General features: G+C 47.7%; 61 protein-coding genes, 5 long non-coding RNA genes and 1 other non-coding gene across 186 annotated transcripts in view; 33 read left to right on the forward strand and 34 right to left on the reverse strand.

The window, feature by feature from the left end:
• The window catches only part of LOC111838154 (uncharacterized), a 76,466-nt gene extending 74,529 nt beyond the window's left edge, over window positions 1-1,937 (reverse strand). The window contains exon 1 of the mRNA XM_072698922.1: window positions 1,722-1,937. Within this exon, the coding sequence (XP_072555023.1) occupies window positions 1,722-1,808 (87 nt within the window). The 5' untranslated portion in view covers window positions 1,809-1,937. The remainder of the gene's footprint in view (window positions 1-1,721) is intronic.
• A 2,504-nt stretch (window positions 1,938-4,441) lies between these two features.
• Window positions 4,442-6,541, reverse strand: mid1ip1a (MID1 interacting protein 1a). Its single transcript, XM_023800768.2, has one exon. The coding sequence runs from the start codon at window positions 5,587-5,589 to the stop codon at window positions 5,122-5,124; it is 468 nt and encodes a 155-aa protein (XP_023656536.1). The 5' UTR covers window positions 5,590-6,541; the 3' UTR covers window positions 4,442-5,121.
• Window positions 6,542-12,915: 6,374 nt separating this feature from the next.
• Window positions 12,916-43,459, reverse strand: LOC111838254 (tetraspanin-7-like). Of its 2 annotated transcripts, XM_072698933.1 has the most exons (10): window positions 43,325-43,459; window positions 41,811-41,900; window positions 41,043-41,231; window positions 21,732-21,920; window positions 19,253-19,327; window positions 18,999-19,094; window positions 18,698-18,853; window positions 18,347-18,430; window positions 17,107-17,189; window positions 12,916-14,880 (listed from the first exon to the last, which is right to left on the reverse strand). In XM_072698933.1, exons 4-9 carry the CDS (start codon window positions 21,873-21,875, stop codon window positions 17,121-17,123), a joined length of 624 nt encoding a protein of 207 aa, XP_072555034.1. In that variant the 5' UTR covers window positions 21,876-21,920; window positions 41,043-41,231; window positions 41,811-41,900; window positions 43,325-43,459; the 3' UTR covers window positions 12,916-14,880; window positions 17,107-17,120. The 2 variants fall into 2 exon arrangements, with proteins under 2 accessions (XP_072555034.1, XP_072555025.1); XM_072698924.1 differs by lacking the exons at window positions 41,043-41,231; window positions 41,811-41,900; window positions 43,325-43,459 and adding an exon at window positions 38,324-38,486.
• Window positions 43,460-46,173: 2,714 nt separating this feature from the next.
• On the forward strand, window positions 46,174-64,550 carry LOC111838133 (X-linked retinitis pigmentosa GTPase regulator). Of its 3 annotated transcripts, none has more exons than XM_023800770.2 (17): window positions 46,174-46,302; window positions 46,769-46,894; window positions 47,160-47,252; window positions 49,353-49,415; window positions 49,972-50,130; window positions 50,298-50,447; window positions 50,559-50,717; window positions 51,270-51,425; window positions 53,641-53,765; window positions 53,941-54,129; window positions 54,628-54,808; window positions 54,998-55,110; window positions 56,180-56,245; window positions 60,902-61,108; window positions 61,660-61,732; window positions 62,506-62,618; window positions 62,835-64,550. In XM_023800770.2, the coding sequence occupies exons 1-17, from the start codon at window positions 46,272-46,274 to the stop codon at window positions 63,081-63,083; spliced, it is 2,253 nt and encodes a 750-aa protein (XP_023656538.2). In that variant the 5' UTR covers window positions 46,174-46,271; the 3' UTR covers window positions 63,084-64,550. The 3 variants fall into 3 exon arrangements, with proteins under 3 accessions (XP_023656538.2, XP_023656539.2, XP_023656540.2); XM_023800771.2 differs by having other exon boundaries at window positions 61,684-61,732; XM_023800772.2 differs by lacking the exon at window positions 62,835-64,550 and having other exon boundaries at window positions 61,665-61,732; window positions 62,506-62,605.
• Window positions 63,936-80,366, forward strand: srpx (sushi-repeat containing protein X-linked). Of its 7 annotated transcripts, none has more exons than XM_072698966.1 (10): window positions 63,967-64,025; window positions 69,729-69,785; window positions 71,364-71,555; window positions 71,798-71,974; window positions 74,797-74,923; window positions 75,040-75,161; window positions 76,698-76,877; window positions 77,859-77,992; window positions 79,072-79,193; window positions 79,635-80,366. In XM_072698966.1, the coding sequence occupies exons 1-10, from the start codon at window positions 63,992-63,994 to the stop codon at window positions 79,816-79,818; spliced, it is 1,329 nt and encodes a 442-aa protein (XP_072555067.1). In that variant the 5' UTR covers window positions 63,967-63,991; the 3' UTR covers window positions 79,819-80,366. The 7 variants fall into 7 exon arrangements, with proteins under 7 accessions (XP_072555073.1, XP_072555067.1, XP_023656753.2 ...); XM_023800981.2 differs by lacking the exon at window positions 63,967-64,025 and adding an exon at window positions 65,020-65,131; XM_023800982.2 differs by lacking the exon at window positions 63,967-64,025 and adding an exon at window positions 65,034-65,254.
• Window positions 80,367-80,625: 259 nt separating this feature from the next.
• On the reverse strand, window positions 80,626-114,128 carry sytl5 (synaptotagmin-like 5). Of its 6 annotated transcripts, none has more exons than XM_023800976.2 (19): window positions 113,746-114,128; window positions 112,496-112,599; window positions 92,406-92,806; window positions 92,114-92,326; window positions 91,805-91,920; window positions 90,259-90,376; window positions 89,860-90,006; window positions 89,636-89,762; window positions 89,283-89,412; window positions 88,875-88,978; window positions 88,334-88,423; window positions 86,792-86,857; window positions 86,131-86,309; window positions 85,785-85,887; window positions 85,076-85,237; window positions 84,761-84,869; window positions 84,310-84,445; window positions 83,659-83,867; window positions 80,626-83,269 (listed from the first exon to the last, which is right to left on the reverse strand). In XM_023800976.2, exons 3-19 carry the CDS (start codon window positions 92,522-92,524, stop codon window positions 83,127-83,129), a joined length of 2,271 nt encoding a protein of 756 aa, XP_023656744.2. In that variant the 5' UTR covers window positions 92,525-92,806; window positions 112,496-112,599; window positions 113,746-114,128; the 3' UTR covers window positions 80,626-83,126. The 6 variants fall into 6 exon arrangements, with proteins under 6 accessions (XP_023656744.2, XP_023656743.2, XP_023656742.2 ...); XM_023800975.2 differs by having other exon boundaries at window positions 92,406-92,859; XM_023800974.2 differs by lacking the exons at window positions 112,496-112,599; window positions 113,746-114,128 and adding exons at window positions 95,432-95,670; window positions 96,421-98,519 and having other exon boundaries at window positions 92,406-94,146.
• Window positions 114,129-115,388: 1,260 nt separating this feature from the next.
• On the forward strand, window positions 115,389-119,863 carry dynlt3 (dynein light chain Tctex-type 3). The gene is made up of 5 exons (XM_023800931.2): window positions 115,389-115,546; window positions 116,460-116,501; window positions 116,679-116,802; window positions 117,628-117,705; window positions 117,929-119,863. The coding sequence occupies exons 1-5, from the start codon at window positions 115,520-115,522 to the stop codon at window positions 118,003-118,005; spliced, it is 348 nt and encodes a 115-aa protein (XP_023656699.2). The 5' UTR covers window positions 115,389-115,519; the 3' UTR covers window positions 118,006-119,863.
• A 380-nt stretch (window positions 119,864-120,243) lies between these two features.
• On the reverse strand, window positions 120,244-126,053 carry cybb (cytochrome b-245, beta polypeptide (chronic granulomatous disease)). 2 transcript variants are annotated; one of them, XM_023800928.2, is made up of 13 exons: window positions 125,919-126,053; window positions 125,758-125,850; window positions 125,297-125,407; window positions 124,904-124,988; window positions 124,210-124,355; window positions 123,630-123,811; window positions 123,390-123,522; window positions 123,148-123,240; window positions 122,752-123,005; window positions 122,238-122,400; window positions 121,687-121,833; window positions 121,458-121,582; window positions 120,244-121,160 (listed from the first exon to the last, which is right to left on the reverse strand). In XM_023800928.2, the coding sequence occupies exons 1-13, from the start codon at window positions 125,961-125,963 to the stop codon at window positions 121,043-121,045; spliced, it is 1,695 nt and encodes a 564-aa protein (XP_023656696.1). In that variant the 5' UTR covers window positions 125,964-126,053; the 3' UTR covers window positions 120,244-121,042. The 2 variants fall into 2 exon arrangements, with proteins under 2 accessions (XP_023656696.1, XP_023656697.1); XM_023800929.2 differs by having other exon boundaries at window positions 125,289-125,407.
• Window positions 126,054-126,747: 694 nt separating this feature from the next.
• Window positions 126,748-132,896, reverse strand: LOC111838199 (endoplasmic reticulum membrane adapter protein XK-like). Of its 2 annotated transcripts, XR_002836826.2 has the most exons (4): window positions 132,529-132,896; window positions 130,517-130,779; window positions 129,316-130,322; window positions 129,196-129,211 (listed from the first exon to the last, which is right to left on the reverse strand). XR_002836826.2 is itself a non-coding variant. In XM_023800930.2 (3 exons), exons 1-3 carry the CDS (start codon window positions 132,771-132,773, stop codon window positions 129,484-129,486), a joined length of 1,347 nt encoding a protein of 448 aa, XP_023656698.2. In that variant the 5' UTR covers window positions 132,774-132,896; the 3' UTR covers window positions 126,748-129,483. The 2 variants fall into 2 exon arrangements, 1 of the variants encoding a protein (XP_023656698.2); XM_023800930.2 differs by having other exon boundaries at window positions 126,748-130,322.
• A 370-nt stretch (window positions 132,897-133,266) lies between these two features.
• LOC111838168 (lanC-like protein 3) lies at window positions 133,267-139,524 on the reverse strand. The gene is made up of 5 exons (XM_023800846.2): window positions 138,782-139,524; window positions 137,977-138,100; window positions 136,097-136,294; window positions 135,743-135,950; window positions 133,267-135,469 (listed from the first exon to the last, which is right to left on the reverse strand). The coding sequence occupies exons 1-5, from the start codon at window positions 139,313-139,315 to the stop codon at window positions 135,310-135,312; spliced, it is 1,224 nt and encodes a 407-aa protein (XP_023656614.2). The 5' UTR covers window positions 139,316-139,524; the 3' UTR covers window positions 133,267-135,309.
• Window positions 139,525-150,339: 10,815 nt separating this feature from the next.
• Window positions 150,340-153,779, forward strand: LOC111838255 (gastrin-releasing peptide receptor). The gene is made up of 3 exons (XM_023801070.2): window positions 150,340-150,973; window positions 151,668-152,019; window positions 153,336-153,779. The coding sequence occupies exons 1-3, from the start codon at window positions 150,576-150,578 to the stop codon at window positions 153,732-153,734; spliced, it is 1,149 nt and encodes a 382-aa protein (XP_023656838.2). The 5' UTR covers window positions 150,340-150,575; the 3' UTR covers window positions 153,735-153,779.
• Window positions 153,780-165,745: 11,966 nt separating this feature from the next.
• On the reverse strand, window positions 165,746-168,861 carry asb11 (ankyrin repeat and SOCS box containing 11). Of its 10 annotated transcripts, XM_072699039.1 has the most exons (8): window positions 168,600-168,699; window positions 168,035-168,114; window positions 167,746-167,853; window positions 167,502-167,664; window positions 167,161-167,295; window positions 166,711-166,902; window positions 166,373-166,493; window positions 165,746-166,145 (listed from the first exon to the last, which is right to left on the reverse strand). In XM_072699039.1, exons 1-8 carry the CDS (start codon window positions 168,697-168,699, stop codon window positions 166,061-166,063), a joined length of 984 nt encoding a protein of 327 aa, XP_072555140.1. In that variant the 3' UTR covers window positions 165,746-166,060. The 10 variants fall into 10 exon arrangements, with proteins under 10 accessions (XP_072555140.1, XP_023656676.2, XP_023656671.2 ...); XM_023800908.2 differs by lacking the exon at window positions 168,600-168,699 and adding an exon at window positions 168,731-168,861 and having other exon boundaries at window positions 167,502-167,853; XM_023800903.2 differs by lacking the exon at window positions 168,600-168,699 and adding an exon at window positions 168,731-168,861 and having other exon boundaries at window positions 167,502-167,853; window positions 167,981-168,114.
• A 1,193-nt stretch (window positions 168,862-170,054) lies between these two features.
• piga (phosphatidylinositol glycan anchor biosynthesis, class A) lies at window positions 170,055-173,537 on the reverse strand. 2 transcript variants are annotated; one of them, XM_023800901.2, is made up of 6 exons: window positions 173,254-173,537; window positions 172,196-172,918; window positions 171,976-172,108; window positions 171,610-171,742; window positions 171,296-171,502; window positions 170,055-170,871 (listed from the first exon to the last, which is right to left on the reverse strand). In XM_023800901.2, the coding sequence occupies exons 2-6, from the start codon at window positions 172,905-172,907 to the stop codon at window positions 170,602-170,604; spliced, it is 1,455 nt and encodes a 484-aa protein (XP_023656669.2). In that variant the 5' UTR covers window positions 172,908-172,918; window positions 173,254-173,537; the 3' UTR covers window positions 170,055-170,601. The 2 variants fall into 2 exon arrangements, with proteins under 2 accessions (XP_023656669.2, XP_023656668.2); XM_023800900.2 differs by having other exon boundaries at window positions 172,196-172,971.
• A 233-nt stretch (window positions 173,538-173,770) lies between these two features.
• Window positions 173,771-173,842, forward strand: trnae-cuc (transfer RNA glutamic acid (anticodon CUC)). The gene has a single exon. It is a non-coding gene; the product is annotated as a tRNA-Glu (tRNA).
• A 73-nt stretch (window positions 173,843-173,915) lies between these two features.
• On the reverse strand, window positions 173,916-178,353 carry vegfd (vascular endothelial growth factor D). Of its 2 annotated transcripts, none has more exons than XM_023800913.2 (7): window positions 178,227-178,353; window positions 176,000-176,204; window positions 175,659-175,849; window positions 175,334-175,461; window positions 174,925-175,040; window positions 174,508-174,661; window positions 173,916-174,228 (listed from the first exon to the last, which is right to left on the reverse strand). In XM_023800913.2, the coding sequence occupies exons 1-7, from the start codon at window positions 178,314-178,316 to the stop codon at window positions 174,219-174,221; spliced, it is 894 nt and encodes a 297-aa protein (XP_023656681.2). In that variant the 5' UTR covers window positions 178,317-178,353; the 3' UTR covers window positions 173,916-174,218. The 2 variants fall into 2 exon arrangements, with proteins under 2 accessions (XP_023656681.2, XP_023656680.2); XM_023800912.2 differs by having other exon boundaries at window positions 174,901-175,040.
• On the forward strand, window positions 176,143-184,188 carry LOC111838194 (uncharacterized). Of its 2 annotated transcripts, none has more exons than XR_011982542.1 (4): window positions 176,143-176,281; window positions 180,160-180,276; window positions 180,784-180,891; window positions 184,039-184,188. It is a non-coding gene; the product is annotated as an uncharacterized lncRNA (long non-coding RNA). The 2 variants fall into 2 exon arrangements; XR_002836821.2 differs by having other exon boundaries at window positions 176,143-176,270.
• pir (pirin) lies at window positions 179,100-185,454 on the reverse strand. Of its 10 annotated transcripts, none has more exons than XM_023800924.2 (11): window positions 185,362-185,454; window positions 185,139-185,196; window positions 184,672-184,793; window positions 184,413-184,505; window positions 184,046-184,126; window positions 183,077-183,283; window positions 181,452-181,536; window positions 180,376-180,420; window positions 180,019-180,101; window positions 179,808-179,874; window positions 179,100-179,635 (listed from the first exon to the last, which is right to left on the reverse strand). In XM_023800924.2, the coding sequence occupies exons 3-11, from the start codon at window positions 184,762-184,764 to the stop codon at window positions 179,520-179,522; spliced, it is 870 nt and encodes a 289-aa protein (XP_023656692.1). In that variant the 5' UTR covers window positions 184,765-184,793; window positions 185,139-185,196; window positions 185,362-185,454; the 3' UTR covers window positions 179,100-179,519. The 10 variants fall into 10 exon arrangements, with proteins under 10 accessions (XP_023656692.1, XP_023656687.1, XP_023656684.1 ...); XM_023800919.2 differs by having other exon boundaries at window positions 184,672-184,796; XM_023800916.2 differs by having other exon boundaries at window positions 184,672-184,796; window positions 185,043-185,196.
• A 775-nt stretch (window positions 185,455-186,229) lies between these two features.
• LOC111838143 (cytoplasmic tyrosine-protein kinase BMX) lies at window positions 186,230-197,787 on the forward strand. Of its 3 annotated transcripts, none has more exons than XM_023800795.2 (21): window positions 186,230-186,318; window positions 190,793-190,954; window positions 191,686-191,790; window positions 192,005-192,089; window positions 192,179-192,298; window positions 192,622-192,683; window positions 192,881-193,023; window positions 193,373-193,432; window positions 193,547-193,597; window positions 193,704-193,757; window positions 193,897-193,953; window positions 194,042-194,096; window positions 194,201-194,280; window positions 194,381-194,508; window positions 194,754-194,816; window positions 194,914-195,085; window positions 195,454-195,670; window positions 195,854-195,918; window positions 196,145-196,263; window positions 197,016-197,173; window positions 197,271-197,787. In XM_023800795.2, the coding sequence occupies exons 1-21, from the start codon at window positions 186,232-186,234 to the stop codon at window positions 197,418-197,420; spliced, it is 2,193 nt and encodes a 730-aa protein (XP_023656563.2). In that variant the 5' UTR covers window positions 186,230-186,231; the 3' UTR covers window positions 197,421-197,787. The 3 variants fall into 3 exon arrangements, with proteins under 3 accessions (XP_023656563.2, XP_023656564.2, XP_023656566.2); XM_023800796.2 differs by having other exon boundaries at window positions 186,231-186,318; window positions 192,008-192,089; XM_023800798.2 differs by lacking the exon at window positions 186,230-186,318 and having other exon boundaries at window positions 190,586-190,954.
• Window positions 197,788-197,933: 146 nt separating this feature from the next.
• LOC111838144 (uncharacterized) lies at window positions 197,934-201,046 on the forward strand. 2 transcript variants are annotated; one of them, XM_023800801.2, is made up of 4 exons: window positions 197,934-199,779; window positions 199,887-200,012; window positions 200,382-200,521; window positions 200,666-201,046. In XM_023800801.2, exons 1-4 carry the CDS (start codon window positions 199,587-199,589, stop codon window positions 200,876-200,878), a joined length of 672 nt encoding a protein of 223 aa, XP_023656569.1. In that variant the 5' UTR covers window positions 197,934-199,586; the 3' UTR covers window positions 200,879-201,046. The 2 variants fall into 2 exon arrangements, with proteins under 2 accessions (XP_023656569.1, XP_023656570.1); XM_023800802.2 differs by having other exon boundaries at window positions 199,662-199,779; window positions 199,903-200,012.
• Window positions 201,047-202,718: 1,672 nt separating this feature from the next.
• Window positions 202,719-206,229, reverse strand: cltrn (collectrin, amino acid transport regulator). Its single transcript, XM_023800835.2, has 6 exons — window positions 205,627-206,229; window positions 205,307-205,365; window positions 204,893-204,978; window positions 204,134-204,241; window positions 203,781-203,975; window positions 202,719-203,272 (listed from the first exon to the last, which is right to left on the reverse strand). Exons 1-6 carry the CDS (start codon window positions 205,703-205,705, stop codon window positions 203,137-203,139), a joined length of 663 nt encoding a protein of 220 aa, XP_023656603.1. The 5' UTR covers window positions 205,706-206,229; the 3' UTR covers window positions 202,719-203,136.
• Window positions 206,230-208,431: 2,202 nt separating this feature from the next.
• On the forward strand, window positions 208,432-233,207 carry reps2 (RALBP1 associated Eps domain containing 2). 3 transcript variants are annotated; one of them, XM_023801090.2, is made up of 19 exons: window positions 208,432-208,778; window positions 215,212-215,335; window positions 215,500-215,675; window positions 216,344-216,452; window positions 218,524-218,612; window positions 218,987-219,125; window positions 219,332-219,395; window positions 221,056-221,204; window positions 221,880-221,959; window positions 222,374-222,427; window positions 222,893-222,977; window positions 223,218-223,295; window positions 225,134-225,182; window positions 225,302-225,438; window positions 225,565-225,626; window positions 225,828-225,917; window positions 229,031-229,170; window positions 229,357-229,462; window positions 230,619-233,207. In XM_023801090.2, the coding sequence occupies exons 1-19, from the start codon at window positions 208,599-208,601 to the stop codon at window positions 230,853-230,855; spliced, it is 2,148 nt and encodes a 715-aa protein (XP_023656858.2). In that variant the 5' UTR covers window positions 208,432-208,598; the 3' UTR covers window positions 230,856-233,207. The 3 variants fall into 3 exon arrangements, with proteins under 3 accessions (XP_023656858.2, XP_023656859.2, XP_072555226.1); XM_023801091.2 differs by having other exon boundaries at window positions 230,615-230,802; XM_072699125.1 differs by lacking the exons at window positions 229,357-229,462; window positions 230,619-233,207 and having other exon boundaries at window positions 228,007-229,047.
• Window positions 233,208-233,272: 65 nt separating this feature from the next.
• On the reverse strand, window positions 233,273-236,016 carry LOC111838265 (uncharacterized). The gene is made up of 3 exons (XR_002836846.2): window positions 235,362-236,016; window positions 234,911-235,017; window positions 233,273-234,816 (listed from the first exon to the last, which is right to left on the reverse strand). It is a non-coding gene; the product is annotated as an uncharacterized lncRNA (long non-coding RNA).
• Window positions 236,017-236,076: 60 nt separating this feature from the next.
• On the forward strand, window positions 236,077-309,902 carry nhsb (Nance-Horan syndrome b (congenital cataracts and dental anomalies)). Of its 8 annotated transcripts, XM_023801084.2 has the most exons (12): window positions 236,077-236,191; window positions 238,219-238,733; window positions 292,314-292,466; window positions 292,879-293,012; window positions 294,650-294,694; window positions 295,166-295,210; window positions 296,003-296,065; window positions 299,602-299,797; window positions 301,411-301,542; window positions 301,850-304,849; window positions 305,252-305,375; window positions 305,487-309,902. In XM_023801084.2, exons 2-12 carry the CDS (start codon window positions 238,454-238,456, stop codon window positions 306,112-306,114), a joined length of 4,800 nt encoding a protein of 1,599 aa, XP_023656852.2. In that variant the 5' UTR covers window positions 236,077-236,191; window positions 238,219-238,453; the 3' UTR covers window positions 306,115-309,902. The 8 variants fall into 8 exon arrangements, with proteins under 8 accessions (XP_023656852.2, XP_072555204.1, XP_023656853.2 ...); XM_072699103.1 differs by lacking the exon at window positions 296,003-296,065; XM_023801085.2 differs by lacking the exon at window positions 294,650-294,694 and having other exon boundaries at window positions 236,078-236,191.
• Window positions 309,903-311,898: 1,996 nt separating this feature from the next.
• Window positions 311,899-319,754, forward strand: zgc:113423 (BEN domain-containing protein 2). Of its 2 annotated transcripts, XM_023800839.2 has the most exons (12): window positions 311,899-312,120; window positions 314,402-314,563; window positions 314,681-314,799; window positions 314,957-315,037; window positions 315,166-315,243; window positions 315,336-315,440; window positions 315,963-316,341; window positions 316,945-317,148; window positions 317,290-317,411; window positions 317,634-317,862; window positions 318,206-318,409; window positions 319,140-319,754. In XM_023800839.2, the coding sequence occupies exons 1-12, from the start codon at window positions 312,108-312,110 to the stop codon at window positions 319,280-319,282; spliced, it is 1,839 nt and encodes a 612-aa protein (XP_023656607.1). In that variant the 5' UTR covers window positions 311,899-312,107; the 3' UTR covers window positions 319,283-319,754. The 2 variants fall into 2 exon arrangements, with proteins under 2 accessions (XP_023656607.1, XP_023656609.1); XM_023800841.2 differs by lacking the exon at window positions 311,899-312,120 and having other exon boundaries at window positions 314,548-314,563; window positions 314,681-314,803.
• A 10,099-nt stretch (window positions 319,755-329,853) lies between these two features.
• Window positions 329,854-341,493, forward strand: LOC111838177 (retinoic acid-induced protein 2). Its single transcript, XM_023800867.2, has 2 exons — window positions 329,854-330,214; window positions 337,163-341,493. The coding sequence occupies exon 2, from the start codon at window positions 337,251-337,253 to the stop codon at window positions 338,955-338,957; it is 1,707 nt and encodes a 568-aa protein (XP_023656635.2). The 5' UTR covers window positions 329,854-330,214; window positions 337,163-337,250; the 3' UTR covers window positions 338,958-341,493.
• Window positions 341,494-342,240: 747 nt separating this feature from the next.
• Window positions 342,241-371,601, reverse strand: scml2 (Scm polycomb group protein like 2). 5 transcript variants are annotated; one of them, XM_023800866.2, is made up of 15 exons: window positions 371,515-371,601; window positions 362,361-362,479; window positions 362,029-362,100; window positions 361,785-361,855; window positions 361,326-361,560; window positions 360,651-360,739; window positions 360,332-360,575; window positions 351,298-351,569; window positions 350,848-350,977; window positions 350,491-350,694; window positions 349,232-349,390; window positions 348,870-348,995; window positions 347,774-348,007; window positions 346,506-346,666; window positions 342,241-345,459 (listed from the first exon to the last, which is right to left on the reverse strand). In XM_023800866.2, the coding sequence occupies exons 2-15, from the start codon at window positions 362,380-362,382 to the stop codon at window positions 345,334-345,336; spliced, it is 2,145 nt and encodes a 714-aa protein (XP_023656634.2). In that variant the 5' UTR covers window positions 362,383-362,479; window positions 371,515-371,601; the 3' UTR covers window positions 342,241-345,333. The 5 variants fall into 5 exon arrangements, with proteins under 5 accessions (XP_023656634.2, XP_023656631.2, XP_072555239.1 ...); XM_023800863.2 differs by having other exon boundaries at window positions 346,506-346,669; XM_072699138.1 differs by lacking the exon at window positions 371,515-371,601 and adding an exon at window positions 370,716-370,814 and having other exon boundaries at window positions 346,506-346,669.
• Window positions 371,602-375,519: 3,918 nt separating this feature from the next.
• Window positions 375,520-426,111, forward strand: cdkl5 (cyclin dependent kinase like 5). Of its 6 annotated transcripts, none has more exons than XM_023800854.2 (19): window positions 375,520-375,634; window positions 386,396-386,626; window positions 388,172-388,206; window positions 402,433-402,478; window positions 402,929-403,065; window positions 403,462-403,582; window positions 405,123-405,182; window positions 406,514-406,604; window positions 407,581-407,770; window positions 409,989-410,069; window positions 411,478-411,644; window positions 412,431-413,496; window positions 414,202-414,303; window positions 414,472-414,577; window positions 414,742-414,865; window positions 415,707-415,812; window positions 416,466-416,585; window positions 420,797-421,075; window positions 421,319-426,111. In XM_023800854.2, exons 2-19 carry the CDS (start codon window positions 386,563-386,565, stop codon window positions 421,673-421,675), a joined length of 3,252 nt encoding a protein of 1,083 aa, XP_023656622.2. In that variant the 5' UTR covers window positions 375,520-375,634; window positions 386,396-386,562; the 3' UTR covers window positions 421,676-426,111. The 6 variants fall into 6 exon arrangements, with proteins under 6 accessions (XP_023656622.2, XP_023656623.2, XP_023656625.2 ...); XM_023800855.2 differs by having other exon boundaries at window positions 420,800-421,075; XM_023800857.2 differs by lacking the exon at window positions 416,466-416,585.
• A 169-nt stretch (window positions 426,112-426,280) lies between these two features.
• On the reverse strand, window positions 426,281-433,460 carry LOC111838174 (retinoschisin). Its single transcript, XM_023800862.2, has 7 exons — window positions 432,944-433,460; window positions 432,542-432,773; window positions 432,000-432,025; window positions 431,744-431,882; window positions 428,884-429,025; window positions 428,448-428,643; window positions 426,281-427,942 (listed from the first exon to the last, which is right to left on the reverse strand). The coding sequence occupies exons 2-7, from the start codon at window positions 432,591-432,593 to the stop codon at window positions 427,790-427,792; spliced, it is 708 nt and encodes a 235-aa protein (XP_023656630.1). The 5' UTR covers window positions 432,594-432,773; window positions 432,944-433,460; the 3' UTR covers window positions 426,281-427,789.
• A 593-nt stretch (window positions 433,461-434,053) lies between these two features.
• On the forward strand, window positions 434,054-434,902 carry LOC111838256 (uncharacterized). Its single transcript, XR_002836843.2, has 3 exons — window positions 434,054-434,237; window positions 434,329-434,438; window positions 434,522-434,902. It is a non-coding gene; the product is annotated as an uncharacterized lncRNA (long non-coding RNA).
• Window positions 434,903-435,934: 1,032 nt separating this feature from the next.
• On the forward strand, window positions 435,935-446,036 carry ppef1 (protein phosphatase, EF-hand calcium binding domain 1). The gene is made up of 17 exons (XM_023800766.2): window positions 435,935-436,501; window positions 436,797-436,829; window positions 437,725-437,852; window positions 437,986-438,046; window positions 439,567-439,727; window positions 440,077-440,191; window positions 440,620-440,666; window positions 441,176-441,342; window positions 441,430-441,466; window positions 442,625-442,774; window positions 443,302-443,661; window positions 443,761-443,946; window positions 444,305-444,447; window positions 444,701-444,807; window positions 444,981-445,144; window positions 445,624-445,708; window positions 445,824-446,036. The coding sequence occupies exons 1-17, from the start codon at window positions 436,447-436,449 to the stop codon at window positions 446,021-446,023; spliced, it is 2,199 nt and encodes a 732-aa protein (XP_023656534.2). The 5' UTR covers window positions 435,935-436,446; the 3' UTR covers window positions 446,024-446,036.
• A 1,869-nt stretch (window positions 446,037-447,905) lies between these two features.
• Window positions 447,906-456,192, forward strand: LOC111838129 (uncharacterized). 2 transcript variants are annotated; one of them, XR_011982563.1, is made up of 11 exons: window positions 447,906-448,008; window positions 449,078-449,251; window positions 449,660-449,824; window positions 450,101-451,993; window positions 452,283-452,408; window positions 453,465-453,587; window positions 453,816-453,938; window positions 454,108-454,236; window positions 454,317-454,524; window positions 455,241-455,360; window positions 455,569-455,579. XR_011982563.1 is itself a non-coding variant. In XM_072699172.1 (11 exons), exons 1-11 carry the CDS (start codon window positions 447,945-447,947, stop codon window positions 455,703-455,705), a joined length of 3,258 nt encoding a protein of 1,085 aa, XP_072555273.1. In that variant the 5' UTR covers window positions 447,906-447,944; the 3' UTR covers window positions 455,706-456,192. The 2 variants fall into 2 exon arrangements, 1 of the variants encoding a protein (XP_072555273.1); XM_072699172.1 differs by having other exon boundaries at window positions 454,317-454,520; window positions 455,569-456,192.
• A 558-nt stretch (window positions 456,193-456,750) lies between these two features.
• phka2 (phosphorylase kinase, alpha 2 (liver)) lies at window positions 456,751-475,990 on the reverse strand. Of its 5 annotated transcripts, none has more exons than XM_023801050.2 (34): window positions 475,899-475,990; window positions 475,044-475,172; window positions 474,405-474,524; window positions 473,022-473,180; window positions 472,512-472,559; window positions 472,236-472,404; window positions 472,036-472,118; window positions 471,640-471,720; window positions 471,460-471,558; window positions 471,094-471,240; window positions 470,887-470,940; window positions 470,678-470,800; window positions 470,337-470,432; window positions 470,139-470,246; window positions 469,689-469,767; window positions 469,236-469,370; window positions 467,789-467,898; window positions 467,541-467,685; window positions 467,378-467,456; window positions 466,272-466,426; window positions 464,990-465,160; window positions 464,490-464,602; window positions 464,040-464,173; window positions 463,101-463,254; window positions 462,921-463,000; window positions 462,757-462,835; window positions 462,427-462,556; window positions 462,127-462,228; window positions 461,447-461,565; window positions 461,132-461,149; window positions 460,524-460,577; window positions 459,064-459,294; window positions 458,771-458,971; window positions 456,751-458,325 (listed from the first exon to the last, which is right to left on the reverse strand). In XM_023801050.2, the coding sequence occupies exons 3-34, from the start codon at window positions 474,480-474,482 to the stop codon at window positions 458,152-458,154; spliced, it is 3,708 nt and encodes a 1,235-aa protein (XP_023656818.2). In that variant the 5' UTR covers window positions 474,483-474,524; window positions 475,044-475,172; window positions 475,899-475,990; the 3' UTR covers window positions 456,751-458,151. The 5 variants fall into 5 exon arrangements, with proteins under 5 accessions (XP_023656818.2, XP_023656816.2, XP_023656822.2 ...); XM_023801048.2 differs by having other exon boundaries at window positions 461,126-461,149; XM_023801054.2 differs by lacking the exon at window positions 474,405-474,524 and having other exon boundaries at window positions 461,126-461,149.
• Window positions 475,991-476,129: 139 nt separating this feature from the next.
• LOC111838252 (adaptor related protein complex 1 subunit sigma 2) lies at window positions 476,130-492,217 on the forward strand. Of its 4 annotated transcripts, none has more exons than XM_023801064.2 (6): window positions 476,130-476,271; window positions 477,769-477,947; window positions 481,441-481,549; window positions 481,839-481,976; window positions 484,480-484,548; window positions 490,999-492,217. In XM_023801064.2, the coding sequence occupies exons 1-5, from the start codon at window positions 476,269-476,271 to the stop codon at window positions 484,525-484,527; spliced, it is 477 nt and encodes a 158-aa protein (XP_023656832.1). In that variant the 5' UTR covers window positions 476,130-476,268; the 3' UTR covers window positions 484,528-484,548; window positions 490,999-492,217. The 4 variants fall into 4 exon arrangements, with proteins under 4 accessions (XP_023656832.1, XP_023656833.1, XP_023656831.1 ...); XM_023801065.2 differs by lacking the exon at window positions 490,999-492,217 and adding an exon at window positions 487,336-490,992; XM_023801063.2 differs by lacking the exon at window positions 484,480-484,548.
• A 3,561-nt stretch (window positions 492,218-495,778) lies between these two features.
• Window positions 495,779-498,318, forward strand: LOC111838206 (uncharacterized). 2 transcript variants are annotated; one of them, XR_002836828.2, is made up of 3 exons: window positions 495,779-495,895; window positions 497,662-497,825; window positions 498,017-498,318. It is a non-coding gene; the product is annotated as an uncharacterized lncRNA (long non-coding RNA). The 2 variants fall into 2 exon arrangements; XR_002836827.2 differs by lacking the exon at window positions 495,779-495,895 and adding an exon at window positions 496,224-496,358.
• A 1,081-nt stretch (window positions 498,319-499,399) lies between these two features.
• LOC111838203 (alpha-taxilin-like) lies at window positions 499,400-506,848 on the reverse strand. 3 transcript variants are annotated; one of them, XM_023800939.2, is made up of 10 exons: window positions 506,751-506,848; window positions 505,222-505,468; window positions 505,044-505,135; window positions 504,368-504,538; window positions 504,054-504,248; window positions 503,312-503,431; window positions 503,022-503,096; window positions 502,782-502,874; window positions 502,593-502,688; window positions 499,400-502,257 (listed from the first exon to the last, which is right to left on the reverse strand). In XM_023800939.2, the coding sequence occupies exons 2-10, from the start codon at window positions 505,451-505,453 to the stop codon at window positions 502,036-502,038; spliced, it is 1,296 nt and encodes a 431-aa protein (XP_023656707.2). In that variant the 5' UTR covers window positions 505,454-505,468; window positions 506,751-506,848; the 3' UTR covers window positions 499,400-502,035. The 3 variants fall into 3 exon arrangements, with proteins under 3 accessions (XP_023656707.2, XP_023656704.2, XP_023656705.2); XM_023800936.2 differs by lacking the exon at window positions 506,751-506,848 and adding an exon at window positions 506,626-506,740; XM_023800937.2 differs by lacking the exon at window positions 506,751-506,848 and adding an exon at window positions 505,665-506,607.
• Window positions 506,849-507,039: 191 nt separating this feature from the next.
• Window positions 507,040-512,794, reverse strand: syap1 (synapse associated protein 1). Its single transcript, XM_023800940.2, has 9 exons — window positions 512,432-512,794; window positions 511,915-512,033; window positions 511,710-511,776; window positions 511,533-511,606; window positions 510,561-510,700; window positions 510,230-510,381; window positions 509,728-509,786; window positions 508,601-508,748; window positions 507,040-508,134 (listed from the first exon to the last, which is right to left on the reverse strand). The coding sequence occupies exons 1-9, from the start codon at window positions 512,655-512,657 to the stop codon at window positions 508,007-508,009; spliced, it is 1,113 nt and encodes a 370-aa protein (XP_023656708.1). The 5' UTR covers window positions 512,658-512,794; the 3' UTR covers window positions 507,040-508,006.
• Window positions 512,795-514,390: 1,596 nt separating this feature from the next.
• shroom2a (shroom family member 2a) lies at window positions 514,391-546,565 on the forward strand. Of its 4 annotated transcripts, none has more exons than XM_072699221.1 (12): window positions 514,391-514,787; window positions 515,269-515,547; window positions 525,028-525,176; window positions 533,225-533,326; window positions 534,627-534,749; window positions 535,152-537,480; window positions 538,038-538,120; window positions 541,135-541,695; window positions 542,450-542,983; window positions 544,423-544,591; window positions 544,680-544,952; window positions 545,355-546,565. In XM_072699221.1, exons 2-12 carry the CDS (start codon window positions 515,323-515,325, stop codon window positions 545,625-545,627), a joined length of 4,821 nt encoding a protein of 1,606 aa, XP_072555322.1. In that variant the 5' UTR covers window positions 514,391-514,787; window positions 515,269-515,322; the 3' UTR covers window positions 545,628-546,565. The 4 variants fall into 4 exon arrangements, with proteins under 4 accessions (XP_072555322.1, XP_072555310.1, XP_072555323.1 ...); XM_072699209.1 differs by having other exon boundaries at window positions 515,273-515,547; XM_072699222.1 differs by having other exon boundaries at window positions 514,391-514,574.
• A 117-nt stretch (window positions 546,566-546,682) lies between these two features.
• Window positions 546,683-550,841, forward strand: LOC111838205 (claudin-34-like). Its single transcript, XM_023800941.2, has one exon. It carries the CDS (start codon window positions 548,868-548,870, stop codon window positions 549,699-549,701), a length of 834 nt encoding a protein of 277 aa, XP_023656709.2. The 5' UTR covers window positions 546,683-548,867; the 3' UTR covers window positions 549,702-550,841.
• Window positions 550,842-555,792: 4,951 nt separating this feature from the next.
• On the reverse strand, window positions 555,793-557,449 carry LOC111838247 (putative claudin-24). Its single transcript, XM_023801042.2, has one exon. The coding sequence runs from the start codon at window positions 557,258-557,260 to the stop codon at window positions 556,601-556,603; it is 660 nt and encodes a 219-aa protein (XP_023656810.1). The 5' UTR covers window positions 557,261-557,449; the 3' UTR covers window positions 555,793-556,600.
• Window positions 557,450-560,282: 2,833 nt separating this feature from the next.
• Window positions 560,283-586,082, forward strand: wwc3 (WWC family member 3). 2 transcript variants are annotated; one of them, XM_072699239.1, is made up of 23 exons: window positions 560,283-560,729; window positions 568,018-568,127; window positions 568,490-568,693; window positions 569,538-569,614; window positions 571,155-571,234; window positions 576,097-576,226; window positions 576,354-576,485; window positions 576,705-576,778; window positions 578,021-578,269; window positions 578,750-578,839; window positions 580,305-580,840; window positions 580,915-581,035; window positions 582,240-582,317; window positions 582,392-582,478; window positions 582,559-582,760; window positions 582,851-583,009; window positions 583,124-583,203; window positions 583,299-583,446; window positions 583,536-583,700; window positions 583,785-583,877; window positions 584,000-584,236; window positions 584,579-584,703; window positions 585,312-586,082. In XM_072699239.1, the coding sequence occupies exons 1-23, from the start codon at window positions 560,584-560,586 to the stop codon at window positions 585,376-585,378; spliced, it is 3,390 nt and encodes a 1,129-aa protein (XP_072555340.1). In that variant the 5' UTR covers window positions 560,283-560,583; the 3' UTR covers window positions 585,379-586,082. The 2 variants fall into 2 exon arrangements, with proteins under 2 accessions (XP_072555340.1, XP_072555342.1); XM_072699241.1 differs by having other exon boundaries at window positions 584,003-584,236.
• A 664-nt stretch (window positions 586,083-586,746) lies between these two features.
• LOC111838186 (H(+)/Cl(-) exchange transporter 4-like) lies at window positions 586,747-592,887 on the forward strand. 2 transcript variants are annotated; one of them, XM_023800890.2, is made up of 12 exons: window positions 586,747-586,980; window positions 587,692-587,846; window positions 588,088-588,187; window positions 588,397-588,584; window positions 588,883-589,005; window positions 589,115-589,321; window positions 589,444-589,524; window positions 589,622-590,167; window positions 591,223-591,409; window positions 591,671-592,069; window positions 592,439-592,655; window positions 592,767-592,887. In XM_023800890.2, exons 1-12 carry the CDS (start codon window positions 586,968-586,970, stop codon window positions 592,855-592,857), a joined length of 2,307 nt encoding a protein of 768 aa, XP_023656658.1. In that variant the 5' UTR covers window positions 586,747-586,967; the 3' UTR covers window positions 592,858-592,887. The 2 variants fall into 2 exon arrangements, with proteins under 2 accessions (XP_023656658.1, XP_023656659.1); XM_023800891.2 differs by having other exon boundaries at window positions 587,695-587,846.
• A 3,644-nt stretch (window positions 592,888-596,531) lies between these two features.
• On the reverse strand, window positions 596,532-609,799 carry traf3ip2l (TRAF3 interacting protein 2-like). Of its 5 annotated transcripts, none has more exons than XM_023800892.2 (10): window positions 609,076-609,529; window positions 605,195-605,298; window positions 599,226-599,785; window positions 598,860-598,902; window positions 598,680-598,747; window positions 598,475-598,572; window positions 598,127-598,195; window positions 597,840-597,956; window positions 597,519-597,593; window positions 596,532-596,951 (listed from the first exon to the last, which is right to left on the reverse strand). In XM_023800892.2, the coding sequence occupies exons 2-10, from the start codon at window positions 605,236-605,238 to the stop codon at window positions 596,805-596,807; spliced, it is 1,221 nt and encodes a 406-aa protein (XP_023656660.2). In that variant the 5' UTR covers window positions 605,239-605,298; window positions 609,076-609,529; the 3' UTR covers window positions 596,532-596,804. The 5 variants fall into 5 exon arrangements, with proteins under 5 accessions (XP_023656660.2, XP_023656664.2, XP_023656661.2 ...); XM_023800896.2 differs by lacking the exon at window positions 609,076-609,529 and adding an exon at window positions 608,837-609,062; XM_023800893.2 differs by lacking the exon at window positions 609,076-609,529 and adding an exon at window positions 607,062-608,828.
• A 142-nt stretch (window positions 609,800-609,941) lies between these two features.
• chd1l (chromodomain helicase DNA binding protein 1-like) lies at window positions 609,942-623,213 on the reverse strand. Its single transcript, XM_072699245.1, has 25 exons — window positions 623,044-623,213; window positions 622,490-622,602; window positions 622,195-622,301; window positions 621,288-621,402; window positions 621,056-621,087; window positions 620,778-620,859; window positions 620,518-620,680; window positions 620,086-620,241; window positions 619,462-619,554; window positions 619,266-619,362; window positions 619,008-619,081; window positions 618,691-618,801; window positions 618,398-618,512; window positions 617,666-617,819; window positions 617,402-617,576; window positions 616,881-617,023; window positions 615,528-615,691; window positions 614,590-614,786; window positions 614,261-614,359; window positions 614,083-614,153; window positions 613,387-613,501; window positions 611,866-611,974; window positions 611,543-611,767; window positions 611,202-611,280; window positions 609,942-610,480 (listed from the first exon to the last, which is right to left on the reverse strand). The coding sequence occupies exons 1-25, from the start codon at window positions 623,135-623,137 to the stop codon at window positions 610,358-610,360; spliced, it is 3,006 nt and encodes a 1,001-aa protein (XP_072555346.1). The 5' UTR covers window positions 623,138-623,213; the 3' UTR covers window positions 609,942-610,357.
• Window positions 623,214-625,886: 2,673 nt separating this feature from the next.
• Window positions 625,887-636,308, reverse strand: tbx19 (T-box transcription factor 19). 6 transcript variants are annotated; one of them, XM_023800842.2, is made up of 9 exons: window positions 636,211-636,308; window positions 635,894-635,964; window positions 632,952-634,850; window positions 631,558-631,822; window positions 629,569-629,703; window positions 629,417-629,478; window positions 628,340-628,401; window positions 627,563-627,959; window positions 625,887-626,690 (listed from the first exon to the last, which is right to left on the reverse strand). In XM_023800842.2, exons 3-9 carry the CDS (start codon window positions 633,176-633,178, stop codon window positions 626,453-626,455), a joined length of 1,386 nt encoding a protein of 461 aa, XP_023656610.1. In that variant the 5' UTR covers window positions 633,179-634,850; window positions 635,894-635,964; window positions 636,211-636,308; the 3' UTR covers window positions 625,887-626,452. The 6 variants fall into 6 exon arrangements, 5 of the variants coding, with proteins under 5 accessions (XP_023656610.1, XP_072555363.1, XP_023656612.1 ...); XM_072699262.1 differs by lacking the exons at window positions 635,894-635,964; window positions 636,211-636,308 and adding an exon at window positions 635,255-635,720; XM_023800844.2 differs by lacking the exons at window positions 635,894-635,964; window positions 636,211-636,308 and adding an exon at window positions 634,987-635,245.
• Window positions 636,309-636,410: 102 nt separating this feature from the next.
• On the reverse strand, window positions 636,411-643,838 carry LOC111838148 (vesicle transport protein SFT2B-like). 2 transcript variants are annotated; one of them, XM_023800807.2, is made up of 8 exons: window positions 643,622-643,835; window positions 643,006-643,095; window positions 642,443-642,528; window positions 641,962-642,043; window positions 639,603-639,638; window positions 639,411-639,469; window positions 638,614-638,643; window positions 636,411-637,819 (listed from the first exon to the last, which is right to left on the reverse strand). In XM_023800807.2, the coding sequence occupies exons 1-8, from the start codon at window positions 643,676-643,678 to the stop codon at window positions 637,780-637,782; spliced, it is 480 nt and encodes a 159-aa protein (XP_023656575.1). In that variant the 5' UTR covers window positions 643,679-643,835; the 3' UTR covers window positions 636,411-637,779. The 2 variants fall into 2 exon arrangements, with proteins under 2 accessions (XP_023656575.1, XP_023656574.1); XM_023800806.2 differs by lacking the exon at window positions 636,411-637,819 and having other exon boundaries at window positions 637,831-638,643; window positions 643,622-643,838.
• Window positions 643,839-646,386: 2,548 nt separating this feature from the next.
• On the reverse strand, window positions 646,387-655,967 carry tmem45a (transmembrane protein 45a). The gene is made up of 6 exons (XM_023800803.2): window positions 655,425-655,967; window positions 651,576-651,780; window positions 650,857-651,069; window positions 650,535-650,719; window positions 649,585-649,730; window positions 646,387-647,805 (listed from the first exon to the last, which is right to left on the reverse strand). The coding sequence occupies exons 2-6, from the start codon at window positions 651,763-651,765 to the stop codon at window positions 647,712-647,714; spliced, it is 828 nt and encodes a 275-aa protein (XP_023656571.2). The 5' UTR covers window positions 651,766-651,780; window positions 655,425-655,967; the 3' UTR covers window positions 646,387-647,711.
• Window positions 655,968-662,473: 6,506 nt separating this feature from the next.
• Window positions 662,474-670,778, forward strand: tomm70a (translocase of outer mitochondrial membrane 70 homolog A (S. cerevisiae)). 2 transcript variants are annotated; one of them, XR_011982584.1, is made up of 13 exons: window positions 662,474-662,769; window positions 665,070-665,243; window positions 665,655-665,781; window positions 666,033-666,142; window positions 666,258-666,406; window positions 667,095-667,302; window positions 667,436-667,570; window positions 667,679-667,786; window positions 668,300-668,416; window positions 668,529-668,626; window positions 668,715-668,837; window positions 668,928-669,883; window positions 669,914-670,778. XR_011982584.1 is itself a non-coding variant. In XM_023800986.2 (12 exons), exons 1-12 carry the CDS (start codon window positions 662,545-662,547, stop codon window positions 669,079-669,081), a joined length of 1,728 nt encoding a protein of 575 aa, XP_023656754.1. In that variant the 5' UTR covers window positions 662,474-662,544; the 3' UTR covers window positions 669,082-670,778. The 2 variants fall into 2 exon arrangements, 1 of the variants encoding a protein (XP_023656754.1); XM_023800986.2 differs by having other exon boundaries at window positions 668,928-670,778.
• Window positions 670,779-672,289: 1,511 nt separating this feature from the next.
• Window positions 672,290-684,328, forward strand: tbc1d23 (TBC1 domain family, member 23). Of its 2 annotated transcripts, XM_023801028.2 has the most exons (19): window positions 672,290-672,382; window positions 674,908-675,019; window positions 675,590-675,695; window positions 676,272-676,476; window positions 677,004-677,127; window positions 677,496-677,620; window positions 677,723-677,769; window positions 677,862-677,965; window positions 678,129-678,251; window positions 678,500-678,592; window positions 678,670-678,840; window positions 679,279-679,321; window positions 679,411-679,517; window positions 679,966-680,102; window positions 680,275-680,319; window positions 681,278-681,366; window positions 681,593-681,728; window positions 682,057-682,251; window positions 682,489-684,328. In XM_023801028.2, the coding sequence occupies exons 1-19, from the start codon at window positions 672,348-672,350 to the stop codon at window positions 682,568-682,570; spliced, it is 2,079 nt and encodes a 692-aa protein (XP_023656796.1). In that variant the 5' UTR covers window positions 672,290-672,347; the 3' UTR covers window positions 682,571-684,328. The 2 variants fall into 2 exon arrangements, with proteins under 2 accessions (XP_023656796.1, XP_023656797.1); XM_023801029.2 differs by lacking the exon at window positions 680,275-680,319.
• Window positions 684,329-684,732: 404 nt separating this feature from the next.
• nit2 (nitrilase family, member 2) lies at window positions 684,733-690,372 on the forward strand. Of its 2 annotated transcripts, XM_023801039.2 has the most exons (10): window positions 684,733-684,843; window positions 685,549-685,667; window positions 685,891-686,011; window positions 686,153-686,241; window positions 686,374-686,467; window positions 686,687-686,761; window positions 687,124-687,202; window positions 688,467-688,565; window positions 688,790-688,845; window positions 689,903-690,372. In XM_023801039.2, the coding sequence occupies exons 1-10, from the start codon at window positions 684,816-684,818 to the stop codon at window positions 689,995-689,997; spliced, it is 855 nt and encodes a 284-aa protein (XP_023656807.1). In that variant the 5' UTR covers window positions 684,733-684,815; the 3' UTR covers window positions 689,998-690,372. The 2 variants fall into 2 exon arrangements, with proteins under 2 accessions (XP_023656807.1, XP_023656809.1); XM_023801041.2 differs by lacking the exon at window positions 686,687-686,761.
• A 98-nt stretch (window positions 690,373-690,470) lies between these two features.
• gtpbp6 (GTP binding protein 6 (putative)) lies at window positions 690,471-696,849 on the forward strand. The gene is made up of 10 exons (XM_023801030.2): window positions 690,471-692,075; window positions 692,645-692,782; window positions 692,921-692,991; window positions 693,086-693,216; window positions 693,467-693,537; window positions 693,647-693,805; window positions 694,091-694,299; window positions 694,461-694,609; window positions 694,720-694,872; window positions 696,510-696,849. Exons 1-10 carry the CDS (start codon window positions 691,610-691,612, stop codon window positions 696,634-696,636), a joined length of 1,674 nt encoding a protein of 557 aa, XP_023656798.2. The 5' UTR covers window positions 690,471-691,609; the 3' UTR covers window positions 696,637-696,849.
• Window positions 696,850-696,899: 50 nt separating this feature from the next.
• LOC111838242 (PI-PLC X domain-containing protein 1-like) lies at window positions 696,900-701,484 on the reverse strand. 3 transcript variants are annotated; one of them, XM_023801037.2, is made up of 7 exons: window positions 700,574-701,484; window positions 699,095-699,210; window positions 698,715-698,848; window positions 698,499-698,627; window positions 698,244-698,399; window positions 697,563-697,743; window positions 696,900-697,233 (listed from the first exon to the last, which is right to left on the reverse strand). In XM_023801037.2, exons 2-7 carry the CDS (start codon window positions 699,207-699,209, stop codon window positions 696,998-697,000), a joined length of 951 nt encoding a protein of 316 aa, XP_023656805.1. In that variant the 5' UTR covers window position 699,210; window positions 700,574-701,484; the 3' UTR covers window positions 696,900-696,997. The 3 variants fall into 3 exon arrangements, with proteins under 3 accessions (XP_023656805.1, XP_023656803.1, XP_023656804.1); XM_023801035.2 differs by lacking the exon at window positions 700,574-701,484 and adding an exon at window positions 699,501-699,674; XM_023801036.2 differs by lacking the exon at window positions 700,574-701,484 and having other exon boundaries at window positions 699,095-699,478.
• LOC111838241 (PI-PLC X domain-containing protein 1-like) lies at window positions 700,840-706,557 on the reverse strand. 2 transcript variants are annotated; one of them, XM_023801032.2, is made up of 7 exons: window positions 705,706-706,557; window positions 705,032-705,174; window positions 704,438-704,580; window positions 703,546-703,674; window positions 703,117-703,272; window positions 702,023-702,206; window positions 700,840-701,760 (listed from the first exon to the last, which is right to left on the reverse strand). In XM_023801032.2, the coding sequence occupies exons 2-7, from the start codon at window positions 705,156-705,158 to the stop codon at window positions 701,519-701,521; spliced, it is 981 nt and encodes a 326-aa protein (XP_023656800.1). In that variant the 5' UTR covers window positions 705,159-705,174; window positions 705,706-706,557; the 3' UTR covers window positions 700,840-701,518. The 2 variants fall into 2 exon arrangements, with proteins under 2 accessions (XP_023656800.1, XP_072555405.1); XM_072699304.1 differs by having other exon boundaries at window positions 705,357-706,557.
• A 109-nt stretch (window positions 706,558-706,666) lies between these two features.
• Window positions 706,667-710,089, reverse strand: rgn (regucalcin). The gene is made up of 7 exons (XM_023801038.2): window positions 709,986-710,089; window positions 709,380-709,545; window positions 708,956-709,138; window positions 708,618-708,833; window positions 708,155-708,286; window positions 707,823-707,977; window positions 706,667-707,698 (listed from the first exon to the last, which is right to left on the reverse strand). Exons 2-7 carry the CDS (start codon window positions 709,540-709,542, stop codon window positions 707,648-707,650), a joined length of 900 nt encoding a protein of 299 aa, XP_023656806.2. The 5' UTR covers window positions 709,543-709,545; window positions 709,986-710,089; the 3' UTR covers window positions 706,667-707,647.
• A 2,563-nt stretch (window positions 710,090-712,652) lies between these two features.
• jade3 (jade family PHD finger 3) lies at window positions 712,653-726,152 on the reverse strand. Of its 2 annotated transcripts, none has more exons than XM_072699315.1 (11): window positions 726,037-726,152; window positions 719,982-720,041; window positions 719,341-719,423; window positions 718,888-719,045; window positions 718,402-718,592; window positions 718,103-718,314; window positions 717,666-717,833; window positions 717,405-717,521; window positions 715,979-716,437; window positions 715,772-715,889; window positions 712,653-715,605 (listed from the first exon to the last, which is right to left on the reverse strand). In XM_072699315.1, the coding sequence occupies exons 1-11, from the start codon at window positions 726,080-726,082 to the stop codon at window positions 714,830-714,832; spliced, it is 2,388 nt and encodes a 795-aa protein (XP_072555416.1). In that variant the 5' UTR covers window positions 726,083-726,152; the 3' UTR covers window positions 712,653-714,829. The 2 variants fall into 2 exon arrangements, with proteins under 2 accessions (XP_072555416.1, XP_023656729.1); XM_023800961.2 differs by having other exon boundaries at window positions 725,888-726,152.
• Window positions 726,153-726,804: 652 nt separating this feature from the next.
• On the reverse strand, window positions 726,805-731,153 carry rp2 (RP2 activator of ARL3 GTPase). Its single transcript, XM_023800962.2, has 5 exons — window positions 730,890-731,153; window positions 729,611-730,279; window positions 728,493-728,607; window positions 727,832-727,917; window positions 726,805-727,705 (listed from the first exon to the last, which is right to left on the reverse strand). The coding sequence occupies exons 1-5, from the start codon at window positions 731,031-731,033 to the stop codon at window positions 727,622-727,624; spliced, it is 1,098 nt and encodes a 365-aa protein (XP_023656730.1). The 5' UTR covers window positions 731,034-731,153; the 3' UTR covers window positions 726,805-727,621.
• A 6,315-nt stretch (window positions 731,154-737,468) lies between these two features.
• On the forward strand, window positions 737,469-765,768 carry slc9a7 (solute carrier family 9 member 7). 2 transcript variants are annotated; one of them, XM_023800878.2, is made up of 17 exons: window positions 737,469-737,895; window positions 743,833-744,035; window positions 745,527-745,604; window positions 748,124-748,200; window positions 748,584-748,696; window positions 749,077-749,182; window positions 750,351-750,492; window positions 751,080-751,185; window positions 751,391-751,479; window positions 751,996-752,109; window positions 752,770-752,881; window positions 753,893-754,046; window positions 755,525-755,584; window positions 757,553-757,616; window positions 759,007-759,089; window positions 760,867-760,972; window positions 763,810-765,768. In XM_023800878.2, the coding sequence occupies exons 1-17, from the start codon at window positions 737,613-737,615 to the stop codon at window positions 764,074-764,076; spliced, it is 2,157 nt and encodes a 718-aa protein (XP_023656646.2). In that variant the 5' UTR covers window positions 737,469-737,612; the 3' UTR covers window positions 764,077-765,768. The 2 variants fall into 2 exon arrangements, with proteins under 2 accessions (XP_023656646.2, XP_023656648.2); XM_023800880.2 differs by lacking the exon at window positions 755,525-755,584.
• Window positions 765,769-767,339: 1,571 nt separating this feature from the next.
• chst7 (carbohydrate (N-acetylglucosamine 6-O) sulfotransferase 7) lies at window positions 767,340-773,683 on the reverse strand. Its single transcript, XM_023800739.2, has 2 exons — window positions 772,318-773,683; window positions 767,340-768,070 (listed from the first exon to the last, which is right to left on the reverse strand). The coding sequence occupies exon 1, from the start codon at window positions 773,596-773,598 to the stop codon at window positions 772,342-772,344; it is 1,257 nt and encodes a 418-aa protein (XP_023656507.1). The 5' UTR covers window positions 773,599-773,683; the 3' UTR covers window positions 767,340-768,070; window positions 772,318-772,341.
• A 2,349-nt stretch (window positions 773,684-776,032) lies between these two features.
• On the forward strand, window positions 776,033-788,788 carry tubgcp5 (tubulin gamma complex component 5). Of its 4 annotated transcripts, XR_002836845.2 has the most exons (24): window positions 776,033-777,063; window positions 777,476-777,529; window positions 777,657-777,765; window positions 778,070-778,166; window positions 778,246-778,325; window positions 778,718-778,853; window positions 779,037-779,154; window positions 780,064-780,153; window positions 780,427-780,520; window positions 780,695-780,941; window positions 781,073-781,275; window positions 781,979-782,094; window positions 782,257-782,525; window positions 783,028-783,226; window positions 784,667-784,855; window positions 785,069-785,251; window positions 785,862-785,946; window positions 786,246-786,366; window positions 786,544-786,698; window positions 786,857-786,982; window positions 787,060-787,148; window positions 787,378-787,478; window positions 788,263-788,363; window positions 788,502-788,788. XR_002836845.2 is itself a non-coding variant. In XM_023801081.2 (23 exons), exons 1-23 carry the CDS (start codon window positions 776,930-776,932, stop codon window positions 788,307-788,309), a joined length of 3,042 nt encoding a protein of 1,013 aa, XP_023656849.2. In that variant the 5' UTR covers window positions 776,034-776,929; the 3' UTR covers window positions 788,310-788,788. The 4 variants fall into 4 exon arrangements, 3 of the variants coding, with proteins under 3 accessions (XP_023656849.2, XP_023656850.2, XP_023656851.2); XM_023801081.2 differs by having other exon boundaries at window positions 776,034-777,063; window positions 788,263-788,788; XM_023801082.2 differs by lacking the exon at window positions 776,033-777,063 and adding an exon at window positions 777,064-777,167 and having other exon boundaries at window positions 788,263-788,788.
• Window positions 788,789-790,346: 1,558 nt separating this feature from the next.
• Window positions 790,347-820,771, forward strand: cyfip1 (cytoplasmic FMR1 interacting protein 1). Its single transcript, XM_023800816.2, has 30 exons — window positions 790,347-790,602; window positions 802,014-802,134; window positions 802,376-802,465; window positions 803,227-803,406; window positions 803,579-803,760; window positions 805,083-805,179; window positions 805,273-805,401; window positions 805,597-805,701; window positions 805,830-805,921; window positions 806,003-806,120; window positions 807,771-807,893; window positions 809,797-809,922; window positions 810,005-810,171; window positions 810,249-810,396; window positions 811,951-812,104; window positions 812,332-812,488; window positions 812,706-812,802; window positions 812,907-812,983; window positions 813,153-813,261; window positions 813,374-813,493; window positions 813,644-813,843; window positions 814,623-814,710; window positions 815,990-816,133; window positions 817,571-817,661; window positions 818,250-818,380; window positions 818,809-818,881; window positions 818,962-819,056; window positions 819,428-819,666; window positions 819,786-819,933; window positions 820,043-820,771. Exons 2-30 carry the CDS (start codon window positions 802,018-802,020, stop codon window positions 820,205-820,207), a joined length of 3,762 nt encoding a protein of 1,253 aa, XP_023656584.2. The 5' UTR covers window positions 790,347-790,602; window positions 802,014-802,017; the 3' UTR covers window positions 820,208-820,771.
• Window positions 820,772-820,847: 76 nt separating this feature from the next.
• Window positions 820,848-825,002, reverse strand: nipa2 (NIPA magnesium transporter 2). 5 transcript variants are annotated; one of them, XM_023800818.2, is made up of 7 exons: window positions 824,849-824,982; window positions 823,731-823,929; window positions 823,398-823,619; window positions 822,677-822,733; window positions 822,419-822,509; window positions 822,030-822,190; window positions 820,848-821,851 (listed from the first exon to the last, which is right to left on the reverse strand). In XM_023800818.2, the coding sequence occupies exons 2-7, from the start codon at window positions 823,774-823,776 to the stop codon at window positions 821,202-821,204; spliced, it is 1,227 nt and encodes a 408-aa protein (XP_023656586.1). In that variant the 5' UTR covers window positions 823,777-823,929; window positions 824,849-824,982; the 3' UTR covers window positions 820,848-821,201. The 5 variants fall into 5 exon arrangements, with proteins under 5 accessions (XP_023656586.1, XP_023656587.1, XP_023656588.1 ...); XM_023800819.2 differs by having other exon boundaries at window positions 823,731-823,937; window positions 824,849-824,963; XM_023800820.2 differs by lacking the exon at window positions 824,849-824,982 and adding an exon at window positions 824,481-824,663.
• Window positions 825,003-827,917: 2,915 nt separating this feature from the next.
• On the reverse strand, window positions 827,918-832,624 carry nipa1 (NIPA magnesium transporter 1). Of its 4 annotated transcripts, none has more exons than XM_023800826.2 (5): window positions 832,528-832,624; window positions 830,968-831,015; window positions 830,665-830,755; window positions 828,726-828,886; window positions 827,918-828,538 (listed from the first exon to the last, which is right to left on the reverse strand). In XM_023800826.2, the coding sequence occupies exons 1-5, from the start codon at window positions 832,622-832,624 to the stop codon at window positions 828,030-828,032; spliced, it is 906 nt and encodes a 301-aa protein (XP_023656594.1). In that variant the 3' UTR covers window positions 827,918-828,029. The 4 variants fall into 4 exon arrangements, with proteins under 4 accessions (XP_023656594.1, XP_023656595.1, XP_023656591.1 ...); XM_023800827.2 differs by lacking the exon at window positions 832,528-832,624 and adding an exon at window positions 832,153-832,487; XM_023800823.2 differs by lacking the exon at window positions 832,528-832,624 and adding an exon at window positions 831,127-832,146.
• Window positions 832,590-878,447, forward strand: herc2 (HECT and RLD domain containing E3 ubiquitin protein ligase 2). Of its 7 annotated transcripts, none has more exons than XM_023800812.2 (94): window positions 832,590-832,707; window positions 833,681-833,788; window positions 836,105-836,198; window positions 836,609-836,740; window positions 839,102-839,324; window positions 839,985-840,085; window positions 841,413-841,554; window positions 841,667-841,777; window positions 841,863-842,037; window positions 842,134-842,307; window positions 842,628-842,645; window positions 844,092-844,280; window positions 844,524-844,675; window positions 844,774-844,931; window positions 845,048-845,161; window positions 845,267-845,518; window positions 845,861-846,054; window positions 846,696-846,896; window positions 846,974-847,202; window positions 847,287-847,411; window positions 847,613-847,791; window positions 847,900-848,084; window positions 848,916-849,071; window positions 849,225-849,410; window positions 849,593-849,763; window positions 849,863-849,966; window positions 850,084-850,234; window positions 850,362-850,576; window positions 850,745-850,877; window positions 851,138-851,265; window positions 851,374-851,569; window positions 851,662-851,798; window positions 852,177-852,353; window positions 852,966-853,102; window positions 853,352-853,503; window positions 853,781-853,972; window positions 854,102-854,289; window positions 854,386-854,578; window positions 854,878-855,060; window positions 855,202-855,386; window positions 855,861-856,008; window positions 856,174-856,370; window positions 856,535-856,765; window positions 856,863-857,001; window positions 857,426-857,569; window positions 857,807-857,952; window positions 858,053-858,320; window positions 858,551-858,693; window positions 858,782-858,880; window positions 858,963-859,131; window positions 859,217-859,342; window positions 859,429-859,537; window positions 859,877-860,016; window positions 860,100-860,290; window positions 860,453-860,558; window positions 860,829-860,920; window positions 861,040-861,215; window positions 861,324-861,435; window positions 861,531-861,612; window positions 861,759-861,902; window positions 861,990-862,080; window positions 862,496-862,673; window positions 862,839-862,920; window positions 863,020-863,191; window positions 863,315-863,459; window positions 863,771-863,996; window positions 864,689-864,860; window positions 864,975-865,161; window positions 865,352-865,495; window positions 865,599-865,790; window positions 866,011-866,164; window positions 866,249-866,356; window positions 866,443-866,574; window positions 866,702-866,860; window positions 866,948-867,066; window positions 867,814-867,939; window positions 868,048-868,203; window positions 868,298-868,413; window positions 868,580-868,778; window positions 868,904-869,118; window positions 869,397-869,574; window positions 870,236-870,397; window positions 871,080-871,171; window positions 871,509-871,648; window positions 872,249-872,436; window positions 872,899-873,096; window positions 873,306-873,389; window positions 874,089-874,230; window positions 874,351-874,545; window positions 874,925-875,037; window positions 876,207-876,397; window positions 876,532-876,637; window positions 876,798-877,010; window positions 877,453-878,447. In XM_023800812.2, the coding sequence occupies exons 2-94, from the start codon at window positions 833,717-833,719 to the stop codon at window positions 877,723-877,725; spliced, it is 14,514 nt and encodes a 4,837-aa protein (XP_023656580.2). In that variant the 5' UTR covers window positions 832,590-832,707; window positions 833,681-833,716; the 3' UTR covers window positions 877,726-878,447. The 7 variants fall into 7 exon arrangements, with proteins under 7 accessions (XP_023656580.2, XP_072555439.1, XP_072555446.1 ...); XM_072699338.1 differs by having other exon boundaries at window positions 842,134-842,306; window positions 842,621-842,645; XM_072699345.1 differs by having other exon boundaries at window positions 842,134-842,306; window positions 842,624-842,645.
• A 2,875-nt stretch (window positions 878,448-881,322) lies between these two features.
• oca2 (oculocutaneous albinism II) lies at window positions 881,323-941,166 on the forward strand. The gene is made up of 24 exons (XM_072699380.1): window positions 881,323-881,824; window positions 884,266-884,520; window positions 892,415-892,510; window positions 893,556-893,726; window positions 894,500-894,557; window positions 894,794-894,866; window positions 895,384-895,541; window positions 896,188-896,270; window positions 896,599-896,752; window positions 903,206-903,277; window positions 904,040-904,105; window positions 905,841-905,897; window positions 909,701-909,825; window positions 910,962-911,100; window positions 917,587-917,719; window positions 920,983-921,130; window positions 922,041-922,098; window positions 922,857-922,965; window positions 927,577-927,704; window positions 928,283-928,346; window positions 929,090-929,190; window positions 930,288-930,381; window positions 931,958-932,051; window positions 940,314-941,166. The coding sequence occupies exons 2-24, from the start codon at window positions 884,279-884,281 to the stop codon at window positions 940,399-940,401; spliced, it is 2,511 nt and encodes an 836-aa protein (XP_072555481.1). The 5' UTR covers window positions 881,323-881,824; window positions 884,266-884,278; the 3' UTR covers window positions 940,402-941,166.
• Window positions 941,167-949,002: 7,836 nt separating this feature from the next.
• On the forward strand, window positions 949,003-956,210 carry LOC140578421 (uncharacterized). Its single transcript, XR_011982616.1, has 3 exons — window positions 949,003-949,116; window positions 954,624-954,799; window positions 955,234-956,210. It is a non-coding gene; the product is annotated as an uncharacterized lncRNA (long non-coding RNA).
• Window positions 956,211-972,065: 15,855 nt separating this feature from the next.
• On the reverse strand, window positions 972,066-1,057,230 carry gabrg3 (gamma-aminobutyric acid type A receptor subunit gamma3). 4 transcript variants are annotated; one of them, XM_023800760.2, is made up of 10 exons: window positions 1,057,076-1,057,230; window positions 1,055,301-1,055,446; window positions 1,035,692-1,035,759; window positions 999,088-999,308; window positions 996,705-996,787; window positions 984,676-984,813; window positions 982,213-982,365; window positions 981,861-981,878; window positions 979,468-979,667; window positions 972,066-976,813 (listed from the first exon to the last, which is right to left on the reverse strand). In XM_023800760.2, exons 2-10 carry the CDS (start codon window positions 1,055,392-1,055,394, stop codon window positions 976,535-976,537), a joined length of 1,254 nt encoding a protein of 417 aa, XP_023656528.2. In that variant the 5' UTR covers window positions 1,055,395-1,055,446; window positions 1,057,076-1,057,230; the 3' UTR covers window positions 972,066-976,534. The 4 variants fall into 4 exon arrangements, with proteins under 4 accessions (XP_023656528.2, XP_023656526.2, XP_023656527.2 ...); XM_023800758.2 differs by having other exon boundaries at window positions 1,056,688-1,057,230; XM_023800759.2 differs by lacking the exon at window positions 981,861-981,878 and having other exon boundaries at window positions 1,056,688-1,057,230.
• A 3,528-nt stretch (window positions 1,057,231-1,060,758) lies between these two features.
• Window positions 1,060,759-1,083,734, reverse strand: gabra5 (gamma-aminobutyric acid type A receptor subunit alpha5). 4 transcript variants are annotated; one of them, XM_072699414.1, is made up of 10 exons: window positions 1,083,079-1,083,734; window positions 1,081,737-1,081,821; window positions 1,081,256-1,081,380; window positions 1,079,935-1,080,002; window positions 1,079,524-1,079,744; window positions 1,075,582-1,075,664; window positions 1,068,983-1,069,126; window positions 1,064,319-1,064,471; window positions 1,063,433-1,063,644; window positions 1,060,759-1,062,543 (listed from the first exon to the last, which is right to left on the reverse strand). In XM_072699414.1, exons 2-10 carry the CDS (start codon window positions 1,081,817-1,081,819, stop codon window positions 1,062,241-1,062,243), a joined length of 1,392 nt encoding a protein of 463 aa, XP_072555515.1. In that variant the 5' UTR covers window positions 1,081,820-1,081,821; window positions 1,083,079-1,083,734; the 3' UTR covers window positions 1,060,759-1,062,240. The 4 variants fall into 4 exon arrangements, with proteins under 4 accessions (XP_072555515.1, XP_072555513.1, XP_072555517.1 ...); XM_072699412.1 differs by lacking the exon at window positions 1,083,079-1,083,734 and adding an exon at window positions 1,082,672-1,083,069; XM_072699416.1 differs by lacking the exon at window positions 1,083,079-1,083,734 and adding an exon at window positions 1,082,477-1,082,499.
• Window positions 1,067,149-1,119,974, forward strand: gabrb3 (gamma-aminobutyric acid type A receptor subunit beta3). 5 transcript variants are annotated; one of them, XM_072699405.1, is made up of 10 exons: window positions 1,067,149-1,067,243; window positions 1,085,315-1,085,362; window positions 1,089,160-1,089,251; window positions 1,089,405-1,089,472; window positions 1,102,626-1,102,846; window positions 1,106,277-1,106,359; window positions 1,107,422-1,107,559; window positions 1,108,681-1,108,833; window positions 1,115,658-1,115,947; window positions 1,119,178-1,119,974. In XM_072699405.1, exons 1-10 carry the CDS (start codon window positions 1,067,149-1,067,151, stop codon window positions 1,119,517-1,119,519), a joined length of 1,530 nt encoding a protein of 509 aa, XP_072555506.1. In that variant the 3' UTR covers window positions 1,119,520-1,119,974. The 5 variants fall into 5 exon arrangements, with proteins under 5 accessions (XP_072555506.1, XP_023656524.1, XP_023656523.1 ...); XM_023800756.2 differs by lacking the exons at window positions 1,067,149-1,067,243; window positions 1,085,315-1,085,362 and adding exons at window positions 1,088,226-1,089,072; window positions 1,117,692-1,117,745 and having other exon boundaries at window positions 1,115,658-1,115,902; XM_023800755.2 differs by lacking the exons at window positions 1,067,149-1,067,243; window positions 1,085,315-1,085,362 and adding exons at window positions 1,088,227-1,089,072; window positions 1,117,692-1,117,769 and having other exon boundaries at window positions 1,115,658-1,115,902.
• The last annotated feature ends 4,015 nt before the right edge of the window (window positions 1,119,975-1,123,989 follow it).

The following is a 1,123,989-nucleotide window of genomic DNA, read 5'->3' on the forward strand; positions in this document are numbered from 1 at the left end:
GTTGTGGGCGAGCAAAAGACTGAACTGGGGGCTGATCACAAGCTCGAACCTTAGATCAGGCCTGATCACAAGTCCAAGATTGTGGCTGAGCTTAAACCACTGAGCCAACCTATCACGACTCATGACACAGACCTTTGTTAACTTTAAATGTAAGTACTATTAATTTGCATGACTTTGTGCATGTGAAACGCAGCAGAAATTTGGAATATAAAGCAGCTAGGGTACGGACTCGAGGTCTGACACTCATGATTATCATGTTGCAAAACCAGCCATAGATCCTGAGACGATCGCATGTGCATTCCGGTGACGTTGTCTGCCCTGTCAGTATTACGTCACCGACGATGAGAGTAATGTGGTCTCAGCTTCCAAAAACAGGCATTTTGTCTTTATATTTAAGGAACACCACTGGCCTTCCAGAACATTCCCGGGTACTTTCTGGCCAGGACGAGTGAAACTGGCCTGGCAGCAGCCACCGGCTTCGCTTGAAGGCGTGCAAACAATGAGAAGCCCGCAGAAACGCGGCGCGCGCCCCTCCCTCCCGGAACCGTCCTGCAAACAAAAACAAAAGCCACCCAGGCGACACGGCGGAGGCTTGGAATGTCCCCGAAAGCAATCTGTCGTGTCATCTGTCACCGGCCGCCTCTGCTAACAAAGGGGCCTGATCCGCCGAACGAGACGCTGGGCGGCCAGCGCGTGTAGGTCACTCCCGACTAAGTCGTCTGCCAAATATCGAACTGCAAACAGAATGCGGAGAGCGGCCATGTGTGAGCCTGTGGTTTGAGCGAGACAGTAGAAGCAGCCACCCAAACGAGGCCAGTAAGAGATGCAGAGCATTTCCAGTATATTGCCCAATTATACAATAAGCTTTCCCAAGCATATTATACAAACACAGTAAAATTTCCTAAATATGCAGAATGTTTATGCAACCATGTTTTAAATACACAGCACTGCCAACAAGATATAATTGTATCCAACTTGCAAAAACTTCCAACTAGTCTCCCAATTTATATTTTATACCTTTGGCAGAAAAGCATCAGTTTGACTCGTGTAAGTTACTGTTAACGGTTAATATCAGTATTAAATCTTTATATGTTTAAACAGCCCGCGTCAGGCTTAGAAATCCCCTCCGTTTGCTGAGAGACTTCATTAGAAGAGTGAAGCGTTTGTATTGCATGTGATGCGAAGGGGTTTCTTTCTGTCCCTATCTCTGCGTGTGATCTCTTCCCTCCCCCGTCGGAAAGCAAGCATTTAGGGCGGTCTGTGGATCTGTAAGCGGCGTGCAGAAAGGCGGATCAACCGGCCGCAGCCTGAAACCACGTTAGCGGCTAACGGCACATAGCACCACCGAACGAGGCGCTCCTTTCATTTGTATGCATAAGCGGATAAACGATCCCGATAACTAGTCAAACTCACGCTTCACCAAGCTGACTAGGGTATCGACATTGTATACGAACGGTTAATTACACGTACAGGTACAATGTTTCCTTTTACTTTTAGTCGCCATTGTATAAGACAATAACGACTATGTAGTTGACATTATTTGTAATATTACAGCCGCCTGGCTGGTTAATGGTCAAAGCAGAGGAAAAGGCCGCGGAGAGATGTTTATGTGGATGCTAGTTAGCTACGTAGCAATTAATCTGGCCTTCGTGGTAACGGTATATTATTTTGAAAACGTAGCTAACCATCCAAAGCTGCTTGCTTCGTTATTTTGTACTTACACATTGGTATTCATCAAATTCTGTATTAAGACGACCGCAGGAACTACTGTCGTTTTTGCTCGCTGTCATTATTTGTTTATTTTCCATTGTTTGTTACGGTTTCATGTCAATGTTTTGATGACTAGAAAAACTCATCTTGTGCTTTGGTAGCTAAGCTACAGCGAGTTCCTACAGAGCACAGAAAGGGACAAACTGGACGAAGGAACTTGCTGAAAACGATTTCGCGTAGCGTGTGGCAGGACGACAATCGCACAAATGAGGCAGTAGAGACACAGTCACGCACAATTAACAGTTTTGCGTGTATAGTGGTTTCTGTTTTATTAAAGTGCCCACAAACCAAATAAAAAAAGTACCCAGCAACGCGTTACAGAAGCTAAAAAGAATGAGATACAAACATGATGAAACTACATATCAGCTGGCTTCATTATTAACGTCATTAAGGGCAGAATAATCACAACACTTCCAGGCATATTTATTATTAAATAATGAAAGATGTAATTCCTTTTGCATATACAAATGTTGCAGATATAAGTACTGACGTCCTATTTTTAGTTGTTTTTTTCTGGTGACTTAATGAGATCATCTTACAAAAATGACACTGTTCACCAGGATTTTCCTGAACAGCAGTGCTGACCACTGGTAGTTAAATAAGCATCGTCATTGGCAGTAATCATACACTGATATGTGTGCTCTCTTGGGCTACGCTGTTTCTTCAGTGCCATCTGCTAGGACTGACATGTTCGTCTCCCTGGGCTCTAAGCATCCTTGTGTTGAGGGCACGAGGGCTGGTGCAGTGTATCTGTATGGGATCATTATGTTACTGCACGCAGCTGCAGGTAATTGGTGCAGGATTTCCAGCTGTATCCAGTGACATGCCAACCAGGACACACGCATGCCCTGCCTTCATGAAAATTCTGTATAATACGACAAACCTGTAACATATGCCCCCCCCCCCCCCCACACACACACACTTAGTTACCGATTAGCTGCTCTAATAGTGTTGCAAGATCTCTGGTCTCCCAAAAACATGTTCTTCCACCACTGTGAATTGTTCAGCTGCTGGCAGATCCGCAGAACTGGTTTGTGTTCATACTGAGGGCCCACATCTGTGTTGTTCTGAATACTTGCAGCATTCCAGAAGGAACTGGGTGGCAGGTAGCTGAGTCACCAGAGACCTCATATTATTACTACACCACTGAGATAGGGACTCGATCTCATTCTCAGCAATAAAAATATTCAGCAGGTGGCACAGGTTTCCTCACAACTCTGGAGAGCTGGGTTCGAGTCTTTGCCCCAGCTCTTCATGTGTGTAGTTTGCTTGTTCTCCCCATCGGGTCCACACCCCCACCCCCAAAGTCCACTAATGTGAACAGGAGCTGCCAAATTGTGCATAGATGTGTGTGTATCTTGCAGTGGTTTGGTGCCCCATCCTGGGTGATTCACACGCCTGTAGCTTCTGGGATTGGCTCCAGAGCCTCAGGACCCTACATAGAAAAAGCAGGGATAAGAGATTGATGGAGAATATTCAGCCGTTTCATAGAATGAAAATTTCAGTCACTCTGACCACAGAAATCAGTTGAGTAATGTAATAAATACGTCATCATCGAAAAGTCAGTATTTATCTCCATTGTCCCATGTCACTCTTATACTCATGAAAGATTGATTCTGCCTCAAAGCCAAAAGTCACGGAAGCCAGTTCCGGGGGAGGGGGGGGGAGTGTCTGGCACATACCTAAAAAAATTTTTAGAAAGAGAGGAGCCCGTCCAAAGGACTGTTGGCATTCTCTGCATCGATGAAACCATCTACACACAGCTGAGAGACGAAGGTGCGGCTCCGACAAACCGGCTTTCAGACGAGGACGACCTGCAAAGAGGAGGCTGCAGCTCATGGCGGGGCATCGGCGTGGGGGCCACCACAGCAACCCCCCCACCCCCCCCAGGAACACGTCCAGCTCATGGCGGGGCATCGGCGCGGGGGCCACCACAGCAACCCCCCCACCCCCCCCAGGAACACGTCCAGCTCATGGCGGGGCATCGGCGTGGGGGCCACCACAGCAACCCCCCCACCCCCCCCAGGAACACGTCCAGCTCATGGCGGGGCATCGGCGCGGGGGCCACCACAGCAACCCCCCCACCCCCCCAGGAAGACGTCCAGCTCACACCTTCACCTAATTCCAGTAGTTTTGCAATAGATTTGAACTTGCAATCTGCATATATCGGTTTTTAGTTTTCACTTAAAAATCTTATCTGTACAAAAAAAATACCTTTGTGTCTCAAAGTGTTTCATTTCAGAGATGAGGCTTTCATGATGTACATGTTTGTGGCAGGATTCTTTGGCTGTTTTGCTCCAGGCGTTTTGGGTTCATTATTACGCACAAAAGGTGGTTTATTTCAATTGTCAAAAAAAAAAGAGAAACATACAATGTGTTGCAGCTCACCTGCTTTGACCTCCACAAAATGCTTAGGAATGGACAGTTCATGTTCTTCAGGGACAGATTACCTGTCCCTCCTTAACGTCATCACTTCTGGTCTGCGTTTGTTTTTCCTAACCCTTGAATTTCAAGCTGTCGTCTTATGTATCTTTTTGATAAATTATTTAATGCAGGTGTCTGCAGCCGCAGTACGAAAAGCTTTTGTTGCACCAAATATTTCCCAAAGTCCACAAAGTAATCATCGTTTGTAATTATTGTGATGTATGATAATGAAAACAGAAATCATTCATACTGATATTTTTGTAAAAAAAGGAACATTATATTTCTGTGCAATCATTTTTCAATACAAAGTAAGCAAGATTAATAAAATTCTCAAGTATTCTCGCTAACATCATAATGCCCCAAACAATCTCATGGAAACTATTAATTCCAGTAAGCAGAAATATCATTTGATTCACATTCATAGATTGCTTGGTTCATACGAGAATTAACGTAATACAATCACAGCAACTTGCTCACTGTAAAAAAAAAAGTGTCATATTTTAGTTATTGCTTAATACAGGACCTGAGTTCAGTATCAGTATCAAAGCTCATTTGACAGATTAATCATCATTGGCCATACCAGCCATTTAAGGAATATATGTGCAGTCTGACATAAATAAAGTTTTCAGGTAACCTGCACATTTCAGGGTTTGTTACATATTTTAAATACATAAGATAATATGCATAATACTAACAAGCGTGAAAGTAGGAATGCCCATGCAGTACCACTGCAAGCATCTGTGCAAAAATGTGGGTAAGTTACATCAATATAAAACACAGAGCAGGACGTCCCATCGAATCTGACATTCTTCTTAAAATGAGATCAGCATGACTGCGGAACCATCAGCCTGAATGGCTTTTCACCGTCCATTCATTGGAACTTCATGGGGTCCACGAGGTCCCATCAGGGTGGCGAGAGCCAGCAGTTCAGTGTCCCCAGCTCCCGATCCCGATCTCTTCCTTGTACCGGTTGGTGAGGGTATTGGCTTTGCGTGTTAACTTGGAGAGCACGCTGTGAAGCCCGCTCAGGTGAAAATGAAAGAGTTTCTGGAGGTCGTCGTCTTCACCCTCCTGTTCGATCCTGGGCATCTCCAGGGCCGACGGCCCTAGCTTGTCTCTCCTCCTCTCCTCAGCTGCCACGATTCCCCATTCAATGTCACTCCTGATAGACTTCAAGAGAACATAGTAACTGTACATGTCACTCTCGCAGAAGCATGGTGATGCACTGCCAGTCGTCCTGATGGAGTTCATATTCTTCTCCTCCTCCAGAGGTACGTCTCTCAAAAGACTGGGCACCATCACAGTCTGATCCATGTTGTTGACTGCACTGATAAAGCGATTCATGGCATTAAACAGAGAATTCTTCTGGTTGTAGGAATCTGACATCTGCATCATTTTTGAAAAGGCGTGTTGATGACCCACCAGCAGCTTGGCAAACTTCCTGAAAGTGCAGAATACGAAGACCAGAGGCTGCAGAAACTGGCCTGTATGAAATGTGGTCGACGAAAGCAGCGTAGCTTCCTCTTGTTTCTGTGTGTGCGCTCGGAAAGTCTTTCTTAAGCGCCTTTTCTAATCGGCTTGCAAAATAGCGAGACTGTCGTCGCAGCAGAAAGTGGGAACCGTCGTCAGGACGCGTGTAGGTGCGCTTCTGTCAAACCTCCTTAATGTCCCTGGAGTGGGCCTCCAAAGCTCTTCTTCTTTTTAGTTTCACATCAATAATGCCGAGGTTTCATGCTCGCGCTTATAAAGAGGTTGTTTTTCGACACATGGGCGTTTCCAGAACCTGTCCCTCGGTGTTTTTGTCTTTCAGTCAGTAACCGGATTCCAATGACCTGATGCACAACAGATCAGGCACAGCAGGTTTGTTCGCTTCTCGATTACGAGCGATCTTTGAAATAGCTTAAGAATTCCGAGGGTGTGAGATTACAGCAAAGCAATTAGCATTCAGCAGCGCTACTGCGACCCTGCACGATAAGCACGCGGGGTCCCGGGCGGAGGTGCTGCGCGTTCGCGTATAGCGCGCTACCGGCGTTCACGTTCCTCCGACTCGGAAAGATGATGACTCTACACAGCAGTCTCTGAAGTTACAAAACTTCATTTTAAATTCAAATACAGTGACATACTGTACTCAAACGTCGGACGGAAAGAGGCGATCTCAAGTGCTCACAACACCGGGAAGCGATCTGATGTCTCCTCCCCCCCCCCCAGCGCTTCGTTACTGAATCCATCTATTTTCAGGAGCCGTGCGCACGACCAAAGTTAGCGAGCCACGCCAACGAAATAAACAAATTATATCACGCGTGGCTCGGAGCCTAGGCAGCCGCCGAGAGCGCACCAAAACGCCGCCTGTTGAATATTCATGAGGCGGCGCATCAGCCCACTACGGGCTCCGTCCAATCACGCTGCTGCCGGTTGCTTTCGGTTTGACTCGGGGCCAGATTGTCGCCGGCCAATCACTAAGGCCGAGGTCGCTTAGCTTCTGCCAATTTACGCAAACTAGCCGCTGAATGCGTTTAACCCCGTCATAACCAAGCCCGGTGTGCACCTTACCCCATAACCGCTGATAACCACAGCCACATCGCCACGGTCCCACAAGACGGGGTACGCCTTGTATAAATAAAGGGCCTAGACAGAACTTTAGAATATGATCCGGACCCTAAATAGGACAAGCGGTTACAGAAAATGGATGGACTGATGGATGGACAGAATGGATTGATGTTTAAACGTGCGGTTTTCGGTGGCTGACCTGTTTGTATTAAGTTACCTCTCTGCTTTTCAGCTTCTATAGAAAAGTATTTGTTTGTTTACAAGTAATACAAATTTTGCTAGTTTTATGGTCTCCCCAAGGGATACATTGTTATTTCAGAGGGGGTGTTGTTTGACTTTCTTTCCACACACGCGATACACAGTAATTTAATAGAACTATTTATACATTTGATATAAGTTGCATTCCCGACCGATGATACACGCCTTGCGCTTCCTACGGAAATTTGGACATGCGGTAACATTCTCTTTGCATGAGTTATAGCAAGGGTGCTTTTCGTGCTTTAAATTCTTAATGTCTGAGTCTAACCCCTTGGCAAGAAAGAGAGATGAGAAATTCACACATTGTTTAATGTTTATTTTTCACCAAAGCCTCAGTTATCCATTAAAGTACGGAATTAATGTTGTCAGGATTGCATCTTCATTATAATAATGTAAAAGCCTCTGCCTTTATCTCTGATTTGCTTAGCAAATTTGTGGTGGCGTTTCTGTGCAGCGTGCTGGTGTATTTGAACTTGAAACGGTCCCAATTCCTGTATTCTGCCACCTCTGTCTTTTGAGAGCCAATTAATGGCTAATTTAAAATTTTGGGATTGTCAGCGGATGTGTGACACATTAAATAAGTTGAGCTGCTCCAATTAAAGACAGCGGTTGCAGCGAACTTAAGGAACTCTTCAAAGGCACTGGTTTTCCCTGTGAATTCAATTACCGGGCACCTTGTGGCCAGTCGGGCGGCACAGCGGGGACATCGTGGTGTGTTTAGTGGCACCACAACCTGCCAACGGCTTTTGGCCCTAAAAGGATTTTTTTCTTCTTCTTCTTTTTTTGCGAGTCAGTAGGTAAGAACAGCAAACAGCATATAACTGGGACCAGGGGGTAATTACCAACGATGATGTGAGGGAGAGATGACGACGGGCCAGTAGCCGCAGGGATTAAAGGGCAGGTAAAGAAACGTTTACACGTGTAATAAGGTAGCACTGATTAGCTTAGCAGTGCCTCCCCCCGCGAACAAAACTCTGCTGTGTTGTTCAAGAATTAATACAGCCGACGACTCTGGAAACAAACGTCACTGTAGCTTAATTTAGGAATGCATAAGGGTTTATGGCAGGACACAAGCACAGCATGGCTTACCATCGACGGCCTGAAACGTTTCAGTGGTCGTTCACGCCAGACTTTTCAGAAAGGACGATCGATGCTGTCAGGGGCTTCTTAGCACCAGCGTTGCCAGAGTTCAGGGGGTCAGGCTATTGGGAGCCAAACAGCTCCATCTTCATCTAGTGCCAAGGCGAAGCCACTGGCCCGAAGCCTCGTTACCTGGAAGACACCTCTCTTGGCACTGACTGCATAGCTGGAAGACCGAGGACGACTCAGGACAAGCCAGTCACCGTGGCGCGTCGGGCTCCACGCCGCAATGGAACCGTCGCCACCAAACCACGACAGCAAAACGCGACTCATCATTACGAAGCTGCCAGACCCTTTACATGTCGGATCCCTGCAGTTGGGACTGGGGGCCAATTAGACCGTCCCAGCACACCGATATGTCCGCTCGCTGACCCGCTGAAGGACAGCTTGTCAGGCTGCGTTAGATTTACCCGCTGCCCAGTCCTATTTCCCGTGCCCCCTCTATTCGCTTCCACCTCGCAGTGCCCGTGAGTCGCATTTAATGACCGCTTGCCGCAATCTACTACCAAGCGTTGCCAGTTGATGAGAAAATCCATCTTTTTCCTTTCCCGGGGTGTGTGCGGGCAGTGTGGGGGTGTCATCCTTTAACATGTCTGGAAATCTCTGCGGCATTTCTCTGTAAAACGGATACTAAACGCGCTCGCCGTCACCGACGGTGGCCCTTCTCTGTGTGCTGCGGTCTCTGCCCGACCCAGCGTGCAGAACAAAAGAGATCCGTGCGGGCAGGCGTTTGGTATGCGGCACAGACACGCTTCCGAAGGCTGCGGTATATAGCTAGCTCTGGCATTCAGATTAGCAGTGCCCCTCGTTTCGGCTTTATTTTGTTACCTAACTTGAGATCACATGAGCGCGTCCCTACGCGGCTGTCATGACCCCATAATTACCGCTCATATCATGAGATTGGAAAGCTGACAAACACGACGGAATAAGCATTCGTTAACTGATTGAAAAAGCTCAAATATATGCATATTCCTATAATCGATTACACAACTTGTCTAAAAACGTGAACCGAGTGGGTATTAATATTTTAACTTGCATGATTACGTGGAAGTACTGTGACAGAAATATGAAGACTGATATGTTTTAACTTTAGTATCTCAGCAATCAATCAGGAATCCCCAAAGCCTCCTCAGACAGAAGCAAATAAACTACAATAGGAGCAAAACATCTCGAGGTTTATGCTGTTCCTTTGCAGCCGTCCGTGTATTAAAACTCATTTGTCAATGTTGATAATTAACGTTGCTGTGTGGCTGCCCATCGTTTTAAACAGTCCTAACAAATATCCCACACTCGCAGGGCAATTCCGGTTGTGGAAGCACCAAAGGCTTTTGTTTGAGGAAGGTGATTGTTGCGGGAACTTCCATGGCAACCGCGAGAACCAAGCATAGCTGACACTGAAATGATCAACTAAGCCTTTTCCAATGGAACGTGTCTGAATCCTGTGTTTTATACCCATTCTCACCTTCCATATGCCCACCTACATGTAGCCATGCAATAAATCTATAAAATACACCCAATGTCTTGTTCGGTGTAACTACACGTTACATAGGTCTGTATGCTGTTTAGTATTAAAGACAAATAAATTTATTAACATACCGAGCATTAGGCTTTATAACCAACACATCCAGAGGGACGGTTATTCAAGATTATTGCCAGCCAAGGCCTCTCGCGCCCACGGGCACCAGAATTAGCTGGAAATATGTGAGCGCAAGATAAATCGTGGCCTTTCACTGAAAGTATCGCCACACCAGCTCCCATTGGTAATAGGGTAAGCGGTTTCCTCTCCACGAACGACAGGAAATATAATTTCCCCTCTCCATTAAACAGCGTTGACGCTGGGCGCTAGGAGCCGCGCTTGATTATCAGACAGACTGCTGATACACGGTAATTTGCTTAACAAGATTAGTATCCCCGGTTAGCTGTCTCTCTGGCTTACCGATTCCTATCTCGCACATCATTCTTTCCTCCAACGGATCATTTACGCTCGGGCTTGGACAGACATGGACGTCTGGACTGCAGACAGAAATCGCCAATTTACCGGGGAAAAGAATGCAAGGCTAAAATTGCGCCACTGTTTGCTTACATTCATCTACACTTTCTACAGTATATGATTGTAATATAACATGAGAGGGGCATGGAATGAATATGCAAGAATAAGAAAAGGCAGATATACGGAGACCAGGTTTTGACAATCCTCTAGCACCAGTCCCATTTAAAGGTCTGTTATTCTGCCCGTGCATAACACAGCCTGTCTAGCGAATATAATATTTATTGCACCAGTTTCTTAGTGGTGGAAAAAAATGCTGACCCCCAACGAAATGATGAAATGCCCAAAATCGCTACTCAGATACTGCTTGCAGCGCAACGTTCAGTCTCCGCAATCCTCCCCCAAGACTCGTGCTTTTTTAGCTGCTGAAAAAGAGTCAAAGCTGTCCTGTTTATCCAGCATGGGCCATAGCCTGAAAGCGCCCGGGTGATTCCGGATCGCCTCTGAAAAGGTAATAAGACGTCCCGGGCGAAGCGGAGTGGCTGCCGGCCGCGCCTCCGCGTCTGCTCCTATCTGACTCACGCTTTCCACTCGGGTCCCGGAGAATTGTGGCAGCCTGCCAACTTAGCGCTGAGCACGGTTTTAGCGCTCATCTCCCTCGCCGCTTTTATGCCAGATGGAGGAGGGTGGCGGAGGTGGGAGGGATGGAGGGTGGGGGATCCATCTAACCTCGCAGAGCGCAGGGACAGGACCGGGCCAGAACGCCCCGTGAGGCGAGGCGGCTGCCCTCCGTCCCCTTAGAGTGCCCTCACTCTCACCCGCCCCGCGCCTCATCGCCTCCACATTTTAATTTGCGGCCGAAAGGAATAAGAACATCAATGTTGAGTGGTCATGAAAGAATGGGATATTTAATCATTACGCACGAATTTCTATTAATTATCAATTGATGGATGTCATTCGTGTTATTTTAGTTTCGCAGTGCAAGCTCTAAAAAATTTGAGTGGACGATTATATTTTAGTGTACAAGCCTTAATGCCCGTTTAATTGATTGTTTTCAACCGCAGCGAGGTACTGCGGCCTCCGACTCACTGGCGGTCTATCGGTCGGTGCCTGGAACGACCGTCTTCCCATTACGTTTTTCACCGGTGTTTCAGCGCCACCTAAGGGTACGAAGGGGAAAATACTAAGACCGTCCGCCCGTAGTCCTGTAACACAGTGATTATATTTGAAACGGCTTTCCAGTCCGATTTAAAGCAGGTTAGTTCACAAATTCTATCCGAGACATCCGAGAAAGCAAATGTACGCATTTTATAGTGAGAATATTTACAGCCACACGCTAATTGAAATTATATTAATTATTCAGTGAGTGCGCCGGTTCCGTGGGCTTGCGATTGCCGGGGGTCTTTCTTTGTGCCCGATCAATATGTCGATTCCCAGACTACTGTTGCCAGCCGGCCCTCATGAGGAGCAAGTCAGCCGTTCATGGTGTGTGTGATTTTTCTCGTCTCACCAAGACGTCAATGCACGCCGATTTGCTCCAGTACTGCGAGGATCTAATCAACCACCAGATCATTTGTAATGTGGTAATTCAGGGAGTCAGACCGGCGTTCCTGATGTGTCTCCAAACCGCACCGATTCGGCCGGGGTTTGTTTGCTTGAGAGGCACACTCCAGTCCCACATCTGACCCTTTATGGCCTTGTTTTTATAAATAATCCCGACTGTACCCTCTTCCTTACCTGGGCCCATGCTGTTTCTGAGTCCCCATGGCTCGTGGTTTATATTCATCGGGATTTCTGATGTGGGAGTATGCATTTAATACTCTGATTGGTCAGATTTAAACGGATTTAAACTGAGTTTTTTCATCCCCAGTAAGAGACCACCAGCGTGGACGGATCTCTCCTACAGCGAAGCATTTGCCGGTACCTTAAAACCCGTTTTTCGTTGCTCGTGAAATATCGCCTTGTTGAATTTCCGTAACTTTTGTAATTCTGCAGTGTGCTGCCAATTCATTTCCTAACCATTATCTGCTAAATTTAGACAGACGTAAAGCCGTTCTAGCCTGTCGTGTCCGCTGAAGGAATTGATTTCAACAAGAAAAAAAGAACACACTCAGAATAAAAAACATCGTGAGCACCAAAGAAACAAAAAAAAAGCACACAGGTTTTTGCGATGCATATGCAAAATATAGTTTTTATACGTCTAATATGATATGCGTTATGCCTCACCACAATTCCTTTACTCGGATTGCCTTGAAGAAGCGAAAGCAAACTGGACGTTTTACTATGCATAAACTGGGGTCAGTGGGAACCCCCGATGTGAAACGCAGACGCTGCCAAAATAATTAGCCAGAAAATAGTTTATTTTTAAAATGCTTGAGGTGAATATTGGCTATGTCGATGCGTATTTAACAGCGACTATATGCTGAAACGGTGAGACAGATATTTTGATGCCATAAAGGGATCCTCAGCGCGCGAAAAAAGAGTGTACGACTGGGCTGTATTTTTTTAAATCCAAGATACGCTGGCAAACCCGTCATGAATGGATCTTTTCGACTCCATTTATTTCAATCCTATATGGTATTCAGATTTTGGGGCTTGATAAACCATGACCTCCTGTTTGTATTGGAGTAAAATCTGCCGAATCGTTTTCCAGACCACCTAAATTATAAACCTCAAGTACACCAGGATTTAATTCAATAATATAACGTTCGCTTGCATATGAAAGATGCTGTAATCCCTCCCAGTTAATTTTTCAGACACAGAACACAAGAAGAGAATAGACCAACAGAAAATTGGTAATGATCATTTATTAATACAGAGATCACAGTCCTTTACAATATCAACACAGGTGGCATGCTAGCTGGTGCTGTTTTTAAAAAGGTTTTCATATAAAGTTTTTTTTTTTTTTTTTTAATATAAAGTTATTCACCGTTGGACTGTGAGATCTACTCCTCTACATATTTCTATACTGGCGGTAATAAGGACCAACTACTGACTTTACGTGACGACTTTAAAACAAGGCGATAACCACTTACACAGCGATACAAAGTATGGTTTTATAAGTCCCCCCAGCCTTAGTTATACCCATCACAGTTGTAAATAGTTGTCGTTGACTTCAGTGTTCTCCTCCTCTGCTCCCAGGCCTCCAGTATGTCCTACATGTTACATCCTGTCAATCCGGGGATCTCTCTCGACCCTGGTGTGTGGACCTCGGCAGGAATGCTGCAAGGCCGTGTGGTTCACAATTCAAGAATACCAATGGCATCTAAGTCCCTACGGTATCCTGCTCTTTTATCTTTCACTTTCAGGGGTCCCCTAGACGCACACTCACTCTCGTCTTTCAGTAGCACAAGTCGTGGGCCCCAACGCATCGTCCCCCACAGCTTTACCGAGTCTGTACAGGATTCCGGAGCGGCCTCTGTTTGGGAGGACGCTAGCCTCTCCGGAGGGGACTACACAGTCAGCCCGCTCAACCAATCAGAAGGCACGGTCACGGTCGCCCCCCACGCAGCTGTGTGTACTGAAAGTGACATCCTCGTGTTCGCTTTTGGGAGCTGGAAACAGCTCTGTCTGTGTCACACCGGCTGGGGGGATGTTGAGTCGTTCCCGTTTATGATGGAGCGCCCGGCGTGCAGAAATTACATCCCTGAGGCTTTCTGGTTCAGCATGACAGGCATCAGCGTCCATCACTACAACGGTAGGAGCTGCAGAGTGCTGCCCATCCCTTCCCTGCAAAGCTAAGGGCTCTGAGGCACGAAAAACCTACCCTGGCTCCCCTTAGCTCTCTGGTGCTGGGTGGTGATGATGATAGCCTGGGCCGTCTCAGGGTCACCTTTGATGCTCAGGGAGGAACTCAGGTTTCCTGCAGGGTCTCTAACACTTAGCCTTTATGACTCAACTGATTCATTAGACTGCAACGATGCAGTCATAAGAAGGCCCTGTATATTGGACAGAATGTGCTATTTTACTGAAAGCGTACATTAGGGAGGGTCTGGCAATACGGGCAGTGTACTCCTCCAGGGAGGGAGTGACATTCTACTGGCATGTTGTGATAGTGCAGGGTCTGGTAGCTGGGGCCTAAACTGCGTGAGGTTGTGCCGCATGTGCAGAGGAAATACGACAACGTGTGACACCTCCCAGTCCTCCCAACACGGGATTCCTGATCACCGGCAGCAGGGGAACAGGAAATACGAAGGGCACGACTGAATCCCGAACCTCAAACAAACGGGATCAGTAAATAAATACACAGGGGGGTACGGGAGGCTCAGGGTAAGAATGCCGGAGAGCACTGAACCCAACGAGAGCGTTCAGGGCGCCAGGGGTGTCCAGGCGCGGACTGACATGGACCTCCAGCGGCACAGACAAGCACATATGATTGGCTGCACAGTTACATACAGGGTGGTCAGGTCTGTAAAATCAGGGCTGCAGAAAAGACAGCGGCTACTAAAACACAAGGTATTAATGCTCTACGGATGATAACAAGGACACCTTTTAAGGATCGTACTGCATGCGCTTTCATGGAAAGTGGGGGGGGGGGGGGGGGGCGTGCAGACTGGAGCGTTACCCCGGTGCTTTTGTCTCTGTAGTTCAGCCCAAAAAGCAAGCTGCAGGAGAAGGAACGGTGCGGGAGAATCAGTGACAGGTGGGAGACGGGGGACTGGGGAGTGGAGGGGGGGGCAGAGAACAGTGGTGTATGCTAGTTTTTCTGGGGGCATCCCCCCCACCCCCATCATCCAGGGTGACGGTACAGCTTCCTGCAAGGCAAAGATAGACAGGATCAGATAACGTCCCATGGGGTAGTCAGGAAGGGGTGGTGGGGGGGGTTCTGTTTTCTCTGCAAAAACCTGGGAGGGAGACAAATAGATAAGTATCCCTCTCTTGAGGCTGGGAGGTCATAGTGACACCTTCACAACCAGGTGGGAGTTCTGGGGATTGTCCACCAGGATGATTGGGGGGTGGGGGCTCAAAGTTTCTTTATACGTTTTAATTAACAATTCAGACAATAACTGAATCATGGTAACATTTTTTGTTCCCCTAATTCATTTATGCAGTCTTATTTGCCGTCCCGTCCCCCACATCAATATGACGCAAACACACCCCTAAAAACATGACCCTTTTCTGCTCCTTTACCCCACAGCTGCTGGTGAGCCGATTTGCTGCACAGCGTGTTTGTGTTAGGAATGGGTCAGCCATGAGGTGATACCCCCACCACGGGGCCAGATCGCTGTGGCCCGACCCCCCCCCCCTGCGAGTCCGTGGCCTCATGCTGCGGCTCTCGCTCCGCGTCTGTTATCGTTTTCCTCCCGAGCGAGCACGTCTCATGAGACAGCTAACCGCGTGTGAAACGAGCGGAATCCGGCGCGAGCCTAAACCGCCGCTGCGGCCCCCGCTCTGTGACAGAAATATAAAACAGGTCTTCCCCCCCAAGCCCCCCGCCCCCCCCACGCCGCCCCGCCCCGGGAGGTCAGCGCCGTGCGCAGCCTGCGCCCAGATGCAGAGCCTGCCTCTTTAAAGCATTATCATACAGAGCAGCCGGCGCAGAAGGAACGTAATAAATCGGGGAGTTAATTGAGAAGCAAACAGCATTATTTATAATCCTGAGCAGCGCCGTCAGGTCCGGGCAATTAGAGGGGCTGGGGGAAGCTGTGAGCGAGTGATAAATGTGTGTGTGCGTGCCTGTGTGCGCCAAGACGGGGCTCGCAAGTGAATGACGGGTCGGGGGGAGGAACGCCGAGGTTCTCCAGAGCTGGGAGGCCTTCCAAGTACGGCACACAGAGGACACACACACACACAAACACACAGGTTTGTAATTATATCTTTGTGGGGACTCTCCATTCATTTCTATCTGGAAAACTCTAATCACAACATGACGACTTTAACCCCTACCCAGCCCTAACCTTAACTATAAGTAACCCAACAAAATACAAGACTTCAAGCATTTTTACTTTTTTGATTGCATTCAGAGATCTTTGTGGGGACCTGAAAAATGGTCCCCATAATGTGAAAAAATTATTACATTGTGGGGGACATTTGGTCCTTACAATGTAATATAAACCCAGTCCACACACACACACACACACACACACACACAAGCACAGACAATGAGTGTGCGGCACACATTCTCCTCTGATATGGAAATGTAGCTTCTGATGAGTGGAGAGGAAAACACCATCAGACTGCTGATTAATTATTGAAGCTGCAGGCTGTCGGCAAGGCGTGCTGCGCGTGTGCATGAGCGCCTGCGTGAATGTATGCGCGTGTGCATGAGCGCATATGTGCGTGTGTATGTGCATGAGTGTGTGTATGCCTGTACATGAGAGCGTGCATATGTGCGTGTGTGTGTACATGAGCATGTGTGTGCGAAGCGAGGTCCACTGCCCCCCCCCCCCCCCCCCACTCTCCAGCTTTGCTTACAAGTCCCTTTGATCCTCCACACAACACCCCCCCCCCCAGGCTGGTACACAGTGAGGAGTGCAGCATCTGACACTGGGGGGGAGGGTGCGGTTCGGGCAGCAGCCGCAGTGGTGAGGGGGCCAGAACAGCCAGGGACTTGTGGGGGCAACACCAATGTGGGGGGTGGGGGCTGAGCTTTAAAAATACAGAAAAGCCCAAGTCTGGGGGGGGGGGGTGATCCAGGAGACAGCGATCTCAAAAGCTGGTGGCTGGGTTGCGGTGCCCCCAGCTTTAGAAATGGGAAAACACCAGTGTGAGGAATGCAAACTGAAGCACTGGTTTCGCCCCAAACATGCCCCTGAGGTCCAGCAACAGCCTGAGGTGTTTGGGGGCTTTTCCTATAATCTGCGGACTGCGTGAGGCAGTGCCACGGCAGGTGGGGGGTTCCGCCTCATAAGGGCTCCTGATGCTGGACCTTTGAGGGATGCTGTGGGTTTCATTGACGAGCTGTTGGGAATCTAGCTGTGGGATGGGGGGCATGTGGCGGGTGGGCGGCACCCCAGGTCCGGGGGGGGGGGCAGACTCACCTGGGCTTTCCTGGCTACACCATTTCATACTGGTTGGCAGTGATGAACCGTGAAAGGCAGCAAGCCAAGAGCATCCCGATCAGCTGTGAGAGAGGAGGACAGAGACGGGGGGGGGGGGGGACAGGAAGTGAGATGACACTGATGCCCTCTCCCCAGACCAAGCGATCCACTGAGCGTTGTTTGTGATGCTGAGGGTTTACTGCCTTGTACTGACCACAGCGGGGGGGGGGGGGTGGGCAAACGAAGGCGGTCGAAAGTAATCAAATAATACGGCGCGTCAGACCCTAATTAGAAGCGCTTCGATCTGCCCGCGGGGGCTGGTAATCGAATCCGCTGGCTCTAATTAAGACTACTGGCTTTTCATTTTTTTTCCTCCCCGCTCCGCGGTAGCGCTGGACGGCGTGCGAGTTAAACTCGTGGTGGCGTGCGGGCAGCTGGCGAGATGAATTCTTCTGACATCTTTTTTAATTAAATCAGAAGGGGGGGTGTGTACCCTCAGGCCCATCCTTCGAGCCCCCACCCCTCCCCTCCCCCCTCCCCTCCCAGCGGAGCAGGCCTGTCAGGCACTGTAAAGAGGGATTAGACACACGAGGGGGGTGGGCTCTCCTAATGGGCGCCATTGATCTCACCTGCCTTTTATTCCTGATAACATTTGCAGTTCAATTAATGGCTCAAAGATCCAGAAAAGCGGCTGTAGCAGGTTGAGGCTGGGTGTCCCATCCAAGGTGGGGGTGTGGGATGGGGGCAGGGGGTAATGGAGCATGCCACTGGAAAGGGGAGGGGGACTCAAGATTCACACACCACTTGGCCTGGCTGGGCTAAGCTTGGCTTGGCCTGACTTTGCAAGACCTTTTATGTATGTGTTTTTTTATATATAACATATGCGTGTATGTATGTGTGTGTGTATATATATATATATATATATATATATGCGTGCTGTGGCAGCTAGGGGATGTAGCGGTTAATACAAGAACGCAATTCTACAGCTGAAGGGATGCAGCTGTTGAACCCTCACACCGAATTACTTCAATAGCCAGATTTCAAAGGAATATCAAAAGAATCAAGGGAATATGACCTGCAGTTAAGCAGGGAAAAAGTAGTAACATCTTCTGTAGCAATTACTATTAATTATGAGATTTATAAGATGGTCGGCATGACACCTGTCCAAAATCAGCCATCAAACACCCTTCTCTCCACTCTCACTGACTAATGAGCGCGGTTATCAACAATAGCCGCTTACCTGTGAGCAGGCGATGCCGAACGCCACGCCGGCAATGATGCCCATGTTGGTCTCAATGAAGGAGGTCACCAGCTCATAGCAGCCCTGTGCAGAAAGGACGTGTTAACATGAACAGATATGGCTGGGGATGGGCAGGGAGGGAGGTAAGCTAACAGACTGGCCGCCACAAGCTCATCTGAACATGGCGCAGGGGTGAGGCACAGTCAGCCTGCAGACTGGACAGTAGGGGGCTCACGCTCGGAAGAAGACAATGGATCCGGACAGTGACGCGAAACCGAACTGGGGAGTGGATCAGTAGTTAAGCTCCCCCATCCCGCCCCCAGAGCGTGCCACGCCTCCTCCCTGGCTGACCTGCTGGTGCACCTTGCCCGGGGCGACGGTGGAGTTGCGCAGGTCCTCGGGGCTGCAGTCGGACAGATCGCTGCAGCAGCTGCGGGGTAAGCCTCTGGCAGGGTAGTAGACGCTGGTGAACCAGCTGGTGTAGTTTAACACCCCACAGCAATGCAGCTGCATGGGGGAGGAGGGAGGAAAACATGCAGAAGAACATAATCACCATTCAGCCCGTCCACTAAGCGGACGGCTTGGCTTTTCCCATATGCAGTAATGCCTTTTAAATGAGTATAAAATGGCTCCTCCTCGCCGCCAGACTCACGCTGCGCTGGACATTGTCCACAGCCAGGCTTCTCTCATCCTCTGCATTGTACTCCTTCACAGCTTCACTGTACGTCCTCAGGAACGTGCCCTTTATCTGGGGGGTGGGCAGTGTCTTATTTCTCTTTTATACTTTTTAGCACTTTGTACCTTCACCCGCCACAAAGGTCTATCGCTATGGGGAGAGAAGCTGACAGCCCCCAGACACCCCCAGTTAGCCGCCCCTGGGGCTGCGATCCACTCGGGGACACCTACCTCATGCCGGAATACAAAGCCTGAGATTCCAGCGACCAGCTCAGCCAGGAAGACGAGGGACAGGAACATGGCGTACTGTGAAGACAGAGAGAGACAGGAAGAGTGAGGGATGGGCGAGAGAGAGAGAGAGGGACAGAGGGCGACGGGGACACAACGGAGAGAGAGAGGGACAGAGGGCGACGGGGACACAACGGAGAGAGAGAGAGAGAGGGACAGAGGGCGACGTTGACACAACGGAGAGAGAGAGAGGGACAGAGGGCGACGGGGACACAACGGAGAGAGAGAGAGGGACAGAGGGCGACGGGGACACAACGGAGAGAGAGAGGGACAGAGGGCGACGGGGACACAACGGAGAGAGAGAGGGACAGAGGGCGACGGGGACACAAGGGAGAGAGAGAGAGGGACAGAGGGCGACGGGGACACAACGGAGAGAGAGAGGGACAGAGGGCGACGGGGACACAACGGAGAGAGAGAGGGACAGAGGGCGACGGGGACACAACGGAGAAAGAGAGAGGGAAAGAGGGCGACGGGGACACAACGGAGAGAGAGAGAGGGACAGAGGGCGACGGGGACACAACGGAGAAAGAGAGAGGGACAGAGGGCGACGGGGACACAACGGAGAAAGAGAGAGGGAAAGAGGGCGACGGGGACACAACGGAGAGAGAGAGAGGGACAGAGGGCGACGGGGACACAACAGAGAGAGAGAGGGACAGAGGGCGACGGGGACACAACGGAGAGAGAGAGGGACAGAGGGCGACGGGGACACAACGGAGAGAGAGAGGGACAGAGGGCGACGGGGACACAACGGAGAGAGAGAGGGACAGAGGGCGACGGGGACACAACGGAGAGAGAGAGGGACAGAGGGCGACGGGGACACAACGGAGAGAGAGAGGGACAGAGGGCGACGGGGACACAACGGAGAGAGAGAGGGACAGAGGGCGACGGGGACACAACGGAGAGAGCGAGGGAGACAGAGAGAGAGAGGGACAGAGGGCGACGGGGACACAATGGGGAGAGAGAGGCACAGAGAGTGACAGAGGAAGAGAGATGGGGACATGACACAGAGAGAAGCTAAGAGGAAAAACTGAGGGAGGGAGACTGACATGATGGACAGAGGTGAAGAGAAGGAGACAAGGGGACAAAGAAAGGGAGACAGGGAGGAAAAGAGGGAGAAAGACACAGGAACAGAAACAGAGAGGGGGAACAAAAAGAGCGACAGAGCGAGAGAGAAGGGGACAGGCACAAAGGACTGAGAGAATCTGTGAAACAGGAAACATACATCCCCTCCCTTTTTTAAGGGAACTAGTTGCAGACATCACCTGTGACTGGGGGGTGGGTGCAGACAAACCAGCCAGGATGGAAGGTTACTGGCCACCAGCCTGTAGGTGGGACTCCCCCAGTATCCCTCAATGCACTGTGCATTAACATAAGGTGGCTCTGTTATTACATGTGTCACGTCCCACAATTAGTGCCGCTGTTGTCGTCGCTAAACGACGTTATTAGCGCCACGGATGGCGCTTGGTGCATTCAGCGTTATCGTGCTCATGCAGGTAAGGAACGTAATCTGAACAGAGCTGACGGCACAGCGCCTCCTGCAGGCCGCTGACTGTACAGGCCCATCCGCTGGCCTGAATGCTGCTGCATCTTCATTCCACAGCGGTGAGTTTTGTGACGACTATGTACAGCTACATATGCAACTGGATCCCGGATGTTAGGCACGTTTTAAATGCAAAATTTAATCTAAATTGTACATATAAAATCAAGGTCATATGAAACCAACTGTCATGAGAAGTGTGTGCTTATGTGCACGTGTGACAAGTGCAGGAGTGTGTCACTGAGAGACAGTTCATGTGTGTGTGTGTGTGTGTGTGTGTGTGTGTGTGGGATCCAGCTGGCATCTCCCACTGAATCTGAGAAGTGTCGGCCGACCCCCACATGTCTCCTTTTAAAGGCCAACCCCTCCCACTCTGTCAGGGGGAGGCACTGCGGAGGCTCAGCATTAAAATGCCAGAGGAGACCAATTAAAGAGACGGAGAGAGGGAGCGGTAGATGGGGGGGGTGAGAGACAGGAGCAGAGCGCGGCGGAATGCAGGAAGCCGTGTTCATCAGCCCTAACGGCTCCAGATTACTCAAACAATATTTAATTTCCTCAGCATGCTGCCCCCCCCCCCCCCCCACTCCATCCCAGCAGCCTCAAACGTGCCAGAGGACAGAGGCTCCCACTGGTTTGGATGCACCCCCCCACTATCTATGGCTGGGGAGGGGAGTCAGCAGAGCCAACATGGCAAAGCAGAGGAAGACGCCTCCAGGTTCAGTGAGATAAACAGGACCGTAACCTCGAGGTCCGGGGGGCAGGATGGCAGACCTCCTCATCAGGAGAAGGGGACTGCGGAAGGCAATGCGGGGGTCACGGGAAAGCCAGTGTGTCGCTGAAGCTGGCAGTTCCAGAATGATCCCTGTGCCACCCCCACCCCCTCACCAGCTTCAGCATCCAGGGGCTGCCGCGGCATGTGGCCACGCAGCCGAAGAGGCCGAAGAGGATGATGGTGATGCCTGTGCCGATGAGCACATAGGGGGCGTTGGTGGTGTTGTCGGCGATCAGGGAGATGTAGGGCCCCAACATCAGCTTCCCCCACACCCCAACAGCGAGGAGGATGGCCCCCGTGACCTGCAGGAAGAGGACGAGAAGAGGAGGGAGGACACGGCATCAGCGCAGCGTGACGACACCGAGAGCTTCGGCACGGTCCCGAGCCTCGTCCTTCAACCTCCAGTGTTGGCGCCCATCTGCCGCCCCAGACACAGCAGCAACCACACGTGATATTTTGCTGCCCCCTGGTGGTAGAACCAGGACATGTCCTAAGAATGTTAAAGACCTTCATACCTAGTATTAAAAGAGTACTGAAATAATAACCTGTGACTGTTTTTATGTACTGCAAATGGCCTCCTAATGAAACTTGGTTTGTGTCAAGTAGCGCAGCACTGACATACAGCACTGACTGGGTAGAACATAGACCAAACCTCACTAATTAGACGAGTGCCCTGAATCGGGTCCCTCCCAACAAGCTGCAGTACTTGTTCATGCCAGCAGTGTGCTATCTGAGCTCGGACCTACCTAAGCTCCCCTTCTTCCATAAATGGGATCAAAGGTTTATAATGAGCGTGACACAGTCAGATGCAAGTGGAGATCTTCGTCGATCTTCTTTCAGCTGGGCTTGGACATGTCACAGGTCTAACCGCTAGCCTCGGATTCATAAAGCAAACTGTTTTGGTGAGGAGGGCTCCAGGCACTCGGAGTTCCCTGTATGGAAAAGCCGCCTTGAGGTCTGGTGAAGGAGCAGCCGCAGACTGCGGAAGACTCTGGTCTGTTGGTTTTATTGGTCTTCATTAATTCCTTTGGCACACGTTATGTCTCGTTTTGGTGTTGACCATAGCGCCAGTCTCCCAGAAGGTTGGAGGTACTGGCACCTTGGTGCCCCTAGCAAAGGCAGGGATGGATTATAACTCAGAGGGAGCGAAAACATGGACCGGCTGTGGGTTCCTGAGGACCGCATTGGGCAAGACTAGCCTCAAGCTTTTTTGATGACTTAAGGGTTGGTTGTTGTACCTTTGAACAGGTACCTGGATTGTTCTTGTAATTGGGTAATATCATACTAGTTCTGTCCCTTTTGCAGCAGGCTGGGAGGGGCAGTTAGCAGACAGACAGGCGTGTGCTTGTCCCGGCATGTCTGCTGGCTGGGGTGAGGGCACATTGTAATGCCTGATGGCAAGACGCAGAAAAGATCCCCAGGAGCGTTCTTTAACATAGTAGTGCCCGGCGGCCATGAGCCATGACAGACCTCCCCTGGGCCTGTAACCGCGGCACTTCTCTGCCTCTCTCAGATGAAGTGTCACCCCCCCACCCCCCAAAATTAACAAGGAGAAGCAGGAGCGCCAGATTACACAGCCTTGAAGTGACAGAAACAAGAAATGCCCTGACGTGAGGGCGTGGCCTGATAACCCCACCCTTCTTTCTAAGTACGTTCCTACACCCACCAATCAAAGGCTCCTCCTACTGCTGTGTCATCGACTGGGCTGTAGCACTTCCAGGATCCTAAACGAGCACGGGGTGCACCAGCATAGGCGAGGGGGCAGACTGGCCAGGGCACTGGGGTGGAGCTGCTTAATTCTTAATGAGGAGACGAGGTATCCCGTGGTGATTGGGCTGTGGGCCGCGGTGATCCGAGCGCCAGCAGAGTGAGCAAACAGGACGGCAGGAACACAGATGGGTTGTGTCACTGGGGCCCCCCCATAGCTGTGACACACTGGCCACCTCCCTCCTGCTGGGGCTCATGCATAATTCAAGGGGCTGCAGACTGCTTGCCCGCACCCCCCTACTACTGGGTCAGGGAGTCTTCCGAATTGCCTCTGGGGACACGAGCATCCCAAATCAACAGAGACAGCGCCGGTGACAACAGCCTCTCGGGGACTCGTGTAGGAGAGGTGTCTCCCAGCATGCCTCAGGGGGCTGGAGAAAGAAGGACGGGGTAACTACACTGGGTTTGCGGAGGAATGGGGTGTTTGGAGGGGGGGGAGGGGTTGTTGTGAATCAGATGGAAGCCATTTTGAGGATTTAAAAACAATAGCCTCAGCACAGAAATCAAGATATCCGTAATTAAATCGACGTGGCGCCGGCGAGATCGACAGGGCAATTAAAAGCTGAACAGGATTAAATACGAGTGGCGGAACGGAAGCGCGTGACGGGAATGCCAAAGGGGGAGGGGAGCGTCTCTGTCGCCACGGAGACGAGATCGCAGTGGGTCTGAGAAACCGGGAGGTGCCAACAGCATCTGGCCTTTAATCACGTCTAACAGGGGTTGCCAGGAGAACACCAGCGCCACCCTGTGGCAGACCGTAGAATCACTACATCACGACAACCCAGCAGGGTATTAAGTATCATGTGACTTTGTACCATACCGGGCTGGTCTGTTGGGTGCTCCCCTGTATTCACAGCCAGCCTGAGCCCGTCATCATACAGATGTCCATGCAGGCCGCCACCGTTTACGAACTCGGGACCACTCGCTGGAATCCTGCCCTGGGTCCTAGTGTCAGCTGGTGTTTTGTTAATTTTAGTTGATTGGTTCAGAGGCGGCTCTCCTTCCTCTGCAGTAATCATGTTTGTGTTTGGGGGCGGGCAAGGGGAGGGGGGGTTTTGTGGGAGCCTCCTAGGTTCCCCACCCCTCAAAAAAATATGAAGCAAAGCAGCCTGAAGGCAGAAACGCCAAAGTGCATTAATGAACGTGCAGGGTGCAGGGTGCAGGGTGCAGGGTGCAGGGTGCAGGGGGCAGGGGGCAGGGGGCAGGGGGCAGGGTGCAGGGAGCAGGGTGCAGTCTGCATTTCCGACAACATGTGTGACGCAAAGCCTCTAATGGGTGCAGACGGAGGGGTAGCAAGTATCCAGGGAGGTGTCAAGGGCACCCCACATGACGAGAGGTCCTTTTTCGGCGGTGGGAGGGAGCATAATCCTTGGCGATGCACACGCGTGGGGGGGGTGCAATTTAAAAAAATCGGCCTTTGATTCAAAGGAAGTCACATCTCTTGTTCTCTTCCTCTTAGCATTTCAAATGATGAAGCCTGATCAAAGCCGCCCCCCCGGTCTGCCCGCTGCCGCTTCGCACAGGGGCGGAGGGGCCCGATCTGCCCGCTTTGATGACAAGCAGGCTGCTTTCCATTTTTGGCTTGGGCAGGTTGTCTCCCACCAGGCCAGTCTGTCTCGCCATCCTCTCGGACCGCCTTCCCCTCCTGCCTGACAGTCTGGCTCCAGCCTCAAGCGGCCATGATTACCATCATCCCTGAGTCATCCTGCCCTGACTGCCACAAAACTGCCTGTTTATCAGAAGAGGAGAACCTGAGCTCACTCAGCGGCCAACCAGCGATTATGCTTTGACTCGACTGTGACTCAGGACTACATATGGACATTCTAAGAAATTGAGAAAGCGCCCAGTGCAGACAGAGTAATGACCTTGAAAAGGTTAAATGACCTTAGAGCACATGCAAATAAGATTTAGATCTAGCTGGGCAGGGCAGCGTGTTGAAGGCCTGATCACGTTTGGCACGGCCTCATCAGTGAGAGACGTTCTCCTCAGAAACACCTTCTGCCGTCTGTTTCAGCGCCAGCTCCCTCACACTCTCTCTTCCTCCGTTTCTCTGCCACACACGCTCTGTCACTCGGTGCTAATCGGGCACAAACAAACCGGCGAAGTTGGTGCCGCTCCTCCCAGCAAAGTCGAGTGGGTTCCATCCCGCGCCCTGATAATCACCAGTGCCGGGAGAGTACAAAGCTCAGGGAACGCAGACAGGAGGCACGGCGCCGCGGGGGGGAACAGCGTCCTGCCAAAGCTGTGATATGCTCTGACGTGCTTTAAGACATCAGACTCTTAAATGCAGATAATCTTCAGGTTCTTCCCGAGGTAACGTGATAAGACAAAAGCGCAGCCACCCAAACGACAGTCCATCTCCATAGCAACCGCATCCACCCAGTAATACCCTACCTATCACCCGCCGGCCCCAGTGCTGTCACATCTCACAGCTTGCTTTGCTGCCCCTTGTCACCCCACCTGTGCTGTGACCTGACCTGCCTGGCTGCCACAGGGTGGAGGTCAGGTGCCCCGGCGGCTAGCGGCTTTGCATTCCTCGCCAAACTCACAGCGGGGAGACGTCACACCTGGCCAGATGTCACGTTGTCTGTGCCCCTCAATTTCCCTGCATGCAACACACACTCTTCCTCTGAGTCACATTCAGAGGAGTAAACAAACAGAGCATAAACATACTGCCCTGATCCTGGCCTGAGCCAGCTGCACCACCACAGATGGTAAAAGAAAAAATGTTGGTCCTGCTTACACAACCGCGAGTATGCAGTGAGAGCGGAGACAGGGATGGACTTAAATACTCACCAAGCGCAGGCTGCTGTTGTCCTCCCACTTCCCACAGCTGGACCGGCGTGCTTCACGTGAAGCGGCAGCCTGGGCTGTGCTAATTAAGGCTAATTGATCTTTTGGAATCATGGTGCAATGGCGCTGCCAGTGATTACTGGAAAGGGTTGAGCCATTTATCCAGTTAACATGCTAATTTAACAGGAGCGGAGATTAGTGGCCGGACTTTGCGTTGCTTCCCGCCTCAGTACTGCTAGGTATCCGCATCAGGGTGGCGTGTGAGGTGAGCACAGCGTTCATTAACAGTAGGAGAGGAAGGCCATCATTTCAGCGTCATCCTAATGGGTCACTGAATCCACCGCGCCGTTTGCTAGTGCACAAATATGGCGTCTTTTTGTAGTCCAGCAGACCAAATAATCACCTTACGTGAGTCAACAGTGCATGTAAGATGCCGATGGAGCAGGAAGTGATCCAGCCACTTGCTTTTAGACGAACACATCTGCCCTCCTTGTGGCGATGGTGCGCAGAAAGAGCTCCCCCTACTTTTGATATCAGCACCTGCGAGTGATGGATTTGGGAGTCTGCCTGGCTGCAAATAGCGGGGGGGAACCGCAGGCCACACGCGTGGAGAGAGCGGCACGTATCGCGCAGAGCGGGGATTACAGCCCAGGCTAATTATCCCCCGAGCCTGAGTGCTGACGGGGTGACCCCACTTGACTAATGAGATAGCAGCACGAACCAGGAAACAGGCCGGGGCTGGAATTTAATCAAAGTGTCCGCCGTTCGGTTAATCTCCAACAAACCGCACCATGTCAGATTTTTCTCCCACCCTTTTTTTGGCCCGTTTCGATGGTGGGGGGAGGGCATGATAGGGACGCATTCGCCGCCATTCACACCACGGTAAATATTTTCCAGTGACCGGTGTGTTTACGATGAGCCCTGACCCCCCCCCAGGGACCCGACACCACCACCAGCACTGTACCCCACCATTTGCATGACAGTTGCCGTGAGATGAGGCCTTATAACGAGCTGCATTACGAGTTGGGGGAGGGGAGGCTCTCTGTTTACATGAGTCGCTCATTATTCAAACTGCCAAGGGGCCAGATGCTGCTAGCGCGCATGCTAATGAGTGCTAAAGACAAAGCAGGGATTAATGTGAAGCTGAAACCTCGCACCTTCATAGAACGTAGCATTTAACCCGCGGCGTGGCTCCCGGCTGCCTTAAAGGAAGAGTCGATTAAAGGGGCAACACCGTTTCAAAGTCGCGGGCCCGGAGTAAACACAGGGTGGCGCTGTTGGGGTCTTAACAGAGTGACCCTCTGAAGAGGAGGTGACACTGCCAGCCTGACCCAAGAGCAAAGCAAACTGAAGCCGGCAAGCTGCCGCCATGGCGGACCTGAGGGAGACCAGGGGGCTTGAAAATGGAGATCGCGGCGTAAATGATATTTCCACAAACCATGATGAATGCGTGACACCCCCCCACCCCCACCCCCACCAAAAGCCGTTTTCTATCATGGGCCTCAACGGGGTGTCGCGCTCGCCTAGCAGCCGAGAGACGAATAAGCGCAATAACACTCTGCGCGGGGCGAGGGATTAAATCACACAGCGTGACCATAAATGCGACGCTAACTGCTTCCTCCCGCTCTGCCGCCCACTTCCCGGGGAGGAATTCATCATGGTGACGGGGCGGCTCGAAAGCACGGGTGGGGGGGGGGGGGCAGTGCCGGACACCTACTTGCTGACGGGCAGCTAATTATAGAGGCGTTTTCATTAGCGCGCACCCTGGAACTGCTCCCCGTGCAGAGCGTCGTGATCCTGCAGTCGGCACCATGCATTCTGAGGGCTCCTCTGAATTTCTCGCTGAGCAGCTAAATGTCAGGCTTCCCAGAATTAACTAGCAAGCTCTTTATTGCCTTTTGACCCCACCCTTACTGGTCCCTGAAGGTGGCATTTAACACGCGTGTCTTTACTGGTTCAAAAGAACCAGTTAGTCTGCCACACCTTGTGCATCATCTTTGCTGCTAAAGCTGCCTTGAGCACAAGTCAAAGTGCCATCAGACAGACCAGTGTTCCGTCTAATCCGGCCCTTGGGGACCCACAGATGGGCCACATTTTGCTCCCTCCCAGCAGCACCAGGTTGGGAAAGGTACACAGTTTGGGCAGAAGCACAACTGGCGCGTTTCCCACTCAGTGTTAAAAATACTTGGTCATAAATAGAAACAAAAGTCACAGAGAGAAACTGACTGGCAGCCATAGATTTTAGTACTCAATAGATCAATTGGATTCTTAGCTGAAACACTTGCAATGTCTCTTGTTAATTCCTCTGATGTCTACACTGGCTAGGGAGAAATTACAGCCCTCAGATCTGTCATTATGGCTCCTAGAGCCCCCCCCCCTAAAGATCCTGCTGTCACATTGAGGACCTTCACTTGACAGAGAGACATACTGTACAGGGTCAGAGAATCCAGACCCAAAACCAAAGGCCAAAAGGCTTAAGTGAAGGCTGCCAAGCTGATTGGCTCATGAAAGTATATATGAGATCACATAGGATCTAAATAAGGACTTTTTTTTAAGTGACTGATAAAGATGAAGATCATGAGTACAGCTAACTCGTCATCTAAGACAAACTACACGCGGTAGCATGCTGCGCATGCGCTAATGGCTTAACCCCCGATGGGGGACAGTCAGGGCTCCTTTAATCTCCGATTTATCCGCTCATAAACATGCACACTTCCCTGGAGCCCTCTGACTCCTGCCTGGTGTTTTCATTATTGTTAGTGGGACCATATCAGCCCCAAACGAGGTCAGAGGTTTAGCATCTCACTACGTTACTGCCTAGCGTAAACAAATAAATCGGTAAAACAAAACAAAATAAATAAACAAGACGCAGGACCATTAAAATACAAGACAGATAACAGAAAAACAGCCCTGCTTACAAGTCAAGGCAATTACATGTCCGTTAGAAAACGAAGACAGATGACTGTGTGGGGGGTGCGGCAAATCAGGGCTGTCGGAACTAATCCCGTTAAACTAGCGGTAAATGATGGCGCGCGCCGCCTGCGTGACCACTCCACCCCCCCGCGTGCCGTCTCCGTTTCGCCACTTTCATACTCGGCGACTTAGAAATGTTTACACTTTACTTCCTATTCCATCATCTTATTTCCTGTCTTCCGGGTTCTGCTTCGTCTATGTGGTGTACAGCGCCTCCGGATGGTACCGGAACCCATCAGGCAGAATCGTGATTACTTGCCCACTTTGATGGTGTTCACAGATGACTAGCAGAGCCTTCATAAATTCAGGCTTGGTGCCTGGACTAAGGGTCCAGCAGATTGCCTGGGCTCAGGATGTGACCCAGCAAGCTCTCCACTCAGCCAGGTCCTGTCAGGGACCATCGCTATGTAACCGGGTCCTGCAGAAGACACCTGTGTATGCCCTGGTGACTGGCTGCTTCCTTATCTACAAGCAGGGAAGGGGGGGGGGGGCATGTCCTGTTTTTGAGCCCAAGTCCCCATGGTGCCAAGATCACATCTCACATGCCGCTGTGATCTAAATGCAATATGACAAAGGGTCCTTCTCTACTTCTTGTTTTTACAGTAAATTCAGTGGACTGTGGTTACACTGAACGGTTGCTTAGTGACACTGCTTCTTTGGTGAATGTTTTATTGTTTATTCTACACAGTGCAGTAAATCTGCTGTAATACAGCTTTTTAAGTACAGTTTCTCAGTATGGAGGAGGGGGTCTCACTGAGCCAGTAGAAGTACAGGATGTTACAATAATCAATATAACGTGGGTAAGACGTTGGGACATCTTGATGACCTTAATGTCAGTGCCACCATGGATAAATGGAAGGATCTCCATGGTAACACTCAAAAGATCAGTGCACCATCCAACTACACATGTGTTCCTGTAACCGGTCTTAACTGTACAGTTCCATGCCACAAGCAGTGACACCAAAGGGCTGCCGTACGAGACAGTGTGGGATCTTGCTGGCTTTCACAATGTGACCCTGCGACCTTGTCACCTTTCACACCCCTGGCTGGAGGACAACTCTTCCAGCAGAAGTCCCTAAACACGCCTCTACCGCATCTCCTCCCCAGAAAACAAAAAAATATGGGAAGGTAATTGTGCTTTTACGGAGAATTTTCACAGCAGGCATGAGCAAACCAAAGCACATTAACTAGACTGAATTTAATTAATGGTGCTCAGTGGGATGCAGTGGTACACAAACTGAATCCCATTTCAGCTGCTGTCGGCGGATATATTGCTACTATCTTGTGTTCTTCTGTGTGCAACCGCAGAATCAATTAGACTGAGCAGAGGGCTGGTTAATTAATGACTAGCCCATGACCAGGACTGGCCCATGCTGGCCTGCAGGTGGTGCTCTAACACTAAACCAAATGTCAAATTTGAGTTCACTGGCTCATCTGTTTCTACAGCACTTCTAACTTCCTTTTCATTTATGATTATTGCTTATTGCAGATGCAGTTATTTGATATACAAAACAGCAAAACTAGAGTCTATAAAAAGCACAACCATGCCTCTTTTACATAGGGGAAAATTTAATTTGCTCCTAAATGCAATTCATACTGCATGTGGTGAATGGAATTAAACATTGGTGTGAATTGGTTCTGAATTTTCTCTCCTCTCTGCCTTAAAAGTAGTCATTTGATTGCCAAGTTGTCTTCTCCCGAGCACTGGGGAAATAATCAGATTGTCATTCTGCTGTGTTAGGAGATGACGTGACTGCTCTCGGATGGGTGGCAGGAAATCTGTTAAAGCGTGTAAATGGTGCATTAGTCGGCCAGCACATCCGAGGAATATTCTTATCAGCGCCAGTAATTTATTATTTATGAGGAAGGCGAGTGTGGAATAAGGAAAACGGACCTGAAAAAATCTCCAGGAGGAAACAGCTACATGTGGACCGTGGAGTTTTGGCTGGACTTTAGTCATTAAGGACACAGCAGGAACACAGTAGAGAGCAGAGAACCCCCACTCACAGTCCTGTCCATGAGACAATCAGCACCCCTCAAATCAAAAACATTCTGAGACATCACATCTCATCCAGGGGCCACATCTGGTTTCTACAGCTTCCGGAGAGCTCCATAACGGAAAGGCGTCTGATTCGGCACGGCACACAGCTTTGCCCCTGCCAAGTCCAACAGACTGTACCCTCCAAGTATTTGCCACACTAGACTGATAAACACTGTCTACTGGCTGGAGAAGCATCACTGCTAAAAATCTCACAGATAAATTCCTTACTGTAAATGACACAGTGCACATGAGGGGGCGCTTACAAGGATTAGGAGCTCTTAAGCTAGCATTCGAGAGTGCACCGTGACACCATGGTTCCCAGCTAAAAGGTCTGTGAGATGGCGTATCACATATACGCACTGCTGCATCCGGTGAACATGCACACACACATGCGGCGAACAACACAGAGCAGACGGCGCAAGCTGGAGCGCAGTTGGAAACACGCTACACAGAGAGAGTCAAAACGTGTGACTTCGGAGAGGAGGGGGTGAAGCGGAGGGCTGGGGGAGGCCACGTGTGACCCTGCAGTGACAAGACCCTTGGCACTGGAAGCAGAGCCGGCTGTTTGGTGGAGGGGGGTGAGTCATACTCTGGCGTCACACCGAGCCCCATACGGTCACAGGGAGGTGTTGGACTCGCATTTTAGCCCAACACCACCCCAGCGAGATAGGTAGCTCTTCACCCGCATGTAACAAATAAAATTGAAAATGGACAGGAAGAAGCCACAGAATGAGCCAATTACCACAACGAGCAGACTTGTGTTCAGGCGTGAGGAGGTGTTTACTGCCTCCACACAACAAACCCAGATCCCAGGGAATTGTGGGACAGTGCAATGTTCATCCATCATGCTGTTGAAGTTCATCATTTTAAGCTGTTTGTGCCACATGAAAATAAACAAAATGTAACCTTTTCGCTAAATCAGGGGTGGGGAACCTGTTCCATGGAGGGCCGGTGCGGGTGCGGGTTCTTGGGATGACCTCTCAATCAGCCGATAATAAAGCAGTGGCTCTCAACTCCAGTCCAGGGAACCCACAATTATTGGCTGATTGAGAGGTCACCCCAAAAAGCTGCACCCACACCAGCCCTCCATGGAACAGGTTCCCCACCTCTGTTCTAAATCATGCCATAAAGAATGAATAAAAATTCAGGGCTGATTTGGAGGGAGTGTGTTTTGTGACAGTCACTATTAAGGGTGGCAGAGTTCTAGAAATTTCCATGACAAATTCTGCTCCTGCGAGGAAGCTCACAAGAGAAGTTTAGATGATGAGGAAAGCCAAGAACCTGCATCCTCTAGACCAGGGGTCACCAACATGGTGCCCGTGGGCACCAAGACGCCCCAAAGGACCACATGAGTTGCCCGCGGACCTGTTCTAAAAATAGCACAACTCGCCAGTGAGCAGCATCTAAAATTTTATTTTATCCCGATGCTATTCTTCTTTAATCACATTTGCATTTATATAGTATCATTAATCATTATTAATAATATATAACTAAAGGTAAACTGAGCAAATTTGTTATTTAAGAAGAGTGTATCAAACTGGTAGCCCTTCGTATGGCTCAGCACCCGTGAAGTAGCTCTCAGTTTCAAAAAGGTTGGTGACCCCTGATCTAGACAGTGTGTCTCAGGGTCTGACCAGATGGTCCACGTTTTTGCTCCCTCCCAGGGAGCAAAATCATGAACCGTGCGAGGGTTCCTGAGAGCCGGGTTGAGAAACACTGCCCAAGGTGAGCAGTCAAGAGGATAAAGCACGTATTCCTTTTTCAGCTTTGAGTAAACTTTAATATCCAGGGATTGTGCCATCCACCACAGGCGTCTTCAAGCAAAACTAAAATTCTAGAGAGATACTGAATGATATTTCCTGCCATAACCTAAGGCAGGGGTACATGTGTGTGGTGTAGGAGGTTGTCCCCTGTTTAGTATCAGGAATGTGTATTACAACTTGTCCCACGGTTTTAGATCAATAAATTCTCTCTGGAAAATTCAGACAGCCTGTCAGCCAAACGGAAACACTGGCTGATCACATGCAGTACGGTAGGAAGAGAGCCAGAATATCTCCTGAGCCCTCCAATCACACCATTGCCTGGCAGGGATTATAGAATATAAAACTTAAACAGTCTCCTGCTGCTGGAACGGATGGCCGCTGTTCCAGGTGCACGCTGGCCGCAGGGGTTGGTTTCCATGACGCTGCAGTGTCACGGACTCCCCGAGGGTGACAGGACAGTGTCCTCGCTGTGCTGCCGACACAGGTGACCAGCGAGCACCTACAATCGTCCCTAACAACACTTAACGGGGTTACTCACAGTGAGAAGAATGACCCATGAAAACAGAGAACAATGAGACGTTCCTCTTAAATGATTTTTACTACGGTCATCAAAGTTAACAAGTCAGCATTAATTTTAAAGTCATAAACCATTATTATTTTTTTATTGTGTCACCGGATATGTTAATTTCAATACCCCAATGGGAGAAAAGGGCAAAGACTTTTAGCAGCGAACTATAGATCCCTTCCGGGTTATAAACAACGCAAGAGGCTCGGTAATGATGGGGCACAGGGAAGCTGATAGAGGTGGAAAACACGCGGTGAAAGGTGGGGAAATATCGTTACTTACATCATTTTGTATTTTTTCTTAAAACTACCAGATGGCTCAGTGGTTGAAAATACTGTAATTTGCAATATTTGTATTTTTTCATTAATTGAAAGCTAGTACCTTAAAATGAGGATTTGTCCAGCTATGAAATGCACTTTCAACAGTGGACAGGCTTCTGTTTTAATAGCCATTTAGTTTTTTTGTTCCTAAACATTCACCTTCTGCATTGTGAGTCATGTTAGATACTCAGATAGTAAAATAAGAGCCTGTTGTGGATTCAGTCCAGTGAAATGCTTTAATGTTGTAGCTGCTTTATTTGACCCCTGCAACACTGGTATAGTCATAATTAATTTTTGTCTTTATTTTGAGACTTGTGTTTAGAACATGGTATTTAAATGGTATTTAATGGCATTTAAACTTAATCTTCTTTGCAATTATTTGTAATATGATGCAAATAGTCATGATAACTTACAGTTTAGGGGAAGGTCAGGGCTGGGGCACCTTGAAGCGGTTTTGTGTTAGAGTGACTATAATCGATAAAACCACCAGACAGGAAGCCCCTCCATGTGACTGACACAGATCAGAAGCAGTAACAGCAGGCGGGTGTGGCAAGGAGTGTCTGTAAACAACACCCCAGACAATTCAAGTGCTGACAGAAGACACTCCTTTGTTTTTACCATTCATTATTCCTGAACAACACATACTTAAAGCAAAGGTGTATCTTAAAACTGGAGAACATAGAAAAGACTGGAAAAAGCCAGGTCAGAGGTGCAATCTACCAGTAAATGCGCGAACTATTTTAAAAATCTGAAGTCAAAAACTTGTGAAAAGTGTGAATTCTACCACCGCAGCCAGTCTTCTATGATGTAAATTGGAGCCAAGGAACCTTAGGACAGCTAATCCTTAAATTAACTACTAATGAGCCTTGAAACTCAATTTGTTAAAGAACAAGAACGCAAGTATGATACACTGAAGTAATGGGGGGAATTCAAACCTGGGCTCACTTACAATGGCAGGAAAAAACACAGCGCCTTCCCCCAAAAGGCAGGAGCAAAGAGCACTAACACGTTCCCTAATACCCCGTAAAAGAATCACAAACATAAGCCGCCCATTTCCCCTCCCTACAGTGCATACGTGCGGCTGCGTAGGTCTCCGAATGGTGAAATTAAGGTTTCGTAAAGTGATCCTGCTGACTTTAGCTCAAGGGCAAACGCTGAAACCGGGCCGTTCGCTTTTCTGCCCCGACACGAAGCGGCAGCAGCCTCGGCTAGCCTCCACCCTCAGCGTAAACAACAACTCCGCTTTCTGCGTCCTTCTCTAAACCCCCCCCATCCCCCGCTACCAGCTGCCCCCCTTGCCCTCCACCTCAGGCTTTGGGGGGTGGGGTGGGGGAGGGTGTGTTAGTACATTCTGAGCGGACAGGGAACAGACTTGCCATGCAGTGTGGGTACAACCCAGCCCCTTATTCCCAACCCCAAGCCCTTGTCCCACATCTCCACACTTGGCCTGCTACTCAGGATGTGGGACCTATACGGTTACCCATCAGACACGCAGCTGCAGTATCTCAGAGCATCCTCTCAGTAACCCCAACCTGCTCTGGGGCAGGAGTATTAGCACAACGCTTAATAAACTAAACTCTCTTTGGACTGAAATGGATTCACTGGGCAGCTTACACACCCAATGATTCCAGTTAAAATAACGTAATACATTACATCCTGCCATGAATCTCAGGTGGGTCACGCATTGTCCATTACAGAAATATTAGTTATGAAAGCCACCAAGTCGCCCATTTTTAGCGACGGGAACTGTGTTGTGGTGGAGGCTCTGCCTGCTGGTCCTTCACAGCACATCTGTCATGGGAAAGGAACTACTGCTATTTTTGTTGCTTTCACAGGTCACCAGGGATCCAGAAAGAGCCTCCCTCTCTGGCCCATTTTGTTTTCTACCAAGGGCCAATTTGCCGAAAGACTTCTGACCTTCACAGTGCCCACTGTGGACCGTGCTACAGTGCATAGCCAGGACATGATGCCTGCTCACAGGACAGAGTGGCTGATGTTAACACTGAGAATCATGTCTGGGACTCCACCCAGATGTCAGTGGCCCACAAGTTCTCCTGAAATATTAACGTTCGGTAGTTAAGGATAATGCAACGTTGATTTTAATACTTCTGGCATCTCATCTGGGGAGTACCACATCCACCGTGTTAGTCAGGACAGCTTCCAGACTCTTCACAATACTGTACCACCTAAGAAGTTACAGAAAAGAGATAGATGGATGGATGGAACTGACTACTACTTATGGAATGTTATACAGGAGTTACAGAGAGAGAATATTAGACACTTCAATTAAAGGAAATTGGAAGTGTTCTCTCATAAAACACCCCTGTTTATAAGCAATTTACCTCTGAACCATATATATCGGCACATCTGCACTCTGAAACTTCCTTCTGGGTCACAGGGCCACCCTTGCAGCAGAAGTGTTGACAGCTGAAATGTTATATGCTGACAGGTGCCTTGTTACAAACCTTAACCTTCCTGCAGATACAGCGAGGGTGGCTATCTCAAGCCCCCCCCCCAGGGCCCTGGGTCAGCCTGATTTCATTCTTCATTTGCAAGCCATTACCAGGGGAACAGAGTTGTGTCACCTTGTATGTCAGCCATAAATCCAATACTGAATGACAGATAACACACTGTATCCTCTAGGAGTCAAATTGCCTGATCTGGACCAATGGGGATCTGTTCATGTACTGTGCAGTTCAATAATCTCTGTATCTGAGAAACACATTCACACGGTAATACCATATTACTGATCACATGCTAATATAACGGTCGTTTCAATCTGGCTAAAATGCGAGGAGGCTTCCTTTCTAGTTCCAGCCCCAGGACTTGATAGGACTCTAAAAGAGGTACCCATCCTGTCTGTCCCTGATGTACCCAAGAGTGACAGAGCAGGATCTATTTTTAATGCTAGTATGAAAACACTGCCGGCAGGAATATGAGAACAGCGATAAGCAGCGTTTGCTGCGGTCTCGCCTGGCTTCTCCGGAGAAATACGCTTTCATGACTTTAAGATGTCAGACTCACCGCTTGATTTTATCCACCGTTTCTTTTTGGGGGGCAGCTGGACCCGTCAAACCAAGCTGTATGTCAAACTGTGTGTCATTAACCCCGAGAGTCAAATGAAAGGCATGCAGTATTAACCCGATCGCATTAACCGAGGAAACGCATACCACCAATTTCGCTCTGTAGGGCAACAACATTTTTAAATAGTTTGTTTCTGGAAAATGCCAATCAGTTTACGATCTGAATTATAGCCGCTGAGATAAAATACCAAGTTATTAATATAAAATGTGGTATTTTTATTAGGGAGTTCCACTTACAGCTCTCTTTGGTGGGCCCCTTAACGCATCGTTATCACCCACAAAGTTAAGTTTTAAATGCTGACTTAATTTACCAGGTGTTGTAGGTGAATTTTGTATACTATTAACTTCAGCAACTTTGGCAGAAAAATTACAGTATATCAGTCTCCGAAACATATTCCTGCTCACCAGCATCAAAACACCCATTTGCACATCTGCACTCTCTTCCATGTGAAATACCTCAAAAGCACGTGTGATGTCTAACTTCTTCCACATCAAAAACACTGAGACGACCGCAAACATACCTAAAGTCATTCTTCACAATTTACAATGTGAGGCCTCAAATGTACCGCACAAACTTCATACTCAGTTAAATCATTTCGTTGCGCTGAGCATATGAATAAATCTCATCGACACTGTACGTTTGATGTAAATACCACAGCAAGCAAGTAGCACGTCTATCGGGCGTGTTTGTATACAAGGAGACATGTTTCCACCCGAATGAATGGCAGATGGCTGATCAGGGCGCGTTTTCCACTGTAAATACACACCATGACATCCAGCTTAATTGTTGAAGCAATAAGGCATCCTTTAATATTTTCGTGAAAGAAAAGAAAATTCTGTTTTAGTCACATTTTTCCATTTTGCTGTATTTTCGCAAAAAGCTCGTAACGGGAGTGTCCACGCCGACGGCAACGCCTGACAACATATTGAATCGTCAGTTAAATAAAACTAACAAGAAGTGAGAATATAAAAACACGCACTGCCTATCATGCCAAACATCCGTCTACATCAGTAAATTAAATGCCTTCATAGAAGGATGCTTAGGATCTCGGCCGCACCTAATCATGTGAAGGTCAAAAGCAGTTTATGAGCGATTAATTTATGCCCAAATAATCAGAAAAATTTGCCAAAACAATTATCAGTTTATAATTTAAATATGAAAGACATGGGTCCTATGTAACTTCATTATAATTAAAACAGCAGCTAAAACAGAAGCATGTCAAAAATATAATAGCTGACGCTTCAGATACTAGCATGATGTATATACATTTGGTTTTCAGCAGCAACGCAGCACCACGTAAGATTGTTATAATAATCAATAAAATACGAATTCGAAAACATGCCATCCCCTTACGTAAGCATCAGCCAAGATAGAACTCCAAAATACGGCATTGGCTTACCCAAAACACGAAGGAATAGACGACCAGGAGCGTTTTGAGGCAGGTAATCACCGGTTTGGTCTCCATTCTCCTAGATGCCATACTACAGTAGAGCCGAACACAGACGCACTTGCGATCGGCGAAATTCTCCGCCGGGCTTAGCTGCGCCGGCCCGCTGCAGTCTCCCACGGCGCAGCCGCCTACGGAGCGCTGGCCAATGAAATCGCACCGCACATCAGCCCGCCCCCTCGGCCACACCCCCCAACGAAGTAACGGCAAGACGAGTGCGTTGTTCTGGATTGTGAGTACTGCATATGTCTTGGGTAATTTAATCACAGGCCAAACATTATTTACAATAACACACATCCTGTGTCCTTTTTAGATTTTCATAATTTTTACATTTTTTGAGACATAAAGGTATTTACTACATCATCATTTTGTCGTTCAGCAGAGGCACCATCAAGCCGAAGAACACATAAAATATAGAACAAGATCAAAGAATAAACATAACTATATTTAGAGGTATGTATTTCGGGAGTAGCCGTAAAACTACGTGTGACTCAAATTCGCTACATAATGACCAACTACCGGACAACAGGAAATTTTACAAGAATATGTTGGACTGGATGTTGGACGTCTCATCCACTGCCTTAACATTTATATTAGAAGGTGACCAGAAATCCCAAATTTCTCCTAGGATAAGCAAATGAGATAATATGATATTAGATTTATAAGGCTAAACTATGTGTTAGTCAAACTTAACATCTTATTTTGGGAAAGATACTGATAATTATTCCTGACAATATCAAAGAAACATCACCTGATCATGAAGAAACTTTTTAATACACCTATTTTCCCTTACTGATGAGACAGATTGCCAGGTTAAGATTTTCTCATTTGTGTATGACTGCAAAAGGTCACATGACAGGGGAGGTGCAATCAGTTCACGCTCCTGCTTCAGAATTTGCAGGCTGGTGACTTAAATAAAGCCCTGTTCAATTTGCAGACTATTGTGAAGCCAGGAGAGTAAGAATAGCAGGGGTGGGGACTGTTGCAGGTGGATTAGCAGGCTGGACCATGCCAGTTAGCCCTGAATGTCACGCCTGATCAGATGTTCCCAGTCTGTCTATATTCCACTTCACTGGCCATTAGCACATCTGTCACTCAGAAGCTCATTACTCACTAGATATATTAGCAGCTTGTCTGTGCTCACTTTGCTCTTTGGAAGGCATTGCATGTCCACACCTTACTGAGAATTATTCTCCGTTCTCAGGTACAGTTTTTACCCCATATATCAGTTTTGCCTTTAGGTTTGCGTGTCTGTGCTGTTCACTGAGCTGCCCTTGTTTTCTTTACAATCCATGGCGTGTGACTTTAATTAGGGATTTTGGACTCTGATTTGGTGTTTCCTCTGCATTGCCCTGCTCTACACTTTGACATACTGCCTATGTTTTAAACTACAGTTTCGGATTATCAAAGTGACGCTTGTATGTCTGCAACTTGACCCGCCTTCATCATTATGTTACAGAATACCTCGCCGGCTATGGATCCACTGGAACCTGAGGCAAGAGTGATGCAGTAGGGAAAACGCAGAGCTAATTTAGGTTTTGCAAGCTAATTTGCAAACTTCAGTGCAGACAGCTTCCCTTTGTTGTGAAATGGTGCTGTATCCTGAGGCGATGGCCACCACAGCATCCATACCGTTGCCTTTGGCTATTTTTATTGCTACCCTGGAGAGGTATGATGGTAATTCCGATAAATCTGGGGGGTTTCTGTTGCTATTCCAAGTACATTGATTACCATTCACAGAATAAAGCAGACAAGATCCATTTTGTTATATAGGGTTCCTATGCAATCCGATTTAAAATTCCATGATTTTGCACATTGTATGGAGGACAATCGCCCATCTCGCCCTCACCAGAATCCACCACTTCGTGAGACCAGATGACAATGCTTCTGCCGTCATGTGGATGACAACTCATGTGGAGCAACTTCACACATACTTTGCATTTTACTTTCCGTTCATATCTGGGATCTTCAGCCAATACTTGGGACTGGCAATCCAAGCAGGTGAACGCTTCCATTTCTCCATTGTTAGCATTGTAAAGTGGAAGGTAGCCCACGTCTATATTTCCTGCAGGAGATTAATCAATCATGCACCCCACAGACACCCACAGTCCTTGGGTTGAGATGCTGCTCTTCAGTGGTCACCCTGTGCACATTTTGGTGCTGGCAACCAGCTCACGTTATCGTTTTCAACATTGATAACATTTAAGAGTACTTCATACACCAATACGTTACAAGAATGTGAAAAAAACTAAATATTTCCATACTTTCTTTCCAGATATGGAAACGACCAAAATCAAATTCTATACTGCTTGGGAACTCTGGGTGTATCTGGGTGACCGAATTGTGGCACCAGAATAAAACTGTACTGAATACTGAGACACAATTTCACATGCTATTTAAGGAAGCATTTGGCCGTCCTGCTGCCAGCCTGGATCTAGGAGTTCAGTCTTGCGATATACGACAGTAAAATCATTTGGTGGCAGAGTACACGGTGGAATTCCAGATGCTGGCAGGAAGTAGGGGGGCTGAGTGAGATTGTGCTGCTAACTATGTATCCTCGTGCACTAAATGCAGATCCAAAAGCTGAGCTATCCTGCCAAGGGGACGCCTCAAACAGTCAAACGTGAATCTCCAACTATAATCTGCTACAAGACCTATGCCAGAAACTCACCTCCAGCCCAGGAGCTCATCCATCAACCTTCGTTGCTTCCTTGCAACCAATTTCCCCCTCACCTGGTCCTGAACCCATGCAACTCTCCAGAGCTCCTTTATCACTGGAGGTATGCCAGATATTCCCGTATTGTGGGGAAGGTGGACATCAATGGCGTCAATGCCCTCTTTGTACCTAGAGAGAAGAACCCTCAGGAATGGAAGGGAAAAAAACAGTTATGGATTAAAATATTGAGGAGACCCTCTGTTTAGGAATTATTTGACTGTCTGTGTCACCTTCAGCCTCCAGTTTCTTCTCTGTAGACTTCAGTCCTGTATCAACCTTCAAGCATTAAATGACAACTTAAGTTCTGCTCCCTTCTTAATTCCTGCAGCCTTGGAACAAGACCGCAAGGCAAGCGTGTTAAAAATTAGACCTCCAAAATGTACATAACCTCATCAGAATGCATGAGGAAAATTTATTGTTGTAGGTTTGTGTCCGGTGGGTGTTAGAGATAGTTATGGTTGAATACTGAAAAATTTATATATATGTATGTTCCAGAGAAGCAAAAGCACAATAATGCAAGTAGTATTATTTCCTGTAACCAGCCAAAAAAACAGCATAAACTTTTTTTCGATTAACGTCCTATTAGATTTATATTTGACAAGAAATAGATGTACATATAAATATCCTGCAATACCAGGAATATCACTTCTGCATTTGACAGCTGCCATCTATGGCACAATGGAATTGGGTTCATACACCTTTAAAACCAGACTAAGAACTCACTGCTGTCATGTGACATCATGGAGCCCCTGCACTCCGGAGGTGGATATCTAGTTTAGCTCCAGTTAGGCTCCTCAAAGACCCATAGCACTCCTGCGAAATGTGAGAGAACTTTATTCAGGAGGAATATGAAAACACAAGAAACAAAACAATTCAGCTTAAATACCCCAACAGCCCCTCTTGGGACTCTAAAAACCTTCTGGTTACGTCAAGCTGCACTAACCGTGCTGCCGGCAGTGTCTTCACAAATACTGGGCTATGCAACACTGCTGGTCTTCAGCAAGTCTCAAAGCACACTGCAGTGCCCTCAGTGGCCGTTAGCCCCACTAACAGGGTCCCTTTAGGGTCAGGAAGGTCTGACAGGCCACTGACAACAGGAATGGGTGCTTTCTTCACCACCTCCTCTAGAGTAGAGCATCTGTGAACTTGAACCAGATTTTTGGCTGTCAGTTCAGACAGAATCCTTCAAAATCACATGCCAGGTAGTGTTGCAAGGTTTTCATGCACACTACTCAGAATGCCCCGTTCCCTGTTTAATACTGCAAGTATGAAGCAGCAATAAATAATAGATTAAAAGCTTATAAGCTTTCACTGCTTGGGTAGGCCACAATCAACAAAGACTGCCCTCTGTGGTGAATGTTGGTAGTCCTAGTTTAGATTGACAAATGAAAACTTGATGCATTTTCTGTATTCGACCACATTTTGCAGTCACGCTCAAAGTACTCTAGAAGTACTATTACTTCCAAAAAACTCTGAGCAGAGCAAAAGTTCTTATCTTAGAAACTACTTAAGTAAAAGAGTAGCTTGTTGAAAAAGTACTCAGAGTATTGGGTTTTTTTGAATTGTGTTTCCCCTCATAAAATTGCAATTTTCAAAAAATGAAGCACACAACACAAAGACCATTTAAATACTGTACAAAAATTACCAACTCATTATGTATTGCTGTAGTATTGTATGTGCTTAGGCCCTTCTACATAAAAAATGACCTCAGGAACGCACAAACTGTACGGCATGGGCGAGAGGCACATAGAGTTACAGTACAGGCAACGATTCAATGCTTATGTAGAAGACAACAGGAAATGTGCAGCAACGTGTAAGTAAACTGAAACCTTGAGGTACAATTATTGATTAAAATCCGTTACGTTCTCAAATGTACATTAATGCAGGCTCCCAGCAACTTTACACGATGGGCCAGAAGCATTCAGCCTACATTTTTATTTAGTAAAGCAAGCTAAAGCTAACATTACACTTGAAGTTAGCACAGCGCATATCTGTGACACACAGTGATACCGTCACAGCAGCCTAGTAATAGCAGGGATTGCCTAAAATAAATTACTCAGTTAGCTATCCAAGCTAAGTATAATTTGACTGCAAATAATATTAAAAGTTTAACAGTTAAGTTTTGACAGCTAAAAAAATTAACGCTAAACGTCATATAGACTAAGACCGTTACTATAGGCGTTCGTAAATGACTAGCCAAGCTAAAATGAAAGCCGAAAGATAAAACTAAAACTTACCTCAATCAGTGTGCTTTAATTAAACGCGTTATTCCTGAATGCAGATATCTCAGCAGGCTTAGAAAGGCAAATTACTCGCCTTGGCTTTGCCTCCGAGAAGCCAAGGAAACTCCCGCCACGAGCTCCGTGATTATCAGTGACTTACCTTTTTAGGTAATCAGCCCGGTGCGACTTTGCGCTGTTTTTCAACGCGCTTTCATACGATTGGCTAAATACCGTTACAACGCTTCATACATACATAGTAATCAAGTACAATTTCTGGGGAAAAAAATACTCAGTTGCAGTAAGGAGAGTATTTGTAGCTTGTAGCCTACTTTACATCCCTGGTCATGCTTGTTACTATGAATAGTTAGTAGGCCTACAACTAAATGCAAATATTTTTGCACTGGCCGGCAGGTGGAGCAGTAGTTAACGACATATACTTCTTACTGAATGGAAGAGATTCTTTTGATTTACAAGCATTTAAGATAAACGATCTGCAATTCCTGTTGAAAATTACTCAGCTCTGCGACTGGATGAGCCATATGTAGGTTTTATATCGGTTGTACAGCTTGATTACAGTAAATATTAAAACAATGTGGTGAGTATAGTGGCACAAGAGCCTGTTGGCGAGGCTAATACTTGGGAGCCAGTGACGAGATCCCTCAGAACTGAGCCAGTGGCTGCCTGGCAACAGGAATCTTCCTGCGGTGAACCACCTACTGTTCTGAACCACGGGGACGGGTCTCAGAGGAAGGCCTCGTGCAAGCTGTCTGCACACAGCCCCCAGCGCCGTCTCACAGATGCGGCTCCGGCTGTTTCCAGGCACCTGGCTCTGCACCCATCGCTTAGACACAGAGGCATCTATCCCGCAAACATTGCAGTGTGTCTCCAAAGGCTTAATTTCTGACATCGCTGCACTGTATTACTGAGCTATTGTGATCTTATAGTGCTGCTGGAATAAACTAATTAAATATCGAAAGTGATTTACGCAGTCAATTTTATGCATTATTACATCTATATACAGATGGATGTTTTCGAGTGAGAGTATGCTCTCGCTACCTTAAATACTTGCAGTCTATTTGTGATGTCTATAATGCTGGCAAGCCCTCTAAGGGCCTTGACAGTCTGTTTAGGGTGCCCCTGTTTTGGGCTCTCTCCTGCCTGGGATAGACGACAAGAATCCTCGTGATCTATCTCTGAAGAAGAGGTTGGAAGGTGGATGGGTGGTTGTAATGTCAGGCTGTATATTTTAAAATAGTAATAAAGTTATTCATACCATTTTCAAGGGTACAACAGCAGCATCGATCACTTTTGGGATTTGAGCTAACAGCTTTGGTTGAGTTCTGCAGCCACTAATAACCGACTGCCAATGAGCTCTGAAGGATACCCTGTAGTGCGTGACAAACAGCATGTCCTTAAAATGCAGGAGGTCCAAGCACAAGGTCTCGACTGAGTTGGCTGCATCCTACATGCTTTTGCTCACCCGTAGGTGGATAATTTGTCAGTAAGTAGGGGTCTCCCTCCAGCAAAGCAAACGCCAAAATGACACAAGAACAAAAGTTTTTAAAGGCCCCGTGTCTACACAGAAGTCCTTCCCCGGAGACGTTACCACATCACTAGTCTCCTGACGTCTGTTACCGTGAGCCTTTCATCAAACATGTACAAAGCGATAGAGGGAAAGGAAGAGGCGATTCATCTGCTGTGTGAGAAAAGGCTTTTTGATGTGTCGCCCGGAGGGTGCGGGCAGAGGGAAGAGACGACGTCAGTGTCCGGAGGGAGAACACCCACACCGCCTTCCCTTTATGGGGCTTGGGCGAACACGACAGCGGCAGCTCACGGACTTCATCGGACATTTTATTGCACATAAAACACACCAAAACCTGGCTGTAACACATTACCAAAACCATTAATGCTTCTAGAATATTTTTCATGTTCTATCTGTTTTTTTTTAACAATTCGTTTGACAAGAACTAGGAATCACATCTTAAAAGATTATATATTCCCGACCTTATCAATATGGCAGGTTGAAGGTATCCTAAAAACTATGATGCTGTAACAAACAGCTGGTTTCTGTGTTTTATGATGTGACATAGTTAAAAAAAAAATCCACTCATCTACAATTATAACTAACGTATGTATATACTAACAGGACCACCCATGATTAAACTGAATATTATGCACCAGCCTCTGGGGGCTGTCAAAACTACAAAAAACCCACACCTGTCCTTCAAGTTTAATCCCGCGTTTCAGATCGTGTGACATCCAAAGAATATGTTTTATCTGTTCTGATGAAAATCTTTTAATGTCGGTCCTTTGAGGTTCGCAGCCTTTGAGATCTTGCGTTCAATGCTGAGGACTAATTGTATATTAATATACACTAAACCGTACTTTGTTTTATATATGATCATATTTAATTGTCATTCTTTAAACAGGAAAATTATTCAGCAAAAACTACTGTCTAAATAAGTAGGTAATAAAATAATTATTGCCGCATCACCTGAGACAATGAGTTCATATTTCACATGGCTGCTCTTGATGGTTTTCATCATGTATAAAATGGAACCATAGATAAATAGAGGGAAAGAGTTAGGCACAATTTACTCACACTGGGCATAGAAACCCAAAACACCAAAGCAATGGAAAAATACGACAACAGAATTTCCTAATATTGTTATAAATATCTACGCAAGGTATAAATATAACATTATTAACAATTTCATCGTTGTATCATTAAAAATATATTAGAGTAATACATAGGTCGTTTTCTGATCCGGAATAAAGCATTTAATGAAGTGGGCGGAGTTAGCGATGATCTCGAACTGTCTCGCGCTGGCACCGCAGTAAACTCTGGTTGCTACAGGCGAAGTTATTTGTTTACTTCCGGGTCGTGGGTTCGCGAACGCAGCTCAGCATCGGATGCCCACAACACCAGACAGCTGTTGTCAAAGGCTGGGTGTCTAGGACGATGGCAGGAGAGACGGATGACGAGATACCCGGTATGTTAATCAGAGAGCTCACCCGATGCTCGGTTCCACGACTGCACATATTCCTGAGCAGAAACGTAATGCTACTCAGTTTGCTGCACATCAACCTTTCAGATGTGGCTAGTGGAGAGAGTCAGATAAGTGATTATTGAAAAGACAAGGAAAAGTAACACATGACCGTGCTTCGACAATACTGTCAAATACTGCTAAAATTGCTAGCTGAACAAGTTCTGCAAAGATTAATGGTGTCTGTCGTCGTCTCTGTATGTTGTTACTCCTAACTAGTTCAACAGGCATGCTAGTATCCCCCTGATTATAAGTAGGGACCTAGGTTAGCCTATTATTCCTTATTGAAATAGCCATTTTAAGCTATTATAAGCCCTAATAAGTTATGTGATTGCGTGCTACTTTACACTGCTGTTTTCTTTGGAGTTATTTTTTTGCTCTTCCTATAAGCGTTTTGTTGTGTTCTTCACAGAATCAGGTGCCATCTTCACGTTTGGAAAAAGCAAGTTTGCAGATAACATTCCCAGTAAATTCTGGATGAAAAATGACAAACCTGTGCAAATATCGTGTGGAGATGAACATACAGCACTGATAACAGGTAATTTTTGAATCTGTGTATCTGTGTGTTTTTGTAGAAAACTGCTTATGTATATAACCAAGCAAAAAAAAAATGAACAACGCTCTGCAAAAATTACTTTTTGAGATGGTCCTGATTTTCAAAAATAGAAACTGCATGTTCCGCATAGCGGAAATAGGAATGTGTTTGAAGATATTCTCTAAATATTGCTGCTTCATTTTTCCAAGATCACAGTGTGTCTCAGTTTCAGTGCATTCTCTTCTTCTTTTGTCCTGTTTTCCTGCAGGTACCGGCAAGCTGTACATGTTTGGCAGCAATAACTGGGGTCAGCTGGGCTTGGGAACTAAGAGCACAATATTAAAACCAACTTGTGTCAAAGGTAAGTCATCCTCAGATGTGGCACTTGCTTTTAGCAATGAGCATGTGTCATTTTGCTGGCATCTGAACGCTGCTTATTACTCTAACTATAAGAATAGAAAAAATCTGGGCTACAGCAGGGGTGGCCGGTGTGTATGCGGGTTTTCACTGCAACTCCCTAATTAGGTTTCTAATTAGAGGACTGATTGGCTGAAGAGTCCTGACACCTGGGTTTGAACAGCTGTCCTACAGGTTATCCCAAAAACCTGTGTACACACCGGCCCTTTGCGGATAAGATTGCCCCCCCCCTGGGCTAGAGGCATGGTCCTAGAAACCCCCTGCCCAGATTATTTTTTGTCACACTACATCATTTATCACATGGGCCACCGAACCCCCTTACTAAATTGGACTCCTGTCTCATTCCCTAATTTGTTCATTCCAACGTCCACCTCTCAGTCTATGCTAAGAATACTGTGTTTTTTAATATACCACAACATGCAGACCTGCACAGTGTTTGCAGTTTTGTAATATTGCTGATGATTTTTTTTACACCAAAGAAATTAGTCAAAACCGGATTGTATTAAGGCAGCTGAACAGAAGAATTAGGTACACGTTTATATCTTATATGTCCATGCATCTTATAATCACGTGCAGAAAGCAGGATGAGATGCACTGTTGCTATATGTGCAGTTTCTAAAATCATCCTGATGACATGTAGAAATACCTATATTTGCACCTACAGTTATTTATAAGGTTCATCTCACATAGAGGAAGATGCATGGCACATGCACCTGTGCAAATAGACAAGTTCTGTGTAGGTAATTAGAGTTACTTAGCAGAAATTGGATCCTAGCCAGAGATTTTAGAAAAGATGTCATACAGGATTTCGTCAATAACCCACGCAGCGATAGGCAGACTTTTACCCAAAAATACCTGCAGAACAAAGAAGAAACTCTGCCTTCTTTATAAAATATATTGCGATTAAGCCTTAATATGAGCTGTTTAGTACTTTCAAATGTCAGATTTAATGGCAACTTGTTGTTCAGGGACGACACGGGCAAGAAAAAAAGCAAGGCTTTTTAAAGACTCATGGAGTACGCTGTCTGGGTGCTCTTCTGGAAGAGCAGGCTGTTTCCTAGGAAACAGCTGTGCTAATCACACATACAGCCCTTCAAGTGTACTTGTGGTGAATTGAAAATGGGCAGGAAGGAGATGGAATGGGTCTGCATGAGACCCCGTTACCCACGGATCAGTGAGGCAGGGGAGAAGGGGCAGACTTATCTGACTTTTCTCTCCTGTTTAATTCAGCCCTCAGTCCTAGAAATACAGTCTTGGGCAAAACATTTATGAATCTTGTTTTCCCATTGAAACTAATGCTGTTTTCTGGCTGCATTGTTGTTGTTCTTGTTGTTGGACAAGCGTGGATGAGCACAGTTTACTTTAAGTGAAATAAGGACGTGGAACGAGGTTCACACTCGGTCCACAGATGTTTGCCAGCAACGGCACAGAGGGATATCCGCAGGAGATCCAATTAACACGTCCGTCTAGGTGCTGCAGAAGGAGCAAATGAGCTGTAAATCATATACCCGTCCCAACATGACCAAGGCGCTGCTCCAATTCACACTTCTGATGGATGGGAACACCCAGTCCAGGCCTGTAGACGTGACATAAATGCTGTAAAAGATTTGAGTAGCTGGAACACCGTGGATAGGAGGCGTAGTATTACTGACAAGAGGCTGAATTAGGGACCCCCAAAGTAGTAGCTGAAGTCGATGTGTAGGAATGAGTGTAGTTCTACATGTGTGGATAAATGTACTTGCAGTATATATGATGTGGCTTCACTGAGCTACAACTATAGTCAACTTCGCTCCTCACAAGTGTCCCTCCTCCGTCTTCCTGTCCTACTGCCCCAACAGCTTTTCATTCCCTTTAGAGAGGATCCTTCTGCAAAGCCCATTTGTTTGCCCCTTTTCACTTGCACATCCAATCATCCATGCCTTAGAAAAGAACAATTCAATTTGTCAGAGTCAAAGCCGCCGTCTCTCTCTTAATACCCCTTACAGTTTTCACTCCCCTCACCTATCTGCCTTAATTGGTTGGTTTTTCGCCCTTTTTGTTTCAGCTCTGAAGTCTGAGAGGGTGAAGCTTGCGGCTTGTGGCCGAAATCACACAATTGTGTGCACATGTAAGTCACAGTATCATACTGCTGTTTTGGCGCAGTCAGAATCGTGCAGCTGGTGTGCAGGGTGAACTGAATTTAGCCACAACATCAAACTGTATGGCTAATGTATTTGTTGTACTCAAATGTGTTCCAATTTAATTGCACATGTGACAGATCTCTGTGCTCACATTCATATTTTCCAGTAGTGTAAAACTGGATTTAGTTGAGTCATGCTTTGGTTTCACTCTCCTAACTTCTTAACTATATACTGACAACATACTGTTCAGTTCCTTGCATATTGCTCTTGGTTCAAAGGTTCATGGATTTTCGGTTTTGGATCATTTATCTAGAACCAGAGTCCTTTCTTCAGAACCTCAATATCTGCAGGATTTGTTTTTAAAGAAATCTTCGATATTCCTAGAACTGCTTAGTTCCAGGTATACCCCAAACACCTTAGTGTAAAGGCTAATTGAAGTCCACTTGGCCTGGGCTCTTGACGCCTGGGTATTGGTACTGCTCCACCGAGGTGGGTCTGGGTCCGAATGCTGTAACGAGCAGAGTGATGTTGGCGTACCCTCAGCACGGGGAAACATGTACGCTGCTGGCGGGAACAGCGAGGGGCAGCTGGGCCTCGGTGACAGTGAGGAGCGCACCTCCTTCCAGCTGCTGCACGCCTTTGCCGGCAACGCTCCGATCCGGATGCTCGCTGCCGGCTCCAACACCTCCGCAGCCCTCACTGGTGAGAGCCGCCCGCCTTGCATATGTGTGTCTTGCCTCAGTAAGCGTGTGACCTGACGCGGCTGCTTCTGTGATGACGTCATGTTTTTTTTTGTTTTTTTTTGGAGTGTGTTTTGGTTTCACTCTTCCCAGTATGTGGTTTTATCATGATGTTTGGTGGTTTTTCAGAGGATGGGAGGCTGTACATGTGGGGGGACAACTCCGAGGGCCAAATCGGCCTGGGGGACAAGACCAATACGCTGGAGCCCCAGGAGGTGACAGTGGGGAGGCCAGTGTCTTGGGTCTCTTGTGGATACTACCACTCGGCTCTCATCACTGGTATGTCACAGCCTCAGCTTGGGGTTTTAAGGCAGAGATCTGATCTGCAGTCAGCCTCACCAGTTGGTTCGGTCTCCTGAGTGCTGCTTCGTCCACGGGTGTGTTTTACAGTTGACGGGGAACTGTTCACATTTGGCGAGTCTGACAGCGGGAAGCTGGGATTGCCTCCTGAGCTGCTAGACAACCATAGGACACCGCAGATGGTGCCGGGCATCCCAGGGAGAGTCGTCCAGGTTGCCTGCGGAGGGGGACACACCATAGTGCTCACAGGTAGGGGTGTCCGCTCTGCTGCTCTGTTAACAGTGAGGGACAAACCAGAACGCGATGAACCTTTAATTCTACCTAGATATTTCGGAGTTCCTCAGGGGTACATTCTTGAACCTATCCGTGTTTTAAATTTACGTTGGTTAAGATGCTTTCCTCCTGCTCCTTAAGCTTGTTATGGACAATGAGTAATCCCTCAGTTTTCAGCATTTAAGATATATTCCTTGAAATAAGAAAAGATTATTTTAGTTGGTATTTTTGCTTATTAACTTTGGTGACATCTGTCTCCATTGTGGCCTTTTTATATAAATAGACCACAGGCAGTTTTCCATCTGATGAAGTATTAAATTGACAGTAATCATGAACTTCTACCCTGGGGGGGCATGAGATACAAGTTGGCTGCTTGTTCTAAAAAAAGTGAGGCAGAATATCAAGTGTGATGTGACTCAGGCTTGGATAATGTTTAGTGGATCAGTTGTGGGAGCCTTTCCGGCCCTCGTACTGTCAGCTCAGACCAATGCCCCCCGTTTGCTCTCTGTGGTATATTTGCTTTCCCAGCGGACGACTTGTACACGTTTGGGCTGGGCCAGTTCGGACAGCTGGGACACGGCACCCTTGTCTGTGAGTCCCAGCTGCCCAGGGAGGTGGAGCACTTCCAGAAGAGGAAGGTCAGTCAAGTTACATGCGGCGAGAATCACACGGCCGTCATCACAGGCAAGTATCGCCTCTAACCTCAGCTTCCATCCTCTTATGCCCCCCCTCCCCCCCAAGTGCCATCAAGGGTTCCTGGGGACTAGCACTGTTTCCTCAGACCTATGGGACCAGGGTTTGAGTCTCCACCTTTAGGGTTGTGCACCCTTAAAACTGAATTGAGAATGGCCAATACAGTTTGTGAATTTGAATTGAATCTGAATTATGGTAGAAAACAGGATGTAGAATTGCAGTTTGACTTTAAGAAAGTAGAATTACAATGAAATTGAATTCAGATAAATGAATACCCATGCAGTGGCGCTAAAAAGTTTGTGAACCCTTTAGAACTAGTTAGACTTCAATCCAATAAAAACAAATGACACAAAACATTATACATGTTCCTTTATTTATTGAGGAGAATGATACAATGCTGTGTGTGTATGTGTGTCTATGTGTTGTGTGTGTGTGTGTGTGTGGAAAAAATACATGAACCTTTGTTGTGAGTATCCAGTGTGACCCCCTTGTGTAGTAATAACTATATACAGTAACTGTTGATCAGTCCTCCAGGATTTTGACTTGGTTATTTTCTGCTTTTACCATTTTTTGGTAGAACGACTTGTGTGTTTTCTGTATGACCCACCTTCTCTTGAGATTCAGTTCAGTGACGGATATCCTGACATGTTCCTGTGAAATTTTCTGGTGCAATTCAGAATTCATAGTTCCATCAGTTATGGTGAGCCCTCCTGGTCCAGATGCACCCAAACCACGATCCTGCCTTCGCTAAGGTTCTTATGCTGGGATGCATTGTTTGCTATTTACCAAACATAAAGCTTTTCATTCCAGCCCAGGCCTATTGTACATTGGGCTCATCCATCCACAGAACATTCTTATATTCTCCAGCATCCGTCTGACTTTTCCATGTGCTGTTTAGCAAACTTTATGTGGGCAGCACTGTTTTTCTCTGTGGCGTTTGTTTTGTTGGGTCATATTTATGCTTAGACAAAATTCTAAAGGGTTCACAAACTTTACCACCACTGTACTGTAGGTGCGGCTTTTATCAAACAGCTGAATATAAATTACACATAAATACGTTAACATGCATGGCAGATACTCTGTCCATCCATCCATCCGTCCATCCATCCATCCATCCATCCATTTTCTATACCCAGTTTTCCTATGCAAGGTTACAGGGTCCGGAATATTACATGATATATAAAAATGTCATATTATTCAGAGTAAAATAATGCCACACTTGAAGCAAACCTACATAATAAATAATTTAACACTTTGTGTACCATGGTGAATCTTCTCGATGGGAAAGTTTACCCTCAAAACTGAGTGCTGGCCATAATGACTGCAGTGCCCAGCCAAAGGAATGTCCCAAACTCTCTTCCTACAACCCCTCGACTGTCTCCAAAGCTTCACATGAGAGTCAGCCATGTTTAGCAGAAGATGCCAGCCCTTTGCCTACTGGAGAGGAAGGCAAACCAGCATGCCAGCCCAGCATGCCTAAGCTGCGAGTCCAGTGCTACAGCAGCATTCTCTGCACCTTTTGCGGGAATCTTCAGTGTTGTAGGAAAAATATTTTATGGAAAAGGACTTGGAGAACAAACTTACACCAAATGCATATTTATAGAACAGGTTAAAAGTTCAGCATTTACGTCTCTGCAGAGGATAAGAGGGTATAGAAAATGGATGGATGGATGGAATTACCTGGGCATGTTTGATGTCTCTTTCTGGTGGCACATAAGATGAAATAAGTGACCCTGAAATGTGTTTTGATGTAGACTGTACTTTTATATCATCCAGCTCACTGTCAGTCTGCTGCCTCCTACTGGTCACATGCTATGTTTTGCATCACCCACAGTCGAGCCATCTTTATGCTCATAGTTTACTGCTTTCAGTTACATCCCCCTTTTTTATAGACACTATTTTCCGGTAGTTCTGCTTGATTACCCTTTTTAATGGAGTCAGAAAATATTAAATAATTTTCCTGATATTGCCGTTGCTAGTTTTTGATTCCTCCTGGGGAAAAAAATTACCATTAATTACTGTGGGGTGCTGTGAAGGTTTGTAAAAATTAGCTTTAAGAAATAAAATTAGATTTAAAATGGTAATCTCACTCGGTGATTTGGCATTATGAGAAATTCTGCATGAATGGATAATTAACAGCCGGTGAGTAACGACGCGGTAACGATGCGGTAATGACACGGTAACGACACGGTATCCCTGCATTCAGACAATGGGCTCCTGTACACCTTCGGGGACGGGCGGCACGGCAAGTTGGGCCTGGGAGAGGAGAACTTCACCAACCAGTTCAAGCCGACCCTGTGCCCACGATTTCTCAAGTACCATGTACAGTCGGTAAGCAGCAGGCTGGAAAATCTGTTGTACCTTTGAACAATACAATTAACAACAATTCCTTAAGTATGAATGAAGCAAACAAAGATATGTAAATACTGTCTGATAAATGCCATCGGGTGGCATAGCAGTGCTGGCAACCATGTCAACGGTGTGCTATGGGATGTGCACATCTAAGGTAGCATGTGGAGGCTGCCACATGCTGGTACGGGCGAAGCGCAGGTCCGAGGGAGTCCGTGAGCTGTGCCTGGAAGAGGATGATGTCACAGAGGACTTCCTGGGGACGTCCTATACAGAGCTCCTGGGGGAATCCTCTCGGCCCAGCTTGTCAAGGAGCCTCTCCGCACGGGTCAGACGCAGGGAGCGGGTGAGAATCCCTGCTGGGGGTCCCTCTTTAACGACGTCAGGAGGGGATTATCTAGCAGTCATGCTGCTTTTATTACCTGCTTCTCCATCGGCATTGTAATGACCTGGAGCTTTCGCAGGGATTACAGCCGCCGTGTGGGTGGGTAGCAGTTACCAGAGCAGCGTGTGCATTTTGCATGGAAACGTATTATGCACATACATGTAGATGGGCTGCAGATTAAACGCTGTGACTTTCAGATGAGGTCATAGGGTGACTCGCGTTTATAGAATAGCGTTTGAAAGCATTACAGTCTTAAATTCAGCAAAGATTAGATAGAATGGAGTCTTGCTGAAGCTGTTTTTTGCGTGGGTGCCACAAGGTGTCAGTGTGGTATCAGCAGTGCCCTACAGCCCCTCACGGCCACTGAGTGCCTCAGTCAAACCCATGAATAAATTTACTGTGCTGCCCACCTGTCCAGACCCCCAGACGGGAATGACGTCTCCTGTTTTTCCTTTCCAGGAACGCTCCCCGGAGCAGTTTGGTTTAAAATTCCACACCCTGCCCCCTCTGAAGTCGGGCTGCCTCGCTGCATCCCTGCCCATGGCCAGCCACACGGTGCCCCCCCCGGGCTTCCACAGGGACACGCCCGACGGGCGGGAGCGAAGCGGGCAGCATCGCCAGGCCGTGCCACACGAGACAGGTACCAGTAACCGACGCATGCCTCACTTCCTGCCCGAAAGAGCAAATTCTTACGAGGTAATGAACAGGGTGCTGTTTACAGTGAACAGCCCGAGGCCCCCTCACAGCCATGACTGGCATCGGGCTCGACGTAGAAATGGCCTCTTCAGGAGAATCGACGTGTGACAGCTGCCAATATTCTTTCCCCAAGCTGCAGGAAATGCAGACCGTAAGGATACGGAGGAGCAGACCCAGGTTGAGGAGATTATAGATGACAATGGGAGCGTGAAGGGATTGGGGGACACCACTGACTTCCTGAACATGGTGAGAGAATCACATATTCACATATTCACGTGTTTCTGTGTGTATGTTTACTGAACACACGCACACGCACATGCACACGCACACACACAGCTACACGTTTATGTCAATTTCAGGCCCCTAGTGACAGGCTGCTTTGCGGTTAGCCCTGGCAGCAGGACCCGCGTGCTTCCTGACGCTCACTGACACTTGGCTTTTGCCATTTTGTTTGCACAAGCTCAGCAGCGACAGGAAGTGAAAACAGGCTCCGCCAAGCGCTTTTTCAGAAACCGTGGGATCCAGTTTCTGTGCCGGGGCCTGGCTCCCCCCCAACCCCACCCCCTGCACATTTCCCCCCCCCCCTCCCGTTTCCCCTCTGTTGCAATCACTCTGCAGTTTTTCCGACATTATTACATTACAGTGCCCCCCTTGCCCTCTCCATTTACTAAAAATGTATTTCCGACAGAACAGCCAAGCCCGCAGTTGTAGTTTTCCCTGAGATTTATACTGGGGGGGGGGGGGCGGGGGGGTAGTCCACAGAGTTTCCAGACATATGGTGAGCTCTGCTGCGGGCATGGTCTCAACAGGGGGGCCTTACCGAGCAGCCATGGGCTTGAGCCCCCCCCGGCCCCCTCAGACTGTGGCTGTAATCAGTGCCACGTGGCCCGAATGAGAGAACGCATCCCAGTCACGCAGCATCAGTGTGTCTCTCACTATGGCGTCACTCTCCAGAGGCGCCCATCCAGAAAACTTTTTAATGTTTTAAAAATGATTCCCACATACTGCTTCGTATGTCTATGTGTGTATTTTTGCAGCAAACTTTAGCGTGTTGCACGTTCTCTTTTCCGTTGGAAAGTTGATGTCATTACAGTATGTGCTGTGTGAGATGCAAAGCCGGCCGTACCGAGGCTCTGTAGCTGGCCGTACCGGGGCTCTGTTGCCGGCCGTACCGGGGCTCTGTAGCCGGCCGTACCGGGGCTCTGTAGCCGGCCGTACCGAGGCTCTGTAGCATTCTGGAAAAGTCAGGAAAGTCATATCCGAAATGATCCGGTCATTGGGTAAGGTTCCTCATCTTGTCTATCTTACCTGACAGACCCACGTGATGAAGATGGCCCCCGGAGGTGGGACTTTGACCTTTTCTCCAGTTCAGAAAGACCAGGTAGGACTGCCCCTGCTGCTGACCTCTTGATCTCATGTTTGGTTTGCCGAACCACGTTAGATCTCTCAGCAGTATTCTGTCACTCATAATCAACAACGTTTTTTTTATAGTATTCAATAAACAATTAACATAAATTAACATTCATCTCATTTGTGGAGAATTTGGTTTAAAGCAAATGAACAGAATGCCTGTGTTGGCTCTGTCTGACCTTTACTTGTCTTTTCCCCCACGCTATTGAAGGCTCTGTCTTTGTTCAGAACTCATCCATCTCTGCTTGTGCACTTTATATTTTCTCTGTGCTCTCTCTCCTTTCACCCCTGATTTCTTGCGCTTGGGTCAAAGAATCTTAACATTGCACATGGTATGGTGGTGGGGGCGGGGCCCAGTCATGTCATGGGAATGGTGGGCGGGGCCAAGTCAGGTCATGGGAATGGTGGGCGGGGCCCGGTCAGGTCATGAGAATGGAGGGCGGGGCCAAGTCAGGTCATGGGAATGGTGGGCAGGGCACCACACCTGGCCCATCTCACCGAGTCACTGACAGGCTCCAAGTTGGGGCTTACTGAAGATACCAAACATAGAATTATCCTGGAGGCTGACGGTAAGAAGGAAGATGTGACTGAGGGGAAAATAAATCCTAGGAGCTCAAGCTGAGCTTCAGTTTGTAAAGGTTGGAAGAGATCAAAAAGGAACTAGAGCTGAACCAAACGATGAGACGAATCCACTAGAAATTAAGAGGCAGTCAGTGATACATGGAGATCCAGCAGAAGACTGGAAGCACAGCCACCGTCCAAGGAAAAAGCATTACAGGGAAACCTTCTTGGTGTAGAAGGTTGATCTGTAGAGGTCAAAGTTCAAAAAGTAGGAAGCCATTTGTCAGATGTATGCTTTAATGGTAAGGCCAAAAATTTAGAAGCAAAAGCAAATGAGGTGAAAGAAATGGCTCTGAAAGCTGAACTGAAGCTCAGAGAGACAGGAGGAGTTAAAAAGGCAGCTCCGGTAGGAGCGGAGGCCCAGTGAGAGGGGAAGGGGAGGCGAGCACGTCTGTCAGGGCTGAAGGCGCGGTAATAGCGGGATCCAAGCCGACGGCGACGGGGAGCAGCGGAGGGAGCCCCTTCGAGAGGCCTCAGCTTCAGCTTGGAGAAGTGGAAGGGGAAGCCGCCGATGGAACAGGCAAGGACAGACCTGTAGGAGAGGAGTGCAGGCCTGCTGACGTGGAGGGTGCACTCGTAAGGGGGGGAGGCAGGACTGCTGATGTGGAGGGTGCGCTCGTAAGGGGGGAGGCAGGCCTGCTGACGTGGAGGGTGCGCTCGTAAGGGGGGGAGGCAGGCCTGCTGACGTGGAGGGTGCGCTCGTAAGGGGGGGAGGCAGGACTGCTGACGTGGAGGGTGCGCTCGTAAGGGGGGGAGGCAGGCCTGCTGACGTGGAGGGTGCGCTCGTAAGGGGGGGAGGCAGGACTGCTGACGTGGAGGGTGCGCTCGTAAGGGGGGAGGCAGGCCTGCTGACGTGGAGGGTGCGCTCGTAAGGGGGGGAGGCAGGCCTGCTGACGTGGAGGGTGCGCTCGTAAGGGGGGGAGGCAGGACTGCTGACGTGGAGGGTGCGCTCGTAAGGGGGGAGGCAGGCCTGCTGATGTGGAGGGTGCGCTCGTAAGGGGGGGAGGCAGGCCTGCTGACGTGGAGGGTGCGCTCGTAAGGGGGGGAGGCAGGCCTGCTGACGTGGAGGGTGCGCTCGTAAGGGGGGGAGGCAGGACTGCTGACGTGGAGGGTGCGCTCGTAAGGGGGGAGGCAGGCCTGCTGATGTGGAGGGTGCGCTCGTAAGGGGGGGAGGCAGGCCTGCTGACGTGGAGGGTGCGCTCGTAAGGGGGGGAGGCAGGCCTGCTGACGTGGAGGGTGCGCTCGTAAGGGGGGGAGGCAGGCGGGTGGATACGTGCCACAACGGAGAGGCAAGCTAGTGCACAGGTAAGAGGCAAACCTGCAGGAGCTACATAAATGGGGGCGATGGAGGGGGGAAGGAAAGCTGTGAAAGGCAAAAGCGACACTGTGCTGGAGGAGGGTGAACAAACAGAGGGAAGAATGGGGAATGGAGAGACATAAGGCGACTAGCTTCAGAAGCACATGTGTAAAGACTAAAGGTGGCTTCATCAAAGAGGAAATCGGCCGGTTTGATGTGACACCTAGAAAAGCCAAAGTGAGCTTATCGGTAAGGAGGGTGAAGAATTAGGTACGAGAGGGTCTAGTGAAGGAGTGAAGAAGAGGGGCAAGGTGGAGAAAAAGGGCAGAAGTAGGAGACGCAACTGAAAAGAGTAGAAATGAGTCACAAAGGCTGAAGCTGAGCGAAAAGAGGAAGAAGTGAAGTCGCCGGTTTGGCGTTGGCTGAAAACACACCTGCAACAGGGAAAGCGAAGAACCAGCTGCATGTGAACCGAGCCTGTGGGTCGGACCCTCAGAAGTGGGCCGTGTGCAGGATGAATGCAAGCGAATCGAGGCAAAGCACGTATCTGACTGCTTTACGAAGAAACCTTTACAGGTGGAGGGTGAGTCTGTTGAAATGAGAAGAAAAGCAATGGAGTCATCAAGCCTTGAAAAAGCAGAAGTGCTCAAGGGCCCCTGGCTTTAAATCAACCAGGAGTCCCAAGGCGATGCCACAGCCATCCAAACAGGCAGAAGATGGAGATGAAGACTGTACATACGGCGGCAAAGATGCTGTTATTGTTCACAAAGTAGAGAAAAAAACATCCAAGCAGGGGAGAAGGTGGAGAGGAAACAGAGAGTGACATAGAAAGCAAGAAATATGTCCCAGAAGGGGAATCTGAAGATGGAGATGGATCAAAAGGATAGGAAGGAGGAGTTAATGAGGAGAGTGAGTCTGCAGTTGAGGAAGGAGAAGATGAAAGTGTTGAGGAGAGAGGAGATGTGGAAGATAAAAGGAGTTGAAGAGGAGGAGGAAGGTGAATTAGAGGACACAGCCAAGGAGGGCGATGTTATGGAGGAGGAGGACATGATAGCATGTAGCACTGGGTGTGTGGCCTCCCAGCTGTGTTCCATTTAAATGCTTCTCGCCGTGCTGCATTGCTTCAGTTTGGTTTGGGACGTTCCTATTGATCTTCATTCCATGTTGGAGAAACCCCATTGCAGCTCTGTACACACAGAGCTGCATGCGTGACGTGTCCTTACAAGTTGCCCTGACAAAAGTAAAGGGATCTCACATTCCATATTCAGGAAATTGTGGCCGGAGGCATTTTTGAGGTTGTACATATTTATTGCCTGTACTGATGGCAGGTGTGAGAGTCTGACGAATGGTTAAATTTCCTGTGATGTCTGAATGCTGCTGTGCTTTATGGGGAAGTTTTGCTGCAAATTCAGAAAACCGTAACTGTGTGCAATCTTCAAAGCATTCAGTCTCTAATTCATTTTGATCACTGCACATTGTATTTCTGAGTACCAAAGAACAAAAAAAAAAAATCTGTCCATCCAGCCATCCATCCATCCATCCTTTCATCCATCCATATTCTGGATCATGGAGCATCCGAAGCTTATCCCAGAAGCTATAGACACAAGGCAGGGACCGATCCAGGATGGGGCGTCAACCCATCATAGAGCACATTCACACACAAATCTGTCATTCATTTAAAAAACAACACTAAACAACGATAGTTGAGGACTTGAAATACTGTGGACCTGAGTTGCTTCCCAAACCCCCAAGAAGATATAGTTTTGCTTTTCAAATTTTATATTATTTTCTTTTGATTTTGAGTTGCTGTATTTGTGTAGTTAGGATTCATTGGTTGACAATTTTCTCTTAAGCTGCCATTGTCTTCCCGTTAATCATACGTCTGTTTAAAATATAAAAAGATGGCTTCTTATCTATTGGCCCACAAACCCTGAAGTCATGAAAGGACTAATCAGAAGGGCCAATTGAGAACTTTAAAACAGGAAGTCTCTCGTTCTGTGGTTCCGTCGTATTTCAGCAGCGTGGTAGCTTGAGAGCACTGTAGCTGTAACTGAGAGCAGAGTGCAAGAGCCCCCTGTGGGGGGCCTTTTCTGGCTCGTGGACGCGGCTGTGGTGTTCTTCCAAGTGCCAGCGGTGGGATTCAGCTCCATGAATCAGGATAATGAGAGCCGGCGCTGTACAGCAGCCCGTCGGGGTGACTGCTGAGGTGTGCGTGTTCACCCAGCCCACATCACACCCTGCACATGTTACTCTTACTTATTTGCTTGGCAGACATATTGGTGCAGAGTAACTTGCAGAGCTTGCAAGATAGCAGCATTTAATTAGCATGTCATCTATCCTGTCTGAACTGGGTACCTTGTAGTCAGTCCAGTTTAACTGTTAGGGCACCTACTGCCTGCATTTTTCCATAGCTCAGTGATTGCCGATTCCCTCCTTGATCGTTTGATGTTTTTAACACGCGTGTGTCGGTTGGGGTCCTGCACATGGCTCAGTGACAGAGACAGAGAAAGCTGGTAAACACAGACCATTTACCCCCCAAATGATTGCAAGCCACGCTGTGTTAGCCAGTTAGCGTTAGCTGTATGTGCAGCTTTTCCCAAAGTAGCCCATTATCTATTGCTGAAAAAAAGTGTGTCCTTATAATTAGCATTTTGACACGAGATTTTTACATCTTCAGTCTGCTAACTGGTGCCATCTAACCGCTTATAGCCTGCTGGACACAGTGCAGCTCCAGAGAGTGAGGAAGAGGACGAGGAAGATGAGGACGAGGAGGAAGAAGAGGAGGAGGGAGAAGAAGAGGAGGAGGAGGAAAATACAAAGGAAGAGGAAGAGCCTGAGTGCATCCAGAGAACATCAGAGGAGATAAAGGCTTTGTCCTGCCAGGGCAATGGCTGTCTGCCAGGAGACGCACCTCAGGTATCTGCAGAGGGGTCTGTTGTAGATGTGCTGGCAGTGTGGGCACTTCCCAAATGCTGCTGGAAACACCTGGCTGCACCGGCATGCTTAAGGGTGACGTCATTTACCCAGGCTGCAGACAGTCCTCTTCGAGGTGGCTGTGGTTCTCTTTGGGTTAAATGCTCCGTCTCAGAGCCAAGCTGCCTGCAGACCAGAATCCTTATGCAGTCATTCGAAACTGAAGCCCGAAATGATGTTTTTGTGCTGGGTTTGTAGCCAAAAACAGTAAGCCACTTCACATTGCGTATCTCCTGCATCTTCATTAACAAATACATTTTATATACAGGCATTAATCCTACCCCCCCCAAAAAATCAGCTTTTAATATCCTGCGAAAAATTTTATTGGATATTTTTGTTAAAAGCTTTGCTGCTCAGCAAGACCCCGAACCAGGACTCTACGGCCTCGTGTGCTAACTGCCTCGCCATGTGCAAAAACAATTTTAAAGTTTAATCTGAGAAAAAATAAAATGTTATTAACCCTTATTGGACATCTGTATGGGTGCTCATCACAGGGAAGTTTGTCGTGTCGTCCTCAGGAACCTGAAGTCATTAAAGAGGAATCGGTCACAGACGGGCCACTGAAGGGTGAGTTCACTTCAGCGCAGAACCCGGGTTTATGAAATCTGAGTGTTTTCCGTGTCACTCTTCTAGGCGGCGTCCGTTTGAGCCTCAGGTTGTTCAGTGGTTTCCTGGGAGAGTCCGTATGAGACGCTGGGCCTCAGCTAGGGTGACCGCTTATCTCATGCTGCTGCGGATGGTTGTTATGCAGGCCTGCTGCGGATGATTGTTATGCAGCCCTGCGGTTTGGCCCTTTCATTATTTTTTAAGCGATTTCCAGTCTTTGATGGTCCGTCGTTTGATTTCTGTTGCTCGCATGCTCCGCTTCTGACTGAGGGAGCCTTTCTATGCAATGACAACGGAAAACACAGAATTGCGATATTCACTGTCTGACCTAATAGACGCAGGCTGGTACCCTAAACCCGCTTTGATACAAGCTCTGTTCGGTCCTTTAATTCCGACCTCATTAACTTCAGCTTGGTTTCTGCCCTTTTCCACAAACCGAGTCGAAAGAGCAGCCAGAAAGCCAACAGCGGGCCAAGTGTTTCTGTCAACGTCGCATCCAAAGCATTTCATTTCCCACGTCGCATGCAGAGGAATGTCCGTCGCCACGGAGATAAATAGTAGTGCCTTTCAGGTCTTAAATTTAGTCTTGTTGCCGGCAGAGAGGCCACCTGACTTCTCATGCGACACAGCGACCTTGTCAAGTGTTTTTGTCCTTGTTGATGCTTTCTGTTGAGTAGTTTACCAAAATTTGCAGTATGATTCATTTGCTGCATTTTCTCTGTTTGCATTGATAGAAATGCGAGACAATCCAGGTCCTCAAGCGGAGGAGAAGCCAAAATCCCTGAACAAATCAGAAAATAAGACAGACATAGTAAAATCCAAATTCTTTTTTGGGTCAAATCGAATGGTAGGACATGTTTTCAATTTTATTTGACTATCCTGTTTCTGGTGTCTTAATAACAAGATTGATATCGAGTAAACTGCAGACGTAGTGTTTTCTGTACCAGGATGTACAATGCTAGTTCTGTTTGTGCGTTACACAGTTGAGATAATTTCAACGCAGATGTTTAGTAGCAATAGAGCAGATGGTGAAAATTGCACTTCTCTCTGTGTGCTTCCGCAGATATCGCTGTTCAAACGTCCATCAACGACAGAGAGCGAACGGCCGAATGGGAAGGGCGAGGCCACACCAAAGGGTGAGGCAGAGGATCCTCCATCAGCGGGGGGGTCTGCGAGTGACACAAGCAAAGTGAAAGACAGCAACCCAGGGGAGAGTGTGGATGGCAGTTCGCAGCCGGAGGCTAGGGGGCAGCAGAGAGCACGGGAACCCAACAGCAGGGCCTCTCGCTCAGCCACTTGCACTTTGGTGTAACTCCTGCAGGCGGCGCTTGTGTCTCATTCCAGGTGCCTTTTCAGTGTGTGGAAGAAAAACACACACAAAATGAATACCACTAACACTTCACTGGATTCTCTGCATTTGTTCGAATACAGTTACTGTTCGGTGTTAATCGGGATGCTCGCCAATCTCGCATCCATGACTGAATGCAGAAACTGAGCCATAAGTGGGAATTTACTGGTAATGTTACAACTACATGCTGTTATTGGGGGTTATTTTTATCAGAATAATGATGAAGGTTATTATTCAGAGATATATATGCTGATATGTAGCAAATTTTGTATATTACACACAGTGACTCAGAGTGTAACACTCGGAAGTCTCACTTCCAGCATTGTGAGTTTGATTCCTGGAGTTTTTGCCAGTGTGCAGTTCGGGGCGTCCCCTGCCTCGTGCTCTGTGCTTCTTGGTACAGGCTCCAATTCCAGTTAGGCTCCGCACTGGATAAGCACTAAAAGTATATTTTATATATTCATTATATTTACTACTCACTTTTCTCACATTGTACAGCACTGCACAAGAAGAGATAATTCATATAAGAACATAAATGGGAAAACTGAACTACCTGGCAGCCTAAAACATCATCCTCAAACAGCCAGAAGTACTGTAAACATAAAGGAATGGTTCACACTGGCACTTAAAGCCATATTATTGAATGTCCACCTCCAGTGTGTGTCAGCAGGGCTGTCCGTGAATGTGCCCGACCAAAAATAAATACACCCTTGTGATTTGGTCAGGGACACAGCGACTTCTGTTAAGGAGTGAGCCCTCTTCAAAGTAAGCAGTGCTGAAGGGACCTCTCAGAGGCACGATGGCACACGACCGGGGCTACTGTGTCAGAGCGCAAAGCGGCACTGATTATCCACGCCGTGTGAGTCCCTGAAATGCACATGAGCTCCGATCGCTCTCAATGTGAACGTGAGTCCAGCCTCCGCTAAGCCATTGGCTCAAACCCGAGTCCTTCTTTCAGCCACTGGCCTCTCCATGTTTTTATTTATAGATCAGATGAACTCCTGTCTATTGCCATTGTGAACTTTGGTGATTTTCCCCCCCACTTTTTTACTAAAATAACTTTTGTGCCTTTATTACTTTTTTATTTTCTGTTATAGAATTCTGTATTGTTCATATATGTAGGTCCAATTTGATATTTTCTATCTGTCAGTTTGTCTTGTAAGAGTGCAGACGTGTTTGTTATGACACAACGATCTCAATGCACTGGTGCACTTTACATGGGTCCGTAGCACGTTCTGTCTGTGTTTGTGACTGACCTGGTCTCAGTTTTTTACATGTTACTGTGAGCGGTGTGAAGCTGTGCTGAATTCCTGCGTCTGTGAACCTGTTTTTGATATTTGAATCTGTTCGAATGTTTTGATATCTGATGACTGTCATTCATTTGGATACTCTTAGATTTGCATGGCGTAAAAGTAAACTACACAAACACAGAGTTTGACTGATGACATTTTTTCTTTTAAAGTTTATTTTAACCTAGTTGCAGCGGAGAATCCGGCCCATGGTGGAGTTATTTGTATGTGTGTTTGTGGTGTTGTAAATACAATGAAGGCTTCTAGGCCAACAAGAACAGACTTGCACACATCAGAAATGGAGAATGACCCAGACAAGGTAGGTATGGAGCTGACATTCAGGAATTAATGAACTCAACATGAGGTAGAAGGAACATTGTTCTGTTTCCTTAAATATAAAAATACTTCAACTCCTTCCAAGGTGTCCCCAGTTATTGCAGAAATATTTTAAATGAACTTAAGTGGACGCAGCTCTGGCAGCCTAATATGGATATTAAAAAGTTAGTGTTTTCTACCTGAAAACTCCCTTTTGTGAGGACTGAAGGTGAACGCTCGTGGGGAAAGGTACGTCTTTAAGTTTTTTTCTTTTGGGGGTGGGGGAATTAAAAGCAGAAGACGTGGTAGGCATATACTGAAACCCGTGGATGATGTTCAAGTTTGACCAGCGTTGTAACTGGAGAATATCCTCCTGTTTCCTGCGTGGGAAGGCGGACCCAAGCAAAGGTTTTGCGCTGGAGGGTTTCTGCTCGTAGATGTGAAAGGGGGTTGCATATGTGGATATGGATTGCAGAGCTGTAGCTGTTTTTTTAGTTGGTGTTCACCTTTCTTTCATCCTGGGATATGAAGGTAAATGCGGGCGATTTATTTGTGGAATGTTGCGCTCAGTGCGGCAGCATGCGTAACTTAACCCAGGTCTTGAAAATAAGTAATACGCTAATAAAAGTTTTTTCCCTTTTTATTTACGAATTCTCTATTAATACTCTGAGCACTGATAGCTGTACGTAATCGCTTTAGTTAGTTTAGTTTTAATCCTGTGATGTTTTCTCCCAGTAAAATGTGGTATCGCCTGCGGGAACGGAGCTTTTCTGTTTACGTGGTATATTCCGGCTCATCAGAGTCGGGTATTCAGGACGATGCTGTTCTGCAGGAAATATCCGGCTAACAAATCAACACGTGTACAGCGATTACAGCCCGTGCCTTAGCGCCGCACGTCTCACGCGCTCTAAACCGCACTACAGCAGGACAACGTTTTCGCAGTCTGTAATTTCCTAAATCCAGCAGTATTGCTGCTTATACTTATACGAGTCTTGTATAATACAAGGTGTGCATTGAGACCGCAGGCCAGTCTGTTTGCATAAGGTATTGAAAGTAAAAAGAGTGAAATGGAAGAGGCGCAGATTGAGCTTTTTTCCGAAGACTGGGAAGAAACTCAGAATGAGTGCTAATGTTACTGTCTTACGTTAAACATGGTCACCGACAGATAAAGGGCCTCCATTAAGGGCCCTTGCATAGTTTTCCCGAAAGGGCAGAGATGCTGTAATGCAAAGGGCAGTGAAACCAAGCAGAGCGGAGGGAATCAGTCCTGCTTTGCATCTCGTCAGTCTGTCACGGAGGTCTGGCCCGGTGTCAGATAGGGTGGTGTCTGTCCGGTATCAGTCAGGTATGTCCTGCCTGGCTTGTGACTCTAACTTTGGGTCAGTTTGGAGGGATCTACTCACCGATCAGGCTTCACAGCGAGGTCTATGAACGACTGCATGTCAAATAAATGCGTTTCAGATATATAAACGGACATCAGTTTAGATTAATATATATAGGCCTATCCAAAGAGGCGCGCGTTTTGGGCGAAAGCGGTTTATTAATAATCGGTCGCCTCCTTTCTGCGATATAAATTCTCAGTGATACTTGACAGAGGCAAACCAGTCTTCATTGCTGGATTTACGTGCCTGGATGGAATCTCTGTGGGCTCACCCTGAGCACCCCGGAGCGAAATCCGGCAAATAAACCGTTTGAAACATAAATTGCGCGAAATTATTTGCTTGGCTTTTTTTTAATATTCCAGCGCTGTTTTTCTTTTTGTTATTAATTTCTGTGTCTGAAATACAAAAAGCTTATATTTCCTCTTGTTGCGGATGAAAACAGTACAGATGTAGGCTACATATACAAGGATTTCATTTTCTGTACTTAAAGGTAAATATTTGGTTACCCTTCTGTGCTGTGCTGTATCGGCAGTACGCTAGTCGTACACAGTACAGTGAAGAGGAACTGGCCTCAAAACTTAATGGAAATTCTCCTGGCCTCCCTCATGCAGGCTGTTCTGGGTATGTCTCCTTCCCCTGGAATTGGCACAGGGTTCACTTTGTTCCCAATGGGAAGGAGGTTGGGGGGGGGGGCGGCTGTAATAGTCCTGCCAAACAGACTGGCAAAATCCTCATGTCACCTTATCCATGACTTCAGGGTGTCCCATTCATTGTGAAACAATGAAAAATGAGGCCCGATTCTGGGTTTCATTTGGTTTATTTAAATCTTCCCCAGCTTGGAATCAGGCAAGATGCTTATTCAGATAAATTATGTCATCTTAGTTGGCCTTAGATGTAAGTGATATGGTTTGAATTGACATGTGGAAGTCAGAGGAGACCCATGGACCGCAGCACGACGGCTGATAAAGGTGAATCTGAGCCATTTTATTGCACAACTTTTGTGTGCGTGCGTGTGTGTGTGTGTGTGTCTTGCCCTTTTGTTTCTGGCCCATGGTGTGTAATCATTACTGCCCTTTCTGTGGCTGTGATTGGCTCAGTGCTTGGTGTGTAATCATTACTGCCCTTTCTGTGGCTGTGATTGGCTCAGTGCTTGGTGTGTAATCATTACTGCCCTTTCTGTGGCTGTGATTGGCTCAGTGCTTGGTGTGTAATCATTACTGCCCTTTCTGTGGCTGTGATTGGCTCAGTGCTTGGTGTGTAATCATTACTGCCCTTTCTGTGGCTGTGATTGGCTCAGTTCATGGTGTGGTATACCAGCTTGCTTCGGATGGTATCGGAACACCAGACGGGTGCTTTTCCCGGGCATGTGAATGGTTTGAGGGCACGCGGCAGTCAGATGGGAAGCTGGTGAGCTTGGATTGGGCAGACCAGTGGCCCAGCAGCTCGGGACGTCTGGTGCACAAGCGTCCCTGTGGCCCAGAGGAGGCCGAGGTTCGAGTGATGTTAGAAAGTCACGCCGCTGAGACCAGAGCTGGACTGTTAGCGTTTGCCTGACAAATCGCTGGCGGTGACAGGCCTGCAGGCAGTGGGGGGTTAGGGGAAAGGAAGTGCAGGTTAGATTCGCTGTGAGGGGGGGATTGTTAGGACGATTCCAAAAATTTGTAACATAATGGGATTGGTCTGGGGTATGGGCCCAATAGGATACACTTTCATGGGCCCAAAATCTCCAGCCTCACGCCTGGTGCAGGGAGTCTCATGTTGGGGGCAGAGGGGTCAAGCCCCAGCGTTGGCAGCCATGCAGCGCTCCCAGGCCAAGAGCTCTGTACAACTTCAAGGCATATAAATTAAGTTTTACGTGCTTCAAAAATGAGAGATAACTTGAGTCCGTAATGAAAGGTTCCGCCTTGAGGTTTCGCCGCCATGTGAGATACGAGCATTCGGCAGCTCAGGACGACGTATCTGCAGCAGCTTTTCCTCCAGTGTCCCTTCTGAAGGTGTTTTATTCCAAGCAAATAGTGCCTAGAGAAATTATGTTTTCAAAATGCTTGAAGTGAACAATAAAGCCTTGTCCTAAGTCAGTGATATTCATGCTTTAGATACAACAGCAAATTTCATGCTTTGATATCTGCCAGTAACAACAGCCTGGTTAGGTAAAGCACATTCTCAGCAAGTCCCAAACGGGGTTTATTCTTCCTGCACTCGGTCCCATAAACTGTAGCATCTTTAAATGAACTTTTTCACTTTTTTAAATTCACATCTGATGGACCCCTTAGAGTGTCCAGAGTGGACAGTGTCACATTGTCTCTCAGACCGTCCAGAGTGGACAGTGTCTCTTTGTTTCACTCCTCAGTGGGTGTTTCTGTTTTCCCGCCTCGTTGCCGGTTGACCACTTGCCCGTGACCACTTGCCCGACATTAAATGCTAACATGGTCTGAGAGTTCATCTTCTTAAATGATAATGTGGTACTTTGATCTGTCCCCGCTGTACTTCCAAAGCAGGTCACTTAGGTGGCATTTCTGTCCACACAGACATAAACATCAAACAGTGTCATGCTGGGTATTTTACCAGAATGACTAAGGTTAAGCATCATGCCAAGGATGCTACAGCGGGACTCATTCTACCTCTTGTCCCTCTTGGCAGCTGGCTTTGTGTGGACTCTGTTGTCCTGTAAAAAAAACTATAAATATAGAACAGAGTGTAATTATAATTGCTAGTCATTAGATTACATCTTTCACGGCCAGCTTGGCTTTGGTTTCATCTCAGCAGTAGTTTTACAGATTTACACAAGACTCTGTACAGAAGTTAAGCCACTCGGAACATCTAGATTTAATGCCCCTGCTGTTAAAACCATTTTGTGGCAATTGAATTTGCGCGGGGCAAGCCTACTGAACAATGTTTCAATGTGGTCTGTAGTATTAATGCATGCAAACATTTGTAAATGCTTTACAATGATTTCCTGTCACTCCTAGTCCACAAGCCTCAATGAATCTTTCAGCTTTGTTAATTTATAGTAACCAGCTGCGTACAAACTGCTGAGTTTAATGTGCAAAGTAAGAACCATGCCATTAAGTGGGAAGGACCAACAGACATGGAGATTCCATGCCGGACTCTGATTGGTCCGGGTCAATCCCTTCTGGATTGCTCATTGGCTGAAAGATCTGTGCAAGTTAATAAGGCAATACAAGATCTGTGACATGACAATGATGAGATTGTTATGTCAAAGTATTGGCTGTACGGGACGTCTTATGCAAATATAGACCTAGTGTTAGATCCTGTAGATGTCCTTTCAGGTCATTTTGGTCTTTAGCACCATTCTCCATGGATCACAGTAAGTAAATAGTGAACTGCGGCTGTGAAGCCGGTGTCTCCTGCTTTGGTGTTGTGCCACGACCAGAGTGCACAAAAAAATACACATCTCCAGAGGGAGGTGGTATTTTTCCGAACAGGCACACCGAAATGTGTCAACCCCCCAAGACTCCCAGGAATGGGGGGGGGCGACGTGCTTCCCACTGCATGTTCCCCTGACTGGCATGAATGGAATTGCCCCCCCGCACTTCCCTTTTCATGTCAGCAGTTCCTCAGTCTCTCCCCCTTCCCCGATGTCTCTTATTGTCTTCTTTTAGGATCGGGGTACTGGTCCTATGGAGACGACGAGGATTCTTACGCACGTAGATACAAAGGTGAACGCTTTCACTAACTGCTAACTGCTCACACATGCTGCTCGACCATGGGCGCTGTCTGTGCTGTTGGCCTGCTGCATGAGGAGAAAGACACACGCATACGCTTGGAGCACAAAGGAGCGGGTGGAATTAATTAATCCCATTAAATTAGCTGCTTGTTTACCATAATTAATTGTTACATCTTAAATTAGATAACCGCAGAGGCAGACCAGTGAGGTAGAGACTTTCATGTTTTCCATGTTCAGCACGCCCCACAAATAATATTTGCGTGACTACAATTTAATGAAAGTTTGATGCATTACGGGCCGTTTTTGGGAATAGTCACATTATCCCCCAGCAGGTGGCAGTCTATGTTTATGGCTCCATTTCACTGCCTGATTTTACAAGCCTTTTAAAGAGGATTTGCACACATTTTCTCTGTCTTTTCCAAACACATTAGTGGATAACACATGAAATGTTAGAGCACTTGCCAAAAAGCAGCCACCCATATCTAATTAATACTTAAATACCTAATACTTAAAGCTTTTTGAAGAACACGGCACATGTCTTTGACTTGAGGCTGCTGGAATTTTTATGTAGATTTTATATATATATATATAATATGACGTGTGTGTATGTATGTATATATATATACACACACACATGTTATGTATGTGTATATATATATGTGTGTGTGTGTGTGTGTGTGTGTGTGTGTGTGTGTGTGTGTGTGTATATATATATATATATGTATGTGTGTGTGTATATATATATATATATATATATATATATATATATATATATATATATATATATATATATATATGTATATATGTATATATGTGTATATATATATATATATATATGTATATATATATATATGTATATATATGTATGGCCTGGATTTATTCTGTTGTACATTGATCGGAAACTTGGAACTGCAGAATGGAGAAAAAGCACAGAGGTTTTTGGAAAGTGGAGCATAACAGGAGTTTGGACAGAGCTGTTCAACGTAAGAGAATCCCTGCTTTGTTCGCATAGTGGATGGGGTAGGAAACAGGATGTAATTACCCTATATGCTCTGCGCATTTATGCTTTTTAAGAGTGCCTGTGCTTTTCCTAAACAGAGCTCTTTTCACTCAACAAATCAACCTGAAATTTTAAGTATCGCCAGAGGACGGCACAAATTACTTAGTTAGTGGCATTGGTACAACTTTTGTTAAAGTGTCTCCATTGTCCTTCGCGATGCACTGAGCTCCAAAACGGGGCTCTGGCGTAGAACCACGGTAAGTAAAGACCAGAGCATCCCTGCTCAGTGTTTACCGGCACACGTGATCACCTTTGTGTTTCCTGTCAGTTGCCTGTAACGTTTAATCAATGATAAGATCTTAAAGTGCAGAAGGGTCTGAGTTTTCTTGGTTTCGGGTTTTTTGGAATCGAACGAAGAGGTGGTGGTCCCCATATCTGCTACACCAGGCACGGCTCGCGGATGAGACTCGCTGCCTATCAGCTCGTAAATAATGAGTAACCAATGAGACGCCAGTTTTCCAGGGGGGAGGTTACACATAATCACATAATCACAAGCACCTCCTTTGGCAGGAACCCCATGGTGCGCTCCCATAAAGGTGAAGCACGGGTATGTCAGCTGTCGCTCCCCACGGGGGGAGCACTACCTGAACGTGATGGGTGCCCGCTGCACCATCCGCTGCAAGAAGGGCTATGAGATGCACGGCTCCAGCGAGGTGCTCTGCATGGCCAGCAAGCGCTGGTCTGGCAGCTATGCTTGCCGAGGTGAGGCCCCGCTCCTGCACTGCCCCTAGTGGTAGACATTAGAATCACGTTTTAACTAAAGGAATCGTTGTGGTGGATTAATTGCACAGGCCTAATCAAAACAATCCATGTCCATAACGAGTCAAAGGGGTATAGTGGTGGAACATAGCTGATGTGTTATTAGTATACAGAACACAGACATGTGACACTGTAACTGTAAAGCCAGCAGGGGGCACTCATGACCTGTTTTGTTGAGCCTGCAGAGATTCGGTGCCCAAAGCTGGACATGCCGGCCAATGGAGGATACAAGTGTTCCGACGGCTCCTACTTTAACTCCAGGTGTGAGTTCTTCTGCTCTCCGGGTTACACGCTGAAGGGGGAACGTTTCGTCACCTGCCTGAGCAGCAAGACCTGGAGCGGAGGACAGAGCACCTGCGTGGGTGAGAGTCTTCAGGTGGATCATGAGGGGATGGACACTCAGTGCTGGTGTGTTTCTTAATACCAAAAACGCAAAGATTGTGCTCTTGGCAAGACCAGTCTTGCTAACTTGCCTCCAGAGAGCGAACTTGGGGCACAATGAATGATGGGAATGGTCTTGTTTGGTGAGGGTCCAACTGATGCTGATTTTTGGGGAGGAGCAAGAACAACATCTAGGGATTTTTACTGTCCTCTGTACTTCTGTCCTTGAGTATTGTATCTGGTCTTCGGCATTGGAAGATTATGTAAAACGGGTACGAGAGAACACAAACCTGGATGTAAGGGCATGGATGGTAGGGACATGTACTATGGGAGTACCATGTGTGTCTGGGGGGGGGGGGATGCATTTGGTGCTGGTTTGGTCCCTACCAGTGTTGAAACCAACTCCTTTACCTGAATGTCCTGCAGGTCACATCTTCAGACAGTTCTATCAACTCCAGAAATGTAGCAGTTTTTGTTCAAGGAGACCAATTTTCAGTTGGCATTAGGTTTTTAGGAAAAACAAAAGCTACGCAACCTTGCTATACATTAAACCCCCAGCCGCCCCCAAGGCCCTTATGCACTCCCCCAGCATGGAGCGATGTGCTGAACGCCACACGGATGGGTCGATTGTCCTCCTGAACCGCTCTAACAAGATAATGAACTGCCTGCAAGGCAGGAGCGATTGCAGCACGGAATGTTTTAATTAGCGTTTAGGGGAGGCAGTAATTGACTTTGGTTCGCCTGACCAAGCTCGTGCAAGACATGCAAATTGCACGTCTCTGAGGCCTAATGACTGGGCACGGTCGCACCTTTGGGTTAGACTGGCGTATTTACATTTTTCGGGACTTAATGCGAGATTAAGTTTGCCCGACTGTCAGGCCAGATGTGAAATGCCTCCGTAATCATAAGCTGTCTGTTATCAGAAGTGCCAACCAAAGTTAATTTGCACCCAAAGTTTTTCAGCGAAGGGAAAAAACATGACCGGTGAATCTGGCTGGAGTTATTTCCTGGCATTTTCCGGCCGCTGAGTCACACGCTGGGAGGTATGAGATTCACAGCTTAGCCCTCAGGAGTCTTCTTGTACTGGAGCCTGAATGAACCAAACTTGTCCATTTTGGTTCATGTTCCTGGAGTCTGTTCCAAAGTGTAAAAAACTGGGCACTAACTAAAAAAATCCCTCTGTGAGACATCGAGAGGGTTTGGCCATTTTGAATGAGGTGGACAGACTGCTGTGGCTGCCTGTTACCCATCTTATGAAGCATGAAGAGTGCGTGCTGTGTTACAGGGCACTGGGTGTTGTCCTGCTCTCAGGGATGTTGGCTTGTTTAGTTAGAGGGCAGAAGTCTCACTGTGAAGGGCTCCAAATAAATCTTCTTCCAGGAATAGCCGTGTCCCGTGGATCCATTTGTATGTTTTCACAGAGGGTGAGATTTTTGACTACATAAGTCAGTGCACAACAACCTCCTCCTTTCTTGGTGCCGAAAAGGAAAGTCTGTCCGTTTACCTCATCATGGAACTGCACCTGGGAGATGTGGAGCCTTCACCGACCTGCCTTTCCAGGTCACAAGCATGCAAGTGTTCCTAGCCATGCCCTCAGTCGGCCACACCCTTCAGTTTGTCACACCTTCAGCTGGCCACGCCCCTCGACTGGCCACACCCTACAGTTTGTCACACCTTCAGCTGGCCACGCCCCTCACTTGACCACACACCTCAACTGACCACACCCCTAGGTTGGCCACATCCTCAGTTGACCATGCTGGCAGATTTGGCGAGTTCTTATCGTTCATCATGTTCTCCATACTCCTATGAGAGACATCAGGTTTCACTGGGGCAGCAGGGTGAGCCATAGCTATTGGTGAAAATGACATATTTCACACCTATACTCAGAAGGAGGTGTACTTTCCCTTTGTACTTCATTTTCCTGCAGTTTCTCTGCAACATGACTGTTCCAGTGTGCTCTGCAACATGACTGTTCCAGTGTGCTCTGCAACATGACTGTTCCACTGTGCTCTGCAACATGACTGTTCCAGTGAGCTCTGCAACATGACTGTTCCAGTGTGCTCTGCAACATGACTGTTCCACTGTGCTCTGCAACATGACTGTTCCACTGTGCTCTGCAACATGACTGTTCCACTGTGCTCTGCAACATGACTGTTCCACTGTGCTCTGCAACATGACTGTTCCACTGTGCTCTGCAGCATGACTGTTCCAGTGTGCTCTGCGCGGGATCTATGCTACGAGTGAATTTACTACACTTTCAAGAATCGCATTTCTTTTTGTTTATCACCCGCACTAATTTGCGGTTCATCGTGCAATATTAACGGCTAACGTGAAAGAACAGCAGATAACCAAAAGCATCACCTTCTCCCTAATGTGTTGTCATTGTGTCTAAGTGACTATGTTTAATGACACCCTCCAGTAAATGACAATCTCTGGTATATTCTCTGCCTGCACTGCCAGCATGGATTTTTTTTATTGTGTTATTGTCTGGATTTAGGAAGACATGTTATTCCTGTTATTATTATTAATATTTATAAATTGCCATCTTATTCTGAGTTGTACAGGAATGCTGGAATGGTGACCTGTATTTAAAGTAAGCTGGTTAACCTGCCCAGTGCACCTGGTTCCCAGTGTAATTAGCAGATTTTAGCAGAACGCATGTATCCGCATGGAACCACAGTACGGTGTTCTTGGAACCACAGTACAGTGTTCTTGGAACCACAGTGCAGGTTCTGGATTCTTTTCCTGTCTTCCCTGCTATTGGTCAGCTGGATCTAACCCCCCTCCCCCCACTGTCCCCTAGACATCGAACCTCCCAAGATCAAGTGTCCCAGCATCAGGGACAAGACGGCAGATCCGGGGAAGCTGACGGTGCGGGTGACGTGGGACACGCCGGAGGGGAAGGACACAGCCGATGGCATCCTGACGGAGTCAGTCTGTCCCTGCTGCGCCGCCGCTCGTGACATCCACAGAGTCAGCGTGTCCCTGTAGTGCCTCGGCCTGACAGGTCCTCTTCTGTCCCCCCCTACCCCCCCGCCCCCCCCAGCGTGATTCTTAAAGGAAATCCACCTGGCACCCGCCTCACCGAAGGGGACCACAAGATGTCGTATACGGTGTACGACCGTGCGGGGAACAAGGCCTCGTGCAAATTCTCAGTGCGGGTTCGAGGTCAGTGACACCTGTACACATTTCTGCACATCCTTTGGGGCTTCACTGCTTCTGCGACTTTGGGGCTTCACTGCTTCTGCGACTTTGGGGCTTCACTGCTTCTGCGACTTTGGGGCTTCACTGCTTCTGCGACTTTGGGGCTTCACTGCTTCTGCGACTGCCTGCCGACCCTCACGACTGTAGGGAAGGTAAATGTGGAGCCGTTTTTCCAGACTTTATGTAAGAGGTGGATTAGCTCACGTCTGACGTTACGTAATTGAGGCTGCAGGGTCTCCGAAGCCACGTGTTCTGGATGATGGACGGCTTGGGAGATGGAAGGGCGTAAAAAAAATACATTCTGTAGCTGCAAAGCAAGTGAGACAGGTGCAGGGAAGGTAATAAATGTAGGGTTTGTACAATATAGTCAAGGCCTCAGAGGGACACAAATCACAGCATCACTGGGCTTCTAGAAGTCGCTGGGAATTGATTGATGAAATGGACAGAATGGAACTGGGTTGTTTTATTCTCGCTGACACAATGGGGGGATGGCGGGGGGCAGGGTGGTGGGTGGGGGGGGGGGTTTGGGAAGAGCTGTTTTCATGTTGTCAGCTCAGGGCCGTGAAGCAAACGGGGAGTCCACCCTTTTGTCAGGCACATTTTTTATCAGCGTTAAAATAAATCACAGCTATTGTTTGAAACATGTCCGCTCCTCCTCCCCGTCGTCCCCAGTCGATTGCGTGTCGTATCGAAGCACCCAATGAAAAGCTGTGATGCATGATGTGTCCTGCTCCTGTTTCTGAAGGGGGGGTGTTTCATTACAGGGTTTTTTATTTTTGACATACGCTGGGTCACAGGAAGGGGCAGAATCACGGTGTCTGTAGTAACGGTGCCCGCCTGAACCCGAGTGGCGCTGTGCCGTGCCTGTGGTGATGATGGCGTCGTGCCCAAGGCCTTGCCCGTTAGGTGTGGGTGGCTTTCGGGAGCCGTGGGCCTCAGGACTTTCCTTAAACATCCTGACACTGTCGCCCTTACTGCTGGGCTGCTGGTGGCTCGTCATGCTGAATTATGTATGACTCTCTGCTTCAGTCTGCAATCTGCTACAACAGCATCAGCATATTTTGTGATGAGTTGGTTAGTATTTTGTTACTATACTTTCCTACTATATTTCACAAATTTACTAGACACGTTTGTCCAAAGTGACTTATTCTAAAGATACGTGCCATCGAAGATGTGACCTAGGTACAGTATATGTGTGGCTAAGCTGATCTCCCATGAACGCCCATGTACTGTAAAGTGTAAGCAGTTTTGGAGCAGGAGCTACAGAACAGCTTCTAACAAAGCAAGAAGCTAATGAGTTATTGTAATAACTCAATGCTGGTAAATACGTTTATCAAAGGTAACATGACGATTTGAGTCTCACATTCTGTTTACTTGTTTTCCCATTTGAATAATTCAGGCAATGTATATTTGCTAAATATATATCTCCTTAAGGGTACAACAGCCAGATCCCCGCTGGGATTTGTACCCTCAGTGGTGCGTGTCCCCTGTGCCCCACAGTGCGGCGCTGTGGCCCGCTGACTCCGCCCGAGAACGGCTACATGAAGTGTGACAGCGACACGGACAACTATGGTGCCACCTGCATGTTCTCCTGCATGGGCGGGTTCGAGCTGCAGGGGAGCAGCGCCCGCGTGTGCCAGTCCGGCCTGACGTGGGCCGGCGCCGAGACGACGTGCTTACGTGCGTGGCCACGCCCCCTCTCCCTCTGCCCCACCCCCTGCATCCCAGATCCTCCTACTTTACATATTTCACATCTTCTGTTAGCATAGGAGGTATGTCTTGTTCTTCACACCTACGAGGCGATGAGGAGGGGGGAATGATAGGCCGAAAGAGAATCATGGGGAGAAATTGGGGGGTGACAGCATGGATGGAGACCAGGTCCAGAACCTTTTCTTCGAGGTCAGCTAAGCAGCTTGGTGGAATGTGTGGGGTCTGTTCAGTGGAGGTCCATCGATTGAGGAGGCTTTGAGAGCGAGTGAGGTGTGTGTCTCATGTGGCCTGTAAGACCTCATTACAACTTGGAGTGGTCTGGCTGACATCCGGCAAACGCAAGGTGCTCGGGTGGGCGGGGGGCGGGGGGGGGGTTGTAATGGGGTCACCATCAGAGTGCTGTTGCCAAGACAGCATCTTATTGTGAGAAGTTCCCCAGAAGTGAGAATGGGTTGTAGGGGATGGGAGCAGGTTTTATTGACCGGAACGTTCCAGGGATCGATAGAGAGGGACAGTGGGCACATCTGGGAAGATTAACTCGGCCTGGTTGGATATCTTGCTCAGGCCGAGAGTGAAGCGTTATAGCTTTTGGCAAGGATTATGGCAGTATGCTACATTTAGATGGCAAAATAACTTTAATTAGTCACACTACGGTGGGGATCATTAATTGAATAGAATTTATTCATCCCTGTGGGGAAATTTTCTCATTGCCTATCCCAAGCCCAGCCTGGAGGAGGCGCAGAACCAGCTGAAACCAGCGACCTTCCGATCACAGGCACAGAGCCTGAGTCCGCTGAGCCATATATAATTAGCCTAATTAGTCTTAAAGAAAGTTTATCCATAGAACCCTTAGGTGTGGATGTCGGACCATTTGGGAAGCGGCATTGTCTTTGGAGCCAGGCGTCTGTGTGAGTTTGTGTGACTGTGACCCCCCCTCCCCCCCCCCACCAGCCATGAACATCAACGTGGGTGTCCGCTCCGCGGCAGCGCTGCTCGACCAGTTCTACGAGAAGAGGAGGGTGCTCATCGTGTCTGCCCCCACCGCCGCCAACCACTACTACCGCTTCCAGATGGACAATCTGCAGGTGGGTGGGTGGACAGCTGACTCTGGATCAGTTTGGGGAGGGGGGTTACCTCACAACAATGTGTTTTTCTAGACTTTTTATTTAAACTTTACAGATGTATTGTTTCCGACTATAATGAACACTTTGAATGTCCTTTTTCATATGTAAAGTGTGACATTTTAAGCCCCCATACTGTGCACGTTGTTTTTCTCTCTGGGGGCGACTGCTGATTTGCCAAAATGCAGCATGTTTTGAAACGTGGCCTCCTTGACATTCCCTGAAAGCCTGCTGTCCTCAGCACGCACACAGCACCAGCCACCCATCTGGACGGTCGCCTGTTTGCAGTTTTAATGGTTTCCTGTGAAACAGGAAGAGCTGCGAAACCAGTATTTCTATTTGGTGGGTCTGTTTTTTAAAATAAACAGTTTTTAAAATGGCGTCGTCAAAGCGCACCAACAGTAACATCTGTCATAACAACGAGGATAGTACTGACAGTGTGAATCATCCAGATGGACTGAATTTTGCCCCTAGATCAAACTCTTCCCCCTTGCAATCGTTATCATTATGAAATTTCAAAAGACGCATTGATTCTGAGCATTCTGTTAAGTTATGTTGGGAAAGAAGATTGGGGTTAATGGGGCTGTTAAAGGCCATTAACTGTAGGGCCTTTAAGGGTTGGGGGGGGGCGAGATCCAAAGCAGAGTGCCTGTGTGTGCACGTGTCTCTCTGTGCACGTCTCTCTGTGCATCTCTCTGTGTGTGTCTCTCTGTGCATCTCTATGCGCACGTCTCTGTGCATCTCTCTGCGCATATCTCTCTGTGTGTGTCTCTATGCACACGTCTCTGTGCATCTCTCTGCGCATATCTCTCTGCGTGCGTCTCTATGCGCACGTCTCTGTGCATCTCTCTGCGCATATCTCTCTGTGTGTGTCTCTATGCGCACGTCTCTGTGCATCTCTCTGCGCATATCTCTCTGTGTGTGTCTCTATGCGCACGTCTCTGTGCATCTCTCTGCGCATATCTCTCTGCTTGTGTCTCTATGCACACGTCTCTCTCTGTACATCACTCTGTTCGTTTGCTTACGCTCTTGCTGTCTTCCAGCATTCCCAGTGCGGCCTGGACCTCCGGCACATCACAGTGATAGAGCTGGTGGGCACATACTCGGCACAGATCGGCCGCATCCGACACAGAATCATCCCTCCCGCTCTGGCCCTACAGCTCAGGTACCCAATGCATGCCGGGACACAAAAACAGAATAAAATTATACAGCAACGTGGCCTTTAATCATTTTGTCATTTCTGTTCTTAAGTTTACTGATATGTAAAGAACAGGTGTTTTGTTGACGCATTTCAGTTACTGTGGGGAGGGTTTCTGTTTCTAAGTTACGGGTAAGAAAGGGTTCTGAGATATAAAGCTACTATAATTTAGCAATAATTTAACATTTGCTGATATTTTTTCTATCAAAAGCCATAGTTTCTATTAATTACTATAGGTGGATGTTTTACTGAGTCAGTTCATACAATCTACTGCTCTCAAAGGTAAAACAGCAGCTCACCTTAAGACACCTGTTACTTTGTTCCAGTCCCACTTTAATCTAGCCGTGTGCCATCTGCTTTTGCGGAGACACGCTCGCTGTAACAGTGTGCACACCTCTGCCACCCCAGGCTGCTGCTGCAAATCTCCCAGAGCAGCTACAACATGGTGCTGCTGGACAAACAGGGCGTGGACAAGATGCGCTACACCTTTCCCATCACGGCCGCTGAGCTGTTCACCACCATCGACACCTTCCCGCTGCGCAAGGACGAGATGCTGCTGCAGCAGCAAGCTGGCCAGAGCTGCCAATCCTAACCCTCCTGGCCATGTTTCTCCCGCCTCTGCTCCTCTCCGATTGGCTGGACCACTGTGGGGGTGTGGTCAGGAAGCCTATGTCCTGCCCTCCTCCCCAATAACAGAGACCAGCAATGAAGCGACCACAGATTTAGAGGACCAGCTTGGAGGTGTGGTGTAAACTTGCAGCTTGCAGTGTTCTTTACCACGGGACCTAGCAGAGTCACTGCTATTTGCCTACCCTCATCCTTGTCCCCACCATGTCGCATGGCCATTAACATTCGCACCAAAGGCATTCTGGGTACTCAGTATGCATGACTTTTGGAATTGTTTTGTATGCCTCGTATTCATTTGGGGTTTTTATTAAGATGGAATACGGTTTTTACCTATTACAGTTCTCTGAAATTCCATGCTAAAGTCATCCATGTAATTAATATTTATGTTTTTACAAAATTAAACATCACAGATCTTAGATATTACGAATTTTTGCTGTTGGATTTGCGGCTGTGGCTTCTACTGGTGCAGAGGTGTTTCTGTGACATCAAGAAATAAAGTATCTCTGCTCAGTGTCTGTGGCGTCATGCTGTAAGAACAGCAGCTGGACTGAAAGAGCAGGCATTAAAATGTGCACTGACCAGGTCTGCTGTGTACAGTTAACAGACACATAAGAGAAAAACAACTCAACTCGTGTTTCACTGCGCTGTGCTTTGCCAGGGTATTCCTCACAATGACTGCAGTGTGTAAGTGTGTGTACCCCTGTGTCTGGGTGCCTTTCTGTGTACGCGAACTCGCACCACGAGAACTAATCCACCACAGGTACAGACAGGGTGCAGTCGCAGATGGCAGAATATTTTTATTTTGGCAAAATAGTCTAACGACACATTAAGGACAAAAGGCAAATGACTGTGGATGAATTTCAATTTATGCGAGACTCATTTTGTTTCACAGACACAGCGGGTACGTGTCCTAATGAGAGTGGCTGTTTTCAGGAAACTGACCAAAGTATTGCACTTATTACTCAGGAAAAACAGCAGAACACAAAGGACGTGACAGCCACATGAGATTAAATAATACAGACAATATATATATATAATTTTAGGTAATGAAAATACATAGAACACCGTAAAACACAAAATCCTGATGCTTTTCGCGGGGGGTGGTCCTTAAACTTTTGTTCCAGCACTTTCTGTGATGTCTGAAGAAATCCAGAATATCACCAGGGCTTGTTCAGATACGATTCTGTGAAACTGATAACTGGGTCGGTTTATAAGGTGGAGGGGGCACATTTTTAACGAGCTGGTGGATCGCCCCCCCAAGAAACCACAGATGGCAGGCCTGATTTTAGATGAAAAGTTTACAATTGCAACTGAAATTAACAGCTCCCTGTACATCAGAAGGTAGTCTGATCTGTCTGTATTGTTTGTGTATCCTGCCTGGGTTAACTCCCGTCTAGATAAAACGACCCCCCAACTGTAACCCCACCCTCCCACAAAGCTCCACCATCAAAATCCATCTCTTCAAAAACAGCTGTTCTCACCTTAAAGAATTTCACAGATTTACATCACATACGTGTTTAACATATGACAAGTTTTGATTCCATTATAAAAATATAAATTAACTTCATGTGTAAGAAATGTGTATTTCGTATATTAGTAATAATTGCTAATTTCTGCTGAACACTGGGCTCCCTTGTGATTAATTAGGTTCACACAGTTACCCCGGCGCTACTCTACATAAAGCTGATTCAAGATAATACTGTTACCATGGAGAAAAGAATTAGTAACTAAGTGAGGAATAAAACAGATAAATCCATTAGAAAAGGCAGAAGCCGCAAATCCAGTCGCCGCTCGGTAACGTTTGGCCCATTTTACGCCAGCACCATGGCTGTCTTAAAGCGTCCATCGAAAGCGCACCGACTTCACCGTTTTTGCCTCCCCAAATGGAGATGCCTCACTATCCGCCCCCATATCGTCTTGTATTGCCATTGTGGTGTTTATTCTAAATGTGTAAAAATATGTTTACTCAAAGCCTGCTAGATAGCTACGATCTATACTATCTATACTAAAATCTAGCTATACTAAAATCTATACTATAGATCTATACTAAAAACTGTGCCCTAGCTCTGTGCTTGAACTGAAATAGCTATGATCTAGACTGACATCTAAACCTAGATAGATATGCATTATCTATCTTGCTGAACTATTTTTGCCACATACTTAGCTAAATAGCTAGGTACAATGATTTTGTTTTAGTTGTGTGAAATGCACACAGCTCACTAGTGAGTTATGGTCAGTGCCTGCTCTTGGCTGCATGGACTTGTATTGCATTTTCACTACAACGGTGACATACGTCCCCTGCGGACGGCGGCAGCGGCAGCAAAACAAATGCAAATGTAGGTTAATATCAACCTGTAGCTCAAGGTTATAGTATATTTTTGCAAACTATCTTGTTGTTCTGATGTAATGACATGTTTTTTAACTCAACATTTTTAACTCAAATTTTGTAAGAAACATGGCCTCAATAAAACAATCAAAATACCTAAACTTGCCCAAAAATGCACATCCAGCCGTCTGTCTACCCCGTCATCCAGTTAGGATCTGTGTCAAAGCATCATTTCAAATGTGCCTTCGATAGTTCAGGCTGCCAGTTTGAATCTGTCTACCCCTGGGATCAATAAAGTATGTCTTTTTAATTAAGTTTTTCCTTTCTATTATATGTCCAAAAAAGATATATACTTTTAAGAATAGTGTAAACCCCATACACAGCCCCATATACATGGGGCTTTAAATCTTCACTGTATATATGGTGTGCATATTGCTTTTCTGTTAGAACCAGGGTGGGCCCTATCTATTCAGGGGCCCTAGGCAAAGCTGTACTTGGGAGGCCCCCCCACCTAGAAAATCATGATCTTTTCACTTCCTCGGCAACGCAGGTCATTCGGGGGCCCTTGGTAACTGCGTATGGTGCCTATAGCTAGGGCTCCATCAAATGGGCCATTGTGGACGTTTTTGTCCATTGTTCTGATACCAAAGGTAAATTATTCATTCTGCTCTATGTGTTCAGTTTGGTACGTTTCTCAGTCGCACATCGGATTCCAGTATGCATCGTCCTTTTGCAGTGGAATCAGTGCTGACATCCTCGGTCATGTTTTCCCAAAGCTACCCATGCGACAGCACAGTCTTCTATTGCCTGACATTGCTGTAGACGGGATGAGGGCCCAGCGTCGCTTGACTGACATCCCACAACACACCCAAGCTGCAGCTGTGGAGCTTGGGGCTGTCCTGGGTAGCCGTTGGCTTTGATTGAGACAGGAGGTCCTATGTAGTCTCTCAGTCCTTGTGCTTGCCCATGTTGGACCTCAGCATCAGAGTACACTCCTGTGGGACCTCCGAGTTGTCAATCATGCGTTGCCATAGCCGCTGCTCCTCCCCGTAGGAGTCCATCCAGTCTACCTCCTTGCCATAGCTCAGACCTGAGAAAGGAGCCCCAAGTTAGTGTTCATTCTGCTTGGTTCCTTTAAGCTGCTCTGCAGGATTTTACTCTTGTAATTAATGTAACTCGGGCATGTAAACTGTCTACAACAACTGCAGAGTCTGGCACTTTTTGGTAACTATTAATTATGTAATGTAATCATTCTCCAACCGTGCCTCCCACCCCTCGATGTGACTGATGTACCTCGAGATAATTGCTTATTTTACCTGACTGCCTGTTTTTAGGGTACAGTAGAGGTCACCATGCAGAGATGCATGTCTCACTGAAGTACATCTGTAGGCACTCAGCAAGCCTGAAGGAGGCGCTAATGGGGCAGCCAGCTGAGTCACATGACACCCCCCAGTGCAGATGCTCCAACATCCAACTCACCGGTACCAGCACAAAGCCTCACGCCCCCCAGGAACACGTTGCTGGAGAGGGACTCCTTGTCCCAGACTGTGAGCTCTAGGCAGACATTGTTGAGGTCGCTAGGCTGCAGACCACAGTACGTGAAGGTGTGGTTCCACTTTGGGTTTAGGTTCTTCTTCACCACGGCTGTCTTGTGCTTCGTCGACTTGTTATCGTCTGGGAGGAGGTAACTGCAATCCGCAAGAGACGGATGGTTAGCATTCCATACTCTTTTGCTAAACACAGGCCTGGTAGAATATCTCCTTTATCCCTGAAGATGCCTGTAAAAATATCAGCTGAAACCTAATGGGAAGATCATAAAATCTGGGCGCTTCTCAATACTGAGAATGCAAAGATTGTACTTGTGGTCTTGGCAAGACAAGTCTTGCTAACTTGCCTCCAAACAACAAACTTAGGGTACAATGAATCATGGGATAGGTCACGTTTCAAGAAGATGCAACCGATGTGTCCTTGATATCTGGGGTGGGGCAAGAACAACATCCAGGGATTTTTACCGTCCTCTGTACTTCTGTTCTTGGGTATTGAAACAGGTCTTTGGCAATGGAAGACGACATAAAACAGGTACGGTCAAGTATGCACATCGAGAAACACCCTTTGACTTCTTCCACCTACCCTTTGACGAAAGCATCTGATGTCCCTCCGGATTTGACAGCTGTCAGATTCTTAGCCTCCTTGACAAGAAGTTCCACCATCCCACCTTGGGGCAGCTTGATGTTGGACTTCTTTCCTTTCAAAAACCCTTTCTTAACTGTCAGGGAGAAAATGCCAGGACTCAGTGGGGCAACGGCACACAAAGGTGCTCAAAGGAACTGTTCATTTTCCAGTCTTATCTGCCACAAACTGGTCCTGCGAGCTGATTATATGCAAAGGACGTCCTAATAGTTTTAACTATTCAGTATCTCCCGGGCTGATCAGGTATGAAAGGGATACAGGTAAAGGACTATAGATTTGTTAAATGGAACTGGTGCAGAGTGCAAAACAGAAATAGAGACAGGAAGGTCACTAAAGGGCATGGAATGTCAGCAGGAAACCATAATATCACATGAGTAGGAGGTACACTTACCTTGCACCTGGTCTAGAGGCAGCATGAGGTTCTTCTCTGCAGGAATGTACTTAAGAACTACAGTGAGCTCTCCCTTATATTGAAATGAGGTGTCTGGTCCAGTGTCCGCCTGGAAGACACCACACACACGAAACAGCCATTGATATACACACAAACATGTGGCATGGAAGAGGAGATTATAGCAGAAAAGGTCTGGTTGTAGGATTTGGATAAGGGGGCGGCACTGGATTTGTTGAGTCACTTTAGATGCCGGTACCCAATGGGTTTTCCTCCCTCTGTGACTAATCGATCTGTGAGAGACATGAGCAGGCTCACCTTAGGCTGTAGGGGAAACCACTCCTCCATCTGCTTCTCAAAGTCCCAGGAGTCGAAAGGCACCTCCACCTCGCCCAGGAAGCGGTTGTGCCCGAAGCGATCATTGTGCCACACAGAGAGCTGAAGTGTCCGCATCTCCAGCTGTGAATGGCTGATTACGTACTGGGGGGTGATACAAGCAATTGGTCACTCAAACAACACCTGACAGCAAGCTCCAGCTGGGAGTGGATGATTGCACACTGTGGGTGGAGCTTGAAAGTTACCCTCCTACATAACCTACACTACCATACTCTGCATGACTATTGAGGGTCCCCATCTGTCACACACCCACAAAATGGCTCATCTATGCCTCAGCTGGCTTTTGTCGTCGCTTCTCTTTCTGCACATAGTCACCCTCCCAGTGTGGGGAAGTGGAGACCAGAAACCACAAAGTTTAAGTCCCACTTGAAGGAACCCCGCCAGACACCATTCCTTGTGAAAATGTGTCAGAAGTGCGTGGCTGTGAATTTATATTCAGGAGTTCTGCTCTTCACTCGGGGAGACTCTCTACCGGGCTGCTCTAGGGGACGATAGCGCCAGGTGACATATTCATAGGTACCTGTTTTTATATCTTGGATTACCCCTGCAAAAGGCGACTCTAACTGCCTCTCCTGTGATGCGACGGGAGATCTTGACAAGAGCTGGGGAGCCTCGTCACGTATTCGCTAACCTTCAGGGTCTCGTTGAACACCGGATCAGTGGTGTTGGTCCGGATGCTGGTTTTCCTCTTGCTCTGGCGGGACTTGTCCGGTAGCAGGTACGTCTTGACATAGCTTGTGGGGGCAAAAAGAGAGACACCATCATCACTGTTCCAAGTCCATCATTCTTAATAGCTCTCAGAGAGCTGATTGCATGCATATTTAAACATGTTATAGCATACGGGTGAAGGGTGGTGTACTGGTTATAGACATTGACTTTTCTGTACAGTGGTTAATGTGAGATGCTAAACCACGCCCCCTCTCTCACGGGTAAACCACGCCCCCTCTCTCACGGGTAAACCACGCCCCCTCTCTCACGGATCAGTGCGCTGCTTCCTCTCGTCACCGACGGCCAGGTTGTGACATTCCTTCACCAGCACGTTCAGCGCTCCCGTCTTGTAGCTGTAGGAGATGTTGAGCAGTATCTCGCCGCTGATGACGGTGTGGTCATAGTCTCCGGTGTCGCTGTAAACGCTCATCATGCTGTTGAGGCTGCTCTGTGGGCCCAGGCAGAAGGAGAGCGAAGCTCAGAGCAGATAAGGCTGGAAGTGGACTGTTCCGGAAGCGAGGGAAGGGTGCATCTTGTGAGCAGCATTGTCCGGGCAGGTTAGGAAGATTCACGTGTTCATTGAGACAGATTTGAAACCTGTTACAGACTACGTGCTAATAATCTCCATTTAGGAGGCGAACTAGATGGTTATGTAAATTAGACACGGCCAGTTATATAAATTAATAAACATGAAATTTTCAAGAGGACACTTATTAGTGCTGACACATGATTCAACGGGACAGCGAAGAGGAGAGGGGGAAGCTTCTGTTACAAAAGCCTGCATTACTAATTGGTAAATCTGTATCACCGAAGCATCTAATTATTATACATAAAGAGAAGATGACTGAACCAGGAAAAGCTGACAGGAAGAACAAAAGAAAGGGAGATATAGGGATGACAGAGGAAGCAGAGAGAGCACAGAACACTCACGGTCTCAGCGTCTGAGTCTGGAACATTCAGATGGGACCATTTCCTCTCTGAGGCTGGTGGAGTGGACTAAGACCCAGATTGTAGGGAGAGGAGGAAGAGGAAGAGGGAAGTAACGGTTGGAAACAAAGGTTGTAGAAGAGATGCAAAAGAAACAGTCAAGAGTAGTAACCACGGCGATAAAAGTCCCCGAGGAAAAGGCAGGAGGGAGTAGCTTTGTGAGACAAGAGGCCATAAATATCCACTTTGAGTTGTATTATTGTAGGTGTCAGTCGCTGCCTGGTTTGACCCAATTATGACAAAGTAACTGATATGAATATGAGAGTACGAGAGCATGAAAAGGTCCCATGTCTTCAGGAGCAGTGGGGCTGACATTCACGTCAACCTCAACCAGCCTAGATGAGCAAGAATCTGTCAAGCAGGAAATATTACACTAACTCTAAAGATTCAACTGATGATGATTAAAATGCGGGCCTAAATCAGTAAATCTTTTTAGTCTTATCCATAAAGGGCTATTGTGTGTGCAGGTTTTGGCTGCAGCTCCCTAATGAGAGACCTAATTAGAGAACTGATTGGCTGAAGCGTCCTCACACCTGACCTAAATGTTATCCTAAAAACCTGCATATACACCGGCCCTTTGCCGATGTGATTGCCCACCCCTGCTGCATATACACCGGCCCTTTGCCGATGTGATTGCCCACCCCTGCTGCATATACACCGGCCCTTTGCCGATGTGATTGCCCACCCCTGCTGCATATACACCGACCCTATGCCGATGTGATTGCCCACCCCTGCTGCATATACACCGGCCCTTTGCCGATGTGATTGCCCACCCCTGCTGCATATACACCGACCCTTTGCCGATGTGATTGCCCACCCCTGCTGCATATACACCGGCCCTTTGCCGATGTGATTGCCCACCCCTGCTGCATATACACCGACCCTTTGCCGATGTGATTGCCCACCCCTGCTGCATATACACCGGCCCTTTGCCGATATGATTGTCCACTCCTGATCTACGTGATGTTTCGGTGCATTTAAGCTCGGCAGTTTCCCAAAAGACAACAAGAAATCCAGGGAATAAGTCACTTAATGATGTGGGTGTACATTGAGTTTAGTCGTGTTTCATCCCTCACCATAAATCTCAGAGACACATGATTGGATTAGTCTACCAGCAACCCACAGGGGACCCACAGGGGAAAATGGCAAATGACAGAGAGAGTGCAAGTTAATCTCCATCCTCTCAATTCTCAGGGAAATGGGGGCGGCCCAACCGGCCAATTAATCACGTCAGCTGCGATATTGTTAATATCCCCCTGACAGATGCTCGCTGCGGCATCAAAGACTTGTTCTTTGTCATAAGGCTGGAGAAGTTTCGGCTGCCGGAATACAGCTCAGCGGGGCACATAAAACTTACGCTACGGTCGTCTGCTCTCATGTGACAGATAACAATGTGTCAGGAACAAAACACTGGCATTTTGTATTAAGTTGTCAACACTGCAGTGAGACATATATGGGGACTTTTATTTTGATATGGGTTCTTACTGTAGACAGGGCACTGTTCATGTGCCTGTGGGTCCCCAGGTTGTACTCAGACATCAGGGTGTCGATATCTTCTTCCCTCTCATCGTAGTCCTGAGGAATATACCATTCGGTTACACGGGGGGTTATGCAATAGCAGAGTCCAGCATGGTCTAATCTGGAGTGGTGCTGAAATTCACACACACATACAACCAAACTGGGTATTCCATAAAACATTGTAATGGAACACTTTATTTCTTAGATAAGCCAGTCTCATCAAAGACATTAAAACATTTTAAAGCGATGAAAACATCTCAAGTGTCTCCAAAAATGGCAGAAAAATGCTCTTTAGACTGGATCCTTATCAAACAAATGAGCAGGCCAAGTTTCTAATGCAAAATATTTTGTGCATATAGATCATAGAGCAGAAGCCGACATTTATCACGGTAAGACATTGATGATCCCGCTGCTGCTATACATTCAGCTGTGTGAGGTTTACTAGGCGTGGGCAATAACCCGTCCACACAGAGCATGGTAAGCATGGAATTGTGGGTAGGTCACTCACAGGGTCGTTCAGCTCCCCGGGAACGGAGCGGCTCCGCAGGCTCAGCGAGTCTCCACCCAGCTCGGCAGAAGGGCCAGTGAGGTCCACCTCAGATCGGCTGCGATCTGGACCATGCCAGAGTCGGGGATGGACATGAGAGAGAGAGAGAGAGAGAGAGAGAGTGAGAGAGAGAAGCACAGAGAGAGAGGGGGAGAGGAGACGGGGGGTTTACTCTCAAATCGACATCAGCACATGCAAATGTGAAGAAAATTTAAATTATTAATTGAAGTTATGCATTTTGCAGGTAATTCTCTTAATCCAATGGGAAGCAATATCTTTAACCATGGTGTTCAACCAATCAGAGACTGACACTGTACCACAATGCCATCCACTGCGCTGAGCCTGCGTGCCGTGGATGTGGCAGAGTACCTGAGGAGAGTGAGGCTCTGGACACGGAGATGCTGGGGGCTGTGGACTCGGCCCTGGGGTGCCTGGCAGCCATTTTGTCTGGGACGCTCTCACTGGCGTGGAAGCTGGCCACGCTCTCGGCGCCGTCCGGCTGAGGGAGAAGCACCCAGCAATGAAGCAGAAAACTCCGTCGCCCACAAGCACTTGGCTCATGGCCTGGGCTGATCTAAATATGGTGGTTTGATGAATGACTGTTGATGACTAGACTAAACAGAGGTCCTTATTCATGTGCAGTGGGTCATGTGACCTGGTAATGCTCTCCACTGCACTTACACATTACATGCAGTGTTCGGGGTTTCAGGCATGGGCTTTACCCGTCTGCTGGTCCCAGAGGCAGTGCTGCGGTTGCTGGGGCTGGGAGACCTGCCGATGGCCTGGAGCCGCAGGTTGTTGGGTATTGCTGGCATCCCGGTGGACTCCACAGCCATGATGCTCCCCCTGCTGGTGGGTGGTGATAAAATCATGTTGACATGGGTAAAAAAATGCCCAAGTCTCTCACAGGATAAGGGTGTAACAGGCTGTTTCTTTCGGGCCTCACTGTTGCGAGCGGGGTGTGGAGCGGGCACTGTGTACGCTGGGGGCGTTCAGGTCCGGGTTCGAGCCCATGCTCCTGGAGTCCTCAACCCGATCAGACCCCACCTCTGCCTTCAGTGCTGCTCGGCCATTCCTCTTATCTAGGTTCATCCTGCACAGTTACCATTAGATTTTACTACATCCACTGGACCCTTATTCAAAAGCAATTACTACTGACACATCTAAGGGCCTTAACCACAACGCCACCTAGTGGCTGTGTCTCTACTGCCAGGGGGTTTCTCTAGTCATAGAGTTACTCATAACTAAAGATGAATTTATAAAAATCCATGTATTTGCCAGTCAACGATGCCTCCTTGAGAAGCAAAGTGTGGTCCCACGACCCAGCGCCCCTTTGTGGCCTCACCCCTGCCTTGCGTTTCTCAGGGCGCTCCGCAGGCCTTGTCTGCCTGATTTCGGCGTGTCCGGTCTGTCTTCCAGCCTCACGTCAGGCTGCGATTTTGCGTGGTCCACCTTTTGGTCTACTATAAAACGGGAAAACGGTCTCAGACAAAGTGCAAAAAAAAAAAAAAACCAGTCGATATCCAATTTGTTCATAGAGACCCCCGAGGAAGAACCCAGCTCGGCGGGAATGACGGCACAAAGCAGCAGCTATTAACTTCCTGTGTGGGCTGCTTCAGTCTCTGCAAACTCGTAATTAGGCTTCCAGAACTCTCTGACTGGCTGTCTAAGTCAGCTGCAGTCATTCTACACATCCTGTCCCTTTGCCGGTGCCTGTCAGTGAAAGCGCGAACCTCGCAAGCAACCTCACAGGGAAAGACTACAGAGCAGCATTCCTGCCCCCTCACTCTAACCCCCCCGCCCCCCCCAAACAGGTAATAAAGTCATACATCCTATACACAACCCACAGGCTCAAAGACACACAGAGGGGAAGGTGGAGCTTCCAAAAAAACCTGCAGCGAATACCTGGCACGTCCTTAGCTTTTTGCTTAAATTAGCATCTTGCTAATTTTACGCTTTCTGCTACCTCCCCCTTTTCTGATTTCATCGGAAAGTGCTGCCTGGCCACCGACTGCTAGCCGGTTGGATTTCTGGGATGTCTGCCGCATGTTTCTGTCTCATGCACCACAGGGAAGGGGAATCCCAGCATGGATAAACCCCCCCTCACCCCGACCTCCACCCCCTCATCAGGACCTCATCCTCCTCCTCGGAGGAGGCTGGTTATATTTAACAGCCTAGGCTGGATGTTCTAACAGCCATGCCGCCAAGCCGGCTAATGCATGTCTTGTGTGCAATATGCCTCTTTTTAATGAGAACAGAATGTTTCTGGTGTGAAAACGAGGTGCAGCCTCGTCGAAGGCCAAGGGAACTCGGCTTGTAAAAGAAACAGACAACAATGAATGAGAACGTGCCCAGAGAGCTGAGAAGAGTGAACACATTTCATTTGCTGTCCTTGTTTTCCAACACAGAGACTGAGAAGGTCCCTTTATTAAGTTTGCTACTGGTTTATTGCCTGTCATTTTCCCATAGACTCAAGCATCTCGTGACCCTCACCATGTAGATAGATGGATGTTACTCATGGAGTAAACAGAGATTAGCCATCTTCCTTTTTGCGGGAGGAGCTTACAGATTTCAGGACCTGTTGGGGTAAATCCTGCCAACTGCCTTGTGCAACTGCACAAATCATACGAAGTTTACATCTCTCCACTGCTTATTATCTTTGCACTATTTTTCTACTGCCTGTTTGCACCTTGCACGCCCTGTTACTGTGATGCTAAGTGTACTATATGTTACTATAAGTTGCCATGGAGAAACGTTGTTTCATCACTCTTTGTACATGTATGTAGCTGCTGATGACAATAAAGTAACTTTGAACCTTTGTTCTGTTCATCAGGTGGAGAGTGACAACTATTTCCTTGACAGGGAGGATTGTGGGAAGGTTTATGGCTCACCTGGAGGACTGCTGAGGATGGTCTGCTTGACCACGTCGCTGCTCAGGACGTTGCCCTGCGAGAAGCGCTTGGCTCGCTCCTCCAGGAACCACTCGCCCGTCGCCACCTTCAGCTCCCTGCCGACCAGAGGGAAGACGGGGCCAGCGGTCAGGCCCGAGCTGCGACTCGCAAGCGTGAACAGAGGTGGCTCAGTGGTCTGCAAGTTCTTCGGGAACCAGGATGTGATGGTGTAACCTACACCTCGAAACCTTATTATTGGTGCCCGTCAACTTTACAGGCCCCCAAGGGGGTGGGTGGGGTGGTACTTACAGGATCTTGGTACAAACGGTACAGCGCCACCTGCCTTTAGCCAGTGGCATACGGCAGGAGCTGCACACGCGTTGCAGGCAGTCCTCACACAGCTCGCCGCGCTCGAACACCAGGCCCAGCGACCGCTGGCAGCGCATGCACTGCCGCTCGCCTTCCTCCTGGTGGCGCCGGCGGCCCTTGCGCTTCATCTCTAACAGCTCGTTCTTCAGTTTCCTGGGATGGGCAGGGCTAGGTTAGCACTTCTGGGCGGAGGGCCGTGACCCCTGACCGGAGAGGCAGACCAAGACCTCACCTTATCCGTTTCTCCTCGAGTTTCCGGAGTTTCTCATCCTTCTGGAGGACCTTCAGAATGACCTCCCTCTCATGCTCCATGAGGAAGGACAGGTTGAGTTGCTCTGCAGTTTTAGCCATATCTGTGATCGATGACTCGAGTCTGTGACTGGTGTGCCTCCCTGTTGCCGTGGGAGACGGCGCGTTCTGGCCGGGTGAAGACAGGGAGACGTTGTCGCCTGCAATCTCAAGCCGCTGGTCCTCTGCCGGATCACTTCAGGTGTTTCCACGGACGCGACGCTCACTCAGGGACTCCATGGTGACGTACGCCGCTATTACAGTGACCACCGGGCTGGCAGGGAGCTGGCAGCCTCGTCCACTCGCCCAATCTCCCACACGTATCCCAGCATGACACCAGTACTCCTGTCCGAACGTGAGGAATAGCCCAGACATCAAAGTCACCTTCCATTCTGCTCCTGGCCAAAAGAAATTAACATCTACTAATAGGTTAGCAGGAGATAAAAAATAGATTGCGTCTAATTAATCCATATGTCATGATTAGCCGTTGATTAATTCTTAATTAATCTTGAAAAATAATGTTTTGAGCCATGATTTTTTTTCCCCCTCTCTTGGGTTGATAATCCTTAAGCCACTGAGAGCCCTGCAGCAGCAGTCCATCCATCCATCGCAGTAATGACTCTTCCTGAGGACGGCATTTTGAATTCAGCATTTTAAATGTCACTCTGCCTCCCCCGTTTTCATGGGGAAGGTTGGAGGGTGAATGTTAACAAGCTCGTTAATGAGTAGCATTAGAATGTTCCCGAGTGTTCCGTGCGACGCACGTGCCCTCCCTGCCCCCCTCGGACATACGCGGCGTGACGGGAAAATAGCCAGGGCTCATTATCACGTGGCAAAGCTGTCACATGCAGTGACATCGAATGGCGGCTGGGCCACTGTCCCCGCAAGCAGGGCACTGTCCCAGAATCCACCTGGCATTGACAAATTTGCAGTCAGACACCGGACCACGACTACTGGAATTGATTAACCTGAACGGGTGACCGACTGTAAACGTCACGTATTGCTCTGGGCATTTTAGATTTCTCCGGTAGTCAATCAAGAACAGAGTGACACATTTCTTTTCATACATTAAAAAAAATCGAAAATTGAATGCAACACACCACACACAAATTATCCACCTTGATGAAGACTTTTGCACAGCTATATACTAACATTAAAAAACATAAAAATTGAATTTTGGCTTTTTCATGACCTCGGTGCTTTCAGGTGAGAGGTTTTACAGACTATGATTAGTCTTTCCTCATATGATAAAAAACGTACCAATCAAACAGCAGATTCACGCCACCAGTCACAAAACAAACATCCCCCTCATTGGCTGGAAGCCTGCCCCAGTTATCCCAGCAGACTGCTATATGCTTTAATTAGCTCCTGTTTGACACCTGGAACACCAGGTGCATTCGCTTACTGTCCAAATGATGGCTTAGATGAAGTAATTAAGGGCTGAGTTTGAGTAAAAGCACTACAGGCAGGAAGTGAGGAGATGAGGGAGGGGTACACCTAAACCCCCGGCGTCACCCAAGCTCAGTGCGCCCCCTAGGGACTGGTGTCAGGAGAAACAACCAGCAAGCGCAATTTAAAAAAATCAGGTTCACAGGTTTGAAACTCGGCAGTCGTTACCTTTTCTACTTCCGAGTTCAGGCCCTGGCTTAACGCCGAAACGGCATCGATGCGCTTCCAAAGCTGGGCTTAAAGAAGGAAATGCATTCTTAATCAGTGTTAATTGTTTTGCTTTTCAAGTTGTATCGTCCTGCTGTTTTACTTCACTGGAGAAACTCTTTATGCAGATGACAGCTCATTAAAAACAGTTTAGCTGAGGAAGGGAAGTCGGTATATTAATTTTTGATTTTTGCTGTACATCTTGAGATTAGTAGCACAGTGATGATACGTCTGTACTGGTATGCGTGATGGCCTGCCATCTTGTCCCCAGCCCTGTGGCCTCTGGCTCCTGTGACACTGTCGGATAAACAGCATGGGAACTTGATACATTAAAAGTGCGTTTTTCTGCACTGTAAATTTCCGCAGTGCATTCCTTACAGCTGAAACGCTGTCACTTCCTGAAGAATAGACCATCGTTGCTGACGTCAGTGGGACACTTCGGACAGGCCGGTGTCCCCTAAGGCAGCCTGTTCTAATTACCCCACTGAACGCCGAACAGATCGGTACATTTATTTAGTTCCTCAGGCCCAGAATTGCAGAATTTTCCATTTAAGTCTGTATGTTGTGGCTTTTTTTGGCCACTGGCTGCAAAGTCATTTGGTATAAGAACAGGCAAAGCCTTCAGCAGCCCGTCCTGTAGACTCTCATGTATCACGAGGTCGATCTGAACTCCACCCGCGAACCCGGAATGTACGGTCAGCGAGCGCCCGCCCACGAACCCGGCTTGGGGTCTGTCGCCGTAATGTGGCACCGCGTGGAGGGCCAGGCGGAGGCTCGTGTCGCGGCAGGGCGGTAAGGGCGGGGAAGCCGCGTGTGTCAAGGGCAACCCTGTCGTGCTGCGTCAGCCAGAGCGTTACAGCCTGTGAGTCACTGCTGTGTAAATAAACTGCACAGGAACTTCAGCTGCCCAGAAGAACTACAATTACCAGGATGTACATCTTATTTTTGCACTTTGCAATCATGTGTTGTTCGGTATTTGCCTTTTTCATTTCGATTATCACTCTTAATCATGGTAATAAAAAATATATTAAAAAATCTGAAGAAAACAAATGTAATCTATAATTCTATAATTATATTTTTACGTAAAAAGGCATTCATTCCTCAATTTTTCTGAGAACAAGATATTATATGTAACATTTCAGAATGAAATCAATAGGTTATAAACCTTCAAAAAAACTGAAAAACACACTGGACAGGTTCTAATTAAAGATAGGAATCGATCGACTGTGTAACCAAAGGATTTCTGGAGCAAAATAACACCCTGTGAAAAGCAGGGAACAAGAGACGGAGGAAGATGGGCAGAATATTTCATACCTGATAGCTAAACGTGTGCAGAGATCTGGGCTTCAGCGACAGAGGCGCTGGTCCGTCCCAGACACCTCTAACCCGGGAAAACCGTGAACAGTCCCCTCCGCCCGCATGCGACGGCGGCCGTGTGCTGGTGACAGACGGGCACCGCAAAGTCCCTCCTGGAGCCCAGCCCCGGTCCGTATGGGCCTTGACAGGGGAGTGAACACTCTGAGTGTGCTCAGGAGTGCTCAGGCATGTTGCCCCTGGTGACAGGTCACGTGACACACACAGGAATTACTTCACAGCCTGGGCAAGCCAGAGAGACACGGAATTAAACATAACAAGAAAAAAAAAACAATCGGATTACTCTGACAGCACAAAAGCTCAAATGGAGAAGCTGGGAAACTGGTGATTATTAGCTATAAAATGTTTTTTAAGTTACAGACGAGAGAGATGTGATGGATAGGAGAGGGCTTACACCATCGATTGTCTGACTCTAGGTAAAATCTGCTGAACAGTTTGTGGCCCGATTTTCAAAATTAGAAACTCAGTTAAGGAATCTAATCTGAAGAAACCACCCTGAAGAAACACAGGCCCCCCAACCATAACCTTCCATATCCAAGGACCATATAAAGTGCCCCTGACCACAGCATTTGGTTAAATGCAGATTACAGACTTTGCCTGTGTTACCGTGGAAACACTTGCCCAATTACACTCAGCTATCATCAGAAAATGTGGTATCAGAAAAGGATTTGAATTGATAGCAGATCTGCTGAGACAGTGAAAAGTAATTTAGGCATATTTAGACATCTGTATCTTATGTTTCAAATTTGGTCAGACCCTTGACCGGTTTAAGCTTGGAAATATCCTTTTATTCGTAATTAATGCTTTTTTTGGCTTTTAAACTCACACACCCACTAGTGCCTCTGAGGATGAAGCAGGTTTCAGCCAGCAGAATCCTCAAATCCTGTGGTCTCTCCAATTAATGAATTATTCAACAGTCAAAACCTTACCAACTGTGAAGACAGGAAAGTAGGATTCTGCTGGAGGTGGGGAATCCACATTGTTTGCGCTTCTGTGCCTGCATGTACCACTTTAACATCATGTGGCATACATGTTAATTCTCCCCTGTCAAGTGAAAAGGATGCGATTATTTAAATAGCAATTTGGCCAAAATAAGAAAAGTAGAAGAATATGTACAAGGAGGCGCAAACAGGATTTTAGAATCCTTCAGTCATGCGTGTGAAATTTCACTTTGGCCATGTACGTGAGGGTAAATGTGAACAAATAAGCAAACAGCTCCAGCCTTTGTCATGTGGGGTTAGTTTGCTTTGAGGGCAGCTCAGTACAGGCAACCCTCCCTGAGCACATAGACCAGCGTTTCCCCGGGGGCCGGGTCTGACCAGAGCAAACACTCTCTGTTTGAGCTGAATACGTAAGAGGAAGAAAAGGGGAAAAAAAACATGTTTATTTTGCAAATCTTGCACTGTGCTTTGACCCAAAGGGGATATAAGATCTCATCTGTTTCACTCATGAAGATTTCATATGGGGAAATGGAAGGTTTCGCCTACTGTTAATCGTCCAACAGAAAAGTCAACTAGCAAAATATCCGCAGTGCAGAACTCTGGTGACTGATAGAAAATGACGGTGCTGACTGGAATCATTAACTCTGTTTTTAATGTCTATAAATATATCCGCATAGTAGACTGTGTTTACATTTCAGATAAAACTGAATGTTATTAAAGGGAAAGCACAGGACAGGATGATTAATCATCGGGTCGTCGGTTAGGAAGTAGAACTGCCTGTAAACACAATGGCACCACAGCACCTGCAGCCAGTTTGGTGCTATATAAAATTTTAATGGATGGTTCAGGACCCTGACCGTACTGCACCATCACCTGTGTACTGGACAGTCTGTCCCTAGCAACACTGCTCTGATAGACTTTCATGCAAATACACACAAACAGTATTAAATGTATCAATGTTTGGTGCACCATTAAGTCCAAAAAGAATTCTCATTTACGTCATTGTATGTTCCGCTTCAATTTGGCAAGAGCTAATGTATGCTGTGGTTTAGATCCACTTGACTCTTGGGAGGGGGGTCGCATTTGTGATACGCAAAGTAAAGTAACATGAATCTTCAGCCCCAATAGATGCCAGACTGCTCACCTGTCAGTTAGACATGGTGGGAAATGGCCAGCAAATTAACATACCTTGGGGAAAGGAGGCTTATTTTCCAGGAGGAAATTTCAAGAACCAGTACGCAACAGTATAGTGGGCTATGGGTGTAAGAAGGAAGAGGAAGTGTGATAATGTGACAGTGTGACATATTAGTTGCTAAAGAAGCATTAGCATTAGGTAAAGGGCTTTGCTAAAATTTCTCTGGACTTTGTTCTTATATTCAGAAAAATTGCTTCATGTAAATTATTGACCGTACAGATATGAGGACTAGGGGGAACCACCAACCTATAAAGAAAGCAAAGCTTAAACGCCAGAGAATCTTCAGGCTTCATCTCTTTTGATACATGTCTCTTTAGAAATTCCCAAAACCGCAGGAAAATTTCACAGTGTGCTTCATATTCTTGAATGAGTTATGGATATCAACTTAAAGATTCTGCACTCAGCCTGATGCAACAACAGAGAAAAAGAAATGAACTGAGATGGAGCACAGCAGAAGATCCTCTATGATCTGCATACATGCAAAAAAAAATTTATGTATTATTACCATGGCTCAACACTACTGCTGTGTAGAAGCTGGGTGACCCAGGCCACAAGTGGGCAAGTTTACACTGCAAAGCCCTTCACTGAGCCCGGTCTGCATAGTGTAAGCTGTTTGGCCTGGACTGCAAAGGGTGATGAATCGAAGACAGTTTACCAAATAACTGTTGGGCACTATGAGTACATGATACTGCCATTTGAGCTGATAAATGCACCATGTTCCAGGCCCTCGTTAACAGTTTCTTTAAGGATTGTCATACTCTATCTGGATGACATCATAGTGTTCTCCCCGACAGGGCAACTCATATCCAGAACATTTGTCAGGAAGTTCTGTTTACTTCAGAGTAGACTCACTATGAATGTCTGTCATTTCAGTCTGGTTTTCCAGGTATTTCCTGCCTAGGTGAAGGGTCCACATGGATCCAAAGAAGGTCCAAGCCACTGTGTAGAGACCACAACCCACCCATCAAGGAGCTGTAACATTCTTTTAGAACTGTTTTTAAAATACGGTGTTAAAAACATTTTGCCAGACATAAAACAGTCAGCAATACTCCACAGACAAAAGTCTCCTCGTGATGTCATCCTGTGACCTTTCGCCAGTGGGGAAGGGATAGTTCTCCGCTCGACATGTACAAAACACTTTGGGTGGAATTCCCCTAAGCAGACATATTTACCACTTTTAGCCTTCATTCTTCAGATGAAAAATACAGTTTAAAAAATGAAAAAAATGAAACAATAAAGAATTCCTTCAGAAGAAAAATACAGCTAAAAACAATAATAAATAATTCATGTCGGCCTTTTATTGTCAGCTCTGTTAAGATCATATCTGTGTTCACTGTTTCTCTGCGGCTAATTTTTTGCCTTTTATAAAGGTCTGACATTAATGAGAGAGGACGCTGGGAATGAAAGGACTGCGCTGTACTGTGCTAAGCGTGTGTTTGGGTGCCTTCCACCGCCGTCCATAATCCTTTAATTACATTCTCTACATGGGAAGGCCAGCTTCATCCACAGCATGCTTGCTAAAGGGAGGCCATGAATATTTAACAGCTGCTCCACATTCAGCCTGGGAAGCAGTACAGAGATGCTGGGGCCCTGCACCACAGCCACGACCTTTGTTGACACCGCTAATATTTAAAGCGCAAGTTAGCGCCTGTAAATTAGCCTGAAGGGAGAATGGTGGTTCAATAAGACATGAACAAAAACCGCTGGATTGACATTAGCAAACTGGATCAAAGCTATGCAGGATACCAGCTTATTTGTGCAAGAAGTCTCAACCGCCCCCTTCCCCAAGGTATTAGCCCTCTGTTCAACGGGGGGAGGCAGTGGGGGGGGGGTTATGGGATGACCATCTTTGTGTTGCTAATATAGCCTTTGCAAGCCTGGAACAGTCTAGTGGGATGCAAAGCTGCCCCCGCCCTCATCAAAACGTGCATTTCTGCAGTTAGACTCTCACTTCATTTTTTATCGTTCACGTTTTCCTTTTTATAGCTCAATTATACACAGAAAAAAACATTAATAATGTTTCCTTTTAGAAAAAAAGAAGCCGTCATAAATCAAACAAGAGGTAAGAAAAAAAGCACGAAGGGTGTCCAACGATGGGTAGTGCAAACAGATGAACTGTGTGTCTGTTACAAACAGTAAGAGCCCTGACAAACCACAGGCACGCCCTCCAATGGCCAGCTTCCTACCAGGCACGCCCTCCAATGGCCAGCTTCCTATCAGGCACGCCCTCCAATGGCCAGCTTCCTACCAGGCACGCCCTCCAATGGCCAGCTTCCTACCAGGCACGCCCTCCAATGGCCAGCTTCCTACCAGGCACGCCCTCCAATGGCCAGCTTCCTATCAGGCACGCCCTCCAATGGCCAGCTTCCTATCAGGCACGCCCTCCAATGGCCAGCTTCCTATCAGGCACGCCCTCCAATGGCCAGCTTCCTAACAGGCACGCACTCCAATGGCCAGCTTCCTACCAGGCACGCACTCCAATGGCCAGCTTCCTACCAGGCAGACACTCCAATGGCCAGCTTCCTACCAGGCACGCACTCCAATGGCCAGCTTCCTACCAGGCAGACACTCCAATGGCCAGCTTCCTATCAGGCACGCACTCCAATGGCCAGCTTCCTACCAGGCACGCATTCCAATGGCCAGCTTCCTACCAGGCACGCACTCCAATGGCCAGCTTCCTACCAGGCACACACTCCAATGGCCAGCTTCCTACCAGGCACGCATTCCAATGGCCAGCTTCCTACCAGGCACGCACTCCAATGGCCAGCTTCCTACCAGGCAGACACTCCAATGGCCAGCTTCCTATCAGGCACGCACTCCAATGGCCAGCTTCCTACCAGGCACGCATTCCAATGGCCAGCTTCCTACCAGGCACGCACTCCAATGGCCAGCTTCCTACCAGGCACACACTCCAATGGCCAGCTTCCTACCAGGCACGCATTCCAATGGCCAGCTTCCTACCAGGCACGCACTCCAATGGCCAGCTTCCTACCAGGCACACACTCCAATGGCCAGCTTCCTACCAGGCACGCCCTCCAATGGCCAGCTTCCTATCAGGCACGCACTCCAATGGCCAGCTTCCTAACAGGCACGCACTCCAATGGCCAGCTTCCTACCAGGCACGCACTCCAATGGCCAGCTTCCTACCAGGCAGACACTCCAATGGCCAGCTTCCTACCAGGCACGCACTCCAATGGCCAGCTTCCTACCAGGCAGACACTCCAATGGCCAGCTTCCTATCAGGCACGCACTCCAATGGCCAGCTTCCTACCAGGCACGCATTCCAATGGCCAGCTTCCTACCAGGCACGCACTCCAATGGCCAGCTTCCTACCAGGCACACACTCCAATGGCCAGCTTCCTACCAGGCACGCATTCCAATGGCCAGCTTCCTACCAGGCACGCACTCCAATGGCCAGCTTCCTACCAGGCACACACTCCAATGGCCAGCTTCCTACCAGGCACGCACTCCAATGGCCAGCTTCCTATCAGGCACGCACTCCAATGGCCAGCTTCCTATCAGGCACGCACTCCAATGGCCAGCTTCCTATCAGGCACGCACTCCAATGGCCAGCTTCCTATCAGGCACGCACTCCAATGGCCAGCTTCCTATCAGGCACGCACTCCATTGGCCAGCTTCCTACCAGGCAGACACTCCAGTGGCCAGCTTCCTACCAGGCACGCACTCCAATGGCCAGCTTCTTATCAGGCACGCAATCCAATGGCCTGCTTCCTACCAGGCACGCACTCCAATGGCCAGCTTCCTACCAGGCACGCACTCCAATGGCCAGCTTCCTACCAGGCAGACACTCCAATGGCCAGCTTCCTACCAGGCACGCACTCCAATGGCCAGCTTCCTAACAGGCACGCACTCCAATGGCCAGCTTCCTACCAGGCACGCACTCCAATGGCCAGCTTCCTAACAGGCACGCACTCCAATGGCCAGCTTCCTACCAGGCACGCACTCCAATGGCCAGCTTCCTACCAGGCAGACACTCCAATGGCCAGCTTCCTACCAGGCACGCACTCCAATGGCCAGCTTCCTACCAGGCAGACACTCCAATGGCCAGCTTCCTATCAGGCACGCACTCCAATGGCCAGCTTCCTACCAGGCACGCATTCCAATGGCCAGCTTCCTACCAGGCACGCACTCCAATGGCCAGCTTCCTACCAGGCACACACTCCAATGGCCAGCTTCCTACCAGGCACGCATTCCAATGGCCAGCTTCCTACCAGGCACGCACTCCAATGGCCAGCTTCCTACCAGGCACACACTCCAATGGCCAGCTTCCTACCAGGCACGCACTCCAATGGCCAGCTTCCTATCAGGCACGCACTCCAATGGCCAGCTTCCTATCAGGCACGCACTCCAATGGCCAGCTTCCTATCAGGCACGCACTCCAATGGCCAGCTTCCTATCAGGCACGCACTCCAATGGCCAGCTTCCTATCAGGCACGCACTCCATTGGCCAGCTTCCTACCAGGCAGACACTCCAGTGGCCAGCTTCCTACCAGGCACGCACTCCAATGGCCAGCTTCTTATCAGGCACGCAATCCAATGGCCTGCTTCCTACCAGGCACGCACTCCAATGGCCAGCTTCCTACCAGGCACACACTCCAATGGCCAGCTTCCTACCAGGCACGCACTCCAATGGCCAGCTTCCTATCAGGCACGCACTCTAATGGCCAGCTTCCTATCAGGCACGCACTCCAATGGCCAGCTTCCTATCAGGCACGCACTCCAATGGCCAGCTTCCTACCAGGCAGACACTCCAGTGGCCAGCTTCCTACCAGGCACGCACTCCAATGGCCAGCTTCCTACCAGGCACGCACTCCAATGGCCAGCTTCCTACCAGGCACGCACTCCATTGGCCAGCTTCCTATCAGGCACGCACTCCAATGGCCAGCTTCCTACCAGGCACGCACTCCAATGGCCAGCTTCCTATCAGGCACGCACTCCAATGGCCAGCTTCCTACCAGGCACGCACTCCAATGGCCAGCTTCCTACCAGGCACGCACTCCATTTGCCAGCTTCCTATCAGGCACGCACTCCAATGGCAAGCTTCCTATCAGGCACGCACTCCATTGGCCAGCTTCCTATCAGGCACGCACTCCATTGGCCAGCTTCCTATCAGGCACGCACTCCATTGGCCAGCTTCCTATCAGGCACGCACTCCATTGGCCAGCTTCCTACCAGGCACGCACTCCAATGGCCAGCTTCCTATCAGGCACGCACTCCAATGGCCAGCTTCCTACCAGGCACGCACTCCATTTGCCAGCTTCCTATCAGGCACGCACTCCAATGGCAAGCTTCCTATCAGGCACGCACTCCATTGGCCAGCTTCCTATCAGGCACGCACTCCATTGGCCAGCTTCCTATCAGGCACGCACTCCATTGGCCAGCTTCCTATCAGGCACGCACTCCATTGGCCAGCTTCCTACCAGGCACGCACTCCAATGGCCAGCTTCCTATCAGGCACGCACTCCATTGGCCAGCTTCCTATCAGGCACGCACTCCAATGGCCAGCTTCCTATCAGGCACGCACTCCAATGGCCAGCTTCCTATCAGGCACGCACTCCAATGGCCAGCTTCCTATCAGGCACGCACTCCAATGGCCAGCTTCCTATCAGGCACGCACTCCAATGGCCAGCTTCCTATCAGGCACGCACTCCAATGGCCAGCTTCCTATCAGGCACGCACTCCATTGGCCAGCTTCCTACCAGGCAGACACTCCAGTGGCCAGCTTCCTACCAGGCACGCACTCCAATGGCCAGCTTCTTATCAGGCACGCAATCCAATGGCCTGCTTCCTACCAGGCACGCACTCCAATGGCCAGCTTCCTACCAGGCACGCACTCCAATGGCCAGCTTCCTACCAGGCACGCACTCCAATGGCCAGCTTCCTATCAGGCACGCACTCCAATGGCCAGCTTCCTATCAGGCACGCACTCCAATGGCCAGCTTCCTATCAGGCACGCACTCCAATGGCCAGCTTCCTACCAGGCAGACACTCCAATGGCCAGCTTCCTACCAGGCACGCACTCCATTGGCCAGCTTCCTATCAGGCACACACTCCAATGGCCAGCTTCCTATCAGGCACGCACTCCAATGGCCAGCTTCCTATCAGGCACGCACTCCAATGGCCAGCTTCCTACCAGGCACGCACTCCAATGGCCAGCTTCCTATCAGGCACGCACTCCAATGGCCAGCTTCCTATCAGGCACGCACTCCATTGGCCAGCTTCCTACCAGGCACGCACTCCAATGGCCAGCTTCCTATCAGGCACGCACTCCAATGGCCAGCTTCCTACCAGGCACGCACTCCATTTGCCAGCTTCCTATCAGGCACGCACTCCAATGGCAAGCTTCCTATCAGGCACGCACTCCATTGGCCAGCTTCCTATCAGGCACGCACTCCATTGGCCAGCTTCCTATCAGGCACGCACTCCATTGGCCAGCTTCCTATCAGGCACGCACTCCATTGGCCAGCTTCCTACCAGGCACGCACTCCAATGGCCAGCTTCCTATCAGGCACGCACTCCATTGGCCAGCTTCCTATCAGGCACGCACTCCAATGGCCAGCTTCCTATCAGGCACGCAATCCAATGGCCTGCTTCCTACCAGGCACGCACTCCAATGGCCAGCTTCCTACCAGGCACGCACTCTGTACATGAGTACTCTGTGACTGTGACTCTTCATGCTCAACTGGTTGGTTGAAACAAAATCTTGGTCTGGAAGAGTAAACTTAATTAAACTTTCAGCCGAAGTCACTCTCTTCACGCAGCTACTTGCATAAAAGACATTTTTATCAGTGGCATTTTTTTAACAGCGTTTCTGCATTCTGCCTGACATGCCCCCCCCCCGTGCAGCAGCGTTCACAACCTTGTTTCTCGTTGTAATTCGATTCGGCCACATCGCTGGTGACTAACTCGGCCCTTCCTTCTGCTGAGCTGGAGCACCTGAGGTACAGGTGCTCGCCGGTAACAGAGAGCCGCAATCTTCACCGAAAACACTACAGGCCCTATTACGCGGCAGCCATCACAGACCAGCCATCACAGACCAGCCATCACAGACTAACCATCACAGACCAGCCATCACAGACCAGCCATCATAGACTAGCCATCACAGACTAGCCATCACAGACCAGCCATCATAGACCAGTCATCACAGACCAGTCATCACAGACCAGCCATCACAGACCAGCCATCACAGACATCCCCTCAGCTGCAGGCTGGTGGATGGCACGCTGACACAGTGGGGGGGGGTTTATTCACTGTTACAATTACAGATAAAAGTAATGAAAAGCACATGTAAGGAACAGCTATAAATAAAGGCCCGATTGGGCCAAAGCCCCCTCCTGTCTCACGCCGCTGGGGTGAAATGAGTGCCTTATTCTTCCCTCTTACTGTCTCGGCTGGTTATATCGATTTCCAGACCATAACTGAGGGCAGCTTTGCTCAGAATGACTAGCTGATGCTCCAAGGCCGTTTGCACGTGACCGTTCTGTTCCCGCGTTACGTTCTTGTCCAACAGAGCATCTCTGATTATTCCGTTGATATCCCGACTGCCTGCGGGCTACGACTCTGTGCCTTTGTACATCTGATATGGGCTTTAATGATGCTGGAGAGGAAAGACCATCAAACTGAAGAGAAGGTAAGAAAGGCAGAAGGACATCGAGTGAAGAGCAGATTGATGGGGGCCGACGGATCGTTTCAGATCTCACTTTGAGCTCACGGACGTCGATGTGTCTGCAGATGTATTATTGATGCTGTGGTGGCACAGGGAAAGGGTCTACCCTCCCAAACACACGGACAGACAGACAGACACACACACACATCTGTACTCATATCTTTGTGGGGACTCTCCATTCATTTCTATGGGAAAAACACTAATACCAACTATGCTAACCCTAACCATAACCCTAACCATAAGTAACCAAACAAAATAAGACTTTTGGCAAAAAAAAGAAAAACAAATTTAACTTAACTTTCTGGGGACCAAAAAAGGTGAAAATGAGCAGTTTTTATTACATTGTGGGGAAATCTGGTCCTCACAATGTAACAATTCTAAACGTGTGCACACACACACACACACACACACACCTCTGTAAAGGACCTGCAGTGCAGTGTCCAGCCTCACCACTGTAGCTCAATCGCCCATCTTTGGCTGGACGTTCTGCCGATTACCCGTTACTTTCACACCATGGATTTAATGGTTTGTGGACATTGCCTAATGTGCTGGATAATACTGTAGCATTAATGAACATATTCAGAAGGAAATCGCTCCGCTGGGTTTCATTCCTTAATGTTTGATGGGGCAATGGATGAACGCAGTTGCCTTTTAACACAAACGGCAAACGGCTATAGACTCCACTCAGGAATCTTGTCTGCATGTGTATCGTGGAATTAAATTCAGGAGACAGGAACTGGAAAATACTTCATCCTTTAAAATTTATTGGGTGTTTTCTGTTAGTGATGTGCGATGTGGATTGATTTAAACTGATTCGTGTATATGAAAATTTGGTACAAAAACACCAAAATTCAAATTGTAAATGGTTCTCCCTTCAGGCACTGGACAATCTGAACTCTGATTACACAAAATAAAAAGAGAGCAGAGCTTAAAAAGTATTTCTAAAAATAAGACCCGGGAGAACATCTGAAGAGGCCCATTTCCTGCTCTCAGTGCCTCATCCCTAACCGGGCGAATACAATTTTCCAGAGCCGCGTACGACGCTCAGTGAAGATGGACCAGGCGTCGTCCCCGGCAACCCAAAAAGCTTTACCGCTGTGAGAATAATGGAGGCGAGAGGCTGGCAGAGGAGGACTGTGACGCCAGCGCCGTTAGCGAGGGGATAATGACTTTCAGCAGCCGGGCCACTTGTGTGACAGCTAAACATGGGATTTGTGAGCGGTTATGAAACGGTGAGTCGCAGTCGGTGCAGCTCATCTCACGCCACTCATTAGGGCACGAGGAACCACTGAAAGGAATCTGCTATTATCTGCACAAACTGGGGGGTGACAAGAAAATTAGCTTTCTTTATTATAATCTCTATTTTTTTCTCCTACTGTTGCATGGCAACCAGTTTAATATATATGTATATATTAATCCTGTTGCCATGCAACATAAAGCAGGAGGGAAATTATGTTTTTTTTCTGTAGGTTAATTGTTAAGTAGTAAATATTCCTTAAGATAACAGGCAGTCAGACCAAAAGCCATATTTCAATTTCATCACGAGGAAAAAATATCTGGAAGTTTTTTAGGAAAATGAAAATTATTTCACCAACCTGTCACTAAACTGTTTTGCCTGTGTCACGCTGCTGAGGTGACACGCCTCAAACCTGCGATGAAAACAAATGATATTTCCATCCATCATCCCAGTTTGCGCTTGAGGGCACGTCTGCTATTTGAGAGTCTAGCCTCCCTGCGGGAAGAGACGACAGAGCAGAGCCCCCTGGCCTGCAAGCAAAGCGGGAATAAGAAGGCATCTGTCAGGGAAGCGGGGCTCCGAGGGCAGGGAGGAGGGCGCCGGGGATCCTTCCAAGCCGGCTAACATCCTCCTGAAGTGTGAAGCAGGCCTGTTGGTGTTGTGTGAGATTTGCGTGACATTCAGAGCTGTGGCTGAGTCAGGACAACGGAAAACAAATTCAGTGCCTGACTGCAGTGTCACAGGGTGGTAACTCCTCTATAACGGAGAATATACTGTTTGTTTTCAGTAATGTTAATATTCTTGGCAGCTCTAGTACTGTAGTTTGTATTGAAAGGCACTTCATTCTCTAGCAGTCTGGCCAGGCCTACAAGCATGATGACTTAAAGCCTTACATCTTTTTCTTTGTTTACTGATGTGACGTATAGCTGTTATCTTTTTTCAGACAGACTGGAGCAGGATTATTCTGATCCTATTTTCCTTCGGATATCGACAGCACAATCAGTTGGGCTCTGACTTCCACGCAGCGCTGATTAATGGCCCCTGCCTCCCCCCCCCCCAGGGCCCACATCATCTGTGCCCACTCACGCTGGGCCTGCTGACTGCCACACTTCGTTAAAGCCCCCTCTCGGTGGTCCCGTGTGACACAGGGTGACTTGACGTCTCCACTGACAGGGGGCGGATGCGCTAAGGGGCCGTTTTCCGAGCCCCAGGGCCCTGACGCATCCAGCCTCTTCTTCCCACTGGGGAAACGTTTACGCCATGCGGCACCCCGCGCATCAGCAGCTACCGCTGTCCTTTCTGCCGCATTTTCTGTGCCATTTTCTCAGTAGAAGTGAAAATAAAACTCAACAGGATGCGAGGGAACAGCGGTGCTTCCGTAATGACGACGAAAATGCAAAAATGCCAGAATCCTGCCTTGCTGGCTCGTCAGAGTCCCATCAGGGGAGGGGGCCGCTCAGGCCGGGGGCTCGCAGCGGTGATGGTGCTGCCGACACGCACGGGGGGAACAGAGCCTCAATGCTGCCAAACGGCACCCAGCCACCGCCCAGACAAGCCAACACCCCCCCCGCCCTCGCCACGTCAGGCTCCACTGCAGGGGTCACATGACAAAAGAAAACCCTGCCATTCTCTTCAGAATCGTCCTTCATTTCAATATTTAACTGTATCAGCTTTTCCCCCTGAATCGCTTCTAATAACCTTTTCTGCCAAGATACAGGTAATTACAGCAATTAGGCCTCTTCATTAGTCACAAGGCGCCGGCCGGTTCTCTGATTCAATATCACTGGGCCTTTAGTCAAGAGAAATGAATAATTTAAATAGTTTGATATCAGCCCTGCAGCTCTGGCTCTGTTAGAAATTCTCTGTGGTGTCTTACAAGGTAAAGCACTGCCTGACTGCCGGGTCTGAGTTGCAGAACAAAGAAAAGTGTTTTTTTTAAACTGAGAAACACATCCTGGTTTGTGGTTAAAGGACAAATGATTCCTAGCGCCAGTGAAAGGTGCAGGGAACGGACCAGAACGAACCGGAGCAGCTCAGGGCCGCGAGGCGTCACTTCGGACCTCATTAGTTTCCCCTGACGGCTCTCAGGTTAAATTCCAGTGATTAGTGGAGAGGTCACGGAATATTCTAGTTATTTCTTTCATATGGGATTTTCTAAGGTGCTCGGCTGAGCGGCACAAACAGGCCGTAATCCACAACATACAGTACAAATAGATCAGATCAGATCAGATCAGAACTGGAAAAAGTGTATGAGGAATACATAGGGACTGCAAAGACTGTAATGACATTAAAGAAAAAAACAGACTATGGTAACATAAAGTAATTAGGGAATAAACCCTGAACTCATCTGCAGCAAAACATCTATTTATTCCTTGAATCTCCAGGCACTGAAAGGCATGGAAGATGAGAGTAGGTACAAGTGAGCAGACACAGGGACAGACTTCAGACAGACAAGCCCGTGTTAAAAGGCTTTAAAAAATAAAAGTCACATGGATGCAGGAAGACATTGCTGCATATGATTTGTTCTGAGAATGTCGAATATGTTTCCTAAATGAAAGAACCAATAGGAGGCTTGATTTTCTGCTGCAGTCATCACACCCACGTGGACCCTGGCCTTTACATTAAAGCTTCATGAGACGGGCCTCTCTGGGTACTGGGCTTCTCTGTGAGGACCTCGTGGATAAGCTGATGTCCAACAAGCACTTCTGTAAACCACACTGGTGTTTTTGTCAATTACACAGCTGTGGGAACATCCCAGGGGCTTTGCTAGCATTGCCTAGAAGGGCTTCCTGTCCCCATGACCACACACATGTCCTTCAGCATGAAAACAGCTGACTCATCAAGATGAAGATGGCTACTGGAACACAGTGTTACCAAGCCTAACAGCTATCACCACGCAGGTCTCCACCTCTGCCTCCTTAGAGAACCCGAGGAAAGCGCGGAGAGGATATCGAGCCGGTTTCGTTTGCACGCCGTCGTCTTCACAACTGTGTGGTTTTAAGCAGGTGTCACGCAGATGGTTTGCCTGTCTTGTTCTTTGACAGCTTTCATCAAGCCGGGAAACATGCCAAAGGGCACGAGAACGACTCTGATCTTCACGTTAGCCGTTAGCAACAACACTGGGCCACGATTCCACAATATCAGGTGCCCAGTCGATACCGGTTTGTTTTGCAGTCTCACACCTTCCCTGTGGCTTAATCCTAGACCTCCTGCCCGACAATGATGCTTCTAACAAGTTTAAGAAAAGGAAGACCACAGCACTTGACTCTGCATCCCTCCTGTTAATAGGCCTAAAGATACGACTAATTAATTATACATATGAAACTGAGGAATTCTGGGAAGGCCACGTCCTCCGACTGGACAGTGCCCATCTTAGAGCTGATGCTCCTAATTCCCATAGCACTAAATCAATTCCTGAGAGCCAAATTAACGTAACTGACTGTCCGATCAATACGATGCAGCAGATACAAAGACTCCCGCAGAAATGTGACCGGCGTACCACACGGTGAGAGTAATGAGAGTGCAGTGAACCAATCAGTCAGCAGTTCAGCGTCATGCTACAAATTATTAACACCCTTAGATGGAGAAATAACCTCTTGCTTTTTGCACCTTTTGTTTTGTGCTAAGAAAACACAACAGAACTGAAGAGGAGCATGTCAGAAAATACCAGGCACATGACACACTATCAAAGATGGATTTGAGCAGCTCATATCCTCCCTTGTATACATGAACCCTGTACAAACCTTTTGATTTAAAATCCGAAAGGTCAGAGAAACGAAACACGACCAAAGTCTCAGTAGATCATGACTCAATCTCACAGTCGAGGCTTAAATATTTCCTGACACCTTTTCTGCCAAAGTGTTTAACTGGTTCTCCACCAGCCTTGAGTGTGGATTTTTCAATCGAACAATCTTTGTCTGTTTTCAGTAGATTCATCATGCGGGACCATCGAGGGTGGAGAGGAGGATAACTCCAGTTCCTTCGGCCTTAATGACCGCTTCATTATAGCAAAGAACATAATGACGGTTTTGTGCATAGTCACTTTTTAAACCCTCAGTAAGCTCCACCCCCAGAGAGGGTGTGGCCTAGTTCTGCTTTCCTGATTTGTCTCCCAGTCTTATTTTGATAGGATGAAAGACTTGCTTATTTTGCAGCCACGCCCACTATGGAATCAGCAACAGACCCCAGGTGACTCAGAATGCTGTGTAATGAGTATGGTGGGCAAGGCCACGCCTCCCCACTGCTGTCCAAGTCACACTAAAGTGCTGACAGATTACAAGGGGGATCCAGGACCTAGAGAATGCCGCCTTTTACAGGCCAGACCTTTCTGTCTTTAAAACCAGCTGCTGTCAGAATCAGCCTCTGGGTTTCTCTTTCCGACTGCTGCCACCGGGCCCTTCTGTGCCACTCTACTCATTAGCTTGCAGGGTTATACTTACTCTGTAATATTTACTCATTAATACTTACTCTGTGCTAATCCAATAAGTGGCAGCCCGGACACAGAACCAAGATCAAACAGCACCGGTGGGTTTATCATGGCAAAAGATGCAGTGTGGAATATTTACTGCCATAAATGTGATTTCTGCGCCAGCCAAGGCCCCAGGGCCACTAAATGCAATCCTCCTCATACCTGGCAGTAAGAGGCTCCGGGTCGGTGCCAGATCGCTGCATAATCTGTAAATCACAGATCTAAAGTGTCCCAGAGCTGTCGACATTCTCCACATAAGACTTCCAGCCTAGCCCAACCAGAGGCTGCATCAATCAAGGCAGACCCCCCCCCCCCCCAAATGAGGGATTACTGCTGTTTTTTGGGGGGTGGGGGTGTTTATCTGAAAGCCGTGTGTGATCTGCTATTACCAAAGGAGATATCGAGCTCACAGAAGGTTGGCAAATCTGCATGAAGCAAGTCGTTAGCTTGCCGAGTGCCTCTCCCCCAGCCACTTAAACATCCACCCCCCCATACTGGTTCAGCCTCTCCCCATTATATGTTTCCCTGCTCACCCCTGTGCCATAAATTGCAAATGGAGCATCTGCTGAGAAAGAAACATAGAGAGAGAGAGAGAGAGAGAGAGAGAGAGAGAGAGAGAGAGAGAGAGCAAAACCATAGGCGAAGGAAACTGAAGATGAAGGGGACGGCAAACAGGGGGCTTCTCAGTGGATGCAGACGTGCAGAACAAGCCACAAGGGCCCCCACAACTACGCCAGCCTGTCGCTGCTGCAGGAACTTGCTGGCACTGAACTGAAACCCTCAGAGTACCAGGAAACGAAGGAGCCCAGCTGCCTTTAATCTGACCGGGTACAGCAAACAGGAAGCTGTTCTCATCCACGGTGACGATGATAGCTAACACCGCAAATACCACAGAAATGATAGGCAAAATAACCAGTGGTAACAAAGAAATTCATATTTTAAGCTAAAAGCTGAATAAATATTCTTTTAGTATCTAGGAGGAAGCCTTCCTCAGCCCCAGTAGTGTCTCAGAAAATGACCTCGCCTGCCTTAATTACACACACACACACACGCACACGCATGTAGGGTAAACATATCGTTATGGGGACCGCTCATTCATTTCAATGGGAAAAATGCTAACGCTAACTATGACAACCTTAATCCCTACCCTGCCCTAACCATTACCATAAGTAACCTAACAAAATACAAGAGTTTTTGCATTTTTAGTTTTTTCATAGCAGTCACCGATTTTTATAAAATATAGTTTTCCCTTATGGGGACCAGGAAACCGGTCCCCTTAAGGGAAAAAACGGATATTTATCACGTTATGGGGACATTGTGTGTCCCCATAAGGATAGGTAAACCCGCTCGCACACACACACACACACACACACACACACACACAAAGACACTGTGCCCTAAAGACCCCAAGGCAGTTGTGCATCCCGCCAGCCAGTGTCCACTGTGGGAACTAAAGCCGACCGATTCCTTTATTACCTCCAGCTCCTGATAAGCGGAAGCGGGTAAATTCGTCCCCCGACGCGATCGGTCGAGCCCTCCCCGAATGCGGCGTGGCGCAGGAGCATCTCCTGTGAGCCTCACTGCAATTAAAGATGGGATCTGGAGGAAAACCTGCCCCACTGGCGTTGGGATTACAGAACATTACCTGCGAAATACGAGCGGTCCACTTTCACAAGCAGCATGAACTTCAGATTACCCGGCGAGGCTGCCTAAGACTCGGTCGCTTTCTCCTCTTATGTAAATGTTCAGGAAACTCATACCTAATCACACACTTTAATCATTGATAATGTGCATGTTTGTTATCCAAAGCATAATTTATCTCATATTTTGTAGCTCCCCTACCAAGCCGGTCGGTTGCACACAGAAATGATTCACATTAGACCAGAAAATTGATTCTCCTGCCTTGACCGTAATCGACAGCTTATGATCTTCGCTGATCTCGTGATTTATTCTCATCTTCAGTACTGCAGCATGTGTTTGCTCATGTATGAACAGCGATTTTGAAACCAAAGTGAAAAACAATCAGACGCTGAAATATTATGATACACATCACTCTCGTTAATCTTCATAAAACATTGAATGATAGTCTTATTATGCTGGTAGGACTGTCTACAGTAACGTGGGGCGCGGTGTGGAATTAACAACGCGTGTAATACAGAAGGAAAAACGGACGGCTTTTAGTGTCACGTTTAAAAATAATTCATATAAGTAGGAGGGATCATTTTAAAATGCATTTCACAAAAGTTACCCAATCCCGAAGCAAAGGGGACTGGCAACTTCCAAACTTTTTATTCTTAACATTATTTTATTGGTTATGTAAAATCTTCGTTTGGAAGACCAAAAAAAAATGCGTTTACTGCATTGCACCTGTCCACACGGTACCCGCACAGGTGATCTTTACACGGCATATAGACGTCCCACTATATCAAACAACTAAATAGTCCTTTCGTTATTTTTGTTGAAGATGCATAAAACAGTAGCGTAGTCAAGGTTGGATTAACATTATGTCATTACAACATTAGACACAGTAATACTAATGATTAATTCAAAAGTAATGATAGGAGCAATTTACAAAAGGGTACCAAATCCCGACTGCAATTAAATTCGGCGTGTGTATCCCCACGGCTCATGCTGGCTGTACCTCAGCACTCAGCACGGAATATTTCGATATCGCACGCAAAACGTAGATATTGTTTCATTGAAAATGATGACATGAAAAATCTTACCTGCCCCTGCGAAACTCCGCAAACTGCCAGCGTGTGTGAAATGCGGCTTTTCCTCCTCGCTGTCACACTACGCGAACGGCACGTCCCCTCCTCCCTGCCATTCCTGCGGTAGCTCCCCGCTGCTGTTCGCATCCAGCCGGCTGAGAAGCGGACCGGCGGCGGGGTTCTGCATGGCGGAGGCGTGGTCACGGCTTTGAACCGGGAACGGGGGGGAACAGCTGGATCCCGGACCGGCCACTTCAGAACTGTTGCGCTGCTGCATTTGGGTTCATTTTAAATGGATGAATTACCTTAATCATAAGGGATAAAATAAAAGCATTTTAAATCTAGCATGGTTTGACTAACTGGTTGTGCTACAGAAAGAACCTCCCTGTTGCCGTCGCCAGTGTTGTGAGACCCAGTTAATCTGCAGTAAAGAAGAGTAGACAAAGGCACAGAGGAGAGACCTTGAACTGTTTGTTATCATGGCATTGTTGGCTATCGGCAACTGAAAGGCTTATGCAAGCACGGCGATTTGCCCCTCTAGATCGTCACAACAGCTTTTCTTTGCCTGAAATTGGCTGCCTATTCGGCCTAATCAAAGTCCTTGCAACAATTTGATAAGTTAACGTCCATTATAATTCTCCCAGCCTATATATGAAATAGGTAAGGAGTGTAAATAATACAGGCATAATAATGATGATGATGATGATGATGATGATGATTCAGCACATTCTTGTAAACATATCAATAATATATTAGAAACTTTTTAACAAAAATATTTGAGTCCATCTGGTGTATAAATCACGTCACTACATCCCTTTTTATCGCGAGTCCGTTTACATGCCTTCAGCAGCAGGTGCAATGCTAAGTTAAGTCACTCGAATGAATGGGGTTTATTACTCTGATGGACCATTAATCAGCAATGGGGGCTTCTTTGTATAGAGATAAATGCTCATGGACAGAGAAGACAATGTTTCATAAAATATGTAAAATCATTTGAATCAGTTTCTTGCAGAATCACGCAAAATACATGGAATGTCAAATATCATAGGCCTAATGGTTAAGAATATCAAATTAATCCTAAAATCACAGTTTTATTTATTATTCAACTATGCTCTTAAATTCCACCCATCCATCCGCCCAGGGCCGGCACTGCCTTTCCAGGGGCCATAGGCCAAGTTTTAGTTGGGGGGGCACCCTACGAAGAGCATTGATAATTGTTTCACTTTTTCCACAGCGCAGGTAAATTGAGGGCCCTAGGCAACTGCATACTCTGCCTATAGCTAGAGCCGGCCTTGCATCATCCATCCATCCATCCGTCCGTCTATCCATCCATCCATCCGTCTGTCCGTCCGTCCATCCCTCCATCTACTAAATGCTTGAATTGGACCCAATAAATATAATAAAAATAATGTACATGTATTTTAATGGACACGATCAGAGCTAAGCAATTAAACTGCCATTTTACACAAAAATCATGCAAAACGTTTAGCCCACTTGGCGCGTGTGTGGCGTCACTGCGAACTGTACATTTTGATTGTGTAACCCGGGTCATATTGGATGCATTTGCCATGTGCGGGGCTTAGTAAATGATTAGCACCCCCAGTCACTAGGGGGCAGCATCAGGACTGCTGATGCGTCCCCGTGGCGCGAGGAGCCCGTCTGTGGTGCTCTTTGGTCTCCGGAGCGAACAGGAACCGCGGCGCTGTCAGTGTCTCTGCAAGCGGACCCCAAACGCCCATTTATTGTTATTTTTTCCCCTCCGTCAGTGTGTGTTTGCGCGTGGAGAGAAATGGAGGAATATCATTCTGGCGACGAGGTGAACTTTTAGTTCTTAGAGTTGGCTGTTGATTATGTTCTTTTTTCGTTTTGTTATGGTGGTTTTACGACTATTTACCGGAGCACAGATGCGCAGGACTGTACCGTAGCGGTCCGATGTGACCGTCGACCGCGGTGTTTGTTGTTTTGCTTTAGGTGTTTAAATCCTTTAATTAATTAATAAAAAAGAAAAGAGCATAATAAGGGTGGTACGGAGCCCTTTCCTGCCCCGTCAAGCTTTGATTCGGGTTTTGCCTTGGCCATTTTCACGGGGTGTGGTCCTGCCGAGCTGGTGTCATTCTGGTGTCATTCTAACCAACTGCTCATAAAAATCACCATTCGTGTCAGAATAGGCAAAATCTAAACAGTCATGGCAGGGACTTCATTTGGGTAATTAATCTTAGTAAATAATTACCGGTGTATTTCTACCAATGCATTTATATACAATTTTAAGTGGTTTTTCGTACCCATGTCGCTATGTTAGTAGTTATCCAGTATTACATTGGGGTGGGGACAGACGACTTTAAATGGATGACTTACAGGTGTATTTTTCAAAGGCGTAGACTAAATATCATGCTGTTATTGTCTTTTTGGTGTAATTGTTTTGTCATGATTTGGTACCCCTGTCGTCTATTAATTACCCCAAACTTGTCAGCTTTGAGTAGATACGTGTCTTTCCTCCAAGAGAAATAGCCATGTTCTGTTTTGTAAAGATGAATCACATCTCATTCAAAGAGTTGAGATCTGAAGCGGAGGGAGCTGAAAGAGGTGTTAAAATTTAGGTCGGCAAGTATTTCGGATGCCTGTTGATGCACGTCAGATTAAAAGGATCAGTCCAATGGAAGATGTTTTAAGGCAGTTTACTTTCATAACTTAATACACAATTTCTTCCTTTTCTGTCTTTGACATCACAGGTAACCTTCAATTCTGATGAAGCAAGTAACAGCGTTAAAGAGGTAATTGTAGTATTACAAGTGTTTATTCTAATCTTTATGTGGAATAGTTGTTGTTTTCTGTGGTTTGTTCTGTCTTGAGCCAGTAATGTAGAGGGTCTGTTTGTCACGTGAGACATGAGGGCATTGTGAAGAGGGCTATAGAGTTGGCACCCTCTGATTCTCCGTCTGCCTCTTCAGTGCATCGAGGGGATCATCGGTGGGATGGACTATAACCAAAACAAAGTGAACCAGTGGACCGCCAGCATTGTGGAGCACTCTCTGACAACGCTAGTCAAGCAGGGGAAGCATTTCAAGTATATCGGTAGGAAACCGCAGCCGGCAGACATGGGAGGGGTTAATAGAAGAAAAGAGCAAGAGATGCCTTTAAGTCTAGTGATACAGATGAAATGTAATTTAAATATTATTTAAAGGTCATCCTCTTATGGATGTATTGTGGACTTCAGGTTCTTTGAATCAATGAATGAATGTTTTTATATAATGCTTTTTAAGACACCCAAAACACTTTAGAGAACCAAAGGGGAGCCACTTAAACCACCAGCACCGTGTAGCCCCCACTTGGATGATGTGCCGGCGGCCATTCTGCACCAGTACGCTCATCATACAGTGGTTAAGGTGGTGAAGGGGCAGGAGAGAATTCACAAGTTAGATACAGGAGAGGGTTCCCCAATTACAGTCCTGGAGAGCCAGTCTGCAATACGTTTTGTAGATTTTCCTACTCCAGCACATCTACTATACTGGGTAATTGGCTGGTGACCAGAATAAGGTGTGTTTGAGCAGGAAAATCTACAAACTGTGTTGCAGGCTGACCCTCCAGGACCGGAATTGGGGAAGCCTGATGTGGGGGATGATTAGGGGGGCAGATCTGAAATGGCCACAGTTTTAGCCCGGACATCGGGGCACCACCCATATTATTCTGAAAGATGCCCAGGGATCTTTTATGACCTCAGAGAGTCTTTGACAAAAGGAACACACCTTCTGAGCTCAGAGCCAGAGCTGCTATCACAATTTGTCAGGTTTCCTTTCATTCTGAAACAGTGGAAAATCAGTCGTGGGTCACTTGAGTTGTCTGCTTTTCTGCTGTGGCTGAGTCGGAGGCTGTGTTCACTGTGACCTCTGTGTCTCGCAGTGAATTGTGCGATCATGCAGAAGAGTGGCGCTGGTCTGCACACTGCCAGCTCCTGCTACTGGGACATCACCACCGACGGTAAACACCGAGGATATTATTTTCTCACTTGGTTAACGTCACGGGAGGAAATAGAATTTGGTGTCCTTAGGCTCTGTTGACTGTGAAATGGAATATTATTTTGCACGAAGGCCTGTAATAGTGGCAATAGTCACATGCTTCCCAATGGGAAAACCATTCAGACATTCCTCTGATCACGATGCTGGCCTCTCACACTGAAGCTCTGTGCATTTCTCGCCTGCAGGCAGCTGCACGGTGCGATGGGAGAACCGCACCATGTACTGCGTGGTCAGCGTCTTCGCCGTGGCCGTGTCCCTCTAGCTCCAAAGGTCCTGGTGGACGTCAGGCGAAGGGGGGGGTGAACATAGGGTCTACGACACGCACCCAGCCGGGTGGAAGCTTTGAAGATCAAAAGCTAAAAGACGTGTTCTAGGAAAGCACGCCGGGGACCGACAGATGCCTGGAATATCGTCCACGTTGGAGGACTTTCTGCTGTCAGTTGTCACTGCACCTGCTCGCCAGTCACCCTACGCCTCCATATTTAGTGTCCGTCGTTGTCCTTATATCTGTATGGCACACAAATCCTTCGCTTTTATTAGAGCATGACTGAGTGTAGATTGTTTCTAAATAACACATTAAACATATTGGTAGGAGTGTAGATAATCATACCAGACCCATTAACCCATTGCTTCATGGCTATACAGTGCTCTGTCTCTTTTCATGGCATGTTTTGGCTTAAAGTGGGATCTTAATTTTTTAAAATCTTTTTTGGGGAAAGTGTTTCAGTTTATCCTGACGGGGGTTGAAGCCCCAGAGTCAGGCCAAGGCAGCGTAGGTCACCAGGATTGAGAACACCCTGGATGTACAATTCTGCATGCAGATGCATCTTGGGGCGGAAGTTGCCAGTTAGCCAGACCACGTGACTTTGGGCTGCAAGAGAGAACCCATTCGAAATTGGGAGAAAAATGAAATCAACACAGAGCGTATGTGGGATTTGAGCCCACAATCACAGGGAAATGACAGCAGTGTGCCTCGCTGAGCCACCTCGCTTATTCGGGGGGTGTTTAGCTAATTTGATGCAGCGTTTAGAGGTAGACGATCACAGGTAATATCAAGAGAAACACATTTCTGTGAGTCAGGCCAGAGTTGCCCCATTAGACATCTTAGTGAGTTTTCTAACTCCTAGCAGGATGAAAAACAGTGGCATCTTGTTTTTAGAATACCTTTTGCGAGTATTTTAATAGCAATCTACACCGTCATTTCAGTTTTTTTTTTTTTCCCTCGTTCGTGGTGATCCTGGGGGCTGAACACCACGTGATCGTGCTCGCAGCAGAATGTCATACTTGCGCATCCCCCCGGCCGACAGTAGGTGTCACTGTAAAGCAGTGAGGTGAGAAATCAAGTCACTGACACACCCAATGGAAACCGGCCAGTTGTGTGATTTCCTAGTGTCACAACTGCAGGATTTTAACGTTGTAGCGATTAATGTATTTTCTCGAAACGTTAAATTTCATTTGGCTTCATAATTAATTGCCTCAATTGTTTCCTTTAAAGGTCCCCACAGCACTCGTTCTGCTTGCTATCACGGTCAGCAGCATTCTTTACTGGATTTTGGGAGAAACCAGGGATAAATCTTACAATTTATATTAAATGATATTTTGTGTTTGATTTTATGGTGCAATTTTAACTGTAATAAGCAACTTTTAAGCATGCATTGAATACTGATAATCATTTGATAATATATGTTATTACTTTGTTATGGTTTTAATGATAATTATACAGGAAGGAGAGTTTTTGTCCTGGTAAAACTAAAACAGTAGCACCGTTTTACCAGTCGATATTTTTAAAAATTAATTTTGGCCATGTGCAAGAGGTGTTCATCCTTCCCGTAACCCAAGATTTGGTTTAAATTTTTTTTTTTTATTGTAATAGCCACCCAGAAGGAATGACCACAGCTGCGGCTTACGGATGAATGTTTAAATCGTTACTTCCTTCCTGTATTGGCATCAGAATTACTTTTATCAGATAATGTAAGTTACCTGAGGTGGGACCGTCAGGCAAGTGGGTTAATGCTGATTTTGGGTCAAATGAATTGTGCCGTTTTCCAGTCCAGTTATAGTTAAGTGCATGATTTAACCAAATCTACTAAGATGTAAATAAACCCAATTAATCCCTTGCATTTATCTAAAGGTTTGTGTACTTTAAACAGGCAGCATTTCAGATTTTAAGGTACCACCCACACACTTGGTTATATTAAATTTTAAACCTCATCACCTGGCTCTGGTGTGCAGGGGGAGGTCTGGCACAAAAACAGCAACATGCAAAGATTAACAAGGAAAGGTTAAATGATGTACTGCAAATATCTTGAGTCAGTCACTTCGCTACAGAAAAAGAGCTTTTTGAGTTTCGCATACTTTTATCTTTTTTTTTTTTTTGCAACGAAAAATATCTACTGACAACCTAAATGAGCAAAGCAGAGAAGTTCATGCAGGACTCAGTCATTCAGTCCAACCAGTCAGATGGAGTCTCAAAACCGCCTTAGGTAGGCTGGCCAAACAATGCAGAACAATGGGAACGTTTTATCAATGAGATAACACCTGTCACTTTTGCATTATGAATTATACATACATTTTACAATATAGTCTGGGTCAAATAATGATTACGGAACTTCCATCCAAATTGGTTACCGGCTCGAATCAGCTTATTGTATTCAAAGCAAACTATTTCGCAATGTTGAAAATTCCACTTTGTGAAAAGCGTTTAACTACTGGAAAAGGGAACAGTGATTTTCACACACGGAATATCATGCAGAGGCGGCACTAGAGAACTAGACTATTTCTAAATGTGTTTTGCAAGACATTTTGAAATCCAATAAATGGCATGTCAAAATGAAAATTATGAGCTAATGCAAACTTCCCGTTGCGCTGTGGTTGGGAAGAAGTGAAAATTTCCTACCGCACTGATATACTGTCTAAAACTTGCTTTGAAATTTCCTGATGTACAGAAATTAGATGAATTGTTCCTTCCAAAATGCATTTAAAGATGTGTAGAGTAATACAGTAACTGCTCAGATTGTGATAACAGCTCCAGAATTGATTTTACAGTGTATAAAAGCTCTTTGTGATTTCAAAACAAATACTGACAACCTAAAGCAGGAAGCAGGCACTGGCCATTTGGGTCTTTGCTGCCCTTCTTTTGTGACAGTAAATGCTAGTTTTCTGCCTGAATTGTTCTCGCCTCAGTGTCTAACATAATTCTGTGTTACTTCTGCCAGTTAATGAACCACAGGTTTGCTGGTCATTGAGAAACTATAGGAAATGGTGGTCAGTTGGAGCAGCGTGTTTACAGTCTTAAGGCATCAGAAGTTCTCCTTATTGAAGATGAATTTGACCTCCGACTGTGAATGGCTATGACACTGCTTCTCCAGGGACTCTGCCAGGGCTGGTGGCCCGCAGAGGAACACTCCAACTTTTGACCTGCAAGAAAAGGCAAAGGCGTGTCTCATTTAGCACCACAGCATGGGGATGTTCACTGCGACAGCAGAAAGGTCACAGTCTTATCTCCAGTTATTTATTTACGTTTTGGTTAAGAAGCCTGACTCAGGACCCGGCTTCCTAATCTATTGAGAACCCAAAAATGTCCCGGGCTGTGTTCCTCAAAAGCATAGTTGCTAATTATGTTGCCACAGTCCAGTATGTGAACAATTACGGCTGGAGATCCTCTTCCCCTGACTGTTAGAGCAGAGTAACAGGGTTAACATTGGTTCCTCTTACCCTTTGTGCTTTGCGCCAATGGAGTTAAACTCGCTGTTCCAGTTTGGTTTCCCATACAAAGTCTTCTGTTTTAGTCCAGTGATGGGATCATTTTCTGCTTCGTGATGAACGGTGAAGTGGGCCGCCTACAATGATACGGAGTAAAACTCAACAAGTAACTACTGAAACGGCAAGAACACTTGTTAGATGTTGCCTTGTTTAGGTCCCCGCTTGGACAGCGTCTGTTTACCTCTTTTTCCTTCCACCTGGTCAGATAAATGTTGTAGCTGAGGAAGTCAGTAGAGCCCTTTTCTGCCATCTGTCTCTCCAGACACTGCAGCAGGTCAGCAAACCACTCGAAGGCCTGAGTCTCGGGGCACAGCCAGTAGAAGTAGATCTGAAATGGATCAGCGAAGCCCTTTATTTACATCCAGGAGGGTTTGGGTCCCAGTGTGGCAGGGGTTAGTGTCATATTATTATTATTATTATTATTATTACTACTACTATTATTTCTTTTCTTTAACAGATTTTGTTTGTTTATTTGTCTATCTATATATTATTGATTTGTTTGTTTATCCTATGCATGCTTATTTTAATTCCTTTCTTTTAAATGTTTGTAATGCACTTTACAAACCTTGCGGTTAAAACAGTGCAATATTAAAAAATACTAATCGATGGAGAATGAAGTCGGTATCCATCCAACCCCGATCCAAGCTAAAGCAGGTGTCCCCCCCCCCCCCCCAATATCATTCCTAACAACATCTGAGGGACAAACAAAAATGAAAACCCCCACCCTCTCACCTTTTTGGTGAACACTTTGGCGTTCTCATGAACGTACTTGTACCACACCGACTTGAGGATGGAGGCGAACGGGGTCACGCCGATGCCCGCACCCACCAGCATGACCACTTCGTAGCGAAAGACGTCCTCACTGGCAGTGCCGAACGGCCCGTCTACTGCCACCCTGCGCGTCAAACAGCTCCATTTACCTCCAGGGTCTCACGCCTCCTAATTAGTGCAGCAATTCAACCTCCGGGGGTTGTGGCAAATTTTGTACCATTGTGCAAAGTACTTGAATTACCCAAATAAATACCCAGTTAGTATAAAGATATGAAACAAAAGGTTTTAAAAGTGACACTATTTTGCATATGGGAATAATATATTTCTTCCTTTTCCACATTTGTTTCTCAATACTAACGGATTCAGCAGATGTTGTAAATGCCATATCCCCTTTCTGCTGAGCTAGATATAGGAGGACATTTTGTGGTTGATCTCCCAAGGGTTGCTGCTCCAATGCTCATATTCTGACTCTTACTTTGGTAGCTTCCAGGCTTCCTGCACCCCTTTCTTGTCACCAGCACACTCCTTGTACAGTCCTTCTGTCCAGTCACCCACGATGCGGATGTGCACGCTGAAGTGGTCTTCTTCCGGGGCAGAGGTCAACGTAAATGGGTGCCACTCCAGCTGGGAGATGGATGGGCACTGCAGGAAAATGTACTGGCCCACCTCCATCTTGAAGCCCTTCATCCTCATCTGAAGCTCCAGGGTTCTTGAAGGATGCATCACCACCTGTGACAGGGAGATGGGTTTGAGTCACGAGGATTTCACAACCTTCTTTAATTCAGGAACAAAGACCACAGCACAGGAAATCTGTCCATACACACACTTAGCTAAGACAACAGCTTCAAACTCCAAATGCTATGAACCTGACCTTAGTGATGACGACCTTCTGCTGTGAGCGGATGAACCTCACCAGTCGCTCACAGACGTACAAGAACATCGGGCCCACCACCCACTTCCATGTCTGAAACCAACCATATGGACGATAAAAACCAAGAGCAAAACTGTTGACAGCAGTTCTGTTACAGATGCATCTTCTAGAAAGATCTGAGGGACATCAATGTGCACAACACAAGACCTGAGAGAGTCAGAGGTTTTATGTGGATAACTAACCATTGGTGGATTTCCAGCAAAATTTGGCACGGGACAAACGGTGCTGTTTTCACCCCAGGTCTGGTAGTGCTGAGAGCACTCTTTTGGATTGTGTTCACTGAGACTCTCAGCGGTTTGACCTCGCACAATACGCCTGTGGAGCCAAATACAACAGCGGCACTGCGTTACAACAGCGGCACTGCATTACAGTGAGCCACAGCTGTATCTCCTCTCACACCACACTCTCGTTGGAACACCTACCCAACTCCGTGGAGTACCAGGCCGATAAAGAAGATGACGAAGAGATGATGAGTGAACCAGAAGACTTCATAATACGACCTCCGAATGACCTCCATGGATGATGTAATCATTAGGATCAGAGCCAAAGTAATGACCACTCCTGTCAGGCCAGCAATTGTGGTGAACATCACATAAGTTGGATTCTGTTCAAAGATTGTAAACTGTTTCAGTTCACTTTTCATTTACTGTGAAATTTGAACTGTTTTTTGGGGAATCCAAATGTTATCAAGATGGATTCACTTGCTGATAAAGAGTATTAGCTCAATGAATGAAAATGTAAGTCCGATATTAGCATGGAGATGTAAAATAGAACTCAAGGAAAAGTATTTTTGTAAAGTTCCTAAGTGGTTTTGTTACGCAACACATTTCATCCCCATCGCAGTGTGTGACATACATCCTCTGTGACAAAAAGTCACTAATACATTTTCAGACACACTGACAGTGTCATCTGCTCAGGCTGTCACATGCAAGGCAGTGTATCCTAATCTATCATGCTTCGCTAACCATCTGATTGGTCAGCAGGTCGAGAGGCGGGTCTTACGGTATCAGCTGTTCTGATAGGGTTCAGGAAGGATCGATTGTCTCCATTCCCAACCTGGGACAGCACATAGGGCAAGGTGCTGTTGCTGTCAAGCTGGGCCCCCATGAACCTCTCAAAGTTGAACAAATGGGCCAGAATATGGATTGCTGAGGAAGAGAGGACCAAGATGTCTAATTTTGAATATTCATCCATCCATCCATCCATCCATCCATCCATGTGGGGGCCTGGACTCCATTCCAGGCAGAACAGGGCAGAAGGGATAAGGGGGACACTCTTGATGGGATGCCAGTCCATCACAGGAAACATAAACGCAACCAGTCACACAATACAGGCAATTTACAGACACCAGTTAGAACTGCAGGTCTTTGGAAACCAGACTAACTGAAGGAAACATCGGGAGAACATGGAAACTCCACCTATAGGAGCGGAGGCAGGAATGAAGAAAACGTAAATATATTACTGAAGAACAACATGCATCACTGTTTATTTCAATTAGTGACAGTAGTTAAGATGAACGCATGCTGAGATTCTGACCAAATTTATAGGGCCAAAGTAATAATTAATATGCAATGAATACAAACGAGTTTAAGCAAGAGACAACGTTCGCTGTGTCAAAAGAAATGAATGTTGACTGTTAACGATGCGCAGAGACGATCGCAGGGTTATCTGTGGTGATGTGGTCGTTCGTTATTACCTGTATGCAGCGCTATCATGTAAGCCACAAGCTTGTGGAAAGTCAGGTTTCTGTCCAGCTGACGGGCTGCGCTGCGACTGCATCTCTGCAAACGAACATGCAAACAAAACGAAGCGTGTGTTTTAATTGTATACGGGAATCCAGTAGGCCTGTATATGTTATAATAATACAATACAAGAAAGCAGGTCTGTCATGTGTTAATTGCAGTAGTGTTTGCAATTTGAGCGTAACAGTATCCTTATAAACGAAACAATATCTCGACCACAACATTGCACAATTACCCGCCACCAATTATTACATGAATTTTCCTGATTGACACATCTGATGTCAGCTGAAGGAGGAACATAATGCCGCACAACTTACACAATATAACAGACACACGTACACACTCACTTGGACGGAGCCGCGGAGGAAGGAAAGCAGATTTCGGCAGACAGGCAGCAGGATCAGCATGCAGTTGAAGTTCAGGCAGGCGGCGGGAGCTCTGGCCCATGGCAGCGCATCCTGAGCAGATCAGAAGCAGAGATCACTTTCACTTCTGCTCGCGGCTAATTTAGGCTCCGCACCTGTGCCCGGGTCCCTCCCAGTCAGTCAACCTCAGTTAAAAATACTATAATAGTAATATAAAGTGCTTTTCACAAAACCGAATTATGAGATTGCAGCACGTTTCCAGAACTACAAACAGCAACACAGATACTTTAGAAAAATCTTCTAACTTTGTTTTTTTTTTTAAATTTTTTTTATTATAATGATTATTAGCCCACTAAAAAATTAAATCAGTGAATGCACATCTAAAGTTACATTTTCTTTATTGGTTACGAATTAATGCCTTGAGGGGTGGAAGACAGACTTACTCCGAGGATGGCCCTGGTGTAGAAGAAGCGATCGGTGAGGAAGGCGATGTAGAAGTAGACGAAGAGGAAGGCATTGATCCCCAGCCAGACGAGCTGAAAGAGAGCCCGTTAGCCAAGTCGCGGTCAGAAGAGAGAGGACAGAGAAACAGGCATGAACTTACAATGACAAAGATGGAGAGTCCTTCGTTTTCTAACCAGTTACGCATGGTGAGAGCAAGAGCGAGTGAGTTTACTGAGCCGGGATGTGCAAAATATATAAGCCTAGCTAAAGAGGAAGTGGGAGGAAGACAATTTGGGGCAAGTCCTTCTTGGGGAAGTACATCACGCCGAGCGATTTCACTGCAGGCTAATCTAGGAGGCTTATCGCCCATATGCATTGATAAAATACAATTACTAGCTGGAAGTACATAATTTAAGGCCTTATTTCACAGTAGCAGAATCATTCCTCAGGTTAAGTGATGGTTAATGAGTAATCTAAAAATTTAATACATACGATTGATTAATGTATCTTACATTGTAGTGGATTAATAAAATAAAAAGTGAACTGCACATAAAATGCACATTTTTTCATAAATCAGTTGTTTTCCCCTCTAAATGTTTGGAGCGCAGGGCGCCACCTATTGACGGGGTACATACTTAGCATGCCAATTTCCAGGGGTGGATAGTTCAGGTGCACAAAGTACATATCTAGACCAGAAAATTATTTTCAGCCAAAAACCAACAAGGACCGTTTTCTCTTAAGTATAAAGCCAGACACAGAGTACTCAGCTAACTGGTTGAAATAAAATCTTGGTCTGGATTTTTCCTTTCTGGATGCAAACTATCCACCTCTGCCAATTTCACTTTGTCTCGGATGGGGCTTGGGGGGCCAGGAGAGACAGTGATCCTGGTGCAGAGCCTAGTAATTATGGCAACACATGGTCTCTCACAAATTAAACAGACCCCCACCCACCAACTTACCCTGTAAGACAAGTCACATGAACGGCTTAGACATGAATGTGTTTTTTATTTATCATTAAGGCACAAGCTCAAAAGCTAAAGTTCAACATCAAAATATGAGAATATAAATACAGTATAATTGTACTGTATATGCCAAATTATTTATGGTATGCCACAATACAGGGACCAGTTCAGAAAACATACAAAAGTTACTTGCATACTTACGTGCATATTTCGTAAAGGGCAGCACAAGGCAGAACCCAAATACACACTGTTGTTACAGGTAACACAGCCTTTTAGCATGATAAAATAATAAATCGGAAGAATAAAATGCTACTCTCAGAATTAAAATGTGAATCAAAACAGTTAATCTACACCACTTGCCCTTCACTGCATTACGGGGGTCCAGAGCCTATCTGGTAACAATGGGGGTAAAGGCAGGGAATAACCTAGGGTAGGACTCCAGCCCTTCGCAGCTAATTAAAATGACATTTTTTAACTCTATGAAATTTGCTTTTCCTTTCGTTTGCGCCAAAAGCCATACAGGGTGCTGGAGCATAACATCAGGAAAACAAACAATGTTCCCTGCTGTTGACCAAGTACTCAAGCAATGTGCATTTAATTGTATCCTTGCTATATCTTCATAGTATGGAATGTTTTCTAACAATAAAATAATAAGTTTAACCATCACATATGCCGTTAGTTATGGAGAAGGGCTACAGTAATAGCACAAAGGCCGGGACGTGCTTTTATATTTTAAATTTACTTGTTTAACATTTAAAGTCTGAGATTCAAACAATTGCACATTTTTTGTTCACTAGGTGTCAGAAAAATAAAATTACATCACAAAATTATACATTCATTTAAACTTAGTACTAATAAACTGGATTAAAATAAATTCATACAAGTAAAATCCCATAAATAATATGAACAAATATTTCAAAATAAATATGGCTCTATCGCAAAAAATACTTTATATTTTACAAATGCCAGATACCATTTTTAAGTTCTTGGTCTCATAAATAGTGATGACCGCATATCAATAAATCTGTGAGGGAAAACAGAGTAAGCTGAACCAGTGAGTAAAATGGGCTGCGTCTTATATCTGAGTGTGGAGACATAATATCAACCATGTGATCAGGGGTGTGTTCCACAAAGCAGGGATTCTCAGTTAGCTGGGTCAGTTTGTCCAATAAGAGTTTAAGTAAGGGGCATTCCTATTGGACGATCATGATTGTCCAATAAGAGTTTAGGTAAGGAGCATTCTTATTGGACGATCATGATTGTCCAATAACAGTTTAGGGAAGGAGCATTCCTATTGGACGATCATGACTTCTAACTTTAAGTTATCCCAGCTAACTGAGAAATCCTGCTTTTTGGAGCAGAATATGATGCAGAATATTTAATCTTTCTTAAGCTCTAATGGAGGTGAACACTTTGAGAGTGGTGAGCAAACCAAAAATTGTATTTTTTGACAAGCCAAGTGAAATAATCAGTATTATATCCAGATGAAAACAGAGGTTAGGGACACTTAGATATTAGTTTTAAGCAGTATAAAATAAACTTGCGAAACCCAAATGCTACAGACCATCGGATGAGGAGGCGTAAGAAGTGCCTCATTCACCAGCCCCCCCCCCCACCCCCAAAGACATATTGTTTCAATGCAAAAATAAAATTAGTGAAAAATATAATACAGTTATATTAAACCATAAATATAGTTCAGGATTCAATTTTCTCTATGCTGTAACATATTTATATAATAAAGTGAATTAATATAATTCTACATTTAAAAGTAATGTTCAGTTCTGGGAATGATAATAGTATTCATGTAACTGCATGCCTTAAACAAGAATAGAAAGTAATTAATGTTAATTCATGTTGTTTTCTTGAGGAGGAATTTCATCCACAAAGTGCTTTTTACATGCATTGGATGTAAAGAATGTGAAGTTTCGGGTTTTACAGATCACAGGGTTTTATTTGATACTCAGTAAAGCCGTTCTTGTGCAATTATGTGGAAAGTTGCTTTGAAAAGTTAAACACCATCATCAGCTGACAGAAAGCCGGCAATATATTCTGGGGATGTTGACGCTGAGATCAGAAAATTGCTGAGGATTTGCAGAGCGCATAAATATTACTCTCCGATGAACTTTGAATACATAACGAATAGGAAATGTCTCTAGGTCACATCAGAGGGTGAATCCACAAATCTCCGGTTTCACTCCTAGGATGGTGAGAAAATGGCTTTAAAAATATAAAATATCTCGTAATATGAGAGTAAATTTTGAAGCATAATGTTTCCCGTACCGGCTTGTCCGATGCTGGGCTGCAGGGGGTCCACCTCCAGTTAATCTCAGCATGCTATATGGACTGGGGGAGGAAACCCCATGATGACACGGGGAGAACATGCAAACTCCACACACATGGAGTCATGGCAGAGACTCGAACCCTGGTCCCAGAGGTGTGAGGTGACAGTGCAAACCACTGCACCACCATGCCACCCCCACTGTATAATTTCCTGAAATGTAAATATTTTTAAAATTAGATATCTTTTCCCACCTAATGTTAGTGACATTAGTGCCACCTAATGTCACTAACTGTGCCACTGACTGTCCTGCCTACCAGGATATAGAGAACAGCTGCGTCTCTCGGAGTGCATGGAAGCACCAAGTGCCTTCCGGGCCGACGATGCTGGCGCTGGCCTGACCGAGGGGCCACAAGCCCACAAGGACCAGAAAGTGTCACATAAAAGCAGCTGATCCTAGGGAACCATAAAGCCCTTTCTCCACATTAGAGCTCCTCTAGGGGGCGCTGGAGACCTCTAAAGCTGTCAAAGGTTACAGGACTCAAGGAGGTGGCTGACGTCGCAGAGTCGTGCGTGTTGTCATTTTCAGACGAGCCGGGGTGGCTCTCTGCGGATTCCTCTCGTTGGCGGGGTCCACAGGGTGGGCAGAGGAAGGGGGCGAATCCCAGGATGCCCCGGGAATCGCTGGAGGCTAAGAGCTTCTTGCAAGGGTGGCAGAACCGGTAGAAGATCAGCATGAAGAAGATGGCCACGGCATAGCCAGCCAGCAGATGCAGTAGAAGCAGCGGCGCACACACCAGGCGGTACACATCTGTGCGGAAGCGGTACCACAGCAGGAGCAAGGCAGCGTTCTCTAAAAAGCGGATCACATAATACGCTGCCATGCGGAACCGGTTCTGTGACTTGTTGATCAGGTCTGGGTCGCTCAGCTGCAGCTGAACCGCCGACCAGCAGAACATGTTGATGCCGGCGTAGAGGAAGGTGAGGAGGCCCAGCACCGTGGTGGTCCCAACCCGCGTCAACGTCTTCTCTACGTTTTCTGGGAAGGGACATCGGCTTCTCCAGAACAGCAGCCAGGGGTAGGAGGAGAAGGCCAGGAAGTTGGCGAGCACCACCGGCATCATCCAGGACCGCAGCACGGAGCTGAAAAGCACCAGGACCGCGACCCGCGTGGCGATCTCGCAACTGCGCCACAGGAAGATGCAGAGGTAGGCCGCGGGCCCCACGTCAACCTCGTAGTCGTCGTACTTTATCTTTATGGCCAGGATGTTGCAGCGAAGGGCGCCGTACACAATGGAGAGGAGCGAGATCACCATCAGCACGCCTGAAAGGAACGAGGGTGAGAGAGGTGGGTGTAACAGACCGAGTAACTGATTTTGGAGCCTCGTGCTCAGATCTGTGAGTAACTAAGGAGATGAAGCTGTTACACATTCAAATATATTTATCCAACATCAAACACACTAGCGATGGCAGGATAGCAGATTAACGGCTCCCAGGATGCTATATGCTGCTGCTTACCTCTGCCGGCAGACACGCCTCGCTGTAGCACGCAGATGTACAGCTGCAGAGTCAGTTGGGGGGCAGAGCCCAGGAAGGCCTGGACGACGGAGGCTCGGGAGAAAGCTGCCCGGTGCACCACCAGCTTACCCTCCGCCTGCCCCACCTGCCGCTCCACCTCCTCAGCCGGGCCGCCGTGGGGCATTCGCTTCAGCCTGGTGATGCTGACGTACGGCTCCTCCACCTTTCCCATGCTCCCATAGATGCAGAAAGCCTCCAGGCACCTGCAACGACAACACCAGCCCTGAGACCTGCCGTGACGATCCATCTGACTCCGGACGTTAAAGAGCGCCGCATTATAAAGCGCATCGTTCTGTTTGAAAATGACAACCAGTCTCTGTTCAGTAAACAAATTCCAGCCATTTGATAAATGGAATTTGCATATATTAAAACAAATTAGTAGTTAAATGACGCTTTCATTTGTCAAACTCAAATACAAAAAGCAGTTATTAGTGTCGTCCAGAAGCGATTTGCCCGGGGGTCTTGTTTTAACAGCTTTGCAGAGACGAATCTGCGGCGCACTTTCAAAAAAAAACATCGCAAAGGGCGTGATGCTGATACAACCTGCAAGCCTTTGCTATACAATACTAAAGTAAACACAAAGCAGATGTGAACATCTAATCTAGATATCTGTGCTCTATTGCCCTGCGGCACGACCGCTTTTTGAAATCACCATTGTGTCCTAAGCAGACTCCTTACATTGCTGCAATTTTTTAACACGCACCCTGGAGTGTATAAATTATCATTATTATCAAAATTATTTTTAATACAGCCTAAATGACACGCTGTCCATACTGACCTCGTGTTGATAAACAGGTTGCTGTCACCGGTGATCTAAACGCCAAGCTGCAAGCTGAATTCACGGCCCTGTAAAACTGCGGTTTGTAGCGGCGGATCGATGTCATTGTTTGCATTTTTTCAGACACAAAGCTTATTTCTGTTAATAAACCGCAACACCCCTACTTCAGAATGCAGGGAGCTTCAGTGGTCACAAGTTAGACAGGACTGATATTAAGCACCATCCCGATCAACTGGCTAAACTCAGCAACTGAGCCCGATCATCTGTTAGGTGAAATAAAGCCGACGCCGTGCATAAGGTAAACACACCTAAGATACTGTGAAACTGATATAAACAACTGTTGTAATAGTTCCTGGAATGAAAATTGTCTGTACACAATAAGAAGAAAAAAAGTTGCTTCTCTCGTGTTTGGCTCTATGTAGGACATATAGATTTAGCAATAAATGTCAAGCAGATTCCAGCGGAGTGGAACAGATGGCCGGACCATGAGTGGAGTAATTATGGAGTAACATTCAGCATGACACCGGCCCTTAGCCGATCGGGGAAATTTACAACCAACTTGATAGCAGAGCTCAGGCAGCCTTAATGAAGGGTCACACCTGGCACCCGGCATGAGAAACTTAAGCATGCTGCTCCAGTATCCTCACTTAAAAAAAAAAACAAAAAAAACTAATAACGGTGTCAATGTCTCAATTAAACTTACATGGAAATACAACACCGGTCTGACTTAAATAAACTACTCTTACTCACCCGCGAGGTGGAGGTGAAACTGATGGTCAGTGCGACCATCTAAATATGAATTTACCAAGCATTACCGCAACACTTACCCGGGACGTTTAAAGTCCTGGGAGATACACAAGTAAACCGGTTTGGATTTTATAAAATGAACAGGAGCGTGGAAAAGATAATTGATTATAAACTGCCTTCGGTATACGCAGTGATGTTAATATTCTGTCGTTGTTTTTACGATTATTGTGACCGTAACGCAGGTATTAAAAGAAACACCATTTCATTAATTATCCCGCCCCAAAATGCACTAATAGACAAGTTTGAGTTGTATGCAGAATTACCTGTGATCCGAGCGGCGCGAAGAAAACGGCCCATCGCAAAGACCCGCAGCACCCCATGGTGAAACTTACACAGCGGTGGCCGTTTGCTCACGCGTGTCGCCTACCTTACTATAGGTCCCAGCTGCAGGATGTGCAGCAGCAGCACGAACGGCCTGTCCCTGATCAGGTCCCTATGGATAAAAATCAGTGTGAGCTGCACTAGAGCCGACGACACAAGCGTGAAGAGGAGCGTGAGTGTCTGCCAGATCCGGTCCCCTGCAGATTGGTACGTGGTACTGAGGTAAAGGGCAGCCACCGTCTCGGCGATGAACAGAGAGACAGACACAAAGATTGAGCTCGGCAGTCTCATTTCCACAAGGCCATGGGGAAAGCGGGAAGACGCCTCTCACCGGCGGTACCAGTGCGCTACGCGGACGCAGCACTGCCGCGTCCTCTGTATGATTACCCCCCTCTGACGGTTTTACTACTTAGAGTAAGTAGGTGGCGCTATCTGAATATGCGAAGTGCACATGTTCTAATGGACGTCGTTAGGTCCCCGAGTATTTTACCTCCCCGATGCCAATATACCTTTAAAAAATAAGTCAAGCCCCCAAGTAAACGACTTTTTTCAATAGCTAGAAACGCGTCGTTAAATGTTTCAGTCCCCAAGTAAAGCCTCAGCCCCCCTATGCATTCATCTCTAACTGCGCCACTCTTCACGACCAATTTTCATATCTAAAATCTTAATTATTATAATGAAATTTCAGCTGTTTCTATTATTTAGGATCCAAAGCATGTAGTGCTATGGCCCGCTGTTTTTTATATATTATTATTATTGACAACAATAATAACTGCAAATCGCGTTTGTTACTCATTAAACTTTATATACAGACATCATCATTTTTAGAGACACATTGATGAGAATCCAACACTTTATTAGTCCAAGATCCACATTTTAAATATTCACTAAATCTAAAGTATCATTATAAGCACGCCAATGTCTATTTGCAATCTAGGTATAAACCAGACGTAACAGCCATTCTACTAAATAAATAATCCATCTAAATATTTACAACTTAATATAAAATAATGTAACAACAGAACAAATTTCAGAACAAATTTCAAATTACAACTAAATGGACTTAGAAGGTTAGAGACATCACATAATTTATTATTTCGTAAATGCTATTATTCTTAATTTAATCAGTCTTTCGGCAATTTCAAAGGCAACTAGCAGGAATTACAGCAAATACAACATAGCTATATGATACAAACACCTCATTTGATAAACTAATTATAAGTGATTTAAACATATATTTGTGAATTGTAGAACACAATATTTAAAAATTATTGTGGCCTATTACAAAGCATTCTGCCAAATAGATTATAGAAATTGCTTTATGTAACCCTAGCCCCACTTAAACTGAATACCTAACTGCATACAAATATTTTATAATGTGAATTTTATCTGAAAAATGACTCCGCAGCTATTAAGTAAGGCCAAAACCCTTTTTAAAAAGCCACTGGGCTTGTATTATAAAGCTGAGTTTTAGGGTTGGTAGGATATGCTAGGTGTATGGGTTTGGGCTCTGTGGTAGTAAACAAAGATAAAGTCCATTTAAACTGGGGTACCATAAATCCAGTAAGTTATCTAGTTATCCAGCAAATCTGGCTTCACGATCCAGGTTCACTTACTGCACTATTCAGGATAGCTGCATAAACGTTATTTGCAGTGACACACTTGGAGAGGTCTCACGGACGTGTACCAACACTACCACTTCCATTCTTTTGGTTGCATTAATGGTGCGTTAACGTCTTATTTTACAGCTTGGGGGTCTTGGAGGGTCAGCACAAGGTTCACTGTGAGTCAGTCCAAAACGCGAGTCCGTCACAGTTCATTTGGTGTCTACCTTGTGATAATTAGGTGTTATACCGTATAAAACAGGGTTCTACACCATATATGCCATACGTTTCCAGACTTGCTGGAGATCATGCACCCCACAGACACCCACAGGCCTTGGGTTGAGATGCTGCCCTTCAGTGGTCACCCTGTGACAACCAGCTCACACTGGTGACTTCATCAAAAATATAAGTAAATTCAGATTTTTTTTTTCATATTTTAGAATACCTATAGTACGCTTTCAGGAAAAAAAAAAAAAGAGTACCAATTTGTACCTTTGCTTGTCACTAGGACTGTGCCCTCTCTCTGAGGAACATCCCCAAGAAACAAACAACATTAATGTACCCCTAATGGTACAAAAATGTTCCTCATAGTCTTTCTGTACCTTAAAAGGTACATTTACCTACAGCTATAGAGTACAGATCCTCAAGGGTGCAGCTCCAGTGACAAGCAAAGGTATGAACTGCTGCTCTTTATTTCTGACAGTGTAGGCCAATTTATTGCAATCGTCACCAAAACATTTGCATACTTCCTTCCCTTATCCATACTTATCCAGACTTAAATACCAAAATCAAATTCCATAATTTTCCCAAACTGTCCCCTGCTGCATAGGAGCCCCGTTTAAATGCATTCGGAGGGTCGTAGCCAAACAGCACTGAGCTATCTAATGGAGGGCACTGCTCTTATTTCCCAGAGCGCCCTCTACTGTGGGCTGCTTGAAGGTAACTTGAGATGTTGTTCAGCAGCCCCATGTGCACAGCCTAAGTGGAAAGCCTGGAAAAACATTTTTCCTGATTTAGGATATTTTACCATATCTGATTTTTTCTAACATTCTTCCACCATATATAAAATCACAGTTGCTTCAAAACATCCTCATAATGTTTCTTACTGTGGCAACGTCAAGCAACTACAGCCACTAAGACAGTGAAACAGCTCTAAGAAGTCGCCAGTTTTTGACTTAAGCTCAAGACGACGGCTCACATCTCCTGATCACTCCCGCTGCGACCTAGACAAAGACACTGAAGAGCGGGAACTCCGATTTGTCAGGGTGCAGGAGATCCACGAGGAAACAGACAGTACCAGAGAGACCTTCAAAAAGACTGTAAATGCGATTCATGGAACTGGAGCCGGCCTTGAACTCATCACTGAACATGAACTCTCCAAACCTGTGGCAAAAAGAATGGGGAAACATTCGATCAGGGAGATCTGAGAGTCAGTCAACATTCAAGCAGATTAAAACAGTAAAGAAAATGCTACAGTCAAGATCTGCTCAGAGGGTGTTCCTCAATAAACAGACCGTCCTCCGAACTTCTGTTCTTGAGTATTGGAACAGTGGAATATGGTGTAAAACGGGTACATGAGAACACAAGTACGGTGAAGTACATCTATGAAGGAACACCCAGCCTTCCTAGCACAGCAGGACGTCGGCTCTGCCTTGCCTCTGTGCGCGGTAAATGTATTTGGAGTTTCCTGTGAGCCGGTAGAGGAGCAGAAAGACGTAGGCACTCCCAGCGACGCCGTGACAGATTCCTCGGCCCTTCTTCAGCAGACCCTTCTGCCACACTAACTCGCCACTTCGGATGCAAGTGTCCAAGTACTGCGGCCTCTTGTTGACCAGATAGGCCTTGGCGAATAGGTAGGCCACGCCTGAAAAGAAGGGGGAAGGAAGACTACAGAGGAGCCAGACATACTGCACTGAAGAAATCTGGGTTAAACCCTGCAAACGAAGGGCCCTGTTTGGGATCTGAACCAGCAGCCTTCCTCCCTGTGGCTCAGGACAGTGGGATTCTCACCTGGGGCTCCGTGGCACCAGTGTACCAGCTCATTCTCCCGCTGGATAATGGAGCCCAGCTCGGCTGGCCAGTTGCAGCTCTGCTCCTGATTCATCAGGAAGTCCACGCTCTGCCACACCAGTTCCTTCTCCCCCGCCGACAACACTTCCTGGTAAGACAGCAGCATCTGCAGGATGGAGGACAGGCCGTGGGCGGCACCTGCAAAGGGGCACATGTACGCACAAGGGCACACACAGACGGGCACACACAGACGGGCACACACAGAAACGCACACGCAGTGACTAGAGAGAGCACAAAATTCAATCGTGCCCCTTAAAATTCAACATTCACAAAATGTTTCTTGTGATTTCAAAACACTGGTAATATACACAGCTGTTTTGAACTGAATGTTGATTAAATCAATCCAGCTTTAGACATATAATAAACATTTTGTGAACAAGGGGTTTAGTATAAGATGCAGCAATTTCACAAAAATAATTCCACATTTACTTTTTACTCCACAACATTCCATTAGAATGGATCAGATAAGCTAAGGTTTTTTATGGCTCATCTCGTTTTTACACCTTGATTGATTATAAGAAAAATGGCACAAGTTGGTCATTAAAATTCTGAAAGTATCTGGTCAATTTACTTTGGTAAAGTGCTGTTAATTAAACTAATAGTTAGCACATCTGATTCCCAGACATTCAAGTAAAACATGCCCATTTACACGGAGAGCAGAGACTAACCATCCCCATCATATATCATACGGCCGGTGTCATTTTCAAGGCGAGAGAAAAAGCATGCAGACACCTGTGCAATAAAAACGAATATCCTTGAGTGTGAACCGGTCTTCTCAGTTAGGGGCCAAACTGTTCGCAAAGCGGGCCGAGCCGCCACCGATCGCGTAACGTTTTATTTACCCTTTTTTATATAGCTGAAAATCGCAGCTGTTGGCTCAGGCGGGTCAGATCTGGGTGTATCAGAATATGCTGATGCGTTGGTTTACTTGAGATACGTTGTTTTTCACTCCTGCGCAGCAAACGGCTCGCTGTAGACCGATCTTTTCAGGCAGTGTGCGAAGTACCCATCAGTATTCGGGGGGGGTCCCCATCTCCCTATTGTTACGCAATACTGATCTTGAGACCCCCTTCAAATTTTGCTTTTGAGGCTTTCATGGGGTCTCATGGGTTAATCGGGGGTGTCGGACATTTCGCACACTGTTTTCAGTGATTAGTTAAATTACGATGGGCTGCGTGCGACAATGGTTTGGGCGCTTAGACTGGTATATGGATGTCGCAAACAGGAAGCACTTCCAAAAAATTGAAGGAAAATGTAGCTTGCGATGTCTCCAAAGAAAGGTATGAATGGAGGGACAATGATAAAACGCTGCTGTAGGATTTAGGTGAATGACATGCAGTTATTGTTCATGTTATGCAGTGTTTAAGCATTTTTATGTATTTATTTTGGTTTTGCCAAAATTTAATTGAGCAACCTTTTTTAGTCTCAATCGGGTACATAATGTTGCTGCTTTCATGCAAACATTGCCGCAATCGCTTTGCTTACTATGGCCTTTGTGTTGGTGTGAAAGTTAAATCTTCACCTCTGAAGGACTTCGTCATCTGGTGCTATCAAGGAAGAGTAAGATTAGCTTCAGTATGAGGACAAACAAGAAGCTCCGAGGGGGACAGGCACGTCAGCACGAGCACGCGCCTTTGGTCACTTTTCCGAAATCTTGCAGCTCAAATCGTTTTGCATTAATGTTCATGTAATTGGCAGTGCCAACGGAAACAGCAGTTATTACTAAAAAGGTGACAGTCAAAAAAACATTCAACATAGACCTACACAATATAGGCCTATATCTACTTCAGTTTCGATCGAGTCATCACGACAGTTCTTACCCAAATATTCAGTTCCATAATATGAATACATGAGAGGAAATGGTTTCCTCTTCTTTCTTGCGTACTGCTTACCAGACTCGATAATAGCCTGGCAGATAGCTTTTATTTGTTCTGGACTTAGTATCTGTAAGAAAGTAATATACAAAAGAAAATTAAGGAAATTAAGGCATGTATAATCTGGCGAGATAATTGTCTGTCACAAATATCTCATAACAGATTTATCACATTTCCGCCATTCCTCTTAGAATAACTTTAATATTACTCGACAATCGTGTGTATTTGGTGTGGGACTTCAGCAATACCTTAAATTAGTATAGGAGAGCAACACGCACGCAGACAGAACGCGCTTCGATGGATGCGCGTTTGCCATGACCAGCTGCAAATAATGAAATATATGTCGTTTGGAGCAGTTGTCATGGGAACTGCTTGTCTTCGGACATCTTTTGCCTCCCTACATTCAAAGCTGCTAAAGTCAGTCAAAGGGGGAATCTCCCGTTCATTTCCAATGGAATAAATATATGTATTTGGGTCTTGGTTGGTTGCAAACTCTTTTTGGGAATACACGCAATGTTAATAACAGAATACATACACACCGGCGCATACAGCGACCAGCCGTCACGCGAATTACTTAAAGTAGCGCTTGCGCCCCCTGTCAGTAGTACTGCAACAACGTGATGTACGAGGGTTTGAAGGTAGATTGTGAAAGCAGCGTGCAATCTTTTAACCACACCCAAAAATGTCGTGTTTTAGGCACGGCTTGTAATCACCCGTCCTCTTTCGACGGCGTTGCCAGTCAGCATCTTACCTCTATCCCGAGCCTCTGTTTCAGCAATAGAGCGGCGCACAGGTATCCTGTTCTCCCCACGAACAGCTCGTCCGAGCCGCACTCCAGAAAACTGATGGGCGCACACACCTCCCATAGGTTTCGAAATTTTGTCAGGGGCTTGACGAAGTCCGAAAAGCCCATGGCTTTGTAGACCATCGTAGCCACGGCGTAAATCCCGGCACCGCCGAGCAGGAATGCAACACGCAAATTTTTGTCCTGCTCCCTATCCACATACTTCACCGACACGTCAATGATCTGTTTCGCGTTTTTCAGGTACGTGTCTCTTTGCTTAGAAAACAAAGGGCATTCTGAGACGTAGTACAGCATGTATGCTACTCCGGCTGGACCGTCATATAAACCGCCGTCACATTCACTTGAGTCAACTGGCACCTTCTTCATGATCTTCTCTATACTTGCGATGACAATAGGCACTATGGCTTCGTTACCCTGTCCCGAGAGCAAAGCTCCAGTATAATCGACATAGCGGTTCTCAAAGCAACGCGTGTTTTCCATCACTAATTAAAGTGAATTAACAGAGACAGCAAAGTCAGTGTAATTCTAATAGAAACCCAGTTTTGTTCGTCTTAGTGGCGTATTCAATGTAATCCAGTAAACGCCGAAATAAAGTTAGTAAAATCAAAACTTTAATTTCCCGACCACGGCTGACGATGTAAAGCGAAAGAGCGATTCATTTTTTTGTCAATCAATATATTACGACTGGTGCTTCGGAAGAGACCGGAAATGGTATCACATCGATAACAGTGATTTGTGGGATATGTATTCCCCACAACATTCAGTAAGAAAACCATAATAATCTACTGCTGTATAAAATACAGTCATTTATAGACATACGCCGTATGTTTATGCATATTTTGGCCTACATTTAGCAAATATTTCAAATTAGATCACTATTGAATTACATTTAATTATCGATCCTATTTAACACGTGACTTGTTCAGTGGTGAATACAACAGTGAATATTTTCATTAACTGATCATTAATTCACTCAGAAATTACACATGAGTCCACAATAAACAGGTGTTTAATTTGAAGAAATTAAAATGAGATCCAGCAGATGGCGACATATGCATAGAAGTGAATAACTGTTACTTGAAATAATTTCTGAATCAGTATCATTTTACTCGCGAAGGACAAGATTACAAGGACTGTGTGTTTCATGCAGGTGGTGGCATGAAGTATACAATTAAGCATACAATCAAGACAAAGGTGCAAGAACAAGAAGCGGAAGCAGAGACAAGAAATAAAGATGCGCAATGATAAATTAACGTGTATACATGAAAATAAAGGTGAGACAAGCAGATGTCGGGAAAAGTCAATGCGAGTAAAAGTTACAGTGGGTGATTAAATATGAAAAGATCCCGTAAGTGACACTGCATCTCATGGGTTCTTTTTCGGAGGTGTGGGGGGCTGCCTGAGGAAGACACTGTTCAGGTGTCTTATCCCTTAGCCTCACACAGCTTTCACCGAGAAGGGAAACACTGGAAGAAAGGAAGACCAGGGGACGAGGGGACAGGCGTTGTTTTCTCGATCCTGGTCCTCCTTTATGGCACAGACGAGTGCCTTCAGTGACAGGCTACGTGCTCTGAAGGTCAAGCAATCAAACACCGCATGCAGGTCTATCATTCCGGCTATCTTCAGGGCATACCAACCACATTCCCTTCTTTTATACATCTGTCTGTGTGTTTGGTTTAATTATCCGTTTATTTATTGATTGATCATTGCACAGTCACTTTGTGTTGCATGTTTGGCACTTTAATGGTCTGTAGATCCATTTCGCATTTGTCGTTACTTATTACTGTACTGTTTGTACATTGCATTTTTAGCACATAAGAATTTATTCCTTGTACACAGCAAGGCTTATTTTTTTTATCAAAATTGATCTAATATGTTTAAGTATTAGTGTTGTTTTTTGTCTTTGTCTTTCTATTTGCTGCCGAACGTCGGAATTTTCCTCCGGGGATTAATAAAGTGTCTGTCTGTCTGTCTGATCTTGATTGGGAAGTATGGACCTTCACGCGGGGGGAGCTGACGGTCATTAATCTCCGCATATCGCACAATTCGATCTATACAGGATGGAATAATTCATTCTATTACGGTTATGTGTAACTGTGGAACAAATCCGTTGGTCATGTACTATATAATGTCATATTTCAGGTTGCTACCCCACACAAGTTCAGAAAAAAGTAAATTAATTTCCACACCAAAATCATAACATAGAATCTAGGGATTTAATCGCCACAATGAAGCTTAACAACAATAGAGCGATGCTATTTTGCTATATTCACTTACTCGTGACGCAAGTCACGAGTAAGTGAATATATTAGTGCCGGACAGAATTGTCAGTAAAAATCACAAATTACATGTGAATTTGATGTGAACTCAAAATTAAATGCATCCTTATTGATTCTCAAACGTTTTAATTTATGATTCCGGTTGGTTACAATCCGCTTCATTTCAGAAAAAAATGCTACATATCACGGTTCAAGAATGGAAAGAATGAAAAAACTGTGAACAAGAATGAAGACGTCATATCAGACAACTGCAGCCCAATAACTTTTGCCTTTTTGTTCCTCTGGTGAGTCGGATGCTATCCATGGTCCTGAAAGAACTGCTACCAAGCAGAAATTAAAGACGTTCAAGATAAATTATAAACTCAGATTTATTCTAAACCCACACCTCAGACTAACAGTTGTTGCTGTCAGTCATTTTCCCTTACACTATTGGGTGGGACATCCATCACATGGCATTTCTACCGCTGATGCGTCATTGTACTGAGCGATAAAGTTAGTTTCATACATTTTGTTCATGGGCGCCCTTGAGTAATAGGCTATTACAGGGTTGTGATGTGATGTGCTTGTAAACAAATGAGGGCCCGTAACGATATTTGAGGTGGTACACTGTGTATACACAGTATAATTGTCGGTGTAATCTAGAATTGTCTGTCTGAATAAAGATTAATAATATGGTTTCTAAAATTCTGTTGGGCATATAGTTATTATGATATTGATCATGACCATCACCGCCTGAACTGTCATTAGACCTAAGCTCCTTGGGTCTTCGTTATCAAAATCAGTTCCAATTTAAAGCCGGATGCCCTTGACAACATTGATGTATTATAGCAGAGTCACCATCACCGTCCACTTTAGGAAGAGTGTGATCGCAGAAAGACTTAGTCTGACGGCGTTAGACTGGTGAGGGGGCTCTTCTGCGTCACTGGGTCGAATTACAGATTCAATCCGCCAGCAGCCTGTTGGAGGTGGGGGGGAGTGAGACAGACGGAGGTAAGAGAGAGATAGGCGAGAGCGCGTGAGATGGATACCCCGATTACTGTCCGCAAAAGCATTTCCGGCTGATAAATCAAATGTCAATTCTTTCAGCTCCAGGCTAATCTCAGACTGTGCTGTGCTTTACCATGTGGAGCTAATTTAAAAAGTCATTTTAGGTATGAAGTGCATTGATCTAGTTTGCATTTTAATTATTTTAGACGTTGTAACCAGGAGCAGGTTTAAATGATTATGAAAGTAGTATATTTTGTGCAAAGCATTCAGGCGCGATTTAAAATTGGCAGGCATCCATAAAAACGCACTTCAACAAGTCAAGTAAATTGGATTAACAGACGGTTTAGGCAAAGGTTATTACCTCTTTCATTCTGTACATGTACGCTACATTTCTTGCAAAGCATCAAGTTGGAAAGCAGCGTTCTGTGTTACACAGAAGACAGCTCCGCTGGAAATGTTTACCTGCTGAGTAAAGATCTTACAAATAACAGGGTATAGGCTGAAGATTGAATGGTTTCTATCAATGTCTCCTGGAGTTTGCTCCTGTGGCATAATTGGACAGATGACCAGAAACTGTGATGTTGGTGTTATACTGAAAAGAAAAATGCAGGTCCTCAAGAAGCAATGTGCTTCAAATAAAGATTAACTGTCAGGACAGGTGCCTGTCTGACCCTGTCCCATGTGTCTTGTCCTCATTTGGCCAGCAGGTGTCACTGGCCATCCCGTTCCCCCCTCTGTCTTGTAGCCCCTCAGTCCCTGGGGTGTTTCTCTCCTCCCTGGCACTGTCGACCAATAAAACCAAAATATTAAATAAAAGGTGAGTCTCGGGCCAGCCTCAGACTCGTGATGGAGGGGATGTTTGAGTCTGAGCCGCGCGCTCAGCCCATTGAGCCACACAGAGGCCTGGGGAGCAGGGAAACACACTCGGGCAACACCAAACAGGATGGCCAGCGACACCTGCGGGCCAAACGGGGAAAAGACACATGGGACCGGGCCGGACAACCACCAACCCTGACTGGACCAAAGTCGCTGAGGAATGTTTCAACTTCGTTGAATCTATGCATTGAAAAATTAAGGTGGTTTTGAAGGCAAAACGGGGTCCAGCTTGGTATTAGCAAGGTGAACCTAATATTGTGGCCAGTGAGTATTATTCAGTGATTCCATACTGACACTGTAATGAACTCGTTCTTGAATTGCTAGAACAGCTAGATGGTTTGACAGTGCATCTCAGCTTACTTATGGCACCATATAGGTCTTTTTTTTTCATTGATCGCAAGTCAGATCAGTACATTTTTCTGCTCCTTACATGAGACCATGAGCCCCACAGCCCCGTACTGATGAGTGACAGGTGATGTGTGAGCCAATGCCTCGTATCCAAGTGTTAAATCACTGTATTGTACCAATTTGGGGTTTTTAGGAGCGAGGGGGTAGGAGGCAGTAGTGTTCCTCCTAGAAATTGTGCCTGTGATTTTCTCGTAGCCAGTAATGACAGATTTGTGTTTGTGAGCTTTTGTTCTGTCTATTGATTGTGTTTCATATCCCCACACATTTCCAGCCAGTCATCGTGCACGCATTCTGTTAGGAAATACAATACGTATGGCATTTTATCTTCCCATGGACGTATTAGGAATAATTGTGGTTAAATTACTGGGAAAAAACAACCTTTTCAATACCACTATCAAAGTACGACTACAGCTATTCTTTTCAAACAATGGCAACATTAACCAGGATGACATTAAGGAAAAATGATCAAGCTGTCATAGTAACATCTGTACTTCTGGCATTGTGGTCATTATTTCAATTTCTTTGTCAATTGATAAAGACAATAAATATTCTTATATTAAATTAAGTTATCTTATTTAATGAGACTTATAGTGAAATATGAGTTTGTATTAATTACTGTTTTCATTTATATACAAGCATACCTTTAAACCTCCAACAATTATTAGAACTAATAATGGACGTTTTAATCATGTGGTTATAGTGTTTTGGTAATGTATTTTTAATGAGATTTATTTGACATTTTTAGACCAAATTCAGCGCATTGCTGCACGTATTTCATTTTCATCTGATTTGTTCAGTGAAAACTCTCATTCATTCATTCCCGCCTGTGCACGTGCCCTACTCCTTCAATATCCCGCTGTAAAATGCGTTTGAGTGTCACGTTCCTTACATAATTGCCAATTAATATGGATGTGTAGCTAACGGTGGATTTCGGAATTAAGTGTCTGTAGCAGAGGCGGATGTGAATTTTTTTTTCGCTTCATGAATCTTGTTAGTGCTCAATGAGAAATCTGTCGTAAATACAGAATGGTGCGATATCCCAAGTATATGTAATAATATAAAAATATCGATCTTCCTAGTAACTCGTCCTGAACTTCAAATTCATTTGATTTTTAAACTCAAAACTGCAAACAGACTCAAATCATGTATTTCTGTAAATATATACAAATCACCATGCATCCTTTTTAGTTAACAGTCAAAGCCTATTTTCTCTATTTAGTCGGTAAAAAGCACACCCTGTTCTGGGTATACCGACGCATTTTCCTCTTTGAACTCGCTTATATGATCGAACTCACACTTGACATTTATTATCAGTGTCACTAAAGTTCACCCATTTCCGCCATAAATGCCAGCAGATAATTTTCCATGACATTAACTTTCCAGTTTTATTCTCACTTTGAGTGCCAGAGTGCTTCATCAAGACATTGCTTAATTGCACTGTATTTCCTGCTCTAACTGAAAAAATACCCCTCCTCAAATTATATCTGTGCGGTGGTTGATACGTGCAGAAAAAGCTCAGGCAAAACAAAAACTCGATGCACACAATCACAGCACAACTGAAGTTTCTGGGGGACAATGACACGATATAGACGACTGAGGCTGGGTGGTATATCGAATGTTTACAGTGTATTAATATTTTTTGCAACCGAGATAGAAGATGGTACAATACCCTTTATATCAAAATACTTTTATCATGTGTTACAATTAGGGCCGTATTAAAAATAGTAAATGGAGACCAATAGTATTCCTTCCTGGTTGTGAGAAACCTAATAATTAACTCCATTAATTAACTCCCTTTGTCCATGGCTGTCTCCCAGTTCAGGGGCCGCAAAGCGCAACCTGATAGATCCTTCGCAGCCCAACCTATCCCGAGATTCACTGAGTGGGTTTTTAGAAGGATGTGGCCAACAAAGGACACACAGTCTGCGTCCTACGAAGGATGTGGCCAACAAAGGGCACACTGTCTGCGTCCTACGAAGGATGTGGCCAACAAAGGGCACACTGTCTGCGTCCTACGAAGGATGTGGCCAATAAAGGGCACACTGTCTGCGTCCTACGAAGGATGTGGCCAACAAATGGCACACTGTCTGTATCCTACGAAGGATGTGGCCAACAAAGGGCACACTGTCTGCATCCTAAGAAGGATGTGGCCAACAAAGGGCACACTGTCTGCGTCCTAAGAAGGATGTGGCCAACAAATGGCACACTGTCTGTATCCTACGAAGGATGTGGCCAACAAAGGGCACACTGTCTGCATCCTACGAAGGATGTGGCCAACAAAGGGCACACTGTCTGCGTCTTACGAAGGATGTGGCCAACAAAGGGCACACTGTCTGCATCCTAAGAAGGATGTGGCCAACAAAGGGCACACTGTCTGCATCCTAAGAAGGATGTGGCCAACAAAGGGCACACTGTCTGCGTCTTACGAAGGATGTGGCCAACAAAGGGCACACAGTCTGCATCCTAAGAAGGATGTGGCCAACAAAGGGCACACTGTCTGCGTCCTAAGAAGGATGTGGCCAACAAAGGGCACACTGTCTGCATCCTAAGAAGGATGTGGCCAACAAAGGGCACACTGTCTGCGTCCTAAGAAGGATGTGGCCAACAAATGGCACACTGTCTGTATCCTACGAAGGATGTGGCCAACAAAGGGCACACTGTCTGCATCCTACGAAGGATGTGGCCAACAAAGGGCACACTGTCTGCGTCCTACGAAGGATGTGGCCAACAAAGGGCACACTGTCTGCGTCCTACGAAGGATGTGGCTAACAAAGGGCACACTGTCTGCATCCTACGAAGGATGTGGCCAACAAAGGGCACACTGTCTGCGTCCTAAGAAGGATGTGGCCAACAAAGGGCACACTGTCTGCGTCCTACGAAGGATGCGGCCAACAAAGGGCACACTGTCTGCGTCCTACGAAGGATGTGGCCAACAAAGGGCACACTGTCTGCGTCCTACGAAGGATGTGGCCAACAAAGGGCACACTGTCTGCGTCCTACGAAGGATGTGGCTAACAAAGGGCACACTGTCTGCATCCTAAGAAGGATGTGGCCAATAAAGGGCACACTGTCTGCGTCCTACGAAGGATGTGGCCAACAAAGGGCACACAGTTTTCATCCTATGAAGGATGTAGCATGCACTGAACTGGGACACAGCTCATATTAATGTGGCTCTGTGGAACATATGTCTCTTCAGTTTAGCACCGTCATTTTGCACTTTAAAACTAACATTATTTTGGTTCTACACAAACGAGTTTTATTCACTTATTATGATTTAGGAAAACTGGACAAAATCCCACTAATTTCACTGCACGTGGTCACAATGGTAACTGGGTGCTGATAATACAGCTGCAGTAATGTGCAAAATGGCCAGTTATATTATCACCAAATACACTACTGCCTGGCCAAAATAAATAAGAAAGTGGCAGACTTTAATATTTCTTTGGACCACCTTTACCCTTGAGCCATTAATTTCTTGTCGAGATCTTGTATTGATGGCAGGTGTATTGAACCGCTCTGTAAAGTCTTTTTCAGGACAAGGTCAAGACTCTTTGGTGACCAATTCATGGGTGAAAATGATTCCTCATGCACCTTGAACCGCTATTTGACACGTTGAGCCCAGTGAATCTTGGCATTATCATCCTGGTATATGTTCATGCCATCAGGAAAGAAAAATCCATTCGTGGGATAACCTGGCCATTCAGGAGATTCAGGTGCTCAGCTGACCTCACTTTATTGCTGCATAACGTTGCTGAACTGTAATAATGATCCAATCATTGGCTCCTAAGTACTTGCCGATTTAAATTCAAATGGTAAATTCAAATCATAGTTCTGAAGGAGCTGATCTGAGTTAAAAAGTTTATTGACAAGCATCATTGGGTCCTTTGTAAGATAGTAACACTTTTGCAATAACATAAAATAACAAATATCTGTGTTTAGTATCCCTGTGGGAGCCAGTGACTCTAAATGCAATTAATAGCAAAACGATGAGAACAGAACTGAATGAGTCAGTCAAAAAATGTTATGACATTTAATAAAAATAAAATGTCTGTGTGGAAGATGTGCAGATATGTTACACGTTGCTTGTCAATGAACCTTTGTTATGAAGCCAAGAAATTTGCAACATTTTTGCAGAATTTAGCAAGATTTTCCTTGAGCACTGTATGTTCTGCTTTGAACTTTTTCTTGACAGTGATTATTTTTTCTCCTGCACATAATGGCCCCTCACTGTCCCCATTTTGCTTTGAGTGTTCTCCCTGTTTTGGTCTAGCAGACAGCACTTAAGGACCATTGACTCAGTAGGTTGTCATTTCCAGCCCTGTCGTGCCCCTTCGGATGATCTGCTTAAACTCAGTCATTCTGACAAGAACATTCAGCCGTATAAAGAAGCAAAAACCACACAGCAATTTGAATAAAAGCAACCGCTGAACAAAAAAAAAAATGCACCGAGTTGGAAACGACCGAGTGCCAGAACAGGCTGAGCTCCTGTTCTAAAAACCGTGGGATGCATTTTGCTTCTTCTTGCAGCAAAACGCTTATTCTTGCATCTTGTATAAGAGAACAGAGGGGCTCCTGTGGCATCCGTCCCACCTGACGCCCCCTTCATGGTCACTTTAGCCACTTTTTTACCTGTCGCCTTATAAACATGTAACCGAGGATACTTGTTATCATTTGGGAACATTACATTAGCTTACTGTACCCATGCATCAAAGGTGACAAGGACCTTGTATGTAACTACAGCCCCCCCCCTCTGTTATTTTACCATTAAACACTGACTGCCTCCTTCTAGCCAATCACAACATTTGGAGGAATGCCATCCATCCATCCATCCATCCATCCATTTGCTGTACCAGCTTGTCCTATTCATGGTATGGGGGGTCCAGACCTTATGTCAGAAGGTACGGGTACAAGGCAGGGAACAACTCAGGATGGGGTGCCAGCCCATCGCAGGGCACACTTCTGAGGAATTTTGTTGCTTAAGCTGCCATCTTTAGCTGGATGTGTGCAGATCTCAGCCCGCTATTGAAATGCCAGTGTTGCCCGCTATTGAAATGCCAGTGTGCCCGCTAATGAAATGCCAGTGCTGCCCGCTATTAAAATGCCAGTGCTGCCCACTAATGAAATGTCCAGTGCTGTCCGCTATTTAAATGCCAGTGCTGCCCACTAATGAAATGCCAGTGCTGCCCGCTATTGAAATGCCAGTGCTGCCCACTAATGAAATGCCAGTGCTGCCCGCTATTGAAATGCCAGTGCTGCCCGCTATTGAAATGCCAGTGCTGCCCACTAATGAAATACCAGTGCTGCCCGCTAATGAAATGCCAGTGTTGCCCGCTAATGAAATGCCAGTGTTGCCCGCTAATGAAATGCCAGTGCTGCCCACTAATGAAATGCCAGTGCTGCCCGCTATTGAAATGCCAGTGCTGCCCACTAATGAAATGCCAGTGCTGCCCGCTATTGAAATGCCAGTGCTGCTTGGCGGCTCCCTGCTTCCTGCTGTCTGAGGATCTGGCTCTGGAGTCTAAATATCAGTTTTCTCTGGCTACATGCATCTGAAATGCGCACTGCATGTCGACCCCCCCCCCCCCCGCACACACACACACACACACACACACACACACATGCATGTAGGGTAAACATATCCTTATGGGGACCGCTCATTCATGCGCGCACACACACATGCACACACACACACACACACATCACCCCCACCAGTGCTCATGCCAGGAAAAGTTCCAAAGACAGGCGCAGCATGTTTTGTGCTGTGATTGAGTTCCTGTTAGTCACAGTTTCGTCCAGTTCCACCTGCAGGACCAGGTTAGGCTGAGCTCTCCTTTTGTGATGTGCAGGCTTTGCTCGTACGTTTTCCATGTGGTGATGATGATGATGATGATGATGATGATGATGATTCTTTACACCGCGGCTCGTCTTCATGAAGGCTGCACGCTTTGGGGTTCTGCTCCCCTCTCTGCAGTCTTAATGGCTCCGGTTGCAGCCCTCAGTGATAAACAGACACCTTAAATGCCACCTTAACTTTCAAATCACTATAAGCACTAAGAAAGCTTTTTCCCCAAACCAACCAAAGCACCTTCAGCATCACACCCTTCCTTTACATGTCTCTATGGCGACAGCTCAATGGATATTATCTTGAGTATAATTCTCTATTGAATGTTATGTTTTTATAATCTCCCCTGACTGTTCGTTGACCTTGTATTAAACCAATGAGACATGAAATAAGTGATAATGGAAAAACAAGAATAAAATGTTCCTGCAAAACAATAATGCTGGACTGAAATGATTCTGGTTGCCATCTTATCGCTGACTGCAATTCTACCTAAGCAAGCAACAGAAGAAAACCATCGTAATCTTCTGAATATAATGCCTTTTCTGCATTAGTTTATCTTACAGTCTCTTCCATTTTTTACATTTTGGAATATATGTCTTTCAATACCAGTACTTTGTTCTGAATTAAAATGCATAAAATTAATAGCTATGGTCAGGACATGAATGAAAAGTCATTTTTCTCCCAGTGAAAGGGATTTAAATATCGAAAACAATTCGTGTTTCTTTTTATATAAATGGTACTGAGTGACGTTTTCCAAATGTTATTAAAGGTTCTGTTGTTTTCTGATTAATAAAATGTATTTCATTGGCATATGTGCAATTTAAATTAGCTAATAACGATGTTATGTTCAAGTTAATAAAGTAAATAAATCATAAAGAAAAATAAAAAAAATCTCGTAATCGCTAGTAGTAGTGTTTGGATATCGATGGCCCTACATCTCATTTACTCAGAGGAAAGAGAACTTCACTACTCAGTCTGCTCCAGGTTTGGGGGGTCTGCTCCGGGTTTGGGGGGGGGGGGGTGTGGTGACATGCGAGTGATGCCGCCTCACTGTGGTCATTCAGAACTCGGACTGCAGCTGCATTAATATACCCGATGGAAGACGCGGCTGTACGATCTCCGGCTTATTACTGCTGTCCGCAGGAAACGGGTCCCAGCGTGGAAAAGTAACTGAAACCGGAGAGGCACGATTGATGTGAACTGCCGGCAGAAGACTAAGTGCAACATGTGTTTGAAAATGGATGGAGATGACCTTTATTGACAATTAAATCACACCACAATCAAGTTATAGGTAATATGAACCACTTCTTTTAATTTGTTTAACAACCTTAGCACCTCGCGCATAAACATGTCTTTGGAGGAAACTTTCGTTTTCGCTCCGCAAGGAGAAACCGGCTCTGACCTCAACACATCATCTCCGAAGTCTAGCGAACATCTTACGTGGCATCCAGGTACGGCGATCGCCGCCGCGTACGGTCTCGTCATACTCGTCGGACTCATCGGCAACATAACCCTGATCAAGACTTTCTGGACAGTAAAGTCCATGAGAAACGTCCCCAACCTCTTCCTGTCCAGCCTGGCGCTGGGCGACCTGCTGCTGCTGCTTACCTGCGCGCCCGTCGATGCCAGCCGCTACCTGGTGGACGAGTGGCTCTTTGGGCGGGTGGGCTGCAAACTTCTACCCTTCATACAATACACCTCCGTCGGGGTCTCCGTCTTTACGCTCACGGCTCTGGCTGCAGACAGGTAAGTTTCTGGTAATGGTAGTGCAATTTCTATAAGAGTAAGGAGAAGGATTTTCGGTGGGTTATGAGGCTTGGAATGAATGGAGAATACATTGTTTGGATGTTAGTTAGACGCTAGGCTGTTATTTCTCAAGATATGAAAAGTAAAGACGAGAACCGGCCGATGGACTGAAGCCAGCGCCGTACATTTGTTTACTAAGAATAAAGGAGGTTGTAAAATAAATGCTACAGTTAATGGAGAAAGCTGCCGGAAGTGGTGGGAAATGGTATAAAATAAGCTGAAGATTGAATTGAGATGTTTTGTGGATAGCACTTTGCTTAACGGGGCACACATACTTAGTAATAACTCAGTTACTACTGAAGTATCAATCATGAACAAATATAGTCGCTACCTGAGAAAAGATGCGTCATAATTCATAAATGAAGAAACATGACATTAGTACTTCACTTGTGTTATTCGTTACTTTGTCCTTCAGCACTTCACAAAGGGTTACAGAATTAACAGATATAGTAACTAATATTTATTAACTTAATTAATACCCAAAGGAAAATTAAGAAAATCATTTTCATGTAATTAACACACAGATTAGCCCCACCCCGTCTCACATCTGTCTTTCAAAGGATACACAGTAGGTCACAGATGCACAAAGATTAAACTTCGATTTACAGGTGTGTCATACTTCCTGTGTTTCCAGATACAAAGCCATTGTCAAACCACTGGACATGAAGACCTCCAACGCCACAACAAAGATATGCATCCGAGCTGTGTCCATCTGGATTTTTTCTATGGCTCTTGCCATTCCCGAAGCCATCTTCTCTGATCTTCACACCTTTAGCATCTCCAGAACCAATGACACCTTTGTGACATGCGCCCCCTATCCCCACACGGGGGATCTACACCCCAAGATCCACTCCACGGCCTCCTTCCTTATGTTCTACATCATTCCACTCCTGATCATTTCCATCTATTACACTTTCATTGCCAGGAGCCTGTTAAGCAGTGCGTCCAATATGCCCATCGAACGCAACGTGCAGATCGCGAAGCAGGTGAGCTGGCTCCGTGGGAATGGGCTGGGAAGGTGTTTGGAAAACCAAGTATAGATTAGGAGTGACTTCTGTACATTCCTCCTTGTGGGGGTCTTTCTTGGCTTCTGTCCTGACATTTCAGAAAATCATTTTAGTGCTTTGTTATTTCTGGCATTTTAATCAACACGGCCGACCGCAAAACACATTTGTTCTCATAAGGCTTCTTCTTTTGTTGTCGTTGTGTAACTTGTGTTGAATGTTGCTGCACTTGTAAGCATCTGTTAAACAAGAGATCTTATGTCAACCAGGCCACAGTAGAGCTCTGCAGTTGTCTTGAGTGCAGTAGAGTTCTCAGTGGCGGGTCAGAGAATGGCTGTTTTAAAATACACATATTTTATCTGCATATCCCCTACTATACAGCAGGACAAACTGTGCTGGGGGCTTTTGAAAGGCTCAATGCGATCTCTGGGCAAGCTTCCCCAGGTGTGCTGTTAGCGGAATTTGGAGGGCTTCTTAATCATCTGCATTAGTTGGCTGCCATTGTTATATTTTTGAGGGCTTTGCCACAAAGCAACATCACTAAGATATTACTTAGCATTGTGCTAAATGTGGGAAGCAGTTCTGTTGTTTTCCGCCTTTCGCACATCCCCGCCACTTGGCCCGAAAGCTCTGGCCTCACACTTCCTTGGGGCCAGGCAGGTGAGTGATGTGGATACCACTGTGGATACAGGCAGGTGAGCGATGTGGATACCGCTGTGAATACAGGCAGGTGAGCGATGTGGATACCACTGTGGATACAGGCAGGTGAGCGATGTGGATACGTTCCCACTGAAAACAACCACAAACTGCTTTTTTTAGGCTCTTTGAAATCAAAACCGTCCATCCATTAAGCCTGTCCCTCTGGTGATTTTTGGTGTAATATTTTCTTTAATTTCCTCTCCCAGAATAGCGACGAACATAAAGGCAATGACAGACCACTTCCCAGAAACTCCAAAGCCGTGGGTCTGCAGTGCTAACTGCTGAACTGTCTGATTCCATCCAGACTCTGAATCCCTTAATCCAACTAATTGTCTTGACTGAATCCAATTAAATGCCTTTCTGAGCTCTGAATTGTACAACATGAGCCGTCAAACTCTGTGGGTTTTTCTTGCCAGGACATGGTTGAACATCCAAGAGTGCTGGAATATAAAATATGTGTCTCAGAAATGGCGTGTTTTTAACCGGAAAATATGAATGTTTTAGTGACAAGTATGAGATCCACTCTAGTGAATATGATTTACGCTTAAAATTTCTAGTTCGACAGTGTTTGTGATGTTCTCCCATGTCTTCGCTCACAGATTGAGTCACGCAAGAGGCTCGCCAAGGTGGTCCTGGTGTTCGTGGGCCTCTTCGCCGTGTGCTGGCTTCCCAATCACGCCATCTACCTGTACCGCTCCTACCGCTACCCTCAGGTGGACACCTCCCTGGCGCACTACATCTGCAGTGTGTGCGCGCGCCTCCTGGCCTTCGCTAACTCCTGCGTCAACCCGTTCACCCTCTACCTGCTGAGCCGTGGCTTCCAGAAGCAGTTCAACAAGCAGCTGTGCTGCGGGCGGACGCGGCTCTCGCTGCGCCCCCGCATGGCCGGCCGCAGCAACACGCGCATCACCTCGTTGAAGAGCACCAACCCGTCTCTGCCCAGCTTCAGCCTCGCCAAGGCCAGCCTCCAAGCCCAGGATGGCACTGCCAGAAGATGATTCCACACAGGTTTAAGAGTTAGGAGCCATAATGGCCGTTCCCAGAGGAAAAAGCGTCTGATTGGCTACAGGCAGTGTCAGACTGAGACAGGCTGAAAGCAGATTGGATTTCAGTGAGGTTTTAGCATAGCCTGTTTATACTGGGCTATACTATGCTTTAGTGCAGGGTTCTTCAACTCTGGACCTCGATTCCAAATCCAGGCCGTGTTTTCAGTTCTCCAGGGTAGTTGTTTAATAATTACTGATTCTGATTGGTCAGAGGCTTCACACCTGACTGACAGGTAAAGGAAGGCTGGAAAACCAGCAGTGCTCGGACCTCGAGGACCGTGAGTTGAATAACCCTGCTTTAGTGCATCACAACCCAACATCAGAGCCTCAGTGAGAAGAAGCAAACGGGATCTGGACATGGGAGATTTCAATCAAAGACTAGGAGCTAATATGGGTCAGACAGCCAGTGAAGTGGTTGGGGAGGGTCATTTATAGCATGTTCTGATTTAATTGACAGAGCAGTGTTATTAAATGTAAGTAACGGGGAGGTTTGACCGGTGCTCCTGTGTAAATCCTACTATGAGGCGTCGATCTGCTTCCTGCATCCCCCACAAAGCGACACGAAACCTCTAGTGATTAAAGTGTAACTAAACTTTAAGTGTTTGCTATGTTTCAGTGTCTCGTGTTTGTGAACAATGTCGTGAAAATTTCCTAGTGTTAGATGTATGTGCAGCATTGTATGTATATGTAGAGTTCACCATGGATAAAAGAACAGCACTGATTCGCCGTTGATCCCATGGGCGAGAGGCGGTGTGCTGCATAGCAATGTGAGGGCAATGATCGTTTTACACACTCAGCTATTTGGATTCTGGAGTGTCCCAATTACATTCGGGACCATGTAATCCGAGTGCGGCTCATTAACCGGCCTCATAAACAGCCGTGGTGACTCTGCTCTGCTGTCTTTGCTGATTGTAAGCCACAGCTGTAGGTCCCGGCTACACATTAATCATCAGACAGAGGATTATTTTTGGACAGCAGCTACTGGGCTTTTAAGATGGCATTCATTAGCCGTCGCCGTAATGCAATGCGGGATTGTGCAAATATGACAAATATGAGACCTACCTCTCACTGAGGCGATGCATATGAAAACATTAAGCTGCGCACACGTATACACACACAGTGTTGGGATGCACAGTAACTCACCCTTTTATAAGCAATAAAAGGAGAGTAGGAAAGCAGATTAGTGACCTTGCTGTGTTAAGACTGCGGGGTACGGTCTGGCTGCAATGCTGCATTTCCAGTCCAGGCTGCGTTTTGCTGTCCAAGCTCTCCTCCAGTCTATCAGGAGGCTGTCAGGAAGACATGGCGGGCCTGAGAATGGTCATGAGGAAGGGGGGGGGGACTGCCAGAGTCTTTGAGGGGGGGCGGTTTGTGGCTTTGTGAATGACGTAATGGATACTGGGAACCAGCGCATGAGGGTCCAGTCACCCGGAGACTAACGCGATCCCTGTGTGACAACAAATGGCTGCGGAAGGAGGACACGCATTTCTTTAACACAATGAGAAGATATATTTTTTATAGGGATCGTTCATAAATGTCAGCTTTTCGAGATTTTTTTAAAATTGTGTTTACATGTTTGTTTGCATGTACCGTGTAAAAAATGCATCCCAGTTAATTCATGTGTATGGATTTTATGGGACGTCATCATACTAAAAGAAACATTAGCAGTACTTTGAAAAACAGGCACTAAAATGATGATTGTTTCATAAAGACGGCAAGTACTTAGCAGAACTTAGTAAGACACAAAGACTGAAATTCTAATACCTTTATACACTGCCTTGCACCTATAGCCTCCGGGAAAGACTCCGGACCCCCCCGACCCTGAATAGGATAAGTGGTTTCAGAAAATGGACGGATGGATGGATGGATGGATGGACCTTTATGCATTCATAGACACCCCACCCTTCCCAGAAATTGCCAGCAGCTACCTGACGCCCACAAATGATCAGTCACCTCATTTACAATCATTCCACTACTCAGCGGATCCCCCCCCCCCTCCCGTTGCCCCCACAAAAAAATTTCACCTCCCTGAAATCAATACCCCTGCAGTGGGATGTGTGCGTTCCTGCGGTGAAGGGACACAATATTCATAGTTTGTTAGTATTTATATTTTAAGTTTAAAAAGTAAAAGCAAAAGGCCATATATATTACATTGGTTCCTGCACCATAGTTTCGTGTGTTTTACTCAGATAATTTTAAAGTCTATGACTTCATATTGCCTGCTGTTTTCTTTATAAATAACCGTTCCAAGGTTTCAATAAATCATTACCATTGCGGTGCCACAGACACACAGAATGTTTCTCCCACACCAGCTGTTTGCAGTTATTGCCATAGCGATGGCTGCCACTTTGAGAGCAAGAAGATCGATCTTAGTCAGGCCTTGATTTTACTGATGCTGCTGTGTTCTCCACTCAGAACGGCGCTTATTTGGTGCAAAATGATTTTGGGCTCTTCTAACATCTCTTGCCATCTGAGGGCTGATTTGATCTCTGTTTCCCAAAAGCCCTGCTGATATTTTAGTGTGACAATGTAAATCTGTAGCTTTATGAAACATGCCGTAGATGTTAATCTCACAAAAGAATAATGCAGTTCAGTTAATAAGGAGTAGTTGTTTGATATGTTTCTAAAACTCTGAAACCTGTGAAATGTGTTAAGGATATTTTGTCTCGTAGGTAACCTTTGGCTTTTGTAATGATGTAAATAAAGTGTCTTGTCTCTGTTTAATGTTCTCAGTAATCCCTGATTTTTATTCATACTACAGAGCATTTAAGAATTTTTATAATAACTCCAAAGCAGTGTTGGGCATTTCAGGTCTAGAAACTACCAATCCAGACCAAGATTTTGTTTCTACCAACCAGTTGAGTTCTCTGTGACTGTGACTCTTAAGGCTCACCTGGTTGGTAGAAACAAAATCTTGGTCTGGATTGGTAGTTTCTAGACCTGAAATGCCCAACACTGCTCCTAAGTTCTTTATTTCTTTAATGAATGAAACCCTTCCTCCATATTCTCTATTGTCATGTCAACTTCACATATAACTCCAACATATAACTATGAAGAGGGACTTAACATACTGAGTATGCTGATTTATTTGAATCATTTTAGAAGTTTTAACTTTATTTAAAACATAAGTTTGAAAGATTTACCAGGTGTCCTTGGAGGTTAATGTGAGGCTTTTGTCTTTGGTTACTGTATACTGTTGTAAAGTATACAAAAATAATGCAGAAATATGTAATATCTAATTAAATGCATACAAGGATGTGTGTTAGTGTAAAAGATATGGAACAACATTTGTTTATGTAATGCTATCATAACTAGGCGGGAATGATGTCTAATTGCACATGATGATAAAAAATGCAGGTAACATAGTTATTTAATGAACTTGATGCGCGATTCGTTTTTGGATACCGTCTCTAGGAACAGAAAACAGCAAAACAGCCTCACTGGCTAATTGACCACAGTATGTACTGCCTCAAACTGAACTGACTCTTTATTGATATAAATAACACAACCACCCCCCCTCCCCCACCCCACCCCAGGCTGGGTTTTTGGGGGGAAAGGTTTCCCACAGAACTTGTTTATGAGTGTTTTCCGTGATGGAGAGGATGTTAAACTCCACATGCCAAGAGGAGATGGACGACGCTGCGCACTCTTACTGAGACAGACAGCTGGTGACAGACAGCAGTCACATCCTCGGTTTGGTTCTCACGGCTGCATATCTCTGGGGGACCCTCAAGAAGGTGCCCCCCTGGCCTTTATTGAGTGCAAGAGCTCGGGAGAGAGGGGCATCATGGGAAACAGGCCTGGGATCAGCCATGGGTCAGTTCCACAGTCTGCTGAACAATGAATCGAAATGGCAAGCACATTTTATGTTACTTTAATCACTTGTGTTGACTGGAGTTAGATTAAATCTCCCCTGCAATCAAATTTTCTTTGACTACAAACTGAGTAATCATGTTCACTTCACAAGAGAGCAAAAACGATTGTCAGATTTTATTAATTATATACAAATATGTTTCGTTAATGCATGAAGGCTTTGCATGAAGATAAAGTGGACTAAAGAATTAACAGGAGTGGGGGCCTAGACCACTGACACCGTGCGAATGGTCCGATGCACTGGCCAGGCAGTGACTTATGAGTTTGCAGCCAGTTAACTTTCGTGCAGTCATGTCTGTGAAAGATCATTACGGCGATGTTCCCACAGGGTCTGTCCACTGTCCAAGCTGACCTGCGCTGCTTCCAGCACACAACAGTAGGGATCTGCTGCCACAGTCACAGTTAGTCATGGTTAGAGGTGGAAAGTTCAGGTCCAGAAAGTACAAATCAAGACCAAGGTTGTCTTTCAACCAACCAGTTGAGCATAAAGATTCACAGTCACAGAGTCCTCAGCTGGTTGGCTGAAACGAAACCTTGGTCTGGATTTGTACTTTCTGGACCTGAACTTTCCACCTCTGGTCATGGTTATATGTTAGGGACTGTTAATTACAGTAACCATGGCAATGCCACAGGTGACAATCTGCTAGAAATATGCTGGTAGCAACAAGGAAAATGTTAATTAGGCTTTGGATAATTGTTTTTTTGACCAATTTGTTTACCATCAGCTGTTCTCTGACTTGGTTTTCTATTTCTTCTCTTGTTGGCCACCTTCCCTCCAGGTCTCTCCTCCTCTTTTCGCCATTTAGCCCTAATCGGTGTTTCTTGGTTCTCGACCTATGGCTTCTGTACCATTGCTTTGTTCTGGTTTCAGTCTCTCGGTTCTCACATTGGGTTAGTGTTCCATCTTTTGCAGAGAGCCTGAATCACGGCTCTGGGCGTCTCGTGCCAGTCCGGTATAATGTAGCCCGTTAGAAATGACATTTATGGAATGAATCGAATTCTGCATGGCACAACAACACAGATATGCGATACCGGCATCCTACGAAGGTCACCGCGTTATCTAGGCGAGGCACTTCTATTCACCATCGATTTAAAAATCTATTTTCCAGACATTCGTTTCCCCAAACTGCTGAGATACATCATGCATCATCGATACTTACGTGTGAAGGCATCGCCGTTATCTGTGGTGCCTGTGGCCATCAGTGATTACGCCTCGTAAATGGAATCCTTACCGACTATGTGGGCTTCCATTGCGGTTCCATATTACAAACATCTGTATATGAATGCATGTCCCTGAAGCCGACACTGCAGTGACTTTGCATTCGGTTACCCGGTTGACAGTTTTATTTAAAACAACACCCTAATTTACCCATTAACACAGCTAGATATTTTCCTAGAACAATTAATTTTAAGAGATAAGGGGTTAAGGAGTGCCACAGCAGACCCCATTGTTCACTATCAAACCAACAACCTTCAGGCTGTAAGTGTATCCCGGTGCTATAGACTTCCAGTAAGGATTATATCAGAACTCGTCAAGAAGTTTGAAAGATCCATGGGAGTAAATGTGAACACATAACCTTACCCCCATGCTTCATTTACACATATTTTTAACGACTGGGAGCGGCTTGGCAGACGTTCGATGGCCTGGCCGTGCTGAAGACGACCCCCAGAGCAGGACGGCTACTGGATCACAGTGGCTTATTGGCTAGATGCCCCGCAGTGCACAGTACGCACCTTCCGGCTGTCAGGGCTCATCACGATATTTTATTCATTGAGCAAAAGCTGCAGTGATCTTAAGACCCCCTTCGTTTTTGCTTGTCCCTGTTACTCTGCAGACCAAACTAGAACACAACACATAACATAAGAAGACAGACAGCCCACAATTTTGGATTTACAGGGAAACCTAAGAGGTGTGTGGTATAAAATGAGCCCTTTTTGAGTATTTACACGTCGGTGCGTAAATCTGCTTCTCAGAGGGTCTTTACTGCCAAGAAGTCGTTATGCTATACACCAAGCACTTTACGCTAATATTGACGACCTTCTTCTTGCTACTACAGAAGGTTTAAAACTGCAGCGTCACCCATGAAACCGTCATGTTTTACAGAGCTGAGTCTGAAGGAGGCCTGAGTCTCACCTACAGCCTGACACAAAGAACGGTGGTTTAAGTGCTTTTTTCTGTGCTGTTAGCTTATGCAGCGACTGGGAAGATGGGGATGGAATCATTTAGAAGTGACCTTATCTGTGAACCAAACGTGATCAGTCATTTTTGCCTGCTGTGACCATGGCTGAATCCCTGGGGATTTTTCTCCATCTGAGAGGCCATCAGTCATGCCTGTTTCGGGGCCTTCTGGATGAAAAGTGCAGGCGGCCTGACAGTGCCAGCGAAAAGCCACATACTGGAGATCTGTAGACCTCCTCTCATTTTTCAGATATAATTTGCCTTTGTCTTCATTTTTACTTTTCTGCATTTTCTAAGAGCATGGAAATGTTTGAAATTGTTGCCCTGTGTGTTTTATTCATTGTTGTGCTGGGCTGTGATGCGTGACCATCAAAGTTCAAAAGTAAATTTGTTTGTAATTCTCGTTAAAAAAAAAATTTAAAAAATAAATTCATATATGTTCAGCCAAAACCAAAAAATAGCGATGTGAAATGTGGGCCACATCATTTAGGACCGATTACCCACTTCGTATCTGATAAGTTCGCTGCTGAGAAACGAGGCTGTGTTGCCCCATCGTGACACGTTATAACCCGGCGTCTGCCAAGGTCCCAGCTGGCTTGGAAAACGGCAGCGGAGCACAGTCTTCCGGACACAGTGAAGTGCAAAGCCAGCGGCAGGAGTGAAAGCAGAGCCTGAATCGTCACCTGTCCATATAAACCCCCGCAATGACCTACATGCTGGGTCCAAATGCGCACTAATGCACTTTAGATGATTGTTTAAGTCCCACAATTCCATACATCAAAACACAGCCAAAGAGCCTAAGTGTCACCTCTACAGGCTGAAAGGAATTTTCGCCATATCTGTTCTGACTGGCTGTTGCTCTTATTTTAACTTGAAGTGCAAAAAGGATGGTTGGAGACCCCCCCCACCCCCCACATCCGCCGTTTCATAAGGACCTGAGCACTTCTGAGAGTTACCAAAGACATTAATGGACTCCTGACGGGCATCAGATAGTGTCCGAAATACCCGGACAGGATGGATCTGAGCCATCAAGCTGCCTGAAGAGTGTGTGACTGGGACCAGAGTGATCGAGAGAGGGATCTGCGAAGGGGCGAGGGCGGTACCTCAGAGGGTAAGACTGACTGGCATCAATACTGGGCCGCAAGACCTTCAGCTGACCTTCAGCTGACCTTCAGCTGTGCCATCAGCGGGTTCATCTATCGCAAAACACATGAGCTTCAGATTTGGATATGTCCAAATCACACCTTGCCTGAGCACAACTCCGCCTCCTTATGTCCAAATCACACCTTGCCTGAGCACAACTCCGCCTTCTTATGTCCCACCAAGGGGCTACTGAAGGAAAAGGTCAGATGTGGTGTAAAGCACTCAGGGGGACAAGGGGCGCACACGCAAGCACAAAATTATCCAAAGGACTTTACAGCCCACACTGGCCAGGTCAGGCCGAAATGCTGAAGTCCAACTGAGAAGGGACACAATATTCATAGCGATGGTATCAGGTCCCACCCGTGATGAAAGCATTGTGTGTTTATGCATGAGTTTCCGCTTTGCCACAGTGTGTGAACGGTCAGCGTGAACAGGTCACAGACAGAGACGATCCTGGTTGTTCAAGGGCGCCCCCTTGTGACTAAATTGGAAAAATCTGAGAGCAGATTCAGCCTGGCAAACAAATAGTAACTGTAATGGTCTGAATGCCCTTTATACAACCATAATTCAGAGTATGCGGACTAAAATAGGCTAAAAGCCATTTATGCTTCATCCACAGAGGCTGTCGCTGGACTTAATGACTCTGTAGAGCCTCTTCGGATAAAAATCAGCAGATAAAAAACAAAATGTTACTGGGCAATTTTAGATGTTTAGATATGAAGGACTAGAAAAGGAACCATAACATGGACATAAACACAAAGATTCAAGACTGAAAAACATAACTAAAGTAGTTTTAGTAATTATCCACATTTATGAAATGGCAGCGCTGAGTTGACAGAGCGAGTGCTTCAGAGTTCTGCAAAATGTCCTCGACTGAAAACACTTGGACAGTTTTGGTTTTAGTGGTCACCCCTGCAAAGGTCACTGTGCAGGTGCGGTTTTAAACCAGCCTGCAGACTGGCTGCTACCCTGTGTTAAGGTGCCGTAAAGCAATGAAACCAAAGTGTTCAGCAAAATTCCAAGAACACAGGAAGGTGTCTGGAAATGGGAAACATTGACTGAACTTTTGTAAAGAAACCTTCCCCTGTCAGTGTGAGTGATAACAGCCTCCATCTCTGGTTCTTCCCTCCATCTCCCCTTTTTAGTTTATTCCATCACCACCAGGATTTAATTATAGACAGAGCCCAGTGAAACCCAGCTCCGCCTCCTTATGTCCAAATCACACCTTGCCTGAGCACAACTCCGCCTCCTTATGTCCAAATCACACCTTGCCTGAGCACAGCTCCGCCTCCTTATGTCCAAATCACACCTTGCCTGAGCACAACTCCGCCTCCTTATGTCCAAATCACACCTTGCCTGAGCACAACTCCGCCTCCTTATGTCCAAATCACACCTTGCCTGAGCACAGCTCCGCCTCCTTATGTCCAAATCACACCTTGCCTGAGCACAACTCCGCCTCCTTATGTCCAAATCACACCTTGCCTGAGCACAACTCCGCCTCCTTATGTCCAAATCACACCTTGCCTGAGCACAACTCCGCCTCCTTATGTCCAAATCACACCTTGCCTGAGCACAGCTCCGCCTCCTTATGTCTAAATCACACCTTGCCTGAGCACAGCTCCGCCTCCTTATGTCTAAATCACACCTTGCCTGAGCACAGCTCCGCCTCCTTATGTCTAAATCACACCTTGCCTGAGCACAGCTCCGCCTCCTTATGTCCAAATCACACCTTGCCTGAGCACAACTCCGCCTCCTTATGTCCAAATCACACCTTGCCTGAGCACAACTCCGCCTCCTTATGTCCAAATCACACCTTGCCTGAGCACAACTCCGCCTCCTTATGTCCAAATCACACATTGCCTGAGCACAACTCCGCCACCTTATGTCCAAATCACACCTTGCCTGAGCACAACTCCGCCTCCTTATGTCCAAATCGCACCTTGCCTGAGCACAGCTCCGCCTCCTTATGTCCAAATCGCACCTTGCCTGAGCACAACTCCGCCTCCTTATGTCCAAATCGCACCTTGCCTGAGCACAACTCCGCCTCCTTATGTCCAAATCACACCTTGCCTGAGCACAACTCCGCCTCCTTATGTCCAAATCACACCTTGCCTGAGCACAGCTCCGCCTCCTTATGTCCAAATCACACCTTGCCTGAGCACAACTCCGCCTCCTTATGTCTAAATCACACCTTGCCTGAGCACAACTCCGCCTCCTTATGTCTAAATCACACCTTGCCTGAGCACAGCTCCGCCTCCTTATGTCCAAATCACACCTTGCCTGAGCACAACTCCGCCTCCTTATGTCCAAATCGCACCTTGCCTGAGCACAACTCCGCCTCCTTATGTCCAAATCACACCTTGCCTGAGCACAACTCCGCCTCCTTATGTCCAAATCACACCTTGCCTGAGCACAACTCCGCCTCCTTATGTCCAAATCACACCTTGCCTGAGCACAGCTCCGCCTCCTTATGTCTAAATCACACCTTGCCTGAGCACAACTCCGCCTTCTTATGTCCAAATCACACCTTGCCTGAGCACAACTCCGCCTCCTTATGTCCAAATCACACCTTGCCTGAGCACAACTCCACCTCCTTATGTCCAAACAGTGCCTTGCCAGAACGTAGCACTGCATCCTTAACCTTGTGTCCCAAACCTTTGTAAAAGGTTCAAAGTGAATGGTTTAATAAAAGGTCAGTTTTCTGCTAAAAATCATCATCATCAGCTTTAATATTAATTTTCATTAGTCGCTTTGATTTCTCAAGTAGATGAGATATACCTACAGTACATGACGCCGTGATTTCTATCCCGTGTCTTTATATTTTGACTTGTTTCACTTACCGCACCACTGCCAAAACGTAACTTACTAGTTGGACTCTGTTAGACATAAATCATGTGTAAGAAACAATCCATGAATAGTATTTTTATGCATTTTCACAGGAACATTACACAAGAATAAGCAGGACTATTTAAAAAATCATTTACAATTTTGTTCAGAATAATAGCAGTGTGTTTAAAAAAGTGAATAAAGCCCAAAGTCCTTATAATAGCTTTTATTTCTATACTTGTAAATGCATTGGGAACACTGTACATTCTATCCCTAATCAAAACATGAAGAAAGATTATCAAATTTCTGTTAATCCTTTATACAAATTTACCAAAAAGGAATATTAGGCTGTTCAAAAAATGAGCAGGGTCTGCATCCTTCTTTACAAACGCAAACATTTACTGTGTAAACTGAAGATTTAGCTTCCCTTTGAATATTTAGTTGTATAACCACTGTTTCTGAGTACTGCTGCACATCTGTGTTGCATGGAGTCGACCAGCTTCTGGCACCTGAGAACAGCTATTCCAGCCCAGGATGACTGGACTACATTCCACAATTCTTCAGCTTTTCTTGGTTTTGCCTCAGACACAGCATGTTTGGTGTCACCCCACAAGTTTTCTATTGGATTAAGGTCCGGTCTGTAACCGAGATGTTGCTCTTTTTCTGGTGTGTTTGGGGTTGTTGACTTGCTCAAACACCCATTTCAAGGGCATTTCCTCTTCGGCATACGGCAACATGACCTCTTCAAGTATTTTAATGTTCTCGAACTGATCCATGCGATAATTAGGCCCGACGCCGTAGTATGAGAAACATCCCCATAACATGATGCTTGCGGCACCATGCTTCACTGTCTTCACAGTGTACTGTGGCTTGAATTCAGTATTTGGCGGTCATTTGACAAACTGCCTGCGGCCACTAGACCCAAACAGAACAACCTTGCTTCCATCAGTCCACAAAATGTTGTGCCATTTGTCCTTAGGCCAGTCAATGTGCTCTTTGGCAGATTGTAACCTCTTCAGCACGTGTCTTTTTTCAGCAGTGGGACTTTGCAGGGGCTTTTTGCAGATAGCTTGGCTTCACATAGGCGTCATCTGGTTGTAACAGGACTCACAGGTAACTGGAGACCTTCTTTGATCTTCCTGGAGCTGATCATTGGCTGAGTCTTTGCCATTTTGGCTATTCTTCGATCCATTCGAATGATAGTTTTCCGTTTTCTTCCACGTCTTTTAGGTTTTGGTTGCCATTTTAAAGCATTTTTGATCATTTTAGCTGAGCAGCCTATCATTTTCTGCACTTCTTTATATGTTTTCCCCTCTCCAATCAACTTTTTAATCAAAGTACGCTGCTCTTCTGAACGATATCTGGAACGACCCATTTTTACTGAGATTTTCTGAGAAATGCACTATAACCAGCATGAACATTTGCTGCCTTCCTTCCTTAAATAAGGGATGTAACTGGCACCTGTTTTTTCAAAGATTGAATTACCTTACTAATTTAACATCACACTGCTATTAATTTGAACACGCCCCTTTCAATTAATGGTTCAATTACACAGAACCAGCAGCATGCATGTCATGTCTATTGGTTCTCTATTATTCTACTACACCTACTAGCAAATTATTTGCCATGTAGAAAAAGGTAGAAAATGAATTTCTACCAAAAACAGTGACAGATCAGGTTAGTGACGTCGGACTGTTATTATTTTGAGCACAACTGTACATGTTTCAAAAGATTTCAGTACATTTGACTATGCATTATGTACAATAATCATATCAAATAAAGATAACTTTTGATCACATTTTTAGTTTATTTTATATTGATTTAAAATGGTAGCTGTATGCTGATACACGAACATACTGCATCGTTAATACTGTGACCATAAAACATAGGATTAGTATGAAATTAATGTTCAAAGTGGCTTATTCAGAATGCCCCCCCCCCCTCTACTTTGTACCCAACAGCCCCCCGCCCCCCCCATGTCTCTGATTCTAACTTAACCCCTGATCACCACCATGTTTGTATTAATTAACTAGTAGGTGGTGACCGAAGGGGGGCCGGGGGGTGACTCCAGGGTAATTAATCAGCTCTTACAATACTAAAAGTTTAATTACGATTACATTTTACAGCTAGAACAGACATTAATCCTACTTTAATGTTACTGTACACTGCCAATTGAATACATTTTAAAGTTTATAAACATTCGTTTAGGGTCAATTTAACATTTAATTGACGAAGGAGCAAAAACAGAATAAGTTCATTACATAAGCAAAAAATAAAAAGACGGAGCAGAGGTTCCTGACCCGTGTCCCAGAGGGCTGTGATCCAAACTCCCTGGGTCAGGCCTAAAGATACCTCAGGTCACCAGGATGAAAAGCAGACAGAGGTTAAATCCCCCCCAAAAAAAGCTGTCGAAACATGCAAACGCAGTTATGACAGTCCGTCCAAACATTTATAAAATATGAGATGGAGCTCATTAACTAAGCAAAAACTGTATTTACAGATGAGATGAGATACAGGAAGATACAGGAGAAGCAGAAGTATGGATGACATGTGGGGTTGCCATAGTTACCTGTAAAACAGAAAGCTGTACAGGTGACTGGGAAGGCCGAGGTTGGGGGCCAAGTGCAGCCGCACTGAACCCAAGACGTGGCGGATGTGAAGGCGACATAACTGGGAGAGGGCGGGGGGGTCTACAAGGGAGGAGACAGGAAGTCAGAGGGACCAGCCTAGTGTGTGTATATGTGTGTGTGTGTGTGTGTGTGTGTATATGTGTGTGTGTGTGTGTGTGTGTGTGTGTATATACGTGTATGTGCATGTGTGTGAGCATGTGTGTGTGTCTGTGTGTGTCTGTGTATTTGTGTGTATATGTGTGTGTGTGTGTGTGTGTGTGTATACGCAGGATCTCACGCTCTCTCAGTAGTAGTTCTGCCTCCACCAGGCTAAGGGGCATAGCCAGCTCCACGGGTCTCCTCCCCTCTCCATCCCTGCTCCACACGTCTGCCCCATAGTCTATCAGTAGCTCCACCACATGGACATCTGTCTGCCTTGCTGCAGCATGCAGCGGGGTGTCCTGCCCCCTCCCTCGACAGGCATCGGCTCCTGCGGACATAAACACACATGTGCTCTGTGATCATGCCAAGCGCGATCACAGAGGACAAAGATGTAGAACGAGGTCAACAACTGGGGCACCCATGAAAGGAGCCAATCAAAATCAGCTTTTCAACCAATAGAAACAGCAGGTCAGCAGTCAGGGGAGCTCAAGTTAAGGCTGGCCTTTGTCATGACTGGACTTTGATGATGGACTGGGTAATGCCACCATCTAGTGGTCTCTAAAATGTCTGCGTTTGAAATACAAACCTAACTGCAAGAGTCTCTCAACACAGTGAACCTTCTGAGATACACAGGAAATGTACAGAGGGGTTCCAAGCTTCGGGATCTCAAGATCAAGGTCCACCCCATGGGCTATTAAAATCTCCATGCACTCCCAGTGTCCTGAAATGGGGGATCCCAAACATCAATTTAACAGCACAGAATCAGACAAAATGCTAAAAATAAATGCAGAAACCATATATAAGTTTTAGGAAGAAAATCTGAAATTTAACTCCTAAGTTACTCAGGCTTATAATACTAAAAACTCTTAATAAAAAGATTTCCGGTGATCCCACTGGAGGGGGTGGAGCTGCAGGCGATGGTCACACCTCTCTCTGCAGCCTCGTGGATAGGAGATGCCACCAGAAGGGCGGAGCCGTGGGTGGGGTGGAGGGCGGAGCCATGGTCCAGCAACAGTTGAACGCAGGCGGGGCTGCCACCCCGGCAAGCGCTGAAGAGGGGGGTCACTCCGTCAATTGTGGTTGCATTCACCTGCCGGAGGTGGGAATGAAAAAGCCGTTCAGATTTGAGCATTAGATAGCGGTGGGGAGGTTCAGTTCTTCCTACACTCACAGCAGCCCCCTTCTCCAGTAAGAATCGGGCACATGAAACTCGGCCTCCGAGGCAGGCGTCGTGAAGGGGAGACACCTTCTCCATGGTGACAATGTTCACGCTGAAGCCCTGTCAGAGCACGAAGGACAGAGGAAAACTGCTTCAGTAACTGGAAGCTGTAAGTCAGAGTCACGGAAAGGCTGCGTGAAGCTAACAAAAATCAGTGTTATAAGAGGCTGAATGGGGGATTACAAACAGGCACGCCCTGGCCACCCCTTGTGTCTGCCCATGTGGAAGGACCCCACCACACCTGTGCCACCAGGGTCATAAGAGCCAGCAGCTGGCCATGGAAAGCAGCTTCATGGAGGGGGGACCTGTCTGCCCAGGAACCTGAGAGGTTCAGAAAAATGCCATAAAACCATATAATATTCATATGCATATTAACAATGGACATAGGTATCGAAATCCGCATTCTGGTACTGTGTATGGCCATCTTACAAACTGGGCTGAAAAGATTTCTGAACAATGCAATCAACCTCAAAGAAACACCGGATACGCGGTTTTCTGATAGTGTAAGCTTTTTAGCCGTGATTTTTTATTTCAGACATTGTCTAAAACCTAAGAGAAACAAGAAGGGCCATTGCTCAATCCACCGCACAGACAAGTCCATCTGGAACAAATGTACTGTTATATTTAAAACGACTCGCAGAATGTGGAACCACTACTTCACATGATAAAATATACATGTTTTTCGCTTCAGTGAAGCGACACTAGAATATTAGGTAACAGGTGTTTCAGAGTATTAAAAACCGCAAGTTTACCATATACGTTGGTGTCATGCTTCTATTTCCAGACCTTGTTTTGCTTCGACTCACCGCCCTGGAAGGTATGGCAGATATAATTCCCGTAGAGGTCGTATCTGGAGTGCCAGGACAGGGCTGTCGTGCCGGCGATGTCGTGCCTCCTCAGCGACATGCCGCACGCTTGCTGGCCGGACACTGCTTACCGGCTGCGGGGAGACGTCCAGCAGGCTTCCCTAGCCGCACTTGGAGATGTGCCATCCTTTGGTAAGATGAGCCGGATCAGCGACCCCTGACAGGCGTGCATGGCGATCCTGGTCTTCAGAGTCCCCGGGTGAACCGATTCAGGACGCGGCTGATCTGTTTGCGGGTTGCGCTTTGTTATATTAATGCAACTCGTTTGTTTACGCAGACTAGCGTTACCATAATGAAGTTACGAAAAGTCTTCCACAAATTCCTTTGAAATGACCAACAAAACCACTGTACCGAAGAGAAGCTCTTTCGTGCAATATTAATAAAGTCCATTTATTTAACAAAATACCACGATTTGTACCAGCAGAGGACACACTTTAATTTTTAAAAAATATTTTTGTACAAGTATCAATCATTGTTGCTTTCATATCACAACCACCTGCTCAACAGCTTCACCTAACAGACTTTAATAAACAATATCAGATCATATAACTACGATCCACATACGTTCAGAGTTTAACTTTTTCTACTGTAAACAGTTCAGGTTGAAATGGGAGGGTGGCATCAAACACATAAGAAAAATTAATTTATAAGTGCAAACAGTACAAATGAATCAGGAATTTATATGAAAATAAGTACAAAAGAAAATGGCTGAAACACGATGCAAAGAAATGAAAGATTATGATTACACAATGGCAGCAACGACAGCTTAGTTTTTGACCATTATCTTTTCGGAAAATTGCTTTCGTGAAATCAACACATAGATATTCCATGTTTTTTTTTTTTAGAAACACACGCCATGTTTAACATTTCAGAAATAATCCCTCTATTAAACGAACCCTTTCCTTGTGGTTTAGGCGCCTCATAAGTAATGCAGGTATGTCAGAAGGCTGTACCGCGAATGGTTCAAAACTGGTGAGGGACCCGTGACCGCTAGGGGGCGATGAGGCTTCAGTCACAGTGCATACGAATTGTAACATTGTTCTCTACACAGCTTACAGTCGGAGTGGGATCATTTAACAAAAATCGTAGACATTCTACAGGGCTGTAATGTAAACCGTTTTGTAATGAAATACAATGTAAAACAGAACAGATTCCTCAGTAGAAAAATACATATGGAAAATAAACATCAGTGCATACGATCCTTCATGGACTTCGTGACTAAATTAAATTAAAATCACACAAAATCTCCTCCATTTTTATACCCGCTGCTGTTGCAACCAATGAATCAGTATATTGAACCTCTTTACTGTAAATAAAGCGAAACAGCACCATCACCGCAATTAGAATTGGCAAGAGGGATTTTTAAATGCAAAAACCACGTCACACACAACTGCCTTTTGAGTTAAAAGGTTTGTATATTATTTAAATTTTGCAGTGCAATAGTATTTTAATAGTAGGCAGCCACGTCCAGTACAATGTTCACAGTCATTCTGGCTGATATTAAAGGAAATGGAAGTTATTAAGATGTGAATCCTTGATGTAATTCTCCACACAACCTGTCTCGTAAACTTGGCCACAGCGGTTTGTCCAGCTTCTCCCGTCTACCACAGGCTTTCTTACATTACAAAGGAAAAAATACAAAAGTGAAAAATCCAAACTGCTATTTTTGGACCCAAAAGTATATTAATAATCACAACACTGAGGTTTCATACAGGAGATACCCTGGCATAAGGTTAAGCCCTTTAATTCCTGCAAACTATAAATAACAGCTCATTTATAATGAAGAAGCTGCACAAAATCCCTACAATGCTTTTGCAAAAGGTTTTGATCAAGCCCCATAAAAAAAACCATTTCCCTTAAAAACCGTTTTTAAAAACATGATACGTATTAACAGGCAGCATAGCAGTCATAGCGGTTTAGTGCTCAAAACCAGACAACGGCGCTAACTGGACCCCACACTCTTCTGGTACTTTGGCCTAATGTTCTTGTCCCTGCTTGAGTTCTGTGCCCATAGCCCCTTCGGGCCAGACGCATCCATGGCGACGTCGACGAGCGAGTCCGGAACCAGCCACTGCAGCAGCAGCAAAAACAGGAAGTCCAGAACGGCGACGAAGGCAAAGATGGAGCCTGCGACTGGGCCGCACCGTGCCCTCAAACGGCGGAGGCGCTGGTCCAGGGGCAGGACTCTCTCCGTGGCGATTCGGTCATAGACCTGCCAAAACGAAGCAGAAGTGACTGTCCGTTATCAGGCACGGGGTCAGATACAGCCTACAGCTCTGACAGGATGTGAAGGGGACTCCACATTTCTGTGCCCGTGATCAGAAGGTCACCGGTTCGAACCCGACCTTAGCAAAACAATCACAAGTCAGTGGTCCCTTGAGCAAGGCCCTTAACCCCCAGCAAATGACAAAGGATTTATTATTTAATTGTTGTATCACTGGCTTAAAATTAAATAACAACAGTAGGACAAACAATTAATTCCGAAGCCCATCAGACTCCTGGTATCAGTTTGACAACGATAAATACTTCAGTACCTACATTTTGAGACCATCTGTGAGGTTAGCGAGCAGTGATTTAATAGCGAACCAGGACACGCATGACTACATTCACATGGATACATGGGCGGGGTAACATACCTTCTCGGTACGCTCCGCTACATTCATCCAGGTGTAGAGTGTGCGCACGTGGGCGTGGACCGCGGCGGGGTGAGGCGCCGTGCCTGCCCTCTGCCGGGCAATCACCATCTCCAGGCCCTCGCACAGCGAGCTCACAGTGGGATCACACAGTGTGATGAGGTCATCAGGGAGAACCTCCGGGATTCCCCCTACGCGGGTGCTCACCACCTGCGGTCACACACACGCACAAAAATGATCATATATTATCATGTGGCCATAGGGAGCTCATTCTGCCAGCCATGAGTGGATACATGGGCGAAGCACAGGCCATGTACCTGCAGTCCACAGCTAGCGCCCTCTACGATGGCCATGCAGAAGGCCTCCGTCAGCGATGTGTTAAGGAAGATGTGGCCTTGGACTAAGACGTTCCTCACATCCTTATGCTCCAGAGCTCCAAGGAGACGGACCCTGGACCATGAATATGGATCATGTTAAAACATGAGAAGCTAAACCCTCGGCAGGGGAAAGTAATCCAGGGCAGTGCTTCCTAACCCAGTCCACATTTTTGCTCCCTCCAAGACAGTCCACATTTTTGCTCCCTGCCAGACATTCTATACTTTTGCTCCCTCCTAGCTCCATGGACTGGGTTGGGAAACACTGATGTACGGTATGGTTTGCGCTCTCCCCCATTCCCACCCTACCTGTCATGAAGCTGGTACTTCTCTCTCACCTCCTCCAGTACTAGCCGTTTGGGTCCCTCTCCACCAATTAAAAAATGTAGATCAGGGTATTTTAGGCACAGGTTGGGTATAATTCCACCCAGCAGGTCTACTCCTGTAATAAGATCAGGAGACCATGTTATGATTTATGTATGTAGAGATGTGTTTTGAAAAAGGGGAAGTGTTTAGAATATAGCCTCACCCTTCCTGTAGACAAGCCGGCTAACCACGACAACTGTTATTTTGGTGTCGTCCCTTCTGGACGGGTCTGGGGTGAAGTCTGAGGGGTCCACGGCATTGGGAATGACGGAGACAATCATTGGGTCTAGGGCAGCACGCAGCACGGTGTTCTCCTTGCTGGTGAAGGAGACGCAGATGATGTGGTTGGTGTCACAGAGGGACACGGTCAGCAGCTTGTTGGTCAGCACCGAGCTCACGTCGGCAAAGCCGAACAGCGAGTGGTCTGTGAACACTGTGGTCAGACCCATAGTCTTGGCGTGGAACAGTGAGTCGTGCGCCATCGCTGAGAAGGAGCTGTGTGCGTGGACCACTGTGATCCTTTCTCGGACAAAGACACAGCGGAGGAGAGGTAGGCTGTGGAAGCATGTGGTAGCCGTGGACTGGTTGTACATCACCTGCAGTGGCAGGTAATAGACTTTGAGGCCGTTGGTGAGGTACCGGATTCCCTTTCGGTTCCCATACGCGTGGGTGACAATGACCACCTTGTGCCCCTTCTTGATCAGACACTGCGAAAGCTGGTATATGTGGCTTTCGACGCCGCCCATGTTCGGGTAGAAGAAGTCGGACACCATGCACACATTGTGCTTAACGGAGCCATGCAGACCAGCAGCAGCCCCGTCGGAGGTCCCGCTGGCCAGGGTGCCTTTCAGTCTCGCCCTCTTTCTCTGTCCCATGATCCCGATTTCTGCCGGTGCCGGTCCAAAAGGCGTTGGTTATTACAGTATCGTTTTGACAGCCCTGCAACACCCATTAAATGTCATCAGGTTTTACGAAATACTAGGCGTTCACGTAGACTGCTAAAAGTCCCCGTAGTCTGGCTAACAAAATCGAAGATGGCTATCTATTTAACACAAGTTTCATGAACCTAAGACAATGGTTTAACAATTTAACCATACACCAAAATTCAGCATTAACAGTCTATAGAAAGTACGGAGGGTTTTATTTCACTATACAGCTAAAGATGAGAAATCTGCCATAGGAATGAGCAAACAACGCATCGTCCAGCGAGACAGCCCTTACCAAGTTAACGTCGTTGTATGTTAATTTCCATAGCAAAGCCGGATTTTCTCCTCCTACGCGAATTCTCGTTCAGATTATGACCTAAATGAAACGTCCATGTGTGTGTAAATAACTCATCCGCACTCGTCATATCTCTCATCCTGCATAAATCTGACCCTACAGACTCATTTCACTCCTTAGGGGAAACCGCGCTGGATATCGCTGCTGGTTTTCCGCACTGTGACTCAAACCGCGGCCGCTCTGACTCCGACCCACCGCGGATCGGACACGCGGAAACAGACACGGTCCGGTTCATCTGCAGGATCCTTCCGCCTATCCGTAGTACTTCCGCAGGTCACTCGCTGCAAACTGTCATATGGCGAAAATGCGATTTCGTCGTCCTAGGCGTTGTCAGATTTTTTTTCCACATCGCCGAATAATTTCAGCATAATTCCTTTAAAATGTCCTTTTAAATTTTTTTGAAACATATCTAAAACAGCATCTATATAGAAATGTATCAGGGAGTGTTTTACTGTGATCCCTGGTGGTCTAGTGGTTAGGATTCGGCGCTCTCACCGCCGCGGCCCGGGTTCGATTCCCGGTCAGGGAATAACGATTTTCGTGAAGAGGATTTCAGCTTAGCAATTAATTGTGAGAAAGAGGTGAAATAACTGAGGTCAAGCAACCAACAAAAATACTTTATTTACTCAAAATTAATTGGGGAAGCTTGAAGCATTATAAAAATAACTTTAATAAGAAATATACAGGTTTTTTTCAGTGCATAAATGACATTCATATGAACAATTTATATAACAGCACAATCAACAAATGTGTGTTAAATAATTTAACACGGTCATATTCTTGTAAGTCATCAATCTGTGTAATAAAATATGCATAATACCATTTAAATAGCCCTATGAATAAATAAACAGTCTGTCTTTGTGTTTGACCCTTCTTTCAAGCCTTGTAGAGACTGAGGGGAAAAGTCACTTGCAGCTGAAATAAAAAAGCTTAATGTAAAAACTCTACAGGAATAAAACAGGTGTACCAAAAATACAAACCAAAAACTAAAAGGTGCTACATGAGAGAAACGTCACATTTAATTGAATGACGGGCAGGTATAGAAAATGGATGGGTGAAATATTGTAGAATTGCAACAGCAGCACAAGGACTGCTTTTTTACAGCTGATTTTGGATCGCAAACAAGCTGAAAAATGTGGTGACGCATGCATAAAGGTGACACAGGGATCCGTCTGATACTCGAAGAGATGTTACCTGCACAAGACTGAATTGAACCGTCTGCTTTTCTCCGAACAGGAAGCAGGATTTAAGCGGCAAGCGTGTCTGAGCCTGGTGCTGTTTTTCACCACGCAGTCACACTGATCGATATCAATTTCACAATCAGACATCCGATGACTGGCAGAAAATTCTAGAAGGGAAACAAAAACGGAAGGAATCAACGTCCTCTCATTAAAAACTCCAAAAGCTTCTATCAGAATTGATATCAGACTCGTAACATCTCCTAACATTGCATGAGTGACGTAGAGTAAAATGTAACTTCTGTAAGGACCAGATGTGCAACACCATATAGCCATTAAGAATAACAACATTAAGGGTAATAGGCCTACTAAACAACTGTGGTCATCCAACACCGGTGCAGTTAGCTACCCAGCGCTCTTGAGCGGAGCACACCGTGTTTTCTGGATGGGTATGGAACACATCTGTCTGATGTACAGTCCCATATCTGCCCACTAGGGCAAAGCCTGCTGGGGCCCTCGGAACCGGAGCTGTGCAGAACAGGGTTGCACCTGCAAAGAGCCACAGCTGTATGTCAGATACCCTGAGTGCAATATCAAATGCTCCCACGCTGACACCCTATACTTCGTTAAATCGAAAGACACAGAACATCATTAACCTCTAGGAACAATTATTTATCCTTTAAACAGTTACTTCCTTCTTCTTAAATGTCAACTGTGTTGCATCTTTATCTAATACACTATCCGGTGAAATGGCAAATATGTAGCATATATTTCATTTGACGTGATGCTGGAATGATAATGACAACCTGCATTTTCTCTGACCTCCGGACCGCTGCCCTTACCCGCTTCGTCCCTGGGTGGGAACGTGCCTTCGGATGAGTGCGGGCTCCATGCACTTGCACTCTGTGTGATTGGCGACCTTTATCAGCACTGGCTCTGGTCCATATTTAAACGGTATCACCGTCAAGAGCTGTGGAGGACTGAATGTTACACAGCATCTGACAAAAAAAATCTCCTTCACAGGAATGTCACTAAATCAAAGCCCTTCAGAGGAGAAAAGACACTTTTAGGTCATACAAATACACATCTGAAGTTCTCAAATCTGTCATGTCCATTACTGTCAACAGAAGGCAATTACCCAAGCTTGTTAAACAGAAAAGAACTCACAGTTTTGTTCACATAAGTCATGCTTGTGTTTTTGCATGATACACCCTCCTTGTTGCAACAGCCGCTGCACCTAAAGACGGACACGCATGGCGGTTTGAAGAACATGCTGGTATGGGTGCCCAGCTCCTTGGCTACATCCACACACGTCTCCCTGGGCATGCACTGGGTCTTCTGCCACTCCTCATCAATTGCTGAGACACATAGATAACACGGTTGTGGGTGCAGCACACAAATGAATCAAAGCTGCAGCCATGACTAGTTGAAATGATTTTGCATCTTTTTGCGCTTGTATATTAATTGCCTCCTTGGCGCTGAATCTACATGAACTGGCAGCTCGTCACCTTGCAGGATCTCCAGGTTGTAGGTCGCAGCAGCGGCCGCGTAGCGAGTGGATCGACGCGAGTCCGTGCTCGCGGGCGTCTCGAGGTTCCTCAGCTTGAGGCGGCACTTCCAGAGCTTCCAGTCGGGAAAGTCTGTGAGCATCAGCAACTCCTCCAGGCTTGAGGCCGACCTCACGTCCCTCTCCCACTTTTCCAGGTTCCCTGTCTGACAGGGGGGTTACAAAGCTCACATTCTGAGGCTTGGACTACGGCTGTGGATTCAGAAAAACGAGTAAGCACGATGTACGTCGCCATAGCAACTTGAGGAAGCCCAACACCTATCTGACAGAACATCTTTAATTAATTATTATTTATTGGTTATTAATTAATAATAATCAATTTAATTAACTAGTTTTACGAGTCAATCCATCAGTCAAGCTTTCCGTTTTATCAGTGACGACCACCACGTCATCCATTCTAACGCGTTAGCGCAGTATTTTTTTTTATAGAACAGTTAGGAAACGAGTAAATTGAAAGATGAGTGGTTTTGACCACATATATCGATTAAAGAAAAGTGGAAAAGCTTGTATCTCACTTGATATTTGAAAATTATCTGCGTGTATTACAGCGTTAATTCCTAGGGCTCCACAAGAGGGCGTCACATTCTCACGCCGTATAAAATACATAAAGAACACGACATATCATTATATATATTGCGCACTGGAAAATTTACTGGAAAATTTAACACACATATATATATATATATTTTACAAATCTACCAGTCTAACAGTAATCATTCACTTAATGCAGATTCAGTTGATTTCTTGCATCTGTAACAGAAAGTTGGCTTTAAAACTTGGAATCAGTGCAAGCCCTTTTCCCTACTTATGAAGAGGGTTTGGCTCAGTGCTGGGTACTTTTCAGCCACATATTCTTGTAAACAGCAGGTAGAAAGTTTTGCATCTGCTGTGAACATCTGCGCATTACAATAGACAAAACTTACTCAATTTCGGACCTTCACATTTTACGATTGCTCCTGTTCAGATGGAGGAGCTGGATCCGTGTCTCAGTGCCTTTACCAATCATGGACAGGCGTTCCACCCTGACATTTGTTCTACACAACAAAATAGCATCCAGCTCAATTCGCCAGCTGAAAACAGGGCTTGCCTTGACTTGATTCCAAGCTATTCCTTACATAAGACATGTTAGGATAAAGTCCTGGGACATTCCCACACAATGAGGACCGGATAGAAGTGTGGAAGCTGAATGGGTTTAATGATGAGATTGGCAGCAGTGTTAATGGGGGATAATCACCAAGCAGCTAATGAACTGCAGATGTGCACGGGTGCTCTGACGTCAGACCTTCACAAAAGGCAGTGCGCCCCACACCAGTGCTTTGTCACGTGTTGGATACCCCGCCGCTATTTTCTGCCATGATTTTATTGTGCCCCTCCACTGCATTTGTGATATTAGTTGTGTAAAAAGGAGTATAAAACACCTACAATACTCCATCCCCTGGGGAGTTCTTTTCGTAACGACATCATGGCCTAAAGAGGACGAAGATGCTGATTTCTGGCGTATCCACAAAGATGTGCCTTCAGGTCAAGTACTGAGCGCATGTGAGACGAGCAAAGCGCAGAACATAAGGCAAAGCAGGGTGGCCTGTGATTGGGGGCAGGACAGGATGTCGTGAGATTTTCAGCTGGTCTGCTGTACTCTTCCCGGCCTACACGATGCATGAATCTGCTGATCCGTTCAATGTGCAAGGGTGGTGCAGCCTGCTTCCACTTTAACCGGACGAAGTATGAGGGGGGAAGAATTTGAGGATTAAAAACAAGGGAGTTTATTTTTTTGTCCCCAGTAATGCAACCTGCTTTTTCTACATCCATCTGCATATCCATCTTCCAGCCACTTATATTAGTCAGAGTTAAAGAGTCTGTGCTTTTATTAGTTTTCTCAGTGCTGTCATTTTGAGTATGTTATGTTTTCACGTTAACAAAATTATAGAAAATTAGCAATCTGTGCAGATATTTTTCCTTAAAAAGTACTGTAACCTTTTAAGCTATGTTGGCTGACCAGCAAACACAGGGGTTGGGTTACAGTGTATTGTTACTGTTCCAAATTAGCGCAGTGACATTTAATCTTTATCGTTCCTCTATCTTTGTAACCTGTGAATAAAAAACCCTGTTATGAAGACAGAACCATATTCTTGCTCGCCAGCCACCAAAAAACAGGACAGATGACTTACCCTCTGAGTGCTCCGGAGCCCGCCTATCTGTGCCAAACTCACATACAACACCAGCAGATTCATCACCAAAACCACGGCGTATGTCTTCATCGTTCCTGGAGCGGTCTGGGCTGGGACCAGCTGGAGGGGCAGTTACATAGCCACTGAGAAGGGGAGGAGTGGGTGGGGGGTTGTGTGGGCGGGGGGGGGGGGGGGGGGAGGTGGTGGGGAGAGTAGAGGCCCCAAATGAGTGTGTAGAGTTCCTTGGGTAGCATGTGCATGTAACTTGGGGTACATGCCAGCCTGTGGATGTGCACCCATTTGAAGGGAATGGGTGCCACTGGGAGATGGCATAGAGGCGCTCTGGAGCATGCCCAAAGACCGGAGACGTCTGTAGAGCTTCAGGTCCAAGGGCAGTTTATCAGGGAAAACCAGAGAGCATCCTAATAGATACATCACAGCTGCATCCAGTCAACCTCAGAAGAGTAAAGATCCAAAACACCAGGAGCAGGCATATAGGACGATGGGTCAAGGCACGGTCAGAAAGCGGAGTTTAGTGCCCCTCCTGCATGGCCAAAGGCTTCTTCCATCTTCCCTAAGTCACTGGATCCACCATCTCTGTTTTTCCAGCCTCAGCTCATGGGGAAGCGTAGAGGAACATGTGGTGTAAATGAGATCCAGACTTTGCAAAATAGGCCTGGCCTCCCTCAGCTCTGAACCACCCAAACAGGGAGAAGTGTGTTCAGCCACTGGGAGAAGAGAGTCAGAAACAGGCTGATTTGCTAACGATGGACACCACTATTATTCTCTCAGCAGCAGTTAAGAGCTGATCTTCTGTGTAATACTCAGAGCTACTGCAACTTTAGTGGTTCGCATACTATGAAGGCACACTGATTATTACACACGAGGCATGATTTATTAAATATCAACACATTCATCTGTCACCGAGTCCTACTCCAGGTTCCAAAGGAAGGGTTTAACTGCAGAGCCCATCTAACACCATATATTACACAGTGCTCTCATAGACAAAAATTCAACAGTGAAACAGCTGTATGATGTTGCAATTCTTTTAAAAATAGTGGTTTCATACATTTTCTTTCTAAATTAATTATAGACAAATTATATAAAAAGATATATTACACCATAGCTCATTTATTTTTATGTAAAGATATAAGAAGCCAAATTTATCAACCCATTAAGATCAGGCTCTATAATTAAAGTTACATTAATATAGCACTGAGATTAATGTTCAAGAACACACAGTGAGTCTTTCATTCTTCAACATGGTTACTAGTAAACCTAGTAGTAGCTAATTCAGGTATTCCCTATTTTTGATCGCCAATATTTTGCCCCCTCAAACCCATTGGTCCAAGAACGAAAGTCCTTGATTGCTTGATTGATTTCTTCTTCTGTATTCATAACAAAAGGACCTTAAGGAAACCAAAAAAATACACATTGGTTAGCTCTTGTAACCAGACCAGCTTTAAAGCTTATCAAGAACAACTATAGGTATACAGTTTTAATTCAAATTGTAGACAGCAGTTTCATACAATACAAACAGCACCCACCCATTCTCCCAAGTAAAAATGAAAGCTACTCTACCTTGTTGGACAATGGGTTCATTGATTGGTTCTCCAGCAATCAGCACAAAGTGGCAAAGTTCAGATCCCTAAAATATTAGAAATGGAAAAAAAATGGAAATTTACTTAAAACAGCCCAACAAGGCTATGCGGTGGAGAAAATGAAGTGTAATAAAACGTAATGCAATATAATTAAACTTTGGTCACCATTATGCTGTGTGCTACACTTGTACCTTATTTTCAACGACAACACAGTCACCATCATCCAACACCACTGTGTGATGAGGGTCTATTTTCCTCTGATCAGTTTCAGGACCTTCAAAGGAAACGGGGAAAACTCAAGTTAAACAAACTCACGTTATTCTCTGCCTCAGGGATATTCAGTTGGACCAGGAAGGCCAAAGAGCGGCATCTGCTGCTTAATGAGAGGACGTGTAACATGGAGGGGCCCTCTTTGCTCTCTAACTTCAAAGCCACGCAATCAGCACGTGGTGAGATATTTCCTATTTACCTGATTATTGTTCTCTTTTATGACTCGTACACCTTATGGGGGGTCTGCTAGCGGGATGGTTCACATTATTCTTACTCACCAACATAGAGGCATCCAGAAAGAGTGTAGATGAATGATGTCCACCCTAGGAAAAAAAAAATCTAAATAAATGAACCAATTAACCTGCTGGCAAATTCTCCAAAAATAAGTTTTTGACCAAAAAAGCAACATAGAATGTCGAAATTTGATTCATATTACTTTATTTGACTTTAAAGCTCTCTGATTGTAAGAAGACCAACTGATTGATTTTGAACTTCTATTGGTACAATTGTCAAATTCAGATTCTGGATTTTTTTTCTTTATTACGTCATATCAAGCCCACTTATCAAATCTGTTGACACAATTTAAACATATGATGTCAACTCCTAACCATCTAGGACACGATTTAGCATTTCACGAGTAACTGACACTTTCCAAAACGCAACATTAATTCCATTAATCGTTACAGGCACCATGGCAGCATCGGTAACAGGATCGCAGTGACCGACAGCGTGCTCTTGCACTCGAAAACAAAGAGCCTTTGACAGAACCGTGACTGCAGGGCACCCAGTGAGAGGTCAGAGGTGACGTCCGATTTTGAGAAAATCTGGGGTTATGTTAAGGCACAGATTCTGAGCTTCTGCTGGGAGTCCTAGAAGGCTTGCACACCTTGTTGGTAGATTTGGAAACTGAAGACAGATTTGGAGCACTTTATAATAAGCATAAAAATGTGGATCTCATTTTAATAGAATTCAAATGTGTGCTGCAGATTTAAGTCTGCCTGTTTACAGAAATCACGTACCATGATACATGATACTGAAGTACTTTAAAACATGTGGCCTTTTATTATTCATAATCATTCCTCTGATGACATGTTTACTTCACCTGCTTGTAGGAGGTTTAGTACTTTATTCAGGGAGAGAGCTGAAGGGCCCAGTAGATGTCATCACGCCAGCAATGTTCAGGTTACAGATTGCATTTCCTCGACCACAGCCATACTCAGTAAAGTGATATCATTCGGACCAAAGAGGATGCAAAACAGATACTAATTTTGAGGAGTAATTTCCGTTATAGTTAATATGTAAGATATCATTTAAGACATTTTAAATTTTTTTAGAAAGTTGATTCCGCTCTCACCTAATGCCACTGCTTGAGTGTGCTTTGCGCCAGAATCCAGTTTAAAGTCAAGATAAGTTGTTGGGGTTCTTGTGTAGACTTTGGACTACAAGAAAGGAAAAGGAGTTGGACAGAGTTCTGAAGAAATAAACACAGACATTAGGCATTGCATGATATTATTTATCTGACTGGAAGACATCCATATCCAAATGAACTTCATTGCTTCCAGTGTCCAATTCTTGCTTTTCCCTCTAAGTAATATAGCAAGAAATTACCACAGGTTACCATAGTTTAACGTTCGTGAGTAGAAATGTAAACAGAAAACAAAACAAGACTGAATATTGTAAATTTAGATGCAGAAAAGCCCACTTTATTATTTTCACTGAAGTTAAAGGTTCTGTGCCAGAGTTTTTAATTTGGACCATTTTCCCAGTGACGCACAAAGTCATTAGTCTGCATACTATGGACTTTTACAGCTGCTTTGGGACGGGCAAAGGTGCCATTCAAACACTGCAAATAAGAAAGAGTGTTACTCTTAAGAACTAATCCAATAATGTAAACAGTCCCCTCATTGAAGCATTTATGAGAGCGTGGATGGCTCTGCCCTTTGAGTCTCACTTACAGGCAGTGGCAAAAACCCTCCAGCAGTACTACTGGCTGTACGACCTCTGACCCCCGACTAAATTACAGCCAGTGCATGTGAGCGCACAGCCATGCTAACGGCCTTTCGGTGTTATGGCGACGTCGGGGGATTACAGCAGTCACACCACGAGGGCCCCGACATGGAGATCCCACCGTCACAGGCCCTGGGAAAGGGGAAGCAGGGTGTCTGGCCTGCATTAACCCTGGCAATTGTATTAAACTTCTTCTGCCCCACACAAGCCCAACAGGAAGACGCATTAGCATTTAAACCATTAAAAGCACATTTCCACATAAATCTGTTTCCCATTTCCTGGCCGGGCTCGGAGCAGGCTGGAGCGAGGACACTACTGTGATTTCAATTAACGTGGACGATTTCAGATAATAGATCATAGGCCCCAACTCTGCAGTTACACCGCAGAGGAGCGTTAAGATGGCAGCCGAGTTTTTAACTTCGAAAGCATAAATCACGCTTGGTGCTGCTCACAGATATAAATATATAGAGTACAGACGAAATGTGTCAAATTCTATGCTTAATTTCACTTTGAACGAGTACTGAATAACAAATGACAGGTTTAACAATCCAAAAAGTTCCAAGCCTCTGCTTGTAATAAAAAGCAAAATTATAACTTTTATAAAGAGAAGAAATATTACAGTAGTTAGTTATATTTTGAAGCAACTTTCCATTTTGTCTGAAGGAATTACCTACTTATTTTCTGTAAGTGGCATGTGCTTGTGAAAAGACCACCAATCATTTCACAGTCTCACAGTCTCAGCTAAAACAAATCAAGACCTTCTTTTACAATATGGGCCTACAGGCTGGAGACGCAGATCATTTCTTAGTGTATGTAGTTGATACAGCTTCTACATTTACGTTTCTGTGTAATCAAGCATCTTAAACATACACAAGCCCCATCCTCTCTTCCCATCTCGCACTCAGTTATGATGAGGTGTTTTGTACTTCCCCATCACCATATGCGAAGACGCACTTATATATGAGGCCTCACCTTGACTCCCAGTCCCTCCCCAGAGATGACGGCCACGGTAACTCCTCCCTGGCTGGGCTTAGGCACATCCCTGCTCTTAATCTCCTGGTACTGTGGCTCCACCATCTTGTCAGCTGCTCGGAGGTTCACCCACAGCTGGAGACCACAGACGGGCTCATCGGACACGGGCATCTCCGCATGGACCACCCCGCGGCCCGCCGTCATCCACTGCCCACACAGACAGACCCTCGCATTACGGCCGGGCATCCATCAACCATCGACTGACCGGCAAACACCATGTGTCCACTGCACATCTCATAGTCGTTGACAGTCAAACTCAACTCAACAGCACATTACAGTTGAAGGTCTTCATTTATTACTTTGCGGAAAACGAAAATATGATCTGCTGGCCAGGATTAACATTGAAATGAAAACATGTTGAGGCCGGAACTTCAAGAATTCCTCTTAGCAGAGCCGCTACCTGTCATACTTTACAGGAGTGTCTCATATTGTAAAATAAAACGCTGATTTCTCCTGTTTGACAGATTTTATCATCCCTTATCTCTTCCTTTTCAAAGTGGCTCCCTTAATTCTAAGTGGTAAATGATTAGACAGAATTCCTAGTCTTCCACTACGGAAAATGCAGTCGCCACCGTTATTTTCATAGTTAGGCGTTTAGCTCTGGTGCTGCTAATTTTTAATACCGATAAAGTTTAAATGTCGGCCAAGATACTGGCATCTTAATTTTTAACAAATATCAGATGATTCCAATATGTGAACTGAAATATCATGCATGTTTACAGACACCTTGTCTTGTTAGATGGCATCCCTTAATGAGGTCATCTTGTTCGCGAGCTACCAAAGACGACGATCTTTGTGGTTAGTGTGAGCAATTCTGTTGTGTACCAGGGAAATAAGACTACTGACCGGTTAATTATACACATTTGAGTGAAAATCTCTTTTTGTATCCTGTGTGCACTCAGGCATCACCTGCAGATCCCCAGGGCCGAGTCTTCCACTGTGTCCAGAGCTGTCCTCGTGAGCAGAAACGCCCTGTAAGAGGTAGGTCACCTACACGAGGCCACCGTGGAGACCATTAGAAGCACAGCCACAAAGGGGGAAACTGCTGTTACGGAAGGTCTTCACGTTTCCATGGTGACCGTGTAAAACATTTGCATGTTCATGTTGATAACAGCCAGTTTTTAAACATTTAACCATTATGTTTCATAGAGCGATCCCCACACAAAAATTCCAGAAAACACCATAGTTTAGTTTGTTAAAATATGCCGCAAAAAAACGATGCGAACAGGCAGAAGGGCATGTGCCAGGGTGACGACTTGACTGGACAGACACTTACGGTTTCAAATCCCCTGTGAGGGTGGTCAGGAAACCCAGCCGGCTTGCTAACATTAAACTCGTCTAACATCAAAAACGGATCCAAGTTCCTCAGCTGTAACCAGAGAGAAAGGTGACTAAGCAAAAAGGAACCATCCAGGAAAAAGGTGACATCTGTATATGACACGGCCGTCGCAGTGAATCTGCCACGCGAAGTATGTCCTGCAGACCAGGGTACGTTTCGATAGGGGGCGCCTGTGATCCAGGGCACTAGCGCTCACCTCCTTTCGGCCGATACTCCGGCGGACGCGGGCCCCGTCACCCTCGTCCTGCTCCACACTTAGCACAGTCTTCACGACTCTTCTTGCTCTCATGGCGCGCAAACTTTAGAAATCTGCCTTACCTACTGAACATGCAGTTTAAAACATAGCACTGTATGTCGTACGGAATTATAGCAATTAAACTTGACAACGAAATATGCAATCTAATTTAACGTTTTTGTAAGGTAGTCATAGTTTTAACAAAAAGCAATAGGGTTGCCATTTATTATTACGGATATTACCACGAACAAAACTGTTACTCTCACCTTAGTGGTACCACTAAATATTAAAAAGAATCATTACAGCAGAGAGAATTTGCTTAAATAACTCACTGCCAAATTTGGTCCGGTCGGCTCTCTTCGTTACTAGGATTGTTGCACGTACAAGTGCCAAGATGTGGTCAAACCGGACTGTCAGGTGAATCATACCTGTTTGGCTATATGATCTCTCTGAGTCATGAAGGTTCCTCTGGACTTAGTTACGCTGCTGTAAACAAACAAAACGAAACGCAGTACGTCTGTAAGCTTCGCAAGTTAACTTATATGAAATATTTAACATCACGTGTATGATTTATAGCTACATCGGCGCAATGCATAAACTGCAGAGTCACAGAGCTACATCAGCATCTCTGACATTTTTGCGTGCATGTACCACGATGTGCGGTAGGTTGTTTCCTGATACGAAGATCGCAGCCAGTGCGACATTGCACTCGTCGCGCGCCGAGTGTGCTATCTGCGCATGGGCGGAAATGGTCAGACACTAAATCCCCGAAAGTCCACAATGAGGTGCGTGTTTTCGAAGCAAGTTATTTTTAATGCACTACTTCATATGTGGTGGAGGTTGCAGGTCGGTCTTCTGTCTGGTGAGAGCAGAAGTAACGCATTACTGACACGGGCCTGTTGACAGTGCTAACAAAATCTTTCAGTTATGATGAAATAAACGTGTATAATAACAAGAATCGCAATTATTAACTTGTGTTTAATAAATCGCGCTGGATGGGAGTGACCTAATATTAATTTTGGCAGGGTTTTTGAGAACGCTGTTCTGACAATCGTTTGCCAAGTCGTTTAGCTGAACATCTGGTTGTATCTTGGTTTCTTTTTTAATTAGAAAAGAACAATTTCCCCCTTGCCAAAGTCCCTGTAAAAACTGTTAAAAATCTTTGTTCTGTCTCATGACCTACTTTCTTCAACCATGATGCCCTTGAACGACTTAGGGTTGCTATGAAAGTATACTTTATTAATGAGAAATGGTGCTAGGGAAGCTGGAAAAAAATATTTTTTATTATTTCTTGTGATACGTTTTAATCAAAAACATAAACAAAGGATGTGCACTAATGATGCATTTTTTCACTTCTGAAAAAGCTCCAGAAAAAAAGAAATCACACCAGTACAGGCAAATTAAACCGACTACAGTGGTGTGCTTTCTTACACTGCTGTGTGCTGTCAGACGATAGCGCAGCACCTGGAGTGCAAAATATTGTATTGTCTGGCAAAATGTACACCCACAGTCGGCCTGGAGATGGGAAAATGCACAGACATTCCTCCAGGATCTGAAACACAAGGAAGTAAGTTGAAGACTGGAAGCAGGCAAGACCATAATTTAGAAGTAAGTATTAATGTGTAAGCAGGCAGTCCTGGTTTCTGAGCAGTTTGCAGGCAGTTGTCACCCAAATCCTGTTGTCTGTCCAGTGCTGTTGTTTAGAGGATGTTTCCAGATATGGTTTCAGTAGCTCCATGTTGCGACCGAGACCAAGCATTGGAAAGTGGGTTACTGAAGAAGAGCAGAACAAGACCCCTTGATTCCATCCACCCATCTGTTCTCTTCCTCCTTGCCTCATCAGAGTCTTCAGTGCATTTCAATGTTCTCCACTGTTTTTGTCACAAGGTGACATGACTGTGTTGTGTGTTGGCTGAAGGTCTGTTTACAGGGGTCATTGTGGCTCAGAGGTCTGTAACAGAAGATGTGTTAATAAACAGAGTTGAGGGATGTGTAAAGTGTAAAACTCCCGGGTAGGAAAGCAAAAATGTGGACTGTCTGCCGGGGAGCAGCTGGGGGGGGGGGGGGGGGGGGGGACTGACTGACTGTGGGTCGCTGAAGACCGGATTGGGAATCACTGATCTAAGGGAAAACTTTCACTGAAGATAAACAGGTAAATGGATGATTTCAAAATAACAACTGAAAACCCAAACTAAACCTATGCCCAATTTGGCCGCATGCTCTGTTCATTAAGATCTTTAAACTCTACAAGCAGAGAATGCAAAGATAAAGTCTCTCCCCGTCAGAGATGCTACACAATCAAAATTTCCATCATTTTTGCCCCACATGCTTACAAAATCATTACCCTTTTAATGAAGCCCAGACAGGAATACTCACAGCAAACCCGGCATCAGATCTAGACGGAGCTATTCCCCTACACTCCGACCATAGTATGCATTCATACAACCAGCAAACCATGCTTGATATTTCCTTAATGGGTTTGCCCAATTTCCCTTATTAGAAGCTGACAAAACAGACAATATATTACCACATTGTTGTGCATACCAATAAATTTTAATTGCACATAAATGTTCAATAAATCAATCAGTTGTGAGAAACATAAATAGGCCATATGCATTCAACATATAACAATTTACTTACTGTATTTTATATAGTTTGGCTGGGAATGACATAACCTCAAGGAAAACATGCTGTGGTTTTAGTTACTATTTCCCCCCCCCTCCCCCCCAAAAAAAATAAGGCACTGTCAACCTTTGGATTTAAGGCTTTAACGTCATTTTAAATAGCAAGAACAGATGTTTTGAAGTGAAATTATCGGTAGAGGAAAGTTTAAATGTTCAGTCTCTGTGACTGGCACGCTGATCACAGTAGCAGTCGGTTTATCTTATGGGATGTTAATCATTTAAATTTAGATGGATCAGAATTATTCCCAAAAGCAAAGGCCATGGCATAGCAGGTATGTCATTCAGGAAGAGATACTGCATGGGAAGTAACTGCATGGGAAGTAACTGCATGACTGTATGGTCTGAAACAAGATTCCCGTTGCACAAGCTCAGTTGATATATGCACGGCAGTTATGTAAGATGATAAACAATCCAGACATTAATCATTTAAGCAGGAATCTGTTTTGTGGGTGGTGGGGGGAGGGGGGGGGCACGGCTCATGATTTTAGGTATTGATGAGCTCTGTGAATCTCTTGAGACACCCAAGAAGCCCCTGTAATAACAGATGGGCTTTATTGACACCCCTCTCCTGTGATTGTCACCGCCCACAAATCGCCATGGAAGGAGCAGATGTGTGTGTGTGTGAGAGGTCATGACACTGCCTTACAAAGGCTTTGCTCATTGTGCAACTGTAACAGGTAGGCCAGGCTGTCACCTTAAAGCCTCCCTCCACAGGGGGGTGATGGACCACCAGTCTCTTGACATTACCCATGTTCAACTGCTTCTACTGTGGGGAAGATTCTCAGACCATGCCCCGTGCAGCTCGCATACAAGACGGGGCAGTCTGGCAAAGATTTTCATAATTCATTTTCCTATAGGCCTTTAGCAATATGTCTATGAAACATATGTAACATTGTTTACTATCCTGTTGCCTTTAATGAATTAAACAAGTGCTACAACACAATGAAAACACATAGTTTACTGGGGAAAGACTTCAGAGCATGTGTTGGGTGGGATTATGGTTTGTTCTGTTACTGATTGGTTTAACCTGCTTCCTATTGATCCAATGAGGCAATACTGGTAATCTTGCCTGCCGTAACTTTCAAACTGCAGTTAATTTATTGGACAGACCAGCCTATGTATGTAAATCATTTTTGTGGGTGAACCACCAGGTTGTGCTGTGATCCTGTGGGTACATAAAATGCACTATAAGCTGCATGCAGTCCTCTAGGAAGCCCCCCCCCCCCCCACCATGAATGAATGAATGAATGTTACATTTATATAGAACTTTACAGAACCACTTCAATCACTGTGTGGCCCCCACCTGGATGATGTGACAGCAGCCATTCTGCACCAGTACGCTCACCACAGAGTAGCTATGGTGGTGAAGGGGCAGGAGAGGATTCACCAGTTATATAGAGGGGATGATTAGGAGGCCAGATTTGATATGGCCACAGTGGGCAATTTCACCCAGAACATCAAGGTACCACCCCTACTCTTTTGAAAGATGCCCAGGGATACTTTACAACCTCTGAGAGTCAGGACCTTGCTTTTAAATCTCATCCAAAGGGCAGAAGATGGCAGCCACTCAGGGTGTGACGTTGGCAGTCTGGGCCCATGTGAGAGCCATTGCCATGACAACCCTACTCGCCTCAATGCTTTCCCCAACATGCAGGAACATTTGATAGAACAACACCCTAGTGGGGGTGTCCCCCTTCCCCATGCCCCAGGGGAGGTCGTTAGCAGCAGATCACTACTGTACCCAGTTCCTCTTACTAGCTGCTCTTTCAGCCTGTACCTTCACACCTGCATGTGACAAATTTGTCATTTACCAACTATGTGCACTGATTTCAGCATCCGGACATTCAGTATACCGGACATAAGGAGAACCTTGATATCTATGTTTACTGTTTCACTTCTGTATGTTAAAATCATTGCATCCTGTCAATTACAAACACGCAGAGGACAGGTGAAAGTAGGAAGCCTTGCCTGGCTCTGGTCCTCACTATACTCTGAAGGTCACTATGAAATATCAATTCTTGATGATGTTAATAAGCTTGACTCCTACACCACAATGTCAGCTAACTTTCCAAGTGTCTCTCTGCCCAGACTGTCCGATTTTCATGATTGGTGAAACTGATGTAGAGTAGGGACTTTCCATCCCGTTGACTGCTAAGTCATCATGCTCAGTCTGTGCAGGGCCGGACTCTGCAAATGCCACCTTACTGGTCACATGGCTGACTGTCAGCGTAGCCTTTCATTCTGTTTGAGACGATCCTCTTGAACGATTTTTTCAGTATGGACATTAAGATCCTTGTGTAGTTCTCACAGTTGTTAAGCTTACCTTCCTTTGCAATCTTGATAAGGTTGTCTTTCCACACGGTACATCTGTACATTTTTCCTCTCTGATCTTCTCAAAGAGTAAGTGTAGTATTTCTATTGCGGTCTATCTGTCTGCCTCGAGCATCCCTTCACTGTGCTCTGTCAGTGATCATTACCTCCAACATTGCCACCTGGAGACGAGTGCATGCACACACATTTTCCTCAATGAGCTTCACGGTAAAATAGGTGGTTAATTACAGATTCCTCCCCTGTCGTTTTTCGCATCAGAAGCACAATATTTTATTGTTGACCATCTGTAGTACCAAAACATTGTGGTGTAACTTTTAGCTTTAAAGCACAATAAAATGTTTTGAATGGCCATTTATCTTGAGGTCAGTGCATGCAAAACACAACTATTTTGACACAAAAACAAGCACAATTCCTTTAGTGTGTAAAAGGAAAAGCAGGGAAAGTTGGAAGAAAGCAATAGAACTGGGAAAAATAGAAAAAGACTATAAAGTAATCTGTTAGGGTGATGCTTCACAGAACTGCAAAACCAAGGCTGCTTTTAGATACTGCAGGCTCCTGTTGGGTAGCCGGTAAGTGAGCAGTCTAAAAACTCACTGCTAACTTCATGTGCAGTTGTAAAAATGTTATTGAAATATCTGTGTTAAAGTTTTCAGTCCGAGCAGCAGGTAATAAAACACCCTGTAGCTGGAAAAGCCAATGCAAATAATCAGAGCGGGTGACATAGAAGTGTCCATTGTGAACATGCAAGTTTATCATTAATCAGAAAAACAAACAGGTGTCTGTTCCAAGCACAGCTTTTAGCATTGGCCAAGGGCGGCTGGGGGTGCACTACTGAAAGGCACCTGCTTCCTGATCTCGTCCGGGGGGTGGTGGGCCATGGTTATGCCTCAGTGATGTTCAAAGCGCTTGGAGTCTTGAGGGGCCTTTTTTGTCTTTTACCAGACATGATATGTTCAAGATTTTTCACCAGTGATGGAAGAGGAGCTTAGATCAATGAATGAATTAAAGAAAAAGGTTGACAAGAAGTAGTGATCCAGTAGTTTCTGCATGACCACCTCTGCTCACAGACACATTTTATTCGGACGGCTAAGATGGAACCCAGTGTTGTCAAGGCGGAGGTCCTGATGAAAATGTCTCAACAGAAGAAAAGAATCTCCCCAAGGAATTACAAATACAGGCTCTTCGAACTCACCAGCAATTGCATAACCTACTACGAATATGAAAAGGGGGTGAGTATTTAACGTTCGAGTCAGATGCCAGTGCATGAAAGATGTACAAAAAAGTAAGAAGGTGGATTTTAAATAGCAGATGCATTAACTATTCAGTTTTATTGTTTGAGGTCCAATAATCCTGCAAAAATGTAGATGGCCAAAATGCACATATAAAGTTTAATATTCCTAATTTTGCTATGTAGGCCTGAATAAAAATGTGGATATCTTTTGTAACTGTCATATGAATAAACAAAATTCCACCATGAAGCCTTAAAAGCCTTTTATCCAACTTAGGTTAGTTTTTTGGGACATTGTTAAGTGTAGTTGTCACATAGGAGGGCAAGATATGCCAGGGCAGGTAGAGCTCTAAAAATATTTAGAGAAATTTGCTAAGAAAACACAGTATGAATGCATGTTCTATATGATTTTTTGAAAGGAAATGAGAAAGACTTTTCAAGTAAAAGAAAGTCAAACTGGTCCCCCCACAGGGGACCAGTTCCATATTGATGCCTATGGATTTGGAATGGGACGTCATAAATGTTCCTGTGGGTGTAATGGCCAGGTGTCCCAATGTTTGGGCCCATATAGTGTATATCCAATGGGATCCCTCTGTCACAATGAGCAAGCAAACCCTATGCCCACCTTCAGCGCCTTCCCAGCTGTAGTCGACGATGGTGTCGGATGGTCTGCTCACCAGTGAACATCTGGGCCCAGTGCTTCCTCTCTAACCCATTTATGTTATTGCCTAGAAAAAAGGAGCCATGAAAGGCAGCGTGGCGACTGACAGCATCTGCTGTGTGCAGACAGTGCAGCCTGAAGGCGATGCCCCTGTTCAGAGACAGTTCCCCTTTCAGGTACATAAAGCAGCTTCAGGTACCCAAACGAGGCTTCTGATTGGCCTCTGAATGTGCACAAGTGCTGCAACGATCTGCAGGGTTCCTCATCTACGAATGGCTCTTAGAGCAAAGTAGCAGGCCATGTGCATTTATAGTTCATTCTGAAGCCTTCTGTTCTTCAAATGTTGGCACTCTCTGAATCACATTAATGAACTCAGGTTCTTGTCCACAGCAGATAGTTTACGATAAAGGGATCCTGTATATTTTTGCAAAAGATGAAGACAGCCGGAGAAGCTGGGTGGGGGTGTTGAGCGAAGGTGAGGCCGTGCAGATTGACAGCGGCCATGCCAACAGCATCCCAGGTCTGCGTGTCATGGCTCGGCTGTGCAATGTTGGCATTTTGCAGGAACGAGGAACAACGCCAAGCTCATGGAGACGTACCACAGTGGTTTCTACATGGAAGGGAGGTTTCTCTGCTGTAAACAGACATCGAAAGCTTCCCCTGGCTGCACTCTTTACAAGGCAGGTTAGTGTGCGCACATCTCCATCTGCTGGTGGATGGTGGTATTGCATTTTAGTTTGTGCAAGTGAGGCACCAGTAAGAGAAGGATAAAATAAATAATAGATCCTTTATTTGCCATTTGTACAAGTACAGGTACATTGGCTTGGGTGTCACAGCGTAGGGTCAGCTAATATGCCGTGCCCCTGGAACTGGGGGTGATACACTATGAATTTATTCTCAAACGCTAATGGCTTTGTCTCTCTCTCTCTCTCTCTCTCTCTGTGTATATTTAACTATCTGTAACATGCATATGCCTGCTGAATTTTTTTGTGTTTAAATAATTGCAGGTGAATCTGAAAATCCAACACCAGTCTTTAACAAAAGCCTACCACCTCTTCCTGGTTTGGAGGTAAATCCCAAAATTACTGCTGGCACATGGAGTTAGATTGCTGCGTGAGCTTGGACTGCAGTGGTTGGGCTGGACTGACTGGGGCATGAACGGAGCTTGGTGGTGTTTGGGAAGAGCTGGACTGGACTGGGCTGGGGTATGTAGGGTTGCCAGCTAACTATTGTAGAGCTAAGTGCAGGCCTTGATGCCACTTTCAGGGAAGGGATAGACTGGCGCTACCCCCCATCCCAAAGGAAATGAAGAGCTCACCAAGCCTCGTAGACACCTGGTGCAACGATGCCACCAAGCCTGACCTTGAACGAGAGACAGACGACAGGTGGAAGGTCAAAAACGCTGATGGGTAAAGACAACCTTTGTGCGAACACTTATATCCCCTTCTGACTGGGCCTCATCTCACCAGAGGAAGCGATAGTTGGAGTGAGACTTCCCAGTGGGTGTTAAGCCATTGTGTATTTTTAACAATGTATTTCATGTTCAGTACTTTGCTCAAGAGCAGAACATGAGGGACTTCAGTGGAAGTTCCATCTGTAATTCCATACGTAATTGCATGCTAATTGCAATATAAGGGTGCACACTGGTACTGTCGCTTGTGGTTTGACGGCAAGCGAGAGTGTTATTCCATGATGACCCTGAAAGTTTTGAGGTAAATGCTTTGAAGCTTATTTCTGAGCCACTGTTGCTTTCCTCAGTAACCATGGTGGTGTCGCTCCTGCATGCTTACAAGAGGCTGCTCTGGATGGAAACTCCCTGTGGGTGAACCTTACCTTATGAGCTCAAATGGCCAAAGGGCTTGCGGTCAGTGACATATGGCACTACAGAGAAATATACTCTGATTCCAATGTGCTTTTTTGATTTAATTACAGCACTGAGTCAAGGAAGAGACTGACTAAACGATCTTGTACAGTAAAGTGCCAGTGAGTAGGAAAGTCATGGCCATGTTTTGTAGAGAATTTAGTGAGAATTTAGTTTTATTACAGTTACATTACTCAGAATGGGTTTTGCGATGCTTTAACTTTACAGACAAAACAACAAACCCAAAATGGACTTGTCAGATCGTTCCATCAGCTTTGACACGTAAGTCTGTGATACTGCTCTTGAACATTCAGTGAGGCCTAACATCAGAATTAAGATTTTAACAACTACATTGTCAGTGACACACTGACCCCTGTGAGGAGACCCTGTGTCATGCTGATCATTTCACCCATGTGGACAGTCATTCAGCAACCCAGCCCCTCATCTTCCCTCAGTCTGACAACGTGGAGGACTACTCGTGAGTGTCTAAGCTCTACCCTTTCCTTGGCCCTCTTAAGGTCAGGTTGATGTATTATTGGGTCTCATCCAAAATTTTGACCCGGCAGGTGGTATGGAGGGAACATGTCCAGAGTGAAGAGCGAGACACTCTTGCAGCAAATGGTTTGTGAGCACTCGGTCCTGCGTGCCTATTGGTTAGCCCTGTCGGTGATGTCACAAGGGGCCCGGGAGTGTCGTGATTGGGTCTCCCCTCTGTTTGTGTGCAGGGGAAAGAAGGGGCCTTTCTGGTGAGGGATTCCAGCCACAAAGGGTCGTACACTGTGTCATTGTTCAGCCTGGCACTCAAGTGAGTACAGAAGGAGATGTGAAAAAGGTCATCGAAACCCATTCATATCTCATACCCGGAATTCCCACTGATGTCACATTTTGGGTCTTTTGGATGACAGTAAAACAACAGGGACGGTTCGCCATTACCTCATAAATACCACCGATGACAAGCAGTTTTACTTGGCGGAGAATCTCTTGTTTGGCTCAATCCCTAAATTGATCTCATACCACCAACTAAACGGAGCAGGTGAGTTCCCTTAAACACTTCCCAAACTTGGTCCCAGACTTGAGCTCTGCTTTTAAAAACAAAGTTTTTAAACACAGTGTAAAAATAATTCCTCAAACTCTGTAATAAGAGTAACGGGTGTGGCGAATCAGTAAAGCCTTCCTCACTGCTCTTCACTGAAAGTATACATTACAGTACCAGTCAATCCTTGTAGATAGATGCCATTTCTTGACTGTTCCACTGAACGGGCAATGTTTTCACATCAGGACTGCTGACGAGATTACGACACCCAGCACTAGGCAGTGATACGATTCCCAGTTCAGGCTATGGTAAGGCAGAGCTATACAGAGGAGACCCAGTGAAAGCATGGCTGACACAACAGTGACGGGAAGTGATACCGACTTCCTCTTTGTTGCATCTGGACAGGCGACTGGGAACTGCGCCGGGAGGAGATAACTCTTGTAAGGCAGCTGGGCAGTGGGCAGTTTGGTGTGGTCCAGCTGGCTTTGTGGAAGGGGAGGTGTGAGATCGCCGTCAAAACAATCAAGGAGTGCTCCATGTCCACCGACGAGTTTATCGAAGAGGCCAAGATAATGATGCAAGTCTTTTATTCTCCCTGCTGAGATAATCAACATAACTGTCTACTGTCTCCTAAGAGGAATGATAATATTGAACTTTACTCCAACTCACCGCCAAGAGAAACTACAGAGAAATAGCACAAAGTGAAATAAATAGCTGTACTTCTGTCAACATGTTGGTTTGCAAAATGCTAAATTTGTAAATTGATCTTTAATTTGTTTGAGTTCATTTTAGTTTCACTTTGGATGTTGCTTTGCCATTGCAGTTTAGTTTTTCTCATATTCAAACTAAGAAACGTTGGTGCCAGATGGGTTGAAACCTTTCACTGAGGGTTATTCCCGCCAGAAATGAGCATTTACACGCCCTGCCGGTCGTTTCCTTCGGAAGGAGGCTGAAGCACCCCAAGCTGGTGTCCCTGCACGGGGTCTGCACAGAAGCATACCCCTTCTACATCGTGACCGAGTACATGGAGAATGGCAACCTGCTGGAGTACCTGAAGACCCACGGAGACGAGTGTCCCCCCTCCCGGCTCCTGGACACCTGCCTGGATGTGTGCGATGCCATGTGCTACCTGGAGAGACAGCAGTTTATACACAGGGACCTGGTGAGATGCACCAGGCTTTGGGCTGGCATCCTGTATAGGGTGTACCCCTGCCCTGGGCTCCCCAGGACAGGGTCTCGACCCCCTGCCACCCTATAATGGACAAGCTGCTGGAAGACGGATGGATGTGTGTTTGTTTTAATCCAGTATTTCAAAATAACAAGATAAAACTCTTTTCTCTCACAGGCTGCAAGAAACTGCCTGGTGCACAAGAATCTCACTGTTAAAGTGTCAGACTTTGGGATGGCCAGGTAATCGGAATGAGCATCAGAAAGGTTTCCTTTAATCAGAAGCTCAGGCAGAGGCCTGTTAGATTAAACTGCGCTTACAGGAAATTCCATGAGTTTGTAGCATCAGATCAACAGCACCGGTGCATGTCAGTCGGCTTTATTTCCGTCCCTGCCGGAAAAATCTTTCTGAGAAATCCCCCCTCTGAGAAACCTCTGATGTCTGAGTAGGCTCTGGTTTTTCATGTAGGTATGTGATGGATGACCAGTATACAAGCTCAGCAGGGACCACCTTCCCAGTTAGGTGGTCTGCACCAGAAGTTTTGAGCTACACCAGGTTCAGCAGCAAGTCTGACGTCTGGGCTTTCGGTGGGTGACACTGGTGAATGCCTCCGCACTTTTAGCTTTGCTGTAGTACACAGGATGCAGCGACTCTTTGTGAAAGCAGGACAACTGCATTGTATCACATATCCCTCGCCTAAAACAGGTAAAACAAAAAAAGGTTTGTGGTCTACCATGGTGAAAAGCGACTGTGCACACCTCACATTAATATGCACACCTCACATTAATGCTTGTTTCATCATCTCGGAAACCGTCCAGCAATCCAGGGACGGGGTACCTACTGCTAGCTGAAAGACAGCTCAAGTTCCAAACGTTACCGACAGGTTAACCTTTATGTAGAAGGTCCCCTTCCTCACAGCTCTGACTAATGGCTACTGGTTCATGTATTACCTGGAGATCTTCCTACATGTGACACATTTTCTCCGGCAAACTGCGGCAGACAAGAGCTGGCAAAAAAAAATTATCAAAGGAAGTCATTGCAAATGCAATGTAGGCCGAATGTCACAAAAACAGGCAAACACAGTATGCTGGACAGTGATAACTATTACCTTTCTGGTTGTTTCATCTATTTGGTGTTAGATTGTATAATGCATTGGTTTTGCCTATTAAAAATTCACATAGCATAGAGCTATAAGACGGTTGAATCAATTATAATTGGTTAGCATCAATTAAAGCCTTAGTTGAACACAATAAGATCCATTTGCTTTGGATGTAGCAGGTGCTCGTGTTTGGGTCCAAATGGGAGCACTCTGACCATAATGGTGCTCTGGTGGTCACAGGCGTGTTGATGTGGGAGGTCTATACCCTGGGCAAGCAGCCATACGAGCCCCATGACAACAAGCAGGTGGCTGAGAATGTCATGCGGGGTTGCAGGCTACACCGGCCCCAGCTGGCCAGCGAGAAGCTCCACTGTCTGATCTCCAGCTGCTGGTATCAGGTGAGGCTGTGTAGTGTAGACAAGCACCCAGACAGTCAGTGTGGATGTACTTGTTCTCCAGGTAAGTGCAATCATTGCAGTCATGCCTTTCTTTCAGAACCCAGAGGACAGGCCGCCATTTCATCAGATCTTCGAGGATCTCCAAGCATTTCATGAGGACAGACAACACATAGACAGCGTTTGGGATAGCAGTGACAAAACAACTGAAGTCCAAATCATCCATGCAAAACAGGAATTAAACTTGTGACAGTGTGGTACGAAGAGCCAGTCTCACAAGACAGTCAGCACAGCCGAAGTATAATGTGACGGTCGTCACAATAACGGAAAAGCTGTCAACGGTGTTTATTTTCTCGCTTACACTTCGCTTAGCGCATGTTCACACAATTTCGCTATTTCTGAATGCCATTTTAGCTTCTCCCAAATACAAAGGTGTGTCAAATCCAGGTGTTTTTGACAGTGTCTTAAACTCCATGTACCTTAAAGTCATCACTGGGTGGTGAATCGTTGGATTGCCTGCATTATTTTCATTTTATATATTTTGTTACTTTGTCACTGTTTGTGTATAAATATCATGGATATTGTTGCCTGTTGTATAAAGACAAACCCCCTGTTCACACTTTCATAATAATTTTGCAGCACTTCTCAAGGTCCTCTTTAGACTCTTAATGTTTATGGGTTTCAGGTATAAATTTTCCTTGGGAATAATAGTATTATGATGGGCTGTCTGGGAGCCTTCAGCAGGCAAAGCTGTTTGGATGGATGAAACTGTATATTGTAGTAGGGCCTTTACAGTATATATGCAAGACTGAAACCACTTATTCAGCACACAGTTGCTCCCCTGTATTTCCCTGAACCGCCATGCGGAGAGACGACTGTCATCTTCAAAGTTCAACCAATCACAGGAGTCGAAATGCCACATGGGCATGTGCTTCTGCTTCAGAGAAGGGAATTCTGAGGGTACATCTGTTTAACATGATGTCCAGAGAACCAATTTTTAATGACCACAGACAGGCAAACATGAGAATAAAATATTGACACATAAGGGAGATACCCTGATATTACCATCTGGTGGGGGGATGTCTGCGAAAATATGGAACAAATAGCATAATTTCATTTCTGGATATGTGACGACTATGAGACTGCCGACTCCAGCCACATCCCCTCCTGGCAAATACCCGCGTAACCCCATCAGCTCTGCCCACTGCTGTTCTGCCTCCTACACTGCATGAACCATTAGGTTCTTCCTAATCATCCCAAACCTTAATCCTAAATAATTTCTGCTTAAAATTCAGGAACCGTTTTCCTAACTGCTACGCTAATGCTACATATTTCAAAGTCAAATCATTAAAAAAAAAATTTTTTAAAAAGCAGAACAAATAAATGCTGTGGTTTGTGGCAATGCAGTGATGCAGTGTACTATGGCAGTGATAGAAACAGTTAAGTACCACAGAAAAGCTTGCCGCTGACTGCAGACCTACATAGACCTCGTCACTAAGGTTCTGACGGCTGTTGGCTGATTTTGACTGTGTTCTATTATAGTGTCAGTGAATAAAAGACCTACCCTGCACCTTTTCAACCTTCATTTAAAGGTATGTTTCTCCCTTCATTCTATTTCAATATATGAAACTTGCATTTTGTGTTAAGCCATAGGATACTGGCCATAGGTGGACTGTGCCTCTGCTGACCACAGGGTCAGAACAGCAATTTTCTGCTATGGACATAGCGTAATAGAGCTCCAATTAAATAGTTTTACAACCATCACTAGAAAGCTGTTGCGGTCACACATTTTTAGAAACATTTTGTTCAGCAGTACATCAAACAGTGGCACTCTTAATAAGCCTTTGCGGGTGGGTTACGATTTTATGCACCACGTTTTGCAGTTACGGTGACTATGGGGCAGATAAAATAGACATTTTAGCTGTACACCTGTGCTTTCAACTGGATCCATAAAAGCATGGAAATTTCTTTATGTGCTAAATCTGGACACCATCTTCGCTGTTTGGTCGTTGTTCAGGGTCTTAATATGAAGCTTTTGCTGTATTACAAATATTCACAAAAGCGTGATCAGCTCGGGAACGTGGGAGTCTTTGGAACCATTGTGTCAAATGGCTGGTTGGGAGGAGCCAAGTTCTCTGGGTTCCTCATTTTATTCCTGGATGTTCCGCCGTCCTCGGAATTTGGTTCATTTGACCAAATCTGAAGCTGGCCTTCGCAGCCGTTCCATGTTTTGGTTCTCTCCAACCACCTGCACACCAGACCAGTCACCCGAAGGCTCCATAATCGGCAAGCAGAAGCAGGAGCGCCAAAAACACACATTGGGCTTATGAACTAGACGGTCAGCTGTTGAAAACCCAGCGCCGCTCACACTGCTGTTCAACCCTTGCCTTTCCAAAACAGATCCAAACAGGCCAGCATGGATTCCCAGGCAGAGATCTACCTTGAGAAGCAAACACACTTGTCCTTCTGCATGAAGATGATAAGGGAGGACGAGGCGAAGACTGTCTGTGAGGAGGATGTCGTCAGAGACGGCTGCTGCTGCGTAACGGGGGCTGAACGCGCTCCCATCAACCACGTGGCTGTGGCAAAGCCTAGCAACACCACTTTCAGTAAGTCCACATGACTTATTTTGCTGTTTTTAATTGTCGATATTATAATTATCGTCATTCAGCATTTTGTACCATTTTACATAAGACATTTTTTGTAACGTCAGCAGGAATATGTAATTTTAGCAATGAGAAGATGAAGGACAACATAGCAATACTGAACCTGAAACACGACAAGTATATCAGGCGTTCCGGCAACGTGGCCTCGATGGATCCTTGTTCTGTCGTTAAATCAGGTATCCGGTTTATCAGGGTTTGGGTTTGTTTGGGAAAACTTAAGTACCAGCCACAAAAACAGAGGCACAGACGTAAACCTATACTGCAACAAAGCAGTTGTAAACTTAAGAATTATGGATGCTGCAAAATGCCACTTAAAATTCAGATATTAGAGAATTATTACCTTAAGTATAATCTGTTTCTTTGTGAGATAGATAAGGTGAAGGGGAACTTTAAGTCTTCGTGTTTTTCATAGTCACCTTAATTTACCTTAATTTAGGATTACTCTGTCTGCAGAATAGTTTAGATGAGTGTATAAATTTGCGCTAATCTAAATAATTTGGTCAGAATTCAGGCTTATTCGTGACATTGTTCCTTCTTTGTCTTAGCAAGCATAACGATATTCTACTACAAGACAACCCTTATTGAGGAGCCCTTCCGCGGGGTCCCGGTGGTGCTTAATTTCACCGACACTGACTCCTTCCTGCGCTGCCAGAAGAGCGGTGACGAGGTGTCTGTCAGCGTGGAGGTACAGCGCCCTCATCCACACGGCGCCAGCAGCGCCCTCGCAACGCTGTGCTGCGCGTTATAGGAATCGCATCGTGTTTTATAAGCACGCATTTTACCGCGCGGTGGCGCTATTGTCAACGTAGCTTTATAAATTGTTTTACAGGAGTTTGAAAAGCAAAGGCTGCAGCGTTTCTCCAGCCGGGATGAAGACGCATTCTCCTTCGTTTTCTACATGAGGGCCGCCCAGGACAAGGCGCGTCGTTTCGAGTCTGCGGTTCACAGCGGCTGGTTTATGAAGGCAGTGGACGAGACCGTAGGCATGGGCCCCCTGTCCCCGGAGAGCGAGTCCTCCTATTTTATGTTTCATGAGCAGTGAAGCCAGTCCTCCCCTCCATAAAGTAATACCTTTAAAATGTGCGCTTGGCAAATCGTATATGCGTTTTTATAATGGTGTTTCCGTGATCTGCTCCGTCTATTTATTATTAAAGTATTTATTCCACCTTTTAGAGAACTGCCTTCGACGTGTTTTACACGGACATATTAAACGCGTTTCAATTCATATGTCATGTTTTATTTTGCGCTGAAATGATTCTTGTTTTAAAAAATAAATACATTTCAAGAGTGCAAAAATGCCCAGCTAAATGCCTACCCTATCGATACTGTACCATTATAACGGAAGTTATAAGGAAGCGGTTAACGGGCTGGCGTGGTGACGCAGTGGGTAGCATTGTTACGTCACACCTCCAAGTTTGGGGGTTCAGATCCTGCCTGTGTTCCGAGTTGTGTGAGTTTCTTCCTGCATTCCAAAGATATGCACTTTGGTGAAGTATGTGTGTTGTGATGAGGGCAGACTTTAGCTATCGGCAGTTGCGCTGGTGGGTAAAGTGCCATCCCATCCGGAGCATCTGTCTTCCCTATGCGGCCTGGGACAGACTTCCTGTGACCCCAATCAGTGTCAGGGGTTAGAAGACGAATGGAAAGGTCACATTAGGGAAAAACAGGAATGTCCTTGCCCATCTTTCCACTGAGAGAGCTTTCAAGGAACTTGTCCAACGAGCCCATATACGTCAAGTAGAGAAAAGCTATGAGCAGCAGGTTGATATTGGTCCAGTACCTGGAAGATTTTCAAAGGTCATTTCGTAGAATGTCGGAATTAAAGTTGCCTGGATGCCAGTGACAGTGGTTATCTGGTCTATTACCAGCCATAATGATGTTACATGCTTACACACATTCACAATGTATGTCAGTCATTACCAGCACCGACCTACTGAGTCATGAAAGAGACCCATGCCAACAAAAAGTTCTCGTTTCATACGTAAACCCCAAAATACTGACCTCAGCACTTTTATATTCCGATTACACACCATGTGTAAACTTTTACAGAGCGACACTCAGCCATTTCGTCTGCATTGATCCATTTCCCCTTACAGCAGCAGAATATGGCAGTGAAGATTTAACAGCCAGTTAATACTTAACCAGAGGACAAAGCTACAGACATGACTAAATCCAGCACTACACTCCTGCTTTCACACAAGGTTGCTGGATCAAATCCCATAACAACTCTTGCTGCCGTAGCCATGAGTGAGACTCTAAACTTAAGTGACCGTGATAAAACTGTATGTGTAGCTAATTTCTGCTGTGGATAAACATGCTAGTCACACCAAGTATAATCTCCATGCTCTTAAAAAAAAATTTGCTTGTTTACTTTTGTTTAATATTGCGCTTTATTTTCACGCTGATTCAGTGATCATCTTCGCAGACTCATTCTCATGATTCCCGTCGGGTGCTTGACATATCTAGTCGATATGTGACTGTCAGTAGATCACTATGTATTCAGTCATATTATGTGTGAGTCCTGTGAATTAGTTACATGTCTGGTGGTAAATCCTTATTATCAATGTACTGTGTGTAGAGCCCCAAAAATCTACATACCAAGGAAATTTTCCACATGTAAATAAACAATTCCTGTCAGCAAAATGATGTTGCACAATGTAAAGATATTGACCTCCACACCTGAATCTGCAGGGCACCAAATATTTTATGGCTTAAAGGCACCTTGGATTATACTGTAACCACAATGCGTAACTATGTCACCATCCCTAACCGAATGTGTCCCTTTGTGCTCAAGAGTCCACCTTTTAGATAACTCATTGTTTACTTATTTCAGTCATCATGTGCATTGGTGAAATTACACATACAACACCAGTTCACTTGGGTGGTTAGTGTGGTCAGTGTCAGGTGAATAGCCAATCTATGGTTTGTTCCCTTTCACTGAAAATTTATTAATTCTTAACCTTGTTTATTATTCACACAGAAAACTGCCACAACTAATAGTACATTTGTTTACTGCTACAAAGCTTTACCTAAAAATAAAACTGTCGTGAAGGACAGAAACATATCCCCAAAAGAATTTGCTTATTTTGGAGTACATAAGTTAAATAATCTGCAAAAATCTGCAGTTAGATCCCCCAGATGTGTAATCATAGACTGGACCCCATCAGCAACCCAGACATCTGCCTTATTCTAATTTGGTGGTGTCCTGGTTATGGTCTGCAGCCTGTCCTGCCTTTCGTGACTGGTGATTTGGTGCATGTTTTGGTGGTCCTCTAGGTGAGGTTATGAGTTTCCGGGTCACTACAGCTTGGTGGAGCTACTGGCCTCCACAAATATCTGGTTAAAATCATCACTTCCTTCCTGGACCTCATGGGTGGCGCCGTTCTGCTTTTCGCACCTCTCTTCCTCGTTCTCATCCTCGAGAATTCCTTTCTTCCTGTTAGACCACAAACACGGTGACATGCAACATCTGCTTCTCTCACCACACCTCTCACCACACTTAACCAACAGACTTAATTATTTGCTTGCTCTTGTAAAATAATATAAACCAACCATAATCTGTTTACAGAGAAACTGATTTATCAGTCATTACTATGCCACTTCCCCCCCATTACCATGTGACTGTTACCACTTCCTGTGGTGGGGGTGGGGGTATTAGTAGAAGGCCCAACTGAAGATTTTGTCGTCAAAATAACAAATCTGTCTAGGTTTTGTATGCAAACAACTGGCACTGGTCTCCAGTGTTTCTCAACTCAGTCCTTAGGGACCCTCAGACAGACAGTCCACATTTTTGCTCCTGCCCAGATCCCAGCCAATCAAGAACACTGAATACATGCTGCTGGGAGCTGGGTGGGAGCAACAATGTGGAGTGTCTGAGGGTCCCTAAGGACCGGGTTGAGGTGGCTGTGTCACTAAAGCCGGAGACTAAGTAAGGCGCGTCTCACCGCCTCTTCTGCACGAAGGAGGACAGCAGCAGCATGACGACGCCGGCGCACACGGCACTGATGACCACGCCGAAGACGATGAGCCACGGCGGCGTGCCGGGCTGCACCGGGGCTACCAGAGTCGGGGGGATGTTCACAAACTCCAGCGTCTGATCCGTCAGCATGAAAGCGCTGTTGATGCGGTTCCTCGAGATCCTTGGGGAATGTATATCGCCAGAGACGCACTTTCAGGGTTGAACATCAAACCTTAATAAAGTTCTTAAACATTTATTTTGCGATTGTCCCTTAATTGTCTTATGCCTGCTTTGCCTGCTGGGGGACCCCTGCACGTGCCTATGTGACTGTTACTGCACCTGACGGCTTTTTCCACATCCTCAGCGGATACAAGCTCCGTGTCGTTTGACACCACAAACCAGAAGGACACGCGTGGCGTCTCGTCACACACATGGACGCTTGAGACGCTGGGAGAGAAAACAAAAAGTAAAACTACGTTAAATCCAAATAAGGGTCGCCTATCTGCCACTGATTTAACCACTAACAAAAAAATAAAAACTATAACAAATAATGTTTTTTTTCCGATCTCTTGTAAAAATTCGGCCTAATGTCAAATCGTGAAGTGTGGCACACATCGAACTGCTGAACATCAAAAACATATCAGCACCACGTCCCCGATCTCATGCGCGGCACGGCATCGCTGTTTGAATAAGCGCAGGTATCAGACTAAACAAATATGCCGGGCGATGGTCTTAACCTTTCCAGGGTGAGAAAAACGGACAAAGGACGTACTGTTTCTGGAGAATAATGGGCTTCATAATGAGCCTGAGTTGTGAATTTGGTATAAAAAAATAGCATGATATTCGTACTGGCTTTGTGGTATTGCGATGTTACTGCGGCGTGCAGTTGTTGTCTAATAGGCCCATGGTTATACGGCATCCTCTCCGTGCCAAATAATATAGTGTTATGTCAAAGATGCATAAATTAACGCGCTATCTATTTCTTTCCGCTGTTTTAAATTAAACACAATTTAAATAACGCAGCGAATGCCGAGAAATGCGACTTGATGTGCTCTCAGAAAACACGTTGATGCGGTCTTAGGGGGGGGGGGGGCTTACTTGTACTGATCCGACTTGGTGTAGACCCTCATGGCAAAGGCCAGAGTAGCCCTGAACAGGAACATCTCGCTGTCGTCCCACGGGTACTGTGAAGTCAATTTACAAGCGTGTCCTCGCGTTATTTATACGCAAACACGTGTCCTAAATTTGCACCATGAAAACATTTAATCTTAATAGCTCTGAACAGATTGAAATAAACATCTTATCCTACAAAATTAGCTTCTGAAAATAGGCCAATATATAAACAGCTGACGTTCAACAAAATGTATGCAGGCGGCAATTTTTGTTTTACATCTTATGGGATCGTTCCTTTCCAAAGACCTCAGCAGTGCTTTTCAAAAACCCTTAGTCTCGCTTAACAGTGCTGTAAATATAATTATGAAAGTTTTATATGGGCATTTAACCGAGACTTACCGCCTTATTTCCCAGGGCTGTTTTAATGCTAAGTCGCACTTTATAGCCATTTTTTGCATCTGCAACAGGAAAACATTTTCGAGCAAAACTGGGATATGTGGCTGTTTAACAACTAAGAAAGTTGAATAATAATAATAATAATAATAATAATAATAATAATAATAATAATAAACAGACACGCCAGTCAGTGTCTAACAGAATTTAAACGATATGTAGGATGTTGTATTAATCATAAACAAGCCTAAGGAAAATATTTAAATATTTGCATGATGTGATGTATCCCTGTGCGCCCCCTTGGTGGAGATGCCGTGTTGACTTACCTACGGAGCACCGATTCTCAGCCTGGACAGCTGTCAAGGCAGTGGAAATGCAAAGCGTTAGGAAGAGATCGGTCAGCATCCCGCACCGAGAGAGTTTATGGGGAAAACGCAGTTAGAATCGCACTAAACGGGGATTACGGTGAGCACAGCCAGGGATCAGAAAATGGGAGGAGAGCGCGGTTTAATCATTAAACGCCCCTCCATCTCACAGCCCTACCGCAAGGAACCAAATGTCATTTTTAAGCGAACTCGTATCTAACTTTCCTGTTTGTTATATGAATGTTATGTAACTGGCTTGCGGTGCTGAAACAGCGAAGAGTTCTGCGATAGCGTCCTGCTTGGCCTGCAGAAAGCCAGCGGAGGCGGTGAGCGACTGATTCCCGGCCTCCGGTTACGCAGCCACCGTAATATTCACTTCCTCCACCCAGTAAGATCCAGCTCAGGGTGTCAGAACAAGGCACCTTTTGGAGAGGGATTGATGTACCAGCCCAGAATAGTGGCTCAGAAAATTACCAGTTAGGCTAAGGCTAAATTACCAGTAAGGTTCTAAACATCAATCTCTGAACTGCAAGAATCGACCACGTTATAAATCACGTTCTCGTCGGTATAGACCCCATTCATTCCACCAACTCTGATTCTTCTTGCCATATACTTATGGATCAGTGAGTGCGTTAAAATGGTTAATTTGTTACTGATCGATGGTTTATATTAACTATAGAAAAAAAGAATCTTTAATTTTTTATTCCTATGTTAACTGTATAATAGCGCAGAACTAACTCCTTTTTAATTCCGAAGAATATAATGCAATGAAATTTAAATTAAAACAACAATGCTTGGTTAAATAGATTAAGAAAGTCATAGCAGGTTACGATTCTGCTTTTATAATTTGAAACAGATCATGGTCAGGATTGCGTTTAGCTTATCTCGGTTCATACAGGCAGGGGCGGATTAAGGTGTACAGAGGCCCCTAGGCTACAGTAGTCTGTGGGCCCTCCAACCCCACCTGCCTCCGCGCCAATGGGGGCCCCCTTGCAGGCTGACACACGTGGGGCCCCTAGGCTTAAGCCATATCTAGCCTGTGCGCTAATCCGCCCCTGCATACAGGCTAAATGCCGTTTATATTGTAAGATGGGATATTTCTAAAGCAACATGACGTTCAGAAGAAAGAAGAAAATCACAGGCTGGCATATTTTAATTGTGATGTCCAGATGCAGAGTAATTCATTTTATCTGAAAGGGACCAATGTCCCCTGTCTGAGGGAAAGCATTCAAAGTATTTTACAAGGCATAGACTATGCCCACGCTCTCAGAAAAAGGGTAAACATTTGTGCTTTTGCTTGTCACTGGGGCTGTACACTCAAGGGTCTGCCAGGTAACTGTACAGAAATCGGCTCTGGGGAACATTTCTGTACCATTGATGGTACATTAATGCTGTTTGTACCTTTGGGATGTTCCTCAGAGTCAATTTCTGCACCTTAAAAGGTACAATTACAAGGGTACAGCCCCAGTGACAAGCAAAGGTACAAATTTTTACCCTTTTTTTCTGAGGCAGCAGACATTAGTGATATTCTGGTGGCTTCTGGGGGAACGGATGTCAGGAACAGTGAATGACAAACTGAACAGAAAGACGGCGCTGACTTACCTTTCAGACACTGAAAGGCAAGGCTCAGTGGGCTAAGCCTGTGTACCTGTAATCACAAGGTCGCCGGTTCAAACCCAGCCTCAGCACGTCTGCGGGTCCTTGAGCAAGGCCCTTAACCCCCAGCTCCCTGGGCGCCGCTACAGGTGGCTGCCCTTCGCGGGCAACTTACTCTTCAAAGAGCAAGTTGAGGGAAGCATAAAAACAATTTCCCCATGGGGATCAATAAAAGTATCAATTATTATTATTTGTTCATACTTTGTTGTTGCCGGTGGCAGCAGAAGGGCCATAATACGACCTAGCCTAATTTTTGTTCTCGCAACCCCGAAGAAGATGAGTAATAGACAGTTTAAATCTTCTTAGTTCTACTTGTACACAATCATTAGTCTCGTAACATTTTAATAAATGCTTTTTAAGAATTTTAGTCTTTGAAACATTGCTGTGGGTGACTGACATCGCCACCTGGTGGCAGAAAATCTACACGTTTTGAACAGTTACTCGGGAGGATTTTTAATTTATAGAAGAGATACATTGGTAAATTATCGTCACCATTTTAGCAAACTGCTCTGTAATGTAGTGACGTGTGAGTAACGTTATGCATTTTACTCATTCATAGGCGCAATAATATCTGTATAACTCATAGACTTGTACTTTGTAAATTCATTCGTCACGCTAATATTTAAAATCCACTGATGAAAAGTGAATAATCTCAATTTCATCGTATTTTTAACAGCATTTTCTACCCAGGGTTGCTACGAGGAGGTAGCACGGAGCACTAGGTAGGCGTACTGCCTGGAAGGGACGCCGTTTAATCGCAGGGATTCGACTTTCCGGTAAAACGTCCATTTATCTAAAATAATTACCCAAAATATCTATGATCTGAAGAAAGAAATATGATTAATTATGCGTTTTCGTTTTCATCTCAATCATAGAACATAACGGTAGAACCAGATCCGGCTACTTTACACAAAATCCTACGGGTTATAATGCTAAACATCGTCTCAGTCACCAGGTGAGCAGCTTCACACGTGATTTTCTCGTCGAAAGACGCCGCGGTGAGTTGAAAACGCGAGAATACGCCGGGAGTGTCGGCGCTGACGTAAAAAAGCAGCAGCCTCCGCAGCGCCCCCGTGCGTCCCATCGCGGTACTAATTGGCACTGCGTCCCAGGTCCTAGAATAAGCCGCCGGACTGCGGAGATCAAGACCCGGTGGATTTCCCTAATCTTCCTTTTGTCATTTTCGTTACTGGGCCCGCGTCGCCGCGAAACCTGTTTCATGTTAGCCATTCCAGAGGCATAACACTGTTTTTAACTCGGATGCAGCCAGGCCAGGGATGGATCGGGGACCTGGTACGGCGTCGGGAGGGAGTTTCATATCCATAAGTGAAAACGAGCAGAGATGTTACTCGGGTCTGTCCACTTTGTGTCAAGCTGACAGCTCTGGAAAACTAGCGGCGAGCAAAGTCGGGGAGCTTTTCAGGGCGTCGCAGCTACCTGCCGAGACCTTACATCAAGTAAGTGCCGCTTTTTGTAGGACATCAAGGTCTGTTCGCTCTAATAGTAATCTGCGGACGTGTGTGGTCCTGCTGGGAAACACCTTCAGATCGCGAACGGTGCATGAAGATCACCGCTAGTTTACTAAGGCACATGTAAAATAAAATCATGTCTAATATCTTAATATTCTTATAGATCCACGAGATCTCGCCGGCTTTGCAATTTATTAAACAAACCAAATCGGATGACAATCATGGCATTACTTAAACGACAAAATTTGTTTTTGCTCATGCATTGTTTCCCCGATTAAAAATGTATTATCGTTTTTGTATCTGTGTTTGTCTTGGACTTGTAGCCCTGTTTTTGTTGTATTAATGTTTTAACAAAGTAACAAAGCATAAATTATAAATTACATATGCTGCATAACAGAGGTCGAGCCTTGCTGGGTTTTGCGGCTTATTTAGTCATGTACATATCTGTATTAAAAAAGCACTGAAATGTTGTCGCGTACATCTATGCGAGAAATTTTTCTGCTGGTCGTCCACAGCCTACAGAAGGACTGAATGTAAAATGAAGTCATGCTTGAGTTTGAGTTCTGGTTGCGGACGAAAGTGTCAAAGAGCCGCATGGTACGACCGGCGTATTAGTAACTTTATTGACGCGAATGTGGGACGTAGCAAATGGTTTTTTTTGGTTGGGCTGTCGGCGGAGCTGGAATTGAGTGTAACATCAGAAAACTGTTTTTAAGTGTTTGCAAAGACATGTGCACTCGGCGATTTCGGTTACCGTTATTTAATCTTTGATCGTACCGAGAGGCATGAGGGCGAGTATTTGGTCCAATAAGTTTAGTGGTTTGAGTCCCTGCTATAGGCCTGGTACTCTCGGAAAAGATATTAGAAGTTTTTAATTAAACAAAAAAAAACTTATTTTAAAAGCCATAAAAAAGGAAAGCACTGTTTTAACAAAACCTTTGGCGAAACAGAGAGTGAAAGATGTCATATTTCGTCATCCTGAGGCTGGCGTTGGAAGCTCGTTCCCCACATGCGGGGACCTCCCGCCGGGGGAGTCATTGTATCCCGGCACCATTTCAGGATGTTTGGCCCCGCTCCGCGTTTCCTTCCCATCCGGTCTGGCAGTTCTGTGGATCTGCTCCGATAACCCCCACCCCACAAAAAACCATGAGAGTTGTATGAGTGACAGGCGAGCCTTTTCCAAATCGGTCCCTGCTCGGAGCAGGATGCCGGATTTTGCACCCAGTGACGACGTGCGCGTGTTGAAAAAAGACGTCAGATTTTTACAGAGATCTGAAAGCAGAGAACTCAGAAAAGATTTAACTGGCGTATTTTCAGCCTTGTCTGTTACTTAGTTGCCTCTACACTGTATTTTTTGAGTTGAACATGATTTGTTATTCATTCAGAAAATTCCCGTGCATGCAGTGACAGACATTGTATCTAATTCATCAGCAAGTAGGATGTTATTCTCCTCCTCAATAATCTTATTGGCAGGGGCGGATTAACGCACAGGCTAGATATGGCTTAAGCCTAGGGGCCCCACGTGTGCCAGCCTGCAAGGGGGTCCCCATTGGCGCCGAGGGGGGTGGGGTTGGGGGCCCCACAGACTACTGTAGCCTAGGGGCCTCTGTACACCTTAATCCGCCCCTGCTTATTGATCATTCATTTTTTCCGTACGAGCCACTGCAATATGTCAGGCTCTGAACACTTAAATGTTTCTGTTGTCACTGCATAGTTTCATGTGCACTGGTTGTAAACATATGATGAAATGCTATGCCCGAAACAGATTTGTTGTGTTAACGCAGTCACTAGTGTATTGTGCTTTACTAAACCAAACCATCTACATGCTCATAACTGTGCTTTCACGCTCTCGTGGTTCAGTGTCGTTCATCAGTGATCACTGTCCTGGGTGCCATGTGAGGGGCTCTGCTCTCTGTCTGACCCCCCAAAGATGTGGTCTATAAAAAGCTCTGCCCCTCCTGAAGCCAAACTTGTCTGGTCTTGTCCGTGGTGGCGTCTGTTTTGGGACACTAGGCGCGTGCCCTGTTTACACTTACAGCTCTACTCACGTGTCTGTCCACTGTGCCGAATTGTCAGCGACATACCTATTCAGAAATGGTGAGCTGGCATAAGAGTCCACAGCAAATGCACCTGCCCTCTAATCTCCTACACAATTAGAAAAAAGAGTACCAGTTTGTACCTTTGCTTGTCACTGGGGCTGTACCCTCAAGGATCTGTCAATTGTACCCTAGCTGTAGGTAAGTGTACCTTTTAGTTTAATCTAAGGTACAGAAATGGACTCTGAGGAACATCCCCAAGGGACAAACAACATTAATGTACCCCCAATGGTACAAAAATGTTCCACAGAGTGGAAAGTGCAGTTTCTGAAAGTGCAGTTCCCACTGTGGGTCATAAATCGTCATTTCTCTCATCACCTGATATTTCCTGAAAGTCAGAACGCCAGCGTGGGTCTCTGCTCTGCATACTAATGGTGTAAATGTAGTGTAAGGACTGGGAAAGGCTGGTTATACTGGGCACTCCCAGCATCACACAGTGCACTTGAGTGGTGACATTTGCTGGATTTGGGACATTTCTGGGGGGGGGGGGGGGGGGTTACTCTGAAGCGTGGGTTGAGTTTAGCATTTTTCACAGGATGCGGCGGGTTTCCAGTAGTAACTTCAAGAAGAAATAAATGAACTTTCTGTCACATGCCCCAGCTTGAAAGTTCGCCTGCCAGGCCGTCATAAAGCAGGTCACATGACCGCAGGGGGCGTGGCCTTGTCTGGCTGAACGCTGGCTGCCCGGCTGCCACTTTCTCTGTAACTTTAACATTGCAAAATTACACATCTCTGACATTAAAATACCTGGAAATATAACATAAAGTCAAGTTACACATACTATGATTTTTTTTGTGTGACTAACAGGGTTAACATTTTTGTAACATCCTTGCCATTCAACAAATGTCACAATAGGTGCAAATACTATGTGATTTGGGGGTGGGAGAAGGCGTCTGTTCCTGGAGCTGGGGGATTGGAGGGTTTGAGTCCCCGTTAGTCTCATTAGTCTTCTCAGTGTAATGATCCATGGGGTTTGGGGATCATATCACAAGCTGCCTGGCACTAACCCTCCCAAAAACACCTTGTTTCAGGAAAATACCTCATGTTCTGTAAAGCTCTGTGATAATGTAGATGATGGTGTTAACAGGGCTTAACAGCCGAGCCCGTTTTTGGGTTTTGAATAGTATTCTTGTGCTGGATATTGGTGAGTGACCGTCAGGAGTTGGGCTGGGTGACACTAGGTGCCCAGCATGTGACTCGCTGGGCAGAAGCCCTGGTAGTGCCAGGCTGTCCAATAATAGGGCAGCGGAGACATTAATGATTTAAGGGAAGTTAAATGTTAAACGGTGAATTCAGAGTGGCTCCTCTGTCACACGGCAGTGGTTGTCTTCTTCCTGGAGGATCCTCTGGCCTGTTGGGGACACAGAGGACACAGAAAAGACTAAAGAACGTTCACCGTGGTCGTAAGAACGTTCACCGTGGTCGTAAGGAACTGCGAGGACGAGCCAGTGCAGAACTCAGGGAATAATCACAGTCCTTTAATACAGATTGTTGACGTGTCTTCTACAGCAAGGAGGTTTGTTGTCATACATCCCTTTGACCATAAAAGTGAAGAGTCGTCTGTAGATGCACGTTGTAATCTGATGGGAAGGGGACCAGTCCAGACCTTTCTGCTGCTTTTTATAGCCCATAAATATCTGGTGAATCAGCCTGGAACCTCCATCTGCCGGCTTCCACTGAAGATTATGAGGAACCCTGAGGTGGACCAGCTAATCCATTGGTTACTCTGTGGCTTCGGCTGCCTAACCTCAAACCAGCTAACAGATAAATCTAAATGTCTTAAAATGTTTTAACCAAGTGGTGTAAAATTATAGCTAATCCTGAGACGTCCCTGTTTTTGTATTTCACTTTTGGTGGAATTATACTCATTTCACTTTTGGTGGAATTATACCCCCCCCCCCCCCCCCCCCGTGTGGCTGTGTGTGTGCATAACTGTGTAGCCATGTGTGTGTGTCCAATCACGGGGCACCATTTTTCAGGCCCAGCGCTCTGTCCCACATCTGAGTGGGGGGGTATTTTGTCTGTGAAAGGGAGAGATATCGCTACATTGGCGTCCCTCCCCCCGCCAGTCTTGTTTATTTGTGTGTTTTTTGCATTTCTTGTACAGCTAAATCCTTGCTAATCCCACAGTGCCATACGCTATGTGGTCCTTGGGGGGGGGGGGGAGCATTAACCACCTTGATGTCCCCTGGTAGGTGGGGGCAGGAGAGGAGCATTAACACCCTTTACGCCCCCTGGTGGGTGGGGGGAGCATTAACACCCTTAATGCCCCCTGGTGGGCGGGGGGAGCATTAACACCCTTAACCCACCCCTTCTCAGCAGGGGGGAACCCAACCTCTGTCTCATTCATTCTCAGCTGTAAGGAAGCCAGATCTTCACTCAAAAGAGAGAGAAATGAAAAACATTTGTGTGTTCGAGATCTGGCACACATCTGCTTAGGGGCCCCAGCGATCTGTAGCTTTTGCTTTTGGGGCAGTTTGCTGTGAGTTGCACTGAGGTCATGTTTTACCCTTGAGCTCTCATAGGCTGCCTCTCCACTGTCCCGCCCCTGTTCACTGGCTCCGCCTTTTATTGTGGAAGGGGAATGGTAAGCTTGCTCCGTGACAATATAGATTGCACGTGATTGGCACCATAAACGTGTTCTGGTATTTGTCCCTGCAATGGGGGGAAGGCGGGTCCTCGCTTGATGTCCTTAAAAAAATGCTGAGGTTTCCACCTGTTTGGAGCCAGGGACTGGAGCGGGTGGCAGGGGGGGGGCTGCGGCAGTGGATATTAATGGGCCTTCAGCTCGGAGATGCGGCCAGAGCCGGCGTGATGTCCAGCCGCGATCGATAGGACACGACAGACCGCAGCGGCGATGGGAAAGAGATTTTTAACGGTGAGAAAATGGCAAAAGCGTGACGAGCTGGGTTGGGCGTCTCTGCCTGCCTCTCTGTTCCCTTACGATCAGTCGCTGGCCAAGCGGCTGATGTTGCAAACACCCGATATCATCTCTAACGCCGCATGGGGAAGATCACACCCTGTCCTACATGAGGTGATTAAGTGTTTTCAGGTGACCTCGTGGGGAGATTGGGGGCCCCTGTGGTAAAGGCGAACAGGCCCTATAGATTTAACCGCATTTCTAGAACTTTCTTTTCTGTTTTTTCTTGCTTTAGGAGATAAGCAGAATTTAACAGGTTATCGGACAGTATTGATCTTGTCTGTAACTAGGGAAAGCCAGGGCATGGAGTTGATCCCAGCATGCTGATGACCCATGACGGCTCTGGGGTCACCTCTCCAGAAGCTGGGCGGCCGAGTGGGTTTCTGATCCCGGCCCTGCGCTGTCCGGCTTAGGCTGTTCACCTCTCTCTGGCCCAGGTGCTTGCTGGGAGTTTTCTGAAGGCACCAACCTCCCAGGGTTTCTGGCTGGGGTGTCGAAGCTGGTTTGGTTCTAGCAGAATGTAACCGCTGTCAATGTGATTGTTCAGACTGTGGCTCAGAAGATTGGGCTGCTGTGTCTGTGATGGGAAAGTTGCTGGATCAAATCCCAGAGACTGCAAAGTGTTTTTTACTGTGAGGCCCTTTACTGCCTATTACTCCAGGACTGTGGGACCCTGCTTTCGACTGTATGTCACATTGGATAAAAGCATCTCCCATCATCACCACACTGTCATTCTGCCGTGTCACACTGGGGCAAATTCAGTCTGGTAGACCCTGTTGAAAAACACAGGGATTGTACACATTTTAGCACAAATGTTAAGGTCTTAGGACCAAGCCCAAAAACAATCCTAGTTGTTTTTTCACTTTTCCTTTCAGGGGGTTAGGATGACAAGTGATGATGTTTACTTAGCTGCCCAATGAGCCTGGTCCACTTCCCCTTGAACTCTGGGTCGATTTTCCAGCTCTCTTTCTATTGGCTCTTCAGCTTTTGAATCTAATTGGACAGACGGCGTGCCAGTCACCCCAGGCTGCAGCAGTCCCAGTTAAGGGGGAGGGGCATCCCTGCCTCATGTGTCTCATCCACTCAATCACCTAATGAGATGAGATTGCTGAATGCTGGAGGTGTAGCAAGTTCAAAGCTCTATGCTAACCTATGACTAACATACCATTCCCACAATGCACTGTTTTCTGGTTAAGGAAGTGTCAGTGTTTAAACTTATCTCTCCACAAACACCAAGTAGCAACACCAACTTCTGCCTGTATAACCAGTAAACTCCTCTTTCTCTGTTTGTGGCTCCTGGTTTGGACTGTTTAAGCACAAGTATGAGATTACCAGGTTACAACGTTGCCAACCATGCCGTGACAGTGATGGTCACGCCTTGAGCTGCCCTTGTTGCTCCCTGCAGATCACAGATGTGTGTGGGGCCAAAAGACTGGGCTACTTTGGGTCGGGCCAGTTCTACGTGGCGCTGAAGCTGCTAGCGGCAGCACAGGCTGGGCTTCCAGTGAGCCTGGAGAGCATCAAGGAAGGTGAGTCACCGGGGAGACCGACAATGGGGTCGGCGTGAGAGATGCCGGGGGGGGGGGGGGTCAGTAATATTGGGGTCGGTAATATTGCAATAATTTCTAACCAGGAGTTTATCCCGGTATTAGTGCTGACAGTGGTTTTTAAACATGGGGTGTTTCCCTGGCAGAGCTGCCCCTTCCCCGATTCGCCGACATGAAAGATGACCGAGACCCCCGGTACCCCAGTCGCTCTCAGAGCAGTGACACCCCCAGCCACCAGTCTGCCGCGGCGTCAGAGTCTGTCCCACGGGCCCCGATGGACCGGGGTGCTGTCAGACACCAGGGCTCCATCTCCGAGCGAAAGGTGAGGCTGCTACAGAGTCTCACACGGACTTTGGAGCAACTACGGTTACCGTGGCAACATCAACTGCTGTAGCCATGGCAGCGACTATGTGCGGGCTTGATTCTGGGGTGCGGATATGCAGATGTAGAAACATGGGTCACTAACCTCATTCTGTATTTCAACTGGTTTCCACAGAGATGTCGATAAGATTAAAATCCGGGGAGTGCATGATTCAGACATGGTGTCAGAACGGGAAATAGTATTGAACAGCATTATTGTTAGTAAAACATTTGGTAACACTTTACATTAACTGCACCTTCATAATGCTTTTATATTACATTCATAAAACGTTCAGTACACCTTCATAATGTATTTATTAAGAATTCATAAAACATTCATAATCATGTATGTATACCTCAACATCCTAACATCCCTTAACAGCTGTTTAATGTTTTATACATTAATAACAAACATTATATAATAATAACAAACATTATAATTGTATAATCATGTAATGTTTGTTATTAATGTATATAAAAGATGTTTGGATGTTAAGCTGTACTTACATGCTGCTTATGAATGCTCTATGAACGCATTATGAATGCATTATGTAGGTGCACTTAATGTAAAGCATTACCAAACATTTTCTAGGGGACACATTCTGATAGATGGTGTGTTTGTGTTGCAAGGAGCCTTGGTCGCCTCCACCCTCACCTTGCAGGTCTCCGCCGGACTCTCCACTGAGCTATCACAGCTACGCCTACAGCACGCCGCGGAACGGAGCAGATGCTCATTTAGGTAAGGCAGCCGTCAGTCAGCTAATTGTCGCTCCCACCTAATGAACCAGCTTAATCTCTCCGCTTTTATGTGGATTGAAACCAGTGAACCCACTAACACTGAAAGCAAGACCTGTTACACCAAAAAGCCATTTTTTACTGTGTGGTGTTGGTCCCTGCAGAAGGCAGATATGCAGAAACACTACAAAACGACTTTAAAGATCCCCGCTAACTAATTATTCCACAATTAGCCTTTTCTTTTTAGTCACACGTTAGCATGGCTGCGTTTCTCCATCCTGGTCTCCTGAACCACATCCCTTTCCATACCAGATCCCATTCTGAGCCTGAGACATCGCAGCTGTCCAGGTGTGATACCACTCTGCCTAATTAACACTGTTTCAGGCTAATTCAGAGGAAAGGTCACATTTTGCTGATTAGAACAGACCTTAATCACCCTTTGTGGTCACAGGGTATGTCTAACTGCTGCTGGGGCATCACACTGTAACAAATTAAATTCAGTGTAGGATGACTATATTAAGCTTTGCAAAAGAGAGGAGGCCAGGGGCGGGACACGGAGAGAGGGGGGCGGGGGCAGGAGGCGGAGAGAGGGGGGCGGGGGCGGGAGGCGGAGAGAGGGGGGCGGGACGCGGAGAGAGGGCGCTGGGGGCAGGACGCGGAGAGAGGGCGCCGGGGGCGGGAGGCGGAGAGAGGGCGTCGGGGGTGGGACGCGGAGAGAGGGCGTCGGGGGCGGGACGCGGAGAGAGGGGGGCGGGGGCGGGACGCGGAGAGAGGGGGGCGGGGGCGGGACGCGGAGAGAGGGCGCCCGGGGGCGGGAGGCGGAGAGAGGGGGGCGGGGGCGGGACGCGGAGAGAGGGCGCCCGGGGGCGGGAGGCGGAGAGAGGGCGCCGGGGGCGGGAGGCGGAGAGAGGGCGCCGGGGGCGGGAGGCGGAGAGAGGGGGGCGGGGGCGGGACACGAAGAGAGGGGGGTGGGGGCGGGACGCGGAGAGAGGGCGCCGGGGGCGGGACGCGGAGAGAGGGGGGCGGGGGCGGGACGCGGAGAGAGGGGGGTGGGGGCGGGAGGCGGAGAGAGGGCGCCGGGGGTGGGAGGCGGAGAGAGGGCGTCGGGGGCGGGACGCGGAGAGAGGGCGCCCGGGGGCGGGAGGCGGAGAGAGGGCGCCGGGGGCGGGAGGCGGAGAGAGGCGTCACAGTGATGCGAATATGTTCTGGCTGTGGAAAGTAAATATCAACATGAAAAAGAGGGAAATCCTGGACATTTCTGGTATTTTAGGTCTCAGTAAAGAGGACAAGTCTGAGAGAAAGAGGATGTATTGTCACCCTCTGAAAACCATACCCAGGCCAGTGACTGGGAACTCTGGGTCAGGAGTGGTTAATGGCAAAGACTGCAGTGGCCACGCTGTTAACAGCCTGACTGGTACTCCTCCAGTTTCCCTGTATTAATGTAACTAATCTAATTACAGTTGATTTGGTTCTATTCCCAAAAGCCACAGCTAAGTTAATTAGTACTCGGCACAGCTAATGAGATATGCTGTTTCGATTAATTATTTTTTATATCTCGCAGTTTCTTGTTAGTGTTGCGTTCTTGTACAGCTTAGCCATGATCGTGGGATAATGATGTTATTGCATGTTGTTCCTTGTTAAGAAGACCGACGAGCCGTTTTTCTCGTGATCGCTTCGCGCTTTCGGGAATCCATGCTGTCGCGTTTCTAGACCCCATATATTAGAGGGTTCAAGTTTGCGGCTGGTCGGTGACCTGAGAACTCTGCTCCGCTCTGCCCAAATTTCTTTCTTACCTGGTTACTAAGCAGCCTATCTGTCGCGGAGAGAATGCCGTGTGGACAGAGATCTGGCTCCCCCCCCCCGCCGCCCCCCGGGAGTCCAGTCTGGAGGTCTGCAGTGGGGAGTATATCAGCTTTTTGTTGTTAAGCAAATCAAAAGTCAGCCTGGATGAGAGTCTCTCTTAATCGTCATCGACAGCACCCAAGTCATGCCGTGGATCTTTCCTGTTTTAAGTAGATCAGTATTTAAAATCCAAACTTCTCTGTGATCTGACACGTTTTCTCCCTGCGGTGCAGGTCAGACCCCGGGAGTCTCGGTCTGGGCCCAGGACACCTCCTCCCCGCTCCACTATGGGGCCAAACCCCCCATGGAGCACACCTCCTCAGTAAGCACCTGCTTCCCTACCCTGAGCTCCCCCTACAGCTCTGCAGTGATCATGTGCTTCTCACAGTCCAGTAGCCCGCAGTGACCGCTGAGTAGCGTGTATTAAGTCCTAAAACATAACTGACCAGAGGTGGATATTTCTGGTCCAGAAAGTAAAAATCCAGACGAAGATTTTGTTTCAACCAACCAGCTGAGTATAAAGAGACACAGTCACAGAGTGCTCAACTGGTTGGTTGAAATAAAATCTTGGTCTGGATTTCTACTTTCTGGACCTGAACTGTCCACCTCTGTAACTGACAGATAGTCATACAGCCCAGGCTAAAGTATGTGATAAGTTCCACTAAGCAGTGGGGGGGCGGGGTTCCTTTTCACCAGCGTCATTCTGCAGAAAGGCCAGTGGATCACGGGATAGTGGATTACCCCGACGACCCCTGGAGGATAACGCCGGAACAGCGGGAGTATTACACTAACCAGTTCAGAAGCGTGCAGCCTGACCTGGGAGCGCTCATCCTGGGTAAGTGTCAGGCAATCTCCACAGAGACTCAGTCGGGGGGCGGGGGGGGGCAGAGTCCCACAGGGTGGGGGGGGGTGCAAAGTGAGTCGCTCAGCAGGAACCGTGCGGCGCCCAAAACCGTGTGTCATACTCACCCCTGTTTTCCTTTTCATGTCACATTGCTAGAAACAAGTTTTTTATACTTTTTCTCCTTTTCCCTCTTCTAGGGTCTGTAGCGAGGAACTTCTTCACAAAATCTAAGCTCCCCATTCCAGAACTTTCTCACATATGGTAAGTGTGAAGACAGCAGGGGGCGCCGCTTTATCACAGGAAAGTGCAGTGGACAGTATACTTTCCTCGGCATATGGCTGGGGCAGGGATGCCTACCCAGGATGCCACTGGCCTTTAGTCAGTCATATGGCAGCGGTGCCGGGCTGAGATGTGCCACATAGGAGACCTTTGTCCCGACTTAGCATTTATGTGGACTGAGCATGCCCAGTTAGCTCCTCCGCCCTTTCTGCCACCGCATGAGGGGCTTAGCCCAGATTAAAGCACATTCACGGCTGAGTAGCTCTGAATGGCGGCATTGTGTGTCCTAACAAGGTGCCGGGCAAGACCCACTAAGCGTGTCCACGGCTTCCCTGCCTGCCCATCCTGCTCCCTGCTTACCGCCACGTTTCACTTCATTACCGCTGAGTTTTCGGGGTCACTCCGACTGAACCACACCCCCCCATAACCGTAAGGCAGCCGCCTGGGACCCCCCCAAAAATAGGGGCCCCACGAAGGCAGAATTTCCTGAAGTTACATTTATGCATATAACATAATATGATCTTTTAAATTATAGAAACATGTCTGCTATTTGGATTTTTATTAACAGTTTTCAGGATAGACAATGTTTCCCCCCGTTCTGGCGATAATGGACTCTTCCTACTTTGAGCCTTAATGCTACCAGCTTTCTTTCAACACAGGAGTCTAGTGGCTGTTTCACTGCCAAGTGAACCGGCACTAAGTAGCCTAACAGAAGAATAGCAGACTTAGCATTACATCCCCTGAGCCTTTGATTCTGTCCCGCCAGCGTGGTAGACAAGCTGTGAACATGTGTGGCAAGAACATAATTAAACAAACTTATGCAAAAATTCAACAGTAACAGCCTCAGGGGCGGAGTAAGCGATAGGCTGCAGCCTTGGGCCAAGGCAATAGAGCGAACGATTAAACTTCTTAAATTTTAATCGACGGCACTCCTGCCCCCACCCTGATTGGTCAATTTTTCCCCTGGCACCTGCACTTTGATTTGCATATTATTGATTTTTCATCATTTTTAATGTTGTTGTTGTTTTTTTTTTTTTGCTCCAAAAAAATGCTCACATGGCCCCTTAAGAGCCCCCTAGCATGTCACTCTGGGGCCCCCAGAGATGTGAACCCGCCCCCCCTATAACAAACTCATTCACCGTGAAAAGCTGACCTTGGGTGTCTTTCTGAGTTCTGCAGAGTTTGCCTGGTTCTGACCGCTGAGCCCAGTGCGAGCTGGTGTGTGGTTCTGTGATTTGTTGGGTGTTGTGTGGGGGACCTGACCATGAGGCTGAAGACCGCTGTGAATGGGGGGTTTGTGCCGCGGTCTTATGGGGGTCTCAGGACGCTCAGCCCTGTTCCTGAAGGAACGTGGACATGCTTAGTGGGGTCTCGCCTGTTGTATCTCTAATCCTCAGCACAAATGTTCAGGTAAATTGGTCTGGTTGGTGTAATGACGATTTTACTGGGATTAATTGTACTCTTCAGTGCTCAGATGCACTGTATACCATAGCCAAGCAGCAGGGATCCGGCTTCCTGATGTGCTGGTGAAATGTGTTAGTGGTCAGTGGTCAGTGGTGTAAATCACTGTAATTTGATGTCTTGGAGATAACAAGCTGTGTTCTGCTCCTTGCCCCCCCCCCACCCCCCACCCCACCACCAGGGAGCTGAGCGACATGGACCGCGATGGGGCCCTGACCTTGGCTGAGTTCTGCACCGCCTTCCACCTCATCGTGGCGCGCAAGAATGGGTACCCCCTCCCCGAGAGTCTGCCCCCCTCCCTGCTGCCCAGCTTTGCGGAGAAGGACGCAGGTGTCGGCTCTCGTCCTACCCTGTCGTTGGGTCGCGTTCCTGCCCTGTCGCTGGGTCGCGTTCCTGCCCTGTTGCTGGGTCGCGTTCCTGCCCTGTCGCTGGGTCGCATTCCTGCCCTCCCACCACTTCACAGTCCTGCCCTGTCGCTAGGTCGCGTTCCTGCCCTCCCATCAGTTCACAGTCCTGCCCTGTCACTGGGTCGCGTTCCTGCCCTGTTGTTGGGTCGCGTTCCTGCCCTGTCGCTAGGTCACGTTCCTGCCCTCCCATCACTTCACAGTCCTGCCCTGTCACTGGGTCGCGTTCCTGCCCTGTCGCTAGGTCGCGTTCCTGCCCTCCCATCACTTCACAGTCCTGCCCTGTCACTGGGTCGCGTTCCTGCCCTGTCGCTAGGTCGCGTTCCTGCCCTCCCATCACTTCACAGTCCTGCCCTGTCGTTGGGTCGCGTTCCTGCCCTGTCGCTGGGTCGCATTCCTGCCCTCCCACCGCTTCACAATCCTGCCCTGTTGCTGGGCTGGGGTCCACCGGGCGCCGGCTCATGGTCCAGCTATGTCATTGGGTTGCGGTCCTGCCCCGCAGCTGTGTCTCAGTCCTGCCATGTAACTACGTTGGAAATATCTTACAGGTTAAAGGAGAGCGCCGATTCTGATTGGCTCATTCTATGGTCCCGTTTCCCAGCTCCCCCAAAATTGGTGAGTGAGGACATGTTCTTCGAGACATCTGGAGCTCCACAGCAGACAGACCTTGTCCTTGCTGAGGTGAAAATATCCGACTGCTCTCCCTGCGCAGTGTGCACTCTGCCGCTCACCTCAGCCTGCTTTTAAACTTAATACTGTATATTTCTTTGTCTCTACTGCTGTCTGCATTTATGTATCAGTGCAGCTATGTAGAAGCATGTATTCCCCCAAGTACAGGTGCAACACCTCTTTTATAAATGCAGTGACATTTATAACACTGCATGTTATAAATGCAGTGACATTTATAACACTGCATGTTATAAATGCAGTGACGGTGCAGGCTGCACACTGATTTCATTGTTTGAAAGGTGTTTAATTTGAGACACTGTAACGTGTCGTGACAGAATCTGTCTCTTGGAAACACGCCGCCCACATATGCCAGGCAGTGGCAGTGCCCATGCAGAGACGTGCAGGTGATGCTTCTCTGTCTTACAGCGGACAGAGCCTCTCATCTCCTTCGAGGAGCCTGATCCAGGGCCATCCCTCCAGGTGAGGTTTCTGCTGAGATGTTCTCCATGCTGACATTAACTCTGATATGCAGTATGGTATGGTACCATTGCCTTGACCAGTGTTGGTTTGAATCCCACCTCTGCTGTCTGTCCGAAGTTTGCATGTCCTTCCCCTTTATTTGCATGGGTTTCCTTCCACAGAGAGTATGATTTCTCCCGCAGAGAGTATGATTTATCCCGCAGAGAGTATGATTTCTCCCGCAGAGAGTATGATTTCTCCCACAGAGAGTATGATTTCTCCCGCAGAGAGTATGATTATGTGCCATGTGATGAACTATCAGGCCATTAAGGATCATGGGTCTATTGTCTTAACATGCTGGTAAAGGTCTTTGCTGGAGTAACAGTGTTACTGAGCAGCTTCATTTGACTCTAGCATGCAGCCTCCGGTGCACCAGCCAGAAACAATGACTGGTGATTCTCATTATGCTCCTTCTGTCCAACACAGGAAAAGAGTGAATCAGAACATAAGGCCCTTCTGTCTGAGATGATCACCCCCAAGCAGGACTTGGCTGAAGAACTTCCTCAGTCAGGTATCTATCTTTGGGATCTGTGTGTATGAGAGTTTTGCAGGCATTCTGGAACAAAGGGTAGCAGGTGGACATATGGTTGAGTCCTTATATCTAAGGGGGTCCTTGTCCAGACGTCTGATGATGTCTTGTCATGCTTCTGGCCATGCTAATGTGATCCACGTTTTCAGTAGGGCTCTGGTAACCCTCTCAAGTACTTCGAGTTTATATGCAAATACTGTTGTCTTCAAATTTAACTTTCAGCATTCAGTCCGAAGAGGGCGCCAGTCACAACAGATCAAGAGAAGCCTCCGGAACGTTTCCATAGAGCACCAGAGCAAGGTATCATTATTATGACTATTGCTACTAATACTGCTGCTTCCTTGCTGATATAAAATCATCCCCAGAGCTGTAATATATTGCAGTTTGTCCCCGTTGCACTTAGACTTCATACTCGTAGCCATAGAATCTGCAGAGAAATAAATGCATGAGTCAGTATTTCCTCTGTTTTTAATGGCCCCTAGATACTATTCCTGGGTAAAGAGTAACCTTGAGAACGGCGAAATGCTCCTGAGGATTGTTGTGTTAATATTGGAAATACCAGCCGTGTCCTATGGGCCAGAAAACATAACCAATCAACCAAACTAATCATGCCGCTTGACGAAATAGGGTTCGAGTTCCAATGCATGGAAAGATCGCCCTGAAAATCTAATTTCTGTGGAATGATTAATAGCACAGACTTGGAGGTACGTGGGATTGCTGTGGGCTGTCAGTCACTGACCATTTCAGCTGAACGAGAATCAATAAAATGATACCGCCTACTGTGTCCAACACTGCCCCCCACAGGCCGTCGGTGACCTCAGGTGCTGCTCTTCCCTAAATGCCTCTAAGGCGTTCTGAAAGCTGGGGACGGCCTCCCTGTCAGTCAGCAGTTGTATATGCACACCTGGGGGGGGCGTCCAGCATCACGACTGACAAATGGAGTCACTCCTCACCCCCCCTTCCTGGCAGATAATATGTACTTTTCTGGCACCTGTCTGGGGGGAGGGCTGTCCGGTGCCTTTAGTAACCCAGACTGGTTTGTGTTCCGCGTCACTCCTGAAGTTCTCCTGTCTAGTGCAGCAGCTGTCGCCATGGTTTCCTGGTGGATCTCAGCCGCCTGCTGCGTGTTTTTCCGTCCTGAGCTGGAGACCAGCATAAAGAGCATAATTGCACATTCACAAGCTCGCTAAGGCTGCCCGTAATCACTGCGATCTAAGGTCAGCCGTATCGGCTGCGTTATACTATGCATAATCTCCACATGCAACGATGTCCTGATTCCTTGGTTGTTTATTTGAAAACTTCCTAAAAGAATGCCCCAGCCACTAACAGGAGACGAGCGCGCGGCCGTCTGGGCACCGTGTGCTGCTCGCGTGGATTCCTGCATTTGAAGGACCGCCATGCAGTGAAGCACTCTGAGCTCAGCGATCGCGGGACGCCCTGAAGCTCGAAGCTCGACCGCAGAACTGTGGAAGAACGAAACACGTTTCAGGAAGCGGAGCGGTCAGAATTGACATGGCAAAGAAGTTTCCTTCAAGGCAAACCCGATCATCGTATGCAATGTTTTTTTTCTTCTCGAGGTCCAAATATCTCTCTCCCCCTGAGTTTGAGAAGCTGTAATTGTCGGCAGGTTTCAGCAGTGGTTTCACCATCTGGCACTTCCTAAAGTGCAGGTGTGATTCTTTACGATTATTCTCAGGGGCTGCTGACTGCTGGCTCCTGCTTTAAGATTTATCCTTTATTGTAAATCATTTTCCTCTTTAAATAGTGATACTTCATCAATCCCTGTAGGGAAATTCTCTTTTCACTTACCCCGTCTTGCTCTCCATGAGACACGCAGACAGACTGTAAGCTTTGGGGTCGTAGTGCCGGCTTAGCCAAAATGCGGCCGCTTTGGAGTTGGGGGTTAAGGGTCTTACTGAGGGGCCCAACCCTGGGATTTGAACCAGCAACCTTCTGCTAACAGGCACACACTTCCCGCTGTGTTTCTGGCTGTTATCGTCACTTTCTCTCTTTTCACTCCTCTTAGCGTGATACTTATGCCTTACGGTACCTTTCGATAGCGCTGCCAGTCCTTGTGTTTCCTCAAACAGACCCTCTTTTGCAGAAGTGTAATGGGACCTGCTTCATATGTGTTTCAGATCCTCCGCACGAACCAGAGCCTCACGTAAGATCGCGAGCGCGGCCGAGGTAAGATACGTTCCGCTTACTCCAACACTGCGGGTGAGGGGCTCCCTGGGCTCGCACTGGGTACCTGGAGGGCTGCTGTCCTGAGGAGTGTGATTCCAGCTCATACTCCGGGCCACCAGGTCCTATTCCAGCACCTCCATCGAGGAGGCCATGAAGAAGGCAGAGCAGCCGCCCACGCCTCCGCCCCGGCCCCAGAAGAGCCACTCGCGGGCCTCCTCGCTGGACCTCAACAGGCTCTTCCAGCAGGGCACTCACGGTACGTCTGGCCCGTACATGGCTGGCCATTCTGCCGCTGGGATGTAGGGGCATCTCTGCTGAAGCACCAACAAGTCACTCAGCTCCTGTGGTCCTTGGGCTCCGCACTGACCTTCACATGTTCTAGGGCTGAAGAGTGGATACCTGCCGCACCCCCCAGCACTTCCTCCCAGACCGACAGCCACACAGGTACATGTAACCCCTCTCTGTCTACTCTAATCTAGTCCAGCTGGGTGTTGGGTCTATTCCCACTTGTATTCTGGCACTGTACCTGGGTTTTGGTTCTGGGTGCTGACATCCTAAAAAAGGTCTTTAACAATGACGGTGAATCAAACAAATAAACCGGTTTTTAAAACATACTTATTTAATGATGATGGCAACGTGTTCCAGATACCGCACGTCCCTCCCAGCACTGAGCAGAGCTCCCAGAAGGCCGTGCGTCAGCCAGACTTTGCTGACTTTGACAGATTCAGAGAAGAGGTAAAGCTGCAATTTCTCCGTACTTCCTTTCTGTTGCTCTCTTGGAAAAAACGTTTCATTTTTGTTTACTTTCCATTGCCGTCTTGCTATTATTATTTATTAGTAATAATATTGTTTTTTTAGCCTATGCAGGAGAATTACCAGGAGATTCATTTTAATCTCCAGGGATCATTTTTGCGTTTACAAAGAGCAGCTCTAGATGTGAAAGGGCTGTTTTCCTTTACAAGCAACCATCCATTTTTCAAATTAAAATTCAATTTAAATTATATTTTGAAATTCTTTTCTATTTGTGTCAGCAGTTCCTGTTGATAATTTAATAATCGGGGGTCTGGCTTTGACTGTGTCCGGCTGCTAGACTGTTTCTCTATTAATAAACCATTGCTTATTATGAAACTTGATGGAGAAGTCAAAGACTCCCACCTGCTTGGGCGTCAACACAGCAGAACCTTGCTATAACCAAACCGGATCGGGGGAGTCACACTGTGTGGGTGGTTCGTTGGTTCCCATCCCTATAATTGGAGCCCATCTGTTCAGTTTGGAGAGGCACGTGTGGCCGGAACAGTCCCGGAACGTTCTCCCTCCTGTCAGTTGACTGTATATGTAGATGAACTTGCATGTGGCCCAAGCAAAACTTTCCCCAAAAGAAGGAAAGGTTCACCATATACTATGATTATTTACTGCTGCTTTTTACCCACAGTGATGAGGTTAAGGGGTTAAGTAGATTTTGCTGAGCAGGGGAGGTGCCCCCCCCTCTGTAGATGTCATGTGGGTCTGCTATACAATGCTGGGCCCCCCAAATCGGCCCCTGGGTCTTGCTCATGGGCCTAATAATAATATAATATAATCAATAATTATAAAGACATCAAAACTATAAAATAACATGTATGGAATTATGCACTAACCCAAAAAGTACTAAACAAATAAAAATAATTTGTTGGTGTGGGGGGCGGGGGAGGGGGGGGGGGTTGAGACTCAGAAGGTTGCCAGGTGAAATCCAACCATTGGGCCCTTGAGCAAGGCCCTTTGATCCAGGAGGTCACACGTTTGTGCTGAGCTCTCATTGGCTGCTTTTCCTTCACTGACTTAGTCGAAGTCCTCTGATCACTGTCCAGGTACGCTGGTCATGTGACATGACACTCTATCACTGTGTGGGCGTGTCCAGACCCTTGACTGGGACTGTGCCATGTAATCTTTGATCAGGAAATGTGGTCCCTGAAACGGCGATGCCAGGTGCTTATTCATGCTAATCTGGGCCACTTTCTACGCTGATAAATTGCCCCCTTGCTGCCTCATCGGGGGTGCAGTGCTGTTTGGAAAAGTGTGTACATGGATTTAATGAAGGAAATGTGACTGGCCTTTAGGGAATCTCTGTACTGCAGTTTGCATCTTGTTTGTCTAGGGTTTGATAGAAGAGGACTGGCACACTCTCAGTGTGTGTGCGTGTGCGTGTGTGTGTGTGCGCACACGTGCAGCTGATGCAGATGTTCTCGATCCTGAGGCTCCAGTGCTAATTAGACACTGCTGGCTCACTGGCTCCCTCTGTAAGTAGAGGTGTGCTCAGGTCTGCTTCGAATACCCAGGGCTGCAGCTTAGTCAGGCTCCGCCCCCTCACGCATCACAGTCTCCCACCAGTGAGCTAATCACCATTACACTGCTTCTGCACTGGGCCTGTCACTGGCACATCGACTGCTGCAGTTCCGGGTGCACGTCCATGGAGCTCCATCACACTGCGGTCATGTCTGCAGTGGCCAGTCCTGGGACGGCAGTGAGCGGATTCCCGTCGATGTAACAAAAAGAGGAGCAACTCTTTTGTTCCAAGCAACATACATTTTTTGAGAAATCAGGGTCATCCGGTCCCTGGAGCAGTAGGAGGGATAAGGGCCTCACTCAGGGGCCAGATGGTGACATCACTCCGCTGACCCTAGGATTTGAACTGGTGACCTTCCAATCACAAGCACAGGGTCCCAACCTGCTGGGCCAGACACCACCCCTTTAAAAAAATAGGGAAATTTTGATGTGAGTTTCCTTTGGATAAAAGGTTCAGTCAGTAAATAACAATGTTCTCATTTAGGGCCTTCTTATGTTACAGGAAGTAGGCTAGCCGATAAGGAGGGGCACGCATCCAAGAAGTATACCCCGGCCTCGAACCCGGCAAATACCCGCTATGTAGGCCTGTCCGTCATCACACAGCTGTGCCACGATGGCGTGAGGGGTGGGGGGGCCAGTGGTTAAAGCTCGAGTCCGCCTGCCTAATTTTCTCTAATTTGGTACGTCCCATTTTCCGCCTGTCTGATTTTGCCCACTAGATGGCACTGTTGTAAGCAGCACAGCTCAGGGCTGAATCAGGCCCCTTCGGACAGAGGACTTTGAACCCGTCCTGCGTTTACCACCGTTTCAATTCCGAACTAACGCAATAAAAAGCCGTGCGGCGCGCTGGACGTTTGCGGTTCGCTATGCTGATTGGCTGCGACGTTCAAAATTTGAACATATTTTTCTTTTTCCCGTGACTTATAACTAACTGCTGACACTGTTCCAAGCGGAGGAGTGGCTCAGCAGTTTCAGCTGAAGTCCCACGCCTTTCCGAGGAGCTGCCTTTGAAAAAGCCGGTGTTGGCCAGCTACTGCGAGACCTTACACAGCTCCACTAGAAACCAGAGTGACTCATCTGGGAGGGGGGGCATTTTATAAGTGAAGTGAAGTTTGCATAAGAAGAGCGTGTTCCCAATGTCCTGAGCTAGGGGTCACATAAGCGGTACTAGGGGGAGGCCCCCCCAGATTGGAGGAGCTTAGCCCACTCCAGGACACAGCCCTGCCTCCCCCCGTGGGGGTCTGGAGTTTAGGAACCACCTTACCCACTAATCAGCCCCCCTGCCAATGCCTTGCGGCTACCGTGATACTGTCATGGCTCCTGTCGCAGCGGGGGGCGGGGGGGGGAGTTTGCTGGTGCCAGTTCGGGGGTAGATAAGGTGTGCAGGTGTTAACAAAGCAGCTTGTTAATCTTGTTTTTAAACTTTGTACCCTATTTATTGTTTTACTGCCTTGGTTTTGGCGGAATGTTCCGGGAATCTGGTCCTCAATCCCGGCCGCCTTGCCGTCTCCTGACCCCGGCTCCAGCCCCCCCAGGAAATGGGTCTGCTCCAGCCCCCCCAGAAACCACTGCGCAGGAAGTATCACCCCGAGAGCCAGGCCCGGGACCCGGCACAGACCTTCGGCTCGCCCGCACACCCCCCCGGCGGGAACAGACCCCCCCAAAAGTAATGCTTTAATGCGATACTGAATATTCATTTATAAATCATTCACATACTATATCTACTCCTGAGGTACATTCCTGAAGAAATGTACGCACTTTCAGAAGCTTGGTACAATGAAATCCAGATGCTGCACTTAATCTGAGGACGGCCCAGACGCGGGTTCGGCTAACTGTCCCGATGTGCTTACAGGCTGTCCTCGGGGCAGAAGAAGGACGTCCAGCTGGCCATCCGCAAGAACAAGGAGACCAACGCCGTCCTCATGAGACTCAACAGCGAGCTCCAGCAGCAGCTGAAGGTCGGGGCTGCATTTCCGCTGGGATGCTGCGCTCTTTACACCTTGGGGAAGTTTCAGGTCTTAACCTTGGTCAGACTGCAGGTTCCCCCACTCCTGGTGAGCCTTAGGACTTTGGCTGAGCAGTCTGCAAGGCGGATGGGCTTTCCCCTGTGCGCCATGCATCATCAGCCCGCCTGCTGGCTCTCGGTAGCTGCTCATGCCATTCCTGTACGCGACACGCTACCCTCTTCACCAAAACAGCAGCAAGGTGACGGAAAGAGGATCCCCCCTTTGCCGAACATGACCCAGAGGCCCGGAACAGAGGCAGTGCTTCAAAGCGAGCTTCCGCAGGCTCCTCCCACACGAGGAGAACCAATCCCGTGTCATTGTCGGAGCTAGACGCAGTGTGGCTGGACACAGCCTGGACACCAACATTCCGCGGGGATCAGGAGGGAAACCCGCTTCAAATTACCCAGCAATGATGGCATTCCGATCCTTCCTCCCAGAATTAGAGACACAGTTGCTGCGATCCCACCCAGGGTGGACAAATCTTGGAGGGCTGGGAGACGTAACCTTCAACCTTGCCGTAATATTACCCAGAATTCCATGCTCTGGGATACGCTGGGATGGATAGGGTGACAACATAATGAATTCATATTTGTATAGCATTCACAAAATGCACAGCTGTGAGATGTAGATCCGTCCTGCGTGATCCACGTGCCCGAGAGTTGAAAATAAGACTGGTAATTTTCAGACAGGTTCTTCCTCCCAAGTGGGGGGGAGCTCCTCGTCTCAGGGGGTTGGGGGTTAAAGGTCACGCTGCGCTTGTTTTCTCTGAGCCCCGGCAGGCTGCACCGACATTTGTCTGCACTTAAGTCATTTCCCTGAGTAGCTATTGAAGGAAAGGCATGGGGGGGGGGATGCTTTGACTTTCCCTCTCAAGCACAGTGAGAGTGAGGAGATGGGGAACAAGATTTAAGGAGGGGCAGGCTAGCGTCTCTGGGGTCACGTGGCCAGAGATCTCAGCAGCAGAGGTGGAAAGTTCAGGTCCACAAATCCGGGTCCAAGGTTTTGTTTCAACCAATCACTTGAGTATAAAGAGTCACAGTCACAGAATACTCAAGACAGGAGTTCCTCCTGCTGTAACGCTGGTGATTTTTCCTTCTCTCCCAGGCAGTCCATCAAGAGAGGATCCACTTGGAGAACCAGCTGGAGATCCTGCGTCCTGCAGCCATGTGACCAACCTCAAGGGTCAGACAGAGATGTGGACAGACCTCTCCTCTGGGAGTTTGCCTGCTCAGGGCTGTGGTCTCACCTGGGCCAGCTGGTGTCCTCCTGGTCATTCTGCACTCTCTGTGCCGGGTTATGCTGTATGTGCCGACACGTTGACATGTTTGTAACAAGGCCCCCGTGAACCAGGACACATCAAAGGCCTGACATGCAGAACAAGCCCAGCGGGCTTCAAAGGGCAAAGGTCAAATACACTGTAGTCAAAAGAAGCAGCGAAGATGGGATTCAGATCCTCATCCGGAGAACCATCTCCGTATCTGTGAGTCCAACAGGTCAACCTCTGGTTGCATTAAGGTTTTATATATAATATCTCATATTCTTTTAATTCCAACACTGCTTTTTTAACTTCAAATCAGAGAATAATTTTTAAAGATGTATTTGTCCTTGTTTTGGAGACTCCTGGTGTCGGCTTGTAAGAGGGTGCAGAGTAATTTCTGTGACTCAGGTCCGACTTTGTGCACCGATAAGATAAATGTATGTGTCCTCAGATTTAATTGCACTCCCCCGCAGAACAATTAAAAAGCTGAACAGATAGAAAGGTGCTGATTTGTAGCACAAACCCAACAGTAACATTTTTCATGAAGAACTTGGGGATTGTGAATGTTAAATATGTGTCATTTCATTCTGGATTTCCTAAATGTCCAGTCAGAGGTAACATTCTGCTGAAAGTCTGGTGGAAGGCAGGACCGCAAAACTGCCCCAGCTTCCGCAGGGAGGGCAGATACAAGTGCTCCAGAAGGAGGTGAGGGATTGACGTCAGTCCCATAGAGATGCTGGGTCTCTGCCCATGGACAGCAGAGATAAAAACCAGTCACTTGAGATGCAGCAGCCCTACGAAGCTCAAGATGTTTGAATTTAGAGGTTTCGGGTTTTTTTGCCGCGGTCACATCTAGTGACGGTATTGAGCCTCAAATTTCTGGACTTTCTTTTTTCTGGATTTTTCAAGAAATCGGACCATTTTAGAGCTAAACGTGTCGACCAGGAGTCCAAGAGCACAACATAAAGGTGGAGAAGCACATTCTATTAGAGTTCAGAGCTGCTGCCGTCCGTGCTGTGGTCTGGGGTTAGGGTCCGTACCCACCTCGTCCTGCTCGGACTGCAGTCCTTATCCGTGCCAAGAGAGGAAAACCAGCAACAGAGAGGTTTATAACCCCCCCGCTCCCGCCCGTCGTTTGCTGATCTGCTCTCCAGTCCCGCGTGTGCAAGCAGAGTCTTGTCTGTGTTCTCAGTAACGGTTTGTGCATCTTGATGGGGCTGAGAGCGTTTCCAGTTTCAAGCTCCACTGCGGGCGATAGAGAATGCTTCTTCCTGTTATTCTTAAATACGTTACCTAGCATGTTTCAAGCCAAATGTTGACGCATAAAGTTTAAACTGAAAGGACAAAGGCGGTTGTGTGCATCTCCTAGCAGTGATGGGGGTTTTCACGTTTAACAGTGTGGGTTAGGGTTACTGCTGTCAGCTTAATTTAGCAAAACACCCTCCTGGGTGTGAAGCACAACTGCATTACATGGGTGCTCATCCGGATTAGCTAGTGATACGTGAACTGCTGAAAGTGAACGCTTTTCACGTGATCTGACTGAATTTATGCCAAACCAAACCGATACAGTTACTGTCATGTCGGACTCTTGGAACACCGCCCCCCCCCCCCCCACCACCACCATAAACCACCATAAAAGGACAATCCTTTAAATGACCAACAGAAAAAAATTTAAGTTTTAGAAAGACAGCAAGAGCAAAATGGTTTAAAAAAAATTTGAGTACAAGTATGATTATTGCTGTATCTAAATCTCTATGCAAATGCGCTGGTGCTGAGAGAGCCGGCTTCAGTCTGACGTGTCTCTGTGCCGCCGTACATGTGCATATGTACCAACAGAAGGTGTTTAATGTATGCAAGTGGCTTCATTTAAAGAGTTACCAACAGAAAGACACACTGATCTGTATGCCAAAATGCATTCTGGGAAATATAACAATAAAGACGGAATTACTGGAAACATTTGGACCTAATGTTCAGTATTAAATGTTCTTTTCTTCACCAAAATCGAAATTTTTCTCCCTTAATCATAATGATATTTTACTGGATCTTGTTGCTTAAGTCTCCCACAATAATGCCGGAACTCACAACCTCTGTGTCCTCATTTGCGATTTGTCTACTTCAAGATGAGACAAAAATTACCAGCCCTCCTTTGCTGGACCTTTTCTTGGACCAGTAGGGGTCAGATTTTTAAAGGCACCGCAGACGGTCCAGGTAAGTCAGTTCCCCAGATCCCACAGGAGACGAGGTGAGTCGAGTTGAAGATAAATATTTGTGATAGTGATATTAGACATTTTTATTATGCTGAGAGCCATTTTGAAGCCTTGCTCACAGTTGATTGGCTGTTCCGCCACTCGGTTGTTGTCTCACCTTTCGCGTGTCACTCCCTTTGAAAAGGTGCCCCCCCCTCCCCCAGCTGTGGTTCCGCTGCCTTGACGCCCAGGATGGCGCCGTCATGCAGACGCTATTGTATCACTAACACTGGCACTGGTGCCCTCCCCCCCCCCGCCCCAGGTGGCGCTACAAAGTTAGCTGGAAAACATGAAGCAGGTTCACCCTCAGCCAGAAAATTACCAGGAAGTCCTGTGCTAAGTGGAGCGGGGAGGTGGGCTTGTCAGAGTTTTCCATCGCTGACCTGAGCATCATCCCCACCCCCCCAGGCTAAATTTTATCTCTAGACAGGGTGTCAAAATTGAATTATGCGCAAACTCCAGGCTAAAACAGGAGCCTAATGACCCATCGACAGTTGATAAATAAAAATGTAACAGCAAGTACTGTCAGTCAGTGTTTATTTACGCCCCTTGGTATTGTGTACTGCCCCGGCCCGAGACATGGCTGGCATCGGGAGATGTACCACTGTAGCTTTACAAACACGGAGTAAGCTCCTACTCTAGGGGAAGAAGCAGTGCTGCTCATTTTGTGTTCCGATGAAGGTTGGATTTCGGGTTGAGTGTTACAAACTGTCTTTTCAGTAGCAGTTGCTCAGTACGGCTCTTGTTCAGACAGGAATGTGGACCCAGAATCGTTGCTTCACCGTTCAGTCTTTGCCTGCTCCTTTGCTACCAAAGCCTCCTCACCATCGTCAGCCTCCTCACCATCGTCAGCCTCCTCACCATCCTCAGCCTTCTCACCACACCATACACACACCTCTCTGTCAATGTCTGAATGTTTATTTTTCTTTGCCAGCTAAGCACACAGGGTTCATCCAGAGTTCAGCTTCTGTGTGAGACGCTCATCTCTTTGAAGTTTCAAGACATCTTTGATGAAAGAAGCATCTCTCTCTGTCACAACAGACTCTGAGTTCAGATGATCTTTTGAGAAGACAGAGATATGGAGCCACAGACCCTCCTAGGGATCCCTGCTGTTCCCCGGAGACCCAAAAACCAGGTATCGGGGGTGTTAAGCATTCCCTTAAAATGGCATCCTGCTCCATTGTGGGGTCCTACAGTTATTGTACAGGCCATACTAAGAAGCCACGAACCCTATGGGACTGGTGCCAGTATTTTGCAGCGAAACCCATAGCTGAAACTGAAAGGATGGACCGACTGTGGCTGTGTCCACACTTGGACACAACCCAGCCTTCATGAAGGCTCCGCCCATGCCACTGAGGCTCCGCCCACACCACGTAAGCCCCGCCCCAACATATAAGTTTCTACCCCCAACTCTCACTTTCAGGAAAGCGCCCGGATTGTCTTGGTCTCTCCCCTCTTCTCGCACCAACTGCCACACGCCTTTTTGACCTCTGGGCAATATAGGAATGTTTTTAGGGACGCCATCGATGTCTGACATGAGGGACACTCTTACTGCACCAGCTGAAAAAAGGATCAGTTGTCCGCCGCCGCCCTGTCACTCAATAGCGGTTCCTGACTGACGCTGAAATCAAAGACAGAGTCTGAAATCCAAGAAGCACCTTCCACTGGAAGCAGGGGGGGGCGTGTGTGGGTGTGGCCCAGTTCATTTCACTCCGGAAAAGCGTCACTGGCTTTGGCACATGGCGCCATCACCCAGAACAACATGTTCTCCATGTTCTCATACTCGCTCTGATGGGAACGTGCTGTAGACAGTGAAAAATGTTCTGTTACTATAGAAACCACTTTGCACGTTGATTGATCTGTCCTTCCGGATAGCATGCAATTTATTTAATGTACCCGTATTCTGCCGCTGTGCTGTGGGGGGGGCCCACAGGTGTTTGGGTTGGCGTGGCCATGAATTCTGACACCTTCCGCCTGACCCCGTCACTCATCGACCGCGGTGCCTGAAAGATTTTTCCGTGTGATATTTCGGAAGGGCAATTATCAAGGGCAATCTAACAGATTTGGAAAGGTGTCTCTCCTTCGTCAGCTAGGCTTACAGAGGAGTCGGATTAAACCGCAGGGATTTTTTTTTTCATAGTTCAGCAACAGGAAGCCAAGGCTGACAGATTGGGGGTGGGCCGGCCCGGGGGCCGGGGACCAGAGTTAGCTCAAACCCTGAGCATCATTATGCATTTGACAGGTAAGGCTTCAAACAGAGGCGCATTATTAAATTAGGGCTACAGTTAAGAAATATGGTTTGACACAAGATTAGTGATAATTGAAATATGTAAATTATGAACTGTACCTAAATAACAGCAGCTCCGATCTTACTGTCACGCCTCGCTGATGCTGGTCTTTCACAGCTCTGGGTCCCGCTCCATCCCCTTCCGTTGCCAGGACACAGTGTCTCTCCCGCCGTCTGGGTCACAGTCACCCAATGTCCACACCCAAGGCAAGGATACACACGCAGAAAGCAGCAGACTTCAGCTGCATGTGTCAAACTATAAATATCCCTCCGTGCCGTGTGGTCTGGGTTATCCAGAGCAGCTGAAGTCCTTTTCTATGCCGTCACAGCTACAGTTACACACCTTGATTTATTGGCAGCATAGAGTCTCATCACCAGGCCTTTATTATCACTGTGTTCCCACGGTGAACCGTGGTTCTGCATGTGTGCCGTTCGTAGGCCGCTCAACTCTAAGAAAATGTCGACTGAAGTTTGCTGTGTCGCCACTAGAGGGTACCACAGAACCTGCAATTTCAATCGGAACGTTAGCTTACAATAAATTTAAAATATCATAAGCAAAAATAAATACACTGTGTTTGAATGGGTTTTGTGTAAGTCTTCGTATTTTTTCCATATAAAAAATCACATTAGGTTGTTTGCAAAATAAAGATCAAAAATAAAACTTTTGAAACTTTCAAACTTTTGGCGGAAATTCATCGTGAGGCACCTTTAATATCAGCGATTGTTCTTGGCGGACCGGAAGTTTCCTCTGTGCAAACGGCAGGTGTTAATGGTTGTATTTCCAGGTATACTTGTCATTTGGCCACATCAATGAAGCCCAGACGGTCCGGAACATTTTCCCTGTTCCCTGTCTCTGGTTAAATCCCTTCATCTCCTCCCAGACACTAAAGGTAAGGTTTTAACAGGACATGTCTCTAAATTGCTGGTTTACCCCTCAGGCTGATTACAGTCTCTCACTGAAACATTTGTACAGCTTAACAAAAAGCACCCATCGTTTAATTAATCTGACATTAATTGATTTACCGGCATCCTACACATTCTGAAACCACAGAAAACCAGAATGATATAAAAATAATGCAAATTACACTAAGAAGGAGTTTAAAATAAGAGTTTTGTTGTTCATTTGCGTCACCAGAGGGCCCAGCCTGGTCTGGTGAAATCCAGATCTTGAATATTATCTCCCAGGCGTACAATTCCTTTAAAAAGGCTCAAGGCTTCTCTACTCCAGCACCCACATTAAAAAACTGTATTGGTTTAACATTTTTCAATTAAATCCTTATATGCTACTGCTGGTGAGTGAATTTCACCCCGACTGGAGCTCAGTGAGTGAGTGAAGTCACCCAGCAGCAGACACTGGCGGTACATCGACCGGCCGCCGTCCACACTAATCTCTGCCGGCCTCTTGCTGACAGGTTAGGCCCCATCTTTCCGCTCTCCGCCGTTCCAGGGCGCGGTTTTGCTGGCTCTGCATTACTGAGTGCTCAGGGGGGGCTTAGACCGCCCCCTCTGCCAGGCCACATTCCCCCGGATTGAGGGTTTAGCAGAGCGCTCATTCAGCGACTGCGAACAGACCCCGGACCGGCAGGCGGGTATCTGCTCCTAGGCGAACGCCAGGTCATGTGGCGGATTGTCATGAAAACACTGAGGACAGGCAGGTGTCACACCCTGGTCTGGGTGTCTGTCTGTCTGACCGTCTGTCTGACTCTCTGTCTGACCGTCTGTCTGTCTGTCTGACTCTGTCTATCTGTCTGTCTGTCTGACCACCTGTCTGACTCTCTGTCTGACCGTCTGTCTGACTGTCTATCTGTCTGTCTGACTCTGTCTGTCTGACACTGTCTATCTGTCCATATGTCTGTCTGACTCTCTGTCTGTCTGTCTGATTGTCTGTCTGTCTGACCGTCTGACTCTCTGTCTATCTGTCTGTCTGACTCTGTCTATCTGTCTGTCTGTCTGACCACCTGTCTGACTCTGTCTGACCGTCTGTCTGACTGTCTATCTGACCGTCTGTCTGACTCTGTCTGTCTGACACTGTCTATCTGTCCATATGTCTGTCTGACTCTCTGTCTGTCTGTCTGTCTGATTGTCTGTCTGTCTGATTGTCTGTCTGTCTGACCATCTGTCTGTCTGACTCTGTCCATCTGTCTGTCTGACCATCTGTCTGTCCGTCTTAAAGCAGGTGGTAGTGGCTTGGGTGAGGATTTAAAATCACAAATGTATTTTAAACAGCCAATTCATGCTATTGCCATGTGTATTTCTACATATATTTGTTCATTTTTAATTTTAGATAGTGGATGATAGACAAGCAGTCTACACATAATTATATTTAATCTCCATCCCCAAAACACATGACTTTTATATTAATGTCTATCCATCTAAAAACTTTTTTCGATTGATTTTTCATTTATATTTCACTTTGGAATTAAATTTGTCTCTTTTTGAGGCCACATATTGACTGATTAATGAAGGCACTTACACGTTATGTAATCTATTCTTTCAGTTAGTGTCCAATTGGAGGTTTGGCATTTTAAGTTAAGGTATGTCTGTCTAAAGTGGTATGCCCAACCTTCTTCCAAAGAAACAGTATTAATGTGGCTTCTTGCGGGAGGATGTAAAATATGGTGAAAATCTTGCTGGATGTGATTTTTTAAATGTATGTAGCATAAACCTTTTCTTGGCAGTTACTTCTGCTCTATGCAACATTATTAAATACGTAAGAAAAACATAAAGGCGTGTTCAGATCCCGTTGATCGGGGACGCCGTTTGTCGTGCGCTACCATTCATCGTCTGTAGCACAATATCAAGCTTTACTGACTCCAAGCGGCCTGTTGAATGAATGAACCGATTCCCGATCCAGAAAATGCACCACTCCGGGTTTTCGCGTGGTCGCCTCTTTTTAAAATCCACCTCTACTTTACAGCGCTGGGGAAAATGCATGGCAAGGCAGCTGATGATCAGAAGAGCAGCGGAGATCCCAGTCTGAAGGCAGGCTGCCTTACTCCCTGACCGCGCGATCTTTACCACAGGAGAGTCAAAACATGGAGGAACCAAACATGAATTCGGGATTTTGGGATTAACTGGGACAGGAGCCTCAAACGCGACTGCTTTACTTGGATTTGATTTATTCTGAGGGGGATTTTGCTTTCCCGTGCAAAATGCCTTTCGCCAAACGGATCGTGGAGCCCCAGTCGCTGTGCAGGCATGCGATTCCCAGTGACGAGGGCTTGCTTTTTGAGGATCTTTGCTCAATCAACAATGTGGCTCTTTCCCGGACCCTGAGGCAGCTCTCCGACCTGGCCAAGCATGCCTGTTCCTTATTTCAGGAGCTGGAAACCGAGATCCTATCTACGAACCAACGGGTCTGGGTTCTGCAAAGCAAAATAGGGAGAATTCAGCAGATCGCCAGCGGACTGGATCCTAAGCTGGAAGCCGTGCGTAAGTACCCGGCCCGGGCGGCGTGTCCGTAATGTAAAAGAAGAACCGCTTCATGTGCCATAGTTTTGGGTTCAGTCCTTCAGGGAGGCTTTGGGCGAGCCCGGGACACGAAAATGCAATGAGGTGCGCGCCTTATTTCGTTGTCGTATATTATTATCGTATTCCCGATATATTCCGGTTCCCTCTAAATTCCCGTGACAGAAGCCACATCCAGCGCTATTTCGTACCGGAAAGGGCAAAAGGAGGTGTTACAGATGAGAGATTGCACCTTAAAATAGTTTCTTTACAGTATCTGCAAGCGAGTGTTGCAGGCAGAGGGGCGTGTGCGCTGCATGGCTGGGAAGAGGTTGCACCGGCGTCTTCACCGGTACCGTCTCTGTTTATTAATGTGGGCAAACGCTGCAGGTGCGGGGCGACTTCTGTACCTGACCGGAATGGATGATCACGCCCCGTCTTCGGCGTTGAATCCCCCTCTGCAGTGCCGCATCCCACGCCGTTCCCCATTAATATCACAGCCTTAATGAAATCGCTGCGGTGAGAATGACAGATGTGGGAAATGAACGCGTGTGATAAAAAAGACCAGTCAAATTAGGGTTTTATGTGGAATGTGAACCGGTTTGCGCAACCCTGGTACCGGGAACGCGCGCCGTGCACCGTCCGATAGTTGAATTCCGCGTTACTGGAGGATTACTGGATTGCAGACGACTAGAAATGCACGATGACCATTTATACCAAAGAGGGTTTCTCTCAAGCGTTTAATCCAGATGTTTTTTTCTGAAGTCCGCCCTATCAAGTGATGCATCCTTAGCGTCGGTCGCAGTTAACACATTCTCTCCCGGTGGGAGCTCTGAAAGTACCTTAATTAATACAAGCCACGTATGAAATGGTTGCGGTGGAGATTTGGGGGAAAATGGCAGTGATGGGAAAGAAGATATAATATTTCCAAGTGAGGACATGCAGTGGGGAATGTTTCTGTTTTATTTTTCACTGGAATAATAACATTTTGGTTATTGGAAATTGACGCAGCCGTACGGATTCTGGGAAAAAATAAATCCTTCAGGATAAATACTTTGTCTTGTCGCAGGAAAGCATTCCTGGTGTGTGAAAATGCCAGTCGGGAGGAAAGGCACTATCTTTAAAAAATACTGAATTTGACACATCCAGCACTGGTACTCCCCCTCGGCCTTCACTCGTCTGGTACATGTGGCCAAGCCTGGTTTTCTGCTTGGGGAGGGATTGCTCTGGGATAGCTGCGGTTTGCCTTGGGTTAGCGTGGCGGGTCGACGGATGCACGTGATGATTTCATTTGTTTTTAAGGGACGTGAAGACTTCGGTACTTTTTGCCAAGATTCTTGCAAAGTGCGCAGTGTTTTCCCACGATATGCAGCACGATTTGGCCTACAGGAATGCATGTCGGAATACGTTTTTTTATGACGAAAATGACTGTTTCTGTAAAATGGTCTTTAGGAAGTACTTCAAATTTATGAGTAACTGCACGCCCCAGATAACGGTGGCAAACAGGTGTCCTATGTGCATTTTAATAGCGACCTCATGTGCTTCTGGTTGTTCCTGTTTATTGGTTACCTAGCAGAAATATGAACCTCTTGAGCAAGGGTAGGGTCAGTGCTTCAGGCTATGACCCTGTAACCTTCTGGACACATGTCGAGGTTCTTAAGCATGTCTTGAGATCCTAGTGATATAACTTCCAATCTGCCTGTCTGAAAAAGGGCTGCCTTCCAAAGCCTTGAATGAACTCTGGGTGTGTGAATTAAATGATTCTTTATTCACAGTAGTACATTTCTTTTCACTTTTCACATATTCCATTTTTCTTCTCTTTGAGAAACACACGCACACACAGTTAAGAGTGAAACTACACTGTCAGGCCATTTTTATAGCACCCTGGACTTTTTTTTTGGGGGGGGGGGGGGGGGGCGAGGTTTAAGGACCATGTTCAAGAACTAAACAGAGATGACTATTCTACTGAGGCCGGGCTTTGACCCAGCAACCTTCCAGTCCCAGATGCAGAGGTTTACCTTCCTGAGCCACAAGCCTGGGGGATCTGTGTAAGCACCAAACCAAGATGTCTTCTGCTATCTAAAAGCTTCAGCCACTCATGCACTTGGGACATCATAAGAGCTTTCAGCTGCACCTTTAGCTCCCCCGAAGGGTTAAACTCCGCTCTGCATTGCTCAGTAAAGGAAAGAATGCAGTTTTTTAGGATGGCTTGAGATCCTCATGGAACACTCCATACCCTGGAGTGGACGCGTCCCCATTTACCCGGCTCCGGTTACTGGACCACGTTGCCGTGGTTCAGTGGTCTGGCATTAAAAACAGAAATAGCACTCGTACATTCAGCTGTACGTTAGGAGGCGGAGCAGCACTCTGGGCAGCCAATGAGAGGCACCCTGGGCAGCCAATGAGAAGCCCCCAAAGTGACTTGCGTGTCCCTTACTGTCTGCCTGGAGATCAGCACTGAATCATGGGCATTGTGCTCCATGTGCCTCTGTCTCCGGCCTAAATGGGCAGGCTGTGAGCGGACAGGCTCTGTGGCATGCCCCCCCGCTGGGGATGTTAATTGTCCCCCCCCACCCCCACAGCCGGGTAAAGCAGGTCAGGAGTCATGGTAATGATAACTTCTGATTCTTCGAAGAGGGAAAGCCGTCCGGCCCTGAAGATCATGGCTTTGAGCTGGTGGTTATTCTTGCAGTGCTCAGACAGTGGGCTTGCTTTGGTTTACATACATACACCCACATAAGCTCGCTGATGTCCTTACAGTGGCTCATAAGGGAATAATGCATTCACCTCTATTCTGGCAGGGGCCTCTCTGTAGGGGCCTCTCTGTAGGGGCCCCTCTGTAGGGGCCCCTTCTGGCTGTAACTGCTCATAATGGTCTTTCTTACAGCAATGGGGCTGCAGTTAAACAGCGGGGTTGGTATGCGAATGAGAATTGGTGCAAATGTGCTCCTGAGCCTTTGTTGGGAGTGGGGGGGGGGGGGTATTGGGATGGAGCCAGCTTTGTGAGGGCTTCCCGCTGTGGCATAGTGGGGTGCAGGCTGGGGGGGCCTTCAGGGAGTCCGTGTTCCCAACCTTGTCTCGGGTTGGACACTAGGAATCGGCTGTTGTACCTTAGAATAAAGTGCTGCACCTGAATAACTTTATGAAAACGGCTCAGCTTCGTAAATGAGGAGAGATGGTGAGATGGTGTCTCGGCTCCTCACTGTCTCGTCATGTGAGAATGCCCCCTCCCCACCTCTTCCGATTTTTTTGCAAGTACGACTGGCCGATACCGACTTTTGCCAATTCCGATTTTTTTCTTTTCTTTTCTGAGAACTATAATTGACGGCTTATAAACAAAAATCAGCCCTTTCTTCAATGCAAAATTTGATTTTCATAATAAAAGAAATCGTTAAACTTCACAATTTCCCCCAAACTGCACTACATTACACGATCTTTTCTCACTTAAACAAGTCTCAAAATAAAGTGCTGTGACTGGATAGAGGTACAAATAACAATTTACTGAAAATGAGCTGCTGTACACCCAATTTTATCTGACATATTTTACTTTTCCAAACAAGAGCAGGTGCAACAGATAAAATTAAATAACAAAACAAATGTCAGTTACTTGTATTGTTTTCCAGTTTAAATTGTTTAATTGTTTAAATTCACCAGATAACACCACTTGACCCTTTTGTTTTTATATTTGTCTTAAAATAAAATCCATAAGTTACAAACCTCCAAATAAAACTGAAGTGCACTATACTCTTCCAAATAATAATTGGTGCAGGGTAACATTATTAATACCAACATCACGTGTTATGCACAAACTATTCTTACATCGCTAGTAAGCTAGATTAAGATCAGACTTTTTCATACCTTCTTACTGTACAGACATTATAGCGCAGGGGGTTAAAGTTTTTACTTTAGGAAAAAACCTTGGCTAGCTTTGCAATTTTAATTGTTAATTGTTAGTATATGTTTAATAATAAGATTGAAATGGTGATTCCCCCATGGTTTACTTTGGCTCACAGTGCAGAGCTTCATGTTAACGACATGCTGGCGCGTGGCTGTCGGGCTAGTCATGCGCACAGCTGCATGCTGCATGCATAAAACAGACCGGTTCGGTGTCAGAAATACAGGAGATTGAGCGGCCGGTCTCCAGTTCTGCCCGAGCACGCTGAAAACCGATCGATTCCGGGACAGCAGTGGGCTGCTGTTGATTAGCATCCAAAGCACCACAGTCATTTCAGAATGGAGGGGGTTGCACTTCTGTTAAATTAAAAGCTTAATTTGCTTTATAATGTCTAAATGCTGCACTGTACTCATCCCTCCGCTAAGTCGTAACGATAGTCTGCTCTGCTAACAAGAGGGTTTCCTTCATTTAACGGCAATTAAGGCCTCTTACAGCGTTTTGCTGTCTAGCTAGATGTTTCACAGACCCTAGTGTTGGTCTTCTCAAAGCTGAGAGGAAGATAAATCACATGACCTGACAGCTCGTCTGTGATAGGATAAAAAAAGCTGGCTGGAGGAACATGGCCTGGTTTGGATGGATGGATGGTACCATTGACCATTGAACTGGAGGGGTCTGGTGTAAACATGGAATGATCGCCTGAGCTAATCTGTAATGGCTGACCTCAGGGTTCCTCGCAAAGTGGTGAAAGGTCATGAGTCTCACAGCAAGGCTGGCAAGAATTGAAGGACATGCCCCCCCTCCCCATCAGGCTGGCAGGAGGTCATGCCAGTTGGATGTGATATGTTGGGGGGGGGGCGTGCAGAACGAATCAGGGGAAGGTTTTTGGTTCATTTCCCATTGGACATGCCAAGGAGATGTCACCTGGACGTATATTCCACCTCCTATGTCGGGGGGGTGGGGGGGGGGAGGTTGCCGTTCTCCACATTCCAAACACCAAAACAGCTGGTGGGGCCACCCTGACAGAGAGGGTACGAGAATCGGGACACGACACACTTTCCCTGGGAGGTGACCTTAGCATGTAGCTTGTGCTCCTGAACCGACGTGTCGTGTCTCTCCGATTCGTTTCGCCGTCTTTGCCTCCCCACTCCGTCTCAGATGTAGAGTCTTCACTGCACTGTGTTACACCACATGTGATTTATAGGATCCTTTTGCCCAAAGTGACATACCTGTGTGGAAGACTTGGGGTTAAGGCACAGGGTCAGCCGGCGTTCAGGGCCTGACATGACAGGACGACTCTGCCAGCCTCGGGATTCAAACCCACAACCTTCCAGATACAAGCAGAGACCCCTATCCTGCTGAGCTTCAGACTACCCTACACGTTACAAGGACAGCCCTGATTCCAGACACGCCAGTGTACTGTCATCCTCCATTCAGATGGAGCCCAGTGAGAAATGCATGAGCTGGTGTGTCATTGCAGAAACGCTTGTCCCAGATCAACACACTGCCCCCTGCTGCATGGGATGAAATGTGAGTGTCACTGATACATTGTGAAAGGGGGCGTTCTGGCTCTCATTTTCAAGAGGTGACAAGCTGCATGCTTTCTGACTTTGCTGAACACTCTGGTAGCAGGCTGCCCCCTGCAGGCTGGGCTGAGGAGGTGCATCCTCTGGGTGCTGCTGTTTAACAGGCCCCTGGAGAAAAATGTGGAAGTTTTATGGTCCTCGTGGGTCTATGTGAGGCGTTTGTGGCCAGCATTTACTTTTTTGTGAAATTCCTCAGAGTAATAAGAAAATACAAAGTACAGTTCAGTAATACAAATCTCAGTGCCTGCCCTCTCCTCTCTCTGCCTTAGCTCATTTTTTCACATTTTGTGTACAGTTCTGTTTTGTATTATGGACTCTTCCCTTAAGCTTATAGCTTCCTGTTTTTTGGAATAGCTCTCTGGATCCTGAACTATAAGAAGTATGACTGCAGATGTTAAACGTTATATATAAAAAAAAATTTGGGGGGGGGGGGGGGAGGAGGCTGAAGTTGTCACTATTTGAATGTAGAGAAATAGTGCTATTTTTAGGCAATTATTATTATTTGTCCAGCCAAATTAAAATCTGTTTTGTACTTTTCTGTTTTCCCCCAAAATTCAGCTAGGGATTGTTTTGGTGTGAAATATTTGCAGTAACAGGCAAGTCAATCTGGTATCTTAGAACAGAAACCCTAAGTATCTGGTGGAATCATGCCGGAATGTCAAGCTAATGACGGGGGAGTCTGCCGATGGCCTTTCTCTTCGCTTGTGGCGTGTCGACGTGTCCATGGAGCTGACGGACCGCGCGTGCCGATCCTCTGGGTGCCTGTTCAGCTGCTCTACCTCCTCCTACTTTGTAAATCGTCTTCTTGTTTCCACTCTGGCATCTAAAACAGGCATGAATTTAAGAGACAGGCAATTACGGATAAATCGTTAGGGCACAGCGGGCCTGTTAAAAGCTGGTGGCGACGCTTTTGGGTTCTGGGGGTGCAGTGCAGGGTTTAAACGTCTCCATGCGGCCTGACCTTCAACAAGAGGAATTCCAAAGCAATAGAGCAGCAGAGACTCTTAAGCCGCGTCCCTCTGAGTAACCCTCAGTCTCAGTCTCAGTCTCGGTCTCGTCTTAATGCTCCGCTGCGGTCCTATTTAAACATGGGGGGGGTGTTTGGGCGGCCCGTTTGAGGACGGCCCGCAGCCAGAGAGCCATTGGTCAGCGGGTCCCGAACACGCTCTCCACACGTGGACTTCCAGAGGCCAAATCTCTCTGCAAATGGCTTGTTACCATCCACACTGACCCTTGATGAATTGACCCTCATTATAGAGTATATTTCTGAAGGCCGATTGCTACGTCCGCCCCCCGCTTCTATTAATGACACTCGCAAAGGAAACGGGATCTGACATTGTGGCTGTTTACAGTTTGTTTAATTAAAACAATTTGCCCTTTTACTTCACATCCCTTTACTGCGTTTCAGCCCGAGCCGGACAGTCTGCCGTGGGGGGTGATTATTTATGGCGGTGGGGGGGGGCAGATAGCTGTGCTCTCGCATCTGTCAGTGCACTTTACCAGGCTGGGCTGCCTCTTGTTTAATTCACTGGTGGCAAATATTTATAGTCTGGCCCCCCTGCCCTAAGACGGGCTCCTGCCTCCTGCCTCCTGCCTCCTGCCCTTAGATGGCCTCCTGCCTCCGGCCCGCAGCCTGTAGCCTGATCTCTGTGTGAACGCCGCACTAATATTTTCCCCATTTGCAGTAATGAGGCGTTTTCAGGCTTGTGGTTTGGGGCCCCTGGGTTCCCTTACTGGCTGTCCTGGTTCGTGGCTGCATTTGGTTTATTTAGTGGGCTGGGTGGGGGGGGGGGGGGGCGCTCCTGCACTCAATGAGTTTTGCCCCTAGCTGTGTAATTTACACATGGGGGGGGGGGGGAGGGTCAGGTCGAGTGCAGATGGGGTCCTGCGGTGAGTGAACTTCCAGCCCCAAACTACATTTCTCTGGGGGAGGGGGCTACAGGACAGTCAGTGGGGGCGGGATGATGGGTGATGGAAAAGAGCCCTGAGCAAGTCCACTGCATAATTTGGGGGGGCGGGACAAAATGACTTCAAAGCGTGACCCCTTCCACATGGCCCGCAAGACCGCAGGCCGGCCCTCGCCCCCACAGAACCCAGGAGAAACCACATCCCATGCTGCCATGACCCAGAACCCTGAAGGAACGAGTGGGTTAATGAATGAATTTAACCTTTGACCCCTGATTTAGTGGCAAATCCCCCGTCACTAACCCCAGCGTAATTACGCTCCCCGGTGGTCGCCCCTCGCAATGACATAGCAAAGGCAGCTTGGATTAACCAAAGCTGCCTTTCGGGTCTGACCGGGTCTCTGGAAGAGCGTCACGCTTTCTCACGGCATGGGAGGTGGGACACGTCTCGGAGGCGGGGGCTGGGGGGGGGCTGTGCAGGTACTGAAGATCCGACGCTGTGTCTGTGCACCTGGACTGGCTGACACGCTCGCCGGCTTTCCGTGAGGGATTAACTGAAAGTTGCAATTGTTTCAGGTTCATAAGGTTGATACGGGGTTGGGTGGGGTGGGGGGGGGGGGCACCTGGTATTTCATTCAATGGCTCCACCCAGTCTCTGGAATTTGCAACACAAACCTTGATTTGAAGCTAAGACTATCCATGAGGGGGGGGGGTGCGGGGGAGGGTAAGCTGAGAGAGACGGTTTAAGTAAGACAACCATGTAATTTCCTGCTTAAAAATGATTGTTATGGCTTCATGCTGCCGTCTCGGATGGTGGCATCAAAGGCATTCCTCCTGCCTGGTGCCAGCCAACAGGAGCTGGGCCCGGGACTCGCCGTCGCCTCCCCCTGGATCTTCTGATGCGGTGGAGCAGGGTGGGGGGACGCAGGGTCACAGAGGAGTTTGTGGTCGCCAGTCCTCACGAGACCCTTGTTCAGCAGGTAGTCAGCCAAGAGCTGTAAGACAGTTTGGCTGCAGGTGAGTTTTATTTAAGGTTCTCACAAGGTTGAGTTTATGATCCTGTCGTCAACTTGGGTGGTTTGAGCCCCAAAGATCGACTGAAACTTTATGGCGGAGATCCCCTCTGCCGCAGCTTGAGTGAGACGGACACGATGGCGTGGGAGATGGGACCTTCGGGGGGGGGGGGCGATTCCCTCCCACGTGAGCTGGCAGAGGGGCCCAGTTTAACTTGCCATCTCTGGCTTTCCCTCTTGGCGGGAGCTGGAGTGTAGATCCATTTCAGTTACATATTAAGTGCCGGACGTCATTCCACAAATGAGGCATTGATATGGGACGAAGGAGAACAAGTGCAGGCAGGGCATTGCAGGGGGAGGCGCGTCTGAGGGGGGGGGCGCGGTCGGCATGGGAACAGACGCGGGGTGGCTCTGGAAAAGGGAAAGAGAATCAGGAAGTTGGGAAGGAGCTGTACTTATAAATGTCTGCATAGATTGACAGGATAAGCAGGTTTGGAAAATGGATGGATAGATGGATGGAAAAGGAAGCAGGTATAGAAGTGTGTGGGCGCCCCAGGTTCTGTTACGGCCGGCCGCCGTCCGTGTTTCCCAAATCCCCACCTCCTGCGTTCGCGGTTCATCGGCCGCCTGTCCGCCACGTGACAGACACTCGTGATAGGTGCTGTCTGGCATCCGCCTTTGCCCGCGCACGTTCCCCCCCCCAGCTGACGCAGAAGGAAAGCTGAACAAACAGCCACATCCCCTCCCTGCTAGCTGCAAAAAATATAATAACAAAAGAGCCCACACTGCGGTTACCTGCCTCCTCCCCCCGTAACCCATACAGTGTAACCAGCACCATTATGGGAAGGTAATGGGGGGTGGCTCAGTCCATTTCTGGTTAAGGGGGGAGGCGTCTCTGACACGCATTTATCAGAGCTGTGCTGAGCGCCGCTGCGTGACAGGGCCCGGGAGCGAGCGAGCGAGCGGCGCGGCTGGAATCTGAGCGTGGCGCCGATGCTGCGTGACCCCTCGCCGCCGGGCTCCCTCTGTCCGCGTGCACCCGAAAGTGGGGGGACTTTTCTCACAGGCCAATGTTCCTGCCTTTCATGCATGTATGGATCATTTATTTATGAGAACCAGAACTTTAAAAGGTCTGTTTCGTGACCCGTTGATGTGGTTTTTTGTTAAATAATCTCACAGCACCTGTTTCTGTTTTCCGCTTCCAGTCTTTTGTGTAACAATCACAAGGTGCGTAAGCTGTGTGATACAAAACACATATGATTCTATCAGCCCCAGGCACTTTAACCTTGTGCCCCCCCCACTGTTATGACGGAGGTCCCCCCCCTCTTGGACCTGTCAGCTCCTGCCCAAGCATAGGGGACAGTGTGAAATCTGCCTTTATTTTGAAAGCCCAGATAGGCGGCTTGCATCACCTGTGGTGTCCGCCTGTCTGTCCCAGTTGTGTTTCAAGCTGGCTTTTGCTACCCCCCACCCCCATGATGCCCCGCCCCCCATATGGGAGAGGTCTTGCCAACTCTAAGATCCTCTTTTCCCTCCCCCTCACTCGGGGCCCCTTGATAGCAAAAATGTAGCCAAGAGTAGAAAGTGTGAGCCTGAGAAAGAGGAGAACCTTAAGGAACACAGAGTACTGGAACCTTTAAGAGAGAATGGAATAGAAAATTGGAACTTTGGAAATAAGTCTGCTAGTACCTTGAGTGGAACGCTGTACGTGGAATCCTTATAGAGGGTAAAACACAGGAGCTGCAGCAAGAGCATAAAATGGTCCCAATGAAGACTGTACTTTAACAGTGTGTTTTGTATCTCTTATTCTTGGAAATCATGACAGAGGATTTGGCAAGATATTGTGATGGAAGTGTAACTGTTGTTAAAGGCAGACAACATGCGGGAATCTCTGCCTGCATTGTTCCATGGCTGCCGGTCAGCAGACCATACGCTCCTTAATGACAGTGTGCCCCCCCCCCCCCTCCCCAGGACAGGGAAAGGCACCCGCAGGCCCTGCTTCAGTATCATTTCTATCTAATGTGACTTTTAAAGGTTCGGGCATCTAAACCAGTGTGTCTGAATGGGGGTGTCGAGGTCGGCAGGTGAGGCCAGGCCCTCTGAGTAAATTTGATTTATTTAAGGTGTGTGTGTATATTTTTAAATATTTTTTTACGCAAACCTTGACAGACTTGAGAGGCCAAAACAAAGATGTGTTTGCTTTCTGGTTCCGCCCCCATAGGAACAACCTGCATGTTGTGCCCAGTTTGGGGTTTCACATCACCGGCGTGTCACATCACCGGTGACACGCTACTCCTCCAGCTTCAAGCAGGCTGCCCACATCAAAGGGAACCGGCTCTATCAGAGACTGAGAGGCCCCAGCAAATCCGCTCCTCCCCCCCTCCCAATTCACACTGACACTCTGGCCCAGTTCATCCAAAGGGCGTGTTTGGGGGGGGGGGGGGGTGTCTGAGACACAAATTTAAATATCATATCCCATAATGCAGCAGGAACTCCTACCTCCATTTTGGTTAAGCAATGTATGAAGTACAAAAACTGCATGTAGAGATGGTTTTAATTGCATCTCCAATACTCCATTTGGCTCAGGGGTGGGGGGGGGGGTAAGCTGATCTGAGTACCAAGTGGGGGGGGCTGTATTCTGGTCAGGGAATAAAAATGCCCATGTGGCCGATGGTGGTTTTGGACACAGGCGAGCATTTTATTATGAGAAATAGCCAATTTCTTCGAATTGGGGGGGGAGTAGATAAAGGCCTGCTTTAAGCCTTGATTTGGCTGTCGGCTGCACAGTAGGCCTCATCAGTACACCTCATCAGGCCTCCTTACAGTGCCCAGTGTTGCCAGCCGCTGGTCAGATTCACTGCGTCTTCAGTGGTGCTGCTCTAGATCAGAGGTCCTTCCCTGGTGCTGCACCTCATCTATCCATCTCCTGGTCTTCTCCTGAGCGTCCCGGCATGGTGGCATTGCGAAAATGCCCCCCCCCCCCCCCCCCCAAAAAAAAGTCCCATTTGCTGAACAGATGCTTCAGGTCATTAACTTTGTTATCCAATCCGGGCCATTCTGTAAGGATAAGGCTGGACTTCTGTGGACTAAATGAACTGGTGTATTCCTGTCAGTAAATTGGGTTAAATTGTCATTTGTAAATTGTAAATTGTTTCTGGAGAAACCTCATGTTTCCGGAGATGCTGGAGGCTCGTCGCTCAATGTTCCCACTAAAACATTATTGGCTGCTACACCAGGCTGGTCCACCATCTGCTAATACGAGCTGATCCATGTCCCCAGAACCTTGACGTTCTGAAGGAGGTTGGACCTTCAGCTGGAGGTGGGACATGGCAGCAATACCAAGGTGCCGTTGTGGGGGAGGCTTTTCGGTTAGCCATGTAACCCTGTCACCTCTGGACTGGATCCCAGTGATCTGGCCTGGGTCTTCTGGGAGAGTGAGTGCTGTTCTTGACTTTCTCAATTTTCGCATTTTCCCACTGGCTGTTTTCCCATCAGACGGAGCCTCTTTACCACAGACAAGCCATAGAGCACTGAGTTTGTAAGAAATATAGAAACATGCATTCATTCTCTCCCTCTTCCTGGAATTCTAGGCTCACAGTGGAATATAAAGTAATGGTTATTTTATTTGCTTGAACAATTCCTTTAAAGCGAGGCTTGGTGTCCTATATAAACTAGTCATTCCCAGTTTTTTCCTTTGGTGTATCTAGAACGTGCTCTCAGAACTCTCTCTCAACCTATAAAAGTAAAACAGGAACAGTAGAGCTTTAACCAGCGAGAGGTTCTCTGCAGTTATTTGGGGATGGATGCACTTATCTTGGCAGCACCTGCAGCAAAGTATGAAACATTAAAATTATGCACCCCCCACCCATGGAGCGTCGCGGTGGGAAAGCGGTACGATGGCAAGCGTGGCGATCTGCCGACTTATGCCGTCAGTGAGGATGACTCCCGTGGTATTCTGCAGCTGAATTCTCCTCTCAGATGCCATTTCAAACTATTTCAACAATGAGGGACTGAGCCGTTTTTTTTGTGATCGCTTGTCCAGAATGTGTTCAGTCTTGGAGGTGGGGTGTAGGGTTAGAGTTCAGATTTCCTTCATGCTGATTGGTTAAGGAGGGACCTGCAATTTAAACTGAATGAAAGTGTGTAGCATAGTTTATGCCTTTGATTGTCGTTTCCCAATCCGGTCCTCGGGGACCCAGAGTCGGTCCATGTTTTTGCTTCCTCCATGCTCCCTGCCAGACAGTTCACATTTTTGCTCCCTCCCGGTGGGGAAAAAAATATGGACTGTCTGTGGTTCCCCAAGGACCGGACTGGGAAACACTGCCTTAGATGATTCACTAGGGCCCTTTCAGGTGAATATCCAGCAAGCCCTCTGTCCTTAATCCTTAGAGCACCTGCTCACCCCTTAGAATGGAATCTCCCAAAGGGTTTTCATGAGTTACTGAGAGAGCTTGTGTGCATTCCTTAGTGGAGTCATGGCTGCAGTGAGGTTCGTGCAAAAAATGCATTTCACCGAACAAAACGCCTTGCTACTCGTGATATCAGTCAGACAGTGCTTGATGGGGGGGGGGGGGGGGCAGTTCTCCCCTTGTTATTCTGTCCCATCGGATTGCCAGAGGTGCTGGCATGCAAGAAACGTTCCCAGTACTCTGAAGGGAAAAACAAAGAGATCAGTACTGTGTATCGTGAGTACTGGCACTGTGTATCGTGAGTACTGGCACTGTGTATATTGAGCACCGGCACTGTGTATATTGAGCAACCGGTACTGTGTATATTGAGCACCGGCACTGTGTATATTGAGCACCGGCACTGTGTATATTGAGCAACCGGCACTGTGTATATTGAGCACCGGCACTGTGTATATTGAGCACCGGCACTGTGTATATTGAGCACCGGCACTGTGTATATTGAGCACCGGCACTGTGAATCGTGAGCACCGGCACTGTGTATCGTGAGCACCAGCACTGTGTATCGTGAGCACCAGCACTGTGAATCGTGAGTACCGGTCCACTTCAAGCGCTGCAGTCAGAGCAAAACACTTCAGTACTGGTGATTAGTAAATATTAAGTTAAATGCCTGTACTAATAATAGAGTCATTCTAAAATGAGTAAACAATGATATGGTCTGGTTGTCCATCAGTTTGTTATCAAGTATTTGCCACAAAATAGATTATGGCAAGTAATTCTCTTTTTGTCCCTATTCATTAGCTATTAGTCTGTTAAAATCGTTATTTTTTACTCTTCTTGGAGTTACGGCTGAAGTCACATGAAGTGTTCTCCTCCCGCTTCGGTGTAGTAAAAACAGCCAGGAGCTTCTTTCTAAGGTAAGTAAATCAAGTTAAGTTGTTTCCTGCCAGAGGGCCCGGGTGCAAATTGGCTGCCCTCTGTCAAAGTCACTCACTCTTGCCGGGATCAGAGACTACGGCCCTTATTTTGTAATCAGTCCTGGCAAATGAGCCGCACACAGGAAAGATTAATTAAGGACATGCTACACTCTGCCACAATGTGTATATTTATCACTTTTTTTTTACCGTGGTGTTTAGTGCTTTCTGCCTGTGATGTGGCTTTACAGTTGGTTTGTGTTTAAACGCCAGCGACGTAATTCCTGGAAGTGCCGTTCTCCTGTTAAGCTGTTTACTGGAAGGCAGAGAGCGCGCGGTCCCTGGCCGTGGGGGCCGTGGGGGCCGTGGGGGCCGTGGGGGGGTGCGCTCACCTCACATTCTCAGCCAGATCATGCCTGAAATAGCAGGTGGAGCGTGATGGTTTATACAGCATGTGATGTTTTACCACTATGATCCGTTTAGTAACGTTTATATCACCCAAGGATCTGTTTCTCTGTCTGAGTGACTCACGGTAATGCAAATAAATGAATCATTATGGCTAATGGCAATGACAATCCCAGTCAGGCACATAGCCACCTAATGAAGTGATGGGTTTGACCCACCCCCCCAAAATCAATCAGGAACATAGCCAGGTAGTAAAATTTACAGGGTTGAACCCCTTGTCTGCCTCTGTGTCTGTCTGCCTGCCTGCCTGCCTGTCTGTCTGCCTGTCTGTCTTCCTGCCTGCCTGTCTGTCTGTCTGTCTGTCTGTCTGCCGTTCTGTCTGTCTGTCTGCCTGTCTGTCTGTCTGTCTGCCTGCCTGCCTGTCTGTCTGTCTACCTGCCTGCCTGCCTGTCTGTCTGTCTGTCTGTCTGTCTTCCTGCCTGTCTGCCTGTCTGTCTTCCTGCCTGTCTTCCTGCCTGCCTGCCTGCCTGCCTGTCTGTCTGCCTGTCTGTCTGCCTGTCTGTCTTCCTGCCTGCCTGCCTGCCTGTCTGTCTGCCTGTCTGTCTTCCTGCCTGTCTGTCTGTCTGTCTGTCTTCCTGCCTGCCTGCCTGTCTGTCTGCCTGCCTGTCTGTCTTCCTGCCTGCCTGTCTGTCTGCCTGCCTGCCTGTCTGCATGTTTTATCGTGTTAAGCTGTCATATAACAATGGTGGTGTGAGAAGTCTCACTGATAATTCCAAACCTCCAATACAGCCTGTTTTTCTGGATATCCTGGATGTTATTTTGTAGCTGAATGGTTGGTGGGGAGCCTCTCCTTTTAATCTGGGAAAAGAAACTTTTACATTTTTGCTGTGAATCTTTGTTAAGGATGAGGAAAGTGCATCTGGATTGCATGGGCTCTTTGGTTTGCTGTAGCCTTTCGTTCTTGGACTTATAAGATCTTATAAATATGATAAGGGACTTTTGTAGAACTCTGGCATGACTGGCTTTTCCGCTGCCTTGTAGTTGTGTAACCTGTTTGTTGACGTTCATCTTAGTTCCAACGTGAGACCTTTTCACCCTTTGAGGGGGTGTGTAGTCTGGGAAAGCGAAGCATGTTTCCCGTATTTCAGAAAGTGTGTGTGTTTGTGTGTGTGCGTGTTCAAGAGTGTCATTATGAAACTTACTGAAGTGCTGCGTTTGGGCTTGAATCACAGCCCAGTTCCGGGAAATTTTCCGGAATACGGCTAATTAATACGGACATAAAAGGAGCCTGGTGACTGTCGGCGGGGATTTCCTCTCACGGCGCCTGCTGCCGAAGCCCGACTTGGACTCGTCACTTCGCAAGGAATCTGGAGTGTTTTGGCGGGACTCGGGGGAAGCCGCGCGCCGTCAGGCAGACAGACCGGGATCTCTGCGTGAGCTTGGCTGCTGAGCCACTCGCAACAAGTAGGCGTGGATGGGGGGGTGCGGTGTGGCGGCGGAGGAAGGGGGTGGGGGGGGGCTTGGCTGTGGGAGATGGCACACAGTGAATATCAGTTATGCAACTTTAATTGAGACCAGACTGGAGTGACATCAGCTAACAATCAGCATCAATTCTTCATTTAAGGGGACTGTCCCCCCCCCACCCAAGGCATGGAAAACAACCACTTTGCTGATAAATATGTTAAACAGCACCATCCTCCTTAGTGCAGGCGCCAAAGTCCAATTCCCCCTCAGCCGGATTTGCCAGAAGGCCAAACACTCTGGGCATATTCCGGTTGCCAGGCAACGGCCGGCGTGGCGGAGCTGATCCGAGGGCATCTCTGTTACCAGGAAGAGCGGAGCCGCTGCATGTTTCTGGCAGACGGTGGGGCTCCAGTGAGGAGGATGCGTGTACGCACTGGCCAGCGGCACAGCATGCGTCTCACTGCAGCGTTTAGTTCGGAAGACGGGTCTCCTGCTTCGCTGTGAGTTTAGCCTTTACCTGCGGAGCCATGCAAAATTTGGGCAGTTTATCTTGTGATGAAATAGAGTAATATTTTGCTTGAATGAGAGCGGCCTGTGGCGCAGTGGCCAGCATAGTTGCCTCGCCACCTTGAAGACTTGGGTTCGAGTCTCCGCCCCGACTGTACATGCATGAAGATTGCATGTTCTCCCTGTGTCATGGGATTTCACATGTTAAGGAGCAAATTGTGTGTGTGTGTGTGTGTGTGTGTGTGTGTGTGTGTGTGTGTGTGTGTGTGTGTGTGCACGCCCTGCGATGGGTTCTTCCCCGTCTTGTTAGCCTCATTCTGTTTTTCACCAAAAGTGCCGCGTGTCTTGGGGGGGTGGAGGTATGTGACTCACCTCGACTTCCCCTCCCATCCTTCCATATTTCCCAAGGACCGATCTCCCATCATGCCTGTCCGTCAGTCAGCGAGCCACAGACAAGAACCTTCTACATAAGAAACCAGAATTGCATTGCGCCCCCTCAGTGTGTCGAAACTCGCGACTTGTATTCCAGTTTTATTAGCCACACCCCCAGAGGAGCACGTTATGGATTTTCCGATGCAATTAATCGTATCGCATGTCTGTCCCAGCCCCACCCTTTGCGGTTCCCATGGTCACACACGTGTCACATGGGGGCCAATGGTCAGCGCACCCCCCCCCAGCCTGGGAGCCCTGGAAACATCTTCATTTCTGTTCCCAACCTGCATTTTCAAATCAAAATGCTCTTAAACACAACAAATGATTATTAAAAGGAGCAGATCGTCATGTGGGACAGATCCACCTGCCAGTCACATATCAGGCAGCAGGTCACAAGGTGATTACCATGGAAACGGCCGCAGAAATTATATTTAATGTTTCCTTCTCTTGTAACAGAAGGACTTTTCTCCCTAAGTTAAGTTTCTGTCAGGCAGTTCCTGTTCTGGATGACTCTGTGCCTGTTTGTTGATCTTGGTTTCAGCCCAGGGAGGCCCATCCACAGCCGGGTCGTTCAGGGCTCGCAACGCGTCGGGCGGGGAACCAACGCAGCGGTCCGACAGCGCTGCAGTTAAGGGATCGCATTGCGGCAGGCCCGGCCCACGTCTGCGTTTCTGTCTTTGTGGGGACTTACCACTGGGCCTCATTCCTAACCCCACCCAAACGAAATTCAGGAAAAAATGAAAACTGCTAACAGATGAAAAGGCTTGAAATTGGAGTGTTTTGTGGGGAAATCCACAAGCAATTTGCCCATATGGAGACAGCGAAACCTGCACACACCCATATCCCGTAAAGCCTCGATATCCAAACTCTTACTCAAGCTTGTCAGAAAGACAAACTGAGGTAGGAAATTCACTCTATTCCCTTTAAGAGGTCTCTTCCTATCTGTGGGGCTATAACTTCAGTCTCACTTAAAATACTTTAACACTGGGTGTGGGGGTGGATCATTCTTTTGTTTTTTTTTGTTACATAAACAGACTCTGTTACGGGATTGGGTTTCACGTCCGATAGTCAGGAAATGAGCATTTAATTTGGTGTGATTCAATATAAGATACACAGCAGCAAATGCAGTTTGCATTTTTAGTGGGGGAGAGGTGGAGCGCATTAAAATCCCCAGTAAGTGAATGGACTTGGATTTCCTTGTGGGACAGAGTGTTGTAGCACTTTGTGGGAATCTAGTGTTTGGCACGTCATTTATATGCTGTGTATGTCTTTCCTGGGGGTGTGGCTGGCAGTGCGGAACCCAGAACCCCCCCCCCCCCCGGTCTGTGCAGGGTTTACGGGTAACATACACAGCTTTCGGGTTAACAGGCCCAGTCCCGGGACCCGGATGTGTGCAGGGTCATCATGACGGGGATCCTCTGCAGGAAGGCAGCCGGGTACAGGGTGTGATGCGAGCAGCTGTGAGCTCAGCTTCTAGGGTGGCACACTACCCCATCCCCGCCCCCCAAGGAGAGGGCACGAGGACGTCCTGCGCCAGGGGTGCGAGAGGCACAGGGCACGTGATTACGGCACCAAAGAGGGGTTTTAATGTTTTTATTAAATCACAGACATTTGAACGTGCTGTAAATTCGGGGGGCTTTGCTGGGCCCAACTGAAGCGGGACGCCAATCTGTAATTACCCCCGTCCGTCAGGATCGATCCCTATCCCCTCCACTTGTCAGTCACCTTCCCCTTAGGGCAACTAGTGTTTGGGGGGCGGCAGGGCAGAAGTGTGTGGTGTTGGGTTCCCCTGTGCTGACACCCCCCAGCGAGTCCGTTCGGGTTCTGACTCTGGTGTTGTTTTGATACCGAAACATCTGCGCTGCCCCCCATTGGCCGAAAAGGCTATGGGGGCGGAGTTAAGAATAGACCTGCAATCGGTTAGATAGCTACTGCTGTGTGTTATGTGGATTAGCTTAGCCGTTACTGATCCGGCCTAACTAACAGTTTGAGTGGTCTGTTCAAACAGCTCCACCCTCAACATTAGCAGTGCAGTCAGCCATACAGCAGCAAATAATTACAAAAGATATTAAAGAAATCCTAATCGCAAGTATGATTTAAAAATAAAAAAGATGAATATTGATATTTCACCTACTTATGAGTTCTTTGTTTCTAGCGGATTCTTTTGAAAGTATCTTGAAGCCAGCTGGTCATAAGTATGGTACCTTAACCACAGTGCCACCTGCTGGAGGAACAGTGGTGGTTGCGAGACTGTGCCGGATATGATATGTATGCTGGCTTCTGTTTCAAGGCTCTCATCCATCCCCCCCAAAGACATCAGATATTTTGTGCGTAATGTTTCAGATCAGGATGTTTTCTGCATTGTTCGAATATTCAGAGGAGACCACGAGTAGGAAGTGGGTACGGAACATGGATGGATGGATGGATGGATTTATCATCAGTTTTAGGGCTGAAAGCTTTCCTACCAATTTCTGAAAAAATGCCTTTAAGGGTCTAGGAAATGTTTGATGGACATGAAATCGATATAGTAACCATGTTTATACTACGGGGTGGGGGTAGGGGTTTATGACACAGTGCGTGTAATCAGAAGGTCACCGGTTCAAATCTCAGGGTTGGCAGAGTGATTAGAACCTTGGGCCGCGCCCTTAATCCCCAGTTGCACTTGGGATCAGCTGGTCCTGCTTTTGATTATGTGTTACTTTGGTAACCCCTTCTCTTGTACCGTTGAAGAAGGTAACTGACCCTGCTTGTTGCAGAAAAATGTTGAGCTGTGAATTGGGTGGACAGGGTGAATTAAACGTACCCAGTGTCCCCTTTGAAAGATTCCTGAAGTGTCACAGGGTTTAACTGACCTTCAGGACTGATGCCCGCAGAGGCATTCCGCTCTCGTGCGATACTGTATAAGTGATCAGCTCTATTTTAGCCCGACATTCAAACCACAAGGTTGCGCCTCTCTCAGATTCCTCTCTCAGCTGGTGCCGAGTTGGCATCTGCGTCCCGTCGGACTGTGCGAGCGGCAGGCCGGCTCTGTTTGGGCTGGACCAGACATAGAGGAAATGTCGTACACATGGGAAGTGCGTCCAGGTTCACGGAGGCCAAAACACGATGTGATGCTGGCGTCCCGCCCCCAAGGAACCATCCCCCAATCGCTGGGCCCAGTTTTAATGAGATCAGTCTTGCAAAAAGTGCATACAGGATACTATTTGTTAAGGGATCTCCTGTACTCGTAGGGGATTTCATGTTTATTTATGTTGGGTTTTCTGTGACTCATGGATTAGGTCAGTTCTTGTGTCATCCTTACCATCATAAAGCACATTTCTGGCCATCTGTGGTTAACAAGTCACTTGTTAATAAGAAATCTGCTGTTTAAGCTTAAGTGGTTAACAAGGACTTCTGTGGAGCCCCACTGAGTGACTCATCAAAGACTTGGGAAGCTTCGTACAGGAGGTAGGGATCAGTCTGACCCTGTCCCATGCTTTGCTGTTTGCTTCTGCTCCACCGGGGTCTCTCGTCTGTAATGAGCCCCGCCAACTAGTTTACGTTCAACTTGCTGGGGGATTCAGCTACATCCTCACTGTGCGAGGACGATAAAGTTCAACAAAGAACAGTTGCATCTGAGTATTGCACTGAGACTTAGTCGACTCTGGGAAGGGGAGAGAAGCGGCTTCCTTGTAGGTGTGAGGTCTGCAGTATGAAGCGGTGGGCTTGTAGGTGTGAGGTCTGCAGTATGAAGCGGTGGGCTTGAAGGTGTGAGGTCTGCAGTATGAAGCGGCTTCCTTGTAGCTGTGAGGTCTGCAGTATGAAGCGGCTTCCTTGTAGGTGTGAGGTCTGCAGTATGAAGCGGTGGGCTTGTAGGTGTGAGGTCTGCAGTATGAAGCGGTGGGCTTGTAGGTGTGAGGTCTGCAGTATGAAGCGGCTTCCTTGTAGGTGTGAGGTCTGCAGTATGAAGCGGCTTCCTTGTAGGTGTGAGGTCTGCAGTATGAGACGGCTTCCTTGTAGGTGTGAGGTCTGCAGTATGAAGCGGCTTCCTTGTAGGTGTGAGGTCTGCAGTATGAAGCGGCTTCCTTGTAGGTGTGAGGTCTGCAGTATGAAGCGGCTTCCTTGTAGGTGTGAGGTCTGCAGTATGAAGCGGCTTCCTTGTAGGTGTGAGGTCTGCAGTATGAAGCGGCTTCCTTGTAGGTGTGAGGTCTGCAGTATGAAGCGGCTTCCTTGTAGGTGTGAGGTCTGCAGTATGAAGCGGCTTCCTTGTAGGTGTGAGGTCTGCAGTATGAAGTGGCTTCCTTGTAGGTGTGAGGTCTGCAGTATGAGACGGCTTCCTTGTAGGTGTGAGGTCTGCAGTATGAAGCGGCTTCCTTGTAGGTGTGAGGTCTGCAGTATGAAGCGGCTTCCTTGTAGGTGTGAGGTCTGCAGTATGAAGCGGCTTCCTTGTAGGTGTGAGGTCTGCAGTATGAAGCGGCTTCCTTGTAGGTGTGAGGTCTGCAGTATGAAGCGGCTTCCTTGTAGGTGTGAGGTCTGCAGTATGAAGCGGTGGGCTTGTGAACTTCTGACACTATTGGAAGCTTCCAGGTTCATAAATAAATAGAAGGGTGTGAAGACAAAGTGCTCCTGTGTGAATGAGCGTCAGAGGCTGGGGGTCGTGTTGATTGTGGTGTGATCCTGTGACCCCATCTGGGCGTCTGCTTTTGCTCTGTTGGGTGATGCTCCCCAGTATTTGCTCATGTTTACTGCTGGTTGAATGGAGTATCAGGCTGGGACTGAGCCCTGTGCTCGTGGCCTCAGGTTGACCTGTGAGGGTCAACTCAGGTCAGAGGGGAAAGAATCACAGGTGGGGGAAATGGGTAATGATTGTGATGGACTCAGCAGTGCAAAGCGGCGAATGTGGTCTGGGCTCATTCTTGCACAAAACGATGGAATATGGCCTGTTAGGCGGCACCAGACCGTTGGACTCTTCTGCTCCCAGTCAGAACATAATTCAATCTCTTCTAGATGCCTGATTCTGAAAACCAGAGGAGTGTGAGACGATTTACTGCAAACAGACCCGAGCTTTTATTTAAAAAAATCCCTGTCTATTATGCTCAAGCTTAAGAGCAGATAAATCTGAGAATGGATGGAGGCTTGCGGCTCTGCGGATGCAGCCAGCGCTGAGAGCTTGGGTTTCTGGACCGAACGGTGATGAAATGTGGGGTGCAGGCAGTAGTGGTGGGTATGTGGGCGCCTTAGGGCACTAACCTTAAAGGAGAGGCGTGAGCTCCAATAAAGTTCAGCTTGTAAAAAAATTTTGGCACACGTCATCAGACTCAGTGCTGGAAAAATCCAGGCTGGTGAAGTATTCATCTTTGCAGACATCAGCCATGGGCTGAAATATGAAGACGGGCACATACTCCCCGTTTTAGGGTGTGCGCGTACCTCTAGGTCTGTCTGTGAGAATGTCCAGGCCCGTGTCAGACCACCCAGGATGGTGGTGGGGGGGAGGGGGGTGTCGGGTTACACACATTTACCACAGCAACAAGAAAAATCTCTAAGTTGTAAAGACCCCTGGGATTGTCGGCTCTATTGCCCTGATTGGCCGGTTTCTCAGGCTGTAACCCTCTCGTGGGCCCTCCCCAGTGAGCTGTCCATCATAATGCCTGTCCTTAAATATGTAGAAACTCTCAGGCCCCAAGGATCACTGTGACCTCTGATTACCTGCGACAGCGAACCGTCAGGCAAGGCTGGCTAATTCCCCTAAACAAACCAGCAGGAATGAGTGTTTCCGGTCCATTAGCGGAACACCGGCAGATTTAGCGAGCGCTGCAGATGAGGAATGCGGTGCGTCAGGCTACCATCGCCAGCGGGGGCGATAGGGGGAGGTGCGTGTTCACCGCGGCAGGCTTGCGGTCAGAGTTTGGCACTGAAGCAGGTCGTCACAAGCTCAGAAAAAAGCTAGTGTGGATAAAAATGGAAAAATCAGGAGGCATTTTAATTAAAGTTCAACTAAAAATGACTCAGACAGGAATGAGTAAAACAATCAGACAGGTGTGAAGATCATCATCACCTGCTCTGACATTCAGGGCTATTTATGAAGCAGTTATGTTAGGAAAATACTTCATATAACTTCATCCTGCACAGGGACTTTAAAATATTTCTTTTAAAAAGGGTCTTTGAGCAAAATGTGAAAAGTTTCAGAGCAAACTCCTGCGTTTCTGATGGCAGCCGGAATGATATGTGTGACGGGAGACGGGAGAGGAGGGTGACAGCGACCCGCCACTGCGCCGCGTCGCGCAGTGCAGTGCAGTGCAGTGCAGTGCCGTCTGCCGCCCACACGCCGGCGTCCCAGGCATCCTGCTTCCACACCGCATTCCTGGCCCGTGCAATTAGCGACCGAGTGAGGGGCGCCGTGACACTCAGCAGCACATCGTGGACGACGCCGTTTGATTCCCATCAGGGAGTGATGAAGGAACCGCCCAGGACGACGTCACCCGCTGGGCCGCGGACTTGATGCGATTAGCAGCGAGAAAATCGCTGTCAGAATGAGACCCCCAAGCAGGCTGCCTGTCTCTCCCTCCTCATCTCTCCTTGTCTCTCTCCCTCTCTCACTTTTCCTGTCTCTCGCTTTCTGTCTCTCTCCCTCCATCAGAAAATTGTTGGTGTGAGCCCTGGCCTTGGCAGAATTGTCACATGTGTGTTGGCCCCTTGATTAAGGCCCCTAACCTCACCCCCACCCCCCCAAATGCATTGGGTGTCCAGGAAAAGTGGTCTGACCCCAGGCTTCACTCTCAACTGTATGTGTGTGTGTGTGTGTTTGTGTGTGTGTGTGTGTGTGTGTGTGTGTCTGTCAAAGGAGAGCATGATGGAATATGCAAAAAGAAGCGGCCCACTGTACTAGGACTCATACTTGTGCAAATGGCAAATAAAGGATCATGTCATTCTCTGTCTCTCTCCTTTTCTCTGCCTGTATCTCTCTTGATCTCCCTCACTATGCCAGGCAAACCCTGTGATGTCACTACCAGTGGAGCCAGGCCAACCGCACTGCATTCCTTCTGCCTTGTTCCCATGACGTTTTTACAGTGGGTGGGGGGCTTAGATGGTGGGTGGGGGCCGGGGGTGGACATTTTCCTTTACAACAAGCCAGCAAGTAAAACCTGGAGCTGCTCATAGGAAGAAAATGAGCTGAGGCCAGTTCCAGTGATGGTCATCATGCTAGCCTGACCGATGTGGTACCTGCATGGTTGCCCTGCCAGCATACGTGATTTGGTACCTGCATGGTTGCCCTGCCAGCATACGTGATTTGGTACCTGCGTGGTTGCCCTGCCAAACATACGCGATTTGGTACCTGCCTTCAGGCTGGAAATGGGGGATGGTTCTTAATTTCTCTTGATTCTCTGTCAAATGGTAGTTAATCATTAGATACTATGTATCTTGATTGTGTGAGGCTAAAAATTCACTCCTAAAAATATTGCCGACATCAGTCAGTATGTTGGCCTCTAGCTTCGGGTCTGTTTTTTGGTCATGTGGTCAAGACTCTGGACCTGTAACCAAGCCAGGCTGCCGAACCACTGCCTAATTTCATCAGAGTCCATAACCTTCAGCAGAACTATGGTGCTGTATAAACTGAGCTGTCAGCTCAACTTCCCGTTAACTAAATTTAGCTGGAGCAGCCAGAAAACTCAGGCAAACAAAAAGCATCGTCACACAATTCCAGTATATTCCCGCAGACGGGAAACTTCACTGAGACTCCGTTTCCTGACAGACGGCTGAACAACTATATTTAATGCGGAGTGGGTTCATTCCCAGTTCATCATGAGGACAATCTTGGATGCTTCATGAGGAAAATAAACTTTAAAAATATCCTACTACCGCTCCTTGAGACTGTGGTCCGTTTGACTCAAGCCAATGCCACGGGCTTCAGCATCAAAGCTGAAGTTGCTCAGTCCGAACGACACTATGAGGGGGAGCAACTCCTGGGCGGGTGGGGGGGGCAAAACTGGAGACCGGCATCCTGTAAATCCGCAGAGACGGTGAGCACTTGCGGCCCGGAGCTCCTGCGGATGCAGACTCGGTGCCGGTTTCCCCTCAGACTGTGGTAAATCTCACGTCTCTGGCTCTTAAATCCCCGACCACCGCTGGCCGTGATGTGGAGACGCCACCGTCACTCCTGAAATGCCGTTGGCTGCCCGGCAGCTCGCAGAAAGCTGCCGTATTCCATTAAACCTGCAGTTATTACAGGATAGGGGGCGCCGACGTGCCGGGATTCTCAGAGAAACCCTGCAGCACGGCCAAGGTTCCTGCTGAATTTGACTCTAAATCCATTCAGGCTGTTTTAAAACCGTTTAGTTGCTTAGTAGATGATTCTGTGGAGGCTGTGCAGACTTTGAGTAAAGACAGTGTAAGGACAATGTACATCCTGGAGACTTTCAGTAAGGCTTGTATTGGCTCCATGTTGATATTGGGTCACAAAACAACCTCTACATGTTCCCTTGGCATTAGGGGCATCGGTTGGGGGGGGGGGGGACAATCCCCTGAGTGACATGTGCCCTGAAAAGTTTGAAACGTAATTGGATTGGTGTGGGTTGGATGCTCAGTATGATGCACTTTCATGGGGCCAGTGTTTAGTGCCCCCCCCCTCCCCTGCTCAGCATCAGCATCTCCATCAGCCTTTAGCTATGGTGGGTGTGGCGACAGACGTGCGTGTGACCATCTTACACGCCACCGCTGCTCTCTGCACCCTGTTTGCTCTCTAAATGCATGTCACACATTTTACCCTCAGAATTAAATTAGCCAAACCTCAGAAAGACATAAATGTGTCTGATTCTGACTCCGATGTCAAGACCTGTCCAGACTTAAACCGGTTTTGACAAGGTTATGGGTCCGAACACCCCATCTCTGGTCTGGGGGGTGGGGCGGGGCTGCCGTTTTCGTGGTTTTGTAGACGCTGAGAATTTATTTCTGCTTAATTGTGCCCAGCATTCCCCGTGATTCCAGACAACCTGCCGGCAATCCTCTGTGTGGGTTTTCCCCTGGGATAATTCCAGGGTGTGCGGCAGGGTGCTGGGTGAAGGGGGGCTGAGAGCAGGGTTTATGTGTGTGTGTGTGTGTGTGTGTGTGTGTGTGAGAGGGGGCTGTGGAGAGTGCATGCTGGCGAAGGCGTGTTGCCAGGCAGATCCAGCTCAGGCTGCCAGCTGCCATTTGAATGGCTTCATAGAGCTGATGGGGGCAGAGCTGTGAGGGATGTAGCGTGTACACACACACAGACACACACACACACGCACAGATACACACACACACGCACAGATACACACACACACACACACACACAGACACACACATACACACACACACACAGACACACACACACACACACAGACACACAGATACACACACAGACACACAGACACACACACACACACACACAGATACACACAGACACACACACACAGACACACACACACAGACACACACGCACACAGATACACACACACACACACACACACACACACACACACGCATACACACACACGCACACAGATACACACACACGCACACAGATACACACACACACAGACACACACACACACGCACACAGATACACACACACACACACACACACACACACACACACACGCATACACACACATGCACACAGATACACACACACACACGCACACAGATACACACACACACGCACACAGATACACACACACACACACACACACACACACACACGCACACATACACACACACACACACACGCACACAGATACACACACACAGATACACAGACGCCTCCTCAGAGGTTAGGCTGAACCTGAGAAGAAGACAGAAGCTCTGGAAAAACATCTTAGTTTGCAGTGACACCCCCCCCCACCCCCCCCCCTGGGGTTAGGGCAGAAAAATGGGGTGGGGGGGGGGCAACAGTGTCTGTGTGTGTGTGTGTGTGTGTGTGTGTGTGTGGGACTGTTGTGTGTGACTTTGTGCATGTGCTGAGGGGCCTGGGGGTCACTTTCTGTAAGACCCCTCCCCTGCTGTGTTTCGGAAGCAGCTCCATTGGCTATTTTGACTAATGAGGGGGCGGAGCCACTCACTCAAGCGGGCAGCCTGTAGAAAAGGGACAATAGACCGATCCCTGCCTGGCTGCACGGCCACTCCAGGGACTCCCTGCTGGGGGGGCGGGGGCCTTGGTGGTGGCGGTTATATTGTGTGATAATGGGAGGATAGAAGGGCGGCGCCAGAGCAGGCTGACGGCTCTCTGACCCCCACCACCGAAATTAAAACGCTTCAGCAGGATATCCCTGTGTGTCGAGTGCAGTTGTTGGCGTGGGTGTAACCTGTCCCATGCTGTGATTGCATAATGACCCAATCGGTTTAGGGCCTGGGGTCAAATCCGGTTCTCAGCAGGCCAGTCCAAGCCCCGCTTGGGGGTACACCGGCAAAGCACCCAGACGGATGCTGTGTTTGTCTCCGTGACAACTAGGGGCTAGACTTCCCAGAATGCACAGCAGACAATGGGGACAGCAGCTGTGGCAAGAAGTGGGGGTGGGCACAGCATGGCAATAACAACGTAACGGTCAGGGAGTCCTGGAGCGGCTTTATGTGTTTACACGTGGGTCGGGGGGGGGTGTAGCACGGTGGGGGTGGAGCTGGTGGGGGGGGGGAGGTATGTGTGTGAGAGAGGATGTCAGCAGACCAGTCATGGACCTTCAGAAAGGCATCCATCCTGGCCCCTGATTCAAGTCTCTGATGAGGGCCTGTAGCTAGAAGCACCTTCTGCCCCCGCAGAAGGAGGAGATGGGCAGCAGGTGAGGAGCCAATGCCTAGAAGCTGGAGGCCTTTCTACAGTTTTACACGCCGCCCCGACCAAGCCACCCCGCTCCAGGGTTAGGGTTAGGGTTGGGTTTTTGGGAAGGTTTTTTTTTTGCCGGTCTTTCCTGGGGATAGATAAAGGGTCCTGAGCCTCCGAGGGAAGATGGAGAAATCTCCGGAACGTTCCCACAGGAGCTGAAGACCTGCTGTTGTTTCACTCTCAGCCACAAGCCCCACACTCTGCCCGAAAAGTGGCCCCTTGTTCTGGTTGAGTGTTGTCGAGGGGAGGGTCCATGGCTGACTCATCGCGTCCCAAGAGCTTTCCATATGTGGCGGACCAGAGGCCGGCGGAGATGAAGGCTGCTGAACTTGACCATCAGCCGCGGCCATAAATTCATGAGAAACGGCATGTGCCGTGTGGGCTGTACCTTCCTCAATCCCACTCCTCCTTCCTTTGAGTAACAGTGCCTGAGATTCTCCAAAGAGCGAGACGACCTTTTTTAAATCAGATGAAACGCTCTTGGACTTAAAAGCTGTCAGTCGCGAAACCCAGTTTCTCATCCCTACAACTTTAAACCCTTAAGCTTATTTTTTCTCTACAATAATCTGTTGCTTGGATACAAATAAAGTGTGACGTGCCAGCGAATGGGTGAGCTCCTGCTCGCAGTTTCAGTCATTAAGCGCTGTGCTGTCCCGATTGGCGCTTCTCATGCAGGGAAAGAACATGCTTTGGTGTGCCGGAGATTAATGCGTGCATGTGCTCGGCTGTTTAGGAGATGAGGGGCTGCCCTGTAATCTGTTACCATGGCGCTGGTGGGGGTCAAAGATCAGGGGCGGGGGTGGAGGGGACCCCGGCCTGCGTGGGGCTGAGCTCGTTCTCACAGTTGCCGGTCACAAAGGGACGTGGGAACAGGGAAGAGTTCCCAGTCCTCCCGTCCCTGTCCTGCTCCCTGCACCCCCGCACCCCCATCCCAGGACAGACTGGCAATCAAGCCATAAACTGGGGTGAACTTTGCTTTTCTCTTGAAGAAAGTGCATGTTGCTGCCTGTCCTCCACATACCCAGAAAAACACACGGGGACCCCCCCCCCCGCTGCTCAATGGCAATTCACTGACCAGTCTCGCCCCCGTCTTGTCTGGTCATTTGCAAATGCCATTCTCTGCCCCCCCCCCCCCCCCCACATTGTACGCTGGTGGCTAGAAGCAGTGAAATGACTGGGCAGTCCCTGGGGTGTCTGTCATTGGCTGACAGGGGTTACTCTTTAGATAGCCCCACTGCGGATGAGCCATAGTGGAGGCTTCAGTGGCAAATGTCCCGCAGCAGAAGGGCCCTTTTCCATTCTGTTGTGTCTGTCTCAAACCCGCCCCCCCCCCATCCTCTAAGAGGTTGTCATGCAGGATGCCCCTTTAATGGGGAGGGGAACACGGGCAAAACGAAAGCTGCCAGTCTGCCTGATGATCCCCATAGGTGCTTTCGCACCGCAGGAACCAGAATCTTTTTCCGGAACCGGGAACTTTTGTCATGTTTACACTGCAGGAACTGTAGTTTCTTGGAGGCAGTTCCAGAACCCTTTTTTAGTCCCTACACCAAACTAGGTACTTTTGTTCAAGCACAAACTACTGGAGGGACACTTACTGCAATAAAGTTGCCAATTGGTTGCCAACAAGTACTGGTGTTAGTTACGGGGAAGTGGGTGAAAGAGAGAGAGCGGAGCCAAAACTGAGCAAATTATTTGTTCAGTTATAGTGTTCACTTACATTTAACCCATATAGGAAGTGAGGTAGACTACCTTAAATCCAACAAGTTATGTGGTTAAGCAAGAAATCCTGCTTCGTGGAATACCCTCCAGCCAGCCTCCCTGGTGTAAAGGGGGGTGTGGCCATCATGTATCTCAATTAGGGGGGGGGGGGCTCAGCAGGTATACTCCATCTGTACAGCTAATGAAAGGCGCTATACAGGGCATCCCCTGCTTGCATTTTTCTCAAACACTGTAGCCGTGCCGTGTTTCGGAGTGGCCTGACCCAAGCACTCCATCTTCAGGGGTTCTGTTCAGTCTCTGCGCATAGGGTTGGGGGGGTGGGTGGGGGGGGGGCAGTAAGAGCTCCTTAGATCTGAGATGTGTCCCTCCCCCCTGCAGCTGGTTCTTGTTGGACCCACTCGGAGGCACGGGCTGGACCCAGGCGGCGCTCTTCCAAGTGCCCTGCTCTGGAGAGCCATAACAGGGAGAGAGAGATAGAGGTTTATCTATATATGGTCAGAGTGCTCTGCTCGTCATCACACCCCTGATGGACCGATTCTTTCTGTTCCTGGCGGAGCTCAGCGTGTGCAAACAACCTGTCTTGCTCCAAAACCCTCCCGCCGCCGACTCCTCTTCCTTGATCTCTCTTCTAATTGGTTCCTGTAAAAAGTGGCCGTCCAATGAAATTAGGTGAAATGAGTCGGCAGTGAAATCAGGCGGGAAATGAGGGACTTCATGAGGGACAGGCAGATGCTTCAGTACACCTTCTAATGCCGGAGACTTTATAATGAAAAATTATTTTATAATGAAAACACTAGCAAATTTTAAATGCTTGTCTCTCCAATAAACCTTATCAGTGGCAGTTTGGGGGCGTAGGAGTGACCCCATGTTTTAACTAGTTGAAATTGGTGCATCGGGACGCACAGCTACTGTGCTCATTCTAGAAGCGTGTTCTCCGCAGGGAGACGCTTGGGTCACGACGGAGCTCCCCACCACCATAAACAATGGTGCCCCCTGTTGGGGGGGGCTTAACAAAACATTATGATGTCAGGAGTGATACCTTTAGGGAGAGGCCGTCAGCCGGCATGCAGCAGTAGAGGGTTCCCGTGATTTACCATGCGAGGGGGAGAGAGGGACAGTTTTTTAACCTGAGGGGGGGATTGGGTTTCACACCCTGAAGCAAGAAATTGACATTCTTAGCTGAAGGGTGGATGCCCCCCTCCTTTACACTTAATTTTGTAGGTCCCGCCAGGGCTCTTAAGATTCCAGTGTATTGACGAGGTTTTCCTGGAGGGGGTGTGGCTCGGTCGGGGTGATGCGTAAAACCGCAGAAAGGAGGCACAGAGAACCTTCCGGCTAATGGGAAGCAGCTTGGTGACCACGGGCTCTGGTTCCTCAGCTGTTACTCGATACTCTGTGTGCAAGCGGGGGGGCCCCGGGCACCGTGCCAATGCACGGCCACCGAGGGCTGTGAGGTGGGGAAGCAGGTGCATCTCCGTCCTGCCCCCCCCCCCCCTAACGGTTCACTGCTGTTGTCCCTCCCACTTTATTGTTGAATGAAATGCTCGATCTCCTGGGCGCCCCCCTCAGGATCTGCAGGGAAGTGTGTGTTCCCCCGCGAACCTCTGAGGCCTCCATCCTGATACGGCTCTGTCTGCAGTAGCGACAGGCCCGGTGATGCGTCCGGATCCTTCTCTTGATTACTTCCTGTCTTCCCCGCCACCTCTCTCCATAACTGTGGCCCTCCTGAAAATGAGCTGAGGCCAAATCTTACATGGAATGGCAGGAAACGCCACTGGCATATTGACCCCGTTCCCCCCCCCCCGGGTCTCTCCATCGTCCCTGTAAAATAATCTACGGCCCCCCGTCCCCCCCGGACCACATCACACCTGCAGGTTGTAACCGGTCATAAACCTCAATATTTCATTTACCTCCCCCTAGACTTGGACTGAGATACGCGCCCTAATTAGGAGTGATCAAAACCAAGGACCGCGATCGTGGCGGACGTGCGAGCCCGGGTAAGGTCAGGTTAGCATAACAGACTGTAACACGGGCCCCCGTTGTTACTGACGAGGCATGACACCACCCCCCCCCAACCAGCTACCTCAGACTCCTGACCTCAGACAGTCAGACAGGAGGTGAGCTCTTTTAGTGAGAGGCCGCCTCGCCTGCCTTGCCTCGCCTGCCTGCCTCGGCTCGAAGGGGGATTGTCATGTCTCTTGCCAGTCTATCTTGTTCGTATTCTGCGTTCTCCTTTTTTGCGGCCGGCCTCCCCGTCCGCTTTTACGTCACACAACTTCAGAAACACATTTTGTGGATGAAGATGACTCTCTCCTTTCTGTCCTCACTATCCCCCCCCCCCCTCCCCAAAGACGTGGGTGGGCTGCTCCATCTCCTCTGAACCGCACGACCACCCCAAAGCTGTTCGGAATATGAGTCAGGGGGGAGCCCCACCCAGAGTGGGACCTCAGTTCACGCCCCCCCTCCGGTGACGCAGATCAGCCACGGACCGTGTGACACTGTGGTCTCCCGAGTCCCTTTTGCACGCTGCATCTCCCCGTGTGTCACATTATTCTGTCATTTCACTCTTCATTTCTCCCACAGAATGAGACCCTCCCCCACACAAATGAGACCGTAAAAGGGTAAATAAATTAACACTGAGGGGAACTTGGGCTTGACAACAGGTCCGCTGCAGTTTTATTTGTTGCAGATAATTACCCTAATTAGGAATTTGTCACCGAATTGGCAATGGAATCAAAACCATAGATTTTGCTGGGAATTTGTTGAGTTTTTTGTGTAACAAAAAAAACCAAAACTGGAATGACCTACATTCTCAGAGGCTCTTAGTACCGTGAAAGTATCTCTCACCACGAGCGAGCCAGCGCCCGGCACAGGGCCACGCCATTGGTTGCCAGGCTCGGGGCCGCGCCATTGGCTGCCCGGCGCGGGGCCGCGCCATTGGCTGCCCGATGCAGTGCTCGCCTGTGACATCACGGTGAAGCTAAACAACGCCGGAGGGCTCTCACAGCGGATTAGCGGGAGCGAGGGAGCGAGGGGAAGGCAGAGGGAGAGGGGGAAGACGGGGATGGGAGAGAAGGAGGGGGAAAGTGGAGCATAGGGAAATACGCGCAGGAAAATGAGGGGAGTGTGCAGTGTGTGTGACACCAGTTATACTGGTGCATCTAAACCTGGTGAAGCTCCTTATGCACTCACGTTTATACGTCTGCTGAGACTGGGAGGGGTTTTTTCTTTTTATGGTTATTATGGGGGGGGGGGGGGGGGACTTGGAAAAGAGCAACACGACTCAGAAATAAACTGAAAATGAAATGCAGAAGTGGGTGTGCCGGGAGATTAAAAATGAAACCATGAAGGATCCCAGGAGGGAAATCGGGACGCTGAGGGTGTGTACTGAGGAAGTGAGGTAGTGTGGTCTCCTGCGAACGGCCCTATCCGCACGCTTGCCAGTACGCTGCCGGGCTCCGATTGGTTGTCGGCCGCATCTAGGGCTCCGCCCACCGGGGCACACCTCTCCTGATTCAGGGTGGCTCTGTGTTCATCACACCCCTGTTCCTAAAGTGACCTGATGTGTTTTGGACACTCGCCATGCAGCACTGTTGCGATGCGTTTTGGCCAAAACTTCACTGAGATCCTGTTCCACTGCGCCGATCATCTGGAGACACCAAATACCTCAAATTCACCTGATATGTATCAGGGTCGTTTATCAGTATTTACCAGTAAACCTTGCATTTCATCCTTTTGTACGACTAACGATAACGCAGCCTTGCCTTAACATTTTTTTTTTCTTCCCCTATTTATGATCATAATCGCTTGTCTTCCTGAGAATTTCAGATGGAAGGCAAAGTAAGTGGAAAATGACTCATCTGCTGGTGTTTTTTTCCCCCTGGCGTCGACCAGAAAGAACAGAAGTCCACTTGCTTGGAGATTTGGAGAGATTGCCCTAAGCTACATTGACACCATGAGTGACGGTAGTGTTAAGACACTGTGTTACCAGGGTTTCTGCCCAAAGCCAGAATCAGTAGCTCAGAATATGAGTAAAAGGGCTATATTGATGACCAAATGGTTTTGGGTTCAAGTCTCAGACTAGCAAACACACGTCACGGGAATACGTCGCTGTGAAAAGTAAGCCAGGCTTTCTGTAGTGATTCCACATCACAGAGTTTGACGAGTTCCCATGACTGGGTGTGACAGGGTTTTATGTTCAACACCCACCATTACTTTGAGATCTCCTGTGGCTTTACTGATTTTTCTCAGTAAGTTTCCCTGGACTGCGGTGCCCTACAGTGTACAGATTCACCTTTGTGTCTGAGTGTGTCTGGGCTCTAGAAATGTCTCTTTTCTCACTTTGAACTATGTAACGGTGATTCCTGGTTATTTTGATGAATAATGTTGGTGTATCCATCATCCTAGAGCTAATATTCAGCCTTTTTTCCTCTCCCACTTTTTTCCATGTCCTTCCTGGACCTGCGTGATCATTTCCATCTTACACCTGTTCCTTCTCTAGGTAAGTATTCCAAAACAGTCCTTATCCCTTCGATACGCCGTATATTTCTTGCCTCCGAACTCCGAACCGCTCCAGGTTAATTAACGACGGCCGATTATTAATGTGTTAGGATATTTGGCTACAGCTTTTGTGTTCAGGCCGTCGTGTTTAGGCCGTCGTGTTCGGGCTGCCCGCCCGTGCAGTCGTGTGGCTGCCTTTCTGGATGTTTCTGTAGGGCTCTGTCTGCTTGCTGTTTTTTGATGGGGGGGACAGCAGGGTCTGTAGCAGGCGCGTAGAGAGGCGGCGCCACCAATGTGTGTCTCGGGATTCCGGAGCTTCCTGTCGGTACGTAGCCTCCGGCAAAACCCCCCCCCCCCACCACCACCACCCCGCTCTGTCTGCCCGGCAACGCAGGGAGACTGCGGCACATACTTCGGCGCGGTAAGATCCCCCTCCAGCTGCTCAGAATGCACGGGGGGGGGGGGGGGGAGACAGTTAGCAGCCAGGGTGCAGCTCAGAGCGTGCATGCAGTGGTTGCCGTGGTGATAGTACAATTTATAGATAGCTCCTCACGTGCCACTCGGGCATGGCGTACGGAAATTTGGCGTGTCTCTGCTTACATCACCCCCACCCCATAACCCCCTGCGGTGAATAGTGGGGGGGGGGGGGTTCCTCCCTTCGATCTTCAACTCCAGTTCTCCGAGTGGCAGCTCTGTGGCTGGCACTGGAGACGGGTAGGACCCCAGCAGAGCGGCGTGGCGCCTGTCACTGGTCGGGGGGGAGCTCTGCAGAAAGTCGTGCTTCTGATGGGAGCCTCTTCCGCAGCGTTTGATCCTTCTGCTGCTTTTCACGTCCGCTGCCGCTGTGAGGATCCCCCACTGTGAAGCGGCGTGTTTCCCTTTGTAGGTGTCTCTCCCAGGCTCGCGCAGACGCACCCGGGCTCGCGCAGACGCACCCAGGCTCGCGCAGACGTAGGCCATGGAGTCTCAGCTGCTTGCTGCTTTGCTGTGCCTCACTTTTACGTCACACTCTTCCAGCTTGGGATGTGTGTGTGTGTGTGTGTGTGTGTGTGTGTGTGTGTGTGTGTGTGTGTGTGTGTGTGTGTGTGTGTGCGTGGATTATGCTTATATTACATTGTAGGGACCAATTGTCACCAACAATGTGATAAAAACTTATTTTGACATTTTTCAGGTTCCCACAAAGATCTGTGACTGCAATGAAAAAACTAAAAATGCCAAAAGTCTCATATTTTATTTGGTTACTTATGGTTAAGGTTAGGGCTGGGTAAGGGTTAAGGTTGTCATTGTTGGGATTTTCACATAGAAATTAATGGAGAGTCCCCACAAAGATATAATTACAAACCTTTGTGTGTGTGTGTGTTTGTGATGGATACTTGGCTTTTGGTCACTCAGATCTCTCTGGAAGGAATATTTTGGCATGCTGTTTAAAATATAAGCATGTGATTTCCGGCACAGCGAATCTGAAAGTGGTTGATTCCGGATGGTTGAAGTGCAGCCGTCCTTGCGGATTGGCAGCCCGGGCGGGGCTGGTACGCGTGCTCATGAAATGGCGAAGACTGATTAATGATCGCGATTCCATCTGCGTGGGTGGACGTGTGACCAGACAAAGTGAACGAGAGGTCGCACGGACTGACGAGTCCCTCCCCAGGGACATCCAGTGGTCTAGGAGGTTTGAGTGCCTTCCCACAGTGGCGCCCCCTTGTGGGTGTCTACAGATGCAGCATCTGGCATGTAGATATCCACAAGCTGTGCCTGGCTTTGTCCTTAACTCATTCTGTTCATTGCTGTTCTTAGCTCAGTAAAACATTAAATGCTGTCTCAGCCGGGGGGGGGCGAGATGTCCTCTGTGTCACACACCACCTCTGTGAGGCTGGACCCCCCTCCGCCCCCCTTGCTCCCCACCCTGGCCATGTCGCTGTGAGTCCACGACCTGCAGCCCACCCCTGTACCCCCCCAGTCTGAACTCCGCCCACGTGTTGGGGCCCTCTGGCCGACATGAGGACCTGGAAGGCAGGGACTGTGGCAAAAAACACTTGAGGGGGGAACTTGAAATCCTTTTGAAATGTAGTCCCCCCCCCCCTCCCAAAGGTAAGAACTTCTCACATTTTAGGGAGGGGGGGGGTGTTCTGCCCTTAACAAATAGCGTCTGTGCAGTTCTCACGAGTTTTAGAGACTTTTGCAGTTGAATTGAAAGTGTCTATCATGTGACAGCTTAGGACAAAATGGGGGTACACACCTACCCCCCCAGGCATGTAATTCAATACTTACTCAACAGTGAGGGGAACATGTCTTTGGAATCTGCAGCCTTGCTCTGCTCTTGTCTCTTAATGACCCCCCCCCCCCCCCCACTATATTGGGTGTGGACAGTGAACGAGTCACGCCCACCAAGCGGGGGTTAATTAAGACACAGCGCTCCCTGTTCCTGCGAGGAAAACACACAAAGACACACACATCTGCCCTCCTGCTGAAGATCCCCACCACCTCGCTGGCTGACTTTGGCCCAGGTCAGACCAGCACAGTCACGACTGGGTTAGCAAATGACCACCCAGTAACATCCCAGTCCAGTGGCCTTTCTTCCACAGCCCGCCGAATGGGACGACATTGGGGTCCCCAATCCATGCTGTTAGTTTCATATTCACTTTATTTCCCTTGGGCTCACAGGAATATTTCACTGCTTACGTGATTTTTATAGCTATTAATAAGCTTTTATTGTGGTTTAATCGCTGGGATCAATCAAAAGGGGACTTAAGGTTAAAATTCTGCTGTGGCATTGATGTGTCTTGGCATTGATGTATGTATTTGGGGGGGAAGTTGTTGGATGCATTTATGACAGAATAAAAGCTACCCGGATGATGAGAGGATATCAGTAGGAACTGCAAATTTCTGAAAAGATTTATGATTACAAAGGGACAGTAGTAGATGTGAACTTTAACCAATCGATCCACTTCTGTAGGCAGTGTAAAGGGGGTGCAGGGATTAAAAGCCAAATTAAAACAAAAAAGTTTCGACTTGGCAGGGCTGGACTTCCACAAGACCCCCAGGACGGCGGTCACAAAGGCAGCCAGCTACCCGGTGGGCCGTAAATCGGCGGCTTACCTGCCTGATTGCGCATGAAGCCCAGGGGAACGCATCGCCACAGAGTGGCCACAGGGGGGAGGTGCCGTGTGAGTTGGGCTATGCTAATAGGCTAAGCTAACAGGCTCCGCCCCCTGGCTCCATGTGTGTGGTTAAGGGAAGATCATCAGCTTCCTTGGCGAGGAATCCCAAAGCCCTCTGCGTGCGGAGCTGGAAGCTGGGCTCCGTGGGTCTTTGCAGAGACCAAGCCAAGCAGCCAGTGGCAAGAGACGGTTATTATAGTTTACAACTATAATCATCGACTTAAAAATGGCTTCTGTCCAAGGTAACACAAGTCTGTACGCATAACAGCCGTTTGCTAAATCACTGATTCAAAATCAAGACTAACAAATACACAAATGCAGATGCTCCTCAATTTAAGATGGGGTTATGTTCCGATGAACCCGTCGTAATTTGAAAATATCGTAAGCCGAATACGTTGTGAAACACAGTATGAGATGTATGTATGTAACGCAATGGTTACAGAGGCTGAAAGCGCGACTGCATAGAAGTTGCCATCTCCGGTGATCAGTAGGAAGTATTGTATGGAATACTGCTAGACTGGGAAAAGATCAAAACTCAGTTTGGTCTGATGACTACTGGCTATCACACCGTCGTCAAGTCGAACCGTCGTAAAGCGAGGAGCATGTGTACAAATTAGGAGTGAAAATCACGGAGTTTCACAGAACGATGCATATGAAATTGCTGTTTAGTTTGTGGCAATTTGTGACTGGAAGATACTCTGGCAGTTTCTGGGGGGGGCAGCACTTTGCAGGGGCTGCAAGGTTACATTTTGTGAGGGGGCCCATAATTCCGAACTCCCCTGCAGCCTGCAGCCTGGACCCCACATCCAGCACAGGTAATGTTTTCACGGCCAGAGGGCACGATGGATACGAGGGTGGATGCGCTGTGCCTCTGAATCTCTCATGGTGTCAAACTCCGCCAGAGCTACCAGGATAATGTGTGTATAATGTTAAACCCCTTCTGCTGTGATGTGTCACGTACGTGCGGAATGGCCGACTACAACAGCGTTTAAAGCTCAGTGGCGGGGGGGCAGGAGGCGGTGTACACCTCTGACCCGCGCCGGCGGCTGCTGGCGAACCCGTCCCGGTCCCCGCGTGGCAGCCTGGCTGATGACGGACTCGTTTGCCTGCTTTCCAGTGACGTTTTTCCTGGCTGGAGCCTGAGAGATGGACGGCAGCCTCTTTTTTTAAAGCAACCTTTTCCTTTTAATGTTGCTTTTCAAGCAGTCTATAAACAAGCTTTGTTCTGCTCTTAAACGTGGAACTCCATGAGTATGTGCCACACTTTTTTATGGGAAAGCACCTTTGCCAGAGCAGCTTATTTTGTACGCTGGCATCTCTCTGAGGTGGTCAGGCCACTTTAACGCCCTGTTGGCCTGGACTCCTTCTCCCGTTAGCTTTATGGCCGCCATGCTCGTAGCGTGAATTCCATACCGTGGGACTTTCTCTGAGCTCTTCCCAGGAACCTGGCCACCTTCCTGATTCTCCTTGAGAACTGGGCATGATGGGAGACGCGGAGGAGAGAACAAAGGTCACTGGACTAATAATTCAGTTGTGCCTGAGTAATCCTGGCTAGATGAGAGGAACAGCCTGCAATTCAGGGCAGTGTGGTGGTTGTGCCCCCCCCCGACCCTGAGTTTTTTGGAAACTTCAAAGGCCCCCCTTAGTTTTGGAGCCAGTGGGGACCCATTCCCTGAATGGTGGGTCAGCTGTGAGCACAGGGCCTGTAAATGACGCCAAATACGATGGGGCATCAGTTGCTTCAGCCCCTGCCTATGAAGTATACCCGGGGGAGGAGGGAAATGCTGTAATTGGATCACCTCCCTGATTTAAGAGGTGTGGGAATTTTAACGATGTCGCTGTGGGATGACCGTGGGCCTCCTTTCACTGTGGGGAGGGGGGGGGGGCTGTTTCCCCATTCACTCGAATTCCTTGGGAAACAGCAGAGTTGCTGGAATCCGCCGGCAGAGAAGCGGCCGTTCGGGAGTGAGCCGCCTCGCTGCTCCTGCTGTCCCTCCGGTCTGCATGTCTCAGGCCACAGCTGAGTCACATTACAGCCCCCTCCCCCACACAGCGCCTGCCGTGGGCTCAGTATCGGTCCAGGCGTGGCCCCGTAACTGGACACCGGTATCGTTCGCGGTGTACACTTGGCTCTGCCTCTGTTACACCTGTGACCAGTCTGGGAGCGAATCTGACTGCAGGCACTGTATGGATGGGCACTGGGGTGACACAGGACATGTGACATGGCCCTGAAGTGGCCATTCTTTGGCCTACCCATAAGGCCGTGCTGCAGTGATGCGGGCCAGCTCATGGCCTCTCGTGAGCATAGCGGTCAGGGCTGGGCTTTGTGTGCTGTAATTATCCTCCTTCTCCCGGCACCTGCCGTCATTCTGAATCACCTGGGATATTTAGCTGGGGGGTGCTGCACAGAGGGCTGAATGAGAAGTTTTCTCATACAGTGCGAGACAGTGCCCCCCCCCCACACACCCCATCAGCTTGGCATGTTCTCTCACCCTTCGGGGAATTCACAGTCCGTGACATGGGGGCCGTCTCGAGAGACCTGGGACGGGGGCCGGTGTGTGGTGTTGACATAAAGCAGACCGGTTCACAAAGCAGCTGTCACACACCCCCCCCCACCACACACTACAGCCTGAAGCTGTAGTGCTGATAAGTAACAAAGGCATACTTTTAAAGGGGGGGGGCATTAAAAAAATGCCGCTGCAGGGAGAGCTGGGGGGGGGCTGCTTTTCTGAGGAAACACGGAGCGAGTCTCAGTTCGTAATCCGCCCTTTGTCTGTTATTGAAATCAGGTTCAGAAGGAGTGAGTGGGGGGGGGGGGGGGCAGCTAGGGGAGGGGCTTGGGGGGGGGCAGCTAGGGGAGGGGCTTGGGGGGGGGCAGCCGTGTGGTGAGATTAAAAGCTGCACTGACAGAATCCCCCAGGACATGGCGGGGGGGTTATGGCCCTGGTGTTTGCCCCCCCCCCCCACCACCTCAGTTTCCAGGGCTTCCAGGCATCGGTCTGTGGGCCACAGTGTGTCCAGGTACCCAGCAGTATGGTTAACCCACCCACCCACCCAGGATACTATAGTCTGGGCTTAATCCCCAGGATGGGGGGGCAGTGCTCATGCAGGTTCACTGTGAGGCTGTGTGGTGCCCCCCAGGACTGGGGCGTGGCAAATCTAGGTCTCTCATTTCCTGTTCTGACTAGCTGCCGAAACAGGGGGGCATGTCCTATGCAGGTCAGAATGGTGACCCCGTTCTGCTCTCCCACATGTCCTTGCAAATATTTTTTAATTACACCCATAATTACTGAATCGCATGTCCTTTTATGCTGGCAGCACATAAATAACAAGCAGACCCTTTTTTATAGTGGAAAGGCCACCTTGCTGGTGAGATCCGCCACTAGGGGTCAGTGTTTGTGCAATTTTAGAGCTTTGATGGTGCCTGGTGCTCGAGCAGCATTAGGTGTTGGTTGTGTTTAATGTACTCCAGACAGAATGTTTTAGTCACAGACTTGTATGGCACAGTGGAAAATGGTAGGTCTTACGCAAGAACTGTTTAGTTTGTTTTCGTGTTTCCCGGTGGCCGTTTTCTAGAACATTCCGAGTTGTTTCCTGTTCTGGAGAGGGACTTAACTCTAGTTAAATGAATTGTGTGTGCGCGCCGTACCCACACGAGGGGAGGAAGTCATCTGAACAGCAAGCGGAGGAGCACTGTCGGGATTCAGCGCCCGCGATCAGAAGCAGCTGAGAAAACAGCATTCTTTCTTGAACTTTCCACAAACTCTCGCCCCTTCTGCTGACCGAGTCACAGTCAGAAATTCATAGTTGTAAGCTGTCGTTTTGGGGGTTTTTGTGGGGCGGGGGTATTTATAACCAAGTTTCTCTGCAGTGATCAACGATTCCAGCTGTCAAGCTGAACTGCAGTAACGTTTCAGATTGGGGGGGGGGGTGTTTCTACCCCCTGCATTAAACAAGGACGGCCTGGTTCCATCTGCCCCATCTCCTCCTCCTCTGTCCACCACAGCTGCAGGTGCCACTTTGTATGTGTCACCAAGGCAGCCTGCGATTATCTCGTTAACGAGGCACATTGGCACCCTGTGAGGGGGGGCTTCCCGTTCCTGTCATTCAGCACGGGCAGCCCGCACTGATATGGTCGGACATGGAGGGGCAGGGGGCCTTTGACGCTCGGCCAGCCCAGCGCCCCGGCACACACCCCCTGGAAGAAGCCTTCCTGTAGCATCCGCCCCCTGCCGTCCCTCAGATTCAGGTCTGATGCGCAGGGTTTGTGGGCCCCTTCACAATTAATCTCTGGGCCCCATCAGTTGGCTTCACCTGGTCAATCCGGATGGATTCTATTTGAAAAGTTAATATTGTGTTTCACTGTATATTTTAATAAATCCAGGGGTTTGTGTGGCTCAGCAGGCTGGGACACTGTGTTTATGATCAGAAGGTTGCTTGTTCAAGTCCCAGGGTTAATAAGTTAAATGTTATTTATGGTCTGTTTTGCCACACTGCAGCAATGGAATTACCCACAAGTAGGAAAGCCATTTCTTTGTGGCATCACACTGTCGCCCGCATGCACAGGGTGCTTTACTCCCTGTGTCTGTGAAGCCTTTGGTTTGACTTCAGAGCCGCTCGATGGCTCCCGGCGCGGCTCTTTGCTCCCCTTGAGGACAGGGGCTCTGCTGGCCGGATGAAAGGCGCCGGAGACTCGGATCCACTGCTGCGCACAGAAGGCGGCTCTCGCTTTGGCAGTGAGGGCCCCGGATTTCACCGCCCTGCCGTTTGTAGAGGAGCATGTCAGGCAGCCTGTGGGATTATTACCTTTTATTTGTTTAGCAGACAGTTTCATCCAAAGCGACGTCCTTTTATTTATGAAAGCAGGGTCACCTGGTCCCTGGAGCAGTAGGAGGGATAAGGGCCTCACTCAAGGGCCTGGCGGTGACATCACTCTGCTGACATCACTCTGCTGACATCACTCTGCTGACATCACTCTGCTGACACTGGGATTCAAACTTTTTTTTCTCCCTTCTTGGGAGCTTTTGGTTCTTCTCCTCACATCTTTCCTTTCCATTTCTTTCTTTCTCTTTTTTAACTCTTTCCTTAACTGTGTCTATATTCGACTATGTGACCATACTTGGCCAAAAATGTCTAATTCTGATCATGACCCAGCAGCAAACTTCACCCCCCCCCCACCATTATCAGGGGGAAGAAGAACCCACTGTTGGCTGTAGAAACCATGCTGAGGTCACGAGATCCGTAGCCCCCCCCCGCTTCCTCATCAAGACCCACATTAGCTGCCAGGGGGGAGAAAATCCCAAGTGATGTCAGATGATTAAGTGGTAGAAAGGAAGTCGATTGACTGCTTAATTACAGCACAGCGGAGTTTTATGACTTTATGTGGAGGTGAGGAATGGTGGAGAGGGTGGACCTTCAGGTAGATACCGCCTGTCTGCACATTCCAGACACCGCAGCCCCCCCCCACACACACCCCACGCCAGGATGAAAGGGTGCTGCTGATGGCCACACCCACCCTTTGAGGTAGACTGGGAAATAGCACCAGGTGAGGCCAAGGTGAGCAGTGGAGGGCATGGGAGGGGCAGGACGGAACAGGTGTGCTTGGCGGGGGTGTTGCCAGGCTGCTGGGGGGGGTCGTTGGGCCTTCCTTTGATGTCATTCTTTTCTTCTCTGGTTTGATGTGTCCGTGCTGTGGAAGCCTCTTTGGTCTGATGGCTGCGGTTTGGTTTGGACGGGGGGGGAGATTAAGGACACCTCACCTGTCCCCAGACGGCCTTTTCATGCTCGTCTGGACCGAACATCTTTGACACATCAGCAGGCTTCATCCAGGCTGGGCTGCAGGAAATGGAAGCAAAAAGCTACAACACTCCCCGCACTGGACAACTGCACTTCACTTCTGCTGCACTGTCCTCCATGATCTGTGCTTTCCTGCGGCACAGATGCCTGCGCTTCAGCTGTACACAGTTAGGGACCCTAAGTGCAGGGATGGGGGCCCGCAGGAGCCGGGTTTTGGGGGTGAGGTCCCAGGTGGGGTCTTGCGTGCCGCAACCCTGCAGAGCTCAGCTGGCGAGGCATGTTGGCCTGGAAACATGACAACATATTACTGATTTCTGGGTGGCCGCTCTGTAAATAAACGCTGGGGTGACTAAGCCTGAGCGGTGTGTGTGTGTGTGTGTCTGCTTTCAGCACAGCAGCGCTAATTGCAGTCATTCACGCGGCTCCCCCTCATGCAGAATCCCGCTGCGTGGGACACATCAGCACCTCCTGCAGTGGAGCGGCCAAACAGGGACACTCCAAGAGCATCATCTGTTAAAAAAGAATATATATATAAAATATACAGAATGTGAAGGCCCGTGTGACACGTGCGGCTGCGTGGCCGTGTGTTGGGGCTGACGTCACCTGGCCGTATCTCGTCCGCAGTCCCAGCAGCAGCCCTGTTTACTGCATGCCAGCCCTGTGGGGCCGATTGACATCAGGCTGCTGTATCCTCTGAAGCTTCCCTGGGCTGGGGGGGGGGGGTGTTTGCGTCAGACCATCAGGGGGCTCTGAGCTATAAACGGGCACCTAGAGGGGACTTGGCCTGGGGGTCACAGCAGTACCACCCCCCGCTCCCCCAGGCTGGCACCAGTGGCCAGCCGAGGGCTGCTCTGTCTCGCAGAGCATTAAGACTGCAGCCATGACGATCCCACGAGGCTAAACCTAACCCTAAACCTAACCCTTAGATATCCTACACTCCTGTTCAGATGGCTCATCATTTCTCTCGACGATGTGAAGTGAGAGCATCCTGGTACTTTTAACAGAAATTTCAGAGAAAGATCTTGTACATGGTACATGTGGATTCTGCTTCTGTGTAGCGTCTAATTCTGGCAGGTTCACCAGCAACAAATCTGCACTTTATTTCCCAGAATTCCTTGGATGTCGTGCCATATATTCTGATCACCTAGGCCAGTCCAGAGTTAGTGTGCCAGTATGTTCTCTGAGTAAAATCCGTCTCAAAATGATTCAATAAAGTTATAAAACCACTGGATTCCTTTCTCGTTGTGATATTTGTTACATAATTAAATCCTCTTGAACTAGTGAGATCATTCAGGTCCACGATGGTGAAACATCACATGACGCAACACCCTCATCCTCTCGTGTCTCCAGAACATTCTACTGAAGACAAGCTGGGACATTTTCCCCATCTGCCCTGGCTGCATTCCCACTGCTTCGCTTAAGAATCCGCGTGCTGAGCCGGAGTCGAGCGCAGATACCAGAACGATGAAGACATCCCCCTTACCGCGGGATGCGGCTTGGTTAATCCGATGACATACACTGTAAAGACGCTGCACGCTTCCTGGGCACCACTGTGCTGGGATGGGAGCCCATCTGTCGGCACTTTGGGCAGCTGCCTGGGCCCAGAGAGGTCAACTGCTGCGTGCATCTGTCTGGCCACGGGGCCCGGCTCCAGCTCCGCCCCCCGATAAATTGATTGGTTAGCCAGCTCACCACGCTATTGGCTCAACGATCGATACAGACATTTATCCATATGGATTTTTAAGTTTTATATTTGTAGCACATATTTATATCTGAATATATGTAAATGTAGTTACTGTATTAGTATTAATATTTGCTTATTCCAATGCAAACGGGCATTTTAACACCTCAAAGGTATAGCAACAGAATGTTACCTGGGACTTGAATCTGCAAAGTCAGGCTCTTTTCAGCTCTGCCCGAGCCCCGCATTCATCAGGGGATGCTCTGCTTCTAAATCACTGCGGTACATCTCGGCACCACGACCTGGCATTTGCCCTGTGAGCTGACGCGTCTGTGAGCTGGCACCATTTATTGGGGGTCCCCCCACTACTGGCAAAATGTATCCACCCATCCATCCATTTTCCATACCTGCTTATCGTATGCAGCACCATGGGGGTGTGTGAGTGGCAACATTTTTCAGTCAGCAAAATTTACCATGGGGGACCGCAAAATCAAGAGCGAGGCAGTGTGATCCTTCCTGGCGTCGCCATGACGGAAACAGAAGCCAGGGCCCGCTCGTACCTGGACCCCTCCTCAAATGGGACACCCTGCCAACAGCGTAGGCACTAGGTTGAAACTTCAGCCTATCCCGTGCAGCCTGACAGCCCCCCCGCTGACTAATAGCACCCCGGCAGACCTAGCTGGGCTCCGCTCCGAGACTCCTATGTCTCCGCCGCTGTTAATTAGCACGTGCTAAGGGGCAGACGTTGGGGACGGTGCTCGGCGTCTATCGCGGCTTTAAATGAGCAGGTGCAGGGAAGAGCCGGGCAGGCGACTGGGGCCACTGTTACACAAACAGTTAAGGGAGAGCGGAGTGGCGCAGGTCTGCGATGGAGCGGAGACGTGTGCGCAGGCAGCAGGCGGCAGGAGGCAGGCGGCCAGCCTTCGCCAGGTGTGTCCTCCGCTGCCCAGATTCGGCGTCTCTCTCACGCTCTGCAGTGTTATACCAGGCGTACTGATCAGACCTGCATCTGGGCAGCACTGGGGGGATGGGTGGGGTGGATGGGGGGGGGGGTTGCATTTACAGGAAAACAGGGGAGGTGCCTGAGGGGCCGGGGCAGAGCCTGTTTAAATGCCAGAGGCCTTCCCCAATCAAACGGCACACATAGACAGAGGCGTGTGGATGGCGGACGGGGTTGGGGCCTGATTGCTGTCGGGGTCGTGGGGGTTAACCAGCCTGGCCTCCGCCATTGGCCCTTGAGCAGATTAGAGAGGCGGCCCCCGGCTGCAGTGGGGGCTGACCCATCTGGGCTGGAGTGAGTTGAGCAGAAAGGGGAGGGCGCACTGGGGCAAGTGTGCCGCTGGGGCCCAGTCGGGCTGTAGCACTGCAGACACTCAGAAGCAGTTAACTGGGCAGCACCAGTTAGCGTGGGGCGTGTGCATAAGCGGCGCCCCCTGCAGGCGCCAGACTGACACATCGCTGCTTCCCGGACGTCCCGCCGACCCTCCCTCTGCCATGGCCCTGGCCTGCTGTGTGGCTCTCCGGTCCCGAGGTACGCTCCCGGATCGTCCTACACGCCTGTAGGGCTGCTCGCAGTGAAGACACAAAACTCTGCCTCACTGGTGCTAAAATATGCTGCCATTTGTTTGTTCTTTAACCTCTGGGGGGGGGGGTTATAGGGCGGGTCGGTCATATGGTCGCCGTTGATGGCACCAGCCCTCGGAAACTCATTCAGCTTCTCCGTCAGGACTCACCACCTCCCATGATCTCCGCTCTTGTCGCTTTTTGCAGTTGTTAATTTTATTTGTTTCTATTTAGGGACTGGGGAGGGGAATTTGGGGCGTAATGTTGTAACTTGCTTGCACTGGAGCGTAAACTGCGCTCAAGGTGATGATACGTGGCTGAGGGTTTGGCGTGGAGCGCGGAGCGGTTACGTTTGTTTAGATGCGCTGCTACTTGCAGTGCGGAGGAGCGGCTGGGTGTGGCCCGCGCTGGGGCCACTGGGGTGTAATTACAGGGCCGGGAGCCAGCATCCGCCCCCCTGAGGGTTCTGGGATGAGGATCTGTCGCGCGTCGCTGTCCCGCACATGAACCCACACTTCCTCCTTTCAGTCCATCGGTGGAGAAAAACAGCAGAATTCCTGAGTCTCCAACAGGGAGACGGATTCCGGGAGTCGGAGAGTCAGGATTCCGGGAGTCGGAGAGTCAGGATTCCGGAAAGATCCCTGTTATCACATACATCTTGCTTGCAGAAGTAGAGTTTATAACTGGGGTTGCCTCTGATGGGGTGTTTGTGTGTCTTAATATGTTTTCTGTGAGAGACTGAGGGATATTGAGAGATCTGCCTTTTCTGCACATGCTGCCGTTTGTGCACGAGATCCTGAAACTCTGCAGAATATCAGCGTATCACCAAAAATAAAGCATGAAGGCCTGTCCTCTTCATGTTCTTCAAGGGACATTAACCTCCCCCCCCCCCCCAAACAGCATGACTTCTCCCCACAGATTTGAGGGTGTTAACTCCATAACTGAGAGACCAGGAGTCGGGCAGGGCTGGGGGGGTTACAGTGATGGGTCTGGGGGGTTACAATGGCAGGACTGGGGGAGTTACAGTAGCAGTGCGGCGGGGTTGCAGTGGCAGTGCTGGGGGGTTGCAGTGGCGGGTCCACAATGCTAATTGGTCCATCACATCTTGGCACTGGCCGCCTCATCAGGATTCACTTTGATTTCTCTGCAGCTGTCCTGATTTATACATTTGTGTTGGGTCATGGTAGCACCCATTCTGATGCCGTTCTGACCCATTCAGATGAATAAAACAGATCCCTATCTACCAGTTGAACTACATTTTCCCCAGTATCTGTGCTGCTGGCACTGTACGTCCGACAGAAACCCGGGAGGAGGTCGTCACTTGGTGTTACACATCCAGAGCGTGCCCTTGAATACAGAAATGGTTTTGAGAGCCAGGGAACCAGCTTTTAGGCTGGTTGCACAACTGGGGCAGCAGACAGTTGATCGGGGGGTTAATTCTGCAGGGGGCTGTCAGTGATCAAACGCTGTGCTTGACTGGGGAGGCAGGAGGTGTACAGCTCAGTGGGAGGTGTTTGGGAGGTGGGAAGGAAGAACTAGGCACAGCAACAGCGGGTCAGATGTCTGAGGTTGAGACGGGTGGGCTGTCCAAGCCTCCTTTGCACCCCCCACCCCCCCCCACAAGATGCCTCAGTGCCCCCCCAGCAGCTTCCAGAGACCATGGCTGGCGTGGGACCAGTGACAGAGCCATGATGCTGGTCCTTTCTAGAAGAACTTTTTCTTGGCTGTGGGCAAACATCTTGGGCTTGTGATCGCTGCCCCCCCCCCCCATCCCCTCCACCAGCAGATGGTGTTCTCACGCCTGTGTTCATGTGGAGGGGGGGGGGGGCTGCCCTGCTGTTTTCCAGTGAGGGGAGAATAAAACCAGTTAAATCATCCTCATGGGCCAGCTGCCAGCCCGGTGGGGTCCAACTTCTCCCCAGTGAGCTCTGCCTCACCTGACCCCTCCACCCCCCCCGCCAGGAGCACCATGTCACCCTCTTTCACTGTGGACCTGTGGTTTCTCACAGCTCATTGTAGCACCTCTCTGACCAGAAGATCGTCACATTTGTGCTTCTTAGATTGCAATTGGTCTCAGAGGGTCAAACTCATCCTTTGCAGTCTGATGCAGAATTTACGGACATTAATAATAATAATAATAATAATAATAAAAATACTATTTCCATATATCGTGTTAGATGTCGCCTTTGATTGGTTGATTGCTGTCCTTGCACGACATTTGTTATTGTCATGGTTGTCAAAGAGACAGAGAGCAGTGTGATAGTTTTTTACTAACAGCTGGATGGAACTTTCTAGCTCTGGAGAGACTTACATTAGCCAAGAGTCCTGGGCCCTTTATAAATGTGCAGCTTTGATCTGGAATCTGAAGGATGAGGTAGCTTAGTTTTAGCGGGACTGGGATGTATTCATCCAGAATCCCCCCACCCCCCCCCCCCCCCCCCCAACTGTGACCTCAGTCTGTGCTGGGAAACATCGAAAGGTCACTATCAACATTTGACACTATCTCACTGTCACCATCCCAAATTTTCTCTGGTCAGCATCCTGTGTTTTAGAGGATGCTGCACCTCCTATAAACGCCGGAAAGTTAAGTGTTATGTTTGTGTCAGCTCAGCTGGGGGATTACTGTCAGTGGGGGCTGCTTGTTGTTTTAACGCTACCCGGGAGGTGTGATTGGTCAGGTGACAGAATAATCCAGGAGAAATCCCTGACGTGAAGCAGGAGCAGAGGCTCCTGGGAGACTGGGGGGAGGGGGGGGCAGCAAATCTGCTTTACTGACTCTGTTTTTGTTCATAGAACAATGATGCTTGATGCCATGTTTGTGCAGAACACTCCCCCCAGCATGAATAGTTCATTCCTTATTTTGGTATTCTTCTAAGCTTTAAAAGGTGCGGTCAGGTTCCCAAGCGATTAAAAAGGAAAGCTTGTTTTTTTTTAAGCCTTTTTAAGATGAAATGCGGTCCTGTTGTGTGAAGTACAGGGTCACTTTGGATGAGTTCAAAGCACATAACAGGGACTGAAATAAAATGTCACCTTTTTCCACGATGAGGGAGCAGGCAGCGCCCGGTTTGGGCTCAGCTTTTGATACCCTCCGCGCCGTGTTTAACATTGGTGCCGACAGCTGGTTTTTGGGTTATTAGCGAGTCCTGCTAACTGGTCTGTTCCGGGTCGGAGAGGAGGGAGGCTGTGTCTGGGTTTTCACTCGCTGCGGATCCTGCCTGAAGGACTGCGTGAAGATACCTTCAGCCATTTCCGTCCGTCCCAAACGCCACTGTAATTGTGCAGGACCACAGGGCAAATTGAGAAGTGTACCAGTGGTATTGGTGCCCCTCATTCTTCTGGGCCAGGGATCATGTCCCTGTGAAAAAAGGGAACCTTGGGGTTGGAGGTCACAGTGTGGGACGAGCTGAGAAAGGCACGGTGAATTGGGAGTCCTCTGTGACAGCATGTGGCAGAGGAATGTGCTTCTGATTTATTACGACAAATGAATCACCTTCATTGATTTCTGTCATTTCAATTTGTAAAAACAAGTGGTTCAGTTCAGGATTTTCTTAAAATCTTCATCGCGGCAGGGTTGGGGGTAAGACTGCACCACTCTCTCCTGGTATTTTTGATCACCGGTGACCTGACCGTCTCTTATTAGAAGGTGTGGAGCTTGTCGTGCCTCGTGTGTGTTCTGTGTGTGTTCTGTGTGTGTTCTGTGTGTGTTCTGTGTGTACATATGCGCAAGGTTCTGGCTGCTAAGGCAGCAGAAGGTCACTCAGGCATCACCAGACACGAATACTGATGTGTTTGTGCCGTGGAGGGAGGTGCGATCATTACGCATCAGGCACTTTCTTAAATATTCCTGCCTGCTCTTCACCTCTCGGCTAACAGAGTTGGATCTCCGTAATGACATTAGATACAGCCCCCCCCCCCTCCCCTCAGTTCTTAATGTCATTCATATGTGAGGCCGACTAACACACTGAGATACCAGAGAATTTCAGCTGCATGCAAAGGAATACAGCAGCTTTTAGCTTAATGGGCCAGACCGGCATGTTAGTCTGGGGGATACCCTGTCTGAGAGAGCCCTACACTGCTGGAGAGATACCAGCAGCTGTATCAGTCTGTGAGAGAGACTGAGGGCAGCGTCTCATAAGCCTAGTTTTTGAGATGGCGAAGCAGATACTCTCCTGGCTGGGAACTTTGGGGCAGACCGTCCTGGAAGGGCCCCGCCGAAAGGCTGCTGACTCTGCAGCAAGCTTGCGGAAAAGGAGGGGTGGCGAAAGAAAGAGAGAGAGAGAGAGAGGTAGAGAGAGGGAAAGGTAGAGAGAGGCAGCACGGCAGAGCCTCCCAGATGCCCTCTCCTGCCGGAGCGCACGCCTGCACAGGAATGAACCGCAGCCCTCCGCCACTGGCACGGAACCCGCTTAGACATGGGTAACTCGCAGCAGCGGCTGTCCGTCCCACACCTGAAGAGGAAGAGGAGGAGGAGGAGCAGGAGCAGAGGACGGAGGGAGGGAATAGAAGGTACGGCCGGGCCGGGTGGAGACGGGGTCGCTGGTGCCGAGTGGGACGCCTCTGGCGAGGACTGCGGCTTGAGGAAAAACTATGGAGGGCACATGGAACGGGGCTTCTGGTGCGGGGGGGTGGGTGCCTTCTGTGTCATGGTTTATCCTTGAAGTAAGAAAGTCCTCAGAGAAGCTGAGTTATGCATGGTGCCTGCATGGGTCATTAATCACTGTGTATAAAAGGGTCTGAATCTCACACAATCACACGGGTCCGGACATCACATCATGCGCTCTCTTCACAGACGGAGGCATTGGGGGACACCATGGCTATTTATGTGTCTCTAAAAAGCATCCTGTTACAAACTGCTATGTGTCACGCGATCAGATTCATAGGCAGTAGTGCATGCTTGGTTCATAGGGACGATCGCATTCGAATAATGCGTGAAGGACGTGGCAGGTCCTCCAGCGGATGTTTAAGAGCAACAATAATATTCCTGATTGCTGCATTCTGGGATCTCTGATGTCACAGTAGATTATCCTTCAGTTGCATTGCGGGGGGGGGGGGGGGGTACCTTCAGACTCCATCTTAGGAATGCCCCTCTGAGTAACTTGAGAGTAGCCTAAAATCATCCCTCTCATTCCCTACCACCGCCAAGCCTGCTTTTCAGCCCCCCCCCAAATTGGGAAGGTCATCTCCAGCTCGGGTTCAGGCCCCGGTGATGAATGGCTCAGGTATCAGGTGTCGCTGGGGTGCATTGTTGTCCTGGCTGCACCACGGGATAAAGGTGGGCGCATTATCATGCTAATCTGCTGCTATCTGACCAGCCGCATTTTCCCCTTTTCAGGGGTTAGCCCCCCCCCCCCTCGTTAGCTCCCTGGGCTCACTGATGGCCGAGATCAGGGATTTTTAAAGTGTGTGGGGGGGTCTTGTTTCGCTTTCAGATGCAGGGGGCCTGCATTCTTTCGGAAATGGTGCAGTCCTCTTTCCAGGCCCTGATCTTGCCTGTAATATGCTAAAGATGGGGGGGGGGCAATTTCAAACTTTGTACAGGGTATAGAAAAAAAACCATGAGACTGACAAAGTGACCCAGCATCCAGGGCCTTCTGTGACTCCAGGGCCTTCTGTGACTCCAGGGCCTTCTGTGACTCCTCTTCCGGTGTGTTTATTTTCCCTCCAAAATGTGCAGGAACATTCCCTACCTGATGTCTCCTTTAGAATTGGCCTCTCAGCTCCATCCCAGGTGTCTAATGACCTTCTAATTACCTTCAAACCAGTCTTCATCACCTTCACCCTCCTCACGCAAGACGCCTACTTTTTTTAAAAAACCCCCCTTCGGTGTTTCATGGGGAAACATGTCTTTTGCATCTGGTGGCTAATTACACTTTGATAAAGATTAGGTGAATCCAGGCAACCACACAAATTAAATTTATGGATACTGATGACTCCAGGTTCCTGGGACTGACTCCAGTCTGGGCGTTAAAGGCAAACATATACGGGCTAGAGTGTGCGAGAGGAAAGATGGGGGGACAGGAAGCTGCCTCCCGATGTCTCCTATTCTGCAAGGCGGATATTAACGGCAAAAGTGAGACTGGTTGTCTCTTCTATGATTGGCCCTGGCCGCGTTCAGCTAGAAAACATATATCTGTGAAAAGTGTTCTTGTAATGGCGAGCATGTCAGGTTCAGGCCAAATGGTACTCAGGTGAGTTTCTGTGTGAGAAGGATGGCACGCAATGTTTTTTCAAAGAAATTTCGGTGGAGCGTGAGACAGATAAAGGAGGCTTTTAGAATATTGTCTGCTTTCGTTGAATTGCTCGTGCAAAATGTACGTGCTCAGTGTGTCTCTGTGTTTGACCCGAATGGCATCATCCTGCTGTTATGTATCAGAAGAGATGGACTTTTTCAGAAAATAAAACAACGAACGAGCTCTGGACGGCATGTGACGCAACAGGAAGTCACTGTGGCAGGAATCGCTCAGCATGCTGACTCTCGTTGCTCCCATCCAGGATGACGTCCACGCCAGACTCGAGCTCTGCGGCTTACCTTCAGGCTCATTGCCAGGTCCCCCCCCCCCCCCTTGTCGTAAACATTATAATCGGCACGTTCCACTTTGTGCGTCGCCTGTCCAGATGTCACTGACCAACCTGGTTGGCTACTGTTTCACAAGGCTTATTTTTTATTAATTTCTCCACAGATTAGTAAATGACACATTGTTTCCCTGATGAAGGGCTTTAAATCTATACAGTAGCTGGGTACAGCAGTGCTTCAGCGCCCCCTCTGGTCTGTTTCATCAAGGAAAAACATGGCGTTATGCTAATTATCTCACAGTGGCTGAGGCAAGTTTATGATTATTTCCCCAAAAAGACTCCCATTGTTAGCTGTTGGTAGCTACCGATGATGCAAAAGAACTTCAGTAAAGTCTGTTAGTCATTCCGACTTTATGCACCCTGAGGTCTAAGCGTGTTTCCACACCTATGGCTGGGTGCGTGTGTGAAGCCTGAGAGGCTCACGTTCACCTTGATACGGAGGAATTCTTCTCGCTGCACAGATCGTAAATTCAGGCTCCTCCAGATTCTGTGAGGGTGACCATACCGGTGGAGTGAAGCAAGACTGTTTGTCCTGAGTCTTGCATGCCCGCCCCCCCCCCCCCCCCAACTCCTAGCGGTTGGTCTGTCCCGCCAGGTTGCCTTGCCCCTCTTCCAAGTGAGGGACTTGGCTTGGCTTCCCAGGATGCAGCAGCAGCAGAGAAACCGGGAACTGACTCGGCTGGGTGTTTTCTTTGATTTCAGAGAATACCAAAGTTTCACAACCGTGAACAGCTCATACGCTTCGAATAGACACAGACAACATGAGGATTTTTGGCTCTGAAAGCCATTTGAGGCCTGTTGTGTTACACAGAAATCAGAGACTGATGAAGCTCTGTTTTTTATAGTTTTTAATTTGTTAAATATTATTACATGATATATGATGTTTTGGACTTTTCTTCATCTGAGTCTGATGTTGAATCCTTATTAATTTGTGAACAAATGCTGATGAGTAATACCTCTGTGGCTCAACTGTTGATTCATCATGAACCTGTATCGTGTCTGGCTAACCCATTCCCGGTCCATCATGAACCTGTATCTTGTCCGGCTAAGCCATTCCCCGGTCCATCATGAACCTGTATCCTGTCTGGCTAAATCAAACTCTAGCTAGTTCTTGATGTATCTCTCAGCAGATGGCCTGACCCATTGCTGATCTGCTCCACAGGACATGGCTAACCCAGGCTAGCCCAGGATAACCCAGTCTGCCCTGACCCTCCTCTTCTCCCCTCCCTACAGCTGTGTCCAACCTGGATGTGGAGAGCAAGCTGACAGCGCATTACCAGGCTCCATGGCACCAGCAGCGCAACGTTTTCCACCCCTCCAGCAGGCCACCATGTGTGGAGGAGCTGCACCAGCACGCCAAGCAGAGCCTGCGAGAGCTGCACCGAGGTAAGGCTGCTAGCCAATCAGTGAAGCAAACGCCCAGCCAGCCAGCCAATCAGCAACTCAACCTGTCATCCTTTTGATAACTTATAATGCTCACTTGTGTTTGTGTGTATACGTAAATATATATGTATGTATGTATACAGATACGTATAACATAATAATCTGACCACAGAATATATAGGAAAATGTTTCATTTTGAGGATGTTTTCCATTCCCTTTAAGAGCAGGGCCCTGCGGCTGCCTGAATGAAGGCCAGCACTGCCCCCTAGTGTTTGTAAAGTATATGGCAGGATGTCAGGATTAATTGAAGATTACACAGAGAATTCGGGGTTGAAGCCGGGCACTGGAGTCTGGGCCCAAGGCTGTTTCAGTGAAATGGCATGAGGTGTTTCTCACGTGTCTCTGTGTGCCCCAGACCAACAGCAGCAGCGTTCGAGCAGCCGGGAGCGCCGGGTCACTATCTCCATCTCCATGGCTCCCCCTATGCCCAGCTACCCTTCGCCACGCAGCCTCCGCCACCGCGAGCAGAGGTACCGCCACCTGAGATCGGTAAGGTTCCGGCAGACCCTCCGCACCCAGTGGACAGCTCAGAATCAAGCCGGTAGCCATGCATTTTAGAACTCCCACTGCTGAATATGCAAAACAGACACAGCGTGGGACGTCTTACTTCCTGTGCAGTTAGCAGTTGCTTTGATACTTCATTGATGTTCCAAAGGAAAGGCCTGGGTGCGCATTAGCCTGTCAGTGCCTGGTTGCGCATTAGCCTGTCAGTGCCTGGGTGCGCATTTGCCTGTCAGTGCCTGGGTGCGCATTAGCCTGTCAGTGCCTGGGTGCGCATTAGCCTGTCAGTGCCTGGGTGCGCATTAGCCTGTCAGTGCCTGGGTGCGCATTTGCCTGTCAGTGCCTGGGTGCGCATTAGCCTGTCAGTGCCTGGGTGCGCATTAGCCTGTCAGTGCCTGGGTGCGCATTAGCCTGTCAGTGCCTGGGTGCGCATTAGCCTGTCAGTGCCTGGTTGCGCATTAGCCTGTCAGTGCCTGGTTGCGCATTAGCCTGTCAGTGCCTGGTTGCGCATTAGCCTGTCAGTGCCTGGGTGCGCATTAGCCTGTCAGTGCCTGGTTGCGCATTAGCCTGTCAGTGCCTGGGTGCGCATTAGCCTGTCAGTGCCTGGGTGCGCATTAGCCTGTCAGTGCCTGGTTGCGCATTAGCCTGTCAGTGCCTGGTTGCGCATTAGCCTGTCAGTGCCTGGTTGCGCATTAGCCTGTCAGTGCCTGGTTGCGCATTAGCCTGTCAGTGCCTGGTTGCGCATTAGCCTGTCAGTGCCTGGGTGCGCATTAGCCTGTCAGTGCCTGGGTGCTCATTAGCCTGTCAGTGCCTGGGTGCGCATTAGCCTGTCAGTGCCTGGTTGCGCATTAGCCTGTCAGTGCCTGGGTGCGCATTAGCCTGTCAGTGCCTGGGTGCGCATTAGCCTGTCAGTGCCTGGGTGCGCATTAGCCTGTCAGTGCCTGGGTGCGCATTAGCCTGTCAGTGCCTGGTTGCGCATTAGCCTGTCAGTGCCTGGTTGCGCATTAGCCTGTCAGTGCCTGGTTGCGCATTAGCCTGTCAGTGCCTGGTTGCGCATTAGCCTGTCAGTGCCTGGGTGCGCATTAGCCTGTCAGTGCCTGGGTGCGCATTAGCCTGTCAGTGGATGCAGGGAAGGGCCCTTTAAATCACTGTTTGATGTCTTTCCTGCACTCGACTATGTTTCTCTGTTTCGGTTTATTGTGCTCGTCACTACAAAAGAAGAGCATGTCAAGTTTTGTTGACATTGACGGAATAGTTTGAGTGCCCTCTAGTGGACATGGTCAGGCTCATGATCGTAAACACCCACACGGTATGCCGGCATACCTAGTAGAGTGCACCGCATGGTGAAAGTCTGAGTTCTGGGCTCAGTACTGCATGTGCCACCTCAGGAAAGCCCGGGGTTTCGTGTCGGCTTGGCTATGATCAGCAGACAGATGGTGAAATCCAGTAAAGGCAGAACCTTGTACGCGCGCGTGCTCTGAGAGTGTACGAATGCCAAGAAGCCTGCGCACACCAAACAACAAAGAATGACTATCAGTTCACAGTGCTCTTAAGTCATGCCAGGCCACATGCGTCGATATTCATGTTGTTTTCTTGTTCCCACCTGATTGGTTCCCCTCAACCAGGAGAAGCCAATGAGAGAGCCAGAAATTCAGGCATCACAAAAAAAGGTACAGGCAAGAGTGCTCTGTCACTTTCTGTCCCTTAGCCTCAACTCCCAGGCGTGCCCTGGGGAAATATCTGTGCCACATGTTTACAAAGGAAACTGCACGCACAGGTCATCTGCTCAGCCATGAGCTGCCTCCATTGTTTTGAATTTCACAAGCGCATTATTTTTGCCTGCATTTGTGCCTCCCAGTGGTGTAGCATATCTGATTTTTTTGCTATTTTCTCAATTTAACTCGGTCATATGCCTGGATGACCAGATTTTATCATTTTCAGTGGCTAAAAACACGCCCCGGATTCGCCATTGACGTGTGAAGGACAGCACAGGGTCATTTTGTCACCGCTGTCTGCGTGCATCATCTCATGAAACCCATATCTGGTTTTTTTTTTACTACGTAAGCTCCCTTACTTGCCACCACCTGCCCTTTTCCATCATGGCTGATGCAGCTTTTTTGACTTTATATCCCACGCTGCAGGAGCGGCCCACAGGGGAATCCGACTTCCAGCAGAAACCGCGAAAGGTAAACAGGGCTCTTGCTCCTTCAGCCCTGTGTTGTTGCTGCTTTGTCAGTCATCAGAGCGTCGTCACATGCCCTGGTCACCTCTGCTGTCATTCTGCTTGCCCTCATTGGTTGATGCAAGCCATGTTATCGGCTGATACACATTCCTAGTAGTATCTGAGCAAAGAGAATCCTGCCAGTTTCCCGTGGGACTTTGGACAACAGCCACACCACATGTTTAACAAATTTGATGATGTGAAATTTATCTTTTGTTTCATGCTCTGTTTCTTATCTTAATTCCTCACGGGCTTTCTCATAGTGTACTGCCTCAGTTTTACACCATCAGAAAAAAAGTTCTGTCTGTTCATTTGTATACGTGTGTATTTGTAAGATATAATATCTATACTAGTGTTTTTTTTACAATCCTTAAAAAATCACAGTTTTACTTTCTACGAGTCGGATGCTGGCATCACCTTGTTTGACCTCTAACCCTTCAGTTCCATGGGCAAGGACAACTACAGCATGTCTAGCACACCTGCGAGTCATGTTTTTATTGCAGGTTTCGCATGTCGACCAGGAGGGGGCGCTGATACCCTGAGGGGGTTGAATTAGGGCTTGTGTCTGATCAGGAAGTGCAGTCAATCCTTTGCTGTACATTGTGTGTGTGTGTGTGTGTGTGTTTGTGTGTCTGTTTTGCCATGTTGTGAAACCCCCTTTGCATCTGTTATGATTTTGCTCATTATTCCATCGTTTTGTCTTTATGTTGACACATGTCGCCATTTTCTTTCTGTCTGTGCCGTCTGTGTCTTGTAGTTTGAGAAAACGAGGTCCGCCTCTCCCGTCAAGTGCTGCCACTTTGCTCCTTGGAGTAGAAAGGTATTTACTACCCCCCCCCCCCCCCCATCTTCCTCTGATGTGATTGGTCCCCTTCTGCCCTCACCTGGCTAATAACTAATGTCTGCTTGTCACTGTGATGTTTTTACCCACCAATAACCTCGTCACTCTCAGTGAACATCCAGTGTTTCCTATCTCTCTCCCTCCCTCTCTCTCTCCCTCTCTCACCCCTTAGGCACTGGTCTATTGCTCATATAACAATAAGTGAATAGGACAAGGTCGAAAGGCTTAAAGGGACATGATTGTTCCCGCCATAAGTTTGGAGCATATACATGTTCCCCTTGTGTTCCAAGTGTTTTCAAAGTGCCTCTAAGTTGCATGTGCAAGTGGAGGTGTATGAATGAGTGACCCCTAGTGGACGGCTGCATTATTTCAGGTGGCCCTCAGGACCGACGGTGCACTTTGTGCAGTTTTGAAGTACACTTACTACCCAGTGCTGTTTGCAGTGTTAGGACAGCAAAGAAGAACATGGAGTGGATTTCAAAGTCCACCAATTAATTGTATTTCTGTTCATTCTTCCCCCTGAGCAGTTCATAGTTGTTTGAAAGTGCACTGTATGCGGTTTTAATCACTTGAATGCCTCTTGGAAAAATCTCAGCCAGTAAAATTCACTCCCTTCAGTTTGACACTTTCCTTTGAATGTTCAATCGTTCATTCATACTGCAGTGCTAAATGGAGTATTTGGTCACATTCCTTCTCCACTGTCGGGCAGCGTGAAGGCGGCAGCTTTGAGGCGCCTTTCTCAGGCTCAGGTTTGGGTCTGGGTGGTTCTGGTGAGGTGTCCACCTGTGCCGACGTTCCTGCCGGCTGGCCAGGGCGGTCGTGGTCCCCTCAGCTGTCACTTGCTCCATGAATGACATTCTGTAAGAGCCTGATCTGGCTTCCTCTTTTTCAAATGAAGATGGTCTCTGGCTAGAACCCAAAGTCCCAGCTTTGCTTTTTCACATCGCTCTGCCCCCCCCCCCTCCCTCCCTCCCTCCCTTCCTTGCTCCCTCTCTCACTCCCTCTCTCCCTCCACCACAGTGCCATTATTATTCTCGAGGTGGATCAGCTGGAAATGCACTCCCTCTCATTTTGTTTCGCCGCCGCGTCAATAAAACTTGGACGTTTCCAAGGAAACCGAGGGCTTTTGTGGCCGGAGCTTTGTGAGGACCTCGCTCGTCCACTGGGGGAAGCGGCGCACAAAAGCCTTTAGGGCCCGTCCTAAATTAGAGGCCACGCGAAGTTGGGGAAGGCGAGGACGCGATCGCCTTCTGCGTTAGCGTTAGCAGCAGCGCACATGCACTCGCTTGCACACGTGAGGAGGTAAGCATGCGGTTCGCTCTCGCAGCGGAGTGGGTGGGGGGGCGGATTCCCAATGTGGATCTGTTGGTGGTGCTCTGTCTTGTCAGAGGTGGATTGGTAAGAGCCCCATTTACAGATAACCTATGAGAACAGGCTAAGAATCCAGCCTTCTTAGACCTGCTAGCTTAACAGAGTCAAGATTTCTGTGATTTCCCCTGATACAAAAGTGCCGGTGAGTCTGTTACTCCAGAAAAAAGTTTGAACATTTAATAGCTGAACTGATAACAATCGAGGGCTGATTTTGCAACTGAGGGCTGATGGTGACTGAGCATTTATAGCAACCGAGGGCTGAGTGCAATTGAAGGCTGATTGTGATTGAGGGCTGAGTGAGATTGAGGGGTGATTGTGATTCAGAGCTGATAGTGATTGAGGGCTGTTAGCAACTGAGGGCTGTTAGTGACTGAGGGTCAACTGTGATTGAGGGCTGATAGCGATTGAGGGCTGTTAGTGACTGAGGGCTGACTGTGATTGAGGGCTGACTGTGATTGAGGGCTGATAGCGATTGAGGGCTGTTAGTGACTGAGGGTTGACTGTGATTGAGGGCTGATAGCGATTGAGGGCTGATAGCGGCTGAGGGTCGACTGTGATTGAGGGCTGATAGTGACTGAGGGCTGATAGCGACTGAGGGTCGACTGTGATTGAGGGCTGATAGCGATTGAGGGCTGATAGCGGCTGAGGGTCGACTGTGATTGAGGGCTGATAGCGATTGAGGGCTGTTAGCGGCTGAGGGTCGACTGTGATTGAGGGCTGATAGCGATTGAGGGCTGTTAGCGGCTGAGGGTCGACTGTGATTGAGGGCTGATAGCGATTGAGCGCTGTTAGCGGCTGAGGGTCGACTGTGATTGAGGGCTGATAGCGATTGAGCGCTGTTAGTGACTGAGGGTCGACTGTGATTGAGGGCTGTTAGCAACTGAGGGTCGACTGATTGAGGGCTGATAGTGACTGAGGGCTGTTAGCGGCTGAGGGTCGACTGTGATTGAGGGCTGATAGCGATTGAGGGCTGTTAGTGACTGAGGGCTGACTGTGATTGAGGGCTGTTAGCTAGAGTGACCGGCATGTGGATTCACTGCAATAAGCCCCTGCTGTGGACCCGTCACGTCCTGCATGCTAAAAACCGCAGCCTTCATATTTGTTATGGCTCTGTGAGGTAATCCAGCTGTGTGTATAAGGAAGGCTGCCACTCATCCCATCACGTGTTCTTGTTCATCCCTGTTGATTTCCTGAGGAGGCAAGAGTGTCAGATTTTCTGTTTCCAGCCCCCCACCACGTGTTACGGTTCCCACGTTACACAACAGGGGCTGCAGGTCCTGGCCACCATCAGCCGGAGCCATGTTAAGGTTCCCACATTTCACAGCGGGGGCTGCAGATCCTGGCCACCATCAGCCAGAGCCGTGTTAAGGTTCCCACATTTCACAGCGGGGGCTGCAGATCCTGGCCACCATCAGCCAGAGCCGTGTTAAGGTTCCCACATTTCACAGCGGGGGCTGCAGATCCTGGCCACCATCAGCCGGAGCCGTGTTAAGGTTCCCACGTTTCACAGCGGGGGCTGCAGATCCTGGCCACCATCAGCCGGAGCCGTGTTAAGGTTCCCACGTTTCACAGCGGGGGCTGCAGATCCTGGCCACCATCAGCCATTTATGTGATAAAATTTGTTCCTTAGAACCTTCCAGACTCTACACGGGCAGTAGATAAAGGACTGAGGTGCTCTAACTCTTCTTCCATATGCTTTTCTCCTCATTTTCTCCACTGACCCTTTTTGTCTTTCCTAGCTCTTGGATTTTCCCTCTTTCCTCTCTCCTGGTTGTCATGTGATCCGATTGCAGGTTTCTGGTTCAGTCTCTCCACTTAGATCAGCTGGGATGGTGCTGCAGCTTGCAGCCCCAACCGCTTTTCTTGTCTCTAAGGCGAAGCTGCCGGGGGACTCGACTTTCAGTCTGATCACTCAAATGCTTTGCTGATTGGTCCATCAATGTGTCATGTGACTGTGGGTGGGAGGTGCTTACACGGGACTTAACAGCTTTAACATTTAACTCGCTGGCTGTAGTTGCATGCAAACCATCACCTCCACTCTCACCCTGCCCCCCCCCCTCCCCCTCCCCCGTTCTGAGCCCCAGTAACTCTAATAACACCATTAACCGGATTAACTGAGCAGCATTCATGTGGATCTCTTCCAGGCCCCAAATCCTTCAGACCCCGACATGGACGTGGTGGCCCTGGGTCACAGGCCCAGATGCCCCGTGCCTAACATTCCCTCCACCCTGGACAAGCAGACTAACTGGTCCAAAGTGTTGCCCCTCCCCACTCCGGAGGAAAGGATGAAAGCCGACTCCCAAGTGGTCTCCTCATGCATTATCCCCATTAACGTCACCGGTAAATTAGTGCCCGGCCAAGTCCGTGTCGTCCTCTGCCTGTCTGTCCAACTTTGTCCACGGGAGAACTCTGGTCAAAAGGTCAGGATCGAGTCTTCATGAAGGATGTGCGTAATTCTGATGTTCTAGACAAGAGGAGCTTCACTTTCATGGTGTGCTTAGGAAGTGCCGTTGCTTCACGTATATCACACATTCCAGCGCTCGCCTTGGACATATCAACATACCGGTCAGTGTCCCAGCTGAGATTTGGGTTTAGGATAAATCCTGGCTGATTACAGCATTCTGAACCATGAGCTTTGGCCAGAGTTTTCTTGTCACATGTTGGCTGCCTTGTGAACCGCCTCTAGAGTTTTCTACTGCCTTTTATCCAGTAATTTCCGTACTGCTCAGAAAGACACTCTCTCTTTTCTAAGCGCACATCTCACCTGCTCCATGGAGTTTGTGCAGTTGTTTTTAGTGAGGATGATGATTTTCCACAGAGTTATATCTTGCTTAAAACCCCCCCAACAGAACCCACCTGACTTCATTGAAGTTTCTAACCAGTCACAGGCTAACACCAGACAGCGCTGATTTCCTGCTTTGTTACTCAGCTGGTCAGGGAGCATTAGTCCGTCAGACACACCTTCTCCGCTGTACTTAGGCAGTACTGTTTGCGTTGGTTCAGTTCAATTTCACAGTAGGGGGGTGGTTGTCCGCCTACTAAAAATGTGCAAGTCATTGTATATGGAGCACCCCCACCCCACCCCCCCTTCATCAGAGATGGTTCTGTCCGTGCCAGGGACTGAGAACCAGAGAGCCGACGCTATGTGCATGCCAATTAGTTTCATTAGAATTATAAAAGGGCCCAAAATTTATTTACCCTCAGCTGAGTAGTGGGAGGGGGGCTGACAGTAGTACATGAATGGAAGCTGAGTCAGAGAGAAGAAAAAAACTCACCAGCTGTAAACAAAGTATGGTAAGTGCCCCCATTGTGAAAAGCCTGGTTTGTTACCACATGACAGTCAGGGAGTGTATGTGTGTGTGTGTGTGTGTGTGTGTGTGTGTGTGTGTGGGAGTGGGAGTGGGACAAAAAAACCACAACTCAAAAACACATCACTGCAGAGTGAGCAGTCAGAGCAGGACGTGGCCTGGTCCACTGGCAGGTAGGGTTACACTCGCTTTCCACTCCGTCACTCACCCACCTGGCCGACCGCAGACTGTGATGGGTTGCTATCAGCTTGCTTAGCTACACAACTAGACATAGTCATAGTTATAGTCTAGTAGGTATTGGTATCGCTGTCTCGAGATTGTGGAGCAGGTCAAAACCATATTCCTAGCGTTTGTGTTAAACAGTAAGGGACTCTCCCTCCTTACAATTAATTCATTTAATCCTCTCATAAAGCAAATGCAGGGAAAGTAGTGAATTAATGAATGCCATTGCTAATTTCATTACTGAGGCACCAGCCTATGTTGTAAGATCTTGTAAAATATCCAGGGAAGGACAAACAACATCGGCACTTCTGAGGCAAAGTGCTGGGGGGAATGAAGTGTGTCGTAATGGTGCGGCTTTCCGGGTGGGGGGGGGGTGCATAGTGCAGGTGTGCTGGGGTCTCTGACGTGCCGTCTGCCTCCCAGGAGTGGGCTTTGACAGAGAGGCCAGCACCCGCTGCTCGCTGGTGCACTCCCAGTCGGTGCTGCAACGCCGGCGTAAACTCCGCAGGAGGAAGACCATCTCGGGCATTCCCAAACGGGTGCAGCAGGATCTAGGTACGCCTCCCTGCCGCTCACAGCCCCACGTCCAGGTGGTGATTCAGTGGTGCCGTGGCATGACATCAGCTAGTAATTATGGTGACAAATCGTCTGGGAGCGATGCGCCCATGTGTCACTCTTTGTGTTTGTTTTCCTAGAAGTGTCTGATCTTGTACGTTAATATCATGTTAGACATACTGAGCACTGTCCTCAGTGTTTTGTTGATATGTGGTATACCATATATAAGATATGACTAGGAAAGATGCAAAAGTGGCAAACAATGATTCATAAAGAGATTTAACTGTGTTCCTCCTTTATCCCTCAGACTCAGACGAATCTCCAGTGGCCAGAGAGCGGACTGTGATCGTACACGCCAACCCCAGCTTCTCCCTGGGCCACAGAGAGCTGTCCCTGAGCGGTCGTCTTAACACCAGGGACTCGGGGTGCCAGACCGAGGATTTCCTAATAGCGGCACCCTCGCGAAGGCGGATTCGTGCCCAGAGGGGTCAGGGTGTCCCAGCGACACTCTCGCACTCCACTGGCAACATAACCTCGCTGCCAGACAGCTCCGACGCCATGTTCGCGGCTGCCGCCAGCACCCGCCTGCGCTCCCGCAGCTTGCCCCGAGAAGGTGGGCGGCTTGCAGACGAGGGCCACGAAGACAGCGATGACGAAGGGCTTTCCCCGTATGAGGCAGAGGAGTTCCAGCCAGGACTAGTGGAGCGGGTTCTAAAGGATGAGGAGGAGAGCACTGATGATCAGGCCGTGCCTGAACACCAGCTGGTAACACTCACCTGTAAGCCATGCTCGGGGAGTCCAGAGCACACTTGGATTGAGCGGGGGAGGTCCCGGCTCCCACGGAAAATCGACATGGGAAGCTGTGAGATTTCCTCCAGCTCTGACACCTTCAGCAGCCCCATCCACTCCGTCTCAACTGCAGGAGTGCTGGGCAGCCAGATGGACCACAAGGAAGACCACCAGTCCTCCAGTGGCAACTGGAGTGGCAGCAGCTCCACATGTCCTTCCCAGACATCAGAGACCATCCCCCCTGCGGCATCACCACCCCTAACTGGATCTTCACACTGTGACTCGGAGCTGTCGCTCAACGCAGCTATCCATACCCACGACGACTCCGCGGGCTTCACGATTGACCCCTACCCACCCGACACGGCACAGATACGAGGCCACCGGGCCAGCTCTTTCACCTCCACTGCGACAGACCTCCTGGACGACCCCGGCATGAGCGCCACAAATGATGGCGAGTGGAACTATATGCACCATCAGCACAACGTGTCCTGCCACCAGGACTTCAGTCCTCCGCATTCCAAGGAACATGCAGGAGGCCTAGAGTGTCCCAGTTTCACAAGTGTGGCCACCTACGACAGCTTCATGGACAAACCACCGTCTGAAAAGGCAGACTCCAGCTCACACTATTCTGTAGACACAGAAGGATATTATACCTCCATGCACTTTGACTGTGGTCTTAAAGGTAGCAGAAGCTACGTTCAAAACTATGCAGCCTTGAGCTCTGACAGTGGCCAGAGCGTGAACGTTGCACCTAGCATGGGAAAATACAGTCAGCTGGACTACTGTGGTACCAGAACGCTGGGAAGGCGCTGCCTGTCCCTAAAAAAACCAAAGGTGAAGCCAGCCCCACCAAAACGTAGCTCGTCGTTGAAGAAATCAAGCAGTGGTGAAAACGCTCCTGGGGAGAATGAACCAAAGATAAGCAGCGGGCGGCACCTGCAACTGTCTTCCAGGGAGATGAAGCTGCAGCTGGACTTGGCAAAGTCCTCGGGTCAGCTCGGCATAGACGAGGAACCAGGGGAGACATGGGGCATGGCGAATGCTGCCGAGATGACCGACTCCACCTTGTTTGGTCCCACAGATACACACTCCTTTAAGGACGAAGGTGCAGTCCAGTCTGACTATGCAGATCTCTGGCTCCTCAGTGGGTTGAAGTCTAATGATCCCTACCGATCGTTGTCCAACTCCAGCACTGCTACGGGTACGACTGTCATTGAGTGCATTAAGTCACCTGAGAGCTCGGAATCGCAGAATTCCCAGTCTGAATCAAGGGCCACAACACCTTCGCTTCCTTCTGTAGAAAACGAGTTCAAGCTTGCCTCTCCTGAGAAGCTAGCTGGCTTGGCATCACCCTCCAGTGGGTACTCCAGCCAATCGGAGACACCAACATCTTCCTTCCCCTCTGCATTCTTCCCCGGACCCTTGTCCCCTACCAGTGGCAAAAGAAAGCCCAAAGTCCCGGAGAGAAAGTCCTCCCTCTCATCTGTGCAGCAACAATTGTCCTCCAGAGATGGAAGCACCTTCTCCAAAAGAGACCTTGAGCTGCCGATCATACCTCCAACTCATCTTGACCTAAGTGCTCTTCACGTTCTTAACAAGCCTTCAGCCCACAGAAACCAGATCCATGCTCTCCACCAGAGCAAACAGAAAGTAGCTGCAGCAGAAGCTAGGACACCTACAGCAGGAGCAACCAAGTCGGAAGTGCCTGGACCGGTTCCCATGGCTATAACCCCCTCTGTGCTCCGTTCAGTCCAGCTGCGTTCTATCAATAGACCAACTGAAGGAGGCCAGAAGCAGCCCAGTGCTGAGGCCTCTCCCAGGTTGATGTGTCCCACTGTTACAATCGTCAGCCCACCTTCCAGCAGCCTGTCACTGGAGTCTAACAAGTTCACAACCCATCACCCCCACGAGCCCCCATCTCAGGAGTACTGCGAAACACTGTCTACCCAGGGTGACAGGCCGCTGTTGAAAGATGTAGCATATCATGAAGACATGACAAACAAGCAGGAGAGGTGCGGCCCACAGCCCTTCTGGGCTATGACAGCATTCAGAACCCCTTTGGAGCCAATGCACAAAGAGCTGGACCATTCAGAACCATCCCACCTCGAAAATACCCCCATGAAAACGGCTTCTGAAAATACGTCACACCCTACGGAGAAGAAGGAAGACGTGGAGGAAACCACAAGGGGTCTATCTCATAGCAACAGCCTGGAGATGGATCCAAATGTGCCAACAGAACCCGAGCAGGCATCTGAAGCCCCCTTCCTGTGTCTGGCTAAAACAGGTTCTCCCCCTGCCCTACACAGCATAGCAAAGGTGTCCGAGAGTAGCCCGTGCGGCAGCCCCGACAAAGTGCCTGTAATTCCTTGTCAATCACATACACCGCAAGCTTACACAATCAGCGATACGAGTAGCAAAGAGGAGCAATGCGAGACATCAGGAGTTTCTACCGGAAGTGCCTCACAGGATAGCAGGGAACAGGAGACGACACCAGACACTGAGGATTACTTCAGTAAAGGTGAACTTTAACTTTCTTCTAGCTTCATACCCAACTTAAAACATTACATGTTTTTGAAGATTATAAAATAATGGTAGATGAATTAAACATTGTGCTGGTCAATCCCATCCAGAGTATCCTGGAATCCAGTGCTTCCTAGGATAAGTTCCAGGCTCAGTGCAACCCTAGATTAGATAATCTGTTATGGGACATAGATGGGTGGGATGGTTTCAATTCAATCCTGAGACAATAGGATTTAACCTTGTGTTTTGTTTTTAATAACATATTGATCAAGTTTCACTAGCAAGTGGCCAGCATTTGAAACATTTATGTGTAATAAATGTAACGAGTGCTGTTTCTGGACCTATGCTGAGGAGATAGGTGGTGTGATGTCATGTGGAGGAACCTTCCCCTTTTTTCCAGAATCTACACCCAGTGACAGCTCAGTGTCCCCTTTGTATGAAGAGACAAAGGCGGAGGACGACAGTGTTTTCCTGTCGCCTACAAAAGCACGCACAACTGAAGATCTCTTTGCCATGATCCACAGGTGTGTTTTACCCCTTGAAAGCGTCCATCATTTTATCCTGTACAGGGGACAGGGCCTTTTTAATAAAGCATCTTAAAGAAACTATGACTTACTAATACTCTGTCATCACAGATCCAAGAGGAAAGTGCTGGGAAGGAAGGACTCGGGGGAACCGACTGTGAAGAATCGCCTGAACACAACACCAGGAACCACAACGCCAGGAACCACAACACCAGGAACCAGCCCTGCAGGTACACCAGTGACATCGCCAGGCACGCCCGTCACACCGGGCACCCCAACCAGCTCCCAGCGACCCCCAGGGCCCATTTACAGGTGTGCCAAGAAATCCAACACCTCCAATGAGGAATTCAAGCTCCTTTTGTTGAAGAAGGGCAGCCGTACCGACTCCAGCTACCGCATGTCGGCCACAGAGATCTTGAAGAGTCCAGTGACGCCCAGGTTCTTGGGCGAGCTATCTGGTGAGCTCGAGGAGCTGTCATCCCCTCTGCAGCAGTCCCCATCAAGTGCCGAACACCACCCTTCCAGCCCATTCCCCCGGGCCAATACGGAGGGCTTCTCTCCGAAGGCCTTCCCCATGTCCGCCTCCTCCCGCCAGGGCCGCTCCAGGATCCCGCCTCCGGCCAACAGCAGCCGCTACAGCGCACGTAGCCGGCTCTACACGGCACCGATGCAGGCCATCTCTGAAGGTGAGACAGAGAACTCGGACGGCAGCCCACACGATGATCGCTCCTCCACCTGAAGAAATGTGCTCAGTCATCATCCTCCACAAGTACTGGACCCACTCAGAAAATGCCCATGGCTTTAAAGGAGGGGCATCAGTTGGCCTGTGAGGACCTATTTTTAATATTATAAGTGATTAAAAACAGGAAAACAAGAAAAAAAAAGAATAAAGGCCAGTGTACACTTTTATTTGGAACTTGACGATTGAGCAAACCGCTGAACCACAAGAAAGAGTGGAGGAGAAGTAAAATAACCTTAATGTATTTGTTCTAGAAACTGCCATTTCTGTTTGTCATTCACAGATGTTTTCTATGACTTTTGTCTTTTTTTTGGGGGGGGGGGGATGAAAAAATTACCCATCCCCGTGTTCTAATATTTTGACCATGAAGCAAGTACATCAAAAGAGTTTTAAAGGCGCTGGAGGTGGAATGCTGTCAAATAAATGCGAATGAATACGCCAGTCCTGGGCATTTCAGGACGGCCCTGGGGTCTTTGGGGCTGGGGGGGGCGGAGGCGATGATGAGATTACTGAGAGAGAAACTCATGCTGTAGCTTTTCCACAAGATGCACAACCATCGTACACATAGATTAAAGACAAAAAGGTGCAGCCAGTACTGGAGCTCAGAAGGAAATGTTGAACTTTATATACTATCCTGCCTTTGACAGGTGGACTTGGGACAATCAAACTATGGCCTTTGTGTAAGGGAGGTCTTAACATACTCTAAACACACACAGATACTGCAAATGATAGATATTACTCCTTTACAGTTGTCTGTAATTCAAGGGTAGGTTTTTAGACCTACAGATTTCTTGCACTTAAACTACAAGATATGAATTCTATCGTGTACACGTAGTGAATATGAATACATATGTATGGATAGATGAGTGTGACTTTTAGGTATCACAAGCTCAAAAGATAGTGGTGACGGGGCACAAGATAATAAGGCCTAGAGTTGCTTGTCGCACGGCTGCAATATTAAGGTAATTCAGTCATCTTAGTAGCTTGCGGTATTTGCACCATCCACCACCTGAGTTGTGCCACCTTAACAAACACACCGGTCTTCTATTTTAGCAAATGGTTGAGTTCCTGCTGTTTCTTTTACTGTATTAGTGGCTCATGGGCTGAGCTTGTAGCGTTTGGATTCAAGTCAGAACTCAACTTTTCATGAGGGGCCAAAGACAAGCCACCTGATTTAATAAGTAAGGATGATCAAACTAACAGGAAACTGTTGTATTTAAAAAAAAAAACAATAAAAAAAAAACCCAGTGTATTCTATGAATACCTTCAGAGACCTTGGTGGAATAGATTTATGAATGAAAGGGGAGATTTTTGAGCTGATTTGCAAAACTGACACTGTGCTAGAAGTGAGGGGAAAGCTGTGAAGCGGGATGATGTCACCGTATGAGTCTGTGGTTGGCTGGCGCTGCGGTCTGCAGCACATGCCTGTTTCATGTCACGAGCCCTTACGTCATCAGCATGCAATAAAAAAACCGTCGAGCTTTGAAAAGGAGTTAAGAGATACTACTGTATGAAAGGATATCAGATTTTCAAACTTGATTTTTTTATCACTATGTTCAATAGCTGTACAAAAACATTAATTTTCTCGGATAAGTGTAAAGAGTGGGATTGTCTGTTTTGTGAATTATCTGGACATATATGAAACTTTTATGGGAGCAGAGCATTAGCAGGCGATTGTGAAAAGGTACAAATTAAGTTTACGATAATGGTTAGAGCCAAGTCTGGAGCAAGGTTATGGAACGTGGCAGTGTACAGGACAAGAGGAAGGGGAGACACTGGTGGAGATGTGAGTTTTGGGATTTGTGCTGATCTGGTAGTGAGTACGATATGTGCGATGGGACATATGGAAAGTGAGGCAGAAGATGAGATTTTGGTTTGGGGAACTATTCATCTCGAAGCCCTCTACCTAACAGATGCAGGTAGCGCCTGTTCTCAGTTCCGACCGTACAGGTTAGGAACCATGGCTGTTTATATTTTATAGGACTAACCCACCCCGAGCTAGTATATGGAGTCCAGGAAATGTCTTCTAAGTCTTGATTACAGGTTGAAGTAATTTTTATAGGTTGTTCAAAATTGTAGTTGTGTTTTTTTTTTTTTCCTTCTTTTTGGCGGGGGGAGGGGCAAGGGGTCCATGTGTTCAAAGGCAAATATGCGTATATAAGTATCGAAATATTCAGTACCAGCGAAGCTTAAACAAAGTGACTGAGAATGAAATTGGGATTTCCAGTGTAAGTCGAGATGTCAGCAACTGCGTTTTATATAAAGTTATGCATTTGGTGTTTCATCTAAAATAATGTGATGACTGAATATCAGATTATCTTATTTAACAAATGACTCAAATTAGTTGCAGTTCTTTATATTGTTACTAAAAGGAGAAAAAATATAGACTTAATGTGAATTCACTTTTAAGAATGTAGGTCTGCATTCTGCACACAGCTTTGGGTCGGAAAATCTATAGTCTTTATATGACAATACAGGTTAACAAAGAAGAATATTTTTAAAGATGAGATATTTTATCCAGAGACTTATTTTGTTTATAAATATGATGTAGATGGAAATATGTTAAAGCTTTATTTAATCAGACAGTGGCTTAACGGAGAGATTAAACTGAGCTGCACTGCTCAGAAATGGTGCATATTCACTGTTTAACGCATAAATTGCGGCACACAAAAATGTGGTTCTGTTATGCACAGCGTGCTCCAAATTTGCCACGCCCTATGACCACAGTTTCAGTCTGTTGATGGCTGTCCGCTGGTTGTATTGGGTTTTTCTCACGCTACCACGGATCTAATCTTCTCTGAGCACAGCTAGTGATCCATGTAATTCTTAACAAAAAAAAAAACTATTCTTTCAGATATATATTCACCTGCTCACTAGTGATGTTTTACACTTGCAGTTCCAATGTAGCCATATTTGTCCACAGATGCTATTAAATGGCACCGTTAGTAGCTGCGTCCATTGTAGTATTTCAGCTGTTAGCTTTGTTCAGGCCTTACGTAAAGAAAGATGAGTTGAGATTATTAAAAACGGCAACCGAGAGTGAACAAATTTTAATCCTGAGGTAAAGAAAGAGAGGCAAAGCTTTTGAATTGGACTCGATAACTGCCAACTTTTAACACGGTACACAAGAGGAAATGATTCTGTGTACACTATTCCAGCTTTTTAAAAATATATATAAAAATTTGCACTGATATATAGTGGTGTTTGTGAAGTTTTCTCTTTCAGTTTTGCTCTTAGCTTATTCAAATAAGATTTCTTTACGACTGTTTTGAGTTCCCATTCAACGATTCTGCGTGGTTCATGAACAAAGTGCACATTGGTGAGAAGCACGGTGATGCTTTTGCCAAAGGATTTAAGAAGTGTTCCAGTGTGAGCAACATTTACAAACGGCAATTGGTTTCTTGTATTAAAAAAGGAAAAAGGATGAACATTCAACAAAAAGAAGGTTACAGTGTAACTGTTTCTGTACAAGATGCATTTCATTCAGGCTGAAAGCTACGAGTTATTGGATTTGCATCAGTTTTGTATTTTTGTACAAATTTGTAAATAGGGATCTTTTTAAATTGTTGCAAAGATGTTTCTTTTGTAAAATCTTTTCAAAGTTTACATTAATTCCAAGCCTTTGTATATTTTTGAGCTGTGCAACACTTTAAGTCTTGTATTTATTTTTTAGTAAACATTGTGAAAATTCCATTGTAAATTTTTTCCCCAACCATCTGCCAGACATCACTGGCCGCTTAGTAATTGTGAATAGAACATGCTAATAAATGTGACTGCATTGAGAAATATCACCGCCTTTACGTTTGCTCATGTCCTACCCTCTGTCAATCTATTCTCCCTGTTCGGTTTGAGTTAAATCATATTAACAGTGTGAAAATTACAGTCATGAGGGATTAAAATGTAGCATCAGTACTCCAAAATTGTATAGGCCTATTATTTTAAGTTTCGATTTTACAATCTAGCCATCCTCAGGTCTTGTCTATTTCAAATGGAGCTGAGATGTATAAACCTACCAGAAACACCAATATTCACAGTTGAAGCTCTCATCCAGGATGTTTTTTAAAAAATGATCAAGGTCAAAGGAATTGTGGAAACCCGTTTGGAGGTGAAACAGGGTCGGTTTGGAGATGTGGGGGGAGGAAAACGGGCGGTGAGAGGCACAGGGGTTGGGTGTTGGCACGGAAACACTGGCCAAAACAGGTTTTGAGGTTTCCCGCTTTTATACGCACGGTGGCCAACTTCACTGATTGCACATTCCATCAGTAAGAGCAGAGCGATAACACAGCAGTGCACACAATACTGCAATCCACACAACATAATGGGAGACACATTAAAGTTCAATTGTTGTTGCGCGTCTCACTGGTGCATCTGTGACCAGGACAGCAAGTCATGTTGGTGTCGGTTTCAATGGCGCCAGCAGTGCTTAGGCTGGACAGTGTGAAACATGCATTGGTCCCGGACTCCACCTTCACTGTCTCTCCCACATCCGCGAGAGTCACAGTGTGGAGACGCCCCGGAGAGGCTCGCCACCCGGATCGCTTCGTACTCATGTGGTGCCGTGTATCAGGATGACTGGTCACGGAGTGATTTGATGAACATGAAAGTGAAGTTGGATATCTCCATTGGCTGGCAGAGTCACCAGATCTGAATATTATTCAGCCACTTTGGGGGGTGTTTTGGAGGAACAGTTCAGGAAATGATTTTATCCACTAGCATCATGTAGTGATCTGGTCACTTTTCTGCAAGAAGAATTGCTCAAAATCCATCTGGCCACTGTACAGGACCTGTAGCTGGCATTCCCAAGAATGCATTGGCCTTGTACAGTTAATGAAAGGCTGATGGTGTTTCAGTTTCATTGTCCAGCCCCTGTAAGGTCCCACGTCAGCTATGAAGAAATTAATTAATCTTATAAGCACAAAACAATCGTTATGATACACTACAACGATAAAAACGATTGTGTGCCTGCTTAGATCAATCGTAGGAAAAGTGCTGCTGAGGGGCAAATGTTTATCTTTGTTCATTTCGTATCAATAATGCCACGGGTCGTTTAAAAACTGGTCAAAAATGTGTAGTTTAATCTATAGTGTGATTTTGTTACCAAGTGAACTGTTATGCGACTGACTCACCTAATTTTCTGCCTGCACAACCCGCGCTATGTTTTCTGGCACCGCTGTTGGTCTGTGTGATCCGTTTAATATACCAGTGCATCTTAGTTCTTATCACTTTTGCTAATTTGCATTTTATTATAGGCTACGGGCTCTTTTCTCCGCTTTTTTGTTTTATTTGATGAGTCCTGCTTACATATGTTGCAGAGGTTTTGACAACAGAGAAGACGTTCGCCAAGTCATTCCCACGTACATCCACTAAATGGCGCCCAATCGCCGTTATTTTAGGCGCATGTAAAGAAGGTATATAAACGGCTATGCTGGAAACGATTTCAGACATATGAAAGAAGATGATCTTTCGGTAATAGGCGTTATTTGTGCATAAATAAATTATTTGCATATCACCGTTTCCTGTTTGTAGCGTTATTCATAATGGAAAAAACAGAAATGTCCATTTAATTCTCAAATGCATGACGTTTTTCTTTGAAACACGTATTCCTGGGAAATAAACAGTAAATATGGAACTCTATGCGATCTAATTAGATAAAATAATACACTTTAAAAAATATATATAGGCTTTATTATAAAACCCATCCTCCTGATAGCGGATTTCTGCACCTTTAGATGCAAACGTTTATTTCATACTGGCAGCAGTATATTGCCTAAGGGCAGGGTTTCGGGACGCTGTTCCGCCGTTCGGCGCCTGCCGGGGACGCAGGGACAGTCCTGGCGGATTACTGACCTGCTCTGACGCGCAGATGCACGGCTAGCGTGAGGAACGGGAGCAGTTTGTCTGGATCCCATCGCTACTGCCGGCGAACCCCTTCCCCCGCCTTGCAAACTGACTGCGAGGAGCAACGGGAAAATAAGATTTAACAAGCACCAGGCATGTCTACTAACGGTATGAGTGACAGTACTTTGCTCGTTTCTCCGTTTCCCCGAATGTGTGTAATATACGCAGTAGATCGGCTACCCAGACGCCCCGGAGTGATGTCTTATCTGTTGTTCTGGCGGGGGGTGAAGGCGTTTATTAGACTTTCCCTCTTTACTTAGATTAAACGATCTGCGTTCCTCGTTAGATATTAAGATGTTCACGCACAAAGGGTATCAGATGAGCTAGGAATGCATCGTTTTATAACTTAATCTACTCGGGAGGGATTGAAATCAGGGAAGGGAACGCGCAGACAGGGACAAAGGCGAGCGTTCCGGGCAGAATTAATGTCCGGTGTAGCAACCTTATACTGAGACAGGCACAGTTTGGAACCGATGTAATGCACAGTGAATAAATTAGTCAAAATACAGGCGTTTTCTGCATGCAGGCAATATATCTTATGGTACAGTGAATGACAATGCATCTGTAACGTCGGTATTTGGCGTTTAGTTCGCCGCACGATATGTAGCTGCAGACACGTTCTTCCGTTAGCAGAACCGACGGACCCAAAACAAAGCATTTACGCAGCCCGGCAGTATCGGAAACGGAGCTTTTGCTCTCTTGTCTGTATTAAGTGCGGCGTAAAGGCAGCGAGGGCGTGGACGGGGAAGCCGGCGTGGTGATAGTCTCTCTGTTTGCTGCTTCTGACCTTCCAGCAAAGTCCGCTTTGTCGCTCGTATTATTCGCTGTTCTTCCTTCCCTGACCGATCGCTCGGTACATTTTTCTTTTGGAAATTCAGTTACTAGTTACACGAATACATCAAAAAAATGAAGCCGCTGTTTCTCGTTTCTAATGCACAAGTACAACCATACGAGACGACCAGCCGATGGGCGCCTCTTTGTGCCGTCAGTGAACCAAGCGGCCGCGTTGTTTACACTTGTGTTTAGAATTTGTACATTTAGTATTCAATAAATATTGATTTACATGAACATTCTTCCGCATACACGTACCGTGATTTATGGAGATAAATAATTATCGTGAAACGATCAAAGAACACTGTTTCTGACGTTTACCCACTAATTATGCATTTATGAAACTTTATTTATTATTGTTGTACAATGAAACATTTAATGTGCATCTTCAATTATTATTGAATAATAATACACGAAGAGGCCGTCTTTTCATTTTTTTTTCATGACCACTTACCCAGTGGAAGGTAGGGGAGATGCCGTAAAGCACAGGGCACCCAGGACGGGACTCTGATCCGGGCTCACAAACACACAGCACTGTCAAATCTGACACCGGAGCCTATATATCCGCTGCTCCTGGCACCGTGGGCGGAAACGTGCACTGTAAAAACAACGGGTTACTTTGCTGGGTTATTTTCAGTGCAGGTATCCAGTCCTGATCCAGCAGCCGGGTTATGTTTTTGACCCAGCACTTGGGTAACTGTACCCCCGTTTGTCGTGCGAACTGCTGGATGATAAGCACCCAAACATCCCTCAAACGGCTGACGTGAAATCGAGCCTTTCATTCATCGTGTTACAATAATATTTACAATAAAACAATATTCTTACCAGCAACAATTGTGATAGATTTAAGTTCAACACTTTCTCTTTGAATTATAATGTTAGACCGTTTGTGGTCAGGGTTAGCTAGTTAAATGTGAACTAAGTGAGGGATCACATACGTATTGTTAGCGGGTAGTTATCGTGGAATGTTATCCTGACAACGAAGTGCATCGATCTTACAGTTTCGCTAGATATTCATGTTCTGAAGCTTAATTCTGTCAACAGCAATATTTACAACATTTATGCTAGTATTTGTCAAGTGATTATATTTAAATATGAGACATATCCATTACAGATGTTTAATAGAAAACATAAATGAGCGATCCTGTACCAATGGTAAATGTGACCCAGAGTAAATTGCATAACCGAAGAGACTGGTTCAAAATAACCCAGCGCGTTTTCCGTCCAGTATGTACCCAGCGCTGGGTTGCCAGTTAATCCAGGTTGGGTTGTTTTTTCCTGGAATCCACTGAATAACCGTGCCACCCCCATAAAGAGACTCATAAAGAAATAGGGTAATCAAATTTTGATGTGGAGTTGATATGAATAGTTGGTCGAATTTAGCTGCACCTAGGTATGTATGTATGTATATGTCTTAATATTTACATATATCAAAATTACTATGCCACCATACTTTACCAATACTTTACAATATGCTAGCATTATACAACCCACCAGAAGTATGTTTTCTGATGTTTATAAGCAGTTATAGTGAGTATTTAAGGCTTCATCTACCCAGATCAATCTCCAGTGAGAATCAAGGTGGAGGAGGAGTATGACCAGATCCTAGTAGAAGACCAGCAGGCTCTGGTCCCAGAGGAGCCATGTGACATCGTGAATGGTCAGGAGCAACCGAGTAGCCCAGATTTCTCCAAACCTTACAGCCTACAGTTGGCCTGTGGTAAGTCTTAACAACTGAAGAAACATCTGAGTATTCCTGAGAGGATCAGACACCTCATTCATCATCAACTTAAGTTCGCTGGGCTGTGTAAAGTTTGTTTTTTTTATATCTCAACAGAGGATACCTCAACCGGCCCACTGTCTGTCACTGAGACTGTGCAAGATGGACAAGAGGTAGAGGAACAGCACTATAGTCCCAGTACCAAGGCATGGAGAAGGTCTGGGACAGACAGCATGGTTGGTCAGTCTTTTGGAAGTTGTGGGACTTTGAGGTTTTCAGGCGAGTGATGATACAGCATTTAGAATATAGTGGCTTTGGAACAGCATTAAAACATAGTGGGTTTAAGCACTGGGGGGGGGGTCTTGCTATTCAGTGGTCTTTGTTTTTTCTCAGGGTTCTGAAGGTCAAGAAGAGTGTCCAGCAGAAGATACGCCAAGTGTTGGGATGGAGTATGATGGCCAGCTGCAGTTTGAGGTGAGTTCAAACCCTGCTAACACCTACAGTCCCTGGCATGAAGGTCACCACTGTTTAGCTTCAGATTAATTCCCTAACAGAAGGTCGAGGTTTGTGCTGCTTGTGATTAGTCGTTCTGTGACGTGTAGCATGCCGCTGGAAGCTCTGAAGATCTGTACAGCATCGACCAGCAAATAACACTCGGAGAGATTCTCACCTACTGCCAGGTGGGTAAATAGCTTCCGTCCAGCTGTGAAGAGTGCTCTCGCTGACGTGTCTCCGGTCTTCTGGCTCAGTCTGCTTCACTTCCCTCTCCCAGGTCATGTATGAGGCGATTCAGAAACTTGATCAAAAGTTTGATCAGCTTCAGGCCAAGGTCACAAGCATACAGACTGTCCATCTCAGTCCTGGACTCTTCTCGCAGGTATAGAACTTTCCAGAGCAACTTGATAGCTGAACTCTATTTATCTATGTCCCCTGTATGCATTGTACCTGCTATCCATGGTAGATATGATGCTTTGTAAACTACAGTAGTTGGGATTACCTTGGACCCATTTTAACCAGTGGGAACACGTAAGAACTACCAATCAATTATTTGTAGTTATACATGATGAACCCTAACCATCAGTTTCAAAGCCTCATTCAACCATCAGTAATTCTTACTGTTATCTACCGATGGACAAAGTGACGCTTCATGAACCATTCGCTGTATTTTTTGACTCCACTAGATGGTGCTCTTGGTTTGTGTCACGTCTAGTGATGTCAGAAAATACAGCAAATGGGTTATGAAGCATCATATTGTCCATCACTACTGTTATCTGATAATAAGCCCAGAAGACCAAAGCAGCAAGCTAAGTGGCAAGGCTTTAGATTCAGTATTTCTCTTTCAGGGAAGTTAACGGTTTAAGCGTGGCTGAAGCTCATTGATACATTACTCCTGTTTCAGAAACCCCAGATACTCTCCAACACCGGAGTACCTGTGCACCAGTTCAGAATGGATGGGTGCACGATAACGGACTCTGGGCTTCCCATGCCCCAGCTGGTCCGGGTAGGCTCCCCTCCGCCCTCCGTCCAGGGCGAGTCTAAGAAACCGCCACCCCTCTCTCCAGCCCCAGGGGTCCCCAGCCCCCCCCGGCTGGCCCCTCAAGCACGCAAAGGCTTGCAGGTTGAAAGCACGGCAGTGGCGGGTCCCAGGGAAGGTCCACCGGCAGCCAACACGGACACCGTGGAGACCCCTAAGAAAGCCTCTACGCCAATGGCAGGCAGTGCCCCAAAGACTGCCCGCAAAAGCCCACCAGGAGCCAACCCTGGGAAACATAAGACAGGTCCCGAGAGCCATTTGTTTATTAGTGCTTCTATGCCTCTAACTTCACATATTTATCCACAATTCAGCCATAAAATGCAGAATAAATGAAGTGTTAGTGCCCAGGTGCTGGTACACAAGGAGAGGATGACAATGTGGGATGCAGAAAATGGAAGTAAACTCAAAAATAGCTCTGGAAAAAATTAAGAGACCGCAGTAGCATTTTTAGTTTCACTTATTTCTCGGTTTATGGGAATGCCTCTGTGTAAAACATATTTTTGTCGCAGCCTGTCTCTTCCCTGTTTCTCATTGATCAAGCAATCCTGGCAGTCCTAACTGTCCTATGAGGCACTGCTGGATAAGTTGACGGTCATCTCTGGCATTAGATAGTTGCTTCTGCCCTCTGCCTGGCTGGTTTTAGGTTATTCCCAGTGTTCCTGCTTCACCTTTTTCTTGTGTCCTGCTGTCTTACAAAGTTTTGAGTCTGGAAGCAGCCTGCCACACAGTGCAGTCTTCTGCCAGCAGATCCAGGATTAAACCAGGATTTAAGAATGCAGATTTTTTAAACCTATAGAGGAGTCTCTTTATTTTATACTCATCTCTGACTCCTCCCCCTTTCCAACAGTGTGGCTGGGGGACCCCAGGAGGAAGGTGCGTATCCCCAGTAGCGTGCTGCAGAAAGCGGGGGGTGCTATGAGCCCGCGGAGCGCCGTGCGCCTCCTTCTGCGAAGCCTCTTCCCTGTGGAGACACTGACTTCCAGCAACATCATGGGCGACTCTGTGAGGGGCCTGAAGAAGCTGGACCCCAACAAGATCGCAGCCATGAGAGGTAGCCGAAGAGAATGACTGCTTGTAATTTGTCCTGAAGTTAATAGGTGTAAATCCCTTCTGCTCTGCCAGTTCTGTAGGTATAGGTACTGGAAACTCTCTGATGTTGTTCAGTCCAGTAGCTCCTCTGTGTCTTTCCCAGAATGGGTCGCAAAGAAATTTCCCACTTTCGATCTGAAAGAGAATGGCAGGGACTGGAAAGCCTGCGTCTCCATCATGAACTCCACTGCCAGATACCTCCGATTTGAGGCCAAAAAGCAGAGGGTGAGCAATGTGGACACCTGGGGGACTCGGGCAGCGGGCAGGGCTGCCGTTGGGGAGCTGAGCTTGGGGCCAACAGGCAGTCAGATCCATTTCCAGAGAGGCTCGTGCTGCTTTTACCTCAGAACCAGAACAGCTTCAGTAGAAAAGAAACAGGAAAAGAGAAACATCTGTAGGCTGTGTAAATCTTTAAAAATCTTATTCATGCTTCCTTCTGGCATCAAGAAACCCAAGGTGCAGAGTGACACTGCCAGTGACCCGCTGGCGTCCGCTGATCCTGACCCGCCTGCAATGAACCCTGCCGCCGAGATCGACGTGGAGCTGTCCGACGGTGAGGGAGATGGGCCCATTCGCTCCCGCAAGGCCTCAGCCTCAGCCCCCCATCAGAGGGCACCGGAGAGCAGCTCCAAGCCCAGCTTGGAGAGTGGAGAGACCACCAGTGATGACACACTGGGTTAGTCGGCTTAAGTTCCTTGGTAATATTTAACCCATGAATGTTACTGCTAATATTGTTAAAATCCCTCAGCCCATTTTGGTTGTTTAAAATGTGTCTGGATGATTGCTGTGTTCCACTAGTCAGGGATTGTGTGCATAATTCAGTATATATATCACACTTTTCAACCACATTCTTAATTCTCAGACTGCAAATTAAAATAAACATTTACGTCTGTTTGTTGCCAGTCCACACTAATCCAGAGAATTCCCAATCAGGGCTGAGCTTTCATTTTGAAGTGGTCACATAAATATCAAATCCAATCCAGTAGGGGGCGACACTGAGTTCTTTTGTTTTATTGCAGAGTACCTGGGGTCTCCTAGCCGACAGGTGAAGGTGCCACAAGTGGCCATGTCCACAGCACGCCTGCGCAGTCGGCCAGAGCTGGTCGCCCGCTTCCTCATCAAGTACCTGTTCCCAGAGCACGTGCTGATCAGGAGCAACGTTTATGGGAACCGAGAGCATGGCATCCAAGCTCTTGACCGAAATAAGATCAGCGCACTTCGAGGTGAGGGTGATGGCCAGTGCAATGTGGGGGATCTCCCAGTCGTCACTTAAACTGCCTCCCATTATCCAGAACCAGCCTGATTATATTAAAGGGGCTATAGCATGCTTATCCAGCTTTCCCCTTTCCTTTGTTATGTCATATAAATTATATATGTGCATGTAAACAGTCTGCAAAGTCATAAGGCCCACAGTACACATACAGGGGAGTAATGCTGCATTCCATTTGAACTCGTAACTCGCAATTCGGAGTTTCTAGTCGGAAATTTCAAACGGAACGCCCCCCTCAAGTCGGAATTCTCGTCTACACCCCGAGCTCAGAATCAAAGATGGCGGCGTCCTTTATCAACAGATCTTAACGTCTTATTCATGGCTCGTACGCACCCACTATCTGTGGACGTGTTGCTGTGGTGTTTTCATGCACAGAGTACTGAGTGTTGTGTTGTTATCCACTGATATTGCTAAGAATTGCTAACAATTAACCAGGTTAGAACTGGGAACAGTTTCATGAAGCAGGATTTTTAGCTTAAGCGGACGTCTTGTCGGATTTAAGGTAGTCTGGGCTAAATGTAAGCCAATGAAGATAAAGGCCAATTAAACTGGGGTAAATTAAATCTGACAAGTTTTACGGTTACCTTGCTAAATGGCTTACCAACTTGCTATGCTAGAACATCATTCCCAGTCCCGACCTCCGAGCTAAATGGCGTGTGTCTCAAACCGACTCTGACTTACAGAGCACCTGAAGGATCGCTTCCCCTGGATGTTGCTGGAGGAGAACGGACAGGACTGGAAGGTGTGCGTAGGAGCTATCAACAGTACGATCCGCAAATTCCGTCACGACCTGAAAAAGGGCAAGAGCCGCAAGAAAGGCAGATGAGAGCGGACCCAGAGCTGAAGAGGACCCGAGAGAGAAGATGAGGAAGAGAGAAGAGGAGGCGAAGGGCTTCAGAAAGGAGACAGGGAGGCAACAGGGACGTCCTCATAACGTGCACTGTAACCAACCTCTTTGAGTCCATCATTAAGCCATGCCAAGAGCAGCTGGTCCTTTTAACTGGAAGGTTCATTAGCTGTCTAATGCTCTGGGCTCCTCAGTTTCTTTGTTTTTATTGTCGGGCATATTTATGTTGGGATTCAGATTCGGAGCTGCTGATATTTATGCACTTTTGCCAAAGTCATTTTCAAAGTCATTCCTCTGGTGAATTTGACATGTAGCAGCAGTGAGCTTCTTCGTCTTTGGAAAGGACATTTGTTGATGTTTCTTTTATGAACCCAAAAAGGCATATTAATGAGCATTTATTTATTTATTTATGAGAAATTTTAAGGAGATTAATATATTTTCTCAAAATCTACGTGGGTGTTGTGGTATATCGTAGAATGTGTGAATTGACCGTGTATACACATGTCCGGAAGACCAAAGCAAGTTTACATTACAGTTGCAAAGTGTGTATTTTTTTTTTTAAGTTTGTATATATGGTCAGAAGACCCACAACTGACTCGTTGAAAATGATTAATTGGAAAAAGGTTCAAGCCGGTAGACCATCGCAACATCCAGATTGCCAGCTGCTGGATCATAAGGGAAAACGCGAATTAAATGTGGTTGCTAATAAGGAACGTTTGGAATCATGTCCCAGGAGCACAATTAAATGACCCCACCCCCCGAAAGGACATCGCATGGTTCACCGTCTCTGATTCTAATAATGCACACTGATTATCGTACATTGAAGACAGTAGTATTGGAAGCAAAGTATTGATCTACTTTTCAGATATGATTTCACCAGAGGATAAACGCAGTTGAAATTGAATTTCCTAAGTGCGCAAATTTTGTAAGACTATCTTAGGGCTGCCGCGATTAGTCGATGACATCTGTATTTGAAGTCAACGCATCGTTCTTTTTATTTTTATTAAATTACCATTATGATTTCTAAAACTAATGTTTTCCTTTAATATCTCTGCGTAATTATGGGAGTTCAAATTAGGCCTATCACTAAACTAAAAGGTGGTTTTACACTACAAAGTTCGTTGGTTTACTACACGGACACCAACGCCGGAAGAGAAAACACGCACCGTAAATTGCGTGTTTGTTAAATTACCATTAGTTCAAAGAGCTTTTTAATATCTTTTGTCTGCCTACTAACTTGAGGTGTTTGAGAAAATGTTTAGGCTAAACTCCGGGCTTATTCTACGTGCATTGACTTTGCCAGTATGTGTTCGTGCGCATTGGGATTTATCATAAACTGGAATGAAAACGGACACTAAATAAAAGAAAAAAATTCGTGAAATAAAAATGAAAACTATATTTACCAAAAAATTTCGGACTTTAATCAGCAAAAAGCAGCGCCACACCACCAACATCATTTTGCCTCGCTTATCCACAATATCTCCTCTTTCAAAAAATTATGTGGTTGCTGAGCTGTCCCTTTTTTGACTTATAAGTGCTTAGTCCATGATTTACCAAATCTGTTGCACTTGGCGTGCTCCGCTAACCGAATTTAATAAGCATAAGGATACGCCGGATTTATGCAGATTACTAACTTTAATATTTCGGGCATGCTATTAATTTGCTTATCATTTGTCCGCCAAAATAATGTTTATGTAGTTCCGAAAAGCCGGCGTCCGTTATCTAAAGCCCTTGCAATAACATACAGATTGTTGTTGTCAAAATAAAATTAACAAATTAAACGGTCTATTTGATTTTCTTGAGTAAAATTAATCGTTTAGATTAATCGACCAATCGGTACAATAGTCGATAGATCAATCCATAGAAAAACAGTCGTTAGTGGCAGCCCTAGTATATCTGCGTGGATGTCGGGCTTACCAGGTCAACAAAATGAAGACAAGTTCCTGCAGCGTCTGAAAAGCATGTTCGTCCAGATGCCCACCTACGACTTGAAACAATCCAGGTAATTACCTTCTTCCTCGAAACATTATGTTTACTTGTCCAAAGATTAAAACTTAGAAACAGTACTGTAAATAATTAAAGATTTACTATTCGGATTAAACCGTCAAATGTGATTTCAGTTAAACCACGGCTTCATTACCACCTGCCGTTAGACCCTTCAAAATGATTTCACCGTCACTAGGCGTGAGCTGTTACCATCTGGTAAATTATGTTGGTGACGCCAAGGAAGTGGTTAAATTTGTGTGTTTGCCCCAGTTAAACAGGGACTGGGGATGTCTATTGGATTTTTGACCTTGGGGTTACAGATTTGAGGGGTTGTACCTTTTAGAACCGTCTTTTCTTTTTCTTTTTTTTAGGAGATAAGATCTGTAAATACATAAAATAAATATATACATTTAAAAATACATCTGTGCAATTTGACATATCTCCACTAGATGGTGCAAGAACAAAATTCAAAATTTTCTTAGGCTACACTTTATTATGACTTTCTGCTTAATCTCTGGATAAAAAGTTTCAGTAGTATCTGTATTTATTAGTTCAAGTCTGCATATTAATATAAGTATTGTAGCGAAATTAAACATCAAAAGTAAAGCACACATCTTAATCTGTTGTTTATTTTTAGTGTTTCTGTATTAGCAGTTATTGATCGTGCAATACATAAGATGTACAGAAACTTTACTAGTGTTTCAGAAGGTTGTTATGATGGATATGATTATTCCAGGAATAAATGCTGCAAATGTATAGTATTAAGATTAATGAAGATTGTGAATTTGTGTTTTCCTCCTGCTCTCTGTTCCAGTGGCTCTGCGTTTCAGCGCCCAAAAGCTGCGTCTGTTTCTCCATCTGGCACTTCCCTCCCCCACTACAAGATTGCAACATTGCATCTTCTGCTTGAGCTTTCTGAATGGATGGTTGAAGCCCGTGGGCCTGGTTTGGGGCCGATCTGTGGGTCGCTTATCAGCTTGCCCCAGAATAGCCATCAGATTTACGAGCAGATGTCATAACATGTTGTTCTGTTTTCTGACCATTCTAGGCATGCTTAGATCATGTATATATGTCCCCTGTTTGCTATTTAATGAGATTTGGCAACCATTTTGCCCATCTTGTTTTTATTAGCTTAAGCAGTGCATGCTAGCCCCTCCCACCAGGACTGAGAAGTCAGTCCTTCACTCTGAATGACGGGGGCAGTAACCTTTTTAGACCTTCAGAGCACCTTGCATCGATCTCCTAGGTAGTAAAGGCTTTAAATCACATGACACAGCCTCAGCGGCTCCTGTGACACTTTTACTGTGTGTTGGAACAGGTCCGAGGCAGGAATACTGTGTCTCTGAGATATTTCCTGTTTGGAGGGATTCAAGTTTTCCATTTGCTTTAAGAGAGTGAGACAGAGGCGCTGGCTTGATGTTTTTCAAACCTCCCACCTGCCTGGATGGTACTGGAGAAACTGCAGAATCCAACGAATGGAGGGACGAATAACAGAGAAAAGCCTGTGGAACACAGCAAACGGGGAGAAGGGTCAACTGTGGATGGAGGTGGGGGGGGGCGGAAGGGGGAGGACAAGAAGGGGCCCCATCCACAGACCTGCCCCCCCCCCCAACCTTATGAGGGGGGAATCAATCAAAGCCACAGCAGGGTGTCCGGTAGCCAACCCCCTTCCTCCACACTGTACAACTTATTTTTCTCCCACCATACCCCTAGTCCTAAGCAGCCCACACCAACCCGTTCTCAAAAATTCCCAGCATTTCTGGGCTGGGGGGGCCAAAAGCAAACATGTTCGAGTGACCCCCCCCTCCCCATGCGCGGTGAGGGCGAGGCTGTTGATCTTGTTGAGCTCCTGCTGTTTAGACAGGGGGCTGTATCCGACCCCGCTCCCCCCTGACATAATATTGACCAGTCTTCTCTTATCACTGAGACACGCCAGAGCTCATTATCTCCTTCACAGCCCACGTTTTGATACAAAACAAATACTTTCTACATTGAGGTCATCCTGTTTCTATTCCGTCACAGCACGGATTTACAGAAATCGACCTTTTACCTGTCAAACAGTCCATCATATTACTGTCGTGGTTTTCTGGGGAATCTAGGTTTCTGGGTCTATTTTGCATTATTAGTTTCTGAAGTAGTAGTAGGAGTTTGTCCTGTTGTCCTTCATAGCCTTGTTTCAAACTAACGGAGTTTTCACTGCACCAAAAAATGTAACTGCGAAAAACAATTTGGAGAAGATCTTGTAATTTTATACAGTCCGTTGTCAATAGCCGCTCAGTCGATCAGGGGGTGTGGTTATCCAGGGGGTGTGTGGTTATACAGGGGGTGTGGTTATACTAGGGGTGTGGTTATACAGAGCCTATTCCTAGAAGAAACAAGAGGAAGAGAGCATCTCGGATGGGATTCCGGAATAACACGTGTGTAGATTCACAGGCACAGTCACACACCAGGACCAGTTCAGGTCCCAGTTCACCTGAAGCACAATATACACCTCAGTGTTTTTCCTCTGAAATTTTTTTACTTCTTCTTTCTGATCATGTCTGTTTTCTCCCGACTTCCACTTATCTTTTTGGGCAGTACACAAATAACCTCAGACCTCTCCATTATCGCGCCTGGCCTACAGGCTGCACAGCGGCTTTTTTGTCTGCGGTGCCAGGTTCCTGAAGTAAGTTATCAGCGAGTGTGTGGGTCTGACGCCTGGTGCATGGGGCTCGCACAAAGCGCTCGGCTGTTCCATTGCCATGTGGGGATTTGGGGGGGGGGGCATTGATAATTGATTTTCCCCACCCGGGATTTGGAGACCCGCTTCCAGGGCCAGGAGACCATCCTGCTCTGGCGCTCAGGGTTAGAGACTGAGTTGCGGGGGGGGGGGGTCTCTGCCCTACTGGAGGTCTGTGGTGGAACAATGAGCCTTTTTAGATGCAGGGATCAGCACCCACCCTCATGCCGCTGACACATTCTTCACCCTGGTCTGAAACCCTCCCTCCCAAACGGTTTAGGGTTAGATCCGACCCCCCCAGTCCCAACCGTGCAGTAGGGGTCTGGGAGTGTCAGTCTCACCCAGAAACCGTGGAAAAAAAAAATATTCAGATATATATACAGGAAGTGGCAAAGTTATTAAAGAGACTGTCTCATAAACCCAGAGATTCCGCCTTCAGTCTAGAATTAAAATTTACTGACTTTATCCAGTAAAGTGTATAAGTGGATAAAACTTAATAAAAACAGACTTAAAGAGTCAAGTATAACTAACACCCATGATTAATTGTTAACGTACCTACTTTAAATGATGTTTCTTTTCCCCCATTTCGACAGCACTCCTGTGAGCAGATGGTATGCTTGATTTGTCAGTTTAATAAATGCCGAAGCATTGTTGACACTGAGCAGATATGGTTCTGCGTTTAAAAAAATAATAATTTGCATTTTCAGTTCCTTCTGATTCGTTAGCCGGTCTGGCGTGGTGCAGATCTGCCGTTGTGTTGTCAGACCTAAAATATGCCTACCTTGTGAGGTAATCTGCGAATGAGGGCAATTACTGAAATCGCAGCAATTTCCTCAGAGTCAGCTTTGCGCGGGGTCAAGCTGAGTTCTCCTGGTCCTCACGAAGCGACCTGTACAGTCAACCCTGAAATGCAGGTGCACGTTAACCTTTAATAATACGGCCGATTCAGGGTGTGCTCCGTCGAGCTCTGGAGGCTTTGCTGGTTGGCCGGAGGCCAGGATGGAAAACTCCAGCCGCTCTGGTCTATCTCTGTGCACAACCTGACGTGGTGACATCGTCATGTTGGTGCGTGTGTGTCTTTTTCACAGAATCTCTCGAATCACGTCAGAACATTAACATTTCACAGTCGAAGAACAGCGTGTGCTACTGTAGAGAAAACAGCGGATTCATTTTTCCCCCCCCCCTGCTTTTTCACCTTTTCTCTTTCTCAAAGCAGAAGCGACCGATTCTTCCAGCATTTCTGCAGTCAGCCCTCTGCTGTCCTTACATTCTCTCAGGCCTAAAACAGATTTTTGAGTCGCCGTAATATATTATTGTACATCCAATAGTCACATTATTATCACATAATTATTTTTAGTTATATAGTATAGATAAACCAAAAGTGGCCTAGCCTGTTCTGACATTTTTCTCTGACCATGATAATTAGATAGTTGGTGCCCCCATCCTGCGATCCTGGGGGGGAATAATTTGAGACGTATTTCCGTACGAGGCGTACATTAGCCGCATAGGATCACCACTCGCATTTGATTTCCTTCCCAGATTCCCTTTTTATCTAATCAGGCAGCGCCATGCAGCATTTGGGAGGGGGGCGGGGGGGGGGGTGTCTGGCTGGCTTTTCCAAAATAACATCCATGCAAACTGAAGACACGTCCGTGGTGAGAGGCCATGGGCCAAGCAGGCCGAGCGAAGACCGAGCGGAGAGGCGTTCGTGCGAAGCCCCGCCCAGCCGGCGTCAGCGGCCTGCAGCTCAAGGGCCCGGGATCAATCCAGGTCACACTGATCCGCCATCCCGCTACAGAGGCAGGGGGGCTGACCTCATTTTGGACCCGCACGGCGCTGCCCACTTGAGGCGCACCGACTCTCACATTCCCCCCCTCAGAGCCCAAATTCCAGGCGACTTCAGTGCTAAAGACTTTTCCCATTTTATTATAAAAATATGTAGAAGTGTGTGTGATGACAGCACTGATGGTTTTCACGGATATATCACACTGTAACACTAAGCATTCACACTGGCAACACGCAACCATAATGCTATGTATACAAACACACACATTTGTATCCATATCATTGTGGGGACTGACATTTCTTTGCGCCTAACCCTAATCCCAAAATCTTAATCCCTACCCAGCCCTAACCTTTACCACAAGTAACCAAAAAGATTAATAAAAGACTTTTGGCATTTGTAGTTTTTTGATTGCAGCCACAGAGTTTTATCAAATTTTTTATAACCCCCCCCACAAGGTCAAAGTAACAGGTTTTTATCACATTGTGGGGACATTTAGTCCCTACGATGTAATATATACATAACCCCCCACACACACACACACGATGAGCATCTTCATATTTCTGCAGAGCAAACATCAGGACTTACTGGCTCAGCTGACATGACCCAACACGTTTAACGGTTGACTTTGTCCATCTGGATGCAGGAAAAGGAATAAAGGATGTAATGGATGGCTACTCATCGGACCACGTGACTTTTTCCCCATTGCTCAGGGTTATTGCCCCTGTCGCCGGGTTGCATTTTTACGCCTTGGCCTCTCCGAATGGCAGCCATCATAATGTAGCTGCATGCAGCTTGTGACCTGCAGTTTCTCTTGCGACCTGCAGTTTCAGACGGTTTTTCTTCACAAATTAACCGGCTCTGCAGTTTAAGTGCGTAGCGCTCCCACAGTTCAGGCAGGGACCGTGTGGCCTAATTGCCTCATATTGCTTTGAAAAGTGACGTCGTGAGCGGCTGATTCTCCGGCCTACTTTGCAGCTGATGTGCTATTTGCCATTCAGACTGAAATTACTCACCTTTTAGGATGTGTTTTGTCCTTTTTCCATTGATTTCTCCACCCCTGGGCCCTGTATATACACTGTAAATAATACCCCCCCCCCCCACCCCAAAAAAAATAAATAAAAAAATTCCAGCCTATCAGTGATACAAGAGATTTGCATTCGCAAATAGGAAGTGCATGTTAATGACAAAGGAGTTCATGCTGGTTATTTACTGTGTTTGTCACTGTGTCCCATGCCCCGCCCCCCCCCCCACCCCACAGGCTAGCATTAGATTATACAAACAGCGGCTGACCTCCGGGGATGACTTCATTAGGAGAATTTGTTTGTTCGTGTGCATCAGGAGAAAGCTGCTCGTCACGGGGAACGCTGGTGCAAACCCACTCTCATCAACCACCCATTTCGGTAAACAAGGTCCCATGTTTACTTGGGGGGGTTATTCTGAGGTCAGGTGGATTTCTGCTATGGCCGATTCACCCCATCATCAGTGTATTTTCTATGGGGGTGACGTACAGCTTTGACAGTGGCAAAAAATAACCAAGCTTTATAGGGGTAACCGGTATTTTTAATGGCGCCCAAGACGTTCTGTCCTGAAAAAGCTATTTTTGGCTTTAGTGCATAAATATAAAATGAGTAGAAACACAAAGAAATCACCCCATGCAAAAGATGAACCACTGCCATGCCTCTAGATGAGAGAAAGGATGGCCACTGACCATTTACTAACATAGGAAACAAGACAGAGATACAAACACTGCCCAGGAAGACAGAAAGAAAGCCCAAAAATGTTGCAAAATACTCGTAAAAGTTGTCAAATGCTGTAAAACATGTTTAAGTATGCCAAGTGTTTTCTAAAGGCACACAAATGTATCTTTTTGGTTGACAAAATATGATCTGTACATGTCCAGAAATACCCGACGTGTCAAATATGATACAAAAAAATTGGGATATCCAGGTCATGTTTCAATTTGTTTGTTTTGTTAAAAGTATCCAGAAAACAGTTCAGTCTCTGAAAATTAGAATTTTCTGGCAATTATTTAATAATGCAGGCTTTACAGGGTTAACTAGTACTCTCTGGCTTCGATTTCATAATTCGGATATTCTCACTCTCGGTTTATGAGCTGTTCTTGCATATAAGATACATAAAAATGCATGAATTCAGGATATGAAATTCTCTTCACTTTTTTAAATAGCAGAGCAGGAAATGGTGGCTGGCGGTGGCCCCTCATGCCACAGGAAGGTGGCGTCTTACCTTCAGTGCCACCTAAGCTGTCGGATGCAGCCACCGCGATGCAGGCGCTGAATGCCGCTGTACGTCAGGGAGCAGGTGAGTGTGCATGTAAACAAAAGACGAGCACACAGCCTGATGGGAGATTGTCTTCTGATTTCAGAAGCCATGAAATGCACTTTGGTTTTATAATTTCGGGTGTTTTCTCAGATTTACAGACATAAATATGTGCACATGAATGTGTGCATGCAGGGCTTTCTGACTCTCACGCACGAAATCTTACGGCAAACTTACATTATTCCATTATGAACCTAAAATTAGCTACATCAAAAGCTTTGGGGTAGTTTGCAAGGTAATACATACGTGTAAATGCGTGTGCGTCTGTGTGCAGATTTGTCTCAAATTGAAAATCTCACTCCAGCCAGCTGACCAAAGCTGGCAACCCTGCTGTGTAAAAGACATGCATGTTTACAGCGGACAGTCGGGCTTTAAAGAGCAGAGCAGCATTAGCCAAGTGAAAGGCTCACGGCTCATTAAGGTTTATTAAGTGGGATCACAGCCGTGCAGTGGGGGGCTTATCCCAGCCATAGGCCATCCGGCAATGATAGGATGGGTCTCCTGGGCCCTCGCACGGCACACGGCCCCCACCTCAGGCCAGTGACCCCCCCTCCCACTGAGACAGTCCTGCAGTACAGACCCCAGGCTGGCTGAGAAATGAGAGATACCACGAGGAGAGATGCTGTTATCAGGGCTGAGGGGGGACCTGACACAGGCACTGAATTTAATAGGTTATTTATGAAATATCTGGCTTTGAAACAGGAGCTGGCACTGTACCGAGGGCTGTGCGTGGCCATTCAGGAGTGCGTTCTTATAAGGCATAGACAATGACTTCAGCAGACTCTCAGAAGCTCCCTGTAATGGCTGCGGCCGTCCCAAAGTACGGCTGCCAAGTACAGCTTCGTGCCTGAGGGGCAGAGGGGATGTGTCATCGCCACATCACCAGGAGCGCCGGGACGCTGCCCCTCCCACTGCACAACGCCTTTGTTGGTAATTTAGAGTGGGCTGCTGGTATGTTCCCCCTCCCAGTTACCACTGTCTATGGTGTGGCTGCTCTGTGCACCCCATTGTGCCGGGGGGATATGCCTGTGCTTTAGCACAGAGATTGCCATTTCTAATCAGTGCCATTCCTTTGTGCCTGTGTGGTATTCAGTCATATCTGTGGGAAGGGAGGGAGGATGAACAGCCTCTCCTTCATGTTGCTTCCCCTACAGATGATGCACACTGCATCGGACTTCTTATTTCTGTTGAGCCGTCCCAACCCAGTCTCAGGGCGGTTCTCATGAATTAAACGGCCCTACCACAGATATAGTGGTGAAACCACCGACAGATTCTGCAGGCTTATACACCAATCTAACACCTACTTTAAAAATGTTTTGTTATACAACTACACTGTGTTATAATATTTCTTGAAAGCGCACTTAAATGTGCTATGGTGTACGTTTCCACTACTAATACCTTTATCACCCCACGTGACCTTGTACTGGATTAGAGGTTAGAAGACGAATGCGATGGCCTGATATAGGGAGTACGTATAATGGGTAATACTAATTTAAAAAAAGCCTGCGGCCAAATGCCCAGGGTTAAGTCCAAGTTATTTTGTGGCCGAATGACATTTCGTATAGGTTTGTATTTAATGGGTTACAAAGTGAATAAAAACGAGTAACCACAACCACAAAAATCATTTGAAGCGAAGATTTTCGTTACGCAGGCGGCGGCGCGACGCGCGCGGCGGCTGACGTGCCCGCGCACACCGCGAGCCGCTCGGAGCACGCCTGCGCGCGCGGCCCCGCGGACACCGGAGTGGAGCCTCCCTCTGATGCGACGGCACACTTTCATACTGGCTCTCACCAGCATCGGGATGGGGGGGGATGGCGATTTAACGACGGAGTGTTGTTTACACTAACTGTACGAATCTGCTTTTCCTGCTTCTTTTACCACGATCCTGTTTTTTGAAATATGCTTTAAAACCGACGTTACATGTTTTGTGAATTGCGAGTGCTGCGAAGGTGCAACTACTGTGGAAAAAGAGAAAATTGCGATGCTGGAGGAATTGCCTGAGCGAGAAAATACAGCTGCGTAATTGACGGCACCCATTCCTGCACAACAGCGCATTGTTCCGGGACCGCGGTCTCATTTCGGGGTAAGTGATTAAGAAGAGCGGAGGAGACGTTATCCCATTTTTGCTAATATATTTTAGTTTGCATAGCCGGTATTAACAGATCGTACAGAGCTGCCTGCGACGTGACTTATAGTTGCGCTCAGTCTGAATTTAGATGCTGCCTTTTTCGGCATGGGACAACAAAGTAACAACCCTTTTAACGTCAGTCTATCCCTTATAATATATTGTTTATTTTTTCGTAAATGGTGTGAAGAAATTTCGTTTAATTTGCAGTTCTCTTTAAAGATGGAAGTTTGTCACAGGTGCGTTGACAGTTCCCATTATTTTCATCAGGGAAGTCCCCTAATAAGCTCTAGCTCTTTCCTCATATCGTGCCCTCTTTACCGCGTTAAAGTCTTGGTGCTTCCGCAGTCCTCCGGTGTCTTTGGTAATTAAGTTAATCGCTAATTGGATCAAACGTCCTGGCTGTGGTATCACTGCCGTGATCGCGGTAGATTGTCTGTCGGCCAGACGGATCTCCGGGAACATCATCGGTGCAGATTTATAGATGCTTGCGCTGTAAAATTGCGTCCCTATCCCGCCTGGGGTCGTCGGTGTTTCCAAACAGATTTATGTTGTGCTGTTATAGATGAACTACCCTGAGCGCCTGAACGCTGTCAGATGGGCTGTGTGAAGAGACACCGGAGGAGCACGTTAGTAATAATCATGATGCTGTCTGCCAGTCGCCCCCCTCAATCATCTTAGTGTCTGAAATCCCATTAAGGCCAAGCCTGATATATTGTGCCGCTTGTATTCCGTTAGTGTTATATTCGCCGTCGTGGCAAACTTCAGGGAGAGTCAGTTATACGGATTTATAGGAAATGGTTTTGTACTGCGTCTTTTTTCCGAGGTTAGAATGTTTAAAAAGGTTGTTTACTTCCCCGCATAATGACAGTCCCAGTTTTCTCAGCACAGCGCCGCGAGCCGCCTGCCGGGGGGTGTGCAGTGGAGTTTGACAGACTGCCACACGCGGTCCTAAGGGGCAGACGGTTATTTTTTGCACCTTATTATTACACATTTTTTACAGAGTTATTTTAACACATTGAACGTCTTTGAAGGCAGTTACTTCATTATTTGCAAAATAGTAATCAAAAAATATAGCTGATAACATACCCGATACCATATTGATGTGACGGTGTCATCCTCGAGACCGGACTCTGACCTGACTGATGGATGTTATTATCAAAGTCTCCTTTTCTGACTAACCATGACTGAGCTGCTTCCCTGCAGAAAAACAGACTCGCCACTTTTATAACCCATCTTAATGTGAAAAAGTGCTGTTTGGGAGAGGAACACAGAAGATAGTCTTGTTTTCATTAAACGGCTGGTAGGAGGGGCCGATGACATCACCAGCGTGGAGCAGAACAGTAAATAAACTGATTTATGGTATTAAATCAATGCAAGCACTGTTACATCTCTCCGTCCATAAAAGGACTCAGTCATTCTTGGGGCAGCGAATCCCGCCATCTTATCTGTGCATTCGGCAGTGTGGGGGGTGTGGTTTTATGTGTGTGTGATCAGACCACTGTGGCACATTTTAACCACAGATCTGGAAGAAGCGTCACCTCTTAGCTGGTCCCGAATCACAGGTTTCAGGTTGTGTTTCCGCTCTGTGCTGGGGGTTGCGTCGGGGGGAATTTAAATATGGCTGATTATGGTACTTTTATCAGTGGTGTTTCCAGTCAGTCATGTTTTGGTGTGGGCGCTGTGTAGGACTGCTGAAGCTTTTAATGCTTAAAGGAGCCCGCTTCCTTATCTTTTAATGCCCCCCCCCCCCCCCAAAACAAACACAAACACAATCACCCACTTATGACCGCTGCCTCAGTGGCACTCACGGTTCAGTTAAGGGTGAGAGGATTTCAAGTGCACCCCCCCCCCCCCCCATTAGAGCTGTAACCCACCGCGAGCTGCACCTTAACTACCCAAACAGGCATCGGGCACCATGGGCGGAGTCTGTCCAGCCAAGGTCACAAACCAGGTCATGCACCCCTCCCCACCCCATCAGAGTCACCACAAATTCCAGACGCATGTCGTCACTGTTTATTTCTTGTTACCCTCCGGTTTCCAGAGTCAGACTTTACCTGACCCCGCCCCCTTGTAACAGACCAATCAGGGCGGTTGGTCCCGACACTCATACAGCCACAGGTAACGCTAGCTCCTGACCCCGCCCCATCGTAACAGACCAATCAGGGCGGTTGGTCCTGACACTCAGGCAGCCACAGGTAATGCTAGCTGTAACGTGCTGTCGGTTTATGAGCGGATTAAATGGCTCACTGTTTGGTGTCGTGGGGCTTACGGCACCCCCCTTGGGGGGCCAAGGTGTTGCAGATAGATACTTATCCGGCTGTGCCCTGGGGGGGGGGGGGCAGGAGTCCAGAACGCGACCGTGGCGCCGGGAGAATGAGTGATGGCCTGCCAGCTTCGCCATGGAAACTGGAAAGCCGCTGCTGCTGCATGTGGGGAATCACGGCTCAAATGGGAAAGGGGGGGGGGGGCGAGGGCCCATTTTTACAGAGGACAGACCGTAATGCATGGTGAAAGGTGCATAGGAAAAACACAACCACATTTTCAGCCCCGAGGTACGTCTCTGCATCCCCATGTCTTTTGTTGTCTCCCCTCCCTCCCTCCCCCCCCCCCCTCATGGTTTTCCTGTTTGCTAGAATACAGTCGAGACCCGTAAATCAACCCGATGGCGTGTGCACGTCTGGTCTTCAGTTTAAATGCAAGGCGCGCTCCTTTACAGCCGTCCCGTCATGCGATCCGCAGCTGCGCGGGATGCGGCATGCGGCATGCGGCCCCGGCGAGCACGGCAGAGACCCCAGGGCGACGGCATGAAGCGAGATAAAGGGCTTGGAAATGTGGAAGTAATTACGGCGCAGGGCGCGGAATTTGGTCTGGACTCCGGGGGCTGGTATGCTGGTACACACCCCGCCCGGCCTGCCCAGCCCCTCATCCTTGGCACATCCCCAGTGCCCTGTGCCGGCCAGCCCCAGCCTGTCTGCCATGCTACTGGCTACATGTGGGTCGTGTATAAATAGGCGGCAGCTTTTTGTGTGACTGATTCGCAGGCGTCATGCCACCGATAATTACAGAAGCCTCTGGTGGGGGCTTTGTTCATGGTGAGTGGTGCTCCACAGCACCGGCCAAAATGACAGGAGCCTGCCACTCCACCCCAGAGTCCTGTCCGCAGCCTGCCGTACACTCACCAAGGAGGTCTACACCTCCAGGTGGGCTTGTTGTGGGCAGGGTTTATGGTGGGCGGGGCCTGTGAGCAGATCAGTAGACCCCCCCCACCCCATGCTTGTGGCACTGGTACTTTCTGCCATAATGCTTCTGCTGAAGCACAACAAGCTAGAGCCTCCAGCGATTCCTCTGCTCCTCACGTGCCATCACCACGGACTCCACCCTCCCAGGTTACGTCAATGACTAATGAAATTAAGAGCTTAACTTGCATTCTCAGTACAAAAATGGAGCTAGGTAGGTATGTGTTTGTAGGGGGTAGGAGTGTGTGTGTGTGCCGGACTTTGAGGTCATTGAGCACACTTTTCAGATGAGTGCACTTCTCTAACGATGTCCCCTAGGCGAGCACTCCGTGACGGAGGCCGATGTTGTGCGTAGCCTGATGTCTCCGCTCACTAGTTAGCCATTCACAAGGCTGTGTCAGGCGAAGCATGAGCACAGCAGGCCGCCACCTGGAGGTTATGTCATGCAGGAAATCCGTGTCATAAATACCCAGGTGGTCTGGGCAGAGTGGATTCTGATTGGCTGCGGGGAGCATGTGTGACCATCGCTGAGGGCAGCCCCGCCTCTCTTCTGCCACCGGGATACCGCTCCGCCTTTCCGTCGGCGGCCTGGTCTCCCGCGATCCGGTACGGTCTGACTGCCGCGTTTGAAGCCGTGGCTTTGTGATGTGTTGGGGAGGAAGAGGAGGAGGAAGAGGAGAATAAAGAACGCTGATATATCAGCAGAGCTGCTTTCCAAGTGGTAGAGAAAGTCTCAAAATGGCCGCAGGAGTTGTTTCTTTTTTTTTCTTGGTCTTTTACCACTGTGGGGGGAAAACGGTCATCCTGGTTGTCACGGCAACAGTGGCCCGACCATACAAAGGAAAATGATCTAAGAACAGCATCAGTGTTCTTCCATCTTTCTGGGAGTGGGGGCTGTAGTTTCATGGCCTCCCACTTTAAGACGGACGTCGACTTTTCCTGGTTAATGATTGATAATGCGAGCAGAGCGCTGAGGTCGGCGCAGCCCGGCCGGGTCTGTGTTTGTTGTGTTGGGCTGGACATCAGCACCTGCCGGCTGTCCAGCACCTTCCACCAGACACCTGGCTCACTGGTGAGTCTGCAGTGTGTCTCTGCATTCATCAGGGATGGTGTCAGCGGGCACCTCATGGATGGAGGGGGGCGGGGGGGCAGGGCTTAATTTGTGCCCGGAGTTTAATAGTTCAATTGAAATCCTGTTTTGTATCAGTCAAGCTGCAGAACCTTTGGTCATTTACTGATTAACCCCCTCGCTCCTGCTGCACTTTGAGCAGTCCGTGCAGAGGTGCACAGCGTTTCAGGCTGGCTGGGAGGGAAATGCGGTGTGATTTGTTTACGCAGAAGCGTATCGTGTGAGAATGAGCCATTCCTGCCGTTAGTGACTGTGTGGCACGGAATTCCAGATCCGCCACGTAATTTATTTCCCCTTACACAGGAGACGTATTTAAGAGTTCTTGGCTGACCATTTAATGGATTTCAGAGCAATAAAACATGAATCACGATGCCGGTAGCATTAAAGCATGTTTTCATTGTCCAAATATTTCTACAAATACCTAAATTTGCGTTTCGGTTTTGATTAAATCATTGGCAGTCCCTGGCATCAGAGTGATGAGCCGCACACACATTTATATATAGTTGCAGTGAGATGAAAGTCTATTTTAGATTTATAGTTTGCTTGCCTGAAATATTACCGTAATATTATTTTGCTCGTGGGTCCAGCATTTAATTTTTTCTTAGCTTGGTACAGTGCAGGAACAGTTGAACCCACAAATGCCTGAACCCACAAATGTTGGTGAATTAAAGTAGTTATGCATGGAGGAGTGGCCTGAAATTCCTGCCCGGTGATGTGGAGGTGATGTGAATCACACAGGGCGTTTGCTCTCGGCCATTTAAGCTAAAGGCGGCACAGCCACTTGAGTGCAAAGCGATAGTCTTGGTTTTAAAAAAATTTCATTCAGGTTGTTTTTATCTAACATTAGACTCTGAAGGTATGACTGTGGAAAATTCTGGAATAATGCTGGGGATGAGATCTGCAGGGCAGGGACTGGCGTTCCCGATGCTGGGAGGCGGCATGGGACAGCGACGAGCCTCTTTCCCGGGTTACTGTGTCATTAACGTCACCTGCGGTTGCTCCCGGTAACTATCCCCAGCGTTTTATGAGCAAGTCATCATGCCACAAGTCTCCAGGGGAAACCAGAACCCGATATGGGCGTGTTTGGTACATCTGACCGGGCTGGCTCCTGTGGGGGGTGCATTTTTGACGTGGAAAGAGCTGCTGGCGATCGCGCATGTGCAACATGCATCATTGCCTTGCAGCTCCCGCATTGAGTTTGAAGTGTGTGCAGAGGAACCCCCCCCCCCCCATTTTGAAGGTGGTTGGCTCCATGAGGCGGAACCCTGGGTATGTGTGAGAGAGCCCCACCCTCACTGCAGCCCCCCACCGCCATCTAATGAGATGCATCCCTCCATGTCGTGGCTTGGCTCAGTTCCCTCACTGGCAAGGAAGGACCGGAGCGTCACCTTCACTAAACTCCGCCCCCAAGCTGCCCCCCCCACTCTCCGCAAACCCAAGGCCAGCTGAGATGTAACAAAATAAGACCAAGGCCTGCTTCCCTGACAGGACCCTGGAAAAATGCACCTGCCGGGGTAGAAAGATCTGTCTCTGAAGTTTGTAATAACTTCCAACAATGGGTATCTTCATGCCTGGTCCTCGTTAGAGCCGTGAACATCTGCTGCTTGTGGCTGGGGGGGGGCAGGCCTCAGTGTTCAGTTTGCGTCTAAACTCCCATGTTTATCCAGCTCAAGCACCAGAAGAGTAGAGGAGAACCGGAGCCATGAGGACGGTGTGACACCGTCAGGCTTGTGTCGCCTGTCGCCAGCTGCTTAGTCACAGCGATGGCAAACACAAACCCCAGGGTCTCCTCTCAGCTGTTGGTTTGCATGTTTATTTTAGTGGCTTTTTTATCCTGCAGCCTGGTTCACACACCTGAAACCAGGTCTGTCTACTGATCCACGGCCACCGTGGTACGCACCAGGAAAGGCGGCCGCCAAGCGATGTTGGGGGGGGGGGGGGGGACGCTGAAGGCGACAGCGTGGCGTCAGTGTGCTTTCTGCTCCGAACCGCCCCCGGATCGCGCTTATTACTCAGCGCTGGGATCTGTTTACGTGCTGCCAAAACATAATATAATTAACCGCTCGCAGGGACCAGTACAAAACTCAAATAATAACAGCCTCCTTCTCCTTCTTCGCCCCTTTCTCTGCCTTCGTGGGTTTTTAAATTCTTACCTTTCTCCTTTAACTGGACGCGGTCTCCTGCCTCAGCGCACTGCTGGGTCGCACATGGCTGACAGCCTCCTGCATGGTGGCACCGCAGTTTGGCTCTTTGGCTGGGACGCCGTGGCTATTTTATGGGCTTTTGTGGGGGGGATTTATTGTGTGTCGCATGTGATCCTAGTTAGGGCTGTGAGTTTGTCTTTGGGCCACGTCGTGTCTTTAATTCAAAGCAGCGATGCCGGGGGGGGGAATAACCGCGGGGAAATGTGGCGGTGGCAGCCTCGACTCTCCGCCATTTGTGATTTTGAGTCAGTCCAGCCAAATGTTGCACGTTTTCTCCGGCTGTCTGGTTGTTATTAGTGAGATTGAGGCAGTGTTCTGTCTCTCTTGGGTCCAGGAACCGTGTCAGCCTATACTCCAACGGGAGTCTGCAGCGATGAGGACACTGGCCGGGAGCACCTGAGGGAGGCGCTGACGAGGAAGGCATGGAGGGCGGCCAGCCCGGGCTGCCCCTGGACGTGGCGAGTCCCCCGGCCACGGTGAGCGCCGGCGACGGCAGCGGCAAGCTAGAAAATGGCATCGCCCAGCTAATCACAGCCGAGGCCTGGAACATCAACCCTGGAGGCTTGGTGCGGAAGTCTCTCTCCCCTGTGGTGGCAGTCCCGGCACCCTCGTTGGTGGCCCCCGCTTCCGAAACCCCAGGGGGCATGGCGCTCAAGGTGGCCACCACCGTCCTTCAGCCTATCTGCCTGGGCGAGAGCCCCGTGGTGCTGCCCATTCACCTGCAGATGGCCGGCGGCACACTGCCCCCGATGGGCCCGGCAGGGAGTGCGTCTTACCTCATGGCCGGCCAGGCCCCTGTCCCCCTGCCGCTGGTCTTGGAGCAGCAGGTGTTCCAGCACCTCAACTCCCCCGTGCTTCAGCAGGGGGTGCCCTGCCCAATGGCTCCCCTACAGGCCAGCAGCTTGTGTCCCAGTGCCCCCTTACCCTATGCCCAGGCTCCGCCCCCAGACCAGAAACCCCCTGGGCAGGCCCAGGACCCAGGTCTCCTTCCCCTTCTCCAGAGCCCAGGCTTTGCTGCCATTCTCCAGGACCTGTTCCCCTCCCAGAACAACCTGAACCCCCCCACATGCCACCCCACGGCCCCTGCCCCATCCGAACACTTCCCGTCTGCCCTCTTTCCCCCTCCGCCCCTGTCACACCTCTACAGCTCCCCGCTGTCCCCCCTGGTTCCACCAGCCACCCTGCTGGTGCCCTACCCTGTCATCGTCCCCTTGCCTGTGCCTATTCCCGTTCCCATTCCAGTCCCCATTCCCATCCCACAGAACACAGAGTCCAAGGGTTTCATGGACCCACCCAAACCAGCCTGCACTTCCACGAAAAGCACGCAGACTCACGCCAAGGGGCCTCCCAGCCCATCTCAGGGCCATGGCCTGGGGGCTACAGCACACCTCCCCCAGCTGTTGCCCCAGTGCTCCTTCGCCCTTCCTGAGGGTGAGGCCTTGGACCTCTCTGTAAAGACCGTGCCAATCCAAACAAAGCGGGAAATCCCCTTTCAGCCGGATGGCATCCTTGACCTTTCTGTGCCCGGCACAAGGAAGTCCTGCATCCAGTCCTTCTTTGGCAGGGAGCTGCCAGCGATGTACCCCGAGCGCAGCGCCTGCCATGCAGGTGAGGATGCCGCCGCCAGCCTTTCCCTGGAGGTGCTCCGGCCTGTGGACGGGATGCAGAGGCTGGACCCCAAGCTCCTGAGCAGCCTGGCGTCTCTGGAGTTCAGCCGGCAGCGCAAGTGGCTGGTGGACGGTGGTGGCGGGAGGCCAGGCGGCGAGCCCAAGTGTGGCATTGTGGCCGGCGCCGCGGGGGCCGGTGACTTTGAGATCGTCAGCACGTCGCAGACAGCCAAGGTCATCGTTTCGGTGAAGGACGCCATGCCCGCCATTTTCTGTGGCAAGATCAAGGGTCTGTCTGGGGTCTCCACCAAGAACTTCTCCATCCGGCGTGACGGTAACCAGGAGGCCCTGCTGCAGCAGTGCTACGGGGCCCGTGTGCCGGGGGAACCTTGCAGCGCTGCAGACGCCCTCAAAAAGACGGCCAAAAGCAGGGCCATCAAACTGAAAAAGGTCAACTCGCAGGAGATACACATCCTGCCCATCAAGAAACAGCGGCTGGCGGCCTTCTTCCCCAGAAAGTGAGGGGGGGGGGGGGGTGGACAATGGGGAAAGGGGACAATGAAGAGGGGGTGGGGGCCAGGTTTAACGGCACCACCAATGGGGGTGATCATCACAACATGAACCATGCTTTGGAGATGTTTCCCGAGAGGGTAATCGATGCGGCTTTGGGGCCGGCAGGCGATAGGCAGCTCGGCTGCTTAAAACAAAGGGAGGCTTTCATACTTGGAGATTTATTGCAGATTAATGTCGTCCTGCCCCGCTGGCCACTCCCGGATCTGCCGCGCGTGCCGCTTTCGCTGATTGTGGGGGCTCTCTCTCCTCACCCAGCCCATTAATATGCATCTGTTCAGTCAGACGCAGCGGCGGCAGCCCACCCGTTTCCGCATGAAGTCGCATGAATATTCATGAGGTCAAAAAATCGTGGAAACTTGCCTAGTTGCTAAGTGACACTGGCAGCCTATATTTCTGGTCCCAAGAAAGAATAAAAAAAAAAAAAACATTTGATTTCTTCCCCTTCGTTTGGCGGTGCGTGGCTGAGTTTCCGAAACCTGCCGCAGGGAATTCCGTGAGAATTTAGCTGTTACTTTCTGTACTCAACAGCTGACTTAGGATCAGCCAGCTCTGGCCTTCAACATTTATATGCTGCGTTCTGCCGCCAAGGTCATACACCCCTTTCTTGAAGGGCACAGTGATGGCCGTGTTCTGTGAAGAAGGAGGCCAGTGTTGCTTTGCAGTCTGGGTCACATGACAGGAAGTGAGTGATGTTTAGCAGCTATTTATTGGACATGCACTTCATGTCTGACGGCCGTGAGCAGGAAGCAGGCCAGTGATGGCTTGCCAGGGCATGAACGGTACTTTCCTTAAATATAATGAATATTGTAAGAGGTTATCATTATTTCTGCAGAACCGATTAACAAATAATGCTTGTAAAGGGAGGGAGGAACACAACCCCCCCAACCTAAAACAAATCATCTTTGTCCATTTCAAATGCTGAGAAATGGAAAACGGATTTGTTGCATTCCTGTATTACATTTTTTGGGGGGAGGGTCACGCCCATCAATAATTTTCTTCTCCTCTGGAGGGAGAGTGAACCTGGAGGGGATACCAGATTCAATGATGACCATTTAGCAGAACTGTTATCCTGGCAGGAGAATGGAGTAGGGGGTGGTGTCTGGGGGGGGGGGGGCTTGGTTTGCAGTTTTTATCTCCTTAGCATCCAGGCAGGGCAGCCAGTGTGTGAACAGCGCAGTGCCAAGTCCTGTCATCAGTGCTTGTCTCGTTAGGTTGCCGTAGGCACCGTGTTGTGCAAAGTGGATCCCAGTTTGTCCCCTGTATAACTGCAGTGTGTGGCGACTCTGAACTGGATCACTGTCACTGGGAGCACAGGCTGCTGCTTTGCGTACCTGCCTTGTAAAATATGGTTTAATAGTGTCGTTTTGGTGTTAGGCTGTAACATTTTGGGGGGGGGGGGGGGGGGGGTTGGGGTGGGTGTACAAACTATGCCAAGTACATGTGCATTAACCTGAAATAAGCAGTCAGGGTGAATGAGGTAGACTGACAGCGGACTCTGTACCGATTATTGCGATCATTGGGTCTCTCTATTGTAAACAAAACAGGTATTTTATTGTATAGTTCAGTTGAATAAGGCTCAGCTTTTTATGTTAAGGTAAAAACCAACTTCCATTTGAGTGCAATACCAGCCAGTATGTTTGTGTCTTTCCTACGATTTACCAGTCACAAGGATTCTGGGAAATAATTGAGATTCACCGGATGACTATGAACGTGTTTTAATACTGAGGGTGAGGTGTGTGCATCAGTCTCCGGTGTTTATAGAAGGCTTTGTGTTGCCTTGCGGAGTCACAGAGCTCTGCTGGCTGAATCAGGATCATTCGTCTTTGTGTGGTACATCCTTGTGGGAATTGGAAGCTTCTGTTAGTTTTGGTGAAGGAGAGGGGAGGGGGGTTTAGGTTGTCTCCACATAGCCAGAAGATTTCACCTCCACATGATTTGGCAAAGCATTCCTAAGGACAATCATAATGATCCATAAAGACTGACGTTGTTAGGATTGTGATGGTGTCTGAATTACGTTCAGCAGTTGCATCGCTGGGCATTGTCCTTATTAAAGGTGAGAACAGGGGAACTTGTCAGTCTGAAAAAATGTGGTCCGACATTTCAGCTTTATATCATTTTTAAAGGACTATCATGAATTTGTAGTTGTGATAACATACTGCACAGCTTCAAATGATGGTAAAGCCTTAAAATATTTTTTTCTCCTGAATAACTGCACATTAATGTAAAAAAATGACTGTTAAACTGTAATGAATCCAGGTCACAGATAATTTAATGAAGGGTGAGCTTTGTGGACTGTTAATTAGTGATGTTAACCTTCAAGGTATAAATACATTTGCTAATTGTCATGTAAAAGGCTAATATATTGCATAGGTATTGAAGTAATGGGTGAAGATTTTATACGGTTAACCATATGATGGTTCACATTTTTGTAGAGTCAACGCAGTTGAACGTATTACACAAGTGACAATAAATGGTGTGTGTGACAGTTTGCTTATTTAACATCCTTCTGTTCATCCATTCTCTGTAACTGCTTTTCCTATTCAGGGTCGGGGGGGGGGGGGGGTCTGGAGCCTATGGGTGCAAGGGCAGGGAACAATGGTGGGGTGGGGGGGATGCAGGCTGTAGTATCAGGAGGGAACCTCATGACCACACAGGGAGAACATGCAAACTCTAAATGCATGGCATTATGGTGGAGGCTCGAACCCAGGTCCCGGGGGTCTAAGGTGACAGTGCTAAGCACTGCACCACCCCACTTATTTAGTAGTGACAGACTGAATTTGATTTTTTGAAACTGTGTAGTGACGGGACATTAAAATACAAGCCACAGTTACACTATCTGGGTGATTTCTATAGGAATACACACAGATCTTTGGATAAAACGCATATATGTAAAGTGTATGGATAGATGTATATCTGAATTGTCAAGTGCATGGAAAGGTTGACGGGGATGGCAGCATGGTGGTGATCAGGGTTTGAGTCTCTGCATGGCTTCATGTGTGGAGCTTGCATGTTCTCCCCATGTTGTTGGGGGGTATACTCGGGGTATCCCCCCCCCCTCCAAAAACATGCTGAGATTAATTTGAGTTACTATAATGGGTTGGTGGCCCATCCTGGGTTGTTCCCCGCCTTGTACCCATAACCTCCAGGATTGGCTGTGGACCCCCCCCCCCTAACCCTGATTAGGACAAGCAGTATCAGAAAATGTATGGAAAGGTTCATAACTATACAAACATGATTTTGTTCTGTTTATTGTTTTTAAAAATCATGACAATTCACAAATGACAAGAGTGACTGACAACATCTGAACAAACCGAAATCCTGCAGTACAGCTGGGACTCCGAGCACCTGAACCTGAGAGATCACACATGGATTGGGAGCGCACAAAAACCAGTCATCACACATGGATTGGGAGCGCACAAAAACCAGTCATCACACATGGATTGGGAGCGCATAAAAACCAGTCATCACACATGGATTGGGAGCGTACAAAACCAGTTGTATAAAATGGCAATTGTCAACAAATTGTCTTAAGCTCTTCTCTATTGGGGAAAAAAACCTTTTCACACATCAAATGTTTAAAATGTATGTCTACAATATGTACATTCCTCTTTGTGACCGTGCTTGGGAGGTCTGTAAACCATCGTCAGTACAGGGTGTCTAAGTGGCTTTCATTGGGCAGGCAGGCTTATATAGAATGTAAATCATTGGGCATTGGTGCTATAGATTTGTACCATTTGTCTTTTTGCGTTACAAAAAAAATTACGATCACCTGTTGGCAACGTTGGGATCCTCCCCGACCTGAAGGCAGTCTCTATAGCCGCCTCTGGGCAACCAACGCTCGGAGCAGAACCCGACGTCTGCGCAGCTAGCCTGCAGGAGGTCTGCCTGCGTCACAACCGAGCAACACACAAAGTAACGGTTGTGTTTAATCTGAATCTTGCGCAGTGTTGAAGTCTCTGACTCACACATCTCCCTTATTGCACCTTAGCTTTCTGGTTAGAGCACAAGCCAACACAGCAACCCAAGGCTGGAGAGTCACTGCTCTGTCCGTGATCTGGCATTTGGCACATGGCTGTAGATAAGGAGACACTAACTTCCCAGCACAAACGCTGTCGGCCCTTAGGGTGAAAGCCAGAGCAGCAGGCCACAGCCCGGAAGGGCAGGCCACGAGGCTCAGTGTCGCCCAGTGCCACCTCATCATCATCGTCATCATTATTACTTAATCCCTTAGTCTGGGCAAATCGCACACATTTCACAGAGCTGTGATTAAATGAGCAGCCCTGAAGGACCTATTGCCACTTACTGGCTGGTTTGTATAGCACATAACGGGGCCAGCAGGTGGGACTTTCTCACTATGCCTGGGGGCTCCTGCAACATGTGCGATAAACCCATGGGAAGAAAACACACTTAAAAGGACAAGCGGGGTTCTGCTCCAGCTCACACTACTGCCTTCTGTGCACACAGCTTGTTTCAATTCTAGTACTTCATTTATGATGCACCAGCTGAGAAATATTGGACTCATAAAGTATCTACAGTGTCTAAAGTGGGGGGGGGGGCATTTGCATAACAGCATTTTTGAATTTTAAAACACCTGCAAGTTTGCAGATGGCTAAACATACCAGGGGGGTATTCCGCAAAGCAGGATATGTTGCTTAGCCGGATAATTTGTTGGATTTAAGGTAGTCAGCTAGATGTAAGTGAACGAAGATTAACTTAATTTAGCCAGACTACCTTAAATCTAACAAGCTATCCAGCTAAGCAAGAAATCCTGCTTCATGGAACACCCCCAGTGCTACATGACCCGGTAATAAACATGGCTTGAAGGTAACATGACACTAATCAGCAGGTTGGCACATAAGCACCACCAGCAGGGGGCACCAGTCAGATCCCAGCAGAGCCCAAGCCAGCCCACCTCCCTGACACCCCCGGTCTTCAGAAGCAGCACCAACACGCTGCAGACTGCAGTGAGCTCTGACATGCCTCGCCCACACTGTCCTGGCCTCTAAAGGAGATGAGTTCTGGACCTGAGGGTGGCTGAGTGAGGTAAGGCGCAAGGGGGACCACGGCTACAGTTCCCGTCTTAAAAACATCAACGTCAGCTGCCGCAAAAGAGCGATGGCTGAAGACCTATTTCCAGATTGTCTTTCCAGCCTCTGGAACCTAGCGATGGCCCCAGTGAATATGAAGAAAGACAGGATAAGCCACCTGAGCACTAGTCGCACACACACACACACACACACACACACACACACACTGCAGGCTGCCTCAGCTCTCTGCTTAATGATCATAACAGAAACCTCATGGAAGGCCGAGGAAGGGGGGGCGGGGAGCCAGGAGTGCGTAGCCTTCCTCTGCTGCCTGGGTGCGAGTCAAGGGACAGAGATCCACGGTCCTGAAGCAGAAATGCAGCTAAACAACAGGCAAGTCCTCAGCTTCAGGAGAGTCACATGGGAGCTGGTCCAAAATTTCTATATCAAAAAACTGAAAGGGGAAAAAAAGGCTGAACAGTTGATATTAAAAGGAGAGGCCCGTGTGCCCCCCTCCACCCCCTGGTTGGCTCATGGATGATTCTCTGTCCTTTGGCTGCAGGTGAGGCAGTAGATAAAAGGCCTGAAAACACACCGATTCCTCTTCAGCTCTGTTTATGCACACAAAGCTTGTTTTTTTTTTTTTTTTTTTTAAAGTAGTTTTGCGAAGGGACCTGATATCTGCTTTGCAAAAACCAGGAAGCCCCCAGTCTCCTTTGTCCCTAATGGTGCCTCATGGTCAAATCTGCCCCCACATTTTCAAGCTAGTACATGAAAACCACACAGCTGCCATTTTTGTTTTGTTTTTTTTTTTTTTTTAAAAAAAAAGGTTATTTAAAAATTAGGAAAGTAACAGGTCTCTTACACTTTGAGCTAAAAAATGTAAACAGCCAGAAAACACTGTATAAAAAAATTAATCAATTCAAACATTTTTTTTTAAAAATAGCCCCTTCAGTTTGCTGGAGTAATAATCACAGGAAAAAATTGGGGGGTAAAATGTGAACTCAAACCAAATATTTGTATTTCTTGAAGGAAAAACAAATACGAGTCAGTGTGTATCTACTGTACAAATATGTAAACACTTGACATTCTCCTTTGGGATTCAGCTGATACTGTACTCCTCGCTTGATTGGCTGATAAGAATGAGGTACTGTGGTCACTGCAGTATAATAAATAAATTTTCTATGGAAAAAAACAACCACTCGAAAAAAAAAGCATTTATAAGGGACATAGAGGGGCAGGATACTCCTTTGGTGCTCATCTGAGAGAGCGCCCCCTTGTGGCTGGGGTGTGTCCTACTAGGGCTTGACCTGCTTCAGCCTCTCGATATGGTAGCAAAGTTTGAGCGCAGGGCCCAGTTTGAGCCCCATGTACTTCATGATCATGTCACTCCGCAGCAGCAGCAGTGCCTTGCCGTCGATCTCCTGTAGGGGGCAACCATGTAACGTCACTCACAATCTAGGATCAGTGCTAATCGAAAAACTCAAGGTAGAAATTAAAAGAATATTGTACAAATATATATTTTCAATACTCTCTCAAAAACTGTGAAGAGGAGATATTTAAAGGCAACATTTAACCACAGTACAGAAAATCTGAGTTTTGCAGTTAGAGAACCTGCCAAGGTTCTTTATATCTGCCATCTGCATTTGATCTTGTGTGTTTTGAACTCATTGTACTGAGCTTCGGTCCAGAAGCATTGTTCCTAGTGAGAAGGGAGAGAAATGAGAAGGCCCTTCCCTGGGCAGTGGGCCGCACGGCTCTGTTTGAAATTCCTGACACTGTTTGGACAGAGGACTGAGGGTCTCTGGCGAAATGTATCCGCAGTGGGGCTGGAAGCCAGGAATGAAAGGGAAGATGGTGTGAGACAGGCAGAGGACGGCCAGGTGAATGTAAACACGGAGGAGAGGGCCTCCACCACACAGGAATGTACACAAAGCAGAAGCAGGAGAGTTCCTGGAAAAGGGTGGGGTTGGGGGGTCGGGGCCATCCAACCATGCCGGGGGAGGGGGGTGGGGGCAAACTTGATGCTGGGTTAGAACAGTGATTCCCAACCCAGTCCTCAGACACCCACAGATAGTCCGCATTTTTGCTCCCTCCCAGGTCTTGGTAAAACGTGGACTGTCTGTGTGTCCCTGAGGACCTGACTGGGAAACACTGGGTTAGAAGCGGGGTGGCCAATCTTATCCAGGAAGGGCCAGTGTGTGTGTGCAGGTTTTCACTGCAATTCCCTAATTAGATTACTAATTAGAAGACTGGTTGGCTGAAGAATCCTCACACCCGGGTTTGAACCGCTGACCTAAAGGTTATCAGAAAAACCAGCACACACCTTTGTGGATAAGACTGGCCACCCCTGGGTTAGAAGAAAGATCGGGGAGGGCTGGCAGGAAAAGAGCAGGAGAGAGAGAATGGAGGACAGAGAGAGAGATGGTGAGGGAGAGAGGAAAGGAGTCTGGGTAGCCTAAGCACTCACGTGCTTTCGGAAGAGCTCGGCGTGGGGGCCCAGGGTCAGCGGGTCGGCCTCTCGCACAAACTGGATCACCTCCTCGATGGTCCAGGTCGCTGGGCTCTGGCCTGAGTGCCGGGGGGGCTCCCGATCAGCAGCCTGGAGGTCAGGGCCAGTGGTGGAGCTAGCTGCTGGGGGGGGGGGTGATACAAGCCCCACTCATCACATCCACGTGCATCATGGGAAAGATCTCACCTACAGTCATATTCCATCAACTGGAGCACAACATTTTCACATGAACAATTGTCAATTCACAGCTGATACTGAAATATTTTTCCATGACAGGTAGGAACTATGAATCACACCCCATAAAAATGGGATTTTGGAAATATTTATTTCACTTTTTCTTCTGCTAAACTCCACACACCAATCGTATCACTGCACAGAAGATACCGCTGGGGTGCTCGTGCTCATATGTTCTACGCAGTAATGCGATTAGTGCATAGAGTTCGATAGAAGAAAATAGTTCCTACATTAAACTGCTGACTACAAAGTCTGTGGACTATCTTCAATAACCGGGTCATGATTTCTGATAAGAGGCACCATTTTTTGGTGCTTTAATCACCACATAAAGAATGGCCGTCTCATTATATTAGGGCGCTTTTCCACCGCACCAGGTACGGCACTTTTGGCACGGTACTCTTGGAACTTTCGCTTTTTCATCCGAGTACTGCAAGTGCCAAACCAGCTGGGGTATTTCTTTGTTACTTCGGTACTTTGTGGTGGAACTAGACAAAACTAGACAACAACCAGCAGAAAAACCTAGAAGGGCAGACAGCACTAAAGCCCCACTAAAACATATTGTTTCAGTTTCGGGGTGAACTGCCCCTTTAAGAGAATTACCACGGGGACACCAGTATCCACTAGGTGGCAGTGTTTCACACAATTCCAAACATTTAAGTCTGTTACATAACAGCCCAGGCAATATTACCATTCAGCCACTGAGCGTGAGCCCCTGGTTCTGAGCATTTACTTTGAAACCCAAAGTCAGGAGATTTTCCAAAATCTCAGCCAAGTGCACTATGTCACAGTTTTTTTTAAATCCACACCAAAGCAAAATATGATTCTAATGCAATTCCAAGCACGCACCTTCAAGCAGTTCCCACACAAAAAAAAATCCATGATTTTTGCCATAGGAGGGGGCTGAAGTATGTTTTTTAATTCCACAAGATGAATTTATGCTTGAGAGATCAAACACACTGAAGCTGCAGAGCCCTCCGACGCACTCTGCCTACCTTCCACTCGTCTGTGTAGTCGCGTGGAGCCCAGCTCAGGGGCGCTGGAGGAGTGGCAGCGCAGAGCCAGGGGCTGCCCGGGGTAGTATGGACTGCTGGCTTGGGCCCGGTACTCGGAGGAGCTGCGCAGTGCCGGCGGTCGTGACTTCATGGAGCTGGAGGCAGAATCCATGGAGTCATCTGGGAAACGCTGCTCCATCAGTGGGCCTCCTTCCTCATGCGGCAGGGTTTCCGCTGGGGAGATCAGGACAGCAGAGCCCTTAGTCACCTCACTACACCCTCCCCTAATTTACACTGCCTCAGTGACACACCCTCCCCTAATTTACATTGCCTCAGTGACACACCCTCCCCTAATTTACACTGCCTCAGTGTCATACCCTCCCAGATTTACATTGCCTCAGTGTCACATCCTCCTGGATTTACACTGCCTCAGTATCATACCCTCCCACATGTATATTGCTTTAGTGTCATTTACATTGTGTCAGTGTCACACCTTCGTTAATTTATACTGCCTCAGTGTTACACCCTCCCCTAATTTACACTGCCTCAGTAACACACCCTCCCCAAATTTACACTGCCTCAGTGTCATACCCTCCCAGATTTACACTGCCTCAGTGTCACATCCTCCTGGATTTACACTGCCTCAGTATCATACCCTCCCACATGTATATTGCTTTAGTGTCATTTACATTGTGTCAGTGTCACACCTTCGCTAATTTATACTGCCTCAGTGTTACACCCTCCTAGATTCACACCCTCCAAAATTTACATTGCCTCAGTGTTACACCCTCCTAGATTCACACCCTCCACAATTTACATTGCCTGTGTTACACCCTCCTAGATTCACACCCTCCATGATTTACACTGCCTCAGTGTTACACCCTGCTAGATTCACACCCTCCATGATTTACATTGCCTCAGTGTTACACCCTCCTAGATTCACACCCTCCATGATTTACATTGCCTCAGTGTTACACCCTCCTAGATTCTTTATGTTCTTTAGATACACCCTCCTGGGTTCTTTTAACTGGACTGGCTAGGCTCCCACAGGCCTTTTTCAGAATTAACAATCTGATCATTGACAGGAGCGGCGTACCTTCTGAGGGATGTACTTCCTTACGCAAGAGCTTGGGGGACAGGGGGGCAGCGTATGGGGGCGAGTCCTTTGGGAAGCGCTTGGTCCCTCGGTTTATGGTGAGAGCATCTGATGTCTCTTCTTTAACTGGTACGAGAGAGGAACAGAAGGGATCCAACACGGCATCTGAAACCGTGCTGAGGGGTGTGTGTGGCTTTCTCTGCAATGCTGGATGTGAACGAAAACTGCTAGTATTTGATGTAGAATCAACAACCCCCTTAAAGAGAGAACAGGCATATTTGTGGGCTACGACAGAGGGCCCCAAATGATTATGAGTCAATGGAGACAAGCACAGAAACAGGCAACTGGCACCGGCACCCCACCTGACTTGCTGCGGTCGTAGGCGTAGGAGCTGAACGGCTGGCTGCTGAACAAGTTCTCGCATTGCAGGTGCTGGCACAGCGTCTCCAGGAAACGCAGCACAAAGGATGCACTGCTGGCCAATGGCAGGTGGACGTAGTGAATGCCTCCATCGGAGCGCACTGGCACGGCAGACAGAGCGGCGGAGCACGGTTACAGGAGCCCAGCACTACATAAAACGACAAGCTCACACGCACGACTATATGGGCCTCATCCAAAAGGTCACTGCTCCACATCCCAGCTGCTGTTGAACACTTGGTCCTTCGCCTGAAATGCCCCAGTTCAATATTATGAACAGCTAATTCACACCAGATAAGGGTGGCAGTCCCAGTCACCCTGGGAGCCCGCGGCCTCATGCAGGCCACATCCCCGCCCTCCAACAACACTTTGTGATGATCACAGAAAATGGACGTAATTCAGATCAACATGCCAGAATTAGATACTCTGATATAATTTGGCTCAAATACCGTATTAAGCTTATAAATAAATATAAAAAACAAACTGCTACGCATGCATCTACAAAAACACACAAAGTAGAAGGTTAGAGTGCATGTTCATTGTAATACTCGTCTGAGACCAGGTAGGGGTCAATATATCTCCGGTACAAATGTCAGGAAAACCACAGTTGTACAAAAATGACAACATATGCAAATCTACTCATGAGGAAACACAGGAATGAGTCCAGTAGCTAAGTCACACCAAGGATCCTAACCTGGGAAGGTGCAGTGTGACATCCAGCTGAACACGTGAGCAGCTGTCACTCCATAAGAGGGCAAGCAAGTCGAGAGACCTTCCTGCCAGACTGGGGGGGGCAGAACCTGTGTCTGTGTACAGTAGCTGAGCACAGGGCGGGTGCCACTACTGATGCAAGGACAGTGATTGGCCAGGGCCAGGTATGGCCAGGGATCGTGTCTGGAAGCGGGGCTTTTATCAGGGACGGGAAGATTGAGCAGATGGCCACAGACAGACACACACACACACACACACACACTCCTGAAATCAGGTTCAGGCTAATGGATGTATGGAACAAATTTGCTCTTATGATTCATTTCATCGACCGATCTGAACCCCCTTCCACATTAAAATGTCATGCAGGTCACTGCAGTACTGGTCCCTTCACATACTCAAGGCTCATCAATATACATTCATATCTCTAACATTATATGCTGTGTGAAGCGTCCCCCAGCTCCACCGCTTAATCCGATTTTCACCGCCCCCCTACCTTTAATGACCTCGCCCCCGTCAGACTGGGCCTGTAGGAAGCTGAACAGGGCTTTCGGCTGGTAGGCGCAGTCCACGCAGGCCTGGACCGCCTGCTGCAGCACCATGTTCACCGGTCCGGGTCCGAAGTGGTCGGGCAGCTGCTGCATCAGCTTGCGGTCCAGCAGGGGGCCGCAGTCGCCGTGCTTGTTGACGTAGACGCACACTGGAGAGAGCGCATGGCGTTCAGAACTGGCTCTGCCAAATATGAACACTGCACTACCGTGTTCAGACCACTGATGTTTCAACAGGGTGGGAGTCAGGACACCCTATACAGCAGGCAGACAGGTGAGGGGGGGGCGGCGGGGCGAGATCCTACCTGTGCAGGTGACGGCAGGACTGGCACTAAGGTGGGCAGCTCCGTCGTTGGAGAGCTGAACGCTGGACTGGCGGGTCTTGGGAATGGCAGCGGGAGTACCCATGGGAACGGGAAGCACCCGGGACTTCCTCTGCAAGATCACCCCCCCACCCCATTCACTACCGCGATGAAACCATACACCTGGACAACTCCACCCACTATGCCCAAGCAGGAGTCAACCAACCCACCAAAAACACTGTGAGGCTTTTCTGAAATTCACTGGTACCCTGATATAGAAAACAATCTCTGGGTTTGCCTCATTTCCAGACCGTCCCCGACCAATCAGAATTTAAGGGAAAAGTCACCAAAACAGCAGCCTCGCTAAAACATTCGCAAGAGTATTTACTGAATAGGGCCACAGTCTGCATCCCATCATGCATTGCAGGTGCCCTTGGTGGTGGCCCCTTGTACCTTGCTCCCTGGCTTGGGCCCCCTCTTCTTGTACGGCCTGGGTGCGAGCTGCGAGTCGGGGGCCGTCTTCCCGCCCTGAGGGCCGCTGGCCTGAGCGGCCGCCACTGCCTTCAGCAGTGCCAGAGTCTGACTCTTGGGGCGCCGGCCGCGCACCCCCTTCCTGACAGGCAGGGGGGGCAGCGGAGCGCTGAGGCGGTACGGGGACTGCATGGCACGCTGGGAGGGCTTGGCCGGGGACCAGGCGGGAATCGGCAAGCTCTTCAGGAGGGTGACTGCAACGACATTGGGGGGGAGGGGGGAGTGAGGATCAGCAAAATTAGGCTGCACGTATCCTGCAGGAGGGGGGGCCACCATCACAGGCCATGCGGCGGCTCCCTCCCAGCCAGAGAGGCGGCCTGAGCGAGGAATTCCTTCAGAGCTCAGGTTTAAAGTGAGTCAAATAAAAATACAAAAGTCCCAATAGATGCACAGAGACACGTCATGAAAGCTACACCCATACTGCCATTAGAGTGACAGAGCAAACCTTTAAGGGCATGGAAACATGAGGCCGCAGATTCAATTACAAACAGGTTACTGTAATATCCGTCTATATTGTAAAAATGTTTCACAGGTTCACATGAATCCCGTCTGTGGTACGGAGGGGGAGAGGCTCGCCCTCGTGCTCCTGCCCGGCCCGGGGGGGAGCTCACGCACACACAGAGGTGAAGAGGTCACTGCTCGCAGGGGGGGACGCCTTGGGCCACACGGCTCCGCCTTTCCCGATCAGGGCCAAACACACCCCCACCTTCCCTCCCCAGGTTACCAGGCAGGGGGTTACACCAGGGGAATGTGGTGTGGGGGGGCTATTTTGTGAGATGCTTTTTTTTGTCTGTTTGCCCCTCCCCCAGGGTTTTCCTGATGACTGGTCCTCTAAGACTCCCTGCCCCCCCCCTGTCCCACATGGTTACACAGCACCAACAGCACAGTGCCTGCATTCAGACAGAGCACTTCAGCTTGGGTCTCACAGGGAATATCCTGTTAACGGGGCATTTACCCCCCCACTCCCCACAAGCAGACATCAATATAAAATATTTATGCCTTTTGTATTGGCTTAGACTCATGTTCACTCTCTATTATCTGGTGTTAAATTAAGTTAAGCAAAAAATGCTACTTGAAAATGCCACAAACATACTTGGGAGGGTTTAAAAATTCATAAACCTACAAAAGCAAACATTTCCACTTTCCACGAGAGGGCAAACAGGCTCCTTCGGACAAGCAGAGAGACATGCTGATCTGCAGAGGAGCTGGCTGCTCATCTGCCGAGTCCCGCACAGCTGCCGCTTACAGGCAGCCCAGCAAATTAAGACGTCGGCCGACTGCGAGGAAAGACAACAATGGCCGACTGTTTGGGCCCCTAGACCCTTCTGAGAGACACGCAGTGAAGCCACAATCTGCCAGAAAGATTCCTGACTGCAGCAGGATCCATATGTGCATGTAAGCTGGACGTCTCCACCCTGCGCAAGGGTGACAAGGACTGTATACACTTATGGAATCGGCATGCTGAAAATCCTTAGTGTAAAGGCTCATTTCATACCCAACAGTCACGGCTCAGTTTAAACCTCACGGCCTTTAAAATGCTGACAATGGGCAGCTGTGACAGGGTGACGTATTGGTACGTGCGACTGAGACCACCAGAGATGTCACGCCGAAAGCACCGCACAGCGCCGTGGTCCGGCTGCCGAAAGCACCGCACAGCGCCGTGGTCCGGCTGCCGAAAGCACCGCACAGCGCCGTGGTCCGGCTGCCGAAAGCACCGCACAGCGCCGTGGTCCGGCTGCCGAAAGCACCGCACAGGGCCGTGGTCCGGCTGCCGAAAGCACCGCACAGGGCCGTGGTCCGGCTGCCGAAAGCACCGCACAGCGCCGTGGTCCGGCTGCCGAAAGCACCGCACAGGGCCGTGGTCCGGCTGCCTGCCAGCCTGCGTTTATTAACCAATACATGCATTTCAAATATCATCAGATAAGACGGCTCATATTTCAGTGAAGCTCCACATCCGTCACAGAGAAGAAAGGCACCTTTGGGAGGCTTCGGGGGGGGGGGCGGGGGGGTGCGAAGACGACCTTTCAGCACCTCCCGAGAAGGCAGAGAACCCAGCGGCCCGCAGAGCGTCGCTGTCTAATTAGAAGCGGCTGACAAACGGGTCCAGAACAGAGAGGTTCTGTTTGCTTCCGGAGGGGCTGACCCTACAAGTGTGCACACACACGCGTGCACACACACCCTCACGCCTGCACACACACCCTCAAGCGCGCACACACGAGGATACTTCCTTCCTCACTCAAAGACAGCGCTCCACTTCCAGTCCACAAACACAAGTGCACTTGCATCACATATATTCTTTTCCCAGCACTTATTTATATTAATACTCCATAAACTTCTGCTTTTTCAGGATTCTTTATCTGTATTTTTAAGTTATGTCTACACTAAGCCTACTTGTTTGACCCATGTGTACTGCCTTGTATGTTCCTCTGGCATACGCATTAGAATTCCCCTCTGGGATCAATAAAGCTCATCTAATCTCATCCACACCCAGGTGTATTTGCTCACACCAATATGTACATGTCGAGAAACACAGCACTCTGCACACACAGCAAGTTCCCCAATCCTTAATGCCAGCTGCCCCACCAAACAGGACCAGATTACTAGGTGGTAGGGGCAACGGAAGGCATACAAGTCCTGAGATTCTGTAGCAGAGATCAGCCTGCATGTGATGCAGCAATCTCCATGTGTCCCAGTGACCCAGAACGCAGGCTGGGGGGGGGCCTCGAAAGGGGGCGAGCACCCACAGTTCATTACATTCTCCACCACGATATTTACATCTGTGCTTGTCGCCGCTGCCTGGCCCGCCCCGGATCAGAACCAATGCCGTTCTGCGAACAGGCGCGCAGTGGCTCAGTGGTAAACAAAGCAGGGCAGAGTGGAGTCTGCGCCGCAAACGCAGCCAGAACTTCTAACAAGTCGGGCACAACAGCGGCAGCCTCTGTAAGCTGTGCAGCTCGGTGCGTCCCTCAGTCAGCGCAGACTATGCTGACAACACCATCCATCCATCCATCCATCCATCCACCAAGCTGTCCGCAAGCGGCACAAACGGACCTGCGAGTCGGAGGGCCCGCACGCTGACGCTCAGGCAGCCCAGACAAAGAGCCGCGAGGGCTGCGCACACAGGACCCCCACACCGGCACCGGAAAAACAAAAGCCAGAAGCGGTTTGGGGGTGTGTGGGGGGAGTCAGTAGGGGCACTCACCGCTGAACAAAGAGGGGGGGCTTCGGCGCACTCGGCGCCGTGGCGTCCCGGGTTCCCTGAGCTGGGGGGTGCGGCGGCAGCAGCGGCAGCGGCGCAGTAGCAGCGTCTGTTCGGCGCCGGGCTCAGCGTACGGGGGCCCTCCCTTCCAGCCAGCAGCACCAGCTCACAGCAGCACAAAGGCCGGTCTGACTGAGCCACACGGCAGCCGGCACTCAGCGAGCTCTGCCTCATTTGCATTAGAGCCGGAGGAGGGGAAAAGGGGGGGTTGGGGGGGTGAGCTTGTAGGGGGAGGGGGCCCCCACTAGGGCTTATATGCATATCATCAGTTGCCCATATTGACAGGACCCATCAGTCACCTGGTCTCTGTGTCCCTTGTCAAGCAGTTGGGCGGGGGAGGGGGGGGTAGCAGGGGGGCAAAAGGTTAAAATGGATCAGAGGACCCTGATTGGGGAGGGACTCCCGTTGGCTGCATTAGCGCCCCAGACGGCCCCCTTCCCCCACCCAGGAAGGGGCAGTGGGCGGTAGGATTAAGGTGGCGGGGGGGGTGGGGGGGACTCTGGGTAACCCAAGCCTATTCAGAAATCCCCAGAGAGCTGAGTGAAAGGCAACTTCAAAAAAGCAGGAAACAGTAGCGCATAACAGCATTAGCCGGCTTGAAAGTGCGTTTTTTTAATCTTTATGACGAAATGGAAGGCAGACAAAGGGGGTTTAATCTGCCGCACGAGCAGCCGGGTCGCACCGCACACTCCTTACAGATTTCCGCGGGAGAAGCTGCTCTCCACAGCGAGCACATAAGCGGCGGTAACGGGGCTGGCCTGCCTGAGACCTCATTTCATTATTAGGCCCAGTCATCATTCTGGGGGTGCGAAAGCCAGAAGATAAAAATGTTACTCTGGGTAGGAAAGACAAACACACACGCACGTTTGTATCCATATCTTTGTGGGGACTCTATGGGAAAAACCATAATCCCAACTATGCTAACCCTAACCCTTACCCAGCCCTAACCTAAACCATAAATAACCATTTTTAGTTTTTCGATTACAGTCACAGATTTTATAAAATTGAGTTTCCCCTTGTGGGGACCGAAAAAAATGGCCCCCACAGCATCAAAATAGCAGGTTTTTATCACATTGTGGAGACGTTTGGTCCCCATAATGTCATATATACATAATCCACACAGACAGACTGGAAAGGAGTGCGCTTCTGTGTTATTTTGCAAATGCCTGCTTGCATAAAAGGCCAGTCTGGTAACAGGAAACCAAACAGTAAAGAGATAAAAACAAGTAACCAGCCCTTTCATCTTCTACGAAACAGGCTTACATTCAAGTTAAAAGTCTCAGAATTAACTTCTTCATTCAGTAGTAAATTCTACATTTAAACACAAGACACCACGGTAGAAGCTGCAAAGGGTTTTTCCCGTTTGCCATAGAACTGTTAATAAAAATATACATATATATGTATTTTTAAAAGATGTATTTTGAGAGGAACTTAATCAGAAATGTTGCAAATAGAGGAAACATCCCCTTTTCACCACAAGGACAAAACGCATCAGAGTGACACGTCAGGACGCTGCAGCCAAAGCGAGAGGTTGTGCCTCCGGCTTGTGGTCGTCCCATAAAGTCATGACATTTCCCAGATTTGCTTAGGAGAGCCTGAGCAGAGAGGAGCAGAGGGGAGCAGAGAGGAGCAGAGGGGAGCAGAGGGGAGCAGAGAGGAGCAGAGGGGAGCAGAGGGGAGCAGAGAGGAGCAGAGGGGAGCAGAGGAGAGCAGAGGGGAGCAGAGAGGAGCAGAGGGGAGCAGAGGGGAGCAGAGAGGAGCAGAGGGGAGCAGAGGGACCCCACGGAGAAAGGGCCACATCCATTTTGCGTTTTAGAAGCTCCCCCTGTCTATTTGCCGTTCGAAGCGTCTGAAGACATCAGCGATTCCTCTCATGTTAGTAACCCTGATAACGGCGACCTCAGGCAGAGCCTGTGTGGGGGGGCCACACGCCGACTGCCGCACTTCCCATCACTAACACCCGGGCAGAGCCTGTGTGGGGGGGCCACACGCCGACTGCCGCACTTCCCATCACTAACACCCGGGCAGAGCCTGTGTGGGGGGGCCACACGCCGACTGCCGCACTTCCCATCGGCACTAACACCCGGCCAGAGCCTGTGTGGGGGGGCCACACGCCGACTGCCGCACTTCCCATTGGCACTAACACCCGGCCAGAGCCTGTGTGGGGGGGCCACACGCCAGCCGGGGCTCCCTGCACACGCTCACAGACCATCCCCCAACCCCTGGCACTCATTTCAGCCGGCAGAGCTCTGGGATAAACAATGGAGAGCATCAATGTGGAAAAACCAGGACCCCCCCCCCCCCCCGCTTCAGCCCACTAGGCTCATTAGGGGAGCAATATCTGCTAATTAGGATCTAATAGAGGAGCAGCTGATGTTGGGCTCGTTAAACAATAGGGTCAGCTCCAGCTGAAAGGGGGGCAGGGACTTGGGGGTTGGGGGATACGTAAATGTACCACCCCCCCCTCCATAATCCCTACCCCCCCCCCCCCCCCAAACAAACACACACAGCAAACAGTCACATACCCACACACATGAACACTCCATCAATGTTACTTGCCTCTGGTGCATAAACTGAGGCACAATCATGTCCCTGCATAACAAAAGGCCCCATTTCCCGATAAAGCCCCCCGGGCCTCGTGGGGGGGCCCTGACCAGCACGGAACCCGAATGTTTAAAACGTGATTTTAAAATGGCAGGAGAGCTTAAGGCAGCCTGACAAACAGCAGGACGGCACGAAAACGGCCTGTCTGAGCAAAGGGCAGGAGGAACATCACAGACCCTTGAAGGACAGTATTACACACACAGGCTTCAGAATCATCAAATACAGGAATGGGATCTCAACACTGCCAGAGCTCTGCTGGTGGAGAAGTGAGCGGCACCACGCCGAAATGCACTCTCTTGTTCACGTGCACCATGCACGGCCCCCCCTCGTGAGCAAAGGAAGCGTCACACTGCCAATTAACACCTGATAACATCGGAAACTTTCCACACCTCAAAAGAACATTAACTTACGGGTGTCTAAGAACAGATGTCATGGCTACCAGCGAGAGGAAAGCAATTCCATGTTAGACTTCTGCAATTTCCTGTAATGCATGAAGCAGTCACATGGTCACCCCGTGCTGCTTGTAAGGGTTGAACATTGCTGAATACAACCCTAACCTCACTGAGACCGCATCCTTTGGGCCACACACATTATAAAACCCAAAACAGACCAGAGGATGCTCAGACCACAAATGACCAGCTCTGACCCAGAGCAGGACGGAACAATCAGTGCCTGACAATACAGCCTTAGTAAGAGGTGATTGGCAGGAACAGGAACACTGCTGAGCTGCTCCCTTTGTCTGGATGTAACAGCAGCTAACATATGTGCATGTATTACTGCCACTCAAACAAAGACGAAAAAAAGCCTTTCGGGGAAAAACATGATGGTCCGCATGATTGAAGCTTTTTTAATTGAAAAAAAAAAGGCAATTGGGGGAAATACCGCAAAGAAAAACAGATGATGTCATGCGAAAGACAGGCCTGAGCAGCATGCAAACTGTACCAAAATCTTCAGAAAAGATCACAGCAGGCCGCACTGCGGACAGGAGAAGGGCAGCGCAGCACTGCAGGGCATCATCTGTCCGATTTCATATCAACCCCAACAGAAATCACTCGGGAGCAATGAAACATGGAAGAAGCCAGTGGGGGGGGGGGGGGCTAGCTCTCATTTCACAACCAAATCCACTGGCCTTTTGGTTTCTCCCAAACTTCTGGGAGAGTATGACCGTAAGCACCAAAGCCACCATGAAGTCTGTACTGTGTCATCCCTGAATGCGGCTGAACTCCGTCGTACGGCTGTCCTATGTCACACTAACTCTAGTTTTGCTTCAGTGATCCACAGCCATCAATCTTGAAATCTTAGACTACTTACATACAAAGGAAGACAATAAATCCATGGTAAATACAAATAATTATAAAAGAAAAAAACCTCACAGAACTTTTTCCACGCTACACAATGTGACAGTCAGAAAAATTGTGAGGCTGCACATCTTATCCTGACTAAATATGCCAGTATGTGTACGTCAGTTAAATGATCAATGAGCTATGGACCTATTACATATAACATCAGTATCGTGTCCCTTTTTATAGAAGGGGAGCAGAGAAGTGAAAAACTCCACAAAGGGTATGATGTAGCATCTGAGAACGCAAACCCCAGCTTTAAATAGGAAGGCCTTTGCTGTAGTATTACTTCAGACAGTTAAACTATCCTTGAGAATGTTTAGCATCTACATCTGCTTGCTTATTTAACGAGCCTCTAGATTTTAGTGTTCAGTCATCCCCAGCCCTCACTGGTCCCAGGTGGGTCCCGGCACGAGGGTGAACATTTAGACCCCTAGTGGCATAAAGCAGGTCATGATCCAGGTCCGAGTTGGTGATGGAAAAGACACTTTGATCCCATTCAATTAGTGGGCCTTGGGGCAACTGAGAGGCAATGGAATGCTAGAGCTACCGGGATGGGGGGGGGGGCAGCTTTGGAAGGTCTAAGTAGCAATGTTTTACACAGAGGTCCTTTGTGACTTCAAGCACATGGAAAATGTCACAAGCAATGGCAGAGATAAGTCACACACACACACACACACACACACACACACGCATATTTTAACATGAGATTATGACCAGAAGGTTCCCCATTCAGGTCCTTGGGAAAGATCCTGTGGCTGTATTTCAGCAAGATAACCAGAAGACACCTAAACGCTTAAACTTTCCCCACAAATCAACGTCTCAGTCAGGTCCTAGTTAAGCGTTAAGCATTAGTGGTTATTCCAAAAACCACCCAAAAAAAATTCACTAACCGTAGATTCGGTGCCAGAAAACGGTGGGAAACAGGCAACACTTCAAAGCGGCATGAAGCCCGTGTGTGGACTGACAGACCAATCCGCAGGGTTTCCATGCAAGCAAAGGCACAGCGCCATCTAGTGCTCAAACACATAACTGAGCCTAATAACTGAAAACATCAATACAATCTTGTTTATATAAACAACCGCCGAATCGGCCCGATATACATACAGCCCGACAATCTCTGGCTGCGTTGCATTCAGCGTATGCTAATCAGCCAACGTTTGGTGATTCTCCTAGTCTAAATCACAGATGTGAAAGGGGCTTCGGATTTCCAAGTATTTCATGGTCCATCGCTGGAATGACTGGACATGACTGCGCTGGCATTCAGATTAGGAACGAAGTAGGAATGCTATCATTACGAGGATCCACTGAGGGTCTAGAATCTGAATTAGGTACTTCTGAACACTGAGTAACATACCACAAAAATATTCATATACTGAACAGACTCTGTACTCTGTATTTTATCCACACTTATTTCAATGTGACAACTTAACCAACTTTTTAGAAAATGGCAGCAGTGGCACCAGATTTAAACGAAGGGTGACGCTACACAGCCAGTAGAATGTCAGGGATTTCTGGCAGAAGGTTAGAGTCCCATTCTGGAAAATTCCAGCGTGCTGTTACACTGCAGCTGCCACCCCCGCTCTTCACACGGCAACGGAGGCCACCTCGATGGACAGGCATTAAATAAAAAGCGTACTTGCTGTAATAATTCAGAATCATTAAAGACGTGTATGTCCACAGTATGATTTAGCAGCTCTTCAGACTTCAAGCAAAACTGCAAACTGCATCGCCCCCTGCTGGAAAAACTTACCGCTGTTTCCAGGAGGTTGCAGACTGTGCTTGGTTATTAGGCACCAGCCCACAGGGAAGATGTCCCGTGAATCGTACTTGCACCAGTAGTCGAAGGCGCCTCTCCAGCCATCAAACGTGATGAAGACATCGTCACCTTTGACCTCGCCGATGGTGGCGGGGCAGATAAGATAGGGGTTCTTCCTATCTACAGCCTCCAGCTTCATTCCAGCCCGGAAGTTGTTCTGAGACGGCCTCACCGGCTCCTGGACGTGAAGAAAGAGGACCTGGAAGAGCTGTCCTTTCCATGGCCCAACTGGGGACGGTGAAGGACTTGTTACCTTTTTGAAAGCGGTTGGGGGTGCGATCTCTGCTCTACTTAAGGTCCTTAGCAGAAACATGGGCCATGAGGATGCATTCATTCTGAATCCTGTCATGGTGGGGGCACAGTGGGAAGGGAAGGAGAGGGACAGGATGAAGAGCTGCACGATAAATCACATACACTGTCCAGCCCTCATTATCATCAGGTCTGAAACATCCAGCCAACTAACAGAAACATGGGGTGTTTATCAATACCAAGAGCACAAAGAGCGGCCTCGCTAACTTGCCCCCCCAAGAACAAACTTGGGACGCAATGAATCATGGGATTGTTCTCGTTAGCAAGGATGCAGCCAACACGTCCTTGCTATTTGGGGCGGAGCAAGAACGACGTCCGTGGATTTCTGTCGTCCTCCATACGTCCGTTATTGAGTATTGGAGCTGGTCTTTGGCACTTGGAGATGGAGTCAAATGAGTGAGCGAGAACGGTCAAGTTCGCATATTGAGAAACACCCACGGAAAATTCTTCCCGTTCATAAGTAAACAAACCAGTAAGCGAAAGGTTTTTTTCAAAACCGATCACCACCAAAAGGCAAAAAAAGGAAAAGAAAAGCAATCCTGCTTTTAGGGACACTCTCTCCCACAATGCCTCGGGACAACATCGCTGCAGGGCATCATGGGAGCAGTGAGACCCTCACCCAGCGGAGGCTGCAGCATGCCCCCCGCCTTCTCACAGGTCCCGACAGCCTGGATGTCGGACGAGTCCACCAGCCGCCAGAAGTCATTGGTGTTGTCGCTGCCGTCCAGACGCAGACGTACTCGCATACCAGCCAAGCCCATCACCGAGGCGATGCAGACAGAGGTAGAGTTACGGGGGTCATGCGCTTCCAGCTTCATGCCCACCTTGAAATCATTGCTGGGGGAGACCCTTGACTGGAGACAGCAGAGCCCACAGAGCCCAGGCATTTTTACTTCAAAGAAAACACATTTCAAATAAGTTTGAATTTCAATTACAGCCATTTTAATAAACATTTAAATTGTACTTTATTTAAAAAATCTATTTACTTCAGTCTATAAGTAAATATATTATTATTAAAAATTTAATTCAAAGCTCCTCCCCCCTCGGGAGCCAGCAGGACACCAACGGAGCGGCACACCTGTCTGAAACAGCAGGGAGGGGCAGGCGTTGATGACGATCCCTTCAGGTATTCCTCCCAACTGAAAGTCTCTATAGACAAAGGGAGAATTTATAAAGGTGCAGCCAATTAAATGAGCCAAAATATCTAACAGTTTGTCGCAAGTGCAAAACTACTTTTAAACAGCAGAGGGCAGCAAAACAGCATGTACCAATTTAAATAGTGTAACAACAGCAACAAAGAAATGTTAACTTATTCAGATGACCTTTGGCAGTAAGGGAGGAATCCAAGGAGGTGCTGCCCTTTCCAGGCTTTTCCCTTTTCCCTCCTTTTTGGTCTTAAAAAATAAACATAAAAATCCCTTTGTTGAATGAAAACACATCAATCACATCAATATAAACAGCCTGTAAAATCCAGTGTCACGAGCAGCGGCCTTTATTTACATCAGTTTTGCTAAGAAATAACATCCCACAAGGCAACTGTAGTCAGTCATTTTTCAATTAAATTATTTTAACATTTGCAAATTTCTCTGTTTTCCATGTCCAGAGTCAAACTGCCCATTATATGTACGTGAATAGTTACAGGAAACACTCTCACCTTTCACGGGGGTGCGACCCATGTCGCCCAGCTAAGGAGGGGCACCTCAGCCAGGGAGGGGGCTGGGGAGGGGTCGATGTCCCAGTGATCGTGCCACTACTGGGCCCTAGGCTGGCATCCTGGGGGGGGGGGGGGGAGAGGAGAAGAGGGTGTGAGAGCAGGGAATACAGCTGGGGGGGGACAGCACCGTCCCTTTAAGAGGAAAAGGACCAAGGAGCTAGAGGGGTAACTATCTTGGAGTTTTTGTTCTTCAGTTGAAGCGCATTGCTGTGTCACTGTAACAATTCATCCTCAGAACAATGAACAGGAGACCATCTCAACATCATGATGGGAACAAAAATCCAGTACATGCTAATCTGGTAACTATTACCAATCCTGATGCAAACCAGGCATGCATGTGTAAGAATTCAAGCTCAGCCACAAGACAACCAAGCAGATTAAGCCTGAGCAGCTGAAGGATCCCATCCGTAACCACAGATGGCTTAAAGACAGCTCACCTGAAAAGCAGCTATAAAACTACCCACAAATGCCCAGGCAGCGGAGAAGAACGTGACCAATTCATTGATGGCTGCACCACCCTGAACAGACAAATAGGGCTGTCGTGATCACGTCGTGATGTAATCGCGATTATGTGCTGCATGTGCAATAATCACCAGGGCAGTTTGGTGAATAGTTTAGAAGTGAGCCTTGCTTCACAACATGCTTCATTCTGCTGAATCCTCAGTATGGATGAGACAGTAGGCAAACGGTACCCAGATGACATACTACATTCTGCTGAATCCTCAGTATGGATGAGACAGTAGGCAAACGGTACCCAGATGACATACTACATTCTGCTGAATCCTCAGTAAGGATGAGACAGTAGGCAAACGGTACCCAGATGACATACTACATTCTGCTGAATCCTCAGTATGGATGAGACAGTAGGCAAACGGTACCCAGATGACATACTACATTCTGCTGAATCCTCAGTATGGATGAGACAGTAGGCAAACGGTACCCAGATGACATACTACATTCTGCTGAATCCTCAGTATGGATGAGACAGTAGGCAAACGGTACCCAGATGACATACTACATTCTGCTGAATCCTCAGTATGGATGAGACAGTAGGCAAACGGTACCCAGATGACATACTACATTCTGCTGAATCCTCAGTATGGATGAGACAGTAGGCAAACGGTACCCAGATGACATACTACATTCTGCTGAATCCTCAGTATGGATGAGACAGTAGGCAAACGGTACCCAGATGACATACTACATTCTGCTGAATCCTCAGTATGGATGAGACAGTAGGCAAACGGTACCCAGATGACATACTACATTCTACAAAATTCTGAAAAGGTAACTGAAGCAATGAGGAACATCACACGCTCAGAAACTTTTGTCAAGATGGTGGAGAAAGTGCCGTCTCTTTGCTTAAAATAGAAAACCCTGCCCGGTTAGTTGACTCAAATGTTTTTTTTTTTGTTGATAGTTTTTAACAGTTTTTGACTTTCACGGGGGGCAAGCTACATCACTGGAAAACATTCCACTCCAAATGCATGCATATTGTTCTCATGCGTACATACAGTATGTACTGCTTTACCGGCCCAGGAAAAGGCTTCTGGTGAAATTTAGCAAAAAATCTTTTTAAAAATGCCAGAAGATTGATGGAGACTACATTTGCAAGATGAGTGGAGGCAGAAGCTTCAGTGCTCTAGCCAGACCTGTGGAGAGTTCTTAAAAGCACCCTGTGAACCGCCCACGCCCCCACCTCAAAGACAAACAGGGAGGCCACCGACGACCTAAACAAGAAGCACCTGGCCGCTCCGGTGCCAAACAGCCCTACTGGCGGGGTGGAGCGGGGAGGCAGTAAATCCGTGGAATCTGGGCCCTTCAAAGCCCATGAACAAGCGTGAACTCTGAACTTGATAAAAGGGAGGGTGATGAAAGTGCAGCGAGTGGCGCCTTCATAAATCGAGCGGGCGCACATGGCTGGGAACACGGCACGCACCACGCCCCCAACGGGCAAAACCCAGACTGTTTTACATCAAGCAAGAGACTATTCAAACCCGGACGGTAACAGCACACCATAAGCTCCGCTCCAAGGAGTCACATTTCAAACACCCCGGTTTGTAATTCCCTCTGCATTACTCTTATCATTCATCTCAGGATGTTCCTCAAATCTAAAACTGCCAGACAGCAAGCGAGTGCACACATTTAAAGTATTTACACCAATCATTAATTTGCACATTTTTACTTCAAATAAATTAAAAAGGCGAAACACCACCTTGTTTAATCCGGCCCTGGTATTACTGAAAATTCTTATTTTCATTACGTCTCAGAAGGAAATGATTTTCCACCTGCAAAAGCATAAGAGATCACTTCGGTTCGCTTTTCCAGTCAGACAGGTAAGGGCAGAACATGCATTTCCACAAGAATCCTCACATTCAGTTAGAGTGCCTCCACTCTGCTCTGGAGGAGAGAGGACAGGTAGCTGGAGTCCCAGGGCAGCCAATGAGAGCCCCCTGCCAGGGCAGCCAATGAGAGTCCATCAGGTGACACACAGGCGCCAAGCTCACGTCTCTGCTTAGTCCCCTCCCCCAAAAGCCACCTCTAAGTACCACATGTCCTGTGGGGTGCGACGGCCATAATCCTGCAGCCCAGACAACATGCCGGAGGAGGTGCTGCACATAAAGGCCTCCATCAGCCTCCCCTTCCTACTCCTTTCTCTGTCTGACTCCGCCCTCAAACACAGGAAGCCCCCTGGGAATGTGCGCTTTACGACTGCGGGGGACCCGTCATCAGACGATCACTTCAAATGCCTACTGCTTCCATGGCACAAGAGGGGGGCCCTGCCCCAGGCTCCAGAATGCTCCACCCCCTCCTAGAGACAGAACGCCAACTATTCACAGATTTCGTAAATGGCTACTTTGGGGCAAGCAGATTGATATGCAAAGTAATAGCAAATGTGCACTTTGTCCTGCATCACATATAATAAATCAGTGTTTTACTACAGAGATACATTCCTCCCATCTTCTTGAAACACTGGCAAATTTTGAAGGGTTTTTTGGGCGTGGAGGAGGGGTCCATTTGCTACCTAAAACTGTGGCCTCCTTCAACACAGAAGGTTTAGGGCAGTCACAAGCCTAAACTGCCATGGTAACGTCCAAAGACTACGCTGATAGCCGTTAGCTGGTGCTATTTTGGAGATATCAGGTCAAACAGAGGCTGACAAGGTCCTGAGCCTCACAACATATACATTCCAGCTCATTACTGTCAAACAGCACAGTCCCCGTACAGATCAGGGCAGTGGAAAAGCAGTGGGCCATGAACGATCCCCCAACTCAAACCATGCCATCCAGTCTCTCCATGTAAAAACCAATCTCCACGATTCACAGATGTAGAAAATACATGGATTAAAAATGTAAAAGCAACATATATGGTTTTGCACACATTTTGCAGCAGTTTGAGAAAAAATCCAGGATTTTTTTGTAGTAATATAAAATGTCTTTCAAATTTTGCCGAATAACTGTTTTTTTTTTGTAACTGTAATATTTTGTAATATATTGATTGATTATCAATCTCCTTCACAGGTTTGGCATGCCAACACGGGGATTGAGCAGCACGATCACGACGCGGCCACTTCTTAATTTGGGGACTTCTTAATTTGGGGACAATAAAGTGACAGATGCAGCTGTGCAGTGTTTGTTAAGAAATGCAGTGGCCCGGAACATGCCACTGGCAAACTGCTTAGCCCATTTCTTTACCATTAGCTGCCTCTGCTGCATCCAGCCGGCTTCAGAACCACAGAGCACATGGCCTGCGTACTCCCCAGACACGTCACCCTTTGAGCATCTCTGAGATGCACTGGATCAGTGCTCCAATATCAGACAACTTCACACAGAAGTTGAGCAGTGGAGCAACATTCCTCCAGTGACCATCAAAGGCCAGATCATCTCGGATCAGCTAGCATTCCATGCAAATGGTGATGGCATCAGACACCAATGTGGGATCGCTATTCCGCGATCAACCTCATTTTCAGGGTCTCTGTCACTAACAAGGTCTAATGAATCACCTTGAATGAAACCTTCATTTATTAATTTCTCCTCAACAAAATCTTTTGAGTTTAGTTTGAATGCTGCGTTTCTTTTTGTTCAGTATAAAAATCGGCATTAACGATTTTCAACTGATTTATTCCTATAACTGAAAGGTCTTTGAGATCAGATGAAAACATCTCAGTAGACACAAGAAATATGATACTGTTGGTGCACATTACCTCCCTGTCAGTCCCCAGGGATTAAACCAATCAACTCATTGCAGACACCATTCCTAGATAATCTTTTAATATCCCAGTCTCTTTCAGGACTAGTTTGACTTTTGACACCCAAGCCCTACATAATGGTGTAAACTCTGAATGCCGTTCCAACTAAAAAACATGTCAGAACCTGTCAAAGGCCCATAGGGGAGGAGGGGGATATCTCTCAGAAACCCCATACGCAAGAACCACATCTCTCTGCAAACGTCAGCTCCGTCCAAATCAAAGACTCACCCCGTCCTCGTCACCAACCGCATCCTCACTCAGTATTAACTCCGTAACATGGGACACCACTGGCCTCAGTCGAGACCCAAATTCAGCAGCACCCTGGAGCACAAATCTGCAATTAAGTTGCATCCTATTGAAGGAACAGCCTTTCTGAGCTATCCTGTCCCCAGGGTCCTGGGGGCAATAAAATCCATAGTAATGGCACACAAGTCAGGAAGTGAACACACACACCCCACTTTGACTGACAAACATAAAAAACAAGTCAACTCTGTGGTTTACGACTCCTCCCCGCTGCACCTTCAAGTCAGAAGAACAGAGAACAGTTGAATCGCCCCGAGAGACACAGATCTCCTCTCCTTAAAGAACTCGGGGAGAGGAGACTCCCCATACACGGTCTGCACTCCCTGTCCGCCTAGCTGTGCTTTGCTGCTTTTGAAGTTCAATTACAGGGGCCACAAGTGTGACAAGACTTACAGGCCTGGCTCGAACCCTCGCCCAGCCACTTCAAACAGAGCCAGGAACCCGACACCACACACATAGAAGGGCCCCAGACTTTACACAAGTGAATAACCTCTGTTTGTTAATGCTACACCCCCTGTACAAGCACAGTGGGTGGGAGCTGTGCTGGGGGGTATTCATTACCCCCGAGATGTGTTTTTGGACAGCCCATGCGGGTGGAAAAGGTGCATTCCACGGCACCTATATATGCATAGGACAGAAGCAGATTTAAGGGTGAATTTATTAGCAAATAACAGCTAAAGTAACTTGAAGGCCACGCCCCCCCGCAAATCTGGCCCACCTGCTCATGGAAACATGTCCAGATAAAAAAAAAAAAACAAAAAAAAAAAAATGAAGAGTGGTGCCAAGAGGTTTACCCCTTCTCCTCCCAACAATGAAAAGTGGAAATGAATTTCATAACCACAGCGTAACGTAATGCACATGATGAATGGATTCAAATCTACCAAAAAAAAGCCCCACGATAACCTGTAAGTGGCTGGAAATGTTTGTTTATTTCAGCCTTGCAGATTCATGTTGGTTGGTCTCTCGCACATGGTGATGACAAAGCCGGCAGTGAAATACTGCAGTAAACACACGCTGCTGAACGAGAGGCGGGAGAGTCGCCCCCGCAGCTGGCCGACAGCAGATCCCGCAGACGAGCACACAGCTGCTCTGGGTTTTAGCCCCCACCACACCTAGAACGGCTCGGCACCCCATCCACCCAACAGATAAAAGCACACAGACCTCAAAAATCCCAACTATGCCCAACGTTCAGAACTCCAAATGGCTTCAAAGTGCAACTGCCACCCCACCCCCCCACCACCACCACCGCCACCAAAGAGACAACAGGGGAGACCCAAAACACAACGAAAAGAAATCACTGCCATACACAAGGCTCAGGATGACAGAGTAGAAGACATTTTCAAGAAAATTAAGTATGGAATGTCCCGGATAAACTGCCAGCCCAACTTTTATTCAAAAAACTAACATCACATTAGTGAGAAGAGTTCTGAAAAGCGTATCATGACCAATGGATGATTAAGCACACACATTTCTGCCACTGCAAATCCCAGAAGGGGCCAGGCTTTTGTGAATTCATACTACTTAACCCAAAATGCTTCAGCGTACGAGCACAGATCCTACTGCATAAATGGGTAAAACCTAATACTAACTTGTCAGTCAGGTTTCACAAAGCATCAACCAGGAAGAAAACAATAAACAATGCAGCTGAGTTATAAGCACATGATGAATGCATGCAAGTCGCCATTAGGCAAGCCCATATAGGAAACAGTCGCACAGGCCGGCAGAAGAAGTGTGACCCTCGACTGCAAACATAGAGAAGGTTAACATCCCATTACAAAAAAAAAGCCCACAAACAGGGCCATGCCAGCTCCAGCCAATGGGACAGTGAATACCTTAAAACCTGGACTGAAACTCCTGAATAAGAAAGGAAAACAGCTGTAAAACTGCACAGACCAAATCCCCGGTTGTGCCTCTGCTAATAGATGTCACAGTTCGTTTGTGGCGATTTGAGACGTTTCGCCTCATCTCTGTGGACGATTCAGCAGATCAAGGAATCTGGAGCAAATCTGACACTCGCAGTTGGGACTCGAGCATGAACAGGGTTGGGGGGGGGGGGGAGCTGCAGCTTCAGAGCTCAGAATACAGACCCTCAGCACCTGATTCACTTCATACAGCGAGCACGTCAGTTGGGGGGTACAGTGAAGGAAATAGCCATAGCCTAATACTTCATTCTGATGATACCTTCTCATGTCTACAAACACAAACTTATCATAACCTCTGTGTTCTATTAGATAGCCAGTTTATTTAAATATGGGTCAGATTGGACCTAAATTGTGAGGGGTTGAAGCCCTGTTTTGCGGAAACGTTCTCAAAGTAGATCAAAATTCATAAGTTCAACGTAAAGCAATTACCGACAAACAATTGGTGCCTTTACCCTGAGTATACCGAATACGCTAAAAGCAAACGTTTTCCGTGATGAGGTTCGTGATTTTATCTAATGTACAGTATCGTCTAGCTTGGGCACAAAAATAATCGCGACCACGTCATCGATGCTTTCAGGAACATAGGTGGTGCTAGAGGAGGCGTTTCCCCCTTGATGTGTCAACGAGCAATGGCACTTTCATTAAAGGGAAACCCCGCCTTGTCCCTCCATTTTTAAAATAACCAGCATCTTCCGACATCCCTCACAGACGTTTTTATGACTTGATCGACTTTTCAGATTTCGTCGTCGGGTAGTTAAGCCGAGATGTAGTCGTAGTCGAAACTGCGCCAGTCGGTCATGATAGTGGGGTGCTCCCTTAAATTTGTTAAAGCAAACAGGGGAGAGGAGAGGAGAGGAGAGGAGAGGAGAGGAGAGAAGAAGATGGCCAAGATAGTCCGCCTACCGCCATCAACGTGCACGCGCCCATCTGAACTTATGAACTCAACCGACAGGGGGCGTCAGGATCACGTGACCACACGCCCTAATTTACACTTACCCCGTTAGCGGAGCGAATGTGGTCCCCGTGGCTGAGACAGATTGAGCTTTTAATAAACGCTTACCTCTCTGGCTGAAATTCCAATTTATAATTGTTAGCAATGATGACGGGTATTTCTACCTACACTTCTTAATTAGTAATCTTTATAAACGTGTATTCTATAACTCCTTTGTTACATGGTCAACGGGCGACGTACGTGTAGCCTAATATTCTAATTAAACAAATGCGCACCTGTAAATGCATTGGTTTAACGGCTAAAAAATGGTTTAACGGCTAAAAATGTAAGGCAAAAACATGCTTTTATAAAATGAATTTAATATCTTGTTATTAAATCTAGAAATCATTTTACATAATGCCGTTTCTTATGGGGTTTAAAATTGTGGGAAAAAACACTTTCAATTGGTAATATCGCAATTCACAAACAATTAGTTCTTTAACACAACGTGCATGTCTTATCTGTACATCTTTGTGTTCCAGTAAATGAACAGTGTACATAAAAAACAATAATATGACACATGCTATAACTCAGCGGTTGTGACTCTTAGCAAAACAATAGTAAAAAGTGGCCAAGTGTAGTTATTTTAGACAGCACAGCTACAAACCACACGTGTCATTAAAACAAAGACAATACAGAAATATACAGCAAAATCTTACAAGTGAAGAACTCATACAATAATTAAAATATTATAAAAAGCAATAAATTACATCAAATATCAACTTCATATTCATAATAGAGTAGAAACAAAATTTACCAACTTATTCCCAAAAGCAGATCATTCATCTGTTATTAAGTCCAGCTTGAAGGAACTTTTAAATGAACCTCACCGGCGAGTTGTTCCAACTTTTTCAGAATTTCTTTTTTTTTTTTGCCAATTCATGTGATTGTTAGGTTCTTAAACTTAGAAAATCATGCAGTTCGCCCGAAACTTGCGCTTGCATTGTGCAGCACCATAAATATGCGAAGAGGCGGGGCGGCAGGAGGCGCGGCTCAGCGAACGCTTCGTTACGGCTGGAAATTGGTATAGTGTCCTTCGAAAATTTTGTATGAATTTCGCACATTAACAGCATGCTTCAGTCTCTTTCTCAAGCAACTATTTTATCGATACGAAGTGTCTGAGCATAGTGATTCAACAGCAGAAAAACAGCTATTTCATCCATCACGTCTAAACTGTAAGGGTATTTGAACTACTGTGCTTACGTCAATAACTTAAACGCGTTCATTCAGTAGCCTCGTTTTCATTTATAGAAACCAAAATCAATATTATTACTTAGCACTTAATCACATGCATCTGAAACACAAACTACATTAGCTTTCCAAAAAGCGTAATAATGACATTCTATTAATGATGATAAAATGATGCCATTGTGCAGAGCGAATAGATCACAACTGCATTAATTTCCATGACATCGGCCGCTTGATATATAATTGGGGAACTGCTGGGCTGTAATAACACAACCTCTGAATATAACGAATAAGCGGGACGGACTGGGCATAAACGAATACATTTTCACCTGGAGTCTCTCTAATCGTGCTTATGAGTGTAGACCTACGACCAAGAAGACGTTGGACTAGCTTCACATTGGAGTAGGCAACAAAAACGGGATAACGTGGGACTCAACTTACCAGTTATTGCAGAAATCAGTAGCGCGCAATTCCGCACTTTCCGAGAGCTCTACGCCGCCATGTTCCGCGCACCTCCGCGCATGTCCAGATGCGGCCGCCTTTCATTAGCTCAGGGCTGGTACAGGACTGCTTCGCTGCTCCCGTAATATCCTACTACTCTACGTGTTTTCACGTCTAATTTCAATGCACATTCTACTGACATTGCGATAGTTTTGCTTGATTTAAATTGAATGAATGAATAAGATGGGTACTTCGGGCCGTAGAGCTCGTATAAGATAAAGAGATTTCGATGTAATATTTGTATTTTTATGTTAATATTTTTATTTTTAATGAATAGGCCCATGATTATATTACGATAATGTGAACAAGCAGTTTTATTTGTTCTTGGTTGTGTGATTTTGCTTTACTCTAAAATCTGTAATTAATTCAGATTTATTTTCGAAAGGTATACAGAGCAGTAAAGAAACAAAATTCAAGCAGAGACAATAAGTTGAAGTGTACGGTTTGTATTAATGTATTAAGTGTCTAATGTGCTGAATGTGCGTGAGGCGTAAATATTGGAATGATGATTCACCGGTTCGCAGTGTTGAGTTGCTGTTCTGGTTGACTTCTGTGAAATCTCCAATTAATCTGAATACAGACCTTCACAGTGTCGTGCACAAGTCATCCATATGGTCTATTAAAATAGGTTCACGTCTTGTCTAATACAAAATGAATCTTAAATATATACATTTTCACAAAGAGATGATAAACTATAAACTGTATTTACTAAGTCGAGTGATTGCAGCCTCGTTACATGGGCAGCATTTTAGCGTAAAATACCTGGCCTTCTTCGTAAAGGCGTTTTGGCTGAGACTCGTCCACGTAATAAAGATAATGGTGAATAAAAGATATTTTTAAACACAACAGGTGATTGCTATGCGTATATTTTTATTATTATTATTTACGCGTTAGGCCTAAGTCATAGAAAATTGTACAATTTTCAACTTAAGTATGTTATTTTTTGTGAAGTAAACATCTGCCTTATATGCAAAGTAGACAGTGTTTGTACCCTAATTAGGATGTATAGAACACCGCTAATCTAGAATTTTATTTGGCTACATTTACATTTTTTCGTTGTGAATGCAAAAGTTTTGCACAGCCGTGTTGAATACACATTCGAGTTGTGAATGCAACTAATTTAAGAGCGAACAAAATCAAACATCATGATAAATTTAGAATGTGTTAGCTTTCTGGTTACAACATTAATTACATTTAATTAGGTTACAGGAAAATGTACAAGAAAGCGTATTCAAGAGCACTTGAGCTTCATAAATGGCATTTTCTATCAGAAAATCGTGCTCATTTTGCTATTAGGAATCTGAGCACGGCATTAAACGCTACGTGAGGTATTCCATGGAGAGCTCCCAATTCAGTGGTAATTTGGGTTACGTGTACACCAGGGTAAAAGCCGCTCGTATAAGCTCTTTGTGTGATGAGAGAGTACCCCCACAGGCGCTGCCCGACATAATGAGAAATATATTTGTCCCCATTCGGAAACATGATCGCTAACATATGTGACCTTCAGCTATCGAAATGTTGCGTTTGTGCGTTTTTGAATCAAGGCTGGCGCCCATCGTTTCCCAACGAGATTTTTTTTTCAAATGTTAGAATCCGAACAAGTGCGCATTTTCACATCGCACAAAACATAGAAGTGACTATATTCTGCAATATGAGCTGATTATACTCTGTAATACTATTTTATGCATACACAATAAATGAAATTGGAGTCTTAGTAAGTGATGTACATCACCGCGCTTTTATTTAGACATGTTTATTCCATTGCAGAGGAGGCTTAAAAAACCCATTCAAGGTCACCCACTAGGGGGCGGAAAAGTCCCACTTGTTCTGTTATCAGTCTTTATCATGTTGCTCGATAATAAGTATTTTAGCCGGGAACAGAACAGCTTTTATTGATTCTCCGTGAGGCTTTCTCTCCAAGAAGAAATTCTCGCAACGATAACCTCGAGTTTGCTACGATGGAATATAATAACTTCTTTTAGCAGTATTCTAATCCTTCTAGATCTGTGCTCATCGAGTTAACATCAGGGTACACGTCAAGCTATCTGGAAATAATAATTTAATATCTCATCCCACATGGATGGGGTCTGCATATTCTCCACGTATTGACGTTAGGTTATTGGGTGTCTTTAAATTGCCCTCATTGAATACATGCTTCAGGATCAGTCCCTATCCTGCCTTCTCGGTATGTTTGCTCCCTTTTTGTCCAGCAGGTGTCACTGGCCATCCTGTGTCCTTAACTCCTAGTGTTTCCCTGTTCCCCTGGCTGCCACGTGGCTTAACAGGCTAAGTGGTCGACCCTCGTCCCAAATCCCTTTTTGCTGTGGGTTCGACTTAATTTAACAATTATGTTATTGTGTGTATATCTTGGTGTATCATGCATTTTAGTTACAGTTCCTTGTTTTTGCTCCCTGTTCCCTGTTTGCAGTATGTTCATATTCCTTGTTTTAGATTCCCTTGGCCTTTGGACATTTCTGTGTCTGTTGAGTGACCCCACCTGCTCCTCATTGCCCCTAGCCTGTTGTTTGTAACAGTCCACACCTGCCATTAGCCCTCATTATCCATCTGTATATGTGCTTGTCCTTGCCCTGTTTCCTCAGGTGGCTGTTGTGGTTGTTACTGTGTGTTGTAGCTGTTGTTGACCTGTCTTTGCGGCTCATCTATCATGGTTGTTGCCTTCTGCCTAAGTTTTATCGTATTCCTGTTTTGTCCCCTTGCAGTCCTTTGGTTTAGTATGTTTTATGTATAGTATAATGGTATCTTTAATATGTTTTATATATTATAATAAAGTCTTTTTGTTTGTTGGAGCTGCTACGTGGGTCGTCTCGTCCTTCCCTGTGTCGTGCCCCTCCGTAACAGCATGTGTGTGTTCTGCCATGGACAGACCTCCCACCCAGGGTGCACCTCTGTGCCGTGTACTGCCTGAAATAGGCAGTCCTGATGCAGATAGTTGAAGGATTTGTATAACACTCATCATTAAAGTGTCAATTTTGATATTTTATCATTTGATTTCATAGTGCATAATAATTCTGACATTGTAATATTTATGTTGTGGCTGTCACTTTTCTTTATATATTTATTTTTTGGCCCCAAAATAATATTCAATTCTATATATGGGCTAAAAGTACAACTCTGGGCCACTCCCGAATATCATGTGAAATGTAATATTGATCTCTATTACATGTGAATAATGTCAATTAAAGGCATCATATATCATTTTGTGGACCACTTGTCGAATTTTCATTTTTCCAGTAGGTGGCGGGATTCATGTATTTATCTGAAATATAGTTTTCAAATTCTGTTAGATTATTCTACTTTGCAGAATCGAAGAAATATCAGATTTTGGGGTGTCTTCACTTCAGATAGTACACTGCTCAGCAAAACACATCCTACTACATATAGTCTACTTCGAAAATATAAGGGAAGTCAAATTCTAACAGATTATGTCCTTATAGCTAAAATAATACACAAAATATATAAGCAGGTAATGCTTGCGTTACATGTTAACCGATTGTTTGCTTGAAACTATTTGCTTTTAAGCCGAGTAGATGTTTCGGGTCCTCTTTTATAGAGAATGATTTTTTCCATTTATGTTCCAGTTTGCTATTTCTGTGTGAAAGTACAATATTTCCGCTTTTATGTAATTTCAAGATTTGGATTTCCGATGTATTGCGTTTTTTAGTTCGTTCTTAACGGATTGCATGAAATGAACACTTGAAATATGCGCACCACTCTTCCATAACGGGTTCGATAACTTTGCCGCTTTTAGACCACCGATGGATTCCATTGCTCAACCGAACTCGACAATGTACCAAACTAATACAACGGCGGTTGCTCTCTCGCTACTGATTGGTTCAAAAGATGGGGGGTGTTGCGTAGTGCTCAACACTGCATTCCTATTGGATATCTGCGTACGCCTCTCAAGAAACTGCCTCTGGCGCTAATAGCCATGGTACTGTGTAGGTTGTCAACTACGGGTTTGGTTACTGTTGCTGCTGCAATGACAACATCGGCTGTGGACGATGAGGGTGAATTTGGTCCTTTAATTGTCAAGATATGAGTGAGTGCCCCACTTGTCGTTCCTTTCAAATACCTGCTTGGCATGTGGTTGTTTAAACATTTTCACCCTGTTGATTGGTTAACTGAATTGCAATCAACGAACAGAATCCCCCTGTTAGCAGAAGGGGGAAGATCTGCTCTTATTATATGGCATGGCTTGCTTTAATCTTCGCTGCTTTCTACAAGATCGTGATGGAAAAGATCTGATCAATTGACCAGTTTACTGAATGTTGCGTGGATTTTCAGTTTTGAAACACCTTTTTAAATGTTCCTTTTATTTTTCCAGCGTCTTGCACTGATGACATGATATATAGTATTAAAACGTAGGTTTTTTGTGATGGAACTAATTGCAGTAGGATTTCGAAAGGCGTATTTTTTTTATTAACATGTAGGGAGAGGAGCCGCCTCATCACGGATCGACATACAAGTGTTGTCCAAAATGCAGCATTGGCACGCGCAAATGCACACACACACACACACGCCTTCGCATAGCCCTTCGGGTCCATTTTACGCGATCAGAGATTAATGTAAACGCGAAATTTGGCAGATTGGGTCCCCCTTTATTGCCCAAATGCTTCACAACTTTGAAACAGACTCTTATCTAATTAGCTTCTTAAGCGACCCAGCATTAATATCCGTCTATTCGCAGATGTATTTTTTATTTTTTTTGTCGATGCATTTTCAGCATCTCCATCCCCCGCTCGTGTCCAGTCCAGCTACATAATAAATAGAAAACGCACTCTACTTTTATTTGCATTTATTACTATTCAATTATTTTAAATTACCCCCGCCCCTCGAAAGCAAAGCAGTCAGCGGCGCGGTGTAATTGTATAATATTTTATGGGTTGGTGAGGTGGTGTAGCAGTGGGTGGACTTGTCACTAATAGCAACAGGGTCTTCACGTTATGCCTGTATATAGGGGAAAACGGAGAAAGCGGCATTTCCGTGCACAACGCAAAGCCGCATTTTAAAACCCGATGTGGGAAATGTGTCTTACGCTTAATAATAAGTGGGAGTGAGTATTATGGCGAATGCGCGTATTCTGGTGACACTGTTTCCTCTAAAGCAGTAATAAAATCTCTACACATTTATTGGTATTTATCCATGAAATGCAACGGAATATAAATAAACCATTGTTTACGTTTTTTTTCTCCTAGTGTTTATGTTGTAAAGTTTAATCAAATCTCCAGATTTTGTTCCAGATTTCCAAGTGGACCTAATGTTATAATGTATCATAGATCAGTAGGCCTTACAATTAGAAATGGTTCAGTGCGTTTTTAAATCAGAGCTCATTTGGATTTTGTCAAGTGTCTAGTGCATGAAATTTTTAAGCTCGTGTGCTTATGTCCTTCATTCCTGAATACATGCAGTTTAACCCCCACTGAGCTGAATACATCACGTGTGTTAAATTGTACAGATAACACATTATAAATCAGGTTATACGTCATAAATCTATTTTAACCAGTGATTTTGAAAGAATTCGGTTCCCAAGTCATTTTTTTATCTTCTGTGTCTAGTTGAAAGACATTCCACATGAATTAAGGGAAGGACTCTAAATGCAAATCCTTATTTTTTTCTTTGTTAGTAAGAAGTACTTGGATTCAAGAACCCCAGGAGAATATTTTGTAATGTCTAAGAAAAAATGCATAATGAAATCACTGTGATAGAATGTGTAGTGACACTTATCTGTGATGGTTTATTTAATCGGGTGAAGTTTTACTAATTTAAATATTTGTGTGTTCCTCGACTGGTAACACTTAAGTATGTTGACAAACTACATGAATCAGAAACTGAAAGTCACCTTATCATAAAACCTGTTTGTGTGTGTGTGTGTGTGTGTGTGCTTGACGGGAGGGGAATATGTGTATATTACTTTTTGGGGACCAAGTGTCCCCACTTGTGTTTAAAAACCTGTTATCTGGACATTGTGGGCACCATTTTTTTCGGTCCCCACAAAGGAAAACTCAATTTTATAAAAATTAGTGCAAAAAGTCTTGTATTTTATTTGGTTACTTATGGTTAAAGTTAGTGTTGGGTAGGGGTTAAGGTTGTCTTTGTTGAGATTTGGGTTTTTTCAATAGAATGGATGTTCCCCATATAGATAAGAATACAAACACGCATGTACATGTGTATTTGTGTGTGTGTGTGTGTGTGCGCGCGCTCTTCCCATCATGCACCATTTCCTCGTTCGGATGGTGGAGTTGGTCTGGATCTGAGCTCTTCCTCCTTTCCTGTGGAAGGAAGGCTCTGCCTTTGCAGTTTCCTTTCAGACCGTGGGCCTCGGATGTTGCGTGATTATGGCAACCTGCCTCCACAGCGGATTTCTCAGCTAGGAAATCTTTTTACCAGAGAATTCCCCAAAAATAACAAAATCATCTCAATACCCTAAGCATTCAGGCTGGGTACCAACTGACATTTAGTGTGTCAGATTATAACGGTAGAATTTGCTAGAGCAATGCAGAAATCCATTTTCTCAGCACCATGTGCAGTAATAATTAAAAAAATCTTTGGTTTGACCAGCACCAAATTCTTTTGCGAGCTGCTGTGTGGGTGGTAAGTGGAAAGTGACAGCTGGCTTTGGCTCTGAAACACTACAAAGTATGATGGAGACGCTTTAAAACTTATTTGCACCCATTTTAAAGGTACAAACCTACAGACTGAAGGAATGTTTTGGAGAGTCTATTTAAAGCCAATGAGCAAATTACATCCATTCCAGCAGAATTCGATTATTAATGTCTGTGTAGGTTCTTTCCAGTGTATCTTGACTGAGCCCTTTTTGGAATGTTTTACCCCCATTTCTTGCTGGGCAGAAGACAGCAACACATCGCTGGCAGTGTTTTGGTGAGATACAGAGTACATTTGTGGATATGAAGGGAAGGAGATGTTTCTGGCGAAGCATGGGCTGCACAGTATGAATTCCTGGGCCTTACACAACACCGTGTGGGTGGCAGGGACGAGAAACCTGCCCTCTTTCAGTCACATTTGGGAGGAACCCAGAGGCACAGCGTCCTGTAGTGCCCCGTGTGGCCCTGAACACGGCTAGTACACAGTAAATCGGACATCCTGCCGCTGCGGCTTGCTGAGCCTGGTGCCGTGGAACGCCCTGAGGAATATCAGACACACGCCATGGCATGGGCGGGGCTTAGCGCGAGTGTCATTTCCACGAATTCCTGAAAGCAGTTTTTCCTGGATATCCAGATTCAGCAGCAGATTTAGCCCCTCCCCCGCTGCGCTGTGATTGGTGTGTGACTTCGTGCCAGGAGGTTGAGTCGTGTTCTGGATGCTTTTGCTAAAGCAGGGGTGCCAAACTTGTTTCAGTTAATGGGTCACGTTGGACTGGACCTAATCTCAAGTGGGCTGGAGAAAGAAAATCCGTGTAGTTGGGCCCATAACATGTGAAACACATGTAATATTTGTTTTATTCTCATTAGTGTAAGAGGTTGGTCACCAAGGTACGCTATGAATCCACAAAGAAATTGATCAGAAATCAGCTTCAAATTATGAATGTACTTCAGCACCTCATGAAGAATGTTCTTTTTTCAAAGCATCAATGGCGTCCCGCATACAGGCTACGTTCATAGACAATTCCAGAACATTGAAGGTGCTTCCCACAAAGTACGTCCAGGTATAATGCAAGATGAACCGTATCTGGTGACAACCTGTGGCGGCTCCAGTAAACCGAACCCGACCCGCCTGAGACCTGAAGCTGCCGTCCGGCGCAGCTCATGCAGATGATAACCACGCGGCTTTTCACCAAGTCGTGATGGATAAGACAAGCAGGAAAAGTAGGAGAGATCCGAAATCCTGTCTGCAACCGCATTTCTCGTCAGTATGCCATCACCTTCCAGGACAGATTAGTACCACTGCTGTGCCGGTTCTGGCCTGCAGGCTGTGCGCTTGACCCCCTCTGTCCTAAAGCAATAGAGCAAAGCCCAGGGCCGCAGTACATGGCTCAGTATTAGCAGTGACCAATAGGGATGATGCTTTAAAAGCTGCCACTGGGGGCATTATCCTTTACTGGTTTGGCCTACTTTCACACTGGTTTCCATTGAGTTAACCATGCAGTGACTGGCATTGCCTCTAACCAGAAGACCTCCTAGATTGTAGTGCTTTAGTATGTGTTGGTCCATTTTACCAGAGAACAGGACAAGGCCGAAGTAAAATGCGAGTAACAGACAGTTAGGAATTCCCCATCGTTGTGTTTCTAGCATAAAAGTCCCCTCAACCCACAAATTTTGGGCATTAAATCAAGTTGTGCCCAATGCACATCTGCTTTGTGTGGGACAGTTTTTGAGTATTTTCCATTTTAACCGGGAGTTACTTTCCAAGCTGACAAGCCACCAAGATCCTCTAGAGGCACTGAGCTGGACTGCGCCCAGGCGATAATGGCGGACTGCCCGAAAGCGACGGCACCTCAGCGATCGGGAGGAGGCGGGACGCTCTGAAAGCTACTGGAGCATTTTGATACAAGCACACAAGAAAAAAACAATCACAGAAAGCTCCGTCGTCTGGATTGAGACATATTTTTATTTTTTATTTTTTGGCTTTGCGGCTCAGAAGGATATGGCATGTTTCAGGACATCACAAGGAGAAAATGACTCATTGCCTTTAGGGTTATGCTGCTATGGTTTTTATTTATTTATTTATTAGTTTTAAATCATGGTTAATAGAATTGCACTGAACCGTCTTAGCCGGCACCTCGAGAGCCCTCGGGGATTTCCCATCTCCTGCTTGGTTTTATACCAGCTGTAAAAGACAGCTAATTGCACAAATTGTTTAGTTCGTTATTACCGATAATGAAAGCTGAGAATTGGATAATAAGGATTTTTGGAAGCTTGTGTAACACCAAGTTTGAGCATGTTGATGGGTGGGTGTGTGCGTGAATGTGGGTTCAAGGGGAGAAATCTAAAGATCTAAAAATTCGTGAATCACTGCTTATGTTCTGTAAAAGGTAAACATGCCACACGCTCTTATCCTGTTTTAATAAGGGTATTAATTGGTCGTTCTTATAAAAAAAAGGCTTCGCTTTGGAGCCTGGCAGGAGGACCGAGGGCTGAGTTTGGAATCTCGTACAGTTCCCAGAAACAATTTAATCATCAGAATGGCTCATCTTCGCCTTTTCGTGGCACCATAGTTTTATGGGAAACTGAGGATTTTGGAACTGAGAAGTTTGGGGGGGAGGTTCTGTGTCTCTCTAATAGGAATGACATTTTAAGATGAAAACAGATTGACGGATTACAGGTGATGGCTGTTGCTGTTGTTTTTAGTGTGATTCTGTTCAGTGTTCACTCTGTGTTGGAATTTTCTGGACTTACAAAGTTTCCCTCTGTTCTGTTCATAATAATCTTCTAAAGTTTTTTGCCTCTTGGTGAGCGTCCATCCTTTTCCCTACCGCTGATTAAGTACAGGGGCCCTGCGTCCAATCCGAGGCAGCTTCAGGCGTGAGACAAGCACACAACCAGGAAGGGATGTTCGGAAGCACATAGACTCACAATTTATTGACAGGCAAACGCCACACATTCCAGGTCAGGACCTTGGTAGTAGGAGCACTGAGCCACCATGGCGCTTGTGTTTTATTTTAAGCGAAATAAAAAGTGCTTTGCCTAAGTGCTGTCTCTCCCACAATGCCGCAGTCTGCTCCTTAACCATCTCGCCATCTAGTGGCAGGTGATTTAGAAGTTGCGAGCTACCTGGCCTCATGAGGCAGTTTTGTCATGCCTAAGGAAGTGTCCGCCATTGTCAAGCATATGTCGCTGAATTGATAGAACGATCCTTTTGTACCTCGGAGGAAGATGTTTACCAACAACACAGTTTAACGTTCGACGTTCGATTGCTCGCATGATGCACAACCGTGTTATTTATTTTGATACCTTCCCAGAGTGCTGGTTTGCATAGATGGAGACGCAGTTGAGTGAGATAAATCCCGGCTAAAGAGCCGCTGCGTGTCACCTCTCTGCCAGAGACACCGCTAAAGCACGGTCACGTCATGCATTTGGGCTGCTAGTTTGCCAGGAACAGTTGCGAAGGATTGAGTTAGCGCTCATTTTGGGGAAAATTTATGCCGACTTCTGTTCTTTACCTGAATTTAAATTCCCTCTGAAGTGTTCCTGTTCCATTAATTCACATTTGCCTTTGTGGTAATATATCCCATCAGGATTTTCAGGCCTTTTTGACTTTTCCTCCCCATCCACCGCCTGCTCAGTAGTATCGCGTGTGCCGGACTTGTATCTGGCCCAACTCCGGCCTTTGTCCCGGTGCGTCTCCGAACCATTCACTTCTTGGTGAATTCAGTTTCAGCTGTAACTGAGCACATGGACACCATTTTCCCTCCTCTCCTGCATCTGAATGGTTTAAAGATTCCTAGAGTGGGACATTGTCCCCGTAAGTGGAACACTGGCAAATTTGGTGAATGAATTTTTATTGTTGTTATTATTTTTTGTCCTTATTTTTTGGGGATTCACACTGGCTGACGGAGCACTGTTAAAGTCATTTCAGCGTGTAAAAGGGATGGAGAAAAATGGGTGATCCCAGTGAAATGGCAGTCGGCGCTGCACGCATGTGACATTAAAAACCTCGGCTGGTTCTTACATCTACACGCTGAAGGAAAATCTGTCGCAGAAGAGAAGAAAATATCCCCTTGATTGATTTTTTTTCTCCCCCCACAGTTCTGTCATCTTTCCCATTTTTACATTTTCGATTTCACGTAAACAGACGTGTTTTCTCTCAGGAACGCTCCCCAGTGCTGCTTGATCTCGTGGAGGCCTGTATCGGATCTCTTTCATGTGGATCTCTTTAGAACTGCATTCCCTGTTTTTTTTTTTGTTTGTTATCAATACACTGCATAATGACATAATTTTCCAAAGGGTAGCTAAAACCACACGGAGCACACAGACCTTGTCCCCTGGACACATGGTGCTGCTGGATCTAATGCAGTGAGGCTTAATGTGCGTTTATTTGAGTCTAGGGTCCCCGGGAGAAGGGGGCTGCGTCCAGAAGAGTGGGCACCATACGATGGGTCTGATTGTTAAACAATTTTTCTGTTGCGCCGGAAGCCCTTTCAAGCCTCTTCAGATGGGGATTGGCTGCTGCTCCTACAATTGCATGACCGTCCATATCCTGGGGGTTATGGGTAAAAACGCCATTCTACCTGCCATTTACGCAGCCTCTCCTCCTCCACCTGTGCATCCCCCTTCCCACTTTCACAGGAACCCAGGATTTCCGGGGTGCTCAGCTTTTCCTCAGTAGGCATCGTCAGCTTGCCATTTCGCTGCTGTACCCGTTTGCTACCGGGGGTACCAGTGACTGGTACCTCAGATGGGCAGGGACCATCTTCTCTTTATCTCCCTTTCCCGTCTTAAAAAACGAATAGATGGCAATCGCTCCGCCCCCCCCCCCCCCTATCTGGGCCTGCGCCCTTTTAATTAAGACGTGCTCAGGGCCGTGGAAACCAGCCATAAAAGGGCCGTGTGGATGATATGGCTTGTCAGCTGAACCGCCATGCTAATGGCAAAGCCTGCTGATTTGGGATTACCATGGATTTACTCGCCACAGATGTGATGGAGGGCTGTATCGTCATTCAGAAAGGCTGCAAACGGCACTGAAAGTGTGGTCAGAAGGTCTCCAAAGGAAGATCTTCATCTTTTGTGGGCTGAGTAGCAATGGCATGATTATTCTGTTCTGCTCTTGTATTAGGAATAATACGGTAGCGGGGGATCTCACATTGTGTGTGGCGATACAGTTTGTGCTTGGCTGACTGGGGGTCGGGGTGGTACCGCTGTGCCCTGTCCTCATCCGCTTGGTCAGAGCCGTGCCATTGAACATACTCACGACACACTGACTCATTCCAGTGGAGCAGTTGGGGTCCCCTAGTGTAATGAAGGGCGCTAAGGGAAGAGGAAGGGGGTCCTCATCGTCCCAGATGATTACTGTGGTGTATGCTCATTTTTTTTCACTGAATTATGCAACCTATACTTTTGTATCTTTTGTATCTCGTGGCATTCTGTGTAGTCGTAGTAGTTCTAGAAGCTGTATCAAAATAACAGATCAGAAACTAATTCGTCCTGCTTACACTGGGCAGAGACGTGTAAAGCGCATGTTAATGGTAACAATCACCACTTTAAGACAATGGAACAGGCAACAGTTGCATACTTGGAGATCTGGAGTCCAAACATTAACCCTGCCTTCCATCCTCCAGTCAAAGCGACCAATCAGACGTCTAACATTTGCTAGTGCTCAAAAAAGGTCACGTTAAATAGGAAGAACACTGAACACCGTTGTCTAATCCAGGCAGTCAGGAAAAGAATGGATAGAATGGATTGCGATGGCGGAGCAAGAAGACACAGACCATAATGTATTACCTTAATCGGAGTAACAATTCCATCATTATTGTCAGCATTTTCCCACTGTTTTTCACTTTTTGGCTTGTGAGATTGCTGAACTGGAATGGTTAACACCTGCGTATAGCGTTTGCACAGAGTTTAAATAAATATGAATATTTTAAGTGTAAACTTTATTTGTGAAAAAAGCACAAGTAATCATACCAGGAATAGTCATTTAGACTAGACATTTCGATTATGTGTCATTTATGAAATACTACGATAAAAATCACAGCTGGGCGTCCAGCATAGTGGAGCAGCCAGTGCACAAGTACACATCTGCACAATTAGTGCATTCTCTGTCCTCATGGTCATGCAAGATCATTCTTGGAAGTCAAGGTAGTAAGACCGGTCTTGCCAAGACCACGAGTACAGTCTTTGTGTTCCTAGTATCGAGATTCACCCCCACATTAGCACCTGAAATCCAAAGAGGATTTTCACTTTTTCGAAAAAAGGAGAGAGCGGAAAAAAAGTGAAAAGAGCGTTTAATGTTTGTTTATCAGCTAGCCAGTTATAGATTTGCAGTCCTTTGCCGCGTAACGTTTCGGTTGAAGACGGGCCTCATGCACGATGGTGGTCCCATAAGATTATAAACGGAGCTGTAAAACTCCCATTGCCTAACGACGATGTAGCCGTCGTGACGTCATATCGCGATGCATTCCTCGTGTGTTTGTGGTGATGCTGGTGTAAACAAACCTAATGTGCTGACAGATGTATAAAAGTGCAGCCATACCAGGGGAGGCCTGGCAGCAGACAGCAGCCTGGAAATTTTCCCTTTTGGTATATTTGCCACCAACTGGGGGGACAGTCTGTGCCTGGCACATACAGCTATGTACAGTATGCAATATTTAATAATGGTAATAAACTGGTTTATGTATTTACTGCACTCTACGTTTTTATCATTTTTTTCGGCTGCACCATTTATCCTAGGTGTGCAGTACGCTATAGCATCCAGCTTTGTGTAAGTACACTCGGTAATGTTCTAATAAGAGCGGAATCGCCCATCGACGTGCGTCACCGTCGTTCGCGCTGACAGGAGCGTTCAGGCACCGCCTCTGAAACGCTGATATTCAGGGGGACAATCGCAGGCCGCTGGTTCTGACGGGAGGCAAAAGCAAAACGTGAAAATATGGACGAAATCCAGGACTTTTTGTATGAAAAATATTTCTTTAATGCCATTTTTTTTCCAGAAAGTGCCTGCATAGTCTCGTATGTTACGCCATAGTTTGGTTTTCTTTTGTCCCTCTACTTTCCATCACCAAATTCCACACGCACAAGCTGTGTTAGGCCGCCGAACTACACACACACAAGCTGTGTTAGGCCGCCAAACTACACACATGCACAAGCTGTGTTAGGCCGCCGAACTACACACACACAAGCTGTGTTAGGCCGCCAAACTACACACATGCACAAGCTGTGTTAGGCCGTCGAACTACACACACACAAGCTGTGTTAGGCCTCCGAACTACACACACACAAGCTGTGTTAGGCCTCCGAACTACACACACACAAGCTGTGTTAGGCCGCCATGCTCCCCACTGAACCATCTCAATTTTAACTACGTAATTCCTAAATCGATCATGGGTTTCTCTGTTAATTAATGTACGATATTCAGTGTAACTGATCATTTTTGCGCAGCAAACGATAATTCTTTCATGAGGTGTTATTCTCATTGCATGACAATCTTAGTCCCGTTTTACAGCCTTGTTAACATGAGGGCTGCCTTTAGACCCACAGAGTCCCACTGACTCCCTGGAGGTTCCCTTTGTAAACATTGAGTCTTACAGACTCCTCGAGGGCTGCCTTTAGACCCACAGAGTCCCACTGACTCCCTGGAGGTTCCCTTTGTAAACATTGAGTCTTACAGACTACTCGAGGGCTGCCTTTAGACCCACAGAGTCCCACTGACTCCCTGGAGGTTCCCTTTGTAAACACTGAGTCTTACAGGTTCCTCGAGGGCTGCCTTTAGACCCACAGAGTCCCACTGACTCCCTGGAAGTTCCCTTTGTAAACACACATTATTGTTTTACTTTTTACATCTGGACGAACCAGTTCTGCCAAATCAAACGGCTAGATACACCTAACCCCTCTTCATGGGGCTATCCTTCATGGGGCTATCCTTCATGGGGCTATGCTTTGGACAGAATGGCTGTTCACTAAATATGTTCCCAAAGACTTTTTTTGCGCTAAATGACATCTTGGAACATTTTCTTGTTAAAAACATTTCACATATTTGCACATAACAGCTGAAATAGATGCTTAGCATGGTCTATAAAATTGCATTGGGCTCAACCAATAGTCAATTTGTCATGACAAAACACATGTACTTATGTATGTAATGTACATTAAAAAACTAACCTTTTCTGATTTTTTTCACGCTGTTACAGGTGTGTGCGTGCGCGCGTGGTGCGTGTGAGGGCGTGTGAGTATGCGGGGACAGCCGCCACAGCCTGCACCCACAAGCCCCCGCCAGGGACACGACGCCAGCCCGCTACATGCCTCCCACTAGCCAGGACGCCCCCTGCTGGCCACGTCTCTGCCACCATTTGTCTTCATGAAGATTCCTGACATCGGTGATGTGATGAATAAATTTGAGGTCCTTGGGATTGTAGGTGAAGGTGAGGTTGGCGAGAGGCCTTCACACATGTCATCAATATCATTTTAAAAGCCCGTAGGGTGGCCAAAGATGCTGAATTCCTGTGTCCCCCCCGCCCCCATTGTGATTATTTTTATCACTGAAATATGAAGAATGGGAATATTGGGAATAACCTCAGTGGAAAACCAGGCTGCGTTAGTGGCAGTCGGCAGTCAGTTCTCCCGGACACAGTAATATCGTTTAAGCAAAAGCATTTCTGGAGAGGGAAGGACCAGGGTTAACAACCCTGGATGAGTCAGATTAGGCAGGAACATCACCTGTGTGAGTCATCTTACACAAGATCATTAAACAGCACCCCATTGCCAACTTCGGTAAGCCCCCACCACCCAAGTCCAACAGCCTCGATCGAGGACTCTAACTGGGCGGGGCTTCTCTCCACGGCTCCTGTACGCCCAGCTGCCCCCGCCTCACTAAAGTTCCCGAGCACTCACACCCTCCACTCCCACAGAGTGGGGGCTTGCCTGGTCCTGATCACTAATGAACTGGTTCAAATGCTTGACAGTAGTGAGGTGACAGGTAGAGTGAGATCTTGAGGTTTGATTCTCTAAGAATACAGAACAGGATTCGAGGTACCAGCTTCCTACTCTCGTCAGGCACAGGACAGGGCGTGAGACGTGGGTGGTGCTAATCCCCGCCCTACCCATGCATGTAATTCCTGCTGAAATGGAGTCTCCGCCAGGCCCGCCGTCTCAGGTGAACAACTGGAGAAGTTGAAGTTGTCTCAGTCGGGCCCAAGAGTGAGGGAGGCATATTATGGGACCCATCTGAAGTAACTTTGTCACAGGCCCAGGAATTATCTGTGGTGGCCTTGATGTCCACACTTAGACTAATTGTAGCCTCAACCAAGGCACTGGGATGGATCTGCCACAGTCCTGCCTTCTCACAGATACTGCGTCCACAGCAACTAAGTGGTGCTATGTTTCTGTGTCCTGCTGGGCTGCAGAGAATGAGCCTGTCCTCTCTGCTGGGCTCTCTGCATGCCGTCCCTCTCCCCATTCCTCGCCGGAGATCCGTCCGCTTTCACTGCAGCAGCTCGCTGACATCTGGCCAGTCCAAATTGGTCGTTGGTAGATCATCGTCATTTGGTCTATATGTGACCTTTACCAAAAACCTTCTGCTTCTGCAAGGCCGACGGCCGGGAAAACTGCACTCTACACCTTGTCATCATTTCGTGTGAGTTTGGTTTGGCCGCATGACCACCCGTGAGATTTACATGTCACGGCTGTGCACTGGCAAGACGCGAGTCTTGCGGGAAAGACGTGAGACTTGACGCCGGTGAGTGTTTCTCTTAGGGGAGTAACTTAATTCATTGCCCGCAGTGTGTGCGGTCTGAAAGAACGTGTCTTGCAGCTGAGGCCAGACTCTAACACTGCCACCTGCTAAGCGACCAACCGCGCATTCTTAGACGGGATATCCCCCCAGAACACCCCTACTTCTCATGTCGTTTACTTAACTAGCTGAAATTAATAATTATCTCTCCCCCTGTCCCCTTTCTCACCTTTCCCAGGAGCCTATGGCGTGGTCCTGAAGTGCAGGCACAAGGTAAGACCATGTTTACCACAGCATAGCGGCTGGCTACCAGAGTGTAGTGGTCCGTGTCTATGGGAGAGACCGTCAATCTGCAGTCAGATGTTGAGTAACGACAGCCCAGGTTTCTGCCATGTGCCCTTTCAGTGGTTGGCATGACGACGTGAGCGGACGATGGTTCAGCTTCAGTCTGTGGTTGTCCTTGGTGAAGCTGGTCATGTTTGCCTTTTGGGTGCAGCCCCCAACAGCCTGGAAGGTGTGTGGGGGTGTGGCTTCCAGGAGGGGCTTGTTCCTTAAGTTCTCCACGCCCATAGCGGCACACTCGCCTGGCGACAAGGGTGATGGGGGCATTTGGGGAGGAGTGTGCTAAATGGTGCCCCTGTAGCTCAATGAGTAGAGCAAATTCAAAGAAACACACATAAATTGTAACCCTTCCCTTTACTGTAAGTTGCTTTGGATAAAAGCATCAGATAAATGAGTTAAACATGCAGCACAGTTGCCTAGTATGTTAAAGGCCTTTGAACAGCCAGCATTACCCATAATCCTCAGCTTTGTAGTTTATGTTTTCCAGTTTGTATTATAAACAGATAAAGGCTGACATGATAAGTTCTGATTAACTGCCATCAGAACACTCTGTGCTGGTTGTACCTGGTGTAATTCCTACGAGCGTAGCGTCGTGATATAGACGCATCGCACAATGGCTGCCGTCCAAGCCAGTTCATTCCCGTTGGTGTCATGGTCTTATTTGGGGGAGATGTCCAGTGCGGCTGAGCACATGGTTGGGGGGGGTATCAGCTTCTCATGCTGTGTTACTGAGCTTGATGGAGGATTGCTCATACTAGCAAACAGGACCCGCTGCGATGGTTCCTGATGGAGGTGCACCTCGAGGTTCCGGCCCAGATGAGGATCTGCTTTTCCCACTCATATCCAAGTTAGCTGCATTTAGCCTACAGAGGGTTTACAGGAAGAACTTCTACCATGTGGCCCGCAGATTGCCGTGGCGTCGTCTCTGGGGGAAGGGGAGGAATCCTACCTTTCCTCTCTGGAAGGAGGGCCAGCAGATTTTTAGACCCGAGTCTGTTTTCCATGCTCATCCCCCAGCTTGATCATCACATGACAGGAATTGCGCTGATCACTGGGCCCAGCTGTGAGATAAGCGTCTGGGGTTTCCTAGCTGCCCAGATGTTGCCTTCTACACGCATTCAAAGCATCTGCTGTTATACCATGCAGCAGCACTTCATTTTAACATGCTTATATTTTTGCTGTAGATTTCAGTATTATATTTGGTTACAATAATACAGTCAATGTTTATCTTATACTTAGATCAACTCTCAGCTTAGCCAATGTCAGCCCTTAGCTTAGTCAATGTCATTGTCAACTCTCAGCTTAGCCAATGTCAGCCCTTAGCTTAGTCAGTATCATTGTCAACGCTCAGCTAAGTCAATGTCATTATCAACTCTCAGCTTAGCCAATGTCAGCCCTTAGCTTAGTCAATGTCATTGTTAACGCTCAGCTAAGTCAATGTCATTGTCAACTCTCAGCTTAGCCAATGTCAGCCCTTAGCTTAGTCAGTGTCATTGTCATCACTCAGCTAAGTCAATGTCATTGTCAACTCTCAGCTTAGCCAATGTCAGCCCTTAGCTTAGTCAGTGTCATTGTCATCACTCAGCTAAGTCAATGTCATTGTCAACTCTCAGCTTAGCCAATGTCAGCCCTTAGCTTAGTCAGTGTCATTGTCATCACTCAGCTAAGTCAATGTCATTGTCAACTCTCAGCTTAGCCAATGTCAGCCCTTAGCTTAGTCAGTGTCATTGTCATCACTCAGCTAAGTCAATGTCATTGTCAACTCTCAGCTTAGCCAATGTCAGCCCTTAGTTTAGTCAATGTCATTGTCATCACTCAGCTAAGTCAATGTCATTGTCAACTCTCAGCTTAGTCAGTGTCATTGTCATCACTCAGCTAAGTCAATGTCATTGTCAACTCTCAGCGTAGCCAATGTCAGCCCTTAGCTTAGTCAATGTCATTGTCATCACTCAGCTAAGTCAATGTCATTGTCAACTCTCAGCTTAGCCAATGTCAGCCCTTAGCTTAGTCAGTGTCATTGTCAACGCTCAGCTAAGTCAATGTCATTGTCAACTCTCAGCTTAGTCAGTGTCATTGTCATCACTCAGCTTAGTCAATGTCATTGTCAACTCTCAGCTTAGCCAATGTCAGCCCTTAGCTTAGTCAGTGTCATTGTCAACTCTCAGCTTAGTCAATGTCATTGTCAACTCTCAGCTTAGTCAATGTCATTGTCAACTCTCAGCTTAGCCAATGTCAGCCCTTAGCTTAGTCAGTGTCATTGTCAACGCTCAGCTAAGTCAATGTCATTGTCAACTCTCAGCGTAGCCAATGTCAGCCCTTAGCTTAGTCAGTGTCATTGTCAACGCTCAGCTAAGTCAATGTCATTGTCAACTCTCAGCGTAGCCAATGTCAGCCCTTAGCTTAGTCAATGTCATTGTCAACCCTCAGCTAAGTCAATGTCATTGTCAACTCTCAGCTTAGTCAGTGTCATTGTCATCACTCAGCTTAGTCAATGTCATTGTCAACTCTCAGCTTAGCCAATGTCAGCCCTTAGCTTAGTCAGTGTCATTGTCAACTCTCAGCTTAGTCAATGTCATTGTCAACTCTCAGCTTAGTCAATGTCATTGTCAACTCTCAGCTTAGTCAATGTCAATGTCAACGCTCAGCTAAGTCAATGTCATTGTCAACTCTCGGTCAATGTCAACTCTCAGTTTAGTCAATGTTAGTGTCAACCCTCAGCTTAGTCAATATCAATAAAGGATCTTTCAAAAAAAATAAATATCAGAGGAGAGTACACAGGAGTTTTTCCATAACTTGCTAATTTGAAACGCACATTTGCTACCTTGGCTCTTCGCAGAGGTCTTCCAGGTCGAAGGAAAGGCTGAGGGCAGGTGAGAATCATGTATGTCAGCTGATTCTGGATCAGTAGCGGCCACTGGGACTTGGAAAGCCGTATGTCTTTACCCCCATGAGATGTGAAGAAGCAGGACCGGACAGTAGGATGTTGATACTGTGTACGGATCCCTGACCCTCAAGGCCTGCTATTAAACTTTGATCAAGTGCCGGTCTGAGTGAATCATGCCCGTTCGTTTACCTTCCCGTTTGGCCAGACGCCCTCACCAAACGCACGTGTCCGTGTTCGACCTTTCCGGGATATTTTCTACAGCTGCGGTTCACAGATTTGTATGATCTGTGCTGTGCATGATGTCTTAAACTGTTTTTGTAAACAAAGCTTGATGTTTACCTCTCAATACTGGTGTAACAGGTTTACTTCAAAGAAAAAAAATCCACAAGCTGTTAAGAGCAATCTGCTGTTATTTATGCTTTAATGCTGGATATAAGTGTCTTTCTGTGGGCCAGAGTGTTTCTCTTGGAGAATGTGTAACTTTCTTTAGGTTTTCTGCATGATTTCAAAATGCTTATTCAGATTTTTTCAAATATTGTTTCTTTACTCATCCGTGAAAATGAAAAAAAACTCGACAGAGACTCGCGGAGCTGATCAGAGCCACGTCACTATAAACGGCGAGTCTTGTCCGGAATAGTTACATTCAGGAGGAATACTGATACATCAGGAATCTTGGCAGGAGTTCAAGAATTCTTGTGTTTGGGACGTCCCTGGTTCTGCATTCCTGCAAGCAGGAGAGTCACGTGCAGGTTCATTGTTTGTACATACTAAAGCAGTGAGTAATGACTATATATAAGTTTAACTCTTATATTTTGGGCATACATTGATAAGACTCAGAGTACCAGAGAGGGTCATTTTACTTGAAAATGAAGAAGAGGGAAACCAAGGTGGATGGATGCAGTCATCATAGCAATGACCATGTCACTGGGAAGTCTGAATAACCAGACAGAAGACAAAACGTTCTAGAGCAATGCTGTCTTAATGGTCAGTCAATATGAACCTATTAATAATACTTAAGTCACTATAAAATACCAAAGTGATGCACATCCTATAGTAATATACGGCATATTTAGCCATGTTCAGGCAGTGTCATGATACTGACCACTGGGAACATTCTAGAGACAAAACATTTCTTTGACTCCTTTCCATGGTTATGCAGTTTCAGATACAAAGACAAGCCTCCTATGAATATGCACTTTAGTCACCTTCCTGACCCCTGGTGTGAACCTCTGCAGGTGCTGCCCAGCACTCATCCAGGGCCACGCTAAGTCTGAAGGTTGGAAGGTAGAGCCTAATGGGCGGAGTTTCTGGTGCAGTAACACCATCGTAGTGTGCTGCCATGTAACTAAGTGTTTATACAGTGGGATGGACGAGCCATGTGAGAAACGCTCATGGGAGTTTCTTACACAAAAATGTTCTGAGAGCAGAATGAAAAATGATTGGTTCGGAGAAATAACCAATTAGATTGTAGAAGAGGCGAGTCCAACCAATCAGATGTCTTGGTCCCACCTCATCTTGTTGCTTGCGCCCATCTCCTCTACAATCTGATTGGTTATCTCTCTGAACCAATCATTTTTCATTCTGCTCAGAACATTTTTGTGTCAGTTAAACTCCCACAAGCACGAGGAACTGTGTGAGGACCTGATTGCTTAGCCTCGCAGCACAATCTGTCTCTGTGAGCAATGCTCAGGGCTGCTCTTTCCCCGGGAGAAAACAAAACAATGCATTGGACCACTATTATTTAGGAACTACCAACCTATCTATCTTCTTCCTGTGCTTGGATAATGTTTTCCTTTGGTTTGGGGCGCCTTTGAAGGGGACTAAGCAGAGGAAATGACTACGTACAATAAAATAATTTGTCTCTAAAATGTCACAGCTGTTATAAAATCATATTTGATGGCAATTGTATTTTAGTTGTGCTGTGGCCAAAAATACCGGCCTCTGTTTGCATATGATGTGCCTTTATCCTTGTACACCGCGTCTGCATGTCCAGCTTGTTTCCTGCACCCCACGGGCCTTTGCACCTTGGGATGGTTTCTCGTGTGTGAATGTCAGAACTGTGTAAATCTGCTCATGGTTTAGTCCCGGTCACAGAAAAGGCCTTTACGTCATCGGTAATCCAGTCGTACTAATGGAAGGCCTTTGATTTGGACCCCTGACGCTTCTCTCATTGCCCAGCACCCCCATGTGACCCCCATACCCCCCTCCGTCAGTGACAAACGGCCGGCCTTTGACGGCCTTGAGCGCCTTTTTCAGTCACCCATCACCCTTTACGTGATCATTAAGAAGACGCTCCATTACATTCCCTCCGTCAGTAATTCATTACCCTCCAAAAGTGTTTTTTGCTTTTAATGCTTGTCTTTTATTAATAGCCACCCCCCCCACCCCATGTTCCTTCTCGCCCATTTGCAAACAAGTTGAGTTCGTTTAGAGGCGCTACATGAGTAGCCAGGCTTATCGTGTCATTTAGTGGGGGGGGGGGGGAGGCGTAACGTTAGTCGTATCAGGTTATGCAAATTGGGAACATAAGAGAGGACACTCACAACCTGCGTCTCACCTGGGTGGGTATGGCTGGCTTGCTCGCTGGGGGGGCGGCCCCCCCCGGCCTGGCCGACCTGCCCTGAGCTGACTGTGTTACGCAGAGACCTACAGAGTGTCTGTGACAGCCTCATCTAGGCCGGCGGCGTTTCCGTGACACCGGCGCGCCCGAAAGCGCACTCCGCAGCTAAAAATACATACACCCGCAGTGACTGGCCACGTGTCCTGTCCCTGCGTCATGTGACTGGCTGCCAGGATTCTGGGAAGGGGCTACTCTCTACTCTGTGTGTGTGTGTGTGCGCGCGCTTCCAAGAACGAGCTTCCCTCTCCTCAGCCCTGGGCCTGTTTGTCACCTGATTGAATTCATGGGGTATTTTGCTTTAAGAAATTCTGATCCTTGATCCTTGTCCAAGCAAGTAAAGGAGATCTCTGTAGACATGTAATAAAGCTGGCCTGGGTGTTCACTGATACCTTCCGTCAGGCAAATTTTAGGCCAAACAGGGATATTGTCACAATATGGCCAATTTTCAGTTCTTTTAATGTGTTAAATGCCTATGACTAGTGTGTCATTAAGATCAGTAATACATGTGTTCTTGCATATATATACAGTACATAATTCTTTCAAATATTGTACATCCTTAATATGCTCTGGCTTTCTAGAAGTACTTAAAATTATTTGAGATTAGTATGACGCAAAATCAAGAAGGTAGGCGGGAGATTCACAGCTTGCCCCCCCCCACCCCCCCACCCCCCCCCCCTGTGTAGCAGACATCCTGCTGGGGGCGCCATCGTTCTCATTCCCGTGTGATGCTCTGCTCACTTCTCTCGCCAGGGAGGTGGGACCAATCAGGCGGCTCATCTCGGCATTTTCAGATCCAGCGTCATACATGAAGGAGGTGATTGTATTTTTTTTCCTTCTCCCAAAACCTCCCATCCGGAGTGCTGGTGGCCAGGAGCTGGATTGTCCGTCAGATCCGTGTAATTAAACCACCTTTTTAGCTCGTTGTACATTCTGTCTCCATCCACGTCTCTGCTGTTCAGGCGGCACCCTGTGGATTTTGGTTTTGCTCTTGGGTGGGGCTGTGGCTGGTGATGCCGGGGCGCTTTCTCGCATTTTTTAATTTTAATGCAAACACTGAAGGTGGCAGTGAAGCTCCTCTCACGTCGAGCCAATCGCAGGTTCTCCAGAGGAGACGGTGTATAGAAGAGCCCCAGTTAGCGTTTCACTGGTCCTGGGTTTCCTCTAAGCGAACCCATCACCAGGTCATCCAGAGAAAGAGCATGCTGGGTAAATTTGATGTAATGGACGTGACACCGGTTTCAAGTAATGAAATTTAGGGAGGTGATTCTATCCCGCTCGACTGATTGCCCATCGAAATGAATTTCATGCAGTTATTTTGCCCCTATAATTTCCCGGAGTGCTGTGTCTGCGCTGGGCTGGGGCCCGGTCTCCGTCTGGCCAGCTCACCCTCACAGATGAGTGTGATCTATAACGGAGATGCTGGCCGGTCTGACGGCCATCACAGAGTAACAACTTTCTGACTCCCTTTGAAGCCAATTCAGGGTAAAACATTTGCAAGTTAGAGACTCTGACAGCAGAGGAGGACCTGAAGACCAGGTCTTATTAATACCCCCAGTGAGTGATGTCAGAGCCCCTGCTCTGGGGTGACATCACCATCAGCAGACGTGTTGATAGACCTTTTGTATTGTGGTTTTTTTGCTGCGGTGAGCGACACCCTAGCCACGTGTGTCGCCAGCTGATTTCGAGGGACCGAGGTGCACTCGCTTGTCGCATTTCGGAATCCATTCCCAAAGCACGCCACACGGATCCATCCGGGCAGCTCTCCGGGGGAGGTGACGTCGCTGCCATGATCTTTATCTGCCTCGTGAATTTTAGGGTTTGGGGAGAAGAATTGCACACAGAGAAGTGAATTGAGTGGAACCAGTCAGATAGTTAGAGATGTCATAGAGCTGCTAAGAATGTCGCAATATTTTCAACTGTATTAAACGTGGTTTTAAATCTGGTTTTATTCGTTTCTTTTTCATAACTTAACTTTTTAGTTGTTAAATGCTGTTAAGTGTTAGAAGTTTTTCCAATAACAATTCAGACAAATGCATTAAAACACTTGATAATAGATGAGGTATTAATGGCAGGATCTGGGCAGTGAGGACTGTGTGCCAGTGTGCCCCCCACTGGACAGGACTTCATCATGTTGAAACGGCGCATTCAGCCCTCTTAGTGATGCAGGGCCACGTTTCACATGCAGGGTGGGCCGACCTTTGGCAACCCCCCCGCTTCCAGGACACTTGTCAATACGGTAATTGAATTAATTTTTTTCCCTCTTTCTGTTGTGATAAGCTAATTTACTCTGGCACTATTTCATATGACTACACATTAGACGATGTTAGAGGATCGTGTTTTAGTTAGTTTGGTTTACACAGTGTTTCATCCGTCTCAGATTTCCTCCAAAACTCAAAGCTGTTGAAAACAGGAATATGTACAAAACTGCTCATCATTGGCTGTTCATCAGCCCATCAGTAATATACTGTACATGGGTACAACATGGATTATGATATATTAATATATACTTTCCAGTTTTGTTTCCAAATACTTCTGTCGGTAGAAATGGCCACGTCACATTTACGCTGTCTAAAATGCATGTGGAATCGCTCTCCGATGTTTCATGCATCACTTTCATATAACTCCATTTAGTGAAGTCATGCCCTAAAATTCAGGCCCAGAAATGGGCACAGAAAAGCTTTCTTTACACACAGGGTGGTGAGGGTTTGGGAGTCGCCTCCTGGTGTTACTGTCAGGCTCAAAGGCCGACATTATCGACGGCGTGATGTTTTCTGTAACTCCATGTTATTTGATTTGTGCAGATTATTCAGTGATTCCACAGAGTTTACCATCTGTTTGGAGCTGCCAGATGCGTTATTATGAACACGTGTATGTTTGTTTGTCATCTTTACGCACTGGGAAAAGCTGTCCTGGTGACTGGTACAAGCAAAGTCTAATTCTGCTGTGTGCAACATGAAACATAGACCAAGCAAAGCAAAAAAGATAGGAATTGTGAGCTATCTGCAGACTGCTAATGGCTAACCCTTGTGTAAATGGTTGCCATACTTGGGTTCTAAAGTCCGCCTTCTAGGGGAAATGAACTCAGAGGTCATTTTGCATGTAACAGAGATTGCTTTGCATTACGAGATCCCTACAATTCGTCCGAGCGGTTAAATAAATAATGAAACTGGCCCCTGCAGCAAGTGACTCAGTTTCCTGGTGTCATACAGGAGCAGAAAGGAAAATTAATTCACGTCCAACATATATGTGGAGTTGGGGCACATCAGCTTATGAAATCCTGTCCACTGTGAGTGTTTTTACCCCTGATAACATGCGTTGTTTACACTGTAAATCTTCTCTCCCAGAGACTGATTGTAGACATGAATTCACACGCTGTCCTTCTGCTAAACCAAATTCTGTATGTTTTAAATTTAAAGTGATCAAGTGAGAAGCTTCAAATAAACACTAATCAGACAAACCTAAAAGTAGTTTAATCCTGTTCCCTAATTACCTCACTTAGAATTTTAACGTAGATGGATATCTAATGATGGTTAAAGACCATGCTAATTAGTAAATGAGGACACCTTACCTAGGAATTTGAGTCCTTGGGTGACGGTATCAGGGATGGGTGGAGGAACGGTTCGGTTACTACGGCAAGAAATACTCAGAAGAGTTGTAGTAGGCCTACCATGTGTCAGATCTGCTCCAGCTTAATCAGGCTAAACTACAGATTTTCTGCCTGTAACTATTGTGTCGGCTTTACTTAAGCTGGACGTTGAGGATTCCTTTCGTAACCCTTATTTCTTATAATAATTCTCAAATAGTGTCTGTGTATCACCGTTACCTTCGGATGTCTGACTCCGACATTGTGGGAAGCTCCGTGTTTGCGTGCAGTATCACACACCAGATAATTAGTACTCTTTATCGCACAATGCTGTGAGACCAGTGATTTTATTTTTATTTTTTAATCCTGTTTCCTATCAGCCATTCCACTTTTTGGGGGGGGGGGATAGTGATAGTTTAGGAAAAAATAGATGTGTATTTAGTGTAGAAGGAGCGTGTTCAGAATGCGTGTGGAAATGAAGAGGAGGTTTTTGGAGTAGCGCCGTCGCGGACGCTGCCCACAGCAATGTACAGTGCAGGTGCTCTGCTGTGAAAATGGGAAACATTTGTCGGGAATGTTGCCTCTACATGCGCGTTTTTCCAACGCAGAGAGCGTATCGTCACAGTGTAACACGGCGAGGGGTGCGGAGCAGAAACCGCCCTCCGGCATCTGCGCCTCCTCGCCGGCTCGCACGCAGTTACCATACAGCGCGCGCCGCGGCGACGGCGTTACCGTGGCGACCACCTCGCATTCCTGTCAGCCGTCTGCTAAATATAGCCGCTGGCTAACTAGTGCCGAGGCTGGCTAATAAGTAAACACTGCCCTAAATTTAGCGAGTATCTTGTGGTCCAGAATCACGGTGTTGTCGGCGATTTTCGCGCAGGGGGCGCAGTCACACGCAGCCTCGGCGTGTCAGGGACAGCAAAAGAGGCTGTGTCTGTTCTGCAAATAAACACGCAAATGCAGTGCGCCGTCCTTCTCCGGCATCCTGTGGCGACGCCCGCAGCTTTGTGTGTTCAGTAAGAGGCATTGAAGGTCGAATTCTTGCTCTGCATCATGTCTGCCTGTTGGGTTGGGCTGCCTGTTCATTTTGTCCTACACCTCATTCACCAATGGACCCTCGCGGTGGGGGTGGGGTCACAGGGACAAAGGCACCATCCTTGCTATTTTTAGGTCAGACACTGAAAGCCTCTAGCATGAAGCCAAAATATTAAGCTTGCAACAACATTTCAGTCCCACAGTTGCACTGTCCCTCATCCTGTGGCCCCTGTGCCCCCCCCCCAAAAACTAAAAATGCCAGAAGTCTTGTATTTTGTTTGGTTACTTATGGTTATGGTTAGGGCTGGGTAGGGGTTAAGGTTGTCATGTTGGGGTTAGAGTTTTCCCCATTGAAATGAATGGCGAGTCCCCACAAAGCTATAATTACACATCTGTGTGTATGGGTGTGTATCTGACCTATGATGGACCGTTAGCCTGTGTTGGTAATAACCCTCCCCCCTGACCATGATAAGACGTTATATGATGGTTGGATGTTCTCTGTCGGAATTTGTGCAGCATTCAGTATTAATATGGCCCGTGGTAATCTAATCTCTCAGATATAAATGTTTTTCTTGAGGACAAAAGAGCGACGTTTCCTGCCCATTCCTGTTATTTTCTGTCCTGCTTCTGTCTGGCAACCAGGCAATATATATGTTGTAATTTCTGACCTTATATGTGAAAGGTTAGAAATGTGAATTATGTTAGGAGGCACTGAAGAATTGCACTAACCAAGCAAGCCGTGTATTTGGAGAGAGTTTTGGCATGTTATGGGGGGGGGGGGGGGGGGGGGTGATTTGAGGGGGGGGGGAAAGCTGTAGGAAAAAACAACAGGATGTGATTCAGAAGAAGGGCTGTAATAGTGTTACCACATCATAGGTGAATGTGTGTGTTTTTGCTTTGATTTGGTTTTAGCATTAGCCCTTGCCCGTCCCAAAGGTCAAATTCAGGTCAAATTCTTTCCTTCCATGCGCTCCGTCACCCTTTAGTATGAACTGCTGCTGTGATCTGTGTGTAAACAATGTGTAGCCCCTTCAGAAATGCCTTGTCTCTCACTTCGGTTCTGTGATCAGTTACTAATGTCTGGTTTCCATATAAGCGCCTAGTCTGTCCATTCCTTCAGGCAGTGCCACTTAATCAGAATCTTTATTGTCACACAGTTAAGGCTGGTGGAAATTTGTGTTGGCACAGCTTGCAATAGTTGGAGGCACCGGGACAATAGACAATTAACAACTATGGCGTAAACAGACAGAGAATAAATGTAAGAAGATAGACAACTGAGAGGCGTAAACACAAGGTAGGTGATAAATACCGTATAGTTCCTTTCAGTGATGTTTAGCCTCCTGCGTCTCATCTCTGATCGGTTAGTAATGCCTGGTCTCCTTACAGTCACCTTGCCACTCACTGCCAGTTCTCCAGGTACCTGGCCCCTAATTTCCCACCCACTGTTCCTCCAGTGGATTACTTGTTCACCAGTCTTGGAAAAAGAAGAATCGCAAAAACCTTTACTCAGAATTAGTCCAATTACAACCTAACACTGTCGCAAATTTTAAGTGATTGATCTGTTAATTATAGTCAGCTAATAAGGGGAACAGACATGCGTGTTTGTCAGATACAATCTGCTCTGCCTTATTCATATTCATATTCAACTTATAATATTTAATTATTCCAGTTTCTCTTGGCTGTAGTGCCATCTAAAGGGTAATCGGCATGATTAGTATTCACGTTTGGTTCCACCAGGGTGAGTGACGTTATTAAAAGCACCATCCTTCTCAGTCGGCGCGCTGGGACACGTGGAGGCCATTCTCAGTGCGTTCACAGTCAGCGGGCTGAGATTCTTAACACGAAGTCACAGTGATGTGCTTCGTGTGTCTCGGTGCTGTTCACCTGCTCCACAGCACGCCACATGACCATCCGGGTGCTCCAGAGTTTGTGCTCCCTATTTTACCCCTGACGACTCCCCAGAACGTGACAGCTGCTGGCGCCCCTGAGAGGCCGGAAGGTGGTACTACCCCTACAGAATGTTCAGCAGTGCCGATGGAGAGCCGCTTGTGGCACGCTCACACACAGACAGAACAATGGGTCCTTCAGAAGGTCTTATGGTCCACTGTGGACCTCGGGGACGAGAGAGTCGCATGACTCCGTAGAAGTACAAAGGGGCAGTGATCACTGGCGGCGTCTGGAGCATGGTGCCGCATACTCAGTCCGTACTGGGCCTCATCTCTCTTTTCAAGGCAGCGGGGGAGCCTGCTGTGGCATCCATTTATTTATGTGGCTGTCAACCTCAGCGACATCACCTGTCACACAGTCTGTAGCAGCCTTAGGACCACACACACACACACACACACATACACACACAGATTATGTATCTATGTGGGGACTCTCCATTCATTTCTATGGCCATAACCCTAATCCCAACAAAAGCAACCTTAATCCCTACCCAGCCCTAACCTTAACCATAAGGAACCATAAGGAACAAAATACATGACTTTGACAATTTTTAGTTCTTTGATTGCAGTCACAGATTTTTTTTAAATTGAGTTTCCCCTTGTGGGGACTGAAAAAATGGTCCCCACAACGTCAGAATAACAGGTTTTTTATCACATTGTGAGGATATTTGGTCCCCACAACGTAATGTGTACATGACACACAAGGTTGACACTTAGAGTTGCATAACAGAAAGTTTTGCCAGCATCGATACTTTGACAGTACAGGAAAGAATTTGTATAGGTCACTGTAAGTCATTAAGTGGTAAGATGTGAGGCATTAAATGAATATATCACCATTCAGAGATCCGCTACCTCCAGTCTGAAGCAAGAACTAGGTTCAAATGAATACTAGCAATTTCCATAAGCAGCCATGAAGAAATTAATGTTTCGGTTGATTACACTTCCACACGGAAGACAAGGTTTGGGTCAGGAGAACCAGGGTTGTCTGTCTGGGTCAGGAGAACCAGGGTTGTCTGTCTGTAGCCCCTCTCATCCCGTAATGAGGCTGCAGTGAGATCTTTTCTTTGAGCTTCCGTGTAAAAAAAAAACAATCCATCAAGGTGAGATAAATTAAAATGATTGAGGTAAAATTTTTAGTTACATTTGCAGAGGCAGCGCAGCCTTCATTGACTGACCTCGGTGGAGGCCGATGGGGTAGGATTGACAGGAAAGTAGAGTTTTGCCAACCATGTCACAGACCGTAGGGTGTTATGTAGGGTTCTCAGTCGCTGGGCTGCGAACTGTGTGCAGGCTCTACCCTCCCCCCAGTCCATGGCGTGTCCCTGGTGTACTGATAGGTATGAGGGAACAGCCAATTCATGCACTGGGATGGGGGTGTCCATGTCTGTCTCAGCAGCTACAGTAATGAGGACAGGAATGACACGGAACAAGCAGGTATTCCCAGGCTTCCGGGCTTTTCCGGGGACTCTCGCCACCTAAAATAAAACCGCCCTCAGCCATGACCCCTCCCCCAGCCCTCCCCCATGCCCAGAGGACACGCAGACATGGGATTAGCTGAGGCTGTAATTAAATCTTACTTTATGTTTGAAGGTCAGCTTGGGAAATCTTCAAGAATTCGTGTGATGTTGAAAACGCGTGCGAGCGCTCATCAGGCTATCCGCCGGAGCGCTAATGAGTGTGCTTCAGTCCATGGGCTACAAATAGATTTTATGTAGATATCAATATTTAAAATGTGTTATTAAATATTTATTTACATCCAGCTTGTATTTTGTGACAGGGGGCTCTCCGACTACGAACTGTTCATTCTTCTGTGGTCGCCTCAGCACCTGATTTTAAATGATGTTCTCGCTGATTAAAAAAAATAAAAAATCAGAAAGAATTACTCTGTCATCTTGGTGAATTGTTACGTTCACAGAGCGTTTGGCGTGTGTCGTCCGCCGTCTCAGTATTCGCTCCCACTGCTTGGTGACTTTCACCGCCGGTGTTGCCTGGTAATCTGTGCCAGTGAGGAGACGTAAAGCCCAGCCAGGACTCGTCTCAGAATCCCCTGCACCCTCCAAATTAACTTTCCCTGCTTCTCTTACAGGAGACAAATGAAATTGTGGCCATTAAGAAGTTCAAGGACAGCGAAGGTAAGATGCTCCTGCGGTTAATTGGGTAAACAGATTTTAATGCCCTTTTGTGGACATCGGTCTGACGACAGACAGTCCAGTGCTCAGGGTTCTCATATTCTATCGTCGATCTTAGCTGACTGCGGAACTGAGTATGTTGCCAGATCATGCACAAACATGACCCATGTATGTTTTCGGTAAGATGCACAAGTATGTGTTTGTTTAATTTAATCGTTTGGCTACCACTGAAGTCAGGTATCCCCCCTTTGAAAATGGATTTTAGTACTTAATTGTACTAAATAACTTACTGACTATAACTGGGGGATATAAGATTAAATTATGTGCAGGCAATTGGCAACGGTGGACTGGGATCTCCAATACCACATGTTATCTGTAAATAAAGGTCAGTGTTTCAGTCCCTGAATGAAAGATCCCCCCCCCCCTTCTCCCCTGCCTCCCCCCACCTTGCAGAGAATGAGGAGGTCAAGGAGACCACGCTGCGGGAGCTTAAGATGCTGCGCACCCTCAAGCAGGAGAACATCGTGGAGCTGAAGGAGGCGTTCCGTAGGAGGGGCAAGCTCTACCTGGTCTTCGAATATGTGGAGAAGGTCTGCATGGGGGGGGCAGGCAGAGCAAACTTCACGTAGCCTCACCCTCTGAGAGCGTTTCCATTCGGCGCCCTGTTTTTGTTGAGCCTGTGTGCTGTTAGTTCGGAGGGATTTACAAAGAAAATGTAAAAATCATGTTAATTTATTACATTGTTGTCCTGTTCTTCACGGTTACGCTGCTATCGCCCAAAAAACGCTGATGGTGTCTTATTTCCTAAAAGTAACATCTACCTGGGGGTTTTGCAATTTCTTCTTTTTTTGGATGCTTTATGACTTGTTCATTGGACTAACTTGCCAGGTATTATGCACATGTGACGGCGGATCCTTCTGGGCGCAGAGTCGCCGCTCACAGGTCAGTACAGGCTCTGACGGGAGGACTCTGGCGTTTGCTTCCAGAACATGTTGGAGCTGCTGGAGGAGCTTCCAAACGGCGCCCCACCCGAGAAAGTGAGGAACTACATCTACCAGCTCATCAAAGCCATCCACTGGTGCCATAAGAACGACATCGTTCACAGGGGTAAGGGGGCCTCGCCGGGGCGGGGGGGGGGGGCATCTAGAGCGATCCCCGCTCCTCTCAGATCTTCACCTCAGTGTTTCGAAAGTATAAATTATACGGGAAAGTTGAATTTGCTGTTGATGATCACATAGTGCCTGGAAAACCCAGAGACGCCCACAACATGTTGAAAATCCTCAGCTCCTTTAACACACTCCTGCTTTACCTTGTATTTCTAATAAAATTATGGTATTCTTACCCTGTAAAACCACCAGTGCTTAGTTCCCATGAACTCTTGAGGCTAAGTACAGGTAAGAGGAGTGAGGGATGACAGGACACTTTCTGGGAACGATACGAATCTTCCAACCACAAGCCAAGGAGACATACCACAATAATGTTGATTTTATTACAGGAACAGTAGGTACTGCTGCCCGTCTGTAAGCTTTACTGGTATAAACACCTACAACAGTAAACATACAGGAAAGTCACACATTTTGCCAGAATTCCCCTGGTGGAAACGTGTAAATCTCTTTCTTGTTTTGTGCCAACTGATTTTCTCTCTGCAAACAATGGAACAATTTCTTTGCCAGCTGAAGGACTAAGTGGGACAGAGACTCTGCTTTTTATTTGCATCATACAGTTTCTGGGAATTTTTCTGGGCTCCTAAGCCTTTTCCCAGTCATCCAGTGCATGTTGACCCCCGCATTATAATGAGGTTGCCCACCGAAGGGGGCAGGCAGAGGCAGAATCGTTATGCCCAAAAGGCCGGCAGTAACATCTGATGGTTTTATGAGCCCCTGGAAAAAAAGTCTCTCTGTGGCTTTAGACCAGGTTTCCATCCCAGATCGGGGACTGAGGTCGTTCTCTTTGGGGTACGGCGGCATAGCAGAGAGATGCCGGTTCCCATAGGCACTGCATGCCATGACCACAATGAGACGACATAGCATTTGTAAGCATTGTTAGAGTTAAAGCCTTCACAGGTTGACATTGGTGGGCATTTTAAGACCAAACTGGGATTGTCTTTGAAGTTGGATGTCATAAGCCTTGTGGATCACATCAGAACTCCACCAAAAACAGTCTAACTTTTCAGTCACTTGGAGATAAAGGTGAGAATTTACTTTTATTAATTTCCCATCCGAGAGAGTCGTGTCGTGTTTCATTGGCATTATTGCCATCTGTAGGGGAGCGGAGTGTGATGCCACACGACTGTATGATGTACCGCGAGAAATTTGTGGAAGTACTTGGAGAAACGAAAGTGTTGTATTGAGAATGATCCCAGTCTGTGAACAGAACATTGTACAGTGGCATGTTTCTGAGCTGGAGTAAAATAAACTTGTTGAATATCCAAATGAGTGTGAAGTAACAGGTTTCCAGTTTTTTTTTTTATTCTAAATTATGTTGTACAACTCAGCACTTCAGCGTTTCCTGTGTTGATCAGTGAGGTACATTTTTCATAATCGTAATTATAATCATATATTAAACTCCCCCTCTAGCTGCTTCCTGGTTACTAAATGTGCATTTTACTGCTCTGTAAACACCCCCTGTCTTTCCTCCACCACCATAGACATCAAGCCTGAAAATCTCCTTATCAGCTCTGATGATGTTCTCAAGCTCTGTGATTTCGGTGAGTCAAAATGGCCTTACTGTTTACAGGGTCCCGCGTGATGGTGGGGGAGGGGGGGGGGGGGGTGTCCCCACTGCAGGAATTCACCTCCCACCAGCTTCGATTCGATGAAACAAAGCCACGCTGGGCCTGTTAGCTTATCTTCGTTTTGTCCATGCTGGGATCCTGAGCGCGAGAAGAAGCCTTCGCTCTTCACATCTTTAATACTTCAGCTCTCGGCGGTGTTGAGCAGCATTGAGAAGAGAACACACCTTGTAAAGTGGATACCGGCCATTAAACTGCTGCTGTCAGAGTCATATATTTTGAATCCAGAATATTTAGTCGTTAATAAATTTGATGTGGAGCACAGAGCAGCTTGGCACTTGGCACTTTCTGCCACGGAGAGGTCTGAGATGAGCTCAGGGTGTAGTGTCACGTCCCTTGTCACCTGCCGCACTGCGTCATCAATATCAGTCATTACTCTGTGCTTTACCAACAGCCGCCGGTCTGAGCAATTTGGAGCAAAAACACATTAAATAGACTTGGACTGGGAGACTGGGAGAGTGACAGGAGGATTTATATTCTCACTCTGTTGTCTTCCGTTCATTTATCGATGGTGGCATTTGGCTGCTTCCGTATCTCATCTCGTCCTCCAAATCCAGCCAAACCGAGAGCCTAGCCCCCAAACGTCCGCCTCTGTCTGGGACATTAGAGACTGTAAAGGCAGAGGTGACTTTGGAGATGGACATTGTCTGAATGAAATCTAGCTCATCCTACTCAACTGCAGTTCCGTTTTTGTTTCTTGGTCCCCCTAGTGGGCTGTAGCTGTTACTGTAGAGAAACTGCCACATTACTAGAATCATACCAGAATCTTCTGGTTGATGTTAGGTGGGATCAGAGTGGGCTGCTGGGAGGGGTTATGGGCGGGATCAGAGTGGGCTGCTGGGAGGGGTTATGGGCGGGACCAGAGTGGGCTGCTGGGAGGGGTTATGGGCGGGACCAGAGTGGGCTGCTGGGAGGGGTTATGGGCGGGATCAGAGTGGGCTTCTGGGAGGGGTTATGGGCGGGATCAGAGTGGGCTGTAGGGAGGGGTTATGGGCGGGATCAGAGTGGGCTTCTGGGAGGGGTTATGGGCGGGATCAGATTGGGCTGTAGGGAGGGGTTATGGGCGGGATCACAGTGGGCTTCTGGGAGGGGTTATGGGCGGGATCAGATTGGGCTGTAGGGAGGGGTTATGGGCGGGATCACAGTGGGCTTCTGGGAGGGGTTATGGGCAGGCTGTAAGTGAGCTGTTCGGAGGGGCGATATACTTCCTATACAGTCACGCCCCTCCCTCTCACCACTTTCCCCAGGTTTCGCCCGCAACCTCTCCGAAGGCAGCAACGCCAACTACACCGAGTATGTGGCCACCAGGTGGTACCGTTCCCCAGAGCTGCTGCTGGGGTGAGTCCCCCCCCCCATGTATATGTACATGTGTGTATAAGTGAGGTCTGAGGTGTTTGCCTTTTGCCTACGTAAACATTTATATGAGAAACGAATTGGACACGATGGCACAATGACACAAACACGTTCTCACCTTCTCAGTTCAGGATTGTGACTCATCATCTAAATCTCATTTCCATCTTTTAGTTAATATGCTCTTTTTGAAATCCTGACTTTTTCCAACTGGAGCCGTGCCAATGTTCAATGGCTCTGTCTAGATCATTCCCTGCCACGTCAGGCTGCCCCCCCATTCAATATAAAGTTGAGGTCAGAAATATTTAAATGTCACATTTTCAACTGCAGGAAATTGACTAAATAGCTGGGGAAAAAGCGAAAGAGCTGGACCATTTGAGAGACTTTCTCGATATATGAATTCCGGCCACGCAAACGTTTGCTTTTCAACTCAAAAGTGTCCTTCCAACATCATCAGTCACCTCTGTCTCTTTCCGCTTCCCTCAGTCATTATTTTTTATCTCTTCTCCCGTCCTTCTCCCTTTTTTGCCCAGATCTCCTCGTGTAAACTGTAAATGGAAAACTTGTACCAAATTTGATCACCTGAAAAGGTTTTCTGGCAGGTAAAATTGGCAGAGCCTGCTGACACGGACCAAACGCAGAATTAAAGACAGAGACTCACCTCTGGGGAGGGCGTTTATGGCCTGAGATTTTCGCCAAAGTGCTTCTGCTAATTAGCTGGATTTGTTTCGTCACAGGATTCTAATGTTTTATTTTAGCATTTCTTAAAGGGTTACGTACGCTGCATTAGAAGTTTGTAGCTGTGTTCGGCTAATTTTGCCGCGGCCGTAAACTCGACATGTGACTTTAAGTTTGCAGCTGTATGTGTTACGCATTAAGTTGTGTGTTAAGCGCGGTCAGCAGGTCAGGTGGCGTGCTGAGCCCTGGGGTCGTCACGGTGCTGGTGCTGTGTCCTTCACTGCAGGGCCCCCTACGGGAAGGCGGTGGACATGTGGTCGGTGGGCTGCATCCTGGGGGAGCTCAGTGACGGGCAGCCCCTCTTCCCCGGAGAGAGCGAGATCGACCAGCTGTACACCATCCAGAAGGTTCTGGGGCCGCTGCCCCCCGAGCAGATGAAACTCTTCTACAGCAACCCCCGCTTCCACGGCCTGCGGGTACCTCCTCACCCCCTCTCTCCATAGGCACTCCCTTCTCCCCCCTGCCTTATCGCTTCCATCTTTCTCTAGTTTCTGTGTTCTTCCACTCTTCTGTCACTCACCTGCTATAAATTTCCTTCCTCTGGCTTCCACCTATTTCTTCATCCTCAACTTTCTTCAAACCCTCAGTTTTTCTCTCTTCCTCCATCTCATCCATCTTTAACTCTCCCCTCTTTCTTTTAGTTCTTTCTCTTGTTCCCTCCATCCCTATACCCCCCTTCCTCCCCCCTTTCCTTTTTCCCTCCCAATCTCCTCCATCTTGCCAAAGTCCTAGTTCTCCGAATGTCTGGATCCTAATGACTCACAGCACAGGGCTGTCACCTTGAAGCCAAATCCTTCCTCTGTGGTTTGGAGAACCTCCCCTCTGCTGTTTGGAGAACCTCCCCTCTGCCGTTTGGAGAACCTCCCCTCTGCCGTTTGGAGAACCTCCCCTCTGCCGTTTGGAGAACCTCCCCCCAGTGGTTTTGAGAGCCTGTCTTCCCCTCCTTACAAGTTCTATAAGCTTAATAGAATAGTTATATATTCTTTTATGTATTTAATTTATGGACATATTGACAACATATGAATTAATAATGATTTCTGTTTGTGCTTCTAAATTATGCATTGGCCGTCCTTACCATATGGCACAGCACAGAAGAATTGCAACATGATTTGATTAATGAACATAATTAACAGTGTTTACGTACCAGAGTGACATGTTGATATTTGTGTTTGCGGCCATCTTCCCGTCTGGTTTTTGCGAGAATGCGCTGTTAACAAACTCGGGTACAGTGCAAAGCGCGGCACACGTGGCGTGTTGCCCTGCCGATCGCGTGACCTCTGCCGCCAATCAGGAGGACATGGTCCAAACCAAGGCTTTATTCAGGGGGGGTGGGGGGGCATCAGTGGGAGTAATGCGAATCCCCCTCTGGCAAAGCAGGAGCAGGACTCAGCTGGCAGGGAAAGTAGGACAGCAAGTAGGAAGGGAGGGGTGCTGCTCTCTCTCTCCATCCATCCATCCATCCATCTTGTGGCTCTTGAGTTAGCTAAATAAGTGATGACCCTGCGTGTCGTGCAAGACAGGCCTGGAAAAGAGAGGACTGACATCATCATTGGCAGACATTTGCTGACAGTGCCGCAGAGGACGGACAGAGCCTGGTTACCGTAGCGACACCTTGGCCAGTCACTCAGACACTCGGGCAGACGGTTGGGGGCGTCTTGGTGACACTGTTGTTCGGTTTTGCTTTTGTTTCCGAGCCCCACAGGCAGTCAGTCAGTCGGTCATGATATGGATTTGACAAAAGGTCCCAGGAGGAACCACAGAGCAGGGAAACGGGAAAGCAGGGAATACATCCCCCCCCCCCCCAGGGAGAGGAAACAGATCGTTGTGTTTTTTTTTGTTGTTTTTTTACACAAGGGGATCGATGCGCCAAGCTCGGGCATCTGCTGGCTCGATAAGGGCAAGCGGCGTTTGTGGTTGGTCCTCGCTGCTGTTCAGTCCACTGCACCCCTGCCACTCCGGCTTGTCGATTGCCACCCACTGTGACACATGGGATGTCACCTCCAGACCCGACAGTCCAGCGAGGCTTAGCCACCCCCCTTTTGGTGAAAGCCAGAAGGCCCTGTTTGCCCACTGGGGCCGTGCTACAAGCTAAATAGCGGATGTAGCTCTGGCCTGCACTTTGGTGGATGTGATCTTAGACACGTGCAGAGATGACTTGCGTCCACCATGAGTTGCTGGTGCTGCTGGATACCACCTTCTGGTTGGGGGGGGGGGGCGTGACTCCCAAGCCCCACATTTAGAAAAATGACATAACAATGGAAGTTGTTTGAAGTATGATGCTTGTTTCATGTGTCCAGTTTTATTTAGTTTCCAAAGTTTTAATGTGCAGATTATTAACTGAAGCAAGTATAGAAATTATTTTTGAAAATCCTGTTATTGCCTAGTAACAGCTGTGAGTTTATTCGTTGGGCTTGACAGGTTCCCACTTGTTCCATTTGAAATCTGCTGATCCTGCTGATGCAGTCAAAAACCTAAAAATGCCAGAAGATTTGTACTTTGGTTACTTGTGGTTAAGGTTACGGCTGGGTAGGGGTTAAGCTTGTCATTGTTGGGATTAGGATTTTGCCCATAGAAATGAATGGAGAGTCCCCACAAAGATATGAATACAAACGTGTGTGTGTGTGTGTGTTCCAGTTCCCTGCTGTGAGTCACCCTCAGACCCTGGAGAGACGTTACCTGGGGATCATCAGCGGGTTGATGCTGGACCTGATGAAGGTAGGGGCCTGGCCTGGCCTGGTGGCACCAGGTTTTCGGGGAGAACATTCACCTGAGAAGAACATGGATCCATCGATCTTCCCACCCAGCATCACAGTTTAGCCCATCAAAGGTTCAGAATTAACTGACCAGTCACAGTTCAGCTTACCAGCATCCAGTCAGGGATAAATGTTGGATTTATGGAGTGTTGCTTTCATAAAATTATATTTTGGTCTGTAATTAATAGGGGATGAAGTCATCCATCTTATCCATCTTATGAAGTTTAATTAATCCAGTGCTAATGTTCAGGTGGAAAACGTCCAACCGGGAACCAGTCCAATGAGTTTAATTCCATTTTATCCCTGTATGCTTTAAGAACTTACAGACCCAAGAACTCAGAGTACAGTGAATGTTTTTTTTTTTTTACATTTATTCAGAGGTGGAAAGTTAATTCAGATGTGACTAATGCCAATATATGACTAATTCAACATCAACACATCACCAGTAATACATGGAAAATATTTCTTGACGGTGTACTGAAGTTTCAGACACAGTGTTCTGCGATGTCTTGCATCCAGACAATGAGAAACTTTTTTTCTGAAAGGTTATGGCCATAAACGTTGAAGTTCATCCATTTTTAACTGGAATTAATTAGGAAAATAATTGAGTAGCCAGCCACCTGGAGGGGCAGCACACCGAAATGATAAATGAGTCCTTGTTTATGATCGCAGCACTGTGGCTGACTGCTGAGCGTTCCTGCCATCTCTGCCCTCGTACTTACGTTCAGACCAGGGTGATATTTGAAGGTGCGACACACTTTTACAATTAACTTCTTTCACTAAGAATTTCTTGTATTTCACCATCCAGTTATTCCCAGAGAGATGACAGGGATTTAAATATTACTACTCTGGTAGCATGGCAGGATGGCACAGTGCTGCAGTGGTTAACATTGTTGCCTCACACCTTTGGGATCAGGGTTCGAGTCCCTGCTATAGCTCTGCATGTGGAGTTTGCATGTTCTCCTTGTGTTGTCATGGTGTTTCCTCCGGGTACTCCGGTTTCCCCCCCACAGTCCAAAAACATGCTGAGGTTAATTGGAGTTACCAAATTGCCCATAGGTGTGAATGGTATGTGTGCCCTGTGATGGGTTGGCACCCCATCCTGGGTTATTCCCTCCCTTGTGCCCATAACCTGCGGGACACAGACCTCCGTGACCCTGAATAGGACAAGTGGTTACAGGAAATGGATGGATGGTAGCATAGCATCTGTCTTTGTGGTGTTTTCTGATACCAGCCTGATGATTCATAAGAACCTTCAATGCATCATAATGGCATCATAATTCAGGAATGATTGGGCTTGAGGATTGGACGTGTTTGATCTTGGAGAAGATGAGAAGGATATGTGGTCACCTTGTATCTTCTCCCCCTAGAACCTCCTGCTGCTGGACCCTTCGGAGCGCTTTCTGACTGAGCAGAGCCTGAACCACCATGTCTTCCAGACCCAGCGCCTCCTGGACCGCACCGGCCCCCCTTCGCCCAACCCAGCTCGCTCTTCCAAGAGGAAATCCCACCACAGCGAGAATAACACGTCCACAAGGTCAGGGCCACGTAGACAGGTGTCTCGTCTAGTCCCTAGGAGGGTCTCCAGGTCATTTTAACTGCTTGATGAATGGGGACATTTTTAGAGAAGTCAGAAGCTTTAAAAAATTAACATCCGCTTCTAACTGGATACAAGCCACCACACAGATTACTAGTGATGTATGAAATGATGCTTCATGAACCATTTGCTGTATTTTCTGACCCCACTAGATGGTGCTGTTGGTTTGCTTTGTGCCATTTTTTTTAACAGATAGCACCATCTAGTGGGGTGAGAAAATATAGCAAATGGTTCATGAAATGTCATTCCATCCATCACTACAGATTACCCACATTATATAAGTTATATAAGGCCGCTTCCTTTTCAAACAACATGATCTTAAATTATTTAAATGCATCCCATGGCATGTTGTTGGGATCGGTGGGGGGGCACTTAGGTAGGCAAGTGGGGTCCAGTGAAATAAATGGCTTTGAAGAATTAATTAATGATCAAGCAGAGGATGCCCCATGGTCTTGAAGGGTGTAACAGGGTAGCCAGAGTATAGGAATGTCAGTGGGTGTCATTAATCATGAACATTGAATGAATGTTGCGCAGGGATTCCCAATCCTGACTTCTTAACCACCACCACCCCCCACCCCCCCCTGCCAAGACAGTCCATAATCAAATTATGTGGTGGTGGAATAGATCAGATTGGATGGTTTGTGTTGAAGCAGCATTTTGGGAGCTGATGTTTGCTGAAGTTTTTCGCTCTCTGCTCTAATGCTGCTCGAACCGCGGTACCCACAGGGGCCTTGGGGGCAAGAGCTCAGGCCACCACCGGTCCAACAGCAAGGACTGCTCCAGCCTGCCCCGGCATGAGGACCTGCACCACGGCAACGACGGCTTCCTTAATGGCAACCTGCCCCCGCCAGCTAGCATCAGCCCCACGCTGCACCCCAAGACCTACCAGCATCAGTCGCTGAACCGCTCTGCCTCCTGCAGCAAGGACATGGGCAACAACAACCTGCCCCAGCTGCTTAGTCCCAAGGAAGCCAAGGGCAAGAGTGAGTTTGACTTCAACGTGCCGTCCAAGGGCAGCGATGGCCCGGCGGGTTCCAAGTACTTGAAGTCCAACTCGCGCTCACAGCAGAACCGGCAGTCCTTCGTAGAGGGCAAGACGAGCACCCTCCAAACCGGGGAGAAGCGCAGTCGGCACGGCTACGTGGAACCCACACATGGCTCCATGCCGACCACCACCAAGAGCTCCGCCTCCTACCTGAACCTGTCCAAGAGCCACGGGGCGCTCAGCGATGCCAAGTCCGTGGGCAACCTGAACGAGGCGCGGTTGCACCCAGATGAGCCCACCGGCCCACGCTACTTCCCCTCCAGCTGTGTGGACCTGGCGGCCCCCGGCAGCCCATCGGGTCGCCACGGCGACCGACCCGCCGTCAGCCCTTCGGGACGGGGCAACCCTCGCCTGGAGGGCGGCACCCTGGACTCCCGTCGCACAGCCACGCGGCACAAAAACCCAGAGGAGCCCAAAACCCAAGAGCTGCTGGATGGAGGGGGGCCTGGGGGCGGGGCTGGGGGCGGGGCCCACTCACACTCACTCTCCGCCCCCCAGGAGTCCTTCCCTTATGGCCTCGGCTACACCAGCCCCTTCTCCTCACAACAGCGCCCCCACCGCCACTCTATGTATGTGCGCCGTGAACGACAGCGCCCCCATGGGCCCGACCCAGGGCTGGCAGTGGGCCAGGGTGCACCCACCCGCACCAGCAGCCTGCAGCTCCTCTCCCCCCAGGTGCAGCATCGGACCCTTACCCGCCACTCTGGGGGCTCGTCCCGAGAGGACTGCACCAATGACGTCAGCAGGGTCAGTCTCCACCCCAACAGCTTGTCTGCTTGTGCCTAGATAATAATAATACTAATCAGAATAATAAGTACTACTGATCTGTAAGGCTCTTATAACACATAACAAACGCAATTCATTAAAAAGTAAGTAACATTACTATCTTTGGAAGACCTACAGAGGTTGACTTTTCTGGCACCATGTGGTCAGAAAGTGGTACTGCAGCTGTTACCTCAAATGCTTCTGGCTGTTTTACCAATGTGTGAAAATGGCTGACATTTCCTGTTTGACAAAAAACAAAAAGGCCCAACTGAAATATCTGGAAAGGGCATCTAGGATATCCAGAGCATACAGGCCCTTTGCCCTTTTCCTTCTTCCCTCTGCCCTTTGCCTTTTGCCCTCTGCCCTTTGCCCTCTGCCCTTTGCCTTCTGCCCTTTGCCTTCAGCCCTCTGCCCTATGCTCTTTTCCTTCTTCCCTTTGCCTTTTGCCCCCTGCCCTTTGTCTTCTGCCCAGTGCCCTTTTCCTTCAGCCCTCTGCCCTTTTCCTTCAGCCCTTTGCCCTCTGCCCTTTGCCCTTTTCCTTCAGCCCTTTGCCTTTTGCCCTCTGCCCTTTGTCTTCTGCCCGGTGCCCTTTTCCTTCAGGACTCTGCCCTTTGCCCTCTGCCCTTTGCCCTTCTCTGTGTTCCTCACACTCATTAATTGTACTGCGTGTGTATGTTCTATTGACAGAGCGAACCGACTCCCAATGAGGCAAGTCACATGCGACCCCCAATCAAGGACTCCACACGGGACAACACCGCACCATTCCACACACCGCGCCAAAAAAATGAGGTCCGTACCCCCACCGTCCTAATTGGTGCCTCACCCTGACCTTTGACCCCATGACCCTTGGCTGGGTCACCTCTGCTTTGGGATGCGACAGTGTGGCAGTGGCTGTGCATATGACTGGCCTGCCCACCCCCCAAGTGCACACACATGAGCGCTTATCCTGTGGTCTAGGTGGGCGCGTACCACGACCCCCACCCTGAGGACGGCGCCTCCTCCAAGGAGAACCGTAACATCTACAGTGACTCCATGCCCAGGCGGGTGGGCAGCTTCTACAGAGGTGCGGGGGGTTGGGGGGGGTGGCGGCAGTGGGCGTGCCTTGTCTTTTATAACATTGCCTGTTGTAAAATATTTAATACTGAAACACTCTGCCTTTAGAAATTCCTTAACCATTACGCCACCTGGTGGCCAGAATAGAGCCTTTAGATCTGCGTTGCTCTATAGTGCCCTCCCCTCGGCCGGACAACTCCTTCCACGACAGCAGTGTCCAGAGCAGGGGACCCGCCGCTGCTGCGGAGAGCGGTGCCATGAACAACCACTCCAAGCGACAGACGACCTTCGACCCCTGGTGAGCAGCCCACCCCCCCATTTCCAGTGCACACTGTTCATGGCCGAAGTGTGCTGCTTGGGTAAGATTAAAGTGTGAACCTTCTGTAAAACATTCTGCACCCACATCATCAGGGAAGAATTTTAACTGGATCGAACACATTCCCTTGATTTCTTTTGGTTCCGGATATTACAGTGGAGACTGGGTGTCTGACATTGAGCTCAGTCCCGCTGTCACACTCAGGCTCGCTCTCTGCCTCGGTCGCTGACTGACAGGAGAACAGTGATTACTCGCTGGAGCTCGCGGTCACGGCTGAGAACGAACGTGCACGTTTGTCACCTATCCCCACCCCCCCCGGCCCCTCATGCGCACCGTCAGCCACGAGACAGATAGCGGGATTGGATTTCAGATGAAGCGGGGGCTCTGCGATTAAGCCGGGATGAGACAATGTGATGGGATCTCTGTCGACAGCACGCCGTAATCGCCGTTGCCATGGGTGACACCGTCTTTTTGTAGGAATGAGCAGCAGGCCGTGTCCTCCAGGATGACAAACCCTCAGCAGATACATTTCCACTTTAGTACCTTCACCTCTCTTTGCTTCTTAACTGCACATATATCGTGGAGTTTTGCATCGTTTTCAGCCCCTTCCTAAAATCTTGTGATGCTGTCATGTATATTATGTACCTTTGCTGGGTCTTCTGTTTGTCCAGTGTTATCGTGAATTATCTCAGGTACTGAGTACTTACGTGGTATTTACTAGGTTATTCTGTGCTTTTACTATTTTGTGTATTTCCATGTATTTCCCATAATTGCCTGAAGAGGGCAGTGTAGTAATCTCTGACATACCAATTGCTGTCCTTAGGAGTAACTCAGAGACTATGGCCATGAATCCTCCTGAAGCTTCCAAGGGCAAGGAGAAGCAGGGCTTCTTCAAAGCAATAAAGAAGAAGAAGAAGAAATCTCAAACGGTGGGTCCAGTTTGGGGATGCTTCCACCGTAACCCCTCCCTTCTGTCCAGATGACCAATCAGAAGGATTCAAACTCAGGGAGGCGGGGAAGTGAGAGGGGAGATGGGCTGAGTTGATGCTGGGCTTTGTGTCATATCAATGTGCTTGCTTCAGTGTCAGTAATCCATTCAGTCTGTCTGCACCTCCTGAAGGCCCGTTCGCAGCCAGACATCGAAGGCTCCCTCTCAGGCCCCCGGCATGGGGGTGAAACGGGGGGGGGGGGGGAGTGGCACAGAGCCCCCCCACCCCACCCATGGATCCAAAGGCATCACCTCTCGAGTTCAACAGTTTGGTCTCATATTGTCTAACAAACGTGGAGATTCTGTCAGGCCTTAATTATTACGTGTTACAGCCATTACAGTGGGATTGAACAAGGCCGCGATCGTGGGTGTGGTGAAGCTAAAAGTGCCCACACAGCGAGGCCACACCTATTCGTCTCACGGTCATTTCCTATAATGGTCGCCACACCGGCTAGAATTGTGGTTAGAGTAGAGAGTCCCAGGGTCCCGAATGGCCTCTCCGCCATTGTGGCTTTGGGCCCAGCGTGGTTCTGAGCTGCTGCCTGCCTTGAGTTTTCACATTGTGCTACTAGTGTTTTGCATCTTATATTGCAGACAGAAATCGGCGATGGAGGGAATCCGTCCATCAAGAAATGTCTTTTCCCTTTATTCAGTTCAAAGACTAATGTAAAGCATAGGTCTTCTGTGAAAGCGCCCCCCGCAGCCTCATCCATGGTATTGCATTTGTTTCTGTACCCCGGTTCACCAGCGTCCAGACCGCCGTCGCATGCTGTTAACCCCAGCCGTCTGTGTTCCTTTCTGTTTCTATTCTTCTCTTTTTTTGGATGGGGGGGGGTGGGACACGGGGCCACCGTTTCGCGGTGAAGGGTGAAAACGATGACCCAGGTGCATCGCACGATCGCCAGATCTGCAGGTTTGTCAGAAGGACACCTCCCCCCCCCCACTGGACCATGTGCCGATTGTCCCACACTGAGTCTCATTGTTACAGTCACCTCTGCCAGCCTCGTTTGTCAACCACAATCTGATGATCTGATCACCTCAGGAATCACATGACTTGCCCTTTTGTGCAGTGAATACAGGGTCCTTCTCACATTACTTACTCTGCACTCGTGCTGCTCTTCCCCATGTCACTGTAAATCTGACCTCAAAGAGCCCTAGAGTAGTGGACTGTCCCCTTATGACGCAGAATCTGTCACGTGGGTCTGTTCTCTTTGTAAAGTGAAGATTGCTGCAGTCAGACCCTGAAATTCCCCAAGTACCTGAGCAGGGCCTTTAACCCAACCTTGTCTTGGCATCTTGACTTTTGCATTTGTTATGAGTTTCTCAAGTCAGGCAAAGGCGTACGATACAGCTGTTCCATAAACCATCCGACCGTTTAAACTGTAACTACTTCAGGTAAAAAAAACTGCCGTATCAGGTGGAATTTAGAGTTCCGACAACTGTTACCTCCAGGAAACCCAGGGCGATCAACTGTCTCTGGGACGTCTCGAAGTCATGTACCAGTTGACATTTTCAGATTCAGGACGGTATATGTAAATCGTGCACACGTGGGGTACGATGCATCCGAATTTCAGGCGACTACTATGACTGAAGTCCATCTGTTGACCTATCATTAGTGGACCAAACATCATTAGCAGACCAAACATCATTAGCGGAAGTGTGGGAAGTATGTGGCTCAGCCTGTGTGCCTGTAATCCAAAGGTCACCAGTTCAAACCCAGCCTCTGTGGGTCCTTGAGCAAGGCCCTTAACCCCCGACTCCCTGGCGCCCCAAGGCCCTTAACCCCCAGCTCTCTGGCGCCCCAAGGCCCTTAACCCCCGACTCCCTGGCGCCCCAAGGCCCTTAACCCCCAGCTCTCTGGCGCCCCAAGGCCCTTAACCCCCGACTCCCTGGCGCCCCAAGGCCCTTAACCCCCGACTCCCTGGCGCCCCAAGGCCCTTAACCCCCAGCTCTCTGGCGCCCCAAGGCCCTTAACCCCCGACTCCCTGGCGCCCCAAGGCCCTTAACCCCCGACTCCCTGGCGCCCCAAGGCCCTTAACCCCCAGCTCTCTGGCGCCCCAAGGCCCTTAACCCCCAGCTCTCTGGCGCCCCAAGGCCCTTAACCCCCAGCTCCCTGGGCGCCCCAAGGCCCTTAACCCCCAGCTCTCTGGCGCCCCAAGGCCCTTAACCCCCAGCTCTCTGGCGCCCCAAGGCCCTTAACCCCCAGCTCTCTGGCGCCCCAAGGCCCTTAACCCCCAGTTCCCTGGGCGCCCCAAGGCCCTTAACCCCCGACTCCCTGGCGCCCCAAGGCCCTTAACCCCCAGCTCTCTGGCGCCCCAAGGCCCTTAACCCCCAGCTCCCTGGGCGCCCCAAGGCCCTTAACCCCCAGCTCTCTGGCGCCCCAAGGCCCTTAACCCCCAGCTCCCTGGGCGCCCCAAGGCCCTTAACCCCCAGCTCCCTGGGCGCCCCAAGGCCCTTAACCCCCAGCTCCCTGGGCGCCCCAAGGCCCTTAACCCCCAGCTCCCTGGGCGCCCCAAGGCCCTTAACCCCCAGCTCTCTGGGCGCCCCAAGGCCCTTAACCCCCATCTCCCTGGGTGCCCCAAGGCCCTTAACCCCCAGCTCCCTGGGCGCCCCAAGGCCCTTAACCCCCATCTCCCTGGGTGCCCCAAGGCCCTTAACCCCCAGCTCCCTGGGCGCCCCAAGGCCCTTAACCCCCATCTCCCTGGGCGCCCCAAGGCCCTTAACCCCCAGCTCCCTGGGCGCCCCAAGGCCCTTAACCCCCAGCTCTCTGGGCGCCCCAAGGCCCTTAACCCCCATCTCCCTGGGTGCCCCAAGGCCCTTAACCCCCAGCTCCCTGGGCGCCCCAAGGCCCTTAACCCCCATCTCCCTGGGTGCCCCAAGGCCCTTAACCCCCATCTCCCTGGGTGCCCCAAGGCCCTTAACCCCCAGCTCCCTGGGCGCCCCAAGGCCCTTAACCCCCAGCTCCCTGGGCGCCCCAAGGCCCTTAACCCCCAGCTCTCTGGGCGCCCCAAGGCCCTTAACCCCCATCTCCCTGGGTGCCCCAAGGCCCTTAACCCCCAGCTCCCTGGGCGCCCCAAGGCCCTTAACCCCCATCTCCCTGGGTGCCCCAAGGCCCTTAACCCCCAGCTCCCTGGGTGCCCCAAGGCCCTTAACCCCCAGCTCCCTGGGCGCCCCAAGGCCCTTAACCCCCAGCTCCCTGGGCGCCCCAAGGCCCTTAACCCCCATCTCCCTGGGTGCCCCAAGGCCCTTAACCCCCAGCTCCCTGGGTGCCCCAAGGCCCTTAACCCCCAGCTCCCTGGGCGCCCCAAGGCCCTTAACCCCCAGCTCCCTGGGCGCCCCAAGGCCCTTAACCCCCAGCTCTCTGGCGCCCCAAGGCCCTTAACCCCCAGCTCCCTGGGCGCCCCAAGGCCCTTAACCCCCAGCTCCCTGGGCGCCCCAAGGCCCTTAACCCCCAGCTCCCTGGGCGCCCCAAGGCCCTTAACCCCCAGCTCCCTGGGCGCCCCAAGGCCCTTAACCCCCAGCTCCCTGGGCGCCCCAAGGCCCTTAACCTCCAGCTCCCTGGGCGCCCCAAGGCCCTTAACCCCCAGCTCCCTGGGCGCCCCAACAGGTGGCTGCCCTTCGCAGACAGCTTACTCTACAAAGAGCAAGTTGAGGGAGGCGTAAAGACAATTTCCCCGCGGGGACAATAAAGGATCGATTATTATTAATGAGGTTTAGCCATTGCAGATATAAAGTGTTACCCGTCCAACCCCAGCACATTTCCCAGTAGGACAGGCAGTCGGCGATCGTTTGATGGGTCTGGAACTCTGTGGCTCTGTGGTTACACGCCGTGGGCCTGGGCCGGGGAGGGGGGGTTCATACCATTGTCGGGGTGTGCTGTCCGACATTGTCTGTGTGGCTGCGCAGCTAACCGCATGTCTGCAGTCTGCCTGGTGGTCGGGGGCTTTTATGGGGGGTGGCTGCATGGCCCCACCACCAATCAGGGCAGAGCCTGATGCCTGCTAATCCTGAAGGTGCATGCCTTCACCAGCGCCACCTTCCAAAACGTGCTCAGGGTCCTGGGACGGGACAGTGTTGACAGGACCCCTGGATCATATCAAAGGCCATTTTTGTTTCCAGAGCTAGTTAGATTCTCTGAGGTGAGAAAGCGCTGAAGGAACTCGAAATCAGGACTTACCTGTAGGGGCATGTAGGCTTTCATAGGTAATACTTCTCACTGATGGTGTCCTCCCACATTTCAGCTACTAACAGTAGGCTAATGTTTTGCTAGTGCAGACATCCCACCTTATTGATTTCAGGGAGGCGGATGAGGAACAGCTGGGATACATACCGCGGTAGTTTCCTTGGAAATTATCCCAACCCCGGTTAGGCAAATTTTATAGGGCTAATACTGCAATAGCGCTGCCGTCTTAAATGCCGTCAAAATTTCATATGCCGCATTTTATGTCTGGATGGTATGACGGTATTAAAGCAGCATTTCAGGGAATCGCTGTCAATCTGTGGGAGACTCCCAGAACTTCCAGGAGAGTTGGGATGTCTGGCACACTGCAAACACTGAGAGCAGAGAAGTATGATTATAAGGGAGCTTTTTAAAGCAGTCAGTCACTCTACTATAGAGTTTACTTAGTTTAACTGATACTTTTATCCAGCACTTTTTAAGCGACTTTGAGTAGAGGAAATTTATGTGTGCTCCCTGTGATTTGAACTTGTGTAATGCTCACTGTGGAATTTCTGTAGGGAGGGTCAGCTGATTGTCTGGGAGGGTCACATGACTTTCTTACTGTCTGTCCTTGTCCCTGGACCTTGTGGATGGTTCTGATGTCACACTGGGTTGTCGGGCAAAGGTGTACTGCCCTCCGACTGCGGCCACTTGACTGCCTACCTCCCACCCCACCCCCTCCCCTCCCCTCCCCTCCCCGGGACAGCAGATCTCCAGTGATGGGCAGGAGCACCTGGCCACTCAGAAGGCCTCCAGGTCCTCCACACAACAGGGCAGCCGGCACCGGAACCGGGATCGAGACCGGGAACGGGAACGGGAGCGAGATCGAGACCGTGACAGAGAGCGGGAGCGGGACCGAGAACGAGAGCGGGAGAGAGAGCGGGAGAGAGAACGAGAGAGAGAACGGGAGAGAGAACGGGAGAGAGAACGGGAAAGAGAGAGGGACGAGTGGCCCCCAGAGGACTTGGCCGACCCCCCTGCTCAGGTAAGCCGTGGTTCGCAGAGTGTCTCAATCACTCCTCGCCCATTCTGCACCCCAGTCATGGACCCTGAGTGGTTCTGCTCGGCATAAGCCCCCTAACCTTCCTGTCAGGCTAATTCTCCTAACTGGGGGTTGGCAGGTCCTGGTGTAAAAATAGTATCTTTTTAGCCCCTGAAGTAAATGTGGAAGTTTTTCCAGCCGTGAGCGCAGCTGTGTGTGACCCACCTGCCCTGTCCCACCCACCAGAACCAGCCTCTCAAGTCCCTACGCAAGCTCCTGCACCTCACCCCCTCCCCCGCCAACCATGCCCCCCCCTCTGAACTGCGCTTCCAGCCCCTGCCTAACCCGCCCCCTAAGGGGGGATTCGCCGAGGGCCGCAGCCACGCCGGTGCCGGTTCCGGACCCCCGAAGCCCCGGCAAGGTGGGTACCCACTGCCGGGGCAGATAGAGTCCAGCTGGCATGCGTCGGCCCTGGGCCGTGGCGAGGGCACCCCCTACGCAGACCAACTGACCACGAAAGGGGGACAGAATGGACACGGCTTCAGTCGGCCCCCTCGCTCACGGATGCCAAACCTCAACGACCTAAAGGAGACCGCTTTGTAGAGCGTGCCCCCCCACACCAACCGCAAACCCGCCCCATACTACCACCTCTACCAACTGCTGGCCTCTCTTCAGCTCCCTCTGCTGCCTGGAATCAGCAGTAACACACTCGGCATTGGGAGTGTGGGGAACAGGTCAGCCCATGGCCAAAGGGGTCTGCTCTGTAAGTCATAGGTTTTTTAAGCTTCCATATTTGATAGAATTTGTAATATTATTTATGAAAAGTATACCTTTTTTGTTTTGAAATAAATACATATGGTTGAAAAATATGTATATGGTAATTTAAAAAAAAGTATAAGTGCAAGAGCTTTAGTTTCTACAGAAAATAAATATATTAACTTTCCTGCACAATGAGTCTATATTTCATTGAAATTATCTAGCTGTTTGTGTTGGAAGTATATAGATTTTACAGTATTACTCTAATATATGCCATTCTTTTTGCCGTTCTTTAGTTTACCCCCTGTAATTGTGTGAACCAAACCCCATGACTGTCTGTTGTTCTCTTACCTTGACCAGGCAAAGTCTCACCATTCTGGCTTAGTAACAGACATTTCTCTTCTCTTGTATTGCGATACGTTTTTTTTGCTGCGAGGGTCCGTGCACTAAATTCTCAGAAGTACACCCTCCGTGCGACCGGCTGTCAGGCACAGAAGCAGATTAGTGCAGTGCATTGTGGAGGTGAGAATGAATTATATGCAGGTGTACATTTCTGGGCTATGTGTTCGGAAGCGGAGAGTGTACCGTGCTGGTCGTTTTAAGTATGTTTAAATCATGACGTCGTGAGACGCATTTACCTGACTAGGGGGTCAGACGGATATACACGGTACACAGATCCCTGAACTTTCCTGCCTGTCCAGTTCAGGACAGATAGCCCTGTGTCGCTTCACTTCGGTGGAGGAGGGATCTGAGCTTCACTCCCCCCGCGCGTACGCCGGGGCCAGACCAGCTGGTGCTCAGGGTGACCTTGCCGGGAGCTCCCGCTCAGCCGGACGCTCGGCACGGCACTTTGGTGCTCCTGTCCGGAACGTCGCCCTTGTCCTTTTCAGTCCCCTGCAATCATACACCTTAGCCATTTAGATTTTATGGGAATTGCAGTTTTTACAAAGCATGGGATACATACAATAAATGATAAGAAAAACTTCACAAGAACCATATTTAAAAACTGCTAACCAATGAAAAAATAGCAATACATGATTTAAGTAATTATGGGACCATTAGCTTAGAGCTGGCTATGTAGTGTTTGTAGGGTAACCGGGTGATGTGCTGAACGTCTTCGAGACACAGAACTTTACCAGAAACACTGGTAGATCTCCAGCCCAGTCTGGGTAAGAGAGCACCCTTTAGGGTCCAGCCCCTTCATTTCAAACAAATATGATCTATTTCAATATTTATAAATGTCTAGCAAAGAAACTAATTAAACAGATCAGGTTATATTCTTCTGCACAAAGGCAAAACACTGTAACTACGTAGTTACGACCTAAATCAGGTGCATAAGGCCCTGTTTTGTCTTGCAAAAAATACAATCTTACTTTATAAACGCACATTTCATAAGTACACTATGATTTATTTCCTGCTGCACCTACTGGTTGACACACAAAAAAAAACTTCGAAGCCCATTTTCTCAGTCCCAGTGTCAGCGTAGTTACTGCGTTTTGCCTTTGGGGGCAGTATTGATGTGACACTTTAAAGAAGCTGTATAATCAGAAAATTCGCACCGTTCCCCTTCATTTTGTGTTTAATACATACACGGCCTGTTTTGAATATGAGTATGGGAGGAGGGTGGGGGGTGTTTCTGTTAATGCAGCGCAATTGCGGTTACCATGGACACCGGTCTTTTCTATCGAATGCGTGTTACTGGTTTGTTGCGTAATCGCTGTTTCTACTCTACAATAAGTTCATGCATCATTTTTTTTCTGGGATGGTTATTGTGTTGAGCAACACGCTGTATTATATTAATACCAATGTGTGTTTTTTTTGGGTAATATTTATAAAACAAAATGACTTTATAGACATTCTGCAATGAAACATTAGTTATGACGTTTTTGTTAGAAATCACGCCATCTTGAACTTGTGGCATGGGTTCCAAAAATGTTTTTTTTATTGCTGTGTTTAGGGGTCCAAGTGCCAGCGGTTATCGCAGGACTGTTGGGGTGGGGGGCAGGGGGTAACAGTGAGCTTCTTTGTATCAGTCTGTTTTTTTCCCATCTAATACGTCTGCATGGCCTTGTCACCAACTGGTGTGGTTTGCAGGGAAGGGCTGAGAACGTTCTCTGCTGCACTTTAGCTTCTGCGTGTCAGACTTCCTCAGCGTAGCGTTCCCCCGTCGTTATATAGCGCCCTTAACGTGCATGGCGAGCTTGGCCCAGAAGGAACAAGACAGCTGGAGTTGAACATACAAACGTTTATGGGCTGGCTTGCACGGTGCCTGTCTTTTAAGCAATAACATCAGAGTCAGCTGTATGACACTCCCTTAAGTCCCATATATTTGTGACGCTCCCTTAGCTGAGACCAACAGTTGTATCACCCGCACTGACTATTAGCGCCATGTTTTACGGTGTATTCACATCCCGTACAGGCTTTCTGTGCCAGAGGGTGGAGATCCACTGTGTAATGCAGCTTATTCGCAGTGGCCTTTAGCTCCAGGCCTGGGGAGGCTCTCGTACACAGACGTCCAAGTGTCCTGTAGAGCTGAAGGGGGAGGGAGAGCAGCATGACGGACGGCTGATGTTTTCACCTGACTTGCAGCAGAGTTCTGTGACACATATTCCATCAGGCAGATAGTCACAGGTTACGCATGCAAACCAGAAAACTGTTAGTTGACTGTGGCAAAACTGTCATCAAGTTAAATACAGAGCAGCAAGCAGAAAGTTATGTTGGGTCTCTTATCTGTCGCCCTGGGTTACACCAGGTTAATTATTATCAGCCAGCAGGGCCAGATGCCTTTGGGTCCATACGCACACCCCCAACCCCTCCCAGGATGACGTAACAGCCTTAATAATTGCCATTTATTGTCCTTTCTGTTTAAAAACTGGAATCCACGCATTAATGCCTTTCTGAATAGTTATGGGTGAGTGTGCTTCTTAATCACCCCGGTGGTGTGCTGAGGGCAGGATCTATCCGACTCGACTCCGGCAGATTTGTCTGTCCCACGTTTTACTCTCTGTTGTTCGCCTGGAAAGAGGGTGTCAGTACCTGCAGTCTCACACCCCAGCACCCCCTCCCCACCCCCTCGCGCTCTCTATTAATACATCCTGTTCATTTTGGATTTAGGATCATTATTAATTTTTTTAATTTCAACTCGCGCTGTTGTCCTGTGTATATTACAGAATGAAGCTGCGATAAATAATGATGAAACACTATAAAAGCGATATATTTTTTTTTATTTTGCGAAACCGGTGGACGTAATGATGACGGTAATTTCTTCTATGTTGATGGTGACGATCACAGACTGAATGACAGCGGCAGGAGATCTGAACTAGACAGCTTTGCGTTACTTTCACTTCACGTTTGTAGTGAGAGCGAGAGTCGGGGCTCGACGTCCATGGTGGGCGGGGCTACTGTATTTGGTCTCGCCCAATGGGAGCCAACAAATTAGCCAATTGAAATGGAAGCTGGTTAGACCTCTTGGTGATTGACGGGGCATAATAATCTCACCCACTAACCATGAGGTTCATAGCTAGCTTTCCCCATCACAAGGTTATATGAACTGCATGTGCAGGAGTGTTACGGTAAAGAATAAATAAAATATTTAACCTCTCTAACGGTAAAATCTTGTGCATTTCTGGGTTTTCCTTTTTTTATGTGTTTTCTTGACGGTCATGGGTAAATTCACCTTGTGCGATTGGTGTGAGTTCAAATTCGGCAAAAGGGAACGGGGCCGAGTGGGCGGAGTCGGTGCGCCCGTGCATCTGCTACGTCTCAGATGGCATCGAGTCTCCACCCCCCGTTAAGATATTTCGCAGCGCGTGCTGTTTAACACTCGGCCTCAGGCTTTCCGCCTTATTTAACAATTTTTATGAAATAAGAAGGCACTTTTTTAAATAAAATGTTTAAACAACCTCTCCCACCCCCAAGAAAGGCTGGAATTTGGAGATTGACTCCGCTGATCTAAGACTGACTGACATTTCAAAGTCCTTATGGCTGCACTGGCTCTAGCCCTGGGCTAACAGCTTCGATCGCTCTGAATGTCGCCCTAAACACGCTTGTTAATTTGCTCTTTTTCTGTCAGATGTGTCCACTTGATGTCTAGTCTGGTTAATGTGTATCTAACCTTGGCATGTCTCTGTTGGGTCCTGTAAATATAACGATCACCATGTGAACCTGACCCCCCGCGACTGGCATGGAAATGGCTCATTCTCACTAAGCACATTGTGTTTTTGGATGGATCTTGCAAAACATGTTATTTATTAAAAGAAAATACAGGTTTTGCATTTCAGAAACTAGGCTACTGTCATCTTTTATGTGTTTGTGTGTAAGGATCTTCATTTGATGACATGTTTGAGTTGTGTGACAGGATTTAATGTGATTGGGAGTGTGATCGTAGATTTGTCTCAGATTAGACCCTTAAGACACTGTGTTTTTATGGTGAGATTAAACATTAAGACAGAATACAAGAAAGTTTCTCTTTAATGACAAATATTACTGTCCCTTTTCATGATTTCACTTTTGCTCATCTAGACAATAGAGCAACAACCCACCCACCCCTGATCAGAAGAATGAAAGGCACACCACATCACAGCTACAACGCACAGCAGAATTCTGGAACAGGGAAGACAGACACTCAACACACCACATCACAGCTACAACGCACAGCAGAATTCAGGAACAGGGAAGACAGACACTCAACACACCACATCACAGCTACAACGCACAGCAGAATTCAGGAACAGGGAAGACAGACACTCAACACACCACATCACAGCTACAACGCACAGCAGAATTCAGGAACAGGGAAGACAGACACTCAACACACCACATCACAGCTACAACGCACAGCAGAATTCAGGAACAGGGAAGACAGACACTCAACACACCACACCACAGCTACAACGCACAGCAGAATTCAGGAACAGGGAAGACAGACACTCAACATAAACATTTGTAGTTGTCATCTTGGCTTGTCCTACTTTTCTTCACATTAACCCGACTGTTCAACACCCCCATTCTTGCCAAAGCGGAAAAGCCAGGAAATGAGGTTAAATGGGAAAGTTCACTCAATAAGTAACATTCAACTCCATTATGTGTCTTAGGGACTGTATAAATGTATGTCCCATCTGGAGGGGTATGACGCTGCTCTCTGTGCTATGGGCAATTACAGAGGCTATACTCCACATTTTTGTTGCTTGTGTTCTTTGATCCTAATTTATCTCTTTATGTCACTGGGTTGTTGATCAATCCATTTTATACGGCATTAATTATTTCCTGTTTTTATTATATAGATTTTGGTATATTTTGACCTTTTTATTGTTTTATTTTTATTGTGTGTATTGTATTGGTATTTATTTTGCTTATTTATTCACATTATACTAAATTTATTTGCTTATTTCTTTGAGCTGTACCTTAGTTGTATATTTTATACAGCTTTGTTTCTCATTTAGTCCCATATGTGGAGTACTTTGAGCTGTAATAAAGTGCCATAAAAATAAAGAATTATTTATTATTATTACTTTAGGTGGCTGCATGTTCTGCTTTGGCAAGTGTGAGGGGCTACAGCTCAGCTAAGGATGATAGGAGTGGTGAAATGCTGGGGGGCGGGGCTTCAGCTAAGGATGATAGGAGTGGTGAAATGCTGGGGGGCGGGGCTTCAGGTGAGGATGATGGGAGTGGTGAAATGCTGGGGGCGGGGCTTCAGGTAAGGATGATAGGAGTGGTGAAATGCTGGGGGGCGGGGCTTCAGGTAAGGATGATGGGAGTGGTGAAATGCTGGGGGGCGGGGCTTCAGGTGAGGATGATGGGAGTGGTGAAATGCTGGGGGGTGGGGCTTCAGGTGAGGATGATGGGAGTGGTGAAATGCTGGGGGGCGTGGCTTCAGGTGAGGATGATGGGAGTGGTGAAATGCTGGGGGGCGGGGCTTCAGGTGAGGATGATGGGAGTGGTGAAATGCTGGGGGGCGGGGCTTCAGGTGCACTTGTGCATGCAGAGCAGCAGCTCCATGCGCACAGCGATGCGTGTGTGCCAGCCCAGCGGCAGCACCCGGATATAACGTGCCACGATAGGCGGCCGCATCAGGTTCTGCACGGACGAAGACCGGTCCGAGTTCCCATAGAACACCTGAGGAGAGACGGCACGCAGGCCTCAGGATCGCCTGGAAACGCAGCAGCCCGCTGGATCTGAGCACATTCATAATAACCCAGCGCACCCCAGGACACAGTGTCCCAGTTCAGGTACTGGGAGGACACAGCGCATACTGGAGGTTCAGCTGAATTCTGATACTTGGAGGAGTGTTTGTGATAAAGAGGTACGTGAAAAGATGCTTTATTTTATGCACTAATTATATAATTAATAATATTAATGATGTGATGTGTAATTACATGACTATTCATTATTCAGATAGAATTTAATTAGTTAATTTATAGTGCTGTACAATTAAAAACAGCAGCTAATCCTAATTTGTACAATAGTTTTCACACAAAGCAGATCAGTTTTGGTAAAGCTATAGGTCAGCCTGATTAAAGATAATTTAATTAATGTGACCTAAAACCACCACAGGGGGGCGCCCTGTTCTCATCCTGTGTACTGCGGCACATCCGTGAGCCTGAAAGACAGGCAGCCTCACCCTGTTGTTGCCAGTTTGGTCCTTGTAGTAGATCCAGTTGAGTGTCTCGTTAGAGCGATACTGAATGCTGTACTTGGTCATCCACTCATCGGCATCGCAGCGGCCCTGGGTCAGAATCCCAGACACCACATGCACCTCCTTCAGGTCGATCTGCAGCCACTGGCTACTGTCTTGGTACTTAGAGAGCCAGGCACACCTGGGGGGGGGGCGCAGGGGGGATACAATCACGCAAACAGGAAGCTGCTGCTGTTTTCCTGAAAGTGATAGTAGCTTATAGAAATTCTATTAATTCGTTAAGCATTGTTATATTAAAATGAAAATCATGGTCCCTGAAGGTTGCCAGGTCGAGTCCCAGAAGAAGTTATGCTGTAGCATCCATACTGAGCTAAATATCCAGCTGTAGCTATGGATGAAAACGTCCCCCAGGCAGACTCACCCAAAGCCCTGGTTGTTTAGCCGTGCTTTGCTTGGCACCCAGGAGGAGAACCACCCGGTATACTGCTCCTCGTTGGCACAGCTGATCTGGTCGGCAGCCACGGAGCCCGCCTCAAAGCCCAGCGGCTTGTGGTACGGGCACTCTGTGGGCAGACACGGCCGATCAGCCACTACCAGCCTGGTGCCCCCCCCCCATCCACGACATCAATCATTAGACTACATAAACAACTATCACGGCTGTTGATCCTTCACAAATGTATCTTCTGAGAATTTGTTTCTTAGCTTAGAAGTCACAAAATGTTTGTGAAATAGAACATTTCATTAGGAATTTGACCACCTTGGAATAAATTTATCTTCAGAAATGAAGCAGACACCTTTATCCAAAATGGCGCGCACACACACACGTCAGGAGAGAAGCCAGCGTCAGCTGGTCCCTGAGCAATTGGACATGGACGGCCTTCAGGGGCCCAACGGTGACATCATACCACCCGGCATGGGATTGGAACCCGGGACCTTCTGATCATAGGCACAGGCTGGTAACCCATTGGACCACAAACCACCACCCAGGTCAGTGACTTCAATGTCAACAATAGCAATTAATAAATATAATAAGGATCTGCATTCTTGCTTTTTTATGCCCCCACATGCAGATCTCTATATGCCTACTGCACACCTTTTCCTCTTCCTTATCAATTAACAAGAGAAACTGGAGTGAGGAAAGGAACCATGCACCTATACACAGCCAGAGGCTGCAGGCACAAGGCAGGGAACGAGGTTGGCCCCAGAACAAGGCGCCAACCCATCGCAGGGCACACACACACACGCACACGCACACACACACACACACACACCATTATCACCTACAGACAGTTCGGCAATTCCAATTCACCGTAGCATGTTTTTGGACATTTTCATCAGGGAGAGACCGAGGAACCTAGTGGAAATCCCACGATGCCACGGGGAGAACATGCACAACTCCACACACGTGGAGCTACATGCAAACTCCACACACGTAGGGCTACATGCAAACTCCACACACGTGGAGCTACATGCACAACTCCACACACGTGGAGCTACATGCAAACTCCACACACGTAGGGCTACATGCAAACTCCACACACGTAGGGCTACATGCAAACTCCACACACGTGGAGCTACATGCAAACTCCACACACGTGGAGCTACATGCAAACTCCACACACGTGGAGCTACATGCAAACTCCACACACGTGGAGCTACATGCAAACTCCACACACGTGGAGCTACATGCAAACTCCACACACGTGGAGCTACATGCAAACTCCACACACGTAGGGCTACATGCAAACTCCACACACGTAGGGCTACATGCAAACTCCACACACGTAGGGCTACATGCAAACTCCACACACGTGGAGCTACATGCACAACTCCACACACGTGGAGCTACATGCAAACTCCACACACGTAGGGCTACATGCAAACTCCACACACGTAGGGCTACATGCAAACTCCACACACGTAGGGCTACATGCAAACTCCACACACGTAGGGCTACATGCAAACTCCACACACGTGGAGCTACATGCAAACTCCACACACGTGGAGCTACATGCAAACTCCACACACGTAGGGCTACATGCAAACTCCACACACGTGGAGCTACATGCAAACTCCACACACGTAGGGCTGGGGCGGAGACTCAAACCCTGTGAGTACCAGCCACTGCTGCAGCGTGTCACCCTCGTCTGGACATTCCGCTGGGTTCTTGGCCACGCTTGTACACGTCACAACATCCTTACAGAAATCACCTGACAGGGGCGGCCGGCAAAGCAGGCTGACACACAGGTGATACGGTAACCATGGCTACCTGCGCAGCAGCGGTCAAATCCCAGATTAACCGCCATAAAGAGGAAAGTCCTATCAGGAGTTCAGATGCATCTCCAACTGCTGGTCTAGCTCTGATCCCGTTGCTGCTCCCCACTCCTCCATTTTGGCGACTAAGCCCGAGTGTTAAAGGATGAACATCCTGTAAGAGCAACGTGTGACAGATGGTCCTGTCCGGAAGCCCAGCCTTCCTGGATGCTGCTTCTCCTGCTCTGGGCTCAAGCATAAATTCAGCTGCGGCACTTGCAGGGCGGTACAGCGGTACAGTACTAGGCCCACAGACCAACAGATGACATCAGTGTCTGGGATCAGGTGACTAGTGAGTTGGATCACAAGTTCTGCCATGGTAGTTGGTAGCGATCGTGCTAAAGGCTAACCCTGTATCAGGCCCAGTGATCTAAGAATCAGGATGCTGCACTGCTAACAGGATTATCAGTCTGTTTTCTGCCATTCTCTCCCTCTTTCTTCCTTTTCCCATTTCTCTCTCCTTGAATTGAAGCAAAGCAATAAGAAACAAGACGAATAAAGACTAGGGAAGAAGATCAAGGTCCAATTCTATCAGTGACACAGTCACATCCCAGTTTGACATTGAATTTAACCCAAGATAAACGGTCTGGTGCCCCACGTCTCATCCAGGGAGCCCAGGCAGGCCCCATGTGCCCAGACCTGTTTACCATCATCAGGTGATTCATGGCTTTCCTTTGATGTTTACTGCTCTACAGCAAACTTGGATCGATGGTACCTGGGTCTCAACTACAACCAAAGGGAAGACATAGAGTACCCTGGTTCATCATACCTTACACTTTCAGCCTTTTTGGGCTCAGTTGCACGCTGAGAAACCCAGTATTGGTAATGGTGTTGCTGTTGTCTTTGGGTGCAGAAAGGGATCTGAAAAATGGCAATGGTCTATTGTAGCTCAACTAAGGGAATCAGTGGACAGACTAGCCAATAGGATACCAGGAGCTGATCAGCTGACCTCTGGGAGGGGTACTCACCTGGCATGCAGTCCATTAAGCTGCTTCTGGGTGGGGGAGGGGCCAGCTCGGTGTCAGTGGGGAAGGCCATGGGGGGCGTCCCCGGGCAGTCACAATTGCAGGCTTTGCTTTGCCACATTCCGCGAGCTTCCTCCTCTTCCTCTTGGGACACGGGGAGGGGAGAGGAGGAGGGGACACGGGGAACACGAGGGTCAGACCCCATGGTGGAATTTCAACCAAGCAATGATGGCGGACAGAGTGCATTGGAAACACCTACCCCTTGTGTGAGAGCACCAGTCAGGGCTACCCGTCAGTCCACAGAGCCAGTCCAGGAGAGGAGGAAGGGGACAAACATTATCTCAAGGTGATCAGCACACACGCTGCCCTCTGCTGACCACTGAAACACCTCTAAAAAGCAGCAGCTGGCCAACACCTGGGGACCTGCTAAAAGTGACACATGGCACGAGCAACCAGGACACTGTTAGATCAGTCCTTCATCTGGTAATGCATAGCAAATGGTCCGGAACCTTCTGATTCTCTTTAAATACGTGCCTAATTACCGAGGGAAAATTAGGGAAGTCGGGAATCATGCCTGAAGGTCCAAGCACCTCAGGTCATCCTCCATTAGTCACGCGAGACTCTGTTGCACATTATGTTGCGAATGTTTCGACGACAAGTTACCCAGGAAGCTTCAAATGAAAATGCTCTGTTGGAGCAGCTGCCAGACAGAATGCCGCTCAATCTCGTCCGCCGTACGCGCTCCCAGCCCGTTTCTAGGCGATCGCCATCCACGGTCCGCATAACGCTGCGAGGACGTACCTTCAGCCAGGAGCAGAAGGGACAACAGGATGTGCCGAGCGCTGACCTCCATCTTCTCTGGCGCTGGAGCCCAAACGGTGCCACAGCTCACGGCGATGGGGGGATCTGGATTATTGTAATCCACGGGACACTGACGGCCCCTTTCTAAATCCCCTCATTGCCCCACGAAGCCCCTCCCACAGCTGCCCACCACTCGGCTGTCCAATGTGGTTCCTAGAAGCCAACCTCCTCCCTTCAAGGAGACACGGGAAAACACGCAATCACGTTCACTACCCCCACCTAGTGAATTACAGCAAAGTCATCCAGCCTTGTAACCTAGAAAATGGTCTGGCACTTACTTCCAGACTACCATGGAGAACATAATGCTAAATATTTAGTGTTAGTCACTCAGCCCAACTGCACCTCGCTTACAAAACCCTGCAGATCTCGTGCCTTCAAACAAGTCAAACTGGGACTGGGAACAGACTTGTCTGTTGCTATTTTTCTGTTTTGCCTTTTTAACCCATGAATTAGGCAGAAATGTATAGGTTTACGGTTTTTTCTCAGAAGGAAGAGCATTTTTTGTGATTATTCTGTGTTAGCTTATATCAATGGTGGCTCGTTGTCGCTCCGTGCTCCCAGCGCTCTCCATGCGCCGCACAGATTGATCGGCTCCTGTCCATGCACGCTGTCTGTGTCGCGGTGCCAGAAGGCCACGGGGCAGCGGCGGTCACGCTGTCGGATGCGCGTGGGTCAGTCCCAGTAGCAGGCGTGTCTCCCGCTGTGCTTTTTGACGTCACGCCGTTCTTCCGAGCGGCAGCATGGCGGTCCCCAGCATACGCCTGCCTGCGGCCGGGTGGCTCCCGGGGGGAGGCGCCGGCCCCACCAGATGAATTTTGTCCACCGACAGCCAACCGGAAATGGTGCCAGTAAAGTGGGGCACAGGCTAACCGGGAGAGGCGCCTTCTGGAGAGTGGTGGGGGTATTTCACACAAAGAACCACAGACCAGCCTATCGTGGCAAGACACACAAACAGGTTTGTATTTCTGCATAAAAGCTTCCCAGTGATTCTCAGATTAATGCTATTTATGATTTTAAACCAACCCTTGCAAAATTCAACACATTTATAACAACAAGAATACAGATGGCGTTTTTTTTAATAATAATTAAAAAAAGACAATTGCGCTTGGAAATGTTTGTACACGTGCATAATATCTCATGGATTCTTATGTAATATATTACGGTCTTTATTTCGTCTTTATTCACCATGTATCTGCTGCATAAAACCTTGCATAAATGGCCTGCTGAAAGATACATGCTTTGTAGTAACGAATTATGTTCTATAATGAAGAAATTCTATGGCCAAAACCTTAGCTTTGAGTTTTTATCGCAAGCACTTTTCATAGAAATCATGGATGATTAAGAAAGGTTGTCAAACGTATCTTAATTAAACAATTAACTAATTGATTGATAGTTATGTTTCCTGCAAAATCCCCACATTACTAATTGTAGTTTCCAGACTCTCCTGGCTTCTAATTGACCATTTTTTCCAGCCTTTGAGTTACTGATACAATCTTATACCGAGAGACTTGCAGTCATTAACGACAAATTTAGCAACACCAGCTGATCCATGTAAAGGCCCGGGCTAACAAGTAGCCTATATAAGTAGCATTCAACTGTAATAAGTTAAACGTGGTAAATACTGCTGATAGTTGTGGTAAGTTTGACCTGCCTGTATATGCTCTCAAAATGATATCATTCGTACTGATTGATGCTCTTGTTGGAAAAATCTCGAATTTATCCTGCAGCGATTATGAAGATCTCTGGCAATAAACGCGCAGGGGCCAGTAAACTGAGGCGCACAGAGAAGAGGCGAGCTAAGGCGTATTCCGCAGCCACGTACAGCTTTCAGAAAGAGGTTTCTCCAGCTAGACCCATGTTTCTCTTTTTGTAAGGCGGTGGTTTTGCGCGTGTAACTCGTCCCCTTCTGCACTGTTACAGACTCGCCTTGGCGTGAGCGAGCGCGTGCCCGTGCCTAGGCACGCTAACGGCAGCATCTTGTACATGGTCGGACTGCAAGCAGCCCGGCTCTCCAAGCACAGCAAGCGCCGGACTATCACAAGGAGGGAGGTGCGCTCCGCCGTGCAACTCCTGCGCCCGAAGACGCACGCAGCGCACCAAGGCGCCTGATTGCGCCGGCAACTTACTGTCAACATATTTTAAGCAGATTTTTTTTTTTTTCCTTTTTAATCGCAACAGTGAATAAATTTTAAATAAAGGTTTATTTAATTCAGAATGGAGTCAAACGTCTCCATGTTACACATGGCTGTATATTGAATTTTTGTGGTCTTACTATCACCAGTAAAACACTTAATGATTGTATGATTACCGTTCCTTCATTTCACTACTGCTGGAGTGGCGTTGATTGCTTATTAGATGCCTGATGGGCTGTGCTCAGTGTAAAGAGCTTCAGCCAAACTTGATCATAGTTACTTCTAGCTATCAGGTTGGGCGAAGGAAACCCGGGCACCAAAACTTAAGTACAAAAAAATGCTGTACGTTTCCTTCTCAGTTCATTAGGTTAACTGGGAATGGGCTTCCTAACAGTTTAAAGACTGGCGCTGCCTTGAACGCATGGTCTGTGAAACAGACTTCAATTAAAATTCTTCGTTTTCCTCCATCGCAACCCGTTCATGCGCGGTTCGAGTACAGCTTCGCACTCCGCTTCTTGGCGCGGAGGCGGAAGGCGGCGGTGCCCCCAGCTTCGCCTACTCTCGGTCTCTTCTGTAGGTACCGTGCATATTACTGGGTTTGCATTGTTCTTCGAATACGTGATTTCCTTGCTCTTCGTCTTGCTTCATGCACTGCTATTCTCGGCATGAATCTTTAGATGTGCGTATGGAAACGTGTGAATGATTATTGGTGAATCTGTCACGTCAAGATGACTGGGGGTTTTATTTCAAATAAGTAAATATTTGGTTTTTTCTTTCCTTTTTATATTCGTGCTGCTTTGATGGTCAATAGTCGCAAAGTCTAGCCTGTCACCATGCGACTCGAGTTGTCTTCTCAATGACTTTCTCGGTATCTATGACGACAAAGTCTCCAATTCATCTCACGATTCATGTCCCGCCGTGACAGATGGGATTTGCTATTTCAGAAACAATGAGAGTAGGTCATTTCATTGCAAGGATTAACCAAAGAACAAATGTCTTAAAATAGGCTATAAATATGTAAAATAAAATATTGTCAACTTCTGTGTTTCTGGTAAAACTCAACTTTCTTCACGTTTTAGTTTTTAGTAGATGTTGTATCCTCGCTCCCGGGGCGGGAAGGCCATGCGAACATCACACGACCTCTCCTGTTTTTCCATCACTCTGCGGCGAGGGTGTTTGATTCCCAAAACGCTGTGCCGACAGGGATGCCTAAGTGGGCTTTCAAAGGTGCTGTAAAGCAGATGAAAGCGACGCGCTCGGAAGCTTTGTTCCTCGTCCGGAATAGACGGCGCGGTGGAGCGGGGCATTCCTTTCATTAGCCAGCTCGGAGTGTCATTGTGGCGGAAATAACACGGAATGGCAGGAGGCACGCGCCGCTTACTGCCGCGGGCTCGGGCATTACGCGCACACGTGCGTATTCGGACGTGCACGTGCGTAGGTACTGGCTGGCAGAGAAGCGGCTCCCCCGGTGCGCCAGGTGCAGTCACTGGGAAGGGGCCGTTCCCTTAGCTTTTTGTTCTACTTTTCTCGTATTTTTTTTTTTTTTGCAACGGCCTGGCAAAGTGCAGGGTCCGTCCAAGAAGAGTTCGCTTGGAAGGTTTTGGTTGATGTGAGGGTCTTGCGTGCCCGTAGGACTCCGCGGGACCGAGACACCTGTTAAGCCGTCGCCGAGCGGACTGCGCGGGAGCCCGTAAGCTGCCGGCGACCCCAGAAATGGGGTGTGGAACCTCAGCGGCCACGGAGGCTCAAGGGAGACTATCAGAAAAAGGTGTCGGTTTTACCGTTCCTCGTGAGTTGTTAGTGCATATCTGCCTGATAAAGTATTAGACATTTCTATTAAAACAAAGCTTACAAGCTTTTCGGATCTAAAGTTATGCTGAAAATGTTCTCAATAAGATTTATAGATTGTTGTTTTTTTTCTGACTCTCTTGCCTTGAATCTGCTCTTGCTTAATCACCTGCTCCTGTTTTTCTGCTGTATTCCTTTGTGCCTTGTTATATTTCCCCTTTGAACATCCCCAGAGCAGCCTCCCAAATTATATTATTTAATCATTCCTCACACAGATGACTCCGTAAAGGCTCCCAGTCCAGCACTAAGTAAGAACCGCTCGCTCTGTTCTTCCTTCCTATTGGTTGCTGATTGCAATCACATGTCTTAGTAGACCTACATCATGTGTGCTTGCTCTCTCGGTCTCCCCCCTTCCCTGATTGTCTTTCATCAAGAGAAGCAGATGGCTCACGCGAATAATCTCTCCATGTTGCTTTTCCATGTCAAACAGAAGTTTTGTTGCTTGTTTTTTTTTTCCTTTTTGTGGCCCAGTTCTGTAGGATCGAGGCTTTTTTTAAAACCCCAAACCCAGAGTCCTTGCAGTCATTAACGTCACACCCCGTAACTGAAGTTAATTATGTAGTAAGTAGTGACTGCCCTTCTGGGACCCTGCCTAATTTTAGCCACAGTTCTTCTGGAGAGGCACGTGCGAATGTGCCCATGTGTGGCTTGTCGTTGCCATATGCATGTTTGGGCATGTGTGTGTGTGTGTCACCGTCTTTATGTATGTGCTTGCGTGTGTGTTACTGTCTCGTGATGGTGTATCATGCTGGGAGAGAACATCTCCCTCTGGGGTAATTTCTGTATCGACTTGGTGCTAATTGTATGGACGTTGTCAGATTTAAAACCGGAAAGACATTTACAGGATACAATACGATACAGGACCTAAGTATGTCTTCCGTCTGTGTAACGGAAAATAATGGCATGGTTCTGAGAAGACAGCGATTCTATTATTTCTAAGCCACATCATGTAGATAAAACTGTGGAACTTCTGAGAGGGTCCTTGTACCTTGTGTCTTTATAACGTTTTTTCCTCACGTTGACATTCAAGGCTTGAATATGACAAGAGCGCCCCCTGTCTGTTTAAAGTGCTATGTCGACTCATCTGTTCTCATACATACAGTACATAAGGTATGTTTGTCTGATCTCTGCCACATCTTGTAGCCATGAAGGCGGCCATCTTGATCCAACGTTGGTACCGGCGCTACGTGGCCCGGCTGGAAATAAGACGCCGGTACACCTGGAGCATATTCCAGTCCATCGAGTACGCTGGCGAGCAGGATCAGCTGCAGGTGACTGTGGGAGATCGCCCCCTGGTGACCGATGTGCAGAGCAGCAGTAATGATTACAGGGAAGGTCACCGCAGGGATTGGCCCTGTTTTTAATATACGAGCTGTAATGTCTGGCTTTTTTTTTTTTTAACAGCTCTCCAGTTTCTTCAGCTTTATGTTGGACAACTTCACACAGATCAGCGGGAATGGCCCAGGTAGATGATGCCATAGTTTTTGGGTATGAAAGATGTCCAACCGTGCGGGGGGAGGGGGGGGTATCGATGTGAAACTACTGTCTGCACTGACTCCTGTGCTTGGATCAGATTCTGAAGCCATGTTTTGAAACACTATGCTCTCTGGAAAGCTAAACGCCACCTCATGTGCTTATTAGACAAACACTAATTCACGGCAAATTAATTTAATTAGTTTCACTGTATGCATCACACAGCTGTAGCTATAGAAACTGAAACTAAAACCCACATTCCAGATTAAAAAACCGCACTGGTCTTAGATGTTAGTTCTGATGTTTGCATTTGTGTTATTTGGATGATTTATGCTTCAAGTGTTAAGTGGCTGTACAGTTAACAGCTGATCGTGATTTGGGAAAACAGCCTTTGTTGTGAAGATAACTGATCCTTTTCTCCTTTTATAATGCCAAAAAACATGGGGGAACACTGTTGCTAAGCAACCAGAGATCCCACTCTCAGCACCAGACAGCGCTGGGTACACTGTTATGCTGATATTAAAGCTAACCGCCCCCCGCCCCCCCCCCCCCCCCCCCCCCCCCCCCACCACCAAGAGTTACGCTAGATAGAAAAATAACCGTTAGCTGTTTCTGCAAGCTTTGCATTATTGAGGCGTGGGTGAGCTTTGATTGTGAGTCGTTTGATGCCATGTTTCGTGGTGACATCATCACGTGCGACTGTGAGCACGGGCAGCCTTCACTGGTGACACATTGGTAACACTCCGAAGATTGAAGGTGCTACAGTTTTACTGAAATCGAAAGTTAGTCTTAAAGGGTACAAATCACATTTAAAAGACTTAATTTCATTGTTATAGCCACTCTGTGTTTTGAGCAACTCTGTCAAGCGTTTTCTGTACTGCCTTTGTTTGTATATTTATTTCTTATTTTTATTTTCCAGCCTTCCTAGAGGGCTGTTGTGGCAATTAATGTTCACTTTTAGGTTCAGAAGAGTAAGAAATTAGACTGCAAGGAGGAGCCATTGTTCGGGCAATCCCCTCCTCCCCCCGCCCGCCCACCTCGTTCCATGCCCCCCTCCTCCCATAAATGCTTTGTGATGTCACCGACGTAACTAAGCGTGACGCAGTACTCTGATTGGTTAGCAGGGGTCAAGTGGCAGGCACTACAGGGAGGAAGTGGCCACTTGTGCCTGAACATGGGACCCAGCTAAACATGTGGGTGCGACACCCCGTCTCTGAATGGATTCGCTTTTATTCCCAGAAATTAGCGTCTTTAAGTGTAGCACACAGCCTGTGCTATACTGTGAGGGGCTCATGGGTGTTGTCTGGGCTCAATACACTTCATTACATTTATATCCCTTTTATAGGGACAACACAGTTTTGATTAGAATTGTTGGTGACACTTTACTTGATGGGGCAAAAACTCAGTTACTACTGGAGTATAAATCATGAAATATAGTAGCTGCATGAGATAAAAGATGCATCGCAATTCATTAATGATGAACGAGGATGGGCTCTGCCTCATTTCTTTCAGATCTGATCTCTCATCTTCTGGACCCTGCGTTGACGGAGGAGGAGAAGCAAGCCACGTTTGAGGGGGTCGAGGTGTCCGATTCATACAGCGGCCCCCACATCTCCTTCCCCCTCACCGTGTCCGACACCAACGCTTTGCTCAGTGCATTCAAAGCGCAGCAGGTTACCCACCCACCCCCCCATTGTGATGTCAGGCTCTGTAACTCAATGTGAAGGTGCCAGGAAGTCTTGGGAGACTAATCTGGCCCCGTCCCTGTTCCTCAAGACCGAAGGAGTGTGGATTTCACTGGAATACGGGCAGCTTTTTATTGAATAGGTTCTCTGAAGCATCGAAGAATGAGAGCTGATTATTTCTGGGCACATTAAGGAAGGCCTGCAATTTGAAACACTCCCAATATAGATTTATGGGTCCTTCAGATGTAATGCCAAGCCCATGATGATTGTGTGTCCTGTCAGGTGCCCGACTGGAGCAGTAAGAACGGTTTCTCCTCTGGTTTTTTGTTTTTTCCAGATTCTGCACGCCAGGTACGTGTTACAGCTGCTTTATGAGACCAAGCGGTTCCTGAAGCAGATGCCGAACATCATATACCTGTCAACATCGTACACCAAGGAGATCACAGTGTGCGGTGAGTCCTGCTGCTTGATGTGGGATGGAGGGGGGTGGCAGCCAATGAGGCGCAGGTCAGTTTGGGCAGGACAGAATCAGTGGTTCCTTTGGCGCCGTGTCGACATGCAGCCTGCTGCAGCGGCTCTTGTCTTCGTACTTTTTTGGTTGTTTCCGAAATTACCTTTTGTGGGATTAATAAAGCGCATCTTAACATGTCAGAGCTAACCTAAAAAAGCCATCTTATTAACCTGAAGCACGTGTGAGACGAGCAGTAGGACCTCGCTATACAGGAAATCATGAAATCCCACATCGCCTGGCCCACAGAAGGAGCTTAATGGCTGTATGCCTGAAATCTGTCCCTTTGTCTAGCATAGTACGTTTCTCTGCTTTGTTTTACTTACGAGATTTGACCTGAGCTGTTTTATTAAACATCTCTCCTGTTTTTAGGTGACTTGCATGGAAGATTGGATGATTTGCTGCTCATATTCTATAAGGTAGGGTTCTGCATGGATCCAGTAGTAGAAGTAGCTAGAGAACATTTATAAAGACAGACAACTGCAGTGTGAACTTTTAGATGGGTACTCTACAGTGAAGCCCTCCTAGATAGGTACTGAGGGATGGATACTCTACAGTGAAGCCCTCCTAGATGGGTACTGAGGGATGGATACTCTACAGTGAAGCCCTCCTAGATGGGTACTGAGGGATGGATACTCTATAGTGAAGCCCTCCTAGATGGGTACTGAGGGATGGATACTCTACAGTGAAGCCCTCCTAGATGGGTACTGAGGGATGGATACTCTACAGTGAAGCCCTCCTAGATGGGTACTGAGGGATGGATACTCTACAGTGAAGCCCTCCTAGATGGGTACTGAGGGATGGATACTCTACAGTGAAGCCCTCCTAGATGGGTACTGAGGGATGGATACTCTACAGTGAAGCCCTCCTAGATGGGTACTGAAATGCCTTTTCCTAGGGAGTTTATTCATTATTGCCTTGGATACAGAATGGCCTTCCCTCGACGGATAACCCTTACGTGTTCAACGGCGACTTTGTGGACCGAGGGAAGAAGTCCATAGAGATCATCATCATTCTGTTTGCCTTCCTGCTCCTCTATCCAGACCACATGCACCTAAATCGAGGCAACCACGAGGACCACATCATGAACCTGAGGTGTGGTGCCCTCGATCGCTCTGGCTGAATGCCGCAGATCTTTGTAGGCCATATGACTGACACCTCAACGTCCTTCCTGTGTTTCAGATACGGATTTACAAAGGAAGTTATGCAGAAATACAGGGTAGGGTCAGTGTAGCATTTTTATGGCTAAGAGTGTGTATTGCTGATGCCAGTGCTATAGAAGCAGCAGTTACATGCATCTGTGTGGGACGTGCTTCGTGTATAGTAGTGTTATGTAAAGCAGTGGTTCTCAAAATGTTGGGTATGAATGATTGGGAGGAGTCACAAAAAGTTTTTCGTTTTATCATGGGAGCCTCTCCCTGCTCCAAAAATTTTATCATATCGAAAATGGTCGCAAGTTTTTTTTTTTTTTTTTTTTTTTTACTGGGGGGGGGGGGGGGGGGGGCTCGAGACAAAAAGTTTGAGAACCACTGATCAAAAGTACAACTGTACTGCCTCCTAGTGGATTCCTTGTATTTATTTTATTTTATTTATCCTTCATTTTATCAGGAAGGTTCCATTGAGATACAATGTATCTTCTTCCAGGAAGTCCTGGCCAAGATGGCAGTAAATAGGGAAAAAGACGAAAGTTTCATATACATACAGACAGAGATGATTAATATGAACACAGACAAACACATACAAATACTCAAACTATACATAGAATAAAATTAATTTATACGAAACAATGACACTGCTCTTTAAATTCAGAGTTTGAGATTTTTAAACACATTCAGAGAAGGTAAGGAGTTTAAATTCATTATATTTTGTAATATATTCCACTCACGTGGTGCATAAGAACGAACGGCCGGTTTCCTCAGTTCTGTTCGTGTGGTGGGAGGCTGAAGGAGAAGTTTAACTGATGAGCGGGTTCTGTATGTATTAGTGTAGAATGTCAGCAAACTAGATATACTCTGAGGTAATTTGTCCATTAAAGCCTTTGCAATAAAAACCAGCCAATGCATTTTCCTTCTAAGATGCAGTGATGTCCACTCCACCATCTCATATAGATTGCAGTGATGTGTTCTTGCTGTTGCACCAGTTATAAACCTCAATGCTGCGTGATGTATAACATCTAGTTTCTTTAAATATGAAGGTGCATGGATGTATATTACATCACCATAATCTAATACTGATAGGAAGGTGCTATACTAGTCTTTTTCTAGCAATGAAGGGAAAACATTTCTTTAAACGGAAATAGAAGCCTAGTTTTGGGCGAAGTTCAAAGTGTATCATTACCTGTCAAGAAAAAAAAAAACCCTTTTACTGTCCATCCCAGACCCATGGAAGGCAAATCTTGCAGCTGCTGCAGGACATCTTCAGCTTGTTGCCCGTGGCAACGGTGATCGATGACAAAGTGCTGATCGTCCACGGTGGCATCTCTGACATGACAGACCTGGAGTTCCTTGGCTCCATTGAGAGGCAAAAGGTGAGCATGACTGGGTTAGCAGCTGCTAGGAGGTGGCCAGAGGTACAGATATCTAAGCTAATTAGGCTGCCGTGTGATATTAATGTGATATATGTCAGTCACGTTATGCATTACATTAAGTTGAAGATTCTAGTTTTTAATTGACCAGAAATGTATGTGCGAATCTGTTTCCATTATTTGGTAGTTTGTAACTTTAAAAAAATCTGAATAGCCTATATTTTGTAATTAATTTTAATTTATGCCTTTTTAGATGATCATTGAAGGGCTATGGATGAGTAATTAATTTACATCAAGGCTGCTTTAATTATGTAAAAGAGGAAACTCAAAGGCAATTAGGACCATCTATTTTTTTCACAGTTACGATTATTCCCATTAGCAAATTAGTTAAACACTGCGAAAGGAGAGTGAGTCTTCAGCAGGACGTGATTCCGTCAGGATGGACCGGACCCCGCCACGTGCCGTCAGAAGCCCAGCTCGCTGCTCTGGGCGCCCTGAGCATTCATGTATCCGCTTTTCCTTTCTTACAGATAAAGTCTGTGCTCAGACTGCCAAAGAGTTTTGAGGATGTCGAGGCAGAGAGGGGACTTGAGAAGATCTGTGGCCAAGCGGGGAGCCTGCGGTCAGCTGGCGGTCCAAGCGGGGGCACCCGGAAGAGGAGGTGCCGACGAAGGAAGCCGAGCAGTGGCTCCTCCTCCTCATCTTCCTCGTCCTCCTCCTCCTCGTCCTCCTCGATCAGCTCCCCACGTGGTGCCTCGCAGGTCTGGAGCAGCCCGCTGCCCTCTCCCAGGGTGCCCAGCCCCACAGACCTCCTGCAGCTGCCGTTCCTGGACTCCATCGTGGCCGTGGCGAGTCTGGCGCCCCCCAGGGAGGAGGCCGGGTGGAAGCAGGTGCGTCAGGTGCTCCTGTCCTCTGTCCCGGAGGCCCCCAGCTGAAAAAAAGGTTTAGATACTGGCAAGGCAAGGAAGTATCACCAGGGGCTTTTTCAGATCGTGGACCTGCTCTGGAGTGACCCCAAGAAGCAGGACGGCTGCACGGCCAACACTTTCCGTGGAGGCGGCTGCTACTTCGGGCCCGATGTGACTCGTCGGCTGCTCCAGAGGCACGGACTGCAGCTGCTGATCCGCTCACACGAGTGCAAGCAGGAGGGCTATGAGTTCTGCCACGATGGCCAGGTGCTGCACGCGTGCACACGCACACACAGACACGCGCACACACACACCCAGGATATCAACCAGCTTTCATCATGTTTGCTGCCCGTCACGCACCGGTTTCGCTTAATGGGCGCCATCGGTTTTCATTTACAGGCAGGGCTGCCCAATCAGTGTCTGACACTGCAGACTAGTCCCACCCACTGGGAGTTCTGAAGGGACATAATATTTACTTGACCTTATTTTTTATTACTTGCTGCTGTGGTTTCCTGTGAATTCACCCTTTGAGTAAAAATTGCCGGCACCTAAAAGCCACTCATACTTCCTGCTGTACGCGGTCGGCCATTTTGTCAAAGGTGTTCTCCCCTTTGTGTTTCCAAAGGTAATCACCATTTTCTCTGCTTCCAACTACTACGAGGAAGGCAGCAACCGTGGTGCCTATGTGAAACTGGGTCCAGATATGGTGCCGCGGTTCTTCCAGTACCAGGTCAGCCGCTGCACCAGGAAGCTCACCCTTCACCAGAGGTCAGTCTGATGGATCCTGAAGGTTCTGATCTCTTGTAAGCCACCTTCGCAAAAACTCAAAAGCTTCTGGCCCTCATGGTTGATCATGTGCCGTTGTTGATATTCTTCAGGGTCAGAACGCAGTTCATTGATCATAGATACTCATCAAAGGCTCAGTGTCACCCAGCATAGTGATGAGTCTCCCTGAGCTTGATATGAATCGTGTGTGTGTGTGTGTGTGTGTGTGTGTGTGTGTGTGTCCGTGTCCTCACAGGGTAAGTGTAGCTGAGAGCTCTGCTCTGAAATCCCTTAAGGAGAAGCTGTTTGCTCATCGCTCAGAGCTGATGGCTGCCTTCCAGGAATATGATGTGAATAAAACAGGTGAGAGGGCCTGGCCTGCCCACTCAGATCTGAGCCTCTCTAGCCTGCCGGATTGAATAGACGAAAACTGCAATCCACATAATGCTCCCATTCAACAGATTAATGAGTAAATAGCACATGCCTGCTGTCTGCTGTGATGGGCCCATACACCAATCGCGCCTCTGTCCCTGTAGGCTGCATTTCCATCACAGACTGGGCCCAGGCCACAGAGTCGGTCCTGAAACTGGACCTGCCCTGGAGGACGCTGCGGCCGCGGCTGGCCCGCCTGGCCCCAGATGGCGCTGTGGAGTACCAGTCCTGCTTTGAGGACGTGAGCGCCGGCCAGCCTGTTCCCCAGGTCCGACCCGGCAGTCCTGCCTTCTGCTGCAGTGTACAGTAGACAATGTCACTACAGGTTCTGAGTCATACATGCACCAGCACTGAAAGCCAAATACAAAAGCAACTAAAAACTAACTGAAAAATAACTAAGACTGAAAACTGAGTAAAAGCAAGCTAAATGCAAAAAATGTATATTCAGTTCCCGTGAGGAGCTTTGCCAGTGTCAACACAGACAATTGAAGGTAATCAGCCATTTTATGAAAAATTATGCAAGTGCATGAGATGGGCCTTAACTGTCTATTATTGGTAAGGGTGTAGGTTTGGCAGATGGTCGAAAGTCCTTTATTACTTGAATAGTTTAATATCTTAAGGGGGACCGCGATTCCCCAAGACCAGCTTGCACATGCATGACTCAGATCCTGTAGTGACAGGTATTATTAAACATCCGAAAAGAGCCCAGTCATGTCTGAGAGAAAGTGTTCTTTGTTGTGGGTTTAGATTTCTCCAAACCTGGCAGAAACTCTGTACAGATACCGAACTGACCTGGAAATTGTATTCAACATCATTGACAAAGATCATTCAGGTAAAGTTAGTCAAATACTAATTCCTGTTTCATTGAGGATGTTGAGCAAGGTTCAGCTTCTGGCTGGCTTCACTTTCTGTGTGGGATGTCACGTGACCAAACCCCTACGCCCTAGGCCTCATCTCCATTGATGAGTTCCGCCAGACCTGGAAGCTGTTCAGTTCGCACTTGAACGTGGATGTGGACGACAGCGCCATCGACGACCTGGCGCGCAGCATTGACTACAACAAGGATGGTAGCATCGACTTCAACGAATTCCTGGAGGCCTTCCGGGTGGTGCACAAGCTGGACACCAAGGAGAAGCAGCAGGGATGATAGAGGGCAGGCAGGCAGATAGCAGCTCAATCACAGTGCATGGAGTAGCTTGGTGGAGAAGCTCCCCTGAACTACTGCTGGTCTGAGCAGTCTAGAGAACCTTGGAGAGACAGTCTCTCTGGACAAGGCAAAGACGTAATGATTACAGAAATGGATGCATGACCAAAAGTTGCACTTTAAAACATTTAAGTTATATGAACTAGACCAGGGCTATTCAAATCATGATCCTCAAGGTCTGAGCCCTGCTGATTTTCCAGCCTTCCTTTACCTGTGAGCCTCTGTGACCAATCAGAATCAGTAATTATTAAACTAACTACCTGAGAGCTTTGAAAACAAGGCCTGGATTTGGATTCGAGGTCCAGATTTGAAGATCCCTGAACTAGACCATCTGCTTGGCAGTAAACCATCTTGTCCTGTTCGTATGGCATTTAAAGTCTGCTCAGCACTTCGAGAGAGCCTTACAAAGCTTGAGAAGGACACGTATGATGGTCTTTGTGGCCCAAGAATGCATTTACAGCTCCGACAGTCTGGCTTTGATTGGCCCCTGAACCTTCAAACAGGCTTCTGAACAGATGTGACAGAACTGTGGGCTGTTATGCAGATCCAGGCCCTGTCCACACCGTGCATGCGGCCTTTGCTTCATTTGAATCTGTTTTGGTCTTTTGTTGTTTCTCATTTGCGATTCCTTTTGTCTGAAATTATAAACGTAGACTAACTGTGGACTCTTTGAAACGATGATGTAGCCTCATTAACTGCACTGTCATCGATCCAGGACTAAATCAACCAAAACAAACAAACACATGTCTGGACACGTGCAACAAGCTGAATGTAACATTGGGATTTTGAATATTTTAAAACCTGGATTGGTTTCTCTTCTGTATCACCTGACCGGTCTGATAGGTCAATGTGCTCCAACCGTTCCCTAATGATGTTCTGTGACCAACGGCCTGGTTGAGTTTATTTCCATCATAATAAAATCTCCATTTTAAGATCTGCACGGCATTCCCAGTGCTCCTCACCAGCATGGACATGGAAGGAGATGCCTTTGTTCAGAAATGTTGATGTGCTGTTGAAGAAACATTCAATGCGCCATTTGACTTGGGCTGGGAATGTGCGCCCATATTTGTGCATGTGTACGGGTGTATGTGTTCACACACACACACACACACACACTGCTTTCTCAGAAAAGGCTTCTTCACCCAGACCGTGTGTCACAGTGTCCCCTTACTGTTGCCCCGTTGTTGGGTATTTAGACGTCACCTCCAGTCCAGTCAGACCATGCCTGGTATTCGTTGCACTGACCCACAGGAGGCGTGGAATCAACAGGAAAATCAGACTGTGCAGCCCCAGGAGGAGAGAAGAGGGACATGCTGGCCTCCATGATGAATCTCTCTCACCAGAACCTCAATGACAAAGACCAAGGAATTAAATGATGGCTTTGGGAGGAGAACAGGGTACATGAGGAGGAGGAGGAGGAGTCCTGCATAATTCATTGCATCTGCTGCGACCTGCTGCCCCAGACAGCCGCATGCGTGTACACGAGCGGCCCAGTGCTTCCCCTCTGCTCACTTCTCATTATCTGCCGTGTTTATCACCATGCTTTTTTTTAAGTTCTGGCTCTCATGTCCTCCTGGAGGATGACAGCCTGTGGAAATGAACCTGCGTTATGAAGAGTCTTCATCACCAAAGGATTTATGGGAAAACCTTGAGATTTTTTTTCTTTAATTTTAGTTTTAAGCTTTTCTTTTCAACCTTTTGGGGGAGGAGTGGGTGTCAGTCCGCAGTAAAAATCCAGCAAGTTGTACCCCATCCTCGTCCCACCCCCTCCTACAGGAGGGGCCGTCCCTTTAGCCGCTGTTAGTGTGAGCAGAGATCACCCAAAACTCCACTCAGCCGCTCTGAGGATCCGTCGTCCCTCTACATGGGGGCTCTGGTGAGGCTGGTGGGGCTTTTGGCCCTGTCCTGGACCTGGACCCTCCCTCCAGGTAAGCCCTCTGACCTCTGACCTCTGCATAGCTGCCTGACCGCAGGAAGGGAAATCATGTCTCAACTGGTCAGCTCGCACATTTGTGAAAGTATGTGTAACACTACAATTCTCGTAATCATGTATGTGTGGCCTTTGAATATATGTGAATTTAATCTGTAGTTTAGAAAGTTTTTCCTCACTTAGATTTTTTTTTATAAATAGTTTTCTACTTTTGTTTGCATATAGTATGTATTACTCCATAAAATGGGATGAAGAGGTAACTGTATATTTTATAAAGTGTTTTTTACTGTTATTAATAATTTACCTTCCACATGTTATTTGACTGTTTCTGTTTTAGAAAAAAGAAAGATTTCTTCTCAAGATATGCAGTTCATTGGTATTTTGGTTTTGGTTTTATTCAAAAGCGTACAAAATCTGTAAGAATATGAAATAATTTAACAGTGAATGTATGTTTGCTCTGATCTTCCACGTGTGTTTTAGAATGTTTGGCGTGGTTGGGTTCTATGAGAATCCATCTCTTTTTATTTGTTGTCATGGACAAACAGAGGTGTGCTTTTTTTCTGGAATCTTGGAGAGCCCTGGATATTTCCTTCTGTCTGGATTCCTGCCCTCCCAGTAATGATGCAATTAAAGAAACCATCACATTTCACAGAGGGCCACAGGTGTCCGAAGACCACAGGACAATGTGTCAGCAGCTGTGTCCGAATTCAGGGGCTCTTTTAAGGCTGCATGCGAAGACGGAATGCGTCACGGCAGTGGAATATGGCTGTCCCATTCGGAAGGCTTTCCCGGGCCTTGAAGGACGCAGCCGATGGATCCCTCGCAGCCCAGCATATCCCAAAATTTGTTGCGTGGATTTTTAGAAAATCTTCAAAGGATGCAGCCCCTGAATTCGGACACCGCCAGCGCTTCTAAGGTGCCCATTCTTAATGGTGATTTTTAAAGAATCTTCGAAAGATTTGGCCCACAAATGCTATGTAGACCCCACCCATTGAAGGACATAGCCTCTGAATTCGGACACAGCCAGCTTGTCTAAGGTGTCTATGCTTAACTCTGATCTTCTGTAGGCTGTGCTGTCGGAACTTGCGATGGGTTTAGACATCTGGCAAATGGGCGCACCTTCTTCCGGTACGGGGGGCTCTACGTCACTTTCACCTGTAATCCGGGCTTCAAGCTCCATGGCCATCGGACCAGTAGCTGCCTGTCTGGCCGCTGGATTCGGGATCCCCCCGTGTGTGTTGGTAGGTCTGGGGAAGAACCCCGAATATTTAATGTGAATTGGCTTTCCCCTAAGAGGTGAGGAGTCCGGCATGCATGTTTATACGGTTACAAACCTGTTTAAGCATAAAGAGACCCGGAGACCTTTGTGATTAATGATATGAAATTCCAGATTTGGCAATGAATCATTAAAGATGACAGTCGATCTCTCTACACTGTAATTCAGCGATTCCCAATCCGGTCCTCACTGACCCACAGAGGTCCATGTTTTTGCTTTCTCCCAGCTCCCTGCCAGACAGTCCACATTTTTATCGGGAGCTGGGAGGGAGCAAAAACGTGGACTGTCTGTGGGTCAGTGAGGACCGGATTGGGAAGCACTGCTCTGATTTATTGCACTGCCTTGATATCCACCTGCTCTTCCTCTCCTGCAGCCTCAGGCTGCCCAGATCCTGGTCAGCCCCAGCATGGCAGCAGCACTGTCACCCAGGACGGCTCCTTTGCAGCCTTCACGTGTCATGGGGGCTACAGGCTCTACGGCCCCCAGCTGCTCTACTGCCAGGGTGGGGTCTGGAACACCACCAGGCCGGTATGCAAAGGTGGGTATCCTGCCCACCCCACTGCTGGCCTGCCCTGCCTAGCCGGTCACTGCCTAGCCGGTCACTGCACCGCACTGCTCAGTAAACCACAGGCCTGGAAAGGATGCCAACAGACCTTGATTCCCTGTAGCCGCTATGCACACTGTTAACATGACCTGTGTAGGTTTAGTATAATAGTATAATGAACTTCAAGAGTGAATTCCCTCATTCTGCTTATTCAGGCCTGGTCAAACCAAAACAAGGTGAACCATTTTTGCCTGCTTGTGTGTCTTTCAGAATCTGACATTATGAGCTCAGACAAACACAAGTACCTCGACCTTTTGGGTCTCGGCATTGAGCACAATGCCAACCTGCCCCTTTCCACGAAGGACCTGTCTGCATTCTGGTACAACAATGTTGCCAACACGCCGCTGAAAGATGCATTACCCAAGACTGGACTGCAGGACAAAGAGCTTCTGAGGAACTCTCACCCCAAGCCAATTGTTGAAGAACACGTGCTGAAGGAGATAGGCAACAGGATCCCACCAGAAAGAGACCATCCAAAGAAACACTGGTCGAGTCAAACATCAGAGGCTGGGGTAGAATATGAAGACACCTATAAGGAACCAGCAGATTATGGTGCATTTGTCACCAAGCCTGAAGAGCTTCTGGCATCCTCTGCTTCTCCAACCCCTGAGACTAACTTCTTAACAGCTTCTTATCCAGAATCAAAATCAAGCTCAACATCGCCTGTTGCTGGCATCCATGAAGATATGGCTCCACAAACAGAGGGAATCCCAGCTCACACAGTGGGCCCAAATTTGCTTGTGGCTAGAAGACCAGACCCAGAAGCTCCAAATGCAGAAACTGTACCCCTAAATGCAGGCCCACCAGCACCCAGTGAGACGTCAATGCCAGGTGCTGAGAGTTATAGAGAATTGACTGTAGAGTCTAATTTGGAATTATATGATAGTTCAACAGGAAGTGAACTACAGGATCAGAATTTCACACCAGAGGTCAGTACATTTTTAGCTACCCACTACCTGGAAACATCTAAAACGTGGGCCACGCCAGCATCCATCATCCAGGCTGGATTTCTGGGGTTTTCTCAAGCCGATCCTCCCCTCCGTCAAGCATCCAACCTTCAGACACATGTCACGTTCCTCACTGCTTCGATGGGCGATATCTCAACATCTCAGTCTGTACCTGAAAGCCGTGCAACATCAATGGATGCAGCTTCGTCGGGGTTAGGCAAACACATAAGCCAGTATTTCATGAAGAAAAAATCTACTGAAATGGATGGTGATTCTGAAGAACTTCGTAGTGGATCTGCTATAGGCTTTGTGAAGAGCCCAAGTGAAATTAGCACATCAGTGAACACCAAAGAGGGAAAAATGTCAGGTCAGCCTGGGGTCAATTCCGCAATGTCTCCAGACCCTGCTATGACATTGGCACCTACTGATTCCCTGTTTAAGGACTCCTCTGATCTTCACTCTCTCATCTCTTTGAAGCCTACAATTTACAAGGAAGACTGGGGAGAAAGTTCTAGATCTAGTGTCTCTGCAAGGCTTAGAGAAGATGATGCATGGCAGGGGATTTTATTAGCTAGGACACAGGAGGGATTAACACTGCCAGGAGAGGTCACCCCAGAGCCCTCTGGTGCCCCCGATCTGGGGACAGGCTGGCCCATGAGTGAACCAGCAGTTGCCACTAACAGGATGCCCCCTGAAACTGGGACTTTTCCACCAAACCCAGTGTCTGTTACTGGGACTCAGGAGGATTCCGCTACAGGGAGCCTTGTTGAGTCCACGAGCTCCTCCGTGGGCTGGCTGAGAACCGTGACTTTGCAGACTTCCCGAGCTGGCCAGGAGGACAACGCGTCGTCTGCTCTAGGGGAAATCCCCCTTCCTGTGACTGTGAATGCTTCGCCGGGTCCAATGACTGGAAGTCCTCATGTCTTAAAGGTCGCGGGACAATTATGGATGCGCAGGCGACGGCCAACGTGTCCGTACCCGCCTCTGCCGGCTCACGGGACTTTCTACTTCCGCACGGTCGCTAACCCCACTCCGCAGCAGTACAAACACTTTGTGCAGTACGCCTGTTACCCTGGTTACACATTGGCCAATGGGGACGTTTATAGCTACTGCCTGCAGGGCGGCAAGTGGAGTGGCGTCACACCTGTTTGTATAGGTAAGCATCGCTCATGCACACGGGGGGAGAAAGCAAGTCTATCTTTAAAAAGTAATCATTTTGCTGCATTTAAAAAGCTTTTCTGTGGACAAGCAAAATTTACATGCATCCATTTGAAGATCATGTCTGCTCTGCTCTAGCTTCTGCTCAGTACTGGTTAGGGGTCTTAGGGGAGCCTGCAGCTCCTGGGATGGCTGAGGTTTATTTGGTCCGATGATTCAGCTTGTCTGAACCCACGTCCGTCGTTGATTGCTGAGCCGTGCCGATGACCCCTGCTTCTGGTCCTCAGAGGAGATCCCCTGCTCCATCAGCAATGGCGGCTGCTCCCAGTTCTGCGACATCGACCCCCAGAACCAGGCTCGCTGCCGCTGCAGGCCGGGGTTCCAGCTGCTGGAGGACGCCCGAACGTGTCGAGGTGAGGGAGAGCCCCGAGTCAGAGGATGGGGAGGGGGGCTTTGGGTGTGTCTGCTTTCAGAAACAGGAAGCAGCTTCGAGCTCTGAGCAGCTTTCCAAACCATGAAAGGTGCAATTCTGTACTTCTGCTTTTCTTCCCAGTAATGATCTAAACAGCTTCACCAGGAAAATGTGGGTGGCATGTAAGACTGCGTCAAAACTGCAGTGTTTGTTTAAAAAGTACCTGGTTTTAAGAATGTAATCGTTTAGCAATAACTTCTCTGGGAAATCTCAAGCAAGTTAATGGTGTAGCAGCACCTGGGTTACAGGCCTTCAGGAGACGACTACAGGCCCTGTCACTGGAGTTCTCTATACCAGTGTTTCCCAATCTGGTCCTTGGAGACCCACAGACGGTCCACGTTTTTGCTCCCTCCCAGCTCCCGGTAGCAAAAACATGCATTGTCTGCGAGTCCCTGAAGATAGGATTGGGAAACATTGGTCAGTATGCCTGTTACATCAGATGGAAGCATTTATTTATCATAATAAATATTGGGATATGGTGTGTGTGTATATGTGTGTTTGATTATACATAAATCCCATATATATATATATATATATATATATATATATATATATATATATATATATATATATATATATATATATATTAATATTGGGATTTATGTACAATCAAATTAACCATTTTCCTATCAGTTTTATGTTGGAATGTTGAAAACAATTTTATACTGTAAAATCATGAACTGCAGTTTATGTTAGTCGACATAAAAATGCCGTCAGTGGCACAGATCTAATTATAGATGTAGCAGGTCCTGCTAAGTACTTCACCAACCCTGTTCGGCAGCAGACTTCCAGAGCAACAGAGATACAAAACATCCTAAAGTCCCCAGCTGCATGGCGGCTAACATCTGCTCCTTCGCTTGGCTCTGGTACCCCAGTGACGACCTTTTTGGTTACACATACACAGAACTACTCCAGTGCTGCTCCCTGGAAACCAGTAATGGCATGTATGTGTGTTCTTGTCCTCTGTATGTTGAACCAATATGATTGAGTTTTTCAGACAAAGATGAGTGTGCAGAGGAAACCCACTCATGTCAGCAAATCTGCATCAACACCTTCGGCTCCTTTGAGTGCCACTGTGGTCCGGGGTACCTGCTGTCTAGTGACGGGAGGACCTGCTCTGGTTAGTGACCCGGCTCCCAGAATGCACTTTGGCCCCCATTGCTTTCGATAAGAAGAGACGGGGGTATTGGAAGGGAGGGATTGAGACATGCTAGCAAATCCCACCCCTTTGCCTGAAAATCCCAGCTTTTCTCACGTGAGCACTTGGTTCATCCCCCTCCCCCCCAATAATTTTTATTGTTTTATTGAATTTATCACACGGCAGTAAAACCATGACCCCCGTTTACAGACCGAGATGAATGTGTGGTCAGCAATGGCGGCTGTATGCACCACTGTGCCAACAGCGCTGGAAGCTTCCGCTGCTTCTGCCACCCTGGCTTCCAGCTTGCAGATGACATGGTCACCTGCCAAGGTACTGGAAATCAAGAAACTCGACACCTGTGTGTCCACTAGGTGGCGTAGTGGTTAAGGTCACAGGTTAATAATACAAATGCTGCTGGTCAGAATTGTCAGAAGATCCTGAATTCCCCTGAAAAGTCCTGTAATCCATCTCCTCCCACCTCCCGTTACTCTCCCCCTAGACATAGATGAGTGCAAACTTCCTGTGGGCGTGGCCACGTGTCTTTTTGGCTGTGTTAATACACCAGGTAGCTATCGATGCTATTGCCCCGAGGGGTACCAACTGGGGGCCGTGGACGGACACTGCCAAGGTCAGAGCCCAGTCACTCTGGGGGGGGCTCTGTGGGAGCTATGGAACCCCCTTTTCTCACTGCCATCCCCCCCGCTGCAGATATCGACGAGTGTGCCGAGAATGGTGGGTGGGGCCTATGTGCCATGGCGTGCCACAACATGCCCGGCTCCTTCCGCTGCTCCTGTGCCTACGGCTACCAGCTGGCAGGTGATGGGCGCTCATGTGTGGCTGAGTGTCCCGCCGGGTACCGCAAGCAGCTAGATGGCGCCACTGCTGTGGGGGGCCCCGAGACGCATTGTGTTGGTAGGTAGGTGGGGGCGGGTCCTGATGTCCCTCAATGTGTGGGGCTGCCAGACACTGGCAGTAACCAAAGGGTTAACCCTCCCAAGATGGAATGATCGTGCGCTGTGGGTCTCAGCATTATTTCTCCTATCCCAAGTTCATTTGAACTTTTCAAAATACTTTTTAGGCAGAAACACAACCTCTAATTCTTTTTTTAGCGTGATCGGGAAGGGGGGTTGGGTAGCCAGTTGACCCCCAGAGATTTTTGTCTCCCTACTTGGGAATTTTAGGTTCCTCTCCTCCATTGTCATCTTGGTTTTCCTTTTTTTCTTTCCCTTCCCCTGTTTTTATATTGTTGTGTCATAATGTATCACAGCACACCCATGTAATTCACCTTGGGGTGACTCTGTTGTGAAAGGCGCTATATAAAAATAAATTGAATTGTTAGGTGGCCATCCCCCGTCCACACACATTCTTTATTTATGATATTGTAAGGGGGGGAGGGGGCCAAAAACCTCACCCAAAGTGGCCACATGAAGCAGCTGTGCGTCTGATCAGAAGGTCGCTGGTTTGAACCCCGACCTCGGCAGACTAGTCACATCAGTGGGCCCTTGAGAAGATCTCCCCAAGGGGATCAATAAAGTGCCCAGCAGGTCCCCACAAAATAGCCGTCTAAATCCTACTGAAAAAGCTGATCCGTGTGGAGTATATTCGAAGTGACCCTCTCCCGCCCACCTGCAGACATTGACGAGTGCCAGGAAGTGCACAGGTGCGAGTGGAAATGCGCAAACCTGCCCGGGTCCCACCGCTGTATCTGCCCACGGGGGTACAGGCTCGACTCGGACGGCTATCACTGTACGGGTGGGTGGTTCCCTGCTCCTAGTCATGTACCCTGCACAAGGGCTACTCTAACCTCAAGACTGCTGCAACACACCAATGGAACAATGCTGATCAGTTTCACTTGGATTCACATTAATAATAATCTGTCCCTATCTCAGGCCAGTTAGGCACACCTTCATACATTATGCTGTGATGGCAGCAGTTTAATTCTTTCGTAATTGCTCTCCAGATGTCAACGAGTGTGTGTCTGAGAACGGGGGCTGTTCTCACACTTGTATCAACTACAGAGGTGGCTACAAATGTGCCTGTCCAGAATTCCACCGCTTGTCTCCATTCAGCAAAAAATGGTGCCAGCCCACCGATTAGGGGCACGCAGATGGTTTGTATGTACAATGTTAAGCTTAATTTGTATAATTCTGTTGTAGTTTGTATCCACTTTTTCACATATATTACCATGTAATTTTACCTCTAAAGCTAACTACATGATGTAGTGTTTTCTTGAATCCAGACCAAAGCCAAAAGTTAGATGGGATTAGATGACTTGCATAAAAAGTTACAGTAAAAAAACAAACTATTTTCTCCTAGTGATCTGGATTTATTTTTCCGACACTGTGTTGCCAAGCAACCAGAAATACTGCTCATGGGAAACATCATTAACAGAAGTTAAACTAGCCAGTCTAGCGATGATGTCATTGTAGTGCACACAACCAATGCTGTAAATATCCCAGTGAATAACAATGCTTCAGTTCTTTCAAAAGTATTTATGTATATAAATACATTAATAAGGAGTAAAGTTATCCAGTTCAATTTTTGGTTTTATGCTTAGACTTGTTTAAATAAAATGTGAAACTGGTTTCTTGCCTTCATTTGGAGTTGTTTGTTTACATACTGACTGACTGGTCATGTTTAGAACATGTAACATATATGAACTACAAGGTAGAAGCTTCTTCCTCTTTCCGTAATGTGGCCTCAGAGAGACAGCAATGACTGTAAGGGACAAACCGCCATTTTATTAATGTGGCCTCAGAGGAGACAGCAATGACTGTAAGGGACAACCGTCATTTTATTAATGTGGCCTCAGAGGACACAGCAATGACTGTAAGGGACAAACCGTCATTTTATTAATGTGGCCTCAGAGGAGACAGCAATGACTGTAAGGGACAAACCGCCATTTTATTAAGTAGAGCATATTATGCCAGGGGTCGGGGTCCCTGATCCCCGAATGCTCAGTGTCCAGCAGGTTTTCTATCCTATCCGATGAGTTACTATCTGCCTGAGATCAGCTGTGGTTCATCAGAGACCCGGGAGGATGGAAAACCTGCTGGATCCAGGGACTGCAGGATCAGGGTTGGCCGCCCCTAATGTACGCAATATCTCTCCCTCAGCAAAATTAACACATAAAAACAGCAACTTAGACATTTCAAACCAGTTTATTCGGTTGTCAACCAATCAGTACTGATGAGGTCAACTAGTATAGGAGAAAACCCAAACCTGCCATCTCTATTCCAGACCTTCGGCTGGTTAAACTATAACTGCTGTCAGATACAGGTTTCGGCACAGGGACGGAAATAAAACTCTTTTATTAGCAGGACAGCAAACAGACAAACAAGTCAGTCAATGCCCAGAACACGAGGCTAATACTCATTTTATACTCACATTTATAAACAATCAGGCAATGCTGTTAGGCTGGTTTTAAGTATATCCCACAGGGTGATCATTTTCAATAATGACAAATAGTTCCCGTTGGAAGGAAAGTGGTCCATCCCAAGAACAGTGTTGCACTGGTAAAAATACGGATTCCTGTCACACAGGCTGTCTGTCTTATAAAATCAGTTTTCTATGACATCACTGCTTTGCAGTTGTCTGCAGTAACTGATGGTGTTTTGAGGGTCAGTATTCAACTCAGTTTGCTTGCAAATCATTACAATTAAAATGTGCAATGTAGGTATGATCATACAGCTTATATATCTGTTTAAATAATTGAATAAATATATAGGTCAACCGCATTTCCTCCCCAAAGTAATCTTTAAAGTGGTCCTCGATATTCTTAGACCTCTATGCCATATACGCCGACCTTTTTAAAAGCACCAACATATCCTTCATTTAAAAGTAGGAAGCACACGTTCCTGTTTAGTGGAGTTACATAGCATAGAGGCATGGGCGTGAGCGTCAGTCTGAAACCGGCGACGTCAGAGCCAGGAGGGCGGCCTGGGGTTATTCCGATTCAGCCGTCAGTCACTGGCGGATCACGCAGTGCCCTTTAAAACCCAACCATACCAGAACCATGACTGCGTTTTGGCAGAAAGCAGTGCTGTTCAAGTTTGAAGGAAAAATCCCTGTATCCAAGTGTGGCCCACTAGAAACTCTGTACCCTGTGTATGTAAATAAAAACTCCACCTGAGGTAAAAATGAAACAGTGAAGGAGAGCGCCCCCTGTCTGTTTGGATGTACAGTGGACACACAACATAATTACAGCAAATTCGACATACATGTACATATTATGACATTCATAGCATGGTTTAAAACTGTTAAAACAAAATAATATATAATTACAGTAAGCATTAGTCTTTAAAGGGTACGATTATATTTTAAAATTCTATTTTAAATAGCATAAACTGAAAAGTGAATGCGGCGTTTAAGAAAACAATGCCTTGCTTATTAGTGATATAGATCTGCCCTACTACAGGCAGATCTATATCATGCTACAGGCAAAATCACCCCTCTACGGAAAATCCCGATACGGACAGACCTGCCCGAATGTGGACAATCCCGTTACGGACAGACCTGCACGAATCTGGACAATCCTGCCACATCACTGCATCAGGCAGCTGGTGTTGGGCAGGAAGTCCTGCATGTAGGTGACCGCAGCTTTGGTGAGATACGTCATGGTGCCATAGCGGCCACTGGGGGCGCTGTCATAGAACAGGTTACAGATGCCAGTGGAAGGGTCCTGCTCCAGGAAGTACTCACTGGCTCCAAGGGATTTCTGTATTCAAAACGACACGAAGATGGTAACCAGAGACCACAACACCTTGAGGTTGCCTTACCCTGTAATTCATGGACAGAAATTTAGTTGGCTAAAACACATGTGTGGAGTATTACTGTTTCCGTGCGGCGTTCCCGATAAAGAGACTGTGACCTAGACACCTGTGTCACCTGATCATTGGGGACACCCTGCCACATAACTGCTCAGCCAGTGGAATCTGCAGCATCACGTGGAACCTTCCGGTTAACGATGCTGGGTGGGGTTTAAACATGCCGTGCTGGACACTGACAGAAAGTGAGCCCATGTATAGAGGATTCAAATGAGACTTTCCACTCCGAATAAAAACAGTGAAGGAACATCTGTGCTATTCTGATTGGTCATGGCGGTCACATGACTCTTCTGGTGGTGGTGAACTGTGGAGTGCAGTGCACAAAGCAACACACACCTGGTCTTGGCGGAAGAGCTCATTGGCCGCATGGACCATGCGGTCGACGTGGATGATGGCACCGATGCTCTGAACCTCCACGTCGGCCACGAGCGCAATGACCATGATCGTCTCCACCAGCAGCTGCCGGTACTCAGGCTGCGGTGTGCGGTTCAGCACGGACTCCACGTGGACGGCGAACTTGATCTCGCCCTCGGTCATCTGTGAGCAGGGAGTCGATCTGAATGAAGGCCTTGAGGTACCCCCACACCAAGCCCCACCCCCGGGAAGGACACGCGGAGTGGCGCCCTGACCTCGCGGGTCGTGCTGGACGGCAGCACGTAGCCGTCAATGGACAGGCCGTGGCACTTCTGCAGGATCTTCCACACCTTCTGGTAGAAGCCCATGGGAACGCGGTTTATGGCTCCGTCCAATCTCCGCCGGCGCAACCACTGACCCTGACGCTCCTCTAGCATCAGGGACGGGGCCCCGGGGCCCGTGGGGGACTGAGCGCCGCTCGGCGTGGAGGTAGGGCTGCTACAGCGCTGAGGATTGCACACGTGTATGCAGGTGACCTCAAACATTTTAACGCTACAGCACATTTTAAAATTCCTTGTGCATTATAGTTACTCTTAGACAGAACTACAAAAATCACAATACAGCCTCCTTCTGAACCTCATTCTCTAGCTATAACATTCACAGTTATGGAGTAAGAACCCAAAATATGAACACTGTTGAGAAGTTAAAAGGCTTACAGTCACGATGGCAGAGGAAACCCCAGTCAGATCCCAGCTGCGACCAGGTGGTACTGGTGTACAAGCCAGATACTCACACTCTCACTAGCGTACACTAATTCTCATCCATGCTACTTTGCAGACATGCTAACGGACATACATGCTAGTCCAGCAGAAAAGCATCAGGTCATGCCTGCTAATACACAGCAGCGACGACTGAAATTAGACACAGCAGCATGAAAGGCAAAGCTGTCAATAATGAAAGAATACAGAGGTAGATGCAGGACGTTAAACGCAAACACGCCGGTACGGGTGTAAGGCAGCAGGCCTCATGGGGTCCCACGTCAGTATGAAAACAAGGCCCAAATATTAAAGTAATCCCACGTAAAATCAAAGTAATGCACATAAACCATTTGTAAGGCTGTTATCAGTACCTAACTGTACTACAAGAGTGCAAGCTTTTAGTTAAGCTTTAAACATAAATTTTATTAATATATTAATTTAGTTAGTCAATAATATAGCCTAGTATCGCATTTTGCATATGTAGCAAAAAGCTAATTTTAATATCTAAACATATTTATATACCTTGTTTTTATTTTCTGCTAACTCATTTCAGTCCTGTAGACAAGGAGACGGCCCAAAGCAGTCTGAGCTGCTTATGAAACAACAGACCACATATTTAACACGCTGGTGATGTAGCTTCTGCTTCACGTTTCAGCTATTCTGGAAGCACAGTGTCTCAAAATCCGCTCCTCGGGGATCCACAGACGGTCCATGTTTTTGCTCCCTTCCAGCTCATGGAAGGGAGCAACAATGTGGACTGTCTGGCAGGGAGCTGGGAAGGAGCAAAAACGTGGACCGGAAACACTGCTGGATGGGGAAGACATCACCGTTTCTGCATGGATTCCTGTGTCCCCTGCCAAAGGGGTCTTAGACTCTAACGTCCTCAGCCCCGCTGTCCTCCTTCACATGCTGTTCACTCGTACCACTGGCCCGGCGCTCTGGCTACACCATGCCAGCAGGGGGGGGGGATGAATTACCGTGGAGCGAGGTGAGGTAACGGTGCTGCTGATGGAATAACCACTGCTAAAGATCTACGAAAAAAAGACGAGATGGAGAGAGTGACGCGTCTGGGCAGGACAGACAAATACTGACAGTAACACCCCCCCCACCACGGTCAGTCTCCCACTCGGGCCGAAGAAGACGATGACATAAACAACAAATGAAAAAGTGCGGTGGCTGATGAAGTGCCTCATTAATATCAGCAGTGCAATGGAAGCGAAATCCTACAGCGCCTGCATCGGCCCGAGCGACAGACCCGCTCACACAGAATCACGGAAGACGGGAAGGTAGTCAATGAGAGAGAGCAGGCTAAACAGGCCAGAGCAAACGATCCATCCTCTCAAACAGAAGAGCATGACACTGCAGAGAAGACAGATGTAACACGTCCACATAACAAGCAGCTATTGCTCAGAGTGCCGGATTAGAGACTGTGGACATCTTGCAAAGACAGACGGGCTGCAGCGGCAGATTAGTCCTGCTCATGGCGTCCATACAGATCGAGAGACAGCTTGCATGGTGGACTAGGGTGCGGGGCAACATGCCGGCAGGAAAAAAATACACGTGAAGGAACTCAACCCACGCTTACTGGTCGGGAATCATCCAGCTGGAATCAAAGTGAAGCAGGATGGTTAGAGAGAGCTGGGACATACAGGCCAGCCAATCAACACCGGGAAAAGGTGTCACATGAGTCTTCGTCGAAGCAGGACAAGAAGCTACTCTTGTGATTAAATCATTGAGTTCACAGCCAAGCAGATGGTTAAAAGGTACTTAAGGTGAGGTGACCCCCCTACTTTGCACAGGGGTCGCTTTGATATATTCCTGCACCAAAAGGAATGTGTGGGTTTTTATTCATGGTGGTCTGACTGGTTTGTTTTCTTGCTCCATTCCGCCCGAGACCCACCTGCCTCATCTCGGACTTCAGCTTGCTGATGCCAGTGCGCTCGGTCTTGGTAGCTCCGGTGTGGCCCAGCTCGTGGATGGAGATGCCGGGGCTGATGGCTCCCACCTCGGTGTGGCGTACTCGGGAGTGGGGGGGGGGAGGGGAGTGTTAGCACCAGGTGGACAAACATCCCTCACCGCTGTCTCGCGGGGGTGGAGCTGAAGGATGCTTTAAAATTGCTCATCACCGTGGAGAAAACAGCTCGGTTACAAAGCCACAGATTGGGTCTCAGGGGGGCTGCTGGACCCCACAACCAGGTACTTAACCTGTATAATATTCTGCTAAATAAATGGGTAAAATAGTATATGTCCCTAAAACAGAAGCATCCGTACATCATCTATATCCAGAGCATCGATCTGGAAATACCTTCAGAAAATTCGGCAACTCCAAAATACCTTAGTATGTTTTTGGACTGTGCAAGAATAACCGGAGTACCCAGAGGAAACGCCACAATGACACAGGGAGAGTAAACTCCACACACGTGGAGCCATGGTGGAGACTCGAACCCTGGTCCCTGAGGTTTGAGGCAACAGCGCTAATTACCGCACCACTGTGCCACCTCCACAAAAAAAAAAGCATCATTTAAGCAATTGTAAATTGTTTTAATGGCCGCGCTGCCCTGGCCGCAAGTGAAAACTCACTGCTCCTCTCCACCCCGAACTCCTTGCCGCTGAGGATGTGGTGCAGCAGGTTCTTCATGTCCGACGGGCTCAGGTTCATCAAGCTCTCTGAGGCCTCCTCACCTGGAAGTGAGGTCACAACCCGGAAAGGTCAGAACGCGGCGCGTGGCAGCGGCGACGTCGCTAACGGCAGCACGCGAGAGAGGGACGTGATGTCACCGGCGGAAGGCATGACCACGGTAGCACTGATGTCTGTGGGTATCGGTAAGAGGATGCTGTCCATGCAGATAAACAGGAAGTGATGTCACCGGGAGCCCTTACCAGAGCAGTTGAGGCTGCGGGCTAGTTCAGTGGCCATCACCTGCATGATGAGGCCGATCCTTAGGCGTAGCATGTCCCCGAACAGCGCTGGCTGTGACCTCATGAACATGGCCAGGTAGACCATGATCTCCTAAATGGGGGGGGGGGGGAGGTCGCATATTTATCCCTGGTGGGACATGTAATCTATCACTCTGTTACTGTAATAGTGCCATGTCCCCATTGACTTCCCAGGCCAGAGGAATATTTAGTATATTTAGTCATAGATTTATCACGTGACATGTGATTGGTTGGACCATCATGCCGTTCGCAGTCAGGTGAGCAGCCACTGACCTGAGTGAGGACCGCGACGCTGATGTCCTGCCCGCTGGCCTCATAAATCAGGGAGGTGAGCTGATCTGGGGGCAGCGGGCTGTAAACAGTGAGGGAGATAACATCACACGTCAGCCCACAGTGGAGTTTGAATGTGTGCTGGCGGGGGGGGGGGGGTCTCTTACACGGTGATGACTTTCTCCCTGGGTTCGGGTGGCAGGCCAACCGTCAGCTGCTTGTGGTGGGAGATGAGGTCCGTGCAGGCCTAGGGAACACAGGCACCCCACCCCCCAGGAATGAGACCTCGGGAGCAGAACCTCACCGTGCTGCAAGTTAAGCTGCGGGATTTGGACACGCCCGTTTACCTCCGCCAGCACCTCCACCCTCTTGTGCAGCATGCCGGAGATGTAGCGGATCAGCCCCCACTCCTTGGACGTGCCCGCCTTGCTGTAGAGCTCCTCAAGGAGGCAGCGGACAGTGACAGACGCCGGCCCTAGGTCCACCAGCCAATCAGCTCCCCTGCGGGGAGGCGACACAGATGAGTCATCACTCATCAGCCTATCAAAAAGGGGCATCACCCTGAGATATAACAGTACCCAATGAAGCTTCAATGTGACGGCCCACAATGTATTGATCTTAGATTATAAATGCTTATTTAATGCTAATTTCACTCATAGATAAGCACCTTTCACGTGAATGATCCTCAACCCTGCCCCCGATGGACCAGCGTCTCTGCAGGTCTGCATTCTACCAGAGTTAACACTTCAACACTCACTTAAGCTATTTCCTCATCTAAGCTAATTCGAATTGATTTTGTTTGTATACTGAGCACAATTGGCCTTCTCTCACAGCACCCATGTTGTTCGTGGTTTAAAGTGCACGTGGAAACACTTTGGTTCTATTGAAAAACACAACATAACATTTAAAGACTGACCGTACAGTCTAGGGGTGGAGTCTCTGTGTTAACACATCATACAGTGTAGAGGCAGAGTCTCTATGTCACACATTATATAGTCTAGAGGTAGATTCTCTGTGTATGAATAACATACAGTCTAGAGGCAGGTCTCTGTTTATAATTAACATACAATCAATGAGGCAGGTCTGTGTATGAACAGCATATAGTTTAGAGGCAGGTCTCTGTGTATAAACAGCATACAATTTAGAGGCAGGTCTCTGTGCAGAAACAGCATGAGGTCTAGAGCCATCGATCCTTCCTAACTGTTACGGTGACTGCACAACCGAGGAGACTAGGCAAAATCCCTGCCTTGGCCGCCCCCCCTCCCCAGAATGGTTGGTTCTCTCACTTCATAACATAGAGGATGTAAAGGATGTCAGCCTGGTCCTGGTGGGTGGGACATTCTTTCAGCTGTGCCACCAGAGTCGCAAAATCTGTGTTCCCATGGGTGTCGTGGGGCAGGTGCAGGTCAACGCTGTGGGTCTAAGGAGCAGAAACATACATTCATCTGATCGCTACTTACTGGAGCATGACGGCCCAGCAGAATCTCCTTCTCTGTAAACAGGTAACTCTGAGAGACAGTACTATTTGTTGATTCGAGGAAATATTTACTTCAGTTAAGCACTTTGCTTGGGCTAAAAAAAAATACTTTTGTGTGCTTGACCAACACTTTACAAGTTTCTTATCCGGCACTCTGAGCAATAGCTGACAGTCCCTGTCATGTTGGGTACAGGTCCTTATATAGCCTGCTACCCTATCAAAGGCCCGGCAGGGCTCACGTTTTAAGGCAGGTGCTGACCTTGGCTGGATGTGGCGTGTGATGGTGATGGTGTGCCTGAGGCACCTCCAGGAGGTTGAGAGACTTGCGATACTTGTTCACCCTGGGAGTGACCGACAGGCACATGGATGCCTCTGCAAAGGAGAACCAGGGACTGATTACAGGCGAAGCGAGTCCTTTACAATCTGAGTCGGTCTCCAAAAAGCAAACCTGTGTGGATTTCGGACAGAACTTAAACAAAAGCGCTTAAACAAATCCAATGTTAGGTAAACAGTTCATAAATACATACTTTTCTTAATGACAATTCAATTACTTATTTACAGACTTGACTTCAGTGAGAATATTTAAAAGCAGGAATGCCGTGTGGTGCCTTCCCACTGAAAGGACTATTGGCTCTTTTCTGGTGCTGTAGAAGGAGACCATGACCTTTTTACTTTTTAAAGACTGAGTCGTCAACAAAGCCTGAAGCGATCCGGCTTTCAGATTTCCCACTACCCATGAAAGGATATATCCATACTTACGGGGCATCTTGACACCTTGTGCCTGGGCCACGAGAGACAGGATGTCACGGGTGGTGTGCTCTGCACTAAAGACGTGTTGCTGCCCCCTCTGGATGGGAGGGAGATAGCACCGAGGAGCCGTCCTTTGCAGCAGCTGGGTGATGTACTGGTCAAACGTGTCCTTTGTGCCACCTGAGAACACATGGTTCACAAAATAGGAGGCTGTTACTGAACTGTCTTTACTGCAAAGCAGATTGATAAATATATGTATCATTAAATCTGAAAGCGCTGCAATGACCTGCAGCCAGGGGTGTCAATCAAACGCATCATAAATGTAGCAGGTTTGAAATCAATACACCACAAATTTTCCCCACAATGCACTATGTAGTGTAAAGCCTCATATGGCTTCAATATAGAACAAGAAGTATGACTGACTAAGCCCGTAATAACAATAGAAATCAAAGAAGGAAACAATAAATAAAAATGAATTACAAAGCAGTGTGAATGCAATAAATCATGATAATATACCACGCGGTCCAGATAGTTTACAACCATAATTGCATTTCATTTTCAATACGGATGATACATAGTGCTGGAATTCTGTATTTCAGTGTCACAGACACCAAACTTACAATGATCCTTCTCTATTATTTCTTGTCTTCATCAAGTTACCCGACCCATCGAAAGTCACGCATCCTTCATATAACTGAAGTTCTAGGATAGAATAGGGTCCAACATTTGCACACTTTCGCACCTGGTAGGATGTGTTGTGCACCAGGGTACTTTTCACCTATTGTCTGACGAATTCTTAGGTTTCGGACTCACTAATCCCTCGGGAAGCACGATTCTGTTATACGGTTCAGTGCAGAAGTACAGAATTGCGAACACGGTGTTTCTGGGGCCTGGACGATCCATTCCACTGAACCTTTCACTGTATCTGTTTTCCAGATCAGTTCGAGGCTCCGGTAGGATGGTCTGACTCCTGGTAAATCAGCCGAGGCAGACAGAGGAAAGTGGAAACGCACATGGAGGATGTGCTGGCTGAACATCAGACAGACCCCAGTCCCCGCCGGCCCTGTGCTGTAGCTGTGTGTCTCTGCAGGACACCGCATCTCTGCCAGGGCTGATGGGGGCGGCCATTAGGTGTTTGTATGTAGTGGCACCAGACCCTCTCTACAGACTGAGCCCTGAGTCTTGGACGGCTGTCACAGGAAGTGTCCGGGCCTTGTCTACCAGCACATTCATCCCCTTGTCTAATCAAGAGGGTCAGTCTTCACAGATAGATGCGGTTCAGTGGAAGCACCTGGAGTAGAGCTGCATCCGTAACCACCATCAAACTCCTCCTCCTCCTCCTCCTCCTCCTCCTCTTCGTCCTGCAAATCCTGATCTGCATCCAGGAAGCTGAGCTGTGTGTGGAAGGAGGTGGTGAGGAAGCTGGAGAGCTGGGCCGTCTGCACCCTGCGGGCGACAGCGACATGAGGATGAGATCACTGAACGCTTACTGTCACTCTGACTCAGTGCAGGTTTAACACTGCATTTTTCACTCGCCACTTACTGTTGCTCTGACTCGAGGCCTCTTTAACTCTGCAGTTATGTCTCACTGCTTACTGTCAGTCTGACTCGATGCATGTTTAATACTGCAGATCTGACTCACCGCTTACCGTCGCTCTGACTCAATAGCTGTTCAAAACTGCAGATTTGTCTCACTGCTTACTGTCGCTCCAACTTCAATGTTTTACACTGCAGATTTGACACACTGCTTACTGTGCCTCTGTCTCGATGCATGTTTAATACTGCAGATCAGACTCCGCTTACTGTCACACGGACTTAATGCTGTTTAATAGTGTCATTTTGACAGAATACTTCAGGTAAGTCACTGAACACTGCATACCGCAGCCCTGACTTCCCACACATCGCAGCTATAACTGAAAGCACACTGCAGACAGCAGCTCTGAGGTAACAAACTCCAGTGCAGTTGCAGTATCCAGTATCTCCCTGATTCACTGCATTCCGTGCAGCATCATCCAAGCAGAGACAGTCACCCTACATTAATTTCCAACTGGATTCTTCATTTTATAGCTGCATCACCTTCGGGGGCAGAAAAAGACCCCAGCACTTCATGTTTGCCTCGGAGCGGCTGTGACCAAATCAGGCGTCAGCATTTTCAAACGGGTGAGCAGCTGAATAAGTACTTAACTCCCATATGCCTGAGCAAAACAGGATAAGGGAAACTTCCAGAAGGCGGAGGAAAGAAATCTGGCCACAGCTACACAGGACGGATGTTGAGCAGGGAGTCTCAGAGCAGTGTACCCCGGCAGAGAGGTGCCAACTGCCCCCCCCACGGCCCATATGGACACACTCACTACCTCCCAAACAGACACGTGCAGTGCATGAAGCAGGGTACGTCACCTGGCCCCTCCGAAGTACCCATCCTGCAGCTTCCGCAGAGTAGCCAGTACGCAGGGGTCAATAGCCTCACCGTCATCCACTGGAAAAGAGTGTGGTCAGACAGCCAGCCTGGTATGACTGGGGCACAAACAAGCATATGTCAGAATGGGTGATGGGTGCTTACCCAGCATGCTCTGGGTGATGGGGAAGGTGAGTGTGGGCCGCCCAGTCATCCTCCAGCAGGAAGAGAGGTAGGCCAGTTCTGTCCGCAGCATGTCCACAATCATCTGGTTATCCAGGGCCAGGTAGAAGTGGTGCTGGTCGATGAACTGTAAAGATCGCCGCTGGCTTTAGCTGACGGAGAGTCCATCTCACACAGGTAGGAGAGCATTTCGGCGTTTATGGGGATGCAAGCTGGACAAGCGAGGCCACCTGAGGTGTGAACGTGTAGGTGCAGTTTCTGATCTCATAGAATTTCGAGGTTCCCAGGACTCCGATGTGCCGGTAGGGCCGGCCGCTCAGGTTCAGCTTCTTACAGTGGCCTGGTGAGGAAAACAGATGAAGAGATGTAGGAGGCAAAGGTAGGTGTGTACTGAGCACGCTCACAATCTCTCATACTGAGCACGATCACAATCCCTCATACTGAGCACGATCACAATCCCTCATACTGAGCACGCTCACAATCCCTCATACTGAGCACGATCACAATCCCTCATACTGAGCACGATCACAATCCCTCATACTGAGCACGCTCACAATCCCTCATACTGAGCACGCTCACAATCCCTCATACTGAGCACGATCACAATCCCTCATACTGAGCACGATCACAATCCCTCATACTGAGCACGATCACAATCCCTCATACTGAGCACGCTCACAATCCCTCATACTGAGCACGATCACAATCCCTCATACTGAGCACGATCACAATCCCTCATACTGAGCACGCTCACAATCCCTCATACTGAGCACGATCACAATCCCTCATACTGAGCACGATCACAATCCCTCATACTGAGCACGATCACAATCCCTCATACTGAGCACGCTCACAATCCCTCATACTGAGCACGCTCACAATCCCTCATACTGAGTACGCTCACAATCCCTCATACTGAGCACGCTCACAATCCCTCATACTGAACACGCTCACAATCCCTTTGGGTCGAGCAGCAGGCTATTTCTAGATTAATGGAGTACTATCAAATTAAAGACGCTGGCTTGGGTCACGTATTTTGAAATCCCCCAAGATTCAGTTTCGCAGAAATGAAATATTGCGCTGTGCTGTGCTGTGCTGTGCTGTGCTGTGCTGCCATAATACCAGCCAAGCCTCAATAGTAGTTCCACTAATAAATGCATTTTCAGTTCGTAAGCGTGAAAATAGTTTCAAGCACAAATGTGTAAGCAGTTTTCGTGCATTAACCCTTACATAATCGATTAAAAATGTACGTGTAGTAATCGATAAGTTGAGCCATAATTTAAACGTCTTATCAAATTCCTGGTTCTTAAAAAATTTAGAACCCATTCTAATTTGGAACCGGTTCTCAATACCCAACCCCACACACAATCCTCGCTCCCTCCTGGGGCTTCATGTGACATACAATGATGGTTCTAAATAAAAAAATATATAGATAAATTAATAAAAGGCAAGTCACACTGGTGTGACTGAAAATGGTAGCAGTCTGGAGCCCAGTGTAATCCAGTGATTCACAGACCGCAGTGTTTCAGTATTTGTACTTCCAACCCTCGGCAGGAACCTGGCAAACTGTACTCAGACCTGCTCTTTAACCCACTGGCTGCCTGCTACACTGGGGCCACGGGGGCCAGCAAATGAATGGATACAATGAAGTGTCCGTCTGAGAAGACTGCGCCCTACCCAGCTTGACGTATATGTGGCTGAGTATTCGGGCTGGGATGACGCGGATGGGCAGCACCTCGGAAATCGTCTGCACGTCCATGCCACTGTCCCGCAGCAGCTCCTGGATGTGCAGGGACTCTGCCAGCACACACACTGGGCACCGAACAAGCCCACGGGCAGCAGTTATGGGACAGATGAGGCCCGACAGTGACTTACTACATGGATCATTTACTCTAATTAGCCAATGTGCATCACCTACTGTAATAAGAACCTAAGAAGTAACTACACAGTACACAGTTAAACCAGTCCGTGTTTGATGATATAATCATATCAACAACTGGTTTCAAACCCTTATGTCCTCCCACTGTGACTGCATACTATCTGAGCATTCACCATTGTAGCATCTACCATAATTCCCTGAGGTGTGGGTGGGGGGGGACGCTCAAGATAAACTCAAACCCTTCCACGCACCTTGGACAACCACGTCCGGTTTGTACCGAGTGGCAAACCTCCTGTTCAGGGGGTCGATCTCCCCCGGGGCCAGGAATCCCTGCGAAAGGAGCCACAGCAGAGCACTCAGAATGAGCCACTGAGCCACTTCCTGTCAGTCATTATTCCTTCTTTACATCATACTAAAAAAAGCACATAGAGGGGAGGACCAATCAGGGACATTTACGTAAACATTCTGTGTCTCTAGCCCTGCTGTTACCGGCCCTTCAGCCCTTCCTGTTAACCCTTTACTTTAGCATGAAATCTCTAACCACTTATGTTTACCATATCTAACCAGTAAGAAGCACTTCCCTGTCTACACTGTGTGAATCTGCTATCTGCTAGTGTCTAAAGCCCATTACCATCCATCCTTAGCCTTTCAGACTGCTAGAGCGTACAGTGCGGCCTGGGGTCCTTTAACATGGGACCTACCTCAGCCAGTAAGCTGCCCAGAATGTAGAGGGACTGGCCCCACATGTGGGGCAGCTCTCCCATAGCCACCCGGTCCACCGTGTGCGGGTTCTCATACTCCTCCTCCACCTACAGGCCCAAATACCCCAAAATCATTCATTCATAGAGACCTGAGCCGTCAGCTTCGGCAGACAAGCAAAGGCACCAGGTTGTTTCTACCTTGTCAGCTGGAACAGCGTAGAGCTCCGGCATCAGTCGAATTCCGTCTTTTCCTCGGATCAGAATTCCATCTAAAGCCTCTCGATATTCCTGTACCTGGAAACACAGGGGTATCGTGTTGGCTCTTCCGAGTGAACAAACCTGCGTGTTACACTTTGTTATGAAACTGATGGCAAATTTTGAATTTGATATTCCCAGATAAGGGTTTTATAGTCAAATTTGTACCTATTTATTTAGAAGAAGGTGAACAATTTATGATAATGATAAAGTATGCTGATCAGATGTCAATGTATTTTTAAGGGATGAAGATACTGATGCCGGGTCTGAAACAGAAGATTCACCTGCTCTTGGTCCCCGTTGAAAATGCCGTCCAGCAGGAGATAACTCCAGAAGATGGGCCACTCGCACTCGATGTTTTCAAAGAGCTTCAGTTCCGCCGGGTCGTAATGGAGGCGTGACGGGTCCTAGTGCGTTGAGAAGACGTCACTGGTGGCGTTATGCTCTGACCCACACGGGGGCTCACACAGACAGACGGACTGGCGCGGGGTACCTCCTTCGGGGTTCTGTATCCATCTCTGAGGAACCGGCAGCAGCCGTAACGTCCCTGATGGGGTCACCAAGCACAGTGTGAAAGATGGCAGCATCACGCTCCAGTCTCAGGGGGGGGTGTCAGAAGACAGAGTGGAACAAGCACCCCCACCCCCTCCCATCTCTGAGCCCCCACCCCCTCCCATCCCTGTACCCCCCACTCCCTCACCTGTAGCTTGTTGATGATCTCGCTCTTGGTGATGCTGACTAGGTCAGGGTCCTCGACGGCGAACGCCGGGAAAGAGATGACCGACAGGAGACCGGAGTCAATCTCCCTAGATGTGGAAGCTCTTGGAAGCATGGAGCATAGAATGGACTGAAATAAATACATATGGGACGTTTAGGAAAAAAAGACATTTACTTGACACATATTCAAGGCAACAGTAGAAGGAAGAGTGACAATTCACATGTATTCCCTGGGATTTGAACCCATGACCACTGGGTTGATAGTACAGTGCTCTACTTGTTGACCTGCAGGAGCTCACAAAGCAGAAGATATAATGTTATATGAAGCGTTTGGTGAGGCAGCTCCCACCTGGCAATGCTCCACTTCATCCGGCAGGACGTGAATGACAGATTTCGGTCCCCCATGAGCCCCGAAGAGGTCCAGCTCATCGATGGCCTCCAGCGCAGCCTATGGACACGTTGCACGTGATCATCAGCACAGCGTCCACTGCACGTTCATCTCAGCATCCCGCGGTTCACACACTCATACCTTAGCCATTCCCACAGAACTTCCATTCAGTTCTGGGATCCCCTGGTTGGTCTTGTCCCCTCGCTCCCACATCCCATAATCCTGTGCACAAAAGGAACCCTTATGGTTACATTTCTTAGCATCTAGAGCCGTGCCCAATGATGTAACTGCAGGGCTAACGACTGCAAAAGTGTGGATGTCATAGGAAACCTGGCAGATCTGGCAGAATAAAGTGGAACCCGTTACAACATGAAAGAGTATATAGTGACGGGTATAATAGGATCAAACACTCAGCATTACTGGAAAAACCAGTACAGAAACCGCAGTTTCTTAAGGGAACAAAGGTAATAATTTGTTTATCATAACAAGAAGGATATATTGGATTATTAGCTGGCAGCTGTTCGTAGCTAAACTCACTGCAACTTTGTAAGCTGCCTCAATGTAGAAGACGAGGTTCTGTATGAAGGCCACTTCATCCAAGGTTGATACGATTCGCAGACCTGAAGTAAACAGTAGAAGTGCAGTCATGGGGAGGACAGAGGGCTGTTTCTGGGTCCCAGTAAAGAGGAGCTGGGGTGTGAAAAGCCACACCCCTGATTTGTAGGAGAGTGGGTCACCTGAGGCAGTCATCTCGGCCAGAAAAAGCAGGTAGAGTGAGGTCGCGTCCACCTGCAGGTGCCCCCACTGGTCGTCCCCCACCACAGTGCCGCAGGTGGGGGTGTGGTACTTGGCATGCAGGCAGTCCTTGGTGCTCTGAGTGCGTTTGAACCGCTCCACCTTCTCTACCTGCAGTGGCACACAGCCAGTGTGATGCAGTGGCCGGGAGCAGATGCTAATCATGGTTGCTATTAAGCGGGAGTAGCAGTTCAGACATCGAATTGGCTGGAGCTCACCTGTCGCATCATGCACTGCAGCAAACCCTGCATCAGCTTGACAACACTCTGTGGAATCAAAAGATGCAATGATCAGCTGCACAATGGACAGATGGCCTCGCTTTACCATGCATGTGTTCAGCCAGTTTTTCTGTTAGCGCTACAGCATGTCAGTTAGCGCATGTCAACTAGCGCAATCCAAAAGTCACGTGTCAGTTAGCGTACCTCAGTTAGCGCACCCCAGTAGTCACGTTTCAGTTAGCATACCTCAGTTAGCGCACTCCAGTAATCACGTGTCAGTTAGCATACCTCAGTTAGCGCACCCCAGTACTCACGTGTCAGTTAGCATACCTCAGTTAGCGCACTACAGTAATCACGTGTCAGTTAACATACCTCAGTTAGCGCACCCCAGTACTCACGTGTCAGTCAGCATACCTCAGTTAGCGCACCCCAGTACTAACGTGTCAGTTAGCATACCTCACTCTGTGCATCTTAACATTCCTCAGTTAGCATGGCGGCAGGAAAAGTCACCTGCTCCAGCTCATAGGCCTTAGCCTTGTCCTCATCGCGGTCCGCATTCTTCCGGTAGGCCATCCCCAGACCCCAAATGGAGAGAATGCTGTACACATTATCCCGAACCCAGGCGTCCTTCTTCTGCTCGCTGGCCGGCAGCAGACCCGTCACTGGGTTCTGGCACAGAGGGCCTTAATGTTAATTATATTACCACCTTACCTGGTAAAATTACACAACTGATATAAACTCAGTCAATCAACAAAACATTCTATCCTGAACCCTAAAACCTACATTTTGAATCTAATTGCCATCCACAGGTTCTGATTATGCTCCACAGTTTGTAACAGGGGTGTCCGACCTTATTTACAGTACAAGATATTTTACAGATAACTTGGGGAGTCACGTGTTTCGTACAGGCCTATATTAGCCGGTTTTATGGTGACGGTTAACACCGTCATCCGCAGCTCATCATCCGAGTCAAATACACGTGTACACGCAAAATAAAAATAATATATATATATATATATATATATATATATATATATATTGATCCGATTCCTAAAGAGTGCTGTGCCACCTACTTCAGTGACGGGTTACCGACCACTGTTCTATGATGTAATTGGCATACTGTAATTCAGCGAGATGAACGTGCAGCACCCAGAGGTACGTGACTCCGTGACTACATGTTGCCTGGATGGAAAAATGTACTGCACCACCTAGTGGTGGCAATTCTCCTGTGCAGTCACCGGGTTGTGTACCGTAACCAGGGGCGGATTAAGGTGTACAGAGGCCCCTAGGCTACAGTAGTCTGTGGGGCCCCCAACCCCACCCCCCTCCGTGCCAATGGGGGCTTAAGCCATATCTAGCCTGTGCGTTAATCCGCCCCTGACCGTAACCACAAAACAGACCCCATCACAATCCCATTCGAGGAAGCTAAAGACACATAAACTGAAGTCCCTTCACGAGCGATTTTTGACATAGGTATTAGATAAGCCTGGAAATGGGGGCAAAAGTGACCAAAAGGTGGAAACGACCACGGAGAATTAATGCCGTTTTAAAATATCTAGCTATATATCCACTGGCAGTCACTATATTTAACCAGCAGAGGGGGGCATATTATGATCGTGGCTGTGGCTTTCTAAGGTCTGTAGCATGCGTGTAATGAATGGACGGCATCCAAAAGCAAATCAACACGCCATGTGTCCAACACACACACACAAGTATGGTGTAGATAAAGCAGATTCCATTTTCACCCTTCTATTTTTAGCCTGTCCTTTCTTTGAGCTTTTATTTTTATCCATAGTGCAACTGCCAGCCTCCGGGGCGCTGCACTAGACTGTACAAAGAAAAGGCAAAGCAGTGTACGGCAGGGTGGTTATACACTGTAAAGCTTAAGTTTACCTGATGATGTAGGATTGTCTGCTGGACAAGCCGGGCATATCCATCCAGCCTTACTCCTGAGTTACTGCGACTCCGCATTGTCCTCTCAGGTTAACTGAATTTGGAAAGGGGGGGTGGATTCTGGGGGGGGGGGGCAGTGGCTACCTGTTCATTATTTCATAATAACAGATTCATGATTAATACGGTGACAAGCAGGAAATGAGTTACGCAACACTTTGCCCGGAGATGTACTATGGAACGTTTTCGGCGGAGGCTGTGGAATCCCGGGTCCTAAAACTGAGGGACAGCAGGCTGCTACTGTAGCCCTCCATAGCTGTACACGGCCAAATGTCAGCATCTGGTTATTAAACCGTGTCGCCGTGTCTTGACAAAACCAATCCACCCAATCCACAATACTCCTCACCAGTATCACAACACCCTAATACCCTTTTACTGTTTAATTAATATTATACGCTGAAGCAATTTTGCATTTAGCCACCTCCAGTAGCATAACAGGACGCAATGACAGGTCCAATATGTTATCCGTGATTTAACGATGACACCGAATTCCTCAGCTTATTTTACAAAACGCATTGCATCCCCTTCGCCGACATATTGAACCACAGCAAATTTTCACCGGATGGTATTTGGTGGTCGTACCTCTGTGCCTCGTCTTTTCGCCGCTTCCTGGTGCCGAATGCAGCCGGTCTGCTCACAGTGTTTATGCCTTTATGCTTCACTGTAGATAGGGAGGGGGCGCCCTGCCCCCGAGAACGTGCTGTTCCTCTGCTGGAAAAAGCACGTTTTCTTTAAAAACTCTGCCATAACTCTGTTTCTAGACCTGTGCGTGTATATATGCATGTGTCATTTACATGGGACTGTCAGCTTTGTATCAAAGTGGGTTTCATTTTCTTTGATGTTTGATGTAATTTATTGTGTTTTTCCATATGCTGTTTTTTATACCATCATTTTCATATTTTTGGCGAGGTCAATAATAAGTTTGGTCCGTATCCTCTGTATAAGTGATAACTTTAAATCCAACGCAAGCTTATTAGAGGCAAGCGAGCAATCAGTTTGCGGTGGTTGTAAGTGCTTTAGTGTTTTGTAGACTCTCCAACACATACTAAGAGAATACAGCACATTTATTATGATAAGCAGAACCTCTCACAAATGACTTTTATGTTTGTCCTCGTGCAAATATGAAATTTTTACCAATTCTGAAAAACACCGCCTACTGAGGGAAACGAGATTAATGAATTAATGATTATGTATTTCTGTCCGTCTGCTCATGTGAAATAGGATCTACATTTTATTTCACGTCTGAAAGGCTTGTTGTATTTATTCAACCAAGCGTTCAAGTAGAACTATTAATTTTATTTAATATATTATTAATTGTATATCATTCGGAAAACAAAAACATTTCACGAATATATAGATACCTCTGCTTCGATAACAATAACATTAACAATAATTGTTGAAAAAGAATGGCGTCAGAATTACTGGTGTTAGACATACCGTTCGTTGTGTTTTATTTACTGTTTCCAACTCGACTGAAATGTGTTGTTTCTCTAAAAACAATGCAAAAAACCTCAAACCGCGATTATAATAATATGATTGACAAAGAGCGGAGCCTAACACAGCCATACGCTCTGTTAACTGTGTGGCTATGGGCGGGGATAACGGATTTTTTTAGCCAATGACAAACCTGGACACTAGACCATTATCCAATAAACTTATAGAGGTTTTTCTGAGTAACCTAACTGATGCGCCCAGAAAACAACGGCCAGGAGACTGGAGGAGAGCACTGTGAATACTAAGCTGGACTTATTGTATGTCGGTGGCTCAATTTACAAGTTTTTGTGCATCGGAGGCCTGAATATAATTCATGGTAAGCTTGGGAGCGGTGTCCCTTTTTAGCGACGTGGGAATGGCTTTTTCAAATGTAGGTGAGCCGCAGGGCATTATTGCCTGTCAGAAAGTCCCGGCGCAGCGAGCCCCTCCGGAGCTGCGGGCCGCGGTGGGTAATGAATCGGCGGCTTCACTTTGTAAAAACTACGGTGCCACATCGGTAACGGAGGCGGGCGGGCGCTGCGGAGCCGCGGAACGGCGCCGGGCTGCCGCGTTTGTACTTTATTAGCAGGTCAACTCCTGTATTGTTATAACAGTGGATTGTAGTTTGAATAAATAGGTTTGAGGGTGTTTTGCGGATGTGAAAGTAACTCGGGGCGGCCTGGTGGGAGCGAGGGGGAGGGACGCGCCGGCCCGGCAGTGCAGCCACCCCGCCACACACCCTTTTTCGGCTTATACCCTTTTCCTTTAAATACACTAGGTTTGCTGCGACTCGGTTGGTTCACATTATGCTGATGGGCCCAAAAACCCAACGTTGTTTTTATTTTTTTACCATTCTCCCTTTGAAAGGCTGCCACCGCAGCACCCTGACATAAAGGCATGCTTACAGACAGACACTCCACGTGAAATCACCCTTTATTTTCCTCTTACACTTTTGCAGGTTCTCTTAGTGATTTTTGTTTCTTTTTTTGTGGATGATCATGATATTTCTTTAACGGCATTTGCGGAATGTCGTACGATTTGCACGTCGTCGTTTCGTGTCCAAAATGCGAAATTCACTGTGGTAACCTATAAACTGTCAAGTCTGACTCTGAAGTCATTTCATGAAGCCCTTGTATCCCAGTGTTCCTAAATGCTAAGCCGATGTGATTGCATGGAATGCCGGTGTTATTTTTCGTGTATTTTTGCTTTCAAGGACAAAGAGAGGTGGTGGGCATGAACCCGTTTGATGGGGGGGGGCACAGCCTTCATTGTTGCCCTTGTCACTACAGTCCATCATTTATACTTTGGCACATTGTGACTGATGGCTTTGAAATGAGCTCTTTCGGGGCAGGCATGGGGGGGGGGGTGCTCATTAAAGATCAAAGGGACACAGTGGACTTGAAGTCCTTTGGATTAAGTCCCGGGGTGTGGGCGAGGGGGGGGGGGGGTTGCACCATCAAATAAGGTACTTAATTGTAGTTGCTCCAGTGAAATATCTAGCTGTCTAAATGGGTTTAATCTGAATCAGTCCCTTTTGGATTAAAAAAAAAAACAATGGATGCATGCAGGTTTGATTGCTTGAGGTGAGGGGCATGCACAGCTGGGAATAGTTTACACACAGCAGCAACTTCTCCAAAGTGACAGCAGATTGTTCATGGTGATAAATGGGTGTTGGGTAGCTTTAGGGGCTGCAGGCATCACGTCCGGCACGTGACTGGCGGAAACCTGCGATGGTGATGAGTAATCCGCTTAAGTGCAGTTTGGCTTGGCATGGCCAGTGACCCTGCTCACTCTAACTATCCCCCCCCCCCCCCATCCCTGCCATCTCCCACAGATGCAGTTCATGCTGCTGTTCAGCCGACAGGGCAAGTTGAGACTGCAGAAGTGGTACGTGCCGCTGTCAGACAAAGAGAAGAAGAAGATAACCCGGGAGCTGGTGCAGACCGTGCTGGCCCGCAAACCCAAGATGTGCTGCTTCCTGGAGTGGCGAGACCTCAAGATTGTCTACAAAAGGTCGGCCAGTGGCTGCACACTGCTGAAGCTTTCGAAAAAAAAAAAAATAGAAAAGCTTTAAGAAAAGCACGTTGGAGCCTTGGTGCCAGAATGCTGCATCTGAAAATGTAACGCACGCTTAACTACTGGGCAGACTGATGCACAGTGCAGCTTTTGAATTTTAGCCTCGAAGGAAATCAGAAAAACGAACAGGTTGTCCATTTGGATGCCTTCACAGATGCATGTCGGCACAAAATCCCCGTTATGCTTCGGCCACACGGTTAAAGTATAAAAGAATGTGGTCTTTGTGGGCCTAAATCCTAGTTCAGCTTTACAGGCTTTAAATACAGCGTTGTTTGTTTGCTGTGTCTGAGCTGTTGCGTCGGAGGACCCTTTCCTGCCAAGTCTGGGTTGGGTGTGGCTGTTTAGTGTGCAGGCTGAATGGCACTGACCCATAATGCACCAAGGCAGTAATCATTATGCGCGTGTGATTTGCAGTAGTGACAGTATGCTCTTCCTGAGCTGGCAGCAGTGTAAATAAGCTGGACTTTGCTTGTAGTATTTTTTTTGGGGGGGGGGGGGTTTCCATGGCAAAAGCTGGGTACCTGATAATTATCCCCCCCCCACCCTCCGCTTTTCGGGTTATGAGAGGAAGCGAGCCAGGCCCGGCAGGTGCCGTCGGTGGCGCAGGTGTTACAAGAAAAGGCCCGGCTCTCGGCAGACGGTGGGTCACCTTGGTTGATCGCTTTATCGGTGTAAGAGCTTGGGGGAGGGAAAAGCACGGATCTGAGGAACAAAAGCGAGAGACGGGCTTGGGGCTTACCGGACCTGTTTTTAAGGTTTTCCGTTGATCATCAAGATCCACACTGTTATGCCCCAGTTTCCCTACCGTTAAGCTGATCATGTTTGCGCAGGAGTTTTCGGAGGGTACACGCGTTCCTAAGCGAGTCGCTATATGTAGGTATTTAATTTGGCCAGCACCTTCCCCGTGACCCAAACTCCTTGCTGTTTGTTACTCTAAGCATTTTATTCTTGACATATGAACAAATTAGGTGTTTTGGCCTAAAATTGCTTTCACTCAATGTGTATATTTAGATTAGATTATAATGAATACAAACAAATGAATTTTTTTAATGTTCTTTAAATCAATGAAGATATGTATGAGTGTGATGTCTGCCTTACATGGATGTAACTTGCTGCATAATGAGCTGGCCGATTTGGCAAAGTATCATGACAATTTTTTTTCATATCAAACAACATTGATAATTATCCTGTTATAATTCAAGTAATGATAACTTTATTTCTATGCTCCATTTTTGCTTAAAATTCCATTAGAACTGCCCTTAAACAGATGCCGAAAAGGTGACAAATCGAATATAAATACTCATACAAAAATAAACTTTTATCGCACGGCGCAGTACTAGAAAATGCTGACAGTACGTTTTGTCACTAGGTTTTTTCTCTGACTGCCTCGCTGTTCGTTCCAGGGATCGGGTTAGAGTAGGCCTGGGTGAAACGCCCTGCAAATGAAATCAATGTTATCAGACATTCTAACAATATTCACCACAATATTCAAAAATCCATATATAGAAAAGAGTATAATATGACAGGTGGTTTTGAGTTTTTCTGATTATGACAAAATTGTTTTACTAAGAGTTATGGAGTGTGTGACTGGTATAATGATAAATTGTACCAACAACAAACTGAAGGAATTTGATACTTTGGAATTTGTTTAAAAATAGTGCATTATAACTGTTAATTATGAAAGAAAACAAGCATTTAGTCTATACCACGATACACAATTGAGGACGATATGAATGTTAATAATCCCAACATGATATTTTATAGATGTGTTGCACAGCCCTATGTGTAACTAAAGGGATTTTAACAGTGGCACAGATAAGTACAGTTAGTACATTTTCTGTCTTGCTAAACTCGCTCGTTGTTCTTCATGATGTTGAGGACACTGGCAGCTGTTAATAGGAGTTACTCTGCTACCATGTTTCTCAGTTGGTGACTTATTTGTAGGACATTGTAGGTCAGGTGTCATATGACTGAAATGGCCTTTCTGTGCTCTATTGTAGATATTTTGCAAAATGCAAGTCTTCACTTAGGCAAACTTGTTTAGGAAACAGATTGCAAGGACATGAGGAACATCACCCACGCTGAGCAGGAGCCCAGAGGTTTTCTGAAAGTGCCTTTGATCAAATTTTGCTGTTCGTCCCCCTTTCCACGTATTACATTCTGGCATCTGTCAGGGTACCTTTGACTGGATAGAGGGATTGCTTTCTGTTCTCATTAGGTGATATCAAAGAGGATCGTTTGCAGGCCAGTGAGGAAGGTCTTGTGCTCTTAACTGGCAAGACGGATCCAGCAAAAGCAGCAGAAATATGCACTCGCTTTGTCGCTGTTTCCCCTGATTTATCGGAGCCGCCCTGGTCTTTCAGGTAGATGCTAGACCCCCCCGAATGTTTCATGTTCTTTGGTATGTATTGTGAAAGAACAAAAAGCTGTCGTAAAACATGAAATATTTACTGCAATTGTTATATTTTTTGCCTTAAAAAAATAAGTTGTATAAATAATGCAACACACAGATGATAGGGAAAACGCTATCCGCTCGGCTAAAAAGCATACGGTTTATTTTTGGTGCAGGTAGTGTTGTTGTTTTGTTTTTTTTTAAACCCCTCCCTTCCAATACTGTGAATTTTTTCAAGTGAATTCCTGCACCCCAGGACATCGACTGAAGGACGCCAATAGCCACGCAGTCCTCCGCTGCGGATGCCTTCTGTAATATGGGAGAGAGGGAGAGGAAGCTGGGCCACATTTGATTCATTGAGGGCAAGGCATCGTGCAACGGGCCTTCAGATGAATATGTGCTGAAAGTAGCAATTCTGTATTACGGGGGGAAAACAGTCCTCAGCACATCTTTTTGTGTGTACTTTATATATCGCTTTTAGCACCCCCACCCTTGCTTAGGTACTTAGTCTTGTGTTTGAAAATACCTGCTGAAAAGCATGAGCTGTCCTCTCTGCTCTTAGTGGCCCCCCCGCGGTAACCTCTGGCTTTTCTTTACGCCCCTGTCTGCCTTATTGTCTCATTTTTCCTCCCCTTTGTGAGCTTTCACGGTTTGAAAACCCACGATGGGTGGGTGGGGGGGATCCTGTCAATCAGTTCCCGCATTAACCCTCTTCTTTTATTTATTTTTTAATTGCTTCGCCAGTTCCAACTGGATTAAAAGCAAGCAGTGATTGACAGCACCACCTTCCTTCTGGTCTAAAGAAAAGAATTTCCAAACATCTGCTTCAGAAATGTGTGGATGTCTGGTCTGGGGGGGCGACGGGCGAGTGTGTAGGCTTTCAGCCAGTCGCAATTGTAAATTTGGACCGAAAATTCTATATGTGGCAACCTGGACCAGTAAATAAGTCATGAATCCCACCCCTAAGAGACCTGAGCAGTTATTCTGTCTGGTCTCTCTTTATACTGACAGTAGGTTCTCGTTCCCTTTTTTATATAGATACGCTAGTTTGTATTTCTGCTGTGCCATAGAGGATCAAGACAACGAGCTCATCACCCTGGAGATCATCCACCGATACGTGGAGCTGTTGGATAAGTACTTTGGCAGCGTGAGTCCTTCATTTCTTTTACAGTCCTTTGCACCGCTGATTAGTTATTGTTTATACTCATCGCCAAACCAACCCACGTGAAAGATTTCCAGCATGAGCAACATTCAGCATTATATTGAACAGTCTTGCCATGGAGTGGAATAGGGTCGCTGTAGCCACTGTGCCACACTTTTCAGCATGAAAATGGATGTAATTTAATTTCTGTATGGATAAATTTCCCAGCACATGGGCAGTGTGGTCCTGTTTCTCACTAAACATGGCCCTCCCAACATGCTCCATTCTCCAACAGGTCTGCGAATTGGACATCATCTTCAACTTTGAGAAGGCCTACTTCATCCTGGACGAGTTCCTGCTGGGTGGCGAGGCACAGGAGACCTCCAAGAAGAACGTGCTGAAGGCCATTGAGCAGGCCGACCTGCTGCAGGAGGTACGGTTTGGGGGAGGTGTGGGGGAACCCCAAGGGGGGGCTCGCCATCTTGGTGCTAATCTGCCAGCCGTCCAGCAGTCGATGATTCCTTGCCCCCGCCTCCCAGATTTCTTCACCCACCTTATTCTCTTGTCCAGCTCTGATCGCAGCCTCTCAGATTCCCTCTGGCTTTAAAACTCTGTCTCCAAGCAGTGATCCAGAAATTGTTCTATTTGATGTGGATTCACACCCGAGAGACCCAGAGTAAGCGCAGGAAACGCCGCACCCCTCGGCTGTCCGCGTGGCGCTACTCACGAGTCCATGAGTAGTTCCCGATGCCACAGATCGCCTCATCGTGTAGAAGTTGAATCGTTCGGTAAATGGAGAGCATGTCAAATTCTGAAATGCCAAGGCAGTGGGTCAAACTTCCAAAGAGCAGAAACCAGTCTGCCTAATGGAATTATCCTCAGCATCGTTTGAAGGGGGAGGCGTTTCTGGCAGAGCGAGACACTGAAGGTTACGGCCTTAGACGTAATGGCTTCCTCCGAGATGCTCGCAGGAGAGCGTTTTTGAGCCCCAGAGGGGAGCGGCTTCTGCACGGACAGCTGTCATTTGTTCATATGCTGGTTTCATTATCCTATTAATAGTCATCACATGTATTCCTCTATTCTCTGCTTGCAGTTCCTGACAGGGTCTGTTGTTCCAAATCAAAACACCTTTTTGCTTGTTGTTTTCCCCTCTCATCCTTGTTCTCCTCTGATTTGTTTCTCTGGTTCTGCATCTCACTTCTGAATTCCAGAATAGAGACTTTCAGATCCGTCTGTTACCAGGTACTGTCCATTCACACTAATGGCAATTAATGCAGCATAATCGCTTCGTCGACGGATGGTCACACCCTGTCCTGACCAGGCTTGACCCATGTGGCCCTCCATGGTGCCTCAGACCCTCTCCAGGTGCATTTGGACAAGTGACTAACTACCGTATCGCAAATTAATAAGGGGGCGAGGTGCCTGCAGACTGAGAGTGTAAATAGCGCTTCCCTCTGAATGTGTGAGTAGGTCTGTAGCGGCTGCACCATATCCAGCAGCCAGACTCACTGAAGGAAATGCTGACAACTCCTGGGTCTATGGTGGGATTTATTGGCCATTCCAGACTGGGTTAAAATTTAGACTCCACCCTCTCCAGAAATGGGTCACAAGGGGAAGCCTGGATCGGGTCTAATCGGGACCAGGGTTGGGCCGCCCCACATATCTGTTAGCTATAGTGCTGATCAGTGACTTCTAATCCCAGAGTAGTAACCTTAACAGACCAGTGATCGTGATGTTACTGCTATTGAAGAAATTTCCCCATAGCCCATTGTCATAGCTTGTTTTCAGGTGCTGGTGCTCTGGGACCCGTGGGAGATGCACCACTGTGTAGTGAGTCACCTGTAAATGCTGAGTGGTGCAGGGACATGAACACCATCTTCTGAGATGAAATGAAGCCTGTGTCCCAGCCTTGAAGTCCCCGTTTTGTTTTTCCACCATTTATATCCTGTAAATCCAAGCTGAAATTGTTGTTGTCTAATGCTGCTTTAAAACGGTACAGACCAGATTCATACCTTAAACCATTTATTATAGCTGAGCAACACTCACAGATGTTTCAGATGCAAACTAAACGTATTTGTGGTTTAAGCTTCAAAATTGCCATAAATTACCACTCTGCAGGTGTGTAGTATAGGGTGATTGGTTACTCGTACCTACCAGGCAGTGGTAGTTGGGTATGCTTGGTACGATTTGCTGTGATACCTCTTTGTGTACTTTGTATCCTTTTCTCCTCCTGAGTTTACGTCATGCTGCCTGATGATGTGGGGGGGGGGTTTCCTGCGTGTCGCCGCCTCAGATTATCGGCCTATTAGCAAGCGGGCAGGTCTGTAACCATGGCCTGCTGTGAGCAGAGAGGACACACAAAGAGATGCTCCCAACACCTTCTCCTCACGGAGAGCGGGAGGAGTCTGAGCGGCGCCACATGCCCTTGGACGGCGCCCAGCCAGCGTTTTCTGTGTGTGCCTGTGTGTGGGACCGTCATGGCTGCAGATCACTGTAGACAGTGCAAGTTCCTGATTCTTTGGTTTTTAAATTGTCACACGAAAGACAGTCAGTTGCGAATAGATCCCACGTCTGAGGGCGTGGTTGTGTAAGGTGAGGTGCTGTGGAAGAAGAGACCTCATCATCGTCATCATCATCTTCAGCCTGCTGAGAGCGCCTTTGACTGAGGTATCAGAGAAGATGAAGCTAGTGACAGTAGTTAGGTTCCTCTCCTCCCCAAACAGGGAGTACATACACTGTGTGGTGCATACAGATGGTGCATTCATTAATCCTCAAAGGAACATGCTCTATAGGTTGTTGTTTTTAATAAACAAATCCAGGTTATTTTAGACACCTTCTCATTTTATGGTTTACCTCAGCCTGCTCCAAGCGTCCATCCCCGGCAAGGACCGTGGGCCAGAGCCTCTGATCTCATGCCGCGTGGTTTTCTGTTGTAGAGCCAGACTGAAGACTGGGGAGGTTTGGCCACAGAGGAGATCTTATAACAGGGCGAAGGCCGAGACCTGGTAAACGCCGGACTCAGCCGGCAGGACAGCATGGCTCTCCTGCGGAGTGCTGGTTTGCATGCGCCAATCTGCCACACCATCCACTCTACTTCCTGCTTGGTGATGTCGTCGCGGTTTGGTTTTCGGTGGGGGGGCGGCGGCGGCTCCAGGCTCCATCGCAGCATCCAGATCTGAGCCCGAGTTGCATGGTGTCGGTCAACCCCGGGAAAAGGACTAAGGTGGATCCGCTTTACCCAAAGGGCCTGTTTACGTCGCTTAAAAACAGCATCCCGCTTATATGTACTAAGATGGCTGCAGACTATCTCTCTGTGCATTCCAGCTTATCCAGACGTTAAATTTTAAAGGGTAACGGAAACGCTTGTGCACAGGCCAGTAAGACAGTATTGCTGTTGTGTCATCTGGTCTCGGGTGTCGTAATCTAGGTTTCTGTTTTTACACTGTAACCAGGCTCTTTGACTGAAGTGTGGCCCTGTTTCCTCTTCCTCCGTGTGTGGTTCTTTCGGGTTGCAGCGGAAGCCCACAGAGGCTCCCATCAGCCAGGCTCTGGGGTTAGAGGACGCTCTCAATGGGACTGATCTTTCCCCTGTATCTCTAACGGCCCCTGATGACCCTCCAAGCTGTGTGTGTTTTTAAGCGTTTGGCGATGTCAGGCGACCTTTATTCTGGCACTGAGCACTCATGACGTCCTGGCCAGTTTTAATGTTGATTCATCTCTTCTATTATTAATGCCTGAGGTGGTGTCTAACCTTGGTGGCCGATGGAGTCTTTTCTCCAGCCCACCAGATTCCCCCAAATACGACGCCTTTTGCTATCAAAGGAAATTAATATTCACTTGTTGGCCCTGTCATGTTCTTTATCAGACTCTGAAAGCCTGCGTGATACGGCGGGTCTGAATTTTCTCAAAGGGATGCAGTAAAGCAGCATCATGAACCATGTTTAGAAAATTAGTCCCTGTCATTGAAAAATCCTCCTGTTCTACTTGTCCGGAGAGGGCAGATGATGCTGCAGACGGCGGATATGAATGTGGAAGTACCCCTGCTGGCTGAGCTGACCCCGGCCTGGCCCGCATGAGCTGATGGTGGACAGCTCCTGGCACGCTCACCATTCATGCCTGATTAACTTGAGGGGAGTTAGAACTGTTCATAAAAAGTCTAAACTTCATCACTTTATGAAATCCTAGCGGAGTTTTTTTTTTTTTTGTTGTTAAGTTTTATATTTTTAAATGGCAGAAAATAACTTCTGAGTTTCAGGTGCATTCAGGCTAAATTCCTGTCAGCTACCACCTTCATATTTACTAATAATTCATATATGCCTGCAAATAGCATGCCTGTTTATAAAAAAAAGACACCATTAATAAAGGCTGGGGGGCATTTCAGCTTTTTTGGGGGGGGGGGTGAAAAAACAGGCCTGGGAATGAGTTTCACAGTCTGAAGGAGAATAATGACGTGGAAGCTGCTTAGATGGAGACATTCTTTGGAGCATTAAGATTAAACCACTTTAAACAGCCTGTAATGGAAAAATGTCTCCGCAGCGGGACGTTCGGAAAGAGTCAGGAAATGAGCTTCTCTGATGTTAAAGCCCTGGGTGTGAGTGACACCGCTGGTCGTCCCCCCGCGTCAGGAGGCGTCCGTCTGCCTGCACGCTGGCTTCCCCCCATCTGTACTCAGCGAGTCGTTCCTCTGCTCCCTTGATATCGCAGGCGTGTTCCGTCGGGTTAAGCTGGATTAGTGAGCAGACGGTGCACGGCTCCCCACGCTCTGCCTTGTGCTCACGTGCGCCATGCTAGGTCCTCGTGACCGCAGCCTGGGTCTGAGGTGAGCACTCTTTGGGCAGGAGGTGCCGCCGTTCGCCGTTAGCGCAGAGCAGGCAAGAATTCACGCGGCTTTTGTTTTGTTCCCCTCACACGCCTCGACTGTTTACCTGCAGGTTCGCTTTTCCCAAACAGGGCGTCTGAGTCACTGGGTCTGTTCCAGAACTAGAGGTACTGCAGTAAAGTACATCCGTAGATAGTCCGTTAGATCCACTGCCTAGTCATGTGTCGCGTAGATCCAGGTGCAGGTCTACTGCCTACTGCTAGAACTGAAATGATATTGGCAGAATGCAATTGCTTGCTAGTTGCCCTTTATGCGATTTTTGTGATTCTGCATGTGATGTCTTATGAAAATTTGTACGTGCTGAATGTACAAATTTTCATCCTTAGCGGCTGTGAAATAGTCCTGGGTTGTCACAGGTAAGTGTAGTGGAAACGCTGTAGCACAGTCATGAAGGTCTTTGGTCTCTTTCCTAGGGTGGGCATATTAACTGGCTGCTGCATAAGCACCCCCTAGGGGCACATCCAGGAAATGCAAGTTTCCTGTTATTGGCTATGAAAAATGCAACACTTAGAGCTTGGAACTTTCGCATAATGTAACATGTAGCGTGTAGAGGAAGTAATCAATTTTTATTATATGAAATTAATCATGTGATTGCTTATGATGGTTTTTGGTTAAGTAAAACAAGTTAAAAGAATTTGATGAACAGCAAAGTGAGCTGACTAACCAGGTGCTGGTCTTGGCTGTGTTTAGTCCATAGCACTGTAGCAAGCCCACCAGGAAAGCCCACACCCCCCCCCCCCCCCCCACCCAAAATGCAGCCATGTGCTTGAACCCTGGACTGCTGCCAGACCTGGATGTGTTCTGGCCCGGCTTGGTGCTCGGTGCTCCGCTCGCTCCTCCCCCCTGCATGCCGGTTCTGTGTGAACATGCACCCATGCTGAGATTTTCCTGTGCATCTCTCTCTCTCTCGTAGCCCCGTCATGAGTACTTTAACGTGCCTGTGTACTAAGCGGCTGACGTCGCTCCCACCACCCGTCCTGCATGCTGAGCCCCCCCACCCCCGGTGCCTGGCTGCTCCTCCTCTCTCCTCCACCTGCTGTTCTGGGTTCCGGGTGTCCCCCATGGTTCCGTCACTCCATCCATCCTGCTGTCCTCCTCATCTCACACGTTCCACTCATCACCACACCTCTCCTGTGACCCTCACCCCCCGTCGTGCAAACGGGGTGCCTGCCATCTCATTTAACTTTTTGTCTTTGTCCCAGAGCAGCACACTTGCTCACGTCTGAGACTGTGACATTGTTATGGACTGGGTTCCTGCTGACGGGGATGATCGCAGGCCTCCTGATCACTGACACAGAGCTGCGGCTTCGGTTGTGAGGCTGGTTACTAAGACTGACCTGTTTGTATCTGTTTCTGTGTATGGTCTGCTGGCTTTTTCTGCGTAATGATACTGTTACCCAAAGACATCATTCTGTTTCCAAGCCCCTGGTGTGTCTTTCCTGAAATCATTATGTGAGAATAGGAAATGACCCTGTGATGAGTTCTACAGTGATGGGTTTCCTTTGTATGGAGAATATTTACAGAGAAAAAGCTGCCCCTGTGTCTCACTGGTACCCAGTAGAGATGTTTAAAGAATTTAAAGCGACATTGTGAGAACTGATTTGAAATGCATGCCCTTTTCCCCATGATTCAGCATTTTCCAGCATTTTAATAACTTGCATACAGTAATTTTAGCTTATCGGTCTCTAAAGACTGGGTTTGGAAGGTAAGATTAATCGCTTCGCGTACAAAACAAGGATAAATGCTCCTAGAAAGCTGCTTGCTGCTGGACCGTCTGCCTGCAGGTAATTCGGAGAACCTTAAGCTACTTTAAAGCCACTCTATCGTATCGCTAATACATTGGCAAATACGGTCTGTTGTGACACTGCAATGGCGCATCTACACTTTCCTCACAGTCACACTAACATGAAAATGTGCCGTCTGCCCCCCGGTTGTCGTGACGGCAGATGATGAGGCCGTTGAGCTGGAACTGCGACCCACCAGCCTCAGGCCCAGCATGTGTGGAAACGGTCCCTTTCAGGGCCCGCATTTAACCTGCGGTACTGCAGCCCAGCACCCACCTTTAGAAGACGTGATTGAATTGTCATTTGTATCTCCATCCGGCCTCGTGGCTGCGGCTGAGCGGAAGTAATGCGAGGCAGCGGAAAGTTACCTAAAGTAATAATGGAATCAGTGATGAGCATTCTGACAAACGCCGAGGTCTGAGGCTCAAACGTATTGCAGAGTAGGAGCAAGGAGAAGAGTCATTAAATGTCTAATCCCAGATAGCACTCTCCTGTACAGTATTTTGCGTATAACCGCAGTTATTTTATAGTGTTACATTGATTTATGTAATTAAATATAATGAAAGAAAAAAGGGGGATGTTTTGTGGTCTTTGTCTCTGACGGGAAGTGAATTATTCCTTCATGCTAATAGCGCCGTGATGAGCTGTCATTGTGTGCAGAAAATATAAATGCCCCGCAATCGCTGATGTGTTTTACTGTCCAACTGTGTTTATATCCCATGCCTCATAACTACAGTCTCATGCCTCTGTTCTGATGAATATGAATCACACGGATTCATCAACACATTGTCCACTTTTCACCTTTTAAACGGGATGCACTGATGATGATGATGACCGTGACGCCGACAGCTGTTTATACAGAAAACTTTCATTTTCCATGATTATTTTGTGATTCCACCCCTGGATGGAGTAGTATGAGGCATATGAGGAACTGATTAATTAAATCTAATTCCATTTTAATTATCCATAGTGGAAGACTGGCTGTTAAATAACTTTATAATTCTAGAATACTTAAATCCTGGAATTATAAAGGCAGAGATTGAGTTGGTAAGATTAGCTCTGGGATTTTGCAGCTGCGGACTATTAACAGACTGGATTCAAATGCTAGGCTTTAATAAATGAAGAAATGAAATTCACCCCCCCGGGCAGCAGGGTCAGAGTTCTGAGGCCGCATTCCTGTCGCAATCGGAGCGCCTGTGAGAATGCTTCAGGGAAGCGTGCCAGTTCTCAGTCTGCCGTATAGCAGGAGTCTGTGCAGGGGGGGGGCAGCACATTAATAATGTATGGATACCAGCCTGAACTCTGTCTTGGAAAGCTTATCAAGTGCTTTGAAGCAAAATGGAATGTGGTGTAATTGGGAGCCAAGACCCTTGCGCAATGACCAAATGCTGGGCTCCTCTCTCACTCTGTTCTTCTCTCTGTTTTGTGCCGAACCTTTGTTAGGACGCCAAAGTAAGTGTTACTGGTCGTCTGTCCCATCCTGCTGTTAAAGAGACAGCAAATGAGGCACCTGTACCCCCCCCTCCCCCCCCCATGTAACAGGAGGACAGCTGAAGCGCTCGTTCTGACATGCAGTGATCATGCTTATGTGTGGCATGATCCTTATAGGCTGCATTTTGAGTTAGAGCTCCAGTGAATGCCAGTGGCAGCTTCACTGCTACCCGCCTAACAACCCTCACTGCCCAGTTTCACTTAGTCTCCATCAGTAAGCTGATTTTGCTGGGGTGCTATGCTGTCTAATTGGTTGACCGGCATTCGTTCCAGTAAACCAGGGCTCTTCAAATCTGGACCTCGATTCCCAAATCCAGGCCTTGTTTTCAGTTCTTCCTGGTAGTTAGTGTAACAATTACTGATTCTGATTGGTCAGAGGCTTCATACCTGACTGACAGGTAAAGGATGGCTAGAACATCAGCAGGGCTCGGACCTTGAGGACCATGATTTGAATAGTCCTGCAGTAAACAGATGATTTATTGTGAAATTCCTTGGGGAGGGTGTGCTGTCTCTTTAATTCATCAATCCACCCACCCATCTTCCAATCATTGATACTGGAAAGGGTCGTGGGGGGGACCTGGGGTCTGTCCCAGGCAGGATAATGCACAGAGCAGGGGTTCACCCACACAGAGTGTGGTTAAATTAAAGGATAGACACACACAAGCAATTTTGAGTTGCCAGTTCACTTAAAATCTTTGGACTGAGAGCGATAATGCACATGACCAAAGGAGAACATGCAATTCTGCACAGAGCAGGGAATCGATTCAAACCTCTATCCCACTGTGCCCTCCTGCCCACTCGTGGGAGTTGTACTCAAGCAAAAATGTTCTGAGGACAGAATAAAAAATGAGAGAGAATGAGTTCAGAGAAATATCTAATCAGATAGCAGAGGAGGTGGGTCTAAGCAAGTAAAGGACCTCTGATTGATTGCTCGTGCCTCCTCTAGTTGCTTGGACTCACCTGCTCTACAATCTGATTGGTTATCTCTCTGAACCATTTTTGTGTAAGTAAAACTCCCATGAGCCATCCTGCCTCTCCAGTCCAAAAGCTTATATCCTGACGTTTGCCTTTGCAAATCCAACAACTACACCAACAAGCCCCAAGCTAAATCCACTGCATCCCCTGCTTCTTACCATGACATCAGGTGCCCCCCCCCCCCCCCCACCAGCAAACTTTGATCTCCTTCCCCTTCTGCATGTGTGTCTTCATGTATTATCGCATCTCTCACACGATCATTGTCCAAGTCCCCACCACCTTGGTTCTGTCACCCAGGCCACTGTTACCTTCCGTCCCCCGTACAGGAAGCAGAGACCCCCCGCAGCGTTCTGGAGGAGATCGGACTGACATAAACCCGGCCCATCCCCCGGCGGCAGCACCCACGGTGCCCCTCTGCCAGCTCTTTCTTCGTTGTGCTAAACGATGTAGCGCTAAGTGTGTCCATGTGCATTTCAGTGTTGAGGCACGTCCCCTTCTGTCTCACATGCCTTTTGTTTATTTTTAAACCTGGTTAATCTGTGCTTGATGTACCCGGCGAAGCACTGTACACACTCGATATCGAAAAGGGATTGTTAGTTTACAATCATCCGTCTTTTCTTACAGAAATTCTCCTACTGCCTTAAGATACTTCTACAGTATTCGTCATTGTGTTACATGTCTTCATAAAAGGCCACGATTACACTTTAATATAATTCAAAACAGTGAGGTTCTTTTTTATGTATATGTGTCTGTATCTATACACACATATGATATGTATGTATGTTACAGCTAAAAACACTGTTTCCCTTTCAAAAATAAAGGAAATAGATTCAAGGTTGTTCTGACTGGAGAGAAGAAATACAGGACTGAGCCCTTCCTTATACAGGCAGATTTTGAGGATGACAGCAAAGATAAACACCTATATCAGTAATGTAGGAGAGCAAAGTCATTCTCAAGAACATCCTCTTAGTGTTTGCAACCAAAGAAACACTTAGTATTATGAGAGCAAAGTTGCATTTCGGACAGAACTGTGCATTGTGTGATTTACAAAAGAAATCTACGTGAAAAGGTATTTGTTTAAACCAAAGATTTTATTTTTTTTTTTTTTCCGTCTTACTATTGCCCTAAGCAATTACACGGCTCAGTTCAGAATATCATCTATGCTGACGGGAAGGGTTGAAAGCACAAAGCAGTATTTGAATTCATTGCCTGGTATGTCCTGTATACAAATCACTGTGTATTATTGAAGTTCAGCACTGTTCGTTCACAAGATGTAACAGCGGTTAGAATATGCAGTTAATATGGTCCTGGATTTCAACTTAAGCTTTGCTTCTATTTCCTTTATATCACAGAAGGGTTTTCTTTAGTTACGTCTCCTGTTAGCTGGCCCACTTTCATTCACCGTATCTTACAGATGCTCTCCATAGTAGCTCTACCATGAACACATGTCTTACTGTGGGAAGGTGTTGTATGTCATCTCAGTGAAACAATGCTGCAGTGTTTGGTGTTACAATGGAAATAAAATTTGTTTACACTCTGTCAAAAGTGTAGTGCCATGTCACTCATGAACTCCAGTGCCCCTCTCCCTCCTTTAAATAATCAGTAAGGTGTCTCTATGTACATGACATTTAGGAAGAATTCAGGCAAGAATTGGGATGCAAATGAGACGGGGAAAAGCGGTCCAATTTAAGCTGTGATATGGCCAAAGGTTGGGTTATTGTTATCCTCAGCCTTTCAATCCCCAAGTAGCTCATCTGGCTCAATTATGCTGTTGATCCCAACAGAATTAGAATATATTTTCAGATTTTGCACAATATTAACACAAGTCACACCTGGATTTAAACAGCCCTTCCAAAGGCCGTAGAAGAGCAGCATTCATCAAGCCAGGGGCTACAAGGTTAGAACAGTTGCCTGATGAGCTGCGATCTGAACTGAAGAGACCGACAGCAAATCACCAGGCATGGCAGCGAGCCAGGCCAGTAAAAACCACAGAGCTGCCAGACGCCCAGCAAGGCTCAGCGAGAGGCCCTGTAGCACACAGTTTATCCCATTTTCACGCCTGTCAGAGCTACTTCCATCTTCAAAGATGGAGCCGCCCCAATCTCCATACATACTACATACAAGTCGCTCACCTTTTCTGCTTGGTCACTGGATATGAAAACAAGAAAAATTAGAATTTTCCAATGCAGGTTGTGCTTGTTAAGAATCCAAGTACAAATCTAGGAATCCAGACATTTTCACACATCTTTTAAAAATTAATTCTGAGAAAGTGACAAGGATTGACAACATTACATCATATATGAAGCTGATTAATCCCAAATGAAGAGTAAATCTCTAAAACTCGGTCTATAGAAATCCGTTTGAGATAGCACCAGGGACATTTTTTTAGAAAACCAGGTACAGATTCCAAATTACATGACTAACAATATAATCAGTAACGCAATCCTTTGCATTACTCAAAATGTATAATCTAATCTGATTACAGTGGGATTACTTCTATACAATGACTTCACTTAATTGGCGTCATTGGTCTCACTATAGGGTAGGACAATATAAACGATAGATTATTGTCATGAAATTTAAATGATAAGAAAATGAGACACTTCGACAAACTGTCTATGGAACATTGCTTGAGAGCACACATCATAAAAACGAACATAATTCCAACCAGTCATGTGGTGATCTTTTAAAAACGGACACCGTATGCCCAACAAATACACAGCAAGTTTGGTTGAGATAGCAGAGCAGGCCGCATAGTGCTATAGTACATGTGAGTCACGGAAGAGATTAGCGCTCAGCTCAGCAGCTGCAACATCCTTCAAAAAAGGAGATATTGTGGATAAAGTAAAATAAAAAGTTGACTTTGGTGGTGTGACAGTGCTTTGGCAATTTAAAGTCCAACACGCAACTCTGTGTGCTGTAAACTCCAGTAAGAACTTGTGCCAACTAAAACTGGAACCACCACAGACTTATCTGGCCACCCAAAGTATTGGCCCCCAGCAATGCCATTGCTTATAGTCACAGGAGTTAAGGTTTCCACTTTCAAACCAAAGAAGTACGTGATGATACCCATTCCTTCACCCCCAAGATCCCCGACAATACTATTTGCAAAGTGGGGGGGGGGGGATTCCTGATGTAAGAAATTGGATTTTCAACTAGTTAAAATTATATTTGATATCAACAATGGGCACTTTTGCCCATTGTAAACCAGCTAAAACTGAATTCTTGATATCAGAAATTAAAACTGCCTGCCATATATCTATCACTTTTGAATACACTTTGGCTTCCAGAAGACAAAGGTTGCATTGCACCATTATGTTTTTCCTTTGGGCTGCTTTGAGCATGAATGAAATCTGTGCACCCAGCAGTGAAACGCGGACACCTCCATCTTGTTTGCCACTCGGGGAAGCACCCCGAGCACCCCTAGTGTGTAATCATTTAGAATTGATTACAAGGTTGCCCTTCTTACCCACCAGTGTATTTATGGGGACGCCCCTCCCTACCTCAAAGAACTTGTCGCCCAACATTCGTCCTCACGAAACCTCCATTCTGTATCATTACGTCTTTTGAAAACCCCTAAGACTAAACTTCAGAGCATGGGAGATCGAGCCTTTTGCGCAGCTGCACCTAGACTGTGGAATGCTCTTCCTGAGTATCTGAGGACGCCACAGACTGTTGATGCTTTTAAATCTGGTCTTAAAACTTATCTTTTTAACAGAGCTTTTCGGGTCGAATTAATTTTGTAGCACTTTGAGATTTGCTTTCAAATATAAAGTGCATTATAAATTAAATGTATTAACCTGAAGACAGTGTGTGTTGTACACCTCTCCCTCTTCTGTTCCATCAAGATGGTTAGGTTAGCGGTCATGCAGGGACACTGAATTAAAAGATATATTCATGCTCGTATAGCCCCAACTAGAAATATAATCCGGTAGATTTCTTCATTGAAACCTCAGGTTCTTCTAGAGTTGAATGATGAAGCAGATTCCTTAAACTTAAGCAGCTTATTAAGACATAATGAAGATGCTACTGAAAGATGTTCATACACGGCTGGTTCAGGGTCTGTCTGCCCCCCCTCCCGAGGGACGCAGGCCCTTTATCTATGGTCTTCGTACAGACTCCTGCAGCCAAGCCGGTCACATGGCCCTTGTGAGAGTGAGTTGTACTGTATGAGAGGCAAAGAACAAGATGTGAGGAAGCAAGTAAGGAGGACAGAAAGAAATATAAAAGTAAATATGATAAATGTAAAGATATATAAAGGCTATAAATGAACTAAATGAAAATAGTTAAATAGCTACAAATTAACTAAGGAAATCCCTCAGATCCTTAAAAACAGTGATCCTTAAAAAAACTAACCGCAATCTGATTACTTATAATCTTCTATTACACAACAGTGTAACATATGACGATGGGGAACCCTGACTTTTGGCCACTGTTGGTCTCATCTCAAAAACAGCAAAAATAGACTGAATGAGTTTTGCAGTTTGCTCTTATCTCCTGTTTCCGATTGCAAACGACGTTGGTATCGTCATAGCGATTGGTATTGCCAGCTCAGCCATGTGCTGGGGAGCTGGGTGGGAGATGCTGACGAAAACATTTTTAGCTTGGGGGGGTTCGATCGTACCTTTCCGCTAGTGTTTGGGGGGCCCTCCCCTTCCCCTTATGGGCAGCCGTGTCCGGTAGTAGTTCATGTCCTGCTCCCTATAATAATATTAACGTTTAAATCACTAGTGTGTCGAATTTCCTCGTTTGAATAGATTATCAAAATGAAAACAAAAAAAAATATCAGCTTGAAAGAATTTTGGTGTCGCTCCGCACATCCCGACCACGAAGCCATTTATGCATCTTCGAACCACATAACTTGTCAGGACTGTGGGAGACCGGGAGCCTGTACCAGCAGTGCAGGGTACGGGGCTGGGGTACGTGCCCCCTGCATGAAACGCCGGCATCACAGGAAGCCCTTACGCTCAATACGTATCAAAATGAAAGGCTGTCGGAATGAACTGTGTGGATGACTAAAAATTTATGTAAATCCTAATATAAGTAAATAGCAATTGACTATTTGGTAGAAATGCCTGTCCTTGGACTTGTCATGCAAACTAATTACTGTACAGTGCCTTCTGATAAGCTATTATACCTGACACACCATAAAAACAAAAGCGCCATTGCTAAAATGTACAAATCCCGAAGCTTCTTCAAGTCTCGACTGTCAAGAAATCATAGGTATCTGTTACAATAAGTCAAAATAGTAAATATATGGCATATTTTATCATCGCATAACGTATGTTTTATAACAAAATCTGCTTCATCTAGCAGCCATTTCTTGGCAAGGTCCACTCTGCGTTATTTTCTCTTCGGCGCGGCGTGAGCCGCAGGTGCCTGGTTCTATCACGCTACAATACCCAGAACTCGCTGAAAAGTGTGGGGGGACTCAGCCCCCGTCGCGGTAATAATATATCTTACCATTAAATTTAACTGGGGAAAAAAAACACGAGTAGCGGACGCGTTGCGCATTCCAAATTTTCAGGGGAATCGAGTGCGCATGCGCTGTCTGGAGCAGCAGTCCCCTAACGCCACCCCAAACTGGAGGTGTTACTATTAATTATAAATAAGTAATAAACATTCAGAGGATCGCGTGGATACTATGCCGCTGAAAGGTTTGTGCCGAAGGCATAGAACAAAGAAGGTGACAGTAAACACGTTTTTACCTTTTTATCGCTATACTTTTCTCCTGTCCCAAATGATTTAATCAACGCCACCCGACATCGCGATGTTGTGCACGTCGGCGGGGCGGCTTGTGCAGCCAGGGCTGCCTAAACACGCGCTGGTCCGGCCGCGCAAGGATGCTTTAATGCAGTGGTTTTATTTTCAAAATTTCTGAATCTCTGTATATGCTCCCCCTTGGGTTCATCTTTCAAAAGTATAATATATCGTATAACTGTCATGCAGACTAGACGACACACTGTTATACCTTCCATTCAATCTAGGTGAAAAAGACAACCTTCAGCTCATTTCTAACCGTCTAAGGGATGTGCAGTGCTGGATATCAAAACGTTTTCTTAAGTGAAACCATGACAAAACTGATATTATCCTTGGGTCTCCTGGTGCTGTCAGAGTTCTAGCAAGTGACTTGGTATTACAGTATCTCTTAAATTTGATAAACAAATAAACAGTAGTTCGTGGTAGTTTCTTTCAACTCAATAATATAGCGATGCTCAAACATGTTTAGTTTCTTAAGGATTTGGAAACAGTCATTCACGCTTTTATCTAATTTCGTATTGACTGCTGTAACTCTGCTTCGGAATATGTCAGTCAGGCGCGTCACGTCTGCAGATGACCTATAACAGATACCAAGAAAAGAGTGAGCATTACTCCCGTACGGAGCATTACTCCAGTAAAAAGCATTACTCGGGTATAGAGTATTACTCCCGAATAGAGCATTACTCCGTGCTTGCATCCTTGCACTGGCTGCCGGTTAAACACAGAGTTGAATTGAAGGTTTTATTGTTTTTAAAGCTCTTCATGGCGTGGCTCGATCCAGCAATATATCTGACCTGATCAGTCTCCATTCTGCTGCTCAAGCCCTATGATCTTCTCACCAGATGTTTTTAGCTGTTTCTCATTCTTGATTGAAGTTCAAAGGTGACTGGGCCTTTTCGGTAGCTGCTCCAAGACTTAGGAACAGTCTGTCTTCTTCCATAAAATTATCCCCTACAATCAGCATTTTTAAGTCAAATTTAAAAGCCTATTTTTTTTTATCTCACTGTTTCAGTCGCTTTAAAGACTGTAGTCCAGCGGTTCTCAACCTTTCTTGTGACCCAATTGTTCCCATGCCAGCCCGTGACCCTATATCAAGTATTTGTTTACATTAACACTGCAGGTTCTGCCAATCAATGCCTGTCGCACAAATCTGATTGGATGTGCTGAAAGGGAGCATGGTCTTCTGGTCTAATCACCATTTGATGGTTGTCTCACGTGTCTTGTTACAGGATGAGCAGACATCTAAGCAATGACCCAACTGCGCTGCGTTATGATGAGGATGTTTCTGCTGCTCTCCATAGCTGGGACTCAAGGTCAAACAACACGTCCAAGCCCAGCCGGTCTGTGGACACGTGTTCTGACAGTATCAGCTGTCTGTCCTTCAACCTCTAAAGTGAGTTGTTTTGGCTAACAGGTCTGTGGACAAGGTACCAGCTGCCTCAGCAATATGCCATTCTTCGTAACGCATTATCCAGAAAAATCAGTGGATTTCAATTTGTCTCATAAATCAGTGAATGTTCTATCAATTATGTTGGTAAATAGACCTGAAATAATACCCCAATACCCCCTCCTCTTTTCCTAAAGGGTCATGAAGTTGCGCTCCTTCGAATCAGACGAGGATGAAATTTTCCAGTTCTTCAAGAACTTTCATTCACCTTAACCTTGTTTATGCAGGTGGATGTGAGCTGAAGCAGTTGCACTTTGAACCTACATACCGCAGCAGAAAAACAAGCTCGTTTATCATTTAGCTTTTGCTGCCATGGCAACAGCAGGGAACAGACCCAGAATTGGGACATTGCAGTTGAAAGTTTTGTGCTGCACTGACAGAGACTCGCTGCTGCCCCCCGCAGGTTCATAAGTCCCCTAATAAACAGATTACTTGGTCTTCGAGTGCCATCGACATCTAGATTTGAACTACATCTGTCGTACCCAGCCTGATTATGTACGATCAAATTCTAATCATCATTAATCTTGTCATAAGATTGTGCAGGGGGGTTGAAACAGCCCAGTGGGATTGGCAGAGCAGCCTGATAGGGATTGGCTATTCTGCCTCCCTGGTAATAACAGAAAGGAGCAGTCAGTGGAGATAGCAGAAGGGCTGCTTGTGACTGCAACTGAATGGGGACATCGGGCATCAAGGTGTGCAAGCTCTTAGCCTGAGGTCCTGAATGCTGTGTGTGGGGTCTGATTGTCTGGTAAATACACCCATGTTTTATACCCACAATGCAGGGTAGCAGGAGTCTATCCCAGAAGCTACAGGCACAAAGCCAATGAAAAGGGGTTCAGTGAAATACTGATTCATCTGGTATCTAAACTAATGTCTGGATTATCGTGATGGCAGAGATCTGACTTGCTCTGGGTTGCCGTCTCCATGATGGAGGACGGCATCATCTGCTGGCTGGTCAGAGCAGGTGGCCGGCTGTCATTTTACAGAAACATCTTGTTCATGCCTCTTCTGGTGGAAAACATCAAGCAAAGAAGAGGAACCAGAGGAACCCGCCTTATGACGGCACATTCAGACACCGGGACTGCGGCTTCCCCAGCCTTTCAGTCGGGCGTCCAGTCCACTGATGTTTAGGCAAAGAGGCCATGGTCGTTCTCGGAGCTGACAAAAGCTCCCTGAGGGCTTAGTTTGTGTCACTAAACCCCAACATGAAGATATTTTGTCCTCCTTGCAGTGTTATCTGTACTCCATTCCCTTGCTCTTAACTTGTTCTCCATTTTTAAACAGGTTAGTCCTCTGTTCATTTCTATATTCCTCAGCAGTTACATTAGTCTTTGCGTCTCCTAGCTGTTTTATAAAATGCAATGTAGTCTCTTGAAGAAAAAAAAATCACACATCTTGTATAGATTAACCTTAGTTAACTACCTGGTACAGTTTAACACCCCAATTTCACCTAGAACTGTGAGAGAGAAGACATTAGCTCCCAAAAAAAAACACAAAAAACAAACACAAGACAACATGTGGAAAAGTCTAAAAAAAGTTTTATTGAAAAGCGAGACTAAACAATCGGAACATTTTACAATCTCTCAAAGGGGGAACGTTGGCTCATGTTTGATAAAGGGGACGGGGGTGGGGGGGGGACAATGCAACGGTGACACCTGCTGTTCAGTTTCGTGTACAGTCCCTCAGAGGTAGATTTCTAGCTGAACCTGAGAATCAAAACGGTGGCATTGCCAAACCAAGGAGCGAGATGCCACCTGACACACTGGTGGCATCAGTGCTTTCACTGCTTAATGCATCCTTTTCATAGATCGATGCCTTCAGAGTGGAACATGGCGTGAAATTGTACTTACAGCATCCAGAAATACGCAAAACTAGCCTTGAGTTCTACACGCCGGGAGGCTAGCATCGCTAGGTGAGGTACAGAAGAGGCTAGCATCGCTAGGTGAGGTACAGAAGAGTGGCTAGGAGTTACCTAAGGCCCCATACTGTCAATTACATTCACATTGTTGGGTCCTTCAAACATCAGCTGCTCTTTAGAAGCCCCTGGTGTCACGCCATCTACGTTCAGGAGGTCCGGCAAACAGCGCGACATGCTGACACCTAAACATTTTTTCCACAGCACGCTGAAGCTACAATGGGGGAAATGAGACCTTCCTGCCCTGAGGCACCATGGCTAGCAAACTTAGCAGGCTGGTTCAAACGCCTCGATGCTCACGTGAAAATCTAGCTGTGAAATTGAACCAAGAGCGTCGATTAAACGACGTCAACGGAAAAAAAAGCAGAGAAGCCAGCAGTCAGCAGTAGAGGGCTGTATTGGCAACGGGAACGAAGATCAACAATGTTTACAAAACACTTTCTTTTTTTTTTTTTGCATTTCACCATCAGCCACGTCTGACGAGATTCCAGAGTTTGAAAAAACTGAACATCAAGTACAACTAATGCTGGTATGTATCATCACAATAAAAAATGGAAGCGTTTCTGAAGTCCCTATGTTCCTTCCTTACTGAAACAACATACAATTGATCGCCACATGCAGAGCACATTCAAATGTCTGACACACAAGTGATTTTCTCCCTAGTCTGACATACATTCCTGCCACAGCCGGAATGCAGATGAAAAAAGTTTAATGCCCATTTATGGTAGAAAATGGGGTGGCAAGGGTCCCTTTATACTGGCACAGGAAAACTTAACATCAAACCTTCAGCCCTCAAACCCACGACACAGCAACACAGGGCCGGTACAAAACGGCCAGTGTCATTAACGGCATGGAAAGCGCCTCACAGGACTGTAAAAGCAAACTTCTGCGGGGTCAGTTGTGACCTTCACAGAATCATCCTGAAACGGAGGATTCCGTCGTAAATAACTTAACAGCTCAGTTAACTGGAAGTACTAGGAGAAATTAAAGCATGAAGCACTGACACAGATGCACAGACACACAACTGACGCTGGCAGTAATGACCTTAATACCACAGGGGCTGTAAAACAACTCAATTCAATTCATGAATAACTGTCCAATGAGAGGGTATGAACCATTCCAGGGTACCAATCTCAAAGAGTTCAGGTTTAACATTAAACAATGATTACATTAATATGAAAGCCGCTGATGGAGACAGTGGCAGAGGGGAGTTAAATCATTCAGTGAAGTCATTCTTGGCTCATGGTAGGAGGTGAGGAAAACCTGAGAAGGTTAGTGAAGATAAACCCTGTATTTCCAGTCATAGTTCAGAGGGGGAGCTCTGGGCAGCCGCTCCTGCGTATAGCGATCCCAAAAAAGGCAGTGTCACACCAGCCTGCTCTCACCGAGCAGAACACCCACATCCATCTCCGAGCAGATGCCACTGACGCCCCCAAGTGGCTTCCCCACTCACTGCAGCGCGCCCCAGTGACACGGAAATCACATTCGGCATCAACGTGAAGCCTGGGAAATCCAGAAAGGTGGATCCAAGGGTGGGTACCAGTCCCGATTACGGGAAACCCTCAAACGACACCGATATCCTGACATTCCTAAGAGTACCGTTAATGCTACAGCAGAATCCAGAAGGGGACAGATGGTACCAACGCCAGGCTGCCAAACTGCAGGTAAGCACAGTACTACACATTCACAGATCGGAAATAAGCCAGCTCTTACACCAACTTAAGCCGTCACAAAACAAAAAAAAAAAAAATCCAACTTTAGTCATACTAAAGAGATTCATCATGATGCATCCAAAACTATGCTATGAAATTTAATCAAATCATCAACTTAGTTGAGTGAGGAAGCAAGTAAATAAATACAGCACCTCAAACATGGGCGCCTCTCATGTTAGAGCCGGAATTGTCAGTTGGCAAGAATATTAAAATGAGGCAGATATGCATAAAAAAAACCTAATACAAAAGGAATCAACTGACGATCTGTGGCCTCACAGTACATTTACGAAAATACAGATGTAGTAGGAAAAAGTAGGAAATGTTCACCACAAACCCAATAATTACCATGTACAGAGCAAAGCATTGTTTACTAACGCAATTATACTTCTTACATTATAACTATTACACAAAAATAAATTTTTTATTTATGTATGTATATATACACATGTATATACCTCCACAAATGCCTATGGGTCTGGCTCAGTTGGCAAGAGGCTCTGCAGGGGCCAGGGTAGGGTCCACTTCCTGTTCAGGGGGGCGGGGCCTCTGCGAGAGAGACCGCCTCCTCCACTTCTGGGGGCCGCCCATCCGGCTGGGTGTCTGGGGGCTCGGCGACCTCGCCCAGGGGGCAGCGCAGCCTCTCCAGTTTCTGGCTGAGGTCGTTGCGCTCCTGCTGCAAGGCCCTGCACAGCTTCTCCAGGCGCTCCAGCTTCCCCTGGAGGGCGGAGTAGCGCTTGTCCCGCACCGTTTTCTGCGCGACAGGGACCCCCCCCCCCCCCAATGAATGAGCGCAGCCCTTTTGTTAGGAAAGTCCAACACATTAGTGGTAATGGATGACGTGTCCTTAACTCTCACTGAGTGAGACATCCCCAGCCAGTGCTGCCAATAAAGTTTGCTGTTACACACTGCATGACAGCCGATTTTTTAATTGGTGTCATAACAACACCCCCCTCCCCCCAACAAAAAAAGCTACCATATGTCAGTTACTGATGGACAAGGATCAAATTTCTGCACACAGCATACTGGGAGCCATTAACTACTACATCTACTGGAAAATTAAAGCAAGCAGCCCCCCCCCGCACTCACCTCTTCGGCCATCTGGAGGAGGGCCTGGTTATTGGTCTCCCATTTGTTACGCCACAGAGTCGTCTCCTTCTCCAGCTTCTTTATCTTCTTGGTCATCTGACGGTCGAAATGACAATCAAGGAAACGGCCAAGCTGACCCTAACCCTCCCTCTCCTTCATCCATATACCCCCCCCCCCCGGCTGACCCACCTTATGCATTTCCTGCCTGAAGGTAGTGAAAACCTCATTGCTCTTAGCAAGCGTGGTCTGAAACTCCTCAAACTTGTCCATATATAGGGAGAGCTGGAAGACAAGCCCTCATTATCCACAAGAGCGGCTTCAGTGTGGGCAGAAGCATACCGGCTGGGTTTAAACAGGAAACACCCGACAGGCACGTACAAAGGACAGACGTCGTAACGGGCAGGAGGTGGCGCTCTGGCGTTTGCTTACCTGCTGTTTCAGTTGGGACTCCTGCTCCTTCATAAGTTCACATTTGTGCCTCGACTCCATCGCCTCCTTCAGTAGCTGAGCAGGACACAGAAGTCTAGGTCAACATACACAGAGTCTTTACCGAAGTTCCTCACGATTCATGTTGATGTCTACAGTAGGTCACCCCTAGGACCTGAATTGACAAACTTAACCACCACGCCACCTGCTGCCAGAAGAGCCTTACATCCCTTGAGGCCGCTCTCCTTTGTGGCTAACAGAGCGGCTGCACCGGGGCGGCCCAGGCCACTTACAAACTCCCGCTCCCTCTGGTGCTTCTCCTCGGTTTCCCTCATCAGCTCGGTGGTCCTCTGCAGCTTGGCATCTGCCAACTGCTGCTGCAGCTCTTTGTGCCTGAACACCTTATCGATGTGCTGGGGGGAGAGAGGAAAAGCTGGGGTCACATGGGCGCCATCTGAAAGCTGATTGGCTCCTGGGTGTACCCTTCCCTGTCACTCACTGAGACAAAACATATCATTAGCTAATGGTAACGTTGGCCCCACAGTGCAAATTATGCCTGCCCACATTAAAAATATTCTAGAGTGAATCTTAATACCAAGAACGCAAAGACCGTACTTGTGGTCTTACCATGGCTGGTCTTGTTAACTTGCCTCCCAAGCACAAGCATGGGGCACAATGAATCATGGGACTGGTCTTGTTTGGCGAGGATCCTTGATATTTGGGGCGGAGCTACAGCAGAATCCTTTGTACGTTTTTAAAATTTGAACTGGTCTTGTGCAATGGATACATGACACCACAAGTACGGTCAAGTACGCATAGAGATTCACCCCTAGAATCTCCTCTGTGAACACTGAAAAGCCTATAGATACTACTCCTGCACAAAAGTAACACTGAACTAATACAGTAGTAGACCACAAGTAAAGATGAGTAATTACTACTCAAGAATAATGCAGGGCAGAGGCACAATGCGGCCAAGCAGCTAGTCCTGACACGCGAGTGATTATTAGCCCACAGGTTGCCGGTGTCAGCTCTCACCTCCTCCCTCAGCTCGTACTGCTCTATCAGCTTCCTGAGCTTGTCGGCCAGCTCCACGTTCTCCTGCCGCAGTTTGCCGTTGTGCACGTTGTGCTGCTCCATCTGCGCCTCGATCTCGTTGAGTGTCATCTGGAAGTGCAGTGTCACCTCCCTTCTGCGCTCCTCATACTCCCGCAACCTCTGGGTGTTGTCCTCCTGCATGGGATGGAAGGCGAGCGTGGATGGGGGGCACGGCGGCACGGCACCGAATGCGGGACACGTAGCGTGACCAACAGGGGGGGGGGAGCAGGCTAGCCTGCGTAGCGCCCCGCTACCTTCAGGGTCTTGTTGTGGCGCTGCAGCTCCCGGCAGAGACTCTCCAGCTTACTGCGGGCCAGGATGGCCTTACTGTTCTCCCCTTGTAGGTGGATCTTCTCCTTCATGACCTGCGACTGCTTCCTCTGCAGACCCTTCATCTGCTTCTGCATGCTGCGCCGCTCCTCTAGCTGCCAGAGATGGACATCAGTCAAATGCAAAAGCACACACACACACACACACACACACGTCTCCTGCTTTTAGCTATGCCGTCGCCGGTGCATATTTCAACCAATCAAACCAGCCTACCCCCCCCCCCCAACCCGGCCTCTATAATCTCTATAATCCAGCACCTGCATGCCAGAAACAAACAATCAAGGGATCTGAAAATAGCTGTCATGCAACGACAGCTGTGTAGGTACCAGAACATCACAAGGGCAAGTGTGAGGAGCAAAGGTAAACTCACGGCTGAAATGCTATACGGACATTTGCACTGACAGATCACGGTGTATTTCTGCTCTGAGCCTAGCGTGCCCTGTTATGAGTTATGATCACACGTCCGACATCATCAGGGAGTCCAGCACCCAATAAACCAGAAAGAATGACACACAGGAGGTTTTAAGTAGCATGTCTGCGTGAGGGTGTCTCACATCCTGAGCTAATCACCCAGCACCAGCCAATGAGGGCTCCACTCACCAGATCAGCGTACTTCTTACACAAAGCCGCTAGCTTCTCCTCAGGGGTAGAGAGAGTATTTAGAGCTTGCATCAGTAGCAGAACCTCTTTCCCTGTAAGCAAGGGGAGCATGAGTGAAGAAAGGTAATTTCAGACATTCTGTACAGGATGGGGACTTCCGGCCCACCCTGACACTTACCCAGCCCCTTCTTGTCTTTGCTTTTGTTGCTGTCGGGGGCCACTTCGCCATCTGGGGGGTCTATCCGGCAGTCTTCACGCCCTGGGGTCTCCCCCCTAGATATCTCCTGGTAGCAGGGCATGTCCAGCTCCTCCGCAGAGGGGCTCTCCAGATCGGGCAGAGCGAGAGGCTCTCCAGGTCGGACCAGACCCCGGGATGCCACCTCCATCACGCACATTCCCGTCGACTCCATTATTCGGCTTCCAAACTGGCAGGGGGCACACAAAAAAAGCTAAGTTTCACACTCATTTTTTGTGAAACAGTCCCTTAAGAACTCTTACGTCATAACTCCACCTGACCTCCGTATAACTTAAAAATATTTTTAATCGAGGTCAAGACAGCTGGTGACAACCAAAATATTCACTTGTTTACTTAAAAGTCATTTCGGCAGTGGAACTAAAGACCTGAGAGAAGTAGAGGACGGTTTCGGCGCGGCTGGGGGCCCCGCTGTCGGACCACGTGTTGGCAAACGGCCCGCCGATCACACGGGGCGCCCGCCGCCATGCAGCTGATCCCGGAGACGACGGCAAGCAGCCGATGCGCACCGGAGCCGAGCAAAAGCCGCCACTTCGAACGCCTCCAGCAGTAGCACATTAATATGACATGTCGCACTACGCGGAGACCCTCAACAAACTTACAGAAAATCAAAGTTAACGCCGCACACTGGCCGTACTGCGCCTGATGACGCCGCTGAAGGAAATAGGGGCATAAAAACACGCAGGGGAACAGACTGCCTGTGTTGTGGGCAGGGAAATGACGGCCATGCAGGCGTGTTTGCTAACAGTGCGATACGGTGGCCGCCGTTTTAAGTGCGGCATTATTAAACCGTTTAATTAAACTAGACTTCTGCTTAGTTTGCGGCAGGTAACAGTTTCCAAGCCGCCCTAAAGTGAAATGGCGTACGTTTGATACCATGTGGGCCTCAGATCACATCCGAAACGCGTAGATACATCAACATGACCTACACTTTATCCCCCCTCGGCTGCATATAAATCTATATACAACAACAACAGAAATTACAACCACGGAAACTGAAACCACAACCATATACTCCGGCTATATTCAGTTCGATCAAAACCCCAGTTTCCGAGTTAAAACGCCAATCTGGTACAAACGGAACACGTTATATGTTTATTCCACCACAAACCGCAAATACAAACGCCCAGCTAGCAAAGTTACAGAAAGGCATGGACACGGCCAAGTCGCTATCGCCGTGACCTGCCGTGCGGACTGCGCGTCTCCTCGACGGTTCGGACTCGCCCCGCTCCGCGGCATCTGCGGCTGCCGGACCTGCCGCCCCGCTAAGCACTCAACCCCCAGCACTGCGGCCCGAAAACTCAACAGCAGTATAGCGGCGATCGGTACCTGAACGTTTTCGCTGTTTAAATCGACCCTGGCATCTGAGCGCGTCGCCATGTTGTGACGAAACACGAGGGGGGGGGGGATTACTGGGAGCTATGGGATCGCTGGGCTGACCGCGCCGACCTTACCAGTTGCCTTTAGTGCAGGATCTATGTTTTGCGTGAAAACGAGTGGCGATGCATTGACTAGCAAGAAGGACATCGGCTAACGATGATACCGGTTATTGTAGGTCTGCTCAATCTAGCCGTATAAATGAATATTGATATAATTCATTTAGATGGTTCAAGTAAAAGAACTACATCAACGTAAAGGTGATCTGCATGTAACGGTTGGAAAGAAGTGTTCCCTTTTTCATTTCGTTCATTTGAATTAGTCGAGATATATTTATTTATGAAACATTTAATTATTTCAGCCCCGCCGTGTCAAAGTATTTATTAAAGTAAATATTAATACAAGAACAGGACAAGCTATATTTACTTAGCAGCACAGAAATAAGATATTCCATCGTTATGAATAAGAAAAATCAAAAGCTTAGAAATTTTTTATAGGATACATTGTCAAGTACTAATAATATTTCTAAAAGAGTCAAAGTCCATTTCCAAGAACTATTCATTTACAGATTTAATTAACAATCAACATCAAAATAATTACCAAAACTTCCCACCAGATAAGAAACATGAATTTTAAAAAGAGACAAATTCTGCTGGTGAGAAAGCTGGTTGTTACGCATCCAAGTTGCTTAGAAATTCATGTTCTTGATCTATTACCATTGGGCGTGACTATGATTAGGTGCCCTGCAAGTCACTACTGGTGCCTTTCAGTACGTCTTGTGGGAGTGCTAGGAATGGAAACTTAACACAGAGTAGGAATGAGAACAAAAAATATGCAAAAACATCTCCCACATCAAAGAGTAAAATAAAACATGCAAGATGTGTGCAAGGTGTGTTCTCCATCAGTATAAGAAAGCACTCAAAAAAAAATAAAAAATCACAGCAATTTGCAACATTGGGTCAAATAATGTAACAACAGTGCTGTAGAATATTACAGCCAGGTTGCAAATTGGCACTTCTGGACTGTTCCCTACAAAATAAATACTCCATGTGGACAGTGACAGAATCAGTTTCAGAATGAAAGGCATCTCATGTTGAAACATTTGTAATGTTACTACAATGTTTAACTTCCAACACATCATGAAAAGCCCACCAATGAAATAGAACACATCTGCTCACACGGGATTCTGGAAAACGTTCTGCTGTCTCCTAAATGCATGACTGACAGAGTTTATTACTTTGGTGGTCCCAAGCTGTGAGGGGGCTTTAGATCAGCTTCTTCACATCGCTCCCGTTACGAACCACAAGGCCGAGCTTCTCCCCTGCAGCTGAGGCTAACTCTCCTCCTGCAGCATCTCCTCGATCTCCTTGTCCCAGTTCTCGTCCCGGTTCTCCGAGTCGGCCACCACCTCGTACTCCTGGAGCTCTTGCTGCAGCTCCTTCTCCCAGTCAGCTGGTTCCTCTGTCAGTGGAGAATACCCAGGTGGGTCAGGCCATGGCATCTACATTCTCACAGCAATCTGCACCGGTAGGTACTTAGTTCTCAGCCCAGTCATTTAGCTACTCAACTGGATTACTAACCCAAACGAAACACTTTGGGCCTCCATCTCAGCCCTCAGAGGATTAAAGACAATAAACTAGGCATGAGAACCACTGCTCTACATAAAGAGAGCTTCACAGTAAGTTTATCTGCTAATTTACTCTAGCTAATTTATTTACAAAGTTATTTCAGATACATTCAAAATTGCTGACAAATGAAACAGGTATGACACAAATAACCTATTTGTAAATTTCACTAAGTTCAAGTTAGGCTTAAAAGCCTCACAGCTCACGTGGTACTCATACAGTGTAAACAATGTTCTACATGGTGCACGTTACCATGGTGATAAAGGAAAAGAGGATGTGTAATACGGCAGGTGGTGTGTTACCCTCTGGATGAGCCCCGCCCTCTTTTTTGTCCAGCACCAACTGCTCCATCTCCTTCCGAAGGTCATCCTTATTGATGCTGCACGAGTCGAAGGCATCGCTCACGAACTCGGACACTCCGGGGCTGGTGGAGATTTCTTCTTCATCGTGCTGTTCAATGAAACACAACAAGCACTTCAACACTAAAGCTTCGATGCTAAAACTACCTTCAAACTGCAACTGCACTTTATTGTTCATCGTTTACTTTCACCATTCTCTCACTGTGGATTTAATGATAAAACTCACCTGTGCAATATAATAACCATGTGCTATCTCAGCCATTAAGGTTTACATCCCTCATTGCAACTGGTGTGCCATCTGTTTATTGTATTGTATTGAATCTGTTCCTGCACTCTGTTGCGTTGTCTGCTGCTGTATGTTGGTTCACATTGCTTAATACCAAGACATACGAAAGTTTACATTACCTTCTCACTATTCTTGAATCTCTGCACTGTCTATCTTACTGCCTGTTTGCACCTTGCCCCTTGTGATGTTCAGTGTTACTCCTTGTCACTATATGTTGCACTGGGGCCATAGTGAAATGATGTCTCATCACACTTTGTACATGTATAAAGCTGCCGATGACAATAAAGTGACCTTCAACGTAAAATCTACAAGTACAAGTCAAAATAAAGGCAGAGAACCTAGATTAATTACATCAGTAGTTAATTACAATACCATCCGACAGTATAACTGACTACATTTCATATCCATGCATCAGAATCACTCAATGCCTCTCTCTCTCTCCACTGTAGGCTGCTCATCTCTCATCACCCGTTTAGCATTCCAGGTATGTGGCCAGGGACACCGGCTGTGGTTCGAACCCTTATATTGACTCTGAAGACACATTCCTCGCATAAGACTGTACCTCTCAGTGACTGATGCACTGTAATGATGAGACTGCCATCATTCAGATTAAAATTAAAAAACAGAGAGATTGCATCCATTTTCCATTTTCATATACATCATTTTGTAGTTCAAAAGACTCCTGCCAACTGGCGTTTTGTACTCATTCCTGTTGTCACTGTCATCATTTTAGGGTAACAGGCCACCAATCAAACAGAAATCATGGCCTCATCAGGACTCATACTTCATTGGGCTTTGACTGGCTTTTGATGGCTGTGGGAGGGGTTTTTGGTCTGATGTTTTCTGAAAGACAAAAATGTAAATTAAAAAAAACTGAATCTTAAGCTTTACACAGTACTTTACAGGTTTGGGAGCAGTGGCTCGCATATAAAATCAATCAGTAGAAAACTAATAATGCCTTTCTGGAATTTACAATGAGTATTTTCCTCTTAAAATTACTTAGAGCATAAGGTGTCCAAAATTACTAGAAACTGCGTGAATTACTGGGTCCATGAAACCGATCACAAAAAGCAAATTTAGTCAAATAAATTTGATAAGTTGTTATCTACTCTCTTTGATGTCAACAAATCCACTTAGATAATAAAAAAACAACCATGTGAATCTAAGTGCATATTTTAGTCACTAATTGCTCAAAAGTTTCAGGTTAGTGGAAGTTCAGCTTAGTCCCTAGTCTCTAGGACCCAGCCTAAGGGCTACTTTCCTGGATGAGCAGCGTGTAGAAGCACCTGCGAGGTTGGCGCTCTCTGCGTTTCCGGGGCTGGTCTCCTCCCTCTTCTCTGCAGCCTGTTGCTGGGCAGCCAGGGCCGTGAGCTGAGCTGACTGCTTGATCAGCGAAACGCGGTAGAAGTAATTCCTCCAGAACACGTCCTCCTTTACGCTGCAGATGGACAACCAGTTTTAGACACCCACGGTTGGGACTACCGACCATATCGTGCGACAGACATGTCCTCCCATGGTGGCCTTTTGACAGTCTTTGTACCTCCTGGAATGCTGGGAAACGATGAGGCCTCTGGCATTTTCCCCACCCCCACCACATAGTACTACACATATACTCACTGTTTGGGGACCAGGTCAAAGCGCATGCGGTTCAGTAGCTCGTCCTCCTGCAGCATCACCAAGGCAACGGGGTACATCTGGTCAAAGTCAAAGTGGAACTGGACCCCGGCAGGTGGGTCACGCAGAAAATTTCTCCGGTCCTAAAAAGAACCAGGGGCGGTCATTGGTACACAAGGCATGCAGTGTAAGCTGACACCAATGCAAGTCATTTCCATTTAAGACCATATACAGACAAATGGCATTAAATTTCATTTGACCTTACTGTAACCACTGCAACTGGAAGCATGTTTTTTACTATTGAAAAATATTAATACATCTGGAAAGTACGGCTGCACGATATCGCGATATAATCTCAATTATACGGCGCATGCGCAATAATCATCAGGCCTTCAGATGAGCCTATTTGATGGGAAGCAGGGGCTGCTTACGCCCAGAATTTAATAAGCAGATTAGTACTACGTCTAAAATATTAATAAGACACGTAGTTAAGTGCCCAATCTGTATAAATTCAGCGTATCCTTATTAAATTCGGTTAGCGAAGCACGCCACATGCTACTGTTCTGGTAAATCATGGAAGCGATAAGCTTTGAAGTGGCAGTAAAGAAAGGGACGGCTCAGCAGCCACAACATTTTCAAAGAGGAGATTTTGTGGATAAACGAGGCAAAAAGACGTCGGTTGTGTGGCAGTACTTCTTGCAGTTTAAAGTCCGACACGTTTATTAAAGAGAACAATACGCCAACTTGGTTTTGAACGTCACGATAAGCCTCTCATTAGTATTTTAGGCGTACAGAATTATGGACGTAAGTAAATGTTCGTAGAGTACCGAAAATCCTGCATCTGGAGAAATGATGACGCCTGTCATAAATGCCTGGTGATTGTTGCGCATGCGCCTTATAATCGCGATGTGATAGCGTGCAGAAAAACAACTGGAGGGTGGACAATGCTGAAAGACCACATCTATCAATACTGACAGCCGATAGAGCCAAGATCTGTTGCTGTATGGTCTCCTCCTCGTTGTAGCCAACCCAAGGAGGCACTGCGGCATCTGAACAAAAAGGGTGGAGTAATATAATAATCGGGCAATTTTACAAGACAACCGCAAGTTCTTATTAAAATATTGACGTATGATGAATTGCACTGAACCTCACCTGTCTTCCTTGCGTTCTTTTCTAGAACAAACTTTTCTTGTTCTTTCTGAAAGTCTCCCAAAATTGTCTGGGGAATAAGAAAAAACAAAATGTAGGAAATCACGCAAATTATTCAGTGGCACCATATTATTGCACTCGCATCTTTGCATTTACCCCTGCATTTCAGGTGATGTGATGTCATGACAGCTTCTGACTGAAAAAATACCTTGTCAATGATGCCATCCAGATTCCCTTCCTCCACACTTTTCTTTATAGTGTGCGCTGTCTCCACTACGGACTCCGATATTTTCTTGGTGGCATTACTGGCGAAGCTGTACAAGTAACCTTCCAAAACGAAATGCCGGGCATGAAACATTATACCGTTAATTGCGTGGAATTTACGACAGAAAAATCAGTCATATAAGATGTCAATGGTATTTTTACAGAAGTCGTGATAAAATTAAATACAGTTTTAATTTTGATTTCTTTCAGCCTTTTACATCATTCTGTTAATCTCTAACTGTGTGTCCTTTTCTTTGCAAGTTTCTGTTATTGTCAGTTCCTACTTTTACTTTAGAATACTTGTAAGGCGGTCTTAAAGTAAACTCAAGCATTATCTTTAAATATATTACAAATAAAGACATACATTAGTTTGAGGTACCGGAAAACACCGTATTGTAGATAATAAACAAAACGTTCAATCGTAAGCAAGGCCTTTCTTCATGTCAACGACATTGGCTTACCACTGAGACCTTTCGCCTGTTGAATAAGTTGCTGAGTTGGATCATCTTCTTTTGCTTCAGATTCTCCATTTCTCTCTTCGTCAGTCTTTCCATCTACGGCTATATGTTTGTTTACTTGTTCTACAGTTGTATCTTCTTTCACAACGACATCATCTCGGTCATTTTCCCCATTGCTTGTCCCCGTGGACTTCTCTAAACCAAGCCACGACCCCCAGCCCTGAAACATCTTCGTTTGGTCGAGTGTCCGTTGTTTAATAACAAAAGACGGTGGCTTGTATTTACACTGCTATCACAGTATGCGTCTGCAGCATGAACGTCACCAGGAAATGCTGAACACGGTTCCCTTACGTACACTTCCGCGTTTGGCACAGCTGACACCGCGACGACTAGAAAGTTTGGACTCTTTCCCGACCCGTACAGGACCGAGATTGGGCCGATTCAATTGCCATGGAGACGTTTTCAGCGGAAGACGCCCTGACACTGAGAACCAGGAGCGTCACTAGAGATTTATGAAAAGGCTTTAAAATGATCAAACAAAACAAATATCACGAGTCAGACGAATTTCATAACTACCGCACTCATTGCTAGTATAGAACGAGCTCCATATGCCCACGCGATAATATTTATAGGCTATGTGTGTGTTTATGTTTGTGTGAATATTAAGATAAGATAGATCTTTATTGTCACTGTTACAGAAACAATGAAAAACAGTTTAGCAGCTCTATGTTTAGCAGCATTAGTTAAAGTAATAAATAAGAAATAAGATCAACACACAAAAATATTACGCCCTGTTATGTGAAAATTACCGCAAATCTTTCTCACATGTTTTAATTAGTTCACACAAAGGATAAACACTAGTAAACTGACATAATTGATTAATTAAATGAGAATCATTTACTGGGCGGAATTACCACATACTTGAATAAACGAGGGTTGGGAGTTCTTTTATAGAAATATCCTGCCTATACGCACGTAGATGTTTTAGAAATGCAGAGGCTGTTCATGAAATCACCTATAAAAGGTGTCATGCTGGAAGATATTATTTCGTTTTATTTAATAAAACCATATTGTGGTATTCTGTTTACTCCTGTATAACGTTTAGACGTTTCCAACCGAACTGACAGGCTTTCAGAGTTGATAAATTGAAAGTATATTTTCTGATCCCCGCTTGGATGTGGCGCCGTCAAAACCCTAGAAAGACCACATCTCCACCCGACTTCTGCACTACTCGGCGCTTCTGTACTAAATTTAGTACTATACCCAGTCTGCAATTACAGTGAACGGCGGAGCTTTTCGTGATCGTTCAAGAACTTGTGGCTGCCAGGGTGCTGTCAGACTTTGGACCCAAATTTTGAATTATACTTTTTTTTTCTATTTTACTCCAACTTTCAGGGCAGTAGTCCTGCAAGGATTTTTAGAGGGACAATACTGTGATAACATTTACCAAAACACGCGCCCGCATCAACATTTGCTCACGCTAAAAACAAACCAGTCAAAAACAAATGATGGGCATGATTATTTAACCAGACCTTTGATAGTTAACATGAGAAATGTGCAGTGTCTGACGTAGCTATACAGCAATATTATACACAGGTCCAATTTATTACTGTTCATTAATTTTCTTTTCCACCGAGCTCGTCCGATTAATAAGTAATCCACGCGGCCGTGCTGAGGAAGTCGAGGAAAAAGACTAGCGGACATAGAGAACTTTAGTACAGCTTTGATTTCCTGTGTGACTTTATTATTTTTAGAGCTTCTCATTGACGTCTAGAAATGAAACCAAGATTTTTTTTATATGTTTTGTCGTATAATTGTGTGATTCTACGCATGCTATTTTCGTTTATTATTGAACCTCGCACAGAACTCGAAGTGGCGTAATTGCAGCCGCATTTGCGCGCACTGGCCGGAAGGGGGCGCTCGCGTTGTTCCGCGCGCGGACCTGTCCCTGCGTGCCCGCTGTGGTTACAGGTAGCGCCCGCCGCGCCTCTGCTGGCGAAACCAGGTAGCCGTCCGTGAGGAAAGGCTCGCAGGCTTCTGGGAAAGGAGCCGTTTCGGCTTGTGCCCTAGTTGCGACGGCAGGTCGTGGAGAAATGTGAACCTGGAAAAGCGGAGAAGTGCATGCGGTGTTGTTTCGGATGCGGGAGTGAGTCTACAGCCGGCGGGACAGCGAGTTTATTGGGGAGAAAGGAGTCTGATGTCGGAGGAACCCGATTCCGCCTGTTGATACAAAAGATTTTGGGAAGGGAGGGGGACCGCCTATCGCCACTGCTGTGGAAGGAAGTAATTCACCATTTACTCCAATGGATCATTGAAACTGGAGCCTTAAAAAGTCTCGGATGTCAACTGAGTTGGACGGGTGAATATGTATTTTTTTCGGAAGGGTGAATTTTAACATGTAATACACAGCGAAGTACGAGTGAAGGACGACTGCGGACAGCCGTGAGAAAGTTGGGTAGAGCAGAGGACTAGCTTCGGTTAGCTAAAGAAACCTCGGTCCGCTAATAAAAGCGGCAAATAAGTTACTCTGTCTCTGCACCCACCTTGCCCAGAATAGTAACTCAGCTGCATTTGGCCGAAAACGTGGGTCCTTCGGGGGAAACACATTTGGTGGTGAGAGGAGCAGCAGATACGATGTATTTAGTCTTCGAGCGAGATGCGTTTAATTCTGCTTTTAAGAGCATTAGCGGGTCTCCGGAGGGTACAGGTGTAGCCACATCGTCCGATCATCTGCGTCTGTCGTTGATTATTCCAAATAAACTCAGGATCTGGGAGGCTAGGTTTGACCTAAGTTGTTTTTGTCTGTTTTACCCCCCCCCCCCGTCCCCAATGACATCTAGTTAGCTGGCTGGATAGTTAGATTTTCTAGGTGGAGTGATCTGCCCTGGGAAAGGATGGAATCCATGGATCACAGGACAGAGCATCGGCTCCCGGGAAGAGAATCGAAAACTATCCAGGCAGTCCTGCATCATGACGTCCAGATGCTGGGAGCCCCGGACCGGAGGCTCTCCGACTGCGGAGGATGGACTTTTGTGGAGGTCCTGCTCACTGGAGGGGCACCCTGGGGATTCACTCTGAGAGGAGGCCGGGAACACCAGGAGCCACTGCTCATCACCAAGGTAAAGGGTGAAGCGTGCCCAAAACATTGAGGGATAAGTAGATATGTAGAGGGTGAGGGAGAGACTCGGCCGTCCAGCTGTGTGTGTGTGTGTGTCCGTGTCCGTTATTTCAGGGATTGTGAATTGCCCCTTTAGTGATATCAGCTTTCATTCTCTAGTGGGGTTCCTGTTACAATATAATATAAAATTTTGAGCAGCACCCTAGTTCATTTGCATTTTACATGACTTGTTCGGTTCTTCGGACCTGTGATGTTGCTACACTTGGCTAAACTGGTCTCTACATTTTATATTTTGGTACTGAGTGTTTCAAAAGTAAAAATTTGAAGTCACTCTTAAAGTTAAAATTTGTTTCAGATTCTTATGTCTGAAAGTATCTACTGGACACACATGTAATATAAAATGTTTGTGGTGCAGAGATGAATGTGTGTTCTGGTGACTTCTCTCTGTCACCCAGATACAGCGTGATACCCTCCAGGACAGGTCACATGGTTTCTGTGTTACACCCCATGTGGACCTGGCATCGGAAGGCATGCATAATTTAGACGTGGTCTCACCATTTAGATCGAGTGAATCGGAATGTTAGAGCGGTGGCTGTGGTATTTTGCACAATTTTGCCATCCCTTCCTGTGAACGCTTTACCTGCGGAGTCTAGGAGGAAACGACCATACACATTTATCACAGTCGAGGGATTGACATGGGCTGCCAAACAGGAAGTCAGACACAGAGCTCTTTCCATGTAATTCAGTTATTTCATCATCCTCACTTCCTATTTGGGATTTTTTTTTTTCCAAATCAAGTTTTGCTTGATCTGCACTGTTGGCAATAGGCACACTTAGTCATTTCATTAGTAATGTATTCATCCTGTAGCTGGATGTGAATTTTTTTTGTACCAAATATTTATTTATGAGCCGCTCATATGTGATCATCTTGCGTTAAGTATTTGCCTTACAAATATCCGCATACATGGCTGAATATTCCACCTGGAGTAATTCTTGAAGGTTCAACAGCAGATGTTTCTCCTCAGACTGTACCAGCAACCTTCAGATTAAAAGTACTCGATCCTTTGTCCTACCTGCTGTGTAACAAAAGCATGATTATATTTGAATTCCCCTTTTAAACTAACAGCAAACCATGTTAACTCTGTCTCAGATTAAGTATTTATATGCGAACAATAACAGATATCACCTGAGTCAATTTTTAAACAAATGTGGAGCTTTTATTAGAGATTACAGTGAGTTTGCTATGTGATTCTTCCCATTTTTATTAGCTGTGTGCATTATATGCATAAGAGAAATCCAATATTACCTTTCAGGGGTGTTTTGAGACATTTAAATATGTTCTCTTGTATTTTAATTATCAAAAATATCGTTATAGTTTACAGGCAAAGCATCTCCATGAGCTAAGCAGTACAGTCCGTGGAAAATTTAAGATGAGGCGTGTGATTCTCGTGTTATTGTCTCTCTCGTATTTGTCCATTCCAGACGTAGACAGTAGTGTCTCCTTTTATTCTTGGATTCTTATTATTTCGTTTTTCTGTTCCTGCTGCACTGCCATCTCTTGTCTGCATAGGCATGAATTTTGCAGAACAACAGGAAATTGGTTTTTCTTTTAGGGTTTGTGTTTAAAAAACATGGAACCTAATATGTGTTAAACCAGGAAATCTGGTGCCTGTTATCGCCCCCGCCCCCTCCCTATCTCCGCGTCCCTGTGCTTTTACGTCACTGCAGTCACTGCACCACTGAACCTGTGGAGTTACTTCCTGCGTTTTCCTGAACACTCTGACTCTGCTCCCCGTATCCCTATGTTATCCATCTCAAGTGCCATTTCTTGTCTGTCCCATCAGATGCATGCAGTACCTGCCTATCATGGCAAAACAGTAACACTGTTAGTGGTACAAATTCTGACTGGGGGTAACTAGGCATAGTGGAAGGTGTGGGTGAGTCTTTGATTCGCATTTTTTATAAGGTCTTCTATGTTTTTATTTTATCTATATTTTCTTTGTTGATCGGCACATATTGAAGCATGCAACATGTTTACTTAGCAGGCTTGATCTTCACACAAGCCTTATCTTTTTTTGTAATGAATCTGTCCTTTGGTAAACATAAGGGTACACTCAGGCAGGAATGAATAAGAGATCCCAAAACTGAACTTATTGGGTCATGCTACATGCCTGGTGGTAGTTTTGAAGTTCAGGCAGTCTATATTGCAGTTGAGATGAAGAATTATGACTTATGACGAATTATTTGTTCTGGTGCTGTTGAAGGGTGATGGTGACAGGGCCAGCTCTTAATAACCATGTTTACTAGTCTGCTTGTCTGTTTATTAGGTAAAAACTGCTAGGTTTAGATTTTCCAAAGCATCTCCTGCTGGGCTTTGCATTCAGGAACCTTCCTGCTGACAGCTAATGAGTCTCAAGTTTACAGGCAGTAAAGATGGTTTGAAGAATGCAGGAGAGATGTTTGTCGCGATGCCGTGTAACACCCCATACTTTCTGACCAGGCGCTCCAGTGAGACAGACGAATGCCACACTGAGTCAGGATTGTTTAAGGAGCCTTACTGACTTTCAGAAGTCGACCGTGGAATTGAGATGTTGGAACCGCAACTAGAAAAATTATCTTCCTTATCTCAAATGCTGGATTTCAGGCTAAGAGAAAACATGGTTTAAAATGGAATTGGCAACTTTGAGGGTCCTGCATCCAGCAGAATTTCACACCTGTGGAGGCAATGTGTAGAGAAGGGGGGGGGGTGGTGGTTAATGATCAACAGTGGAGCTCGCTCGTGCTTTTGGTAGGCAGCAGAAACTCCTGTTTGCAGTGCACCATTTCCACGTTGATCCAATGGAACCCAAAGTCCACTGCTTAGAAAGCGGAGGAGGCTTCTGACACCCCCTGGGGGGCCGTCTCTGATTGGCTACAGCCATGTGAACTGAGCTTTCTGGCCCACCCGGAGCTGCGTGTGTCTCTGTGCTGCATTCGGCTGTGCAGGTGGTCCCTCTGGCGGTCCGCTGGTTGAATAACTTTGGAACGGCACTCCCAGGGTCACCAGACACGCTATGACAGTTTAAGTAAGGTAATGTTGTGTTTATATAAACCCCCTCTCCTTCTATACTGTGATGCTTCAGGTCAGGATTTGACTGATGTGGTCAGAGATCGCTTAGTCGCTAACTTTGTACCAGCATACGTCGCATGTGTGTGTGACGGCGTGTCTATTTTTACCTTAATGGATACAGCTTTGAAAGGTTCTTGTTACCTGAACGCTGAAGTGTGCCCTGGGGTCCATGGAGCTGGTTTCGGCTTTTCTTTTCTTCAAAGGTTTTAAAGGACAAAGGAAGAGTAAATGTAATGATAAAAAAACGCCCTGTTATTGCACGTCGTCAGCTTACAGGAAGCCCATCTGATAGAACACTGCACCGCACTGCACTGTGAACACTGCGCAGTGCACTGGACCTTAAGATGAACTCGAGACCAAAGGGTTTTTACATCCGTAGCAGGTACTGCTGTGTTCCGGATCATCGTCCGCCTGCTTTTGCTCGCCTTGCGGCCTGTGGGCTTCCTCAGGCCAACTGGCTCATTGCTTATCGGACCTCGTTTCCTCTGCTTTACCCCAGACACAACAGTCACAGAAGAATTTATCGCGCTGCACGTTTCTGCCGAGGCAGGAATACCAGCACGTGATTCCTGTGTGACTCTAGCAAATTCATGTGTCTTACTCATTTGAAACATCCTCCCCATGCCTAAAAACCCCCTTTCCTCCCCTCTGGATTTATTTTCCATTGTTTAAATCCTGTAGTGTTTTCAAGGTCCTACAACAAGCTGATTCAGCTCCAGCTGTAACCAGTATAGACAAAGTAATTTTTGCTTTAGCAAGAACTTGGATGATACCAGCCGTCTGCAGTTTGATTATTTATTTTAATAAACATTTTCACTTTGTATCGGACTGAGATCATTCTGATCTGGGCTCGTTTTAGCAGTACGTGAGCTGCCAGTGTGCCATGAGGACTTTGTCTGTTTGCTCACTGTAGACAAATGGGAGGTGACCTTCACGTGGATCCATCCGCCCTTGGATCCATCTGAGAAGGCACAGGGGCGAGGAACGGGGGGTGGCCCAGTTCGGCCCGGCCCAGCAGTGCCAGGAGCCACAGAGGAATGCTGCCGCTTTGTGGGAATCTCCCGAAAGGCTGAATTACTCCTGACAGAATGGCACTGAGCTCCATCTGGGATACATTTAGGCAGGATTAGCAGACATGGCGCTTCTTAAGAATGCTCCGGAATGCAGGCTCCTTTTATTCTGAGCCGAAGCCGCCGTGGCGAGCTCAAGTTGGGCCGGGGAGCGGAGGCAGGGAACCCGCCGAGCTGAGGTCCGCGTGGGCCGTATCTCGGATGGGCTCCGGGCCATCAGCATCTCTCCACCAGCACGTTTTGACATCTGTTTCTTTTCCACGTTCCCTCTGTTTTTTTCCCTGCAGCTTCCTGTAGCAGTCAGCTGGAGTCTTTGTAACATTTCTCTGCAAGGACAGTCAGCTGTATTGTCTAGAATTTCCACTGGTCTTGAGTTGCAGGTATTTTCACCAAGCGGATGTCCACCGTGCTACAGTACCACAGTCTGCTGAAGTGAGGTGCATGTTTATATGTGGTGAAGGGAAAACCCAGAACATAATGTACGATTTTCAGTGGTTTCCAGCACATCCCTTGAACGGACGTGGCATTACCAAAAAAGAAACAATGTCTCATGTTCTGTCTCACATGTGTTAAATGGTATTTGGAAGACAGTGATTTTTATTTTTATTTTTTAAAACAGTGATCAACTTTGTGACTACAAGGTTATGTGTTATTTGCGGGTCTTTGTTCGATCCCGGAGACCGTCCTTGTGAAGGCCCTTTAAACAGTGGCAAGAGCACCCTTCACTTAACTGCTAACCCCAGGCTGTGCTGCTGTAGTTGGCAATCTCCCATAAACAGCTAAAGACTGTCTTTGGAAAGAATAAAGGTTGTACGGATATGTTTACACTGGACTTTGCGTCTACCGGTAAATACTACTCTCACTGCGGAGGTTGTTGATGTGTTTCTGTATTGGTCCTCAGCAAGTATAGCACCAGAGTGATACGTGTTGCGTTTCTCGATGTTTGTTTTGGCCTGGGATGCGTTGTGTCCTTTCAGCTTCTTGTGACACCTGAAAGCAGAGCGCAGGCAGAGCTGTTGGTGTTGTGTAAATGTGTGCTCTACCTACACACAGCCTAGAGCTGTCAGGAACAGTCATGTCTTCATCAGTGACATCACTGCAATATAAGCAGCATAACACAAAAAACAGGGCCGAAATCTCCAAGGTATTTTACTGCTAATCCGAGTCTTTTGCCAGGATCTGGAGGAGATGGGTAAATTCACAAAAAACGGCATCTGTTTTGAGTTTCCTTTGTAATGCCTGTGAGGAGAAGAATTGTTTGTTTTTTTTAATAGTCAAACAAAACAAATTCAGAGACATAAATGTCACCGAAGGTTTACGTTGTCTCTGTGTGACGTGTTTCTCCAAGTGGATCACATTTCTGTTTTTGTTCTGCTCATATTCTAAGCGTTCTCCTAAAGCTGGTTCCAGCAGCGATAGGCTCGTCTCGGAGGCCCTGTGGAGTAACAGGGAGGCATCACTATGTTCTCAGACTCACTAAAGTGTAAATTTCAGACTCTTTGTCATCCCTTATTTGTGTGCATTCTTGAAATTGCTAATGAAAGAAAATAAATTTCCAGAAGTCTGAAGGATGAAAAAAGGACTTAGCTTTGAAAACAAACTGTGACTAATTAAAATTCTTAGCATTCCTTTCATACTATGAGTTTTTGCCAAAAGTCTCCATAGACTTTATTCAAAAGCTCTGTTTCAGTAAACTGTTGTAATCCTCCTCTACACTGCTTATATCTCGCACATATACACCGTTGGCCTTCTGGCATTCCTGCCCCGGTCAGCTCATAAACAGTCCGTTGACTCATCAGATGTGTTTTGGTCTATAGAGGACAAAGGAAATTCGTACAAGGTCTGTTTTGTAGGTACGTGCTTTGCTGCCGCTCTTGGGAGAGCTTGTAGAAGATGCCGGTGCCATATAAATATCAGCGGCATGCTTTTCATTGCTGATACTGAGACTCGTGCGTGTCTGTGCATCATTTGTACGTCTTGTATGCTGCTGCTATTAAGTTGTAGGTGTTGATTACGGTCTGCTGTTGGACATGGTGATGTGCAACCTGCCAGAGTTTGGGCAACACTTGAAGAATTGCATTAGGCACAGCTAGGAGCCTTTCTTAATCTTTTAATCCAAATTGAGATTGGTACATTAATAGCATTTGTTTTAGCTTTTTGTGTAAACCAACCCCATATGTTTCTCATTTAGCTTTTTCTTTTTTTTTTTTTGACGTGAAGCTTTCCAGCTATTCTGTTGCTGCTCTGGTTTCTCTACTATGACAAACTGGAGGTTTGGAGATGTTCCAGAGAGTAGAGATGACCCAGCCGCGCGTGTGTCACCCAGGCCTAGAGCCTTAGGAGTGAACAGGCCGCGCCCACAGCAGGCGGGTCGCTCCGGGCCTTGCGGTTCTGGTTCTGGTTCCTTTTGAAGCGAGTGGAGAAGTGGCCGGCTCGCCCTGTGCCTCTTGACCCCACGCCTGCCCCCTTCATGCGGGTGCAGTTGAATTTGCCACATTCCTCGGTTTTGGCCGCTGTAATTTTTAACCAGTGTTTGTAGGCCTCCACTTGGCCGGTTCTGACAGAGACCGCAAAGTATTCATCAGGGCTGTGGGAACTTTGGACAGCATGTGCATCCTGGCCGCGTTCCTTGTCCCCCCCGCCCCCCAGGCCGCTGTCCATGCTTATGTGACGCTTCGCTAGATTATTCGCACGTTCTGTAAAACGGGTGTCAGACCTGCGCATCCACACCATGCTACCCCTCTGCATAGGATTTGCTTTGCATATCTCTATGGATTAGTCAGTTAATTGAGTTCATTTGGTGTGTTACATTTCGATTAGCATCGCCATTCTGCTAACACCCGCAACAGGAGCCGGGAACGGAGTAAGGAGCAGCCTTGGGCAGTGTGTTGGCCAGAGCCACGTTACAGTGCTTTGCCTGCCACTCGAGTACAATTTCATCCATGTTTGAACATGCTGTACAGAGGATATAAAACTACCTAAAGTACTAATTGCAAAGTAAATGTCCCTGCCCTTTCGATACTGAAACAAGACATTCGTCATGCAAGTGTGTGGCTGTGTTTTTAGGAAATTCACCTGAAGTGGTCTTTGTGTGGCTTTGCGATAGTCCTGAAAGCATTAGTGCTCTTTGGGTCACAGCCCTGACCAAAGCTTTGGGCCCCTTGGGTCAGCAGCTCTATGAGTCCAGCTGTGAGAGGTAGATCTCAGCATCTGGAGCCACTTAAGGTCCTAGCATCCTCTGTCTCTCATCATGAGTATGCTCCAGGTTTTCCTTATGAATATACTCCAGGTCAATGTTTTTCTCATGAGTATATTAGATATATTTCTCATATGTATAGTTCATTTTCACCACCAGTGGTGAAATTTCAATTTTTTTCTTTTGATCATACTCCATGTTCTCCTCATGGATATGCTCCATGTTTTCTTTCTGAATATGCTCCATGTTTTCCTTCTAAGTATGTTTTTCTCATGATTATACCCCATATTCTCCTCATCAATATACTCTGTGTTTTTTTTTCCCATGAGTATAGTCCATCTATTCCTTATGTGTATAGTCCATGTTAACCTCAAGAGTATACTTCTTGTTTTCCTCATGGGAATACTCCATGCTCCTTGGGGTGGGGTGGAGCAGAAGCACTCAGCCTGCAAAGGTCAGCATCCCCAACCCGAAACCGCAAGCCAGTAATGAAGCTAAATCATATCTCTTGGTCTTGTGAAGCTTATGAATGGGAGTCTAAATGATTGTGGACAGTGGAATGCCATGACGTGTATGATCTGTATGTTCATCTGCGGCATGTTGAAGGCTCCAGTCTTCAGTGCAATCAGGGGGTTGTGTCTCCAGCCCCCAGTTGTTCCTGTGAGCTGCTACTACGTGTCACTCATGTCAAGTATGGACTTCGGGCATAAAGCCCACATCTGCTGCTGGCCTGAGTCTCCCGGAGGACATGCGGGACTCTCCCATGGAGCAGATCCTCCTCCATCCCCGGCCTTCTGGCATCTTCTGGCCCCGGTGCCTTTCAGCCTCCCGGCTGGGGGCTTCTGTGGGCTTCCGTACCAGAGATCTGCAGCCGCAGTCAGAACCGGACCTGCTTTCTTCCCCTCGCGTCCATAGACGGTGTCTTGCACACTGGGGGAAAGTGTCACGCAGCCTTTCTGGAATGGGCTAAAAAGGACAATTAAAGCACAAAAGGGCTCCCCTGTCAGGATTCCCTCTGCTTCATTAGGAAATAATAAAATGGGCATTTGATGGCATTTGCAGCAACGGAGCTACAGTAACTCAGCAGGGAAGTCGGAGCTGAGTCAGGCTGTATGTCTGCATGGCAGGAGGCTGTCAGCAGCTTGACACACACACACACACATGCACACACACACACGCACACACACATGCACGCATGCTCGTTAATTAATGAGACGGGCCGATCCACAGAGCGGGTGCACAGTGTTAAAGCTTAAGCTGTCTGATATTTGTATTTTTTATTAAGGATGAGGTTTAACACGCTGATGTCACTCTAGTATGCAGGAAATGCAGTCCTGTGCTAACACACACTGTTAGGATTGTTGGAGCAGGGGGTTCCAGTCTTTAGAAAGCAGTGGAGCAGGTTGAGCATGTTGCTTTTGTTCTGACATCATCTCCGGGATTTCCCAGGTATCGTAACATTGTTAGAGTATTAGCACATGGCTGCATTGACCTTTGACCTCCAGGCTGCCCCTTGGACCGGCCGCCTGTCTTGAGGGTGTCCGGATGTCACAAGTGGTGACATGCCACAGGCTGACCGCACGCTCGCTGCCTGGCACCGCTCGCGCCCCCCCCCCCCCCCCCCCGGCCCCTGGCTTTGTGTTGTCACAGGTGCTTGCAGGCCCTGCTGAACAATCGGCCCTCAGCCGCTTTCCTGCCCCCCCCCCGTTTCCCTTCTGCTCTGTGGGAGCCTCTCTGCATGCTTTGATTCCTTTTCGGAGCCTTATCTCCCCGAAACACCCTGAGTTATTCTTACTTCTGACAATATTGTGCTTCCCCACCCCCCTCCTTGCTTTTGTGTCTCGAGAGAAAGAATGATACGAGAGCCAGTGCTGTCTGTTCTACCCAGACCCTCTTCCAGGAACCATAGATTAAGGACATCGGTTAGAAAAATAGTTTAGCTGGTTGCTGCCGGTTACAGCGTGAAATGTTTTGAAGCCATTCGAGACATGCAGTGTGTAGCTTTAGGCAAACATAAAGTGTCCTGTTGTTGTAAAGAGGATGTGCCCCCCACCCATCACCATATGCCTTAGTAACATGTCCCCCCCCCCACCATGTGCCTTTCAGGTGGAGGAGAACAGCTTAGCCGCCGCGGTCAAGCTCCAGGTGGGAGACGAGATCGTCACCATCAACGAGATTCCGCTCACTGGCTACAGGCAGGAGGCCATCTGTCTGGTCAAGGGCTCCTACAAGACCCTGTCACTGGTGGTGAGAAGGTAAACCCCCATTCCGGCACTTTCTGTGCCTCCCAGACTCAGTGCCCGGTCTCCATGGCGATTGGAGAACTGGAGCGGGTATCCCTGGCGACGGCCGCCTGCCGTTTGTCCTGGGTCTCTTGCTCAGCAGGATTCACCAGTCTGACCAGGTCGTCCAACCTGGGCCATTTCATTTTCTACACCTGGAGGCCCCCTGCTGCTCTCACAGCAGTCAGTAAAAGTCCATTGTTTAATTACTCCGGTCCTCTGCTGCCTTCTATGCTCTGATATATTGTAAGTTTAAATGTTTTTTTAAGTCGCTTTGATAGGACTTTATCTTCAGAAACAATGTGCACCTCTATTATGAATAGTACGGTAAACATGTCTGCACTGAGGGCTTCCCATTGAGGCGTCTTATCAACACAGAAACGCCACTGTGTTTGTGTGTTTGCACCATAAGGTTGTTAGTCCAGTGGGGGGGTGAGGTGGATGTTGGATTGCAGTTGTTAGCTACCAGTGGAAAATGTGGCTTTTGTTCTGAGATGCAAATGACGTGATTTGTCCGTCGGAATGGCCTCATTTGTTGGGTTGATTCTTATCTTGTCAAGCTGCACGACACCCCTCACCCATTACAGTGGTGCAACTTCGGTCACCTGTTACGGTGACATTGAAAGCTTGGCAATAGGCAAGGTGACGTGCTGTAATGCAGCGGGGAAGAGGGAAGCCACAGTGAGTAGTCATTATACCACACACAGCCCAGCATGTCACCAGAGCCTAAACTGGGGGATAGATCTCTGCTAACTGGTGATTACTCGGTCGCCATGGACACCAAGCCTACTCATCTGAAACGTCTGCTTGTGCCGACACGGCTGTTTTCCACTGGATGTCTGACCTGGACAGAGCCTCTGCACCCAGCACCTTTCGCCGTTCTCAGCAGGACACTGGGGAACAAAAAGAGCACAGCGACGCGTCACCTCAATGGTGGAATTATAGGGTCGTTATTAGCTTCATTCACTTTAGATTTAGGTTGATGGCTGTCACTCGAGTTCAATAACGGGGAGCACTGGAAGGTCTTCTGGTGACTTCAGGTTCATGGGTCATGCCTCCTGGGGGCGGGGGGGTGCCTCGCTTCTCGGGCGGCCTTGGCATGCATGTGCACCTGCTGGCCCGGCGGGAGGGAGGTGCCCCTACCTGCTTTGCATAAGGTGTGTTTGAGTAAAGTGATGAGGTCATGGGGAGAGGAGGAGGTGTGGATGTGACTGTTTTTGCCCTGGGCCCTGAAGTCATTGTGGAATCGTCCTCAGGTCTCATTTAGTCTTGAAACAAAAGCTTGTTTTCCTTACAGATAGCCTCACAGCTACACCTGTTATCCGTAAACATTCTGATGTTTACAACATTTATGGGCAATTTCCATCCCTTGTGTGGATGTTTGACAGTCGCTTCATGGGTAAGCACTGCTTCACCTTCATCCTCACCCTTGCGATGAATCAGCATCCAGTAAAGCGGAAGGAGACTCATTTATGAGAAACTTCCTCATAGGAAAGCGGGATGCATGTCAGAGGCGAAGCACAGGGAACGTTCCGGAACCTGGCCTCTCTGCAGCTTCGCCTTGGAGCCGTTGTATGTTCCGTTCATTGTTCACTGTGTTGTTATGAGGTGTTTTATCTTCGCTGGGGGGAGCCTGGATGAGCTGCTGTGGTCTGTTTCATTGCCTTGTCCCCTTTCCTATGGAGGAGGAGTCTGGCCATTGCTGTGAGGCACAAATACAGAGGCCACGCCCCTGGTACACCTCCGCTGTGATGTCACCCGCCCCTGGGGTGGTCAGACGGCCTCGAGCTCCCACACAGCCTTCCTGATACGCACAAATAGCCAGAGTACAGAGAACAGCCCGGATCATCGCAGACCAGATACATGGATTAGCACTGCCATGACATCACGTGTCTTATTAGAGTGGGATTTTGTACTCGGGGTGGAGATTACCTCCCCCTCCCTTCCGGGGCTGTGGGAATCCCTGCTAGTCAGGCCCAGACCGAACAAGCCAACGTCGAGGTCTGAGCTCAGTGCTGCTGGCAAGCGGCTGATAGCCTCCTGCCATGCAGACGTACAGGTGTGTCTGTGTGAACAGAAGCAGCCCGGGGTCCGTGTTTATCACAATGCACTGTGTGTTTCAATTGGCTGCTTCTTAGGACACACCACTCAGTGGCGCCCCCATCTGGTCAGTGACTTGTTAGCAATGTCATTGCAGGGTGGAAAAATGACACAGTGAGTTCTCTTTATGTCGTTAAAGGGGAAGTCGTGGAGGGAAGCTCATCGTGGCCACCCACCTCATAGGCAGGTCCTCCAATGGCAGTTAGCGCTTAGCATTTAGCGTTTCCCTGACCTGATAACAATTGGACAGCACTCCTCCGCTCGGCCGCAGTTCCCTGGGTCCCTGTGGTGATCCGTTTGCTTCCTCTGCCTCACCTCCACAGCCCGTGTGGGCGACACGTTCCAGGAGTTTAGTTCTGGGAGAAGCCGCCCCCCTCCTCATCCCATCTACCCCCTCGCAGTACATTTGTGTGTGTGAGGTCTATTTGGGCTGTTGCTTGTTTTCCCGCATCGTTACATCGTCATTCTTTTTGCCACTCATACCAGCAGAGGCGCATAGGAACTCCTCAGTTTTCGCATAGTCCTCCTCTGAGGGCGAAGCTTGGTACCAGAACACACGCGGGCCGTTTTTCTGTTGGCCCTGGAGCAGGTTTCATGGCTGAGGACCATGCTCAGCAACTGTTCTGCTGAGCATGGGATTTAGACTGGTGACATCACTGGAGGGCAGGCCTGTGACACTGTGATCATGTGGGAGCACGGCCCCCGACGTACTGCACCAGTCAGTGCGGCTTTGGTGGTGCAATAGGCCAAGAACTGAGAAGTAATCGAACTGCTCAAAAAACATCTCGTGTTCACTGTCTGTAATAGCCTGCCACCTAGTGCTCCAGATAATCACTACACTGTCATCAAATGACTATAAGATGCAGGTTAGGGTTAGTCTGTCTGTCAGCAGCCATAACTCAATACTGCTTTGTCATTAGGGTGGGCTCCGATCATCCCTCAAAGATACATGTCAGCTTGGTGGCTCCTTCGTCCGCACTGGGCGGGCCGTGGGGTCGGGTTCCAGCGGGTCAGATCGGGTTTCCACGGCACCCGGAGCCCCGCACCTCCCCTTCCTCCCGCTTCCCTTGGGGTCGCGTTTTGGGGCTCCACCTTCTGCAGCCTGTTATCCTGGCGTGTTGCAAACTGGTCTAGACTCCAGAGCAGGGTTATTCAACTCATGGTCCTCGAGGTCCGAGCACTGCTGGTTTTCCAGCCTTCCTTTACCTGTCAGTCAGGTGTGAAGTCTCTGACCAATCAGAATCAGTAATTATTAAACAACTACCTGGGAGAACTGAAAACAAGGCCTGGATTTGGAATCGAGTTGAAGAACCCTGCTCTAGAGCATTTTGCTCTGACCTCATGGTGAAGCTACTATCAAAAATTCTTTTATGTTAGCCATGAAGTGTATCTCTGGGGAGTTATGAGTTACTCATTTATGATTGTGTTTCTTTGTGTGGTTACCTTCAGTGGAGATCAGCTTGCTAATTAAAGGCTCTTTGTATAGCATTCTCTGATTCATTGAATGTTAACTGTGTGTCCACTAGAGGGCAGTATGTACAACCACTGAGGTTTTCTACAAACCCTGTTTCATGACATCACTAAGTACATTTGAAATATCCGTGATTAAGCATGAATGTAAATTAAAACAAGGACAGGCTGATAGAGCATTGAGGACTACTGGGCTGGGGAAGGTCATTCCCTCGTGTGTAATACTGCTGGGGGGGCTTATTTCCCATTGTCCGCTATTCGCTGGGCAGGAGTGCGCAGGACACATACCAGAAACGCTGAAAGATGAATGCGCAGAGATTAGCCTCCATTCCTGCGCTCAGCGGGACTGGCTCGGCCTTCCAGCGTGCTGAGGGTGGAAACCTGCAATCCAATTATTCCCCAACACAGAGGTGCAGGGAATGAGGGGTGGGGGGGGGGCATTCGGGTGGTTACACGGGCTGGGGGAAACTCGGCCAGTAAAAAGCACAGCTCTGCACCTGACGCCCCCCCCCCCACATATTGCAGTGGGTGGTGGATTGTTCCATCTCCTAGGTGAGGGTGAAGCCCCCCCCCCCCCCAGTTTGGATCATGCTCCTGCAAGCCTGCCCCCCCCACTGGTGACAGGGGTTCTTTGGTGTGTCACCAGTTCATGCAGAATGAAGACATAAGGTGACACAGAAATGGCATCATGTTCAGTCACATACTGAGCTTTTTATGTAGCTTTTCCAGTTATGCAGTAGATGTCTCCTTTCCCCTTCAGTATACTGCATGTATTTCCTGACTGTTGGTGGTTGTTGGGGTGGAACAGGCCTGTGCTGTTGCTTTGTGCCCTGAAGCTGTCTGCCGTCTTTCATTGTCGGGGTCTGAGCCGATCTCTGTCATGCTCAGCTGGCTGTCGTTTGCTGTCTCGGCCATATCTGTCAATCACACGTGACACCATAGCTTTCAGGTGACGGCCGTCACGCCCTGGATCCAGCTGTGGGTTTGCCTTGCAGGGGGAACTTTCCGCATTTCCCGCTTCCACTGCCATCATCCTGCGTTGCCATGGCACCTGTTGCATCATCCGGGACAAACTAACCAACAAAGTAAGCTGAGATCCCAGGGACCGGCAGGGCTGCTCCCAGAGCAGACCAGAGCCTGGCTGGGTGCATTGAGGTGCAGAAAGAATGTCAACGAACATTTTGAAGGCCCCTGAGACCTTCAGATGATGTTCCTATCAACGCCCTGGACATGTGGTCAGTGTGTAGATAGTAAGATTGTGTGTGATGCGTACATGTTGAGTCACCATTGTGTTTATGTTCAGGGTTGGGGATGAGCCTCACTTTATCTGGAGCTGTCGGACTAGTCAATGAGGTTGCAGCACGGCCGACGCGTCCGTCACCCCCTTTGTGTGCCAGGGGAGGCCGTGTGTCCCTCCTCTGGTTGGCATGCATACCTCCTATATTTTCCACGAAAGACTTAATTAGCAGTCAGGTTCCTGGAGGTGAGTCATGCCTGGAATCTGCAGATGAAGATCCAGCCCACAATAGATCATTGTGAGGAATCGCTCTGCAAAACCCCCCCTTAGCTTCGGGCCTAAACGCTTCTTGACCAGCAGACAGCTGGTTCTGCTGCCAGACGCTCTTTAGTGACATCTGTAGGTGGAGCAGCGATCTGGCCTGCTGCTGGTTAGGAGAGCAGGTCCTGGGGGTGGCGCTGGTGTCAAGCAGGGGCTGGTGACGTCCCTTGTTGACTAATCTGGACCCGTCCCTGCATTCTCCTGATCAGTATTTTGTTTGGCATGTGAACTCGTACATTTAGACGTAAATCAGAGCAGGATCACATTGCTTCTATATCATAGTGTGTTTCTGCCTGGGGTACAGGGGCAAGAATGGGCCAAAGAGAGAGCAATCCTTCATCTGGGGGTGCTCCTGATGTGGTTGTGGAGTGGGGGGGGGCAGAGGCGGGGCTGAGACAACTCAAGCCCAACTGATAAAAGCAGTCAGTTGGCATGGTTGCAAGATGGACACAGGGAGCAAAGGCTGCTTATTGGTCAGCAGGCATCAGCCAATCAGAGGGAAGCAGCAGGATTAATTCAAAGGGGATACGAGTGACAATGGCCCTTTCCGAGCACGACATGCATGCATGCTCTCCCATGGTCCCCCAGGAAACCGTACTGCCTGACCCCGAGGGCAGCGGGGGTCCTTGATGGTGCACACGCGGTGCTGGTGGTATCGTGGAGAAGTGGCGGGTCGCTGGCCTTTTGTGTGGGGGTGGGAGGCTCCTCCCCCCACTTTTGAAGTGTCTGTGGAATGCAGGCTCTTGTGAGGTTCCCCCTGCGTCGTCTCTGTGGGGGTCCGCATGCTTACGCGCGTCATGCCCTCGTAATCGGGTGTGTGGAGGGGGGGGGGGCTCTTTGAGACGATGAGCGCTCGTGTGACCGCCCCCCGGCCCGCCTGCCATACACAGGAGTCACTCTCAGACACTCTGAGCGCCGGCTCTGACTCCGCTTGCGGTTCCCGGACTATGGCACCACAGCACCCCAGAAGCTGAGGAGGTCGGAGAAGACAGGGTGATATTTCATGCTTTTTGGGTTTGGCTTGTTAACTTTGTGCTTGAACTGCTAATGAGGTCGTTATTCTCTGGTTTCCCGTAGGCTGCGGTCTCTGGTAATTCTTCGGAATTTTTTTTTCGTTCTTTGTTTTATAGTTCACTCTGCTGTGTTTCTTTGTGTTTCTTTTCCATTGTTGACACTTTGCTATTCAGTGCGGAGCTGTTTCTCATTAATGAGCTCTACAACAAACTGGTGGTTCCATGTCCATGCTAGCGCTTAGCTGATATGTGTGTTTTTGTGCGGCCGATGTAGATCCCTCCGCCACCTGTGGCACCTTTAGCTCGTGCCGATTGGCTGCCGTTGTCCCATGCGTCAGTCCTTTCTCCGCGTCCTGCATAGCTCTGTCGCCGCCATGGAAACGGCGCCCTCATTAGCATTTGTATGGGGCTTGGGCAGATGGTGTAAGCAGACCAGTGCAGCCGATTGATGCTCATGTGGAACAGTCTCCTGTTTTATTTACTTTATTAACCTTTTGGATGCCTACCTCATTATTTCTAAGTATTCTTTGCCTTTGGACCGGGTGCTCAGTGTGAATTGCAGCTGTAATTGCTGTATAATCCCTTCAAGAGTACCAGCTGCTGAATGTAGTTTAGATTAAAAAGTCTGTCTCCCTCCTGTTACTACATTAAGGATGTCAGGCAGCTGGCAGGAATGGATCGTTTCAAGGATAATTCTCCATGTTAATTTCTGGTTCATTAACCTAATTGTGAATTGGGCTCAGTGTTGGGCTCTGCGTGCTGACCCTGTCGGAGAGGGCATGTTGGGGTGTGTCCTGCCATCTCCTTAGATTCCCGGGGGTTTAACCACACCCTTCGCAAACAGGCAGATGGCTCCCACACCCTACCTGAGTCCCTGTGATGCCAAAAAACAAAATTTTAAGGGACACATTGACTTGTGGTTGAACACCAAAGAGGTCTGTCTGTTTGTGGGTCAGCTGTGGGGAGACAGCGCACAGAAGGATTAACAGGTCAGACCTGGAGTCTCATGGAAAGGAATGCGATACCCCCCATCCCCACTCCCCTCCCCCCCCCCAAAAAAAAAAATGTCCACATACCTCTCACTGTCTGACCTCCGGGGCAGAATTTAATTAACCATGGTCTCTTCATTTAAAATATCAAGTATCGCCTCTGCTGATTGGTATTTTGAATGGAAGGCTTCTTCATAATGATGTCATAATTATTTTAATATAAGTCATAATAATTCTCCAGCTGGTCCTCAGTATGATTTAATAGCCTTTGTTTTGTTACTGTGTATATAAACAGGTTTACTATGCTGGAGCAGGATGTTTTTGTTTGGCCAGTAGAGGGCACTGGTGCAGCACTTTTTCAACCCCTGAAAACACTTATCACAGCTTGCACTCCCAAGTAGGAGGACAAACTCTGTTGACCAAATGGGTGAATGATAAGTGCTTCGTTAGCAGGTCTGCATGTGTGTGCGTGCTTGGTGTCGTCTTCCATTCCGTGTTAAACTTCGAGCACGCCTCTCTAACCTGCTTTACGATACTCATAAAGTGTTTTCGAGAATATAATGGTGCTTATCACTAAAGTGACGGGACTTTGTTTTGTCGCTTGGGTCTCTTGTCTGCACACATGAGGGCGTTGGCTCTGATTCGTGGGCGCGGAGCCATTTTTGTCGGGTTTACGGTGGAGTTGTGGCGGGAATGATTTAAGTAGATAAGACCTGACAAATTATATTTTGCTGTGTGTGACTCTCTGTGTAGTGATCTAGTAGATGTTGCAAATGTGTCCAACTGTGACTCCAACCTGAGGGTCTCGCTGCAGGCCTGGGGAAGGAGTGGAGGGTAATGACCTTCAGTGTCTGTGGGGGTGTCTGCTCATTCCTCCTCCTTGCTACCCAGGAAGGTGAAAATGATGGACATTGTAGCACAGAAAATGCCATCCGAAAGTGACGTGCACATGGCCAGAAGCTTTCTCACGAAGATTTTGCGAAGTTCCATGAGGTACAGTACCCGTAGTAGCTGTGAGCCCCTTCCCCGGTAATCCATACCCCCATCCATCGTCCCCCTCACCCCCGTGCCGGCGTGGGCCTGTCCCTCCATGGTCTGCCGATGTCACCCCCTGCCATCTGCGAGCTTTCGGCTGTTCCTTCCACCATCCTGGTAGAATAGCCAAGTGCACGTATCTGTTGTCTGTCCTTCACGCCTGATCACGCCGCCCGCCACACCGTTTCACGTCTACAGACAAATGTGTGTGAACATTTTATTAAATGTGGGGGAGACATGAGTGAAGCGTGAACCGCACAAGGTGAAGCTGGTCGAGATGCTTAGGGTGCTCGTTACTGAGTAACCGGCAGGTCTGCAGCACTGCATTCGAGACACATGCTGAAGCTGTACATCAGTGTGCATGGATAAGTGTGAATAAAGACTGTTGGAAGACTGTTGCAAGGGAGTGAACAGCGTAACGGTAGGGAGGCACCTCCAGTGCCATATTCGGGACCAGTGTGTGTTTTCCTACTCAAACGCTCTACGCACGGTTCCTACTCAGCATGGAAAAGTATGGAAAAAGGAAAGAGTATAGAAGTATTTTAGTATTTCCTGACTATTGCAATATATTGGCCAATTAGGTATTCTGTAAAAGTATCTGAGTTTACTTAAATTTTTTGAAGAAATCACCAGTGTGAGCTGGTTGTCACAGGGTGACCACTGAAGAGCAGCATCTCAACCCAAGGACTGTGGGTGTCTGTGGGGTGCATGATTGATTAATCTCCTGCAGGAAATATAGACGTGGGTTCCTTCCACTTTACAATGCTAACAATGGAGAAATGGAAGCGTTCACCTGCTTGGATTGCCAGTCCCAAGTATTGTAACTGTTTGGCTGAAGATCCCAGATATGAACGTAAAGCAAAATGCAAAGTATGTGTGAAGTTGCTCCACATGAGTTGTCATCCACATGACGGCAGAAGCATTGTCATCTGGTGTCACGAAGTGGTGGATTCTGGTGAGGGCGAGATGGGCGATTGCCCAGGTAGGCATCTTCTGAGGGGGGGGCGACCCCCATCTCCCCTTAGGAACCCTGTCTACAGAAGGAACCAGCTTAAGGGGTAGGTCTCATTTCCACTGCTGCGTTCTGCATGCATGTGAGTCACTTGGTCTGGCCTTCATCACTGTCACTGCCTGACCTTTGACCCTGTCACGTGACTGCTGTACGACGGCTCTGCTGAAGAGCTCGCCATGCGCGTGACAAATCACTGTGACCCCACAGTCTCTCATCCGCGGCCCCTCATGTACCCACCCCCCACAGGAGGAGCGACCCTGCAGGCCGGCCTCATTCCTGGCACTCCAGCAAGTTCACAGAGGCCCAACCAGAAGTGGTCACGGTACAGCCGACACCCACGCCGGCTTGGCACGCGAGGCACAGCACCAGGTATGGGTTGGGGGCGCTGTGTCTGTGATGGGAAGGCCGCAAGTTGGAATAGCAGGGTTGGCCCCCTGAGTGAGGCCCCGAACCCTCCACTGCTCCGGGGACCGGCTGACCCTGCTTATGTTGTTTCGGATAACAGCGCCGACAGAATTTCACCCTGGGGATCAATAAAGTTAAAAATCTTATTCCTCCAAATAAAAAAAATGTAGTGTATCTGTGGCAGGGTTCACAGGGGAAGGATTTGCTGTTTACTGTGGTAGTGTTGCATTTGTCACTAGGGAAGAAGCCTTAAGTTAGTGATTTCATGTTAGGAACTTAGCATTAGCGACATAGCGTTAGCAAGTTAGCATTAGCTGCTTATCATGCGTAGCTCAGTCACATGACCGTCCTTTTCCTAACCCCCAGTCCACAGGAGCTCTCCCCATGCTGGGACCAGACGAACCTGCGTCGTGTGTCGGACCAGTTTAGCTCTCTAGGCAGCATGGACAGCCTCGAGCAGTCCTCACACCCGTTCCCGTCGGGACACCTGTCCCTGGCCAAGTCCAGCGGCAGCGTCGACCACCTTGGCACGAGCGGCGGCGGCTCCAAGCGGGACTCTGCCTACAGCTCATACTCTACCGGCTCTGGCACGCCAGACTACACGCTGTCCCGCAGCACGGAGAACGCGCTGCACAAGGTGGGCCAGTGGGACTCAGGGGGGCGCGTCGGCCGGAACAGCTATGGCCTGGTGGAGGGGGGCCACCCGGACGAGCGCCCGTTCCACCTAGCCGTGCCCCTGGGGCCGGAGGGCCACGAGGGCCCCAGGGCTGACGAGCCACCCGGCTCTCGCAACTCCAGTTCCAGCAGGTCCAGCATCGCGCCCGTGTGGCACGTGCCTGAAAAGAAGAAGGCCGCTGCCCCCTCCCCGCCCCCACCGCTGCCCCCCGTGCGTAGCGACAGTTTCGCCGCCACCAAGGTCCATGAGAAAGGGCTGGCTGTCCCCTATTCCGAAGCACCTGCACACCCCAGCCAGCAGAGGGCGCCCGGGAGAGCTGTGGACAGGGGCATGGGTGAGGGCCACGATGGCACCCACAGGGTCCCCCGACCACACGAGAGAGGGTCCGAGGTGCAGAAAAGTTACAACCCCCTCAAGCCCGACACTTTCTACTCCCACGCCACCCCAGATGTCTACGGCAACAGCGGAAGTCCAGTGACTTCCAACAAACTGTACTCCTTATCCAGCAGTGACGTGCGTTTGGGCCAGCAGGTGTACCCCCACACACCCTACCACCCACGGCAGTACAGCGATGAGAGCCCCCTCTATCCTCAGACCAGGACCCCGTCCGCACAGTGGCAGCAGAGCCCGGCCGGCTATTACAGCAGCATGCAGGAGCTGTCGTTCAGTGGACCGGCCCAGGCTGGGGTGCCCGGCATGGCCACTGACCGGCTCCCTGAGGGTGGGGGTCACAGCCGATTCTACTGCGTGACAGCCCGACAGGGGGCGCCGCAGCCATCGCTGGGGAGGGCGGAGGGCTGGATGGCTGGAGATGTGGCCCAAAGTGTGGCGGGCGACCGAGGATCCGTGAGCTCCCAGAAGGCAGGCAGGGTGAGGACTCAGCAGCAGGAGAACCCGGAGGTGCAGGATGGCAGCTGGGACTACAGGCCGGAGGAGGACAAGGGTGGCCAGAGGAGGAGTAACGGCTACACGGCGGAGGGTCACTACTTGGCGTGCTCCCCCAGCAGCTACAGCGAGGAGAGGAAGCAGCAGGAGTGTCAGCCAGAGGCCTGGCCTCCCCCCGAAGATGCAGCCACCCACCCCCAGCGCACCCCCATTCTGCACTGCCAGGAGAACACGGGGCCAGAAGCCCCAGATCCGGTGCTGGGGAAGCAGGCGAAGTGTAACGACCGCTATGCCACCACCCTGCGCAATGAGATCCAGCTGAAGAGGGCACAGCTGCAGAAGAGCAAGAGTGCGGCCGCCCTGAGCGCCGCCAGCGAGGCCCCAGGGGACACTCAGCCCTGGGGGGCACCATGCGCCAAGGCCGTCCCCTGTGACGGTTCCTTCACCAGCACCTACAAGGACAACCTGAAGGAGGCGCAGGCCAGGGTTCTGCAGGCTACGTCATTCAGGAGGAGGGACCTGGAACCGGTTCTGCCAGAGCACGCCGGTCCTGAGCCCGTTCCTGGACACGTGGTACCCGGTCCAGCTCGCAGAGACAGTGGCCCGGAGCCCGTCCAGAGCAGGGCTGCCTCGGGCCCGGTGTCCCGGATTGGCGGCCGCAAACGCTTTCCTGCAGAGAAGAAAGTGCGGTCCTTCTCCGAGCCGGATAAGATCAACGAGGTGGGTGTGGAGGAGGATGTCCCGCCCCAGGAGCCACCTGAGTCTTTCGAGGACCGCCGCAGGGTCTTCGAGGCCATGGGCGGATCTGCAGCTCCCCGACCTGGAACCAACAAAACCCAGCCCCCCGGAGCCACGGATGAGCGAGCTGAGAGCCAGACTGCCGCCAGCCGCCCGGACGAGACCCACGGCAGCCGCCACGCTGACAGCCAGGCCGTGCTGGAGAAGCAGCGGCTGGGCACTTTTGCAGAGTATGAGGCCACCTGGAATGTGCAGAGGAAGCCGACAGAGGCCAGGGTGGCTGGGAGGTACCGCTCAGCCGAAAACATCCTGGACTCGGGCCTGGAGGAGCGTAGCATGGGGTCCTACGTCCACGAGAGGTCACGCTCGTCACCTTCAGCGGACTTCTATGGGCAGGTGGGTGCCAATCTTTGGCTCTTTATACCAGTACCCTGGATCAGTAGTTCTCAAACTGTGGTATGTGCCCCCAGGTGGTATGAGAAAACAGTGGTCATTTGTTACTGTGATTTGTTTTCTTACCCGTATGTTACTTAGCTGCTTTGGATTGATCCGAATTGGTACTTGGTCCAAAAAGTCTGAGAACCACTGTCCTAGATTAATCCTCTCCCATATCGCAATTATTAAGTCCCCCTAAATTCTTGCCTGTGTATCAGTAAATTTAAAAGTAAATAAGTTCATATTAAAGAGGCACATTGTAATGTAAAGGAAATCCTGCAGGAAGTACGAACAGAATAGTCAGTGAGAGCACTCTGTACCTGTTTAGAGGAGCAGGATAGATCAGTGATTGTGGCATGAAAGGGCAGTCAAACATTAATCCAGATGTGTACATAGAGACACACCCAGGAACAAAGAGAAAGCAGGCAGGTGACTGGGAGCCATGGGCACGCCGTAGACGTGGTGGCATACTGCTCCCCACTAGGATAGGGGCACTAACTGCTGCTTTTGTGCTCCAGGACAACTCGGCCGTGGGGAGGAAGCCAGCAGGGGGACCCCACCCGGAAGAGGAGCCGGCCAGCCAGGAGACTGCCACCCGGAGGTGAGAACGAGTGCTGCGCCTCCAGAGCAGGGGATGGGGGCTGGATGGGTCCCAAATACGGGTGACGTCATGTTAAGTGACATGTTCAGCCGCGTTACTGTTGGGTCCCATCATCCTTTGCGAGGTTTGTTTGTGTTGTTGGGGGAGGGCGTATCACGGTGAAAACCCTACTGGGAAGGCGGGGGGCATCGGGTCCCAGAGGGTGACACGGCCGCTGAAGGAATGTATCCCCTGCGGGGGGGGGGGACACCAACGAAGACCGCGCTGCCGAAAAACACTGCACTCTTTATGACTGTTGGCACAGCTCCAGTGTTGAAAACAAATCCCTGTTTAGCACTATGCAGTATAGTGCTCAGAGGAAGTACATCAGGCCAGTGAGAGACGGAACCAGCCAGGGTGCCCCGTGAGCGCACACGGCAGGCCAGACCCCGGCGGGACGACTCGCACCGTTCTGGTCCCCGTGACTCCGCTCCCTCCTCGGTTATGTCTGTGTCCTAATTATCCCGCGGCTCCCAAGCTTGGAAATCTGTTGTGTTTTTCCTTCATATTTTTAGCGGCAGACAGCGATTATTTTCCGTACTGTACGTGTCAGACGCTCGCATTTCTTTTTCAGTGATCGATGCACAGGGCTTTTCCAGTCTCCGTCATGGAGACAGCGGCCTCCACAGATGTGCCGCGTTTCCTGCCAGCGCAGGAAGGCTTAAGCTCTTAGCTTGACGAACGTCAGCCGCGCTGTAATTATGCGCCGCTCCCAATGTGAAAACCATGCGCTCTGGCACTCCCTGTGGGGGATCGGTGATGCTCGGATCTGGCTGCCAGCCCAGGGGTCCCGTATTGGCTGCGTCCGGCAGAACGGCCCCCCTTTCCTGAGCACAGATCAGATCCTCCGGGGACCGTCTGGCTGAGACATCGCCTGTCCAATCAGGAGCCGAGACCTAAAATCCCTTCCTTTATCCAGCAGGATGCAGTCAGCTGTGTGTCCAATCGGACAGGCGGCTGCATCCTCTGACCCCTTGTTGATGGAGCTTTTTAACAGCTGAATTCATCTTTTTGCAAATGGTTTACCATTGATGACCCTTTTAAAGGCAAGATTCTATATGCGGTGCTTTTTATTTTTAGGTTTTTTAACACAAACAGCAAGATGGCAGTCAGTGGCAAACAAGTCCCCCCCCCCCCCCCCCTGCCATAACTGATGGACCTTTGTAACCCTGCTGGCGGCTTTAGGCGGGGGGGCAGTCCTGAGGGCCGCCACGCGGATGTATCCATTTGTGATGGCTTTATTGGTTTTTGGCCAGTTTCCATTTTGGATTGAGGGTTTTGAATCCATGCAGCCGTGTTATAGACATTTGGACTAGATTTCCCATTCGACATGGATTTTTCTTACTAGAAAAAATTTACTAGAGTTTACTAGAACTCGTGGTCATAGGTGGAAATTTAGCAACTCTGAGCTATTAGTTAAATTCTCCCCAAATGAGCTTGATGGGCCGAATGGCCTCCTCTCGTTTTATTTTAGTTTATTTTGTTCTTATGTTCTTATGTTATATACACATCTAATTGAAATCCATTTGATCAGGGATTTTGCATTTACTCATTTCACATACTATTCTGGGGCATAGTATGAGATGAATTTGAGATTAGCTCTTTTACACGAGATTTGCACTTTAATACCTTAGACATGCATGATACCCCATTCTGCTAATAATTCCGTTTGCTGCCTTAATTAATATCCACCGGTGTTTTTCATCCCCGATGTGTGCCGGCTGAAGGCAGCCTATCTCTTCTTGTAAACTGCAGGGGGTCGGGACTACAGGCTCTTTTGAATGTCCACAAAATCAAAGCCATGACCTCGGCACCTTTGCACTTTTAAAAAGGGGAATGTAAAACCAGGCCTTTCATCACCTCACCTGCCTGTCTCTCCCCTATTGCCTGTGCTCATTCCTCTCTCCTCTGCCTGTGCCCGTCCCTCTCTCCTCTGCCTGTGCCCGTCCCTCTCTTCTCTGCCTGTGCCCCATCCCTCTCCCCTTTCCCTATGCCCATTCCTTCCCCTATTGCCTGTGCTCGTTCCTCTCCTCTGCCTGTGCCCCATCCCTCTCCCCTTTCCCTATGCCCATTCCTTCCCCTAATGCCTGTGCTCATTCCTCTCTCCCTGCACATGCCTGTCCATTTTTTCTCTATTTCCACTCTCCTCATCACAGATCTCTCTTCATCACAGATTTTATCAGTGTGTGTGTGGAGTGTCTCATATTAGCAGTATTGTGAGATATTGTGCATGAATACATAAATGCATAAATAGCAGTGTCTCTGTAAGCCCTCGTGTCTTCCTCTTTCTCTCGCTCTCTTGGAAAACACGGGTTGGATTTGTTCTCCTGTCTCCCAGATGCCGGCTGCATTGCTCGTTCCCTCCTGTCGGGCTCCATCTTTGCGTTGCGTTTTCCAGGGATTTATGAGAGCCACAACCTTGCTTATAAACCACAGACACAGACTTTTTTGTCCCTCTCAGCGCAGGACAGTGAGAGGATTCTGGCTGCCAGTGAGTTAAAAGTAGCAGCAGCAGTTTGAGGGCACGCTGGGGCAGCAGGCGGATCAGAGACGCATCATTCACTGCATGGCGTGGCGGCCGTGTGGGAGCAGAGAAATGCTGTTTTGTCTGCTTGGGCTCAGCGTTGCCTTGAACGCTTTCTGAGGAATTCCTCTGGACCAGGGGTGTCAAACTCCAGTCGTGGGGGGCGGGAGCCCTGTGTAGCTTAGTTCTTTCCTATTCTACCACAAATGATGCAGCTCAAGAGCTGTGTTGTAATTAGCACAAGGAGTTGAATTAGGTGTGTTAAATGAGGGGAAACCCAAAACTGTGCAGGGCTCCGGCCCCCCAGGACTGGAGTTTGACACGCCTGCTCTAGACAAATCCAAAGCGCTCTCCTTTGTCTTAATGTAGAGCACAGGGGGCTGGGCAGTGCCGCTCTGTGACTCCTCGCTCTGTGACTCCTCGCTCTGTGACTCCTCGCTCTGTGTTACAGGCTGTTCGACAGGGAGCGTCACTTCTCTGCCCCGGAGGGTGAACACCGTGGGGGCGACCCGTCCCATCATCAGCACCCCCTGCAGGACACCGAACCACCACCTTTGCCACCGGCCCTCAAGAAGAAAGGACCCCTGCCACAGAGGCCCCTCCCACCCCAGCTGGACAGGCACTGCCGTCCTGAGGCAGCGTCCTCTGCAGGGGATACGCAGGAGTCTCCGCCTGTCCCTCCGGACAGCTGCTCTGTCAGGCCTTACTCTGCTGAAGCCCCGCCCCCAGGCCCTGACCACGCCCCAAGCTCCTCCCCCAGGAGAGACACTCAGCAGGGCACAAGGCACGAGGACGAGCAAGGAGCAGGACACGGAGCATCACCCTCCCAGCCTGAGCCAGCTCCTCCTCCCCCTGCTGCCATCAGCTCCTCCTCTTCATCCTCTTCCTCCCACAAAGAAGCTGCCCTGCTCAAGCCCTCCATGGAGGGATACCGCTCTCTCTCCCCGCAATTTGTGCCCCAGTGGCTGACCGACAGGCCGCCCGTGTCTCTGCAGGATGATGCTTCCAGCAGGTATCCCCTTTTTTTAAGCTGTCCTTCGGCTCGCGGTACCCGTGCTTGGTTCTGGAATGTTCCGCTCGTAACCCTTGGCAGCACGCTGGGCTATGTAACGGCTAGCCACGTCTCTCCTTCGCTCTTCCTCGATTCGCGCACAAAAAGCCCATTGAGCTGCAGCTGGGCACCGTACAGTGAGGCGGCCTCCCGTATAATGCGACCATCCAGCATTTTTTCACGGCAGACATGAGCTGGGGGTGGGGGTGGGGGTGGGGGGGGGGGGGTACATTTAAACTCATGATTTGTGAATAATTGGTTTCATCTGCACTGCGGTCTCATGCGGATTCCAAAACTCCAGTGTAAAGTTTGCTTCTGCCAGGGCTCCAGGAAAAGAGCTGTAAGCGCCTAGTGTCATACAAGCGTACGGGGGGGGGGGGGCGCGGACACGCCCTTCAGGCGGCCGCTATATGCCCGGGAGCGGCGCGTGGAGCGCTGTTTGAGGACGGTGCGGGTTCTCGCTGGCATCTTGGCTGAAAGAGGCTCTTCTGATCATCCCGTAACCCATTTCAGCAACTCCTAAGATACTAGTTCTCCTGCGGATTGTTTGACCGCCTTTCTCTGGCGTGACTGCTGGCGTCGCGTGCCTCGGGGTTGCGTGCCTCGGGGTTGCGTGCCTCGGGGTTGCGTGCCTCGGGGCTGCGTGCCTCGGATCACCCTAGGGCAAAACCCACGGGCTGCCCTTACATGCCCCTGTGTCCCCACTCTGCTGCAGGATGGAGAATGCGGTGGAGGGCGGAGCTACGGTGAAGAAGGTGCCCATCAAGATTGTCCATGCGGAGAGCAGCTCAGAGAAGGAGAGCCGGCGGTTCCTAATGCCCAGCGACGCTGCTCCAGTTGCTGGGGGGCCTGGGGCCCCCGACAGCCCTCCGCTGGGCCCCCGCAGCCCCTCTGAGCCATCCTACTCGCCGTTTTGCGCTTACACACGTCAGAAAGACAACCAGCCTCAGATGGAGCCTAAGTGGGAGGAGCCTGCAGATGCGGGCCCCCCGGGGGCCACTCAGGAAGGCTCTCATAATGGGGGCCCACCTGCCGGCCCGCTGGAGGAGGACAGGAAACGGGAGGAGCTAACCCGGGACATTGTGGGGCGGGACAAATCCCTGGCTGATATCCTGAACCAGACCAAGATGAAGACCACCATGGACCTGATGGAGGGCATATTCCCTCAGGGGGAGCAGCTGGTGGAGGAGGCCCAGCAGCGCAGGAAAGTGGCCCCCAAACAGGCTCCCCGGAGGAGCGCGGAGGAGAGGTGAGCTTCTCCCCTGCTCCCTCAGTAGTCATAAGGCTGTGGATGTCGGTATATACCAGCGTTTCTCCGTCCAGTCCCTGGAGAGCCATGCTATGCTTTTGCGTTGTACTTTTGTCTGTATCATGTATTCAATGTTCTTCATTGGCTGGGAGGGAGCAAAAGTGTGGACTGACTGGGGGTCCCAAAGGACTGGGTTTGGAAACAGTCTTAGACTGATAGGTAGGGTGTGCCCACAGATGGCTCCGATCCCAGGAGGGTCCGGCCGTTATACTGTTAGGAGGGAAGTTTACCGGCCTTGTAAGTGACTGAAATGATGAGGTTCCCTGCAGATGAGCGTCAGCTAAACAGTCAAACTTCGTTACATTTGTTTGGACTTCAAATTATCCAAAAGTACATTTTTACTGCCCTTTTTGTTACAAGTAGGAAATTCTGCCGAAAAATAAAATGGATAAATGATCCCCCCCTCCCCCACTGCACGCGCTCTGTTCCGGGCCGTTACACACGAGGCCGCTCGTGACCAACGCGCTCTGTGCCCACTTTCTCCCTGCAGTGGAAAAACGTGGTGTGCCGCTGCCCCCTGCTGGCGAGGCCATAAACCACAAGCTGGATTTTTTTTTGTGCTGGGTGTCTTATTTCCCCCAGCCTCACTTTACCAGCCCGCTCCAAACCTTCTGAGAAATTCTCTATACAGGGCCAGTTCTAGGGGGGGCAGGGGGGCCAGTGCCCTCATGACAACATATATGCCACCCCCCCTTGGCCCCCTAAATATGTATATTACTTAGGTCTGAAGTAAATGTATTATTATTACTATTATTATTATTCACATTTAAATATGTGGGCTATATTTTTGTGTGCTGGGAACAGGCAAAGCACAAATGTAAGCAGGTTAATGTGGGGGTGCGGGTGGTGGAGTGACTTAAGGTGCTGAAAAGCAACGTTAACGACAGAAAAAAATAATCAAGCTTGTGGAACCAAGACAGTCTAAACAAGAAGTCAGAGTGAGTTACATGTTTGTAGGAACTGTAAAATGTGACCACAAAGCGGTTTGCTTCTTAATGCAGACTGTCTAGTGTCTGCAGAACCAATGGCCCCAGTTAACCCCTCCCCAGCTGAAATGATCTAGAACTGCCACTCTCTCCTTAAGTGGAATCCTCACAGAGGTCACGTGCTCAGCTGCTCCAGTGTGATTTTAAAGTAATTGGGTTGAGTAATCAAACAGAACATAGCTGATTTAAAACCAAGCGAGGATCCCAAACAGCCCAGATCTGTATCATGGTTGTGCACTGTGGGGGAGTTCAGCCCACGTGCTACTTTCTTTACCAGTTAATCGATTTACTACTCACTGTTGATCAGTTATTTGTAATGACCTTATCTTGGATACTACGGATGTATCATAAGTGTGTGGTTACTGGTTTCCTTTGCTTGTCCTACTGTCTCAGGCAAGATGAGGACAGCTTGGTGGCCGCCGTTCCCATGGTAACAAGCTCCTCCTACTACAGCACATCAGCCCCCAAGGCAGAGCTGTTGATCAAGATGAAAGACATGCAGGAGGAGATTGAGGAGCAGGACTCCGAGGACGAGCTGGACGTGGACCTGGCCAACAAGAAGGTACCTGTACGGGCCTCTCCTCCGCTCCGCGGGCCGTCCACCCGTGCCGTTCTGACCGAGCCTATCCCCGGTCCCTGTTTCCCGGCAGCACGAGCTGATCGACAGCCTGAGCAGGAAGCTGGCGGTGCTGCGGGAGGCGAGGGAGAGTCTGCAAGAGGATGTGCAGGCCAACAACGCGCTGGGTGAGGAGGTGGAGCTGACGGTGCAGCACGTCTGCAAGCCCAATGAGCTGGACAAGTTCCGCATGTTTGTGGGAGATCTGGACAAGGTGGTGAGCCTGCTGCTGTCACTGTCCGGCCGGCTGGCCAGGGTGGAGAATGCCCTCAACGGCCTGGAGGAGGGGGCACCGGCTGAGGAGAAGGTAACCGGGGGGGGGGGACCTTTAATATGAGGGGACACACCTGCAGTTCTTGTGCAATATTTGGTTCTTATGCAAGCGGGCCAAGGAAATCACTTTATAGGGAGTGATTTGTCAACTGTAGAATGTCTGCGTCATATTATCTAAATATTTGCTACGCTAATTAATTTATTTTATCACTTGGGCGAACATTGCACTTACAGTAACAGTAATAGTCTTATCACAGCTGCGGGTCACGTTGTGATTTATTTGTCTGCATTTTACTTAGTTTGATTAATAGGCCTAAAACAACTGTAAAAACTCACATCACATTGCACATCATGTTTCTTACCTGGTTTCTCCGGCCGATTTCCACTGCTGATCTGTCGTCATTTCCTCCCCTAACCCTCTCCGCTGTCCCCCCAGCGCACCCTAGAGGAGAAGAGGAAGCTGCTCATCCGACAGCACGACGATGCCAAAGAGCTGAAGGAGAACCTGGACCGGCGGGAGCACGTCGTCTACAACATCCTGGCCAACTGTCTGAGCGAGGAGCACCTGGCCGACTACGAGCACTTCGTCAAGATGAAGTCGGCGCTCATTATCGAGCAGCGCAAGCTGGAGGACAAGATCAAGCTGGGGGAGGAGCAACTCAAGTGTCTGACGGACAGCCTTCCCCTGGAGCAGAGGAGGCCCTTCTGAGGACCGAGTGGAATTTGCCACTGCAGTGAGACCTCCAACGCACCAGGTGGCAGCAGAAAAGATGAGCATGAAAAGAGAGAAGGAAGCAACTTTTTTGCTTCATGCAATTGCTTTCCAATTCCCCAAGAAAGCTTCACCTCTCAGCTTTATCATGCAGAGGGACTGTGTGAAGGCTTGCAGAAGCGATTACAAAGAACGAAGTGTCGGACAGGGAACCGTGTACCACACTCTGGGATTCTTTTTAAAAAATATATTTTATTCAGGGGTGTTTGAGACCCCAAACTTTCACTGTAGGTATTGACCTCACAGTGACTTCTAGTCTGGAGTGGTGCATTATTTACTATTTCAATAGCCATTGGTCAACACGGCCCACACTCTCTGAGGGAAGAACAATCTAAGTTTTAGTAATTTATTGTAGGCTTTTGAATAAACCCAGTGAACTTGAATAGGGCAGTTTTCAAAAGTTATAACCATGTTTAGCAATGTTACTAGTCTTATGCATTTAAACGTGTCAGAGCGTTCCTTGGGCTTGGTCCAGTCAGTACACCTGAAATGATTCCATCTTATTCATCTGGCCCACATGAGCTGGTGTTTTTTGCTTTCGGGGCTAGGATCTCACAGCCCTGCTGGGTTTTGTTTATTAGGACAGTGGTTCCCAAACCGCACACCTGACTTTACTCCTTATAAAGCTCTCAGCTAGCTGGTTCAGGAATATAGGTGGTGGACTGTCTTTTTGGGGGGGCCACTAAATTAGGCAAACGGTTTGATTGGCCGTCTGGGATATCTGGGGCAGGTACTTACATTTCAAAGATGTTTTTTGCAGATACTGTACATGACAGCATGTCGCCTAAAGCATCCTTCTGACTTTGTGTTTCATCCCATTAAAAGTAGCTCTGTTCATTTTGAATAATTTATTAATAAAACACTATTTATGCCAAGAGTTTGAAACGCATTTACACACAATCCACACTGCTGGTTTGCGGAGCGCGGCTGCAGGGAGACCCACAGGAGCAAGCCCCCCCCCCTGTGTGGCTTCGCCCAGCAGGTCACTGAAACATGAGCCAGCACATACCTGTGTGCCCTGCCCCACCCCCACCATCAGCCCCCCCCAGGCTCAGGAGCTTCTGTTACTGGTCATGCTGGCCCTCTGTGTGCCCCCTCACACCGGAGCGGGGCCCGCACAAACCACCCTACCGCCGCTTTAATCACTCTGCTCCCAGAAGTCCCCTGGTGAGGCAGCGGCCTGTCACCTGACCACACTGCCTCACTGTCCTTCATGCTTCTAAACACGTGTGTGCTCCTGTGTGTTTCTCATGTGTAAATGCATTCCTTCAGTGTACCTCTTTGTCTCTCTGATCACAATACAATCCGCATGGCCATGACCTCTAACCCCAGTCCCCAGGTGGCTGTCCATGCTGAGGCACCTATCTGAACGCCCATGAGACTGACATAGTCTGACATGCATGTTCTGATGAGATTATGGTTCTGTTTAGCCCTGTCCATCAAGCTGCTGACACACAGCATAGGATAATCGACGCTTGGCTCAGACACACATTAACCCCAAGGCTAAGCATGAGGGCCCTCCTTCATAACATGGTGGCATACAAGTAATATCTCCAAGCCACTAGGTGGTGCTGTTACACACCTGCCATTGGCCATCCCAGACCCTAGAAGGCATCTGGTAAGGTAGTACTCCATGCTGAATGGAGAACAAGAAGGTGAGGGATGATGGATTCGAGGGGTGCATGTTCTTGACGTTCCCCTGTGGATTTTGGGAGGTATTGACTAAGTTGTGACTTGAGAAATTACTATTATGAATCAGCAAGTTTGCCAGACATTATGAAATCAATAAAGAAGAGCTGGGTATTTACATATGGGCTGTGCCACCCCCCCGATTGCATGTGTGTAAATTCCTAGTGAATCATTAGTGAATCATTAACCATGCCAATCAAGGTATTTGCGTTTCCGATAAGCAGCCCAGCACGTGTCGCCTGGCCCTCGCTGCGTTTCCTTCGTGTTTGTGTTTAGGACTGACGTAGGAGGTGCTCATCGTCATGCTGGGTGACACGCCGGCTCCCAGTGTGCAGCTTTGCAGTTCTGTGGAAGGCCGCTGTCCTGTGAGGTAAGTGCTCACTTTTGAGATTCTGCCTGATTTCTATACTGGCTCAGCTCACAGTGCATTTCTGTCAGGAAATTAAGGTTACCATGCAACTTCAGTCTGGTTTAGCTGGTCAAAGTGAGCTGTGTGTGACTATCACTAGCAAAGAAATAATTCATATTAATACACCCATTGTTCTGAAGAATTCATTTGGATCTTCTGGAGAAATATCTAAGACCCATCTGTTCCAGGAATTCATCTACTAGTCTGTTGTCTCTCTGAATGCTCTTAGTCTTAGTCTTTCTCTTAGTCTTAGTGAGTTTGTACCTTCCCTAAATTATATGTACTTCACTTCCTGATATCTTTAATATATCTTCCTGTTCAGGTCTTTGTAATAAGATTTTTGTGCAAGCTACCTTTCACTTTTGTAACCAATATAAACACACTGAGGCGTTGCCCTCGGACGTTTACGCCGACCCTGATGGTTTAAATCCCAGCAGAGGCACTTAACCTGAATTCTCCCAGTGAAATATCCAGCTTATTGAATGAATTTAAATGAATCTTTTCAGATAATCATCATTAGGCTTATAGGACCCTGTAATTCATCTGTGTTTCTCTCCAATGATCTGGAGTTTCTTTTCTGTTCCGCAGGGTCTGACACACCTCGACCTTTGTATCATTTTTCCTGCTCTGAATGTGCCACACCTGGCAACACGGGTCACCTGTGAGCAAAATTACAGAATAATTATTTCCCTGAGCCTGGTCAGTGCCAGGCTTCTGCAGCACTTCGATACCCCTGCCTTGAACTTTCTGTTCTCTGTTCTCTTGAGTTCAAAGCTTGCATCTTCCGTGAACTCGCAGCCCGTCACGCGCTAATGCGGCTTGTTTCTTGTTGCTCTCTTTGCAGCCGTTTTACCGTCTCCGGCCGTGACGTTGGCGCTACGCTGGTTTACTCTTCTGTGAAGCCTGCGGGGGACTGAATGGATGAGTGACGATGTACGTTAACGGAGGCGCCATGACATAAAGCTTTAAATGACAGTTGAGAGAGTGAGAGGGAAGACGAGGACCGAGTTCCCCTGAAGATGTTCCTCTTGGCAGAGCAGAAGAGCGGTCTGTGTGTTTGATGGCGCAGTCCTGACGCAATGGCTTACCTAGTACACACAGCCCACTTGCAGTTTGCTGGCCTCCTGTTAGGGTTTGTGAGCTGGATCCTAACAGCGGTGTCCATGGGCCTGGTGCAGTGGAGGGTGTGGCACGTGGTGGACGTCACCAACATCACGTCCGGAGTGGCCTGGGTGGGCATCTGGAGGGTCTGCTTCCCCAGCCGCGCGCTGGTCTCCTCTGAGCTGCAGGTCCTGTACTGCCGCTCCATCCCGTTCCGGGACCCGTCAACGCCACCGGAAGTGTCGGTGGCCCAGGTTCTGGTGCCGGTGGCGTTGATGGTGGGCGGTGGCGGGAATGCCTGTGCAGTCTACGGACTGAGGAGCGTCTACTTTGGGATGGAAAGGATGAAGCCGCTCAGGGCGGCTTTCTCTGTGGCCGGCGTCCTCTCCTTACTCTCCGCAGTCTGCACCATGCTGCCTCTTGCCTGGAATATGAGGTCAGTGGCCGCCAATTACACAATAGACTTCCCCCCCGATTTCCACATGCCCCCCTCACCCGTCAGGCAGGACGTGGGGGCAGGACTGAGCTTGGGGATGCTGGCCTCCATCCTGACGGTCCTCAGCGCATTGACGTTCATCTTGTATAGACTCCCGAAAGCTGTCCCTCATAGACAGCATTCCAGGGCTGAGTCTGCTGCCAACCAGAGCAGCCGTAGCAACCATGAATGGGCAGCCATGCGTAGCCATGGCAACGACACACAAGTGGCCACTACAGACCCCGGCAGAGGCTCACAGACAGACGCATCGCAGGGCAACGGCGACGTGAAGAGCCCTGGTCATGCCCAGGACAACCCAGCATTCGAGGACACCTGAATGTCACCTCCCATCCACGTGACAGATACCATTTCCAAATTTGTTCACATGAGCTAATTCACTTCAATTTGCATAATGGTTTAGTTGTGGACATCGTAAGCAACGTCAGCAAAGTTGCGTTTGAGCATGAATTTACCCCGGAGCTGCGTGGACCGCGGCTGTTTTTCCTGACGCCTGAATGAATTTTACATGAGACAGTCTGGGAGGAATGATTGTACCATAAGGGGCTCTTGGGACTGTGATGGTAGCATCATTTTTTCATTTTGCTGTGTGTTGTTCTGAAGCTACATTGAATGCATTTGCACTTTGAGATCAATTACAGAGTAAAAACAGAGAACTGGAATTTATTATTGTGAATATTTTAATTATGAATCATGATTAAACACTTTTATCAAGTTTAGAAGAGAATCAGTTGCACCCCTGCACCTAGTAATGGCAGAAAATAATGAAAAAGGTAAAACAGTGTAATGTAAAGATTAACCTAAGATGTGCTGAGTACGGATGGGGCGGTGTGTCCAGCAGCAGGCTAGGGATCTGCACCCACATCCATAAGGTTATGAGTTCAAGTCTCATGGCAGCAGAGTCACTGTCTCGTGGAAACAAGGCTCTGAACCCCAAACTGCTCTGGAGACACTGTCTGACTCAAGCTTTTCTGTCTTTTAAGTTGCTTTGGACAAAAGCATGTAATGTGACATTAAATAAGATGTAACTATAACAGGTGAATCTCGCTGGAAGGACACTGTGGGCAGCGGCGTTAGGGGCAGTGTCATGGCCCGATCGTTCTGATCCTCCTGTGTGCCACACCCCTTCATTTACCTCGTGTGGAATCCTCTTGTTATCAACTGTTTCTAGTTGTGTTTAATTGACTCCGTGTATTTAAGTGAGTTTCTGTGAATGTTTCCCGAATCCAGTCATTAACGTCGCCTTTTCCGTACTCCAGAGTGTGTTTTACCCATAATAAACCCCGTGTTCACCCGACCCCCCAACTCCTGTGCCTGCTTCCACGCTTCGTGCAAGCATTTTTGTGACAGGCGGGGGGCAGCAAGGAATCTATCCGCAGTTTAGGGCCACTGGATGAAAAAATGTGAACTAGTTTTTGTGTGGGATTTTTCTGTTAATAAAAAAAAAGATGACATGTTGAATTGAATATTAATATTTCTGGACAATTAAGATGATGGTCAAACTGAGCTAGCAGTAGTGAGCCTTTCCCATCGTGACTTTAAGGTGACTTTAACATTCTCATTAAATATTTTAATGGTGGACCTGCTAAGCTCAGGCCATAAAGGCCTATTATGGGAAAGTGTATCAAAGCGCATCATTCAGCGCAGCACTGCAGTCCTGGGTGCATGTTTAGCATGTTCAGGTGCTCCAGCAGCATCCCTGGAACCTCAATCTCCATTTTTAACGAGGCATCTGTCCCTATGGGAACCGGGGATCCAAAAGCGTCTGTCCAGAATCCGAGGGGGATCCTGCCCTGATTCAGTGTGCGAATCCTGAATTTTGTGCATCAAATCAGAACAGGAGTTCACATTCTCAAGCTAATAAATGTTGAGTTTCAGTCACTAGACAGAGAGGAAAAGGGATTTTCCTCTGTTGGGACTGACTCTGTAGGACCTCTGTTATCCCACATCCTGGCACTGCGCTCCACAACCTCCCGCCAAGGCACTAATGAACTTCACTGGAACCTCTCTGTGTGTCGCTTGCCCCCGATACGCATTCTTTAACGTGTTTCCAATTTGTACCTCGGATTGCCACAGTCTTGGGAAGGTTGCATGTTGACTTTGAAGGGAAACTTCGCAGGAATGTTATTATTTTGTTCGTACAAAACTCCCATAATCCTCCTGATGACATAATAGGGGGAAATTACTTATAATTAATTAAATTAGATTTTCTTACCCAATACAAAAAGCAGCCCAGCGGTGTCGTGTGGAACGTTTCTTTTAACTAATTGTAGCCCGTGTTTTGCGGTAGCTGGGGAGTCGGAGCTGTCAGCTGGCCTGATTGGTAGCTGAACATCACCTGTGACCGGGTCCTTGTGTTTCTGCTGAATTGTTGCACGGACCCCTTTGAGTGCCGCAGCTTTCGACCAAGCCCCCGTCCCAGCTTCTGGATAGAGGGGGAGGATAAGAGCGCCCCCCCCAGCCGATCCAGTACCCCCAGACTGAGGCGTGAGTCATGTGACCATGTGAGTGTGGTGGCTGGCAGTGGCAGGCACGTGAGGACCAGGCCTGACCTTTGGGGGGGGGGGGAGGACGACATTGTCACTGTAGTGATTGTTGCACAGGAAATATAGTTGGGCCCAACTGCTCTGGCTGGGGGCAGCACTGTCCCGCGGACAGTGACCGGGAACAAAAGGCGTCTTCTTCAGTCGACCTGCCTCTGTGTGCCCCCCCAGTGGGATGAAGATCTGTCTCCTTTTCACTATTCGCAGGTTCCCCAGCATGGTTACTCACAGACTTAAACCTAAACCAGTTACAGTAATGTGGCAGGACAGGCTGATAGACAAACTTTCGAAATTCCACCCAATCTTGAAGGAAAACTTGGTCTTTCCCTGTCTTGATGCTTAAGCGCCGCTGTCATCCTCCACGCTGGCAAAGCGAATCACATTGATCTGTTCAAACCTTGGACTTTCCATCACGGCTCTGCTAGGACTCTGCGAGGGCTCTGCTGGGACTCTGCTAGGACTCTGCGAGGGCTCTGCTGGGACTCTGCGAGGGCTCTGCCGGAGCTGCTGAAGTCTCGCACTTGTACCTTACTAATGCAGATAAGATAAGAAGGGAATCAGTTCAGCATCCTGCTATCAGTGCTGATTAGTGGTTTGTGATAACTGCTGTCCCACTTAAGGGAGAAACAGGCTCAACAACTGGGGCGAATAAGTAGTTTTCCTCATGTTTCCCACCTCCTGTCCACTGAATTCTTCCCAGACATCCCTGAGAGGGGAATTACAGCTATCTTCAATCTGAAGCAGGGCTATTTTTCAATATGCTTAGTGTGATTCAGATTACACGTTACACGGTGTCATAGAAAGACTTCTAACGTAGCTGGCTTCAGACTTATTCTGCAGGCAGCAGTCCTACGATGCGAAAAAAGCCGTCAGTGTTAAGTCAGCAGACTGTTTATCTAAGTCAAATGGAGGTTTAAACCGTGTCCCCAGCGCATCACAGAGAAACGCAGGAGCCACTGGTATGCGCTTCGTCCCGCTCGGTGCATCGCAGATCAGCTCCTGCAGAAAACCTGGAGCGGAGCGGAGTGTCCTTGATGAATTCCTGGTTCAAAGCCGACAATCAGACTATATCTACTGTTAAGCAATTTGAAATGCAGTCTTCGGGTCTGGTCGAAGCCGTTATGGCGCCATAGGAAAAATTCACCACCAGCATCATTTTTCTGTAGTATTCATCAGTAGCTTGGTTGGCCAATGGTTAAAAATACGCTTGAGACGGAAAAAAGTCATGAACTATTACTCCAGCCCACCGCGCATGTTGCACAAACTAACTCTTTGTCAAAAAGACATGTATTAACACAATACTGCAGTATTAGTAGAATTACGTTTGGTTTCTTTCACCATTGGCGGATATAATTAATCTAGTCGAAATTACATCTGAGGACACACCTTTCAATCAGCGCTGTTCTACGCAGCGAGGATTTATTTTTAGTCACCCAGTGTTTTGGGCGGCCGCGCAGGACTTAAGTAACCACCAGTTTTATTATTTTATTTGGCTAACTCCCAGGCTAGCGAGGACAATAAATCCGCTTTTTGTTGATTATAACTATATAACATCCCGATCGATTATAATGATATATAATAATGTTTAATGCATGACAGCACGTACGTCATACTTCGTAATACTTGGAATCAGTTTAATTATTAACAAATGATTTTAGCGCTAGTTGACCGTCAGAATAACCTTATTTAATGTCAAGTTAATGACTCAACAGTCAGATAAATATAAAAATCTCATTGCATGAAGAGGGCGCTTGCTGTGCTACGGAACAAGTAAATTCGTTACATTTTGACTGTTTTTGTCTTGGATGAGCCTTTTGCTTTGTTTGTGGAGATTACATATATATACACTCCACCTGTTCCACCTTCCCCACCGTTAAAGGCATTTTCTACAGACTGCTATTTCTATTGTTATATATAACTTATTTTGGATTGTCTATTAGGCCCACTTGCCCGCGTTGCATCGAATCAACGATCAAATGAAAAACCTATAATCAGGCAAATCAGACCATATATAGTCATTTGCTAGCTCTTGCGAAAAATGTGTCCCAATTAAAATTTTAATGTATTTAAATGTTCAGAGTTGCCTAGACTCTGCCCAAACTTCATACCTTCTGCGGTGTCTGGCACTGACATTTTACCGATAGGAACGGTTCGAATTACAGGGAAGCTAAGGGGAACCCGCCCGCCCCCCTAAAAAGAACACGACTTCCCTTAGCAGCCTCCCCTAAGACCTTTAGGGGGCGCTCTAAGAACTTTTGTATTATAGGTGATATTTTATATTCGGTACATTAAGATTCCTGAAATTATATACACATATATATATATATACACACACACTATTCATTTCCCGAACATCTGCCTCCAATAACCCAATTCTGTGGCTATTCCTGCTGTGGCCATCCATGCGTGGTGGCGCTGCACTCAAAGTAGCCTACTACATTAATGTAGGATCCTCATTGCTGAGTAGGCGCGGTATTGCAAATCGTTAATTAAGAAAACTGTTTTTTTATGGCGTGATTCTTATGTTGCTGTTATTGCGCTTATATGAAATGTTACTGCCGGTATTCACTGCCTGCAGTAGTAATATTATGATGTTTTTCGCAGCTATTGACCGCACTGTGTATCACAGACGGAAACCCGACTTTCCGACTCGGGCTCGAGTCGCTCTTAAATTGACTTCTGACTCGACTCCTTATTTCTTGACTCAGACTTGACTCGAACTTGTTGATAGCGACTCATGGACAATAAGAGTCTTTAAGGCTCTGTTGATATTTCAGCACATTTGAAGCATTTGAACCCCCCCCCCCCACTAGGTTATTTTGAAATAGAGTTGCGGGTAAATATTAAAAGTCGGTTTTTTTAGTTAGTTCCACTTCGAGGTGATTAATGAATATTTACAGATAGCATTTTTGCTTCGGGCGTCCCGCAGAGGAAACGCGTTAGAGAGTAGAACAGGATTGAAATACACAGGCTATGATACAGCGCAACAGAAATGAATTAACTATTAACTCTGCAATGTTGTTGTGCCGTCCTGGAATTTCTAAACAGATTTTTAAGTTTAGTAATACATCCACCTGCTTCTCTGATGCAGGACAGCTCACTGTATGTGATTGGAGAGATTAGCATATAATGAAATAACAAATCCATTGTAAAGGGACAACAGAGGCACCGTTCAGGCGGGACCAGCGGATCGAGAACGAACCGCACCCAGCGGAGTGGGACACGAGATAAAGCTGACTAACGGACCACGGGGAAACTTTAGAAAGTTCCTGAAAAAAACTGTATTGTATAATAATTACGCCCCAGTAAATTTTAGAGAACCTCTTTAACATTCCTTCAATGAACTTGTCATTCATTAAAGTCGTTAATTAAAGAAAGCTTAACTCAGGACACAGTGAGGCAGTCGGGGGGAATTAACATCAAGTGCACCCACCTGCCACGCAAGGACTGTGTTTCTAAGTGCCCGGAGCTGAGCGCTTGGCAGCTGCTTCAGACGTGTCAGAAATCGCCCTGACGGATGAGGCGCGGGTCGCCGTCGGGGGGCCGAGCGTGGCGGGTGCGCGCATCGCCCAAGGCTTCCTCAAGCGGCGACGTCGTACGTCCTTACCTCAATTCTACTTTTAAAATAGATCTATATCAATTCTAAAAAAAACACCGCGATCTGTCGGGCACCCGGTTCCGTTAAGTTTTCTCTTTGGTCCCGCTGGAAAAAATGTGGCATATCCATGGCTAAAGCGATCGCTGAATCACCAAACGCTTTTATATTCTGATTACCATCTTTGCGTTTCGGCATCCATTGCCCTTGCATTGTAAATATTATACCATATGCGAGTTATAACGAGAAATAAAACATAGAGGACAAACGTATAACCATTTTCCATAAAACCCTTTATATAGGCCTATTTGCCCTTTTATACATAAAATCACAATAATTTTACATTCTTTCCATTTGAATATGTGGGATTTTATTCCACAAGTACAGACCACTACAAGAAAAATGGAGAACATTTTCCATAAGTGTTAATCTAACTATAGATATTTGCTGATTAGGTAAGATCACGTCTCTTGCTAAAATATAATCACTCTGATATTGCACTATGTGTGTTCATGTATATACACACACATACATATATTTAACATTTGCAAAATTTTAATAAGATAGAATTAATATAATTTATTTTAAATCATCTGCATTTTCCCTTATTTTCAGCCCCCACCCTCTCTAGTGCTTTGGTCAGTGCTGATTCACCCTCTCCATCAGTCTCACAGGCCCCCTAGAAGACGCCACTAGTTTCTGAAACATTTTCTTCTGTTCTTCCGATGGATTTAAGTAAATCAGATCAATTGTCAAATAGAAAGTCATTCATTGTGAAAGTCAGAAAAATTGGGGATTGAAATAAAAGGGGAAAAATTCTAGAGAGAGCAACAGCAAATCCTTCATCACTGCTTGAGAAAGAAGTGTTTTTAAAAAATACAAGTGCATCTTGGGATGCATCTCACGCCGGCCCAGGGGGCTGCTTACTCATGACTCACCCCGTGTACGACACCAGACGATTGTAGTTAAATAAACATGTTGCAGATCATGAGGAAAATGGTAGCTTTACACTTCGGTGAGGAAGAGTGGGTGCTGTGTGATTTAGGGCTCAGCGGGGCGTTGGCGCTGGGGGGTGGGCGCTCACACGTACTCTGACCTTTTCCCAGTGCGGTCTATGGCGCAGGATGCTCGTGTCCACCGGGCCGCCACCGTGCGGGACCTCCCCGGCGCGTACAGGCAGGAGGCGACCAGCAGAACCGCGGCCACCATGTGGAGGAAGCCGGCTGCCCAGCCGCAGAAGAGGGCGTCGCCAAACTCCCAGCGCGGCACCACTTCTGGCACCGACTCGTCGAAGAAGCGCAGCACCGTCAGATGGGCCACGTAGGAGACGGGGATGAGGACCGCCACGCCGGCCAGGGCACAGAAGGCGCCGCCCAGCAGCTTGAAGGCCCGCTTGGCCCTGTGCTCCTCCTCGCCCTGGCAACTGTTGACCAGACGCAGCCCGGGGATGGACATCAGCACCCCGAGGAGCCCGGTCGCCACGGCAACGCACATCAGGATGCGGGCCAGCTTGATGTCCGGGGGAAGTCCCAGCAGGCTGTCATACGGACGGCACTCCATGCTACCCGGCTCCTGCACCACGCAGGTCTCCCACAGCCCCAGCTCATAGACCTCCGTAGGCAGCAGGTCTGTAGACAGCGTCATCCAGCGAGGGGTAATGGTGGTGGCCAGCGAGCAGACCCAGGCCACCACAGAGAAGAAGGCCCCCAGGAGCTCCAGAGCACATACACTGGTGTCCATCTCCCCGGACCACTGCTCCCTCCCACTGTCGATCCCTCGCTCAGGCTGGTGGCTGAATAGTGCTCCTCTAGCTCGGCAGCACGGCTGGAGAGAAGCTGCCCTTTTGGGGAGGGGGGGGGGGTTCCTCACTCCTGCCAATTAGTGACCGCCTCCTTCATCCAGGGCTGAAGGAGCACCTCCTCAGTCCGGCTTCCACTAGAAGAACAGATCTGTGCATGAGAGGAGAGCCACTGCTTGATGTTTTGTGCCCCCCCCCCCCCCCCCACCCTGTCACTACAGTACCAGCGCATGCCATTGTGGGGGGGGGGGGGCTGGAGGTCGGACAACCAGACAGGGAACAACAGGATCATTGAGAGTCAAGCCAGGGCTCGCAGCAGCGAGGCCTATGGGATGCAATCAAATGCAGACAGGATGTTATTAAAATGCCCAGCTTTGTCATTTCAGGATTGGCCTTCTGCACCCTCTGTGATTTTGCCTCTTTGTTTTTTTTTGCTGACCCTCGTCCTGTAATGATTAGGTCGCAGTGGAAGCTGACAGGGAAAGTGGAGGCGGTACGCAGGCAGGAGATGTCGAAGGTGGTCGCGCTCCCTCAGCCAAATGGGCCAGTTTATTTATATAAATCTCACCACGGCGCCTTTGATGCCAGTCGCCGGGAAGTGACCGGGTGCCATTTCATGTGATATAATCCGTGATTTATTTGTCTCATTAATGTGCAGAATGAGTAGCATTTTCTAAACTTAGCTTTTCGTCTCCTTAGCTGTAAATCCACAAAGCATTCCTTAATACAAGCAAAAATATTTTGTGCCTGTTTTAGAAGCAGTAAACACAAAGGAATGACGATGTAAAAGAGAAAAACACCTATAAACTTCATTCCGGTGCTACAACGAGTTGTACCAGTTATTCGGTATTGAAATGTCAAGGAACTAGGAAAGGTTCAGCAGAAGCAGGAAAGAGCAGTTTTGTGCTTAAGTAAAATGTATTAATTTTTATTTTTCATGTGAAGCCCCCAGATCTGTACATGCACAAATAAAAAGCCATTGTTTATATGACAGCTATTTTCGGGATATTTTTATGAATGCTATAATTCTTACCTTATTCTGAGCAGAGGCCACAGACAAATCTTCAAAGGGGACATTTTATTATTTGTGATTGAGAAACGTATTATAAAGGCTTTTTATTGTATTTTACGACCTCGATTAGAAGACCATGAAAGTAGGAGGCTCGGAGACACTGGAGCGTTTTTCACACACGCACACAGACACGGACACATGAAGATACAAAACCTCTCTTTCTCCAGCAGAGAAGAAAGGAATGCCCGCATCAGCTGACCGATCGGGGTCTCGGCTCTGTGAGTACCGGGCCCACGCTGCTCCCCGGCGCCGGCTCTGTCAGAGATGCAGGCTGCAGAGTGTACGTACTGTGTGTGAACAAAATTAAATGAAATTAGCGACAGGCCACCGTGTTTTTTATATCACGTGCTTATATAGAAGAATAAAACAAAAACTTTTAAGGAATGATAGGTGCTAATCTCATTCCGTCATATAATTTTAACTGAAAAACATTTAAACTGCTTCACATTTTGTTGTTTTTGTACAGTGTAAAGTCAATGAGATTTTTTTTTAAAAAAAAAGCAAGTTCGAATCGCAGCTTTCGCAAGCAAAGAGTTTTGTTGTGTGTGTTTGTCCCAGAATGACCGCATACCAGAATGGACGCAATGATCGCCCGTCGAACCCACGCAGACTCTACTGTTTTATATTATAGTGTTTAATTCTGACAGAAGCCATCGCAATCACCGGTTTTACTGCCAGATATGTAATGCTGCACACTCATATTATGGGCTTAAAATAAGTGACGGTACCGAGAGAGACGGTGAATTGCTGCGTCGGGTCACAATCTCGCCGTTATTTTGTCAATTTGGACGCGACTAATCTTATCAAGAGGAATCTAATGTAAGCGGAATTAGTCTCAACCCACGGCACATAATATGAGATGGGAACCTAATGGATAAAGTTTGAGATTTGTATCATGATCTATTTTATAATTTGTAATAGGCCTACATGAATTTAACGAAACTTTAAAAATATATCTTCATTGTTTTTTAGTAATGACTGGTGTGATGAGCATTTACTCCTGCATAGCTACGGCCAGATTATAGGTAGTACTTTACATGTAACAAAGTCATCGTCTCCCACGGACCTTTTATATTACAGGTCCAGCGCTTGAAAGCACCACGTACTTCTACTAATCGTCCACACGACGGCGCTCTAACACCAGCCTAAAAGGAGGATGCGCCCGCGCCGGGTTCTTAACGCATTTTAGCCCAGATTGTTTCCGCACAAGGTCAGCTTGGGATGCTGACGTATTACCCGACATGTATCTTCGCATCATCACGAAAAACAGATGGTAGCATGGCTACTAATCTCTGCGATTCTGTGCTCTGACAAAGATCCTATTAGGCCTGTAGTAAGCCATGAAGATTAACGAGCGCCCAGTATATATTTATTGGTGGATGTTTAAAATAATAATTATACTTGGATTTTGTAGTATTATATAGTAAGCCACTGTTTATGCCACAATAACACTGGTCATGGTTTTACACACCCTAAAACTGAGGTATTACGTAAAACAAAAACATTTAAACAAACAGACTTGATCTCGGCCTATATCCCGTGACACATTAATTAAAGTAGTAAACATATATATTAAATATTAAAACATTAAATATAATTAGATCCTTTTGGAAATTTCCCAACTCAAGTTTCCCAACTCAAGAACCCAAATAAGAGAGTAACACTTGCCGAACACGTCTTCCTCACACCAAACCACACTCGAATACATAAAATTATGCAATGGTTACACTTCCAGAAAACCTGTGTAATGTCCACCTTTCAAGATGACTTATGTAGTTGTATAGGCCCCACCAGGTCCAGATGAAGGCGTGTACGGCAGTATTAATAATGTATTGCTGTTATAATATATTCGCAGGGCACTGTTTATGCAAATTAGCTCTGTCCAAATAAGGTCATGATGGAATGAAATATGGAAGGAGAGACAAACATGGAGGACAGAAGTTAGCGGAGCAGGAGAGTGAAGCAAAACTTCTGGGAAAAGCGGACGGAGGACGGATCCGTGGTCGATTCTACACCCGCTTTCTTGTAGGCTTTTTTCCCCCGGACCCACTTTTCCTCGTTTGTCGAAGGACTTGGGGGGGGACTGTAATGCATTAAGGACTTCGCCTTTTCTCCGGAGAAAAGACAAAGAGGGAGGGGGCCGGGGGGTGGGGGTCTGGCGACGGCGAGCACCCCCAGACCATCCCAAACGCTATGCCGTGGGTGAGCAGCAGCAAGCGGAGAGAAAGCTGGGAGCTGCCGCTGCCCGCGGGCTGGGAGGAGGCGCGCGACTACGATGGCCGCGTGTTCTACATCGATCACAACACGCGCCAGACGTCGTGGATCGATCCCCGGGACAGGTAGGATCTGTGATCCAGGGGGTGGGGGGTCTCCTGCCGGATTGCACGGCCACAACAAAAGTGCTTGGATATCGGGGGCAATTACATCCACAGGAAGAAGCGAGGGCGGGGGGCAAGAAGAGGAGTCAGCAGCCGCCCCGCGGCAGGACTGTCTGGTCGCGCGGCGCTGGCTTATCTGATCTATTAATTGGCGATTAGGGTAATTGGCGATCCGGCGAGCAGGGGGTGGGGGGTAAAGTCAGCCCGCACCCCCATCCCAGTATGTGTTCGGAATTTGCAAAATGCAAAGAAATGCATTTTAATAATAAAATCTACAGCTTGCCGCAAAAGACAACTTAGCTGTGGGTATTTTGTTATCGAAACGACAAATATCCTATTGGATGTTTGTTGAAGTTCGAGAATATAAGTAGTAATAATGTGTGTGTAGGTGAAGCTGTCTGTCAGGTCTGCAGAAAGCAGTGCAGCGCTTTAGGCTGAATTAAACTCGGAACAACCACACATGGAGTTACAGAAGATTAACTTGCTTTTGCTCCGAGTTGCTTGTAGAAAAGTTTACTTGTCGGAGTCCGAAAGTCGCGATCACCTTGCTATTGAGTTATATGTAGAGAAAAAAATCTTTCCAAGTCTAAAACTGAGACTTGGTCGAATGTGTATTCTACTTGCAGTATTATTAAACGTCGGGAAAAATCACAGTAACTTTTAATAAGTTTCCCCTCAACACAAACTGCCATTTTCCCGTTTTTGTATTGTGAGGTTTATTGCACCCTAACCCTAGATTCACAAATTGCGCTAAAGGTTCATTTAATAAATTTCCAGGTTTAAGTACAGTTATGATAGAGCAGCACTTCATACTTAATGCTGGGTAGCTATAGTAAGATTAAAACATGCGCTTTGTCGGATCTGCATGGGGATGAGCAGGAAAATTTCAAACAGCGATGAATGAAATCAATAAGGAAAATCAAGTATCTATACAAAAACACCGTAAAAGACAACAAATAATGTGTAACAACAAATGAGACACGATTATCATCGTGTAGGCTCACTCACTATAACGTGTGTTAGGCGCTATGATCAGGCGCCCGCTGTTCATTACCGGCTCCGTTCTCAGGCCCCCAGCGCCCCTCCGCAGCGGCAGGTAACTATATGAAACGTCACTTTTTTGAACGCGGCTTCCCGGAGCTGTCATTTACAGTAAGCTGATTTTCTGGAAATGGAGGACAGATATGCATATATGTGCAGGCAGTGAACTTAAAACGGGAGCTTTATCGCAGGAATCCGTCACTGTGTTTGCATAAGACAGGATTCCTTTTGCTGACACATTCGATGCTGCTACGTGCTCCGAGTTGCGGAGATGATGTACGATGAATGCTCTCTGGTAGTCTACAGCTCACGTAGATGGGTCTGCAGGTTCTTCCTGGTTGCAGATGGTAAGGGGAGGTTCCCCGACCCCCACTGCTACCTGTGTTTAACCTGCAGTTAGTGTAGAGGAGCTCTTTTGGGTGTCGGTTTGGGGTCAGTATCGCCTCCCTCTCTCCCTCCCTCATAGGCACAGGACCCCTGCATATCCTGTTGCCCTCTGCCCCTCGTAGCACATGAAGCCGTTTGTTTCTCCTCGCCTGCCCGGGCTGACGTCGCCGCTCTGACTCCGTGACCCGTGACGGCTCGGTGTCTCCCACGGCCCTGTAGTCACCGGCTCGCCTATCAGAAATGAGCTCGTTGTCAAACCCTCGCCCACCCTAACCTCTGCTCTGGCCCAGTGTGGCTCCATCTCACCACCATCCCCGTCTGCGTGGGATAATTGCTTCTGCGTAAATGTGTGGACATAAAAATGTGCGAACGGATGCTCTGGACGGCCTCACACTCAGTGTTTCTTTGCTGGCATTTTTCTTGTTTGCGGGACACAATGATGCCCTTTGTCTTACTCGACTTATTTTATTGAAAGAGGAAACAAGTCGACAGCAGCGAAATAAAGGGGAAAGAAATTGACGCTTTGGAAGCCCCCCCCCCCGCACGAATCACGTGACGCTTTTGTGTTTCTGAACAAATATGTTCACGAGCAGAATCGCATTACTGCTGGCTTTGTGAAGCTCGATGTTTTGCTCCACCTGTGTTTTTAATAAAAAAAAGGGCTTTGCTATGTGAAATGCCTGGGCTGTGACGTCTGCGGTGGGCGGGGCTTCCGGTCTGTCAGTCACTGCCTGCCTTAACGTACTTTCTGTCGGTTGCTGGCAGAAATACTATGGGAAACGAAATGGTAGCCAAGCCAATGGGATAATCGTGATTACTGGGTGGTGTTGTTGTCAGCTGGGGCTCAGGTTGTGCAGTTTGTCATCCTGCCAGTAGTGGGCAGCCTTCAGCTCATCCACTAACTGCTGATTTTGCAACCCTAACTTTGCTGCACGTCCTACCCTGCTGATTGGTTACCTCCGCTGTTACCAGCCCCTTCTGAAGGTGCTTGGCAGGTTGGCCTCGTTTTGCACTCGATGCCTGTCAGACCCCTACTGTCAGTTGGGACAGTTTTCCTGATGCTCTTACAAAGCTGATGACAGGCTCATGCGATGAAGGCGAGGCCTGCGGCCCAGGCAGGCACCCAGATAGTCGTTGGCTCCATTCAGGAGAACCAGTGTGTGGCTCAACCATCTGTGACACCTTGTCTGTGATCAGAAGGTCATCAGTTCATATCCCAGGGTCAGCAGAGTGATGTCACCATTGGGCTCCTCCCTTAATCCCCAATTGCTCCAGAGACTGTCTGACCTGCCTTCTCAACTGTATGTCAGTGCAGGTGAGACGATTAAATATCTGGGAGTCTGTATCCAGACAGTCAGCTGGAAATAATGCATGTATTCAAGTGTTTGACATTCTGCAAGGACAAGTCACATTTGGGTTTCCATGCCGGGCTTTTGGGCCCATCTCACATCTCGGGGAGGAATGACCCTTGAATTGGATCTGGTCAGAATCCTGGTCTGGTCGCAGCCCTCAGGACCGGATTCCAGCCCCGGGCCCAGGAGGGCGCTGTTACGTTGGGGCTTCCCCAGGTGTAAAAGCGTGTGGTTCATGTGCCGTTCTGTCAGTGACAGGCTCTGCGGTCCCTCTGTCTCCATGTCTGCCGAGGCCGCATGTCGCTGTGGGACGCCTGGCACTCGGCCTCCACCCCCCCGCGGCACTCGGCCTCCACCCCCCCGCGGCACTCGGCCTCCACCCCCCCGCGGCACTCGGCCTCCACCCCCTCCTAGCCAGGTGGCAGTTATAGTGAAAAGTGAGAATGGTTTGTGAATTGGGGATATGGGCAGGGAACCGCAGGAAGGGGAGGGAGGGGGGCACTGCTGTAGATGGGGCTTGGGGGGGGTTGAGGTCACACACACGTAGTTAGCGTGTGCTCTTTTTTTTTACCGGGACTGAGGATTCTGTGGCTTTTCGGGGCCCCCCAGGGCACACTGTCTCTCTGCCAGCCTGTAGCCCTTCTGCTTGGCTCCTGGACGTCACCTTTACTGAGGCGCAGGCCCCTCGCCCCCCCAGGGTGCCGGGTGCGGTGGCGTGCTGGCCGGCAGCCTCGCGCAACAGAGGCCGTTTCGTTTTCTTCCCCCGGGGGATTTTTGTTTTGGGAGTATGGAATGAGTGCTATGTGAGGGTCGGCCTTGCCAGCGAGCAGACGGGCAGCGGAATGGGGCCGTCACCACGTGTCGCCGCCCCCCCTGCTGACCCCCAGGAGCTGCCGCTGGCCGGAATTGGCTGCCTGAGAGGAACACTGCTGCCGGGCCCAGCTTCCACCAGGGGTCACAGAGGCCTGATCTGACAGCAGGCACCAAAGCTACTATGCTAAGGGATCATCTGTCTGTCTCTGTGCCTGTCAGTCCGTCTGTCTCTGTGCCTGTCTGTCCGTCTGTCTCTGTGCCTGTCTGTCCGTCTGACTCTGTGCCTGTCTGTCCGTCTGACTCTGTGCCTGTCTGTCTGTCTGATTCTGTGCCTGTCTGACTCTGTGCCTGTCTGACTCTGTGCCTGTCTGTCCGTCTGACTCTGTGCCTGTCTGACTCTGTGCCTGTCTGTCCGTCTGTCTCTGTGCCTGTCTGTCCATCTGATTCTGTGCCTGTCTGTCTCTGTGCCTGTCTGTCTCTGTGCCTGTCTGTCTGTGTCTCTGTGTGTCTCCGTGTCCCTGTCTGTCCGTCTGTCTGTCTGTTCACAGCACTTATTTGGGAATCCTGTCTCACTGGGGTATACAGCGGTTACGCACCTGCATGCCTGTGCGGTCTGTGATGCGGCCCCACAGTGTGTCATGCTTGTCGTGGTGCGATGGTGACGTGCCGCAAGGCGACAGAATTGCCGTGTTGGAGCTGGCTGCCTGCCGCGTGCGTGAGGCGGCAGAGACGTCCGGCTCGATAGGACCTCGCTACTTATAGCTAGTTTATTTCCACACGTCTCCGGACAGGGAGAAAAGGGGGGGGGGGGACGTCCCAGCTGCTCATGGGACAGATTCAGGGTCATTTTTGGGACATTTTAAAATTAAGCAGCCGTATGGGCTTCCTGCTAACTAACAGCTTCACCCCAAACCGAGTGAAGAAGCTCTCTGACCATGACGCGTTCAGTACTGGGTGTTTTCATTAGCTCTGTATGTCATAAAGCAGACTTTTGTTAACAAAAGAAATCTGCAAAACAGTTTATTTTCACACTGTAATTAAGTGCAATTCTGCTTGGTGTGTTTTATAGTGCTGCACTTTGTGTTCTTTTAAAGGCGGAGCAGTCAGACTCGGCCGGCTGGGTTGCGATGTCCCTGGCTCTCCGTATGGGCCGGACCGCGTGGTCATGAGGCTTTTGGTTTCCATGGGAACCCTACATGACTACAGTCCTGTCTGTAAAGCTAAATGGTTAGGGAGCCTATAGAAAAACAGGAAGTGGACTAGCAGGGATGGGGGTGGGGGCGGCAGAGGGGGGCGCTGGATTTTCTAGGTGTTTGAGTAAATATAGCTGGTGCTGTAATGAACTGTAACTGGGAATATTATTTTTAGGGGAAGAATTCCCGGCATGGAATCCCAAAAATGTCTCTTGGAGCATCTTAATTGGCAGCTGGGATCAGGGGCCCTGTCTTTTGTTGTGAAGGGAAACCTCATTTGGGGGGGGGGGCACCCCTGCCCCACCCTGACAGATTCCTTCACCACCACCGCCACCCCCCCCCCAAAAAAAACACAAAAATACAGCAGCCCAGTTTCCGTAAAGTTAAATGGACCTTTCGAGATACCAGCATCTTCTGTGAAACCAAACAAGTTAATTTCCAAGTTTGTTTTCACCATTTTCAGCATATATTGCCCCCCCAATGTGTAACCCTAGCCTGAAATTTTTTATGTTGATTGTCATAGTGAAAGATTATATAAATATATATTTTAACTTTAGGAAAAAAATGGGAGTTGTTATATACCCAGTAAAATATACACTATACACACACACAAACATTCAGGCGGTGCCCCCACCCCATGAGTTTGGCAGCCTGGGGGGTCTCCGGCAGTCAGGAGGCCCGATGCCGAAGAGCCTCGCTGTGCATCAGTGTCATTCCACAGCAGAGCTCCTGTGTTCAGGCTGTTTTATAAACGGGAATCCCGACCACGACCACTTGGGGGCGGGGGGGTCCATCGGCGTCCCTCGTGCTCTCATTCCCAGGTGCGTCCTGTGTGACGTTTGGGCTGTTACTCACAGCTCAGGAAGGGGGCGCTGTTGCGAGGTGAGCTTCATGGCACTGCAAAGACCCCATAAGTAGTTATAAGAGGAGTCCCCCCCTCCAGAAGATCTAAGGCCTTTAACTGGGCGATAAACGGCCTGAAATCCGCCGCCCATGTACAGTTTCCAGTCTTAAAAATCTTCCCGCGGTCCGGCTTCCTGCAGTGAGCATGACATGGGGGGGGGGTCCCCTCCCGCCCGCGCCAGCTGCTTCCAGCAGGAAGGGAGGGTTCGAGGAGAGCGACCTGTGTTTCTCCTGGGCCGTTTCCTGTGCCGCGCTCTGGAGGGGGGCCTTCTGCCCCCTGAGCTCCTGTTTGTTTCGGCCGCTCTGTTAATTGCTTAATTGGTTACCCACGGCCTGATACTACGTAAGAAATAAAATAAAATCATTACTCTCAAAACGAGTAATGAGTAAAAAGTAACTTATTACTCTTCCTGAGTTACTTGCCCAACAGTGACTGTCACAGAACTGCAGGAAAACAAATATGTTGCCCGCAGAGTAGGACAGCGAATCAGATCGTTTGGGGAAAGCGGACGGGGGCGAGATCCGCGGCCGATTCCACACCCGCCTTGTTGTTGGGTTTCTTCCCTAAAAACCAGCATGACTGGATCGGCTGGGTTCGGGCCCGATATGATATGCTTTCATGGGGTCTGAAACCTTTAGCGGTGCCCCCCCCCACCCGACGCCTCCTCTTGGGAGCACTTTGAAGGATCTGGTTGTCTATTTATAGAGCCACTGGCTTGATACAATCTGTGTTATTCTGTATGCAAGTACTATTATAAAAGACCATTCCTTAGTGTGTGTGTGGGGATGTAGCTCAGTTTCGCAGTTATCTGTGATTTAAATATCGCCGTCATATTTCCCCAGTGTTGTCCTGCATCCGTCTACAGCATTCCCAGCTCGTCACCCCCCCCCACCAGCCACATAATGACTAGCCACACCCACCTTTACCATCCGGATTGGCTGCATCATGTGGTTGGGGCCTCGGAAGTTAATCCCTGGTCTCAGCGGCGATGGACATCCATGCATCACTAGAGTCTTCTTAAAGGGGCGGCGTATTTAAAGCTGACACATCACTTAGCCTCTCGCCTTTACGGGGAAGTGACTATTGTAAAATGCTGCGGTTCGGGTTTTGGCCTTTAATTCGTAAGTCGCCGTCCTCCGTGAGACAGGCGGGGTCCGTGGGCGGGCCGACGCCGAACCGCGGCCCTCATTCTTCACCCCAGTCAACGTCGGCGTGGTCGTTGCCATGAGCCGACGTCCGCTTGCCCACACGGGGGAATCTCGTGGGTCAATGGTGGTACTGTACGTTACCACAAAGTTCAGGTGGCCAAGTTTATTGCCCGTGTCGTCCACCTCCACGATTGGGGGGAAAAGGAGGGAGAATCGCGAGAGTAGCTCCTCAGAGCCTCTGGCTTCTGGCCTCTGAGATGAGCTCACTGGCGCGCTCAGTCATGGGATGCAGGAACGTAATGCTTAAATTAAGCTGAGTAATTCGGATTACCGGAGTCACACACATAAGCTGTAATGCATGCAGCCAGTGGTGTTCAGGTGTGACCAGGCATGGTCCCCTGCCCCCTGCAGGATCACCAAACCTCTGACGTTCGCAGACTGCGTCGGTGATGAGCTGCCCTTAGGCTGGGAGGAGGTCTACGATCAGCAGGTGGGCGTGTACTACATCGACCACATCAACAGTAAGTAACCGTCGCTGCTTCCTGTTTGTCCCATGAACATCCCACCTTTCTCCTTTTTAACTGTTGGCCAAATTATGCCATTTTCTTACAGTATTTGATTTGTTGTTCACTTTTGGTAGAGCAGCTATTATAATTGTACTTTTCCAGTTTTCGGTAATTTCTAGAGGCTTGGAAACCCTGGGATTCCTTACGGTTCCCGGGTTTAAATTCTGGACCTTCTGCTTTATACCCCCCACCCGCAGGGGCCTCCAGCCCTGAGGATCGCTGTAGCCCCCTCTTTTTTGCGATTAGAGCTTTTCCCCATAGAAATGAATGGCCTGTCCCCACAAAGATGTGGATATGAATGTGTGTGTGACCGGCAGAGACCACCCAGATCGAGAACCCGCGGACGCAATGGCGGCAGGAGCAGGAGCGCATGCTGAAGGAGTACCTGGTGGTGGCTCAGGAGGCTCTCAGTGCCAAGAAGGAGATCTACCAGGTCAAGCAGCAGCGCCTGGAGTTGGCCCAGCAGGAATTCCTGCTCTTCCACGAGCTCTCGGAGGAGGACAGCCGCTCGCTCGCCAGCAGTGAGGCCCCCGCCCTTCCGCTCGCTCGCTCGCTCGCTCGCTCGGCTCCGCCCAGCCCCCTCGCCCCTCGCTCACGTCCAGTTTGCGCCAGCTTCCTGACCCGTCCTGAGCGCTTCCTCTGCTGCTGCCCGCTGTATTGGGGGCCGTAAATAACCAGGCTGCTGCCTTAGGTGTCACTCAGGTGGCGATTGCCATAACAGCCCAGGGTCAGTGGCCCAGGTGAGCTGTGCAAGGGGTCTGTTTGCTAACCATGGCGGCTGTCCAATAGCGTGCAACTCGTGCATCATGTGACTGTGTCATGTGACCTTGGTTGGGGAAGTTCTCAAGCTGTACCCACTGTTGTATGAAATGTATGGCATATATGGAGAATTCTTTTCTAATTATGGTCGGGGTCATTGAGTGGCTAATTTGTGCGTCTTCGTTAAAAATGGAAGTCAGACGTCCGACGTTGTACCGTGTAGAATGATTTCTCAGCCTTTCCCATAAGGCAAGTTTGGTTCCAGGGAATCTCTCACGGCCTGGAGAGTGGGGTCCGCCCTTTCCTGCCCCTGTTGTCCCTCGTTCCCTCCCTCCCCCTCTTCCTGGGTTTGACCTTTATTCCCAGCATAGCTAACTTGGAGGGGTGGGGGTGAGGGGGGGGGGGCAGCCAGACAGTGAGGAACTGAGAAAGCCTCAGTGTGAAGCAGGCGATGCGGCACCCTCACGCACGCGCCCCCCCTGGATATAGGACACCTTGCCATTGTGTGCTGCCGTTATTGCTCTAAAAACTGGAGATTCCTTTCTGTGTTAACTGACCCCCTTTCCGCCCCCCCACCTCTCCCTAACTCCCCTTCCCCTTTTGTAGCATTCTCTGGCGGCTCTTCAAACGCAAAATATGACCCTGACCAAATAAAAGCGGAAATCGCCTGTAGGCGCGAGGGGGTAAGTCATTATCAGCCGAGAACAATACCTTGTGCGTCAGACCTCTGTGTCTCTGTGTCTGTCTCTGTGTCTGTCTCTGTGTCTCTGTGTCTGTCTCTGTGTCTGTCTCTGTGTCTCTGTGTCTGTGTCTGTATCTGTATCTGTGTGTCTGTGTCTGTATCTGTATCTGTGTGTCTTTGTGTGTCTCACTGTGTCTGTTTCTCTGTCTGTCTGTCTGTCTCTGTGTTTCTGTCCCTCTGTGTGTGTGTCTTTGTGTCTCTGTCTGTGTCTCTGTGTGTCTCACTGTGTGTCTCTGTCTCTGTGTGTCTCACTCTGTGTCTCTGTCTGTGTCTCTGTGTGTCTCACTCTGTGTCTCTGTCTCTGTGTGTCACTGTGTCTTTGAGTCTCTGTCTCTGTGTGGTGTGTCTCTGTCTCGGTGTGTCTCACTGTGTGTCTTTGTGTCTCTGTCTCTGTGTGTCACTGTGTGTCTTTGAGTCTCTGTCTCTGTGTGTCTCTGTCTCTGTGTGTCTCACTGTGTGTCTCTGTCTCTGTGTGTCTCACTCTCTGTCTCTGTCTCTGTGTGTCACTGTGTCTTTGAGTCTCTGTCTCTGTGTGGTGTGTCTCTGTCTCGGTGTGTCTCACTGTGTGTCTTTGTGTCTCTGTGTGTCTCACTGTGTGTCTTTGTGTCTCTGTCTCTGTGTGTCTCACTGTGTGTCTCTGTCTCTGTCTCTGTGTGTCTCACTGTGTGTCTTTGTGTCTCTGTCTCTGTGTGTCTCACTGTGTGTCTCTGTCTCTGTGTGTCTCACTGTGTGTCTTTGTGTCTCTGTCTCTGTGTGTCTCACTGTGTGTCTTTGTGTCTCTGTCTCTGTGTGTCTCACTGTGTGTCTTTGTGTCTCTGTCTCTGTGTGTCTCACTGTGTGTCTTTGTGTCTCTGTGTGTGTTTTTCTCATTGATAAGAACCTGTTACTTTTTACCTTGAGCATAACCTCAGCTTTATGGATACAACGTGCCACAGGGGGTGGGATTTACCAAGGGGGGGAAATGACACCACACCCAAAATCGCTCCAAAAGCCTCCCCCAAAAGGCCCGACTGCTGTTATTAATAGTTTTGGGTCCCTGCTTGTGTGGTTTGTAGAATTTGCTGAGTGATGTTTTTGTGAATGAATTTGATAAGGGAAGGTGGGATGTGTGTTTATGCTGTCGGGGGGGGGGGGGGTCGCTCTGGGTGTACAGTGACAGTAAAGTACACCCGGACTAATCATGTGAGAACATTTCCTGTACGTAAAGGTTTATAAACGAAACTCATACGAAACTCTTTCCAGTGTGGGGGGGGGGGGGCAGTGTCAGATTCCAAAAATTAGTTTGTGGGCAGGGCATGGGGCATAGGATACAGGGGTGTGCTTGTGCCTGTGTCTGTGTGTCTCTGTGTGTGTCTGCATTGGTAGTGGTGGTGGGGGGGGGGTATTGCTGTGATGATTCAGGGTTATTTGGGTGGTGGTAACGGAAAGTCCATCATACTGGGGGGATGACTCAGTCTCTCGCTCCTGCCCCCCCCCCCCAGCTCTCCAGCCTGAAGAGGGAGCTGGCCCAGATGAAGCAGGAGCTGCAGCACAAGGAGATGGGGGTGGAGACCCTACAGGAGTGAGTATGGACTGCGGGAGCGAGTGTGGCCTGCGGGAGCGAGTGTGGCCTGCGGGAGCCAGTGTGGCCTGTGGGAGCGAGTGTGGCCTGTGGGAGCGAGTGTGGCCTGCGGGAGCCAGTGTGGCCTGCGGGAGCCAGTGTGGCCTGCGGGAGCCAGTGTGGACTGCGGGAGCGAGTGTGGCCTGCGGGAGTGAGTGTGGCCTGCGGGAACCAGTGTGGACTGCGGGAGCGAGTGTGGCCTGCGGGAGCCAGTGTGGACTGCGGGAGCGAGTGTGGCCTGCGGGAGCCAGTGTGGACTGCGGGAGCGAGTGTGGACTGCGGGAGCGAGTGTGGCCTGCGGGAGACAGTGTGGCCTGTGGGAGCCAGTGTGGACTGCGGGAGCGAGTGTGGACTGCGGGAGCGAGTGTGGACTGCGGGAGCGAGTGTGGCCTGTGGGAGCCAGTGTGGCCTGTGGGAGCGAGTGTGGCCTGCGGGAGCCAGTGTGGCCTGTGGGAGCCAGTGTGGACTGCGGGAGCCAGTGTGGCCTGCGGGAGGGAGTTCTGGCCTGCAGACCCTGCCTCTGCCCACCCACTGGGCTCCCATTCTAAAGCTGGCCTGCACTCATAAGAGGACACTGGGGGGGGTTTGTACTGCAGAGCATTGTTTCACCAGTGGAAGGCAGTGGAGGCTGCCCCCCCACCCCCCCACTGCCTTTCCCACATGTTCAGCCACATTCCCGCTCCTGCCCCCCTCGCCTTTCTCTCCCCCGGGCCTCACCTTTCCCTCTGCCTGTTTTCTGCTTCCCATCTGAGTGTCGAGCCCCGGCAGGTTAGCAACGTTCTTTTCGGGTTCCAGTTTATGTGTAAAAACCCATCCGCTAATTTGATGCTAATCAGCTAATTAACATGCCACCACAAAATGGCTTCATGACTGAGTTTGGGTTCAATTTTAAATAGTTCTTCTCTACACAAATATGACTCACTGTTCCCGTTTCCCAGTGGTTTCTTTTAAATGCAAAAATCTAAGGAATCACAATATTGTTTGCAGTGGACATTCTGTCTTTTTATATATGAGAAATAATGTGCGTAATTACCTTCAACGTCTTTTAGTTACATGTCGAGTGTGTCGCATGTATAAATCTCCCAAAGAGCGGTAGCTGTTCTGTTGTTTGTGGGACTCTGAGCTGGGAATAGGGCTCCCCGCCTCAGGAAGAGGATGCAGTGTGTGCTGGCCAGAGCCGAGTCTCAGGGCAGGGACAGGAAGTGTCGGTGCAGGGGCCAGGACCCGCCACTGGCGAGCCGCTTCACAAACACCAGATTCTGCTGCGGTACATTCCTGTGTGCTTCCTGAGTGCGGAGCGGGTGGGGCCTTATCACACAGATAGCCCACGACTCGAGTGGCTCCCAGAATAGGGGAGGAGAGAGAGGAGGCCCGGCCAGTGGGGAGGAAACACGGAGGAGCAGAGACCCCGCCCTCACTGCGCACTGCCTGCTCAGACAGAGGCTCTTAAAGGGACGCCGAAAACACTGGTCCTTATCGTCAAATCTCCGTCACGGTGCAAATGAAGTAATGGGCTCTTTAAGACATGGAAAAAATGTTACGTCCCAGAGGAGAGCAGAAGTGACACAGCAAAGCAGCTCGCAGCGAGCAGAGAGCAGAGAGTGGCCCCAAAGTTACACGAACAAGATTCCTCCAGCTGCAGTCGGGTACTCCTGCCCCCCGGGAAGAGTTTAGCGGTCTGATCCAATTCTCAGCACTTGGACAGACATTGCGAAACACGATGGGGCTGAATCTCTTCTCCCCTACATATTAATGCCAGAGTTTTATGGCACCTACACTGGATGAGGGAGCTTTGTGCTGGGGCTGTACACGGGGCTGATGGGTATTCCCCATAATTCTCAGCCAGGAGCCAAAGGCCCAGGGCACTTAGAGCACTTGCACCCCCACATTCTGGTTCATGCTAACATAAGGCCTGACTGAGTGTGACACGCTCCATTTTCCTTGTGTTTTTGTGGGGGCTGCACCGTGCAAGATCACCCACGATTCCCTGCGATTCACTCAAAGCTGGTAGGAGGGATCTGATGGTGGCACATTTTGATAAGTGAAGAAACACCTACGACTGGCAAAAAGGGGGCAGAGTGACAACTGTGGGTGTTTTTTTTGTGTTCCTCCTGCTATTCAAGGACATGCCTCAGGGACCAAACACCCCCCCCCACATAGTTACAAGCTGGAGTATTATGTGGTTTTTCCATCTATTGACCACATATGAATAATAATAATTATTATTATTAATAACAAAAATCATAATAATTTTTTTGTTTGTATGCTTTACGTCTAACTTTTCCTATTTAAAAACCTTTAAAAACCAGAATGACGGATACACTCTCTGGGTATCGGTGCCCGTCATTCCGGTTATAGCGTGGGAGCCTCTCGGTGCCCGTCATTCCGGTTATAGCGGGGGAGCCTCTCGGTGCCCGTCATTCCGGTTATAGCGGGGGAGCCTCTCGGTGCCCGTCATTCCGGTTATAGCGTGGGAGCCTCTCGGTGCCCGTCATTCCGGTTATAGCGGGGGAGCCTCTCGGTGCCCGTCATTCCGGTTATAGCGGGGGAGCCTCTCGGTGCCCGTCATTCCGGTTATAGCGGGGGAGCCTCTCGGTGCCCGTCATTCCGGTTATAGCGGGGGAGCCTCTCGGTGCCCGTCATTCCGGTTATAGCGGGGGAGCCTCTCGGTGCCCGTCATTCCGGTTATAGCGGGGGAGCCTCTCGGTGCCCGTCATTCCGGTTATAGCGGGGGAGCCTCTCTGTGCCCGTCATTCCGGTTATAGCGGGGGAGCCTCTCGGTGCCCGTCATTCCGGTTATAGCGGGGGAGCCTCTCTGTGCCCGTCATTCCGGTTATAGCGGGGGAGCCTCTCGGTGCCCGTCATTCCGGTTATAGCGGGGGAGCCTCTCGGTGCCCGTCATTCCGGTTATAGCGGGGGAGCCTCTCGGTGCCCGTCATTCCGGTTATAGCGGGGGAGCCTCTCGGTGCCCGTCATTCCGGTTATAGCGTGGGAGCCTCTCGGTGCCCGTCATTCCGGTTATAGCGGGGGAGCCTCTCTGTGCCCGTCATTCCGGTTATAGCGGGGGAGCCTCTCGGTGCCCGTCATTCCGGTTATAGCGGGGGAGCCTCTCTGTGCCCGTCATTCCGGTTATAGCGGGGGAGCCTCTCTGTGCCCGTCATTCCGGTTATAGCGGGGAAGCCTCTCGGTGCCCGTCATTCCGGTTATAGCGTGGGAGCCTCTCGGTGCCCGTCATTCCGGTTATAGCGGGGGAGCCTCTCGGTGCCCGTCATTCCGGTTATAGCGGGGGAGCCTCTCGGTGCCCGTCATTCCGGTTATAGCGGGGGAGCCTCTCGTTGCCCGTCATTCCGGTTATAGCGGGGGAGCCTCTCTGTGCCCGTCATTCCGGTTATAGCGGGGGAGTCTCTCGGTGCCCGTCATTCCGGTTATAGCGGGGGAGCCTCTCTGTGCCCGTCATTCCGGTTATAGCGTGGGAGCCTCTGTGTGCCCGTCATTCCGGTTATAGCGGGGGAGCCTCTGTGTGCCCGTCATTCCGGTTATAGCGGGGGAGCATCTCTGCCCATCATTCCGGTTATAGCGGGGGAGCCTCTCTGTGCCCGTCATTCCGGTTATAGCGGGGGAGCCTCTCGGTGCCCGTCATTCCGGTTATAGCGGGGGAGCCTCTCGGTGCCCGTCATTCCGGTTATAGCGGGGGAGCCTCTCGGTGCCCGTCATTCCGGTTATAGCGTGGGAGCCTCTGTGTGCCCGTCATTCCGGTTATAGCGTGGGAGCCTCTGTGTGCCCGTCATTCCGGTTATAGCGGGGGAGTCTCTCGGTGCCCGTCATTCCGGTTATAGCGGGGGAGTCTCTCGGTGCCCGTCATTCCGGTTATAGCGTGGGAGCCTCTCGGTGCCCGTCATTCCGGTTATAGCGGGGGAGCCTCTCGGTGCCCGTCATTCTGGTTATAGTGGAGGGACATCCTTCCAGTCACACCAGAAGGAATGTCTCACCTGTGATTCTGGTTATACATGGGAGACGCCTTGGTAATACTCAGGTTGTCCCAGCAGACATCCTCTGCCATGCAGCCTTTCACCCCTAAATATACCCCTGAGTCTGTGGGTCCTGTGGGTAGGGGTGCAGCTAGAGATTTTGTGCTCTGTGAAAGCATCATATCGGGCCCCCTCCCAGACCAATCCAATTATGTTCCAAATTTTTAGGTCCCCTGTCACTCAGGGGCCCTTGGAAATATGCTAACTCCCCTAATCTCTATGACGGCCCTCCCTGGGGCGGGAGTACGATGTACTGGTTGGGGGTCTTCTGCTAGCATGTAAAACTAAATAACAGGATGATTTTGTATCTTTTGTCCAAACGACGTGCGTTTTATTATTCCCGCCGGGGGTTCTGCGTTCCGTGTTCTAGGTCGCAGTTGGCCTTGGTGTTTCAGCGCCTGTGGCAGCACCCTCGCACGAGTGTGGGGGGGCCCCGAATGTGTGCCGGAGTGAGGCCTCAGCGACGTCACTGCCCAGCACTCGCGTGTGTGGGGGAGGGTGTGGCTCAAATTCTTGTGTAAAAAGCATTAGGTTTGCATGGGATGGGATCCATGCCTTTATATAGACCCACCGTGTTTATTTGGGTAGTCAAGCCTGCTTATTATTTGAATAAATAAAATAATAAAACAAAGTTATATTTAACTAATGTGCCTTATTTCAGTATAACATTAAAATGCTTTTTGTTTCTGTAATGGGAGGAAAAAATTCTGAATATGGTTAGAAATAGAGGGGGGCAGTTTTTAATGACACGTTAACAGGCAGCCATCTGTCTGTCCCCGTGTGCCCCCCCGCCAGGATCGACAGGAAGATGTCTAGCGGACAGACCAGCTACAAGCTGGACGAAGCGCAGGCCATCCTCAGCGAGCTGCGGAGCATCAAGAAGTCCATCAGCACGGGCGAGAGGGAGAGGCAGGACCTCATCCAGGTGTGGCTTCACCTGCCAGGCGCCTGCTTGCAGTGACCACGGCGTCCTCTGGCTATAAGTCAACATAGCAAATGTCTTTTCAGTGATGTCATCGCTGTGTCTCTCTCGCCCACCCATCCCCCCCCAGAGTCTCGCCAAGCTCACGCTGAGTTTCCGTGGCGGCTCAGGTCTGGGCGACACCCTGCTGGATGGTGCCGGGGGCCCCTGTCTGGCTCAGCGGTACTGTGACGCCGGCTGTCAGACGGACATCGTGGGTGAGGTGCGTGGGCCCCTCCGCTACCACTAGGTGGCGTCCGGTGGACCTTTAAATGGGCAAAGGAAGGATCGTGTGTTTTTGTGGTGGGGAGGGTGAGCGTTTGGTTTGTCCCCGTGATTTAAATTCGGATCTCGAGGCGAGTTAGGCCTGTAGCTGCCTGTACTTGGGGGGTCCTCGGTGTAGGGGACTGACCTGCCCCCCCAACCCCTCTCCCCACTGCAGCTTGCCTCCCAGGAATTCTCGCCACTGCTGGACAAAGTTCGCCTGAACTGGCAGTATGAAGAGGCTAAAAAAAAGTAAGTCATGGGCGGCTTGTCCTGATGCCACTGGTTATACTGGTTTGTCTTCACCTTCATCTTAATCAGTTAGTTTTATGAGTCTTACCTCTCCTTGAAGAATTACTGTTACTCTTTGAATGGGGGGGGGGTGTACGGTGAGCTGAGAAGTGGGTGGTCACTGTGTGGTGGAGAGCTGTGCCTTTAGGTGTGGGGGGGGGGGGGGCGGCTGCTCTGAATGGCCCGTTTCTGGCTTTTCCGCCTGTCGGTCACATTCTTCGTTTCCCAGCATTCCTGCCTGACAGTGCGCGGCCTGTTCTGCCCCACGTCAGCCGGGGCAAGTGGCCCGTCGGGGCCGTCACACACACATGGAAACATCTGTATTTACAGGCGCTGGTTCGCACTATCGTGCACGCTCGTGTGAGCCCCCATGGGTGAGTTTTCTTGAATCGATCACAGACCCAGAAGAAATACCATGGATTTCCGAATTGGCCCATCTGATAGGCTTAAGCTGGGCACCGATGGGGCCTGGCGCGGGTTCCACAGTGAGGCGATTCTCCTTTGTTCTTTGCATACGGCCATACCGTTCTCCTCTTTCTCTTTGGTTTTCCAGTTCTTAGCCAGAACATTAGATGATTCAATGACAGCGATGCTCTGGAAAGTTCTGCATTCTCTGATGCCGACCATCTATTTCGCACTAACTTCATTGAAAACGTCCCGTCGCTAAATTAAACGTGCAGTCAGAAGCCACTGAGCACCTCAGAGTCGGTTTGGTGTAAGCTGGAGAACTGCATGCTGGGAGTCTTTGGAGGCGGCAGCAGAGCCTTATTGCTGCGTTTCTTATGAGAGCGCCAAGCTCTGGACGTTGCCATGGCGACACAGCTGCAGCGCGCGCTAGTGCAGACGTCGGGGAGACCTGCAGAAGCTCGCATGCCGCTCCTCTGAATCACAGCATCTCCGCCTCAACACAAACACGTTGTGCAGCATCTATCTTGCGCCAAAAACCTGGTCCTGAATGTCTGCTCTGCAGCCCCCAAGGACAAAGCGTGTTGAAGTCTGTCATTCAGCCATGTAACTTGTGCTTGTGTTTGTACCTCTACTTATAAGGTTTTTTTTTTTACAGGAATAGTACCTGTAGCCATGTTGTTTTTACTGTAATGGAGAAGTTTTACGATCTTATCTGAGGAGATTCACACACTTGTGGTGTTAATACTCCTCCTGGAGACCTCCTCTCTCTCCTTCTCATGTCTCCTCCTCTCTCAGAGTGTCCAGCCTCCAGCATCAGCTGGCCCAGCTGGACAGCGAGAGCTGGTCGGGCCGGGCTGAGGCGGATCGGGACCGAGACTGCATGCAGCTCCTGCGCGAGAAGGAAGCCCTGCTGCAGGAGATCACCCTGGTCAGCCAGCAGCAGCGCCCCCTCGAGAGCCTCCTGCACCTGGAAGAGGAGCGTCGCAGGCTGGAGGAGGAGGTGCAGAGGGCGCACGCTGTCCAGAGCCAGGGCGCCAACCAAAGGTCAGTGGTTTCCCTGGCGGAGTAGGGCGGGTGGCCAGAGTAGGGCGGGTGGCGGAGTAGTGCGGGTGGCGGAGTTGGGTGGGGTGGCGGAGTAGGGCGGGTGGCGGAGTAGTGCGGGTTACGGAGTAGGGCGGGTGGCGGAGTTGGGTGGGGTGGCGGAGTAGGGCGGGTGGCCGGAGTAGGGCGGGCGGCGGAGTTGGGTGGGGTGGTGGAGTTGGGTGGGGTGGCGGAGTAGGGTGGGTGGCGGAGTAGGGCGGGTGGCCGGAGTAGGGCGGGCGGCGGAGTTGGGTGGGGTGGTGGAGTAGGGCGGGGTGGCCGGAGTAGGGCGGGTGGCGGAGTAGGGCGGGTGACCGGAGTACAGCGTAGTGGGACACAGGAGCGTCTGATAAGCAGCCTGGGGGCTCATTCATGATGAAGGCGGCCGGACGTGTCGCCAGTTCGGCTCCATTCAGCAGCTGATTCAGTTCCCCTTCACAACAGGATCCTGCACCAGGAGAAGCGGAACATGCTTCTGCTGCAGCTGGAGGAGGCGTCGCGCATCGCCACCTACCTGCACTCACAGCTGAAGAGGTGAGCTGCTGTCCGGACGCACGGGCATGGGTACGGGCGTGGGTACGGGCGCGGGCGTGGGCATGGGCACGGGCGTGGGTACGGGCACGGGCGTGGGTACGGGTGTGGGTACGGGCACGGGCACCCGTTTGCACTTACGGTCATTTATCAGATAGGACACCACAGGAACGCGGCCAATAAGGAGCCGGCCTGAGAGCCACTAGGCTGAGATTCCAACGAGAAACCAGTGAAAAGGGCCAGACAGCACTGGAACAGCAGCTGTACAGTGCATCACAAAACACTGCAAGAACATAAAGTCATAAGCTCTGCTCAGGCAGCAATACAGTGGAAACTAGGTGTGTTCCAGACTCACGGAAAACACAAGAGCATCGAGCGTCGCCAAGAGACCAGAACTGAGGGCTAGCCAATGAAATGGAGCGGGTCAGTGGTCCAGGGGGTTAGCAGAGGTGTTTCCAGAAAACATGGCCCTCAAAGAGGGGGGGTACTTAGTGACACACTGGTCAGTTTGGAATACATCACTGTATTTTTATTTACCCGGTGAAGAAATTTGTGGAAAATTTCTTTCTTTTACAGTATTCCTTAAGATTTATCAGAATTGTCCAAATTCTAAAAGTGCTCCTGCTTTTGTGCCCTAAAATGTTTAATCTGAACTGGCCCAGTTACCGTATGACGCTGCGTGAATGTGTACATGGATATAAACTGACATATAAACTAGCCGTCTCATGTTTTATTCCCAGTGTGTGAATCATGTCTTGTGGCTGTGATTTCACAAGACGGGGAATTCAGAGGAGAGTGAGCTTTACCATGGGGGGGGAGGGGGTGCTCAGATAAAGTTAATGCTGTTACAGGGACTTTATTTTAGGCAGGAATTCAGCTGTTAGTATTGCTGAGGAAAATGAACAGTGGTGCAGTGGGGCACGATATCCAGCAGAGGGCGCCATCCCATGAGCAGGGCTCTGAGCTCACCCTGAGGCTGAAGCCTAGTTCATTCTTTACTTTTTCGCATGTGCTTTCGTGCGTTTTTGGGCTCTGGATGGTTGCAGCTTGTGTTCATGCTACATTTAGCTAAATGGTCGCGATTGGTGCATGCATAGAGCAGTGATACCCTACCAGGCCAGCAGAGGGCAGATGTACTGCAACAAGCACAGGGTAGAGAATTGGGAACTTTTATGAACAGTTTTAAAGTTATCAGTGAAGGCTTGGGCAGTGATACAGTAATAATGCATACCGTAGTATTTTGAAATCCTTATGGCAAAATTTGCTGCGACCGATGCGGCATCGATGCGCATGGACATGCGTGGTTTCCGCTAGACATACAAATCTGGGCTACACCAACCGCAGCTGTCCGCAGCCAACCCCTGACGTTGAAATTGATGTCACGTCCCCTCGTTCGCAATCAAAGCGCACGTGGAAAAGTGATGTACGAATCGGCCTTGAGTCTCTCTCCGGCTTCTCTCCCTGGCAGCCTGTCGGCCAGCAACCTCACCGCCTCATCGGGCAGCAGCCGCGGCTCTCTGGCCTCCAGCCGCGGATCCCTGACGTCCAGCCGCGGCTCGCTCAGCTCCGTCAGCTTCAGCGACATCTACGGGCCGCCGCAGTATGAGCGGGCTGAGGCGGCAGCAGCGCCAGCTGAGTCGGACCCCCACCCCCGCTACCCTCTACACCCCGAGGCGCTGTGCCGTGACAGCAAGGCCCGGCGCTCGCAGGACACGCCGCAGTCGCTGGCCTCGCTGTCGTCGCGGTCCTCGCTCTCCTCCCTGTCGCCGCCCAGCTCCCCCATGGACGTGCCATACCACCAGGACAGCTCTGTCGCCCTGAGGGCCGAGGAGTATCTAGAACTGGCTGGCCGCGGGATCGTGGAGGGCCTGCGCGGCCAAACCCTGCCCCCCCCCGGTCACGGCTCGGTGCTGGGTGACACGGGGCAGGGGGCCGCCATGTCACACCTACTGGATGCCAAGAGCCCCAGGGACAATGGAGCCCAGGGGGCCTGCAGCAGCACAGGCGAGTCCGCGCCTCTCTCTCGAGTGCTGGCTCTCGCAGCCGTAGCCGTCGCTAACCACAGGCCTGTGCTGCAGGAGTAACGCTGCGCGGTAACGGCGGGAACCGGGTCGGGCGGCGAACGAGGAGGGGCTCCGCAGGGGTGTCGGACGAGGTGCTGGCCACAGACAGTGGCGTCTTTGAGGCCTGGAGCAGGAGGTCAGTGGAAGCAGAATTTCTGCCCCGTCATAACTTTTCTCCTCAGGAGTTCCTCACACAGCAAAGGCAGAGGGGGCGCCCTCTGGTGGCAGCGGAAAAATCTCGCCCCCCCCCTAGAATGTAATCGGCAAAAGCACTTTTCTACTGCACCAGGAACTGTACTTTGGTACAAAAAATTCTGTGCTTTTCCATTTTCCATTCATTTGTGGTCTGGTACCAGTACTGAGTACCAAACCCGCTGGGGTACTTTTCTGGTACTTCAGTACTTGGGGTTGGATCTTGCAAATGTGTTTATCGTCGATTGGTTATGCAAATAACCTGCCTTGCAAACTCAAAATACATTCGCCATCCTGAAAAAGCATAGTTATGATCTCAAAAATCAATGATAAACAAAGTAAAAAGAAATAAGGAATAATAATAGATGCTTAGTCAAATGAAGAAACTGAAGATTTAATTGCAATTTGGTCGGAATAACAGATTCATCACGATGGCATGACAAGAAGTAAAAAGCCATTTGCTCGATATTGGACGGATTTTAAATATTGCGATATGATTTTGTTGAAATAAATATTGCATTAAATTTCTTACAAACTTGTTTAGGAGTGATTTAAACAGCAAGGATGAAAATAATTAGGATTGTCTCGGAGAACACATGCAGCGCTCATGCAAAAGCAGCAGAGAAAAACTTTCAACTGATTTTTTATATATATAAGCGTGTTACATGTTGTTTCCTATGACTGAGTAAAAATGAAGGTACGAAACAGCCTGATTTCAACCCAGCTGACTATGTTGGTCCCAGCAATGTGAGAATTGCATGTACATAACATGTGAGGCTGGTGTTAATATTGCACATCACCCTGCCCTATAACCATTTTTCAAATTCAGCACAAAATACCCCGCCTTGTCTTATGATGTCATTCAACACCAGTATCAGTTTTTATGCCAGTGAAAAGCCAACACCTTGAAGTACTGAACTTTTTTTGAAGTACCAAAAGTACGGTAGCTGGTGCAGTGGAAATGCACCCTAACTTTTCCTTGACTTTTAATCGGAAGTTACTAGAATGTATTTCTTTTTTTCTCTTCCATCCTCCTTCTGTACTGCTTATCAAATACAGGATCCTGTTTACTTTATGCTCTTTTCAGTTATTTTCAGTCCTTTTTTTTTTTTCTTTTCTCCATCCCCTGATTCTGTCTCTCTTTCCAGAACGGACGACCCGGAAGAGGTGTTATACGTCAACGATGGGACCGCAGCAGAACTTGCTCAGATCCAGCTGGGGCTCCTGTGAGTATAGAATACTCCGTCTGTCTGCCCCCCACACCCGGGCTGTTCCTCACTGCTCAGTGTTCCGGCTCCAGGTTCGACACTGCCAGTGAGAGCCTCCTGGTGCAGCTGCTCCTGCTGAGGAACCTTAATGTTGTGGTCGTAAAACCCGGATGCAAAGTGTGAGTAGGCACTGTGTGTTTTTTTAAACTCCGCGATGGCGGGCAGTCCGAGTGACATGTATTGTTTTGGCTGCACACAGCTATGTCAGGGTGAGCCTGCTCCCGGCTGAGCACGGCCGCGGCGGCACCGGGACCCGCTACTGCTCCCGGGCCCAGGATCCGCAGGGCCAGCTGAGCCTGAACGAGGGCTTCCGAATCCCGGCTTGCGCCGCCACCCTGGGTCTTCGGCCCCTGCTGCTGTCCATTTGCGCTGTGGGTCCCCAGGGCCCCGAGGAACCGCTGGTGAGCTAAACGTTGCACGGAGAGAGGACTTCATTTGGCTGTTTGTGAGTTTTAAAGCCTGTGAGTGTGTGTGTGTGTGTGTGCTTGCAGGGCATGCTGCAGATCAGCCTGGCGGACTGCGTGGGTGCCACTGAGATGCTGTTCCAGTGGCACAGAATCCTGATGCTAGGCGGCACTGAGGCTTCCCGTGCCGGGGAGGGCAAGATGCCCAAGGCACTTGGCGTGGGGGAGGAGGATGCCAAGGCTACGGTGAGTGACCAGGCTGTATTTAGACTTAGTGAGGATTTGGATGTTGGTTGAATAGCCACTCACCCTGCCACTAGGGGGCATACATGCCTAATGCCATTCTGTCCTCTTGCCCAGGACCCTGTGCTGGCCCTACTGGGGGAGTTGGAACAAGAGTTGGAGAGGAAGGAGGAGCAGGGGGAGGCAACATCGGAGAGGTAGGCCCCCACCATCTGACAATCCCAGACTGCCACCCTGCTATTACCAGTTTTGGGTTGGCTATACTGTAAGTAAGCGGGGGTGTGTCTCTCAGGAGCTGGCAGGCAGAGTCGGTGGACAGTGGCTGCAGCAACAGCACGGCGTTCGTGATGCAATACACCGAGGGACTGTGCGTGGATGGTATCTGCATCACCACTGGGGGGCGCTGTATCCATCCAGCCCACAGGCTGCACTCACTCAAGGTAACCAGACATCAGTTTGCCTTACCACCAAGCCCTTGGGGAGGGGGCGGGGGTGCAGCGGTGATGTTGATGCCGTTATTGTTGGGCAGGTGGACAAGGAGACCAACACTGAGGTGCCCCTCCCTGAGCCGGTGCGGGTGCGGCCCAAGGAGCGAGGGGGGCGCTGTGGCCAGGCCTTGCCCTTCATGCGCAACAGCACCATCGTCCGCTCGCAGACCTTCTCGCCAGGCGCACGCAGCCAGTATGTGTGCAGGGTAAGTCCACGCACACGTGCACGTACATGCTAGTCTCTCCCCCCCCCCCCCATGTGCCACTCACTGTCCGTCTGCCTCCCCCAGCTGTACCGCAGCGACAGCGACAGCTCCACGCTGCCCAAAAAATCCCCCTTCATCAGAAACACCCTTGAAAGGCGGACTCTGCGATACAAACAGGTGCACCGCTCGAGAAGCTCTCCACCGGCGCGCCGCTAATTACGCTAATTATTGCGCTGTGATCTTTTTAGTTGCGAGTGCTGCCCGTGAAATCATGCGTGTGTCTGTGCGCCGCACGGCAGCAGCAGCAGGCCTGCCGCAGCTCGCTGGCGGAGCAGTCCACCCGCACCTCTCTGGACCTGGAGCTGGATCTCCAGGCGTCCCGGACCAGGCAGCACCAGCTGAGCGAGGAACTGAATTCCCTGCGGGATCTGAAGCTGCGTCTCGAAGAGGCTCAGAGCCGGGAGGCCGCCGAACTGCCCCACTGGGCCCTGCGGGATGAACGGCTCCACAGCCTCCTGAGGGAGGCCGAGAGACAGGTGCTGTGCTGCCTGAGCCCGGCCACCAGGGGGCATAGTGCTTGATGTCATTGCTCTGGTGCTTAATGCGCTGACGTGTGACTTTCTCTGGAGAGTAACGCAGGCTGGCCCGCGATCGATGCTTAACGACTTGGGCGGGGTTGGGACACAGCGCGATCCGCTTGGGTCTGATTTTATACTAAATTGATTTACTAAGCTGTGATTGGTTTGATTCAGCGGTGCCAGCCATTTTTGTTGGTGTTTGGTGTGTATCAGAGCTCAGGTTGCTCGGCTTGATTAACTGAAAGCACTGAAGCCTGCTTGGGACCCCAGCTTGATGGGCTGTGTTGTGGCTTCCTGCAGGGTAAGCGGGAGGCGTGGCAGGAGGATTCCACAGCAGCAGCGGGCAGGATGAGGAAGGCATCCAAAGACGTGCGACAGCTGAGGGGGCAGAGCCAGAGGGGGCCCTTCCCTGTGCAGACCTTCAGGTGGGTGGCAGGGAGTCATGGCCCATCAGCTCCATACAGGCAGCAGACACACAGATTTTCACTGGGCGTTTCTCAATATGCATACTTGACCATACTCGTGTTCTCGTTTTACATCATCCTCCACTGCCGGTTCCAATATTCAAGAACAGAAGTTCAGAGGACGTTAAAAACCCCCAGATGTTATTCTTGCTCCTTCCCAAAAATCAGTAGCCTCCTGGCCAAACAAGACCAGTCCCATGATTCACTGCGTCCCAAGTTCATTCTTGGGAGGCGAGTTAGCAAGACCGATCTTGTCAAGACCACAAGTGTGATCTTTGCGTTCTTGGTACTGAGAAACGCCCACTGTCTTCATGTGGGGCATGTGACTATGTTGACCTGTTTTAATCTGAGCGCTTTAGAAAAAAAGACATAGCCCTGCCTCAGATTACACCAGAAAGGAGAGATTGCCCTTGTTAGCACTCATTACCATCTTAGTGTGTACAGTAGATGTTGCCATGCTAGTATCACCTAAGAGCCAGGCCCATCACTCAGAACCAGAACTTTCCACCATTGAATATATTGTCGAAATAACATACTGGTTGTACTTCATTTTGATTTTCATCTGTCAGAGAGAAGATGGCTTTCTTCACAAGACCGAGATTCAACATACCTCCCCTGCCCGCCGATGATGTATGAAATCTTGACCTCTGTACATGTGATCAGAAATGAAGTATCAGTTTTTCATGTTCGACTTCATGAAGTAAATGGAACAAACTGTAGTTATCATTCAGAAAATTTAAGGCTATTTTGGTGTAAGTTTAGGGACAAGGCATGTTGGTGAGTGGATATTGAATCATATGCACTCAAGCCTTCGTTTTATGTATCTATTGATAACAACAGGGCTAGTTTTTCCTGGTTTTGAAAGAAAAAAGTATTTTATAAGTGAACAAAACATGTTTTTCTTATGCTTTGTACAATTTTACTAATGTTTGTATGCTTGTGAGGCTGGAGGATGGGAACAAGTCAGTTTAGACAAATTCACTGTACTGTAACTTATTTTATAGTACTTTTACTTGAAGGAAATAGGAAAGTTCCCTACTTTTAAGTGTAATTTTGTATGGTTGAAAAAAATGGCACTTCAGTGTTTAACATACAGTGAAATGGACCCTTGACTGATTTTTGTTTCTGAAAACCTTACATCCAGTTTGTTACTTTTTTTTAATCCATTTTTATTATTTTCATGGTCGTTTTATTATAATTATTAATTATTACGTGTACTTTAAGATATATAGATAAATATATATTAAAACGTTGTATTCAGAACCTTTTATGTAATTTCTGTGATAACATCTACAGTGTTCTCACTGTTGTGAAGATCAGTAAATAAACATCTGAACAAAGGGGATATGTAAGGTTATTCATGGTGTATAAAAGCATCTCCGTGGCAGGGAAACCTTCCGTTGGATCCGAATGTACAGAACAGGAGAGGAAGGAACTCGTTTCGGCACGGCGAACGTAGTCAAAATACACTCATCTTGAAGAATTGTTGTGACTGTAAATGTTGGGTGGATTAAATGAGAAACTTTTAATCGATCGATCGATTTTATATACTCGCTTCTCCTATACAAGATCGCGGGGGTCCAGCAATTATCTTGAAAGCAATGGGCGCAAGGGAGGGAATAACCCCGGACAGGGTGCCAACCCATCGCAGGGCACACACACCATTAACACCAATGGGCATTCACCTTGTTTTTGGACTGCGTGGTCATACAGGAGAATCCGGAGGAAATCCCACGACTGCACATACTGCATACACGTAAAGCCGGGGCGGAGACTTGAACCCTGGTCTCCAGAGGCCACCGTGCTGATGCAGTGTGATATAGAACTAAATAACATAATATGAATTATAGGAGCGTAGGTGACACTGTAACTTGATATAAGCGATATTTTGAGTACAGCTGTGGTCGACGGCTAAATCGATGCAATTATCAGTATCGCCAGGCCCGGTGCCTGCTTTTTAACGCATGCGTAGATGGATGTTTGGAGGAAAGCGAGAGCGCGTGCTCACGTCGCAGGGACGCCAGAGTGAGCGGAGCCTGTGGCGCGCGGTGCATTGTAGGATCGCTCGCCTTTCAAATCGCTACGGGGGTGGGCTGGTCTTCATCGGCCGGCGCTACTAAAGCGCTTCGTTTGCACTTCGGCATGAGAGTGTTGGGCATGTTAAAGGACACATCGAGGAACGAGCTTCGTGACGTCAAGCTTTCATAACACCGTCCGGAGACGCCATGGCTGCGGAAGGTGAGTGACGGAGCGGACGGCGCAGGCTGTAGCATGCTAATGCTAACAGGTGACGGCTCGGCGCTTAGCGACTGTCACGGGGAGTTTAACAGGGCTTTTGTTGATGTATACGCATCTGAACACCACTGAAACCGCTTTTCCGATGGAAGTCACGTCCAGTTTAGGGTGTATAAACAGTCTAACCATCATTCTACAAGCGACAGTGCTTGTGCTGACCACATTAGCTCGTTTGTTTGCATTGCTGGTGTTCAAGTCCCCTGCACCTCGCAGTACATAACATAGGGGGGTATGAGCGCTGTTATGCCGGATAAAACTGTCCCCGCATGTTTAATAAATCCCCTAGTGGATATTAATACCCGTCCGCCAAAGGCTTTTCCTACCCGCTGCTCCGTATCGCTCGATTTTCTGCTGCAGTGTGAATAAGGTCTAAAGCCTGTATTCCTCAGCAGGGCTAAGGGGAGCCATGAGAGTGGTATAGATGCCTTCTGTCGGAGAATGTTCCTACAAGGGGCTACATACGCTCTTTAATCACAGATAAATACTCAGATCAATATATGAATGTGTGTAAAATTTACTTTTGTGGAGGCTGGCTGCTAGTCTTCTGAAGTATTGTGATGGTGGCGCACCAGACTACCAGTTACAGATTATCAGACTTATAAAATGAGATCAAGATCCAGCTGCAGCCACACATCTGTCATTGTTGCTGCACAGCAGGGCCCAGTACCACCCCTGGGGAGGAGATGAATGGCTCTGGGAACCTTATGGACATACTTGATGAGCCATTTCCAGACGTCGGGACCTATGAGGATTTCCACACCATCGATTGGCTGAGGGAGAAATCCAGGGACACCGACCGCCACCGGAAGGTGTGTGACCGACCCGTGGCCTTGTCCTGTCATGTGGGACACTGTCCCTCTCAGCCTCGCCCTGCTCCCCTGCAGTGCCCTTCGTTGTATCGATCGGTTCCTGTTGGCTTTAGTCATTCAGTCACCTGGCATTATCCGAAGAGGCTGTAATTTAGATGTTAGTCTTTAAATCACTGCTGTGCCGCCCTGTGCCGCTAATCCTCTAAATCTGCATAAAATGAGCGTCTTGCTGTCTGCTCAGATTACCAGCAAGAGCAAGGAGTCCATCTGTGACTTCATTAAGAGCCTCCTGGATGCCTGGTCCGGGTGGCTGGTCATGCTGCTCATCGGCCTCCTGTCGGGTGAGTATGGGGTGTCTCTTAGCCCTCAGATTTAGCTTGCTTTGAGGGGATTCCCAGGTAGACCTTTGACCGTTGACCAGACCATCACGATTTGGTTTTAATGCATGATCTTAATCGCTACCGTGTCCTGCCCTGTGCCGCCAAGGTACTATTTGTGTTTCTGGAGTTCTGACGGGGAGCTAACAGACTAAACCTTTTTCCTTGCTCAGGAACACTGGCCGGTGTCATAGACCTGGCCGTGGACTGGATGACAGACCTGAAGGAGGGTGTGTGCCTATCGGTCTTCTGGTACAGCCACGAGCAGTGCTGCTGGACCTCCAATGAGACCACCTATGATGACCGCGACAAGTGCCCGCAGTGGCAGAAGTGGGCGGAGCTGATGACCGGCTCCTCGGAGGTTGGCCTATTCAGATGTTCATTTTGCTACCATTTGAGTTGTGATTGGTTGTTAGATATCTCTATCTGTGGTGCACCTTTTCCAAGGAGAACATAAGTGTCAAGAGTTTTCAGCTCTAATGGTGTACATATGAACGAGGACAGTGCACATTTGAGGAGCTGAGAATTTGTCGGACATACCCTGACCTGTTTAGACCCTCCCACACAGATCATATTCTGGATGTTTCTGTTCCCGGCTGGTTATAGGACAATAAACCTTGAAAGATGGTCACTTCAGATGTTTTTCTTCTCCCCTCTAGGGGGCAGCAGCTTATGTGTTGAACTACTTCTTGTACGTCCTGTGGGCACTGTTCTTCTCCTTCCTCGCGGTGTCTCTGGTGCGGGTCTTCGCCCCCTACGCTTGCGGGTCAGGCATTCCTGAGGTGAGTCTCCACAGGTCCTCATGAGAATAAAGTTACGATTAGGGTGATCCTGGGTTACTCGTGCCGAGAAAATGGTCTGATTTTTCCTGATGCACTGTCCTCCTCCAAGATAAAGACCATCCTCAGTGGCTTCATCATCCGCGGATACCTGGGGAAGTGGACACTGCTGATCAAGACGGTCACGCTGGTGCTCGCCGTGTCGTCCGGGCTCAGTCTGGGGAAGGAGGGACCGCTGGTGCATGTCGCCTGTTGCTGCGGCAACCTCTTCAGCAGCCTCTTCTCCAAGTACAGCAAGAACGAGGGCAAGCGTAGGGAGGTAAGGGCAGCCATGGGGCTATTCTGATTTTGGAGAGGCCGAATAATTGAAGGGTGATTTACCTCCTGCACAGGAAATGCAGGGTGTCTGATTGGTGGGGGCCGTTGGGTCTCTGGTCACAGGTTCTGTCTGCGGCGGCTGCGGCCGGTGTCTCCGTGGCCTTCGGGGCTCCGATCGGGGGAGTTCTCTTCAGTTTGGAGGAGGTACGCTGCACCACAACCTATAACAGTCAAGGGAGGAGCATTTTACCCGCCTGTCTGATCGATTGCCCTTTAAACCCTGAAATGTGTTGTCGGCCAGGTGAGCTATTACTTCCCCCTGAAGACACTGTGGCGGTCCTTCTTCGCCGCCCTGGTGGCCGCCTTCACGTTGCGCTCCATCAACCCATTCGGGAACAACAGGCTGGTGCTGTTCTACGTGGAGTACCACACACCATGGTACATGGCCGAGCTGGTGCCCTTCGTCCTACTGGGTGTCTTTGGCGGCCTCTGGGGGACGCTCTTCATCCGCGCCAACATCGCCTGGTGTCGGCGCCGCAAGACCACACGGCTGGGCCGCTACCCGGTGCTGGAGGTGCTGGTGGTGGCGGGGCTGACGGCGTTGCTGGCCTTCCCCAACCCCTACACCCGCCGCAGCACCAGCCAGCTCATCTCTGAACTCTTCAACGACTGCGGCTCCCTGGCCTCTTCCCAGCTCTGCGACTACGTGAATGACCCGAACATGACCCGGCCCGTGGACGACATCCCCGATCGCCCGGCAGGCGCTGGGGTCTACGCCGCCCTCTGGCAGCTGGCCCTGGCGCTGGTCTTCAAGGTGGTCATCACCATCTTCACTTTCGGCATGAAGGTCAGCGATCCTGAACCTCCTCGCTGTGTCGTTTTTGGGATGCACTGATGCCATTCCTTTCAGACCGAGTACGAGTACCGATGCTCGCCGATACCAGTTAAGGCTGTGTGATATCTAAAAGGATAATCCTGAAATTCTCCCCTGCCCCCCAATCTCAGCATCAAGCAGGGCACTTTTTAAAGAAAAAAATAGTAAAAACAAATAAAACTTTGAAAATCTGAAAAAATGATATACAGACAATCTGCTAATCAGCCGGCGTTGGGGGGAGGGCGGATGATGGCAATGCTGATGACCCTTTTTTTGGTCCCCGGAAAACAATGGATTAGTGGGTTTATTATCGTTTAACAGTATGTCACTCTAAGACCTCTAGAGCAGTAGTTCACAAACGTTTTACACCACCTAGCACCTCAGAAAGTATTACGCTCTCCACCTATGACCATTGGCTAAGAGCTTCTGTTATTTTCACTACATGAGGTTCATCATTTGACATTTTTTCTTTCTCTGCTAGATTTTGCTGCACGTTTGATTGTTGCAGAGTGTTGCTGACGGCAATTTCAGCGTACTCCTTACGTTTAGATGTTTAATTAGATCACTAGTGCTGTGTGAACCTAATTTCGTACCGCCTATCGATCGTTTAGTAGGGCATTGTTCGCAGTCCGCTATGCTCTGGATTCCGCTGTTGACTTTGAAGTATTTCCACTCTGCAGATATTGTGTCATTTGTTCTGCTCGTCGGTGAGATTGCTGATGCGTCATTAAGTGGTATCGGTTATAGGCATCGGCACAAGTATGAGGACATGAGCGCAGTATCAGACCCCAATTAGTATGGATGCATTCCTATCAAATTTGGTTGTTTAGCTGGTTTCAGTCTCCATCACTGTCCATCCACTGTACCTTTTCTGTAAGATACTATTCTGAACTGATTTGGCACGTTCCCCCAGATTTCATGTGTGCCCTTCTTAATGACCAATGGAAGCTTTGCACTTCTGGGCTTGTCCCCACTGGGCAAAGCCTCCCCTCTCAGCTTCAGAGCGCTTTTCCTCGGTTTGTCCCCAGATCCCCTCCGGCCTCTTCATCCCCAGCATGGCTGTGGGCGCCATCGCCGGGCGCATCGTGGGCATCGCCGTAGAGCAGATGGCGTACCACCATCACGACTGGATCATCTTTAGGAGCTGGTGTCGGCCGGGGGCCGATTGTGTGACGCCAGGACTCTACGCCATGGTGGGGGCCGCAGCGTGTCTGGGTAAGTGGAGCACAGGCGCCCCCATCTGTCTGTTTGTGGTGTGGTTACTTGGCTGTGCCCTCCTACTGACCTTAACTGTTCACGTTGATCGTGTCCAAGACCAACACATTTCCCCTTTTCCAAAAATACAAGTCAACAGAAATGTTTACAAAACACTTATAGCTGCCAGGTACTGCATCACAATCAAATTAGTTTAAGATTTAGCACATTAGTTATCCTTCTGGCTGCACGCTGAATGTCTTGTCGCCTCCGTGTGTTCAGGAGGAGTGACACGCATGACCGTGTCGCTGGTGGTCATCATGTTCGAGCTGACGGGAGGACTGGAGTACATCGTGCCGCTGATGGCCGCCGCCGTCACTAGCAAGTGGGTGGCGGACGCCTTCGGCAAAGAGGGCATCTACGAGGCGCACATCCAGCTCAACGGCTACCCCTTCCTCGATGTGAAGGATGAGTTCACGCACCGCACGTTGGCCGCCGACGTGATGCGTCCGCGGCGCGGAGAGCCCCCGCTGGCCGTGCTCACCCGGGAGGGCACAACCGTGGAGGACGTAGAGGCGCTCATCAACGAGACGGACTACAACGGCTTCCCCGTAGTGGTGTCTCGTGAATCGGAGCGCCTTGTCGGCTTTGTGCAGCGCCGGGATCTCACGCTGGCCATCAGTAAGAGCCTCGTCCTTACCCACAATCCCCTGCAAACGTCACTTTCACTTTGTGAGGCTAAATGCTGAGCAGCCTGTAAAATGTATTACTATAGTTGTTTTGCTTTTGTAGGACATGAGCTGAAACCTTTAGGATCAGAAGTTGAGGATTTAAGGATTAAAATGCTCTCCCCTCAGGCTCTTCAGTCATCTGCGAACCGTATTGCCGTATTGATTCGGTTTTTCATTCCCAGCTGCTGCTGTTGAATTTGGCAGATAATTTGGCAGTTTTGCCGAGTGACTAGGCTCCACACGGGCTGTGCTGGGGGGTCTGGTCACATCTCTGTGTCCCAGCCAAAGCCGACACTCCAATGGCGGTTCCTTCTTTCAGAAACCGCCCGCCAGAAGCAGGAGGGGGTGGTGAGTGGCTCGGTAGTGTACTTCAGTGAGGAGGTCCCCCCGCTGCCTGCCAGCGCCCCCCAGCCGCTCAAGCTGCGCCGAATCCTCAACCTGAGCCCCTTCACCGTCACCGACCACACGCCCATGGAGACCGTGGTGGACATCTTCCGGAAGCTGGGCCTCAGGCAGTGCCTGGTCACCCGCAGCGGGTAAGCCACCCCCCCAGCCCTGCTTTCCCTGGCACTCTGACAGCAGCAGTGGCCCCCCCTCTCTGTCTTGGGGAGGCTCTGAGGTCATGCTTTCCTGTGTCTCTCTTTCAGACGCCTCTTGGGAATCATCACAAAGAAAGATGTTCTAAGACACATGGCCCAGATGCTGAACCAGGACCCAGACTCCATCATGTTTAACTAACGCTAACCCCCCCCCCCCCCCCCAACCCAATCCCCCACCGCCACCAGTGATGGCTGTTACTGCTTCACACCATCATCCTCAGTCCTGATGTCTCACACCCTGGGGGGGGCTTGTCAGAGTGCCCCCCCCCCCCTTCTGAAGTGGTCGGTCTGTGTCCTGACTTGTCGTGCCAGTACGTAGACCTACATTTGGGACCTTGTCCACGAGCCCCGTGTCCCCTGGGGTCCGAGGTCCAGCCCACCCGCCTCCAGCGGACGCACCTTGTGATCTGGGCTCGATCTGGACGTTACTGGGTTATGTCGCCAAGTAAGACCTCGGGGCCGGGACTCTGGTGTCGCCCCCTGGAGGTGACGTGGGGTATAGACTTCCATGGAAGTGCCGTGTGGGGGCTGGACATCCTGGGTTACTCATGCCGAGAAAATGGTCTGATTTTCCTGATGGCAGATGCCATGCTAGTTTTGGTGTTTGTTCATGAGACATACTGAGCCACACATCATGATGCTAATGATGGAAGGGCCCAACGTACACGGCTCTAGCTTATTTTTGATGGCTTAGGTTTTGAGTACAGACATTTTGCGTAATGGTCAGCCCTGACAATGTCCTTCCTAAACCTTCATGACTTGTAGATATTTACACTTATGTTTGTGGATTATATACAGTATTTGCACAAATCCTTTGGCTTTTTTGGTCATTGTAGTCACTAAGAGCAGAAGCTGGTAACTTACCTAGTTTGTATGTCATAACAAAATTGATCTGGTGTTAATTCAAATGAAAATGCTGTTTTTTTAATGTGTAATTTATTAGATCTTTTTTTTTTAATATGTTAGGTGATCAGATTGTCTACTTGTACATAACACTGTGATGGTGACGGTTGTTCTTGTTAAGTCCCAAATTTAAATGTTTTGACTAAATCCTTTGTTTATCTGGAATCTGCATCTTCATGCCTTTTCATGGTTTTGTGTGATGCATTGATAAACCATCCATCTGAAACGTGTGATTTGCAGTATTGTTTCCAGAAGCATCTCTAATTTGCCCGTATTTCTGAAGCCTCTCTGCTCTGGAATGTCACTCCCCTCACTGTTCCCTTCAGCAGCTTCCAGTTTCCAGTTTGGGGAGCTTCCTTCTGCCAGTGTTTTTCCAGTTCCGACTGCATCTATACTGTCTTCCTGGTTTTGAGCCGCAGGCTGTAGGTAAATCTGACAGGAATCTGCTGCTCATTTGCTGACAGGTGAAGGTGTGGAGTCCCTCCCCTGCATTGTGGGTCCCTGGTTCATTATACACGATGATCAGCTGCCTATGCTTTACCTAAGTTAGTATCTATTAGGATAATCTACATCCATCTTCTTTAGCTGCTTATCCTGTTCAGGGTTGTGGGGGGGCTGGAGTCTACAGGCGCTAGGATGGGCTGCTAACCCATCGCTGGTCGCTAACCCATTGCCGGGTGCAGGGCACGCTTGCTCTCTCTCTCTCTCTCTCTCTCTCTCTCATAGCCTCAGCATGTTTTTGGACTGTGGGGGGGGAACTAAAGTACCCGGAGGAAGCCCCATGATGACATGGGGAGAACATGCAAACTCCAGACATGGAGCCACGGTGGAGCCTCGAACCCTGGACTTTAGGGGGGTGAGGCAAGGAACTTGGAAGTTGATTTGTTGTGAGCTTGTTTTGCCTGGAATTACGCTTGTCCACAAGGTGGTGCCGTGTGCTGGCGTCCTCTTCCTAATCGAACTGAATCAAATACTCTTGCGGTCTGTACATGAAGCACATGGCGTAACCTTTCGGGGAGCCGAACTCACTGACGTGTCTCTGTAAGTAGGGCGTCGTGTCTGTTGTAATGAGATGTGTAACGTTTAACATTCGCTACGTTGGCTTGTTTGATTTTCTTTGCTTTTAGGATAGTGCCAGTCTGGGCGTGGCTATGTGACTGTCCCCACGCGGAAGCTTACGTCATCTGGCCGCCCGCGTCACCAGCTGTCTGCTGTGGCACCACCTCGCGGGCCACGTGGAAGGAGACCGCTCGTTTGGTAGGTGGGCAGCTGGATGCACATGCAGGACTGGCCCCACAATGCACTGGGGCTGTGAGGTCCTAACCTAGTTGGGGATAGCCTATGACGGCCAGGAGGAGGGATCACGTGTCCCCCCCCCCCCTCTATCATTCTCATTTTATCTCTCCTTCAGTGATGTGGCTGATTTCCATCTGAAATTCATGAGAAAAATGCTGTCATGGAGGTAAAAACGTGGGCTGGGGTGGGGGGGGCAGCTCAGAAATGCCCAGAGCAAATGATGTACTATCACACACAATTATGCTGTTAATTCCCTGTAGGGTGTGGCAGCTATGGGCCTGTTCCACCCCCCCTTGAAGAACAGGTATTCCTTTATGTAATTTGTTTCTAACCAAAGTGTATTTAAAGACCATGAAGTGCCAAAAAAAACATGAACAACTGGTTATTTATTTATTTGGCCTCACTCTGCTGCATCAAGTTAACTCACTTTGTTTTAAGGCTGGATAAAACTCTTTGACTTCATAGGACAGGTACTCTACAGGGGTGCACCTAGAAATCATGGGCCTTCTGACAAAATGTCACCATCCCCCCCCCCCCCCAGGCCTGCTGTGAAGCTGCATCTGTGCAGGAAACGCTGGGGCAGAGCTGACGAAGATAGTGGGCATGAACTATATTAGCTTTCCCCCAGTAAACTTCAAAAAGAACAGCAAATTGTAAACTGAAGATTTTAACAAGTGCTTTTTATTAACGATTATTTGGACTAGCAAGCTCATTTTATTAACAACCATAGAGTTTGGGTAAGCGATTCATTTCGATGACATGGAAACGGTATAGACAAACACTAAGGTAACAGATGTTCGCCGAGGAAAAACGGAGCCATTGTTCCCCTCTCTTTGCTCTTTCAAATTTCTGTATCCTCGATATTTTCTAATGAGCAGATTTTAACTTCGGCATTGTACGCAGGTCCTGGGATTCACGTTATTCAGATGTAGGCTGGCTAGTTATTGGCAGCCAAGGTCCGGCTGAATCACTCCAGCTAAAACTATTATGCTTTTTGCCAAAAAAAACAAGTTATTTTCACTTGGAAATGGTAACATTCTGTAATTTCAATGACTGTCCAGTAAGGTTACTAAAATTGCTAAGAATCATCCCACCTTCACTCCCACGATCCTGGCCTTGTTAAACGTCGAATGAGGCCTACCTCCACATTTCACCATGTGTTTTTCTGCAGGTTGAACCAGCCTGGTTAGAAACGGCACTTTGCCATGCCTGGGACTCCCCCCTCCCCCACCGCGCAGCAGGGCAGCCCGCCGCTGAGGCCAAACATGCCAACTGTCGAAAGATGGGTCACCTTGCTTATTTCCCTGCCCACGCCTGTACGCAGGTGCTTGGGCGTTTGCTGACGTCATGGCTCTTAGTATTGTATAGTATTTACATTGTTGGCACGTTCCCTGGGTCTAAGCTTTATCACTGGAGGGATTTCGGTAAAGCCTTAAACCCGTTCTTTAATTTGTCTGGATATGTCTGCTGTACCCTGGCGAAATGGCAGCCTTCTCTTCCAGATGCAGCTCAGCCCTTTGGGAATCGGGCTCTGTTCCTGTCTGTCTCCTCCCTGTGCGTGTGTGGAGACCGTTTTAGGTTTTTGAAGAGAAATGGCCCTTAGACACCCAAACGTCGCATCAAAAGAACTTTAATTCTCTGTACAGCAAGATCAGGGAAGGAAAAGCCATAGAGACCGAGAGTTAAAACTTTACAGTTTGGTGGGTGGAGGTATCACCACTCCTGTGACGAGCCTGAAAGTGAAGTACCCCCTCACCCGTGACGTGGACCAGCCTCGGGGCCCGGCGAGAGCCGCAAGTTCACCCCTGTGGGTTGGGGGCACCAAGGGACTTTCCTGTGAGGCGATGCACTCCAAAGCAAAGGTCAAGGCAGGACTCTGCGGCAGCGTCAGAGCGGGATGGAAATGATGGTGGGCAGCTCGCCGATAGGCGGGGGGTTGTACTTCTCCAGGCGCATCAGCCGGCGCAGGATGTCGTCGCAGTTCTTGGGCCAGCTGTACACGTGGGTGTTCTGAAGCCAGGTGGGCACGTGGCACTGAGGAAGAGGACCATTTCAGCTGTCAGCAAACCAGTAACCTGCCTCCCTTTACCTGCAACGTGCTTAACGCCCTCTGCCACATTTATATGGTTCCTGCTTTGAGTTTTTTTATAGCCTTTGCTTAAGCTGACTCGCAGCCATGTCAAGAAACAGCGATGCTTACATTACAGGTTTGTATTTAAAAAAAAAAAAAAAGTGATTTGGGCAATTGAGGTTCCTGCAGTTTATCATTATTTTCATCCTTAAATTCGTTTCACACAGTTGCTCAATCTCAGCTGGCACAGTGCTGACAGCTACATTCATCACCACAGGCTCCAGTGATTCCCTGCCTTGGCTTGTCTGACATTGTTTAAACCGCACAGGTGTGTCAACCTGAACACTTAAATAAAAATGCAGCACTAAATTGCACTTGCTGGCATCACATCCTTCCCAATGGAACTTGTGTGTTTAGACTGGAGCATAGTGACTATCCTGCAACAGTGAGTGAATACAGACCACCCAGTCAGACTGCTGTGTCACGCCCGCAGACAGTGTCCGCACCGGTCGTTTTCCTTTGCTCTGTACCTTTTTCGCTCCAGGAAACAGGATTGGGATGAAGCGGAAGTTGCGGCTGCCATTCTGAATGAATTCATTCTGCAACTGAAGCAGAAATGGGGGGGGGGGGGAACACTGTGAGTGTGCAGTTGCCTGGGGCGACGATCCCTCGTCATAACGGTGTACTCATCAGTCTGTGACATGGGGAGTTCTTTAGATTATCTGAAGGCTGTCAACTTTGACACTGACTGACAAAGTGTTTATAGAGTCTGGTTTGTTCGTCACTGTGAACATGCATCTCCTGCGCCTGCAGTTACGCCACGGCGACAGCGGCGGACCCGGGTGACGTACCTGCTTGTGGATGTAGACTGTGTTCATGGTCCTCTCGTCCCCCTCCATGCTCCCGTGGCCATGTGTCACCGTCTCGTAGTACTTGGGGCTGATGACTATGATGATCAAGTAGTCCTTCTGCAAGACAGAGGCACAGCTCAGGGAACAAACAAAATGTAGGCCGCAGATTAGATACAAGCTTAAATGCTCCAATAAGGGAGGAAGGCCTTTGGAAAGCGATGCCGTTCTCACAGACGCTGCACTACAGCCTCTGCAGAGGCCATGGTGCAGGGAAACCCACTATTTACCTCGCTGATGTACTTCTCCATGAAATCAATTGTGCTGATGCTTCTGAACTGCTGCTCAAACACATCAATCTGTAAGTGGAAGGAGAGGATGAGGGAATGAGAGAGACTCCTGACATATTTATGCCCAGAAATACAGCAGGAGAGCATCCTACTAACTGCAAACCTACAACAGCAGCTACCCTTCGTTTTTCAACCTCCCCCCGAAAATTCATGATTTTGCTCCCTCCTAGTCAGTGTTATGATCTGAGAGGGAGCAAAAATGTGGACTGTATGACGGGGAGCTGGGAGGGAGCAGGACAGGGTTGAGAAACGCTGGTCTACAGACAATTTAAGAAGCAGGTGTCTTACATGCATGTCGAAGCCATTGTGTCGCAATAAAGCCACAAACTTGATTATCTCTTCAACATGCTTGTCGTTGTCAGCCTCGTACGTGACAAACACCTTCCCTGGAGGCGGGGTGGGGGCAGAGAGAGGCCGGTAAGGAACACAAACACAGGGAGCACATTATCTTTGTGATGCCATTCAGAGCAGGTGGGGGGCTTTCAGTACTTACGCTGCTCTATGGAGAGGGGACCACCCGGGGCAGTCTGCCTCTGTCTGGGCTGTGGAGGTGGGTACACGCTATCGGACGACAAAAACAAACACTTCAGAGCAAGTCTTCCTGCATCACACTACATGGCATATAACAACAACACAGCCAGTAGTGTAAGATGGGGAGTGGGGTTTGACTCACCTGTGTGAGACATCCGTGTTGTGACACCCGCAAGGGTTGGGACCTGAAGGGAACAGGAGGGGGAGGAAAAAATAAAAAAATCTTACCTATACAAACAGACACACACACGCCCAGAGAGAGTAGGGTTCCCAACTCATTAAAGGAGCCTCAGACGACTCCAAAGTACCAGACGTACGTCTCCACATAATCAACTTGGTGCGTCGACTTAAACACGCCCCTGAATCACCGGTAGCTGAACCATGCAGCTGTGAGACATAACCCATGCCCAACGGCATCCGTTACTCAGACGAATAACCAGTTAACTGGGATCCGGTTCATCAGCAGAGTCTGAGACACTCAGCAGTGCTACCACCGCCAGCAACTCACCTGGAGGCCTGTAGGGCAGCCTGAAAGCCGGCCAGGCCTGGTGGTGAGCCACAGGAACCTGGGGGCAGTAGGCTGGGCCGAGGGGCCCGCAGGGGTACCGGAGCGGATGGTAACTGTATGGGCCAGGGCACGGAGGGTTTGAGATTAGCGAGTGCGGCTGCTCCAGGCTTCGACAGGACAGGGACGGCGACTTTTCCCGGGAGCCCGAGTAGCTGGAGTAGTCTGAGGAGAGCAGGCAGGAGGGCAGGCTGATGGGATCTCTGACATCAGAGCACCTACTGTCGAGGGTGGGGTGCGGACAACTGGGAAACGTCGTCGGGGGGCTGTAGCTGGCAGGAAGGACCAGGGGAAGCAGGACTGGCCTATATCCGGGCTGAGCGGGCTCCTGGCCTAGCCGGTGCCGATCCGCCATCCTGCCTCTGACAGGAGAGAGGCTCTGTGGGTGGGAACGGGCCTCAGAACCAGCACTGGGAGGGGGTTCCTCTCCCAAGGTTTCATCATTCTCTTCGGGATGGTTCAGCGACTCAGACTGCAGGCTGCAGCCCTGTTGGGCCATGTATCTGTGGAGGGACAGGAGCCGTCAGCAAACCAGCGTCGCGTGCAAATAATTTTCCATAAAGCCACAGGATGTGTCCGTTCTCGGAATAGTAAAATTTCATAGTAGCTATTTTGACATCTACTTATACATTTGCTGTCCAACGGAAACCATGTGTATCCACTTTTCCGACAATTGTGACTTTACTCTATAAATGGAATATGCCCATTCTCCCAAGTCTGCTTATAATGCTTGACATCTAATTGACCAACGAAAAGTTGCTTTTGATAAGTCATTATCTTGTATGTGTTTGTACTAGTAAACATGATTGTTTTTATGGATTACTTTATATAGCTGATAACAACATTGACAGCTAAAAAGCTAACCAACATCATTGCTAATTGTGAATTTATGTGAGATTAAATACGCATTTTGATGACACTGACATATTTGTATTGCTGACAATCCATGCAAGGCCATTTTAAACAAACCATTCCCTGATGGCTGTGTTACAGTAAGTTTCTATTTGTGGTGCTATGGATATCTAATTACGTAGTTTTCGATTTGTTTAATAAAATAGTTTGAGAAAGTGTGTTTTTTTTTTTTCCACGCTTCCAAACTACATTATTGGAGATAGACGTTTTTCCATTGGACAGTGACAATAGGGAAGTGTGAATTTACTATGACCTGCACAGCAGTGCGCAGCCGAATCATCCAACAAACTCATAAGCAAGCAAACTTCAACAGGGGGCGATTGTGACACTCAATCAGGACACCTGACTGAGTCACATCCATGGCTCCCATTAATCATCAACTCCACCTAGAAGGCATCACAGTCACAAGTGTTCATCGGAATGCACTAGCTCTGTCTGCACGGGACTTAATAACTTAACGATGCAGAAAAGCAAGGTGACGCATGTTAAAAGCGTGACTCGAAGCGCCAAGACACCAGATGATTCAAGCCACACAGTATATGGCATTTAAGATATAATATTTCACTGTGCATACCGAACAATGTGTTTTAGTTAAAGAGTTCGCAAAAACACTCAAATCTCCATAATCCCCGCTGCCTACACATAGGCATCCTGTGTATTTGAAAACGTTGTGAGTGTACATTCAACACCTAGCTCCTGCCTCACAGATTACCATCGGCGTGGTGGCAATGAACATGCACAAGCATTGCCGATACAGAGTGGCACGGCGCAAAAAAGTCAAACTCAGCACAAGCCGGAGAATTAATGGCAGAGATGAGGGGAAGGGGGAAAAAATTCAGTTACAAATCACAAGTCTTTCGGGTAACAATAGAATTTAAAAATCAATATTTAAAACCACTTTAAAAAAACTTAGGTTACCGTGATCTCTGTTTGCATACTGCTAATATATTTGCCCAGTTGTACACAGTCTGATTTTGCTAAGGGACAGACACGCATGAGTCTGGGACAGTGCCATCATGAATAAGCAAGCGTGTGCACAGACTTTCCCAGACATCGTTTGGACAAACTTTGTAGTCTATAAAATAAACGCAGACCTAGACATGAGTATGGATATCTGCAAGTTAATTATGGTGATAACGGCACTAGCATCGGCACATTTTTCCCGACACTGGACGTCCACAAACTCACAGCTGCTTGAACAAGGCGACAAACCCTCATCACAACTTTATGCAGCCTCCCAGGCAGCAGAGACATAACTAAGCGGATAACTTATTATTGCAATCAACATCCTGTAAAGTAGAGCTGGGTGATATGGCAAAAAAAAAAATTAGCATGATATTTTTTCCTGTATTGATCAATATCGATAATTATTAGGGGTGTAACGATATTACAAACCGAACCGAAATATCGCGATACACCAACCACGATACGTATCGCGAAACTCTCATGGCGTACCGCGGTACTCACGCCCCCTGCTGCCCATTGTTGAGGTTGACGTCATTTGTCTCTAACTAATTTAACCAATTTAAACACATCTTTATTTTATCACATTTGATTAAATTGTATTAGTAATGATGAGCTTTTGTTCTAAATTTTGTTCTAAATATTATATTCTAAAGTTAGTATTAGTATTGTTTTTTTCTGACTAGTCTATATTGGAGGTATTTATTTAATTTTTGTTGTTTACTCAGGTATCCTGACTGTACTAAAAATGTGATGGCAAAGTTAATAAAGAAAAAGTTTAGTTGTTCTTGTTATTAAGTGAATCTATTGTTCCTTAGCATTGCTGTTAAGATGACATCAACCCTAACCCACAGCAAACAGAAACCGAACCGAACCGAACCGAGGCTCCAAAACCGTGAACCGAACCGAACCGAGGCTCCAAAACCGTGAACCGAACCGAATCGAACCGAGGCTCCAAAACCGTGAACCGAACCGAATCGTGCCTTTGGTGTATCGTTACACCCCTAATAATTATCAATATTACAGTTTCACAATGCTGTTCCATGTAATAATGTAATAATCAAAATAATAAAAAATAACCCTATTCTGACAAATAGATTGAATACATAGAAATAAACAATATTAGTAAACAAATACTTATTTTCCAACAAATTTTACTGTTTACATACAAAATTCCATTAAAATTATAAAAGGTTATTGATTTAAGTATTCAGAGAAACATAGCTCAAATGAGCAAAACCATATAATAATGTAACAATGTGCAAAACTGTATAATATTGCAAATATGTTAAATAGCAAAAATAAAGCAGAACAGAACTGACTGCAAGTATCTTCCTCTATTCTTGGTCTCTTAAAAACTTTTTAAAATTCTGAGGTAGAAAAGTATCTAAACCAAACAAAAAACACTTATTCATAAAAATGACAAATCATGGTTAGACTTTTTTGTCCGGCGATGCAAAACGTCACTGCGCCACCATGTCACATGGTACAAAATCCCCGCGAGAGCAAGACGACTTGAGACAGACCGTGCAGCACAAACTGGAACCGCCTCCGTTACGACACAACTTTGCCCTTATTAGCTGAAGATTTTAGTCACACGCATGACGTTTGTATCCCAGGAAGTTCCAATGCGTTATCTGCTATTTCTCCCGAAAAGCAGGTAAAGCAGTTAAATTTACCTGGTAAAATAAAGTTTAAATAAATTACATAAATGCTCTAACAGTACACGTAAGTTAGTGGTTTATTTATTGTTAGTTACTATAATGTTGCGCTGCTTTATTTGTTTAATCGTCCAGTCTGTGAAGAAGGCATTCAAGTAAGAATTGCATTGTACTCTATACATGACAACTTTGAATCCTTGAAATACATGTATTTGATCTTTTTCCTGGCAGCTATCTTTTTACACAGAGCCACTATCGACAATAGTTTTATTCACTGCTAACAGTTTGCATCAGGAGTTGGTTATTGTAAAAGAAGTAATGTGCATGCAGGTGATATTTGTATAGATTTATCTACACCCTTCTGGCAGTGCTGCCATTGCAGTCAGGTCTCACAGACTACAAGGAGTAGAAGTTGTCCGACTTGGCTGCAGTCAGTTTATACTCCACCCCTGCAGCCGCCAGCAGATCTCGCTCCACGTCACGTCAGTTGCAGACAGACCTAAGCCCAAGTCGAAGGCACCCATTGCAAAATTACAACGTCGTCGGTGATTGGCTGTTGTGCTGGCTCTGCTCGATAGTCCATCGAGTTGTCTGTCTCAGCGCATTCTCTAAAACGGACTAAACTTGGTTGATCGAGTTTTATAGTCTGTGTATCATCGTGATCGTCCTCATTTTTTATCGATAAAAAAAAAAAATAAAAAAAATCGAGATCATTTTATCGCCCAGCACTACTGTAAAGAATTCCAGTTCATTTTTTACAACCGTGACATTTAGCAAGGCATTTTTCAGTTCACGATATCAAGCTGTCAGTTGAGATGTAATTTTTGTTTCCTGCTTGTTCGCAGTAGCATACATGCGGTGTACAACAAAGGTAATTATTGTGGTGTGCATGCAACTTGGCACATTTTCATCAACCTCAGTTGATAAATGAAGTACCTACCTCCTGTAGATATTGAAGTTTGTACTGAACAGTTTTATACTAAATCTTTTTCTTTGAATATTTATTTGTTGAGTAGAGCTCAATAAAAGCTCTATGATGCAAGACAATTACTGTTTTAAATGTAGACCCAAAATGCTCAAGAGGAATCATGTTTAAAGCAGCAGACATTTTTAAGCGATATTTAACGTCTCTTCAGCAAAAAGTAAAATGAACGAAACAAAAGTGCAACATCCATCCTGCCATTTTCGTAACCGCTTAATCCCAACTGGGGTCGTGGGGGGGCCGGAGCCTATCCCGGGAACAACAGGCACAGACGGGGACCAACCCTGGGCAGGCGCCAACACACCGCAGGGCACACATCACTCTCAAAATCGCAACGCATACTGAAATGACAAATATTGATGCAATGTCGAATCAGGATGTCTTTCCACCCCTGTTTAATGGCATGAATTTCATCAAAGCCTTTGCAACTCAACAGCAGGACTAAACTTGTGCCATTTCTCCGGGAAACAAGACAGGTACAGAAACATCCCGCCAGAATTTCCCCCGACCTTCGGCTCAGGGAGAACGAGAGCCCGATTAACGGGCGACAGATCCCACAGCACATTTGAGCGGAGGCCATAGGAGCAGAGATGGAGATGAGAAACCAAAGGTTCCTGCCTGCTCTCCATGCCGTTTCCAACCAGCGGCTGACAGGGCAAGCAAAGACACATCAAAAACACACCAAGAACAAAAAATACCATTCAGGAGAAACACACACATAAGCAGAGCTCCTCAAGGCATCAAACTGTCAGCATGTCTCTGACAAATACATTTGGCCTCAGATCCCGGGGGGTGAAAACTGAAAATTACCATAAGCAGCATTTACACAGAGAATAACAGGCCATAATTATACTTAAAGAGGAGAATAGAGACTCTGCCTGCCCTTCTTTTCAAAAAGGTAATTCCAGTAATTGGCAACGCTGGTATCATGGCTAGAAGCAAGAGACAATTAATCCATAGAAGAACAGGCACTGACGTGCCCAGCCTCTGCCTCATGCCCCTCCAACCCCCCCAAGCACTCGGCTGGCCTGAAAACTGCTGTTCAGGAGCACAGGGCTTCAACGGACGCTGGCGGGCGCTTGTCTAGCAGCAGGACTCAGAAACCGAAAGCGTAGCATCTTTGTTTACAATGCCGCACAGGTAGTCTATGAAACCGCACAGATCAGCAGTGTGATAGCAACACCAAGTCAGCTTTCTAAACCCGGCGAGTTCTCACAAAAGAAGAAGCCTCTGAAGTCAGGTGGAGAGGCCCGCCCGCCCACCTGCCTGCCTGACCCCCCCCCCGCAACATCCGCACGTCGACCCCTATGCCAACTCTTCAAATGTAACCAGCTGTGAGGGAAAAAATTTAAATAGTAATTTTTATAAAAAAAAAAAAAAAAAACCTTCACTACCTGTAGTGCTGTGCAGGGGTGGAGAAGTCCAGAGTCGGGAGCATGATGCTGCTTCACACGCGGGACTCTGCCAGGCACGCCAGGCCCAGGCCGGACATACCGCCCTGCAGCAAAGCGCCGGACACGGAGACATCAGCAGGCGCACCAACGAAGTGCCGCAACAGATTAACTCCCTATACGGACCTTTCAGTCCCTGACTTACGATTGACAGATAGTACAAATTACAGTGAAAATAGACAATGTAGTGATTCTGAATAACAATGGCGTTTAAAAACCAACTTCGACATGTTCAAGAAGAAAAAAAGCCATCTATCCTGAAGCGTAACAGCTAATACCTTAAGCTTATAACTCAAGGGTATCTGACTCTTGAGATACAAACAACCCAACAGCCACGGCCTGTTAAAATACAGTTGGTTTACATACCCGCCGATAAAAACGTAATAAATTTAAAGTTGATGGAAACCTGACATCACACAGCTCAGTCTGCTCTCACTGAGCTCCAACTGCTGTTTGTAGTGGTTTTATGTAGCTGGCAAAGTATCAAATAAAAACTAGTAAAACCAGTACCTGCCCATATAGCTTTTCTGCCCCCTTCGGCCCTCATAACTGGCTACGTATCGGTTACAGTGCTGTTAAACACACAGCTCGGATTGTAGCTAACTGAGTGTTTCAATGAAGACACTCGTACAAAAGTGGCTTCCGGGGAGCAGAACAGGAGACCCAGATCTCCTTCAGCACCCAGGAACCTGCAGAGCAGAACCTGCACGGTCAGCAGTGTGGGCCACCGCAGCAGGGGGCGACAGAGGCTGCGGTGGAGTATTAACAGGCCAATGCTTTTCGGAAGAAGCACTCAACCCGCCTCCTGACCCCCTTTTCTTTGAAATGTAGCATTCCGTTTCAGGTAAAATCTGACACAAAAACAACGTCACTGAATTTAACTGACGGGACTCCCAGACAGCAGTAACAGTCCAGCGCTGTCGTCCCCTGAAAGCAGAGGACTTGCTGTTTTTTGGAAAGGCTCATTTTTGCTATTATTTATCAAAATCAAAACAAGAACCTAACCAGTTTCCCCTCAATTTTACAATGGCACCGACCAGTAAAGATAACTCCACTTTTGCCCAGTTCTGAGCAAACGGAATCCATTTTCAGACCCAATGGCAGACAGATTAAAGACTGACAAGGCTGGGCACAGCAGCAATCGACAATATTACTATTGCTTAAGCAGTTAACTGGGATTAAACGCCAATTCCCCATCTCTGACTCGCACCAAGAAGCAAGACCATTCCAGACTGACCATGTCCTATAGTTTGCATACAGTGACCCTTTACACCCCGACATTCACACGCAAACAAAAGAGAAACTAAAGCAAAAAAAAAGGAACCACAGGAAAACTGAAATTACAAAACACTCCATATAAAAAATGGCTGCCGATTTACAAAGCCATCTGATCCCATTCTAGGTAACACATCTGTACTCAACTGCACCTCCAGGACTGTTTCATCTATTCACCAAATGTCACCCAGTGCACCTTGCAAGCAGTCCGGAATCAGCAGGCCTCTGGAGGAATGGTTTCCGTACAGATTACCAGGCTGGGGTGCCCTTTGATACAGGACCGCAGTCAAAAGCATGATTATCTCAATGATCTCTCTTGTGATCGCAAGTTGGTGACCTTCCCCATGTAAATAATGGGTTATTCTGTTGTGAAAAATTGGGATATGTACTACAAGAAAGAGCCAGGATGCAAAACCAATAAGCGTTTTACCCACATAAATACAAATTCCACTTCACCTTCCTGTAAGCAAAAAAGAAATTAAATAGGACACAGTAGCACACAGACCAGACAGCACACAAAGTGCTGAACACGCACATATGTTCAGTGGTTGGTGTCGGCTCTTCTTCTGTCAGGGTGAACGTGAGAGCTGTGTCAAAAGGAAGAGGTTTTTAAGTCACTTTTTCCAGAAGGTAGGTCAACCGGGGCTGTGTTTTTTTAATTTTATATATGAATCCATGCGCCCATCAGCCACATTTATCTTGAGCCGAGATCAGTAACATACAGCGCGATTGCCGTCTGCTCTCCTACTTCCCCAGCAAGCAGAGATGTTATCTGTGGCCGGCCGAAAGCACGGCTGAGCTGTTCAGAAACCTGCACTCTCATTTTCATCAGGTTTCACTGTAATCTAAAATCGGGTCCTGCTCGCCGCCATGTGTTCCTTTACACCAATCACATGCGAGCAGCGTAGACAGGTGGATAAAGGATCAAATAGGCCGAGATGATCTTCCCACAGGTGCAGCAGGAGTGCCATCATCATCATCATCACCAAAATCAGTGTTTCTCAAACCAGTCCTCCAAATTCCCCAAGCGTTGGGAGGGAGCAAAAACGTGGCCCATCTGGGGGGCCCCCAAGGACTGGTTTGAGAAATACTGACCTACATGACCACAAGAGCCCAGTTTCTCAGTTTAAGCTGCAAGAGTGTTTTACCAAAAGCATTTGCAGTCAGTTTTCTGGTTTGACCTCTTTTAGACCAATTGCTTTACTTAGACAGACCAAAAATGACCCAAATCTCATCCAGGAATAAGAAGTTCAGCAGTGGATATAAAGAGCAGAGACATTTGTATCACCGTCACTCCAGAAGAAGTGCATCTTCGGCTTCACTCGGGCAGGACTCCGCTTAAACATGTCAGGCCATCTGGGACATACCGTTCATTAAACATTAACTTTGATACTTATAAGTAATTAAACAGTACAAATTATACACAGTTAGGCCTAAGCGCAGCTTCCACTCAGGAAATATATATTGTAAATTTGTTTTATTGTGAAATTTTCCAGGCAATTCACTAAAAACTTCAAGAGCTAAAATTCGGTGTTTCACTTTAGAAATCAAAGCCGTGTCGATCGGAAACGTTTATTCTTCGATGTAAGAAAGTCGCCTAACCTTCGGGAAAGGAAACCGGGTCTGGTACATACAATTCTTATTAATTCAGACTTATTTTTTGACTTATTTGTCCTTGTATCCTTACTCTTACATATTTAGCTGTGCGCTTAATTTTGCTCATGACATGATATGACACCACCCGCATCGAAAGAAACTCCTTGTACTTAACGAATAAAAGATTCAGTGCTCTGTAAATTACAAAAAAAACCTGAGTATTCTTCTTTGTAAAAAGTGTTGTTTTGAAATACGACATATATGGTTTGTCTTAAACAGATCAAAACACCATCCTATAAAAACTCATAGGTAATTCATAAGACATAGAAAAAAATACGCAGTGTGTGCGTCAGTAAATTATTGGCAGTAATAAGAAAAACACCCAGACCAAAGATGGCAATACAACGACAGCAGTAGGTTATAATGGAGCTTTAAAATGCTAAATTCTACATTTAAAAATTATAGAGGGAAACAGAGCAGCATTACATCTTTAAAAAGATACATCTTAAGTTTTATTCGTAACCAGAGAGACATTTGTATGTCTTGGTTTGAAAAGTAATTAAGTGGCGTTTCCCCATTACCATACTAATAAAAGGTACCATCGGGCACTGGGCGCACTACAAACACCCCGAAATAAAAAAAAATAAAGTAAAAAGCTTATTTTCTCCTCGCAACCTCGTCAGCTCGAGCGCTTATTCGTTTTTAAATACAAACCCGTTCGGTTGAAAGAAAACTGAGAATATTTCTTCCTAAAGGTGCGTTCCGAAGACCTGCGTGGTCTTCCCGGGTAGAGGTCTGATCCCCCCCGAGAAGCAGGCTTCTGCGGTTCAATGGGACTGCGGGACTTTTGCCAGGTTTGTTCCACCGTCAATAAGCGAAAACAAGGTCAAGTTCAACGCAGCGACTTTCCTCGTGTAACTTCCCCCAGCACGCGAAGGCGAAGGCGCACTTACCGTCACTTAACTGCTCTTAGCGGGCCGCGCTTAACCCCCGGATCGGGCCAATGGGTGATACGACTTCGGACGCGCAAAAGACTAAAAAAATGATTTAAAACAACAATAATAATAAAGGCGTTGCGTATCCTGCTCGTGCCGGGCACTTCTGCGGTCTTTAACCCCGAGAGCCCGCACCTCATAGGAGGAGCAGCGGGTCGGACGCCGCCTTTTCGGAAGTGTCTGCGCTGGGTTATCAGCCACCCGAAGCGCTCGCAAACGTTAATAGTGCCACCACATGGTTCTACTGATTTATTCTTATTACATATTAAGAAATTACTGAAATCTGACCAGAATACCGCTGTAAGTCACAGTCCACACATTACATTACTATACTACTTGGTCTATTTTACGCGCTCGTCAACTTAACTGATGTTGCGAGGTAACCCATTTTAGATAACCGATTTACATAATTTTTTACCTTATAGCCTCAGAACATTTTATATGCATAATTTTCAAAATGCGTATCTTTTTCCTCACACGAACTTGAACAAAGCGCAGACCACAGTCACTTTGATATGTGAATTTATGTTATAATCGAAAAAAACTTTCGACAGTGCCGCAGAGACATACGAAGCCCTCGGCCTATTACAAAGTTTTGTTTGCGAAACGGACGCGTTCGGCTTTTTAGCAAGCAAGCAGGGAAGTAAAGACCAAGATCTCGTTGCTTTCGTAAGTTACAGCGGTGTTACCAAACAATTACTTTCAACATTTATGTGGCAATTTCCAGAAACTGACCTTTACTTTCGTTTTTATTACAATACTCTGTGGATAGCAAGCAGGAAGCATCTGAAAGATAATAAATGTTCTCAAGGCCAAACAAAATGCATCGTTAGATGTAGAGTCTTTTACTGAATCAAAAAAAATCAGTTTACTAAGAGGAGGGCGGTACAACAGTGCAGTTAATGTCCGGTGTCGGCAGGATGACTAAACAGGCTGCCCCCCCCTCCCACAAGACTATTTATCAGGCAATGCTATACGTGACTGGACCAAAAGGATTAATTTCCATTAAGCATCTGGTCAAATCTCGTTTCTGTTTCCGCATCCCTATAAAATATAGAAAATCAGGGATGCATGTCCATGTATATTCTGTGTGTGGAGGCCACTCTCCAAGGCTGTTTCCATCCAACATCCCCAGTCCTGCAGTCTCGCATGCTGGATTTTCTGTAAGACATTCACACTGAAGTCGACTGACAACCAGACGCGTGCCAGATCGCTGAGGAAGCTGCACTGTGGGCAGAGGTCAGTGAAGCTCCAGGAGGAAGTGAGTCTCGCTGACTCTCTTCTGCTCGGAGAAACAGGTCTCCAGCCATGTCATCTGCACAGGAAGTGCTTGAGGATGCTGGTCCAGGAAGTCCAGCAGTTCCTGGAGAAATGTGGAGGAATATTAAGTAAGGAACGTACAAATTCTCATCCAAGTCGCCTGGACAATATATTCCTGCTGTACTATTCTCCTGCCTGGCAATTTGATTAAATCCTGCTAGCCAACTATCCAAACCATCCAAGAGATTTTTATAAAGCTTCCACAGGACACCTTGGGACATTTGCCTAAACCTAATCTGGACTTAAGAGGACAGGAACAGATTTAAGACTAGAATCTAAACTTCCAAATTGCCCACTGTGACCCTAACAAGTCTGGCCTCCTAATCACCCCCACTATCCAACTGGTGAATCCTACCCCTTCACCACCTTAGCTACTGTATGATGAGCGTACTGGCACAGAATGGCTGCCGTTGCATCATCCAGGTGGGGGCTACACGGTGCTGGTGGTTTAAGTGGCTAAAGTGGTTCAAGTGGTTAAAGTGCTATTCAAGTGTAACATTCATTCAACAACAACAACAAAAAAAAGGTAAATCACACGGAGACCCAAAGCCAGTGTGCAAGGTTATCAGTTTAACCCTCAATAGGACCTTCACCACTGCTTCCCCTGAGGTTCCTGCTTGAGATCTCCATAACCTAAACTGCTCCACAACGTTTGAAAATCCTCCCAGATGACGCTTGATGTTCTGCACCTTAACAACTCATCATAGTTAAAGCCAAATGCTCCTTGTTAAATACACCAGTGTGAAAAGAATGTCCGTCATCACCTGTTTGTGGACAGGAGTCTCCACCTCAGCCACGATGTGCGTGATTCCCGAACTCATCATCTGGTGCTCATCCCCATCGTATGTAGCTCGCTGTTAAGGTAAAGCTACCTTAATAGATAACCAGTAGATATGAAATATCCTCCATTCCAAAAATTCAAGAACTGTATTGCCCAACAGTACTGTGTCAAAACCAGATTTTGAAATCGAGATTAGTCAACCTGAGACGAAAAAAGGATAAACAAGCAGTACAGCACAAGGAAAACAACTACAAGTCTCTGATCTACGAAGTACCACGTATCGTCCATAGATCCTTGCTAACCGCCTAACACGGCTTCAAAGGATATGCAATGAGGTGTCGCACCAGGCTCTTCCTGTAGGAGGCAGCAATATTGTAAAAGAAGACATGGATGCCATGCATGAAGTCTGCCAGGGCGGGGGGGCTCGGACCCTGGTCGTGCTTGGCAGTATCTGCACCATGTGGGCTATCAGGGGAGGGCAGGGTTGCAGGTGACGTGGGCACATGTGATGTTGAGGGCACCTGCTTGGACACTCGCGAGTAGTAGTATCTATCGCAGGAACGTCAAGGGCTAGATAAGAGAAAGAGTTACTTCCCAAGAGGGCTGACAGAGCCCACGCAGATACGAAACAAGCCCAGCAAGGATACATGTAGGTAGGGACGCCTCTAGAGGCCAGGTGCTTCCGGATCAGTCTCTCCGTGCCGTACCAGTTGAAGCCCTTTGTGGAGTGACCAATCCTGGGGAGGTGGACACTAGCTGCCAAGGAAAAGGGGAAGCAGAACCACTGAAAAGGTCACTTCCATTTCTTGTTAGAGGGACATGCAGAAGATCTTGCTAGAAATCTGGCTAGAAGACAGACAAAGACGACATCTGGGAAATGTGAGCTGGGCCCACATTGCTGTGGGAAGCAAGTGTATATGCTAAACCCTTTTTATTAGTGTACATTCTTACAGCAGCAATGGGCAACTCCAGCTCTGCACGACTCGCTATTCAGTCTACAAACCTGCTGTAAACATGGTGCTCAGATTTCACAAAGGCAGACTTCACTTTAATTACCGTGATTAAATTTAAGTGGAAGGCTTGAGTAAATATTCTGAATTCCACTGCCAAATTAAAGGATTAAATCATTTTTGGAAGTTTGTGCCCTGCGATGGACTGGCACCCCCCCCCCCCCCAAAAGGGCACCCTAAACTTGTGCTGCTCGAGACAGGATCCAGGTCCCCCGTGACCCCGACAAGCCTCTGGAAGAGGGCTGGATGGATAATTTCAGCAATTTATTTGTTTCCAACAAATTATTTCCTATCAGTGCACTGGGAGTGACTAGAAAGAGCTGTGCACTGTCCAGGTGTGTGAGCCGTGGTCTACGATCGCACCAAAACAGGACAGAGAAGCAAAGGAAAGATCAGCATGAACCCATCAGTAAGTGGGATCACTGGGTTTGGTTTCATTTCCCTAGGCAACAGCAAAAGCTGAGTCACATGGAGCTGTTAAGTTTTGACTCAGCATGTGGACAGAATGTTTAACCCCTTCTGAAGACAAACTACTGGACCTATTAGCTTCCAGCGTCTGTCTCCGATAGGCCAGCATTTAATTTTTATATGTCTAGTCCGACCATATGTGACAGGCATTTAAAGCCAACATGTGTGTAGAATCCATAAGAAACGCCATGCTGTAATGTTTCAGAATGATTTATTTCTTCTTGTTATATAACCACTGGATTGCCAATATGTCAGCTACCGGCCTCAAGGCCCAGAATGTCAAATTTTAATTATACTTGAGATGTTTAATCGCATTAAAATCAAGTTCGTCTACTTCATGATATACATTTTACTTGTCAAAGAGCTAATTCAGATGCATTACAAATTTTGTTGCTAGCAAAATGTATACAAATTCATTGCAGGTGTTATGGGGAACTAGCAAGAAGCCATTACTGTTTGACTCATACATTGTGTTGAGGTCTCAATTAGACATTTAATTAGGATCAATTACTAGAGAGATCCAGCAGAGAGCATTAAAGGAGCATGCAAAAATAACATGTTTATCAGAAGATGTGCCAACCTTCATTAAAATGAGACCCTCAGTACTTTAAGTGGTCAGATACTGATAGGTAGATGAAGGAAGCTGAGGGTCGGCTGAGACCGTAATGTTTGTGATAACTGGACACATACCGTTCTTCCGCTTGGCCACCTTGTATATCTTCTTCAAGCCGTCCTCCAGGGCAGAGAGCCTGATGCCTGACAGGTTGTTGGAGCGGTCTCTCTGCTGAGCTATGATGAGTGCTAACTGAAAGGGGGACCCCACAGAATGCACATAACTACATTAAGCTGCACTCATCTAACACACCGGCCTGCCCCCACTTCACGACGCCTTTTATCATGCAGTGGGCACCAGGAGGGCTGAAATAGCATGATGCCAAAGACTGCAATAAGGACAGCTTTAGAACAGTACCTCTCCCTGCCACTGTGTACCATGGAGCGAAGCGTGTCACAGGTATAATGATAAATCACACTAACAGCAGACTCATACCTTGATGAATTTGTTTAAAAATAATGTCGTAATAAAAGCTATTGATAAAAAAGTATGTCTACTGCCCTGCTTCTTAATCGATAAACCAGATAACTGTAGTTCAAGTATCTGAGGGTTAATGCATCTCACAAACTGCTGAACTGGAACAATTATTTGCACTAAGATACAGGAGTATGATTCATGTGCCGATTTAAATTTACGAAATATTTTTTCCATCTAAATATTTCACAACCAGCATCTATGTCTGTTCTGCACAACTTGCCCGATCATGTCCATAACCGCGTCAGAGCAGAGACAGGATGTGACTCGCATGACTATGACTCAGAAATTACACTCACTTGGTCTTGCCCGTCCATCCTGGACTCCTTGTCATCAATAGGGAACAGCAGCACATGGCCCAGCTCCAGGTCTGAAACACAAACATGGACGCCATCAAACCAGCAAGGCTCTGCGGAGGGCCGGCCCGTCAGTAAAGAGCGTGTTGGGTTACCATCGCCTGCAGGCGGCTTCCCCCACCTTTCATTTCTCCAGCCAACTCGTACTGCTTGCGGGGCTGATCCGACCGGACCTCCAGCGCCGTGAAAAGCCCACCGCGGCCCCAGTGCCCAGAGTCATCTGCGGCAGTCACAGAGTGAGTTTTCCCCATGAACTACGCTTTAAAAATGCCTAAAAACTGATGAAGTCTGTACAACCTAAGTCTGCAGCAGCTCGCGATGTGGCCCCCACAATGAACAGGACACAGAACAATAATTTCAGCGCCCATAGAAAGTGGCATGAGATGAATCAGAGCCATAACCGACCTAGATGGCGGGATCTGAAGGCACAGAACTGAAGGGGGCACTTACCAACACAGTGCACGATTATGGCGTCCTGTTGGGCAGTGTGGGGGTGGGTGACATCTCCTAGAACGTAATGGATGTCTGTCCGGTCTGAATCCACAGAGAAAATGCTGGCGACATCTTCCTCCTCATCCTGATCTTCTTCACTGTCATCAGAAGGCAGGCACAGGGTACGGTACCCACACGAATCCCACCACTCCATCCTGCAAACGGCCAAGGATCCGCTTAGCGTCCGGAGGGCTGCTTCAGATTTACACCTCACCTGCTCACAGAGTAACGTCTCACTGGGGGAATCCTGCCACACTCTCGCTTGAAGGAGTAGCCCATTTGATCACAAGCCCTTGCTCATTTACCGTCATTCATGTGAAACTGCCTGGCAGTTTACAGCGTATAGCTGCCCCTGTGATGTCAGCCAGCAGGGGGCACTAACGTTAGTGTTGGCAAAACACAAAGCGGCACCAAACAATCCAGTGGGTATCAAACACATCTAGCTCACTTGCTAATGGTTTCTACAAATTGAGTCAGAGGGCAACTCAAAGTCAAGAATGTTACTGCAACACCCAAGTGTTGAAAGGGACAGTGTGGGCAGTTGTTTACACTGTAAATCATTTGATGTAGGCTGATGTCACCGCCTTGTGTCGGGCTCGTGTTTTCCCATGGTACGAATGGGACAGTCACCAAGGGTTTTTGTTTTTCTCGACTGCGTTGATACGTCATGTTTTTGGACGATTTGGCTCAAGCAACAACCAGGAGCTGCTGGGGGGGGGGGGGGGAAGGGGGGGGCAGGCAGGCAGGGTTGTGGGGAAACTCCATTGCTGTGGTTTGGCCACATCAGAGCAATTAAGCAGGGAAGGGGGGAGGCCAAGGTGAACGAGCAGCCCGATTCGGAGTTACGATTTCCCAGAAGCGGTTGAGCGCCCCGGGTCATGTGACCAGGCACTCACTTCCTCCTGCGCTGCTGCTCCTCCCGCTGCCGCTTCCTGTCCTCCTGCAGCTTGGCCTTCTTGGCAGCCACCTCCTGCCGCTTTTGCCGCCTCAGCTCCAATTCCGCCTCACTCAACGGCCTCTTCCTGCGACTCGCAGTCATCAGGGGCCCGGACAGGGAGACCTACCATGGACGGAGCGGGGCACCATACTGACATGCATGCATACTAGGGGTGTAACAATGCACCGTGGCACAAAATAATTTATTAATGCAAACACAAGAGGGCACAATAGTCAATCTCAGTTGTTAGATTTTAGGGCACTTTTCCCACTGCACCAGGTACCTACTTTTGGTACTTTCTGTTTTCCACTGACTCCCCGTCAAGTACCAGGAACAAAAGTTCTAGTACCCAAAGCAGCGGGGGTACGTTTTTTGGTACTTTGGGGTGGAACCTGCAAACCTTGAACTGATTTTTTAAACATATACTAGATACCCTTGAAAAGGAATGATTATTAAAATTGTACTGCTTGCTAAGTTTTGTTGTCTACCCATTTTTAGAATTCAGCTCAAAATCCCCCGCCTCGTGTTACGATGTCATTCGGAGGCAGTACCAGTTTTTACGCCAGTGGAAAACCAACACCTTGGAGCACCGCACTTGATACTTTTTCAAAGTACGGTACCAGGTGCAGTGGAAAAGCGCCCTTATTTTTACATTTTGCACTGGAGTCTGCAGAATAAGGAAGAAGCTGTTTGGAAACAGCTCTTTTTATTACTGTACATATCTAAAAAGTAATAAATAAGAATCGTTAGATCTTCATTTGTTTTCAGTCTCATTTCTTTGAATATATTGTGAGTGTACTGAACCGTGAGCACAGAATCATCTATCAAACCGAATCGTGAGTAGACCGTATCGTTACATCCCTAACACGCATTGCCTCACATGTACTGACACGCACTCACAGATGCATATGTAAATGAGACTCCAGACTCACAATCAGACCGACTCACATACACACAACACATGCTTTTCCCAGAAACTCCAGGAGCTTCCAAACACGGCAGGCTTGGAATTCCCACAGCCGAGCCGACCTTCCCTGCGACACTGCACTTCCCATTACATCGACAACGCCAAATGACTTACAAAGCTAGGGGTCTTAGCCATCTCAGTTAAATTATTACAGCCTCGACGACAGAAAAACAGCTTCCTGTACACACAGTCAAACATGTGACTTAAAACAAGCTGTCCGCAAACGATCACATTAATGACTGAAACAAAAATTTCATCAGTAGTTCCCCAAAAAATCCTGGCCTCATCTTAGGAACACATGACCCGTCAGACAGCTGCTTGTGCGCGACCGGCACAGACGCTCACCCCAGGCTTGCAGCGCAGGACTCGGCCCTCCTTCTCCCCCGCTGCCAGCCGCTCGTCCAGAAGACGCTCGAAGCTCTTCTGGTCCTCGGAGCTGGGGTCCCGGGAGTAGTCCCTTCCCTCATAGACGTACATGTGGTCTGGAACTGACAGTCCTCAAAATTTACATTATAACTCTGATAATACTACAAACTAAAATACAAAACACACCCCTAAGAGTGGGGAGATTAACTTAGTTCAGGGGTGTCAAACTCCAGTCCTGGGGGGCTGGAGCCCTACGCATTTTTGGGTTTCCCCTCATTTAACACACCTGATTCAACTCCTTGCACGTCTTTGTGCTAATTACTACACAGCTCTTCAGCTGAATCATTTGTGGTGGAAAAGGGAAAGAACTAAGCTTCACAGGGCTCCGGCCCCCCAGGACTGGAGATGGACACCCCTGACTTAGTTACTTTTCTGGATTATGGTTGCTGGTGTGAATGTTTCCAGTGTCCTTCGACACTCCTGTGCTTGGCTAATCTCACCTTGATTTTCAGAGGCAGATCCCTCTTCTTCCTCGAGTGTGTGCATGGGCTCCTCATCATCGACCCACTGCCCGTCCTCAGTCCGTCCCAGGATGAGTCCCAGGTCCACATTTTGCACTGAGCTCTCCTCTGATGCCAGCAGCTTGTCCACCCCAAATTTGAGGATCTCGCTTAACTGGGACAGACCGTAGGCCTTTAGTGGGGTGAGAAGGAGGGCAAAAAAAGAGGGAACCAAAGGTTCTGGGCAGGGGCCAGTATTCCCACCTGGAGGCCGGCATCCGCAGACTGGGCCGGGCTAAGAAGGGAGAAACGGCCCTCCTCAATGACCGTGTCAGTGAGGCGCAGCTTGGACACCGCTCTCGTGTACACGATCTCCTCCACCGTATTTCTGGCCAGCAGCCGGATCACTTTCACAGGCCTGCGAAGTGATACGAGAAGGCGGGGAACAGCATGGGGTATGATGATAGGCAGTGCACACACACACACACACACACACACACACAGCTGTGATCTTGGAAACTTGGGGAAGTTGATGCCAACGCACACTCAGACTTTTAAAGGAGCTGCACTTGTGGTTGCACTTTGGACCTTAACAGATAATCAAAGAAACACGAAGGTTTGACTATGAATGTTGTCAAGAGATGGCCACACCAAAATGCCAGAAAGATCACTGCGGGTGGACTTCAAAATTTCACTTTATCCCTGAATTCAAATTCAAGAAATCAAAACCGTTTCTAAGCAACAGAAATTCAATGGGCCTTACGAATGCTACGCAAACATGCAGATGAATTAATCAGGACCCAAAGGCCAGAGGAGGTGTTTCGACAGCTGAGCAGAAGCTGACATTACAGAACAGAATTTTGCATATTCTATCCATCACAGAAAAGGGAATTACAAGCTTCCGGACATTAGCAACGGAAAGCCTTTCCGGACTGGGAAGCGGTGGGTTACCTCCCACACAGCCCTGATGCGGAGACGGGTCATGGAGTCATTTACCTCGTCTGGCCGATCCTGTGGGCACGAGCGGCAGCCTGCAGGTCGTTCTGTGGGTTGAAGTCGCTGTCCATGAAGATCACGGTGTCAGCGGCCGTCAGGTTCATACCAACACCCCCTTAAAGGCAGGGCAAATCACAGCCAATCACAGAAAGGGCATCACAGTGAACCACACCCATTTTAGCATAGTGAGACTGGCTTTTTCTGTTCTTAAGCTGGGAGCTCATCACTGGCCTGTTTGGTCCAGTTCCTCACATGGGAACGGGGATAAATGAGGATGGCTGACGCTGGCTCACCTGCTTTCGTGCTGAGTAGGAAGACGAAAACATCCTTGTTGCTGAAATTCTTGATAGCTAGGTTCCTCTCCTCCCCACGGACAGACCCATCTAGGCGCTCATAGCTATAATCTGGGGGGGCGGGGTAATTAAAATAACTAAATTAAACAAACATTCAGCAACCAAGTGCTCAAAGAACCACAAACTAATACTTACATTAAAGTCTCTACATCAGGAAAGAAGCCATAGTAAGATGATAACCCTAAGAAACAGATTAGACTGATCCAATGACATTGTGCTGCACGGTAATTAAATGGAGGGAGAGGAACTCCAAGTACCTCTGTACTCCATATAATCCTGCAGTATGTCCAGCAGCCTGGTAAACTGAGAGAACAGCAACACACGGTGGCCCCTGAAACACACACCAGACTGTTCATGAGAACAGCCACCCACATTCGTCCACAAACCTCAACACTGTGCCATATTTGCACCGCTAACATCGCCCACGTGCCACTCCCTTCATGGTAGATGACAAACACGCAAATGCAGCGCTGTCGTTCAAACAGTAGAGGGCACCAGCTTGCGCATGGACTGACCCTTGGTGCAGGAACTCCAGCATTCTGTCCAGGAGGTGAAGCTTCCCGCTGGCCTCTACCAAATGTTCCCCCATTTCAAACGGTTCAGGCTCCACACCTGAAGACAAACATGGCAGTCAGCAGCATCAGCCTCTAGGGTACAACATCCCACTCAAAATGCCCAGTGTCAGTAGGGTGAGGGTCAGGTGGATCTTACCGTCAAACAGGTAAGGGTGACTGACACACTTTCGCAGATGCATCAGTATGTTCTGTAGCCTAGTCTTGTTGCCCTGCCCATCCTCGAATGCATCTGTGGAGAAAGATGCCACCTGTTGCATTATGGGTAAGATTGAAGTGAGTCTCCTACAAACCGTGGGTGAATCTCAATATCAAAAACACAAAGACTGTTCTTGGTTCTTGGCCAAGACCGGTTTTGCAAACATGCCTTCCAAGAACGAACTTCAGGCGCAATGAATCATGAGATTGGTCTCGGTTGCTGAGGACGAAAATCCGACATATTCTTGATATTGGGGACAGAACAAGACCAACATCTGTGGATGTTAATCAGCATCTGTACTTGCGTTCTTAGTATTGGAATTGGATCTTTGGCAATGGAAGATGACATAAAATGGGTTCGGGAGACACAAGTACGTTCAAGTACACATACTGACTGCCATTGAAACCAATATTCCCAAAACATGCATATTGTACAATGTAAGCCGTGTTTGAGTGTCATACAACCCTAGCAGTAAGGAACTTCACACATGAATAAAAGAGCAGACAGGCTATTGCATGGCTCCTTAAAAAATACAGAACCTCATGCAGCTTCAGACAGCCTCACCCAGGTCCCTCGTGAGGATGGCTCTGTAGTATCTCTTCTGCAGGGCAGACATGCCGTGATAGACCACCAACTCTGTCTTCTTGGGAAGTTCGGTGGCTACCTCCGCCTTGACCCTGCGGAGGAGGAAGGGCTGGAGGATGCGGTGTAGCTCGCTGGCTGGGGGCGGTAGGGTGACATACACAAAATGCAGTCACTCTCTTAAATACAGACTAGGAATTCCTAAAGACAGCGGGAATGGTTTTGTACGAAGTTAAGCAAATGCCAGTTGGCTAACGTGAGAATGTGGTGAATTGTGACTGGTACTAGCTAATTACAGCTTAAATCTATATGAAAATTCCTTGTGTTAGATGTGATGCCAAAAGGGATTGCAATACGTACAATGCATCGCAGACAGTGCCAGGAACGCAAGGCTTCGAAGGCCAACAGCCATACCTAGTTTGGGATCAGCCTCCACCCGTGCATAGGAGCTGATAAAGTCATCGGTGTTACTCTCGGGAAAAATGCTGGGCTGAATAAAGCTGAGCAGGGAGTAGACCTCCGCAAGATTATTCTGGATGGGTGTCCCTGTCAGGAGCGCCTTGAATCCAATGGAGAACTGCAGAAGGGAGGATTAAAAAACAGATGCCCCCCTTCACAATCAGCGCTGCATACTGAGCCAAGTCGAAATGGACACACACAGGGTGGAAGATCACCTGTGTCAGAGTTCGGTGCAGCAGGGAATTCTGGTTCTTCAGCCTGTGAGCCTCATCCACCACCAGGACTTTCCACTGCCACCTACCAGGCCAAGGGCAGCCTTAAGTCAAAGTTCACGAGGTGCACTTCTCAGACGGTCCCATCGCCTTCCATGTCACGTGGACGCGCCACATGACTTTGTCACCACATCCCTTCTGATTGTCCACGAACTTTCACTGTCTGTTTGCTGGGAAACTCCTCACTACACTTCCGGGTCACAGAGTAATAGCAGACTTACCTTTCCAAGAATGATGAATCTTTCAAGCACAGCTGTAAACATACAAAAAGAAAATATGTAACAAGCTAAAGTGTATTTAGCTCATTTACAGGAACCTGTAGTAAATAACTTCAGAACAAACTAGCAGCCTACAGTCTTCAGGCAGTCAGAGAGGCATTTTCCCCATACAGGAATGGCCCAGGTGTATCTCAGAGAGGAGCATGTTCAGCGTCCACATGATCTGGACCCTGACCTCATATGAGGTGAGCAGCACATGGAAGCTTCTGCCTTGGATCAGCTCCCTCCTCAGCTCTGCCCTGGCCTCCTTGTCCCCAGTGTAGGACACCACCACCAAACCAGGAGAAAACCTGAGCAGACACACACACAGAAACTTTCAACAGCAGAAAAACGGCATGACTATTTTTACAGTAAAATGTTACAGTTCAAGACATCAGGCCTTTATCTGCTTTACTACCTTCCAGTGTAAACACATATTCTTAAGGATGAATTAGCATCACTCTTCGCTTCAGCTAAACCTTTCTATTCATACAGAGGCCTAATGCATGGTCTTGTCTAGATAATCTGGGTAACACAGGAGAGGCAGGCCCTATCCACTGCTGGAAACTGGGGTCTTACTCCTGCTGAAAGGGATACATACAAAGTATGCCCTTTAGTGCACGAGGCACTCAGGGGTCTTGTACAGAGAGTGTCTTTTACTGTTTTGATTATCGTGGTGTATCACACTCGCCACCTAGTGGAATCAACCGAGTTTACATTATATTTATTAAGCAGATTTTATTCAAACCCAAATACATTTGGAGAAAGAAGCCGGTCCCTGTAGCAACTGTGGATTAGGGGCCTTGCTCAGAGGCCCAACGGGGACATTGCACTGCCCACCAAGGGATTTGAACCAGTGACCTTCCAATCACAGGCACAGCATTCTAACTTGCTGAGCCACACACCACAGCTACAACGGCATTATGTGTACTACACAAGAAACACAACATTGTTCCTCCTATAAATGAAAAAACAGCACAATGATGAGACAGAATGGTTTAACAGGGATGAAACATAACCCAACAAACAGCTTCTAAATGGGAATAAGTGTTCCCCACCCAGTCTCACTCTGTGACCCTCTGTGAGGGTCATGCTTTGCTCACCGCTCCATCTCCTCCCTCCAGTTCTCCATGACGGAGAGAGGACTCAACACAAGAAAGGGTCCCTTGTGCCCCAGGCTCCCTTTCATGTACAGCAACAGGGCAATAGTCTGAGGAAATGGTAAAATAATCTTATATAACAACAAAAAGAACTATGCAATGGTTCCTTATCCCTATCGTGACTGGACATAATAGCTAAAACAAAAAAACGTGATCGACTCGTGCAATGTGACATCAGTTCACAAAAATACAAGCGAGGTGGGGCTGATGGCTGGGCTGGATCCGGACAGCTACACACCTGACAGGTCTTGCCGAGGCCCATCTCATCGCCGAGGATGCAGCCGCTCTGGCTCCTCAGGCACTGCGTGAGCCACCGTACCCCGTCCAGCTGGTAGGCTCTCAGGTGGATCCCTAAAGGAGCACGCTTTGGGCACTCATTCACAGCACGCCTTTCCCATCCAGTATACTGGGGTCCTTAATTTACGCGACAGTCGCGTTCTGGAAGCGCGTGCGCACGTCTTAAAATATTCCCAAAGTTATCGCTTAAATATACATTTACAATTATGAATGATATCATGTAGTGTTGGTAGCAGCACAGCAGAGTCGAGTTAAGTGAGCAAATTCAAACAGTAACCATTATTTTATTATATATTATAACATTATTCTGGGTAAATGTATAACGTAGCCATGCGTTTAACTGATTATATTAACTTATACGTCTACTGTTCAAACAGAGCATAGAACTAGTTAGTGGCGGCAAGTGTGGGGCGGGGGGCGCTTACCCATAACCCACAGCTGTGTTGTTAGAAAAAACAGCAAGTTATGGGCGGCTTTCTATTACAGACTACGAACCTGTCAATCCCCATTTCTTCAGATGGTTCTCGGCTAGGTCTGAGACCTTTTTCTCAGGTATGTTCCTCTGAATATCTTGAAGAAAATTCGGCATATTTAATCGGCCGTTTCAGGGATACGCAATTTACAGCGCCCCAATCCTATCGCGAGCTCGCAGCTTCCGCGCGGAAGATTCCGCCCACCGCCGATCGGATAAGCTCGGCGAGGATCGGACAAAATCGGCTCAGATCGCAAGTCAGAGTCGAGGCTGTGTCATGTCCGGGTGAGGGGGGGGGCAGTACCGGTTGAAGTTAAGTGGAGTACGATTCACCGTCTTGATTGAGGTGCGATTCCCAAAAGCATAATTGCTAGCTACGTTAGAAACCATACAACTGAATTGGCCGAACTATGTAAATTACTAACGGAAACTTTTGGGAAACGCACTCCTCAGTAGGAGTATTTGGAGTGACAAGGGTTAATTACATCGATAATTTTACACATTGGATCTTTGCTTTTAGAAGATTTAAGATACGCATACAGAAATATATGTATAAGTAAATTATGAGTTATTATATTAGAGATAAATTGCACCATATTTCAACAATTTCTTGAGTCTGTAGAGTGTTTAAAATACTGCGGTTCCGACTTAGGCCGCCTATTTTAGTTGCAGTTCCCTTACGTAGACCGTATTTCGTTCTGGTGACAAGTACGAAAAGCTTTGGTTCTGTTACTATTTCACTCATATTTTCATTCATATGTTCAAAGGAGTGTAGACAGAGCTTATTTCCCCGAGAAGAGGCCCTCGTAAACACGTCCCACTACCAATCCACCAGTGGCGGTTCTTTAAGACAAGAGAACACCAGCGCTTCACCAATAGAAAAGAAAACACGTGACATTCATGTCACATAAAATATAACTTTGATGCCAATGAATAACAACAATTTCCACGCGAAACCAAACAGTGCGGCTGTTCAAAAAAATGTTTTCGAAGTATTGTGCAAAACAGCACCACCTTTAGGTTGATAAAAGGAACTTCTGAGAAGCGAAACATTTTCTTCCTCATTAAGCCTATAGACTTCAATTTATTTCTCCTCACCTTCTATGTAGCAGGCCTAGTTGATTAGATAGTTATGGAATATATCCCACCCAGTGAAGCATGCTTCACTTACACCCAATCCCAATGTCCCTCCTAAGGCCTAAGCCCTCAACCCTCACAGACTTAAGTGACATCATTGTAGCTACTAACTGCTTGAAATTATATAAATAGGAATGGGACAGCAGGTTGTGACATACCATTATGGGTTTGGTTCTTTTTATTTTAAGGTTTGCACTTGCTTCATGGCCAAGGCACTTAAGGGACCTAAATTGAACATGTTCCAGGCTCTTGCATTACTAAGTGGACGACAGGTAATAGTGAAATAATCAGTTTACAAAATTTTTGCCAAAACAGCAAAATCAAACAAATCAAGAAATGGGTTTGTTTACCATTGATTTGTCCGGGGTTCCCCTGGTAACCCAGTGTTTCACGTCATGTTGCTATGAATTGTGGGTAATTCCCTCAGGCAGAACGTGTGCATAAAGAGCTCAGAATGTCTGCAAGAGATCACTCCTGCACTTGGCCATTTGGCAATGAGACAGCCCTAAGACCTCGAGGGATTAGTGGGCACGCGGCTCAAAGTCTGTGAGTCCATGAGTGTGGACATTGAAGCCCAATTACAGTGTCAGTCCAGAGTTTGCATCATTAAATATTTTGGTCAGCAGCTGCCACTGGATTGCAGAAACAAGCACTGCACATCTATCCATCCATCCATTCATTCTCTATACCCGTTTTAACTGAGGCTGGTTTACTACTCCATTTTATAGTAAGTTCATCGTTGCCTGTGAGATGGTCCATGACAAATGTCACTGCAAGCAAGACAAATTCCTTAGGCGTGAAATTAAATGGCCATTGATACTCATGAATTCATTCATTCATGTTCCGTGTCACTGTTTATGTTCATTGTCTACCCAGAAAATCTCTGATTAGATCTAATAGGCTAAATAAAGATACGCCTACTTTGACTCGAGATCAAATGAGCCCTTGTGTGGGAAGTTGGTGATGAGTACATTTGTGCTTGACTTTCCCAGAGAGGTGCTCCCTCGGGGGAATATGCAGGGATGTGTAGCATTAATCTGATACTCAAAGCACTGGGCTGAGTGCAAAGCCGTGTGCATATGTGGACGGAAAGCTTCCGCAGTCTGACAACTTCATACCCACCGGGCTGACAGTTATTATTTCATTATGCACATGTGAAAACATCGAAGTGGCTCTTCTTGTGCCCGTGATTAAAATAACATTTTCAAGAGGGTAAAAATATTATGGAGTTATAATTGGCTATCTCTTTATGCGTTGTTTAATGGCAAAAATAAAAGGCCCAATTTGGATAAGTGAAGCAGAGTGGGGAGGCAGGTCTGCGTGGCGTGCTTGGCAGGTCTGCAGCACGCTGCTTTATTCCCAGGCGAAGCTTCTGAATTCAACCATGACAGTGAATTTCAATGTGATGAACTTTTGTTTTACTTCCAAGTTCAGCCTCTCTGTCCACTGATCAAGCTCTGGTAGCCAGTTGGAAATTCAGAATTAGCACGACCATTTCAGAGAATCTGGATCTATTTACTGAGCCCAAAAGGTGAAAAGTGGCAGAAATATTAATATTTTTCTCTCAGTGCATCTTGAATGCATTCCAGAATATAGTCATGCACACTGACTGATAGTAACCTCATGGTTAAAAATGAGAAGAGGGAAATCCGAAAATTTAATGGGATGTTAGACTTCGTGTCGCGATACACATGAACGTAGCAATTAACACACACTGAAGTCGTTTAGCTGCACGTGTTTATTTTATTAGACAACACAATTTCATGCAGATTTCCACAGCAAATACATTATTTACACAGAAAGTTAACCCTTTTCCAGTATTTTAGCTTCAAAAAAGAAACTTACGCCAGGAATTTTACAGTTATCAACACATTAGGATTTATAGGTGACCTTGACAAGTAGCTATGTACATTAAGCTGTTTACGCTGAAGTAACTCTGCGGAGTTTTTATAACGCTTCACAAACTTAGAGTCACGTGACTAAGGCACATCACACAAAGTTACAAGCTGACAATTTGATTGTCCATAACCACAGAAGGGAGTTCGGGACAGTGAATTGATAGCAATTTCAAGAGAACAAAGAAAATAGACATTTAGGCCGAGAGCAACATTTATAACTCACTTTGCCACTGATAGCATGAATAGCAAAAAAGTGACCAGTGTTTTGTCCTCAGCTTGGCAGAATAATACGCGTTCATAAAAATCAAAACACATTCATCCATTTATGCCAAGTTACTAGGTAGAGGGAGTCTAAGGTCCACGGGAGGCCAGTCCCTGAGATGTCTACTGATGTCCTTCAAAAGGAATGGGCGGAGACTGCGGCCCACCCGGCCCCACCCAGCCGAATGTGACCGTGCTGCTCCACCACCGTTTCTGTGCCTACTTGGGTGTGACCCTGCAGCACAGAGCCAGGTGAGGAGGAGGCGGGACTCCGGTCCGCATGCAGCCCCTGGCCTTGGGAGCAGCTTACACTGCCTCCTGCTGGCCCAGGGTTGACATTGCAGCTGCTCACTGTCCACAGGCACGGATACTGGCTGGAGCAGAAAGCATATGATAAGACGTACTTTGAAACATTTGAACAAGGTGTGCAAAAGGAGGATGGCGGGGGTGCAGGGATTACCCCACAATAAAATTTATGCTTGGGTGGGGGGGGGGGTCCCATGTTCCAGATTATATTGTGTTTAGGTCCAGAGCCAATTGAGTAACCCTGATATAGCCGTCAGACTTACCTTCACATACATGACAATCACTCAAAATAATATAGGGGGAGGTGCAGTGGTTAGCACTGTTGCCTCACACCTCTGGGACCAGGGTTCGAGTCTCTGCCATGGCTCCATAGCTGTGCCCAAATTCAGGGGCTGTATTCAAAGACCACATGCATCACAGTCACACAAGGCTGTTCCATTTCAAAGGCTCCTGCAAATGTGGTCTGGGAATGTATGAGCATACCAGCCTAATATATCCCAAAATGCATTGCACACACCTTCAATGGAAACAGCCTGCAGTTACATAGACTGCCGTCCTTTGAAGGATGCAGCCCCTGAATTTGGACACAGCCCTTGTGTGGGTGTCCCTGCACGTTCTCCCCTTTTCATCCATCGTTTCCTCCAGCTACTCAGGACCCCCCCCTACAGGTTAATTGGGGTTACTAAATGACTGGTGTGAGAGTGTTGCTCTGTAACGGGTCGGCGCCCCATCCTCGGCTGTTCCCTGCCCTGCGCCTGTAGCTTCCAGACCCCCCCCTGACATTGAATAGGACAAGATTTACAGAGAATGTGTGGATGGTGGTATGTTTTCAAAGGGGGCAGTTTCCCCACTGTTCCTCACAGGATGGACGGCATCCACATGCCGGCCGAGCCCTGGAGGTCCATGCGGCAGATCAGATCTCTCACAGGGTCCCACTGACCTGCTACTTCCGGGTGTGGAGGACGTGGCAGAGACCGGCAGCATGCTGTGGTGGGCTGACGGAGACAGGGGGGTCCAGTTGTCATGTCCGGGAAACACCTGCAGGCCTCCGGGACTGGCCTCGGACAGGGACACTGAGTGACAGAGAGAGGGGAGGACAGACCATGCCGAGGAAACGTTCCCGTGACTTCCCAGCGCACCCCCGCCTGTCTGCCCACCTGAGCTGTGGTTTCGATGGTGAATGTAGGAGGATGGGTAAGGGGCAGGGCGGTGCCCCCGCAGGGGGGGGTAGCGCTCATACCCATGGGGTGCGGCGAGTGGCAGAGCTCCGCCGTAGGGGTAGTTAGCACTGCCAGGGGAGCAGAGGCTGTCGCCGTTGGAAATCAGCCAGCCACCTACTGGAAACAGGGCCAGAGCTTCAGACAGCCACTGGCTAATTAACGGCAATTAACTCTGTCATTCATTCATTCACTTCCCTTGCAGGCACTGATAACCCATTCGTTATTAGCCAGATACTTCACTGGCATGCTCGCTGATGCACCCAATCGAAGACATATAATTACACAGCCATTGAATATATATAATCTATATAATAAAAAAGAGGAACCAAATCCATTTCAATCTTTTATGTCATATGACTGCATTATTTCATCCAAACATTTTTTCTTCACAAATCCGGAGCACCTACTACCCAGTAGCACTAACCATCTCACGCACACGCACACACACACACACACACACACACACACACACACACACACAAAGAGCGGAGACTCACGGTGAGACAGTCCAACATGCTGGCTCTCCGCTGGAACTTCTGCCAGGTTTTTGGGGTGGTTCCTGCAGAGAAGATGAAGAGACTCATGTTTCCCGCTCAAACTACGAAGTCATTGCCACAAACAGAAACATTCCGGCCGTCACCCCGAACTTCAAATTGATTCTGATCATACATGAATCACTAAATCAACCTTTGAGTATCCAGGCATCCAGTGGGTGATATTTTTGTGACTAAGCCAGCATGTGATTTTCCCCCACCCCTATTCAACTTAAATTTACATACCAGGCTGTTTGTACCAGAGTGGTTCACCCTCTTTGTAGGTGCTGCGGCAGCCCCGCCAGCGGGACTTGAACTAACACCCATGAAGTTGCAATGCATATCCTTACCTACTGCACCATCTGCCCTCCCCCCACCAGGTAATGATATCAATGCAGGCCAGCGCTGGAGAGGGAAGGGACCCGTGCGAGTGGGGCGGCACACCGCTTGCTCGCTCCCCCGTGGTGGCTACACTTTCCAACAAGCTGCCTAACAGCTTCGCCACTTCCAGGCACTCGACACGCACTCACGCCCATCACGCCGCTACCGTCCAGCGAGCCACTCCAGTCCCCCCCCCCCCCCCCCTTGCCCACATGGAGCTTACCGAGCTGCGCAACAAATCCTGAAGAGCTGGATAGCACTTGGGCCGTCGCGGGATTTAGAACGCTAACGTGATATGGAATGATTAAAAAAAAATGAACACGACTTGCCCTCAAGTCCTGTTAACTAATTCTTCAAATTTTCTAAAGTGGTTGCTATGAGCGGCCAGTTGCGGTGGGTTTTCCACGGTGTCCGCTCCCATTGGCCACCGAAAGCCGACTAACCGGTCCCATTGGCCACCGAAAGCCGACTCACCGCTCCCATTGGCCACCGAAAGCCGACTCACCGCTCCCATTGGCTACCGAAAGCCGACTCACCACTCCCACTGGGGACCAAAAGCCAACTCACCGCTCCCATTGGCCACCGAAAGCCGACTCACCGCTCCCATTGGCCACCGAAAGCCGACTCACCGCTCCCATTGGCTACCGAAAGCCGACTCACCGCTCCTTGGCATCCAAGAACGCCTTGGCGAATGGATTGTACTTAATCTTCAAGGCAGTGATCTTGAAGGATGGATAAAGGGAAACGTTAAGGCTTGGCACCTGGGCACAATGCAGTGGGGGGCAGGGGAGCTAGAAAACAGCAACGCTGACCTCCTCGTTCTGGTAGGCGGTGACAGCGATGAACTGCGTGTCTGCGAAGGAGATGTTGGTGACCATTCGGTGGTTGCCTCCGACTCGGACAATGTGGATCTGGGGCTCATACTTATGCAAGGAGTTGAGCATGATCTGTGAAAGAAGATTCAGGGGGTATCAGTCTGTCTGTATTCTGTGCTGTTCCAGAGTTGTGATTTAGAGACCTGTAAGCCACCTAATTTTTTATTGATGAAGAGTAGAAGAACTACCCAGCCTAAATAAGTTGTAGAGGAATAGATTGTGGAATCGGGAACTGATGCTGAGAAACTCAGAAAAAGCAGAACTTCTGGTAAATCTAACAAAGTCTGATGCACGCTGGTCACATGGCTTGAGTTTTCATAAAATCCATGGTTGGCCCAGGTGTGACGCCAAGCGGCCGCCAGCAGCGCTTCATCTCACCAGCGGGGGAGCCAGCGAGACAGGGAATGCAATACCACAATCCCCCAATTTAACAATTATCAGACCCCTGAAAAAAACAAACAGTTTTTCATTGTGATTGAGGCCTTTACTTCACCTTTCACATACAAATGACTAAAAAGAACCAGATACCCATCAGGGTGGATGTTTATTAGATTTTGTGGTCTTTGTTTATGTGTGTGTGTGTGTTTCGCTTTTTCCCTGAACATCTAAGGACTGGGGCTAAATTGACTCCACACTGAAAATAAAACAAGTAATTACCATAATGTACTACTAACCACTGCAATTATTTCATTTAGGACTGGTTCTCACTCAAAGTCCTGTGTGTTGCCAACACTGCATTTAATGTCAAAGAAAAGCAATGGGGGCGGGGGAGGCAGTGGGGGGGGGGGGGGGGGCGCACTGTGGTACATGTAAATACCAACAATAATTTTGCTCTGAAGTCATACTTGAATAGAGCACACAGACCTCTGTAATGTGCCCTCTGAAAGCCGGGATGACTATATGAAGTACAGCTCTCTCTTTTTTAACAGCAGGAAGTCCATTAAATCCCAAAAGTGGTAATTAAGAGCTGTTTATTCCTGTTTACATGCGGGCCCTGGGGAACAAAGGGTCTCTATAGGTGAAGTGGCCTGAGAGGATCCCACTAATTGTATAAATGCACACTTGATATTTCCACAGGGCGAAGCCTGCGATTAGAGGCAGCCAGAGTCCCCTAAAAGCCGCAGTGCTCCATCTCCCTAAGAGCACCGATCTTTGGAGAAGTATCAAAGGTGGGCCAAACATACTTCAAAGTAGTTTTCATATGTTAATGTACCCACTGAACAATCTGGCCAAAAAAAAAAAAAGACAACAGAAGGAATGTAAAGTTACAGGCTCAAGTTACATCCTACACGCCGGCTGCCTGACATCCCTTAAACACGTGGGCCTCCTCTTACATACAGCCAGCATGTGAATTATTCTGGAGGCTAAAAAAATCAATCTGGCTAGTCTAAGAAGGACCGTGGTAAAGAGCTTCTCCTGACGTTACGGAATCTGATCTGACGAGCTTGTTTGTGACATGAAAATGCATGTGTCTTGCACACAGTGCATTTGGAAGCATAAATGTCTGAGTATTTCTGTGTATGCATTTCTGTTTCCCTGATTGTGAGGAGCTACAAGAAGAAGAAAAAGCATATTTTTATATATCAGTTTTCATTTTTTGGTTTTCGGATCATTTCACTGAGAATGCGTGTGCGTGAGGCATAGCTGGTAGATGCGTGTGCGTGAGGCATAGCTGGTGTGTATCATGCGTGTGTGCATGAGGCATAGCTGGTGAGTGCGTGTGCAGGAGGCATAGCTGGTGGGTGCGTGTGCGTGAGGCATAGCTGGTGGGTGCGTGTGCGTGAGTTATAGCTGGTAGGTGCGTGAGGCATTGCTGGTGTGTATCATGCGTGTGCGTGAGGCATTGCTGGTGTGTATCGTGCGTGTGCATTACGCATTGCTGGTGTGTATTATGCGTGTGCGTGAGGCATAGCTGGTATGTATCACCTGTCCTCCTCCATTCAGCTTGTTGGTCAGCTTGACCTTGCTGAAGGAGACAGGCGCTTTCATCCAGTGAGCCCCAAAGTTGGGCGAGTCGGGGTGGATGTAAACGCAGCTGTGACTGTGTGGCTCCGGCTTGCCCGCAGGGACCCACTCGCCGTTCACATACTTCCAGCGGTGGGTGTCGGCGGGGGCGAAATCGAGCAGGATGGAGTACATAGCATTGGGGTCCAGGCCGGACACGCTGACCTTCAGGACCGGGAACATCCTCCTGGGGACAGTGCAGAGCGCCGGCGTTAGAACACACTGCCAGTGCGGGCTCCACTTACACACCCCCAACGCAAATCACTTCCAGCTTTGTCTATTTGGACACTTTTGTATTTTTATAGGACATGGAAAAAAACATACAAAACAAGTTTGAAGTGGATCTGTTTAAACAAATGGACACCTTCCCACCCACAGTGTGCGATGACCAGGAGATGAGTGACGGTCACTAAAATCAGATTCATTAGACACATACCCCATCAAACCACAGACAAACACCCCGCTCTAGTATAGATCAACAGACAAATAACATATCTTTGGTCATTTACACATTTAAATGGTATTTATCATTATTTAGATTTTTCGCCATCTATCGCTGAAACGTTTTGAGTGATTTAAACAAAAAAAAAACAAACATGCCGTAGTTATTTTAAGCAGTATTATTTTTACATTTAGATGTCATTAAAAAGAGTCAGCCCTGTATAAAAATGAATCGCAAAACATGTTCACATGAGGTATGTCCGGATTTTCGTAAATACAAAAACGTTTAAGACAGTTGAGTTTCAACTAGTTTATGTCATTTTATTATTTTTTTTTTTTTAAAAAAACCTATTTTCAGCCACGGGTATAATAAACTCAAAAATGCATTATTCCCTACAGTCCAAATGGAAATCTTTACATTCATGCTTTGTCTAAATTGTATTCATTATATAAATACACAAATGTGCAGACGTAACATCTTCATATTAAATGACATACATTCATTAAGTGAACAAAAGCGCGCGTCCTTATTCTAAAAGTCCAAAGTTTTCGGTAACTGGTATTATTCATTATATGGTATCAAAAGTTAATGTTGGATGATTAATTGAATAGTTTTACCCACAAACACAAAAATGATTGAGGACCCAAACGGTATGCGCCATTGGTTTTGGTTATAAGTTTCACGAAAGTACAGCGCATATCCTACCCTTAAGTAGACTTAACTGGAACGGATAATTCATTTTACTTTGTTATGTTGTTCATTTATGTATATTAATGCGAATGGCGTTTCATATAAAGACATAAAACATTTATATGCATTTACAGCAATTTCGTATTCAAGAAAATCAACGGTCATATTGCATGTGCAAACCCACCTGCCGTTCTTAGTGACAATCATTTCATTAGTGGCATCCATGAATTTCTTCCAAAGTTCAGCCTCTTCCAGGCTGACCTTAAGCTGCTTCTCCGTGGGGTCCCCTTTCTCCCGGCCGGCCTGCAGCTCGCTCTCCACCACACTGAGGAGTCGGCTGATGCAGCATTCGCTGGTGCCGCTACCACGGCCGCCGCTCGCCGCGTCGCCCATATTACTCTCCACCTTCATTGAATTATTGAACTTCTAAAGAAACGGAGTGGGCACTTTGCGGGAAAGCACGCATGAAAATAAAGGTACAAAACGAGGAGAGCAAAACTCTCAGTTCTCGTGTTAACCGATTAACTGTCCACTATCTATTAGCACCGAATTGGTAGGATTTGGCGTTTTAATATTTAAATGATTTAAGCGCACATTAGGATGTTTCCCGAATATTTCCCAGTCAATGTCTTGATGCAATGAAAACCAAAAGCCACTTTAGGATAATACCATCTACCTCTAGAGGGATCAGTCACATGATCGACAGCTGATTGACGGCAATTTTTTCCACAAAACTTGCCCACTGAACAATTTGCGTGCTTAACACGTCTTCCGTTCCTCTCGTCGCTATTCTTTATAAAAACGAAAGTAGTAGGCTGCTGTAAAGACAATTTTATATCAGTCTCCGCTTCTCAATTTGTGTGAGCACTAATAATACCTTGAAATGTACCAAGCCTATAACAACCATTTGATATATTAAAGTTTGTCCATCCATCTCTGCATTTTGGAAGTGAATAGCCAGGGGTTTTAGCGTCATTATATCCCGTCAGTCCTATTGATTCCCACATTTCTTTCTGGGGGGCATTTTTCTTGAACTGAACGCCAGTTTTCCACTTTCTTGCAGTTGTCAGCTGCTCTTTTCCTAATAACTCGTGGTTTGATCAGCTGATTGAATATTTATTATATTAAACAATAACAAACGACAGTAACCGCCATTTGAACTATTTTATTATTTTGAATCCGAATCTGATCCTTTTTCTTTTGAAATTCTAGTTTCTGATGCAGAGCCATTTGCCTACAACATTTGAGCAAAGTTTCAGCACTTTGGACAGGGGACCAGACTCACTAACCACTTGTCTCTTCTTTTAACATAAAATACAAGAATGGGAAAAATATTCTTCGCCCATAAGAGATTGTTTTTCTTACCCCGCCCACGATGCAGCGTTTAATAAGAAATCTCCCTTCTTTTCAGTAATGTCTAGACCGTACGTAACATTTGCGTGAGACTTAAGGATTTTAAAAACACTTAATTGTCAAGCTTATTGAAATAAGCTGAAACTAAGCTAATAAAAACAATTAAAGTCATGATTAATGAATACAATTCTGTCGAAAATAAAGTGTGTGCGGATTGCGACTTATAAGATGAGAGCAAAGTACGACTCTTAGTCACGTAGGCTATAGGTGTGTAATAAGTGCACATTAAATCCTAAATTCATTAACAAAAAAAATGTGACTAGATTTATTATAAATTTATAATAATTTTAAGCAATTTTCTTATGAGACGTTTCAACGGAAGTTTAACAAGTCCAGCCACCAGGACTACCAAAATTATGCCGGGGCACGTATCCGGGTTCCGGAGTCCGATCCTAAAAAAAAAAAAAAGCGGACACTAAATAGCCTAAACCTGTTTATCCGGCGAGCACACACCAAAGACCGAACACTCCTGTGTCTCAGTCTGACAGGACCCATTAAAACAGGACATATGATCAGAACCCCCGACTCTCCTATACATTATCCGAAGCACCTGAAGCATAAGCGCGCACTCTGTGCCCCGGTCGGAAACCTGATCTGCGGCTGGTTCATACGCCATCGAGGGGACCGGCGCGGCTACATCTGCCGTGGCAGCCTTTTAATCAGGAGCAACCTGGACGAAGAGATCAGAGGATTAACAGACTTAAAACACATAAAGGTTTCATTAGCGATGGGCGTGTTTGCGTATCAAAAGTTAGCAATTAGAAGCGAAAGCTATTTTTTCCTCTAACGTCATCAAAACCGCTGACCTTTTGCTGGACAGCTCCAGCCTCACACTGATTTCTTAAAACAAACGTTCAAAATACGAATTATAAGTCAAACGGCAGAGAAATAGCATAAGTAATTAACACATTTTAAAAGCACGACGAAGTTAAAATAAAAAACGGCACCCTGCGGAAATAATAGAATTTCATATAACTACTAAAAGGATAAGCCCAAAAAACAGTTACTTAGGTAATAAACACCTTATTGCCGCAAAACAGATAAACAGGGAGCACTGCGACGTGACGTTCTTACCGCCTGTTTCCGAAAAGGACACCGGTAGAATATGTTGTCCGCATATTGGGCAAGATTTTGTCTAAATGAAACTACTACAAAAGTTTTTTGAAAAAGCAAAAACGATAGCCCTACCACGTTCACGCAAGCCATTAATTTGTTTCAAAATCTACATTAATAAAGTACCCCAGGCAGGAACACACGGACGTACACGTTACAGAAAACAGACGCGTTCACAAAACACGCTACATAAACGACTTGTATGCTTTGGGGTGCCGCGGTCAGAATTAAATCACTTGGCCCTGTGTACTATTATGGTCTGCTTAATAAAAGCAGAAAAGGAGCGCATGTAATACCGGGCTACTGTGAGCCGGTTACTTTCCAGCGAACCGCGACAAACAGCACAGCTTATGGCATATGTCAGCGACTAATTTTACTCTGAACAGCAAATGCGGCCACGGGGCATTTCATGTAGTACCATATACTGTTATGGATGTTTCGCTTACTATTAAACTGTTTAATATTTTCTGGTTTTAAACCGTATCTTGGAAGGGCGGGGGAGACGCATTCTGTATACCTAAGCGTTTCAATTCATCTACAAAGCTGTATTATGTTATGTAGCTTCAATGCTGTGTTATATAGTGTAAGACCAACACATACCGTTTATATTCTGATTACGCAAATAGGCCGATCTAGTAGCCCTGGTCGTAGGCTGTCTCGCTTAATGGCCTCTAAACAAACAAGAAAAAATATTGAGCATTTCAGAAAAAGAAAAATTAAAAATGATTCGTCAAAACATGCATGCAGACGTTGCCAATGCGTAACTCTGGGTAGGCCTATACCACGTAGGCCTACTGTACACACATAGTACCACAGTAACGGACTACGGTATTCATATTATGCACCAGAGGAAAGATTTAAACCTGTGCTTTCATCGCACACTGTTAAAACGACCTTTGCGATTTTTATCCACTTACATCAAGATGCTAATATTTGTTATACACAAAAGACTCCGGACATTCTCATGAAAAGCACAGATACTGAAGACATGTCGGGTCAGCGGAACGGAGTTACTGGTTCCGACGCGACCCGCTTTGCCTTCTCGTTGAGATCCAATGGTTTTTCTTAGCAAAGAAGTACATTTCTAATATAGTTAGCGAGTGACATACACAACGTGGAGATTTTTCATGAAGAATTTAATCATTTATACACAGCATAATTAAAATGAGACCAGCAGCAAAGGTGATTATCGTCATCACTAAGACGAGACGTTGCAGTTAAACACTTACTCAAAGTTAGAAAGACACTGAATAATTGTATGAAGCCCACAAAATTAATAACGGCGGAGGTAGTCGTAGTCGACTGAAACTCTGTTAAGTAAAATATTTAAGATAATGAACATAAAAGTGTTTCTACTGTCAACTGTCACTATAATCAGTAACAGGTGGTTCGGGGTCTACACTTCTGTGCAAAACTGGTGTCTTTAATGAGTCGCTAAAGGCGACACACCAGACAGTAGCTTAAGTTCTGCGGAGGGCAGGAAGGCAAAACCGGATGCGGGCCCGGACAGTCCCGGTCTAATAAATACAGAATTACTGCCGGATCCGTCCGTCTGAGCCGGAAAGGCACGTGCAAAGTCAGCGGGCAGGCGTCACGTGTCGCGACGGCAAATGGTTTAAGTCTACTATCTTGGCATGTCAGTGGTGATGCTAAATCCGCTATTATCCGAAAATAATGCACATCAATAATTCACAATCAATGCACATCCAGTTACACATAGTATTAAGACTGGAAATTTGTAGTTAAGGAACGTTGAAGCATATTTAAGAAATTATTACGAAACACATTCGGGACTGTGCAAAAAACATAGGTTAGACGCTGGTAAAACTTTAAAAACACAATTCATGGTTTGACAACACCATTCACAAAAACACAAGCAAAATACAATTCAGTTAACTTTGTTCTCAGAAATAATACACATTAGAAATATTAACATGCCAAAGGACTATACATTACTTATGCATATTATTGCAAGGTCAGCAAAAAATAGTGAACATCCTTATTGATCCAACACGCTGCACTCTACACAACCATATGAACACCAAGTTATCTAACTATGGAGTTGACCAGATCACAGAACCAGAGAGGCATAGAGGATTGATTTGTATAAACTAATCTGTTAACATGTAAAAAAGAAGTCATTCAATAAAGAACCATGATTCCCAGTTTTACAAAACCCTGGTGTGCTGCACTAAAAAACAGCATTTAATAATAATAGGTTTTTGTAAAAAATAACCACTCTTTTAAATGGTCCATGCAGGCATTTGTGTTTTGGAAGGCGTTCAAGTCGGTAAATGCTGAGGGATACTCCAGTAGCTGTTCACTGGGCGGCGGCGGTCAACCGGGATGGAGTGAACAGCTGCGGTGTGGCTTCTGCCAGGAAGCGTGTGGGGCTGAGAGAGGGGGTGGGGCCAGGAGGAAGGGGCTGTGTGCGGGGGCCAGGGTCACCAGGGTGCGGGGCGGGGGGGCAGCCACATAGAGGCTCCTTACTTCACGCACAGGGAGAAGAGTTTGATCATCGCATCTCTGGAAGAAAGAGCGCACACACACAAACACACCACATGTGAACCTAAATACAAAAATCTGACAATGACAGGCAATTATCCTCCAAAAATGCCTCTTCACTCACGGCATTTGAAATGTCTGAATAATAAGACCCATGTTAAAAAAAAATAGAAAAACACTCACCTACCTGCAGGCCAGTCTACAAACCACAGACTAGACCTTTGAGCTTCTCTAACATAAGAGACAAAACACTTATATTCATCTGGATAAACACCAGGCCATGTTTACAATTCACCCTTCTGTTGTTACAAATCCCACCAGCAAACTACCTTCGTTAAACGTTCCTGGATTCACACTATTCACACTGTCACTGCCTTGCTCGCACGTTTGCTCGCAGTCTAGTGCATTTTCCATTCTGGGCAAACTGCACTGGAAGGTGTTTCAAACTGTTTTACTGATAATAATTACAGTCATCATAACCATCTTTCTGGGTTTCCCTTTTCCACTTGGAAGTGAAACAAATTGGTGGTCACATGACTTTGGAATAGGTGGCCTAACACTTTTGTTTTTTAACCTAAAAGACGACCTGTTGTCTGAGGTTAAGCTGAAGTCTATGGTCTACTGTTTCTCCACAGGCATCACAGACACCTGGAGGGATGGAGGCTCTTCCGGACCGCAGCGCCTTCACTAGCGCTAATGCTGCACTCAGACAAATGTCACATGTCCTTTATGAAACATAATGAAGGCTTATGCACACCATTTAAGTTAACCGATAAAAACACAGAATGCCAAACAAACAAACAAAACAGACTAACCTTGCAAATGGAATATATGACAGGCCGTACCTACGAAAAACAGAGAATTTTATTAGGAATACAGCAGCACCTTAGGGATTAAGTTAAAGAAAATGACAAACGGGAAACAAATTCACATTTTTTAAATGCTGGATCGATTTATCATTTACATATTAGCATGTTGCTAAAGCCAGATTCCATACCAGCGGGAATTTATCTCAGTGGATCTGATGCACAGCAGCTGCACAGCTAGCCGTCTCCCCCACAATCAGCACTTCCTACCCCCCCCCCCCCCCCCCCCCAAAAACAGCACACTCTGAAATCCAGAGGTTTTACGGACTCTTTAAACACTGGTTTTTGTTGATGTCAGGTATCAATGCAACAGGGACGGGTTTTACAGAACAAAGGCCCCTGCTTTTACCAGACCTGGCGTGAGCTATTTTGCCCTTATACAAATTGCCTGAGCTAAGAGCTAGAAAAATAATTGGTTGTTTTTTTATAAAAAAAAAAAAAAACATTAATTATGTTATGAAGCAGAATGCCAGTGGGCGAAAGCAAGCCAGCCTGTATCCTCGCCGGTGTCATAATTTGTTATTATGACTCTTGTCTCTCTGGGGATACTGGCTCCAGGTAACGGTCCCCTTATGAGACGGCAAAGAAGCTTTGGGGACAAAACGCTAAAACGTCCATTCTAACAACCATCTTTCTCTTGTCAGTTTTTTATTCTATTCTACTGTGATTTAACACTAAAGGATTGATCTGCCCCATCGTTGATCTCAAAATATTGTTGACCCACACCCTTGTGAGTCTTCACTCACCAAGCAAAGGCTAAGAACTGCAAAATGCAAAACAGCAAAGCAAGGCCATTGTTCTTCCACTGAAAGAATCAAACAGATATGAGCAATCAAACAGCGAAGTAATCAAAACATTTTTCTCCAGGATAAGACTTTTCTGATTCCGATTAATCGGAGAGTAACAAACTGTCAGCTCAAAAATAGCAATCCACTCACCCAAAAGGCAGAGCAGAGTGTCAGTCCAAGAAATGTCTATAAAAAAATCACATTAAATCAAACATATAAAAAATACTCAGAAATGGAACAGCAGCGGTTTAAGAGAGTGAGAAATGTGTATTCTTGATTAACCTCAACCCTTACTACGCTATACAGTGGTACCTCAGTTCTCGAACTCATTAAAACTCGGATTTCTTAAAAGTTGAACCAACCAGTTAGAAAAAAAAATTACCTACAACTCGATCTGAATCTCAGAAGTCAAACCGTGAATGCCGACCTAAGATAACTTGTACGCGTGGGGAAATGAGTCACGCGGCACGTCTCTCAGCGGAAACAAAGGGTAACGCTTCAGTCTCAGCCTCGCATTCGCTGTGATAGCATCATGCATGTTTACACTAGCTGAAAACATATACTTAGACAGTAAAAATACATTTAGACAATGGTAGACAGTAACAGTAATTATTATTATATAATAAAATACATTTAAATATAAAGATTTCTTATTAATTATTTTAATATTAATAATAAACCATTAATACATTTAATTATAATAATATTGTCGTGCACAGCAGGGACAGAACGGAGACAAAGGCGCAGACGTCAGGGTATCGGAGAATACGGGGTTTAATTACAGGTAAGGCAGGCAAAACGCAGACGGACAATACAATGACCGGACTGGGGAAACAAACTGAAATGCGGACGAAATACAGAGGACTAATGACAACAACCCGAAACAGCTGATCACACGGGGATTCCACACGGGGTTAACGAGGGGGCATGGCACACGGAAGGAGCGGACGATCGGGGCATGACACATTGTTTTTTTTAACTTTACACATTGTTTGGATACATTTATTTTCTTAATTTAAAAATTACTGTTTTGATAAATGTGCTTAGATCTGTTTAGTGCAGTATATGCTTTTCTTGTTTTGTCCGGTTCATTTTGTGTTTAAATGCTAAAAAAAACATATTTCGGTGTAATTTTTTTGGGGCCGGGAACCAATTAATTGGTTTCTCATTATCTCTTATGGGGAAAATTCGATCACAACTCGAACTTTTTAGGATTCCATCCTGAGTTCTGAACGGATTAAGTTCGAGTTCTGAGGTACCACTGTATTGCCAAAAGTATCGGGACACCTGCCTTTACACACACATGAACTTTGATGACATCCCATTCTTAATACATAAGCTTTAATATGGAGTTAGCCCACCTTCTGCAGCTATAACAGCTTCAACTCTTCTGGGAAGGCTGTCCACAAGGTTTAGGACGAGTAATGAAAAAAATTTAGTAGTGAAGAAATTTCACGAATGGACTTATTGCACAGATGGCAACCTATCACGATACCACGCTTGAACTGAGCTCCTGAGGGTGACCCATTCTTTCGCAAATGTTTGTAGAAGCCGTCTGCATGCCTAGGTGCTTGATTTTATACACCTGTGGCTATGGAAGTGATTGGAACACCTGAATTCAATGATTTGGAGGGGTGTCCCAATACTTTTGGTAATATAATGTATTTCACTCACTAGTCCAAAGCTTGCACGCATGTTTCCTTCTTTTTCTGTTGCCCAAAAGTAAACAGCCCACAGTTACATATAAAAGGATTTCTGCATGAAGATGACTGATGCTCTGTAGACTCTCCTGGCCGCAATGAAATGGCATCAGACATATTGGGAGCAAAGTAAAATAGAGTAAATATTCCTATCTGCTTGTACCTGCATAATGTCACAGTATTACAGTGAGGAATTTTCTCATTTTTCTTGTTCGCTTCAGTAGGTTATTTGTTTACACTCCGCTGGAGATGTAGTTGACCCCCCACCGTACTGACAGACAGAACCCCCTTTGCTTTGCCAGACCCGACAAATTTGATTTTCCCCACTGCCTCCGCCAGCGGCTCTTAGCCCAGCCGGGCCCAGAACCAATGAAAAGGGGGCTCTTTGACCTCTCACCACAACAGCCAATCAAATGAGGGTTAAGGTCTCAAAAAACAAAGCAAAATAAATATATAAAACGGTCTATCAGCCTCTCCACTCGAGAAGGTACAACTTCCTGAGTACCGTCCATGGGCAAAATTGAAGCAACATGAATGCCAGTCATTGTAGTGCAGTTTCTTGTTGAAATATCCTATCTCATGAAATATAATTTCACTATATGAAGGGGGACACTCGTCAAATACATGACAGGTAGTGTACACACTTTGCACCCTCTGCTAAATCCAAACCATTCATCTTTTTAAGTGTCTTACAGCTAAAGCACCATACACACTATGCACCGTTAGGGCCTAGGAGAGGGGTGTGTGCGGCTGAGCTGTGTGCATTCTGGGCACAAGGGGGCGCTATTCGTACACGGCCGGGCACTCACCAGCAGCAAGATGGTGGCCACCACACGCGTTTTGTCACACATCCGCTTCAGCTGCTTTAGTGGCCCCATCAAGAACATGGTGCTGTAAGGGGGGGGTGGGTGGACAGGATGTACATCATCTGACTAATTTTTTTGGAAGTGGGTTGTCTGTCAGAAACACTACTATGCTATAATGCGAAGATTGCAATTAAAATGAAACCTCAAATCCTCACGGTGTAAATTATAAATGTGTAGTTCAGATGCTCAGCTGTTTTTATAGCGGGAGATAAAATGGCCAGGGGAGAGTACAGACTGATCAGTTTATTAAATAAGGCAGGACATCAAATAAACTATAATTGCACAGAAATCTCAGGCTGTCCGAGCTGCAGAATGACCGCCACGTTCCCAGGTCACCTAGATAAACAGTCATCAGATGTGTGTGGGTATGATCAGTATAGTTAGTATTTGGAACAGAATTTGTGCATCTACAAATGAGACCTACCTTAACAGAGAGGTAATGTTGCCAAATGTGTAAAAGACGATGAACAGTATCAATCCAATTTTCGGCAGCCACAGCAGACATACTCCCTGGCAGTAAAAGGTGACAAATGCGGAGGAACATGGGTTAACAAAATAAACAGAGAAACACATAAGCAACAGGTCCTCGTGATCCCATTTACGTCTAAAAGAGACCTACATCTTTTAACTAGGGTGTAGTCTCAACACACCTAATTTGTAATCATTTGTCAAACGTTTCACATAAGAGACTATTCCAGTCTACAAAAAAACGATTTTTGCATATGTGGTTTTTCTAGTTATAAAAGCAAACACTTTGTTGTCTGTGCATTATCAACGCGACAAGTTATTTCCGTAATTCATTAAACAGCCCAAGAGATCGTAAACACTGCTGCAACTCTGAACATTCCTGTAATCAGGCTAGACCCGTCGCACCAGCCTTCCAATGGCATCCGCGCTTTGAAGCATGAGACGAAGATCGACATAAAGATGACATTTAGTGACGTCACGGCTCGGCAAGCAACACGAGATCAGTGGCTTGAAGCTCACCAGCACTGAACACACCACACCGAGGACAAAGCAGGCGACGAAGCCCTTCATCCGCGTCCCCCATGATAAAGTGGAGGCTTCATTCACCGCCTAGACGGGGAATTTGGAGAGCAGGGTGAAAGCAGTTTAATAAATACACAGGCAATTTATTTGCACTGACACTGAAGAACAGTCACCGCAATATTCCTGGAAAACATCTGGGAGAATCACAATGTGTATTTACTTTGCGTGTCAGATAGGAATGAACCGTACACGGTTACCAAATGCACCCATGCATTGTGCCGCTGGGTAGGTATAATACAGATCACGTAGGAAAGGAGTTTTCTGTGCTTTCTTCTGTAGAGAAAACGAGGTTTCTAGTTTCATGAAATTGCAACGCTTCGCTCTGACTAAATGCTCCCCCCCCATTCGTGTTGTTAAGCAGCACGTTTGTTTGCAATCTGACATCATTACTAACGACATGATAAAGTTGGTGTCCATCCCGTTTCGAGAGTATGTCTGACTGCATAACACATACGCGAACGGTATCATTATTAACGAAAACGTCCTACAACAGGAAAGTATCACAAATGCAGACCATTTTAAACCCGCGTCGTTTCACTTTCAAACGTATTACCTGCAATACAGTGGTGTCGTCGTCGTGACCACTTAGTACTTTCTTTAGTTTGTCCATGAAAACAGGGCAAACGAAATCTCTACTAGGTACGCAATACCTTTGTAAGTTATTTTTTCGGATAACTTCTTCTCTGCTCCCGATTTTCCCGTCGCAGCCCAACAGGTGGATTCGGCAGCTTCCGCCGGTGTGTTACGGAAACGTGACGTCATCCTAGGGCATGCGGGAGAAAACTACAATCCCAGGAGCCCCGGCCGCTAAAAACCCCTACAATGGAGATCACTCAAAGTATCAGCACTTTATTAGTTTTTAACGCTGGCATACTTAGACAAAAATAAAACATTATCCGTTCAAGCATATTAAAGCAGATTTTTGTTTAAAATTCATTCAAATGTATTGTGATTTGTCTAATTCAGTATCCTATACAATAGCCAACGTAAATCTCGTATCAACATTAACTTCAGGGGTAGGCCCGGCGCTTATACTTTATTACTATTAATAATGACAGTCCATCCACTCATCGTGTAAGTGTTCATCCTGGTCACAGTCGCGAGGGGGGCCTGGCTCTGACCAGACCAGACAGCAGGACCGGACGGGTTGCCAGTCCCCCACAGTCACAGTGATGATAATAATAATCATTATTGCCATTGTTGTTATTACTCCCGAAATGATGATTATGATTTAGTCTGTCGTCATTCAAAAAACAAGGTGTGGTTTTAAAAAGCACAAGGGCCGGTCTCCGTGAACCCCGGGCCCTCATCCGCATGGCGACCCGGCAGCGCGACATCATACACCAGCTTTAGCGGTCACATCTGGATTAAGGTGCTGAAAGGGGGCGCAGAGATGACATTCCAGTATCCAGGATGGACCCACTTTTTCACGGTTCTGGAAGATCACCGACCGATTTTTTAGGAGTGAGGCACTTTGGTGGGAACTCCGCTATAAATGCAAGCAATGCAAATAAAACGAAAGCTTCAGTCCCCCGGATTTAAATTATAAATATGTAATTTTGATATAATGACTAGGATAACATTGCCAAGCCTACAGGACATCTACAACCACTAGTGCAGGACCAGGACAAACCAGATAATTGCAGACGTATTCAGGCAAACGCCGCCGGGGCCAGAAAGCTGAGAAGCTGTGGAGAAGCTTTTCTCGCAGGTCATACGAACTTTAAACTCTGCTTAATCACTGTCGTCTTTCATCATTGTCATATTCTGTGTTTGCATTATCCAGCATACATGGTCTTAAATTTTGATAATTATGCTACTTACACTGCATTTTCACTTTAAATAAAAACAGTGGAAAGATTTTGCATCTAACTTTTCACACTTCCAGTTACATTCATACATATTTTATTGCCTTATCTAATAGTTTGCCGTCTATTGTATAATTTACCTCAGCTTTTTCCCGTATAGTTTTTATATGTTTATGCACAGTGACGGACCTGTTTGGCCACAATAACATTTCACTGCCATTGCACTGTACAGTTGTGCATGTGACAAATAAAAATCTTCAATCTTGGCACTCGAACTGTTTCAAAATGGGAGGTGAATTGGGCAGAAGAGGATTTCCACACTGGTCAGTTAATTAATATGTGATCAAATAAACTCTGTCATTGGGTTTAACATTTAATCCCACAAACATCAGAGCTGTAAATTCAGCTACACGTATTGGAGGGTGGGTACGACGTAATAATTTAAATAAAATGCTCTATTTATTGGGGACGGGGGGTATGAGTTAATTGAAATTAAATATTGGGGGTATCTATGAGACCTACTTCAAGAGGGAGGTGAAAAAAATACGAATATCCGACTATACGCTCGTAAATGGTAATTCCGCCACACTCAGCGGACACATTCCCTGGCAGTAAAAAATGACAATTGTGGAGGAACAACGGTCAGCAAAAATAAAGAAACAGAAATAATGAGCAGTTCTGCGTGATTGCATACGACTTTTAATTAGACCTATAGATGCCTCAGAAGCATTTTGAATGTGGGGGGGGGGGGGACACACTGGCATAAAACTAATATTTTATGTTAAATGTGGGGGGGTCCAAACGAATAATTATGAAATGTGAGGGGGACACGTCCCCCTCAGATTTGATGGCGGCGACGCCCGTGCCTATGTACAATACCCAGGGTGAACTGCAGACTCAACGCGCCAATTTGTATTTGGACCTATTCAAACGATTCAGAGGAGTTTTACATGTTTGTCCAATTTTAAAAGCATACATTTATCCACACAATAGTGTAATTTCATCAAATGACAGAACAACGGAAAGATAATAGCACTGAAACTTTGCAGATTTGTGTAATGCACATGCGGTAGACATTCGTGAGAGCAGCCTAGACCAGCGTCCAGTTGGATGGTGTAGCGCCATCAATTAATGCCGCCTATCCTTCTAAGTACGAATAAAAAAAAATGGGACATCAAAAAGTTGGACATTACTCGTAAGGTATCAACATTCAATTAGCATAAAAGTGTAAAAAGATTATCTGTGTAATCATATTAAAGCAGTTTCTTTTTAAAATCGTCTCAATGTATTCTAGTCCGCGTAATGTAGACTTATGTAGTTTCCTATGTAATACGTAGATATCGTATGGGCAATTTACCGCAGGAGGCCACTTGCGGAAGTCGGGAAGGACATACAACTTACACATGGAGAGCGGATATCTGACATAATCTGAGTATAACCCTTAGAAATGTGAGGTAACTTTACAGCCAATAATAATAATGAAAACAACAATAGCAACATATTATTATTGTCAATTATTATGATTATTTTTTATTTTCCCACTAGCACAGTGGTAGGAGAGCACAGTCTGTCGTCAGATAAAATGTCGTTTTAAATAGCCACGAAAGAATAATTAAAACAGGAATCGTTAAAAAAAAAAACAGGCAAACGTTACAAATAATGACACTCAAAAGCGCATTATTAAGTATCCCTGTAGTCGCTTCAAAACTGAAGAGAAATAATTACTGGTTTACTCACGAGTAGCCGCTGAACAGCAATTTACCCAAATGTCAGCAGAGCCGTGAGGAAATTAAATGCATACATTTAATAATGAAATCAACATAAACAATGCAGATGATACTCCAGGAATAATTTATATACACCGTCTGAATACTTCCCGATTAATATCAAGGTCAAAATTGCTAATTTAAGTGTCCTTTTACCCTTATATTTAATACATCATAGCAGATTTACACGGCAGGTTGATAATTTACACATTACTAAAAGGAATCCCATTCTTCGTAATACAACAAAATTAAACGCTGCGTAATAAATTACGATATCACGCAATTCAAGATTATTTCCAAATTGCACTTAAATCCGTATAATAAAATAAAGCTATAATTATCTGTACTAGATTCCGAGGATATTAATTAAAAATACGTAATAATACAAACCATGAAAAAAAATGTTTGGCTGTAATTAAAGTCTTATGCCACAGGATGGCGCTAAAATATAATTTCATTAACAAGATCGTATATCTCCATTAGTCCAGTTGCCCTGAATAACCTTTCTTGGGGTAATCGTATAACTTCATATTGACAAATGTCTCCAGTCTGTCAAAAGGAAAGCTTTTATAGCAATTATCTTTTATCAAAAGAAATGCAATACCAGGGTGGACAATGTTCAAGTTCATTAGCTAAACAGAGAAAGATTGTAGCAAGAGTATAACATATGAAATGTAGTGTGGTATGTCCTTCAGTTAGGTACAGAAAAAACCATCAGCCTCCCACGACCCTCTTGGATGCTGGACACGGAGTGGGAATGGTCACAGGCCAGGGGTGGGGAAGCCCTATTCCTCATGTAATCAGTGTGAGGCTAATTCAAGGACCTGAGCTGAGGGGCGTGTCTGTCAACTAATAACACACTGTATTGAAATGAGGAAAGTGACTGTGTCCATCTCCCTTGGTTTCCAATTTGTAGACGGAATGCTTGATCGTGACAGAGGTGTTTGTCAGGGTGACTGTTTCTGTTTTGGTTTAAATGTGTGTGGGATGTTTCATGGTCAGTGCTTGTGTGTGCGGCTGTGGAAACGTGCGTAACGTTTGGCCACTGATGCATACACCAACGCAGACGCTACATCTCGTCCTCAGACTCCTGCTCCCTCTCTCTGCTCTTCAGCAGACCCATTTCCATGGTGGGCATCTTCCTGATCCTTGAACGCACCAGCCTGTACAAGAAAAATACCCAACGCCAAGTTTACCACCAGCCCCGTCTCCCCCTCACACCTCATTGGATCACACAGCTGACCGGGTCTCTTACTGGTTTCCTCACAATTCGGTGCCATAAATAATCAAACAAACCAGTGAAATATTCCCCTAAGCAGCCCGCCATTGGCATGCAAGGGTGCAAGAGCCTGTGAAGGACCACGGTGTCTCTACCTTCAAGCCGCAACCTGCTACTGACCCCCAGATGCACCACGTTTTTGCTCCCTCCCAGCCCCCAGTCAGACCATCCTACCAGACCTGGGAGGGAGCAAAAACGTGGACCGTCTGGGGGACACTAGGACCAGACAGGGAAGCAGTGCTGTGGGTAGAGGGCAGTTGTGGAGAAAGTATCTAAAAACCATACTTCAGAAAATTAGCGATACCTTACTAGGAAAATTAAAAGTTAAGTCACCCATTAAAATACCATTTGCGCAAAAGTTCTAAAGTATCTGATATTAACAGAACTTAAGCATCAGAAGTATGTAGCTGCTATTAAATGGTAAGGCTTAAATAAAATTTTGGTAGTCAGTTAGGTACAATAACCTTCCGTGTCTGTTTCCACAAGAAAAACTTGATGCTGTCACAATACTTTTGCACACAACAGGCCAAATGTTGAATTCTCTTCCAATACTTATTATTAACTGCCCTGGATCCATTCAAAGAACAAAGGGCAGAATAAATGGGCTAATAACCATAAACCTAAAATGACAAAGACATGTCCAGTATAGTGTGCTTTATCACACAAAGTATAGTGACCAGTATAGTGTGCTTTATCACACAGAGTATAGTGACCAGTATAGTGTGCTTTATCACACAGAGTATAGTGACCAGTATAGTGTGCTTTAAGCATGTGACCATGGGAGAGAGAATTTACACCATTTAATTTTCAAATTCTGCATTTTTTATACACATTTATGAATAATTACACTGTGTGCATTTACCACCAGTGACTGTACGTGACCAACAGCTATGGAATGAGTAGCAATTAAAATGCCACTGCAGACAAAATTAGGTTGGACAAGCAAAATCTAACAAGTAAGGACCGTTGTCAATGGAAATGGAAAAACGTTACTTGACAGGGCACAGATACTTAGGAATAACTCAGTTACTACTGAAGTGCAAATCATGAACATATTATGAATATATATATATATATATATATATATATATATATATATATATATATATATATAGTAGCTACTTGAGATAACAGATGTGTCGATTCATTAAAGATGAACAAACATGAGACCAGTATTTCACTGGTGTTACTCTTTACTTTGTTCCCAGCCTTGTGCGCCCATAGCCTCTGGGATAGGCTCCGGACCCCCCACGACCTTGGAAAATGCATGGATGGATGGATGGATGGATATTCATTACTTGATCCTTCAGTAGTTACTTTAGTAGTTCACAAAAGTTTAGGTATAGAAAATACTTTGGATAAAACATGCGTCACAATTCATTAATGATGAATTAACACGAGATCAGCATGTAGTTTGTGGTTAATATAAGATATAACATAATATCTGTGCCCAGTCAAGTAAAGTGTTACCATCGAAATATATTATAGCAACAAGTACAGAATTTCTTTATAATTGTAGTTCAGTACAAAGTGAAAGTTACCATCTGTGTTAATAGTTCAATTTTAAAGTTGCCAAGATAATACTTAGGTAGTGTAGCGAGATACAGCTACTTGAGTACTACCCCAAACTGGTGATGGGGGGGGCTTCCCCGCTTTCTCTCACCAGGACATGATGCTGTACATCAAGCCGGCGACGAGCAGGGCGCAGGCCAAGTGCCAGCAGTAGCACATGGTGATGAACATCATGTTGTTGGGGTCCTTCAGGTCCCACTCGGCGCTGCCGCTGGGGGGGTAGAGCACGAAGCCGATCTGTGGGACAGCACAGGGCCAGGGCATTGGCGGGAGGCAGCACTCACCCGCTCACGTGTGCGTGTACTACACGGACACTACACGCGTACTACACGCGTATTACACATGTACTACACGCACACTACACATGTATTACACACGTATCTTCTAACCACTTTTACTAATCACTTTTGTCTCCAGAACCATGTGAAGGGTTGGCTGAGGAGGGACTGGGGGGTGGCGTAGCAGGTTAACCTCTGTCCCATATCTGCCCCTGAGCAAGGCCCTTAACCCCCCGAAAAACACTCCAGGGGTGCTGGATAAATGGCCAGACCCCGGTCTGACTGTTACCTCTGTCTGTCTGTCTGTCTGTCTGTCTGTCTGTCTGTCTGTGTGTGTGTGTGTGTCTCAAACAGAGCATGATGGGATATGCGATAACTACAGCATTCCAGTGTACCTGCATGCATACTTGTGCAAATGGTAAATAAAGCATCATTTCATTCGCTGAAGCCTTTTTGCACAGCACTGCTGTCCTGCGCTGTTATGTTCATGCCATTCCTGTTAGCTTACGCTAAAAGTCTGGGCGTTCTCCTCTGACCTCTCTCATTAGCACAGTGTTTTCAGCCATAGACCTGCCATCACTGGATCACGGCTGTTTGAGATGCTGGGAACATCTGGCACCAAAAACCAGGCCACATTCAGAATCTCTGGTGCCTTAGCCATGCTAACGCTCAGCCAAATATTTTGACCCTGCATTTCGGAGTTGTTTAATTGCGGCCGCAAAGACGCTTTGTTAAAAATGACAGTGCCTGGATTCCCACACACCTGCCAGAACCAGCTGCCCTGAAGCACGCAGAGTGCAGCCCGGAGAAGCTCCAGCACCACGTTCCCACGATGAAACACCTCCAAGACGGAGGTGAAGGCCCCGCCCACGATGGCGTACAGCAGCAACTGGTGGACATGGACGTCCAGCATGGCGCGGCCGTGGAGATGGTAGAAGAAGAGGAAGCCTGCAGGGAAGGTGGCATTGAGAGAGGGAAGAGGAGGCGGCGGGGAGAGGGGGAAGGGGAGGCGGCGGGGAGAGGGGGAAGGGGAGGCGAGAGGGCTGTGTAGTGCTGTGGCCGCTGCAGATGTGCAACTCACTCACCCTCTGTGGAAAATGCAATGCCCAACAGCAGCCGGTCCAACGCAAGGGGGGCGGCATCCGTCAAGTGAATAGCCAGCGAGCCGGCCCCCGCCAGGGCAAAGAACAGGTACATGGTGGCGTGCTGCCAGTTCATGAGGCGGTCCCAGTGGTGCTCAGCGTAGTCATAGAGATGCAGCTGGGGCCCATCGGACACAAACTGCTCCGCCAACATGCCTGAGAGGACAGACCCAGGGTCACATGTGCCATTCATGTAGCATTAATCCAAACGTACACATAAAGGTGTATGCGTGTGAGCCTGTTGGAACATACAGGAAGCGATGTCACCGTGGACAAATCGGAATTTGATTAAAGCCTACACTGCATCTGCCAGCACTGGTTTGTATCCCAAAAATGCAGCTCACTGCTCCAGTCCTAACGAACTCCTAGGATACACAGGGCTTTTTGAGCAATGCTGATGATAAATGTTGACTGGCACTTCCCTATTGATACTGTAAAATAATTTTCTACTTTGAAAAACTTTGATCGGCCGTAGGCAAATTTTCAGGATCATCCAGATCCAGATGAGTTGCCCTTTGTCTCACCTGGCTGGCAGTTGCCTGGCAACACTGCTCAAAATGTTGCCCAGTGTATCATCAGCTTTACAGTGTTCATACATCCCTTAAAGCCACCGTTAAGCTGGGTGACCTTTGCCGCCTCTTCATCGCCGTGAGAAGCCTCACCGATCACAGAGAAGGCCAGAATGACAGAGGCCTCACAGACCTCGACACGGCGCTGCACGACCTTGCTGGCCAGGCGTCCCATGCTCCTGCTCCTGCGGAGGGCATAACACAGGGAGAACTTCCCTGCCCACCACAGCCCCGTGATCAGGAAGAAGCTCCCTGGTAGAGCATGGCCCTTAAAATTACCCATGGTGCCTCAGTGTACCTGCAACAGAGGAAGGCATTGGTTCATCTGAACAGACCTGAAGTAAAATAAGTCAAACTGATTATTATTATGACACACAAACATGCAGTGCTCCCAGAAAGCATTGGGACGCTTGCTTAATTCAATATAAATGGTTGCAAATGTAATGGTTTCATAACAGAAGTACATTGACAGGCAATGTGTAACAGATCTGCACATTATTCTCCGCACACAGACACTTTCTTTTTATTATATGTCATAATGTTTTTTGACAGACTCATTCAGCTCCGTTTAGCCATTTTGCTATTAATTGCATTTGTAGCTCCTTTAGCACTATAATGTGGGTTTTGACTTATTACTACCTGAAATCAATGTTTTACTTAAAATATTGGTTGTTTCTAATGTTATGTATATTTTTGTAAACAAATGAATAATGATTTTTGTTCTAAAACTGGTAAATTTGCAATATTCTGCTAAATTAAGCGAGACGTTCTGTGAGCAGTTTGTCTGCTTTCCTTGTATCACTGTTACAGCCTGGTATTTTCAAATTGCATTTCAATAATGAACAAGACACAAAAAGGTGATTTAGGTCAGCCCTGTTTTCAATCTTCTGTGATTATAGGTTCTTGGAGACCCATCAGACCTGGACACAAAGTGGCACTCAAGAAGCACAAGAGAACTTTCATATCTGTCATTTCCCCCTCATTTCTTAAGGATTGATCCAGATTCTGTTTTAGAGCAGATGTTCTTCAGAAGCATATTTAGTTTTGATCTAACAAGGTAGCTTTTTGGACTCCAAGTGGCTGACCTCCAGAGCTTGTTGGATGGTCCTTAGGTAGGTCAACAGTGCCTGGCTGATTGGGCTGAGGAGGAAGATGATGGAGCACTCTTATCTGCTAATCACACAGAACATGCTTCTTCAACTGATGCCAAAATAAGCCCACAAAAAGCTTATTAGTTCAGCAGTGTTCACTGAGCCTCAAAGGAGGACACAACTGAGCTGAGCTAACGTCTGACCATGAGATATACCCTAAGCAGCACATCCAGCCTTAACGTCTCTTCAGATACCATCAAGCACATGACTCACTAATGGAAGTTCCACTCCGCTGTTGTTGTTCATGGCCTCCATATCCGTACGATAAGTTTGTAATACGCTCCGGTATCTGTGAGTGCAGAATGTATGCCGTGCGGGAAGGAACATGGACACACATCATACATGCGCATCTGTGTGCATCCAGACTCTCTGTGGGGTGAAGAAAGAGGAGCAGCCCAGTGCAGCGTCTGCGCATCTCTTTCAACGCGCTAACAATCCCTTTGATCCTTTTTTCACTGCGCATGCATCTCATCAGCAGCATGAAAGGCAGACACACAGGCTGGCGAATTGCACGCACACACACACACACACACACACACACACACACACACACACGCGCGCGTGCGCGCGCGCGCAGACAGCCATGAAGGGCCCATGGCACAAAAGCAGGCCGCAGGCTGCACTCCAACAGCACAGTCAGCCCCAGGAACGGCGAATTCAAACCGGAAGATGAGCCACCGACTAGCAGAGCTGTGACTGTCTTCATCATAAGGTGGCTAAAACATCCAGACAGAGATTTTAGAGCGAGAGGCTGATGCACCAAAGAGATGCCTTAGAGCCTGCTGGACAGTGACACAGCACGTCAAAGGAGGAAGTTTGTTCCTGGACAATTCTGCTGTAACACTTCACAGATAATTTAGAATTACAGATCACCAAGATTCAGTCCATATTTCGTGGAATGACACTATTAAAACAGAATAATCCACCCACCCATCCATCTATCCACAGCCACCAACTACAGGGCAGTGTTGGGCATATCACAGTCACAGTCACAGAGAATTCAACTGGTTGGTAGAAACAAAATCTCGGTCTGGATTTGTAGTTCCTGGACCTGGACTGCCCAACACTGCTACAGGGTCATGATGAGTCTGCAGTGTGTCCTGGGAACCACCAGCCAGGAGACACCAGCCAATCAGGGAATACACACTGATCAGGATTACGGCTGGGTTTGGAAAATCCAGGTGAACATGAGCAGAACTATAGCACACAAGGCCAACATCATCAAACCCATCAACACGGCACACTGCTGCCCACTGATCCACTATGTTGTTCCATAATAATTATTAAACGAAGCTACTCTTTCTAAATACCTACCCTAAGACCTCAACACGATCCAAGGCTCTAAAGCAGAATGACAGCCACCACTGAGAATGCAGAGTGGAAGGCGGCATTAGAAGGTAGATGTTTGTGCTTGAGGTAAATCTCTGGACTGAAGAGGATGTCTGTGAGACCTCAGGGAATCCTGCTTCAAATACATTAGACACAACCACAAATTTTAGTCTAGCGTGACCTGAATTGAAACTCAACTTCTAAAAAAAAAACTTGCATTGCTTCTAAAACAGGTTAATCATTAAAAGAGAGGAAGGAGGTACATGGGAGGTGACTGCGAAGTGTTAGAATGTCAGGGGACCGCCCACACGGGCTGCGTGGACTATGGTTCAATCGCCAGCTCTCCTGGGCCTAATGTCTCTCCATCTTTCCCTCAAACAGTTTGCTGCTCTGCTCCCAGATAATACCGCATCACTAGGGAACAGTGTAAACTGAGCACCTCTTTGTCCAGGCACTTCTTCATAAAGATCTTAAGGCTCTAAGCTGTTATGTATTTTGGGGAACTCCCCGAATTAAACCAAACAAGCAATTCCAAACAATTTCAGGTAAAGAAAAATAATGGAATATTTCACATAAGCCCGCAACGGTAACAGCTGTTTTTGAAAAATGTTTAAATCATTTCTTTGAAAACACTCAGTACAAAAAACACTGGACGAAGTGATCGTGATACGTTGTAAAGCAGTTTATAATTCTGCAGAACTGCAACTTAATACTAATCTAGCAGTCGGACGCTCTCCACAGCCCAAACACAGATCACAGACAGCGCGGCGTGGCTGATGCTCCATGGTGATGAACCTGCCCAAGGCGAACCGGCTTTTACAGACCGACGAGTAAGACAGATTATGCCAACACAGACACATTTCCCATTCTTCTGTAGCTCACCGGGAACTTCATGGCTTACAGGAAGTTTTATAATATTAAAATACAACTTCAGCAAGATTTTCCAATAACTCAGGTAGGAGTACTCTTATTCACTAATGAAAATGGTTCGGGAAGTATCGACTGATGTCGGTTCTGTTTCATACACAGGTATACATGAATACAGCTATAACAGACACAAAGAAAAAATAAAACTCTTATTTAGATTCTTACAGTTATTGCGTCTAAACGATAATTCGGTACTTCGTATAGGCTACTATCAAGAATGATTAAAAATATAGATAAACCAATCTAGAAATGTTTACGTTTCGGATTTTACCTACGATCTGTGTTTGCATCTCTCATGACACATTTATATACTATATACCAGTAAAGATAATAAAAGCAGCTTATTGAAATCAGATTTGGGAGGAACGGTTTAACAAAGTTTAACAAAGTCCACAAAACCAGTTCTAAAAACTCCTACATAACGTTTTTCAGACATGACTACTTCATCACTTAATGATAATACTTTTGCATCATGGATACAGTTTGATTTCTATGACGTTTCTTCAGCATTCATCGGAGATACGTGCGTTCTTACCTCGCCAGTGGTCCAGAGACTGAAGTTCTTCTGCGTTCAAGTCAACGCATCGAACCTGGGCATGTGGACTTCTCCGTTTTACTTCCCCGTTAAAATAAACGTCACAAGTAACGTTCAGATTGCCATAAACTAGTAAACAATGTTTAAAGGAACTAATACTAAACAATAAATTTCAGAAACGTTTTAAAAACCGTTTATACAAAATAAACCCGAACGATGATCTTATCTTCCAGGCGGCGGAGGAGTTTCACAGACAAATTACCAAAAAACGATGCTTTTTTTGGTCTTTGAGGAAACCTTTCTCAAAGGTCTAACTTGGCTTACGGCTCGCCCGAAGACACCACCCATACACAGCGATCGGCTCCCCGTCGCCTGCCAGCGATATTCCACGTCTGCACTTTCACTCCGCCTCTTTGGACGCGCGCTCACCAACTTTGATTCTTTGTGTCCGCTATTCCATTAGTTTTCAGATGTGTTACATTGTTAAAAATCATTTCACTTTTTACGAGTTTCAAGTCTGGAATGCAACACAAGGTTTAATTAGACTATATGCATATATAATTTGATTCTGTGCACTTTCTGTCTTTTGCATACTGTACGTTGTACTTGAAATGCACGCATATTTTGGTAAAAGGGACAGTACTAATGTTTTTAACTCATCAAGGGCAGCGTGAGGATTGCGGAGACCTAGTTTTCCCGACCCGACCCACAGGGAAACAAGACTTTTCTTAAGATGGACTAGAAGGAGGTCGCTCGGGTCGTAAACCTCAGTACGTGCCAGCAGACACGCGGCAGAGGAAAACCTCCCATCGGCCCCATTTAAACGTAGGAAGAGAAACGACCACAGACTGCCGCCGCCGTGCTTACAGTATCAGGGTTTACAGAAAGGGAGAACAGAGGCATCCTTAACCGCGTTTCAGCCTGAATGTGCAGCAGGCTGTATATGTCACTGTATGTGAATGCATAGGCTATGATTAGGCCGTTATTTTGTATTTTATATACTCAGGGTTGGACTAGGCATCTGGCATTTCAGGCATTTTCCCGGTGGGCCGATGATTATATTTGTGCTGGTTCGTCCGGAGCCAATTATTAATCACAGCCCTTTATGTACTTAGGATTGTATCTGCAGTCTGTAGTTATGCGTATTATAACAACAGGGGAATATATATGTCGAATTGTAGGTTACTACACTTAGTCTACGTTGTTTCTGAAAATATGAACATACTGTACGACAAAACGAGAAAAGTTTGATACAGGCACATAGGACCAGGAGGGACAAGGGGAGTAAGGGTTACACCGCCTCGGTTAACACCTCCTGCCCGTGACGGTGGTCTGTGTCCTATAAGCATTCATCCTGGATAAAGTGCTAGTATGTGTCTCACAGTCTGTGATGACAGATGACAGTCTAAGGAAATAATCAAAATCGTACAAAATCATAAACTTCAATATAATCGGTGTGAAGGAGCAAAATCCTGAATGCTACAAACGTGAATGCTAACGTTTAGACATGGCGTGCGAAACGCTCAATAAAGGTGATATTATCTCTGAGCGAGGGCTGTGCTTTCACTTTTTTACACAGGGTTTATGATCCTCACGTCGGTGCAGCAGGTTTTCATGATAAATCACTTGATCTTGGATGGATTTGCCGAAGGTTGATTATGATCCATTGTATTAAACTATAAAATATAAGGGGAGTATAAGATGAGCTGAAAAATACAGGAAACATAAAAGCATTTCATGGGACTGTCTGAAAATAGCAACGCTTTTCCTACCTCAGACTGACAGAGTAACATAGAATCCTTACTGGTATTTAACATTAGGAAAAAGTGCTCAGTCAATGGGTATATTCAGTGAATTCAGGCGTGGTACTGTCATGGGATGCCACGTTAGCAATAAGTCAGTTTGTGAAATTTCCTCCCTGCTAGAGATCCCATGGTCAACCGTAGGAGGTATCGTCGCAAAATGGAAGCATTTAGGGACAAAAGAAACTCAGCCACGAAGTGACAGATCACGTAAAGTGACAGAACAGGGTCGCTGAGTGCTGAGATGCATAGTGTGTAAAAGTCACAAACACTGTTTACTCGATAACTGCAGAGTAACAAACTTACTCTGGCATGAACACCAGGGCAATACTTTGTGTTGGCATCTTCATGGAATGGGCTTCCATGGCCGAGTAGATGCATGCAAGCCTCACATCACCAAGCGCAGTGCCAAGCGTAGGATGGAGTGGTGTAAAGCACGGCCCCACTGGACTCCGGAGCAGTGGAAACGTGTTCTGTGGAGTGACGAATCACGCTTCTCTGTCTCGCAGTCTGATGGGTGAGTCTGCGTTTGGCGGATGCCAGGAGAACATTACCTGCCTGACTGCATTGTGCCAACTGTAAGGTTTGGTGGAGGAGGGATAATGGTATGGGGTTGTTTTTCAGGGGTTGGGCTGGGCCCCTCAGTTCCAGGGAAGGGAACTCTTAATGCTTCAGCATACCAAGACATTTTGGACAATTCTATGCTTCCAACTTTGTGGGACCCGTCTGAGGAAGGGCCTTTATGTTCCAGCATGTCAGTGCCCCATTGCGCAAAGCAGGGTCTAAAAAGACATGGTTGGGTGAGTTTGGTGTGGAAGATCTTGACTGGCCCACACAGAGCTCCGACTTCAACCCCATCAAACACCTTTGGGATGAACTAGAATGGAGATTGTGAGCCAGGCCTTCATGTCCAACATCAGTGCTTGACCTCACAAATGCTCTTCTGGATGAATCGGCAAAAATTCCCACAGACACTGTCCAAAATTTCACGGAAAGCCTTCCCAGAAGAGTGGCAGCTGTTATAGCTGCAAAGGGGGAACCAACTCCATATTGATGCCTATGGATTTAGGTGGGATGGCCAGATGTAGTGTTTATGCATGAAAAACTCCATCTTTGATAGCAGTTGATTCATATTATAATAAAAGGCAGTGGAGGCTTGATGGTTAGAGAAGCGCATTTGTAATTGAAAGATTGCAGGTTTGAATCCCTGACCAGCAAGGCACCACTGAGGTATTTAGCTGAATTAGCTGCCCCCTGCTATGTCACATATGGGTTAAATGCAGAGGACACATTTCGTTGTGTGCTGTGGTGTGTCAACAATGACCACTGATCTCTAATTCTAAAAAGCTGGTTTTATATTTCGGCTTGATTGCTTCACTCAATCCTCACCTGCTCTCTGATTGTGAGACCTGATTTTCATACTATTTTACTTACTACCATTAGTCAGACTGGGCACTCAGGAGGTAACGCTGAAGAGCCCAGACAGGACAGCTGGAACCTCAAAGATTCATGGTCCATGAAGGAGCTTCTGGGATGGGGGTGGAGCTGGCAGCACTGCAGATAGGTCAGGAACCAAATGACCAAATAAATACTGTTGCCACCATCCATGGAAATCACGATTTACTTCTGAGAATTTTCCAATGATTCTATTGCCCAAAATTTGAGCACAATGAAGGCTGACAGATGAAAGGCATTCTATACCCTGAGAGTCTGTGCCGCTCTGAATGAAGTCGGCGCTGTCTGCGGAGGGAGCATCACCGACGAGGCAGGAGATGTCCTTCCTGCTCTCCCCAGAAGTGGAGTCGTCCCCCAGGGGCACACTGCCACTGCCCTGCCACCAAAAGGCCCTCCTCCTGGCCGCCTATTACCAGCGGAGTAGGCGTGACGTAGATGTGATTTCAGGGAGAAAGAATTGTGTGTTTGAGGCACTTACAAGAGTGAGTTTTATTTTGTCTTGGTCTGTTTGCAAAGGGTTTCGCAAAGAGTTAAACCATCTTTCCTCTCACTGCGATAAGGGCGACGTCGATTGGATTCATCTGACTTAATGCATCTGGTCCTCATGCGTATATCGGAATGTGAATTCCTCTCACATGCAGTCTGGCGTATAACTTTTTGCTAAATCTACCTCCACACTTGAGCTGCTGTACACAGGTGAAGATCAAGGGGATGCAAAAAATCCCTGGAGCACTATCTTACCAAAGAGGCCGATCGTCTATCTGTTTAACCAAATGCACGTTATCTGCCGTTCCATTCAACTGAAAAGGGCAAGGTTCATTTTTCTGACCTTAGCTGGTACTGGTGGTGAGTATTGAAGCTTCCCTCTCCCACCTAGGCCAGGTTGTGCATCTTGATGAACAACAAACACTTGTTTGGCATTGTTCTGACAGAGACCATGTTCAAGTCACTGCTGTGGCAATGTGTAAGTGATTAGTTGTCTTTGTTGACGCACAGTGCACAACAACGATACGTGTCCTCCGCATTTAAGCCATATGCGACATTGTGACATAGCAGGGGGCAGCTAATTCAGCACCCGGGGAGTAGTGCCTTTCTCAGGGTACCGCAGCGGTCAAAGGTTCAAACCAGCAGTCTTTTGATTACAGGTGCACATCCCTAACTGTTAGGCCACCACTGCCCCCAAGTGCATTTAAATCTGCATTTAATGCCCCCAATAAAAGAAAATAATGTACCAGGGCTTCAATCAGTTTTATTGCATTGTATTGCGTTAAAGTGTTCTTATAAAAAGTTGCACATGTACTCAACAGAAAAGAGCCACTTATGCTGGTCTGTTCTATTCAGCTGTAAGTACCATGCATTGTTGGTATGTAATTGCTGCTCAATTATGAAGCGAACCAATTAACCCCGAGGCCAGTCATGATTGATATAGTCATCAAACTCACCTGTGCAGGTGTCGCAGCTGTGGCCTGTCAGCGAAGGGCTACGTTACGGTGGGCAAAACGCAGCCTCTCCTCCCAGCTGTCAGCTAGCTCATGCTCAGAGCCGCTGCGGCTTCCCGGCGGCGGGGTCTGTTCCCTCGTCGTCGCTTATTACCCTCGTTGGATGAACCTCCGTGGTGGCAGCTGTCAAGCAGATTCTTTTTCGTCCCTGACCATCACTGATTAGCCATGACATTGAAACCACTGACAAGTGAAGTGAATAACACTGAATTTCTTGTTACTATGGCAAGTGTGCCATTATATGTTAGGTAAGTTAACAGTCAGTTCTTAAAACTGACATGTTGGAAGCAGAAAAACTGGGCAAGTGTAAGGATCTGAATGACTTTGACAAGGGCAAAATTCTGATGGCTAGGTCAAAACAACTCAAAAACGGCAGAGCTTGTAGGGCGTTCCTGGTATGCAGAGATCAGTATCTACCAGAAGTGGTCAAAGGAAGGCCAACCGGTGAACCGGCGATGGGGTCATGGGTGCCCAAGGCTCACTGATGCACATGAGGAAAATTAAAAATTAGAATGAGAATATTATGTATTTTTACAGTGTTTTGATTGATTTACTAAAGCGCTTGAATGACTGTGTATCTCCCGACTCCTATTTATTACATATACAGAAGTACAGGAAGGACAGTATAATTAAGGATGCACATTGATAACTTGCTTGTCATTGTCATAGTTACTATTTAGCTGCATGCAGTCGGCCACATGAGTCTCACCAGACAGAGCGATCATGCTCTCCAGTCCGGCTGCGGATGCCTTTGCCTCCTGACACTCTGCCCCTCCTCCATTCTAGGCTCCTTGCACACACTGTGGTCCCAATAGAATGGAAGATTGTTTAAATTTTCCCATTACAAAAATTGGGGCATCAAAAATCCAATTTTCTCATCCTCTTTACTCACTGAGACAAACTTGTTGCTATGAGTGACCTGTTAGTTGTGTATGGAAATGTAAACACAACATTATTTCCTGTTGAATACAAACGTATTTTAGTACTGCTCAAATGTTATTCGACATAATCAAGAAACAGGCATTCCTCTCCTTCCTCCCACTGCTCCCGTTAGGGGTCGCCACAGTGGATGATCTCTTCCCATCTCTTCCTATCCACTGTATCTAACTCTTTAACATCAGGCACTTGCAAGTCCTCTCTCACATCCATAAACCTCCTCTTAGGCCTTCCTCTTTTCCTCTTGCCTGGCAGCTCTGTCCGCAGCATCCTTCTCCCCACATAACCAGCGTATCTCCTCTGTACATGTCCAAACCAATCGCAATCTCGCCTCTCTCACCTTTGTCTCCAAACTGTCCAACCTGAGCTGTCCCACTAATATACTTGTTCCTAATCCTGTCCATCCTCATCACTACCAATGCAAATCTTAACATCTTTAACCTGCTCTGCCTCCTGTCTTTTTGTCAATGCCACCGTCTCTAATCCACTCACTACCATTTTGTAAACCTTCCCTTTCACTCTTGCTGATACCCGTCTGTCACCAATCACTCCTGCTGCTCTTCTCCAGCCACTCCATTCTGCCTACTCTCTTCCACACTCCCCATTACTCCCCCAAGTATTTAAACTCCTCCACCTTCACCAGCTCTACTCCCTGCATCCTCACCCTTCCGCTGTCCCCCCTCTCCTTCACGAACATGTACTCTGTCTTAGTCCTACTGACCTTCATTCCTCCCCTCTCTAGAACATATCTCATTTTCTCTCCAGGGTCTCCTCCACCTGCTCCCTACTCCCACTACAGATCACAATGTCATCTGCAATCATAGTCCAGGGGTCTCCTCTCTGATCTGTCAACCTGCCCATCACCATAGCAAACAAGAAAGGGCTCAGGACTGACCCTTGATGGAATTACATTAAATGTCCACTAGATGGAGCTATATACGTCATTTACTGTCGCGATTCGCCACGTTAAAATTGCGTGTTATGAATAGACGATTCAAAAACTATAAAATTAAATATGTAACCACAAGCAATGGAAAAATTACACCATACTTGCTGTGAAAATTGTTTAATCAATAAAAATTCAAAGTAAATATTTTTAAATAAACTGTCAATGTTCCATTGACCTGAAATCGATCAATTTAACAGGGTAATATGTAATACCTATATCAACAATACATATGCATAAATAAAACGCATTTTTAAAGTCGTAATTTATATGACGAATAAAAATAACTAGATTATTTTCAATGGAAATACATTAATTTTCAGACATTCCCTGGTCCTTTCACAAATCACGTCAATCTTCACCCGGTTGTGATTCCTACTTCCGGGTCCCCGCCAATATCCCATAATGCCACAGTTCCTTCTTTGACCTCTCTTCTGTCTGTGGTTGTCAGAGCTGTGTGCTCGCTGCTCGCTTGGTGGTGAATGATGGCGGCCTCAAAGCCTGTCGAGCCGGAGTCTGGTAGCGGTCTTCCCCGATGGCAGCTAGCCTTGTTAGTGGGGGCGCCCATAGTGTTGGGAGTCGGGGCCGTCTACTTATGGAATCGCAGCCGGAGCAAATCGAAGCGCAACGGGGAGAGGAAGACTCCAGAAGGCAGCGCCAGTCCCGTCCATGGGCAGGCGCAGGACGGCGGAGAGCAGAAGGGAATGGTGAGACCGCGGAGGGCGGGCCGGCCCTGTATCTCAGCTACACAGACGTAGCTGCCGCAGAGTCGTGCCTCCTGCCCGCCTTGTTCCGTGGTTCTGAGCCCCATTCAAGGGCACAAGCTGGCTGTCAGTACCTTTGCATGTGCCCGTAGCATCGTGTCGGTGCTGTGGCCAAGCCATGCCGCCTTGTCGAGTCCTTCCTTATACAAGTCAGTAGAAATAACATGTAGATCAGCCTGAGATAAAATGAATCATCCGTCAGCCCTTGACGTGAACCCGGTAGGATGGAGGCGGGGTGACATGTGAGACGGGCTGTGGGCACCTGCTGCATCTTGCGTCTGGCTGTCTGGGCTGCCTCCCATCGTGCCTTAAGCTGAATATCTCTAAAATCGAGGTCTGATCAGATTCGACTTGGTGCCATAAATCTTACCCCGAAATTCAGATTTGTGGAGTCCTTTACACACCCAAGAGGTAGCTAGGCAGAGCGACATGTAATGGCAGGAAAAACGCCAGTGTGTTAATGTCACTATGTGACAAGTATGTTCATCTACAATATTTTGGAGACTTGCATTAGGTTACATATAAGTGACGTGCATGTTAGATTAATATGTCAAATTGATATGATTCTCTCCCTGGGTGAAATTATGCAGCATTTAAAATAAGGAATGCTCTTCAGTGGATGGCGTGCTGACGTAATGGAGATTAAAGCTGGGCACTGTGTTGACCTGGTTTTTATGTTGGGCCAACAAATGCTGTAAATACACTTCTCCATTCTCAGCCTCACTGTACTGTTTTCATTAGTTGCCGTGTATTGTGTGCATAACAGCTATTTCCTGAAGCCAGTGGTTGGTGTCCAGTTAATGGTAATTAGGTAGGCTGTGCCAGTGTATGCCAGGTCAATGCGCTGCAGCATCTCTGGGAAGCTCATTTATAACCTACTCCAGGAGTTTCTGCGCAGGTCGGCAGTGTACGGCATGCCAGTGGTTAATTTATTTGGAAGCAGGATTTACATAGACCAATAGCTTGTCAGGAACGATCGAATCCTGCTGATGGGAAGCAGATTTCTCATTCCGCTGGCAGCATGAGGACTGAGACTGTGCTGAGCTTAGGACCACGTGGCCTCTTCTCATTCTGTTTCACCTGAAGTCTGCGGTTTCGGGCAGAGAGCTGTTCAGGTGGGTCAGCATTGCAGTCCTGTTTTTTGTCTGGTAATGTTTACGATTCTCAGGGCCGGATGTCTTTCTGCCGGAGGCTTGTCCTTGACTGCTGTCACCCTGTCGTTGTGCCTGGTGCAGTTAATCTGTCACTACTGGGCTCTTGAGCACGGCTCTTCCCCATAACTGCCCCAGGAGGGCTGCAGCGGCTGGCTGACTCTGCTTTCTGAGCCTTCGTTGCTTTGGGCAGAAGCAGAAACAAATGAACATGAACGTCCCACACGCTCTCATGATTGCCCACCCAAGCACACCGTCTTTGGCTGCTGCAATGAGAATTAGTTTCTGTGTGCACAGTCTATGTTGCTGGAGTCTTTGGTTCATATTGATGTCGCTAGTAATTGATTAGCGATGCTGATAAGGCAGTGTACAAACATTATTTACAGAAATGCAGTATGCTAACTTATCTGCAGGAGTGATGTTACCGACTGTCTGACATAGCGTGTCCTGATGTAGACTGTCCTCGCCTTTGTGTCTAGGTCATATTATAAGTGTGACTTTCACCCCTGCTGTCTAAGCCACACCCCCTGCACAGCCCCCCCTAGCTTGATGCTAGGTGGCTGACTCAGACATGGTGGAGATGGTGGTTTGGATGGCGCTGTCACTGGCAGTGTGCGAATAGACGTACAGTGACCCTGCAGCTTAGCGCGCTGCAGAGTGCGGGAAGCAGTCTGCGTATTGATCTCCACGCTGGCCCCAAAGCCTTAGGAATGAAATCTGCAGCGCTGGAATTTGATCTGATGATGTGGGTGTAATTTTTTTTTTTAAAAATGGATGCCTTTTGGAGAGTAATAGGAATCGCGTCGTGTCGACTTTCATCAGGCTCAGCTGAGCTATGGCAGGTTGGGGGGGAGCAGGGAGAAATCAGCCAATCAGAGGCGGTCTTTCAGTCCAGCAACTTTTCTAATACTCAGAGGTCCTGCACCGTTACACTCATTAACAATGACGCTCATTTAGCATCTGCCTCCTTTATTAAATTCATGTGAAAGAATTGCCATTGATTTTGAATCAAGCGTCCTGGGAAGCATTTGGTTTTGGGGGCCTTGAAGTTGATGGGCCTGTTTTGGCCATAATGGCTCCTCTTCCTTGCAGAGTCCTCTTGACCAGGCCCAGGCAGCCAAGAATCGGGGCAACAAGTACTTCAAGGCCAGCAAGTTCGAGCAGGCAATCCAGTGCTACACAGAGGCCATCAGCTTGTGCCCCACAGAGCAGAAGGGGGACCTGTCCACCTTCTACCAGAACAGAGCCGCCGCCTATGAGCAGCAGGTCAGCAGCTGATTGGTTGCCGTTCACCCATTGGACGATTTATGGTTCTAAAACCCAGAGTTGTCATGCAAGCCTTTCTTTCCCAGCGTTACTCGAAAGGGCCGTGAGGCTTTTTGCTTCATGAGCAATAACGGGAATGCCCCCAAACACTCAGCAAAGCGTCTGGCCGTACGAGTACCGCTGAAGTAGGGGGATTTAAGAGCTTTGATGTGAAAGCAATTCATGTTATACGGTTTTAAAAGCCAGACTGAGTTAGAGTGGAAGCTTTCAAACGTCTGTACAGTGTGGTACTGTTTGTTACGGCATGTGTAAGGCACAGTAATTAGGCCGTGTGTGTCGGGGGGGTTGATGAGCCGCCTGGCTGGGCCGCGTCCTGGCTGGTGGGCTGACGGCCGGTCCTGCCAAACGCAGATGAAGTGGGCGGAGGTGGTGCAGGACTGCTCCCGCGCTGTGGATCTGAACCCGCGCTACGTCAAGGCACTGTTCCGCCGGGCCAAGGCACAGGAGAAGCTGGACAACAAGAAGGAGTGCCTGGAAGGTCAGCAGCTTTGGGGGGGTATATTACTGGGGGGGGGGAGGTCTCGGGAAACATGCCATGATGTCAAAAACAGGGCCTCTCTGGATGGGTGTCCTCGGACCCCCCTGGCAGGATTTTCTGTGGATCAATCGGGAACCTTAGACATAGACCACCAGACAACAGGATAACCCTCGCGACACGGTGTGGAGATGTGCCTGCCTTCGTATCAAACCTTCACAGCCCCCCCCCCTCCTTTTACACCCCCTCCCCAGATGTGACTGCTGTGTGCATCCTAGAGGCCTTTCAGAACCAGCAGAGCATGCTGTTGGCCGACAAGGTGCTGAAGCTCCTGGGCAAGGAGAAAGCCAAGGAGAAGTACAAGGTATAGCGCCTCCTGCAGGACAGCTCATGCCTCTTCACTTATCCCCGTAAAGCTGCTATGCTGTGTTTGCCATGACGACATGCTGACCTGCCCAACCACCCCCACCTCTGTGTAGAACCGTGAGCCGCTGATGCCCTCCCCCCAGTTTATCAAGTCCTACTTCAGCTCCTTCACTGAGGACATCATCTCACAGCCCCTGCAGAAGGGCGAGAAGAAGGACGAGGACAAGGACAAGGAGGGGGAGGCGGCCGAGGTCACGGCCAGGTGAGGAGCCTGCAGGGGGCGCTCTCTGTAAAGGGGGCCAGTAGAAAGCTTCCGGTAGAAAGCTGCAATGGATTTGTTGGCCCAAAACACAGGGTTTTAAAGTAAGTTGAAACACTTTATTTGAAAAAAATTGAGGTATTCTTACGTCACGGTTGAAATAAAAATGTTAGTGTAGAGAATCTGTGTGACAAAGTGACGTAGAAACAAAGATCCGCTGTGTCCATATTTAGTTTGCTAATGATTGTACTTTATGCCGAGGCATGTGGGGGTAAACCGCACTACTGTAATACAGCCCAAGTTTACCCATTTCACTGTACTGCTTGTATTTGCTGCAGCACATCTGCCCTCTATGTCTAGTGGAATACTTGCTGTATGCATGTCCCTGGGCAGCTGTGGGCGGAGCTTAAAGGTTTACGGGAAATGGAAGTATGGTAGAGAACTAGGTGGTGATGTCATTATACTCAATTTATGCAACAAATTGCAAAAGTGCCACCAGTCATTGACAAAAATTTGTCAGCTTTTTTTTAGTCTGCGGGAGACGGCAGTTAACGAGGTTGAGGATATTTTTATAGCTCCCAGCCGGGATTGTAGTCTTTGTGTATTTTGTGTGGTGAGCCATGTTCGTGTGCGCTCCTTGGTCTGATGGTGAACCCGCCCCCAATATGCTTTTCTGTTGCTTCTTCCTCAGCTCTGGTTACCTGAAGGCCAAGCACTTCATGGACGAGGAGAACTATGACAAGATCATCAGCGAGTGTTCCAAGGAGGTGGAGTCTCGGGGGCGGCACACGGCTGAGGCTCTGCTGCTGCGTGCCACCTTCTACCTGCTGATCGGCAATGCCAGCGCCGCCCAGCCCGACCTGGACCAAGTCATCAACATGGAGTCTGCCAACGTCAAGGTGGGCACCCAGGTCGTGTGGGGGCGTGCGTCCGTCCTCATAGAGCCCCATGGCAGTTTCAGCGTGTCCTCATTCTTTCAGCAGTTAACGTGTTTCCTCTGGGGGGTGGACACCCTCCGGGCTGCTTTTTCAGCTCCGGGCCAACGCCCTGATCAAGAGAGGCAGCATGTACATGCAGCAACAGCAGCCGCAGCTTTCGACGCAGGACTTCAACATGGCCGCCGAGATCGACCCCCAGAACGCCGACGTCTACCACCACCGGGGACAGGTGTGGCTGCCTTACCACTCCAGCTTATTAACCCTTGAGTCACCTGCTGGTCTGGCTGAGGAACGGTGAGATGATCCCGGCGGCCTAATGTCCAAAGTGTCCCCACAGCTGAAGATCCTGCTGGACCAAGTGGAGGAGGCGGTGGCCGACTTCGACAAGTGCATCGGCCTGCGGCCGGACTCCGCCCTGGCTCAGGCGCAGAAGTGCTTCGCTCTGGTGAGCGGGCTGCCCCCCCCATCCTCACCCCACGTGTCCCAGCGAGCATGGCTCTACACGTCCATTTTGCTTTTCCTTTCAGTTTAATCTCCTTTAATTCATCCCCTATTTCTGGGTAATAAGTATTTTTACAGTTTGCACTAAAAATGAGTGATGGAGGACATTAAGTTATGCTTCACGTCCACATCGGTAGCCCAATTTTATTACTGTGTTTTCCGCTGTTTTTGGGTGGGGCGCTGAGGGCGTTTGGGAGGAGCTGACTGTATTGCTCCTCCCCTCCTTCATAAGCTGCACCTCTGAGGCTCTCCGGCGGAGCTGTGTCCATAAGGTGCTTTGTGGCATTGAGGCTCCATGCTGACCACTGCACATTGCCGTACGACGTTGCCGTACGACGTTGCCGTACGACGTTGCCGTACGACGTTGCCGTATGACGGCGTATTCTACATTCAGCATTGGCATTAGGTGGTGTGTTACTTGGTGTAATAACAGCCCTCACCCATGTGTTTGCTCCAGTACAGGCAGGCATACACGGGGAACAACGCCTCCCAGGTGCAGATAGCCATGGAGGGCTTTGAGGACATCATCAGGAGGTTCCCCAAGTGCGCCGAGGGATACGCGTTGTACGCACAGGTACCCGTCCGAAAAACCCAGGTCCTTGCCCTCACACGCATCTGCCGCGCGTTGGTTTGGGCCAGTGGGCTGTTTGGTTCTGACCCGATCGGTTTCCATCTTCATGCTGCAGGCCTTAACAGACCAGCAACAGTTCGGGAAAGCGGACGAGATGTACGACAAGTGCATCGAACTGGAGCCGGACAATGCTACCACATATGTGCACAAAGGGTCAGTTACAGTGGGCGGCGGCGGGTGGGGGTTCGGGGGGGGTGGGGGGGTGGGCGTGGTGCTGACACTTTAGGCCATGCATCTCCAGGCTGCTTCAGCTTCAGTGGAAGCAGGATCTGGACCTTGGCCTGGAGCTGATCAGCAAGGCCATTGAGATCGACAGCAAATGTGACTTTGCCTACGAGACCATGGGAACCATCGAGGTGCAGAGGTGAGCCCTTTTTGCCCGTTTGTTTGCTCCCTCCTGGGTGAGCATCTCGCGGCCCCCCGGCCCGACTCCCTCTCGCTGTCGTCCCCACAGGGGCAATCTGGACAAGGCCATTGATATGTTCAACAAGGCCATCAACCTGGCCAAGTCCGAGATGGAGATGGCCCACCTGTACTCGCTGTGCGACGCGGCCTATGCCCAGACCGAGGTGGCGAAGAAGTACGGGCTGAAGCCCCCGACGCTGTAACTGCCCCCCCCCACAACCTCCTCCTCTCCTTATTGGTCAGGCCCCCCTGCTGGGGCCGGCCCCCTCTGATTACTGCTACTGGTTTTTTTGTTTTGTTTTGTTTTTTTAATTTTGTAAAAGATGGTGAATCATTACTAAATAAACAGGACGAGCTCCGTGATTGTGTAATTTACGTTTGTTGGTTTTGAGACTCACGTTTGCTCGAAGCGGAAGTTTAAGCGCATCATTGATGTGCAGTACTGACGGCTGTCTGTGGGGTGCGCTCTTGAGTCACCAGAACGTGACTGCGCTCCCACACACACACTTTGCCTCTCCAGTCTCTTATTTACGCCCAAACCTCTTCAGTCTTCCAAATGTTATCTGTGTAGCATTCTTATGACTGGATTCTTTTTTTTTCCCACAAAGGGCTCTTTCAAATTGAATCTGATTGGTCAGCTGGCTTGCTTGTTGATTGGTTGATCAAAACACCCCCTATCCTGGACATTCTCCTTGAGCTGTCCTGAGGAGTCATACAGAGCCGTATTTGATGCTGCAATTTGCCTGTTGTGAGGGCATTCAAAAAAATGAGAGAACTTCTTAATTTGTAAGACGAAAAATTTTCGTGCACAAAAAGGAACATTTTCCTAATTTGAAAGTATTCTTGTTCCTTTTTGTTAAAGGAAATGAAAAATCTGTTATGTTGTGCTGTCATTTGGCCCTTTTGTTCAGTATTTAGTGTGATGGAAAACTGCACAAACCAAAAACAGCTTCTGATTGGGTCTTTGCTGAAAAGTGAATGCATTCAGCCCAGTTTCAGGCCCAGGCAGAGCCCCCCCAGGCAGAGCCCCCCCAGGCAGAGCCCCCCCAGGCAGAGCCCCCGTCCAGCCTGGGGAAACGACACAGGAGGAGGTTATGAGATTTTGGTTCCCTGACATTATCACTGTTAAAATGATCCTGACTGTGTTTCTTATTTTTTTGCATTTGCAGGTTGTGTAAGTGTGAACAAAGGAGGTTATAAGATTTTACGTAAGAAGTATGTGAAAATAAAAAATGTGAGATGAAGTCAGTGTGTCGTATTGCAGCCTGGTTTTTGGAAAAGTGTCTATCTGGGAGCTGTTGGAGCATGCTCTGGAGCCTATGTGTTTGTTTTATATATAATTCTGTGTAGTATATCTGCAATTTGACTTCATAAATGTTATGACACTGCTTCTGTGATACTGTAATATCAAGCAGTTTTGTTAGGTTGAAGCTGAATCTTATTATAGAAATTATTTGCTTTTTCATATTTTGTTTTCCCAGGCTGTGTGGGTAAGGGGATAGGGGGGGGGGTGTTATTTTTGGTTTGTTTATTTTAACATTTCCCGCTTTGCATAAATGGGCTTTTGTGCTTCTTGCTTAGGTTTGCTGGAGAAGTCCACCAAACCGCAGGAAACAGAAACCGTAATGAGCTACATTTGAATTACGAATAAGCATAACGAGCAAAGCTGTTGCACGCTGAAGTTGCGCTGTGGTGCCTGGTCGCACGAGCCACCCCATTGAGGCACTTCACCTGTATACCCTCGTGAAATGAACCTTCCCCGTCTGCGCGGAGACTTAACACGGTCAATTTGTAAAGTCTCATGTGTTTTCTAAAAATTTAACTGCACTTAGGTGAAATACCAGTTCAAATGTCTTGAATCGAATCCTAATAAAGCTGTGATTATATGCCTATGCACGCAGGTTTGACTAAAATTATGTACTGAAATAGATTTTTTTAAAGTCCCAGACAAATGTATCTGTCTTTATTTTTAAGTCTTTTCCTGACCTTCCAATCACCTCACCTTCTCCCGGTTTCGAGTGAAATACTCAATATGGAGACATGAACTGCTGCTGTTCTGTCAGGCTGCTTTGATTCCTTAAGTAGACTAATACAAAACAACCATCAATGTCTGTTTAACAGATAATATTACGGATGACTAGTCAATCCCGCTTGACCAAGGTTGAGCCCTATACAGACAGCGCCCTCATTCCAATGAAAGCTGAATTTAAACGCAGATTAAATTGTGCTTTTTTTCGGTGATGAGCTGTTTTCAAACACCCATCCATCAATTACTTGTACCTGCTTGTCCTATTCAGGATCAAGGGGGTCATGTAAGATGAAGAAATCGACCCACGGTTGTCTGTTCCCCTGTGGAATTAATGATACGGTCCGTGACTCCCGCAGATTTCACAATAAAACATGAAACTTAGTAATTCTAATTCTTCAGAACAAAAGTCCTTCCTATTCTGGTAATATCAAAGAAAATTATACATCACCTTGGTGATTAACTTTTAAGACTGATCCAAGAGAAGTGTGCGCATGACCGCATGTCAGTGTGCAGTATATTTTGTGCATGGTCCACGTATTTTGTTTTGTTATTCCCTAAGTAAAATAAATGCGGGAATTTGTTCAAGGCTGACTCTTTGCTAGTTGTTCGAGGTTAAAAATAAAATCTTCTCCGAAATTATACCGTAGTCAGCGTTATTTATTGCCTTCAGAGGTCATGGTTTTCATTTCGTTGGATCCAAAGTAATCTGATCGATATCGAAAAAAAACGGAATTATATTTATAGCCTGTTTTGTATGACAGCTAGGCTATTTTAAGCCTTGCTTATTCTGCTGGTGTAATAAGGCGTATCCCTATATGTTTAAACACACAGACTGGTAACGTACAAAACGCCAATAATATTTGTACGTTTTTTATTATTACGCTTTGTGTATCATGTATATCTGGATGAATGTATTCACAAATAAATATTCATATATGGAGTATAACATGACACATTCTGCCGATTTTTTATACTAGTCAAGTTCTGTTTGCAGACTGAATCAGTAATGTTTATAACACTAAATAAACGTGCTACTCTACAGGTCGTTGTTTTTATATAATAACATGAATGTGTAAATTTTTTCATTAAAAATAAATAATCCAGGAATACAATAATAACTAGGAGTTATTTCAAAATAAAATATTCACACTGTTCTTGGTCTCCAAAAAACAAATAAATTACGGCAACAATAAATACGGCGATGGTAAAAGGCCTGCACAATTTTGACCTAAATACAACTATTTAATTAAAACAACTATTTCTTATACAACTAGTTCTTATATAATTAATATCACATACGATTTATTTTTTCATTTTTAATAGATTTTTTTTACCAAGTTTACGACAGGACCACTAATTAATTAAGTGGCAACAAGTGTAAATGAGGATTACGACGCAGCGCTGCGACTTACGGCACCTGTGACGTGGACGTCAATAGCAATGGCGGATACAGAAGAAGTCGTCCAGGGCGGCTGGTAAGGCAGCTTGGCGATCCTTTTTGAATATGTATCGTGTTCAAACGGGAATCAAAGCAAACATGGAAATTCAGGCGGAGTGAAAGTGGGAGATTCCGCGGTGTATAGTGTTGCCGATCCCATCACTGTGATCCGAAATTTCTAAAAGCCAGATGCTGGCTGTGTGTGGGGAAGCACTGATACGGGATGTTAGTCTGGGAATCGCAGGAGAAAGAGAGGCTGTGACCATTGTACTGTGATCGTGACGGTGGGTCTTACATTTTTGGTGAATAAACGTACTTCCGTCTGTGCGCACGTCTGGACGGTAGTATTTTTACGGTGGAAGATTCTGCCGATCAGGATTTTATGCGCTGCTGCGAATAACTGTGTTTTATGGGATGCAGAGCCTCCCCTTTCTGCCCATCTGCCCCATGTCCGCGCTGTCAGCCCCGTCTGCCCGTCGGCCGGCCGTTCAGTCGTTTCCCTTTCCTCGTCTTCTCAGATAGGCGTCCTTAGCGATTAGGAAACGGGTTTAAGTACGGCGATTTCTACTGCGTGATCTGAGGAGGGTTATACGGAACTGTCACATAAATATATATAAATGTATCCCGGTATGGACGCTCAGTATATTGTAATGGGCTTTTGTTACTCATTCCATACAAATTACTCTCTGTAAAGAAAGACTGATTTTGGATTATGTGGTCAAAGTACAAGAGAACGTATAGACTATCGATACCTCGGAGGTCTACAACTCTACAGTACTTTACAAGAAAATATGAAAATCAATCTTTGCGAACATAAACGTTTTCTGCTTTTTGGTGACTTGAATTTGTGTTTGCTTATAATTTCTATATAACCTCCGCTGCGTGCTTAACTTGTACTCTGCTGGACCACGTCAAAATTAAACAACACAAGGGCTGCCTGTTTCGCTCGTTATTATTGAGCTAAGAAATGTAATATTGTTTTGTTGCCGAGTTCACGTTTTCAGCACAAGTTATGAAAAAATACTAAAATAGAGACAACGATGTGCGGTGTGATGCTTCCTCCTTTTACGTGTGGGTTTGGCCGTCCATGCCGTCACCCAGCGCACTCGCTCAGCCCAGTTGGGGAAGGGAGGAAAAGTAACCCGATCCTCCAGCAAATCGATGCTGAGCAGACACAAGTCCTACAGCTGACAGGAAGTGGAGAAGCTGCTGTTTATTGTGGGGAATTGGGGGGGGGGGGATTAATGCAGGAAGTTCTTTGTGTTTCTCCACAAAAGCATTCTGTACACCGATTTTTCAAAACTACTGTTGATCTGTATTTTTTTTGTATCTGAGATCCTCACAGAAGCTGACACATTTAATAAGGTTGAGTACAGTATGAAGCAGAAGTTGTTGTGAGACTTGGTCCAGCACTGGTCTGGTTGTGTGGGCTCTTTGCTTTGGCTCAGTACAGCTGTGTTCGGCAGAGCCAAGCAGTGATGGTGCCGAGTCTGTATGTCTGTCTTGGGCTGAAAATCATACAGCAGTGCGGTCGTTTGTCTCTCACTCCCCTGCATGCTAATGACAAGCTAACGTGTGAAGGAAATGAGTACCTGACGGCCTGATTGATGGGCTTTTTTGCTATAACTGTACAGTACGATCACGCTGGCCGAGTCTCGCCAACCTGAAATTACCGTTGGATCTGGGTTGCGTGTTCCTTTGTCCAAGCCGCAGGTGGGAACAAGCTCCTCCATACAGAAACTGCTAGGACAGCTGAAACTCATCGTTTGGTAGTTGAAACTGTGTGGTGTGACTGGCTAAGGCTGCTGTTGTGCTTGGTGGTCACTAAAAGGGTGTTTGAAAACAATGCATCTGAGCTCTCAGTCCTGAATACATTTTATTGTTTGACTTGTTTGTTTCTCTGTTGCTTGTGTGAATAGCCTAAGTATCCTGCTATGAGCATTAATTTTTAATGATGCGGCAAATCCTGTTATAGGAATTAAAAAAGGTTTGGTTTATTAAACTAAGTCTTTGCATGTTTCCCAACTGGAAACCAGCTGGCAGTGAAATACACTTTTTCCCCATTATAGTCTGGTAAATTAGTTAATTAATGGTTAGATTAGCTGATGGCTTTTAGTGGTTAAAGACACTGATTTACTTGCTGGTTCAATTCCTTATGGCATGTTTTGTGTGAAGTCCTGGTTGGTTTATCCGATGGTTGACCTCCCCCCATACCCACCCCCCCCCCTTACTGTTCGCTACTCCACTGTTCTGTATGACTAGTACGGCCCTGTACTGTGCCATATTGGGTTTAATGACGCCACATCTTTTGTACCTGCTTGTAGAAGTCTGACTCTCAGGTTTCACTTTGAAGGTTTTTCTGGGTTTGGGCACCTGATGTAAGTGTCCCGTTACCTCTTTTCTCTCTAGGGAGGTCTGGAATCTTGTGGGGGTTTTTTTGTATGCCTGTTTCTTGAAGATAAGACACTCTCTGGGTTTTGGAGTGGGGTCAGGATCCCGCATGGTGGAATTCTGTACCCTCTCCCACTAAACCAGCTCCTGTCCCATGACCCTCCTCTCCAGGGACCAGGAGCTTGCTGACGCCCTTGACTCTGGGGGCTGTGACCTGGAGACTGTGAGGAGCATCATCCAGGGCCGTGAGCTTCCGACTCAACACAGAGCCAAGATATGGAAGGTGAGGATCAGGATGGGCTGCCGTACTCTACTCAGACCTGCTGCTCTCTGCTCAAACTCAAACGGTTTTCTTCAGTTGAGAAGCTTCTAGTAAATGGTTTACTTTCAGCTTTAATTACATTTCTGCTTTCTGACGAGAACACCCATTGCCTAAGGTGTGTGAATAAGGGTTGTGGTGGTGGTGTGTGTCCCTGTGTACAAATGCACCCAATGGGTGTGCAGGAGATTTTGGTTTTTACAAAACATCACGTGGTCTCAGTGATTAGGGTAGCAGGTAACATAGTCTTGAATCCAGGCTGTGAACTCTCTGCTGTACCCTTGGGAAAAGTACTTAACCTAAATTGCCCCAGGAAAGTAACCTGTTTGTTGATTTAAAAAAAAAATAAAAAATGTTTTCTAAGAAAAAAGGATCAGCTGATGTTTATAAAGTCCTGGATATTCTCCCAGAAATGGGGTGAGTAATTCTGTAAGATACAGATTCATGCACGAGTGTGAGCAATGCCACGTGGAATCCGGCCCCCCCTGACCTCTGAACTGTGCTGGTATCTGATGGTTCTGTCTGTGTTGGCAGATCGCACTGAACGTGGCGGGGAAGGGGGACAGCTTGTCCTCGTGGGACGGCTCTCTGGACCTCCCTGAACAGACGCTTATCCACAACAGATGCCTGCAGCTTATTGGTCAGTGTCTGGTTTGCCCTCCTCCTTTATCTGTCTCTCCAGATGCGGGTCGGCTCTCCAATGCTAGAAAAGCGAAAGTGAGGGAAGCGATGAGCCAGCAAAGCATGTGGGATCTCCTCAAGTCAGAACCTGTCCTGTGGCATTGTGAACATCTCTGCAGCCACTCTGAATGTGACTGCAATGTAATGATAACAAGACTTCACCTCTAATCAGTTTTTCATGGTGCAATGAACATGCTTGCTTTCATCTTATTTCAAGATATTTTTTGGGTGGTGTAATTTACTGTGTCTGTGTGTCTGTGTGTGTGTGTGTCTGTGTGTCTCTCTGTGTCTGTGTGTCTGTGTCTCTGTGTGTGTGCGTGCGTGTGTCTGTGTGTGTCTGTGTGTGTGTATGTGTGTGTCTCTCTCTGTGTGTGCGTGTGTCTGTGTGCGCTCATGGACAAAAGGGCGAGACCTTGCCTCCGTCAGCTCCATGTCATCATGTGAAATAAGACCTGGCCTGTGGGGGGAGGAGGTTCTCCTCACGCAATGGCCTGGGACGGTCACGGGAAACTTTAGTTTTGTTTTCTGGTACCAGATAAGCTAGGGGTGCCCGAGGACGAGCGAGCTGGCACGCTGACTGACCTGGAGTCAGTCATCACCTTCTACTGCAAGTCTCGGAGCATCACGTTCACGGAGGAGCTCAGCTGGCCGGACCTCCTCAGGCCCCTGCTGAGCCTGCGACTGCCTCGTGGTGACCTCTACAACTGCTTCTATGCCATCATGAATAAGTACATCCCCAGGTGAGGGAGACGTGACGTCTATCTGTCAAAATTCAAAATGTCTGTTATTGTCAGCTTCAGATATATAGTGTGATGCGTGGAGTTGTATGCTGTGCTGAAATGGTGTTCTCCTCTTTATGCAGTTATAAATGGAAAATAAGATGCATATAAACATAATGTATAAATGGCATTTTAATACATGACATAGAGACAGAGAAATACAGTTAATCATCAGTTTTGACATTGAAGTACGTGTGGGAACGCATAATTGCCACGCTCACCAAAGTCAAAAGCATTCAAGCTAACAAACAGGTTTTACCCCCCCCGGGGTGTTTAGTTCAGGACAGCCCATACAAACATGGAGCTGTGATGTCATTGCGAGGGCACATGGCCTGGGTGTCGTGCTGGTGTGTGTGTTAGTGCTGGTGCGTGTGTGTTAGTGCTGGTGCGTGTGTGTTAGTGATGGTGCGTGTGTGTTAGTGATGGTGCGTGTGTGTTAGTGATGGTGCGTGTGTGTTAGTGATGGTGCGTGTGTCGGCGTGTTTCAGGGACTGCGTCCCTAAGGGGAGGCCCTTCCATCTCTACCGGCTGCTGCTGCAGTACCACGAACCTGAGCTCTGCTCCTTCCTGGACACCAAAAAGATCACACCGGACTCATATGCCATCCATTGGGTGACTATCCCATCTAATGTTACACTCGCACACGGAGTCAGGAGGGTTTTATAATTTCTCCAGGGTTCCTTACTTATTAGTTGACTTTGTAATTAGTTTGCTTGCCTGCCAGGTCATCTTTTCAGCCTTCCCGAATATATTTCGAAAAATATCCATATATATGTTTTGGTCTAGTATGTGTGTCAAAGGCTCAACAGGGCCACTCTTGGGGATTGAATACAGCTGTTTTCTTGGATGTCTAGTCTCTATACCAGCCCATAGCCCAAGTCACAGATTATATAACATTAGTAGTGTGAGGTTAGTTGTAAGGAGCTGTTTATTCTACTTGTCTACTGTGATTTATTTATTTCTCTTTTCCCCACCACCAGCTAGGTAGTTTGTTTGCTGGCCACTGCAATCCCCAGGTCACCCAGGTCTTGTGGGACATCTACCTGCAGTATGCCGACCCCTTTCTCATCTTCTTCCTCATGCTCATCATACTCGTCAATGCCAAGTAAGTGGCTTGTCGTCCATCGTCAACCGTCACTGTAACTGTCTTATAGGTAATTCTTCACCGGACGGTGGCCCCTAATTCATGCTTATTTTGTTCCTCCAGAGACGGCATTCTCGCCCAGCAGGGACACTCCAAAGAGGAGATCATCAGTGAGTAGCTCCTCTTTGCTCATTCTGTCTGTCCTGGAATTTTATGGATCATACACCTTTACACTGCCCTGTGTGGGTTGACATGTTAACAGAGACACTTGAAGAGTCCCCCATTCACCTGGAGACAGAGGACATCGAGGACCTGTTTTCACTGGCACAATATTACTACAGCAGGACCCCGCTGTCACTCAGGAAGGTAGCACACTCTGCTATAGCGCCACCTCAGGGTCACCCCCAGCTCTGCAGGCTTGCGGAGAATTCAGAAGCTTATTGTGAGAGAGGGTGTCTTCATACCAATACCAGCCTAACTGAAGATTTTCTGTTTCTGGTCTCTGTTTGCCCTCACCCCCCACCCCCAGGAGAACCAGAACCTGTTTGGCAGCAGTCTGGTGGCCCTCAAAGAGGAGGACATGGACTTAAGCCAAGCGCTGTGTCTCCCTGTGTCGGTTCCTGAGCTCCTGCAAGCCAACCAGCTCCAGCCTGTGAGTGTCTAGGGGCGACAGGGTGGGAATGGAATTTTGTGAAGGAATGCTGCAGAAAAGTATGGCAATGGAGTCAAGATGGGATGTTAAGGATTGACATTAAATGGGAGGTGGAGTGGGACAGGAAGTGATGTAGATGGAAACAGAATATGATTGATGGTGAGGTAAGATGAGAGTCAGCAGAATGGACTGGAATGTGAAGGGTGTAGAGCTAGCTGGGTGATTGCATGTCCCCTGTTTGCCCTCAGAACGGTGTGCGTTTCTTTGTGGTGGACTGTCGTCCGGCAGAGCAGTACAATGCCGGACACCTGTCCACTGCCTTCCACCTGGACTCTGACCTGGTAAGGACCTGGACCACCCCTCTGTGTCACCGTGCGGTGACACAGACCTGTACTTCATCTGGCTCCCCGTTTGCCAGATGCTGCAGAACCCGGCGGAGTTCGCACTGTCCGTGAAATCGCTGCTGGAGGCACAGAAGCGGTCCCTGGAGTCGGGCTCCTTCGCTGGGGGCGAGCACCTGTGCTTCATGGGCAGTGGGCGCGAGGAGGAGGACATGTACATGAACATGGTGCTTGCTCACTTCCTGCAGGTAGGATGAAGCTCCCTGATGGGTGAAGCAAGGAGGACCAGTTCCTGTTAGTTGGAACTAAGGGGTGTTTCTCAATATGCGTACTTGACCATACTTGTGTTCTCATGTACTCGTCTTACGTCATCTTCCACTGCCGAAGACCAGTTCCAATACTTAAGAACAGAAGTACAGAGGACAATGTAAATCCCCGGATGTCGTTCTTACCCCGTCCCAAATATCAAGGATGCCAAACAAGACCAATCCCATGATTCACTGTGCCCCAAGTTCGCTCTTGGGAGGCAAGTTAGTGAGACTGTGTTTTTTTTTTTCCCAAGAACACAAGTATGATCTTCGCATTCTTGCTATTGAGAAACACCCAAGGTCTCTGTGACCTATGCAGGCCACAAAATCGCATCTTGCAGCAGGTCCTAAAATAACTGGCCAAATTTTGTGTCGCAGAAAAACAAGGAGTATATCAGCATCGCAAAGGGTGGTTTTATGGGTAAGTGGCTGATTTGTGGACATCATAAGAATTGCCATGGATCCAAATAAGTTGTAGTTGTGTAACTCCACTGATGTGTGCATGGACAGCATTGCAGCAACACCTGGCTGACATCAACGTTGATGGTCCGGACAACGTGTACGTGCACTGGATTGTCAGCACCTCTGGGCCCCAGAGCGGCCTCAACACTGTGGACGTGAGTGTGCCAGGGAAGGGTATTGGGGGCTCTGGAGTGAGGGAGGGCACTCCTAAACAAACGACCTATGAACGCCTTACTCAAACAAGGTCATGGAATCAGAGAGCCCCTTTCCAGTCTGGCCATGGATAGGTTCAGGACTGTGCTGTAACTGGTAACACGCAGGACTATACACAAACTGTAGTAGTTATTCCTCCTCTTACAAGGAGAAAACCCACTTGGTGCTTCCATAGTAGATCTGCTGTTTGTTAGTCTCACTGTAGGATAAAAATGGCAGTGAAAAGACTGAAGGTAATAAAGACGTTGATTGGCCATCAACCCAAATAGAAGCTCCAAATAGAAGATATCAGCACAGCAAGTCCATCACCCTCTAAGCACACGAATGAATCTGCAAGCTGCTTTTGCTGGAAATGTCCCTGAGTGTGGCACATTCCTGCCGTGCCAGCAGGGGGAGAACCTGAACGGCGACGGCAAAGGCGTCAAGTCCCTAGTGAACAAGATGACCTTCGCCCTCAAGTCCAAGTCTGTCAATGTGAAGGAGAAGGTGATCAGCTTCATTGAGAACACATCCACCCCAGTGGACAGGTAAGGGGTCTCCGTCACTTGATTCCACAAATGTGCTCTTTTGCTCATTGTTTTCCTTTGGGTTGTGATCTGCTGTAAAGCTCCTGTTTGATTTCTCTCCTCTAATTTGTATGAATTGTCTCTGTATTTAATCCGCTCCAAGCCTCACGAATTTCGCCTTATTTCGTGATAGAATATCTTTCACTCTGCCCTGGCCAGAGAAGGGGATTCTGGACCGGTAAGAGTTGCCCCGTGTGTCTCTTTCCCCGCTAGCATGTCTACCAGTGTCTGTTCACCTACTACCACAGGGTGGCGCCACCCACCCGGGCACTCCTGGAGCGGCAAGGCCAATGGCTGCGCTACACTAACAAGCACGTTGTCACTAGGTAGCGTTCATGCGTAATACCTGCTGGCGCGTGTGTCGCCCAGGTCACCGCCCTGGAACGTTCCCTCCACGTTGCCCGGCTCAGTTGTCGCTAATGCTACCGCCAGCTGCTCTCTCTGTGCCCCGGAACCACGGTGTTCGCTCCGTGGGCCTCGTCATGTCAGTTTTCCAGCCTGCGGGCTCCACTAACTCCGGGACGCGCCCTTCGTCTGTCTGCTTCAGCGGGTCTCTCAGGTCCCTTTTACTATAGTATGAACACCTGCTATGAGGTAACAGCCATGGTCTTTGAGGGGTCCACAGGGGGTACTGTGAATACTTTTTTAATGGATCCATTCTACATTTGTTTTTCCCTCCCTACTTCTTGGTTCCCCTCTTCCTTTGTCATTTTGGCACTTTTTCATTTCTTTGTCTTCCGTTTTCCCCTGTTTTTCTATTATTGTCTTAATGATGTAATGTATCACAACACAGCCATGTGAAGCACCTTGGGGTGACTCTGAAAGGCGCTATATAAAAATGAATTGAATACAGTACACCCTTTACTGTCCCCCACACTCTTTGTTCATTACAATGCCCTGACTGTTACCTGATGCAGGTGTGTTGCAGCCTAACTGTAAACATTAACAGGTTTTCTGTCTGCAGACAGGCTGGCTCTCTGTCGTTATCCCTTTAATTGCGCTGATGGACACCCATGTATTTCTCAGTGTGGGCTGCCTTGTTCCTGCGGCGAGCTGGAAGGTGCCTCGCTCTGGAGCAGTGTCACCTTATGGTGTTTGTGTGTGTGTGGACATGCCCTCTCTCCCCTCCTCTTCAGGCATGTCAGCAGTAGCGACCGCGTTGGAAAACCCTACCGGGGTGTCAAGCCTGTGTTCAGCATCGGTGACGAGGAGGAATATGACACAGGTTAGCTGACTGCGGAGTCTGCCTGAATCCTGTCTTGTCTTTGAGACAAACGACAAGGTGCTTTAAGACTGATTCAGAGCCAGTCTGATATCACTGTGCTTCTACCAAATAAACATTTGGTCGCTGCATCATCCTGGTGCCAGTCAAATGCTATAGTCCCATGCTCAAAATCACCATGCCACATTATGATGAGCCAGTCTGCTTCCTGTGCCCCCCCCCCCCCCAGATGAGATTGACAGTTCATCTGTCTCTGATGATGACCGCAAGGAGATTGTCAACATTCAGACCTGGATCAACAAACCAGATGTCAAGTACCATGTGACTTGCAATGAGGTGAAGGAGACGGGCCACATGTTCCCCAGGTAAGGAGCTTCCTCATGAACTGAAATGAGTGGTAGATAGCAAGGGCTGCCAGCCACTGATTTGTTAAACCCATTTATTTATTTATATATATATATATATATATATATAGGTTTTTTGTTTTTTATATTTTTTTCACATTAAAATTGGCCCACAAAGTACTTGGGATCCCAGCACCAAATTTGCTGAATGTGGAATGTCTTTGAGGGAGTTGTGGATTTGCTGAGTGACTGTCTCGGCCACTGTGTTGTACTGATAGTCTACATCCATGACTTTAAGATGGTAGTGGCATTTTCTACCCATGCCCCAACCCCCACGGTGTCCCCACAGTCATCTCCTAGTGACGGCCACACACATGTACTGCCTGCGTGAGATCGCCTCCCGGAAGGGTTTCGCTTACATCCAATCAAGGCAGGCCCTCAACTCTGTGGTGAAGATCACATCCAAGAAAAAGCACCCTGAGCTCATCACCTTCAAGTTTGGGAACAGCAACACAGCCGGCGTGGAGATCCAGGCAGTGGAGAGGTAATGGCCAGTGTGTGAAATGCAAGTTTTCAGTTTTTGCTTGTCAATGGACTTCTGTTATGAAAACAATAAATCTATAACATTTTTAATGATCTAAGAAAGCGTCCCAGTATTTTCTGTGAACACCGCAAGTAAAACTCTTTGCTCCAAAAATTACATTTATAAACAATCGTAATTTCCATCCTTAGAGGAATCCTGGAGTCGCTCATGCCAAATGACTCTCCTCTTCCTTACCAGATATCTGATACCAAACGCTGGCGATGCCACCAAAGCCATCAAGCAGCAGATCATGAAGGTGCTGGACGCCCTGGAGACCTAACAGTAGAGAAGACTGCAAGGGGAGGCCTCTGATGATGGTGCAAGGAATCACGAGAGGGGTCCGTGCCAGCGGAGGATGAGGCGTTCTCCGTTGCTCCCCACCACCTTCCACATCAGACACATGAGAAAAACCTGCAGTGATGATGGTCGACCCTAACTACCTGCTAGATCCCAGTGAACGTTACACCTGAGGGGCTGTATGTCCGTCAATAAACGCTACCGGGCCGTACTGATGCTCATCTCCAAATGAGTTTTAAGATTCCTGCCCAGAGCTTCAGTGGGGAGAAGGTGATAAGTGACCTATCAACCATTTTCTTCCTGTTGAAAACACTGTTGGACTTCATCATAGAACAGTCCCACTTACTGGAAGATTTGATTGGAGAAGCAGTCATTCACTACTCTTCCTGGTGACTTTTTTTTGTACGCTATTATTTAAGCCCTCCTGTCTTGCCTTCTGCAAACGCTAGATGCAGAACATGCTAGATGTTTCTGCGGGTGTGGACAGGTAGTTGTGGAGAGCAGTACTGGTGGAGCGGTTACTGCCCCCCCCTCACTCTCACCCAAGATGTCTTAACATTGCGACCATGGGCCAAAGACATGTGGCTGTGATGCTGCAGCAGCCTCTAGGAGAGTGGTGGTTTAAGGTTAATGGTTTAAGGGTGTGAAACTATAACTATAATGACTGCCCATGACCCCGACGAGGATAATAGTTGGAGGATGGATTGATAGTCATGACTGAAATATCATTATTGATGTGTGATTTTGGTAAAGACAACCCAAATGAAATCTCATTAAGATGTATTATACATACAAACATTAGGATGCAGCCACTAGTAGACGGTTCTGGCTCAATTAAGTGGGAACGGCTTTTAATTTTGATAGGAGTTTCCATCTTGTTTTTGGGATTTAGCATTTAGCATCCCCTGAGCAGAAAGAGTGGTGAGCTTTCTCCAACATGTACTGTATATACTGTAAGGTTTTGTTACAAATAATCGTGGCTTGATTTTGAAGTTAAACCTGAGGGAAAATAATCAGTGGGAGATGCATACAAACACACAAAAGAGCACATTACCTTTTAGAAGTCTGCGGCATAGATATGGAGTCTTCGCTATCTTCCGAACGGGTCCCGCCTTTTCCCTTTTAATTTAATAAATATTATTATTTGCAGTGAAATTATCAGCAGGAATGATGGTTTTGCAATAAAATAACCCGCGCTCAAAACAAGCAAGACAAAAGACTGGGTCAATGTCCACGTAGGTTTCGTTGAGAAGAAAGGCGATGGAAAAGGCGGCAGATTCCGCGATGGCGCGCTCCTGGCACGAGCCAACACTCTAAAAGCTACAACGCCCTTTATTTTACTCTGCTCCCTCACTAGTGCTTCATATATAGGGTTAGACATTCAGCTATTTAAATCACTAAAAGCAAACACGGCACCGCGTTCTCTGGCAGGGGAACGGGTCCAGCCGTACCGTTCCCATTAACCTATAAATGCGGGATGAAGCTGCAGACTGATCCCGGGTTCGAGGGAGTCTCCCACACTATGCAAACACAGCGGTGCAGGAGGTGGACCTACGGATAAGGCATTGTGGCGAGTGTATAGCAATTCCCCTCAGATCACATGGGAAATTATATAGACTCAAAACGCTTCAGTTTTCTAAAGTGTGTAATCATACAGTTTTACTTATGTTAAATGCACCTTATCACAACTGTTCTTTATTTGGAACTTTTTTTGTTTTAATAAATTTACAGTTGAACCAAACATTTAATTTGGGTGTCATTATATAATATATATTTTTGGTAGTGATTCATCTATTGTCGAAATGCTTTATAATGACATTATAAAGGTGAGACGTAGATATAACATTAAGCCTTGTTAATATAAACAAGATCCCAAACTGTAAGTTGTTCATTGAAACTTCCGCATGAGGGCGTTGTACTTCCCTTTTAGTAAATGGGCAATGTTAAAGCTTCACTATAAAGGTACGACCGCACTGCATATAAATGCTCTGTAAGTGACCGTGATTCTTAGCATCTTGAAGAGCTGATGTCTCTGCAGCTGTCATCCAGTTACTGGTTACTGTTCCATTTTCTGACAAAAAAAGTCATTTATTAATAGGTTCTTGTAGTTTTCCCTGGTACATGTGAGGACTTTTATTTTGAATATTTGGCCTCCAGGTGGCCCCCGGAAACGGAGAGCCGCTGTCTTTACTCAGTTACTGCGTTCTTTGCGGAGAGGCAGATGAGTTATGTCTAACTTGGTTAAGGCAATGTCTAGTAAGTATTGAACGTCTGATTTCACATTTGAACATAATGCGTGCGTTTTCTGAAGTGCCATATTACGTACTTATACGGACAAGTGTTTACTCGCGATATATATAGATTTTAGGAATTGATACTAAAAGTATTAGTGATACATGAAGGCTATGGAATAATTTGACTTTGTTAGTGATTTTTTTGTTTGTTGAGGGTTTATAAATTCTGCAACTGGCATTTCCATCGGGTAACACGGTATCCCGCTATACACGAACATGCGCTCCGTATCAGACAGCAACACAAGACGACGGCCTGATCATTACCGCGGTGCGATCATTGGCCTGATCTTCACTTTGAGGGCTACTGTTTCTCTATGGTTAATCGTACTTTATTGTAGCTCAGCCTAGCCGCAATTACGCCTAGTTGACTCCTTGACAGCATGTATGTGTTGTTTGCTACCTGCTGTTTGCCTCTCTCGTATGTCACTTTGGACAAAAGTGACAGCTAAATATATACGTTAAATACAATATAAGTGTTTTCCGCACACAAACGCTTAAATATCGTTTTTATATTGGTCTCTGAGTGGTCACTGCTAGGAGTTCAGTTTGGCTTGGTCCAAAACGGCAAAGTTCTATCACTAGGTGGACTTGGATAACTAAAGCAGTAAGGCAGAAGAACAACTGGAGGTCGGTAGTTATTAAGTGACCGGTCTGCTCCATGGTGCAGAGTTCCGTCTGGCTGTGGTGCAGCTCAATGTTACGAAAGTGAAGGCAGACAATCTGAGGAGAGCACAGGAGCTGGTGAAAGAAGCAGCGGGTCAGGGTGCAAAAGTCGTCGTTCTGCCTGTAAGTATCATTAACCCACAGTATAGAGAAAGATATATAGAATTTCATCCCAGAACTGGTGTTATTGCACAATAAGCATTGTCACTTGTTTAGCGGTTAACCTAGCATAACAACATACAACATAGCATCAAACAGCAGCACAGTCCAGTCAGATCTGTTGAACTATCTGTGTTATTAATGAATCAGATGGCTTGTCTTCCCCTCTGTGATTTGCTGCCTACAGGAGTGCTTTAACTCCCCTTATGGGACCAAGTTTTTCCCCGAATATGCTGAGAAGATCCCCGGGGAGTCAACACAGGCTCTATCACAGGCGGCCAAAGAGAACGGCGTCTACTTGGTTGGAGGTAAAGACCTTGCCTACCAGCTCTGTGTTCAACTAGTCAACTTTTACGCTTAAATTCTGCAGTTATGTCCAGTTACATCATGTATGTAGATGTGTTTGGTGTTGGATTGGATGATTGAGGTGTTTTTCGTGCCCATTCCAGGGTCCATTCCAGAAGAGGATGGGGGAAAGCTGTACAACACCTGTCCTATCTTTGGGCCAGATGGTTCCATGCTGCTGAAACACAGGAAGGTTGGGCACCATCTTGGTGGATAATCAAAGTTCGCCCCCCTGCCCCCTGGCCGGTCTTGTCACTTGCACATACAGCAGAAATGCTGTGCTTTCATTCACTGTGTTAGAATAAGCCCCCATTTTCCCCTAAAGATCCATCTCTTTGACATCGACGTACCCGGGAAAATCCGCTTCCAGGAATCGGAGACACTTAGTCCAGGCAGCAGTTTGTCAGTCTTTGAGACACGTAAGTTCCACCACGCTCCTCACTTCACCCCTAAGCTCCACCTTAAGCTGTTAGGCACCGCGTGACATCACAACAACTGTGTACTTCACAGGACTCAGACTAGCAGTGTCTGCATGAAAGATTCTGCTCTTTAACTACTACTCACCCTGCTGGCCGCACGTAGAACTGTTTTAGCCCGTTGCATGTTTCTCAGCCCTCTCGTTTCTCTGTCCTTTGAAGCCTTCTGTAAGGTAGGCGTTGGGATCTGCTACGACATGCGGTTTGCTGAACTGGCCCAGATCTATGCCAAAAGAGGTAAGGAACCATATCACTCACTGGTTTCCACCTCATTCCAGCTCCCAGCACAGCATTACGCTTGCCGGCCCCTTCCCATGTCTTACCAGGCTGCCACCTGGCCTGAAACTCAAAAGGGCAACGTCTCAGGTGGGCCCAGCTTGCATGTTTATCAGACCCTGACGTTGTTTCTCCTTTAAATTAAACCGTTAAATCAATATGTTGCAAGGACCCGGTGGTAGCTGAGCTTACAGCGAGCCATATATACAGAGGTGTGTGTTTCTCCTGACAGTGTCTGTTGATTCTGAGTACGTCGGTGTATGATGGCAGTGTTGAATAGCCTCATTCTGGTGGGAGGTTCATTTCTGCTCTCTCCTCTGCAGGGTGCCAGCTGCTGGTTTACCCAGGAGCCTTCAACATGACCACTGGCCCGGCCCACTGGGAGCTCCTGCAGAGGGGGAGGTGAGTGATCACCAGCACCCCCATAGTGAAGCCTTGTTTAGTCAGACTTGTTGCACAGGGACCTCTAGACCTCTAGGTAGCTCCTTGTTGAAGTGCCTGTATGCGTCAAACGACATCCTGACAAAACAAAATCCAACACGTTGGTGAGAACAATCTGTCACATACTTAAAATGATGCCGCCACCTTGTTTGTTCTGTGTCACGCCAGAATCCTAGAGGGTGCAAATGTCCTTTTTTTTGATGCAGCAGAGTGCAAATAAACGTATTGTGGTTATGACATTTACTATTAAAAGAAATACCGGAATATACATATTAATTTACTATTTAAAGTTTGGTGCAGTGCAAAGCATGTTGGTAACTGCAGAATTAGTCCTGTTGACCAACCCGGCCGCGTAACGTTTATGTCAGCCAATCATGGACAGTGTGGGACCAGAACAAACAAAGACCTCCTCCAGGGCCCTGCATAGGTGGTGTGCCGAAATGGTGATTACGTGTCATATTATGTCATAATGGCAAAACCAATCCAGCTTTAGTGTAGTTGTTAGTATTTCTGTCTGTCAGATGGGCAGAGGTGGGTAATTCAGGTACAGAGAGTAAAAGTCCAGACCAAGATTTTGATTTTGTTTGTTTTTGAGTATAAAACAAGGGGTGGGGAGCCTGTTCCATGGAGTGCTGGTACTGGTGCAGGTGTTTGGGATAACCTTTCACCATGGAGTGCTAGTGCAGGTGTTTGGGATGACCTTTCACCATGGAGTGCCGGTGCAGGTGTTTGGGATGACCTTTCACCATGGAGTGCCGATGCAGGTGTTTGGGATGACCTTTCACCATGGAGTGCCGATGCAGGTGTTTGGGATGACCTTTCACCATGGAGTGCCGGTGCAGGTGTTTGGGATGACCTTTCACCATGGAGTGCCGGTGCAGGTGTTTGGGATGACCTTTCACCATGGAGTGCCGGTGCAGGTGTTTGGGATGACCTTTCACCATGGAGTGCCGGTGCAGGTGTTTGGGATGACCTTTCAATCAGCCAATAATAAAACAGTGGTTCTCAACTCCCACTCCAGTCCTGTCCCTACCCCTGGGATAAATATTCACAGTCACGTAGTACTGAACAGGTTGGCTGAAACAAAATCTTGGTCTGGACTTGGGAGACCAGGGTTTGATTCCTCGACAGGGAGACTGTTTTTCATTAAAAGAATTTCCCCCTGAGATGAAGTCTTGTCTTTTCTTATTTGTGCCTTGTCACTGATTTCCTGCCTCTTCATCAGGGCGGTCGATAACCAGGTGTATGTGGCGACAGCCTCTCCAGCCAGAGACGAAGCAGCTTCCTACGTGGCCTGGGGCCACAGCACGGTCGTCAGCCCTTGGTCAGTGATCCTTCTGCCTCCCTGTGCGGATTGTAGGACTGTAATGAGGCAGGCAGATTGTGTGGCCGTTAGTGTTTTCTGACACGGTGCTTCACTACGCTCTGCAGTCCATGGATGTTTTTAGCAGAAAGTTTAACCCAGTCCCCAAAAGCAGACACGCTTTTGTCCTGGACATATGGTGAGGTCTGTTTGCTGAGGGGTAACTGCTCTGCGTGTGATGGTAGGGGAGAGGTGATTACGAAAGCTGGAGTGGAGGAGACTGTGGTCTACGCCGACATCGGTGAGTACCGCTGCTCAGAGTTTCCATAGCGATATTGGGTATTTATACATAAATTCTCCCGATGGCCCACTGTTCCTTTTTTGACGGCTTCAAAATGAACTGGCTAGGGATCATCACTTCAGATTGTTGCTGGTCTCAGTCTTTGGCTCCTAACTTATGAAAGGAACGTGGCAAAAAAATCAGTGACGGGACTCAGACCAGAGAGAGACCTGTATGATCATGGCTGACTCCTAAATGCCATTTCATACTTCACCTTTCCGCGTGCGCTTGCAGGCTGCGCACGGTCGTGTGCGCCAGATTGTGTTCATGCTACATTTGACTGCGGATGCAGATGGTCGCGGACGGTGCTGCATACAGCAGTGATATTCCACCAGACCAGGAGCGGGCAGGTGTACCGCAACCAGCACAAATACAAGCGATGCAGTGAAACGGGTAAACTTTTATGAACAGTTTTAACGTTATCAATGAAGGCTTGGCCAGTATTACAGTAATAATGTGTACTGTGGGATTTTGTAATCCTTACGACAAAATTGGTCAGGCCCACTGCTGCTTGGTGAATTTTATTGCCAAGATTTCAAAATACCAGAATAGTGTTGCTTTTCAAAATATCATATACCCCGGTATAATGTCTGGACAGTATGACAAACTAGACATTCGGCTGCTCACCATGACCATTACAACAACTATTCTTCCTTTACCTTTTAGTTGTTGACTGATCTGTGAAAGTTGGTGCTGCCACCTACTGGAAGTAACTAGTCAGTTATCTTGCACATTCACAGTCGACACGCACAGACGCGCAAGATGTCCGCTAGATGTAAAAATCTGGGCTGCACACGCACCGACCGCAGTCATCGGCAGCCAATCCCTGATGATAAAATTTACATTACTGGCCCTCGTCCGCAACTGAAAACGCACGCGGGAGAGTGAAATATGACCTGGTCTTAAGGGAGCAGAGACCCTTATATTACACAGCTATCGCATTACTGGCTGGGGGCTGTCTGCCTCAGTACCACCAGCGCTTTCACCCCGCATCATACGCCCCCCCCTCCCTCCCCAGACCTGCAGTACCTGGCGGAGGTGCGTCAGCAGATCCCCATCTCCACCCAGCGGCGGGGAGACCTATACAGTGTGAACGCTGTGCCGGAGAGCTAGCTGGCACTGGCTGGCTCGAACATGCCCCAGCAGAGGTGGTGACTGGCACCAGAGATACCAGCAGACACACACCATGATGTCTTCTGTGGGTGGAGAGCACTGAAGAAGGTTATATTCTACAGCTAGTGGGTATGGAGGTGGACCAGGGTCCATAACCTCATCACTCTCTATCTGGTTTGTATTTAGATTTAAATATATTTTCTACTGAAGCAATTACTGCCAGATCCAGATCAGAAGGTCACATGAGAATCATGTTATTTTGAAAGTAGCATATGTCATTTTTAAAGAGATAACTGCTAATTTATGACATTATTGGTGGTGTGTCTGTTACTGATAGACGTTTCACTCAATGTAAGAATAAAGTGGATTTCACAATTTGTTCTTTGTGTCAAGTAAAATTCAAATTAGTGGCAGTTTTCCAGTTCCTCTTTCGTATAGTGGTTAGTCCCCCCCCCCCTTTCGTATAGTGGTTAGTTCCCCCCCCCCTTTAGTATAGTGGTTAGTACCCCCCCCCCGAGCCCCCCCACATACACTTAAAATGATGGAAGTAATGAATAAAATGTATTGTTTATTGAGGCTGTTTACACAGAGAGAGACAAGTGTTCTAACTCTCATATGAGTATGAAGATAAGATACACATTAAATCCTAAATAGTGGAAATGATTAATCTTCTTAACAGGCAGTGTTATTGCATTTTGTATAGCATGTTAACAAATGACTCATGCACACTAATTAAATTGATTATTTAAAATTTTACTGTTTTTAAATTGCACAACTCTGCTAGTGATTTAATATGCTTGGAAACAAGTGCTTCTTAAATTAGTATAAGCAAGACAATGAAACATAATTTAAAAATCCTTTGCCATGACAATACTAACAGTGATGCCACATGTTTTAAAAAATGATCAGTGTTAGATGTACAGTACCAGTCAAAAGCTTGGACACCCCAAGCCGCCTACAAAGGAGAGATAATGTCGCGTCACATGATACAGCCACCTGTCCTCAACCCAATAGAAAAAGGTTTTGGAGGAGTTTGACCAGAGAGGGAAGGAAAAGCAGCCAATGAGAGCTCAGCATATATGTGGGACCTCCTTCAGGACAGCTGGAAAAGCATCCCAGGAGGCCGCCTCATTAACCTGGCGTAGAGGAAACTAAGGGAGAAGCGAGATTTAGCCAGTTGTTGATATGAAATTATTAATAGGCCAGAGCTGAAAGGGTCCTAGTGGGAGGTGTAGCCATCGGGGTAACTGCCCTACACGTGACCCAAGCAGATCACCAGCCAGACACAACCAGATATCTATGGACACAACAACAGTCCTGTGCGAAAGGGGGACCTCTTGTGGGAGCACAGAACATGCGCATCTTCGGAAACCTTCGACTGTCTACGGAAATCGTCGAAACCGGTCGGCCATGTTTAACTTGCTGCGGCGTTACGGGGCTGTAACGCAGTAAATGTGCTGTTATTCCTGACAAAATCTAAGTGCTACTGCAGGCAAGGTGGCAGCGTTTACTCCTAGTCCGGATTTATCTGTCTCATGTTTCTTTCATGATGTTATTTTCGTAAACTCGCAAGGCGGGTTATGGGTATGTATCCTGTAAGTTATCGAGTGCCATGGAACTTATTTGGAAGTACTGCATGATAAATACAAGTACTCTGAAATTCTTCACGAAAAGGAGATATTACAGGTGTCCTGGACTGCATCCTTTTTGGAAAAGTCGTTTATTACGGATTTTTCCCAAATGCAACGAGGCAAGATGTTGCGCGGATGCATTGAGACTGCATTACACGGCACCCGTCACCGGGTCGCAGGTCTACACGGCGCGTGTGAGCTTCAGCCAAAGACATATCCGTTCTTTTTCCACCACCCCGAGCCAACTGAAGAGTAAGAAAACCATTCCCGATGAAAGTACTATAGGGGAAGACAATGAGGACTTTGGGGAGGACGTCCTGGATGACAGCGAGGTGGAGGAGCTCTTCCTGCAGCAGGTCCCCACCAGAGTTGGCTCTGATGATCACAGGATCGTCATCGTGCACCCGGATGTCAAGTGGGGCAGTAAGAAGCCACAGCTCACTACAGGTAATACTTATTGCAAAAAAAAAAAAAACTTTAGGAGCCATAATCTCCATCACATGCCAAACGTGAAATAAATAAAAAATACTTACATGGCACATTTTGTCTCCGGTCTACCTCACACTGCCTTTACTTTCTATCTGAGCTACCTGACCTGCCTACTATTGTATTCTGCATTGTCTTAATACATGTCTGTATCGTTTAGGTTTATACTTAATAGTCCATGAATAAATTCTCCCATTTGTACCTTAAACGGATACAGTCGAGTTATAATTAGTGACGGAAAAGATTGCGAGATCTCGCAGAAGTCCATCCCACCTTTGTGAGATTCCATGTCTGCACATAATTAAAATCTGCCACTTTTCTTCTCATTTTAGTTTTTATTAAAAAAAATTCTTGGATTGTGAGAGGCGAAACTAGTGGCAAAATAAAAAATCTAGTCGTATAGACCATTTTAGTAACCATCTGGAGCCCTGTATGGTAAATGATCAATTTATTGCTACATTTAAGCAGAAAACAATGGAAATGTGATTGAGATTTTGTATAACTAAGATGACATCATATCTGTTTGGAAGCTGATCTCATGATGGCGGAGGCGGTGGGGTTGGTGAACACCCTGCAGAACTGGACAGTTGTGGACAAGATCATACTCTCCACAAAGACCCCTGAGAAGAGGACTATCTTTGGCAAGGGGAATTTCAAAAGTCTTACAGGTGTGGAAGCCTCTGTGAACTTTGCCGAAAGCCTACGCCGCTCACGCTGCTGCCTCATCATTTTAATGTGTGCCCTTCCAGGTAGGGCTATAACCCGCAGAGCCACAAATGGTACAGCTGTTTCGGTTTTGCTTTCAGAAAGGATCAAACGACTGCCACAGATCACTGCAGTGTTTATGAACGTAGAACGGCTGAGCCCTCTGTCAGAGGTAAGCTGGTGCTTGGCTAGTCTGCTCCCCGTCACACCTGTGGCCTGATCTCTGAAGGCAGCCTGTTATCTTCTGCATGTGTGCTCTCTCTCAGCGGGAGCTGGAGGAGACCTGGGGCCTGAAGGTCTTTGACAGGTACTCTGTTGTCCTCCACATCTTCCGCTGCAACGCCCGCACGAAGGAGGCTAAGCTACAGATCTCTCTTGCTGAAATCCCCCTCCTCAGGTAATCACGAGGCCCCCAGCTCTGCTCATGTATATCTGAGGGCAGTTAGTACTGTCACACAGTTTAGGGTTATAGACTGAAACGTCTAGGTTTGCTTTGCATTTACTGAGATTTGTAATACCCCTGTTCATTAATCAGTTTTTCTTTTTTATTGTGGTTGTTCAAGTCCTACCGCCATCTAGTGGCCAGGCTGCCTAAATGATTTCTGTTGAATTGTTTGGTTAATAATAGCGCGCCATGCCTTTGGTAGGTCGCGCCTGAAAGACGAGCTGTCAAACTTGGACCAGCAGGGAGGTGGCTCTAGATACATCATGGGATCAGGTGGAGATTGTCGCCGCTTTTTTTTGACCTCTCAGCGGGGCGCCAGGAAGCAGTGTAATGATTAATCTTGCCCGCACACACACACACGCACACCCCCCTCCCCAACAAGGTGAGACGTTCCTGGAGGTGCAACAGCGGCTGCTGAGGGAGCGGGAGATGAAGATCCGCTCTGCGCTAGAGAAGCTGCGGAAAAAACGGCACCTGCTGCGCTCCCAGCGCAAGAGCCGAGATTTCCCCGTCGTCTCCGTCATCGGCTACACTAACTGCGGTGAGACACGGGGGCTGCGCTTGGCCCCCCCCCAGTGCCCCCACTTTATGTTCTAATAACCCTTTATACCAAGGGCTGTGGAGTCTATATTTGTCTTATGTCTCATAATTAATTCACAACAATTGGTAGAAACAGCAGCTATGGGTAAGAACATGGATTGGACAGTTTGGGACTGCTTGTTGTAAATTAGTTCAGTCATGTTAATTACACCTAAAATATGGCCTCGATCAGTGACTGTGCTGATTGTGTCCTTATTAAATTCACACTGCGATATCTCCCTTTCAGGAAAGACCACTCTGATCAAAGCCCTGACGGGAGACAGAGGTCTGCAGCCCCGAGACCAGCTCTTTGCCACCCTGGATGTGACTGTACATGGCGGCCAGCTGCCCAGCCGCATGCCGGTCCTCTTTGTAGACACCATCGGCTTCCTGTCCCAGCTGCCCCACCAGCTCATCGACTCCTTCTCTGCCACCCTGGAGGACGTGTCCCACTCGGTAGATCCCCCCCCCCCATTTCCTCCATCACCAGTTTTATTCTGTAACTTTACACGTCGTCATTCATGGTTGATCCTAGGAGACGTGACCCATGACCTCCCATGTAATGTTGTACTTGACTTGGATTTCCTCAGAATTTCACTAGAGATGTCTTCTTCCAGGACCTTATAGTTCACGTCAGAGACATCAGTCACCCCGAGACCCTGAACCAGAAAGTGAACGTGCTGAACGTCTTGAAGAACCTGCAGGTACCTGAGCGTTTGATGAACTCCATCGTGGAGGTGCACAACAAGATAGACCTGGTTGACAGGTAGGAAGGTGCTCCAGATGTTGCCCATGCCGCGAGTGTAGCAGCTCTGCCACGCTGAAAGACCGTACCTCCAGTGCTTAGAGGTGCATTATGTCTTTTGCTGTCTTCAGTTACCAGCCCACAGAGCAGGACGCCATTGCGATATCGGCTCTGAAAGAACAGGGCTTGCAGGAGCTGAAGGGTGCAATAGAAACAGCGGTGATGAAGGCAACCGGCAGACAAGTTCTGACCCTCAATGTGGACCTCAGCAGCCCCCAGTTAAGGCAAGTAGTTCCTAAGTTTGGACTCAACAACGTGTATCACGTGACACAAAATGGGTTTGTGCTGGGGCTACATGATATTTAAAAATTGTCAAGAATCACGGTATGAATTTTTTCCGATAAATACTGTGATATTTATCAAACAAATAAAGAGTTCAAACTTACCCAAAGTAAACAATAGACAAATATAACTTATCTTCCAACAGAGCCGTCAAATAAGCTGGTGGCATGGCAGTGAACTGGCCAACAAATCGCTTTTTCTCAATATCATCTCTGTAAAATCCAAAATGTTTCCATATAGTGAAAAGCAAATGGCTTGTTGACCAGCCGTTGCTCACTTTTCTGCTCCCCACTCATTCTGTTAAATTTCTCACAAACGCGTCTTTGACCGACGTAAACAGCAAGCGTGAAAATGAGCGGTTGTCTCATAGAACACATGCAGAGCTCATGCAGAAGCATCAGCGGTAAACTATAAACCAATTATTTGACATATAGGCCTACTAGATAATCCGAAAAGGAACAGTCACTAAAATTGCAAAGCTTGCTACGTTTCGCTTCCTATGACCGAATAAAAATATTTTAGTGAAACTTAACCCCCCCCATGCTTGCGATATAATATCAAGACAGTATGAAGGTATGAAAAGGCCTGATTCAGTCCAGTCATGGTGCTTGCGATGTGAGAATCGTGTGCGCATAACATGCAACATCAGGATTCATATCACACAGAGCCCAGCCCTAGCGTGTGCGCTAAGCAGAGTTCAGGCCAAACAATCTGGGCTTGTGGTAAGAGGTAAAGCCTTTGTCCCACTTTTGGTGGGTTTCAGTCATGTCCGCTTGCATCCCCGCAGCTGGCTGTACAAGGAGGCCGCGGTTCAGGACGTGGGTCTCAGTCATGTCCGCTTGCATCCCCGCAGCTGGCTGTACAAGGAGGCCGCGGTTCAGGACGTGGGTCTCAGTCATGTCCGCTTGCATCCCCGCAGCTGGCTGTACAAGGAGGCCGCGGTTCAGGACGTGGGTCTCAGTCATGTCCGCTTGCATCCCCGCAGCTGGCTGTACAAGGAGGCCGCGGTTCAGGACGTGGGTCTCAGTCATGTCCGCTTGCATCCCCGCAGCTGGCTGTACAAGGAGGCCGCGGTTCAGGACGTGGGTCTCAGTCATGTCCGCTTGCATCCCCGCAGCTGGCTGTACAAGGAGGCCGCGGTTCAGGACGTGGGTCTCAGTCATGTCCGCTTGCATCCCCGCAGCTGGCTGTACAAGGAGGCCGCGGTTCAGGACGTGGGTCTCAGTCATGTCCGCTTGCATCCCCGCAGCTGGCTGTACAAGGAGGCCGCGGTTCAGGACGTGGGTCTCAGTCATGTCCGCTTGCATCCCCGCAGCTGGCTGTACAAGGAGGCCGCGGTTCAGGACGTGGGTCTCAGTCATGTCCGCTTGCATCCCCGCAGCTGGCTGTACAAGGAGGCCGCGGTTCAGGACGTGGGTCTCAGTCATGTCCGCTTGCATCCCCGCAGCTGGCTGTACAAGGAGGCCGCGGTTCAGGACGTGGGTCTCAGTCATGTCCGCTTGCATCCCCGCAGCTGGCTGTACAAGGAGGCCGCGGTTCAGGACGTGGGTCTCAGTCATGTCCGCTTGTATCCCCGCAGCTGGCTGTACAAGGAGGCCGCGGTTCAAGACGTAGACGTCGTGGCTGAGGAGGGGTCGGCGCTCGTGAAGGTCATCATCAGCACCGCCGCCTACGGCCGCTATAGGAAGCTCTTCCTGACTAATTAGGAGCGTGATGATGGCCGGTGCCCCCCCCTGCACCCCAGTATGGTGTGGGTCACATGATCAAGGAAAGGAGGTTCAATGAAATTAACAAATGGAAATGTGATGCTGTTGCTCTAAACTGAAAGTTTATTGCATGTATTATATTTTTATCACCCCCCCCGGGACACTGTCTATGATATGCAGTTTTGGATAAATAATACAAATATATATAACTCCTTCAATTTCTACAAATTAATACTTTAAATATATAACTATGCAGTGCTGCATATAAAAATACTTATAAAGCATTTTATTTCAGTGAGGAGAGGAAAAAATATATTAAAAAAGCCTGAATAGCTGCTGATAGGCATTGTTACAGTGGGCTTTACAAAAGCTTCTTATTGAGATCAATGACCGCTGAGGCAAAATGTTTAATTCCGACGACAAAGTCTCCGCAGATGATATTCAGGCATGTGCTCCTTGGTCCGGGACTCTGAGTCGCCACCCATTCCAAAAAGGCGGAGTAATTCCTCATTGTCAGGCTGTTCATGGACTGGCAGGGGTGAGTCACAATATATCTGGCGTTCTCTGTGAGATTGAGTCCGGCCACAAAAAATCCATCTGCAAGACACACAAAAAGGACGGGACACTGCTCAGCTGGAGGGCACAGAGTCCCATGCGTCACCTGCTCAGGGAACAGGCCACGTGAAAGAGACAGAGCAACAACGCAGATATTGTTAGCGAAATAGACGTCACTCAGCACCAAGACTGAGTGAGTGTGACGACATCTGAGGCTTCAGTACTCAACCCTTCGGTCGTAGGTCACTGGATCTCAGTCTTTTAAATATGGAAATAAAGTGTAACACTTCTTATAGTAAGTGAAATATTTAAAATTGAAATACAAATGAAGTGGAGATGATACATTTTCCATGTAGGATTAAGTCACTAACCAGGCCTCCCAAAGCGCTTCTGGGCTTCCAGGTATGCGATGACTTTTTGAGGGTCCAGCTCATTGGCCCACCAGTAGGGGATCTGATGCCACAGTTCTTCATAAGAGGAACCTGCTTCATGATCATAAGAGACTATGACCTGATAGCCCAGTTTCCACATGATCCCCAGCGAAGGATTTACCTGAAACGACAGCGACACAGAGAGCCGACACCTCAATAACCCAGTTGGTTTTGTGTCCCCTGCGTTTTAAATCTGTTTTTATAGTATTCATGAGTGTTTCCTGGAGACGATCCACCCGTTTTCAAGAATTGGTCATCCGTTCAGAGTCACAAAGGTGGAAACTTTAGGTGGGATATCAAGCAGGACACTAATGCTTCAAAGACACCTGGCTTACAGCTGAAGTACAGTATCTGTCACCAAACACCAACTGTAGTGCCCAGTGATGAGCAAACGTGGGTGGAATACCCAGCTTGAACCAGCAACGCCGCGAGACACAGCACTGCCTACTCTGAAAACGGTCCCCCACACTAAACAAATTACATCACTACTACTACTTTACAAGAAATGTTTGAAATCTTAAACGTTTGCACCTATTATTTGGAACAACTGAAACAGCCAGTTGAGATATCAGAGCTATTAAGTGACAAACACCTTGACCCAGAGTTAAGATGATGACTTACCGTGTTAGGACAGATTCTGTCCCCGAACAAGTTAATGATTAAACCAATCAATAGCTTGTGCTGGTCATCATTCAAACCATCAAACATGGAGCATGCAAGAATAACCACTTCCTTTCTGTGAGATTTCAGCCAGGCAGCGATATCTCTGAGAGCGTCCTGGTTTGAAAAAGAAATCAGCCTTTATCAGCAACTGATCATTATTTAATCTACTATGAATTAAAGGTGCATAAAAATCAGTCCGTCCTTCTTACTCACCTCCACCGTCAGGAGGGTATAAATCCCATGAGCAAAGTAAAAGGCAGAGGAGTAGTCGCCTCTCTTGTGTGCGATCCGTAGGTCTAAGTATCGTATACCGCCGTCGAGCTGGGCTGCCACCTGCTGTTCCTACGAAAGCCGGGTAAGCAGCTCCAGTTAGCATGCGGGATCGAGGGACGTGTGTTTGACCAGTAAACCCTAACAGCAGCGGGATACCTGCGTGGTCCCCCATTTACAGAGACACGGGCGGGTTATACACGGCACGATAAAATCCAGCACGCTCAGAATCGGGGGCTCCGACACCAGAGGAGAGCTGCGGTCCAAGCAGTATGTCATAGTATCGTGACTTCCTGCGCAAAAAGGATGTTTTGTCATGAAATTTTTGTCCTTATTACTATCACCAAAAGAAAATAATCAGATATGTGATCATTTGCTTGCAACTTTTATCTTGATCACTTCTGGAAGACCGTCCGCGGTTAATTAACATGAGAAGACTGAAGCGCACTCTCCCCGCCGCCAGCTAGATCCGCAGAAGCGCCCTTCATTCGCAGTCTGGTTACAGGGTCGAGCTCAGCATCCCCATCGCCTTTACTAACCTGGGATCGCAAGACTGGTCAGAGGAATATGCCATAGACCTTCGGGTAGTTGGGACATCCAGTCTGCGCAGTCCGACTCGGTTCCTAAGTTCACCTTTAATCTTGTTCCCTCCATGCTATCAGAACAAACAACCAAACAAACAAATAGCACCGATGGTAATGATCCGTGTGTATTTGGCGTGGTTCACTTCATTTATTGCGATTTTAAATACGGAATTCCTAAGAACAAAATACAGACACCCGGTATTCACGAAGCATATAGTTATAACTACTGTATACGTTACACATCGACATGCAAATGCGGAAATTTACAGGAAGTTGTGAATATAATAATCTAGGCGGCTTCCGTGTCAACGATGTAAAATCAATAATTCTCTTATACGATTTCAGATGAAAGAACCCTTACCGTGTCTTTTGGCATTCAATTAGAGAAACCAAACTTAGGGACCGTCTACATGTTCCACATTTCAAAAATGCACTTTGTTTTACTTTTTTGTAATAGTAAAAGAAGCCTGTGATGTGCTTCCTCGGATTGTCCGGTCACATAGTCTATATTAAGGCGGCGTATTTTGCATTACTTCACACGAGAGAGAGAGAGAGAGAGAGAGAGAGAGGGGTGGTGGTAAAAAATTGCACATTGCAGGACTCATTAGCAGGTAGAATAAAAGCGATTTATTGCAACACTAGAAAAAGGCACATTCACTGCCGATAGTGATACGTAACCATTCAGTAATCATTCGTAAGACTTTAGTGCATTTATTATAGTTAAAACATAAATTATTTTAAGAGAGCATTGCAATAAATATAAACAAAATGGTTAAAATGTAAGGTTGGGTGAATAACGAAAAAATTCCAGTGCTGGGTGTTTTTAGACATTGCTTCGGAAGCGGCTCAGAGGGCAGTGTGCAGCTCGCGGATTCTTCCTGCGTCGCGCGGACGTCCAAAGACATGCATTTAGGCTGACTGACGACTTTGCATTACCCCCAGTGGGGGAGCGTGTTCATGTGTATGGCTCTTAGATGGACTGTCAGTATCATACCCTAAGACGCATGAAATAGACACCACCCTCGGTTGGTCTAGTCTAATAGATTTAGACAAAACCATTTAAATACGAATTCATTTTATAATACATTACTAAAGAACCAAAACGCAAATGTTATTTATGCATCTACAAACATACTTCCTTAAAAATAAAAAAACTATCATTACAGATATGTTTTATTCAAATAGACCCAATTAATTACGGAAGGTTGCTGAAATACAATCCAGTACGCACAAGAGAATTAGAAAAATTATATTGCAATTCGTTTTTTGGTTGAGAAACACGTAATTTGTTTATGTGCAGTTAGTCAGGTAGGACTAATAGTTAGCCTGGGATGATCTGAGAAACTATTAATTGCACGCTTTCATTATCCTATCAAATAAGCAGAACATCATAAAAATAATGTATGCACGAGAGACCAGTGCAAATGTGCTTACCTTAAGTATTTCAGGGCGCCGAAAAATAACAGCCCACTCTAACGACCCACACACTAGCATCGCCAAATCACCAGACCGCAAATACTCCGCGCAGTATAACAACATTAAAAAACCTACTTATCGACAGTAGTTCTAAAAACGGCCTTTCAACACCTCAGACCCGAACTACTGTATATTCAAGTACGTCAGGGGTCACGTGTATATATATCCTAGTCCTGACCATTAAAGATGGCGGTCAATCATACTTTACCCTAAAATTATTTGTGGAGGTAACTTGAATATGAAATGAATATACTAAATTATAAACTAGACATGCTTTATTAACCTAGACAGTATGCAGTGGATATTTACTGTGTTGTTACAAGGATAAGACTGTATTTTCATGCAAGGATTTATAACCTAAATATCTGCCAAAATTTAACCAATTTTTCCACGAGTTTTAAGTTTGTATATATTCTTTAGCTAGTTGGATGCTTAAATGTATTTTACCTGTAGGTATGTTAATAAGAAGAATCTTAGTATTGTTCAGAATATGCTTTAGTAAGGTTATGACTCATACTACTGACACCCAGCAGCACCTCATAAATATGTATTTGTGCCTCATAACACATTTATGCGTTATCATACATTTAATCTTATGTGTGTCCTGTGTAAAATCTGTCAGAAAGACCTTGTCCTGTGGCTCTGTAGCCCTATCAAAAGTCATGGAATTCCTATAGTTATGAACAGCCAATTATCACCATTAGCATATAACTGAGCACAGACTATGTATCTCATTGTGGGGGGTGTTTGAAAACTGCGCCCTGGAAGTCGATCGTGGCCTTCCTTTAATTTGCAATCTATCCCATGACTTTTGTTGGGGCATCTTAAGTGTCCTGTTTGGATTTGACCTCTAAATGTTTATTGACACATGGAAACATTGAATGATTCAGAACAGCCTGGCCATTAAATCCAGTTGAGTAGTTTCTCATTCAGTGCGATCACTGTTGGCACCAGGTGACTCTCACTCACAAAGTCCCCCGCTATGATGTTGATGGAGCCAGGATTGGACCCAGGACATAAGCCCTTGACCCACTCCAGCAGCACCGGGTAGGTGGACATCACCAGGTCCTTCAAGGACTCAGTAGGGTGCGAGCAGATGTACTTCAAGTCTTCAGTGAGGTTAATCCCGGTTACATAGAAGCCCCCTGTCAGCAGTGAAGATGCATGGCCACCTTAAATCAGTGAATCGGTTCATTTTAACAAGACTATAAACCCCTATGCATATTCAACAATGTACCGTCACAGGGAAGATGCCAAATTCATGGCTCCTCTCTGGATCTGGGCAGATTGTTCACCCTATTCTCTGCCTAAATGATCGTGCAGAGTATTACAGCTACACCATCATATAACACCGAACACTGGAAAGGTGTAATTGTGTGTGAGGTTGGGTGAGGGACTTCTCCCTACCTGGGCGACCCTGCTGTTTCCTTCGCTTCTCAAACTCCTCAATTAGAGCTTCTGCTTTGCACTTGTTGGCCCACCAGTAGGGGATGTGGGACCAGAGCTCGTTGTGTATGTTTTTAATGTTGTGTTCGTAGGAGACGATCACCTGGTAACCCAGCTGCCAGAGGTTCCGCAGGGTTATGGGTTCCTGTGGGACACAAGCTGGTCACTGACTGTGAAGGTATGTTATGAATGCCCGAGGCCGTCTCCCTGCACGGGCAACCATGAGATTACTGAAGGTGCAGAGATAGATTTTTTTATTTTAATCTAATAGGCAGAAATAGGCAGGGAAAACAGTTCATTCATATACTGGAACATTGGGACACCTGGTCATTACACTCACGGGAACCTTTATGGCGTCCCATTCTGAACCCATAGGCATCAATATGGAGTTGGCCCCCCCATTGCAGTTATAACAGCTGCCACTCCTCTGGGGAGTTTTTGCCCATTCCTCCAAAAGAGCATTTGTGAAGTCAGGCACTGATGTTGCACATGGAGACCTGGCTTGTAATCTCAATTCTCGTTCATCCCAAAGATGTTCGATGGGGTTGAGGTCAGGGCTAGTCAAGTTCTTCCACACCAAACTCACCTAACAATGTCTTTAAGGACATTGCTTTGTGCACTGGGGCACAGTCATGCTGGAACATAAAGGGTCTTCCCCAAACAGGTCCCACAAAGTTGGAAGCATAGAAATGTACAAATTGTCTTAGTATGCATATCAAATGCTCTTGCCCAGAAGTGTGGCATCTATTTTAGCTGCAACAGGGAGACCAACAGGGGAACCAACTCCATATTGATTCCTGTGGATTTAGATGTGATGTCATACATGTTCCTGTGGGTGTAATGGCCAAGTGTCCTAATACTTCTGTTCCTTTAATGTAGATACACAAAATGCATCGATCTGTCTGCATGTGGGAATGTGCTGCAGTTATCGCTGGACTGGCTTCAGTTCCCCTGGAGCAAACAAGTAAAACATCAAATAACACTCTGAACGGATATACAGGATTATTCAATTTATGCTGAACAATCAGGAGCAGAACCTTCCGGATTATTCCTACCGTTTTTGGGCACAGTTTTGAGACAAACACATCTTTTATGGTCTGAATCAGGAGGTTGTGACAGTCCAGGTTGAGCTCCAGGAAGTGACTGAAGGACAAGATAACCACCTCCCTGGGATGCATGTCCAGCCACTCTCTGATCTCCGTCAGGACAGCCTGAGGAAGAGGCAGATGCTGACTTAATCGGGCAGCGCATGCCAAAGCTTACGAAATGCAAGGGATACTTTTATTTCCTGTAATCAAAACTTATAACAATGTTACTGGCAAAAAAATAAATATTTTTTAAAAGCTGCTACACCAATGTTACTTTAAATTATGGTAAATAATTTCTGGTATCAAATTAATTACAGTGTATTAGAATGCATCTTGTGAAATAAAAATACTTATATTCCCATTATATTAATGTCTAAGAAATGTATCTGCAATCACCTCTACAGTCACTGTGGTGTAGACGCCGTGGTAGAAGTACAGGTGCGCTGAGTTGTCGTTGGGTCGCCGAGCGATCCTGAGGTCACAGTATCTCACCCCACAATCCAGCTGCTCCTTCACACTGGTTTCCTTAAGGTGCCAACAAGGACAGACGTACCGAGTATTTTACACCTAAAGGTCAATGTCCTGTGGTACTACCTGGAATTTTTTTCATTAACATTTTTTCAGTTTTTTTTTTTTTTGTAGTTTCAGTAATTTAAATGGTTTTTTAATTTCTTCATTTCAAACCAAGAATCAGTTGCGACATGAGAGTGAGTATGGTTTTATCTGAATCTACAGTATTTTCACCCCTTCAAAGTAATCTCACTCACCAAAATGTTTGTTCCCCTAGGTATGCTCTCAGTAAAACATGGTCACAGCTACTAATGCTCTGCCGAATCCATTTTTCCATACTAATTCTATCAGTCAGTCAACAATCGCCAGCACCTACCTACTAATCAGAGGTTCTGAAGGAATCAGAAAGCAGCACTTTCAGTTAACACTTTGACCAGCTAACACAGAAGCACACCGTGCCTGCTGTACTAGGACAGAGGCATTGTGGGTAATGTAATACCTGTATGCAGCTAAGCAGCCCCTAGGTGGTGCTGTCACTGAAGGACCCCCGGAAAAACATCCCGGCTGATTTAAATCCTGCTGTATGACCGTGGCTGAATTTTTTTTTTTTTAAACACAATTACTGCTTTCTTTAAGTGATGTGTGGTTGCCGTGGCTACATCTTGGCACAGTTTCTTCTTTATATCTAGCTGACAATATCCAACAGACACTAGCAGTGATTGGAACCGAGTTCGACGTCGTTAATGGCGTAACTGATTACACGACACACGGGCCCTACCTGCGCCATCGCCCACTTGTACACAAATGGGCGAATCAGGGGTTTCATGTACTTGTCCAGCGTCTGAAGAACATCGGGCTGTGCCAGGTCGACTGGAGACCTGTCGTTTTTATCCAGACAGTAAGTTATTGTGTTGTGGCTACCTACAAAACAGAGACATGCTTTGCCAAAAGTTGAAGATCAAACAGGCTTTTTCAAAGTGACAGAAGTCACACGAACAAATGTGTAGCCTACGTATCATTGTACATACAGACTACCTCACAGTCAGTAAAATTTTCTCCCATTTCAAAATCCTGAAATTTATTGTCAATACTGTTAGCACATTTAAGTAATCAACCACTCAGGTTTTACACGTGGCTTAAGGCGTTTCTCCCCAATGAAGGCACGGCACACAAGGGAGCAACCCATATACCTTCAATATCATTTCAGCCTCTAAAACGTCCATAAAGGCAATCTTACAGTTTCTTATTGTGGTATCTCTGCTCGCCGAAAGCGACGTGAACCTCCATTAATGAAGACGCCCATCTATTCAACCACAATCCAGTACTGTAATTGCATGGGCGGATGTGAAGGCTGTGTAGTATAATCGGTTACCTGGGATAGCCAAGTTGCACAGAGGCATGTCCCACAGCGCAGACGGCAGGTGAGACATCCAGCTGTCCGCCGGGAGGTCGCTTAGGGACCCGATACTGTCTGAAGTCGATCTTCCCATAAACGACATATTCTTCAGCGCAGCCCTAAATATTTAAATATAGCGTAGGGTTTCAGTCAAAAGGCTTCAGAATCGATCTGGATCATATAGCACCGGAACTGTAGTCGGCTATGCAATAAATGTTCATCGCCTTATATTAATACTAATAACATTACAATAATAATTTGGATGAAGTGTATATGAAGTGTAATTATTATATGCGCTTACTTTGCAGTAAGCAAAAGTAGCCATGTGATCGCAAAATAACGATCTTTTTGCGACAATAAAAAATAAATAAATAAAAGGAGGCCGGCTAAAAAAAAAGACCGGCAGCAAAACGAAGTACATGTGGTGGGAAATGACCAAAGGAGCCCATGCGGTGACCCTTCCGCTTCACACTAAACGTCATCCAATTATTAAATCCCCATTTAAGTTAATTCTGTAAAACGATGTTAACGGTAATCATATTGAGTGAGAATTACAGCACACGCCCAGCGGGCACATGTCCGAGCGAGGCAGGCTGCCACGGCGCTGTTCATCGCAGGCTTTGCCGTATTAATGATCGTATTGTACTTACGCTCTGCAGCAACGTAACGGGGCCGCACTCCGCCCGCAGGGTCCCCGCTTATCTGGTTTTCGATCGCCGGGGTCAGCAGAAGGGAGCGCCAGGGGCGCAGCCCCACTCCGGCGATCTGGGAGATGCCGCGGCTGTCAGGTGCGAGCGAAACAAGCAGTGACGGCATGCCATCGGCGCTGTCCGGAGGAACTGGCTTATTTTAAAAATTTCTGATGAAACCACAACAGCATTTGGAGCAAATGTGGTCTCCTAAAACTGGCTTGCCAGAAACAGCGATCCTTATTATTAAACGCGAAATTTGAACTTTTCCCGGCATCCAGCCATCCTAATGTGCTACTGTGTGACAGGCTGCAGCATCGTTAGCGAGAAGGGGCTGGAGCTTCGCCTCGCCGCGACCCAATCGGACGGACCGGGGCGCAGGGAGATCGGCGCAGGCGGATTCGCATACAAACCATCAGCAGATGCTACAGCAAGCAGCCCACTTAAAGAGCCAGAGAGATGTTTTTGACATATATATATATATATATTTTTTTTGCATATTCATTGTTTTTGTCGGATGCATAACAAAAATCGGGAAATACGCAGACTCATTAGATATGCAGTATGAATTAATTTTAAGGAAATAACATATTGACAGCAACACTGAAACGCGCTTTTCCGCTTTGCGCAAAAGTGCGGAAAAGCAAACTGGAGAAACGCAGAGCTCAGGAAAATCCACAGGCAGCTCCTGACACGGAGTTTTCGCAAATCCCCCTGAAATATCACTACTACTCCAATGCGGTCCGGGTCCAGCTCAGGGCTGCCAATGCTGCACTTAACATGGCATTTAAAATAAGCGACAACTTGTGCAGCTTAACACCATGGTTTTCCAGACCCGCAAAGGGCACTGAGAAAGAGAAAACTAGTTTTACTTAAAAAAAACACCAGCTATCTGTATATATGTTAAGAAATAGAAGTCATGCACATTACAGTAAGTTTTATTTTTCATTGTTCCAGATGCAACCACAGTAAATTTCTAGTATAGGTTCTCACAAAATTATTTTAATACATTCTATCTTGTTCCACTAGAATGATTAAAATACGCATTTCTGTCATTTAAAAAAGTAGTTTTGTTATTTAGATGCTATGCAATTTCTCTGGTTATGTTTTAAACTATGGCATTCAATAACCATGTCATATTGTGAGAGATTTAATGGTCTTCTGTTTACTGAAACATATCAGTCGGTTTAAGCTTTATCACCGAAGCAAATATTTGTTCTTGGAATTTAAACGAACTTTGTTAAGTTAATTTTTAATTTTATCTGCAGTGCTGCTGGTCCTGAGTCAGCTAATTTATCTGTTTGATTATATTTGCAAGGCAGGAATTAAGGAAGAAGATTACGTAGATACCTGGATCCACTGAGCCTGACCGAATATGCTGGGGCATCTCCCCGTTCCTTTATAAAGTTCAGATAACACATATTTGTCTGTCCCTTGCAGACACCACAAAATGTTATTAACAGGCAGCAAACCATTTTATGTTCCACCATAAAAATGCAACCCACTGGGAGCAAAGCTAATTCCTTACAGTTCAGTTTGTTCAGGAAATTGGACGGATCAGCGATGAGTTGGTCCATCTGGAACTGGCTCACTGCCATCTTAGCTGATTTGGTCCCAAAATGTCTGTATTAGTCAGGTCTGAGATTTCGACTTTTTTTTGTTTTTTAGGTACACAGCTGTTGAGCTGTTTTATTCCACCCTGCTCTTCGTATGTAAACCAGACGCCCAGTGATTCCAGACACCTTCGCAATACCTGTCTGGTGTGGCTCCCTTTCATTCTGCTCAGTAGCTCTGCACTGCTCTCAGCCAAAGACCCTCTGCATCCATGTGAATCAAGAGAATTACGTTTTAAATCCTATTGTGCATTATATTTTTGTTGTAAATGTAATTTTAAATTTTAAATTTATCCCTCAAAAGAATATGGAGCTATTCCTTTAGCACCAAGACCGGTGATCTGTAAAGAAAAAAAATGCAAAATTTGCTTTAATTATTATGCAAATAATGACATGAATTAATCTTCATTTGGCTGCTGCGAAGTCTAAATAAAAATAAGCATGAAGAGCAGAGCTGGACTGGACCTTAAAGACGGATCCGGCCTCAGGCTGGCCTGCCAGGGCGTCATCATCCAGTCCTTCTGACGCCGACGTGACGTACAGGTCACAGAAATCCTTACCGCCGAAGCAGCAGGAGGTGATCTTATCTACAGGCAGTCTCAAAGTCTGCATCCGTGCGCCTGGGGGATGTGGCAGAAACACACGCGTGTGATGGCACACAAGTGCCCGTCCGGGTATCACTAACCCACGGATGCTCACAAACACAGGCCTGCACAGACACACCCGTATTCACACATACATATGTTAGAGTGCTGACACAGACACACACACATACACCTGCAGCGTGCTGCTCGCACCTGTCTGGGGGTCGATGCGCAGAACCCGTCCCCCGTTGAAACACGCCACCCACAGCCTGCCCTCCACGTCGACACACATGCCGTCGGGAAAGCCCTCTTCCTTCTCCAGCCGGTACACCTCCCTCCGGTTACCTTCCCAGGCATCCACACATTAGTCCACCTCACACCACGCCTGGACCAGCCTGATCTCCCTCGGCAGCTTCCTGATGTGACCAGAACCAAAACTTCCGAAAAGGGGTTTTTTCCCCCCATCTTTTAATTACTGCATCCGGTCTCATCATCGTTTAGTGCTTTTTCAGAAGTCCAGCCATTCGACGAGTCACAGATCTCGCCCAAGGGCCTTAAATGTATTTTCGCCATTATTCACATCCTGCTGTTATGACTCATACGGTCGGGGATGAGACATTATGACCAAAAGCCCATTTGCCGAATTCAATTAATCCCCTAATGTAACACCACTCACTGATGCTTCCTGTTGCTACGCTGTAGTCAAATGCATCCACCCTGTAGGATAGGCTGTCGATGTAGTAGAAGGTGCTTTGGTCTGGAGACCAGTCCAGGCCGTTGGAGAGGGAGACCTGGTCGACGTGCATGTGCACGGTGTGGTCGGGCTGCAGTGAATACAGCGCACCCTGCCCCCTCTCCAGTTCTGCAGGGTTTGTGCCCAAAGCCATGGTTCCTGCAGGGAGACACCATCCCATCCACAGCGGCTCCTATCAGCGTCCACACAGCACGACCCACTTTGCTCTGTTCAGAACCACATACATCAGAACAACCACAGACATCGTCTGGACTTGGCACCTGCAAAGAAGCGGCCCGCCGGGTCCACTTTGCCGTCGTTGAACCGGATCTTGTCTCGCTGCCGGTCGATTTGGGCGATGGCCGTGATGGACTGCTTCTCCCAGTCGACAGCGATGAAGCGTGTGCCCTCCGCGGCCACGTATCCACCACGCTGCCGGGGCACCACTGAGCCCACCAGGTTTTCTAAATGACCGAGGATTTGGATACATTTGTCGGATGAAATGTGTTTTTCTGTTTAACAGAATTTCTACTTTAAATTTAAATGCATTCTTATTAATATCGTTTGTTTTTGAGCGTTTAGTTAGTTTCTATATGCATTTTTAACAACATTAGTTAACAGAGGTCCTGAGAATGAAGATTGCTCTATGGAATCAATATCTTCAGAGCACAAAAAAAAAACTTAATCAGCCTTGAACCTTCTCACCTGTGGCCAAGCTCTGTGTCCGATTGGTCACGGGGTCCCATCTCTTGATCTTCTGTCCCATAATATCTACAAACAGCAGTGTGCCGTCGCCTTCTTCCCATACCGGGCTTTCTGCAATCCTGTTTCTCTCCTTTATAACACATTCGACCTTAACGGAAGACATGATCTGAAACGCAGAGCACGATTTGTCAGCCCTGCGCCAAACTCGAACATTCAAAAAGGGAAATCAACAGGCGTAGCAGAAATATGCACATAGGTGTGTGAAACACGCTGATTTCTCGGTATGTTCCCTTGCAGTGAGTTTTACTCAGACAGCTAGGCGAAAACCCGGTAACTCCCTCCGACTGAAATGAAGCACATGACTCTCATGCGACTTCGCAAAAGTGACACTAAACAGTCAACTGTTCTCAAAAGTAGGCCAGAACAAATCGCCGTAACGTGTACTTAACGTCCAATAAAATCGCAACGTTAGGGAAATAAAACGCTGTTTGCATGCCAGTACATGCAAAACATCGAAAATTTTGCTTTTTCTGAAATGTACCGAAGCGAATATAAGTACAATCTTATGTGTATGGAGACGACGGCATATAAACGCGTTTGCTTTACCCCTTTAGTCCGAATCTTGTGACAAATCCCCGCAAGCAGAAAGTAAACTTCTCCCTTCGCTGGGTTAAATGCCGCCGTGTATTTAGCGATATGTCGAGCGCCCCTATCGGTCACCAAAGGCAGCCTGGATTCGGCGTTTTACGACACAGTTTAATATACAGATAAACTCTATGGGCTGGAATACTACGTGTTCAACATAACTGCATAATGACACAGAAACGCGACGATCGTTTGTATGCAAACAGTCTTGAAATATGAAGCATTTTAATGTTTAACGGCGAAAATTAGTTCTTTCCAGCTCCTATTGAGATACGGACCAGAAGATTCGATGTTCAGATATGTGTATGCAAATATGGAATTGTAATTGCTCTGTGTAGACTGATTATCAGTTACAATATATCACAGAAAAGAATTAAAAAACCCAAGTGACAGGTGCATTAATCACCGAAGATACAGCCAACAGCTCTCAGCTTTCTGTGTGATAAACAAGTTCTCATGTAACACATACAAAATTTAATAAACAAGGGTGATAATAGGAATAAACAGGGGACATTTGATTTAGCTAAAGCATGTTTTTCAGTTTAAAATTTATCAGCTTTGCCATAAATCGTCAGTGTGTGGCTTCACAGGATACCGATGACAGGTGCCTCTGCACTTGGCCACTGCAGACCCGATCCAACAACCCACATATGGCCTGTTTTTGCACCTTAAATGGATTTAGATTAAATGTTGTTTCCACCCTACAGACTTGGCTTGAAGTCATATCCTAAGCACTATGAAAATTCTGCTCGCGTATTAAAGTCCAAAAATTAATGTACTGGACTTGGAGGCTTGACGGACTATTTTATTATATTAGGCATAATTAATATAACAGCAGTTTGGTTACAGGACACAGCTGGCACAGTGGTGACATTTTAATCTGCAATTACTAGAATATCTGGGAAAGTTACATTCAACTATATAGACAAAATTACTGGGACGCCTGACCATTACACCTACAGCTACTTTCATGACATCCCATTCTAAATCTATAGGCACCATAATGGAATTAGTCCCCTAGTGGTGATCTAATGGTTAGGGACTGGAAGGTTGCTGGTTTGAATCCCCAACCAGTGCAGTACTGCTGAGTTAGGTACTTTTCCCTGGGTGCTGAATTAGATACACACTGCTGTTTCACTATGATGCAAATTAGTTAAATGCAAACCACACATTTTGTTGTTGTGTGCTGTGAAATTAATCCCACTCTTCTGGGAAGGCTTTCCACAAGATTTTGGAGTGTTTCTGTGGGAGTTTTTGCCCCTTCATCCAGAAGAGCATTTGTGAGATCAGGCACTGATGTTGGACATGAAGGCCTGACTCACAATCTCCATTCTAGTTCATCCCAAATGTGTCTGATGGGGTTGAGGTCAGGGATCTGAGTGGGCCAGTCAAGATCTTCCACACCAAACTCACACAGCCATGTCTTCATGGATCTTTCTTTGTGCACTGGGGCACAATCATACTAAAGTTGGAAGCATAGAATTGTCCAAAATGTCTTGATATGCTGAAGCATTAAGAGTTCCTATCATTGAAATTAAGGGGTCTAGCCCAATCCCTCAGTCCATCAGACTGCCAGACAGAGAAGCGTGATTCGTCACTCCACAGAACACGTTTCCACTGCTCCGGAGTCCAGTGGGGCCGTGCTTTACACCACTCCATCCTACGCTTGGCACTGCGCTTGGTGATGTGAGGCTTGCATGCATCAACTCGGCCATGGAAGCCCATTCCATGAAGATGCCGGCACACAGTATTGCCCTGGTGTTCATGCCAGAGTAAGTTTGTTACTCTGCAGTTATCGAGTAAACAGTGTTTGTGACTTTTACACACTATGCATCTCAGCACTCAGCCACCCTGTTCTGTCACTTTACGTGATCTGTCACTTCGTGGCTGAGTTTCTTTTGTCCCTAAATGCTTCCATTTTGCGACGATACCTCCTACGGTTGACCATGGGATCTCTAGCAGGGAGGAATTTTCACAAACTGACTTATTGCTAACGTGGCATCCCATGACAGTACCACGCCTGAATTCACTGAGCTCTTCAGAACGACCCATTCTTTCACAAATGTTTATAACCCTGACTGTATGGCTGGGTGCTTGATTTTATACACCTGTGGCAATGAGTCTCAATTAAATGCCTTTATTCAGTGATTAAGAGGTGTGTTCCAATGCTTTTATATCCATGTAGTGTAAGAGGTATCTCTCTCCGAGTCAGAAGTGATGTGACAGATTTGGTTTGTGGGCGGAGATTTGGGAGAGACTCTCTGCTGCCCCCTGTCCCCACAGATCTGAACTTCACTCTAATGCTGCCGACTACCAGCACTTAGTTACTTTATTGCCATTTGCACCATCATTGCACTGTTACCAGTATTCATTATTTATCTTCGATATTGATGTATCAACCTCGACAAACCACTCTGATGCTTCCATCATTGCCCATTATTTACTTTTACATTGTTTGTCCATGTTGTCAATGCGTCTCTCACTAATCCTGTCTATTGCCGCAATCCATGGAACATTATTATGCATCACCAAATGCGATGAGCTGAATATAGCTGGTGTGACAGCAAAGTCCAACTTGACTTGATCTTTTGCATCAAAAGTCAAAGAATGACAGACCAGGTGACAGGGTCATTTTTTTTTCCAAAATTTAATGAAAAATGTTTCTTTAAAAAGGACTCTGGAAATTCACATATGCTGTTGTAACCCAGTGTAAAACTGACAGCTCTGAGGTGACGTGGCTTGCAGGCCAAGCCACCAAATAACCGGACAGACGGGGCACGGGGGTGTGAACCTGCACTGCAGCACACATCTTCTGTTTGGGAAAGCAGCAGGTGGCCTATGATGAACAACGCTGACGGCGCCCCTTGTGGTGATTGTTCGCCCCACAGACACCTGTCAGACGCCAGAATCCTTTTCACAGTCTGCTCTGATTCACACAACTGCCCCGCAGGGACAAACCCAATAGAAGGTCTGAAACAGCCAACAGAACAAGCCGGTGTGGGATTAAAAAAAAAAAAAGAAAAAAAAAGTGATGTCACAAATGCTTGCTGACATTCACGCTTCTCACTAGTCCGTGGTTACTTGGCCTCAGTTTAAATGACCGAGGTCAAAGGTCGCTGATGCACTGTGTAACACGGTTCGAAGTGCACTTTGTGTGTCTATATGGGGACTGCGGTACGAACACAGCTGCCGTTTCCGCCACCCAGAGCGGCACTTGTGCTGAATCGAGCACTATTAATCGTGCCAGACCTCAATGGCTTCATCTGGACCCCCTCTCCCACAAGCACAGCTCTTCCCAGTATAGCTCAGGGAAGCAGCTTTAAGGATTATGCGCCAACCCCCCCCGGTCAACAGACCTCGGCATATCTGAGCATGATGCCGCTGCCTTATCAATCCATAATTCCAGTAAGACTAGGAGCAGCTGTGCTATTCCTCTAACGCTTTAACAACAAAAATTGAAACACTGCAAAACGTTCCCTCTGACCTGAAAACTGAACAAAATTCACTAAATGAAGTGTGGATCATGGGGGGAGGGGGCTCAATATGCAGAGAAAATAATAACCATGAAAACTTCTCCCTCAAGCGCCCTATTTAACCATTACGGTAAACATTGACTGGATGTAAGCCTGGCGTTTTAGGCGGGCTGCCGGCTCCTCTCATCAGCTACCTCACTTTCCCAGAGCTGCGGGGGGCCAGCTAACAGTAGCAGACTCAACTCTCCCACAAAACCATCATCTGAGCGGCCCGGCCCGGCCCGGAAGAGGCAGAGCCAGCGTTCTTCACGGCCGGATTTCTAACCGACTGCGATTTTCCCTTTGTGCCGTTTGGTACCATTTCCATTACTTGTGCCAAGACAAAAAAAGAAATCACATCTTTGAAAAGTACATTTGGGAGGGGTGGTTTGCAGTGACATCTTTTGGACTGAACTGCGAGACATCCTCACAAAAGAACATTTTTTCAGGAACACACAGAATCCGGGAGTCCCTGTTAGACAGCTCTTTGGGATGCTGTGAGTTATGGAATTAGAAGGGGAAAAAAAAGATTCTCACAAAGAGGTACTTCACTTAAAACGTTCCATCGTTCCGAACTGGAGACTCTGGCAAAACGGAAAATAAATTGTACACATTCTGTGTGAATGGCGATTTGAATTTCCATCAGAGGAGTGAACAAGAAGGTCATGAGGAGACCAAAGCAGAGGTAGACCAGGAAAAAGCCTGCGTTTACTTAGAAGCGATCATGTGACCAGGTCACATGACAGTCATGAAACGATGGGTCATTAGTGCCTTTTTCATTTTGCAATTAAAAAGATAAAATGTGAGTTTCACTGAAATGTGCAGCCCCATACACCTCCTCTTCACCATTATACTTAGTCACTTAAACAGGCTTTTTAAAAATCTCTTCCTTTCAAATCAATATTTACAGCCCTAGCAAATGGAAGTGCATCTGAAATATAAGATATGGCAATAGGGACTCGGTGAAGAACACTCCTACACCAGAGGACAAAAGACAAACCAGACTGGACAAGAGTTTGGTTTGTTGATGGCACAACCTGACGATGGGTGAGGAGCCACAATGAGGCATTGAAGCACCTGCCCACTGGCCCCTCCCAACCAGAGAGAGTAAATGAGGAGGAGGTCCGGGGACGAGGAGGTCCGGGGACGGGTCCTGGGGACCCGGAGACTAGGCCGCCGGGTATCTGTGACCCCCTGGCACCAACCCGTGAGTGGGGCATCGAGCACCTCTCCGGAGGACATGGAGGCAGTGGATTTGGGGGACGGTGGCAGAGAGAACTTGGGCGGGCGTCGTCACCTTTGCACAGAGGTCCTAGGCCCCAGCATTGGCTTGCCCCGACCCAAACCCCTGCCGGGTTCTGGGGCTGGGCCCTCCGGCCCCGTGCTGGCCCTGTGTGCCCGTAGCCCCCGCCAGTGACGGGCCTGGGTCTCGGGCTCCGAGTCGCTGAGTTCCAAATCGGGGCAGTACCCGTCTTCAGTCTGCTGTGGCGCCGCCGACTTGGTCCATGGCCGCTCCTTGCCGGACCCCTTGCGTGGGGGCTTGTCGTGGACGCGGAGACCCTCGGTGGTCCGGGTCAGGCTGACCGAGGCCTCGTTGAAGTGGTCCATGGCAGACTTCCTGTAGGGGCCTGTTTGGGTGACCCGTTCGCAGGATGTCTGGCAGGAGCCATCCAGCTGGGCCGCGGGCCGCTCCAGGCTTCCATTGGGCCTGGGGCTCCGGACAGTCTCTGGTCTCCCACTGCCATTGGAAGGCCGGCCGTGCAGAGCCGCGTGCAGCGCCAGGGGTTTCCCTGACGGCCTGATAGGTTTAACTGGTGCGCTGCCCTCCCTCGAGCTTGGAGGGACCCCATTCACCTGGCCCGCCCTCCGGCTCCACCCCTTGCCATGACCCCGCCCACCACTGCCCCGCTCACAAAGGTTTGCGCTATGGTCTGGGCACAGGGGCCCGTTGCCAGACTTGGGAGCCGTCTTCCCGTTTCCAAGGGTGACCTTGGGCATCTTCAGCTTCAGCGTTATCCTCGGGGGGGCCTGAATCAGCCCACTCTCAGGGGGGCAGGACAGGGGAAGACCTTGGAGAAGAGAAAGGACTGTTACTCTCCAAAAGTGCATCAGGCCTAGCAGATAATGACACGGGGTGCACAGCGCCGTAAAAGGAACTTCGCCGCTAATCTGGGCACAGCAGGTGTCCAGAGAGGAAAATAAGTCTCCCCCCTCCAAGGACAGACGGCTACTTACCGGCTGACAGCTCCTGGTTAATCAGCTCCACCTGCAGGTTGAAGATCTGCTCCTGGGCTTTGCTGTGGGACAGCTTCAGCTTCTCGCGGCGGCTCACCATGTAGCACAGGTTCCTCACCTGCAGGGGGCGACGTGGAGGCAAAGAGGTCAGCGCTATCCCTCAGCCCGCACCGCATGGGCGGGGATCGCCACGGCGACAGCACGCACCCTCTCCAGGTCCTGTCGCAGGTGCATGAACATGCGCATGCGGGTGTGGATGCCGTCCTCCTTGGGCTCCAGCAGCGCGTTCTCCTCCTCCTTGGGAGGGAGGAGGGGCCTGTTGAAGCCGCTCTTGCGTTTCAGCTTCCAGTACTGGAAGATGAAGTCCAGGAGGTGCGGGGACAGCGCCATGTCCCGGGCCAGGTCCCCAGGATGCACCAGTGTGTAGAACTCCTCCTCCAGCTCACGTAGCTTGCGGGCTCGCAGTCCCAGCTTCTCTGTCCCCGTGGAGGGCTTCTGCTGGACCGGGCTGAGCCCCCCCTCCCCCGCTGCCTTGGGCTTGCTGTGCTTCAGGCAGTAGGACTTGAATTTGACCTCATCACCCTCGTCCAAGATGGTCTTCATCTCCAGGCTGTGTTCGAAGGCGCAGGTGACGTGGAACGGAATGATGCAGCTCTTCACAGAGCACTGTGGGGACGAGCAAGTCAGGGGAGGGGAGGCCAGCGCTATGGGTGTCTTTTCCTTGACTTGCCCCTAGAGGGCCACCGGCTGACAGAATACCAAGCAAAAGACCCCAAAATCACCCCCAATACAGACTGTCCCCATCACTGGCAGGGGCAACGGGCTCACAGAGCCAACGCGGGACTGCTGGCCGTACATGACTTTCCTGCGGCAACTATCTTACAGTGCGCAACACGTGCTATGCAGTGTAGCACTGCCGGGAATACAGCTGCATAACATTTATTTTTACATTCACTGGCTTAATGTGATGCTGCATGAACAGTGATCGCCGTTTCAGTGCACGGCCTGCGCAGGGTCCCTGAAGAAAAAATCTGTGCTGGTCCCACCCACTGTCCATGATTGGCCGGCAGGATGTGAAGCCACGCGACGCGGTTCATCAAGTTACCTGCACGCTTTGCACCACAACCCGCATATCTGTACATAGTGCAAATAAATGTGCATCCGTGTATTTATGTTGAGAAGAGTAAACGTCCCAACTGCATAATGCTCGTCATGGAATGCATGCATTGCGTTAGTGTGTAAACGCGAGTTGTGTGACTTGTTGGCTTCCCTGTCTGTGCCACCGCTAGTATCGAACCGATAGTTGCAGTTAATAAAGAGGGCAATTTCTGTTTTAAAAGAGCCGTCATGTTTATTAAGATGACTCAGGCACTCGCCAAAATCCATTCACTTGCGTTCTATTTGTGGGTCTGTTGCATTGGAAACATTCGCACCCTCTAGGGTTCTGGCGTGACACAGAACAAGGGGGCGGCGTCATTTTAAGTATGTGACAGATTGTTCTCTCTGACGTGTTCGATCTCTTTTCATTTGCACGTCGTTTGAAGTATGCAGCTCCCTTAATGCTCACAAGCACTTCCACACCCCTACCATGAGCTCCCCCCCGCCCCCGGCCCCGGCCGGAGATGGCACTTGCCTGGATGCACGCCCCCGTCTTCAGCTTGCAGAGGCTGCACACCAATGCCCAGCGGCTGGGGGGGATGTGGGACACTTTGGTGATGGGCTCCATCCTCTCCGGACAGGCGATGCTCACCTGCAGAAGGGCAGCAGGCAACCCGTCAGCGCATCGCCATGCCGACGGGGTGTAACGGCAGCAGGCCGCTCGTCAGCGCATCGCCATGCCGACGGGGTGTAACGGCAGCAGGCCGCCTCCTGAGCCCGACCGCGCTTGCCGTACCTCGGGGATCCAGAGGGCACAGCTGACGTGGGCCCACCTGGTGCTGGCCCGCGTGGCCTTCATGGCGCCGCCCTTCTTGGGACACAGCACGCACTGCGGGTCGATGCCCAGGACGCAAGTCCGGCAGAGCCAGCACCCGTCCGGGACCTTCAAGATGCCGTAGCAGGCCTGCGACACAGCGGGTCCTGGTAAGATGAGGGGGGGGGGGGGGGGACTCCTGGGGACAGAGCCCAGAAGGACCGGAAGCCGCAGCCAGCCTGCGACGCATTTCTTGCGCGAGCTCCCAACCACAACACTAAAACACCAGCGACCGCACATCTCAACCTTACACCACTAGGTGTCATCAAAGAACCTAAAAGAGACTCGTTTGGGAGGACAACGGTTCTCAAGAAACAGAGTGCAGCTGCGTTGCATGATGAGAAACTCGCCCCCCTTGCCTGATGCACGCAGATGTTGCACTTGTCGCAGAAGACCATGTCGTTGCCCTCCTCGCTGTCCGGCGAGCGGCACACGTCGCAGATGACATCCTCATCGTACTCGATGCCCAGCCCCTCCTCAGTCTCGATGGCGTGGTTCATGCTGTCGTGGCACTGCCTCTCCAGAGACGCCAGGACACGCTCCATGGTCAGCTCGTCCACAGTCAGCTCGCCTGGCCGGAAGGCACAGACACGTCATCCCGCAAGCCTTCCCTGCGAAGGATCACCCCACCGTTAGCCGCCGCCGCTAGCTTCCTCACCCATCATCTCCAGATCTGTGTTGAGCTCCTGCAGCCAGCTCAGGTCCATGTCGTCCAGGTCATAGCGGCACACAGCTTCTGCCAGCTCCAGGATGTTCACATAGCCCATCTCCGCTGGATCCTGGTTCTGGGACTGGATGTACTTCCTTGGTCTGGAGAAGAGGGTCTCTTTGGGCTTCTCCGCGACGACCCTGAGTCCACGGGGCACAGAGACATGACTGTTAATCTCTACCATCCTCCATGAACCACGAGGTCAAAAGTCAAACGGACCCAGCAAATCAAACCGGCCCCTTTCACTCCAGCCGAGCCGCTTAACAATTCATGCGGCCTTCAATAATGGAAAAATCCATTTTCTAATTATAAACTGTATCATCATGACTGTCCTAATTATCCCAAATATTCTGCTGAAGCAAGTCTGCTAAAGATATACGGAATTCATTCAGAAGGTCCCTGAGAAGGCACGGGGAGCGTCACCGGCACGCGCACCTGACGGACGGCTGCGGGATCGAGTCGGGGCTGGCCAACACCTGCACCCCCTTCTCCCATTCCTGTCTCCAGGGGTCTGCTAGCAAGTAATAGTCATCTGGGGAAACGTGGTGGGAGTCCGGAAGCTTCATGGCGCTGATCAGGTCCTTCCTGAACACCTACACGCCAGGTGAGAAGTCAATACCATTATTTTCAATACCGTAATTTACTAATACAGTCAAAGCCATTAACTGCAACTGTCATTTACTTGGTCAGCAGATGTTTTTTACCCATAATGCTTGCGGCGCAGTCAACGGTTAAAAGCACCAAAATCCAGTCTGCAATTAACATCAACAAGCCTGCAATTAAAGGGTCCTGATCCTCAATTAAAGGCTCCTGCTCCCCCCCCCCCCCAACACCCCATCCCCCCGCCTGTTGCAGGCACACAGCAACACGCAGGATACGTGCTCCCACCTCCGCCGGTTTCTTCGGCTCTGACACCGGGGTCCCCAGTTTGCCGCCATACTTGTTGGAGGAGCAGAAGGAGGTGGATGGACCTGCAAGATGATCGGGGAGCACAGGTGAGTAGCTGTAGCCGTCATACCCACGCGGCTCCAAGCCTCACTGCCATGGAGATGAGAGGAGAGCACGTCCCTGGGAACTCCAGGAGGAGGTGCAAAGGAGAGACTAATGGCAGAGAGCAGACAGGCTCTGGCAGGGAGCCGCAGAGGAGGACAGACAGCAGCAAGCGATATGCAGATTGCTACACTGACTCTGACGGGCAGTGCATTCTGGGAAGGCTGACACCCCCCCATCAGAAGGTTTAACAGACATGAGGGAGGCTGTCTTTCTGTGCGAGTGCATGTGTGGCATCTTGGGAGGAGGCTATACTAAAAAAAGCCCAGACACATAAATACCCCCCCTTCCTCTTAAAGCACAAGGGTAAAAATGAGTAAACTTCTGGGCTGGCATGAGTCTGTACAAAGCGTCCCATTGTGTCGGGGTGAACCGCACACTCCAGGCAGGGGGGGGGCTGGCAAGTCTGAACACGCTGAACATGCCCTGGGCAGGGGTGTGTGTGTGACTGGGGGGGGAGGGGGCACTGCTGTACTCACTCTCATTGTCAGAGCTGTCGCTACTGCTCGACGACCGCTGGCGTTTCATCCTGACGTGTCCTGGGGTAGGGAGGAGACGTGAGAAGACAGTCAGGGTGACGTGGGCATCCCCTTCCAGGAGCTCATTGGCTGTAAACATCCCATGGGGGTAGGGGTGGCCAGGAGGGGGGGGGGGGAGCAACATACTAGGCTGCTGTGAAAATATCCCCAAAAAATCCTGCTCACATTCCTGCAGAGTAACAGATTAACACTAGGGCCCAGTGTTGGAGGGCACATGGCTTGGTGGGCGGGATTACTGCAGGCTGTCAATCATTTTTTAGTTTAAGCCAATGGGAAACGAAAGCTGGCGAGTCTGACGGTGGCCAGTAATCCCACCCCAAATGTATTTAAAAGCCTCATTCATCTGATGCTGTACATCTGGCTAACAAGGGACACGTTGCAGCAGCAGACCCGGGGTGGGCAGCTGCTCCGCGTAAACATCAGTGGCTCCCCCCACAGGCAGCGCTGAAATAGAGCCACCATGCTGGTATCTGTAAGTAGAAAACATGCATGATGGTTCCACGACGGCATGTGATGGGTGGTCGTTTTTGGCCATCATTTGATGCTACTCAAACAGGACATCTGTATGCCGCTGTACTCTGCATCACAGAATTGTGGTAGAACATCCCCATCCGAAGGTCCCGTCCGCTCTCCAGAAACACAAACCCTACATTTTCAGCACAGAAGACCCAAACCCTTAGCCACTCTTAAAACTCTGTCTCCTGACCCACACACAGAACCTTCTTGTTCTCCTTCCTGCTTCCGGAAGAGTATCAAGGGCCCCCATCAACCGCCACCACCACCTCGCAGGAACCCCCCCCCCCCCAGAGGGCTAAACATGTTCATGGCTCTCAAAACACATTTACTATGAAGGTCTTCCTTCCTCACTGTGTCGCAGTGTTGCTGCATCCTCACAGACTAGGAGAGCTTCCTGCAGCACAAAAAGACGCTGTCATCTAACCATGCTACCATCTGGAAACGTTACACATTCGTTCAGACAACTGTGCTGCACACAGGGACAGTGAACTGAACCAACCTTTTGATTTTTCAAACTGCAATGGAAAAGACTCTATATTAAATTTTTTGTATCAAACACATAAAACGACCACCACCCAAGTACAAATCGCTGATCGTGATTTAGGAGAATATTCTTGATAGTGGAACTAATCCATATGTCGAAAATATCCATTATACATGTTATCATGCAGCTCAGTCCTCAAACATCAACCTTAAAATGCTCTGAAGGACAAGTGGTGAAGGATACTTTGATTCATACATCGCCCCCTGCTGGTCAGCTGCCTTCACGCCCTGAACGTGCCCAGTAAGATTAATGTGTCTTGGGGCCTGGTTATACAGGAAGCTGGCTACCTCCAAACGTGAGGAATTCTAACAGCCCAGTGTCCTGGGAGAACAAGGCACCCTGTCTGACAGCGGCATGAGAATTCTCCCCAATCGACGGAGAAGTTTTTAAAGAAGAAAAAAAAGCATGCGATCAGGCCGCTGTGACTGACTTACACAGACAAGTCAGACTGTGCAGGAACAAGAAAGACCGCATTTCAGGCTGAGGAACTCCATCTTGGTGTCCACACTTCTGGTAACTCACCAGGAACTTCAGAGGTTACAGAGGGTTTCTAAAATCCCCGATTTGATAAAACTTCGTCCAGAGGTATCGTTGTTTTTTATCTCATCTCACTTATCAGGGCATTTCCAAGCAGAGTAAAAGGAATCTCACAGGGAGACGGCATTCTTACAAAGTTATGAAGAATAATCTAACAGTGACCCAGTTCCACCCCATTGGTTAATTTTAAAAGCTCATGAATTATTTAGTCTGGGGGGCAGCAGAAGACAACCGGCTTCTTGAAAATTCAGCACGGGTGTCCCAGTTTCTCACTAAAAATATGATGGATATAACAAAAATCTGGGGTTCTTGCCAGTGAAAAGCTCCCAGAGCAGGGAAATCCACAAATACGAGGCAAGGAAACATTGGGATTGGGGCTAACAAAGAGATTAACAGTCTGTGTAACAATTATATGGTGGGAGAGGGTTAACCCGCCCCCAGGGCTCGTCCACAACGAACACTAGCGATCATCAGCCATGGAACGTATCTACTGGAATATTGCCAACATTCAACTCATTTAACTGTAATAAAACACACAACCTGATGCAGACAAACTGTTCTACTGGCTCCTATGAGTGATATAAAAGGCAAAGTGTGTGGCAGAACCCCAAGACCTCAGCGGCAATGGTACCAGGGCGTCCGTTTTAATTCAACCTGGGAAGCACCACACACAAGCCAGGAAAAGTACCGTCGAGCTACAGTGAGGAGAAAGGAACAAAGGAAGAAGAGAAAGCAAGGCGCGGTGCTCCAGTTACGGGAGGGACCGTAACTGATGGCTGCTACAACCCAACAGATTCAAGCGGAATTAAAGCTGCCATCTGAAAGGCCTTCATAGTAGAGATGCACCGATACCGATATTCGGATCAGTATTGGCACCGATCCAGACCTATTTGACGGATCGGGTATCTACTCAGTGGGTGTGAGTACAGTGACTTCCGTCTGCTGTGACATCATGCGCATGCCCTTCGCAGTACGAGGAGCGTAAGATAAGACGTGACGATCTGGGACTATTTTACGCTTTTAACAGAAACCAGTAGCACAGCGATTTGCAATATATGTAAAATAAAGTTTTGAGGTGGGAATAGCGTTTAATGGACAATCCCATTTAACAAAGCACACGCAACTGCGAGACAAAACAAAGCAATGGATGATTTGGGAGTCGCTAACTTAATTGGACTGTTTTGCGAACTCGCTGCAGCTTGTGCTACAAGAGGGGCTGCCATCGCAACAAAAGTGTAACTGTCCTGACGCCAATGGGAGAAAAACTTAAAATTTTAAGCATTGGCCACTTGTGTATACTTGCTTTGAAGAAATTCATATTGAACTGCAAATGCTTCAAAAACGTTTAAAACAAACGAGGTGGAACAGTACGTTATGTATGTTTGTAGTAGCCTAATGAAATATTTTTTGTCATCCATTTTTTCCATCTGTATTTATTAGCTTAAAAAAAATTATATATAAAGTATAACAAAGTAAAAAGAGCTCTTGTATCGGAATCTGTATCGGTATCGGCAGTTGTGTATTGGAATCGGATCGGAACTGAAAAATGTGGATCGCCCATCTCTACTTCATAGGATCAAATAAAGAGCCGTGAACATCCAGAAGACTTAAATACCCGACTGAAATACCCAGCAGACGTTCAAAGCCAGTGAACCCTATTTGTTGACGGCGAGTTCTGTTGTATCCTTGCATATGGATAACACGAACTTCAACAGTGATGGAGAGACTTCAAATGGGATGGAGCAGAAGTGGCAGCCGTCACGGCCCGGGGCGGCGTGCCAGAACCGGCCACTGGGAGGCAGTCACACAACTCCGGAAGTGGGTAGAACACCTGCGGGGCATCCCTAGTGGCACCGCCATAATCGTGGACACAATAAAAGCAAATGAAAGGACACAAGGGTATGGCTTCAGCTCGAAGACATTCACCCTTATCCTCCCAAAAACCCCGATCCTCCAAAGAATGTCAGTGTTACTCTTCTCTGAAACCATCATTTGTTTCACCATCATTACAGAAAAAAAATCACACCCACATGTCTCCAAAGGTCATTATTTAATCTCATCGACTTCATTCCTACTCCTCCCCCCCAAACAGGTTAAGGTTTCCTACCCGGCTAAGCAGAAGAATAGGGAGAAAGATATGCATAATCTTATTCTTCCATCTGTCTAGTTTAGGGACCATGCAGACGAAAGTTACACATCTAAAAACACATGGACAATGTGCGTGAGTTTTCTGATCAGCACTGAAAATTCCAGCCGACATCAGAAGTGGAGCAAACTGCCAACAAGGAGTATTAAACTGCAAATAAAGCAGCCTGACTTAACCTCATGAGGTGCAGGTACCCCAGACACAACCGGCCAGCGCTACTGTTTGACGCTAACAATATTTCAAACAACACCACCCCCTCCCCCCAAAAGGGGATCAGAGTATACAAGGCAAAAAAGTAACCAGCAAACAGCTACCCCCGGTCCCCTAGCAGCAAAAGCTCCCCTCACTGTGATTTAAGGAGCGCTGCGCGGCTCGTAAAGATTTACGCGCTAACCCTGGACCACATCGTGGAGTTCCTTGGAAAGCAGAGCTGGCACAACCGAAGCACAGGGTTCGGTGCCAGCTGGGGGTGGGAGCATGGCTGGGGGGGGGGGGGGGGGGGGGGCAGGCACGCAAGGAACTGGCTGTAAACACCGAGATTTCCGTTAGATGAGAAAACACAGGTGGGGGGCGGGGCCTGTCATCTGGCCGGGGGTCTGCCAGTTCAATCCTCGAGGTCAGGCGAGGACGGCATGCCGGGTAAAAATTTGGGGGGGAAATTTCACTACAGGTCCTGCTACAAAATATCACTGTAAAGATAGTATTCGGTGTGACTTTGCCAGTTCCCATGTCAAAACCACTCGCCAAGCAGGTGGGCAAACGTTTGTGGACCACAAGTCCACATTGGAGGTTCTTTGGTCTTTATCACCCTGCTATGCAAAGCAGGGCCCATTCAGCTTACCGTTAGGGCAACAGGAGACCCCTTAAGTCAGACCACCAAACTCCCAGGAATTTTGTAGGCTAGTTAAAATATCAGGACGGAGTGTCCTTAGAGTACAACCGGAAACTGTTCGCACTGGGAGGCTTGAACAAAGTGAGACTTAACTAACAGCAGGTTAATACCTCACCACATATCTGAGCCAAAAATGGAATTAACCGAAATGTGCATACACTTATTTTCTCCATTAATAAAAAAATTTAAGTAAAATGAGTTGCACTTCCCATGCAGGGACTCCCCAGCAGGACTAAAGGTCTGGGGGGAGGGGAGACCCATATTCACAAGGAGGAATTCCTAAATTCCAACCCACTAATCCAGTAGTCGAATGGGACATGGGTCTTCAACAAAAGATCCTCTGCACATGAGGACAGTCTCAATTCTTTAAACTTTGCCAGAATGGACCTTGTCTTTTCATTTGCTTCACACTGTTGCGTTAGTCCGACAAGAACAATATTATTTCCTCTGTATTTTTTCTCCTGTATGTAATATAAGACACACTACATTCGAGGTTCAAATGAAAGCAACAGATAGATACGAGAAATACGTTCAGAAATCTAGAAAGAATGAAAGAAAAAGAAAAATTCTTTAACAGAAGAAGGAGAGTGGATTGCACGTTGAAACACAACAGGAAATCACCAGCCGGACAAGCGGGACTATTTCAGGACTCGGCAGCCTTATATAATGCGGTAATTTCGGACCTTTCCGATGCCATCCACACATGGCCAGGCTGCAGATGCCCGTCGCGGGTATAAAAACCAGTCACTGCTGTTTGTCACTCTGGCTGGCGAAATGCGGGTATAAACGGCGTCCAGTCATCTCTGACGTCCCCGCGACCCAGGCGACCCGCCACCGCCTTGGCGCCAAACTCGGGACCCGCGACACGTCGCGAAGCGGCGCCTCGAGACACGAATCGGATCGGCGCTTCACGACACGGATCGGATGCGTGCCAGTCGGCACAGGTCGCTTCGGCGCGGCTCGGCGACGGCTGAAATGAAAAAAGGCACCACCGCCGCTGACATTAAAGGCGAAAGGAGTCGCTCGGAACTCGGCAGCCTGGCTCGATCGCCGCTCGCCCGCGATGGGCACCTCCCGCGCTGTCAGGAAATGTCCGCCTGGAGCGTGGGGCAGAGGTGGGGAGGCTCCGCTGGCCTGCTGGACCGATCGGGATGTGGGTGTTTCAGAGCCGCCTGAGCACACGGGCAGTATTGTTCATGCAGCGACCTTACCTTACACCCGAAATGATCCGATAGCAGCAGCAACAGCAGGCGGGGGACCATGCTGCCCCGGCGTAAGGAAACTATCCACTCTTATTTTTTCCCTCCCCCCAACTTGTGTTAATCGGCGCAAAACTGTGAGCGTTCCCCCCCTTATTTACCCCCTTCCATGCCACTCTGCATTTCCCAGCGTTGCAACCTCTCCATCCACCACAGCACAACAGCTCTATTGTACTGCCAGTGCCGCCGGGTCCTAAACTCCGCCCCGTCACCACTGTTTGGCTCCTTCCGCCTGCTGGAGCTCGTTTCAATAAACTTTATTTAAAAGCCTTATTAATGAACATGTCACGTCACCAACTTTTTTTCACCCAGCACCTCCAACGGGCAAACTAAAGATTTTTTTAAATGATTATGACCCCCACCCACCAAACATTTTAGCATGAAATTCTCACATTGGGCCCATAATAACACAGCAAACATGGTTACCAATAAAACACCTGTCTACGTTACAACCTGTTCATAACCCAACCTTTGGCTTACAGAAATTTAAATTAATAAAATAATGTATATTATGATTGGCAGTACTGGTGTTTGTTTTCAGATTATCCCTCCAGTTTACTGGTTTCCAGCTCTGTAATAATTTAGCTGAGTAGTCCAAACCCAAGCATGCCCAGATACTGCAAACATGGCACCCAATATTGCTCTCTTTTCACATTACAGGTATCTGGCACCATCCCTGCTGGAAATGAACATACTATGTCCACATGAGAATCAGCATTGTTCAGACCTAGACCCATTTTATGTTTCTAAAAACATAAGCAGGTAAAATTTGTAAGTCTGACAAAATACTTTATTTTCATCATAATCTACACTAATCTAAAGTGTGCACAAATTTGAATTGTTAAAATGCAAAAAAAAACCTATAGTGATTGTAGTAATTTCTATTTAATATACCAATAAAATAGTACCCATTTCTTTAACAATCACATCTTAGAAAATGTTTAAAGATGTTCCTTAAAATAAAGTAAAAACATACATATTACCATAATCTGATTAGCAAATTGTGATGTCGATTATACTACAATTCCGAAAACAAACGTGGAATATAAAAAAGATCAATCAAATTATATAACAAATGGCCCCAGTCATTTCCAGAGAAAATACAGGATCTAGATCCTCAATAAAAGTGTCTGAAGTATAAAATCTTTTTATATTTAGGGCTGTAAATTCATATATGTGAAGAGCCCTTTTAAAACACAATCACTATTTATGCAAACTATACAAATATAAAGGAAACACACATTTAACACACATGGTATATAACTAAAACAGTACATTATCATTAAAAATGTACAGAATTTTTTTCTGTGAACAAAAAAACTCCAGACTAAAACATTTAAAAACTGCCTTCTTGTATATGTGAATTCACATTGAAGTGGAGCATCTTCCCTTAATATTTAAAATGTCATTTAACAGTGACCATTAAAAAGTAAGTATTTTTCACATAAAAATACACTGTATATTTATAAAAGAAATATGGACAACAAATAATTATTAAAATACATTCATCAATACAAAAAAAAAAATCTTTATAAAAGTTGTATTGTATGTTTGTGACTGCATGACTGTTGTAAAAACCTTTAACGTAAATCTTAAGTTCACTGATGGCATGAACTGAAACACAATACTGCAGACTGAACAAACAAAAACATATTCATGCATTTTTATCTCCTGTTGGTCCGAACTTCACAGGCTCATCTGCATGTCAGCGAAGTTGAAGAAGTTGTCCACGTCCCTCGAAGATGTAGTTTCGCTTTCCGAAACAAACACCTGTGGGGGAGAGAGAGGACGTCAGCCAATATGGACCAACCAAAGACACCAAGAGAACCACAGGTCAGATCCAGCGTGTGGTGGGGTGAAGTGGAAGGATCAGGTGGGCGTGGTCACATGCTCTACCTTGGTTCCGCTGAACACCTCCTTGGCGATGGCCCGGCAAGCCTCAACCACCCCATCTCCATTTAACTCCAGAGCGACAACCGGACCTGGGGGTAGGGGAACCATGACAGGTGACACTCCGAGTCTGAAAGGCACCTTCAGACCTGCCACCTACATCTGCAACAACGCTACACATTCACTGTCTATGGCCACATTTTATTTATTTAACATGTTTTTATCCAGTGATATAATGTTTTTCTGAAGGAAATTGGAGGTTAAGGACATAGCACTTAACCTCACGGCCTTTGTTTACACATTCTGGCACTCGTGCATTTATGCTCCTTCATACTGTGCTCTTATTTTTTGTGTATTGACTATAACTGCTGCGGTAACACGGAAATTCCCCTTGGTGGCGTTAATAAAATTAATCTCATCTTGCACAAGGGCCCGTCAGTGAACTCTGCTGACCCTGAAATGTGAACTGGTGACCTTGCGGTCTCAGGCACAGTGTTCCAACCTACTGAAGTGCAGGCCATGAATGAAAGTCTTTCTGAGCTTCCTAGTTTTTTTTAGTTATCAGATCTGCAGTTTGTGCAGTCGTCCACGGTGATGCTTGAGTAATGATGGTATGGTCATTTACTGTAACTGTAATTGTTAAAGAACAACATTTCAGTGAACAGACCTTTGGTTATCAGCTCCGCGAGACCTTCTGCGCTGTTCTGGAATACTCTGCTGACATCTTCAGGACGCATCGAGACTTCCTTGGTTTGGATCAGAACAAAGCTCCTTTCAGTTACCTGTAACATGGTAGGAAATAAAAAATAAAAATCCAGCAGAAAGAGTGATACACAAACTGATCCCTGTTCATTAAGCAGCAGAGAGTAGCGCTACATCGAGTTTGCCCTCCCCGTGAAATCAGGCGGGAATGCAGCTGATTTCACTGCGACACATGCGAGGCCCTCCACAGCAGAGAGCGGTTTCCATAGTAACAGGAAACCAACGAATGCGGCCGTAGCTGCAGGTTTGATCTGCTGAGGCAACCGCAGCTGCTCGTGCCGTAATATGGCTGTCAGTGTATTCATTACTGGTAATGTCACCATTATAATACACTAAAATTAGAAAATTATTATTATTATTATTAAAATAACCCATAAAATAAAAAAAGAAACAAACAAATCACAAAAAGTGGAGCAGACTGTCTGGACTATTTGGGAATGAATCATTGGTACTGGGAAGCACTGAAACTCTAGCATCTAGTATTAGAGCAGAATACGAATCAGTCTGAGTCCTTCACTTTTACACACAGGAGTGTCCTGGACTGTATGTGCTGATGTTTGTTTGGAATGACAGTGGGAAAAGATACCAAATCCCAAAAAAGACATAATTTGGAATCCAGAGCTTGAGAATCCCTTAATGCACTTCCAATCTAGAATAAAATGTTTAACAAAGGAAGTTCAGCAGAAAACATCTGTTTGGTGTTAACATGGATACACATGTATGTATGTATGTGTGTATGAATGTGTGTATGTATGCATGCATGTACGTGTGTATGTATGCATGCATGTATACCTCAGCTGTTCATGCAAAAATCTGCAGGAACCGGTGACCAACACCTAACGGCCAAACGGCTGGAAGTTCAACACTGCACCCTGAACATAATGCTGACAGTGGAATTCCAGTGCAAGCCATGGACCTGCACTGCATGACTAAAATTAAATCTTTAGCTGCACCAATTAGACCGAAGGAGCAAGATAAACCCCGAAGCGGGTGATGGTGGCATCGGAGGATGCCCGGTCTCACCTCGTCGATGAGCTTGCGTGCGTTGGCGATGGTGTAATCCCCGGCGAAGAACATGAACAGGCAGGACTCCTCACTCTCCTTTCGTCTTGCCCCATGCGTCAGGGGTACGATGCTCTTACTGGCATCGCTGGAGACCCTTACAGATCGGAACTCCGAATCGGCATCTGGCGCTGGCACGTAGTCAAGGACCATGGCGTCTTCGGGCAAGAGGCTCCAGTTGGTCTCCCCAGAGACGGGCGTGAAGTCGTGGATGTTGCTCCAGTTGTTGTTGAAGATGCTGAGGCCAGCATCCTTGAAGTGGAAGGCCAGTTCAGGGTAATAGTACTGGAAGCAACCAAACTTCATGCCGGTTGAAGACTCGATGATGGGCTGGGTGGCGCAGCACAGGAAGACGTCCATCTTCTTGCAGTCGCGTGTTCGGAACTGTTGGCAGGCCACCACGCACTGGACATCCCTACAATCACGCAGGAACACGCTGCCCTTCACCGGGCCCAGCACCAGACGGCAGTTTGTGCAGTCGTCCACGGTGATGGCGGCCGAGTGGTCGAGGACCAAGATGTTGCAGTTCTCGCAGTCCTGGATGACGAACTGCTGACCGTTCAGCATGCCAGGCAGGCGCCCCACTGTGGAATCCTTCACCCCCACCAGCATGTAGTCCTTAGGGTCCACCTGTGACAGGGAGATGGGATGCTCAAAAATCAACGTTTCATAACCTGCAAGGAGATTTAGAAACTGCGTGTTTGATAGACAAGACGGGAAAAAAATAGAAATTTCAAAACAATAACACCTTAAGGAGGGCAGAACACAAATTATATTAAGAAATTCCAGAAAAATTTTATAATAAAGAGATAAAACCTACAGAACAAATGACATTTACAAAAAAGAAACACGGCAAAACCCGGTAGTTTAACGCGTAATCCGTCACGTTGCGGTAAATGTGACTAACCATGAGCTGTGATAAATCCCGTAATAAGCTCTACAGGAGACATGACACCGTCTGTTTCACTGTAACAGCTCTGGAATAAGTAGGCAAAGGTAAACAAACTTCACACGCAAAGCGATCGGTGGGCCTAATGCACCACGAAAGGAAATGATGCAAATGCTACATTTAACACATGATAGAAACACACAATGTCCGCGAGAACCATCACCTGTTAAAGACGCTCACAACAAAGAGATCTATGCAAGAAATCCCGCTGCTTAACAGGAAAGCGCCTCGCTTTGCTTCCCTTTACAATCCAGGTGGAGATAAGCAGCTATTCCCGCAGCAGCCACGTACCTTGTCACGCTTGTCCCAGCTGTACTGCTTCGGTGCCTCTCCGGTGCCATCGCCCGTCGCGTTGTTGTTGCTGGTGCTACTCTCGGCCGCCGGCTCTTTTCCAGCCGACTTCCTTTTGGATTGTTTGGAGTAGCAGCAGCCCATTTTCCGCCCCCGTCAAGCAGCACGATAAAGTGAGTTATGTGGGCGACGACGCCGAGGTCGTCCTCCTCCGCACCGCCCCGCTGTTCGCCTGTGCGACGCCACCGCCCACCTGAGCGCTTCCCATTTCCTCGTCCTTCCCAGCAGCCAATCGGCGCTTCGCGGCTCGTTGCCTAGTAACAGCGAGGCGCCGGAACGCCGAATGACTGAAACATGGGGCATCCCAACATTGAAATGCAAATTTTTACGATGTAGCATGTTTTACAACGTAGTTGAGAAATACCGAATCAAATTTTATAAAATGCACATTAAAGGCTTAAATATAGGTATCCCAGACTGTTTTTGTTGCGTGTGTGTTAAATTTATGACACTCCCCGGTTATTCCTGAGTGTCTGGTTATTGTGAATGTCCTGCACCCAGGGGCGGATTAAGGTGCACAGAGGCCCCTAGGCTACAGTAGTCTGTGGGCGCCCCAACCCCGCCCCCCTCCGCGCCAATGGGGGCCCCCTTGCAGGCTGGCACACGTGGGGCCCCTAGGCTTAAGCCATATCTAGCCTGTGCGTTAATCTGCCCCTGCCTGCACCTGTTACTTGTTAGGTAATATTGTGAAAATGCGCTATATAAATAATTTGAATTAAAATTTTGAATTGAATAGTCCTAGAAATTTGTCTATATACATTATATTGCCAAAAGCATTGGGACACCCCTCCAAACCATTAAATTCAGGTGTTCCAATCGCTTCCATAGCCACATGTATATAAAATCAAGTACCTAGGCATGTAGACTGTTTCTACAACCATTTGCAAAAGAATGGGTCACTCTTAGGAGCCCCGTGAATTCAAGCGTGGTACCATGATAGGATGCCATCTGTGCAATAAGTCCATTTGTGAAATTTCCTCGCTGCTAAATATTCCACGGTCAACTGTTAGTGGTATTATAACAAAGTTGAAGCAGTTGGAGACAACAGCAACTCAGCCACGTAGTGACAGGCCACGTAAGATCACAGAGCGGGGACAACGCATGCTGAGGCGCACAGTGTGCGGAAGTCGCCAAATCTGCAGAGTCAATAGTTACAATCCTCCAAACTTTGTGTGGCCTTCAGATTAACTAAACAACAGTGCATAGAGAACTTCATGGAATTGGTTTCCATGGCTGAGCAGCCGCATCCAAGCCTTACATCACCAAGGGCAATGCAAAGCTTCAGATGCAGTGGTGTAAAGTATGTAAAGCATGCCACCACTGGACTCTAGAGCAGTGGAGATATGTTAACTGGAGTGACGAATCATGCTTCTCTGTCTGGCAATCTGATGGAATAGTATGGGTTTGACAGTTGCCAGGAGAATGGTACTTACCCGACTGCATTGTGCCATGTGTAAAGTTTGGTTGAGGGGGGATTATGGTGTGGGGTTGTTTTTCAGGGGTTGGGCTTGGCCCCTTAGTTCCAGTGAAAGGAACTCTTAATGCTGCAGCATTCTAAGCCATTTTGGACAATTTCATGCTCCTAACTTTGTGGGAACAGTTTGGGGATGGCCCCTTCCTGTTCCAACATGACTGCACACCAGTACACAAAGCAGGGTCCATAAGGTGTGGAGCAACTTGACTGACCTGCACAGAGCGCTGACCTCAACCACATAGACCACCTTTGTGATGAATTATAGCATAGACTGCGAACCAGGCCTTCTCATCCAACATCAGTGCCTGACCTCACAAATGCTCTCCTGGAAGAATGGTAAAAAATTCCCACGAACACACTCCTAAACCTTGTGGACAGCCTTCCCAGAAGAGTTGAAGCTGTTATAGATGCAAAGGGTGGGTTTTCTGACTTTAACGCAAGAAATATTACTGCAAATCTATATTATTCCATTATAAACCTTAGCTACATCAAAAGCACTGGGGTAGTTGTACAAGGTAGTAAAATTGTTACATTGAAAACCTCACACCAGCCAGCAGACCAAAGTTTGCAATACCGCATACTAAAAAAAATATTCAGTTTCGAACAATGTAAACGTCACTGTCACGTACTTCCAAGCATCCTTTAGGTTGACATAGATGTTAATCACCACATCCACTAGAGGGCAGCACAGTCAGAAGTTTCTGACAAAGATGGCTACGTCGGAAGAGTTCTTAAGGATGTACTTAAGAAAGGCAAAAGCAGAGGCAGCGTTCTAGACGGTTGCTCATGGACTTGTAGTCTCATTGTTTTAGAGTTATTAGACCAGTTATTACACCCTTCGTGCTATGAATGGACACTCGGGGAACCTGATTGTTAGTGAATTGCACATGCTGATCCGTGTGCATCGCTGTCCATGTACTTGACATCATTAATCTGATTAGAAACCGTCTGAATATGAGGGAAATTTCGCAGGTTAACAAGAATGTAACATTGCAGGACTGAAACAGAGTGCTCAGTACCCTGATTGTGCAGTACACACAATATCATTGTGCACTTCTGATAATACATTGTGCGAACAGCATAATTTTCTTGGTAAATACCTATATTGTAATGTATATTATTTATTGTAATATGTTACATATAGTATACTATGTTATAATAGTGTTTCGCTTGAATTACTGGCTACACCCCACGATTTCTTGGGGCACTGCTCCGGGGTGCGTTTCCCAAAAGCATAGTTGGAACTCTGCAGGTTCCATGCACGTGGTTTCCCGAAGCCTCAGTTCGCACTATGGAAGTAAATATATTGCTAACTTACATATTATGAACCAAGGTTGAACCACACGGGTGTTTCCCAAAACCATAATTTGAACGAACGTTGGCAAACACTCATTAAGTTGTGTACGTCCAGCTGCGGTTAGAAGCTTAGCTCCGGGAATTACGTCATCGACGGTGGAAAATGCAGCTGAAGGAGGGTAGTCACCATGTAAGTAAGGTGAAAATATTAAATAATCGTGCTGCTCAAACATTTGTAGTATTAGGTGCTTTGAAAATGTAGTTGTGAGAATACTTTTTATGTACTCTGTTCATGAGTATGTTATGAATTAACGCAGATTACGGTGAGAAGATACGTAACCATAAATGTTTTAACGCTGAGCATAAATAAGCCTTAAGCTAACATACACTGCCAGAAAAAGTACCCATTTGTACCTTTGAGAGCCCAATTACTGGGGCTGTACTCTCAAGCAGTAGGTTAATGTACCTTTCAAGGTGCAAAATGGACTCTACGGAGTATTTTTCTACCATTGGGGTATATTATTGTCGTTTGTACCTTGGGGAACAAAACTGTAACAGGGATGTAACCTTTTTCTGATAGTGTACCTGCATCCTTTGTTTTGAGCCGTCGTGGTTCCGTTTGTTTCATGTATGTCTGAGTTCAGTTTAATATAAAGTTCCTGTTTGATTGTAAACTGCACTGCGGATTGTCCTTCATCATGCTGTGCCAAGGTGCGGGCGAACTGAACCACAGAACTGCGATGAAATCAGCAGCTTTGGGGGTTATCAGACCACGTGTTAGACAGACAAGTTAACTTTTTAAATTTTGACCATCTAAATGACTAGTGGGGGAAACTGACACATTTGGTGGATGCGACGCAATTCAATGTCTCAAAAGGCCACATATTTCAGGTCAGGCTTTTGACTCAGTATGTAATTAAGGTATGTATGTAAATGTTGTATTGAAAATGCCCACAAAACTCCAGTCCAAGACAAATATCTGAATATTGTATTGGTTTGAACTTTTCATAAAACCATCTTAAGTTAAATAATAAATTACTATCTATATACTAGGGCAGGGTTATTCAACTCACGGTCCTCGAGGTCTGAGCACTGCTGGTTTTCCAGCCTTCCTTTACTTGTCAGTCAGGTGTGAAGCCTCTGGCCAATCAGAATCAGTAATTATTAAACAACTACCTGGGAGAACTGAAAACATGGCCTGGATCTGGAATCGAGGTCCAGAGATGAAGAACCCTGTACTAGGGTGACCAGATAATCCATGTCAGGGAGGACACTCTGAGCTAGGACAGGAATTGTAAATTACCATTTCAATTAAACGGACCTGGATTTCACTTGAGCGCCGAGTTCTTGCTGTGTGCTGATTGGTCAGTCTCCTATAGTCATGCATGTGTCACTAATGCTATTGAAACAGCTGGATGGGTCTTTCAGTCAAGAAAACAAACTAGTCAAAGCACAAGAAGAGCTGAACTATTTGGGTGAGCACAGGAGCCTTTCAATTTGAAAGTAGTTTGTAAAACCCGAACATGACATGGATTATCTGGTCACCCTACTATATACATGTAAGCAGTCTGGACAATACGGGATAGAAAGCTCACTTTTTTGCTTAAACAAATGGGCATATTACTAAATATGATTAAACATTAAATTAATATAATACTCTTTTTTTGGAAACATCTCATTTTTAACTGGCCTTGAGCTGCTGGAGCCTGAAAATCGCCATACAAGGTCAAATGTTTCAAGATGACCACCAGGGGGCGCGCTTCAATACTATTTCCCAATATACATATTTTGCCAAAGCAAAGCGTGACAGTATATAACGTGCATTTACCCACGGAGGGAATACATGGATCTTCATGTCTGATTGCAAGGTGATTCTCCAAAAATGCACAACCCACACTAGCATTTAACCTAATTTTCAGTGAATGTATATGGTCTCTTAAAAAGTGAATATCCACATACAACATTAAGCCACAGATCAAAGATCTGTTTTAGAGCTAGGATTACCATGAAACACAATTTACATTAGGCTGATCTTCCTAAAATGATCAAATTCGTGCTTTTGATTGATCCAGCCACACTGCTCCCCTCCAAGAAAGCTCACTACTTACTGTTTCATCAACACGATGGAAAGCATCAATGTTTGCAAAAAAATGCCCCCGAATGGTGGATGCTTAATTTAGTTTGGCTGCAATCTAAGATACTTTGTAGCGTCAGTGCTGCCATTTCCATTCCGAAACCGATACTGAAAATGTTCTGAATATGCATTGATTACTAACAACCTCGTAGCAAATTGTGTACTGGAAAATTGGAAAATGAATCGTAGAATATTCCAGATAGTTATGGTTAGATTACCACAATTTTTTCATTCATTTATTGCTAATGAGGCGTGTGACCTTTATTAATCTATGTGACCTCTTTTCCATTCAGAAAAAATACAAATAGCATCGATATTTTCTCTGAAAATGTACGTCTGAAATATAAAGAATTCTGTTTTTATAAGTAATTGTTCTGTTGTTCAGAAGTTGCTTTGATGATTCTTGATGACAGTTTCATGACCCTTTCGAGGGAGAAGTTCCAGAGTCAGCAAGTAGGACCCGGCATCTGAACTGAACGGCGAAAGGGAGGCTTCATGGGTCACAGACCCAGATATCACATGACATGTCAGCAATGACGTGAAAAGGAAACTGACCGCAGAATCCATGATGAACAAAGAGCTTTGGGGTTTCCTGTTTGACATTGACCAATTTAGAATTGAGCTTAGAGTGGCACACATATATACCTGTCCATTTAGACTGAAAACACCTCGTTGAGAAGACACCTGTATTACACTCAGGATACCTGAGTTGAGAGGCCCCTGACCAGAAATGTGGACAGTATAAAGGATTCCTTCAACAAATAATTAGCACAAATGGCATGCAGGTCAAATGCTAAATGTCACCACCTTTGTCGACAGCTGCTGGCGTCGTCCCACTCAAACTGCATGGTGGTAACTTTGGGACTGTACCTGCCTTGGTATCCAGCCGGTGGGAGAGTATATGAATCACTGCAGGAGAAAAGCAACCAAAACAAATAAATGCGTATCTCACGTAGGGATGAAGGTTCCAGACCTTGGCAATCCTGACTGGATGAGCAGTTAGAAAATGAATGGACATAAGGAGCAGTGTTTCATAAGAATTACATGTGTACTTGCACTGATATTTATCTGAACAATACATAAAAAATATATAACATTACATACAGCACCCTTTATATTGGACTTATTCCAAGCATCCATATGCGTTATTTGCCCAATGATCCGGAAGCTTAGAATTATGCACTTTATTGACTTGATATTCAGGTTTGAAGGTCCCCTATTTAACCTGATACTCCTCTATTCCTTTTGGCTGCAAGTCTCTGAGTCAACACTGTTAAAACTTTTAAGATAAGCAAGTGGCTACGGACCATAGTCATAGGTATATTGTATCCAATAGAAAAGAAGAGCGTAGCTTAGTTTCAGCCGTAGCTTTCGTTTTTGCTGGTAAGGTCATGCGCCCTATTGGCGCATTTTGTAGGTTCCTTAAGAATTTAGATTTAATCAATCCAGAGTGAGTCCTATACTCTTATTTCACGCAGACCCATAAGAACGCATCGCAAAAAATAGTGATCTACGACAGATATGTTTCCCTTTTCTCTCCTTCAGCAGTAAATGGTGTCTTAGTAAAACGCGTAGTCATTTGGTGTTTTATCGAAAGGGGCACTGCATCCTATCGGCTCAGCCAGTCCAGCAAACGGCGCAGTGTGTCTTTAAAAGGCTGAGCTGAGAGTCCGGGGCTTTTTCTCCCCGGATTGTTTTGCTTGTGCCCTACGCAGTGCCAAGGAGCATAGCAGGCGATCGGCTGGCGGCGCCTCGCACCATGGACCCGGTCCGCAGTCCGTGGAAATGGACCCCCGCTTTTCAGACGAAGACTTTTCCTCTCGTTCTGCTTTACTTGCTGTCTCAAGCTTGCCAGATGAGTGCCGAGGACAGCGCTATGGAGGAACTTGCCACTGAGAAGGAGGCTGAGGAAAGTCACAGACAGGACAGCGTGAATCTCCTGACGTTCATCTTACTGCTGACATTAACCATTCTGACTATCTGGCTCTTCAAGCACAGACGAGTGCGCTTCCTGCATGAGACCGGCTTGGCCATGATCTATGGTGAGACATGAGCTGCGCACCTCGCTGCATGGCTGTTCTGCCCGGAGAGACGGGTCTCCTGCTTTTTTGTGATCGCCGCAGTTGCGAGATCATTCGTACGTGAGATGGGCAACATTAAGAGATGCTGGAAGGGTCCAGCGAGCAATACGTGATGTTTGTATAGAAAGGATGTTTGTGCATACGCGGGGCGGGGGGTGGCTGCAGGAAGAGATGCCTGCTGAAAGGAGCCTCGGATGATGACGGGTTCTGATCCCCGGAAAGCGACGTTAGGAGGGTCACTCCAGCAGACGTTCATTAGCGTAACATGAGGATCCTCAGGCTCTGAGCATCTAGGGGACCGGCTCGCTTTTGACCCACAATGACCGGTGACTCGTCCGTTTGGCTCCCGCAGTCCAGCCCGTCTTAATACGCGCTGTAGCTGTCAGGATCTGTGGTGCTTTTTAAGGACACCATATAGAAGCAGACAGCACAGGTTTCCTACTGCTTCAGTGGGTTTTGCTTTTTCATGCTTCACTTTGTAGTACCGTTGTGCAGCTGTTCGACCTTCAAACACATGTTTTTTGAATCATCGCTTCCCCGGTATTGGTATCGTCGTGCTGCGTGCTTTGCCCGATAAAAAAAAACAATTTCGCCAGGTTGATTCTTCTGATCCCTCGCTCCCCGCAGCGCCTTAAATCTTCTCTTTCAGATCCCCGATTGCAACCGGATGTCACAGAACAAGGCATGACATAGCGCCGTGGTTCACGTGATGATCTATTTGCTTCAGCATGATGAACCACGATGGGTGAAAATGTCTCTTGAGCGAAGGGCTTTGTTTAAATAAGTACCTGCCATCGAGATCAGAGAGCCAGTCAACTCGCGCTTATAAAAAGACGTGGGCGAAATGTTCCCGCTCCGCTGTTAAGAATCTGGCCAGTATTTGCTCAGTGGTTGAATTGAGTGTTAATGGACCTCTTGTTCAAACACCATGCAGGCCTACATTACAACTCTGATTGTTAGTGTTTGTGTGTACTTTGTGTGGACCTGGGAACTAGGCTTAGATCTCTTTCCATACTCCATTAAATAATCTCCACCAATACAGAGACATGAGGGGTGAAATAGAGAGATTCGATTGCTTATCCATTGATTTTTGGTTGCGTGAGGAACAATATCTACTCATAAACACTGGGACCTATGAAGAAGCCTGTATTTATTTCCTTGATGGTGTTGAACATGGGTCAGGGCTGCTCTGTGATCACCTTACAAGCTGGGGTTTGAGTTATGATACCTCTGCATTTTTCAGGCCCGATTGGGAAGTCATTAAAGAAGTAGTTGGATTCAGATGCAGGGAAGTGTAATTAATAATAATTTATGACACAGCTGTTAATCTCCGATTCTTTTCGCGATAGCTGGCATTCTGAAGTGTGGCTGTGGGTCTGTCACTGGAGACCATCTTAGTTCTGTCACTGGAAACCATCTTAGACTTGTTTTTTTGAGGTTGATGGTTGTAAATTGGAATCTGGTTAATTGTCCTTTAGTTAGTCCTGGCAGCGTCTCAGGGAAGTTTGTCTATGAAACTGCCGGATCACCAGTGACACACAGAATTTTTAGCTCCTGGGTCTTTCTCCCAGAGTGCCAGCATCGAGTCGCAGTTGCATCCGCTGTGCCCGCCCCCGGCGTCACCTTGTCCCCACGGGCTGGGGGGGGGGGGGCACCGTATGCCCTCCAGTGTAATAAATCTTCAGCACACTGTGTACAGGGAAGAGTACATGTGTATAAATCACACAGGCCGCTAATATCCATGTTTATCGTGTACATATGAGAGCCTCCGGCAGAATAAAAAGTCCTATAATTTATGTGATTATGTAACTCCATGTATTTAACAGATTTGGTTCCATCTTGAGACAGCGTGGTCCGCACTGTTCTTATGGCTGTATGTAAGGATAACCAGATGAATTCCTCTTTTGCTGTTATATTATAACTAATTGTGGTGTTTGTTAGCTGCCGCTAAACTGTTTGTCATCGTCCCGATTCTGACGTCCGTAATCGCCACGGCCGGCCCCCAGGCACCGCGTGAGACGGCGAGGTTTTGGGCAGACGGGCAGCGGACAGGGAGCCCGCAAAGGGGCCCTGGGTCTCGGCGGCAACAGCGCTCCCTGCTGGACTGTTTGGGATTTGCTCCGATTCCGGCCGAGGACATGCTGTGGAGGATTAGTTTCGGTTCCAGAAGCGTCGTTCTTGTCTGAGACGCCGATGTGGGAAGGAAACGCGAACTGAGAAATACAACTTGCAGGTTCTTTGATCGGATTATTTTGGAAAATGGGCTAAAGGAATCAGGAACCCCCCCCCCCCCCCCCTTCTGCTTTACGATGAAACGGCTTAAGCCACTGAGGCATCAGGTCTAATGGTATTAAGTGGATAGTTTCCAGAGGTGGAGCCTTGCAGGTTCCTGTTCTGTGCCGGATTCCGTTCCCATGATTTCTGTTTGCTCCCTTGCTTTTGGGACAACCTGGGTGTCTGTGGATTTCCTTGCTTGTCCTACAACATGCGCAGTCCATGACTGATACCAGGTGGCGAGTGTTTTAGCATATGGGTGGGGGGGGGGCACTTTGCGATGGTGCAGCTAAAGGGACCCGTGCAACCGGAACAAACGCCGGTGCTGCATGAGCATGAAGAGCATCCAGGAGCAGGTCGGGGGGGGCAGACGTTTGGACACGCTCCGCTTTGTCTGTGCAGAAGCTGTGCCTGAGCACTCCGCTTCCTCTCGGTTCCTCTTCGCGGTGCCACCTGCTGGTGGGCGTGTCTCCCAGCGGGCAGCCCTTCCTGCACCGGGCAGCCCTTCCTGCACCGCACAGCCGCTGCACCGCCGGCTTTCCTCTTGCATCCTTTGACCTGCAGTTGCTGTTCCGCATCGTGAAACGGCCCATTCTGCTCTGGCTCGCCGCTCACGCGGGACTCCTCAAGTGAGCCCCTTTGGAATGGGGAGTGCCTGCGATTCATCAGCAGTGTCCAGGGGTGTCTGAAGGGGGCCAGCGCTGACAGAGCTCATGGGGGGGTCTTTGTAAGGGTGTAATCAGGGCTCTCATCCCAATGAACACCTTCCGGTCTACACCTTAATGAGGTACTCATCAGTTTGGGCTCATCTAAACTGTACGTATTAGGGATGTGCGATATATTGGTTAACGTATCAGTATTGGCCGATATCTGTTAAAAATCAAGATATTGGTCTGATGTGTCAATCTTGGCCAATATTGCCAGCCGATATGTAACTACTAAAACGACGACTGCACTGGAATATCAGCCAGTATTGCGTAGCGAATGACGCGGGTTTATGTTGGCTCATTCACCACTTAGAAGTAGGTTTGCTGCTTTCAGTCTCAGGAAATACGGGAAGAAGCCCTGGGTTCCCCGATGATAAAATTTGCTGAGTTGGGGGGGTGGATCTCACACATTGACTTGTCCCAGTCTGTATTTTCAATCTTTTGTCTTTCGCAGAATATAAAAAGCCACATAAAATGTAACGTCATTCCGCTAAGTTTGACCACCACTGGATTATTGGCTCAGAGGTTAGCTTGTAATCGGTATCGGCGATATTAGACAAAAAATATCGGTAATCGATATCGGTCAAAATTGTTATATCTGTGCACCACGAGTAGATACCAATGATCGCGAGCTGTACGAGCAGAATTATGGCTCCTGTGATGTAACTGAGGATTAATCCACACCGACTTTCCCTTTATTTGGTTAGCTCATGCATGGCAGTGGCTAGTAAAATAACCAAATGAAGTTTGTTTAGGTAAAAGGTTTTTTTTTTTTTTTACCTAATTAACAAAATTCTGGAGGTAAAACAGTTTTAAACTGTGGATTGACAAATGTCCGGTTAAGTGTCAGTCGGCGGTGAACCAGGCTGGGAATTGGGTCCAGGCTCACAGGCTGGGAATTGGGTCCAGGCTCACATGGAGTCGCGTGTGCATGTGTCCGACACCCTTCTGGGTGCTTAGCTCGCTCGGTGCAGCCTGCAGCGCTTTCAGCTCATTTAGTAATCTTACTGCTTGGGTCAGTGTGTCAGGTGTTCTGTAGACTGGCATTCGACGAGAGATCGCAACATAAAATCGCCCGGGACCATGGGCCTCAGGTTTGAGGGCGCCCCCTTGTGGGCTCATGCTGGAACTCGCTGAGGGTCACATGAACTGAATAAGCTGTGCTGTCCTCATGGTGGGTTAGACCAGTGCTAAGGGCTGCAGTGTGAAATCGTTAAGTGTGACATTATTAGTAGCAAATCTGGCGTTTTAAATGTAATTTTCCAGTGCTTTTAATTCATGGGGCTTGTTGTGTATTTATACAGCCAGGGTGTGAACAGCCTGCTGATGTTATCTGTGAGGGGGGTCTTCCCCATGCCGCCCTCCCCCACATTGCTAGCGTTCCTCGCCGATGTCACCGTGGAATACCGGTAGCTCAATCGGGGCTTTGTGTGCGCCCCGGTGAGGGGGGGTGGCCCCCGTGATCTTAATTAAACACTGCGATTAGCTTGCCGGCTGACCTTTAACCTCTGACCCAGTAGGGACTGTTTAACAAGCAGAGAGCTGCCTCTTGGCTGTCAGGCCAGTTCGCGGAGTTTGGCTTGTAATTTAAGAGCACGTTTATGTATTTTTATATGAATTTAATCACCATATTTGTATTGATAAATTGAGGGTTTGGAATCCCCCCATCAGGCTCTGCCGCTGCGGGGTTTCAGCGAGCGGCGTCCAGGAATGACTTCAGTTCCGTTTCTGTTATGCGATCGTGATCAGCGATTGACCTGTCAGGAGGCGCAGAGTTAAAGGACGTGGACCCAGAGCCCGGGGGGCCGTCCCGCCCAGTCAGGGTCCATGGAGTCTGACGCTTAACCTCGCTAACTCCATTAAAACCTCCAGCAATATGAAAGCAGTCAAATGGAAAACAAGTTTCTGAACTCAGACCCTTATCCTCCATTATACATCTGATGCCTTTATTCTACAGTCAGTGTTGAAGTACATGGTGTCAGATGGACCCCAACTAGGACAAACACCCACAATCAAATTTCCCAGTGCGTCGGGTTTGGCTTCAGAACCCGACTGGGTGCAGAGATTCCCTAGTGCAGCACTGGGCCTGATTTTACCGAAAGTTCCCAGAAACATGTGGTGTTCCATCCGCACGACTCCTGCCTTTGTCTTAATCTCCCTGCACATAATGAACAGTAGGATTGCATGTCGTTTGTCCGATTTATGCTAATGTTATGCATACTGATGAATAAAGATAAGGCTGCTTTAATGCTCATCTTTAAGACCTGAATGCTCTCAGTCGCCGAGAGAGTCAGGGGTCTTTGATTAAGAGCCAGAATAATTGTATATATTAGCTGGGCCAGTCTTATGTCGGGTCGCTCCCCGTCCAGCGGACGCCATGAAGGGACACGCTTGTTCCCTGCTGTTTCCGTCACTTTCACACGGCCCTGGTGGCCATGACGGCTCTGCTGCCTGGCCAACATCCACGTCTGTCTGAGCTTCTGTTGTACAGGGCCTGTGGACCACAAGCTGGGGTTCTGGTGAAATGGAATCCCCCCCAAGAAGAAACACTCCCCATACGTTTGTGGCAGGGGGTGTGCCTAGCTCTGTTCTATTTTCATTTTGTAGTGAGACCTGCTATCTGTGTCATTCCTGCCTTCATGAACTCCTGAATGGCTGCCTGAATGTTGTAGACCGGGATCCAGCCTCAGTGAGGGGGGTCTGTGTGTCCCAAAGGAAGCCCTGCCCCCTTCCCCAGCTTGGGCCTCAGTCTAAACTGAGTCCAGATGGAGTGGATGACGTTGCCCCAGTGAATTATGGGAAATAAGCAGCAGATGTTTCAGAAATTCGGCCATGAGCCATGTGGGGCGGTGAGTTCTGTGATACTGGTGCTTTTTTCTGTGTAACGCCTCTGTGTCCCCCGCCTGTGTACTTCCAGGTCTCCTGGTGGGGGTGATACTGCGCTATGGCATCCCCTCCACCAGCTACCACAACAAGACCCCCCCCAGCTGCTCCCTAAGGACAGGGCCCATCAGCACGCTGCTGCTCAACGTCAGCGGCAAATTCTTCGAGTACACGCTGAAGGGCGAGATCAACTCCCGCGAGATCCACAATGTGGAGCAGAACGACATGCTGCGCAAGGTGAGAACCTTTCCCAGCTGCCAGCAGGGGTCGCTGTGGAGTGATGAGAGGAGGTGAAGTCCTGCCCTCCCCCCAAAAAAAAAAAACCTCAGCTGGTTTGTGTTATCTGTACTTTATAGCAGTGTTTCCCAACCCAGTCCGTGGGGAACCCTGAACAGTCCACGTTTTTGCTCCCTCCCAGCTCCCAGCCAATCAGGAACACTGAATACCTGGTACTGCGCTGGAAGCTGAGAGGAAGCAAAAATGTGGATCCCCGAGGACTGGGTTGGGAAACACTGCCTTATAGCATGATGGGTGGACTCTGGTCGCTTTGAGAGTAACCATCACCCCCACTGATCTCCTTAAATTGTCCAGTGGTATGTGGGGACTGCAGTGACTGAACTGGACATCAGACATGCGCTGCGTTCTGATTGGCTTTTGAGACCCATAAGCCGTGCGTCTTCCCGAACCACCAGGCAAATAAGGCACACAAGGTGTCATGAACCATTTGCTGTATTTTCTGACCTCACTAGATGGTGCTCTCTGTTCAAAAAAGGGCTCAAAGCAAACTGAGAGCACCATCTAGTGGGCTCAGATAATACAGCAAATGGTTCATTGTGTCATTTTGCCCATCACTAAAGGCCAGATAAGGGAGTGGCTCAGCTAATCTGTGTCTGCCTGCCACGGTCCGATCCTTTCTCAGCATAGCACTGTCCGTGGGCTCCTGGTTGGGGGAGGGGGCTGATGTCTGGAGTGAGGAATGGCCACGCTGGTTTAGAGCTCAAATCGACAGCCTCACGCCCTTAAAAAGGCCCATTCCGGCCGCATTCACTCATGTTGTTCCATTGTATCTGACCAGTGGGTTGGGATCATTATCAGGACTGAATCTGGCCTCTTTGTCGTGGACAAACAGAACAGGGGGCGCTGCTGTTTAGGGTTTGACGCGCTTACAGGCCTTTTGGTCCGACTGGCAACCTGGTCTCTGCTCAGTCCGTTCTGTGGTTCCTCAGCACCAGCTCCTGTGACACCCCTGTTGCCTTTTTTAAACCCGCATGCAGAACCGGCCCAGGCTGCTCTAGCTGAACAGAGGGAGAGAGTGCGATGGGTTGCTGTGAGAGACATTTGGTCGTCCCCAGCGGGGCTTTGGAGGGAAGCAGAGGATCAGGGGTCACACATTTTTTTTCCTGTGTAACACATTAAAAAAAAAAAACTTCTCAGTTTTGCTGGCTGACACACCATAAGCGGACGAATGATATGTGAGCTCGGCAGTCCGTTTAAAAGTTTATTTTGAGACCTGGCCGGATTTCATATGAGCGATTTTGCAATCGTTTGTGCAAACTGTCACTACAAAAGGTTTGTGCTGCTTAGAGATCAGCCTGAATGCTGGCAGTTTACTTTCTGTTTATGTTCTTTACCCCTTCATTTGTTATCCCAAGAAATTTAAGTGACATTTTAATTTTATGAACATTTTGTAATTCGATTAATTGATTGCATTTACTTCATTCTTTCCAGGTAACCTTTGATCCGGAGGTATTCTTTAACATCCTGTTACCCCCCATAATCTTCCACGCCGGATACAGCCTTAAAAAGGTAGGCCGAGATCTGATTCTCTCCTAGCTGGGTGTGAGCTGAGAGGCTAGTGGTAACTTGAGGCGTTTGGCTGCCGATTCGGGTCGGAGTCACTGAGCTTCCTCATCTTCTCAGACGGGTTGGCGTGCGGCTCATGGCCGTTTGTCCACACAGCACTTTTTTTTCTTTCTTTTTTTCTTCCTCAGTATCTAGAATCGGCAGCCTTGCCTGCTGCCACAAGGAGCCCTCTGATTGGTCCATAGTAGGTGGGGAGGTAATCCCTGATTGGTGGTATAGTCAGGACACTGGGTGTGTGCCTGAGATAAATGCTACTCAGTGGAGGAAGTTGGATCTAATTTCTTAAATATATATTTTTATATATTGATTTTATGTATTTTTATTACAAAAGTCCCATTCACCATCAAGTAATGACAAGTCTCCTAAACCCATGGTAAAGTGAAAATTTCACCAAGAACGTGTGTGTGTGTGTGTGTGTGTGTGTGTGTGTTTAATGGCTGGAAGGAAGTGAACCTCAGAGACGCTGCTTGTAACACACAGAGCTCTGTTCACACGCTGTGCCTCCTGCCCGGCCTTAATGTAAACGCAGAGTGCCTTGGAAGATTGGCTCCCCTCCTCTGCCGCGGTGGCAGGCTGATCTATAAGCTGATTAATTACAATAATAGCGTTCTGCAAAAAGCCGGTAACGGCAGCAGCTGGGCCTCGATTACTGCCGTGCGCTGCACCGTCCTCACTGCTGGGGGCCGTCGGTAAGAGTCGAGTGAGGGATGGTTCCGGAAGGTTCCAGCAAGTTCCGAAGGTGGCCTCTTGTGTGTTTCTTTTTCCTGTCTTTCTCTGATTTCCCCCCCCCCCCCCGTCTGACTTGTGTGTCAGCAGATTTTATGATTATTATTTCTATTGTTCTTAGTTCTTTTCTGAGTCTGGGTGAGTCGAGGAACCACCTGGCAGCTTGTGAGTGACTGTGGTTTGTGGAGCCAAGAAAAGCACCTGCATTGCCCGGGGGGTGGGGGCAATGGCGGGGGTGGGGGGGGGGCGCAAACGTCCTGCTGCTCAGGGATGTGGTGCTTACGGCTTGGTCTGGGGGATTTCATTAGGAATTCCGACAGCGAAGCAGAAGATGCCTTGAGACCCAGAGTGAGCTGAACGGGGGTCTTGAATGGCCCGCAGACCGCCTCATTGTCCTGTGACGGGCGTCTGCACGCATACGTGCGTGTATGTGTGGGTGCATGGAACATACCTCTCTGCTGCAGGGCCACGGCAGACCCCCACCCTCCCATGCGTCCCGATGCGCTGCTCAAATGCAGATGTTCATTTTGCAGTTCCCACGTACAGTGACAACCTCATCAGTGCAGCTGAGTGCCGTCAGTGTTTTCTCGCTCCGTGGTTTCGGGCCTGTCCCTTTAAGAACCGTTCTGGGGACCTGTTCCCATCCCAGACCACACTTCCACTCCTCCCCCCCCCAACTTCAGGCAGGAGGCCAGGGGGGCCCAGCTGCGTGGGGTGAGCATTTTCTTACTGCTTACACACGGGGGCTGTTCTCCATATTGGCAGGGAAACGCTGGGGGGTGCAGTGGATCCTCATTCTCTTTTGTCGTTTCTCTGTCGCCTATAAACTGTCCAGCTGTCCCTCACCCTGCTCTGTAGATCCAGGTACTTTCTCCAGTAGCGGGACTTTTCAGTCGGGATTTTCCTGGTTTTGTTCTCCACTTAAGCAGAGCTGTCACTCATGGGGGAGGAGGAGCTTTATTCGCACCCCTCACTCACATCACACTCTCTTTCCTGTGACCATCACAGCTGAGTGGCATAAGATCGGACTTCAATATGAACAAAACATCTTTGGCTCTTTGGCTCCCCCTAGTGACGTAAACCTGCTTGCAACGATACATTGTCTGGCCGACTCATTACACTTGATTAGGAGTCTGACCCCTGTTTCCTTAACTCAAAACCAAATAGTCAGTTACAGTTAAATAATTATCACCTAATTAGCCCTTGCTATAAGTTTAGGTGCCCATTGACTGGCAGAAACACTGCCATGATGAACTGATTCTGTTTATTTCTGTTTTTTTTTTTTTTTTTTAAATACTACATTGCACAACAAATTGTATAATGGATCACATGCTTGCTGTCTCATGTCAGCCCTAAAATGTATGCAGTTCCAAATTATAATTTATGTTTGGTCAGGTGACATTATGTGTTTGTTGAGAGTTTAATCTGCTCTTGTTGTGATTTGGCCTGTTGAGATGCATCTTGGGGCAAATCGTCCAGATATCTGTGACATTGTGCAGAATGTCCCCTTCCATGTGCTCTTCACTAGGAACCACATGAACCTCCCTGCGTGCTTCTCTGTGACCTACTTTCTCAGCCCAAAGTGTGCTTTTATTTTTTCCAGCTCACAGGATCTCCAGTTCTGACAGCGTGTATCTCAAATGCAGTGCAGGAGAAGAAAACAAGTCTTCCATTTCATATCCGCTTAACCTCAGCTCTGACTGTGACCATTCCTGTGTTTTATTTCTCAATTCCAGAGGCATTTTTTCCGGAATTTGGGCTCCATCATAACGTACGCCTTCCTGGGCACGGCGATTTCCTGCTTTGTCATTGGGTGAGTTGGTTCACCGTGATGCATGTGAATTATTATTATTATTATAATACTGGGTGCATGATGACTGCTTTATTGTGCACACAGCTGGCCCAACCCATTTTGTGGCCCTTAATGAATTTTGCTAATCTACTTGTCACCTTCCTTCCTGTTCTGAGAGACTGATCGGTGGGCAGGTGGGTGCTGGGGGGCCCCCTAGTGGCCGTTGAGCCCTAAGCAGCCACCTGGTTTGCTTATGACGTGGGTCAGCTCTGATTGGCCAGCTTTCACATTTACCCAGTGCTTGGCCTCCTGCTTAGGGAGGGGGGGGGGTAAGGGCCCAGCTGGATGGAGGCCAGGGCCGGACCAGCCTATCGCAGAGCTTTCAGTCTCTGTCCATCTGGCAGGAACCTCATGTACGGCGTGGTGAAGCTGATGCAGGTCGTGGGTCAGCTCACTGACAAGTTTTACTACACCGACTGTCTCTTCTTTGGAGCCGTCATCTCCGCCACTGACCCAGGTAGGGTGTGCGTGTCTCAGATCTGAGCAGCAGGTGGCGCTGCGCTTATGGACGTGCAACCCAAATGTTGTATGCTTCATTCTCAGTGGGGCAATGGGTGGATGGAGGAGCATAAGTGGGGGAATATGTATATATTACATTGTGGGGACCAAAACCTGTTCTTTATTTTTTTTTCAGTCCCCACAAGGGGAAACTGAATTTTATAAAAATCAGTGGCTGCAATTTTGAAAGTAAAAATTCCAGAAGTCTTGTATTTTGTTTGGTTTTGTTCGGGCTGGGTAGGGGTTAAGGTTGTCATTACTGGGATTAGGGTTTTCCCCAGATAAATGAATGGAGAGTCCCCACAAAGATATGAATACAAACGCGTGTGTCTGTTTCAGTGACTGTGCTGGCTATCTTTAACGAGCTGCATGCGGACGTTGACCTCTACGCCCTGCTGTTTGGGGAGAGCGTAATGAACGATGCCGTCGCCATCGTCCTCTCGTCGTAAGTTGCACCGGGTCGCCTGTCCCTCGCGTTTGGGGAGTACGCTTCCCAAGTCCCGGGGGGGGGGCTGCTGAGCCGGGTCGCCTGTCCCTCGCGTTTGGGGAGTACGCTTCCCAAGTCCCGGGGGGGGGGCTGCTGAGCCGGGTCGCCTGTCCCTCGCGTTTGGGGAGTACGCTTCCCGAGTCCCGGGGGGGGGGGGCTGCTGAGCCGGGTCGCCTGTCCCTCGCGTTTGGGGAGTACGCTTCCCGAGTCCCGGGGGGGGGCTGCTGAGCCGGGTCGCCTGTCCCTCGCGTTTGGGGAGTACGCTTCCCGAGTCCGGGGGGGGGCTGCTGAGCCGGGTCGCCTGTCCCTCGCGTTTGGGGAGTACGCTTACCGAGTCCCGGGGGGGGGGGGGGCTGCTGAGCCGGGTCGCCTGTCCCTCGCGTTTGGGGAGTATGCTTCCCGAGTCCGGGGGGGGGCTGCTGAGCCGGGTCGCCTGTCCCTCGCGTTTGGGGAGTACGCTTCCCGAGTCCCGGGGGGGGGGGGGGCTGCTGAGCCGGGTCGCCTGTCCCTCGCGTTTGGGGAGTACGCTTCCCGAGTCCCGGGGGGGGGCTGCTGAGCCGGGTCGCCTGTCCCTCGCGTTTGGGGAGTACGCTTCCCGAGTCCCGGGGGGGGGCTGCTGAGCACATAAACCCTGTCAAGATGATTGGTAGCTGGAGCAGCATCCGCTGTCATTTCACTGCTATGTCAGTGTTACATTTTATTCCACCCTGGACTGCAGTGTTACCGTTAATAAGCTGTATTAAAGTATCAAGTACTGAATGGTGGTTGTTGTTTTTTGAGGTTTTCAAAAGGGCTTCCTTGAGGAATCATGCTTTCTTGGTTGGGGGGTAAAACGTTTTTGATATATATTTATTTTATTTTTTTTAAGTCTTTTATGCCATGCTGAAGTTTGAAGGAAGTGTCACTAGATGGCAGCAAAATCCATCAGACTTGCTAGATTTTAATACGTTTGGCTCCACCTACTGGTCAAATTAGAAAGCTTTTTGTTTTAGCTAGAAACTTCCATTGGAGGTTAAGATCCACATATGATGAATATGTTGAATAATCACATAAACTAACAAAGACATTGTTGCCGGTTGCCCAAGGTGCTGTGGGGTATGTGATTTGTGTACCTCTCGTCTCCCAGGTCTATCGTTGCCTACCAGCCCATCGGCGCTAACTCGCACACGTTCGACGCCTCTGCCTTCTTCAAGTCCGTGGGGGTTTTCCTGGGAATCTTCAGCGGTTCCTTTGCCATGGGAGCCGTCACTGGGGTGGTCACCGCCCTCATATCCTGTCATTTTCTGTCTTTGTCCTCCTTACGCTTGTGGCATGTGCGCCATACAATGGCTTCTCTAGCAATCTTTGGAGAGATGGGAACACAGGCAGAAAAAGTGGGCAGATGCGTGTTGGATTTTAGAAGCGGGATGCCAGATACACCCGCAGGTATCTAAAGTCAGTCATACTAACAGGGGATTACAGCCTCTGATACGCCGCACCTAACAGGCCTCAGTCACAGTGAAGGTTCAGACAGGATCGCCGGTCACTGCGACTCTTCAATGTAGTCATTGTGTAATAGTGTGGTGATTGTTATAATGATGTGATGTGGTGTGTAATAGCAGTAGAATAATACCGGTTATTGTCAGAAAGAGCGTCTATTCTGAACAGCTTCCTTATTTTATTTGTTTCGATTCCTTTGTCTTCAATGGGAAAATCCAACCTCAGGCCTTGGGGGGAGGGGGGGACTTTCTGAAACTACACATCGTACCTAAATGTTTCTCAACCCCCCCCCCCCCCCCCGAAATAAGCATGGGGCTCGGTGTTTGCATGGTCTCTCATGAAAGTGCAGAGCCTGTTGGCCTTGACTGTTCTCCACGTCACCAAGTTCACCAAACTGCACTGCTTCCCTTTGCTGGAGACGGCCCTCTTCTTCCTCATGTCCTGGAGCACATTCCTGTTAGCTGAGGCCTGCGGTTTCACCGGTGAGTGGGGGGGGGGGGGGGGGGGGAGTCTGCAGGCTGGGAGTTTGCCGGGAGAATGGGGACCTCCCCCTTGTTCTGCAGATGATTGTTTTATTTGGAGCGCAGGCATTGTGTGTCTTACAGGGGCTGCCCCATGGTTGTGGGGGGGGGGGGGAGTATGTGTTACTCCTAAGCTGACGTGCTTTGCTGTGTTTCCTGCACACAGGTGTGGTGGCTGTGTTGTTCTGTGGTATCACACAGGCCCATTACACCTACAACAACCTCTCAGAGGAGTCCACCAAGCGGACCAAGCAGGTGAGGAAAAAAACACATGACCAGTCTGGCAAGTACGGGTCATCTGAATCTCGGTCGAGTAGGGAAAAGGTCTCTAAAGGTAAATCAAAACAAACAGCAAGATTATCAGAACAGTCATCGTAGGAGCTCCACCATCCCTGCTCTGCGAAAAGCCATCTCTGCTGGTCCCAGATCAGCCCACTGTAAAGCTTTGAGCAGTTTGCTCATGAGGAGTGCTAGAGATAGAAGAGCGAGCAATTCTGCTGGACATGTGCGGTATTTCAGGATATCAGCACGCCATACATATTATCACCACAGGGGGCAGTATCTTTACCTCAGTGGACACCCAGCTCTGACTGTGGGCCATCGGAGTGCTTGAATATGAAATTGGGCTGTTGATAAACTTGGTAAAGGAATAAATTAAAAACAATAATGGATTGAGCATCTCTGCTCCTTGGACCTTAAAATACCAGACTTAACTCCCACTTAGAGCTGATAAACTATCCCCATTTGCTGCCATGTGTGTGTTTTCTCCAGCTTTTTGAGGTTCTGCACTTCTTGGCGGAGAACTTCATCTTCTCCTACATGGGTCTAGCTCTCTTCACCTTCCAGAACCACATCTTCAGCCCCATCTTCATCGTAGGGGCGTTTGTATCCTTCCGGAGGAGTTTCCTCAGCGCTGACTGCTCTGAAGAGGCTCTGAAACTTATTATTCGATCACTTTCGATTAGCGACATAAAGCCGTAGCTCCCTGTGCGGCGGTTTATGTAACATCCAGCACACAACCCTGCGGAACGCTGTAGTGTAGCAGGACGTCAGCTGCAGATTACTAGTCTGTTCTTTTCCTAATCTGTATTCCACCTACTGTCCACTACTCAGAAGGAGCATTCATTCAAGTTAAAGTAAAATGAACTTGGGGGGGGGGGGGGGGGAGTATTGGAAAACCAGAAATTCTTTTTGGCCTTTAATCATGGATTTTAAAGATAGTCAAAAAGAGGACATGCAGATATATCCCAGGCGAGGCAGGGGGGGCCGTGCTTTGATATTCTGTCTGAACAGCCGCCTTCCCTCGATGTCTGTGCCCCCCCTAGATGAGCTGGGGGCTGTACACCATCAGGCCCTTGGGCCTGGATGTGAGAGCAGGGATGCTGCATGTGCTGGGAGGGCAGGCGTGCCCACTGGGGGGCGCTGTAGTGTGCTGCTTTCAGAATGACTGTCAGAGGCCGCCCCCTCCCTGTTTGTCACTTCAGAAAAAAGGGGTTCTCCCTCAGCCTCCCCCCGCTGATCTTTTCCTCAACCACATCCTGCCAGGTTGCCATCTTCATAGGAAGGGCCTGTCACATCTACCCACTCTCCTTCTTCCTCAACCTTGGCCGCAGGCACAAGATCAGCGGAAACTTCCAGCACATGATGATGTTTGCAGGTGGGGGGAGGGGGTCGGACCTTCTTTCTGTCCTGCCTCGCCGCTGACATAACGGGCATGTGAGGATGCGCAGACACGTCTGCATGCGTGCATGACCACGTACACCTGCGTTTGCAGATTTCACTGCCTTTTTTTTTCTTCACTGGCTTACTGTCAGAGCGGCTAAGTTCATTGTCCCCCCCCCCGCTCCGGTGTTTGCCTGCCGGCAGTGGATTATTAATCACACCGAAGTATAGAATTACAGAGTCTTTAGCGAGAGAGAAAGTCAAAGAGCATATTTGTGAATGTGTGGGTTTGAAAATGTCTCTGAGACGCTGTAATACCTAAACATACGTGACTTATACAGTACCAGTCGAAATTCTGGAAACATCTACTGAGAATATATTTTTTTCAACAATATAACAACCCCAAGCACACCTTGAGGTTATGTAAGTGCTGTGTTATCTTGTGAACGAGGAAAGAGATGGACTGCAGTGACAGATGACTTGGGCCTCATGCTGTAATCGAGCTGTAAAAAGGGGCTATTTTGAAGAGTCTAAAACTGGAGGAAATTTTAAGATGTTGGACAGTTCTCTTGGTTGTTATATTATTCTATAGGCATTTATTCATTCCCTCAAGACATTTTTTTTAGACAAAATAACAGCTAAAAAAGCATTTTTGACTGGTACAGTACGTCTGTATTTACAAATCCAGACATGTATAGATGTATGTAAAAGCCTATGTATCTCTCTGCCGTACGAAGGCATATTTTTGTCATAATTATGATCTAAATCAGGCCTCCTAGGCTGTTTTGAAGAAAACATCTACTGCAGCTATGGCAGTGCAGTCAGAGCACTGTAGCCCATTCTCCCCATTCCAGTGTCCAGTGTCCAGTGTCGCTGTGCTGTGCCTTCATAGGGCAGATCTTTGTAGGACCGATAAACGCTTGATCTGTGTGACCTTTAAGTTGGAAGTTTCTTCAAAGGCCCCGGGCCTTGACCGCCGGGGTGGGGGGGGCTCTCCCTCCCGCAGGTCTGCGAGGTGCCATGGCCTTCGCCCTGGCCATCCGCGACACGGCCACCTACGCGCGCCAGATGATGTTCACCACCACGCTGCTCATAGTCTTCTTCACCGTCTGGGTCTTCGGTGGCGGCACCACGCCCATGCTGTCCTGGCTTCACATCAGGTCCGTAATCATCTCCTAAAATCTGGTGTCGTTGCATGGGGCATCCAGTTGGTGGCGCAAATATTGATTTCCTGTGTTGAACTGCATTTTATACTCCGGTCAGTGTAGCGGTGGGCAGTTGAACTGCATTTTATACTCCGGTCAGTGTAGCGGTGGGCAGTTGAACTGCATTCTATACTCCGGTCAGTGTGACAGTAAGTCACCCCTCCCGCTGTTCCACTTTCTTCTGTTATCCGTTTTGTCCACTTCATCCCTCGCATTTCCTGCCCGTCACCAAGGGTCTATAAAAAGGCCCTTCCTTAGAAACCGGAGGCATTGTTGAGCCGTTGCATAATATTCCTTACAGCTTCCAAGCGGATGTTATAACTAGACAACGGGGGGGGGGGGGGAAACTGTACTGTCATTCCAGACACCAATCCAAACTGCACAGATTTTGTATCCCACTGCCTGCCATTCCCCACCACACAGGGAGACCCACTGATTACATTAATACCGCTAATTAATGCATGCCCCCCCCCCCCCCCCCAAAGCGCGTCACACACAGGGGCCAGCGGTAGGACATGCTCTCACTCTGCATTTGTTAAAGTCATTAAGCGGAGAAAGTGTTTGTGGGGGCGGAGGCTCTGCCTCTTTTGTTTTCCCATGAACAGAAACATCTATAAGCTTTGCATGTTGGGGTGGATGTTCAGTTCCTCCACACTGGTCGTGTTGTTATCCCAGTCGCCTGAAGTACTGTGTGATGGTTTCTTATCTAATTATGATGGATGTGTTCTAACTGGTATTTTCGGTTTTCTCACGCGACGATTTCGTTTGTACTTTGCCTGCATTCCTCCGTTCCCCGGCAGCCTCCAAATCTGCTGGAATAAGGAGGTTACATGCCTGTGTGTGTTTCCGGGGGCGGGGGGGGGTTCACAGTGTGTGCGGTTCAGGATCTTACTGGGACTCGGAGTGCAACTAATCCCCCCATGTGAGTGTTTGAGCTGCTGAGTCAGATGATCTTGCCTTGAGCGGTCAGCTCTGTGTCCCCGAGGTCTGGACAGCTGCCTGGCAGAACGGCCTGCTGGGATACGGACAGGCTGGGGCACCTCCCCCTTTGGCCTGCCTCAGTCCCGCTGGCTGCTTGTTAGTGAGGGGGCTTCATGTGGCAGAGTCCGTTATTAACTAATGTGTCCTTATTACGGCTAAATGTATCAATGTTCTGAAGGACCCTGTTCCGAACGCATGTGGGTTCTGCTGTTCTTATTTGTTCGTTAATAAACTGTTATTCATTGTTCTTTGTTGTTCGTGACTAACCTTGGGATCCATGTTTCTGGCTCCTGTATAAACTAGTAACTCCGTTCATGACCCAACTAGCCATTAATCCAGGTGTCTGTCACTATGAGAATCGTCCTGGCCACGCCCCCCCCAGAAGGGCTGCAGTTCACCGGAGTGCCTATAGGTGTCCCCACACTAAACACACTGTCCCTGTGCTGTGCCAGAGTCGCTGGGAGAGCGGAGTCGGATGAGGAGCTGCTCAGTGTGCCGTGGCAGTATGTCAGGTGACATGGTGGGGAGGGGGAGGGGGAGGAGGCAGTGGGGGGGCCCTCGATCCGCTGGGCTCTCAGATGACATTCTGCGGCTTCTGGGGTCACTCAGCCTCACCTGTCCGGCCTGCTTCACTTTTGGGGAGGGGGGCTGTAATCCCTGGTAAGATTCTGCAGTCACTGCCACAGCGGCAGCATGTGCTTAATTTCCTCTTTTGTGGGTGTTGTTCTGCTCCAGTGAGAATAAATGAGGTAGGGCTGTGCCCCCCCCTCCCCCCCCACGATAAAAGGAGCAGGATTAAGGTGCTCTGACGCATGTGAATGTCAGGCTCCTCTCAACCTGGCAGTGGTGGGGGAGGATGGACTTGGAGCGGATGAGAGTCCGAAATGTGAGGTGGGGCGACCCAGGAGGAGGTGGGGCGACCCAGGAGGAGGTGGGGCGACCCAGGAGGAGGTGGGGCGACCCAGGAGGAGGTGGGGCGACCCAGGAGGAGGTGGGGCGACCCAGGAGGAGGTGGGGCGTTGAAGTCACACCCCTCTGCGAGTGCATAGGGGGCGCTAGGCCTCAGACAGGATGGGTGTGCAGTCTGATACCTCTTTTCCGCCAAGGGAGCTGGTTCTCAGTGCCAAAGTCTCACCACGTGAGAAATTAACTGGTTCACTGGTTAAAAACAACATTTACAACACAGCGATGGGTGTGTAGCATATTCTGAAAATGTTTAGGCTAATACTCACTTAAGTGCTGCTGCTTAGAATGTTTTGACTAATGCCGGTTTTTTTTTTCTTTTTCACAAAACATCAGCTAGTTACATTGCAAAATCAATTAATGTTTGTAACTATTTGCTGCATTTTGACATTTTCAATTTGAGACATGTCTGCACACTCATTTGCATGCATTTTCGTGTATGTGGCAGTATAATCAAATAAATCTTCTGTTTATAATGGAATAAGATTAATGCCATTAGGCTTCTTGCATGAGACACCAGATATGAGTCTGACTTTGCAGACTGGCTGCCAGCAATGGATACAGATCAGCGGGCCCTCCTGCTACGTGCATCTGCTACGTGAGCGTTTGCCGTGAGCCCTAATCCCAGTAACCAAAGTCAAAAAACACTGTGACCCCTCCGCACACGCCAAGGTGACGGTTCGGTTACAGACTGGCCATTCTCTGGTGTTTTTCCAGTTTTTCAGACACGGCACCAGTCAATTGGCACGGAACCGGTTCCAAATTAGGCACTGACACCAGCTCCGCGTAGGTGGAAAAGGGGTATTGGAGGCAGTCCGAGGCAGGTTCTTATCAGGGAATACGTCTCTCTCTCTTTCTCTCTCTCTCTATCTCGCACTCTCTCTCACTTGTGCGTTTGCTTGTTCTGCTTATCGTGGTGGGAGAGGAAGGTGGAATTCGGCGCATGGTGGCCTGACACGGAGAAGCTGTTGCCCTTGTATGAACTCCGGCTGCAGAAAGTGGGCAGCCGTCACCGTCCAGCATCACTGGTCCCCTGGGAGTCGGTGAAGAGCAGGTGTTTTGAGGTGGAAGCACCTGAGAAGGGGAGGGGTGGGGCTCTGACATCAGCACGTGATGAGGGTGGAGGGGGTTACGGTTATCACTGTTTTTCTCTCCCACTTTCTCTCTGGGTGCCAGTGTGGGTGAGTTGCGGGCTACGCGCGTGTTTCCTTGTCGCTGTGTGTGTGTGTGTGTGTGTGTGTGTGTGTGTGTGTGTGTGTGTGTGTGTGTGTGTGGGCGCGTGGTTATACCAGCCGACAGGTGTGACCTGTTTGGCCTGTGGTGAAGAGAGCAGACAGCTGTGTGGGACCTGCTTATTTCAGCCTCTGCTGACACCCTGTCCCTGTGCACACACACACACACACACACACACACACACACACACACACACACACACACACACACACACACACACACACAGACCCGTCTCTCTGCTTTACTTACCCTCTAACTAACTAACTGTCTCTCCCGCCCCCCAGGGTTGGCGTGGACCCGGACCAGGACCTCCAGCCTTGTGGAGAACACTTCCAGGTCCTCCAAGGTGTAAGTCCAGCCCCGTTTCTTCAGCCGCTTGCCCCCTGCTGGCAGGCCTCTGTCTCCACACACGAGTGATGAGGTTCCCCGTTTTGCACAGCTCTGATTTCCTCCTGTGATGAGCAATGTGTGACCCCCCCCCCACCCCTGCCCTACCCCAGTCATAGGAACAAAGGTGACAGGAAGCAAGCCTTGAGTCCCCAGGAAAGTAGGGGCCCCAGGGCCCAACAGGTGAAGCACAGCTGTGGTTTCTCTCTGTTTTATAAAGGCTGAATCGCGTGGGCCCTGCGCCTCACCTCCGCTATGCACTTGTGCTGATGTTCTCATAATAGGGACGTGCACAGGCCGTCACTGGCCCCGCTGCACATACTAGTGTGACAGGAAATTGGCTTCGCTTTCAGAAGCGAGCGTCGGCACCTCCGGCAAAGCGTGTCGAGTATCTGCTACGTGAGCATTTGCCCTGAGCCCTGGCCCCGGTAACCAAAGTCAAAAAACACAACATCAAACACTGATAAAGTGAACTTCATCATCTCTGCTATATACTAGTATACAGAGATACGGAACGACATGGCTCCAGTTTACACAGATCAAAGGACACATAGAATTCGCATATATAAATACAAAGATACACTATAACAATATAATTTCACAGTTACATGTGGAAAAAAGTCTAAGTTAGAAGGACAGAGTAGTTCAATAATGTGTGCAATTATGCAACAGAAAACAGAGATATATGCAAACAATATTCAATAATGTGCAAATATTGCATCAGTCAAGTAGAGAACTGCAGTCACAATCACAGAATGTACTTTTTTGTGCATTAAGTGTGCATAGGGTCAGCAGTGTTTGATAAGAGTGTAATGAACAGTCTGAACCAGGATGAACAGTCTGAACCAGGATGAACAGTCTGTCAGACTCCATCCTGCAGTGCAGCAAAGGACAGGCTGAGCTTGTGTGCATGTGTGTATATGTGTGCACACACGTGCTTGTGTGTATGTATATACGTGTGCATGCACACGCTCGTGTGTCTGTCCGTGCGTGTTTGCAGGAGGAAGTCACTGACACTTTTGTCATCGGTGTCTCTGAGCACAGGAAGGATAGCAACCCCCCCCCCCACCCCCCCTTGCCTTTTTGCTAGCCAACAGCTAATCAACATTGTTTGCTCTGAACTCAAACTGCCACACTACCAGCATTTCCTAGTGCCCCCCCCCCCCCCAGACTCTGTGACATTCTCTCTATGCTTTGTTAGTATAAGGGCTCTTTCCATAGGCTTGTTGGGACTGGGGGGGGGATACAGGCCACCTGGTACCAGGATAGGTACAGAAGGGGGCACAGCTGGGGAGGTTTATGCAGGAAAAAATGATGTTCCCCTCAGTTGTTATCCCCCATGTGTCCACAGGATGGCGCCCAGACGGAAGGAGGCAGCAAGACCAAGCAGGAGAGCGCCTGGCTGTTCCGCCTCTGGTATACCTTTGACCACAAGTATCTTGTCATTGCGTGGCATGACCTTATCAGCCAAGAGGGCACATGGGCGTCACACGGCTGCTAAGTGGATAATTTTTGCCGTCATGCAGGCCTGCTTCGCTGGCCCGCATTCAGACTGCCTTATCGGGCAGTCAGAGCAAACATCATGTTGTTCTGCGTGGTCCTGAGAGCCGTCGGCGTCTGCATGCCGAATTTCTGACCTCTGTGACAGGGACATAGAGGTTTAACTGGCCAAAAAGCCTGGAGTTCTCTGGTCAGTCTTCTGGAAGTGGCCCGGGTCATGCTAGGAGGCCTATCGTCACTTTGTGGCCCGGCCCGCCCTGGAGACTCGGGGAGGTCGTGGACTGCTGACCCCCCCCCCCCCCCCCGCCTTCTCCACACCTGTGACATCCCGGGGCTGTTTTCCCTCCATGTTATCGGGATCCAGCCCTTTATAGGGCGGCAGTCACCCACATAAAGCCTAATTCGGTCTTTAGATGGCAGCGCCTGAATTGCCATACGTGTGCAGACAAACAACCTTTTAAGGCAGTTTTGTTTTCGTTCCGTGGGTGTTGGCCTCCATTCGCTACCCGTGGGCCTGATGATTAGAAAGCTGAAGTTTTTTTGAGAGGAACTAACGCTTCTCTCAGCGTGGTGAGATTCTCCCATGGGCTGATTCTCTGATTAGTTCCTCTGAGGCTCTGAATGCTTTAAAAGGATTTCTTCTTGGATCGTTTGAATCCGGGCATTCAAATATGTGTTTTTTTCTGGACTACAGAAAAGATTCACAAAGTTAATCGTTTGCCATTACCCCTCCCCCACCCGACCCCCCAGGCTGTCATTTTTCACATATCTCCGTAACTCCACTGCGTCTACCCTGAATGACAGACCTCTGTTGATTTTGATTGGATGAGTGCCATGTCAGTCACTTAACAAGGAGCCTGATTGGTCTGTAGAGGTTGAAAGGCCAAGCTCTTCTTGCTTCCCCATTCGCTGGTCCTGCTCATAGGTGGGGCCACCCGCAGCCTGGGTGTCAGCTAGCTGTGTCTGTCACGCCCTCATCCCTGGCTCTCTATTATTTTATTTTTATCAGCTTAATTTTATAATTTTTAAACCTCTGCAGATGTGTCCTGCAGACTTTGTCAGTCACAACGGATCACAGAATCTTTGGAAGCCTGTAGGATGAGCATCATTTCTGAGATGATCTGTGAGGCTGGTTCTGGATTCACCATCAGAGCCAGCATCTCCAGGCCTCGTTCTGCCTGCCCACAGGTTCTCCGCTCATCCTTCATCTGTAACTTCTGCCTCTTTGTGCTCAGTCTGCGACTGGCCCCCAGGGACACATGGGGGGGGGGGGGGCTGGGGCAGTGGCTCCTGCTTGGCTCCTGACACGGCCCAGTGGAGCTCTCCTGGGGGGCTGTCGTCACCCCCTCGGCACACTCTGACGGAACAGAGTGCTGTTTGTTCGGCCGGCGGGCCGGGCCGGGCCCCCCCACAGCCAGCCATAATATTCTCTTTGGCGGTGCCCCCGTCTGCTCATGGGCTCCAGTGCTGCTGACTCTCTGGGTGGGCTCCCCTTTAGCATGGAGGGCCTCTGATGGAGCCACGGGGGGGGGGGCTCAGGTGCCCATTATGCTCCTGCTGTTGATCTGTGCTCTTTGCGCAGTTCACTGGGAACTGAGCTCACTCCCAGTATTCCCTGCCGCCCCCTGAACCGCCCGCCTTATTGGGTGGGGTGGGTATGCCCACGCCGCCGACCCGCCAACCTCTGGGACTCCTTGACTGTGTGCCCCAGCTACCTGAAGCCCATCCTGACGCACAGCGGCCCCCCCCTCACCACCACGCTGCCAGCATGCTGTGGGCCTGTGGCACGCTGCCTCACCAGCCCGCAAGCCTACGAGGCGAGTATGACACCCACACACACACACACACACACCCGCACACCTACACACACACACACCCGCACACCTACACACACACACACACACACACACCCGCACACCTACACACACACACACACACACACACCCGCACACCTACACACACACACACACACACACACCCGCACACCCACACACACACACACACCCGCACACCTACACACACACACACACACACACACCCGCACACCTACACACACACACACCCGCACCCGCACACACACACCCGCACACACGCACACCTACACACACACACGCACACCTACACACCTGCACACACACACACCTGCACACACACACACCTACACACACACACACACACCTACACACACACACACACACACCTACACACACACACACACACACCTACACACACACACCTACGCACACACACACCCGCACACCTACACACACACACACCTGCACACACCCGCACACACACACACACACCCGCACGCACACCTACACACGCACACCTACACACACACACCTACCTACGCGCACACACACACACCTACCTACGCACACACACACTCACTCACTCAATCACAGATTAGGCATATGCGTCTTTAAAGGGACTGTACATTCATTTCTATGGGCAAAACCCTAATCCCAACACTGACAACCTTAATCCCTACCCAACCCTAACCTTAACCATAAGTAACCAAAAAAACATGACTTTTAGTTCTTTGATTCCTTTTCCATTCTGGGAAATGGAAAAATGTCCCCACAAGGTCAAAATAACAAGTTTTTATCACATTGTGGGGACATTTTGTCCCCACATTGTAAATATATACGTGCCCACATACAATGACACACACGAGCCCACTACACCAGGATTAAGGCTTGTGGTCCAGATAAGTGTTACTGTTCATTTCAGTTTGCTTTTGGTAATCGGGTTGTTATCTTTCAGCCTCACAGGGGAAGTCAGAAATATGTATGTTTTAGTGTGTGTGTATGTATGTGTGTTGGTGTGAGGAACAGATGACTTGACGCTTAAAGACACTCATGACACTCAGTCTTTCCACAAGGAATTTAAAGTCCCCTGTTTTTCATAGGTGCCCAAAGTCTTTGTGAACTTAATACCATGCAGTATGGAGTCCATAACATGTGAGGATTAAGCAAAAGTCCAGTTCCCCTTTTTAAAGTCGACTCTTCGCTTAGCCATCGATGGATCTCGTACCGCTTTGAGATTCATCCCTATGACTGACAAATTTGATCTGAGCGCATTTTTGCCGTTTTTTGGTGACTTTTATCTCTGCCGTTATTGAATTAAGTGCTGGATGTCATCTGCTAATTTCAGACGCCTGTTGAGATATTTAATCTGCTGAACCTTAAGGCACAAGTGGAAAGTCACTGTAGGGCTTTGTCTCAGATGAAGTCATCCAGTGTTTACTCTCTGTCGTCCGGCAGTGCTGTGTTTTGTCGTGAAGATGAGTGCAGGTTCTCAGTTCAAGGGCCACCATTCTCTTGGTGACTCTGGCCACCACGTCACCCCCCGTCTGTTTTGTTGAATAAGTCAAGAAGAGCATGGCACACGTCGCTCCTGCAATCCTCCCCCACAGGATGACACAGTATTGCCCTCCCCCCTCCCCAGGCCTGGGATTCATCAGACAGTAAGTCTGAGGAGGGCTTACGTAACTCATTTTAAAATAGCCTTTGGTCTCTTGTGAAACCAAAAACTGAGAACCATGTCATCACAGCATTGTTCAGACCATGAAAATAAAATAAAATTCTGAGAAGGACGAAATATCCGGTGATTTTTATAGCGACGTCCATTTAAGTCCATTAATATTAACGTACCTGCTCTCTCTGGCATAGTGTTTCGGTGCTAAATGGGATTTTATTTTTCCAAGTTAAACAGATCACGAAGAAAATGAAAGAAATGCGTACACTGTTTTCTGGTTCTGCTCTCCATCCAATAATTTTCCGATCATGGGTCACTCCGCTGTGAAGACGAGCATCACACAGATGGGGGGTATTTTATTATATAATTTTAGTAAATTCTGCCAAGGTTGAGTCGAGCACAATGCCACACGAAGGTGAAACACGTGCATATTTTATCAAAATCATGTTATGACCAAACTTGGCTCACTCTAATCTGTTTTCTTGATATGGAGCATTTATTTCAGCTATACTTAGTTTTGAAAAAAACTTTGAAGCCCCTTTTCCTCTGTCTGCCTCTGCATAGTCACTCAGTTTTGCCTTTCCAGTTCCCATGCGTGGGCATTAAACTGTCCCACAAGCCTGCTTCCACACCTGGTCCTTCCCAGTCAGTTTGTTTTGAAGTTTAGCTCCCTGTGTGTAATCTCTGCTGCCCTGGCTGGTCCATCTGCCTGCCCTTCTCCCCCAGGACTATTAGCCAACACATTAGAAACATTAGTACAGCAGAGTTACAAATGGATGCCCAGAAGGTGACCCTTCCTGATCTCTGTGGGCAGCACCATGCCTGCGGTCCTGTTTCCAAGCGTCCGTAACACGGCCCCATCGGGGTGTTTACACACTAGCTCAGAATCCTGTCCTGGGGAAGTTGTGTGTCGCGTCCTAGTAGTTTTGTTCAAATTGCATTTAACGAAGAGCCATCAGAGTTCAGAAGGGGTTAAAGTTTAACTGAAGAGGAGTAAAGATCGTCCCAGTCCCATAATCCTCTGGTGTAACTTGTACATGGATACAAGACATTCTCAATACACCCTGTGGCTCTTATTAAAAAGAAAAGGGGAGGAACTGTGTGCGTGCGAGTGCTTTGTCTGTGTCTAGCGGCCCCCTTGGTGACGTCCCTGCCACCTCCGTGTTCACAGAATCACGAGCAGCTGAGGGACACGGATTCGGACCTCATCCTGAATGACGGTGACCTGACGCTCACCTATGGGGACACGGCTATCACGGCCAATGGGGCATCAGGAGGTCATGCGGGCGGCAGCTCCGCCGAATGGGGTGAAGTCAATGGCAAGCAGAGCGGAGCCACAGCCGAGGCAGCGGCCATGGAGCGGGAGCTGGAGGCCCGGGAGCAGGAGCTGATCACCCGAGGGACACGCCTGGTGTTCCCCATCGAGGACCATGCCTGAACACCCACCTCCCCTCCAACTCCACCGGCTCCCCCCCCCCCATCCTGCCCTGCCCCCCCATGTGTTACCCCCCCATCGATGACCCAGTACAGAAGAGGCCAGACCGTGGAGTAAGAAGGCACTGGGGTGACGGCAAAGGGAGCTGACTTGGGTACGCCCCTGGGGGGCTTCCTGCCCCCGACCTGTATGTCGGAACCAGGCTCCTGACTTTGGAGTGCGGAGAACCACTATATTTCATGGTGGAGGCCAAGGTGCCCGGACTGGGGGGGCCGCTCCCACACACTCCCTCCTTAGCCACTGTTTAGAGAGGAGATGGTTTCCCGGTGACCATCACAGGGACATTTCTGGAAGGTGACGGGGGGGGAGGTCACGATTCCCCCCCACCACCACCACCACCGTGTCTGTGAGCCTGAGCCTGATGGCTGAAATGTGGGAACGGAGAGAACAGCCTCTCCCTGCCCTGTCTTGCTTGAGGTGGAGGAACCCTGTGTGTGTGTGTGTGTGTGTGTGTGTGTCTTCGTCGTGCTTCAGTTGCCTGACGCTCTTCTCAAACCACTGGCAGCGACGCCTCTTTAGTGACCGTACGGTGAGGCTGATTAGTGCCCCTGTCCCTGGTAGCCTGGACAGAAACATGAGGTTTTTTTTGTTATATTAACTGTCTTTTTTGGCACGTCGCGTGTCTCTACTTCTGTCATCTTTCCAAACCGGGTCCGCCTTGCTTCTGTGTCGTCTTAGTCTTGGCCTTTCATAGGATCTCATGCTGTGCTCAGTGTGCTGTGTTCTTATTGGTCGTTGAGTGTTGGAGCCCCGCCCTCCATCTCTGCTTTGCATCTTCACATTAACAGAGCGGACCGACGATGCTGAGGGCCGACTGACTGCCGCTCGCTCGGCCTGTCGCTTCTTTAAGGGGCTGCTGCTGTTTGCGGAAGTGGGCTCCTTGACCCTCCGTGACCCCTGAAGCCTGTACTCTTTGTTCCTCTTCCCCGGTCGCCGTCCCACGACGTTCGCGTTGGCTGAGCCCCCCTAACCCCACCTAACCTCCACCGTAATACTTGCTGCCTGTATGGTGGTTGGTGCAGCATGGAGCCTTTCAGCTTGATCGGCTTTGATCTCCATGATCCCCTGCGAAGCTTGACTCCATATACGGTACCACCCCCCCCCCGCTGTAGTAAGGTAGCCCCCCCCCCCCCCGAGGTCGCCCAACGCCATCTGAAGCACTTTAGCCGCAGCTGTGGTCTCTCGCCTAGATGCACGTCTGCATGCGATTGGGCCCTCACCCTGTCACCCTCGCTGGGGATAGGCTGCGGCGTTACCCCTGCGTGACCTACGCCCACCCCCCCCCCCTGCATGTCCTGCACTCTATAGAATGTCGCCAAACTCTGTGGGAGGTCCTGGCGCTGGAATGATGCGTTTCACTGGGCATCTGCCCCCCCCCCCCCAGTTTTATTTGTGTGAACCGTGGTGCAGCTGCATACCTTACGGCTCAGGCCGCCCCTCCTCCACTGCGCTCTGCACTGTACTGTGAAGGGTGGGACACCTCACAGGAAAACGGGGGGGGGGGGGGTCTTGTGAGGGGGGCGTGTGCAGTCCAGCCAGCAGAGGGTCTTACTGCTCTTAGCCTTAGTGCTGATAACCTCTGGCTCTCATCTATACATATAAGCTGCTGAAATTCAAAAAAAAAAAAAAGAAAAAGCCGCATACTGACTGTGTCTGATCTGAATGATAAAAGTTAACTCTTTAGGGGATGAACCTGCAGTATTGAGTATTGGCCAGTTACCTAGCAGGAGCTGTAATAATTAGCTGTAACTGGTTTTCTTTTTGACTTCACGTTGGTGTGGCCTGTCACTGGAGAACTGGCTCACTGCATGGGGAGGGCGTCTTTACGGACTGCTGGATCCTGCTCCCCCCCCCCCAGGGTCTTCTGCCCCCCGTCCCCCCGCTAGGGTCCTCTGCCCCCCCCCCCCCCAGGGTCCTCTGCCCCCTGTCCCCCCGCTGCCCACTCTGCGAGCCACTGCACTTGTGAACGCTTTTTATTTTCGCTGTCCTGCATGTTGATGTATCTGTCAATAAAGCCAGTATACCAGGACTGTGTGGTTCACTCTGTCCGGTGCCCCTGCTTCTTACCTTGCTTTCACATCGGGTTTGAGGTTCATGTGTGTGATTTTCTTTCCTCATCATGTTTACAGTTAGCTGTGGCCTACATCCAGAGAGGCCTGCCTGCCTGCGTGTGTCACTGATTCACAGGCCTGAATTTTTGCCTGGAGAAAGTCAGGCTGGCCAAGTGTAATATAGCGTTATGAATAATCAGCCTTAAGGGTCCCTCCCCTTCTACCACGGCGCTGAATTCTCACATGTGGTTGGTTAAAGGGGTAATGATGCACAACTTGCCTACACGGTGCCGGCCGGGAGAATCAGCCGGAGTTCATCGATGTGTAAGTAAAATATGGAATTCTAACTAACGTCACTTAAAACTGCAGACACAAAACACAATTTCAATTAATGGAAACAGCAATTTTGAACTAACGACTGGCTTATGGTCTCAGTGACAGACCATTTTCAAATTAATGATGGTGGCTTGGGTTGTATCGAAGCAAAATGTTTAATTGTTGGCGGAAGAAAGTTTGTCTAACGTGTTTTTGTCTTGTAAATGAGAAAATGATGTATTTAATTACAAAAATGTATTATCTGTGGTATAAGCAGGTTAATGTATGCCAAGCCATTAACCCTTATAACTTGCATTTTTGTTGTCTGGGTTAAAACGCCCCCCCCCCAGCAAAATTAATCATATAACTTTCACTTTCAAGTCTCTCTTGTATTTGGTTGATTAGGAACAGTCTTTAAGAACCTGCAGCACAAGACAAAAAAGTACTACAACAAGAAATTAATCCCCACCCCTGAAAGCGGCCTTTGTCCCTTGCTGAGTACCCCCCCCATGAAATCTTTGAAAGTCAGTGCAGCACTGACTGGTTCAGGCTCAAGCTGGATTGGACACTGAGCAAACACAAGTGTGTGTTTGAGCAGAGGGAGAACAGAGGTCGTTTATGGGCTGCCTTTGCACGAGCCTGCTGTCCGCAAGGAACAGCTTCTCTGCTTCGGGGAACAGACACACACACACAGACACACGCACGCACACGCACAGACACACGCATGCACAGACACACGCACACACACACCCCATTATCAGGCCATGCTACGTGACACGTATCAAACAATTTTTCAAGATCTTTTGACAGGACAGAAAAAAACACAGCACAAGAAAGATATGCCAGTTTCCAAAGGGCGACTTTAATGTCGAATTTCCTGGATATCAGTGGAGTGTTTTTGTGTAAAGATTAATCTTCGTTCCAGGAAAGGCAGCGTGTAGTGAGAGTCTCTGCCAGCGGGGGCAGTCTCCTCCGAGGTATGTCCGTGCAGCATTTGTGGTTCCACTGATGGGTTGAGTGTCAAATCCACGGGTGGAACGTGGATTCGTCTTGGAACGGCGTCCAATCTGTAACGCCCCTCTCCGTTCTAACGCAGCACACACTCATCGTCTATCACTGCTTTAGTCCAGGTCGTTTTCACATTTTTTAAAATTGTTCGGTGTTAAAGAACTCAACCCAAAGCCCTGTGAGAAACATCCCAGGGTCTGAGTACAAGAGGTCGGCGGTGAGGGTGACGGACAGGCAACCTAGGATTGCCAAGTCTGTGAGTGGCTGCTTCCCAGGCGCCGTAGTTCCCCTAGACAGCACGCGTCATGAAGGGACCAGGAAGCTGATTAGTGCTAACAAAGTAAGGGCATAGGCCTTGGCCTGTAAGGGGGGAACTACACCCTGTACATATCTACATGCTGACGTATCCATCTGTGCACTCAGACTGCACAGAACCCCTCTGGCGCCCCCCTAGGGGCGAATGATTCTCAGCCTTGAGGAACCAAGACCACTTGTGCCACAGGAATGTGCTTCTTCCTGCCTGATGTGGCGCCCCCTGCAGTCATCCTTTGTGCATCGCGCTCCTAGAAGAAAAAGGGAAATGTGAACTGGACAGCCCAGGAGTTAATGGCATTACTAACACAGTTATTTAGAGGACCTTATCTCCCACAATGCAGTACAGTAAGTAATTTACAAAATAAGTGACCAGAGCATGGTGCTCAAATCAGCCTCCAGAGGGAACACTTCAGGCGGACCCATGTCTCATGGCCAAGATGAAGCACAGAGGAGCTGGAAAAACACAGGAACTGTGAGGCCATGCTAACGGCGTTGAGAGGTAGATGCTGAAAGAGCACTGCTGTCACTGCGAGGGATGCGGTGGGGAGGGGGCACGTTCATGCCCGTGGCGCCAAAACGCTCTTGTGGGACCAGCCACAAAGGGCCCGTGCGGCTGCAGTGTGTCACCTTGCAGTGGGCCGGCGACCCTCGGCGATTCTGAAAGGCCCCGCTTGTCGAGTCTGTGACAGGAGGGGGTGGGGGAGCTTTCTTCTCTGCCAGCAACAAGCCGGTATTGTTCCCCCCCCGCCCCCGTTTGTGAACCCTGCCAGCCTGCTGAGGCCCGGCTCGTGTGGATCAACTCGCTGGAACCGTGCAGCTAGCCTCCCTCTCCGAGCCTGACCTGTGGCCTCGTGCTGGCTCTGGCTCTCAGGCTCGTGATTAATAATAATAATAATAATAATGAAACATGAAACCTGATTGAGTCCAGTTCCAGTTCTCTTTACCCAGAATCCGATTACAAACACGTCCAGTGGGGGTGTCCACGTAGCCCCCGTGCCTGTGTGAGAATGAACGGCAGGCAGACAGTGCCCATCTGATTAGATGGGAGGCAGCGATTGGCCAGGAAACAGCCTCACTGGTATCAAACAGCAAAGCACAATCGCCACCCTTTCCAAATTCCTGGGAAGGGTTATGGTCAGTGGAAGCGGCATGTCCATCACACGACAGGATGTGCTCGGCCTTCATGTGCCGCTGGATTTCCCTAACGCCCTCCACACAATGGTGAATCTAATTAGTTAATGGACACTCTGTGGATTAGAAGCTTAATCTCGAAATTGGAAAGATGACAGTATCCAGGCAACCTTCCATTTAATCATAAAAACAGGCATACTTGGGCATAGTTCATTTTTGTTTTGCTTTCACCGGTAGGTAGTGGAGAGGGATGGGGGTTCAGGACGCCACCATCACAGATGAAGGCGGGTGGGAGGTTGATGGATGTGAATGGATGTGACACAAGCAACGGAGAGTGATTTGTACCCTGACAATATTACTGAATCATTCCATCGAATCCAGCCTTAATGCGAACATTTTACCTTTCATCATAATTATTCATTTAATGAATAAAATATTAACCTACACGATTTATAACATAGCTCGTCTCTATAAGGCTTTAGGCCAGCTTTTCTCAAACTTGGGGTCCCCTGAATTGTCCAGTAATTGAAGATTTTCGACTAATTATTATTCTTTTAAAAATTATGATTAACACACCACATGCAATTAGAGGAAGGCGATACATCGATTTTATCGATTAATTCGAAACAGGACGATGTGTTTTTATGAAAATCGATTTTAGTACTTATTTTACACGCGAACGCCAAGAGCGGAACTAATGCGACGCACCGTTCTTCATGGGTAAATTAGCTCGGGGCACCCAAACACTGCAGCGAATTCACAAACAACATGGCAACGACAGAGGAAAAGCTGGAGCTTGTGCCCAAGAAAGGTATTGCTACATCTGTAATATGGAATTGGTTCGGTTTTGCACCGTCGGACACAGACCAAACAAGTCCTGTTTAAAAACTGTTGCAACCAAAGGAAGCAGCACGACAAATTTATTCCAGCACCTAAAGCAGACGCACACAGCGGAGTGGGAGAAGTGTAGCTCTCATCGAAATGAAAATAGCCGCAGCATCAGCACAACATCCAAAGTTAAGCAAGCGACCGTCCCTGACACGTTTTCGAACTGTGTGCCATATGATAAGAATCGGGCACGATGGAAGGCGATAAACGCTGTCGCGATGTATATTGCGAAAGACATGGTGCCCATACATACTGTGGAAAACCGGGATTCTTTAACATGCTAAAAGTTTTTACAAGTTTCTAAAAGTGTTTACAATGGCGTTCTCTGCCATCTCACTTACAAGCATCTTTTTTGGCTTGTCAGATTGCACTTTAACTCTAAAGCAAAAACAAAAACGAAATAAAGTTAAAACTTGTTTTGACCCATTTATTTGTCATCTGTATTTTGATTTCGAGTAGGGGAGGGGAAAATCGAAAATTAGATTTATTGTGAAAAAATCAGATTTTATTTTTAGGCCATATCGCCCAGCTCTACATACAATCTTAAACAACTGTATTTTTTCACGTTCATTAATATCAATAAATATAAATGCGATCACCTTCAGCCTTGTAAAGACAAGCTCGCCTAACTGTACATGTGATCAGGGAAAATAAAATGTGACTGTGCACTGATCTGGCTACTCTGTATTTGCAACACAAACATGACCAAAAACTAATTCTAGAGAAAAAAAAAATGTCTATGGGGTCACCAGAACTTTGTGATGTCAAAATGGGGTCACAGGCCAAGAAAAGGTTGGGAACCCCCACTTTAGGCTCATCCTGCGACCTTGTACTGCACAGGCAGCAGGGGGACAGATAGGGGGATGCACTTCATATAATAAATTCATATAATACAACCACAACAGCCTTTTCCCCGAATGTGATGATTCTTTACCTACTTTGACTTCATGGTGTGAGACGCTCTTTCAAAAAAAAAAAAAAAAGGTTACATTTACTTTTCTGTTGCCATGACTACACTGGCATGAATACCGGGCCGGATGGCATAAGCAGGCATGTTCTGAAAACTCGTTCAGTCCCCGTTTTGGACTGCAGTGTCACTGTCCAGAAATAGGCGGGCCCAGTTCTGTCTCCATTCTGTAAATTGCAGAATGAGTTGGAGGATTTTGACCAAGCAGCCTGCCATAACCACCCCCCCCCCCCAAACAGAGACACTTAGTCTGTAATTGGCAATGTCAGTGGCTGTTGTATAGCTAAAAAAGTTAAAAACAAGCTGACAACTTTTAAAATTTAGTTACTCAGAAATACCATTTGTAATCCAACATTGCATGCTGGTACACAGCCCTCAAAGCTACTTTCCTTATAAAATGCTCTATAAATTTGACCTTTGTTTGTCCTGTGGACACAAATTGGGGAGGGGGGGGGGTGGAATCTGTACTTTAACAGAGCACCATGGTTACCTTGGAAAAATAAATGTATGTATTATGGTTTGTTATGGCTTCAGGATTAAGTTACACCTTGATAAACCTGTTGTAGTACTGTGATATAATTTCCAAAAAACACAAAACACCATTGTAAGCATCCATGGGCGTAAATTATGGGGGGGGGTTGTAGCCCCCCCCCCCCCCCCCCATAAATCAAAACCAGCTAATACAACCCCCCAATAATCATGTTTCCCACGTAATGGGTGGAGACCTCAACCCCCCCAAACAGGTGTTCCGGGCAATTCAGTTTCCCTATGTTTCCCCTGTCGCGCGCTGATTTGTACACGGTTTCGCTGTTGTTTTCATGTCTTTATACGAAGGTAAATAAGCCATATATTTTAAAACATCACATGCCTTTTCGATGTTTTTTGTTTTTACAGATAATACATGAAAGTATTTAATTCGCTGGATAGAGATATTTCTTGATGAAAACGGTATAGTATTGCTTATAAGACTATATCATGTGTGACAATCTACTGTATTCACATGTAATAATGTACCTGAGTGATTTTCAGACATTTCACATACCTCTTTGCTGTAATATTAGTGGAAACATTATTTCCTAATAGACAGGGGAAACATAGGGAAACCGAATTGCCCGGAACACCGGTATTACCCAAGATGATGTCACAGAAGTGGATAAAGCATACGCAAAATCAACAACCTGATACGAATACAGACATTATGTGTTCACTTAATTTAAACAATTACACAGATTTATATGTTTACGTACGACATTGTTAGTTTAGTATAATATCAGCAAGAGAGTACTTCAATTATGTTGAAATCTAGAGAAGAGTGTCATCCGGAGCAATGTCTGTTATAAATCAGAGACTATAAATATTTTAAAGTCTAGGCCGCCATGAAACAGATAGCAGACAAATGAAATATACATGTCTGTGAATAATGATCTAGCATCGGAGGTTGAAATAACCCATTATTTACTGGGTCTGCCCTGCCCAACACGTCGTAACAAGTTATTTCCGTGTGCTTACCTTAATTCCCGTCCTCTCGAAGTTCTACGTTTTATCCACTTGTCTTTTCTGATAGCCCAGTCTGCGCATAACCTCACTGCAATACGCCTCGACTTGGTTGACCTGTTGGACGTTCAGCCTCTCCCTCCAGGCGAATATAGCTTCTTTGGCGTCCCTTGACGATATAAGGAACGGCTTGTCAGAAGAGTAGCCTTCGCCATGCGTCATGTTCAGAACAAACTTGTCAATCGCGGGGGAGGACGTGAGGTTGGAGAAGCGGTAGAGCTTCTCCAGCTCCTGAACGGGCCGGAGCACCAGGTCCTCGTAGCGTATCTGCATGTAGTTCTTCTTGACCCACTGAGGCGCACTCATGAGCAGCAGCATGTCATTCAGCCAGTTATCGCAGATCAGCTCCATGGCGTTCGCCACATAGTTCTCTGCGCGGTTCGCTCTGCTGCTCGGCATGAGAAGGCGCTTGTATTTGTCCGATTGCTTCTTACTTCTCAGCACTTGAATGCTTTCCTTCACCAGCGCCAGTTTAGATTTCAGCCTAGAATTATGCACAGCTCGCGGGTCCCTGAACAGCTGAATAATCTGGAGGTTTAGATTTGGATCCCTCATTAGCGGTATGAGCACACCTAGGTCTAAGACACGAACATCTTTGATAACAACCACAGGATACTTCCTGCACTCCTTCTCCAGATACGTGATGTCCTTCGGTTTGCACTTCTCGCAAACGGCTCCCCTCACCAGCCCGATTTCGTGCTTCTTGTAGGCGCTGCACAGCGGCTCCGAGCAGATCACCTTGTTGGTTTTCCACCCGAAGATGGACGAGGTGCTGATGTTCTTTGTTCCCGCATAAAGTTTCAGCACAGAGAAATCACAGCGGAAGAGCGAGTTCATCATATCGCGGACTGCTCCTTGTAGACTGGCCGCGTCGCCCGGATAAAGTGCCTGCCACATACTCCACATAGGTTCGTACAAATAAAACACTTCTGGGTGCTGATTAAATAACTCCCCCAAGAAGGAAGAGCCCGTCCTCCAGGTTGCGTGTAGATAGATGTGTATTTTCGAGTGATTCCTAATAACATCATCCTCCACCGGTGCGGTGCCGTTGCCAGTCTTGTACCCGTTATTCCACAGCGCCAGCGTGCTGTCCAAATCGGGACACTTCTGCTGCTGCAGTCCATGCTTTATCTCGCTTGTTTTGCCCCCGTAATCCATCATGTACGGAATCAAAAGTAATAAAACAGAATATATGAGAATCAGAATCATGTATTTCTTCTGAAGTCGCCTCTTCATTTCCTCAGCCAGCGGGCGCCCGGGTATAGCTCTTCCCTTACTGACACAGCGCCCCTGTACGAAGGCAGGGCAAAGCGCTCGGCAAGTTAAAGCCAAGGGTGAAAGAGTGGCGTCAGTCGGCGTTCGACACGCCCAGGAAAATCGCCAAATAAGCTTGATGTGCAGCAAACTTAGATGCTTGATATTTTAAGATTCGTGCTGAGAGGCTGAAAAAACGTCCACCGGGCCAATTAATTATACGGTTACAATTATATCATCATAATCTTCATATCATAAATCTTCATCATCATTAAAAAATCATGTAACTATAAAAAATCATGTAACTATAAATCGAAAGTAACACAAGGATACCATTATCCTGCTCTTTGGCAAGTAGTATTTCACATCTTGTTCTATGATATAACCTATATTTTAATAGGCTACTATAATTCTTGCACGAGAAAGTTCATTTTTAGACATTTTTTTTTTTAGATATTTAAAAACAATTCAGTATCGTGTTTATGTACCCGTAGTGCCGTATAAAAATCTCAGACACACATCTTGTATCCTCTAGATTTTAGATAATGTTAATAATAACCATTTATTTGTATTTATAATTTTTCCCTTTGCACTGTGATACAATGTGATACACATCAACTCATCGGTCATCCGCACACTTTTTACTTGTCTCTCGGTCGTTGTAAAAATGGTAAGTTTGCGTTTTACAGGTGTTGTGCCGGTCGGAAGGGTTCCGGGACACGTTTAGGATACAGGTTGCAACACATCGAGTCCATATAGCCTATACTATGGAACAAGGCTGCCTTATCGCTAACAGTAATAAAGATTTGCATCATGTTTCGTTAGGCAAAACAGATGACTTTTCATTCCGCGCGCAATGTGAGCTTGGATGCTTGGATTCTTAACAGTAAATGACTTATAGAAGCGTGATGTGAAATATATAGTGCATAATGTTTTAACCGTGTGTAAGTAGCCTATTACACAGGAACACTTGCCGCTGTGAGATAAGCCAGCTGAAATAGGCGCTAGTAAGATAAATGAGCACCAAACCAGGCTCCTTATTTGCCGCTTCAGTAGCGGGACCGTTCGCGGGGGCGAAAGCTGCGCAGTTTATCATTGAGACCTTTTCTACGTGATTTTAAACGTTGGAAGTTACGCATATAATGAAAATGATTTTCATGAAAATTATTGGTAATTTCTCTTTTACCATATGTAGCTTTTTTGTAGCTGGACATGCGTGCAAAACTACGCGGTCCACGTGTTAACATTTTTATTTATAGTTGTATTTATTTATTGATTTTGATATTCTATATAAATGCACCATGTGGGGCCGTGCTATCGAGCCTTTCTGCGCATGTGCAGTTCCACCGTTTTGGGATTAGGGTTAGGTTTTAGGGGTTAAGGTAAGGGTTTTAGGGGTTTGGGGGGGTTAGGGTTAGGGTTAGGGTAAGAGTTAGGGTTAGGGCTATCGATTAGCACTACTATAGCATTTTTCGACAAGGCAGCATATATCGACAGAACACCGGCGTGAAACGGTATTTCATAACGCTGTATTCCGGTGTATATAATTGACAATAAACCTCTCTTGGAATATGACACCTGAATTAAACGTCATATTCTTCTTAATACACAGCAGGTATCTCACTATATAGAAAAGTGAAATTGTGTTGACCCAGATTGATTTAACACCGAAAAAAATCAGTTATTGTCCAGCTTAGTTTAAATCAACTGCTATAGGTCTCCATTTATTTTGGAGGCCTAAACCTCTCTGGGCCGGGAAAATATCAACTTCTCGGTACACTTCAGGTACCCAACTATATAGAAAAGGTGACATTGACCTAGCCCAGACTGATTTAATACTTTAAAAATCAGTTGGAAACAAGGCATTTCATACTATAGCGCATAAAGGTGTGAATGAGAAGCTAGATTTCCATGCCCATTTTAATACTTTAAACCTCTCTGGGCCAGGCAAATAACTTTTAAGTACACAAATCAGATGGAAACAAGGTCATGTTATGTAGTGTGAATGAGAAGCCAGGTTCACACCATATAGAATGACCGTGCTTCCATCTGATTTTTAAATCAGCCACGTACGTGTCAACCACCAACTGAAAATTTGCAGATTGTAACAATCGCTCAGTAATGCCGAGTTCATGGTCTAAGCATCCTTTCGAGGGGTGGACAGTCATCCCGCCGGGCTAAGTTAACATTTATTTCGACCCAAAGGTCGTAAAATGTTACCGTCAGAGGGTCTTTGCACCTTTTTATAGTTAAATGAGAAATTAGTTAATTAGCAGAGTCGCTGTCATGAACTATAAACCCCCCCCAAATATAAAATTACCTATACGTTGAACACTCTGCGGGATGTATTTATTAAGGGATCGTCGTAAAACCATAGCGAGTTTACAAGTGAAATGCAGCAATTACGCACTTTAAATCGACATTCGTTTAACAATTTTAAATTACTCATACTGTTGAAATTGCAAGAATAAATTTAACATTTTCTTGATATTTATACTTTACTCATACACAAAACTAGATACATAAAAATGTAAAATACGTTATATAATGAAGGTCCTATATATGGGGATTAATGGGGAGATTAGAGACGACGGTCAGAACTATATATACAGCGTAAATTTAAAGCTGTAACAGTATTAAGGCATATTCTCATATTCAGGCAGATTTGCTAACATTGACTATTTTTTTTGCTCGTTGGAGATTTAGGCTGACATAAAAAACACTCAGACATTTGGTTGGAAAATAGGTCTAAATAGGTCTGTACATGCGGAAGATGACTATTTGAGCTGCAGTTCACTGAGGGTAATATTTCTGTTGGCCACCGGGCTTCGCGTCTCCGTCAAATCAGGAGGGAAATCCCAAACAAAATGGTGCAAGGGCCGCCGGGTAACGTTTTTGTTGGCCACCGAGCTGTCACTGGAGGGAGGGAAAAAAGACTTAGGGTCGCCGTCAAATCGAGAAAATACAATACAAAATAGTGTAAATGTGCCGGTATATAATGTTATTATTTTAAGCCATTTTGCAGCATGAAGGTCTTACGTGCAGTGATGGGTTTCCGCCTTTTCGAGCAGCCCGTTTACTTTCTGTACTGTTGTTGTTTTTAGCATAATGAGCTAGCTGTGTAGCCAGTCGCCTACTGCACAAACCGCTTTCATTCACTTAAACGTCACTTTATTCATGCCGTGGCAAACGCTTCAGATCTAAAACATTGAACATTGAAGGTTTCTTGTATGTTTAGTGGTCAGAGCCAGATAGCTATAGGGCACTGAACACTGGCTGGCTGTCCGGCTAGCCGGTCCATTCAAACGCCAAGATGGCATACTGGACTAAATTTGAAAAGGAAATGGACGTGGAGGCAAAACAGCTGATAAAGCACATCAGTGGGATTCAGGACGAAGAGGAGCCGAATTTTCAAGCGGCGCTTAAATTTGTTTGGTCCAATTTCAGGTGAGATCCGGGCTGCCTTAATTCTGCAAGCTCGCAGGCAACAGGTGACTGCTGGAAATGGTGCTGTGGATGATGGTGCGCGCGGTCCAGAGAGAGATATTCGGGTGATGTCTCCAGGGCGCCACACACAGTGCTACGGGCGGCGTAGTGATCAGAGAGTCGAAGCCTGGCCCTCCCTGGAGGGACCCTTTTGTTGAACCTCTGAGAAATTGGGTAATGTGCCTGGGAAAAAGCTGTAGGCTAATAAATGGGTGGAAACTGAGCTTTGGCTTTTTGGTCTTGATAAAAGTGTTCGGGCAAAGCAGCAGCATAAATAATTTACTTAATTCCTATAAATAATTCGTTTTTATCGTCAATGCACCATTAGCTTTTTTGTGGTATGAATTTTAAATGGACACGTTTCACCAATCAGGTTCCATCGCTTTCTTGATGTCAACAAACACCAAGTCCAGCGCACCATAAGCGGGTGAGTTTACTGTTAAGTGTCTAGTGTTGATTCACTGTACAGTTTTCCCTGGTAACATCTGTAGTGCGTCTATGGATGTTTGTCTGTTGGGCAGATGATCACTTTTGCCCTCCATGTTCCCTAAAAGAATCTATGAAAAGCTCATGGTCAAGTCAGACCTGAGGAAAGCTGAGAGCTGGATCCGACTGACGGAGGAGTTCCTGAACTCGCCATTGCCCAATACAGAGGGGACGAAGGTATGCATGGGCGGTGTTTGTCTCTCCAGGTTAAGTCTCTGATCAGAAGATCATTGATTCAAATCTCATTGCTGGCAGAATGATTTTGTCATTGGTTCCTTTAGCAAGGAACTTAACGCTAATTGCTACTCTGACATTATCTGACCCTGCTCTCTGATCCTTGTACTACACTTTGGACAAAAGCGTCTGCTAAATAAATAAATGCTATGTGATGTCATGCATAACGGCATGCTATGTGATGTCATGCATAACGGCATGCTATGTGATGCATAACGGTATGCTCCCTGCCCTTGTCCCTCTGCAGACTGACGTCCATCATGGCATTCTCTCTCTGCTGCTCTTCCTGTCCGATTCCCCGTCCAACGCTCACTACACTGAGACCCCCCGCGTGAAAGAGCCTGGTGAGCTCCCTGATTGTTGGTTGCCGCGTTCAGGTGTGTTGAAACCACATGACCCTTCTGTTTTTTCCCATCTGTGCAGAAAAAGAAGACACCTTTGATTGGGGTAGATATTTGTTGGAGGGAGAGGAGCTCGACGCTGGTCCCTATCCTGACACTCCTGTGAGTGATTTTTATGGGATTCTCATTTTCGTGCACTTTGAGCATTTGAAGTCCACTAATGGCTTTTGGAGGACCTGAAACACATTTGCTTTTTTCACAGTAGTATCTGTGATATTATCCCTAAAGGAGTTGCAGCAGGCAGCTTAGTCATGTGACCGTGTGGATCATACCATTAGGGCTTAAGAGATTAAAAGATTAAATTGGTCTTGAGGATCCAAACTCTGGTTCAGATCGAGCCTGTGGCTGTCATGTTTTGGTCATGTACTAAGGCAACTTAGTGGATAATTATCCCAATTATAGCTGCCAGTTCAGTGTGCTGGTTACTGTAGTAAAGCTCGGTGCCCTGGGAAATGGGGTGGGGTCACCCCACGCACTTAACTCGTGCTTCACAGGAGTGGTCTGAGGAAGAGAGCGAGGAAGATGACAGCCAACAGCCACTGAGCAGAGAAGATTCGGGCATTCAGGTGGACAGGACTCCACAGGAGGCCCCTGAACACTCCAAGAAGGCCGTACAGGTGACCTGGAGAGGTGAGAGTGTGAGAGTGTGAGAGTGTGAGTCACACTTTTACCATTTTATACAGATGGATATTTTACTAGAGTAATTACAAATAAAATCCTCTTATGGGTACAACGGCAGTGCCCCTCTCAGTGTAATGGTACGTTCTGGAACAGGTGCAGCCTTAATCACTATGCTGGGTGTTCTGGTTTCAGTGGGCGAGCCAGACTCACGGACGTGGCTGGAGCAACATGTGGTGGCACCTTACTGGGAGACTCAGCCCCCCCGCTTTTCCCACAGCCTGCATCTCCACTCCAACTTGCTCAATGTCTGGTATGGTCAAAGCAGCCGATCTGTGCACTGAAGTTTCGCTTGTGGCGCTTTTCCACTGCCATCAAGAACCGAGCCGTACCCGAGCCGTACCCGAGCCGTACTGTGCTTCCCAGCAGGGCCATAAGCGTGACCAAACTCAGCTGGTTGCGTCACCGCCATCTGATTGGTCGAAATGCAGGGAGATATTAGTGTTCTGCAGATGGATTATCTGTAGGGAAAAAGGGCATGTTCTGTATATTAATATTAGTAATATGGTACATTGTGGTGTACTGCGGCATTCCTGATAACTCGGGATTTGAAAATTCCTACTTAAAAAAAACAGCTAAACGGAATGAAATGAATGCTAATTCTGCTAGCGTTTGATGCTAACATAACACGCCGATTCTCACGGGTGTGGTAGAATATTACGAAATTAGCACACAGTAAATCGTGATGTATGCTGTGTGAAGAGTAAATAAGCGTCCCTTTGGTTTTACGTCACTGTCACCCTCAAAAACTGGCAACGCCTTTACCGAGCTGACCCAAAGCGAGCTGGAACCGCACTGTAACTAGGTCTCTCTTTGCGGTACGGCTCGTTCCTGTACGCCAGTGGAAAAGCACTGTTAGACCTCTCCTCACAGCCACCATTAGCCTTTTTAGCCATCTTGTGTCTCGTGTTACGGTAAAGATGCTGATGATAGGCTATGTTGTTATAATAATCAACCATCATCATCTGCTAAAAGAAGAAAAAATGCACTCCTTTTTTCGTTTTATTTATGAAATGCATTCCAGCACCATTTTAGGTCACCCGTCGCGATTAAACCCAGTCGCTGCTTGCGGTGAGACTGCCACGGGTGACTCTCTGTAAGTTTGGTGCCGTCGAGAGCATGACCTGCAACTCGGACTCAACCGCTGTTGTCTGGTCTGCAGGGACCAGCATTTGTACAACACTGATCCATTGTATCTCCCCGAAGAGAAGGCCTTTGTCACCGAGACCCAAGTGATACGAGAGACCCTCTGGTAAGATGGAAAGATTCGCAGGAGACAGGGCTACTGTATCCTACAGCCGTTTCCATAAAAAGATCTATTCTTCCGTCTGTTTAGGGTAATAATTAGACCATAGGCATAACACATTTAAGAACTGGAGAATTTTACGTTTCTTTTGGAAATAAATGCTTTTTTGTGCTTCACACACAGAAGGCCGTCATTTCGGGAAGGCGAGAAGGAAGTGAAACGTCCCTCAGGGCCCTTTGAAGGAGCTGCCTGTAACTGACATGGCTGCCTTTCTTCCAGGCTTTTGTCGGGGTGTAAGAAGCTTTTCATTTTCCAACATCATGAGGGCAAGGTCTCGGTCCGGACAGACGTGGTGGTCACGCACCTGACCAGCGTGAGTCCCCAAGCTTGTCCTTACAGTGTTGGTATTTATGGCCGAAGCCTTATGCTCACGGTGCTGTTTGAACAGACTCGTAAGTGCCCCCGCGTTCCACATTCCAGTGTGTATCTTCCTCATTTCCCTTTATGGACGTGTCCCTGCATAGCTTCCTCTCTCTTGCCGTTGTAGAACTGCCTGCGCTCTGTGTTGGAGCACATCGCCTCCTACGGCCAGGCGGTCTTCAGGCTGCAGAGGTTTATCGATGAGGTGACGGGCCACAGCGCCGATCCGGTCCCCCCGGGCGCCAACCCCCCCTCCAAGAAAAGCTCCGAGCCCCCATTCAGAACGTACCAGGCCTTTGTATGGGCTCTCTACAAGTACTTTGTCAGCTTCAAGGAGGAGCTGACGACCATAGAGAGGGGCATCATTGTTAATGGCAAGTGCCCTTCGGCCACTCGCCTCATCGTGTAGAGCGAAAGCCAATTGACTGCTCATGTCTAGGGGTCCGTGGGGTGGGGTACGTCTTGCCTGGTGTTGATGGTCGACACGCTGGTTCTCTTTCCACAGATGAGACCGTGACTTTATCTGCTGTGCTTGAGCGCCTCGCCCCTCACTTGGCCCAAGTCAAGGTCTTGCATAAGGTCTTCTGCACAGGAGTGGCTGAGGTCCCCCCTGGGACGCCGAACGTGGTGCGGGCATCACACCTGCTCAACACCCTCTACAAGGCCATCATCGAGTACGACAGTGTGGGCGAGGCATCGGAGCAGGCGGTGAGTTTGACGTTCACCAGAGAGAAGTTTCCAGACTGATAGCGACTGGGTTCCTTCTAGTCCATTCTATTTCCTCCTGTGTTCTTTTTTTATCTTTGTCATCCATACAAACACGGTGTTGAAGTCTTTGTCCCACTGGAGATATTTGTTTTCCGTTGAGCATTTTAGTTTCAGATGGGCGGGCAGTGTGTGACTCGGCCAGTTAAGCCTCTGTGCCTCTGATCGGAAGGCTGACCCTGTGCTAAACCTCTGTGCCTCTGATCGGAAGGCTGACCCTGTGCTAAGCCTCTGTGCCTCTGATCGGAAGGCTGACCCTGTGCTAAGCCTCTGTGCCTCTGATCGGAAGGCTGACCCTGTGCTAAGCCTCTGTGCCTCTGATCGGAAGGCTGACCCTGTGCTAAGCCTCTGTGCCTCTGATCGGAAGGCTGACCCTGTGCTAAGCCTCTGTGCCTCTGATCGGAAGGCTGACCCTGTGCTAAGCCTCTGTGCCTCTGATCGGAAGGCTGACCCTGTGCTCTCACTCCTAAGCTTACTCTCACCTGCATATGTGTCTGTGTGTATCATGGAGAGTAAGATGGGGTCGGCGAATGGGGGATGAATAAACTATAATTATTCCCTTCTCTTGTATTGAGAGCTTAGCAGTTTCTCTCAGAAGTGTGAAGACTTGTGTTGTCAAGAATAACTCACACCGACCTTTTCTCAGGTGGCTCTGCTCTTCTCCCTGTGGGTGGAGACCGTCAGGCCCTATCTGGAGATCGTGGATGAGTGGATATTTCACGGCCAGCTGTTTGATCCTGCCAAGGAGTTCATCATTCAGAGGTTTGTTACCGGCTCCTCAGCCGCACTCAACACTAGGTAAAAGTATGGAGTCTCCCAAAAGCCGATCATCTGCAGTTGTAAAAACCTTCTCAGATGTTCTGCTGAACATCAGAGGTTGGTTCTTATAGTGGTGTTGTGTGTTATTGGGTTCATGTTGAATAGGAACAAGGACGTACCGGTGAACCACAGGGACTTCTGGTACGCCACATACACCCTGTACAGCGTGTCGGAGGCAGTGGACAGCGAGGAGAGGTTGAGCGATGCAGCCAGCGGCAGCTCGGCCAGCGACCAGGTCCCCTGCGGAGGCCAGCAAACCATGGTGTCCTTCCTCAAGCCGGTCCTCAAGCAGATCATCATGGCCGGCAAGTCCATGCAGCTGCTGAAGAACCTCAACTGCAAGGCGGGGGAGCGACCCAACAGCTCGTCCCGAGGTCTGTCCTTTTGACCTCCTGCGCCCCTCAGTGAGCACCCATACTGCCTAAGAAGCGGAACAACAGAAACACTCCTCAATCTAGCCTGTTCTGCATTCCGCCTTTTTATACAGCTGATGACTCACAGTAGGTGTTAAATGAGCCAAATCAATTAGCAAGCTGAATAAGATGTGTCATTACGTAGGTGAGAGTAGGAGAAAATAATAATTAAAAAAAATCTCCAGTGGAATACAGCTGTCTGACGGGCATCGCATGGTCCTGGTTTGTCCGTGTGAGGAAATGTGCGTTTTGGGAACAAATACCCTGGCAGATAACAAATACACTGGCAGATAACAAATACACTGGCAGATAACAAATACACTGGCAGATAACAAATACACTGGCAGATCGCGTAACCAGTTCTGCGTAATTACTCGGCAGTTCCTTATCCAGTCCCCGCCCCCATCAGAGTGGAACACCCCCCCCCCACCCCCTGATCCACAGAACACGGCCTGCATTACAGACGCAGAGCGGAAGAGCCTCTACGCACTCTTCCTGGAGTCGGTGCAGTCGCGCCTTCGTCGCGGTGAGGAGTCCCCGGCAGATACCGCTGCTGAGCGCCAGGCCGCCCGGCAGAGCCTGATCCGGATGCAGTCCCTGATGGCCCGGCACCTGGAGCTGGATGACGTGCACGACCCCTTGCTGGCCATAAACTTTGCCAGGTGGGCCCCGCTGGAGACTTCGCGGCTGCGCTGCAGGATGCCCCGGCGCCGGCCCAGGATTGCCGCTGTGTGCTGGCTGGCGTTGAGCTCCTGCAGTGTCACGGCGGCCTGTCAGTGACGCCTTATTCTTCATTGAACCGATTCGAGTGATTTGTGTCCTTTAAACAAATCTAAACATATATCACTCTTACTCTGATTTTCAGGCTGCAACTTCATAATATTTGTATTGTTTGTTTTAATTTACTTATTTTCGTTTTGTTTTAAGTTATTCTCATTTTGCTTTTGGTTTTGTTTCAGTTGTTTTCAGTATATTTTCTTGGTTGTAAAACTTCGTAATTTTGGACCTCGAGCTCTGGGAAAGCGCTATATAAATTAAATCATTATTATTATTAATAAATTAAACAGCTAAAATCTGCCTTAAATTAACCATCAAATTGATATTTTACTTTAGCAACAATTAATGTTCTTATAGGAAAAAAATTGCTAATATGTAACAACAAAGGCCAAACAGATTCCACAGAGATACTGAAATAACATGGTGTGTCATGTTGGGCTGCACCTCCTAATACAAAACAGTATTTTTATTTAGTTCCTTTCCCCCATTACCATTCATTTACATTTATAAATGAAAGCAGTATATCGGGCATGGCCCCCCCCTGCGCTGCGTTCTGACTGAATCACACTTTGTGCTGAAATACCACATCTCCCTCCTAATGTGGCATCTCGTCTGTCATGAACGCGCTAGACTTTGGTGCGACAGCTGCCCCCGGCCTTCGCTAATGTGTCAGAACACTTGGAGCGTGATTTTTTTTCCTGGCCCCCTCGTCCGTAGTGAAGTTCGTGTAGTCAGTCAGGCAGTTTTGTCACTCAATTTATTTTTGGATATTTTATTTATTTTTCTTTTTAACTTGGAAAATTTTTTTGTTATACAACAAACAAAGCAATAAAAAACACAAAAAGAAAATCAATTTTAAAACTGGAAAGAGATGAATGGGAGACTGATACAGGGGAACTTGTAATGGATACATAACAAAGCAGTAACTCAGATTTGATTTTCGAGTGGTCAGGTGACGCCAACAGGGATGACTACAACATTTTCTTGTCCTCGCGAAATCTGACCATCGCTTCCTGTTTGGTCTGGCCGTGTTACTGGGCCTGTGGTTCTCGTTTGGACAGGCTGTGCCATTCCTCTAACGCCGTGTTGCCGTGTCGCCATGGCGGCGCTCCCCTGTGGCGAACGCCGCAAATCCACGACATCGAATATGCTGGTCTCCTCAGAATCTCACCAGACCCACATTCTAGAAAAGCTGCGCTGTTCCATTCTGAAATTAAATGTGCTAAAACGAGGCCATCTGTCAGAGCAGCCCATTGAAACTGCAGGCTTCGTCCTACCTCCGCTGCAAAGCCCACTTTGCCTCATGTCACGTCTCCTGCCCTTAGGCTCTATGTGGAGCAGAACGACTTCCACGAGAAGTTTGCCGGCGGCGACGTGGCGCTGGACCGCTCCTCGGAGTCCGTGACCTGCCAGACCTTCGAGCTGACCCTGCGCTCGTGCTTATACCCCCACATCGAGCACCGCTATGTCGAGTGCTGTGGCAACCTCATGAAGACCCTCAAGAAGGACTACAGGTGGGCCTCACGCTGGCTTTCCTCGCACTGGGACCCTCTGCTGTGAATTACTTCTTCAACTACATTCTCTTTTTCTTTTCTTTTCAAATTTAAGAGCATATCTGGCAAGGCATGGGCATGGAACCTGGGTGGGAAGCAGTGGTGGGTGGGGCTACCTTGTGCTGTCAATCACCAGACTGGTTCAGCTCATTGGCTACCTCATCCCAAACACAGGCTTCTGGAGTACCTGCAGGCCATGCGGAACTACTTCTTGCTGGAGGCCGGTGACACCATGTACGACTTCTACACGGCCATCTTCGACAAGGTGCTGGAGAAGGAGAGCTGGCAGCAGATGTCCTTCCTCAACGTACAGCTGCAGGAGGCTGTGGGACAGCGCTGCCCGGAGGACAGCATGAGGTACAGCGAGTCCTTCGCTTTGTACGCGGCATCTGCCAGCAAAATGGCCTTTCCGACATTTGCTTGGCAACATTAAAACAGAGGGACCCAAGCAGGTCAGCTATTTGCACAGCAGAGTCTTAAGGGAATTAGCTTTACACCCCACTGTTATAGCTCTGGGGTCTGGAACGTGTGAACTGATGAAGAAAAAAATTAATGATTTGAAATTAATCATTTACTGGATCCGGGCCTGTTTACATCTCAGCCTCAGAAGCTTTGAAATATCTGCCTCCTCCTTTTTGGCATCTGATTTTTGTTGTATAACAATCCCTATGGAGGAGTATTTATGCATCAGTTCTCATATTAGTTTGTTGTGCTGGAACAGACCTGGTCACAGTGCAGCTCTGGGGCTGTGCTGTTCCTTTTCTGATGAAACACTGACCCCTGCTGCTTGGATCAGCAAATAGCATTCACCGCAGACTGCCAGGAGTTTAATAACACCGCTTGATTATTTAACACTGTGCTTAAATGCTAACTTTCTGACAGAATTTTCAGAGTATTTCATTAATGCTGGTCTGTTGTTGAAACAGTATAATATTTCTGCGCTATTTTTGTTGTGTTTCTGTTACAGGCTGTCGATATTTTTGGAAAGCGTAGACCCAGCCAGGAAAAAACAGTCAGTGAACAGTCTTGAGGGCCTCACTCTTAGTTACAAGGTACGTTACTGGTTCTGCTACATGACAGGTCCATTCAGTGAGGTAGTAGTTTTGGATCATCACCGAAAGTCACTTTTCTCTGTCCCTAACTTCGGAGGCATGTCTTTGGATCCTGCAGTGAAAAATAAATTAAGATCAAACGCATGTAGAACTCAGCCACCCAAGTGGGTTACTGCCAGTATTCCCATTTATGAGGGAGCGTTAAGACATGAAACGGACAGCTTCGCAGTCTCTGCCTTCTGTGTGTCTCCGTCTCTCTCTGTGTTCGCTCTGTGCCAATTGGGCCTTTTATGTTCCAGGTTCCGTGGCCCGTGGATATTGTAATCAGCTCAGAGTGTCAGAAGATATACAACCAAGTATTTCTGCTGTTGCTGCAGATCAAATGGGCCAAGTACAACCTGGACACTCTGAGATTCACTGGTGTGCAGTGCCTGACTTCTTAGTCACATCATTAGGGTCACTAAGTAGACCTGTTTATATATAGTCACAAATGCTGAAAAAAAACTGTCATTTTGCCTCTGCTTTTAAAAAAATGCATGTTTGAAATCCCCTCTGTGTGTAACATTTCCCTGCGTGTGATTGCGTGCATCCCTACAGACCTCATGGATGCTGCAAAAAGGCAGGAAGGAAGCCCAAGTGATGACATCACTGCCAAAGAGGAACCAATCAGCACGCAGATCCACAGGATGTATCTCCTCCGGGTCAAGCTGATGCATTTCGTCAACAGCCTGCACAATTACATCATGACCAGAGTGAGATAAATGGTTAAACTGAAAACTATATCATTGATGATATTGTGTAGCTATTTGGAACTGGGAGGGAGTATAAACATGGACCGCCTAGGGGCGAATCACTGGTATAATGCATGGGGGATGCTTTTAAGCTGATGTTCCTGATTAATCCACGTCAGATACTTCATAGCACCGGACTGGAGTTCCAGCATCAGGTTCAGGACGCAAAGGACCTGGACCAGCTGATCAAGATCCACTATAGATACCTGTCCACCATTCACGACCGGTGCCTCCTCAGGGAGAAGGTAGGCCTGTGGCTTTGGGGCAGAGTGGATACCGTCCATCTTTGGCGAGGAGTTCACGTGTAAACCTGTATCTGCAGGTGAGCTTTGTGAAGGAGGCCATAATGAAGGTCCTGAACCTGGTGCACATATTCTCTGACCGGTGGCAGGCAGGCTTGGGGGCCTGGAAGTGAGTATTATATGAAAAACTGGATCGTCATCATTTGGATGTTGAATTATGTTAACCGTAGTTTACAGCCAAGGTGCGGCAGTGGGGTTAGAACCCACAATTGAACACTTTTACTCGACTGGCATTTTCATGTACGTTGATTCTTGGTCACTTTAGCCCAGGACTGTCTCTTCTGTGATGTGAGCTTGAGGGTTAGGGGCTTTACCCAGAATGCTTCTGACCTGTCTAGGATTGAGTCTATTGATAAGATGGAGTCAGATTTCAAGAACTGCCACATGTTCCTGGTCACGATTCTCAACAAGGCCGTCTGCAGAGGATCTTTCCCCCATCGTAAGTCTAAGTCTGGCACGATGAACAGGCCAGGAAAATGGCTTTGATACGGCGCCTATTCCTCATGGGCTGCCGATTTCCCTGTCATTAGCCCTTAATTAACCCAAATGAATTAGCCCAGTTAATTTAACTGCGCTGTGGAATTATTCTGTGGCCTAAGACATAGCACTTCAGTGATCACTATGTGATCTCTAAGTGTCTCCACCTGACCATTCAGCACTGGATTGTACTGGATGCAGTTGATAGATTAACAATGGCTGTGTCTGAATTCAGGGGCTGCATCTTTCAAAGGACCCAGTCTATGAAGGTGTAGCCTTTGCAGGCTGCGCTCTATGAAGGTCAAACAGAAGGTCAAACGGGACGGTCTGGTCTAAGGATCATTTCCTATTTACGTCACCCGCTGTTCCCGCCCTTACCTTTCAGTCACGAAGCGTCACTCCTAGGGCCTAACCCTGACACACCTGGTTTACCTCCGCATAATGAATCATGGGATATGTTGGACTGCAGAGGATCCATTGGGTGCATCCTTCACGGGAAATGGATGCATTTAGACGGCATTTGAAGGAGCCTTGGAAATGGGACAGCCTTGTCGCACTTCTGTGACACATTCAGACTCCGAATGCAGCCTTAGGAGGAACCCCTGAATATAGACACAGCCAGCGTCTTCTGGCAGCAATCTGTGTAGCGAGAGAGGAACTTAAGGAATAATATCAGTAAATGTTTTGTTCATGGGGAAGAATGTATAACGACTCCTGTTTTTGTTGTGTGGTCCTCTCTCTCCCAGTGGAATCCCTGGCCCTTTCTTTAATGGCTGGATTTGAGCAGTGTTAGGGTCTCGTGGCCCTAAAGAGCGGAGCTCTCACGCGACTCGAAGGCTCACCGCAGGCAGTCCCTGATTGTCCTCCATGCTGCCTTGGCAATGGCCAATCACGTCTTCCCAGGTGTCTGAACTCCGCGACTAGTGACGGCGCATCGGCGTGGAAACCCTCTGCCTACAAATGTCCGTGCCCTTTGTGTTTCTAGAGGCTGAAACGGAAGACAATAAGAGGAACAAGGGGGGCTGTGCAGGAAAAACAGAGTCTATTTTATAGGTGCACATCCATTGTTTGCCATGTTAATTTAATGCAAGACAAATTTGTGTATGTTGAATAAACTGTGCCATAAACCCCAGGAACTGTAAATATTTTTTAGCGCTAGCTAACCCTACCATTGACATGTTTACTTATTATGTGTGCTGTGTAATACTCCACAAAACCTGCAAGCCAAATCCCTGGTGCTATTACACAGAAAATAAAAACCGAAAAATATCACTGTGCCATTACTGGGCCGGCATTTTTCTGATGGTCTTAGACATTCACATATGATGCTCAGAGCTGTGATTATCACAAATGCATTACTGGGTTATCATCACAAAAATATCAATGCTAGGAAATACTAAGTAAGCTGTTAGGAACAGCATGAAAACTATGCGAGTGGTGTGACCGATGGCAAAAAGTGTTAGAAAAGAAAAAAAAGTGTGACATGTCACTACCCCCCTGAATAGCTATGGGTACATGCAATTATCAGTACACTAAAGTGGCTGTGAGCCTTACGATTACAGGAAGTTATTGTCACTACCGGGCCTCGGAATGCAGGAGAGCTTGCAGTCTAATAACAAGCCCTTTTGTTACCTACTACATGATGCATAATATCTTTAAGACTCTGTGAGATGACCGCTGCTCCTGACCAATGAGAGGCTGATGAATCGAGGTTCTGTCTGGCAGGGAAACGGGATATGATGGCAGTTTGGAGCTACCCAGGCACAAACAACAGCAAGCTGCCCTGGGACGTATGTTCAGCATATCAGTAGGGGAAGTGTTATTTGGTTTCTGCTGGGAAATTTCTGCAAGTTCCCTTACGTAAGACCCCGTGCCATCTTTCCCAATGAGGTGGCGCCGGGAGGTCACGGATGGCATGCCGATCAATCACAGGGCAGAAACTCATGCGATATCATTCATCATTGGCAATTTAGAGACACCTCATCATCGGACTGCTGCAGAGCTCCCACGCTATACAGGCAGAACACTCAAATTACACACACACAGTTCATAGATTCCAATCATTGGGACTTCCTGTTCATTCATGTACAGGTACAATCCTAACCCTAACTATAATAGCCAAACAAAATACAAAACTTTTGGCTATATTAGTTTTTTGATTACATGCACAAATTTTTATGTTTTCCCTTGTGGGGACCTGAAAAATCTACCCCATAAGTTAAAAAGTAACAGGTTTTATTACATTGTGGGGATATTTGGTCCCCACAATGTGGTAAATACATACACACACAAACGGAAGGTGGGATTTGAACCGCCAACCCTGGAGGAGTGAAGCAGTCCAGCTATCAACATTGTCTTTGAGGTTTTATAATGAATTTATTTCAATGTGTGCGCCTAGAGATGACCGCCTTAAGGCACGATCGAGATTTAATCTATTTCGAGGTCTCTGCGAATTAAAAACAATAAATGTGTGTGCAAAAAAAGTAACTAGTCAAGCACAGCCGATTAGCATCACTTCACTTTACACTCCAGTTCATCGCCGCCACGCCCTTGCGTTGGCATGTCCTCACTTTTCTCTGTGTTTGGGGGCATTAGATTTTCGGAGGACAAAAATTACCAATGGTGTGTCTTGCATGTACAGTAACAGCACAATCTGCGTCCCAAAAGATCGGACTGACCCGTGATCCTCTACGGATTGAAAGGCTGATTATTTCAGATTAAATACAGACTCTGCCAGACATTCGAACTCAATCTGGGACAATAAACAAACGCTCGACCTCCCCCTGTCCCAGCGATAAGTGCCATATTCCCGAAGCCAGCGCCGTTCCCGAAGCAGCCCCTAGCGGCCGAGTGTGCGCGCCGCGGTGTCGCGGTTCGGGGTTTCCTCATTCCGCAGCCGGGGACAGGAACTCCCGGGCCGAGCTCTTCGCCTGGCGACGGGCGTCACCGGCCGCGCACCGAAAGGGGGGAGAAGCGAGCGACTCGCGTATCCGTGACCTTATAAATCCACCTTTACATGGGATTTTCCTCGTAAAGGTTACTATTATATACGTTTGCCGAGCAAGAACAGGAGGTCTGGTGAACAGGTACGTATAGTTTAAGAAAGTTTGGAGCTGGATTGTCTGTGGTTAAAAAGCTGCGGGACGCACTAATTTCATCCAGAATTGCGACAAAATGAGTGAACGAGGGGTATTCATTTGAAGAAATGGGGGAAAAGTGTGGAAAAGCTGGCATAAAATGTTGGATATTGGGGGTAACTCCACAGGCCGAGGCAGGACTCGGGATTAGTTATGGCTGTTGGAAGGAAACTTTTAATGGATGTGAGAGCCGCCCCGCCTGGCTAAGCGCGCTAGCCCAGCTAGTCAAGACGCGGCTTCGCCTTCATCTTTCCGCAAAGCTCCCCGTCGCCGGTCCGATTCTGTTTGTCAAGCCGCTTGAAACATACGGGTCATTAGTTCCCCAGCTCCTTAAAACTGTAAAAATCGCCGTTTTAATTATTTATTTTGGGAGCTTTTTTGTTGCGAGAGCTAAGTGGCTAACGTGCGCTGTGCGTCGCGAATCGGCGCAGGATGCATCAGGATATACTGTCTGCCTTTCCCCGGATAGCCCTTCGTAGAGCTCGTTTTTAATTGTAATAATATTTCGTTATTTTTTAAGTCTAGTCGAGCAACTAATGCCAATATACATAGCAGCCTAAAATATAGAAAATGAACTTTAATGTTTCTTCAGTAAGTTAGGTAGTTGGCCACACATTCCAGTTGTCCACAAGCTACTTTTTTGGCAGATCCAAAACACTTTGTGCTGAGATTACACCATGAAAGATAAGGCTAATCTTGTTATCTGTGTGCTTCATGTGTATTTTATTCGAATAAAGAGCGGAGATACACAAATGGGCTTTTTTCCATTGGGGTTGACCCCAGATTTCAGTCCGACGTGACACTTTGAATATGGTCTGCCTCTTTTCAGGTCTGCTTTTTAATAACATAAAAATCACAACGAAAAGGTTATTTACCGCATTTATATGTGAGGAGATACAAGCCTACATCGTGTAACTTGTTGATTGTCATTGCTGCGTTTTCATTACTCATCAGAAACGGATTTAACTTTGGTGAATCACATGTATTCATGATACAATTACGAGAAACCTATAACTAAATGTTTTGCCTATGTGTAATAACGCTAATATTATTTCGCCGTCCATTTTTGTCTGTGCTGTCATTGCATGCTTTATTCGGGGTATTTTAACACGTCTTCAGGCAGCGCTGTTGGGCCACTTTGTAATGGAAATGCAGCTTCTCGACCCCTTTCAGAATTAGACCTAATTGTGGCCACCCATTCAAGGGCTGAATGAAACGACGTCTCTTGGCTAAAAACAGCCGAACTGATAAGGAGGGCAGCTGAGGTTTGGAGAAGTGAAATCGCCTTGGGGGAGGTGCGGTTGTTGTCAGGCTGCCCTATTTCCACGTTCTCCGCTATGAAGTTTCAACGTGACCCGCTTCTCAGGGCCCTGTCCGCTCAAACCGCACCCTCTTATATCACACTGCTCTGAAATTGTCTGCTCATGGCATAATTGTTGTGTGTGTGTGTGTGTCAAATGATTCCTGTTTTTTTTTTTGTAATGCAACAGATTATTGGCTGGTAATTCATTATTAGCTGTATGCCGCAGCTAATGTAATAAAAATGGAAGAATTATTATATTATTGGCAGCTATTACAGTAGTGGCTGTACGGGAGGGTGGAGAGTGTTGATAAAATTAAGAATAATGTTCTGTACCTATGACCATCTGTTTTTTTTCGCTAAGGCAGAAAAACAAAATTTTTTGCATGAATTGTGAATGGTCATCTAAGAACAGAAACTAACCGTGAACAGTAAATTGCGAACAGATAGTTGTCTTGCGTTTAGTGTAATATTGTGACCAGTGAAGTGAGCAACTCTGCATACTTATTAGAATCAGTCGCTGTGTTCTGTTTGTTGGCACTGTCACAGTACAGTTCAAAAGAACGCAACGTTAATTTGGTTAATTTGCTGAGGCAAAACAGATTAGGGTTGCCTCTGGTTTGCTGTAGTTTGTGGGATTGAGTTTACTTTGGCATGCTATTATTACAGCCAAGCGAAAAAGGTTTGACATTATCTGTACTACTATGTTTTTTTGAATTTTATCAACAGCACTGCAGGGTGGATCTGGCTACCTAATCTTGGCATTTAAAACAAATATGTCATCCAGATAGGTTTGCTGCTGCTGCAGTATGCCTGCAATGTCAGGCCAGTAAGATGGAAATTAACATGTTTTGAGTTGTGAAATTACTTTTAAACGTTTATTTGATTTTGACCTCCATTCCAATTGTTCGATTTGACCTCGATTCAAATTGTTGTTGCGTATTTGTTCATTAGATTTGTTAGAAAAGTAATTTTCCTCTTTGTTCTAATCAAAGTGTTCTGTCTCCAAGAGGATTATTGGGCACATGCTTGTCTGGGGATTAAATGTCTCTCAAGACAAGACTTTAAAATTCTGTAAGTATTTAGCAACAAATAAGACAACATGTAATACTGTGCATCTGTCTGGCGTTGGGCTCATTTTGGCGAGACAAAGTACATTGCGAGTATAGAGCTGTTAAAGTGCGAGTATAGAGCTGTTAAAGTGCGAGTATAGAGCTGTTAAAGAACCAACTTGGACACAAATGCTGCTTGGTTCTTGATTAACTTTCTGATGAGTGAGCGGTAAAAACAGCAGGATAGTTTTATTCTGATATTTAATACCTTGTATTTCTGTATTAATCTGGTATTGTAAGGTCATTTCAGTTTTGTTCATGTAAGCAGTGCAGATATACTTGCTTTTTTTCCTAATCCAGTTATGTTTATAGTTTGTGTACTTATATGGGTAACCATGGTGACTGACTGTTTATCAGTCCACGCTTAGGGATCTGTCTTGAGTTTACGGTAGGTTTGGCACCTCTGCACCAGCTGACACCTCTGCACCAGCTGACACCTCTGCGATTGCATCTGTGGTCACGTGATTTCCCATGTCTTGCATAGATTTCCCTGCACATTTGCAGGCCAGGTTGGAGATGGGGGGTGCAGTTGAGATCGAGACTGTGCTATCAGCACTTTTCAGAGGATGCATGTCAGAAGTGTCTGTGTTTCTGTTTTGTAGTTGTATTCCAAGGGATGTTGCTCTGCTGATGAAGTTCGAGATACTGGCTTTGTGAGGTGGGAAAGGGTGCTTTTGGGAAATGAGGGGGGATCTGATGCCTTCAGCTATGACTGGAGGTCGTACTTGTACTTCAGCAACTTTGGGAAGTCTTCTCTGGCCTCAATGTTCCTTCCTTTTTGGCTCCCACTGACTGGGGGGATTGAAATGGTGTTTTGGTGCCGTCTCCCAGTTGTCACTTTGCAATGGGACATGCCCTTGGCCTGGTTCTGTCCCCATTCTGACACCCAGCCATTTGCCTATATACTCCTTTCTTTCTTTGTGCCTCCCCCATCAGTGTAGATGCATGCTTTTGGAGTGCACTGAATCAGGAAGCAAGGAAATGTTTTTTATGCTTTGGTTCTGCTTTCCTAGAAGCAAGACTCCTGAAATAACACTCTAGTCTTTGCATTGTGGTATTGTTAATAATAATAAAAATTGATACTTTATTGATCCCCATGGGGAAAATAGTTTTTACGCCTCTTGCACAGTAAGTTGTCTTCGAAGGGCAGCCACCTGTCGGGGCGCAGGGAGCAGCCACCTGTCGGGGCGCAGGGAGCAGCCACCTGTCGGGGCGCAGGGAGCAGCCACCTGTCGGGGCGCAGGGAGCAGCCACCTGTCGGGGCGCAGGGAGCAGCCACCTGTCGGGGCGCAGGGAGCAGCCACCTGTCGGGGCGCAGGGAGCAGCCACCTGTCGGGGCGCAGGGAGCTTCCTCAAGGACCCGCAGACATGCTGAGTCTGGGTTCGAACCAGCGACCTTCTGATTACAGGCGCACAGGCTTAGCCCACAGAGCCACACGCTGCCCCGTTAGGCGTCTGATATATGAATGTTCAAGTTGTATCTTGATTTCTGTCCTGAGAAAAGCTGGTGGGAAGGTGATCACCGCTGAAATAAGTCATTTTAATGCAGTTATCCTTTAAGTATTACATATGTCATTGTGCTGGCTTGTTAAAACATTCCACATAGATTAATGTATAGTCTTCCTTCCAGAGGGTGTGTGTGTGTATTCCCCAGAGTTACTGGTGATGTTGTTCTGTCTGTGCTGGTAGCCAGTGGGCACTTTCTGCTGGTTCTAAAGTGGCAGACATACAGTGACCTGATGTGTCTTTTGCAGGCTTTGTGCACATTCAGAGTAGCAGTAGACTGTGTGGGTTCAGGCCATTGCTGTGAAATCACTTTAACGGCCCTACTTCACACGTTTTTTGCTACTTCTGCTACAGTCTTGGCACAATTTAAATTTGTGTGCTGGTGTAGTGTGCATATTGATCATGCTTAAATATCAATGAATTGTTTTAATTTAGGGTATTGTACAATTTTAAAACGATCACAATGCTTGTGCAATGTGGAAATCTTGACAAATGCTGAAAACTGATATGTTTTTCCCTGAAATTACTGATCCCAATAACAGATACCAATAACCAGCTCTCCAAAGATCTCCGCAAGTCCGTAGTGAAACTGGTGTTGGTGACATTACTTTTTAAGATCTAGTGAATGTGTGTAGCAGCTAGGGGTGGGGGAAATACCTGATTTTGCTACAAATCGTGATTCTTCAAGGTTCTGATTTTTATATCGCCGCTAGAGTTAAAAATATGAATTTAAACGTAGATTAATTTATTTTAGTTACATTTGTTACTTCTAATACTAACCAGTATTGGGCTGATACTGGCAAAAAATGCTGGATTGGATATTGGGGTGGCATTGGGGTGGGGTGTCTAGCCTGAAAAATCACGGATATTCTTGTAGCGACATACTGTCAACAGAGGTGAGGGTCACATGATGGCTAGTTATTCAGCAATGCATGTGCATCGAAGCGGTTATGTCAGCTCTGTGGAAATACAGTAACACTGGGTGCTGAAGGAAGCAAAAAGCAGAACTGCAGCCTGCAGTGTATGTAAAGCCAGTGCTGTTTTTGAATTTTTTTTTTAAGTTTTGAACACAGTAAAATTTATACAAGCTAGATGTTGTCAGACTTATTCTTTCTGTAGTTTGGTCTATTTCTACTTAAGTTTTATATGCTCCACTTTATTTTATATATTATAGAGCTGGACAATGTGTGATATTAATACCAACATTGCATGTTATGTACATGCAGTTCTTAAATCGCTAGTCAGCTAGATTGAGATTAGGCTTTTTCATGCCCTCATACCATACGGACATTACAGCACCGGCGGTAGGGCTACAATGATTCATCGAGTAAATCTAATAACTCGATTACAAAAAATCTTCGATGCAAATTCTTTGCTTCATTTAATCCACAGGACTATGTAGTGCTCAGCGACCAGCGTGTTTCACAGTGAGGATTATTACGGTCGCATAGTGCGCTTACGCCGCATTGTGTGTAGCAGAGCGGTGAAGAATCATGCAGGCGACACTCTCACGGGGACCATGGCGGAGAAATTTCCAGCAAACTTCCGGGTCATGGGTCGGTGAATAGTTCCAAACATTGACATTCACAGCATAGGATCACCTTCATTTCCATTGCTTACCAAGCACTTAAAGCGATATGTTGATAAAATAATTAACATTTACATAACATAACAAAACATTTAATACGTTAGCATACTGTCATTAATATACTAAATATTATGTTGTTAAATGTGCTCAGCATTCCCATTTCATGGGTGATTTTGTCAACTGTAATTGACACAGGGTAACTTAATATGTAAAGTTGTTCTGGTAATCAGCGGCTTTATTACATTTAGCTGCACTGTTACCATGTTAATACACCTGATTAAAATATCAGTTTACAGTTCTCCTCGGGTCACATGGTTCAGTGTGAATTTACTACCCAATTTATATTAAATAGCTGCTTATTTTATGGTGATTTATTTGACAAAAAAAGATACCGTATTCTGGTAAAGTGTCTGTATTTTTATGTGCACTTTGTAAACAGTGCTGGAACAGAAAGTACTTTTTTCACATTATTTCATCTCCCTCGTGTTGAATTACTCGGAACAAAACTTCTGTTTGTCAATATTGACCTATATTTCTTTACTTGTGTTACCCTTACCCCCACAATTCGTCCTTAAAATGCAGGGTGTGAGTGGGACATTACATTTCGTGGTAGTTTTTTACAGTGTTTGCCCAGTTTTAGCTTGTTTTGTGGATAAAGAATGACACTGGGTTTTGATCACTGGACACTTTTGAGAGGCGGCGTCTTTCTGTACAGGTAAACAAACCGGAAGACATGTTTTGCTGACAGCCTTTATGAAACATTATACAATGTTATTTGTACGTTTTTTACATTGGTTCAAAATTGGTTAAATTTAACATTTCTATTAATTATTCAAATTATTTTTTTTCCCTAAAAAAAACTAAGGAATTAAGTTCGAGCTTCTTACATACGAAAATACCAGCCTGCTGGAGGGCCAGTGCTTGAGAAATAAAAAGTTACATTTGTTTAGAAACTGTTCTTAGTGTTCACTCCGTATCTTTGTGTATCCTTGTAATAACATGCTTGCAGTGGGATCACATGCAACAAATACTATTTTCTGATTGGCTGGTAGGTGGCTATTAACTCTGTCTAACTTGATCGGGACAGTTATGAACTCGGTGGAAAACTCCACTCCGTATGCCTGCACCTCATCCATTAATTCTATATAACGGGACACCTTGGTGGGCGTTATCTCTTGTGTGAACTGGTTGGAATGTGTGTCTCTTACAGTCAATGCGTGAGACTTGAGAGCCCAGATTTTACTTGTACGACCCACAACATGTTCGTAATTCATAAATAAATCTGGCCAGCAGATCAGTCTTTCTTTCATTTTCCACCGAATGAAAAATGACGTCACATTATTCTGGTGCACTGGCATGTTTCACCCCCGGCAACAGCTGGAGACGCAGGGAAAAGGTTTTTAATCTTAAGAAATTAATACCATCTACTCTCGTGTTTTTTCTGTACTTCTGCATAACTTTGTTTGTGGTCAAGCAATCTGCAAATTAATCACTGTTGGGATTTCCACAGTAGTGCCTCTGAGGATCTGCAATTGGACTGAGTTTGATGATCTCTCTCACACAGTGTGGGAGCATATTTGCAAGTTGCATTGGTGCACTTAGTTAGACAATTTAGTCGCACTGTCTCCAAAAATAGTCTCAAAATGCGGCTATATGGTCGCAGTCTGGAACCCTTTTGATTTCTTAGGTATTTTTCGCACCGCACATGCTTGTGAAACGTTACGTTAGACAGCCAATCACCAGCGACTGTAGATCTATATACAAGTATGCTGCATGCTTATTAGCTCACAGACGCTGAGATTTACTGTTTCGCTATCGGAATTTGGCACTGAAAGAAAATTAGTTTTTTCAATCCTCGATATGATTGGAGTTGATTCAGTTGGTACCACAATAGTACCAAAGTTTTGTACCCAGCCCTAGTTTTTTCTTTACTTAGTTTATCGTTACTTTCTTAGTTTGTAGTTTTTTTGAATGTATATTTCTATAACCAGTCTAAAGAAAGCGTTTTTGCAAGTCCCACCCCAAAGTACCAAAAAAGTACCCCAGTTACTTTGGTACATTGGGTACTGCAGCTTTTGGTACTGGTAATCGACTGGATGTCACTGGAAAAGGGAAAGTACTATATCTATAGTAAGAGAATCTGTATCAGAATCGGATCGGAACTGAAAAAAATGTGGATCAGCCCATCCCTAGTTGTTACTGAATAAAACAATGAAGCATACTTATGTAAACCATGTTGACCGTGGATTTATTCCTGTAGAGTAGCAGCATAGCTTTCATTTGAACAACAATGACCATTATATTCTCCTATTCTTAATATACTCCAAACTGTGCCGCGACAACACTAAATGCACATAGTTTGTCATGACGTTTTAAATGTATGAATACAAATATCTGGCAGATACTAAATTTTTAATATCGGTGTGGGGATCAGACCAGAAGAAAAGTATTGTGTCACCTTGACTTCTAATATTTGGTCAGTTGCCCATAGCCTGATTTTAAAGGACTGATATGTACGAGTCTGGGACGGTACGATCATGAATGAGCACTGTCAATTTAAATTTGGGTAGACTTTGGATTTTATAAAGCAAACGGGCACCTAGACATGAGTGGAAACATCTGCTTGGATTCATGGTTCGGTGTAGTTTTGATACTGCAAGAAATCAGAATTTGTTTTGAAATTGTTTATTATTAAAACTGCAAACAATATAGGAACAGTTGTGAATCAAACATAAGACAATGCATTTGTTGATGTGTCTGAATAACAAAAGGTAAGAGACTCTTATTTGCACAATGTGGACATTCGGATGTCTCAAATGAGGTAGCATGTTGGATGTTTCTAGCAACAGTGTTAGAGCCAACAGACAGTCTTGGGTGTATCAACTTCGCTCCAGTGTTCACGTAATATATTTGGAAACCAAAATATTCCCAAACTACTGACTTAAGTAACGTGGAAGGGTGTTTGACCTCTCTAGCAGTAGCCATGACTAACTCACAGCCACAATTAGAATGTTTTCCATGTTGAACATCACCTTGTGAATTTCTGTTCCGCTCATGTCAGGAAATGTGTTCGTTAGTTTCGTTATACAGTATGTTCTGAAACCATGACGATGTAACTGAATGGCACACGATATCACAGCAAAACTATTAGAAAATCGTGCAACAAATATTGATTTGGAAGGTCTCACCCCTAGTAGCAACCACATGGTATAATCCCAACAGTGAAGTAGTGCCGACTTGGGACTGGTGTGAGGTTCTATATGGTAAATGAGCCAAATGAATGCCTATATACGGTAAACGTCTAATTGCCCAGTGCGATTATCTCCATTATTTCAGTTGCTGTGTCTTTTGCTCTGTTGCTGCTGTTTCCTAAAGTCTTAATATCAGAGGGCAAGATCGGCCCAAACTTGACACATTGGACTGATGCCATTGTCAGTAATGTTCCATTATTAGTAATCTGTTCACATGTACAAGCTTTGTTCTGTGGGTTTTGTCTTGAGCGGAGGGTCCACTGACTTTTGTAAATCTGGAATGTGTTATGGTGTTAGGCATCCTTGTTCGACTTTCAGGAAGGAGCCTGCTCAACCAGGCTCAAACGGCATGACATGCCAGTGAGTGGAGAGGAAATGGGAGGTCAGGCCAACTCTGGGCTGTCTCTGATAAAGTGGGTCTGGGATGTAGAGTCTTGACTGCCATCCCTTTTCAGGGGCATTTGGTGGGAGTGCCCAGTTTGCCAGTCTGCGCCTCACTGGACCAGAGCATAAACAGGATGCCGGTGACTTTGAGTGGACGGCAGTCCACTGCTTTTACAGATAAGGCCCTACAGTGATGTCACAGAATTAGTTTCCTCCTTGAGTGTCCATTTGGTTTGGGTACTTGGGTTTTTTTCTGATACCAGTGCTAAAACAGTACTTTTAAAATGGTGTCGGTTTATGTTGCGTTTAAATCCTAGACCTGCAAATAAGCATAACTTTTATTGAATACCTCTTCCCTGAACCCTAAGAACAGCTTCTGCACAAATTTATTTTTAAAACAATGTAAGATTCAATTTATCTCCTCAAGCACTGGTGCTCCGTGAGCTGGAAGTTGGTCTTATTCAGCTAAAACTTTGCTAATCTTAAGGGGGGAAACAGTTAAAAAATCTTAACATTAAAAAAATATATAAAACTTTATATCCATTTCTAATAATGTTCTGATAAAGATAACTACAAAAAATGTTTCGTTCTTGCTGGCAGGTGAAATATGCCTTTGTGTATATTTACATGCTGTATATTTACAAAGCGTCTACCTCATTATGTTGACATGTAAGGGTCCAGTGATTGAGACCCATTATCATTCTTTATTCAAGGTTTGCCCAATTTAGCTTGTTTTATAGATAAACTGCCACTAGATCATTTCCCGTTCACATTTTGTCGCTTGGGGACAAAGAATGGGGTAAAAAAAAGGTCAATATCACCAAACGTCTAATAGCTTTACTTTATTTTACTGAGCCTGAGTAATCCTCACTCTTGGTGATAACGGGGGGGGAGTCGTGTTTTTATATGAGCACTGTTTACAAACACAGCACTTGGAAAATACAGACACTTACTGGGTTGTCAATTGTCATGCATCTGGCATGACTCTTACACTCAAGCAAGAAGTCTTACAACAAATCTATATTATTCCATTATAAATTTTAAGATTAGCTACATCAAAAGCACTGGGGTAGCTTGCAAACCCTACAGACTATTTATACGGTAATGAAACTTGCATACATGTAAATGCGTGTGTAGACTTGTCTCGAATTGAAACTCTCATGCCTGACAAGCTGACCGGAGTTGGCAACCCTGACTTTACCGTGTTTGGATTGCAAGTGACTCTACTTTTTTAGACCTGACCATAAAACAAAACAATTTTTAAGTTGTTTTGCCATAAATTTGGTAGTAAATTGGGAAGTAGGCGTACGTGACATGTACTGGGAACAGCCTCTGCACTGAACCATATCACCTCAGGAGAGCTGTAAACGTGATGTTCAGGTCGCTAGCACCTTGAGGTATGTAGGGTTAATTAAATATATAAATATGAATAAATAGAAATGCTTAAGTTTGCATAATGTCCTCGTGTCGGAATCCTTTAGAGTGAAATACAGCCATACTTCCGACCGTTTAGCTTTAGCCATTTTAACCATGTGTAAGGTAGCTACTAGCTAACGATAGGCGTCTCCTCGCATCAGAGCAGGTGCAATGTCAGCTAGCGATGGTACGTGAGATGCAGTGATGCTTTGTTGCCAGAGCACCAGAGGGCAGTTTTTTTCCCCTTGTCAACAGCTCAGGCATTTAAGTGACACTGAAATGAAGCACTGAAATCTGTGTTGCATTATGGTCTGGTGCATGCTGATCGTATTGGAACCATTGCCATGTTGCCACTGGGTGTCTGTACCCATCCCTATGCTCTTGTTATTTAAGAGTCACTGAATGTCGATTGCAGAGCCTGATAAATGCCCTGGTGTGGAGGACTGACTGCACAGAGGAAGGAGCTGTATCTACATAAGAGTGTTTTTCCTGTTTCCTCTTCAGTCTCTGAAACCGTTTGGTAACCATGGCAGCACAATCATTTGACCCACGCTGAGCGGATGCTCTTTGGTGTTGCAGAGCTTACTCTTACCATTCCTTCTCTTGCTGAAGATTCTGAACTATTCCTTGGGTTGTATCTCCTGCTTCGACCTCCCCTCCTAGGTGTTTTTAAATCTGTAAAGAAATGGTGCTTGTGTCAGTGTTTCAGGTACCTTGTGAATCTGTGGATGGTAAGGGTTAGGTCTCTGGAAGCCCCTCTGTCTCGCACTGCCCTGTGTGAACTTGCTGCCCTGTATCTTCAGCACCATGGCGTCCGCGGTGACCTTGGAAGACGCCCTGTCCAACGTGGACCTGCTGGAAGAGCTGCCCCTGCCAGACCAGCAGCCATGCATCGAGCCGCTGCCATCCTCTCTCATGTACCAGGTACTCCCTCAGTAGGAAGCGGTGCTTCTTTCATGTAAGGGGTGCTTCACACCCACTGCTGTACACCTTCCTGTGTACTAACCACACAGATGGAAAACCACCCTCCACCCATGAGTTATACCCAGTGTATTTCAGAGTTCATGCTCTACAAAATGGCTAATGCTGCCCTGTATGGCTTCTAATCACGTTCGGCTGGAGTTCGTTCCGCCTCTGCATTCGCATGTTTTGCATTTCTCTGCAGCCCAACTTCAACACCAACTTCGAGGACCGCAACGCCTTCGTCACTGGCATCGCGAGATACATCGAGCAGGCCACTGTCCACTCCAGCATGGTAAAGACCTCCTCGCCTGTTCTGTCCACTCCAGCATAGTAAAGACCTCCTCGCCTGTTCTGTCCCACCTTTGTCTACTGCAGCAAGGAGCTGAAGCTTGCAAAGACTGATTGCCATGATTTACTTGATGCCGTTTGACCCAATCGGAAGCCCTGCACTCCAGAATTGAGCCTTGGATGCTAATAATAGAGTCGTTGTCTTCAATGGCGTTGTACAAACTGAGCTCTGGGGCACAGAGCCGTGGTGCGAGGCTTCTGCCAAAGGCCGACCTCCTGGTCTAGCCAGTGACAAGCCTCCGTTGTTGCTATTCATTGCCCTAAGACAGGGGAGCCCTGTGCCTCATTAAAGCAGGATTATTGCTGTGTAAAAGCCCATTGGGTCTGCATCAAATGGCACTTTATATGCAACAAGCATCGCTCCGGGCTCTGTGGAGTGCTGTGTGCTTCTCTGAGGGACTGCCTGCATCTCAGCACCCGTTCATAGCTGGGAGAGCAGCAGTGACCTTAGATCTGGGTGAAACCAGACCCAGGCTTTATTTGCTCCTTCGGACAGGAAAAAAAACTTGCACAAGCGCACAATGAGGAGGCTTGTATTGAAGTTGGGGTGTGAAATGTTTTCTCAAACTTTTTCATTCTGATATTGTAGTGTTGATGCGGGAGCTCTTTGTACTGTATAAGATTAGGACCCCTATGGTGTGCTTGTCGGCGTTCAGGGGCCGTGCCTGTCCAGTGGTCCTGAGGTGTGTCCTCGTTTTTGTTTAGAATGAGATGCTTGAGCAGGGCCAGGAGTATGCCATCATGCTGTACACCTGGCGGAGCTGCTCGCGGGCCATCCCCCAGGTGAAATGCAACGAGCAGCCCAACAGAGTGGAGATCTATGAGAAGACTGTGGAGGTCCTGGAGCCCGAAGTCACAAAACTCATGAACTTCATGTACTTCCAGGTAACTTCTGCCGAATGAGCTTATTATTGCACGTATGGACCAGCTGCTTTTCACTTACTGCCGTACTGGTTTATACAGCATATTTGATACTACAATATGCATGTAAATGATCTCTTGTGCTATCTGACAATCTCTCTCTCTCTCTCCCCCCCCCCCCCCCCCTTTTTCCTAGCGCACCGCCATTGACCGCTTCTGTGGTGAGGTGCGGAGGCTGTGCCACGCCGAGCGCCGAAAAGACTTTGTGTCCGAGGCGTACCTGCTCACACTGGGCAAGTTCATCAACATGTTTGCCGTGCTGGACGAGCTGAAGAACATGAAGTGTAGCGTGAAGAACGACCACTCGGCTTATAAGAGGTGGGCGACAGACCTGGCCACCCGAGCGGGCAGCTGTCCTACCCAGCTGTGATCCTGTGGTGTTTCACAGTCTTCTCAGCTCAGTCCTCCTTGTGTTACCCTGACAAGTAATATAACCCTTGAAGATAATACTGGTATGATTCTGGAGGTGCCAAGAAGGATTCAGTTCCACTGTCCATCTGAAACTGTCTTATTTCACTTCAGATTCTTATTAGTTTTTAAAATCTGATTATATTCCATTGATGACCTCCACTGCGCACTAAAACGCAGTTTTAGACAGGCCGCGGTCATATTAATTCTATGAATTGGAGGTTTCTTAGAGCATAGCTGAAACATTATTGTTTTTGTGCACATGGACACCAGGTGGCGCTATCAGAATGTTTCCCTCTTGTTAGTCAAATGCTTCTGGCTAAAGATGTATTTCCTCGTTCTCCTGAAAGTGGGTGATGAGTCATAAAAGGAATAAAATGAAAATCCTAGCTAAAAGTTTGACATTTATGAGTGGTTGTGTCTGAATAGATCCAACTTGAATCTCTCAGACCCTCTGGACAGGGTCCCGGAGGTAGATGTTAAGTGGGGGAGATGGAATTTTTGAGGGTTGGGTTGGAAGAAAGGCAGGGATGTGCTGGCTGTCAGATCAAGGGCGAGGCTGTTCTCCAGCAGCCTGTGAGCGAGGGGATCTTATCTTACATGTTGAGAGCTGAACAGACAGGGAATCAAAGCCTCATCACATCAACAAAGGTGTGTCTGTGTGTGTGTCTGTGTGTGTGTGTGTGCCTGTCTCTGTCTGTCTGTGTGTGCGTCTGTCTGTCTGTCTCTGTCTGTCTGTCTGTGTGCGTGCGTCTGTCTGTGTGCGTGTTTGTCTGTGTGTGCGTCTGTCTGTCTGTGTGTGCGTCTGTCTGTGTGCGTGTTTGTGTGTGCGTCTGTCTGTCTGTGTGCGTGTGTCTGTCTGTCTGCGTGCGTGCGTGTCTGTCTGTGTGTTTCTGTGTGTCTGTCTGTCTGTCTGTGTTTCTGTCTGTCTCATTGAGTCATTGATCAGACAGACAGATCGATGATTGGTTGATCAGGTCCTGGGAGGTAGGAAAAGCACTCCTGACTTTTTGGAATGTGTTTCTGCTAGCAGGAGGACTTCAGGTGACTTTTGATCAGTTGTTTTGAGCCCTGTGAGGTTGTGGGAGGTACCTCATCTGGTCAGGTCTCTGGTGAGGTTGTTGTCAGTGCCCTTAGCAAGGTCTTCGTCCTGCTCCCTCACTTCATGCAGTGTCCTTCAGGTTGTCATGATCATCTCACTCTTATTCTGTCATCCCAATGCTGTGCTCCAGGGCTGCTCAGTTCCTCAGGAAGATGTCTGAACCCCAGTCCATCCAGGAGTCCCAGAACCTGTCAATGTTCCTGGCCAACCACAACAAAATCACTCAGGTATGGTGCCGGCCCCTCATCCCTTCTAACACATAATTTATGACTCGTGTCCTTTTGTACTGGGTCCTGATCTGATGACCCTGGCTTTTCCAGTCTTTGCAGCAGCAGCTGGAGGTCATCAGTGGCTACGACGAACTCCTGGCAGACATCGTAAACCTGTGTGTGGACTATTATGAGAACAAGATGTATCTCACGCCCAACGAGAAGCACATGCTGCTCAAGGTAAGCCGAGCATCTCCCTCATTCGCTTTGTCTTTGGCTCCGTTAAGGTCCTTAAATTCGCTTTTGCATTAGTTTTTGTTTGGCATGAAAAAACGCAGCAGAATCCCTTGGACGTTTCTAGACATTTTCAGCTGCGTTTCACTCTGTCTGCCTTTTGAAGGTGAATCACAATCAGTCTTGTGGATGTTTGTCTAGGTGATGGGCTTTGGGCTGTACCTGATGGATGGAGCCAACAGCAACATCTACAAGCTGGATGCCAAGAAGAGGATCAACCTGGCAAAGATTGATAAGTTTTTCAAGGTGGGTCTGAGTAGTGTGTGAATTGAAGGTATAAATTTAACATCCAAAGTTGTTGGAAAAAGAAACGCTGTCACTTACTCATTAAAACGTGGTGCGTCAGGCAGCTCTACTTCGTTTTGTTTCCACAGCAACTCCAGGTCGTGCCGCTCTTCGGTGACATGCAAATCGAGCTGTCGAGGTATATAAAGACCAGCGCCCACTTCGAGGAGAACAAGTCCAGGTGAGGCCCCGTTGGCATCAAGACCCGTGAACTGAGCATGACCTCTTGAGGAAGCTGAAAGGGGCATTTGTTTCCGCCCAGGTGGTCCTGCACCTCCACAGGCAGCAGCCCCCAGTACAACATCTGCGAGCAGATGATCCAGATCCGGGAGGACCACATGCGCTTCATTTCTGAGTTGGCACGCTACAGCAACAGCGAGGTGGTGGGGGGGGGGGGCTCCGGTGTCAGTCAGCCATGTCCGCTTCTGTTAGGCTGCATCCATGCTGCTGCGTTTCCATTTAAAAACAGATGTTTTTGCCTTTCAACCATGCTATCCCAAAATTTTCAGCCCCCTTCTGAAGACACTCTCAGTGCCGTATACTTCTGAAAACTCCATTTTAGCGTTGCACTGTGAATGAACGTAAACACAGGCTTCATCCTGTTTGACACACCAAGTACACGGTCACACACTACCACACTTGGCGGGCACGTTCACATGCTTAGGTCGAGTATCCAAGGGTGTCCCGTTCCTCACATAAGCCAAGTGCAGTGTGCTTGACATGCACTTTATCCACACTTTTCCAAATACCACATGGAAGCGTCTTTGGCTAAGTATGCAGACCACAATGCACCCCATCAGTGGCGACTAATGTTTACATTGAACGTGAAGAAGTCTGTCGGTATATCAGAGTGCAACATGCCTCCAAAGAAGTTTCAGTTTAAGAAAGCAAAGTTGTATAATGAACGTTTACATAGCCCAGGCTATAGTGAAGGACAACCACAAGCAGCACCAATGATAATAGTTGCAGCGTGTTTCTTGTTCACCTCTTCAGATATCAAGTGTCCCATTGTTTCCAAGAAATGCCTGGGCAATTGACCTTCTTTATATACAGTTGCGCACTTTGCGTCTTACATCAACATATGTCACCAAAGTGTGTAATAAATCTCTTGCACTTAAGTGGGGTAAATGGATGAAGACGCAGTCTCCCAAAGCGCCCTCATTGGTTGCCGCTCATCTCATAGCCCTTCCCCGATTTGTTACCGCTACACCCTCTCACACTCTGATTGATCACCTGGTCACCCTACATGGAAGCAAACCGTATTCCAACATGGCGGATATGGTGGAGCTGCTTTCAGTGTTACTTTTCCAGATGCTAACTTGTATGCAGCTGAATAGCGTCTTACAGTGTTACTGTAGACTAATAGCTACGTAATGTATGTTTTTGCTTGTTTTCGTGTGGGTGACAGTACCTTTGTAAATGATGTGAGGTCGGCTATGTAAATTAGATTTTGTATTCATTCGCTATCGTAGCAATGTGGACACGGAGCTTTTTCACGGGTTGGGATTTTCATTATGATCCTTTAATTGATGACAGTGGCACTTTCAGCAGCAGTACTCCGGCTGAATTGAAAGAGGAGGGGATGGATGCCTTATGGCTGAACGGGCCCAGTCATGTGGAACTGACCCCTAAGTCAAAAGGTGGAATGCTGTGTTGAGTTTGAGGACGTGTTAAAAATGTTTTATCCTCATGGTGAGATGGGGCAGCTATGCTTAATGTGTTCCTTGTGCATCCATCATCAGAGCAGCGATTGGGTTTATGATTTTAATAGAGATAAGATTTGATAAACACTGTGAAGGAGCAAGAGAGATGGTTTCTCACACTCGTGCAATCTTGTAACGTGCTGTGACCTGTCTCTTATAAATGGTACAAGTTTGTTTTGCGTGGAAACACCCACACACAAGCTCCAGTACTTTTCACACTCGTTTCCCAAAACATATAACTCATTACTGCAAAAGCAGCCTTTTTTTTTACTCTGAGGACTGTGGCATCTGGCCTCGGGGTGAGCAGGTGCGCTTTGCCCCCGACAGGTGGTGACGGGGTCAGGCCGCCAGGAGGCCCAGAAGACAGACGCTGAGTACAGGAAGCTGTTTGACCTGGCCCTGCAGGGTCTCCAGCTCCTGTCACAGTGGAGTGCACACGTCATGGAAGTGGTGAGCGCTCGTGTCCTGCACTCGTGTCCTCCGCTCGACGCTCCGCCTTCAAGGACGGGAAGTGGGTGTTTTATAAACCTGAGGAGGTGCTTATTAATGGAAGGCTGCTCTTTCGTCACTTTTGACCTCCACTCATACGTCTCAGTTTTACATCTCATACATTCTGTATTTCAAGCAGAGCTACATGTGCGGAGTAAATTTATAGATTAATCAATTAACTCCATTGCAAAGATGTGTAGTTTTTTATTGGAGAAGTCCCCGTTAATCCATCAGACGTTTAACTTTTTTTTTCCTTGGCCAACTTTAGAAGGTTAGTAGCTAATCTAATTTTAAATGATTTTAATTGTTGGTGTGCATTTAAACATCTTGCATAGTATTAGCTATCATATTGCTTATCCTATACCACACTTGTAGCAAAATGACATTGCTGAAATGGCTGTTCACTTCCTCTTTTTGGCCCTTGCGGTAACAATAGATGGGTCACTTAGGTGTGTGCATTCCCAGCCTATAAAAGATCATTCTGCAGCTGTCAGGGATGTCTGGGGGGCCGCTGTGGGCCATGTTAGATCCAGTTACAGTGGGAGAAAGGATAACTCTGTGGGACTGGGATCCAAATGGCCCTCAGACTCCCACACAAAGCACAGGACGTGCTGTGAACTGGCAGCGAATGAAGGACTTTTTAACTGGTGATATGAGAGATGACACGCTTTGCCTCCTCCCGCATCCTTGAGCTTCTGTTTCCTGGTGAAAAATGGGGAGCTTTGGCAAGCAAGGTTAAAATCAACCACAGCTTTGAAACATCACTGTTGACCCCCCCCCCCCCCCCATTCGCCAGACTCGGTTAGCTAAATCATTCTGCCGTTCACGGGTGAAACCAAGCACCAAGGAAAGTAAATCATAGAAATCGTTGTCATCCCGGCCTAAAAGCATCTGATAAATGTGTGTAAATATAGCGATGCACTTAGCTGACAGCCTAATGTGATGAGGCACCAGCGTAACCTCAAGGGTTTCACAAGGTTAGTGCTTGTTAAGAATCTCCTTTGGCAGCTCTCCCTTTCTGGGGCAGTGCTGACCTTCGTGTGTCGTGAAGGAATGTCCATCTCGAAGTGCCTCCTTTCCTTTCCCATTTGCTGCTGAGTGTGTGTGCGGAGAAACCACCAAGCAGGATGGTTACATTTCTTTAGCCGGAAGAAAAAAATGAAAGCATGAAAAATATGATATATGGGTAATCTGCTGAACAGCTAGTGTTAAGACTTGCCTCCCAGGCAATTATGATTTAAGAAACATGTTGCGGCCTGTGTATAGTAGTGATTCACAAAGCTTACGGTCAAGCCCTAGCAGTGTACCAGCATTATGGTCATACGCTGATACCTTCACGTACCATGTGGGGAGTTAAAGAATAGCAAGGTGTGTTTTTAAGACTTAGGCTAGGAGGCTGAATTGAAAACCAAATCATACGTCTTTTGTTTTGCGTGTAGCCTAAAGCCTGAAAAACAGCCAATTTTGCGACTGTTGGTGAGAGTTGGCAAGAATTGGTGATTGCCTGTCAGGCCAGTGGCTGTGACATGCTTGGTCCCTATTGTCACTGTTTTGGCCAATTTTTAGCATGTTGAATTGGCACTGAATCTATTTTAGTCATACCAGTGTGCTCCCACACAAATCTTCACAGTCAACTTCAGTCGATGGGAGCTAACTGCTTAGTGGTCTTGGTCAGCTCTCGTTCTTTGTCGACTTGGTGTTTACCCAACTTACGCCTGCTTCACCGACAAGTCAGTAACTGACACCGGCACTCGGCTGTCTGATAGTCGATTACCGATGTCGCTCAGCCCTAACACTTAATGGTAGGATAGTAGAGTGTTTTGTGGGCAGAGAAGTGACTGAGGCTCACGTCTCCCCCTCACAGTACTCGTGGAAGCTGGTACACCCCACGGACAAGTACTCCAACAAGGAGTGCCCTGACAACGCAGAGGAATACGAGAGGGCTACTAGATACAACTATACCAGCGAAGAGAAGTTTGCTCTGGTGGAGGTGGGTGGAGCCTAATTCTTCCTGTATGTCATTGACAACTGGAAATGATGACTGATCGCCCCCCCCCCCCCCCCCCCACCAGGTGATGGCCATGATTAAGGGCCTGCAGGTGCTGATGGGCCGTATGGAGAGCGTGTTCAATCACGCCATCCGCCACACCATCTACTCCGCCCTGCAGGACTTTGCCCAGCTCACCCTGCGTGAGCCGCTGCGGCAGGCCATCAAGAAGAAGAAGAACGTTATCCAGAGGTGAGGGAGCCGGCCAGGTCCGAGTAACATCTGGCCCCCAGCCTCCCTTTGGCTGACGTTCCGGTTCTTTCCCACAGCGTTCTGCAGGCCATCCGTAAGACGATATGTGACTGGGAGACCGGCCGGGAGCCTTACAACGACCCCGCCCTCCGTGGAGAGAAGGACCCTAAGGGTGGCTTCGATATCAAAGTGCCTCGCCGGGCCGTGGGGCCCTCCAGCACGCAGGTGTCTGTGCCGTTAGAGCTCCTTGCTGCCACCTTGGGGTCGCTTTGGGAATTGAATCTTTTCTCGGTGACTCCTCAGTAGCCATAGTGAGATGTTCCAGGGAGAGTCTAACATAAAAGTCCATTTTGAATTATATACGGCAGTGAGATAATGAATAACCTTTGTGAGCCGAGTCAGGGCGCGTTACGTTCATTTCATTTTAATGTGACTTTCCAGTGGTATTTCCAGTGGTATTTCCAGTGATCAGCGTCAGTCTTTGTTCCCATGACCCATTTTTCACCACTTTTCCAAAAATGACTGTTTCGTGTCACACGTCCCTGTCTCCTCACTGTAATCCGGATACATTCCGCTATCAGGCACGGCATTGAGTTATCACTCAATGGAAATGTGTTTCCTGTGCTGTGGTAGAAATGTCTCTGCAAGCTGGATAGTCGTCACACCTAAGGAACCCGGTCAATATCCGACATGGTGGTTCCAGTTGCTCAGAAGTGCTTTGCAGCCCGGTTCGGCTTCAGGCCTCTCATGTCAAGGTTTTATTTTTGTGCTTGAGGCAGTTGCTGTGAAGTCCTGCCGCCCATCAGTGGGGTTTCGGTTCGCTTTGGCTCCTTCCTGTTCTAACACGTCAGCCACACCTGTTCTGACCCGTTTCTCTCTGCCCCCCCCCCCCATCCTCGTCATCTTCATCTCTTTGCAGTCCTTGTTCTCTGTTAATCAGCTGTCCGTGCGGATAAGTTAGTTTGTCATAAGTCCCTGATGCTGACCTCATTTATAATTTGGGGGTCATAGATGCTCATCTCGGACGTACCTAGAGGATCTTATCCCCTCCAGGCGCCATGTTTAGTCAATAGGGAACGGATGTCATTTCCCTAAATTTAGTTGTGTAGAATTTAGAGCCGCTGGCTTTTCTGAAAACTGGTCTTGACATAGACCAGTATTGGATCAGTACTTTTCCTTGATGCCTCCATCAGTGAGACTCTCTTGCATTCCTCCCCCCCAACCACAAGGACACCCTCCCCCCATCCCACGCCTTCGCCGCTTCACACCCCCAGCGTGAACAGGCGGGTCTGTGACCAGCGCCTCTGGCTGCAGGACCGGATGGCTGTTTGTCTGTTTGTCTATGCGGGTCTACCTCCACCTCCCCATTCCCCTCCCCTGTTGCAAGTCTTGACTTTAATGTTGTAAGTTGTGGTGCTTATGTATGTGCTTATGATGCTGAGGTGTTTTTTCTGTTCCTACATTATCCTCCCTACTGGAGTACAGTCTGGGGGCTGTTTTTTTATTCTCCTCCTCTCTCCTCATGTAATTCTGTTTTCTCTGTTCTTCCTATATCCCCCGTCTTCCTGACCTGTCTAACCCCTATAATGTGATGTCTGTATATGTATGGTCAGGTACCAGTTTTTCGCTGGTACTTGTGACTAGTGACATGGTGTATTGCAACAGCAATAAAGGGTTTCATCATCATCATCATCTTGTTTAACTGGGCTGTGAGGGAGCTATCGAGTGGTAGACCTACTGTGCTGTGACTGACGGCCCATTCTGCGTCCGGCTCTGCAGCTGTACATGGTGAGAACCATGCTGGAGTCTCTCATTGCCGACAAGAGCGGTGCCAAGAAGACGCTCCGCAGCAGTCTGGAGGGACCCACCATTCTGGATATAGAGAAGTTTCACCGCGAGTCCTTCTTCTACACCCATTTACTCAATTTCAGCGGTAAGTGGCGCTACTGGTCTGCTAAGCCAGATTCTTCCTGGTTTGTTGCCCTATTTTGACCCGGGTGACACCACTAGGCAAGTGTTGAACTGCAGTCTTTTTAATTGCTAAACAGGTATTTCTCCATAGCTGATGATGTCATTATCTATAAAGCCCATCAGGGGGTGTGTCTGAGTGTCTGATTGAGGATTGCCTTATCAGTGACGTGTGTGTTTCCTCGACCCCAGAGACGCTGCAGCAGTGCTGTGACCTGTCTCAGCTCTGGTTCCGGGAGTTCTTCCTGGAGCTGACCATGGGCCGCAGGATCCAGTTCCCCATCGAGATGTCCATGCCCTGGATCCTCACCGACCACATCCTGGAGACCAAAGAGGCATCCATGATGGAGTAAGGAACTCTGCAGTGGCTGTTGTAGCTGACTTTCTCCATTTTAAACACGTCTTAGAACAGGCTGCACTAAGGAGGTACCCATAGAAAGGCACACTGTCCAGTGCTTTGTTGGCTGCTTTTGCATCAGCTTCCTCCACAAAGCAGTGGGAGAGCTTCTGTCTGCTTCCTTGATTGTCCCAAACTCGTTAGTCACACTCAGTCTTCCTCTTCTCAGGTATGTTCTCTACCCCTTGGATCTGTATAACGACAGCGCCCACTACGCCCTGACCAAGTTCAAGAAGCAGTTCCTGTATGATGAGATCGAAGCTGAGGTACCAGCTGCTGTGCCGCTGTAGCGTGAATGTCTGGGCGGTGACATGTTTTGCTTGTGCTGCCGATGCCATTAAGTGCTAACATTCATCGGTGTTTGTTCCAGGTGAACCTGTGTTTTGACCAGTTTGTCTATAAACTCGCCGACCAAATATTTGGCTACTACAAGATTCTTGCTGGAAGGTTTGTAAATTCTTTCATGGACCATTAGTTGGTAGAGCTTGATAATCCGTGATGGAAAAACCAGTGAGGGCCGTAAACCTCAAGTATATGCATGTAGCTGTGAGTCAGAGTGGCTTGTGATGGACCAACGTGCCATAACTGTAAATCTTTGTCTCCCTGATGGCACCAGCCTGTTGCTGGACAAGCGTTTGCGAGCGGAGTGCAAGAACCAGGGGGCCAACATCCCCTGGCCGTCCTCCAACCGTTACGAGACCCTGCTGAAGCAGAGACACGTGCAGGTGGGAGGGCGGATCCAACCCGGTGCCGTACTCGTGGATCTCCTTGAGCACCTCTAAAGCCGTAACTCCATGCCCTGATGTCTGCTCTCGGCTGCTCTGTTTCGTCTCACAGCTCCTGGGTCGTTCAATCGACCTCAACCGCCTGATCACTCAGCGGGTTTCTGCTGCCATGTACAAATCCCTTGAGCTGGCCATCGGCCGCTTTGAGAGTGAAGATCTGACTTCCATCATGGTGGGTCTCTCTTCTCATGTGATGTCTATGAGCTTTGGGCCTGGGCCAGTACTATGACGCAGGGCTCATTAATGTGTAGAGTCATCTGCAGCATGGAATCGGCCAGATAAGTTAATCGTTTGGCCTGCGTTCCGATCCGATGTTCTGTAGGAGCTAGATGGTCTGCTGGAGATCAACCGCCTGACACACAAGCTTCTCAGCAAATACCTCACACTGGACAGTCTGGACGCCATGTTCCGTGAGGCCAACCACAACGTCTCTGCACCTTATGGCCGCATCACCCTGCATGTCTTCTGGGAGCTCAACTACGACTTCTTGCCCAACTACTGCTACAACGGCTCCACCAACAGGTGTGGAGGCTCATGTCGCACTTTGATCACTCAGAGCCAAGCATATGACACAGAGGGTGATTTTAAATCAGTTTTTCCCAATCTGGTCCTTGGGGACCCATAGAGGGTCCATGTTTTTGCTCCCTCCCAACTCCTGGTATGTGGACTGTTTGGCAGAGAGCTGGGAGGGAGCAGAAATGTGGACCGTCTGTGGGCCCCCGCTTCCCCCGCTGCTTCTACAAACAGCAACACTTGGGCAGGCCACTGTTGCTGAGAGTGACATGAATGTTTTGTGAGCGATTCTTGAGTTTATGCTACTTTATTTCCTTCCTCTTTGTGGTAGACGTATCAAAAAGGTCGTGCCTGCATGCGCTCACGCTCTCCTGACAGGTTCTTACTGAAGCGTTTCTCCATAAATACGCTTCTTTCAAAGGCCAGGGTTGCATTGCAATGCTGATTTTTTTAATCTCTTTTATCTAAACAGCACATGGCTGTCTGCTCACATGGCAACGGCTCTGTTGCCTAAAACGGTTTGTTTGCTTTGAGTGGCGGCATGTGAGGCTTCTCCGGGGGTCTGGGCTAATTATCATTCCTTTCTTGCCTCACTTTTTTTTGTTTTTTCTCTGTGCTGAAGTACTTAATTTGAAAGACTGTTTTTTGAAAATAGGTATTTATGGAAGTGTCAAAGACTGCTTCATATGTCTCTGATTTTTTTATTTATTTTTTCGGTCTCCTTCCTGTGGAAACGGTGCTTTTCTTCACGGTTAAATTTCAGTAAGATGGCCTTTCCTGCCCCACAGGTTTGTCCGCACCATCCTGCCCTTCTCACAGGAGTTCCAGAGAGACAAGCCACCCAACGCCCAGCCACAGTACCTGTATGGGTCGAAGGTGAGCTAGATCACCCAGGACTCCCACCCTTACAGAGGTCCCAGCAGGATAAAGGGCCAGCTTTCTGCTGTCATGTGCTCGGTCTGCCGCATGCAGGGGGGGCAAAAACCTTCTAACCCGTGTCGACTTTCAGAATAAATGGTGTGTGTTCATACTCCTGATTCCATGCCCAGCATTCCTGCACGGGGGCTCGTGTAACGCGTCGTCTGGAAGAGGTGTGACTTGATGCTCTCAGAGTGGCGTTGAGAGTTTACCTGCATGCAGATCGGATCACTGCTTCTGTACTGGAGAGGCTGTGGCTCCTGTCTGCCTCGCTCGGGTCAGCAGTTTCTGCCTCCTCTGTGTCCCGTCACAGTGTAAACAAATGTGTCGGAAAGGAACTATGCAGCTCAGCCGAAACTCCAGAACTCTTTCAGGTGGTGTCATGCAGGGATTGGAATTGACCGTGAGAATTATTTGACTAGAAAGATTTGTCTTTGCACAGGCAGTTTGCCCCTCCCTCGCCTTGAAAGTTGAGATGGGGGTTGGGTAGGGGTATTTTTAAAGTCATTGTGTTCTGCTGTGGTAGACAACGACCTTGTTAGAGCAGTATTTACCTTACGTTTGATCAAATAAATAAACAAACCAATAAATAATTCCAGGCTGACTGAAGGTGGAGTAATGAGTGGAGCATTGCGTTCCTGTTACACAAAGGATATAGACACAGGAATCATCAAACAAAATGTAGAAATACTGGTTTTGTAAGTAGCAGAATGAGTCTAAAGCCTGTCCGCCTCTGGGCCAAAGTGCAGTTTGAAAAGGTTCAGGAGATATCTCTAGGATATTTTTTTTCTTAAGGTGGAAGCCATAAGAGAAGGACCAATCAGAGACGGACAGGAGGGGGCTCTCTCTTCCAGTGCCCCTGTGGCCCCACCCCTGTATATTCCTCTGAAGAGGCCAGTTGTCAGACTTCCCTTTAAGAGGAGGAGGATGGGAAGGTTGTTCCACCAGAGAGCCATTGGCTGTAGTGACAGCAGATGTCATGCAAATCTGAGGACGTGTCTCACTGCCGATGACTGATACCTGCTGCTCATGGCTGCCAGCTGCTAATAAGCTTGTCACCACACTGACACGGAAGCGGCCGCCTTTGTGCTTTTGTAAGGATGGTGCATTTTCACACAGCCGCCATGTGCATCCCCAGTTTTCATTCCGACTTGCTGGTCGAGTACATTTAAAAAAAACTTGTGTGGGCGATGTAATTTAAAGTCCTCCCCCCCCCCCCCCCCCTCTCTCTGCACAGTCCCTGAACCTGGCATACAGCAGCATATTTGGATTCTACCGCAACTTTGTGGGCCCTCCCCACTTCAGGGCCATTTGCAGGCTGCTGGGCTACCAGGGCATCGCCGTAGTGATGGAGGAGCTGCTGAAGGTGGTGAAGAGCCTGGTAAGAGAGCAGGGTGCCATTTGATGATCTCATCAGTAATGAACGATAAGGGAAAAGTAAGCCAGTGTGTTTGGCAGTTACTGACAGGTGACTCACCTTTGTCGGGCAAGTAGAAAACAAGACAAAACAAGATAACAGACATGATTTGGCTTTCAGTATAGCATTTCTGATGCAGTGAAAAAAGAAGTCTTTAAAATATGTTACATTTTATTTTTAGATCAGTGGTTCTCAGACTATAGCATGCGCCCCCCCGCCAACAACAACAGCTTTACCGTTGTCATATGGAGGGCATAATATTGTCAGGTAGTACATGGCGTGCAGAGGTTTTGCTTTAGATGGATTTAGGCAGCCTGCCACTTTTCTAAATCACCGGCCCATGGATGGATCGTTTTCTACAGAGGCTAAAACTATTGGGGCTTTTCCACTGGCATACAGGAAGAGAGCTGTACCGCGAACGGATGCATAGTCCAGCTCGCTTCGGTTTTCCACAGCAGAAGGGTCGGCTCGATTAAGGCGTTGCCGGGTTTGGAGAGCGACTGACGTAAGACCGAAAAGACCCTTCTTTACTGTTCACATGGTGCACACTGTAAAATTTACTATGTGCTAATTTCACTAAAAGGTTTGCGATAATCGCCATCTAGTACTAGCATCAAATGCTCCTGGAAGTGGTATCACGTGTGTAAATTTCCATTACAAATTTGTTCTGTGCAGCTGTTAGTACATTTTTTTTTATTATTTAAAATAGGAGGTTGGAAATTTTCAAGTTCTGAGTTATTGGGAATGCAGTGTGATGCTGCTGCTGCTACTACTACTAATAATAATATACAGAATATGCCTTTTTTTCTTTTAGGTAATCCATGCATTTCAATCACCAGTATCTCCCTGCATTTCGACTAATCATGCATGGGTGCAAGCAGCTCAGCTTGGTCATGCCTGGTAGTCTGCGGGGCCGGCGTAGTCTGCGGGGCCGGCGTAGTCTGCGGAGTTACAGCTCGGGTACAGCTCAGATAATTGACAATGGAAAGCTGTCAGTTCGCAGTACGACCTAGTTCTCGGTGGCAGTGGAAAAGCACCATATGATCAGCTCCGCTATCAAACATCCCCTCACCCCTAATTAACTTTTTTTGCAGATTATCTGTATTTTTTCTTTTGGCTAAAAAAATGTATGCCCGACTTTGTGTGGGGGGCAGTGTTGGTGGTGCTGGACGAATATTTTTTCATTTATCCCGATATACTAAAATTTAAAATAATCACCTTTTTTCTTTTTAAGACATCCTCATGCCCTAGTGAACTTGCATCCCTGATGCTCGTGATTTATGAAGCGCAGTCAGGGTTTCTGTGGCGGCTCGCCATGCTCTCTGGTTGCTGTATTCGAGCCCATTAGCACTCTCTGTACTAATTGAATTACACTAACAACCCCCTCCCTTCCTGCCAAAGCTCCAGGGCACCATAATGCAGTACGTCAAAACCCTGATGGAGGTGATGCCGAAGATCTGCCGACTCCCAAGACACGAGTACGGCTCCCCAGGTAGGGAGCTGTGTGAACGCCCGCCGCAGCCAGCATGGGGGTGTTGTTGCGTCACGGAGCCGTTTGCATCAGCCCGTGCCTGGGTGTATTGCGGCAGCGTGCGGCTGGCTCGCACCGGTCAAACCGGAAAATTATTCCCTGGGTCCGACCTGCTGCTCAGAAGATAATTGCAATGACGCACTTGTGGGACATATTAAGCGATTCCAGTGCGTTAAGTGCTTCCCCCTTGGCGTGTCATCATTTAAATGGACACATTCTGTTACTGGTGCAGCCTGGGACCTGAGAGAATCACTGGAGTCTCTTACCGCTAAAATGAAGCAGGCAGGTCTCTCCCCAAAGCCCCAGCAGGCATGACGTTCAGCTCGCTCTTAATGTACCTCCATTAAGTCGGCTTGCTGAAGCCATTTTTAGGGACCTGCTGCCTAATGTTCCCTCTGGCTAAAAGTCTCTGAGCGAGTTGTGCGTTCAGCTGGCCTGTTAGTAGGTCAGTAGGTCAGGCTGCAGATGATCAGTCGCCGTGGTAACGCCCGTGTGACGGCCTGCCCGCGTGATGGCCTGCCTGTGTGACGTGGCCCCACTGTTCCCCAGGCATCCTGGAGTTCTTTCACCACCAGCTGAAGGACATTGTGGAATATGCTGAGCTGAAGACTGTGTGCTTCCAGAACCTGCGTGAAGTGGGCAACGCCCTGCTCTTCTGTCTGCTGAGCGAGCAGAGTCTGGTGGGGCCCCCTCCTCGCTCCCGTAGTGTCATCCCCTTTTAAAGGGATTCAAGCCCCACTGGGGTGGTTCTCTTCAGACCCTTTTCTTTGGAGTTCCCAGTTCAAAAGCCTGAATGGGTTAAATTGGGCAGCGTTCAGTGGACCAGATCTCTGCAATTTGTGTATCCAAAAATCAGTCACTTAATTTTTCTTTTTTTGTGCATGTTCCACTTCTGTGTTGTCACGGTAACAGCTGCATTAGTGTCCTATTATGACTGCCCTATCTACACAGTTTGTGTGCTTGGATCGCTGCCTGTTACCAGCTGCTCATCGCCAACCAATCAAGGGGCAAGCGAACAGCACACAATTTGTGATAATTGCAACTCTAAGCACTTAGAGTCTGTAGCTTTCCTGCCTGACTGCTCATTTGATGTTCATCCCTCCTCCAGTCTCAGGAAGAGGTGTGTGACCTCCTGCACGCTGCCCCCTTCCAGAACATTCTGCCCAGGGTGCACGTGAAAGGTGAGTGTGTCTCCGGGCCACCTGGCACGTGTGCGTGGCACCATGGCCCGCAATGGTGACCGGAGTGTTCCTCTCCGCAGAGGGTGAGCGCCTGGATGCCAAGATGAAACGGCTGGAGACCAAGTACACGGCGCTGCACCTCGTGCCGCTCATCGAGCGCCTGGGGACCCCGCAGGTGCCGCCCCCCACCCTGCATTTCAGCACCGATACGCCCGATGCGTCCAGGGCGTCAGCTTTCCTCTCCACATTCTCACGCTAGACTTCTGGGAAGGATGCTGTCACAGCCATCCAGTTATAGAAATTATTGGTCAATTTAAATTAATTCTTGCATGTTCTGTTGCTACATGCACTGTAGTCCCCCCAGGGTCACGAGTGAGGTCATAAAGCTCTTTGATAGGTATTTCATTAATTGCCTGGATGTTGGTCATGTCCAAATTGTACATGTACTGCTATTTTTATTTATTTTTTTTAAATCAAGTAATGTAACATCGAGTAATGGGATACTGTTTTTCTTTTCTCACCCATTATACCCCTAAATGCATCTAGCAAATTGCCATCGCGAGGGAGGGCGACCTGCTGACCAAGGAGCGTCTCTGCTGCGGACTGTCCATGTTTGAAGTCATCCTGAGCCGCGTGCGCAGCTTCCTGGACGACCCCCTCTGGCGGGGGCCGCTGCCTAGCAACGGCGTGATGCACGTGGACGAGTGCGTGGAGTTCCACCGGCTGTGGAGCGCCATGCAGTTTGTCTACTGCATCCCCGTGGGAACCAATGAGTTCACGGTCGAGTGAGTGGCACGCCATGTAGATGCAGTCTCACTAGTGTGTCTTTTTGGAGAACTAGCCTAAAACGACATCCTGGAAGTTAAATGGTAGCAGGCTAAGCAGTGGCCCTCACTGTTTGCAGGCAGTGTTTTGGGGATGGGCTGCACTGGGCCGGCTGCATGATGATCACCCTGCTGGGGCAGCAGCGCCGCTTTGACATCCTGGATTTCAGCTACCACCTGCTGAAAGTGCAGAAGCACGATGGCAAGGATGAGATGATCAAGAGCGTGGTGAGTCTGCCACGGCTGTGCCCGCTGCTCCGTAGTATTCGTCAGGGCTGCAGACAAAGGCCCACGCCTCAGTTTTATATCTAAATAAGCCCCTTTTCCTGATCTTCAGTCTCTGAAGAAGATGGTGGACCGCATCCGTAAATTCCAGGTGCTGAACGATGAGATCTTCGCCATCCTCAGCAAGTACCTGAAGGCAGGAGATGGGGAGAACGTGCCGGTGGAGCACGTCCGTTGCTTCCAGCCCCCCATCCACCAATCACTAGCCAGCAACTGAGTTTACAGTGTTAACTTGTCCAGTGAGGCTTAGTGCCATGAGATTCTATAGTGGGACCAAGGGGCCTGGCTGTGGCCTGCGTCGGTCACTAGTCAGTTCCACATGTGCTTCTCTCTGGAGCAGAACCTTGACAGGGCAGACTGACATGCCAGATTCTGTATACAAATAGCTAAAACTTGATTTGATTATAGTTTTCAGAAGTTTTTGTAAACTCTTGTGCCTTATGGGTGTGACCTAGTACAGACTACAATGCTTCACTTTTTAAAATTACTATACTACCATACTTTAACTTTTTTTTTGATATGGAGAAATATAGTCAGATGGTGAATGAATGTTTGTTTTTTTTGGTTTTTATAAAATGATTATTTAAGGGATATGCAGTGAGATGGAATTGCCAGGACACAGTAACAGGAAACCAGCATGCACTCATTGCGTCATAAGTCATTAATCGGGTACGTAACCATTGGCTGTACCGTCCTCCCGTGTTAACCATTTATTGCTTTTGACTTTTATACTTTGACCTATTGTAATCTCATTGAGTCAAATAAATTAACATTTAATCAATGTGTTCCTCTCGAAGGCATCTTGAGTATAAACATGAGAACCGTTTGGACAGTACCATTCCTGCACTGCACTGGAATCACATGAAAATCCCATTGGGACTGGATTTATTGAAGTTAAAGCATCTGACCTTTTTCTTCATTTAATTTGTAGAAATGAGCTCAGTGCATGTAAATACAGATCTCTGTACACAGAGTATAAGAAAGTAATTTTAAAAATATCGGAAAAAAGATTCAGTCCTACATGGAAGTGATCCCTAACCATGTAGTCAACTTAAAAAACAAAAACATAAGGCAAATGAAAACATCAGGACAATCCATTGGTCCACTTTGCTATGGGATTGTCTGATATTTTTGATTCTATATCAAAAAAATGCTGCACATCAGTTTAGTGCAATGGTCCACCATCTTGGGAATTCTCCCATAAAGCCTCCCTACAAGGAGACCATAGAGCCGTTCCTCCTGGAGACGCTGTCGAACGGCAGACCTGCCTCCCTGTCCTCCATGTCGGCTACGATGGTGTCATCCAGAAGTTGGTACGCAGCATGTGTCGCCAGCCCGTTGGAAACCGGCAGGGCCCGCTCCTCTTTGCGGATGGACACGGCCAAGCTGGCCAGGCTGATGTTGACGTCCTTGAAGGCGTGGAGGAGGAAGATCCCTATGATGATGGTGGCGAAGCCGCTGATGGTGCCAATGATGTCACTGGCACTCATGCTCTCCCACTCCTTGAAGAGGATGGCCGAGCACGTGAGCACCGACGTGGTGAAGAACACGTAGTAGATGGGTGTCACCAGGGAGGTGTTGAAGATGTCCAGAGCCTTGTTCAGGTAGTTGATCTGTGTGCTCACGCAGGTAACCAGGCTGAAGAGGAGGATCCAGGACAAGGGATTCGTGAAGACTGGCTTTCCTGCAAACAGCTCCTTAATCGTGATGCCCAGGCCCTTCACGCAGGACACAGAAAGGGCGCCGATCACAGAGCAGATGGTGATGTAGACTAAAATGTTGACCTGTCCATGTCGAGGTCCCACAACGAAAATCAGTATAAGTGCTACGATGACCACGAATGTTGCAAATACAACAAACCCTGTGGAGAAAATGAAGACTTAACTCGACTTGGGTAAAGCTTTAGACATTCCAGACAGTACCTGATCTGCAACCTCGTTAGCCAATTTTGCCTTTTACGCAACTGAGGACAAACGTGTAAGCAGGCGTTTCTCTCTGTAAACGTGACCACACCCCCTCTGTTTCGGGCGCCGCCCTACCTGGGTCAACCAGTTTGCCAGCCATGTCCTTCAGGCTGTTGATCTCCTCCTCCTGGGGGGCGTGGATCACCATGGTGGTGGATCCCAGGACGCTGAGCACGCAGCCCAGCTTTCCGTGCAAATTGAGCCTCTCGGACAGGAAGTAGGAGGACAGAACAGCACTGGAAGGCAGACGGTAGCCATTAACACCTCCGTCAATCCCAAGTCTGACACTAATCGATAAATAATGCAGACAAGTCACAAAGTTCACCCACGCCACCTAGAATGTGCTACTCGAAACCCATAACCAATGACCTTTGAACCTTTTTCATGCAATTTCAATGCATAAAATCTTGTTCCTGGAATACGGTTTCTAATCTGTCATCACCATCAATCGTGAGGGAACTTGCCTCACAAGGACGCTGAGTGCTCCCAGGGGGGTGACAAGTGTAGCGGGGGCAAAGGCATAAGCTGCGAAATTGGCAGCCTCACCAACTCCCACTGCATTTCATAAAAAAAATAACACACACACTTTCACACACAGTATGAACAAAGATGTAAAAAAAATAATAATCAACCATATTTTCAGCTTCAATGTGTTTTTTCGATGCGCTGTCCCTGTAATACACCTCCCTGGCATGTCAACAGAAGACGAGTGAGTCACTTACTTGACAGTAACCCAGCCCACCAGAGCCACTCTTTCAGATATGCGTGTCCTCCCTGGCCTGTGAAAGCAACCAGGTGAGGTTACAGCAGCTGCTGACTCACACTTCGCTGCTTTAGTCTTTAGCTTTCAGCCTTACAGAAAGTCAATTACAGCTTAAGCGAGAACACAAACATTTAGCTGGATTTAAGAAAATACATTGCTTCATACCCAAAAATGACATACTCAACAGTTACTTCAACACAATAGTTTACAAACTGGTATTTTATGTTGCTACCCTTCTAGGGTGAAGAAAAACAGTCAATTTCTAGACAGAACTGTAGTGGAGATACAACAAATTAGTTACGGGTATTTCTGTTTTGGGTAACAAATACCTTATGAGCAGAGGCCATGCATAAATGTGGCTGGATGTGTTTTCTCAGTACATTTCCGAAGGCCAGCCTGAGAACCTCGGCACTCGGATAATGACCGACCCGTGATGTGAGAAAAGGGGTGTTTGCGTGCCAGTTCTGGCCACAGCACGCCGCGCTGGCGTGTTCTAACACGGTTTCATGCCGAACGTCGTGTTTGCTCACGGCTACCCTCTTTGGGGAGCCAGCAGGACACTGCTTCCTGAACCGGTTATGGGTGAATTTACATATAGAGAGGTACTCCTGAGCCTCTGCATTATGTCTGTCAGAGCCTCTCAGCCTTACTACTGCGGAACAGAAATAAACGCGGATTACCTGCCCGCATGGAGCCCTTCCGGGCCAGGCGAAGGAGGCCCTTCTTCTTCAAGATGAAACTGCCACCGATGAAGATGCTGGAACTGATGGCCAGAGCCAAGCCGATGCAGAAGTCATAGGTCCCCCGCTCTTGCCCCATCGTCACACGGGATCTGCTGTCACAGCCTGTCACATTGATGTCCCCGCAGAGAAGCTGTAGGCCAGTCGCGTCAGCGGCAGAACCTGAGGGAGGGGACCGCAGCCTCAGATAGGGACACTTCCTAACATAGCTCTACTCAGTGGCCTTGAGAATGTTATGGACCCCTGTGAGAGGCACTAAACCCGAAGCCTCACCATTAGCACACGCTACGCCGCTGCCTCTACAGCCCTGCTGCTCCATCACAGTCGTCTCTGCCTATGTCTGGCTTATGCTCCGCTCCCTGGCCCCTCTCTGCCACGGCATCCACCATGCCCGGCCTACATCGCTCCCTGGAGGCTGGGCCTCCTGGCTGCCCACTTTCAGGAAGTAAACTACACCTTTCGTGTTAGGTCACTGTGTGACTCAAAACAGGATACCAAGAGTTATACTCTGACCTCGGACAGTGAAGCATCGCCATCTACCTGAGACATGTAAAATCTGTCTCCACAAGCATGACATGGAGATGTTAAACTGATGCCAAACACTTAGGTGTGCAAGCAGTGTAACTGCACCATATATGTACCGGGCAGTGTTACACCGTCCCGAGTGTGTGTACATATGAATGTAATGTACGAAGTCCGGACACACCTGTATATATACGAATCAGTAACTGTCTACTAAAACACCTACAAACATATCATAATACATAATAACCGAACAGCCGAGTTCGCTTAAATTACATGAATGTAATTAATAGTTATATATGGATCGGTTTTATTTACACGATTACATTGTATATGTAACTAATGTAGTTACGTACGAAAATGGATCAATATCGGTGTGATCGAACACACTTTTATATATCCGACTTGATAACTGTAAGAGTGTGCACTAAGACACATTAGCTGCTAGCCAGCTAATTGCATTTGACGACAATGACCCCCCCCTCCTCGCCCTGACTCAACTCCCTGCATCGTCCTTGGAAATTCATGTCTGATTCTCGGCTGCCGGCGGATTTAGCGCCCCGATGTCCGCCGCCGATGTTCACCGCCAGCCGGACGCCTACGATAGGCGGCTAGCCGGCTAACGTTAGCGCCGACCCTCCGGCCGCACGCCGAGGTTAGCGCGCTAGCAGCGCCTTCGCACCGGCCCAGTGGGGCGTCGGTGAAGCAGATGCAGCCCGTCACCATCCGGCCGGACGGCGTGGTAGCTGGTCAGGTGGCTGCGCGAAGCCGTATGATGCACGTTCCCCTCCCCCCGATCGCTCTTCCAAGATCAGTATCAGCGCCGGACAGTATTAACGACACACCAGCCCGCGCCCAACTTAGATTACCTGTTTCGTACTCTGCGGGGGCCGAGCTAAGACACACAATCAACCGGACGAGCAGCTTCACATTTTCTTCCCTATCCGAGTCTGGGACTGGTAGTTCAGCCCGCCTCCCCCCGACTGGAAAGCGCCGCGCGTCACCCGACGTGAGTGGGCGTGCTCGCTTCCGCACGCTACGTCATCCCCGCCCAAGAAGGTCCGCCCTTGATCGTCTTTTAAATGATTTTAAAATAGTAATATTTATAATGACAAGGGCTACACTTTACTTATACACAGATAAGCAGACTCACGGACGTAATGGAGGAGAATTTTATCAGATCGCTCACCACCATAACTTCCAGGTTACTACTGCATGCCTCAACTTAGTCGGACTCCTACAATTCAAATGACCTACAAACGTATGTATCAACCCTGCGTTATGCAACTATCAGTTTAATTCTGCCTGAATGTGAGATGGCTGGTATAGTCTGGCCAAATTTCTGTGTCCTGTAGAGCCGAAGTGCTGCAAAGTCTAACGCACCTGAGCATCTACGAGCTGCTAAAGAGTCATTGGCCGAATGGCCGGTGTTCGCCCCTGATTGTTTGAAGCATAACTCGGATCCGCTCTGTACTTTTGCATTTCTTTAAACTTACACAGAATGCCTACAAGCACACAGTGTGGTTTCCTGACATTTCCCTCCTTGGTTTTTTCTTTAGGCCCTGAGTTCAAGATGTCAGAACCTATTTTAGTTTTGCAGTTGTTTTTTTCTGTCCATGAGCTGATTGCACCTCTGCCACAGAATCTTGTTAGTGGGTTCTTCACGATTTTATCACAGGCACACTTACCAGATGAGTGTGAGCTATTAAGATACTGCTCAAAGTAAATAAGGCTTCCATCTACAACTCTGTTAGCTTGAAATACAGATTTCTTATTCTGTTAGACTCTATATACTCACACAGACTCCAACAGCCTCACATGAACTGGGAGGAGATCAGCATACTTCCGGCACCATTGAGGTCTGTGTATGGTTTTCTGGGAGAGCAGGAACACGCATTTCTGCATTCCTGTTACCTTCCTCTGCCCGCAGTCATGCCTAAGGATCTTCCTCCACAATCCCCAAGTCAGAATCAGTGGGCTGCTGTTCTGATGGATCGGCGTGACTGATGAAGGAGTTTGGTTTGTCTCTTTGCTGGCAACTGGGACATGGTTGCCCCTGACACTCTCCAACTCCCCCCCTTTCAGTTCCCTTACTTTACCGTTCTAAATCTGAATGTGTAGTTTAATACAGCTTTTATTCCACAACATCCCACCCACCTGATCAACGGTTTGTCATCTTAAAACTGTATTTAAGTTGGCAAACTAAACAACCATCCAATTAATTTTTCTGAGTATATTTAAAAATTCAGTAAATTACTCAGGTGAGTTAGGAGATGAGGCCATTCAGTTGTACAGTTATGGCAAATCAATCTTTAAATAAAAATAAGCAAAGACCACATAATTTTATAAACATGAAGGTTCCAATACTAAACACTGTAATACAAATCATTACTATTAAGTGAGAATTACCAGAAACATCATAGGAATACTAGAATGATCACTAAGAAACTTACCGAGTCGATACATCATAGAAAACTGTGAAATCGATCGGAAGAGAGAGGAGAATCCACCACTAAACATCAATGGAACAAACACCCCTTGCTATGACATGTGAGAAGAGGATCTAGTGTCTTTCCTCCCCCTTGTCATAGTATCACAGTTTGTCACAACCAACCATTAATTTTTTTCCTGGCACAGCATTGCTGAACACTGTAGTTTTTGTCTTCAAGCATTCAGATGGAGTCATTTAATCTCAGGCTTGTAAGAAAATGCTTCTGTGTTTCTCATTCATATGACAGACCATTTACGTTTTAAATGCCCAATCTACAATAACACGTCATACAATTAAGCAAAGTCATGTCTCAGCATGCGGGTGTGAATGCTTGTTTTTTTTTTTTTTTTATCTTGGTACTAGATGTGTTTATAGAAACAAACGCTTATCTTCATGGAAAAATGCGGATGGTTCACATTCTGCCAACGATTTAGGCTGGATGGCCTAGACAACCGTCTACATGGGAAACATGTTCAATAACACGCCCGAAGAGGTTGTTTTTTGTCAAAACTGACAAATATCAGTATTTATTTTTCTTCCAGACCACAAAAATCCCAAAACCTGATCTACACATTTTCCTTAAAACCTAGCAATCAAAGAAGAGGCAGAAAACAAAAATAGTTTATACCTCAGTTTGACTTCCAGGAATATGTACAGTCGAACCTTGGTACAACGTACCCCGTTTATAACGTTTACACCAATACAACGTTCAAATTTCAATGTCCCTAATTTGTGTAACGCATTATTCCATTTGCCGGTATCGCTTAGAACGTACACCTTTACAGCGTAAACTTCGATATAACGTATGATTTTCAGTGGAAAATGGGCAAACTGACCTTCGTTACAACGTACAGCCTCATCTTCCGAGCGTGCGCACAATTCAGAATCGGCTGTTGCCGGCCATCTACATCGCTTAGCAACGCCTAACTGTATGAACCTATCCTCACGAAGCATTCCACGCCGGCCGGACTCCTTGCATGCAGCCCCCGTTTTTTCATGGTTTTGCATGGTGTCATGGTATCTAAATTTATTTCAGCCAATTGAATCATACAGGTGCATAATTTCGGTTTGACATTAGGTTCCAGTAAGGCGATTTGAACGATAAGCCAGCAGTGGATTTTGCGTTATGTCGGCTGTCTATGAGTAACTGATATTAACCTAGTTTGAAGAATATAGTTCCTATTCAGAATAGGAACTATATTCTTCAAACTACACAAGCTGTATGTCATAGTGTCAACTTGAGGGGTGTTTTATAAAAGTTTTTGTTTTGTTCTATCATTCATTTTGAGGGACTTGGGTACAACGTACTATGGTTATAACGTACAAATTCTTAATGTCCCCCGAGGTACGTTGTAACGAAGTTCGACTGTACTGAAATGGTTTCATACAAAGTTCTCAATAATGAGAGTAATTTGTTACCTTGGCTTCATATGACAGTGATCATATATACATTTCGTTAGAATTTTATAAATTACGCAAATATTAAAATTAGCTGCAATGTCCAGTAAGTTAAATAGATTAGCAAGTTAAAACTCTCTCTCTAAAAGCTCCTGAGGTCGTCAGTCGTCTTTGGCAGGAACCTTGGTTGGCTTCCAGTCGAAAGGTGTTTCTTGGGGCATTCGAAGCAGGAAGACACCAACGGAGACGACGGCGAGGCCACACAGCATACCCAGGCAGTCCACCGCACCCAAGGCAGTCCACTCCTTGAAAATCACGGCCGACGCCAGGATGACGGAAGTGGTGAACGCCACATAGTATATGGCTTCAAACATGCTGGGGCTGAAGCTCTCCAGGGCCTTATTGATGAAGGTGAACTGGAGGAGGACGCTGACGGCCAGTGTTCCCAGGAGACCCAGGAAGAGTGCGTGCGTCCCGCTGTTGGGAGAGCCACCTGCAAAGGCTTCAGGGGCGACCAAGCCCAGCCCCTTGCTGCTGGGCACGGTGAAGGTTCCCAGCAGCGAGCAGATGGAGACGTACACCATGATGTTCGAGGAGCCGTGAAGTGGAGCCACCCACGTGATCAGCACGGCCAGAATCAGCAGAACCATAAAGATGTAGGCAAAAAGCACTGAATGGAGAGAAAGACTTTCACTAACCCCGTCTCAGAAGCAATCCATAGCCGATTACACTCGCCAGTCACAGTATTTGTGAGACTTTCAAGGAATGCGTGAAGCAGCTTCATTAGCAACAGCACAGACTTAGAAATGACTCATAATCAAACCAGGATGCAGTAAGATAAAAAGCAAGATGCGTACAGGGATCTCGGAGCCTGGTCTCCAGCTCCGCTCTGGAGCTCACGTTATCCAGCTTTGGAGCGTGGATGATCAGCACCACAGATCCCACGCAGCACAGGACACAGCCCAGCTTCCCCAGGGTGGTCAGACGTTCCTGGAGCACCCAGGAAGCCAACAGGGCCCTGTGACACACAGGAAACATGGCACACCAGCTCAGAGCCCCGTTCTCAGTAGGGTGGTCCTTCAACAACAGGGTTAAAAAAAGTTTTAGCTACACAATGAGACACATGGTGCCTTGTTTCCATTTCATACTGTGAGCTTATGTGCAAAATATTGACTGAACTGAGCAAAATTTAGAGATCCCCCAAAATGTCGACTTGCATTAGGTCTATGAAATCACGATCCAGGTAGTTTACTTCATGTTGATGAATCAAAAGATGTGATATTATAAATTATATCATATGTAATTCTTCATTTATATACATATGATTGTTTTTATTCCCAGGCGCCGTTTCAGGTGAACTATGACTAGATCTGACGAGTTGTGGCTGATTGGTCATCGGGATCTGAGGGCGGCAGTCTTCCTTCTTAGGGCCAAGCATTGTGAAAGTACTTCTCTGCACAGATGAGAGAAACAGACCAAGGCAGAAGCCGCAAAAGTGACGCTGGGATGTGTCAGTGGTTTTTGGAACGCAGCCCATATTCCCGGTCTTCAAAGGCCCCTGACCCTCACTGATGAGTAGGATGGTCTATTGAAGCACCAGAGTTGGGTCTCAAGCACAGATAGGGTCAGGGAAGCAATGTTTCAAGACTCCCGGGAAGACATATCCGGCATTGGCCACAAAGACGTGTCTTTGATGAAAAATCAAGAAGACAGGGATTTTCTCATCCATCATCTACGGCTGGAGTCCGCACTGTACTTGCCAAGGAAGTCGCTGGTGGAGCTGAGCCACCTCTGGGCCCTTGAGTGGGGCCCTTAACCTCCATGGCTCCAGGGACACCGTGTGACTCTGCTCTCTGATCCTCACCATTATGTCACTTTGGGCTCAATAAATGTACTGAACTGTAATCAAAACCTGGTGTAGCAGTTACTGAATTTATGGGATTAAATAGGACTGATATTTTGGGAAGTGCTACCAAGCTATAAGAGACCAAGCCTTCTGGGCTAGGACTGGTATCACTGGTTCTGGGTGGATTACTGGGAAGCGAAATGGATGAATGATGGACATCATCTCTTAGGTGTGGATTTGCTCCAAATAATATCACCCATAAGTACATATACACACGACCACATATACAAAGCCCTTAATGGGCGTGTGCAAGTTTGGCAAATTACATCATATGTGTTTGTAACTCTGATATTTGTGCTTATCACTAATGCAGGATGTCTAAAACGGCATTTCCTTTTAACTTATCTTTCTGGGGTGAGTTTCCCGAAGCGTTCTTAACGCTATGTCGTTCTTAAGTTCTGTGTTAAAAGATAGAACTAACTAACGACGTAGCGTTAAGAAGGCTTCGGGAAACTCACCCCTGGTTGGTTTTTTGCCTGAAAACCGACACTGATTCCCTCTCACAATGTCTGTCAGTCCAGATCCCTGAACATTTCATTCATGCCGTACACTGAAAGAAAAAAAGGAGTATCAGTTTGTCACTGGGGCTGTACCCTCAAGGGTAAATGTACCTTTTAAGGTACAGACATAGACTCTGAGAAACATTTTTGTACCATTGGGGGTACATTAATGTTGTTTGTACCTTGGGGATGTTCCTCAGAGTCCATTTCTGTACCTTAGATTAGACTAAAAGGTACATTTACCTACAGCTAGGGTACAATTGGCAGACCCTTGCGGGTACAGCTTCAGTAACAAGCAAGAGTACCATGGTACTCTTATTTCTGACAGTGTATTTACATGGTAAATTTATGCCTGGGATGCGCTGACAGGGACTTATTAAAACGACTCACCCAAACAGCACCCCGAGGGCTCCTAGAGGGGTCACCAAGGCAGCAGGGGCAGCATTGTAGGCCAGGAAATTGCCAATCTGACCCACAATCACTGTTTGATTCAATCAATAAAACACGTTAAACGATAGTTCGGCGTTTGGCACAAATTAATTTCAGTCAGTGATGGTTAAATAAGTTCCATCTGAGATTTTCATTATTAAAATAGACGGGAACTCTGAAAATTCCATATGAATAGTTAACAATCCGAATGGCATATATATTTAAATATGCACGATGCCCTGCGGTTTGTAGCGCTCTACTTACTAGATACGGTACCGCTCCACCAAACACAGTCTGTCAAGTATGATCCTCCTGCAAAACGCACATAGGCAAATTCATATTTAGACGTTTTACCCACTGTCAATGAATAATGCAATGCGACTTTAATGCAAATAAACTGTCAAATATTCCTGCCCCCATCACCTAGTGACTGTATTTTTCCTTTGATAATACGGATACCTCGTTTTCTTGCGCGTAAAATTCCCTTTTTTTGCAAAACAAACGTCGATCCATTTATGAAACTGGATACTACAGCGATTCCAACACCAACGGGTACTGAGGAAGTTTCAGCCAACTCTGAAGTCATTTTGACTTTCCGTTTTTAAAGTAAGCAGGTATGCGTTGCTAACTGTATACATCAGTCAGGAGAAACATTTGGTCCTTGACACGACACTAAAATGTGACAATTCCCCAATGAACAGTTACCGAAACACCATTCAAACACAACAATGTAGCAATGACACTGACGGCTCCCCATACACAGCTGACCGGAAGACAAACTGCTACACTTTATTGAAAAACAAGCTACCAGGGCGCCCTCTTTTGGTGACTAGTGAAAAATACACCCACCCACTTTTTTACGTCTGGAACGTCATGACGTAGTACAGGTGCAACGCCTATTTCTGTTCGTTAAACGGCTATTTAACATCACCAAACCAATGATCAAAAACCAATATTGCAAAACAAGATTCAATCAACTGCCTTTCGCGTTAAAATTTACATTAAAGCTTTGTATTGTCTTTTTAAGAAAAAATATCCCTCTCCATTGTTTCTGAGAATACTCCTAAATGTGCATAAAATAATAGTTACTGCGGTTTTGAGATTTACATTATTCATTCGCTGTATCTGCATTTACATTGACGCTACTCGGTGCATAAAAAGATAATGCAGGTAGTGGGCTTCCTACAAGTACACAATGTTCAAATCCAATTTGTTTGCATCAAATGTGCCACATTTATTTCTTTGAGTATTTTTTAAAGCATATCATCCGTTACTATTTATAAGCCTCCCCATGTGTTCCACAAATACTGTGCCCCCGGGTTTCCTGGCAACTCGTGAGGACTTTGATCGCGTGCCGCGCCACATTTACCGCATTTCTGTTTTCGTCTGCTGTACTTAACCGTTCAGATATTTTGCAGAGTATTTATTCAGTTACGCCAGCAAGCTCACTTTCACATTCTTTTTGATCCCGAGATGATTAAAGATAACCAGACATACGCCCACCGTCGGGGACTCAAACAGCCCATCCCTAGACCATTCGATTAAGTTCCGTATGATATTTTGCGTAACCATAGCTACTCGGTGTACCGTATTGGTTGCACTGAAATTTAGCTAGGGGGCAGAAGAACTGAAGCGCATTTACGCGGATGGCCAAGATTACTGATTACAATTAAACAAAGGTCCACGGCTGTCTACAGAAAACGATATATTTTTTACACCATTTTAAAATATTAAAATTCAATATTTCTACAGCAATTTCCCTTCCCTGTCCACCGTACGGTCCCTTTAAATTTACACTCACGCCCTCGTGCTGCGTCTACCCACCTTCACTGCTAGGCTGAAGCCCCGCCCTCAAAGCCGAACATTCCTGGCGATCAGCGTTTATTTCTTGCGCCCGTTGGCCAGCTCGCCTGTCAATCATTATCCAACATGGACGGTATTAGAATGCTGCAGAGCTGGTAACTGGGCTGAGGGGACAGAAATAGAATAAGCCAAAGCGAACGGGTAAGAATACCGCCGTCTTATTTTTATATTTATTAGTATTTTTAAACGATTACACATTCGTTTCGTGGTAGGGCCTTAACGCTATAAGGGTTGTTTGGTGGAGGGTGTCGCGATTGAAGAAGTGCGGCTTGCGTACCTTGCGTATTGTGGTGTCCTAGGCGGCTAGCCGTCGGCTAACTAGCTACGAGTGATAAGAGACAGTAACCACGGTACCGGCTAACGGGTCGCGGAGGGTAAGACAGCCAGCCAGCCCCGGCGGCGGCATTGACATCCTTCGAATTTTAATTAAAAATACATATTTTTACGTTTTTAATAGGCTGAGTCGTGCATCTGAGGCATCCTAAGTGGCGACACCCTCGCTCGCGTTTTTAGGTGATTTGGGTTTGACGGGGCGCCGAACCGCGGCCGTGAAGGCGCTTCCTTTGCCTGAGAAGCCCGCCCTTCGGCCCGTCCTCCCAGCTGCAGCGCCCGGGGACGCCTGGGCTCGCACCGACATTAACCTTCCCCTGTTAACAAAATAAATAAATGTTGGGACAAAATGAAACGCGGTTAAATGGGAAAATGCGCCCCTGTCCTTGTAATTTATACAGGAGTAACATGTCAGACGCGCCGGCTGTTATGTAGCTGGTAATAGCTGAATGGATGTTCTGGAGGCGGCGGCGGCTCCCCCTTTAAACAGCGCCCGGGAGCGGTGATGCTGGGCGGGTGACGCACGCCCAGCCGTCAATGTCAGCCCCGGATCCGAGCCCTGCACGTTTTTTGCAGTGGGTTTTGTCTCCGTTACCTGATGGGGGACTGGGTCGGGGATTTATGGACTTAACCTTCACCGACCGTCGCGGACAATGTCTGGTGCAGTCGGATGCACGCAAATAGAAGCTGACGGTCTGCAGGGTGGTTATTCGTTCTCGGATGGGTATAAAAATGATACCCTGCGTCTTCTGTCCCCGCACCCCCTCTCTGTCTTTCTCTGTAGGTTCGGCTGCGGTTGCAGCCAGGAGAGAAGAGAAATATGCCGTCTCCAACCTTCTCCCTGGATGCCCAGTTGAGGTTTCACAATAAATGGCTGAAAATAGATTTGCAGGTTAGCAGTAAACTCGCCTTCACACAGCACGGTGCCTTCAGATGCCTTATTAAAAACTTTAGTTTAGTGTTACGGTTTGTTTTATGTATGTGTTTGTATTACGATCTCTAATGGTTCACTGGTGTCTGCCACCACCTGATGTGTTTGTGTGATTTGTGCGTTTTTAAAGATGTTTCTCCGCCTGTCTCCTGGACTCTTTTTAATGGCTGTACGCCCATTTGTGCCTAGCTCTGTGTCCTATGGCTACCTACAGTTCATGGCATTCAGAGCTGTATATCAGTACTGAAACACCCAAGTTTATATGGGCTCGTTGCATCCTGAGCTCTCATACTTGTTGTTTAGAGTGGCTGGTTTTGCTAGTGGATCAATAAAATCCTTTCCCATCTGCTGAGCTATGAGCCTAATTTGATATTTTTCTCCACTTCCTCGAAATGATTGAGTGGTTAGAATTTGATCCTATAAAAGATATCACTGCAGACTTGTTGAATTGACGTGCTTCAGCTGTAAAAGGGTCTTTGCTGTTTGCTGCTGGAAGGCATTGGGCCAACTTGTCAGGTCATAAACCATTACCACAGAAATGCATGTACCTCGCTGAGCTGGTAATCAGTGATTAACAAAGGGAGACCTAGCTGCAAAAGCTTAACTTAATATCTGACATTTCAAGACTAGTTGATTCAGAGTTGAAATACAGTTGAATGGTGTTTGTTTCTGTTTTTAGAAAGCATGAATGATGCAATCTGCTTCTTTTGAGCAGTGGTGCAAGACTTGCTTATTCCTAGACGAGTAAACAGTTGCAGTGTTACGGAATTACAGATCCGTCGCAAATCATGATTCTGTGATAGTTCCTGAATTATTGCACGTTTTTAATCTGACTTCCTGGTGTTAATGTCACATGGGGTTGTGTGAAGGAATAATCTCAAAGCAGTGTGTGTTACAGCTATTTACTTGGCGATTCTTCTCTAATCCTGACAGTCTCAAATTCCAAGTTTAGGAAAAGGAAACACTCATATGAAGAACAGACAAGTCCGGGTACCATAGTAGTGGCTCTTCAGTACTGTGGACAGCTCTAGGGAAGTTGTGAGCCATCGTTTCTATGTCTGGAGCAGAGTGCTGGCTGGTCTAATGTAGTGTTACTGAACGCCTGGCTCTCCTCTGTCTCCCTTGCAAGGCCACTGCTTTCCATTTACTGAACGCCTGTGTTTGCTTCTCAGTTTCTGCTCAGCTGGTCGTCCAGAGGAACATCTTGTGCCTGTGGTTTCAAAAGACTTGTGACCTACTATTGCTGAAAGATGCTGAAATGCTGTTGTAGCCATATTTAGACCACTGTCAATGAAAGTCCGTCTAATTGCCTCATGCACAGGTGTGACGTTTCTGGTGTCGATAACATGAGAAATTAAACACGATATTTGAAACTGGAGTGTTTGGCAGCTTATTCATGGCTGGCAGTGAATAAGCTTTGCCCTCCCCCACTCTGTCTGTGTCCTGATGTGTCAAGGTAAATACAAACAAAATGATCTCCATTTTTTCGTGGTGTTTTCATTTGGGAAGTTACCAGGATTTATGGTCTTTTTGGGAATGGCCATTTTGCGGAAATTGAACATTTTAGGAGAAAGATAGTGCTGGAAAAAGTCTCTTCCATATTCCGACTTCTGTAAGTATCGGTCTTGGGTAGGAAGCTGTGTAGTTCTTAGTTTAAACTGTGTTCCTAAATCGCAGTAAACAGGGGTTTGTTAATGTGGAGCTGAACGAATGGTCTGTGTGTTAATTTTGGGGGCGGCTGCCCAGCTCTGACGCTGCTATTCTCATGGAGCTGGTAAATTCACATAGTCAGTTGGAGGGCACGAGGCATTGTTCCTCCACACTGAGGAGAATGGCAGCATTTTATTCTGTCTGTGTGTGTGCGTGCGTGTGTGTGTGTGTGTGCGTGTGCGTGCGTGCGTGTGTGTGTGTGTGCGTGCTCGGCACACTCTCCCAAGGCCGACGCTCACGGTGGAGCTCCTGTTAATGATGTGTTAATAGAATGTGAGGAGAGGCAGTGGTGGCTGTGGCAGTAAATCGCTATATAGCCCAACCTGCGCCGACAGCTGACATTCTGCACTCCACCGTTGTCACTTGTCACACCTGTTCTGTAGGCATGGATTACAGTGGGACCTCCCACCACCCCCCAAAAAAAAAAAGTGTCAGTGTTGATAACATTTTTTTCTGCTGTGTCCTCTAAAAGGGATTTTGTAATCATGTCACCTTTTGTGACAGCATAGCTCCTCACGCTAGCGTGACGGGTGCTGCGCTGGCCTGACCGCAGATGCTGTGTTTCAGCGTGCCTTCTCTCCGGAGGGCCTGAGTGAGATGTGGAACGAGATGGTGAAGGATGAAGAGATCACACGCGGCGGGGAGGAGTCCGCACATCCCGGTGAGTGAGCCGGAGCTGGACCGTGGGCGGGAGCCTTTAAACCTCTGGCCAGATCCCCATCGGTCAAAACAAACTTATAGCACTTGTGGCTGCAGGATTGCAGCCAGCAGAAGGAGGACAGGAATGATTCCTTGTTTTAAATCACTTCACGGTGCGGTGATCCAAGTTTATAATGGGGATGGAGTAAGAAAAGCCTCAGACTATTGAACTGACAGGAGGCTGCAAAGCGACTGCTTTGTATTTGAGCAAAGAAATCATTTAAAATGTGTAACGCAGAAAGGTCAGCGGGGCACGTGGGCTTAGCTGCCGGCCGCCGCACGGTGCTCCTGCCTCAGATTAGATATTCAATATCTAGAATGGTCCGTTGTTTCGTGAGCCGCTCGATCTGGGCCTCTCTGTGTCCATCGCAGAAGACTGTGCAGACTGCTTCGGTGGTCAGAAGAAGGATGAGTCCAATGACAGAGAGAAGAAGGAGGAAGACGAGGCGTCTGCACCGGTGCACCACTCCATCATCGAGGCGTGGGACTGGGGCCGGCAGCCAGGTGGGCTGCGCTTTGCCTTTCACACTCATCTTTGTTTTTGATCTTTATTTTTTTGTTCTTTGCCGACTGTGTGGGGGGGGGGGGGGCTGTGCATGCCGTTTGAAGGTTAGTTATGTTTGTGCTGCCATATTTATGCACTACAGGGATGTTTGGGTGTGGCCCCGCCCTGCTGGGGGGAGATAAGCGGCCCCTGGTTTGGGAGGGGGGCGGGTTGTACATGTTGACACAACATGCTGCGTCCTGGGGAGATGAATCAGCTGTCTGGTAGTGGGCATCATGCAATGATGGTGATGATGATGATTTTAAGGAATCTGAAAACGCCCGTTAAGCCGCGTGAGACCGAACTGGGAGTTTGCTGTTCAGAAACAGCCGTGGCGTTTGAAAGGCATGCTGAATTGAGATGGACCACTTACTGTTGCAGTGTGGTGGTGCATGGCTCAGTGGGCCAAGCCTCTGTGCCTCTGATCGGAAGGCTGACCCCGTGCCAAGCCTCTCTGCCTCTGATCGGAAGGCTGACCCCGTGCTAAGCCTCTGTGCCTCTGATCGGAAGGCTGACCCCGTGCTAAGCCTCTGTGCCTCTGATCGGAAGGCTGACCCCGTGCTAAGCCTCTGTGCCTCTGATCGGAAGGCTGACCCCGTGCTAAGCCTCTGTGCCTCTGATCGGAAGGCTGACCCAGTGCTAAGCCTCTCTGCCTCTGATCGGAAGGCTGACCCCGTGCTAAGCCTCTGTGCCTCTGATCGGAAGGCTGACCCCGTGCTAAGCCTCTGTGCCTCTGATCGGAAGGCTGACCCTGTGCTAAGCCTCTGTGCCTCTGATCGGAAGGCTGACCCTGTGCTAAGCCTCTGTGCCTCTGATCGGAAGGCTGACCCTGTGCTCTCACCACCAAGCTTGCTCACACCTGCATATGTGTCTGTGCGTCTCATGGAGAGCAAGATGGGGTCGGCGAAAAGAGAATTTCCACATGGAGATTAATAAAGAATGAAATCCCAGGCACTTCGTGTGCCATGTTCCAAACTTTTGATGAATGTGTTCTGGAGAAGGTTGCACATCTTTGCAAACATGGTGTTAAGGGGGGGGCTTTGCATGACTGAGCTGGTTCTGGGGTTTGCTTTTTTTTTGCCAGCGGCTGGCGGAAGGGGGGAGGCCTGCCCCCCCCGAGGCTTCAGCCAGGCTAATCTGGAGTCCTGGTGTCCTGATTCACAGGCTTTACACCTGAATATGAATGTGAAAATAAGCCTTGGTGTCATTTCTTCTATTCCTAGGTTCGGACTGTGGTATTCCTGTCTTGGGGAAGCATGTAGTTGTTGAGCAAAACTGGTTATTTTTAGTTGTGAATGTTTATCACGCTGACTGTAGTTGGGATGCACCACTTTTCTTTAAGATGAGCTTTAGCACATGCAGCTGACGTGAGACTGTGTTCTCCATCCAGCCTCCGACTGCTTATTCTGCTGAGCCTCCTGTGGGGGGGGGGAGGGGCTTGGATTCTCTCCTAGGCAGCACAGGGCACCGTAGGTAAAACCCTGAATAGGGTGCCAGTCCTTTGTAGTCTGTCACTCATCTGTCGTATGTTCACACTTCCACTATCAGTTTTATACGGTTACTGTTCTGGTGGACGTGCTTCTTGGGGAGAGCCTTCCTCCCAAGCCGGGCGTCCGCACAGAGCCAATGAGACGACCTTCAGCTCCCGCCTCGCGCCTCAGCAGCCTGCTGCCATTCGTCTGGTTTTCTGGGGAAGATTCTGAAAGGACTCGTGGCTTTTCAAGTCGGACCTCCCTACAGAAAGGCTGTGATGTTTTATCTGTGTGCAGGATGCCCTTGAAGAGGGACGCTGTTTTAATTGATCGATTTCCCAGCTTGCCAGGTAGTGATTGGGCTGCCTTTGTCTGAGTAAATATAGTAAGAAAAACGTCCCGTATTCACGTTCATAACAATCCTGGCTTGACTGTGTTCAAGCTCCTTGTGGCAGACTGTTCACATTCACTCGAGGTAGTTTTCTTCATTGTGGTTCTGGTAATGGCCGCTGCCAATTCCCTGGCTTGCACCAGTGGCCTCTGGGATAGACTCCAGCCCCCGAAGACCCCGAATTGACAGGTGGTTACAGAAAATGGATGGATGGACTTTCAATTTCTTGCGAACCCTCAAATTCACATGTCCCGTTCGAATCTGGAAAAACGGAAACGATTGACCTCGCCACCTCCCCCCAGCCATTTTACTGGTCTGTAATGTTAAAGCAGTCTGTAGACATCGAAAGTTCAGCAACCCTTAATTTGGGCGACGCGTTAGGATACGGGGTGTCACACATATTAACGGTAGCATGCTGTCCCATGCCCCTCCCCCACCAAACCCCGTGTGACCCTCAGACGAGGCCGAGCTGAAAGACTGCCTCCTGGTGCTTGTGGAGGACCAGCAGAAGCTGGCAACGCACACGGCCAAGAGCACGCTGTCGGCCCAGCGGCTGCGGCAGCGGCTGGTCATCCTGGAGCGCTATCTCATCTCTCTCAGCCACAGCATGATGGAGGAGAAGTACAAGGTCCGCTGGAAGAGTCCGCCCAGCCCCCCCCCACCCAGCACTGACAATAAGAGGTAGGACTCTAGAGGGGTGGGGGGGGGGGGGGGCTCTGTGAATGAGTGCTATGGAATTGGCTACAGCAGGGGTGGCCAATCTTATTCACAAAGGCCCGGTGTGTATGCGGGTTTTTGCTGCAACTCCCTAATTAGAGGACTGATTGGCTGAGAGTCCTCACACCTGGGTTCGAAGAGCTGACCTTCAGGTTACCCCAAAAACCCGCACACACACCGGCCCTTTGCGGGTAAGATTGCCCCCCCTGGGCTACAGCAATGGTTTGTATCAGGCAGTGTCTCCCCATCCGGTCCCCGGGACCCACAGACGGTCCACGTTTTTGTTCCCTCCCAGTCTGTTCACTTCGATGCTCCTGGGAGGGAGCAGAATGGGGACAGTCTGTGGGTCCCCATGGACCGGATTGGGAAGCACTGGGCTAGGGGATGGAGTAACTCTTTTTGGTGTGGACAGTTAGTCATGTGATGTGCTTCTGCAGGTTTGAAAGTCTGGTCTGATGCCACCTGTGTCATGCAGTTTTCTGCTAACAGCGTGAGCTTGGCAAGCCTGTCGCATTCCGGCTTCCTTTACGGCGTATTTCTGCCAGCGTAGTAAGCAGTATGCAGCTGGATGACTGGAGGAGACGTCACATCATAGACATTCCATGTCGCTCTCGTTGCCTGCAGCCCCCGTCCAGCTGGGAAGGGTGTGGAGGGCCTGGCCAGGGTGGGATCCAGGGCGGCGCTGTCCTTCGCCTTCGCCTTCCTGCGCCGGGCCTGGAGGTCAGGTATGATGCCCCCGACGTGCTGCCCTGAGACGGCCTGATGCTGGGGGGGCCCCCATTGTCCCCTCTGAGCCTCCGTGCCGGAGCTATAATTAGTGGCACAGCGCGGAATCCAGGAGCAAAATGCAGACATCGCTGCTTTCTGTCAGCCGGTCTTTGTGCTGCTATTAGTAAACGGTCTCCAGTGGCGTCAAGGGCAGCAGCGGGTGGGTTGCGTAACAGGGCCATTCGTAGCCCCCCCCTCCCGCCCCCCCCCAGCCTTCTGGCCGAGCTGGGTTGGGGGAAATTAGTTAGGGAAATTATTCTTTGTTTTTTTTCAGTAAAGCAAATTAAAGTGAAATAATAATCAGTCACCCCCCCCGCCACCTTAGTTTCCAGTGCATTCCTGCTGCTTTGAGTGATTATTTTCCCCATAATTGTTCCCCCCCTGGTATGATGGGATCACTTATTCAGCTAGTGGTTACATAACCGTACAATTTTTGAACTGTCTTGTTTGCTTCTGCCCCGAGCAGGAGAGTTTCCTAAGGGAACCCCCCCCCCCCCCCGGAAAGTGGCCAGACCGCTTCGCTTGCGGCTGTGCTGAGGCCTGTCCCCAGAGACCCCTGCAGCGCAGTCTGTCTGCCTCTTTTTGCGGGTCACTTCTGTGGCACGGCTGGATCTCCTGGCTCTTAGGGGCATAGGGGTGTGTTTGTGTGTGTGTGTGTTTGTGTTTGTGTGTGTGTGTGTAGCAGACCAAATGCCCTGCAATGTGATCCGAATCTATTATTTTGATGAAGCTCAGTTTTAATAAAAATCTGTGACTGCAATAAAAAAAAATATTTTTATTTGTTTGGTTACTCATGGTTAAGGTCAGGGCTGGGTAGGGGTTAGGGTTGTCATTGTTGAGGTTTTTCACCTAGAAATGTATGGATGGTCCTCACAAAGGTGTGTGTGTGTGTGTGTGTGTGTGTGTGTGTGTGTGAGATATGCACTATGTATGTGTATATACAGTATATAATGTTTATTTCGTTTATAACTGAGTGAATTGCCAAGGCAGGACAGCTGAAGCCGCTGTCATGTGCCAGTGTTTACAGCTATGGAGGATTTTGAGCTGGTCTTTCACTGCTGCATGTTAAACTCGTCTCAGTTCTAAGAACCGCAGTCAGCTGAGCACAAGCATAGAGTAGGTTGCACAAGCGGCCCCCTCTCTGTCAGCTAGGCTGTGCGGAAATGAAGGGGATCAAGTGGGCGATGTAAAGGTCGTTGGCCGCTTGCCAGTTGGTGGCGCAAGTCCTGTCTGCTGGTGTCTGTCCAATCGCCCTGCTTCATGCTTCCCTGTCTCCCGGGAAAGGCGAGGACGCCGACTTGTGCAGCGAGCTCCTGCAGGAGTCCCTGGATGCACTGCGCGGCCTTCCGGAAGCGTCGCTCTTTGACGAGGGGACCGTGTCATCGGTGTGGCTGGAAGTGGTGGAGAGAGCTACCAAATTCCTCAGGTGGCTTCCAGGGGCAGATGTGTCTTGTCTTTTTACAGTCCTGTGTTATGTTTCACTGCATTTATGAAACGCAGAGTCATTTGTTTGTGGTTTTTCTGTTTACGTGGAGCAGCGATATCCACAGCAGTGCCAGTCCCAAAGGCCCGGGCAGCATCCCCCTGCAGGACCAGCACCTGGCCCTGGCCATCCTCTTGGAGCTGTCTGTGCAGAGGGGGACCCTCAGGTACAGCTCGGGGGGGGTCATGCTTGCATGCCTGGGGTGGTAGAGTTAGAATACTACTAGAGTAGTTCATGTTTCTGACCTGCAGCCAGCTGCTGTCCGCCGTCCTGTTACTTCTGCGTTTGTGGGATCGCGGCACACGGGAGACGGACAACGAGCGCTCCGCCCAGGGCATGTGTGCCCCCCTGCTGCCGCTCCTTCACCGCTTCCAGAACATTCAGTGCAGCAAGGACCTGCCCAACACCGAGGACGAGGAAATTGAGGTGGGTCTCGGCTTCCAGCTGCCTCTCTCTCCTCCTCCCTCTTCTCTCTCTTCTCACGCCCTGCTTGTGACCTCGGGGGTGTCCTTCCCCTCACAGCTCTTGACGGCCCCCCTGAGCCCCAATGAGAGCTTTTTGCGTTACCTGACGCTCCCCCAGGACAACGACCTCGCCATTGACCTGCGGCAGACGGCCGTGGTCATCATGGCTCACCTAGACCGGTTGGCGGGTCCGTGCTGCCCCCCGCAGTGCAGCTCGCCCACCTCGCACAAGGTACCCGCCCCCCCAACAGGCCCTGGCCTGAGTTGGCACTCTCCAGCACTGCCATTGTCATTTTACCAGTCCCTGAAACTTCTGTATGATGTAAATCGGTCTTGGGAACTCCTCCTTGATACAGCTTCATGCTCCTAATTCTGTGAGGAAGAGGTGGTTGGTCATTTGTCTGTTGAGAGAGAGAGTGCGTTAACCGTAATGAGGCTTGCTTATGCCTGGGGGGTAATGACTGGGCCCGCTAGGCTGTCATTCCTTTGCTTGCTTTCATTGGGGGTGCACACTCATTTATCTCTCTCTCTCTTTCTCCTCTCCTGCTGGAGGACCATGGCAACATGCAGGTAATCTCAGTAATTTTTTTTCCCCCCACCCGCCCTTTTCTTCTGTGCCTGGCTGCCTCAGTGAAGCTCCAGGGGATTCTTATTAAAAATGCATCTTGCGATCGTGGAGAGCATCATGGCTGAGCGTGAGAGGAAAGGGAGTCTGATTTCATAACCCGTCTTTAAAATCCCCGGTTGCCTCATGGCCCGAAGCACTTACAGTGCAGCAGGGATTGAACGACTGCGGGTTGAGGAAATGGCGAAATGGCCGGACCGCCCCCCCATAATATACCCATAAAGCCTCCCTACGCTTGAGGTGGAGGGCACCGTTTTGGGATCTGAACACAGTCAGACTGAGTGACGTTTCAGAATCTGCCACAGAAGATGTGTAGGCAGAGCTGCTGTGTTGGATTTTAGGGGGGGGGGCAGTCAAGCACTTTTAGTGAAATAAATTCGGCAGATTGAGATGTGGGAAGCCGGCTGTTCAGTTTCTGGCTGTGATGGGATGCAGCCCCATGTCCCCCCCCCCCCCCCCCATGCAAGGCTTCCTGTTGTTTTGGCCTGTTAAGAAATGTTATTACTGGCAATGGAAATGGGAAAATATTCTCATTAACTGAAATGAACATAAAAGTTGTGGACGCGAAAACTAAATGCTAAAATCCCCAGATTTACAAAAAAAATGTGGAGAAATTCAGGTCTGGTTTTTGCACCATCATTGCATCATGATATTAAATGAGTTTGGTCAACATTTAAGTCCTTTAAATGGTATTAAAATATATATATAAATTTAGAAATGCCAACCAATACACCGTTACTGTACAGCAGGGTGTCAGACTTCAGTCCTGGGGGGCCAGAGCCCTGCACATTTTTGGGTTTCCCCTCATTTTAACACACCTGATTCAACTCCTGATGCTAATTATATACCACACAGCTCTTAAGCTGAATCATTGGTGGTAGAACCGGGAAAGAGCTGAGCTACACAGGGCTCCGCCCCCCAGGAATGGAGTCTGACACCCCTGCTTCACAGTGAAAGGAGTTGTTTGAAATTCAGCCTTATGGACCAGTGTTTTTGTCTTTGTGCTGGCGATGTATTCATTTTAGACATAATGCTACCTGAGTAACTATAATCTACACTGGTTGGGTTGTATTATTATTAATACAAGTTAAAATATACATTTGAAGAGAGCTTTTCCAGAAGGTATGCGAGCCTCCCTGTTGCCAAATTACCCCAGGCACTTTAGACGGTGTTCGTAGGGCAGTGTTTCTTAAACCGGTCCTTGGACACACCCGGCCAGTCCATGTTTTTACAAAATGCTGATTGACTGGGAAGGAGCAAAAATGGGGACCTTGCAGGGGTCCCCCCGGATTGGGCTGAGAAACCCCGCGTTAGAGACGTACGGGCATGGGGGCAGTGTGCGGGAAGTGTTGGAGGTGTCAGCCTTTCATGCCACACCCTTCATCCTCCAGGGTACCCTGCAGGAAGTAATTGGCTGGGGCCTGCTCGGCTGGAAGACCCACGCCAATGTGAATGGGCCGGTCCAGTGTAAGACCCTGGCCAGCCTGGGCGTGACCCAGATCGTGTGCTCCGAGAAGGGCTTCCTCGTCCTGTCCCGCAGTGGGGCTGTGTACCTCCAGAACTACAAGAGCACCACCCTGGTAAGCAGCGGCATCGTCATCCAGACGCTTTGTAAAAAAACAAACACGCCTTTAAATATGGTGGTTTAGCAAATGCACATTAAAATGGGGCGGTGTGACATTTAACATGTTAGTCTCTTATGCTAACACCCCCGCCCCTAAAATGAATTCATAGTAAATCATTAATGTTCCTGTAATCGGCATTGCAGTTGGGTTATTTCTGGCCATAATATTCAGGGACTTTTATTTGTGGTGTTCCTCAAGGCTCCTATGCTGGTCCAGGCTCTGTCTTCTAGAAAGATAGTGAAGATTGCCGCTCACCCAGAAGGCCAGCACTATCTGGCTCTGTCAACCAGCGGCGAGGTCTTTTCCTGGGGCTGCGGGGACGGCGGGCGCCTGGGCCATGGGGACACCGCGTAAGGACACCGCGTGGCCCGGTGACCACGTTCAGTCTCTCCTGATGTTGAAGGTGCGGCCCTAAATCTGGCGTCTCTCGTCTGCTCCCGGCCTGCAGGTACCTGGAGGAGCCGGCCATGATCACGGCCTTCACGGGGAAGCCCACGGGCAAACATGTGGTGCACATCGCCTGCGGAAGCACATACAGCGCCGCCATCACCGCCGACGGCGAGCTCTACACCTGGGGCAGGGGCAACTATGGCCGTCTGGGCCACGGTACGGGCGGGTGCTTTCCCTCTTTTGGCTTTCCAGTGGCTTAAAATGGTGTGATGTGCTGGAAATGGGGAGCCGTTTATTGGCGGTTGGTGAGTGAGCTTCCCCTCGGCTCGCAGGCTCCAGCGAGGACCAGACTACCCCCATGCTGGTGACGGGCCTGAAGGGCCTGAAGGTGCTGGATGTGGCCTGTGGGAGCGGCGATGCACAGACCCTGGCTGTCACTGAGAATGGTAGGTAGGCCTGCCCCCCCCCCCTCCCCCCGGGACTGGGGCAGGCCATCACTGCAGGCTGAGCCACCCCCCCAATCTCCACACCTAACATTCCCCCACCTTCAGGGCAGGTGTGGTCGTGGGGAGATGGCGACTACGGCAAGCTGGGTCGGGGTGGCAGCGACGGCTGCAAGACACCCAAGCCGGTGGAGAAGCTGCAGGACCTGGACATCGTCAAAGTGTGCTGTGGAAGTCAGTTCTCCATGGCGCTGACCAAAGAGGGCCAGGTGTACACCTGGGGGAAGGGGGACAACCAGCGGCTGGGCCACGGCACGGACGAGCACGTCCGCTACCCCAAGCTGCTGGACAGCTTGCAGGGTGAGTTGTGTGTCTGCGAGACCAGCCTGCTCTGCCTGGCATCGGTGCTGAGGGGCGTGGCCGAAAGAGATTAATGGAAATAGAGTTGCCAGCCAAGTGCATGAGTCTTGTATAAGCCTGGGTATGTACACACTGTGGCTGAAGATTCAGGTGTGAATTCAGAATTTTTGGCTAAGCAGTAGACATTTTATGGGTGTCTCCGTATTACCAGAAGGCGGTGTGGGAAATTTGGGTAAATGTAGCCAAGGTAGTTTTGATTTTCCAGGGTGTTTCCATGTACGTGCAGCAAAGCGTAGGGATTTTTCAGTCGGATGACGCTTGTTCCTCGCCGCCGGCATGCAGGAAAGAAGGTGGTTGACATCGCGGTGGGCTCCACGCACTGCCTGGCGCTCACGGACGAGGGCGAGGTGCACAGCTGGGGCAGCAACGACAAGCTGCAGCACTTCGACACTCTCTTCTCCAACAAGAAGCAGCCCAAGGCCCTGCCAGGCCTCAACTCCAAGCATATTGTGGGCATCGCGTGCGGCCCTGCTCAGGTACGTGCCCGCGGCTGGCCAGCCGGCCTGGTGCTGAGCCGGCCTGGTGCTGAGCCGGCCTGGTGCTGAGCCGGCCTGGTGCTGAGCCGGCCTGGTGCTGAGCCGGCCTGGTGCTGAGCCGGCCTGGTGCTGAGCCGGCCTGGTGCTGAGCCGGCCTGGTGCTGAGCCGGCCTGGTGCTGAGCCGGCCTGGTGCTGAGCCGGCCTGGTGCTGAGCCGGCCTGGTGCTGAGCCGGCCTGGTGCTGAGCCGGCCTGGTGCTGAGCCGGCCTGGTGCTGAGCCGGCCTGGTGCTGAGCCGGCCTGGTGCTGAGCCGGCCTGGTGCTGAGCCGGCCTGGTGCTGAGCCGGCCAGCCGGCCTGCCATTGGCTCTTCGAGGACACCTCCCTGTATTGTAGCAGCCTCCATGGCTCGGGGGTATGAATCTGTGGAATGGGTCTTAAATTATTGCGTGAAATCCCAGACGGTCTCTTCCCCTTCAGCAGTGTTTAAGATGTGTGCATAATGTGTGTTAATTGCATGTTTTAGAAACTCTCTGCGACACACACAAGTCGAGACAGTCAAGTTATGTAAGAGTACTATTTTGAGAAGGATGCTTATGTAATTATTGTCACTCTGGCTTTTCCGTATGGCCCCGCCCTGCAGAACTTTGCCTGGTCCTCCTGTTCGGACTGGTCTGTGGGGCTGCGGGTGCCCTTTGTGGTGGATGTGTGCCCTATGACCTTCGAGCAGTTGGACCTGCTCTTGCGGCAGGTCAGCGAGGGCATGGACGGCAGCTCTGACTGGCCCCCCCCACAGGAGAAGGAGTGTATGGTGGTGGCTACACTGAACCTGCTGAGGCTCCAGGTACATCCCCCCCCGCCCACCACCGGCTAAAGCGGCTCCCCGCCTTGGTGCCCCTAATGCCCACTTCCCACCCGCAGCTCCACTCCGCCATCAGTAACCAGGTGGACCCGGAGGAGCTCGGCCTGGGTCCTGGTGGGGCGCTGCTGGGCAGCCTGAAGCAGGCCGTGGTGACCCTGGCCAGCAACGCAGGGGTGCTCTGCACGGTGCAGACCGCTGCTCAGGCCGTGTTGCAGAGTGGCTGGTCTGTACTGTTGCCCACCGCCGAGGAGAGGGCCCGCGCGCTGTCCTCGCTGCTGCCCAACTCAGGTGGGCCGCCAGCTCACCGTCCCCACCAAGCTGTCAGCCGCCTCTGAAGCTCCGCCCATTCACTGCTCCCTCTGCCATTTTTAGTGTCGGGGAACGAGATGGCTGTCAGTCCCGGCCGCCGCTTCATGATCGACCTGCTGGTGAGCAGCCTGATGGCTGACGGAGGCTTGGAGTCGGCTCTCAACGCTGCCATCACGGCCGAGATACAGGTTGGTGTCTTCTGTCTTTGCTTCTCATAGCAACCCTGGGCTTATTATGGTCTGGATGGAGTAACTGTAGGACTCTGGACTCTCTTTGATTTGGTTCACCCTCGCTGATATTTATCCTCCCTCCCGAGAGGGTTACAACATCGTGTTTGGCACCGTGTTGGACACCGGTAAGATGACGCCAACATCTCTCTGGCTCTTTAGGACATCGAGGCCAAGAAGGAGGCGCAGAAAGAAAAGGAGATCGATGAGCAGGAGGCCAATGCGTCCACGCTGCACCGGAGCCGGACTCCCCTAGACAAAGACCTCATCAACACGGGCATCTATGAGTCCGCGGGGAAGCAGACCCTGCCACTGGTGCAGCTGGTGCAGCAGCTGCTCAGGTAAGTGTGCGAGGGAGGGAGGCGGCGGGCCACACCGCCACCCCCTGGGGGGCGTCCTTACGGGATCCCGTCCTCCAGCACGCCGACGCCGTCATTTGCCCCACGCAGGAACATCGCCTCGCAGACGGTGGCCCGCTTGAAGGACGTGGCGCGGCGCATCTCCAGCTGCATGGAGGCCGACCACGTCAGCAAGGAGCGATCGGCCTCCCTAGACCTGCTGCTCCGCTTCCAGAGGCTGCTGGTCAGCAAGCTGTACATAGGAGTCGACCGGGCGGAGCTCGTCACCGGCTACAGTGAGTCATACCGCTCCCGGCGTGAGCGATGACCTGCAAACGGCTAGAGCGAATCCCTCCTGTCACTCGGCGTGCGGCTCAGCTGGTTCCATCTCCGTGCCTGTGATTGGGAGGACCCCGCTTCAGATCTCGTGCTCAGCAGATTAGCCCCATTTTGGTCGGGCCCCTTGAGCAAAGTCCATAACTGCCTGAAAAATGCTGCTGGCTGCTCTGACCCCAAGTATCGTCTTCAAAGGGAGAACAAGATGGGATGAGCAAAGACGCATTCCAGCGTACCTGTTCTCCTTCATGTTATTTAATCAGTGTAGTTCCTCTTAGGAGTCTTTAAACCTGCACTGAAACGGGCCGGGCTCTGGGGGGGGGGGGGTGCTGCTGTTCGATCAAAGGCTTCTGGCAGCGACCGGGGCTTTTATCCCTCAGACTTTTTTTGCGCTGGACAATCCGCCCTGCAGCCATTCTGGTGTCGCCTCCTGCCCCGGGAACAAGCGGCTGTAAATGTATCGAATGTCTTTGTGTTTGCTGAAGAAAGGGAATTTTAGCTCCAGGTTTTAAGGGAGTTGCCCAGTTCAAACAGTGGGATCTGAAATGTTTTGTTTGTGTTTTTCACTAGTTTAGTTAAATGTCTAGAATAAAAATGAAAAAGATGTATGCAATCTTTCCAGAATCATAGATTATGTAAAACCTTTTAAAATGCAAAAACAACTGATCAAACACCTGGTTTGGTTTCTCCAGACTGCTTTAATAAGTGAATTACTGACTTATTTTGCATTGAGGGAACCAAAACATTTTTTTGTGTGTGTTTGTGTGTCTGTGTGCTCGCGCCCCTCCCAGATCCTGATCTCCTGGGGGTAGGGTCCTTGCTGAAGAAGTACATTGCCCTGCTCTGTACTCACATCGGCGACATCCTGCCCGTGGCGACCAGCATCGCCTTCACGGGGCACCGCCATTTTGCCGAGGTGTCCCGCGTCATTGAAGGCGACCTCACCGGTACCTCTGCTCTCTCAGCGTTATAAACTGTGCATTTCTCTGTCAGCTGGAACCCGGAAGAGTAGCTCTTAGCCACCATTTCTTATGGCATTAAAGCTGAAGGAGCAGGCAGGTTGATGGGTTTTGCAGATCTCTGCTCTTTTTTTCTCTTAGGGGTTCTGCTTCCAGAGCTGGTGGTGTCCATCATACTGCTGCTTACCATCGACGCTGGCCTCATGCAGGAGACCGGCTCCATCCCCCTGCTGGCCAGCCTGCTGGAGCACCTGGACCGCTTCAACCACCTGGCCCCTGGCCACGAGAGAGACGACAACGAAGACCTGGCCTGGCCGGGCATTATGGGTAAAATTCTGAGTGGTGGGAACTGAGGCTGTTCGGTGAAGCTAGCTTGAGAAGTGCATGTTCACATTTGCAGTCATAATCACCTTTTACCACTATTGTTACCGTTGAGACTATAGTATCTTCAGCGTGCTGATATCTGGTGAGAGGCCTAGAATGTGACGAGCCGTGCTTTGCCAATCCAGGCACCTTCTTCAAAGGCCAAAGCTGTAGGAACAACGAGGAGGTGTCCCTCATCCGCAAGGGTGATCTAGAAAACCACAACAAGGACGGTGGCTTCTGGACGGTCATCGACGGCAAGGTCTACGACATCAAGGACTTTCAGGCCCAGACCCTCACTGGGAGCAGCATTCTTGGTAGGTCCTGCAAAATCGTGTCGCTTGCTTATTTTTGGCTGTGAAGAATCGTGCGTCTGATTTGTAGTCCGGCATTGACTGGATTTGTTCCACCTTTAGCCCAGTTTGCTGGAGAAGATCCAGTTGTTGCTCTGGAAGCCGCCCTTCAGTTTGAAGACACCCGGGAGTCCATGCAGGCCTTCTGTGTCGGCCAGTACATAGAAGTATGCAGAAGCTGTCCACCTAAAGCCTTATGTGAGCCCAGCAATCTCTGCTTGTTCTCTGATCTGGTGTCTGATTTGTGTGTGTGTGTGTGTGTGTGTGTGTGTGTTGCCCCATAGCCCAACCAGGAGACCGTGACCACGCCTGACCTGAGCAGCCTCTCCTCACCCCTGATCGACACAGAGAGGAACCTGGGTCTTCTTCTGGGCCTCCACGCCTCCTACCTTGCCATGAGCACGCCTCTCTCGCCCATGGAGATTGAATGTGCCAGTGAGTGTGGAAGCCGGACCTCGTGGCTTTTCCGGTGGCCCGTTATCGTAAAGGTTGGGGTCTGGTTAGAACTTGTCCACTGCATATTTTGAATGTGCTTGATGATGACTGTGTTCGTCTGTCTCAGAATGGCTGCAGTCCTCGATTTTCTCTGGGGGCCTGCAGACCAGTCAGATCCACTACAACTACAACGAGGAGAAGGACGAGGACCACTGCAGCTCACCGGGAACAACCACACCCGACAAGACTCGGCTTTATTCCCGGCGGCTGACCTTGAGCGACCATTCCCAGCCCTTCCTCCAGGCCATCGCCGACAACAACCTCCAGGACCACACCGTGAAGGTTAGAACCCGGAGCCGGCTTTGATAAGGCGCTCAGGGATCACATGACATCCCTTCTCCCAGAGTATGATGTCAGCGGAATGAATTATGGGATGTTTATCGGGGGCTGCCAGTTGCAGTTTGAGATGGGAACCTGAGCTCCACACTCTCCCTCTTTCGACGCCGGCAGGACTTTCTGTGCCAAATCGAGCGCTGCTGTAAGCAGCATCACCTCATCACCCCCATCGTCTTCCCCCCGGAACACCCCGTGGAGGAAGTGGGCCGCCTGCTGCTCTGCTGCCTGCTCAAACACCAGGATCTGGGTAACCCCGTCCTCCCGTGTCGCAGAGCATTCTGGGACATCTGCCCCAGCTAGTGATGTTACCGTGAATGGGCAGAGTATCTTATTCGAGACGCTTTGTTGTCGGGCGATGACGGATGTGTCTGGTTTAATGTTTAAATCCGTGCTGTGGTGAGCAGCTGTGTTTGTCCCTCATCACGCCCACCCATGGAAGTGCGTCTGTGGTGATCAGATCTGTTTAGCGTGAATCCCACATGCAGCTGTTCCCCCCCCCCATCCCAGGTCATGTTGCCCTCTCACTCGTCAACCAGTGTGCCTTGGGTGTGGACCAAGGGAAGCAGAAGTCTTTCCCCAAGTCCGTGATTGACGTGTGTCGCATGGTCTACCAGGCAAAGTGCTCATTGATAAAGGTAGATTTTTGCCGTTTTATTCGGCTGACCAAGAATGCTTTGATTTTAAACATTTAGGGGGGAAAACCCGCATAAATGTGTGAATAACCCCCCCCCCCACGCTGGCAGACACACCAGGAGCAGGGCCGCTCCTACAAGGAGGTGTGCGCTCCTGTGGTGGAGCGCCTGCGCTTCCTGTTCAACGAGCTGCGGCCGGCAGTCAGCAGCGACCTGTCCATCGTGTCCAAGCTGAAGCTGCTGAGCTCGCAGCCGCGCTGGAAGACCATCACGCGGAAGCTGATCCGGGACCGGCGCAAGAAGAGAGGTATGGGGGGGGGGGGCTTCCAGCATGTCCCGGAAACAGCGGCGGCCTGGTGGGGCTTCGTGCTGGGGGTGACCCTCATGTGTCTTTCTCAGTGCCTAAGAAGACAGACTCCGTTGACTTGGAAGAATCTAAACTGGACAATGACGAGACCAGTGGGGAGGAACCCTGTGTGCCTCCCAGCAGCGCCGCCCTGGTGGACAAGAAGCCTCCCCAGGCTAAGTGCCCCAAGGTCACTGATCATTTGCCTCCTTCACCGGCTTATCGTGCATCCCTATGTGGTCGGGCAGTGTGGCCCAGCCGGCCTTGCCTTGGTACCAGCCCCCCTTCGGCAGAATAGTCACCTATAGTATCAGGAGTAATTGTGCAAGGCCTGCGGAAAGCACTGCGGCTCTGTATTTACCAAACGGACCAATCGGAACCGACCGGGTCTGTGTTGACACAATACATAGTTATGTTTGGGGGGGGGGTATGTCAGCCTACGTCACAGGCTATGCCAAGGGCTCGGTGCAGGAGTGTAACTCAACCTTTAGCTGTTGGGGGAGGTAGCCCCCCATCCCCTGGGTGTATAACTGCTTTGTGACCTTTGACCCCCCCCCCCCTCTTGCAGCAGGACAAGTGGCAGCCGCTCCTGACCACGGTGGCCAGTGTGCACAGGTACCGCTGGCTGAAGCACAGCGTCCAGGGCCCACCGCCTCAGTCCAGCCTCATGGCGACCATCGTGGAGTTCGCGCTTAAGGAGGAGCCGCTGGACGTGGAGAAGATGCGGAAGTGTCTCCTTAAGCAGGTCAGAGCTGTCAGGCTGCGGCTCAGTCAGGCTGCGGCTCAGTCAGGCTGCGGCTCAGTCAGGCTGCGGCTCAGTCAGGCTGCGGCTCAGTCAGGCTGCGGCTCAGTCAGGCTGCGGCTCAGTCAGGCTGCGGCTCAGTCAGGCTGCGGCTCAGTCAGGCTGCGGCTCAGTCAGGCTGCGGCTCAGTCAGGCTGCGGCTCAGTCAGGCTGCGGCTCAGTCAGGCTGCGGCTCAGTCAGGCTGCAGGGTTAACACAGTGCTTTACTGACATGACACACAAGGAATTAAGCACGTGAGAAACAAGAACAGGGAGAAATGAGAATCAATTTTTAAAAATAATAAAATACCACCAAAAATTCGGGACTCTAACCACCCAGATTCTCGGTAGGGGCCTCTAGCCCCCCCCCCCCAATTCTCCATAATAAATAAATAAAATAACTGATTATAAACATGCATAAAATTATAAATAAAATAAAAACTGCTTATTGTAGATTGTTATATGCGGTTTGGGAAAGCAGCTTTGAAAATAATAAAGCATTCAGTAGCTCTCAGGTTTTCTGGGAGAGATGATATAATGGAGGATGATGATGATGATGGTGGTGTGGTTGCACAGCTGGAGCGAGCAGAGGTGAGGCTGGAGGGCATCGACACCATGCTGAAGCTGGCATCGAAGAGCTTCCTGCTGCCGTCGGTGCAGTACGCCATGCTGTGCGGGTGGCAGAGGCTCATTCCTGAAGGGACCAACATTGGGTGCGTTCGTGGTGCCACCACACTCTCCCCATGCGGCTGTGTGCTTGGTTCTAGCTTGGTCGAGCTTTTAACGTTTAATCTCCATCTGGTACCCGTGCTTGTGTCTGGGACTGTGTTCCGGTTGCCGGGTCTATTCTTGGCCCAGTTCTGCCTGTCCTGTTTTGTGTCTCTGCCCTCTGGGTTGTGTGAATCTGGCGGCTCTGCAAGTCTGAAAGGCCTCCGTGCTCTTCCTGTTATATACATCCACAGGGAGCCACTGTCCGACTGCCTGAAGGATGTGGATCTCATTCCACCTTTTAACCGCATGCTGCTGGAGGTGACCTTCGGGAAGCTGTACTCCTGGGCCATCCAGAACGTGCGGGTCATTCTGCTGGACGCCAGCGTCAGGTTTAAGGAGCTTGGTGAGCGGCCGCTCTGCCCCAGCGGGCCGTGGGTCCAAAGAATATGCTCATGAGCATAGAAATGATGTCGGCACAGAGGTCTGCATCTCCCGTTACGCTGGCTTTCAGAGAGGTGGCTCTGCTCACCCAGAACATCGCATGAGCTGATATCCAGATTTCTGTTAGGAGCAGAGGTGTCTGTGTTCATGAATTCCTCTGATTTGAAGGCTACCTGGGGTCCGTCACCTCGTCCCACTTCCCGGCTCTCCTGATAACCCCCCCCCCCGTTGCTTTTCAGGCATTCAGGCTGTGCCCCTGCAGACCATCACCAATGAGAACCCGGCGGGCCCCAGCCTGGGCACCATCCCACAGGCACGCTTTCTACTGGCCATGCTCAACATGCTGTCCCTCAAGCACAGCGCCAACAGCCTGAGCCTCCTGCTCAACTCGGGCATGCTGGCCCTCAGCCAGAGCATCCTCCGGCTCATCGGTGCGCCGTCCTGCTCCCGCCGCTTAGCGCATCTGCATCCCATTCAAATCACTGACTGAAGGTGGCTGCTTTAGCCGCCGCGCGAACCCGGTCCACCTCAGTGACTGCTCGGTGCTGCTTTTTGCTCAGGCCCCAGTACGGACAACACCGAGGAGGACCCCGGCTCTGCCACCCACGGCGGCTCGGCCACGGTGCTGGAGGAGTCCCGTAAAGAGGCGGCGCCTGTCCCCCTGCCGGCCTCTGGGCCGGAGCTGGCGGCCATGATGAAGATCGGCACGCGAGTGATGAGGGGCTTGGACTGGAAGTGGGGAGATCAGGTGAGACGGGCCGGCGTGGCGTCATGCTGCTGCAGCTCCAGGCGGGGCGCTGCGGCTATCCTGACTGACGCTCTGCCATGCGGCGCCCGCCTGCAGGACGGGCCGGCGCCGGGCCTGGGCCGTGTGATCGGCGAGCTGGGCGAGGATGGCTGGATCAGGGTGCAGTGGGACACCAGCAGTACCAACTCCTACAGGATGGGCAAGGAGGGGAAGTATGACCTGAAGCTGGCAGAGCCTCCGCCGGCCGTGCCGACCACCACGGAGGACTCGGACACGGAGGACGACACCGGTGAGCACAGCGGTCCACAGCGGGCCCCCGGCCTCTTAGCTCTGTGTGTGTGTTTCCAGAGAGCACATTTGGGGACAAAAAAGGTAAAACGTAAAGCTTTGTTACTCTTGGGGACATTTTTCAGGTCAAATTTAACCTGAATTTTATAAAAACCTGTGACTGCAATCAAAAAACTAATAACGCCAAAAGTCTCGTTTTCTGGTTACTGTCATTGTTGGGATTAGAGCTTTTCCCCATAGAAATGAATGGATGCTGCCCACAAAGATATGAATGCAAACATGTGTCTGTGTCTGTGTCAGAAGGGGAGCCGGCGGAGAAGAGCACACACCCCACAGCCCTGATGCTGACCAGCACGGTGAACCTGCTGAAGACCCTGGCGCTGTCGGCCGGCATCCACGCCGAGGTCATGCAGATGGAGGCCATGCGGACGCTGTGCGGCCAGCTCAGGATGTTGGTGGAGAGTGGGGCCGGCGACAAGACAGGTCAGTACCTGCATCATCTCCACAGGGGTGAGACCGTCCAGCAAGGTCACACGGTGAAATTGCATGCACTGCGCGAATGAGGAATTTGTTCGATTTGCTCCCCTAAAGCTGTCCTCCTGGGCCCCTTGCCCCGCCTCTCAGGCTGCTCCACCCACAGGCAGGTGTTGCGGGAGCAGCACCGCAGCTGGTGCACGCTGGGCTTCATCCGCAGCGTCGCCCTCATGCCCCACATGTGCAGTGCTCTCAGTACCTCGGCCTGGATTAGCCTGCTCCTCAAGATCGTGGAGGGTCACCAGTCCTTCACTGCTGGCACACTACAGAGGCAGGTGAGAGACTGGGTCCCATGCTGTTAGTCACCGCAGACCGTCAACTGGTGGGCCCCCGCACTGTCAGTCACCGCAGGCTGTCAGCCATTGGGCCCCCGCACTGTCAGTCACCGCAGGCTGTCAGCCATTGGGCCCCCGCACTGTCAGTCACCGCAGGCTGTCAGCCATTGGGCCCCCGCACTGTCAGTCACCGCAGGCTGTCAGCTATTGGGCCCCCGCACTATCAATCCAGTAAATATACAGTAGGCCAGTATTCTGTGTGTTTAGTCTGATGCATACCTCGGTCAGTTATTGGTGTCCTTTGCATGTTTTTTTGATCATGTAGTGTTTCTAATGAGGTGCTTTTTCTAATTTAGCCTTATTGACACCTTTGTGTCTGTCTTGTCTTTATAAATATCCTACCGCTTTGGAAAGTCCAGATTAGTCCCGTTAAGTTCTTCCCATCTGGACCACGGCCTCTGCTCCTCCCCTCAGATCCTGGCTCTCCGGCTCCTGCAGGCGGTGCTGCCTTCCTGGGAGAAGGCGGAGCGCTCGCCGGACATGAAGCTCCTGGTGGAGAAGCTCTTTGGCTTCCTGGGCAGCCTGCTGAGCACATGCTCCTCTGACCTGCCCTTGCTGAGAGGTGGGATGAGCAGAGTTGCTTGGGCCCATTTCAGCTAGCCCCCCCCCCTTAGCAAACATGCACTGTTCATCCAGCTCTCTGTTTTATGGGTGCCAGTATTTGATAGCTTGTGGTGATGGTCGTTGCTGGTCTGTGGTGTGTCACCCAAGTCGTGGTCTGTTGCAGAGGGCTTCCTGCGGCGGAGGAAGTCCCGCCCCCAGGCCTCTCTGACCGCCACCCACAGCAGCACGCTGGCGGAGGAGATCGTGGCCGTGCTGCGGACTCTGCACTCCCTGGGCCAGTGGAACAGCTTGATCAACGACTACATCAACTCTCAGCTGGGCTGCATCGGCGACGTCATGGCCGGCCGGCACTCGGAGGCGGTAGGTATCCGACCTGCCATGTCATCCTGCTCCTTCAGGAAGACATCAGGAAGTCACTTCAGTTTCTGTCCATTGTATTTGTGAAGTCAGTGGTATATATCTGGTATATACCCTAACCCTGACCCTATACTCAGTCTTCCCTTACTGCCAACCCCCCTGAGCAGACCCTGCTGGAGGAATACTTTCCTGATGCAGAGGCCCCCGCAGTGGGCAGCCTGATGGCCGTGCTGGCTGTGATTGGCGGCATCGACGGGCGCCTGCGTCTGGGCGGCCAGGTGGTGCACGAGGAATACGGCGAGGGCACGGTGACCCGCATCACGCCCAAGGGCCGTATCACCGTGCAGTTCCACGAGTCGAGGACGTGCCGAGTGTGCCTGCTGAGCCAGCTGAAACCGGTACGTACCGGTCCGGTGGCCATGGAACTCAGCGCTACACGTCTAGTGGGTGGTGACCTGGACTGTGGGCATGTCCTTGCTCATTTACGCCCCCTAGCTGCCGGTGGTGCCCTTCAGTGTGACCAACCTGCCCTTCACGGAGCCCATGCTGGGCGTCTGGGCACAGCTGGTGAACCTGGCAGGCAGCAAGCTGGAGAAGCAGCGTATGAAGAAGCCCCTGAGCCGTGGCCTCACAGGTACTACTCAGGCAAACCAATCAGCACACGGGTAGGGTCATCCCTGGTGTGGCCTAAACCAATCAGCACACGGGTAGGGTCATCCCTGGTGTGGCCTAAACCAATCAGCACACGGGTAGGGTCATCCCTGGTGTGGCCTAAACCAAATAGACACATGGGTACGGTCATCCAACGGCATGCCTTAAACCAATCAGCACACAGGTAGCACTTGGACCTTACAGCACTTCATTAGCAGCCCTTAGAAATGACGCAGGTCTTCAGCAGGGATTGTTTTGAGATGATTTGATCAGGGATGCTGTTGGGGTGTCAAATGAATCTTGGACTGATGACCGATTGATCCCTGAGAGAGTGACTACTAGAGGCATGCCGTAACGCACAGTGTTTACATTGCATTGTGATGATGTAATGTGCCGCCCCTGTTCAGACCAGGTGGACCTGCACTTGCTGCGCTCTCAGCAGCTGCGGCTCTACGTGCTGAAGGCTGCACGGGCGCTGCTGTCCCACCAGGACAAGCTGCGGCAGATCCTGTCCCAGCCAGCCATTCTGGAGTCGGGCCCCAACCCTGGTGGTACGTCGTTTAAAAAAAAAAAAATAATAAAAAACAAAATGCTAATGCGTAAAACTTGAGCCGCTGATGTCCTCACCCCCCTGCCAGCGGCACCCCCCTGAGAGCCAGGCAGCGTGGGAGGGGTGCAGGTGCCTCATCGGCTGATTAATGGCTGAGCCAGCTGCAGGGATGGGAAGGGGATGCATGAGGGTTGTTGCCCAGGGTGCGTGTGACACTCTCCTCGTCTCGTGCTCCTAGCGGACGAGGGGGCGGCATCGCCCTTGGATGCAGGGGACCTGTCCCCGGAGGGGCCTCAACCCCCCCTCATCCTCCTGCAGCAGCTGCTGTCGGCCGCCACGTACCCGTCTCCCATCAAAGCCATCTTCGACAAGCAGGAGCTGGAGGTGAGAGGGCGTGTGGGGGCGTGTGGGGGCGTGTGGGGGCGTGTGGGGGCGGGGCTACCCTCGCTCAGACCCCAGCTGAAACTGGCTCGTCTGCCCGCAGGCCGCCGCCCTCGCCGTGTGCCAGTACCTGGCGGTGGAGGCCACGCACCCCTCGTCTCCGCTGCTAGAGGACAGCAGCTCCAGCGAGGACACCACCCCGGTCACCGTGCAGCACATGCGGCCGCCCAAGCAGAAGAAACAAAAGGCCTCGCCGGTGCCCCCTGTGCCTGTGGTGGTGCAGCTGATGGAGATGGGCTTCCAGCGGAAGAACATCGAGTTTGCGCTCAAGTCTCTGTCGGGCACCACGGGCAGTGCCTCTGGGACACCCGGTACGTCTGCGCCATCTGCTCCGTCTGCGCCATCTGCGCTGTCTGCTCCGGGCGTTCAGGGCTTTTCTCCATCCTTAGCTGCTTGCGTTTCACTCTGCCTTCTAATGTAAAATCTGGTCAGAGGACGTGGGTCTCCAGTTCCGAGTAATTCCAGAAGGGAATCTGGGCTGGGTGGGCTGGGTGGGATGCGGCAGGAGGTGACGCAAGCGTGTCGCATGTCACCATGACAGGCGTGGAGGCCTTGGTGAGCTGGCTGCTGGATCACCCCGACGTCCACGTCACAGAGGTGTCGGATGCGGACACGGTGTCTGACGAGTACTCTGAGGAGGAGGTGCTGGAGGAGCTGGACGAGTCTGATACGGCCTTCCCTGTGGTGGGTGTCGCCTCCCCCCCCTTCTGGGGAGATGGCTTTACATTTTTTTTGGATTTGTTGTGGAAATTGACAGGGGACCCTGTTTCAGCCCCCCGGCGCTGTGGTGACAGAGAGCCAGACATTCAAGAAGAGGTCTGATTTCCAGAGCAACGATGACTACGCGGTGTATGTTCGGGAAAACATTCAGGTAATTAACTTTATGAACGAGCTGCTGAGTTTGCCGGTGCTTATGGGGACTTGAATGCTGGGCTCGCTGGCTCCCTCTTCAGGTGGGCATGATGGTCAGGTGCTGCAGAACGTATGAGGAGGTGTATGAGGGCGACGTGGGGAAGGTGATTAAGCTGGACCGGGACGGACTCCATGACCTGAACGTGCAGTGTGATTGGCAGCAGAAGGGCGGGACCTACTGGGTGCGGTACATCCACACGGAGCTGTTGGGTAAGCCGGCCTGGCGAGAAGGCGGGATGTGGAGTGATTGACAGGCACTATAGCCAATGACTGATTCTTCCCCGTGCCGTGATAGGCTTCCCACCGCAGAGCTCCCCCTCTCACATCAAGATTGGAGACAAGGTTCGAGTGAAGCTCTCTGTGACCACGCCCAAGTACAAGTGGGGCTCGGTGACCCACAGAAGTGTTGGGGTTGTGAAAGGTAGGTCCGTGCGGACCCATCAGGTGTGGCTGTCCGGGTGCCCGCTGCAAAGCGCCGTGGCCCAGCCTGACCCAAGCTGCGTTCAGCTTTCAGTGCCAACGGGAAGGACGTGATCGTCGACTTTCCCCAGCAGTCACACTGGACTGGGCTGCTGTCGGAGATGGAACTGGTGCCCAGCATCCATCCCGGAGTGAGGTAGGGCTCTGGGAGGGGTAACTGGGTCCCCTGGCGATGTGGCATTAATCTTTAATTAGCCTTGACTTGTTTGCCCGCCAGTCTGTTGCCGTTTCTGGATCATCAATGTGCCGATTTTATGGGGTAGTGCAGGTTTCCCAAAGCGTTCCTCAGGAACCTGCAGACGGTCCCCGAGGACCGAGTTGGGGAAGCACTGGTATAGTGTGGCCCTGTCCATGCCGTCTGTTTGTCCTTGCAGTTTTTGTGCACAAGCATTCGTTACATCAGGTACTACTTGGTTCCACATCGTCGGGGGACCCAGTGTCTGAGGTCCCCTCTGCCGTGTTTCTGTCCCTGCAGGTGTGACGGCTGCCAGATGTTCCCGATTAACGGACCCAGGTTCAAGTGCAGGAACTGCGACGACTTTGACTTCTGCGAGAGCTGCTTCAAGACTCGCAAGCACAACAGCAGGCACTCGTTCGGCCGGATCAACGAGCCCGGTCAGTGGGTCGGGTCCAAGCTGTCCGCCTCGCCATCCGTGCCTTTGTGTGCCGTCTTGTGACGTGTTTGTCGCCCCCTGCAGGCCAGTCGCCCACGTTCTGTGGCCGCGCCGGGAAGCAGCTGAAAAGGCACCGGGGTGGCCAGCGTGGGATGCTGATCGAGGATTGGTCACGTGCCGTCAAGAGCCTCAGCGTCTCGTCCTCGGTCAACCAGGCGTCACGCCTCATCGACTCCAGCGAGCAGTACTGGCAGTCCTCAGGCTCCCAGGGCAAGGTGGCTGTGCAGGGCATTCTGGGTCATGTAGTCTGTCTGCCGACCAAGTGGGGAGGCCAAGGGCTGTAAAACTGGCCATCTTGCGGCTTAGTTACTCGACATTGTTTTATTATTCATGTAGTCTTTGGCACTGAATAAAGTTTTCTGATCCTTTTCTGTCAGCACTGGATCCGCCTGGAGCTCTTCCCAGATGTTCTGGTCCACAGGCTGAAGATGATCGTAGATCCGGCGGACAGCAGCTACATGCCGTCCCTTGTAGTGGTATCAGGTACTGATGGTCCCCAAGAGGTGGAATGGCTGGGCGGGGTTTGGCTGGGCGGGGCTTGGCTGGGCGGGGCTTGGCTGGGCGGGGCTTGGCCGGGCGGGGCTTGGCCGGGCGGGGCTTGGCCGGGCGGGGCTGGGCCGGGCGGGGCTGGGCCGGGCGGGGCTGGGCCGGGCGGGGCTGGGCTGGGCGGGGCTTGGTGCTGTATGCTGTGGCGGTCAGTCTCTCATTCGGAATTTATACTTTAGTCTGTGCATGTGGCTGCTTTGTCTACAGGTGGAAATTCTCTGAACAACCTTATAGAGCTGAAGACGATCAACATTAACCCCACTGACACCACAGTTGTCCTCCTCAGTGACTGTACAGAGGTAAGACCAGTTTGAGTGCAAGTTCACTCTTCTGGGTGTCGTCGTTACCCTCGGGTACCGGGGTTCAGGCTCGATTTGTTACTGTTGAAGTGTTGACGTCACGTGTCGTGGGATCCCAGTATCACAGGTACATCGAGATCGCCATCAAGCAGTGCCGCAGCTCAGGCATCGACTGCAAGATCCATGGGCTGGGCATCGTGGGCCGCATCCGGGCCGACGACGAGGACCTGGCCACCGTCCCCTTCCTGGCCTCCGATAACGAGGAGGACGATGACGACAAGACCAGCACTGGGAGGTAACGGCAGGCTGTATTCGAGGGTACACTATGCTGCATTCCGGTGGTGATATCTGCTTTGAGAAGTACAGCCTGTCTGAAAGAGGCTTTTTTTCCACTTCATATTAGTCTGGCACGGAAGAAATCCGCTGGTCTGGAATCAGCCGCCACGATAAGAACGAAAGTCTTTGTCTGGGGGCTGAATGACAAAGACCAGCTGGGCGGACTCAAGGGATCCAAGGTAAGGCCTGTTGCAGCCATCTTGTCGTCACGGAGACCGCCGTGGCCTTCCGCTGTGGCCTGCCGCCGTGGCCTCATTCTCCGTATGCCCTGCAGATCAAGGTGCCTTCGTTCTCGGAGACCCTCTCCGCCCTGAATGTGGTGCAGGTGGCAGGCGGCTCCAAGAGCCTGTTTGCGGGTGAGTTCTCCAGGCGAGAACCGGCCAGCGGTTCTGTTGCCACTTCACCGAAGCTCCAGAATACCTGCAGCTCCAGATTTGTGTTGCTGGCACAGTGTGTCCCCAGTGGTGACCCATAGTCCCTGCCTGTCTGCTGACTTCTGCAGTCACAGCGGAGGGGAAGGTTTACGCCTGCGGTGAGGCTACCAACGGGCGTCTGGGCCTCGGCCTGTCCAGCGGCACCATCCCCATCCCCCGGCAGATCACAGCCCTCAGTAACTACGTGGTGAAGAAGGTGGCGGTGCACTCAGGTGGGTGCCCCCTGCCGTGCCCCCTGCCGTGCCCCCTCTGTGGGACTCGCCTGGGCCCGCCGTGACCCCGGCTGTCTGTGTCCGTAGGTGGTCGCCACGCCATGGCCCTGACGGTGGATGGCAAGGTGTTCTCCTGGGGCGAGGGAGACGACGGGAAGCTCGGCCACTTCAGCCGCATGTAAAGTCCGACTCGATTCCGGTCCCTCTCAGATTCGGGGTGTTGCTCTAACCCTGGCCGCTCCTGTGAGCCGTTTCCCCCTTTTACATTAACCTGTTTTGGATTCATCTTACATTCATACCAGATCTGGTTTGCAAGTACATAAGTTTAAAGTAACATAGGTTGATGGTATGCAATGTGCACTGTGCATTCATGTCTTCAAAACTGGAAAAAAATGTTCTAGGTATTATCAATGATCATCTCAAGGCTGTCTACTGAATTACCTTTCCTCGATTGTTTTCCATCAAAGAGGAAACAAATTATTGAGGGCCGGGACCTGGGGCTTCGCCCTGAGGGCCAGGACCTGGGGCTTTGCCGGGGCAAGTTTATCTCCACCACCAAGTGCATGAGCCTAACAACTATGCATCTCGCCCAGGAACTGTGACAAGCCAAGACTCATCGAGGCCCTGAAGACCAAGCGGATCAGGGACATCGCCTGCGGCAGCTCCCACAGTGCAGCCATCACCTCCAGTGGGGAACTCTACAGCTGGGGCTTGGGGGAGTACGGGAGACTGGGCCATGGTGACAATACCACCCAGCTCAGGCCAAAACTGGTATGCAACTCTGGCCCTCTGATTCCCTGATTCCTCTGAACCTGGATGGTGGTCCTTGGTTTTGTGTGATCCCTTGCTGACCACCAGGGCGGCGCTGTGTGTTGTGGTGTTTTAAACACTGGCTGTCAGGAGTGTGACATGAGTTGCTTCCTGTGTCTGCTGCAGGTGAAGGTGCTCCTGGGTCATCGTGTCGTGCAGGTGGCCTGTGGAAGTAGGGATGCTCAAACGTTGGCCTTAACCGATGAAGGTATTCAGTCCTCTGTGCTACTGTGGGTGGGAGGGGTCAGTTTCGGGGGTACTTCACACTGAGGGCTCTCTCTCTCTCTCGCTCCCGTGTTCTGAACAGGCCTGGTGTTCTCCTGGGGCGACGGGGACTTTGGGAAGCTCGGACGGGGCGGCAGCGAGGGCTGTAATATCCCACAGAACATTGAGAGGCTCAACGGGCAGGGCGTGTGTCAGATCGAATGTGGGGCCCAGTTCTCCCTGGCGCTCACCAAGTCCGGTGTGGTGTGGACCTGGTGAGTGTCGCAGAAACCTGATCCAGCAGTCGGGACAAAGCTGTGAACTTCCCCGTCATAGCTGAAGTTTAGCGAGATGGTGGTCTGTCGCGGTGACTGATTCATCGATTTGTGCTGAATCAGGGGGAAGGGCGATTACTTCAGGCTGGGCCACGGCACCGACGTCCACGTGCGCAAGCCCCAGATGGTCGAGGGCCTGCGAGGGAAGAAGATCATCCATGTGGCCGTGGGGGCCTTGCACTGCTTGGCTGTCACCGACACAGGACAGGTGGGCCTGCCCCCCCCCAAGTTCAGGCGCTCAGTGTCCTCCTAGCCACTGACGTGAATGATTAACGATCGTGAGCTAAATGCACGTTTTGCCAAAGACCTGGATGGTTTTTGGGCGAAGCCTGGTCTTGATCGTGGCTGATGGATGAGAGTAATGCACTTGCTCCTTCCTCTGGTGGGGAAAACGGGCAAATGTACTCTCTGCTAACATGCCACGTTATGTCCTTGGCGTTGGGTCACTGATAGGAGAGAATGGGCAGAGCTGAGCTATCCTTTGTTTGTTTGTGAATGTTTGCGCTCCCGTCCGGACAGGTGTATGCCTGGGGAGACAACGACCACGGGCAGCAGGGAAATGGCACCACCACGGTCAACCGGAAGCCCACCTTAGTGCAAGGCCTCGAGGGCCAGAAGATCACGCGTGTGGCCTGCGGCTCCTCGCACAGCGTGGCCTGGACCACCGTGGACGTCACCACTCCCTCTGTGCACGAGCCCGTCCTCTTCCAGACCGCCAGGGACTCCCTGGGAGCCTCCTACCTGGGTGAGCGCCTTGCCTGTGGTCTGCAGGTTTTCTCCAGGCTTTCCCAGCTTCTGCAGCTGTTGGGCTTTTAGTCTTGAAGCTGTCTTGTGTTTACTTAGTCTAACAGTGTTTCTTATGGCTGTGTTTAATTAGCCATGATTAAGTTGTTGAATCACTTTAAATCAACTTATCATGACTGGGGCTGTGCTTTTTAGTTAGATCTGTTGAATATTTGTGGTTAATTGCAAAAATCTCTTAATTTATATTTCGTCTGTCTGCTCTGTCCTTTCAGCACATATTAGTATCGTGGGTTCGTCATAGCTACTGCATGATTGTAACGTACTCTGTCAAGGTTGATTATTGAAGAGCTCCTTTTGGCACAGGAAGGGGCAAGTCGGGCCAGGAGTCAGAGATCCTGCACAGAGCTGCTTGGAAGAAGTTATTCTTAGTGCATAAATATTTTGTATGTCTAGCGAGCACCGTGTAGGACCCACGGAATTTGGGAACGCCCAGGTAGCACCGGGTTAGGAGGTGCCTAGCCTAGTACCAGCTGCATCTAAGAATGTACCTGGTATTGCTGCTGGTGATTCGGAATGTAAACAAATTCCAGGCTCTTGCTGCTTCTGTCACTGTGGAGTCAGGGAATTGGGGCTTTTCTAGAGTGGGGCGGGGTCACTTTTAACTAACGAGCCAATCGGTCAATGAATCGCCAGGTGTGCAGTCGGATAGCGACTCGTCGAGTGCCAGCAACAAAATCAGCGGGCAGAGCAATGCCAAGCCCCACCGGCCGTCGCTGGCTAAGATCCTGCTGTCTCTGGATGGCAGCTTGGCCAAACAGCAGGCCCTGTCCCACGTGCTGTCTGCCCTGCAGATCATATATGCCAGGTAAGCCCTACCGCTGGCCGCTGCACTGCCATACCGCCGTACCATTAATCTGCGGGCCCGGGGGTCTGTGTAGCCGCCGCGTTCAGCATGCTCTTTCTGTCCCACCCCCCCCAGAGATGCTGTGGTGGGCGCCTTGATGCCCGCCTGTATGATCATGCCTGTGGAGTGCCCCTCCAGCTCCCCCGTGCCGCCCTCCGACTCCTCCGCGGCCTCCAGCCCCTATGAGGCAGAGCGCTCCCCATTGGTCCCCGAGTCAGAGGAGCGGCACAGTCCCAGCCCTTGGCAGGAGAGGAGAGGAGAGGTAATGGCTGCCTTTAGAAACCCGCTTTGTGCCGTTTCCAGAGATGGGGGTTGCAGGTAGCGGCCTTATGCAAACCCCGAGCCACGTGAGGCGGAGCTAGTCGGGCTTCATCTCTGGCCCAGATCCGAACCCGTCTGGTTCTGAGGAAAGTTCAGGTTTACGGGGTGACCTTACTGGGCTGTGTGGGCAGGTGACGTCTTCGGAGGACGCCATGACCCCTTCGTCTGCGGTGACGCCCTCTGCGTCGGCGGCGTCCTCCCGCCCCTTCATTCCCGTCACCGATGACCCCGGAGCCGCCAGTATCATCGCAGAGACCATGACCAAAACCAAAGAGGTGCGTGTGGGCCCTTCTGCGAGGTCCGGTTTGCATACCATGCATGAAGCTGCAAGCTTTTCACAACTCGGCAAAGTTAAGAGTCCACCGCCTTCCCGGGCAGGATTCCGAGAGCCAGAGCAAAGCGGCAGGTCCTGAGCCGCAGTACCTGGACGAGTTCACCAGCCTGCTGGTGCCAGACGATACCCGGGTGATGGTGGATCTGCTCAAACTGGCTGTGTCCCTGCGCTCCGGAGAGCGGGGCAAGGAGGTCCTGTCGGCCGTGCTGTCCGGCATGGGCACAGCTTACCCACAGGTCCGCATTCTCCCGCTCGATCTGATGGGGCCCCCTCGGGGGGTACGTGGATGTGCGGCAGACGAGGGTCTGTCTCTATAAATGTCATCTTAAACTATACAGTCTTTTTTTCTTTATAGCTGGTTGATTTTATAGCTTTTTTTGTAGCTTGCTCATGAAATGTCACAGGCTAACTGAAATGGCACCCCCTGCTGACCGGTGCGTGACCTGACGCTTGCAGGTGGCCGACGTGCTGTTGGAGCTCTGCGTGACGGAGCTGGAGGACGTGGCCACCGACTCCCAGAGCGGCCGCCTGTCCTCTCACCCTGTGGCGGTGGAGAGCAGCCACCCCTACACTGACGATACCTCCACCAGCGGGACAGTCAAGATCCCAGGTAGCCGACGGGAGCCAGTGCCCACGGGCAACGTTGGCATCTCGCTCCTGCTGTCTAAACACTCTCACCCTCCTCCCATCCCAGGCGCAGAGGGGCTGAGGGTAGAGTTTGATCGCCAGTGCTCTACCGAAAGGCGGCATGACCCACTCACCATTATGGACGGGGCCAATAGGATCGTGTCTGTCCGATCAGGTGACCGTCCTTTTAACTCTGATTTGAAGGTGGCGGTTATCGGTTAGTGGAGTGTGATGTCCTGATTTCGGGGCTGTGCCGCTCAGGGCGCGAGTGGTCTGACTGGTCCAGCGAGCTGCGCATCCCAGGGGACGAGCTGAAGTGGAAGTTTACCAGCGACGGCTCCGTAAACGGCTGGGGGTGGCGCTTCACCGTGTATCCCATCATGCCCGCGGCTGGTAGGTCCTGCGCCCCGTTCCTGCGCCCCGTTCCTGCGCCCCGTTCCTGCGCCCCGTTCCTGCGCCCCGTTCCTGCGCCGTTCGTACCGCTGGCAGGGTGACTGAGCGGATGTCCCGTTGTGTGCAGGACCCAAGGACCTGCTGTCGGACCGCTGCATCCTGTCCTGTCCCTCCATGGATCTGGTCACCTGCCTGCTGGACTTCAGGTTGAACCTGGCCTCCAACCGGAGCATCGTGCCGCGCCTGGCCGCCTCGCTGGCTGCCTGTGCGCAGCTGAGCGCTCTGGGTGGGTGTGGCCGTCTGAGGGTCCCCCCCCATCCTGCTGGGTGCCTGTCAGTCTCATCTTCCCGCTCTTGTGGTTCTGGTTCCGCAGCGGCTGGCCATCGCATGTGGGCTTTGCAGAGGCTGCGCAAACTGCTCACCACCGAGTTTGGCCAGTCGATCAACATCAACAGGCTGCTGGGAGACGGCGATGGAGAGGCGCGATCTGTGGCAAGTTCTTGCACGTGTGTGTGTGTGTGTGTGTGTGTGTGTGTGTGTGTGTGTGTGTGTGTGTGTGTGCGTGTGCGTGTGCCTCTGTGCCTTGCACATGCATAAGAGTGTGAATGATGGTCTTCCTTACGTATTGGGATGTCAGCCTGGAATCACAGCTGCTCCTGACTTTATCCTCAGGCATCAGATGTGGCCCATATGGTTTAATTAGTCAATTTGAAGTTAATTGTAGATTTAATAGGTTAAAATCTCATAATTGGACAAAATTCAATATGCATGACCTGATTTACAAAAGAATAATCATCCATTTCAAAGGGAAAGAGCTGTTTAAGGCTGTAATATGACCTCATCACACTGTCATTGTTTTATGAGTTTGATGCAGTGGCCTTGAGCTGTTCTATATCCCAGTGAGGCGCGTCGGCTGTGATTGGCCGCTTCATTAGTAAATGAATTGCGTCGGCTGTGATTGGGTGCTGCGTTTCTGAATGAGGCATGTCAGCTGTGATTGGGTGCTGCGTTTCTGAATGAGGCATGTCAGCTGTGATTGGGTGCTGCGTTTCTGAATGAGGCATGTCGGCTGTGATTGGCCGCTGCATCTGTGAATGAGGCATGTCGGCTGTGATTGGCCGCTGCATCTGTGAATGAGGCATGTCGGCTGTGATTGGCCGCTGCATCTGTGAATGAGGCATGTCGGCTGTGATTGGCCAATGCCTTGCCTTTGCCTGCTGACTCTGGTGTCCGTTTCAGAGCTTCACGGGCAGTGCTCTGGCAGCGCTGGTGAAGGGGCTTCCCGAGGCTCTGCAGAGGCAGTATGAGTATGAGGACCCTATCGTGAGGGGGGGCAAGCAGCTGCTCCACAGCCCCTTCTTCAAGGTACCACCGGGGGCGACAGCGTTACCAGAGGAAGCGCAGATACACGTCTGCGATGAAGAATGCCCTCTTTGCTATGGTGATCGCTGTCCTGTTCTGGGTTCCTGTTAGGTACTGGTGGCGCTGGCCTGTGACCTGGAACTGGACACCTTGCCATGCTGTGCTGAAACGCACAAGTGGGCTTGGTTCCGGAGGTACTGCACCGCATCTAGGGTGGCTGTGGCCCTGGACAAGAGGAGCCCCTTGCCTCGCCCCTTTCTGGATGAGGTGAGGCCGACCCCCCACCGTCCCCCCGTCCCGTTCCTCGACCCCGAACTGTACGTCATGTGACCACCCCGTTTTCACTCGTCGGGGTCTCTAGGTGGCTAAGAAGATCCGCGAGCTAATGGCGGATCACGAAAGCATGAACACGCTGCACGAGAGTCACGAGGTGTTCAGGCGGGAGCAGGACGAGCAGCTGGTGCAGTGGATGAACAGGTGAGGAGGCCGGCAGACCAGAGCCCAGCTCCTCACGTCTGTATGCTTGTATGAATCTGCAGGAATGTCTTTATCACGTCTGTATGCTTGTATGAATCTGCAGGAATGTCTTTATCACGTCTGAGCAATCTGTTCTGCCTCTGCCCCGTTCTCTCTCTTCGCTCAGACGTCCTGACGACTGGACTCTGTCTGCCGGTGGAAGTGGCACCATCTACGGCTGGGGGCACAACCACCGCGGGCAGCTGGGCGGCATCGAGGGTGCCAAGGTGAAGGTGCCCACGCCCACGGAGGCCCTGGCCATGCTGCGGCCCGTCCAGCTGATTGGCGGGGAGCAGACCCTGTTCGCCGTGACGGCCGACGGCAAGGTGAGGAGCGGCTTGGTTAAAAGGGAGGCATTTTTGGTTTAATACTGGAGTTGAACTCTTCGTGCCTCTTGGAGAAGCACCCAGTCGCTTCCTGCTTGGTGCCTTGACCCCGCCCTTTCCTTCAGCTCTATGCCACAGGTTACGGCGCCGGGGGCCGGCTCGGAATCGGCGGCACCGAGTCCGTGTCCACGCCCACCTTGCTGGAGTCCATCCAGCACGTCTTCATCCGCAAGGTGGCGGTGAACTCCGGGGGCAAGCACTGCCTAGCGCTGTCCTCCGAGGGCGAGGTCTACTCCTGGGGGGAGGCGGAGGACGGCAAGCTGGGCCACGGCAACAGGAGGTCAGGATTTGCAGGGGCACTTATCCTTATATGCAAACCTCTGAGAGTTTAATTTTAGAAGCAATGCTGCAGATAGCCAGCAGGTGGCAGTGCAGAGTTTAATGATTGGACAGGTCCCTACAATTGTATTACAAATACTTTTTATACCAATAAATCACTTAATTATTGAAAAAAAATCTTTAGATGTCAGATTATAAAAATTGTATTTTTAACACGTATTTAGTGGGTAACTGAGTTCAGTGTGATGTCACAGCAGACCTTGACCTTTGACCCCGCAGCCCATGTGACCGGCCCCGTGTGATCGAGTCCCTGCGTGGCGTGGAGGTGGTGGACGTTGCGGCTGGCGGTGCCCACAGCGCCTGCATCACCGCCAGCGGGGAGCTCTACACTTGGGGCAAGGGCCGCTATGGCCGGCTGGGCCACGGCGACAGTGAGGACCAGCTGAAGCCCAAACTGGTGCGTGGAAGCCCAGCGTGCTGGGCCAACTGGGGCTTTGTCCAAGTCGCAGTAATTAGGGGCTTTTAGGTCGTTAGTGCCCGATTAACTTCTGGGACAATAGGCGACTTGCATCTGTTCATCCAGCTTCAGTGAATGCTGATCCGATCTGGCTCGTGGTGATCTGGAGCCGGTCCCGGGAAGCCGGGCGTCAGGCGGAGTACAGGAGCATAGAGACGGAGAGAGAGAGAGAGACGGAGAGAGAGAGAGAGAGACGGAGAGAGAGAGAGAGAGACGGAGAGAGAGACGGAGAGAGAGACGGAGAGAGAGACGGAGAGAGAGACGGAGAGACGGAGAGACGGAGAGAGAGACGGAGAGACGGAGAGAGAGACAGAGAGACGGAGAGAGAGAGACAGACAGAGATGTGCTGACTTACTGTCCAAGTAGTGCCCTTACGTGGCTGTCAGTGCCCCCCCCCCCCCCCCCCGGCGTGGCTATGCCAGGCCCAGTGGCCTCCTCTTTGGTGTGGGGTCCCACGTGGCGATTCCTGTGCCATGTGCAGCTCGGTGGTATTTCCTCCGTTCGTTAGTGTTGCTCTGCTTTTACCTTCCTTTAGTGTAGTGACTTTTGTCATATGGCCGCCTTCTGATGGACAGGGTGGCTGTTCTGTGTGTGTCTCCAGGTGGATGCTCTGCAGGGCCACCGCGTCATCGACGTGGCGTGCGGCAGCGGCGACGCCCAGACGCTGTGTCTGACTGATGATGACATGGTGTGGTCCTGGGGGGACGGTGACTACGGCAAGCTGGGCCGCGGGGGCAGCGACGGCTGCAAGGTGCCCATGAAGGTGAGCATCGCTGTGCATATAGCTTTGGCTTTAATTTATTTTATTTTTATACTTTTTCATTTGAAATCCACTTTAGTTTACAGTGTGGTTTTATTACTTTATTACTTGCATCTATATATATTTCAGTATTTTTATTTTTTCTTTCTAGGAATAGATTGAAAGTTGTAGGGCTATTTTATGTGTCTGTAGAGAATCAGCGTCAGTATACATTGATACATTAATGCGTTAATGCCCATAAAATGGGCAAGACATGTTCCAGGTCTTAATAATAATAATAATAATAATGTTTATTAACATTAACCTTTGTTTTATTTGTTTCAGATGTAATATTTATAGTTTTCATTTAGCTGTTTATTGTTTTATTTTTTACATCGTATTTCAGGTTACAAAGCTGTTTCCTTTTTAGTTTTTAACAATAATAATTCTGGTGAGCATTTGGCACTTTAGCTCAGAATCCTAATACTGATGGCTTGGTCAGGTGACCCACTTTCAGTCAGCTGTAAATACCCCATTTATCTGTTTGTAGGTCTCTTATGTCGGCCATGACCCAAAATAGCCTTTATGCATATGCATGCACCACTACAGTATCACTAAGTAATAATGGTCTGTAGTAATATGGTCAAGCCATGAAGGCCAGTGTATGCTGGTGTACGGTGATGTACGAACTCTGCTCCTCTGGCAGATCGACTCCCTCACGGGGCTGGGTGTGGTCAAGGTGGAGTGCGGCTCCCAGTTTTCCGTCGCGCTCACCAGGTCTGGCTCCGTCTACACGTGGTGAGTCTGCTGGCCAGGAGCTGATTGGCTCTCTGCCTGACAGCCCAGAGCTGCTTTAATGACCTCCACGGTCCATCCTTCTGGTTGGCTGAAGGTATCCTAGGAGACTACCTATTGACGTCATGGTAACTGTTATTAGTGGCCCATTCTTGGTGTGGGCCTCTCTCACTTTAATTCCTTATTAAGATGTTTTACTTTGTAGTTCCACTCTGCTGGCTTCTGCTGGCCCATTTGCTCAGGTGAACACTGGCAGAGACCAGAACACAGCTGTCAGGCATAATCGTGGTCGTTGAGCCTCGTCTTGGCTCGCCGTCACCTTTGCGCGTGGCCCCTGCAGGGGGAAAGGGGACTACCACCGGCTGGGTCACGGATCCGACGACCACGTGCGTCGCCCACGACAGGTCCAGGGCCTGCAGGGCAAGAAGGTGATCGCCATCGCCACTGGGTCCCTGCACTGCGTCTGCTGTACGGAGGACGGTAGGGTCTCCATCGGCCGCGGCCCCTGACTACGCCAGCCAGTGGCAGAGCCCTATCCCTGGGGCAGAGTCGTACAGGTCTTATTTTTCAAATGGAGATTCTATTCATCTGCTGATGGGCAAAATGATGCTTCATGAACCATTTGCTGTATTTTTTGACCCCACTAGATGGTGCCTTATGTTTTAAAAAAATTCACAAAGCAATACCCCAAAGCATATCAAGAGCACCATCTAGTGGTGTCAAAAAATATAGCAAATGGTTCATGAAGCATCATTTTGTCCATCACTACTGTTCATCTACTGATGCTGTTTGTACCAGAATACTGGGGCCTTTCATACCTTACCTGCTATGTTTGTATATTTTATAATCCATAGAGAGTATTAAAGTATGAAAGCATTTTTATGTCCATCCTTCAGCTGCTGTGAATTTAGTCATTTGTTCCTAATGTTTCAACTATTACCTTTGATCACTCCAATGATTGCCTCTATGCTGGTCAGTTCCAGGCTGTGCAGTCTGCGTTCCTCCAGCAGGTAGCGATTGCCAAGAAAAGCGCTTGGGGTCTCATTTGAGAGGAGATTGATGGGCATGTTCTCCTGGCAGGGGAAGTGTACACCTGGGGCGATAACGACGAGGGCCAGCTGGGCGACGGCACCACCAACGCCATCACAAGGCCACGGCTTGTAGCGGCATTGCAGGGCAAGAAAGTCAACAGAGTGGCCTGTGGTTCTGCGCACACGCTGGCCTGGTCCACCAGCAAGCCCGCCAATGCTGGCAAGCTCCCAGCACAGGTAGCCCCGCCCCCCAAGCTGCTGCTAATCACAGGCAGCCGAGGGCCATGATTAGTCAGTATACAACCAATACAGCGTCTGTAAACTTCCCTTAAGGGGGCTGCAGTTTGACCTGTGGTTCAAGACCGATGTCAAAGAATTTGTTTATGTTAATACACATTTATCAAAAGGTTCTTCTATTAAAAGTGAGCAAATTTTATCACAATACTTATCTCAATATTTTAGGCTGCTTAGCAATCTGTGGGTGTAAGTAAACGCCCATATAGTACTGAAAAGATGACGTCCGGACAAATGTTTCACCCGTCATCTAAAGGCCTGGTGATTATTGCGCATGCAGCATATAATCGCAATTACATCGCGACGTGATCACGACAGCCCTATTGGTAGTATTGCTTTGTGTAATTGGTCTGTTGGCATCCGTACAGCCTCAGTGAGAGCTCTTCTCAATGGCGCCCCCCGCAGGTTCCCATGGAGTACAACCACCTGCAGGAGATTCCCATCATCGCCCTGCGTAACCGGCTGCTGCTCCTGCACCACATCTCTGAGCTCTTCTGCCCCTGCATGCCCATGTTTGACCTGGAGGGCCGGCTGGGGCAGGCTGGACAGGGGCCCTCCGTGGGGTTCGACACGCTGAGGGGCATCCTCATCTCCCAGGGCAAGGTGAGCCCCAAGCCACGTCTCTAAAGATGCTGGGAAGCTGTGTGTTTCAGGATGGCCAGTAGGGCGGCGATTAGTCGGGGCTTGTGAACATGGGCTCTCTGCTGTCGCCGTGATTGAGCTTTTGCATGAAACTCCCAGGTACTGCAAATTAATTACCATGTCGTCTGCAAATGATCAGAGTCTCTCTTGGTTAAATTTTCATCTCCCAGGAAGCAGCGTTCCGCAAGGTGGTCCAGGCAACGATGGTGCGAGACAGGCAGCACGGACCTGTGGTGGAGCTGAACCGGATCCAGGTGGGGGAGGAGGGACTGGGGGGTGGCAGTGGGGAGAGGCTTGGGAGGGTGACCACCTGATTCATGTCAGGGGGGACACTATGAGCTCAGACAGCATTTATAAACTGCCATTTCAATTAAGACCCGGATTTCCCTTATGCACAGAGTTGTTGCTGTGTGCTGATTGGTCAGTGTCCTATAATCATGCATGTGTCACTAATGCTAATGTGAAACAGCTGGATGAGTCTTTCAGTCAAGGAAACAAACCAGTCACAAGAAGAGCTGAACTGATTAGTCGGTCACAGGAGGCTTTTAGTTTTAAAGTATGTAAAGCCTGAAGTAGCTCATACTGCCCCCCCCCCCCCAACATGGATTAAGTGATCACCCTGGGGGGGGGCTGTAGAGTATCCTAAGCAGTTGGCCTTGGTGAGCCTGAGTGCAGCTGTTTTTAAGAATGGGGCCCCAAAGCCTGGCTGGGCCTTAGGGTGTGAGCGTGAGCGTGAGCTGTGTCCGGGGGCTGCGTCAGTGTGGGGTGTCAGCCGTCACCCTCGTGGCCGCCCGTCTCACAGGGAGCCTTCAGCACCCGGCCGGCCGTCACGCCACGCATGTGATCGTGGCCGCTGAGATGAAGCCCTTATCTGTGAGGCGGGGGGCCATGCACTCTGTGCCGGGAGGGGCAGGATCATAATGCTTAGGCCAATACTCCTGACTCATTTTCAGGTGAAACGCTCTCGGAGCAAAGGAGGCCTGGCCGGACCAGACGGAACCAAGTCGGTCTTTGGGCAGATGTGCGCTAAGATGAGCTCATTCAGCCCCGACAGCCTTCTGCTCCCCCACCGCGTCTGGAAGGTCAAGTTTGTGGGTATGTGTGGTCATCTGGATGCAGTTTAGCTGTAAATGAGCCCTCGATCCTAACGTAAATGTCCGGAACGTGCCGTTAAAACGACTGAGGCGAATGAGACACGTTGGTATGTATCCCCAGGCGAGTCCGTGGACGACTGCGGCGGGGGCTACAGTGAGTCCATCGCCGAAATGTGCGAGGAGCTGCAGAACGGCCTCACGCCGCTGCTCATCGTTACGCCCAACGGGCGCGACGAGTCTGGTGCCAACCGCGACTGCTTCCTGCTCAGCCCCGCCGCCAGGTCGCCGCTGCACATGAACATGTTCCGCTTCCTGGGTATGTGTGTGCCCCCCCGGGGACCTCTTTAATTCCCATCTCTACCTGGGAGGCTTTGGGGCGAAGCCCCGCCTTCTCTAGCTTCCAGCCAGTGCTGTTTGAGATCTGGATGGGATTGATTGGCTACAGAGGGTATTAAGTAGAAGAAATGCCCAATAGGCTCTTCCGACAGGGCAGTTTGCTCTAGTTCATTGCTCTAGCATTTCCCATTCCGTTCCTCGGGGACCCACAGACATTACACATTTTTGCTCCCTCCCAGCTCCCAATAGGGAGCAAAAACATGGACGGACTGCGGGTCCCCAAGGACCGAATTGGGAAATGGTGCTCCAGTGTGTGTGAAATCAGGAGCGCCCTTAATCAGTGCCCCGTCCTCCTGCAGGCGTCCTGCTGGGCATCGCCATCCGCACGGGCAGCCCCCTGAGCCTGAATCTGGCTGAGCCGGTGTGGAAGCAGTTGGCTGGCATGAACCTGACCATTGCTGACCTCAGTGAGGTAATCCAAGCCACGTCCTGCACAGCAGCCATCTTTAATCAAGTTGATTGAGTGAATGAAAGCCCTGATCATGGCCCCGTTGGTCTGATACTACCTGAAGTATCATGGCCAGAACAAGCATGAAGGTTTACTTTGCTCATTTAGCTTAATTTTTTTTTTTTCTAATCGTTTGACTGTACTTTGACTTGGCCGCTGTCCGGTTTTTGACGTGATTTCAGCGTGATTCTTCGCTCAGCCGTACAAAAGATAATGGACCATGACGAGCAGACTCCCCGGGACTGATGTCCCCCCCCCCCCCCAAATCCCCAGTCTTTTTGTGGTTTCCACAGGTCTTCATCTGTGACCAGAGAGAGAGGTGTTTTGTTTTATTGTTTTGTTTGAGTCATACTGCCAGGTACATTCTGAAGGATCTAGCTGAAGTACTTTCCTAGATGTTGCGGTTTTAAAATGGCCCCTCACCATACAATGCAATAAAAGGCCTAAAAACACCCCCACTTCCAGGCCCCCCCTTTTTTGAGAGAACCTAATAAAGACCTTTGACCCTCAGGTCGTTGAAGGCTTCGCTCAAAGCTTAGTACTCTGTCGGAGAAAATAAGAAAATAATCTGGGCGACCTTTAAAAAAAAATGTATGCTGCCCTTTCAGGGGTGAGATACAATCAGAATTCAAGAGCAATAAACCACAGCCGGCATGAACGGAGAAAGATGTCAAATTCTGCTTATCGACTGATCAGGTCTGAGGCGTAGGCATCTCAGGTCCCAGTCACGGGCAGACCCTCCTGCCTCTAAGGCTCTGTAGCCTCTTCCCCCCCCCCCTGAGCAGTCGGGGGAGGGGGTGGCGGGCGTAAGCAGGGGCACAGAGAGGCCCTTTGTACAGGTCACAGCGTGGGCCTGGCTGGTTGGTCACACACAGAGTGTCACACGGGTTCCGGGCCGGGCCGGGGGTGTTACACGCGGCGCCTGTGATCGTTGGGGTCTGCCCCAGATGACGTCACATGAAACAGTGTCTCACGAGTGTCATTAAATTTTTAATATGGGGAGCTTGTCTCCGAGTAACACATCTCTCCCCCCCGCAATAAAATATCAGTGACGTGACCTGTACTCTCATGCACATGCACATGCACACGCACACGCATGTGACGTCCTGTGACCGCGCGCTTCCCCGCTCCAGGTCGATAAGGACTTCATCCCTGGCTTGATGTACATCCGCGATAACGAGGCCACCTCTGAGGAGTTCGAGGCCATGACGCTGCCCTTCACCGTGCCCAGTGCCAGCGGCCAGGACATCCAGCTCAGCTCCAAGTACTCCCACATCACGCTGGACAACCGTGCGGAGTATGTGCGCCTTGCAATAAACTACAGGTGAGCCCGAGGGGGGAGGGCCGGGGGTGGGCTTTGGGGCTACGCTGCACGGTGTGTTAGTGGGGAAGCTGAGGGTGGGGTCAAGAGGCGTGGCTAAAAGGCAGGCGTCCCTCACATGCCCCGCCCCCTCACAGGCTCCATGAGTTTGACGAGCAGGTGTCGGCCGTGCGGGAGGGCATGGCCCGTGTGGTACCGGTGCCGCTGCTGTCCCTTTTCACGGGCTACGAGCTGGAAACCATGGTGAGCAACTTCCTCCCTTCGATATTGTTTGTGTGCTTTTAGGATGCCTGTATGGAGAATTTCACCCAGCTCTCCTGCCCCCGCCCTATCCTTTCTGATGGTTTCCTTTTCATTCTGGCTCCACCCCCTTCCTGTGAACCTGCCCCCCGGCCGTTCCCAGGTCTGCGGCAGCCCAGACATCCCGCTGCACCTCCTCAAGTCGGTGGCCACCTACAAGGGCGTGGAGCCCACCGTGCCCCTCATCCAGTGGTTCTGGGAGGTGATGGAGTCCTTCTCCAACACGGAACGCTCCCTCTTTCTGCGCTTCGTTTGGGGCCGGACCCGACTGCCCAGGACCATTGCGGACTTCCGTGGGCGGGACTTTGTGGTTCAGGTGGGTGTGTCTCTTAATGACTCGGAGCTGCGCTTCCTACTCTTCCCCCAAAAGCGATCGAACCTGATTAGTCTGGGAAACATCCGCGACCTTCCTGCTGCATTGCCACCTTCACTCAACAGGTGGCGCTATCACTGCCGTGTGTTCGGGGTCTGTGGGTCCGCTCCATGCTTATGTGACTCCTGCTTGCTGCCCCAGTCCATAGGCTCCAGATAATCGCATTCCTGATGGGATAAGGGGATATACAGTGAGGCAGTGCCTTAGCCTTCCTTACCTGGTAATGATATCACTGGCCATACACTTGACCGAGGATGAGGCCCACTTCTTTAAATTGCTCTATAAGTCCTGTTAAGCCCTGACTCCACGTGTGGTCCTCAGCTGCCATTTTAATCCGCAGTTAACCCCGATCTCTCTCTCCCATGGTTGCGTTTGGACCCCGCAGGTGCTGGACAAATACAACCCGCCTGATCACTTCCTGCCGGAATCCTACACCTGCTTCTTCCTGCTGAAACTGCCCAGATATTCCTGCAGGCAGGTGCTGGAGGAAAAGCTGAAGTACGCCATACACTTCTGCAAGTCCATAGACACCGATGACTATGCACGCATCGCGCTGACCGGCGAGCCGGCGGCCGACGACAGCAGCGAGGACTCCGACAACGAGGACGCCGATTCCTTCGCCTCGGACTCCACGCAGGACTACTTGACCGGGCACTGAGGAAGTTCCTGCTGACCTATGACCTTTGACCCTCGACTCGCTGAAGGCCCGGCAGTCCTGCTACGAAGCTGTCCCCCCCCCCCCAAGCCGAATAATGTCCATTTTATTCACATTTCTTACTACTTAAGAAAAACTAGCTGAATAACTTCTGTAAATCATAATGTGCAGTTAGCATTGAAGGCACTGTAACTTGGAGCAAAACGTAGGTTTTTTCTTAAGAAAAAAAAATAAAATATATATATATATGGTGGGTGATTGGAGAGGTTGCGGAGATCAACATTGTGTTTACCGACGCCATGTTTATAGGTTATGAAACGACATCAGTGAGGCATCCAAATTAGGGCATTTAGCCTTGCACTGTGGTAGAATTGTCAGGGTTTCTCCGCTTTGCGACTTCTACCTGACCTTGATATGTTGTACGTTTCAGATATACAATGAGAACACTAGTATTTTAAATATATATTTTTGTTGGTAATAGCAGTGTTTCTTTAAAACACCCTTTTTGACTATGAAGCTGTCAGTGTTTCTCACTCGAGTCGCTTGAGATACAGCCCCCCCGCCTTGTCGTTTTAAAGATGTCCGTCACTGTAGTTGTCCACTTACCGTTTGTGTTACGCACTGTTCTCCTTGGGGAATGTATATATTATGATTGTGCCATGTATCCATGATCAGTGTCCATTTCTTGTGAATAAATAGGTTTCAGTGCAAAAGACAACGTCAAACGTTTTCTCCGCATGCCTGTGTCGTTGCCCTCGAGTCCCGTTCAAGCCGTAGGTTTTTCAGTCATCGCGGACAGTTCTGCATCTGTTGGCCATGTGACTTCACTGCGATGTTTAGTAGTGGCTTTGTGATGAATTTAGATGTTTTACTCAGTCCCACCTTGTTACTTTGCCTATGGTTGTATCACGCTGATAGTACTACCGTGCTAAGATTTTGTTATAAGCTATACATAACTGTTTTTTTATTTAATTTTTTTTTTTAATATAATTCACTGCAGCCAGGGACGCCACCCCCACGTTGGTCCTCTTTCAGAATGTACAGTTTTCCTTTGCTCCAACTATTAGTTCCCTGTAATATATATAAAAAAAAATCTGGCTTAATTTGGCTTAAAAAATCAAGGGCATTCTTTGGAGAATTAACTTGTCATTTTGGAGCGAGATCATGGTGTACATTGTGTGGGAGTAAGTCAGGTGCCTCGAGGACATGGCGTGAGCGGTTTGGTCCAGTTCGGTCCTCGCCGTCGTGTTCGGGATGTATGGAGCAGCCTCGGAGTGCCAGAAAGGCCGGCTGACTTGTGTATGTTTATGCTGGTGAGAGGGTTTGCTTTCAGACTGGGAAATGTATGGGGAGAGGTTACAGATCTGGCTCAATGTGTTTTGAGTCTTGAACCGGTAACCTTTCGGTAACTGCTCTGTCCACTGCAGTTCCTGCCATTGACTGTCACTGTCAGCTTCTGATGGTGGCTTGTAGCTTCTTTGGGAATCCCTGTAGCTCTGCCTGGTGGCCGTGCAGCCTGCCCCCCAGCCCACGGCTCTGCTGCTGCTCTCTCAGATGTTACACCCCTGTATTCCAGTGCTCATGTACCACTACCCCAATGGTTCCATCTGGTGTTTGTAACCCAGCGGCCTGTAGAAAGGTGCCGCCAGATGTGTGAGGGGTTTGGGTCGTGGCCCTTTCGATCTCCTTGCTGATGTGGATTTCCATGACCCAACCTGATCCGGAGTGACCCCCCCCCAAAGATCTCAGCAGAGCTACCCCACCCCCACGCGTTGGCATTTTCCACACTGACCTTTTGTAGGATCACAGTTTGTAACCAGATATAATCCAGCAGATTCACTGGGCTGGCTGAGAATTGAAAAGTATGTTTCTTCCTTCAGAATTAATTTAAGAATGAAGTATAAGCATGCGATGAGACCGGCTGACGGTGTGCTGACTTTCCTCCCTGCACGACTCGTGCTTTCTAGAGGAATGTCTGACATTTTGAGGGGAGGGGTTACGGCGTCCCCCGCGGGCTTGCGTCGAAAGTGCCCACTTTCCTGGGAAGTCACCTTGTGCTGGGGCGGCCGCCTGCCATGTGACACCCCGGGCCCCGCTCTCCGTGATGCGCGCTGCTGGGGCCGGGTCAGGCCGACAGTGACTGCCTATCAAAGAGCCTCTTTGTTGTGGAGAGTGAAGCCCATTGAGCCAGTAGGGGGGGGGGGGGGGGTGGTCGCTGAGGAATCCACTTGTGTGCATGCCGAGAAACTGTAATGCCAGGGGTCAGCTGACCTTTTTGGTATTCTCCTCTCTACCTCTGTTTGCCTTCGTTGAATTGAATTACTGTTAATCAATTGTTCAGCAGAGTTCTGTCATGGCAGGTATTCTGCAGGTAGCTCAGTGCGTTGGATAATGCTCAAGAGTTCTGGCACGGCAGGTATTCGGCAGGTAGCTCAATGCATGGGGAATGCTTAGTTCCAGGCCTGTTTTTGACTAACCTCAGAGCTGCTGTTATAATAATCCTTCATTATACCAAATTTCTACAGTTATGAGGAAATCCATGTCCTTCCTGTTCTGCACTGAGGCCCTTTAGAAGGATTAATGTATCTCTGGCCAGTGAGGGGAACATTTTATCTGTGTGTGTGTGTGTGTGTGTGTGAGAGTGTGTCTGTCTGCTTGCCTGCCTGCCTGTGAGTGTGTGTCTGTCTGTCTGCCTGTGAGTGTGTGTCTGTCTGTCTGCCTGTGAGTGTGTGTCTGTCTGTCTGCCTGCCTGTGAGTGTGTGTCTGTCTGTCTGTCTGCCTGCCTGTGAGTGTGTGTGTCTGTCTGTCTGTCTGCCTGCCTGTGAGTGTGTGTCTGCCTGCCTGCCTGTGAGTGTGTGTCTGTCTGTCTGCCTGTGAGTGTGTGTCTGTCTGTCTGTCTGCCTGTGAGTGTGTGTCTGTCTGCCTGCCTGCCTGTGAGTGTGTGTCTGTCTGCCTGCCTGCCTGTGAGTGTGTGTCTGTCTGCCTGCCTGCCTGTGAGTGTGTGTCTGTCTGCCTGCCTGCCTGTGAGTGTGTGTCTGTCTGCCTGCCTGCCTGTGAGTGTGTGTCTGTCTGCCTGCCTGCCTGTGAGTGTGTGTCTGTCTGCCTGCCTGCCTGTGAGTGTGTGTCTGTCTGCCTGCCTGCCTGTGAGTGTGTGTCTGTCTGCCTGCCTGCCTGTGAGTGTGTGTCTGTCTGCCTGCCTGTGAGTGTGTGTCTGTCTGCCTGCCTGTGAGTGTGTGTCTGTCTGTCTGCCTGTGAGTGTGTGTCTGTCTGTCTGCCTGTGAGTGTGTGTCTGTCTGTCTGCCTGCCTGTGTGTGTCTGTCTGTCTGCCTGCCTGTGAGTGTGTGTCTGTCTGTCTGCCTGCCTGCCTGTGAGTGTGTGTGTGTCTCTGCCTGCCTGTGAGTGTGTGTGTGTCTCTGCCTGCCTGTGAGTGTGTGTGTGTCTGTCTGTCTGCCTGCCTGCCTGCCTGTGAGTGTGTGTCTGGCTGTCTGCCTGTGAGTGTGTGTGTGTCTGTCTGCCTGCCTGTAAGTGTCTGTCTGCCTGCCTGCCTGTGAGTCTGTCTGCCTGCCTGCCTGCCTGCCTGCCTGTGAGTGTAACATTGTACCCTGAGCATTTGTACTGATACTGTAAAACATTTAAGATGGTTTGGTTATCAGATTGAAGAAGAAAGGGGGAGGCTGTCTGACTCTGTCTGTCTGTTTAGCCACAGAGTACAATATGAAATCAAACGGTACACTGACTTTATGGAACGCACGGCCCTCCTACTCCCCACCCCCCCCACCCGAAACCCCATCCAGGATTAGAACATAGCCGCTCCCTTGCTTGCCTGTTAATTAATGATCACGTGTTTTATAAGGGGAGTTGTACTGAGGGTGGGGGTCTAGCTGTCAATGGCACTTGAGGTGGGGGTGGGACTTCCTCAAAGATGCCGCTAGCCCCAGTGGGGGCCGCTTCCTGCTCTGGGACCCTGTGAGAGAGGAGCTCGCCTACTGGAGGGGTGCTGCACCCGCGTGGAAGGCTCAGTCCGCCATACAGGGTGCTTTCCTTCACGGAACGTTCCGGGTGTGTAGTATCAGCTCTTCCCAGTCGTCGTCAGCAAAAACAGGTAAACCTTTTCCCCCCCCCCAACTTTATTTCCAAGTTGCCTCTCGAGCAGCATGATTACTTATTTAAACCTGGATTTGTGCATTTTGATATTAACAGAAAGAATAATTAGTAAGCTTTAGTTTTCTGAGCCCTGAAAATCAGACTCTGTTTCAATTACAAATCATAATGATTTTAATATGCTGCTTCTAACCTGGGATGTACTTCAGAAAATAATATTTTTAATTACCTGAAAAGTTCCAGTTCCAAGTTTTACATTTAGTTTTATTTTAACTTATTATGGGGTGGTTGCTAGGTCCTTATCAGCATATTATTGCTTTGTGGCGCTTGGAAATAATTTTTCAGGACAAAAATCTTCTTTTGTAGTTTTCCTTGTATTTGAATTTCTAAACGTGGCTTAAGAAATTAATAGACTAGCTGATTATTTTGGGGGCAGCAAATCAGCATTATAGAGATTTTACTTTGGAGAAAGTGCAGCTGTGAAGAGATTTGGAGACTCCCTGTGTGAAGGTAAACCTTCACATTTTGGGATTTGATCTGGACTTCCAGCTTTATGCAGAAATGGGATTTCTCATTATTAACTGTACTCAGGAAAAGGTCTGGGTTCGAATATTAAACTTCAGCCCTTAAATTGTGAAGGCAGTGGGCTGGTCAGTAGGCAGCACTGGCTCGTACCACCAGGGTTCAGGGTTTGAATCCCATAAATGGTGGAAACATTCCAACATACAACAATGAATTTATTTTGCATGTAATGCATGTAACCACGAAATATCAAATTTACAAAGAATTCCAGAACTACCCCCTGGGATCAATGAAGTTGTCGTGATGTTAATGTGTAGGAGCTTCGGGAAAACAGTCCAAGTCCATATAATAATGCCACTTGAATTTCTAAATATCATGTTCATTCAATTTACAAGAAGTTAGACTCCTCTCAAAGTAGGTTCTGAAGCATTTTTTTTTATTTAAAATCTTGCACGTTGCAATTCAAATTCAAGCTCAGGTAATAGCTATTGATTTTTATTTTAGAGTTGGAGATCAATATTCTTTTAATTAAATCGATTATTTTGAATTGGTTCGGATAAAAGGTTACTTCAGATTCACTCGGTGATCGAAATGAAACAGTCTAGTGACCGCGGTCCAAATCTACCATTCATACTAGTTAATCCCTGCCATCTCAGCCTTGAGATACCGATTGACTTGACTGCTGCGGTGTTTGACAATGCCAATACCGTAATCCTGCAACCATACTAAAGTAGTAATCTGTGAAAAACTCTTAAGAGTTTGCAGCCGCTTCCAAATCCGAACGCAGCACAAACGGTTTTGTTTCCTGTTATTCCATGACACTCGGGACCTTTTTTCAAACCTCAGCGCATTGTTTTGCAGGTGAAATTAGAATGTGTACAGAGTTAAGACTATGGATCTGAGGGTCCTGAATTGGTTTTTCAGTTGCTATAATACCTGTTAGGGAAATTCTGAGAATGCGGCTAATTCATCTGTAATGCAACACGCGAACGTGGGAGAGGTTTTGGCTTTAAAGCCTTATTTGTGCGTAACGCGTATTACCCGCGTGCGGGGTGCTGAGAGGATTCTCAGGATTATCATGAATCATAAAAAACGGGCCACAGGGAAAATAACGCGCTTTGCGCCGGTTCCGCTGCGCGTGGGCGTGACACGCGCGCTCCTGTCCCCTCGGGCAGATGCCACTGGTCACACACGGTGCGTGGGGTGACTTTCCCGTTCATTGCAGGTTCCCCAGAATTTACATCCCGTATGTTTTACTTAAACCCTTGAACAGATATGCAGCATTCACCCAGTGGACTATATGCATTTAATAGATATGATCTGCATTATGTATATATTACACTGATGCTCGCGACCATAACGAGGAAATGCGGCTAGAAGATGAATGGACAGATTATAAGCCTACTGATGTTGCAAGATTCATGACTCTGCCAGTGACATACTTATTAAAGCCAATTCAATTTTGTCAGTCAACATTTATGAGCTGTTTATCAGAAGACTTGGTAATCTGCGGTTGAAAAAATACATTAGAAAAATAAAATGAAGATCAGCAGAACTGTGCGAGTTAGTGCTAGCATTTATAGAAAATGTATTATTGCAGTTGTTTTGTGTATCCACAAGACGTCGCTGTTTACCACTCTTAAGTAGTCAAGAAGTCTGACGTCCGAAACACGTACAGCAAAAATACAATTACAAGCCAATTTAATTTCTGCCACTGTTTATTTCCTTACGTGCGGCTGTATATTACACATAAGAATGAAAATCCATTTATTTCTTTCCTAAGGTTATTTCTTTGAGTGTTAGCGAGCCAATGGCATTTAAAAACCGGCTCAGGTGAAGAAAACATTCAAATTATTATTACAAATGATTTACCCTAGGCTTTTGTCCCTGATATCTCATAATAAATAGTTCCTTTCCTAGTTCTAGATCCAGGATGTATCTGGAGAATAAGAACAACCGGGAGAGGGAGATGTCTGAGACTGGGGCGCCGGAGCACCCGGTCAGGGCTGGGCGCGGGAAGCCGGACGCTGTGCTGGGGAACCTGGGCGAGTTCCGCCTGCTGGAGGGCTTCTCTGGGATGAGGGAGACCCAGAAGGTGCAGCAGAGTGGGGCCAGCACCACCGCACACTGTGTCATCTACACCGACAGCTACGACCCCACCCATGAGGAGGACAGGTATGCGGCGGGTCTCCTGATCACCCCCCCCCCCCCCCCCATAAGGACAGGTAGGTTGCGGGTCTCCTGATCACCCCCCCCCCCCCCCCCCCATAAGGACAGGTAGGTTGCGGGTCACATGCTGAACCACCTGTCTTATATTTCTGATTTTACTGACAAGACTGTATTTTTACTGACAGGCCATGTATTTTTAGATTTTACAGTCATTTACCGTCTGTAAATTGACAAACGGTTTGCATCCCCGGTCATACGGTATCTGATCATGGACAGACGGGCTCATTCAGCGTTTTTTTTTTTCCCCCCCCATTCCTTCCAGCGGAAGAAACAGACCACATTACTGTCCGTGAGTCGTATTATTGCCGTGCTAACGGCGTCTCTTCCCATCCAACAGGATGAAAAGCAAAGACTCTCCCCCCACATTGAACGTGTATTAAATGTGTATCGCACGGGCATAAAGCTCACATTTTTGAAAAGCAGTGGCTCTCTTTACACTCATCCTTGAACTTTGGAGGTTATGTGATTCATTACATTTATTTAGAAGATTGTACCAAGCACTATGCCTGTGAATACTGGGCCAGACAATATGCAGGCTTAAGGGACATGCTCAGCCGCCCATCAGTGACATCATTGCTCTGACAACCACAGGATTTAAACCAGGGGTGTCAAACTCCAGTCCTGGGGGGGGGGCGCAGCCCTGTGTATCTTAGTTCTTTCCCTGTTCCACCACAAATGATTATGTGTGGTAATTAGCACAAGGAGTTGCAAGAAGTTGAATCAGGTGTGTTAAATGAGGGGAAACCAAAAAATGTGCAGGACTCCGGCCCCCCAGGACTGGAGTTTGACACCCCTGATTTAAATCCACAACCTTCCAGACATGGCAGAAATCTCAAATCGTTAAGCTACACAGCAGTGGAATATTCTCATGTTCACATAGTCGCCGCATTTTCGGCCTGTACTTTTGTATTAGTGATCCGTTGCCCCTTTATACTGTAACTGGCAGAGCTTCAAGGTTATATAATTCCCTGTGAAGTCACCTGACACCGACTTGACCATGTAATATCTTCCGATTCCTTTTCCCCCTGGTTTCATAAGAACTGTTTTTCCTCGATACAAGGCTCACCCTTGACTCATCATGGCTAAAGAAAGTACATTTTTATTTGGAAATTTTGAAAGTGAGTGACATGTAGAAGCAAATCTTGTTTCTTATTTATTCCATTTTACTTTGCATTCAGTTTCTGATTCTTTTATTACTTATTTAGTTTTGTTTTCTGCGCTCACATGCTGCTCTTTCAGGACGCTCTCTATGTCCACCAATGAAATATTTTCTAGATTTTTCTAAAACGAAGCACGATAAGAATAAAAGCTCTCTGTTGATTTGGTCTTCAGCCCAATTTTTCTTGGTCTCTGTTGTACTTTCCGTTTCAGACAGTACGGTATTTTTCTATTGCGAGGAAAACAAGAATTCCAGATAAGAGCTGCGTACGCTTGTGATGAATTGTTGGGGGGATGAGATGGATGGAAGGGGCAGAATAATACAGACTAAAAGTTATTTGTGGATGTTTTGTTTTTGCTTTCTGAGTAATAACAGATGGTTCTTTTTTGAGGAATAAAAGATCCAAACACAAGGCTTAGGTAGTGGCTAAAACAGAGGGGGTGATGGTGAGTGAAACAGACAGGTGGGAACAAATGAGGGCATGTTATTCATATTTAATTTCACTAAGAATGGAAATGGCGCCCCCTGTCTCCATTTTACTGTTCTTTCTAGCATATGTTCTATTCTATTCCAAATGGACCCACCTGGACTATTCAGGAATGATTAATTGTATATTATTTCTGCCACTTTTAATAGCTTCTTAATCTGTGGAGTTTGATTGGCTCTTATTAGGCATCAGGGCTGAAAATGAGCACTGCTTGTGTACGGTGGATTGTTTTGGCTCCGCAAGACCGAATCTGAATGACGAGAGTACCGGATCCGGGGCGGCCCCCCTGCTTTCTGGTGTTACTCTTATAAATCTTTCCTGGGGTGACGTCCTGGTAAAGCAGTATGATTTTATTTATGAGGCAGATCTGACATGGGGTGAGAGGGGGGGGGGTGCCTTAGACGCCCCCGCCCTGCACCAGCGGTCATCTATCACTTGCCAGGATCTGTGACTATTTATTTACTTGACACCATTAGACATTTTTCCTAAAAGGCCAAAAAGCAAAGCCCCCACTCGGACCTGAAAGGCCACTATTCCGCTTGCGTGTCGCTAAGCCACTGACCCACCTGCAGCTCTTACTGCAGAGTCCTACAGTTAACAGGAATCATACAGAGATCTAAATGTACGTCACTTCATGTGTCTTGATTTGTACACTAGTATGCATCGGTGTGGTTGTCATGTGAGCCCATTTCTCTGCTGTAATGAATGTTTCCATTTTTCCCCAATTAGCAGAAGGAGGTACCTCCTAGGCTGGGCACTCTCGTACGCCCGGCTCCCTCGCATGCCCGGCTCCCTCGCATGCCCGGCTCCCTCGCATGCCCGGCCCCCTCGCACGCCCGGCCCCCTCGCACGCCCGGCCCCCTCGCACGCTCGGAGCTCTCATACACTCGGCCCCCTCGCACGCCCGGCCCCCTCGCACGCTCGGCGCTCTCATACACTCGGCCCCCTCGCAGGCTCGGAGCTCTCATACACTCGGCCCCCTCGCAGGCTCGGAGCTCTCATACACTCGGCTCCCTCGCACGCCCGGCTCCCTCGCACGCCCGGCTCCCTCGCAGGCCCGGCTCCCTCGCAGGCTCGGCTCCCTCGCAGGCTCGGTGCTCTCGTATGCTTGGCACCCATTTCTCTTGTCTGTTGGTAAAATTGATGAATGTAATGATGTGTCTCATCCTAATAAGGAAACAGCTCCTGTCTCCGGCTTAAACCTGGAGCTCCTTGATGCCAGATGCCATATGGTGAGAGCAGGCAGTCTGCGTGTCCGTCATGCTGCTCTCCGCGCGGTGGTCATGGAGGTACTCAATCGCTCAGCGGTCATCTGCTGTGTTGCATTTGCCAGCAGTGAGGAATGAATGTTCAATCTTGAAATGGTTCTATATGAAAACAATCATTACTCAGGATATTTTAGTGATAGTAACAACATTTAAGCAATATGTGTGTTTGAATCATCCATCCTCCAATCGGTCATCTTGGAACAGGGATATTATTAATGGTATAAGAACATTATGGTCTGAATTTTAAGCTCATATTTGTTTATGTACAGAATCATAGGCAATTTTACCAGGGGTGCAATTGCCCCCCCCCCCCACTGGTCAGATCTATGAGCACAAGGCAATGAACAACCCAGGATGGGGCACCAACCCATCGCAGGCTTTTTGAACATTTTAAGGTTAATGAAATTAAATAATACTGTAAAGTTTTAAATTCAAATGTGGGATGTGTTACTCATATCACTATGTAATAATTTTGAAAATGTACTTTTAAAAAAAAAAAAAAAATGAAATGAAATGCATTTATCTGGATGAATGACTGGCTGGACTCTCTCACCTTGCACCCCCAGGGAGTAGTGTGGCTGTGGGCTGCTCACTGATACTAACCCTAACCCTAACCCTCCTCCCCAGCCCTGAACATGAGTCACCAGCCAGATCATGAGAAGTTTGCTCCTCCATATTGTTTTTTTTTTTTTCTTTTTGAGGTTTTGTGAAATTTGGCTCCCTTGTGTCCAACCCGACTAAGCATTCCTCAGGACCCCCCCCCCCGGCATCGGTGTGCTGTGCCACGCCAGGTGGAACTCACAATGCAAATCTTTTCTAGTTCTGTAATGGCATTAAGGAGGGTTAACAGGCCTGAAATATCACACCTAATCTATCCTGAAATATCACACCTAATATATCTTGATGCTGCGGTGGCTCAGGCGGTGGCTCCCACAATGCACCTGGGCGGGACTTGTTTGGCAGTCTCACGGCACGGCGTGAAAACGCTCCGCCTCTGCGAATGGAAGGTAGAGGAGCAACAGGTGGAGAGGCGTCGGTGGGCATGACTGAACCGCAGAGCCGGGAAGGAAAAAAATATCAGACAAATGGTGGAGAGGTGTTTGCGGCTTTGTTAATCTCAGCCCCCCTTCCTGTGAAGGGGGTCACACCTTTTGGCTATTCCCTTTGCAGGTGGCTGGTGTATTATCACACAGTGACCCCTGGGGGGGCCGGTATTACAGGAAGGGCTCTGATATTACTCTGCAGAATAAGGTCCTTTAATCCATAAAACATCAGCAAGACACCCTGCTGTGTACATGGCTACAATACTGGATGCTGACAAACGCCATGCAAAAGAGAGAGAGGCTATTTTTGTAGCGCTGACAGCGGACAGACTATTCCGGGAAGCAGATTGTCAGGGACAGCGATTTATCTCGTGCTATTCTGACATGGACATCGTAAGTTTCAGAAATAGAAGCAGAATACAAAATAAGACCTCAAGGAGATCTGCTCCTTGCTATTTCCATTTTCTCATGAAAATAAATAAAAATAACACGTTTTCTGTGTCCCAGCCTCAAATGAGATTAATGTAAGCAGGGTGCAAAGAGTCTGCCCAATGAATAAATTCAAATCCCAGAGCCCATAAAATAATAAGTACTTCCGTCCACTTAGGAACATTTATTGAATCCTCTCCTGAGCAGAATGTATGAAATGGAAGAAATGTCGATGGGAGAGGCTCTTTTTTCCAAGCCTGACCTTGAGCAGGCGCGATTCGCTGTCGCGGATTTTGATGAGGGACTCGCACTTCAAACGACATTGCATCAGAGAGCCCAGATCTGCGTAAATCACACGGTTTATGAAGGTGCGGGGAGTTATAGTGAAGGACAGAGGCTACTTTCATCCTGCAGCAGAGTCCTTTTTGGCATTACGAGATTACTGCAGAGGGTCCACTAATTAGCCTGAGTTTGTAGTGCTCCATCCTAGGCCTGATTGCTTTGAGATGAAGTATCGCGGCTACACTACGGCACAGAATTACCATCCCTAAAGGATGAGCGGAGTTGTATTATTTCCTACTGAAGTAATAGACCTTGCAGAATCAGTTAGTGTTTTTTTTTTTTTGAGGGGGACACACACATATTTTTGAGAAAAGGATACACGGCTTATAAAATACTATTTAATTAAAATTCAACTGGCATTTTTCAGCCAGGAATTAAAAATATTTCTGAAGGGGGAATTAAAAATGAATATGACACCCTCTTTTTTTAGAATGTGATTTGCTGCAGTAAATAACCAGTTGACTCTAATGTGTGTGTCATGCTAAAAAGTGAGTCTAATTTGCCAATTGATTGTCACTCACTTATTCAGTAGGATGTCCTCATCTCATGCTAATTTGGAGTTTTTATTACAGCCAAGATGTATATTTTTTAATGTCCAGAATGATTGCTGGAAGCTCATATTGATATGGAATTATATGGAAGACATAGGGCAGCTGAATCAAAGGTGATAATCAGAATGAGTCTTCTCCATGGCCATAAATAATGAATAGTGTGAGTGATAGAGAGGATGTAATCAGTTGTCTTTGGGCGCCCAGAGAAAGAACAAAACAATAGTGAAATTGGTTCCCAAGCACAGTCAGATCTTTGGTTGCGGGAGCCTGACCCGACTCACTGAGACCGATAACCAGACCTCCTGGGGCATCAGGTATCTGCACAGGAGTCACGTGATGCGAAAGCGTCCAAGACTGTGCACAGTTGTGTGTTCCTGTAGTACCACAGGGTGCGGAGTGTGCAGCAAAGACAGCAGTGATGGAATGGACTGTGCAGCGTCACAGGCTGCCTGGGCTGTGTGTGTGTGTGTGTGTGTGTGTGATATCCAGCTCTCCTCCCCGCACTTCCTTTGTTTGTCTGCCATCTTTAATTAAAGTCCAAAGCTGCCTCTCATGGATCTGTGTGGAAGGAACCAGACTGAGTTCCATTTAAGTGGTTCTCCTGGTGCCCTGCTTTGAGCAGCGCTCACCCGGGTCCGTCTGGCGGTGCTGAGGATGCCCGTAAAGGTGCCATCATAACCAGTGAGGGATCCTCGCTTATTTGGCTGGTCCCTGCTCTCCCTTTCCACGTGTGAGTGTTTTGTAACTTTTCCGTCGGGCTTTTAAGTGTGACCGGAATCCTCTAGCGATGCCGGACCAGTGATGTATCTGTACTGGATTCCAGCTCCTTGCTGGGCGCTCCTTTATTCTCAGGACAATGAGAGTCACCAAATGCGTGATGACTTGGAACCATAGTCCTACTGGTGTCAGATGACTTTGGAGTTCAGGCCGTGATGAAGCTTCAGGATTTGAAGGCTTGTTGCCCCCCCACCCACAGATCTCTGAGGCATATCCTCTCCTCCGGGGCGGGAGGAGAACAAAAGCAAGTTCTGGTAAATAGGGAATGAGTCGGTTCATTAGTGAGGCAGTAATTATTTACTGTGATTTCCAGATTTTAATTAGCCTCCGTGGCTCTCCTGGGACGCTGTGATAGGCTGCTTTCAGTGAAATAGAAATATGTGAGCGTAATTAAAGCTAGTGGTGTAATTTGTTGCAATTGCAGATGCCCCCCCCTTTAAAATATCCATAATGCAGCCCCCCCCCCACGCTGAGGATTTTTGATTCGTTAATCCCCACCATATCCCCAAATAAGGCCCCCCAAAGAAGAATCCAGATGAAATCTTCTGGATTACTGATTTTCTGGTGCTGTGTTCCTTGTTTGCAGTAATCTCAGCACATTTTAAATCGCAACCTTTGAGGTTTTGTTTTAAATACTTAAAAGACAGGAGGGTGAGTTTATATTTGCAGCCACTGTGCATGTTATACGTCTCGATGATTTATTTGACATTTCCATGTGCTTTTACAGTGTCTTTGTAGCCTTTCATATGAACAAGAGATGCTTGAAATTATATAGGGTAAGATATTTCAGTTTCCGTTCAAAGTACATTATCAACGTTGGCAAGGAACCTGATTTCAGTTTGCATTGGTGACACTCAGAGTTTTGGGGAATGAGTATCTGTCATTTTTAAATGCTGTTTTTTGGGAAGTGTGTCATTAGTCTGTTGTATTTCTCCTAGATGTACTTTAGATCATCCCATCCATCCATCCATCCATCCATCCATCCATCCATTATGTATACCGGTTTATCCATCAGGGTCGCGGGGAAGCTGGAGCCAATCCCAGCATCATCGAGCGAGAGGCGGGGTACACCCTGGGCAGGCCGCCAGTCCACCACAGTACTTTAGATTATGTTCGTATATAATACACACACTATACACTAACAAAAACTGCAGGATACGTCTCTCTTGTAAACAAACTCTGTGTTGGCCTGCTTTTGGCCTTAATTACTTCTGTACCTCAAGTGTATTATGGGATATTTTGTAGGTATTGTGCTCCTGTTGGTACTGTGCTCGATTATTTTATATTGTGAATGTGTATATAATACAAGTGCTTCTCCGTAGGGATTCTCGATGGGTGGTGCTGTAGCCTCACACATACAGAGATGTTCTGTAGGTTCTCACCCTGGCTGTTTGTGTGTGTGCGCACTTTCATCATATATTCTCCCTCTACATCTGTCACTGTGGGTGGTTGCTGGGATATATTTTCCAGCCTGGTCATACGATGAAAACTGTGATTGGTTAAAGAAGTGAAATGCGCTGCTGTGGTGCTGGGGATGGGAATATGCCGCACACCTGCAGAGGCTGATCAGCACCACGCATTCCTGTGATAACTGGTTTACTCACAGTTGGCCACAACAAGGGTCAACAGGGTGCCTAGTGCAGCTCACTGGTCAAAAGAAGGAAAGTCGTGTATCACTATAGTCTGCCTCTGTGCCCATGTGAATATGGAAGGACGTCTTTATCTGACCTGTTTCTGCGTCGCTGTTACACTCCTAATAGAGTCTCTGTCTCCTCTGCCTGCAGCCCTGACTTTGGTGTGATTACCCTTCAGCGGACTGGCCACACCTTCCGCTCGGAGACTTCGCCGCTCCTGGGCTTCTCCGACAGCCCCGGTACTGGGTACGCTTCCGTTCGGCGACGTGACCCACTGCTCATTTTCCCTGCCGCATGACTTCCTGGCAAAGGCCTTTATTTTTGACGAGTGTGTAGTTTGGCAATAGGATTAACTCAGGCCCTTCATGATGCATCTTCAGAAGCGAGGCGTGCATTTTCAGTCATGGCCTCAAATTATTCACTATGAATGTTCTATATTCAATATATAAAGCAACGTTATTTGAGGTGGAAATGGGAGGATTTGCTCAGAAAGCTTTGGCACACTTCTTAGCGGGAGAATGCATCTGTATCGGGAAATAGTACAATTTTATCGTACAGTCATCTACGATTGCCTTTATAGTTTTGTATTTTATGGAACAAACTTCCCTAGCATAAAATGTGGCGAGGAATTAATCTCATTTGTTATGTAATGGCGATACAGAGGAATGGATGATGTCACTGCCTTCATCGGCGTCCTCACCAGCCCGGCAGGATTACGGTTCTGCTCTAATCTCCCGGCTTCACATTTTAAGCCTTTAGTCTCATTCTGATTTCAATTTGCCTCCCGCCATAGGAATTTGGACATGGGCCTGATGCATTTCACTGGCAGATTGGACCCTTAAATGTTGACTGATCGCATCCCCCCCCCCACCCATCTTTGTGTGGACAGAGTCGTTATCAGACCACACAGAAACCGTAATCCGGAAAGGGGGCTTGAAGCCACAGATGGCTGCGGGTGTGTCCCTAAGCACCAGCCCCGCCTGTAAGGATGCCACTCGAGGAGGCCCGACATGTGGGGCAGCATGTTGTCAGTAAGAAACGGTCACATGACAAGTGCGCTGAATGGAAACGAGAGCATCCTGCCCTGACAGGCGGCTCTGATTGGTTATTTATCTGACACTTCTGTCCTCTGGGACTCGCCGGTCATACAGCTGGGTATTTAAGCGATGCCATTCGGATGAAGTACTTCTGCCTGAGGGTCCGGCCCCCGGCAGCCTGAGGGTCAGGGGTGCGCGTCCTGGCTTGTGGTATTTCCTCACCCCCCCTCTGCTCCCCTTCTGTCCCCCGCCAGCTTCACCTACCTGACCCTGCAGGAGCAGTCGTGGGACGGCTGCTCTGGGGAGGCAGAGGGAAGATGTCAGCTGGGTAGTGAGGTCACAGGGCTGTCCCGCTCGCTGCTGACGGAGAAGAGCGAGCCGCAGGACGGCCCCCTCTTCAGCTTCATGCTCTCCGGCCGCCTGCGGTGAGCCCCCCCCATCCCCCCCCCCCCGTGTCGGCCTGTTTGTGCCGCCCCCTCACCCCCGGCTACCGTGGGACTGATGGACTGTGAAACACTGTTAACCTTTAAAAAATTTATGCCGGCAGTCTCTTCTGATCACGCTCCGCTATTCTTTAGACAGTCCTCTGGATTATTAATGCCGCCCCCCCCCCCCCTCCAAAAGGCCGCATTTACTGCTTCCATTCCTGCTTCATTTCTGTCTGCCCCCAGTGACCCCACCAGCTAAATGGGGGTAAGAGGACGGCAGTTTCCTTCATAAAATGTTCTGGGGTCTGGGAATCATCTAGCAGCACAGCTGTCCGTTTAAAAGTGAGAGGCAGGGAGGTGGCTGCCCCTGCAGGCCCTCTGGGTGTCCGGGTAGTGGGGCTTAAACCTTACAAACGCTTCCAGTCTCTAATGGGTCCTTTGAGTAAATGCTAGGACCCCAGCACTATCTGGGTTGCCTCAATGTCAACCAGCAAATGACCACTAAGGGGCAGTGTTAAACCCGCAGGGGGCTGATGTGCATTTGTCCTTTGTGGCATAGGGTCTGTGTGGCGTATCTGCTCCTAACATGCTGATGTTTATGTAAAAAACAAAAAAACAAAAAATACTCTGAGAAATGCCATTCTCGCTCAAAACACATAATATGAAATATGCATGAAATACCTTATCTTACCCTGAAGATGGGACTGAAAAGCCTTATGCCTCTGGTTTGCATTTAGACGAGAATCTCTAAAACCTCTTTCCTCTTGCAGTTATTGCTTAAAGACTTCCAAAGTTGCCAGTATATTCATCCTTGTCATCCTCTGTTCGGTGAGTGATTTCCAGTGTCGTCCAGTGTGGTCATGAGCTCCTCTCTCGCCTGCTCAGTTGCCGCACACTGAGATCAAGCCAGTCAGCATCGCTGTTATTAGAGAACAAACTGCATTGATGGGGAGTAAAAGCCCCCCCCCCCCCCCCCCCCGCCAATATGTAGATTAAAATGGCGCAGGTTGTGCCCTATGCTCCTTCACAAATCAGACTATAACGACACTTTGTGTTCGATTCAGTTGTTCTTCAGCATTTATCCCGATCACGGAAACCCCTGGCAGATGTTGGCCGTCTCGTCTACTGCGAGCTTCAGTATCCTTCCTGCTTATTGGTCGGCAGAGTTGTCAATCTTTACGCCAGTGATCCAGGTACCTCCCAGAATCAAGCGTCACGATTTGTCCTGGGCCTGCAACGGGGACTGATTTGCCATGTCAGTCATGAGCGATGCGATGCTCTGTAGCATGAAGGCCTGTGACCCTAATGGGCTTCACACCAACGTCTCTCCTGCTAGGTGTCATTAGCATCTCATCTGAATGTGTGAATTATTTTGAAAGACTGGAGTTATGAAATGCTACTCAGTGCCATGTCATTCAGATCATCAATGCAGTCCAGGGAACTGCTTCAGCTTCTATTAACATAAAACAGTTTTTTAGTTAGCCCAGAATAACTTGTATATCCATCTTAATTTAGTTATATAGTTTTTTGCCAGACAGCGGTGGTATTTGGCGCATTCACCACAAGGGGGAGTTTTCTCAGAGTGGGTGACAATTTGAATGACCTCCCAGGACTCACCCAGTGGAAGTTGCATGCCTTGACTGCAGGCACACAGCCAGGAATCTGAGCGACTTCCGGGACAGCGCCCTCCTGAGGCTGCAGATGGGCGGGCCGTTCCTGCGGCGGCCCATAGCTGAAGCCCCCAGGGAGTATGTTCTGGTCCAGGTGGAGCAGTCTGGGGAGGAGGGCTCACGCCGGCGCCGTGGCCAGCAGGTTGGTATACTGTGATCTGTCCTAACCCCCCGCCCCTGCTCCGCCCCGCCCATCACAACGATCACCCAGTATCTGCTGTCACAATATTTAGGCTTTAATGACAATGGCTGGAACTATTTGCTTTGAGAATGTATTTAAGTACTTTCATTAAACAGCTATGCATTTGTACTTTTTCATTTGTATTCTACACAATTAAGGAGTAAAAAGTACAAAGAGGAACTTGTGTTTACAGACGCTCCTCTATTTACGAATGAGATATGTTTCGAACGGCTGTTCGTAACTTGAAATGTTCGTAAGTGGTTATTCAACATCATGTTAAGGATATATGCAAGTACAAATAACTAGGATGCTGGGAGTCCGCAGGCTACACTGCTGCGCGGCGGGAGTAGCGGCCAGAAGGCGTACTAGGCGAAATCGGCGCGCAGAAAAAAAAACCGATGACAGTAAACGGGAGCCCAATGAACACAATTCGGACATACAGTCCTCTTTGTTCGTAAGTTGAAAGTTCGTAAGTAGAGGAGCGTCTGTATATAGCAAACAGGTACAAATAGTTCTGCAGACTCCCCATGGCATTATCTGTATTTAGTAAATGGTAAAAAAATTAAATGCTAAATTACCTGGTTTTCACCTTTTCTTGAATAATCAGGTGATCTACAACTGGACGATACCAATTCACTCCCAGGGGAATGAACAGATCTTGATGTCCAGGGCATTCGAGATGCTCAGCAGGTGATGAGGTCTTCAGGGCTGCTAACGTTGTGCTAGCCTCATCATCGGCAGGCTATCCTATGATTAGCGGTGCCTGCTAACGTTGTGCTAGCCTCATCATCGGCAGGCTATCCTATGATTAGCGGTGCCTGCTAACGTTGTGCTAGCCTCATCATCGGCAGGCTATCCTATGATTAGCGGTGCCTGCTAACGTTGTGCTAGCCTCATCATCGGCAGGCTATCCTATGATTAGCGGTGCCTGCTAACGTTGTGCTAGCCTCATCATCGGCAGGCTATCCTATGATTAGCGGTGCCTGCTAACGGTCTCCTCACCTGCTCTCCCCACCAGTGGGCCCGTCTCCATCACCATCCAGGCCTTCTTGCAGGACAGTGAGGTCATACCCCTCTCCATGACCTACCAGTCCCTCTACGTCAACGTGGAGACTCAGGTGGTCATCGCTGGGATCATTCTTGCGGGCGTCTATGTCCTCATTATCTTTGAGGTAACGTTGGAGACATTTTCACCGGTTTTATGGTCCTTGAAAAAGAGGCATGGCTGACTATAGGTGCATCACCCTCCTTTTAATTGAATCCTAAGTGTGTGTTTTAACTTTAGTTCATGCATAATTCAAAAAAATAAATTACACAAACAGGCTGAGAAGCAGACAGACAGGACGCACATTGAGTTTTATACAAGTATATTCCCATCTTCTTACTGTTTGTGTATGTGCCCTAAACTATGACCTAAATGGCTGACGTCCACCTGAGCAGATCAGCTTGCTATACAAACGATGGTCTCGCCGTACAAGTGAGATGCAGTGTCACCAGCCAATGTCACTAGCATGACCACAGATCTTTCCGATCCTTAGCCGAATGCTGTCAGCAAGAATACAATCTTTTGTGAAAGTTTAAAATGAATGTACACATAGCTTAGTCGAGGGGAAGGAGAAAAATCTGATTTAAATCAAACCTGAGGGATTATGTTTATAGCAGAAAAAATGCAGTTGAAGTCTCACAGACAAGTGGAATTATTTCTTGTTTATCTGTGTTTAGTGTATGGTTGACCTTTTCAGCCCGATGCAAATTGGTTGGGACTCTTGTGCATAAACACAGCAGACTGTAGTTGTGCATGTTGTCCCCTAGAGGGTGATGATGGGCTCCCAGGAATCTGTTTCCCGTGATGCTGGTTATACGTGACTTAATATGCAGTACAGTGTGCCGGGATTGGAAAACGGCAGATCTGTAACTGTCAGGTTCGAAATGGAAATAACAATGTATCAAAAAAGGGAAGTCTGAAGGAACCACAGAGGTATATAAAGGCCGTTATTGATTTCCTTCTTTTCGAATTGTGGAGTTGCTCTGTCAGCGTGCTTTTCTTACCTTACCTTTTACATGAAAAGATATTTTGTGATGCAGATGTGGCGCTCCTGTAATTGAAGTGAAATTCTTGTCCCTGCTTTTCATCTAAAAGGCTCCTGTTCTTAAAAAGCCTAATTCTTTCCTGCTGCCTGCATGGCATCAGAGATTAGTATTCATTTTCCCTTTTGTGTTTTTATCCATCTGTGTACAACTCGCATCACATAGATTATGTCTTAATTAGGCACTGAGCCTATTTCTATTCTGTAGAATAGTTTGGCTGATGGTGGTCTGTGGGCCTCATCTGGTCTGTCTCGAAAAATATTTGGCCCCCTGACAAAGACTTTCCCTTTTAGTTTCCCTTAGCCTCCTCCTGCCCCCTAATTGACCTGCTACGACTGTTGGTTTCCAAATGTCAAAAATTCCATAAAATATCGTAACTTAAAACAGAAATTCCGGCCAAGCAACTTAATTGTATTAATACAAAGTTTCCAACCATTAAAAAACTGTATCTAGACATAAAGTAACTTAAATTAAAATCTTAACATTTCATATCATGTCTATGGCTGCTAGAGGGTGTGGTGCACTTCCTGTTTGACTACAAGAACTGACATCACACTCACCACACAGTATGACATCACACTCACCACACAGTATGACATCACACTCACCACACAGTATGACATCACACTCACCACACAGTATGACATCACACTCACCACACAGTATGCTGATCTCAGCCTCTGTATCTCCATAAGGGTGCAAAGATTGATGTCCGTCACTGGCCTTCAGTATAAAACCAAGTTAAAAAGCTCAAAAATAGAAAAAAAACTACCCATGTAAATATGGTGTCCATCACCAGTTCTAACCCGTGGATTTCAGCACGTACACTATGCATACACAAAATTCATAGAATTCAGTATGTGCCTCGTTGGCCTACTGAACAAAATGAGCCTGCAGCTGTTTGCAGCCAATCACCTGGTAACAGGGGGACTGCCGCCCCTCCCTTTTGATGGAGCTCTCGGCCACCCAGTAACCTGCATCTCCTTGAAACAGGAAGTAAAGATGAGTTCAAGAACACAGCACAAGCCCTGCCGTGTTTTAAAGCTATACTGCACAGCAGTTTCATGGCACTGGTCACTCTGGTGACAGGGAATGGAGGCCACTTAGCCGGGGAGGTGGCGTGGGAAAAGCTGGTGACGTGTCGCTGTTGCCTGACCGATCGAGACCAGCTGTATATCCATTTGCCCCAAGGGTCTGAGTTTTCAAAATAATGTTTTTGACTGGGGGCAGAAGTCTCCAAATTACATTAAATGCCAAAGGAACTTGACATTAGTGTGTCTGTGACTGTGAGATTATTCACAAATTGAGTTGGTTTATTTGTGTAACACTTCCAGAAATCGGAATGTATTTAGTTAGCATCTCACAGCTGTCAGGATTTAACTAGACTGTGTTTGAGCTTGTTTGTGCAAGTTGTTTGGGTGTTTTAAACATTTTATTTCAGGAAGATTTTCGAGTAGGGGGTACAGGTTAAAGGGCAACAAAATGTACAATGGCATCTCAGAAAAGCTAGAATTTGTTTGCAATATCCCAGGGACTGGAAAACTGCTGCTATAATAATATACTTATTTTAATATTATTTATTTAAAAAAAGTCATTATTAAAATTATTAATATTCAAATAAAACATATTTATTACAATTTCATGCATCTGCCAAACTATACTGGCCCCTTACTGTGCGCTGTTGGAAATACTGGTACGTAGCTGAAGCCAGCTGAACGCTATAGGCTGCGTTTGTCCTTGCAGGGGCACCGTTTATAAGACATGAAAAAGTGTCCGTCCATTAAACTAACAGCTCTTCATGCACCCTTCAGACGTTTTAAAATTTCTTTAGTGCAGTTAATCACGCATGTTTGAGGCCCTGCAGCTTCCACACAATCCCTGTCTCTATCCCAGTGGCGGACCTCGCCTCTAAGGCGCGCGGCCGGTGGCGGACCTCGCCTCTAAGGCGCGCGGCCGGTGGCGGACCTCGCCTCTAAGGCGCGCGGCCGGTGGCGGACCTCGCCTCTAAGGCGCGCGGCCGGTGGCGGACCTCGCCTCTAAGGTGTGATGACGCTCCAGCCAATAGTGACACTCAGTTGTTTGCCTTCTGTGTTTTCATTCTCCAGTTCTTGAGCTGTACATGAATTACTTCAGTTCTTTACTTTACTTCATCTTGTGTATTTTTAGAGGTCACAGATGTCCTTGATGATGCAGATAGCTTTCTGAATGCTAGAGCTGGGTTCTTATCTCATTCACTTGATTGCAGAGGTCTAGGGTCTGTGCAGGAGGAGTTGTAGAGCACTTGTTAAGTGGCCTCTTCCTGGCTTTTCAATGCCACCTGTAACCAAACTGACTCTTGCTCCACGTCCAGCGTCTCTCTGTAGCGTTTAGCTTTGCTTCCGTTTGCACTCCTGCACAGTCTGTAGCTGGTGATTTTTAAGCAAAACAAGCTTTGGCTACGTGGCCGAAACTGTGCTGGTATCACAACTGAGTCCTGGCCTGGCCGTCCCTTTAGATGTGTGTTTACGCTCTTGACAGACTTGCCATTTTCCCTCCCGTGGTGGTGCTCGGTCCAGTATTCCGGCTTGAATGAGACTCGATTCCAGATAGCATTCAATTTAGTGAATGCACCTTGCTTCTCCTCCATCAGAAAGTCCCCAGGGTTACCATCGGAAGCCTTAAAATATCCCCTAGTGTCCAGCTTCTTCAGCAACTAAGGATAGCATCACAGCTTTGTGATTTGTTTTAATTCTCAGGCTACTAGCATGATGCCTTCTGATTGGTGTACGTTCGTAACACCCTGAAAGGTCACACACTCTGATTGGGGGGATGGTGTTCAAATGTGAAAGCCCTCACCAACATCAGCGTCAATCTGGGGAGTGGTTGTCCTCCTGTCACTAGTGAATTTCAGGTGGTCCCTCAAGTGACTGGGTCGAACCTTCTGTTTCTTACTGTGGCTCTGCATTTGCCAATCAGAGTTTGTGTTATCTCTATAAATTACAGTCTTAGTGTTGGGTGACCCAGTTCCTGCTGAAAAATGCATGATGAACGGGAGGAGGACCCTCAGAGATGCAAAACACCAACGTACTTACAGCTGCCTTCTGTTTTTTGAAGAACTGGGATGCACCTCCACGGGGAACGAGACGCCCCCGCAGTTCTTGATCTTGTAGATTTCCGGAACATTCCCTGCCTGTTGTAAACAGGCGTGCTTCACATGTCACCAACCATCATCTAGAAAGGTTCAGGGTGCTGTCTATTGGCATATGACCAGTGTGAATATTTGCTTCGGCTTCGAAGGAACAAAATGTATGAACGCAAAGTCCTTTAGGAGAGTAACAGTCATGATGGGCAGGGGGGTATGGCGGGGGGGGGGGGGGGGGGGGGGGACTGCTGTCACCCATCTCTCAATGGAGCGCTCCACTCAACTGGCCTTCTCACCCTCCTCAGTGTTAATAAGGCACCTCCACAGATGTCAACTACCCACTTTAATTGGATGTTGTAGTAGGAAATGGTTCTCGTTCAAAGCGGCTGCCTCCCTACCCATAAATCATAAGTCTCCGTAAGCTGTCCTCCAGCCTGCTGGGGCTGTTCAGGTCCCCATTCTTAGTCCCCACCTGTATCCTGAGTAGCCAGCACTCGCCCATGCTGCTCTGAGCCTGGTCCGGACGGGCGATTAGGACAGATGGACTGCTGTGTTGATGTGCCATGCAGTAGTTGTACCGGTACCTGGGATGAAGTGGAAGATAAGGTTAGCGCGCCGCAGAGTGAGTGTCCTCCTGGTGGCGTGAGAGAGCCGGACTCAAGGGCGGAGTGACTCTGCTCTCTGCCTCATTCACACATGCAGGCTGCTGGGTTGCATCTTTAATGTTCTTAATATCTGAGTGTCTAGATATTTATTGCTGTGAAAAATGCATGAATGGGAGATGCGTATTACATTAACAATAACTGACAGCATAATCTCACCTAAAAAAAACACAAATAGAACAATGTTATTCTCTTTCTTTTGCAAAGTCGCATTTTGAGCGTGTCACAGGGGGCTCACCTTAGTTTAATTCTTATTGCTCCTTTTGTGCGATGTGAACCTGTGGCCCTGTCCCCCCCCCCCTGGACCGAGCTGTAGATGGGTCGTGACAGTCAGGTTGAAGAGCTGCTTTTCAAAGTGCCAGGCTTTACAGGTTCCAATCTCCGAACGGCAAACTCCAAACGTAATGGCCTGCAGTCAGTGGACTAATGATAGGGTGAGTTCTGGCTGAGGCTCTTTGTAAGGCCATGAGTTCACTGTGCTTCACCTACGGGGGTGTAAATGAGTGCGTGGCTGCCTTCCTCCTCGGCCAGGAAATTGTTGTTCACTAAGGGGTTGCAAAGGTGCCTGTGCCTCGCGTTTACCGTATATTTTGAATGTCGCCATCTGCCTGTTGGGATCCGTGTCTAATAGTGATGAATGGACCTGCAGACCTGGCTTTCGTTAGTGCGAGACCAGCGCCTAATTGTAGCCTTGGCGGAGGTCGTCTTTATGCTGGACCTCGACTCCAACTGCTCAAGCCGCTTAATGGGCCGGGGAGCTTAATGTGGAATGACGGCTGCACCTTCAGGCGGGGGTCAGGCACTGCGGAAAGGACACTGCATGCGTTTTACACTGCAGGTGCTGGTATTCGATGGCAGGATGGGGATAAAGAATAGAACGATTTTGTTGCACAGCCCAGTAGCAGAGAAGGTGGTGGACACTGGGCCACCATGACGGGGGGCAACCGCAAATTTACCAAGGGGGAGCCCCTTCCCTCTGGTTGGCAAATTTTACAGAGAGGGACCACTGTTGCCCCCCCTCCCCGCTGTGGAGCCCCTCCTCTGCCCCAGGGGGTTAGGGTATGAAGCGGAGATGTCTGAGTGCTGTAAGAATCGTGGAGGAGAGCTGGAGCTCTTGCCGTGCGAGGGTGGTACTGCTGGTCGTTTAACGTTAAGATCAACTGTATTGGTCCCAGGGGGAACTTCTGATGCGTACAGCAGTGAAGTACATGGAGCACAGACAGCACACATGCAGTGCAAACACAGCACACATGCAGTGCAAACACAGCACACACAGTGTGAACAAATGTAAAAGTACGCTAATATCCTGAAAGACAGAATATTGTAATATTACAGAAATGCACATTTAAGGACATCGTTAATAATAAATTAGCAGACGGTATGTGTCCAAAAACAGATAGCAGCAGACTTTTACTCTCGCAAAGCGGGCAGCCTCCTGGCGTGCTGTGGCAGGGGGCAGGGAGTGGCACGTCGGGAGGAGTTGTGGTGGTATCTGATCAGGTAGGAAGATCCCCAGTAGTGCTTCTGAGCACATCCTGGTGAAATGTGCTCCAGGATAGCGCCCCCCTGTGGTGGGTGGGTGCAGTTGTCCTCTGCTGCTGCCTCCCGTGCGCTCAGGGGGAGTACTGGGATGATATTTCTGGATGTGATTCTGTGGTGTGTTTGGGACTCTACCCCCCCCGGCCCCCCACCCCCCGGAGTGATGCGAGATGGCAGTTTGCTCTTAACGCCTCCTCCGCTGTGTCGCCCCTCAGATTGTGCACCGGACGCTGGCGGCCATGCTGGGATCGCTGGCGGCCTTGGCAGCTCTCGCCGTCATCGGAGATGTAAGCTTCTCAGCTCCTGTCATTAGCTCATTAAACACAGTGATCAGTGGCGGCAGGTGGCTGGAAAAATTGATCAGGTAGCAAGATAATAAATGTAACTTACTGCAATAGTGACTTTTTACAAAGAAAATGTGTTTTATATGTTGGTAACATTTTTGTCGTGAATTTTACTTTACTTTTTCATAATTTTACCTCAAAAATAGAGGAGGTACCTTGATGGACCTGCAGTATGTCTTTGCCGGGGAGGTGGGGGGTGGTGGTGGAATTATGGGGATCAGGGGTAACTTCTGCTGGGCAGTAAGGCCCATGTAAGAGTAAGTAACAGAGTATTAGTAATGTAACAGTGTTAGTAATGTAATTGTGTTAGTAATGTAACTGTATTAGTATTAGTAATGTAACTGTATTAGTAATGTAACTGTATTAGTATTAGTAATGTAACTCCCTAGGCCATCTCCCTAGACGACTTGGCAGTTTGCTTAACACCTTCATTAGTCTAAGGGGCCCTGCGCTGCCTCTGCTGCTGATTTCCCAGAATTCCTGAGTGATGCCTCCTGAGATATGAGTTTACAATAGCAGCGTCGAGCAGAATTTGCCGTTTTGGCAGGTGGTTGCCGTTGGCGACGGTGCCCCGGGCAGTTAGCTGCAGTCATTCGTGTTCTGGGGGCTTTGGCTCCACATGAGGGGTCTAATGGATGTTTAATGGTGAACAAGGGGCCCAGAGCGACCCTGAGCTTCTGTCTTCCTGCCCTGCCCCACCCTCAGAGGCCCAGTCTGATCACGGTGGTGGAGTGGATTGATTATGAAACACTGGCGCTGCTGTTCGGCATGGTAATTATCTGACGGCTTATTTATCTGTCTGCCTGAATCTCTGTCTGCATTTGTATATGTTTGAAATGTATGTGAATGTCTGTCTGTGTCAGTGGGCCTGCCTGCCTGTCTGTCTGTGTCAGTGGGCTTGCCTGCCTGTCTGTCTCTGTGTGTTAGTGGGCCTGCCTGCCTGTCTGTCTGTGTCAGTGGGCCTGCCTGCCTATCTGTCTCTGTGTGTTAGTGGGCCTGCCTGTCTGTCTGTGTCAGTGGGCCTGCCTGTCTGTGTCAGTGAGCCTGCCTGCCTGCCTGCCTGCCTGTCTGTGTCAGTGAGCCTGTCTGTCTGTCTGTGTCAGTGGGCCTGCCTGTCTGTCTGTGTATCTCTGTCTGTCTGAGTCAGTGAGCCTGCCTGCCTGCCTGTCTGTGTCAGTGAGCCTGCCTGTCTGTGTCAGTGAGCCTGCCTGCCTGTCTGTGTCAGTGAGCCTGCCTGCCTGTCTGTCTGTCTGTCTGCCTGTCTGTGTCAGTGAGCCTGCCTGTCTGTGTCAGTGAGCCTGCCTGTCTGTGTCAGTGAGCCTGCCTGCCTGCCTGCCTGCCTGTCTGTCTGTCTGTCTTTCTGCCTGTCTGTGTCAGTGAGCCTGCCTGTCTGTGTCAGTGAGCCTGCCTGTGTCAGTGAGCCTGCCTGTCTGTGTCAGTGAGCCTGCCTGTCTGTGTCAGTGAGCCTGCCTGCCTGCCTGTCTGTCTGTCTGCCTGTCTGTGTCAGTGAGCCTGCCTGTCTGTGTCAGTGAGCCTGCCTGTCTGTGTCAGTGAGCCTGCCTGCCTGCCTGTCTGTCTGTCTGCCTGTCTGTGTCAGTGAGCCTGCCTGTCTGTGTCAGTGAGCCTGCCTGCCTGCCTGCCTGCCTGTCTGTCTGTCTGCCTGTCTGTGTCAGTGAGCCTGCCTGCCTGCCTGCCTGCCTGTCTGTCTGTCTGCCTGTCTGTGTCAGTGAGCCTGCCTGTCTGTCTGGCTAAATCAATTAATCAATCTGTCTTTTCTAAATCTGACAGTCTGCTGTTATTACTCGCCACGCCCACCTGCCCGCTCGGCATTGTCGTAGTGTTAAGATCTTGCTGTGTTCTGAGCATATCTCCATGGAAACGAACTTCTTACGAGCACTTTTGATGGAGTGTGCCGGCAACTAGGGGGGGAAAGTCATTATCAGGGAGGAAAATGTAACAAAGAGCGAGGAGATGGTGGTGAGCACGACGATTTGTGGGGAAGGTGTTTTGGCATGAGGTACGGGGATCCTGTTATCACCCTGTCATCGCAAAGAGCGCCCCCTGGGTGTGGGTAATTGGAAGTAACATAATTCACGTTTCAGTGCGTCTGGAAAAATCGTAAATGCTTTTGGAGTTAACCTATTATTCTCAGATACTTTGTTAATGAACGGAATACATAAATGTTTAGTCCTTTGTTTGCCTATAAATAGAGCTTAGTGTGGGTTTTAAATTTGTTAAAACGCAGCCTGGAGCAGAAACTTCCTGAGCAGTGTGAGAGCAATCCTTACCGATGAATGAATAAGGGGCCGAGGCCCAGTAAATATGGGCAGGCTAGTCCTGTAACAAACTGGTTTTTGCTCCTTTTCGAGTTTTCGCTCCTTTATAGATTGGTGTCTCTAAATTTGCTCCCATGTGTCCTGTGACTTGGTGCTGATGAGTTCTGTTGACAGGTCAGCTATGTTCATATTCATCTGTAAAAATTCTGGCCTGTTTCCTTTTCCCGCAGATGGTTTTGGTGGCCATCTTTTCTGAAACGGGATTCTTCGATTACTGTGCCGTGAAGGTGAGTCGGCGGGGGGGGGGCTATCCTTGCTGTACTCAGTAGGTAAGCATGTGTCTGCTTCACAGGCACCATTTTCCTTGGAAAACCTTGAGTTTATTGCCAAAAATTTCCACCACCCCCCCACCCTCCCCATCCAAACCTTAAGAGCTCCTAGAAATGAACAAGACTCTCCAAAGAGAGAGAGCTGTTAGCATTTCTGGAGGAAAGTTAATAGATTTTTACGAGACATTGGCCTTCCTGACACCGTGGACATTTGGGGAAGGGGGGGAGCTCAAGGTTTGCGTGAAAACTCCAAACGTCCTTCAAATATAGTAAGCCTCAAAATGATGAAATTCGGAAGGCGTCATGCTGGCCTGGGGCCGAGGAGAGGGGAGGGCCTGCTTCAGCGCTGTCTGCTACTACTGAATGAAGGCTGCGCTACATGAGCCCAACCTCCTGTTCAGGCAGTCAGTCATTGGTCATTCGAGAGCCGAGGTCTGCAGGCGATTTGGCGCTATATTCACGCCAGCCAATGGCTGCTTCACCATTTACCTTTACCTTCAAAATATTTCCTCTCAAATAACTGCAGCCCGGACACTGGAGAGAATGGAAAATGTAGCGCATTAGGTATTCCAGCTTGTGGTTTTGTGAAAACAGCCACACCGCTGATCATATTTTGTAATCGACTGGTTTTAGACCCTCTTTGAAAATTTCTCCAAATCAGATTTAATAACTCCGCTTTTATTTTCATTGCCAAATCACCCATTTCAGGTGTATGGAATTTCTGTCTCTCTATTAAGACTATGCATGCTCATTAAAACACATGCTGTTAAAGAAATCTACCTATCAGAATATATTTTGACTTGGGGGCATCAAAAATAATTTTCATGAGAATTTCCTTCTAGCGGTGCAGTGAAAGGATCCTGGTGATTTGTTGGGAAGTATGTTCATATGCACGGTGTATTGGTCTCATTTATATAGTCTATGAAGTGGTATCTGCCTAACACACTGTCTGTCTGTGACTCTTAAGCCAGGTCAGCCGCTGGTAGATTGAACTGGCTCATCTTCTAATGTTTAATCAGTAGCACCTTATGAATTGTCTGTTTCGATATGACTCTATTGCAGTCTCTTCCTTTTCTTGGTCTGTATCCATTTTGCCAATCAGTGTGATAATTTGAGTGGAACATGACTGTGAATATGGTCCTTGGTTTTGCTGGATCACCTCTGTATTTGATCCCAGGTTCCCATCCACACATTTGACTTTAACTTCATGTGAAGTACGTGACTCGGAAAGCTCCCCAAATCCGATGGCGTGCCGGTCTGGATGTTGCTGTTTTGCAGGCCGCTCTCGATTTGAGTGATACGAGTTTCTCAGGCTTCCTGATTAGCTGCAGGTGATTTCAGGAAGATGGGGGGGCGTCTCCCATCTGTGGCGTCAGTCTGCCTTTCGAGATGACAGTTAATTAGGTGCCCTCGTATTTTGGATATATTATCTGCATTTTCAGTGGCAAGATCTGAGCTCTCGTTGGACTAAGCTTGTATAGCTTTGTATCAGAGTTAAATGACAAATATTGACTAAAATTGCCTATTAAGGAAAGCATTGTTTGAAGTGACAGTCATTTTTCTGTTTTTCCTCCCGTCGCTGGTCTGTTTTCCTTTAAATTTTTCCTTTGTATGCTTATTTATTAGTTTAGAGGAAAACACTCTTTCTAACACTGAAGTCTGGCTAAAATGATCAATTTAACATGATCCAGGAACGGCACCTTAAAAGATTGAAATATGAATCCTGACAAAGTCTGCTTTCGGATATTAGGAATGTATCATAAACTAAATAACATAATCATAAACAGCAAAGTAACAATAACCATTAACCAAAGCTAAATATGTTAAAGGTAACGGAGAAAAAAGACAAACTGTCATTTTTGACAATTTTAGAATCAAATGCTAATATTGCGACAGGTGCAAGACATTCAGGGAAATAATCTTGTGATTTTACACCAAGTTCCTACTCAAGAAACATTTTTCTAGGTTGTTAAAATTAGTGCTCACACTTAAAAAACAGCTAGAAGCTTTTATTGAAAAGGTACAGATGATGCATTACCTTTACAAGCCTGAGAAGAGAAGTTGATATACGTATCTTTAGCTAAAGGAGTTGTGGCGTATCAACAGTGTATAAAGATTAATTTCAGAAGTGATGTAAGTACTCATGCGTACAGATTTTTTTTGCAGTAAGGGTCTGTACCATGATCGGCTGCCAGTTCTGGGATAAGCACCATGATCGGCTGCCAGTTCTGGGATAAGCACCATGATCGGCTGCCAGTTCTGGGATAAGCACCATGATCGGCTGCCAGTTCTGGGATAAGCACCATGATCGGCTGCCAGTTCTGGGATAAGCACCATGATCGGCTGCCAGTTCTGGGATAAGCACCATGATCGGCTGCCAGTTCTGGGATAAGCACCATGATCGGCTGCCAGTTCTGGGATAAGCACCATGATCGGCTGCCAGTTCTGGGATAAGCACCATGATCGGCTGCCAGTTCTGGGATAAGCACCATGATCGGCTGCCAGTTCTGGGATAAGCACCATGATCGGCTGCCAGTTCTGGGATAAGCACCATGATCGGCTGCCAGTTCTGGGATAAGCACCATGATCGGCTGCCAGTTCTGGGATAAGCACCATGATCGGCTGCCAGTTCTGGGATAAGCACCATGATCGGCTGCCAGTTCTGGGATAAGCACCATGATCGGCTGCCAGTTCTGGGATAAGCACCTCACTCAAACTGCTTCTGTAAATATGTCAGCTGAGAAGATCATCATGTCTGCAGCACAGATTGGCTCGGCTGCCGTTTTCCCATCCGAAGCTTATGAGCGGCATAGCACTGATTGGGGAAAAAAAATTGACTGAGAAATTTTAAAAAATACGAAAGCAAAACAAGAAAAAATTACTTCCGGAAGCCAAGAGGCATTAATTAAGGACTAGGGATTCATTTAAATTGCATGTGGAGGAGAGTGATGAGCTACTGGCTGTACGTGTGGCCTGCCGGGAGCTGGTCTCGCTGCGGACGCACATCCATCCTGCCCCCCCCACGCTGATGAGGGAGTGACTGAGCTGCTGACCTTGGGCCGGGCTGCTGGGATCGCTCTCGCCCCTTTGTAGATTGCTGTCTCTTTAATCATGGCGGAGTGCTAACACAGAGCTTCCCCCCCCCGCCCCCCCACGCCCGCTGTGTCATTGGGTAAATTTATGACCGTGTTTCAGCGCTCGGAGGACATCACTCCTGTACCTGGGGCTCGAATCAGGCTGATTCCTTACCTGTTATGTGACTGTAAATGAGCGATTTGCTGTGAGAACGGCCTCAGGAACCTTCTGGAACGTCTCTCTGTTTTTAAATAGTGACTGTCATTGTTGGTGTCATGTTCACTATTCAGATCTGTCATTTGTGTATGGAATTTTGGCAATTTTAGGGGGGGGGGAGCTGAACACCTTTGACACACTTGATTTTGTCCTCTTTTGTATGTATGGATTTTGTCTTTAAATCATGTGGTTATGAGCTTGTGTGTGTTTCTTTTGGGATGTCCGGTTATCCTCCATAGCTTATGTGGACTGGTGTGTCTAAGGTGCCTGGTTCTCGTGTGTGTGGCCCTTTGCTTGCTGGGATTGTCCCTAAGGTCACTTTAATCCTGAATCGGATCTGGGTCATGTGATGCAGATGCATGGCTGATTAACTGATAATCATTAAAATAACCAAATTATGATATTGTAGCCCCAGTTGCAGGACTGCATTTGAGCATGAGCATTGCATGTGCCTGTTCTCCCCCAATGAGGCCTACCACCTGTCCAGAGGAAGGGTTTGGCCGATGATCACCATCCTCTGCCTCATTGCTGCTATCCTGTCTGCTTTCCTGGACAATGTCACCACCATGATGCTCTTCACCCCTGTCACCATAAGGTACGTGTTGGAGTCGGCGATGGACGACAAGGCTTGATATTATCTGCTGCTCTGTTGCCGATTGACTCCGCCCCCTCCACATCTACCGCGCTATACTCGTGTTCCTAGGGACGTCTTGTGGTCTCCGCTGCTTCCGTGACGTTTCCAGGCTTCTCGCTGTAGACTGAGACTCAGTCCGCCGTCTATCCGTCTTGAAGCTGTCTCTATTCCTAGACCATTTACCATTTGCAGAATTCTGCTGTTCTTTTGCCGCTGGCCTGAATTGCTCTTTGGTTCTAATTAGAGGATCTGTGTTCTGCAGAACGTTGTGTGATTCCTATGTTACACAGCTCTGGTGGACTGCTCCCTTTGTAGGGATCTGCATACCTTTGGACAGCTGCTCTGCCTGCCGCCATTTTTAATGTTCAGCTTATTGAACCCCATGTCTGTCTATGTATCCAGACACATCTCAGTTTGAGATGATTTTGATGAACATTTTCATTCAAGGTTTTTGGGTGTATAAATGTGTAGAGAGATGATCTGGTTAATATAGCGTGAGCTTTGTGTAGCTTCCCAGTAAAGCTGACTGGTGCTAACCTGTCTTATCGAACAGGATTAGAATGCACTGTTTGATTGGAGGAAGATCGCTTTCATGCTGTAAGTAGCCAACAGAAACATTCCTTTGAACAGATGAATTGCTCCGTGTAATTCTGCCTCCTCCAACACAAAAGATTAACCTGAAAAGGCTGTTTTTCTCAGAGCAGTATTTCATCAGCTTGTTGAATACTTTTTTTTTTGGTGACAGAAACCAGGTCAGCTTGACAAGCCCCCCCTGGTGGAATGCAGAGGTCAGTGAGGGTCTGGGTGATACATAGCCGGTTATTAGATGAAGCCTCAGAAAAACTCTCCACACCTGGCCGTCTCTGGCCTTTCTAAGCCACAAAAACTGCTGCTGCTGCAGGTGCAGGAAGCTCTGGGTTGTGCCAGTCATACGTCTTTATTTCTATGGTTCGCTGTTTGTTTCGTAGCTGTCCCTGACTGCCCATGGAACTTTCTGGAATGTTTTAAAAGGATTGAATCAGGGTTTAACTTCCACCCACCTTTCTCATAAAGCCGCAGGGTTTTCCTCACTCTCTTTGCGCCTCCTTCTCCTGCAGGTTGTGTGAGGTGCTTAATCTGGACCCCAGACATGTCCTGATTGCAGAAGTGATCTTCACCAACATCGGAGGAGCAGCCACGGCCGTCGGCGACCCGCCCAATGTCATCATCGTCTCAAACCAGGACCTGCGCAAGACGGTATGCAATTTTCAGCCCTCTGCTCAAAACGGCCGCTTTTGCTGACATGTGCACTGAGATTGGAGTGCTGTAGGTCTCACAGGAATAGTCGGTGGTAATGGCGTCTCTGTTGGGCTGTGAAATGAGTACTGATATACAAGACATGATGAATGTTGCTCTGCTTAAATGAGGGGTTAGAATCCAATAAATATTAATTTCTAATACTCTCAGGACACGGTGTGCTATGGAGAACTCGCTGTCGGTATTTTCTACCCCTGTAAATGTGTCCGTGGGGTAACTGAGTCACCCCCACTCGTGTAGAAGTTAATTTATGTTAGCCGGCTCAAGAAAGTTACTCCTGTTTCCAGCGTGGAACAAACAGCCAGAGGCCTAGAAACTGGGGGGGTCGGGGGGATATATAATTTTAATTCATTCATACTCTCTAAATAGACCTTTGTATTTAAATGATTGAGATACATCCCCCTAGTGTCAAACACCCACTAGGCCACTGTTTCTCAAACTCTGTCCTGTCTGTCTGGCAGGGAGCTGAGATGGAGCAAAAACGTGGACCTTCTGTCACCGTGGGCTGGGTCGAGAAACACAAAATAGCTACATCTTGCTCTAACAGGAACATGAACATGCTGATCACCTCGTTTTAGTCCAAATGTGTCCTGGTTTGAGACATTGGACCTGCGGGGTCAGATGGGACGGATATCTTGGTATCAGCATATGGTGATGAGCGTAGTCTGCAGACTCGCCTGTTCCTCCTTAAGGGCTTCCCATGGCAGTCAGCATACTGCATGCAGCATTGGCTCACTGGGTGATTTTTGTATTTCCATGTAAGACAGCAGATGGGAGCTGAAGGAACAGCAAAGACGTGCTTGGGAATGGGATGCTTCTACAGATCAGGGCGTGTTGTGGTATCCCCCCCCCCCCCCCCCAAGGCAGCCTGCTCTGAACGCCAAATCAGGCCGTGTTGTGGTGCCCCCCCCCCCAAGGCAGCCTGCTCTGAACGCCAGCAGGACTTTCACTGGGGCTCCGGGTTTCACTGAGCAGCATGCTGGTCCTGATTTCTACATGTGGCTCTCTGGCGGGACCAGAATGAAGCTTCTGCTGTTGGTAAAGGAAATAGATGAGAATCACATGTCAGCTGTGTTTCATAAACATTAAAAGCTTTTGAGGGGCTTGGGTCTGACTTTTGATTTAAAGGCCCGTTTCTGCCACCCCGGGCCACAGAGGAAATCTCTGGCATGTAAAGCCTCTGCTGCCTGCTTCCTGTGAACGGCCGTGTCGCGGCCCTGCCCCCCGCTGCCTCCGCCTTATCACGCCTGATTGTCCCCACTGCGGCCGGGATTTGGACGGTCTGGCTTTAATATCCGGCCTCCGCTGGGGACACACGTCGGCGTGCGTGACAGCTGCCCGTGGAATGTGTGCCTCCCTTGGCAGCTGCGGCTGCCTCCGCGTCCGAGAGATGGGGGGAGAAAAGCCGGCTGGGGGGCTGATTGTAGTGAGCTGCAGATGGGCTTTGGCACAGACTGTGCCTGTTTGTTTGTCGCTGCATCCATATGGTCAAGGAGTCGTGTTAAATCAGCCTTGATGCTTCTCCCACTCTCCACCAGGGGGAGCTGCTGTCTGAGTTACACCCAGCTGCTATCTGAGTTACACCCAGAAGGCTCCCCAGCTGTGTGCGTGGGACACAGGCACTGCTGACCTTAGCGATTTAGGCACTTTGTTATATTCTGACATCCCTGTTCTAGTGCGGAATCAGGGATGAGAGCAGAGTGTAACTGGTGCCACTAAAAACTCCACATTCGACGGTGAAGTTTGCACATATAGCCTTACTATATACTTAATACACATTTTTTATTTTTTTTGTTTTTTTGCCACATGTTAAAGAGGTCAGATGCAAATGCTGACAAACTTTAACAGCAGCTGCTGTTGTCTGCGTCAGACTCCGAGTGAAAGTCGGTTTCTCTGCAGTGCGGATCGCTTTCCTGCTGCCAGACGCATGGAGGTTGGAGCAGGATGCTGCCTCCGTGATCAAACCTGGCCGCTCGCTTCCGAGAATTAGTGACGCGACCACGATGGGAACACCGAGTCACGGGGCGTCCCCCGCAAGTCCCTCCCGTCTGCCATGGTTTGGAGGGTGTCAGATCCTGCGCCTGCCATGTGGTGGGGGGGGGAATTGAAGCCAGCTCTCCAATTGGGCAGAGAGCCAGGGCATTAGGGAGACAAACACCAGCGTTACCACTTGATGATAAAATTCTGACTAACATGCGTTCCTGGCCAGAACAGCATATGTGGAAAGTAAAATGGAAACTACCATAAACAGCCAGAGTGCCAGGACCTTCTGCTTAATAACGATCCCTCTTCAGCAGTAATAACTTCCTCGCCAGTCGGGCCCCAGAGCCCCTTTCTACATATTTGACTTTAAGTCTCCAGTGTGCCTGCAGTTTGCGTCCATTACTGACACTGGGTGTCCAGCACCAACGCTGTGAGCCCAGAGAGTGTTATAACCATAATGTACGGGGGTGTCCCGGTTTAACCCCTGCTGGGCCGCTTTCTGTAGGTTTAGCTGATCCCAAAGCGGTGGCTGGGAGGGGGGTGAATCAGCTGACCGTGAATGAACTTTGGTGATGTCTGGCTCTTTTCAAGCCTTCAGTAATTCAGGGATTCTTTTTGAATCATGGACAGTGCTTTTGTTTTTCACGGGGGGGGGGGGATGTGTATGGAAGGTGTACCAGGTGAGAATAACAGTGATAATCTCTTCATCCAATGAGCTTCGATCAGCCGTCCTGGTAACAAACAAAGCATAAAAGTGTTCATAAATGGGTAATTAAATGGAAAATATCATATTCTATGGCTTAATGAAAATCATTATACCAATATGTGTTACATAATTAGAGTGCCGTGTTTTCAACAGAATGCAAACAAGAAATGAATGTTAAGTTTCCGGCTTGGAACAAAACGTCTTTTTTTTTCCCCTCTTCTCCTCAACAGAGAGCCGCCCTGCTTGGTATGGGAATGGCGCTCGGTCTCTGTGCTGCGTGGGTGTATGTCGCGAGCCAGCCGTTTGTCAGTTTGTCACATATTTATGGTTGCCGGGCGACACGAATGTAGTGGAGGTCCCAGGATTTCACAGTGTTGCTTTTGGGCAAGTTCTGATTGTTGAGGGTTTGGTCGCTGGCTCAGTCAGAGCTATATTTACGCTAAACTATTTAGCCGACTTATCTGTCCAAAGCAGCGTAGTAGAGAGGCAGGTAATACATCACAATCATACGGCTGTCAAGGAGCCAGCTGGGTACAAGTGCTACTGGGCTGCGCGTCCAATGAGAGGCCAGTGACAAGTGCCGGTTAGCACTGGAGCAAGAGCGGCTAGGTAAGATCTGAACACCAGAATTAGAATTTGGTGATCAGTGTTGCCACACAGTTCACAACAACGAAATGTGTCCTCTGCATTTAACCCATATGTGACTTCGTGACGTAGCAGGGGGCAGCTAATTCAACGCTTGGGGTCGGTACCTTGCTCAGGATACCTCAGTGGTGCCTTGCTGGTCGGGGATTCGAACTACAAGTGTGCTTCCCTAACCATGAAGCCACCACTGCCCATCAGAAGGTCTGTTCAGACCGAAACACCATGATGGCTAAATGATCTGTGGTGCTTTATCCATTTTGATGTCCATACTGAACTGGGCTACAGCATTTTCTGGGAGTGCGAGCGGGTAACCTGGTGGTGGTGGGCTCACAGTGTGCCGGGTCATCACATCAGAAGTCAGGCGTGTTATCTCCGCTGTGATTGGTTGTCACCTCAAGCTCATGCCTGCCGACACCTGGACGCTGGCTTTTTCTCAGTATGTGTACTTGACCGTACTTGTGTTCTCGCGTACGTGTTTTATGTCATCTTCCATTGCTGAAAACCAGTTCAAATACTCAAGAAGAGAAGTACAGAGGACAGTAAAAATCCCTGGATGTTGTTCTTGCCCCGCCCCCAAATAACAAGGATACATCAGTTGCATCCTCACCAAACGAAAACAATCCCATGATTCACTGCATCTCAAGTTCGTCTTGCCAAGACCAAAAGTACAATCTTTGCGTTCTTGGCATTGAGAAGCACCTACTGTTTCTCGGCTTATGCTGGGAGTTAGTGTGTGATCAGGCTGATGGGGGAGGTACTCTTAGGTCAGGAAGTCATGTCCCCCCCAGGCTCCCCGCAGGTCTCTATGCAGGGGGCAGTACATTTGGCAGGTGTATTTGGCAGCGTCGGGCTTGGTGTGAATGAGCTTGGTGCTAGATTGACCCAACTGGTGTGAGCAACATGGAAGTCAGGCCTCATGTGATCAGTTGTTAGCCAATGTTTGCCACATGCCATGTGTCATCTGTCATCTTAATGAGCAATTGCCTGGTTCACTGTCTCTCCCAAAGCTTTGTAGTTTGATTCTAGAGTATAATATCAATATTTAGGCTGTTATTCACAAGTGTTTTGTAGCCCTGGTTCCTTGACTACCATGCTCTCTGCTGTCCCATAGGCTTAAGACACTACTGAACGCTTGGGCTGCTCCACTGTCTGCCGCAGTGTTGGTTAGCAGAGCATTAATTCGCTGTTCAGTGTTGGCTAAATGTGCCTAAACGTGGCCGATCACTTAGGCTAATAGGTACTGGTTTAATCAGAGGTTTTGACCTTTAGTGCTCATCCCGCCTGACTGGGCTCCGTCTTTTTTTGTTTTCCAACGTCCTGCAGACGTTATGTCTCGTCAACCCCACCCTCCCCACCTGCCCACTGGCCAGAGGTAGAAAGTTCAGGTTCAGAAAGTACAAATCCAGACCAGAATTCTGTTTCAACCAACCGGTTGAGTATAAAGAGTCACAGTCGCAGAGTACATAAATGGCTGGTTGGAACAAACTCTTGGTCTGGATTATTCTTTCTGAACCTGAACTTTCCACCTCTGCTGCTAGCCCTTGTTGCCGAACTCCCTCCTTGTCTTACATTACAGTAGGTGGTTTGTGTCGATCCCTCCTTTTGTCTGCGCCAACGTGAGGATTGGGTTGTGGTCCGTGCAGGCCAATGGGGCCTTTTGTTGTCTACTTGGGATCTTCTTTCGTTTTTTTTGTGCTGTTTGGGCTGCCTTCCTACTGAATGGACACCACACTGAGCTGCTGCAAGCTCTTCGGAGAATGAAGGCACGCTGTGTTCCCGCCAAACTCGAGCTGTGTGTGGCCGAATCATAATGAGGAGGCAATTACTATCATCCTTCTCTTCCTTTTATTGAACCTTCAGCATTCCTCACATAATTTCCCAGAAATAAAAATCTGACTATTAGCGTACAAAACCTCCTGTTACTGCACATAGCAATTTACTGCCATCAATCAGAAATAAGGCTTTAATAGTGATTATTGGGATAATCATTCTGGGAAATACACATATTTTCTTATTTTCTTTAGGTACCACATTCTCTCCTTCCTCTCACGCTGGGATTTTGTTGTGGGGGCGGTTTCCCATTGATCCTCCAGCAGGGCCTTGCCTTGGGATTTCGGATGCTGTATCATAGCAACGAGTATTTCCTCACAAACATCCCACGGTGAAAATGTGTGAACATGATGGGGATTGGATGCGGATGCAACAGGGATGGCACTCATTATGTGACTATGAATGGTGGTGACTGACACCCCTGTTTGAGCCTCAGTGGCGGTAACTGACACCCCTGTGCGAGTCTCAGCGGCGGTGACTGACACCCCTGTTTGAGCCTCAGTGGCGGTAACTGACACCCCTGTGCGAGTCTCAGTGGCGGTAACTGACACCCCTGTGCGAGTCTCAGCGGCGGTGACTGACACCCCTGTTTGAGCCTCAGTGGCGGTAACTGACACCCCTGTGCGAGTCTCAGTGGCGGTAACTGACACCCCTGTGCGAGTCTCAGTGGCGGTAACTGACACCCCTGTGCGAGTCTCAGTGGCGGTGACTGACGCCCCTGTGCGAGTCTCAGCGGCGGTGACTGACACCCCTGTTTGAGCCTCGGCGGTGGTGACTGACACCCCTGTGCGAGTCTCAGTGGTGGTGACTGACGCCCCTGTGCGAGTCTCAGTGGCGGTGACTGACGCCCCTGTGCGAGTCTCAGTGGCGGTGACTGACGCCCCTGTGCGAGTCTCAGTGGCGGTGACTGACGCCCCTGTGCGAGTCTCAGTGGCGGTGACTGACACCCGTGTTTGAGCCTCGGCGGCGGTGACTGACACCCCTGTTTGAGTCTCAGTGGCGGTAACTGACACCCCTGTTTGAGCCTCGGCGGTGGTGACTGACACCCCTGTTTGAGCCTCAGTGGCGGTAACTGACACCCCTGTGCGAGTCTGTGGTGGTGACTGACGCCCCTGTGCGAGTCTCAGTGGCGGTAACTGACACCCCTGTGCGAGTCTGTGGTGGTGACTGACGCCCCTGTGCGAGTCTCAGTGGCGGTAACTGACACCCCTGTGCGAGTCTCAGTGGCGGTGACTGACGCCCCTGTGCATTTCTACCTGCAGGGTATTGACTTTGCTGCCTTTACGGGCTACATGTTCCTGGGGATCTGCCTTGTGCTTCTGACATCATTTCCTTTCCTGCGTCTGCTGTACTGGAACAAGAAACTGTACAACCGGGAACCAATGGAGATTGTGGGTGAGTTGTAACACGGCACTGTCCCGACAAACCATCTTTCCTCAAAAACTGCATATATTTTCTTACTTTTGTAATAAAAGTCCACTGGAAACCTGTTTTTCCACTATTTCTGGGTTTTAGGCCCTCCTGCCTGAAACATCACCACTGTTGGGTTGGCTTATTTTTTGGTTGTATTTTACGTTTCGCGTTCACAGCACGGGTTCATTATCATATTTGACTTGGCATTCATTTTGCCTCCGCTAAGATCAGCCATCCTCTCTTACATTGACCTAGATCTTTAAGGAGCACTTAGAATTTTAACCAGATGCTTTACTGATATAATTAAGACAATGACTGAGGTGATTTTACCAGTCAGCAGAGCTTGAACTTTTTTTGGGGGGGAAAAATAGTTGGCTGCCTTTTGTCCTGTAAAACTGTATATCTATGAATTATTGTTTTTTCTGTGGTGATTGGCTGTGGGCGGAGACAGCCTCACTGCCACCAGTCCATGAGTGCCACTTGTGCAATTGTGTCAAACTCAAGGCCTGCAGCCTTAATGCGGCCTGCTTCTGCATTTCCTGCGGCTTACGTGAACTTATGAAGTACTGTATACCGATTGAGGTTCTTATCTGGCCTGAATACACAATTAAAATTAACCAAGTTAATTTTAGAAAATGGACTCATTGAATTGAAAAATGCCGAATTATAATTTCAAAAGTAAAAAAACCCCCCACTGTTCTTAGGTTTTCCACATGGGGGGGGCACTACAGTGTCACAGGAATATTATATTGGGTGCCACCATTAGACTCGCCGTGCTGAAAGACACAGCAGCTTGTGAGGGCAACAGAGAACAAACCAGACAAATGAACTGCTGGCAGAATGTTTTTAGAAGCATCTGAGGGGCTGGTGGTGCAGCAGTGAGGGTTGGCTGGCATGAAGAATGCGCTCTGCTGGTATGTGTGTGAGGATGCGCTGGCTGACAGCAGCAGGAATCGCATGCTCCAACACGCCCCAGGAAATCTGACGAGAAATGCGGTTGCAGACAGGATTTCGGATCTCTCCTACTTTTCCTGCTTGTCTTATCCATCACGACTTGGTGAAAAGCCGCGTGGTTATCATCTGCATGAGCTGCGCTGGACGGCAGCTTCAGGTCTCAGGCGGGTCGGGTTCGGTTTACTGGTGCTGCCACAGTTTAATAGTGCGTTTTACTGGTAATCATATTTTGATAAGCACCATCAATCTTCCGTAATTGTGAGGATAGCTGACCCCTATTTCGAAATTGAAGCGGACACCCCCACCCCTCCCTGCAGTTAAAAACGATCAACTGATTAGAATTTTGTTCTCTGTCCTAAAGTTAAAGGTGTTGTTTTATTAGCTTACTACACATAGATTGAGCCACTTGAGATTGGATTGGATTGGATTGTGTCCAACATGACCCGTTAAATAAAATGAATTTGACACCCTTGATGTAATGAGTTCAATGGAGGGCTCATGCAGGCCGGGCTTTAGAAAACAGCCCCACGTAAGACCTTCATAACAACCTTTATTACACCTACAGTATACAAATGGTCTGCAGTGCTGCCAAAAACCCAATTAACTCCTCAATCCATCCCACTGGGGCTGTAGTTGGCACCACACACACGTCTTTAAATAGAAAATGACCCACAAAATGTTCTTCCCTTTAAATTGGGATGAAGCCCTTTTGGAGAATGCCTTAAGGACGCTCTGTGTCAGGGTAGCGGCTAAGTAGCTGGATTTGCGGATTAGCCTGACGGTCTGTGACACAGTTTCAGGTTAAAGCACGCGAAGGGCCTCTTGGGTCGAGCCCCTTATCTAGGGGGTGGCCAGAGGCTTGGAGCGTTGGGTCTGATGGCAGGGGCGAGCGGGATGTGCTCCCAGGAGGTGTGCAAGCTGTCGGAGTGATGGACTGCAAGGGAACCTCAAAAGGAGGACGCAGAATTTGACCACTAGGTTTACTGGTGGCATTAATGGGATGCTGACCTGCTGCAGGCTCTGTCTCAGTGTCCCTGCATGACACGTGTGGATTTGACACTATAGCGAGTCGTTTTCTGTTGCTGGTGTTTGAATACAAGTACAACGAGGCTTATAGTACCTACTAAAGTTGTTTGATCTTTCAGGATGTCCCAAATTTACATTTGCTGTTCATATGCGATCACTGTATCTTCATTACTTCTGCCGTTCACCAGATGTGTTATGAGCCTAAAGCCCCAAAAGAATCCAAATAAGAATTGAATAATTTGTTTGGGCCAGATGTTTTAACAACCATAATGCTGTCAGTTTGAGAACCGATGTCTTAAGCGCCGGATGTCTTAAGCGCCGGATGTCTTCAGCGCCGGATGTCTTAATATCCTAGCAGCTCCCTCCGTTCCCCCTTTGCTCACAGTGGACGGTCCTGCAGACTGCTAATCTCTCCCTGAGGCCTTGCTGCTTCAGTGACCGCGAGACATTTGCCGGTCCCACATGGATGTTCTTCCTCTGAGTGTAATTGCCTCATCTGCCTTCTTTGGCCATTTTTCGCTGCCTTTGACTGGACCGGATGCTTGACTGATTTGCTCAGCTGGTTTGAGCAGCCGGAAGGATGGTGACATGAGTAAGTGCGTCTCTTTGAACTGCAGAGGCAGCCACTGCGGCCCCATGGCATTGTCCTAATCCACCTGTGTGCCAGAAGACTACCTCAACCCCCCTAGTTTTGACTGGACTGCAATTAAATGGCTCTTGGATGGGTGTGGGAGTGTTTTACCACAGTGGTGATGCCATGTTCAGTGAGCTGCATGCTAACACCTGTACTTCCAAAGACCAAGGCTCACAAATCATTCTCCTGTTGATTGAGCTGCACCCCTAGTTGATGCAGTGTCAACAGGAAGGGCTGCCAGGAATCCCAGTCACCAGTTAGTCAGGAATCCCAGTCACCAGTTAGTCAGGAATCCCAGTCACCAGTTAGTCAGGAATCCCAGCCACCAGTTAGTCAGGAATCCCAGTCACCAGTTAGTCAGGAATCCCAGTCACCATTTACATCCTAGTATCTCTTGATGACAGGTCATGGACACAAGGTCTGGGTAAAAATTGACTCTTTGGTTGACCATTTTAAGAAACATCCTTTTAAAGCCTGTTTCCATTATGGTGAAATTCGATTTGGACTTCAATCATTGACTTTATCAGCCTTATATAATGAAGCATTAATTGTCATTGCTGAACTACATGGAGCTACCAAGGTTTGTGTTTGCTGATGTCCTTCCTGCCCTCTTCCTGGTCATCCCTCGCAGAGCTGAAGCACGAGATTCTGGTGTGGAAGCAGACGGCGCAGCGCATCAACCCGGCAAGCCGCGAGGAGACGGCCGTCAAGTGCCTGCTGATGCACAAGGTTCACAACCTGGAAAGTGTCTTGCGGAACAAGCTGAAGACATTCCAACGGTGACTGGCCTTTCATTAACCATCTTTGCTGAACAAGATGCTTTAACCTGAGATATCAAATGGTCTGTGTGGTTAATGTCTTCATTCTTGGCCTGACCCAGGATTCAGGTTATTTACCCTGATGCAGCAGGCAAAGCTTCTGCTCAACTTCAGGTCTTTAACCGCTGCGCCAATTAATGAGACCAATTAACACATCCCTGTGTTTTTTTGGTAATGGGATCGTTGACCTCCAATATTTCCAAGCATGAACACATTTGAGTAAAGTGATGGAACATGGGCCATATGTTTTAGCAATACTGTACATCCCTGTCCAATATATGAGCATCTGGTTAATGAGGACTCTATGAGCAAGTGCAATTTAAGTTCCATTTATGAGGGTTCTACTCGGCCTTTGAGACACGCCTTGCAAGCAAAAATGTGATCATTTATCACACTTAGGTGTAAAAATCGGTCAAATTATACTTTTTAAAATTAACAGTACTTTAGATCCGAATTCTTGAGAATTTTCATCACAGGCCTTTTCATGGAGCTATGGAGTGGAGACTTTCAAGCTCAAGAGAAAGGGGTAGCAAAAAGTCCTCAGTAAGACTTTCTATGAATGCTGTGTCTATAAGAATCTATGAATGCACTCATAACACATCATAATGCATTCATAAAGCATTATAAACATGGCTATAAATATTTAGAAAAGATCATAACACATTATAGCCATGTTTATTATGCATTATGAATGCTTTATGAAGCTCTCATCTATAATGCACTATAGATACTTTCATAATACCGTACAAAACATAATTCATTCTTATACCAACCATTAAAATGCATTATGAAGGTATATAATGCATTATGCATGACGGCCTCAAGGATTGTGTTAGCAAGTCCGCTAACTGCTCTTTGCTGTCATTAACAGGGAAATCTCACAAGAAGACAAAAACTGGGAGAACAACATCCAGGAACTGCAGAAGAAAGTAAGCATGTGCGGCATGTGATGCTGTAATCCAACAGCGGTGCGATGAGGCGTGTGCCATCCTAGCGGGGGCCGTGCCCAGGATCAAAGGCGGCGTCGCACATTAGCAACATAGCATTAACACTCTGATTCTCCCCACGCTTGATAGCTCATCCAGTCTCTCACTGTTGCTGTGTAATAGGTTCCTCTGGGACAGCAAGCCCCAGAGATAAAAGGACATAGGAAAGAGAGTAGATGGAGACTGGAGAGGCTGTGAATTATACTGTTTAGGTGTGCGGTACATCTGAGCGGGCCTTCGAATCCGACCCCAGCTCTCTGCTTGGCCTTGGTGTAGAATTCCTCTCGCTCTGCCCACTTCCCTACATCACCTCAGCGTAGAAGTGTGTGCCTGTGTCTGAAACGTCCCCCCTTTGAGCCCCCCATAATCAGATCGCTGCTGGGCCCCTTGAACAAAGCCTTTAACCAGCGAAAACCGCTTGAGGGTCGCTGGATAAATGGCCTGACCCAAAGCTTCACTTTCCTGTAAGAATTTCTATGTGCTCGTAGAAATGGCAAATAAAGTAGAATCACTGTCCACATACCATGCCCTCCATACTGTGTCCAAAGTGGATGGGCAGAAATATGGATGCCAACGGTCCCCTTATTTTTGGAATTCATAGATGTTCTCTACCTTTTTTCAGGCCCCCTGCATTTTTAAAACAGCACAGTGTATAGCCTGCAGAACAGAGCCTTAATCCAGTTTGAATTGCTTTTTTACAGCACAGAATAACAGACAAGGTCCTGCTGGTGAAGTGTGTCTCCGTCCTGGCCGTCGTCATCTGTGTGTTCTTTCTCAATTCTTTCATCCCCAGCATACACCTCGATCTCGGTGAGTTGAACAGCCGTTCAGGTCGCGCAGATGGCAGTGATGGATTTAGAGCTCCTGCTTTTCATGGAAAGACGTTAGAGAGCTCAGGCTCGTTTTGTGTGGTGGGACGTCTTTCTCCAGCACTCAAAGTAATGACCGAAATACAATTAGAGGTTAGCACATGTGGAAAATTGTGTTCATTAGGACATAATGTTATTTTCTTACCTGGCAGGATATTCTTGAAAAGCAATAATCAAAGAGCTTTATGTTTGCATCCCAAGACTGTTGAACACCTCCAGGTGCCCCCAAATCTTGAACAACGCCCCAGTTCCGTGAAGGGGGTGGGCAAATACATTTATTGTTTGTCGGCAGTCAGCAATGCAGGGTGGGTTCTGCCCAATTAAGTTTTGGGTTAAATTTGTAAACATGAATTCATAAGTTTGTCGCCGCCGGTGGCGAAAGCTGTGAGCCCACAAACATGTTTGTTTTTGCCCGTGTGCAGCTGAGGTCAGCAGCCCAACGTGACGTAATAGTAAACATCATTAGGGTTCATTCTTGCTCGCAGTGAATCTCGAAATCATATGCATTTAGGTCCTAATTATAGTTATTAAGAGGCTTTCCTGCAGAGGCAAAGTCCTGCGTAATGTCGGTGCTATATTTCATGTACTTGCCCTTACAGCTAGTTTTATGTCGCTCGGGTTTCTGACAGCTGCGTGCCGAGGTAATGGTAATGGTAATGGTAATGGTAATTAGGCATTCAGACAGCTGGATTGTGGAAGTGCTGAGTCGGGACGCCCCCTGTTGGCCTCTTTTAGGCAGCGACAAGCTCTTCACCCCGATGGCTGCTCCGGCTGCTCCGGCTGCCTCCTTATTCCCGACCTTGTGTTTGTGCTCTGCCATCCCGCTGGCCACTGCCGAATGATCGCTTTATTGCCTCCAATGGAATTGCAGCTCTTTGCTCTTCCCTTCCTCCTGTGTCTGCCCAAACTGGGGCGGGGGAGAGTCGGGCAGATCTGAGCATTAAATGTTGGTTAAAGACTGGTCCTTTGGTCAGATCCTTACATTGACTGCATCCTGAAATGTATGTATGCGTCGAATTGAAATAAATTACAAAAATAACCTGTGATACCCAACATTTTTTATTAGAAACACCGAAGCATGCTGGGTAAAGGCTGCATATTTGGTGATCACGATGCAGCATTCATGCCAACCTTCAGGATGTCTGAAGTTCCTCCTGAGCTTGTTCAGGGCTTCCTGTCAGGTCTGAGGGCTACTCTGTTTAATGCCACAGGCGTCAGTATGACTGGAATGAAACCTCATTTTAAGCCTCCCAGCATGGTGTGGGAGGGGCGGGGGGTGGAGAGCTATGTCTGTTTTGCTCCCTTATTGACACGTCCAGGGTTTGTCACTCCTTGGGTCAGATGCAGAATCCATCCTTTATTAATCTCGATTTCAGCAACTGGCTTCTCTCATGGCCAGTGCCCTAGGAGAGAGTTTGACATTGGGGGGGGGGGGGGGGGTGGGACATAATGTAATAGTTAATTAATAGTCTATTGATTGGGGGGGATGAAAGAAGTCAAACTAAATATTAGGGGACATCCCCCCCCCCATAATGGTGATTATTGGTCCCCCTGGGCCACCATCCATTGACAGTGTAGCTATATAACCTGGTTAACCTTCTCAAGCGCCGCCTTGGGGAGGCATGTGACCCCTTGGTGAAGGACATGCACTTGGGAGCGGCGTTTCCTTGGGCCCGTGAGCATGAACAAACTTCCAGCTGTATGGATGTGTTGTGGGCAGAAGGGGCCCCGCATGGTGGTGGCCCCGCACGGTGGTGGCCCCGCACGGTGGTGGCCCCGCACGGTGGTGGCCCCGCACGGTAGTGGCCCCGCATGATGGTGGCTGCTGGGCAGCTCAGTGTAACAGACACGCTGCCGTCTCGGGCACGGTGCCTCCTTGCTGAGCCCTCAAATGTAAGCAGAAGGACGTCCCGGCTGTCTGAGCTGTCACCCCCACCTGAGAGGTGATCTGTGGGGCCCCGCGGGATCCCTTATCCATGACATTCACGTTAAGCTCTGCAAAAGCGGGACCAGGGGCGTTTCCTGCGCTTCTAAATAGACATCAGGAGCTTTTAAGCAACCATCAGCAAGACCGAGGCATTCACTGGAGCTGACAAATAGCACGTGATGAATAGACTGGATGCTGTACAGAAAACCGTCAGGTGCGCTATTCCTGAACGATTGATTCTGTTTCCCGGGTATTGGAAGCCCGGCGCCGTACATCATGGCGACTGCGGGGAGTCCCTGTAACCGTGATGGCTTTAGCTGTGAGCTAAAATCATGCTTAACAGCAGCGTTTCCTAACCCGGCCACGCTTTCACTTTAATTGTCGTGCTATATATGTCATTTATTGCTGTGACCGTATACCGCTTCCCTTCAGAGTTAAGGATCAGAGCATGAAATCAGAGCAAATTCACTGACTGTAGCACATTTTCTCTGAGCACTAAAGAAGGCAGAGAAACAGGGAACCCTCTGAGGACATAAATAATCAAGTGACGCGTATAACTTAGCTTCATATATTCACTACATTTTTTGCAGTACTGTTCACACAGCGTGTGATTTACCATGAAGACACCCACCAGCAGTCTAGCTGGCCCACTGATCTGTAATTACCCCCCCCCTCCATGTGTGTTCACCCCGCCCTCAGTTACCCAGCAGTCTTTAGGCCCCAGAACCTCCCCCCAGGTAAGTGCCTTGTGCTCTGCTGTGAAATCAGAAGTGCAGCCCCCATGCAGCAGGGCTGTTTCACTAGTTCACCGATGGTGAGCACACTGTCCTCATCCCTGCCAGATGACCCTTGGCCACATATTGCCCCGACCGTCCGCTGTGTGATGGCGCCCTCTTGTTACTTAACTTATGGGGACTTAGGCATGCCACCGATTACCTTTTATAAATTCCCTGCTCTTGTATAGATGCAGAAATATTTGATGCACACATTTTACAGATAATACCTCTGTTTGAGGCTAGGTGGGTTAATATTTAATAAATTAATATTAAATAAAAATGAATAATAAATTAATATTTAATAAGCACCGTAGGCCTCTTGGTAGCCGTGATATCCCGTCGTTTTCTGTGATTCAGTGGTCGTCTATCCTATTCGTTTTATGAAAATGTCAAATATTATTCAGATAACTAAATTGTTCTTCTTTTATTGTGAGAATATGGCCCTTTCATGTCACAGGAAGCTTTTCACTCACATCATGTTCATGAACCGCAGCTGCTTCTACAAGCTGGTGATAGATAGACATGCAGGGAGGTGCTCTGTGAGGATGCAATCCTGCATTTTCTCCTGTTGCCAAAAGACCCCCCGGTTCTGAATAAGCTCCCGTCTGTGTTTTAGTAATATCATCTTCTGGGGCATGAATTTGATTTGAGAATGATATTACGGAAATTCTACAATTGGTCAATTCTGGAACGCTGTCCAGAGACTCCTTGTTTCAGGTAGTGTCTCACACAGACACACATTTATTTCTGTGTAACACAGAGAGCGGGCTGAGAATGCACTCTGAGGGGCTCTCATCGCTGTGCCGGATCCTCCACTCCACCCTTAGTGGGTGTGATGGTGCCCTGGACGGGTGTGATGGTGCCCTGGACGGGCGTGATGGTGCCCTGGACGGGCGTGATGTTGCCCTGGACGGGCGTGATGGTGCCCTGGACGGGCGTGATGTTGCCCTGGACGGGCGTGATGTTGCCCTGGACGGGCGTGATGTTGCCCTGGACGGGCGTGATGTTGCCCTGGACGGGCGTGATGGTGCCCTGGACGGGCGTGATGGTGCCCTGGACGGGCGTGATGGTGCCCTGGACGGGCGTGATGGTGCCCTGGACGGGCGTGATGGTGCCCTGGATGGGCGTGATGGTGCCCTGGAGGGTGAGGCCTGCACGGGGCTAATTGCCTGTGCGTTGACAGTTTTCCCATTAACCATCTGCAGTTGTTTCCTGGTCCAGCTCTAATCCACAGATGTCTCAGCACTGGCCTGCCGGCTGTCTCCTCTCTGACTGCTTAATGACCTTGATTAAAAATGGCTAATGGTGGGGGGCAGAAAACGAGGAAATGAGCTGATTCATTCACAAAACACATCGCTGGTCATTTTCCCAAGTGATCTATTGTCCACCTTCTACTGTCTCAGTAATTTCCAAAATTCATTGATGAATCGTTGAACTCATTGATGAGATTTTATGCATGCAAGAGACTATTTAGATAAAATATTTTAAGCATAATATCTTATATAGTGTTATTCAGGAAGATGGAATAAATTAGAACATATGTTTAAATAGTTTGAAGGTACTGTCCTAATATTCCAGTTTAATAGGACAATTAAAATGGATCAGTCTATTGATAGCTGTGGCTTCTTTAGTTCTTTCTATTCTGGCAGTCCTCTGACTCTGCAGCAGGTGGCGCAGTGGTTAAGGTGCCATACCGGCACACAGTCACACCACCTGGGAAATGAGTTGTAATGATCATATTCAGCCTGAATGAAGGTTTGTGTGATTGGCTAATGCCTCGGTGGGCTACCATATGATTGGCTTGATGCTGGATGGGGTGTGATGTAATTGGCTTGTCCCCCACTCTCAGGCTGGATCGCCATTCTCGGGGCCTTGTGGCTGTTGGTTCTAGCAGATGTCCAGGACTTTGAGATCATCCTGCACAGGGTGGAGTGGGCCACACTGCTGTTCTTCGCCTCGCTCTTTGTTCTGATGGAGGTATGTCTGGGATGGACCCAGCTCCTGGGAGTTGGGCCTCACTGGAAAATACCATTATTCCAGGGAACAGCACCCACAGATATTAAAATCGCACAACTTAGGGGAAAACTAACATAATTGCTGTCATTTTCTGTATGAGACACACTAACTGAATACTTAGGGATCTGAAACCTGCTTTTCACTAAAAGAAGTTCATTTCCCTGGTTGAAAGAGGGTGTTTTATTGTTGAAATGTGTTACTGCATGACCTGTTTGTTTCAAAATCAGCAAAATAAAGTGAAAAGCACTCTTCGTATCTCAACCAGAAAAATGCTTTCTTAGAGCAACGCAGTCATTTAAATCTTTTAGTTTTGCTTTATTTTTTTGGTTACCGTCCCACCCCAAAAGAGCACAGATGCGAGCAGAGGCCCCCCGCCGGAGCGGTAAATGTGGGCAGAGAACGTCCACTTTTTTCGTTGCTGCGGAGCCCTGCGTTTGACGTCTTGTTTGTGCGCCTGTTCCCGGGGGACGACTCCTGACCCTCACCACTGGTTAGCGAACACAGGCTGATCCGTTGACACTTCTCTTTGTTTTCTGCAGGCTTTGGCTCAGCTCCAGCTGATCGACTACATTGGGGAGCAGACTGCTGCTTTAATAAAGGCATGTGACCCTTTTCATTGGCTGGTCCATCCAGTTTTACGGACCAGAGTCAGAAAACTTTTAGCATCTTGTCCATGCAATAATTGTCCTGTGCAATAATTAGTTTGAATTCAGGTCTTTAGACTGTCATAAGGAACTCCGTCGTCCATGTGGCCGTGATACGGGAGCCTGTCCCAGCTGCGGATGCTTAGGGTGGCATGTTGCGTCTTGCATGTTATCTGTCTGTAATATGGGGCTGTATTTTAACAAGTATAATGAGGTAATTAGTAACTAAACCTATGGTAATGTGGGGTATCTATGGAATCCTTTAGGTATTGATGGCTAGGGTTCCCTCTGGCTAGGGTTCTGTGCAAGACCTCCCCCCCAGGGGGCCAATTTAGCCCTAGGCATGGCCCACTGCCCATCCCCCCCAACCTTGCCGTCTCCCAGCGCGAATTACCACGGCAACCGGCAGGCACCACCTCTCTGGCGAGGATTCACATTCGGAGAGACAGAGCGGCCTGTGTCTCCGTCTCGGGGTGTTAATATTTTTGACAGGCTATGTGGGGATCCCCTCCCCCCAGGCACCTGAACAGACAGGGAAGACGACATTCATATCGGCTCCTGATGCCACAACAGGGGCCTTGTTCATGTCTGGTGGGGGGGTACTGTGCTGGAAGACAGGTCCTTGTATGAAAAAATGCTCAGTTTTCTGCCATGATTTTTGCCCCCCCCGTGCAAATTTCTGTCCTCCTCCCCCCCAGTCAGTGCCGGATGAGCAGCGCCTGGCCATTGCCATCATCCTGGTGATGTGGGTATCTGCTCTGGTGTCCTCGCTCATCGACAACATCCCCTTCACTGCCACCATGGTGAGCTCCCTTTGGCTGCGTGGCCCCTTTAAGCCCCCGCTGTCCCGTCCAAAAACCACGCTTGGGAAAAACATCTCTCGGTCCTTTGCATTTTTCATGTCTCCCACAGTTTTAGCCGCCATTAAAATTCATTAACGTGACAACAACAATAACAAGCTCGTGTTCCCTTTTCCCGAAAGTCTCCGGCACTCTCCGCTCCACGGCGCTTTTGCCCGGAGTGAGCACTTAAGCGTGCGATTCGCAGAGTTGCTACCTCGGTGTTGCCTTGACATGAATGTAATCTCCTGCGCCTTCCCCCTGCCTTAATTGAAAGGCTATTTTTCACCGAAAATAACTGGAGAATTAAGCGCAGTGCTTGGATTTGCCATTTTCTCCCTGTTCTAAGTGTGCAAACAAAAACACATTGAACTCTGCTTGAGTGTCAATATCAGTCACACTGCGGTTTAAGGCTTCTTAGATCGGTAAGAAAACATGTGCATGACGAGTGAATATCTTGCTATATCTAATCCCTTGTTTGCGTGTGACAGACACTTGATTTGAATGCATTGTTTACACGTGTTACAATGTGCAACCTCGTACTTCTGACAAATACATTAACAAGTAGACACATGATGAGCAGTAATGGGTCTTGACTTACAAACTGTTTTAATACTTGGTATATTTCGTGCAACATTAAAATGCCACAGAGAATTCTTTCAGAAATTTCTTTTGCCAATTTTCAGTAGCCCAGCAAGGATGTAAATCAATGTTTCCCAGCTGGTCTGCGGGGACCCAATACGGTCCCCACCCAGCTCCCTGCCAGACAGTCCACATTTTCGCTCCCTCCTGGGGGTGCAAAAACATGGACTGTCTGGGGGATCCCCATGGACCAGCCTGGGAAACGCTGATGTGCATAGCCATGGACCTCCGGGCCAGATGACGCATCACTGCTGTCTGCTGAGAGCTGGTGTATGTTTGGGTCGTTTGCTCTTTACATTTAATTCCCTCAGCGGTTATTGAAATTGGGCTGACAAGCCAATAATAGCCCGTGGTTATATTAGCATTTCCAGAGTGAATGGTTCCTAATGCTCTGTATCTCTGCATATGTTCGCCGACAGATTCCCGTTCTTATTAATCTGAGCCAAGACGCTGACGTAAATCTGCCCGTCAGGCCACTTATCTTTGCCCTTGCCATGGGAGCCTGCCTGGGAGGTCAGTAACACTCACAGCCAAGCAGCGTAAGAGACTGAACTTGCCAGTGTTTTTCATTTACTAACCTTCCTGCACATGTTGCAGTCCAGAGAGTGTTTTTAAATTTAACCTGCAGGTAAAGTACGGCAACAACATCCTGCTAGGTTCAGCTCTGCACTGACAACGTCACACCGGCGATCAATACAGAGCTGCTGGAGTCCAGCCGACCAGATCAAAACAGCGACTTCCTGTTTTTATGCAACACTTCCTGTTTGCAGACAGCAGTCTCAGCAGCCTTCCAGAGGGTTTTGCACAGACTCCTTAAGCCTGTGTCCGTTTCGAAAAACACTCAGGAAGTTACGCTGACCTGGCATTTCACTGACATACGTTAATGCATGCGTACCCCTTTGAGGTTCCATCAGACCCAAAATTTACACAACGCATAGGTTCAACCACCAACTCTGTTCTAGCATCCAAGCTTTAGCATCAGCTAACATGCAGGATTTCAGTTAACTAGCGACGCTGAAGTCGGTCATCCACCTTAAGAACACCTCTAAAGAAGAAACCAAAACTTAGAGAGATGCCTCTTTCTGCTGATGACACTCATGCAAATGCATGGCCTTCAGCGTCATGCTCTAGCATTAGTGCAGCTCCCACCCTCCTGAGGGAAACACACCCACCAGAATCAGGTCAAGCGCACAGAATCATGGGATACCTGTCGCTCAGGTAAAACACCAGGCCAGCGAGGGAGTGAGCGGGGGGAGGTGAGCTCCAGCTGGTCACTCGAGGTTTCCTGCAACACCTGTTGGCTGTAGTTGCCTTCAGGGTTCTCATCAGGCAACATGGCATATTAATTTATACACTAAGATGGTACTTGAGGGCCATCTATGGTCCTTTTTTGTATTTTAATTTGTAAATAAGCAGGATGCATGGCAAAATTTTTCAGGGTCAAAGCAACCTTTGCTGCTGGATGCTTATCGTTTTTAGACTATTTTATATTGGATTTCCAAGGATAGTTATGAAATGGAGGCGTGAACATTCGATGTCATTCATGGTATTGCAGGGTAGATGAGGCCCTCATCCATTTCAACAAGTGGATCACAATACACAGCCAGTCCTACGTTTATGGAAAGATTGGTTAGTATACGGTAATGTCAGCAGTGATCTGGCCAGTGGAATGAATGATTACCAATTCCATCCATCCATTTTCTGTAACTGCTTGTCCTATTCAGGGTCATGGGGGGTCTGGAGCCTATCGTGAAGGCTATGGGCGCAAGGCAGGGAACAGCCCAGGATGAGGCTCCAACCCGTCACAGGGCACAGGCCACTCACTCACACATGCACAGTTTGGTAACTCCAGTTAACCTCAGCATGTGTTTGGACTGTGAGGGGACACTGGGGCACCGGGAGGAAACCCCATAATTACACAGAACATGCAAACTCTACACGCACAGCCATGGAGGAGACTCGAACCCTGGTCCTAGAGGTGTGACACTACAGTGCTAAATACTGTGCTACTGTGCCACCCCAACCTTAACCCCTACCCAGCCCTAACCTTAACCATAAGCAACCAAAGCTAACAACATTTCTCTTGCAGGCAACGGGACACTAATTGGTGCGTCGGCCAACGTGGTGTGTGCCGGCATCGCCGAGCAGCACGGCTACGGCTTCTCCTTCATGGAGTTCTTCAGGTGAGTCCCACGCGGTCCTGGGGAAATCGTGTCGGCCATGTTGGTTCGCCGGTTTCAGGAAATGACTTCAGTCTGGCAAGTGGCTTTGATTATTAAACCGGCGCCTGATTTGTTTTACATGTGTGCGGTGTTGCTTTGAATCTCTTGTGGCTGTTGTGTTGTCCTGAGATGCACTTAATTTCAGTTTGTAGTAAGGTGGGCCAGCTGCTAGGACTCATAGACCCACACCTCACAGTTATTAACAAATGATGCTAATTAGAAACAAAGGAGTCGTGGGAGAACCTAAGCATGTTTCTCAGGCGGCGTGTGTAGCAGATGATCTTTGTGAGATTTGCCAGTGAGCTACCCATCCTCGCTCACCGATTGGTTCTGCCAGCCCATCTCCATGCTCGCTGGCCGTTTTGCTCAATGGTGCAGCCTTCTGGTCATCGCGGTGCCTCATGCCAACTGGAGAGGGCGGTTTGGAAAACCACCTCAGTGAATCACACCTGGGGGGGACCCAGCCCGAATACTTTCCAACCGAATCTCGAAGCACGTGCTGGAGATTCCCCCAGAGGGTGTCCGTCTCCTTCCCTGACCCCTTCAGGGCCCAGAGAATAAAACTAGGCAGCAGGTGCCTGCAATTTATTCCGCTGTCCCCAGACACACCGAGCGCAATCGCCGGTGAATGCGGCAGCTAGGCTGTCACTGCGAAGCTGAACCACGGGGATGCGAGCAGAAGACTCCTGACAGACAAATGAGGCCGTTCTACTTTTGGAACCTTCCGCTGACAGGATGCAAGTTAATTAAAACTCTTCCTAGATTTGTACCCAAGTTGTCTTCAGGCACCAGGGGAGACTCCTGACTTATGTATGATTTGGGGTTTCCAAATATTTATCCCTGCTGCCAGAGAACCTGAGACGTTGATACTTTAATTATGTCACTTGTCCTGCTCAGGAGATGGGATGGGCATCACACTTGTCATGACCAAGGTACCTCCGAAAGAATACATTTTTCATTGTCTTCATTTTAATATTTCAGGCTACTACAACTGTGTTTTGATTGGTTCTCCCATGTTGACGATGTCATAGATGCAGGTGTCGCAGAGGGACTCTACTGTTGGGTACTGGCCGTCCTCTTATTGGGACTGGGTTTGGTTAGGGCTGGAACTGTAGGATGTGTGAACCGCCTCATTTCTGTATGATTACGAACACTGGAACTTTATGGCGTTTGGCTCATATCTCAGTCCCCATGCTCCTCCTGGGGTCCCCGGTCTGCCCCCTGCTGGGTCTTCCTGTCAAATGCAAGTTCAAATTGGTGGAACATCTGGGAGGTCCTGGCTGGTCCTGCCAGCGGATTCGTCTCGCCTGGGCCTGGAGAAAGACACAGGAAAGTGGCAGATGGTGGTATAATTGCTCATTTATCATTGGATTCCCTCCCTCCCTGTTGCATGTTATTTGCAGTAGCATGCAGTTATCTAACCATGACTGACGGTCAATTTCATGTCTGTTGTAGAATCTTGGCGAGGGGGGGGGATCATTCGATAGACGGTCGCAGATGTCTGAACCCTCCATTAGCCTGCTGCTGTGTCGAAATACATTTGTTGTTTTTTTTTTTCCCCATCTCATCCCTTCAATGGTCACCTTAGAGACCAGGCCTGTCCCTTTCCTGAACTGTTACTCTTCTGTTGCTGTCTACAAGGCGATGTCTAGCAAATGAAATCCCGGCCTGCCGTAAATCCGCCCCCAGCTGGCTTTATGGGGTTACCATGGGGATTATGGGTGCACTGGTGTCTCTCACAAGTGCTTCATAATAAAATCCAAAAAAACAAATTGTGGCTCATAACAGTGTTTTTTTTTTGGGGGTGTGGGGTGGTGGGTGTTGTAATTCGAATGCCCTATAGCACCGAATGAAGATCCCACGACCGGGCTAATGACAGAGCCTCTCTCTCGCAAACACGTTGAATTAAACACGTTGAAAAATGCGGCGTGGTGCCGAACCGCAGCTCTCCCATTATCTGCTTTTGCTAGATTCGGCTCGAAAGCCAATTACCTTTAAACGGCATCCCTGCTCCGCCCTGAAAGGGATATGGGCGAAATTAATAGGCAGAAAGAAGTAGGGGTCACTGGCGGGAAACCGGGGGGGTCCCAGTGCGCTGCCGCTGCTGCCGGCGTGTGGTTCAGTACTTGTGAAATGTTGTCAAAGAAAGAATTCAACTAACCCTGTGCTTCTGGGCTTTGCGGCTGCCTCGCCTATTTGTCACTCCACGTTTCCGAACTGTAGCGTGATCCATTAACGGAGACGCGAGCTCACTAGCACCGGCCGTTCAGGCGTGCATCAGCGCTGGAGCCCCTGGTGTGTGCGTCTGTACCGAGCTTGATCTTCACAGAACCAGGGCTGCCTGCTGTCCTGTGGTTGTCAGAATTCTCCATGATGCACAAACCCCCTCCATCCTGTGGAGCAGCGTGCGGCTTGCGGGGACCCCCGCCTCCCAGCCCTCCCCTTTCATGGCTGTGTCGCTGCCATCCAAGCTTTGGGCCACGGCTGCCTGGTGTCTGCAATACCCTCCCCCACCCCGAGAAGACAGCAGGTGCATCCTCGAGGTTTGGCAGGGGGGCGTGGAATGAGATGTCCTTCAAAACAAAACCTCCCCGAAGCGCTTGAAGCACACACTTGTGATCCCTTTGTGGAAAAATATATAATTAATACGGACAATATGTGCTTTTCATGACTGTCCAGGAAGCTCATTGACATGCTGCCCTAAAGGATGGTGACCACACCTCTGAAATATCCGGGGCAGGGAGAAGATTGATGAGCGCAAAGTGGCCCCTGGCAAAGAGCAGAGTCAGCGGCCTGGTGGGGGGGTAAAACTGGGCAGAAGGTCGGGCAGCCACAAGGGGGCGCTGGCGAGGATGATCCATCAGTAGTTAAACGGCTGGAGTGAAGATAAATGGTTGTTGCCAAAGAGAGGCAGGTCAGGGCTCATTCCTCTGATTCTCTGCCATCTCTGTCGTCCCACCCTTGATTGGACGGCGTAGATAGGTGTGGGGGACCTGCCAGTCCATAGGCAGACACCCTTCCAGAAGCATCTGTCTACATGCAGAACGGAAATCATCTGAGACCTGGGTCTTCATGGGTAGGCAGGTTCCACAGCGCTTTAGCGGGGAGAGCTTTGCCCCCAGTCCCCGCTGGCTTGTTGCGCTGCATGCCTGTGACCAGCAGTGCTGTCGTGATCAGCAGCGGCATGCAAAGCTGTGACACTCCTGGCTGTGTCCCCAGGCCTTGGGGCCCTTGGCTCCCCGGCAGAGACTGGGGAGGGCACGCACTGATTAAGTATGAACACCCCCCTGCTCGTTCAGCGTTTGGACCGACCGTACTGGCACGTGTGACTCGGCAGTCGGACTAACCTGTGTCGGGTCTTCCTGCCAGTGATTATCACCCTTATAAAGGATGGAAATGTCCCAGTTTCCATCTATTTATAGTCTAGAGAATCAGTCTTACTGTGTGGACAGCAGACAGGGTAATACGTCCTGCCTTAATTAAAAGGGGCCCCAGATGAAGATCACCTGGCTGTGCCAGGGGAGTTGGACCCGAGCAAAAGGAAGATTCGGATCATGTGGACCGGCCCACGTCGCACGCAGGGGTGCAGGGGCTGTCGCACCCCACTGGTGAATAATATGTGGACCGGCCCATGTCGCACGCAGGGGTGCAGGGGCTGTCGCGCCCCACAGGTGAATAATATGTGGACCGGCCCACGTCGCACGCAGGGGTGCAGGGGCTGTCGCGCCCCACAGGTGAATAATACTGTATGTGGACCGGCCCACGTCGCACGCAGGGGTGCATTACCCTCTAGGTTTCTGTGGAAACCACAGGTGAGGGGAGGGAAAGGGTGATGTTTTAAATATGCTCCTTCTGTAGTGCACGTGGCCAAAGAAGAGCCACCACTGTATCCCATTCTGGTGAAGATGTAGGTCAGTCACAGTGCATTGTGGGATATTTTATGCTAGTTATGATTGCTTGTGCAGGGCAAACTTTTCAAATCCTCCGTCGTGACGCATAGTCAGGGTTAACCAAACGCAGCATGTCCGTAGCGGCCTGTTCCTGTGGGTGTCAGCTGACCAGCATGTGATTCATTTTCTAGGGTTTTTTAATTGTTTACTGTATTTGACAAACAGGACGTGCTTTGCTCTGGCTTAACTGCTGCTGGAGGTAACAGCTGAGCGAACAACCTTTTATTATGCAGATGTGCTAGAAAAGTTTCCACACAATGCTCATTATCTGATGTGATGATGTAATATACACATGACCCCCCCCCCCGCCCGTGCCCCCACGACACAGCCACCCAGACGCTTACCGCGCAGATCTCCTCCTGAAAGCGACGGTGCAGGGAGGCTTTGAGAAAGGTCATCGCTAAATGGATTTAAAAATGTAGATCGGATTCCGATAATCTTGCTTCGGGGAGCCGGTGTGCGATTTCACGAAGACCTGCTAAATCCGCCCATCTCTTGTGGAATGATGTGGAATGATTAGCTATTAACTGAAATTCTGTGTTACGTAGAGCCTTACTGCTCACCGGTGACTGAGGTGGGAATACCTTCTCCCTGATCGTGACACGTGTGGGGGGGTATTTCCAGGTTAATCTTCTTTTGATGATAAAGCTTTAACCTGAAATGGTTTTCACCCCGTTTATTTTATTTTAAGAAATGGTCACATCATCACATTACTAGGTATACTGTAATTGTGGAAAAGATATGGAAGTGACACAGAACTGCGTGTGATAGGCCGCCGTCTTTTCGGCCTTTGTCCCGTCCAGGGTGTACCCCAGCCCTGTGCCCCGTGATGGACTGGTGTCCCGTCCAGGCCCTTGACCCCTTTGTGACCCCAACCAGGATAAGCGGTTAATGAGAACCTGTCCGGTGGTCACGCAATGCCTCATTTCAAACTTTATTACTGGGCTTTCAATCCAGAACTCTTTGGATATGGTGAGATCTAAACTCACCATATCTCACCAGGTGAGAACCTCTGGCCCAAGTTATGGGATTAAACTCCCAGTTGTCTGGATCCCTGGCGACATCCCGCTGGTGCCCCGTATCATTCTTGCCGGTGAATGTGATGTTCTGTCGTTGCTCTTGCTGTTTAACTCGGTAATGTGTAAGAGGTGTACACGCTTGAGGGAAAAAAAGGATGTGAATACTGTGCACTTAGAAAAGTCCACTTTTTCTGAAAACACCTTTTTGATGTGCTAAAAAAGGTTATATACTTAACTACAACTTAATTGTGTCTATATTACATTTAAATATCACTGAAAGACTTCTAAAAATGCACTTATGTGTCACTTAAGTAGGACAGAAGTATGTTATTGATCTTACAAAATGCATTTCTAACAAATGTGTTCCGAGCGTACTTTAAAATAGTCTTTTTCTAAAAGCAACGCTTGAGTACTTCAGTATACTAAAAGACTTAAATAGTATGTTAATATATAGTCATGGTACACTCAATCACTGCTCAAGTCCATGATCTTTTGTTGTTAAAATTATAAAGTAGAACACTGAGGCTACATGTGTGTCTGTCTGCTACCGGCAAATTCTCCCCATTGAATAATGTTAAGTTAACCAGCTGTCAGCCCTGAACCGCAGACATCAGCCAAGAACACTCACTGCAAGAACACTCACTGCAAGAATACACATGAGAAAGAAATAACAAGAGCAGTTCTAGCAATGTTCATAAATCCTTTGTGCTTGTTTATTAAATCGGCAGTGTATTGAAATTATATCACTGACAAATATATATAAAAATGCACAAATGCAGTATCTTGCATCAAAAAAATGAACTAAAAACTGCTAATTTTAAAACAATTTTGGAACATGTCACAGTAAACGCCCTCCAGGGAACTGTTTCAAATGAACATTGTAAAAGCCCAATAAATTAGATGTTAATTTAACTCTAGGAATTAATGGTCACTGAACTAATAAAACAAACCATTAAAGTAACATACTCCCCCTCCAGACCTTCACTAACCTTCTGTCTGCATGTTTGTTTCACTTATACTCAGTTTTTGTTCCATGTCGGTGTGTCATCCCAGCTTGTCCTTCCTCGTCCAGTTACCCACTGTCTCACTCGCCAAACAGGTGTCTGTATCCGCTCCAGGCTTCTCATGAACACTTCCTTCTGCTCTCTTATAGTCGGCTTCATTGTTGCCTTTTTGTCTTAAGCTGGTCCTGATTTCTGGTGGAGATGTACCAGGAAATTGTGTTACGACTGTGTCTGGAGAAAATGGGTTATCGGTATGGAAGGATTGAAACTTAGCACTGCAATTGAAACTGTAACTTCAAACCATTGATATTTTATAGTGAATGACAATTGGATGAAGTAACTTGGATGGACAATTTGTGTAGTGTTCACTGATCAATAATAACAGACTATGCAAGCTTGTGATAGCTTCCCAGTATCTAATACATGGGTCTAATTTAGTAAAGTGTGCAATGAAGAATATAAAAGTTTTTCCTCAGCACCTTCATACATACTGGTGAGTGCACTGATCTCTTCCGGATCCGAAGGGCTTTTGCTCGTCTTTTGTCCGGTGAGGCTTGAAAAGGCCAAGGTCTCTCCTCTGAGAAGCACAACAGCCAACTCTTGAGCAAAAATGGACATTTCTGTTCTTGAAAGATGATCAAACGTTCTTTTTGGATCCGTCACTCCACCAGCAAGTCTGACCCGTCCAAACACGCCGCATAAAAGTTTGATTGAATACTGTGTTGTTGATGCCTCTGATTGTCACTCCGATTTGATCTTGTGTCCTGTTAAAAGTTATGCTTTGACTCCAGTCACCTGTGTCTGTTCTCACCATTCCTGCTGGTTTTGATGCCACATGTACAGTAAAGGATGGGCATCACTGTAGGAACTGCTTGGTGAGGCAGAAGGAATAGAAATTGCTTCTACAACCTTTCAGTATCTTCACCACATTTGGCAGCTATATTAAGACAAAACCCTGCGTATACCACCTACCATTTTTCTGGAACCTTCTACACTGTACAATAAACTATAAAAGTGACACTACAACTGCAGTTCACGTTCCTATCAATGCTAAAAGTGCATCATCAATCATAACCTTCTGTTTTAGAGGTTGCAAAGAGTTGTCGTCCTCATATTCAAGGTCTGTTGAGGTCTGAGTAAAAACAAGTCACTCACTCAAAATTTAGTTCCATTAAAAAAAAAACCCACAAACCTCCAAAATGCAGGACCTTTCTTGCAACAGTCTTACTCAGTTGTTTGCGGGTAGCGATCTGAACTGGCCGAGATGTGATTTGTGTAAAGATTCTGTCACCTTTGTCGTTAAGTACAGTGCTTTCTACTTTGACGCAGAAAACAGCAAAATTACGAATTTGAATTTCTTGTTTAGCTTTTCTTCCAGCTGTGATATACCAAGTGAAGGTCTGTTAAGTGAGAGTAACATTCTGTAATTACCACACTCTGAATGACCATGTCCCATGCGGAGTGTGACACTGCTAGTCTGTTGTACATATCGTGTGTGTGTGTGTGTGTGTGTGTGTGTGTGTGATTAAATGTAACCCTCAGCCTAGAAAACCCATAAATCATTGATGCTGATGGACTGAGCAAACAATATCATCTATTCTGAGAAAATATTCTGGAGCTGGCTTCCTGTCTGGGGACATTTTCATTCCAAACCAAGAAGAAATCTGACTTGGGCGGAACTTCACTGATTAATATTGTATGTTTGTATGTAATCCCAGCAATCCCAGTCCAACACCTCCCCTTCCATGGAAGGAATGCCCATGTTTCCCAGTGTGAGACACCCAATCAGAGGGCTGATTGGATGGAGGGGCGCAGCCTGAAGGTTCTGCATGATTTTACAAAGGCCACCCATGTTACATCTCGCAGGAATGGAGTAGTAATATATCTGCAGATTTCCATTTCCATTTTTACGCATTTTCATCAAACCAGAAGTCGTATAGTACTGAAAACTGATGGTGTTGAAGGTCAGTTGGATGATCACAACCAGAACTCCAGTAGGTGGTGCAGTGAACTCTTGCTCCCCTTGATACATAAAGCAGTTCCACTGTCCAGACTCTGAAGCTCCAACAGGGAGCCTTGCTTTTGAATCCTTCATCTCAGGTACTTAACTAGATCTACTTCTGCTAATACTATTTAGCTCTATTTAATTTGTGGTTGAATTTCTGCACTAAAACAGTTAGTCTTTCCCCGCTGCTAGCTTGGAGTGCATTATATTGATATATTTGAAGTGCCCTTTGCTTTGTGTCGTAGGCTGGGATTTCCCATGATGCTTCTGACGTCCACGGTGGGCATGTGCTACCTCCTGGTCACGCACGTCGGACTGGGCTGGAACACCTAACCCCGTCACCTTCACGCCGTTATTGGCTCAACATCCCAGACCAAAAACAAAAAAAAAGACTTTGTGAAAGAAGGAAATATGTGGATGGAATTAAAAAAGAAAACTTGGGGATCAACACAAATACACCCAACTTCTGGAATGAGGAGTGTAGGTCTGGCATCTCCCCACTGTGTCTGCTATCTGCAGTGTGACTTCTGCACAATGAGGTCCCGGGGCGTTTATACATGTTTTTAATCAATAAGCAGGCAATTCCTTTCCTAAATGATTGATATCATTGCTTGATGCCATTGTGACATACAACCAAAGCCAATCCTTGTTGTGTGAAAACAGGAAACCTACCAAAAGGGATTTTTAGCAAGTCTCTTCCCATTCTCCTTAAATCCAGTTCTGTAGTTTTGTTTTGCATTCAGCCCTTTGCCTGTAGTATCCAAATCTGAGTCAGCAATTTAGAGGTTTCATGTGTTACGCTACAGTGACTCATACTGCATAGGATGATGATCAGAGCCCATGAGGTAATTGTATTAATATGAAACAATGTAACGCTTGTTTAACACTTAGTTTTACTGAAGAATATGTCACGGTTAATTGTATTGATGTAAGTGAATACAGATGTGTGTAACTTGTTCTTTGTATGCCAATGACCCAGTATTGATCCAACACTCTGCAGACCGTATCCCAGTACCGCTGTGCTGTTTTAAACCCCCCCAAGCTGTCTGTTCTTGGAGCTGTAAAACGTTTAATCTGTTTGAACAATAAAGCCTTTTGTAAGTGGTTGAGTTTTCGGTTTCTTTGCATCTGCCTGTCGAGCCTCAAAACGCGGAAGGTGGATCTGGATTCTGCTACTGGACACGTCCGGACCGGACTGGACCGGACACGCTGTACCCGCCGCCCTAAGCGGGATCGTTTGGACCGAGCCTGGAGTGGTGGGTCCATGAGTTTCTTTAATTAGCTTTATTTTACTCCAAATCAGGCCTGAGTTTTATAGACTTGGTCGTACCCCAGAGCTGTTGCCAGACTGACATCCACCAGCCCCCGACCCCCCCAAACTGAATGCTGTTGTGACTGACGCTTCCCCCTGCACTATTATTACTGCACTTGGTGCAATACTTCCATATTTCTATACACAGCACATGTTTAAATGGTTGCTTACTGTAATCCAGCAGTGTAATGTGTCATCAGTGCAGAGTGAGCTGCATCAGACCCTCTTACTGAGGTCTCCTGCAGAGCCCCTCACATGCTTGAGGAGATGCTCTGGCTCCAGGAGCAGACTGACAGGCCCCCGCCTCTGTTCCAGCTCCAGGTGAACCTGCGAGGGCTGGAGGGACAGGAACCGCTCAGAGGAAGTCACCCCCCCCCCCGAGGATCGTGTGGGGAAAGCGGAGGCCAGTGAAGCGGTGTCGACGGGAGGGTGAGGTTCAGGAGGAGTTCACTGCTTTGGTATCTCTTGTTTATTGACTGAATTCTGTTTGCTGTAAGTCCAAGAGCTACAATGAGGGTGAAAAGTGCTTTTAATACCTACAGCTGAGACTGACTGCCAGCACATTGCACTGGCCATTCTGCATTATCGACCACCGATAATACCGTCTCTCTCTTCAGGTGCAAATTCACCTACAGTACTTCACACAAAATGATAAAACTTTTCTAGGGGTCTATATTCTTTTTCAGTGGAATAAAGCTGCTTTCATGTGTGTAGAAGGCTTTATAGTAGCAGACAAAAAGAACAGAACATCCAGCCCTTCGCACAGATATCTGGCTGCACCTAAACCATTCAGCTGTGACATGATCTCACCTTGTAGTCTCTTGTCAGCTTCCTCCAAAGCGGCTGAGAGATGACAGGAAAAGGGTGGAAATCGATTATCCAGAAATTGTGCATTCAGTATACATTTTGAAAACATGTAGGGCATTGATTTACAATATTCAGCACTGATAGGATACACAGGACTGATGTTGATTATGCCAGGAACACAGAAAAAGAACGTACTGCTCTCCAAAGATGTTTCAAAGGTCGTGGGCTAAATGGCCGTGCTTTGCTTAAACACAACCATATGAATGCAGTGAAACCATTTTAATTTTTGAATATAGCAAGTGTTTAAATGTCTTCATTCGTTGGGCATATGCCCCTGTGTCAGCACTTGGCGGAAATGGCAGCTTCAGCCCCCAGCCATTTGATGTAGCTTTTCCTGGGGGCGACACCCCTGGGTTTTGGGACATTCCTTCACTCCTCATTGCACATCTGAGCAGGGAGACCCAGGCTGGTTTTCAGTGATGATCAGCAGCCTCCAGGTCGTTTAAAAAATGTTCAAATGGATTTTGGTTGGGACTCAGACTTTGCCCGTCCATAATAGTCACCTTCTCTGCACTGGCGATGTGAAGGACCACGATACACAGCTGCCTATAAATTACCAGGTTAGTGATTCTGCACGAGTTATTTTGTGATCGTTTAGTTCAGTGTTTTCCAACCCAGTACAGTACTTGGGGACCACCTAGACGGGCCACGTTTTTACTTCCTTCCTTCTCTCAATAGGGAGCAAAAATGTGGACTGACTGACTGGCTGGGAGCTGGGAGGGAGCAAAAACGTGGACCGTTTAGGGGTCTCTGCGGACCGGGCTGGGAAACACTGGTTTACGTGATGCAATTTAAATGGAACGCAAGCTTATCAAATACAAATATTGTAGTTAAATATTTTTCATTAATGTAAGAATTTTTTTACAACTAGTTTTTTTAATTTTGAAATTAAATATTCTGTGTTGACTAGTAGGAAAAAATATAGTTTTTTTGCCTTTTAACTCAAGGCTTTAGGTTAACAAAATGTAAAAATTGTTAAAGGAGGATTATTAATTTTCTGTCCACTGTAGATAATATAAATATGCACACACACACACACACACACACACACACACACACACACACACACACACACACAGGGCTGAGTGTTTTGTTGTGCTGAGTTAAAGCTCAGCCAGACAACAGGAGCTGGTTGCTGTTTTTGTCTCAGTCTCTGCTTAAAGAGCCCATTTAAGGGGGGGTGGGGGGGCTGAGTAGCTGTGTAATGTTACTGTGTTACCTGCTGTGTGGGGCTGGGTAGCTGTGAAATGTTACTGTGTTACCTGCTGTGTGGGGCTGGGTAGCGGTGAAATGTTACTGTGTTACCTGCTGTGTTGGGCTGGGTAGCTGTGTAATGTTACTGTGTTACCTGCTGTGTGGGGCTGGGTAGCTGTGAAATGTTACTGTGTTACCTGCTGTGTGGGGCTGGGTAGCGGTGAAATGTTACTGTGTTACCTGCTGTGTGGGGCTGGGTAGCTGTGAAATGTTACTGTGTTACCTGCTGTGTTGGGCTGGGTAGCTGTGAAATGTTACTGTGTTACCTGCTGTGTGGGGCTGGGTAGCTGTGAAATGTTACTGTGTTACCTGCTGTGTGGGGCTGGGTAGCGGTGAAATGTTACTGTGTTACCTGCTGTGTGGGGCTGGGTAGCTGTGTAATGTTACTGTGTTACCTGCTGTGTTGGGCTGGGTAGCGGTGAAATGTTACTGTGTTACCTGCTGTGTTGGGCTGGGTAGCTGTGTAATGTTACTGTGTTACCTGCTGTGTGGGGCTGGGTAGCTGTGAAATGTTACTGTGTTACCTGCTGTGTGGGGCTGGGTAGCTGTGTAATGTTACTGTGTTACCTGCTGTGTGGGGCTGGGTAGCTGTGTAATGTTACTGTGTTACCTGCTGTGTGGGGCTGGGTAGCTGTGTAATGTTACTGTGTTACCTGCTGTATGGGGCTGGGTAGCTGTGTAATGTTACTGTGTTACCTGCTGTGTGGGGCTGGGTAGCTGTGTAATGTTACTGTGTTACCTGCTGTGTGGGGCTGGGTAGCTGTGTAATGTTACTGTGTTACCTGCTGTGTGGGGCTGGGTAGCTGTGAAATGTTACTGTGTTACCTGCTGTATGGGGCTGAGTAGCTGTGAAATGTTACTGTGTTACCTGCTGTGTGGGGCTGAGTAGCTGTGAAATGTTACTGTGTTACCTGCTGTGTGGGGCTGGGTAGCTGTGTAATGTTACTGTGTTACCTGCTGTGTGGGGCTGGGTAGCTGTGAAATGTTACTGTGTTACCTGCTGTGTGGGGCTGGGTAGCTGTGAAATGTTACTGTGTTACCTGCTGTATGGGGCTGAGTAGCTGTGAAATGTTACTGTGTTACCTGCTGTGTGGGGCTGAGTAGCTGTGAAATGTTACTGTGTTACCTGCTGTGTGGGGCTGAGTAGCTGTGAAATGTTACTGTGTTACCTGCTGTATGGGGCTGAGTAGCTGTGTAATGTTACTGTGTTACCTGCTGTGTGGGGCTGGGTAGCTGTGAAATGTTACTGTGTTACCTGCTGTGTGGGGCTGGGTAGCTGTGTAATGTTACTGTGTTACCTGCTGTATGGGGCTGGGTAGCTGTGTAATGTTACTGTGTTACCTGCTGTATGGGGCTGAGTAGCTGTGAAATGTTACTGTGTTACCTGCTGTGTGGGGCTGAGTAGCTGTGAAATGTTACTGTGTTACCTGCTGTGTGGGGCTGGGTAGCTGTGTAATTTTACTGTGTTACCTGCTGTGTGGGGCTGGGTAGCTGTGAAATGTTACTGTGTTACCTGCTGTGTGGGGCTGGGTAGCTGTGAAATGTTACTGTGTTACCTGCTGTGTGGGGCTGAGTAGCTGTGTAATGTTACTGTGTTACCTGCTGTGTGGGGCTGGGTAGCTGTGTAATGTTACTGTGTTACCTGCTGTGTGGGGCTGGGTAGCTGTGTAATTTTACTGTGTTACCTGCTGTGTGGGGCTGGGTAGCTGTGTAATGTTACTGTGTTACCTGCTGTATGGGGCTGAGTAGCTGTGAAATGTTACTGTGTTACCTGCTGTATGGGGCTGAGTAGCTGTGAAATGTTACTGTGTTACCTGCTGTGTGGGGCTGAGTAGCTGTGTAATGTTACTGTGTTACCTGCTGTATGGGGCTGAGTAGCTGTGAAATGTTACTGTGTTACCTGCTGTATGGGGCTGAGTAGCTGTGTAATGTTACTGTGTTACCTGCTGTATGGGGCTGAGTAGCTGTGTAATGTTACTGTGTTACCTGCTGTGTGGGGCTGAGTAGCTGTGAAATGTTACTGTGTTACCTGCTGTGTGGGGCTGAGTAGCTGTGAAATGTTACTGTGTTACCTGCTGTGTGGGGCTGAGTAGCTGTGAAATGTTACTGTGTTACCTGCTGTGTGGGGCTGGGTAGCTGTGTAATGTTACTGTGTTACCTGCTGTATGGGGCTGAGTAGCTGTGAAATGTTACTGTGTTACCTGCTGTGTGGGGCTGAGTAGCTGTGAAATGTTACTGTGTTACCTGCTGTGTGGGGCTGGGTAGCTGTGTAATTTTACTGTGTTACCTGCTGTGTGGGGCTGGGTAGCGGTGAAATGTTACTGTGTTACCTGCTGTGTTGGGCTGGGTAGCTGTGTAATGTTACTGTGTTACCTGCTGTATGGGGCTGAGTAGCTGTGAAATGTTACTGTGTTACCTGCTGTATGGGGCTGAGTAGCTGTGAAATGTTACTGTGTTACCTGCTGTATGGGGCTGAGTAGCTGTGTAATGTTACTGTGTTACCTGCTGTGTGGGGCTGGGTAGCTGTGAAATGTTACTGTGTTACCTGCTGTGTGGGGCTGAGTAGCTGTGAAATGTTACTGTGTTACCTGCTGTATGGGGCTGAGTAGCTGTGAAATGTTACTGTGTTACCTGCTGTGTGGGGCTGAGTAGCTGTGAAATGTTACTGTGTTACCTGCTGTATGGGGCTGAGTAGCTGTGTAATGTTACTGTGTTACCTGCTGTGTGGGGCTGGGTAGCTGTGTAATGTTACTGTGTTACCTGCTGTGTGGGGCTGAGTAGCTGTGAAATGTTACTGTGTTACCTGCTGTATGGGGCTGAGTAGCTGTGTAATGTTACTGTGTTACCTGCTGTGTGGGGCTGGGTAGCTGTGAAATGTTACTGTGTTACCTGCTGTATGGGGCTGAGTAGCTGTGAAATGTTACTGTGTTACCTGCTGTGTGGGGCTGAGTAGCTGTGAAATGTTACTGTGTTACCTGCTGTGTGGGGCTGGGTAGCTGTGTAATTTTACTGTGTTACCTGCTGTGTGGGGCTGGGTAGCTGTGAAATGTTACTGTGTTACCTGCTGTATGGGGCTGAGTAGCTGTGAAATGTTACTGTGTTACCTGCTGTATGGGGCTGAGTAGCTGTGAAATGTTACTGTGTTACCTGCTGTGTGGGGCTGAGTAGCTGTGTAATTTTACTGTGTTACCTGCTGTGTGGGGCTGGGTAGCGGTGAAATGTTACTGTGTTACCTGCTGTGTGGGGCTGGGTAGCTGTGTAATGTTACTGTGTTACCTGCTGTGTGGGGCTGGGTAGCTGTGTAATGTTACTGTGTTACCTGCTGTGTTGGGCTGGGTAGCTGTGTAATGTTACTGTGTTACCTGCTGTGTGGGGCTGGGTAGCTGTGTAATGTTACTGTGTTACCTGCTGTGTGGGGCTGGGTAGCTGTGTAATGTTACTGTGTTACCTGCTGTGTGGGGCTGGGTAGCTGTGTAATGTTACTGTGTTACCTGCTGTGTTGGGCTGGGTGGCTGTGAAATGTTACTGTGTTACCTGCTGTGTGGGGCTGGGTAGCTGTGAAATGTTACTGTGTTACCTGCTGTATGGGGCTGAGTAGCTGTGTAATGTTACTGTGTTACCTGCTGTGTGGGGCTGAGTAGCTGTGTAATGTTACTGTGTTACCTGCTGTGTGGGGCTGGGTAGCTGTGTAATGTTACTGTGTTTTCTGCTGTGTGGGGCTGGGTAGCTGTGTAATGTTACTGTGTTACCTGCTGTGTGGGGCTGAGTAGCTGTGTAATGTTACTGTGTTACCTGCTGTGTGGGGTGAGGCTCTGTCACAGTCCAGCTTGGATGCTGAAGCAATGGGCATGAGCCAGCAGCTTCAGCCTCTAGTCCTCAAGCCTCCTGCGGAGCTGGGAGATTAAACTGCTTCTGTTTCGTACAAAATAGAAAAAAGCAGACAGTGCAGCTGTGATGGAAGCACTTATCGCAGCTTCAGCCCTTGTTAGTTCCTTTGTTGGTTCCTGCTGGGTTATATGTTGGCAGTATGCAGTAAATTACTGTGTGTGTGTGTGTGTGTGTGTCTGTGCGTGTGTCTGTGTCTGTGTCTGTGTGTGTGTGTGTATCTGTGTGTGTGTGTGTGTGTGTCTGTGTCCGTGTGTGCGTGTTTCCCTGTAGACCCGGTGTGTTACAGGTTGATCTGTAGATGCTTCCTGATCCCTTTGGTGCACGATGCAGTAAATATCAGCAGGATGGGTGTAGCATTAATGGACGGCGCCAAGATCAATGTTTCTTTGCTTAAGTTAAAATGCTCCCGAAATGGGGGTGGGGGGGGGGGGCCCTCTGCTAAATGCTGTGAGGAAACCCCAGTTTGTGTTAACTCTACTCAATTAAGCTTTTCCAAAGGACCAAATACTCCTCCCTAGAAGGACCTTGTGAGTAGATCCTCGCAGTCCCATCTCTCCGCCCGCAGCTGTCTCTCTCCGGCCCTGAGTGTGTGATGGCTTCCTGTCCCGGTGAAGCAGCTGGACACGGAAAGAGGACGCCTGAGGTGTCGGAAATATCGACAGACCTGCCCCCAATAAGTATAAATAAACAAACAAACAAAGAAGCAAGAGCGGATTTAAATCTGCACGTTACTGAGGCCCATTTGCTGTGCATGCAGTGGGATGACAGAACATGTACCTGACGAAGATTGGAGTCCTGTATCAGAGAAAATCATTTTATGAATGAATGACTGACTGAATGTTACATTTATATAGCGCTTTTCACAACACCCAAAAGCGCTTCACAGGACCAATGGCACCAGCACTGTGTGGCCCCCACCTGGATGATGTGACGGTAGCCATTCTGCACCAGTACGCTCACCACGCATTAGCTAAGGTGGTGAAGGGGCAGGAGAGAATTCACCAGTTAGATATAGGGATTAGGGGGGCAGATTTGAAAGGGCCACAGTGGGCAGTTTCAGCCAGAGCACCGGAGCACCCACCCCCTACTCTTTCGAAAGGTGCCCAGGGGTCTTTTATGACCTCAGAGAGTCAGGACCTCGGTTTTGTATATCATCTGAAGGACGGCACCATTTCTACAGCACAGTGTCCCCGTCACTGCACTGGGGAACTGGGATGCACAAAGACCACAAGGTGGGCTAACCAGTTGGCCAAACCAACAAATAACTGATCATACGGAGCAGTTTTTTCTTTGTTTTATTTTTGCAAACTGCACCCTAAACTGTGTTAGTCTTATTTTAAATGATGAAATCTTTAAAAATTTTAAAATGACTTTAAACTCTTTCTTGCATCGCATCCTTTCACTTAGTCCTGCGACTATTGAATGTGTAGCCATTCCCCCCCCCCAATGTCAATGCCACTGCTCCTCTGTGATGCCCGCCCCCCCCCCCCCCAGACCACCATCTCCATGTGGGCTCTGACTTTTCGTTTTAAGTGGCCAGGTTGCTACAGAAATACTCCGATCTTCGGCACGGCCTTGACTAACACTTCCGGCGCTTTGGAAGTGACCCGCTTACGTCACCCGCGACCTTCACGTCACCCCCTAGATCCTTAATACATGGGGAAGGAGACAGCAGCAGTACTGCCCCCAATGCACCGAGGACATTATAAATCCCTGCAGGTCATGATGTAAGTTATTTATACAATGATCCATCCTCTCTGAATTATTAACTCCGGCCGATTTAGATAGGAGCCTGAATTTACACCAACACCACGACCGCCCTGGCATTCCGTAATGATAATTATTTTAATGATAAAAATATCTTACTGTCGGCGATCAGATAAGGTGGACTATTACCAGAATTAAATGGGCCTCTTTTGTGTTGCCTGATTAAATGGCTTTCAGGCAAAACCTGCTAAGGTTTCTGTGACTAAAGCATGGCTTCATTTGGACGGCTTGGGGCCTAAATGCTCGACGCCCTTATTAAAGCACGTGACATAACAGCTCCAGGCAAAGGTGATGAAAAATCACATCCTACTGATTTTCAAATCCTTTCTTTTGTTACTGGACTGTTAAAATTTTTTTTGTAACTTCTCTGCTTTGAAATGAAACTTCTATGACCTCCTGTTCTTCAGTGAAGATGTTTGCTTGTTCATTGTAACAAATTAATGAGACTGTGGCCTCCCGAATACCTCAGAATTCATCCTCCAAACCATCTTTGAACCTCTGTTCCCAGCAGGGTGACGGGGAGCCCGGAGTCTGTCTCCCCAGTGCAGGGTGTGAGGTCAGCATGCACCCTGGATGGGAAGCCAATGCTTTGGTGTCTGTTTGGAGTCTGGCTTGTTGGACCTCTGCTCCATTATGAAGCCGATGAGCTGTAATCAGTTGCCTCACAGACACTCCGCATCTCCAGCAGTCCTTCTGGATGGGTAGCTAAACTCCACGTTTGGCGATGTGGTCCAGAGTGATTCAGTTCAGTTACCCCTCAGGGACTAAACCTGGTTTTAGCTGTTAATTTCGTCCTTGGTCTACGGAGGTATACCAAGGAATGACGGAATGCAGTTTTAGCTAAAAGCATTTTTAGTTTAGGATGTCAAAATGGGGACCAGGGGTGCACAACTGCGTCAGGGGAGTCAGCTGGTACATGATCAGAACCCACAACCTTCTTGTTTCAAGTGGATTTTCATAACTGCAATTCTGAACGTTTCTTGGTCTAGTTAGAGTTTTCAGTATCGCAGAAACCAAGTTTTCTTCTTGTTAATATACTGAGTGGTCACTTTATTAGTTACCTACCAAGCAATCAGTAGAATCCACTTTTGCCTGGAGCAAAGTGTTCAGAGGTGTCTGCGTCCCACCTGAGCTGGTTCGCCTCCTGAGAGGTTCGACCAATCTGCCCCTTAACAAGGTGCTATTCGCCACACATGTTTCTGACTGGATGATTTTTATTCATTGTTTATTTTACTGTGTGTAAATCCCAGAAGATTCTGAGATACTGGAACCAGCACAACACCAGTGATCACTCCACGGTAAAAATTGCCTAGATCTCCTGCCTTAGCCATTCTGGTGTATCTGGACGTCTCGTCTCGTCCCTGTGTGCCCACTGGCCGCTCACCAGTGAACCTAATAAACTGACCATGGAACGTAAGCTTGGGGCTGGAATCAGGAGGAGCCAGACGTTCTGTCCACACACAGACGGCATGCGCTCCATGGCTCCATGCTAAGGCCTTGCTGGGCAGATGTTGTGCAAAGGCTGCCGTTTAAGAAAAGGATGGAAAATAAGAAATGGCAGGTGTCAGCTGCATCACCGTGGGAGGGTTTTTTTCTTGTTTATCCTGCATGCACTCCTGGGCCTGGACCTCACACTCGCTCCCGGGCCTGGACCTCACACCCGTTCCCGGGTCTGGACCTCACACCCTCTCCCGGGCCTGGACCTCACACCCGCTCCCGGGCCTGGACCTCACACCCGTTCCCGGGCCTGGACCTCACACCCGTTCCCGGGCCTGGACCTCACACCCGTTCCCGGGCCTGGATCTTACACCCCCTCATCATCACTCTCTGTTGAACCAATCATGGCCTTCCTGTTGTTTTCCGCCGCACACTGCCTTGTTCCAGAAAGGTAGAAGCGGTTCCTGCTTTTGAGGCGTTTAATGTGCCGTTATTCTGATACCTCCCTGTGGACCCCCCCCGCCCCCCCCCCGCTGATCTCCATAGGTTTCTTTAATACAGCTTGTGCACCGCCTCATTCACTTAAGCAAGAAAACTTGGTTACTATGGTGACACGCCCCGGTTTGTTTAGATTAAACATCGTTTTTTTTCCGCGACGGTTGTTCGATATTGCCCGCCCCTTGCTTGATGCGAGCGCTGGCGGTGCCCATGGTTACCGCGTCAGTTGCCATCGCTCAGCGGCAACAAGTGGCTGCAGATTTGCATGTAATTGCAAACAATCTTTTGGATCTTTATTGCGCACTGACCTTTGAGTCGCCTCTAAAAGTTTAATTATTTCTCCATCGACAGGAAGCGTCTGCTCTGCTCTCAGCCTGGCCATCTGCCTCGGCCGATCCCGAGAACCCCCCCCCCCCCGGTTCCCTTAAACACGTTCGTTTGCCCGCGTTCGAGGGACTCCGCGGAGTTGTGCGTGGGCGTGTGTACGTGCTCAGCCATATGGCCGCTTTCAGACGGTCTGGACGCGCTACTTGGATGCCAGCCGGGCTTGTGAGACGCTCCGTGTGGAGCACAGCTTCGGAGGATGCCTGGAAGGTCTGTGTCAGCCTGTGGAAGCGTGTTGGAGTAGGACGAGGGCAGCAGGGCCTCCATCAAGCTGGAAACAGGAGAGTGACAGTCACACTGTCATCCCGGAAGCATTGCCATTGGCATATTTTAGCCATCAGTGGTCAGATTTGTCCATTTTTTTTCTGGGGGGGGCTTGGGCCGAACAAGCCGGAACACGTCCGCTGCCTTATCCTCTCAGAAGCTGCGACCCCCTGGGGTGACTGTCTTGCACAGGTACAGAATGTCCCTTTCTTGTGGTGGATAATAGGTGCGCAGAAGCCACTGTGTTCCACAGAATATAAGGACCCCGTCCCCCTGGGTGACTGGATGGGGGCTGGGGGCTGGGGGGGGGGGGGGGTCGCGGGTGGTGGCTGTGCCAATGTTTATTACCATAATTAGCAATAATTGGCTGGTTGTTTTGCTACTCCATTGCCCCTTTATCTAATTTGTACTGGAAATGGCTTCCGAGATGTTTACAGGTTGGCATGTTTGATGAACTTCCTCCATTCAGCATGATGCTGGGTCCCGACTGATCAAGCAGGTGCCGGGTCGAACCCTAGTCTGTTTCAAGTGCTCATAGGCCCCCTGCTGGTGTCGAGAGGCAGAGTCCCTAATTATCTTTATGGTGGCTGCATTGGTTGGTAATTAAATCATCCCACTTGACTTCTCCAGAGACGTTAATTAATCCTCGTTTGTACTTTCGCTGTTGTGCGGTCTGTCTTATCCCGTGTTGTGATCCCCACCTCCGTTAATAACCCCAAAGCTTCTTCTCCTGTCCGTCTTGTGGAAGAGACCTCAGACTTGGGGGGACCCATACTGGGGGGCCGGTGATCCTGAATAATTCATCCAATCCGATCGCAGCGTTGCTTCTGGGGACCCCCCCTCTCCGTGTGCACACACTGAGGCGGTCGTGGAGAGAAGGGCGATGTTCAAACTGCTCGGTAATGAGAACCTCCACAGCATCAGAACCATATTCAGTCACAGGCTTCTTCCCCCCCAGCTGCTACAGACGCTCCTTCCTACACGCCGCCGTGCGGCTCTCCAGCACCACCGCTCACAAAGAAGCCCGTGCTCTGATTGGACATTCAATGTATATAAGTTGCAATACAGTGATTTTGCACCACATTTACCATCATGGTGCATTGTGTGCAACATTCTATTACTCTCTATTTTCTGTACCTACTTGTCTGCATTTACTTATGTTATTTCTGTTGCGTTTATTTCTACCTAAATTATTCTGTCCCTTCTGTGATACTGGGCAAGAACATTTCTGTCTTGTCTTAAAGAACAGAACACAATGCCTTAAGAACAGGTTTTAAATCCCCCCAAAAAAGGATTCCTTTCACCCCTTGAACATTATATATAATAAAAACTATCAATGAATCCATCAAGCATTCAGTTTCATTGTCAGTAACTCACATAGAAAGTTACATAAAAATGAATGTTTCTTCAAATTAACTTCTCTTCAGTCATACGCACCATTGTACTCGGAGAGGATGTATCTCAGCCAGTGAATGCCGTGAGCTTTGCATGGTCCCCAGAAGCCAGGCAGGTGTCAGACTTAAACGCAGTGTGACGTAAACCAGACCGTTCAAAAGTCCAGGGCCCCTTCTCTGCTCTTCCCTCTATCCGTGTTGCTGTCGAGCTGCATGTCGTAACCGTCAGGATGTGACTCTGGGGGTGGGGGACATGTCGGAATGTTGGATGGGCACCAAATTGTGTCTTGATGGGTTCCCCCCATTTTGCCTGTCCTTGTTGGGCAGGCAGATGAACTGTTTTGGTAGGTCCCCACCCGTAGCCCCGCCCCTAACGTCTTGCTTCCTGCCCAATCCCACCAGCTTGCAGTTCGGATGTCCCTCCCGCTTCCCTGCGCTGCTCCAGGTGTTGGGAGGAAAAGCTATTCACCCGAGCGGAGGCTGTGAGAATGGACCCCACTACATGTCTTGCTTTTGTGCTCCTCCGGGTGCGAGAGAAATGGCTGCATACGTCAGTCACTCCTCAGCCTCTTGTTTTCCCCACGAGCCTGCCGCTATCGCCATGGCGATGCCTTAAACTGATACACGGCGACATGTGCCCTCTTGGTCTCCTGCCAGTAACCCATGGAAAACACCCCCCCCCCACCATCTAATACGATTTAACCTGTAGTGATCCTGCAACTGAAAGTCTTCCACCACATTGTTTCAATGGAAATTGAGTTGGAATCAATCAATTTTGAAATGCATCATGGCTAAAAATACCAACTGTGGCTCGGAAAACTTTGCATCCGCAGCGTAAATGGAGCGATGCAGCCCAGACTGCACGGCCCTGCCAATGACAAAGCAGGGTGATTGTATCCATGACAACGCCCACGGCATATCATTTGAGTACTAATCCTTTGACGTGCAACTCTTTACCTTTCAGTCAGTTCTATTATTGTTCATTTTTTTCAAAACTGTGTCTATAAACAGACGAAATGTACCATTACGCCTCCTAAACTGGCGATGATGGATGTTTTGTTTGCACATTAATTGTCCTTTGACTTAAATTTATGTATCGTTTGCCTAACCTCCAACAATGCAGGCCGCTCATACCGAATCAAGCGCTGAATTCTGTTTTAACCCCCTGTACGCTGAGGTTCCCCCCCGGAGAGTATTACAAAGGCCACTTCACACCATTACCGTTTCCTCCGTGTCTCTTGGGGTGGGGGGGGTAGGGGTTAGTTCTTTGATATAAGCAGCTGTACGGCACTAGAAATCAAAGGACCACTGACCGAAAACAGAAGGTCCTTTTCGAACCCGCGACCCCAGCTGATCTCCCACACCGACCCACCGACATTTTGTTCAGCTGGAGCTCGCAGTCTCTGGAAGAAGTTCTCCTTTTGTTGTATTACACACTCTCTACTTACCACTGGGAATATCGACCTGTTTCATTTTTCATTTTTCTGCAGGATCCCGGCTGCCAGTGCAGTACAGAATTCTCCCTGCGTCGTCTTCACGGCGACTCGCAAACGCTCAGCGAGCCCTGGGTACCCTGACCCCTGCCTCGCCACCCACACCCCCTTCCTTGGATGGTGGGAAGAGGATGGAGAAGTATGAAGGGCTACTCTTCTCAGCTGCTGATACAGTAAATATTTAAATAAGAATTTTAAAAGATGCAGAGAACAGAATCATGCAAGTTTTTTATGTTTTATGAATATGTTAGCGCATTAGAGTGACAGCTTAAAGAAGAATACAGGTGTGATTGGACAGGATTTGTCCGAGTTCTATTCAGAGAACAGGAAGCAGTTGTGTTAATGTAAAAGTGGACAGTGTAGCAGGGGCATAATTACTCCTAATAACACTCCTAATATCCAAACAAAAAATGCCAGAACAGTTTTAACCATTTAAGTGCTTTCATTTGCTATTGTTATTGTGATGCATTACGGCAGCTTTTTGTGGTGTTTTCTTGATTGTTCTGTAATGATGTTTGGACCTCTGGACATTGGACTGCTGTCTACAGTAAGACATCTGTGCCCCGTATTCTGTGTCCTATAATGATGTCCTGTCACCTTCTGTCAGTGCCGAGCTGAGAGAACTGCACCGCGAGCCTGAGGTTCGAGCTGAGCCCAGTGGTGGAACAAAACTGGGAAGCACTGGATCAGAGAAACGGGCGTTGATTGGACCGGGGAGAGGGCTTGGGGGAAGCTGAAGCCAAGGTGGAGGAAGCTGAAGCCAAGGTGGAGGAAGCTGAAGCCAAGGTGGAGGAAGCTGAAGCCAAGGTGGAGAGTAACAAAGGAGCGAAATGGACAGGCTGTGTGTCAGCCAAACACTCTGGCAGAGGAATTATAACACAATAAGTCATTTTAAAACTGTGAAATTATCATCAGTGCTTTGTGTTCCTGAGGGGATCCACAGCAGATCTGCATCCCTGCGTCACTGTACGTCTGACAGAAGCACTGGCAGGCAGAACGTCAGCATGTGGCAGTGATGGATGCTCCCCAGTTTCTGAGCCGCGCAGCTGGCAAAGGGACCAGCTGAGATGAGGGCGTTGTTTTTTTTTTTTTAAATTTAGATGAATACAAATTGGAATCAAGTTTTAAGAGCAGACTGGGGCGGAGCTGTCGGAGAACAATGGCTGGATAACAACCCCCATGGCCAGCGACGGCCCCATCGAAATGTGTCGTCCACACTGTAACACTGTCATTTCCCGTTAGTGGAGGAGTGGGGGGGGGGCGTGTGCCTGTAAGAGCCCCCGATCCCCCTTGACCACCCCCCCTCATAGTATTCCTGGCCATTCAGAAACCTCACTGGCTTGTCTCCGCTTTCCCGTCAGCTGATCCTGCTTCCCAAATACACCAATCAGGAGCGTGCCTCATTTTAAGCCACGCCCAGTGTGGCTCTCGGCCCCTCCCTCGCCCACCGCCAGCCGATGCCTTTGGCTTTAACAGGAGTGTTGCTGCTACCAGTGGGCCCAGTCGCCTGGCCGCGCTTCGGATTTCCGCTCCGTTTACGTTACTTTCCTGCGCTGTGTTTTATTTTTCGTTAAGCAGTCAGATCCCGCGTTGAGCCAGCCTGCTCAAATTGAAACGGAGCCCGAGGAAGCAACAGAGTTTCTTCATGTCACAACTCTGTTTTCCAGCTAAAATGAGTCTATTATTCTGAAGCGGTGGGGACACGGTGCTCCAGCACTAAGCGTCTGTGGCTGAATAAATATGAATAAATATGGGATGATGTCATGAGCACCTTGGTAGGGGCTGATTATTGCTTAATGCTTCTGGCTGGGGTGGCGAGTCACTGGTTTTACCCCCCGTGAAGATAATTAAAGGGACAGACACATGTAGCCTACTGATCTAAGACGTGTACCACAATGCTGCAGGTTCAAATCTCGCATAATTTTAAGGGACAGCAGCTCAAGAAACAAATGGAGCGTGTGCACAGGGGACGCGACCCTAATATCAGGCGGTAACTGTTTGTAAAGAATGGGAAACTTATCTTTTTAACCTTTCTAAGGGGCACCCTGAAGAGAGAGTTAAGAAAATTCTTTATAAAAAGAATGTAAAAACATGCATTTTAATGCAGGGCTTTAAATATCACTTTACCCTTGTTCTTTCAGTCGTCTTATTCTTAGCACCAAGTATGGGGTCAAGCTGTTGGCAGTCGCAGTGAGGCGGGGGCTGAGGAAATGATCTGATAGGCTGGCAGGAGAGGAAACACCGCAGAGGAGACACCGGCGACGCCCCCCCCCTGCCCCCATAAACACGCTGGAGATTGATAGCTGGCGTTCAGGTGCAGCCATGGACAAAAAATAAAAGCGCTAAATTACCCGGCTCTGAACATGCGTTTCGGATTCGGCTTTTGAATTCTGGGAGGGGGGGGGGGGGGGGTTTAATTACTCACAGGTGTTAAGCTGAAGGAGGTGCCTCCCCCACCGGCGCTGAGAAGCAGGCAGGCGCTGTGACACGGGAGGAGGGCCTTCAAACACAAGCTGGAGACTGAGGAATCGCATGCGGCATGCGCGTTTACTGGCGAGGGGCCGGGGGTCGCATGTCGGACAATTGCGAGGTCACATCTGCATTTCGTTTTTATGGCGGCTGTGACTCGTCCTGAACGGGGTGCCGAGTTGCACGATTGAAGCAAGACTTGGACTGGGCTTATCGGGCCAGAGCCAGGAGACTCAGGGGGTGGGGGGGCATCCAAACATTGGCTAGTAAGTGTCCAGCACCAGGCAGGTATTGTCTGGAAGACAGGAAGTGAGGTCGTACTGGTGATGTCACCGGTGTCGCAGCACCGCTTTGCTAAGAAACACTCCAGGAAATAAATAATGATTCTCTAGGTACTTCCCATGTGATTTACTCTGCGCCCGTTTGATTGGCTGGGTGTTTTACTGCTCGAGACCTTGACTGCCACACCAGCCACTTCTAGTAAGAAATAAAACGTGCTCAGAAAGCAGAGGAATGCACTGTCAGCAACACACTGCACAGGTGCAGGAGGCCACTGCTTTTCACAGCTCAGCTGATGCTTGGAGGATCACTGTATTTCTAAGGTGTAGGGTTCCTGGTTATGGCCGTTCCTGACCAGCGCCTGTTGTAAAACCAGTTTAATGTCTGCTTCCAGTACTTTGCTCCCCTGTCCTCCTTGTGTCTATGTGAGTTTCCTCTGGCTGATCGGATTCCCCAGCGGCTGCGACTGATCCAGGTTGGGGTTGGGGGCATGGATCTACGAGACAGGTTCATTATCGGTCCACCGGTAACGAACGGATCCACCTATAAATATATGCACGCTGTCATTGCCTCTGCCCTTTCGAATGAAGACATCAGAGTCGTTCTCCGCTCTGTGGCGATGAGAGACCTTTCGGTCAGGCGTTGATAGGATATGGAGAGCATTATTCCCTCGCCTGGAAAAGAGGGTCCGTCAGAGATGTGCTGATCTTGTGTTGGATAACAAGACTTGATAATAGACGATGCAGATTAATGAGCTCTGTCCTCTTTGCGACGGCCTTCCTCTAAAAGGCTTTAGTCCAATCCATTGTCACGTGGAAATACGCTATCTGCCGCTGAAGCAGAGAGTGTCCCTCCTCTGCGGGCTCTTATCGCCGTCTTCCAGAGTCGCATCCCAAACGTCAACCCTTCGGGGACGGTTATTTTTCCCTGACGCTTCGCAGATAAAGTCCAGTGACTCGCCATTTCTTTGGCATCTGGCCAATGAAGCCCCATAGAACCAGTAATGGGTGGTTTTAGTGACCCACACCATATTGGAGCTGAAGCCTCCTGAGATTTCTGTGTCAGATACTGACTGTGTAAGGCTGCATTTCATCTGCGAGAACATGTGCTTGCTAGAACATGGGTCTGGGCCGGCGATGGTGAATAGAACCATGTGTAACAGGGATCGATAAGTTTGTGAAAAAGCTTCCCTTTTAATGGACGGAGTGCATCTGGGCTGGGAGCACACCAAGTGGACTGGACCAGAACAGCACCCTCCCAACAATCCCAGGAACTTTGGGGTCCCCTATGGCCTCGCAGTAAATCTGGCTCCTTCACGATGAATTTGTTTGGCCGGGGGGGTCCCCATGGAAACCATCGCTGAGCGATACATTTTGCCGACCATAGGGGGTCCCCCACGATAAATTTTGCCCATCAGCCCACTGAGAAAATCCCAGTGGCCAGTCCTGCCCTGCTCCAACCTCTGCCTTACCGGAACATTCTACTGCCCTGGACACACTCATGCATGGATACATAGGCACCTACTTTGAACTTTCACTGTTTATATAAATTTTTACAGGGCGGAGGGGGGGGAGGAGGCCTTCACCTGCACTTTGCATTTCCCCACTGATTACACCCCCACCGCCAAGGCACCCCTGAATTTTTGGCTTCTTTCTAAAACTTCCTGGCATCTCCTGGCACCTCAGCCGTTGGTCTGCGGGAGTCTGCTCTTTAAACTCAGATTCTCCTGCTTTCAGTCTGGCTGAGATGATTGGAAACCTCAGACCTGTGAGGGTCTTCCCTTTTTGTGTGAGAGGTGGTTATTGCCAGCTCTTTGCTTCTCTCGCCAACTGAGGTCGAGGGCATTTGAGCGGATCCGACATTCATGGTCTCCCCTTTGAGGTCCCCGGTGTCCTGAAAGATCTTTAGCGTAGCAATTGCTGCCGTTCCCCAGGCTTTCACCTGGGTCTGCTGCCGGATTATGTAGGACCTGTGCAGAACCGTGTAATGTCACGCTAGCCTTGTGCACTGTGCTGTCAGAGGTGCATTATGGGATTGAGTAAACTTTACGTTAGTCTAGAGCCACCTGTGGGGAAACTGCAGATTTTCCTTGACGGCGCAGGGCACAAGGCTAGCGAATAGATCCCCATTAGCCTCACTGCCTGTCTTTGGACTGTATGGGTAGCAGATGCTAACTCCACACCATGGATCGGAGGCGTTGTCAAACGGCCAAAGCTAGAGGCCAGAGGTAATGGTGCTTCCGCCTGAGGCTCACTGCCACCCCTGTAAGCAGATGCACTGGTGAATATGGGAGGGTGACACGTTTTCCCAGTATCCAGAAAGGAGGACATTCCCCTAACACTGCTGAGATTCTGCCCTATAACTTTCTGCGAAGTCTGAGAGATGACAAAATACACGAAAACTTCTGTCTTCTGTATTTAATAAGCGCAAAATACACTAAATCGCCACAGATCTGCACAATTTCACATTTAACGATGGATTTAATAAATTATAAGATAAATGGTTTGAGAAATGGATGGACGGACTGCTTGATGTAAAAATTCATGTATTGATGCTCTGCGTATGAACACATCGATACGTCACTGTCAAAATTCACGGTAGCTTTCTCCTGCTGGGGTGAGTTCTGGCCTGACCGTTTCCCAAAATCCCCCACTAGCAAAAAATAATAAAAATAAAAAATCAAATAACAATATACAAAAAAAGGGATGTTCGTTATGTTCACTGAGATGACTAGAAGGTTGTTGTGTGATGTTTCTGTAACATTTCATAATCAAGGCTTCTCTAGTTCTTATTCTGGCCTAAACCTGCAGACAGAGCGGTTACATCAGTACTACTGGATTAAAAAAAAAAAAGTCACTCGCGGTTCAGCCAATCAAATTATCCTTGTTTCCGGTACTGCCTGGACGTGTATCCTGACAGGTGTCTGTGCATGTTAATATTGAGGCTAATTACTGATGAGGCCTAATGGTTAAAGCTCCGGGGTGACAGCCTCGCTGACCGCTTTATTGTGCCTGAGAGGAGGCCTTCCTGCTCTCCATGGTTACGCGCCCGGCCTGTCCTCGGCTCCCGCCTTCCAGCAAGGTGACGTATGTCAGCTGCTTTCTGAATAACGACACGCTGGGCTGCTTGTGATGTGCGATAACGTCTCGGGGACATTTTTAGACGTGGTTCTTTCGACGCCGGAGTTGAGTCAGAACAGACACCGAAACTCCGGCTGAGGCTCCTGAGGCCCCTTAATGGGTTTGATTATAGTTCTGGGTTTTTTTCTGTGGCGGAACCTTAATTAAAAGTTTGAGGTTAGCGATTAATGGCCACATTACTATGCCGTTCTTTATACTCCACAGGAAATATTATTTGAAACTTTTTAATGAGTGAATTCTGTGGCCTAAGTTTTCTGTGAACTTGGGGTTTCACCCTACTTTCACCCATTAGACTGTCTTTATGCCTACTTACCCTTGGGGGGGGGGGGGTTCGACCCATATATCTACAGACAGAAGCTGAAAGCCTGTCCACACACTCTGTTGGGCAGCTTTGTCCTTGAATGTACCCTTCAGATGCGCTGGGATAGAGGAGGCCGTGATTCTGCTGGGGGAACACACCACTTCATGCCTTCCTTAGATGTCGCGTGACCTCGGAGGCGTCATGACATCTTTATCAGTCACGCATAATCTTATTAAATGTCCATTTCTTTAACCTGGCATCTTGAGTCTCTGATGACAAACCTCGTATGATTTAAGCACGCAGATATACGATTGTTTAATTTGATTTGAGAATTTAGGCCCTTATCAAATAGTAATTGACATAATTTGACATCATTATATGGTATTAAATGACTGATGCTTGTCATTCTTCTATAAATCCCTTTGGAATTGCTTCAGCTGTATCTGAATCCACGCGTGTCTGGCCGCTGCAGGGGCTGATGACTTAATGTGTGGTCCCCTCGCTGCCTTATCGGCCCCCTGGGTCTGCAGTGACGGTGCTGTGTCTCTGTTAAAGGTAATTGCATGGTGACAAGCTGAGGTGGTCCTGTTCTCGTCGGAGGGACATGGGGGACATGCCGGCTGCTAGCGGTTGGCGCTTTGGTCGGGCGCCGTGCTAAAGGCTCGTCGAGCTCAGCGTCTGCATCACCAAGCGTCAATTTTATAGCCTTATTATTTATTATTTTACTACAATTAATATTATGTATTATTATTTTTTGGTACCATGACCCTGTTAAATTCTTGAATCTGATTGGTCAGTACACATGCACAAGTGGCTGAGGTATGTACTGTATGTGGATGCCAGATTTCAACATCGCTACTGTCCTTCTGGAAGTTCTCTCTATGGTCTCTCCCAGCTTTCTAGTCCTTTAGTGGTCCGATACTCTGAAAACACACGGTTTTCATTGATCCATGCAGGGAACTTCTTTAACCTCGTCAAGCGCAATCACGGCCACACAAACTGATGTACAGCAGCAGGGAGACCCTGTGCTTATGTACAGCAACAAAAGAAAACAAGACGCATGACTGCTGACATTAAGCACTTCTGTCTGTTTCAGCTGCTATCAGCAATTTAAATCTCCTGGGGCTGCGGAGTGAATCCACACCACACGATGGGCTTCCCCAGTGTCACTCCGCGTCTCCTCATCTGTTCAGCCTCTCTGACTGCCAAACTCATTCCTCTTTCTGTTTACTCCTATCTGCCAGTATAGTTTCTGAAATTTGCAGTGTCATCTAATGTAAAATTACAGTGCCGATAGACCTTCTTTAGGGTAAGAGTTAATATGCACCTGTCTATAAACCACAAAATAAGTATCTCTGAGTGACCCTTCAACAATTTTTATGACTCTCCCTGAGACTATGGACATTTAAGAGACACCAATTAGCCTAACAGCATGATTCCGGACTGCCAGAAGAAACCAGGGAGAGCAAACTAGCTACTCACACACGCACGCACGCACGCACGCACGCACGCACACAAAAACAAACACACACAAAGTTTTGTAAATATATCAGGGACTCTCAATTCATTTCTATGGGGAAAAGCCTAATCCCAAGATGATGACCATAAGCAGCCTAACAAAAGACATTTGGCATTTTTTTGTCATAGATCTTTGTGGGGACCTGAAATATGGTCCCAACAACTTCAAAATAAGTTTTTTTTGGTGGAAATGTTTGGTCCCCACAATGTAATATAAACATAATACACACACAAGCCCTAACCCTGGAGGTGTGAGGTGACTGTGGTGCCGCTGAGTCACTGCGGAGAGGCGTGTTATTAAGTTATTAAATCAATAAATACTTTATCTGCTGATTTAATTTGGTCTTTAAATTCTATTAACTGATAACGTGGGATATCAGGCAGAGTGCAAGCTGTGCTGATGCTGTGATAACTAGCAGCAAATCCAAGGTGACACGTCTGTTGTACCTTTGAGCCACGTAGCTGTAATATACCATGCATATGTGCTGGTTCCTCTATATATTTCTGTAGTGTGCATGTCCTTATGAAGTTTTGTTTGTTGGGTGAGCGGGTTAGGGCAGACGCTTTACGGCAGTCGGGGCTGTTGTCGTGTTCACTGTAATATAATGGGTAGAGAACTGGGTGCTGCTGTGAATCTTTCATTTTACTTATAATGAGTAATTTGCATATCGGTGACGATCGTTTGTAAACACAGTCCGGATAATTGCAGAAATTGTAAAGCAGACTGTTGATGCTGCTCTCTAATTGGATTCGTTATCGGGGGTGGGAATCTCTTACCAAGAGACTCTGTTGGTGTGACAGAGTCCAGGATAGTTGCGAGTTTTATGTGCTGTGATATGAATTACAAAGAGAGGCCTGATATCCAGACCCCCCGTTAGGTGCTGCGTATCAGCATAGAGAATCAGGCCTTGTGGCTTGTTTGGAAATATGCCATCGTCCTGTCTGTGTGATGTCATCCTGTCTATGTGATGTCGTCCTGTCTATGTGATGTCGTCCTGTCTATGTGATGTCGTCCTGTCTATGTGACGGCCACTTCATTGCTTTTTAATAATTTTGATTTCTCTGCAATCCCACTGTTCTGTGGGTCCTACATTTTCGGGGGAAGAAAAAAACCCCTTAAACTTCTCAGTCCTGTCTGTCAAGTGTGGACGGGGTCGGGGGGAGGGGGGGGGGGTGGTGGCTGTTGATGAAATTGCCTGCAATGAAATCGACGGGTAAATGTGCTTCTGTGTTCGCCTGGTGAATATAGTCATAGGATTAAATGAGGCGTGCTTTGAGGTCCACCGCCTCACTCGATTTAACTGAATGATTATCGTCACATATTGTTGTTCCAACTGATTTCTCTGCCAGGGATGGGGGATGATTATTTTTCATTCATTAATAAAAAATATTGTTTCTGAGCCAAAAAGTTACATTCTTACATATAAATACACACACACACTCTTTTTTTCATGGCAACTGAATGTAGTTCCATTCTTTTGGGAAAGGACGTGTCTGTGTAGATGCATGTATGTCAGGATAATTGTCCCCATTGTCCCAGGATGCTGTCTGAAATGTAAACTCTGCTTGTGTTCATCCACAATCCCCTGCTGCAAGTCTCCCTGTATCAGACAAGCTCGCCGCTTCTGTTCTGGGGATGCCGAGTGAATCCACACCACACGACGGGCTTCCCCTGTGTCACTCCGCGTCTCCTCATCTATTCAGCCTCTCTGACTGCCAAACTCATTCCTCTTTCTATTTACTCCCATCTGCTAGTCTGCTTTCTGAAATTTGCTGTGTCATTTAATGTAGAATCGAAGGGTTCTTGTGCTCCCGCTGTTAGGTGAATATGCCGCCTGAAGTCATGCAAAATGTATCACCCTAGATAGTATTGTTGCTTTTCTTTGTTATTTTTTAATGCATGTTGCTGTCTGGCTCCTGAATAGCCTCGTATCTGAATTTATGAATTGCATGTCAACCAATAAGACAATAGATGCACAGTAAATGCTTGACTGCCCTTTCCCAATTTAATACAACACTGAAGGGGAAATTCTAATAACAGAATGTAATGCAGTGTAATAGGACTGGCAATTATGCAGCTCCCTGAGTAGAAGGAACTCTCTCTACACACCACTAATAACCTCTCCACTTGTAATAGCAATACTGGCAGACGACTGCAGAATTACTATAGGGTACTAATCATGTACAGGCAACATGATAAAGGCAGTACGAAGACATTCTCAGAAGATTAGCGAAGAAATACAATATCTTACTGCTGCATGACAGGTGATCAATCTCATGGCTTCTTTGTCAGTTTCACAGCGCATGACTTAAAGAATAATCACTCCTGTTCTCCTACGGCTGTCTTCGCTGACGAGCCCAGAAATCAATACCCGAAAGTTATAATCAGGAGTGAAGAAACGCACGGCCAAAATAACATAGACTCAGTATAGCCGGCACTTGATGTTGCTGAGCGCAGCCCAAATTACGCTTTTAAGATGTCCACCGTGATTGACCTGCTGTAATTTCACGATCGTAGAAATCCCACGCTCAGGGGCCTCCAGTGGCATGTAGCCTCTGGAGATTGCTGGTTTCTGAGGGTACAGTGGGGGAGAGACAGTGAGTGTTTTTTTTTTTAATCACTGTGTAAGGCCAAAGCATGGTGCTCTGGACTCTGGAGGTCAGTGAACTTGCGGTCAGAAAAAGATTACCTTCAAACCACTCAAACAATTCTGTCCTTCAGCTTAACGGAGTGAATCTGGCACCAGTAAAGCTGCTGCCTCTGTTGGACAGTCTCCCGTCCAGAAAAGACCGGTATGCGTGTGCTTTTTTGTTTATTTATAGGCAAGACTTCTCTAATAAATATCTTGCTGACAACAACAGACCTGGGAAGTTCTACCTCTTGGCAACAATCTAAATAATGATCCAGTGTGGATTGTGCAATTATGTGTACGACTGGTAACGCTAAGCATCGCGTCGTTTCTGTGAATCTCTGCTGCCGTTATCTCCTGTTATAGGTTGTTACTGTCAGCTGCTGTATTTATTGCGCTCTATTTATTGTCTCCTATTTGTTTGTTTGGCAGGAGGCTCTCGGGTGAGAATTTCCTTGTTCTATACCTGTTATACGAGCCAGACAGGGTTATAACCAAAAAGGTGGCACAGTGAGGAGCGTGTGAAGGAGCTGAAGGTTACTAATGAGTAGTACTGTACTGTATGTGGCTATTTAAAGATGAGGATACTGCATCCTTTTCAGAAATAACCATTTAAGTCACTTAACCTGAGGACTTGAGAGGCGCCAGTTGTACCGGTCTCTCAATTTAAACACTTTCTTCTGATTACATTTCGTCTGACCCCTCTCTGTTCCTTTGTTACACTCAAAATATTAACATTAATATCTTCTCCTCTTCAAACCTCACACTTGTGACAAAAAAGCTTCTCTAAGTCAAATTAATTTACAACTAACTAATCAATGATGATCACCATGATAGCATGATATCCAATATTCTGCCATCAAAAATCAAATCTCGTTCCATCTTTCAAAGAGAGTGCAGTTACTCTAGCTGTAGATTCCTTCCTCACCATTCACTACTCCTCCTGATTAAGAATTTCAGATCATTTTCCATTCAGAAAGACTAAAGCTTTCATTAGCATTCTCTCCCAAAGGCATCTTCTCGATGTTCCTCCTGGAATTCTGCAATAGTGTCTATTAAACATGTAGGACTTTTAAATGAGCTCTTGGTTATTCATGAAAGGAGTTGGAAACACTGTGCTTGGCTCACGACTGGGGGTAACCCTGGACCAGACCTCTGGCAGTGATGAAGGACACGGCTTGACTTGGATGCGGGTCGGAGGAAAAATGTTCCACTGAAGTTCAGAAGTATAAATGAAATATTCCTGCTAATTGTAAACCGAGTACAGACGCTCCTCTACTTATGAATGAGATACGTTCTGAATGGCCGTTCAAACTTTAAATGTTTGTTAGTCGTTATTCAACATCATTTTAAGGGTATACACAAGTACAAATAACTAGGATGCTGGGAGTCCGCAGGCTACGCTGCTGCGCGGCGGGAGTAGCAGCCAGAAGGCGTACTAGGCGGAATTGGCGCGCAGAAAAAAAAAAGATCTTGCGGACAGGAAACAGGAGCCCAATGAACATAATTTGGACTTACAGTCCTCTTCGTTCGTATGTCTGAAAGTGCGTAAGTTGAGAGTTCGTAAGTAGAGGAGCGTCTGTATCTATTCAAAGCCCTTTTTACTCAGTCTAATGTTACATAGGGGTGCTTTTTAGGAACCTTTTCCCAAAAGGACAAAGGCGGGATAATAGAAGAAATATATGAACTCGTGTAAGGAAATGATCCAGGGTCTCCCCCCATCTTGCCCTGACAGGCTGGCTGAAGGCCCCCTTCTTGGGGGGTGATTAGCATGCGGGGCGAGTCGGAGCTGCTGTATGCTGTGGATGTCTTGTTGTGAAAATGCACTATACAAATAAAATTGAATCAAATCGAATTGAATCATCTGCTTAGGAAGTATCTGCGCCTGGTGGGCCATGTGACTAGGACGTTTTTAGTGGGGCAGATATTATAGGGAAGGGGACCCCCCCCCCCAAAAAAAAGAGAGAGTGGCATAGGTTCACTCCCCCGTACAGAAACACTGATTTAGGGCAGCTGTCTTCTTCCTTCAGTCCTTGTGTCCCTCTTGGTTTTTAATGCTTTAAGGCATTTTATAAGCTTCTCTTCCTGTGTTTGACGGACCTTAGGAAGGGGGTCCTGCTGTGTTTCTTTTGGGTTATATGTTCACATTAATCATTCATGTAATGCGTCTCTCGCTGGAATATGCATGCATGAGTGTTCGACCCGGCCTGCCTGCCTTTTCATTGCGTGCAGAATCGCTTGGAGACGCTGGGTAGGGTCCGGCGAGCTGTGGACTCCCCGTGCCACCGGGAGCAGTTCCTGTAGTGCTGAAGAGTTAGTAATTACTAATTCATCTCTCAAATATCAAATGGCCAGTTTCACACCAGCTCCACACTCCATCACCTCCCCGCTCATCTCCTCCTCTCGCTCAGTTGTTGGCCTCTTTCTCGTTTTTGACCTCCGCGGTATTTTAATGGTGTTTTCTCCCTCGATTCTGAGCCTGCAGCAGACATTTGCCACAGACAGGCTGACATTTCCAAAGGTGCACGAAAAACTCTGCTGTTGGCTGTGGTCCATCTCAAAAGATCTATCTATCTCTGGCCTTCAGTCTACTGCTGAACCTCACATGTCAGACAAACTTGGTCTTTCCTGAAAGTAAAAATAAATAGTCAATAGATTAAGTCTTCAAAATTAATTTATAATAAATCAACAATTTGTCTGTGGACTGATCTTTGAATTTTATTGCCGCCTGGAGTTGTTCATAGCTGACACTTGGGGTGGGCGATATGGTCTAAAATTATCACGGTGTTTTTCACTTTTTTGGAAGGTGATAGTATTATATCACAGTGTTATTTTTTCAAGTTTTGAGAGGATTAGCTTGGGCATCATTAGGTCTGAGTATTTTAGCCCTGATGTCAATCTTCCATCAAAAAAGAAAAAGCAAACCCCCAAATAAACAGACGTTTTCAACAGCTAGAATGGGGCATGTGCTGTCCCTTTATGTACATTATGTACATGTATATTACATATTGTATTAAAGTACAGCTTAATCGCTATATATTACAGTTGGGTATGGGCGGTCTTATTTCGAAAAGATATAAAAAGTGACAAGTAATGATTTTTCATTCATTTTTTAATTGTGGTGCATTTTTCAGTTCATTTCAAATAAAATGCTGGGTTTCCAACTTTGGTCAGCATTTGCATGTATATCACAGTTCTTTTTTATCTTGTAAATGGTCTGTGGGGTATGCAAACTACCCCAATGCTTTTAATGTTGCTAATTTTATTTTTATAGTGGAATAATATATTTTTGCCTTAAGATTTCTTGGGTAAGCACGAGTCTGAAAGCCGGAGTGTCACGCGCCAGATGCGTATGAGTTGGCACCCCTGGGAACGCAAGTTTTTTTTAATTGTTTCACCTGAGTTGATTTGTATAAAAATAACATTATTTTATAAAGTTGTTATTAAAGGTAAACATGAAATCACCAATTACATCTACGTCCATTATTCCAGCATTTTATAAGATACTGCGTTTGGAAACTTTTCAGCTGTAGGATATCAGGATAGTGCACCCGCTCTATTAGGAACATTACGGCTTTTTGTTAGATTCGCTAGTGTTTTATATACATAATGTGTATTATTTTGTATAATGTGTATAATTGTCACAGCATGTCATAAAAAATTCGCAGATAAACCGGTTACATATACCTTATAAGGACAAGTATTCAGATTACAACTGAAGCTTTGAACGTATTAAAATGGTCTGTTTCTTATAAATATGCTTTTGTATAATTAGGCTGTTGACCGGTATAATTCTCATCCATATCGTGGCGGACAGTCACACCGGAGATGACTGACACGTACCGAAGTATCCCGCACCCATAGCGGACACATCTGTTCGAGGTGATGGGCTTATATGCACTTAATGGTTGGAATCTCAATAGTTTATTAAGCTGAGAGCACAGTGTTGGAAACAGACAGTTGAGATTCAAACAATTTCTTGTTTGGATCAGTAACATCTGAGTTCTTTTTTTATTTGTTAATTCTGTGTCTTACAGACATTGGTTTAAGCAATTGCATTTCTGTAAAAATTGATCATAATTAAAGAAACCACTGTGTTCTTCACAATCCTGCTTCGCTTAAGCAAAGCAGCAGTACCGGCGCTGTTAACTATTGACTTGTTCTCCTATAGCATGACTGTTTATGCTCTGATTGACGTGCTGTAATGACTGCCTTCATCGTAGTCGGTGTCATCCACGCAGCGTCTGTATTTGACAAATCAAACGAGCCTCCCTATTCCGAGGGAGATTGACGCCATGGCCCAGTGTGACGGAAGAAAGCATCCAAATCTCAGTAAACAGTAAGCTCTCTCTCGTTAAATATTTATTGTGCTAAGATTTTCAGAATTTAGCTATTATGTAGACCAGAAGGTTAAAGCTGAGGATTACTGGTCAAACTGGGGGTTTTACTGAATATCTTTTTTGTGCAAACTAATATTGAAACCTAAGTCTGTTACTTTGGATAAAGATGTCTGGCAAGTATATTAATGTCATTATGAAACATTCATAGAATATAGTGATTGCAGATGTGCAGATTCAAAACCCATGATGGGGGGTGGTTACTGTGTGCTGTTAATTGCTTCCTTGTTTTTGGGGAGAGAGTTAAACTAATTGGTGACTGACAGCTTGTGATGATCCCGCCCCCTGTGGCTTTCATTGGATAAAATCCAGCAGTGGTCCGTGTGCCCGTGATGGAGCATCAGGGTGAGGACCGGCGATCCCCATCAGCGCACGTACCTCGCCTGTAATTTCTGTGCCGCCCGTAGCTCTCACGCATGCTTGGGTCTGTCTTTCCACCGGCGTGAATCAGTAAACGTTTATAGACCAATCCGCTAATATGCTGACGTAACCCCACTTTTAAGCTGAACTCAGAGGAAGTGCTTTTGGGCTCGTGTTTGCCTTGAAGAAGATGAGTGCACTTCAGAACGGCGACGAGGAAGAGAAAGAATTGATTAATTGTGGTATCTTCCATGGAAACATGCAAAGTGGGCATGCATGCTCTGTCCGGCAGTACCTTCGGTCCCTTGCTGATGTGGTCAGTTATGTAAGTCGCTTGCTAAGCAGTAACCTTTATCCTGACTTACATAACTGCCTGAGCTGAGCTGTGTTTCACGCCTGTGCTGAAGGCAACACATGAACATGCAGTCTCTTGTTCAGATATTTAGATATTAAATAGGAAACTCTGTGCGACATGCTGGCAGTATTAAGGCAGAATGTCAGGTTGCTTTAGAGAAAAGCCCCGGGCAGGTAAACAGCAGATATGTCAAGAGTCTTTCTGCTGTGGGTCTCAGTGTTCCTGAAATGAGCATTTCTATAAAGCGGCATATATATATCGACCACCTGTTTCATATTAATGTCCTGTCATAAATGATGTAGGCCGGCCCATCGTTCACATGGGGGCGGCTGGGGGGTTGGCTGTGTCTTTTCCTGTAACAGAATGTAATCATCCTGCATTTCCATCCACTGGAGGCAGCCTGTATTTTTCAGGGGGGAAATAGACACATACAGAAGCAAAAAAAACAAAAAACAAAAATAAAATGCTTCTTTAAATATGTCAAAGACCAGAGTCTCTAATTACCCGTTACATCATTCAGTCCCATGTCTTCACACGTCGGACGGGTTCTGTTTCCACAGCAACCGTTTCCCTCAATTTATGCTCCAGACACGCGCGATTAATAGGGCAATCGCAAGGCGCTCTGCACCTGCCTGTGTCATGGCTGGGAGGGGGACTCCCAGGCTGAACTCCGTGATGCACTTAGATAGGGGCCCGTTTTCCATGGTGGATGATGGCACAGTCACCCGTAGCATGTTCCTGCTTACAAAAGGTTTCCCAAGAAGCAAGTCATAGTCAGAAACACGTACTAAAACGAGCATTTCCTTTTTGGTGTAGCCTCACATGCTGGAAAGGGGATTGAAATGGCTGCACATTTTAATGCTGCTCTTTCAAGTTCTGTGCGTATTTCTGGTCTTTGTATGAATGTGGTTTTCAGTCGTGCACTTGGTGGATAACAGCGTATGTTCTTACAGGAACGGAAAATGAATTAGGGGAGCCTGAACATGGCCACGATGAGCTTGGGCACCTTTGGGACTGTGGTCACAGTTTTACAGTGTAGTCCCCCCCGCCTTGAGTGTCCCCCGTCATTTGCAGGATGGCCCAGTTATTGTGAAAGGGCAGCTCACTGTTCATACCTGTCCTCTGTCCCTCTTCCAAGAGGTGCACCCTGTGTGTTTGCAAATGCCCAAACACCAAAACCCTGTACCCTAATGAATGCTGCGATTCCCCTGGTGTTCTCTGGCTCGGGTGTCCAGTCCCGAGGGATTCAGGATTCAGTCCCGAGGGATTCAGGATTCAGTCCCGAGGGATTCAGGATTCAGTCCTAAGGATTCAGGATTCAGTCCCAAGGGATTCGGGATTCAGTCCTAAGGATTCAGGATTCAGTCTTAAGGATTCAGGATTCAGTCCCGAGGGATTCAGGATTCAGGCTGAACACCAAGCAGGACACGACCCAGCTAGGCACAGGAGGATGGGCACTGTGGATTTTCCAAAGGGATCAGAGGTCAAGAGAACCAATATCAGTTCGGTGGATCCATCGCTGTCATTTCTGGGGGGGGGGGGGTGTGTGTAAGTGTCAATGTTTTCTTCACAACAGACACATGATGACTGTGGCAACATCTTACACTATACCCATGAGGTCTAATGAGTCATCTGTGTCATTATTCATCCAATCAGACATGGACAGGGTGCGATATTCAACCCTGACTTAATTCTATTCTGAGATGCTCGCTACTGATGGGTGTGGGGCCACAAAACACTGGCCCTTTAAATGGGGGAGGAGGTAAATATGGGCATCTGGTTTGTGTTGTTATCTCTCAACAGCTGCACCTGGCCATTCATTTCTCAGTATTTAATAGAACAATGCAGATGCTCCAAATGCATTGTTGCCCACTATGCATATGCAGGGCTGCATTTGGGCTTGTCTGCTGATTGAGTTAAAAGGCGAAATGCATTTCCCAGTCCTGTCTAATGCAGCATATCGGGCTCATCACTGCAGAAAAAAACAGTCTTACAGAAACAAGATTTTCTTTAATAGATCAAAAAATGTACATATAGTTAAAAACATTTATTTCCATGTCTGATATAACAAAACTGCTTCACCTTAATCCTTACTCATATATTGTAATAGTAATCCCTTAATCTCACTTATAAAATAGTTTAATTTATTGTAGGTACGTTTAACTAAGACATATCTAAAGTGCAAAATCATGATCGCAATGATATATGGGAAATAAAGAGTGCACATTTTCATGTATTCCGTTAATACCTCTAAAATGTACATTTGCAAATGTAAAAGAACAGCGTCTTTAAAAACAAAAAGGCAAACAGAGATAAATCATAAATAGCCAAAATCCTTCTTCTGTATTTAAGATGTTGTACAATAAATAAAACACCCCAATAACAATACAGCACAGTATCGTTTGAGAACAACGAACGGGTAACTGCCTTTAACAGACGCACTTTAAGAAAACATGGTACAGACATAGTCGTTTGACCTGTAAAGGTGTACCAGTTATCCAATGGTCAACTTCTTTGTGTTCTTGTGGAAAAAGAAAAGAAAAATCTGGGAGAAATACCAGTTTTGTGTTCATGACACTAGAACTGCACTTGAAACTACGTAATCCAGCTGGGTGTACCCTTAGAACGTGGAGGCTACCTCTATATTACCAAGTGTAAACATGACTGGCTTGCACACTGAGTTACACCCTTACGCCCCCTAGTGGTTACAGCGGAGGCCGTGAGGAGAAGATTGCGACAGAAAAAGAGGCCCCCGACCTGGGATCCGAGCCCCTAAGACCTGGCGTGTGAATGTCATAGAGAGTAAACACTGAAGGCGCACTGAGAGGACGGCTCATTTTAATGCACCGTTTGAGGCTCTGACCTTCGCAAACTGCAGAGAGCACATCGAGCAGGCCTAGTGTGTAGGAGAGTGCGAGCCGGAGTAGAGAGCTTGCTGCTCACATTTGTGGCCTCAGATCTTCCCATCTAGCGTGTTTGAGGAGGTCCGAGATGCTCAAGGTCATTCGGCATAACGAGTGACCTTCTGGCGATTTAATCATGAAATGATCAGGCAAACTGTCTCCATGAAGTTCTTACTCTTGAAATATTATTTCTGAGTAAGTAAAATTGTTGTTGCTGGTTCCAACTTTATTTCTTTGGTCTGACAGTCCGGATTATTTTAATTGTTGAACTGTTGTAGCTCATTTTCAGCCGCGTGAGAACACAGCAAAGTCACAATCACTGGCACTGGACACCAAAACCTAAAAACCGAGTACAGCTAGGAGATTTGTCCACATAGTCTGACAAAGCTGATCTTAAACTGGTAAATCGTTAGTCATCATCGTTGTTACCATGACTCCCGGCCAGAACTCTAGGCAGCGATAAAATGACCTAGACTTTCTCAGCAACTGTCCAAACTCTCAAACTTACAAACACAAAATAACCTTCAAACAAACTCACTGGCACATTTGATAAAAAGCTAAGTCCAAGAAAAACTCTAAATTCATCTGCCACTAAAACGGGTTAAACCCCAGGTTACTGAGGCCACTGTGCCAAACTTGAGACGACACCCATCATCCTGCTGAAACAGGAGTGTAATAGATTATGGTGGCAGCGCCTTGAGAGACGTCATTTGCATTTACACAATTCTCGTTTTGTCAGCTACCCTCTCAGACTCATCTTCACTTTGTCTATGCTAATTATGCTCCAGACGGTTTCTCTAGAAGTTGCGAGATGCCTTTGTTGAAAGAGCCGTACATTACAATTTCACTTCTCCATACGGCGTTGAGTTCCGAGAACCCGTGGAGATTAATTGCACAAGAGTGCAGAGAAGTTAACCCGGGCAACGTGATTGGCTGTTGTATTTGTGGCAGCGCTTGATGTTGGATGTTAGATGGGATGGTGACACCTACGTTCCGGACCCCACTTCTGTCTTAAGGAACAGTCGACTTTTCCGGTGGCTTCAGCCTCGCACTGTGAGTGACATTTAGGAGTCATCCCTACCGGGTGGGCTGGAATGAGATTTTCCAGATGACAATAATTCAAGATAGGTGATTGAGCTGGTGGAAGCCTGGTAATCGGACACACACGACACACACATGCTGAGGTGCTGCACCTTCTCCCTGAACTGGACAAAAAACCATTAAGTCACTAGCAAAACCACAGACTGGTGTGTGTTAGAATGAAAAACAAACAGACCTGCTGATATACTAGGGAGGAATCAGCTTCTCGCACGTCCCCTCAAATCCAAAACCATCTCAGTATAGCAGCCAGGGATCACGAAGATAAAGCTGAAGAGAAGCGACACGTTCCCCTGAAAGTCATCATAAACAACAGGCCTGCCTGAACCCAGCCGTGGGGGCGCAGGGAAAGAGGAGGGAAAATGAATCTGTCAGGCTTGATTCCGCAGACTGATTTCTTCTCTGCTGCTACATATCCAGTGACCCGCGTACTATAAATGTTCTGACCATTTTTTCTGGAGTTCTGTATGGGAATGGCTATGCACTGTCAGCAAGGAAACTGCTATGCAGCGTCAAAAATTCCAGCAACGCTTTAACCCAGTGAATAACCTTACCTTATGCTGAACATCTTGTCTTCTGCACAGTGACTCCTTTGGTGAATTGAATGCTTAGAGGTAATTATTTCTGACTAATACAGTGTAATTTCTTATGTCCTGTGCAGGCAAACCCTAAGGCAATGTTTCTCCCATTTACATCTAACTAGAGCAATCTTCATGAGCAAGGTCAGCAGGGTGACTGGCTACAAGCAAATGAGACTCGAAAGAATGGATTACATGATCGGGAAACTGGTTCCACGAGGAGACAGGGACCCCCGACTCGATTGGATGGTTCTTGTGCTCATTAAGAGATGTATGAAAGGAGATGGTTAGGAGTAGTAGCTTCACTCGAAACCAAGCTGGCAGTGGGTGTGATTATTACACCTGATTGCTTCCCATGGGTCGCTTTAGCGGTTCCTGTTGGTTTTAACCAGACGGCGTTTAAAAATGTAGGATAACCCTCCCAACTATTGGCATCAAAGCCTCATCTCTCCTTCAAGCACAGGGGTGCTCAATTAGCAGCCCACCAACCACATCCCAGCCAGCGAAATCTACCAAGGGGGGGGGTCCTGGGAAATGTTCATCTGGGGCAATGGAGCTTGGCTTGGTGTTGATGATGGAATTTGGACCTTGGGGGAAAATAGCTGATGACCTCTGTTCTAGCAAGTAGCACTTCTCAACCCAAGAGACTAGATTGCTAATTGCACGTCAACACCCTGAAGTCTCCCAGTGATGTCCCTTGGACACCTTTGCCGCTTGCACCAGAAGAGTGAACGCTGATCAGCTGGCCAGTGTCTGGCTTCTCCCTGCCATGACATAATAATCTGTAGATTGCAAAGCACAGTTCTGTGATCATTAGCTTAAGGGATTGCGATCTAAAGGCGTTTGCTTCCAAAGAAACTGAGTGTCACTAAATCCAGTCTCTGAAAAGACACGAGGCAGTGCAATTCGCCTCTGTATTCCTTACTGCACCATGCAAGTCTCCATCATTCTAATTCAGCTGTACACACGTTTTGAAATGCTTAGAAGAAGCTAACGATGTTAAGTAGCTAGCTTTGAAAAGTTCAAATCTAAACATAGGTGTTTTGCACTCGACACACCAACATTTTCTTCTCGTTTGAAGACAATGTCAATTACACAAGTCTATTTCCCCATACCTGCCCCCCCCTTCAAGGAAATCCTTTGTGCAGTGTTAGGGTTTGCTACTAAATAATTTAGTAGGCAATAAGAGAAAATTAGAAACTCTGCACAAAAACAGATGGGCAGGCAATGTGTGGAACAAATCTGCTGGCAATCAGCTTGAATGATCAGTCAAAACTGGCCCTGTTACTTTCTTTAAGGTTCCTCCTCTGCTTCAGCAGATGGCTACCCCTCCTGAAGAAGGCACTGAGGATGTTTCAGAATGTCCCTCCTATGACTGACACGCCGGTTTTGACTGATTTCGAATGACAGAGATTTTCCATGTAGAGTTAATGTCGCTACGAGTCGGTGTTCTGCTCTGTTGAGAATGTGTAGACAGTTCCAGAAAAGATGGCAAGTAGAGGACCTTTGTTTGAGTAATCACCTTGCCCCCTCTTTAATATCTTCTTAGAGGAAAGCGTACGAGTGTTGGTCATGTGACTGTGCATTTTCCTGGTACCTCAAAGTGCATGACAGGTATTCTTGGTAGGAACCACCAGGATTTACCAGCCTGCTCATGGATAGCACTTCCTGATCGAATACGGGAAGGCTAGTTACCCAGCTGGTCAGTTCCGAAGGAGTACCGATGTCAGGCATCACTGAACCGCAGTCTTTGTAAGAAAGTCGTGTTACCCAAGAGTGATTTTTGTTTGTGTCTCCCTCCCTTTCCCACCAGTTCGTGCCTCCTCATCACTCCTTGGTTTGGAGGGAACCTGCGTCCCAGTCCTCTTGGGCAAAGCCTGCTAGAGGTAGAGATAACCCACCCAGTAAACGACATTGAAGAGCAGGAACGAAGTGGGGAAGAAGACGCGCGAGTAGGCGTCCAATTCCAGGATGTCTATGTGCACTCGGCCCCTCCGCCAGGCGCCACCCTTACACTCCTCGTAGCAGCAGAAGAAGCTCTGGCAATCCTTGCCATCCAGGCACTCGTAGAGGCACGCCTCCTCGAACTCCTGCCAGTACATGGCGTTGTTCAGCGTGATGACCGTCGGGGACGGTGCCACGTCCAGCACAGAGTAGTTCTGGAGGGTAGAAGTTACAAGTAGAATCAAACTGAAAGTCGCTTAAGATAGTCGGCTAGTCATGTGAGGTAAAACGTACCATATTCTTTAATTCCTAGCTGTAAGCCTTATTCAGGCCTGCACCAACTTCCTGTGATAATCTACATTCTATACAGGTATGTCATCAGCTACAATTCAAGCTAGGGTTTAAGTCCGCTGAACACATAGTGAATAAGAAGCTAACGTGATGTCAGGCTGGTGCACACTGTGCCTCGATTTCCACAGGCCCAGTTTGAGCACAGGACAGGCGTAGACTGACACCCTAAAACGAGGTGGCGGCAACGTGGGAATCACATGGCACATGCACTTTCATGGTGCCCCTAGCAGGTCTCCCTTAGCTCTCAGCCTCGTTTGACTTTGGTCTGCACCATAGCAGCAATAAATCATGGTCGTCTTCATGGATTTTAACTGATGGAGCCCCAGAGGAATGAGGTGGTCTCCTTCCTCATCTGCATTCCGGGCTAAAAAAATCTGCACTTCCTGGGAAAAGGTGCTTCACAGCCTCCATCCCGAGGGTCTGCACTGAAAGTGCTGTGTGCGTCTCAGGTACAGTACAGGTTTATTTATATCTGAACTGCTTAGCTATTATTCACCAGGGGTATGACTACAGGTAGGCAGGGGCTGGGTACTGCCCCCCAAACTGATCGTCTGCCTACCCAATAGTAAACATTATTTTTGTTTATTAAATAAATTAATCATTTTTACCATCAACACCCCAAGCCCAGAGTTGCCAACTCTCACACATCTGGCACACTCACACTTTCAGTCTCTCACCTACATTATTCAATTATAAACCTAAAATCTGCTACATCAAAAGCTTTGGGGTAGCAATAAAACTGTTACATACATGTAAATGCATGTGCATGCGTGTGCAGACTCATTTCGAATTGAAAATCTCACTCCAGCCAGCTGACCGAAGTTGGCAACCCTGCAACGCCAACTGAACATTGCCCACCCAACAGACCCAAATGCCAAGATGGTGCCACCACTGTCATTCAACAAGGCTACACTTACAGTATGCTTTTTAAACAGCCTGGTAAATAGCAGAAAGTTGTTATTGTCCCTCCGACATATTTTAGGCGAATGGTTACACTTCAGAGGCCAGTGTGGTGGTGCAGTGGTTAGCGCTGCTGCCTCGCAGTGCGAAGGTCCTGGGTTCGGTCCTGGGTCCTTTCTGTGTGCAGTTCACATGCTCTCCCCGTGTTTGCTGGGGGCTCTGGTTTCTTTCCACAGTCCACAATCATGCAGGGTAGGTTTATTTGTGAATCTGAATCGGCCCTGCGGTGACTGCTCAGGGTTGGTTCCTGGGATGGGCTCCAGTCCCCCCACAACCCCAGTTGGGATTGAGTGTTTTCAGGAAATGGATGAATGGGTTGCACTTCATGTGGGCTGTTTATGTAGAGCAGGTTAGCATCTAGAAAGGTAAACCTGTAAGCTTATTTCTGTCCCATTTTGGCTTTGAGGGAACTTGTGAAAGGAGCAAGCTAGCAAATGAAAATGAAGCCAAGATTTCCATGGCGATGATTCATTCACGCCAACAAATTGAAATTTCATTTGACTGGGAAAAAAAGAATGCATCTGCGGAAAAAGCACTAACGATATGAACCGCCATTTCCGCATTTTGTCATTTGCGCGTCACGTTTTCTGTTAGCTTACCGGCTACTTGTCTAAGCTCCATTTTATCCCAGACTTACATTAATTCACTTAAGCTGTGGTTAAAAGCGTAAAAGCCCGGATCATTCCGAGTGCACGTAAACAAACTGTGAACTCGGGACATCCATTGTGAACCCACACGTCAGGGGAAATTAAGCACTTTCAATACACTCTGGGTGTAAACAAGTCCAGTGACAGATTTTCACAATTTCAGTGTGAGCTGGTTTTGAAAAGTCTTATGAGCTTCAGTGTTCCTGTGAGTAAACATGCGATCTGATTCGCTGTATCTTATGCCTTAATTCTACCTGCGACAAGAGGGAATTATGCACTGAAGTGGGTTTGCCATCACGCTACACGGCATATTGTCTGGTAGATCTGGGCTCCATACATTCATTCTATACCGTCTATGCAGATGTTCCGTGACTTATAATAGGATTATCTACTGATTAACAAATCCTAAATTGAAAATATTGTAAACCGAATATGAATATGATATGACATGACACACTCGGGTATTTAATAGACAGAACGGGCTTGGGAAAATTTTGTTGAAACACAAAAAACCCAACGTATGGCATCGTTGCAATCACTACAGAGACTGGGAGCGACTGGGAGCTGCTGTCAGCCGGCACCAGTACAAGGTATCATACGGCATATTGCTAACAAGGGATCGGGTCAAAATTCGATATATGACAACAACCGAATGTGCATCGCTATCGCATCATCGTAAAGTCGAAATATCCTAAGTGGATCCCCTGTGCTACCTGGATGGATTACAACCCCACGTTGTAGGAAAACGGATGGATGAATGGATTTCCTGAGGCTGCGACTTACTGCTGTGTATGAGGTTTCTAGCTCCTCCTGCTGGATTAAGGTGTTACTGGGAGCAGTGGTGAGACGTGAGAAACTGCACGCAGGCCAGCAGAGGGTTGGGAAATCGCAGTGAGGCGGTGGACTCTCACCGCTCTCCTGGTCTTGGTGCAGGTAGGCTTGCGCGCGCTGTAGGAGTAGTAGTTGAGGGTGGCGTACTCCATTAGGGCGGCGAAGACGAACAAGAAGCAGACGGTCACAAACAGGTCCATGGCAGTGACATAGGAGACCCTGGGCAGTGAGGTCCTGGCCACTGTGCTGAGTGTGGTCATGGTCAGCACGGTCGTTATACCTGCAGAGAAAAGCAGCAGACGGTCACATGACCACAATGATGATGTGATTCGTCATTAATGACTGATTAATGACAATGAGAGTAGCAAAAAAGAGCAACAGCTCTCTGGGGTCATCTGACTGCGTGGTCGGAGGTGCGGGGGGGGGGGCATTAAGAGGGTAGGAAGGGCTGATGGCGGAATAAACGGAAAAAAGGAAGAATAGCACAGATTGTCTCGTAAACGTGCTTCAGGTACAGGAAAGACGTCTTTGCAGAGAGACGCTCCCGGAAGCTTCTCACAGATCTGAAGACGTCGACGGCACGCGGTCTACATCCATAGCTCAGCGCCGCCGTCCTTTTCCTCTGTCTTATTTCGGGTGAAATTCGTTTCGCTGATGATCCACGTTGCCACATGTCTGGCGTGACGGGGGGTGGGATTGGGGGAGGGCAGGGTTAAAAAAATAAATGCAAGAAAAAAACCTGCAAGCTGAACCAAGGCTGAACGCAGACACGCGGGTGGGAGGGGGCGGGGGGGGGGGGGGCGGGGACGACATGGGACTGTTTCAGTGGTTTCCATGGAAACAAGCGGGGCGCATCTATTTTAGGAGGGTATCGCACACCCAATTCTCTTTCCTCAAACTGTTGGCCACGGTGATTGGCTTCACCTGTTTGCCTGCCTTTGGCTGACGGAACGAGACACACACAGAAAAACAACTGCAAGAAACCCTGGATGCACGAAACAAAGAAGACAAACATTCCTACAGGGGAAGGTGGGAATATCAAGTGCTGCTTTTTTTACATGTCGCCCCCGGCAGGACGGATAGAATGCGGGGCCGTTTCTGAAGGGCGCCATATTGGAAAAACACAAGGATGACACCTAATTTCCTGTCCGCCTCATTTCCATGGCACCACAGAGCTGGCAGTGAGAGGGGGAGACGTCTTGCTCCCTCCACACTCCCGCTAGTGTTCATTAGTGTCTCCGGGGGCCCTGCTTGTATGGTAATTTCTCCCGAAAGGGGCCGGGGGGGCTGTCAGCTAGTGCGGACGCCGAGCCGAGGTCCGGGGGACGTGACAGCCCGCCAATCCTCACCCGCCGGTGCTGACATTTCTCCCTCCGTCTCGGCGAGCTAAAGCTTATCTCCCCTCCTCTGCTTCGGATTAAAAGTGGTGTCTGAGCGCAAATATCCATTTTTTTGTTTTGTTTTGCAGTCATAATGACTTCCTTTGTTCGGGTATTTAATGGCATTTTCCTTCTCTTCATCCAGACGCATCTCTCTCTAACACAACAGGCCCTCTGGCTCTGTGACTGTAAATCCTTCGTCAGTCAACAAGAAAAAAAAAAAGAAAAAGAAAAAGGGAAAGCAGAATTCTTCACGCCGAGGATCCCGAGGGCCATGCGCCGTGGCTGGGCTTCAGCTGAATATCCCAACACAGCAAAGTGCTCCTCAGTAAACTGGCTTCACACTGGCATCCCAGTGACAGCTCTCTGGAGTCTCTGGCTTTACCCTATAGTTTAACACCATTGTTAAGTGCGAAACCGATGCAAAAATAAGCACTGCTTTGAAACACAAAACAGAGAAAACACACCTTCAGTCTGGGACTATAAGGAACGGCATGTGGCTGACAAGGAAGACAAATAGCTAATAGGTAAATGTCCCACAGTCCTCAGCTGATCCCCGCTTACAGTCACACTGCTATTGTATCCGGAACAAAACCAAACAAATGTTACCGTTAAACAAATGACTGCTCCTGCAGTTCTGGGCTGAGAGTTTGTTCTTTTGAAGTGTGAAGGTGATGACAGCTCCTAAGCTTGAAAAGTCGTGACCAGCAGGTTTTCGTTAACAGTTAATAGGTATTATTATTATTATTTTGCTTCCTGGGATAACACAAGAAAAAGAATTTAAAAAGTCTATCAGAATTCTTATTTGGGACTAGACACATTTTTAAGTGAGTAAAATGTTGCCACATTCTTCTTGCATTTAGATCAAATTTGCTCTCTAAAATTTTGCAGGAGATGATAGGCTGATCTGGGCTTCCGGGTACAGTTGATAGGATTTTGATTGGCTGATGACCTGCGTCCTGAAATGACTGCCAAACAGGTGTGCAGAACAGACACCCACACAGACACGGGACACATGGACCAAGGCAGCGAAACGGCACGATATCTCATAACATGGGGAGGTAAAAAAAACTAAAACATAAGAAAGCAATTACCTTCACCGACATGCTCTTCTGGACAAGCAGAGGCGATGGGATTTTATAAAAGAACCATGAAAACATAAAAAAACAAGGTAAGCGGAAATGGGAAACAGGCTTGTTGACTGACAACCACTATTACAGGCTGAAGTGAGCCAGAGAGAGACAGGCGACATTCATCATCAGCGCGAAAATGTGGACGACTGGCACAAAGCCTGCTCGGCAGGGACCTGCGGACAAGTCTGCACTTCACACATTTATTATGGCCAAATTTGAATAAATAAGATTATTTTAAACCTCCCTTATTTGCTATATTTTTTAAAATTTATTTGTCATACAAAGTATGGCTGTCGGTCCCAGGCAGACGTACCCAGAGCGGTTCGGGCTGGGGTGGCGTCCTTTTTGATCCAGAAGGACACCCAGGACAGCACCACTGTCAGGATACATGGTATGTAGGTCTGGATGGTGAAGTAGCCCATTCGCCTGCTCAGGTCAAAATACACGGTCATCACCACGTAGTCTCCTGCGCAGGATGAACAGACGCAACGTCCGGTCAGAGGTGGCTGGTTAAGGCAGTCTCTGTCTGCTGTCAGTCACTTACTGCTTCAACCAATGGGACTTAAGAAAAGTCATGGATTTATTTGAAAAGGTAGAAAATCATCACAATGAATCAACATGCAGTGAGGCGAATAGTATTTTTTTTGTGGTGCTTAATATTTATTCTTTAAGATTGTAGTCTTTGTTAATTCTCTGAATGGGTTCTTAATTAAAATTATTACAAAACTCTAGTACACAGACAACAGCTTCTAAAATATAGAACATATTGTTCAAATACATGAGACACATTGAATTGTTTTGGAAATGGCGAGGCTATTAAAAATTACATAACCGTATAGAGATAATAAAATCACTGTGGAAACATGATAAGCCTACAAATAGTGGCTTTTCAGTCCAAACTACGGGCAAACAAATATATTTTTATATATCACGTCAGATACCAAGAACAAACAGAATCTGAGCTACAGACCCCTAAGGCAAAACTAACCGACCTCAAATACTGAACTGATTTAGGAAACCTGCTTATCAACATACGTACTCCCCAAACATCAAGGGAAAAAGGCTGCATACCAGAAACTGTATCAAGTTACCAGGTGTTAAGTATGTGCTTCATAATTTTATTTTGTTATGTCATTTTTTGTGTCCTGTAATCCTCAGAAACACACACCTGTCAGTGACATAAACATCAAACGCGGAACACACACCGTGGCTCCCCTAAATGAAGCCATTTGCTCCGTGGAGGTTTACAAACTTGCGGAGTGATTTTTCTGACAGGAGGCCACTCACTTATTCAGCCACTGGCTGCTAGAAAGCGAGGGACATGCTGCTATCCTCGACTGCAGTCATGGTGAAATGGACTCGCGTCACTGCAAGAATCGAGGGAACGATTCCTTGTCTTACGGCTCAGATTACGCATCCCGCAAAGCCACGTACAGCACGGTCGAGTCAGTTTGAGAAGAGTAACGTTCGTAAGGCTTGACCTTGGAACCGGGCTCTTCAGGAGGAGCATTGAGGAGCCCGGAGAACTCGTAAACTTGAATGACTTTCGGCAAGGACGTTACTTATAGTCCGGCCCACTTTCGCATTTATGTATTAAGTCCTTTGTGACTGCAGAAGGGAAGACATTCATCTGACATTTAGCAGGAAACAATATTTTTACTTCACTCATCGCCTGACTTTATTCCTCGGGCTGTTATTGATGTCAGAGAAGATGATCATACAGTAATGCGTCTGAAATACAGAGATGTATCTCAGCTCATCATGGGCAGGGGACAGACCTGTGTGTCGGCCTCTTACTGGTACGGTATGGAGTTACGGTCCCCCTTACTGGTGTGGTATGGAGTTACAGTCCCCCTTACTGGTACGGTATGGAGTTACGGTCCCCCTTACTGGTGCGGTATGGAGTTACAGTCCCCCTTACTGATGTACCCAAGGGTTTTCCTACTGGCAAATTGGATGCACCTCCTAATTTAAATAGGTGCATTGCAATGGCTTCCCACTGGAGTACTGGGAAATGTAGGGATTCCTGCTGATTAACTGGAGAAGTTTCCTACTGGTTGCAGAGGCAGGGGCTGGAGCTGCTTTCTGCCACCTGCTCTATCCACAGTCCCCCCCCCCCCCCCATGGGGCGGCACGACTCTGCTCCTGAACAAGGTGGCCCTGCACTGAATGTCAGTCACTCCCTGGTGTCACCTTTTAAGTCGGATATGTGACGATTCTCCACATGCGAAGAGAAGCAGCCATGTGTCTGAATCACGGTTTGGAAATGAGTTATTTACATATTAGCACAGCTCCCACCCACAAGCATTCACGTCACATAAATACAGTAAGTAATAGCACATCTTTTAAGTGTAATATATAGCAATATTACATTCATCCACCTAAGATGGGCCCCGGGCCCCGGGCCCCCTGTTCAGAATGAGTCCTTGGAAGATGGACAGAGATATTGCTTTATATACTAATATATCATGTTCACCAGGGCATATTAGAATATTTAATTTCACTTGTCCTGATATTTGAAGCCTGTAACATATGAGCTTATAAACACACCTGTTTGCCTTGTGACCTTTTGACCTGGAAGTGCACTATATATCCAGAAGAGAAAATGTCAGCTGGTCCCCTGGTTTCTGGCCTAAGACATTTACATGGTTTTGAAAGAGCACTTGTAGTCATGACAACAACGATTAGCTCGCCATGGCTAACGCCGTAATTAACGTCTTAACGACCATGTCACTGAAAATGCCGCATATTACCAATGGTGACATTTGTCTCTTACCTGCTGATGTTTTGACGATGTCCGATGTGTTCCGTAAGCCCATGAAGTCAAACTGGTATAGCCTCCAGGATTTCTGGTCCGCCGCCTCAACAGAGTTCTTCCGCCACTTGTAAATCATCTCGTCGCGCGGGTATCCGTCTGGAATTATAAAGGGTGACCAGGACGACTCCAGGTGGGACCCCCCCCCCCCGTCTTTGCAAAGGCAACATTTGTCTGTTGCCAAGGGCCAGCGAGTGAAATCTCACTGTCAGTGATATTGATTAGAATTTGTAGCATAATTTCAGAAACCCTACAATTGTGTTATCGACAGAAAACAAAACCATTATTAGCAGTGATGGGCAATACAAATTCATCACAGAGGGTAAAATTGTCAGGGGGATGTTTTAATAAAGCAAGCAGCTGTGATCTTACCATTAAGATCTTACTTTCATAAGCACTGATCTGGGTGACTGGTATCTGTACATCTAAAAGACAAACTGATATATTTCGTCGGTCCCTGGTCTCCATCCTTTAACCTTCATGAAATTCACGCTCTTATTTTTCCCATGGAAAGGGATTTGGTGGCGGGGGAGGAACATGATTCATCAACAGGATCATGATGGATAGTTCAGTGGACAAAATACTGCACTGCATAGACTGGTGCTGCGTTCTCACTCTGGACGAAGGAGAGCGGAACAGGCAGTGTGCTGGTCGCCGCTGACCGTGCCGGCGGAGAGTCTGCCTTCCCAAGGTCAGCAAACGTACCGGCCGGATCTGCCGCTTGCGGTCACTCCAGCGGCTGACGAAACACTCGCAGGTATTCACGTTTATTACTCTGCTTGCTCAGTGGTCCATGTTTACTTAACGCTCCCCAATAAATGGGTTATCAAACGGGATGAAGATGGTATCTTATTATGTGCGGCCATAAGCTGGTAATGAGAGGAACAGCACTGCTTACGCAAACTGAGCCTCACAGACACACATACTCAGCTTGTGTGCACAAAATATTCAAGCTTCGGTATATAAACACATTATTCCCATCTCCTGGATACCAGCCAAGGCACCGTATACATGAATAATGATGGTGTGGTGTGGCACAACTAATTTGTAATAAACCGGGTTCAGATTCTTGGAATTAATTACATGTGACTCACAATAATTGCTTAATTAAAAGTTGCTATTCCCAGAGACAAGCTGGTGAAATGAAGGCAAAAATTATGACTTTAGGGTAAGAAACCAAGTTGTGAAAAACAATTTTGCCCTCACAACCCCCTCCTAGATCATCACGCATTCGCATGATGAATGTCACCGATCGGCTCTATGTGAAATTAGCCCAGCGGGAGGTAAACATACATCGTGCTTCGGGGGAGCAACTGAGCTGTAAACGCAGTGCCGCACTTTAGAGACGCTCCCTTCCTGAAGGCATGCAGACGTGCTTGGCTGTCTTGTGCTCAACATCTGCTCTCCCTACACAATAAGGCACTTCAGCCAAACTCCCATTTCCATTTCAAATGTGAGAATCACTCCTCCCCATCTGCCTGAGCGCTCTTTAATTGTTTCTTTTATTTGTACTGATTCTGAGTGATTTATGTAAAGTAGCATTTTAAAAATTATAACCTATTTTAAAATGTTCAGGTTCTGCACCTTGCATTTTAGGTTCTTCTTTTGCTACCTAATTACTCAGAAGCTTATCAGCATCACCATCATCATCATCATCACCATCATCATCACCATCATCACCACCATCATCATCACCCCCACCACCATCACGATCATCATCACCACCACCATCATCATCATCATCATCATCACCCCCACCACCATCACCATCATCACCCCCACCACCATCACCATCATCATCATCATCACCCCCACCACCATCATCATCATCATCACCCCCACCACCATCACCATCATCATCATCACCATCATATTCCCTGCCAGAGGCCCAAGTCCAAGCAGAAGATTGTCTTCCCTTTACTTGTGATTTGCTTAGCTGACTCCAATGCATTGTATTTATGTATTTCTAAGACTACAGTATGAATTTAAGGGACAGATTAATCACAGGATTATGCTCCAACATGGGGCTCCATTCAGCAACCTCCTGCACCGCTTCAGACACCCCTGGCCGCCCTGCCTGGTCCTCAAAGCTGACATTCATGCCATTACCTAAAAGGAGCTTCTTCCACAGTGTGACGACTGTCATGACTGGACGACAAATTCCCAAACACTGCCTAAAACTGCCACACTGTATATTTCCTGTTATTCTGCTTATGAGAATGTAAACAAACGGGCCTGTTTCTCATGATAAAGGGGACAAAATCCTCTCAAAGGACACGGTGAAAGCAATCTTCTGAATTCCCCTTGTGTACCGAATGCTTTAAGTTAAATCAGAAGCGTGCCAGTTAACGACAGCATTGAAGATTTGTTTAATCTCCGTTTGGAAATTAATTTATGATCAGACATGCAGTTTAATTGTATTCAACACTGTCTTGACTGGAGTCATTTTACCAATAAGGTTATATAAAAACAGAAGAGAATCGGCAGTGAAGCAGCAGCCTGAGTTAATCAGAAGATTCTGCAGGGGTATTTCTGTTGTACCTTGGAAATAGCCTTTTCTCCATCACATGCAGTGTGTGAGTGTTTGTCTGCCCTGTGTTGCCTGGGAGAGGTTCCAAACCCACCCCACTCCCATAGTGACCAGAATTGGATGAAGGGGTTACAGGGAGGGGCAGATCAAACAAGCTAAGTGTTTCCAGTCGTGGTATAAAATCACACCAGTGTGATGAGCAGTGAGCGGCTTGCATGTGAGAGCCGGCTTTGGGTCACACCAGTGTGATGAGCAGTGAGCGGCTTGCGTGTGAGAGCCGGCTTTGGGTCACACCAGTGTGATGAGCAGTGAGCGGCTTGCGTGTGAGAGCCGGCTTTGGGTCACACCAGTGTGATGAGCAGTGAGCGGCTTGCGTGTGAGAGCTGGCTTTGGGTCACACCAGTGTGATGAGCAGTGAGCGGCTTGCGTGTGAGAGCCGGCTTTGGGTCACACCAGTGTGATGAGCAGTGAGCGGCTTGCGTGTGAGAGCCGGCTTTGGGTCACACCAGTGTGATGAGCAGTGAGCGGCTTGCGTGTGAGAGCCGGCTTTGGGTCACACCAGTGTGATGAGCAGTGAGCGGCTTGCGTGTGAGAGCCGGCTTTGGGTCACACCAGTGTGATGAGCAGTGAGCGGCTTGCGTGTGAGAGCCGGCTTTGGGTCACACCAGTGTGATGAGCAGTGAGCGGCTTGCGTGTGAGAGCCGGCTTTGGGTCACACCAGTGTGATGAGCAGTGAGCGGCTTGCGTGTGAGAGCCGGCTTTGGGTCACACCAGTGTGATGAGCAGTGAGTGGCTTGCGTGTGAGAGCCGGCTTTGGGTCACACCAGTGTGATGAGCAGTGAGCGGCTTGCGTGTGAGAGCCGGCTTTGGGTCACACCAGTGTGATGAGCAGTGAGTGGCTTGCGTGTGAGAGCCGGCTTTGGGTCACACCAGTGTGATGAGCAGTGAGCGGCTTGCGTGTGAGAGCCGGCTTTGGGCAGCCGCTTGCCAGGCGGATGGAGTCTGTCCCGCCTTCAAACTTCATACGCACCAAAGAGGTGGAGACAGCTTGCAGTTTACCTGACACCGTGAGGGTTAGGGCTGCGCTGGTGTGTGGAACGATTTTATTTATAATTTTAAGCCACCTGTCTCATTTTCTGCTCTCTACATCAGGGACATGCGCAGTGTTTTGTGAGGGGCGGGAGTTCGGCTAGAGGAGCCTGGCCGAATCGTACCTATTACCTGTTTACGGCACAGATTATTGAAAAGGAGCACTAGGTACAGCGAAAGGGGGCTGGAAGGGGAAGGCGTTCCTGCAATCTCTGTCAGCTGATCGTCTCCTTCTTAAAGGCACAAAACTTTTGGCTGGGAAAAGAGACAGAAAAGACTTTGTCCAGGAACACACCTGCACAGACAATGAACCCAATGACTGTTGTTCATTTGGAACACTTCACAGAACTACAGACCGACGGAAAGTCCAAGAGTCACGAAGGAATAAAAGCGGAATGAGCTACTCACACCTACAACCTGGAAAAACGATGACAGGTTGTCATCTTCCTGTAATATACGCCTGCATTTACATTTCCAAAATCTATTGAAATTTGACATATAAAAAACGGATATTAGCTTCTGACAGACGTTTCATTGCTGAACTACAAAGGAATGGCGGCAAAGGAACATTAACTCATCTTCTGCGTGAGCATTCAGAGAAGCGCTGTTCAGTTCTTTAACCTCAGGTTCGGGTTTTATGAAATTACTTCCATTGGTACCTTGCTAATGAAGTGAAATGAGCCCTATTGTGAGAATGAGCAACATCAGAACACAGAACTGCCAAACTAGTTAGAAAATGAAATGCATTTTATCTTCATAATGCACCCATGGCTTCGCCTTGGGTCACCGAGCAACGTGAGATGGCAAGCCCAGAAAACAGCGAGCGCAGCACACACAACGGACTGATACGCTGGGGCAACATAATGGAGGAAAAAAGGTCAACACCAAACATTCAGGCAGCACCATGCTGCTGACAGGCTCCGCCCCTTTTTGTACAGACCAATCACCAGGTCAGTTTCCAGAGCCCCGCCTCCTTGGACTTGGCTTGTTTTACTGACCAGGACACCGGAATCTTTCAAAAGACCCCCCTGTTACCACGGGGGAGTTGTGGATTCCGGAAACCTCGATAGGTGTGGGATAAATTGGCGAAATGTAACACAAATGTGCAACGTATCTCATTGGTTAGGGGAAACACACTGGCAGAGGCCTTCAGACCAAGCATGTCCTTTCGCAGGGACGTGATTTGCCCACATCCTTCTGAAGGTGGGTACAGCCCTCACCCACTAATTGCTTCATCTCAAAAAACGAGAGACGGTTAATCTGCAGCGTCAAATCCTGTTCGTACAAGGTAGGCTTGTTTGCTGCAAGATTACTTTGTTGATCAAGAACCTGGCATGTTTTCTGAAGGTTTTCAAAGGGGACATTTGTCCAAAGCGTTTTGGTAGCATTTCCAACAAGGTAATTCCTAAAAGAGTTCCGAAACCTTCATAAATCACAGCTCTCTTAAGCCATCAGACTTTCCTCACGTCGGCAGCTGTAGTGGCGACATAACAAGCCAAATTACTGGAAATGTATTATGCACAGAAGCCTGTTTGTTCACCACATTTGGTGACCTGTCCCGTGTGCTGCGCTTACAAAGCCTCCATCCCCTACCAGCCCCACAAGCCAGGCTTCTTCAGCTGGTAATTGAATCCCATTTCTGCCCATTTCAATCCCATCTTTGGTCCCAGACCAAAGATGTTCCCTCTACAACCTAGAACATCATTTATTTCAGTTTTGCCTTGTTTTTACAGCCGAGAACCTGTTTCATGTTGAATTCTTCTTCATAATTTCGCCCTGTCAGAGAGTGATCTGAGAGACTGGCGCAATCATGGCCCACAAAATCACGGAAATGATCAGCCACGTTCACGGCCCAGCTCCGCTCGGTGCCGGGATGACAGTCACACACACCTGCACAGTGGTCCTGAAAGGCTCTTTCCTGTTAAAATGAAAATAAGGAAACGGCAACATTAGCTTCCCTTAGTTTTCAGAGACCGGACTTGTGCAAATAACACCAACACTGCATATCTATTAAGTATAATCTTGGTGTGCATTTCACAAAACACAATTACCCACGATGCATTGCACTGGCCTGTGCAGTGATCAGAGGTCTGTACTAACACAAATACCCACGATGCATTGCACTGGCCTGTGCAGTGATCAGAGGTCTGTACTAACACAAATACCCACGATGCATTGCACTGGCCTGTGCAGTGATCAGAGGTCTGTACACCTTCCCATGTGCTCGTTAAAACAATAAAAAAGCTTTTCTGTTACCCCGTCGTGAAATCTGATCCGCATTTCTTTTCTTTTCCAGGGTAATCACTCCCCCAAACCGATTAACAGCTTAAACCCAGTGCCCCTCATCCTCTATAGCAGTACTGAAACTAACATTATTTCAGTAATAGGCCATATAAGGCTTAGTTAATGACCCAGCCTGCATAAAACTGAAAGTGATGACATTTTAGGCGTATACTCCACACCCAGAACATGCGCGTTCTGAGGGGCCCAGTCCACCTCATTATCATCTGACCTTCTACACTTTTGATCCGGAACAACTCGACACTTCTGCTGTGTAATTATCCAGCACATGAGGTGTGGAAGCTCTGTGAGAAGGACCTGGGCAGCGTGGGAAGAGCAAATGAAGGCAAGGCAGGAGATGGGGCCAGAAAGCAACAGGATCACCATAGAGACAGGATCAAATCAGCATGTAAGCAAGGACACGGACCCTGAGAGCCGCCATCTTGGCTTATAATTCCTGTTTTCCAGCACCGGAACATACAGCTAGCACAGGGATACTAGAATTAGCCTGGTTGTTTGGATGGGGTAGAGCTGCGTGTGCTGTGTTCCTTCTGAGTGGGTGGGGGGGGGGATGCTGCTTTATTTCCCGCAGAGAAATGCACCAAAACAGAATCTGGAGCTCAGTCTCACTCTGATTAAGCGAATGCTGGTGGGGCTTTCGGCTGGGGCAGACGTGGGACGCTGTCCTGGGATATCGCTCAACGGGAACACACCGGTACTGTTCCGCTCGGGCTTGGAGTTTGAACCTGGCCGTCTTGGTTCTCGGTGAGACTGCAGATGGGCCCCGAACAGCCCCCATGAGGCCCTATGGGTCTGCAGTTCCCACAGCTCAATTTAAAAACAAACACACAAACAGAAAAGCTAGAGCCATGGACTGTGTTTCCACGGACAGCTTGTTTATACTCTACCACTACAGGGCCTGACCTGCTTATACCTGCTTATACCTGCTTATACCTGATTATACCTGATTATACCTGCTTATACCTGCTTATACCTGATTATACCTGCTTATACCTGCTTATACCTGCTTATACCTGATTATACCTGATTATACCTGCTTATACCTGCTTATACCTGCTTATACCTGCTTATACCTGCTTATTTCAGCGCATTCCTGCAGCTGAGTTACATGCAGCGCACAAAGACGTATTGAAAAGCTCGCCGGGCAAAGACCTTTCCTTTAGAGAAGACCGTGGGTATCAGGCAGCCCAAAAGCCGTAAGTAACAAGCGGTTTGTCCAATTAAAAAAGCACTGCTGTAATACCACCTTCAACAGCACAGAAATAACCCAGCATCTGTTGCCCTGTGCATCATGCCAATCTTCATATTTACTTTTTGTGTCATTAAGACTTAAGAAATGCTGGACGCAGGGAATGACTAACGAGCGTCCCAAGCAGTCCCACATGGTGAATGGAATACTGTCCCTTGGCTGCTTCTCCCAATGCCTAGACTTGTGGTGGCGGGGGCTGTTACAGTACCCCTCCCTCTGTTTTCTTGACTTGTTCCATCCCGAATTTGCAAGGCAGATCAGCATTTCTACGGCCCATAACTAGTTTAGTCAGGCCAGTAATGTTTCACTGAGTCATGTGACCTGAGGAACATCCTCTTGGGAATGGCACACTGAGCCACGTCATGTGACCTGAGGAACATCCTCTTGGGAATGGCACACTGAGCCACGTCATGTGACCTGAGGAACATCCTCTTGGGAATGGCACACTGAGCCACGTCATGTGACCTGAGGAACATCCTCTTGGGAATGGCACACTGAGCCACGTCATGTGACCTGAGGAACATCCTCTTGGGAATGGCACACTGAGCCACGTCATGTGACCTGAGGAACATCCTCTTGGGGATGGCACACTGAGCCACGTCATGTGACCTGAGGAACATCCTCTTGGGAATGGCACACTGAGCCACGTCATGTGACCTGAGGAACATCCTCTTGGGGATGGCACACTGAGCCACGTCATGTGACCTGAGGAACATCCTCTTGGGGATGGCACAGACAGCCACGTCACGTGACCTGAGGAACATCCTCTTGGGAATGGCACAGACAGCCACGTCATGTGACCTGAGGAACATCCTCTTGGGGATGGCACACTGAGCCACGTCATGTGACCTGAGGAACATCCTCTTGGGAATGGCACACTGAGCCACGTCATGTGACCTGAGGAACATCCTCTTGGGAATGGCACAGACAGCCACGTCATGTGACCTGAGGAACATCCTCTTGGGGATGGCACACTGAGCCACGTCATGTGACCTGAGGAACATCATAAGCATTACTTCCATTCCTTTCCTCCTTCTCCCTTCATATGTTCACCCTTATTAGGCCACAACATGCCATCCAGTCACTTCTGATGATCCCTTAGGTGCTTTTTGTCACTCTGAAACGACCTTTGAAAGGATGGGGGGGAGGGGGGGGTTGTGGCCTGCAGATGGTGGCTGCATTATTATTACAAAGAAGGATGGATAACCCCTCCAGTCCTCCCCCCAGTCCTCATCCACAACATAGAGCATGTTAAACAAAAACAACCAGGATAAAGTGATGAAAACTGACACTGAAAATCTGAAGAATTGGTTTTGAATGGCATGTTATTCCTTGATCATCTCTTGTCTCGCAGTGATCTTCTGACTGTAGAATGAAGGTTGGGCTGCACCTCTGCTACGGTAACTGACCACAACGAGGGCCAACAGGACACGGCTGCTGGCTCATAATTGCTCCTACGGGGGGGCGAGACTGTCTCCCCAGTGCAGACCTCAAGCTTTAATAATGTGAGGAGGTAGTAAGAGAACCAGCCATCTCTGCATAGGTGCCTTTGGGAGGATAATTGCCCTGAGGGAGCCGTTACCTCCTGACTGAGTCTTTTGGTTTTTTCCCTCTTAATACCCCTTGATCCTCCAGGGATCTTTGCCTACACCCTTGTGCACTAGCCTGGGACTGTTCTGGCCAGTCAACTCTGTACCGTGGCTTATGTAACCTCACTGATTAAAACTACACTTGAGCTGTCACAAATGGAAACTATCAACTAATCTCTCTGATTCTTACCTACTGAACGTGTTGTCCTAAGTCAGGTTTCTGACTTTCTCATGCAGAACAAACTCCAAGACCCTCAAGTCTGGCTTCAGGGCCGGACACAGGACTTCTATCCTAACACCCTGAAAGCTGAATCTCCGCCATCCGTCCTGATCCTCACACCTTCCCGCAGCCTTCAGAAATGAATCAAGAGATACTCCTGACTTCCCTGTGCATCATGGGCACTTTTCAGCTATTAACTTGCCTGCCAGACAGATCAGTCAAAGCATCTGGGTGCTGGTGTCCAAGTAACATCAGCCAACTTGTCCAAGGTTCAGTCTTTGGATCCCGGTTCTCGCCAGCTATCTTTCTGGTTTATCACCTGGTAACGGCTTCTACTTCACTTCACTACTTCTACTACTCCTGTACCCAGCTGTTCCTGGCCTACTGTAGCTCCTGACAAGGGTTTCTGCTCATATCTACACAGACCCTGACATTACTGCCTGGGTGAAAGTGAATTTCAAGTTGAGGGACACCAGTAATATCTCTATTCATACCCCGTAACTGGCTTCTTGTGTTCGCTGAATGCTCTTACCGTTGAGCAGTCTTACTGCCTTGCTGTGTTTTAAGGTGTCACAGCTTTCTGTGCAGCCCACACTGAAATGGGCTTCTATTGTACGACGCAACATAAGTATCTGCTAAATGGCCACTTGTGGAGAAAGTGGGTCCTGTATATTGCCAGACTCCCGTTCCACTGAGCGGATCTTTCACGCTGATGGTGGCTCTGACCGTAGCCCTTTCCGAGGGCTTTCAGCATGCCGCCCTGAAGCTATCCGCACCGATAAGAACGTTATGGCTGCTCTGGGCCACCACCTGCAGCAGATGGTGGAGGAAAGTCCAAACTACTTAGGGTTCCCATACTCAATCACTAACCTAGTCTAGACCCTCCTAGGACTTGGGGGAGGGGTACTATGTGCTTTGCACCTGGCTTCCTTTTGCTTACCCTCAGATCTCACCTGGAAGGGCCAGCCTGACTATGTCCAGTGGACTGAAGATGCCAAATGATGAAATGCCCTTGGAGTTGGAGGCCCTGACCATCAAATGGGCCATCCATGAGCTGAAGCATTGTCTCGGGCAGCTCCTTACCCTCATCACAGCCCATGAACCCCTGGGGTGGGACAGTCTTCCTCAGGGCAACTGAAAGCCTGAAGGACCCGCTGCCTCAGCTAAATTTCAGAACCAATAGTCAACAAGTTGAACACAGGAGAAATGGGCAGGAGTAAAGATCTGAGTGACTTTGACAAAAGCCAAATCATTATGGCCAGACGGCCATAGAGCATCTACGGGTCAGAGCATCTTGGAAACGGCAAGCCCTGTGCGCTGTTAGCTTACCATCCAATATATCCCAGAACTTTACAGGCACTGTTTTTCATAGATAGTCTACATTATTTGCTTCATGTGGGGGTTGCCATTATGTTGCATATCCCCTGAATATCCTCCTTGCCCAGCATCACCAGTAACAAAGAGCCACACATTCAGCAGTGAATATCTGACCACCATCAGCATCACTGCACTGTTTTGCAACACTGTAACACACATTGGTGGGGTGGGGGGTTGAACTCCAACTGAACTGACTGTAAGCCTGCCATCTGTTTTCAAAGACCAGTCCCAATCTACCAACGATGCTGCGAGGTTGATTTACCATGTTTACACTGCCTGATTACTGAGCTGCGGATTTCAGCTGGAGCGATTACAGCACAGACCCTCAGACAGGATATCCTGATCTAAACACTGGGAAATATGCTGAACCGGGTTACTCTGTACTGAGATATGACCCAACAATAAACACCTTTCAGGGACCCACTGCTGTACTGTTTGCAGGTCAGGCGTCAGACACCCATCCAAATCGGGAACTGGCATCCATGGTCCACAGCATTAAATGTTCTGATGCTGCACCTGGCCCTCCCTAATTTTCTGTAACTGCTTATCCTATTCAGGGTCATGGGGGGGGGGGGGGGGTGGTCCAGAACCTATAGATACAACCCAGGATGGGGCACCAACCCACCAGAGGGCACATTCACACACACCTACATATAGTTTGGAAACTCCAATGAACCTCAGCATGTTTTTGGAGGGGGGGGGGGGTGACACAGGGAGAACATGCAACCTCCACACGTAGAGCCATAGAGGAGACTCAAACCCTGGTCCCAGACGTGCGAGGTAATCGTGCTAGTCACTGCAGCACCATGCCACCCCCTCATGGGCCCCTTTCGGGTAAAAACATTTAGAATAAAAGAGAAATCTGCAGCCAGTATGGCACAATGAGCAGGGGTCTGGCTTTACAACACCATCGCCGGCCCCCTCCCTATGTATTACACAATGATGTACAGTCAGTTTGTCTTTTTTTGAGACTTAGATGAAATTGTGAAGGACGCACGTCCCGATGAATTTTCAGAGCCTGAGGCTGATGGGATGTCAAATGGGCCAAACGTCATACGGACAAATGGGCCAAACGTCATACGGACAAATGGGCCAAACGTCATACGGTCAAATGGGCCAAACGTCATACGGTCAAATGGGCCAAACGTCATACGGTCAAATGGGCCAAACGTCATACGGTCAAATGGGCCAAACGTCATACGGACAAATGGGCCAAACGTCATACGGTCAAATGGGCCAAACGTCATACGGACAAATGGGCCAAACGTCATACGGACAAATGGGCCAAACGTCATACAGACGCGGCGTGACAGGCAGTCAAAAGATCATGGCAGCATGGTGAATTTCAGAAAGTCAGGTTGGCTAAATGTGGTGGAACCATAAAGCTAACAGCGAAATGGGATTTATGAACATGGTGTATTTGTCAAAAAAACAGTCATATGATCCCTAAACACAGTCTCCTTATCTTGGTCTTTAAAGGGAAACTAGTAGTAAACAAATTGGGAGCTGTCTGTCTGGGTTTCAGGAAGGGTGCTGAAACGGATTTGAAAGTGCTGGAAAGCTAGAAATGTCACCTGTGATAAAAGGCACCCAAAACATCAGTGATGTAAGTGACGGCAGTCTGGCCTGACTTACAGCTCGAGAAGATGAGGGGGCAGGAATGCTCGTCCATCGGGAAGTTGTGAAGCTGCAGCTGGCATTCGGCGTTGATGGTCAACCTGTGCAGAGAGTGAGAGAAAGTGAGAGAGAGGGAGAGTTAGAGAGAGAGAGGGAGAGTGAGAGATAGAAAGTGAGAGAGAGCAAGGTAGAGTTAGAGAGAGAGAGGGAGAGTGAGAATTAACTGCATTCCTCAGACCCAGAATAAAGTCTCTATTTATAAGCAGTTAAAACAATGAATAAAGGGAGGCAGGAAGGTTTTCCAGGTTTGCATGGGTTTATAACCACAAAGGGGCATTTTAATAGCTATAAACTGAGCGAAGTGTTGGAAAATGGACACATTCCACAAGGTTTAACTGATTTACCTTCACTTTAGATCAGACGAAAGAGGTCTCACCTCTCCAGCCATAGCTGCAACATTCTCCTACCTGCTATCCGTATATGCTATCTGTTTAATGTGGACACTGACACATTAAACCCTGAAAGTCACCCTCGTAACGCCGGTTTGTGACCACGCACATTATCTCTATGCTCAAGCAGACAAGGTGGGTGCTTTGAGAAACAGACTCAATCAAAACACCACAGTTTGGTGTCATTTGAAGCGACTACCTTATTTTCACTTAGTTTGCAAGCTGTGAACCCAAGAAGCCTTTTTAATTTATCGCTGGCTTGAGGACTTTGTCAAATGCTTGAATTGATAGTACATATTTTCAGTGTAACGCATGTCTCTAATCAGCTTAACTCAATTCCCGTCACTTTTACAAGGTTCAGGCCTAACCTGCTGTTTCTCCCCCCCACCTGGCAGTTTCTAAGGCGAAGGTAATGCGTTGTGGAGAGGTAAACAGCTCAGGTCAGATTAAATGTGACGGGACCCTTTCGCAGCCATATCATCTGATGCGTGCTATCATACATGTGCAGTGATGACCTAAAACACCTTATAAAACAACGAATCAGAACCGGGTCTGTGAATCATTCCTCTGACTCACGACTGGGACTGAAATACAGATGTGACCTAAGACAGTAATAATCATGGCACAATACAGAACAACCTCAGCAACAGTGAGAAGAACTATGGTAACACTTTCTGTGAATGCCTTGTCTATAAGAATCTATTAAGAAATTCACAACAGATTATAATGCATATAAGGCGTTATAAACATGACTATACTGTTATGCCTTTTTATAAATAGTTATAGCCATATTTATAATACTTAATGAATGCATTATGAAGGTATGTGCAATGCGAGTTATTTATCTTAACTGTATTTTGCCAATAGAAGCTGAGAATGAAAACAATGTCACTTGATGTATGCTGATATAAAGGAGCCTCCTGTTGAATTACTCTACTGAAATAACATAATTCCTGTTTTTTGGTTTTTTTTTGTCCCTACACTGTGTGAAAAGTTTACCCAAATGTTTTTTAGAAAAACTCCCAGCCCATTTAATTCCGTTGAATTTCTTGAATCCCTTCGTTATAGGTGTCCTTAAGACGGAAGAGCTCTGCTAAGGTGGCAAACGAGGTCGATGTACCTTTTTATTTCCTTGGCAACACAAATAAATCATTTTTAATTACGAGTTGTGACTATACAGTCTTTTCCAATTTATTGCTTTATATCCTTGGGGGCTGTTTTGCCCAAAAAGAAGACCGTATTCCAACGCTAAGCCAGATTAGGGCTGAGTCTGCTAAGATTTCCTGACATTAAGCAACTGGGTCATTTGGTTGGGACTCCGGTGACGAGACCTTCCCATTGGCTGGGGGCTTCCAGTGTCCTTATTTCTGCTTGCCAAGGCAGATCCCGAGGTGGCCTTTAACAGCTTGGTGCTGCTCCGGACTCTCAGGGCTCCGTCTGTCACCAAATCCCAGGGACCTATCCCCCAGATGTCCTGATAATCTAGGAGCCTGAATCACATACTGAATCACAACACAAAAAGGCCGTCAGGCCAACGACACCCAGGGGGAGGAGCCTTCCACACGGACCCCTGAATACTAAACAGGATCCAGAAGCTTTCAAAACTCAATCAATCTTGAATATCCAAACATTGTGAAGCTACCAAAACAAACACCTCAAAAACGTATCAGTTTTTAGCCCATATATTCATCTTTGCTGAATAATCCTGTTTTGTCAAATGGCATCCAATAAAGAAAACTGGTAAATGTCATACACAGGGTGTACGGTCAGTAATATGTGACATTTAACATGGGACAGTTTCCTGAGCGGAATGAAGGAGTGTCCGGCTTTTTGAATTACATTTTATTACCGATAGTCTAGCTTTTGTTTTCTAACGGCTCAGTGAGAGACAGGGAAACGCAAGATCTATGACAAGTCAATTTTGAAGAGAATAAAGAATCTGCTGCATTTACCTCAACGTGTAGAGGATTTTCCCGTCGTTCCAGATGCGGAGCAGCTGATTGGGAGTTGTAATCCAATGAGCGTCTGCGTTCTTCGAATTTCTGAAGATGGTGTCGGGTACCCAGATAAGTCCCACCATGTTGCTGTTCAGAGTCAATATTTTCATGGTGCTGTTATATCTGAGGCGACTGTCCGTCCACGTCTGGGCAAAAATGATGTCGATTTGATATTCCTATAATGGAGCCCGGGGGGAGGGGACAGATTAATCATGAAGCACTACGGAACAACAACTAATATTTACATTTAAAATATTTTATTATAAAATATGTTGTTATTGACACGAGATGTTATTGCTATAAACATTTAAACAGCCACAAATAATTGCTTCTCGAGCACGGGATGCGTCAGACCTTTCCTGTAGTGATATGACCATTCTGGCATTTTGGTTTCATATTGGCAGCTTTATCCAGAGTAATGTCTGCCCAGCACTAAGCTGGCTGATTTTACTGGGGAAACACCACATTTTGCTCGAGGGTTTCGCTACTACCGCGGTGAATGTAAAGAGCTGTAGGGATGTCACTAGTAAGAACTAAGCCTGTGTGAGACACACAAAAAGATCATGTAGTGCAGCACTGCAGTCACTGGAGACAGTGATTGGATGAGGTTTACTGGCAGAGGTGGGACGTAAAGCACTTCTGTGCAGCACTGCAGTCACTGGAGACAGTGATTGGATGAGGTTTACTGGCAGAGGTGGGACGTAAAGCACTTCTGTGCAGCACTGCAGTCACTGGAGACAGTGATTGGATGAGGTTTACTGGCAGAGGTGGGACGTAAAGCACTTCTGTGCAGCACTGCAGTCACTGGAGACAGTGATTGGATGAGGTTTACTGGCAGAGGTGGGACGTAAAGCACTTCTGTGCAGCACTGCAGTCACTGGAGACAGTGATTGGATGAGGTTTACTGGCAGAGGTGAGACGTACAGTAAAGCACTTCTGTGCAGCACTGCAGTCACTGGAGACAGTGATTGGATGAGGTTTACTGGCAGAGGTGGGACGTAAAGCACTTCTGTGCAGCACTGCAGTCACTGGAGACAGTGATTGGATGAGGTTTACTGGCAGAGGTGGGACGTAAAGCACTTCTGTGCAGCACTGCAGTCACTGGAGACAGTGATTGGATGAGGTTTACTGGCAGAGGTGGGACGTAAAGCACTTCTGTGCAGCACTGCAGTCACTGGAGACAGTGATTGGATGAGGTTTACTGGCAGAGGTGGGACGTAAAGCACTTCTGTGCAGCACTGCAGTCACTGGAGACAGTGATTGGATGAGGTTTACTGGCAGAGGTGAGACGTACAGTAAAGCACTTCTGTGCAGCACTGCAGTCACTGGAGACAGTGATTGGATGAGGTTTACTGGCAGAGGTGGGACGTAAAGCACTTCTGTGCAGCACTGCAGTCACTGGAGACAGTGATTGGATGAGGTTTACTGGCAGAGGTGAGACGTACAGTAAAGCACTTCTGTGCAGCACTGCAGTCACTGGAGACAGTGATTGGATGAGGTTTACTGGCAGAGGTGGGACACTTCTCTGAGGTTTGAGGATTCCGTTCGTGTCATCGTGTGCCCAGCATCAGCCCGCTGGGTGTCACCCATGGGTGCGTGTGTTGGTGAGGAAGACCTCTGTGAGTTTGACAGGTCCCAGTTAAGTGGACATGAAACCCAACCTCAGTGCCCCCTCCCAGGACGTCTGCACAAGGACAAACAGCCCCCGGGCCCAGTTTCAGCTGTGGGCTGCCAGGCCTTTATTGTGATGCCTGCAAATCATGGTTGCCCCAGATCCTCATCCTGGCGGAGTGGAACGCAATTTGAATGCACCCCCTCTGGGCACTGCCAAAACCTTTTCAGCTTGAGGGAGGGGGACATTTCAGCACGAAGTCCAAAGGACATGGGGTTTATTAAAACCCAAGCGATTTTAGAGTCCCGTTAAAGATTTGGGAAGATTAGTGGGGATTCCTGCCAAACAAACAGTTGTGGGTAGGGGGATGATTGATTTTGGTGAGATTTACTTGGCTTGTACAGTTCAGTGTGGGGTGGGGGGTTAGGAGAGAATGCAGGAAGTCACTGAGTTAATGCATTTCACGAACATTTAATCAATTCAGAGGATTTATCCAACGCGCTGCATTACCCCCCAACCACCCCCCCACCTCCACCCCTTTCTACCAATTTCACAGATTACTGAAACGCCCTCAGCACAACAACTACAAATCATAATGTTAAGAAACGCTACTGAGTTGCGCTGGCTGCTCCTGGAGTGTGTCAGACACACACAAGGGTTTCCGAGTGAAGAAAAGAAGAGGAACGCAGCCAATAACACCTCTGCAATGGGGACCTGAAAGTAAGTGGGCGAGCCTCCGGCGAGCGCAGGCAGAGCCTCCGGCGAGCGCAGGCAGAGCCTCCGGTGAGCTCACACAGGCAGAGCCTCCAGTGAGTGCAGGTAGAGCCTCCAGTGAGCGCAGGTAGAGCCTCCAGTGAGCTCACGCAGACTGGCAGCACACTTCCTGAATGCAACAAACTTAGCATCCTGTGTCCACTTTAAGTTTAAGGTTCTAAAAAACCACACCTGAAAATAAAACTTTTTCTACCTGCAAGGAAAAACCAAGGTTTTATCAAAGTGGCCTCTTTCCTATCTATATACAGTATTCAGTTGGTAGAGCAGCTACTGATCTTAACGTCATTTGAGGAAAACAAGATATTTTCATATACTGTATCTTCAGAGCAAAGACTCCACCCTGTAGATACACAGCTGTAGGTACCTGATTGAATGTGGGCGCTGACTCTTAAAAAGACTCTATTTTCACAATGTAAAAATACAAATTCTCAGTTTGGGCCCCCGGTTGGTTTGGCACTTTCAGTCTGAATAAATAAAAGTAGATTTTATTGAGCTGGGGCCCCCATAAACTGCTGGGGCCCCTGAGCCCACTAGGCTGTGCATGGCCCTCAGACACCCCCGCCGTTAGCATGGTGGCCCTGGGCACCACAGGCATTGAAGGCACACGCGACATATGCAGACCCCCCCGGTCAAGAACATGGCTGCAGGCTCACAGCTTTCCTTGCATCCGTCATATGTGGCACATCATTATAAATTCATGCTGTTCGCAACTCCTCCAAACACTCGATTGCATATTTTGAAAACTGTAAATAGTTCAAATATTTATACAGTGGTCTGGCTGGTGGAAAGCTAGGGTCAGTGAAGTATCACTGCAAAGCAATAGTCAATCATGGAAACAGTCTGTATGGCTGCATTGTACATAAAGCAAGGTGTGAGCACCGATTTAAAGGTCCCTCCTTACAAATACACCTCAATCTGTCTCCAGTGTCTTCAGCATCACTTTCCACAGCCTCCCTTCTTTCGTGGCACAAATAAAAGATTCTTATCTCGAAAAATATGATTCTTGAATCGCAATTCTGAAATTATGTGGCGATAATCTAATTAGAGGAATGAGAATGTAGCAGCGGAGTGTTTCTCCGGAGTGACATTAACATTTTAAAGGAAAACAGCCCGCAGGCGTGGAAGCTGAAACGGAAAGACGCAAAGACACAAAGTCCCTGGGAAATACCCAATCAAATATCTCATTACGACACGTCTCTTCCCCATCAGACAGATTCAATGATCTTTATCTGGCAGAAAGTGTCTTCAGAAACACGGGTAGGTTCTTATTCAGATGTTTATGAGACAGAGACAGTCATTGACTTGGACTGGATGGACACCGATGGATTTTGAGCCACTTTTATCGTGCAACTGCGATGTAACCTGGCTATGAGAAAGGAAGCACATTTCATGTAATATACAGGGATGGACCAGTCATGTCCAACCAGGGATTAATTGGCTGTATCTCTGCTCTCTGTAGTGATGGTCCATTGATAGGCAGCAGTTTATGAACTTGTTGGTTGTTTCATCCTTGGAGGTCCAAGCAAAAATATCCACTGAGCCACTGAGCTGCTTGCACACATCAGTTACATAAAGACTGAAATGTAATGCAATCCACAATTAATTTCCCAAGCTATTGCTGATGAATGATGCAATACACCTTGTGATTTTTAAGCACTAGCACAATATCTTCAGCGCAGTTCCTGCTCCATGCAGGCGGCTGCCACCCAACTGCGACACAGACCCCCCTCGTTTGCGCAGGTGGCCAGTCCATGGCTGACGCTCCAGTCGGTGGCCTTAAAAGGTGTGTGGCCTGAGACTAGGGTGCTTTACCTCTCATGGCTTTTGATAGGTCAAGAAGGCCTGACTGCTACCCTCTGATTGGAGGGCAAAGGGGGGTGGGAGGTCTGCAATATTTGTATTATGAACTGCCATGGCTGTGGGATTTCAGCAAGGAACAGCAGAAAGTTTCAGAATGCAGCAGGGAAGCAGTGACACCTGAACAAGATTGATCTGGGGCAAGCTCACCCAGTAAAGCCAGTTAGAATGAATTACACGTTGGACAAACTGGTAATACTTTACTGGATGGGGCACAAATAATACAGAATTATGCTAATACTTAATATAAATTAACCACAAACTAAGTCTGTTACATGCTGATCTCAAGTTAATTCATCATTAATGAATCGTGATGGATGTTTATCTTAAGGAGTTACTATATTTACTATATCTAATTCATACACCTTTGTGAACTACTGAAGGGACAAGTCATGAATAACACAAGTTAAATACTGATCTCATGTTTGTTCATCATTAATGAATCATGACTCATGTTTTATCCAAAGCAGTTAGTATTTTTGTTACTATATCTGTTAATTCTGTAAACCTTTGGGAACTACTGAAGGAATTACTGAAGGAACAAGTCCTGAATGACAGAAGTGAAATATTGGGGCTGTGTGTGGCTCAGCCTGTGCCTCTGGTCAGAAGGTTGCTGGTTTGAGCCTCGGCCTGTCTGTGGGGTGTTGCTGGTTTGAGCCTCGGCCTGTCTGTGGGGTGTTGCTGGTTTGAGCCTCGGCCTGTCTGTGGGGTGTTGCTGGTTTGAGCCTCGGTCTGTCTGTGGGGTGTTACTGGTTTGAGCCTTGGCCTGTCTGTGGGGTGTTACTGGTTTGAGCCTCGGTCTGTCCGTGGGGTGTTACTGGTTTGAGCCTCGGCCTGTCTGTGGGGTGTTGCTGGTTTGAGCCTCGGCCTGTCTGTGGGGTGTTGCTGGTTTGAGCCTCGGCCTGTCTGTGGGGTGTTGCTGATTTGAGCCTCGGCCTGTCTGTGGGGTGTTACTGGTTTGAGCCTCGGCCTGTCTGTGGGGTGTTACTGGTTTGAGCCTCGGTCTGTCTGTGGGGTGTTACTGGTTTGAGCCTTGGCCTGTCTGTGGGGTGTTACTGGTTTGAGCCTCGGTCTGTCCGTGGGGTGTTACTGGTTTGAGCCTCGGCCTGTCTGTGGGGTGTTGCTGGTTTGAGCCTCGGCCTGTCTGTGGGGTGTTGCTGGTTTGAGCCTCGGCCTGTCTGTGGGGTGTTACTGGTTTGAGCCTCGGCCTGTCTGTGGGGTGTTACTGGTTTGAGCCTCGGTCTGTCCGTGGGGTGTTACTGGTTTGAGCCTCGGCCTGTCTGTGGGGTGTTGCTGGTTTGAGCCTCGGCCTGTCTGTGGGGTGTTGCTGGTTTGAGCCTCGGCCTGTCTGTGGGGTGTTACTGGTTTGAGCCTCGGCCTGTCTGTGGGGTGTTACTGGTTTGAGCCTCGGTCTGTCTGTGGGGTGTTACTGGTTTGAGCCTTGGCCTGTCTGTGGGGTGTTACTGGTTTGAGCCTCGGTCTGTCCGTGGGGTGTATCAATGCTTTCCATGCGAAAGGATTGCATCCAATAAGCCGACTCCACATGCCAGCTTTTTAAAGAACAGACACTTACTGTATGTGCAGAGAGCAGAATATAAATTTTCTGAATGAAAAGGAAAAGTCCATCAGCGAGAAAAGGAGCTTCCTGAGGGGAGTGTGTTCAGAATCCAGCCATGGCAGCAGGAGGGGAATATCTCTCTCATTTCACAACTGGATTTGAAGAACGAGAACGGTCACTTTGTGCTCTACACCATAGCTTCGTTTTCTGTGGCTCTCATTTGCTTATGGAACAGAACAAAAACTGAACTTCCGGTGGGATACACATTCAGCTTTTGCGTAGGATGCACCAAAAACTGTCCTCTGGAGAAATGGAACCGCGGTGGCAGAATGCTCCTGTTAATTTATAAGGATGCACTCTGATTCAGGTCTACAGCTTTCAGAAGACAATGGAGGAACCCTGGATGTTCACAGGAACTGGGACAAACCAGTAGCTTGACCCATGATGGTATGTAATGGTAAGATGAGGACACACTCCTGGTCCTTATCAAACAATAATTCCAGTATGATTAACTTAAAGCTCATGGGGGCCAGTCAGCGGCATTCGGAGAGCAGTATTCATTTCCACATGAAAGGCCATATTAGAACGCTGCCCGTTACAGTAAGCACTCACATGCAGAATTTGGCGTGTGAGGAGGATTTTTCCAGAAGACTTTGCATCGTCCAAAATGACCTGCATACAAATGTGAAACTCCTCCTTCAGGAGGCTCAACGCGACACGACTCCCCAGCTAAAAATAGTCGTCTTAATCCGGCACCAGCCCAAAGGCGCTCCGGGGCATCCCCCAGAATGGCGTCCCTGAGTCACACGGGGCTTTCGGGTCTGAGGCGGTGGCTTTGGCCAGAACACCCACATGCTAATTAAATTCCTGCTGTCGTTTATCATCTGGTAGAGAGGGTATGGCTTGCGGGTGAAGGAAGGACGCGCAGCTTCCTGGCCAGACCAAGGCGCGGGTCACCTAGACTGCGCTGTTCCTTAGAAATGGGCAGGCATGTGCTGGAATGCCCTCCAGATATTCCCGTACAAAGAGAGGTTGGGAAAACGTGACGGGGGCATGTTCACAGACACAGAAGAGTCATTGATGAAGCTGTAGATGTCATATCGATGGGTGGGGTATGGATGGGCAATGATGCACAGAGCGATACCCAGTTAACCTACAATGTGGCCCCAGAAACATTTATCCGAGCTCAACAAGTGTGGTGAACATTCACTAGACGGGAAGGTGAACAGAACCATATGACACAAGGACAGGCGGAAGAAACATCAGCGAACGGATCTGCTGATGGCCCACATCCCGCTGCAGCCATTCCCCAGATGCCATGTCCTGGTCTCCCCCTGTTTTTCGTTCCTTGTGACTCCTTTGATTCTCTTACTTCAGATGTTTTGTCATACTTCTCTCCTCTGTTGCCCCCAAACAGAACCTAAAAATCTCCCTCTTATCGCAGGGTCACATGGCTACAGTGTGACGTTCGGTGACGGATGGTGTTCTGTTCTTACTGTGGCCTTCAGGATTTTCCAGTTGTTCAACCTCCCCCCCCCCCCTACAGAAGTATTAGTCAGTCCCCTGGAGTGTGTAACTGCCACTCTATGGCACTTAAATAGCACATCATCTGAGCCCCAGACTGTGACATTAATAGCCCTCAGCGCGTGAGGACAAGGTGTTGGCTGCACTGCTGCGTGTGCTTGTGATGTTCATAAAACTGGCCCCAAGACGTAACCAACAAGCATCTAACCACCCTGCACATCTCTCCACCTGTGGGAGTACCTAACCACCCTGCACATCTCTCCACCTGTGGGAGTACCTAACCACCTTGCACATCTCTACACCAATGGGAGTATCTAAACACCTTGCACATCTGTACACCTGTGGGAGTACCTAACCACCTTGCACATCTCTACACCAATGGGAGTATCTAAACACCTTGCACATCTCTACACCTATGGGAGTACCTAACCACCCTGCACATCTCTCCACCAGTGGGAGTACCTAAGCACCCTGCACATCTCTCCACCTATGGGAATACCTAAGCACCCTGCACATCTCTCCACCAGTGGGAGTACCTAAACACCTTGCACATCTCTACACCAATGGGAGTACCTAAGCACCCTGCACATCTCTCCACCTGTGGAGTCTGCAAAAAGCAAATTGAAACAGAATGGCAAACAAATTTGTTAGCTTGTGTTGGGTCTGAAAACTGATCTTGAATTTAAAATGTATTACTTTTAGACTCTGTAGATAACAAATTTTCTATCCTTTTCCTTAACGTGAAAGTATGACAGACTGTACAAAATACACGTAGGAAATTCGGCAGGTTGTATGTGAGGAGTTGAATCAAAGACGTCATATAATACATGAAGGAGGGAGCATTTTAAAATTCTGCTTTCAGCTGTTTACATTCCAGCTTGGCAGGCATAGTCATATGACATGGGAAGATGACTGGGAACAGCATCAGAATAAATGAGAAGAATGAGGCCAGGATACAAGCAAAAAAACACTTCCTGTGATGGAGTGCTTGTGCGCTGAGTAGGTACGTTCGAATGGCTGTGGGGAGTCCGGTCAGAACTCTGACACAACTGCAACTGTTGATACTAGGGTGTGGTCTGTAAACATAAATAACGCAATGCAAGACTTAACATTATAAATACAAATTACAGATTACACTGCGAAGTAATCTGGCTCGTCTTCGAATTTTATCCAACATAAAGGAATCAAACCAAGAATGTACATTAATTATAAACTAGTAGCCTATACGCAGTCTTACGATTAGTGTCTCTACCGTACAAACTAACATACAAACTTAGCATTATTCACAAGGAAAGAAAAAAACTTACGGTTTTCTTGGACGCACACATCCCACGCTAATAAATGGCAAGTTATAAACTGAAAATACTAACTTTACTAAACTTCACTTATCACGGGCTTAAACTGGCTACATAACTAAACAAGTCATGTAAAGAACTCCCGTGCAGATTCCCAAAACGCTCCTGTGACGCGGGACGCACACGCTCTGCTGAGTGGTAAGCAAAGTCTCAGCTCCGACAAATTTAAAGATACAGACCGCCTTTTTAACACTTCCTGTTGTGTAAAAAAACTAAATGACTTGAGTAAGCATGCAGTCTCTGGGCTCCGATAGCAGAATAACTAAATGGAAGACATCTATTTAACTCAAGGAGCTCAGGGATCGACAGACTGGTGGAGCTTATTTGTAAGGATGATGGTTGGGAAAATCTCAACATCTGACTCTCAAGATGGCCGCATCTGCCCACTTCCCCTCCCAAATCACGGCGGCACCAACAGAAACGGCTGGTAGATGCGGCCCCCCAGAAGGACACGGACACCTGATTAGAAATTTCGGCAGCTGTTCTGCGGGCTACAGTGCTGCTCAACCGTAAAGCCAGATAAACCCGTATGCTCAGTGAAGAAAACCCATGGTGTGGGGAGCCTAGCCTGGTGAGGGAGTCCAGCACACCGTCTAGAACGATGCTGTCATAGGCATGACCTGCCCCTTTGGGCCGAGGCTTTCAAAATATCCTCCTGTCCCAGTTCATGGCAGTAAGGTTCTCGTCCCCTTTTAAATCACGAATCCTGGACTAATACCCTGCCATTCCGACAAGCACTGCCTTTCAGGGGAACCATGGCAACAAAGACGATCTATATCCTTTCGTCTGGCTGCACCCCAGTCCGTGGTGAATTGGATTCAGGCTCTGTGGAGGAAGCAGTGTGGTATAAACATGCCAGATGCAGGGCAGGGGGATCAGAGAGCCAGTTGGTGTCTCCCTGTATCATACTGGGGGTCTGTTCCAGCTAGCCTCCTGCTTTGCCCAATCCTCCAACGCAGCATCTACTGTACATTTGCGCCTTTTCAAAGATCTATATGTATAAACTCAGACCAAGCCCATAGTCATTACCAACACTAGACTACTGACCAATTTACTAACTGGGAAATGCCACTGCCTTTTTCCAGCTTCCGTAAACACGATAATGAAGGCACACATAAATCATTCTGCACTGGAGTCTTTTTCTCTTCCCTCGACCATTTCTTTCTCTTCCAGGTCCTGCAGTGTGAAACTGTATGATCAATCAGGATGGTTGCTTTAAATGAAACACAATCCACTGCTATTCTTCATTAGTATGGTCTGTCTTTGCTTTGACTTCTGTGAGGAACACAGTTTGTGACTTGTGACTATTTCTCTGTAATTGGTCGGTCATGGATGGATTTGTAATAGGGTATAATTAATATTAATAGTAATTGGTCTAAGCTATCTAGAGGCAGCCTTGTAAATTAATGTGTCCAATTCATGCTAATTGCTTACACAGCTGTATGTCAGATTGAAAAATTAATTTCTGGTTAGAAGTTACTTGTTAGTAACACCAAAATTGGTTCCTCAGCTGAAGATGGAATCGGTTCTGTTGTTGGCGTTTAGGTAAACTTGTCAGAAACTGGAAGGTATTTTGGCATCGGACCTGCGCAATTCCATTTCAGTAGTTCACTTTATATCTTAGCGTGTCACAGAGAAGGACAAGCAGCAAATATCAGCACAAATCCGGAATCTGTAATACCACGGTGAAGGACAGGCTTTCCCAGCATCCAAACTGGCTGGAGTCAGAGTACGGAGTGTGGTGGCCGCAGGAATGTGTTTGGTTAACAATCACACGTTAATCACAGAAGCTGAGGGCTCATAGCCATGGAAATCTTTGCAGACGAGGTAATTTATTCTGAGAATTGTGATTAAATATTGAGGGCCTGTGTGAAGAATGAAAAGATAATATTTTTTAAAGGTGCTGTGACAGACAGCCTGTTATCATCTAACTGCGGGTAACACTCCAGGGTGGATATAAAATTAAAAATTGCTTATAATGTCATTTTTCTCATTTGACCCCATTTTTTGCCTCTTCTATTACTCCAACGTATACCTAGATCCAAAATAACCCACTCAAAACTAAAAATACTGTTAGGCCACTGGGGAGGACTCATTCTGATTTCCCTTGCCAGACTCCCAGGAAATGGACTTTGTTTTATATTTCACACATAATAATGCTGGTCTGAGCAGGTGGAGCAGGACAACTGGTAACCTGATTAAAGTTACGTCAGAGATTACCTCGGCAGGAGGGTTACTGCCAGTTAGTTACCTCAGAGATTACCTCGGCAGGAGGGTTACTGCCAGTTAGTTACCTCAGAGATTACCTCGGCAGGAGGGTTACTGCCAGTTAGTTTAGAATCATGTGGGATGAGAGGGTGTGATTGAAATGGTCACAGTAGATTAGAAAGGGGTTCAATTAAAACCAGAAGTTCAGAATCTGGGGGGGGGGGGTGTTCTCCTTCACGACGATGTGGGTCTGGAGCCTATGTTGGAAGCTATGTGCACTGGACTGGGAATAACCCAGGATGGGGTGCCCACCCACCATTCACAACTCCAAATAATCTTAGCGTGTTTTTGGACTGTGGGGGAAACTGGAGAACCTTGAGGACACCCCAAGATGACATGGGGAGAACATGCAAACTACGCGCATGGAAAGCTGGGGGGGGGACTTCAGGTGTGAGGTGACAGTGCACAGTACTGTACCATTATGCTGCCCCTTAACCTGAACTGCTCCCATCAAATATCTGGCTGATTAAATGGGTAGCAACTGTCATTTATCTTAAACGCATCAGTAAAGGATAAAAATGTAAAAGTTCTTGCATGATCATCCTCCAGTGTAAATCCTCCAGTGCACAACATCCAGTGGGCATCCTCCAGAGCATATCCTCCACTGGTCATCACCCAGTGAACATCCTCCAGTGGACATCCTCTAGAGCACATCCTCCAGTGGACATCTTCTAGAGCACATCACCCAATGGACATCCGACAGGAGTAGGCCTCTTCAGAGAGATGATCGTCTGCTGTTTCTGACTATTCAAGCAGAGGATTCTGTGGCTTGGAGTTTCAAAGAATAAAACTGAGGCAATTCCGGTGTCATGTGCAGCTGGACTTTCCAAAGGTGTCTGCATCTTTAAAAAGCCTCTTTTCTGCATTTGGATGTATTTCCCCTAGAGGACAGGAGGACTCCTTTGGCCCCATTCTGTGACATCCCTGCATTACAGCAAAGTTTCACACTCTCTTCACAAAGGTCTTTTGCTACTCCCCCTGTCTCGCTTTCTCCCTGATCAATTTCCAAGCCCCAATACCACATAGAATAGGAATGAAAACTGGTTTCACAGTCAGACAGCTTAGAATAGAAGCAGAAGAACCTCAACTACAGCAGCATGGCTGGAAGTTACTGATTTTGATCCCTTCATTGTTGGTGCTACTGTATGTGTTCATTTGCACAATGATTTACAGTTATACACACACACCCCACATGCTCACGTTGAGTTAATGTGTAGAAAGCAAATTCATACCCTGCTGTAGGATACAAGTGGGTGTACCTACTGGCACTGGACCTTTAGCTGCACAATGGTGACTTACAGCACAGTACTAATAAGTGGTGATGATGTCCAAATTAATGCCTTCACACCACAGATACCTCACACACTTGTTCACTCACACACTTGAGGTCATTGACATACCAGTGATCATTCACATTCCAAAGAACAGTCGCACAGCAGAGATCAATCATATAGCAGAGATCACTCATGCACCAGGGATCATTCACATAGCAAAATCCTTCACGCGCCAGAGATCATTCACACACCAGAGATAACTAACACAACAGAGATCATTCTCACACCACAGATCACTCACACAACAGAGATCATTCACATACTGTACCAGAGATCACTCATGCACCAGGGATCATTCACATAGCAAAATCCTTCACGCGCCAGAGATCATTCACACAACAGAGATCATTCACATACTGTACCAGAGATCACTTACACACCAGAGATCACTCACACACCAGTGATCCTTCACATACCAGATATCATTCACACACCAGAGATAACTAACACAACAGAGATCATTCACACACCAGAGATAACTAACACAACAGAGATCATTCACACACCAGAGATCACTCACACACCAGTGATCCTTCACATACCAGAGATCATTCACACACACCAGAAATCACTCACACACCCAAGATCTATTATATACCAGAGCTCTTTAACACACCAGAGATCCTTCACACGCCAGAATTTACTCGCACACAATATTTTACACACAGCTCAATATAATTTTAAATCTTTGGATTGATATGAAGAAAATAAATTGTAGGTACAAGTACAGCAAAGCAAAGAAAGAAAGAAAAGTAATTAAACAAGATAATGGATTTCTCAAAGTTTTTGCTGTCATCATCAGTTTGTTAGCTCTCTTACCAAACCGACCGCCGCTGTATCAAGTTAACCAGAACAATCTGTGTAAACATTCCGTGGTTCCCCCAGATCAATATGTGCAATTTTTAAGACTCATTTGTTTTCTTGCGGTTTCTACTGATGCCACTGTAAAATGGGAGCATCCTCTGTGGATAACGCTCATTGTTCTTTAATCATCAGCACTCCCGAAAATGGCAGGCATCCTTGAGAAGCGTAGAGTCCCTCTGGCCTGGCCTGCAGCTGAATGATTTTCATGGAGAGTTTAATTAACCTGCTGCTGAAAAACGTAAATCAGACACACACACACACACACACCCTGAATCCACACATTTTCAGTGGGTCAGGTTACCGCCCTGAGCGAGGCTTTCTTGAGGTGGGTAGATTATATATTTTTTTCCTGTTAGCAAAGTATATGTCTAGTACATGTCAGTGGTGGGAACAGCTAACTGAACAGTTAGCTTCGATAACTGCTAATCTGCTAACTGCTGAATTTAATTTGATAATTCTAATCTGATAAACCACTAAAAGTTTTGAAGAAATTAACAATAACCGCTAACTTTAATTACATTAATTTAGCTTCGGTTTGGTTTTTGGCTCTGAAACCCTTAAAAACATACCTTGAAAATTATCCATCCATCCATCCATTGCCGTAACCACTTAATCCCAACTGGGGTCGTGGGGGGGACCAGAGCCTATCCCAGGAACAAGGGGCGCAGGAACCAACCCTGGGCAGTCACGAAAACAACGCAGGATGCACACACACACACACAGGGCCAATTTAGACTCGCCAATCAACATGCCCTGCACACTTTTGGACCGTGGGTGGAAACCGGACCCCCAGCAGAAACCCACGCGAACACGGGGGGAGCATACAAACTCCACACAGAAAGGACCCACACCTGACCCCGGGATCGAACCCAGGATGTTCTTGCTGTGAGGCAGCAGCGCTAACCGCCCAACGGAAATTTTTACCTGTTTAATACTGAAGTCCTATCTGTCAGACTACAGAGATTACCAGGGGATATTTAGAACTTACCCAGCTGGGTATCGTTGGATTCTGCAGAGTCTCTGCAATAAATCTGCATTTCAATTTTCTTTCTACGACATTCTGTTTGTGAGATACGAGCGTTTTTGTTAGGGAAGCCCTATTTTGCAACTGTCTGATGCTGATGCTTTGCCCTCAGTTTGGGGACTACAAACATGGCGCTGGTTACCTGGAACTAGGAAGGAGTGTCTCAGCTCTTTATTGATCTATATCTCTGTCAATCAGAACCTGAAAAATGCAACTGGAGGGGGCTTTACCATGAAGCAGAGGCCCAATCCCAAATCGGTCCCCACACACCCCGCCTCACCACTTCGCCTTCATTTGCACCTTTCAGAGAACTGACGCCATGTTTAAGTGTGCCTCAACACAGCAGGGGCTCGGGGGAGTGGTCCATTCCTGGGCTAGAATTTCTTGATTAGCTGGATAACTTGTTGGAATTAATGTAGTCTGGGGTAGATGTAAGTGAAGGAAGATAAAATCCATTTAAACTAAATGTTCTTAATTCCGACACGTTTTCTGGCTAAGCATAAAATCCAGGTTTGTGATACAGGCCCCTGTTTTCCGCTTAGTTCAATGTACCCCAGTTTAACCTTAGTACTATGTTAGCTTTCTGTTCCTATCTCTTATGTTAAATGGGTTGGTGCCGACTTGTGTCTTAAATCAGCCATAAAATACCGTCAAAACAATTATTTGTCATCCAATTTGTTTCTTACCTCTTGGTTACCTTGTTAGGCTTCCTTATCCATGAAAAGATTGGTTTTAATATTTTTGGTGTGGCTTTCTGGACCTTTCTTTTGACAGCACACCTCTCGTTTTCAATAAAAAATAATGGTAAAATAAACTTCAAGAGAATTATATAAATAAACTGAATTGGTCTTATCTTGCCTTACATGTATGAGCATGCCTTGCCTAGTGAAAATAGAGATTCCTGTCAAAAAGCCTTGATGCAGTACACAAATCTATGTGGTGCTTTTATGCATTGTAAACCCTAACATGATAGCAAGATTAAGTGGATTTTATCTTCGTTGACTTACATTTAGAGCCCAGACTACCTTAAATCTGACAAGTTAACAACCAGTCACGTCTTGTGTTTACAAATAGTTTACAAAAGTCTGCCAACAGCATGCCAGGATAACTGCTGCAGCCACACACAATCATATGCATGATTTTAGGGTTTCCAAATGTTTTTGACCACTTATTCACTTTACTTATGATTTTCATTTTACAGCTAGTTGAACTAAATTAAGGAAAGCTAATTGGTCTGCTAACGCTTTTCAAAGTTAACAGAAACGCTAATCCGCTAGCTGCTAATTATCCAAGCTAACTTTCTCATTAGTGGATTAGCGTTTCTGCTAACTTTGAAAAGCGGAACCCTACCCAGCACTATTACATGTACAGTACCAGTATCTTGCAACCCCTTAAAACGATCAGATTTGCCTGAATTACAAATGATACATAGACATATTCTTGCTGTGAGCATTTTTATTGCAAACTCATATTCTGTCATAGTGCATTATCAGTCAAAATCAATTATTTGACAACAAATCCTTTAAAGAAAATCAAAAACTAAAAAATATGCTACTTGCATAATTATGCATCCCCAGCACATTAGTATTTGGTTTTGCCACCTTTTACTGCAACAACAGCTCTATGTTTTCGACGGTAAGTAGCTACCAGCTTTTCACACTGTGCAGGAGTGATTTTGATCTTCATAGCAGATTTGCTCCAGGTCCTTGTCTCTTCACAACCATCACCTTTGTTTTTCATTCTTACTTTCCCCGTGCCTCAGTTTTTTGCAGATTGAAGTAGGTTTTCTTGTAATACCTCCCTGTATTTGGCTGCATCCATTCTCCGTTCAATTTTGATGCCTTGCCCCTGAAGATGAACAGTATCTCCATAGCATGATGAGCATCAGGCTTCACTGTATGGTGTATGGTATACACTGTATGGTGTATGGTATACACTGGATGGTGTTAATGCAGCCATGGAACTTGCTACCTTTGTACCACACAGAGCGCTTTGAATTTTGGCCTCACCGGACCACAAAAACTTGTCCCATATGTTAGCTGGGTCACACTCATACCTTCTGGCCAGCTGTAGACGTGCTTTCATATAGCTCTCCTTGAGTCGTGTCTTCACTGTAGCCACTGGCCTGTACTGGCCAGCATTACGCCCCTCACCTGCTCCGTGACAAAGTCACCTCTGAGGAGGACAGCGTCTCAGCCGTCCACTGAGCGCGACAGTCACCATGCCGGGCCTGGGCCTGAGTCCGAAACGTGTTCTGTATGTATGCAAAGTACAAGCAAATCCCTTGTTCTATATGAATATAATATAAACACATTAGTTCTGTACACATATGACCTACATGAGTATGTATGAAGTATATATTTGTTCAGTATACATGTGAAGCTAATGTGTTTTTTTCTGTAATGTACTCCATTAACACCATCCCTACAGTGAAGCCTGATGCTCATCTTGCTATGGAGATACTGTTCATCTTCAGGACTGAGGCATCAAAATTGAATGGAGAATGGATGGAGCAAAATACATGCTATTCGACATATGAGGTGTATGACAATATTCTGTATGCTTATGACATATGTGTTCATGTTCTACATACATGTATATGTTCTGTACATATTCAAAGTATTGTGTATGTCCTGTATACATAAGAAATATATGATTTTGTTCTGTATATTAATCAGATACTTGTGTCTGTTTTGTATAAATACCACGAACCAATATATGCTCTGTATACATAAAAGGTACATGTGTATGTTCTGTATCCATGTAACACAGATGTATATGTTCCGTGTCCCTACAGCACACATGCGTTTGTTACATGTACATGTGATTTTTTCCCCTGTCTTAAGCCCCAACTTCATCATGATCCTCTGGCTCCCTGGAGACACTCAGCCTGTTTCCTGCCTTATGGAAGCAGAGTGTTTTGGCCCTGACCTGCTTCACTCCGATCAAAAAGAGTGATTTTCTCTGCCTTTTGTGTTTTTACTCAGTCGTCTTTAGCGCCGGTGCATTGAGCTGTGCTCCTGGGTCCGTCGCACCGCTGAAGACCCCTGGACACCAGCTGACTCCTCTCTGCTTGCCGATGACTCGCACTAGTGAACTTGGCCCAAACAGACGACCCCCATCCCTGAGTCTGATGATGGATCAGTAGGTGATTCAGTGTAAGTCTGCATTAAATAGGATGTTCCTCAGGAAGGGAGAGTTTTCATGTCACTCAGGAGGCAGAGGGAGAGGCAGTGAAGCTGGATTAATGTTAATGAATGCCAAGTTAATGTACTGAGAGTTATCAAAGCGATGACAGCAAGTGCATGTGTAATTGGGGAAATGATTTAAGAGATTTTACATCCAGGTGTGGACCGTTATCCTAAGGAGTTATTAAACAACATGCTGACTGTCACTCCAGGATTCTAATTCCTAAAAAAAAAATAATGAGACATAAATGAATAGACATGATTTGCTCTGTTTTCTGGCCAGCGGAACATTATGACAGTGTAGAATAGGCATTAAAGTAAGAAGTATTTATAACAATGACCTGGTAGAGTCTCCATAAAGAAATCAAACCAGTGTACTTCTAAATTAACTGCATTTGTGCTTTTATTAAAAAACATTTATATGCAGAAGGAAGTTATTTTGACATCGTGGGGACCATTTTTCAGGGCCCCACAAAGATCTGTGACTTCAATCAAAAAACTTAAAAAGTCTCGTATTTTGTTTGGTTACTTATGGTTAAGGTTAGGGCTGGGTAGGGGTTAAGGTCGTCATGTTGGGATTTGAGTTTTCCCCATAGAAATGAATGGAGAGTCCCCACAAACATATAATCACAAACCTGTGTGTGTGTGTGCGTGTGTGTGTGTGTGTGTGCGTGTAGCTTTTGATGAACCGGCATTGTATCTAGGGTTTAGGGTCCAGGCTACCTGCGTCCCTGCATTGATTACACTGCTCAGGAAAAATGGCTGAATGAGATTCAACTCTGGAGACCATACCAGATATGCAAAGTACTATAAGTTGTGCAACACACACACACACACACACACACACACACACAAACACACACACACACACAAACACACACACACACACAAACACACACACACAACCTATGTGGGAAATTTAGGTGTCTGGATTAAAAACCTGAAAAAATGAAAAAAATAATTTATAATAGCCAACAAAGGATTTTCTGAAATGCCTTTCGGTGTTTTATAAATGCTTGAGGTTTCATTACCAGACACCACCTGGTGTAACTGCAACGCTGAGGTCTGAAGACAGGAAGGCATACATTGGGCTTTGCTTGATTTCTACGTTTTTATTTATACAATCAGTGAACTTGTGTGGGGAAACCCAGGGGCAAGATGCTGGAAGAGAGACAGTGCAGGAATGCAAGCTCCCCAAAATGCCGGTTTTAATGACAGTCAGCTGGCTCTCACTGGACTCATTAAAGTGAACTAGAGCAAATCTGAGGGGAAAAAGGTGTGGGAGATGGAGGATAGGGACTGAGGCAGGGAGGTGTGGGAGGTGGAGGATAGGGACTGAGGCAGGGAGGTGTGGGAAACTGAGGATAGGGACTGAGGCAGGAAGGTGTGGGAGACTGAGGATAGGGACTGAGGCAGGGAGATGTGGGAGACTGAGGATAGGGACTGAGGCAGGGAGGTGTGGGAGACTGAGGATAGGGACTGAGGCAGGGAGATGTGGGAGACTGAGGATAGGGACTGAGGCAGGGAGGTGTGGGAGACGGAGGATAGGGACTGAGGCAGGGAGGTGTGGGAGACTGAGGATAGGGACTGAGGCAGAGAGGTGTGGGAGACTGAGGATAGGGACTGAGGTAGGGAGGCATGCAGCTTCCAGAGAGGAGACACGGTTTTGCCATGTCTCTCTTTGAGCCCTAGAGCTTACTCTCTCCATTTCTGGCAAGTTTTTCCACTTCATTAAACTCCTTCCATCTTTCATACCTGTCCAGATAAGTACAGCCCACCCCTGGTGACAAATAGTCACAATTTATTTATCAGAGAATCACATTCAAAGCGACTTATTGAGCAGATTTTGGGTGTTGTGCTCAGTCGCTTTCTTAGGAGTGAAACATCACAGCGATCTCTCTCTCCAAGCATTTAATTTGGCAACCAATGAAAAATAATTTGTTTAGTTGTATTTATTTCCTTTCTCACGCTTCCGATGATGAATTTGTTACAAGTCATTGGTAGACTTCATATTTGGCTCTTGTGAATGGTAAGAGGGTGAGAAGGGAAGAAATCAAGGCTGTGTGGCAGAGAAATCAAAGTAAAAACAGGAGGCGACGTCCCTGAGAGTGAAGATGTTACAGGAGGCTGAGGGCAGGTCTGGGAGGCGACAAAACAGCCGGCAAAGAACAGGGTGGAAATTGCAAGTGAACTTTGACCATTTCATCTGACTGGCTCTCTTCTGACCAAGATTTTGTTTCAACCAGCTAGTTGAGTATAAAGAGTCACAGGCACACACTACTCAACTGGTTGGTTGAAACAAAATCTTGGTCTGGACTTTTACTCTCTGGACCTGAACTATCCATCTCTGATTATGTAACCCTAGCTAAGTGCTGAGCCTCTGGCCCCAGATGTGCAGAGTGGGACATTGAGGGAGCTGTCCGTTCAGCGGCGCTTCGTCCACAATCCAATTCAGAACCACGGACAGCAGCCCAGTCCAACATGAGGAAGTAGAACTGCAGACAAAGACCCCAGTGAGTGACAGACCTTCAGCCAGGCCTCACATTCACAAGAATATATCACTCTAATACTAGTCAAGGGTTTTGGTGAGGGGTGGGGTGGAGTTGTGTTACTTCACAGGGGTTAAAAGTCCCCCCAGTCCCATACTTTTCATCTTCTTGTCCTGTGGAGTGCCTTGGCACAGACCCTCAGAAGCAGTCCTGCACCACTACACAACCAAAAACCATTCATCATTACCAGAATCATCTATATGGTCATTACCTTCACTGCTCTTTTTGCACCACTGGTCTTCGTCTTGGAGGACAAAATAATCTAATTTCGAATTATCCCCTGGACCGTGCGAGAGGTTTATTTTTTTTCCCTTTTTCGGGTGACCCATGTAATCTTCCATCTGGGAACTGCCCGCTTTACGGCGCATTGACATTAATCAGCTTGTTTTATTCATTACATTCAGCTGGGTTTGAACAGCTTCTTTCTGAGGGGTGACAGCGCAAATCTACTGACAAAGACGGTGTGAGCTGCAGAGGCAGACAGGAGCCAGGCGTGCAAGGGCAGCCTCACAGACACGCCGCAGGGCGGCCTCACAGACACGCCGCAGGCCGGCCTCACAGACATGCTGCAGGGTAGCCGTGAGAAAGAAGGTGGTGTCATAACCAGCCAGCAGGGGTCATAGTGATTAAGATTAACACAGAGTCAGAACTCCGCTGACATCTCTGCTGCTTCATCTAAGCAGAAAATATACAGCATATGACACATAATATATATGGTAATATAAACACTCACCATTAATAACTGGATTATTTATGTCACAAGATTAAAAACGACAGCAAAGTTGGTTCATGTTCTGAATATACCAAGACTTATTGGCGTTTACTGCTACTGAAATATATTATAACCTTTATATTTGCACTGAAGCCTGAGATCTGAACAGTGCAGAAATGTCAGCACATGCAACAGGTCAAAGCGAGATCTGACCTTTTTTTTTCTTTATGTGTCTGTGGATGAAAAGGGGGGGAGTGTTTCCTATCTGACACAGCCGCTCTTTGTCTGTGAGCACCCCACCCTCGTCTGCGTGACCCGCCAGGAAAATGCTGCATCTTGGACTGACTGCGGGAGCAAACCGGGCTGCAGGAGCCATGGATCCGGGCTCAATAAAGCCGATCCGAGTCAGCCGATCCGAGTCAGCCGATCCGAGCCAGCCGATCCACCTGGCGGCCTCAAACTCATGCCTACTTAAGCATCAACATGATGATTAAAGCGAAGTCATCGTTCATGATTCAGCTGTAAACTGTAAACTGTTCCCTTACACATAAGTGCTGATTCTGCACGAGTAAGAGTGATATGCTTTTTTACCTATAATGATTCAAGATGGACTCACCATACAGATATATTCCTTATATTTAGGAATTAAATCATGAAAAAAAAAGTGCTTCTTTTGTCCACGCAAAAAGCCTCAGACCCTGACAAGCCCTATTGCTTTAATATTGCACAGTTACATGGATAAAACTGAGCCTCACATACTCCCCGGCTCCCAAATCTTTGCTCCACTGGGTTTTGTAATTAGCAGTTAGCACTCGAGTAATCAGTGGGGCAGTGGGGCCAACTTCCAGAAGATTCGGCTGAAGGTTCGTCGGGGAACGAGAGGCATACTGAGTCAGTTGGGAGATGTGGGGGGCGGGTAGGGGGGGGGGTTTACCAAGAAAAACCTGCAGATTTAATGCCAACAGGAGGAGAGATCCTGACAGAGCACGAAGACTGAAAGTGAAAACACATTACCGTTCTAACAGAATATCCAGCAGTTTGGAAATTACCTTCAGGACCCCAAACCAGTCCGGGATCCAGCCCAGGTATTTTACAGGACTGGTAAATTTTTCCCCGTAAGCCTCACTAGTATATTAGATTAATCTCTATTTCCTGTTTGACCCAGTTAAATATCAGTTGTTTTCATTAGTCCCTTGTGAGTTAGTACTTGCTGATTGCTATTGATCGTTAGTTACTATTTGTTCAGCAATTCCCTGCCTGGTTGTGTCACTCTTGTTCTGCCATGTTCAACATGGCTGTTGATGCCTTTTCGCACTGAAGTTTTGGATCCTGGTTTTTCTTTAGTTCTTGAATAACCATGGAGGGCTTTGTCCAGGGGCCTTTGCCAAATTGCTTTGAGTAGAAGCATTGGCTTAGAAGCCAACTGTAAGATCAGGAGCAGCCAGTCAGCTGGCCCTCTGCTGTGGGTCATGGGCTGGTACCCAGGACAGGTGACAGGTGATCACGGTAGCTTTAGTTAACTTCCAGTGCTGTATGCAAATAATGTGCAGTGCAGTGCAGTGTGGCCACAAAGTTCCCAGTGGAAATGTAAAGCCACTTGTTTACAGAATGTGGTTACAGGTGTGCTAAGAAATGAGAGGCAGGGGAGAGGAATGGCGCCATAATGAATGTGTCTTATCAGGGGATTCCCTTATCATTTCGTGCTGGTAGCAGAAGCTGAATTTAAGCCCCCAGATTGCTGCAGGAGTGGCCTTTCATGAAATCTCTCAGGATATTGTTGCACCTTATCAATGACTCACTATTCAGCTATCCGTTAATAAGCGTTCGCGGAGTGAAATGCTGCGTAGGCGCACTGAGAAGAGAATGGCGGGTCTGAGGTCTTCCGTGGTCTTTGGGAAGCTGGAGACACCGATTCAAAACTGCCAAAAGGGCACAAGCAGAAGATGGTCTCATGCCGCCTGCTTGCCGTGGTGTAATCAGCTTCCTGTCTGCCCAGACTGACCTCGAGCAACGCTGTCACAATTAATTACACACTCTTCAAAGAATGACAAGAAGACACTGTCCAGCCCTGCTGATTACAGCCTCACTGTCGCCATGCAGGGATTCTCTCTGTGGTCATTAGCGAACGTGCTCTATGTCGGCTAATTTAGATCCACTTTGATGTATGATTCCCACACCTAGAATTTGGTGAGATAAAAGCAAAGGCGTAATGAAAATTAAAAAACACAATGTAATCGATCAGCACCAAGAAATACTTTCTGGTGGTCAAAATGAGTGTAATTATGTTCTGTGTCTATAAAGCACATTGGTTACCATGCACCAGTGATTCCCAACCCAGTCCTCGCGCTACCCCAGACGGACCACGTTTTCGCTCTCTCTCAATTCCCTAGCAGTTGGGAGAGAGCAAAAACGTGGACAGTCGTGGGGGGGTCCACGAGGGCTTGGCTGAGAAACCCTGCTGTACATGTTTTGCAACCATTTAGTTTTCCTGGCTCCACATGATTTGAAGTTGAAGGACTGTTGGGCCTTTTTTCAAATTTGGTGCAGAGGAGCTCAGTGAAACGCCAACTGGTTTCTTCAAAAAGGCTATTTTGGCAACAGCTGGATGGGAGCCCCACCCCTTTTTAAATGAGGGGTGTTACACTCCGTGGCCCACGCCCACTTGCTGCTGGACAGTGATACGTGGACTGGGGTAGCCAGCCTGCTCTGCCTCCGCCTCGCTGCCATTGGTTGCATGTCCGCAGGCTGTAGGCGGGGTTAAGGGGATGTTGCTCTCCTCCAGACCTGTCACTCTACTTAATGAAGCATTTGCCCCGTTGAATGTGAAGAAGCAGGTGGCAGATGACAGACCCCAAAGGGTGAATGGGGGGGGGGATGGCATTGAATGTAGAGGGAACAGTATCGTAGGATAAATTGGCTTCTGGAGAATTCCTCATCAACACATCTAGTCAAAAAGTCCTACGGTCAACATACGGAGAACGAAGATGTCCTCACTCCAAGAGTGTCCTGTGGATGTGCTCCGGGAAAGCCCCCCCCCCCCCACACACAGCTTGCCATCACCCGGGACGCCCCCCCCCACACAGCTTACCATCACCCAGGACGCCCCCCCCCCACACAGCTTACCATCACCCGGGACGCCCCCGCCCCCACACAGCTTACAGTACCATCACCCGGGACGCCCCCCCCCCACACAGCTTACAGTACCATCACCCGGGACGCCCCCCCCCCACACAGCTTACAGTACCATTACCCGGGACGCCCCCCCCCCACACAGCTTACAGTACCATCACCCGGGATGCCCCCCCCCACACACAGCTTACAGTACCATCACCCGGGACGCCCCCCAGCCAGACGCCACGCTGGGGGAGCGCCTGCCCTTCTGATGGGCCTCCAGTTCTGTACTGTGCTACTTTTTACCATGTCGGAGGAAACAAAGTCTTTTGCATTTCGCAAGCAGTGGGAGCCTTAATTGTGCTTGAGGAGGTGCTTCCCAGTCGCTGTTCAGAGGAAGCTTAAGAACACGCCGCTCCTCGGCGACTCACCACAGCTGCTACATTTATGATACAGGAACGATAGAAAATAGAGGGGAATGGATTTATCGAGGTTGCCAGTCCCACCCAAAATCAGTGTTTTTGTCTTGCTTCAAACTTCCACACCCCCAAGTCATCCCATCAACTCCTTCCATCATCTCCTGATCTATGTGGGTCAATGGGATTCAGGTCTTCCATTGCTGAGTTTTAAATCATTCCATCCTGTACCGCAGTGTTTCCCAGCCCAGTCCTCCCACAGTCCTCCTGTTTTGCTCCCTCCCAGCTCCCTGTCAGACGGTCCACATTTTTGCCCATTTTCGCTTAGTAATTAAGCCTCTGCCACATTTCCGTGCCACACACCCAACTCAACAAAAATGTGAACTGTCTGACAGGGAGCTGGGATGCGGCCCATCTTTGGGATCCCGAGGACTGGACTGGTTTCTCAAACCCTGCTGTACTGCCACAGAAGTCCCAGCTCTGAGTAATTAATACACATTTTCCTTGATTATTCCATCTGTGAACATGCGGATAATGCATCAGACTTACTGCGAGCACACTTGCTGGCATCCTGTAGCTCTGTGCTATGTGTGGGTGTGTAAATGCTGAGCAAATGTGTCTCATATACCCCCCACTTAGGTAATAACGCCGCGAGGCAGTGGAGGGCCTTTTCCGGCACGGAACTTCACCAGAGATTCTCAAATAATCCTGTTTCTCAAACCGTCAGCTCTGTCCAGTTGTTGTGCCACACTTTCACTACTAGCGAACCTGATTATATGAATTAACGAGACTGGTTGGTGAAACAGAAGGAATATGGAAACCTTTGGCTCTCTGCAGGAATCCTGCAGTCCCCTGCTTTGATTTGCCGCTGCGGCTAATGCTCATTTTTTGTGTAAAGGTTTCAAATCCGGGCCGGCATGGTGGTGTGGTTAACGCTGTAGCCTCACACCTCTGGGATCAGGGCTCCACGTGTGTGGAGTTTGCATGTTCTCCCCGCGTCGTGCGGTAGGACAGTCCAAAGACATGCATGTGTGTGTGAATGGTGTGTGAGTGTGCCCTGTGATGGGTTGGCGCTGGGATCCTGAAGCAGCAGCAGGGAAAAGGACCTCACATCTGAATAAATCCTAAATGGTAACCTTTCCTTATTCCCGCGACCATGACCAAGACAATGGCGTAGAGGATGGGTAGACGGAAGGATTAATCACCATTTCAGTGGTCTGATGAGTGTGGCAGTTTATTCAGCTCGCTATTAAATGTGCCACATTTGTGAATGCTTGTAACTTGAACTGTTTCACATCCCTCAGAGGCACACAGAAAGACTCCATCTAGCCAAAATCTGTGCGCAGACGGCCAGGCCTCAGACTCGCTGTGTCTTCGCGGCTGCTACTGCTCTCACATCACATCAAATCTTCACAACAATCTTTTGCTGCCTTGCAAAAAGGCTGTGAAATGAGTTTGTCTGAAAGAATGACTTGGGGTGGCAGCTAAATAATTCTCTATTGATTCAGCAGCACTCACGGCCTTTATATATAATTCAATGTCCCAGAATGCACTGCTGCTACTCACACTGGAAAGACTCATTTTTGTTCTGCATTCTTGTAAGTATAATTTCAGGTGCTGTTACAGCAGCCACCAAACTGTAGTCTGTAAACCATATGTAAACCAGTATAACGGCTGTAGGGATGAGCTGGTACTGGGTAGCAGTGGACAATATGGCTGTCCACTTCAGTGTCATAGAAGAGAAAAGCAGCATGTAGAGTCTGGATGGATCCCCATCCAGTCCCAGCCAGCGATGGTTAACTGGTCATAGAGGGAGGCCTTGCCTCTGTTGCTCAGCTGGAACCTTTGACCGGTCACAGCCTCCAGGCCCCCCCTTGGCGACGATGTCATCTCCTCAGTATTTAGATGAAGTCAACACTGCCTGCACAAAAAATGTCCTGAGCTCTAAAATGAAAATTCGCTACCATTGGAAAATCCACAATGGTAGGTTGAGTTAAACTGAGTCTGCGTTGCAGGATTCTGCTTACTGTGCAGGATGAGGCAGATTCAGTCCGTAGGGCTGCCTATGTTGTGCTATCTGTCTATAATCCTCATTATCTGTCACACTGGAAAATTTCCCCTTTGTTATATTATTACTATTATACCCCAAGTTGTTTAAAGTTCATTTTTGAAAGAAAGACTATAAACTCTCCGATCCTGGGGTCGGGCGTAGGTCCTTTCTGTGTGGAGGTCGCTCTCTCTCCCCATGTTCGCGTGGGCTTCCGCCGGGGGCTCCGAGTTCCTCCCACAGTCCAGAAGTGTGCAGGGCAGTGGATTGGCGAGTCTAAATTGGCCCTGTAATTGAGTGTGTGTGTGTGTGTGTAACCACCTGCAGCCTGTGTAACACAGATGAAGACGTGTGTAAGTGGAGTATTTGCAAATGCTGCAATTTGCGTAGCACTTTTGAAGGTCCCCTTTGATTTAGCTAGATGCACATACTGTGTAAAGGGGAAGCGTGTAGATTGGAAGGCCCAAGTGGTTGAGGTGGGTTGTGATGTCTAACGATTAGGAGATGAGGCCAACATCCCACCCTGGTGTAAACGTTGAATCATTTTTAATAGTAGGGATTGCCTTCATGCAGAACACATGGCCTAGTCCCAGTTTTAAAGAGCATACTACTGATTTTTCCATTTGATATGGCCATATGCTCTGCCATCATTGTCGTTTAACACTAATTGTTTACTGTGTTGCCAAGTTCATATATCTTCTGTCATAAATGAAAGGCCTACAGAAATGACATCATTTCCATGGGAACACCATTCAGTGCAGCATATATTTACCGACAGACCAGTTACAGGTAACCTTACATCTGATGTATCGGTTCTTAGTTTGGTCAGGTGGTTTAACTGTCCCACTAATCGCTGTCGTGCCCATTTACTCCGCTAGTGAGCGAGCGGTTCTGCGTGTTCCAGCACGGCTCAGGATGGATCGGAACAGCTCTGCCATGAATAATGGCTTTTACTCTCACGGCGGTTTTGCATTTCTATTTAAATAGTCTGGTAAATGTTTTACATCTGAGCTCGTTTCGAAAGTTTGCCAGTGTATTTTATTTTGGGTTTAAACGGGATTCTGTTCTTTTTTATCCAGCTAATAAGAGTTATTTGGTTCATCCTGATAATGTGGCTGACTGGATTATTTATATTAAAAATATTTCATTCTGTTGTTTTTGACAAAACTCATATTTCACATATTATTAATGATTTTTTTTTTTATTAGAGAAACACTTTATTTAAAATTTATTTATAACACCACTTTTTCAGGGTTGGGACAAGGTGCTTTGGAATGCTCTAATATTTAGCTTTGATTAATTTTTAATTCTTTAACTCTTTATTCATTTTCAGGTTTAATGGCTCTTGCCTCATAGGCAACTCATATTTGGATAAAATCCGCAGCCGTTTCTGCATACATCAGATACACAGGCACGTTGGCTGTGTCCCTTATCCCCATTCATTCTGAGAAGATACTCCGCCTTTCTGACTTAATTATTCAGTCAACACCATCAAATTATTTTCGGACCATCCACCAATGAGCTTGAAGACCGTCCACTTAAACTTCTTTGGAAAAATCGCACTGGTGTTTCTTGAAAGGATCTGATGGCCGAACATAATCTTTCACCACACAGGGAAGTCTCAAAGTAAATGTTGCAAACCATATCTAATACCTTGGTAAAGAGTATTACAGTCTGACTGAGGCACCATCAGCATTCTCGTGGCTCTGTGTTCGGAACGGCCTCATTATAAGATCCCGCATCAAGATTAATGGGATGAAATGTTTTCGTCAAGCTAATGAACTGAATATATCGTTCTTGGGAAATAATCTCTTTTTTAATGATTTTCTTTCTGTTTACACACCAAACCTCATTGTTCCCAGCGTTGAGAAACAAGCTGCATGACATCGACTCTGGGATAGAGGCCAGGAAAAATGCTGTTTGGTTACACATACCTACAGTATATCGCTACGACTGTATTTCTGTACAGTCTGGACCAGGGCTCTTCAAACCTGCACCCCGATTCCAAATCCAGGCCGTGTTTTCAGTTTTCCCAAGTAGCTTGTTTAATAATTACTGATTCTGATTGGCCACAGAGGCTTTGCACCTGGCTTTGCACATGGGTAAAGGAAGGCTGGAAAACCAGCAGTGCTCATACTTTGTGGAGCGTAATTTGAACAGTCCTGGCCTAGACATTAGTTTGGTCAAAGAAACGGCCTGGTAATGCGATGGATCAGGAGCTGCCTTCTTGGAGCACATCTGGACCACAGTACAAGAGCTCTGATGGGAATATACAGCTATAGAAATGGACACAGATTTGGAATTGCTTCAGGTGAAAGCATAAGGTGCAGCACACCAGCGTCAGTCCCCGTCATGCAGATGCGGTTAGGGTTAGGGTTAGGCTTAGGGTTAGGGTTAAAGACACAGGCTCAAACACTCTGCATTCAAATCCCAAGAGGGATGCCGCTACTGTACCTTTGCATAAAGCATCTCATTTGAAACATCCATGCATCTTCTACACCCATTCATCCTATGCAGGTTTGCGGGGCTCCAGAGCCTTTCCCAGGAATTATGGGCACAAGGCAGGGGCATAACCCAGGAAGGAAACCCCACAGCAATATAGGGAGAAGATCCACACTCAGACAGAGAGCCAGGGCACAGACTCCAACCCCTGTCCCAGTGGTGTGTCAACAGTACTAAGCACTGCATCATGCCGCATGCTGAACTGTTTCATAAATGGGGAGAACCTAGTAAAAGAGTGTTGGCAAGAAAAACAACAATTAGGCAAACCAGGCATGCAAGACTCCGGCGTGCGCTGGGCTAGCTGCGGCTAGCTGCAGAATCAGGTCGCAGTGAGCAGTGCAGACACATGCAGCGTGAGCCTCCTGAGCTGCACTGCTGCATTTCCTCCCTCTCTCTGCTTGTTTAAATGCAGGCAGCAATGAATCGATCTACACTGCGTTTCCAGAATCTTGAATTGTGTGTGGGAGGCTCCCGCCTCCGCCAGTGCCCCCCCGAGGGTATCCGGCCGTGGAGAACTCCCGGCGGCACCGCCCCCCAACCACCCATGGAGTCGGCACATCCTTGGCTACACATTCGTTGCCTAGGACACAGGGTGACCCAGACGTTTAAAAATAGCAATCGCCATGCAGCCACGCCACGGCACACATACGGTCTCACAGCCGACCCACGCTGACGCGGCTTGTGATTGGCTGCCTCAAAAATGCTGCGTTTGAACCGCAGACGAGGTGCCCTGCCTCCTGTTGCCATTATGGTAAACAGTAAGTGAGAGAATCTGGTATTAAATCTGGTACAGTGTGTGGGTGGCTGCTTGTGCATGGGTAGGGGGGAAGGCGTGGGGGCGAGGGAGGGGGGGGCGTGTGATAAAGTATCTGAATTGAAAAGCTGTAGCTCTCAGACCTTGGCGACGCTTACAGATTACATGATTGAGTTCTTTCTAACATGGGGGATGTATGCAAATCTTCCTTGAATTGTGCCAGTTAGGAGGGAGAGGAGAAAAACAAATGAAGCCTGGCCGCCCCCACCTGCCCTAAGCCAGGGTGCTCTGTGACACCAGAATAATTAGTTCTTTCAAGGATGAGCAGTCGCTGTTTAGTGAAGCTGCCGAGACACATTTTAGACATGAATAAAGGCAGGCGAGACAGATTCAGTCGCCCCACAGCCTGACACTCAATCTCTGCTTCTCAATCATGCCATTACACTTCCTCAAGAAGAATTACAGCACCTGAAACTGAACCCTTTCAAGACATCATTACACAGACAGCACAGCCTGAGATAAATAATATGGGACGACACAGAAAGTGTTTTGGTTTCCAGTCACTGTTTCTATCAGTCCAGAAACAAAAGGAGGGTAATTGCGATTCCACACGATGTAGGAATGAATGTAAATTTGAATTTTAGGTATTTAAAAAATTCAGACAGTATATGATCATATAGTATAATTTGATAAACTGGTGTATTTCAAGGGACTCTCTGTTGTCAGATCGTTCATAAATAGGTAGTGACAGATGCAAAGAAACTAAATAATGAAACAGCACCCTGTGTGTCACAAGAGAGGGGATTCCAGGTCTTACCACCCGCTTTAGGAAGTGTCCCCTTCCAGTTTTTAATTGTTTCATTATTCATGTGACTCAGTCAATCCTAAGGCCTTATGGGAAATGAAGTAACAGAAGCTTTCTTAATTTCCGCAGCACGTGTGGTGTTTTTAGGAAGCTGAATTACTATATAATTTTGTTAAATAATTCCATAATATCACTTGTTATATCGTCATCAGTGTAGTGGTGCTCCCTGTCTAATCATATACGCCAGAATTCTATGTATTTTTGAACAAGGAATAAGAGAAACAGTGTTCTAGGGAGTTTGGGTTTGAAGGGTTCTGGCAAGACTGCTGAAAAGAAATCCATCTGGACCCAAACAAAAAAATGCTTTTAATGCCCCCCTTTCTTGGGGAAAACCTAAAAGCTGCAGTAAAAGGGAACTAAAAGCTAAATATACATTTTTAATCTTAATATAATAACAATGCATCAGCAAAATGGGAAATGCAGACTCGGCGGGTTCAGTGCACCTACGGCAGTGCTAAGCTGCACGCGCTCTGCGTCTAAGGCAGTGCTAAGCTGCACGCGCTCTGCGTCTAAGGCAGTGCTAAGCTGCACGCCCTCTGCGCCTAAGGCAGTGCTAAGCTGCACGCCCTCTGTGCCTAAGGCAGTGCTAAACTGCACGCCCTCTGCGCCTAAGGCAGTGCTAAGCTGCACGCCCTCTGCGCCTAAGGCAGTGATAAACTGCACGCCCTCTGCGCCTAAGGCAGTGCTAAGCTGCACGCCCTCTGCGCCTAAGGCAGTGCTAAGCTGCACGCCCTCTGCGCCTAATGCAGTGCTAAGCTGCACGCCCTCTGCGCCTAAGGCAGTGCTAAGCTGCACGCCCTCTGCGCCTAAGGCAGTGCTAAGCTGCACGCCCTCTGCGCCTAAGGCAGTGCTAAGCTGCACGCCCTCTGCGCCTAAGGCAGTGCTAAGCTGCACGCCCTCTGCGCCTAAGGCAGTGCTAAGCTGCACGCCCTCTGTGCCTAAGGCAGTGCTAAACTGCACGCCCTCTGCGCCTAAGGCAGTGATAAGCTGCACGCCCTCTGCGCCTAAGGCAGTGCTAAGCTGCACGCCCTCTGCGCCTAAGGCAGTGCTAAGCTGCACGCCCTCTGCGCCTAAGGCAGTGCTAAGCTGCACGCCCTCTGCGCCTAAGGCAGTGCTAAGCTGCACGCCCTCTGCGCCTAAGGCAGTGATAAACTGCACGCCCTCTGCGCCTAAGGCAGTGATAAGCTGCACGCCCTCTGCGCCTAAGGCAGTGATAAGCTGCACGCCCTCTGCGCCTAAGGCAGTGATAAGCTGCACGCCCTCTGCGTCTAAGGCAGTGCTAAGCTGCACGCCCTCTGCGCCTAAGGCAGTGCTAAACTGCACGCCCTCTGCGCCTAAGGCAGTGATAAGCTGCACGCCCTCTGCGCCTAAGGCAGTGCTAAGCTGCACGCCCTCTGCGCCTAAGGCAGTGATAAGCTGCACGCCCTCTGCGCCTAAGGCAGTGCTAAGCTGCACGCCCTCTGCGCCTAAGGCAGTGCTAAGCTGCACGCCCTCTGCGCCTAAGGCAGTGCTAAGCTGCACGCCCTCTGCGCCTAAGGCAGTGCTAAGCTGCACGCCCTCTGCGCCTAAGGCAGTGCTAAGCTGCACGCCCTCTGCGCCTAAGGCAGTGATAAACTGCACGCCCTCTGCGCCTAAGGCAGTGATAAGCTGCACGCCCTCTGCGCCTAAGGCAGTGCTAAGCTGCACGCCCTCTGCGCCTAAGGCAGTGCTAAGCTGCACGCCCTCTGCGCCTAAGGCAGTGCTAAGCTGCATGCCCTCCAGGTTCTGCAGAACACAGCCGTGCTGATCCGGAGAAGATGACGTCAGACTTGCGGAAAGCACCGTCACCTTCCAGTCACCCGGGTCCTCTACAGATTCCCACTCTCTCACATGGCGAGCAGACGACTTTAAACAATGTCACCGTGGCCTTTGGGAACATTCCAGGGGCGGGAAGGAGGCAGATAGCATCCTTAGCATTGCACCCTAAAGAGGCTCCTGCCTCTGAGGTCATTCATTTTAGAGAAATGGCAGATAGATCTGCACCTTTTCTGCCTCCATGCCTACCTGGGTCTATCGATCTATGATGACCTCCCTTCGCTGGGGGCATCTGTGTACGTTTCCGTACTGATTACACCGCTCCAGAACTGTGCCTGATGTTTTGACACACCTCAGATGACGTCGCCCTCAACGCACTGCACTGTAATGCCAATCTAGATTTATCTGCCACACATGATCAATCACGGCCCGTTGATGTGTGATCAATCTGCACATTGGGCTCACTGCACACTAAAGCATCACTCCTGCCAGGTTCACGATATCCTCGAGGTCTCTCGATCTCACAAACTGGCCCCCCTTAAAGACAAATCCTAGCTGAGGCTGTCTCAGCTTGATCTGCTCGAGGAGGGAGGTAGGAACTGTGCTTTCTGAGATTTTAATTTGGGCCCTGGTGGTCATTAAAAAGGCATGAAATTGAGAACTGGCTGAAATATGGAGAGCATACTTGAGTAATAAACAAAATTATTCACCATAACTGATACAGTATCTGTCAATTTCTAGTTCTAAACTCATGTGGCTGGTAATTGAATTTAACTTTGTTATTTACTCTAACATTTTGACAATATAGTCCCATCGGGGGGTGTGAGCAGTCAGCTTCCATGCACAGGGCCGCATAAAATGCGAATTTACCAGCTGACCAGAGAGTTACCTCCTCCTGTTCATGGACAAATGGGAAATGGGCTGGGAGGTTTAAACACAAGCCTGAAGAACAAAACAATGTTTTTCTGCCAGAAAGGCAAAAAAAAAGGCCTCTCATCTGGGTTTTATCTGCTTGGGGTTACCGGGGACTATCTCTAAGAATGAGAGACAGGAATAGCCAATCGATACGGGGCTTCTCAGTCACCTGACGCCCCTAAGACAGCTGTGTCTCCAGTGATTCCCACTCCACTTTAAACACAACAGCCTTTTCTTGCAACAGCAGATCTAGACACTTTAGGTCTACATTAAGCTGACCGTACCGCCTTCATAAAACTTGAGTCATTTTAGACATTAACAGTATGTAGTAATGTTAGTCATTTTTTGACATTAGCAGTATTTAGCGACGTTAGTCATTTTTTCGATGTTGGCAGTACGTAGGATGTTTGACAACGTGACACATTGGCGTCTGCAGGTTTTTCGCGAAGCACTCAGCACATGCAGTTTCTGACATGAGCTTTTGTTTACGTGCCGCATGTCAGCTGTTATAACACTCATCCGTGGCGTTTTTTAGCCACAAGCGTGCATAATCTCACATGGCACTAATGGCCAATGAAAAGCTCTGCTTGCTTTTTCAGTGTCTCCGTCGACAGGAAGTGCAACACCTTTGAGAAACTTTGAAGTTACTTTTTGGAGGCAAGAATACTGCTGACGTGTCCCTGTTCTCTTGGAAAAGCGGGCTTGTCTGCAAAGCGTCCTTCTCCTGGTGTATCAGAAGGTGCTCTCCTCCTGGGCTGTGAGTTTGAGTGCAGATCCAGCTCTGGGGGGTTCTGCAGGTTTCCTTCCACATCCGTGATGGAGGGCTGAACTGGTATGTGGCCATTGGGGGAAAGTCTTTTTATTTGTTCTGACTTGTCCCACGTTGACTCTCCAGGGTATTATGTGTTGGTGTGTTCTTAGTTAGTTTTGGCCCCAGTAACCTGGATCCCACGCAGACACCATTCCCAGTGTCCTCCCCCATTCTTCTCATTGCCCATTCAGCACTTTTGTGTTTCCTGCTCAACTCACATTGTTGATTTGTTCCACCTCCATGCATCGGGCTGTGTTCCATGTCTCCTAACTGGAAGAGGTCCTGTTCACACCGCCACATTCTCCCAGTACTGCCGGATACTTCCTCCCGGCCGAACCGGTCTCACCCCCGACTCGGAGCTGCTTAGGCCTTCAGATGATTCCCCTCCATCGGCTGCCAAGTTCAGCATGACCTTAACTGGATCAAAGAAGTGTGCCAGCGATTGTCCATTAGTGGGGGGCCAAGGTGCCAGCAGTTACCATCTGGAAGAGACACCTACACTGCAGCTTGCAATCTCAGCCCCCATGCCTGAAATGGCTACAATCTACTGGCGAGGTCTCATCGGTGCGTCCATTTGCTGAAGTGAGGAATGGTCCAGCCTGCTGTTTGTCCCCATAGATCCAAGCCTTAATCGTTCAGCCAGGCAAACATGAGTGGCGATTTCCAGCGCAGTTTTAAGAGCAAAACGGGTGGCCTGCAGGGCAGTGTGTGTAAGCATGTGGGTTTTTGAGGGGATAATGCAGTAGGGGGCGCCATGGAGCAGGGCCTGCTACCCTCAGCAAGTCACACATTAGAGGCCCCTCCATGTGACTCTGCACTGATTGTGGAATGCATCTGGGCGGGGGGGACGAAAGGTGGGGGGGCAGGGTGTGCTACAGTCATGTGCACTTGTCTATACGTAGACACACACACACACACACACACTCACACACACACACAGACACACACACTACAACCCTACATTTTTGTAATAATAATCTGATCACCATCATTTGATGCCATGTAATGGACAAGGCCTGCATCAGTAAATCTCACACATACCAGTATGTCGTCCTGCTTAATCATGACATGTGGATTTCACATTCACACCTATAAACAGCCCCCACCCCCTTCCGCCATGACACTGTTATTCATTGATATTTGCCTCATGTGCCCAGCACTGAGGCTAATTACGTGCTTTTCCCTGCCTTCCCGTCGAGCCTGTCCTTAAACACACCCACACACCTCTAAGGGGTACCTGCCTCGTCTCTAAACTCACTGCACGACAGGAAACCAGCCTTCTCACAAACTGAGACTCTGTTCAGCCTTTCTAATCATCTTCTGTAATGTTGCTCATTAAAGAAACAAATATTGAACAAAATGTCCAGGACTGAGGGCCGATCTTTCAAAGTGCACAAGCTAAATACTACTGCTTAATTAACTATACTTACCAATGTGGTTTCCCTTTCAGATGCTTGGCAATATTTCAAACCCAATAATTTAATAAATACATATATTTTTAAAGGATCGGTTATAGATGACTCTTAAGTACTTAATTTCCACACCCAGCCTAAGCAAATGAGTAGTTTTTCTGACAGTGTTTGACAAAATAATATGGCATAATTATGGTACTAAATTATAACTAATATTAACATAGAAAATAGGATGGAAAAAATTTAACAACTGTGTTAATCGGCATCCACAGGTGGTGCATCTTATGTCCATACACATGGCGTCATTATCTATCCGGCATAGGGGACATTTTACTGTTGTTCTTTGTACTCGTAAAAATGTAATTTTCAATTTCAACCCGGCCACTCGGGCCAAAACAGCTCAACGGCAGAAGATCAGACGTCCATCCGCACGTTTGTTCACTGCCCACCAGGACTACCATTCCATTCCTCCCGCCACAGGCGAAGACATAACTATACAAATGAAGCAGTGCCTTCTGGGTAATCCCAAAGCCACGGCAGCTCAAAGACGAGGCCTCGCGACTCTCCTGGAGCGTCCCGGCGACCCAGAACACAGGGGGCGCCACAGCGTGGGTTGAAAGGACATGCTGACAATTAAGCTAAGATGGCAAAGCTCTGGGACCACGCTGACAGAAACGGCAGCGTTTTTCATCCCAGCAAACAGAGCTTCCGGCCAAACGTCAAATTAAGTTATTCTTGCGGTGCTCAGGTGAAAATGTAGTATCCCCTGCAGAAGCAGGGCGCCTGTTTTCAGACAATGACATGTTGTTTGGCTATTGTTTTTTTATGGCTATTTTGTATCATTTACTCAGTACTTTGGTCTGTCCATCTGCTGAAAACACAAGAGCAAACCATCTCCTATAGAAGGATCTCGCTTGTGAATTCCGCAGACCAGAGCACAGCCTTATGACATTTCTTCATAAAATGTCATTTTCATTGAAAAATTATTGGATGTTTGGTTCTTCCGGAAGAGCTTAACAAATCCAAGTGCAGCCAGCATGTTTATATAAAATATTCTCAGCTCTTCGAATCATACAATGCATTAAACCAAGATAACAATGTTTGGTGAGCTGTGGATAAATGTCATTCCTCGTATTTCTTAAACCCCACTTTGTGTTTGGCAGACGGGCTCTTCCAGTAGATCCTCGACCCACCTGGACACATGTTCGAATCCCACAAGGTCTCACGAGATGCAAACTGAAGCTCTGGTGGCGCAGCGGGGCACATGCACTCATGACCGTGGGAGCTGCTGGTAAAGGCAGGAGCACACTCACCATGTTTATGGATGAGACTGGGCCGATGCTGTTCACGTATATGTCCACGTCTATCACCGTCGGTTTGACTGCAAAAACAGGAGAGAGAGGCATGTTAAGTGCAAGGACAGACTGCAGGGGGCGCTCCCGTGTCTCCACGGTGAGAGGAGAGCCCCCTCGAGAGCCTCATTAGTGCTGATTCACACCCGCCGCGGCCCGCCCACACCCCACCGCCATCCCACGTTCGGTTTCACTCATCCGATTGCTACCAATTTCCCAGACTTCACGCATCGTTCATATAATTACCTGGCCTGAATCCGAGTCTCTGATCACAGACTTTGCTGAAAATCTGGAACATGGAGTTTTCACTGAGGAATAGACTCTGCTCAAAGACCACCCCCCCCCCCCCCACGAGGAAATACGAGCTGTCAACACACATGCGCAAACACAGAAAAATCATGTAATAAATTTAGTAATAAATTGTTAGATTCACCATAATAAATCCCAATACGGCAATGAAAGATATTCATTTACATGCATTAGAAATTTGTAGGTGATTTCTTTGATGCTGCCTTTATATCACATGTCCAGATTATGAGAGGGAGGACCTGGGTGAGACACCCATGTGGCCACCACGTTTGGGAGGCAGAACCTAATGTTCTTCAATGTCCTCAGCCTTGAAAAACACACATAATCACAATAACACCCTGACTCATAAACTGAGTCAAAAAACTGTTTAGCGAATGTTTTTATTCTGGACAACTCGCAATTGCTACAGCCAGATATTCTACTGGAGCAATTTAGGTTTATAACCCTGGTAAGGGGCTGCAACCTTTACCACCGCGCCATCTAGTGCCGAAATCGGTGCATCGATATTATCTCACCAGACTTCCTAAACAACAATGTAGCAAATTTTCAAAAGGAAAATGCCATTAATACAGGTCTGTTTTCACTCTCCATAAATCAGGACAGACAGATATTGAGCCAGTGGCAGAGAGAGACAGACTGCCCCATACCACTGTTTGTGCCAAAGCCTGTTACTGCGGTAAATGTACAGTGATGACTGTCTACACAATGCCAATCTCTTGGTGACTCATCTGATATTTGTAGGCTGATGAGGGATATACAATATGTTTTGCAGAGACAATGACTAGAAGGGAGGGCTTTCAGGATGTGAAATACTGAAAATATAGTGATACTTTAATTAATATAATAACATTAATGCTGCTAAACTTTAAATACAACCTACGCCCCTAAGGCAAAAAAGACTTGGGTGAGCTCAGCTGGGTGAGTAAACTAATTAAAAGCCTCATCCCTCTTTGATGACTTTTGAGTTGAATGAATCTTCATGATGAAGTCTTCTGGGTCCTTCCTATTTACATTCATGAAACCATGGACTGAAATATTCATTAGTATTATTGTTTATAGTTCTGAGATCCCCCCCCCACCCTCCGCATAGTGGTTCCCTGATTGCCAAGCTTTGGGCAGGGGGGTGTATTCACTGGTACTGTGTGTTTGGGTGTGAAACAGGAGACACAGCACATGTGATGATTATTCAGTTCAGCCATATCTTCAGCAAGGGACATTCTGGGATGCTGTCTGGTCACACTGGATTATTGCTACCTAAATTCCACAGTTCCACTTGCAAAGAAAACAGTGAACACTGACAGATCCTGAGGAATATTTTAATGGGGCAAATAAGGGTCAACCGGGCTGAATTTGGAAAGACTCACAGTTTGATGATATAAGCTGCATTCTTTACTAATCCGTAAAGATGGGATCAGGGTCTCAGTCAACTCACACTTCGATACTGCAGCACTTCATATTCATGTCTGGTTATTCATCCATGAAGTCACTGCACTTTCAGCGAGAGGATCCATATATAAACTCAAGAGCCCTCAACAGCCGGGTGCCGGGTTAAGGCCACCATCGCGATACCGTCACTTTGCCTTCATTGTTTTGAGTGCTTCAGTCTGGCAGGAAAACATCCCTCCAGGACAGGCGCAATAGAAACCCCAGATTTGCCCTGAGCGACGCATGTGAAACAGCCACCCAGACTCATCCAATCATTAGCATTTTTATTTCAGCGTGTAAAAGTCTATCTAGTTACTCACTGCCAGTACTGGTTGGATATTTAATAATGCAGAAATGTTCAGCGGCTGTCCAAACCTCAAACAGCAGCTATTGTTATCAAATGTCATCCGCATTACATGGTTCGGTCAAATGCAGTCATTGCTAACAAAGACCACACAGAGTGATTATGCCGCTCTGTTATTGATCATTATCGCGTTTTGCCATGTACAGCAGCTGCCCCGGCTGGCTCTCAGCTCAAATCCCACTCAGGGCTCTTAACCTGAATAACAGCCGAATAACTGCTCAGTTGCACAGAGTTTTCCCATCAGCGGATTCACAGAATGAAATCAAGTTAGCCGATGCCGGACGATGTCCCGAGCCAAAGGGTCTCATTCTGAGGCAACGAGAAAATCAAGAAAGTAATTTCAGGCTATCGGAATGCGTTTGGATAAACGGTCACTGCGGCCCGGATGCAAGATGTTTCACTGACAGATCGCATTAGTTGCGATGTGGGGACGGGGGGGTGGCAGCTGAGCAGACATCACCGCGCATCTGGGCTGTGGGGACAGCGGCAGCTGGATTTCTGAAAGAGAGGAAATCTCAGGCAAATTTTTTGGGAGGTGTGAGGCACAGTGCAGCCAAAACCAAATCAGAGATCTGCAAATAAATTGCGGCCTTTTCATTTCATAGAATGAAGCTTGGGTGCATTTTAAAATTCCATTCATACTTACAAAGCACATATTAAAGATTTTTTTTCTAATTGTATGGAGAGGAATATTCAGCTGAATCTTCCCAGGATTTTTGTTTGTTTGTCTCGTTTGTCTCAGAAGTCTGTCTTCATTAAGAGCAACAAAGAGTTCATTCTTTTCAATGACACATTAGCAGCTGGAAGCTGGAAGACGGATGGATGGATGGACAGATGGACGAATGGATGGATGGACGGATGGACGGACGGACGGACGGATGGATGGGAGTCTGTCACCAGCTCTGGTAATTCTAATAGAGGCCAGACAAACTCTACATGTGCAATGTAGACATATTATTTCTCTCTATCTTACTGGGATCCGTTTTGTATTCTCATAGTTCTGGAAGGCGTAGGACTGTGTGAGATTCTGCTACTAAGCTCAATGTCTGTCTGCACTCTTGCTGCGTAATACTTCACATTCAAAAAGTCTTTCATCACCTCTACCTCCTTCCAGCAAAATATACCTCCTGGTTTCAAACGCGGGCACCTCTGTTCTTCAGAAGCACTCCAGATGAACCTCCTAAAAGCTGATGAGATCATGTGACTTCAGCTGGTAGGAGTGACTGCTATTCCTGCTTTGGTTCTCATTGTTGGTGCTTCTGCTTGTAGCCTTGCATTGATTTTAACTTGCTGTTAATATGTGCCATGAAAAGCCACTTGAGCTTGTTATAAGAAAAGTAAGAAACCTAGAGAGGCATCCATTTGTCCTATTAAGGGTCACAGGGCACTGGAGCCCATCCCAGAACCTACAGGCACAAGGCAGGGAACAAGCCAGCATATCCCAGAACCTACAGGCACAAGGCAGGGAACAAGCCAGCATATCCCAGAACCTACAGGCACAAGGCAGGGAACAAGCCAGCATGGGGCAGCAAACCATCACTTCCCTCAATTTCTACATAGCCGGAGACAGATGAGATCACAGCATGGAAGCAGACCGCTCCATCCAGCTGTCAGAGTTAAGGGCCTTGCCCCAGAGCTCCATATGATCATACAACCATCCACAGGATTTGAAGCGACAACCTTCCAATCACAGGCACAGAGTCCTAACCTGCAGAGCCACACGCTGCCTCTTCAGCCACAAGATGCACAAATAAACGTGGAAGCAAAATTGGACACAAATATAGATATAGACAACCGAAAAAGCTATTTTGAAGAGCACTATCCGCTTAGAGGGAGGCAGATGGGTTACACAAAGAATCAGACTGATCACTAACCTCAGGCCAGCAAGTAAATAGCCCAATAAAACGCAGTTGGTGCTTGTTACATTGCTTCCCTGTTTAGGCTTAAAAAGCACCAGCTGGGTGGGGGGGTGGATGGAATGGTATGTGAGCTCAGCCGCAAATAGGTTGCTGGGTTCGTGGCATTATATTACATTAGATTAGCTGTGATTGATTTAAGAGCTTTTATTCTCATAAAGTCTAAGATTTAAGAGCCTCTTGAAGAACATGTCTTCAAAAAATACATTTTATTTTAGAAATAGTAGCTAAAAGAAAAACTTATCTCAGTGGAGGGTGCTGTTTGGATTTTAAACGCTTTACTCCAACTCGCGGCCAAGCCACCCTTGGTCTGAGATTAAATTATGCTAAAAGAAAAAGAGGTGATTCGATGCCCTGGGTCACAGTCCTTTAAAGGCAAACCTGGCTCCCCTTTAAGACTTTTGGGAGCTCAAAGGACTGACACCTTTAAAAAAGGGGGCTAATCGGCATGTGTGGGCAGCAAAGGCAGCTGGAGTTACTGGGTCAGTGTGGGGACCAGTCATTTCCCAGCATTCACCTCCGCCTGATGGCGATGATGAAGGGGCCGTCGCTCTCCCTCTGCATTACTGCTGGACAACTAGTCATCAGCAATTTATACCCAGGATTTCACGCTCAGCATCCAGTATCATTTACAGCTATTTTTGGGGTCTATTAGTGTTGTTGGAGTGCACAAGCCATGTTGCATGGCTGAATGCACCTCCATCAGTACACCAAGCCTGCCTTTAGAGCTCTTCTGGTTTGGGCTGAAACAAGTTCTGGGCTCACCGGAATCTCTCATGGACCTCACTCCGGCCTCCGGTTCACATCAAGAAGTCAGTATGCGCTTCCAAATTAGTGAAAAACCTATCCATTTGACTCACAAAATCCCTAGCGTGTTAGAAATATGTATAATCTAACAATATTTTAATAAATCTATATAAATACTGGTTTAAAAATCCTTTGATCTTGTCCAAAGATTGTAAATCCCAAAATCCTTTTGGTTTCAGTTGGTTTCAGTTGCTGACATTCAATCACAAAATAAATGACCCTACTATAAACAGCTCTCTGAACAATAGAGGACATGTGGTCTGTTCGATCGCACCAGGAAAAGGTCTAACAGCATGTAATTTGGGTCTGATGTAATATACAAGACATCCATTACTGAGCCAGAAATGTTTAAGCACAAAGTAGAACGGGTGCAGTTTCTGCTGTTGGCCTATAGATGGCAGGGTCTATGCCAGGAACCCTAGAATCTGCTCTGGAGCGGTTCGTTCTGAGGCGTGCTTGTGGCCCTAATATTCACCTGTCATCTTCCATCCTTTATCACCTTTCATTTCTACCTCTAACTGATCCTTTGCTCACTGATGACTTTCTTCCTTTTGCTAGTATGTTCCACTATGGCTGTTGTCAGTCATTTGAGTTGACCCCTGGGGCAGCTCGGGGACATAACCCCATCTGCAAAGAGGTTACTTGTGTCATGAGAAATTAATTAGGAACCAGCCTCCCCTTTGAACACACTGGAGCACAATGTAAGCGGATGCAGCACCACAGAAATGTTCTCCGTGTTGGTGTCAAGCCGATGACTTGCAGCATGAACTCCCAGCATCCTGACCTGGCTCCGTTCAGGTACATGCAGGGCACCTAAGTAATGAAATTGTGGTTCTTCTGGTATTCTGGTCCAGCACTCCACTGTCAGTTCTGCTCTAAACTTTCACTGGAACAAAGCAGCCAATCAACAAGCAGCAGGTGGATTCCATCTGATGAAGATGTTTACCCAGTGGACGGAATGTGTTGTGCAACACAGGCCTCTGAGCAAATGCAATTAAATAACGATGAAGGAAAAGACAGGGGCTGAGATCTTGATACCACAGACAGACAGCAGAGACTGTCTCATTTTTATTTACTAAAAATGGCTTTTAAAAGACATTTTCAGTTCAACATGTATAAGATTTTCTTTTGTGTGTTGCTTTCCAAACTCCTGATTTAAATATCACTTTTGCACCTTCTGAAGATACACAAAACATTGTCTGTGACAGCCTTCCTTAAAGCCAGGTATTTGAGTTTAATCTCGCTACATATTTCAAGGCAGAGTTCCCAGAGATGTCACTTCAGATGGCAAACAGTGACGAAGAAGCCCTCAGTCCTTATCTTAGCCGTGACGGAGCTGAGTGTTGATGGAAAAATAAAGAATTCTGCTAGATTGTCAAACTTGTGAAACTCCCATTACCACAAGGTTTTCAGAAGAGGAGTCTGCAACATTTGGATTTGTCCCAGAATCAGATCCAAGCTAATAAATCTTTAATGTCTCCGAGGAGGAAACAGATATAGAACGATGGAAAAGGAAAAACTGCACTGAAGATGGAGGGGGTGACAGTGCATTTAATTACAATCCTTTGACAATAGAAACCCCCAGCGGGGGCATGTAATCTAGGCGAGCAGTGTGTTTGTGGACCCTATTCCCTGTAACCATGGGTGACCTGATTTACCTGTGACAGGGGATGCCAAGGAGACACCGGTGGCAGTTAGAGATGCCAGCCTCGGACCATTTCAATGGCATTGCAGCTGCTGCCAAGCGTCAGCGGATAGAAAGGATGGCGCCGGCATTCTGCCTCCACGCACTGGGGATATGGAGGACTCGATAAAGACTTGGAGGACCTGCGTGTTCGAGTTGTGGAAGGAGAAGACTTCCACGCTTCGCAGAGCACACACGCACACAGACTTGGGTCTGGTGGTAACTGCCGCACCTCCTCTGTCAAGGATGCTTTGCCAAAGAGCAAATCAGGAGGACTACAGAGGATTTAACGTGTTCCAGGGAAATGGAGAAGACATGTACTGGACCAGAAAGTTCTCTGCAAAGCTATTTAGATGTATCACCGTGGGAGGAGACATTCCCCTGTGATTTTACACATTGTTAGGGACGCGGGTACAGATAGCAACCGGATTTGCCACTTTTCGTGGCCCGATTCATGCACAGTAACGAGAAAATAGATTCCTGGAATTATTTCCTGCTCAATTTGCGAGATACGTGTGGATGCTGATAGAGATGCTGAGGCAGTGCAGGAGGCCAGGGGGAGATATCTGTAATATCCTTGTCAAGCTGTGGAAGATCAGGATTTGCAAAGAGAGAGAGAACAAGAAAAAATAAATCGCAAAAGCCGGATATGCTGTTTGTTTGTTTGCTAGTGGTCCATTAGCAAATAATGGTTTTTGCACACATAATGAACTGTTAAAGTGATTATCCACACTCTGAAATCAGTTCCTCTCCTCCTAAATGTAGCATTTCTACCTGAGCCTTGGTTTTGCAGTGGTTCCAATACTAGAGTGACAGGTTGTAGGTTTTCGAAGACTTTAGGTAGGCAGCTGCGCTACGATGCAGCTGGGCCTACCCACTACTAACCAAAGAAATGGATTATAAGTTTAATCTTACGGGATTCGAGTTAATAAACCTACACAAAGTCCACATTTTCACACTTATATTTTTAGGTTATAAGGGAGGTCTGGCAGACATTTCTGCATTCAGTACAGTTCTTTGTAAATAATCATGTAGCTGTGTAACCACGATACTTAGATAACATGAATAACTTTTCAGTTTTCTCACCTCTATTTAACTATGTGAAAAATAATTTACCAAAATGGATGCTGATGTTTTTCCTGAAGGATATGGGATCACGAGCGTGTGCGTCATCGGTCAGCGGTGGACTTGCAGGCAGGATGATTAATGGCAATAGATTGTAGGAGGAAATTGATTTTGTATCCATCAATATCTCGGTGACAGATGGTCAGATATGAAACAACAAAAAGCCTCTACAGACTGGGAATGGTGTAGAGTTCCTCACTGCTGGGATCAGAAGATGTCGTCTCAGGTGTTACGTTCATCCACAGGAAGATGTAGATGGAGACCATTGGCAAGACAGTTTAATTTATACAGCAATTTATTGTCATGCACGGAGGTCAGAGGTCACTCAATGTGTTGTACAGAAATAACAGAGGAACTCAATACTACAGGTAAAAAGCATAAAAAAGAAAACGCTAAAGACAGGGCACAAAATGATAGAGCGAGCCGTTAAAATACGAAATCTGTAATTCTGCATTTACAACAGGGACAAGAATATTCACCAAGAATAATAGGGACAAGAATACGGTTAGGTGATTGGACGACGTGGATAGATGGCACAGTATTAGTGTAATGCGGCCCGTGTTTAGGGGAATGCAAGACAAAGCAAGAATTCTGCAGGAAAACAACTGGCAGTCAAGATGGAGTCTTGGGACCAAGCAGCCATTTCCAGCCGACCTGTAAGGAGAGCAGTGAAGACGCTGGTGCCGACACTGCAGGCCACTGCAGGCCACTCGAAAACAGTGGCATGTATCCCGCCTGATGCGGCGACTGCTGCTTACGAACAGCCTTCTCATTTCCACATCTAAATTAGGGCATAATTTACAGCATTAGCCAAGAAAGACTCTCCACCTGACAACAATCAGCTTCTGCTTGCAGCTGGGACAATGAGCCTGACCCGAGGAGACTTTCCTCCAGAACGCCCATAATTACTTTGGATCCTTTATCAAGATAGAGCAGCAAATGGTTCCCCCCCCCCTACTCACTGCTTCAGCCAAACGGCGGATTATGAGCTTCCTGAATCTCACATCGCGGTGAAGCCCACAATCCCAGTGTCATCGGGGTGTGACGCCCTTTCTGATATGGAAACAGGCCTGAAGCTTGAGGTCTGTTCCTTCTGGGCATGTGGATGAAACAAAAAAGCAAACAATATGTGGAGAAAAGAAAAGTAACCATACATTTCTCCTTTGTATCCTGCTGTTTTTTGACAAGCTGTACTGTACCCTTTCTTTGCTAGCCTGTACTATACCCTTGATAAGCTGTACTGTACCCTTTCTTTGCTAGCCTGTACTATACCCTTGATAAGCTGTACTGTATGTTTTCCTTGATAGGCTGCATTGTACTGTTTCTTTGATAGGCTGCACTGTACCTTTTCTTTGATAGGCTGCATTGTACCTTTTCTTTGATAGGCTGCATTGTACCTTTTCTTTGATAGGTTGCATTATACCGTTTCTTTGATAGGCTGCACTGTACCTTTTCTTTGATAGGCTGCACTGTACCTTTTCTTTGATAGGCTGCACTGTACCTTTTCTTTGATAGGCTGCACTGTACCATTTCATTGATAGGCTGCAGTGTACCTTTTCTTTGGTAGGCTGCACTGTACCTTTTCGTTGACAGGCTGCAGTGTACCTTTTCTTTGATAGGCTGCACTCTACCTTTTCTTTGATAGGCTGCACTGTACCTTTTCTTTGATAGGCTGCACTGTACCTTTTCTTTGATAGGCTGCACTGTACCTTTTCTTTGATAGGCTGCACTGTACCTTTTCTTTGATAGGCTGCACTGTACCTTTTCTTTGATAGGCTGCACTGTACCTTTTCTTTGATAGGCTGCATTGTACCTTTTCTTTGATAGGCTGCACTGTACCTTTTCTTTGATAGGCTGCACTGTACCATTTCATTGATAGGCTGCAGTGTACCTTTTCTTTGATAGGCTGCACTGTATCTTTTCTTTGATAGGCTGCACTGTACCTTTTCTTTGATAGGCTGCACTGTACCTTTTCTTTGATAGGCTGCACTGTACCTTTTCTTTGATAGGCTGCACTGTACCTTTTCCTTGATGGGCTGCATGCTATCCTATTTCTTTTTCATTAGAACATGGCAGTCGTTTTATTTAATAGGAAACTGTACCATACATCCCATATGTCCCTGCTGGAGACCTTCCAGCTCTTATACTGTGTATGGAAGTGGGACAAGCACAGTCCCCACCTTATTGCTTACATATGGAAGACGGCCAGTGTGTCTCACCCCCAGAAACCTCTGAAGAATGTGCAAAGTCACAGGCTTCTCAGAAAGTCAGGAAGGTTCAGTACTTGCATGTACAGTGCATTTCACCATTAAACGGATGACATTCATGGAATAAGGGCTTTGATTTTATTTGTGTGTGACTGGGGGAGTGCAGTGCCAGTGTTTCCTAGGTCGATGTCATCGGGGTGCCACAAAAATGATGAGTCACTGAAGAACTGGAACCAAAAGCCAGTGCTAAATGCTAAACAAGCTCCTTCCTGTCACTGTCAAGGTGATATGTTTGTGTCCATAGGCTATTAAAAACGACCTACCCAACAGCTTTATCAGCGAGCCGCATCCATTTCCGATGCACTTACTTCCTGCGTTAGTCGCAAAGCGTTTGATGGATTAGTTATTAAATTGCTCTTTACATTGGTCACCAGTGGATTTCCCCCATTTAGGTTGTTTCCTGTTTATCTAACTCCTGCCTCAAGCACTAATTTCCTGTTTCATAATGTTCTAAAATACTGTGCAGCACTGCATATGTATTTTAGACAGAAACAGAAAAGTACAGAAAAGTAATCAAATGCAATCAAGATAACACCATGCACAATTTTATCAAAATGACAGGAGTTGCTCTAAAAATAAAGCATTCATATTGTTTCTAAGGTGTTTTTCCAATTTCCCAAATAGCCAGATATTTTTTTCAACTAAGCTGGAGGTAACATTTCGGAGGGAACGCAACTGGCTATTCGGGGGCAGTTTATTACATGGCCAAACAGACATCTGTTTGATGATGTCAGATGATCATGCCATGGTTTCCTGTCAGGAGGAGAATGGCTGGTCTGCCCTATGCGAGCCTGCTTACTCCTTATTGTTTCCCAGCATGTCTTACCAAATCAGATATTTACACGACATTTACATCGTGGTGCGCTGTGAACATATATTTGAAGAACTCATAAGTCATTGACCAGCTTCCTTTGTGCCTTCAGCCATTTTCACTAAGCACTTATTCTGTCACGCCGGTCTGAAGCCCCAGGGAAGAATTTGATGCAAAGCTGGGTGTTGAAGGGGGCCGCTCCATCAAAGAGTTCTGCCGGCCTCGCCTGCACTCCCACTGGAGGCTTCTCTGGGAACACTGCGAGTCACTGCACAGTGGGAGGAAACCCACGCCAGTGCAGGGAACAGCTCTCCACACACACACACACACACAGCACTGGGGAGGAGTGAAACCTGCAGGCCTGGAGATGTGATGCAGTCGTCTGTGATCTGGACAGGAGTAACTCCAGAAAAGAAGCAAAGATTTGATATACTCTACCAATGAAAAATTGTTTATGTTGTACACAAAGTTGAACGGTAGGACTTCAGGCGATGTAATGCAGGTGAAGTGTACTGCAGTGTTGATGTCCAGGCACTGCACGTTTCTGCTAAGGACCACTAAGAATAAGCAACGTAAGAATAAGCACCTTTATACTAAAAAGCTGCTTCCAAATTGTATTTGGGAATTCCGTGTGTTACTGCACCCCTAGTCTAGTCGACGGCGTGACACTAGCTGCAGGCTCACTGATTCAAGAAGTGGAATCCAGGAGCAAAATTATTGTAATCAAACAAACCAGCAAGCAAGGAGTAGAAAATGATCGCTGCCTCTACTGGTCTGCAGTCACTCGAAAGAATTGGTGTCAGCGAGAGGGATGAGATTTCATCCAATAAAGAAACAAAGCGTATGATTTTGACAGCATTTCTTGGAGTGGTCTGATGGTCGGCTTTCTAGGAAACTATATAAGTTATCAAGAATACACTTTGGTCATCTTAAATCTTCATGATGTTATGAAAAAAGACACGCAACCATCTCTGACTACAACTGCTAACACTATTACTGTGAGCCTACGGGAGGCGATTTATCAGCAAGACGACATCTCATGTCCAGCCGTGTGCAGATTGCTTGTTAGATATCGACGCCAAGCTGACTAATGGGGACCGGTGACGATAAGGCTGGATGTGGGAGTGGCCTGGACAGGACACTGTCATGCAGTAAGTCATCTGCCTGAACGCTGCTCTAGCTCCGCATGTCCACCTGCCGTGTCCTTTCTGCAAGCTGTGCGCTTCTACACTCTCTCTTTCTGTTACTTGATTGTGTTCCTGTAACCCAGCATGTGTTGTTCATGCGGTTTGATGTCTCTTTTTTGTCATAAAATCAATCTTCCTTCTGTTCTCTGCCCCTTAGTGCCTGTGTTCCAGGCCACGGTTGCCCCCCAAGCAGCTGCAATGATAATATTTCCTTCACGGGACTGTTTGTGAGAAACCATAATATAATAATTGCCGATTATGATGTCATAATAAACCAGCCTATCAAAAAAGGGTGATTTGTCTCCAATGTAAACATAAGAGCGCCGCCCAGCCGGGCCGGAGACCAGGGCTACACAGTATTCTGCTCCATAACACGTTCAACTAATCATTTGCTTGAAACTTCTAATTTAACTTGGCAGTTTAAAAAAATTACTCAAAAAGACTAATTTCACCGTGCGGCTCCAGTGTGTGAGAAATAAACAGCTTTGGACAGATTAAAGACTTTAACCTGAGAAAGCAGGGAGCAGGAACTAGGCCCACCTCCTCGATTTCAATGGGCCTTAACATGGGGTGGGGGGCGGAGGAGCAGAAGGGCTTCAGAACACGATGTGTGATTTGAAGTCGCCTCCATCGCTGGAGCGGATACCTGCATACGCTCAGCCTGCTGCAGGTGTCTCATCATAAACCCGCTACGTCCCACAGCCAGACAGAGCCCGGAGCACGCGTGCACGGTCCCTGGGCACAGGGGCTCAGCAGTGTTCAGTCCAGGGGCAATTCTTGGACCCTAGAGTCAGCTTCCAGTCAAGCCTGGTTTCTTTTGTATGAATTTGTATGAAATGTGTACAACAATATGAGACAAAGTATAAAACATAAAAAAATGTTCAGGGTCTGCTGAGACAAAAAGTGTGGTGTCTGAATTTGCCCTGAACATGGCCCTGAGCGGCCTGTGGGGGGGGGGTCGCTGACGAGGCCCCCTGTCTGCTCGCAGTCACACCGCCACGGTAAACAGATCGATATGGACGCGGGGAGCTGAGCGGCTGCCGCACAATTGCTCTGACACACGGTGGGCCGGGGTGCCAGTCCCCGTACGCCTCGGAGAGCTCAGGAGTCACTCGACATGACAAGTGAGGCCGGCCCCCTCGGTCCGGAAGTGCCGGGTGCGGCTGGCACGGGGTTCTGCCGCAATGCGCGTAGCCCCGTGCGGCCGACCCATTTTCCCGGGCTCCTCTTTTAGCCCGAACAGAGCTGACATAATAGGGCCAGTGCGGCATAGTCATCTCAGCGGCCTGCTCCTGTTTTTCCCGCTAATCACCCAGCGCTTCATTCGTCGACATTCGCAGGACGACCCCGCGGCCATGGAAGCCGCCATTCGCTAATGGCTTCCCTGAGAGAATGAGGCCTAATCCCTTAGAGTCGCCACACGCCACTGTCAGGACTCCGAAGCCCTCTGCGCTGAGACCTTCAGCTACCACAGACCGATCCCGCCTGACGGCACTCTCCGGAAAGTTCAAATGCAGCGTTCTTTTGAGTAGATGAAGAGGATAATGGAGGGCTTGTTCATAAATAAATAACCCGCTCAAAGGGTTGGCTCTTGTTGTCATGCCTGTAGTGTAAAAAATAACAATCCTCCCGTGAGTTTTCTGGGAAAAGGTCACAGCCAAACACGGGACCACTTTCTACAACTACTCTTGTTTTACACTGCGAATACTTAGTCCCTGGCACAGAGCCTAATGCCATATTAAAATGTCTGAATTACATTAACCACGCCAGTACATCTGGGTTCGGTATTAGAATCTTATCCTCTCTAATCAAATAGTGTCTAATCCATTAATCTTTATTGATTTGAAATTCATATATAATTCACTTTATTTTCCATTTGAGTGTTTCTGTATAATTCTTAAATGAAAAGCTGTCCCTTGGTATCAGCGGAGGATCGGGTCCCGGGCACCCTGCAGATACCGAAATGCACGGCTGCTCACATCCCGCATATATAATGGCGGCGTATCTGCATGTAACCTATACACATCCGCCTGTAGACTTTAAATCGTCTCTAGATTATTTAAAATACCAAATATAACATAAATGCTACAGTATGTAAGTAGTTATATTGCATCGTTTAGGGAATAATAACAAAAAGAAAACTGTACATGTGCACATCACTTCATTCACGTAGAGTCAGTGTAGAGCTCGGAGCACTGCAAACTGAAGGTTTGCTTTTCGGAGCACTGCAAACTGAAGGTTTGCTTTTCGGAGCACTGCAAACTGAAGGTTTGCTTTTCGGAACACTGCAGATATCTTTTGGAATATTTTCAATCTGTGGTAGGTTTGATCTGCAGATGCGGAACCTGTGGATGCCTTTGGTCATCTGCACGTCCATTAGCGCAAAATCTATGTGCTTTTTAAGTACCTAATTTATGAAAAGCATTTCACATTCCTGACATGTTTGGTACATTTTTACTTTCACTTCAGAATTGATATTATTATTAAAAGCTGAGAGAATTAAAAACAACAAAAGTTATTGTTATTCTTGTATAAACACAGCTTAGAGCATAAACCATTATTCCTTTGGTTTGCCGGCAACCTAATCATGGATGTTCTATGTGTTTGTACAAAACCCTTTATAATATACAGCCAGTCAGACATTCAAATGAAATGCAAGTAGAAGGTAGAAAAGTAATATTTTGGAAAATGATTGCAGTCTGAGTTTAATCCAGTCACATTCCAATCCTTATTAATAATTAATGTGTCTTGTAAACCTGTATTTCTTTCCCAGTAACACTGCAGAAAATGTTACACAGAACTTTATAGCACATTTCACACATCTGAGGCAAACATGGTTGTACAGGGAGGAGATTAAGCATTATCCCATATTAGATGGTACCGGACTATATTTCCCAGAAGTCCAATGGGACCTGACATTGTGTGTCAGAGCTGATATTAAGTCACTAGAACAGCGCAGCCTTGGTCAAAACACAAAGCAAATAATGCAGCATGTACTAAATTGCTTGTAAATCTACACAAGCTCGTGCCAGTCAGCTATCTTACCTGGGATACACTCCGTCTAAACAGGATGGAGGGTTTTTCAAATCATCTCAAATTTCCAAAAGAACTTGTAGGTGCATTTTTATACTGGTGAAAGAGTAATGGATTGGAATGAATTATTTAAGCTGGGTGGTTTGTTTATATGTTTAATATCTACATGTTTAGTTCTGCAGATAACTGGGGTCTTACAACCACGTTCAAATGATATTTTGGGAATATCACCAAGTCAACAAGTTTAATAAGTATTTACTTAAAGTACCTTCCTCATGTAAAGTTACATTTTATGCTGTTAATGTTTTGGAAAAAATATTTATACAATATACAATATATAAAAGCAATATAGTAAATGTCCAATGAAATAGTTCTGAGATCAGTGCAAGAGGGTATAATGATTGACATCCAGGAATGACAGAAAGCGACATGTAATCCAAGAATCGGAGTCAACACACAAGACGGGTTCAAAAAATAATCCAGTGCAATATATAGACTAAGTCCAAATCACGTTCAGCAAACAGGGTGAGGGAAGAGGCTAGGATTCAGAAATCAGCACAAGTCAGTGAAAAGCACAAAGAGTCAAAGGTTCAGCCAGGAGCGGGATCAGTGTTGCACAAAGAGGGTACACTCAGAGAAGGTGCCTTGGGCTAATCAAGAGATATGATGCAGCAGTGTGACTGGGGCATGGGTGTGACTACAGGGGTGTGGGCGGGGCATAGGCATGGATAAAGGAGTGTGGGTGGGGCATGGGTGGGGCTAATGGGGTGTGGGTGGGGCATGGGTGGGGCTACGGGGCTGGGGGTGGCCATGGGTGTGGCTGCACAGGTGTGGTGCGGCGTGGGTGTGACTAGTGGAGTGTCGGTGAGGTATGGTGTGGCTGCATGGGTGTGACTACAGGGGTGTGGGCGGGGCATAGGCATGGCTATAAGAGTGTGGGTGGGCATGGGTGTGGCTAATGGGGTGTGGGTGGGGCATGGGTGGGGCTACAGGGCTGTGGGGGCATGGGTGTGGCTGCACAGGTGTGGTGTGGCAAGGGCGTGACTAGTGGAGTGTCGGTGAGGTATGGTGTGGCTGCATGGGTGTGGGCGGGGCATAGGCATGGCTAAATAAGTGTGGGCGGGGCATAGGCATGGCTATAGGAGTGTGGGTGGGGCATGGGTGTAGCTAATAGGGTGTGGGTGGTACATGGGTGTGACTAATGAGGTATGGGCGGGGCATAGGCATGGCTAATGGGGTGTGGGTGGGGCATGGGTGTAGCTAATAGGGTGTGGGTGGTACATGGGTGTGACTAATGAGGTATGGGCGGGGCATAGGCATGGCTAATGGGGTGTGGGTGGGGCATGGGTGTAGCTAATAGGGTGTGGGTGGGACATGGGTGTGGCTAATGAGGTCTGGGCGGGGCAAAGGCATGGCTAATGGGGTGTGGGTGGGACATGGGTGTGGCTAATGAGGTATGGGCGGGGCATAGGCATGGCTAATGGGGTGTGGGTGGGGCACATACAAAACACACTCGACTGAAGTAGCTCCACTTGGCAATAAAAGGTTCAGCCACCCCCCCATGCTTCCAGTAAAGGGCAGTCTCATGCCTTTATCACAGTGATTAAAAAGCAGCAGACGAAATTCCCAGTTAAAAGTGCTGTTAGATCCTGCCGAAAATGCCCTTAAAGTACAGAGCATGTGGACTTCAGCAGGAGGTAGAGTATCATCTCTCAGAAGGCATAAGTGGAGTAAAACCGCTCGGCCGTATCTAGCAGGGCACCCTGACGCTGCCATTACATTTCATTAGCAACCTCATGCTTCTGTCTAAATGGACCCATTTGTGCTGCTGAGTCTGTCATGTTAAACAATGAAAGAACATAGATGCAAGAGCACAGACCAGCGACCTTCAGGTCTCGAGGCTTTGGCCTACAGGTTTCCCTGTAACAATGCACTGTTTCTGCAAAGTATTCATGGTCCTCACAAGATGCTACTGGAAATATACGGTCAGGGCCATCCTATAAGACATCCCCAAACAGGGCAGACCACATAGCACACATCAGGGCAGACCACATGCAGACCACATAGCACACATCAGGGCAGACCACATGCAGACCACATAGCACACATCAGCACACACAGCAGGTCTCTGCAGTTCATATGCTCTCCAGGACAGTGAGGTGTGTCCACTTCATTAACGGAAAGGTCTGTGTGCACATTCACACACAGAGACGATCAGCAGCTGAGTGCTGCCTTCCTTTAGCTTAAGATACAGTGGCTGATGAGGCACATGACACGTACGTCACACGGCAGGCTTCACGGCGCTGGAAGGCCGCACATGTGAAGACTGGCATCTGCCTGAAAGAAATGTCATCTGGGTGGAGCAGGGGGCCTGCCCTGTGCCGTACATATAAGACAGCAGAGATCCATTGAGACGATGCCCTGGGAATTCTGCACTCTTTTTTGTGCTCCAGTATTCCCAGCCTCACCAATCCCTGGAATAGCTTGTACCCATCATTAGCCTCATTGCTCATGTCCACTCATGATTATTATGTCATTAATATAATAACGTTTCGCAGCATTATAGGCAAAGGCTGAAGAGCCTCTTCGGGGTGTTATGATCTGAAGCTGGGAAACACTCCAGTTTCATTTAAATGCTCATTATCCATTTTCACAATATGTGCTACATTCTCTTCTTTAGTAAGTTTTTTTTTGTGTGAATGTTGTTTGCCAATAATCCTCGAGTGTTTGCTGTATGACTAGAAATGAAGGGCAGCGGAAATAAAGATATCAACTCCACAGTGAAGAGGGGAGACCGCGGTGCTCCCAGGCAGGCTGAGACAGGGCGTCGCGTGCAGATTTTCGCGATGATGAATGACTGATGTGAGACCGTCCGCCTCTCGCGCTGGAGATATCAAGGACCGTTTCCTTCAGGAATACGGGCCTCCTTCAGACTGTGATACTGGATCTGTCCCAGCTGACTTTTTTTAATCATCTCTCTTGTGCTTCCTGCATGCAGGAGATCAGACTGGGCCGTGCCTTTATCGGTGCTCATCACGAGGTGCAGACCCGGCTCAGCTTTGGACACGTCGGGGCCTCGGCCTCCTGCTTATAAGCTCACTGCTGCGAATAAACTCGTTGCCGTCGACCTTGATGAAGGAAAGGCGCTTCCATGGACGCATGAAACACACCGTAACCTGGAGTATAACAGGCGCCTATTCTCATGAGTATGATTAAAAATGTGAATTTAAAGCGCATGCGATCCTGGTGCTTTGCTGGTGCAGTGTCACATTATTCAATTATTTGTTTGATCCTGTTTTATCCTTGAGTCCTTTTTCTTCACATTCAATGAGGTTTTGAAGCATTATTGAAAAATCTAGAGGACAATTTACATTGTTACACTCTTTAGGCTTCCTGCATCTATTTTACATTTTGATAGATATGTCCTTCAGTACCCACAGGAAGGGGCCTCAGTCTCCTTCCTTCTACGTTACAGATTCAGCCCATCTCTCATTTAGCCAATACCGACGCCGTCTCCTTACGCATCGCTCCGACGAGCGGATGGCGGCCGCTCAAACCCACATTGACGTTTCCTCTTTCTAGTAGCTGCTTTGATTTATGACGCCAATTATTAAACCGACAGAAGCATCATCGTTCAGTTATTGACGCCCTCGCTCCGTGACATAACACTGTTAGAAATAACTTTCAGCGTCATTCTGAGTGATACAGATCATTTTCCACCAAGACGTAATCGAATAAAATGAAGGGTTTCCGGTCGTTTTTAAAACTCATTTGCATTATCGTATAATAACACTGGTGGGGAAAATAGTTCACAATTGTATCATTTCAGCAGCAACTTTATGTTTTCTTATGTAAGTGAAATATAACTGAAATACAGTATATACTACAACAAACAATGTTTATAATAACTTTCCATATTATATGACTTTCTATAATCATAAAAATGATAGCTGTACGCTGGCAAACAATACAATTTGCATAAAAGTACCGCAGCTGATTCAAATTCACCCATCACACAGACAATAACTTATAAATACAAACCCAAGCACAAAAAAGCCAACTAAGGCAGCCTAACACCAGCTTTAACACTAGAAAGACTGACTGGGTCAATTGACCCAAATCAAACAAAATCACTGCTATTTCTCATTGAAGTTCTTGCTACAAAAATCTGAAAAAATCTGACTTTTATTTTTTTATCATTCTTGAACAGAACATGGTAACACAAATGAAGTTGCTGGTGAAATTAGTATTTTACAGCAGTATATACCTAGAAAGACTGACTGGGTCAATTGACGTAATGTCATGCAAATGAATTAGATAGCCAAGTCATAATAATAATAACATAATAGTCATAACACCATCACCGACAGGGCAACTTGAGAGAAGAGTCAGCTGTCAAGTCACGGTCGCTTGTAAACGCAACAAAACTGTCACTACCTGTGACACGTGCAAGCGTCCTGTTTGCGGCAAATGCTTGGCCAAAATATGCATGAGCTGTCAAACGAAAGCTAACTGAAGCTAACTTTTTTCAGATTTTTGTAGCAAGAACTTCAATAAGAAATAGCAGTGATTTTGTTTGATTTGGGTCAATTGACCCAGTCAGTCTTTCTAGTGTTAAGTAAAAATCGTACAGGTGACTTACTCCCAATGTCTGGTCGCAGTTTCTTGTCATACTCCTTCAGTAAGTTATTCAATATTTGCGTGGCGTCCGTCTCTTGAGTCTTGGGAGCCAGCATTTGGTTCACAGTAACATCCTCATACTCCTCTTCGTATTCGATTGTCTGGGAACTGTAAAAGATTACAAACAGTTAAATTTACCCCCCTTTTTCTTCCGACAGCATGTATGGTCCAAGCAAACAGTAAACCAGCCAATCTATTAATGACATAATAGATCGACATAAGGGGCTTAACTTCATAATTGCCATTCACAGATGCGCATATTTGCATGCGGTATAGTCATATAGTAACTTTTTTTCTTGTGCATTTGGAATTCATTGTACATATTATGCAAATAGGATTTGTAAGAAAAAAACGACTCAAATCTCTCGCGGCGCCGCTACCAAACAGCGGGCTTCTGTGCTGACGCGGAGTGAGCTTTGGCTGCCCCTTTGTTTTACTTTTAATTCATTATGCGAACTTTTAGAAGACGAGATCCTGCTTACGGCATTTAGAAAAATAAAAGGATACAATCCCCAGATTATGAGCAGAGTCGTTCTTACTTTAAAGACGGCGAGGAAACCTACAATATATATACGTCACTGGTTTTGGGGATGTACAAATGTAGCTTAGAAAAAAGACACAAAGGATAATTTAATAAAGAAAAACACTTATTGTATTCTTCACTTGGGCAGCCGCACTCAGCCACAGCCATTAATCATTATGAGTTAGGTGGTTGTACACTTTTAGAAATGGGACTTAGATAACGTTAATAATTTCCCATTTTTGAAAAGTGATTTTGATCGTACTTTTATGATCTAAATGTTAAGACACGGAAATACATGAAGCTGAAAATGTAACATATGTTTCTGTATTTCTTACGGCATAATTGGAAAGGTATTGTTGATTAGAATTAACATACATGAATATGTATACTGCAGCAGTTGAGCGAAACGTTTATATGTGGTGTTTTAACTACTATAAATATTTATATCAGGCGTATGGCTGACAAATAAGCTTTCAGGGATCAAAGATCTGTGCTGTGTATAATACCATTCGGGCAATCACTACAAACAAAATGTAACTGGTTTCAGAGCGCAAAAACTTACAGAAACATATCTGATATTTATCACCTGTAGTTTTCACCAATTGACGAAACAATGAACAATGAAGCATTAAAGCATAATCTTGTCAAATTTTAATAAATATTATCTGTTGTATTTTTTTTTATTGTTTCCGTATTTGTCCATATATTAAACAATTTATATATATGAACGGGGAATGGACCTTTCCGTCTGGTAAATTCTTAGACATTTCATATGAATAGCATAAAGCAACCAAGCACACAGGTGAATAACGGTAACGTCACTTACCACGCACTGAGGACTGACAGAAGCAAAACATAAAGCAGTAATTTGGTTGACATATTTATGAGAAGATAGCTTGGAGATGAATTTGTTGCGTCGATCATTCTTTTTCTTCCCAATTTCAACTGCCAGTTTTTGTCACTCAGAACCAGAGAAGGGGATTCGCGAATACTTTGTAATCCAAAAACAAGTCATGCATCCACGTCTGACGGGTGTTCAGGATTTAGAGCGCCTTCAACACTTTCACATCGCTATTCAAGTCTCAAAATTTAAGCCAGCCCCTTACGCACCTTACAGTTGTAACGGCCGCCTTGGAGTGCACCGCCTTATGCGCGGACATAGTGACGTTTTCTAAAGCAAGAAGACCAACTTCCAAAGTGGGAAATCTACAAACCTCCAAATGCATTTCAGACCTCCAAATGCAATCCAGAAGCTCGATATCTTCACATTACGTCACATTTTGCGGGGACGGCATTCAGATATATTACCAACAAAAGGGATTTGTCCTGTGATCCTTGTCTACGTACAGGCTATAGAGACGCCCGCCAATTTCCCTCGTCGCAGTAACCCGCTTGTGCCGATGACATTTCATTAGTTCTTGTTTTTTCCTTGCAGACTCCCACGGCTTTACTGAGCCTATGAAATGCAGTTTTCAACAGGACTTGTTAACGACACAAGTCTCCAAATACAAACAGAAATATTTGTTGAATTAATTTCACTTTTACATGATTGTTATAGAAAATAAAATATCACAGACCCCAATCAATTACTGAGTTGGTGGGTAATTAACTAAGACTAAGGGTTCAAATTAGATTTTTGGTTTATTAAAGAAATCCCTTAAGCATATAATATCACGGGACGGTTCGTATCAACCCTACATTTACACACTATTTACGCACTAGGCTATTCGGTCTCTGTGTTGTAACAGACAAATACTAGGGATGACCAGGCGCATGTTTTGGTAGTATCCTATACAAGTCAGTTTCCAAAGGGATTAGGGGAAAGGAATATGATCTTCGTGGACAGAACATGCCAGGCGATCAGATTAACGCAACAAACAGCCAACTTCAGTCCATTTAGTCATGAAACGTAATAAAAAATTAGAATGCGTGTCAGCAAGCCATAATTTTTGGGCATTTTGACTATAAACATCACTTATTGAATTAAAAAAATATATATATAATATATTTATATATAATTTATATAATTTAAGTTACGTATTTTTTTCTTTGATTAAGCGACACTTTACTATTTTCAGGACCATGGACAGAGATGTTCTCTATTAATAAGCAAGCACGTCAACGACAATCATTACAAGGCTAACGATGTTAAACTGCGTTCACAGGAAAAAATACTACGATATTTAAGTATCCAAAGTTTCCAAAAGACCTACTATATGTACTTACGTATTTCAACGTGGAACTAAATAGCATTTTGGTGTGCTTACATTGACCCTTAGGTTTTTGAAGGATTTGGTTTTTGGGTAACATTACGGATAGTAACAAAATATTCTTTTTTAATTCGATCGTGTTGTATACTTTTCCTATATAATAGCCTAATAAAAAGAAACAATGGCAGACGCCTGTACAGTGCCGCTACATGCATGTCAGACTATCCTCTTGTGGCTGATCGGAGTAATGCGCACGGAGAGGCATAGACGCGGAAGCTCTCTCGTATGTACAGGGCCAAATCGTTATTTCTAAAGGAAATTAGGTTACCTTCCAAGTTCAGGGGTAAATCAGTTACTAATTACTGAGTAGCTCAGAACCCCGCGCTCTATGATGGACCGGAACCCCCAAACGCGATGTACTGTATGGTTAGCAAACACCGGGAGCGCGTGCATGGATTAAAGCTTTAACCGCTTTGTTGTTAAAACACAAGACTAATTCAGAGGAATCTTTCATTGGATGGTTCAGTTCTCTCTTTTTAAAAGCTTCTTCCTGAGTACATAATTACGGTTATATAACAAATAAATACCAACGAAGAATTTGCATCAGAAGAGGAGATTAGTATGTTAGTAGGTCCCTCGTAGGCGAGGTGTGCGCACCTACCGAATCCGTCATCGTCTTCTCCACGCGGTCTCCAGCGTGGGAGTTTGCCAAGAGGCACGATGTGTTACCAGACAGCAACTGTCAGGATATAGGTCAAGTTTATCAGCTCTAGCTGAGACCGAGCTCAACCATGCAACCGCCCTCAAAAAGTATGGGACAAAAATACTCCATGTATCCACATACCCTTAGATACTCACCTGTTGTTTGGGTTGATGATTCCTGGTGGCAGGTTAATGCTTGAAAACACCAATTCTAGGCTCCTGTTTGCTCTGATAGCTCTCCTCAGGTGAATTTTTCCATATTAATGAGTAGCAATGTGGCGATAAATGTATTCACATAAATGTATATGAAGGGGTTTGTGACAAACAGTGATGTGTCATTGGAAGAGATGTCAAAACAAAGGGTGACATCATCATAGTACATTGATGAACTTGTGGTCCTTTCCTGAAAAGCAAATATTTATGTGCTTTTTTTCTTTGACGTGAAGTATCTGAGCAGAAAATCTGTCCTGTAACATGGTATGGAGTGAGTCTGTCTGACAAAAAACGAACTTATAAATATGTCTGTGCAGTCTTGATGGGAAATTATCCCTTAGAATTTACTGTTATCAGCCTCTATTGTCCAGTGAATCTTTCTTTCACTTTCCTCATGTCAGATTATTTAAAATAAAAGAGAAAGTACAGTTTATTATATTAAGGAAGCATTATTATACCAATCTCTTGTGCTCAAATGCACAGACACAAATGAACACAAAGAGCACTAGCCAACACTGATGGTTAAGAACACCATGAGCTCCAGCTGTGCAGTATCCTGTGGTTTTGGACCGAACCAAAAAGTCCACGGTATTAGAACAAAGAGCATTTGTAAGGATGGCTCACACCAAAAAGCCATCAAACCTGTAAATGAAACTGGAGCAGCTTGGTAAGACTGGAAGGATGCTTTGCCGATTGCCAACCAGACTCCCAGCATGCACTGCAGGAGAATGTTGCTGAATTGGAAAGCAAGCAGAACTAAACCTGCGAAAAACAGCTGGATGCCAGATGTTGCTGCTGTGCACAACGTGGGGCGGATTACCTGTCCCTCCCTGCTAAAAGAGCCCCACCCCACGCGTGCATTTCCTGCAATCTGGAGTGTGGACCAAGAGATCCCCCCACTCTCACTGAGGCCGCGACTGACACACAATACCCACGGGATCCTTAGGTGGGTTATTTGCCATACAATGCCATACAATAGCTCACGTTAGGATAGGCTGTGTGATAACCTAATGTGCAGGGTGACCTTAACACTTCCTTCCTGGCATGTGGCACACAAACACACGTATGTTCAGTAGATGTAGATCTTTTAAGGTCATTGTTAGTTATCCATGGCTGTCTCCTTATTTGGGAGGAGATATCTGGGATTAATTTGGGATCCATTATATCTCTGGCTCGATCACACGCACGAAACAAGTCCCTGTGAATACAGAACATTTTGGCACCGGTCTGCTTGTCCATCCATGCAGAAAGGACTGAAGGCCACAGCCACCAGACATATCATTCATTTTATTATTGCTTTTGTCACATTATGCTCCAAATGAAAGCCGCACATTAGTGAAAGTAACAATGCATGTCTCAGAAAACGCCCAAGTCTGTACATGTCCAAGAGGAGGGATGGGACAGAAAAAACACAAAGGTGACTCTCCTGAATCGCCCTAAGGAGTTGATGACAACCCCCCCCCCCCATGTTAAATGTATAATGAAACTATGCAGGGCAAAGTGTCCTGGGAGCGGTCCTGGGAGGGGGCTGGGAGGGGTCCTGGGAGGAGGCTGGGAGGGGTCCTGGGAGGGGGCTGGGAGGGGTCCTGGGAGGGGGCTGGGAGGGGACCTGGGAGGAGGCTGGGAGGGGTCCTGGGAGGAGGCTGGGAGGGGTCCTGGGAGCGGTCCTGGGAGGGGGCTGGGAGGGGTCCTGGGAGCGGTCCTGGGAGGAGGCTGGGAGGGGTCCTGGGAGGGGGCTGGGAGGGGTCCTGGGAGGGGGCTGGGAGGGGGCTGGGAGGGGTCCTGGGAGGGGGCTGGGAGGGGTCCTGGCGCTGGGTGGGACTTCCTCTCACAATGGACATCTTGGATTAAAAATGCCTTCTTGGTCTGACATTAATTAGCCTGGGCAGCACTTAGAGCCCAATCCCAGAAGCATGCCTGTGGTGGGGAAAGGGGGGAGGGGGTCTCCCCTGGCTAGTCAGGCTCCCCATCCAAAGATCAATTCGGTGACTGGCTCCCCCATCTGGGCATTGCCAGTACTTCATGCCGTCTGGTGTGACCAGCCATCAGGATCTGGCAGGTCCTGCTTGGGCACAGGCGGATTGCAGTGACACCGTTAGGCTCCCTTTATGGAGACTTCACCTCGGTCTGAAAAGCCCCCATGTCGATTTTACTATCAAGCAGTCAAAGGAGCACTTTAACATCACCAGATAAGCTGACTGCAACAATACATGTATCTACAGTAAGGAAAAGCATTGGAACTGACGTTTAGTAAGCAAATTAGCATTAAAAGGCAGAGCACTACGTCAATATAGAAACAAATTAGGCTAATAATTACTCTGCAGCCTGGAAACGGCGGTGATCAAAGAGGCGCTGGTTCAGTCGAGGAGATCAATGTCAGACATTAGCGCTTTCCGTAGGCAGATTTTAGTCGAGTTGCCTTGTCTGCACCATACAGGATAGGCCACTGTGTGCTCTCCTTCGGGCTTGTGCTGACGTGTTCCTGACCGCAAAATGAATGTGTGGGCGTGTACGTATGTGTTTGTGCGTATTTACAAAGAGGAACGTTAAAACCACAGCCAAGGATTATATGTAAACGAGTCTGCAAAATCGTACCTAGGAGCTTAATAAGAAAGTCATCAAACGTGGACGCTCCTGAACCCTAAATAATTAAACCAAACGTTGCATGAGCACAGACATGGAAATTACAGACACAGGAGGAAACTGCAGGAAAGGCCAGTGTTACCTTTTGGTGGGGGGTGGGGGCAAGGGTGCTGCTCGCAGGGAGGGGGGCATGTTCCATAGCTGCTCTTTAAGCTGTCATTCAGTTTCATATTCCGCTCTTAAATAAGTGAAGCCGCAAGCCAGCGTCAGTAACTAAAGCAGGGGCGTTCTGTCGAGCGGCGCGGTACAAAATGTTTGCATAGCATTTGACTTGCTTTACCTATGCGTCCAATGTGACCCATTTTTTTTACAATTACTAAGATGTATGTGTCAAATGCTATGTGGCCCCATCACCGGGGACGTGATATTAATTGACAATGATGACAATTCACGCTGGGATGAACAGAACGAAGATTCTTCCAGAAAAACTAATCGACTAATATAAAGTAGAAATAGTCAAGGCAGACATGGCATTTCATGCAATTTATGGAAAAAAAAGTTCTCACAACTTATGACTAGAGCAAGTCTTCAGTGCTTGACACTGGTTTCTATGGTAATCCAGTTTGTGGAACAATATGGCTGAAGTCGGGAGGGCTACAAGCTGTGAAGCTTTATGTGGATGACATAGCTCCACTTTCCACCGTCTCTCGGTTGAGGTATGTGGCCCAGTAGACCAGGTTGAAGGTTCCAAAGAGAACCGGGAACACTATCCTGGACATCTTGTCAATCTTGCTCACGCTGTTGTACGTCTTCTTGGGGTCAGGGGCCTTGGCCTCAGCGGACTTCAGCGGCACGGAGGTGCTGTTGGAGATGGTGGCGATGGCTGTGTCTTTGGTGATGTTGGCCGTGTAGTTGACACCTCCGACAGAACAGGCGTTGTTGGGCTTCTTCGATAACGTCAGCGGGTCCTTTTTCTGCAGGAGGACAGACACAGCATGTCAACAGAAACCAGCAACAGGCTGCTCTCCTCAGTAAACAACGGAAACACAATGGTCTGCACGGGAGGGGGGATCTCCGCAGCTTAGAAGGCTTTCACAGCCTCTACCGTGCTTTTGCTTTGAATAAAGTGTCTTTTAGGCAACTATCTCACATAATGGGACCAAGACTGCTGTAATGCACAGACTTTGACAGATTGCATTGAGTAATAACAGGCAGAAATAAGCTAAATGAAGACACTGGGTATGTAATTGACATGCAATATTTTGACATGGAAAACATATTTACATTATCTGGTTTATCTTCATGTGAAGCAAGTTTTTAATATAGATTTTTAGCTGCTGGGACTGGGAGGTTTCAGGATACTTTATGCTTGTTTTTATCAATACTTAAGTTTCCTAATATATGTGTAATTTGATGACTTCTACAATTTGACTACTGTTTCTTCTGTTGGAGACGGGATCGATGAATCTTAACGCAGGGCTGCCACTAATGAGATTTTACATGTTACATTTGGCATTAACATGGGGAGTGAACCTTCAGCCATATGCTTGTTAGTTCAGATGCTTAAGGTCCCTGTTGACCCATAACATGTGATTCATATGTATGTATGTTCAGTATACATTGTCCTGTCACAATTTGAGGGAAGAAACCTTGCACTTCTACTCACCCAGAGACTACTGCTATTCAATAGCTATGGATCTGGCGGGGGGGGGGCTAGATGCTGCCAATCTGGAGTCTCCATTTTGAGGGTATGGAAACTAACACCTGACTTCTGCCCAATCGGGGGCCTCCATTAACAGTAAGGCAGCTAACCCTGGACTTCTGACAAATCAGAAATCTCCAAGCTGGAAGGTGGAAACCAACCTTGGGTTGCTGGGCCTCCATAGCCTTCTTCCCATCCCATGCCCAGCTCCTCTTCGTGAAGTAGTTGACAGTGGCAAACTCAATCAGCGCTGAGAAGACAAAGGCGTAGCACACGGCGATGAACCAGTCCATGGCGGTGGCATAGGCCACCTTGGGCAGAGAGTTGCGGGCACTGATGCTGAGGGTGGTCATGGTCAACACTGTGGTCACACCTGGGGCAGACCACAAGGGGGCAGTATTACAAACAGATGCATGTTTCAGGTGAGTGTTAATGTATGCAAACATTATTTAATCCATTTATGCTGCCGGAGATTTTACTGCTTCTAAAGTTACTTCTACAGCAGATCCCTTCCTGGGACAGCATTCTATGAGACTGTAAGCCCATGCATTCACCAATAGTCTCAGACTCTATATCAGCATGTGCAATGGTGAAGCACCTTTACCCTGTTCTTTATTAATGACGGAAATCAGGCAGAATAAAAAATTCAATTTTATCATCTTCACCAGTCGATCCTCGTTTCTGTTTTAATGAGCATTCAAGTGCCGCTGGGCAGAATCAATCAAGAGGAAACAAACACTGACTTGATTAATGGAGTGAATTATGTCTGCTGATCCCGGTTTGGATCGGGTTCAGAGGAATACGTTCGCATTCCTCCTGGAGAGCCCACATCAGGGACTGATAAATCCGAACCATGGACACACTTTAATTTTTAACGACTTAATTAAAGTTCATCTTGGCCGGAATTTACAGCGACAGTGAAATGCAAGAAGACGCCAATAATTATTGTGCAGGAGAAACCCTTTCATTTTAGAACAATGATACCATTGTTCTGGACGATGCTACATTTGGGGCTGTAGTGTCACTGCTGACGTCGAGGGTACTGACCGAAGACGGTCCTCGCCGGCACAGACTCCCGGTTGAGCCAGAAGGACACCTGGGACAGGATGACGGTCATGAAGCAGGGCATGTATGTTTGGATCACAAAGTAGCCGATCTTCCTCTTCAGAAAGAAGCGCGCCATCATGACGGTGTACTGTCCTGAGGGCGGGAGGACGAGGTCAGAAGGACGAGAAAAGGGGGCGGAAGCAATGTTTAGGGAAGGAGGGCGTCCTGGACGGAAAGCATCACATCAACCAGCAGCAGAGAGCAGAGGCAGACAAGGCTGGACCCAGAGGGCAGGCATGGCTACTGCATCTGCTGACAACATGCAGATAGAGGCCTTGCTTCGGGGCTCGTTTGGGGCCTCATTTGGGGCTCATCTGTGGGCCTCATTTTTGGGCCTCATTTGGGGCCTTGTTTGTGGGCTTTGTTTGGGGGCTTATTTAAGCAGTTTTATTTAGTTCAGGATGGGAACTAAATAAAGGGTGTTTCTCAGTAAGCGTTCTTGTGTTCTTGTTGCCGAAGACCAGCTCCAATACTAAGAACAGAAGTACAGAGGATGGTAAAAATCCCCGGATGTAGTTCTTGCCCCGCCCCAGGGGGGCGCTGTTCCCCCGCATCAGGGACTATACTTTTGGTACTTCAAGAAACCACCAAAAGTATGGTACTTCAAGTTGTTGCTTTTCCACTGACGTAAAAACTGGTACCAACGCTGAATGACATCACAACACGAGGCGGATATTTTGTACTGATTTTAAAAAATGGCTACAGTATATTATACAGCTTGGCGATGTGCAATATTAATACCAGCATCGCATGTTACACACATGCAACTCTCACATTGCTAGTTAGCTAGATTAAGATCAGGCTTTTTCATACCTTCATACTGTACGGACTTTATAGCGCAGGGAGATTAAATTTCTCTAAAATTACCTAGCAAGTTATGCAATTTTAGTGATTATTCCTGTTTAAGATTATCTAGTATATATAGTTTATATATAACTAGTATATATAAAAAAATCAGTTGAAAGTTTACCTCCGCTGCTTTTGCATGAGCGCTGCATGCATTCTCCGAGACAATCATTTTCATCCTTGCTGTTTAAATCACTCCTTGACGGGAGTAAGCACTTTGTTGAACTTCTTTTTTTGTTTTATAATTACTCTAATATTTATTACAACAGAATCACATTGCAATATTTGGAAATCTTCCAATACCGTGTTGCCCAGGTATATTATACAAAATATTTTATTTCTCGTCACACCATCCTGGTCTTGCATCTGTTCTTTCGACCAGATTGCAGTTAAAGCTTTGATCTCTACAATTGTCCATGCATCCATTATTATTCCTTTTCTCTTTTGCTTCGTTTATCCTTGTTTCTTGAGTTTGCAACTTTTTTCAAAATGGCGTTGTGTTTCACTCTATTTGCATAACTGATAGACAAAGAGAGCAGTTTCAAGTCCTACCCCAAAGTACCAAAAAAGTACCCCACTTGGTTTGGCACTTTAGGTACTGGAACTTTTGGTTCTGGTACTCGACCAGAAGTCAGTGGAAAAGGGAAAGTAGTGAAAGTACTGTACCAAAAGTACAGCACCTGATGTGGTGGAAGATCGCCCCAAATATCAAGGATACATCGTTTGCATCCCTGCCAAACAAGGCCAATACCATGATTTACTGCACCCCAGTTTGCATTCTTGGTATTGAGAAACACCCAATGGAAGGTCCCACGTCACACTCCGGTTCCCCGGGTCCCACGTCACACTCCGGTTCCCCGGGTCCCACGTCACACTCCGGTTCCCCGGGTACGGCACACTCAGCCAATGCTGGGAGACACATTACTCGTATACCTTTTCCCTTCAGTTTTCATAACCATGGCAACACCTTCCCTAAGCCACCAGGGTATGTTTTATCTCCCCATCTTCACATTGCCTGTGATAATCGGCATCACTCGCACATCCATCCATCTCCCAGCCGCTTATCCCTGCCAGGGTCACGCAGCGGCCTGGAGCCTCCACAGCAGAGCAGGACATTAGCAATAATGATTTTAATCAGAATTAATAATAATAATCATCACCATCATCCTGATCACTATAACCACCATCATCATTCTTTTAATTATCATTAAACATGTAATTTAGGCTCCTGTTGAACCTCAGCCGACATCTCCAATGCTGACTGGAGACAGAGATTGGATGAATAAAAATAAGAAACTACATTGTAAAACCATCACAAATTCAGTTTTTGCTAAAAAATTTAAAATAAATAAACTAACAAGCACATGAACAAACAAATAAACAAGCCAGTCACGGGTCTGGCCCCCCTACTTTCATACTTGGTAATGCGACAGAAACAGCATGAGGGGTATCATTAAGGACTGGGGGGGGGGGGGGGGGAGGGGGTATCATATCCTGTTAACCAAGAAAAGATTATGGCAGAGCTTCCTGGAGCCCCTGCTGAGGGCTCGCTGATGGTTGCTGCTGCTTTCTCCCAACAAAATCGGATTTCTGTGGCTTGTTAATCCCTCGACGCAATCTGCATGCTGCTGCCCCCCCCCCCATGTGAGCCCCACCTCCTTTTCCTCATTTGCCTGGAGCCGCCTCTGACAGGGGAAACTTCACACGTAGTTCCTCCCCTGAGATTGAAGGATGAGGTCCAGCAGGGAAACTTGTGATACTTTTTAGTTTGTTTGGGCTGCCTGGCACTCATGTCTGCTTCGACCATGTGTCCCTCCCCCCGGTGGCAATGACTAGCCCTCGCTTCCCCTGCCCTCCCCCGGGACCTGCTTCCTGAGCCTGGGTCACGCGCTGTCGAACGCCGGCCACCACGGGAAGGTCCAGCATGCCCATCTGGTGGGTTTTCCTGCTGGGGATCTGCAGCAGCCACGGGGAGCTTCCGTTCATCTCCGAGAACAATGCAGCAATGCTGGTGAACTGGTAAGTGAGGCCGATGCTCGGGGTCGGTCATGGCGAATGCTTGAAGGGCGCCGTCCTGGCTGTGTGACCTGCAGTTTAGGTGCTGGGCCAGTTCTACCAGCAGCACTCTGTCAATGGAAGGCAGTGAGCTACATCAGTAATGAAGAGGTCTCTGCTTTAATCCGTTTTATATATAGTCTGGAAAGTAGATCCCACCGTCAGATTTGCTGAAAATAGCCAACCTGTGCCAGCTTTCCTCAGTTGTCAGTTTCTGATCGATCTATTCTTGAAGTTGGCACAGAAGGTTTGCACCGCAGATTAAACTAATTAAAGCCAAGCCCACAATCGCTGTGGTGGTGGGGGAGTGACATAATGAGGGAACGCAGAACAATCCTGCGAAGGCAGCTGCCCACCTGGGATTGAAAAATGTAAACAGTCCAGGGAATCGTGGGTAGGCTTTTCTGGAGTCTCTCGTGCTCCAGTTCTCTCCTAAGCAGCAGACCACACACGTAGCCTGATGCTCCCCATGCATTCATAACCTTACAGCAGGAAGGTAATGCAGCACTGCTTTATGTAAGAGAACAGAGCAGATGCCTTACAGGGCATGTATGACGGTAGTGTTATCCAGTCCTGAGCCAGTGACATCACTCTCAAAATGTACAAACGATTAGAATTTTTTGCTTGGATTAACACAGAGTCCTGATAGCTGAAGGCTGGGATAAGCGTGCCCCCCCCCCCCCCGGCAATGTGTGGGCTCTCTTGTTCTCAAATCCTGGAGATTTAATTACTGTCTTCATCTGGCTGGATTGAAAAACATTCCTTTGGATTCTGCTGCTGGGCTGTTGTCTTTCAGAGAAGCAGATGAATTACAGAGCAAACAAACATGCCTCAATTAATATGATTACAGTCACAATAAAACTTTGGAGGGCGAGAGCACATGTAGAAGCGAATATGACTCGTGGTGTGACTCGTGGCCGGACACCAACGGCCACAGAGCCGACCCCGGCTAGTGAAGACGGCCAACAGGAGCCGACCCCGGCTAGTGAAGACGGCCAACAGGAGCCGACCCCTGCTAGTGAAGACGGCCAACAGGAGCCGACCCCGGCTAGTGAAGACGGCCAACAGGAGCCGACCCCTGCTAGTGAAGACGGCCAACAGGAGCCGACCCCGGCTAGTGAAGACGGCCAACAGGAGCCGACCCCGGCTAGTGAAGACGGCCAACAGGAGCCGACCCCTGCTAGTGAAGACGGCCAACAGGAGCCGACCCCGGCTAGTGAAGACGGCCAACAGGAGCCGACCCCGGCTAGTGAAGACGGCCAACAGGAGCCGACCCCGGCTAGTGAAGACGGCCAACAGGAGCCGACCCCTGCTAGTGAAGACGGCCAACAGGAGCCGACCCAGGCTAGTGAAGACGGCCAACAGGAGCCGACCCCTGCTAGTGAAGACGGCCAACAGGAGCCGACCCCGGCTAGTGAAGACGGCCAACAGGAGCCGACCCCGGCTAGTGAAGACGGCCAACAGGAGCCGACCCCGGCTAGTGAAGACGGCCAACAGGAGCCGACCCCGGCTAGTGAAGACGGCCAACAGGAGCCGACCCCGGCTAGTGAAGACGGCCAACAGGAGCCGACCCCGGCTAGTGAAGACGGCCAACAGGAGCCGACCCCGGCTAGTGAAGACGGCCAACAGGAGCCGACCCCGGCTAGTGAAGACGGCCAACAGGAGTCGACCCTGGCTAGTGAAGACGGACGGCAGGAGCCTACCCCGGCTAGTGAAGATCTCCTCGGTGCCGGCAGTCTGCCCGAGGAGGTGGTACTGGTTTAGTCGGGAGCCGTCCTCGGCCACCACCACGGACTTGGCTGCTCCCAGTGTCCAGGTATATACCACCTCCGAGACCGGATAGGCGTCTGGGAATCACAGTCAGAGGCAAACAGTGGTGTAAGGCTACAATACTCTCACAAGAGTCAAAACAAACTTCAAGGGATCTTTTCATCGTCTTTTAATCATTTCAGAAATCCAGCTAAATACAGAACTTCAGACCATTAGGAGCCTGGCTGTAATAAAAAATGCATGAGTAATGAATAACAAAGTTTAATGGTCACCATTAGGTAAGGCTTAGTCATCATTACAGCTAACCAACCATGCCGGCTTCTTCTCATGAAGTTGGGGGCATGGATTTACCTTTTCGGAGTTTGTTAGTCATAGGGACAGGCAACAGGGCACCCCGCCCCCCCATAAAGATATCCCCAAAGGGCATGGGAACGCAGTGTGTGCAAAAACAACTCATTCAAGCCCATAAGCCCCCACAGTGGACGTCTGTTTCGCCTACTGTACCAACATTGGCCTGTTTTTGGGGCGGGGGCTGAAGCCGGTATCGGCAAATCTCCTGGAGAAAAAAAGAAAAGGCTGCTTACGCTTTCCTGGGCAGTTATTAATGCCCGTGTCCTTCCTGTCAGCTGCCTTCACCGTGATTAATAACCAGCTCCGGGCCCTGGGACAGGGGCTGCCCTCAGAAAGGTCATGATTTCAGGACCACCGCCGCTCACACCCAAAACAGCAACGCTTCTCGAAACTGGACACTTTTCAGAGCTGTTGTACCCGATAGGTTCTCATTCCAACCCCAACATAATTCCCCATCGAGATCCCCACAGGCCTGCCCCAGTCTGCAGCCACAGCCAGCGCTGAGGGCCTCAAGCTTCCCAAACCCCTGTATCAGTCTATGGACTGAACACACCCAGCATGGTGGCCACCTCACAGACCAAAAGCTTCGGCAGAACTAAATGTACAAAAAGCATATGCCACTTGTCATGTAAGTAAGCTATGGGCTCTCTGGGTCTTCAGGACAACCTTTGACATGAACCACACCAAAGACTTCATCAACGCTGAATGTTCCCTAAAGCAGAGTCTCTCAATCTGGTCCATAGTCCATGTTTTTGCTCCTTCCCAGCTCCCACCAGACTAAAAATGTGGACTGTCTGGGAGGAGCTTGGAGGGAGCAGAAATGAAGACCTTATGGGGGCACTTTCAGCAGTACAACGTACATTCCTGAAAGGCCATTTAATGAAATTAAATGTCTGAAACTGAGTCAGAGGAGTTCTGTGATGTTTATGAGAGCAAGGTGACCAAATGCACAGTGAATGATACCTGGAAACTGTTGCCATAGAGACACAGACTTGCAGTGGCTCAACAAAAAGACGCAACTGCAGCTGCCAAAACTTAGCATCCTAGCATTCCTAGCATCTGAGCAGTGTTGGTATCCTAGCGTTGTTAATGTCATAGCATTGTTAATGCCCGCGCATTAGTTAAATTCAATTTTATTTGTATAGCGCATTTTCACAACATTACATTGTCTCAAAGGGCTTTACATTATCCCTACCCCCAATGATCAAGCCAGAGGCGACAGTGGCAAAGAAAAACTCCCTAGAAGGATGAAACCTTGGGAAGAACCAGACTCAAAGGGGGAGCCCATCCTCCAGGGGCCAGCAGAGGAAGTCAAATGCGTCTGAGCTTTGTTAGCATCCAAGCAGTGTTAGCGTCCCAGTGTTCTTAACAGCTGAGCGTTGTTAGCATTCAGGCAGCCTTAGCATCCTAGCGCTGTTAGCATCCGAGTGTTGTTAGCATCCGGGCAGCTTTAGCCTCCTAGCGTTGCGTTGTTAGCATCCTATCTTAGTTAGCATCTGAGCGTTGTTAGCGTCCAAGCAGTGTTATGGTCCTAGCGTTGTTAGCATCTGAGCATTGTTAGCATTCGGGCAGCATTAGCATCCTAACATTGTTAGTGTCTGAGTAGCATTAGCAAGAAGCATTACCTTTAATTACAGGTGAAGACAAATATTAAAATCACATCTTGTATGGTGTGAGGAACACTCGACACACTGTGAAGTCTGACATTCCCAATTAACCAGAGAAGTTCGGCTTTCACAGGACCAAAAATTAAACATAATTACTTTTACAGCAATTATCTCTTAAGCTTCAGCATGTTATTACCATAATTCTGTTTGGCCTCTGGTGCTTTTCTGCCTCCCTGTTAAGTTATTCTTTTTATTAAAGAATAATTATGTAAGAGTTCTATAATTATGCAATAATTATGTAATCTTCAATTAAGTTTGTTTACTTTTTTCTTCAGACAATCACTATTGTCATTATGTGTAATAAGGGTCATTTTGTTGGCTACATAAGCTCAAATTATGGCCAATATAGTGACTCATAATTCAGCAGAAATCATGTGACGCCTGAGCCTCCGTAAGACAGGTGTTTCTCCTAAAGAATTGTCACGCTCGTTTGTTTGCTCGTATCTCAGCTGTCCTCTCTGACTCTCATCCCACCTTCTTACCCAAAGCGTTTCAGGGTTCATAGAAAGGGTCCACATCACCCTGGGTCCACATCACCCTGGGTCCACATCACCTTCTAACCCCCCTCACACTTTTTAAAAACGTGACCTAAATGTTCAGCCCTCTTAAGTTCGAGGTTACGGCCGTGTTCCCTGTTTGAGCCTTTAGAATTTTAGAATTTAGAATTTAGAATTAAGTGATCAGTGGTCATTGTCAACACACCACAGCACACAGTGCGCAACAACGAAATGTGACCCCTGCATTTGACCCATATGTGACTTTCGTGACATAGCAGGGAGCAGTGCTTGGGGACAGTACCTTGCTCAGGGTACCTCAGTGGTGACTCATGAGGTGACTTATTCTCACCTCATGGCCCAGCTGCTCAGCACACCCATACGTTAACTGAGTGCAGGGCTTCCTGTGGATGACACAATGCCACACATGTTTTGTAATTGTTGAAGGTCTAGAAAAATATTGTGCATGAAAAAAATTAAGAAACACGCTGTGATAGTAATACAGGGTTTATCTCCTTTTTGGCTGGGGGGTCCTCCCCAGAGTGCACTGTCCGCTGCGTTATGTGGACTTAGACTGTCTCCTCCAAGGGTGTTACGCCTGCTCAGCGAAATCGGTGAAGCGTGTGACAGCACACACACGGGACTGTGGGGGTGAGTTAATTGGTCATTCCCGATTGGGAGAAAATTCAGAAATGGTTAGTGAATGTATATATACATAAAAATACAGTAGTATGCAAAGGGCTTAAGCAGTCAAAGAAAATTATGTTTAAATGATCTTAATGCTTCTGTAAAACGTAAAACTGATATTATGTCTGTCATTGGAATTGGGTGATGAGTGGTCATTGTTGACACACCACAACAAAATGTGTCCTCTGCATTTAATGCATATCTGACATCATGACATAGCAGGGGGTGGCTAATTCAGCACCCGAGGGGCAGTGCTTGGGGGCGGCACCTTGCTCAGGGCACCTCAGTGGTGTCTTATTGGTCAGGCAGTCAAACCTGCAATCTTTCAATTACAAGTGCGCTTCCCTACCCATCAAGCCACCACTGCCCCCAAGACAGAAGGTAAGAAGAATGCAGCTTCAGGGCCCTATCCTCCCCTGGGGGGCGGGGCACCCCAGGCAATTTCTTAAATTTCACCACCAGCTCAATGAATTAACTAATTTAATGTATTAAATAACTTGATGTGGCATCGATTAGCCAAATGAGGCCAATGCCAGCTGTCAAGTCAAAAATACCTGGGTGTGAAGGATGGCTGATGCAGAAGATCGGGGCGACTTTGGGGGAGGGATTGAAATGGCTGAGCTGGCACATTATCGAAATCAATACCTCATCAAGTTATTTAATGTCACTGAGGTACCACTGGCTGTAAGTGCCATACAGGTATACGGAATGGAATACAAGCCCTCTCAATTTCCAGTCTGGAAGAAAGCTTCATGCTTCTCTGGTATTTGTTCCTGAGAGGGAGTGAGGAGGTTTATTGGGGGCAGCCTTAACATACAGCCCCTAACGACGCCCCCTGGGGGGTGAGCTGGGAACTGTCTTACACATGCGCTGTAACTCAGGAGCTCTGATTCCGGAATTGGACTGTATGTGGCTTCCCTTAGGGCAGGTGCTCTGCGATGCTCTCTGCTTCTCTTAGATGCCGTGTGGGAATCCAGGTGGGGGGGAGGTGGAGGGGGGAGGGTGACCCATTAATGCTGGCCTGTAGCTTCACTTCATTTTTCATGTTTGGTTTCAAAGCAGGCAAAAAACTCACAGAAGCAATCTTCTCCCTCCCCGGAGGATGTGAGTGGTACGCCACGATGTAAAATTATTACCTCGAGGTTTATTTGGACCTGAACTGTCTGCTTTCGGGTTGTGAGCCTGTGCAGCTGCCTGCTGCCCGAAGGGTCTTTCTGGACCGAGCCACTGGGGGCAGGACCGTCTCCAGCCTCTAGATTTAGCTCCCCCATGTGGGAGGAGGACCACATGTGCACAAGCTCTTACAACATCAGCAGCAAATGGGTGGTAGTAATGACACACGGAAGGAGCTGAGCGATGGCTGGAAAGAGGAGGAGATTGAGGAGAAGGAGAGTAACGTCACTGTGCCACCCACACAGGGAACACTGGAAGTAGCAGGTTCTGTCTTTAAAGGCCCAGATGCAGAGAAAAGCCACAGCATTAAAGAAGGAAGTGAGGGGTAGGGAGAGGCCAGGGGTCTCGGAGGGAATTTCCTTTTAATAAAGAGCAAATAACATTCTAACGTTCTAACGTGGAAGGAGTTTCTATGGGGGGATGGTCAGGCAGTGGGGAAAGTTCCACATCCAGCTGCCAGGGGCGTAAACAGGATTTGCCCAAGCACCACAAACACCCCCCCCCCCCCCCCTGAAACTTGAAATGGCCCCTGCAGTGACACTACCTTTAATGAACTGTAAGGAGAAAAGGAAAGATCAACCTGAGATGTTTAGTGGAGGGGGTTTAATGACCCGCTGTGAGGTTGTAGTGAGAGCACCACCCCTATAAAGCCTTCACAGGTTTTACAGGCAGAGGAGAAGAGTGGGGTGTTACCAAGGGGTGTGTCCTCAGTGGCTGGGGGGTGTGTCCTCAGTGGCTGAGAGACATGTCCTCATGGACTGAGGGGCGTGTCCTCATAGGCTGAGGGGCGTGTCCTCATGGGCTGAGAGGCATGTCCTCATAGGCTAAGGGGCGTGTCCTCATAAGCTGAGAGGCATGTAAAATCTGATCTAGATGTCGTAGTACCACCGAGACACTGGGGTAAACCAGGCAACACCTTCCACACACTGCACTAATCCTGCTCTGTAGACACACTGTAACACCTTCCACACACTGCACTAATCCTGCTCTGTAGACACACAGTAACACCTTCCACACACTGCACTAATCCTGCTCTGTAGGCACACTGTAACACCTTCCACACACTGCACTAATCCTGCTCTGTAGACACACTATGACTCTGGATAAGATTTGGAGAGAGTGGAGAAAGTAATCAGGAACTTATTATAGGGACTCTGGTCTGTGTGTTATTAAAGGACAGTGCCAGGGTGGAATTATTTCTCGCTGTCATTATGACTTTGATGCTGTATGTGTAAAGCGGAGAAAATGAGGTGTGACACTCTCTCAGTGTCATAATGACTGGCTTTTGTTACGAGAAAAGCAGGGGAGGACCAGCGTGGATGTCTAGTGGATACTCTAAGTGTCGTGTGGCGGTGTGACGGGGGAATGAATCAAATGAATGGTTTGGGACTCTCACTGACGTGGTGTAGGAGGGCAGAGCGGCTACTAAGGGAAGCGAGCCCATGCTCAGCTATCTGCAGATGACCTCCACAGAGTGACTGATGCAGTGATTAGTGACTGTGCAGTGATGAGTGACTGGTGCAGTGGACCTGATAGAAGTGCTGACACTGCTCTATGTAGCACCTCTGTTGACAGCAGACCTTGATTCTTGCACCAATCACGGACACAGTGACACTGATGCACATTCAGACGGGCCGAGGGTCAGGGCGTCACCACGAATACACCGAATGAGAACCTGTTGATCACACCAGTGGATAATTACAGTTTTTATCAACACACCTATAATAGACACAGCAGGGCTGCTGGAGTGTCACTGTGGTGCCAGCAGATGGCACTGCGGGGCATCACTGCATGACAACCACACAGCTAGCGACTAATAAAGCCCCCAATCAGCTTTGGCTTGCACTACAAAGGCAGGTTGTGAGTTGTGAGGAGATGGACGGAACTGCTAGCTGAGCTTTCTGTTAAACCTGCTTATTTTCCAGCACGTACCCGAGATTTCTTTGGTTGTTAATGAAGTGCCTTGTACCAATGGCAGTCTCCACCTGAGACCAGTCTCTCACCCCAGCTCAGATAGTAGATGATGACTCTACAGGCCCCATTGTTTTTAAAGAAAACAACATGAAGCTGCCAGCAGTCTCTTGGGTTGATGTAATATCTGCAGTGAAAATGCGAGCTGATCTAAAACAGTTAAGAGAAACCCCCAGAAGGCCTACTCACAGCTCCCGAACTTCAGGGGGCAGGCATGAGCGTCCATGGGGAAATCTTCTAACTGCATGGGACACTCCGCTGATATGGTCAACCTAGAATTGGAATGGTAAGATTGACAATCATCAGAGTACAACCCCAACCAAAGAACTCCTTCCTGGAAATGAGAAAGTCATCATTATAATTATCAGTTGTGCATCTCTGCCAATCCTCAGAAAAGGTGGAAATGTTACACTGAAGTACTAAAACATCATGACCACTTTCAGTAAAAGTCCTTATCATATTTGGAACAATGGCGCCATCAAGTGGCAGTAATTGGTAACAAGCTCTTGCTCCCAATTTTGAAGTATATATAGCTGCAGCTGAGAGGCAAGTGTGGCCTGGGTGGGGCGATGTCGAGTAGGAGGGGGCAATGTCGAGTGGGGGGGGGCGATGTTGAGTAGGAAGGACAATGTCGAGTGGGGTGGGTGGGACAATGATGAGTAGGAGCGATGATGTTGAGTGGAGTGGGTGATGTCGAGTAGGAGGGGTGATGTCAAGTAGGAGGGACAATGTTGAGTGAGTGGAGCGATGTTGAGTAGGAGGGGCAATGTGGAGTAGGAGGGGCGATGTTGAGTAGGAGGGGGTGACGTCGAGTGGAATGGGGCGATGTTGAGTAGGAGGGATGATGTCGAGTAGGAGGGGAGATGTCAAGTAGGAGGGACAATGTTGAGTGAGTGGAGCGATGTTGAGTAGAACGGGTGATGTCGAGTAGGAGGGGCGATGTTGAGTAGGAGGGGCAATGTCGAGTGGGCGGTGCGATGTCGAGTCAGAGGGGTGATGTCAAGTGAGGAGGGTGATGTTGAGTTGGAGGGGCGATGTTGAGTGGGTGGTGCAATGTTGAATGGGTGGAGCAATGTCGAGTAAGAGGGGCGATGTCGAGTAGGGGGGTGATGTCAAGTGGGTGAGGCAATGTTGAGTAGGAGGGGTGATGTCAAGTAGGAGGAACAATGTTGAGTGGGTGGGGCGATGTTGAGTAGAAGGGGTGATGTTGAGTAGGAGGGACATTGCCGAGTGGGTGGAGGAATGTCGAGTAGGAGGGGTGATGTCAAGTGGGGGATGATATCAAGTAGGGGGGGGTGATGTCTAGTAGGTGGGGTGATGTTGAGTAGGAGGGGTGTCTCCCGATTTTGCGTGGCGTAAGACAATATCAGCATAACATTCTTTTGTCCCGTTCCATTCATCAACATGCCTTATATGCTCTCACCTTATATTTTTAAATAAGCATTTATTTTAGTGGCTACAAAAGTCCTGTGTTTCAAACCTCCAGCACACAGAATCATGCATTAATTTTGTCCTATATAGGATTGCGGGGGGTCTGGAGCCTATAGACACAAGGCAAGGAACAGCCCAGGATGGGGCACCAACCCATCGCAGGGCACACTGACACACCTCACACGCATATCTACATGCAAGAACCAGAGCACCCAGAGGAAACCCAACGATGACACGGGGAGAACATGCAAACTCCACACATGGAACCCAGGTAGAGACTCAACCCAGGTCTCAGAGGTGCAAAGTGACAGTGCAAACCACTGCGCCAGCCCAGCATTCAGAACTGCAAAGAGTGCTTTTACACTGCCATCTTGTGGACATAATAAGAAAGGCTTATTTTCAGCGTTCAGAAGAATTTTATATTACTATCCAGGCGCAGTGATAGAGATTTTGGGCCCATAGTTATGTTCCAAATTTCTTAGACAGGGTCCCGTGGAACCGTACTGACCGCCCCCCCCCCCCCCCCCCCTTACAACACCCCAGTTACTGTCCAGACTTTTTGAGGCTTTGCTTCTTTGTAAAGAGACAGATATTCAATTAATGATAATGGATTTATCTATAAACAGTTAACTGTTTACAAAGTAGCATAAGGCAATGTAACCACAGAGTGAGACATGTGAGAGAGGTGCACAAGTGTCCAAGCTCTCCATTACACACAATTATATTACTGTGTAATAGCTGAATGGATTTAGACCTCGTGATGACACCCAGAAGACTGCCATGCCAGTGTATCGCTTATGGTTTGCTAAGTGGTCTTTATAGACTAACGGCACTAAAGAAATTACAGCGAGATTTGAGCATCCATTAAGGCATCCATTACCTACTTGTGGATACGACTACACACGTATCGCAGCAATAATAAAGCATCGTAATATTTCTGATGAGACGTCCCACACCCAAAACTATCTTTAAAGAGCAATGGATGTGCAAACAAACACAACGACACATGCAGATGTGACGACGTGATATTTCAGCTGTGGCCACCGTCACCCACCGGTGTCACTGTCATCCTACTGCATAGAAGTCGCCGGGTTCGGATGGTGGTTCCTCATTGCTTTTGGTTGACTTTAACGCGAAGCACTTTTTGTAAAACATCCCCATACATCCCCTTTAACCTCCTGCACTTTGCCGACGTCAATCTTCTGTTACCATTGATAGAGTTAAGCTGGGAGAGTCCAGAGCAAAGATTAATGCGCTCATCTTCTCACAAGACGCGCCCCTAAATCCCCGAGACGAGTACATCAAGATAGAGGCGCGGGTGTCCATTTGGGTAAAAGGTTGGGGGATTATGCCTGATTCTGACTCCTAGGTCCAGGAGGGGAGATCAGTAAAGCTTTCAACATTTATCAAAGGATCTTCTGTGTGTACATTTAGCTGCGTAGCCTGACATCCTTATTCAAAGTAAATTTTATCCTTTTAGATGAATATTTACCTACTGTGAATCTTTTTAAAGGCCCCACCCCTCTAGAAACCTGCCACTTTCCCCCCTTATATTATCTGCTGCTAAATTTCCATTTCTAGTACTTTCTATAAAATTTCTATAAACGTTTTGAATTAAGTGTTCAATTGCAAAATACAAGGAGCCAAAGCGTTGTTATCCACCTGATGCCCTTTAAGGGCGGGGGGGGGGGTATCCTAGGCACTGAGGCTTGTGATGTCAGTGTCAGATAGGAACGAAAATCTATATTATCATTTCTCATTAATATCCAATTTTCATCTGGAAGCTCTCAGGGTGCATAACAGTTAAGTACGTAAGTTAATGTACATGACGGTCAGATACGATGAGATATACTGCATAAATATATCATGGGAGCAACAAATTGAGAGGCAGTGGACAATTCGAGGCATCAAATATGAATAACAAATTCGAGGGCGACCGGTTGCATCTTAATGCACGCGGTGAACAGCAGTCCTGCGCGCAAAGGTTTTATTTCAGCCACAAGGCGACGCTGTTCAGCTGCTGCTGACCCATATCCCCTTTATGGCGCTATACATGGTGTTCCAAAAATATTCAAACAGCTGCCCTCTTTTCCATGGTGTGAAGGAGGGTTTGAACATTTTCTCGTGTCCTTGATTTTTTTTTCTTGTATTGCAATTATGTAAATGTTCTACGCGTAATGCATTAATATTTTTTTGCCCATACACTTACGTTGTCGGGGCTCGTGTGCACGTAACAGTATCCTCCAGGGAGGGAAAAATTAAAAACATCATCATAAAAAAATCATTTTAAGCGGCCCCGGTGATAGTACAAACGGGGGCATATCAAGGCAGTTAAAAGCGATGGCTGAGGGGGTGCTGTGTGCTGGAAACGGCTTGACCACAGGGAGGCTGGATTGCCGCCGCTGTGCTTTCCCGGTGGGACATGTCCCTGGCGATGTAGTCTTCCTTTTAAAGACTGGGTCAAATTAAACAGCTGAAGACGCTAATTGCCCCAAAGTTCACATAGGCCTACCCCTAAAAGCTAAAACATATAAAAAGCACAGTAAAACAAGCAACACAAGACTCGCCTTGGATCCTTTCTCTCGTTATTGAAAGTGATCAAATGAAAATAAAACAGCGATAAGGGAAATCCAAAGGCTTGTTCTTGTTTACGTCATGTGCACGCGTGTATATGGAAGTGTAATGGACCTGAGGAGCTACCTCATGGTGTACAGGAGCGTCCCGTCATCCTTCAGACGCAGTAACTTATTCGGAGTAGTCATGTTGTGTGCGATGGATTTCTTGCCGTTGAGGAAAAAGGTGTCGGGCGTCCAGATGTTGCTGGCCAGAAGGTTGTTCAGGGCAAGCATCTCCATCGGACCTTTGAAACGAAGCCGCTCGTCTTTCCAGCTTTGCCGGAAAAACACGTCTATCGTGTATTCCTGTGGGAAAGGACAGCGATCTAATAATCACATCCTGCATTTTACGAAGCTTTATTTAAAATTAAAAGTTGCATATTGCAGTCATGTAACCTATGATGAATCTGTTAACAAAATATCTACAGAAGACAAGTGACTTGTTTATTGCGTAAAACTACAAGACCCATGCTGACGTCAGCAGTGAACACCTTACCATTTCGGTATCTGAAACCGGGCCGAAACTAGTGACAAAGATGTTCGTCTTGATCTCCGTTACTTTCTCTGTAAAGAAACATAGGTGTTTGGAGTGAGAAAAAAAAAAAGTTCTGCTCAATGCTTAAGGCCTGGGCAGTCTCACGCTATTCTTGGTGCAAATGTCTAAGTGGCTAAATGGTAGAAATGCGCTTATAAGTAACTACTATTTACCATGTCTGGCACGTGCAGCCACTAATTTCGATCACAGAAACCGGAGAGCCAGTTAAATTCGAAGACATTAACACAGCCAACTATGACAGCACATTGCGTAAACAGACAAGCACAATCAAGTGTTGTCACACACAAGGGCGTAACTTTGGGTTGAGGATTAGGAGGGTTGTGGGGTCCATGGGGTTGATTTTGATTATAGCACAGCCCCCCCATCCACTTATAATTTGCGCCCATTCCAATGAGTAAACAGGCAAGCATAATCAAGTGTTGTCACACATCGCATATGAAATTGAGGAATACAATATCGCTATATCGTCTTCTGGCCTTCGCTCCCTATGAAAGGAACTTTCTTGTACACTGCTGTGCGGGGACTTTAATCTGTAAAAGAGAGCGTAATGGCAAGTTCCCTCGCGCAAAGAAGCTGTGGTGCGCTCTTTATGAAGCCCCCGCCCCCCCCCCCCTTTAAGGGGAGGGTGAACACTGGTGCTGAAGGTCACACTCTGCGGACTGAAGCGCGCCTCCGCGGAGGCGGTCGTGCTCAGTGTCGGCGAGGAGGGTGGTCCGCTTTCACTTAAGCTCCAACATCTACAGTGGTAGCCTTGGCCCTCCGAAGGCACCCCTAGCCTACGCTCCACATTCACAGAATAAAGGGCAAGTAGAGGGGGGCGCCATGTTTTCAATTTCTCCCAATTAACAATAGGCTGGACAAAAGCGCCCGGACAGCTGCATCGATCGATATTGTAAATAGCGGCGCCTTATCCACTACATTGTACTGGGACTGGGACTCACATTTACGGTTATACGAAAACTTATTATTGCCCAAAACGACTTAGAAGTAAGGGTATAAAAGTACACAAACAGATGAATGTCAGCCAACATATGAAAAAACAAGCTCACAAAGTGTAGGCTACTACCTTTTGATACTGTGCTGATGAGCAACAATACAATCCTATATCACATGACAATATAGACACTGCGAAGTAGGGCTATAAGGACGTCAAAGTAAAGTGCAAAGGTTTGAGGGAATACGCACAACCTATGACGTAGCTATATAAACCGACGTAAACTTGTGTAGCTACACTGGGCCGTAAAGTTGTTCTCTGGGGTACCTCCCAGTCCAGGGCGTAGTCGGTTATCATAACCGTCCAGCAGCCTGTCCAAAATCCTAGTGAATATCGTGATGTTGTCATTTGTTTCGGACTCTTTCAGGGTTCCTGCTGTGGTCTGCGAAAGACTGTAAAATGCAAATGAAATACATTGAGGAACATGACAGATCAACACGCGCGCTATCAAAAACATTACCACGCTTCCAAAAAAAAAAAAATCCCTGATTAAAAAAAAAAATCAGGAGCATTCACGGTCCTCTTATAAATATGAGGAAAATGGTTGGTGGCTGCATAACAAAAATAAAGGAAATATTTACAATGGAAAATGTGTTTGCACGTTTACACGTTCATTGCTATAACATTACATTGTTCGAATGATTTAGTGAGTTGAATAATTTGATGTCGGAAGCCAGTTCGAAGGGAGGACATCCGATTTCACTTATGAATATGAATTCCACATTTGAGAAAATAAATCGAATCTCACCTTATCTGGCAGTTAAAGCTAACCAGACAGACAATGGCCAAAAGACTTTTCATTGTTGAGAGGAAGGGCATCCCATCGTCCATCCCTGCAAGGAAATGCGAAAAAATGCGCGTTTGGGGAACAAACTCATGAGTCCCACAAACAAACAAAGACTTAATTACCCGAAACGATTTGGAAACTACTGCCTTTACGATAAAAACTGCAAATCCCATAAACCACAATGTAAAAACACTCAATTAAATGTTAGGTTACATGTGGCGTGACAAATTCATTTTAACATTGTAACATTAATTATCTGTATTAATTGCCAGCATTGTCATTATCAGTCGGCGTCACATAATCTACATTATTGCCTTTGAACGTGTATCAAGGCTCATAATATCGCATTATCTACATCATGTTACACACAAAAGCACTACGGCCTCATTACACGACTCTCATAACGTAATGTAAGCCTGCACGCCATAATCCATTAGTATCTTAAACGTCATCAATACATTTCATATAATTAAATATAATTTAATAAGACTCTGCTGCATCACAATTATGCAATGTACTCAGTCACTGACAATGCTGTCCCCCCATCTCTCACTTAAACCTAAAATTTCGCTTTGCGGCAATCCAGCTGCCTTAGAACACAACGGTTGAATGCAGTTTAACAGCAGCACTGTATGTTACAAAACGTGGAGATCGATGATTACGTGCAAAAATCACGATTCACTGGAATTCTGTGTAATTACCAGTATCGCTGGAAGCCTAATAAATTTTCAGATTGCTGCAACTGTTTGCAGAATGACGAAGGCTGCTGCGTATCATTCCTCTGGTAGCGCTCTAATAGGTATTATAACGGTATTACTTACGTCCCTTTTACACAAAGAAGAAAACCACTAAGAATTTCAACGCGATTCATACATGATTCAAGTGAGAATAAATACCTTGATGGTGTAGTATTAGCCTATGTGACTGGAGCTCATGGAGTGGAGAGGAGAAATCACAGCAGCTTTGTGGTACAGCTTCAAACATCTAACGCATTGATCACCCATCAGCCGCAAGAACCCTGCGCTAATTGGACTCTCGAATCATACAAAGAATAAGACCAGAAGCTCCGTGACATCCGGACATCTCGCTATTCTTGGTGATTCTTTGTCTACGGCCATTCAACCAAAACCACACCAGCCACCCCGGTCTCCATGCTTAGTTTCCCTCGTTTGTCGATGCCTCGGAAAAGCCAGTTGCGGTTATCAGACCGACATCCTATTCTTTTAACACCCTGGTGCTCAAACGCGAAGCTGCACCGCTGTCCGGCGCAGGTACTGCTGATACAGGAAAGGGAGGCTCGTACCCGCTCCCTACAGGTTCCGCGTGTCCTCGTCAATTTCTTTTAATATTCCCGCCGCCAAGGTGCCGCTCTGATGGTTCTCGCAAAAAAAAAGAAAAATGATGCAAAGTGAAGGATGCCGCCTCCTTTTGGAAAAACGTAACGTCCTTCTTTCGGCAATATATAAACGAAAAAGACAACAGGCGGAAAAAAACAGGTGATCCGTATGATTCAGCAGGCGAAAGAGATTCTCCTGGTCCGCAGTAATACAATGTGCAGATATTCAACTCTAGGACTCTGCTTACTGGGCATTTTTTCCCGGTTTGCCAATTCGTCAGCTTTTACTGCGAATACAAGAGGCAGGAGTGTGCGTCCTTCTTGCGAATGGGAATAAAAAGAAGCAGCGAACTTCGAACATCAAAGCCAGCCTACTCCACGGTATTATCTGATTCTCGGGAAGGGGGGCTAAAGGAGAATCCCTTCCTGTTCCCTTTCGAGGGGCCCGCCGCTTCTCCCCATTAATTCAATTACCGTGGGTTAAATAAGGTTAAAGTGCAGACAACGAAACGGAACGGTTTTGAAATGCCAGGCACCCCGGTGGCGCCCAATATTAACTAGACTCATGCCACTGATTGCCAGTGAATGAGGAGGTTAAGTAACCGACTTATATATTCAGTACAATGGTGCGATCAAACGAACAATGAAAGAGTGGAAGGAGGGAGAGAGAGTAGTTTTAAAGGCAGCCGTCAGAGGGAACTCTAATCCTATGTTTTCCGGATTATAGAAAGACCGTATCAACTGAATTAAAAAGCACTCACGCATTAAAAGGAGGTATAACCTCCCTCTGAGTGATATCTATTACATGCATTAATTGATCTACTGTCAACTAGTTAAACAATTAGGCGCTCCTTAAACAATCCACACAATATTTGCATTTTACTTCACTTCAAGCCTTAATCTCTCCGATGACACTGGTACGTTTAATATAAAATCCAAGTAGGCCTATCACAGACTAAGAGGAAATGCTAAACCGCACACGAACTGGAGCGACTCAAAATGATGATATAATTGATGTAGTATAAACACAGCAGATATAAAGACATTTGATGAAAATGTACAGGATTCAAAAGGCTACAAATTCTTTAGATGTATGTTCATTTTATTTATATATTTTATATTGAAAAAGAGAAGAGGGAAAACCAATAAAACCACAAATGAACCACACGACACAATTCAACGTGGAATTGTTTTGAAACAGAATGGTTTAAGTTTAAAGTTTCGTTGATTATCGTGGTGGTAATGTTTGGACGATTTTATCTTATTAAAGTGAGGTAAACACGTCAACGATGAAGATCTGATTTAACGCGTGAATGTAAGCACCACAGCGATGCCATGTATCATTTTGCAGCATGAGTCAATTTGTAAAACTGAAAAATCATTCTCCAATACACCCCCGTTTCAATGTGAAATCCTGGTATAACGCAGCACTGAATTATTACTTTTTAACAGCAGACAGATGAAAAGAGTCGTGGCGTGACCGTTTACGTGGCATTAAAACAGGTATATATATTTAGAAGTACTGCAACATTTTACTGCGTGTTGAAGTATTCTGATACCATATTGCTCGTGACTGAAGGCACAGCTGAAAGTAAGACTTGGCTTCAAAAAAGATGTATCAAAAATGATTGATGGGCGATGATGAAACGTGACTATCGGTAGACATTTATTGATATTTGGTGGCGCGGTTTGTCCGGTGACCGCGATAAGTTTCATAAGACTACATTGTTTGATTTTATTAAAAAAAAAAAAAAAAAAAAAAACATGTCCGGTGACAACTAAAAGTCCAATTGTCCCCGCACTACTGTAAGCGCTCTCTACAGCGCTTGAGTCTGAAAAGTTGGGGTTACCATGGTAACCTTCACCGACACAGCAGAGGGACAAAGATTTGAGAAGCCCTTGGTTTTGAAAGAAATGTTTTGGTTCTGAATGTCATATCTGGCCTTGACTAAAATGGTGTTGGCAAATTGTATTTGATTTTATCCAGTCACTGCTTTCAACGGGATCAAGTAGCCCGTTATGCGTCCCACATTAGATAAAGAAGCTGCATTCATACAGTTTGGTAAAAGCCTTGATTATTCATTTAAATGTAGTTCTGAGGGGCAGAATCCTGGGATTCACACACATACGTTATTTAACGTTTTCCACACCGATTAGTCTTCGATCCAGGGTGATCACACTTTGCGTTCTCTGTCCTTCACAGGAACGCTGCGGAAGAAAACAAGAGACTCTATGCAATCTATGACACAAGGTAAGAAACACGTTTCCATCAAAACAGCCATCACATGGCGCTACATTAAGCTGCACAGATATATCTGTCAGAGCAGTTTAAAAAGTTGTAAAAAGACTACTGTTTTATGTGTCAGTGTATGTAAATAAATATTCTTATATGTGAGCGTCTTGCCTGTGTATGTAAAATGGTCTGGCCGATCGCCAGCCTGTTTATCGGTTTGGATGGCTCCCACGTAGAACCGTAATGAGATAAGCTGAAACAAGAATGATGCAACATATCTCTTTTATTTTTTCGGTGGAGGACTGTGCTCTGATAGAACTTCCTATAAAGCCCTCTTGGGCATACCGCGTAGTTGCTTCATTTAGAACCCCCCCCCCCCCCCCACCCCCACCGGAACAGTGGGTGTTCCCAGTCCTACGAATCCCTTTAATCGGTCCTTGTTCTCGACGGACGACATGGGAGAAAGAAAATGGAAAAGCTTTTGTCAGTGCATGTAACCGGAATCCACACGTGGGCTCCTCCTGGTCCTGTCACCACAGAGAGAGCGATTGCGGATGAAAAATGTTTTTGGAAAGAGCTCTTCGTGTATGGCTGTGTGGGTGGCTCTGGCCGTGTGTAGTACTTGCATTTATATGTTTATTCATATTCTAGCTATTCCGAGACAGCTACCCTCCTGTCGTCTTGAATGCCTTTTGCCCCAAACCTCTGTAGTTCTAATCTGCAACTGGAACACTGGAGAATTTGCCTGAAATGTGTCTATATATATATATATATATATAAATATATATATATATGTACACACACACACACACACACACACACAAGCACACACAGTATATAGTTCCAATTCCAAGACATTGCCAGTGATTAAGCTCAAATTGCCCAGGTTTTTGTCCTGTTTGAAAGCCGCCTTCAGTGATGCCTGCAAATAAAACGCATAAACACCCATGATTGTGGTTTTTTAAAGGCGTTCTGGAAGACGTGGCTTCCACCTTTATGACTTCATGAAGCTTTACACCAGGACACCCCACCCCTCCCGCCAGTTATCCATTCATTAGATAGCATGCAGTTGGCACAGAAGTCTATCAATTCCAGAATCTTGTTTTTTTGGGTTCCTTTATTTGGTTCTTCAGGGTCACATGTAGAAAGTGGGATGTTTTGAGGAGAATTACAGTACCGTGCAAAAATCTTAGGCAGTCCAAGAAAATCTGGATAGTAAGGGTATATTTGATAAGAAAAAAACACACTATTTAATATTAGAACATCTACAAATTAACAGTAATATAGTAAAAACTAACGAGAATTTCTTCTGTTCCCTAAAAAGTTACTGATATCTAGCTGGATGGCTCGCTGGACACCACTTCAGTTCCCAAACTTCTCCTGAGGAGCGTCCCGGCCATTTCATATATTTGTTAAATTTCATCCCCAGCTAACTTAAGCAGTTAACCTAATTAGTTAAATACGTTAATGGGCTATTGATCAGCCATTCAAGGTTTGCCAGTGCAAGTCAACAAACACACGTGATGGTCGCTGCAAATGCTGCGGTGGCTTTCGGTGAGCTTCTGGAATGGCTAAGCTGACACACTTTCACAGACATAACATCATAAGTTTACATCAACCAGAAGATAATTTAGACGTCATTTTCGTTGCCTACGACTTTTGCACTGTCCTGCACGTCTGTTCTGATAACCTCTGTACTGGTTTATCCCAGCAATGGCATGGAAGTGTTTTATAAGACAGGGAAGAATAGAACATTAAAAATATAATAAATGGTCTAAGAGAAAGAGAGGTGTGGGCAAGGCTTTAATTAAATAATGAGGTCATGGACATGAATAAAGTAAGAGTAAAAAAGTTTCCTGTCTCTGTGGAATATCAGGATTGGGTTGCCCACTCAGATCACCGGAAATGCTTCGTATTGCTTTGCCGGGAAGCAGCGCCAGAGTTCTCACGTCTCCCAGACAGACCATAAACAAATTAAGACAGCAGCATCCGGTTCCAGGGCCGCTCTGGATGCTAATGGAGCTGGGGAGATCGAGAGGGCTTCGCTCCTGCCGCTGCTCCGATGCTCTCGCACCGTGGCATCCAGCCGCAGCGGTTCCGGTGATTTTCTTCAGATCTCACCTGTGGGTAAACGGCAGCAAAGTGACAAGCCCATCACCACTGAAATCATGCCACTGGTTCCACTGGCGCTTTTTAAAATCATGACAGGCGACAAACCTTCACCGTTTGCGGCCCCGTTTATCCTCAAAACTACAAAAAGACATAAATGGGCTGCAGCCACCTCATAGCAAACATGCGCAACAAGAGCAAGTTTCAAAGAATACGGCCGTAAACATCTCATAGCTGGTAGCTCAGGGATCCCGTCTTCAATATCAACATTTAAAAAAATGTATAGTAAATGTCTAAAGCACACTTTACGCACAGAACAGAATGTCATACGCCATTAAACTCTTTCCTTGCACATGCCATATCCCGTAAAAATAACATTAATATTACCCGATTCACCTAAGAAAATAGAATTATTGTCCTCAACTACTATGAAAATATCTGTAGCCTAACATTTAATTGTTCCATGTTTTACGGGAATTACTATACAAATTGAAATTCAGATATTCTGTTCCCTATAAACACACTACACAGAGACATACTCTCCACTTAAAAGACATACTCCTTGTAGCTATGGACCTGTGCAAAGCAGTTTAAACATTTTTAAAAACTTTTTTCGGTTCATGTTTATTCAATTATTTTTGGAATGAACTAAAGTTAATATTGCACGTTCCCAGGAATCCCCCAAGGAAACATACCCAATAATCATCTGATTATATCAGATCCACCCTGCCAAACGTACCCAAATCCCATAATGAATTAAGACGACGATTGTTATAATGGCGGCATGCTTAGGAATAAGGTGCGTTATGGTGGACCTTCATTTGCATACCCACGCCAGGTGATCTCTCTCCGGAGTGTCTGCCAACCCCAAGTCACGCCACTCGGCGCGGCCGTCGCGCTTTTGCACTATACTGTCGACTGTCGCGTCACGTGGGCGCATTACTTAGAGTGACTCTTTTATTCTTTGCGTGCCAATTTCAGCAAACTCAGCGCAACATGTTTACCCAGTAATTACCTGATTTTAAAGAGTAGGAGAAGCATAAAAGGCAGAAACCGCCGGAATTTCTGCGTTTAGACTTGTATAATTGTGGAGTTATATGGTGTGGCGTACTCATTCGGACGAGATGTTCGTTGTTTTTGCACACTCCTGTTTGGACCGATGTTTGTGCTTCGCTTAAAAACAAAACAAAACGGATTTCTAAAGAGTATACCACGTACGTTGGAAGTCGGTGCTGAAGAGAATATATGTTTTTCTATCTAAGTCCCAGCCACTTCCCGTCGCCAGCAATGTGTTCAACAAAATGCATGGTATTTACCGAGCAAGCTTCCTAACAACACCGTTTGCATTCAAGACGAAGTGCAGGAAGGACTGCTGCGAAACCTTTTTAGCGATCCACGCAGTCCCAGACTCCGACAATGACTTGGGCAATCAGCCGCTAATGGAGTACGCTGATCTCTAATCGTTAGGACAAATCTGCGCTTTAACGCGTCCCGTCAACGCGTCAATTTCCCGAGTACTAGTCACTCAGACGGTAAGGGATGTGGGGATTTCAGAAAAGAAGACTATTTGGTTTTATTTATGCACCAATCATCGTAGCATTTGTGTGTTGTGCTCAGAGGTAAGTGTTCGGTAGCCTAATAAGCTGAACGGCGCGGAAGGCTGTCTGCTTTCGAAAGTGAGACTAACCATGATTTTTTTCCTTCAGCGCCAACGAACCAGGGAATATGTCTTTTGTAAAGGAGACAGTCGACAAACTGTTAAAAGGATACGATATTCGTCTTCGACCAGACTTTGGGGGTAAGTCTTTTTATAAAGGCTACATGACACCGATTTGTTCCAGTTTAAACATTTGCTTGTTCTCTTCAGGGACAGCCTTTTAAGTCATTTAAATATTTCGATATTTTAACCCTGATCGTGCAACAATTATACTTTTCAAAATGCGTGTTTCAGGTGCCCCGGTTGCTGTTGGCATGAGCATAGACGTAGCAAGTATAGACATGGTCTCAGAAGTCAATATGGTGAGTGCAGTGCTCCTCTTCCATTTAATAAATTACTTCACATATCCATTCATTACGTTATTTATCTGATCATGTCACTATAGTAACCTGCAGCGTGTTTTCAAGGAATACAACCCCCCCCCCATTGCAATTATTTCCATGTCCCTTAACTGATTTAGTGATATTGCTCAAGGATGATGGATGGGGCAGTTAAATTGTCTCTGGAAATAAGTTTTGATCCGTATACGTGCGTCGTATGAACTGTGTAGGATCGCATCACAGAAAAATGCGTGGCCTTGTAATAGCCAGTGCAACTGATCCGCCTGATAAACCTGTGGTTATAGAAACTTATATTAAAATTGGTTAATTCTAAGATGATTGACGGGGATTCGTTCATAAAGTGTTCTTCGGTTGTGTGTAACCCATGCAGTCGTCTGACTTGTGAAGTGAATCTATCACTGCGCAGAGCGCTAACCCTACTGTAGCCTAGCATACTCCTCGGGGCAGTCATGGACGTGTGCAGGCGGCAGACCAGTGAAACTCAGGCGATCTGAAGGCTTTCGGGAGTTGTTTTTTTTTTTTTTTTTGGCACGGCCAAGACAGCAGCCGGTTGAGGCGGAGCGCAGTCATACCCGAGCCATACGCAAACGCCGAGCACGTTCAGTCCCCGTCCCAGACCAGGCTGGGGGATCGTCACCTGGAGCTTGCAGATCAAGTCGATTTTGCGGTACGGATCTCGAGTACACGCCCCACAACTAATTTAGATGGAAATCTGGCCTCGTTGACACCTGTCCAGTAAGCCCAAATGTTTGGGGCGTGACAGCACTTGTTTACTCTCCACAGCTAATTATCAATACACAACCCCAGCACCTACTGACGAGGTATTTGGCAATAAACAGTCACGCAAACTTGGAAAACTTGGAAGCGCGATCGCCGCATCAGCATATTATCAAGTTTCTCTCACAGTAAAATGATGCAGTGCAATTAGCAAAGATGTTACCCTTTTGGACAGAATTTTCGGCACACGTCCACTAACGTAGTCTACTTTTTAAGGAGGAACCACAAACCTTATACAAGTCTAAAGGTTAACCTAGCGCTGAGGGTGGAGATTTAAGTGTAAAACACTTTAAGATTACATTTTACATTTACATTTAGATTTAAAGCGAAGTTTACACGAAATGCAGATGCTTTATTGGTTGTTCGGCGATACCGAACCTGGCAAGCCTGCGGTGTGCGACTCTCCGCGTGCCGTGATATCTGACTCTGCACTCGTGATCGGAAGGTCGTTGGTTCACATCCCGTGATTTCGGAGTGACGTCACTGTTGGGCTCGGGAGGAAGGCCCTTAACCCCGGTTGTTCTCTGACCCTGCTCTCCCATCCTCGCCTGTACTTCGCTTTGGAAAATGCGTCTCTTGGCTAAATAAATACAGATCTCGTTTGCTGTCCGCGGTGCTGAATCCGCTCAGTGGTATTTCGTTCTGTAATCTCATATTCACTGTGCTCCGTAACCCAACATTAATGTATCGCATGGTTAGCGAAAGCACCTGTAACTTAATATCAAACATTTAATTCAAACCCAAAAGAAAAATAACTGTTGAGTAGGCTATCTGTACTGTGTGTGCACGGGAGGCGGCTCGTTTTAGACTAGTCGGGGTAATTTCAGCGTTTGAGGATCATGCATCTTCTACGCAGCCGGATCACTGCTCTGTAGTAAATCTGACATACCGTTAATGGCAAATAATTTTACCTATAGGCCTATTTACAACGGCAGAAACCGACTGCATTGCAGGGGTGAATTAGGGTAATGATTTTTTTCTTTCCCTGACCGTCAGCGTTTTCTTATGTATGTTTGATAGGTTTCCCTAACGTTCTGTGCGGCTTAACACGGTATTAAAGTGACGTGATCAAAGGTTTCTGTGATATCGCTGTCGGTTTTGCTGCCTGCGAAAGTACATTCAGGTTCTAAAATGAATTAGTGCATCAGTGCCTTTTAACAAGGCCTGGTGATTCATGTATTTTGGACACGTTGCGCGATTCGTGAAATCTTTCAGTACTGAATGTTTAAAGCCTTCTTCAGGCGTGGCGTTTGAAATTTAAATCTAAAAATGAAACAATCTGATCGTTATCAGGAGGGCAGATTGATATTTGTCCAAAAATCAACGCACTGTTTTTTTCAAGAAATTCTCAAGTTTCAAGTTGTCTCATATTTAGGAGCCATAACTATAATATAACATGAACATTGCCGAATTTACGTGAATTCTGTCATTAAGCAGAAATATTAGAAATATGCTTAACAAAACAGCTCAGATTTCTTCTTAAATTCTGTCTTAATGGGTTTGGTCCCTGCAATTTCTTTTCACGGCACATTCATATTCATAAATTCCAACGGCACAGATGCTGGTGTTTTCAGCATAACTTGAGGCCTTAAGTCAGTGGTTTAGCTGGTGTGATGCTTCTCCCTCCACATTTTGCATGAAATATTGGTGGGATTCTTCCTAAACTTGGTCAATCCATATGTCGTTCCTCATTATTTTAGTAGTGTAAGTAATCCGGCTTTGTCCTGATCACTGATGTCTCTGTTCCTTACTCATCACATCAAAGCTTCACGGGAAATTGAGCTTTAGCTAACAAACAGGGGGCAGTAACTCCTGTGCAGACTCTAACAGAAATCTCTGCCCAAGATGCCCCCTCTCTTTACACATCTCTAGAGGGTGAAATGTTTTAGAAGATAGAGGATGGTTTCTCCTTCCTGGGGTGCATGCAATGTGAGACGTCATTCAGAAACACACGACATCACCAGCTGAATGAAGCTGAGTTCTTGGTGGGCTTCACCTACAAGCACAGTGTAATGTGACTCTCTGCATATACCTGTGTTAGTTCTGCCAGTGAGACATGTAAGAGTTTCAGCATAAAAACTTAAAGGTGACATGTGAAATACAGAAACTCTGTGCTTGTTCGTGTTTGTCTCCGGTTTATGCTGCTTGTGCCCATTTTCCCTCAAATCTGACCCATAACTGTTTTGTTGAAGCGATTACCGGAAATCAGTCCACTCACCTGGTGTTTCAGGCAATAATTAGGTGTGAAATGTCCTCCCTGCAAGACCCCGCACCTCTGGATCTGCGTATCTACACCGCTGCAACAGACATGCTTTCAGTATGCATATCTGTATTTCATAAATAAACCACACAAATTCAGTTGTTATTATCTCAGTACTAGATGCAACAAAATGAAAGAAAAAAAAACCAAGAGAGATTTCAGAAGAGACCTGAAAGGGAAAATGAAATGTTAAATTCAGAATCAGTAACTGTAGGTTTCTGGCAGGAGTCAAGAAATTGGAGTTAAGAGTCACAAAACGGCCCTTTCATTGCTTGCCGTATAAAAAATGGCACATTCAAATTATACACATTTCTCCCATGTGGTGTTCAGAAAGTAAGCAGGTGTGTGGATTAATATTTACAGTCCTGAGTGCTGTAAGCGTTCATCCCAACAGGTTCTGCATTGTGCCCTGAATGATTCACACCGCAGTCCTGTTCGACCTGCTGTTCGGTGTCATTTGTGACCGCTATCTGATTCGTGTTAACTGTAATTTATTCCTGTTTGAATAACTCGCTGTCATGGTTACGCCTCGGAGCTGGGCGTCAGTGCAAAACGGCCGCGCGGGGCTAATCAAAGAAGCGAGCGCTGGCTTTGTTGGTTAGCCTGGGCGACTCACCCACTTTTGGGGAGAGCTGAACAGAGCGGAGTGCGTACTGGATTTGTGTTTAGCCAATCAGGGAGACCCCACAGTTTGATCATCAGTATCAGAGCTTGTCGCTGGGCCAGATTAATGCAGGAATCCATATACATGTGCTCTCCTGTTAAAACATGCATAGACAATTACCTAGAAATAGCTCTGCAGTCATGGTACATAGCTCTGACCCGTCATGTACATGTACTGCCAGAGTGGCTCTCTATCTCCTCAGGTTTCTCTTTCTGGCTTTTAAGGTCCTCTGTTAGGCGTCGTCCCCCGACTGTCCCATGCTGCACAGCCTTATGGGATGGAGCTGCGTCTTGAGCTGAAGCTACGTCGCGGCACATGAGCCCAAGGCCTCGTTGTTATTTTTTTGCGCCGCGCGGCCGTAGCCCTTGGGAGTCGCGGCTGCTCGTAGCCGCCGGCATGCTGTAGGCGCGTCCCGAGGGCGGCGCCAACGAAGGGGTCACATGACAGCGATCCGGCAGTGCTAGCGGGATTCCAGGCCTTGTCGTTGTAGAAGTGTGAGAACGTGAGGCTGCACTCGGAGAAGAGTTCTGAACCAAAGCGTGAAGGAACACTGTTCCTCTGAAGCCACCATCATGCTGAGGGGAAACATGGGCCAAAGTGACCTGGCCCTTCCTCTGCGTCCTCTGCCATGTTCTATTCTGTTAAAAATACACACTAAATCAGGTCAGGCACATAAGAGTCAAGGGGCAGAGGTGCATCCCCTTTGTGCTGACCTGCGCTGAATGTTTTTATGAGCTGACGTCATGTGGCAGCTGGACAGCTCTCTGCCGCCCTTAACCTCCGTGTAACCCTCTGCGCTCTGTAACACGGCGGCACGCCACCCTTAACCTCCGTGTAACCCTCTGCGCTCTGTAACACGGCGGCACGCCGCCCTTAACCTCCGTGTAACCCTCTGCGCTCTGTAACACGGCGGCACGCCGCCCTTAACCTCCGTGTAACCCTCTGCGCTCTGTAACACGGCGGCACGCCGCCCTTAACCTCCGTGTAACCCTCTGCGCTCTGTAACACGGCGGCACGCCGCCCTTAACCTCCGTGTAACCCTCTGCGCTCTGTAACACGGCGGCACGCCGCCCTTAACCTCCGTGTAACCCTCTGCGCTCTGTAACACGGCGGCACGCCGCCCTTAACCTCCGTGTAACCCTCTGCGCTCTGTAACACGGCGGCACGCCGCCCTTAACCTCCGTGTAACCCTCTGCGCTCTGTAACACGGCGGCACGCCGCCCTTAACCTCCGTGTACCCCTCTGCGCTCTGTTACACGGCGGCACGCCGCCCTTAACCTCCGTGTAACCCTCTGCCCTCTGTAACACGGCGGCACGCCGCCCTTAACCTCCGTGTAACCCTCTGCGCTCTGTTACACGGTTGCACGCCGCCCTTAACCTCCGTGTAACCCTCTGCGCTCTGTAACACGGCGGCACGCCGCCCTTAACCTCCGTGTAACCCTCTGCGCTCTGTTACACTGCGGCACGCCGCCCTTAACCTCCGTGTAACCCTCTGCGCTCTGTTACACGGTTGCACGCCGCCCTTAACCTCCGTGTAACCCTCTGCGCTCTGTTACACGGCGGCACGTCGCCCTTAACCTCCGTGTAACCCTCTGCGCTCTGTTACACTGCGGCACGTCGCCCTTAACCTCCGTGTAACCCTCTGCGCTCTGTTACACGGCGGCACGTCGCCCTTAACCTCCGTGTAACCCTCTGCGCTCTGTTACACTGCGGCACGCCGCCCTTAACCTCCGTGTAACCCTCTGCGCTCTGTAACACAGCGGCACGCTGCCCTTAACCTCCGTGTAACCCTCTGCTCTCTGTAACACGGCGGCACGTCGCCCTTAACCTCCGTGTAACCCTCTGCGCTCTGTTACACGGTTGCACGCCGCCCTTAACCTCCGTGTAACCCTCTGCGCTCTGTTACACGGTTGCACGCCTGCAGCCAGCGTCTAACACCTTCAGCATCGCTGCTCCTGTCTCCGTCTGGGTTTTCATGGGGAATCCAGGGTGAAATACTTCACTGCCCCTTTGAGCTTTTACAGGCGTCAACATCCTCGGTTTCCAGCGAGTGTGTAACCTGCGTGCTGATTGGCTGCTCGTAGTGCTGTGGCTGTGTTAGAGGGAGCCCCAGAGAAGCTGTTTTACTGGATAACAGTCCAGCTGAATTTGGGAGAAGGGGGTAGCTGCAGAACTGTGGGACTGTGGGAGATGGCTGCTCTGGGTATGAGACCAGGGGCGACAAAGAAAGGGGGTGAAAACCTCACCCAAGGACAGACAGAAGCGTAAGGGGGAGGGGCTGTAACAGGCAAACACTGGCCAGAGCCTCAGGCAGTGAGGTCCAGGTTGCCTGTTGGGGGGCCTGTTTTAAAGGTGATGCTGGGAGGGGGGGGACCATCCAGTCTGAGCCACGTGGCCTTGTGGGCGTGGCGGCCGCTGTCCGAGGTGCTGCACCCGGCACATGCCCGCCTGGGCGCCAATGGGAGTGGCAGAGGCGCGTCGGCCCTGAGGTGAACCGAAACCATGGCAGCAAACGTAGATCATACCAGAGTTATAACAGGTACCTGACATCTCCATATACGTGACTGAGGAAACGCAGAGGAACCTGGGAAATAGGCTGGAGGTTAAGGTGGCATTTTAAGGAGGCTCCTCTTCACGACCCATTGGCTCATGCCTGCTTTTTGGGGGGGCGAGGAAAGATGCTCCTGTCCGTCACGTGGCCATCCCATCGGCGCCGTGCCCGTCCGACAGCCCCGCATCCCGGTTAGAAAGCGAGACACGCGTCTGCCAGTGTGATATCAAAATCTGTCACATCATACTGTGCCGGGGTAATCTGTGTGTCATTTTATCCTGTAATAAATTGGATCATGGGAGTGGAAAATGAGTTTATAAAATATGTAAATGCGATGGACTTTGGCTGTCTTGGGGGAGGCAGGGTCTCTCTACGTGACAATACTGGAAACACTAATATCATTCATCTGTTATTTGCAGTGTTAACGTGAATGATGCACCCTGCTGGTAATTGATCTGTGTCTTAAATGGCACTTATAGTACTCTTAATGTACTTCCTGGTCCTAATTTGGGAGTTGCAGCACGAAGTTTACGTAGCATCCCGTGAGAGAATGGGGAAAGTGTTTCCTTGGAAAAACACTCTTCGGAGCAGAGATCGTCTCTCTGGAAAACACTGCGATTAGATCTATTATAATGAGCTCTCTGTGGAATGAAGGGGGCGCCCGCCGTTAATGCAGCTGCGGATTCTGCCCTGTGCGTTATCGATGCCGACCGAAGGCCTGCCGACCGAAGGCCTGCCGACCGAAGGCCTGCCGACCGAAGGCCTGCCGACCAAAGGCCTGCCGACCAAAGGCCTGTCCCCTTGGAGTCAGGATGTTGTTCTTCATTTTTCCTGCAGGGAAAGCCGGTCAGGTTCAGTCTGCACATCCAGCATTATTCATCCTGGGGATGGGGGAAGACTGTCCTGTGCTATGTTGAGGATGGGGGGCGGGGTGTCATTAGCAGATGCTAAAGGCTAACAGCTGCTCAGTGTGGGGTAAAACCTCAGATGAAAACTGACCCCAGCTCAGACTGATTTCAGGAAAGTGGATGAGAGATAGCTGGGAGTGGGGGGGGGGGGGACTGGCTAGGCTTGGCAGTCCCCCCCCACCCCCAAGACAAACTTTATCAGGGAAATATTGGAATATCATTGCTTAAAAACACTGTACCATCAAAATGTCATATACTGTGGTATAATATCGCAAAGGTATGATAGTATTACAGATTAGGTACCTCCCAAGCCTATTGCTGTTGGGGCGTGGGGCGGTGGTCCTGGCAGCCAGTAAAATTTGCCGATTGGTGGGGGTGCTACTGATATTCGCCTACCAGTGGGCTGTGTTTGCAGCAGTAAAAGTTCCTCCCAGTTAATTTCACTGGCGCTGAATAGCAGAGCGACAGATTTCCGGGACATTGAGAGCCTTTCGCGGGTGTCGGAGAGCTGCTGTCAGTTCGTGAGAGCATCCTGGAACTTCCAGGAGAGCTGGGAGAGTCTGCCATCTAACACACGCTGAATACACACTGACGGAGCGAGCGATCCGCACACTTGGGGTCTCAGGGTGAAGTTTTAGTTCATTTAGGACGGTAAAATTGTTTAAGACAAACCTGAAGTCATTCTGGCAAAGAAAATGTAATTACTGTCAAATAAAATGAGGAGTTTAATAATACAAGGTTAGAGTCATCGACTCTTTGAAGCTCTTGGACTCTCCCAGAATGTCCTGGAAAACTCCAGAACCACTACAGTAATATTTGCAGGCTTGGGAGTCTGCCCCAACTGGCAGTAAAGAAGCGCACCCCGCCGTGATTGCATAAGCGCCGGTTTGATGCTGGAAAGCAGGACGCCTGGTGCTGAATCGCTGAGCTGTTCCTCTGTGGAGTGGAGGGTGGAGTGGCGGAGGGCTGGCTGAGGGCTGGGGGAGTGGCGGAGGGCTGGTGGAGGGCTGGGGGAGTGGCTGAGGGCTGGAGGAGGGCTGGCGGAGGGCTGGGGGAGTGGCTGAGGGCTGGTGGAGGGCTGACGGAGGGCTGGGGGAGGGCTGACGGAGGGCTGGGGGAGTGGCTGAGGGCTGGCGGAGGGCTGGGGGAGTGGCTGACGGAGGGCTGGGGGAGTGGCTGAGGGCTGGGGGAGTGTCTGGGGGAGTGGCTGAGGGCTGGGGGAGTGTCTGAGGGCTGGTGGAGGGCTGGCTGAGGGCTGGTGGAGGGCTGGGGGCTGGTGGAGTGGCTGAGGGCTGGCTGAGGGCTGGCGGAGGGCTGGGGGAGGGCTGGGGGAGTGGCTGAGGGCTGGCGGAGGGCTGGTGGAGTGGCTGAGGGCTGGTGGAGGGCTGGTGGAGTGGCTGGTGGAGGGCTGGTGGAGTGGCTGGCTGAGGGCTGGTGGAGGGCTGGTGGAGTGGCTGGCGGAGGGCTGGCTGAGGGCTGGTGGAGGGCTGGGGGCTGGTGGAGTGGCTGAGGGCTGGTGGAGGGCTGGCTGAGGGCTGGCGGAGGGCTGGGGGAGTGGCTGAGGGCTGGCGGAGGGCTGGCGGAGGGCTGGTGGAGTGGCTGAGGGCTGGTGGAGTGGCTGGAGGAGGGCTGGTGGAGTGGCTGGCTGAGGGCTGGTGGAGGGCTGGTGGAGTGGCTGGCGGAGGGCTGGCTGAGGGCTGGTGGGGTGGCCAAGAGCTGGTGGAGTAGCGATACCAATCAGCGGGTGAGCCGTGAGCCCCAATCCAGCTGCTGCGTGGGCGTCCTTCTCCGAACGTGTCGTCAAGGAGATGCTGCTTATTTAGATACGTCTTACCTTGTTCTGCTCGCTGTGTTATTTATAGCCTGATCGCTGTGTGGGCTCCCTGTAATTTTCCAATCGTGCTGCTCTATGCAGCCTTTGCCCTGGCATTTTAAAGAAGTGTTTAGGGAGATGTTTGGACAGAGAGATGTGGTGGTATGATCTTGCAGGTGCTGACAACGTCACACTCACTGCCCCCTAGAGGGAAGGAGGGTCAGCTCTCGCATTAAACGCACGGTACCTTGTACCCGGTAAATGTTCCAGAGCCCACAGGGTCCAAATTCAAGAGTGATACAGGGGGAAGATCTCAGCTGGTTTTCTTGATACCCTGATGACATCTTGTAGATTTCTGTGGAAGATGTGAAAAAATAGGTAGATATTTCTGCACAGCCCCGACACACATAACATATCCTTGCCTCAGTGTTTTGTAGTTTCTGAACTCATCATAAATACACTGAATTCGGATTCGTTCAGGGAGTCCCATCATGCACTCTCGCTTTGACGTGCAATGCCTCGTTCAGATGTTGATGCAAATGAAAATAACTCTGTAACGTTTTCCATTTGTTTCGGTCGTCTGTTAACTAAAGCAATGATGGTCCTCACCCTCGAATGGGGGGGGGGGGGGAGGGGGGTTATTGTTGTAAAACTGAAGGTGCACAAAAGCCACATGTTTATGAGGACGTGATCTCCAGCAGATCTCCATCTCTCCAAGCTTCTCGATGGAGGCTGCCTGGCATCTTTGATGATTTGGGAGAGGTCCTCCGAATGCTCTGCTGGCCTTGGGGGGTGGGGGGGGTGGGGGTGGTGTTCACTTCCCTGACGAATCCATTTTCACATCACTCAGCTCCTTGTCTCCTAACTCAGGGTGTTAAATTAAAATTATGATTTTGTTTAAACCTTCAGTAATGAAGCAGGCAGGACCGCAGCAGCTTTAATACGGTCGGCGACTCACTCCGCTCACCCCGCACCCCGGCTCCTTCCGGAACTCTCTACACCAAGTCGCCTCAGTCTCCAACCCAAGGGACGAGACACTAAACCTGAAGTGCCCCTACCCCCCCAACCCCCCAGATTGGAAGCTCACCAGACGGACATTCTGCTTCGCTGTGGTCCCACACCCCCCGGCAGACGGCTTGGCGATAGCGTGACGCAGATGCCGCAGTATTGGCAGAGGGTGGCGTGCGTGTGAGAGGACGCTAACTTCCCGAGCAGTAGGGGAACAAATCCCCCCTAGTGGCGGGGGGGGGGGGGGGGCAGTGCGGGTCGGCGTGTTAATCAATGCTCAGAACGTGTGGAAGGGCCACAGCGGGGAGCAGCTGTGGGGGCTGATCAGATGACCCCCCCCCCCCCCACAAGGGGCTCAGCTTCTAGGCCTCCTCTAGCACGGCGAGATCGACACGCCACTTTTGTTCCCCGGGAGAATCTCCGAGTCAGCGCCTCTGGGCCCCTCAGCATTTCGCACATCACACAAACTGCTGACCTAAATCCACCGCCTTGCTGGGAATTCCCTGACACCGCGGCCGGGCGCACAATGCACATCATACACTGCTACACTGCTTCCCCAGGGGGCGCTGTCCTGGGGTTTCCCTCTCACAGCCTGGGGGGGCGGGGCATATCGCGTGTGTAAGTGCTGCAGCACCTGGGCTCAGAATTTACATGTGAAGGTGTCACGGCATCCTCTGCTTGGCTTGGGGGGGGGGTCTGTACCGGCTAGATCACCCAGCCCAAATGACCTCTCTCTGATGGTGGTGTTTAATACGGCCGTGGGGTACTCAGAGATGGGGCCATGAGTGGTGTGTGTGTTTCTATTGGGGGGTGGGGGGCAGTGATTTTACAAACAGAAGCTGAAGATGAAAATATTTATTGCTGGAGCACAGAGCCCCCCAGGAGGACACGAGCAGGAAACGTGCATCGTCTCATTACCTAATGGCTCCATGTGACACGACCCCCCCCTTACAGGTTAACCATAATGCATCTTGAGTTCCACGCCTCATCCCCAGCACATATGGAAAGATGACAATCACATGTGAACTGTCCCCGATGTCAGTGCCCCCGTGCACAAGTGTGAAGTCATCAGTGTGACTGAATCCGTGCTACTTTCTGTTTCCTAAAAACAGGTCCGCCGCTTATTATAGTTTTAAATTACTTTGTTTTTTAAAAAGCCCAACAAAGGGGAAAAACAAACACCTCCAACCCCCCCCCCCCCCCCCATGGCAGCCACACAATACAAAGGTAAATTTAAGCCCTGTTACAAAGATCAGCAGTGTGCTGCTTTTACATACGTCACCTATAATAAGAGCATCTGCGCTATTACTGCACACATTCGGTATTTAAACGTAAAGGTCCATTAGGCGGAATCTGGGTCATTCCTTATATTAAAATGAATTAGTCTTTTTTTGGCATTTCGAAAACATCGTTACGTTAAAAAGGTCAAGTGCCAAGAGGACGGGAGTGAACACTGATGGCAGGGTGAGCCCCCCCCCCCTTCTTTCAGCTCCCACCATCTGAGATGTCACATGGATCGACATCTGTCACTTCCCCTGTATCCCCCCCTCCCCCCCACCCACGTTCGCATCTTCGAAATGCCTCTACTGGATGCCACATGGAAGCAGCCGACGTGGCTTAAAGGGGCAGCACACCCCCAAACTGAAAACGGTATGTTTTAGAGGGGCTTTAGTGCTACCATCTGCCCCTGGGGGGGTGTCTACCTTTGGAGACATCTGATCTTACAGCCCCTTGATAGCACATATGCTAATGAGGGGAGATGCTAATGGCGCTGTTTGGCTGATAAAGACATTTATCGGGGGAAATGAAGGGAAAGCCTGTAAGAGAAAAATAGTTTCTGTTGGGTCAAAGCCAGAACTCCAGAGCAGAGCCCTCATCTTCGCCAAAATGACCCCCCCCCCCCCCCCCCCCCGTACACTCAGACGGGGGGGCGGTCTGTGCCGACACATGTTGGTAAATTAGGCTTTAATTGGCCACGTTGCGTTAGCAGATTGTAGCAGCCGTCCGCAGGGAAGGCGTGTCGGGACGGCGACTCACCCCGGGCAAGCGGCCAAAAGCGAAAGCGGCGTTTTTAGACGTCACATGGCAGCAGCGCCCCCCCACCACCGGAGCGCATTAAGGCCGCGGCCCCCCAGTCCACATCCACTCATTTGTGCTGATTACGTTACATCACAGGAGGTAGCGCACGCGGTAAAAGCCATGATATTTTAGACAGTGGTATTTTTGGAACCCCCCCGGTTGGGATTGACATCCGCTGGTATCTGGGGTGTGGACCATCTGAAGAGTGATGTCATGGTTCTGTAAATCCAGGGTGGGGCGTTTACTGGCGGAAAGTGGTGCGGCACCTGTGACAGGACACTGCCTCGGTGCTAATGAGAGCGAATGGAGCCAGTGTGCTGCGAATGGAGCCAGTGCGCTGCGAATGGAGCCAGTGCGCTGCGAATGGAGCCAGTGCGCTGCGAATGGAGCCAGTGCGCTGCGAATGGAGCCAGTGTGTTTCACGTTTCATCCTGGTGATGTCTGGTCATGAGCTGCACATGTGCACACGGCGTCTGGTACTGTGACATGATTCAGGGGGCTGAAGGTCAGAAAGTGAAGGAGCAGCTCCTATCTGCTCATGGCGTGGCGATGGGGTCGGGTCCCCGTATGGAGCGGAATGCGGACACATGTCACCCTGGGCGAGGAACACCAGATCAGGTACCTTCTGCACCGGATGAAGAGCAGTAAATCCACACTCCTGTCAGGCGTCAGCCTGAAGGCAGAGCTCCTGTGAAATATCAGGGCTGATTACATCCGTCCTACAAGCTGAGCTGAAGACCAGCGGTGAACCACTGAAGGGTGTTCAGCCCAGCAGCCGGGAACGGCCATTCCTCTGTGTTTTATTCCTTTTTATTCCTCTCTACTAGCTAAGCTAAATGTACGCACACACCGCGAGGACACTAGTTACTCCCTTGTGACGGTGTCCTGCTGTTTTGAGTTCTTTTATGCTTGCAAACCCTATCAGCATTACAAGATTCTGAGATAATGTGCCTCATTTAGGGCGAAGCCATCAGGACGTCCCAGTTGGGGCTTCTGGAAGTGCCACCTTCTTCCCCAGCAGTCCTAACGCGCGGCTTCTCCCATCTCCGTGCAGGACTACACGCTGACCATGTACTTCCAGCAGTACTGGAGGGACAAGCGGCTGGCATATTCCGGCATCCCGCTTAACCTGACGCTGGACAACCGTGTGGCGGATCAGCTCTGGGTCCCCGACACGTACTTCCTGAATGACAAGAAGTCCTTCGTGCACGGCGTGACAGTGAAGAACCGCATGATCCGGCTGCACCCAGACGGCACCGTGCTCTATGGTTTGAGGTAGGTCTCCTCTCCAGGCATTTCGGCCCCAGGATCCCGATTCCCCGGATCCAGGACCAGATATGGGATGGGAACCAAGCCTGGGGTTTGTTGGGAAAGCCATGGTGGGAGGGGGGCAGTGTGATAGAGCTTTTTATCTCCCCAGACCCCCTCCCCCTTCATGCCAAAGTCTTGACTTTCCCAACTCCCCAACGTTAATATGGTGAAGCAGCTTTCATATGTGTGTGACCGCATGCTAGCCTGGACGGAACATGCCTGGTCTGGGCTGGTGTCACATAAACACAGGCCAGGAAGACACCTGCCTTTCCTGTGCTCATTGATGTGGCCTAGTGCTCCATCACCATGGCTCAGAACCTGTCTGTCATCATGCAGCTCAAACGGTTTCGTCTCCTTTTTCCCTGAGGTCCACATGGCAATTTACTGTCCGAACAGCTGCTTTAAAACACACGGGAACACAGTCCAAGCGGATCTCACAGCTACCTCACTAGAGCTTTGGAGCCATGGTGGTGTTTAATAGTGCCATTCTGGGTTTACTGGTAGGTCTGAAAATCAAGACGCAAAGCACTAGGCCTGGAACCTTCACGGATTAATGCACACACTTATATGCTAATTTAGCCTCGCTAATGAAGCTCTACGATGAAGCTCATTAGCCTTTCAGCTTCAGTGATGGATTCTAAAAGGTCTTGCTGATAGAATCCTGAGTGACTAATCAGAATATTACAATTAAATATTCATTAATTACGTAGCATAGTGGCAAAGTAGAAAAAAAGCAAGCAAAATATTTTTTATGTTAATAAGAGATGGATTTTTTTTTAGTCGTTTCTGTCAAAGATGAATTATAGTTTTTACCCAATTGTAAAGCTGGAAGTGTTACTAGAATAGGTCAAGTTACAGAAAGTCTTTGTAAGAACATGAAACAACGGTCTATGGGTGGACGGTCTGTGTCTTCAGGCGCTAAAGCTCATGTTGACGTCATACAGCTGAGAGATGCAAAAAAATCTCAGAATGGCCCGAAAAACTGTGATTGAGGGGCAAAAATTGCCCTCAAGATTTCGTAGAAAAGAAAGAAAAAAATATAAGCCACCATTTTTTAATTCATTTCATATAATTTCCATTTCCGTCTCTGTCACACTCATACCAATAGAGCTGCTGTTCACATTGTATATGTATGTAACTATATGTAACTAACTATGTATCACTGTGGAACATTGTTTAGATATCTGGCAGAGGCGAAATTTCACTTAGGGCTGGGCACTGTATTGGTTTTACGGTATATTGATATATTTTCAAAATGACGAGACAATTCCATTTATACTGATACACTTTTTAAAATTACTTACACTTACACTTGTTAAAATCAGGGTAAACAACACGAGAGCTTGGGTCGTGATGTAACACAGAATCCCAAAATCCACAGCTAAAATCAAGCTGTTCAATAAGCTTCTCACGAGATATGGGATGGAGGCAAATAATAATTGGTACTTGTTTCATTTATTTTAAAACACTGCAAAATGTTCAACAGGTTGAAAATACCATCATTTGCAATATTTGTTTCATTTTATACATAATCATAATCAAAGCCCGAAGATCACTAAGGCGTCCCATTGAATTTCCCAGCATCCTTTGCAGGTTTAAGAGCTATGAGACAATTAGCCTGTTACTACAGGAGTTAAAGTAATGGCTCACGGAGGGCTGTGCTATATATAACTGCACTTAGTGCATTTCAAATTGCATTTTGCCAGCTGCCCGGTATCACTGGCCAGCAAGGCACATGTTGGGCGTGTGTTTGGCAGTGGGATTCCTGTAGGGGCTGTCACTGGCACTCCGGTCTATACTGTCAGATCTATACCAGTCAGATCTATACCGGTCAGGCAGGGGCTGTAGGCTCCCTGTTGGGGGGGATGTCCCAGAGAGTTCCCCCCCCACCCACTGTGATCTGGGGAAGTTCTTCACCAGCCAAGATGCCTAATGCCTACAGACACAGAACTTCAGGTGGAAGCAGCTTGGTGCCGGGAGAGCATGATGCTACGGCATCATCTGTGAGCGTAACCCTCCTGACAGCATCCCTGTAGCCGGGCTCATCTGTGAGCGTAACCCTCCTGACAGCATCCCTGTAGCCGGGCTCATCTGTGAGCGTAACCCTCCTGACAGCATCCCTGTAGCCGGGTTCATCTGTGAGCATAACCTTCTGACAGCATCCCTGTAGCCGGGCTCATCTGTGAGCGTAACCCTCCTGACAGCATCCCTGTAGCCGGGCTCATCTGTGAGCGTAACCCTCCTGACAGCATCCCTGTAGCTGCAGACTGTCCCTGTTTCATAAATGTAACTTTTATATTCGCTCATGTATCTTTATGTACTCAGCCAGCAGTGGTTTCTGATTTAATTGGTCGGGATATTTCAGCTTTAGCGTGCCGTGGCAGGAGCTGGGATTACGGTAATTTCCGTGTTTTCCAGCGGCTTCCGAGGCCCTTGCAGACCACGGCGATAAAAATGCCCAGGTCTTGTTATGCACTGAGGCTCTGACTCTGGGCAGCTCTCTCCAGCAGCCAGTCTGTAGTGAGGAGGTAATTAAATCTCAGAAGAAGGTGGAGGTGTGAAATGTTGAGGCGGGGGGGGGGATCCATCTGACTGGAAACTGAGGGCTTTTCCTCCCTCAGGTGAAGGAAGAGAATGGAGCAGCAGGTTCACCTGTGACGCTGTGCTCGCCGTCCTGATACTCGTTATGTAATCATTTTACATTTAGTGGTTGCAGTTATCCAGAGACATGCAAATGATGCTAATTACAAAGCTGCATCAGACTGAAAAGCAGACAAGGTGTTTCATTACCAAGGAAGGCCCAATGTTGTCTGTAGGGACATTGTAATAATTAGTGATTTGTTCCTTTCGTTATTATTATTAGCGTTTTACACACCAATAGTGCTGGATCCCTGTTGATCTTATAATAATAACAACAACAGCAACAACAATAATTTATTATTATTATTATCATGACCCATCCATCCATCCATCCATCCATCCATCCAACCGCTTATCTAGCACAAAGCTGCCTATCTCAGGATGCCCATGGCAGGGCACAGGGCAGGGTACAGCCTGGATGGGATGCCAGTCCGTCACAGGGCACAGGGCAGGGTACAGCCTGGATGGGATGCCAGTCCGTCACAGGGCACAGGGCACAGGGACAGCCTGGATGGGATGCCAGTCCGTCACAGGGAACACACTCCCAAACTGATGAACCGGTAGTTGCATGTCTTTGGACTGCAGGAGCATCCAGTCAATTTTGCACATTTTTTATTGTAAGCTAATTAATTGTAATAATTTGGCACATGGCAGCATGTCGTCCGATTTCATCAAGGTTCTCGTGGCCATCGGTGCAGCTCTGCGGCCTGCGTGTCTCGCAGTGCTGACCAGGTGGCTGTGTCTCTCCCCTAAGGATCACCACCACGGCCGCCTGCATGATGGACCTCAGACGGTACCCCCTGGATGAGCAGAACTGCACTCTGGAAATCGAGAGCTGTGAGTTAAGCGACCCTGAGGGGCCTTCGCCGGCGTCCCCTCGCTGACGTGGCCCCTGGGCTCCGCTACGTTAGCGCCCCCCGCTGACGTGGCCCCTGATCCCCGCTACGTTAGCGCCACGCTGCGGCCTTTGGTCCAGGAGACATGCAGACACTCGTCATGCTTTATTCTGACATGGAAGAGTGAAGTAGTGCTACCGCTCATCAGAATAATAATAATAATAATATAGCACAACTCATGTCATTCTGAGAAAAAAAACAAAACTCAACCCAAAACACCCTCAGATGTGAACTAGCAAAGCCCAGAAATTTACTGTTTCAGTGCTGAATTATTTTTTGCTGGTAAGAATCAAACATTTGAAATATCTATTTAATAAGCTCGTCAGCCATCATATTTCACAAACAGCGCATGGGATTTTCCGAACCCCCTCGTTAACAAAATTTGGCCTGACTCGTCGTAATCTAATTCATTAGCGATGACTTGAGATGTGGTGATTACCTCTACCTTCAAAAACATGTATTACACTGATACAGCATCACATCTAATTAAATTCATCCGTGAAATTATTTGCTGAACCCACCAGCTGCATTGAAACAACAAGATCTTTACCTAGTATAATTTGACTGTAACAGACCAATAGGGAGCTTATAGGAAATACTATTCTGAAATATGTCAGGCCAAGACAAAAATGCAAACAGAATGTCTGCAAGAGAATCTTATAAACACAGATAAACAATATCTTAGTTAACATTTCTGACCTGAAGGCTTATAACTGTTTTTGAATAACAAAGCGCTTTACTGTATGTGACAGTGTAGAACTGTTCAAACTGTGAACCTTTGCTCATTTACTACGATAAGCAGAAAGGGGTGCCTTTGCCGATTAGCTGGCTAACAGCATCGTCTGATGTTTTCTGCCTTTTTTTCAGTGTATCACTAATTTGGTCTGTAGCGTCCTTCTTGGTTTCCTGACCAAGGATTACAGATGTCAACCAAACGGTGACCACGGACAGTTCCTATCAAGCAAATTGATCAGTGAATAAGCCTCTGTTTTGCTGGCTGCAGATGGGTACACTACGGATGATATCGAATTCTATTGGAAGGGCGGAGACAGCGCTGTAACAGGGGTGGCGAGAATCGAGTTGCCACAGTTCTCGATTGTGGATTACAAGCTGGTCTCCAGAAACGTCGTCTTTTCCACAGGTATGGACCTTATCGCCTCTCTCCTGGTCACGGACATAGAGCTTCTTTTCCAAGTACTGAACTGTGACATCTAGCAATAGGTTTCCAGGAAAGCCACTTCAAAGCTTATCATTTTATCTCTGTAAAATACATGAGGATTTTTTGTACAGGACCATTTCCAGAAATCAGGCCCAGATTATTCTAATTGACGTGTCTACGCTTTTCCATCAGCAGTTGCGGCCTACTTGTCCGTACCTCTTCATGCGAGGTCTTGCTTTTCGCCGACAGATTTCGCTCTCTGTGTTTGCACTTGAAGTGCTTGAACACGACTTAATTTGTCGCTTTGTGACCTTGATAACTTTGTTAAGTTTCCGATAAAAGCCATTACTGTTTGTGTTCGGAGGTCTGCCCCGACATCCCAGGGGAACAGTCACACACTTATTTGAAAGCCTGCCTAATTATAGAGTTTGCTTCTTCCATCATCTTGGCTCGATATCGCAGAAGAGCGATGAATGATGATGGAGTGGCAATTACCCATCCCTTTCTCCAAGACTGTTTTTTTTTTTTACACGTTCATCTCTCCATATGGGCCGCTTTGTATTCATGAAGGACAAGATCCACTGAATAAATGAGTCCCATCCAAAGCCCCCAAACTCTCATGAAAACAACATAACAGTACAGTCTTGTTCTTCACATCCTAAATTAGTGATATTCATGAAAGCAGTTTCCTTTTTTTGCCTGTGTAGACTAACTGTGGGAGGCAAAATCAAGGAAACAGTTTTGAAAATACCAAGTTTAAATGATGTTTTGTATTTGCAGGACTCAATACATTTCAGATCCTGATTGTATTAAAAGTTTGTTTACGGCTGTAAAGAGATGCTCAATTTCACATTCATATGCTTCAAAGGCCTTTTGTCTTCAAAGTGTGAACTTTTGATGTGTGAGTATTTTACCATCAAATCGTGTAGGCCATGCGCAGAAAGCTAGGCTATAACAAATCATGGTGTAATTTCAACTGCGGATGGTTGTTACCATGGTGACACACCCCAATCTATCCTACCATTGCCATAGAAACATAAAGTATGCCGGCGTGTTCTTCGACACAAATAGCATTTTCTCCGTTTCCAATCTTGTTTTCCTAGGTGCCTACCCACGTCTGTCACTGAGCTTCAAGCTGAAAAGAAACATCGGCTACTTCATCCTCCAGACATACATGCCCTCCATTTTGATCACCATCCTGTCGTGGGTGTCGTTCTGGATCAATTACGACGCCTCTGCTGCCAGAGTGGCTTTGGGTACGTCTGTTGTCTTCTCCGCATGTCCAGGTGGCCCCCAAGCGGGATGAGGGCGGACACGTGTCCTGGCGCCTTTTCGGCATGGCCGGCTCGCGCGCGGTTAAGCATAGACGCTACGCTCGTCGCTACAAAGAAAACACCAGGATCGGCAGAGAGGCATGTCAGCCAGGGTGAAGTTCATCAGTCAGAACCGAGTTCCAGACTTGCGTGGTCGCTGAGGTCCAGAGCCTATCTCAGAAGCAATGGGAACGACCCAGGACGGGATGCCAGCCCATCGCAGTGAAGTTATATTTATACTTTATAATGTCCTCATTTTGACACTATTGAAAATGCTTATGCCAATGATCATGACTGAGCTACCTGCTCGCAGGTAAATCTGTGTTGTCAAGTGTGGGGAAGGTGTTTCTGCTGAAGCCTGCTTACTGCCAGACAGGTCCTGGGCGCTCAGTATCACCCGAGTCCATCGGCTCCTCCCCCCAGCTTTGCTTGCACCGCCATTGCAGAATAGGTAGGAGGCTGTATCCCCTAGGGGCACAGTCATGAGTCAGACACCTCCACTCTTCCCCAGGTCACAGCCGGCTGGCATTTTGGTCCACGTGTGGATCTGTGTGCAAAGAGGCCCTATCAGGGAATGGTGCCCCCTGTTGTTAAAGTAAAGGAAAGGACCTGGGAGCCAGTCAAAGGGCAGAAGCCTCCTTTGTAAAAAGCTCTTCCCACAGAGCCACCAGGCTGCTAATGCAGCCAGCACTTAGCTATATCCCCACATAACAGTTAGCAGTTAGCTATTAGCTGTATCGCCACTTAACAGCCAGCAATTAGCTATTTCCCCACATAGCAGTTAGCTGTTAGCTACATCTGCACATAGCAGCTAGCAGTTAGCTGTTAGCTGTGTCTCCACTTAACAGCTAACAGTTAGCTATTAGCTGTATTACCACACAACAGTATCCCCACATAGCAGTTAGCTGTTAGCTATAGCTACACAATGCAGCCAGCAGTTAGCTGTTAGCTGTGTCTCCACATAACAGCCAAGCAATTAGCTGTTAGCTGTATCCCCCACATAGCAACTAACAGTAACCCACAGCGTCAGCCCCAGCAGTAACTTTGCTGTGATATTTTCACTGCGCTGTTTTTTATACATTGTTAAGAACAATCCTTTTATTGTACAGTTAAGTCTACGGTCTACAGTTTAATTATCACACATAAAAAGCTTCGAGCATGGGTGATAAACAAACAAGCCATTGTGAATTAGAACCAAGACTTGGTATGCATTTCATAAGGGCCGACAGAGAGCTGAAAGGGCTGGCATGGGTGGTGCGCTCCTGCCTGGGGGCGGTGCGCTCCTGCCTGGGGGCGGAGCCATTTCCTGCTGCTCTGCCACCACTTTAACCATTAACCAATGGCAGGAGGAAGTGACACGTACAGCAAGAGGAATGACGCGTGTTCTGCTCATCCCTGCTGACTCGCTCACCAGCCTCATTTTTCACACCACTAGCCCCAACCCTGTAAGTATCCTAACCCTGAATTTAATCAGCAGGTATGTGCCCTAATAAACGGGAACACGCATTATCTGTGTCAGCTAGCTGACTTCTCAGAGGTCAAATTATAAATGCAGATAAATAATCCCCAGTAATCAGGTGACCTCTGCTGGGCAAGATTGTGGGAGAGGAAATGGAGACCCGCCTGCATTTTCTTAGAGGGGTCAGTGTGTGAGAGTCACATGACCCAGTAGCTCGTAGCACCTGATTGGTCACTTAGAATAACTGAAGGTGTGGTCCATTACTGTTTCACCGGCCAGATATTGGGCTGTATGAATAAGATTATTAATAGAATAGTTGCGATTATTAAGACCCCCCTCCCCCAGCCCGCCCCAGCATTGTGTTCAGCAATCCGTGCTTCACACCCCCACGCATGTATCACACCAGGTGGATGTAGGCGCCGAGAGCCATGCATGGCCAGCTGGCCGCTCTCCCTGCGGCTCGGTTCTGCTGCAGGGACCCAACCGTCGCCTGAGCGAGGACTGGCGCACCAAAAAAAAAATAAATGCGACACGACTGCAGAGTGCCGGTGACTGCATTTTCAGGGCAAATGCCTGCGTCTCACCTCGTTAGTGCTACATTATCATTAAATAATACGGTCTCTGCTTCATGAAAAATTAGTGCCGCTATTTACTTTTCGATTATATTTTCCACTGTTGGAATTAGATGCATCCTGCTTATATAATCAGACACTTAAGCGCAGACATAATTCAAAGCCAGGGACATCTGTCTGCATACCGTCGCAGGTCTTTAGCATTAGGGAATGCCCCTGCTTCTGCTAGCTGCTCGTTATCCTCTGATTATCCTCGAAAAGAATTCAATGATGCCTGGTTCTTTCCAGAATGCCTGATTAATATTATTCACTAAGCAGAGCAGAGTGGACTCTAAGTGTTTTGTAAAACGAGTAGCATTGCTGGTTACGGACATGGAGCAAAAAAAGTCCACTCATTCTGCTGTGGGACCTTCGGTCAGACCCTTGAAGGCCACTTAACTTCAATTGATTCAATCTAAAGCGTTTTAGGTATAAGAAGGGCTGTATGTTGTCTGGGTTATGAGCACATGATAAATGAGAATATCACAGCATTTGTATCACTTGCCCGAAGATGCAATTAGAACCATAATATTTAGTTGCCAAGTCATTGCAATAAAAATATAAATTATTACGTTTACATAATCCCTTAATTCCTTAATTGTAAAACCATAATGTAGATATTAAAATATCTTTAAAAAAAATCTAACTGTGTTACAAGGGTTGCAGTCAGGTAACCTGATAATGTGTCACAATAAGCAGTCATTAAAAACACACGCTGACCGAATGCTATTAGCTTAGCATGCAGGGCTCTTTCCGGTGGTTATACACCAGGCCCATTGCAGCTAAATTTAGCCACAAAAGCTGGCTGCATCCCGTCTTCTGAACGAAAAGCCGGCCAACAGGCATCTCCCGGAAATGTGGCGGCGAAGGCCTGCTCTCGATGGCCCACTCCTCTCATGGAGGAATGCTGCTTCAGCTCTGAAGCTCAGCGGCTTCATTTCTCACTGCTTCACTTACGTTCACATGCAAAGATCCCACTTCACTGCTCACCTTGTTTACTGGACTGTGGACACATTTTAATAGATACTGAAAACAGCACAGTGTGATCTATAGAAAAAAAATCATTACTGCAGATAGTATTTTTGAAGGGGCCTTAGAGCATAGAATAGAAGGCAGGGGACACCCTGGATGGGCTGTCAGTCAGTTACACAGAACCTGGAGTAGCCAGAGGACACCCCCCAGAAAGGGGCAGGCCCGGCCAGAGAGCCCCAGAGGAAATGTTCAGAAAAACACGAGGCACGGATTTAACTTGAATGAAAATTCCTTAGGAATCTGTCCCTATGTTGTTTCTTTACTGTAGCTGTTGCTCACATCAGTTTCCCGAGCAATAAAATCTGAATTTATTTTATTCTATATCGATCACATTTGGTCCTTTTCAAGAATTCTGCCATAATTTATATTCTGTCAGTAATTTACCAGAAACTAAGCATGATTGGGGGAGGGGGGGCAATCACAGCAGAAAACACGTAGTCAGGCAGGAGTTTCGTGCGTGTGACAGGAGAGGCCACTGAGATTGAACCGACAGTGCGAATTCGCTGAGCACCAGAATTTTACTCTCCATAGATGGAAAAGTCAAAGGATGAAGTTTTGCAGAGAAAGATTGCAATTTCTCTGCTTATGGTGCATGTAATACAATTCATTTGCATGCATAGGCACCAAGATGTGATGAACACAATTAATGCGAATAAAAACTCAAATTGGCTGGAACTCACATTTAAATACTTGTGAGTACAAGTTATTTTGCATATTATATTGGATTGAATGGAATTTACGACCTGCAACGGTATTCAGATGAATGTCCCTGGCTTTGAATTATGTCTGCGCTTAAGTGTCTGATTATATAAGCGAATGGGGAATCCATCCATCCATCCATTTTTTGAAACCACTGGTCCTATGCAGGGTTGCAGGTCTTCTGGAGCCCATGTGGTTGGGAATATAACTTTCAGTTTTTTACATTTTCAAACTCAGCTGCTTTTGTGCCATGAGATTCACCATCACTTGGAGTCACTGGGTGACGACTGTGGCTTCAGATCCTGCCCAGCTCCATACTTACAGATCCCTCCGGATGCCCACCAGAGCAGTGCTTGTGTGAGGATTACTCTGCTTGGTGTTTCCCAAAATCGCCGTGTCCCCGACCCCGCAGGCCGTCACTGAAAAGGGGCAGATCGATGGCTCTGTCACCTCACATTTATCTAACAACCTTCATATTCTTGGTGATGCTCCTTCTGTTTTCAAAGATATTTTAAATTGAGTTCCTTTGGAAAGGAGTGATAGTTTTATTTCCTTTGAATGAACTTCTTAAACTCATATGCCTATTTTTTTAACTACAAAGAATATTTTTTTAATTATGCAGAACGATCCGGCAAAGCTGTCGCCGTATTTGCTGTGATAAAAATTTAGAAAACTGTAATCAGCGAGTGACTGTGCAGCCCAGCAGTTGTTTTCATAATAATTTTAATTTTTAGCTTCTTCTTTGGAAGGTTCTGGAGCAGGTTCTGAGGCAGCTTGCATGGTCTTACTCATTAGGAAAGTCCCATATGGACAGCCCAGAGGTACTGTGCACTAAGGCTCAGTGTGTGTTAAGGGAACAGCACAAAATCGAAACCGAGAACTCGAATCCTGGCCGCAGCACGCGGGAGGTTCAGTCTGACCGGCCGAGCACAGAGAGGACGAGGGGGGGTGGGAGATTGGGGCTATTGAGCAATTGCTTCATAAAGTGGTATTTATCCCCATAGCCAGCAGTCGCGTGACGAAGAAGGCCCCACACACGTGTGAGCAGCCCTGTGATTAAATTGTCTAAAGAACGCTGAAGGACAGGCAGTGATCTAGCCCGCTAAAAAAAAAGAAAAAGACCCATAAAGAATTTGGCCAGCGGCAGGCGGGCCTGGAAGGCCGACAGATGAATACGCGGCTCACAGTCTGCTGCTCACAGAGCCCGCAGCAGAAGCAGGCAGACTGTGCTGTAATGTAGCCATAAATCAGGCCTGGAGCCAGATTCCTGTCTCCATGTTCTCCGACATGACTGGTGCTAATCCTTTGCACCTTACGTGTGGGCAAAGGTTTTTTTGGGGGGGGGGGGGGGGTGTGCAAAGGTGGTAGGAATACAAGGGTCATGATCATCGGAGGAGCAAAGTCTTGTGAGGAAAAGTCCTGTGAGAGGAAAGTGAGGGCTTGTTGAGCAGTGTGTAAGGTGAGCAGCGTGTGAGGTGGGCAGCGTATGAGGTGAGCAGCGTGTGAGGTGAGCAGCGTGTGAGGTGAGCAGCGTGTGAGGTGGGCAGCGTGTGAGGTGAGCAGCGTGTAAGGTAAACAGTGTGTGAGGTGAGCAGCGTGTGAGGTGAGCAGCGTGTAAGGTGAGCAGCATGTAAGGTGAGCAGCGTGAGATGAGCAGCGTGTGAGGTGAGCAGCGTGTGAGGTGAGCAGTGTGTAAGGTGGGCAGTGTGTGAGGTGAGCAGCGTGTGAGGTGAGCAGCGTGTGAGGTGAGCAGCGTGTGAGGTGAGCAGCGTGTAAGGTGAGCAGCGTGTGAGGTGAGCAGCGTGTAAGGTAAACAGTGTGTGAGGTGAGCAGCGTGTGAGGTGAGCAGCGTGTGAGGTGAGCAGCATGTAAGGTGAGCAGCGTGTGAGGTGAGCAGCGTGTGAGGTGAGCAGCGTGTAAGGTGAGCAGTGTGTTAGGTGAGCAGCATGTAAGGTGAGCAGTGTGTAAGGTGGGCAGTGTGTAAGGTGAGCAGCATGTAAGTTAGGCAGCATGTTAGGTGGGCAGTGTAAAAAGGGTCTTTTCGAGGGTCGCATGCCATCTCACTTTGAGCCCATGCTCATCCTCGACCTACATGCCGGTCTCCTATGACTCACCTTCATCCTGAGCTGTGTGCTGCTCCCCGCTCAGAGAGCAGCCACCTCAAACCCAAAACGCCCTCCTGACTTCAGCCTCAAATGGCGCCCTCTGATAGAGGCAGGGTCTTAGTGAAAGATTCGCCATTTGTGGTCAAGCAGCACATAACGGCCCTTACCTTAACCTGTACCTGCTTACTATGCAGTACTCGAAAAGAAAACAGTGAAGAAAAATCACTTCTATACTTACCCACAAGGAACCTCTAGTGGTAATATTTATATGTCATAAAATTATGAAATATCAAGCAGTAAACTCGATTTAATGGCAGTATCAGGCCATATAACATTTATAGGGGGGTAAGATGCACTCTTCATTGTTATTCTGTTTCTTATATAGGGACCCCCCCCCCACCCCTCTATTCCATGGAAGCATTATCCCTGATTTCATTTCTCAATATTCATTCAATTATCTCAACATATGTTAGTTCATTTTTTAATTATCAACTGTTTGAAATTACACTGTACCCTCCAGAAGCCTCAACATCTGGTACAACATCTGGGTGTTACGGAAACGGGGCTTGCTGAAGTTTGCTGCGGAGTGCCGGTTTGTGGTCTGAGGCGGTAACTCCAGGTGCCCGTAATGATATGGTTCGATTCAACGTGCACACTGAGATCAGTAAGTGGTTTAAATCACTGAAACAAAACTAGTGCTCACAGGTTTGAAAACTGGTTCAGTGTTGCTGTTGTCGGGGAATTGCCACTTGTCATTATTTGGGGACACTTATAAGGCTTCTTATCACATCGGTTGGGAAACTGGGCAGCACCGGGCCGGACGGGTCTGGAGACTGAATTGCCGATGTTGTCTTCTTACAGGAATCACCACGGTTCTGACCATGACGACCATCAACACCCACCTGCGGGAGACCTTACCTAAGATCCCGTACGTCAAGGCCATCGACATGTACCTGATGGGCTGCTTCGTCTTCGTCTTCCTCGCCCTGCTGGAGTACGCCTTCGTCAACTACATCTTCTTCGGGAGAGGGCCTCAGATGCAGAAGAAGCTGGCAGAGAAGGCAGAGAAGGCCAACAACGACCGGAGCAAATATGACAGAAACAAGGTAAAGGCCGCCCACCTGGGATCGTGGCTCCTCCCACCTGGGATGGTGGCTCCTCCCACCTGGGATGGTGGCTCCTCCCACCTGGGATCGTGGCTCCTCCCATCTGGGATTGTGGCTCCTCCCACCTGGGATCGTGGCCCCGCCCGCCTGTGATCGTGGCCCCGCCCACACGCCTGAGACCACGGTCAGCTAAATGGTTTCCTTCCTGGTCTTTATTCAGTCAGCAGAGTAACTCTGGTTTCCTCTGAGATCATCAAACAAGCCTTTTTCTTCATTTTGGCATTTAACAGAATGCCACGAACAGTAAAACAACTGAAGATTAAAAATTAGGTTAAATGTTAGCCCTGGTGCTGGCAAGTCACTTGAAATCTCTCAGGATGAATTCCCAAGGAGATAAATGTAAACCCAATCAACCACTGAACATAGGCAGCCTCTCTCTCTGTTATCCAGGCACCGCGGTACCTGTTATTCAGATTAATTTCACTTATTCATATAGTCTGTGGGCTGGGACACTGAGACCATTTATTTGATCCGCTCGGTAATGAAAGCGTAGTCCACACTTATTTTGTGTTTCTATATGTCATGACAATAAACAAACGTTTTATAACCATTGTAACATCATTAGAGAATTCTTAATAAAACCGTTATTGTGCTATATGAGTTCTTTTTGTAAATGTAAGAATAAGCCATAAGGCTTTTGGGAGACATTTTTGCAGACAATGCACAAGCCGTTGAGCTGCTAAGATATGGACCTTTTACTTCTGGCACCCGTTCCATGGTCAGCAGGAGTCGCTCGCGTATATGATTCGCTTATAGATTATACTGATTAATGATATATTGGTTTCCAAAGCTTAGAATCTACTGCTGTCCATAAACACACTGCTCACCTCACACGCTGCTCACCTCACACGCTGCTCACCTTACATGCTGCTCACCTCACACGCTGCTCACCTCACACGCTGCTCACCTTACTTGCTGCTCACCTCACACGCTGCTCACCTCACACGCTGTTTACCTCACACGCTGCTCACCTTACATGCTGCTCACCTCACACGCTGCTCACCTCACACGCTGCTCACCTTACTTGCTGCTCACCTCACACGCTGCTCACCTCACACGCTGCTCACCTCATACGCTGCTCACCTCACACGCTGCTCACCTCACACGCTGCTCACCTTACATGCTGCTCACCTCACATGCTGCTCACCTCACACGCTGCTCACCTTACTTGCTGCTCACCTCACACGCTGCTCACCTCACACACTGTTTACCTTACACGCTGCTCACCTCACATGCTGCTCACCTCACACGCTGCTCACCTCACACAGTTGACAGGTGAATGCAGGTTTGGGTGCTTCTGTTTCACTCCGACAGAAGAGTCTGTCTTGCTGACATGCTCTGTGTGTAGGGGGGGGGGTCCGTCTACCTGCCCCTCCCCTACAGAGAAGATAGCCCTGCTGGTGCACTCAGTGCTATTGGCCTGTTTATATCCATGTACATAGTGAGGAGGTTAGCTAAAGAAAATGAACTTCTCGACACATCCGTTAACAAGTGGAACGCTTTTTTAAAAACCTTGTGTTGAGTGTGGAGTCGTGTCCTGGGGGTACCTTTAAGTTTCTGAGCCCTTAGAGTCTAGAGAATACTTTCATATAAAAATTGTTAAATATTACATTAGCCGAATACAATGTATTCAGGTGATGTACTGCTGCTCCTTACGGCTCTCTGTAGCGACGCCACGAAGCTGTATCACCAGTAAAAGGCAGTCTTTGCTTGTGTGTTTCCTGAACAGTCTGTTCTGGAAGGAGCCAATTGCAACCCAGCATCTGTTAAACAGTCCAATCAGGTACAAGGCTGTCGGCCGGGGGCGGTGAGTGTGTATCTATGGACGCACTATCCCACATCCTTGAGCTTTACCTTCAAACTTTGCCGCCCTGCAAAGTTTCCTTGTTTTTCTTTCCCTGTCATAATGCAAAGATGCATCAGAGTCTTGTCTGCCTTGTTGTATATGTCTCGTCTCCTCGCTCTGTCTGTCACAACATCATATCCTGGAGTCAGGGAAAGGGTGCTTTCCAGTCATTGGCTCAATGGGCCAATCCTGGTGAGCCATGCTTGTCAGCTGGTCCAATAGGAGCCCACAGAGAAATGTTAAGTCAGCTGTTGGCTGATGGCACATAGTAACCCCGCCCTCTGTTGTTCTCTGAGCCAGCCCCCCCCCCCTCCCCCGCACCAGCATCATGACCCTCAGAGGAATGGCGGGTGGATGCATGCTCCCTACAGTGACAATCCATCTCTGGGGGGGGGGCAGAAACCTGACGTTCACTCAGACTTTTAAATTATGCTCTGAATGAAATATGTACGTCTGGATGATTTATTATGGCATACTTTTTTTTTTTAAGGGGTAACAGGGAATAATCAATGGATAGAATGTGCTGGCACCTTCAGGAAATGTGGTGGAAGTATGTTTATAAAATACCATTTTTAAGGCTCGTTTATAATTGCGTGAGATGTGAGCAATGATGCGTACATTTTAGTAGGACTAAACTGCTTTATTCAAAGAAATGGGCATCACTCTCCCCGCCTGTTAACACACGTTTATGTTTCAAGCATCAGTAAACAGGACCACCGTGCATCTGTAAACAAGCTGTCCCGTATTTTTCGTATAGGGAAAAACAGCCCTATTCAATCATAATTTTTTAACAGGCGCTGTGATTTTTGTAATTAGGCTCTCAGCGGCACTATGAAGCGCTCCTTCATTTTGAGAGATGCGGGTCTGGGTTTTCTTTTGCTCGGTACGTCATGCACACTCACTCCTCAGGCTACGGCCTTGGAGATTAATGCATGAAGCCTGCCTTTGTCTTCATGTGCTGCTGAGGTGACGAGGGCTCACCCTCAATACGCTGTTGTCAGTCCTCCTAGGAGCTTGTGGTTGGCTGTGGACCGAAACGTCACTGCGTGAGTCTTTTTCAGGGGCGCGGTTACGGGTGGACAGTGCCCACCCAGATAGATTGTCTGCCCACCCAAAAGGATCGTTCGCCCCACCCACCCATCATCAACCAGCCATCCCCCCCCCCCGCCACCATCCAGTCACCAACTTTTAGCTGAACACTGGTGCCCACCAGACAATCCCAAATGGCCCCATGACGATGGCATCCCAGTGACGCAACTGGTCTTATCACAGGAGCCTTGAAGGTTCTGAATACATTTAGATCTGCCCCCCCTAATCCCAGAATTCCCAGTCTAGACACTCAACACCATTCCCGCTGCCCTGTCTCCAGGTCGACGCCCACGGAAACATCTTGCTGACCACCTTGGAAATCCACAACGAGGTCGCCGGCCACGAGGCGGCCCCCAGCCCCACGGAGGGCAGGAACTCGCTGGCGGCGGCGGCGCCATCCGATGGCTCCAGCGTGCAGTACAGGAAAGCGGGCGCCCCCCGGCAGGGCCTGGAGCGCAACGCGCAGCTGAAGAAGCCGCGACTGCGCAGGAGGTCCTCGCAGCTCAAGATCAAGATCCCCGACCTGACGGACGTGAATGCCATCGACCGCTGGTCGCGGATTATATTCCCAGCCGCCTTCTCCCTCTTCAACCTCATCTACTGGCTCTACTACGTGAACTAGACTTAGAGACTGTGAGGGAGGCGTTTCCCACACTTTTTATCGACACTTTTTTACTTGTAACAGGATTCCTGTGGATTGAAAAAAAAAAAGATTTTGTAAAGAACTGGCGTTCACTGAGCGAGGGACTGTAAGCAGCTACAGGGGATGTGCACTGCACGCGAAAGCTGCCTTCCTCTGCACTCCAGATACAGTGTGCTGTTATCCACTGCGCTCACTGAACAAATCTTACTTTTACAACAAATGACAGAATAGCGTAACTAAGATGGGCCTGTAAATAACTGGAGTGCAGAAGGGCAATGCATAGAAATGCAGACTTAAGTATGGATATATGGTTAAAATGAGTGGCCCTTTATACATTTACTTTCCCACTAAGGTGATAAGACTGTATTTATGCAAATGAACACAATTTATTGTAGATAGCTTTTTTGAAACGCTTATAAATATGATTTTCCGCACTTGTACCACATGTATACATATTTATGTGCTATATGCTCTTTATGGGGCCCCACTACTCTCCATTTATGTTGCAAGCCACTGCAGTATTTTCCTTCCTATGGTTTCACAGCACATACCGTAATGTGCTGGGCGGGTATAAGATTTATACGCAGTACCTTTGGCTTGGATGAATGTATTTGTGCTTCAGAGTAACCCTCCAGTCCGCGGACACAAGATGGATTGATGGACCCGACCTGTCTAACGGCGTGAAGCATTTCCCGTTCTCACGGATTCTATTCTTCTTGTTCGATGGTACAGAAAAGCATGGAAGATTTCTGTCCTCAGTTGAGCTGGTTTTATAGCGAAACTGGCCGGGATTTGATAAGTTATTTACCACGGTAGGTTTTCTTTCACCCTTCTTTCGGCCATTAGCCTCCCCTGGGTAACCGGTGTGTGAAAGCTTACATCACCCTTTATATCTGGCATGAGGTATCAGTCGCATGTGATCTTACGCTGCCTCATTTTTCTATTCAACGCCCCCCCCTCCCCATTTCGTCCCGCCAGAGCAGCGCTGTACATAGCATGTCATATTTACATGAAATATTAACATATAAGCTCTATAATATGTTGAGAAAATTTCAACTGAAAGCACAGATTGCTGCGCATATTCTGTATGTACGCTTGTCACTTTTACCAACCTTGTTTATGTATTTGTTTATTTCTTTGTTGTTAGATAAGTAGTTATGTACCATCGATATGTTCTCTGTTATTACTTTTGTGATACGGTGTTTTTTTCCACTGGAAGATCCTTTTCTCACGTAAAATTGAAATCACTTTCAAAGGTGTAGTGCTTCAGGATACTGTTCTACTTATTATGTCACATTCTGTGACAAATATGGGAATTTAATCCAAGAGTGGAACTGATCTTTTATTTTTTTTGACAGCCTTTTATTTGTCACTCCCGAACACGGTGACCTGTGTCTCTCCCGAACACGGTGACCTGTGTCTCTCCCGAACACGGTGACCTGTGTCTCTCCCGAACACGGTGACCTGTGTCTCTCCCGAACACGGTGACCTGTGTCTTTCCAACATGCAGGAAGCTCTGTTGTTTTTTTTTCCAAAGCAAAGCCAGCATTCTAACCTACTTACAGTATATACACTTTTTGCAGTGTTTTTCCTAAATGTATTATTTACATGAACTAATATTTGTGCTAGTTTACCTGATTTCACAGAGACCCCCCCCCCCCCCCCCCCCCCGCCACCCCAACCTGTCGTATCATTTGTGCCTATCCACAATTCACAAAAAAAAAAAAAATGTTACATGATTGATTTTGATTGATCGAGACGCCCCACTCCGAAGCTCACTGAGCAAAATGTGGGAACAGCCATTATTATCAGGAAAAATAAGTGACACTTTTCAGGGATTTCCAAACACCTACTCATAGTTCCCAAGGTGGTGGTGGCCTCTCAGAACATGGGCGCCACAGAGTGTCTGAACAAGGTGGGGGGGGGGGGCACCAAGTTTTGTCTGTTTTCTTTTGGCAAATTCAGATGTAACTTTCATTTCTCTTCTAATTAGTCAAAGCCTGCACACCTCACAATGCATGTTGCATTTTGGCTGAAACTGTCAATGACACAACATTAAATATACAGTCTAAAAATACAGTCGACTGGTACATATCGAATTGCAGCACTCGGTGAGTAATCGGTATCTTTAACCTCACCTAAAAATCACATTTTTGTTTTAAAAAAATCGTAAATTTAATTCAGGCTTTTATTAATAAAGTTTTATTGGTTTGCATTAAATTATTTGCAGGTAATTTTTGTTCGTCCCTGCAGGGCTCAGGAGCCCCCCCGTGTCAGGAAGGGGCTGATAAAGGGTGTTCTTGTTTGGATCTGGTACCTGAGGAGACCCATCAAAACCAGTGGGAGCTGGGTTAGCAAACACACATGTGGTCCGGGGATCTGAGGCCAGCAGCAGGATTTGACCCAGGATGCATCTGGAAAGGCTGAACGCTACTGGGGGCGGTGTCCATTAATTATGACCTAGGAGAGGGAAGACTCCCCGTCCCGTAAACGTTCAGTGTTTATATACATCCATCAGCAGTCACATAAACACGGTCAGTGTTTAACTGCTGTTCTTTGTTTCAATTAAATCTGCAAGCCCGTGTTCCCCTTTAAACCCCCTTCTCTGCATTCCCCCTTTATTTTCTGGCAGTTTGCGTCTTATAGTGTTACGTGCTATGATGGGTGAACCGAGGCGGACTCAGAGTGTCTTATCTTTGGTGGTTTTCCCTGCTCCCCCATCACACCTTCGTTGTGGCTTTTATGTCCGACCTGACAGTCACACGGGGGGTGGGCCGACCGCGATGAGACAGGCGCACTGCAGATGAGACAGGCGCACTGCAGATGAGACAGGCGCACTGCATGTGCTGGTTTACCCCTTTATTTGTTGTTCTTCTCTTGCGCCATGAAGCTGGCATGAGGGTGTGTGGAAAGCGAGGAGGAAGATGCATAGCCTGTGCCGCGTTTAAGAGCGGGCACGCTGCCTCCGATCCGAGGCACTCCGGGCCTCCATAAATCTCAGACTGAGGCGGCCTGACGGATCCGGCCCGCGTGGCGCCTGCCAGCAGTGGAGCAGTGACATTCTGAAGCGGCCATGACCTAGAATCATGGCAGAATTCTCACCGCTGACCTTGAGACAGGAACAGATCTAGCTGGAGTCAACCACACGCACTTAAGTGAACAAATCACCGCGGTAATAAGGTGCATCCCAGATGAACTGGTAGCTACTGGTTACGAGGCTGATTTCTGTGTGGTTCAGACGACCCCCCCCGCCCCCGTTTTCAGTGCTTATTGGACAATAAATCAAGGTGCAAAATGTCTAATGGTACAAGTGTGTTTGCATGTGTGTGTGTGTGTGTGTGTGTCTATGTGTGTGTGTGCGTGTTGGGGGGGGGGGGGGGTCACTGGAAAGGATTTCACTCTCCTTTCAAATACTCCATGAATAAACAACAGCAAACCCAGAATCTCCAGTATTTCATTTGTATGGACAATGCTAATCGTAATCTTTGAATATTTAAATTTTCATAAGTATATGTCTGTTTTGAGCTACTGTCTTAATCATTTTTCCAGTGGTTCATGAACGTAGCTCTAGAGGGGAATGTCACATGGTCACCTGGATCATGACAGAATTCAGCCAGTCACAATTCAGGGTAGTGACCTGGTTGATTTATTCCCAGAAATTCCCTGGGGTGGGGCAGGGTTTGGGTAGGCTTCAGTTATGTCAACTCTTCCCACTCAGTGGGCAATGCAAGCATATCTATTGAATTGTTTCCTGATGTTGTACAACCTTCACCTGGTCTACAAACGTCAGTTGCTCAGTTTTGTTGCCGATATCTCCCTTAGCCTACTCGATTTCACTTTTTGTCATGACGTGCAAAACAATGTCCCTTTCTGTTGTTTTTATAGTGCTCTGCCTGGTAAATTACAATCCACTTTTGTACCAAAAGTTCCAGTGATTGCATGAACTCTTTGTGATTGGGAGTCCTGGAAAGCTAAAGCAATTAGCAGATTAGACATTGCACAGGCCTGGGGTCGAGTTCAGGCCCCAGAGAGAAGGTCAAAGGTCAATGTCAAAGAGATTTGGTTGTTGTGCCACGGAGGATGTAACTGTTTGACACAGATTGCAATATCCAGAGAGCAATGTACTGCTATGTAAAAAATGTGGCTTCAGCCTTGAGATAATGAAACACGCTGCTGGGATGTGAATAAGAAACCTTCTTTTGTAGATAAGCAATAAAACCAAATTGAATAACATGTGTTTCAGTGCATCTTTTGTGTTAAATCTTTGAAATTCTGAAAAGGCATCTGTTTAAAATAGCAGGAGTTCTTTTACGGTTAACATGTTCACAGCAGAGGTCCAGACGCTATTGATTGATGATGGGAGAAATAAGATTTCAAAACCCACTGTGGGTGGGAATATCATGCAACACCAGCCACTGAGTGGGTTAACCCCCTGCCAATCAGTTACTT

The sequence above is a fragment of the Paramormyrops kingsleyae genome, chromosome 1 (assembly GCF_048594095.1).
Source record: "Paramormyrops kingsleyae isolate MSU_618 chromosome 1, PKINGS_0.4, whole genome shotgun sequence".
Classification (NCBI taxonomy): Eukaryota; Metazoa; Chordata; class Actinopteri; order Osteoglossiformes; family Mormyridae; genus Paramormyrops; species Paramormyrops kingsleyae.

Excerpts from the sequence above, each read along its gene's own strand:
- mid1ip1a (XM_023800768.2), bottom strand. The coding sequence starts at position 5,589 with ATGATGCAGATGTCAGATTCCTACAACCAGAAGAATTCTCTGTTTAAT.
- LOC111838254 (XM_072698924.1), bottom strand. The coding sequence starts at position 38,404 with ATGGCATCTAGGAGAATGGAGACCAAACCGGTGATTACCTGCCTCAAA. Across the intron at positions 19,095-19,252 it reads GCTTTGTATTCCGGCATGAG|ATAAAGGGCACGTTCCTGAG; the intron begins GTAGGTGTCCCC and ends CCCACCCCCCAG. Across the intron at positions 17,190-18,346 it reads TCGGCATCGCCTGCTCACAG|CTGATCGGGATGCTCTTGGC; the intron begins GTAAGCGGCTAT and ends CCTCTCTCACAG.
- LOC111838133 (XM_023800770.2), top strand. The coding sequence starts at position 46,272 with ATGGCAGGAGAGACGGATGACGAGATACCCG. Across the intron at positions 50,718-51,269 it reads ACACACCATAGTGCTCACAG|CGGACGACTTGTACACGTTT; the intron begins GTAGGGGTGTCC and ends TTGCTTTCCCAG. Across the intron at positions 62,619-62,834 it reads TTTTTGGGTCAAATCGAATG|ATATCGCTGTTCAAACGTCC; the intron begins GTAGGACATGTT and ends GTGCTTCCGCAG.
- srpx (XM_023800980.2), top strand. The coding sequence starts at position 65,948 with ATGCAAAGGGCAGTGAAACCAAGCAGAGCGGAGGGAATCAGTCCTGCT. Across the intron at positions 71,556-71,797 it reads TGGCAGCTATGCTTGCCGAG|AGATTCGGTGCCCAAAGCTG; the intron begins GTGAGGCCCCGC and ends TTGAGCCTGCAG. Across the intron at positions 76,878-77,858 it reads CGCCGAGACGACGTGCTTAC|CCATGAACATCAACGTGGGT; the intron begins GTGCGTGGCCAC and ends CCCCCCCACCAG.
- sytl5 (XM_023800972.2), bottom strand. The coding sequence starts at position 92,524 with ATGGCTAAAACTGCAGAGCAACTCAACCTGTCCTTCCTCATGGAGCAT. Across the intron at positions 91,921-92,113 it reads ACCGTTTGTACCAAGATCCT|GGAGCTGAAGGTGGCGACGG; the intron begins GTAAGTACCACC and ends TCTGGTCGGCAG. Across the intron at positions 84,870-85,075 it reads GGTTTCCCCTACAGCCTAAG|GCGGACACTGGACCAGACAC; the intron begins GTGAGCCTGCTC and ends GGTGTCTTCCAG.
- dynlt3 (XM_023800931.2), top strand. The coding sequence starts at position 115,520 with ATGGAGGAATATCATTCTGGCGACGAG. Across the intron at positions 115,547-116,459 it reads AATATCATTCTGGCGACGAG|GTAACCTTCAATTCTGATGA; the intron begins GTGAACTTTTAG and ends TTGACATCACAG. Across the intron at positions 116,803-117,627 it reads GAAGCATTTCAAGTATATCG|TGAATTGTGCGATCATGCAG; the intron begins GTAGGAAACCGC and ends TGTGTCTCGCAG.
- cybb (XM_023800928.2), bottom strand. The coding sequence starts at position 125,963 with ATGCGTAACTGGTTAGAAAACGAAGGACTCTCCATCTTTGTCATT. Across the intron at positions 125,851-125,918 it reads GACTCTCCATCTTTGTCATT|CTCGTCTGGCTGGGGATCAA; the intron begins GTAAGTTCATGC and ends GCTCTCTTTCAG. Across the intron at positions 121,583-121,686 it reads CCAGGTGGAAGGAAAAAGAG|GCGGCCCACTTCACCGTTCA; the intron begins GTAAACAGACGC and ends GTATCATTGTAG.
- LOC111838199 (XM_023800930.2), bottom strand. The coding sequence starts at position 132,773 with ATGAGACTGCCGAGCTCAATCTTTGTGTCTGTCTCTCTGTTCATCGCC. Across the intron at positions 130,780-132,528 it reads CAGCTGGGACCTATAGTAAG|GTGCCTGGAGGCTTTCTGCA; the intron begins GTAGGCGACACG and ends TTGTCGTTGCAG. Across the intron at positions 130,323-130,516 it reads AGGCGTGTCTGCCGGCAGAG|GCGTGCTGATGGTGATCTCG; the intron begins GTAAGCAGCAGC and ends CGTTCCTTTCAG.
- LOC111838168 (XM_023800846.2), bottom strand. The coding sequence starts at position 139,315 with ATGGAAAACACGCGTTGCTTTGAGAACCGCTATGTCGATTATACTGGA. Across the intron at positions 138,101-138,781 it reads AACAGAGGCTCGGGATAGAG|ATACTAAGTCCAGAACAAAT; the intron begins GTAAGATGCTGA and ends ACTTTCTTACAG. Across the intron at positions 135,951-136,096 it reads CTGGTGCCACGGAGCCCCAG|GCGTGGCCTACCTATTCGCC; the intron begins GTGAGAATCCCA and ends CCTTCTTTTCAG.
- LOC111838255 (XM_023801070.2), top strand. The coding sequence starts at position 150,576 with ATGTCTTTGGAGGAAACTTTCGTTTTCGCTCCGCAAGGAGAAACCGGC. Across the intron at positions 150,974-151,667 it reads ACGGCTCTGGCTGCAGACAG|ATACAAAGCCATTGTCAAAC; the intron begins GTAAGTTTCTGG and ends CTGTGTTTCCAG. Across the intron at positions 152,020-153,335 it reads ACGTGCAGATCGCGAAGCAG|ATTGAGTCACGCAAGAGGCT; the intron begins GTGAGCTGGCTC and ends CTTCGCTCACAG.
- asb11 (XM_023800902.2), bottom strand. The coding sequence starts at position 168,217 with ATGGCCATACACAGTACCAGAATGCGGATTTCGATACCTATGTCCATT. Across the intron at positions 167,296-167,501 it reads CCACGAGGCTGCAGAGAGAG|GACACTGGGAGTGCATGGAG; the intron begins GTGTGACCATCG and ends CCCCCATTTCAG. Across the intron at positions 166,494-166,710 it reads AGAACTACTACTGAGAGAGC|ACCCCCCCGCCCTCTCCCAG; the intron begins GTGAGATCCTGC and ends CCTCCCTTGTAG.
- piga (XM_023800901.2), bottom strand. The coding sequence starts at position 172,907 with ATGGGACAGAGAAAGAGGGCGAGACTGAAAGGCACCCTGGCCAGCGGG. Across the intron at positions 172,109-172,195 it reads CCGGCTTGTCTACAGGAAGG|GAGTAGACCTGCTGGGTGGA; the intron begins GTGAGGCTATAT and ends ATCTTATTACAG. Across the intron at positions 171,503-171,609 it reads GCGCTAGCTGTGGACTGCAG|GTGGTGAGCACCCGCGTAGG; the intron begins GTACATGGCCTG and ends GTGTGACCGCAG.
- vegfd (XM_023800912.2), bottom strand. The coding sequence starts at position 178,316 with ATGAAGACATACGCCGTGGTTTTGGTGATGAATCTGCTGGTGTTGTAT. Across the intron at positions 175,850-175,999 it reads CAACCTGGAGATCCTGCAAG|CAATTGATGAGGAGTGGCAG; the intron begins GTGACGAGCTGC and ends TATGTGTCTCAG. Across the intron at positions 174,662-174,900 it reads GCTCCGCTCAAGAGCGCTGG|AATTTTCTGCCAGTCATCGG; the intron begins GTAGCTAACTGC and ends TTTCCCTTCTAG.
- pir (XM_023800924.2), bottom strand. The coding sequence starts at position 184,764 with ATGAGAGCAAGAAGAGTCGTGAAGACTGTGCTAAGTGTGGAGCAGGAC. Across the intron at positions 183,284-184,045 it reads TCGGCCCTGGGGATCTGCAG|TGGATGACGGCGGGCCGCGG; the intron begins GTGATGCCTGAG and ends CTGTGTGGGCAG. Across the intron at positions 181,537-183,076 it reads GGGAGGGACTGGGAGTCAAG|TCCAAAGTCTACACAAGAAC; the intron begins GTGAGGCCTCAT and ends CCTTTCTTGTAG.
- LOC111838143 (XM_023800795.2), top strand. The coding sequence starts at position 186,232 with ATGGGAAAATGCACAGACATTCCTCCAGGATCTGAAACACAAGGAAGT. Across the intron at positions 190,955-191,685 it reads ACTACGAATATGAAAAGGGG|AAAAAAGGAGCCATGAAAGG; the intron begins GTGAGTATTTAA and ends GTTATTGCCTAG. Across the intron at positions 195,919-196,144 it reads TCAGACTTTGGGATGGCCAG|GTATGTGATGGATGACCAGT; the intron begins GTAATCGGAATG and ends TTTTTCATGTAG.
- LOC111838144 (XM_023800801.2), top strand. The coding sequence starts at position 199,587 with ATGGATTCCCAGGCAGAGATCTACCTTGAGAAGCAAACACACTTGTCC. Across the intron at positions 199,780-199,886 it reads GCCTAGCAACACCACTTTCA|GAATATGTAATTTTAGCAAT; the intron begins GTAAGTCCACAT and ends TAACGTCAGCAG. Across the intron at positions 200,522-200,665 it reads AGGTGTCTGTCAGCGTGGAG|GAGTTTGAAAAGCAAAGGCT; the intron begins GTACAGCGCCCT and ends ATTGTTTTACAG.
- cltrn (XM_023800835.2), bottom strand. The coding sequence starts at position 205,705 with ATGCTGACCGATCTCTTCCTAACGCTTTGCATTTCCACTGCCTTGACA. Across the intron at positions 205,366-205,626 it reads TGAGAATCGGTGCTCCGTAG|ATGCAAAAAATGGCTATAAA; the intron begins GTAAGTCAACAC and ends TTCCTGTTGCAG. Across the intron at positions 204,242-204,892 it reads ACCAAGTCGGATCAGTACAA|CGTCTCAAGCGTCCATGTGT; the intron begins GTAAGCCCCCCC and ends TTTCTCTCCCAG.
- reps2 (XM_023801090.2), top strand. The coding sequence starts at position 208,599 with ATGGATCGGGGACCTGGTACGGCGTCGGGAGGGAGTTTCATATCCATA. Across the intron at positions 208,779-215,211 it reads CTGCCGAGACCTTACATCAA|ATCACAGATGTGTGTGGGGC; the intron begins GTAAGTGCCGCT and ends TGCTCCCTGCAG. Across the intron at positions 222,428-222,892 it reads ATCCAGGGCCATCCCTCCAG|GAAAAGAGTGAATCAGAACA; the intron begins GTGAGGTTTCTG and ends TGTCCAACACAG.
- nhsb (XM_023801084.2), top strand. The coding sequence starts at position 238,454 with ATGCCTTTCGCCAAACGGATCGTGGAGCCCCAGTCGCTGTGCAGGCAT. Across the intron at positions 293,013-294,649 it reads GGTACCGCCACCTGAGATCG|GAGAAGCCAATGAGAGAGCC; the intron begins GTAAGGTTCCGG and ends CCCCTCAACCAG. Across the intron at positions 295,211-296,002 it reads TCCAGCAGAAACCGCGAAAG|TTTGAGAAAACGAGGTCCGC; the intron begins GTAAACAGGGCT and ends TGTGTCTTGTAG.
- zgc:113423 (XM_023800839.2), top strand. Across the intron at positions 315,441-315,962 it reads GTCCTGGACTCTTCTCGCAG|AAACCCCAGATACTCTCCAA; the intron begins GTATAGAACTTT and ends CTCCTGTTTCAG. Across the intron at positions 317,149-317,289 it reads CAAGATCGCAGCCATGAGAG|AATGGGTCGCAAAGAAATTT; the intron begins GTAGCCGAAGAG and ends TGTCTTTCCCAG.
- LOC111838177 (XM_023800867.2), top strand. The coding sequence starts at position 337,251 with ATGGAGGGCGGCCAGCCCGGGCTGCCCCTGGACGTGGCGAGTCCCCCG.
- scml2 (XM_023800863.2), bottom strand. The coding sequence starts at position 362,382 with ATGGGTCGCACCCCCGTGAAAG. Across the intron at positions 346,670-347,773 it reads ACTACACAGACGAGTGGAAG|CAGCTAGCTCCACCACTGGC; the intron begins GTAGGCAGAGTG and ends CCCCCCCCCCAG. Across the intron at positions 345,460-346,505 it reads CCGAGCTCTTCCGAAAGCAC|GAGATCGACGGCAAGGCACT; the intron begins GTGAGTGCTTAG and ends TGCCCCCTACAG.
- cdkl5 (XM_023800854.2), top strand. The coding sequence starts at position 386,563 with ATGAAGATTCCTGACATCGGTGATGTGATGAATAAATTTGAGGTCCTT. Across the intron at positions 403,583-405,122 it reads GAACGACATCGTTCACAGGG|ACATCAAGCCTGAAAATCTC; the intron begins GTAAGGGGGCCT and ends CCACCACCATAG. Across the intron at positions 407,771-409,988 it reads CCCGCTTCCACGGCCTGCGG|TTCCCTGCTGTGAGTCACCC; the intron begins GTACCTCCTCAC and ends TGTGTGTTCCAG.
- LOC111838174 (XM_023800862.2), bottom strand. The coding sequence starts at position 432,593 with ATGGAGGTCAGCGCTCGGCACATCCTGTTGTCCCTTCTGCTCCTGGCT. Across the intron at positions 432,026-432,541 it reads CCTTCTGCTCCTGGCTGAAG|CCCTGACTGGTGCTCTCACA; the intron begins GTACGTCCTCGC and ends ACTGACGGGTAG. Across the intron at positions 429,026-431,743 it reads CTTAATGGACTGCATGCCAG|AGTGCCCGTACCACAAGCCG; the intron begins GTGAGTACCCCT and ends GTCTGCCCACAG.
- ppef1 (XM_023800766.2), top strand. The coding sequence starts at position 436,447 with ATGGGGTGTGGAACCTCAGCGGCCACGGAGGCTCAAGGGAGACTATCA. Across the intron at positions 440,192-440,619 it reads CAAGGAGATCACAGTGTGCG|GTGACTTGCATGGAAGATTG; the intron begins GTGAGTCCTGCT and ends TCCTGTTTTTAG. Across the intron at positions 442,775-443,301 it reads GCTCCATTGAGAGGCAAAAG|ATAAAGTCTGTGCTCAGACT; the intron begins GTGAGCATGACT and ends CCTTTCTTACAG.
- LOC111838129 (XM_072699172.1), top strand. The coding sequence starts at position 447,945 with ATGGGGGCTCTGGTGAGGCTGGTGGGGCTTTTGGCCCTGTCCTGGACC. Across the intron at positions 452,409-453,464 it reads GGACGCCCGAACGTGTCGAG|ACAAAGATGAGTGTGCAGAG; the intron begins GTGAGGGAGAGC and ends TGAGTTTTTCAG. Across the intron at positions 454,237-454,316 it reads CGTGGACGGACACTGCCAAG|ATATCGACGAGTGTGCCGAG; the intron begins GTCAGAGCCCAG and ends CCCCCGCTGCAG.
- phka2 (XM_023801048.2), bottom strand. The coding sequence starts at position 474,482 with ATGCGGAGTCGCAGTAACTCAGGAGTAAGGCTGGATGGATATGCCCGG. Across the intron at positions 472,560-473,021 it reads AGGCCTATGAGCTGGAGCAG|AGTGTTGTCAAGCTGATGCA; the intron begins GTGACTTTTCCT and ends TTGATTCCACAG. Across the intron at positions 466,427-467,377 it reads GGGTACTTCGGAGGGGCCAG|GGTGCAGACGGCCCAGCTCT; the intron begins GTGACGTACCCT and ends TGTCGCCCGCAG.
- LOC111838252 (XM_023801064.2), top strand. Across the intron at positions 477,948-481,440 it reads CTCAAGATTGTCTACAAAAG|ATACGCTAGTTTGTATTTCT; the intron begins GTCGGCCAGTGG and ends TTTTTTATATAG. Across the intron at positions 481,550-481,838 it reads TGGATAAGTACTTTGGCAGC|GTCTGCGAATTGGACATCAT; the intron begins GTGAGTCCTTCA and ends ATTCTCCAACAG.
- LOC111838203 (XM_023800936.2), bottom strand. The coding sequence starts at position 506,676 with ATGGCGACGCGCTCAGATGCCAGGGTCGATTTAAACAGCGAAAACGTT. Across the intron at positions 503,097-503,311 it reads ACCAGAGGGAGCGGGAGTTT|CTACTGAAGGAGGCGATGGA; the intron begins GTAAGTGGCCTG and ends TGTCCTGCTCAG. Across the intron at positions 502,689-502,781 it reads TCAGGCAGGAAATGCATAAG|ATGACCAAGAAGATAAAGAA; the intron begins GTGGGTCAGCCG and ends TTCGACCGTCAG.
- syap1 (XM_023800940.2), bottom strand. The coding sequence starts at position 512,657 with ATGTTTCAGGGCTGGGGGTCGTGGCTTGGTTTAGAGAAGTCCACGGGG. Across the intron at positions 512,034-512,431 it reads ACAGGCGAAAGGTCTCAGTG|GTTACTTGTACAGCTTCGCC; the intron begins GTAAGCCAATGT and ends TCGTTTTGGAAG. Across the intron at positions 511,607-511,709 it reads AAAGAACGCAAGGAAGACAG|ATGCCGCAGTGCCTCCTTGG; the intron begins GTGAGGTTCAGT and ends CTTTTTGTTCAG.
- shroom2a (XM_072699209.1), top strand. The coding sequence starts at position 514,550 with ATGCGGTGTTGTTTCGGATGCGGGAGTGAGTCTACAGCCGGCGGGACA. Across the intron at positions 542,984-544,422 it reads CGGAGGAGCGCGGAGGAGAG|GCAAGATGAGGACAGCTTGG; the intron begins GTGAGCTTCTCC and ends CTACTGTCTCAG. Across the intron at positions 544,953-545,354 it reads GGGCACCGGCTGAGGAGAAG|CGCACCCTAGAGGAGAAGAG; the intron begins GTAACCGGGGGG and ends CTGTCCCCCCAG.
- LOC111838205 (XM_023800941.2), top strand. The coding sequence starts at position 548,868 with ATGGCTTACCTAGTACACACAGCCCACTTGCAGTTTGCTGGCCTCCTG.
- LOC111838247 (XM_023801042.2), bottom strand. The coding sequence starts at position 557,260 with ATGGACACCAGTGTATGTGCTCTGGAGCTCCTGGGGGCCTTCTTCTCT.
- wwc3 (XM_072699239.1), top strand. The coding sequence starts at position 560,584 with ATGCCGTGGGTGAGCAGCAGCAAGCGGAGAGAAAGCTGGGAGCTGCCG. Across the intron at positions 580,841-580,914 it reads GGGGGCCTGCAGCAGCACAG|GAGTAACGCTGCGCGGTAAC; the intron begins GCGAGTCCGCGC and ends CCTGTGCTGCAG. Across the intron at positions 583,010-583,123 it reads AGGAGGATGCCAAGGCTACG|GACCCTGTGCTGGCCCTACT; the intron begins GTGAGTGACCAG and ends CCTCTTGCCCAG.
- LOC111838186 (XM_023800890.2), top strand. Across the intron at positions 587,847-588,087 it reads ACACCGACCGCCACCGGAAG|ATTACCAGCAAGAGCAAGGA; the intron begins GTGTGTGACCGA and ends CTGTCTGCTCAG. Across the intron at positions 592,656-592,766 it reads TGCCTGGTCACCCGCAGCGG|ACGCCTCTTGGGAATCATCA; the intron begins GTAAGCCACCCC and ends TCTCTCTTTCAG.
- traf3ip2l (XM_023800892.2), bottom strand. The coding sequence starts at position 605,238 with ATGCTCCCGACTCTGGACTTCTCCACCCCTGCACAGCACTACAG. Across the intron at positions 598,903-599,225 it reads GCTGCCCTACAGGCCTCCAG|GTCCCAACCCTTGCGGGTGT; the intron begins GTGAGTTGCTGG and ends TGTTCCCTTCAG. Across the intron at positions 597,957-598,126 it reads TGGAGAAGTACATCAGCGAG|AAGGACTACTTGATCATCAT; the intron begins GTAAATAGTGGG and ends TCTGTCTTGCAG.
- chd1l (XM_072699245.1), bottom strand. The coding sequence starts at position 623,137 with ATGCCGAATTTTCTTCAAGATATTCAGAGGAACATACCTGAGAAAAAG. Across the intron at positions 613,502-614,082 it reads GGATGGACGGGCAAGACCAA|TTAGCACTCATCATAGCTCA; the intron begins GTGAGTGTAATT and ends TCCCCCTTTCAG. Across the intron at positions 610,481-611,201 it reads AGACTCCTGTCCACAAACAG|GAACTGCTGGACTTCCTGGA; the intron begins GTGATGACGGAC and ends ACATTTCTCCAG.
- tbx19 (XM_023800842.2), bottom strand. The coding sequence starts at position 633,178 with ATGAAGGTGGAGAGTAATATGGGCGACGCGGCGAGCGGCGGCCGTGGT. Across the intron at positions 627,960-628,339 it reads GCATGTTGGACTGTCTCACC|TAGGTGGCTGGCTGATTTCC; the intron begins GTGAGTCTCCGC and ends CCCTGTTTCCAG. Across the intron at positions 626,691-627,562 it reads TCCACACCCGGAAGTAGCAG|CCAGTATCCGTGCCTGTGGA; the intron begins GTCAGTGGGACC and ends TTTCTGCTCCAG.
- LOC111838148 (XM_023800806.2), bottom strand. The coding sequence starts at position 643,678 with ATGGACAAACTAAAGAAAGTACTAAGTGGTCACGACGACGACACCACT. Across the intron at positions 642,529-643,005 it reads GTGTGGTGTGTTCAGTGCTG|GGAGTATGTCTGCTGTGGCT; the intron begins GTGAGCTTCAAG and ends TTTTACTGCCAG. Across the intron at positions 639,639-641,961 it reads TGGCCACCATCTTGCTGCTG|ACATTTCTTGGACTGACACT; the intron begins GTGAGTGCCCGG and ends ATTTTTTTATAG.
- tmem45a (XM_023800803.2), bottom strand. The coding sequence starts at position 651,765 with ATGGGTAATTTTAAGGGCCATGCTCTACCAGGGAGCTTCTTCCTGATC. Across the intron at positions 650,720-650,856 it reads CATTGCATTTTCCACAGAGG|GCTTCCTCTTCTTCTACCAT; the intron begins GTGAGTGAGTTG and ends CCTTCCCTGCAG. Across the intron at positions 649,731-650,534 it reads AGGGCAGCTGGTTCTGGCAG|ATCGGCTTCGTGCTCTACCC; the intron begins GTGTGTGGGAAT and ends GCTGTCCCACAG.
- tomm70a (XM_023800986.2), top strand. The coding sequence starts at position 662,545 with ATGATGGCGGCCTCAAAGCCTGTCGAGCCGGAGTCTGGTAGCGGTCTT. Across the intron at positions 666,143-666,257 it reads AAGCCAAGGAGAAGTACAAG|AACCGTGAGCCGCTGATGCC; the intron begins GTATAGCGCCTC and ends ACCTCTGTGTAG. Across the intron at positions 667,787-668,299 it reads CGCAGAAGTGCTTCGCTCTG|TACAGGCAGGCATACACGGG; the intron begins GTGAGCGGGCTG and ends TGTTTGCTCCAG.
- tbc1d23 (XM_023801028.2), top strand. The coding sequence starts at position 672,348 with ATGGCGGATACAGAAGAAGTCGTCCAGGGCGGCTG. Across the intron at positions 678,252-678,499 it reads AAGCCAACCAGCTCCAGCCT|AACGGTGTGCGTTTCTTTGT; the intron begins GTGAGTGTCTAG and ends GTTTGCCCTCAG. Across the intron at positions 681,729-682,056 it reads ACGGGCCACATGTTCCCCAG|TCATCTCCTAGTGACGGCCA; the intron begins GTAAGGAGCTTC and ends GTGTCCCCACAG.
- nit2 (XM_023801039.2), top strand. The coding sequence starts at position 684,816 with ATGTCTAACTTGGTTAAGGCAATGTCTA. Across the intron at positions 685,668-685,890 it reads CAAAAGTCGTCGTTCTGCCT|GAGTGCTTTAACTCCCCTTA; the intron begins GTAAGTATCATT and ends TGCTGCCTACAG. Across the intron at positions 686,468-686,686 it reads TTTGTCAGTCTTTGAGACAC|CCTTCTGTAAGGTAGGCGTT; the intron begins GTAAGTTCCACC and ends TGTCCTTTGAAG.
- gtpbp6 (XM_023801030.2), top strand. The coding sequence starts at position 691,610 with ATGGAACTTATTTGGAAGTACTGCATGATAAATACAAGTACTCTGAAA. Across the intron at positions 693,217-693,466 it reads GCTGAAATCCCCCTCCTCAG|GTCGCGCCTGAAAGACGAGC; the intron begins GTAATCACGAGG and ends TGCCTTTGGTAG. Across the intron at positions 694,610-694,719 it reads AAGATAGACCTGGTTGACAG|TTACCAGCCCACAGAGCAGG; the intron begins GTAGGAAGGTGC and ends TGCTGTCTTCAG.
- LOC111838242 (XM_023801037.2), bottom strand. The coding sequence starts at position 699,209 with ATGGAGGGAACAAGATTAAAGGTGAACTTAGGAACCGAGTCGGACTGC. Across the intron at positions 698,849-699,094 it reads GACCAGTCTTGCGATCCCAG|GAAGTCACGATACTATGACA; the intron begins GTTAGTAAAGGC and ends CTTTTTGCGCAG. Across the intron at positions 697,234-697,562 it reads GAAGCGCTTTGGGAGGCCTG|ATGGATTTTTTGTGGCCGGA; the intron begins GTTAGTGACTTA and ends TGTGTCTTGCAG.
- LOC111838241 (XM_023801032.2), bottom strand. The coding sequence starts at position 705,158 with ATGTCGTTTATGGGAAGATCGACTTCAGACAGTATCGGGTCCCTAAGC. Across the intron at positions 704,581-705,031 it reads GTGCAACTTGGCTATCCCAG|GTAGCCACAACACAATAACT; the intron begins GTAACCGATTAT and ends TCTGTTTTGTAG. Across the intron at positions 701,761-702,022 it reads GAAACAGCAGGGTCGCCCAG|GGGGCTTCTATGTAACCGGG; the intron begins GTAGGGAGAAGT and ends CACTGCTGACAG.
- rgn (XM_023801038.2), bottom strand. The coding sequence starts at position 709,542 with ATGTCTTCCGTTAAGGTCGAATGTGTTATAAAGGAGAGAAACAGGATT. Across the intron at positions 708,834-708,955 it reads GGCGGGCCGCTTCTTTGCAG|GAACCATGGCTTTGGGCACA; the intron begins GTGCCAAGTCCA and ends GTCTCCCTGCAG. Across the intron at positions 708,287-708,617 it reads CGTAGCAACAGGAAGCATCA|GTAACCGGAGGGAGGTGTAC; the intron begins GTGAGTGGTGTT and ends ATGCCTGGGAAG.
- jade3 (XM_072699315.1), bottom strand. The coding sequence starts at position 726,082 with ATGGAGAGGTTGCAACGCTGGGAAATGCAGAGTGGCATGGAAGGGG. Across the intron at positions 715,890-715,978 it reads TGCGACAGGACCTGGAGAGG|GTGAGGAACCTGTGCTACAT; the intron begins GTGCGTGCTGTC and ends CGCCCCCTGCAG. Across the intron at positions 715,606-715,771 it reads TAACCAGGAGCTGTCAGCCG|GTCTTCCCCTGTCCTGCCCC; the intron begins GTAAGTAGCCGT and ends CTCTTCTCCAAG.
- rp2 (XM_023800962.2), bottom strand. The coding sequence starts at position 731,033 with ATGGGCTGCTGCTACTCCAAACAATCCAAAAGGAAGTCGGCTGGAAAA. Across the intron at positions 730,280-730,889 it reads GCTGGGACAAGCGTGACAAG|GTGGACCCTAAGGACTACAT; the intron begins GTACGTGGCTGC and ends TCCCTGTCACAG. Across the intron at positions 728,608-729,610 it reads CACGCAAGCTCATCGACGAG|GTAACTGAAAGGAGCTTTGT; the intron begins GTGAGACCGGGC and ends ACCATGTTACAG.
- slc9a7 (XM_023800878.2), top strand. The coding sequence starts at position 737,613 with ATGGACCCGGTCCGCAGTCCGTGGAAATGGACCCCCGCTTTTCAGACG. Across the intron at positions 737,896-743,832 it reads CGGCTTGGCCATGATCTATG|GTCTCCTGGTGGGGGTGATA; the intron begins GTGAGACATGAG and ends GTGTACTTCCAG. Across the intron at positions 751,186-751,390 it reads TGAGGCCTGCGGTTTCACCG|GTGTGGTGGCTGTGTTGTTC; the intron begins GTGAGTGGGGGG and ends TCCTGCACACAG.
- chst7 (XM_023800739.2), bottom strand. The coding sequence starts at position 773,598 with ATGAAGAGGCGACTTCAGAAGAAATACATGATTCTGATTCTCATATAT.
- tubgcp5 (XM_023801081.2), top strand. The coding sequence starts at position 776,930 with ATGGCATACTGGACTAAATTTGAAAAGGAAATGGACGTGGAGGCAAAA. Across the intron at positions 785,252-785,861 it reads TGCCCGGAGGACAGCATGAG|GCTGTCGATATTTTTGGAAA; the intron begins GTACAGCGAGTC and ends TTTCTGTTACAG. Across the intron at positions 786,367-786,543 it reads GGACACTCTGAGATTCACTG|ACCTCATGGATGCTGCAAAA; the intron begins GTGTGCAGTGCC and ends GCATCCCTACAG.
- cyfip1 (XM_023800816.2), top strand. The coding sequence starts at position 802,018 with ATGGCGTCCGCGGTGACCTTGGAAGACGCCCTGTCCAACGTGGACCTG. Across the intron at positions 812,489-812,705 it reads AAAGAGGCATCCATGATGGA|GTATGTTCTCTACCCCTTGG; the intron begins GTAAGGAACTCT and ends TCCTCTTCTCAG. Across the intron at positions 814,711-815,989 it reads AGTACCTGTATGGGTCGAAG|TCCCTGAACCTGGCATACAG; the intron begins GTGAGCTAGATC and ends CTCTCTGCACAG.
- nipa2 (XM_023800818.2), bottom strand. The coding sequence starts at position 823,776 with ATGGAGCAGCAGGGCTGTAGAGGCAGCGGCGTAGCGTGTGCTAATG. Across the intron at positions 823,620-823,730 it reads CGGCGTAGCGTGTGCTAATG|GTTCTGCCGCTGACGCGACT; the intron begins GTGAGGCTTCGG and ends CCCCTCCCTCAG. Across the intron at positions 822,510-822,676 it reads GTGGGCTGGGTTACTGTCAA|TGGGAGTTGGTGAGGCTGCC; the intron begins GTAAGTGACTCA and ends TATGAAATGCAG.
- nipa1 (XM_023800823.2), bottom strand. The coding sequence starts at position 831,289 with ATGACTTCAGAGTTGGCTGAAACTTCCTCAGTACCCGTTGGTGTTGGA. Across the intron at positions 831,016-831,126 it reads AGGAAAAATACAGTCACTAG|GAGGATCATACTTGACAGAC; the intron begins GTGATGGGGGCA and ends TGCGTTTTGCAG. Across the intron at positions 828,539-828,725 it reads GACCAGGCTCCGAGATCCCT|TGCTTTTTGCCTACATCTTT; the intron begins GTACGCATCTTG and ends CTCTCCATTCAG.
- herc2 (XM_072699338.1), top strand. The coding sequence starts at position 833,717 with ATGCCGTCTCCAACCTTCTCCCTGGATGCCCAGTTGAGGTTTCACAAT. Across the intron at positions 841,778-841,862 it reads GTGCAGAGGGGGACCCTCAG|CCAGCTGCTGTCCGCCGTCC; the intron begins GTACAGCTCGGG and ends TCTGACCTGCAG. Across the intron at positions 858,881-858,962 it reads ATGTTCGGGAAAACATTCAG|GTGGGCATGATGGTCAGGTG; the intron begins GTAATTAACTTT and ends CTCCCTCTTCAG.
- oca2 (XM_072699380.1), top strand. The coding sequence starts at position 884,279 with ATGTATCTGGAGAATAAGAACAACCGGGAGAGGGAGATGTCTGAGACT. Across the intron at positions 922,966-927,576 it reads CAGCATACACCTCGATCTCG|GCTGGATCGCCATTCTCGGG; the intron begins GTGAGTTGAACA and ends CCCCACTCTCAG. Across the intron at positions 929,191-930,287 it reads TCCCCTTCACTGCCACCATG|ATTCCCGTTCTTATTAATCT; the intron begins GTGAGCTCCCTT and ends GTTCGCCGACAG.
- gabrg3 (XM_023800758.2), bottom strand. The coding sequence starts at position 1,056,785 with ATGATCGACGCAACAAATTCATCTCCAAGCTATCTTCTCATAAATATG. Across the intron at positions 1,055,447-1,056,687 it reads CTGTCAGTCCTCAGTGCGTG|TTCCCAGACAATCGAATACG; the intron begins GTAAGTGACGTT and ends AATCTTTTACAG. Across the intron at positions 984,814-996,704 it reads CCCCCTCATCTTCTCGAGCT|ACGGATACCCGCGCGACGAG; the intron begins GTAAGTCAGGCC and ends TTATAATTCCAG.
- gabrb3 (XM_072699405.1), top strand. The coding sequence starts at position 1,067,149 with ATGCCCATCTGGTGGGTTTTCCTGCTGGGGATCTGCAGCAGCCACGGG. Across the intron at positions 1,089,473-1,102,625 it reads TGGTCTCAGAAGTCAATATG|GACTACACGCTGACCATGTA; the intron begins GTGAGTGCAGTG and ends ATCTCCGTGCAG. Across the intron at positions 1,106,360-1,107,421 it reads CACTCTGGAAATCGAGAGCT|ATGGGTACACTACGGATGAT; the intron begins GTGAGTTAAGCG and ends TGCTGGCTGCAG.
- gabra5 (XM_072699412.1), bottom strand. The coding sequence starts at position 1,082,759 with ATGTTTGAAGCTGTACCACAAAGCTGCTGTGATTTCTCCTCTCCACTC. Across the intron at positions 1,079,745-1,079,934 it reads CGGTTTCAGATACCGAAATG|GAATACACGATAGACGTGTT; the intron begins GTAAGGTGTTCA and ends CCTTTCCCACAG. Across the intron at positions 1,062,544-1,063,432 it reads TGGAGGCCCAGCAACCCAAG|AAAAAGGACCCGCTGACGTT; the intron begins GTTGGTTTCCAC and ends GTCCTCCTGCAG.